Source organism: Anolis carolinensis, unplaced genomic scaffold, assembly GCF_035594765.1.
Source record: "Anolis carolinensis isolate JA03-04 unplaced genomic scaffold, rAnoCar3.1.pri scaffold_8, whole genome shotgun sequence".
Taxonomy (NCBI): Eukaryota; Metazoa; Chordata; class Lepidosauria; order Squamata; family Dactyloidae; genus Anolis; species Anolis carolinensis.
This window is the reverse complement of record NW_026943819.1, coordinates 21,213,337-22,366,769: the sequence shown is the minus strand read 5'-3', so window position 1 is coordinate 22,366,769 and position 1,153,433 is coordinate 21,213,337. Positions and strand designations below refer to the sequence as shown.

Here is a 1,153,433-nt window from a genome sequence, read left to right as displayed (position 1 = left end):
ATCCAGTCCAACCCCCTCCCAAGAAGCAGGAAATCGCATTCAAAGCACCCCTGACAGATGGCCATCCAGCCTCTGCTTAAAAGCTTCCACAGTCCGGGGCAGAGAGTTCCACTGCCAAACAGCTCTACCAGTGAGGAAGTTCTTCCAGATGTTCAGATGAAATCGCCTTTCCTATACTTTAAAGTCATTGTTCCACGTCCTAGTCTGCAGGGCAGCAGAAAACAAGCCTGCTCCCTCCTTCCTATGACTTCCCCTCACGTATTTGTACATGGCTATCATGTCTCCTCTCAGCCTTCTCTTCTGCAGGCTAAACATGCCCAGTTCTTTAAGCCGCTCCTCATAGGGCTTGTTCTCCAGACCCTTGATCATTTTAGTCACCCTCCTCTGGACACATTCCATCCTGTCAACATCTCCCTTCAAATGCGGTGCCCAGAATTGGACACAGTATTCCAGGTGTGGTCTGACCAAGGCAGAATAGAGGGGGAGCATGACTTCCCTGGATCTAGACACTATACTCCTATTGATGCAGGCCAGAATCCCATTGGCTTTTTTAGCAGCCGCATCACATTGTTGGCTCATGTTTAACTTGTTGTCCACGAGGACTCCAAGATCTTTTTCACACGTACTGCTGTCGAGCCAGGCATCGTCCCCCATTCTGTATTTTTGCCTTCCTTTTTTTCTGCCGAAGTGAAGTATCTTGCATTTGTCCCTGTTGAACTTTATTTTGTTAGTTTCGGCCCATCTCTCTGTTAAGAGTGTGAGTCCCTCCAAGGCCAAGGCAATTGGAATGGAGGGAGGGTTGTTCATCGACTTCTGGGCCAAGGCATGAAATAACTATTCTTGCCTCTTCTTCTCTTCCTCTGAGATCATGAAAGCATCTTTTGGGATGGAGGAAGGGCCTTTCATCTGTTTATCTCCATGCCTCCCTTCTTTCTTCCTCCAAAGCCACAGTAGTGGCAACTATGCTGTAGGAAGAACTTTTCCTCAACTGCTGAGCCTAGGCACAAGGGAGCTGTGCCTGGTTGTGCTTCCCTTCCTCCAAGACCTCACTTGTATCCTTGAAAGGTAATTTGATTCCCACAATGCTGAAGGACATGTGGGGTGCTCTTAAATTGTTTTTAAACATCCATTAAATATATAAACACCTCTATGATAAGGCCTTTAAGCCATTTACACAACATCTGTTTTCCTTCCATTGCAAATTGTAGCAATTAACACTGTAACCTTGAGTTGGTTCATTCTGGAAATTTAGTTGATTATTTGTAGGGAGATAGGGGAGCAGATTTCAATCAGTGGGGCTGAGAATTCAGGCTCCTTTCTTAACTCTGATGTGGATTTTAGTAACAGGAAACAAAGAATCAAAGTTCAAAAGTGGCCTTTCCTTCTAACACAGTGCTTCTCAACCTGTGGGTTCCCAGATGTTTTGGCCTTCAGCTCCCAAAACTCTTAACAACAGGTAATCTGGTTGGGATTTCTGGGAGTTGTAGGCCAAATCACCTGGGGACCAAAGGTTGAGAACCACTGCTAACAGTTGTATTGTTTTATTTCATATATATCACATTTTCTCCATGTATGGAATGCATTGCCTCCATATGTTAGAGCAATGTCGGAGTTGCGACCTTTTGTAAAAGCGCTCAAGACTTGGCTGTTTGGTTGTGCATTTAAGTAAATCAGATCTAATTTTCCAAATAGTCACTGTTAATGTTTTTAGGTTGAATGTTTTTATGTTGAATATTTTTATATTGTGGAATGATATTTTAAATTGTAAGTCGCTCGGAGCACTCTGGTGGAGAACGACTAATTAAGAAATAAAGTGAAGTGAAGTTGTCTTACATTCACCAAATGTCCTCATGATGGTGATTGGAGCATGCAGAAAGCTTGCTTTCTCTTGGTTATTGCTTCATTCTTTTGCAGAGCAAAGAAGTTCCCTCAAGTTCTCTATATCAGCTGGCCTTCACTACTTTAGTCCTCAGTCTGCAGCCATTTGTGTTTGCCCTATAGTCCAAACATCTGTTGGCCAATTATCCACCCAATAAATCTTGTAAGATAAAAAAGTAATATACAAGTACTCTTAGGTTGCATCTGTACAAGCACAGACAGTGTGTACATACTTTATGGGGGCAATAATGCTATGCATCATTACTCCAATGCTCTGCATTGGCTGAAGCTGCACAGGGAGAACTATGCAGAGAATGTGCTTTGGAACTGCATCTCCCATCCAATGTCAAATTCTCACTCTGCTACTTTGAGCTTGATCCTCTGTTGTCCTCTAGTGTACAGTCAGAATATTAGCTCTTGAATCAGAAGCCAGGAAAAAAAAAACCAAACTCCCAGCAGCCCTTCCGGACACGGAGTAATTCATTACCTACCTTGATTTCCACTTAAAATGTACTTTAACTACACTTCCAGCTACAAACCCTAAATCACCCTCATGTTCACAAAAAGTCCATCATTTTTTATTTTATTGCACAGCGTTGGCATGACATAATCCCTTCCTGAGCGTCTCAGAGTGCTTTACGGATCGATAAATTACTTATCTGCACGTCAGAAGCACTGTATGCAAGGCCACTGCAGTTGCTTTATGCGCGGCCTGCTCCCTTGGAACAGTTCACATCTCCACCAGCAGCGCATACATGAGAAGGCAAGTCGGGGAGCAAGCTAGGGAAGAAGGGGCGGATGGGGGGGCAAGTCTTGGCAGGGGAATCCTTGTTCTTCCAATACTTGTGTTGCAAGACTTTGGACGTTCTCTGTCTTTTGGGATTCATTTGAAATGTTTTTCCTTCCTGGCAGAAAATGGAGAAAAATACCAACTGGAATCCTGTGTGTGGTGACTTAAACATGCACAAGGTCACCTACAGAAGCAGTGTGACGCGGAATGCTCCAAGCTCCATGTTTGTGCATGGACATGCATGGATGCATAGTTGTTTCATTCATCATGTGGAATATAAATGCAGATGCACTTGTGCATTTGGTTGGGTAACAATGACCTATGAGACAAGTTATGTAACGACCATGGAACTCTAATAGCATAGAGCTATTTCTGTCTCTTTGATGTAGGATTTCATCCTTACCACTTCATCACATTCATTAAATACTACTGAGCCACCCACTTAAGAAACAGCAATTGATTGTGTTCATCACATGACGTAGGCTTCAAGTGTAGGGTAGAGCCATCTTGGCCTTTTAAAAAAGGTTGCAAAGGGTTATTTCTTCAGATGCTTTCTAAGCTGGTTGGAAAGTGACTTTTTCTGCAAATTATCTGGATAGAGATGGGCCAAACTGCCAATTCTGACATGTAAAGGTATTTGTCATTCTCATCTTTAAAATGATATGATTATGCAATTATGCCAAAATGCCCCTTTGAGAAAAACTCCACCATTACTTTCAATCAAAGCACTCCCGACAGATGGCTATCCTGCCTCCGAATAACAATAATAATAAAGAAAATATGTTCCTAGTTTGCAAGTGTTATTTCCTGTTTTATTGTGTGGTCCGTACTTTGAAAGTAATTGTTGTGCTCCAGAAACTTTATCTTTTGTGTCCACAAGCTATGTATGTTAAATAGGTGGAGACTCTACAATATATTTAATCATTGAGAAACCAGAGCAAAATGTGCTATAGCATGATGTCCCTCCTGCAAAGATTACGTTTTTTTGCAATTTAATAAACCTTTCCCATGTGTTTATGATAGAACCAATTAGGAAATGACATTGATAACCCAGGAACAAAAATCATAGTCCAGGAGAGGAGGTGTTTCTTTTCACAAAGAAAACGGGGGAAGGACAATGGGTGGGAACAACTATCTACAATGTGATGGCAAATCAACTAAGAACTCCTGAATAAAACAGATAGTTTGTTAGGTAGGAAAATCATCCATTTAATTTCAAAACAGAGTATACCTGAGCTGTATGGTAAGCCTACACTTCCAAACACTTGACATGTTCAGTGGGATGAAGTCTTCAGTGTGTTTCTTTTTCTCCCCCATTCTGCACATGAAACTACATACGATGACCCAGAGTAAAAATGAATAAATGAGGAGAGGAGTCTGTCTCAGAAAAAATACCTAACTTCAGACTACTTTTGTTATGTTGTTATTTGCTGTCAAGTCAACTTCAGCTTACAGTGATCCTATGCACTGGCCATTATAAAGATACCTTGTTATTAATAGCCCTGTCTAGATTTTGGATGCTCAAAGCCATGGCTTTCTAGATGAATCTATATCCTTGTAACTAGGTCTTCCTCTTTTTCTGTCTTCAACTTTATCAAATATCTTTTCAAATGAGTCATGTCATCTTGAAGTATGTCTCAACTATGAGAGCTTCAGTTTAATCATGTTAACATCTACTGAGAGTTTGGCATTGATTTCCTTTTGAGTTTGCTTGTCTTTCTGGAGGTCTGTGATACCTGCAAGTGTTGGTAAACATGTTGTGAGGGGCTAAACCAAATCCACTTACTGATCATTAGCAATCTTTTGGTTGGTTTTGCTTCTCTTTGGAAAACTCACAGTGATTTGCTGCTTAGAGCTTTCAGACACAGGAATATTGGACTCACCTCCAGACTAACTAACTAAAGGACACCATCTGTTTTATGTTGTTTCAGTACCGCCCAAGATTGTTGAGATCTCATCAGACATTTCCATCAATGAAGGTGGCAATGTCAGTCTCACCTGCATTGCTACAGGTAGACCAGACCCTACAATTACTTGGAGACACATCTCACCTAAAGGTAAGATGCTCTGTATGTGGGGAAAAGGCACAGTAGTACAGGAGTATATTTCTTGTTTATGGTTGGATTACTTCATGAAAGACTTGGCAATTTTATACTAATACTCATATTTTCATCTATTTATTCTGCCTTGCTTCCACATATGGTTTCTAAGTGGTGTCAGATCAAGACATCAACCACATTTAAACTTGCATACCTTCAGTCATATATTTGCATGAAACGTTTTGAATACCAGTCCTCTGTGCTTAGAATATTACTGTATTTAGAGAGTCATTAAGGGAAGTATCTGTTGTTCTAGTCTGAAAGATCACTGGACACATGGTTGCTCACTTTCTGGATTTTTTTTATATACATAGTCTCTTTATATGCCTATACATTCTTATGAACACATTCCTGGATTTATGGACATTGTCACACTCTTACTCTCTGTGTGTATATGTGTGTGTGTGTGTGTGTGTGTGTGTGTGTGTGTGTGTGTGTGTGTGTGTGTGTGTGTATATATATATATATATATATATATATATATATATATATATATATAAATTGCATAGTTATTCATTCACTATAAGGTGACTAATGTTAGGAGACATATATGTGGGAAATAGCATATTGTCACTCAGATCTTAGCCACCATGGGTTGAACATTGGAAACCCAAATAGCCATGACAGTGCAAAACAGCATGATCCAAAGATGGGTTTAGTAGGGGTACCAAAGTTATTACTGGAATTTGATGAATCTGAAATTTCAAAGTGGATTTGAGTCCTTTCACACTTTGACACATATGTTTGTTTGTTTTTTCTGTGTCAGCTTACCAAACTCCACTTTGATTCTTTCTCGGTTTCCTTTTGCCACTCCCTCTTTAATTGACCATTCAAGGCCTTGGCTCCTACTCATGGGCTTTTGCTCTAGCTGGAATGTGACAATTTCAAGTGTTGCTGCAGTTGCTCACTTTCTAAAAGGATGTTTTCTTTCTTTGCTGTCATCCAGCCGGTTTCTTTTGCCCAGGGGAGCTTTACCTGAGTTCGAACCAGATGTCTCCATTTTACTTAGGATTTAGCTGCTATGGAAACAGCTGAAGCACCAAGGGGAGAAGAGCAAGCTAATCAGAAATTTCCTGCAGAGTTAGATAATTTACTGGAACAGCTTTTGCCAGATTTCCAGTCCAGATTACATACTTTGTATTAGCAGCTCAGTCACCCTCAAAGATCAGTTGACACAGGGCCTTTTCCCCCAATCAACCTTCCCAATCCAAAAATGGCAACTGGCAGAATTTTGCAATGCTCCCTTTCATTATAAAAATGCTCCCAAGATCATTGTGATATGATTTTGTACAATTATTGTTTCAGCTCCCCAAAAACTACAGTCCCCTAACACTGAATATCTTTGTAATCAACCTCTTTCGTGACTGGGATTTTCAGTTCAGAATTGTTCTAGGACGTGAAGCATCTGGACATCAAACCGAGATATAGGGATGGACTGTTGGGATGCCATTAAGCCTTATGCATTAAGCACCAACCACAGTTATGGTTTGTAATTCAAACAAACACATTGTATTTTTCTGTTTGGAAATTAAAGCTCAACTAAAAGGGCTCGACAAAATATTCTTTTTCATTTAGTCCACATACTAACAAAGTGTAGTAACCTCGTAGGCACTGGAACACAATGTTCTTCAAAGTTCACCTGCAATGTAGTTCTTTAGCATTGCCTTTTACACTGTAATTTTACAGGGTGTCTGGCTGTCACTTCATTGTGTTTTGGGAAGGAAGAATAGTTGGTTGGAGGTTGCAATTCCTTCCTGGGTTGAATGTTATTTTATTTTTTTAAGAATCTGTGTCCATACATGTGTGTGCAGATATTTCCATAGTAATATATCAGTATTAGCACTGCTTGATACAAAAGATATATAGTTGCATGCATGATTGGAGGGGGGTCAAAAATAATGTGAATGATCAGAAATGTGGTTGACCTTTAACAGTTCGCCAAAGGGAAATGTTTGGCTGGTTATGGCAATCTCACTACAATATGTGTATTGTGTGTGGTGTTAATGGGGTCACTGTGAAGCCAGTGTGAGCTGGGAAAATGTGGTGCCAAACAGAAAACATTTTGTCAATATAGACAAGCCCTTATTTAGGGAGATGGGATGAGAAACCTTTAATTTAGCTTTCTTGGTCCCTGACAGATAACCTACAAAAACTGGAGATTTGAGGCCCTTTGGAGTGTATATTTTGAATTAAGAATGTGTATGTTCATAATTATTAGTATGAGCCTAATATTTGGGGCGAGGAGACAGAAATTACCAATTATTCTGTTCATGGCAACAGTATTACCTTTGCAGTATTCATCTTCTTTTAACTTTGTGGGGTGAGACCTGTTCTAGTGTCAGAAATGTTTAGAGATTTGCCAGGACAGGCCCTGGGGAACACAATCGATATCTCTGGTTTCTCACCACTAAGTTTGGGATTGTTGTCAGTTGCTGTGTGCCTTCAAGTTGTTTTCGTCTTATGAAGACCGTAAGGCAAACCTTGCAGAGGGGTTTCTTGGCAAAATATGTTCAGGAGAGTTTTGCCATTGCCTTCCTCTGAGAGTGTGACTTGCCTAAGATCATCCAGTGGATTTGCATGGCCAAAGGAAAATTCAAAGCCTGTTTCCCATAGTCATAGTCCAATGCTCAAACCAGTGCACCAGGCTGGTTGTCTTTCACTAGATTGGCTAAGCGAACGAACCCAAAGGGTGCTCACCAATGCGTCGTCTTCATCATGGAAAGAAGTGACAAGTGGAGTGCCGCAGGGCTCCGTCCTGGGCCCGGTTCTGTTCAACATCTTTATTAACGACTTAGACGAAGGGTTAGAAGGCACGATCATCAAGTTTGCAGATGACACCAAACTCGGAGGGATAGCTAACACTCCAGAAGACAGGAGCAGAATTCAAAACGATCTTGACAGACTAGAGAGATGGGCCGAAACTAACAAAATGAAGTTCAACAGGGACAAATGCAAGATACTTCACTTCGGCAGAAAAAATGGAAATCAAAGATACAGAATGGGGGACGCCTGGCTTGACAGCAGTGTGTGCGAAAAAGATCTTGGAGTCCTCGTGGACAACAAGTTAAACATGAGCCTACAATGTGATGCGGCAGCTAAAAAAGCCAATGGGATTCTGGCCTGCATCAATAGGGGAATAACGTCTAGATCCAGGGAAGTCATGCTCCCCCTCTATTCTGCCTTGGTCAGACCACACCTGGAATACTGTGTCCAGTTTTGGGCACCGCAGATGAAGGGAGATGCTGACAAGCTGGAAAGCGTCCAGAGGAGGGCAACTAAAATGATTAAGGGTCTGGAGAACAAGCCCTATGAGGAGAGGCTTAAAGAGCTGGGCATGTTTAGCCTGCAGAAGAGAAGACTGAGAGGAGACATGATAGCCATGTACAAATATGTGAGGGGAAGTCATAGGGAGGAGGGAGCAAGCTTATTTTCTGCTGCCCTGCAGACTAGGACACGGAACAATGGCTTCAAACTACAGGAAAGGAGATTCCACCTGAACATCAGGAAGAACTTCCTCACTGTGAGGGCTGTTCGGCAGTGGAACTCTCTCCCCCGGGCCGTGGTGGAGGCTCCTTCTTTGGAGGCTTTTAAGCAGAGGCTGGATGGCCATCTGTCGGGGGTGCTTTGAATGCGATTTCCTGCTTCCTAGCGGGGGGTTGGACTGGATGGCCCTTGAGGTCTCTTCCAACTCTACTATTCTATGATTCTATGATTCTATGATTCTATGATTCTAGATGTCTGGCTTTCCATCATGTAACTTTAAGTCATCTTTGTGCATTTATGCATAATATTTTCTGCATGGAGTGTATGTAATAGTTCCCTTTCAAAAGTGCATCACTCGAAAGACTCTTTCCCATGCGCAGGAGAAAAGGGGGAGGAGTGAAAGAAAGCAGGGCAAAATGTCCTACAGAGTGGTGACCTGACTTACCCCAATAATATTTATTTATTTATTTATTTACAGTATTTATATTCCGCCCTTCTCACCCCGAAGGGGACTCAGGGCGGATTACAATGAACACATATATGGCAAACATTCAATGCCAACAGACAAACAACATACAGTATAGACACACACAGAGGCATTTTAACATTTTTCCAGCTTCATGATTCCGGCCACAGGGGGAGCTGTTGCTTCACCATCCACTAGTGGCTGTACTTCCTCATTCCTTTCCTCGTGTTTTGCTGGCAGTTTTATGGTGTTGTAAATTAGTTAAATTAGCCTCCTGCATAAAGCGTACCTAAATTTCCCTAATTGACAGGTGCAACTGTCTTTTGGGGCTGCATAGGTCAACAGCAAGCTGGGCTATTTAATGGTCGGGGGCTTAACCCGACCCGGGCTTCGAACTCATGACCTCTCGGTCAGTAGTGATTTATTGCAGCTGGTTACTAGCCAGCTGCGCCACAGCCCAGCCGTATCCATCTTCATAGACAGCCATCCATCCCACAATGCTTCCCTGTATACTTCCCACTTTCCTTCACTCCCTGCTGCTTTCTTCAGTCAGGAAACACGACTTCTGAAAATTGACTCCTCTTTCCATCTTTATACACTGGCAAGACGAATTGCCACCAAAAGTTGTTGTATGTCATGAAAAGGCCTCCGTTTCGCCAGGGTATGAAGACAGTAAGTAAACGGGGAAAAATAGAGTGGGGTAAGGTCCTAAGTGATGCATCACAAATTGGAATGATTGCTGAAAGGACATATTTTAGAAAATGTTGTTTGATCCCCATCTTTAAGCAAATCAGCTTAATTTGCACTTCCCACACACATAATTCAGGTTGGAATTGAGGACACCTCAATTCCAACCTGCATTATGTGTGTGGGAAGAATTTCACCATACTATTGAGAGGCATGAGTCAGCTAAAGGACACCTTTAGCTGGCTCATGCCTCTCAATATTATGGTGAAATTCTTCACTTAAAGATCTATTCAGACATGCATATAGTAGAGGAAAATGCATAAAAGATTGTGTATTTTAGGAGAAAATGTGCCTAATTGAAATGGAGGACTAAACACATCTGAAAATGATGTAGAAAAGAAATAGACTATTCACATATCTATCCCTAGTTGACTGTGACATGTATATTATTATCGGAATGGGGCCAAATTGCACATTCATATCTCTGTCAAGTCTGATGGGCCTCTTCAGCCACAAAAGACCACAAATGGGATTCATATGTTAGAACTGTGAAATCATGTGTATTTGCAGCAGCCCTACATCCTGCCACTTGAGTTGCTCTGTTTACTGTAGAGAAGATACACTTCCAGCAGATGCTGAATTCGCCGCAGTTCTGCAACTGAATGCTCAAGGTCTGAAGACCCTGCTGTGCCTTTGTCTGTGCCTTTATTCAAGGGTGGCTTCTTTTCTAAATTCCTCTAGCTGACAATTAAAATGGAATCAAACTGATGCCAAAAGTTGTAGTAGGCACTGCCTGTGTATATTCACTAAAGAATGCACATCTTCCTTCTTTCCTTCCTTCCTTTCTGCATGAAAAATAATTTCAAATGTTTTCTCCTTCCTGGGAGTTTTGTGCATCTTTCGATTATTTTTCCTTTTTTTATACGTGAAAAATATTTTGCACAAACCCCTGTCTTCAATAAACTTCTGTGCCAGTTTGCACTTTTTTCTGCACAAAACCATTTTTTTTCCACAGGCAAAGAAAGTCAAGTACTTTACTCAAAACTTTTTTCTTTTCTTTTTAAAATAATCTTTATTGATTTTACAAATAATTAAAAGTATCCTCCCAGCATGGGAGAGAAAGTATGCGGGAGGGGGAAGCAAGAAATGAAAAAAAAAAGAAGAAAAAGATAAAGGGGAAAAAAATAAAGAGGGAAAGAGAGAAAGAAAGAAAAAAGAAAATTTTAAAAAGTGACTTCTCGGCAGTTTCATCAGGGTGGTTCACCTATCTCTTTTTTCCCCATTCCTAAACCTCTTTTAATTCTATTCTCCTTTTCTTCTTTTTTGATTTTTCCCTTCTGTTGGAGTTATCTTTCCTTCTCTCTTCTTCTATCCCCCTTTTTTCCCCTTCTACTTTTCTTTTATTTTCTTCTCAGTCTGTTTTTGTTATTCCATCACTTTATTCCAATTTGTTTCTTTAATTGGGATTCCTCTATTTTTTGCTAGTAGAAAAGTCAGTCTGTCCATATTTCTTATGTCAAGCACCTTTATCATCCAAGCATCATCATCTGGAATCTCTTTCTCCTTCCATAGTTTGGCATAACAAATTCTTGCTGCTGTTGTTAATAAAAACAGTATTTTATCTTCGTTGTTTTCTAATTTTATGTCATGTATTCCTAACAGAAATACTCAAAACTTTTTTCTTGAAAAGTTCCCAAATTTGAAAGATCTTGCGATGGCTGATTAGTTTCTCAGTGGGTTGTCTTGATGTAACAAGGTATCTTTTCTTATTGGGGACAAGAACAACTGTTCTTTGGCTCCCTTCTGACATAACATCTCCAGTCAGAAGGATTTCAAACAGCAGTGAAGATCCTTCGCCTGAACTCTTGAAGAGCTGGAGGTCCATGGGCAAATGGTTTGGATCAAGGCCAAACTACATGGTACAGGCAGCTGTTATTTTCTCTCCGTTTTTCACTTTCACCAAACACAGCCCTCAGGCTGTGAATTTGAAAAGAACAGATCTGATGGAAGGGGTTCTTAACTTCACCCCCTCTGTGCATTTCTCCCACTCAGAATATAACCCCAGATTTTTTTTCCTCCAAGAGAAATAGATTTTGCTGGCTCTATATTTTATTTCTCAAGGTGGAAAGCAGTTGTAGAGGAGCACACGAAAGGACAGAATGGAAAGAGTTAAGTAGTTACTTCTGCACTACTCCATTTGAACTGATAGACTTATTATTTCTGAGTCAGTGCTTGATGTTGTGTCTTTTAAGCTAGTGGCTGTGGCAGCATCCTGTTGCAATCAATTTTCTAGATTAATTACACATCGCACTAAGAAATATGTCCTTTTATCTATTCTGTACCTGCGGTTGCTCACTTATTTTGGATGTGTCACCTTTTTAATTCCTATAGTTTGGAGGGGGAGAAAGGCAGTGGAAGAGAATATCATTAGATCATAAAAAGCCCCTGGTGGCACAGCGGATTAAACCGCTGAGCTCCTGAACCTGCTGACTGAAAGGTTGGGGAGCGGGGTGAGCTCCCACTGTGAGCCCCAACTTCTGCCAACCCAGCAGTTCGAAAGCATGCAAATGTGAGTAGATCTGCTGCTCCAGTGGGAAGGTAATGGCACTCCATGCAGTCATTCCGACCACATGACCTTGGAGGTGTCTATGGACAATTCTGGCTCTTCAGCTTAGAAATGGAAATGAGCACCAACCCCCAGAGTCGGGCACGACTAGACTTAAAATCAGCGGAAAATCTTTACCTTTACCTTATAAAAAGGAGTTATGAAGAAGCATAGGTATTTAATTCTCTTTCCCTGTAGTTTACATTCAATGTGGATTGCAAACACCCTGGTAAAGACCTGGTGTTTTCTGTATGTCCATCTTCGACTGTGTGAATGCTAGTAGCAAAAATAGTTCTCTGTCAAGTCAGGAAAAAGGTCAGCATGTTCTTCATCTTTCAGTGTTGCTGCTGGGTTGAGAAGTCATTTCCCTTTCCTTCATTCGCTTGGTTCTGGAAGGCTCTAATTGACAGCATGTGTTCATTCCGAGCTGGGAGATGTCTTGACATAAAAATATAGAAATCGTGGAGTATGTTAGGATGGCCCATGTTGGCACCGGAAGACAGGAGCAAGTTCAGCCTCACATGTGAGCAGCTAGAAGATATTATTGGCGTGGGAGTCCTGTGATGGGCTGACATAGTTTGAATGGCAGGCCAAAAGGGCCCTCCTCTGCAGAGCCAGGTGAGTCGGAAGCAAGCGAGTGATGCGGTGAAGGTCATGAAATAGAATGGTGTGTGGGCGGTAGCCACAGAATTTCTCTTCGCAGGGAGCAGACCTTTCTTTTTCTTTCTGCTCACACACACACTCATGCCCATGCAAACACACACACACATGTCTAGCCACTGTTGCTGAACAGCACTTGCTCAGTAGATCTGGTGTTGCTCCATAATTACTTGGTTTCAGCTCTGGGCCATTCAGTCTTTTAATGAGGTCAGAGGTTCAAAAAGTTCATCACGCTACAGAGGCAAGATATGCAGAGTTGCGAGTGTGACCTCTCATCTCCAGCTCCTTTGGTTCACAAGTCAACCAGGTCCAGAACCCCGAGGAGGATCATTAATGCCCAAGTCATTAGAACTTCTGGGACCATTTGGCAGCCCCCTTCATCTGTCATACTCTCGGAAATCTCAGCCCTTTTTGGTGTTCCAGTCCATGTGTGATGACCCATGGGCCTTGTAGTCCTGCTCAGGACATTGTAATTCCTGATGAAGATGAAAACTTGGGTTTTTTACCTTCCCAGTCTGAACTGGATTCCTCTCAGCCAGATCTTTCCCAGGCTGATCTGGGAACCTTGCACCTGCAAGAAAGTTGTCTCCCAGAAGTATGTCAAACAAGCCCAGAGCCTACTTCTCCCGTGTTCTTGCGCCGGGAGTTTTGTAAACAACAGAGAAGTTTGGAATCAGCTTCGCGCAGGAGTGCGAGGATCGCAGCTAAGAATGTGGCCAATTAAGACTGCTTCTCGTGAGAATCTTTGGGGAGTCTCACATCTGGTCTCAGAGTTAGCTTTCGGTTCTGATTCCCAGAGAACCGCTTCGGCGGGAAAGTTAGACTCTATTTAGGTGTTTTACCCGCGTAGTAACTTTGCGGAGTCAATTCGTCAGCCTACGGAGCGAGTTGTGTCTGGACAGCGCGCTCCGATTCAAGCCTCGCTCCTGCTCAAGCCTTGCCTTGCTATCCAGCCTTCGCCTTGCTTCCCAGCCTTTGTTTATCTACGGACCTTGCCTTGTTTCCCAGGATCAATCCTTGCCTTGTTTCACGGATTTTACCAAGTTATTCCACGGACCTTGTTCTTGTTCTTAGTTACCTTGTTCCACGTTCAAGCCTTGTTTCAAGTATCAAGTTATTTCCTAGCCTCGCTCCAGTTTCATGGACTAAAGGACCTTGTCATCTCCCCTCACTTTGCTTGGCAAAGTGAGTGTTTCGGTTATTGGATTACAACTTTGGACCTTAATATTTCATATTGGACATTGTTTCTATGGACTAATTTTGACCTTTCCTGAAAGGTCTAATTCTGGACCATTTTCTACACTTGTTTTTATTAACTTTATATATTCCTTCAATAAAGATATTAGTTAGATTCTGGCCTCTGTGTTTGGTTATTGGTGCCTTTGCAACCTGGGTCGTGACAGTTTGACTCCGCCACCCTAAGCACCAATTAACCTCGGCCAGAATGTACACCGGAGTCGTACCTGGACCGAGCGGCCAGCCGATTACCTACACCATCGACAAGGAAGAGGTGGATCGCATCCGCGACAGACTCAACGCCCAGGATGGAGAAATAAAGGGCTTGCGGGAGCGCGGAGTCCGCCTCCCGGCCATGGCGTTGCCCACCAAGTTTACTGGAGAAGCTTCTAAGGTTCATGTTTTCCGTCGCCAATGTCAAGCTTATCTAGAGGCCCGAGATGCCGAGTTTCCCCAAGAAGACATCAAAGTGGCGTGGGTTTACAGTCTTCTAGACGGGCCAGCGGCCAATTGGGCGACGGCACTGTACGACCAAGCCTCTCCACACCTAAGATCAGCGCAACACTTCTTGGACCACCTCAAGGAGACTTGGGGAATCGAGGACAATTTGGAGGCAGCCGGTCACAAACTCCGTCGCCTTTTCCAAGGAGACAGACCTATGTCTCAGTATATAGCCGAGTTCCGAGTGCTGGCCCACAACACCGGCTGGAACGATGTAGCCCTCAGAGGACAATTCCGGGAGGGTCTCAACATTGAAATGCTGGAAGAAATCTCCAAGGTGGACCCTCCCCAGACCCTCGAGGCACTCATTGATCAATGTTTACGGGCTGAAGTCATGATTGCCAACAGGAAACAGTGGGTTCGAGGCCAGGGCAGTAGAGCCGGGGCAAAACCCCCCGCTCCCGCCAGTGTTCAGCCACGACCAGTGTGGAGACCCCCACCGCCAACCCCATACCCCAGAGGAGGCGAGGAGGTGCCGATGCAGTTGGGCAATGTGCGTCCCAGACTAGATGCCGCCGAGAAGGCCCGTCGTCAACGCTTAAACCTCTGCTGGTACTGCGGGAACGGGGGCCACTTCGCCAGAGAGTGCCCAGCCAAAGGGAAGCCTGCCGCCCGTCTTGCGGCGGCGTCCTCCACGGAGACGAAGGCGTCTGAGCCGACTGGCACACAGCCGGCGGGGGAAGCCAACGACCGGGTGTAGAGAGGCTCGCCAACCCGGTCAAAAAATCCATCCAAGAGCCGCCAACCGGGGTCCTGTTCCTTCTCGTGGTCACTTTATGGTCAGCAAAAAGGGGACCCGTCATGATCCACGCTATGATAGACTCTGGAGCTACCAACAATTTCATCGATAGAGAGTATGCCGACTCTCTGGGATTACAATATCATGATTTCAAGAATGCCCGTGTGGTGCAAGCCATAGACGGCCGCCCCCTCAAGACGGGCCCCGTAAGTCAGTGGTCGGAACCCACCAGGATGTGGATAAGGGAACATATGGAAGAGATTTCCTTCTTTGTCACCGAGGTTCCCCACTTCCCTGTGATTTTGGGAATTCCATGGCTGACTCTCCACGACCCTAACATATCCTGGTCCAACAGAGAACTGCAGTTTGCTTCACCGTACTGCCAAAACCATTGCCTCGTAGCCAAGGTATGCCATGCCACAGACACCGAACCCATCATCACCTTGCCAAAGAAGTACTCCGAGTATTGGGATGTATTCAATGAGAAAGAAGCCGAAAAATTACCCCCACATAGACCTTATGATTGTGCCATTGACTTGGTGGAGGGGGCCCCGATCCCGCGAGGGCATCTCTACTCCCTGACTGAACCAGAGCAAGAAGCTCTCAGGGAATTCCTAGAGACAAACCTTCGCAAGGGATTCATCAGACCCTCTCAATCCCCAGCCGCCTCCCCAGTGATGTTTGTGAAGAAAAAGTCAGGGGAACTACGCTTGGTGGTGGACTACAGAGCATTGAACAATATCACCAAGCGGAACAGCTATCCCCTGCCCCTAATCTCGGATCTACTGGATCGGCTTCGAGGAGCCAAGGTTTACACCAAACTGGATCTTCGGGGGGCTTACAACTTAGTTCGCATCAGGGAAGGGGACGAGTGGAAGACCGCCTTCCAGACCAAATTCGGATTATTTGAGTCCCGAGTTATGAATTTCGGTTTATGCGGAGCCCCCGCAACGTTCCAGCATTTTGTCAATGACATTTTTCAGGACTATCTAGACAGGTTCTTGATAATCTACCTGGACGATTTTTTGGTGTTTTCCAGATCACAATCAGAACATGAGAACCACGTCAAAATGGTGTTACAACGATTGCGGGATCATGGACTTTATGCCAAGTTGGAAAAATGCGCCTTTGATCTACAAGAGGTAGATTTCCTTGGTTACCGCATCTCGCCTCTAGGGCTTTCCATGGATCCAGCCAAGGTTTCAGCAGTATTGGAATGGCGGGCGCCAACTAACAAGAAAGAGGTGCAGCGTTTCTTGGGGTTCGCGAACTATTACCGCAAGTTCATTCCAGATTTTGCCCGCTGGTCCGACCCCATCACTAGCTGCATCCGTGGAAAGCAGCCTTTCCGCTGGACTGATCAAGCAGAGAAAGGGTTCCAGCAACTAAAGAAACTATTCACCTCCCAGCCAATTCTACAGCACCCAAATCCTGGAACCCCTTTTGTTGTGCAAGCGGACGCCTCTGATGTGGCAATTGGGGCTGTACTCTTACAACCGGTGGGAGATCACCTCCATCCCTGTGCCTTTTACTCTCGTCAACTAACCACACCAGAGAGAAATTACACCATTTGGGAAAAAGAACTACTGGCCATCAAGGCAGCCTTTGAAACTTGGAGACATTGGCTAGAAGGGGCCAAATTTCCCATTGAAGTCCACACTGATCATCGTAATCTAGAACATCTAAGAACTGCCCGCAAACTAAATCAGAGACAGCAACGTTGGGCTTTATTCTTCGAACGTTTCAACTTCCAGATCCATTATGTGACTCCAGCCCAAACCAAGCAAGCAGACGCCCTGTCACGTAAACCGGAATACGCTGCAGGACGCAAGGAGACCTTTGAATCCCAACTGCTACAACCCGAGAACTTTGCCACGCTCACGGTGGGGAACACCAAATCCATTCCCATTGGTTCAACTTCCCCTACTCCAGGACCCATCTGTGCTCAAGAAATCAGGGCTAGTCAACAAGCAGATGCCTGGGCGCAGGACCAACTTCGCCAGGGTCTGCATTTTCCCTTTTCGCTTAAAGATGGGCTACTCTGCTATAGAAATCATGTTTATATCCCACCCGGACCGGGCAGGGAAAAAACGCTTCGCCTGTGTCATGACTGCAAACCAGCAGGACACTTCGGACTATTTAAAACTATGCATTTGATCCTAAGGGATTTTTGGTGGCCCAAGATCCGCAAGGATGTGGAAAAATATGTCAACACCTGCCCAGTATGCCAGCGCTCCAAGATACGAAGGGAGAAGCCCTCAGGGCTTTTACACCCCCTTCCTTCCCCATCTCGCCCATGGGAAATAATTTCCGCGGATTTCATCACTGATCTACCACCTTCCTGTGGATTCACCACGATCTTAGTGGTGGTGGACCTTTTCACCAAGTTAGCCCATTTCATTCCCTGCGAAGGCCTCCCCACGGCCAAAGAAACTGCGGATCTATTTCTTCAACATGTTTTCAGATTACATGGATTGCCCAAGAGTTTAGTCACAGACCGTGGATCTCAATTCACCTCTCGTTTTTGGAAGGCACTACAAAAACTATTGGGCATAGACTCTCGTTTATCTTCAGCTCATCATCCCCAAACAGATGGGCAAACGGAGCGCACCAATGCCACTTTGGAGCAGTATCTTCGCTGTTACGTAAACTACCAACAGGACAATTGGGCTTCTCTGTTACCACTGTCTGAGTTTGCCTACAACAATGGAGTTCAAGCTTCTACAAAGGAAACGCCGTTCTTTGCAAACTACGGCTTCCATCCACGTTTCTTCCCCCCTGTCATTGAAACTTCAGAAGTTCCCGCAGCAGAGGATTGGCTGCAGGAACTCACAGCGGTGCAACAACTTTTGCTCCAGCAACTGGACCAAGCCAAGGAGGACTATAAACGCCACGCTGACAAACATCGCCAGCCGGGCCCCGAAATCAAGGTAGGAGATCGGGTTTTCCTGTCCACTCGTTTTCTGCCCTCCCACCGCCCTTGCCGGAAGTTAGATGCCCGTTTCATTGGCCCCTATCCAGTGGTGGCGCAATTAAACCCCGTGACTTTCAAACTCCAACTTCCGCGTTCAATGCGCATTCACCCAGTGTTTCACCGTTCCCTGCTCCTTCCGGCGGATGGTGTACGACCTGATACAGACCAACCGGCCCCCCCTCCTGTTTTGATGAATGGGGAGGAGGAGTTCGAGGTTGAGGACATTTTGGATTCTCGCTTTCACCGCCGCCGCCTACAATATCTCATTGACTGGGTGGGTTTTGGCCCTGAGGAACGCTCTTGGGAAGACGCCTCCACCGTCCATGCTCCTGATCTAACCCGTCGCTTCCATCAGACCTATCCCACCAAACCGCGACCTCGCGCCTCAGGGAGAGGGCCCCAGTTTGGGAGGGGCCTTGAGGAGGGGGATAGTGTGATGACCCATGGGCCTTGTAGTCCTGCTCAGGACATTGTAATTCCTGATGAAGATGAAAACTTGGGTTTTTTACCTTCCCAGTCTGAACTGGATTCCTCTCAGCCAGATCTTTCCCAGGCTGATCTGGGAACCTTGCACCTGCAAGAAAGTTGTCTCCCAGAAGTATGTCAAACAAGCCCAGAGCCTACTTCTCCCGTGTTCTTGCGCCGGGAGTTTTGTAAACAACAGAGAAGTTTGGAATCAGCTTCGCGCAGGAGTGCGAGGATCGCAGCTAAGAATGTGGCCAATTAAGACTGCTTCTCGTGAGAATCTTTGGGGAGTCTCACATCTGGTCTCAGAGTTAGCTTTCGGTTCTGATTCCCAGAGAACCGCTTCGGCGGGAAAGTTAGACTCTATTTAGGTGTTTTACCCGCGTAGTAACTTTGCGGAGTCAATTCGTCAGCCTACGGAGCGAGTTGTGTCTGGACAGCGCGCTCCGATTCAAGCCTCGCTCCTGCTCAAGCCTTGCCTTGCTATCCAGCCTTCGCCTTGCTTCCCAGCCTTTGTTTATCTACGGACCTTGCCTTGTTTCCCAGGATCAATCCTTGCCTTGTTTCACGGATTTTACCAAGTTATTCCACGGACCTTGTTCTTGTTCTTAGTTACCTTGTTCCACGTTCAAGCCTTGTTTCAAGTATCAAGTTATTTCCTAGCCTCGCTCCAGTTTCATGGACTAAAGGACCTTGTCATCTCCCCTCACTTTGCTTGGCAAAGTGAGTGTTTCGGTTATTGGATTACAACTTTGGACCTTAATATTTCATATTGGACATTGTTTCTATGGACTAATTTTGACCTTTCCTGAAAGGTCTAATTCTGGACCATTTTCTACACTTGTTTTTATTAACTTTATATATTCCTTCAATAAAGATATTAGTTAGATTCTGGCCTCTGTGTTTGGTTATTGGTGCCTTTGCAACCTGGGTCGTGACACCATGTTAACTCTTTGTTTGGTGTGCTGGTTTCCATCCTTAATGCAAAGTATCTACAGGTAGTTTTCCTTCTGAAATATGACAGTGTGCATTACAAATATATTTATTTATTTATTTACAGCATTTATATTCCGCCCTTCTCACCCCGAAGGGCACTCAGGGTGGATCACATTACACATATAGGCAAACATTCAATGCCTTTTAACATAGAACAAAGACAAGACAAACATAGGCTCCGAGCGGACCTCGAACTCATGACCTCCTGGTCAGAGTGATTCATTGCAGCTGGTTGCAGCTGGCTTGCTCTCCAGCCTGCGCCACAGCCCACAGACACATGGGGGTGAGGGAGAGAGAGGTGTGACTGAGAAAATCCAGTGTGATGCATAAAATAATGTAGCCAATATACTGTATATACTCGAGTATAAGCCTAGTGTTTCAGCCCTTTTTTTAAGACTGAAAAAGCCCCCCTTGGCTTATACTCGGGTGAGGGTCCTGGCTGGCTTATATTTGGTTCAGCTTATACTCAAGAATATATGGTACATTTATTATTTTTCTCTATTATTATTGGTATTATTACATTTATTATTTTTCTCTATTATTGTTGCTACTATTACATTTATTTTACTCTATTTTTATTATTATACATTTATTATTTCACTCTGATCTTATTATTACTATTATTGCATTTATTATTTTACTCTATTTATTATTACTTGTATTATTTTCCTGTAATAATAATAATAATAATAATTATTATTATTATTATTACATGTATTATTTTACTCTATTATTATTAAAAGGATACATAAGCACATTTACATTGAAGAAGATGAGAATAATGATTTGATCCGAGTTGGACAGTCTTATCTTAAATTTGAGCTTTATGTAAATATTCAAAAACATTTAACCTACTGATTCCTCAATTAATGTAATTTTATTGGTACCTATTTTTATTTCTGAAATTTACCACTCTTGGCTTATACTGGAGTCAATGTTTTCCCAATTTTTTTGTGGTAAAATTAGGTGCCTCGGCTTATATTCGGGTCGGCTTATACTTGAGTATATACGGTAACTCATAGTTTATATTTGTTGCATATAGAAGTGTTTACTGGTTGTTTTTTTTCAAAACTGGGCTTTGAGAAAGCCCTAAAAATTGTGTGCTTAGTTTAGGAAAACCTGAAATAAAAGCAGCAGGAACGGGGACAGACCAGTAAGTACTTTACTTAGTATGTCTGCATGCATACAGATGGCATGATTAACAATAAATATAATATTGTCTCCTAAAATCAAATCACCTTTATTAAACTTGCTCAAAATTGAAGCTTTTTCTTTAATGTCCACACAGTGTTTTTCACATGACTACTGTATTCATACCCATTCCCCCGCCTAATGAATATTACAGATGAGACTATCTCCCTTTTCCCCAAAAACACTTGTATTACACACATGTGGTTACCTTGAGCCAATTGTAGCTTTTTGGCCTAATCAATATCATGTGGTTATTTTTAGAATAAAAATGGGATTGGGAAAATACTGTGCACTTCTTTTAGCTCCAGGAGACAAATGAAATGTAATTAGTTATGAAAAGTATAATTGCAAAAAAAAAAAAAGCGTAATTGCCCTAAAGAAATACATGAATCCCAATGGCCTTTTAAAATGCGACAATCCTGTACACATTTAGCTAGGAGTAAGTCTCACTGAATTTATTTGGAGTTACTTCTGGGTACATATGTGTATGATTACAGTGTTAATGTACATGGAAACATGCCCTCTGCTTGTAGCACATACCATATTTACTTGAATCTAATGTGCATCTTTTTTGGCTTAAATGCTTAGCCAAAATTGAGATGTGCATTAGATTCAATGGTGCATTACAATCGCGTGCCAAAAAAGGCCTTTGTCCCTCCATCAGGATGATGGTGGATCAGGGACTTCCCTCCCCAATTCTTTCTTCTTAGTCTCACACCTTTTTTTCTCATGTCAGAAGCGAATTGAAAATATACTGCAAGCTGCTTCTGGTGTGAGAGAATCGGCCATCTACAAAGACATTGCCCAAAGGATGCCCAGATGTGTTACCAACCTGTAGGAGACTTCTCTCATGTCCCCGCATGGGAAGCTAGGACTGACGGATGGGCGCTCACCCCATTTTGCGCAAGCCTCAGAATCCTACAGGCACATTCTCTTAATCCTATTTTTGGGGTGATTGCCTTTGGAGTATTTAGTAATTCCTTCCACTAAGTCGGGGGAGTATTCCATGTGATTTGCTTGTGGTTCCCTTTTGCAGCTATAAGGAGATTTTGGGGCTAAAATCTAGGACCCCAGCATAGCCCTTCCAGGATGCATATCTACACTGCAGAATTAATGCAGGTTGGCACCACTTTTAATTGCCATGGCTCTGTATTTTGCAATCCTGGGAATTGTAGTTTGGTGAGGCACCAGAATTCTTTGACAGGGAAGACCTTGCAAACTACTGCCCCATGAATCCATAGCAATGAACCATAGCAGTGAAAGTGGTGTCAGGCTGCATTAATTCCAGTGCAGATTCACCCAAGGAGCTTGGAATCTCCTAAGATGCACCTATACTGTAAGCATGTATGCTGTCTGATAACACTGAGAATACATTTATTCAGTGCATGGAATTACTGGATTTGTAGTTTGGAGGGGGAGGGCAACCCTTTTTGGCAAAGAAGGCTTAAGAACTTGTAGGACTACAACTCCCAGGATTCCATAGCATTGAGCCAGGGCAGCTAAAGTGGTGTTCATTCTGCAGCAAAGATTAACCTATAGAAGCTGAGACAGGATAAACAGCAGAGGCTCCTTGAGAGAAGGGTTACCTATTTCTCTGGGCGGGGGGGGGGGGGGGGGGTTCCAATTGCTAGAAAATTAGGTGTCCTGACAATTTGGTTTTTAAAGAAGCATCTCTAAGCAGGCAGCAAGAGGGCACTTTTTGCAGCTGCGCATTACATTTGCCAGCAAATATGTGTTTTTCTTTTGTTTGAGGGTTTTGAAAATTGAGGTGTGCATTACATTTGATGGTGCACTAGATTCGAGTAGATATTCCTCAGGAAATGTGGTACAGTAGAGTATCCAACACTTGCTTATCCAACGTTCTGGATTATCCAACACATTTTTGTAGTCAATGTTTTCAATACATCGTGATATTTTGGTGCTAAATTTGTAAATACAGTAATTACTACATAGCATTACTGCGTATTGAACTACTTTTTCTGTCAAATTTGTTGTATAACATGATGTTTTGGTGCTTCATTTGTAAAATCATAACTTAATTTGATGTTTAATAGGCTTTTCCTTAATCTCTCCTTATTCTCCAATATATTCGCTTATCCAACGTTCTGCTGGCCTGTTTACGTTGGATAAGCGAGACTCTACTGTAGTAGCAATGTATCACTACACCTCACCACTGAAAAATTGCAAAAGTGGTACCAAAATATGTTATCTGCCTCTGAATTTCCATTTTTTCCCACTGTACCCAGAATTTTTAAAAGTGAAATGTGTACCTGTAATACTGTTACTATCACTTTCACTCCACTCCTCATCTATTTATGTGTGGATGTCTCCTCCTCCACTTTCTCACCACGCATTATCTCTTGTCATCGTTGAGATCTTCTTTGACATTATGGGTGGGAAAGGAGGTCTTAGCTCTGTAGAAGCCAACATGTGATAAAGAGCCTTGGCTCACTTGCTCAGCAGATGAGAACTTCATCTTCCTTCTAAGAGCCAAGCCACCATTGTGAGATCCAGCTAAATTAACTGAAGCATTTCAACAGGCTCAAATCCTGTCGACAACTCAACCGTCTCCTTGTTTACTGTTGAAATAATTGCAGCTTTGCCATAATATTAGCTCTGAGCCGTGACTCCATTACCATTATCGCTGGGATATTACCCATTTATTATCTCCCAGCAACCCTGGAAGATGAACACTAGACTTCGGAGACCAATTGTTTTACAACAGACGGGATCTTGGTGTGCATTGTTTAATGAGGTAAACTATATTACAGCCAGCATTAATTTGGCTGCAGCGCACTCCACTAAATCATGCTTTAACCTGTAAATCTGCCATGGTTTCTGATGTGCGCTTAATCAGGGAGGGCAAGAGGGAATCTTCGTGGGAGAAAGGAAATGGGAAAGGTCATTTTGACTGTGGCGCTTATGTCCCCAAGGCAGCCATCATGGCAAGAGGCCCATGCGCAATGTCAAGGGCGTTCTCTGCTCTGAGCTTGTTTCCCACATTGCTCTCTAACACCGTCCCTTATCAAGAGTTTTGAGTTCACCAATATTGTTGCATTGCTGGGGAAAGATGAAGCAAAAAAAAGTCCCCTAACAAATAGGACAAAAGAAAGCAATGGGAAGCCAAAGCCTCTGTCCATCAATTCTCAATATTTTGCTTTAAGGAATCTTTTTAATTGAAAATGTTAATATTTCACTGTGCAAGACCAGCATGCAAAAATATAATTGCAATTTTTTAAATAAAAGACAGTCATTATATTTTATAAATGGTAGTTATTTATACCGTTAGCCAATCTGACTAGAACGGTATGCCCTTTGTGTTTGAATCCTATATACTATATATACTCGAGTATAAGCCTAGTTTTTCAGCCCTTTTTTTTAAGACTGAAAAAGCCCCCCTCAGCTCATACTTGGATGAGGGTCCTAGTCGGCTTATACTCAAGAATATATGGTACATTAATTATTTTTCTCTATTATTATTGATATTATTACATTTATTATTTTTCTCTATTATTGTTGCTACTATTACATTTATTTTACTCTATTTTATTATTAATAATAATACATTTATTATTTCACTCTGATATTATTATTACTGTATTTATTATTTTACTCTATTTATTATTACTTGTATTATTTTCCTGTATTTATTATTATTCTTATTACATGTATTATTTTACTCTATTATTATTAAAAGGACACATAAGCACATTTACATTGAAGAAGATGAGAATCATAATTTGAACAGAGTTGGACAGTCTTATCTTAAATTTGAGCTTTATGTAAAGATTCAAAAACATTTAACCTACTGAGGCCTCAATTAATGTAATTTTATTGGTATCTATTTTCATTTCTGAAATTTACCACCCTCGGCTTATACTGGAGTCAATGTTTTCCCAGTTTTTTTGTGGTAAAATTAGGTGCATCGGCTTACATTCGGGTCGGCTTATACTCGAATATATACAGTACTCTGCTTTAGAAGTAAGTCCAATTGAGTCCAATGCGATTTATTCTCAGTATGTAGGTTCAGGAAAACATTGAACCACTGGCTAGTATTTTGTTTTCAGACAAGGCTTATCAATTAAACCGTCCAAAACATTTGGCTGTTCATAAATGAAAATGTGTTTTGTTGAGAAAATTAAATATGATAATGCAATTAACTTGCATATTTGTAATTATATATAGTCAGCCCTCCATATTTGTTTACCAATTTGAATATTTGCTAATGTGATTCATATGTTCTCTCTATGAAACTCTAGGTCCTCCATGGAAAGGCTGTGGTCAATATCTGCCCTTTCCTGTGGGATCACTTTATAAACAAACATATTGGTATCCATACAAATGTCCCAATCCTCAAACAGTCTATGCTACATTTGAAAAATGCTGCACTTGCAGATCTCAGACAGAGTTGTATTTCAGTTCGATATTGGCTTTTATGTTGACGTGGCTGCCAAGGTAGTGGAAATGGTCAACATTTTCTAATGTTACACCATAAAGATGAATTTCTGGCATTGCAGAGGGATTGGTTGGTACATGCTGATAGAGCACTTTGGGTTTCTCAATGTTCAGTGAAAGGCCAAGCTTTTTGTATGCTTCTTCAAAGTTGTTTAAGGTGGCTTGTAGGTCTTCTACATCATCATCAGTATATTGGAGATCTATAACATACATTGTTGTGACCCTGGTTTTGGCTTTCAGCCTGCTGAGGTTAAATAGTTTGTCATCTGTCCAATAGGTGATTTTCACACCAGTGGGAAGCTTCCCATCAACAAGTTGCAGAATCATAGCTATCGTCGTCTCACTCGTTCAGTCGTTTTCGACTCTTCGTGACCTTATGGACCAGTCCATGCCAGAGCTCCCTGTTGGCCGTCACCGCCCCCAGTTCCTTCAAGGACGAGCCAGTCACTTCAAGGATACCATCCATCCATCTCGCCCTTGGTCGGCCTCTCTTGCTTTTTCATTCCATTTTCCCCAGCATCATGATCTTCTCCAAGCTTTCCTGTCTTCTCATGATGTGGCCAAAATACTTCAAGTTTGCCTCTAATATCCTTCCTTCCAGTGAGCAGTTGGACATTATTTCCTGGAGGATGGACTGGTTGGATCTTCTTGCGATCCAAGGCACTCTCAGGATTTTCCTCCAACACCACAGTTCAAAAGTGCCTCTCTTCCTTCACTCAGCCTTCCTTATGGTCCAGCTCTCGCATCCATAGGTTACTATGGGAATACCATTGCTTTGACTATGCGGACCTTCGTTGCCCGTGTGATTATCATAGCTATGGAGATGGAAAATAAGGTAGGAGCAATAACACATCTCTGTTTGACACCTGATTCCATCTTAAATGGGTCACTCTGGGAGCCATTGCTGTCCAAGAATCTTACTATGATGTCATCATGGAGGAGCCGAAGGATGTTCACAAATTTATCAGGGCATCTATAGAGCCCTATCATTCCCAACCCTGAGCAGGGATCTTATTCTGTATCTGCACTAATTGTAATAATCTGAAGTCTTGTGCTCTGCAAATACTCTAGATGCAAGATGGGAGCATCTGTGAAGCCCTTTGTTGTTCAAGTGGGCCAAGAGCACAATGGGGCCTAGAAGCAGCTCTGGAGAAGGCCCTCCCTTTATTCCCATCAGGTGCCTCAGTGAAGATAGGGGGGCAAAGAGAAGATCCACTCCAGGAGATCTGTAAATATGGACAAGTTCATATGGGATAAATAAGGTCCCTTGAATAAATGGGTTGACTCAACACAAGTTTGAGATCTCTGGCGGTTCTTTGTTCTCTACCTGGCATTCAAGCCAAGAGCAAGATGGAATATTTAAATATCTACGATACCTAGATGACTCAGATCATGCAGTCTCTGAAGCAACTCTTTTGGTGCCGTGTGCTTCTGGGTGCAGTGAGAATGACTGTGGCTTGGTATGCCTCAGACTGGCAGGTTTTTCCAATTATCATCCTCCCCGACGTAGAGCCATAACTGGAGGAGGCTTGTGCCAGCTTTGAGCAAAGTTAGCAACAGGTTCCATCTCCAATGTTTTCTACCAAGTGCTGCTGCTCTAAGCCCCTTGCTTAGGTATCATGCTTGAGAGATTAACTTAGTCTCCAAAAGCAGGTTCTCTTGAAGTCAACTGTGTTATATTTTCTGGCGTTAAAGATGCCTTTGATGATTTTTTTTTTGGCTTTTGGGTTTCTGCCTTTTGAGAAAAAAGTGGGAGATGCATTCAGATTGTCTTCTAGTTCCTCCTCCTTCTCCTTCTGAGCAGTAAAGATGACTACAAGATAATAATCTTCTGTAAACAGAGAAACTGTTGCACCTCAGCCTGGTTTGCTTAAGTCTAGGCAGCATAAGGAAAGGCTTTTGAGAAGAAAATCCGAAATTCAGGAGATTTCCATTCAAATTAAAACCTTTATTGAGCCCTAATAGCTGTGCAAACTAATTATATTTTGGCCAAACTTTGCCGGCGACTCCCCCGAGGTATTATTATAAAATTCCGAGGCGGGGAAGCGTGTCCTCATTCTGTCAACACTAGGATGCTTTAGTGGTGGAAAACTGTATTCTTGCTCATTTTAGCTTCTGTGATGTTCTGGGATTTTTGCATAAACTCTAGTAGTAGTAGTGTTTCAGACTGGGAGAGGACAATGATGGGCCACATTTGTAGTAGGTGGCTTAGGTTTTCTTTGCATCTCAGCCAAAAGCGTAGTTAACTTAAAAAGGAACCAGAGAACAGCTGCAGGTGCAGTTGGTAGTAAATGTCAATTGATGTACTGAATTGATATTTATTCTTCCAGTCTAGTCTTTGTGCTGGCTCTGGAACCTTCCCCCAATTAGAGAGTTTGCCCTCATTCCATTTAATGAAAAATACAAGAGTGATCTTTCTGGATCACAGCACAGTCCTTTTAACCCAATACTCTGCAGTTCAAAAGCAACTAGATAGATATTTAAGGAAATGCTCAAACATGTCATAAAACTGAACATCTCTCACTTAGCATAGGACAGACCAAGGACTTCATCCCATGTTGGCTTGAGACCATCTTCTCTCCGTTTCCCTGTGCTGCTATCATGGAGTCCCAAGGAAACCATCACAAGATGCAAGGCCACTTCTGGTGGGACTCCGTGGCAGCAGTGCAGGGAAATGGAAGGAATAGTTTGTTTTCAAAAGACAAGTTCTACCCAACTTCCAACTGCAGGAGATGCAAAGAAGATGGGGAAAAGCACAGAAAGGACGTGAGATGGTTGGCCATCCCAGAAGATGGGGAAAGATGGGAGGGAATGGGGTAAGATGGGGTAAGTAAGCTTTCCTTACTTAGTTTATCCTTACCTCACAACCTCTGAGGATGCCTGCCATAGATGTGGGCGAAACGTCAGGAGAGAATACTTCTGGAACATGGCCACACAGCCCGAAAGACATACAACAACCCTGTGATCCCGGCCATGAAAGCCTTCGACAACACATAAAATCACATTATATAAAATTTTAAGCATGTCCAAGATTAAAATCCATTCATCCAGAATCCTCAATAAATCTTTGTAATTCAGCACCATAGACATGGTGGAATACATGGGATAATTTTATGATCTGAAACTCCTAACCTTGGACAGTAAAATTGATCAGTTTCCACTCTGCCCTGCATTTCTTAAACATTTTCTGTTCTGAATATGAACAATTATCAGTTTTTGTTACATTCATATTAGAAAACAAACTGAAATATGAATGTTCATCATTCTGTTTTTTGAGGATGCCCAATTACTTTTAAGTCTCAACTTTAAAAAAAAATGTGCAAGAAAGATGTCAAGTGAGTAGAGTCATTTATTATAGGGAGACAATTGTTTCTACCCTTGTGCAAACATTTTGTACTTGATTATCCCACGCAGTTGCTATTTTGCTGTTGTCTTTTGTTATTGGACCTCTTCATTAGTCTGAAAAAGAAAACTAGTCTGTACATCCCTGCTGTTCTACCTATCGAAATGTGTGCTTGTGGTAGCAGAGTTACACCTATCATTGGAACCCAGTCTAGCTTTGTTCCATCCCTTTGACAAACAGTCTATATATATAAAAGGGTAATGGAATCACGGCACCGGACAAAACAACTAAACTAAATGCCCCACAACCTCGAAAATTGACAGCACAACCTCTCATCCACGCTTCTATGTTCATACAACGAAAAGAAAAGAAAAATAAAGTCCTAACCACAGCAATGCGTGGCCGGGCACAGTTAGTGTTTAATATAGTACATCTATGGATTAAAACTTTCATCTCCCAGATGCTTTGACTTTGACCTCCAGAAGTCCCAACTGCATGGCCAATGTGTAAGGATTCTGGTGGTTGATCAAAGCATTTATAGGACTAAAGATTGAGAACTACTAGTTTAGTGGTTATTTAAACCAAAACACCATTATTGCAGTGCACTTTTCCCCAGCCTATGTGGTGGCAGCAATGGAAGATAGACAACATCTGTCTTCGGAATAGCTTATTTCTGCGGTGCCATCCTCTTTTTACAGCACTATTTTTTTCACTTCCTGTTTCTCTTACCTACGCTGATGTAGTTACACATGCAAAGCACATTAACAGATTTCTTCTATTGCCTAAACTCATTAGTTATATTATCATGAAGCCGCAAAGATACTGTAATATGCAAGCCATGGTGCCAAGGATCCTTTTCTGCCCTATCTGAGACTTGTCTTTTGTGACGGGATATTTTGCTGACACAGAAGGTCCGTAAGATTATGCTAGAGGATGGTGAAGAGAGGATTTGTAAGATTGTGTTACAGCGCAGTTACAGCACAGAAAGAGTACAGTATTTGATAAAATAGTAAGAAAGAATGAGAAAAGATATGTGAAAAAATGGATGAATGTGCATATGACGAAGATCTATGTATTAATTTTGAAAAACAGATACAAATGGAGAATAGTAACAGTTTATTATCATCATAGGTGATCCCTCATGGCCAAGTATGATTGTCTTCCAGAAGTAGATTCCTAGCGATGGGTCCATAAGTATCTGTAGAGACCTATTCTTATATACTATTGTCAGTGAATAAAATATGGAGTCCCCCAATGGTGCAATGGGTTAAAGCCTTGTGCTGGCAGGACTGCTGACCAATAGGTCGGTGGTTCGAATCTGGAGAGAGCGGGTGAGCTCCCTTTGTCAGCTCTAGCTCCCCATGTGGGGACATGAGAGAAGCCTCCCACAAGGATGGTAAAACATCAAACATCCAGGTGTCCCCTGGGCAGCATCCTTGCAGATGGCCAACTCTCTCATACCAGAAGCGACTTGCACTTTCTTAATACACTCCTGACATGAAAAATGTGTATAAAATGTACACTCTTCTGGTTTTATTTCAGTCCTTTCTTTATTCAGTGTATGCATGTATTCCATTATTAGATGGTACTAAAATGGAGCCCCGGTGGCGAAGTGTGTTAAAGCGCTGAGCTGCTGAACTTGCAGACCGAAAGGTCCCAGGTTCAAATCCCGGGAGCAGAGTGAGTGCCCGCTGTTAGCTCCAGCTTCTGCCAACCTAGCAGTTCGAAAACATGCCAATGTGAGTAGATCAATAGGTACCGCTCCGGGGGGAAGGTAATGGCGTTTCATGCAGTCATGCTGGCCACATAACCTTGGAGGTGTCTACGGACAACGCCGGCTCATCGGCTTAGAAATGGAGATGGGCACCAACCCCTAGAGTGGACTTAACGTCAGGGGAAACTTTTACCTTTTTTAAAAATGGGCACACACAAAGAAATACAGAAGGTAACTCAATTACGATAAAAAAGAAGACTACTAAAATTGGCTGGGCTTATGTCCATTGACATACATTCCTGAATGGTGAGCCAACATGTAGGTAAATCTAACTGAATCTATGGTTTTACACTATTTAGGTATAGGTCTTTAAATGCTTAAAAGGGAATATGAACATTCCTACCGTTGAAATTTTCCCACTAAATAAAGTCTACAATTTTGTGTAAAGAAGAGTGAGCTTGGGATTATAAGGAGATGACTAGACCCATTTCAGAAATTGGACCCATATTTTTAAATCAATTACTGGTTAAAGCATTTCTGTCTTCGTTTTTTCCCCACCTACAGCTGTTTCCCTACCTCTTTTTGCAGGGGGAGAGCATGCCTTTACTTTTCTCCAGCACATATCTGCTTACAAGCTGAGAGTTAGGAGAGTTCTGGCTTCCTCGAGAGAAGCATCAGCAAGTGAGATCATCCCTTACCAGAGGGCCTTGCGTTTCATTTCCATCCTTGCCATCTGGCATCCCGTCTCAGGGGCTCCCAGGATTGGCTTCTCTGAAACTGGCATTCTTTCCAATTGTCACTAATTACACTGCAGGTCCGTAAATCATTGCAGGCGAGAGAATGACAGAAGACATGGGAGGACCCCCTGCCATGTTGTGGAGGGACAGCATGGGGCTTTAAACAATTTGTCAGCTTCTTGTGCTGGAGGCAGTTTTCGAGCGCACAGTCTGGAGCGGTGTCACTGTTGGATAGACCAGCTCTGGGATTCGGCTCCATGAATCAAAAGCGGCCATTTCAGGGGACGGGTAGTTAAAATCTAATAGAGATCCTACACAAATGGTTGTTTACGGTCCATCCCTGATTATGTTGCACAATACTAGAACTTGGCTTTCACTCTTCTGTGCATCTGGCAGATTGGTGAGAAGGTCATTTTAAGGAAAGTTAAGTTTCTATTCCAGTGTTTCTCAACCCTGCGGGGATCATGAGTGGAGTGTCAGAGGGGTCACCAAAGACTATCAGAAAACATATACTGTATATACTCGAGTATAAGCCTAGTTTTTCATCCCTTTTTTAAAGACTGAAAAAGCCCCCCCTCGGCTTAAACTCGGATGAGGATCCTGGTTGGCTTATATTTGGGTCAGCTTATACTCGAGAATATATGGTACATTTATTATTATTTTTCTATTATTATTGGTATTATTACATTTATTATTTTACTCTATTATTTATTTATTTATTTATTTATTTACAGTATTTATATTCCGCCCTTCTCACCCCGAAGGGGACTCAGGGTGGATCACATTATACATATAAGGCAAACATTCAATGCTTTTAACATAGAACAAAGACAAGACAAACATAGGCTCCGAACTGGCCTCGAACTCATGACCTCTTGGTCAGAGTAATTTGTTGCAGCTGGCTCCAGCTGGCTGGCTGCTCACCAGCCTGCGCCATAGCCCGGGCCTTATTATTATTACATTTATTATTCTACTCTATTATTGTTGCTACTATTACATTTATTTTACTCTATTTTTATTATTATTAATACATTCATTATTTCACTCTGATCTTATTATTATTATTACATGTATTATTCTACTCTATTTATTATTACATGTATTATTTTCCTGTATTTATTATTATTATTATTGCATGTATTATTTTATTCTATTATTATTAAAAGGATATATAAGCATATTTACATTGAAGATGAGAATAATGATTTAATCAGAGTTAGACAGTCTTATCTTAAATTAGAGCTTGATGTAAATATTCAAAAACATTTAACCTACTGATGCCTCAATTACTGTAATTTTTTGGTATCTATTTTTATTTCTGAAATTTACCACTCTCAATACTCTTATACTTGAGTTAGTGTTTTCCCAGTTTTTTTGTGGTAAAATTAGATGCCTCGGCTTATATTCGGGTCGGTTTATATTCGAGTATATACGGTATTTATTTATTTTTAAATAAGTTGTTATTAAGGTTTTAGATAGTATATACAGTGAAAGTGTGAGAACAAATGTGTTTTTAGGAAAGTGGGGTGAAAGAGGAGAAAAAACAAAGAAAATAGTAAAAATTAAAGGTGCAAAAATGAAAATAAAGACAAAAAAAGAAAAACAGGGAAAAATAAAAAAATACATTAAAAGATAAAATTTTGACTTCCATTCTTCTTCTTCTTGGTTTCCTCTTGGTCCTTTTATTTAATCCTTCTTTCCTTTTTTGTAAATCAAATGTTTTGGTTTGAGTTCCTAGATTTGATAGGATGCTTTAATATATTTCTCAAATGATGACCAATCAGTCATTTTTAAATCTTTAGCATTGTTCTTCTTTATTAGATATATTAACTTGTCCATGGCCTTTATTTCCAAGACTTTATTTAGCCATGTCTCTTTAGTTGGTGACTTTTCTGTTTTCCATTCCTTTGCGTAGATCATTCTGGCTGCTGTCGCCAAGTATAGAAATAATTTTTCTTTGTTGAAATCTATTGTAAGTTCCTTTCCGTATATTCCCAGTAAATATATTTCAGGCCTCATTGTGTAGTAAATTCCCAATATTTTTTGACTTTCTTTAAGTATCATTTTCCAAAATTCCAATGTTTTATCACAGGACCACCACATATATTTCTGATGGTCTTAGTTTGATCCAGATCCATCATTGTTCGAGTTCACAGTGTTCGCTGGATCTAGGTGAACTACAACTCCCAAACTCAAAGTCAATGTCCACCAAACCCTTCCAGTATTTTCTGTTGGTCGTGGGAGTTCTGTGTGCCAAGTTTGGTTCAATTCCATCATTGGTGGAGTTCTGAATAATAATAATAATAATAATAATAATAATAATAATAATAATAATAATAACTTTATTTATATACTGCCCTATCCTCAGGGCGGTTTACAACAAAGATACAGAAATACAATACACAACAATATAAAAACACATTACACAAAAAATAAAATTTACATTAAAATAACAATCAGTAAAATCACAGTAGCTCTTTGATTGTAGGTGAATGATAAATCCCAGCAACTATAATTCCCTGATGACAATATCAATCCCAAACCCTACCAGTATTCAAATTTGGGCATATTGAGTATTTGTGCCAAATTTGTTCCAGTGAATGAAAATACATCTTGCATACGATTCCTAATAGTAGTAAAATTACAGTAATGAGTTTCACTTATCCAACATAAACGGGCCGGTAGAATGTTGGATAAGCAAATATGTTGGATAATAAGGAGAGATTAAGGAGAAGCCTATTAGACATCAAATTAGGTTATGATTTTACAAATTAAGCACCAAAACATCATGTTATACACCAAATTTGACAGAAAAAGTAGTTCAATAGGCAGTAATGCTATGTAGTAATTACTGCATTTACGAATTTAGCACCAAAATATCACGATGTATAAGCGGATGTTGGATAAGTGAGACTCTACTGTAACAATGAAAATCATTTTATCGTTGGGGGTCACCACAACATGAGGAACTGTATTAAGTGGTCGCAACATTAGGAAGGTTGAGAACCACTGTTCTAGTTCTTCAGTGGTAGGTTTTTGCAAATACTATAAACCAAGTTGAAAGCTGCCTTCTAGCAGCACTGATATCATGGAATTAGAAGATGATTAGGAAAAGAGACCAAAGGAGAATACATTTTTTTTTCATTTGTTCTCATTTATATTTTCACTGGAGTCCTAGATGTTTCTTCTCTTTTCATTATTCTGAAAATCTTGTTATCTCATCCTATGTGCTTATTGCTTGCCAATTAAAACTTATTTGTCTTTTTATTTTGCAAATTTGAATACTAATGTTGCTGTTTATATTCAGATATAAAATCAAAACCATTAATAATTTATTACTCTTGTTTCCTTCTGTATCCCCCTGCTTCACATTCATACAGTGATAAGACTAGCATGGTATAATCAATGCCATTATTATCCTGCTATTTCCTGGGCTGTAAGAAATTGCAGGGTTTTTAATCAATAGAAGCGGGTGGTGTCAGGGCATCCACTGTGGGTTGTAGTCCAAACTTTAAAGGTGTTGAATTAATATCAGGAATAGGGTTCAAGACCTTTCCGGTTTCAGCCGCAACTGAGAGCGGGTTTATTGTGCCACTGACAGCTACTGGTATCTATAATTTCACCCAAACTTCCACTATTTGCATTCAGCCCCAGAGAAGATAAAGCCATTCTGATAATTACAGTAGAGTCTCGCTTATCCAACGTAAACGGGCCAGCAGAACGTTGGATAAGCGAATATGTTGGATAATAAGGAGAGATTAAGGAAAAACCTATTAAACATCAAATTAGGTTATGATTTTACAAATTAAGCACCAAAGCATCATGTTATACAACAAATTTGACAAAAAAAGTAGTTCAATATGTAGTAATGCTATATAGTAATTACGGTATTTACCTATTTAGCACCAAAATATCACGATATATTGAAAACATTGACTACAGAAATGCGTTGGATAATCCAGAACGTTGGATAAGCGAGTGTTGGATAAGTGAGACTCTACTGTATGTGATTTGGCATCAGTTCCTCAGAACCTACAAAGCATCTGCATGGATCGTCTTCCAATCAGCTCCAGAAATGAGACTCCTACTATTTACTTTGCATTTCTTTCTAATCAGAGATTGGTAAAGTTTCTTCTTTTAGACCACAACTCTCAGAACTCTCAACTTGGGAATGATCATTATTATAAAATTCCCAAGCTCTGTAAATTCTATACTACAAAACTTGTGACAGAACAGTAGTCTTTGCCTCCAGCCAGACTAGACGTAGTGATAAAAGTCTTTAATTTTCAAGGCTCGTTTTACAATTACAAGCTAACTGTTAGCAAATGATCAGGAACAGAAGACAAACAATTGGCTAGACAGTATTGACTTGGATATATTTGTTAAGTGGCACTCGCAATGTTGTTTTGTGATGCCGTTTCCTTTGCTGAAACTCCCCAATTCTTATAGAAGGAATGCCGAGGGCACTTAAGCCTTCCCCTGAAATGCTCCAGAAATAGTTAGTGACAACATGTTGTCAGATGCTATTGCCCTATTGTGCAAGTCAGCAAGCACAACATTTCTCAGATTCATTGTTGCTTCTGCTGATGCTGAATGTCATCTGTGCCTAATAAAGCAAAAAATGTGACTGAATGGCTCGAACAATGAACTGCTGTTTGCATAATGTATGTACTTTGCAACAAGTTATTCCAAAATTGGCTTTCCATTTGGTAGTTTGACCTGGAGGGGAGAAAAATATTCCGCTCTCCTTCATTGAGAGTTTGTTGCATCTGCATTATATCGTGTTGGAGCTCTTGATATGTGCTCCTTTTTTTCTTATTTTAATACTTCTCCCTTAAACAAATCAAAGCCCTCAATCAACACCAGTCACCAAAAAAGCCACATTTTCTTGTTTTCTTCTTAGCTAAGAGTTTGATGCATCTGTGTGAAATCATATTGGAGTTCTTAAGACATTTTCCACCTTTTCTGACATTTAGAACACCACTTTTTATTTCTCCAGAGGCACCAGCCACAAGCATTTTAAGGAAATAGTTCCCACCCATGGGCTGCTGTCACTCACTTTGCCATTTTACCCTCAAGATCCTGTCTTGGATCTGAAACTTGGGCTTCAAGGTGATGTCTGCTATGGATTCGAGCAGTTTCTAAAACCTTATTCAGATCTTCCACCTCTCTCTCTGATTGCCATCATATATTTTGTTTTTCCCTCTCTGACTGTTTAGCAAATACCGATAATGCACAAATATCTATTATAATACAGAACAATAATGTATGTGTATATACACTCTTGTAAAAATCCCAAGAAATGTAATACAAATCAGGTTTCTACAACTCTATATTAAAGTAATTCTCTTCAAACTATATTGCATATAACAAAATTGCTTTCAGGATATCATAAACAAAGGTACAATATGTATAACGTTATAGAACTCCACTTAAAACAGAGCCAGAGCTACTAATAAGAATCGTACTAAGCACAATAAAATTAAAACAGACACAACATCCGAGGAAGTGATAACGAAACAAGGGGAACAACCCGGGAGACCTTGTTGTGTACCAGTTCTTGGCGTTGCGAAGCAAACGAAGAATTCCTTTGAATATAGAAACTGTTATCTTGGACACTGAATATCTCTACTACAATTGACATTGGCCCAAGATTCTACGCAACTCCAGGAATAATATGGACTTGGTTGTCTCTTTATGTCTTATTTACTCCTGATATAGTATACTTTGTGAGATTATGACATGGATATTGTACCTTTGTTTATGATATCCTGAAAGCAATTTTGTTATATGCAATATAGTTTGAAGAGAATTACTCTTCAGTTGTAGAAACCTGATTTGTATTACATTTCTTGGGATTTTTACAAGAGTGTATATACACATACATTATTGTTCTGTGTTTAGCAAATTCACCTCGATTTTGCATCATTTTCCTTCCATACAACTCTCTTTCCAACAGTGGTTTCCAACCTTATTGTGACCAGGGCCTACTTGATAAGGGACCACTTTAACCAGGGCCCACTTGACCAGGGACCACTATACAACATTAGTACCAAAAGGGTTACGAATCTGTTTTTGGTCAACTTTAGATTCGGTTTGGTTATTTAGGGTGCTGATTCGGAAAAATGCAATGGATAGACCACATCAGCTCTAGTTTCTGATACAGAACATATGCCATCCAGTAGTCGCCATCTGCTCACCCACAGAAAACCATATTTAATAATCTGGAGCTGATATGGTCTATCTAGTGCAATGATCAGCTCTGTGGAAAGGAGCGGAAATAAAATAAATAAAGAGGAAGAAGGTTTGCGGACCGATTTTCATTCTTGAGACCCTCTGCTGGGCTGTGGCCCACGGGTTGAGTACCACTGTTTAACAACATTCACTGACAATCAATTGGCTGGCTCTTCGTAGGCTTGCCCTGCCTCTCTCTTCACAACCACATTTCCTCTCTTTTTTTTCGGAGCACATTTCTGTCCAGTAGGCAGGCTTGAGGAATGCAGCAAATGTTCTGTCCAAAGCAAAACCAGTGAGTTTATGGTTGTGAAATCTTCACCAAGCTATCAGTTTGGAATCTCCTCTTACCTGCTGCCATTTCAGAAATATCTTTACTCCACCCCATTTGAGTTTCTTCAACTGACAACCAATTTGGAATCTGATAACATCATCATAGAACTTCACAATAAATACTGTGGTTTTTTTTGTTTGTTTTTTTGCTGATTGATGATGTCACTAAGAACAACTGAAGTAAAGTGAAAGCAAGAGTCACTGCCTTCTATCCTAATAGTCACACAGATATTACAGTAGTTTGGGAATGTGAGACTATATACAGTGCTCTGAGTAGTTTATTATTCCCTGCTATGAATAACATGTACAAAATGCCTTATGTTAGCTAAAGGTAAGCATGTGTTACCTATTTTTCTCAGAATTGAAGCAGGTTACAGAATTAAACAAGTATGTGAAACTCCATATAGTGAGTCAAACCACTGTCTCATATAGATGCTACATTTTGACTGGAAGTGACACTCCAAGGCCTCAGGCAGGAGACTACTCCAGCCTTGTTACCTAAGATCACTTAAAATAGTGCCGTGGAAAGCACAAGTTCTTTGCTTACAAACTCATTTGCCTTTCCTAGTGCAGAATTTGAACGTTTCACTTCTGTGAGGATTAACAAATATAGGCTTGAGCATTGGCAGAGATCAGTCTCTCCAGTCATGCCAGACTAATCTGATCTCTTTTTTCGATAGAGTTACGAGTTGGGTCGATACAGGGAATGCCGTGGATGTAGCATATCTAGATTTCAGTAAGGCCTTCGACAAAGTCCCCCACGACCTTCTGGCAAACAAACTAGTAAAATGTGGGCTAGACAAAACTACGGTTAGGTGGATCTGTAATTGGCTAAGCGAACGAACCCAAAGGGTGCTCACCAATGCGTCGTCTTCATCATGGAAAGAAGTGACAAGTGGAGTGCCGCAGGGCTCCGTCCTGGGCCCGGTTCTGTTCAACATCTTTATTAACGACTTAGACGAAGGGTTAGAAGGCACGATCATCAAGTTTGCAGATGACACCAAACTCGGAGGGATAGCTAACACTCCAGAAGACAGGAGCAGAATTCAAAACGATCTTGACAGACTAGAGAGATGGGCCGAAACTAACAAAATGAAGTTCAACAGGGACAAATGCAAGATACTTCACTTCGGCAGAAAAAATGGAAATCAAAGATACAGAATGGGGGACGCCTGGCTTGACAGCAGTGTGTGCGAAAAAGATCTTGGAGTCCTCGTGGACAACAAGTTAAACATGAGCCTACAATGTGATGCGGCAGCTAAAAAAGCCAATGGGATTTTGGCCTGCATCAATAGGGGAATAACGTCTAGATCCAGGGAAGTCATGCTCCCCCTCTATTCTGCCTTGGTCAGACCACACCTGGAATACTGTGTCCAGTTTTGGGCACCGCAGATGAAGGGAGATGCTGACAAGCTGGAAAGCGTCCAGAGGAGGGCAACTAAAATGATTAAGGGTCTGGAGAACAAGCCCTATGAGGAGAGGCTTAAAGAGCTGGGCATGTTTAGCCTGCAGAAGAGAAGGCTGAGAGGAGACATGATAGCCATGTACAAATATGTGAGGGGAAGTCATAGGGAGGAGGGAGCAAGCTTATTTTCTGCTGCCCTGCAGACTAGGACACGGAACAATGGCTTCAAACTACAGGAAAGGAGATTCCACCTGAACATCAGGAAGAACTTCCTCACTGTGAGGGCTGTTCGGCAGTGGAACTCTCTCCCCCGGGCCGTGGTGGAGGCTCCTTCTTTGGAGGCTTTTAAGCAGAGGCTGGATGGCCATCTGTCGGGGGTGCTTTGAATGCGATTTCCTGCTTCTTAGCGGGGGGTTGGACTAGATGGCCCTTGAGGTCTCTTCCAACTTTACTGTTCTATGATTCTATGATTCTATGATCCAGATATAATGTCAAGAGCAGACAGGATGTAGAGAGAAAGTAAGAAAGGCATGGGGAGTGACATCTATGGGGGGCTCACACTGAATGTGTACACAAATTTTGGAATTTTTATAGCAAGCAGTGGTTTTGAATTGGTTCTCCAAATCACCTGAGTTCCAAGTTTTGCAAGATGGTGGTCTAGGACATAAGTATCTGGGTTTGAACTGCACGTGGTTTAGTCTTACTGCTTCAAAAAGCAAGAGATCATTGCTTAATGGACAGAGTGCCACGGAGTGTGAAAATCTCCCAGACATGCATGGTCTGGTTGCATTTCTCTAAATTCCACATGTATGTTCTTCTGATGTTGTTTTTGATCAGGTTGCCTCCAAGCTCCCTGCACAAATTGTGCTTATTTTGGTAGTATTTTTCCATTAGCTAAAACTTGTTTGCTCACATTTTTCAAAGGTAAACATTATTAATCATGAACATTTATTTTCACAAAGTTCAGAAATTGAGAAAAAGATCTATCTATCTATATCTGATGCATGTGGTTTCCTCCCAATATGGTGTCCTTCCAATATTTTGAGGCTGTGTACTTCCAACTAACCATGAACTAGATTTTTAGTAAATGGCTGGTAAAAATTTCAGTATCATCTTATGAGTGTGCTGTACACATGGGCAATGTATAGGCAACCTCAGAGATTTTCACCATATTATATGACCATAAGAGAAGACCCAACACTTATCTGCTCCATAGACCTGATTCTGGGCCTTCAGGTTCAGCATCAAATTTATCACAAAGAGTACTACAATATCTATGGATGGCCCACTAACAAAGTTGCTCCATAGTGCCTTTAAATTTAGATTAATTGAAAAATCATGTTTAGAAGCTGTTGATCAAGTCCTTCTCCTTGTTACAAGACTGTATCTATGTCTCAAGAGTTGTCTCAGCTAATGCCCATCATCACATTGTGTGGAAGCAAAATCTATATGATCAATTACATGATAGATGAAGAAATCTTTCTTTTGATATACTTGTATCTTGTTGCCAGTCAATATCCTTGTGTACATCTGAATTTGAGTTTTACACAAAAGGAAGAGAAGTTCAGGGAGATTGCCTCTTCTTGAGAGATCCTCTCATCTATCTTGTCATTGTGTCTCTGTGTCTAAGAAGGAGCTTCAGTCTTTAGCTTCTTCCATGTTCAAGTTGCTCAGACTACATTTGTGCACCTCTTCATTGCACAGATTGTTGCTTAATGGGGCGGAGCCAGTGAAGGGTGCCTTTCCTTAATAGAGCCGAATATAAACAGAATAAAGCCTTCATTTCCCAGGCTGTGGTTTCATTATTAATATACTTTACAGTTCACAGGTTGTTCATTTGCTTCCATGTTTTCTCAGCTGGTGTAATCTGCAGTTCAGACTGCGAACAGTCATAAAATTTCCATTTCCAGTTGAATGTACGTCCAATTCACCGTGAAATGTTCTAGCTGCCGTGAATATTAAGTGTGTGAGGATCAGTTGCTGCAGGATTAACTTGGGAGGAATCCCAGCCATGTTTGGAACTGAAGTGGAAGTTGATGGGATGAGTATGAGAAAGTGCTAGGAGCTCAGAGATACAGGGAAAGAATTGGAAAAGATGTACAGCCCTGAAGATGGAGTTGATAACAAGTGAACAGCAAAGCAGGTCAAGAAGAAGAGAAAGGGAGGAGGTGAGGTGAAGAAAGAGGACTTGAAAATACAGCAATGACAATGAGTAAACAAGCAGAAAACAAAGCAGTGAGAACAGAAAGTTATGTGAAGTATTCAGTGTTTTATTCAGATGCTTCTATTAGTGTATTCAGTGTAATATTCAGATGCTTCTATTAGTGAAAAATGCAGTGCTTGGATTGGGTGTCATGCACATTTTAGAAACCACTTATCTCTGATCCTTATTTGAATTTAGTTGCTTCCCATTTACTTCCAAATTCTGTTCATTGTACTGGGATTTTGGGAGCCATAATCAGAAAAAAAAACTTTTGTAAGCTTTAAGTGGAAGTGTTTGCACCGACCACGTGTGGTCTATCCAACCAAGGAGCAAAGACTGTGCCATCTGATCCATCTGTTGGCAAACAGTTTCACCAACCTAATGAATAGCTCCCGGGGAATCAATTTCCTGTAGGTGCCATTGTAAGCACAACAAGATTTGTCAAACATTTTAGATTAAATTAATTTAGGGTAAATTGCAATCTGCTTGTGAGGTTTCTTGCAGCAGACAGGGAAAGATTTGTTGAAAGCAGGGGCATTTCTTGCTATTTTTCTTTATTAAGAGTTGTGAAAGCCAACAGGGCCAGTTGGTGAGACAATGGATAGATCTTTTGTCTCATACTCTTTTATAGTTCATATTAATTTTTAACATTCTGCACATAGGATTACCTTGTTACCATCCTATTCATTCTAGCCAGATGCTACAGCACACTCTGGGATTCAAATATCAGCTAGAAATGAATAGCTGGAGTCTCCAGGCATGTTATAGGGTTATGTAAGCACGTCACATTTCATAACCTAAGAAGGGTTAAGACTTGGTCCAGCAGTTGGCCACAAAAGCCTGACTTGGGTTACCTGGATGATTTCTCTTGTACTCACTTCTCAAGTTTTCTGTCTTCAATTAGAAATGTTTGTTTCCAACTTCAGTCCAATTATTGGTCCCGATGAGAGTGAACTTATTAAATGAATGTAATAGAAGTGCATAGGACTAGGACATTGAGAAACCAGCATTTGAATGCCCTTTTGTCCATGGAAACTCACTGGATTATCTCGGGCAAGTCACAGTTTCTCATCTCAGAGCAAGGCAAGGGCAAACCTCTATAGAAATTCTGCCAAGAAAATCACCTGATAGGTTTGCCTTAGGGTTTCCATAAAATCAGAAATTACTTGAAAACACACACCAGTAAAATAGGAACTGACTCAAAGTTTCTCTAAATACTGTTTGTGGCACTGCAAGTGTATGAGATAAATTAATGAAGATGGGAAATGCAAGCTCTTCTGCTGCGGTATGAATATATGGGGATTTTATCACTGCCCATCCCATCTGTAGACATGGTAATTTTGAACATTTCTTTTAACAGCTGCTCAATAACAGTGTGCTGGACATGAAATTCTGTCTTCCTTAAGAAATATCTCAGATGTTTTACCAGAAAAGGAGTCCCCAAGCGTGCTCTGAGAGTTGCTTTGAGATGAATTTCAGTGCCAAATCATGGTCTCAAGCACGATATACTGAAGTATAACAGCAACAGATGTCTGCCCAGGCTTATATTGAAACATCCAAGAAAGAAATAGTAGCCAAGACACCCGCTCAATAAAAAAAAAACCCTCTTGCCAAATTAGTTTAGAAATAAACTAAGCTATGTCTTCAGAGAAAGCCTGAATTCAGGTTTCAGCCTGCTGAGTATAAGGCTTTTTTTCATGTCAGAAGTGACTTGAGAACCTGCAAGTCACTTATGGTGTGAGATAATTGGCCATCTGCAAGGATGTCATCATGTTTTACCATCCTGTGGAAGGCTTCTCTCATGCCCCCACATGGGAAGCTGGAGCTGACAGATGGAAGCTCATCCCACTCCCCGGATTTGAAATGCCAACCTTTCTGACAGTATTCCTGTTGAGTATAGGGTGAACCTTGGGAAAATTAGGATTCCTAATTCATTGTAAGAAAATTAAATTTGCCAATAGTAATAGGTCTTTTGTCCAGGAGTATAGATCTTGGACAAAGGTCCTTTTATGGAATGATGACAGATCAAGCTCGCCAGGAGATGCTTGCTGGGATTTACCATTCAAATATAACTTTCTGACTCTGCTGAAGATGCCTCCATTGTTGTTCTCCTTGGCTAACCATGAATGAAATGGGTTGAAGGATCTAAGGCCAGTTGGGTGGAAAGAAGACTGCCAGTAAACCAGGAATCTCTGTCCAGCTCATTCCATAATGGAAAGTCTCCTAATGCTCCTCTCTGATATGGATAAATAGGGCTGGAGGTTGGCAGCATCTCCAAAGATGATCTAACCTGGTTCTTCCATTACTAAGATGCTCAGTTTTAGATCTTTCTGGAAATTAACCTCAATCTGCCTTCCTAAAACTTCAAAAGCCATTGCTTCTTTCAGCCCTATAAAGTTTCCCGTTTGGTCTTCAGATCATTAGGAAAGATTCCCGTGTGTTCATTTGGTTTCCTGTGAGGCATGTTTTACAGTTGTGCTTATAGTAGAGTGTTCTTTCAAAAACCAGCAGCCCCATTAACCTCCTTTTTTCATGTGTCTCATCTGTCCACCGGGAAGACTTTGAAAATATTTTAAGCACGCGTCCTTTGGTTTATTGTGCAGTGTCAAACTCAGGTCACTAGGCATGCAAATGTCTGCCCATTATCACACCGAGCCATATTGCCATTTGGTTTTGCTTCTGTTCATGGTTCTAGTCAACTGCTTCCCCTTTGTACTTTTAGGATTCTATTCGTACTAAGATTTTTTTTATTAGGAGGAAGGGAAATACTTTTTCAGCCTTTATATTACTGAAATCCTTCCTGTGTGCAGAGAAAGTGCTGTTTTTGTTGCAGAAAGATCCATGTTTAGAGAATTGAGCCCACACTTGGTGTATCTAATGAATACTTCAGGATAAGTATTTTTGTTAGGAGATTCCAAGTGTCTGTTTTACTTTCAGGAAAGGAAGCTTTGAAACCAAGGTCTTAATCCTAAAACATTTATAGAAGCATGGAGGTTACCCGAACAGCCTGACGTTATTTCATCCCTGCACGCATTCACCTCTGACTATCACACAGTTGGATGCAAAGCTGTTTCTCCCCTCTCCCCTCCATTTTGCATGGTTTTGCTGTGAGCTGTGTGGAGGGGGTTGACTTTCAAAGGCAGGACTTTGGGATTGCTCTGTGTGTGGCTAATTTATATGGCTATGTGGGATTTTCCCAGCTGAAAAGAAGCACAGAATGGCAGCCGATGGCAAAATTAGTGGAAGAGGCTCTTCATGATCAGTTTGGACACCATGGTGGGTTAGAAAACTAGGGAAAGAAGTTCAAGGCACAAGGTCACAGAGAAATCTAAGTAAGGGATTTTGCAAGCAGAGCATTGTGAATGTTGCAGTAGGGTGGGGGGAGAGGTCAGGAAAGATAAAAGGTGGCACTTCTTCATGCATTACACAGTTGAATTATGGAATTTGCTGCCACACAGTGAAGCAATGGTCACTAACTTGAAAGGCTTTAAAGGAGGATTAGAGGAATGACCATCAGTCAAGTCTTGAAGGAAACATCACTACTGGAAAACAAGCGAAAAAGACCTTGGAGTCCTCATGGACAACAAGTTAAACATGAGCCACCAATGTGATGCGGCAGCTAAAAAAGCCAACGGGATTCTGGCCTGCATCAATAGGGGAATAGCGTCTAGATCCAGGGAAGTCATGCTCCCCCTCTATTCTGCCTTGGTCAGGCCACATCTGGAATACTGTGTCCAATTTTGGGCACCGCAGCTGAAGGGAGATGTTGACAAGCTGGAAAGCGTCCAGGGAGGGTGACTAAAATGATTAAGGGTCTGGAGAACAAGCCCTATGAGGAGCGGCTTAAAGAGCTGGGCATGTTTAGCCTGCAGAAGAGAAGGCTGAGAGGAGACATGATAGCCATGTACAAATATATGAGGGAAAGTCATAGGAAGGAGGGAGCAACCTTGTTTTCTGCTGCCCTGCAGACTAGGACATGGAACAATGGCTTCAAACTACAGGAAAGGAGATTCCACCTGAACATCAGGAAGAACTTCCTCACTGTGAGAAGGGCTGTTCGGCAGTGGAAGTCTCTGCCCTGGACTGTGGTGGAGGCTCCTTCTTTGGAGGTTTTTAAGCAGAGGCTGGATGGCTATCTGTCGGGGATGCTTTGAATGCAATTTCCTGCTTCTTAGCGGGGGGTTGGACTGGATGGCCCATGAGGTCTCTTCTAACTCTACTATTCTATGATTCTATAAATGGGTGCTATGGCATCCCTCAACAGGTCTATCCAGGGGTATCTAATTGGCAGTGGAGGAAGAGAAGGTTGGGTTAAATAAACCAATGGTTTGAAAACCCAAATAGAGGCCATATCTACTTAGGGAAGGTAATTCCAGGGTATTTCTGCCCCAGATCCAGAACGTACCTGCTATAGCTGAGGCCGGATGGTACAACCTGTCCCCTTGTCAGAATGGGGTGCATGTGTGATCAGCAAGGAGGGGTAAATCAATCCCCTCCTTCTTGCCAGCTGTGTGGGTGCCCCATTCTGACATCCGCATATGTGACAAGTGACAGGAGCTTGCAATTGGCTTGCAAGAAGCTCTGTGGCTTTTGGGGAGTGATGCTGGACATACAGGGACAAGTCGTCCCCTTCTCCAGCACTGATCAGTGCAAAAAGGGTGATTGCATGGGCTGGATTGGGCCAAAAATAGACCTGCTCCAGCAGTTGGGATGGCTGTGAAACCCCTGGATAGCAGAGAGCTTCCTGCCAATTTGCTGAAAGTGGAGCAAAGTCAGATTTAAGAGCAGAAAACCGAGGATACTCATCTGAAGTCAGCATGCATCGTGTAGACAGCCAGCACTGGATACAAGGTGTGAAAAATTGTGAATGGTGAATCAATATGTAGCCAAATTTCATTTATTCAGTGGATTCCAGCGGTTCAGTTGATATGGATTCCAATTCCATTGATTCATTCGACTAAGTATTTTAATTGGGACTAACTAATAGGATTTGAATCATGGCATGATTGATTATGAAACAGTTTATCTTCTACATCATGGTGATGCTGGCATGTGGAGGAGCTGTAAGATGGGATCTTCTTGTAAGGCCAGGACTTCTTCCAAGATATTTTGTCAGGAATTTGATGCTACAACATCTCTAGGAGTACAGTTATAATCTAATGGAGGTGGGGGTCTTGAAAGTACTCCATACCAGAGAGTAGGAAGAAAAAGAAAATCCATCAGTCTTTTGATCAAGAGCACAATCATTTTGATTTCACAGACACTTTGGCTTAGAACATTGAGTTCTGCAGTCTGAAAATCAGAAGGTGGTCATTCACCACTGTATATGATTCCTCTTTGGTTCATTTCCTTGCTTAGGTCCTGAACCAAAGCCCCTCGAGGACAATGTGAGTCTTTCTATTGACTTCAGTGGGCTTAGGATCAGGCCCTTAATGCACAGCTGCTATCATGCAAATCCCATTCATCTCTGTCACTGTAGAGTCCTGGGAGCTTAGAAATTGTCAAAGTCTTGGAATCACTCTAAAGTTTCATCTCTGGTTATGCCTTGAACATGAGAGGTTTTGTGTGGTATGGTGTATGATACAATCAGTGTACAAGTTACAATGACAGGGTGATAATTGCTCCCTTGCTTGACCTCCTTGCCAATTGGAAATCAATTTTCTCTGTAAGTGGTCCGGACAGTGGTCACTTATCCAGAAGTAACCCTGATTTACTTCCAAAATCAGACAGGATTTGGTGCCATTGGGTTATTAAGCCTTTGGGTTTTTAAGTGAGCATGTACTCTTGTGGGTGCATGTGCCTGAGAGTTGGGAAAGCCCACTTGTTTCCTCCTTCTGAATGGGAAGCATACAAGAACAAGAAATTTTTCCTCCAAATGCAACAAAATTAAAAATTCTCATTAGAGCTTAACAAAAAACTAATTCTAAAGATTTTTAGCCTTTCCAATTACTGTTTCCAACCGACCTCACAACCTCTGAGGATGCCTGCCATAGATGTGGGCAAAATGTCAGGAGAGAATGATTTTGGAACATGGCCATACAGCCCGGAAAACTCACAACAACCCTGTTTCTTAGCCTTGTTACAAAGTAAATTTTTTCTTGAAAAAAAACAACCATATATAAGGATATAAATTACCATTGCCTTTATATGACCCATTACTAAGCAGGTCATCCACATCCAAAGTTATGCATGTGTGAAAGGAAACAGCCAGGTCAGGTAAGCCTTGCAGAAGTAAACAAAAGTATTTGAAACCTTCTAAAAACCTGGATAATGGATGGGTCCTTTCGTCCAGTAGTGTTATATAGTATCACACATGAGAGTGAAAACCTCAAAAATAATTTTAAAAATGTGCTCCTTGTCTTTTGAGTTCATGGTTGTTAACTGTCAGCTCATGAACTTTGAAAATAACCTTTTTATCAGCAGCCCTGCCCAGGTCTTGCAAACTTGGAGACATTGATTCCTTGATTGAATTTATCCATCTGCAATGAAGCAATCCTCTTTGCCTCTACCTTTTACATGCATCATGATCTTTTCCAATGATTCATGTCTTCTCATGATATTTGAAAAGTACAACAGTCTCAGCTCCATTATCTTGGGAACTCTAGAGAGAAATCTAACTTGATTTAATTTCAAATTAATTTATCCATGAGTCCCTCCCCCATTTTTTGATAGTCGATGGTATTCACAGAATTCCCCATAAGCATTACATTTCAAATGTGTCAAATCCCTTCCAGTCAGCTTCCTTCCCTATCCAGCTTTCACAACCATACATAGAAACTGGAATACAATGCCATGGGCAACCCTGGCTTTGATATTCAATCATATATTGTTATCCTTGAAGATCTTGTTTTCTTTCACCATAGCTGCCCTTCCAAGTCCTAGTCTTCTGGCAATTTCTTGACTTCAGTCTCCATTTTGATAAATGACTGAGTAAAGGTATAGGAAATCTTTGACTCTTTCAATATCTTCATTGTCTATGTTAATTCATTGTTATATAAACCATCCAGGGGTCATTATTTTTGTTTCCATTGAGTTCATTTGTAACCCTGTTTTTCAACTTTCTTCCTTGACTTTTCTCAATAGTTTTTCCAATCTTTTTTTCTGCTTGTAATATGGTGATATTTGCCTATGAGAAATTGTTGATGTCCTTTCTTCTAGTTGTCATATCTCCTTCCTATATGTCTAACCCATCTTTATGTATGATATGATCAGTGTAAGAGTTACAAAGAGAGGGTGATAATGTGCACCCTTGCTTGACCTCCTTGCCAATCGGAAATCAATTTTCTCCATAAGTGGTCCTGACAGTGGTCTTTTATCCAGAAGTAATCCTAATTAACTTCCAAAATCAGACAGGATTTGGTGCTTTGGGTTATTAAGCCAGGGAGAGTCATGCAAAGACCCAAAAATGCCTTTTTGAAGACAGTACCAGAAAGAAATGCTTTTTCTTAAATGGTTGTATTGAACATGCTTGCAACTCTTAAAAACAAAAGGCTCTGTGGCCTTTCCATCATCAAGCAGTGACCTGTTAATTCAGGCAGCCTTTTGGCTCTTAAATGAGATTGATGTTAAAAATGTCTGAACTGGTTGAATGCTTTTATTTTTGGTGTTGTGAGATGTGTGTGTGGGTGTGTGTGTATTTCATACCGCAGGCCCTTGGTGTCAGCTTAGCTTTGTGTTGAGAATGCTACATGGGTAACAAAATCTATGCTACTGTATATAATAGGTACTCAAGTCCTATTACCCTGTTTCCCCTAAAATAAGACATCCCCAGAAAAATAAGACCTAGTAGAGGTTTTGCTGAATTGCTAAATATAAGGCCTCCCCCGAAAGTAAGACCTAGCAAAGTTTTTGTTTGGAAGCAGGCCCATTGAACAGAACACCAGAGCATGCAGGATCGGTAAATATATGTACCATAGAGTGTTGTACATGGAAATATTGGTACAGTAGAGTCTCACTTATCCAACATAAATGGGCCGGCAGAATGTTGGATAAGTGAATATGTTGGATAATGAGGAGGAATTAAGGAAAAGCCTATTAAATGCTAAATTAGGTTATGATTTTACAAATTAAGCACCAAAACATCATGTTATACAATAAATTTGACAGAAAAAGTAGTTCAATATGCAGTAATGTTATGTTGTAATTACTGTATTTACGAATTTAGCACCAAAATATCATGATCTATTGAAAACATTGACTACAAAAATGTGTTGGATAATCCAGAAAGTTGGATAAGCGAATGTTGGATAAGTGAGATTCTACTGTAGTAACAAGAAATTCTTGATAGGATTCACAGTTTGTCTGGTTATGCTGGTTTGTGATGACAACTACCGTACAGTATATAATAAATGTTCATTTTTTTGTTCAACAATAAATGTGAATTCTTCTTCATGGAAAAATAAGACATCCCCTGAAAATAAGACCTAGCGCATTTTTGGGAGCAAAAATTAATATAAGGCACTGTCTTATTTTCGGGGAAACACGGTATATACAGTAAAATAGTAAAATAGCATCCCTTATATAAAATGGTCATCAACTCAAAGAAGTTCCAGAGAAAGCTATGAAATGGTGTGAGGCTATAGCAGACTATGTCTAGTCTACACATCAGTGTAGTGTTTTGTGTGTGGCAAAATCAATGTTTGCCATTTTGATTCCCCCTCACCCCCCGAATATTTTGGTACAGAGGACCAACTGTATTTTAAGTGTATCAATATTCTTTGAATTTTATTGTTGATGTATTTAAAGTGTTTTCTCAAACCAAAAAAACCAAAAAAACAAAAGGCACATTGCATATGCAAATACATTTGTTGTATCCATTAAAAAAATCATGCCACTAATCAGTTAAGGACGGTTTTAACCAGGAGTCTGAGATTCTGAGCGTTCTTTGTTGTTGCCGTTGTTGTGACAGGCAGGTTGATTTTACCTGAGCAGTTCCAAGGGAAGATAATGACAAGGCAGGGGGAAAAGAGTGTTCTTTCCTCTGCCATTTTCCTGCAGAGATGTACTTGCACAAAATGCATTAAGCAGGAGACTCTCCAGCCAAGGAAGACCGAGCCCACTGGGCAGATCCCTCTGCCGTCTAGACGAGAGCCTCATAGGGAGAGACGCATTCTGCAACTCCAGGGGTGGCAGGCAAAAGTATGCCAGTCTGAGAGAAAAGGCAATTTGAAATAACTGCAATGTGTTAAGGAGGTTGCAGCCGGGAAGGGGCGGGCGAGAGAAAAGGAAAGGGATCCAGGGGCTACCGCATTGCCATGGCTCTAAATTACAGAGTAGAAGGATGAAAATAAAAGAAAGGATGATGGGGGAGATAGAGGGAAAATGCGAGCAGGAAGAAAAATTGCCATTGTTTTTACCAAGCAGATGGGATAGTTCAGGGGATCAGAAAAAGACTATTATTATCCTGACTCGATGGTGACAAGACATGAAAAGAATGGGATTTTTCTTCCTTGTCTTTACCTTTGTGCGGGACATTGGCAGAATCCATTTCAGCAAAACTCAGCAGTGAAGAGAAAGAGGGAGAGAAAGAAAGGGAGGCGGGAAAACTTCAAAGCTAGTAAGCAGGGGAATTATCTCCGCAGCTGGGCAGCGGCTTCTAGTTTGTTTTATTGCCCCCTCCCTCTCTTTTCCCCTCTTCTTTCAGTTCTGATGTCCCAGAGGTTTTAGCATCCTAAAAGGAAAAAAAGACAAAGAGAACTGTCCCGACTCTTTTGGTTCTAATCACAGGTGAATGTTAGTAAACATGTGCTGCTGGCCTCATCCTGCCCAGGCCTTGTGGAATTCAAATGCAAAAAGCAAAAGCAAGTGCATACAGAGCTAACATTAACTGTTCCGTCACTGTAGTAGAGAATACTAAGAGCCTGGAAATGGAGAGGTGTCAGAGGTCTCCTGTAACCATGGCCCTGCAGCCACTTGCAAAGGATTAATGGCTCCATGGCAAGACACTTGCTATATATCGAGATGTTATCAAGTTATTTTATTAGCACCTTGGCTGAAATGCAGAGAAAGAAAGATAGTTGGAAATTCATCAGCAATCACAGCCACACATGATGTTTTACTGAATACATAAGTAAAGGTAAAGGTTTCCCCTGACGTTAAGTCCAGTCATGTCTGACTCTGGGGATTGGTGCTCATCTCCATTTCTAAGCCGAAGAGCCAGCGTTGTCCGTAGACACCTCCAAGGTCAGGTGGCCGGCATGACTGCATGGAGCGCCGTTACCTTCCCGCCGGAGCGGTACCTATTCATCTACTCACATTGGCATGTTTTCGAACTGCTAGGTTGGCAGGAGCTGGGGCTAACAGCAAGTGCTCACTCCGCTCCCGGGGTTTGAACCTAGGACCTTTCGGTCTGCAAGTTCAGTAGCTCAGCGCTTTAACACACTTCGCCAGCGGGGCTCCTAAATACATAAATGCAAACTGAATTCAAAGGAGTTTGCATTTGGTTAACCCAGCATAGGGGAGGGGAGAGACTGGGGCAGGATCTTCCCTTTCCCAGTTGTCTTTAGTAAAAGCAAACTGCTGCATCACTCCTAGCTCATGAGTACATCCTCATTAGTAACGTTTGCCCTCTTGATCATACTTTAGCTATGACTTTGGCCACATATGTCCCACAGTTTACATCTATGAAATACTGGAGGAAATGTGGTTGCAGATCAGTTTCAAAAGACTCACTTTGTGTATGTGTTTGTAGAGCAGGCATGGGCAAACTAAGGCCCTGGGGGCCAGATGCAGCCCCCCGGGTGCTTACCATTTCCCCTGTCCTCTTGGCATAAGAATTCAGTGGTCCGTTGTGTCCTTATGGCAAAAAGATGGGGGGGGGGGGCGAAGGCACGTAGCAACTGAGAGCCCTCTGGAGCGCTCTCAGCCACTCAGCCCAGCATAGGAGCCTCCGGTGGCCTAGGGGATAAAAGCCTTGTGACTTAAAGGTTGGGTTGCTGACCTGAAGGCTGCCAGGTTCAAATCCCACCCGGGGACAGCACGGATGAGCTCCCTCTGTCAGCTCCAGCTCCATGCGGGGACATGAGAGAAGCCTCCCACAAGGATGGTAAAACATCAAAACATCCGGGCGTCCCCTGGGCAACGTCCTTGCAGACGGCCAATTCTCTCACTCCAGAAGCAACTCCGGTTGCTCCTGACACACACACACAAAAAGCCCAGCATAAGGACGGTGCAAGCAGCCCCATCCTTATGCCGGGAGGATGGTTTGAGGAAGGCACTCAGTGGCTGAGAGCTCCCCGGAGCACTCTCAGCCATCACCTGTTTTGTCCTCCTCCCGGCATAATGCCAAGATGACAGCCCGAGGTTTGGGGGAGGAGGATTGGTGCCGTCACCCTGTGACCTGCTTAACTCCCGTCATAAGGATGGGGTGAGTAGCCCTGCCCTGCCCACTCCTGGCCCTGCCCCTCCCTCTCTAGGGCTTCACCTTTTTCCCGGGCCCTCCCCACCCAAAGTGTGCTTGACCCTCTCCCTCCTGGCCTGACCCAAGGCAAAAAGGTTTGCCCATGCCTTGTGTAGAGGAATGAAAGTTTCCTCATTGGCCGAGTAGAGAGCTGTCTGCCCTGCTCCTTTAATCACCAAGCTTTTATCCATATGCACAAAGCAATATTCTAAATATTTCACCTAGAAATTGAGATATCAGTGCCATAAAACATAAGAGGCAGAGCAAGGCCGCTGGGCTGGAAAATAGTATGTCTGAGGGGAGGGCAGTGAATGAGATGAAGATGAAGGAGAAATGGCAGTGATCATCACGGCTGGCCTCGCCTGAATTTAGATGATTCACTTGTCCTCGTGCAGGCGTTACCTCCGGCTGCAGTGCAGGGAGCTAAGCGGAGCAGTTCTGCAGGCAGCTCTCAAAGGCTTCTGCTAAGCGTCACACTGGTAGCAGCCCATCCATAAAGCTACAGAAGAAGGAAGGCTAGAAAGGAAACAAGGACAATCCATGGGCTAAGCTGAGACCAGCTACCATTATTTATTTATTTATTTAATTATTTATTTACAGTATTTATATTCCGCCCTTCTCACCCCGAAGGGGTCTCAGGGCGGATTACAATGAACACATATATGGCAAACATTAAACGCCAACAGACAAACAACATTCAGTTTTAGACAGACACAGAGGCATTTTTAACATCTTTCCAGCTTCACGATTCCAGCCACAGGGGGAGCTGTTGCTTCACCGTCCATTGGTGGCTTGTTCTTCCTCATTCTTTTCCTCGTGAGCAGTTTTATGGTGTTGTAGATTAGTTAAATTAGCCTCCCGCATAAAGCGTACCTAAATTTTCCCTACTTGACAGATGCAACTGTCTTTCAGGGCTGCTAGGTCAACAGCAAGCCGGGGCTATTTTTTTTTATGGTCGGGGGCTTAACCCGACCCGGGCTTCGAACTCATGACCTCTCGGTCAGTAGTGATTTATAGCAGCTGGTTACTAGCCAGCTGCGCCACAGCCCGGCCCTATTGGCCTCTCCTCTCATTGAGCTGCTCTTTGCTGCAGTTAGAAATCTGAACTAGTTATTAGTCCTCCTCAGAGCAGACCCACTGAATAACTGCATCTTACATACGTGTTGTTAGTCCTAAGTGTCTACTCTTATTAGGATTAACAACTGGAGTTTGGTCCAAACTTGTGTTTTTTCTCCTCCCAAACAATTTATTTTTCTAGGTATTTCCCCAGAGTTTTGTGGGACAAGAAGAAGAAGGACATTGAACATTAGGAAGAACTTCCTCACTGTGAGAGCTGTTCAGCAGTGGAACTCTCTGCCCTGGAGTGTGATGGAGGCTCCTTCTTTGGAAGCTTTTAAGCAGAGGCTGGATGGCCATCTGTTGGGGGTGTTTTGAATGTGATTTTCCTGCTTCTTAGTAGGGGGTAGACTGGATGGCCCATGAGGTCTCTTCCAACTCTTTGATTCTAAGAAGGGATGCTGTGTGGGGAGCAGTGATCTCTTGATCTAGAGACAGTCATAATCACATTGTGAGGAATGCACTCTGGCAGGATCAGATCTGGATCGGTCTCAGACATTTGTTGTCTGAAACAAACAACAACATAGCAATTTCTCCTATTCCAGGTACAAAACAGAATTGGACAAGTGGCTAAATATTTCTAGTAACTTACACAATTTCCACTGCTCTATAAGACAGTGATATCACTTTGCCTAATGGTAGATCTGGATCTGCTCTCTGACGATCAGCAGTGATCCTGGAAATATGAGCTTAATCTTTGATGGAGGACCAGCATGCTTATCCTTGGACCTAATTTCACTTCAGTCTTTTTTTGAGACTTCATCATATGTACTTCTTGTACCATCTACCCTTTATATTGTTGCCCAATTAACAATAGTCTCCCCACCCCCAATGCTCCATTTTTTTTCTCCAAGGAGGAGAATTATGAAATCTGGAGCACTAGGACATCTCTTACTAAAATACTGGCATTCTTATGACTCCTTTGCTAATCCTTTCTTGCTCTTGTTCCTAAATGCTCACACACAGGCAGAGATAGCAGCTTTCTCAGGTTCACTTCTTTCGCCTCTCACTCTCCGACCAGACAGACGGAGTCTGCTTGGCAAACAACTAGCCGAGCAAGACTGCTAAATAAAGCTGACAAGCTCCATACTCTGTGCGCTAAGTAAGTCTGAAAGACACCGTGTGCTGCTCACTCAGCTTCCAGCTATGAATTGATATCTCTCTCTCTCTCTCTCTCTCTCTCTCTCTCTCTCTGTGGTTCTCAAGCAGCCTGGTGTTTTCCTCTTGCTGCCAGCTCTGCTTCCTTCTTTCCTGAACCTTTCCTTTCTGTTCCATAGCCTCCAACATTTCACAAATGAAACCAGGACGTATGTGGCCAGGAAACATCAAGAGACAGATCAAGATCACAAAGGTCTTACTCTTTAATGAAGAAGAAGACAAGCAAGCAGTGGTTCCAGCACTTTGCTTTTGCCTGAGTGTAATGGGAAGGGCTACATATCTCCCCTTTCTCTATCCCTTGCTAAGTAGAGTACAAACTGCCTTTGCAGTTTGAACTTGGCTTAAGCAATTGAAGTAAGCTGAGGAGAAAAGGCGAAAGTGGGAGGAGGAGAAAGAAACTGGGACATTTTAACAACGGAAAGGATGAGGCAACAGAGGTTTAAGAAGGACTATCCCTGCCAAAGTGGGACAGTTTCTGGTTATGCAATTCCATCTTTTGTGTCTGCTTTGATTTTTATATATTCTTTAGAGTGCGGCTACTCCTTTGTGTAGTTTTGTCATTCTTTTTCCCCAAGGGCTCTCATCGAGGAACTCAAGAACATGATGGTTAATGTCTGAATGAAAGATCAATGAAAGAAGAGTGGCCTCTATTTCCATCATCCCTCAGCATGAAAAGCAGACAATTTTAAGGTTTTTTTTAAAAAAAGTATCACTTAGATGTCCCTACAATTTTGGGAAGGGTAAATTAGAAATTTTTATCAAAGGGACCACTTGGCACTTCACTTTATGAAGTGGCTGTCAGCTGTTATATGGCTTTAAACTCCATTATACATTTCTCCCCTTCCTCCCCTAGTTTGGTTGGGCTGATGAGCTTCAAAAACTCTTTTCTTTTCTTGTTCTATTTTTACTGAATGTATATTCCTTTTTTCTATAAAGAATAGGACTCAGCAAGACAGCGTAGAATTAAATAGTGCAAATACAATTAAAAACAAAAGATGAATAAATTTTAAAAAAACATTTAAACCCTAGTTTAAAAGCATGTTAATTAAAGAAAATGAAAGGCCATCTCTTTAAAAGCTTGTTCTGCTCCAAACATAGTCAATTGCCAAAGACTTTGCTGGATTAAGAGGGTTTTGTCTGCCAACAGAAAATCAAGAAGGATGAGGTCAGTCTAACCTGTCTCATTGGGACTTCTGGAAATCAAGTCCATAATTCTATTGAGCTCAAGTGAAGCAGAAGGATTTGCAAATAGAATTGTAGGAATTAAGATGGGTCCACAAGAGCGATTTATTCCAACTCCCTTTAGTGCAGGTGCCCATCCACTCCCAATTTGGAGACCTCCAAAGATGGAGGGTCTACCATCCTCTCATGGGTCTATTCTACTGTTCAACAGTTCTTACAGTGAAGACATTATTTCTGATGTATAGGTGGAATCTCTCATTGGAATTTGAATGCATTGGTTCATGTTGTAGTCTCTCAAGAAGCAGAGATATATGACATCCCTTCAGATATTTCAAGGTAGCCATCGTGTCATTTTTTAGTCTTCTCTTCTCCATGCTAAACAAGCCCAAATCCCTAAAATTTCTTAAGCTTGGTAGTTTCCAGACCTTTGATCATCCTGGTCACTCTTCTATTGAAATGTTCCTGTTTGTTGATGTCCTCCTTGTTGTGAACTATGATACCTTTTGGATCTGTCGGGAATTGAAGAGCCGTTAAGCTCTAATCACCCCCTTTATGAGGTAAATTCCCATTAAAATAGCAGAGTAGAATGCAGCAATGAGGCTTACGCGCAGAGTGAGTTTCGGAAGGCCTCTTTGTCTTCAGGAAGCCAAAGGGATGCAAAGTTAGCTTTAAAGTTTAAAAGCATTTATTGAGGTAAAAAGAAATCCATTGATGGATAGAAAAGGTTTGGAGCTAACTAGCTAATCCATCCTGTTCTAATACACATAGACGGATCAAAATAACAAAGGTATAGATAGCTACATCTTGACTGGTAGAGCGGACAAAGTGTGTCCTCTCTCTGGAACAAAGCAGGAAGCAGGAATGGCAACCAAGCCTCGTGGGTCTGTTCTTCTCTAGGGCCATAAACATTCAAAAAGCCAAATTGGGGAAGTTACGTCAAAGCCCTAGGAGAGATCACATTTCTAAAGCATCAAAGGGGTGGGTTGACCTAAACAGGACATGAGGGAGGAAACAATAGTGAAGCCTAATCAAAGTATACATGGAACTGAGGAAGGTGTCCCTAACTCTTTTCTAGGCTTCCTATCTAACCATGGAGACTTAAGCAGTACAGGATGACATTTGTCCAACAGGATCTTCTGAACTGAGCACAGAATTTCAGGTGAGGTTGGAGTTAGCCATTCTACCTCCAACCTCAGATAGATAACTATTCCTGGAGCACCATAGACTTCTGTGCCAAAAGGGAATTGTTCTAATTGAAAACATTGCAAACTCACTAATAGTTTGGTCAGGATAACTAGTCCTGATGCTGGCATGGGGCTTCTGTAGGATATAGGCCAACAGAGCTCTTGATGATGATTATCTTGTGGCATTGGAGCACAGCTCACGCAATCCTAAACAACGTTGATGCTCCCAAGAGACAGTCTTTTGGTGCTTAGGTAAGGTAGCTAGATCCCAACACTATCCTCTCCAGCCTTTGATTCCTTAGGTTTAAGACTGTATTTTCCTCCACTGAGATTTATAGCTGTGACTTTGTGTATGAGTGTGTGCCTTCAGTTCACCTGTTCCATCCTAATGAATCCTGGGGTTAGTAGGTTGGTAAGGCACTCGAGCTCTTCAGCTGAGAATTCAAAATGTCTATCCCTAAACTACAATTCCATGGATGTTTCCATATCAGTCACAGTGAAATGTACAATTGTTGTAAGGCATGAATGGGCCTCCTGTACTTGTTCCATATCCACCACCTGGTACCTTATTTTCGAAATAACTACTACGCAGCTTCCTACCTGCATTAACTACATTCAGCTGGAAAGCAGGCACCTCAACTTGCGCTTGGTTTTGGCCTTGTCCTGGCATCTGTTAAATCTTGGAATACAGTAGAGTCTCACTTATCCAACATAAACGGGCCGGCAGAATGTTGGATAAGCGAATATGTTGGATAATAAGGAGGCATTAAGGAAAAGTCTATTAAACATCAAATTAGGTTATGATTTTACAAATGAAGCACCAAAACATCATGTTAGACAACAAATTTGGCAGAAAAAGTAGTTCAATACGCAGTAATGCTATGTAGTAATTACTGTATTTATGAATTTAGCACCAAAATATCACGATATATTGAAAAAATTGACTACAAAAATGCGTTGGATAATCCAGAATGTTGGATAAGCGAGTGTTGGATAAGTGAGACTCTACTGTAGTTCATTTTGGAGACTACAGTTCTCTATGCCAGTGGTTCTCAACCTGTAGGTGCCAGATGTTTTGGCCTTCAACTCCCAGAAATCCTAACAGTTGGTAAACTGGCCGGGATTGCTGGGAGTTGTACGCCAAAACATCTGGGGACCCACAGGTTGAGAACCCCTGCTCTATGCCATGCTGCCTCTGAGAGTTTTGGTCCCGCAAAATAACCTATGTCCAAATTCTGCATCTGCCACATTATGCTACATTCTAACAAAGTTTGGAAAGGCTTCTACTGTGCCTGAGAAGTCATGGAGTAGAGGTTATTTGTTTTTGCAACATGTCCAGTGAACAGAGATTGATAACATTCAAACTAATTGTATTACCCCAAAGAACAGCTGAGCCTCAGTTGGCAACTTCTCTGGCAGAGAAATGGATGTTTGTCAGAGTATCTCTCCTCAGCCGTCCCTAGGCATACATCTGTAGGAGGACATTTTTGAGAGCGGTAGAGTACTAATAGAAGCCAAAATGGCAAGAGGTTGTGTTAGCAAAGGTAAAAACCTTAGGTTGCAGAGTATCATAGAAAAATAGAATAAAGCTGCAACAGAAACATAGCCCCGAAGTAATGTGGTCAAATAAAAAACTACATTGTAGCATAAAGTCAACTTACTTTAATGCTGTAACAGAAGCATAATGCAGGAACAAAAAACTCAGAGAGAAAATACAGGCAGAGTGCAAAGAATATATAAATGACAAACATAGCTCCACCTGTATCTGATTGATAAAGCTCAAAGTACAAACATACTACCAGTTAAAGGTACAGACCTATTGGCTAAACATGAACTATATAATTTTGCAAACATTATAATACTTTCAACAGGTTGTACTTTAGGACCTGAACCTTCTGCAAACAGGAGTGTGGGGATGTGTGAGTAATTTTCCATCAACACATCTGTCACTCTCAAACATCTTCACATATATGTCATGCCCAAAGAAACCCATCTATCAGCGAAGCCTCCCTATCCTTTTTGGTCACCCAGACCCCTGGATTTGTGGGCTCCAGGAAGAAGAGTCCCCTGTGAAGTCCACAAACCAAACAACAGGACAAATTAAATCAAAGCGCAGCTTCAGCACCCAGAGGGAAAATGCACATCAGCTTTGACTTATTGCATGGTGCATGCTTACAAGAGAGAGGCAGCGGCTTTTTTCACTGCAAGGGGCCATGAAAAATGAATTAGAGCTGCTGCTGGGAGAGGGCATGGAAAGGAATCTTTCATTCTGGCAACGCTGTCCTCTCTCACCTTGTGAATCAGAAGGTGGGGAGCCAACGCAATAAAGAGGGAAAAGGCAGGCAAGCAATTGCTAGCTAGACTGCTCCACATCACTAGCAGTCTAGCTTTGATTCACCTGCACCCCTGCAGTATGGGCATTTAAAACATGGTTGAAAAGACATCCAAGGGGGAGATGGGAGCAGGGGACTAGGCCAAGGAGGAGCAGCTTTGAAAATAAATTAAGTTGTGTATCTGATGAAAGAGAAGCAATCTGTTTCTTGCAGTATGCAGAGTTGCACATTCCTGAATCTTGTTAAGGGGAAAAAAAATAAACCTTCCCTGAATTAGATTGTGATGTGATATTAATGGAGAAGTGTTAAAGGGAAGCAGGGGAAATAACACCCAGTCACCACAAACAAGAAAACATTATAGGGGAAGTGTATGTTTGTGTGAAATCTCCTTCTCGGGTTTCCTAAGGCTCCCATGCCTTCTTGGCCACAGGCATTGCATGTTCAAAAGGCTTATTTCCCTGAAGGAGATAAGCACTTCTAATTTAGATGTGCAACACTGTTACATTGTACATGCATATTTTATTTACCACACTGGGCTTTAAGTGTGTGCATCATGTTTTCCATTCAGGAATGTAGCATAATACTCATATTATGATATACAGTAGAGTCTCACTTATCCAACATAAACGGGCCGGCAGAACATTGGATAAGCAAATACATTGGATAATAAGGAGAGATTAAGAAAAAGCCTATTAAACATCAAAATAGTTTATGATTTTACAAATGAAGCACCAAAACATCATGTTATACAACAAATTTGACAGAAAAAGTAGTTCATTACACATTAATGCTATGTAGTAATTACTGTATTTACTAATTTAGCACCAAAATATCACGATGCATTGAAAACATTGACTACAAAAATACGTTGGATAATCCAGAACGTTGGATAAGTGAGTGTTGGATAAGTGAGACTCTACTGTACTAATAATATAATATATTGTATATACATATAATATTAATAATAATATTATGATGTAATACAATATAATAATAATACACTATTATAATTGTATATTTTTATTATATGTAATATTACTAATAATATTACAATATACTGTTATAGTACAATATAGTAATATATAATGCTTATATTGTGCTATGTTAATAATATAATATATTGTATTTAATATAACTTGTAAGCCATCCTGAGTCCTCTTCAGGGTGAGAAGGGCGGGATATAAATGTTGCTATTAATTAATTAATTAATTAATAAACAGTACAAAATCTCTATTGTTTTGCATGTCCTGATGGTTTAATTGTACATAGATCAATTTATACAGAAAGCATACGAGCTGTCAAATATCTCAGGATGGAGGTTAAAATGGTTTATAGAATGCAGCTTTGGGACAGATCAAAATACATCTAGAGCTAGTCCACTGTTGTCTGCTCCCATATCTCTTTTGAAGTCTTGCAAAACATATATTATCTAATAATCTGTAATAAAAATAGACATCTTGTAGCCTGCTAGACTATACAACTCCAGCACCACTCACCATTAGCTATGCTGTGTAGGGCCAATGGGAACTGTAGTCCAACAATATCCAGAATGCCAGAGTTGCCCACCTTGCTTCATTATCAGAGATTTAAAATTAGACTTTCTGCATTCAGTGTGCATTATTTGCCATTGAACTGTCCGTTAGTCACCCTTCACATTATGACATTTACTTCAATAGGAGAGGCTTAAAGTACGGTATTTGTTCTTGTATATTCCAGTACCAGCTGACCTAAACTGTACTTCCCAGACTAATGGAAATTAAAAAGTTTTCTACCAATGCCATTATTGTACTTAATGATCATATCAATGTAATTTTTGACTCAAAAGGGGGAAAGGGGGCCCTGAATCAAAGTGCATTGTGAGAGCAAATATTTTTAGTGATAGGTATTTTATAGTGTTTTTTCAAGTAGAGTGAAAATAAATAGAGAACAAAACCACTGCATTTCAGAGTTAAATGTGACCAAAGGACCATCTAGTCCAACCCCATCAAGACTTGGAATCATTGCTTGCCTTAGAACAAGTTAGCGAGCAAACAAACAAACAAACAAGCAAGGGTTCACTACTTGTGATTGCAAAGATGAACTTGATTATTGCCAAGAGACAGAAATGTAACAGAAAAAAGCAAAGCATCAGATTAATCTGTGCCATGATGCTTTCCCTGTGCCTCTGAGAACTTGCTCTACAGGTGAGCATTTTTTTTTGTCAGGAACGACTTGAGAAACTGCAAGTTGCTTCTGGTGTGTGGGAATTGGCTCTCTACAAGGACGTTGCCTAGGTGACGCCCAGATATTTTGATATTTTTACCATCCTTGTGGGAGGTTTCTCTTATGCCTCGCATGGAGCTGACAGAGGGAGCTCACCCACGCTCTCCCCAGTTGGATTTGAATGGGAAACCTTCAGGTCAGCAACCCAACCTTCATGTCTTCAGTCCTGCCGGCACAAGGGATTAACCCACTGCACCACTGGGGCTCCTACTTATTTAACTGAACTATATATATATATATATATATATATATATATATATATATATATATATATATATATATATAGTGGGGGTTTTTCATGAAAAAGGTGGATATCATTAGTACTGAATTTCCATTTAAATGTTTAGTGCACAAGAATGGGTTAAAGATTGATTCTGAAGCCAAAATCCCTGCATTGCTCAAGAAACACATCTCAGTAAACGTGAACCTTTTGCAAACTTGCTGTCTTTGTAACCAATAAAAGTTCCTGTCCTTTCAAACGCTAGGCCCTAATAAACCAGAAGAGTTATTTGGGAAATTTAAGTGGCTGATCCCAGGCTAATGAAGAATGTGTGGTGCCATCGAAGTCTGCCTTGTGACTTTCAGGGGGAACATTGACTGTTCTTGATACGAAGATCAGCATGGCCTGATGTTAACCTGCTGCTGGGCTCCATAATTTATTCCCACATAATACCAGATCCTGGCAAAAGCCTTGAAAGCTGGGAGTCATCATGGCAGGGCAAGAGGTAAAGAAGAATGCTAAAGGGATGTTGTTAAAAATACATGGACATCATTAAATAGGAGATCGGCCAATTTTAACGACAAAGTTGGCATTAAGGATGGACTGTGCAAGCAGTAACCTTCACAAATCAGAATCTTTCCTCATCTTTGTTCAGTATAGGGTTCAAACCTCTCTTTCCCGGGGTGTCACTTCAGTAACAAGCCAAATGCTAAAGCAATAAAGGACATTTACATGGTGCCTAATGGGGAATTATTACTGTTCTGTGAGTAGGTTTTTTTTTCTTTGTTGCAAGAATGAGACTTTAGACTTTTTAATAAATAAGTGGAAATCTCTATAGTCACCTAGATCTCTTCGAATATGTCTTTTGTATTCAGTTCTTCCTTTGGAATATATATGGGCCATTCCAAAAAGACAATTTCTCCTTTTATAACCTCTCCATTTTAATCCATGTTTTTATTAGCTCTTGTCATTTGTTTTTACTGGCTAATGTTTAAATTTTTATAATTGTGCATGTTTTTTGTCTATTGTTGTGTTTTATATTGCTATTGTTTTTATTTGGGCTTGGCCCCATGTAAGCCGCCCTGAGTCCCCTTTGGGGAGATAGAGGTGGGGTATAAAAATAAAGTTGTTATTATTATTATTATTATTATTATTATTATTATTATTATTATTATTCTTCTTTCTGGAAGATACAATTTTAGTGATGCATTTGGTTCACTAAGTTCATTTTGGTTTTGGGCCGTCCGTGGTTTTTTCCCCCTTCTAGCTCCAGAAATCATCTCCTCCTCCTCCTCCTCCTCCTCCTCCTCCTCCTCCTCCTCCTCATCATCATCATCATCATCACACATTTTGATTCTTTTTTTCCTTCCTTTTTAAAAGATCCTTTGTACACATGATTGCATGTACTCATTGACCAAATGGTGTTTGTGAACATTTGAGAAGCACATGCGTATTGGCTAGAACGTCTTATTGATCAGACTATTCTAGGAGTATTTTTGTTGTTTGACTCATGCAGAGCAGTGACCAAAACTTCTTTTTGTAAACACAAGAACAGAAGCAACTGTAGCTGTCAAGGACAGAACGCCACAAGATTCAAAGTAACAGAGTTTATTAGATTACAGAACTCAAAAATGCCCGTAAAAACACAAGGGCCAGGCAGTTTTTGCCTTTAGGAGCAAAAAGGGGCAAAAGTAAATGTTCAAAAGATAAACCGGATTAAACCGGAGTTTAATCCGGGTAAAAACAAACTGCTTGCTTCAGCCTAGGTATTAACAGAACGAAAGCCAAGGAACAAAAGATACAAAGAATGCAACTAATTGGCAGCAGATTCCTCTCTGCTGCCAGCACTGTGCTTAGAGTAACTTGCGTCGCTCCCACACACACACAGTAGACAGGATCTCCAACACGAGCAATTCAGCCAAGGATTGTAGAAGTAGAGTAGACCAGTTCCGTTCCGTAGATCAAAGCCAGAAGCAGACGTTTGTAGTTTTTCCAAGTCCAAGAAGGGGGGAAGACAAGCCGTGGTCAGTTCAGTCCGGGTTCTCAAAGCAGGAGATGGCGTCCGTCAGAAAGACGACGGAAGGTCAAGCTAATAAGAGTAAGCACAGGTTTGCACAAACAAATGCCCACACAATCCCTCCCGCCGTCTGACCCTGGATTCCAATCAACTTACGTCTCAGCACAGGAAAGTACACAAGTCTTCAGGGAAGCGTCCCACACACACACGGATCCCAAGCGTTTGCCCAGATTACCTTGCCCGACGCAATTTGCAATTGCTCCCAAGCCCCATTTTATGCCAGTTACAAATCTTCATCACTGTCAGCTGTCCTCCTTAACCCGGGCGTTTCCTCATCACTTTCCTCGTCAGAGCTGGAACACCTCTGACTACGCCCAACAGCATCTCCAGCTGTGGATCCCGTCCCATCCCTCCAGCTAAGCCATGGGTCTAATCCTGAAGGTCCCCATTCATCTTCTGTCCCATCATGGCCAGTGGCACCCAATTCCTCCCTTACCCGAGTCCAATCCATCTCATCCTCCTCTGAGCTAACCAGCCCCTCCTCCATTCTCTCCGTAAACCCTTCGAAAGATTCTTCGTCAGATGGTGCTGCAAATATGTCTCGCAGTCTTTTTCTCTCTCGCTCCTCGAGAGTATCTGACTCTCGAGGAGTCTTACGCCCACGTCTGTCAGTAACAGAGCCATGAGGCTCAATCATAACACTATCCCCTCTCACAAAGGCCTCCTCCCCCGATGGCGGAGAAGTGGCAGTGATACCCTCCGCTATAGCACCACGACGACTAGAGGTATCAAGTTTCAACAGCGAACGATGAAAGACTGGATGGACCTTTAAACTAGACGGTAAACGCAAACGAAACGCAACGGAAGAAATCTTTTTAACGATAGGAAAGGGACCCAAATACCGAGGCGCAAACTTTCCCCCAGCCTGTTTAATATGTTTGGAAGATAACCACACCAAATCCCCTTCTTCCAATTCCTCCCCTGCCTGCCTGTGGCGGTCAGCCTGAGTCTTCTGCGTTGCCTTAGCTTCCAACAGTAAGCGACGGGCAACATCGTGCAATGCAGCCATTTCCGTAGAGCGGTACACAGGGTCCGAAGAGACCACATTGGTCGACGGCGCCACACCTCCCCGTGGGTGAAAACCATAAGTTAACTCAAATGGCGTATGCTGACTAGACGTGTGCACCGCATTGTTGTAAGCAAATTCCGCCACCGGTAACCACTTCACCCAAGCCGTGGGTTGATCTAAACAAAAACAACGCAGATATTGCTCTAAGAGCCCATTAACCCGTTCCGACTGTCCATCCGTTTGCGGATGAAAGGCTGAAGAAACGTTTAATTTAGTCCCCAAGCACTCATGGAAATGTTTCCAAAAGCGTGACACAAATTGCGGAGCCCTATCTGAAATAATCACCTCGGGTGCTCCGTGCAAACGATAGATGTGCTTAGTAAATAGTAAGGCCAACGTAGGGGCCGCCGGAATGGTTGAACAAGGAATAAAATGAGCCAGTTTACTAAATAAATCCACCACCACCCAAATACAAGTATAACCCCCAGACTTAGGCAAATCTGAAATGAAATCCATGGAAATGATTTGCCATGGCCTGTCCGGAACAGGTAAAGACGACAACAACCCTCTAGGGCGCCCAACAGGCGTCTTACTCTGCTGGCAAACGGCGCAGCTGTCACAAAAGCGCAGAATGTCTTGCCGCATCTTTGGCCACCAATAGCTCCTGGTAATGAGCTGCACGGTCTTGAATCTGCCAAAGTGCCCAGCCATGGGTTCGTCATGGTGGGCTCTAATCACCTCCAACCTGAGGGCCCCCACTGGTACGTAGACCTGCCCCCTGCGTACCAATACTCCGTCTTGATCTTGTAGATGCGGCAGTATGGTACGATTACCTGCTGAGAGCAGCATCAGTTGCTCCTGTGTCCACACATCATCCCTCTGAGCCTCAAGGATCTGGTCATGTAACCCGAGCTCATTATCTACAACACACAGAGAGGCAGTAGGCAAGATGGTCTGACATACAACCTGCTCATTGGTCTTAAACTCCGGCTTGCGGGATAAAGCATCGGCCCGCAAGTTTGCCTTCCCCTCTACGAACTGCACCTTGAAGTTAAACCTGGAGAAAAACAAAGCCCATCGGATTTGACGCTGGTTTAACTTCTTTGCTGTTTGCAAGTGCTCTAAATTCTTGTGATCAGATCTGACCACGATCTGGTGCCGTGCCCCTTCAAGCCAGTGCCGCCACACCTCAAACGCCACCTTAATCGCCAACAACTCCTTCTCCCATATGGTATAGTTCTGCTCGAAGGGTGTTAGTTGCCGCGAGTAAAATCCACAGGGACGCAAGGTCCCTGAGGAATCCTTCTGAGACAATACAGCCCCCAACGCGTAGCTAGAAGCGTCCGCTTCTACCACGAACGGTTTGTCAACATCAGGATGGGTTAGTATGTTGTCCGATTGAAAACTAGACTTAAGTTGTAGAAACGCCTCGTGAGCTTCCCGCCCCCACACAAATGGCTGTTTCTTGCGCAGAAGCTGCGTCAAAGGTACCGTGAGCTTTGCAAAATTCGGAATAAACTCCCGGTAGTAATTAGCAAAACCTAAGAACCTTTGTACATCCTTCTTAGTTTTCAGCTCCTGCCATGAGTTGACGGCGTCAACCTTATGTGGGTCCATTTTAAGTTCCCTACCTGACACTACATGACCTAGGAACTCCACTTCAGGCACATGAAAGACGCACTTGGAAGCCTTGGCGAAAAGCCCATTAGCCCGCAGTCGGTGCAGAACCTGCTTGACATGTTGACGATGTTCTTTCTCGTCCTTAGAAAAAATCAAGATATCATCCAAATAAATCACTAAAAATTGGTCAATTAGGTCCCTGAACACATCGTTCATGAACCTCTGGAAGACCGCAGGAGCATTACAAAGCCCAAAAGGCATGACTCGGAACTCGTGGCATCCGAAACACGTGTTAAATGCCGTCTTCCATTCATCCCCTTCCCGTATACGGATTAAGTTATAGGCCCCCCGCAGGTCAAGCTTGGTAAAGACCTTAGCCCCTTGCACCCTTGATAACAGTTCCGAGATTAAAGGGAGCGGGTACCTATCCCGAATGGTGTATTTGTTTAGGATCCGATAGTCGCAGACCAGCCTAAGTTCCCCAGTCTTTTTGGCTACAAAGAATACTGGTGCCGCAGTTGGAGAACTAGATGGGCGAATAAACCCCTTGGCTAAATTTTCATCTAAAAACTCCCGCAAAGCTTGCCTTTCCGGTACAGTCAAGGCATACAGCCTCCCTGCTGGCAGTTTCGCACCTTCTGCCAACTTGATGGCGCAATCATATGGCCTGTGCGGTGGTAATTTGTCCGCTTCTCTTTTACAAAATACATCAGAGAACTCCCCATACTCAGCAGGCACTCCCTCCATATCAGCATGAGTAACGTTTAGAGTGCAACAATCCTGCCTCTTTAAGATCACTTTACGTGTTGCCCAATCCACTTGTGGGTTTACTACAGCTAGCCAATCCATCCCCAGGATCACATCATATCTAGGCAAGCTCGTAATATCCCACACAAACGTTCCCGTTACTCCCTGCACCTCCCACGTTACTGCTGAGGTTTCCTGGTTAACCACCCCAGTCTCCAGCAGTCTCCCATCTGCTCCTTCCACCCACACGTCGCATGCCTTGCGCACTCTAGGAATGCCATGCTTCTTAGCAAACTCAATATCTACATAGGAGACCGTAGCTCCTGAGTCCAGCAGTGCCAGAGTAGAAACAAGTTCCCTTCCCCCAACAGATAATGTAATGGGTACGAAAACATGCTTCCTCCCCTCAGTTGACTGCTTGAGGAGCCCTAGTGCGTTGGACTCACGTCGCACTAGGGCTGGCCTTTTCCCGAAAGCTGGGAAGGTTTCACATTACAATTTTTGGCAAAATGCCCAGCATTCCCACAGTACAAACACAAGCCCAGCTGCCTCCTACGGCTCTTTTCCTCTGTAGACAGTTTTTTAAAGACCCCAAGCTCCATGGGCTCTTCCCCCATCACCACAGGTGCCCTGGTTACATGCATGGGTGGCGCACACATTGCTTTTGAGTGTTTACGAGCCTCGAACCTTGCGTCTAAACGCAACACCTTAGCTACTAAGGCGTCCCAGCTTTCAGCCGGCTCCAAGCGTGCTAATTCATCCTGGAGCATATCACTTAACCCGGCAGTAAATAAAAGCATGAATGCATTTTCCCCCCAATCCAGCTGGTGGCGATACAGGTTAAACTTATTTAAGTAATCCAAAACAGTCCCCTTTCCCTGTTTCAACCGATACAGAGCCCACCCAGCGTTCTCCGTGCGGAGAGGATCCCCAAAAGTATCAGTTAACAATTTTTTGAAATTATTCAAATTGTCCTTGACTGGGTCATTTCCCAAAATTAAATTAGTGGCCCATTGTCCTGCGGGACCAGTCAACAAACTCAAAATAAAAGCCACCTTACTAGTGTCAGTAGGAAAAGCATGAGCACTGAGCTGAGAAAAATAAAGCTCCACTTGTGCCAAAAAGGTTGGCAACTTGCACCTGGTTCCGTCAAAGCGTTCAGGAGTCAAAACATGTCCTTTCACAGCAAAAGCTGTTTGGCTTACGGTAAAGGCCGTTTGCAATTGGTCTACTTTGACTCTTAACTCATCCATCGTCTTCCTGACGGGTTTATTGCTGCAATAAACTTTTTATGGGCGTCGGGCAATCTGTCAAGGACAGAACGCCACAAGATTCAAAGTAACAGAGTTTATTAGATTACAGAACTCAAAAATGCCCGTAAAAACACAAGGGCCAGGCAGTTTTTGCCTTTAGGAGCAAAAAGGGGCAAAAGTAAATGTTCAAAAGATAAACCGGATTAAACCGGAGTTTAATCCGGGTAAAAACAAACTGCTTGCTTCAGCCTAGGTATTAACAGAACGAAAGCCAAGGAACAAAAGATACAAAGAATGCAACTAATTGGCAGCAGATTCCTCTCTGCTGCCAGCACTGTGCTTAGAGTAACTTGCGTCGCTCCCACACACACACAGTAGACAGGATCTCCAACACGAGCAATTCAGCCAAGGATTGTAGAAGTAGAGTAGACCAGTTCCGTTCCGTAGATCAAAGCCAGAAGCAGACGTTTGTAGTTTTTCCAAGTCCAAGAAGGGGGGAAGACAAGCCGTGGTCAGTTCAGTCCGGGTTCTCAAAGCAGGAGATGGCGTCCGTCAGAAAGACGACGGAAGGTCAAGCTAATAAGAGTAAGCACAGGTTTGCACAAACAAATGCCCACACAATCCCTCCCGCCGTCTGACCCTGGATTCCAATCAACTTACGTCTCAGCACAGGAAAGTACACAAGTCTTCAGGGAAGCGTCCCACACACACACGGATCCCAAGCGTTTGCCCAGATTACCTTGCCCGACGCAATTTGCAATTGCTCCCAAGCCCCATTTTATGCCAGTTACAAATCTTCATCACTGTCAGCTGTCCTCCTTAACCCGGGCGTTTCCTCATCACTTTCCTCGTCAGAGCTGGAACACCTCTGACTACGCCCAACAGCATCTCCAGCTGTGGATCCCGTCCCATCCCTCCAGCTAAGCCATGGGTCTAATCCTGAAGGTCCCCATTCATCTTCTGTCCCATCATGGCCAGTGGCACCCAATTCCTCCCTTACCCGAGTCCAATCCATCTCATCCTCCTCTGAGCTAACCAGCCCCTCCTCCATTCTCTCCGTAAACCCTTCGAAAGATTCTTCGTCAGATGGTGCTGCAAATATGTCTCGCAGTCTTTTTCTCTCTCGCTCCTCGAGAGTATCTGACTCTCGAGGAGTCTTACGCCCACGTCTGTCAGTAACAGAGCCATGAGGCTCAATCATAACAGTAGCCACCACCAAAGGAAGACGTATCTGCTCAACGCACATGCCCAGCTAGAAGCAGTCTCTCTCTAGAGTCTCCTGTTTTGATCCTGGTTCTCACTTGTTCTAGTGAGCCAAAATCCTTGGGAATTGCCTGTCGAAGAGGCAGAGACAACTTTTAAAACTTGAAGGACTCCCTAAAGTCAAGCATTGATAAGCAATATGTCTGTCAACTTATGGAGAACCCATGAATTTCATAGAGTTTTGAGAGGCAAGGAATACTTGGAGATGGTTTCGCCACTGCCTTCTTCTGAAATATAGCTTACAGCATCTAGCATTCATTCGTGAGTCTCCAACCCTTGTCAACTTTAAAGATCTGAGCAGATCTGCTGCCTTTAGAGCAGTGGTTCCCAACCTTTGGGCCTCCAGGTGTTTTGGACATCAACTCTCAGAAATCCCAGCCAGCTTGCCAGTTATTAGGAACTGTGGGAGCTGAAGTCCAAAACACCTGGAGTTGAAGTCCAAAATACCTGGAGGCTGAAAGGTTGGGAACCACTGCTTTAGAGTATCTAAATACCCGATCTTTACTTGGAAACACATGCTGTTATGTTGCACTGTTTTGTGCCATTCAAGTTCATTCTTTGCTTTCCCGTTTTCATTTATTTATTTATGTATTTATTTCCATCATTTCTATGCCGCCCTTCTCACCTGAAGGGACTCAGGGCGGCTCACAATCTGGCAAAATTCAATGCCGGTGTACAGTACAAAAGTTAAAACATAAGCAATTAAAACAATCAATTTAGCATAATACAATAAATACATTTAAAACAGTACAATAAAAATACTTAAACCATTTGTCCACAAAACCCTTGCACATATCAAATATGTAGGCCCATAGAAGCATAACTTTCTGACTTCTGATCTGCATTCAAGAAATTCGGAATGGTGTAAACTTGTGTATTTCTCATGCTTCTCTATAGGAGAATTGCTTAACAGAAGCACCTTATAGACATGGCTTGGAAATGATTTGGAATAGTGGCTCTTTTAGATGTTCTGGACTGCAGTTTTCTTCATTTTAGCCGGCACAGCTATATTTTGTGCAACTCTCCTTTTCTCAGTGTTGTGCAATTGACTAAATCAAACTGTGCTCCCACCCCCCACCGATGTTGGACATTTTCCAACATGGGTATGTATGTGTATGGGAGAAAACAGGCTTCATAAATCATCACAGAATTTTACCCCATATCCTGACTGCCGTACTTTTTTCCACTCATGTGCTGTCTTTTGCTCATGTAGCCTCAGTTCCTGGCCCATTGAGCTTAATTAGGCCAGCCATACTTACAGAACAAGCCTTTCTTGCTTGGCGATCTCTTGCTCTTTGGACTCCAGTCCCTTTTTCCAAGTAAGATCTCAACTAATAAAGGCCTGGCCTTCCTTTGCTCCTGAAGTAAAGCTCCTGTCTGCATGCCATAGATCTGCTATATAGTGGGATCAAGAGGAAGGCTGCCTAGATCTTTCCCCAGAGGTCAGAGCTCAATCTCATTTGTTTTCTGAATGCTGAATTGACATTACCCTTTGCTGTGTCTTTTCATTTCCCTTCCCCGATGCACTACAGACTGAAAAACATAATGCCAGCTCTCTGAGCCGCCTCTTTGCTTAATCCTTCCACTCTCTAACCCACACTTAGGCAAAAAAGGGAGAAAAGAAAATCAGCACTGATTCAATTAGTTTGCTTAGAAGTTAAAGAGGCTCATTCAAAGAAGGTTTGCCCACATGAGCTGCTTTTTCAGCTCTTGAATTTCTGCATGGGACATTATCTTTGTGCAGATAGCTAAATGCTGGGGAGGGGAGTGTTAACAAGTGGGTCAGAAATGCCATACTGTAACAAGCTTTATTCTTTGGCTCACATTTCCATTAATAAGCGTGTTTTCATGTCTCTGTCTATTGCAACCAGCTCTGTGTGCTACTTGAGAAAGTGTAGAGTCACTTTTGCAAAGGCTTAAAAAAAGAAAAAAAGAATGGCTTTTGATTGGGGGAAATAGAGCTGGGAATCGAGAGGGCAGCTTGCCCTGGAACCAGAAATTAGAATAATCAAAGTATTCAAAGAACTGGATCCTCTTAGTTAATTCAGGCTTCCTTGGATCCACTGAGTCAATTATTGAAAGATGAGTCAACACAAGTATATTGAATTAATTCAAAAGATTTTCTCTGATTATGACTAACAATAGCACCAAATCTATTAGCTCTGTTGCTTTTCATCAGTGATACCAATGCAATATGGACCATGCCAGTGTATGTGAGCGTCAGTCAGAATTATTCATTTTTTTCAATATTACGTAGCACAGTTTGGAAGTAACTAGCTATTTGTAACCAATTATTTGGGGGTTGTTGGCAATACCTCAGACTAAGTTGTACAATTTCATCAAGGATAAATTTCTGAAATGAATCAGTTTAAACACTTTTAACATTATGAGACAGTGGCCTCACTAAATGGTGGAAGAAGAATATCCCCTGGTTCAAGTACTGTTGCCTTTTTTAGGGTGCCAAGAGGAGGACAAAGAGACTATAAAGAAACCAAGAATGCCTTTGGTCAACTGTTTGCAACGTTCCCTAAGAAATACAGTAGAGTTTCACTTATCCAACATAAATGGGCCAGCAGAACGTTGGATAAGCAAATATGTTGGATAATAAGGATGAATTAAGGAAAAGCCTAGTAAACATCAAATTACATTATGATTTTACAAATTAAGCACCAAAACATCATGTTTGAGAACAAATTTGACAGAAAAGGCAGTTCAATACACAGCAATGTTATGTAGTAATTACTATATTTAGGAATTTAGCACCAAAACATCACAATGTATTGAAAAGATTGACTACAAAAACATTGACTACTAAAAGGCAGACTGCGTTGGATAATCCAGAATGTTGGATAAGCGAATGTCGGATAAGTGAGACTCTACTGTACTTGGGACATTTTCCCACCAGCACTATAGAATGAAGGCTTTCATCTGCCAGTTGTCGGAGTTGCTCCTGCAAAATTTTGGGAAATGTAGTTCAGGGCGGAGCCTTGAGAATTCTCAGCTTAGTTCTCGGCTTCCCTAAACTACATTTTCCAGAATTCTGTAGGAGCAGATCAGACAATAGCCTCTATTCTATAACATGGATGGGAAAACATCCTAAGCTTAGTAGGAAGTCTTTTGTGGTTGTCCAGAGAGAGGATTAGCAAGAGAAGACAAGTCACTGTTGTTTGATGGTTAGTGTGGTGAACTAAAGTCAAAGAGATGCATGTTCAAATCTTCACTCATTCATGAAGTTCAAGGAGAACTGTAGGCCATCACATAGACCAGTGGTTCTCAACCTGTGTGACCCCAGGTTTTTTTGTCCTACAACTCCCAGAAATCCCAGCCAGTTTACCAGCTGTTAGGGTAACCTACACTAGTTATTTTCCCAGTAAGTCTCAAAAGATTGTACTGTAGTTTTTATTGTCTTTTAATGCTAAATAGACTAATATGTTGAATACACACATAGTTATCTTGCTTTAAGTATTTACTTCTAAGTAAGAGAAGGCTCATGTTGCATATCTTTGAGGTCTGCTTAGTACAGGATCAGTGAACTTTTTATCACATGCCCTACTTTATTCTTAATAATTGTTTGATGTAGGCATGCGTTTTGCTGCACTTTCAGACACCTTTACAGGTGCTGAATCTTTAAAATAAAATCAGGGATACTAGGCAATAAGGGTTTAACAAGGTGAAAGCTGGTTTTAAGCACTTTATATATTCTATATTTGTATATTGTTTTATTGTTATTGCATCATTGTTTTTAATTGCTATATGTTTTATCGTACTGTACTGTTGTTTATTGGCACTGAATTTTGCCAGATTTGTAAGCCGCCTTGAGTCCCCTCAGGTGAGAAAGGCGGGATAGAAGTAATGTAAATAAGTAAATACATAAATTTCTGGGAGTTGAAGGCCAAAACATCTGAGGACCCACAGGTTGAGAACCACTGACATAGACAATCCTGCCTAATCTACCTCAAAAAACTTCTGGGTTTATAGTTTCTACATTATACAGGTGGCAAATATGTTATGGGTTTATTATAATATTTCAAAGCTCTATTCAAGGTGATGAACTTGGTTTTGAAATAGGATTCAGTACCATGGTTAGCTTCTTGAGAAAACACTTTTTTTGAAAAGTAATATAACTGTACAAATTCAGCAGATCAGAATAAAATGTGCAACTTGATGGCATGCCTTATCAGATATATAAACACATGTACATATATGTGTTTTCCTAGCCTTCAAGTTGAGGTATCAATTCCAAGATGAACATGAATACAAGGTGCATTAATCTTATCTCTGTTTCTATTCATCTATGGGTAACCAATAAAGAAGTCATCAGGATGTTCATTTCTTCTTCAGAGGAGATTCACCACCCTGGTGGCAAATTGGGAACCCCCAGAATTGCATTGGAGAGATGGAATGAGGAAATTAATTGTAAGGCTGAGTGATGTACACAGAGTTAAAGCTGTCTGGGCAGAAGGGGACACAGACCCCCCTGAGATTATATATGACAGTTGGTGGTGTCGAGTCAGGATTATTTTACAGATTGAGGCTTCCGTCTGATGTGACTGAAAATTTGAGAGCCAAAGATTGGAGAAAGACATTGAAAGAAAGCAAACCTGATCCTTATTGTTCGGAGAATAGAAGAGCTACAGGATGCAGGAGGAACAGAGCTGTCAATCAGTCTGTTCTAATACAACAAGCAGCAGATGGATTTCAATAAAAGAAATGAGCATAAATATTTCTTGGCTGAAAAGAGATGCAAAGCAAAGAAATACCTTGTTTGACTAGTCGCAGTGGGTAACTTCAAAGGACTTTGAAGTTGAAAAAAGAAGGAGGGGGACTCAACCTTCTTGTCATTAAATCATAAAGGGTGATTTACCCAGATGCCTTCTAGACTTCCAGACATCCTGAAAGCTCCACGTAGGTAGCCATAAATTAAGACATTATGTAATGCAAAACAACATGGTATTTGATCAGGAAAATGTACTTTCATGCTGGAATCCGACTTACCTTGAAATCAGAAAGAAATGTGAACGGGATTGAAGTAATGGGTCTCATTTGCACGTTTTCAGCACAATTGAGCGTATGTGTTGTACATAGGAGCACTAGGCTCACTTTGCTTTGCAGTGTGCAGCTTTTTCTGTTCATAAACAATAGTGCTATGTTAAAATATATTGTTTTCTCTGTAGGAAAAAAACCTAGTTTCCTGTGCAGAAAATTCTCTGTGCAAGGTTTGCATGGGATAAGACATTAATTGCAATATTTCCTGCACATGAAATGGGTTTTTCTATGTAGAAAATATTTACAGTAGAGTCTCACTTATCCAACGTTCTGGATTATCCAACACATTTTTGTAGTCAATGTTTTCAATATATCGTGATATTTTGATGCTAAATTCATAAATACAGTAATTACTACATAGCATTACTGCACATTGAACTACTTTTTCTACCAAATTTGTTGTCTAACATGATGTTTTGGTGCTTCATTTGTAAAATCATAACCTAATTTGATGTTTAATAGGCTTTTCCTTAATGCCTCCTTATTATCCAACATATTCGCTTATCCAACATTCTGCTGGCCCGTTTATGTTGGATAAGTGAGACTCTACTGTATATGCAAAAATATTACACAAAAATAATATTTCTTTGGGAGAAAGTTTATACAAAAATATTATTTTAGGCACAGAAAACGCTGTTTTCTATTTTTAAAGTGTGAATTTTTTGAAGGATATAAATCTCGAACTGTGAAAATTCATGTCACTCAAATGTTTCTTAACACTCAAACAATTATTTTACCACTATTTTTCAAATATTGTTTCCATCCCTATAGAGCACACAGCTGCTGCTGTGTCACCATAATGCTACCAAATATTGCAAAAAAAGGAGAGATAGAGAGACAATTACTCCCAACTATGTAGAGTTTCACGCTGCAACCCAGAAGCCAAGATGGCATTTTCAAATAGGCGCCTTCCACACAACTGTATAAAATCTACATTGAACTGGATTATATGGCGGTGTGGACTCAGATAATCCAGTTCAAAGCAGAAATTGTGAAGTATCTGCCTTGATATTCTGGGTTATATACTGTGTGGAAGAGCCCATAGTTACCTGGACATAGTTACTTACAAACAGGGCACTACATTAGGACGGCCTTTCAACCCACATTTTGACAGTCTTAGCATCCTAGTAGTAGAGATTTAATATTGCAATGTAAGAACATAATTTTAAAGGAGGTAAAAATGTAATGTTAATTGCCTCAAAGGCTTGGACCATGCGGTCAAGCATATCTCTTCCTCTTTTGTCTTCTACCTGAGAAGGACACATTTTGCCCACTCTCCTGGCAAAATGTAGCTATTTAGATATTTGTTATTTTTACCTGCTACCTTCCTTAGATGCTAGCTTAGAGAGCTAGTTAGCTCCAAAACCTTTTCTATCCACAATGGATTTCTTTTGAACTTTTAAGGAGACTTTGCAATCCTTTGCAATCCTAAGAAACAAAGGCTTCTCCAACCTCACCACACGTAAGTTTTTTGCTGCTTATGAATTGTGGTTCTGCCACTCTGCTGTATTTTTTTAGGAATCACCCCCGAAAGAGGGTAATTTTTTGAGTCTAACCGCTCATAGATTCTCAACACTACTATTTTAATCACTGGGTGCTGGGTAGTAGAATACATCATGATTTTTCAGAGAAGAAACCCTCTACGAGCAACAGTGTACTCCACATGGCCTGCTTCAAGGATATGTCTCTCAATAAGTGCCCTTGACATATGACAGAATATTCTCGCTGCTTAAATCGACAGCTTGCATCTCCAAAAGCGCAATATTCAAAAGTGACATTGGAAAGGGCTGAAATTCGGTGGAAAAATTCTGCTGCAGCCAATTTAATGAACTGAATGAATGACTGTGCTCTGGCAATAGTGGGAGAGAAAGGGAATGTAAAGCATTGTTTGCCACCAGCCAAGTGAGGAGCCATGATTAGCAGGCACAGCAGAGAAGAATTTGGGATAAGTAGTGAATATCAAATGCCCTGTGCTGTGGAACGCTAATCTCTCTCCCTAGCCTTACTCAGATGTGTAAATATTTCTTAAGTGGATGGGCATAAGAGGTATCATTTGGATACAGTGTGAACTTCTAACTTACTTTCCAGATCTAGCTTAAAATAGCGAACGCCTTTATCCAGCCTATAACTATACCAATTTATTGTTTTTGTCAGTCTGGCAGGGAAACATTACTTGTTAAGCTGCAAATGTCAGTACCGGCCACAGTAGCTGTGAGATGTTGACAGCATCCATCCCACAGTTTGGAAGCATTACTTTTAGTGTTGCAACTGTCAGAATTGGCCATGTTGGCTGGGAGATTTTGACACTTTGACTCCAAAAAGTAACTTTTTCAGGTACTGGTACATTTCCCAGATACTGCAGAAAGCTAAGCTATGGTTAGACATAATGAATTGGAAACGAAATGAGACCGAGACCCCTTCTACACTGCCATATAAAATCCAGATTATCTGCATTTAACTGTATGTGTAGAAGGGGCATGAGTGTTATTCAGGCTGGATCTACATTGCCCTATATCCCAAGATCTGATCCCAGATTATTATATTAGGTCCTTACCTTCTATGCACTTTAACTCATCATTTTATTTTTGCATCGCTGCCTCAGTTTCCCACCTATGGAGATGATAGAACTGTGTCTGGTGGTTGACTGTTATTATTAACCATTGTTATAATATTCTCGTTTTTATATTGTATTGCTGTTTTTATCTTTTTATACTGTGAATTGTGTTTATGTTGTTATTTTGTGCAATTATGTCATCCGGTTCCACCCCATGTAAGCCGCCTCGAGTCCCTGCAGGGAGATGGTGGTGGCATATAAATAAAGTTGTTGTTATTATTATTATTATTATTATTATTATTATTATTATTATTATTATTATTATTATTACAGTAGAGTCTTACTTATCCAAGCTAAACGGGCCGGCAGAAGCTTGGATAAGTGAATGTCTTGGATAATAAGGAGGGATTAAGGAAAAGCATATTAAACATCAAATTAGGTTATGATTTTACAAATTAAGCACCAAAACATCATGTTATACAACAAATTTGACAGAAAAAGTAGTTCAATACGCAGTAATGTTATGTTGTAATTACTGTATTTACGAATTTAGCACCAAAATATCATGATATATTGAAAACATTGACTACAAAAATGGCTTGGATTATCCAGAGGCTTGGATAAGCGAGGCTTGGATAAGTGAGACTCTACTGTATTATTATTATTATTATTATTATTATTATTATTATTATTATTATTATTATTATTATTATTATTATGACACAGCAAACAAGATAGATATGCTGGATTTTGTATCACAGAATCACAAGTCGAACACTTCCCAAGTGTCTAGGACTGTGTGATGTATTTTCGGATGATGCGTGCAGATCCCAGTAGGGTGGCCTTTTGCAGTTGGCAGATCGTGATTTTGTCAATGTCTATTGTTTCCAAATGCCGGCTGAGGTCTTTTGTTACGGCGCCCAATGTGCCGATCACCACCGGGACCACCTGCACTGGTTTCTGCCAGAGTCTTTGAAGTTCAATCTTGAGGTCCTGATAGCGGCTCAGTTTTTCCTGTTGTTTTTCGTCAATGCGACCGTCACCTGGGATGGCAACATCAATGATCCAAACTTTTTTCTTTTCCACAACTGTGATGTCTGGTGTGTTGTGTTTCAGAACTTTGTCAGTCTGGATTCGGAAGTCCCACAGTATCTTTGCATGTTCATTTTCCAATACTTTTGCAGGTTTGTGATCCCACCAGTTCTTTGCTGCTGGGAGGTGGTACTTGAGGCATAAGTTCCAATGAATCATTTGGGCCACATAGTTGTGCCTCTGTTTGTAGTCTGTCTGTGTGATTTTCTTACAGCAGCTGAGGATATGATCCATGGTTTCGTCAGCTTCCTTGCACAGTCTGCATTTTGGCTCATCAGCTGATTTTTCAATCTTGGCCTTAATTGCCTTTGTTCTGATGGCTTGCTCCTGGGCTGCAAGGATCAGGCCTTCTGTCTCCTTCTTCAGGGTCCCATTCGTGAGCCAGAGCCAGGTCTTCTCCTTATCAGCTTTTCTTTCAATTTTGTCAAGGAACTTTCCATGCAGTGTTTTGTTGTGCCAGCTGTCAGCTCTAGTTTGTAGTGCAGTTTTCTTGTACTTTTTTTTGTCTGTTGTGTTTTGAGGAGTTTCTGATTTTTGACTTCAATCAAAGCAGGTTCATCATTATTATTATTATTATTATTATTATTATTATTATTATTATTATTATTATTATATTATGACACAGCAAACAAGATAGATATGCTGGATTTCATATCACAAAATCACAAGTCGAACACTTCTCAAGTGTCTAGGACTGTGTGATGTATTTTCGAATGATGCGCGCAGATCCCAGCAGGGTGGCCTTTTGCAGTTGGCAGATCGTAATTTTGTCAATGTCTATTGTTTCCAAATGCCGGCTGAGATCTTTTGGCACTGCACCCAGTGTGCCCATCACCACCGGGACCATTATTATTATTATTATTATTATTATTATTATTATTATTATTATTATTATCTGCTTTGAACTGGATTATATAAATCAGATAATCTGGAATAGGAAAATAATCTTGGATCAAATCTTGGGATATATGGCAGTGTAGATCAAGCCTCAGTCTGACATGTTTTTCCATGTTATTTCGTATTGATAAATACAAAACAAAATAATATTTCCTCAGTGGAAGCACGGGATATTGCTTGGCATCTCTGGTTAGAAGAGTCACCCATCTTTATATGTAGGGTGAGAACAGAACTTTTCTGAAATATCTATTCTTAGAAATCCAGAAAAAGCAGGAAAAAAAGACTGCAGGTCTTTATACTACAATTCTATATTATTCTAAAATCCCACACGTGTTGATAAGGGGAGTGGCTATAGTTCACTAAATGTGTGTATTAGTGAAATCAGTGAAACAAAGGGTAGCTGGCGAGACCGATAGCCAGCAAACACAGGACTGCTTCTTACAAAGTGTCTCTTGTGGTTCCTTCATATTCTAACATAGGGTGCATCTAAGGTAAAGGTAAAGGTTTTCCCGACATTAAGTCTAGTCATGTCCAACTCTGGGGTTAGTGCTCATCTCCATTTCTAAGCCAAAGAGCCGGCATTGTCCGTAGACACCTCCAAGGTCATGTGGCTGACATGACTGCATGGAGTGCCATTACTTTCCTGCTGGAGCGGTACCTATTGATCTACTCACATTTGCATGTTTCCGAGCTGCTAGGTTGGCAGAAACTGGAGCTAACAGCGGGCGCTCACTGTGCTCCCCAGATTCGAACCTGCGACCTTTCAGTCTGCAAATACAGTAGCTCAGTGCATTAACACGCTGTGCCACCGGGTGCAAAATTAATGCAGTTTGACGCTGACTTGACAGCCATGGCTTATATTATGGAATAATGGAAGTTGTAGTTTTACAAAGGCCTTTTATGCCAATGAGTGCTAATGCCTCAACAGACTACAAATCCCGTGATTCCATAGCATTTAGCAATGGCAGTTAAAGCAATACCAAATTGCATCAGTTGTACAGTTTAGAGCCAGCCTTAGTGTAGGAGCTGCTGTTGTAAGTGGCGTACAGTTTCCTTAATACACCAGTAACCTTTGATACATTGAAAGATGCCAAGTTCCTTATTGCAAAGAGGCAAATTAAATCCAGGATTAAAGAAGCAGCTGCCCAGAAAGAGCAAGACCATATCAATAATATGAGCTTCTCTCCACAGCATTACCTCTCACAATCAGGCTGTGTTATTGCAACCTATCCATTTGAACTGACTGGTTTTCCTTCGAGGGGAACATTTGTTACTCTCCGCTCTTAGTCAATGGCACCTGCTTATCTGGAGGGAGGTTATGCAAAGACCTCTGTTGATATTTATGGTCTTCAGGAGGTAAGGTTCTTATCCATTATATGTCTGATTGCAGGCTTTTCCGAGACACACGTTTCCACAGAAGTTGAGATGGAATGCCTAAGGCTAGGGAGGATGTTAAAAATATGTTATCCCTCACCGATGGGGTCAAAAAGGAGACTCATAATGAAACTCTTTTTGCTCTACAAATGTTGATAGGGGTTAAGGGAACATTATAAAACACCCTGGCTCTCACTGTTTGACTATTCATTATCTGTTTTATTTTGTATGCTTTACGCCTCCTGTTCTGTTTCATCTTAATTCTATGTTTCTTCTATGGGAAGTTGCAACAATCATCATTTCTCTGCTTTCTGTGTTTGTTCTTGCAGTAACCAGTGAAAACAAGTAGATTATATGGATATAATCTGGGGTATTTTGGGAGCTGGACTCCAAAAAAAGTAGTGTTTCTGGAATATAACCCCATTCTCTGTCAGCATTTAGTACATTTCGGTGTCTTTCTGAAGCCCATGGCTTATAGTTTAGATCAGTGATGGGCAACCTTTTGTGCTTGGTGTGTCAAAATTCACCAAAAAACCTAGCATGACTTGGGTGGTGTGTCACTTCGAAAGAGAGAAAAACCATACTTTCACAATAGATATAGTTTAAATAACAAAAATATATAATTGTAATATATAACTGTATTTAATAAATCAAAAACTATTTACTACCATTATTTCCATGTACAACAATCTATGGTACCTCTTGCAGTTTCCACACTGATTTCTCTCTATTCTTGTTTCAATGTAGTCGTGAATAATGAATAATACAATAATAGTATAATAGTAATAATATACAGTAGAGTCTCACTTATCCAACACTCGCTTATCCAACGTTCTGGATTATCCAACACATTTTTGTAGTCAATGTTTTCAATATATCGTGATATTTTGGTGCTAAATTCATAAATACAGTAATTACTACATAGCATTACTGCGTATTGAACTACTTTTTCTGCCAAATTTGTTGTCTAACATGATGTTTTGGTGCTTCATTTGTAAAATCATAACCTAATTTGATGTTTAATAGGCTTTTCCTTAATCTCTCCTTATTATCCAACATATTCACTTATCCAACATTCTGCCGGCCCGTTTATGTTGGATAAGTGAGACTCTACTGTAATAGTAAAAGGTAAAGATTTTCCCCTGACGTTAAGTCCAGTCATGTCTGACTCTGGGGTGTGGTGCTCATCTCCATTTCTAAGCCGAAGAGCCGGCGCTGTCCGTAGACACCTCCAAGGTCATGTGGCCGGCATGACTGCATGGAGCGCCGTTACCTTCCCGCTGGAGCGGTACCTATTGATCTACTCACATTGGCATGTAATATAATAATATAATAATATACTAATAATATAATATAATAATATACTACAATAATAATAGAATAATAATAGAATTATATTATATAAATGTAATGTGCATAAGTCCCATGGAGTAAACAACAAAACCACTGGACTAAATCACACCAAATTTGGCCACAAGAGACATTAGTCATCCAATCAATCTGCATGTGGCAGCAAAAATGGCTAGGCGTGTCAGTGGTGACATGCGTGTCATAGTTTGGCCATCACTGGTTTAGATGTTGAGATCCTCAAGCCAGTTTTTGATGGTTTGTTTGTTTTCTGTTCAGTGCTATGTACACAGCTGATGATGTATAAATCAAACATAATAATAACAAATGTAGTGTGATAGTGATAGGAATAAAGTCATAATTCATTTTGCGGCTCATTTTAAGGAAATGACCTTCAGGTATCTTGGAATGTATAGATTATAGTATTATTTCTGAATATCTTGCAGCCATAGGAAAGCGGAGTGTATAAGATTTTCTCTTGCCTGTGGGGCATTAATTGGTCGTTGCCATGCAGTCATTTTCCTTGCAGCTTGTTTTGAACTTTTGTTTAGGCTCTATGCAATCTTCTTTGTTAAAATAAAACAAAACAAAATCATGGTTGCGCAATCCACTTTCTGAGCTAAGAAAAGCTACATTCTGTAACCGGTATCCAATATGCAAATTGATCCAATTTGCATGATTTCTCCCACTTTGCTGCTATTATTATCTTCTTGCAAATCAAGAGAATGTGTTCAGAACTGCACAGAACTCATATCCTCTTCCCCTGTCTCTCTCTTGTGCACACACACACATATTTAGGCAGCTCTTGAGCATCAGAGATATTAGCAGGCTACACAATTGGTGTCAGACTCAGGCTATGCCCTCTAGAATTCCAAATCTAGCATGACCTTTCATCTTACATGTGGAGACCAAAATCCACTGCTTGTGGTAATATGAAAATAACCAAATAAACTCAATGTATATATTACAATAACATATATCCAAAAAACAGGACTGTTCCAATCGCAAAGAAGTAGAAACCAGCGGTTCTTCTCTTGAAGTATAAGGACAAGTTTTTCATGTGAGTAAATGTCCTGTTCTTTATTATATATGAGTAGACTCCAGTTCTCATATAACTTGACTCAAACCTGCAACCGGTTTCGACTCACAGGAGTCTTCGTCAGGCGGTTGGGTCTACAAATAATACATATCATAAATGTATACATGCAATCAAAAAATTTGTACAGAAAGTTTACAAAAAAGTTTACAAAAAAGTATATCATCATCACCTGACCAATGGATTAGCTACATTAATAATGGTTTGAGCCATTTCTATCCTATACTCGCCACAGAATAAAACTCCTTGCAGAGTACATGGTTTAATAAAGACAAACTGTGGGTATCATAGCCTTTTTTGGGTTCACAGATTTTATATTCTTCTATATATGTTCTATTATTCATGTCATAATGTAATACCACCTTTAGCCACTATCTGTGTCCCCTTAGGATCCACCTATTCAGAAAACTGATGGTGAATTTCTCACCTCAAAAGTTGAACCTTTGTTGATTATTGAAGTAAGTAGAGTGCCTGAATATACTTTTTTGTAAACTTTTTTGTAAACTTTCTGTACAAATTTTTTGATTGCATGTATACATTTATGATATGTATTATTTGTAGACCCAACCGCCTGACGAAGACTCCTGTGAGTCGAAACCGGTTGCAGGTTTGAGTCAAGTTATATGAAAACTGGAGTCTACTCATATATAATAAAGAACAGGACATTTACTCACATGTAAAACTTGGCCTTATACTTCAAGAGAAGAACCGCTGGTTTCTACTTCTATGCGATTGGAACAGTCCTGTTTTTTGGATATATGTTATTGTAATATATACATTGAGTTTATTTGGTTATTTTCATATTACCACAAGCAGTGGATTTTGGTCTCCACAGTTTTAGGGGAACCCATTGTTCTTTTAGCTTTCATCTTACATGACATAGAAGGAGTTGTACTTTATTGTGCATTGCAACCCAATGTCTTGGCCAAAAGAATGGTGTTGTCCCTTAGTTGTGCGAAACTTTATGCACTCTGTGATGCCTGTTGTTTCTGGGATGGCCTAGGGCAGTTGCCCAAATTTGCTAGGAGTGCTAAGTCAACAATGACACTCACAATATGAGCCTCCAGAGATTGTTCAGTGAGCATTTAAGCCGCCTACCCCTCCTCCCCACTTTGTGTTTACAACCTCTTCTTTATTAGTGTTGCTTAATGTCCATATTTACGATTCGCATTTAGATGGAGGGCAAGAGCAGAGTGCCATGTGAAACGAATGACCCTTCATTTCAGGATGTCCCTCAGAGCAACAAGTTCTTGCAGTGTTAATTTTTATTACCAGAAGGCTGCTGTAAATTGGCTTTGAATAGCTGTAGGGATTGTAATTAAATAGTTAGTCTTTCGCCTCCAAAAAAGAAGCAATCTTTCATGCTCTTACTTTTACTTATCTCAAATCAGCGGCTGTCAACCTCAGCTGAGCTAGTGTAAAGATTTATAGACCTTTGGGGTAAGTATTGACCATTGGGAAGCCTGCCTTAATGTTCACCTTGAAGGACGATAAATTGTGCTATTGATTAAAGCTGAATGCCAATGGCTGTATTGTTGTAAACATTTTAATAAAATTATCTCCATAAAATAGTCTCCTTGTGAAGCAGAGCTCAAAGATAATGGGAGTACCTACATGCATAGGAGACCTGGGCATAATGCATTGGCACAATCTATACTGACCACAATCCTGTTACGTGAGAGCTTGCTCCCTGGGAGACTCATAGGCTCATGTCAATATAGGGTAGCCTCAGTAGTAGCTACAAGTGTAGTTCCATTAAATATTTATCAGGATATATGTGGCACTCCAAGGACTTTCATGTACTCTTCAAAACCCTCTGAGGAACGAAGGACCTCTAGCTGGCAAATCCTACTTCTAATATATCCAAGCATTACGATTCCATTATGAATAATGTAAAATATTGGGATTGAAACCAGCAGCCAGATTTTTACACTAGCTATTTACCATTGAGGAGCCTCCGGTGGCTCAGTGTGTTAAAGTGCTGAGCTGCTGAACTTGCAGACCAAAAGGTCCCAGGTTCAAACCCGGGGAGCGGAGTGAGCCCCTGCTGTTAGCTCTAGCTTCTGCCAACCTAGCAGTTCAAAAACATGCAAATTTGAGTAGATCAATAGGTACTTCTCCAGTAGGAAGGTAACGGCATTCGATGCAGTCATGCCAGCCACATGACCTTGGAGGTGTCTACGGACAATGCTGGCTCTTTGGCTTAGAAATGGAGATGAGCACCAACCCCCAGAGTCGGACACAACTGGACTTAACATCGGGGAAAACCTTTACCTTTACCTTTATTTACCATTGACTTGGCAAGTAGCATCTTCTGACTCAACTCCTCAACTTTATTGGGTATCAGCAGCACAGAGAAAAAGGGTATAGTCAAAATTAATTTCTATGCCCTTTCACTGGCCATCTAAGCTATGATAAGCGATTGTGGCAGTGGTCCTGCTTCTGATCATTGCAGCCCTGTTAACTGGAAGGAGAGTGGAATCATCATCCATCCACATCCAGATGCCAGCAGAAAGGATTCACTTTTCTCACTGCAGCTGCTGTTGGTTTAGGAAGGGTTAGGAAAGCAGTTAAAATTGTGGCAATAGTACCATGATTGTGACCAAATATGGCCCATGAATATGGAGCTGTTACGAATGTATAAGTCAAATAAATGCATTTGTTGGTGCTCAACAGAATGCAGGCCAGATTTTTTAAAAGCAACAACAACAAAAATAACTTTGGCTGGACATACTCCTCCAAGTGTAGAGATCAAAGTAGAGGTGCCATGGTGTCGAACTGCATTATTTCTATTGTGCACATGTACCCTTACCGGTCTGTTAACAATCCTTACATTAGATATATGAATTCTCATCAGCCAGAGGTATTTGTGTAGCAGAACAACATCCTTCAGCTTTCAGGTGGAAATCTCAATAATAATACCCATGCTAGCTCATCTCCATAACTCCATAGGAGACACCTCGCTTTGTTACTTATATGTTTCTGTTCTTGGTCCAATCCTGCTGCTGTTGCTTTTTACCTGCTACTACAGAGCATGCAAAGCCCTGAATGGCCTGTCATTGTATTCACAAACTCTGCTGGGTTCTTTTGAGTGGCTTTAGTAACATCAGGCTCATGCCTGCCTTATTATCTTTTCCTGTTTTTGGCGCTCCTGAGATTCCTTAACTTGTGATACCGGGGTGGAACCTGGGAATTTCTACATGCAAAATATCCATTGTGCTGCAGATTGAGCTGTAGCAGACTCATCCCAAAGGGAAAGATCCCTCACCTATAAGAAGGGTTTTGCATATGAGATGTGTTATTTAAGGTGTATATTTTATCATCTACAAAGAGATAGAGAACAGTCATGATACAAAACAGCAGCAACAGAAGGGAAGGCCCATATTAGTGCACATTGTTGCATGGATTTTTGTGTTCTCTCTCTCTCTCTCTCTCTCTCTCTCTATATATATATATATATATATATATCTGAAAGATGTTTCAAAAGAAACACCGTTTCTTAAGTTCAAAACTATTCTGAGCTGATTTGTCCAATACAATGCTGCAAAGGCACTCTCAGAAGTGAATCATTCAATGAAATGATGTCCAGGTAGGTATTCAAAGTATTACACTATAAATATATCCTGCTTTTATTCCAAAGAGCTCACAAGTCATTTACAAATAGTTTATGATAAATTTTATTAAGATGTACTTGGTTTATGATCTTAGCAAGTTGGGAAGAGGCATCTCTCTCGACTCAAATTACAAACTTTCTGCAGCTCAATGACAAAAAACATGTTTTTTAAAAAATACCAAGAGTCCTAGATTCAAGGCTGGGGGAGTATCCCAGATTGTTGGGGCCAGTCAATGATGACAGTATTGGGATAGTTGAGTCAATGATCTGATTTCATGCTTTGACTCAATCGAAGGCACCTTACTTTAAACCAGGGGTGAGCCACAAGTGGCCTTTGGGACTCACAAATATGGCCCATGAGATACCCCTGAAGCCCCACAAAACTTTCAGATTTCCACCACTGCCATTATGTAGTAATCGAGAGGCTGATCATTGCTCTGAAAATCATCTAAAAAGGAAATAATTTATTTCCAAATCTCCCTGAGCCCAAAAAGCTCCCCAAAATAGACAAATAAGAGGGGGGGAATGGCTGCATTTCAGGTGTCTTGACATAGATTGCTGAGGTCCACCAGGCAGCTGTAGGAAGGAAAATGCCTTGCCCAGTTTGCAATTGCTCACCCCTGCTATAGACAGATCCTGTTTCTATCGTAGTGGAAAGGGGTCCAACTTTGTATGTCCATAGAGCCAGCCTAGCGTAATGGTTTGAGGACTGCACTACAAATCTGTAGACTAGGGTTCAAATCCCAACTTAGTAATGGAAACCCACTGGATTTTGTTGTTTATTCGTTCGGTCGCTTCCAACTCTTTGTGACCTCATGGACCAGCCCGCACCAGAGCTTCCTGTCGGCCGTCGCTGCCCCCAGTTCCTTCAAGGTCAAGCCAGTCACACCATCCATCCATCTTGCCCTTGGTCGGCTCTTCTTCGTTTTTCCTTCCATTTTCCCCAGCATCATGATCATTTCCAAGTTTTCCTGTCTTCTCATGATGTGGCCAAAGTACTTCATCTTTGCTTCTAATATCCTTCCCTTCAGTGAACAGCCAGGCATTATTTCCTGGGCTGGTTGGATCTTCTTGCGGTCCAAGGCACTCTCAGAATTTTCCTCCAACACCACAGTTCAAAAGCGTCTATCTTCCTTCGCTCAGCCTTCCTTATGGTCCAGCTCTTGCTTCCATAGGTTACTATTGGGAATACCATTGTTTTAACTATTCAGACCTTCGTTGCCAGTGTGATGTCTCTACTCTTCACTATTTTATCGAGGTTGGCCATTGCTCTCCTCCCAAGAAGTAAATGTCTTCTGATTTCCTGGCTGCAGTCTGCATCTGCAGTGATTTTCATGCCTAGAAATATGAAGGCTGTCACTGCCTCCATATTTTCTCCTCTATTTGCCAGTTATCAATCAATCTGGTTGCCATAATCTTGGTTTTCTTGATGTTTAACTGCAGCCCAGCTTTTGCACTTTCTTCTTCCAGCTCCTCAGCTCCTCCTCATTTTCAGCCATCAGAATGGTATCATCTGCATACCTAAAGTTGTTAATGTTTCTTCCAGCAATTTTAACACCGGCCTTGGATTTGTCAAGCCCCGCACATCGCATGAATGGGTCTGCATACAAGTTGAATAAGAAGGGTGAAAGTATACAGCCCTGCCGTACTCCTTAACTTTGGATAATTCACGCGCTTTCTGCCTCTGAGGAAGGCAAAAGCAAATCCCCTCTGAACAAATCTTCCCAAGAAAAACCTGATAGGTTTCTCACTACTGAGAAAAAGAAGATAATACATATAAAGCATTTCCTTTGAATCTACATATTCCTATACTAATTTTACATATGAAACATTTATTTATTGAGTAGAGACTGGCAAAGCGTGGAATTTCACACACCCATTTTTTGGATGCAGTTTATTTTTGGATTCTTCACATTTTTGTGTGCTGTTTCCCCTAAAGCATGCATTTCTTTGCACCACTGCTGAGCTGAGAACTGCATTACAACATTTTGAAAACTGTAACTGGGTATAACAGAATAATAACTGTGTTCCAATCTGCATATTAGACCAAGGAGAGCTAATTAGGTCAGTTCATGTAAAAATGCAGACTAAACAAAATGATCCTTCATTCTGCCACTTCTATTCTTTCCTCTCTCATTCTCATTTTCCCTTGCCGTTTGCTTTATCTGCCTATTTGCATATTTCCCCTGCTCTTTCCTTCTCTTTTCTCTGTTTCTTTCAATATGAAAAAATGGTTTCAGGGACAGAGATGGTTACAGCAGATCTCTGTTTGGTGTGGTCAGGGGAAATAACTTGAGGTTAAAACATGTTTTGTATTGTTTCTAGCTTTTGAGTTCATATTTCGGAGCTTGGTTGTGTGTGTGTGTGTGTATTTTACTAACCCCTCAAGAACCCACCACCTGACATTGTATATGACTATCCTGACTGGTGAATCTGGAAGTTGTAGTTTTGAAAAGTAACTTTTCCAAACTCTCAAAAATATTACAGTAGAGTCTCGCTGCTGCTGCTTCTTCTTCGTCTTCTTCTTCTTCTTATTATTATTATTATTATTATTATTATTATTATTATTACATGATGATGATGATGATGATGATTAGAAGTAGTAGTAGAACATTTCTATCCTGTCCTTCTCACCACCGAAGGGGGACTTAGGGTGGCTTACAACCAATATAAACAGAGTATATAAAAACAATTACAATGCAACAATAATAATAATTAAAATTAAATTAAGTTAAAACATCCATATAACTATACATTCAGAGGCGCAACCAACCTTCGCTTATCCAACATTCTGTATTATCCAAACGCAGTCTGTCTTTTAGTAGTCAATGTTTTAGTAGTCAATGTTTTCAATACATTGCCATGTTTTGGTGCTAAATACGTAAATACTACAATACTACATACTGTTACCATGTATTAAACTGTTTTTAGTTGATTTGTTGTTTTGGTGCTTAATTTGTAAAATCATAATGTATTTTGACTTTTAATAAGCTTTTCCTTAATCCCTCCTAATTATCCAACATTTTCGCTTATCCATCATTCTGCTGGCCCTTTTATGTTGAATAAGTGAGACTCTACTGTACTCAGGACCATGGAGGTGGGGACAAGACACTAACTGGCAGATATCGGCAGGAATAAACTGGGATAAAACCCGGGAACCAGTTGTAAATGGCGTAAACGGATATATAACCAGCTACTCAGGATCTACATCAGCATTGATTCTGTTACCTTGGCTTTACTATTGATTCTAAACCAGTGGAGTCTTGAGGAATCCTTCCAGAATTGCAGGGACTCTGAATCGGTTTGCCTTTACGCCAATCAAATCTTTTTAGGACTGCAGAGACTTAAATCATTTTGTTTGATTTATAATACTGAGTTTGATACTTTTGGGTTATATACCATAGGACTGAGCATTGATTCTGTGAATGTAATATGTATATGATGCTCTAATATACATATTGTGTACTACTTATGTTTTGAACCATTATTGTGTTTTATATAGCTCACTAGCTTTGCCTGGCCACGCGTTGCTGTGGCTTATGCTTTCAGAGTGTTGCTCTTTATTTACTGTCCTGATTTTAGAGATTATATTGTTCTGTATTATTATTAATCACTTTGAATGTGATTTCCTGCTTCTTGGCAGGGGGTTGGACTGGATGGCCCATGAGGTCTCTTCCAACTCTACTATTCTATGATTCTATGATTCTATATCACAGTAATTATTACATATTATATTTATAATTTTATATTATCTGCTTAGAACTGGATTATATGAGGTCCCTTCTTCACAGCTGTATAAAATGCACACTGAAGTGGATTATATGGTAGTGTGGAGTCCAGATAATCCAGTGCAAAGCAGATAATATAAGATTATAAATGGGTTATATGGCTGTGTGGAAGGGCCTTGAGTCTACACTGCCATATAATCCAGTGCAAATTAGATAATCTGTGGAACAGGCCGAGGCCTAAATCTGCCTGTCCCCTGGGTTAAATTGGTTGCTAGGAGACCAAGTGGGCAGAGATTAGTCCTCTAACTGGCAGCAATTGGATAAAAACAATTATTGCTCTCCCTCTAATTAGGACTTTATTTTTCTTTTCTTTTTGTTGTATCAACCTAGAGGCGTGGATGATGGGTTGTGTTGTCAAATTTCGAGGTTGAGGTGTGTATAGTTTTGTTGTTTTGTTGGTCGCCGTGATGCCATCACTCATTTATATATATAGATTACATTGTTTGGAATAGGCATCTGTGTTTATCCAATAGTACAAGATATCGGCAGGGCCTGGAAGTACCCATCAGGATAGAGTTTCCCAAACTGTGGTCTTCCAAGATGTCTTGACTTCAGTTCCCAGAAGTCCTGTCGGTTGGACAAGATGGTTGAAGCTTCTGGGGAATGATGTTTGAGAACTGTGGTCCTTCTAGAAATTGATGTCCAGAGCAGCCCAAATTACTCATCGCTTCCTCCATGCACAAAAATAGCAAAGCATTACTGTGTGTTTCATAGTCAAATTAGGAGATTTTCCAAAGTGTGGCTCCTCTTAATGTGTGTGTAGGTGTGCAATGAAAAATTAAATTCTCTCTCAAAAGCTTGTGTGTGTTGTCATGTCCCATAATGTGAACTCAATACCATGTGGGCCAAGTCTCTGTTATTTCAGCTGGACAGCTCTTCCCCAGCAGGCCTGAAAGGGACTGGATGCCAGTGTGTTTCCATTCATATAAATGGAAAGGATTTGGTGATGAGTGCAGTAGCACTCTTTTTTGCTGATTTACTTAAGTTGCTTGCTAATTGCTCTGCTGCAGCCACTAGTGTTCTGCTTGGCTTCTCCTTCTGACAGCACAAGTTATCATCTGCTCTCTTGGAGACTGGGCTATTCTCACCAGCTGTTGATGGGGCACTGCCAGGTCACAGCTGTTCTTCTCCTGGAATGCACTGGGCAGACACTTTATACAGACTTTTCGAGTTTCCCCATCCCCTCGGTATATTAAAAATATACAGAAGGAAGCATTACAAAAACCAGGTCAATAGATGGAGGCCTGGGATGCAATGCTGGGAGGGGGAGAAATAATTGGTGATATTTAATACACTGATTGCAGATGTCTTTCCAGAACCACCAAAGGATAAAAGAATGTGGAAAGGAGTGTAGCTGACTCTTCAGCCTGTGTGTGTTTCCTTTTGCTGAGTTATGCTAGCGCCCGCTCCCCACCACCACCTTCTTTATTGCTTGTCAGGCCAATTCTCAGGGCATATGGTTGCTGTCAGATGTGCTCAGCTTCTTTGAAACAACATCTTTTAAAAGTTCTCTGCCCTTAAAGGAATCCTTTTCCATGTTGACTTGTCTTCTGAAAAAACCTTGGCACATGAACTCTTATTCACTAGCAGCAGTGATGGCTCCAAAGTCAAAATAGGGTGAAGAATCCACACTGGCTTTTCTTCTGAATCTTAAAGGACCTAACCTAGGGGTCCCCAAACTAAGGCCCGGGGGCCGGATGCGGCCCTCCAAGGTCATTTACCTGGCCTCCGCCCTCAGTTTTATAATATATTTTTATATCAGTTTTAATAATATAATATATTGTATATACATATAATATTGATAAAAATATTATAATGTTATTTATTATTTATTTTATTTACAGCATTTATATTCCGCCCATCTCACCCCGAAGGGGACTCAGGGCGGATCACATTACATATATAGGCAAATATTCAATGCCTTTTAACATAGAACAAAGACAAACAAACATAGGCTCCGAGCCGGGCCTCGAACTCATGACCTCCTGGTCAGAGTGATTCATTGCAGTGATTGATTGCAGCTGCTCTCCAGCCTGCGCCACAGCATTATATTATACAATATAATACTAATAATAATACCATATAATAATATAATAATATAATAATAATAATATTAATAATAATAATAATATATGTTATATATTACATATAGTATTACAGTATAGTGGTATAGTTCAATATAGTATAATGCTAATATTGTGCTATGCTAATAATATAATATATCCGGAAGCTCAAATTGGTGCAAAATGCAGCTGCCCGGCTCCTTGCGGGAGTCCCGATAAGATGCCACATAACACCAATCTTACGGCAGCTGCACTGGTTACCAATTGAGCACCGGATCACTTTCAAAGTGATGGTGCTTACCTTCAAGGCCTTACATGGTCCAGGGCCGATGTACCTGAGGGACCGCCTCACCCCCTACAAACCCCAGAGATCCCTCCGTTCTGAGGACCAAGACCTGTTGGAAGTCCCCAGTTTTAAGACCTTGCGTCTAACTGCAACTAGACGCAGAGCCTTTTCAGTAGTGGCACCATCTCTGTGGAACATCTTGCCACCTGAAGTTCGTGCCTTGCGGGACTTGTTGGCCTTCCGCAGGGCATGTAAGACACACCTGTTTCGGCAGGCTTTTGAGTTCTGTTGCTGATGTTTTAAAAGGTGCTTTTAGGATGTTTTTAAGATTTTTTTTTAAAGATGTTTTTTAAAATGTTTTTTAAATTGTTGATTTTAGCCGGTTCTTGTAAGCCGCTCCGAGCCCTAGGGGAGTGGCAGCATATAAGTTTGAAAAATAAATAAATAAATAAATAAATATTGTATGTACATACAGCTGCTCTGAGTCCCCTTCGGGGTAAGAAGGGTGGGATATAAATGTAGTAAATAAATGTAGTAAGTAAATAAATAATTAATTTTAGACTTAGGCTCACCCAAATTCTGAAATGACTTGAAGACACACAACAACAACAACAACAACAACAACAGCAACAACAACAACAACAATCCTAATTAACTTGATTATCTCATTGGCCAGTAGCACGCCCCCACTTTCAATTGAAATACTGATAGGTTTATGTTGGTTAAGATTGTTTTCATTTTTAAATATTGTATTGTTCTTTCATTGTTGTTGTTGTTGTTGTTTTGCACTTCAAATAAGACATGTGCAGTATGCATAGGAATTCGTTCGTATTTTTTTTTTTCAAATGATAATTCGGCCCCTCCATAGTCTGAAGGATTGTAGACTGGCCCTTTGCTTTAAAAGTTTGAGGACCCCTGACCTAACCAATGTTGGACCTATTTTGTGGATGGAGCTTGGCACTTTGGATAGATCTTATAAAGCCTAAAACCAGCACAGGATCCACCAGTAGCCACTGGCTGAAAGATATTCTGAAAGGGGGCTCTCTGATCGATACCCAGTTCAAAACAGAGGAGTCTTTTCAGACTCCATTTCTGCTTTGTGTGAGCGTGAGAGTTAGCAATAAGGATGACTGAGAATGTTATTTGCTGCATTTCTCTTTTTTGGTAGAAGAATACCAACATTTGCACATCTTTTCATATACGTTGATGAAGGAACCTGAGCTTTCCCCTGAAAAAAAGAATGAGAGAACAAAACCAGGCAGGTTGCTTAAAGAGCTTGGTGCTTAAAAGTCTGGGTCTGAATCGTAAGATATTGAGCCATTTTAGTGCTAATTCGGGGCTTCACTTATGCCTCCCCTAAACATGTTTCTGAGCTTTGCTAATTGAGAATAACTTTCCAAACTTTTCATTTTATTCCTAGAGAAGACAGGATTCTGATTTGTGTGTGTGTGTGTGTGTTTGTACACACACTATACACACAGACACACACACACATCTATCTATATCTATATCATCTATATCTAATATTTAAATTTATCCATTCAAAGTTAGGGGTGGTGGAAGAATTCAGTCTTTATAAATGCTCCTAATAATCGACTGGATCAACCACATAAAGACTAAAGTGTGGCCCATAGATCCTCCCATGATGGACTACGCTTCTTCGTATAAAAAGGGATACCGTATATAGTCGAGGATAAGCCGACCCGAATATAATCCGAGGCACCTAATTTTACCACAAAAAAACTGGGAAAACATTGATTCTAGTATAAGCCGAGGGTGGTAAATTTCAGAAATAAAAAATAGATACCAATAAAATTACATTAATTGAGGCATCAGTAGGTTAAATGTTTTTGAATATTTACATAAATCTCAAATTTAAGATAAGACTGTCCAACTCTGATCAAATCATTATTCTCATCTTCTTCAATGTAAATGTGCTTATGTATCCTTTTAATAATAGAGTAAAACAATACATGTAATAATAATAATAATAATTACAGGAAAATAATACAAGTAATAATAAATAGAATAAAATAATAAATGCAATAATAATAATAATAATAATAATAATAATAATAATAAGATCAGAGTGAAATAATAAATGTATTATTATTAATAATAATAAAAATAGAGTAAAATAAATGTACTAGTAGCAATAATAATAGAGAAAAATAATAAATGTAATACTGCCAATAATAATAGAGAAAAATAATAAATGTACCATATATTCTCAAGTATAAGCTGACCCAAATATAAGCCAACCAGGACCCTCGCCCGAGTATAAGCCGAGGGGGGCTTTTTCAGTCTTAAAAAAAGGGCTGAAAAACTAGGCTTATACTCGAGTATATACAGTAATTCCTTTTATGTATATAAGAATTAAAGTACTGTACTTAGATAGACCATGGATATGTTGACCCAGATTTTTGAGTTGATCTTATGACTACAATTTCTAGACTTATACATGAGTAGGGCAACACCCTTCTTCACTGCCATCTCCTTTTCCTAACTTGCCATGTCTTTTTGGAATGAATGCCTAGAGGCAAAGAGCCTTTTTGGCCAAATGGCAGGGTCTAAATATTCTGAATAAATCATTAAAGCTAAAAAAAAGATGTGCAGTGACTGAAGTGTTGGACAAGCACCACGAAGAAATGTAGGATTCATTGAATGACTATGAGTCTCTCTTAATCTTCCTCATCCCCATATGGTTCCTTAGATAGTTCTCCATATTTTGTGATAAGATACTTGAATAGACACCTAAAATAAACAGAGCATGTCTGTTTTATGATAAGTGGATTCGATGGTATACGTTTGGGGTTTAAAAAATGCACACAGAGGTGTATTTTTCATGATAAATTGTGTGGATTGCAATTTCTTTCTTTCTCCTTCTTTTGTAATGTAGATTGATGTGCACAAGGAACAAACTTATGACCAGGCATAAAACAATCTGTCCACCCCTCGCTGTGGTCCAGGAGCATGGCAAATTAGCACAGCTGAGTAAACCAGCTCATTAACCTTCCACCCACTCTATTGTCTCTGCTAACAAGTGCTTTTGTTTGTGGCTCCGAGAAGCTGCTTTTAATTAGGTAAGGTCTGAGTGATTTACAGAATTAATCCCCATGGAGAACCAGGCATTTCCCTGGCATTGCCTCTAGGGAGTACATGGCATGGAAAAGGGGGTGTCTTCTCGGGAAACCAGTTTAAAGTGCAACCAAGGAGCATGTTGCATTATTCCCGAAGATGGAGCACGCAGGTTTAGTAAGGAGCCAAAGATGATGAATAGAGTGTTTATGTCTTTTTATTCAGAAAACTTTGCTTTTTTTTTTTTCTTTCACCCTCACATACACATTCTAAAGCATTCTTGCAAAGTCAGTTTGGACAACTGACAGGTCATTGAGTGAACAGCGTCTCAGTCAGTTAATAAAATGAGTTGTTGATAAACTGAGTCATTATCTATTCAGAAATGCAATGGTATGCCCACTTGCCAGGGAGTATGCCCAATTGAACCCTATAGATCAGGGGTCCCCAAACTAAGGCCCAGGGGCCGGATGCGGCCCTCCAAGATCCTTTACCTGGCCCCCACCCTCAGTTTTATAATATAATATTTTATATCAGTTTTTAATATAATATATTGTATATACTTATAATATTGATAAAAATATCAAGGCACACAACAACAACAATCCTAATTAACTTGACTATCTCATTGGCCAGTAGCAGACCCACACTTTCCATTGAAATCCTGATAGGTTTATGTTGGTTAAAATTGTTTTCATTTTTAAATATTGCATTGTTCTTTCATTGTTGTTGTTTTGCACTACAAATAAGACATATGCAGTGTGCATAGGAATTTGTTCGTATTTTTTTCAAATGATAATTCGGCCCCTCGACAGTCTAAAGGATTGTAGACCAGCCTTCTGCTTTAAAAGTTTGAGGACCCCTGCTATAGATCTTACATCTAATTATAGATATAAAGGAATACAGAATGAGAACCTTGATCCCCAAATAGGCATTCTATAGTGTGGGTTTAAGCGCCAAGCTGCTGAACTTGCAGACTGAAAAGTCGCAGGTTCGAATCCAGGGAGTGGAGTGAGTGCCCGCTGTTAGCTCCAGCTTCTGCCAACCTAGCAGTTCGAAAACATGCAAATGTGAGTAGATCAATAGGTACCACTCTAGCGGGAAAGTAACGGCACTCCATGCAGTAATGCCGGCCACATGATCTTGGAGGTGTCTATGGAGAATGCCGGCTCTTCAGCTTAGAAATGGAAATGAGCACCAACCCCCAGAGTCGGATACGACTGGACTTAACATCAGAGGAAACCTTTACCTTTACTATAGAATTTTCATCCAGTCTTCAAATTTCTAGTACTACAGAGAACTGGACACTGAAAATGTTTTACAGCTATAGTTTTTACATTTGCTATGCTGCATTCCCTTTTCCTATCCTTCCTCTTTGGACGGCTGAATGGTATTTCTAAATGCAGCTTTAAGTTACTGTAATGCTAGAAATTGGGAGATTGAAGGAAATTTTCATGGAAAGGGACCAAATTCTCATCCGCAAAGGCAATGCCCTCAGATGCACATCCTAGTAGTGGGTATCTGTATTGAACAATATGTTTCGTGAAAAAAAGCATCCCATTTAGAATATAAAAAGTTTACGCAATGAAAGTTGCATCAGTGCCTTTCCATCTTTGTAATACCCTCAACACTCAAAATAGTGGGTGATATTATGACTAGTGGAGGAAAGTTATAACTAATGCTATATATCTTGTTTTATAGCTCCAATTTGCATTTCTTTTAAACCAGTGAAAAGAGCATTATATCAGTGCAAAGAGTATTAACCATCCAGTAATTAAATGTATGGCATTAGTGTCATGTAATGTGATGAATTACAGTTCTGTATTACGGGAGGTAATAATAGCAGCTCCGTGTGTGTGTATGTGTTGGAGGCTGGTGCCTTCGATGTCAGTGGGAAGGTGAATCCTCTCCAAGTTTCCATCCAAACGTTACAGGAGCTGTTCCAGGTGCTGAACCTGTTTGGAAGGAATTAATAATATGGATTAAACCCCAGTGTAGATTCAACACCGCACTCCCATAGAAACCATCTGGTGTCACACTGATTTTTTTACAATTATTAGAAGGGGCATTCCCATCCAGTTCTAGGAAGACCCTCCAGAATTTGCAGAAGCATCTGTCAAATTTCAATATTTTGCATATATGAAATGGTGATGAACACAACAAAACTGTATGGTAACACCTTTTTTTCCCATCTCCCTGATAACATGCTGCACCTGCCATCATGATTTCAGAATCATGAACCTGTAGTCCTTTTCAACAGAGATGCAACTAATCTTGTCAGAAAGTGTTAACATTCTAATAAAAACAGGATAAAGCAAAATATACATAGTGGGTTGTTTAAAGAAGATCATCAAAAACTATTTTCATTTCAACAGTCTCAAATTCAGTGGATTAATTTCAAAACTTCTGAGTTAATTGCAGAGAGCTATAATTTGGTGGCGAAGTGCGTTAAAGCACTGAGCTGGAGACCGAAAGGTCCCAGGTTCAAATCCCGGGAGCGGAGTGAGCGCCCGCTGTTAGCTCCAGCTCCTGCCAACCTAGCAGTTCGAAAACATGCCAATGTGAGTAGATCAATAGGTACCGCTCCAGCGGGAAGGTAACAGCGCTCCATGCAGTCATGTCGGCCGCATGACCTTGGAGGTGTCTACGGATAACGCCGTCTCTTCGGCTTAGAAATGGAGATGAGCACCAACCCCCAGAGTCAGACATGACTGGACTTAACGTCAGGGGAAACCTTTACCTTTTTTATAATTTCTGCAGGAGCCCCCAGTGGCTCAGCATATTAAAGTGCTGAGCTGCTGAACTTGTGGACCAAAAGGTCGCAGGTTTGAATCCGAGGAGCGGAGTGAGCACCTGATGTTAGCCCCAGCTTCTGCCAACCTAGCAGTTTGAAAACATGCAAATGTGAGTAGATCAATAGGTATCGCTCCAGCAGGAAGGTAACGGCGCTCCATGCAGTCATGCCAGCCACATAACCTTGGAGGTGTCTATGGACAATGCCGGCTCTTTGGCTTAGAAATGGAGATGAGCACCAACCCCCAGAGTTGGACACGACTGGACATAATGTCAAGGGAAAACCTTTACCTTTACCTAATAAATTCTGCAAAAATACTTGTTAACGAGAACCCTAAACTACTTACAGGAAATACCAAAAAATTCTATTTTATACGATTACAATAATACTGCACAAGATTTTGCACTTATGCCTGTGCAAACCCACCATTGTGTGAGAGTAGAATCTGTTGTAGTTTTTTTTCCCTTTCTTCTTGTTGAATCACAGCACGTTGCATATCCACCCACCGACCCAAATCAGCTGCACAGAGTCGAAGTGGAAACTCGTTTGGCTAGGTGAATCTGTGGTCCTTTTCTTCAATTAGCCTTTGAATGGGGAATGTATATTTGATGAAACCAGGCCCTTTCCTATTTAATTTCCCAGTCTGTGTTATATTACTATTATTATTAATAGTAATAATACCCTCAGCCGCCGGCACTGGGTCAGGCAGCCCTGAGGAATGAGTGAGCTTAATATTAATTCCTGCTGTATTTCAGCCCCTAATTCTGCTCTTATAGAGGCATCCTTTTAAAAGTTCACAAAAGCTGTTTCAACAAGGAGAAATTGAACAAGGCCTGATCGCAACGGCAGGGAGCTCCCGGGAGGGTTCTGCAAGGAGCAGCTATTAAAGGCTTTCACCGGACGCTTTGCCTCCAGTGATGAGAGAATCGTCTTTGGAAATGGCTAACATGGGCTTGCTCCATTCAGGGATACAGAGAGAGCATCATGTGCCCCTTGTTCTCTGCCAACATGTTTCAAATGGAGGAAATGAGCAGTGCCCCATGCTCCTCACACACACAGACTTCACAATATTGAACAAGGCTGCAGCTCTTTCACTTTTTATCCTGTTTCGACTCTACATCTCATGTTCCTTTTGTCTGCTGTGAGATACAAAATTATAGGCTTGTTGCACACAGGAGAATAAGTGGATTGCAAGCACCGGGCAGGTTAACACATCCCCCCCCCCCTTGATATATTGAAGCATTTAACATTATAGCTCTGTCTTGGGACAGGTTAGTGTCATCTATATTTACCCAGGCTTGTTTTATCTGCTCTGATTTCCAGATTGTTTCTGGAACCAATTAAATAAGTTGGCTATTGCTTATAAAATTCCAGGTTTGTGGAGTTAGGGCCTTTTACCCTAGCACTTAAGACCTGGCTTTTTACTAGAGCTTTTGACCTATGTTAATTTTATCAATGTTTGTATGTATGTATTTTTATTCTTTACAATTTAGCTTGTAAATCGCCTAGAGCAGGGGTCCCCAAACTAAGGCCCGTGGGCCAGATGTGGCCCTCCGAGGTCATTTACCTGGCCCCCGCCCTCAGTTTTATAATATAATATATTGTATATACATATAATATTAATAATATTATAATGTAACTAGCTGTGCCCGGCCACGCGTTGCTGTGGCGTTGTCTGGTGGTGTTGGTGAGAAATTGTTGAGGTAGTGGTGGTATTGAATGTCTATTGTATGGTTGTCTTTATCTTTAGTATGCACACTGAAGTGGATTATATGGCAGTGTTGAGTCAAGATAATCCAGTTCAAAGCAGATAATATAAGATTCTAAATGGGTTATATAGCTGTGTGGAAGGGCCTTGAGTCCACACTGCCATATAATCCAGTTAAAATCTGATAATCTGTGGAAGAGGCCTAAGTGAGGCCTAACTGTGCCTGTCCCCTGGGCTGAGTAGGTTGCTAGGAGACCAAGTGGGCGGAGCTTAGCCTTCAAACTGGCAGCAATTGAATAAAAACTATTATTCCTCTCCTTGTAATTAGGACTTTATTTTTCTTTTCTTTTTGTTGTATCAACCTAGAGCCGTGAATGATGGGTTGTGTTGTCAAATTTCAAGGTTGGGGGGCCTGTAGTTTTGTTGTTTTGTCCGCTGCACTGATGCCATCACTCTTTTATATAGAGAGATACAATATAACATTAATACCATATAATAATATTAATTATGTATTCTATATTACATATAATATTACTAATAATATTACAGTATAGTGGTATACTTCAGTATAGTAATATATAATGCTAATATTGTGCTATGCTAATAATATAATATATTGTATGTACATATAATTTTTAAGCCACTCTGAGTCCCCTTTGGGGTGAGAAGGGTGTGATACAAATGTAGTAAATAAATGCAGTAAATGAATAATAAATAAATAAATTTTAGACTTAGGCTCGCCCAAAGTCTGAAATGACTCGAAGGCACACAACAACAACAACAACAACAACAACAACAACCCTAATTAACTTGACTATCTCATTGGCCAGAAGCAGGACCACACTTCCCATTGAAATCCTGATAAATGTATGTTGGTTAAAATTGTTTTTATTTTTAAATAATGTATTGTTCTTTCATTGTTCTTGTTGTTGTTGTTGTTTTTGCACTACAAATAAGACATGTGCAGTGTGCATCGGAATTTGTTTGTATTTTATTTTCAAATGATAATCCGGCCCCTCAACAGTCTGAAGGATTGTGGACCAGCCCTCAGCTTTAAAAGTTTGAGGACCCCTGCCCTAGAGCATCTTGGATGGAAGGTGATTAATAAGTAATTAAATGATGATTATGATGATTTTAAAGGACTTAGTTTAGGCATGGTGGCCAACCATTCCAAACATGCATTTGACACCCTTTTGCAGTGCAAGGATGGGCTAGCTTTTGATCTCAATAGAGTTCACTTGCTTGGCTTATGTATTTAAGGAGTATATGAAGAGTAAAAGCCCCTGGTGGTGTAGTGGGTTAAACTGCTGAGCTGCTGAATTTGCTGACCGAAAGGTGGATGGTTCAAATCTGGGGAGTAGAGTGAGCTCCCACTGTTAGCCCCAGCTTCTGCCAACCTAGCAATTCAAAAACATGTAAATGTGAGTAGATCAATAGGTAGCACTCCATGCAGTCATGGCAGCCACATGACCTTGGAGGTGTCTACGGACAACGCCAGCTCTTTGGCTTAGAAATGGAGATGAGCACCAACTCCCAGAGTCGAACACGACTAGACTTAACGTCAGGGGAAAACCTTTACCTTCTTTTGCCTTAAAAGCCTTGCTTCTCTCATTCTCATGAAGAAGAAGGGAAATATCCTCATCTGAAAAGTATTCTTGGCTTTTAGACAGCTTGCAAGGATAAGCATTGAGTGACATAAATTGCTTACCTACATTATGGCAATGTTGACTGAAATACTATAAAGGAAACAGGTCATATCTGATCTTGGAAGCTAAGCAAGGTCAGCACTAGTTAGGACTTTGCTGAATACCAGATGCTGTAGGCTATATTCCATATGAAAGAATGAGCAAAACCATCTCTGAATATTCCTTCCCTAAGAAAACCCTTAGGGAATTCATGGGGTCACCACAAAATGACAGATGACTTGAAGGCATGTAGATACCCACAGGCCTTGTTCCGTAGACATTTTAAAAGGCTGCAAGGGACATTGGGAAGCATTTGGTTCCTGTTTTTTTTTTTAATGCCCTGTGGGGCCACGTATAGCCTGCAACTGCACTTTTAACCTTTCAAGTTAAAATTGATTCAACATAACACAGTGTTCTTCTGTACCAAGATGTCCTGATGGCACTTTCACAAACTTTCTTTTGTATCCATGCTCAAAGTGCCCTGGGAAACACCAGGAACTATGACTTCCAGTAAGCCCCATTCATTTTGGACAGAGCATGGTCTGTGTTTACAGATTACAGTTATTTAACCCCGGCTCTGTCCCCTGGATCCAATCTATTTATGTACTGTTTTCCTGGAGGTCAATAATGCATAAGATTTGTCTCCAAGTCCCTCTGCAAGGCTTTCCATAACAAATAGGCACTCCTCCTCCCGGCAAAAAGGACTAGTAGCACCCAGCAGGGGATATTGCTGAAGACATTGTATTAAATCTCATTTTATAGGGGCAAAGAGGTGTTGGGGGAAGATAAGAATGTATTCCAGAGGCTGAAAGCTGGTAAATAAACATTCTGCTTGGGACTGAATGTGTGTTTTATTTTGGTAACTGGTGCTTTTAAATAGTCTCCGCTGGATTTGGGATTTTAAAAGCTTTATGGCTTCTGAATTTATTTACTGCACTCACATCAATCAAAATACGGCTTTAGTTTAAACGTTTGTGGAACAAAAAAACAACAGCAACAAAATCAAAAACTACATAAGGAAATTCTCTTCCGTGCCACAAAAATTACAAATCTTCTTTGTGGGCTTTCTCTGAAGGGACAGTAGTAACAAGGAAAGGGACAAATTGAACATGACGGCTGTAGAATACATTTGTGAACCTTTATTACAGTTCTTACCTTTGCTCATGCAGACTAGGAATGATAAAAGAGAGACATTTAGGTTAGTGGGACATGGAGTTTTGTTTTAAGTAAACTATGTGCCATATTAACAAATTCAACTGCATCTCCTTGCTACTACAGGACAAAACAGTATATTTTCTGTACTCCCAGTTTTTGATTTGAATGTCTATGGAAAGGTATATGTACTTAATGGCCCCAGTGAAAAAAGGGTCATTTATTAGGAAGTTTGAGGGGGTTATGTTCTCCCCCTCCCCCCCCCCCCAAAAAAAAAAAACATTGTTTTTTGGATGAATTGTCCGGAGGCTGTTGGCTGCATATCCACTTGATCCACAGAATTAGAATTCACGCTGGTGCTGGGAAGTAGATTCTAGGTCAGTTATAAAGGGATCCTTTTCCTATGTTTTCTTTCCTGCTGAATTCAGAGCATCTTGCAGAATATACAATGTCCTTTTTTTATCTCTCTGTCTGTCTCTGTTGCCAAAGGCTATTGATTTGCGCGGGGGGGGGGGGGGGAGCACCTTCACAAATTGCCCATCAGTTCTACAAAGTACTGATGAGCTCCGCTCACCCTCCTTCCCAAAATATTGTGAGATTCTCCAAAGGGAATTCCAGAAATAGGATTTGAAAGGGATCTGGATGTTAACACAGTGCTGGAGCAGATGTAGATGACATAATAACACATCATTGCAGCTCAGTCAGGTTCAGACATCTAGAAGAGAGATGGTCTACATCAGGGCTTACTATCAACTTGGCTGATCTCCCTCAACCATTGTTGAGAGCAATGTTAGCACTTTTGAGGAGAAACAGACCCCAACCTTACAATTTCTTCCAAATATTGAACCTATGAAATTTACCTATTTGCTCTTCAATAGCTCGTATTAACAAAGTCTATTCTAGTTGGAACTATCAATAGGCTTCAGTTTCCAGTGATTATGGACACAAGAAAGTCCCCTGGAAGAATACCCCCTTGTGTTATGAAATTGTTTTTCTTTCCTGCCTTTGCTTTCATTGAAATTGTGTCCCTTGATAAGGAATTGCAACAACTCAAATTTAAGCAAAATCCCATCATGATTTAGGGATGTTGCCCCCACTTCTAGTGAATTACACTTTTTTAATGTGTTGTTGAAGGCTTTCATGGCTGGAATCACTGGGTTGCTGTGAATTTTCTGGGCTGTGTGGCCATGTTCCAGAAGCATTCTCTCCTGATGTTTTCCCCTCATCTATGGCAGGTATCCTCAGAGGTTGTGAGGTCTGTTGGAAACTAGGCAAGTGGGGTTTATATATCTGTGCAATGTCCAGGGTAGGAAAAAGAACTCTTGTCTGCTTGAGGCAAGTGTGAATGTTTCAATTGCCCAATTGATTAGCATTGAATGGCCTTGCACCCTTAAAGGCTGACTGCTTCCTGCCTGGGGGAATCCTTTATTGGCAGGTGTTAGCTGGTCTTGATGGTTTCATTTCTTTTGAAATGTCTGTGCGCTATCAGCTGAACATGTGTAGTCTGTAAAATTATGTGGCTAGGCAAAGAAATATAGAAATATTGGGGCAAACAAGGTAAATATAGAAATATTGGGGCAGAAAAATAGGGGTTTCCAGTATCCCCATTCAGCCCCATTTTGGTGAGTCAAATTCTGGGGTTCTTGCCCCGTAGAGGAATAACTAGAGCTGAGCCTGGCAACCCTTACAGTTGGGTATCTCTCCTATGTTACTGTTGAACCTCTCTGAGTTCATGTGCCAGGGGCAATAGCTAAGTAAATCTTATATGTTTATTTATTCATCTGTTTTATTAGCTGCTTGTGAAAGAAGAGGCTGGGAAGTTAATTGTGCATCTTATTTTATAGCAAGTCTAAGAGACGTCGTGTTAGGTTATGTTACAAGGGCTCATAATCCTCTCTCACTCACTCTCTTTCTCTCTCTCTCCGCACACAAGAGATGAAACAAATCACAGTATTGGAGATTTGGGGATTTAATAACTGCTGACTGCCTATTCAGAAATAATGCTTACATTGCCCGGGTTTATAGTGGACATTGTTTTAAGAAATCATTGCCTTGGATTTGTAGCCTCGAGAGAGGGCGAGCTAAAGCATATAGATTATAAAGCCAAGCAAACATGACCCATACATTAGCTGTAGATTGTGTTTTTTTGAAAGCAAGGCCAACCTGGCAATCCCATTGAAATTCTTCAATAGTTTAACAAGGCTGGTTCTAAGAGTGTTGTTTTGTGCTGTGTAAGGCCAGATTATGGATTTGACCTCATAGGAAAGAGGAGCATTGGTTTGTATTTTACCAAGGAAAAGACATGGAATGAATACTATTTAGTATGGTAGCAAACAAATACAGGAAGCATTATCTAGTCAAGGGAAGGGGTTAGTTCTCTCAGCCGTTCCTTTGCTTGTATGTTGACCATCCACTGAGTCTTCAGATACTATCCATTAGGGATGTGCATGGTATTTGTTTGCTTCATTTCCTTTGTGCATTTGTTTCGTATCAACCGTTCGTCTACACGAAAGGAATGATGACATTTTTGTACGAAACGTAAGACGACACGAAAATGAAAGCCGCATGGTCATCATGCTTTCTTTCATTTTCTGGCCACATGGCCTCCATGCTTGCAATCATTTCCTCATGCGTCAGAGAAGAAGGCAGGGAGGAGGTGATCCTTGGCAATTGGAGGCCAAGGAATCACTGGACTGGGCAGGAAGGGTATATAAGGGGGGGACTACTTCTAAAGTAATAATAATAATAATAACTTTATTTTTATATCCCGCCCCATCTCCCCGAAGGGACTCAGGGCGGCTCACAACAGGGACAAGCCCGAAACAACGACACAACATATTTGACAAAACTTAAAACATTTCAACATTTTAAATTTTTAAAAATTTTTAAAAGATTGTTTACATCTCTGTCTGGATAAATTCAGTTAAGAATTAAGGAGGATTGACCATGTTTTATTGCACTAAACCCAATAATCAACACGCCTATGTATTCATTATAAGAGTTGTTTTGGGGTCTCAGGCCCAAACCCAAAAAGGGGTTTTAATAATAATAATAATAATAACTTTATTTTTATACCCCGCCCCATCTCCCCGAAGGGACTCAGGGCGGCTTACATGGGGCCTAGCCTGATAAAACAATCACTATCAGTAACACGACTATAAAACAATTAAACCAGTAAAACATCAATAGCAATAAAACAATCTAAAATCGGCAAGAAGCATACAAAGGGCAGGCTGGGTGATAGGATTAGAAATGAGGATCCAACCAGGACAAAAAAAGAGAAGAAATTGGTTTATTGACCAACGACCTAATGAATACTGAATTCATTTTTTTTAGAAAAACCAGTAACACATCGTATTTTACACTATGTAGCAGAAAGTGAAGTATGATTGATGAGACCTCTTTGTGTATAACACAAAGCTCTGTGTTTAGAGAACTAACGTGACCATTGCTGCTGCTGCTGGTTGCTGGATCTGGGTTGCTGTGTCTCCACTTGACTTGGCTTGCTTTTTACTTTTGAGGAACATTTTCTTACCCCCCCCCCCAAAAGAAAATCAGAAAAAGCTTTTGAAGGAGTTGTTTGATGTTGTAATATTTTTATTAAGAAATAAAATCTTGGGACTAGGCACTGGATTGCGTTTGTGTTGAGGATCTTTCCGATTTGGCTGGCTTGCAGCTCCCCTGGCCTTCCTTCTACTGCTGCAGACGTTAAGAGGGCCGGACCAGCTGGAAGGAAGAGGGAATGCTTTCATAGGGAATTTTATTTATAAAAAGGAAAAAAAAATCACTAGAAATAAGGGAAGACTCAAATGTTTTAAAAGTTGATGGGCTAAAAGGGGTCAATATTCCCTCCGTATGTGGCGATTTTCACCCCTCTCGCCCTAAATCTGAGTGGAGGGTGAACCTCAGAAGCCGTCCCATTGCCACCAATGGCACAAAAATGTTCTTTTTTTCGTAAGCAAGATAAAAATTCTATTGGTATAGGCGCCCCGTTTTTGGAAACTGAAACAAATACAGAAATAAGACAAAACAAATGAAACTACACAAAACGAACAGCAACTGCATACAAATGCACAACACTACTATCCATGCACTATGAGAATACTGTCAGGTATGAAACATCAGAATTATAGCTAACACTGTGACTTACTGCATGCCCATGTTTTGAAGTGATTTGTCCTCCCATGCTATAATCTCATTCTCCAGGGATTGTGATGCCTATATCATGGGGATCCATAAACATCCTCTCTACTGTTGTCATCCAGCGCCAGAACCAGCTGTCCAGAGCTAATTTATTTCCTAATGCTGCAGCGATGTTAATTTATAAATTACACTGGTAATTCAAGCTATTATTAATTTCAGATGGTGTAGGGCAAGCCTAATTAAAATATGACACCAATTGCCACACATATGTACCAAGGACTACCATTTAAAATTAATGGGAATATTAAGTGTGACACTGGTCTCGGAGATGCTTTGCTCAGTAATTACAGCACCCCGGCTGCAAAGGGTTTGGGAAAAGGAGATCAAGTGATTGGGAAGGAATAAATAAAACAGCTCTGTCAGTGTTTGTGTTTCTCTTTCCCTTTGCTATAGTTTCACACTTCATGATCAAGCATGATGTTTCTAATTTCCAAAAAAATGCCAGAGGTTCTCAAATTATGCTTTGGGGACTACCTAATTCAAGAAGTCTATAAAAAGCTGCTGAACGTGCATACTTACCTTTATCCTTTATTTTATTTTGTCCTTATGTCTGATTGAATACTTTGCTTTTTTCCGAATGAAAACTTTGCATCTAATGAAAGTCAAAGGGTGATATGACAGTCTATCTGACAGAAATAGATAGTGCCCAAAACGGCAGAAATGGAAGATTTGTGTCTTTTCTTGACTAGAATGCTCTTGGTGTTTAGATTTAAGAACTCGATAGCTTGACCTTCTGATTGCTTATAATAGAGATGCTATTCCTTATTTTAAAAGCCTGGTGTTTCTATTATTAGGAACTGACATGTGTTCTATCCAATGACCAAGTAAATCGAGTTAACCTTTATAAAGAGAGAAAATTCTAATCTTTTTGGTGCTATTTTGTATGTTTTTATTTCCAACCTGACTATTTCATCCTAATTATATTAGAATATAAGTTTGTCTTGTTGCTCTGGTTATATGCAAAAGTCTGGTTGGTTTATGTAGAATAAATGCTATGCTAATTTTATATATACACACACATACACATACACACAATAATTTATAAATATATAATATATTGAAAATAATTATAATATTGATAATAATATTATAATGTTATACAATATTATACTTATAATATAATATAATATTAATTATATATTATATATTAAATGTAATATTACTAATAATATTACCATATTATTAGCAATATAGTACAATATAGTAATTTAATGCTTATATTGTGCTATGCTAATAATATATTGTATATACATTTGATTTGTAAGCCGCTCTGAGTCCCCTCCGGGGTGAGAAGAGCGGGATATAAATGTACAAATAATAAATAAACTTGATGGCAGAAACTGAACTCAATTTTGACTTAGTCTGGCTTGGAAAACAATTCTTTTTGGACTACAGATCTCACAGCAACGGTGGCCAGAATGGAGATTTTGAGCCTTGTAGTCTAAGATAGTAACTTTTCCAAGTTCTAGCCAGATTGCCAAAGAAGCTGACAAAACCCAGGGCAAGGATTTCTATTCTGCTTCATTAATTGTGCTCTTGGAAAGAAGCACATCCATTGTGTGAGAAAGTCAGGAGTGACATTAAAATATGGGTTATGTGCTTTGATTTGCAGAACAATGAGAAAAGTTTTCAGAGTGGTCCCAGAGGCCCCCAGAAGTTTTCAAGTGTACCATAAAATATACCCATTATGCCCAAAAGATAGTTTAATGCTGATATAGTCTGGCTGCTTTGTACTTTGAAAGCATGACTGCATTACAAACACAAATAACCAGAGTTGAAATAAGATTAACTTAGACCAATTTATTATCCTTCAGACATGCCATTGTGGGGAGTGCTGACATTTCTTTTAGTGATAACCTTCACAGCATTGCAGTTTTGAGGATTATTTAGTTGCAAATGGAAAGTGCGGCAATTAAATAGGAGTGTGAAAATATCTCACTCTCAATTTCGTTATGTTTCTCCAAATTCACTTCCCATCTGAGTTTCATATCATGTTGTAAAAATATGTTCTCTCTTCTTGTGTGAAAATCTATACACATTTTGATTGCAACATTTTTTGCGCATTTTCCCATTGACAAGTGCATGTTTCCCTGTATTTTGCAAAGACAAGCCTTATGAGTTGTGCACATGAAGTTATATATAATCTGAAATACTACCATTAGTAGGCATACATAGAAATATATTCCAAATCCTCCCCAACCACAGTCTTGCACACATTTTGAACCATTTCTCAGTCCTACAGTTGGGATAAAATGAAACCAGGTTATGAATGCAATGTAGTGTCAGTATCCCATTTGTATCAATATTTATGTAGCTTCTCTTCTTTTAAACACTGAATAATAGTAAGAAATAGAAGCAGTGCAGTTATACTACAAAGAAACATCAATTCATTTTTTGGATTGTGTGTAAACAAAAGACTGGCTGGAATGTATTTAGGATAAGTCATTTGGGTAAGTTAAATCGTCTTAAAAATGCACTCTGAATTTGTTTGAAAGACATAGAACAATGAAGAAATATAGAATTTCCCCCATTCAAAACACACAATGTTTTTGAAAGAGCCAACAGGTTTGGTGCCTTCCGAACATAGATTATCAATGACAGGCTGCCAAGCTCGGCTGCCTACCATCTCATTTATAAATAATGTTTCCTTGCTCTGCATCAAGATACTCCGACAGACAAATGGAAGAGATTGTTTTAAGAGTTGTATCTGGGAATCCCATCAGCATCACTGGTGGGTGAAATATGCATGCCCAGGGTGAACACGAGGCACGGTTCGTATGTAGCCCACAACTCTCCAATGTACTGCCACAAGGTATCATGTTTCTTTTCCTTTTCCTTTTCTGGTCCCTGGAAGCTGTGGGATTCTTGAGTGAAGACGAGTACCTGGAGATCACAGGTATCACCCGGGAACAGTCAGGGGAATATGAGTGCAGTGCATCCAACGACGTTGCAACACCAGTTGTGCGGAGAGTAAAAGTCACAGTGAACTGTGAGTAATCACTCTTTTATTTTGTTTCTTTTCAACCATTGCTCAGTGCCATGATTAGAGAGGTTGCTACTTTACTTTTTGGTAGTTTTTACCAGTGGGGATTGGTATAATATCAGGGAGAGCTGTTGTTCTGTTCTGGATTTTAGTCTGAACTTTAAATGAGCTGTTCAAGATGCTGAACTCTATCTGCAAAATATGCTGTATGCCTTCAAGTCATTTCTGACTTATGATGACACAAAGGCAAGTCTGTCACTGGGTTTTCATGGCAAGATTTATTCAGAGAAGGTTTGCCTGAAGCTTAGAAAATATGATTTCTTAAGAAGTCATCCATGGCCAAGTGAAGATTCAATCCCTGGCTTTCTCAACACTTCCATAGTTCTTTAAAACTTGGGAATTAAATCCTGGGTATATTCACCACCCCACTGGCGTAAGGGCCATCAGCCACTAGAAGACACAGGTGAACATTAATTCATAAAGCTACATTGCTTTCAATTAGACCATTGGTCCACTTGGGCTCATGTTGTAGGTTTTGACTGGCAGCAACCTTCATTTTCGTGTCTTCTGACTATGCCAGTTTTCACTAGAGATGTTAAAGCTGTGCAATAATATGCCCAGCTCTCTAGGAAAATTGGCAACAATCTGCTGTGATCTGCGACTTGCTAGCAGATTATTCCAAAAATATAACACTAAAGGTTGCCACATTTGCAATTGCAGCCCAAAAGATCAGAGCTAAGGTAGCAAAATCCATACTTGAGGTCAGAAATGGAAATGGCGATGGTTTGGGATGATACAAATCAGACACTGTCATTGTTATGTTGCTGCTATCATAATTTTAAAGAGCTAGTTTTAATTTTTGAATAAGTTTTAATGTTTTAATTGGAAAGTGTTTATAAAGGTTGTATACTACTGATGTCATGGCCAATAATAATGATAATAATAATAATAATAATAATAATAATAATAATAATAATAATAATAATAAAAAAAAACTTTATTTATATACCGCCCTATCTCCCGGATGGGACTCAGGGCGGTTTACAGTCATGAAAGCAAACACAAACATTACATAACAACATAATACACATTATTAAACAAAGTAAAACAATACAATTATAACAGTAATTGTACTATGGCTAGTACAATAAACAATTCATTCATTCAAGGAAAATTGTAGTAGAACTCATGTGCCCATGCATGCATGTTCATCAAGGCTCAGACTGTGTTCCAGAATATGTATATCATGTATTCCTTCACATTTGCAGTTCTGTATGGACATTTATATATGCTTTTATACATAAGCATGCTTAAATCACAGATTTCCCTGTAGTGACACCAAAGGCCTGAAGAGAATTGGGTCTTTGGGAATAGGGAGTCTACACTGGTCAAGTCAACAAGGTTCCTTTTCAAATGTATATTGTCATATTTGTTTGATTATCAGGATTAGGGTATTGCTTTTCTCCACCAAATGACAGCTTAAAGCACTCTATTTGAAAACATGGAGGGAGAATATTGAAGAAACTGCATAGGAAAGGGAATTTTCCAGGCTCTCAGAGATAAACCTGCATCTGTTCTTTCTTGGACAGATCCACCATACATCTCAGATACTAAGAATACTGGGGTGCCAGTAGGACAGAAGGGCATCCTCCAGTGTGAAGCATCTGCCGTTCCATCAGCAGAGTTCCAGTGGTACAAAGACGACAAAAGGTATGTGACTTAATTGTGCCTGACTTTAGGATTCTATTTTTTGCCCACTTTGACAGAATTGTTGCCTCCCATAACAACTTTGCCATCATTCTGCTACACAGAGAACTGGAATGCTGGAATGGGATTAGAGCTGTACATGTCTCAGTGATTGAGTACATATCGAGGAAGGGATTGAAAGAGCTGTTTCTTGGTTGTGATTTAATATGCAGGCACAAAGGGATCAATTTCTTTGCTTGTATCTGTCTGAAAAGAAGGCCTTCTTTTATCCCTGGAAGCTCTTCTTGAGAATCCTGCTTTGCCAGGATCCTCCGTGAGAGCTTCCATAAAAAGGAAGGCTATTATTTGCAAATGTGCACCTTATATTCTCCCCTTGTTTTTCTTTTTCTACCTGCATTCTCTTGATTGCTATTTATTTCTCCATCTACCCTTGCTCTGCCATTGTCTGCCACTATCAATATTTATATTGCAATAAGGATGTGATTCAGTGCTAATATCATCCTTGAAAGATGCAATGACTAATTTTACCAATTTTCATCCTGCTGTAAGTCTTTAACATTTCAGTTTTCAAGGGCTGTTTACGGCTTGTGACTCGTTCTGAACAAATTGTATGTTTTCTGCATAAGAAAAGAAATTTCCGCAGAACTACGGCAGCAAATGCAGTCATTAGGGACTTATTCTGGACATAGGCTGTATGCAGAAAACACAGCATTTTCTGTGCAGATAATAGCATTCATCAATTGAGTGAAAATTATACCTGCACATTTTCTTCTGAATAAGTGCCAAACTGAGAACAGTCAATAAAACTGAGCCAATAACATGCATTATAAGACTAAATACACAAAAACTAACCACAAAGGCTAACCAGTGCACCATTAACAAGCCACCTCAATGAGTTTATAAAAGGCCTGGGGTCAAACTAATGGATTTACTTGCCTCCTGGCCTCCTTAGGGAGAAAGTGCCAAAGTCTAGGTAAAGCCACTGACAAAGGCATCTCTCTTGTTCCCACAAAATGAGCCTGAGAAGTTGGTGGGACATTTCTGTTGGAAATTTCAATGTTCTAATGGGCACACAAAGGGAGAAACCGTCCATCAAATAACCTGGACTCAAGCTGCATAATGCTTACATGTCCCTTTGTCTCCAAGCACAAAACTGGATCTACCGTTTGACAAAGTGAAATAACAGCAGCTGATATAAAGCTTCTTCTTCTTCATTCATTCAGTCGTTTCCGACTCTTCGTGACCTCATGGACCAGTCCACGCCAGAGCTCCCTGTCGGCCGTCGCTACCCCCAGTTCCTTCAAGGTCAAGCCAGTCACTTCAAGGATACCGTCCATCCATCTTGCCCTTGGTCGGCCCCTCTTCCTTTTTCCTTCCATTTTCCACAGCATCATGATCTTTTCCAAGCTTTCCTGTCTTCTCATGATGTGGCCAAATACATAGCTACATGATATATATATATACATATATACTAGCTGTGGCCGGCCACGCGTTGCTGTGGCGAAGTATGGTGGTATGGGAAATAAAATATTGAGGAATTGGTGGTAGTTAAGGTAAAGGATAAAGGTGTGGAGTCCAGCTAATCCAGTGCAAAGCAGATAATATAAGATTATAAATGGGTTATATAGCTGTGTGGAGGGGCCTTGAGTCTACACTGCCATCTAATCCAGTTAAAATCTGATAATTTGTATTTTATAGGCAGTGTGGAAGAGGCCTAAGTGAGGCCTAACTCTGCCTGTCCCCTGGGTGAGTGGGTTGCTAGGAGACCAAGTGGGCGGAGCTTAGCCTTCTAACTGGCAGCAATTAGATAAAAACAATTATTCCTTTCCCTCTAATTAGGACTTTCTTTTTCTTTTCTTTTTGTTGTATCAACCTAGAGGCATGGATGATGGGTTGTGTTGTCAATTTTCGAGGTTGTGGAGTGTTTAGTTTTGTTGTTTTGGCGGTCGCCAGGATTCCATCACTCTTTTATATATATAGATAAAGCTACATGGTGGCAAGTCTCCTTACAGTAGTTGTCCTCTTGAGAGACCATAATTGAAGCACCAATGGTTGCAACTTCATGACGTGCATCAGTTTGCTGTCTGATTCACAGAGTGGTTTTCTTTCAGTGCATCACGGGCCATGCCCTCAGGCAGAGTCTTGAGAAGTTTCTTTCATGAATGCCAGTGCCCTGACTTAGCGGTCAGGTGGAGAGGCAGCCAGCCTGGGATGCACACTCGAAAAGTCATTGTGCTTGTGCATGTCATGCTCACAAATAGAATGCCTAGCAATATTACTTTGTGGGAATCATAACGACAGCATTCAGATTTAGCTCATGGGCTTTCCTGAGGCACCTGGATGGGCCCTGTAGGAAACGGTCATTGGACTACATAGGCAAGCAGAGTGCTTCTCATGTGTGTATCAGTCATTTGTGGGCTCTTCCATTTCTGTGAGTGAGCTTTCACAGCATCTTTCTCTCTCAAACTTACTTTTTCTCTTCCTTCCTCCTTCCCTCTCCCCATTTCCTTTGTATTTGAAGGTGAAGCTCTGGTGTTCACTGTGTGATTTCTTGATAATTAACTGACCCCAGGCACCTGGCACAGTTATTTTTGAAGCCTTTATCAGTGGAGTGGGCAGATCAAAGGAATTTCTTAAAGACGGCTGGCCAAGGAATCTTCCGCCTTGACCTGTTAGTTTGGCACATGTTGCAAGATGGAGAACAAAATATGATGATGATGATGATGATGATGATGATTTTCATTGTCCGTATATTTTATCAACAAATACTATTTTCAATTTAGAAAATAAAATTTAGTGTATAAGTGTACAAGACAAAATTACCAACTAAAATAACATAATAAACTAAACTAAAACATATATAACTTTAAACCAAAAGTGTGGGGGACTGATCTTCCAGCTTTCCAGCTAATGGTTCTAAGTACTAAAACATCTTACTGCCTCTACATTAATTGTTAGTCAGATTTCTACATATTACTTACTCCTACTGTTCATCAAATCCCAATATTAATAATCTCTTCCCACATCCATTAAGCTCACCCTTATCTTTCTAAGCCAGTATAACACATCAAAGTAGCTTCTCAAGATGACAATAAATTCAGAACTTTTAACATACTCATAAACTGCTCCCATTGTTGTATTTAATCTGTAATCTTATTCTGACCTCTACTACATTCCAAATCTTCTTGCTAAAAAATAATCTAATTGACAAAGTAGCTATCTCTCTCATAACCTATCTTCAGTATCATGGTTTCATACATTAAATATTACAATTGTGAAATGTTCAGATCTTTAAAAAAAAAACAACAGTATCCCTGCATATTTGTCTAAATCATGTCAAATCCAGCCCATCAATCTATTATAATTACTTCTACCTCACATTCACTTTCCTTCCAAATTGGAGATGAAACCCAGGAAGCACAAGTAGCAGAAGTGTCTCTCGTGAGACCAGAAATAGATAAATGGCCTGAATAACCACTTCCAGTATATGTTTTCCGTGAAACCTCTTCATAAAGTGATCCTGTGGACACAGAAAATTACATCAGGTTTGTCCCCAAATGGGAGCTCAAATTTAGTTAGGTTGATCAAATGCAGTAAATTATAGGCAGCAATGCAATTTATAGAACACCAAGCCAGTCCTTGATAACTGCTTTATCTTTCATTTTGAACCGATGACCATTCTTTTCCTTTGTCTTATATATAAAATGTCTCTTGTAATTCAGGCTCACTGAAGGACAGAAAGGGTTGAAAGTTGAAAACAAGGCCTTCTTCTCCCGCTTGACTTTCTTCAACGTCTCTGAGCAGGACTATGGGAATTATACTTGTGTGGCTTACAACCAACTAGGAAACACCAATGCCAGCATTATTCTGTACGGTAAGTAAGGCATGACATTATGCACTGACTTGTCATTAAGGTTGTGAGTATTTGGGAAGGGTTTGTATGGTGTGTGGGATTTATTTAGAAAGCTTTGGAAGATGGAAACATGTGAAACCTCTGCTGATAAAAACTGGAGAAATGCAAAATCAATGGCAATAATTGTAGCATAACTAACCGGAGACTAGATAATCTCAGTATCCTGTTCTTGAGTTGTCTCCCATCCAGCATCTCATTTTTGCTACTCATTCCCATTGCAAGAGAAAGATGTCATGGCATTGTGACTTCAAGATTTCAGCACCATCCAACATGCCGGGTTTCCTACAGATGCTGTTCTCAGATAACCATTAGACAAGAAATGTCATTGTGATGAGTGCATGTCATGACAGTTTAATGGGAAATAAGTCATTTCTAGATGGGATGAAATCAGAGCAGAGACCAAGGACTTCATCACATGCAATAAAATTAGCGTTTCTAGCCACTTAGGAATAGGCAACCCACGGAGTCTATCACATCATGCAAGCTTCAATTGTGAGTTCCAGGTATTTTGCCATTTCTAAAGTGTGGGTTTTCCATGATTCTAATTCCTCACATAGAGACGTGTAAAAATTTAGAGACGTGTAACATGTGATGGAAATCCCGCCCTTGCCTGTTTGTAAACAAAACAATGATGTCGTAATGGGGTGAAGGAGCTGAATCTTCCACCTTTCTTCCATCATAATCTTTAGAACCAAGGAGGTATTTTGCATCTTTTTTTTAACAATGGCTAATGCTCCTTCAAGTGCCGTGGCTCCCATTGAAATAAGTGTTTTAAAAGGATTCCTTAAGACAGTTTGATTGAAAGGGTGTTGAGGGTAAACAACCCCAGAAAAGTGGTTTTTTTAAGACTGATGCCTTACCTCTGCTGTAGATGAAGGCTTTTGATGGAAAACAACAGGGGAGGAGACAGTGGGAGAAGATATATGTCTCCCGTGTGATGGCAAATCAAATGGACACATCTTAAAGAAAGCAGAGAAAATGACTAGGTGTGATGAGGGTAGAAAAATCTTCCATTTAATTTCAAAACGGGGTATGATGAAGCTTTAGGAAGAACCAATTCTCCCAAACGCTTGACTTATCCTGTGGGATGAAGTCCTTAACCCATTTTCTCTATTCTGTTTCTTCCATGATATCACCAATGCTCTTCACCCATATTGTAACATGGTTTGGTTATTCCATGTTATATGGCTTGAAAAAATGATACAATTTTTTCCATTGATAATTCAGAACAACAAAGGACTGTTTTCCTTTTTCTGACCCAAATACACTACCACAGAAGCATGAACTCTATTTTATTTTCCCATCATCTTATTCTTAGTGAAACTTAACTTGTTCCGCAAGCCTTATATAACCCACAAGCATATACTGAATTAGTTCACCAGACTTATAGAATTTACTAGTAAGTAACATATTGGCAAACACCTATTAAAAGTTTTATTTTTTGGTTGGCTCTCTCAGTTTTTGGAATTGGTGTTGGCTGGACTTTCTGCTTTTCTGTTCTGTTTTTACTTGAAAACATCAGTTGTAGTGCAACCATGGATCTCCCAAACACATAGAACTATTCTAAATTAATAATACAGTAGAGTCTCGCTTATCCAACGTAAACGGGCCGGCAGAACATTGGATAAGCGAATATGTTGGATAATAAGGAGAGACTAAGGAAAAGCCTATTAAACATCAAATTAGGTTATGATTTTAAAAATTAAGCACCAAAACATCATGTTATGCAACAAATTTAACAGAAAAAGTAGTTCAATACACAGTAATGCTATGTAGTAATTACTGTATTTACAAATTTAACACCAAAATATCATGATGTATTGAAAACATTGACTACAAAAATGCGTTGGATAATCCAGAACGTTGGATAAGCGAGTGTTGGATAAGTGAGACTCTACTGTACCTAGTTCTGATGGCAAAGAAAGTCTTCTTCTAATAGAGCTCATTACTAGCCTTGGGATCATGTGGACACTTCTAATTAGCATTACTATGAGTATAAATATTTTAGAGGTGGGCAAAAATCTCACCCCAATCAACTTACTTGAATGCTTTTCAGCATTTCTTGAAATTCTTCTGATTTTTCTCTAGCAGAATGATTCCCAAAATTATGTCTGTACTAAGTAGGCACTATCAAAGGATCTTGAAAGGCTGCAGGGAAATATCTGGTAAATCAAAAGAAGCTTAAGAGTCTAAAGGAAGAAAATATTTTGATGCTTGTAGTGAAGAACAGGCTGCAGCTCCCTTGCTGTTCCATGTATGATGTCTCATTAGACCGGTGGTTGAATTTTTCTTCAACATTGAAGATGAGCTTCAGAGGTCAAACCAACTCTGGGCAGCATCCAGCTGTCCAGGAACTTGCTCCCACCTCCCAAGAACAGTTGCCTGAAGCAATCGCTTCACTAGCCCAGTGGTATTGAATGTGTTCCTTTTCTTCCATCCACTATTCCACCAGCACCTCTATTTTCTTTTCTTTTTTTCTTTTTTTAAATTTAAAACACAAAAATACATACCATAGACATACAAGACATTTACAATTCCCACCATGACCACGAGGATTGTTTCTTTTTACATATTCGTTTCTTTGTGAGACAATCTTTATATCTTAATCTTTATCCATTTCCATCCTATATACTATATAACATTTGTATCTTATTTCTTATGGCTTGACCTCCAGATTGATTCATGATATAGTTCTTTACCCTTGTCCATCTTTCTTCCATTTCTCTTGTTCTATTTTCATTCGTTTTTACAACATTTAGTTTCACATTCATAATTTCAAATTCCATTTGCTCCACCATATATTGGTACCATTTACTTACTGACCATTTGGATTTATCTTTCCACCCTAATACTATTACTGCTTGTGCACATTCAATTATTGCTTCTTTTATTTCCCTATTATTTCCCATTTCCTCTCTTTTCCCTAATACCGCTATTTCCTTTGTTATGACCCACTCATTTCCTAGTATTTGATTTGACTCATTTTGTATAGTCTTCCAAAAATATTGTACATATTCACATTCCCACATCATGTGCATAAACCGCCCTTTCAGTGCTGGCATGGATGTCATCAGAAGAAGCACCTCTATTTTCTTAATCACTTTTTAGCCTAAACATTAAAGTGTCATAGTGAAATGCAAACAAGATTCTGTAACACTGTTATCTCTATATTTCATTAGCCTATTATTTAAGAACCATCATGAGCAGATAGGACACCAGGAAATTCTTCCCTTCCATCACCACCATGATCGTGTTATTATAGTTCCAATGAAATTTCTGGGACTGTCTTTGGGTCAGATGACTCAACTGAACAATGCTTTCTTCTCCCTCTTTAAAGTGCTAATCTGGCCATCCAACTTCCATGAGACACTGTCTAAGACAAGCTAGATATGTGTCCTGAGACATTCCTTCCCTAGGGCATTGCCCTTCAAGAAACCAAGCAGAGACAACTTTGGGCAATGAAAATATTCCCTTCATATACAAACAAGCGTAACAGAAATCTCAAAGAGCATTCTCTGACATTGCCACCCTCGAGTGCAGTCTGTTAGGCGAGGCTTTTGAGAATAAACAACCCAAGCAGCTCGGCAATCGCAGGTTTGCTTCTAAGTCGCATTTTCTATTACTGCAACATAAAATAAAAAAATTGACTTTAGCAAAGGAAGGCGGGGAGAGCTCTGTAGCCTTATCTGGAAGCTATTTTCTCCACATGCCAGAGCTCTGATTAGAGTGATGGATCCATCTGACACCACTCACAGCTAGGGACAGCTGTAATTGCTTGGCTTATTTGTCACGCTTCTCCACGTTAGAGCAGGCAGCACCACTGCTAGCTTTTTGTGCCAGCTGGGAATTGAGGTGAGGAGCAAAATCTGCCATGCCCCACTTTCTGTGGCTTTTATGCCATTCCAAAGCCAGCATCATAGACTGATAGGAAGAACTGCCTCATTTAATGTGAATGACTTAGTATGGCTACTGAGAGGCAGGCCTCACTTGAGGGGCTGTGTCTTGTCCCAGAGAGCATCAACTGACCCCAGTGTAGCACTGATAGCCATCCCAAAGCTTTGCACATATAGATGAGACTACTGCTTTCAGTGTAGCCAGCACTGACAAATAAGGAGGATAAACTGTATGAAATGAAGATAAAGAGACGTGGACAAAATGCAAGAGAAAGCCAGAAGGGCTACAACGCTGAACCTGGGATCTGAACATGCAACACTTGGGTGTGCTATGCAATAGAACAGTGGTTCTTGTCAGAGTAATTTACGTAGCGCAGCAGTAGTTGGAGTCAGTGGAACGCAGAACAAAGAGACATCAGAGACGATGGTAAAACTATACACAAAGTTTTACTGTACAAGACAAACAGACTTGCAGACAATGGACACAGGACTTGACTTCTCAGCAGACAGCAGAACTGAACTGAACTTATGCAATCAGTAATGCATACACACTTGTGTCTGGACACTCCCCAGTTCCAGCCACACATCAAGGTCAACACAGCTTCTCAGCAATTAACTCTTTCCAGACTATAGCACACTCTGGATGATGCAATCAGTATGCAACACAAACCAAGACACAAATTGCATTTAAACACTATCTATAAACAAATCCCACATTAACAGTTCTCAGCCTGTGGGTCCCCAGATGTTTTGGCCTTCACCTCCCAGAAATCCTAACAGCTGTGAAACTGGCTGGGACTTCTGCAAGTTGTGGGCCAAAACACTCGGGGACCCACAGGTTGAGAACCACTGCAATAGAACAAGGTCTTTTGAATTTTACTACCAACAAGACAATGAGAGGCTTATACCTCCTGATACGATCATCAGCACAAGGCAGCATTTATGTCTGTGTGCCTGTGTGTACACGGTGTGTCTTCCAAAATGGGCATATGGTTCCAACGTGCTAAGAAGAAGGCTCGTCAAGCCAACCCTGACCGGGACCGCCTTCCACCTGGAAACCGATGTCCCCACTGCGGTAGAGCATGCAGATTTATTTATTTATTTACAGTAGTTATATTCCGCCCTTCTCACCCCGAAGGGGACTCAGGGTGGATCACATTATATACATATAGGGCTAACATTCAATGCCCATACACACATAGAACCAAGACAGACGCAGAGGCAATTTAACCTTCTCCTGAGGGGATGTTCGATTCTGGCCACAGTGGGGAGCAGCTGCATCATCATCCACTATGACGGCACTTCCTCATTCCAATTAGTTAAATTTGCCTCCCCACTTTATAAGTGGTACCTTATTTCCTACTTGATAGATGCAACTATCTTTAGGATTGCTAGGTCAGCAACAAGCAGGGGCTATTTTTTATTTTTTTAATTGACGGGTGCTCACCCCGCCACAGGCTAGCCTCGAACTCATGACCTCATGATCAGAGTGATTTATTGCAGCAGTCTGTTCACCAGCCTGCACCACAGCCCGGCCCCAGATTTATTATTTATTTATTTATTTATTTATTTACATCACTTTTACCCCGCCTTTCTCTCCGAGGAGACTCAAAGCGGCTTACAGTGAATGGCAAAAATTCAATGCCTAAAAACAATGTAAAAACAACAAGTCATATAAAACAATCTACAAAACAACAGTTCATATAAAACAGATACCATTACAAAATAAAATCACATTATATAAAATTTTAAGAATATCCAAGATTAAAATCCAAGAATAGGTCTCTTCAGCCACCTAAGAACCCACCCCCAAGACCCCATAGATGGGAGACCATCATCCTCGAACTACGAGGGATCGCCTAACTAACTATGGTTCTATGACTCCCCCACCCACATGGTAGATGGTCACTGGACTCGGATGCTGTAGTTTTAGATTTTGATTATCCTTGCTTCCTTTGTTTCTGTCCCTGGGATCTGATTCTTTTCAGAGTTTTGAAATCCCTTCCAGGGGTGCCATATGGATTTCACCCATGTGCTTATCTCAGCATTTCAGATCACATCAGATTATGACTCAGGATCAAACTAGATGTTATATGGCAGGTGGTATAGCAGTCTATTGACTGGGTTATGCTGCGGTTGAATAGCAGCATAAATGATGTAGTAGCTGAGCCAAGGGCTCTGGCTGTTTCATACTCAAAACTTCTCCCACTCATATCTTTAGTAGGAAAATGACAGAGACAATATTTAGTAGGAAAATGACAGAGTGAAAAGGACTTCTGCTGTTCATACCTTCTTCCATATTCAGTGTTCATTTAAAATACCTACATATTGGCAGACTTTTATCTTTTCTTGGTATGACATCTTGGTTACTCTTCACAACCATAATTTCACTTTTGTCATCTTGCTAGTCCCACACAGAAGATGGCTTCTTGTTAAATTGTGGAGTGTACAGCAGAGGATAGACGAGAGTTTGAACGGTAATGTTAACAAGATAACTTATCTGGAAGATGATGCAGCCATGCTCTTCTGATGGCTTTGGGTTTAAGTTGCCTACCTTTGTGTACATCTCAAGCTTGAAAAATGTTACTTTGAAGAAGTGCAGCTTTCAAAATCCTCCAAACCGCATGGCCATTGGGAACAATGCAACATTTCTAAACTCTGGAAAAATATGTAAAAATTTGTGTATTTGTGTGCATCTATACACACCAGTGTGTGGAAGTGTGTATACCATTCAATAGATAGACCATTCTCTACACCAGGCATCCCCAAACTAAGGCCCGGGGGCCGGATGCGGCCCATCGAAGCCATTTATCTGGCCCCCATGGCACAAGGGCAGAAGGGGGTTGGGCTAAATGATCCAAGGGGTCTCTTCTCTTACAACCCTATTATTATTATTATTATTATTATTATTATTATTATTAACATTGAGGCTGGGTGGCCATCTGTCAGGGATGCTTTGCTTGTGCTTTTGGTGCACAGAGGCAGAAGGGGGTTGAACTAAGGGTCTCTTTCAACCCGCTTTTTTATTATAAGTATGACACAGCAAACAAGATAGATCTGCTGGATTTCGTTTCACAAAATCACAAGTCGAACACTTCCCAAGTGTCTAGGACTGTGTGGTGTATTTTTGGATGATGCATGCAGATCCCAGTAGGGTGGCCTTCTGCAGTTGGCAGATCGTAATTTTGTCAATGTTTATTGTTTCCAAATGCCGGCTGAGATCTTTTGGCATGGCACATTTTTATTATTATTATTGTTATTGTTATTATTATTATTAACATTGAGTCTGGGTGGCCACCTGTCAGGGATGCTTTGCTTGTGCTTTCAGTGCACAAAGGCAGAAGGGAATTGGACTGAATGGCCCAAAGGGTCTCTTCCAACCCTCATTATTATTATTATTATTATTATTATTATTATTATTATTATTGACACAACAATGTTGTATGACACAGCAAACAAGATAGTTATGCTGGATTTTGTTTCACAAAATCACAAGTCGAACACTTCCCAAGTGTCTAGGACTGTGTGATATATTTTCGGATGATGCGTGCAGATCCCAGTAGGGTGGCCTTTTGCAGTTGGCAGATCGTTGTTGTTGTTATTATTATTATTATTATTATTATTATTATTATTATTATTATTATTATTATTGCTCAATGGCCAACTATAGTCCGGCCTGCCAACAGTCCGAAGGATCGTGAACTGGCCCCCTTTTTAAAAAGTTTGGGGACCCCTGCTCTACACAGTGGGTAACTACAATGCATTAATGTCATTCATATTTGTATTCTGAAATGAATGTGTTCATGACTAATTTATTCTTTTTTGCCACAACATCCAAAAGGCTTATGATAGTCCAAAGAACATTGAAAGCAAACAATAAAATAGCATAGTAAAGCAGATAAGACTGTTTAGCTACTCCTACCAGCTGTATGGGTCAGCACTGAAAACAGCTCTTCTGTGTCTTACAACATTACTAAGAAATGACTGGACGATGGCTTTGGATAATCACTGGTCAGAAGCAGCTGTGTGGCAGTTGCTGGGAATGTATCCCATTAGCACTATTATATGTTGAACAAGCTGTAAATGCCAGACACATACTTGTGGTTTGGGATGAAATAATAAGAGGGTGGATTAAGGGAAGAAGCAGACTCTTCAGTGTGTTGAGCCCATGTTATTGTACAAGCAGTAGGGTTGCATTTGGTGTCCGTGTCCACACTGGGACTCAACATGATGTTCAGTACTTATAGTTTGACTTCTGATGACATCTTTGCCATTGCATACATCACCATATTATATCATACAGCCTTGCAAAAAAAAAATCAATGTATATGCTCCCAGAGGCCTGCATAATCCCCACCCCTGCTATAAATATTAAGACCTAATAGTGACATCATAATTAGGATGTTTAACTGTTAGATGGGGAAAACATGGTAGTGAACGAGTTAAATTCTAGCGATATCTAGTCTTCAGTTGTGGATTTCAGTTTCCAGGTGAAGAAAAACACCTGCATTTCAAGGCCAGAACATTTGTTCATCCTGCAACGGCTTTTACTTGTCTCTCTCAATCTTACATTGTGACACAGCATATGAGGCCAATCTTGAGGCTGTGGTATATGCCACTCACTGACATCAATAATTGTCACCTGCACTGATGGATTGCCATTTCCCCAAAATAATGAGGTGAAAATAGAATGGGCTTTGAGAATGTCAATGCAGTTGCTTTTATGATCTCTGAATATATACTGTACCGATGGCAACAGGATGGAAACCTTGGTAGAACTTGGTGCAATCACTGATGCCATAGGTTTGCATCAAAATTAGCATCTGGGGACCGTCCTGGGACAATCTAGTGACATGTGGTCCATACTGTTCCTCAGTGAAGGTATTTCCAGAATTTATCAACACTGTACTTCTTACTTTCTTTAACTGGGGCCAGGTTCTTGTTTAAATCTCTCCATCACCAGTTATTATGTAACTAAAGTCCATAATAAAAGAAAACCACCATTCTGTAAACTGTGGAGAGTCTTAAAGCAGCCCGGCACAAGGACATTGCTCGTAGAAGGAGAGTTGGATGATTGAACTACATCAGAGTCCCGCTATACGATCCTGTATTAATTCCAGTCTTGTAAATCACATTCTTCCTCTCTTTACTACTCTCTCACAAGTCCTTTTGTCTGACTACATAGTAAACTCTGCAGGACTTTACTTCTGCACTATGTAGTGCCTGAATATAAAAAAAAGAAACTAATTTAATAAAAGGTCTCTTGTTGAGCTATAAAGTTCTAGACTCAAGTGTCATAAGGGGAAACAACAGACTCAGTATCTTGCATAAGTTGTCCTCGAATCAATATCAAAGAGCATGGCAAGGTCCCTGAGATGTCATGATGTCAAAGGTGGCATGGATATTTGCCTGCATAGAAGAGAATCCTGAGCCTCTCATTAATCTTTATTGATGGAATAGCTGTGGTTATCAGTTGTGAATAATGCATTCCTTCTGAAACAATATGATTAGAGGTAGGGAGTTATTTTTAAAGGTACAGCTTCCAGGATTCTTCAAATATGATGGCCAGTGGCCATGACGGCTGGGGGAGTTGTAATGCAAAAAGTAAATTTTCTGAGCTTTGAATGCAGCTTACACGTGAACTGCAAAGGGCAATGGTGAACAGTGGTCTCAACCTGTGAGTCCCCAGATGTTTTTGGCCTACAACTCCCAGAGATCCCCGCCAATTTACCAGCTGTTAGGATTTCTGGGAGTTGAAGGCCAAAAACATCTGGGGATCCCAGGTTGAGAATCACTGATCTAGAAGAATGTAGACTAGTAGACCATCCCCACTGCTGAATTATATCAGTTTGACACCACTTTGTGGAGCCTCCGGTAGCCTAGGGGATAAAAGCCTTATGACTTGAAGGTTGAGTTGCTGACCTGAAGGCTGCCAGGTTCGAATCCCGCCTGGGGAGAGTGCGGATGAGCTCCCTCTATCAGCTCCAGCTCCATGCGGGGACATGAGAGAAGCTTCCCACAAAGATGATAAAAACATCAAAACATCTGGGCGTCCCCTGGGCAACGTCCTTGCAGACGGCCAATTCTCTCACTCCAGAAGCAACTCCGGTTGTTCCGGACATGAAAAAAAAACACTTTGTGTACCATGAATTCGTGCGATTTATAGTTTGTTTTAGTACTAGAGCTCTCTGACAGTGAAAGGACAATATCTCACAACACTACAAATTCTGGAGTCTCATGCCATTTTTGAATGTGGGCATAGCTTAAGACTGGACTGTACTTATCCAAGGCCTAATTCTGACCTTGTCACAGTCATGAGTTTGCTTGGTGATCTTAGGCCACCTACTGATCCCTTCTTCTGGGTGATTTTAAGGATTATTCCAGGAAATGCTTTGAGCATTTAGAAAGTACTGCAAACGCAGGGAAAATACCTACTATCTCAGTCCATTCCACTGATGCAAAGATGTAGGGGTTTTCTATTGTTTCAACAGAATTGCCATGATACTATGAATGTTTAGGGATTCAGGGTCCATTGAACTTGAATCAGGTAAGAAAAAGTTGGGCCGAGTTTTTAGTTTGAATCAAGGTACAGTAGAGTCTCACTTATCCAAGCCTTGCTTATCCAAGCCTCTGGATAATCCAAGCCATTTTTGTAGTCAATGTTTTCAATATATCATGATATTTTGGTGCTAAATTCGTAAATACAGTAATTACAACGTAACATTACTGTGTATTGAACTACTTTTTCTGTCAAATTTGTTGTCTAACACGATGTTTTGGTGCTTAATTTGTAAAATCATAACCTAATTTGATGTTTAATAGGCTTTTCCTTAACCTCTCCTTATTATCCAAGTTATTCGCTTATCCAAGCTTCTGCCGGCCCGTTTAGCTTGGATAAGTGAGACTCTACTGTAATGCAAAGCCAAGTGAGGCAAGACAATGTTGCTTAAAGTCCAGGTACTGATAAGACAAAGTAGAGTCAGGCTAGATTTGCACTGCCATATAATGTAGTTTAACTTCACTGCATTATATGGGCATACAGTGAACATATAATCTAGATTCAAACTGCATTATATAGCAGTGTAGATCCAGCCTAAGTCGAGGCAAGAGGTCTAGATGGAGGCAGCAATCTAAAAAACAATGTAGGAATATCAAGTTTGAGATTGAAAGAGATGAGGCTCGAATGAGTCTTCTGTTGAAAAGCACAGCACAGCAATAGAGAAATGAGAGCATGGAAAAAAAACAAGTTACAATAAGTACACTTAATGGGGAACAAAGAAGCTAAAATGGAAAATGTAACAAAAATGACATAGCGTAGCATACAAAACATAATGTAGTAAATTAAAATCAGTGCACTGAGCGTGTTTCCAACCAAAATGGTCTTCATCAGCAGTTACAAAGTGGCATAGGCATAATTATAATAAACTCCCAGAAGGCTGGCAGCACACAGCCTTAATGTTTTGTTGCAAAGCTTTAAATTGCATTACCCCAAAGGGAAGGTCAAGAAACAAATCTCAAATCCTGATGTAAAGGCAAACCCTGACACGAGATATCTTCAATGAGAGCTGCAATTACGTTGACACTTTTTTTGGTTCTAATTTTGTGTTTAATGCATTTATAGACATTGTGTTTTCCCCTTTACCTTCCTCTGTACTGAAGGTGGCTTCAGCCACAAAGAGCCCAGCAGAGCCCTTAAAAGAACTTCGTCTCCAGTAATGTAATACTCTTCAGTTATTTTTATTTTTTTGGGAGGGGGAGTTAGTTTGAAGTTATAGTAGAAGTTAGCTTGAAAAGTTATAGTAAAATATATTTCTTCCAAGAATTGGGGCCTTTTGTTGTTGTCTTTGATACTTCTTTTTCCTATATGTACCTTATGGCACACACTCATCCCCTGAAGATGAGGAATTGGCTTATTCCCCCAAACATGGGAAATTTGATCCTAAGGGTTCTGGCTATTTAAGGGCATAGAAAGGAATGGCATTGCCGTGTGTTTTCACTGAATCAGTCTTCAAGAAGTGAAATGCACTGAGGAGGTTGTCTCTCCTTCCAATGACTTATTTTGCAATTAGTAGGTCTCCCCTGTGACTTCATGGGGTTTGTATGTTTATGTTGTTAAATGGAATATGGTGTTAATTGTAATAGCGACATTTAAAAAATAGGAAATAAGGTGTTGCGAGACAGGAACTGAGAAATAAAAAAATGGGGCTATGATATTATGGCTTCTGAATTTTGCAATTAGCAGCAGACTAATATCTAGGTGTCATATATAACGATTTTACATCTGACAATAATATTTTATATCTTGTAATAAGCATATTATGGTATTGTGCATATGTGTATGCACATGCATGCGTATGTATGTATATGTGTGTGTGTGTGTATATATATAACTGTACAGTAGAGTCTCACTTATCCAAGCCTCGCTTATCCAAGCTTCTGGATTATCCAAGCCATTTTTGTAGTCAATGTTTTCAATATATCATGATATTTTGGTGCTAAATTCGTAAATACAGTAATTACAACATAACATTACTGCATATTGAACTACCTTTTCTGTCAAATTTGTTGTATAACATGATGTTTTGGTGCTTAATTTGTAAAATCATAACCTAATTTGATGTTTAATAGGCTTTTCCTTAATCCCTCCTTATTATCCAAGATATTCGTTTATCCAAGCTTCTGCCGGCCCGTTTAGCTTGGATAAGTGAGACTCTGCTGTAACATGATTTTACATCTGACCATAATATTTTATATCTGTGTAACAAGCATATTATGGTATTGTGCATATGTATATGCATGTGCATGTGTATGTATATATGTATATGTATATACATATATATACATGTATATATATGTGTGTGTGTGTGTGTATATATATATATATACACACACACACACACACACACACACACACACACATGTATATGTATATATGTATATGTATATAGTATTGTACATTATTTGGCATTTGGTTCCACAATAGAACCTGTGCTTTTTGCACTATCAAAAGTTAGCAAGACAGAATGGTTAGAGAAAGGTGTGATGTAAAAGGAAGTGATATTTTACTCCCATTTATTTCCTTACCCTCAATACTTTCTGGCATATTTTCCTTTCTGAATAGAAATAGAAATGACTGGGAAAGGCCTCCAGAGAAGGAAAGCAGCAGAATGGGAAGGAACTGGGCATTTCCTCTCCTACCTATCTTTTTCTACTCTGTAAAAAGAATCAAGTTGTTCTACTATTTTGCTTCCCTTGAAGATTACTGCATGAAATTGGGCCTGTCTCTAAGGCCTTCAGTAATGTTCTTCTTAATACAAGCCAACAATATGTGATGACAATAATATCAAAATCAAATATGTGATGTGTAAGCCATGGGGCAGCTTATATGATGTCTCACTTCTAGATACAACCCTCTGATAAGGAGGGCTCTTTTGCAAGGCTGGCATCATGGAGTCATCCTTCCCATCTTCCATTCATTCTCCTCTTTATTCACTTTTGGAGAGTGTCTGCTGTTTTCTGACACATCCATTCACATCACCACCACCCCACTCGCACACACATTATGTTCATGGAGTAGCAATTATGAGACAAGATATTTATTTTTATTTTATCTTCATTTTTTTTCTCTTCCATTGTTTCCTCACCTGGTTTAGAAATAAGTGAGCCCACAAGCTCAACCTTGTTCCAAGGTCAGTATTGTTCTTGCTGTATGTCACATCTTCTCTGCCTCCCCCAATTGCAACCTCCCTGTCCCCGCCATCACTCATTGTTATACATTGCCTGTTTCCCTGTCCAGTTTGCATGGAGGATGGCACCACTTCCTGCTGGGCAACCAAAGGGAGTTCAGGTTCGATCGGTCTCCTTGTCTCCATCATGTCATGTCTGATATGTCAACCCAGTGCTTCAGAGCTATAGCACCCAGTTCCAAATCTCCTCATTGTTCCAGATAGAGGCTTGAATCCTATTTGTTAGTCTCATCTAAACCTTGTGAAATCCTAGGCCCCTTCCACATAGATGAATAAAATCCCACCATTTCTGCTTTGAACTAGTATAGACTCAGATAACCCAATTCAAAACAGATATTGTGGGATTTTCTGCCTTGATATTTTGGGTTATATGGCTGTGTGGAAGGGCCTCTATTCTTGAATGTTGAATTCATAGATAAATTCCCTTGTTTCAACCGACTTACACTAGTTGGGGCTAGTAATAGGATTCAGGATATTAGGTGCAGTATAGCTTCCAATTATTATTATTATTATTATTATTATTATTATTTTATTTTTGTACCCCGCCACCATCTCCCCAGAGGGACTCGGGGCGGCTTACAGATATAAAACCAACATACAATAATATCAAATAAAAAACACACAAATAAATTTAAAAGGCATTAAAAATCACAATCATTATAAAACACTTGAGAAACACAGCAATAAAAACATAAAATGAGCTGGGCAAAGTGCACTGAGTGGAACTTGTAAACAAGAAGAAAGTTAAGGTGCTACAAGGTCATGGGAAGAGCCTTGTATAATAATATTATAATAATAACTTTATTTTTGTATCCCGCCACCATCTCTCCAAAGAGACTCAGGGTAACTTAGGTGGGGTCAAGCCCAGTCAGACATAGTTAAAAATATAGCACAATAAATTTATAAAAACAACATCATAGAACAACATAAAATAACCATTCACAAACAACCAATAGCCTGACATGGCAAATAAGATTAAACTCGGGCAGGCAGGGCTGGTGTAATACAGTTGCAAGGACAGGGCTTATGGATAAAGTTCAGGAGCCAGATGATAAGTTAAGGGTAGAAGAACAATATCAATTAAAACATAATGACTATAGGGCAGGAAAGAGTAGAAAAGTTCAAAGAATCTAAGCATATATCTAATAATAAGAACAATGCTAAAGATCAGCAAAGGCCACAGTTTTTGTAATTCCATAAAGCTACAATTACAAGTATGCTCAGTTATAAAACAATATATTTGTAGAGTAAATGGGCTTATATAGACTTATAATTGTTGGAACAGTCTGAAATTTCCAGTATCCACCTTGTCGTTTTCTTTCCTTCCAATTTATAAGACATTTGGTCTCATTCCAGGGTCAGGGTCAATGTCAAAGCTTAGGAAAGCTAATTTTGTCAACCACAATTCCCCAAATCCCCCAACCAGCTAGTTGTTGAAACAAGTGGCTTTCTCAAGCTATACCAGCTGGAGGTTGACAGTGTTGATCAATGCTTAGAAGCGGCACCATGCCAATCAGAAGAAGAGCTGCTTCTCTTCTTCGTGGAATTAATCTCTTTGTAGCTTTTTGCTGTTTAAACTGTGTCGCGAATGCTGCTATTGCCATTCTTGCACCTACCAGGCAGACCAAATGATCAGAGGCACCGCTTCATCACTATTCTGGAGGCAAAATCAAATTCCGTTTGGAGCCGTTACAAAACACATAAAAAGGATCTAGAGGAATTGGTGGCATAGCGAACAAAGGATAATTGTCAGTAGAAGGAGATGTGGAACTGGCAGGAAGTGGCCCCAAGTTGCATCATTGGCAAATGGAGATGAATGGTTTTTGGGAAGAAGCATGCACCAAGACCAGGTGTTTAAACAGATCCAAAAAATAATAAGCTAATGGAATGCAGGTGAGGAAGAGTCTTAGCAATCAATCTCAGCCAGCTCTCCAACCTTCCATCTTCATTGAAGAAACTTGACTGTAGGAATGGACCTTAACATAGCCTTGTTCCACAGACTTCCATCCGATTTCATCCCTGATTGCAGGAAATGTATGTGGTTTGTCTCCCTGTCAACCTGCATTCCCTTTCCAGAATCAACACTGAAATGCAGCTGCCTCATTTAACAAAAAAATTGGAACTGATTTATTAACTCATCTGTTCTTTCTTTTTTTCTTTTTCTTTTTCTTTTCTTTCTTTCTGTTTTTCCTCCTGCATGGCTTCCCCGTGTGTCTCCTCCTCATGCCTCCCTACATTCTGCCATGTAAGTACCACCGGCTTATATACCAGCTGTAGCAATGTTGAAGTCTTTTCTGTGCTAAGGGGTTGGTCAGGAGAGTGGGGAGATGGGCAGGGTCCAGCAACTGATCCCGGATAATACTCTTTGGAATTCACCACGGTAATGGAGCATCCAAAGTGGAAGCTGGTTGACTGCTTTAAACATAGCAATGGGGAGAAAAAATATTCACCCCAAACATGCATGAGGAAGAAATGTGTATTCACCACCTTTTTTCACTCGTGAGTGAAAAATCATAGTTCCTGATCATGAAGGCTGCACATATAGATAATGCTGTTCTGTTCAGAGTGTAACTCAGTACTCACGGAGAAAGTAAAAATGAATATAATGAGTTAATGTGCTCCCCTCTTAATGTGGTGATTTTAACATTATACATTCTGTATGTGATGTATATCAAACATACAGCAGGGGAGCCTGGTATACAATTAGATAGGAGCAGAAGGAAATGATTATTATCATGCGCTCGGTCCTTTCTGTTACTCTAACACAGGGGTTCCCAAACTTTTTAAGCAGAGGGCCGGTCAACAATCCTTCAGACTGTTGAGGGACCGAATTATCATTTGGAAAAAAAAATACAAACAAATTCTGATGCACACTGCACATTTCTTATTTGTAATGCAAAAACAACAACAACAAAAGAACAATACAATATTTAAGTATAAAAACAATTTTAACTAACATACATTTATCAGGATTTCAATGGGAAGTGTGCTCCTGCTTCTGGCCAATGAGATAGTCAAGTTAATTAGGATTGTTGTTGTTGTTGTCGTTGTTGTGTTCCTTTAAGTCATTTCAGACTTTGGGCGAGCCTAAGTCTACAATTTATTTATTTATTTATTTATTATTTACTACATTTGTATCACACCCTTCTCACCCCAATGTGGCTTACACATTAGATGTACATACAATATATTATATTATTAGCATAGCACAATATTAGCATTATATATTACTATATTGAACTATATCAATATACTGTAATATTATTAGTAATATGTAATATATAATATATAATTAATATTATTATATGGTATTATCATTAGTGTTATATTGTATTACATTATAATATTATTATCAATATTATACGTATATACAATATATTATATTATAAAACTGAGGGTGGGGGCCAGGTAAATGACCTTAGAGGGCCGCATCTGGCCCCCGGGCCTTAGTTTGGGGACCCCTGCTCTAACATGTTGTCTACAGTCCAGTATAGTACACCAGAACAATGGTTTATAATAGTTGGTATTAGCCAGGATTCTTTCTGATAATTTCTTAGTGGTGGGTGGATAGTGGGTGTGTGTGTACAATTTATAGTGGATTGAGCCATTTACATTAATAATATCTTTTTATTTGTATTTGTTTCATTGGTCACTAGAAACAAGGAAGAATGTGGCCTGTTTTGAGGGGTATCCTAAATAATATCTTTTTATTTGTATTTGTTTTATTGGTCACTAGAAACAAGGAAGAATGTGGCATTTTTATCCTACTTATTACATTCTTGTGTACAGGAATGAGTTTCGATTTTGTGCATTTCCAACATTTTTACACTCTGTAATTTTTTTTCTTTCAACAATTTTCTTTGAGCAAAAATGGTTGTCCTTGTGCAAAACATTTTTTGCAGGAGAAAAGAAAGCGTTTTCCACATTATGTGTTGTTTTCTCTGCAAAATGTTGTTCTTGTCACAAACAACAGAACATTCAAGTGTTGCTGCAGTTATTTTGCATCTGGTTATTGAAGGATCTTGGATTCTGACTATTACCTTTGAGGCACGAAATAGTTGTTGGGAGGGAGCTTTAGGGGCTGTCGAGATGTGAAGTTTGGACCCTGCGGAAATAGGAAAGGAATGCCAATTTCAGTAATGCTCAAGAAGGGATGCACACAAGCAGAAGGGAAACTTACAAATGTGTATATAACTAACTAGATGCTAGCCTATAAGTATTCAGTATATATTATTAATATTAGGAGTGGCTCATCCCTACTCTTGATCTAAGTTCTTTTATTACGAGGGTTTAGAGCAGGGGTCCCCAAACTAAGGCCCGGGGGCCGGATGCGGCCCATCGAAGCCATCTATCCGGCCCCCATGGCACAAGGGCAGAAGGGGGTTGGGCTAAATGACCCAAGGTGTCTCTTCTTCTCTTACAACCCTTATTATTATTATTAACATTGAGGCTGGGTGGCCATCTGTCAGGGGTGCTTTGTTTGTGCTTTTGCTACACAAAGGCAGAAGGAGATTGGACTAAATGGCCCAAGGGGTCTCTTCCAACCCTCTTTATCATCATCATCATCATCATCATCATCATTATTATTGACATTGAGGCTGGGTGGCCATCTGTCAGGGGTGCTTTGCTTGTGCTTTTGGTGCACAAAGGCAGAAGGGGGTTGGACTCAATGGCCCAAGGGATCTCTTCCAACCCTCGTTATTATTATTATTATTATTATTATTATTATTATTATTATTATTATTAACAACATTGAGGCTGGGTGGCCGTCTGTCAGGGGTGCTTTGCTTGTGCTTTCGGTGCACAAAGACAGAAGGGGAATGGACTCAATGGACTCTTTCAACTCTCTTTTTGTTGTTGTTGTTGTTGTTGTTGTTGTTGTTGTTGTTGTTGTTATTATTGCTTGGTGGCCAACTATAGTCCGGCCCTCCAACGGTCCGAAGGATTGTGAACTGGCCCCGCATGACTTTCTTTGTTGATCTTAACAAGCATTCCAGCCAAAGACATGTGTGGCTGTATGTATGTATGTATGTGTATATATATATATATATATATATATATATATATATACACACACACACACACACACACACACACACACACACACACAGAGTTTCACTTATCCAACATTCACTTATCCAACGTTCTGGATTATCCAACGCATTTTTGTAGTCAATGTTTTCAATACATTGTGATATTTTGGTGCTAAATTCGTAAATACAGTAATTACTACGTAGCATTACTGTATGTTGAAATACCTTTTCTGTCAAATTTGTTGTAGAACATGATGCTTAATTTGTAAAATCATAACCTAATTTGGTGTTTAATAGGCTTCTTCTTAATCTCTCCTTGTTATCCAACATATTCGCTTATCCAACGTTCTGCCGGCCTGTTTATGTTGGATAAGTGAGACTCTACTGTATGTATGTATGTATATATGAAACTTTCTGCTAGCACTAAAGGCTAGATACTTGCCCATTGTTGATGTTGTTAATGTGTAATCATATAGACTCACATTTCTACAAGAGCTACTTAGGACTTCATCACATGAGGCTTGGACTCCATCCTAGGACGCTTCCAGGATGAAGCCAAGACCAAGCCCATCGGAGCCCAACACATGACATAGGGATACTTCCAGGAGGGCTCCATCCTGGAAGCATCCTAGGACAGAGTCCTGAGAACATAGGTGGCTACTCGTGTTCTTGTTAGATAAGCTGGGAATAGTGTGGGAGAAGCCGGGTGGTGACACTTTTCCCCGTGTGATGGAGAAGGTGGCAATATGGGTTATGCGGGGCGCAAGACAATGGTTTCCCCTGCTGCCCACATGTTTGCCCTGCTGCCCCACAGATGCCCCTGATGTCCCACGGCTTGAGGACCTCAATGTGATGAGATCCTGAGAATTTCTCAGAAGGGCCAACACTGATGTGTTCTGGCTTTGCAACTTCCTAGTCTTTACTCTTACGGCTCAAGGTGATTCTTTAAGAACTAAACTGAGAAGAATGGTAAATGTTAGCCTAATATACATTTTCTGCCATCTCTATTTATCAATAGGAACTGGGGCATATGAGAGCAAACAAAAATATGACATAGCAATTGTCAGCATACTTGGATTGTCCATGGTCCTAACAAAAGATCTTGCACTGTACTATCTACTGTGTTGGTTTGCTTATAAAAGATACAGAGTGTTAAGTACAGCAAAACCATTTTTCTTTACAACAGTCAGTCTTTTGGAATTCTTGGTAATCCGATCTTAAGTATTTGTGTCAAGGTCCAGCTAAAAGACCAGTAGTCTTCTAACTAGTATTGCAAGGGTGGGAAGATATCACTTCTGTGGTTTTCTGCTTTCCCAAATAAAAAACCCAGCTTATACTCGAGTATAAGCTGACCAGAATATAAGCCGAGGTAACTAACTTTACCACAAAAAAACTGGGAAAACATTGACTCCAGTATAAGCCGAGGATGGTAAATTTCAGAAATAAAAATAGATACCAATAAAATTACATTAATTGAGGCATCAGTAGGTTAAATGTTTTTGAATATTTACATAAAGCTCTAATTTAAGATAAGACTGTCCAACTCTGATCAAATCATTATTCTCATCTTCTTCAATGTAAATGTGCTTATGTATCCTTTTAATAATAATTGAGTGAAATAATACCTGTAATAATAAGAGTAATAAATATAGGAAAATAATACATGTAATAATAAATAGAGTAAAATAATAAATGCAATAATAATAATAATAATAATATCAGAGTGAAATAATAAACGTATTAATAATAATAAAAATAGAGTAAAATAAATGCTCAAATTTAAGATAAGACTGTCCGACTCTGATCAAATCATTACCTTCATCTTCTTCAATGTAAATGTGCTTATGTATCCTTTTAATAATAATAATAAGGTACAATAATACATATAATAATAATAATAATAATAATAATAATAATAATAATAATAAATACAGGAAAATAATACATGTAATAAATAATAGAGTAGAATAATATATGTAATAATAATAATATGATCAGAGTGAAATAATAAATGTATTATTAATATTTATTTATTTATTTATTTATTTATTATTACAATATTTATATTCAGCCCTTCTCACCCAACAGGGGACTCAGGGCGGCTTACAATAAAACACATATATAAAAATTATACAGTGCAATATAAATCAGTTAAAAAATTAATAACTATTATTATTTTATTATAGTAAAAATAGAGAAAAATAAATGTAATAGTAGCAACAACGAGAAAAATAATAAATGTAATAATACCAATAATAATAGAGAAAAATAATAAATGTAATAATACCAATAATAATAGAGAAAAATAATAAATATACCATATATTCTCGAGTATAAGCTGACCCAAATATAAGCCAACCAGGACCCTCACCTAAGTATAAACTGAGGGGGGCTTTTTCAGTCTTAAAAAAAAGGGCTGAAAAACTAGTCTTATACTTGAGTATATACAGTAAATGGAAGTGGAGTAGAACACTGTCAACCCTCCTCATTCTTTTATCTGCAGGATCCCTGCAAAAGTGGAAAAACATGAATAAAAAAACCCAATTCTTTTCTTAACCCAAAGTAACACATCTAGAGCCTCCTGTCCTCTGGTGGAAGTTGACTACAGAGTTGCATTGGAGGACCTAGGCATTTCTAGAAAGATAAAATTAATGAAATCCATTGTAATCAAATTCATATTAAGTTAAACATGCAAATTTGAAGGCTGATCATATCAAGATCCCACCAAAAAAAGAGAGGCCTACAGCCTACCTAAAACCAATAAGATACAGGGTTCCTCTGAGCTGAGATTTCCTTATCAGAGCTGAATTGGCAAATGTTTCATGCATAAATTCACTCCTGGTCACCTTCTCCCCTTCCTTGACTGGACTATTCATCATTTCAATATAGTGACTGAGGGAGAGCTATTTTGCTATATTTTGCCATTAAAGAACTGAGAGAAAGAAAGACTTGCAGATCTACTGCAGTTTACTAGACCCAAGAGAACTCTGCCTGGGGCAGAGCAGCAAATACAATAAATAAAGGGAGCAATAACACTGCAGAAAATGTGTGAAGTCATTAGTGCATACCAACGTTGCATGCAAGAGATGAAGAATCTCAGCAGAAGTTTGACTTTGGGCTTCTGTATCTCCTCCTTCTGAACATCCAGAGCAGCCTCACCGGCTGTGGATCTGTCTTTCTTATTCCCTATGGAGACCGCTCATCTTTCATCTCCCCAACATTAAAACCATTTTAATGAAGGCATCGGCACTCAAGAAAAATTGTTTCCTGATTACGGTCTGCAAGCTTCACAATGATTGTCGAGCCAATTTATTAGCAAACACAGAAGTGTGGTAAACTCTTAACATCACAGAAGGACAATTAGTAGTTATCAAAGGCAAGTGTTTCTCCCTCAAGGCTTATGGGGAGTTATGGGGAGGGGAGGCTTTGCATCAGAAAGAAACATACACATGCTTGCACATATACAAGCAATGATAGATCCCATTGTTCATCTGTATTGCAGGGCTTCATGTCAATAAGATTTGTATAAGTGTTGAAATAACAAATATCATTTATTCAATAGGTCTACTTTAGTTGAGACTAATAATTGGATTTAGTCCCAAATCGTTATTTTATTCCCTCCTTTTAACTCTTTCTTCTTTCTTCTCTTTCTCTAATTGTCTTTCACTTTCTCTCACACACACACTCAACAAAGGCACTCATGGTTGTATCTTTAGAACTGTTTCTGCTACTACCCTGTTTCCCCGAAAATAAGACATCCCCAAAAAATAAGACCGAGTATAAGCTTAATAGCTAAATATAAGGCCTCCCCCAAAAGTAAGACCTAGCAAAGTTTTTGTTTGGAAGCATGCCCGCCGAACAGAACACCAGAGCATGCAGGATTGGTAAATATACATACCATAGATGGTTGTACATGGAAATAATGGTAATAACAAGAAATTCTTTTTAAGATTCACAGTTTGTTTGGTTATGCTGGTTTGTGATGACAACTACTGTCCAGGATATAATGAATGTTCATTTTTTAGTTCAACAATAAATGTGAATTCTTCTTCATGGAAAAATAAGACATCCCCTGAAAATAAGACCTAGCACATCTTTTGGAGCAAAAATTAATATAAGACACTGTCTTATTTTCGGGGAAACACGGTACTTGTATTGCATTCATACTGTATGTTGCTACAATCAAAGAAATTCTCGTGAAAAGAGAGCACATTTCTCTTAGTTTACACCAAGTCCTTGGTGATGCTGTCATGACAGACAGGATGGGCAATTTGGCTGAGATCATATTTCACAAATTTGATTAGAATCAGAATGGTTTGTGGTGTTGTAAATCCCGTGAATAGAGAGTAGAAAAACCAACAAGAAAATATCTTTTTTTTTTTGCTCCAAAAGATGTGCTAGGTCTTATTTTCAGGGGATGTCTTATTTTTCCATGAAGAAGAATTCACATTTATTGTTGAACTAAAAAATGAACATTCATTATATCCTGGACAGTAGTTGTCATCACAAACCAGCATAACCAAACAAACTGTGAATCTTAAAAAGAATTTCTTGTTATTACCATTATTTCCATGTACAACCATCTATGGTATGTATATTTACCAATCCTGCATGCTCTGGTGTTCTGTTCGGCGGGCATGCTTCCAAACAAAAACTTTGCTAGGTCTTACTTTTGGGGGAGGCCTTATATTTAGCTATTCAGCAAAACTTCTACTAGGTCTTATTTTTCGGGGATGTCTTATTTTCGGGGAAACAGGGTACTACTACTATTAATACTACTACTACTTGTTGTTGTTGTTATTATTATTATTATTATATACAATGTAATTGCAAATTAAACTTTTCCCCTTATCACCAACCACACACACACACACATACATACATACATACATACATACATATACCAAATCAAAGTCTGCAGTACATTTTTGGACCAAATTTGTCAAATATTTTGATTATTCCATGAATTCAACCACATTGATGCTGATGTGAGAGTCACCTTTTCCTTTCACCCAAAAATGTGCCTTATGCTTTCATTTCCATTTGTTTTTGCATTATTCACTCATATTTTCAATTTTATTTCCTTGTCAGGAGCGACTTGACAAACTGCAAGTCACTTCTGGTGTGAGATAAAATTGGCCCTCTCTGCAAGGACGTTGCCCAGGGGGTGCCCAGATTTTTTACCATCTCATGTCCCTGCATGAGAAGCTAGAGCTGGCAGATGGGAGCTCACCCCACTCCCCAGACTTGAACTGCCAACCTTTTGGTCAGCAGTCCTGCTGGCACAAGGATTCAACCCATTGTGCCACCGGGGGCTCCTATATTTTCAAACAGGCTCTTTAGAATGGAAATAAAAGTTTTGAAACACTGAATGTGGTTAAAAGTGAAACTGATAGATTTCCCCATCCCTAGTAATGTACACAAACTGGAACTTTTCAAATGAATGTGATTCATCTGATTTAGGAGGGGAAATGCCAATCTTTTATGGGGAGAGCAGTGACGACTGCATTCAGCCCCTTCTATTCTCTCACTAATAATAATAATAATAATAATAATAATAATAATAATAATAATAATAATAATAATCTTTATTTATACCCCGCCACCATCTCCCCAACGGGGACTCGGGGCGGCTTACATGGGGCCATGCCCGGAACAATACAATATAACAAAATATAAAACAACACATCATAACACAATTAAACAATACAATAGATAATAATATACATAATACAGCACGAAATCAGAAAAGCAATAAAAACCAGGGCAGGCCACATGAACACTAAGTTAAAACTCGGGGTGAGAAAGAAATAAGCATAAAAACCACGGGGAACAGGATCATAAGATAGTGGTACAGTCTAGAGGATAGATATTGGAGGAGAGCAACAAAAAAGAAGTATATGACAGTTACTCTCCAATTATTGGATGGATATACTCACTACGTATATCCATCCAATTATTTCAACAATGTTGAATTTGTTTAAAATCAGATTCTCATAATAGGACCTAATAAATGCTAAGAAGAGATAACATGTCTAAAACATGAGAAGAAATCAAAACTCTGAATCACCTAATAAGACCAAAGAGGCACAAAAGGGACCAAAACTGTCCAGCAGAAGAAGGCTTTCTTTTGCTCTCTTTTTTTCCTTATTGATAATTTGTTCTTTAATTTTATAGCAGAGACAACCGCTGTCCAGACACCCTGGAAAGGTCAGTAAAACCCTGCTAAAGCTTCCCCAAGTTCTGATTGTGAACCCCAATCCACCCTTCTGTATCCTTCCCTTGCAGCTAAGCTAACATCAAGGGATTGGTCCTCCATAGGTATAAATGGTCTCTTCCCAGCTTCCTTATGAAATCCCTTGCCTCTTCTTTGCTGCGTTCCCCGGAAACCTGCTAAACCTGCTTCCAAAGAATCTACCTTGACAATAAAACCTCCCCTGTAGCCAGCCAACTTCATTACAGAATAATGTGCCTCGTCCTCATTTCTTGCAGCTTAACATGTGCTAGAAACCTCTGCACAGCTTTCGCTTTTGTTTGCTGTGTGCCTACCTACCCTTCCCTTTTTTGCTTTGGCATTTCCCCAAAACTCTTTTTAACATTCTTTATACGACCTGTCTATGATGTGCAAAGTGTGGAAGTAGCTTTCCGGTCTACCTTAATTCAGAATCATAGGTCTGCTTTGTGTACTTACTTTCATCATTCAGTGGCTCCAATATCAAATGATATTTATTTATTTATTTGCAGTATATATATTCTGCCCTTCTCACCCCGAAGGGGACTCAGGGCGGATTACAATGAACACATATATGGCAAACATTCAATGCCAACAGACAAACAACATATATAGACAGACACAGAGGCATTTAACTTTTTTTTTTCCAGCTTCACGATTCCGGCCACAGAGGGAGCTGTTGCTTCACTGTCCAGTAGTGGCTGTACTTCCTCATTCCTTTCCTCGTGTTTTGCTGGCAGTTTTATGATGTTGTAAATTAGTTAAATTAGCCTCCCGCATAAAGCGTACCTAAATTTCCCTAATTGACAGATGCAACTGTCTTTCGGGGCTGCATAGGTCAACAGCAAGCCAGGCTATTTAATGGTCGGGGGCTTAACCCGACCCGGGCTTCGAACTCATGACCTCTCAGTCAGTAGTGATTTATTGCAGCTGGTTACTAGCCAGCTGCGCCACAGCCCGGCCCATGATACTTGGCTGTATTAGTGGATGGATGGACCTGAACATTTACAGTGGTGCAGATATGAATACTTAGATGCCTCTCAATGCTTCATGTTGCGTTTTCTGTCCAAATCCCTTAATACGTTCAGGGGAAAGCTATAAAAATATGTTGCAACAAATCCCTCCCCCCAAAAAAAGGCATACGTTTTGAAAATGGAGATATCTAAATTATTATCACTTGTACATTTTAATGTTTGCATTCACCATGTTTGGTTTTTTTCTGTTTTACTTACATCATCTTTACATATTCTTCCACTGTTCCAGTTCAAAAGGGACAAATCCGATTAATTCTCTGTCATATGACTTTTCCAGCTGCTTTAACAATGCCCCAGTCTCTCTTTCTTCTTCCCACTTTCTCCCCTTATTGTCTATGTACAAACTGTGCTCAAAGTACAAAAATAGTTTGGACTCAGTCAGTGGAAAGGAGATGCACTGAACTCAAGTCAGCTTTCTGCACAAAGAATACAAATCATAAGATCATGTATCACCATTTATATTTTGGTGTGGGTAGGGACAGTGTTCAACATAAAAGAAGAAATGGCTTGGTGAGCTCAGACATCTTTTTAAAAAATGCAAAGCCTACAGTTATTTCCCATCGACGTCTGCTTAGCCTTTATGAATATAAATAGACCAATCTTACAGATGTAGGCATGGGTCGTCTGCAATAAATTTGGGAGAATCTGTGGGGGGAAAGGCATTTCACTGGTATAGAAACACCACCAATAACAGCACTTTGCATGTCTTAATGGTCCAAACCTGGAAGGAAAACTCAGCAGGGAATTCCAGGCCAACCATTTTCAGCATACTTTGTTTTTGTTCTCATATGCTCTCAATGGATAATCTTTTTTATCTGGGAAACCCATTGAGCATGATTGTTGATCATTTTGGAACATTGCTTGCCTCTAAAAGGATCTCAACAAATGTTGGAGATATGCCAGGCAGGGTTGTTCTGGTTTCTGATTTATATTGAGATAAGTTGTTATGGCAGTTTAGTACTTTGGCAGATGTTATGCAAACCGATGTGCAACAGCTCCCTATGGAATGGGCAATTCCAACCCAACAGGCCACTTAAGAAGGAAAACACTCTGAGACACTGTGTTTGCTTTGAATAAAGGAAAGCAGCACTGAGATGGTTTAGTGCAGTGATGGCCAACCTATGACACGCATGTCAGCACTGACACGCCTAGCCATTTTTGCTGACACGCTGCCTCATGCAGATTGATTGGATGACTAATGTCTTTTGTGGCCAAATTTGGTGTGATTTGGTCCAGTGGTTTTGTTGTTTACTCCATGGGAATTATGCACATTACATATACACACACACACACACACACACACACACACACACACATACACACACACACACACACATACACACACTAGCTTTGCCCAGCCACGCATTGCTGTGGCTTATGCTTTCAGAGTGTTGCTCTTTATTTACTGTCCTGATTTTAGAGATTATATTGTTCTGTATTATTATATCACAGTAATTATTACATATTAAATTTATAATCTTAGATTATCTGATTAGAACTGGATTATATGAAGCCCCTTCTACATAGCTGTATAAAATGCACACTGAAGTGGATTATATGGCAGTGTGGAGTCCAAATAATCCAGTTCAAAGCAGATAATCTAAGATTATAAATGGGTTATATGGCTGTGTAGAAGGGCCTTTAGTCTACACTGCCATATACTGTAATCCAGTTCAAATTAGATAATCTGTATTTTATAGGCAGTGTGGAAGAGGCCTAAGTGAGGCCTAACTCTGCCTTTCCCCTGGGCTGAGTGGGTTGCTAGGAGACCAAGTGGGCAGAGCTTAACCTTCTAACTGGCAGCAATTGGATAAAAAACAATTATTCCTCTCCCTCTAATTAGGACTTTATTTTTCTTTTCTTTTTGTTGTATGGACGTAGAGGCATGGATGAGGGGTTGTGCTGCCAAGTTTAGTGTTTCTGGGATGTGTAGTTTTGTTGTTTTGTCCTAGGCCGAAATTTCATTACCCTTTTATATATATAGATTATATATTTTTGTTACTTAAACTATATATATTGTGAAATTAAGGGTTTTTTCTCTCGAAGTGACACACCACCCAAGTCATGCTAGGTTTTTTGGTGAATTTTGACACACCAAATGCAAAAAGTTGCCCATCATTGGTTTAGTGGGCTTTTGAATCCTGAGTTTCTCTGACTATAGTTCTGCATTTGTTTGGCTAGTAGTTCTCCAGCCAGACACACTTCAGATCTTTACAGCTCCAGCTTGAAATGCTGTTTCAAGCATTTCTATCGACTCATGTAAAAGTTGGGATACTGAGGCTGTCTCTTTGTTGAATATTTTATGGCAATTCTATAATATTTCTTGTTGGGGGTCCATAGAGTGTGAAAATGAGCTTCAATTTTGCTCAAGATCTGGAGCTATGGATGGGTGAGTGAGACTGAACCCAACTGTGGAAATTGAAATCGTTTTTACAAGGATGGCAGTTGTTGGGGGTGGGCATTTTCTTATTAAGTTAATTGTTGCTGATCCCATTTGTTGAAATGGTGCCTCTTATCTTTTTCCAGGGCCCGGAGCAGTGCATGATGGCAACAGTGGTGGGTCAAGAAGAGCTGTCTGTGTCTGGCTTCTCCCCTTCCTTCTCCTACACCTGCTGCTCAAGTTTTGACCCTTCAACTGTGGCACTCAACAAAAGGAAAAAGAAGAAGAAAAAGTAAAGAAGAATATTAAATTTTTTAAAAAAATAATCAGAATAGTAAAGAGAGTATATTATGAGGAAATCTTGAGGAGAAAGAAAGGAAGTTTGAAAAAATAAACACAAGAAAAGTCCATATTGTTCTGCTGATGTATCAACACAACTGAGTGCTGTTTTATTTCTAATTTTTCCCCATTTTTCCTGATATGGACACGTATACAGCTGTTGGGGACCTACCAGTTCATTTGGCTGAGTGACCATTGCTCCCCATTTTTTTCACATTAAATCTTAGCAAGATATCCGAGTCCTTCCTTCCTTATCTTACATCCCTTCCTTCCTTTTCTTTCCTTCCCTCCATTTGTCTTTCCTGTCTTTGTTTCCCCCTGAACTTGACCAACTCTACTAAAGGGAGGATTACAATGTCAGCTGCCTTGTGCGCAACCCGTCATGGCTTTCCTCCTCTGATTCTCTTCCTCTCACAGACTGCACTGTTATCTCTTTAATCACAAAGTACAACACAACAACTACAGATGACAACCGCTCTGGCAAAATGCAACCACAAGCGACAGCAAAAGGGAAGGAAAAACAACAGCAACAATAACACCCAATTGTTAAGACACGGAATCATTGTACTACATGGATATCATGGATAATAAGGGATTCTGATTCATTATTAATTTTATTAATTATATTTTCTGATATGAGCCTAGAACTGTTAGTTCATAAAAAAAATACAAAAACAAACAAAAAATGGGGGGAAAGAAGTTTATTAAGTATTAAAAACAAAATGAATAGCGGGATTCTTAACTAGGAGGTGAACGGTCAATATCTCCAGTTGTTTGTGTGATCTGTTTAGATGAGAATGGAAAATGTCCAGAAAAGAAAGAGAATGCAAGAATGAACAAGCACCAGCTCCACCAGCATTACCAAGTCTCCATTCGTTGTTCTGGTGTTAAACTCAAGAAAGGTTTCCGCTGTTTTCATACTGTTTGGAAGTGCAAAGGTTGATGCTCACTGTATGTTGAGTTAGATGGATATGCTTATTCTTTTTTATGAGCTATATATATATATACAGTATATATATATATATGTATATAAATACATACATATATACATATATAATATTATTATTATTATTATTATTTGTTAGCATTCTAGCACATTATTTCTCAGCCGGGTCCTTCTTCTGACATTACTGCATGCTGTATATGGAGTTAGCTGTGTATTGGTCTTTTCAGACAAAAGGGTAGAGTTTTATTGGTAATTGTGTAATTAATTCCTGACTCTTTCTTTTTCTTGGCCTTCCCGTGGGTTATTTACATGTTGAAGACATTTATAAAAAAGAAGAGAAAAGAAAAGAAAAAAATATATAATTCTGTAGTGTCTCTTTCCAGATTTGGATTTCTATGAGGAGGGGTACTGATTATTAAAACTGATACACATGCTTCGTTTTCTCTATTCTACACAGCTTCAGTTAGGAACATGAGAAGGACACAAACATGAAATAAAAGAAAATTAAAGTAATAATGCCCAGAATTCTTTATCACAGAGTACAATATGCTATTTTGTGAGGACAGCGGCATTCCTAGTGTCCCAGTACACAATGGAACCAATGTGTATCCAATGCGCAACAACTCCAATGTGCATTGATCCCAGTGCATATTGGCCCCAATGCATATTTGACACTTTGCTAGCTCCCTATGTAGGAACCCAAGAGCAGCTCTTTATTGGATATGGATGTTCTAGAACTGCCTAATTTTAATTTCTGAAGACATACGTGAAATTATAAAGATATACGTTCATATTTGCATATCTGTCCATGAACCGAGGAAAATTCACTGTGTAAATGGATATAACCCAGAAATTGGTGGCCTACTTTGTCTTCAGTTTGTCTACAGGTCAGTACTGGAGGTTTCCTACAACTTGATTTTTTAAAATCCACATTGCTTTTCAGCCTCATTGGGATACGTGATTTTTCAGTTGGTTGTGGAGGGGGATATTTATCCATAGCTAACACATCAACATCATTCGTCAATTAAAAGTTGAACTTTGATGGAGAAAAGCTCTGGTTTGAGGAATCAAAGAAGAAGACCATCTTCTTGCTTCAATGCCATTCATTTGTACCTTCTCTACAAAGAGTCCTAGTGAGGTCCTTTCACAAAATAGCTGCACATGAGAACTGAATGTATATTGTCACAGTAAAAACGAGGAAACCAAAACCCTCCAAATATTATGGGGACTATTATAAATAGATATGATAGTGGGTTGAGAGGTACTTCGAAATCCTGAAAATCACAGAAAAATGTGTGTGTTTGGTTTGGTTTCTAATTTATGTTCCCCACCAAAATTAGACATTTGCTATAGTATGAAATGTAAAGTAGTGCATTTTATTGAAGTTTACAAGTAATGAATATCTTACCAGCTATCATTTTGCTAACCCCATCCATGTTTTTCCTATTTAATCTTGATCGATCCTGGATGTCTTCTTCTTTCTGCCTGTCATTGTTTTTTTAAAAAAAAAAATCCTTGCCCTCTACTGTCTCAATTTTTTCCTAATTCTTCTACCATTGGACTGAAATTCAAGTTCATGAGCTATCAACTCTGCCTTGAGTTTGGTATTCAGTCACCCAATATCACTGGATTCAATATCGTGATCATATTGAATCTCCTAATCCTGGTCATATAATATCTAGTTATATCACTGCTATCTGTCTGGGGAACACTATAAAAAAACTTTCTAGGTTCCAGAGAAATAAATAATTTCTAAAGGATTTCACAAATTCAAATATACCTGCTGTCTTCCTCTTGTTATAAATGTTGGCATTCCTTTCCACCCTCTGGCTTGACCAAAATTCCCCTAGGATTCAGAGTTTTGCTATTATAGGCCCCATGAATGGCTCTTCTACAACTGGCAAATGGTATGGGATTTTCTTCTTCTTCTTTATTCGGTCAGTCGTTTCCGACTCTTCGTGACCTCATGGACCAGTCTGGGCCAGAGCTCCCTGTCGTCCGTTGCCGACCCCAGTTCCTTCAAGTTCATGCCAGTAACTTCAACTGGTCCATCCATCTTGCCCTTGGTCGGCCTCTCTTCCTTTTTCCTTCAACATGGTATGGGATAGGGAAGCATTTTGGCTATGCCCCTATGACATAAAATAGTTACACCATCCTCTGGAGCAGTGTTTCTCAAACTCTGCTACTCCAGATGTTTTGGACTTCAGCTCCCATAGATCCCGGTCATCTTACCAGCTGTTAGGGATTGTGGGAGCTGAAGTCCAAAACATCTGGAGAGGCATCATTTGAGAAGCAATGCTCTGGAAAATGCCTCAGATGGTGTACAGCCCAGATAGTTTGTTGGTTCTCCTCCCCAATCCACCAGTCCTGGAATGGTTGTATTATGTGAGCAAGATGGGAATCACAGCTAAACCATCAGAGCTCCACCTGCAGAATTTCTATTCTATTCTGAACAATGCAGGATATTGTGTTGTCGAAGGCTTTCATGGCCAGGATCACAGGGTTGTTGTGTGTCTTTCGGGCTGTGTGGCCATGTTCCAGAAGTATTCTCTCCTGACGTTTCGCCCACATCTATGGCAGGCATCTTCAGAGGCTGTATGGCATGGATAAACTAGGCAAGGAAAGGAAAAAATATATATATCTGTGGAGAGTCCATGGTGTGGCAAGAGTCATTTGTCACTGGGAAGCCAGCATTAATGTTTCAGTTAATCACCCTAATTAGCATTGGAAAGGTTTTGTCTCTTGCCTGGAGGGCATCCTTTGTTCAGTCAGTAGCGTCCTTGGGTCTTCTCTGCCCTCAGAGTGTTGGTTTCCATCTACTGTTTTGATTTTAAGAGCTTTTTAATACTGGTAGCCAGATTTTGTTCAGTTTCATGGTTTCCTCCTTTCTGTTGAAGTTGTCCACGTGGATTTCAATGGCTTCTCTGTGTAGTCTGACATGATAGTTGTTTGATCCGTGGGGACGAGGGAACGAGCCTTCTCGGCAGTGGCCCCCCGGCTCTGAAATGCACTGCCAAAAGAGATCAGGCAATCCCCTACATTATCCAATTTCCGTAAGGAACTGAAGACCTGGTGGTGTTGGCAGGTTTTTGAGTAATTACATTGGAATACCGCCGATTTCTGGGCCTGAATATATTGCACAAGATTTCCCTAGCCTAAAATGATACATTTTAATATATTGGGTTTATGGTTCCCGTCCCCTTGATCTGGTCATGTAAGTGTGATTTATTGTTATAATTGTATTATTTTACTTTGTTTAATAATGTGTTATTACGTTGTTATGTAATGTTTATGTTGCTTTTTTGACTGTAAACCGCCCTGAGTCCCATCCGGGAGATAAGGCGGTATATAAATAAAATTATTTTATTATGACACAGCAAACAAGATAGATATGCTGGATTTCATATCACAAAATCACAAGTCGAACACTTCCCAAGTGTCTAGGACTGTGTGATGTATTTTCGGATGATGCGCGCAGATCCCAGCGCATATATAATAATTATTATTATTATTATATATTTTTTCTTTTCTTTGTCTAGTTTATCCATGCCACACAGCCTCTGAAGATGCCTGCCATAGATGTGGGCGAAACGTCAGGAGAGAATACTTCTGGAACATGGCCACACAGCCTGAAAGTCATACAACAACCCAATGCAGGATATTGTTTATACTCTGGAGTTACTCAGCTTTTGTAAAACATTAGGATTGCTAAAACATAACAAATGAATCCCCATTCATTTATTGTTTCCATGGACAAGTTGTGATCTCCAAAGAATACATTTCACCAATAATATGTGTCAGCATTCCTGGGATTGCAAAAAATAAGATGGGGAGTTGTCATGCATTTGATATATGTGTAATACTACATAGTTAACTAACTACATATTTTGGATCACAAGTTGTGTGGGACCATATATTGTGTAGGAATTTTCACACAGAAATGGTTGCAGGGAAGTGGTTAATAGATCAGCAGTGTGTCCTTCAAGAGGGGAACTGAATGTAAGAAGCAGAGCTGCATGTAATGAGGTCTGGGAAATAGAGATATAAAGGTTACAAGTGGGATTTTTTATTTTTATTTTTACAATCACTTTTCTCACACTTTATAGTTACTCAGATGATAGTGCTGGAAGGGAGAGTTAACCTCTTTGACTGATCTTGTCCTTGATTTCAGGTCATAGACTTTTGATCGGATTGTGGCTGTGGCCTTCCCTCTAGCTATGATGGGTGAGCAACAGAGAAGACAAAAGGTCATTAACCATGTCCAGTGAGAATGACAACTTTGTCCAAAAAAAAAAAAACTGGCTATGTTGTGCTGCCCATTTTCCATCATGTGGAATGTGTGGAGAATTTGTCCTATACAAGAAGTGAGAAGGTGCTCCCCTTAAAGAAATCACCTAGATTTTGTTGATATAAGTCTTCTTCTCCAAGATAGCTATGAGCTCATTACGGTGACATGCAGCAGGTTCTTTGCTCAAGATATTAATATAACTCACTACGTAATTTCAGAACAATATTTATTATAATTTGCCTCATTCAAGACTTTCCCCAGTCCCATTTTCCATGCAACAACTGGGGAATCTTGATAATATGCCCATGTGGGTGTTTGGATCTTTATATGTCCTGGTTTACTAGATTTTCTCTCTCTCTCTCTCTTTCTTTCTTTCTTTCTTTCTTTCTTTCTTTCTTTCTTTCTTGCATCTAGCTCTTCTATAAATGGAGTTGTAGGGCAAAATGTACAGCCACTCCTCTGCCCAGTATTTTTTGTAGAAACAGTTGGCTCATCTGCAAGTGCTTTCAAGGCAGTGAGGGAAATTTCACACCTCACATAGAGATCAACCTGAATTAATGAAGTAGATGTGTGCCTGGGCATCACTTCTTGGACAAAAAGTTTGGTTCTAGAGGCAGAACTAACATGGAAAGAATAGCACAGCTCCAGCACAACAAAAATTGAGAGTACTTTAACACGTTTCAGCATAATTTTAAATATATAAACATGTGAAATGAAACAACTAGGTTAGGGTAATAGGCAACAGTTTGAACCATCCCAATATATTCAAGGCTGATTTTTTTTTAAGTGGGATTAGCTGGTTAGGTAGGCTTATCTTCACTCCCCTTTTCTCTGTTTTGTTGTGAGGCAGCTGCTGTTTATTTTGCCTGCTGTAGTTAGGCACATCCAACTACAGTAAGATTAGCAAGAATAGAATTCCATTCTTTCCCAACACGAGTTTTGTTATAGTGTGTGCTGCAGTTATACTATTTCTCCAGTCTTGCTTCACTTTCCTCCTACCGAAAAACAAAATATTTTGTAGGCAGAGTAAGGATAAAGGTACATTTCTTTGTCAAAAGCTTTATTAATTAAGGCATGCTTGTATTTACTCATGCTCTATGTCTTGGATCCATGTCTCCAGTTTCCTGGGTCTATGTTTCAAATCTACAGGAAACTTTAATGTGTCAAGTGCAGCCGATGTCTGTTTTGCAGATTCATCACAAAGACTGCACAAAAAAACAATATAGCCACCAGGGTTGTGAAAGACAGATGCAGAAAAGTAGGGTAACTCCTAAAAAATAAGTGTTAGTGTTTGACATTTCTGTGTGGCCTGTTGTTTTCTGTAAGAAATGCATTTTGTTAGATGTCTAGGGGGAAAATAGTTCAATTTCCTAATGGTAGATGTGTTATCCAATTGCCTGTGGGTAAAAGCCTGAAATAAATGAGCCAATTGGGCCATTTTTTACAAGAGAGGAGATGACAACAGCACTGGGATGTGATGATCATGTCTGTGTAAAAAAAAATCTCAAAGCTGAATTACTAAACACATTGTATTAATCCTTACTATCTAGAAAACATCTCAAATTATATGACTGAGAATGCCAACTTCCAAGTAGGCCATGCTCAACAAATTCACCAGGTATTCAACTCTGGGGAAGAGTTGTGTGTTCATCCAAAAATGTCACCAGAACCACATCTTGTACCTGTATGGGCCGAGTTAGGAACTATGGAAGATGGAACAAAAAGACAACTTTTTAGATAAGCCATACTACCGAATTCCTCAGTTGCAAGCAAGAGACCACAAGGATCACAAAAAAAAAAATCTTAGCATTTTCCTCCAGGATTCTATGATTCAAATGTGACATTTTTTCAGACGTTTCATGTGACATTGTTATGCATCTATACTTTGTTGTTGTTTTCTGCTACCAGTAAGAAAATGGATGGCTAAAAACAAAAGCAAATTGAAACCAACTCTTGTGATCTGATGAGCATTTAGAGTTCATGATAAAAAAAGGTATTTTTGTTACTTACCATACAGCAATATACCTGGCCATTTTACATAGTAGCTGCCCTTCAATTCCCACAACATATAAGAACTAGTAATAGGTCACAAGGTAAGTTCCGTCAAATAGAAACATCACTCTATTAGTTCTAGAAGACTAATTATTGAAAAATGAAAACAAGGCTGAAATATAGTGATAGAAGTAAATGCAATAATTAATGTGTTACATTTGCATAATCAGAATGCAAAATAATAGCAATATGTATAATTATAAAGTCTATTATTATTGGGTTGCTGTGAGTTTTCTGGGCTATATGGCCATGTTCCAGAAGCATTCTCTCCTGACGATTTGCCCACATCTGTGGCAGGCATACTTAAAGGTTGTGGGGTCTGTTGAAAATTAGGCAAGTGAGGTTTATATATATACAGTAGAGTCTCACTTATCCAACACTCGCTTATCCAACGTTCTGGATTATCCAACGCATTTTTGTAGTCAATGGTTTTAATACATCGTGCTATTTTGGTGTTGAATTTGTAAATACAGTAATTACTACATAGCATTACTGTGTATTGAACTACGTTTTCTGTAAAATTTGTTTTATAACATGATGTTTTGGTCCTTAATTTGTAAAATCATAACCTAATTTGATGCTTAATAGGCTTTTCCTTAATCTCTCCTTATTATCCAACATATTCGCTTATCCAACGTTCTGCCGGCCCGTTTACGTTGGATAAGCGAGACTTTACTGTATCTGTGGAATGTCCAGGGTGGGAAAAAGAACTCTTGCCTATTGGAAGAAAGTGTGAATGTTGCAATTGGCCACCTTGATTTGCACCGAATAGCCTTGCAGTTTCAAAGCTTGGCTGTTTCCTGCCTGGGGGAATCCTATGTTAGGAGGTGTTTGCTGGCCCTGATTGTTTCCTGTAACAACAAAAACAACAACATTGCATAATATGAAGATTACATGCTCAGATTTGAAGAGCTAGCATATGGCAACCATACAAAGAAAAATATGCAATAATACAGGGAACTGGGAAGGTAACCACAGGTGTCTGGATTTCCATGATAAGTATAGTTTGCAAAATAGCTCTATTCTTTAATATTACAATGGTTGTATTTTGTCCGATGCATCTAGGCAGGTCACTGCCAACAGGAAAGTTCTCCGGCCAAAGTCAAAATAGTGATCTATATCTCTAATGGGCAGTTATCAAATTCAAACGGGTAAGCTTTTGATTTTTTTTTTAATTTCAACTCACTGACATTTCCCACTATTTTCAACTTCCTTGAATCTTAAAGGCCCTCCCATACAGGTAGATGCAAAGAAGATGCTCAGGTAAGTTTACAGTGAGTGCAAGTGGAAGGACAACCTATTTTTTCACCTCTTCTGAGCTTTACATAGACAGTTGGGGCACCTACACTGTAGAATTAATGAAGTTTGATACCACTTTAATTGCCATGTTTTGATGTGATATGATCCTGGGAGTTGTAGTTTTACAAAGTTTTTGTAAACTTTGTAGTTTTTGTCTTCTCTGCCAAAAGAGTTGTCGGTGCAGTTATAAGTGATGTCAAACTGCATTATTCTACAGTGTAGATGCACCCATAGTGCTTCCAAGGGTGATACTGATAGATCTGAGAGATGGAAAGGGGAAACAGAAGACAGGCTCCAATCTATATTGGGTTTAGAGACTTTAATCAGTAAAATTGTTATAATAATATTGTTCATTATTGTTTAAAGTGAAATGTCATTTTGTCCAAAATGTAGATTCGGGGATTGGACGACCATTTGCATATGCACCCAGAAAATTTACTTCTTTCAAATGCACAACTTTGGTTTTGGTTTGTTTCTGTCACAATCTCTCCCCTTTCTTCTGTTCACTTCATTTCCACCTATAGATATGCAATGACAAAATAACATTTCTGTTCTGTACAAATACAAATGGTATATAATAATTAATATTTGTTTTGCTGATTGGAATTCAGTTTTCATAAGATGCTGTGCTTGCCAGCCACTGGATAGGCTTTAAACATGAATTTCACAAATTTTTCAGACAGTTCTATCGATATCTGTTAGCCATGACAGCAGTTTTGCTTTGTTTTTAAATGAAATTCCTATCTTCCGCGTTAACATACAGTATCTCTGAGAATCTAAATGCTGAGAGTGAAATGAGTGCCTGTCCCATCATATTCTGCTTATGAAAGGTGACTAATGTTGGAAGCTGAGCATGTAATCCTATAAATCCTATATATGTGTGTGTGTTCAAGTTTCCTGTTGACTTATGCCAACCCTATGAATTTTCATAAGGTTTCCTTAGGCAAGGAAAACTTAAAAGTGGTTTTGACAGTTCCTTCCTCTGAAATAGCGCTTACAGCACTTGATATTCATTGGTGGTTTCCATGCAAGTACTAACCAGTTTAGCCAAAACCAGACAAGATGTGATGTTCGGATATGTAGGCACTGCAATCCTATATACCAGGCAAGATATTTTGTAATCTCTGTTGCTGTGTTTTCTGACACTACTAAAGCCACACAGTTGTAGCTGATGACAATGAAACTGCCAGAAAACTTGGTTGGAAATTGTTGCATCCCCCAAGGAACAAACAGAGAAAACTTCTAATCGATCTACATAAAAAATGTGTGTATATATAATGTGTGTTTGGCTTTCAACTCCCAGAAATCCTACCAGCTGGTTAAACTGGCAGGGATTTCTGGGAGTTGTAGGCCAAAACATCTGGAGACACCAGGTTGAGAACCACTGATCTGGGAAGAATTGAGATGCTTTTTCCCGAAGACTAACAAAACCCTATGTTTTCAGAGGGAACTCTGGTATTTTTCAACACCGGGAAGAGCCACCAAATATAATGCTAAAGACTGGCATTTGCATACGCTCACATTCCACAGATAAAAACCAAGACACATGTGGCCAGACACCATCAGAGTATGGTCAAGAGACCAAATGGTATTGGTGAGGATGAACCCACAAGCTTGGAGATGCTGCAGCAGTTTGCTCTTGTCTGAGCCAACAGGGAAGAGCAAGCTTCTGCAAACTCTTCTCCTTTTCACCACTGCTTTGTAAACTTAGTCTCAACCATTTTCCCCTCCCACCATTTCCAGTCTCCGCATTGCTGCATTCAAAGTCACATCAGGCCAGAGTCACATCCATAGAATCATAGAATAGTAGAGTTGGAAGAGACCTCATGGGCCATCCAGTCCAACCCCCTGCCAAGAAGCAGGAAATCGCATTCAAAGCACCCCGTCAGATGGCCATCCAGCCTCTGCTTAAAAGCCTCCAAAGACGGAGCCTCCACTACACTCCGCGGCAGAGAGTTCCACTGCCGAACAGTTCTCACAGTGAGGAAGTTCTTCCTGATGTTCAGGTGGAATCTCCTTTCCTGTAGTTTGAAGCCATTGTTCCCTTGCGTCCTAGTCTGCAGGGCAGCAGAAAACAAGCTCCCTCCCTCCTCCCTATGACTTCCCCTCACATATTTGTACATGGCTATCATGTCTCCTGTTTGCCTTCTCTTCTGCAGGCTAAACATGCCCAGCTCTTTAAGCCGCTCCTCATAGGGCTTGTTCTCCAGACCTTTGATTATTTTAGTTGCCTTCCTCTGGACGCTTTCCAGTTTGTCAACATCTCCCTTCAACTGCGGTGCCCAGAATTGGACACAGTATTCCAGGCGTGGTCTGACCAAGTTAGAATCTCCACTGGAGATAAGACTAGGAGGTGACTAGAATCATAGAATAGTAGAGTTGGAAGAGACCTCATGGGCCATCCAGTCCAACCCCCTGGTAAGAAGCAGGAAATCACATTCAAAGCACCCCTGACAGATGGCCATCCAGCCTCTGCTTAAAAGCCTCCAAAGAAGGAGCCTCCACCATGGCCCGGGGGAGAGAGTTCCACTGTCGAACAGCCCTCACAGTGAGGAAGTTCTTCCTGATGTTCAGACTAGGAGAATGGGAGGGGATGATGGGTGTCATTCTGTGTCCCATGGCCACCCAAGCCCAGGGAACATGGGATGACCATGTAAGCAGGTGTGGTCCTGAAATCCCAGGGTTGAGATTCTGCAACAGCTATAAGGACAAGCACACTGTGGTCAATTTAATTTGGGTTTACATTTCCAACAAAAAAGGAATACAGTCAGAGAGTTCCTTTCCCAAACTTGGCTCAGGCAAACTAGCTCTCGGTTAATTGGAACAGCTGGAGTGGCCCTGAAGCTAGTAGCTAGTAAGGCCTTGGTGCACACCTGCCGCCTATGAAGTGGACCAAACCAGTTCAGACTGCAGCGGGGACATGCCACTCTTGTGTTCCTTGCAACCTAGATGGACTCAAAACCAACTGGCAGCACAGCTGGAATAAAACCACATGGAAACCTGTTGTGCTAATTTCATATTTGCAAGAGATTTTTAATTTAAAAATATAGAGACACATTCAAGTCAGAAACACCTCCCTCTATCTGAATGTAATGCAGGCTGTTCTGCCATCATTTTGCTGAACCTAGATCTTTGCTAGCTCCTGGGACTTCTTGAGTAAGAAATGCCGAAGCTATGAAGGTAAGTAAACTTGTGAGCAAAATATTATTCCACTCTCATGTAGGTTTCAATCTGTGTAGAATTACACTTTAACACCAAGGTTTTGCTATGAGATTTACAGTGTGTCTCTCTCCAACAGGAATGCACCTTTAATAGTTTATAATTCTGACTTTTTCCCCATACACCTTTAACAGGATTAAAGATTTTAATAGTAGAGAAGTGTTGCAAAATTACAGGAGAAACTTTTTAAATGTGTTTTGCAACTTTCTGCCTCGATAATGCACAGGGATGGCAATTTGAACGCCTTACATAACATTGCAATTTAAAGTGGATTTTGTAACTCTGCTTAAACATTATTATAACATTTATTCTTTGATGGAAATCTACTTACATAGCCTTCAAACAATCTACTATTAGTTGTGAATGGTGTATATATTTTAAAACGCTCTGTATATTAGAAATGCACTTACAGCAGCCTCCTGCTGCAATGGTCTTAAAGTACACAATCTTTCTGTTTGTCTTTTGGGCAGTTCACTGTTACATATATTTAAGTCTGTTTTTTTTTTACTACCAAACAATCTGGTTTATCTTGCTGAAATCTTTAAAATATCCATATTAAGAATATTAGGAAACAGAAAAACAGAGACCCAGATTGTTGGTTTGTGTAGCTTACTGTTTTCTGAAAAAGTAGCATTAGTTTCAGACCTGATGCCCCATCCTATACCTTGTATCATGCAAAAAAAAATCAATATACCTATAGATCAGCAATACATTATTTAAACAGAATAAAGACATATCACAGTAGACAGTTTGGTAATTAAACTTGTGTGTGAACAAAGCTGGATAATATCAATTAGGGCCAAAAAGTACTCAATAAAAATGCCTTTTTCATTTTCTGGGAGCTCCAGTTTGGACATCAGTTGGGCTTGTAAAGAGAGGTAATGTAACAACTGGGAAATGCCACTTGAAGATGTTGGAGTGAAAATTAGAGCAATTTCCTCTTGTGGTTCTTTTGTAGAGTTGTGTTGCAAAGAGTTCCAAGTAGGTGTTGTGAATTACCTGATTGCACAGACAGGCAACTGCTAACATTTACTATTCTATACAACCTTTAAATCCTTTCTAGTTCATTCTGGCAGCCCTCACACAGCTGGGAATGGGTTTTTTATTAGGAGTGAGACAGCAACCTCAAATTGCCATTTAGGGACCGTGAAAAACAGTTTTCTAAAATTAATATATTGGTAATTGTTACATTGGAAAATAATGTGTCAACCTTGTTTGTGTGGTGTTGGATGCTATGCATGGGAAAATGGATAGGTTGGGGTGGGATGGGTTGGGCTGCTGTCTTCTGCTCTGCCTCAGGCAGGAAAGTGCCTTGAACTATTTTTCAGTCTCATCATATGGGTTAATGGCCTGTTCATGTATCATAGAACAACTGAGAAAGGTAATACATCAGGTAGACTGTACTGGGAAAGTGTAGCCTTTCTGTGGATCCCAGGAGCCCATGGTTTTTAAAACATTTTCCCAAAAAAAGACATTTGTTTCACAGCATCCCAAATGCTTTCTTAGCTGTTTTAGACTCAGAAGAAACCTTGCTCAGCACACCCAGATACCTAGCTTCTACACCAGTTCTGTTTGAAAATGGCACCTCCTGGACTTAAAATGGCTCAAAATAGTACCCAAAATGTCACATTACAGTCGAGTCTCACTTATCCAACATAAACAAGCCAGCAGAGTGTGGATAAGCAAATATGTTGGATAATGAGAGATTAAGGAAAAGCCTATTAAACATCAAATTAGGTTATGATTTTACAAATTAAGCACCAAAACATTATGTTATACAACAAATTTGACAGAAAAAGTAGTTCAATACACAGTAATGCTATGTTGTAATTACTGTATTTACGAATTTAGCGCCAAAATATCACGATGTATTGAAAACATTGACTACAAAAATGCGTTGGATAATCCAGAATGTTGGATAAGTGAGACTCTACTGTATTACCTTTTGGAGGAAAATATAAAAATGGCAAAGGTGCTGAGGACCCTTCCTTAGAGAAAGGAACCGTAAGGGGTTAATGTAGATGTTGTCATCCCAACAGTTGCCTGCCCTAGATGAATTTTTACTACAGTTTTAAGGAGAATCTAGCAAGTTGAGACCCTCCTCTCTTCTCTCATCCACATAGATCAAGGGCCAACAGTGGAGAATCTGAGGACACCTTGAATATCTAGGTCAGGGGTCCTCAAACTTTTTGAGTGGAGGGCCGATTCACAGTCCCTCAGACTGATGAAATAGTCCAAAATTAGGATTGTTGTTGTTGTGTGCCTTCAAGTAATTTTAGACTTAGGTCAACCCTAAGTCTAAAGTTTAGGACAGAGGCCAGGTAAATGGCCTTGGAGGGCCTTAGTTTGGGGATCCCTGATCTAGACGATCTCATAAGACCATAGGTAAGCAAAGAAACCTCCAAAGACCATCTAGATGATCTCATAAGGCCATTAGAAGACCATAGATATGGAAAGGGACCCTCAAAAACCATCTAGATGAGCTCATCAGGCCATCAGAAGACCATAGATAAGGAAAGGGATCCTTAAAGACCATCTAGATGGTTTCATAAGACCATAGGTAAGAAAAAAGGCCCCTAAAGGTAATCTAGACAATCTCATAAAACTATAGGTAAGGAAAGTGACCTCCAAAAGTCATCTAGATGGTCTCATAAGGCTGTAGCTAAGCAAAGAGATCTCCAAAGACCAGGTAGACTTAGGTCAACCCTAAGTCTAAAGTTTAGGACAGGGGCCAGGTAAATGAACTTGGAGGGCTGCATCCGCCCCCCGGGCCTTAATTTGGGGACCCCTGATCTAGGTTGTATATGCTTAACAGTGAAAAATATCTAAATCTTCAACCCATTACCCTCTCTTCTGCCTTGGTCAGACCACAACTGGAATATTGTGTCCAATGGTGGAAACTGCCGTTTAAGGGAGATGTTGACAAGCTAGGATGTGTCCAGAGAAGGCAACTAAAATGATCAAGGGTCTGGAGAACAAGCCCTATGAGGAGTGGCTTAAAGAGCTGGACATGTTTAGCCTGCAGAAGAGAGAGCTGAGAAGGAGACATGATGGCTATGTATAAATATGTGAGGGGAAGTCATAGAGAGGAGGGTGCAAACTTGTTTTCTGCTGCACTGGAGACTAGGACACGGAACAACGGCTTCAAACTACAGGAAAGGAGATCCCACCTGAACATTAGGAAGAATTGTGAAAGTTGTTAAGCAGTTGAACTCTCTGCCGCGGAGTGTGGTGGAGGCTCCTTCTTTGGGGACCTTTAAGCAGAGTTTGGATGGCCATCTATCGGGGGTGCTTTGAATGCGATTTTCCTGCTTCGTGGCAGGTTGGACTGGATGGCCCACGAGGTCTCTTCCAATTCTATGATTCTTTGTTCATTGTTTCATAGCCTGAAGTATTTTCAAGTTATTACATCGAAAGCCTGCTTTTCAGCTGTGTTTTCCTCCCAAGTTAGATTGGATTTAATTACTACATATGGTGATATTACTTTCCCTCCCCCATGTATATATATGTCTGTCTTTATATTGATATGTGGTTTCTGGTGAGCGTATAGCCCTCAAGCATTCCTCTTCATTGGCTGTACTATGAAAAATGCTGGGAGATAAACGGCAACAACATTGAGAAGACTATTCCGCCCTTAGAAATACTGGCATTTTATCTGTTTGGAATTGGGAGAGAAAAGGGGGAAAAGAAGGAGAGGTGGGCATAAGCACATGGAGAACCACTTTTATATCTTCTAAGTTTAAGGGTGAGAATATTCAACATTGTTTTGGAAATATTTTATATGTTTCTTGGGTTTTGGGACACCCCAATTAGAAGAATTATGGATTGAAAAATAATAGGACATTTTCTGCAGAAAATGAACATGTACGTAACGCATAGATAAATGGTAAAAACGCCTTTGTACAGAAAAAAAAAACTACCATATATACTTGAGTATAAGCCAACCCGAATATAAGCCGAGGCACCTAATTTTACCACAAAAAAAAAACTGGGGAAACATTGACTCCAGTATAAGCCGAGGGTGGTACATTTCAGAAATAAAAATAGATACCAATAAAATTACATTAATTTGAGGCATCAGTAGGTTAAATGTTTTTGAATATTTACATAAAGCTCAAATTTAAGATAAGACTGTCGAACTCTAATCAAATCATTATTCTCATCTCTTCAATGTAAATGTGCTTATGTATCCTTTTAATAATAATAATAAGGTACAATAATACATGTAGTAATAATAATAATAATAATAATACAGGAAAATAATACATGTAATAATAAATAGAGTAGAATAATAAATGTAATAAATAATATGATCAGAGTGAAATAATAAATGTATTAATAATAATAAAAACAGAAAAATACATGTAATAGTAGCAACAACAATAGAGAAAAATAATAAATGTAATAATACCAATAATAATAGAGAAAAATAATACAGTAGAGTCTCACTTATCCAAGCTAAACGGGCCAGCAGAAGCTTGGATAAGCGAATATCTTGGATAATAAGGAGGGATTAAGGAAAAGCCTATTAAACATCAAATTAGGTTATGATTTTACAAATTAAGCACCAAAACTTCATGTTATACAACAAATTTGACAGAAAAGGTAGTTCAATATGCAGTAATGTTATGTTGTAATTACTGTATTTACGAATTTAGCACCAAAATATCATGATATATTGAAAACATTGACTACAAAAATGGCTTGGATAATCCAGAAGCTTGGATAAGCGAGGCTTGGATAAGTGAGACTCTACTGGACAGTTATATATATATACACACACACATATACATACATACGCATGCATGTGCATACACATATGCACAATACCATAATATGCTTATTACAAGATATAAAATATTGTCAGATGTAAAATCGTTATATATGACACCTAGATATTAGTCTGCTGCTAATTGCAAAATTAGCACCAAAATATCAGGATATATTGAAAACATTGACTACAAAAATGGCTTGGATTATCCAGAGGCTTGGATAAGCGAGGCTTGGATAAGTGAGACTCTACTGTAAATGTAATAACACCAATAATATCAGAGAAAAATAATAAATGTACCATATATTCTCGAGTATAAGCTGACCCAAATATAAGCCAACCAGGACCCTCACCTGAGTATAAGCCGAGGGGGGCTTTTTCAGTCTTAAAAAAAGGGCTGAAAAACTAGGCTTATACGCGAGTATATACAGTAAAATGGTGCCGAACTGCCTTAATTCTATAGTGTAAATATGCTGAATTTTTCCATTCAGTACTCTTGCCGGCCTTATCCTCCACCAGAATATCATCTCACTTTTCTGAAATTGAATTTGGCCCATTCAATCAGGACAAAACAATGCCATATCCCTTATGCATACCAAAGAACTGGATCGCTTCCCGCTTATACGTCGTTTTCTGAATCTCTTGATAGGGAATGCAAAGGGGAAGAGAAATTCCTGATTAAACTGAAATTGACATGCAAACTCCCGTCGGCTTTCAGCTCCTTTGAGCTCCCTTCCGGGGTCGTAACTTCATTAATCTAATATTTAAAATGTGATATTGAAAACACTGGGCCAGCTCCTCCAGCAGTTTAAATCATCATAACCCCATTGACTCTTCATACAACTCAATGGTTTACACCTGCTAAGGATCGGCCCAGGCTCCGCTCTTCTGTGGGAGATGTTTATATAAAAGAACGATGCAGCTAATGAGGTATAATTTGCACTGACCCAGAGAATGTAACTGTATTAACTGCCACTGCTTGAGAGTTCTTTTCCCAGCCATTCTAGTCCTTATGCCTTCGTCCCTGCCTTTTTTTATATGTAGAATCATGAAAGCATTTGAGGTCATTCCATCAATCTTAGCCTTTCTAGGAAAGCAGCTTCCAAATACTTCCAAATAGGGAGTGGGATAAGTGCATGCCATTTTCCCATTATGCCGTACCCAGCTTTTTCCGAGCCTACAAGAGCTAATCATGTCATTATTGTCAGGCAATAGATGTGCAAGTGAGGAAATTTCTTTGCAGGTATGATATGGGAAAACATAAGAACTTAAATGTGTTTTGATCTGATCAATTGAGATAGTTGTATATGACACTGAAGAACCGTTCAACCTTTGGCACTATATATTCCAAGTGTTCTTGTCCTTAGTAATGGCTAGACCAGGGGTCCCCAAACTTTTTAAACAGGGGGCCAGTTCACGATCCTTCAGACTGTTGGCGGGCTGGACTATAGTTGGCCACTGAGCAATAATAATAATAATAATAATAATAATAATAATAATAATAATAATAATAATCAGCTGATGACCCAAAATGCAGACTGTGCAAGGAAACCGACGAAACCATTGATCATATCCTCAGCTGCTGTAAGAAAATTGCACAGACAGACTACAAACAGAGGCACAACTATGTGGCCCAAATGATTCATTGGAACTTATGCTTCAAGTACTACCTGCCAGCAGCAAAGAACTGGTGGGATCACAAACCTGCAAAAGTCTTGGAAAATGAGCACGCAAAGATACTGTGGGACTTCCGAATCCAGACTGACAAAGTTCTGGAACACAACACACCAGACATCACAGTTGTGGAAAAGAAAAAGGTTTGGATCATTGATGTCGCCATCCCAGGTGACAGTCACATTGACGAAAAACAACAGGAAAAACTCAGCCGCTCTCAGGACCTCAAGATTGAACTTCAAAGACTCTGGCAGAAACCAGTGCAGGTGGTCCCAGTGGTGATGGGCACATTGGGTGCCATGCCAAAAGATCTCAGCCGGCATTTGGAAACAATAGACATTGACAAAATCACGATCTGCCAACTGCAAAAGGCCACCCTACTGGGATCTGCACGCATCATCCGAAAATACATCACACAGTCCTAGACACTTGGGATGGGTTCGACTTGTGATTTTGTGATATGAAATCCAGCATATCTATCTTGTTTGCTGTGTCATAATAATAATAATAATAATAATAATAATAATAATAATAATAATAATAATAATAATAATGAGGGTTGGAAGAGACCCTTTGGGCCATTGAGTCCAATCCCCTTCTGCCTTTGTGCACTGAAAGCACAAGCAAAGCATCCCTGACAGATGGCCACCCAGACTCAATGTTAATAATAATAATAACAATAACAATAATAATAATAATAATAATAATAATAATAATAATAATAAAAATGTGCCGTGCCAAAAGATCTCAGCCGGCATTTGGAAACAATAGACATTGACAAAATTACGATCTGCCAACTGCAGAAGGCCACCCTACTGGGATCTGCATGCATCATCCAAAAATACACCACACAGTCCTAGACACTTGGGAAGTGTTCGACTTGTGATTTTGTGAAACGAAATCCAGCAGATCTATCTTGTTTGCTGTGTCATACTTATAATAAAAAAGCGGGTTGAAAGAGACCCTTAGTCCAACCCCCTTCTGCCTCTGTGCACCAAAAGCACAAGCAAAGCATCCCTGACAGATGGCCACCCAGCCTCAATGTTAATAATAATAATAATAATAATAATAATAATAATAATAATAATAGCGTTGTAAGAGAAGAAGAGACCCCTTGGATCATTTAGCCCAACCCCCTTCTGCCCTTGTGCCATGGGGGCCGGATAAATGGCTTCGATGGGCCACATCCGGCACCCGGGCCTTAGTTTGGGGACCCCTGGGCTGGACTATTGAAAGGACAACCAATTCAATGTGCTGTCGAAGGCTTTCATGGCCGGAATTGCAGGGTTGTTATGTGTTTTCCGGACTGTATGGCCATGTTTCAGAAGTATTCTCTCCTGACATTCTCACAACCTCTGATGATGCCTGCCATAGATGTGGGTGAAACATCAGGAGAGAATACTTCCGGGACATGGCCATACAGCCCGGAAAATGCACAACAATCCGGTAACCAATTTGATCATACACATACATTAAGAATGCCCTCTTGTGTTTGCCGAAAGTTTATGAATCTGCTTCTAACAAAAGACTGTTACTCACCCTTTGGAAGACTTCTGCCAAGGGCTTGAAATGAGTTCTGTTTCCCTGTTGTTTTTTTCTAGCATTAAGTATATATATCTATATATATAAAAGAGTGATGGCATCAGGGCAGCGGACAAAACAACAAAACTACAGGCCCCCCAACCTCGAAATTTGTCAACACAACCCATCATTCACAGCTCTAGGTTGATACAACAAAAAGGAAAAGAAAAATAAAGTCCTAATTACAGGGAGAGGAATAATAGTTTTTATCCAATTGCTGCCGGTTAAGAGGGCTAATCTCTGCCCACTTGGTCTCCTAGCAACCTACTCAGCCCAGGGAACAGGCACAGTTAGGCCTCACTTAGGCCTCTTCCACAGATTATCAGATTTTAACTGGATTATATGGCAATGTAGATTCAAAGCCCTTCCACACAGCTATATAACCTATTTAGAATCTTATATTATCTGCTTTGAACTGGATTATCTTGACTCCACACTGCCATGTAATCCACTTCAGTGTGCATACTAAACATAAAGACAACCATACAACAGACATTCAATACCGCCACTACCTCAACAATTTCTCACCAACACCACCAGACAACGCCACAGCAATGCGTGGCTGGGCACAGCTTTTATATTATATTATATATATATATATATATATATATATATATATATATATAATTTATTACAGCATTTGTATCCCGCCCTTCTCACCCAAGAGGGGACTCAGGGCGGCTTACAATAAAAACACATATATAAAATAATAGTATACATTGCAATTCAATTAAAATTAATTACATTAGACATTCCCGGAAGTGTTCTGTCTCTGGGTTTTGAGCTACCTACCTCAATTGATTGGTTGCATGTGTCTAATCTTCTCAAAACCCTTTTAATCTAGCTGTCCCTTAAAGAAATAAGTTCCAACTTTCTTATGGCTTCTCCATTTTCAAGGGCATGTGTCTAGAGTGATGTTCCAGGCTCCCTTCATCATGTCTGTAGACAAAGAAGTGGTTTAGAAATGGTCAGACCACACCTGGAATACTGTGTCCAATTCTGGGCACCACAATTTAAAGGAGATGTTGACAAGCTGGAATGTGTCCAGAGGAGGGCGACTAAAATGATCAAGAGTCTGGAGAACAAGCCCTATGAGGAGCAGCTTAAAGGTCTGGGCATGTTTAGCCTGCAGAAGAGACGGCTGAGAGAAGATATGACAGCCATGTATAAATATGTGAGGGAAAGTCATTGGGAGGAGGGAGCAAGCTTGTTTTCTGCTGCGCTTGAGACTAGGATGTGGAACAATGGCTTCAAATTACAGGAAAGGAGATCCCGTCTGAACATTAGGAAGAACTTTCTTACTGTGAGAGCTGTTCAGCAGTGGAACTCTCTGCCCCAGAGTGTGGTGGAGGCTTTGAAACAGAGGCTGGATGGCCATCTGTCGGAGATGCTTTGAATGCGATTTTCCTTCTTCTTGGCAGAGGGTTGGACTGGATGGCCCATAAGGCACATTTTAAGACGAACCCAGTAGACTCCATCCTACATTTGGAGTCCTAGCTGACTTGGCTAACAGTCAGGAATTCTTAGAGCTGAAGTCGAAACATCTGGAGAACCAATAGAGGATTTGGGAATCATGACTTTAGAGCCCAGAGAAACATAATGTTGTATGCATCCCTTGAAATCTAATGTGCTTGTTGGGTGGTCAATAACTAAATCCCAGTTTTGAAGAACTTCTCTAAAGGTGTCACCTGCTTGGGGTAGATCTTTCTTCATAATCTGAATAGCAACATTGGAGGATCCCTTTATTTCAGAGTAAACATGTTGGGAATTGATGAGCCGTTAAGCTCTAATCACCCCCTTTATGAGGTAAATTCCCATTAAAATAACAGAATAAAAATGCAGCAGTCAGATCTACGTGGTGTGAGTTTAGGAAAGCCTCTGTGTATTCAGGATGGCAAAGGACCGCAAAGGTAGCTTTAGAGTTTAAAAGCATTTATTGAGGTAAAAAGAAATCCATTGATGGATAGAAAACGTTTGGAGCTAACTATCTAATCTAATCCTGTTCTAATACACATAGACGGATCAAAATAACAAAGATCTAGATAGCTACATCTTGGAAAATAGGAGCAGACAGAGTGCGTCCTCTCTCTGGAACAAAGCAGGAAGCAGGAATGGCGACCAAGCCTCGTGGGCTGCTTCTTCTCTAGGACCATAAACATTCCAAAGGCCAAATTGGGGGAAGTTACATCAAAGCCCTAGGAGAGATCACATTTCTAAAGCATCAAAGGGTGGGATTGACCTAAACAGGACATGAGGGAGGAAACAATAGTAAAGCCTAATCAAAGCATTCATGGAACTGGGGAAGGTATCCTTAACTCTTTTTCTAGGCTTCCTAACTAACCATAGAGACTTAAGCAGAACAGGATGACATTTTTTTCAACAAAACAAACATTTATTCTTCCATGCTGAACCTTAATAACAGAGAGAGCGGCTACTTTGCATTCTTCTAAAAATGTGTTGCTTAGATCCAAGGATGTGTTGAAATTTTGCCAAGCATTACTCTTAGATCTTTAAATGGCACTAGAGCTTATCATAGTGGTGGGGGCAGCAGGATATAACTGCTGAAGATGTTTTAAATTAGGTGCTACAGGACCGTAATGACTTGTCCGTTCATCGTTTTCTTTTTTCTTCTCCGCTAACCTGATTTGGAGAGAGAGCATTTTCAACGGGGCGTGCATGGATATTGCACTGGAGAGTGCTTGCTAACAGCACAATCGATACACTACAAGTCTATTTTGTTTAGCTCCTTTCATACAGCCTGCAATCTTTAGAACGCTTTGCAGAATTATGGCGTGGTGTAAGCAATGACACAGTCCCCGGTATAAATTTCAACGCTTGGTGTGTGCAGAGAACAAATGAAAACATTTAGCAACTAAACTGTAGTTAATGGGTCAAGTGCAGATTGTGTAAGCGACGGAGAGTGCAACATGGGAGGGAAGAAGACTGAGTCAGAGGCTAATGGAAGAAACTGGTGGCGAGGAAATGGCCTGTAAACCCAAATTAAAGGAGGTTAATAGTGAGATATATGTTTATATCATGTATACTTATGCATACATTAACCTAATGTATTATGGGAGGAAAGTATGGGTAAGTCAAGGTTCATTCCATGGAGAGGGGGAAAGATCGGTGCTCCCTCAAGGGGCCAATTGCCCGTCTCAATATTTTGTTGTCGAAGGCTTTCATGGCCGGGATCACAGGGTTGTTGTATGTCTTTCGGGCTGTATGGCCATGTTCCAGAAGTATTCTCTCCTGACGTTTCGCCCACATCTATGGCAGGCATCCTCAGAGGTTGTGAGGCATGGATAAACACTCCAACAGCTATCATGTCAAACTACACAGAGAAGCCATTGAAATCCACAAGCATGTGGACAACTTCAACAGAAAGGAAGAAACCATGAAAATGAACAAAATCTGGCTACCAGTATTAAAAAACTCAAAAATCAGAACATTAGATGGGAAGTAACACTCTGATGGCAGAGGAGCCCCAAGGACGGCTAATGACTCTGAACAAAGGATGCCCCCCAGGCAAGAGACAAACCTTTCCAATGCTAATTAGGGTGATTAACTGTAACATTAGCACTGGCTTCCAACTGACAAAGGACTCTTGTCACACCCTGGACTCTCCACAGATATATATTTACCTTCCTTGCCTAGTTTATCCATGCCTCACAACCTCTGAAGATGCCTGCCATAGATGTGGGCGAAACGTCAGGAGAGAATACGTCTGGAACATGGCCACACAGCCCGAAAGACATACAACAACCCCGTCTCAATTTTTTTTTCTCCCAGCCATTCAAAATGGCCAGAATCAGCATTGCAGTGGAGGAAGTTGAAGGCTTTTATGGCCAGGATCACAGCATTGTTGTATGTTTTCTGGGCTGTATGGCCATGTTCCAGAAGTATTCTCGCATGACGTTTCACCCACATCTATAGCAGGCATCCTCGGAGCTCTGAGGTTGCCTGCCATAGATGTGGGCAAAACATCAGGAGCGAATGCTTCTGGAACATGGCCAGACAGCCCGGAAAACATACAACAACCCAAAGTCAGTGCTTTTGGAGGTTTTTCCCAGGACAGACTGAGTTCTTTCTGTTTATCACTCTACTCAGAAGAGGGAGAAGATGGTTCTTTTTTTTTGTCTTGCTCAAAGTTAATGTACAGTATTTAAATTAATCTATGGATAAGTTCACCAAGATCTTTGAGAAGTCAACTTTCGAGCTACAGTTTTCTAAACTTTTCTGTAAGTATATATAATAATCATCCAATCCCTCTTCCATTATTAAAACTATAATGTATAAAATCACCTTTGGGGTGAATGAATAAAGTGTATTTGAAACACAAGTGAATGCTGTGTTTAGACTTGGGTTTATCTCTAAGACATCTCAATGTATATATTCTGAAATCCAAAGCAACAAATGGTAAAATCTAAAGTACCTTCGGTTCCAGCCATTTCAGATAAGGGATATTCAACCTGAACCAAGGAGATATATTTTTTTTCTTTCTGATCTGCCCAGTATTCCATGTTAATTTGCATCACCATTGAAGCAAATGACAGAGACACTCTTACTGAGACAGAGACTGGCTGGCACATTGAAATTGTGACTTAGGTATGATGGCACTGTGAACTGAACCAGAACTGGTAATGTTTATATGATAATTAAAATCTGGTGATGACTTTCAGAGTGCCAATGAAGCCCAAGGTACAGAAGGAATGTTTGGATGTAGTTGACAATGTGTGCAGCAATGCACTGCGAGCAAAAGATGAAACAGATCTTCATGCATGTATGGTCCTTGGCTACAGATGGAGCAGTCAAGTTGTTGGTCCCAATGATACACTATTATTAAAAGTTGTGAAGACTGTAAGGTTAATTGTCCTTATTTTTTCCATCTTCTATGTGTTTTAAGAAAGTATTTCTTATTAAAAGTCCATGTAGCCAAATGCACAAAAAATCTAGTTCCCTCCTGCACCTTCTATATTCCTTCTGCACAAAATGAATAATAATAATAATAATAATAATAATAATAATAATAATAATAATAATAATAATAAAAACTTTATTTATACCCCGCCACCATCTCCCCATGGGACTCGGCTTACATGGGGCAGAGGCCCAAACAACATAGAACAAAACATAAACAACATAATACAAATCACACTATAAAAAGATAAAACAGTAATACAATATATCAATTAAAACAAAAATACAGGATAAAAAAAATTGCATTTAAAACACATAAATGGTAAAATCGTAATAAAAACGGGATAGATTATTAAAAACCCTCTGGGCACATGGAAATAATACCTGCTTGAATATCCCAAGGCAGAAATCAGGCCAATCCACAATTTATTGTTGTGTGCCTTCAATTGTTTCTGACTTGTGGCAATATTACAAAGAGTGCTGAGCTGTTGAATTTGCTGACTGAAAGGTTGGCAGTTCAAATCCAGGGAGCGGGGTGAGCTCCCACTGTTAGCCCCAGCTTCTGCCAACCTAGCAGTTCAGAAACATGGAAATATGAGTAGATCAATAGGTACTGCTCTGGCGGGAAGGTAATGGCAATCCATGCAGTCATGCCGGCCACATGACTTTGGAGGTGTCTACGGACAACTGGAGATGAGCACTAACCTCCAGAGTCGCCCCAAGTCCCTCTGGGGAGATGGTGGTGAGGTATAAAAATAAAATAAAATAATAATAATAATAATTATTATTATTATTATTATTATTATTATTATTATTATTATTATTATTATCTCCAGAATCATTGCCCAGTGCAGAAACCACTACATCATACTGGTTTTCTATCCACAGAATATGTGGCAGGAAATCTGGGTTTGTGTCAAACTGAGGATTGACAGGAGCTGCAGGTGAATATCATATACATGATTCCAAACACATTCATGTCTGCTTCGTTCATGCATTCATCTTTGATGTATGATCAATATTTTTTTTAAAAAAAATATTATACAGCTAACTGATTTTTCCTCTTTTCCTGGTAACGTGGGTTTATGGCACTGTACAGAAAGAAAGGTTGACATATTGTGCGCCTACCTTTTAAGCAAATTTCACGAATGCAAAGAAATTGGTGAGGTAACTGGCTGATAATTTCTGACTGAAGCGCCTGGCCTTATGTGAGTCCCATTGCTTCTGATATAATAATCATCTTCTCCCCTGTAAATAGTGCCTTGGGAAGGCGAAGTGGTGATTTCATGCTTTTTAAACAAAGTGGTCACCAATTTAGCAAGGAAGGCAACAAGTCCTCTCTATCCTTTCAGTGGAAGAAAAAAGCAGCCTCTGCTATCAACCACTTAGATCTCCTAATTTTGGGTTCTAGGAGAAGAAATCTTTGCTTCCACCACCATTACCTGTACAACCTTTCTGAGCTTTTTTTCTGTCTAAAATCATTCCTCTCTCACAGAACGTGATAGAATGATATTTATTAAAGAGACAACCAGAGACAGGCTAGCAAATTCCAGCAACTCAGTTGAGGCAATGGTAAATAGTGGGCCCAACTTTTATTGTATTGTGTTATCCATTTAGCCATGCTAGCTAGGTCTGGTAGAGGTTCAGAAGTTGAACCCACAATTTGGAAGCCCACCATTATCCCATCTTGGCCTTAAAAGATATATCATGTATCTCCCCATGCTCCCCTTCCAATACCCATGCTCAGCTGTTGAGAAAACTTACTATGCAGTTGAGACATATGTAGGATCAGGTCCAAGGAATTATGTCTTCTTTTTCTTACGTTGCAAGACAAAATAACTTCCAAAATGAGAAATATTTAGAAGCACTACATAATATAGTATGAGAGGGACAACTGCATGGAGCCAGGAGAATTATTCAGGTATTTTGGGCTTCAACTCCTAGCAGCCCAAGTTGACTTGACCAACCATCAGAAATTCTGGAATCCAAAGTCTAAATCAGGTCCCCAAACTTTTTAAACAGGGGGCCGGTTCATGATTCTTCGGACTGTTGGAGGGCCGGACTATAGTTGGCCACCGAGCAATAATAATAACAACAACAACAACAACAACAACAATAAAAAAGAGGGTTGGAAGAGACCCTTTGGGCCATTGAGTCCAATCCCCTTCTGCCTTTGTGCACCGAAAGGACAAGCAAAGCACCCCTGACAGATGGCCACCCAGGATCAATGTTTATTATTATTATTATTATTATTATTATTATTATTATTATTATTATTAATAATAATAATAATAAAGAGGGTTGGAAGAGACCCCTTGGGCCATTAAGTCCAACCCCCTTTTGCCTTTGTGCACCAAAAGCACAAGCAAAGCACCCCTGACAGATGACCACCCAGCCTCAATGTTAATAATAATAATAATAATAATGATGATGATGATGATGATGATGATGGTTGGAAGAGACCCTTTGGGCCATTGAGTCCAATACCCTTCTGCCTTTGTGCATCAAAAGCACTAGCAAAGCACCCCTGACAGATGGCCACCCAGCCTCAATGATAATAATAATAATAATAATAATAATAATAATAATAATAATAATGTGATTTTGTGATACGAAATCCAGCATATCTATCTTGTTTGCTGTGTCATAATAAAATAATAATAATAATAATAATAATAATAATAATAAGAAGAAGAAGAAGAAGAAGAAGAAGGGTTGTGAGAGAAGAAGAGACCCCTTGGGTCATTTAGTCCAACCCCCTTCTGCCCTTGTGCTATGGGGGCCAAATAAGTAGCTTCAACGGGCCGCATCTGGCCCCCGGGCCTTAGTTTGGGGACCCCTGGTCTAAATCATCTGGAGAACCGTTTGGGATCTGGTGATCTACCTTGTTGATGTTCTTAAAGGCTTAGGTGTATATGAAGTCAAGCCTCAAATTCCAAGCAATATATGGTTGATATTGTGCTGTTGACCTGTAATTAATAAATGGCATATAATTGTCGTTGGAATTTTTTTTTTCCCTATAATGAAAGCCAAGATTTTATCTTACTGGCTTATGCAATCCTGTCTTGTCATATGAGTGGCCCTCTGTTATATCCCCTCTCTGGATGTATACTGTATATACTCGAGTATAAGCCTAGTTTTTCAGCCCTTTTTTTAAGACTGAAAAATCCCCCCTCGGCTTATACTCGGGTGAGGGTCCTGGTTGGCTTATATTTGGGTCAGCTTATATTCGAGAATATATGGTACATTTATTATTTTTCTCTATTATTATTGGAATTACTAAATTTATTATTTTTTCTCTATTATTGTTGCTACTATTGCATTTATTTTACTCTATTATTATGATTATTACATTTATTATTTCACTCTGATCTTATTATTATTGCATTTATTATTTTACTCTATTATTACATGTATTATTTTCCTGTATTTATTATTATTACATGTATTATTTTACTCTATTATTATTAAAAGGATACATAAGCACATTTACATTGAAGAAGATTTGATCAGAGTTGGACAGCCTTATCTTAAATTTGTGCTTTATGTAAATATTCAAAAACATTTAACCTACTGATGCCTCAATTCATGTAATTTTATTCGTATCTATTTTTATTTCTGAAATTTACCACCCTCGGCTTATACTGGAATCAATGTTTTCCCAGTTTTTTGTGGTAAAATTAGGTGCCTCAGCTTATATTCGGGTCGGCTTATACTCGAGTATATACGGTATATCTTTAGGCACCCAAGATTAATGTTGGAACAATGAGGCAAAGTCTTGAACACAGTGTAATTCTTCTTGGGTTAGAGATAGTGGCCAAGGGTGATATTGTCAGAAGCTCAAGAGAAAACCAGGCCTTCTCACAAATTGTTTTAGACCATGGCAGAAAGTTAAAGGTGTTTGTTGAAGCCTAAATACAATTAGGAGCCTCAGATCTCCCATCTATCTCCAGTTAGACAGAGTTTATGTCAATTAGACAAAGTTTAGTTTGATAACATTGTCGCTGTTGTGTATGTACACAAATTGAATCAATCAGCATTGGCAGAGTTGGCCATCCAGGAAGACTGCGTTGAGCAATGAGCACTTACAACTTTAGATTTGAATTCATGTGCATCTATCTAACCATCTTAGTGCTGAAATGGAGTTGCCACTTTTCCTTTCCCTAAACAGGTTCATATCTTTCATATTGATATGTTTTCAGTGCATATTGGGTTTGGCCAGTGCAGTTGGATAAGAACTTCAGTATTATTTAAGCACTTTATTGTTTATTTTAGCTGTGAAACTACTCTTCCCGATTCTGAAATATTTGCACTTTGGCCCAGATCCGTGCATTCGTCTTCTTTTTTAATATTTTATTTTGTATGTTGATTTTTATGATTGTTTTTTTTACTGATGTTGATGTTTTATTGTTGAGATATTTGTTTTATTGTTTAGCTGTTTTATTGTTTGTTGGTCATGGCCCCATGTAAGCCGCCCCAAGTCCCTTTTAGGGAGATAGGGCGGGGTATAAGAATAAAGTTATTATTATTATTATTATTATTTATTTTTATTTACAGTATTTATATTCCGCCCTTCTCACCCCAAAGGGGGCTCAAGGCAGATCATATACATGGCAAACATTCAATGCCATATGAACATAGAGACAGAGACAAAGACAGAGACACAGAGACAATTTAACTTTCTCCAGCTTTCAGCTTACAGAGTTATGCTCGATTCCGGCCACAGGAAGAGTAGCTGCTTCATTATCCACTGTGACGCCGAGTCCTTGATGGATACTTCCTCATTCCAAACGCTGCTGGATGACTTTTATAGTGTCATAAATTAGTTAAATTAGCCTCCCCGCATAAGCGGTACCTAAATTTCCTACTTGATAGATGCAGCTATCTTTCGGGTTGCTTAGGTCAACAACTTTACTTGATTTGTTGTCGATAACATCTTTCTAAAATTCAGAACTTCTTTGTAAACAAGATGGAAGAAATTTGGATCTGGAGCATTCTAGGAAATGATATAAAACGGATCATGCTGCTATCAAGAAATATATTGTCTGCCACCTCATCCCTCTCTATTTTGGAATTTGCCATGACACTAGTTTAATGTCTACACTATACACTGTTGGGGAAGGATTTTTCTTTTTCACTTACCAAGTTCCTAGTTGGAAAATGAATTCCTCACATTTGGGAACACTCCACCAGGAAGATTAACTGATGGAGAATTCTGTCTGCACTGATATTTGAGTCTCCCAAAGAACCTGTTCAAATTAAATATCTATCTTAGTTAAGTCAGTATTGCAGGCCAATAGCAAACCTGCCCTACTGCTATCAGTGGCCTATAAGCAATTCCATAGAGAAAATGTAACCAAACCTTACATATAAGCAGTCAACACAGAAAACAGGAGTACAGTAGAGTCTCACTTATCCAACGTTCTGGATTATCCAACACATTTTTGTAGTCAGTGTTTTCAATATATCGTGATATTTTGGTGCTAAATTCATTAATACAGTAATTACTACTTAGCATTACTGCATATTGAACTACTTTTTCTGCCAAATTTGTTGTCTAACGTGATGTTTTGGTGCTTAATTTGTAAAACCATAACCTAATTTGATGTTTAATAGGCTTTTCCTTAATGCCTCCTTATTATCCAACATATTCGCCTATCCAACATTCTGCCGGCCCGTTTATGTTGGATAAGTGAGACTCTACTGTATAATGTGAACAACAGCTTCACTTCCACTAGAGCCCTCTATAAGATATTGCAGAAATTCCCAAATGAGTTTATAAATCTGATAGCTTTTGGTCATCACAAGACCAGGAGTCATTGGTCACTATATGAATGCAAATGCAGCAGACACAGCCTGGCAAAATTAAACCATAAACTGCAACTTTTAGAGTTTTAAAGAAGACATCCCCAGAATATCATTATCTGGAGAATTCTAAGCTTATAATGAAGTGCATGGTTAATTGAGATTCATGAGAATAACCATTTTCCGAAATCATTTTTGAAGAGGAGGACAGAACTTTCTTACAATTTGTCATGTTCGGAATACATTTTCCTCGAAGGAGTTATAAGCCCTGGACTGTTTCCCTGGAGGGTGTTTTTTCTATAAAGACCCATTTTTAAAGTAGCTTAGGGACTAGCCTGACTTACAACAAGGCAGGGAGTATTGCAGTGGATTTACCTTGCAGGAAAGTACAGCATGTACCGTACTAGCATCTAAATCACCCTTTAATATACCTAATCTGTAAGTTATAAGTGAAAGCCACAAGTTGGAACTCCTATGGATTATGGAGTCTACCTCATGGGTATACAGGATCTTGAGAAACTCGGGATATTGTGTACTTTTGTCTAGTGACAAGAGAATGTGTTTTAATGCATCGTAGGCTTTTAGCACATGTAGCAAAGAATATTACATAAACATAATAATTGGTATGAAGGAGGGAGCTCAGAACACTTTTTCTTAAAATGTCCCTATTACAACAGGATTCGATCTTTCTATTTAGAGCCTCTGCTTGAGAACCACACTCATTTAGAGAATAAGGAGAAACTGCACATCCTTCTACGGGGTTCAGACAAAAACTCTATTTTAAAACTGACCCTTTTTACACAAAAAGCGCTGGCCATCCGCGAGAAGATGGAAGCGGACAGCTGTGATATTAATGCCAATAACAAAATCCAAATTTAAAATTTTACTATGGACAAGCCACTAGTTTTACTTACCCTTGTCCCCACTTAAACCTTACCTTAAGGGAATAATTAATCTTAATTTTAATCTTTTTATTCTGTACTTGCACAACTACCAAGGAGTGGGTTGGTAGGCTAGTAGGCCAGGATGCCTTCTTTTTACATGGTTTTACTGTTTTACATGATTATACTGTATGTTTTGTATGTTTTACATGTTTTGATATGGTCAAAACTGACTAATCAATACAGAGTTGTTGTTGTTGTTAATACAGTAGAGTCTCACTTATCCAACATAAATGGGCCGGCAGAATGTTGGATAAGCGAATATGTTGGATAATAAGGAGGCATTAAGGAAAAGCCTATTAAACATCAAATTAGGTTATGATTTTACAAATTAAGCACCAAAACATCATGTTACACAACAAATTTGACAGAAAAAGTAGTTCAATACGCAGTAATGCTATGTAGTAATTACTGTATTTACGAATTTAGCACCAAAATATCATGATGTATTGAGAACATTGACTACAAAAATGTGCTGGATAATCCAGAATGTTGGATAAGCGAGTGTTGGATAAGTGAGACTCTACTGTAATTGGTATTACACTTTTAAAACTTGTTTAGTGTGGAGTGTTAGCCACCTTGAGTCCCCCATGCGGAGAAAGGTGAGGTATTCATAAAGATAAAGATGATAATAATAATACACACAGAACAGACATTAAACACAAGACACGGGTTTAAAATTCATGCTGAAAACTGGCTGGGTTTCCTGTAAGGGTTTCGTGTATGCCTCCACCATACACAGGTTGTCTCTAGATCTTTTTCCATTTTTCTCAGTTTCCCATTGTGGAGATGGAGATGGCTAGAAAACCTTCTAGGTGTGTTTTTAAGTATATAAAGGACTCCTTCCTCTCGCTTTCGTCGTCCTCCTAGCTCAGTGATGGCCAACCTATGACACGCGTGTCACCACTGACACGCCTAGCCATTTTTGCTGACACGCTGCAGATTGATTGGATGACGAATGTCTTTTGTGGCCAAATTTGGTGTGATTTGGTCCAGTGGTTTTGTTGTTTACTCCATGGGAATTATGCACATTACATTTAGCTATATATATACAAGGGTAATGATGTTTCAGCCTAGGACAAAACAACAAAACTACACACCCCAGAAACACTAAACTTGGCAGCACGACCCCTCATCCATGCCTCTACATTCATACAACAAAAAGAAAAGAAAAATAAAGTCCTAATTAGAGGGAGAGGAATAATTGTTTTTATCCAATTGCTGCCAGTTAGAAGGCTAAGCTCCGCCCACTTAGTCTCCTAGCAACCCACTCAGCCCAGGGGACAGGCAGAGTTAGGCCTCTTCCACACTACCTATCCAATTTTAACTGGGTTATATGGCAGTGTAGACTCAAGGCCCTTCCACACATCTATATAACCCATTTATAATGGACTTAATGTCAGGGAAAAAACCTTTACCTTTTACCTTAACTACCAGCAATTGCTCAATACTTTATTTCCCATACCACCATACTTCGCCACAGCAACACATGGCCGGGCGCAGTTAGTATATATATAAATGTAATGTGCGTTTTTCCCATGGAGTAAACAACAAAACCACTAGACCAAATCATAACAAATTTGGCCACAAAAGACATAGTTATCCAATCTATGTCTTTCAACCAAAAAAACCTACAAAAATAAAGTCCAAATAACAGGAAATCCCCCATTGCTTACCGCGCAGGCGCAGAGGCCCCCGGGAAACTGAAACAACTACATTATTCAGAGGACCTCATAGCTGTATGCGGAGCCTAACACCACTTTGAAAAAATGTTGCCACGATGGAACAGCCTTGCAGCTTCAAAGCCAGGCTGTTTCCTAACCAGGGGGATCCTCCGTTGGCCACCTTGAATATCACTGAACAGCCTTGCAGCTTCAAAGCCAGGCTGCTTCCTAACCACCAGACTATGCCACAGCAATGCGTGGTCAGGCACAGCTAGTATATATATATATATATATATATATATATATATATATATATATATAATTCTATTATTCTATTATTATTGTAGTATATTATTATATTATTACTATTATATTATTATATTATTATTCATTATTCATGATTACATTGAAACTACAACCGAGAGAAATCAGCGTGGAAACTGCAAGAGGTACCATAGATTGTTATACAAGGAAATAATGGTAGTAAATAGTTTTTGATTTATTAAATACAGTTATATATTACAATTATATATTTTTGTTATTTAAACTATATATATTGTGAAATTATGGGGTTTTTTTTCTCGAAGTGACACAACACCCAAGTCATGCTAGGTTTTTTGGTGAATTTTGACACACCAAGTGCAAAAGGTTGCCCATCATTGTCCTAGCTGGTGAGTGCAGCCTGTACTGAGTTTCTTCTCTTTCCTATATTAGGTGCTGTATGCATATGTATTTTTTGAATGTAGCTTTAAATGTAATTTAAAATGAGGATTTAGCTATTAGTATTTGCTTTACTTTTCCTGAAATCAGTATCAGAGAGACCCAAGAGATTCAGCAGTTCCACTTGTGAACTCTGCTAAAGGAGGCTGATTCTTAATTGAACTAGTTTTTCCCAGAAAAGGGGTTAACACCCTGGGAATCTACTTTGAAGTCAACAAGTCCAAAGGTAAATCTGGTTCCAGCTCATTGAAGTTCCTGGATTAATGAATTTCTTATCCTCTTGGGTACATTTCAGGAGATGCATTCCAATGCAAGCCTTTTAATGTCCCTCCTGACTCTTGCCCCACCGGACTGTGCCTGAAACTTATATCTACACAGAAGTGGGTTTGGTTATGTTGCTTTTCTGGATTCACATCTGGCAAAACTCTCCTTCTTGGCTTCAGGCATAACTTTTGTGTGTGGAGTAGAGGGAACTTGTCCTTGGCTCCAAGTTGCAAAAATGTGTTGGGTGAGCTCTGATCAGGTGAACTTTATGAGATCCAAAGATGTTTAGAACGAAAAACAATATTCCTCCTAGAATACAGTCCCCACTGCAGTGTTATTGCTAGGTCTTGAAAATATATGGGGAGGATTTCTGTGTGAGATGTGGAGAATTGTGTGGTGTTGAATCAGCAAAACAATTGGGTCATCTCAATGAACATTTTGAATTCTACTTTGCCAAAAGAAAATCACAGCATCTGAATATAAGAGTGAAGTTTGATGACAACTCTAATAGCCGCCTAGGGTTTCAGGGTCGTTGTATGTTTTCCGGGCTGTATGGCCATGTTCCGGAAGTATTATCTCCTGACGTTTCGCCCACATCTATGGCAGGCATCATCGGAGGTTGTGAGTTATGGAGAAACTAAGCAAGGAAGGTTTATATATATCTCCCGGACTGTGGGAGGGCCTTCGTGCACATCAATCAAGGGGCCCTGGCTGAGTCGCTCCGCATCTACGGTACCCTCTTAACTGTATTAAAAAACTCAAAAATCAGAACAGTAAATAAGAAGCAACACTCTGAAAACAGAGGAGTTCCAGACATGAATCAACCAGGGGCAGCTAACGACTCTAAACAAAGGATGCCCCCAGGCAGGAAGAAGCCAGGAGATGAAGCTATTCAATACTAATTAAGGTGATTAACTACAACATTCACACTTGCCTCCAACTGGCAAGAGTTCTTCTCTCACCCTGGACCTTCCTTGCTTAGTTTCTCCATATCTCACAACTTCCATATCTCACAACCTCTGAGGATGCCTGCCATAGATGTGGGTGAAATGTCAGGAGAGAATACAGCCCGAAAAACATACAGCAACACTGTGATCCTGGCCATGAAAGCCTTCGACAACACAGGCTAGGATTTCTTTCTTCCTCATGTAGCTTCATCTTAGTCATCTGAAACTAAAATAGAAAGCATTTCACACTAATATTTCTTCTTTTGGGTAAAGGCAATGGGTGTCCATGGGCATGAAATTAGTCATGTATGGGAGAAAAAAAAACAGGAAGGAGATGATAAGACTGCTTCACCCATCAATTTGTACAAAGATGTACATTACATTGTCTGACCGGAGATATATGTAAGGAAGTTAGGAATTTGTGGCTACAGACATTGAGATGGCAGGATGTATCTAAAGAGCTTTGTTCATGATTTATTATTTATTTATTTATTATTTATTTACAGTATTTATATTCCGCTCTTCTCACCCCGAAGGGGACTCAGGGCAGATTACAATGAACACATATATGGCAAACATTCAATGCCAACAGACAAACAACATACATTAGACAAACTCAGAGGCATTTTTAACATTTTTCCAGCTTCACGATTCCGGCCACAGGGTGAGCTGTTGCTTCACCGTCCAGTAGTGGCTGTACTTCCTCATTCCTTTCCTGGTGTTTTGCTGGCAGTTTTTTATGTTGTTGTAAATTAGCCTCCCGCATAAAGCGTCCCTAAATTTCCCTAATTGACAGGTGCAACTGTCTTTCGGGGTTGCATAGGTCAACAGCAAGCCGGGGCTATTAATGGTCGGAAGCTTAACCTGACCCGGGCTTTGAACTCATGACCTCTCAGTCAGTAGTGATTTATAGCAGCAGGTTACTAGCCAGCTGCGCCACTAAGATAGTTAGTCTTGTGCATTTGTATAGAATCACTATCCATTACTGTTTGTCTCATTTGTAAGGCCCATTTTCGTTTTCGAGCGCCTCTCCTGAAAACAGGCACCTTTCCAAAAGAGCTTTTTTTTCGTTCAAGGTCCAAAAAAAATAATATTTTCAGCCCATTGGCAGCAAAACGCCAGTGCCTGCCAGGGCTTCCAGCTAAGCACCAAGCGCTGAGTAAGAGGCACTCAGCACTTGGCTGTTGGCCGTGGAAGGTGCTGGCACTTTGGGCCTGCCCGCCACACACATTCTCCTTGGAAAAAGGATGTGTGTGTGGCGATCAGGCCCAAAGTGCCTACGCCTGCCAGGGCCTGCAGCCAAGCGCCAAAAATTAGCTGACTAAATGGTTACCATTACCACTTCCTTTTCATTTCAGTGATATTTCTGTATTGCAGGGGGGTGTACTGTTTCGTGCCTTCTGAATGAACAAAAAAGTACGGAAACACAGATTAAATGGATGAGACGGTAACCAGGCCCATGACTAATGAAAATGATATGGACTGATGTTACTGAATGTCTGTTTTGGCATGAATGAACAAAGGCAATGCTAGGATTGGGAAGATAAATGTAAGCTTAAAGTGCTTTCAAGTTTCTTCAAGTGCTTGGCGAATGGATTGATACAATGTGGAGAGTGGTTCTCCTGGCATGCTCTAGCTCAAACCCTAGACAGGATTTGCAACACCAGACATGTTTGTAGAGCCTCTTGAGATAATGTCCATTGTTCCTTAACATTCACTTACTTTTCAGTAGTAGCGTTGTGTTGAGAAACTCAAACAACAGCAATTGATGTTAGGAAACTAGGTCTTCTCAAATATCTTGTGAATACATCACTTAGATCAATTTGAATGTATCTGAGCGAGAGAGTGTGGGAGAGAAATATTTTGCCATTTCTTCTGTCTCCTGGATTATTATGATGAGAAAATAAAACTGGAATTTATGATCTATTGGGTTCATGGCAAGGCTCTCTAGATAAGCTAGGATTGATGGCCGTGGGCCTGAGCTGCTTGCTGCCAAGTCTTCCTTTCAACAGCAGTAGGGAAGAACAGAAGAAAATCATTTCAGAATTGCCGGCCAGCTGCCTGAACCTTAATATAAATACGCTTTGGCTGCAAAGGCGCAGTTGCTTTAGTACATTCAGGAACATAAGGTTGCATTGAATCAAAAGCCCATTTAATTCCGCATACCGTTTCCAGCACAGACTGGTTGGTTACTTCTCTGGCTACACACAATATGAAGGTGATGGTTTTTCTCGTTGGTTATTTTTTGGTTAAAGTGACTTTGGTGCTATGCTGCCTCCTTCTGTAAACATTCAGATTAGCCTGTCAGCAGTTATTAATAAGGCTAGCTAGTCTTTTAACTGGTCTAAAATCTCCTTTAACTTAGCTCCTTTTGAAGGCAACTACATCTCTTTCCATTCCCCTACTCCACATCTGAGTTAGGATTGTTGCATAGTTTCATTACAGCTTCCAGAATCATGTAGTTAGTCAGGACTATGGATGGAAATACAGTAGAGTCTCACTTATTCAACATAAACAGGCCGACAGAATGTTGGATAAGCGAATATGTTGGATAATAAGGAGGCATTAAGGAAAAGCCTATTAAACATCAAATTAGGTTATGATTTTATAAATTAAGCACCAAGACATCATGTTATACAACGAATTTGACAGAAAAAGTAGTTCAATACGCAGTAATGCTATGTAGTAATTACTGTATTTACGAATTTAGCACCAAAATATCATGATGCATTGAAAACATTGACTACAAAAATGCGTTGGATAATCCAGAACGTTGGATAAGCGAGACTCTACTGTAGTATTTTTTAAATGGGGAGGGAATGGTCAAAATATGTTCGCCAAGTACTGAGAAACACTGGCTGGTGATACATTTTGCAATTCAGCAAATGTGGCTGTTTTGTAGAAAAATTACGATTTTCTGAACAAAAAAAAAGTTTGCTGGGCAAAACAGACATATGTGAATATTGTGCATAATAAGTCTTGAACTGAAAATCTATATATATAAAAGAGTGATGGCATCACAGCGACCCACAAAACAACAAAACTACAGGCCCCCCAACCTCGAAATTTGACAACACAACCCATCATCCACGCCTCTAGGTTGATACAACAAAAAGAAAAGAAAAATAAAGTCCTAATTAGAAGGAGAGGAATAATTGCTTTTATCCAATTGCTGCCAGTTAGAAGGGTAAACTCCTCCAACTTGGTCTCCTAGCAACCCAATAAAAAATAATAAAAAACACTAAAACAAATTAAAAACACTAAAAAATTAATACAATAAAATACTATAATAACAGAAAATAACTAAAAATAATACAAGAAAATAATAAAATATAATAAATAAAAAGATAACTTACAATAAAAATAATTTAAAAATACAAATACCGTCAAATAAAAATTACACAACAATTTATAACCAATACCACAACCACTTTGCCACAGCAACACGTGGCCGGGCACAGCTAGTAAACTTTTAAAACTGCAGTCTTGGAAGTCATTCTCTCAGAAGAAAATTGCTACTGAGGTTGGCTCATGAACCCTACAATTCTTGGAGTCATTGGAATCATATGTGATGAAAATGTCTAAAATATATAGATTTGGGAAGGATGTATTACGATCGATGAATTAAATGTTAAGGCAAAAAGTCCACTTCAGAGGGTCACAATTATTAATTTCTATATTCAAAGGTGAAAATGAAAACTTGCCAAATAAAGATTTTATAACTCTTATATCTTAAGTCATATGAAGTTAGAAATAGCTAACAATAGGAAAACATTAGAAAGTTTCTGATACAAAAGTGGTTAAATATGATATGGTCTAAAGCTTTTTCAGAAAAATTAACAAACAAGGTAAGAGTAGTAACGGGACAGGAAGAAGATTCATTTTTATTGCTTATATTAGCCAAATCAATATTGGACTTAAACCTCCCCTGGATCAAAAGAGATTTTTGAAAAATGAGGTGGAAGGTTATGATTGATACATATGCAACATCTAATTACCGTATATACTCGCATATAAGCCGACCCGAATATAAGCCGGGGCATCTAATTTTACCACAAAAAAACTGGGAAATCATTGACTCAAGTATAAGCCGAGGGTGGTAAATTTCAGAAATAAAAATAGATACCAATAAAATTACATTAATTGAGGCATCAGCAGGTTAAATGTTTCTGAATATTTACATCAAGCTCTAATTTAAGATCAGGCTGTCCAACTTTGATCAAATCATTATTCTCATCTTCTTCAATGTAAATGTGCTTATGTATCTTTTTTACAATAATAGAGTAAGATAATACATGTAATAATAATAAAAAATACAGGAAAATAATACATATAATAATAAATAGAGTAGAATAATAAATGTAATAATAATAATAATAAGATCAGATTGAAATAATGTATTAATAATATTAATAATAATATTAATAATAATAATAATAATAATAATAATAATAATAATAGAATAAAATCAATGTAATAGTAGCAACAATAATAGAGTATAATAATAAAATTCTTTTAAGCGCAACAGTCTTATGCCTGGGGCTGGGGAAAGAGCCTGTGGGACCAAAAGAGGGATGAATTGGAAATCAAGATCCAAGTAGATGAACTAGTAGAGAGACATATAGTGATTTCAAATAAAGAATCGTTTCTGCCTCTACTTTGAATTATTGTAGTCTAGTTTTCTAAGGAATGGAGGAATAATATGACAGAGGCCAATGAGTATAATGGCTAATGCCCCCCCCCCCAAGTCTCTTATGCTCCTTGCCATACTACTTAGTGGCGGTGATTGAATATAGAGTTAATTAGACAGTGATTGCATGCTAATGAAATCAACATTGATTGGTTAAAGGAGCAGTGGAATAGAACTGAAAATGAACAACCCCTTGACAAATTTTAGTAACAAGATGAGAGTGTTGGAATCCTGTACTTAGTGCAAAATTAAGCAGGCACCAAAACCACATGAGTTGTCTGTCTCAGTCCATCTTGATCCTGTTGGATCATCCTGGACTAATCAAGTCTAGATGTAGTTAGATAGATGATAGAGTTAGATTGAGGGAATCCTTTCCCTGTTTCCAAAGCATGCCTAGATAGGCTTTACCGTGTTTCACTCTATCCTGTTTACGTCACATCCCTTACTTTGAAGTTAGTGGAAATGTGAATCTTTAGGGACACTAACTTCCCATTGGTCAGAATGTCTTTTATGGCCCCAATAAACTGGACCATGAGGTTGGAACCATTTTGGCTCTCTCTTCTCCCTTTGTTCTTCAAGTTAACAACACATCCTGCCATCTCTCCTGGCAAGATGTAACTATTTAGATGTTTGTTATTTTTCCTTTCTTATTTTTCCTTAGAAACCAGTCTAGAATAGACTAGACAGCTCCCAAGCCTTTCTATCTACAATGGAGTTCTTTTTACCTGAATAAATACTTTTTGAACTTTTATTGAGACTCTGCAGTCCATTGCAATCCTAAATGGTCAAAGGCTTCTCTTTGCTCGTCCCGTGTAAGTAACTGTTGCATTTGAAAGCTTTTGCTTTTGCTACTCGGCTGCTTTTTGGTGGAATCTCCCCCAGAGAGGGTTAAATTGAATCTAACTGCTCAGAGATTACCACAACAGATCCTCAGTTTAGAAGTTTGGTGGATAAGTGGTAGCAACAATCTGGGCACAACCTTAAAGAGATTCGGAAGGTGTAATGGAACCTGTTCAAATAGGTTTCCTTCTCCTTTTTAGAACATATACCATGCCAAAGTGTTTTGTTGTGTGCCTTCAAATAATTTCCAATGTATGGTCTATTATGGGATTGTTGTGTGCCTTCAAGTTATTTCTGCCGTATCAGCACCTTGAGGTGAACCTACCACAGAGACTTGGCACAATTTGCTCAGAGGCCTGTGTTTTCTTATCCACACACACATTTGCATGTATTGTTCTTAGGTGCCTTGAAGTCATTCCCAAAGGAGCCTCCGGTGGCCTAGGGGATAAAAGCCTCATGACTTGGAAGGTTGGGTTGCTGACCTGAAAGCTGCCAGGTTTGAATCCCACCCGGGTAGAGCGTGGATGAGCTCCCTCTATCAGCTCCAGCTCCATGCAGGGACATGAGAGAAGCCTCCCACAAGGATGGTAAAAATATCAAAACATCCGGGTGTCCCTTGGGCAATGTCCTTGCAGACGGCCAATTCTCTCACTCCAGAAGCAACTCCAATTGCTCCTGACACGAAAAAAAATAATCCCAAATTATGGCAAATCATGGAGTTTGGCATTACAGGCAGTCCCCAAGTTACAGACAGGATAGGTCCTGTAGGTTTGTTCTTGTTTGTAAGTTGGAACAGGTACATTCTTAAGTGTAACTCTCTGTGAGCTTTGGATAGTATAGGGAAGGGTTAATCCCCCCATGGTGTCTGTTTTGCTGTCTGTGCCCCTGTTCAGAAGATTTCACCTGACTTTTTGTTCCCGTGAGAATTGTATTTTGAAAAAAAAAGGCTTGTTGTGGAAATAAGGATTGATGCTTCAGTGGAGACACCTTTTCCCCATGATAATAACTCTTCCAAGGAGTGAATTTTCCTTTTATAGGGGTAAATTTCTCTCACTTCCTGTTGTAATTTGTAAGTCAGATGTTTGTAACTCGGGGAGTGCCTGCACTTCCCTTTGATAATAAGACAGTGCGAGTCGTCCAGCGTCATCCAGTTCATTTCCATGGCTAAGCAGGGATTCAGACTCTGGTTTCCAAATGCAAGCAACACTCAAAATGCTACACCATGCTTGCTCTTGATGTATTTACACTTTTCCCCCTCAAAAGTATATATTTTTTGGGTTTCTCCTTTTACTAAGTTTGTACAATTTTTTTTAGTTCTATGTATTTTTAGCTGTTCATATATTTAAAACATATGCCCCATTTACGTGCATTCTGTTTCTCCAGATGACACTGTAAGCCTTGCAAATGAGTGAATTTCCAAGGCAAGGTGTGTTTTGTCTCTCAACATGTCTCAGAAGGTGCAAAATTGATGCATTTTTGGCAAGTATCTCAAAGTCACTGAAATTCTTTCCGGATTTTAGATATAAGTAAATGCAAAGGGGGCTTCCAACATTATATACATCATACTGCATGTAGTAGTTTCTATAGCATAGGCTGCAGTAGAGCAGCTATCCAACATTTTAAAAATATAACATAACTAGCTGTGCACGGCCACGTGTTGCTGTGGCGAAGTGGTGGTGGTATCGGTTAAAAATTGTTGTGGAATTTTTGTTTGACGTTACAGTAGAGTCTCACTTATCCAACATAAACGGGCCGGCAGAACGTTGGATAAGCGAATATGCTGGATAATAAGGAGGGATTAAGGAAAAACCTATCAAACGTCCAATTACATTATGATTTTACAAAATAAGCACCAAAACATCATGTTTTACAACAAATTTGACAGAAAAAGCAGTTCAATACACAGCAATGTTATGTGGTAATTACTGTATTTATGAATTTAACACCAAAAAATCACAATGTATTGAAAAGATTGACTACAAAAACATTGACTACTAAAAGGCAGACTATGTTGGATAATCCAGAAAGTTGGATAAGCGAATGTTGGATAGGTGAGACTCTACTGTATTTGTATTTTTTAATTAATTTTATTTAACTTATCTTTTTATTTTATTTTATTATTTTCTTGTATTATTTTTAGTTATTTTCTGTTATTATAGTATTTCATTGTATTAATTTTTTAGCGTTTTTAAATTATTTTTAGTGTTTTTATTATTTTTATTGTATTATTTGTATTTATTTATTTTTTATTCTTTTATTATTATTTGTGTTTTTATTATTTTATTTTATTATTTGTATGTATTATATTTTATTATTTGATTATATTATTTTTATTTATGTTTTTTAATTGTATTATTTTATTTTGTTTATTTATTTATTTATTTTTGTATTTATTTTATTATTTTTGTTTCTCTTTGTATTGGGTTGCTCTGAGTTCTGTGGTCTCCCTGGTCATGTTCCAAATGTATTCTCTCCTGATGTTTCACAGGCATCCTCAGGGGTTGTGAAATGTGTTGTAACGAAAGGAAGTGGGGTTTATATATCTGTGGAATGACCAGGATGGAAGAAAGAAGTGTTGTCTGCTTTAGGCAAGTGTGAATGTTGGAATTGGCACTGAATAGCCTTGTAGCTTCAAAGCCTGGATGGTTCCTGCTTCCCTGGAATGAACAAAATGTGGCTTAGTCTTCTAACTGGCAGCAACTGGCTAAAAACAATTATTCCTCTCCGTCTAATTAGGACTTTATTTTTCTTTTCTTTTTGTTGTCGGAACCTAGGGGCAAGGATGGTGGATTGTGCTGCCAAATATCTAGGTTCTGGGGCTTCTACTTTTGTTGTTTAGTGGGAGGGGAGGACACCATTACTCATCTATATATATAAAAGGGTAATGAAATTTCGGCCTAGGACAAAACAACAAAACCACACATCCCAGAAACACTAAACTTGGCAGCACAACCCCTCATCCATGCCTCTACGTTCATACAACAAAAAGAAAAGAAAAATAAAGCCCTAATTAGAGGGAGAGGAATAATTGTTTTTATCCAATTGCTGCCAGTTCAAAGGCTAAGTTCCGCCCACTTGGTCTCCTAGCAACCCACACAGCCCAGGGGACAGGCAGAGTTAGGCCTCACTTAGGCCTCTTTCCCACTGCCTATAAAATACAGGTTATCAGATTTGAACTGGATTATATGGCAGTGTAGACTCAAAGCCCTTCCACACAGCTATATAACCCATTTATAATCTTATCTGCTTTGAACTGAATTATCTTGACTCCACACTGCCATATAATCCACTTCAGTGTGCAGTCGGACACAATTGGACTTAATGTCAGGAGAAAACCTTTACCCTTTACCTTAACTACCAATTCCTCAATATTTTATTTCCCATACCACCAGACTTCACCACAGCAACGCGTGGCCGGGCACAGCTAGTTTATATATATAGATATGTAGTGCAATGAAATAGAAATAATATCTTCTTACCAACAAAACCATGCAGCCGCAGGGAGGGGTTGCACTATGTTGTTCTGAATTTCTCTTTTCTGGGGAAAGCATAAACTCTATTTGTACTTTTCTTCTAATACTGTACTACTGTAAGGTTAGTCCATCACTCATAATATCATTGCTCTCTCTCTCTATACCCATGACGACTCCATTTTAGAGTTTTCTTTGCACTTCAGATGGATTTGCACTTAGGGTAATATTGTCTATTACAATGCATTATAGCCTCTCTTTCTAATATTCAAGAGAGTTGGGGGCATTTTGTGTGTGAGAGAAAGATGTATCATCTTTGATCATTTGGTACAAGTAGTCTGTTAGGAAACTGCTCATTTTCAACAGCTGTATGATGGTGCAATATCTCTTTAAGTTACACTACTTGCTCCCCACATACACAAAAGGATGAAGCCTCCAAAGCTTACAGTTGCTCAGTTATGTGACTTCCCTGTAAGTAACCCTTAAGCAAGGGGAGATTAACAGCTTCCTTTCACTAAAGTTGGAAGGGCAGTTGAGCCTGGCCAATGGACAGATATATTGACCTGTTATTATTTAAAGTTGTTTAACCAGGTTGAGATAAACGAAAGCTTTCAGCCCATGAACTATGGCACAAATCACAATTAAGGTGGTGCATGTGTTTGGAAGACAGAAAATCAATATTGGCAACAGTATGTTTTTAGTCTCTGTTTGAACATCAGAAGAGGAGTAAATTTTCAGGCTGTTATGCCTGGGCCTTCCCCGTGCAAGGGAAAACTCATTCATTTGATAGGAAACCCTCACTGACTCCTCTAATATCTCCTTTTATGTTTTCTCTTTTTATGCCTCTGATTCCACCTGGTGAGCTAAATGTATCACAATGGACAGGCTGTCCAAACAACTTTCACTTCTGATTTATTTATTTATTGGGAGACTATCTTTTCTCTTTGCAGATGAAAATTGGCTCACCTTGTGTATTGGTAATGCACCTATTTTGACACCAATATTCACTGCCTGGCGGTGAATATGCCACCAAACATTTCGAAAGCCTCCCTTTCTACATTGCATGCTGAATCCATTTACTTGGCAATAAGCTACCTTCCCCTGATATTAAAGCAAACAAAAATTTATTAAAGGTATACAAGGAATGAACATCCATGCTATTTAGGTTGCTCACCTGTGTGGCTTTGACGTAGCTCCAAATATGTCACACATTTGAGAGAGGCAGTGCACCGTTTTCTAACACCTTTAGTTTGTCTTTCTTCTGAATCCATTTCATTGTTTTCCCAATCTATATATATAAAAGGGTAATGAAATTTGGGCCTAGGACAAAACAACAAAACTACACACCCCAGAAACACTAAACTTGGCAGCACAACCCCTCATCCATGCCTCTACGTTCATACAACAAAAAGAAAAGAAAAATAAAGTCCTAATTAGAGGGAGAGGAATAATTGTTTTTATCCAATTGCTGCCAGTTAGAAGGCTAATGCCCACTTGGTCTCCTAGCAACCCACTCAGCCCAGGGGACAGGCAGAGTTAGGCCTCACTTAGGCCTCTTCCACACTGCCTATAAAATACAGATGATCTGATTTGAACTGGATTATACGGCAGTGCAGACTCAAGGCCCTTCCACACAGCTATATTATCCATTTATAATCTTATATTATCTGCTTTGCACTGGATTATCTTGACTCCACACTGCCAAATAATCCACTTCAGTGTGAATTGTATACAGCTGTGTAGAAGGGGCCTCATATAATCCAGTTCTAAGCAGATATTATAAGATACTTTATTTCCCATACCACCATACTTCGCCACAGCAACGCGTGGCCGGGCACAGGTAGTTTTTGTATAATTTTTATATATGGTTTTATTGTAAGCCGCCCTGAGTCTCCTGTTGGGTGAGAAGGGTGGGATATAAATATTGTAATAAATAAATAAATAAATAAATAAATAAATACCAGGCTTATACTCGAGTATATACAGTAACTTCATGATAAGCACCTCCATATATAATTGTTTCAGCATTAAAGGTTTTCATGGTGCTGTTTCACTCCTACCATTTGATATATTATAGAACTCCTTCAATGCAGTACAGCTTGTGTCTTGCTTTGGTCCATGCAGAAGCATCCGTCCTTTTAAAAATAGGGCCTGAAAGAAAACTTTGTCCTATCCCTGGTGTCAAACCACATTAAGCTGAAAGTCAGGGAGTGACACCAGGGACCGGCTTGGCTTCCTGGAAACCAGTGTGTGTGTAAAGCGAATCGGCAGGTGGTTATTACCTGTGGCAAGCTAGGAGACTCTGCTGGAAGACTCGCAGGTAAATGGCAGCGAATTACACTCGGGCCTCCTCCTGTCCCCTGTTATTCCCACATCACCCTCTGATTAATGGCCTGACCCTTTGTGTTAGACAGCGGAAATGTCACATCCCATCTCCTTGATTGCCGCAACTATGCGTGTCTCGTCCCGCTGGAGCTGCTGCACCGGCCAGGCCTGCTCAAGGGGAGAGCAGGTCCTTCCCTACAGCTAAGAAAGTCACTAGCATGAAATTGGGAATTGCAGTGGGCATGGACTCTGTAGAGAAAGCGAGGGAGTGCTGGGTGTTGTGGAGTCCAGGCATAGGTTTAACAACACAGTTGTGGCTACCAGCAGCTTTTACATGACCGGGTTTGCAGAAGACGATGTAAAAAAGAGAGGTTTGAGAGCTCACATCTACAATAGAAGCCTTCCAGATATCCTTAGGAGTTTTTCCATTACTCAGTTCTACTTTACACACACCCAAAGACACCAGTATAGCGTTCCCTCACTTACCATGGGAGTTAGGTTCCAGAACCACTCACAATAAATGAAAATAAGTGAAGTAGGGACGCTAAAAATTCATACATTATTTTAGCAGTTATACACTATTTTAGGGCCCCTGGGGGTGTTGTTGAACTACAAATAAGACATTTGCAGTATGCATAGGAATTTATTTGTTTGTTTTTTTTCAAATGATAATTCGGCCCCTCAACAGTCTGAAAGATTGTGGACCGGCCCTCTGCTTAAAAAGTTTGGGGACCCCTGATTTACAGTATTTATATTCCGCCCTTCTCACCTCGAAGGGAACTCAGGGCGGATCACAATGTACACATACATGGTAAACATTCAATGCCATTAGACATACAGACAGAGAGAGATGAAGACACAGAGGCTATTTAACTTTCTCCAGCTTCCAGGCTTCTTGGTATGCTCAATTCCAGCCACAGGGGGAGCTGCTGCTTCATTATCCACTGTGACACCGAGTCATTTGATGGATTGCTTCCTCATTCCTTTCTGCATGCTGCTGGATGATTTTTTATGGTGTTGTAAATTAGTTACAACACCATAAAAATCATCCAGCAGCATGGAGCCCTGGTGGCGAAGTGTGTTAAAGCGCTGAGCTGCTGAACTTGCAGACCGAAAGGTCCCAGGTTCAAATCCCGGGAGTGGAATGAGTGCCCGCTGTTAGCTCCAGCTCCTGCCAACCTAGCAGTTCGAAAACATGCCAATGTGAGTAGATCAATAGGTACCGCTCCAGCAGGAAGGTAAGGGCGCTCCATGCAGTCATGCCGGCCACATGACCTTGGAGGTGTCTACAAACAACACAGGCTCTTCGGCATAGAAATGGAGATGAGCACCAACCCTCAGAGTCAGACATGACTGGACCTAACGTCAGGGGAAACCTTTACCTTTACCTACACTATTTTAAGTCTTTATCAACCAATCGTGTGTTGATAAATCGCCTCCTTCTCCTCTTGTTGCCACTTGGGCTCTTTTTCTCTTCCTTCGGCTTCTCCTTCCACCCTTCCTTAGGCTGTAAATTGATTTATACTATTATTTTAGAGTTTATTGAAAAAAACGCGAAACAGCGAATCTGCAAAAAGTGAACCGCAAAGTAGTGAGGGAACACTGTACTCTAATCTTGAGTCTTTTCAGATCTGAAACACATCTGTTAGCTTCAACCTGGAACTCAGTTCCTCCCGTTTCTAACATGATGAGAGAGAAAAAACAGATGGCAAATATAACATAAACAGAGTCCCAGGATGAATATATATATATATATCTCAGAGTCATCAATGAAGTGTGGTGCACATCTCCTATGAAAAAATAGTTTGCCAAGAAAACCCTATGATAGGGTTAATGGCAACGTCATCTAAGGAAGCTGAAATTAGAACACAAACAAAAGGAAGTATTTCACTCAGCATTTAGGGTTCATCTAGACTCCAATAGGGTTCTTCTACATATGACCCACAATCTGAAAGCACATACTGTATATTATCCCATATCTTTCTCTTTCATCCACTTTATAAAGTCTTGCACACTATACTGATATCTGTGGGTGCATCTATACTACAGATCAGGGGTCCTCAAACTTTTTACAGTCCCGCAGACTGTTAGGGGGGCGGACTATGATGAAATAGTCCAAAATTAAGATTGTTGTTGTTGTGTGCCTTCAAGTCATTTCAGACTTAGGTCAACCTGAAGTCTAAAGTTTAGGACAGAGGCCAGGTCAATGACCTTGGAGGGCCGCATCCAGCCCATGGGCCTTACGCTGGCTTCCAACTGACAAAGGACTCTTGTCACACCCTGGACTCTCCACAGATATATATTTACCTTCCTTGCCCAGTTTCTCCATGCCTCACAACCTCTGAGGATACCTGCCATAGATGTGGGCGAAACGTCAGGAGAGAATACTTCTGGAACATGGCCACACAGCCCGAAAGACATACAACAACCCCATGGGCCTTAGTTTGGGAAACCCTGATCTAGATGATCTCATAAGACCATAGGTAAGCAAAGAGACCTCCAAAGATCATCTAGGGTCTCATAAGACCATAGGTAAGGAAAGGGACCCTCAAAGACCATCTAGATGATCTCATCAGGCCATCAGAAGACCATAGATAGGGAAAGGAGCCCTCAAAGACCATCTAGACAATCTCATAAAACCATTGGTAAGGAAAGGGACCCTCAAAGGCCATCTAGACGGTCTCATAGGACCATAGGTAAGGAAAGTGACCTCCAAAAGCCATCTAGATGGTCTCATAAGGCTGTAGCTAAGCAGAGAGATCTTCAAAGACCATCTAGACAATCTCATAAGACCATAGGTAAGCAAAGAGACCTCCAAAGATCATCTAGGGTCTCATAAGACCATAGGTAAGGAAAGGGACCCTCAAAGGCCATCTAGACAGTCTCATAGGACCATAGGTAAGGAAAGTGACCTCCAAAAGCCATCTAGATGGTCTCATAAGGCCATAGCTAAGCAAAGAGATCTTCAAAGACCATCTAGATGATCTCATAAGACCATAGGTAAGCAAAGAGACCTCCAAAGACCAAGTAGACTTAGGTCAACCCTAAGTCTAAAGTTTAGGACAGGGGCCAGGTAAATGTCCTTGGAGGGCCACATCTGGCCCACGGGCCTTAGTCTGGGGACCCCTGCTACAGATGAAGTTTGACCACCCCTATAACTGCCGTGCCTCAATACTATGTAGTTTTACAAGTAGTATCAAACTGTATTAATTCCACAGTATGGATGCACCCTGTGTTTTTGGGTGTGCCCTTATACTGCAGTGCAATCTATATATGGTTCTGATCTTTTCATTCAAGACCAGTGCTTTATGACACATTATTTCATATGTTTTCCTCAAAAAAGAAGCAGAAAGATGCAGTAGTATCTCTGTGTTGGACATTTGTTCTTTAAAAATGAATAACATAGAATTCCTAATGAATTGATTTAATTTTGGGGAACAGAATCCCAAAATAAGTAAAATTCAGAGCCCTGAGGCACATCACCAAAGCAAGCCTGGAGACTGCACATGTCAAAGCAAAGCATGAATAGTAGCTGGTATTTTGTCTCATTTTCCACCCTTCACCTTTATACCGAATCTTCAACTATTAATGTCCATTTGCAAGTGATGAGTGATGTCGTCTTAGCTTTGAGAATGCAAATGCAGAAAATGAATGGAAACATGGTTTTGGGGATGAAGCATCCTGAATAGAAATGGCCTCTACTTTTAAGGCCAAAGACATCTCTGAGACTCTTTGTGCAATTTAAAAAAAATGTGAGTCTGTCTGTAGGGATGATAAATGTCTCAAATCAGCATTCAGCTGTCTTGCTGTATTCACATTCAGAGAAAAAAGCCTGCATTGTCTGTCTTGATTACTGAGAAACTTCACAATGTCTTGCTTCCCTTCAACTTAAACAGCTACCTTATCGTAATTGGCCCTTATCTTGTTCCCTACTTGAAGAAGGTAGCAAGGACAGAGGGGTATAGAATGACTCCCCTGCAATTTCTGTCTCTTGGCAACTCCCAGTCTAGCTCCTATTATCTCCCCTTTGCCATTAGCCTTTCAGAACAATTCCTTATGAGAGGGCTAAATCACTATTATTATCATTATTGGATGGGGAGGGATAAAAAGTTTGTTCTTCAAAAGCAAGAATAGTGAAGCCATTAGTACTTCGGAGGCTGGACTACAAACCCCATCAACCTTGTGCCCACCTCATTGTCTGAGTCACTATGAATTTACCATATATACTCGAAGATAAGCCGAGTTTTTCAGCCCTTATTTATGAGCCGAAAAAGCCTCCCCCGGCTTATTGGGCCAGGCTGTGGCGCAGCTGGCTAGTAACCAGCTGCAATAAATCACTACTGACCGAGAGGTCATGAGTTCGAAGCCCGGGTCGGGTTAAGCCCCCGACCATTAGCCCGGCTTGCTGTTGACCTATGAACAATTGAGTCTCCTTGATCCCCTCAACCTAGGATCAATCTTCCCTGTGCCTCATCAGAGCACAGACTGAATTGCTTTAAAAAAAAACTCTGCCCTTCTTCAACAAAACGGCAGTTGGCTCTGCCTACTTCTCCATGGCAACCAGCCTCTGAGTGCTGAGTGCTGAGTGCTGAATAACTGTAATACTTACCCTTTTAAAACACAAACACAATTAAACATAACATCTGTAAACCAAAAATTCATACTTCATTACACTTGTGTTATGAACTAACCCAAAGCTGGAAACAGTTGATGTTTCAGAGCACAGAACACAGTTTTTTTGAAATCTCAAGGTAGGAAATATTTTGTAGCACTCTCATATTGGGCTTTCTCAAATGTCTCCTAAAAAATGTCATTCTGCACCCCTCCATCCTGTTATTTGTATTCTATCTATTTTCTTAATCTGGGACTCAAGGTGAATATATTATTCCTAAAGTATTTATGACATTGAACTGGAAGATGCACCTGAAAATGTGCTGTAACCATGATAAAAACCCTCAGAAACAAGATCTGTTGCTAACTATTGAGTCTACAGTAGAGTCTCACTTATTCATATAGGATAAGTGGCCGGGCTGTGGCGCAGGCTGGTGAGCAGCCTGCTGCAATAAATCACTTTGACCATGAGGTCATGAGTTCGAGGCTAGCTCGTGGCGGGGTGAGCACCCATCAATTAAAAATAAAAAAAAAATAGCCCCTGCTCGTTGTTGACCTAGCAACCTGAAATATAGTTGCATTTATCAAGTAGGAAATAAGGTACCACTTATAAAGTGGGGAGGCAAATTTAACTAATTTACGACGCTGGAATGAGGAAGTGCAATCACAGCGGATGATAAAGCAGCTGCTCCCCCCTGTGGCCAGAATCGAACATCCCCTCAGGAGAAGGTTAAATTGCCTCTGCGTCTGTCTCTGTCTTGGTTCTATGTGTATATGGGCATTGAATGTTTGCCCTATATGTATATAATGTGATCCGCCCCGAGTCCCCTTCGGGGTGAGAAGGGCGGAATATAAATACTGTAAATAAATAAATAAATATCTAACATAAACGGGCCAGGAGAATGTTGGATAAGCGAAAATGTTGGATAATAAGGCAGCATTAAGGAAAAGCCTATTAAATGTCAAACCACATTATGATTTTACAAATTAAGCACCAAAAACATCATGTTTTACAACAAATCGACAGAAAAAGCAGTCCAAAACATGGTAATATTATGTAGTAATTACTGTATTTATGAATTTAGCACCAAAACATCACAATATATTGAAAACATTCACTACAAAAACATTGGCTACTAACAAATTGACTACAAATAAAGATAGAATTGCATAAAATGAACTTAAAGTAGCAACATTATCGCAAATTAAATCCATAAAAAGTTCAATCCTTGCTGGTAGAGAAACAGCTGTGGATCGGGGCGGGAGGCAAACTGCGTTGGATAATTCAGAACATTGGATAAGCGAATGTTGGATAAGTGAGACTCTACTGTACTTTCACTACTACAAACATTGACTCCAGTATAAGCCGAGAGTGGTAAATTTCAGAAATAAAAATAGATACCAATAAAATTACGTTAATTGAGGCATCTATGTTTTTAATAAGTGTGTTTTTATTCTTTTTGGTTAATGTGCAAATATTACAATTGGTGCATGTCATTGTTTATTGATGTTTATTGATGTATTGTATATTGTTATTGTTTTGTATTTGATATTTCTGTGAGCCGCCCCGAGTCCCCTCCGTGGGAGATGGTGGTGGGATACAAATAAACTTCTTCTTCTTCTTCTTCTTCTTCTTCTTCTTCTTCTTCTTCTTCTTCTTCTTCTTCTTCTTATTATTATTATTATTAGGCCTACAGGACAATTGTTTGCATGTCTACATATAAGTGCTATGGGATTCAAAGCTGCTTATTTCCAGACACGTTTGTATCAAATCCAGAAAAAAGTGATCCATAAAATGTCCTAAGAAAGAAAGGATTTATTTTGCAGATATGAGTCCTGCATTGTGTTCTTTCTTTTTCTTCTCTTGACATTTTATTTGCATTGAAACGAAAGACCAATTGTTCACAACTTTAGGTGCTGTAATTGTTGCTGGTTTGGCAGCATCCAAATAACTTTTCCCAAAGGTCAAATTCGATAAGGCTAGGGGAGAAGAGTTATGCACGGCTCCTTTTTGATCTCTTTTCACTCCCAGGAACCAGTTCATTCAAAGACAAAGACATCTTTAATACGATTTTTGTCTTGTGGAAAGCATTTATGTTGTTTTTACAAGGACACTATTTAAGAGAAATCACACAGAATCTGCTGGCTTTTCCGGACAAGATACATTTTCTTTATCAGCTCACTTTAACTGGCGTATTATAGACCGGCTACATTGAGCTTCTGCTGAATGCTGAAGGAGAGATAAGAGGAAAGATTTCATTATGCTGACGTGTTCCTGGAGAAAGGTACAAGTTGAGTTTTAAAGTGAGACGGGTGGATGGATTGATAGGTGATGCCTGGATGGATTGGCACAATAGATGGAAGGATATGTCAGTGCAACTGGCTGCCTATGGAAGGGCAGATTGATAAATCGACATATTGCCAGGAGTAGCACATTAGGGCAGGCAAGTAATGGGAGTGTATAGCATGCTTCTATATCTATAGGTGTCTGGCTGGTATGGAAAGGGAATATAGGGAAATAAATAGCATTACACAAGGAATGGATGCAAGGAAGGACAGATTCAGCAATCAAAATGGTGAAAATGGGTTTAATTTATTTATTTACAGTAGGGGACCCCAAACTAAGGCCCGGGGGCCGGATGCGGCCCTCCAAGGTCATTTACCTGGCCCCTGCCCTCAGTTTCATAATATAATATTTTATATCAGTTTTAATAATATAATACTAGCTGTGCCCGGCCACACGTTGCTGTGGCGAAGTATGGTGGTATGGCAAATAAAGTATTGAGGAATTGGTGGTAGTTAGGGTAAAGGGGTAAAGGTGTGGAGTCCAGATAATCCAGTTAAAGCAGATAATATAAGATTATATGGGTTATATAGCTGTGTGGAAGGGCCTTGAGTCTACACTGCCATATAATCCAGTTAAAATCTGATAATCTGTATTTTATAGGCAGTGTGGAAAAGGCCTAAGTGAGGCCTAACTCTGCCTGTCCCCTGGGTGAGTGGGTTGCTAGGAGACCAAGTGGGCGGAGCTTAGCCTTCTAACTGGCAGCAATTGGATAAAAACAATTATTCCTCTCCCTCTAATTAGGACTTTATTTTTCTTTTCTTTTTGTTGTATCAACCTAGAGGCATGGATGATGGGTTGTGTTGTCAATTTTCGAGTTTATGGGGTGTTTAGTTTTGTTGTTTTGCCAGTCGCCAGGATTCCATCACTCTTTTATATAGAGAGATATTGTATATACATATAATATTGATAATAATCTTATGTTATACAATATAATACTAATAGTAATACCATATAATAATATTAATTATATGTTATATATTACATATTATATAATAGTATAGTGGTATAGTGCAATATAGTAATATATAATGCTAATATTGTGTTATGCTAATAATATAATATATTGTATGTGCATACAGCTGCTCTGAGTCCCCTTCGGGGTGAGAAGGGTGGGATATAAATGTAGTAAATAAATGTAGTAAATAAATAATTAATTTTAGACTTAGGCTCGGCCAAAGTCTGACATGACTTAAAGGCACACAACAACAACAACAATCCTAATTAACTTGCCTATTTCATTGGCCAGTAGCAGGCCCACATTTTCCATTGAAATCCTGATAGGTTGGTTAAAATTGTTTTCATTTTTAAATATTGTATTGTTCTTTTGTTGTTGTTGTTGTTGCACTACAAATAAGACATGTGCAGTATGCATAGGAATTTGTTTGTATTTTTTTTTCAAATGATAATTTGGCCCCTCAACAGTCTGAAAGATTGTGGACCGCCCCTCTGCTCAAAAAGTTTGGGGACCCTTGATTTACAGTATTTATATTCCGCCCTTCTCACCTCGAAGGGGACTCAGGGCGGATCACAATGTACACATACATGGCAAACATTCAATGCCATTAGACATACAGACAGAGAGAGAAATGAAGACACAGAGGCTATTTAACTTTCTCCAGCTTCCTGGCTTCTTGGTATGCTCAGTTCCGGCCACAGGGGGAGCTGCTGCTTCATCATCCACTGTGACACCGAGTCCTTTGATGGATTGCTTCCTCATTCCTTTCTGCATGCTGCTGGATGATTTTTTATGGTGTTGTAAATTAGTTACAACACCATAAAAATCATCCAGCAGCATGGAGCCCTGATGGCGAAGCGCGTTAAAGTGCTGAGCTGCTGAACTTGCAGACCGAAAAGTGCCAGGTTCAAATCCCAGGAGTGGCTTGAGTGCCCGCTGTTAGCTCCAGCTCCTGCCAACCTAGCAGTTTGAAAACATGCAAATGTGAGTAGATAAATAGGTACCGCTCCGGCGGGAAGGTAACGGTGCTCCATGCAGTCATGCCGGCCATATGACCTTGGAGGTGTCTATGGACAACGCTGGCTCTTCGAATTAGAAATGGGGATGAGCACATGACTGGACTTAACATCAGAGGAAAACCTTTACCTTTTAAATTAGTTAAATTAGCCTCCCCACATAAGCGGTACCTAAATTTTCCTACTTGATAGATGCAACTATCTTTCAGGTTGCTTAGGTCAACAACGAGCTGGGCTATTTTTTTTTTTAATGGACGGGTGCTCACTTTGACGTGGGCTGGCTTCAAACTCATGACCTCTCTGTCAGTAGTGATTTATTGCAGCTGGCTACTAACCAGTTGCACCACAGCCTGGCACTCTGATTCTCTCTACCAATGGTGCATGGAAAAATGATGGAAGGCTACAGCAGAGTATGCCTAGATTTTATGTGGCAAAATCAAAATTTGCTTTTTGGATTTCCCCACAATATTTTGATCCATGTTTGGTTGAAACTGTGGATGCCAACCTCATGGCTATAGAGCAGGGGTCCCCAAACTAAGGCCCGGGAGCCAGATGTGGCCCTCCAAGGTCCTTTACCTGGCCCCCACCTTCAATTTTATAATATAATATTTTTATATCAGTTTTAATAATATAATATATACAGTAGAGTCTCACTTATCCAACACTCGCTTATCCAACGTTCTGGATTATCCAACGCATTTTTGTAGTCAATGTTTTCAATATATCATGATATTTTGGTGCTAAATTCATAAATACAGTAATTACTACATAGCATTACTGCGTATTGAACTACTTTTTCTGTCAAATTTATTGTTAAACATGATGTTCTGGTGCTTAATTTGTAAAATCATAACCTAATTTGATGTTTAATAGGCTTTTCCTTAATCTCTCCTGATTATCCAACATATTCGCTTATCCAACATTCTGCCGGCCCGTTTATGTTGGATAAGCGAGACTCTACTGTAGTATATACATAAAATATTGATAAAATATTATAATGTTAAACAATATAATACTAATAATAATACCATATAATAATATTAATTATATGTTATATATTACATATAATATTTCAGTATAGTGGTATAGTTCAATATAGTAATATATAATACTAATATTGTGATATGCTAATAATATAATATATTGTATGTACATACAGCTGCTCTTAGTCCCCTTCGGGGTCAGGAGGGTGGGATATAAATGTAGTAAATAAATATAGCAAATAAATAAATAAATAATTTTAGCCTTAGGCTCGCCCAAAGTCTGAAATGACTTGAAGGCACACAACAACAATCCTAATTCACTTGACTATCTCATTGGCCAGTAGCAGGTCCACACTTTCCATTGAAATCCTGATAGATTTATGTTGGTTAAAATTGTTTTCATTTTTAAATATTGCATTGTTCTTTCATTGTTGTTGTTTTGCACTACAAATAAGACATATGCAATGTGCATAGGAATTTGTTCGGTTTTTTTTTCAAATGATAATTCGGCCCCTCAACAGTCTAAAGGATTGTGGACTGACCCTCTGCTTTAAAAGTTTGAGGACCCCTGCTCTAATACATCATTATTTACATGATGACACACCAAGGACCATTTGTTGAGGAATATTTAGAATTGATGTTAATGAGAGTGCACTTGGGTTTGTGCAATATGTTTATGGTAGATACAGATGCTCTCTAGATGCTCATGTAAAGTTTAAAAGCAAATTTATGTTTATCAGGAAATCCATCTGATAAAGGATATTGACAAAAGAAGTTAATTTATATTTCAGCCCCCAAAGCTGGCTCTCGTGTGTGTACACTCCATTACTGTTGTCGGAGCCGCATGGATGTTCCTTCCAGACAAAGGAGAATAGAGATTAACTCCTTGAGAAAAGTTGTAAGTGATACCTGCAGGTATGAAGAGAGCAAAAAACTTGAGTCTATAGACAAAGGAAAAATATAGCGAGGTGAAAGCAAAGTGCAAGCATTTTATGGACTCCGCTCTCACAAATCACTTTATATAAGTGTTGATGCTTCTTTGCTTCCTACACAATGTAAGGCTCTGCATTTGTGGCATGGGAGAAGTAGAGGATATTTCACACTATTTACTTTATTGCTATTAATATCAAAACTCCGGGAAGAATTTTTGGGACAGAAAAAAGATTGAGTGCTCTTACAATAGAATATGCTGGCTCCTCTTAGACGGTGACCCACGTGGCACTTATAACAGCCCCGTTTGCTAAGGCCTCTGAAAGTATTTGTGACATTTTCTGAGAGATATTGCTATAGATTATGCAGGGGGCTTATTTGTTTGATTTTTTTGTATGTACATTTGTGTGTTCTGTTATTTAATATGTGATGACTTTTAGTCAAATGACTGAATAACTGCCAAGAGCCATAAAATGGTGGGAAAATGGGAAGCAGGATGGTTCTTGGTTAGGAATTTATTTATTTATTTATTTACAGTATTTATATTCCGCCCTTCTCACCCCGAAGGGGACTCGGGGCAGATCACATTATATACATATAGGGCAAACATTCAATGCCCATATACACATAGAACCAAGACAGAGACAGACGCAGAGGCAATTTAACCTTCTCCTGAGGGGATGTTCGATTCTGGCCACAGGGGGGAGCAGCTGCTTCATCATCCACTCTGACGGCACTTCCTCATTCCAACGTCGTAAATTAGTTAAACTTGCCTCCCCACTTTTATAAGTGGTACCTTATTTCCTACTTGATAGATGCAACTATCTTTCGGGTTGTTAGGTCAGCAACAAGCAGGGGCTATTTTTTTTTATTTTTGATTGACGGGTGCTCACCCCGCCACGGGCTGGCCTCGAACTCATGACCTCATGGTCAGAGTGATTTATTGCAGCAGGCTGCTCACCAGCCTGCACCACAGCCCAGCCCCTATAGGAATTGTCTATAACAGGAGTGGGTAATGTTTCTCCAGATGTTGATGGACTGTAACTCCCATTATCCTTATTCAGCGATTAGGTCTTTATGGTACAAAACCAAAAATCTGGAGATTCATCGCAGTATTTTCTATTTCTGGTTTGTAACTGCAAGGCTACTTTGAGAATATGCAATGGGCAGGCCAAATTCCCCAACCCCCCAAGTTTGGGGTTTCGAAGAAAATACTCTGATCCCAAAGATATTCCTAACTGTTCCATTATGTAAATGGGTCTCTATAGAATCTGAAGTCTTTCCTTATCCCATCTAGTGTAATGAAGTGTGTAAGACTTTGCTAGTTTTTTGTCTTATATGCCCATTTGGCAGAATGGGGCAAATGCTTCCAGCAGGAGATGATGGAGACAGGAGAGAGCAGTGGCAAAATGCTGGGGGAGACAGTTGTGTAGATAAATGAAGAGTTTCTTGGCCTATGTTCTCTAGGTAAGGAATTGATTGACAACATTGTTTACTCTTTCATACGCACATTTGCCCCAAACATGAGTTTATTCTATCCCATATACATATCAGTTCAGATTTGTTTTCCCTTTTTTAAGTGTGCTTGAAAAACCTATGTACTTCTTGTATGTAACTTCCCTCATATGGACGTCTTGCAAATGTGTGTATCCACCAAATAGTTGGTTTTTGTACGCCATTTTCTTTGATGTTTGAATTTTGCATGGAACTTTTTCTGTAATAATTTCTGTATGCATCTTTCAATGGAGAATTGCATTGCAAAAATTGAAGAAATGTCCAAACCAAATTGTTGTTGCGCTTTGGTCTGCATATTTATTCAAGAGCAGAACATTCATTTGGTGTATATTAAAAAGTGTAAGAACTGTATCTTGCTTTTGATTTGACTCATGTTTTGTCTAACAGCCAAATGTTGTTTGTTCACCTTTGATTAAACAGGCCCATATCTAACACATTCTTGTCTTTAAGCCAGTATTAAGAGTCAGGTGTAAATGGAGTACACTATAAGATCATCCCTGTGTGCTCCCAACGGAGGGTTTATCAATTGCCCCCCCTTCTCCCCTCTGAGCACGCTCAGGAGACTTATTTTCCTCCAAAGACGCCAGCAATAGGCCTGTCAGCAAGAATGTAAAGTCTACTCCTGAGGGAAATAGAGCTGATCAAAATCCTGTTTTGAAATATTACCGGAATGTGAAAATAACAGCCATGGTTCTATGTCATGGTCAAAGCTGTGCAACTTTATGCACACTCAGCTTTCTAAAAAAACCCCAACAGGATGCACCTAATGAATTGCACAGGTGGGTATCAGGAAACTGATATGTCCTAATGCATATTGGCATCTACGAATGCTCACTGGCATGCCCTAACAGGTGTCTTGATGTGCACCGAGAATGCCCAATGTATATAGGCACCCATATGTATTGACCCCAGTGCACAATGTTCACTTTGTTGGCTGTTAGCAACATCTGACAGCCTCTGGCTGAACATGAACAATGTGAAACTGATGAATTTGAATGCACATTGGAATCTTTTCATGTTCATTTTAGTGTCCAGTTCTACTGATGCATACCAGCACTCCCTAGCTGAGCTCTTGATGTGCATTGAGGGTGGCTTCATAGAATCATAGAATCGCAGAGTTGGAAGAGACCTCATGGGCCATCTAGTCCAACCCCCTGCCAAGAAGCAGGAAATCGCATTCAAAGCACCCCCAACAGATGGCCATCCAGCCTCTATTTAAAAGCCTCCCAAGAAGGAGCCTCCACCACAGTCCGGGGCAGAGAGTTCCACTGCTGAACAGCTCTCATAGTGAGGAAGTTCTTCCTGATGTTCAAGGTGGAATCTCCTTCCTTTTCTGTAGTTTGAAGTTCCGTGTCCTAGTCTGCAGGGCAGCAGAAAACAAGCCTGCTCTCTCCTCCCTATGACTTCCCCTCACATATATGTACATGGCTATCATGTCTCCTCTCAGCCTTCTCTTTTGCAGGCTAAACATGCTCAGCTCTTTAAGCCACTCCTCATAGGGCTTGTTTTCCAGACCTTTGATCATTTTAGTTGTCCTCCTCTGGACACATTCCAGCTTGTCAACATCTCCCTTCAACTGTGGTGCCCAGAATTGGACACAGTATTCCAGGTGTGGTCTGACCAAGGCAGAATAGAGGGGAGCAGGACTTCCCTGGATCTAGACACTATACCCCTATTGATGCAGGCCAGAATCCCATTGGCTTTCTTAGCAACTGCATCACATTGCTGGCTCATGTTGAACTTGTTGTCCACAAGGACTCCAAGATCTTTTTCACATGTACTGCTGTCTAGCCAGGCGTCCCCCATTCTGTATCTTTGATTTCCATTTTTTCTGCCAAAGTGAAGTATCTTGCATTTGTCCCTGTTGAACTTCATTTTGTTAGTTTCGGCCCATCTCTCTAGTCTGTCAAGATCGTTTTGAATTCTGCTCCTTTCTTCCCTGCTTAGTAACATCAGACAACGCTTTGTTGAAGGTGGAAAATGTGAAATGGTTCAGTTCTATTCCCACAGAGATAAGTCCTATCATGTAGACAACTTAAGTCTCACGCTGAATTCCAACAAATGGCTTCACATGGAAGGCATTGGTTATTGCAGTGCTTCTCAACCTATGGGTCCCCAGATGTTCTGGCCTTCAACTCCCAGAAATCATAATAGTTGGTAAACTAGCTGGGATTTCTGAGGGTTGTAGGTTAAAACATCTCGGAACCCATAAGTTGAGAACCCCTAGGTTATTGGGAGGTTAACAAGATTTGTTTCCTATTAGAAATGAAAAACCAATCTTGAAAAATGTTGGTGTAAAGCTCTTTGAAATATACTGTATATACTCGAGTATACGCCTAGTTTTTCAGCCCTCTTTTTAAGACTGAAAAAGCCCCCCTCGGCTTATACTCAGGTGAGGGTCCTGGTTGGCTTATATTTGGGTCAGCATATACTCGAGAATATATGGTACATTTATTATTTTTCTCTATTATTATTGGTATTATTACATTTATTATTTGTCTCTATTATTGCTGCTACTATTACATTTATTTTACTCTATTTTTATTATTATTATTTTTTCTTGTCAGGAGCAACGGGAGTTGCTTCTGGAGTGAGAGAATTGGCCGTCTGCAAGGACGTTGCCCAGGGGACGCCCGGATGTTTTGATGTTTTTTCATCCTTGTCGGAGGCTTCTCTCATGTCCCCGCATGGAGCTGGAGCTGATAGAGGGAGCTCATCCGCGCTCTCCCCGGGTGGGATTCAAACCTGGCAGCTTTCAGGTCAGCAACCCAACCTTCAAGTCACAAGGCTTTTATCCCCTAGGCCATCGGAGGCTCCTATTTTTATTATTTTTATTATTATTAATAATACATTTATTATTTCACTCTGATCTTATTATTTTTATTATTGCATTTATTATTTTACTCTATTATTACTTGTATTATTTTCCTTTATTTATTTTTATTATTATTACATGTATTATTTTACTCTATTATTATTAAAAGGATACATAAGCACATTTACATTGAAGAAGATGAGAATAATGATTTGATCAGAGTTGGACAGACTTATCTTAAATTTGAGCTTTATGTAAATATTCAAAAACATTTAACCTACTGATGCCTCAGTTAATGTAATTTTATTGGTATCTATTTTTATTTCTGAAATTTACCACCCTTGGCTTATACTGGAGTCAATGTTTTCCCAGGGTTTTTTGTGGTAAAAATAGGTGCCTCGGCTTATATTCGGGTCGGCTTATACTCGAGTATATATGGTAGGTAATTTTTGAAACAAATCTTGCCAAGAAAACCCGATGATAGGTTCACTTTAGGGTCACTATATGTCAAAAATGTATTGAAGGCAGACAACAAGACAATATTGTAAAGACGTTTGTTTTTTTTATATGGATGTGTGGGTGGTCAAACTGTTTTTCATCACCATTAGGCCTGACCTGCAGGGACTTAAGTGCTGCTTCTGATGCGTTTAAAAAAAAACATATTACAGAATCCATTTAGAATGATGATAGGAAATACCAGCACTCTGGAGAGAGCTCTGAGAATTGTCCTAAGGATGTGTTCATATAATTTCATATTATTTACAAAAATACACAAATTTCACTATATCATTAAATGAGGCCACCTGACTGCTGAAGGTGTAATTTTTGAAATATAAATTAAATCAATATTATATACAAATTATATACCTTTTATACTTATATATATAAGCCAACCCGAATATTAGCCGAGGCAACTAATTTTACTACAAAAAAACTGGGAAAACATTGACTCCAGTATAAGCCGAGATACCAACAAAATTACATTAATTGAGGCATCAGTAGTTTAAATGTTTTTGAATCTTTACGTCAAACTGTAATTTAAGATATGACCGTTCAACTCTGATTAAGCCATTATTTTCATCTTCTTCAATGTAAATGTGCTTATGTATCCTTTTAATAATCATAGAGTGAAATAATAAATGCAGTTGACAGATCATAATTTTTTCAATGTCTATTGTTTCCAAATGCTGGCTGAGATCTTTTGGCATGGCACCCAATGTGCCGATCACCACCGGGACCATCTGCGCTGGTTTCTGCCAAAGTCTTTGCAGTTCAATCTTGAGGTCCTGATTGCGACTGAGTTTTTCCTGTTGTTTTTCGTCAATGCGACTGTCACCTGGGATGGCAACATCAATGATCCAAACCTTTTTTTCTTTTCCACAACTGTGATGTCTGGTGTGTTGTGTTCCAGAACTTTGTCAGTCTGGATTCGGAAGTCCCACAGTATCTTTGCGTGCTCATTTTCCAATACTTTTGCAGGTTTATGATCCCACCAGTTCTTTACTGCTGGGAGGTGGTACTTGAGGCATAAGTTCCAATGAATCATTTGGGCCACATGGTTGTGCCTCTGTTTGTAGTCTGTCTGTGCGAATTTCTTACAGCAGCTGAGGATATGATCGATGGTTTTGTCAGCTTCCTTGCACAGTCTGCATTTTGAGTCATCAGCTGATTTTTCGATCTTGGCCTTAATTGCATTTTTTCTGAATTATTATTATTATTATTATTATTATTATTATTATTATTATTATTATTATTATTGTAATGTGTGGACACTGGCTATTTCACAGCCCTAAAAGGCATGGGAGTATGGTACCAGGAAGATTGTTCCCCCATATGAACTTGCTTGGGGACTAAGGTTTCAGGCTTTGTGTTGTGCTTCGCCAACATATGAATTGTGACCAGAATTGCTAGAGAGGAGTCCTTTTCAACCATAGGTATTGATTTGCAAAATCTCTACTAAGGCACCCAGCCTCACACTCTGTGATCTTCAGAACAAAAATATCACAATATGTATTTTGCTCTAACTCAGTTGCTTTTGCTAGCCCAGTTATTATCTCTGTGTTTGTATACCACACAACCCTTGTATCCATGGGTATATATTTCTGAGCCTACTATTCAACAGGAAAGTATAGATCAGGGGTCCCCAAACTAAGGCCCGGGGGCCAGATGCGGCCTTCCGAGGTCATTTACCTGGCCCCCGCCCTCAGTTTTATAATATAATATATTGTAGATACATATAATATTGATAATAATATTATAATTTATTATTTATTTATTTATTACATGCATTTATACCCCGCCCTTCTCCCCGAGGGGACTCAGAGCGGCTTATGTAATACCATATAATAATAATATTAATTATATATTCTATATTACATATAATATTACTAATAATATTACAGTATAGTAGTATAGTTCAATAAAGTAATATATAATGCTAATATTGTGCTATGCTAATAATATAATATATTGTATGTACATATAATTTGTAAGCCACTCTGAGTCCCCTTTGGGGTGAGAAGGGTGTGATACAAATGTAGTAAATAAATGCAGTAAATAAATAAATAATAAATAAATACATTTTAGACTTAGGCTCGCCCGAAGTCTGAAATGACTTGAAGGCACACAACAACAACAACAACAACAACAACCCTAATTAACTTGACTATCTCATTGGCCAGAAGCAGGAAATCCACTGAAATCCTGATAAATGTATGTTGGTTAAAATTATTTTTATTTTTAAATATTGTATTGTTCTTTCGTTGTTGTTGTTGTTGTTGTTGTTTTTGCACTACAAATAAGACATGTGCAGTGTGCATCGGAATTTGTTTGTATTTTTTTTTTCAAATGATAATCCAGCCCCTCAACAGTCTGAAGGATTGTGGACCGGCCCTCGGGTTAAAAAGTTTGAGGACCCCTGGTATAGATAATAGCAAACCCTATTGCAATGAATGACTTCTGCCAGAGATTACTAAAGAGTATCATTGGAGGATTTATTAAATTCTTAGAGAGGTATCCTCTCTAAGAATTACTAAATTCTCCAGGATAATGTACCTTAACTTCCAGAGATCATGACTACACCATGAGATCATCTGAGGCCATAGAAAATTCCTAAATTGGGCATTTTAGGTGAAACCACAAGAACTGGCCCCATGTGTTCAGTGTTTGTGATGTAGTTTGCCAACTGTTAAATTGTCCTGAAATGTTTTGATGTAAATTGCTTTGATGGATTTCCCGGATAATTTTTAAAATCAACATGGACACTATGTCAAATGAGCTGCAGAGGAAGAGGTTTAGATGCCGAGGAGGGTGGAGCCAAAGAATAAAATTGTGCTTCAGATAAAATTTCCCCAAAGGTACAAATTTCTTCAAACTTTATTGATACACTGCACAATCACAACCATCTCTTATTCTTTTTGAATTAGAAAAGGTTACAACTACAATGTAACATGCACAAAATTTCAGGTAGTATATTCACCCTTTTAATACGATTATTGACAGGAAAAAAAAGAAGAAAGACTTGACCTTGTTTGCTTTAAGAGATAAAAAATAAAATTTAGAAAGTATCTCTAGAAGGCTGACAAAATAAAAGGAAAAATGCTTTGAAAATTTCTGTTTGATATAACTTTTCTCTCTCATTAAAGCATTTGAACATTGAAAATTTATTTACTATTTTATCTTTTATTTCTTTTTTTATAGGATAAATTGTTTGAAAACAATGTGCACACCCATAGCTTTGACACAGCTAGAAGAATTGCACCATTGAGAAGTCACAGAAGAACTTGTAAGTCTACCAAAGATAAGGACTGAAATGGACAGGTAACGGATTCATACACCCAACATGTTTCCTCACAATTGCACTTATACATTGCACAAGTAACTTGAATGGTTTTTTTAAAAATGCTCCCCGGTAGCTGGAAATAATAGAAATTATTCTTCTATCTTGTGTTATTTTGTTTGTTTGCTCGCTTAAGTGAAAGAGTAAGTGATGAGTCTTATCGATCAACAGCTAGGGAGAGTTTCCATCTTGAAGCCATAGTAGATGCAATCTCCATGAATTAATGCAGACATCCAGTGTAGAAGATGTATTGGATCAGCTGTGTCTTTTAATAGGCTTGGATTTGGATTTAGTTATTTTTTTTAATCTTCATATGTTGTGTCAAACAAAACCTGAGTCACTTTTTATTCTCTCCACTCCAATGCATATATAGGGATTTTTTGTTGATTATAATTATAATTATTTGAGAGTATGGTGCACTTATAAATTTGATAGGAAGAATCATATGCATGAGAACCTTTGTGCACATATGAATACACATAATTTCTGGGCGAGGATGAAGGTTAACTTACTAAATAATATGACCAAGCCTTTTATCTGGAATTGAAAATACTCTGGTCCTGCTTGCATGCAGTGGCTTTAAGGTTTTCAGAAAACTCCGTATTAGCTTGCTTGGAACATCATGTGTACAAATTCAGTGAAATTTTATTTTGAGGATTTAATCAAGAGTCCTCTAGATCCCAAGTGTATTTGCTATTATTTTCCCCATATACTTTAAAAACTCTAGGTATCATTTGTTCTCTAGTGCCTGTGGAACTGACTTTTGGGTGGATTTTCCTTTAATATAGTGTGTGCAGAAAATGCAGCTTTCTGTGCAGAAAATGCAGACTGAACTGCAAATAGTCCTCAAAATACACTTCTTTCTGTGTCATTCTGCTTGAATTTATCTTTAAGAATGCTAATCACAGATATTCCACATAATATCTAAACATCAGAAGAATGTTTTCAGTTTTTAAGAAGAAGAACTGCTCAACGCCACAATTTAATAAGGATCACTGGATTCAGTCTCAGTTTAGCCAATAGCCATTCCTGGCTTCTATTACACAATACATTAAAAACTAAGCAATATAATTCAAAATAACATCTTCTTTTTTGGAATGCAAATTTTCACATTTCATTCTGGCATGCAAGGAGCTTCGGAAACCTTAAGGAGCTACGGCAAGTCAATATAGACCGTATTGAGTTAGATGAATCAATGGTATGACTTGTTACAAGGAAGCTTCCCGTGTTCCAGAAACAAAGTGCCTTACATGTGAAATATAACCATGACCTTAAACTTAAAGGCCTCACTCAAAAAGCAAACCCCAAACTAATGAACACTTGCTTAGGCCAGGGCCAATTCCATTCATTTCAATGAGCCCTATGCAAATGACATTTTGGGCTGCAATCTTGTGTTCAGTTTGTTTGCACACAGTTTCACTAAAGTAAGTGGGCTTTAGGTCATGTAATTATAGTTAGGTCAATTCATAACCAAACAGTGTAACTTACCAACTGGTATTGCTACACAACCTTCAGTCATTTCAGTGGAACCAGATGAAGCTTTTTGCAAGTTCCCACAGAAATGAATGGAGGGAGGTTCATGCTTACTGTGTTGCTCCCAAACATAGCAAAGCATCATATCCGAGAGGCAATGCATGGAATTTTCCCACCACTGAAATGCACAACATGTCTCATAAAATGCATATTACTTAAATGCATCTGGAAAATATTTGCAAACACCACACATTAGGCACTTAACGTTAACCACTATCAAGAAAACTTAGTACATGGTGTGCTACCAGCACTTCAGTGCACATTTTCTGGAAGGAATTCTCCCCATTAAACATCCAATCATCCTTATGCTTCTTCCTCCTTTTTTTAAAGCTAGGAGTTATTCTCTTTCCTTCCATTTGATGGATAGAAAGGGATGGATCTCCTTAGGGTTTGCTTGTTCAACTTCTAAGGCTAGGTTCCAGGACCTTGCCTACAGAAGCATTTTACTACTTGTGGGATGGAATTCCTTATGTTTGGCTTTCTAGAGCTGATTGTTCCGTGAAGTGTTTATATTTTAATCCTCATCAGAATTTTAAATTATTTCTTTGGCCAATTTGTTTTTGAGAGCTAAAAATGCTTCTTTTACATACATATCGGTTTCTGAATTAAATTAAACACAGTAGAAATCCTGCGAACAATACACCTTAAATTTTAATCAATAATTTCTAGTTCAGTCATAAGGTTAGATCAGACCTGATGATGATCTAACTCAATAGGAACACAGCGGAAGTGTGTATCTTATATTATTTAGAACACCTTTAAAATAAGCTCCAAACTCATTGCTGCAAATCCGAACAAACCAAACACCAAGCGTATCTCTTCAGTATTCTTCAAGGTCAAAAGGAGAAGCCACAACCTGGAGGCATCTAGTTGGGAGCTGTTGTTTCATTTGATCCAGCAAAGCAACTCAATGCTTTTTTGCATTAAAACACACTGCTGCAAATTTCTCATAGAGACTGAATCGACACCCAAATAGCTTCATAACATTGGATCCTTTCATGGTGGAAAACAACAAAGAGTCTTGTGTCACCTTAAAGGCTAACAAATTTATTGTGGCATCAGGTTTTATTGACTGCAGTCCACTTCATTGTCTAAGTCACTTTGAATTAAGTCTTCCCTTTCCCTTCGTTGAGCTTCGTTGCCTGTTGTCCCGGTACGGAAAAGGAAGTGTAGTAAAATGTTGGCAGGGCAATAAAGCATTTTTGGAAAGCATGTTCCCCACTTTTCCTCTTGCTCTCTCCCTTGCTCTTTCCCCCCTTTAAAGGGTTTTACAAACTCTTTTCTTGGTATCTGAAGGAAAACATGTCACTGGGGCTGAAAAGTAAGTAATGGGAAGCAAAGTCTGTACATTCAGTAATAATGTAGTTGTGGTCGATATGCTGTCTTTATTCCTTTAAAAACAAAGCCCTGACCATTCCAACTTTTTCAATATGAATATACCACCCAAATATTTAGTCTTGTATAAGTAAATATCAGACTCTGTAATCATCCATGTTTTACATGTGTGGATAATCTAAACACTTGAACAACACAACTTTTTGATCATCCACGTAGACACTTTGGGAACTGGCACCAGTCACTTGCCATCCACAAGGTCATTTAGTGTTCCCAGCAGCTCAGTACAGTGGGCATTATATTTTTCTAACTGCTTTTCAGGGTACTGTTGGGCCTCTTGGTCTTGGTCTGTATAAGATGGTCTTCAGGTCATACTCCTATGGAGAACATTTCCAAAGAAGGAGAAAAGGTAATATTGGAATCCTTTATGTATTTCTTTTCCATCTTGGTCCCACTTAGGTACAATAAAAGAAGTAGCACAAATCTGATCCAGATCTACTAGGTCTTCCCACACGACTGATCTTGACAAGAGCACGTGGAAGTGTTCTAGAAATCCCATCTGTCCAACTTGTCCTGGGACATGACACAGAGCTCTTGTAAATTTAGAAGCACCAACCTGTTCATCGCCTTTAACACTCGTAGCTTCTAAGGAAACCCATCTCTCCTTTCATTGTAGGGACCAGAATTCATCCTCTGTGACAATCTCCCATTTCTGTGTTGCTTATGATGAAAGAAGTATATCTTCCCATAGCTTGAATCCGGCATCATTCGGACAAAACTTTAAGCAAATTGAATCCCAAAAACTGAAATAAAATACAGCTTGATGCCATTCATCTACTGTAGAAATCAATGTTGTTGTTTTGAAGGGCTTCAATATAAACCACCAAGAGGCAAGAAATCACGTGAATCCGCTTCACTTTCCCCTTTTCCATCTGGTTCCCCCACTTAAATCTGATACAATATTTGGAAATTAAGTTGGCATTAAATTCGGCTCCTTCCCAAAAAAAGCCCTCCCCACCCCCAATACAAAATGAATGTGTCAAACTCACTACCTCCATCAGCTTCTGAGTGGATGGACTTCTAAGACTACATAGGAACAGGCTGGGTGGGGAAAGGAAAGCAAGTCAGTTGGGCTTCAACTGTAGAATAACATTGCTTTCCCCAGAGAGAAAGATGAATATTTATGTGCAGTAGAACTCTAGGACAGTGGAATAGATGGTAGAATATTTCCAAATAAAAACAAAAAAAAATCATGTGAATTATTTTTAAGGCAATGTTTAGAACTAGGATTTTTTTATGTTTAGTTGGGAATGGGATGGTCTCAGACTTTCTTGGGGAAACGATATTTTGGAGAGATACTGAATGTTGGGTCTTTGATCCCATTCAATTCTCAGTCTTCTTTTTTGTTTATATCTGTGCCAGGAGTCTTTACTAGTTGCTACATATGTGTTTCCCCTTTCTTGAATCTCCAGCAGACTGAAAACCCGAAGTGGAACGTTGAAATAATAATGGGTTGAATGATGAGGAATTAAAAAGTTGTCTAGATGGAGGTGGGACTCAATAGCTGTGATTATGGTGATGGATGAGTGAACGAATGGATGAAGGATGACAGAGGAGAGATTTGGCTTGGAGAAAAAAATGCCTTTGCCAGATAATTACATTGATGTATGGATAAATATGCCTAATAATTGATGGAAAAGGCAGGCAGGTGAATGGGTGTAATGAAGGCATGATTATTCTGAAAAATGGGAGATGCATAGCCAGCATCTGTGGTCGAAGTCAAAGGTGTGTGCCCTGGCCTTCCTTGCCACCCCTCTCCGTGCTTTGCAAACTCACAGGCTGTGTCTAAATGTGCGACCTGGTCCAACATCATGCTTACGATCTAACACATATGCTGGGGAGGAGGCAGAGGACTGTGCTGATGGCCAGGCTACAAATTTATTAAGACAACCACCCAGGTGGAAGCAAGGTGATACCAGAGCATAATCAGACACTTGGAGAAACATGAACAGATATGTACAGTGTTACAAATAGAACAATCCTTTTGCTCAAGAGACACCAGCGATAGGAGGACACCTTTTTTTTTCTCTTTTGCTTGCTTTTGTTTTTCTTGTTGTGCATTGTCTCCTGGACTAAGAAGCATCCTCCTCCTGGGGCATTGGGGTGGGCTCATTTCGGAAACTCTTGACCGTAGAAATGAGAGGTTGACATTTATAAATAGGGTGTTTTTTTTTTGAGGTACGGGGTCAAGGGAGGAAATTAAAACTGATTCTGCTTTGGGAGATGCCCATGATTGACCAGTCCCTAATGGGTGGTTGGCTTGTAACCCAGTTGCCCTCCCCCTCCCCTCGCCCTCCCAGCAGTAGATTCAAGCTGCAGACTGTTTGTTTATTTGTTTGTTTGCTTGTTTGCCCCCTCCCCTCCCCAGCAGTATGGATGGTTTAAAGTCTGTGGTGTGGGAGAAGCCAGGCGTCATCGGCAAGGACCCTCACTTTTCTTATCAAAACTTGAGGAGGAAATAAAGAAAGAGAGTGCCTGATAGCCAGAGGCAAGCCATCGCTCTGGAAGCTGCACTGTTGCCATCGTGTACTGCTCCTGGGCCTGGATAAAATAGTAACAAAACAAAACAAAAGGAAGATAGGAAATATATGGTTATTACTATCATAATCATTGTCACTGTCATCTGTAATACTAGTGAACAGAATCCTGTATCAGGCAGCATATAATTCAGTACTTCTCCTGGCCCAAGCCATCCAAAACTGATAGAAACATCCTTCAACCAAGAACATTGGCAGAATAGCCCTCTTTCTCCCCATACAGCTGACGCCCAATATGTAGGTTGAGTGAATGGGAATAGAATCAAAATTATGATTTTTATTTTTATGTAATGATTGTGAATTATAAAACAATAACCTAATTCGTGAACACGGCTTAGTTTCTAATTCTTCATGGGGAGAAGGAGATCCATTCTGGGAAGGATCGGAACAAGATTACCGTATATACTCGAGTATAAGCCGACCCACAATGTGTGTCACTTTTTGCATTGCTGTTGTTGCAAACACAGGTATACTTGTGATGGAGCCATTGCACTAAGAGTATTTTGAAGGCCACAAGTACCATATATACTCGAGTATAAGCCGACCCGAATATAAGCCGAGGCAGCTAATTTTACCACAAAAAAAAGGGAAAACATTGACTCCAGTATAAGCCGAGAGTGGTAAATTTCAGAAATAAAAATAGATACCAATAAAATGACATTAATTGAGGCATCAGTAGGTTAAATGTTTTTGAATATTTACATAATGCTCAAATTTAAGATAAGACTGTCCAACTCTGATCCAATCATTATTCTCATCATCTTCAATGTAAATGTGCTTATGTATCCTTTTAATAATAATAGAGTAAAATAATACATGTAATAATAATAATAATAATAATAATAATAATACAGGAAAATAATACATCTAATAATAAATAGAGTAAAATAATAAATGCAATAATAATAATAATAAGATCAGAGTGAAATAATAAATGTAATAATAATAATAATAAATACAGGAAAATAATACATGTAATAATAGTGTAAAATAATAAATGCAATAATAATAATAATAATAATAATAATAATAATATCAGAGTGAAATAATAAATGTATTATTAATAATTAAAAATAGAGTAAAATAAATGTAATAGTAGCAACAATAATAGAGAAAAATAATAAATGTACCATATATTCTTGAGTATAAGCTGACCCAAATATAAGCCAACCAGGACCCTCACCCGAGTATAAGCCGAGGGGGGATTTTTCAGTCTTAAAAAGAGGGCTGAAAATCTAGGTTTATACACGAGTATATACAGTAAGTCATTTCTCCCTGAGGTTGGGAGGGTCAGGTCAGGAGAAGTTACTTAGTTAAGTATAAGGTGACACAGCATCCTGCCCAAAATTTCTAGTACAACAACAACAACTACTACAGCTATTATTAATAAGCAATCTATTCCTTTTTAACAGAATGATAAGGAAGAGGACTTAAAAAAACTTTTCAGTGGGAAGGAGATAGTCTTTGGTGATATGGTTCTAGAGGCAGCGGTGGTCCTTAGCTAGTGTCGAGTAAACATCTTCCCTCCTTTATGTCTCTCACATCAATTCTCGTCTCCCATATTGCACATATAACACAAAACTGGGGAGAGGCAGATAAGAGTCTTTATTTACATATTTTTACAGACCCCTTTAAAAATTTTAAGAAGACATTTGGAAGATTCAGAACAAGCTAGTTAAATTGCCCTGCCCCCCAAGCTATCCTCTCACTTCCAACCCCCACAGCAACTGCTAGCAACTAAAGAAGACGGTAAAACCCTTGTGCTGTTTAATTCATTAATTTGCAATTTTACAGCAATGCTGATTGACTGGAGTCCTAGAAATAGAACACATCTGTGCTGAACTCCTCCCATCTGGAACCCTTTATGTAGTAATTGCTCTAAAATGTTTTACACTCTTGGAGTTTTGTTCTCTGGTGAGGGTCTTTTTTCCACCACCACCGTCCCCCTTGCTTTGCCTTTCCCTTCCCTCCTGGCCATTTCAGTACATGCAAAGAACTGCTTTCCCTTGTTATTTAACTAGCTGAATGTCACTAGTCTAATTAAAAATTGATAATGACTGCAACACATGGGCAGACTGCAAACAGTGACAAATACTGTGTAGGCCTTAATAACTATATTACTGTACTTTTTTAAAAAATACAGTGATGGGGCTTTGATTTGTATTGCTTTCTTTTTAAAAGTTGTATTTGTAACAAGCAGATCATGAACAAATAATTGCTGTCTTATTTGATTTGAATCTATTCAAAGTAACATGACAAAGTCTGCCATTCCTATTTAATTATCTTTCTTTGTAAGAAGAAGCTAATATTTTGTCCAATGTGGATAAAGGAAACAGCAAGTATTGGCCAAACAGATAAAGCTGTTGTAACGTACTTCACTTTCTAGGCAAACCTTCACAGATCAAACATGACTTCTCCTCACAAATGTCATGTGGGGACATATGGGCCCGGGCTGTGGCGCAGGTGGGAGAGCAAGCCAGTGCAATTAACTGCAATGAATCACTCTGACCAGGAGGTCATGAGTTCGAGCCCCGCTCGGAGCCTATGTTTGTTTGTCTTTGTTCTATGTTAAAAAGGCATTGAACGTTTGCCTATATGTGTATTGTGATCCGCCCTGAGTTCCCTTCGGGGTGAGAAAGAAGGGCGGAATATAAATGCTGTAAATAAATAAATAAATATATGGCAAGTGGGGTGGAGGGGAATACAGTAGAGTCTCAATTATCCAACATAAACGGGCCGGCAGAACGTTGGATAAGCGAATATGTTGGATAATAAGGAGGCATTAAGGAAAAGCCTATTAAACATCAAATTAGGTTATGATTTTACAAATTAAGCACCAAAACATCATGTTATACAACAAATTTGACAGAAAAAGTAGTTCAATACGCAGTAATGCTATGTAGAAATTACTGTATTTACGAATTTAGCACCAAAATATCACGATATATTGAAAACTGTGACTACAAAAATGGCTTGGATAATCCAGAAGCTTTGATAAGCGAGACTTGGATAAGTGAGACTCTACTGTACTTCTTGTCCTCCTTACTCAAACCACTGTATCTTGTATCCATTATTATTCAAAATATTTACTCATTATTTATAACATGGGTGGGAATTATGCTATTTTCCAAAAGTTGTTCGTCTGTGAGTCCCAGTAGTCCCAGGCACCATAGACAGTGGTGAGGAATGCTGGAAGTCGCCGTCCAAAAACACTTGAAAAACCATATGGTTCCCACTCCTGATTTATGTACTGTTTAGTAACCAGGGAATATAGGGCAAAAATTAAAATTAGACCCATTAAGTGAAACACGGAGTATTTTTGAGTATTGTTGAGATCCTATGTCACAGATGTGGTTACAAATATTCAGTGGCATCTTGTCTCTTAACCTGACTCCACAAACCTACTTTAACAGCCAGCAGCCAATTGAGTGATGGAAGTCTATTAAAGTGGATGATATTTTCTATCCTTCTCATAGGTCCTGCTTCCATGAGAGATCATTGTGTGGATGGATATTGGGGCCAGGCTGTGGCGCAGGCTGTTGAGCAGCTGCAATAATTCACTCTGACTATGGGGTCATGAGTTCGAAGCAAGCCCGTGGCGAGGTGAGCACCCGTCAATTAAAAATAAAAAAAATAGCCCCTGCTCGTTGCTGACCTAGCAACCCGAAAGATACTTGCATCTATCAAGTAGGAAATAAGGTACCACCTATAAAAAAAAGTGGGGAGGCAAGGTTAACTAATTTACGACGTTGGAATGAGGAAGTGCGGTCAGAGTGGATGATGAAGCAGCTGCTCCCCCCTGTGGCCAGAATCGAACATCCCCTCAGGAGAAGGTTAAATTGCCTCTGCGTCTGTCTGTCTCGGTCTTGGTTCTGTTTAACTTGGACAACAAGTTAAACATGAGCCAACAATGTGATGCGGCTGCTAAAAAAGCCAATGGGATTCTGTCCTGCATCAATACGGGTATAGCATCTAGATCCAGGGAAGTCATGCTCCCCCTCTATTCTGCCTTTGTCAGACCACACCTGGAATCCTGTGTCCAATTCTGGGCACCACAGTTGAAGGGAGATGTTGACAAGCTGGAAAGCGTCCAGAGGAGGGCGACTAAAATGATTAAGGGTCTGGAGAACAAGCCCTATGAGGAGCGGCTTAAAGAGCTGGGCATGTTTAGCCTGCAGAAGAGAAGGCTGAGAGGAGACATGATAGCTATGTACAAATACGTGAAGGGAAGTCATAGGGAGGAGGGAGCAAGCTTGTTTTCTGCTGCCCTGCAGACTAGGATGCGGAACAATGGCTTCAAACTACAGGAAAGGAGATTCCACCTGAACATCAGGAAGAACTTCCTCACAGTGAGAGCTGTTCGACAGTGGAACTCTCTCCCCCAGACTGTGGTGGAGGCTCCTTCTTTGGAGGCTTTTAAGCAGAGGCTGGATGGCCATCTGTCGGGGGTGCTTTGAATGCAATTTCCTGCTTCTTAGCAGGGGGTTGGACTGGATGGCCCATGTGGTCTCTTCCAACTCTACTATTCTATGATTCTATGATTCTATGTTCTATATGGACACTGAATGTTTGCCCTATATGTATATAATGTGATCCACCCTGAGTCCCCTTTGGGGTGAGAAGGGCGGAATATAAATACTGTAAATAAATAAATAAATAAATAATATTGAACCTGACCCCGACTGCCAGCAGAAGAGATCTCCATTGTGCAATGTGGCTGCTGGGATCTAAGGTACGTTGGGACAGGACATTACTATACTGGCAATAATGCCGCAACCATAAATATAAAACATGGCTGAATAAGAAGCAATTATAATTATGGTTCCATAACTAGGTTACAAATCCTTAATGGCAATGTAGGACGTGAGGATATGAAGCTAACCATAGCACAAAAAGATGGTCTGATATTATTCCATTTGCTATTTACTAAGTCAGAGTTCTTAAAATGTATTTTTTGCTTCATCCTCTGCTGTTGGAAAATCCTTTACTGTCAGAGGTAAATATTTCTCAAAATCCCCCACCCTTTGTCCATTTCACCACCAAAAGATAAAATGGAGATAGCTGGGAGATTATTTTCACTCAACCATAGCATTTCTGCACATAAATTCTCCACACTAGGATATATCTTTCCCTCTATTTTGTTTCGAAACTAGCATTCTATGACAGTTTCTACTGTAGTTTTCAAATGAAATGCTGACAATATAGTGATACACAAAAATACAAACCAAGGTATAAAGAACAGCAGTAAAAAACAAACAGCATATACATTCACAACCAGTTGACTGAAGGCCTCATGCAAACCCATGGTTATGAGGCACAGAGAAGAGCAAAGTGACAGAGGACAAGGCGATCCCAAATAAAGCAAAAGACATAATGTGGGAGGTGTGATAGAGAGAAAACAAAATGAAAATTAAACAGGTGCCATGCAGAATCAAGCCCACGAAGAAGGCATCTAAATCTGTTTGGGATCCTGTAACAAACAACTGTGGACATGCAGTGAGCAAAGGGTGTGATTTTTCAGCAGGAACAGTTGCATTTCCTTTTTCTTTTCCATTTCGGTTAGTAGAGAAGTCTCAGAACCGCTCAACAAAGCGACTTTGTTCCAATGCCACCTTCCACAAGCCGGAAGGCAAACCTGCTAAAGGATTTGATTAGTCTGTGACAATCGGAGTGAAATCTAACAGAGTCCCCAGTGAAGGGTGAACTTGATAACTGGCTGGTGTGTCAAGCACATCGCTCGTCTTGGCAGCAGCTGACCTTGACTCTTTCTTGCACAAGAGCTAAAAATCCTAGAAATTCAAGTAACTTATTTCCTTTAAAAATAAAAATTGGAGAGCTCCTTGCATCTAGTAGGGCTTGCGTGTAGAGGTTTTGGGTTGTTGTTGGTGTTCTTTTTTAGTTACAGCTTTTTGTGTGTGCAATACAGAGATACTGGAGGCTTCACATTAATTGGGATGGTCTCACCACTTGCTCAATGTAGAAATGTGGATGTTGATGTCTGGTTGTTTCCAACCTCCTGATTTTACAGAAGACGGCCTTCCATCTTACGTGTTTCCAGGTGACGTACTTCCACTTGTACGTTTCCCCTTCTCCAAGGATATCTAGTCTATGTCTCATTGAAAGGGAAAGAACCATGGAATTATTGCGCCAAATTGCTATGTGTGTGTGTAAAGAAATCCTTGCAAACTTGTTTGCAAAAGATCTCTGCAAAAAGGGAGCTGAGCTTTGCAGAGGCAAGCCATGCCTCAAACAATGTATCGGTTTGCTGGCAGATGGCTGGGTTTTGTCAGTTGGGAATCTGAGCTTGCAGGGAGAGCACAGAAAAGACAGGCTCTCTAGCTACGGTCAAGTAGCAGTTTAAATATGCTATGCTGGATATATTGAATGCTGATTGATTAGTTATCCTATGTAACTACAAGGACATTGTACGATTGCTGAACTGTTTACTTAACTTCAACTCAACAAGTAAAGTTCCTTTGTTCTTTCAATTCCTCTGCCTGGTCTGAGTCTTTTGCACATGGTGTTAACTGGACGCTGCTGGTTCCGCTATACACACTCTCTAACAGGAATTAGGATGTCTGAGGTTGTCCTGCAACAGTTAAGACTTTGATAGCTGACTGGAAAGACCACTTTTGTGCATTATGACAGAAGGGTATATTGTATTCCTTCTCAAACGACAGCACTGGCTTATTTAGGTAAAGGTAAAGGTTTTCCCCTGACATTAAGTCTAGTCATGTCCGACCCTTGGGGTTGGTGCTCATCTCCATTTCTAAGTTGAAGAGCTGGAGTTAGCCATAGACATCTCCAAGATCATGTGGCTGGCATGACTGCATGGAGCATCATTACCTTCCTGCCAGAGTGGTACCTATTGATCTACTCACATTTGCATGTTTTCAAACTGCTAGGTTGGCAGAAGCTGGGGCTAACAGCAGGAGCTCACCCCATTCCCTGGATTTGAACTACCAACCTTTCGGTCAGCAGCTCAGCGGTTTAACCCGTTGTGCAATCAGGGGCTCTAAAGAAACATTTGCACAGGCCATGTCCAGAAACCAAATGACAGCCAGTAACGTAGTTTCAGTGAGTGAGTATGGAGGTATGAGTTATGCTTATGAGAAATGTAAGGTGGCTTCTAAGAAACAATACCTGGTAGCAATCAAATAAATTCCAAGAAATATATTGGCAGAAACAGAAAAAGCCACAACTGGCACCTTCAGTAGCCCTATCCGAAATTCCAGAAGCTGTTCTGTAGCTTGAAAACATAGAGAATGATGGCCAAATATTTGTCTGGGTTATATTGTGCTTCATAATGAGAAATTTGCCTTTTCTTGTTTATTTTCCATCTAAACAAAGCAACATATAATGTCTCTCCTCCGCCTACATGGAAAGGATGAAGGTTACCACGGATCAGTGATTCTAATCTTTCCAAAACAAACCTGCCAATAGAATATTTCCCATTGCACTTTGAATCTCCAGAGCTGAGCCAAAATTTACTTCAAATACATGTTCTGGGCTAATTTCAGAGGTTTGTTTTCCCCTTGCCACTTCTTACCCTAAAAAAATAAGGCGTTTGAGCAGAGCTTTTTTTCCTAATAGCCTGCCACACTTTTTCAAAACAAACCAGGCCTTGTAGAATACATCTATGGTACTATTATCAATGTTTTCATTTATCCACATGTGGCAAAATATGTCTTCTCTAGGCAATTTTCTAGGTTCTCCAGTGCAACGCGATGATATTCATAGGCCATGCTGTCACAATTGTGACTACATAGCATTTGCAGATTCATGGCACTAGGTTACAAATTTATCACTGAGATCTAGGATGCTAGCCAAAATACATACATATAGCTAATATCTGCAAACAAAGAAATGCTAAACCTGCAGGAGGAACAAATTATTTCTAACCCGTACAATACAAAAAAAAGAGTAATTTCTAATACTAGGGGATCCATTCAAAATAGGATGCCATTGTCTCTTACACCTCACTGCTTAGTTAAAACAAATTATACCAGGATTTTTTTAAAAGCAAGAGGTGGAGGGTATTTAAAAGATACAAGAAACAGGATCAAGTGAAATTCTGAATGCTCAATCAGAATCTGAACTTTAAAAAGTAACACGATGCGAGTTTTCTAACCTCATTAATTTTAAAACAAAGGGATAACAACTATTGTAATGGCAAAAAATTAAAAATAATGACAGAAGGGTGGAGGGTATTTAAAAGTACAAGAAACAGGAAGGGAAAGAAAAAGGAAAAAGGATCAAGTGAAATTCTGAATACTCATTCAGAATCTGAACTTTTAAAAGTAACACGACGTGAGCTTTCTAACCTCATTAATTTTAAAACAAAGGGATAACAACTATTGTAATGGCAAAAAATTAAAAATAATGGCAGAAGGGAATCTAATTAGCTCATGTGTTTCTGAATAAGGAGAGAGCTACAAAACCGTTCTCTGCAATTAAAGAAAACAGCTTAGCAAATTGTTGCACTGCAAACAGAACTTTTTATTTTGCTTAATTGCAACAGGATGCAGCATTGTCTTCACAAGCATCCACCCAGACCATCTTTGCACAGCTATTCAAACGCATGTTGTTAAGCAGAAGGGGCTGAAATGCAGTGTTCTGTAAATATCGGGTTGAAAATCAAGGACGCTTAATGCACATTTAGGGCTCAGATCACATGCATTTTGAAGAGCTCCTCCATCATCCCCTTCAGGGATCAGAAAAGTAATTCAAGTGTCAAGTCAAAGACAATCACTTCCTCTAAAGCAATGGGAAACACAAATACACATATACACACACTCCTCGTCTCCATTGACATTAACAAACACTGAACTGACTGTGTCAGAGGAACTAGCAATGCAATGACTAATAACCAGATGCCGATGATTTGGAGAGGCGGGGGAAAGGAGAGAAAACTCATCAGAAATAAAATGTGAAGTGTCTGCATTTTTTTCCCTAATAGGTTGACATTTTTTCAGTTTGTGAGGAAAATAAATAAATAACAGAACCCATTGGTGCTGCTGTCAGCCAAAAGAAAACCGATCTATGATTCACTTCTTCCTTCATAACAAAATGTTGGGGGGAAAGACCCTCACTTAAGGAAAAATGGAAAGTCCTTTTTATTATCTGAAAAACCTAATAGACAAATGTATGACAGCTTCTAACAACTGAGCAGATTTCCATGGTTTACACTCTTCTGGGTTGAAAACGTTGGGATTTTGAATTTCAGAGCTATTGAAGATCAGGTTATATGAAAAGCCTTATACAATAAATGTTACATTTGTTCCCTAAAGCTGTTTAGGACCAGCAGTCTAGGAGTGAAATTGGGTTCTGTTGGTGGGAGTGGTTCCTCTTGGCAAACTCAAGAGATTCACTTCCCTCTCTGGTCCAATATTAAATAATATTGGTAAAGCTCTGGAGAAGAGAAAAGGCAATGGTACAGAAGTTTCCGACTCATTAAAGAAGTAGCATCCCTGCAATAGCAATGGATCAGGAAAAACATTGCAAGAAGACCCTGAAAGACTAGCATGAGGTCAGGTGCTTGATGGGATGAAAAAAAAAACAAAATACAAAACAAAACAAGAAGAACTTGAACTCCAGGAAAGAGGCAGGCAGCTGTCACCGACTCCAAGCCTTCAAGGCCAAAAGAGATCCAAAATCTCTGGTTCTGGGTAAACAAAGGTAGGATGTCCCATAGGCTCAGATTAAGGGTAAGGACTCACTCGCTTATTTGCAAGTTTGTTCTTTGTTGCCTATCTTCTACGACAACTTCCTCCACCATCAATGTTCCAGATAGTGATAGAAATGTAGTAAGCACACTGTTTTATTTCCAGGAGGTATCTTATCCATCTTTTCTGTGGCCAAGATGGTTTGTTTTACACACATACACACAATGCCGTCTATTTCTATTTGCGATCTTTTCAGATTAATAGATTAGTACTGGAGGCAATCCCAACTGATCTCCTGCACACATTTTGAAGATTGTTTTTGTTTCACTTTTCTACCTCTTGAATATTTTGAGTTTTATTTTAATGCAGACTTCTGGGAAATGATCATTTATACCAACCTACGACATACCAACCTCCTGCCCCCCCTTAAAGATACACAGTAGAGTCTCACTTATCCAACACACGCTTATCCAACATTCTGGATTATCCAACGCATTTTTGTAGTCAATGTTTCCAATATATCGTGATATTGTGGTGCTAAATTTGTAAATACAGTAATTACAACATAACATTACTGCATATTGAACTACTTTTTCTGTTAAATTTGTTGTATAACATGATGTTTTGGTGCTTAATTTGTAAAATCATAACATAACTTGATGTTTAATAGGCTTTTCCTTTTACTACGTAGCATTATTGCATACTGAACTACTTTTTCTGTCAATTTTGTTGTACAACATGATATTTTGGTGCTTAATTTGTAAAATCATAACCTAATTTGATGTTTAATAAGCTTCTCCTTAATCTCTCCTTATTATCCAACATATTCGCTTATCCAATGTTCTGCCAGCCTGTTAATGTTGGATAAGTGAGACTCTACTGTACATATCTTTTGTGTGCACGATGAAAATATTGGTTGCTTCGTTTGATTCTGCCATTGAGTCAAGTGTGTTTAAACAGATTTTCCTGCCCACTTGAAATGTGTATATTCAGTCATTATGGCTGCAGCTGACCAGCAACATGAGAACCCCAGACTGTGAACTGTGCCTGATTTGCAAACAGGATCATGGGAAGCCTGTCAAACCTTATATTGAAATCAGATTCCTTATTGATCCTAAGCAGGAATCTTTCATAGGAGCAGGGTGTGGGTTTGGAGTCACGGCTGGAGCTCAGCACAAAGTTTCAGTAGGCGGCAGTGGTTTTACTACTCATGTGTGATACTCAGACTAGCTCTTTCCTCTCATTCCAGCATGTCAGGTGGGAATGTAGAACAGGGAATTGGTGTGATGGTGGAAGTGGCAAGCAACACCTTCTGACTGGTGGTCCATAGGGAGTTTCCAACAGTTGCTCTGCCAACCGCATTGCACACCCAGCTGCTTTTTATGTTAACCTGCTGCAAAAAAAAATTCCCTGAAGCTACATTTTTTAAAAAAGCGCTGCCTTAGTTCCTTCCTTCCCAGAACATATCAGCCAGACGTCCCTATGCACTGATGTCTGTGTGGGCAGCAGCCCTTTTCCTTTATGGCAAAGCGGCATTTGGTATGTTGCAAGCAAAAGAAGGAAGGAACCATGCTTGTACCAACCTGCCAGTGCTGTAGGTTGACTTATTTCTAAAACAGAAGACACAATGGGCACACAGGGAGAGGAGAGAAAACAGGAAAGGAAAAAATGTAGTTCATATTTTCAGACAGCTGAGTGAGTGAGTGAAGGAATGAACAAACAAATGGGATTATTAGAAACTTGACCCGCTCTACATAAACAGAGATCACAGCAATGATTGTGTGGATGTGGCAGGCATGACAACAACATGTAACACAATTATAGGGGCTTAATAGTTAAAAATTAACATAACCCACTGCCTTGATAATAGAAGAATGGCTTGGGTTTATTAAGACTCCACTTGGCACATTGGTTGGCCTCTGTGATTTGCAAATACATCACAGACTTGGGCTAGCCATCAAACCCCAAATCATATCTTCAAACAAGACCTGATAGATGGGAAAGTGTAACAGCAAAATACACTGATAATAAAACTTAGTTCATTTCAAACTGCTTTAAGAACTCTGAAAATATGAGAACTTACCATACCCAGCCTGTTTCCATTCAGATATTTTTTCCTCCCCAGATTCAGTTTTCAGTAAGATGGAAAAGGTAAGTATAACCAATCCTGGCAAAATGATAGCGTTCAATGTTCCAGCTCATTTTAATATGTAAGACCCCTGACTTTGATCCATCGTGAAGATTTCAATCTAAATAAACTTATATGATGCACTGACCCCAGTATTTGGACCCTTTGCTTCACTACAGACTATTTTAATGGTTGAAGTCAAAGACTTTAAGCTGCACAGACATGTTCCTTGGTCTAAAATTCTTTGTGCCGAAACTTATCTGCTTTTCGCCCAATGTGTCCATCATCATCACAAGCAAAAGTATATAGTGTGCAAACTCCACATATTCAACTTATGTACCTACCATACAGGATTATACTGGCATTGGTGTTCCCCAGTTTGTTGATGGCCACACAAGTGTAGTTGCCATAATCCTTCTCTGACACATTGAAGAAGGTTAGTGTGGACATCCGACCTTTGTTCTCAATTCTCACTCCATCCAGCCCATTGGCTAATCTGTAGGGAGGGTAAAAGAGGACATGTATTAATCCATATAGTCTGAATCTTATCACTATTTTCTGAGTTAAAATATTGTTTTTGAGGGGAAAAATGGATTGGGACATGGAAGAAGAACAGCTCAAAGAGGTGATGATAAAATGGGCAAGGGAAGTAGGTCATACGATAAATATGTCAGAATGGGAAAAGTTATGGAGGAAGAAACTCAAATTTACGTATGCGGTAGAATTGAAAGAAAACTGGTATAAGACCTTCTACAGATGGTACATAACACCGGAAAGGCTTGAGAAATTTAGTAAAGGGAAAAGAGATGGAAAATGTTGGAAGTGTGGGAAGCATACGGGAGATTTTATACACATGTGGTGGGGCTGTAAAAAAGTTAAAAAAGTTTTGGCAGACCATTCATAAAGAAATGGAAAAAATAATCCAAGTAAAATTTGATTTGAAACTGGAGTGCTTCCTATTAGGAATGACAGATTTTCAGATCGATCTAAATACGGATAAGCTTTTCACATACATGGTGACATCAGCCAGGATATATTTAGCAAAATTATGGAAGACACAAGAAATCCTTTCTAAGGATCAATGGCTTCTAAGATTATTAGAAATTAAAAATATGGACTTACTAACACAAATAATATTACAGGACAGTGCCTCAAGGCAAGAGACAAATTGGTCCAAATTGACAGATCATATGCATAAAGAAAATATTGTACACTTGTAAAATATGGTAGGAAATTATCCTAGGCCTCAAAATATGTTCAGAAATTTGGCTGAAAAACATGTAGAAATGAAGAAAATGCTTTGAGGTGCAGAGGATCTGGAAGGATAATTTAATGTTGTTTGGGGTATGGTTTTGGTTTTTTTTTTTCCAGTTTCTTCAATTTAATCTGTTTCTAAATTTATTTCATTGTGCTCATATGTTTTATGTATTCTTAAAAGCATAAATATTTTTTTTAAAAAAAAGAAGGAAGTGCCTTATGATTGTAAACAGAACTATATTTCCATCTGTGCGTAATGCTATTGTAGGGTTTTATTTGGATTCGCAGATGTTCAGACTGGACTTAAAGCCAGTGTGAAATTGCAACCTTCTGACATAGTGAAGGCCTTTGCCTAGAGACGAAGCTATATCAGGGTGTATATGATTATTCAGTATTCTGTGTTCAATCTGTCATGCTTCAAGGAACTCTTATTATGTTGCATGCCCGCACAAGGGCTGTATTTGAAATTTAAAGGATTTCTAGGACTGTGCTGTGGTGGTTCAAGGTAACCCCTGCTAATCTGGTACATTGACTTTTTTTTGGCTCAAAGAAATCACTCACTGCCAAGGATGTAAATCTGCCCTTCTCAAGATAGGCTGGCAACTTCTAAAACATTCTCACCTGGTTTCTTCTTTAAACCACTGAAATTCTGCTACAGGGACAGCAGAGGCTTCACAACGTAGGATCCCCTTCTGTCCAACTGAAACTCCAGTGTTCCTGGGATTGGAGATGGATGGAGGGTCTGCGGAGGGAAGGAGAACAGTCCAGAAACTTTCAGCAACCAATCAGTTTCCATGCAAACAACAGAAAAGGGTGGTCAATGTGACAACAAAACTGAATCATGTGCCAGAAAAGCCCACATAGTTTATATCAGGGGTCCTCAAACTTTTAAAGCAGAGGGCCGGTCCTTCAGACTGTTGTGGGGCCGAATGATCATTTGAAGAAAAAAAATGAACAAATTCCTATACACACTGCATATGTCTTATTTGTAGTGCAAAATCAACAACAACAACAACAACAACGAAAGAAAAATACAATATTTAAAAATAAAAACAATTTTAACCAACTCAAACCGATCAGGATTTTAATGGGAAGTGTGGACCTGCTTCTGGCCAACAAGATAGTCAAGTTAATTAGGATTATTGTTGTTGTGTGCCTTCAAGTAATTTCAGATTTTGGGCGAGCCTAAGTCAAAATTTATTTATTTATTATTTATTTATTTACTACATTAATATCCTGTCCTTCTCACCCCGAAGGGGACTCAGAGCGGCTTACAATTTATATCTATATACAATATATTATATTATTAGCATAGAACAATATTAGCATTATATATTACTATATTGAATTATACCACTATATTGTAATATTATTAGTAATATTACATGTAATATATAATATATAATTAATATTATTATATGGTATTATTATTAGCATTACATTGTAATATTTCTATCAATATTATATGTATATACAATATCATTATTAAAACTGATATAAAATATTATATTATAAAACTGAGGGCAGGGGCCAGGTAAATGACCTTGGAGGGCTGCATCTGGCCCCCGGGCCTTAGTTTGGGGACCCCTGGTTTATATCATCTACTTTAGCCAGAGCATGGAATGTCATGTTGGTTTCAGTTATGTGTGTGTGTTCATGGTTGCATATCAGAATCAGCAAAACAAGATACAGTGATGTACCAAGGCTTCTGATTGACATCCTGGTTGATATTTAATATGTCAATATATAATCTCATATATTTATGAGTGGAACCCCAGTGACGAAGTGCGTTAAAGCACTGAGCTGCTGAACTTGCAGACCGAAAGGTCCCAGGTTCAAATCCCGAGAGCGGCTTGAGCGCCCGCTGTTAGCTCCAGCTCCTGCCAACCTAGCAGTTCAAAAACATGCAAATGTGAGTAGATCAATAGGTACCGCTCCGGCGGGAAGGTAACGGCGCTCTATGAAGTCATGCCGGCCACATAACCTTGGAGGTGTCTACGGACAACGCTGGCTCTTTGGCTTAGAAATGGAGATGAGCACCAACACCCAGAGTCAGACATGACTGGACTTAATGTCAGAGGAAACCTTTACCTTTACCTATATAATCTTATACATTTTCCTATTTACACATACAACTATGGCATTATTACCATGATCACAAATACTCCCCCCACCCTCCCTGGAGTCCTGTCACAATTGCTTATTGCACCATCAGGAAGGGATCAGATTCATCATCCTTCAGTGTTGCATTCATCAATGCCAAAGAGTTATTTCAGTTGGTGCAGCTTGGCTTTTAAAGTGGGATTCGGCAGTGTGTGTGTGTGTGTGTGTGTGTGTCAAATTGGGGTAGTGATTGTAGCCATGTCACTATCGCTCTATCTACCATATAGGAGTTTGGCTGTATGCTATTCATGCTAAGCATTAATAACTATTTCTTTAAAGTGACTGTAAATAACCTCTCCAAAACACAAAACATGTTTGGAACCTGTTTTCCATCTCTTCCCAAGAATGGTAATATATTGGGGAAATAGTATGAAAAGCCTACAATAGGCTTATGTTGAGCTAGTCTACTCTAAACACTGCTTATTACTTGGCTACGGCTAGTATATTTAATTTCTCTTGACCACTTTATCCAAAATGAGGGGCTCACTAATGTAAACCTAATCATAGTCTTTCAGTTAAATCAGCCTTATCCTTTTATCCCTTTAAAAATATTCTTGTAATTGCCTCTAAAAAGCCAAGAGGCTTTTGGACATGTGCTTGTTTTAAAAACCCAGAGTAGCTGAGCTTTCAATTGCTGGCCAAGTTTTTAAAAAGCAAATTGTCCAGAGGAGCAGAGGCTTGAAGAATAAATGAAATGCATATGTGTGATTTTCTCAAATCAACTTAGCCGATTAATATATAAGACTTCTGTATGCTTCACCTGAAAGCTAAGGATTTCTTAATGTGCTGTGTGCCAAGGTTAGCCATCAGAGAGATTCTCATTCTCTCTCAAAAACAGAAAGAATTACTGCTCATGAGAATGAAAAAGGGAGAGAAGGAAGACGGAAAGGAGTTTACTATTTACATCCTTTAAAAAGATTTTCATAAACTGATGGAAAGTCTCTTATTTGCATTTTGTGTGTATAGTACTAGCCTTTACATATATATACTAGCTGTGCCCAGCCACGCGTTGCTGTGGCGAAGTATGGTGGTATGGGAAATAAAATATCTTATATTATCTGCTTAGAACTGGATTATATGAGGCCTCTTCTACACAGCTGTATAAAATGCACTCTGAAGTGGATTATATGGCAGCGTGGAGTCAAGATAATCCAGTTCAAAGAAGATAATATAAGACTATAAATGGGTTATATAGCTGTGTGGAAGGGCCTTGAGTCTGCACTGCCATATAATCCAGTTAAAATCAGATAACTTGTATTTTATAGGCAGTGTGGAAGAGGCCTAAGTGAGGCCTAACTCTGCCTGTCCCCTGGGCTGAGTGGGTTGCTAGGAGACCAAGTGGGCGGAGCTTAGCCTTCTAACTGGCAGCAATTGGATAAAAACAATTATTCCTCTCCCTCTAATTAGGACTTTATTTTTCTTTTCTTTTTGTTGTATCAACCTAGAGGCGTGGATGATGGGTTGTGTTGTCAATTTTCGAGGTTGTGGGGTGTTTAGTTTTGTTGTTTTGGCGGTCGCCAGGATTCCATCACTCTTTTATATATATAGAAGATATACACACATAAAGCACCTATGTGAAGCCTAGAAACAAGACATGACCACAAGGGTGACTTTTCAATTCCTAGCAGCTATTATTCTTTCAACAAATGTGCAGAGCTCCTGTCAAGCATCATGCAGGGATAGATGAACTTAGCAGATGCCTACATTCCTAGAGAGGATAGTATCCATATCCAATCTAGGATAGGATTTTTAAATGTTCTCCAATGGCGAAAAAAGATACCTAGGCATCGGGGGTCCTCTAGCAGGTTTGGGTTTACTATTGCCATGACAACGAGCCAACATAGTCCATTGTGAAGTCACCACAATTAACAGAATGAATTTATTTGAGCTACATTTATTTGGGCTGTAAAACCCACTGTGACCAGTTAAGTTTACTCCCAAAGAAGATGTGTTTTGGAATACGGCTCAAATTTTATGAATATATAAGGCTGCCTCAAGCAAACTATTGTTGCTCAAATTCTTTCTATAATATGCAGTAGTGGCCTGCTTTGCACAATTGCTTTAAAAATTACTGCATAATGAGTATGTTGAAGAACATTCTATAAATGCTTCCAGAGTCATTAATTGTATCTGAAGAAGACATATATATGCATGGCATAGTACTTACAGTTTACAGTGACTTTTACTCTCCGGATGTCAGGTGCTGCGACATCATTAACGGCGGCACATTCATACTCCCCAGACTGGTCTCTGGTGATCCCCGTGATTTCTAAATATTCATCATCACTTATAAATCCCTGACCTAGAAGAGAAGAAGAATGCGTGCAATTACACACACTGTTGCTTCAGTTAAGACTCATGTAGTTTCACGCCAAACTCTTACTCTTATTGTTACACCAGTGTCTCTATTTCTTTGGTCACTACAGATAGAAACATTCAATATTTCTTTTTGCAATAATCTCCTTCCTCTGTGTACAATCTCAGCTTGAGACATTACTACAGACACTTACATGGCCAATCAGGGAGCAGGAAATGCCAGTTGCATTTGCGGGGAGAGGACTTGGTCTCCTAGACCTCACTAGACATCAAGGAAAGGGTCAGATCTTCCATTTGCCCTGCTGCAAAGTTGTAAAAACCTGGCTCTTCCAAAAGGCCTTCAATGATTAATCGTTGTAGGTTCGATTTATCTGCCCATTCAACAATAGCTCCATTGTTGTTGCTTTGCCATTATTATATTGCACTTTATTGACTATTTTAGCTGTGAAACTACCTCTCCCCATTTTGAAATATTCTGCACTTTGGCCCAGATCCGTGTATTAGTCTCCTGTTTTTAACATTTTATGCTGTACTAGCTGTGCCCGGCCACGCATTGCTGTGGCGAAGTATGGTGGTATGGGAAATAAAGTATTGAGGAATTGGTGGTAGTTAATTTAAACGGTAAAGGTGTGGAGTCCATATAATCCAGTTAAAGCAGATAATATAAGATTATAAATGGGTTATATAGCTGTGTGGAAGGGCCTTGAGTCTACACTGCCATATAATCCAGTTAAAATCTGATAATTTGTATTTTATAGGCAGTGTGGAAGAGGCCTAAGTGAGGCCTAACTCTGCCTGTCCCCTGGGTGAGTGGGTTGCTAGGAGACCAAGTGGGCGGAGCTTGACCTTCTAACTGGCAGCAATTGGATAAAAACAATTATTCCGCTCCCTCTAATTAGGACTTTATTTTTCTTTTCTTTTTGTTGTATCAACCTAGAGGCATGGATGATGGGTTGTGTTGTCAATTTTCGAGGTTGTGGGGTGTTTAGTTTTGTTGTTTTGGCGGTTGCCAGGATTCCATCACTCTTTTATATATATAGATGTTGATTTTATGACTGTTTTATTGATGCTGATGTTTTATTGTTGGGATATTTATTTCATTGTCTTGTTGTTGTTCTTATTATATTGTTGTGTTGAGCAAGGCCCCATGTAAGCTGCCCCGAGTCCCTTCAGGGAGATGGGGCGGGGTATAAAAATAAAATTATTATTATTATTATTATTATTATTATTATTATTAACTGCATGGAGCTTTGGAGCCTTCTTTCCTAAATGCTGGCTACTAAGGAGTGTCCTAACACTGCACAGTGGGATCACATGCAGGGTGAATGGAGGTATGGCTCGGGCTGTGGCGCAGGCTGGAGAGCAGCTGCAATGAATCACTGCAAGGAATCACTCTGACCAGGAGGTCATGAGTTCGAGGCCCGCTCGGAGCCTATGTTTGTCTTGTCTTTGTTCTATGTTAAAAGGCATTGAATGTTTGCCTATATGTGTAACGTGATCCACCCTGAGTCCCCTTCGGGGTGAGAAGGGCAGAATATAAATGCTGTAAATAAATAAATAAATTTATGGAAGTCCACCAGCAGAGCAAGGCCGTAAACACATCTTCACCCCCAGTGGAACTTCAAGCTTTTCCCTTTAATCAAAAGTAGATGTGGTTTGCAGCCATGTGGTCTGCTCGACTGAAAAAAATGTTGGTGGCACCCATGCCATTAGGACTGGCCAAAAGAGCCAAACCAGCCGGAGCCTGTTTCGAAATACGGATCTGTGCACAGCCCTAATATTTTGCTATTTTCTTTATCTCCCCGAGACAGCAAAACATTTTTCAAGGCTAAAAATTTTAAGAGTGATTTTAAGTTTCTATACAGTTGGTTAAAACTATCTTCACACATTTCAAAGTTGGCCCATCAATTTATCAAACACATTACACATTGAGAACTCGGCCAATTTTTGACTGAGATCCTCTGTGTGTGTGTGTAGCTCTGTTTGTGCAGTTCCACATCCAGCTGTCAAGTCCCATGAGGGACTCCTTCTGCTGATGCTGTTTACTAGTGAGGAAACAATTCAGACCCCGGAGAAACAGCTTTTATAGCCCACCTTTTCCCCAGCCTTGAGATTCAAGGCTTACAAAAAATTAAAACAGACACAGCTGAAAGTTCACATCCCAGCAAAGTTGAAATGTAATTAAGCTATGAATAGAAATGAAAGCAATTTAAACATGCCCATTAAAATAATAATAAAAATAATTAGAAAGCTAAATATAGCGAATACAACACATGACTAAAGGTCCTTCTGCTATGGGAAGCTAGTCTTCGAATGCATGCCAAAACAACAACAAAAAGTCTTCATCAGTCTATTGAAGGACAGAAAGGGAGAAACCAGTGTGACTAGAATATTATTTGTGATGCATGTGTGTGCATGCTTGCATGCCTTCAAGTCAACTATCCATTTATGGTGACCCCCATGGATTTCATGATGTTTTCTTGGACCAGCAATATATAAGAGGTGGCTTTGCTAGTTCTTCCCTCTGAAATATAGAGTATAGCATGTAGTATGTCTTGGTAGTTTCCCATCCGAGGACTCATATTGACAACACTTAGGCATAGCCCCATTTCTGTCACAAACTGGCTGAAAGGATGTACCTCAGAAAATATTTACTGTATGTACTTGAGTATAAGCCTAGTTTTTCAGCCCTTTTTTTAAAGACTGAAAAAGCCCCCCTTGGCTTATACTCGGGTGAGGGTCCTGGTTGGCTTATATTTGGGTCAGCTTATACTCGAGAATATATGGTACATTTATTATTTTTCTCTATTATTATTGGTATTATTACATTTATTATGTTTCTCTATTATTGTTGCTACTATTACATTTATTTTACTCTATTATTATTATTATTATTATTATTATTATTATTACATTTATTATTTCACTCTGATATTATTATTGTGTTTATTATTTTACTCTATTTATTATTACTTGTATTATTTTCCTGTATTTATTATTATTTTTACATGTATTATTTTACTCTATTATTATTAAAAGGATACATAAGCACATTTACATTGAAGAAGATGAGAATAATGATTTGATCAGAGTTGGACAGTTATCTTAAATTTGAGCTTTATGTAAATATTCAAAAACATTTAACCTACCGATGCCTCAATTAATGTAATTGTATTGGTATCTATTTTTATTTCTGAAATTTACCACCCTCGGCTTATACTGGAGTCAATGTTTTCCCAGTTTTTTAATGGTAAAATTAGGTGCCTCGGCTTATATTTGGGTCGGCCTATACTCGAGTATATACGGTATGTTACTCTGAAGTCTAAGGCTGATCCTGATGTGAAGCAGGATCTAGAAAATATATTGAAATATCCCTATGACATCAGCTAGTAGTGTTGAGCTGCATCCAGGGTAGTCTGACTGCCCTTGTGTACTTAGAGCAACAGTATTGCACAAGGAGATACAGGGTATCTCTATCCTGAGTGGTGTAGAAAGCACTTATATTAACATAGTTGGGGGTTATTGTCATAATGCAGTGTGTTCATTTCTGAGTTACGGAGACCCTAAGGCCACCCCATCATGAGGCTTTTTTTTTGGCAAGATTTGTTCAGAGGTTGGCATTGCCTTCCTATGAGGCTGAGAAAGTATGACATGCCCAAGGTCACCCAGTGGGTTTCCATGGCTAAGCAGGTTTTCAAACCCTCAGCTCCTAAAGTTATAGTTCAACATTCAAACCATTACACCGCATTGCCTGGAGGTTATATTAATCATGTAAGTCACCAACAGGATTTGGGTCTTATTATCTGAAGATCTCTTACAGTTTCAAAAAATAGCCCCATATATAACACATTGCAGTTATCTAAATAAGAAATCATCAAGCCTTGGATAAGTGCAGCGGCGGCTATTGTGATTGAAAACATTAGAGAGAAACCATAGCACACATCTTTCCCGGTCATTTTCATGTCCTATTAACAGAATGGCATGGGCTACGATTGTTTAGAGGTATCAACCAGGCTTTTCAAGGAATCCTAGAGCTGCATTTTTGTCTCTCGTGCATCATAAGTATTCTTCCTTATTCTAGAAATGCCAAATATTTTGAGGCAGCGAGGAAGTGATTGCATTAACTGCAAAAGCCTTCTTCTGCTTTGAAGAAAAAAGCAGCAGGACGGAGATGATAAAACACCAAGAATACAGGGCGAGAGGGGAACAGAGTCTGCATACACGACTGTAAAGATGGGGAAATAATAAGGAGAGGGAAAAATATGAAAAGGATGAACGCCAGGCTCACTTTGCTAGCGAACCTTCCTTGTAATGATCCAATAATCCTGAGGTCATTATGGGCCCGGCCTATCCTCCAGTTGATCTCTATAAAAGATAATTGGAAGTGTAAGAAAATAGATTCGACGAGCTGGAGACAGAAATACATAAATAACGGAGGTGATTTCTTTTCGGTGCCGAAGAGGCCTCGGGAAGAGATAAGCCTAGCTTGCTACATTAGTGAGATAAGGATCTACAGGGATACAAATGGACACTCTTGGAAGGAGGCTGCATGACAGACACAGCACCATCAATCATGGGAGGCTGGAAGCATGTCAGCGCATGGATCAGCTGCAGCACCAGGGCAAGGCAGTGTCATCGGAGCAGACAGCACTGCACCACTTGGTTTCCCATGCACATTCTCAGCATCTCTCCTTTAGACTACAATTATTACAGTCTCCCATTTACAAAGCGCTCTTTCAGATAAACACAGTCTAGAATCAAGTATCAGTTATTTAGTCATATATTGAATTAAATCACGTCTCCTGTTCGGACATCCTTCAAAGCTGATTGAAATGTTATTCGACCATTTTATCACCAGCAGAATTGATCTTTTTCTTCCATTGCAGCTGAAGCCAAGTAATGTGGTCTTTTGGTTGGGGGTGTTACTATTATGGCAATGATGTAATAATTGTGACTAAGTACCTTTCATAAATATGAAAGTTACCTTGCCATGATTGTAAGTTTGTCACTGTCATTTCCCAACCTACTTTACAGGGCATCAGTGGCATGGAGAGAAGGCCTCTTCTGCCAAATTGGAACAGAATTCAAAGATGTTTCTGTCAGTTTTTTTTTTTCCGTGTCAGGAGCAACCGGAGTTGCTTCTGGAGTGAGAGAATTGGCCGTCTGCAAGGACGTTGCCCAGGGGACGCCTGGATGTTTTGATGTTTTACCATCCTTGTGGGAGGCTTCTCTCATGTCCCCGCATGGAGCTGGAGCTGAAAGAGAGAGCTCATCCGCGCTCTCCTCGGGTGGGATTCGAACCTGGCAGCTTTCAACTCAGCAACCCAACCTTCAAGTCACAAGGCTTTTATCCCCTAGGCCACCAGAGGCTCCTCCGTCAGGTTACAGGGTGTGAGTCTTGCCAGGAAAATATATTTAGTTAAATATGCTTAACTACATAACTGCTTAACTACATACTGGCCACAGCTATTATTGAAGTTATTTTTTTATAATTACTCAATGTTAAACATCTTGGATGGGAAAATATGAGAGATATGAAGCAGAGACCTTGGCAGGTTGAAATGACTACTGTAAGGGATGGAAAACTTTTATAATCTCTGCATATTCTCTAAAACATTGCCATGATCATGAATACACAGGGATTGTGAATACCACTCAGTTATGAATGTGCAACTCAAGTTTACACATTCATAATGGTGGTCCATATATTAAAGCAATGTTGGAGTTGCGACCTTTTGTAAAAGCGCTCAAGACTTGGCTGTTTAAGTAAATCAGATCTAATTTGCCAAATAGTTACTGTTGAATGTTTTTATGTTGAATGTTTTTATATTGTGGAATGATATTTTAAATTGTAAGTCGCTCGGAGCACTCTGGTGGAGAGCGACTAATTAAGAAATAAAGTGAAGTGAAGTGAAGTCCTGCAGTCCAGCAACCACCAACACAACAATAATTGAGCTCATTAAAAAATCAATCATCATACTACTAATAGCATCATATTTTCACCTTATGTTGGGTCTATTGTAAATAGATGCAATGTTCCATTCAGTTTAACAGAATGCAAAATATTCAAGAATGTTTCAAATAGTAACAATTCTAGGTCTGTGCTTTGTTTCAATTGTGGGATGGGAGCCGGTGGGATCTGTGCCACAAGTGAAGTGAAAGTGTTGTATGATGCTCAAGGTCAATCAAATGAACTACTTTGTAATATAAAATCAGTCATCCATTCAGGTATACAATTTTGTAGTAAAGTTTAGGCTAACAAACACATGCAGAGGTTTTTTCCAACTTGTGAAAGAGAGGCACTCAAACAATAATGACAACTTTTAGCAAAGAGCACTGTGGTACATCTTCACCACCCTTGCTGAGAACCATGGCCTGAGATATGTTGCACTGGAGTTAATGAAAAGTGTGATAAACCTGCTGTTTCGTTTTTTCCGTAATTAATGCAAGTGATTGGCTTGTGCTGAAGTCATTCTGATTTGGAGAAAAGCACCCTGGGGTCGCAGCTCACACTGCAGTGAAGAAGCTCTTTATTTTCTGCTCAGACTGAATAAGAAAGCTTCAGCAGAAGTGGCTCAGAGACGGTTGGTGTGTATCTCATCCCATTCTTTAATGGCCAAGATACAATCAGAAACATCAATACATTTACTGCTTACAAGGTGCAGAGGTTGGAAATTTAACTTTCGAAAGTAATTAATTCCAAGACGCATTGGAATTATAGGACAGAATCTTGTTGGGGATTTACATCTTCGTAAGTGGACTTAGTGAGCCCTCGGTGGCGCAGCGTGTTAAAGCACTGAGCTGTTGAACTTGCAGACTGAAAGGTCGTAGGGTAGCGGAGCAGAGTGAGCACCCGCTGTTAGCTCCAGCTTCTGCCAAACTAGCAGTTTGAAAACATGCAAATGTGAGTCTATCAATAGGTACCGCTCCGGCAGGAAGGTATGGCACTCCATGCAGTCATGCCAGCCACATGACCTTGGAGGTGCCGGCTCTTCGGCTTAGAAATGGAGATGAGCACCATCCCTCAGAGTCAGACACAACTAGCCTTAATGTCAGGAGAAACTTATACAGTAGAGTCTCACTTATCCAATGTTCTGGATTATCCAACGCATTTTTGTAGTCAATGTTTTCAATACATAGTAATATTTTGGTGCTAAATTCGTAAATACTGTAATTACTACATAGCCTTACTGCATATTGTACTACTTTTTCTGTCAAATTTGTTGTATAACATGATGTTTTGGTGCTTAATTTGTAAAATCATAATCTAATTTGACGTTTAATAGGCTTTTCCTTAATCCCTCCTTATTATCCAACATATTCGTTTATCCAACATTCTGCTGGCCCATTTATGTTGCATAAGTGAGACTCTACTGTACCTTGAACTTTGAAGTGGACTTATGTATGGGGAAAATGTATACATAGCAGAGGCAGCAAAGTGTTCAATGTGCATTTCATACTGATACACAATGCATTTTTCCAATTCACTAACAGAGCCTCTCAGCACTTCTGCTATTCAGCTAAATATATGTGGAGTTATATTAAATAAACAGTGATAAAGAATTCCAGAGAACATGATGTTTAAGCAGTTCTTTTTGCCACATTTAATTACAAAAGTAACTATCATACTTACACTTTCCTCCTGTAATTCTGAAAAAAGACCATGTGAATGATATATAACTAGGAAACATTTGAACAAAACGGATTTGTTTTCTGTCTACCTGTCATTGCCTAAACAGCTGCCACAATCAGCAATTGGATCATTTGGTATTCTTTCTCTACCATATAGTGAGGGTGCATCCTGTCATTATACACTTCAACAGAAAGTTACAGCAGAGTTGAGAAACTGTGCAGAGAGTGAAAAGTTGTTTTTATTGTTTTCTCGCTGTTATTGTATTTTTACGTCGGGCATGGCCCCATGTAAGCCGCTCCGAGTCCCTCTGGGGAGATGGGGCGGGGTATAAAAATGAAGTTGTTGTTGTTGTTATTATTATTATTATTAATATTATTATTATTGACACAACGACGTTGTATGACACAGCAAACAAGATAGATATGCTGGGTTTCGTTTCACAAAATCACAAGTCGAACACTTCCCAAGTGTCTAGGACTGTGTGATGTATTTTCGGATGATGCGCGCAGATCCCAGCAGGGTGGCTTTTTGCAGTTGGCAGATCGTGATTTTGTCAATGTCTATTGTTTCCAAATGCCGGCTGAGATCTTTCGGCACGGCACCCAGTGTGCCCATCACCACCGGGACCACCTGCACTGGTTTCTGCCAGAGTCTTTGCAGTTCAATCTTGAGGTCCTGATAGCGGCTGAGTTTTTCCTGTTGTTTTTCGTCAATGCGACTGTCACCTGGGATGGCAACATCAATGATCCAAACCTTGTTCTTTTCCACAACTGTGATGTCTGGTGTATTGTGTTCCAGAACTTTGTCAGTCTGGATTCGGAAGTCCCACAGTATCTTTGCGTACTCATTTTCCTATACTTTTGCAGGATTGTGATCCCACCAGTTCTTTGCTGCTGGCAGGTGGTACTTGAGGCATAAGTTCCAATGAATCATTTGGGCCACATAGTTGTGCCTCTGTTTGTAGTCTGTCTATGCAATTTTCTTACAGCAGCTGAGGATATGATCAATGGTTTCATCGGTTTCCTTGCACAGTCTGCATTTTGGGTCATCAGCTGATTTTTCGATCTTGGCCTGAATGGCCTTTGTTCTGATGTCTTGCTCCTGGGCTGCAAGGATCAGGCCTTCTGTCTCCTTCTTCAGGGTCCCATTTGTGAGCCAGAGCCAGGTCTTCTCCTTATCAGCTTTTCCTTCAATAATTATTATTATTATTATTATTATTATTATTATTATTATTATTATTATTATTATTATTATTATTATGGCTTCTTTTTGAACCAGAGCCTTCCCACTGGGGCATGCCATTGTATTTCAGCATGACTGGATTGATGCAACGTGACTTCCACTTGCCATTTTGGCTACTTTTTAAGATTTCTTTTCTATTTTGTAGAGATTTTTTAAAGAGGAAATATTTGGTAGGCAAGAGGAAGCAAGCCATTGTGGTTTGGGCACATTTTTGAGTGCTTTGGGAGCAAAAATTGACCCTACTTTTAATGAGGATGGGGACTTTCATGGAGTCAATTTTTTGATGACTTTATTCTCTCTAGGAAACTCTAGGTCCTCCAGATGACTTCTGGCAAAAAGATGACTATAGCGTTGTCCTGGAGGACCTAAAGATTCCTACAGAGATGGATTTCTGCTGGCAAGCCCCAAAATGAGTTTTGCTGTATCAATTTATCATGATGCCTGTACTAACTCTCATGCCTGGCATAATTAATATTAAGGAGGTGGCAAGCCTTCTGTAGAAATATTCAGCGATACCCAAAGGAGGCTGGGAGGTTATAACAGTGACATTCTTCCAGTGCATTTGCAAAGCTGCAGCACAACAGATGAATCATATTTCTATGTCCTTTCAACTCCAGGAACACAGCAAAGAGCACAAAGTCAACAATTTTAGTGCCTCTGAATTAACACAGCAAGATAAAGGAGAAAATGGCACAAGGATGGCTGAACTTCCTGGAAAATATGCCCAGATGGCATGATATTCTCATGGACAGAAAGTGAGCTCTCTGGCTTTTGATTGATTCTTTCATTTTGGAGATATATATCAAGACCGTTGAAGCTTCATCCTGTTCTTTGGAGTCATTACACTGAAATTTAGTCTCACAACTGGTAACATTATTGAGGGCAAGGGAGCACATCCCGGAACAGCACTATCTACACACCAGGCAGGAAGCCTCTCAGATTCCCAGTTCATGTGCAATCTACAACCAAAACATTCAGAAAATGGAACAGAGGAAAATAATATTGAATAAGAATAGGCTGTTTCTTACATTACTATTGCACCTTATTGGTTGTATAAGGCATACAGTTATAAGTCTATAGAGTCCCGGTGGCGAAGTGCATTAAAGCACTGAGCTGGAGACCGAAAGGTCCCAGGTTCAAACCCCGGGAGCGGCGGGAGCAGCCGGTTAGCTCCAGCTCCTGCCAACCTAGCAGTACGAAAACATGCCAATGTGAGTAGATCAATAGGTACCGCTCCGGCGGGAAGGTAACAGCACTCCATGCAGTCATGCCAGCCACATGACCTTGGAGGTGTCTATGGACAACGCCGGCTCTTTGGCTTAGAAATGGAGATGAGCACCAACCCCCAGGGTCAGACATGACTGGACTTAACATCAGGGGAAACCTTTACCTTTACCTTTATAAGTCTATAACTAATGTCCCTCCTTTATCTCCCCTTCTGCATGGAAGGTGCTTTCTCACTGTATAATCCCAGGCTGCTGAATCGTGTATCGAGTAGCTATGCGACATCAGGCCATGGGTACAACGCACAATTTACATAATGCCCTAGGAATAATGTTTGAGACACTTTGATTACGACATTGAGTGCTAGGCTGCTGCCATTTATTAAACAAATAGCCCCACATCAAAAAATGTCTGCTTTTTCTTCTGGTCATCAATTTGTGTTTTGGATTCAAATCTCTGGAAACAAGATTCAAATCTCTGTTAGCCATGGAAACCCACTGGGTGACTGGACAAGTCACACACTCTCAGCTCCATGAGGAAGGCAATGGAAAATCCCTTCTGAACAAGTCTTGCAAAGAAAACTCCATGATAGGTTCACTTTATGGTTTTTTAAAGTCAGAAATTACATGAAGGCAAAAAAATAATTGGGGAAGAAGTCACTGGAAAAAAATGGATGCAATTTCCTCATCAAACATAGTCCTAGAATTTATTTGAACATATTTATCCAATTGGGGAAGTCACACCCATGGTGTTTTGAATGGACCCGTGACATTTGCCACATATTATAAATGGGACATAAAAAGAGCCATGTTGGATAAACCCAAATGCGTAATTAATGCAGTGTTCTGTTCATAGTTTGGGGATGAGTTATCACTGTGGCAAAGGGATCACAATTGTGACTAAGTAATGATCGCAGACACAGAACAACTATCGAAATTTACAGGTCTATAATTCTTTCATACTCCTTTTTTGAACACCTCCATCTCAATCGTGAACTTCAATGCAATTGGTGGGATCTCTGTACAAAACACAATAGAGCTGCTATGCACCTCTAGCCCAATTCAATGATATTTGCACTAGATAAGTGGTTCTCAACCGGTGGGTTCCCAGGTGTTTTGGCCTACAGCTCCCAGAAATTCCAACCAGTTTACCAGCTGTTAGAATTTCTGGTAGTTGAAGGCCAAGACATCCAGGGACCCACAGGTTGAGAATTTCTTGGCAGACAGGGATCTGCATGTGGCAAGTGAAACCATCTAGGGGTAGCCATAAATAGGATTCTGAATGTCTTGATCAAGAGACTGGAAGTTCAGAAACTTTAAGGTCCTTGCTCTATCCTTTTAGTTTATTGGGCACCATTTTCCAAAGGAGGTGAAAACTGCCGCAAGGACGTTCCTTTTCCAGAAAGAACACTGCAGCGTGTCCATTCCTCTCCTAATCCTGCAAATTCCACGGGAGACACTTCGACACAGTAGGATTATTTATCTGACTGTGCATTAGGGCGAGCAACGCAGCAGTATCATAATGATGCTAATTAACAGTGTTCGTTAATAACTTTAAATTACCTGTGCTAGCTCCCAGGCAAAACAACCCCATAGCAACAACAATGGTGTGGACCCATTTGCATTGGCGACTGACATTATGTTCATTTCACACTTCATTAGAACGCTTCAGAGTAATTCCGGTCCCAAATTGTAAGAGAATCCCAAAGCACGGGGCTTGGAGGCAAGCTTTTATTCAGTAAAAAAAGGGTAGCCTGAAGAAAGTGGAGGGATATGTCCACTTTGTCTAACCTTGGTTCATTTGGTGCAGGCAATTCGGAAGAGCTGCAGCTTGGCCCCTCCTGCTCTGTGTTTCCATCAGAATATTAACTTGATATATTCACTGGCTCTAGCTGCATATAGGGAACCAATTATTAAGGATTAACTAAATGTGAGTTCCTTTGACTATTACCTCCATTGGTACGGGAAAACTCATAGATTGTGTTCCTCCTACCTACCTTCATTAACTATGTACTTGGGTAACTTGGGTAACATGGAAGGAGATCATGCTGTGGTTGAAATGAACCAACATTTCAAACTCAAGTTTGTTCAGTTTCTGATTTTTCCAAACTTTAACCCCATCTCTGCATCACACACACTTTCCCAAGTATGAAAATTTGTAGAAATGTTGCATAGTTGCTCCTGTTTTTCTTTTTGAAGATTTGGTTATTCACAGTTTGGCTATAAATGTTATCCCTAGGAATATCTGTCTTATCTGGTGCAACTCTTTGGTCAATTTCCATTGGAAAAAGAACCTAGAAATAACTAGAGAAAACAACAACGTGTGAGAACCTCTAGGTCAGTGGTCCTCAACCTGGGGTCCCCAGATGTTTTTTGGCTTACAACGTCCATAAATCCTAGCCAGTTTACCAGCTGTTAGGATTTCTGGAAGTTGAAGGCCAAAAACATCTGGGGACCCCAGGTTGAGAACCGCTGCTCTAGGTTCTCCAGCTGAAGTTGACTACCAAGTCATTCGGGAGGACCTAGAGATTTCTAGGTAAGTATTCTCTCTAAAAAATAGTTTTTATTATTCACATTTTTAAGATTAGTGTTCAGCACTCCCAGCCCCAGTAAATAGGGAAGGTTGACTGTATATGCAGTTTTTATATACTTTTAAAGGTAAAGGTTTCCCCTGACATTATGTCCAGTCGTGTCCGACTCTGGGGGTTGGTGCTCCTCTCCATTTCTAAGCCAAAGAGACGGTGTTGTCCGCAGATACCTCCAAGGTCATGTGGCCGGCATGACTGCATGGAGTGCCGTTATCTTCCTGCCGGAGCAGTACCTATTGATCTACTCACATTTGCATGTTTTCAATCTGCTACGTTGGCAGAAGCTGGAGCTAACAGCAGGCGCTCACTCTGCTCCCTGGATTCGAACCTACGACCTTTCGGTCTGCAAGTTCAGCAGCTCAGTGCTTTAACACACTGTGCCACTGCGGGCTCCTTTTATCCACTTTTGCCTAATGCATATTTCAACAAGAAAGCTTTTTGTATTGTATGTTAATACTATTTTGAGTGCTATTTTAAAATAACATTGAAATATATTTTAATGCTATTTTTATAAGTAAACATATTTTGTTTACTCATAAAGGGAGGAAATATAAATTTCCATTTGTGATTCCACGCTGTGGCTTCTTCTTCTGCCTGCATCATATTTCTGGAAACCGAAGTAACAAACTACAGCCTATAAGAATGAACAAGAATAATATTGACTCCAAGATGCCAGTATCACGGATAAATAAAACTTAACAGCCTTCGCTCCTGCAGATTTTCAAGAGAGTCTACTCCAGATATTTACACTTGTAATAATTGGAAATGACCCTATAAAGTCCAGAGGGTGGTCTCACGGAAGAAATTCTGCTGAAGAAGATATGGCTGCCCCAACATACTGTTCAAGTAATGAATGAAACCTCATGGGCATTGGTGCTCATAAGGGTTGGATCAATAGGGCTGGCAGCAGGGCAAGGAAGTGCAAGCACATCTCCCAAAGGAACTTGCCAATAATATGTCATTCTCACCTCTTGCATGACCTTTTGGCATCACAATACTAGGTTGACTGCTATATCCTATCTGACTTTATTCCCTAATCAGTCTTGCTTTTTTTTTGGTGTCATTCTAGCTCTAGTGCTCATCTGTAGAATATGTTTTTAGGCCACTTGTACATTACAGCATAGCAAGGACTAAGGAACCCCCTTCTTTAGCAAATACTCAGCTATGCATTTCCTATTTTTTTTAAGGACTGAGTTAAGAGCAACATAAAAACATAAACAAGAGACCTCTTAGAACAACCTTTTGCGCTTGGTGTGTCAAAATTCACCAAAAACACCTAGCATGACTTGGGTGGTGTATCACTTTGAGAAAAAAAACACCAGAATTTCACAATATGTCTAGTTTAAATAACAAAAATATATAATTGTAATATATAACTGTATTTAATAAATCAAAAACTATGTACTACCGTTATTTCCATCTATGGTACCTCTTGCAGTTTCCACGTTGATTTCTCTCTATTCTAGTTTCAATGTAGTCATGAATAATAAATAAATAGTAATAATATGATAATATACTACAATAATAATAGAATAATAATAGAATGATATACAGTAGAGTCTCGCTTATCCAACACTCGCTTATCCAACGTTCTGGATTATCCAACGCATTTTTGCAGTCAATGTTTTCAATACATTGTGATATTTTGGTGCTAAATTCGTAAATACAGTAATTACAACATAACATTACTGCGTATTGAACTACTTTTTCTGTCAAATTTGTTGTTAAACATGATGTTTTGGTGCTTAATTTGTAAAATCATAACCTAATTTGATGTTTAATAGGCTTTTTCTTAATCCATCCTTATTATCCAACATATTCGCTTATCCAACATTCTGCTGGCCCGTTTATGTTGGATAAGTGAGACTCTACTGTAGTTCAATACACAGTAAAGCTATGTAGAAATTACTGTATTTACGAACTTGGCACCAAAATACCACGATGTACTGAAAACATTGACTACAAAAAAGCGTTGGATAATCCAGAATGTTGGATAAGCGAGACTCTACTGTACATGAAAAACAGTTGTAAAAGCATGCCATCCAACATTCACTAGCAGTCTGTGTTGGAATGTTTATGCTGTGCTTACCAAGAGTAAAAAAAAGAATAAATTACAAGTGACTCATTATTACCGTATTTCCCTGAAAATAAGACACTGTCTTATATTAATTTTTGCTCCCAAAGATGCGCTAGGTCTTATTTTCAGGGGATGTCTTAACTTTCCATGAAGAAGAATTCACATTTATTGAATTTATTTATTTATTGAATTACATTTTATATTTTATATTGCTGCTGCAGTCCCCCCCACCAATGAAGTCGACTGAATTGTACTTGGTGGTTGATTGATAATATTACTGCTGTATTAACTCTTGTTTTATTGTCTTACTGTGTTTTATTTTTTTTTGTATATTATTCAATGTATTTATGCTGTTGTTTTTGTAAATTGTGCTGGTCGGGCCTTGCCCCATGTGAGCCACCCCGAGTCCCCATGGGGAGATGGTGGTGGGGTATAAATAAAGTTTATTTATTATTATTATTATTATTATTATTATTGAACAAAAAATGAACATTATATGTTGTACAGTAGTCATCATAAACCAGCATAACCAGACAAACTGTGAATCCTATCAAGAATGTCTTGTTATTACCATTATTTCGATGTATAACACTCTATGGCAGGGGTCCCCAAACTAAGGCCCGGGGGCCGGATGCGGCCCTCCAAGGTCATTTACCTGGCCCCCGCCCTCAGTTTTATAATATAATATTTTATATCATTTTTAATAATATATTGTATTTACATATAATATTGATAATAATATTATAATGTTATACAATATAATACTAATACCATATAATAATATTAATTATATGTTATATATTACATATAATATTACAGTATAGTGCAGGGGTCCCCAAAGTAAGGCCTGGGGGCCGGATGCAGCCCTCCAAGGTCATTTACCTGGCCCCGCCATCAGTTTTATAATATAATATTTTATATCATTTTAAATAATATAATATATTGTATATACATATGATATTGATAATAATATTATGTTATACAATATAATATTAATAATGATACCATATCATAATATTAATTATATGTTGTATATTACATATAATATTACAGTATAGTGGTATCGTTCAATATGGTAATATATAATGCTAATATTGTGCTATGCTAATAATATAATATATTGTATGTACATACAGCTGCTCTGAGTCCCCTTCAGGGTGAGAAGAGCGGGATATAAATGTAATAAATAAATGTAGTAAATAAATAAATAAATAAATAATGTTAGACTTAGGCTCGCCCAAAGTCTAAAATGACTTGAAGGCACACAACAACAACAACAATCCTAATTCACTTGACTATCTCATTGGCCAGAAGCAGGCCCACACTTCCCATTGAAATCTTGATAGGTTTATGCTGGTTACAATTGTTTTCATTTTTAAATATTGTATTGTTCTTTCATTGTTGTTGTTGTTTTGCACTACAAATAAGACATGTTCAGTGTACATAGGAATTTGTCCGGTTTTTTTCCAAATGATAATTCGGCCCCTCCACAGTCTGAAGTATTGTGGACCGGCCCTCTGCTTTAAAAGTTTGGGGACCCCTGCTCTATGGTATGTACATTTACCAATCCTGCATGCTCTAGTGTTTTGTTTGATGGGCATGCTTCCAAACACAAACTTTGCTAGGTCTTATTTTCAGGGGAGTCCTTATATCTAGCAATTCAGCAAAACCTCAACTAAGTCTTATTTTCTGGGGGTCTTATTTTCGGGGAAACAGGGTAGTAGCAAATTTGTTTCAAGCTCTGTTATTTGGATCATGTTGCCTTTCTGCAGTGTCTCATCGTGGTCTTTGCCCGGTTACAACGTGTCTCAACTGCCCAAGGGATCTGTAAATGGATGTCTTCTCCCAGAATCCTTTTTAGATGAGCAAGTCGTAAGGAACATGAGGGAAGGGCCTAGACCCCATGTGCTCAACAAATCAGAAGGCAATTCATCTCCCGGAGAAAACAAGTGATATTTACATTATTAAATCACAATTACAAAACAAATCAGCTGCAGAAAGAAAGGAGCCCATTTTCATCAATTATTACTGAACTGAACGTAATTTTTCAATCACAGCCGGATTGTAAATGGAGGCCTCCATGCAGCCTGAACTCTTTCATCATCATATTTACTAATCAGGTATTAACTTCTTGGAATTACAAATGACATTGTGAAAAGAAAGTAGGGGGAATGGGAGGGGGATAGTAAAGGGAAAGAGAGAAAGATGTACTTGTACTAATTACAGAAAAGCAAAATTAGGCATGGCAAGCTCTTCAGTGATAGGACAATGAGATGTCTCTTGGGTTGGAATTAAAAGCGAGGAGGGGAAACTCAGCTTCTTGCAGGAATGCTTTTACTTTGAAGGGAAATAGATTGTTGCCTGCTCACTGAGACACATAAGGAAAGCAAACAACAATTCTTTTCTGCATAGATACAATAGTATTAGTATATGACTACTGACAACAGGGGAAACAATTGATGGTTGGCTTGAATGCATATATTGCAGAGCATCTTTAGCCAAGTGGATCTTGTTGTTAACTCCTGTATGCTATGCTATATCCACTGGAGGATCTAGGCAACTGATTTCATGAAGAGCTAAGTGTTATTCAGGATAATTATTAGCTCTTTCTGAATGATTAACCAGTTTCAGTTGCCGTGGAGGGAAAAGGATCTATTGCTTTAGCATCTCGAATATTCCTCAAATTGCACATCAATCTCAGTTGCCCTTGAGAAAGCACTTCTCTTCCCGGCTGCCATCAAAGCCATTACTCTGTGTGAATGAAAAGAATAATAACACTATGTAACATGCATTTTGTTCCTGAGTTCTAAATGTCATTTCCTGATTGGTTCAATCATAAAACACGGGGAAAGTTTATTAAACTGCAAAAACTTTGTTTTTTCATGACATCTTGCAGCATATTTTGCTATAGTTTTTCCATGAATATCTCATTGAGTCTCAACCAATTCAACCTAATTTGTGGCAGTCACAAAAACAAAGTTTCTGGAGTGTAACAACTACAGTAGAGTCTCACTTATCCAACATTCGCTTATCCAACGTTCTGGATTATCCAACACATTTTTGTAGTCAATGTTTTCAATACATCATGATATTTTGGTGCTAAATCCGTAAATACAGTAATTACTAAATAGCATTACTGCATATTGAACTACTTTTTCTGTCAAATTTGTTGTATAACATGATGTTTTGGTGCTTAATTTGTAAAATCATAACCTAATTTGGTGTTTAATAGGCTTCTCCCTAATCTTTCCTTATTATCCAACATATTCGCTTATCCAACGTTCTGCTGGCCCGTTTATGTTGGATAAGTGAGACTCTACTGTACTTTCAAAGTAAGTACAGTAGAGTCTCACTTATCCAACATTCGCTTATCCAACGTTCTGGATAATCCAACGCATTTTTGTAGTCAATGTTTTCAATACATCGTGATATTTTGGTGCTAAATTCATAAATACAGTAATTACTACATAGCATTACTGTGTATTGAACGACTTTTTCCTTAAAATTTGTTGTATAACATGATGTTTTGGTGCTTAATTTGTAAAATCATAACCTAATTTGATGTTTAATAGGCTTTTCCTTAATCTCTCCAACAATATTATCCAACATATTCGCTTATCCAACGTTCTGCTGGCCTGTTTACGTTGGATAAGCGAGACTCTACTATACTGCAAAATTAAACAGGTACAACACTTTCAAACCAGGGACAGATTTTTTTTCCAAATTTTGTTACATATTGTAATTAATTGGTCTGGCCCAAACTAAGTTTTGTGCAGACCACACATAGCCTATAGTTTAAGTCCAACCCTCCCAAACATGGCTTCTAAAACTTGTGAAAATCTATTCAGTTTTTAAAAGAATGGAGTTTGCACGTGCCTGGTCTAGACATACAATGGCAACTTTTCCCAATGACAGTAAGAAAATCTGTGCATATTATTTACATCCCTAGCTCAGAAGAATGGGAGGAAGCAACAATACAAGTGGCTTCCTATTCACCAAATTATTTTTTTCTTTTCATTTAAAAATAAAAGTGAAGCGGTAGCTTCATCCAACAGTTATGAGCTCATAGTCTGTGTTGTGAATATGGCTGGAGTAGACTGCTGAAGACCCTTGGGAGATGCAATATACCATACGTCTTCGATTCTAAGAATACTTTCCCTCATATATACATCTCTGAAAACAGGTTATCCTTAGTCTATTGCTTTTTTCTGTTGGTGGTAATAAAATTAGTGTGCGTCTTACAATCTACGGCATCTTAAGTTTGAAGAAATGCAGTAATATCATAGGCTGGCAATATTAGACTTATACAGTAGAGTCTCACTTATCCAAGCCTCGCTTATCCAAGCTTCTGGATTATCCAAGCCATTTTTGTAGTCAATGTTTTCAATATATTGTGATATTTTGGTGCTAAATTCGTAAATACAGTAATTACAACATAACATTACTGCGTATTGAACTACTTTTTCAGTCAAATTTGTTGTATAACATGATGTTTTTGGTGCTTAATTTGTAAAATCATAACCTATTTTGATGTTTAATAGGCTTTTCCTTAATCCCTCCATATTATCCAAGATATTCGCTTATCCAAGCTTCTGCTGGCCCGTTTAGCTTGGATAAGTGAGACTCTACTGTATATTTAGTAAGACTATGCAACCCAAGACTATGGACCAAAAGGTGTGGACCAAAAAGTTGCAGGTTCAAATCCCGGGAGCGGAATGAGTGCCCGCTGTTAGTCCCAGCTCCTGCCAACCTAGCAGTTCGAAAACATGCAAATGTGAGTAGATCAATAGGTACCACTCTAGCGGGAAGGTAACGGCGCTCCATGCAGTCATGCCGGCCACATGACCTTGGAGGTGTCTATGGACAGCGCCGGCTCTTTGTCTTAGAAATGGAGATGAGCACTAACCCCCATAGTCGGACACGACTAGACTTAACGTCAAGGGAAAACCTATGCAACCCCCTCAGCCCACCTCAACAGCCAATATGGCCCTTGCTCCTCAACTGCCAGCTGAGAAGACCTTCTTTGCTTTATGTAACTGGCTGTTAACATGCTTCAACAACCTTCTTCTATAATATGGAAATACAGATAATTTCTACATGAGCGTGCACACACACCTTTAACAGAAAGCGCTGGTGTGTGTGAGCATGCTTCAAGTTTCAGCAGAAATTGCAATTCGATGGATTTTAGCCGGCTTGTTTATAATCTGTTGACTTTACTAATTTGACTACATGCCACATTTTATTGAGTTATTCTAGAAGCAAAAGAAATTTGTCAAAATTCTGTTTAACAGTAGCAAGCTTCTTTAACTATGATAAACGTTTACCTTCTGTCTTACATCATTGTCTTTTTATTGGATCTATATAATATCACTGTGGAACAACTTATAAGAAATGCAGTTTTTACCCCCTTTTGAAATGCACACTCCACATTAACATACTATTAACATACTATCAGCTTCAAGTCATTACTCACTTAGATCTTACAGGGAAATTGAAAGAGTCCATTGCTGAGAACCTGTAATGGTATGTGGAGCTCTGTATAGGGGCCTCAGTTCCCACCAGTTTCCTCTCAATCCATACATTCTGTATTGTTCAACATGTTTACCTCCTATGTCACTGTAAAGAAGTGTGTTTTTATTTTGATTTATAGATGTCATGTTTAATTTCGTTTTAAATGTTTAGCTATGTTTAAAAGGGTAAGTATTAGTTACCAGTGCGTGGGGGATGGTAACCAGTTCAGCATTCTGAGGCAGGTTACCATAGTAACGAGGGCGGAGGCAACCGCCGTTTGAAGAAAAAGGAGGGAATGTTTTAAAAACAGTTCAGTCTGTGATCTGAGAGTCACAGGACATAGACTGGTTCCAGGTTTAGGGAAACCAGGGAAGTTCAAATCTTAGTCTGTGATGTTTAGTCACAGGGAAGACACTGGTTCCAGATTAGGGAAACCAGGGAAACTCAGATCTCTAGTGGTGTTAACTTAAGCAAGTTAGGTGACTTGTTTAGGTTTATTTTTAGAGTCTGAGTAGTAAGGGGAAGCAATCCCAGTTAGATCTGAAGTGATCAGTTATTAGTTTTGCAACCATTATCTAAGTGCCTTTAAAGAAGTTATTGTAACCACTAAGCTCTGTGCCTGAAATAAACTTGTTATCTTTCAACATCCAAGCCTCTGTCACACATATCCTAAACTTAAGTAAAACTACCATCTAAAGAGAATTAAAAGAAGAGAAAGAAAAGGTTAAAAAAGAAATTCCCCTCTACCTGACATCTCCACAATTGGTGGCCGCGGATAAATAAAACATAATTATATTGGTGGCAGCGGATATAGTTAAATATATAATAATATAATTAATCAAAAAGATCCCTTTCCCCACATTCTTTACAGTCACCAACTGGATTCTTCCTCAAATCACCCAGCTATAAATAACCTATTTCTCAAATGTCTTCCTTCCTTTGTAGTCAATGCTGAAGTGCAGCAATGGTTTAGCCATTGTAGTACAACAACAGGATTTCTGCCTGAATCTTTAATATAGCTCACTAGTAGTACCTCTCATTTTAATGGAATTATATGTTTAATGAACCTGATGACACCTCTCTAGTAGAAGACTCCTATCATTGATGTGTCACTTAGTCATCCCTCTAACCTTTCCAGAAATGCTGAAATACTTTCTATTGGTGTGAAGCTAATTTTGATGTGAACGTTAATATGAGCAATGGTTTGATGACTTCCTTCCACACATTTTCCTGTGGCTCCTAGGAACATGAGCATGAGCTTCAAGTCATTACTCACTTAGATCTTACAGGGAAGTTGAAAGAGTCCATTGTAAGGCAAGCAATGTTTCTCTCTGTGTTGAATGTCTCAGGCTGGCCTCATCTCTCATCACAATTCATTGAGCAAATCATTATCAGCAGCCAAGGCTTTCTGCCAAGCCAATGAGATGCACCAGTGATTCCTTGCTGAGCCACTAAGATTGATATCCCACCAGAAACACCTGAAGTGACTCTGAAGATGGATTATTCATCAGCAGCTCCAGCCCTGTGCCATTGTGATGCCTATGCAGATGACAGAGAATGGACTTATATCATAATGATATAGGCGACTGGGAGACCTCGGCGTGGAAAAGAAATACGAAAATGAAAGGCACAAGAGCAAAGAAAAACAAGCAAAGACAACCTAGGAAGGAAAAAGGAGAAACATCCATTCTTGGGCTTTAGTTTGAGAATGATCTCCCTCTCTCTTCTTCCCCCTCTTCATTGTCCGCTATCATTGCTTCCGTCTCATCTCATATGCCATTATTGTTTATATCTCATTTGTAATGGAAGCTTTTAAACCTGTCTGCTGCGGAAATTACAGCCCCATCTTCATTTCTTTTGAATCACAGAAACCTAGAGTTGGAAGAGACCATGATGATCATCCAGTCCAACCTCTCCAGCCATGCTCTTGAGCCCTTGCACACTTATTTTATTTATTTATTTATTTACAGTATTTATATTCCGCCCTTCTCACCCCGAAGGGGTCTCAGGGCGGATCACATTATGTACATGTATCACATTATGTACATATGGCTTGGGCTGTGGCGCAGGCTGGAGAGCAGCTGCAATGAATCACTGCAATGAATCACTCTGACCAGGAGGTCATGAGTTCGAGGCCCGCTCGGAGCCTATATTTGTCTTGTCTTTGTTCTATGTTAAAAGGCATTGAATGTTTGCCTATATGTGTAATGTGATCCGCCCTGAGTCCCCTTTGGGGTGAGAAGGGCGGAATATAAATGTTGTAAATAAATAAATAATAAATACATATAGGTGTGATGACCCATGGGCCTTGTAGTCCTGCTCAGGACATTGTAATTCCTGATGAAGATGAAAACTTGGGTTTTTTACCTTCCCAGTCTGAACTGGATTCCTCTCAGCCAGATCTTTCCCAGGCAGATCTGGGAACCTTGCACCTGCAAGAAAGTTGTCTCCCAGAAGTATGTCAAACAAGCCCAGAGCCTACTTCTCCCGTGTTCTTGCGCCGGGAGTTTTGTAAACAACAGAGAAGTTTGGAATCAGCTTCGCGCAGGAGTGCGAGGATTGCAGCTAAGAATGTGGCCAATTAAGACTGCTTCTCGTGAGAATCTTTGGGGAGTCTCACATCTGGCCTCAGAGTTAGCTTTCGGTTCTGATTCCCAGAGAACTGCTTCGGCGGGAAAGCTAGACTCTATTTAGGTGTTTTACCCGCGTAGTAACTTCGCGGAGTCAATTCGTCAGCCTACGGAGCGAGTTGTGTCCGGACAGCGCGCTCCGATTCAAGCCTCGCTCCTGCTCAAGCCTTGCCTTGCTATCCAGCCTTCGCCTTGCTTCTCAGCCTTTGTTTATCTACGGACTTTGCCTTGTTTCCCAGGATCAATCCTTGCTTTGTTCCACGGATTTTATCAAGTTATTCCACGGACCTTGTTCTTGTTCTTAGTTACCTTGTTCCACGTTCAAGCCTTGTTTCAAGTATCAAGTTATTTCCTAGCCTCGCTCAAGTTTCATGGACTAAAGGACCTTGTCATCTCCCCTCACTTTGCTTGGCAAAGTGAGTGTTTCGGTTATTGGATTACAACTTTGGACCTTAATATTTCTTATTGGACATTACTTTTTTGGACTAATTCTGACCTTTCCTGAAAGGTCTAATTCTGGACTATTTTCTACACTTGTTTTTATTAACTTTATATATTCCTTCAATAAAGATATTAGATAGATTCTGGCCTCTGTGTATGGTTATTGGTGCTCTGCAGCCTGGGTCGTGACAATAGGGCAAACATTCAATGCCCATAAACACATCAAACCGAGACAGAGACAACAGACAGACTTATTAGCTTAGCTTATTTCCCTTCCCCTACAACAGTTTCATTCCCACCAGCATCTTGCTGTTTACTCTTACTTTCAATCATTTGTAGCTTTCCACACTTCTCTGGGCATATTGTTGCATAAAACTGCAGATGGCCCCACAAAAGGAAGACAGATGTTTGGAATTCTTGTCCCATGCTGAAGATTAAGGGGAATCTACAACATTCTCCATTGACCACTTTTTCCCCTTTGTTGTCAAGTTGTTGGAATCCATTGTGGTGGAGATCAAAAGCCATTTTGTTGGGTTTTTGAGGATATGCTTTGATACAGTACATGCTTTGGATTCGGAATGCCTGATGTCCAAACACTAACAATCCAGCCCTGGACCTGGGAGAAATCCATCAAAATTCTTATTAAGTTGCTACCAGTCAATGTAGATGATCAGGGGCTCAATCAGTGGTTCCCAAAACTTTGATCCTCTAAATATTTTGGAGTTCGGCTCCCAGCCAACTTGGCTAACACTTATACATTCTGGGAGCTGAAGTCCAAAAACACCAGGAGTTGCTATTACAGTACAATAATTTTTAATTGACCACTGCTACAGTTTGCCCAAACTTCTGCCAACCTAGCAGTTCGAAAACATGCCAATGTGAGTAGATCAATAGGTACCGCTCCGGCGGGAAGGTAATGGCGCTCCATGCAGTCATGCCGGCCTCATGACCTTGGAGGTGTCTATGGACAACACCGACTCTTCGGCTTAGAAATGGAGATGAGCACCAACCCCCAGTCAGACATTACTGGACTTAACGTCAGGGGAAACCTTTACCTTTTTTTTTACAGTTTGCCCAAACAGTGGGAATTTTTAAAATAAAACATATAGTGTATTTCAGAAAATGTATTGCAGCTGTAGCTCACAGAACAGCATTCAATAACACAAAAAATTATGTGTCGGATCCCAAATATCCGCCATTGACATCACAATACAAAAAAAATTCCACCACCACAATGGAAATGTGAACTCACTCCCTGAGAAGCTTGTGTCTTCTATAATTACTCAGATAAACAGAAATTGATTGACATAGCTCTTATATATGAGGTTCAGCCCTGCATGCAAGTTGTAGGCTGTCATTTGCAAAGAAAAAGAATGCTCAAGGTGAGATGAGTTGAGACCATTACAGAAACAAAAGCAAGTCAGAACAAACACTGTGGTGTTCCAGTGGCATAAAGGGATCATAGTCTAAAATGATATTTATTTTTGGCTAAATTTTCTGTATTTTTAAGGATTGAGAAAACTTTTATTCAAATCCAAACTAGCAGATATTGGACAGACTCCTGCTGGAGAATTTCAACATTAGTGTAAAAGTTATAGTAGTGCAAGCATTCATTGTATAAGAACACAAACAGTCCTTTCTTTCTTAATTTTGATTTGATGGTGGGGATAGATGCTAATAAAAGAATATCATTTTTAAAGAAAACAGTAAAATTAGCAATTCTGTTATCACTATGAAAACGTCTTTAAAACCATTCAGCTTTTAAAGAGGACAGCATTGAATACTATTGACAGTTCAAGATTTGTTCTGTACAAAAGTTGCACATGAAATTTCAGCACAGAGAAAAATTATCTGCAGAAAATATTTCCACAGTTTTTTATGTGCGGAAATGTCCTGTTTCTTGGATAGAAAATACAGGCTAAGATCTCACAATACGAAATCCAACTTTACAAAGCCATAGCTACTCGGCAGAAATAACCCTGCTTTATAAAGATGTGAATTAAGAACCAACAAAAGTATCCAATATGCATCAAGCACTTTTGGTGCACACCAGATACACTTGTACTCTGGCACTGCCAAGCTAGTATTCAGATGGGACAGATTAGTGTCCATTGTACATTCACGAATCAGTTGCTACATGATTGTGAAACAGCTACCCATACATTGTAACATCATAGAAGCCCTTAGTCTCTAGTGAAGTGGTTCTCAACCTGTGGGTCCCCAGGTCTTTTGGGCTACAACTCCCAGAAATCCCAGTCAGTTTACCAGCTGTTAGGATTTCTGGGAGTTGAAGGCCAAAACTTCTGGGGACCCATTGCTCTAAGGGAATATAGATGTTGCAAAACTTCTCAGTTTAATTGTGTGCTTGTGTAAGCTCATCAGTGTAGATGTGCATCCCAAGCAGAATGACAGCAACCATTTTGAGCAAAAATAAATAAACATTTTGAAAATGCCATGTTCATTTCTTTTCTTTCTTGCAGAATTCCACCAAGTTTTAAATGTCAGCCCAGCATTCAACTTCTCAAGGTTTCTCCGCACCGAAGAATCATACTGTTCGACTTATCTTCTTGTGGAAATGTTCACATTATCTTTCCATGTCTCAGCCTGTCCCTCAAGTGTGGCCTGTCTCACAGATGGGTATGATGGTGACATTGTGGTGCTTTTATTACTAACCCATTTCACTTGCTGCTTTACAGGGTAGAAGGAGGAGATATGGAGCTACATATTCAGTGGCTTCTTAACTAACACCATACATACAAACAGAGAGAGAAACTTGTATCCTTGGGAGCTGGAGGGAGGATGTCTCCACACTGAGATTTCATTTACTATGCATCATAACCTCTTAAACAACCTCATCGCCCTCAAAGTGATTGAGAACAATATATCGTAATTAAATGGGATTGGCTTCAGTGCCTAAATACACAGCTGGTCAGTGACTGTGATGGCTCTTGTTGCTGTAGGAATGGACAACTCCTTTGCAACTTCTTAATAAAGCATTTACAGCGACTTCTCAGTATCTATAAGAACCAAGAGTTTGAAACAGCACATCTGAAAGCCTTGCTGGCTTACCAATGTGGCCACTTCTTGGTCCATTAAAGAAATTACACAGGGCAGCAAATTTCAGGCTTGCTCACGGTGTCTAATGTATGATAGTTTTACCTTCATGTGCAAGTCATGGTCAAAGATGAGTAATAGAATATTTTTGGGAAGCTATAACAATGTATGAAACCGACTTTGTTTCACAGTCTTTTGGCTAAGATCAAGTGTTTGTGTGTAATAATGCAGATTATTAGTATTATGTGAAGATCTTACCAGAGGTGCAGCATCAATTTCCACAGGTGCTATTATGCCTTGATTGGGTTTCATTGAATGGAAAATTGCAAAATGGACTGCACACCCAGATATGTATCCATGTACATGTGCTAGGACACCATATCAGTAAACCTGCTTCCACAACTTGAAGTGAATGCAAATGTTCATTATCAAGCAAAAATACCCAACTGTATCCAGAGAGCAATTTGCACATATGTAAAACACTAACAAAATGACAACCTATATTTTACAATGTTTAAACATTTCAGTATGCAATTTTCTTTTTTTTAAAAAAGTCACAAATGAATGGCAGAAATGAGATGAATATGTGCCTTTTTCAAAAACGTGAAAGCTGTAAAAAGCAAAACAGCTAGACTTGCCCATTTATCTAAGCAAGTCTGTAGAATCTGCCAACATAACAGAATGTTCTTATAATAGCTACTTGCAACTGAGGTGGAGAGTGGACATGTGGAGCACCAGGAAATGAGTGTGTTGAAATTGGCCCCAGGCAATGCAGAAAAGGCCAATACATTAAGTAAACTACTCTGCTGATACTATGAATAATGTTTTCTGTAACTCCAGCTTCAATGCAAGATACTCAGTCACTGTCTCACATACCCCTCTAGAGCATGGCAACGATCCAGTAAATAGTTCAAAACAAGTTCTGTTTCTGGTTGAGTTTTTCACTGTTCAGTTTTAGGGGAAGAGGGAAAGGGATCTTCTTATCGGCATTGGAAGCATGGATGGGAAGCAACCATACACCAGCCATCCTTTGAATCAACACCACCACCTCTCCCACACTCACACAAGTAGCTGGGATCATGTTAGTGAAATATATACATGTAAGTCCACACTGTCACTGTGGAGGGTGATATTCTTTTACCCTTTCTGCAATGATCAAAGACATGTCCAGATCAAAGTTGTGACATGGCCACTTAAATGGCCATCCCATGACTGGTGGAGAGCAATGAGGATCAGAAAAGTCTGTTTATGCCTCATAGCTAAACCCAGACTCATGCTTGTCAAACTGTCAGAATATGTTGGGACATTTTGGAATGCCTTCTAAATATATATATATCACAAATAGGAGGACATTCTTGTATAAAACCTGCATATCCTCATGCTTAATTATGCATTAAGAAATATTCACTTTCACTATTTATTATTATGATGCTTATTTATACCCTGCTTTTCCTCTCCACAAAGAGACTTAAAGCAGCTACAGTAGAAATACAATTGCAGAAATACAATTATTGTTGAATGCTTTCAAGTTGTTTCTGGAGCCTCTGGTGGTCAAGGGGATAAAAGCCTTGTGACTTGAAGGTTGGGTTGCTGACCTGAAAGCTGCCAGGTTCGAATCCCACCTGGGGAGAGTGAGGATGAGCTCCCTCTATCAGCTCCAGCTCCATGCGGGGACATGAGAGAAGCCTCCCACAAGGATGGTAAAAACATAAAAAAAAACATCCAGGCGTCCCCTGGGCAATATCCTTGCAGACAGCCAATTCTCTTACTCCAGAAGCAACTCCGATTGCTCCTGACATGAAAAAAAGTTGTTTCTGACTTACGCCAATCCTAAGGCAAACCTAGCACAGGGGTTTCTTGGCAAGATTTGTTCAGAGGGGGTTTACCTTTGTCTTTGATTTTCCCAAGCCCAGCAAGTGGGGTTCATGGCTAAGTGGGGATCAGAACACACCTCCAATGTGATAGTCCAATGTTCAGACCACTCTGACATCCTTCAGATTACCTGGACCTGAGCCAGATAGTGCTTTAGTGAGCATAGCCAACATTTTGAATTATGATTTGAAAGAGACTAGCAGGCAGTGGGGCTGTTGCAGAAAGTGAACTCTGGGCTCCCTGTACCCAGCCATAGATAATGAATGGTATAAGCACTTTGCATTGTTTTAAACTTTGTATATTATATTTTATGACTGTTTTAACTGTTTTAACATTTTAGTTCATTGTATAATGGTGTAACGGCATCAATTGCCACTTGTAAGCCGCCCTGAGTCCCCTCGGGTGAGAAGGGCGGGGTATAAATAATTGAAATAAATAAAATAAATAAATAATCTGGCTGCAGTTTTTTTGAACCAGCTTAGATTTTTGAAGATTCTTCAAAGGCGGCACCACATAAAGCATATCATTTTAATCCCCATGGGATAAGACCCTTTCCCTCATCCTGATGTTTTGAGAGCAGGGACAAGGATCCTATTTTTTATATCTTAGCATTCAAGTTTACCTTGCCACTTCCATTTCAGCAGCACTCTCACTAAATGGAAATTAATTAGGGTGAGAGTTTAAAAGGAATATGTAGAATAGGATCAGACGGAGGGCTGCTGATGATGTGAACACTTGGTCATTACCTTAAGGGTTTATTAGAAAGGACTTTTTGTGGTCTCTTTGTCAAACAGTGAATGAGGACTTTATTGCACATGAGTCGCTATCCTAGCAATGCAAGATACTAGTTACTTCCTTTCATGATGACATTCTGGCCCTGGTGGAGTGTGCAATTGTAGAGCCTAACCTGTGCAAGCCAACGTAGCAGTTCAAAAACATGTCAATGTGAGTAGATCAATAGGTACTGCTCCGGCGGGAAGATAACGGCGCTCCATGCAGTCATGCCAGCCACATGACCTTGGAGGTGTCTATGGACAACGCCGGCTCTTCAGCTTAGAAATGGAGATGAGCACCAACCCCCAGAGTCAGATATGACTGGACTTAACGTCAGGGGAAACCTTTACCTTTTACTAACCTGTGCAAAGCCACACATTCAGGTAGATGGTTTAAGTCCACTCTCCTGCTGTGCTGCAACTCCCCTCCTTTGTTTTTGTTTTCCTTTTTAGGCATTTTGCAATAGCAAAACATCTACTGTTGAGTTTTTTTATTTTTTAAAAACCCAAAAGCACCTCTGGGTAGAGCAGCAGATTCTATGACAGAAAAAGAAGATCCTTGGACTGTATTGCACAGAGATAAGTCCCAGGACTGTGGTGAGATCAAGGGCAATTGAAAGACTTTGCCCATGAATAGCCTTGATGGTTTTATCACAGAATGCTGGTGGACAGGCTATAGGTATTGCACGTTGTATAGTAGAAAAAGTTGCCAAAGGTGGCAATTCTGCTACTCTACTGGTTCCCCATTTCTGTGCAATAAAGTCCTTAAAGCAGTGCTTCTCAACCTGTGGGTCCCCAGATGTTTCATCCTACAACTCCAAGAAATCCCAGCCAATTTACCAGCTGTTAGGATTTCTGGGACTTGAAGGCCAAAACATCTTGGGACCCCCAAGTGGTTGAGAACCACTGCCTTAAAGGATTAACTGGTGGACAGAGAAAGGCCGAAAGCAACCTCAAAGCTTTGGAACAAATCTCAAGCAAGTCCAGGACCACCCCTCCCCAATCCAGATCAAAAGGAGAGAAGCGACTTTTAAAACAAATGCATTGCAAAAAGCCTCCAAGATACATTTCAATTAATGTGAAGAAACTGCTCTTGACACACACACAGCGAATGATTTATTTTCATAGTTATGGACAAAAATATTGCTAAAAGAAGAAATTGCAAGCATTAACATTTGAAGAGCTGATACCTTCCCTTTTCAAGAATGCAAACATACATTTCCCACTTTTATTCGGCTCTGTGAATAAATCCCTGGAGATCAAGGGGAGGGGAAGAGAACCTACCCCTTTTTTATTTCTGCAAGTATTGCTATATTTTTCTGCATGCGGGCGGCTTATGTTTGGGAGACTGGCGTGCAAAAGTGGATGCACTCTTCCCACCAAGCAGAAAGACGCAAAACTCTTCTTATGCTCCTGTGGGCTTCTGAATCAAAGAGAGCAGCAAAGATCAGAATCGTTGCTGAGCATTACCTGTGCAATTGGCTTAATTGCACTTCATGTTTCCAATTCAGAAGCATAGAAAACCATATAAATTAAGGCAGGGCTGAATCGCCACTGCAAAAGCAAATGCCTTAATTGTGCGGCAGCTCGCATAATGAGGTTATTGCTTTGTTTGCACATCCAATGAGAACATCCCCAAACTTTCTGCCTGTTTGGGGCACATAGCTGCAACAGAATATACAGGAAGTTAATGAACTACCTTCATAACTCTTTAACTCACTTGTTAGCTAAGTTATTTGTTACATAACACTATGTTGATTTGTGTTCAAAGAGGGAGATCCAGTTGTGCCATTGGGATCATCGCACAAGCAGTTGCATAATGGGTGTCTTATAATGAAACAAGACATTGGGCTGTGGCGCAGGCTGGTAAACAGCTGCTGCAATAAATCATTCTGACCATGAGGTCATGAGTTCAAGGCCAGCCCGTGGCGGGGTGAGCACCCGTCAATTAAAAATAAAAAATATATATAGCCCCTGCTTGTTGCTGACCTAGCAACCCAAAAGATAGTTGCATTTATCAAGTAGGAAATAAGGTACCACTTATAAAAGTGGGGAGGCACGTTTAACTAATTTACAACGTTGGAATGAGGAAGTGCCATCAGAGTGGATGATGAAGCAGCTGCTTTCCCCTGTGGCCAGAATCGAACATCCCCTCAGGAGAAGGTTAAATTGCCTCTGCGTCTGTCTGTCTGTCTCTGTCTCGGTTTGATGTGTTTATGGGCATTGAATGTTTGCCCTATATGTACATAATGTGATCCGCCCTGAGTCCTCTTCAGGGTGAGAAGGGTGGAATATAAATACTGTAAATAAATAATAAATAAATAAATCATGCACAGTGCCCCATCATCACAATTCACACATATGATTGTGTATTGTGTCAACTGAGTATTCCTGTCATAGTATATTTATGCATAGTATAGTTTTGCATCATAATATCTGATGCAGGATCTCAGCTAATCGCTATACCATAACAAGAGCAATTTGTTTACTGATAAAGAACCATCGCAATGTAGTGTGCATCTACGCTGTAGAATTAATGCAATTTAACACCACTTTGATTGCCATGGGTCAACATTATAGAATCCTGGGATTTATAGTTTGGTGAGGTATTAACACTCTTTGGCAGAGAAGGCTAAACTCCTTGCAAAACTACAACTCCCAAGATTCCCAAGCACTGAGACATGGCAGTTAAATTGGTGTCAAACTACAATAGAGTCTCACTTATCCAAGCCTCACTTATCCAAGCCTCTGGATAATCCAAGCCATTTTTGTAGTCAATGTTTTCAATACATCGTGATATTTTGGTGCTAAATTCCTAAATACAGTAATTACTACATAGCATTACTGCGTATTGAACTACTTTTTCTGTCAAATTTGTTGTCTAACATGATGTTTTGGTGCTTAATTTGTAAAATCATAACCTAATTTGATGTGTAATAGGCTTTTCCTTAATCTCTCCTTATTATCCAAGATATTTGCTTATCCAACATTCTGCCCGCCCTTTTATGTTGGATAAGTGAGACTCTACTGTAATTATAAATAAGAATTTACAAAGAGTTGGTTGCAAAACATAAGAGAGAAACCACGACTAATCTAGTACGAGCATCATCGCTTTTCTGCATACACTTCTGTAAAATAATGCATCAATTTATTGGCACAGGTTTGCATATAATACTGTACAATGGCAGACCTTTGGTGTGTGTTTATATGCACCTTCATTTGAATAAGCAATATTTGGATTACAAATATAAAAAAACCAGGGGGAAAGTCTTCAAGGTTTTCTTAAATGTCAATTAATAGCTTTTCTTTGTGGAAGGAGAAGAGGGAGCAAAAGAGTCACAATAGGAGAAAGAGTGATAAGAATATTTTTACCAGGCAATTGTAAAACTAAAGGATAATAAAAATTGAGCAGACACACTTTAAAGACTCTCCCATTAGCCAGCTTGAGATACTGCACCTATTGTTGCTACAGGTGGGAGATTATTTTTCAGCCTGCCACAGGTTGATAACAATTTCATCCACTGGCCAGGAGGCTTATTGATAAAGAGGCAGAAATAGCACTTGAAGAAACAGGGCACAAATGCTCTCCACTAAAAGAGCTGATTTAGTCACTTGGCTTCTGTCAAACAATGGCACACAGTTTTAAAGGCCACTCAGAGCCTCTTCACATCACACAAAAAATTTCCACATGGAAGAATTTTGTTAGCTGGAGATGGTAGCCCAACTGAGAATTCAGTGCCTAAGACATAAGGAGGGAGTATAGACACATGGTTGGATTTTACTTTGTATCCCTATCCATTACTATCATCTTCTTCAATACAGACTGTAGACCATGAACGTGGAGCCGGTTCTATGCATAGAAGCCTCTCTGTGCAATTTAAAACTCTGATCATGCATTTTTCCATTTCATGCATGGAAGAAGGTAGGAGAAGGAGAAGGAGTCATGAGTAGGATCATGCAACTTTTCCTCTCATGAAAAGAGTGGGTTAATGAAAGCAAATTGAAAGCAATCTCTGACTTTTGAATGGATCAAGTCTGAGAAATACTTTGATGTGGAATATATGGACACATGAATGCAAGACACAGAAGAACCAAAGCCAGTGCCAGTTATATTTTGTGGTTTGAAAAGCATTTCAGATTTCAAACAATTTTAAAAAATTCAACTATTTTTTATTTATCATTTATTTTATTTATCATTTATTTGGATTTGGCCACCTTACTGATAGCTCTCTTTGCTTTATGACTCTGATTCTGACTCCTATCTTGACCTGCTATTTGTAATGCAAACTCTGGTCCTATTGCTGAACAAGAAAGAGCAGGACAGAAACTTCCTCTCCATTATTTTTAGGATATATGCCATCTAGATATTATGTTATATATTCAGTACTGCAGTTATAAATTCATAATCTGGAGCTACAAATCTAGAACCGCTTGCTTGTGTTTGTGGTGACCAGAACATTGTGTTCTTAAATACAGGTAAATGTTTTCCCCTGACATTAAGTCCAGTCATGTCCAACTCTGGAGGTTGATGCTCATCTCCATTTCTAAGCCGAAGAGCCAGCGTTGTCCGTAGACACCTCCAAGTTCATGTGGCTGGCATGCCATTCTTAAATATACAGTAGAGTCTCACTTATCCAACATAAACGGGCCAGCAGAATGTTGGATAAGCGAATATGTTGGATAATAAGGAGGGATTAAGGAAAAGCCTATTAAACATCAAATTAAAGTAAAGCTAAAGGTTGCCCCTGACATTAAGTCCAGTCGTGTCTGACTCTGGGGGTTGGTGCTCATCTCCATTTCTAAGCCGAAGAGCCGGCGTTGTCCATAGACACCTCCAAGGTCATGTGGTCGGCATGATTGCATGGAGTGCATGCAGTCATCAAATTAGGTTATGATTTTTACAAATTAAGCACCAAAACATCATGTTTAACAACACATTTGACAGAAAAAGTAGTTCAATACGCAGTAATGTTATGTTGTAATTACTGTATTTATGAATTTAGCACCAAAATATCACGATGTATTGAAAACACTGACTACAAAAATGCGTTGGATAATCCAGAATGTTGGATAAGCGAGTGTTGGATAAGTGAGACTCTACTGTACTTTCTCCTTTTCTTATGAAGTGAAGCAGTTTCATGAGACTTTGGATGGTTTCTTCTCTCATCCTAAATAGCGGTCAGCATATTGAAGGCAGGTGAATGCTGTTGGAGGGGATCCAAAATTGCTCTAGAGCTTGTTAAATTCATGATTGTGTCTTCAATGGTTTGGCCTAGTTTCCACGGAGGATTTGTGCATGTTTGGCTTCCTTTTTTTCTGCTTTTGTACACAGTGTGGCCGAATTACAGAACAGAATGTCTTTGTTGCCAGGATACATAAATATCACTCATTTTCTACAGATTGTGGTTATTATTACCAAAGGAGATGAAAGAGAGCCTCATTATCCAATGTTGTCCCTCTTAATGAGTTCTTGGAAGTCCTTTACGGGAACGAGTCTCTCAATTAGTTGATTACCAAATGAGAAACTTCCCCTTGGACACACAGAAGACTGGGTGACTTGGAAGGCGCTGAACAGACTGCGCTCTGGCACCACGAGATGCAGAGCCAATCTTAGGAAATGGGGCTACAAAGTGGAGTTCACGGCAAATAAATATCTGCTTTGAACTGGATTATATGAGTCTACACTTCCATATAATCAAGTTCTGGATTTTATATGGCAGTGTAGAAATGGCCGAAGACTCACAACACAAGGCACAGGTTTAGTCACAGCCCTCTAATATGTTATATCCCAGCTGCCTTTGGGTGCTGAATCTGGTTCAGAAATGAACTTTGACCAGGATGAAGCTTATTCTGACTTTTCACCCAGTTCTCCTTCAAGTTCCTTCCAATTACAGACCCCAGCTGTGGATAGTTCCGAGGCTTCCTTAATTGTGAGAGATACTGATAACACTACTCCTGTGGAAGAACCAGATGTTCCAAGCTCCCCAGGGAATATATCCTTTAACAGAAGACAGTCTTTCCAGCAACAAAGATCCGAGACACAGCAGTTTCTCAGGAGTCAACGATTGGCATTTAAAGGAGATATTGGTTAGCATATTGCTTTGGGAACATTTGGGGAGTTTAGTTCCCTTCACTGTTATTAGATCTAACTTCTATAAAAGTGTCTTGCACTGTGAACTTCTTGTGGTGTCAACCTAGGAACTTCATCATTTCCAGTTCCTTGATTTCTCCAAGACGAGTTTCCTGTTTTCCTGGCGGCCAAGCCGAGCCGCGACTCCTGTTGTTAATCCGGAGTGAATTCACCTCCTTGCCTTGTTCCTGAATCCAGATTGCTTTTAGCCTCATCTTTTTGCCTGCCTTGTAATCCAAGACCTTTCAGTGACTTTGGACTTTGTTATTTACTCCGGCTTCCTTGTTGCTTTCCCCGCTCAAGAACTTTTCAGCAGTTTTGAGCATGTTTCGGTTTCTGGACTTTGGACAATAATATTGGACATATCTCTTCAATGCTTTGGACTAATTCATACCATTCCTTAAAGGACTATTGCTCACTCATCCCTTCCACTTATTCTCTCCTGAATTTATTATTGTTTTAATAAAGATATTATATGTTTATTGGTCTCTGTCTGGTTTCCAGTGTTCAAGCTGCCTTGGGGTGTTACAAATATCCCCATTTAAGGTCTGGTGATTGGGTCTCCTGTTCCTCTTCTTATTACTAATTACACCAAAAAAGCAACTGTTGGTTTTGAAATACAATTTTGCTATGTCCTGATTCCCAGAAAACTAGTCAATCGATAAATAACTCATTATATGTAACATTACTTCTGATCTCGGATACAAAATGTACATGGATTCAGTTAATTCACTTATCTGCTTTTTCTCACTATACCGTCTTTCCATTTGTTTTCTGTCTAGCATAAAAACATTGAAGTAGAGCTCTCTCTGTTTTATTCTCTGGCCAGTACTTCACAGAATTGTGAGCCATAAGGATAATGGTGGTGATTATGATGTAATCCCAATAGTCTGGTTGCCACGCCTGACCCCAGCATCATTCTCACTTATTATTTGCTCGAACGTGTAATGATCCCACTTTTGGAATCATTCATTCATTCAAAAAGCCTCCCAATAAAATATCAATAAAAATATCATCATAAACAAAACTGATCAATACAGCAAAAAGTAAAACAGCAAAGAAGCAGAGCAGAAGAAAATAAACAGGATGGGAACAATTGCTTCAAAATAGTTGAAATAAAGTGGTGACGTTTAGACACTTATCCCCAGGCAGGAGTCACAGAGCCGGATAAGAAGGATCAACTATGTATGCTCATCAGAGTCAACAGCCTTGGCTGAACTCGGATGTCATGTCCCTTCCAGGATCTGGATTGAAATGCAACTGATTGAGCCATCCCAACTCTTCAAGAAGCACTTGTTTGTTTGTTTTTTGGATCAGAGAACTGCACTGCAAAACAAAAAAGAGATAGCAAATGGGAAGGACAATCCCATTTTGTTTTAATCAGGGCAGTTCAAATTTCTAGTGAAGTGCAAACAAACCCTTTTCACCCCATCCCTATCCACAACATGCTTCTTTTATCATATACTAGCTATGCCCAGCTACGCGTTGCTGTGGCAAAGTATGGTGGTATGTGAAATAAAGTATTGAGGAATTGGTGGTAGTTAAGGTAATTCATTGTGATATTTTGGTGGTAAATTTGTAAATACAGTAATTACTACATAGTATTACTGTGGATGGAACTACTTTTTCTGTCAAATTTGTTGTATAACATGATGTTTGGTGCTTAATTTGTATAATCATTACCCTAATTTGATGTTTAATCAGCTTTTCCTGAATCCCTTCTTCTTATCCAACATATTCACTTATGCAACGTTCTGATGGCCTGTTTATGTTGGATGAGTGAGACTCTATTGTATATTTATAATCTTATATTATCTGCTTAGAACTGGATTATATGAGGCCCCTTGTACACAGCTGGATAAAATGCACACTGAAGTGAATTATCTGGCAGTGTGGACTCAAGATAATCCAGTTCAAAGCAGATAATATAAGATTATAAATGGGTAATGTAGCTGTTTGGAAGGGCCTTGAGTCTACACTGCCATATAATCCAGTTAAAATCTGATAATCTGTATTTTATAAGCAGTGTGCAAGAGGCCTAAGTGAGGCCTAACTCTGCCTGTCCCCTGGGCTGAGTGGGTTGCTAGGAGACCAAGTTGGAGGAGCTTAGCCTTCTAACTGGCAGCAATTGGATCAAAGCAATTATTCCTCTCCTTCTAATTAGGACTTTATTTTTCTTTTCTTTTTGTTGTATGAATGTAGAGGCATGGATGAGGGGTTGTGCTGCCAAGTTTAGTGTTTCTGGGATGTGTAGTTTTGTTGTTTTGTCCTAGGCCAAAATTTCATTACCCTTTTATATATATAGATACCTGTCTACAAGGGTGTAGCTATGAAGGGGGTTGAGAGATTGCCCCCCAAAATAAGAATTCTTTTCTTCCAAATTATTTTTTTTCAGTGTGCAAACATCTAGCACTGTAGTTACTTAAAAAGAGCCAGTGTGGTGCAGTGGTTTGAGCTTTGGACTGTGACTCTGGAGACCACGATTTGGATTCCTGCTCAGCCATGGAAATGAAGTGGATTCCCTTGAGAAATTCACATTCATTCACCCCAAGGAAAAGGAAAAGCAAACCTCCTCCAAACAAATCTTGCCAAGAAATCCCTGACCTTATGGTCACCATAAATTGGAAATAACATGAAGGTGCAGAACAAGACAGCAGTTACTTTAAATGCCAGTCAAGCATTTAGAAAATACATTTCAAACATCAGAGAAAAAAGGTGCAGACAGAGTTACTGAAGAAATGTGAACACAGCAAATATAAAAATTCTCGGTGTGGATTTACAATGCCTCACCATCTTGCAATGCTAGAACTTCAGCAACATGAGGTGAAATGTGTAGGTGAGGGAAAAATTCTTTATATTTTGTCCTCTTTCAGGCAATGTTGATAGGAACCTCTCACTATTGGGTCTAGTTTTCTCTAGTTTAGGATAAGTTGAGAATATTGGACCATTCCTGGGAAGGCCATCAAAGCTTCTGTGTGACTTTTCATTGTTTCCTGGAAACACTCTGAGACAAATAAGAATGATGTGAGAATATCCGCCTTCCTGACCCCTAGAACACAAATAGGCAAATGTGAGCTTCTAGATGTATTTGAACTGCAGTCTCACATTCTCTTCCCATTGGTTTTGTTGGCTTGTTAAAGGTTGACTAGGACTAACAATATGTGTGCATCAATAATAACTGGATTGACACACGTCCCCTGCCCCTGACTTGCATGGATCTCTTTTTAAAGATCAACTCACTGCAAATCCTTATCCACCTCATCTCCATCTTTAGATAGCTTGATAGAACTGAAAGCTTTCCCATGTGCGAGAGATCCCCATGGACCAACATCATCAACAGATGGAATATGTTGCAAGAAGGTCTTGCCACAATGATACCAAATTAATTTCCAGTTTAGGTGAAGAGAAGATAGAGGAACAACGTATTGCCAGAAAAACAACCATCCTTACACCAAGGAATAGAAGAAACAGATGGGTCTAGGAAATGGAAGCCGTCCAGTTTCAGTTTTCCACAATGTGTCCTTGTTTTGGTATGTTAACTGCCACAATCATGTCTGGCATTCCTCTGTCTGTTTAAAAACAACTTGCTTTTATATTGTTCCATTCACCCATGAGGCTCCCACGCAAGGGCCTTGGCTGCCAAAGAACTACAACCAGCTCAGCATGTGCTCAGGGAGCAATTCAGAAACACTATTGCTAACACGCAGGGAAGAAAAATAATATTGGACTCAGTTAGAAAGAGAGAACTTGGAGTAGGGAAAACATATTTTCCCATGCCCTGCCAGACCACCTAGAGAGAAAAAAAATTGCTGTGGGTTTTAAAGGAGTGTTCCTAGTTAGAAGATCTAGCAGTTACCTTTTGAAACTATAAAGTCCAGTGTTGCTTACAAGGAGGCATCCATAGCATCTCTAGTTTAAAACTCAGATGGAAAGACTTATATCTGCATGAGTTCAGGGGCAACCACTGAAGTTAGAGTAGATAACATCAAGATTTGATCAATGGCTAACAAACTGTCACCCTCCAAATTTTTTGGAGTGTAACTTCTGGGGCCCCTGGTGGCACAGTGTGTTAAAGCACTGAGCTGCTGAACTTGTGGACCGAAAGGTGCCAGGTTCAAATCCCGGGAGCGGAATGAGCACCTGCTGTTAGCCCCAGCTCCTGCCAACCTAGCAGTTCGAAAACATGCAAATGTGAGTAGATCAATAGGTACCGCTCCGGCGGGAAGGTAACAGCGCTCCATGCAGTCATGCCGGCCACATGACCTGGAGATGTCTATGGACAACGCTGGCTCTTTGGCTTAGAAATGGAGATGAGCACCAACCCCCAGAGTTGGTCACGACTGGACTTAACGTCAGGGGAAACCTTTAACTTCTGGAAGTCAAACCAGTATGACCAACGGACAGTGATACCAAAAAATTATATTACATTCCTTTATAAGGACATGTTCCAGATATTTTGACTACAACTTCCATTAGAGTTCAGGTACATTGCTTATACTAATCTGGTTTTGGATCAATTTCTAGACTTATGCCTGAGTATATACAATACGCCAAGAGAGGTACCATTGTGAAGTGCTTTGAGTATTGGACAATGATTCTGCAGGTCTGGGTTGAATATCTGATCAGCCATGGAAACCAACTGGGTGACCTTACACCAGTGGTTCTCAACCGACGGGTCTTCAGGTGTTTTGGCCTTCAACTCCCAGAAATCCCACCCAGTTTACCAGCTGTTGGGATTTCTGGGAGTTGAAGGCCAATACATCTGGGGACCCACAGTTTGAGAACCACTGCCTTGGCCAGATCATATTCTCACAGCCTCAGAGGAAGGTAAAGACAAATCTTCCTCTGAACAAATATTGCTAAGACCACCCCATGAAAGAACAAAACGGGGTTTATTTAGTAGTTTTGTTGCATTTATTCATTTAAAAAATATACTTTGCTTTTCAACTGGCATTGTAAAGAAATTTCAACAAATATTGCCAGGTTTCCACCCAAGACTGGCCAATTTCAAAATAGTGTGACAGCTGCCCCTCAAGAGATCTGGGCTTCAGCAAGTGCTCAAGACTCCAAATGGTTCCCCGTTTGTTTGTGGCCACAGTTTCTCCAATTTGTATAGGATTCTACTTGATATAAATCCCGTTTCTGAAAACAACAAAAATAACAACAACGACGCTGTTGTCTCTTTCATTTTATGAAACTAAGCACACAAACACAAAAGCACAAGAGGACAAGCTGATTGATGTCAAAGGCACAAAACAACCCACTTAGTGTTACTATTTTTTCGCCAAGGTGGCCATTATCACATTTTCTAATACTGCACAAGTCACCGAAATGCACAAAAAAACCACCCCCACAAATGTACACATTTTCTCTGAGGAAAAACAAAAAACCAAGCAAACTGTGCCATCTTGCAACAGCTTGCATCAAGAAAAGATAGATAGATAGATAGATAGATAGATAGATAGATAGATAGATATAAAAAAAACCCAAACAAAAACAAACCTATAATCTCATTTACTGTTCAGGGACAAAAGAAGTCAGGATTTACATCTCTACTTTCAACCAACAATTGTTCCCAGAGGCAGCTTAACAATACTATTTTAAACAATATAATTTTATACCAATCTAAAGCATTAGAACAACTTTTAAAGCAGGGAGTAAAACCCAAGTACATATTACAAATGAATTTATCAAAGTAAAAAAAAAACAAAAACAACAACAACATTCCTAACTGTTTGCAATGTTTTGGGGTGAGTGTGGATAATTATCTACCCAAATCAGTATCTGCAAGATGTCCAGATGTATAAACAAAATAGAAAGAGCAAAATTGCTGCGATGAAAGACTCTAGCAGACACTCTCATTTTCCATCCACCCCACATTCAATGAGAACTTTAGGCACGTCTACACTGCAATATTATAGTATTTAGATAGCACTTCAAATGGTTTACCGACACCTTATTGAATCTGGTATTTGCGTTTTTATGTGGCACCAAGGCAGGATCCACACTGCAGAATTATAGTAGTTTGACACCATATTAAATGAAGCACAAAAATGGCAAACAACAAAAACAAAGCCTGGACATACAGTAGAGTCTCACTTATCCAACGTAAATGGGCCGGCACAACGTTGGATAAGCGAATATGTTGGATAATAAGGAGAGATTAAGGAAAAGCCTATTAAACATCAAATTAGGTTATGATTTTACAAATTAAGCACCAAAACATCGTGTTTATACAACAAATTTGACAGAAAAAGTAGTTCAACACGCAGTAATGCTATGTAGTAATTACTGTATTTACGAATTTAGCACCAAAATATCACCATGTATTGAAAACATTGACTAAAAAAATGGCTTGGATTATCCAGAGGCTTGGATAAGTGAGGCTTGGATAAGTGAGACTCTACTGTATTTAGATAGCACTTCAAATGGTTTAGCTACACCTTATGGAAGCTGGAATTTGTGTTTTTATGTTGTACCAAGACAGGATCCACCCTGTAGAATTATAGTAGTTTGACACCATATTAAATGAAGCACAAAAATGGCAAACAACAAAAACAAAGCCTGAACATATATTAAAATACGAATGGTTAAAATATTTAGCCCAACCACTGACTGAATGTCAACCATTGACATTCCTCCGTCCAGAATAGAGTGAAGCAAAAAAGATGACCACAACTGGCTAGTGGTCAATGCTTGATCTTCCCCAGACTGGGACAGATCTGCCCTTCTTGAATACTCTTGGCAAGGGTTTATGACACAAGTTTTCATCAGAGTTCTTCCTTGTTTTAGCAAGGAAATGAAAAAAAAAAGATGTGATGAAGTGTGCTTAAAGGAATGGGGTCTCAATTCCCTGTGTCTGGATACAACAAAGGAAGTTTTACAGTTTAAAACTGCAAGATGAAAAGATCTGGAAAATACTGTACTTTTCTATAATAGGAATGTAAATTCAGTCGAAGGTATGATTTCAAGGACGCTTACCCATGGCCTCTTCTCTCTTTAACAAGCTTGGCTTCTATACCTTCAGACATTCACCACTGAGTCAAAGAAAGCAGCAACGGCTTTCAGACTCGATGGTAAAGCACTAATACTATTGTGTATGTGTTTTCCTTTTCCTTCCATTTTAAATTGTGCAGCAGGAAGGAAGATGAGACATCAGATGAAAGAAAACAGTGGTATAAAGCAAAAGCCGGAGAACAAGAATGGAGGAGGGGAGAGAGCGAGCACAAAGGCAAGGCAATAGAAAGAAGAGCTGGTCTTACAAGGATATGTCTTGTGGACACAGAACCCACGAGACGCCGGTAATGGATCAAGAGAGAATTCATCTAACTGTAACTAGGTTGGGAAAACATGGCCCTGTGAAGTGCAGGTTGCAGGGGGAGATATCACACAATATCCACCCTCTTCCAGGAGATGCCGGGAGTGCTGTCTGGCATTCAGGAGCCGATTAATTAGTGAGGTTCCTTTGCTGCTCTCACAATGGGATTCTGCAAAAGAGCTTCAGAAATAATACCTTGGCTAAAAACAAGGAGGAGCGGATGGAGAGAGACCGTTAAGCTTGAGGTGACACCTGGCGGAGAGAATAGATTTGGCCTGCATTTGTCAGGAAAAAAATCGGATGCTTCAAGAGCAGGAATAGGAAATAATGAGACGCCAAACCGAATCATCCTTTCCATTCCTTCCTAAATACATCATGAGACATACATTGCCTCAGAAGCATTCTTTAGGGTCATTGCATGTTTCATATACATAAACTCTCATATATATATCTATATATATAAAAGAGTGATGGCTCTCCCTCTAAGTAGGACTTTATTTTTCTTTTCTTTTTGTTGTATCAACCTAGAGGCATGAATGATGGGTTGTGTTGTCAAATTTCGAGGTTGGGGGGCCTGTAGTTTTGTTGTTTTGTGGGTCGCCGTGATGCCATCACTCATTTATATATATATAGATTAGTCTATGTGAAATCAGCTGCTGATGCATATGAACTATTTCTTTACTCAATGACCCATTCCGTTGGCTAGCCTATCCCACTATGTGCTCACAAATACTAATAAATGGGTTTCAACTTAATTCCTCTATTCATTTTTTTTCCAAATCATTTGTATTCATGTATGCATACCCCATTTTACTGATTTAGAGGACAATCTTTTAATGCTCTGTATCTCAGAGACAGTATCTAATTGGTGACAATATTTAAATATAATATAATGACACGAGACATGAAAATACACAGAGAAAGGGAAGGAGAGAGATGCTCCACCAGTAGCTAAACTGACAAATAAACTGGGGTAAAACAACTCAATACTACCCAAGAGGGAAATAATTCTATGTTACTCGGTGAGATTAGAACCTGGAAAAAATATTGCTTATTTCCCAGAATCCATGTTCACACCACTGAAGTAATAAAACACTAACAAGAACAGAGCAGAAGAAGGGAGAAATTCAAACAATCAAACAAAAAAAAGTGAATATAGCAATAAATAATATTATGGAAAAATATACAGAACACAGAGCAACCAAAGCCTGAAGGCAATTAAAGGTGACTGATAACCAGCCATGTAATACAGCAGCTATATAAATACTATCAAACTTCATAATGAAGTAAAGCAGAATAATACCAAATGATATAATTAAGCACTACAGTTGTATATATGAGGACAACTTAACTCAAAGAGCACAGACCAAAATAAAGCCTATGGGCAAAGAAATATCACTTAATCTCATTCAGTATAACTAGGGTAGCTGCATAGTAAACAATACAATATGACCCTTAGATTACATTTCTGAACTTACTATGGGAAACTGCAGATAATAGAGAATCCTATTCAAATGAACAACTTAGAGCAGAAATATACACAGAACTTTATCAGAGAACCGAGAAAATACCTAGAGAGAACACCTCTCTGGACAACAGATGCACAGAGTTATCCAAAGAAAAGAACAGAGCTGGAACATGGCCATACAGCCCAAAAGACTCACAGAAACCCAGTGATTCGGGCCATGAAAGGCTTCGACAATACAACAGAGCTTTTCTCATCCATTCTTCCTCATCCCATTTCCCCCAGTGAGGAAATCATTTTCCTGAAAGGGGACGGTTAAGGCTAAAAGTTATGGTTTGGAAGATGAAGAAGGTCAGGTACCATTGTTCTTCTTGGTGGAGTTACAGTATATTGTTCTTCTCTAAAATTTGTTCTTCTCTAAGATTCCTGGAGTAAATCTGGCAACCGAAAGTGAAGCGAGTATGGAAATTCTAGCATAAACATTAATTTTTCCAAGCTATGGACCAAAAGCATGCAACATAGCTTCTGGACATTTGGACTACTATATAATAACACTAGCTGTGCCCGGCCACACGTTGCTGTGGCGAAGTCTGGTGGTATGGGAAATAAAGTATTGAGGAATTGGTGGTAGTTAAGGTAAAAGGTAAAGGTTTTCCCCTGGCATTAAGTCCATTATAAATGGGTTATATAGCTGTGTGGAAGGGCCTTGAGTCTACACTGCCATATAATCCAGTGCAAATCAGATAATCTGTGGAAGAGGCCTAAGTGAGGCCTAACTCGGCCTGTCCCCTGGGCTGAGTGGGTTGCTAGGAGACCAAGTGGGCAGAGATTAGTCCTTTAACTGTCAGCAATTGGATAAAAACAATTATTCCTTTCCCTCTAATTAGGACTTTACTTTACTTTTCTTTTTGCTGTATCAACCTAGAGGCGTGGATGATGGGTTGTGTTGTCAAATTTCAAGGTTGGGGGGCCTGTAGTTTTGTTGTTTTGTTGGTCGCCATGATGCCATCACTCATTTATATATATATATAGATAGATTATTGCTGAGCTACACCTAAAGCCGGAGCCCACGGTGTCGCAGCGGATTAAACCGCTGAGCTGCTGAACTTGCTGACCGAAAGGTTGGCGGTTCAAATCCGGGGAGCGGAGTGAGCTCCCACTGTTAGCCCCAGCTTCTGCCAACCTAGCAGTTCAAAAACATGAAAATGGGTGTAGATCAATAAATACTGCTTCTGCGTGAAGGTAACAGAGCTCCATGTAGTCATGCTGGCCACATGACCTAGGAGGTGTCTATGGGCAACGCTGGCTCTTCGGCTTAGAAATGGAGATGAGCACCAACCCCCAGAGTCAGACACAACTAGACTTAATGTCAGGGGAAAACTTTACCTTTATCTTTACACATCAAGCAAATTCTCAAGGTAAGCCTGGAGGTTCTTGTTCACAGAGAGGCAAGTCTTTTGGTGGAAGCAAAACAAACATACTCCAAAATGGGTCATTCAGAATGGCACTGAGAATGATCATGTTAATATTAAGACACGTTTCCCTCCTCTGAAAACTACTCAGAACATGAAGACCCTGTTGCTTCAATAGGTGTTAAGTGCAGCTGAAAAGCAGTCTCAAAAAAGCACTGCATTCTGGACACCAGTGAATCCTGAAGCCAAGGTGCAAAAGCAGTGCTGGATGTGGTTGGCAATGCTTGCGGCTACACTGTTGGATCCAAAACACCTAGATATATCTTTATTCATGCCTCCTCCTTAGTCACAGACAGATTAGTCAGATAGTCCGTGTCAATAATACACTATTAAACTTATGAAAACTAAAAAGGTCACAGTAGTCTTTTAAGCCTTCTGTTTCTTTATCTTTTCCTTGTCTATTTATTTGGAAAAAACAACTTGCTTAAGATCTAAGCTGTTACTGCAACTGGAGCTTTGAATTGGAAGTGGCAGTCACAGTATTTTTAAGACAAAGAAATTGCATTGCTTACTCATATTTTGCCAAAAAGAAAAAGAAAGAGGTGGGGGAAGGATGGCTGGCATCTTCTTGCATCAAATGTTCCATCCCAAATCTAAAGGGTGAAATTTGCAAATGAATGGAAAGAACCAAAAGCTGAGGCAATCCATTTATGCTCTGGTTAAGGAATTCACTATAGAAATCCCCTCATTTAAACCAAAAGGAGGGGATGAAACTGGATTAAAGGGAAAGAAGGCACAGGAAAGACTTGTAATAACAGATTAATGGGAAAGAAGTTCATTAAAGTGTCAAACATCCAGCTATATTCACCCATGCCTCCCCCTGGTTATCATTCACAGGAGTATATACATCTGATAACTAATAAATGGTTTCTCAAAATTAAATCAGATACCTTCAGCGACAAGGAGAGTCCAGGATATGTACTTGTACCAGCAGACCTACATGAATGTCATCAGAAATTGAATTTCATGGATTAGGACAGCCTTGTGAGAAGATAATGCTTTCTCAGATGGCTTTCCTTTTCTCAGTGCCAGGTTGGTGCATTTCAAGATTCACCATGAAGGACATGAGATAGTTTCTAAATGGTGTCACGTGTTATTTTCAGATATTGGCTGCTAGTCTGATATGTGGGAGTGGAAAGACTTTATTTTGGTTCAAACAAAAAATAGATTGGATTGGAACTGTCCATTCAAATGAGAAGGAAAAAGGAGGTGGCAAAGCCAAAGTAGTGGTCTTGAAGGAATGAAAAGGTGATTTTCACTTGGTTTCCTCCGTTTCTAAATTGGGAATAATAGTTTGAGGTGTTATGAAAGTTTTCATGTGATTCTTTTTTCATGTTGAAAGTGATGACCAAAATTATAACAAATTGTTGTCCACAAGTGTCACAGAAAATGGGCATCACTATGTTTCCTTTGGAGCCTCCGGTGGCGCTCTATGCAGTCATGCCAGCCACATGACCTTGGAGACGTCTACGGACAACGCCGGCTCTTCGGCTTAGAAATGGAGGTGAGCACCAACCCCCAGCGTCAGACGCAACTAGACTTAATGCCTAATGTTAATTACCTATGGGTTTTTTTTAAAACAAAAACCTAGCTGGGGGGCACAATAATGATAAACACCAATCTGAACAATTGACTGTGTTAGAATGTAACCTTCACTAATCCATTTCATTAACCCAGGTCTGTCTAGAATAGAACCAAGCCAGCAGGGCTCAATTACAATGAATCCAATGTGACTTGCCCTTTGCCTTGCCAAGGTGATACAGTGTTTTCCCGAAAATAAGACAGTGTCTTATATTAATTTTTCCTCCCAAAGATGTGCTAGGTCTTATTTTCAGGGGATGTCTTATCTTTCCATGAAGAAGAATTCACATTTATTGTTGAACAAAAAAAATGAACATTTATTATATACTGTACAGTAGTTGTCATCACAAACCAGCATAACCAGACAAACTGTGAATCCTATCAAGAATTTCTTGTTACTACCAATATTTCCATGTACAACACTCTATGGTACGTACATTTCCTAATCCTGCATGCTCTGGTGTTCTGTTCAGCGGGCATGCTTCCAAACAAAAACTTTGCTAGGTCTTACTTTCGGGGGAGGCCTTATATTTAGCAATTCAGCAAAACCTCTACTAGGTCTTATTTTCTGGGGATGTCTTATATTAGGGGAAACAGGGTAGCATTCACTAATGCAGTTACAATGCATAGGTAGGTAAATGTTTTCCCCTGACATTAAGTCCAGTCATGTCTGACTCTGGGGTTGGTGCTCATCTCCATTTCTAAGCCAAAGAGCCGGCGTTGTCCGTAGACACCTCCAAGGTCATGTGGCCAGGATGACTGCATGGAGTGCCGTTACCTTCCCGCCGGAGCGGTACCTATTGATCTACTCACATTGGCATGTTTTCGAACTGCTAGGTTGGCAGGAGCTGGAGCTAACAGCGGCTGCTCCCGCCACTCCCGGGGATTGAACCTGGGACCTTTCGGTCTCCAGCTCAGTGCTTTAACGCACTTCGCCACCGAGGCTCCGTTACAATGCATATCCTAGATTTATTTTTAACAAGGATCTTTACATAATCACAAGCATGTTGTGACGGCCACTATTCTAAGTGTCCTCCCAAATCTACTTTATGGGGCAGCAGCTTCTCCAGGAGGAAGTCTACTCTGCTGCTGGTGACATGTGTGGATGACATTTCCAACCCTCCTGGCAATAAGGAAGGCTGTGAAATGGAGCAGGACTGCTGTCACAAATCTTTATCTCAACTCTGCCTTCTAGTCAGAGTGGATGGAGCTATTATCCACCCTCATCACAATTTCCAAGAAAATTGACTTCCTTCTCTTGGAGTAGCTCATGCTTAAAAAAAATAGCATGGTCAGACCATTTGCAAGGGATCTGGGCCGGGCTGTGGCGCAGCTGGCTAGTAACCAGCTGTAATAAATCACTACTGACCGAGAGGTCATGAGTTCGAAGCCCGGGTCGGGTTAAGCCCCCGACCATTAAATAGCCCGTCTTGCTGTTGACCTATGCAGCCCCGAAAGACAGTTGCATCTGTCAATTAGGGAAATGTAGGTACGCTTTATGCGGAAGGCTAATTTAACTAATTTACAACATCATAAAACTGCCAGCAAAACACGAGGAAAGGAATGAGGAAGTACAGCTACTAGTGGACGGTGAAGCAACAGCTCCCCCTGTGGCCGGAATCATGAAGCTGGAAAAAAAAATGTTTAAATGCCTCTGTGTCTGTCTATATATGTTGTTTGTCTGTTGGCATTGAATGTTTGCCATATATGTGTTCATTGTAATCCGCCCTGAGTCCCCTTTGGGGTGAGAAGGGCGGAATATAAATACTGTAAATAAATAAATAAATAAATAAATAAATCTGCACCTTAGGCTGGAGATACACCGTCATATAATGTGGCTTGGAACCCCGCATTATATGTTCAGTGTAGATACTTATAATGCTGTTCAATGCAGTTAAATACATTATATGGGTCTCCACTGACCATATAATACAGTTTCCAAACTGCATTATACAACAGTGTAGATTTTGTCATGGTTTTCAAAGGCACTGTGTTGTGCGTGTTATCTAGAAAACGAAGTGCATGAAGCTGAGCCTGCAAAGACCTGGGGATTGATTTGATACTGCTGCAGAACCAGTTTGGACAAGTTTTTCAGTGCTGACGGAATACTGCTGGTGAAGACAGCAGTGTACTCTGAGAGGCCTTGCTATTTTGAGACCTGTTTGCTGCTGAGAAAAGAGGGTGAAGAAACAGGACTGTATTCTTCTCTGAAGCAGATTTGTGGACTGAGAAAGGACTGTGTATGAATGTGAACTTCTGTAAGTGATCAGAGGGCCATACTGTTTTTGATCTCTTGGAATCAGTAACGTTCCTGTATTTTTATTCTGCAAACCTGGGTGGCATGTTATTGTTCTGCGGGTGACTCTGGATGGCGGGCACACGTAAGAGCTTCCATTTATCATAATCAATCCGTAATATGTATGGGTCTCATTTTGGGTTGCTCTCTTTGATGTTGTTACCTGGTTAAGGTTGCATTCTCCCCTCCCACACACACCCTTGAAATGCCACTGAAGGTATTCTTCACATTTATGTTTTCTTTGTACTTGCTAAATTCTTGTACAAATGGTTATCCTTGATCGGTTGCATCCGCATGGGTAATTTCTCTATATAGCCTCAGGGTTCAACTCACTTTTGGGTTCTCCCCCATGTTCTTATAGCACTTTTAACTTCCTCCATGTTTATAAGTCTCACTTAGTGCACTTTGATCAGCCCATCCTTATGTTTTTATTGATGTGTTTTAACTTTGTCTTATTAATGGTTTGATTTTAATCGTATGTTATAATTTTTCATTTGTGCGTTTTCGGTATTTGATGTTTTTGTATGTATACTCTTTTGCATTTGTAAACCGCCCTGAGTCCCTGATAGAGGAGATAGAGGTGGGGGTACAAGAATAAAATTATTATTATTATTATTATTATTATTATTATTATTATTATTATTCCTTTTACTTTATCAAGCATTAAAAAAAACCTGTGCCTTAACGCTGGTTCAATTATCTGCTGTTCTACATGACTTTTCCCTGAGCTGGGTCTCAGTTTGTTCACACACAGCCTTTCCTTCATCTATATATATAAAAGGGTAATGAAATTTTGGCCTAGGACAAAACAACAAAACTACACATCCCAGAAACACTAAACTTGGCAGCACAACCCCTCATCCATGCCTCTACGTTCATACAACAAAAAGAAAAGAAAAATAAAGTCCTAATTAGAGGGAGAGGAATAATTGTTTTTTATCCAATTGCTGCCAGTTAGAAGGCTAAGCTCCGCCTACTTGGTCTCCTAGCAACCCACTCAGCCCAGGGGACAGGCAGAGTTAGGCCTCACTTAGGCCTCTTCCACACTGCCTATAAAATACAGATTATCAGATTTTAACTGGATTACAGTATATGGTAGTGTAGACCCAAGGCCCTTCCACACAGCTATATAACCCATTTATAATCTTATATTATCTGTTTTGAACTGGATTATCTGGACTCCACACTGCCATATAATCCACTTCAGTGTGCATTTTATACAGCTGTGTAGAAGGGGCCTCATATAATCCAGTTCTAAGCAGATAATATAAGATTATAAATATAATATGTAATAATTACTGTGATATAATAATACAGAACAATATAATCTCTAAAATCAGGACAGTAAATAAAGAACAACACTCTGAAAGCATAAGCCACAGCAACGCGTGGCCGGGCAAAGCTAGTAACAGTATAAAAATGTTCACTGACATCTTAGATTCACATGAAAAAAGAGAAGCAGTGCTGAATATTGCAGGAATCCAAATGTGTATTTGTGTATGCTTTCTCTTAAAATAATTCCAAACAGGCTTTTTCTCCGAGCCTCAGCCACTGAAAGCAGACAATACTAGACTAGACAGATAAATATAGTCTAACCTGATAGAAGGCAGCTCCCTGTGTTCTTAATGTATACAGATCTGGCACTTCTGAAATTGGTCTTGAAGAATCTGAAGACTCAGTCTGTAAGCTGTTCAGCCTACATATCACAGAAGAGCCGAAGTTAAAGCAGATCTGTATTTATATACATACTCCCTCTATTGACCTCTGTACAGGGAGTTTATAAAAAAAAACTCAGTAGCTTTCTTGTAAAAAGGCAAAATAAAAAAGTGCTTTCCCTCTTCAATGTGAAAGGAGGGATTTTTAAAAACCCACACTATTTGGCCATGTCTGTGTTTTTCCTGACCTCTAAATTGTTCAGGCCGATCCTCCTTTGACCCAATTTATACAAGTTCTCCTTTATCAAGCAGACTGAAGCACTGTTCATCCATTTCACCTCTTGATACTGGCTTGTTCTCACAACCCATCGGGGGGCTTTTGCAGTCCTTACAGAAGAGTCGAGGGCAGGACAGATACACTCAGCAAGTACTCAAAGCACCAAAAACCACGAAGCGAGCCTGGCAATGTCTTTTTCCAAAGTAAGACGACGTCCTTCCATTTCCCCTAGACTGGTTAGTTAATGAAAGTGGATGGGCGAAAAGAGCAAGGTTGCATTGGATGTGGGGAGAAAAATCCAGCCGAGGAGTTATGCGCAAGACATCTCAGGATGGAGTTGTAAAGCAGTTGTAGTGAAGAGACTTGGACTTGAACTAGACAATTTCTGGAACATATTGTGCACCTCCAGTAGGAATTCAGCCTTTATCAATTTTGATATGAACTGACTTCATTCATATCTCCCGGGTTCACTCATGTCTCAGAACACAATTGTGCTTCGGATTTCATACTTCTCTTAATGCCTTCGATGATTAATCGTTGTAGGTTCGATTTATCTGCCCATTCAACAATAGCTCAATCGATGATGCTTTGCCAGTATTATAATGCACTTTATTGACTATTTTAGCTGTGGATCTACCTCTCCCCATTTTGAAATTCTCTGCACGTTGGCCCAGATCCGTGTATTAGTCTCCTGTTTTTAACATTTTATTCTGTATGTTGATTTTTATGACTTTTATTGATGCTGATGTTTTATTGTTGGGATATTTGTTTTATTGTCTTGTTGTTGTTACATTGTTGTGCTGGGCAAGGCCCCATGTAAGCCGCCCCGAGTCCCTCCGGGGAGATGGGGCGGGGTATAAGAATAAAGTTGTTGTTGTTGTTATTGTTATTATTATTATTATTATTATTATTATTATTATTATTATTATTATTATTATTACAATCTATTTTGAGAAGTTGGAACATATGCAATGGAGGGGATCCAGGATGGCAAAGGGCTGGAAGCCAAGTCTTTTGAGGATATTGTGATGTCCCAGAGTCCCTCGGGTCATGATCCTGTATTCGTTGCGGACCAGAGCGACGAGGATATAGGGTTTATGCCGACTCAGCAAGAGTCTGTTCCCTTCCAGATGCTCCCTGTTGACAGTTCAAGCCCAAAGCTCATTAAAAAAGGCCTTGAGGCCAAGCCTGTTCCCAGCGGTTCCCCTCCCTTTGATAGGAGGATGTTTTGGGAATCAAGTCGCTCGGAGAAGGCTAGCTTACGGAGGAGCGCGAGATTAGCAGCCAGAGAAGCTGCTGACTAACCCGTTTCCCTTGAGAGTTTCCAGGGAGGCTTGCATCTGGCGAAGATGTTGTCTCTAGCCAGTTTTTCCCTTGGGAAAAGTGTTGGACACCTGTTTTGAAGGGAGATTTGAAGTCCGTTAAAAGTTCTGCGTGCTGGCTAGCCAGCGCAGTGTCAACGTGTCAGTTGGAGGATTAACTTCTCTTCTAGTTCCTTGTGGCGCGCTACTCTCGAGTAGACCGGGCGATGCGCCTCACCTTCTAGTCAAGTCTGGACCACGTTTGGATCCACTATCTTCAGCCTTGCCTTGCCTTGTTTCCTTGCCTTGCCTTGAACTCCTTGCCTTGGACTATCTTCCTGAGACTCTTGCAAAAGACCTGGATTATTCCCCACGTAAACTGCTTGGAAGTTTGAGTGTGTTTCGGTTAATTGGATTATCATCTTTAAACTCTAATACTGGACATTGGATTTTATAATACTGGACTATATTTGACCTTTCCCAGAAGGTCTATTGTTGGACTATATATTCTGCTTATTTTTGTTTTATTTCTTCAATTCTTTAATAAAGATATTAGATTGTTTATTGGCTTTGGTGTCTGGTTTCCAGTGCTCATGCAGCCTAGAGTATCACAGATATATTGAGGGAACTGAGTATATTTATCCTGAAGATGCAAAAATATTTAAAATATTTGAAAATTGTTACATGGAAGGTATAAGCGAGTTTGTTTTCTGCTGCTCTGGACCTGAACTAATTGGATTAAATTGCCAAGAAAAGATATTACAAGTAATGTTACAGAATGTTCATTTTAGGGAGTTTTCAGGTGGTGAACTACCCTGTCTTGGAGGTTTGATACCCAAGTTGAAAGCCCATCTTCGGATCCCAGGGGTGCCAATAATTCCAGAAGCGGCAGGAATTGGACTACATGGCCCCTTATCTTTTTTAAATTGTAGGACTTGTCATCCAAATCAGTAAGTGAACTCAAGAGGGACAGCAATCATCATTTCTTTTCTTACTTGTTCTTTCCTTTTCTCTTTCTTGTAGAGGACTCTTTCGCTCTCTCCTGTCTTCTCTAATTCATCTTCTCCCTCCCCGTTCCCCAAACGTCTCTGGTCAAAGAGTCAAAGAAAGAAGTGCAGCCTATCCTGCTGGGAGGAGGCCAGAAACAAAGATCTGTCAATTTCTAAGGCGATTTTTAAAGTTTCTTTCTCTTTGTCTTTTTATCTCACTGTTGTTTTGTTTTTATGACTGCCCGTATCAAATCTTTAAAAGAAAATGCATCCATTAATAATACATAACTCGGGTTGCTCATTTTCAGCTTTCTCCATGATCCTAAAAAGGTATGGTGTTGAAAATGGGCAAAACACTTGTATATCTCAAACTTTGTTTTTTTGCAGGTTGTTTGGTAAAGAGTTTCAATTTAACACTTCCTGCCTCACTTTTGTTGGTGATGGTTTGGTTTATTTGGAAACTTCACAATTTGGCATTTGATGAGAACAAATAACCCTGGGAGGGTTGCCTAGCTATGAATCAACCTTCAATATTGCCAGACATGGTCGCTATATACTCATGCATCTGTATACAAACCCATATTATTCTGCCAAGGAAGGAAGGGGCCGGGCTGTGGCGCAGCTGGCTAGTAACCAGCTGCTATAAATCACTACTGACCGAGAGGTCATGAGTTCGAAGTCCGGGTCGGGTTAAGCCTCCGACCATTAATAGCCCCGGCTTGCTGTTGACCTATGCAGCCCCAAAAGACAGTTGAACCTGTCAATTAGGGAAATTTAGGGACGCTTTATGCGGGAGGCTAATTTACAACACCATAAAACTGCCAGCAAAACACGAGGAAAGGAATGAGGAAGTACAGCCACTACTGGACGGTGAAGCAACAGCTCCCCCTGTGGCTGGAATCGTGAAGCTGGAAAAATGTTAAAAATGCCTCTGAGTCTGTCTAATGTATGTTGTTGTCTGTTGGCATTGAATGTTTGCCATAAATGTGTTCATTGTAATCCGCCCTGAGTCCCCTTCGGGGTGAGAAGGGCGGAATATAAATACTGTAAATAAATAAAGGAAGGAAGGAAGGAAGGAAGGAAGGAAGGAAGGAAGGAAAGGGTCTAGGTGCAAGTTGTTCCCCAAACCCACAGGTCTATCTCCTTATAGTAGAGTGTTTTGACTTTCACATCATCCAAAAGTATATAGACTCATACTTTCCTAAGTAATTGACAGGATCCCAGCTTACATTGTATATAATATGTACTGTGCAATTTCATACACTTGCTGAACATACAAGAAAACAGGGTACGTGAATGTTAGCATACCCCAACTATATTCCCGTCCTCTTTTTTCATGAACTAAAGAACAGACAAAGCTCGGAAAAGTCACTTCTTTTGGTCTATAACTCCCTCCGTTGGCATAGCCAATGAATGAAAGGTTTTGTCAGTTGTAGACCAAAGAGAAAAATGTCCCAAGGTTTGAGATTGAGTGAGAAGAATGGCAAAATCCTTCTTTTACTTTTCCCAAAGGGAAACAATGGCAGGAAGGGAACTCATGTCACTCAGCAGGCAGGTACTTGCCTGTCTTTATAGCTAATACAAACTTCTCCGAATTCATGCTCACTTATGTTAATGCATCCAATTTCTTTATGGAATTTCCCCCCATGTCTGTGAACAACTTCCCAAGGCATGCATTCTTGAATTCAGGTCATTTAATAGCATGCACGTTGATCAGCCCATCCTTATGTTTTATTGCTGCGTTTTAACTTGGTCTTATTAATGGTTTGATTTTAATAGTATGTTTTAATTTCTCATTCGTGCGTTTTCGGTATTTGATGTTTTTGTATGTATACTTGTTTTGCATTTGTAAGCCGCCCTAAGTCCCTGCAGGGAGATAGAGGCGGGGTACAAGAATAAAATTATTATTATGATTATATTATTATTCAGGTCAGCTCATGGTGGACTCCATAACTTTTCACAGGATTTTACTGGCCTATAATCCACAAAGAAAGAACAAGAAAGATTTCAATGTGATGAAGCAAAAGCTAAGGGATTCTTCCTATGATGGAAAACTGAACAATACAAACAATACAATATTAATGGTTTGATTTTAATTGTATGCTTTAATTTTTCATTTGTGCGTTTTCGGTATTTGATGTTTTTGTATGTATACTTGTTTTACATTTGTAAGTCACCTTGAGTCCCTGCGGGGAAATAGAGGCGGGGTACAAGAATAAAATTATTATTATATTATTATTCAGGTCGGCTCATGGTGGACTCCATAACTTTTCATAGGATTTTACTGGCCTATAATCCACAAAGAAAGAACAAGAAAGATTTCAATGTGAGGAAGCAAAAGCTAGGGGATTCTTCCTATAATGGAAAACTGAACAATGCAAACAATACAATATTAATGGTTTGATTTTAATTGTATGCTTTAATTTTTCATTCGTGCGTTTTTGGGTATTTGATGTTTTTGTATGTATACTTGTTTTGCATTTGTAAGCCACCCTGAGTCCCTGTGGGAAGATAGAGGTGGGGTACAAGAATAAAATTATTATTATTATTATTATTATTATTATTATTATTATTATTATTATTATTATTATAATATTCAGGTCAGCTCATGGTGGACTCCATAACTTTTCACAGGATTTTACTGGCCTATAATCCACAAAGAAAGAACAAGAAAGATTTCAATGTGAGGAAGCAAAAGTTAGGGGATTCTTCCTATGATGGGAAACTGAACAACGCAAACGTACTTGCAGATCCCAAACTGGAAAAGTGTAGCTAATTTGAGTCTCCTTTCCATACCTCCCCTGGAGAAATTGCCCTTTCCTCTTCAACCAAGTAAGGCTCATTTCAGCGGCATCTTGTCAGCCCCACCTATGGCTCTCGCCAAGGGAGCAGCACCTTGCCACTGCCAATTACGACCTGAGCATCTCCGCCGCAATCTGCTTCTAGTCCTAATCAGCTGCCTTTTCTTATCAATAATTAGCTGGAGGCAAAGGAAGAAAAATGCCAGGTTACAAGCTAATATTTCACATACACTGTACTGTCATGAATCATACTGCCTCCAAATCTGCCAGTGCTAATAATAAATGTGGATAGAACAATTACCACTGCTAAAATAGCTCTGTGCATGCTATTTGGAGAGAGGCCCCTATTTGTGTTGTTATTTCACTGTCACTCGGCAATTTTGTTTCAAAGAGGAAAGTGAATGGGCCAGGGCTTACACTTTGGAAGACACACCTGCAGATCTAGGGCTGAGAAAGGTGCTCTCTCCACCTAAAGCCATGCCTCTCTCACCATCAGCTGTCCAGATGTTGCAGATTCACTCCTGTTCTGTCTGGATAGCACCTCAGGGAATTAATTTGTCCCCTGTGCTCTCTTCTTTCTCTTTCTCCAATATCTATCCTCTAGATTGCACCACTATTTTATGACCCTGTTCTTTGTGGTTTTTATTCTTATTTCTTTCTCACCCCGAGTTTTAACTTAGTGTTCATGTGGCCCGCCCTTGTTTTTATTGTTGTTCTGATTTTGCGTTGTAATGTATATTTTCATTTATTGTATTGTTCAATGTGTTATGATTTGTTGTTCTTTTTATATTCTGTTATATTGTATTGTTCTGGGCATGGCCCCATGTAAGCCGCCCCGAGTCCCCGTTGGGGAGATGGTGGCGGGGTATAAATAAAGTATTATTATTATTATTATTATTATTATTATTATTATTATTATTATTATTATTATTATGTCTGTGTGTAGAGTCATAGAGTTGGAAGAGACCCCAAAGGCTATCCAGTCGAACAACATTCATTCCACCACAAAGGAACACACAATAAAAGCCCTCCCAACGGATGGCCATCCAGCCTGTGTTTAAAAATTTCCAGAGAAGAAGTCTCCACCACACTCCAAAGCAGCATATTCCACTGTTGAACAGATTTGACCAACAGAATATTATTTCCTAATGTGTAGGTGGGATCTCTTTTCCTTTAGGTTATGCACATACACACAAAGATTTGACTTTTGCGTATTTTATTATTCTAGAAATTTTTAAGTCCTCTATCATGACTCTACAGTCAATTTCTGGCAGAAGGTGACCATAGAATCATATTGGATGACCTACCCTGTTTCCCCGAAAATAAGACATCCCCTGAAAATAAGACCTAGTAGAGGTTTTGCTGAATTGTTAAATATAAGGCCTCCCCCAAAAGTAAGACTTAGCAAAGTTTTTATTTGGAAGCATGCCCGCCAAACAGAACACCAGAGCTTGCAGGATCATTAAATGTACGTACCATAGATTGTTATACACGGAAATAATGGTAGTAACAAGAAATTCTTGATAGGATTCAGTTTGGTTATGCTGGTTTGTGATGACAACTACTGTACAGTATATAATAAATGTTCATTTTCCCCCCAACAATAATAGTGAATTCTTCTCCATGGAAAAATAAGACATCCCCTGAAAATAAGACCTAGTGCATCTTTGGGGGCAAAAATTAATATAAGACGCTGTCTTATTTTCGGGGAAATAGGGTAGAGATTCCTAGGGAGGTGTTCTCTCAGTTTTTAAAAAGTGGTGTTTTTAAATCCATGTTTTTCCCCACTTTTGTGAAAGGTCCTGCTGCTTCCCAACATCCATTAAAAATGGAGGGCCTGCTACTCTTTTGCTATTGTCCAGACAGCCCTGCATTCTCATTTTTTGTTGTCTTCTCAGCTATTTTATTCCCATCCTTCCCAGTCCCAAACCTCTACTCTTTATTGCCCCACAGCCTTCTGGTGAAGATTTTTTTTATATATAATGCTTTTACATGGGTAGCCCATCTTCTCTTAGGGACGGTCTCATGCATAATCTCTATTTTATAGATCTAAGAATAATTTGTAACAAACACCAATATGTAATCTGGAATCTGACCTTAAATGATTTCATTGTATTGATTCATATATAGGTCACTGATTTATTATATGTCGCTGTTATAGTCTATTTCGGCATTATAATAAAGTGCATTTAAGGTATCTCCACTGGATGCTTAGTCTCTTTGATTGGGTGGCCATCCACAAAACTTGCAAAGTTACTTTTCAAAGGTCATTTGTTCCATTATTGATTATAGTGTTCCTCTTGCTCTTTATGATCAGCCACTAACTCATTACATTATTGGCTGAACTGCCTGATACTTTTTCCATTACTTCCTGTTGAGAAAACTGAAGAGTGATGAAAAGATGGAAAAACATTTGAGAACTTCCATTCAGGATCTGTATTAAATGACTTTAAAAGTATCTAGACACTGATACTGGTTGCACTATAAAACAACTTTACTTGTTACATCACCTTTATTATTCCATCACTATCAAAACAAACAAATTAAGTTAAATGTAACAATGTTACTTGTAACTTGTTACTTCCATGCTCTAGTCATGGATCTTTGCTTCACAAGCTTCAAAAATCTAATGAACATATAGGTCTAGAATGGGAGGAAAAACCTTGAGAAATGGCACACATGAGTCTGGACGTGTCATGCATGAATTTAATTCAATTCAACATAGAGGCAGGGCAGTTCACTCCACACCCTAGGACTTAATCACATCAACCATTTTACAGAAATAACATTGCAGAAAATGGAAACATACCAGTATCAAAACATTTACTATGACACTTCTCTCCAATTGTGATGCAATGCTTCTTTGTGATCATTCTTCTGCACTTTCTTACTAACCTCACCCACCACATGCAAGCCTTTCAATTTTAAAATTTGTTTTTGTTGTAATTTGCACAAAGGTGGCAAAACAATAACATAGAAAAGAAACCTAAAAGGAAAGGGACAGTGAGGAAAAAAAAGAACCTTACCCTGTTTTTTGAATAGCAAGGGGAACAGGCAGAGAGGAGGAGAATCATGCCCACTCATGCCACATCTGTCGGGAAATCACAACTGCAGTGGAAGGGACCCATACTGGGAACATACCGGGATTCATGGATTTTCCCCATCAGTGAAAAGATTATAAGTACAGTAGAGTCTCACTTATCCAACACTCGCTTATCCAACGTTCTGGATTATCCAACGCATTTTTGTAGTCAATGTTTTCAATATATCGTGATATTTTGGTGCTAAATTCGTAAATACAGTAATTACAACATAACATTACTGCGTATTGAACTACCTTTTCTGTTAAATTTGTTGTATAACGTGATGTTTTGGTGCTTAATTTGTAAAATAATAACCTAATTTGATGTTTAATAGGCTTTTCCTTAATCTCTCCTTATTATCCAACATATTCGCTTATCCAAAGTTCTGCCGGCCCGTTTACGTTGGATAAGCGAGACTCTACTGTACCAGCCAAACACACTGTTATCCCGATGCAATCATATTTACCAAACCAGCCTCATGTGATAGTCCATAGTTAAGATTCAGGGATTCCATAGCCACACACACACATTAGTTGTATTAAAATTCCTTTCAATACATTGTGAACAATTTCCATCACAAGCCCTGCTTCTGATCATCTGACACAACAAGGATCTGAATTGCCATTTGGGTCCCCTACTTCAAATACTGCTACAGCCATCCCGTCTGACTTCTACAAGTAAAGGCACAAAATAATACATACCATAATGTATCCATTTTTCTTTTCCTGCTCCAGCCTGCTTTCCCTTTTGCATACCATACAAAATGTAGTGTTTACTAGACTGAACACCATTAACTGAAAATTTTTGGGTGATTCAGAGGGAGCGTGGCGTATAAATGCATGCCCGTGTTAATTTAGTACCAGCAGCAACAAGCAATTGAAAGCAATATTTGATCCCAAACTGAGGAATTGCAAGAATTACTGATAAGTTATTTCACAGGGACTTCATGATGACAGATACCACAAAATTCCTATACAATCAGATTTACCCTAGAAGTAAACTGACAATCTAGTGACTGCATTCTGCTGCCAACAAGGGATGGCCACCCCCTCTTTCAGTCCTGTATTCTTTTCGTTCTCTTCTTTTCTGACAAACAACTTTGCTGTGCAAGTGAGTCAACTCCACCACCGGGAATACTGCCATCTAGGCAGGGCCCCTGCCCAGGAATGCCAAATACTGCCGTTTGTACAGATGTTGTTGTCGTGGGAAATGCTACCCTGCTGAAAACGGAATATGCTAAATCTGTGGGGAGTAGAGGAAGGTTACCAAGAAGCTAGAGTGAAGCTAAGTTGCTCCAAACTGTTCTTGGTATGGTGTCAAATCAGAGCTGTTAATTGGTGTGAGAGCAACTGAAGGCAACCTGTCATCTGCAGACTCAACTGCCACCAAGCTCAGAGCAAGCTAATTCCCACCTCAGAAGAGAGTTCTTTTGTTTCATTTCACTGTGTGCAGAGGAGATCGAGGATGGAGTACAAAGGGGCACGTCTTATTGATGGCTACTCATGCAGCATAGAATCATAGAATCATAGAATTGGAAGCGTCTACAAGGGCCATCTAGTCCAATCTCCTGCCATGCAGGAAAAACACGATTTCGTCTTACTTAAAAATGCTGGATCAAACCCACATTCTAATTTCAGAGTCAGCATTCTACTTTTGTAGTAGCTTCCTTCATGGCTATCTCAAAGTGTCTCTAGTCATGAAAAGAGTTCCATCTTGTCTCTTTGCATCAGCTGATGCCCCTCCCCGCAATAACATGCTATGCTAGTTTCATATATGTGTATATATATGTATACTAGCTGTGCCCGGCCACGCGTTGCTGTGGCGAAGCATGGTGGTATTGGAAATAAAGTATTGAGGAACTGGTGGTAGTTAAGGTAAAGGGTAAAGGTTTGCTTCTGACATTAAGTCCAGTTGTGTCCGACTGCACACTGAAGTGGATTATATGGCAGTGTGGAGTCAAGATAATCCAGTTCAAAGCAGATGATATAAGATTATAAATGGGTTATATAGCTGTGTGGAAGGGCCTTGAGTCTACACTGCCATATAATCCAGTTCAAATCTGATAATCTGTATTTTATAGGCAGTGTGGAAGAGGCCTAAGTGAGGCCTAACTCTGCCTGTCCCCTGGGCTGAGTGGATTGCTAGGAGACCAAGTGGGCGGAGCTTAGCCTTTTAACTGGCAGCAATTGGATAAAAACAATTATTCCTCTCCCTCTAATTAGGACTTTATTTTTCTTTTCTTTTTGTTGTATGAACGTAGAGGCATGGATGAGGGGTTGTGCTGCCAAGTTTAATGTTTCTGGGATGTGTAGTTTTGTTGTTTTGTCCTAGGCCGGAATTTCATTACCCTTTTATATATATAGATACACACACATATATATGTGTGTTTATATATATACAGATATATATATATATATATACATACATACACACACAATATATTTACAATAATATATAATAATTATAACATATTGTATATACATATAATATTCATAATATTATATTGTAATACGATATAATACTAATAATACGATATAATATTAATTATATATTATATTTTACATGTAATATTACTAATAATATTACAATATATTGATACAGTACAATATAGTAATTTATTACCAGTATTGTACTATGCTAATAATATAATATTGTATGTAAATTTAATTTGTAAGCTGCTCTGAGTCTCCTTCGGGGTGAGAACGGCGGCATATAAATGTAGCAAATAAATAATAATAAATAATAGTCCTGGTTGGTCTGGTTTTCCTTGTTGGCTTTAATGTTGGTGCAACCTTCCTCAGTTTTGATTAATTCTTCCACTGTTTTCTGCAATATTTCCACAATAAGGACACATGGCAGTGTCAGAAGGACTCTTCCTTTAAATTGTGGGAAGTTTAATATTACAGTTTAAGTCTGAAAGTGTCCATAAAGTATACAAATTAAGGAGACGAGGAAGCATTGATATTACACATTGCTAACATTCAGAATAAACATATTGAAAAAAATGCCATCCTTACTGAACCTCTTAGAAGCATTTGATACAATCGACCATGATATCTTTCTGGAATGCCTAAGGAGACTGGGAATCATGGGCAGGATGCTTCAGTGATTCTGGTTTTATCTCTCAGGTTCCCGATGGTCAGCCTTGAGGATAGCCACTCCTCAAAAATGTGCCCAATGTTCTTTAAGATCTACATGAAACCACTAGGAGATACCATCCAGAGGCATGGTGCTAACAATATGCTAATGACACCCAAATATATCCCTCCATGCCTTCAGTGCTGGCATCGGCTAACTATAGTAATAGGCCGGATGAAGAAAAAACAAGCTGTCAAGATGGAAGTGCTTACTATAAAGTGGAGTTATGGGTGTGCAAAACACCTCTGAATGGGATTACACTTCCCTTGAAAGACTGTTCACAGTTTGGGAGTTCTTCTGGATCCTTTGCTCCGAATGACAGCCCAAATAGATATGGTCACCAGGAATGTGTACTATCAGTTTTGGGTGATATTTTTATTTTATTATTATTATTTATTATTAGCTTTATTTTCATTGTAGAACTTGAGGACATACATACAGATAGTAGTGTGCACACACTAGTATCACCAAGATTGAACTACTGCAATGAGCTGTACATTGTGTTACCTCTTTATCAAGTTCAGAAACATAAATTAGTGCAAAACATGGTAGCCAGTTTGGTTACAGGTGCAGCTAGAAGCGATCATATTGCACCTATTTTTATCTTCAAAGTCCTTTTATCTTCAAAGGCCCGGGCTGTGGCGCAGGCTGGAGAGCAAGCCAGCTGCAACCAGCTGCAATGAATCACTCTGACCAGGAGGTCATGAGTTCGAGGCCCGCTCGGAGCCTATGTTTGTCTTGTCTTTGTTCTATGTTAAAAAGCATTGAATGTTTGCCTATATGTGTAATGTGATCCGCCCTGAGTCCCCTTCGAGGTGAGAAGGGCGGAATATAAATGCAATAAATAAATAAATAAATAAATAAATACATGATTTGAGCTTAGGTTACTAATGGGATTACTGCCTCTTCTATATTTTCCCTATATCCAGGTTTTCTGGGAGACATTGACTTCAGTGAGCCAAGGCCAAGCTGGTAATAGGTAACCAGGGGACCATTTCTTCAGCTGCCCCAAAATTATGGAAGACCTTCTGAAAGAGATCTGACAGCTAGATATGCTGAATCGAATCAACTTCTTCCTGCAGCCTTGCCCAGATAGTTTTTAAATATAGTAGAGTCTCACTTATCCAACATAAACGGGCTGGCAGAATGTTGGATAAGTGAATATGCTGGATAATAAGGAGAGATTAAGAAAAAGCCTATTAAACATCAAAATAGGTTATGATTTTACAAATTAAGCACCAAAACATCATGTTATACAACACATTTGACAGAAAAAGTAGTTCATTACACATTAATGCTATGTAGTAATTACTGTATTTACGAATTTAGCACCAAAATATCACGATGTATTGAAAACATTGACTACAAAAATGCATTGGATAATCCAGAACGTTGGATAAGTGAGTGTTGGATAAGTGAGACTCTACTGTAATGAGTTTTAAAATTATGAAATTGATTGTTTTCAATGCGTATGCTTTCTGAACTAATGTTATGCCCTGTTAATTGATTATGCTTTTGTAATTGGTGTTCATGTTTTAACTGTGTTATGTGCATAAACGTTGTTGTATTTTAATTCTTCGTTCCCTACCTTGATCCATAGGGAGCAACAAGCAAGAAACAAATACATATTATCAAGTTGTTATGCTATTATATGTTTTACTCCTGGGGCTAGGCAGCTGCTAGGAGTGGGAGGATGTGGAGCTGCACATACACGCATATCAGATCTCAGCCATGGACTTCTTTTATTTCGTTCTGAAGTCAGACAGGAGATCACAGAAAACAACCTCCAGCATGTCATGGCTGGGTGCGGATGGACGCATTGAGTAGCCCTAGCCTTTGACCAAGGGCTTTTAAAATAAATTCTTACTAGGTGTCCATTCTCCCGTTAAGAATGGAAGCTTCTTCACTACATACCATCCTGATGTCTGGATTCTATTTAAAGTGTCTTTTTTTTTTAAAAAAAAAGATGAACTGAATATAGAATAGCTGGCGCACAGGAATGTCCATGGGTACCAGAAGTGTACGATGTATATTGGAGCATACATCTTTAACAACGTTTTGTTACATTTCTGCTACATGGGTACAAATTTATAAAGTTACAAAACATACCTCACAACCTCTGAGGATGCCTGCCTTAGATGTGGGCGAAACATCAGGAGAGAATACTTCTGGAACATGGCCACATAGCCCGAAAGACATACAACAACCCTGTGATCCCGGCCATGAAAGCCTTCGACAACACATTACAAAACATCAATTGTGATGTAGAATCTCAGCCCCTATCTATAGATTAGATCAAAAAGTGGGGTTTCTTTGGGAAGATGGTATGTGATCCAGGCAGATTTAAAGTTTTGAGCCTCAGCACTTTCTTGTTATAGAGTTGGAACAAGTCGAATTACTGGTTTATTATGACTTGAGAAAGATAGCTAATACTCCAGAAGACAGGAGCAAAATTCAAAATGATCTTAACAAATTAGAGAGATGATTGGCCAAAACTAACAAAATGAAGTTCAACAGGGACAAATGCAAGATACTCCACTTAGGCAGAAAATTATGAAATGCAAAGATACAGAATGGGGGACGCCTGGCTTGACAGCAGTATCTGTGAAAAAGATCTTGGAGTCCTCGTGGACAACAAGTTAAACATGAGCCTACAATGTGATGCGGCGGCAAAAAAAGCCAATGGGATTTTGGCCTGCATAAATAGGAGTATAATATCTAGATCCAGGGAAGTCATGCTCCCCCTCTATTCTGCCTTGGTCAGACCACACCTGGAATACTGAGTCCAATTCTAGACACCACAATTGAAGGGAGATGTTGACAAGCTGGAATGTGTCCAGAGGAGGGCGACTAAAATGATCAAGGGTCTCGAGAACAAGCCCTATGAGGAGCGGCTGAAAGAGAAGGCTGAGAGGAGACATGGTAGCCATGTATAAATATGTGAGGGGAAGTCAGAGGGAGGAGGGAGCAAGCTTGTTTTCTGCTGTCCTGGAGACTAGAACGCGGAACAATGGCTTCAAACTACAGGAAAAGAGATTCCACCTGAACATCAGGAAGAACTTCCTAACTTTGAAAGTTGTTAAGCAGTGGAACTCTCTGCCCCAGAGTGTGGTGGAGGCTCCTTCTTTGGAGGCTTTTAAGCAGAGGCTGAATGGCCATCTGTCAGGGGTGCTTTGAATGCGATTTTCCTGCTTCTTGGCAGGGGATTGGACTGGATGGCCTGTGAGGTCTCTTCCAACTCTATGATTCTATGAATCTATTATTTCTGTCGACAATTCAAAGTGTTGGCTATGATCTATGAGGCCCTATAGAGCTCCAATTCAAACTATCCAGAACACTGTATCTTCCAATAGGAACCTACCAAATGGTGAATTTACACTGTAGGATTAATGCAGTTTGACACCACTTTAACTGCCATGAGTCAGTGCTATGGAATCCTGAGAGTTGTTGTTTGGTAAGCTATCAGCACTTTTTGGCAGATAATCTAAAGGTCTTTTTAAAACTACAACTCCCAGAATTCCATAGCATTTAGCTATGACAGTTAAAGTGGTCAGAGCCCCGGATGGCGTAGTGGACTAAAGCCTCGTGACTTGGAAGGTTGGGTTGCTGACCTGAAAGCTGCCAGATTCAAATCCCACCCGAGGAGAGTGCGGATGAGCTCCCTCCATCAGCTCCAGCTCCATGCGGGGACATGAGAGAAGCCTCCCACAAGGATGGTAAAAACATCAAAACAACTAAGCATCCCTTGGGCAACATCCTTGCAGACAGCCAATTCTCTCACTCCAGAAGCTACTCAAGTTGCTCCTGACATGAAAAAAAGTTAAAGTAGTGTCAAACTGCATTAATTCTACAGTGCAGATCAGTCCAAACTTTATGATCCCTGGGGAAGGGCTATCTTTTAGTCCTTGCCATCATTTGTCAGACCTTTTTAATGAAAACACTCCCTCTTTTTGATTTTTACTGGAAGGTAGACACCTCTTTATATAAAAAATGGGCACAATGATTAATTGGTTGCAGAAATCTTTATAATTTAAACATCATTATATAGAGATATTTTAAAATTAATGGTGTCTTAATACAATAAATTGTTTAATTGCATTGTATTTATTTTTCCCTGTCTCTCTTCTTTTAATCTTAGTTTAAGCCACCTTGGGTCTCATGTCTGGAGAAAGGTGGGCTATATACAAAATAAAATAAAATACTTTCGGATACAGTTGCTGCTGAACCTCCCAGAGGTAATAATGTTGGATTCATTGCCAAATAATCACGGCGAAAACAATAACCTTGGCTGCAACGAATCAATTTCCAATGTTAATATCCCCAGAAAAGAAGGAATTATTATAACTAGATCACCATGAATCTTAAAAGCATTGGTATTGCGGGCACTGCAAATGTGAGAGGCTTTTTACTCCATTATGTTATGCCACAAAGATCAACCTTGACTCACTCGCTGGGTACTCACCATTCATACATGGAGCATGTAGTGGTACAATTCAGGAGAAAGAAAAGGCTTTAGCACTTGATTTTTCAAGGTATGTATACAGTATTTTTCATTTTTGTGGAAATAAATGAGAACCAAGTGTCTGTGGGTGTTTAACTGGAGCATTCTTGCTACTTAACTCCAAGGCACTTTTTTTTTTTTTGAAAGCAACTTATTCCCTGGCAGTGACCATCAAACAATGCAAAGTGATCTTATACATTTTTAGATTCCAGCATCCATTATTCCTGCGTGGTTTTTTTCCAAAATAGTTTTAGACAGTCAAGGCCAAACTATATCGGATGGGTGATGCAGTGTGACTCATCTCGCAGCTGCGGGCAAATTAAAAGGAGAATATACAATGTAGGGAAAAGACTCCCTTGACATACATCTTAATGGCAATTTTTCACTGCTGACTAGGAGTCTTCTGCCAACAATATATACTTGAGAAACAAATGCTGTTTGAACTCTTATCATCTTCAGCGGCAGTAACCTTGGCTAGGAATTAAATATGCCACAGGGTTGTTTCTTTTCTCAAAGAAGAGCGTCTACTTCAGTTAAGGATGTACCGAGGACCATCATCTTTCTAATTCCATTTCTCATTTTCCTGCTAGTATTTTGATTCAGATTTTGTCCTGTATCAGGTCATGTGTGCGTGTGGGTATGATAAAATACCTATGCAGTAAATATATATTTATTTACCGTATTTATGCACCGGCTTTCTCACCATGAAGGGGACTCAGAGTGACTTTACAGAACACATATACGGCAAATATTCAATGCCAACAATACAATTTACAAGGACAGATAAAGGCAGTTTTTTCACATCTATAGTTTATGCACTTAGCTATGAAACAGTTGGAAATCTGTATGTGTGGATTGTGGGTTCAAAGAAATTGATTCTCATCTATTTTTCAGGGTGTAAGGCAGGGGTCCCCAAACTAAGGCCCGGGGGCCGGATGCAGCCCTCCAAAGTCATTTACCTGGCCCCCGCCCTCAGTTTTATAATATAATATTTTATATCAGTTTTAATAATATAATATATTGTATATACATATTATATTGATAAAAATACTATAATGTTATACAATATAATACTAATAATAATACCATATAATAATGTTAATTATATATTATACATTACACTACCTGTGCCCGGCCACGCGTTGCTGTGGCAAAGTGGTGGTGGTATTGGTTAAAAATTGTTGTGTAACTTTTATTTGACGTTATTTGCAATTTTTTTATTAATTTTATTGTAAGTTATATTTTTATTTATTATATTTTATTATTTTCTTGTATTATTTTTAGTTATTTTCTGTTATTATAGTATCTTATTGTATTAATTGTTAGTGTTTATTATTATTTTTTATTGGGTTGCTAGGAGACCAAGTTGGAGGAGCTTAGCCTTCTAACTAGCAGCAATTGGATAAAAGCAATTATTCCTCTCTCTCTAATTAGGACTTTATTTTTCTTTTCTTTTTGTTGTATCAACCTAGAGGCGTGGATGATGGGCTGTGTTGTCAAATTTCGAGGTTGAGGGGCCTGTAGTTTTGTTGTTTTGTGGGTCGCCGTGATGCCATCACTCTTTTATATATATAGATATAATATAACAGTATAGTGGTACAGTATAGTGCGGACGAAAAGGTCCCAGGTTCAAATCCCAGGAGTGGAGTGAGCGCCCACTGTTAGCCCCAGCTCCTGCCAACCTAGCAGTTTGAAAACATGCAAATGTGAGTAGATCAATAGGTACTGATCTGGCGGGAAGGTAACGGTGCTCCATGCAGTCATGCCGGCCACATGACCTTGGAGGTGTCTATAGACAACGCTGGCTCTTCGGCTTAGAAATGGAGATGAGCACCAACCCCCAGAGTCAAACATGACTGGACTTAACGTCAGGGGAAACCTTTACCTTATAGTGTACATAGTTCAATATAGTAATATATAATGCTAATATTGTGCTATGCTAATAATATAATATATTGTTTGTACATACAGCTGCTCTGAGTCCCCTTCGGGCTGAGAAGGGTGGGATATAAATGTAGTAAATAAAGGTAGTAAATAAATAAATAAATAATTTTAGACTTAGGCTCGCCCAAAGTCTGAAATGACTTGAAGGCACACAACAACAACAATCATAATTAACTTGACTATCTCATTGGCTAGTAGCAGGCCCACACTTTCCATTGAAATCCTGATAGGTTTATGTTGGTTAAAATTGTTTTCATTTTTAAATATTGTATTGTTCTTTAATTGTTATTGTTGTATTGCACTACAAATAAGACATATGCAGTGTGCATAGGAATTTGTTCGTATTTTTTTTCAAATGATAATTCGGCCCTCAACAGTCTGAAGGATTGTGGACCGGCCCTCTGCTTTAAAAGTTTGAGGACCCCTGGCGTAAGGTTTCCCCTGACATTAAGTCCAGTCGTATCCAACTCCATTTCTAAGCCGAAGAGCCGGTGTTGTCCGTAGACACCTCCAAGGTCATGTGGCCAGCATGACTGTATGGAGCATTGTATGTGGTAGCATTGTAAGCAATTTTCCAATCTTCAGGAATGAGCAGTCATCCCAAATGCTTACTGCACCGTTCCCTACCTTCTTCACACTTTCCCCCGCATTCTGCTGCTTGGAGTCGGGTAACATTTGACTCATAAAGATAGTCTTCAGGCTACGTTTTCATGTGCTTAGGAAACGGAGCACCATGGAGTCCCACCAGAAGTGTCCTTATGTTGTCGGATGGCCTCTATGAGATTCCCATGGGGTTTTGCTTCCTAAGCGCATGGAAACGGAGCCCAAAGACACACTAATGAGGTCCTATGAATCCGTATCAACTGTGTATTAAAAGAACATATATTATAATAATGGCAACGGATACAGTGAAGATTCAAGACCCATGGGATGAGAAACATTCCCAGCATGGGAAGACTGCATTGAATTAAACCATGCTGAACTATCTATCCCTACAGTATAATAACAGACAAAAGAACCAAGCATTGCAAATAATAGACAATGACAGTTTGCTCATGTCTTCCAGTCCAAATCCAAAAATAGAGCACATGTCTCTTCAGACAGTCTGCATCTTTCAAAAAATTGCCACTGAGATAAGGGGAGGTCCTTTACTATGCTATGTAGTCTATTACAATATAATCCCTCTCTATGGATTTTTTTTTGAGGTGGGGGCAATGGTTGACTATAAATATGAAATTTCAGACTTGGGAGTGGAAGAGAGAATAAAACTATAGGGGACAGCTTTAATTAATTCCGCATCCATTGTACCAAGGAAAATCTAATGATGTGAAAAAAATTCTCGTTATTGTCAAGGCTCCCGAAGTGAACAAAACCGTTTCTGAGGATTCCCTTTGAAGTTGAACCATGTGGGCCTGCTGCAGGGCACACCTAAGTGGCCGTAAACCTCCTCAAATAACGGAAGCAGAAATGCTTCAAACACAGGGAGGAAAAGAAAGTGTTGACAAAAGGGAAAGAGAGCAGGAGGGTGAACATGGTTAGCCAAAAAAGAGGTGTATTGTGGGTAGCAAGGAAGCCTGTGGCTAGATGTAGCCACATCATTCATTTTTCCCACTCCTTTTCCTGGCTAATGCTTGCTTTTCATTGTTAAAACACTACAAAAGATCTCTTTGTGAAATGGCACAGCTCCAGAAAGACGAATGTGGCGTGTGTCACAAATATTAGTCACCCATAGCCTCAAAATTGTGCATCCCTCCACTCGGAGAAATATATCTGTTCTAATCTTAGCCTCTCTTCCTCTATCTAATTTTCCCTCCGAGCAAAAACCTCCAAATACATCTAAAGTCTTTGCTTTAGGCAAATCTGATGGGTGATAACAGCATACCCTTCAACATTTCACGCATGGAAACAAGGACATGTGTGACCAAGCAGCATCAGAGTGTAAGCAAGATGCAAAAAGTTATTAATGTCAAAGAACAGAGAAGCTAGAAAGGCTGCAACAGTTTGTTTTTGCCCGAGCCTCTTCAAAGCGCAAAACTGGCTCTGTTCTTCTCACTGAATTTACTCTGAAGCAAGTAAACTGAGTGTAAAGGAACAAAGAAACTGGGACATTTTAAAAGCAGCTGAAAAGTTAGATAGTAGAGGATGAATCGCAACTGTTCCCACCATATCAGGACAATTTGAGGACATGACACAATGCAGTGACAGCAGCAGCAGCAACAATGCTTGCAGATGTTGACTGAGATTCTACATCACAATAGGGGATTGGAAAATCCCATTAAATTTACCCCAACCCTGGGCATTCAATGTTCATGTATGCAGGGTAGCCACCTGTAAAGAAGTGTGTTTTTATTTTGATTTATAGATGTCATGTTTAATTTCGTTTTAAAAGTCAGGTTTGGCTATGTTTAAAAGGGTAAGTATTAGTTACCAGTGCGAGGGGGATGGTAACCAGCTCAGCATTCTGAGGCAGGTTACCATAGCAACGAGGGCGGAGCCAACCACCGTTTGGAGGGAAAAGAGGGAATGTTTTAAAAAACAGTTTAGTCTGTGATTTTTAGTCACAGGGAAGACACTGGTTCCAGGTTAGGAATATGTGATGACCCATGGGCCTTGTAGTCCTGCTCAGGACATTGTAATTCCTGATGAAGATGAAAACTTGGGTTTTTTACCTTCCCAGTCTGAACTGGATTCCTCTCAGCCAGATCTTTCCCAGGCAGATCTGGGAACCTTGCACCTGCAAGAAAGTTGTCTCCCAGAAGTATGTCAAACAAGCCCAGAGCCTACTTCTCCCGTGTTCTTGCGCCGGGAGTTTTGTAAACAACAGAGAAGTTTGGAATCAGCTTCGCGCAGGAGTGCGAGGATTGCAGCTAAGAATGTGGCCAATTAAGACTGCTTCTCGTGAGAATCTTTGGGGAGTCTCACATCTGGTCTCAGAGTTTAGCTTTCGGTTCTGATTCCCAGAGAACTGCTTCGGCGGGAAAGTTAGTCTCTATTTAGGTGTTTTACCCGCGTAGTAACTTCGCGGAGTCAATTCGTCAGCCTACGGAGCGAGTTGTGTCTGGACAGCGCGCTCCGATTCAAGCCTCGCTCCTGCTCAAGCCTTGCCTTGCTATCCAGCCTTCGCCTTGGTTCCCAGCCTTTGTTTATCTACGGACTTTGCCTTGTTTCCCAGGATCAATCCTTGCCTTGTTCCACGGATTTTATCAAGTTATTCCACGGACCTTGTTCTTGTTCTTAGTTACCTTGTTCCACGTTCAAGCCTTGTTTCAAGTATCAAGTTATTTCCTAGCCTCGCTCAAGTTTCATGGACTAAAGGACCTTGTCATCTCCCCTCACTTTGCTTGGCAAAGTGAGTGTTTCGGTTATTGGATTACAACTTTGGACCTTAATATTTCTTGTTGGACATTGCTTTTTTGGACTAATTCTGACCTTTCCTGAAAGGTCTAATTCTGGACTATTTTCTACACTTGTTTTTATTAACTTTATATATTCCTTCAATAAAGATATTAGATAGATTCTGGCCTCTGTGTATGGTTATTGGTGCTCTGCAGCCTGGGTCGTGACAGTTTGACTCCGCCACCCTAAGCACCAATTAACCTCGGCCAGAATGTCTACCGGAGTCGTACCTGGGCCGAGCGGCCAGCCGATTACCTACACCATCGACAAGGATGAGGTGGACCGAATCCGTGATAAGCTCAATGCACAGGATGGAGAAATAAGGGGTTTGAAGGAACGCGGAATTCGTCTTCCGGCCATGGCGTTGCCAACCAAGTTTACTGGAGAAGCTTCTAAGGTTCATGTCTTCCGTCGCCAATGTCAAGCTTATCTAGAGGCCCGTGCTGCCGAGTTTCCCCAAGAAGACATCAAAGTGGCATGGGTTTACAGTCTTCTAGACGGGCCAGCGGCCAGCTGGGCGACGGCACTGTACGACCAAGCCTCTCCACACCTAAGATCAGCGCAACACTTCTTGGACCACCTCAAGGAGACTTGGGGAATCGAGGACAATTTGGAGGCAGCCGGTCACAAACTCCGTCGCCTTTTCCAAGGAGACAGACCTATGTCTCAGTATATAGCCGAGTTCCGAGTACTGGCCCACAACACCGGCTGGAACGATGTAGCCCTCAGGGGACAATTCCGGGAGGGTCTCAACATTGAAATGCTGGAAGAAATCTCCAAGGTGGATCCTCCCCAGACCCTCGAGGCACTCATTGATCAATGTTTACGGGCTGAAGTCATGATTGCCAACAGGAAACAGTGGGTTCGAGGCCAGGGCAGTAGAGCCGGGGCAAAACCCCCCGCTCCCGCCAGCGTTCAGCCACGTCCGGTGTGGAGACCCCCACCGCCAACCCCATACCCCAGAGGAGGCGAGGAGGTGCCGATGCAGTTGGGCAATGTGCGTCCCAGACTAGATGCCGCCGAGAAGGCCCGTCGTCAACGCTTAAACCTCTGCTGGTACTGTGGGAACGGGGGCCACTTCGCCAGAGAGTGCCCAGCCAAAGGGAAGCCTGCCGCCCGTCTTGCGGCGGCGTCCTCCACGGAGACGAAGGCGTCTGAGCCGACTGGCACACAGCCGGCGGGGGAAGCCAACGACCGGGTGTAGAGAGGCTCGCCAACCCGGTCAAAAAATCCATCCAAGAGCCGCCAACCGGGGTCCTGTTCCTTCTCGTGGTCACATTATGGTCAGCAAAAAGGGGACCCGTCATGATCCACGCCATGATAGACTCTGGAGCTACCAACAATTTCATCGATAGAGAGTATGCCGACTCTCTGGGATTACAATATCATGATTTCAAGAATGCCCGTGTGGTGCAAGCCATAGACGGCCGCCCCCTCAAGACGGGCCCCGTAAGTCAGTGGTCGGAACCCACCAGGATGTGGATAAGGGAACATATGGAAGAGATTTCCTTCTTTGTTACCGAGGTCCCCCATTTCCCTGTGATTTTGGGAATTCCATGGCTGACTCTCCACGACCCTAACATCTCCTGGTCCAACAGAGAACTGCAGTTTGCTTCACCGTACTGCCAAAACCATTGCCTCGTAGCCAAGGTATGCCATGCCACAGACACCGAGCCCATCATCACCTTGCCAAAGAAGTACTCCGAGTATTGGGATGTATTCAATGAGAAAGAAGCCGAAAAATTACCCCCACATAGACCTTATGACTGTGCCATTGACTTGGTGGAGGGGGCCCCGATCCCGCGAGGGCATCTCTACTCCCTGACTGAACCAGAGCAAGAAGCTCTCAGGGAATTCCTAGAGACAAACCTTCGCAAGGGATTCATCAGACCCTCTCAATCCCCAGCCGCCTCCCCAGTGATGTTTGTGAAGAAGAAGTCAGGGGAACTACGCTTGGTGGTGGACTACAGAGCATTGAACAATATCACCAAGCGGAACAGCTATCCCCTGCCCTTAATCTCGGATCTACTGGATCGGCTTCGAGGAGCCAAGGTTTACACCAAGCTGGATCTTCGGGGGGCTTACAACTTAGTTCGCATCAGGGAAGGGGACGAGTGGAAGACCGCCTTCCAGACCAAATTCGGATTATTTGAGTCCCGAGTTATGAATTTCGGTTTATGCGGAGCCCCCGCAACGTTCCAGCATTTTGTCAATGACATTTTTCAGGACTATCTAGACAGGTTCTTGATAATCTACCTGGACGATTTTTTGGTGTTTTCTAGATCACAATCAGAACATGAGAACCACGTCAAGATGGTGTTACAACGATTGCGGGATCATGGACTTTATGCCAAGCTGGAAAAATGCGCCTTTGATCTACAAGAGGTAGATTTCCTTGGTTACCGCATCTCGCCTCTAGGGCTTTCCATGGATCCAGCCAAGGTTTCAGCAGTATTGGAATGGCGGGCGCCAACTAACAAGAAAGAGGTGCAGCGTTTCTTGGGGTTCGCGAACTATTACCGCAAGTTCATTCCAGATTTTGCCCGCTGGTCCGACCCCATCACTAGCTGCATCCGTGGAAAGCAGCCTTTCCGCTGGACTGATCAAGCAGAGAAAGGGTTCCAGCAACTAAAGAAACTATTCACCTCCCAGCCAATTCTACAGCACCCAAATCCTGGAACCCCTTTTGTGGTGCAAGCGGACGCCTCTGATGTGGCAATTGGGGCTGTACTCTTACAACCGGTGGGAGATCACCTCCATCCCTGTGCCTTTTATTCTCGTCAACTAACCACACCAGAGAGGAATTACACCATTTGGGAAAAAGAACTACTGGCCATAAAGGCAGCCTTTGAAACTTGGAGACATTGGCTAGAAGGGGCCAAATTTCCCATTGAAGTCCACACTGATCATCGTAATCTAGAACATCTAAGAACTGCCCGCAAACTAAACCAGAGGCAGCAACGTTGGGCTTTATTCTTTGAACGTTTCAACTTCCAGATCCATTATGTGACCCCAGCCCAAACCAAGCAAGCAGACGCCCTGTCACGTAAACCGGAATACGCTGCAGGACGCAAGGAGACCTTTGAATCCCAACTGCTACAACCCGAGAACTTTGCCACGCTCACGGTGGGGAACACCAAATCCATTCCCATGGGTTCAACTTCCCCTACTCCAGGACCCATCTGTGCTCAAGAAATCAGGGCTAGTCAGCAAGCAGATGCCTGGGCGCAGGACCAACTTCGCCAAGGTCTGCATTTTCCCTTTTCGCTTAAAGATGGGCTGCTCTGCTATAGAAATCATGTTTATATCCCACCCGGACCGGGCAGGGAAAAAGCGCTTCGTCTGTGTCATGACTGCAAACCAGCAGGACACTTCGGACTATTTAAAACTATGCATTTGATCCTAAGGGATTTTTGGTGGCCCAAGATCCGCAAGGATGTGGAAAAATATGTCAACACCTGCCCAGTATGCCAGCGCTCCAAGATACGAAGGGAGAAGCCCTCAGGGCTTTTACACCCCCTTCCTACCCCATCTCGCCCATGGGAAATAATTTCCGCGGATTTCATCACTGACCTACCACCTTCCTGTGGATTCACCACGATCTTAGTGGTGGTGGACCTTTTCACCAAGTTAGCCCATTTCATTCCCTGCGAAGGCCTCCCCACGGCCAAAGAAACTGCGGATCTATTTCTTCAACATGTTTTCAGACTACATGGATTGCCCAAGAGTTTAGTCACAGACCGTGGATCTCAATTCACCTCTCGTTTTTGGAAGGCACTACAAAAACTATTGGGCATAGACTCTCGCTTATCTTCAGCTCATCATCCCCAAACAGATGGGCAAACGGAGCGCACCAATGCCACTTTGGAGCAGTATCTTCGCTGTTATGTAAACTACCAACAGGACAATTGGGCTTCTCTGTTACCACTGTCTGAGTTTGCCTACAACAATGGAGTTCAAGCTTCTACAAAAGAAACGCCGTTCTTTGCAAACTACGGCTTCCATCCACGTTTCTTCCCCCCTGTCATTGAAACTTCAGAAGTTCCCGCAGCAGAGGATTGGCTGCAGGAACTCACAGCGGTGCAACAACTTTTGCTCCAGCAACTGGACCAAGCCAAGGAGGACTATAAACGCCACGCTGACAAACATCGCCAGCCGGGCCTCGAAATCAAGGTAGGAGATCGGGTTTTCCTGTCCACTCGCTTTCTGCCCTCCCACCGCCCTTGCCGGAAGTTAGATGCCCGTTTCATTGGCCCCTATCCAGTGGTGGCGCAATTAAACCCCGTGACTTTCAAACTCCAACTTCCGCGTTCAATGCGCATTCACCCAGTGTTTCACCGTTCCCTGCTCCTTCCGGCGGATGGTGTGCGACCTGATACAGACCAACCGGCCCCCCCTCCTGTTTTGATGAATGGGGAGGAGGAGTTCGAGGTTGAGGACATTTTGGATTCTCGCTTTCACCGCCGCCGCCTACAATATCTCATTGACTGGGTGGGTTTTGGCCCTGAGGAACGCTCGTGGGAAGACGCCTCCACAGTCCATGCTCCTGATCTAACCCGTCGCTTTCATCAGACCTATCCCACCAAACCGCGACCTCGCGCCTCGGGGAGAGGGCCCCAGTTTGGGAGGGGCCTTGAGGAGGGGGATAGTGTGATGACCCATGGGCCTTGTAGTCCTGCTCAGGACATTGTAATTCCTGATGAAGATGAAAACTTGGGTTTTTTACCTTCCCAGTCTGAACTGGATTCCTCTCAGCCAGATCTTTCCCAGGCAGATCTGGGAACCTTGCACCTGCAAGAAAGTTGTCTCCCAGAAGTATGTCAAACAAGCCCAGAGCCTACTTCTCCCGTGTTCTTGCGCCGGGAGTTTTGTAAACAACAGAGAAGTTTGGAATCAGCTTCGCGCAGGAGTGCGAGGATTGCAGCTAAGAATGTGGCCAATTAAGACTGCTTCTCGTGAGAATCTTTGGGGAGTCTCACATCTGGTCTCAGAGTTTAGCTTTCGGTTCTGATTCCCAGAGAACTGCTTCGGCGGGAAAGTTAGTCTCTATTTAGGTGTTTTACCCGCGTAGTAACTTCGCGGAGTCAATTCGTCAGCCTACGGAGCGAGTTGTGTCTGGACAGCGCGCTCCGATTCAAGCCTCGCTCCTGCTCAAGCCTTGCCTTGCTATCCAGCCTTCGCCTTGGTTCCCAGCCTTTGTTTATCTACGGACTTTGCCTTGTTTCCCAGGATCAATCCTTGCCTTGTTCCACGGATTTTATCAAGTTATTCCACGGACCTTGTTCTTGTTCTTAGTTACCTTGTTCCACGTTCAAGCCTTGTTTCAAGTATCAAGTTATTTCCTAGCCTCGCTCAAGTTTCATGGACTAAAGGACCTTGTCATCTCCCCTCACTTTGCTTGGCAAAGTGAGTGTTTCGGTTATTGGATTACAACTTTGGACCTTAATATTTCTTGTTGGACATTGCTTTTTTGGACTAATTCTGACCTTTCCTGAAAGGTCTAATTCTGGACTATTTTCTACACTTGTTTTTATTAACTTTATATATTCCTTCAATAAAGATATTAGATAGATTCTGGCCTCTGTGTATGGTTATTGGTGCTCTGCAGCCTGGGTCGTGACAGAATACCAGGGAAACTCAGATCTCTAGTGGTGTTGAATTAAGCAAGTTAGGAGACTTGTTTGAGTTTATGTGTAGAGTCTGAGTAGTAAGGGGAAGCAATCCCAGTTAGATCCAAAGTGATCAGTTAATATCTTTGCAACCATTATCTAAGTGTCTGTAAAGAAGTTATTGTAACCACTAAGCTCTGTGCCTAAAATAAACTTGTTTTTGTTCTTCAATATCCAAGTCTCTGTCACCTATATTCAAAACTAAGTAACGCTACCATCTAAGTGAATAATAACAGGAAGAAAGAAGAAATAAATTCCCCTCTGCCTGACATCTCCACAATTGGTGGCAGCATTGGGATTTAGAAAGAGGGTTTCCTCTGCCCCACACCACCCTACTAAAATCCAGTCAATGGCTGGATAAAAGCTAGCTGCAGGAAAATGATATCCTGTTTCTGGGTCTCCAGAAATTTTGCAGGAGGTCCAGGTGGATGCCTTTTTCTTCCTAAGAGTTATTTCAAGGATGCAACTGATTGATGATTTCTACTCTCTCCAGGCCATTATAGGCAGGGCACCCAGTCAGAAAACAAATTGGTAGCCCAGCAAGTGAATTGCAGTGAATGGTGCTGAATTCCTCCTGTCGCCATAACCAAAGAGGTATATATACAGGTGTATGTCACTAAGTATGTACACTAAGGTGTATGGCACCGTGAGAGCGCCCGGTGGCACAGGGTGTTAAAGCACTGAGCTGCTAAACTTGCAGACTGAAAGGTTACAGGTTTGAATCAGGGGAGCGGAGTGAGTGCCCACTGTTAGCTCTAGCTTTTGCCAACCTAGCAGTTCGAAAATATGCAAATGTGAGTAGGTCAATAGTTACTGCTCCAGGGGAAGGTAACGGCGCTCCATGCAGTCATGCCAGCCACTTGACCTGGAGGTGTCTATGGACAATGCCGGCTCTTCGGCTTAGAAATGGAGATGAGCACCAACCCCTAGAGTTGGACACGACTGGGGAAACCTTTACCTTTACTATGTCACTAAAAGTATGGAGAGAGTATAGCCTCTGGTCTACCACAAAGAATTCAAAGATAACTGGAAGGTTCCTCCATTGGGGAAACACATTTCAATTCTCAAAGGAAGCCGCTTATGGTTGTGATAGGACCAGTGACATTCCTCAGAGCTGTTCTGCACATTTTGACATCCATGCAAGGTGGAGTTTTCTGAATGTCTTTTCTCAGCTTTGGTTGGTGTACCAGCTGTGCCCCTTTGTCGGGAAAGCAGATTTGGTCACAGTGGCTCATGCCTTAATTACTTCCTGATGAGATTATTGTGCTGTGCTGGGTATGGGCTTGCCCTTGAAGCGCTCAGAAATGACAGCAAATGCAAAAAAAATCAAACCGCTAGAACATTATCTGGAGCGCGCTTTAGAGATCACATGGCGCTGATCTTACACCAACGGCCCCAGCTTCCCGTTTGCTCCAAAGCTCATTTTGGGACGCTGGTGTATCATTTAAAACTAATCACCACTGTGGACAAAGATATAATTATGGCAAGGACACAAAGGCAGGCTGCTGTAGCAGTTGACACTTCCACCCTGCCTTTGTGAGAATGATCCCATTCTTCCTGATGGAGAAACGCAGCACATTTCTCACACTGCATCCATTTCCCACCACCGCTTCTCTTGTGAGACGTGGCCGAAGAGGAGGCGGCTAAGCATGCCGACTCCAGCAGAGATGCCATGAGCAGATCCCTGAGGTCAAGATACTGACCAGGCAGCACTGTTCTATCAGAAGAGGTGAAATGCTTCAATTACAGACAACAAAGCAGACAATTATTTGCTCAGAGTTCTAGCTAATTGGAAGGAAAGGAGTCAATACAGCTAGTCATGCAGAGAGACAGAGGGCAACCTCGCTCTGTGAGGATTACCCTAGGCTCATGAGAGTATTTACGGTGTTTATTTCTTTTTTTCGTGGCACAAACTCTTATTCTCTTGAGTTTGGGCATTCCAAGGTAAAAAGCATTATTTCCTTGTTAATGTTAGCTACCTTCAAGTTGGTGCCCCCGATGGTGCAGCGGGTTAAACTGCTGAGCTGCTGAACTTGCTGACTGAAAGGTTAGCAGTTCAAATTTAGGTAGTGGGGTGAGGTACCACTGTTAGCCCCAGCTTCTGCCCACCTAGCAGTTCAAAATATGCAAATGTGAATAGGTCAATAGATACCGCTCAGGTGGGAAGGTAACAGTGCTCCATGCAGTCATGCTGGCCACACAACCTTGGAGGTGTCTACAGACAACGCCGGCTCTTTGCCTTAGAAATGGAGATGAGCACCAACCCCTAGAGTCAGACACGTCTAGACTTAATCTCAAGGGAAAACCTTGACCTTACCTTCAAGTTAAGTTCAACTTATAGCAACCCTATGCACTATCCTCAAGAGCCTTACTCAGATCTTTCAGACTCAGGGCTGTGGCTTCCTTGATTGAGTCTTATCTATTTGGAACATGGTCTTCCATTTCTCTCTTGATGCTCTCCACCTTATCAAGAACTTCTTTAGTCATCTCTTGTCATGATATGGCCAAAGTATCACATCATCGGTTTAGTCATTTTGGCTTTCATATACCATGGAAATACATGCAATTTTACCGATATTTCCCCCTTTCTTTGCTTTTTCCTTGCTACATCAGTTAGATCTCAGAATTGAGTAACTTTCAGTTCATGATGGCAAATTAACCAATTTTGCTGACTAAGCAAAGGAAAGGGTTTTTTTTAGGGTTGAGAAATGTCTATGCATCACCAGAGAAGAACTAGAGCATAAGAATGCACCTCCTTACACACAAATTCAGAATTGTAATGGACCAAACATACTTTGGAATTACATGAAAAGCTAAGATCTTATAAATCCCTCACCCAGGACCAAGGAGAGGCAGAATAGAAATGGACTTCTTTTTTTTCGTGTCAGGAGCAACCGGAGTTGCTTCTGGAGTGAGAGAATTGGCCGTCTGCAAGGATGTTGCCCAGGGGATGGCCGGATGTTTTGATGTTTTACCATCCTTGTGGGAGGCTTCTCTCATGTCCCCGCATGGAGCTGGAGTTGAAAGAGGGAGCTCATCCACACTCTCCCCGGGTGGGATTCGAACCTGGCAGCCTTCAGGTCAGCAACCCAACCTTCAAGTCACATGGCTTTTATCCCCTTGGCCATCGGAGGCTCCTAGAAATGGACTAAAGCAGTGGTTCCCAACCTTTGGGCTTCCATGTGTTTTGGACTTCAGCTCCCACAGTTGCTAACACATGCAAGTTGGCTGGGATTTCTGGGAGTTGAAGTCCAAAATACCCGGAGGCCCAAAGGTCTGGACCACTGGACTAAAGGAAATGATGGGGAATGGGGTCTTATTATGGGAGCATGGCCCTCATTCTCCCATCCCTTGTAGTTCCACCTCTGGTCCAGCAGCAAGTAGCTGCGTAATTCTACAAACATGTTCAAGGTGTTTCCATTTCCATCAGTCATAGGTATTTTGTAATGCGAATGGATTAGACTTACACTCTTATAATACACTTAATTGATCTCTTCTGGTCATTCTTCAGCAGCAAACAGAAGTGCTTCTAAAGTTACTGCTCCAATGTGTCCTGAAATCCTTGTTTGAAAGCTTCATTGTAAGTATTATGTTCCTGTCATAATCAATAACCAACCAACAAAAAAGTGTTCAAAATGGCCACCCCAGAAATTTGAGAGTGGGAAATACAGTAGAGTCTCGCTTATCCAACATAAACAGGCCGGCAGAACGTTGGATAAGCAAATATGTTGGATAATAAGGAGAGATTAAGGAAAAGCCTATTAAACATCAAATTAGGTTATGATTTTACAAATTAAGCAGCAAAACATCATGTTATACAACAAATTTTACAGAAAAAGTAGTTCAATACACAGTAATGCTATGTAGTAATTACTGTATTTATGAATTTAGCACCACAATATCACGATGTATTGAAAACATTGACTACAAAAATGCGTTGGATAATCCAGAACGTTGGATAAGTGAGACTCTACTGTAGTTCTATACAAAATGAGGAAGGAGAAGATATTGGGGTTCACACTGGAAATAAATACGGGCCAATCTTACAGCTGATGGCTCTGTTTTATAGATGCGGAATATGTTAATTTTGAAAGCTACAGTTCCCATTATTCCCATGCCTATTGATTCCAGGGGTATAAGCAGGAGGCAGCTAACCTCAGACAGAAAGTGCAAATGGTTAAAAATGCACTGAGGTTGTCAATCACTTTAGCTTTGTGAAGGTGCCATGCTTCTAGCACTAAGATTGGTAACCACGGCTTGAAAACCTCCAGGGCACCAGGTTGCCTAGGTGCACAAAATGACACATTTCCCCTCCCTACGACTGCTGGGATTGTTGGCTGCCTAATTATCAAGCCCATCTTGCCAACACGGCTGCTATTACTTAGCAATCTGAAGTATTTTTCTCCTGATTGCTAAGGGCGAAATCTACATCAACAATGGAGTACATCAAATGGAGACAGCACTTTTGACAAAGGCTTTTATGAACCTGGTTTCCTACCTAAGGGGAAAATGCACTATTTGTACTTAACCTTTCAACCATGCCATGCCGACAAAAGCTCAATTTTAATGATGGTTATTGTCCTCTACCTGAGCCATATCTTAACTTTGTGATAAACACGTACCGACATGTGTTTACAAAAGGTGCTCATAGCAGGAGGGAAAGGGAAGAGCGGTTTCATCCCAAATCACCAGCGGAAAGGAGCAGAGGCAAGGCAGGGAAGAGGTATAAGCAGGAGATGAATTAAGCAGATATTGGCTATTTCATTATCCAAACGCTTCACTTAAGAAGCAAAACAACTCAGAGATTCATTAAAAGGAACACTCAGCTACCCGAGCCCTGCAGGGGACATGCCATTCCCTAATAAGTCATTGTGGAGCTGGGTTCCTGCCACCTCGATGAGAAAAAGAACCCTTAATAATCGCTCTTCATTTGACTAATGACAGCCCCTTGGCTAGCAAGGAGCAAATCAAGAGCATCAAAAAGGACCTTCGGGCTGCTGCCTGGACTGGATTCAGGAGAATAACTATCCAACAGCTATCCATCCATCCATCCAACCACCCACCCCTCCCTCCACCCACCCCTCCCTCCACCCACCCACTATTGCTTGTGTATGCAATATCCCAACAGTGTCTCCACTTGCAAGGGCTGGGAAATGAAGGTACTAGCAAGGATCCACTATTTAATAAGATCCTTCTTCCTCCAACCCCCACTGTCAGCAATCTTGATCTCAGATTGGAGCATACTCTTCAGACTCTGCAATGTACAATTAGCCAAGATGAGCGTACCACTCCAATTAAAAACCTTTCCACTAAGGGCTGCCTTTTTATTTTCTCATCCATCACTTCCCATCCATATCTCCTCTTGGCTTGCAGCTCAGTGGGTGAAGAAACCATTCAATTAGCTTGGTATTACTGCGGAGCTGCCACTGGAAGGGGGATTCTCTCTTCTCCAGGAGGGACATCTTCTGTCCAGCAACAAGGGTGTGTGTGTGCAGAGCCTGAATGGTTGGGAATTACTGAAAGATGGAAAGCCAGTCTTTCAGCAGGACATCCAAGTAGGCTTAGAAAAATGAGTGCTCTTGAGGACATATTAAGAGTCTCTCTCTGTAGCTTCTTATCCCTCTGGCCTATATCAGACATAATTCTGGTTGAGTGGCGATTAAGCAGTGGCCACTTAGCAAAACGAATTTCAACCAGGATAAATGTAAGGCAGTAAAAATGAATGGCACAAAGATGAATGGGAGACACGTGGCCTGATAACACTACATATGAAAAGGATCATTCTAGAGCAGGCATGGGTAAATTTCAGCCCTCTAGGTGTTCTGGAGTTGAAGTCCAAAACACCTGGAGGGCTGAAGTTTGCCCATGCCTGTTCTAGAGGGTCTTAGCAAACCACAAGCTAAGCATAAAGCAACAGTCTTTACCAAAAACAAGTCATGCCAGACTAATCCGATCTCTTTTTTCAATAACGTTACGAGTTGGGTCAATACAGGGAATGCCGTGGATGTAGTGTACCTAGATTTCAGTAAGGCCTTCGACAAAGTCCCCCACGACCTTCTGGCAAACAAACTAGTAAAATGTGGGCTAGACAAAACTACGGTTAGGTGGATCTGCAATTGGCTAAGCGAAAGAACCCAAAGGGTGCTCACCAATGCGTCTTCTTCATCTTGGAAAGAAGTCACGAGTAGAGTGCCGCAGGGCCCGGTTCTGTTCAACATCTTTATTGACGATTTAGACGAAGGGTTAGAAGGCACGATCATTAAGTTTGCAGATGACACCAAACTGGGAGGGAGAGCCAACACTCCAGAAGAAAGGAGCAGAATTCAAAACAATCTTAACAGACTAGAGAGATGGGCTAAAACTAACAAAATGAAGTTCAACAGGGACAAATGCAAGATACTTCACTTCGGCAGAAAAAATGGAATGCAAAGATACAGAATGCAGGACGCCTGGCTAGACAGCAGTACCTGTGAAAAAGATCTTGGAGTCGTCGTGGACAACAAGTTAAACATGAGCCAGCAATGTGATGTGGTTGCTAAGAAAGCCTGCATCAATAGGGGAATAGCGTCTAGATCCAGGGAAGTCATGCTCCCCCTCTATTCTGCCTTGGTCAGACCACACCTGGAATACTGTGTCCAATTCTGGGCACTGCAGTTGAAGGGAGATGTTGACAAACTGGAAAGCGTCCAGAGGAGGGCAACTAAAATGATCAAAGGTCTGGAGAACAAGCCCTATGAGGAGCGGCTTAAAGAACTGGGCATGTTTAGCCTGCAGAAGAGAAGGCTAAGAGGAGACATGATAGCCATGTACAAAAACGTGAGGGGAAGTCATAGGGAGGAGGGAGCAAGCTTGTTTTCTGTTGCCCTGAAGACTAGGACGCGGAACAATGGCTTCAAACTACAGGAAAGGAGATTCCACCTGAACATCAGGAAGAACTTCCTCACTGTGAGGGCTGTTCGGCAGTGGAACTCTCTCCCCCGGACTGTAGTGGAGGCTCCTTCTTTAGAGGCTTTTAAACAGAGGCTGGATGGCCATCTGTCGGGGGTGCTTTGAATGCAATTTCCTGCTTCTTGGCAGGGGGTTGGACTGGATGGCCCATGAGGTCTCTTCCAACTCTACTATTCTATGATTCAGTCTGATGCAGAGGCAAAAAACCCCTGTGCAATTCTAGGCTGTGTCAACATGAATATTGTCCAAACTAGGGATGTAATCTTCACTAACGTTCTTCTTAAATGAGTAATGTCTGCAATTTTCTTCCCAATGTGGGAAAATCTTCAAAAAACCATGCATGTTGTTCAAGGCTATTTGTAATTTGGGAGTTATTTTGTGCCAAATGCACATGTAGATGTTTTCTGGCAGAAAGTAACATTTTCTGCACAGGATTTTTTCCCCCTATACAAATTAACTTTGTGTGAATTTTCTCTGAACAATTATCCAATATTTCTGCATGGAAAACAAGAAGAAAACAACATTTTTAGTGCAGGAATCATTATCTTGGCTGCTTGGCATGAAGCAATGGAATAGCCATGTGTGGTGGCTTCAGGGCTTTCTTGCAAGTTAAGGTAAAATTATACACTCAGCGTAGGTGCTTTGGGTCTCAGTCCTGGGAGAAAAACATGTAACACATAAACATAACAACAACATCATCCCCTGAGGCTGCGAGAGTATGAATGGTCCAGTGATTTTTCCATGGCCAAGAAGGGATTTGAACTATGTGGTCTGCATAATCCAAAAGACATTGTCTCTTGGGAAACCATTGGAGATACAAAGCAAGCACCGTACAGACTTGGATCTGGAAAGAAGACTTCTGTAAAATCTTTTCCAAAGAGTTTAGAACTCAATCAAGCAACCTCAAAAGGAGTGCAAATGAAATTAGTTTTAATATTGTTAAACGGTGCAAAATTTCCCGACACACAAAAAAAGGAAGGAGAAATCCAGGCATATGTGCCTGCCAAAGCTAAAACGGATGCGTGGAGAGAGGCGAAACATATGGGTACCCATCTGGCGCAGAGCACGATGCTAGACCTTCACTATATACTTCAGGTTTGCAGGAAGCAGTAACCATAATATTAGTGAGTGTAATTTTCTTTTCTATGTTTTTTTTTTTGCAACACCCCCTCCTCCACCCAAACCTGCAAGGAACAGCTTGCTTGTCCACAATTGTTTTGCCAAGCAAGGGATGAATAACCTTGATTTCTCATCTCCGCCACCTCAGTTTTGCTCTCAGAGGATTTAATTAGCCCTTAAACAAGGATTCAGACAAGAAACAGAGAGACTAGTAGCCTAAGAGAGAATTAAAGGGTGGGGGGAGAACTCCAAGTAGTAGTGACAAAAATCTATCTGACATGCCAGGTCACTGTATTAAGTGTCTCTTGTTAGTCATTTGGCTTGTTGCAATTTCTTCTGGGCTTAAAACACTACTGTTGGGTCATTCCCAATGCTAGCTGATTAGGAGGAAAGTGACAAGCCGAGAAGTGATGAAAAAGCATCCCATTTCTTACATGGATGCTCCAAGGTGAGCCAGAAAATTAGGGATAAGAAAATCTATCGGCTTGCCTTTCTCGCCCATCCAGTTTCTTTAAATCTGAAGTTCCTACTGCTCTGACATACACTTTGAAAACCTGTGTGATTCTTTTTAATTTTTACCTCCCTCCCCAATTCAATGAAAAATTTCAACCACTTTTACTGGCCAAATTCAATTTGTTTTAGTAAGGTGCCTTCAAGTCAACTGTGACTTATGGCCTGGAGTGTTCTTGGTCAAATGTATTCAGAGGGGTTGGCTTCACCCATTCATTCATGGGTAGCCTTATCCATTTGGGGATTTATTAATGAGGCGTAATTGTCACATTAAATGAAATTAAATGCCAAAGTGATCAGAATTATGGGTGTGTGACCTATTAGAGGAAGCTGCTCTCCAAATGGAACCATGTAATCCATTCTTTCAAGCATGCAATCTAGGTCTGAAGAGCTTTCCAAGTATATCTGCTACCTTCAGAAGATGCTGGAAAAAATCACTTCTTCAAGCTCCCCCACCTTTTCTAGTAATGAACAGTGGGAGGATATCTCAGAGCCTTTTTCAAAACATCTTGAATTCAGGGAGCAACGTGGCAGAGAATAAATTGGAGGAGGTATAAGGCAGCTGTGCAGCCTAAAATATCTTTCAGTGAAGGCTAATGAAGACAACGTGGGGTGGGGGAGAAAAAGACAAGAAAGTTCTCTCTCTGGTTAGGTTAAATTTGAATTATCATTCTTTGACTAAGCACAGTCAATGTTTAATTAAAGGATCATTAGCTCGTGGCTTCTCTACTACATTATAACACACAGACTCTGATTTTCCTCTCTTGGGACCAAAGGATTTTGCCTTCTGTCCAGTCCAACTATTGGCCCAATATAACTGGCTGCAACTTTCCACTCAGGACCTCTCACATGAGCAGAGGGAAAATGAGGGAAAGTAGGGGACAGGGTGAGCTATCGAAAAGAGCCATCTTACTCTATTCCCTCTTGTCGAGGGCAGATTTCTTCATCCAACATCCTTTCCCAATAGATGTTTGTCTTTTTCCTGGTTTGGACCACCCAAGTCCTCAAAAGGCATCTGGGTTCAACTTTTCTATGCTGCGAAAATGGAGCCCCATGTATTCCCACTAGAAGTTGCCTTGCATCACATGATGGATCCCTTGGCAATGTAGAGAAACAGGGAGAAGACTGCATCTGATGAAGTACTCAGTAGCTATTGTTTCTCCTTTCTTAACATATTCTATCTGACCTTTGATTCATCAGGCAACACAGGTAATCTTTATGACTATATGCCAACACAATACCTTTCCATACTTCAAAATCATAACCTTCTAGGTAAGGTAAAAGTTTTCCCCTGACGTTAAGTCCAGTCGTGACCGACTCTGGGGGTTGGTGCTCATCTTCATTTCTAAGCTGAAGAGCCGGCGTTGTCCATAGACACCTCCAAGGTCATGTGGCCGGCATGACTGCATGGAGCGCTGTTACCTTCCTGCCAGAGCGGTACCTATTGATCTACTCACATTTGCATGTTTTCGAACTGCTAGGTTGGCAGAAGCTGGGGCTAACAGCGGGCGCTCATTCCGCTCCCGGGATTTGAACCTGGGACCTTTCAGTCTGCAAGTTCAGCAGCTCAGCGCTTTAACACACTGCGCCACCACACTGCACCACCACCTTCTAATATACAGTAGAGTCTCACTTATCCAACACTCACTTATCCAACGTTCTGGATTATCCAACGCATTTTTGTAGTCAATGTTTTCAATACATCGTGATATATTGGTGCTAAATTCGTAAATACAGTAATTACTACATAGCATTACTGCGTATTGAACTACTTTTTCTGTCAAATTTGTTGTTAAACATTATGTTTTAGTGCTTAATTTGTAAAATCATAACTTAATTTGATGTGTAATAGGCTTTTCCTTAATCCCTCCTTATTATCCAACATATTCGCTTATCCAACATTCTGCTGGCCCATTTATGTTGGATAAGTGGGACTCTACTGTACTTTAATTGCTACAGCTACATTGATGGAATCCTGTTTTGTTTTGCTGGGTTTCTAGTTTGGCGAGGCTCCTAGGACTTCCTAGCAGGGAATTCTACATTTTGTGCCTTTGGGCTATTACTGAATTAGGGCAACACTTAGGTGAACCTATCAAGGGTCTTTCTTGGCAAAAACTGTCCAGCATGAGTTTGCCTTTATCTTTCTCCAGAGTTGAGAGTATGAGTATGCCAGTAACTACTCTGTTTGGAGATTGAGAATAGAGAGTTACCTAAGAAGTGAATCCTTATGGGAGTGCACGGTGGTTCCAACCCAGGAGCAAGCTACAGAGGAACAATGCAGAGCTGATGAGAAAGCCAGATCAATCCTTATCCTTAGTGTGGATGATGAACAGTTGATCCAGATAAGCAGCCTGACTATTGCCCATGAGATTTTGGTGAGGCTAAGAGAAGTGGGTTTCCATGGCTGAGCAGGCATTTGAATGTAGGTCTTCTGTTCAGAAGTTCAGAAGACTCACCACACCATTCATACACACCTGTTGTGTTAGCTGCACATTGAGTTGGGTCACATAACAATTCACGAATAAGGTGGTAGTTTCATGGTGGTCTGTAACACAGTAAAACTCTTCAGATTTGTCTCCTTGATGCAGGATCTCAGCCAAAAATGTGATCACACTTTCTCAGAGAAAGGCAGCAGCACATTTCCTTTGAACATTCTTCAGCCAAGAAAAACCTGTGATAAATTTGCCTTAGGGTCTCCACAAGTCGGAAATAACTTGAAGGCACACAACAGCAGCAGCCGCAACAACAACACTAAGAAGGCATTTCAAATTATTTCCAAGACAATTCTAGTGCACTGCTGCCCTGAACTACACCAGAATATTATAAAACTACTAATCTCAGGTGAAATCAATCTGTTTTAACTCTGTTGTGTTGGGGCCCTCAGAGATATAGCTTTGTTATGATGTGAGATCGGAGTGTGGAAGAGGTTTCCAATAAATAATTATTGATAATTATTTATTAGAAATCTCTTCCATACACCGATTTGCTTTGTGCTCTCCTGAAGTCATGCTGTTTGACCCTAGATGTGTGGAGGCAGAGCATGGCGACTCTATAGGAAAGCTGTCATTTTAGCAGGACTATCTTTCTCTGCTTTAGCTTCCTAGCAGCTGCTTGCTCAGTGTGTTCGCATTAGTCACTTCCTCCCAAAGAGGCTTGTTTCTTCATCTGCTAAATGTAGACAATAATATTTTCCTACCTCCCTGGAGAGGCTGCAAAGTTGAATTTGCTAATGTTTATCAAGATGACTCGGGTTTATTAAGATTCAATAAAGTATCCTTTTCGAGTGTTTCTGCAATTTCCAGTCCCAGCAGGGAGCCAAAGTAGAAATGCAAGTAAAGGGGGAGAGAGAAAGAGATAGGGAGAGAGAGAGAAGAAAGGAGAGAGCAACAGGAGGAATCCTGACCACATATTGCTCTATCTGCAGCCTCTCTCAAATGATATCAAATTATGGTTACTATCCCACCTCCAAAGAACTCAGGGTAGAGATTATTGCAGTGAGGAACCTCAGGATCCTCACTGAATATGGCCTTCCAGGATCTCTTAGGTGGCCACATTGCCTTCATTGTAATGCCAGTTTTTATGCTGTCCCTCTTCCCTGATTCTAAAAGAAGGGTTTGTTTGCTACCACCTAACATTATAACTGAAATACAACTATTTTTTCCACCTGCCACTAGAAGGCAGCCCCAAAAACCTTCCTACAAATATTCATTATTCTTTGTTCTGGCCATTTCTTCCATATCTAAGAAGTAGAACTGTTGGTCTACAACTTTTAATGGCTTTTACTGGCATAACCATTCATGAGGATGATAGGAATTATGCTCCAATATCATCCTAAAGGCACAAATTCCCAATCCACATATAAAAGAGATTTAAAAAGGTAAGGTAAAGGTTTTCCCCTGATGATAAGTCCAGTCGTGACCGACTCTGGGGGTTGGTGCTCATCTCCATTTCTAAGCCGAAGAGCCGGCGTTGTCTGTAGACACCTCCAAGGTCATGTGGCTGGCATGACTGCATGGAGCGCTGTTACCTTCCCGCCGGAGCGGTACCTATTGATCTACTCACATTGGCATGTTTTCGAACTGCTAGGTTGGCAGGAGCTGGGGCTAACAGCGGGCGCTCATTCAGCTCCCGGGATTTGAACTTGGCACCTTTTGGTCCGCAAGTTCAGCAGCTCAGCGCTTTAACACACTGTGCCACCGGGGGCCCTTGTAAAAGAGATTAAGGAACATTTAACTTGTTAAGGAACAGATAGTTAAGGGCCGGGCTGTGGCGCAACTGGCTAGTAACCAGCTGCAATAAATCACTATTGACCGAGAGGTCATGAGTTCGAAGCCCCCGACCATTAAATAGCCCGGCTTGCTGTTGACCTATGCAGCCCCGAAAGACAGTTGCATCTGTCAAGTAGGGAAATTTAGGTACGCTGTAGGCGGGAGGCTAATTTAACTACAACATTATAAAACTGCCAGCAAAACACGAGGAAAGGAATGAGGAAGTACAGCCACTAGTGGACAGTGAAGCAACAGCTCCCCCTGTGGCCGGAATCGTGAAGCTGGAAAAAAATGTTAAATGCCTCTGTGTCTGTCTATATATGTTGTTTGTCTGTTGGCATTGAATGTTTGCCATATATGTGTTTATTGTAATCCGCCCTGAGTCCCCTTCGGGGTGAGAAGGGCGGAATATAAATACTATGAATAAATAAATGTAAATAAATAGTTAATAGTTAAGGAACACGCTTGGGAGAATAGATCTTTTCCCCCTCTCTGCATATAAAGCCAACCACATCAACTGCTTCTGTTTCTTGTTTAAGGGGGAATTAAATATCCATTGGAAGGCGTGTGTCTGCATGTTCCTATGCATGCCTACATGTCTTAAAGAATTTACCAGAAACCACAGTGTCTTTGGAAATCTCCCCAGGCTTATATAAATATGTATTTAGAATCAACTAAATATATGCAAGGGATTTTTAGCATCTGAAAGATGCTTTGCTTCACTGGCTGCAGATGAAAAAAGGAAGAAAATAAAATTTAAAAGAGTGATGCTACAGGTTTCTGGTACATTGTGCTTTGGCTCATATTCTGTTGCTTCTAAGTCCCCAAACAGTAATACTGGTGCTATGTGTATTTTTACCATATAAACCAGGAATCACTTAAGTGGCAACTTGGGGACAATATTTGCCCAAAGGAAAAAAAAATTCCATCCCACTCCTGGCGGCCTAATCAAATTTTAATCAGAATATAGAAAAACATTTGCCTATGAAAGAGAGAGTGATTTGGATTAAGTTCTTGTCACTTCTGAGTTCTGTTGGAATGGATACATAGATTATGACCATATTCAATGCTGTCCTTACACTGTTGCAGTTTTCCTCCCCACTAAACAAATGGTTAGAAGCTACTCATTATATTGATGACTGGTGTTGCTTGTTCTATTATTCTTAGATATGGTGGGTTATTGGAGATATATATATTTAAAATGAACCTGATTGGTATGGAACGTTGTACTTCTGGCGGAGAAGAGATGCATAAACAACCTTAACTAGACGTGATATTTGGCACTTTAAATGGTACATGTTTCCTTTTAATATTTAAGTGTTCAATTTTGTATGGAAATGATACACTTGGGAGCATGCGTTCCATACTCAGAAGGTCCTTCTACAATCACAATGGACTACCCGAAGCCCTTAATCTTATGTCATCTGCCCTTGCATGCCAACTACGGATAGAAATCTTTTAATGCATTTCTCATTGACTACAGCAACTACTGTATATGCTCGAAGATAAGCCAAGTTTTTCAGCCCTTTTTATCAGCTGAAAAAGCCTCCCCCGACTTATAATCGGGTCAAGGTCAAGCCTGGCAGCAGAGCCTGGAGGCCATTGCTTGCAATTAATGATATATTTCTCTCTCATCTTACCTTCCCTTATCAGTATTTACATTTCCAAAGCCTCCCTTGCTCTTAACCAAGGGAATGTTTTGAAAAGGAAAATAAGCCCTTGCAAGTCAGGAAGAAGACCCCATTAATCTTATAAAAGCAATTGTCCCTGAAATATGTGTTAATTTCTGCTACAGATATGTGGGCACTTCCCCTTGCAAGCCTTTGCAATACCTATGTAATAATAATAATAATAATAATAATAATAATAATAATAATAATAATAATTTTATTTTTGTACCCCGCCACCATCTCCCCAGAGGGACTTGGGGTGGCTTACAGATATAAAACCAGCATACAGTATACAGTTATTACAAAAACACACAAATAAATTTAAAAGGCATTAAAAATCACAATCATTATAAAACACATGAAAAACACAGCAATAAAAACATAAAATGAGCTGGGCAAAGTGCACTGAGTGGAACTTGTAAACAAGAAGGAAGATTAAGGTGCCTAATGTACCTAAATATTTGTATCACTCTATATATATTAATTTTATATATGAATTTCCCCTCATATGTTTGCAAGTCTTTGCAAGTCCTATATACATATATATATCTAGAGATTTCCATATAACTGTATGTATCTATGTGTATACATTATTTTTATATATGAATTTTTGCCTCACATGTTTGCAAGTCTTTGCAAATCCTATGCAGATATAATTATCTATATATAGAGAGATATATATGAATATAGATATATAGGGCTTGCAAATACTACAGGGGAAATGCACACACACAGAGACAGATTTCTAGATAGATGCCGGAGGGAAATGCACATATATAGAGAGGATTTGCAAATGTTTCAGGGGAAAATGCATATGTGAAATTAGTATATATAATTATATATCTATTTAGCTCTGCATTGTTTATATAGGCATTAAATGTTGCCTGTTACTATGTTGGAAGCCAGCCTGAGTCCCCATGGGGAGATAGGGCGGAGTACAAATGAAGTTTTATTGTTGTTGTTGTTGTTAAGTTATTGTTAATACCATATTGTTTTTGTTGACCCTACTTTTCCACTTACAGAGCTAGTTTACTGTTTTTTTTCTTTGAAATACGGTAAATATTCAAAAATATTTAACTTGCTGATGCCTCAGTTAATGTAATTTTATTGGTATCTATTTTTATTTTGAAATTTACCGTTAGCTGCTGCATTTCCCACCCTTGGCTTATACTCGAGTCAAGAAGTTTTCCCAGTTTTTTATGGTAAAATTAGGTATCTCGGCTTATATTCGGGTCGGCTTATATTCGAGTATGTACAGTATTACAGCTGAGAAAAAGCAGTTGTTTCTCAACTGTTAATTCTCCAGATGGTTTGAGAAATAATAATAATGATCTCTCATTAGAATATGAGCACAACTGATTCCCAACCCATTGTTACTCCTATCACATACCCCATACAGATGAATATGTTTGTGTATGTGTGCCTTGAATTTGCATGCCGACTTTTGGTGACCTCATGAATTTCATAGGATTTTCTTAGGCAAGGGATCCTTAAAGGAGTTTTTACTCTGAAATATAGTCCACAGTACTTGGTATTCATGGTTGGTCAACTTGTACAGATACACCTTAGTTAATGAAGCATATATGTTCCTGGGAATCATTTATTCAACTGAAAAATCTGGTCCCAGAAACATAAATAATATGGGAAAAAATAGGGATACGTCCTGGAATACAAAAACAATGAGCTGTTTGGAATATTTCAGTAGATTTTTTTATTCAAGGCTAAGAATACCCATATGTGAAGTGAAACACCAGGTCAGGTCAACCTTAGATAAATAAACATATATATATTTAAATATTTTAGAGTCCATTTCAAGACTTTGCCCATAATGCATTTTGATAAGTTCTTTTTCACCAGTCTCCACCTTATGCTTTCCTTTTTATTGGCCTAATGTATAGGACTATTATTTTTAACAAGCTGAAAGGTAAAACCAAGCTTGTTTACTCTCCCCTGTGGTCTATTTTTTTTTACTGTTCACACATCCTCAGCAAATGATTCTGGAGGCATGTGCTGTTGAAGGCAGGCACACATGGCTACAGTAGGATTGGCTAAATACCATTTTCCTAGTCCAGGCACAGTTTATTGCATTGCTTACTACATACATGCTGCTACAGCCCAAACATCTGTGCTTCTCCAACCTTCCTTCACCATCCTTCCAGAAGAAGGGCCGGGCTGTGGAGCAGTTGGCTAGTAACCAGCTGCAATAAATCACTACTGACCAAGAGGTCATGAGTTTGAAGCCCGGGTCGGGTTAAACTCCCAACCATTAAATAGCCCGGCTTGCTGTTTACCTAAGCAGCCCGAAAGACAGTTGCATCTGTCAATTAGGAAATTTAGGTACGCTTTATGCGGGAGGCTAATTTAACTATAAAACTGCCAGCAAGACGGAAAGGAATGAGGAAGTACAGTACTCGGTGTCACTAGTGGACGGTGAAGCAACAGCTCCCCCTGTGGCCGGAATCGAGCATACCCTCATGAAGCTGGAAATGTTAAATGTCTCTGTGTGTGTCTATACTGTATGTTGTTTGTCTGATGGCATTGTATGTTTGCCATATATATGTTCATTGTAATCCACCCTGAGTCCCCTTCGGGGTGAGAAGGGCGGAATATAAATATTGTACATAAATAAATAAATAAATAAATAAATAAGCATTTTCTGGCACTTTTAAGTAATGGAGGAGACATTCTCAGACCTACTGGGGACGGAGACTCACTGGTGGCCTTTATGAATCATCTGCCCAATGTCAGAAGCTTTGTGTGTATGCAAAGCTTCTTGCTATGGTAAATGACCAACTAGAAATTGCTAGAAGCAAGGTGACACAGTTCTGGGAACCAAGCAAAAGGAGTTAAGTGGAATATATAGAAATTATTATAAAACTCCAGGTTTGTGAGAAGGGATGGGGGTTAAATGTGAGCATTTTAATCTGCTGCCAGTCTTTTACTAAAAGTGTGTTGTCCATTTGGAAACCGGAATGTTTCCCACTTCATCACTCCTAGAGCCCGGATGTGTCAAGTGGGATTTTGTTCCTACGAGGACCCAAAGAGATTGTGGAAACATTGCAACTCTGCATTTCTAGGAGGGGGTGGGTGCTGCTGACCCAATTTGCGGGAGGCTAAGAGTCTCTAATCTTCAGTGTCTCTCCACCGAGTGCCTTGGGACAGAAGCAGCCTGAGACACAGACATGATGCATTGTTGTTGTTATAAAAGCCCGCTCCTTGCTTTGAGCATGTTTTCAAAGATAATCCATTCCTTTCTTTGGCTATCGAAGAAATGAGGATCTCCTTCCTGAAAGCGCTTTTCTATTCCAAGGTAGCTGTCGCTTTTGTTTACTTAAGCACTTTTTATGCAAAGACCCTGAAAAGCTTCTTTACAAACACGGTGCTGAACAATATCCCTCGGAAGCGGAGGAAGTGCTGGAGCTGAAACAGACAGGGACTTTCAGCACATGGACAATGCGCTCATTTTCAAACCCTTTTGGCAAAGTGTCAGATGCAGACGCAGGCCCAAAGAAAATATTAGTTGGTCTGCTTGTTCACTTTTGGGGTTTCCCATTCTTGAAAAATGGGGGTGTAATGTAACATCACTGAGTAATCACAAAGAACAAGCTGGACTTAATATGTGGGTAGTTAAGTTAGTCTCTTGTCTTCACTTAGGTAACTATATCTGAATTGGGTCAGGTGCTTCTTGTTTTTTGTTTTACCTGGTCAAAGAGACAGAGCAAATTTCTCATTTCACTTCCTGACTAATATATAATTTAAACCAGGAATGACAACTGCTCAGGGTTCAATTTCCAGATCACTCGGCAAAGCACTGTCCCTTACATCAAGCTCAAATATCTGCATTTTCTTCTGCATCTCACTGTAAAGTGGCAACAGAAAGAGATATTGTATACCTTCCTGTCATTATTTTGAATTGGTCATCCACATTTGCAGGCTTAACTTTTTATGGATTTAATTATTTATGGATTTGATGACGATTAATATCTTCTATCTAGGGATCGGGGGGCCCTGATGGCACAGTGTGTTAAAGCGCTGAGCTGCTGAACTTGCGGACCAAAAGGTCCCAGGTTCAAATCCCGGGAGTGGAATGAGCACCCGCTGTTAGCCCCAGCTCCTGCCAACCTAGCAGGTCAAAAACATGCAAATGTGAGTAGATCAATAGGTACTGCTCCGGCGGGATGATAACAGCGCTCCATGCAGTCATGCTGGCCACATGACCTTGGAGGTGTCTATGGACAATGCCGGCTCTTCAGCTTAGAAATGGAGATGAACACCAACCCCCAGAGTCGGTCATGACTGGACTTAACGTCAGGGGAAACCTTTACCTTTACTATCTAGGGATCTCATAGTCATCCAATGTAACTTTTAAAGTCAACCTGTGGTGAACATTGACAATACATGGAGAACATTGAGGTTCCTAGATATGTGTCCTCTCAGAAGAAAAAAAAAACTTCTTAAAATTCATGTTTTTTTTCCACATTAGTAAAATCATGTGTCCTTAGCCATTGTAAAAGTGGAAGGTCTACTGTATTTGGAAAAACATTTCCACGTTTGAGCACATAATAAAAGATAATCTTTTTTCTGATGGGTTTGTACACTTGACTTGGAAATGGTTTTTGGCCATGTTTTTATATGTTTGGGGGATTTTCTACATAGTTTTCAGGCAAAAAACCTTTGAAAATCAAACATTATTTTAAGTGTTGGGAGACTTGGTGAAGTGGCATTTGAGGGGCTTCATGTAGTGCTCAGGCCACATTTGGCCTGTTTTTCATCTACATTTTTCATGTTGCTAAATAGGCAAAGGTAAAGATTTCCCCTGGCGTTAAGTCCAGTCATGTCTCACTCTGGGGGTTGGTGCTCATCTCCATTTCTAAGCCGAAGAGCCGGTGTTGTCCATAGACACCATCAAGGTCATGTGGCCGGCATGACTGCATGGAGCTCCGTTACCTTCCCGCTGGAGCGGTACCTATTGATCTACTCACATTGGCATGTTTTCGAACTGCTAGGTTGGCAGGAGCTGGGGCTAACAGCGGGCGCTCATTCAGCTCCCGGGATTTGAACCTGGCACCTTTCGGTCTGCAAGTTCAGCAGCTCAGCGCTTTAACACACTTCACCACTGGGGCTCCCTCATTGCTAAATAATCCCTATTAAATTAGAAGTGCCGAACATTACTAATTTGACCACTACATGACGAATGTGACCAGTAAAATTGTGCTTCTAATATTGCAGGATGATTTCATTCGTCCTACTACTTTCTTTTTCTGGTTCTGTATATTGTGTATTCCCTTCTGGATTCCAGGAGAATTTCAAAAAAATGATGACAGAATGGGAGCATGCTCACTTGCTCCAGCATTCAACCCCCTCCCGAGTTCATTTTATGTTTTCCACTTCCAATTTGTATTTCTGTTGTGAATGCATGTATTGATGAAGCAGTGGGGGGAGATAAACCTATATTTTTAAAAGAGAGGAAGAGAGAGAAGCGAGCATGGTATAACTGAGCCCAATTAGACTGAGATTCTTGCCCCACTTCACTCTGCTATATTTCACTGATACTTGCATGTGCTATGATATATTACAACAGAGAAAGAGAATCTACACAATTCTATCAATATGGCTTTAGGGGTTTTGTTCTCTTTTGTTTTCTTATTTTTATTTGCTTTTATTTTCCTAGAAAACGTGTGTTGGTAATTCTATAAGCGAAAGGAAGGGAAGATGGGTGTAGATGAGCTGAATGAGCCAAGAGCTATGGCAAGCAGTATGTACGGTATGTTCTGAACAACATCTGGTAAACAATGGAAAAATCCTAATGCTTCATTTCTAATTCATAAAGAAAACCAAGAGATTCAGAATGACAAAATCAGTGGAAAATTCTGGAAACATGATTAACCATATCACAGTAGTCTAAAAAATTGTATTCTACCAGGACTTCCCATTCAATTCGCCAATGTATAACTTGAACCTCGAATGTGATATTCTTCAAGAACTTTCTCTGACCCATTAGGAGAACTGGTTGCAACTTCATATTGTGGCCAATCATTTGCCATATCATGAATTTAGAATAGAAAATACTTAAGAATGGGATGCAACATTGCTTTAGAGCACTACAATTAAGGTCATTTAAATTGAACCCATTTAAATGACATGTCAGGGTGGACAATACATATCAAGCTACCCACATCACAGTAGTCTAAAAATTGTATTCTTCAGGACCCCTCACACAATTCACCAATGATAACTTGAACCTTGAATGTGAAATTCTTCAAGAACTTTCTCTGACCCATTAGGAGACTCTGAACTGGCTGCCACTTCATATTGTGGCCAATCATCTGCCATATCATGAATTTAGAATAGAAAATACTCAAGAATGGGACGCAACATTGCTTTAGAGCACTACAATTAAGGCCATTTAAATTGAACCCATTTACAATATGTATCAAGCTGGCACATGCTATCAATTCTTCTTTGCAGTTTCTGCTATTTTGTCAGAAGACACTCCTATCAGCCTCTTGTGGGTGTGGTGTGCTTAAATATATTTCTGCCTGATAAGTGGTGGTCATTTATGTATCAATCCATAGCCTATGGATTTTTCATTACACCTAAGAACCAACAACAACCTCACACAATACAAAAAAAATGAGATGACCATACTCCAAAAATCCCCACCAATGCCCAACTGAAGAAAACCCAACAATCTTGAATGTCTCTAGCTTTCTAATTACAAAAACATCACATCCCTTAGAATGTCCACAAAGAGGTATACAATGCCACAGAATATTTGTCATGTCTCCCTATACAATTCAAAACTCGCCTTGTCCCTCTCTCCTGGTTGCTTGTGCATGGGTTCCCCATCTCGACACTTCAGAAAAATATCTTACCTTTGCCAGAGAGATGCTTCCATGTGACTGTTGGTTCTGGTCTCCCAAATGCCAAGCACAAGAGGGTTACACTGCTGCCTTCATTAACTGCAATGTCTGATGTGATATTGATAATCTGGGGAGGAACTGCAACAAGAAACAATAGGAGGAAATCAGTACATGGTCAGCCCTTCTGTTGACGCTATTGATGGACCAATTCTTCTCTGCTCGTTTTTTGAAATCTGGAATGTCAAAAACATTACCGTCATTCAGCAGAGTCTGAGTGCCAAATTGGATCAAAAGCTGTGCAAATCTATTTTGCAACACCTGATACAATTTCTGTTGAGCGTAGGTGTCCAAACAAAAGGGGCAGTGGAGGTGAACCATGATGGACATACAGTAGAGTCTCACTTATCCAAGCTAAACGGGCCGGTAGAAGCTTGGATAAGCGAATATCTTGGATTATAAAGAGGGATTAAGGAAAAGCCTATTAAACGTCAAATTAGGTTATGATTTTACAAATTAAGCACTAAAACGTCATGTTATACAACAAATTTGACAGAAAAAGTAGTTCAATACGCAGTAATGTTATGTTGTAATTACTGTATTTACGAATTTAGCACCAAAATATCACGATATATTGAAAACATTGACTACAAAAATGCTTGGATTATCCAGAGGCTTGGATAAGCGAGGCTTGGATAAGTGAGACTCTGCTGTACTTCAAAAGACACAGCACAAATCACATTAATTTCATTTCAGTTTGGGCTCAGAATCCAGAAGGGGTTTAATTCACAACAGATAATGGCATGAATTTGGCACCATGTTTCTGATGTCCAATCCTGATTTCTTTCTTTGGAATTCTTTCCCATCCCTAGCTAGTGTAGGAACACTATAAAGTTGGCCATCCATATCTGTGGGAAATTGGTTTCAGGGTCTGTCACAGATACCAAAATATGTGGATGCTCAAGTTCCTTATATAAAATGTTGAGTGCTGAGAGTTGCATATCAGTGAGCATTTCCTGAAAACAACCACAGGCCAACAAACCATGCATGAGCTGGCTCATGCGTTAGCGAACCACAAACAATGCCATCCTGATTGCTCCAGCTAAGTCACTTTGTTGATTTTCAAATATTTCAAATATTAAACCACAGTTGCCTAGATTTGGGGACATGGAATCAGTGGATATGGAGGACCTACTGTTTACTGAAAATGTGTTGCAAAGTACAGTAGAGTTCTGGTTAACCGACTTCCGGTTAACCGACACTCCGTATTATCCGACGTCCCAGGCCCCTTGGGAGGCGCTCATGCATGTTGCTAGGTAGCTTGCTATCTACCTAGCAACGCGCACAGGCACCTCCCAAGAGGCAGGGCGGCGAGCAGAGAAGCACCCGTGCACGTTGCTAGGTAGATAGCAAGCTACCTAGCAACACGCACATGCGCTTCGCTAAGCCGAGTGCTCGCCGCTCTGCCCCTTGGGAGGCGCCTGTGCGCGTTGCTAGGTAGATAGCAAGCTACCTAGCAACGCGCGCAGGCGCTTCCCAAGGGGCGCAGTGGTGAGCACTCGGCTTAGCGAAGCGCCTGTGCGTGTTGCTAGGTAGCTTGTTATCTACCTAGCAACGCGCAGGGCACCTCCCAAGAGGCGGAGCAGAAGCGCTCCTGCACGTTGCTAGGTAGCTTGCTATCTACCTAGCAACGTGCACGGGACACTTCCTTCAACCAGCTTGCTGGATAATAGGGCCTCCCTATTATCCGTCAGATCCAGTTATTCGACATTCGGTCCGCCCGTTTATGTCGAATAACTGGGACTCTATTGTAGTAGATACATCAATACATGACATTTCTGGAACTACTACATTCCATGGTTGAGCAAATGATGAGCACTGTTTCCATCATCCCCAGGCTTAGGTCTGCTTGTTTTATTTCTAGGAGTAGCCACTTTCATAGAATCGTAGAGACCTCACGGGCCATCCAGTCCAACCCCCTGCAAGAAGCAGGAAAATCTCATTCAAAGCACCCCCGACAGATGGCCATCCAGCCATAGAGTAGGGTTCTTTGCTACTTTCTTGAGATCATATAAGGAAGAGAAATTTTGGGAAAGAGTGTACAAAGATGTCCCAAATTAAGTGCAGATATCAGAGCTAGTTCATTCTAGGTTTCCTCATGGCACTAAAGCAGCATGAATAAGGTGATAGATCCTCCCATGGCTATCCCATCCTCATTTTATTTTCATTGAACCTTAAACATCCTTTTAAAATCTCAACAAAATCATTAAAATTAAGAGGATCTACTTAAATGTAAATATTTTATTTGCTTGCTTATTTAAATTATTTATAAACCATCTTTTACCTCTCTGATTTCAGTATACAACAATACTTAAAACTGAACACACATAATAAAACAGTGAACAACAATGATCTTGATAAGATTAAGATGCACAGTTAAAATCAGATGGCATTGTGTACACTATTGCCCTAACAAACGAAAGCTATTTATAAAAACTACAAGAAACCACTCAAGAATAGGCACACAAGAATGCATACAGAGGGAAAGAAACATCACTATGTCATAAATAAATGTATATGTTGCATGAAATATATATGAACACGAAATGGACAACATGTGTCTATGCATTTGAGAAGGAGGAAGGGCTTCATGTTTTACATGTCACCCATCAATTTTTATTTAGCTTATCACACTCAGGTGCCAAGATATTTTAAGAACGAGCAGTAAAAGTAGGATTTGCTGCTATCTGCATAACTTCAACTCTCTGTTTTCCTAGCCCCCATCTTGGTTTTGTTGTTGTTTTTGTTTTGCAGTCATGTAAGAATATGGATAAGAATAAGATTCATCCAGATGAAGTCTCTATAAACTCTAGAAAGAATATCCAGCGGTGAAGAATGTTGGGCATCCAATAACATTTGGCAAGGTACATGATTGTGACCAAATATTGAGGCCATGTCTATCTTGAGCTAAGAGGAATTTTATCCTCCCCTGGATCTTTGTGGGCCATACAGACCTTCAGAGCCCTGTACCTTGCCCAAATGTTTCCAAAATGACAAATTACCATATATACTAAAGTATAAGCCGACCCAAATATGAGCCAAGGCACCTAATTTTACCACAAAAAAACTGGGAAAACATTGACTCCAGTATAAGCCGAGGGTGGTAAATTTCAGAAATAAAAACAGATACAGTAGAGTCTCACTTATCCAACATAAACGGGCTGGCAGAATGTTGGATAAGCGAATATGTTGGATAATAAGGAGGGATTAAGGAAAAGCCTATTAAACATCAAATTAGGTTATGATTTTACAAATTAAGCACCAAAACATCATGTTATACAACAAATTTGACAGAAAAAGTAGTTCAATACGCAATAATGCTATGTAGTAATTACTGTATTTACTAATTTAGCACCAAAATATCACGATATATTGAAAACATAGACTACAAAAATACGTTGGATAATCCAGAATGTTGGATAAGCGAATGTTGGATAAGTGAGACTCTACTGTACCAATAAAATTACATTAATTGAGGCATCAGTAGGTTAAATGTTTTTGAATACAGCAGAGTCTCACTTATCCAACATAAACGGGCCGGCAGAATGTTGGATAAGCGAATATGTTGGATAATAAGGAGGGATTAAGAAAAAGCCTATTAAACATCAAAATAGGTTATGATTTTACAAATTAAGCACCAAAACATCGTGTTATACAACAAATTTGACAGAAAAAGTAGTTCATTACACATTAATGCTATGTAGTAATTACTGTATTTACGAATTTAGCACCAAAATATCACAATGCATTGAAAACACTGACTACAAAAATGCGTTGGATAAGTGAGTGTTGGATAAGTGAGACTGTACTGTATGTATTTACATAAAGCTCAAATTTAAGATAAGACTTAAATCATTATTCTCATCTTCTTTAATGTAAATGTGCTTATGTAGCCTTTTAATTATAACAGAGTAAAATAATACATGTAACAATAATAATAATAATACAGGAAAATAATACAAGTAATAATAAATAGAGTAAAATGATAAATGCAATAATAATAATAAGATCAGTGAAATAAATGTATTATTAATAATAATAATAATAATAATAATAATAATAATAATAATAATAATAGAGTAAAATAAATGTAATAGTAGCAACAATAATAGAGAAAAATAATACATGTAATAATACCAATAATAATAGAGAAAAATAATAAATGTTCCATATATTCTCAAGTATAAGCTGACCCAAATGTAAGCCAACCGGGACCCTCACCCGAGTATAATTATAAGCCGAGAGGGGCTATTTCAGTCTTTAAAAAAGAGCTGAAAAACTAGGCTTATACTTGAGTATATACAGTATACTCTCCAGAGACTCCCCAAAGGAACATGATTTTGTTTTTGTTTGGAAGCATGCCCGCCAAAGAAAACACCAGAACTTGCAGGTACGTACCATAGATTGTTGTACATGGAAATAATGGTAGTAACACAAAATTCTTGATAAGATTCATAGTTTGTTTGGTTATGCTGGTTTGTGATGACAACTACTGTACAGTATATAATAAATGTTCATTTTTTTTCTTCAACAATAAATGTGAATTCTTCTTCATGGAAAAGTAAGACATCACCTGAACATCTTTGGGAGCAAAAATTAATATAAGACACTGTCTTATTTTCGGGAAAACAAGGTACGGGAATGATGAAAAAATATAGTCAGATATATCTAGAAGGCACTATGCTGTGAATGGATGGTCTAGATTATATAGATTCTGTGGTACAATTCTGGAAAATAGCATGTAGCTATGAATGTAGAAAATTGGTTCCAATTGTCTCTCTCCTGTTCCTTCTACTTCGCTCCACCCCAATAATACACCCTTTGTTTAAACTGGAAAAAAGAGAGATTGGGAAGGAGAGATAATTTCAAACTATCTCAACATCTCTGAGAAATACGTAGAAAGAGTAAAAAAATACTTTAGTTTTCAATCTATTACTTTGGCAATATAATGCAGAGCAGATTTAAAGGACAGCTTGAAGCCTTGTGGAAAGATGAAAAACAACCTATGGAGAGGAATGATTCAGCCTTTTTGAATCTACATTTCCCTTATATTTCTGTTCACTGGGTCTTTATTACAAAGGACATGGGCGTGAAAACATGTTCTTGAAGGATTCATCTGTGTCTCTACTCTTTATTCCCCACCTGAATCATAATCTCTTGTTTGTGCCTTCACAGTTGGTTGCTATGGAAGTTATTATGTCCTTGGTATCTCACTTTCGCATCGCAACGACTGTAAAAGGAATAAGAATCTGGTTCAAGGAGAAGGTGGGTCCCCTTCTAGGCTCAGAGTAAGGTCCATCCCTGGAAATGCATCAAGAGCTCCACAAGAGCGAAGGGCTTTTTTTCGGTGTATATTCAAATGAAGGAGATTATCCAGGATTACAAGAGCAGACATGGAAGATAAAGTCTGCCATCACCGCAGGCAAGGTGAGCAGCTAGCCAGCTCTAACAGGGGATGTAAGACAAAACAAACGCAACAGCAGCCACTTCCTCCTGATGAGGAGGATTAGACTTGGCTTTCAGGTGTGACCCTCTTTTAAAGGGACACAAGCTAAAGAACTGCACTTTAGCACTGAGGCCCGTATCTCCATAGAGAAAATAAGGAATGTCCCACGTAAGTTCAGAAAATGGCCCATCTACTAGTGGCACTTCAAGCAGTGAGTCAAAAAAAATAGATAAGGGAGGAGAAAACCTCACAGTTCTTGCCTCTTGGCATGGCAATTTGGAAGGTTGAAGAACCAAATGTTTCACTCTTTGAGGGTGTTCCTCTCTCTATTGCAATATTCTATCTTTCTCTGGAATCCCTCATTTTCTATATTGAGGGGTGTCACATGCTCCACAGACAGTCTCAACACTGTTTCGGATCCTCCACCCATTTGCTAAGAAAGAAAGGGAAGATCTGAGCTGTTTCGAAAAGACATCTATTTTCTCTCTTAGGGAAGAGGGATCAGCTAGTTGGATTACAAACTCAGAATCTCCAAGGCCAAATCAGCATGAGTTGTAGTCCAAAAAGGTGATTTTTTTAATAAATAGACAAATAATAGACAATGAGATTTCTCCCCTGCAAAACTAAGCTAAAGTTGGCCAGAGATAATTTCCCCTTCCCACCTGCAAATTTGGGGTATTAATTTTCATTAAGACCCCAAACGTCATTTTACGCATATCAGTAAAAATAAGGATTCTGTTATAGAAATATTTCCTGGAACCTGAGCATGTGCATTTGACATTACGTATCCTTTTTTTTCCAGAAAGTAGTTTGTTCTGGATTAGTCTCCTGTTACTTTTGTTTAGGAGCCCCGGTGGCGAAGTGCGTTAAAGCGCTGAGCTGCTGAACTTGCAAACCGAAAGGTTCCAGATTCAAATCCCGGGAGCGGAATGAGCACCCGTTGTTAGCCCCAGTTCCTGCCAACCTAGCAGTTCGAAAACATGCCAATGTGAGTAGATTAATAGGTATCGCTCTGGCAGGAAGGTAACGGCGCTCCATGCAGTCATGCCGGCCACATGACCTTGGAGGTGTCTACGGACAACGCTGGCTCTTGGGTTTAGAAATGGAGATGAACACCAACCCCCAGAGTTAGACATGACTGGACTTAACGTCAGGGGAAACCTTCACCTTTTTACTTTTGTTCAAAACATGATATGAAATTGCGTAATACATCACACACTATTACAGAGAGGCCTGAACTTGGATTTCACCCTGGAGAATGTGAGTTCACACAATGTTGCTCTGCTGAAGATTGGAACTGAATGCCAGGAAATCTTTCCAGGGTTAACCTCAGCTTTTGTGTAAGTCTTTTCTCAATGAAATCAACCAAGTGCATTGTTTAGTCTTTGGTAATAATATTAAGAACATAAGTATAAGATGTATTGTATTATAGCATTTGTATTATTGTTTCATGGTTGTATGGTAGCTTTAATATCATTTGATACTGATCCCCAATCAAAAGTGGGCCAAATGCAGCACCATGTTGATATAGTAGGTGCAAAATGATAGCATTGACCCTCAAATAAATATTCTGTGCACCCAGTCATTTGTTCGCCTTGTATGGGAGGGCAATGTCCTCTTTTTATCCCTGTCTGTAGCTATACCCCTAAAACATTGATCTGCGATAATTAAACTATCTTTTGTTCACTGTGATCTTTGCACGATTCTATATATGGATCTTTATAACAAGCAAAATGAAGACCCAATGAGGCAACATCTCTGGAAACTGTAATGCTGTCAATGCTTTTATATCCACAGCAAATCCAGCTCTACCTGCATTTCTGGGCTTCGGCTCCTGAAATGCCCTCTCCTGAATGCCCCCACTTAGATAACACATTATATCATGTCATGTCAGATCCAATAACGTTCTATTTATGAGTGCTTCTCTCCACTACATTGTATTTTGTGAGGAGAGATGATAGGGAATGAGTACAAATTATTATGAATTGCTAGGATATAAATACACACCATGATTCTCGTGACATCACAAACCACTCAAGCTGTGCTTTGGTGGTTTATAACAATTGTTTCCAGAGCATCTCTCAGCAGGAGTATTTATAGCCTTATTCACTGCTTCTCTCCTCCTGGCATTTGTGACGTAGACCTGTTTTGCTTAGGGAGGCTTGTGAAATTCTTGAATCTTGCATCTAGGTTCTGAACATCATGGACTCAGTTGTGCAAGAGTACTACAGAATCACTTCTTTATTCTATCATCCTCCCTTTTTCTTTTGGCTGGAAATGGATCTTCATCTACTACAGATCCCCAATCCCCATTGCTGCCCTGATCTTCATGCGATCACTCTATCAAAGCTTCAAGCCCTGGTTCCCCTTTAGTTCCAGTTGTCCTGAGGCACATCTACACTGATCACTTAATCCAGAGTGGAACTAGAATAGAAAGAAGCAGTTTTAATGTGTGGATGATTATGTTGAAAGTCCTGGAACTGATTCAGGAGATGGGGTGTGCTGACACATACTACACACACTAAACTTGAACTGATTTTTTAAAGAACTGAATGCACATTTGTGGATCAGTGCAGAGTTCCAGGTGTCAACACAGAGATTTAGTCTGTGGAGTCACTTTCACCAAGCAGTGTAGTTTATGTGATCAAGTCCTGATACACTTTGCTTATCATGGTTTACAGTTCTTAAAGAGCACTGCAGTTTGCATTGTATAAGGTAACTAGCTGTGCCCGGCCACGCGTTGCTGTGGTGAAGTATGGTGGTATGGGAAATAAAGTATTGAGGAATTGGTGGTAGTTAAGGTAAAGGGTCCCCTGGGCTGAGTGGGTTGCTAAGAGACCAAGTGAGCGGAGCTTAGTCTTCTAACTGGCAGCTATTGGATAAAAACAATTATTCCTCTCCCTCTAATTAGGACTTTATTTTTCTTTTCTTTTTGTTGTATCAACCTAGAGGCATGGATGAGGGGTTGTGCTATCAATTTTTGAGTTTGTGGGGTGTTTACTTTTGTTGTTTTGTCCGCTGCCGTGATACCATCACTCTTTTATATATAGGGTAAAGGTAAAGGTTTCCCCTGACGTTAAGTCCAGTCATGTCTGACTCTGGGGTGTGGTGCTCATCTCCATTTCTAAGCTGAAGAGTCGGCATTGTCTGTAGACACCTCCAAGGTCATGTGGCCGGCATGACTGCATGGAGCGCTGTTACCTTCCCGCCAGAGCGGTACCTATTCATCTACTCACATTGGTATGTTTTATTTATTTATTTATTTATTTACAGTATTTATATTCCGCCCTTCTCACGTTGAAGGGGACTCAGGGCGGATCACATTATGTACATATAGGGCAAACATTCAATGCCCATAAACACATCGAACCGAGACAGAGACAACAGACAGACGCAGAGACAATTTAACTTTCTCCTGAGGGGATGTTCGATTCTGGCCACAGGGGGGAACAGCTGCTTCATCATCCAGTCTGATGGCACTTTCTCATTCCAACGTTGTAAATTAGTTAAACTTGCCTCCCCACTTTTATAACTGGTACCTTATTTCCTACTTGATAGATGCAACTATCTTTCGGGTTGCTAGGTCAGCAACGAGCAGGGGCTATATTTTATTTTTAATTGACGGGTGCTCACCCTGCCACGGGCTGGCCTTGAACTCATGACCTCATGGTCAGAGTGATTTATTGCAGCAGCTGTTTACCAGCCTGTGCCACAGCCCGGCCCCTAGCATGTTTTTAAACTGCTAGGTTGGCAGAAGCTGGAGCAACAGCAGGTGCTCACTCCACTCCCAGGATTTGAACCTGGGACCTTTCGGTCTGCAAGTTCTGCAGCTCAGTGCTTTAACACACTTTGCCACCTTTAAACTGCATTAAATGGTCAGTGTAGAAGTACCCAATTTAGACGCAGTTACAGTCAACTCCGTAAGGGGGGAAAGGGAATGGATCAATGGGAGGGGGATAGATATGTATAGCTGCCTGGCAACCACCCCTGCACATCTTCCTGTTTCTCCCACCCACTCCTGCTCTTTCCTAAAATAAGGCTTCCTGCAGTGGAGGAGACAGAGGTACAAGCGAAGAAGGCAAGTAGTGAGTGTCATCTGAAGGTATATCAGCAAGCTTGAGAAGCATTTAACTTGCTCTACTGCTTGCAGGCTAGCTTCTTTCTTTCCAGCCCTTTGGGAGATATTGCTTTATCTCTTCTTTCATGACAAGCTGAAAACTTCTGGAAATACAGCAGGAAGGAAAAAGCAACCACCTCAGAATTGTATTGTGCACATGTCAGAGTTTGACAGGAACTCATTATGATACATGAATGACTTGAAATATTTTTTCTTCTTCTACAGTAAGTAAGGCACTCCTAAATGACTGCATAGTTGTAACATTTGAGGTTATTTTTCGATAGTATACGTCAGGGGTCCTCAAACTTTTAAAGCAGAGGGCCGGTCCACCATCCTTCAGACTGTTGAGGGGCCAAATTATCATTTGGAAAAAAAAATCCTATGCACATTGCACATATCTTATTTGTAGTGCAAAACAACAACAATAACAATGAAAAACCAATACAATATTTAAAAATGAAAATAATTTTAACCAACATAAACCTATCAGGATTTCAATAGAAAGTGTGGGCCTGTTTCTGGCCAATGAGATAGTCAGGTTAATTACGATTGTTGTTGTTGTGTGTCTTCAAGTCATTTCAGACCATTGGCGAGCCTAAGTCCAACATTATTTATTTATTTATTTATTCATTTACTACATTTATTTACTACATTTATATCCCACCCTTCTCACCCTGAAGTGAACTCAGAGCAGCTGTATGTACATACAATATATTATATTATTAGCATAGCACAGTATTAGCATTATATATTACTATATTGAACTATACCACTATACTGTAATATTATATGTAATATATAAGATATAATTAATGTTATTATATGGTATTATTGTTAATATTATATTGTATAAAATGATAATATTATTATCAATATCATATGTATATACGATATATTATATTATTAAAACTGATATAAAATACTATATTATAAATGAGGGCGGGGGCCAGGTAAATGACCTTGTAGGGCCGCATCCGGCCCCCGGGCCTTAGTTTGGGGACCCCTGGTATACGTGGCCGAGCCAGTGAGGTGTGGTGGCTTTAGTGTTGGATTATGACTCTGGGAGACAAGGGTCATGGAAACCTTGGGCAAAGTCACACACTCTCAGCTGCAGAGGAAGGCAAAAGCATGCCTTCTATGAGGAAATCTTAAGAAAGTCCCACGTGAGGTTTGTGTTAGGGAAGTGGTTCTCAACCTGGGGTCCCCAGATGTGTTTGGCCTCTAACTCCCAGAAATCCCAGCCAGTTTACCAGCTGTTAGAATTGAAGTTGAAGGCCAAAAACATCTGGGTACCCCAGGTCGAGAACCACTGTCTTATGGTCTTCTTAAATCAGAGTTTGAGTTTGGTGAAGCACTAGTACTCTTTGGCAGAAAAGACTAAATAACGTGCAAAACTACAGCTCCCATGATTCCATAACATTAAGCCATGGCAGTTAAAGTTGTATCAAACTGTATTAATTTTACAGTGTACAGTAGAGTCTCGCTTATCCAGTGTTCGATATTATCCAACGTTCTGTATTATCCAACACAGTTTGCCTTTTTTTAGTAGTCAATTTTTTTTGTAGTCAATGTTTTCAATACATTGCGATGTTTTGGTGCTAAATTCGTAAATACAGTAATGACTACAAAACGTTACCATGTATTAAACTGCTTTTCCTGTCAAATTGTTGTAAAATATATACTATATTGATACAGTACAATATAGTAATTTATTACCAGTATTGTACTATGCTAATACAGTAGAGTCTCACTTATCCAAGCCTCGCTTATCCAACATTCTGGATTATCCAACACATTTTTGTAGTCAATGTTTTCAATATATCGTGATATTTTGGTGCTAAATTCGTAAATACAGTAATTACTACATAGCATTACTGTGTATTGAACTACTTATTCTGTCAAATTTGTTGTCTAACATGATGTTTTTGGTGCTTAATTTGTAAAATCATAACCTAATTTGATGTTTAATAGGCTTTTACTTAATGCCTCCTTATTATCCAACATATTCGCTTATCCAACATTCTGCCGGCCCGTTTATGTTGGGTAAGTGAGACTCTATGTTGGGTAAGTGAGACTCTAACGTTACCATGTATTAAACTGCTTTTCCTGTCAAATTGTTGTAAAATATATACTATATTGATACAGTACAATATAGTAATTTATTACCAGTATTGTACTATGCTAATAATATAATATTGTATGTAAATTTAATTTGTAAGCCACTCTGAGTCTCCTTCAGGGTGAGAAGGTCGGCATATAAATGTAGCAAATAAATAAATAAATAAACAAACAAACATGATGTTTTGTTGCTTAATTTGTGAAATCATAATGCAATTTGATATTGAATATGCTTTTCCTTAATCCCTCCTTATTATCCAACATTTTTGCTTATCCAACATTCTGCTGGATAAGTGAGACTCTACTGTATATGCATGCTAATTCTTTCAGCCTAGAAACATCAGGACCTGGGATGATCCTGAATTTGCAAAGCTAGGTAGCCAGCAAGTGTTAAAAATTTGCCCAAAACTAGATAATTTATGGTTTACTTTGCACCTGAAGGATTAAATTGTGTGTTTGTGTACATATATGTGTGTGTTTGGGGGTTGGGTTGCTTGACAAGGCCTGTGCTTTGGTAAACCTTGCCCTGATTTCCTTGCTTTGTTCAAAATATAAAATAAAACAGTCTCAAAATCGCTGATAAAAACATGATAACTGAGTCTCATTACAGCCAAAGACAAGTCTCATATTTTAGCATTTTTATTAAAGCTTTTTAAATTACTGAGTGTCTGGTATATTCAATACCAGCCTAAGTGATTTATATTAGTCTATCCCCAGATCCTCCATCTAATAAATAACTTGGCAATCTCCTAACCCATAAATATCCCCAGCCTGGGCAAAAAGCAATTAAAGCACGTTAGGAAAAAAAAGAAAGAAGAAGAAGCCCTGCTTCCCAACACTTCAGCCTGCAGTGTCATTGGCTGCTTCGCTTGGATTATTTCACACTACTTACTCTGGGATGCAACTAAAGGGGGGGGGGGGGGGGTGGGTGGGGAGGGAAGAAACTGGTTCCAACCCGCCCCCATATCTGGAATTTATGTTCTGGCTCCAATTTAAAAACAAACCACATACAAAACAATTTTTAAACGTTAAACATGTCACAATGATGCAGAGATGTTACCGAGGAAAACATTATTTCCAGCAACAAGTGTTCGTTGGCCGCCTGAGACAGCTTCGGCTGCTAAAATATTGTTAAAAAGCACTTTGGGAAACAGTGGAGCCAAAAAAAAATGTTTAAAATGCCGCAGCGTTAGGCACGGAGACAGCAGACTAAAATGTTATTAAAGGCTCCCACGTTGCCAGTCCGGAATATATTTCAGGTTAATAAGGTTCAGATTCGAGCCAAGTAAAGGACATTTATACTTTATGGAGAGTGGGCTGGATAGAGAGGGGTAGTGGAAGGGTATGGGCACTTCCAGGGTCATAAACCAGAGAGGTCTCGGAAAATGATTGCCCGGTTAACTAGAAACTTGATCACCTGTTTTACCTTTATAGCTGTGATGGATTCCCAACAGAGAAGTGTGCATTTCAATGCATGTGATGTAATGCTACAGCACAGAGCAGTCCATGGGTGCAACTACATTACAAACTTAAATTGCCATGATTCAATGCTTTGAAATTGTGGGATTTGTCGTTTGGTGAGGCATCAGCACTCCTTAGGAGAGGAAACTAAAGACCTTGAACGTCTACAACTCCCATGATTCCATACAATTGAGCCATGGTAACTTACCTGGTGTCAAACTGGACTAAATCTGCAGTGTAGATACAGCAGAGTCTCACTTATCCAACACTCACTTATCCAACGTTCTGGATTATCCAACGCATTTTTGTAGTCTATGTTTTCAATATATCATGATATTTTGGTGCTAAATTCGTAAATACAGTAATTACAACATAGCATTAATGCGTAATGAACTACTTTTTCTGTCAAATTTGTTGTATAACATGATGTTTTGGTGCTTAATTTGTAAATTCATAACCTATTTTGATGTTTAATAGGCTTTTTCTTAATCTCTCCTTATTATCCAACATATTCGCTTATCCAATATTCTGCCGGCCCGTTTATGTTGGATAAGTGAGACTCTACAGTACACCCAGGGCAGGCCCAAAGTGATTTTCAAGTGTAGGCAAACAGAATTTTGGCGCCCCCCCCCCAAAACCAATCACTGAAAAATAAAAGCATTGGATAAACGAAAATGTTGGATAATAAGGAGGGATTAAGGAAAAGCCTAAATAAAGAACAACACTCTGAAAATAGGGGAATTCCAAACAGGAAGCAATCAGGGCCAGCCAATACCTCCCAACCAAGGATGCCCCCAGGGAGGAAGCAGCCAGGCTTTGAATCTGCAAGGCCATTAAATGCTAATCAAGCTGGCCAATTGCAACATTCACACTAGCCTCAAACAGACAAGAGCTCTTTCTTCCTCCCTGGACTTTCCACAGATATATAAACCCCACTTACCTAGCTCCCAACAGACCTCTGAGGATGCCTGCCATAGGTGTGGGCCTGGCCTCAACTGCGCTCCCAACAGAATGGCGCCATAGGCAAGTGCCTAGTTCGCCTAGCGGTTGAACCGTCTCTGCATACACCCTATGAATCCTGTCTTTAGGAAAGTTGATTTGTATAGCCCTTCCTGAGAAGACTGTACCACTTAAGGGACAATGTATCTCTGAATGCTCCCATATGTCAGGAAACAGTAAATGTTACATGCAAAAGTAAGCTTTACATATTGCCGAATGTTGTACAATAAATATAGAAGTAATGACATCTACTTCCACTTCTTTTATTGTAAAACTGTCTGGCTTATTTATTTATTTGAGAAAAAGCTTTGAGCCTATATGTCATCCCTGGATCCTGTGAAGCTCACCTCTAAGTCAGAGTCTGGGGCGGATTTGCCATCCTGCAGATGTTCAAGCAAACAAGAGAAACTCTGCTCACAAAAGTGACTTATGATTTAATACCCAAGGGGGAGGAGAAAGCCATAGCTTACTGCTACTAAAATGCCAAATGAGAACTGATTTACAATTTTCAATGTTCTTTCAAATGGAAGCAGCTGTTTTGCACCTATTCAGATTAGTACATGAATTAATTCTCTCCCTCTCTCATTGTGATAGTCCTTCTCGACGTCTGCGTCCACTGAATAAACCAGGCAGCAGTCCATAGTTTCCTCTGTTCTTTAAAAAACAGTGAATACTTTTAAAGGAAAATAAACTGTAGCCGTCCTATTTTAGGCAGAAGGTGGACAGCTTCTTGACGCAAGCATTGGATTACAAGACACAATCCTCAAGCATCTCGTAAATGACTCACAACCTAGACAGCATATACCAAGCATATTCCTGTCTGAAGGCAGTTAAGACTCAGCCTTGCACTATTGTTTCTTTCAATTAAATCCTTTTACAGCTGAATGTAAAAGCTTTGCTCCATTTGCTCGCATATGGAGGTAGTTAGGAGTTCGTAGAGCTCCCCATGGCTAAGGACAATGGGTAGGCACTATTTCCTCCATCTGTGGATGTTAAAGTTTGGAGATCCCCCTCTATGCAGAATAATGGAAGAAAACTACATGTTGGATGTATTCATTTTTTTTTTACAGTGGGCTATTGGTATCTGTTGGGATTTGGCTTCAGGACACCAACATCACCACTCCATGGATACCAGAACCAATGAGATAAGGTTATTTCAAACTCAATTTCCCCATTACATGAAATTGTCATTCACTCCTTGATCTTCCATCTAACTCAGTGGTTCTCAACCTGGGGTCCCCAGATGTTTTTGGCCTACAACTCCCAGAAATCCAAGCCCGTTTACCAGCTGTTAGGATTTCTGGGAGTTGAAGGCCAAAAACATTTGGGGACCCCAGGTTGAGAATCAGTGATCTAACTCATAGCAATGGCCAACACACATTTTGGTGCCTCTAATGTCAGCCCTGTTTCTGAGTATATTTAACCTTCTGAATCCAAAAATGGCATCAGTCTTTCCCTACCAGCGCTAGTTTTTGAGATACAGAACATATGCTATCTGCCAATCACCATCTGCTGACCCATAAAAAATAATGACACTTATATCTAAGAATCTAGAGATGATGAGAAATTGCCAATGCGATTTTCAGAATCAGCACCCCAAATTATTCCAGGACAGGACTAAAATTCCAATACACAATATATGGTCTCATATACATAGATATAGATATATAGATGTAGATGTAGATGGTGTAGATATGTAGATGCAGATGTAGATATATAGATGTAGATATATAGATATAAATATATAGATATTTTTTGATTTTGATTTCTGTTATTGATGTTTTTAAAGACGTCTTTAAGATGTTTTAAAGATGTTTTTAAATTGTTAGATTTTAGCCTGTTCTTGTAAGCCGCCCGAGCCCTGGGGGAGTGGCGGCATATAAGTTTAAATAAATAAATAAATATAGATATATAGATAGATATAGATAGATAGAGAGAGAGAGAGAGAGAGATAGAGAGGAGGCAGAGAGACAGAGAGATAGAGACAGAGATATATAGATATATATAGATATATAGATATAGTATAACCATTTCTCCTGACCTACCCCCAGCAAACCTGAAATAAATGGCAAGATGGACCTACTTCTCCCCATACAGATAGATGATGCCTGGAAAAGCTGGGAGGAGTTACAATGATGATAATAGTGCCAAAATTGTGACTAAGTAGCAATCCAAAGTACGGAACAGTTATTTAGATTTATTCATCTATATACTTAGACTAGCTGTGCCTGGCCACACGTTGCTGTGGCGTTGTCTGGTGGTGTTGGTGAGAAATTGTTGAGGTAGTGGTGGTATTGAATGTCTGTTGTATGGTTGTCTTTATGTTTAGTATGCACACTGAAGTGGATTATATGGCAGTGTGGAGTCAAGATAATCCAGTTCAAAGCAGATAATATAAGATTCTAAATAGGTTATATAGATGTGGAAGGGTCTTGAATTTACACTGCTATATAATCCAGTTCAAATCAGATAATCTGCATTTTATAGGCAGTGTGGAAGAGGCCTAAGTGAGGCCTAACTCTGCCTGTGCCCTGGGCTGAGTGGGTTGCTAGGAGACCAAGTGGGCGGAGCTTAGCCTTCTAACTGACAGCAATTGGATAAAAACTATTATTCCTCTCCCTGTAATTAGGACTTTATTTTTCTTTTCCCTTTTGTTGTATCAACCTAGAGCCGTGAATGATGGGTTGTGTTGTCAAATTTTGAGGTTGGGGGGCCTGTAGTTTTGTTGTTTTGTCCGCTGCCCTGATGCCATCACTCTTTTATATATATAGATGAGTATGTGGGGGCCCCCAATGGCGCAGCAGATTAAACTGCCAAGCTGCTGAACTTGCTGACCGAAAGGTTGGCGGTTTGAATCCAGGGAGCGAAGTGAGCTCCCGCTGTTAGCCCCAGCTTCTGCCAACCGAGCAGTTTGAAAACATGCAAATACGAGTATATCTTCAGCTTAGAAACGGAGATGAGTAGATCAATAGGTACCACTCTGGCAGGAAAGTAATGGTGCTCCATGCAGGCATGCCGGCCACATGACCTTAGAGGTGTCTACGGACAATGCCGGCTCTTCAGCTTAGAAATGGAGATGAGCACCATCCCCCAGAGTCGGACACAATTAGACTTAATGTCAGGGGAAAACCTTTATCTTTCTCTATACTTAGATACGTATCGGCTTGGGTTTGGTTCCATGACTCCCTGTGGACACCAAAATCATGTCCCATTATATATAACTAGCTTTGCCCGGCCACGTGTTGCTGTGGTGAAGTATGGTGGTATGGGAAATAAAGTATTGAGGAATTGGTGGTAGTTAAGGTAAAGTGTCAAGGTTTTCCCTTATATTAAGTCCGTTATAAATGGGTTATATGTGTGGAAGGGTCTTGAATTTACACTGCTATATAATCCAGTTCAAATCAGATAATCTGCATTTTATAGGCAGTGTGGAAGAGGCCTAAGTGAGGCCTAACTCTGCCTGTCCCCTGGGCTGAGTGGTTTGCTAGGAGACCCAGGGGGTGGAGCTTAGCCTTCTAACTGGCAGCAAGTGGATAAAAACAATTATCCCTCTCCCTCTAATTAGGACTTTATTTTTCTTTTCTTTTTGTTGTATGAACGTAGAGGCATGGATGAGGGGTTGTGTTGCCAAGTTTTGTGTTTCTGGGATGTGCAGTTTTGTTGTTTTGTCCTAGGCCGAAATTTCATTACCCTTTTATATATATAGATGGCAAAATCAAGGTTAGTTTTTTGGATTTTTCAAATAATTTTCAAGCTGTGGATGATTGAATCTGTGGAAGCAGAATCAATGGATACATAGGGTTGGCATAAACCAGAAAGAACTTCAGAGAGCTCCTCCAGTTCCATTAATCACTCTATCACACTGAACACTTGAACTCTTTCAGTTGCAATTATGAAAAGAAAGAGAAGTTTGGCAACTCAGCTTTGTTAGTCACCTAGCAAATGCAGGAAGAAAACATTCGTGCTAATGTTGCAATGGCATGGCAGGCACACGCTATTCTGTTGGTCCCTGGGTCAAATTAAACCCTGCACTTTACCTTGTAGACTATATATACATGCCTAAAACCCAGAGGTGGGTGAGAAACAGGGGTGAGAAACTTGAAACTATACTTATAAACTGTCTCCATAGCAACTGTATGAAATCAACCCAACACCTCAAGGCTGTTTTCACTACTTGAATATTTCATATTCAGTCATGAAATTCCTAGTTTTTGAGCAACATGTTGTGACATATGCAAATGTTTTTCCTCCCAAGAAACAAGTGGCACAGGGTGTGTGTGTGTGAGTGTGTGCACATGTAATTGTCAAGGCTGTTCCAGACATTTTTCGAGATGACAGGAGGCAAGATGATGACCAGCACCACAAAGAAGGAAGGAACACATCAAGAGACAGGAGGATATGGTCAGTTTGGCCTTGACAAATCAAGATTAAGGGGAGGAACACTCACGACAGTCAGACGCTTAAGAAAATGTCATGTGGAAGCCTGGGAAGAATTGTTCACCAGTCTGTCTCCAAGGGACATTTATAGCTCGGGAAAGTGAGTCGCAGCTATGGAAACACCGCCTAATTGGGCAAAAGGAGAAAGTTACCCCAGGAAGTTATGAGAGAAAAGATCCCATTCCTATCAGCCTCTAATAAGGCAGATAAATCGTACTGCATGGGGTTTGGTCAAAACTTATAAAGTTTTTTTTAAGCAGTATGTGCCCATTATAATGAATGTTTTAAAAAACAGAAAGAAACCCATATTCTCTTATGCATTACAGTCCTTAAGAAAAATTACTTGTTGCATTTTATTACTTTGCAAAGTGGCGGTGAGGTGGAGATGATTGGTAAAAAAATAGCATAGATTCATAGAGTTGAAAAAGACTCTAAGGGTCATCCAGCCCAAACCCCTTGTGTGAACACACAATCAAAGCACTCCTGTCAGATGGCCATTCAGTCAAATTAATTGCACACAATCCATTTTATTGCCTTATCTCCAATCCTGATTATGCTCACTGTGCCTACCCTTTCCCCCCAAAAATAAGACATCCCCAGAAAATAAGACCTAGTAGAGGTTTTGCTGAATTTCTAAATATAAGGCCTCCCCCGAAAGTAAGACCTAGCAAAGTTTTTGTTCGGAAGCATGCCTGCTGAACACAACACCAGAGCTTGCAGGATCAGTAAATGTACGTTGTACATGGAAATAATGGTAGTAACCAGAAATTCTTGATAAGATTCACAATTTGTTTGGTTATGATGGTTTGTGATGACAACTACTGTACAATATATAATAAATGCTCATTTTTTGTTCAACAATTAATGTGAATTCTTCTTCATGGAAAAATAAAACATCCCCTGAAAATAAGACCTAGCACATCTTTGGGAGCAAAAATTAATATAAGACACTGTCTTATTTTCGGGGAAACACGGTAGAAGGCTATTGGTTCTTTTGAGTATGTTTTATTGTATTTTATACGCCTTTGATTTTATATGTTTATATCTTTTAAATGTACCTTGTTGTTGTATTTTGTGTTGTATTTTGGGCTTAGTCCCCATGTGAGCCGCCCTGAGTCCCTTTGGGGAGATGGGGCAGGATACAAGAATAAAGTTATTATTATTATTATTATTTGAAACACAACAAGATGAGTCCACAGCAGACACTTTGCTGGCTGTTGAATTGGATCACACGTCAGATACTTCCCAAGTGTCTAGTACTGTGTAATGTATCGGCGAATAATGCATGGAAATCCCAGTAAGGTGGCCTTCTGCAGCTGGCAGGTAGTAATTTTGTCAGCGCCAATTGTGTTCAAGTGCAGGCCAAGGCCTTTAGGCACTGCACCCAGTGTGCCGATCACCACTGGGACCACCTTGACTGTCTTGTGCCAGAGGCTTTGCATTATTATTATTATTATTATTATTATTATTATTATTATTATTATTACTATTATTATTATTATATTTTATTATGACACAGCAAACAAGATAGATATGCTGGATTTTGTATCACAAAATCACAAGTCGAACACTTCCCAAGTGTCTAGGACTGTGTGATGTATTTTCAGATGATGCGTGCAGATCCCAGTAGGGTGGCCTTTTGCAGTTGGCAGATCGTGATTTTGTCAATGCCTATTGTTTCCAAATGCCGTCTGAGATCTTTTGGCACGGCACCCAATGCGCCGATCACCACCGGGACCACCTGCACTGGTTTCTGCCTGAGTCTTTGAAGTTCAATCTTGAGGTCCTGATAGCGGCTGAGTTTTTCCTGTTGTTTTTCGTCAATGCGACTGTCACCTGGGATGGCAACATCAATGATCCAAACCTTTTTCTTTTCCACAACTGTGATGTCTGGTGTGTTGTAGTATTATTATTATTATTATTATTATTATTATTATTATTATTATTATTATTACATACCTTCTATCCTCTCCCAGTAAATTACAACACTCACTAGCATGTTGCAAGTGACTATCCTTTTTGTAACATGTTACTTCTAAACTATAAGAGCAGTTCTATGTGGAAAATTATCCTAAGGCTGATCCAGAGTATCAAGTTCTGGACTAGCCCTGGGATGGTTTTGACTGCCAGGCCCTGGGCCAGTGCAGAGCTAGAGTCCTGACCAGTGGTGCCTGATATGGTTCAGTGCCACCGGATAGCCATCCTTACCTTTCCTCTCCTGTTCTTGTCAAACCAGTGGCCACCAGGCACAGCATGACTGGTATCCATAACCTGGGATGATATTGGCTGGGGCTCTAGAACAATGCAAGAGGGGCCAGCAAGAAAAGAAGGGCAGATTTTGGGGACAAACTTATGGATTTTGATTACCTCCTCTTTTCTAATGCCTTCTTTAATCAGCCCTGCCTCCGGTGGCCTAGGGGATAAAAGCCTTGTGACTTGAAGGTTGGGTTGCTGATCTGAAAACTGCCAGGTTCGAATCCCACCCGGGGAGAGCGTGGATGAGCTCCCTCTATCAGCTCCAGCTCCATGCGGGGACATGAGAGAAGCCTCCCACAAGGATGGTAAAACATCAAAACATCCGGGCGTCCCCTGGGCAACATCCTTGCAGACGGCCAATTCTCTCACTCCAGAAGCAACTCCGGTTGCTCCTGACACGAAAAAAAAAAAATCTGCCCTGCACCTTGTCTGATGTAACTCCAAGTGAAGAGTGACAGATATTACCCATGCCATGTCTGGTGGCAAAGATAGTGATGAGAACTGAAGGAGAACCATGAATGCCATCCCATCTCCCAAGTTGCCCAAGCTTGGGGTATACAGGACCACAGTATAAACAGTTGTGGCCAGTTCTGTCTTGGAACTAGCTGAACTGCTTATACACACAAAAGTTGTGGTTTGCTCCAGATTTTCGGGGAAATTTCAGAGCAACCCACAACTTTTTCAATGTGTTTCAATGGCACTTTAACTCAACTCTGTGCATCATGTAGCCGCCATGAATCTGATTCGACTCTCTCTTTTGGAATAAAGGGTCAGTGTAGTTTGGTTAAAGTTGAAAAGGAGGCAGCGCTACAGTGGCTTGATTTCCAAAGCCTATTTCAACTGCTGAATTCTCTGCTCAAACATTCAAAGTTATAACAAGAAAGAACATGCTTCTGGGGATTCTGAAAAATGCATTATTGTTGCTGAGTAGCAGAGCCTCCTGGGATTAACAAGAAGACCTTTTTAGGTAGAAGGGATGATCTATGCAGGTTGGCCGAAGCCCTGGCACCGCTCGTGTTACAAATTAAATACAACTGGATGAGACAAATCCCACTTAAATATTGGATTTCTATCAATGTTGAAGGGATTTGGTAGTCTTATAAGGCTGGCCAAGGGCAAGTTTCCACAGCCAACATGCATGGCTATCTTTTGGCAGTTAGATCCGTTTGCAAGCTGTTTTTAATTATTTATTCTCTCCCAATGCGAATACCTTGTTGTATTTGTTATTCAGACATGCAGTATAGCTCAGTAATGCATTAGCGCTTATAGGCAAAAGATTTAATAGAAGCAAAAGACAATGTCAACCTTCCTAAGAGAATAAGCGCTCTTTCAATATTATGTGTTACAGAGTGAGATAGTTGTGGATGAGAAATGAAGCAAAATTGAAATACTAATAGTTGGAACAGTCAGCCATAGAGATAAGGAAACAAGAGGCACTAAAAAGAAATAAAAAAAGCCGAAAACAAATGTATTCAGTTTGTGGTTTTTGAGACAATTGATGAAAATGGATGTGTATCTTATTATCAGATGGAAACTGCAAGTGTTACATTTTTTCACACTTTTTAAATATCACAAAAGTAGAGTTGCAATATTATGGAGACCCTATGAATTTCAAAGGGTTGTTTAAGTCAAGAAATACTCAGAGGTGGTCTTGTTAGTTCCTTTCTTTGAAATATAATCCATAGCACTTGGTGTTCATTGGCAAACTCCCATCCGAGTACTAACCAGGGCTGACTCTGCTTGGTTTACAAGATCAGAGAAAATCTTGTGCCTTTAGGGCATTTAGATCCTTAGCCTCACCCAAAATCTCAGGAGGGTTAGCATGGGCAGGTACCATGTTGATTCATTGTTCCCTAAGCGATTTGTCTAGCTTAGAGAGGTAAATCAGATGCATGTCCCCAACTGAGCAGCCTAACCCTTCAATGGTTGCATTGTATTAAAACAACAATCAAATTTTTAAGAAACAATGTGTTGTCGAAGGCTTTCATGGCCAGGATCACAGGGTTGTTGTATGTTTTCCGGGCTGTATGGCCATGTTCCCGAAGTATTCTTTCCTGATGTTATGCCCACATCTATGGCAGACAACCTCAGAGGTTGTGAGGTAGTTGTATGTTTCCTCAGTGGATGCCTGCCATGGATGTGGGCGAAACGTCAGGAGAGAATACTTTGAGAATACAACCCTTTTAAGAAACAGATTTTTTAAGTGTCCAACTATTCTCCTTCTCATTTGAGATGAACTTTTTTGGGAATGTCTTGCATCTTTTTGAGGAGCATTTTCTATAGATACTCCGATCCTTTACACAATCTTCCAAAGATGTTAACAATTCTTTTCTAGGTCCTACTGCTTTCCATCATCCCAAGCATTACAGAGCACAGAGGGCCAATCACACTACAGAATGATAGCATCATGATAGCATCATACATAGTGGGAAAACACACAAATTTTCATCTTAGATCTTAGAACATTTAGCTTTTCTGGCCAGTTTCGTTATCTCCATGAAGTCAAAGAGAGCCATGTTTCTTCTCTGGTCCTCAACCATCTCTCCTTCATATGTCCTTGGTGCCATTGGAGGAAGGCATGCCCACAGTTCATCAAGAACCCAGTTGGATATTCACATTCCAGACAGAATATGATTTCTTCCTGCACATACACAAGCACCCATTCACACTCACCCACCAAATTTTTTAAGGTGACATGTTCAACTAAGTGATCAAATGCCCAAGTTGAATATACTAGTAATGCAAACAAAATTATAGCTTGATGAACCAGCCTGGACACAGTATATTATTTGAGAACACAGAAATGCTAGACCATTCCAATAACTATCATGTCAGACTACACAGAGAAGTCATTGAAATCCACAAGCATGTGGACAACTTCAATAGAAAGGAGGAAACCATGAAAATGAACAAAATCTGGCTACCAGTATTAAAAAACTCTAAAATCAAAACAGTAGATGGGAACCAACACTCTGAAGGCAGAGGAGCCCCAAGAACGGCTATTGACTGAACAAAGGATGCCCATCAGGTAAAAGACAAAACCTTTCCAATGCTAATTAGGGTGATTAACTGAAACATTAATGCTGGCTTCCCCAGTGACAAAGGACTCTTACCACACCCTGGACTCTCCACAGATATATATTTTTTCCTTTCCTTGCCTAGTTTATCCATACCTCACAACCTCTGAGGATGCCTGCCATAGATGTGGGCGAAACATCAGGAGAGAATACTTCTGGAACATGGCCACACAGCCCGAAAGACATACAACAACCCAAAATTATAGCTTTTGCTATATAACCCAATGCCATGTTGGTAATTTGCTTAGATAAATATCCAAATTTAAAACGTTTTCAAATCTTGAAGAAAGCACAAATATGCAAAATAAGAGCAGGAAGGAATCATGTGTGATTTTGGGGGCAATTGAATGTAATTAAGAGCAAATTCCTATCCTCACCAAACTGTGGTTTCTCTTGCACAAGTACAACAGAGGGAGTTGAAGGAGATATACAATAACATCAACATAAAGAGCAGAATAAAATTACATATGATTGGGTCTACTCCTTCCTCCTGAATCCAGGATGAGGACACATCATAAAAGGTAGATTCCAAAGAAGGATTTAAAGGAATAGATTGAAAATGCGGAGTGGGTGAGGCAAGTATTCTGGTATATGACTATGTGGCTTGCACTAATATCTGGCTTGGTTGAAAAAATTGGTTGCCAGAGAAACATAATTAATCAACAACCTGGCTATTCTTGGTGGTAAGAAAGGAGGATGTCAACATGTATAATTCTGGATCTGTGGGAATATTCTGGTTCCCTTCTGAGAGTGTCTCTTCAGTATTTTTAGAATGCAGACTATGGCAAATAAGTTGTGCTCGAAAAACAAAACGACGTCAGGAATAAGGGAGAGAGAAAAAAAAGTTTTTCAGGGTCAGAAGACACATTTGTGGGAAGCTTTTATAATAGTATTTAAGAGCAAGAGAGTAGTTACCATGGCAATAGGTAAAAAGCTAATCCATTATTTGTAACCTTTAGATTTCCCCAAAGCACCCAGCTGGGTGGGCAATTGACATTCTTTTTGTCCTCCCAAGCTCACCTGAGAAATTACAACAACAAATTAATAAAAGGAAGGGAATGGAAAATTGCACCTGTCTGCTTATTTTTAAAGAGGCTTTATACTGCTACTTAAGTGGGGACAAAGAAAAATGTTTTAGACAGATTTCCTTCTCATTTAAGAAATCAAATACACTCAGTACTGAGATGCTCAAAACAGTTGACTAGGATGTCCAGGTGTGTTTATAATATGGCCTTTTATATCTCAGCACAGCATCCCAATACATAAAGGAGCTCTTTGTTAGAAACAAAAAGAGAGAGACAAAAACATCTGCATAGCAGAGCTTCTTGCAATATGGATACCTTGTGCAGCAAGAGAATTTCTCCGCCTTCGAAGACATGCTTTTTCACATGTCATGAGATTTTGACACAGGTGTTCTTCCAGATGGGGACTTACAGCCATTCAATTTGCGAAAAGACCTGCTCCTAGGGGAGATGGAAACTTCTAAAACTGGTTTGTTGATAATGGATCGATCGAGCTGCCTGGATTTTGGGGCTTCCCTTGGGGGTCTGGCTTGGAAGAGGATTGCACCTGCACCGAAACACACACCAGTACATCGCTAATAGTGAAAAACATAAATTGTTCGATGCAATCTGGACAAATAATAAGAGAGGAGAACTCTGTCCTTAAAAGAAAAACAAACCAAGGCTCTGGCATATTCACATGAGTTAGGAGTTAATTCACTTTGCAGGGAACAAACAGACCGGGAAATAAATGATCAAAAATGAAGAGCAGAATAGGGAATAAAGCTCAATCCATGACTGCTTGAATCTGTGGATACAAAAAAATTGGCTATATCTTTGGACATTAAATTAGCTTAATGAATTAGGTCACAAGCACAACATACAACTTCTGACTTCCTACAGCAATACATCAGGGATTTGGTTTGATGCTAATTTTGAAGAACAAGAGGATAGTGCAACTGCCCTTTTTTCCCCGCCACCTGGTCCCACAGTTGCCTTTTGACATGAACACAATATGAAACGAAACAGTACTAAGCAGGGAAATATAAGAAGATAAATAAAATTGCCTCTACTTTGACCCTTCTCATGTCTTTTGTATGCTCACCTCTGATGAATTCAAACCATTACACACTGCTGGAAATCACCTCTGTGTCTTAAAACTATGTAAACAGAGTTGTTGGGAATTGACTGTCAGTGTAGTTCATCATCAGCCTCAGATTTTCTGTAATGTATGTGTCAGGCTTTTATACGGTAGTTTTCCCTAAGTGAGCTACAACAGAGACATCCATTGGTCTCTGGGCTTATTATAGGAGTTTTTTGCTACATCACTGGACAATTGTTATCCAAGAGCATCACTCACGTCTACATCTTCTAGGAGAATTTGCTGTTGTGCTGCGCTGTCTTGACAGATTGTTTTGTTTGCCCTCATTCTCTGTTGCTATAGTCCTGACCCTCACCAGTGAAGGCTGGTGAGCTTGATAACAATGGGGCTATACTTATTTACTTACTTAGGTGATCCCTTGTAGCCCAAGGATGATGGCTCTCCAAGTGTAGTGTCTTGGTGGTGGATGCATAGGTGACTGTGGAGACCTATTCTTGACCCGCATGCTTTTCCGTAGTAAGGACATTGGTTTCCAGATGGAAGGCGGTCCCATTCATGGTTGGCTTTGGCATGTCTTCCTCTTAGCACGTTTCTCCCTTAAGTCCTCCAGTCATGCCTCTTCAAATTCTGCAGCACTGCTAGTCACAGCTGACCTCCAGTTAGAGTGCTCAAGGGCCAGGGCTTCCTAGTTTTCATTGTCTATGCCACAGTTTTTAAGGTTGGCTTTAAGCCCATCTTTAAATCTCTTTTCCTGTCCACCAACATTATGTTTCCTGTTCTTGTGTATGTAGTATAGCAACTGCTTTGGGAGGTGGTGATTAGGCATTCAGACAATGTGGCCAGTCCAGTAGAGTTGATGGTGTAGGAGCATCACTTCAGTGTCGGTGGTCTTTTTTTCTTCCAGCACACTGAGATTTGTCCGCCCGTCTTCCCAAGAGATTTGCAAGATTTTTCAGAGGCAATGATGATGGAATTGGGGGCTGGGCTGTGGCGCAGGCTGTTGAGCAGCCTGCTGCAATAAATCACTCTGACCATGAGGTCATGAGTTCGAGGCCAGCCCGTGGCAGGGTGAGCACCCGTCAATTAAATTTTTTTTAAAAATAGCCCCTGCTCATTGCTGACCTAGCAACCCGAAAGATAGTTGCATCTATCAAGTAGGAAATAAGGTACCACTTATACAAAAAAAGTGGGGAGGCAAGTTTAACTAATTTATGACTTGGAATGAGGAAGTGCAGTTACAGTGGATGATGAAGCGGCTGCTCCCCCCTGTGGCCAGAATCGAACATCCCCTCAGGAGAAGGTTAAATTGCTTCTGCGTCTGTCTGTCTCTGTCTCTGTCTGATGTGTTTATGGGCATTGAATGTTTGCCCTATGTGTGTATAATGTGATCCGCCCTAAGTCCCCTTCGGGGTGAGAAGGGCGGAATATAAATACTGTAAATAAATAAATAAATAATAGTTCCAGGAGTTGAGTGAATCCAATACTGATCTGAATCCAAACTTTAAAAGAATTATCCAGTGCTGAGCTTTAACTTCAAAACCAATGTCTTGAATAGTTCCTTTAAAGTTCCTACTAGAACCTGGAACACATTCCTCATCCACCTGGCACAAGGGCCACTATGCTCCTCTGAAAATGTGCAATCATTTATTGAAGATGCTCTTTACAGACCACCTTCTTAAGATGTTACAAAATAGGTATTGAACTGTAGTCCCAAATCATTGTGATAGCTATTAATGAAACCAGCCCTCTTTCTTTCCTGCTGCTGCAGGGTGAAGAAGCCCTTCTTGCTTTCCTCCCAAAAGAATGAGGAGATTGAAGATGAAAAAAAGAAAGCAAAAGCCGGCACCAGCTACAACATTCCAGTCATCCTTAAGTCGTAATGGTAACTGATTCCACATTTACGGAACATTAGAACAAAAAGTCTTTTTGCCCCCTGTTCATAACTTGTACTCATTTTAAGAAATGACAGTTTCAAAGCCTCTGTGCTGAATAAGCCGGGCCTGTTGAATGTAAAGTATTAAACAGTTCACTAGGTTTACAAGAGTCTGAGAATCTGAGAAATAAAATTGCACAAGCTTGGCTCATGAATGGAGGGAATGATTGCCTTGGTTTGAAATGGTAATGCCAACAAATGGTATAGACGGCACCATAATAGCCCAACTGGCCCCAGAAATCCCCATTAGGGCACATTACCGCCATTATGGTGCCGTCTATACCATTTGGCGGCATTACAGTTTCAAACCAAGGCAATCATTCTCTCCATGCATGAGCCAAGCTTGTGCAATTTTATTTCTTTGCCATTACTATAGACCAGGGATCCCCACACCAAGGCCCATGGGCAGGATGTACCCCTCCAAAGTTATTTGCCAGGCCCTCACCATAAACTATAGACTTAAGATCACCCTAAGTCTGAAAGGCACAAAGCAACAAGAATCCTAATTAATTTGACTATTTCATCAGTCAAAATCAGGCCCACACTTCCCATTGAAATACAGTAGAGTCTCACTTATCCAACGTTCTGGATTATCCAACGCATTTTTGTAGTCAATGTTTTCAATATGTCATGATATTTTGGTGCTAAATTCGTAAATACAGTAATTACTACATAGCATTAATGTGTAATGAACTACTTTTTCTGTCAAATTTGTTGTATAACATGATGTTTTGGTGCTTAATTTGTAAAATCATAACCTATTTTGATGTTTAATAGGCTTTTATCTTAATCTCTCCTTATTATCCAACATATTCACTTATCCAATATTCTGTCGGCCCGTTTATGTTGGATAAGTGAGACTCTACTGTACTGGTAAATTTATGTTGGTCAAAATGGTTCTTTATTTTCAATAATACAGTGTTCTTCCTTGAATGTTGTTGGGGGGTTTTTTTGCGCTACAATTCAAATTATGTGCAGCGTGCATAGAAATGTGTTCATGTATTTTTCAAATTATACCATTATACCAAATTATACCATTACTGCATACACAACAGTCACCTTTACTAAGTCAACTCTCAACTTAATCAGTAGGGTTTTATATATGTGACCTGCTCTTGAACGTCTCAGCCAATAAGGAAGAATGGGACAATCTTTGGCCAGAAGACGAAAATATTCATTTCTGCGTTTCCAAAAATAACAAATGGAGATAATATACACACACATCCAGACATCAGCAGCACCATCTAGCAACCTTAAATTGGATTATTGCATTTAAAACCCAATTATGATCCTTAGGAGGGGAAGAGCCTTTCTTCACAAGAGGACTGTGTGAGCGTAAAAGAACAGAAATACAAATATGCAAAATGAATTTCATTTCACCGCATCTTAGAAGTAAAAGATTAGGCTGAATATTACGAATCAATACATCAGGGGCAGGCAGAGTAAGTCCTGAGGCTGAATAAAGCTTCCAACTAGGAACAGAAAGAATAATAAAAAAATATTCTAAAAATGGGCAAAACATTATGTTTTATTTTTCATGTGTGAAGAAACCCTCAAAAGAAAAGCATCTTGACAGCTTTGAACTGTGCATCATCCACACATTTTGTGTGCAGAAAAAGTCCCCTTCCTGTGCAGAAGGTACTGGATGAATCATTGTGGTACTTTTCTCCCTACAGTGAAAGAAGACAAATATTCTTCTGCTGTATTCTCCCCATATTTGCTTGTCCCAAAATCTTGTGCAGGAAATGTTTTTCACACAGAAAGCCCATCTTCTTTTTAAAGAAAAGACATTGGAGGAGGAGGATTAACCTACATGTCTTTATTATGAGTACCAGGAGAAAATTACACAAAATTATTACTGCTCTGTTATTCTCTCCAGGGTTTTCCACCCCCATTTTTAAAAATCTGGGAACACTGGCCAACACACATTTTGGTGCTTCAAATGTTAGCCCTGTTTCTGAATATATTTGAGCTGCTGATTCCAGAAATGTCACCAGTTTTCCCCCATCAGCTCTAGTTTTTTGAGATACAGAACATATGCCATTTACCAGTTGTTATCTGCTTGCGCATAGAAAACCATGATAATCATACCTAAGAAACAACAGCTGATGTGGTCTGACTCAGTATCCCAAATACCCCATGAACAGGCCTACAAACTAAGACACAAAGACTTTTTTTTTGGCTGTGTATTAGTTCCATTCTTGCTATAGAACAGGCATGCGACCCCCTGGATGCTTACCTTAGGTCCTCCTCATTTTCCCTGTTTTCTTGGCAGGACACAGTGGCCTGCTGCATCCTTATGTCAAAACAATGGTAGAGAAGGCATATCATATCTGAGAGCCTTCTGGAGTGCTCTCAGCCACTGTGTGTCTTGACTTCCCTCTGGCATAAGGATGGTGTGAAAGACCCCATCCTTATGTCGGGAGGACAGCTTGAGGAAGGCATGCAGAGGTTGAGAGTCCTCTGGAGCACACTCAGCCACCACCTGCCTTGTCCTCCTCCTGGCATGTGACGGCGCGAGTGGCGCCATCTATATGTGGAACTGTAAGTTGCAAGATTTGAATTGTATCATTCCTGATTTGGCCTTTTTACCCTGTAAATGTAGTTGGACTGATTGGTTATTTATAGCTGTCAATCAATGTTGTTTGCACCAGTTATATTGCTCCCTCAGCTCAATTGTTTGGCTCCACCTCTTCCTGGAGTAACACGGTGTTTCCTTTTTCATTCCACCATCAAGCTTTCTATCAGATGGATGTGAGAGAAAGACTTGGCTCTAAAAGCCCTTGATTAAGTTACCTCTCAGCATCAATTCTGAGGTTCTTACCCTTGAGACTTATGCTTCATGTTCAGGCCAACCTGGACGACGTTGGGTCTCAAACGCCTTCAGATCAGTTCTTTGGCACCAGAGGAAGACTCTGTGTCTTCAAACATAGGCCATTTGGACTGAGGCTGAGGATTGCTCTGGCATTCACAGCCATTGAGAAAGAGGGACCTGGAAAAGCTTCTCAGCTGCAGAGCTCCTTGGACTCAAGACAACCAGAGACTGTAATGTATATTTTCCTTTACCTCTTTGAAACTTCCAGCTTATTGTCTTAAAGGGATAACCTTTTGAAACAATAAAACCAGTTTTGAGTTATCTACAGTGTTTTGATCCTTGGGAGTTCCAGCTTCCCTAAAGGAAGGCAAGAAGCAATCCCCTGGGAAAGATGTCATGTCCATGCCTCTTTCGCTAAGAGTTATAGCCCCAGGTGCGACGGCACATGGCATAATGCCAAAATGATAGTCCGGGGATTGGGGAGGAGGGTGGAAAAGAGGATTGGGTAGTCGTCACATGTCCAGTCTTCCTCCCAACATAAGGATGGGATGAGCAGCCCTGTCCTTATGCTGGGGATGCTCGTCTCAGCATAACATAAGGATGACCCGGGCCCTGCCATGCCCTCTCCTGGCTCTGCTCTCCCGGGCTCTCCCCACCTAGTATGTGCCCAGTCCCCTCCCTCCTAGCTTTGTTCTCAATATGGCCACAAGGCGAAAAAGTTTGTCGATTCCTGCTACAGAAGCACAGTGCACATATCCCGTGCTGCAAAGACACGGCTCAAACAGACAACAAGGCTGATAATATTAGCACAGAACTGATGAGAGCAAAGTAGATGTGCAAAAATGATGTACAATTAAGCCAACTTTGCCGGCAGTGCCTCAATGATTCAGACCTGCATTATCCTACTCTGAGAGATGCCTGGGCTTTTGAATTTGAAGTGTGATATGCAATTAAGCCCATTGTGGAAAATAATATACATGGGATGCACAACAAGGACTCGGTTCCTCATTGTAAAAGCCACAGGCCTGCTTTAATGGATTAGCATCCCTAAATGTGTAATGCTAGCACGCAGGAAGAATGAAAGAGCAACAGACATATAAAGGTTATATGCATCCCCAATTAAGGCTTCCAAACTAACAACCAGTGTTTGCTGGATCCAGGTGGTAAAGTTCGGGACTGTGACAAATCGTACTGGATGCAACTATTTGGATTGTTCCCACTCACTTAAAAATAACAATAGCAACACCTTTATTTATTTAATTTACAATTCAGAAAATGCTACTTAAGACTTCATTGCTGATTCACTTTTTTTCCCCTTTATGGAAGGATTCACCACCTGCAAATAAATGTGGTGCAGTCCTAACATTTCATCCTATGCAACACATAAATTAGCTGCAAGGGATGCCTAGCATTAAGAGTGGACACATCAGCCTGTTTCCCATCTATGAAAATATCTTTGCTAATTCATCTGGACATTTCATTAAATCTGCATGAAAACTGCCATATGAATGCATTGTCTAAAGCATATTTTCTCCTCTCAAGAGAATATTCATTTTAATGTAACTGGATTTGCTTTTGGAAGTAAGAGCTGCACCGGACCCTTCCAGAAGTATGAAAGCCAAGTCTCTGATTTGCATATCATGTCTTGGTAAATCAGGTTTGCTCCTATCAGAAGTCACAAAAATCCAATTCCTCAACCAAGACTACTTAACATACATTACAACATTCTTACACTGAAGGTGGCATCATGTAGAAATTACCGTATATACTCGAAGATAAGCCAAGTTTTTCAGCCCCCCCCCCCTTTTTTTTAGCTGAAAAAGCCTCCCTCGGCTTATAATGGAGTCAAGGCCAGGCAACAGAACCTGGAGGCCATTGCTTGAAATATATGATATATTTTTCTCTTACCCTCCCTTATCAGTGTATTTTCCAAAGCCCCCTTCACTCTTAACCAAAGGAATGTTTTGAAAAGGGAAAGATGCCCTTGCTAGTCATGAAGAAGAAATATATATATATCCATTAATCTTATAAAAACATTTCCCCCTGAAATATTTGTTAATCTCTCCTACAGATATATATAGGCATTAACCCCTGCATGCATTTGCAATCCCTATGTACTTATATATCTGTATCTTTCTATCTATATACATTAATTTTATATAGGAATTTTCTCCTCATATGTTTGCAAGTCTTTGCAAATCCTATATACATATAGATCCATGTACCTGTATATCTGTATCCATATACAGTAGAGTCTCACTTATCCAACGTTCTGGATTATCCAACGCATTTTTATAGTCAATGTTTTCAATATATCATGATATTTTGGTGCTAAATTCATAAATACAGTAATTACTACATAGCATTACTGCGTATTGAACTACTTTTTCTGCCAAATTTGTTGTCTAACATGATGTTTTGGTGCTTCATTTGTAAAATCATAACCTAATTTGATGTTTAATAGGCTTTTCCTTAATGCCCCCTTATTATCCAACATATTCGCTTATCCAACATTCTGCTGGCCCGTTTATGTTGGATAAGTGAGACTCTACTGTATATACATTATTTAACCTATTGATGCCTCAATTAATGTAATTTTATTTGTATCTATTTTTATTTTGAAATTTATCAGTAGCTGCTTCATTTCCCACCCTCGGCTTATATTCGGGTCAATAAGTTATCCCCGTTTTTTTGTAAGAAATTAGGTGCCTCGGCTTATATTCGGGTCGGTTTATACTTGAGTATATACGGTAAGTAAAACTTGTCTATCGTATTATTACAAAGAAAGAAAGAAAGAAAGAAAGAAGGAAAGAAGGAAAGAAAGAAAGAAAGAAAGAAAGAAAGAAAGAAAGAAAGAAAGAAAGAAGGAAAGAAAGAAAGAAAGTCCTTGCAAGGTGCCCTTGTTTGTGTCCCTATAGGAAAACATCTGCCAATCGGGAAAATGTTTTTGAGAACACATCACAGTCCTTCCATCAAATCTTCCTCTTTGGTATACTAGCATATAAGTCTACAGGCTGCCGTAGGATTGATGATGGAGTTCCGATAGGCTGAGATGAACTGGAACTGAGCTGAATCTCAACAATCTAATGGGCCCAGTGAGGCAGTAAATTTCACAGCAACTCGACACATTAATATAGAAGTAGAGTGTGTTATATCAAAGGGAGATTGTTGTAGTCCATAAAGGGGAGGGGGATCCACGGCTACCCAAACATGGAAACTACTGAAAGATATAGTTAATGGAACATCTTGGGAGCAGTGCATTTCATTGCCTTCTCTTTGCCAAGCCCACTTCCCTTGTCGGGAACATTTCCCAGTCTTAAGTTCACCAAGTTTCTCCACTTGCACATTCATCCCATGCTTCTTTCATGAAATTTGGTGTTTCCTTCCTACGCTGAAATTATACATTTCCCTATTTTCCTAATTTGTGCATTTATTTGCTCAATTTATCTAATTTGCACAACTTTTCCCCATTGACTGCAGTATTTTTTAAATTATGCAGATTTCAGCAATTGGCATTCTAAGAAATACATTATTTTGTGTGTGCTTTATGCTTTGAAAACATCATATAACAAATAGCACATTCTGACAAATATGCAGAAGCTCACTTTAATGTGAGCATTTCCTTACAAGTTTCAGGAGGTGTAAAAATGCAGTCATGCTGGCCAGATGACCTTGGAGGTGTCTTTGGATAACGCCGGCTCTTCGGCTTAGAAATGGAGATGAGCACCAACCCCCAGAGTCGGACACAACTGGACTTAACGTCAGGGGAAACCTTTACCTTTACCTTTAAAAATGCTACTTTCCACAAGCATGATGCTGAAGAAGTTTCATTGTCAAGTCCAATTAAATTATTGTCCATCACTATAAACACCTTTGCTAAATCAAGTATATGGAGTTACAGTGCATAAACACTGGAGAGGACACTATTATCTTTCTTGCCTCTCTCTGGTTGCTGTGCCATGAACACTACTCTTAAGTTATAAATGATTTAGTAACATGCCTACGATTAATTTGCAGCGGTGTTTATCTAAACATCTCAGTTCCTTTGGATAATCTGCATTCTGTACCATAGATGTGGGCGAAACATCAGGAGAGAATACTTCTGGAACACATCCCAGAAAACATACAACAATCCAGTGTAGATCCTGAATGAGGCCCAACTTTTCTTACATTATGTTTTGGAATCTGCACAAATATATAATATCTTGTTTTTTTTAAAAAAAGATACTGCATCAATATGTAAGCTATGTAAGATGTCCGAGGTTGCTTTTCATAATTGTTGACAGTTTTGAAATAGGTTTCACGTTAACTCTGTTGCTTCTATTTATTTCCACCTGCTTGTTGTTGCAGATGCTCGAGGAGAGAGGATCTCTACAAAAACAAGCAGCCTTCCCCACCACAGATCTACACCTCCCATCGTCTCATTCCCACCTGGGAAATCAAATAATCTTTTATTTGTAATACTAGAATCATTTCCATAGCAACCAATTGTGATATATCAAGGTGGTCGATGAGACCATGCCGAAGGTGGAGGCAGATGGGTTTTGCGAGATGAGCTGAGAATTCAGCTTTTCCAGGAAGGGTCCTTAATAATGAAGTGAGAAGGAGAGGAAGACGGAGTGAGCACACCACAGCAGATAGAAGGAGGGAATGAAATCAGTTTCAACATTCATAGAGGCAGTCTCTGTATTTTCTCTTTTTTTTTCTTTTGTCAAATCCACCTCTATTTGGAATCTCTTATAATGCCCTGTCCTATACTTCAGAGTAACTAAGAGCCCATTCAGTGTGTGAACTATGGAGGAAAGGGCAGAGTGTTTCTCAAGCATGATCAGCTTCTTTAAATGATCAGCTTCTTTAGGCAATTCCCTGCACCCCACCCTCTACCACTAAGGGTAGATGAGCATACTGAAGTCATTGTGTAAGAAAATTGTACAGATACTCATTTGAAGATCTGTATAGGAAGGATAATAATATAGAGGATAGCTTTGACGGTGTGGTGAGTGAATTAGAACCAGACATCCTGAGGAGTGAGGTTGAATGGGCCTTAAGAAGCATTGCTAATAACAAGGCAGCAGGAGACGATGGGGTCCCAGCTGAGTTGTTTAAAATCTTGGAAGGTGATGCTGTCAAGGTGATGCATGCCATATGCCAGCAAATATGGAAAACACAAGATTGGCCATCAGATTGGAAAAAAACAATTTATATCCCCACCAAAAAGGGAAATGCCAAAGAATGCTCAAACTTCCGTATAGTGGCACTTATTTCCCATGCCAGTAAGGTAATGCTCAAGATCCTGCAAGGCAGACTCCAGAAATACATGGAGCAAGAGTTGCCAGATATCCAAGCTGGGTTCAGAAAAGGCAGAGGAACGAGAGACGAAATTGCCAATATCTGCTGGATAATGGAGGAAGCCAGGGAGTTTCAGAAAAACATCTACTTCTGCTTTATTGACTATTTTAAAGCCTTCAACTGTGTGGATCATAATAAACTGTGGCATGTTCTTGGTGGTATGGAGATACCAAGTCTCCTTGTTTGTCTCCTGAGAAATCTGTATAAAGACCAAGTAGCCACAGTAAGAACAGACCACGGAACAACAGACTGGTTCAAGATTGGGAAAGGAGTGCGGCAGGGCTGCATACTCTCACCCTCCCTATTCAACTTGTACGCAGAACATATCATGCGACGTGTAGGGCTTGACGAATCCAAGGCCAGAGTTAAAATTGCTGGAAGAAACATTAACAACCTTAGGTATGCAGATGATACCACTCTGATGGCCGAAAGTGAGGGGGAACTGAGGAGCCTTATCACCAAGGTGGAAGAAGAAAGTGCAAAAGCTGGGTTGCAGTTAAATGTCAAGAAAACCAAGATAATGGCAACTACACCTATTGATAACTGGCAAATTGAGGGAGAAAACGTGGAGGCAGTGACAGACTTTATATTTCTAGGCGCGAAGATCACTGTAGATGCAGACTGCAGCCAGGAAATCAGAAGATGTCTACTTCTTGGGAGGAGAGCAATGACCAACCTTGACAAAATAGTGAAGAGCAGAGACATCATACTGGCAACGAAGGTCCACATAGTCAAAGCAATGGTATTCCTAATAGTAACCTATGGATGCGAGAGCTGGACCATAAGGAAGGCTGAGCGAAGGAAGATAGACACTTTTGAACTCTGGTGCTGGAGGAAAATCCTGAGAGTGCCTTGGACCCCAAGAAGATCCAACCAGTCCATCCTCCAGGAAATAATGCCCGGCTGCTCACTGGAGGGAAGGATAGTAGAAGCAAAGCTGAAGTATTTTGGCCACAGCATGAGGAGACAGGAAAGCTTGGAAAAGATCATGATGCTGGGGAAAATGGAAGGAAAAAGGAAGAGAGGCCGACCAAGGGCAAGATGGATGGTATCCTTGAAGTGACTGGCTTGACCGTGAAGGAACTGGGGGTGGTGACGGCCGACAGTGAGCTCTGGTGTGGACTGGTCCATGAGGTCACGAAGAGTCGGAGACGACTAAACGATTGAGCGGCAACTCATTTGGGCAAAAGGACATGAAAGGCTCTCTCCAACTTTTCTTTCAACACATCCCCATCCTTCCCTTCTTTTCTGTTCCGACTTTAATGCTTACATTAGATATTTAATTCCAAAATCTACCTGGTAATCACATTAAAATTCTAACATTACAGCAAACATTCTCATACGTTCCAATTAAGCTCGAAAGAGGAGTGTGGCATTCTCGAAGTGCAGAACTAGAGAAAAGCACAACACAAACTGGAGAAGCAGGAACTGCGTGGGAGGAAAGGGAGATCTAATATCAACCCAGATTTGTAAATCACTGACTATTTTGTTCTCACATACACATAACGTTTTCGCCCCACTGTAGGAAGGAATGAATATTCCCCCACAGTATTGTTTTTCATATTAAAAGGTTCTGAACTTTTTAGAGGACAGATTCTCTCAGGAAAACTTGGTTTTTGTGTGAGCCCCTTCCCCTGTTTTCTGATTGGAAAAAGGTGGAAAAATTATTGTGTGTGAAAAGACTCCTCCCTTCCCCGTGGAATAATTCTAATACAAGGAGAAAACTGTGTGCAATTCTCACCAGTCTATCAGTCTTCCCACACAATATATTCAGAAGTGTCTCACAACCAGAAAGAAACCCTCTCCATACAAAATAGCAAAATATCATGTGTAAATAAACAAACACATACTACTAATAAAAGAAAAATATATATACAGTGATAAACATGTGGACAATACAATAGTATAATATACATTTAGGAGTCCCCGGTGGCACAGCAGGTTAAACCGCTGAGCTGCTGAAATTGCTGACTGAAAGGTTGGCAGTTGAAATCCAGGGAGTGGGGTGAGCTCCTGCTGTTAGCCCCAGCTTCTGCCAAACTAGCAGTTCAAAAACATGCTAATGTGAGTAGATCAATAGGTACCACTCTGTCAGGAAGGTAACGGCGTTCCATGCAGTCATGCCAGCCACATTACCTTGGGGGTGTCTATGGACAACACCGGCTCTTCGGCTTAGAAATAGATGAGCACCAACCCTCAGAGTCAGACACGACTAGACTTAATATCAGGGGAAAACCTTTACCTTAATATACATTTACACATGGAGATATGTTCTAAGATAATACTAGATGATAACTACTGAGTAATAGATGTGATTTGAAGTTCTTAATCCTCTCAGGAGTTTCCATAATGAATTCTGGAAATATCAGCTTTGTAATACACAGCCTTTTTTCTTGTATGACCAACCCTCCTACGGATCATAATGTACTTTGATACCTACATGCCAAAATGTGACTTGACATCATATCTTAGTCTGAAGTTATTTTATACCATTTTAATTTTGGATTTTTTTTTTCAAAAAGGAAAATGGAATTGAACACATGAGAATATTCTTCAATCCCTTTGCTTTGACAACTTCAAGTTCTTTAGTGCATTCCTTGTAGGTACCTAGTAGCAACAGAATGCTGGACTAGATGGGGTTTTTTTCTGATTGAACGTATGCCTCATTTTCATGTCTATCCCTGATACAGACAAAACTTTCTTCTTCTTTTAAAACAATCCTTCAACACTTAGCATTCTTGGATATCTTTAGAAACAGTTTAAAGTATAGAAGAAACCACTCCATTCTGTTGAGCTTTACATCTTTGAGACTTCTTGAGATCCTGAGCATGCTTACCTAGAAGACTAAGTCTCATTGGAGACATGCAGTAGATTTACAAAGGGTTTGGCTGCTCCAGAACCACAGCTTTATAGAATTACTTTAAATAACACCAACAAGGCTATAACACAATCCTGATGCTAGGCTCTGACAAGACCGGATATCTATGAAGAACTCTGATCCAGCCACTTTCCTACGTCTACCAAAAAAATAAAACTATCCAGACACGTGGAATTAAGTAAGTACATTTGTTGCAAAAGTAGGAACACAATGTACCTAAAGAGTATTTTCGTAATTCTGAGGTTCTAGAATAGTGTCTCCCAAGAGCACTTACTGTCAGTCATATACCATCTGAAAACTAAAAGGTAAAATGGAATAAAAGGTTTGGAGGGTAGGGAACAATAAAACCCATCAAATAAAATCAAGGAAATTGAAATCTCCTGGCACGTATTCCGTAAGCAGAAGAAAAGGCTAAATTAGCCTAGTAAATTATTCAGAGTGAATCATGCGTACAGCTCTAATATTTATATCACCTTTCATCTGAAAGTACTTTACAATGCTGGGGATAGGTATGAAGTGCTTTGGGATCATTAGCAGCCAAGAAAAGGGCCTACGTCCTTTGTCAAGCTTTTATGATAAGGAAGCTCTGCTATAAGGAACCCCACGTCTGAAATAACTTCAAAATATAGCTTACTATCTATCTCTCCTTCCTTTTACAAAATGAAAAAGAAAGAGATAGAGAGGGAAAAAGTTCAACAGCTCACACGGGAAATTATGAACAGCAATTTCTGCTCGAAGCCCACCTCTGTTAAAAGACATTTTCGGGTCTAGAAAAAGTAGTCAACTCTGTGGTCATCTGCAAGACTATTTCAGGAACTGCAGGGCTTTTTAGATCTTCTCATCCAAAGATAGAGTAGTTTCCACCTTGCAAGCGATAACCAATCTTCCCATCTCTCCTTTGGTCAGCACATTCCTTGATCTTGGCAGAAAAAAAAATCACAATTTTATTTCCCATCTGTGCTAGTTTTCTTTCTTTCTTTCTTTCTTCGTTTCATTTCTTTTCTTTTCTTTCTTTTTTTTTTGAATAATTTTTGTTAAAATTTTGATAGGTGATATTCATAAAAAAGGAGGTTTGGAGTGAGATGAGGGTGTGTTGACAGGTAGGGGTTGGTTTAGGAAAGGGGAACAGGTGGGTAGCAAAAAGAGAAAGTAATAAAAAGAAAAAAGAAAGAAAAGAGAAAAAAAGGAAACAAATGAATGATTTCTCATGGATTCCAAATTATCCAGCTGGGTAAAAAGTCTGTTTTGAAACTTGTCTTGTATCCCGCTCTGATTTTAAGTTTGCCAGATAGTTTTTCCTGTATGGTAAGTAACTTTTTACTAGGGTCCAGTTTGTTGCTTTCCTTGGTTTGCCTTGAAGGGCTGATAGATAGTATAAACTACCTCTACCACACTGAAGTTTTTCCCCTTGGCCCAGCTCCATGTTTTTAGCTCTGTTTTTAACCATTTTATGCCGTGAGTTGACTTTTATAACTGTTTATTGATGTTATGTTTTTATTGACGTGACATTATTTTATTGACGATCTTGTTTTATTGTTTTATTGCTGTTATTGTATTGTTGTCGGGCATGGCCCCATGTAAGTCGCTCCGAGTCCCTCCGGGGAGATGGGGCAGGATATAAAAATAAAGTTATTATTATTATTATTATTATTATTATTATTATTATTTATTTATTTATTTATTTCTGCTAATCCATATTCATTGTGTCCCATATTTTCAGTGTCCAATCTTCCTTGTTTGGGATCTCTTTAAGTTTCCATTTCTTTGCATAGATGATTCTAGCGGACGTTGTCACATAGGTTAATAGGATTTCTTGGTTCGTTTCTAATTTTATATCAAACAATCCTAATAAATAAGATTCCGGTTTTAATTGGTAGTCTATTTTCATTATTTCTTTAGTTTTATGTATATTCTTCCAAAAAGTTTTTGCCAATTTGCAACCCCACCACATGTGGAAAAATGACCCGGTTTGTTCTTCACATTCCCAGCATTTGTTTGAAATGTTTCTGTAAAACTTTGCTAGTTTTTGTGGTGTCATGTACCACTGGTAGAACATTTTATACCAATTCTCCTTATACAGTAGAGTCTCACTTATCCAACATAAACGGGCCGGCAGAATGTTGGATAAGCAAATATGTTGGATAATAAGGAGGGATTAAAGAAAAGCCTATTAAACATCAAATGTGGTTATGATTTTACAAATTAAGCACCAAAACATCATGTTGTACAACAAATTTGACAGAAAAAGTAGTTCAATACGCAGTAATGCTATGTAGTAATTATTGTATTTACAAATTTAGCACCAAAATATCCCGATGTATTGAAAACATTGACTCCAAAAATGCGTTGGATAATCCAGAACATTGGATAAGCGAGTGTTGGATAAGTGAGACTCTACTGTATATATATCTTAGTTTGACATTCCAGGGCTTTTCCCAGACTTAGAATTTTATAGTGGGTCCAATTTGTGATGCCCACTTCATCAGCAGTCAGGTCTAGAAAATTTAGGTAAATCTGTGGTCATCTGCAAGAAAATTTCAGGATTGGAAAGACTTCTTTAGATCTTCTTTTCCAAAGATAGAGAACTTTCCATCTTGCAAGCGATAACCAATCTTCCCGTCTCTCTTTTGGTCACCATATTCCTTGATATTGGCGGGAAAAAAAATCACTTTTTTATTTCCCATTTGTGCTAGTTTTCTTAATACACTGATTTCGACAACAACACAAAATAGCAGCACCAAATCGCTCCTCTCTGTCACAGCCTGAAACAATTCAGTCCAAAAACATTTAGATGATTTCTTAAAATAGTTATAGTGTGTTAATTAGGTGGGAAAACTGTCTTCCAGTTTAAAAAAAAGGAAACTTTTAATACCTAAGTTAACAAAAGAGGCCTGGCAGAAAATCTGACAGCCTGCATTGTGTAGCAACAGTAGCCGCAACAAAAACTTTCCATATCTTTAGATTCCTTATCCCACTCCAAAAAGGGTGATTATATCTTTTTAAAAAGAATCCTTGATTGGTTTTATTCATATCAAATCTGTGGATTTTGTCGTTCTGAGGACAAAACAGCATGCCAGATTCCTTCTGGGAACGGCATCAGGAGAAGGAGATTCACAGACATTTGTTTCAAAGATACCAGAAGGAGACAGATTTTGTGTTTTCTAAAATGAACGAGATGATTGGGGTGGTAAAAATAATCCTGAATTTATTATCGCTGTAGGAGATGAAAGAGGTGCAAACACTTCTCACATGGAATAAGGTTTTATCTTGGAATGGAAAAAAAATCAGGGGCAAATTCTTCCCTGGCAGGTGGTCCCACTAACACCTGGCATTGCCTCCCTTCCCAGTAATCCCTCCATCATATGGTTACCATTAATAAAAGCATCTGACTTATATACAAGAGCAGCCTTCTGTTCTCCCTGGTTTTTCGGGAGGGATGAAAAAAAAATGCACATTCAGTAGCTATACTTCCAAATCGCTACCAAAAATTGCACTCTCCCTTTTCTCTCCTCCCTCCCTCCATCTCTTTAAGTTGTGAGCATGGCAAGCTGAATGAAAATCATGTCCTGTGACATTTACAGTCGTGGATACAAGTGATTTTAAAGGCTTATTAAGCAATAAGAAGGCAGAACGTGCCATATATTGGGGGTGCAGGAAGGCTAATGAACCGAGAGGGCTGATATTGAAATGCCATTTCATATAGCGGTGGCAAAGGCTTGGAGGAGGATTATTATTCTCACTTGTTGAACTGGGGAAGAATTGTGTGGAAATTCCTCATAGAGATCACATCTAGGGACAGGTGAGTCTGTCAATTTCTCTTCCTCCCACAGTTGACTTTGGTTATTTTTTATTGCAGGACCATATTTTTTCCATCCATTTTGTTAAAAAAAAATAAATCTTCTAATTGCGCTCAACTCTTATGATTAAGGAATCAAACAAACCAAAAAACAAAACTCCCAGCCATCTGTATTGGTCAAACTGATTAACTAGAGCATGGAAAAGACTGCACTCAACCTCCTGGCTGTGTAACTCATTACACCTATTAATGAATATTAATTCAGCATTGAAAACATAGTCTAGTGGTCTGATTCAAAATCAGACTTTTATAAGGTAGAGGCTGAATGACTTGTTCAAGGTTACCAAGTGATTTTCCACATGGTTGAGTGAGGATTTGAACCCAGAATCTTCGTCCATGATGCTACACTGGTTCACTGCCTAGGACTCATACCTAAACTTTATTAGTAGTTATTTTCTGTATAGCCCACGGTGGCGCAGTAGGTTAAACCGCCGAGCTGCTGAACTTGCTGACTGTAAGTTGCTGGTTCGAATCCGGGGAGCGGGGTTAGCTCCTGCTGTTAGTCCTAGCTTCTGCCAACCTAGCAGTTTGAAAACTTGCAAATGTGAGTAGATCAATAGGTATCGCTCCAGAGGAGAGGTAATGGTGCTCCATGCAGTCATGACCTTAGATCTACAGGCAATGCCGGATCTTCGGCTTAGAAATAGAGCTGAGCACCAACCCCCAGAGTCAGACACGACTAGACCTAACGTCAGGGGAAAACCTTTACCTTTACCTTATGTTCTATATCTTCTTTAATGCACATGGGAGGCAATGGAAAATCCACTCTGAACAAATCTTGTCAAGAATACCCTGTGATATGGTTGCCTCAGAATTGCAATTGATTAGATGTGCCTTGAAATCACGCAACAAAAATAAATGTGGGAGAATGCGGCAGGAGAGGACTATAGGTGAATGGAGCACATTGAGAGACTGTTGGTTAAAGATCTTAATCATGCTCAAAATTAATGTTGATTTTTTTGTTTACAAAGAAGACACTCATTGAGAACAAAAGACAGATCTACATATCTCATGAGGAGGTAATAATATAGGGAAAGACGGTCTTCCCAATAGTGTCATCACCAGAAGCATCAGGCATGAAGGTGAGTTTATCTTATAAAGTCTTAGAAAGTTCAGCAAAGGAAATGAAGGATCCTCTCACTCTGTAGGAGTCTATCGTAAGCCATGCAGTGGTGGATAAGTTGACATAGGGATCACCAAACACAGCAATGCTCAAACATGAATCAAGGAACATGAAAGACACTGCAGACTAACTCAACCAGAGAAATCAGCCATAGCAGAGCACTAGATGAACCAACCTGGACACAGCATATTATTTGAGAACACAAAAATGTTTGACTACGTTAACAACCACCATGTCAGACTACACAGAAAAGTCATTGAAATTGACAAGCATGTAAACAATTCCAACAAAAAATTAACAAAATCTGGCTACCAGGATTTTAAAAAACTCTAAAATCAGGACCGGAAATAAAGGACAACATTCAGAAAACAGGGGAATTCCAGACATGAAACTATCAGGGTCAGCTAACACCCCCCAACAAAGAATTCCCCCAGGCAGCAAGGCTATTCAATGCTAATCAGAGATGTCCAACTGCAACATTCACACTTGCCTCCAACAGACAAGAGTTCTTTCACCCACCCTGGACATTATTCCACAGATATATAAACCCCACTTGCCTAGTTTCCAACAGACCTCATAACCTCTGAGGATGCCTACCATAGATGTAGGTGAAACGTCAGGAGAGAATGCTTCTGGAACATGACCATACAGCCTGGAAAACACACAGCAACCCAGTGATTCCGGCCATGAAAGCCTTCAACAACACAAGTCATGAAAAGTTTGTTGAACCAAGAGAACAGACACCATGTAAATGAGCTTGAAGAATACAGTTATACAGTAGACTCTCACTTATCCAAGCCTCACTTATCCAAGCTTCTGGATTATCCAAGCCATTTTTGTAGTCAATGTTTTCACTATATCGTGATATTTTGGTGCTAAATTCGTAAATACAGTAATTACAACATAACATTACTGCATATTGAACTACTTTTTCTGTCAAATTTGTTGTATAACATGTTTTGGTGCTTAATTTGTAAAATCATAACCTAATTTGATGTTTAATAGGCTTTTCCTTAATCCCTCCTTATTATCCAAGATATTCGCTTATCCAAGCTTCTGCCGGCCCGTTTATCTTGGATAAGTGAGACTCTACTGTATATGTAACTCATGTATTCCCAATCCTATAACTGTTAGGTAGTTAATATGGACTATCTGTATTTTATTTTCATACTGACTGTTTTAAAAGAGGAGAAGGGGAGTGAGAGAAGAGATCCACACGTTCAGTGGGAGAACAATATTCAATATTTATGACATGCTGCCTTCCTTGCTAAATATAGAATAGAGGGAGTGATCATTGAGCACATTTGTTAAGAGTCAATAGCGAGGTAGAAGAGGGAGAATAAAGAGCATCACTTAAGGAGGAAAATATAGTACTATTACCTGCTATCCTTTTCACTGTGTTAACATCTCCTCTGAGGCATAATACACTTTATAACAGCTTGCCATTGCCTCGTCAGAGCCTGACTTGCTTTTCTTAATGCACTTCATAACATGTCGAACAATACAATATTTAAGAAAATGGGCTCCACACCCCTTCATTGTTTCACAGGAAACAAGGCATTACAAGATGACATCGCCAAGGGATGCTCAGATAAAAGCACGGCAGTCAATCATGGTGGAGTGACAAAGGCAACAGGGCCATTAGAGATAAAAGCCCCCACCCGCTTCTTACCCTCCTGCATATTGCTTCCTACTGCTCTAAAGCAAGCTTCAATTAGCACGAGGGTTCATCATAACTCAGAGTCTTCTCAGACATTTGTTCCTCTGGTAAGCTTTTATGTACAGGAACACACAAAGAGGAGACTGAAGTTCAATTGAGCTGAGAGGACTATAGCTCAGTGGTATGCAAAGGATTTCTATAGTTTAATGCATAAATGTTCTGGTTTCTCTAGTTCAGTAGTTCTCAATCTGTGGGTCCCCAGATGTTTTGGTCTTCAACTCCCAGAAATCCTAACTGCTGGTAAACTGGCTGGGATTTTTGTGAGTTGTAGGCCAAACCTCCTAGGGACCCACAGGTTGAGAACCACTGCTCTAGTTGAAGAGAGCCAGCCTCTCTGCTCACTGGAGGGAAGGATATTAGAGGCAAAGTTGAAGTATTTTGGCCACACCATGAGAAGACAGGAAAGCTTGGAGAAGATCATGAGGCTGGGGAAAATGGAAGGAAAAAGGAAGAGAGGCCGACCAAGGGCGAGATGGATGGACGGTATCCTTGAAGTGACTGGCTCGATCTTGAAGGAACTGGAGGCGGCGATGGCCGACAGGGAGCTCTGGCATGGACTGGTCCATGAGGTCATGAAGAGCCGAAAACGACTGAACGAGTGAGACGACGACGAGCCTTGGCTTCATATGGAAGACTCACTGCCTAACCTCAGCTTTTGCCCTTGAAATCTCAGAGACGGGAATGCTACTGCCCTGGAACCCTAACTATCCACCTCATTGTTCCCGCAACATTTACAACAAGGCATGGGACACAGCGTAAAGGCGTGTTTTGTTGTTGTTTATTCGTTTATTTGTTTATTTACAGTATTTATATTCCGCCCTTCTCAACCCAAAGAGGACTCAGGGTGGATCACATTATATACCCTGTTTCCCCTAAAATAAGACATCCCCAGAAAAAAAAGACCTAGTAGAGGTTTTGCTGAATTGCTAAATATAAGGCCTCCCCTGAAAGTAAGACCTAGCAAAGTTTTTGTTTGGAAGCATGCCCGCCGAACAGAACACCAGAGCATGCAGGATCGGTAAATGTACGAACCATAAAGTGTTCTACATGGAAATATTGGTAGTAACAAGAAATTCTTGATAGTATTCACAGTTTGTCTGGTTATGCTGGTTTATGATGACAACTACTGTACAGTATATAATAAATGTTCTTTTTTTTTTGTTCAACAATAAATGTGAATTATTCCTCATGGAAAAATAAGACATCACCTGAAAATAAGACCTAGAGCATCTTTGGGAGCAAAAATTAATATAAGACATTGTCTTATTTTCGGGGAAACACGGTACATATAGGGCAAACATTCAATGCCCATATACACATAGAACCGAGACAGAGACAGACGAAGAGGCAATTTAACCTTCTTCTGGCCACAGGGGGGAGCAGCTGCTTCATCATCCACTGTGACGGCACTTCCTCATTCCAATGTTGTAAATTAGTTAAATTGCCTCCCCACTTTATAAGTGGTACCTTATTTCCTACTTGATAGATGCAACTATCTTTTGGGTTGCTAGGTCAGCAACGAGCAGGGGCTATTTTTTATTTTTTTTAATTGACGGGTGCTCACCCCACCACGAGTTGGCCTCGAACTCATGACCTCATAGTCAGAGTGATTTATTGCAGCAGGCTGCTCACCAGCCTGCGCCACAGCCCGGCCCCTAAGTTTAGTGGCTTCCAATTTTTTGTAACCTCATGGACCAGTCTGCACCAGAGTTTCTTATCAGCGATGGCCACCCCCAGTTCCTTCAAGGTCAAACCAGTCACTTCAAGGATACCATCCATCTATCTTGCCCTTGGTCGGCCTCTCTTCCTTTTTCCTTCCATGTTCTCTAGCATCATTGTCTTCTCCAAACTTTCCTGTCTTCTCATGATGTGGCCAAGGTACTTCATCTTTGCCTCTCATATCCTTCCCTCCAGTGAGCAGTCGGGCTTTATTTCCTGGAGTATGGACTGGTTGGATCTTCTTGCGGTCCAAGGCACTCTCAGAATTTTCTTCCAACACCAGAGTTCAAATGTGTCTATCTTCACTCAGCCTTCCTTATGGTCCAGCTCTCGCATCCATAGGGTGTTGGAACCATGTAATCCATCATTTAGTGAGGCCACACCCCCAAGACTATGAAGGTAACTAAAAGTTTTCATTGCATTACAAAGGGATTGAAGTTATGTCTCATTGAGCTTCAATTGTAATGTAAGTTAATTGTGTCTTAATTACTACAAAAAAAAATTATCATTTCAAGCTCTGCTGGACTAGCTACTGAAAGCTGGTGCTGGTCACAATCTTTCACTCTCTGGAGAGATATATTGAATTCCCATTTTGATTGCATCAATAATGTCTAAATTTGCTTCTATCTATACGCGATAAATGAACACATACAGAAATTCAGGAAATCTTTGTCTCTTTAGAATTGTTTGTCTGGCCATGCCAGAATCGATATGTGTAAGATTTTTCTACACACTCCTTCCCACAATACAAGCTGATTTCGTAACCATTCTTTTGTGTGCCATTTCTCCCTTTGTTAAAAAGGAAGGATAACAGTAAAGAAGCACCATCCTGAGAAACACTTAGGATTTATGGGTGAAAAGCTTGCTACAAGAGCTGAGGGATATGATTACGGTTCCAGTTTTCTTTTCATTTTATTAATAGACTTGTTTCCATTTAAGGCACTTCCATTAAAGCTAAATGGAATACAAATGAAAAAAAGCTCAGGAAGCAAGTAGCAACAGATTCCGTTGGTTAACAATCTCATTTCGACACCAAGCAGCCCTCAGAGAATTCCATCATCTTAGTGTAATATTAATCAAGCATAAGCTAATACAAGACGCTTGTTGGGCCAAAAGAAAAAAAAAAACCCCTCTCCATTTACACTGTAATGCCTTGTTTGTTCAAAAAGCCACATGGAGAAATTGAATGTGAAAATGATGCCACTAAATTCAATAACAATAAAGCTCTGATTTATCTCTTTCTTCGGCAGCTTTAAACCCAATTCACCTGACATTCTAATTAATACTTTTCGCACCAGAAACTTGGCACATACTCGCCCTGCCACGTATCCCATGAACACTTGGTGGGTTTTAAAACAAAGAATTGCTTTGATTGTGTTCAGGATAATGCATGGAGTAAAGTCCCTGCAAAGAATAATAATGTCACATACAGCCAACAATTTTTCCCCTTCCTGCTTAACGCCTGCACTATTGAGGCAGACCTTGGAAGACCCATTACATTTTAATCAGATGAGGATCAGCAATGTACCTTTTTGCTTATTTATTCTGGAAAAGACAGTCTCAAGAATCAAAGAGATAACAACAAAAGAAATACTCAGCAACTAACTTCTAATTACACTGAATACAAGGCACTGTGATCTCTGCCACGATAGCTTTGCAGATCAACTTTTCATTCATCTCCCATTTGTACTGAATCAACAGATGTATTTCTTCTATAGATTTTTCAGCATTTGGTGTCATAGAGAGGGAGAGGCTCCTCATCCTTCCAGACCCCAGTGTTCCCCAAGAATACTGGGGTTGAACCATTACCCTAATACAGTGGTTCTCAACCTATTTATTTATTTATTTATTTATTTACAGTATTTATATTCCGCCCTTCTCACCCCGAAGGGGACTCAGGGCGGATTACAATGAACACATATATGGCAAACATTCAATGCCAACAGACAAACAACATACATTAGACAGACTCAGAGGCATTTTTAACATTTTTCCAGCTTCACGATTTCGGCCACAGGGGGAGCTGTTGCTTCATCGTCCAGAAGTGGCTGTACTTCCTCATTCCTTTCCTCGTGTTTTGCTGGCAGTTTATGGTGTTGTAAATTAGCCTCCCGCATAAAGCGTCCCTAAATTTCCCTAATTGACAGGTGCAACTGTCTTTTGGGGCTGCATAGGTCAACAGCAAGCCGGGGCTATTAATGGTCGGAGGCTTAACCCGACCCGGGCTTCAAACTCATGACCTCTCGGTCAGTAGTGATTTATAGCAGCTGGTTACTAGCCAGCTGCGCCACAGCCCGGCCCTAGGGTCTCCAGATGTTTTTGGCTTACAACTCCCAGAAATCCCAGTCAGTTTACCAGGTGTTAGGATTTCTGGGAGTTGAAGGCCAAAACATCTGGAGCCCCACAGGTTGAGAACCACTGTCTTAGGGTCTCCTTAAATCAGAAGTGATTTGAAGGCACAAGAGTTGCAGTTTGGTGAGGCACCAGCACTCTTTGGCAGAGAAGGTTAAATAAATTGCAAAACTACAGCTCCCATGATTCCATAACATTAAGCCATGGCAGTTAAAAGTTGTGTTAAACTGTATTAATTCTACAGTGTATATGCACCTTAATTCTTTCAGCCCAGAAAGCTCAGGACCTGGGATGGTCCTGAACTTTCCAAACTAGGTAAACATCTGGGGACCCCAGGTTGAGAACCACTGCCCTAATAACCTACTTGTGTCAGATTGGGAGGCTGCAAGGCATTATGTGATCAGTGAGAACAACTATGGAGCTGGTAAGTCATCTTGCTGCAAAGAGATGATGGAGACCCACCAGAGAAGCGTAAAGTGGGCCACACAGGTAGAAAAACTGGGACAGTAGCCAGGGCACAAGAAGCAAGGCAGTGTGTGCATGAAAAGTGCTTTGGATTTGACATATTTTTGTCTTCCAAAATATTTTCTGAATAATTGGCCAGGATTTATCTACTTTACATTCAGAATGGGGGAAAAAAACCCTTATGCTTTCAATCCAGTTTGCTAGTCTCACTAGACCAGACCCATTGGAGTTGACATAAAGATTGATATATCACTCAGTAAACGATTCAGTGGCCACAATCTGAAATGCTTACATGTAGCATAAGAGTTCCATGGCATATCTACACTGACTCTTAAATTGGGCCTGATCCAGTGTACTAGACACCAGATCAGACCAATTCAGTTGAAAATTCCACCCACTAAGCCATCACAAAAGTGGGAGGGAGTGTTCACCACCCTAAATGCTCCCCCGCCCCAGCCTCCCATGTTACCGTGTTTTTCAGCCATGTCATGGCACCTATCTTTTCTGCATTGCTTTCCCCAATGGCAGTCAGAGTGATGGAGATCCAAGGGAGGGGAGAAGTAGGAGAGAAGGAAATCCCTTTCTTCTCCTCCTCCCTCCCCAGCAGTCCCTATTACTTCTGGCTTACGTCAAGGGAAGTGATGTGGAAAAGTAGGTGCCATGTCATGGCTGGAAACTGCTATGACACAGGGAGCAAGGGGCTGCCATTCTGAGTCCTTGAGCTGCCCAAGCCCAGGAAATGCAGAATGGCAGTTGGGACAATTGTTCTGGTTGGAAACTGGCTCAGCTGTCCTCTCTGGCTCAAAGTTAAGAGACATCCAATTCTGGCTCAGAATTCAGAGTATCCCCCCAACTGTCATTACTGTGAGCAATGCAAAGGTGTTGCCCCCTGTTGTCACCAACCAATCTCATGTGGTGGTAGCCTTTGCAAGGCTGATCCAAATCTACACTGACCTAAGTGGTCAGTGCAGATGGGGTTCCAGATATAAACTCTACCGTGGCTCCCTGTCACCAGCACAGGACACAATGTGTTGCTTCCATAGCTCCATTTCACCAGGCATTCTATGGTTGGTGGACTACAAGGTCTTCCATATCTGGATGCAGGCTTTCACCAAGATCCATCAAACTCCTCTGGATGTCTCAGCAGATGATGCCACCAGTCTGTGTCTGGCCATGGCAGATACTTCTCTCAACCAACAATGACTGTGGTGGAGCTATCAGATCAACATGGTGAGTTGAGCGGCATTTTGGTCATTGTGGAAGGAAAAAATGTGTATCAGCAGTGACCAAAAAATAAGCACAAGGGTTGTTTTTATTTGAAGAGCGTACTTCAGGATGCTGTTTCAAAGAGTATTATACTTAGCCATTGGACATAGCCTTTAAAAAAGAAAAAAGGAAGTGTTGGTAGAAATGAAACTTGACAGATTTTCCATCCCTAGCTACAAGTCACTAAATGAAAAACAAATGTTTCTGCTGATGAGTTCTGTCATGTCAGAAGGGTAAGAGAGAAAAATATTATCTATCTGTTAAAATATATTTGCACAACTTCTTTGCACAGGATTTCTCCAGTGTAGCCCAATATCAAGGGTTACTGCTATTGCCATGACATACATAAACAAGGGTTGCTTTGCTATGCTGTGATCCTTGATAGAGTTGCTCCTCAAATTTTGCTTAATGTAAAAATCCAAAGAAAATTTGTAGGAATTTCTCCCCATATAAAACATGTGGCATTTCAAGGGCACGTGCTTCTCTATATCATAACATAACACCAGCCTTTACTGGATACAGGTGTTACAGAACTGCCCACATCTAGTGTCAACATGTAAAAATTTACATGGGAGAAAGCAACCCATTCCATCCCAAGATAAAGAAGTTAAATTAAAGGTACTGACATGTTCAGCACCCAAAATATAAAATGCGTAGGTGGACCACGAAGGCAATAATAATAACTCGCTTGCAGAAAACTGAAGGCAGATCATCTTTGTGCTAGGAGGTAATAGATGCATGTATCATTTTTAGTAACAGATGCACATATAGTTTGCAAAGCAATTGAGAAACTCAGAAAACACATGTCACACTAAATTAAAATAATAAAAAAGCAACATTACTATTGATGAGTTGCAGGAAAGTGTTGTACTCCAAGGAGAACTTCTGAGTCGGTTTTGCTCTGACTGACAGCTCTTTTCTCAGCTGTCACCCAAGCCCTTTGTGTGAACAACAGCCCTTTAGTCGTTACATCCCAATTATTTACCAAATGCAAAGTTGAAATGCATGAACGACACAAGGGCTGACTCATCCTGCCATCACACTTTCCCACATACTTCTATGGTTGCTGTTTATTTATGGGTGCTTTTTTTCTTTGCAGAAAGATGAAGTGTTGAGAGCTTGCAGTTATAACCCAGAGAACTAAATTTACCAGAGGACCATTTGCGTCTGACAAAGCGGAAGTATACTGTAAAACACAAATACACATTCTCTCTCTCTCTCTCTCTCACACACACACACACATATATATATGATATTATGTCGATGCTTCAAACAATGCAGGTGGGTGGAGAGATGAAATGATAGAGGGGGTAATGAATTAATGGATAGAGGTATATGATGTTTTCTGTAGATCAGATATTATCAGGCATAATGAACATCTTATTGAGACTAACTGTCCAACTTTGCCATCTAGTCTGGCCATTCAATCTAGTTAGAGAGGAATTACATCAGATATTAATGCTTTTGACATTATAACTAACCCCAACCCCAAACCACCACCCCACAAAAAAACCCCCAACAAATGCAACCACAGCCTTCTGCATTCAGAAGGACTTCCACCATGGTTCTAATGGAAGCTATCTTCTCAAAGGATATTGCAACTGGGGGATAATCCTTAAGCAAAGGACTACCCATCCTCTATCGAGCATAGTTCTGATGATTACAGTTGTAGTTATTTGTGTAATTTAAATGTACAATATAACCCCAGCATCTGTGGGAACACAATTTCTGATTGCCCATACCCACATCCAAAAAAAATTTCCCTTGGAAAATATTTCTTAAGTGTTCCAAGTAGATGCTATGTTATGCTTCCAGCAGACGTTGACATAGAGTCATACTAGAGGACCTATAAATGCTAGTGAGATGTTACCTTAAGGCATTTTCTATGTCCTCCAGTCCTGTTCTATGGTATGCTTTCCTAAGATGTCGTTAATTTCAATAGGGTTTGTTATTGCCTATTGTTTCACATTTCCATAGTAAGCCTAGGAACATTTCCAAAGGTATACTATATATACTAAATGTGAAATAAAAAAACAATGATGCAACAAGCCTTTCAAGTCATCTGATTCTGAAAATATATTGGAAACAGTGTGCTAGTGGATGTATGTTCAGTCACAAATGCATGAGCACATGTCCACATATCATGAAAGAGCTTTCTATTAATTATCTGCATGACTAGGACTTCATTATCTAGATGAACTTTAGGTTTCTTTACACTCTGTCTATTCTCAGGGAACTCTCTGACTCCTACTCTCTCAGTCTGCCCCTTGACCATGTGTTCCTTCTTCTCCTCTTGGGTTTTTCATGCCTGATAAATGAATTGTCAGCTATTGTTCTTATAATTTGCTGCCCCTGACAGGCAGCTGTGCTCTTCATCTGAGCAGCTGTCACTGGCAGGAATCTCAACTGTAACCCCTAACAAAGGTTGGGCCAAAACCATCTCTATCGCCTCTTCCTCTCCTACTGCTTCCACTTCGACTCATATATATGTAGGTAGATGGATAGCTACAAGCCATTCATATCCCTGTGAGGATCTCAAACTATTTCTTTTCTTGCTGAAGGTGGAAGGATGGAGCTGTCAGAGATGTCACCATCCAGGAACTAATTAGAGAACTCAACACAAAGTCGGCAAGAGGAACAAGAAATACATATATAACTACTGGAGTTAAACTTTGAAAGGAATATGAAGGTGCCTATATAAAGAATCAGGTGGATGAGAGAGCAAAGTCCCTACTCAGTTCTGTTGTATTTATTATCTTTGCAAATTAAGGAAGATTGGATGAAGTTGTATGCCCAATAAAGATAACAATCGGATGATGAAGCCTGCAATTTGGCAACTCCTCTTTTCCTTACAATTTGTGACAATTATTTGAATTCCGATCAAGCACCAAAGTCCCAGATGAAGACTATTTGCCACTGAATCAATCTGTTGTCAGATTGTTGTCAATAACAGCAAAGTAGGCTAGAGAATGCAGCACCAAGGATAGCTCCAAGTGACTAATTTGCTCCGAGGAAAGCTGGAGGTGACCTATGGCTTTCAGAGTCTCCACCGCCAGTCCAATGTTTTGGCCCATTTGATAGAAAACCAGCAGAATCTTTGGTTTGCAACAGTCTCTTGCTCAGTTCATTCGCAGCATTAATTAATTAATTAATTCATAGAATCATAGAATAGTAGAGTTGGAAGAGACCACATGGGCCATCTAGTCCAACCCCCTGCTAAGAAGCAGGAAATCGCATTCAAAGCACCCCCGACAGATGGCCATCCAGCCTCTGCTTAAAAGCCTCCAAGGAAGGAGCCTCTACCACGGCCCGGGGAGAGAGTTCCACTGCCGAACAGCTCTCACAGTGAGGAAGTTCTTCCTGATGTTCAGGTGGAATCTCCTTTCCTGTAGTTTGAAGCCATTGTTCCGTGTCCTAGTCTGCAGGGCAGCAGAAAACAAGCTTGCTCCCTCTTCCCTATGACTTCCCTTCACATATTTGTACATGGTTATCATGTCTCCTCTTAGCCTTCTCTTCTGCAGGCTAAACATACCCAGCTCTTTAAGCCGCTCCTCATAGGGCTTGTTCTCCAAACCTTTGATCATTTTCGTTGCCCTCCTCTGGACGCTTTCCAGCTTGTCAACATCTCCCTTCAACTGTGGTGCCCAAAATTGGACACAGTATTCCAGGTGTGGTCTGACCAAGGCAGAATAGAGGGGGAGCATAACTTCCCTGGATCTAGACGCTATTCCCCTATTGATGCAGGCCAGAATCCCATTGGCTTTTTTAGCAGCCGCATCACATTGTTGGCTCATGTCTAACTTGTTGTCCACGAGGACTAATTAATTAATATACTGCTGTTCTCCCCCAGGGGGACCCAGAGCGGTCTTACATAATGGCAAGATTAATGCCACATCTATATAAATAAAAGGGTAATGAAATTTCGGCCTAGGACAAAACAACAAAACTACACATCCCAGAAACACTAAACTTGGCAGCACAACCCCTCATCCATGCCTCTACGTTCATACAACAAAAAGCTCCAGCTACTCCAGAAAACGGCCAGGCTTTGAGACTGCAAGGCTATTCACTGCTATTCCACTTGGCCAACAAAGGATTTCCATAAGCCACAGCAACGCGTGGCCGGGCAAAGCTAGTATAATACAAAATATAGTAAAAACCAACAATTGTAAAAACACACTTAAAAACCAATATCATATCCAATTAAAACAGTAAAACACTGTGTGACCGTTACAACAGGGCCAGTAGCATTGGGCCAAAAAGTCAGAGCCAGTCTGTATTCAACTTCCCATTAATCCAACGAATACATCAGTTTATATCAACTCGTACCCTAGAATGGGCCAAAAGCTTGGGTCCACATCCAGGTCTTCAGCTGCTTCCTAAAAGACATGAGTGAGGGGGCTTCCCTAATCTTCCTTGAGGAGTTCCACAGCCATGGAGCCACCACCAAAAAAGCCCTGTCTCCTGTCCCCGCCAAACGAACCGGTGACGGTGGTGGGACTGAGAGCAGGGCTTCAATCGAAGATCTTAATCTGCGGGACGGCTCATAGAGGGAGATACGTTTGGCGAGGTAAGTTGGGCCAGAGCCATTTAAGGTTTTGTAGGCCAAAGCCAACACTTTAAATTGTGCCCGGAAGCTAACAGGCAGCCAGTGGAGCTGCTTCAACAGAGGCATTGTATGCTCCCTGAATGGCTGCAGAATGTTGCACTAGTTCAGGGGTCCCCAAACTAAGGCCCGGGGGCCAGATGCGGCCCTCCAAGGTCATTGACCTGGCCCCTGTCCTAAACTTTAGAATTAGGGTTGGCCTAAGTCTACCTGGTCTTTGGAGGTCACTTTCCTTACCTATGGTCTTATGAGACCACCTAGATGATCTTTGGAGGTCTCTTTGCTTACCTATGGTCTTATGAGATCGTCTAGATCAGGGATCCCCAAACTAAGACCCATGGGCCTGGCCTCTGTCCTAAACTTTAGAGTTGACCTAAGTCTGAAACGACTTGAAGGCACACAACAACAACAATCCTGATTTTGGACTATTTCATCACAGTCCGTCCCGCCAACAGTCTGAGGGACCATGAAACGGCCCTCCACTTAAAAAGTTTGAGGACCCCTGCACTAGTTGGATCAGAGAGAGAGCACGAGTAGAGATACTTGGCTCCATGGGCTCAGAGATAGGAGTTTGTGAGGGTTTGGGCTCCTCTTTGGAGGTTCTTTGTGCCTTTGACCTGATACAGATCTTCAGCCTCAGCAGCCTTGGTTTTGGACAGTTCCTTCTCATCTGACTCTGAACTTGAGGCCAGGGCTATGATGTGGGAGGGGAAAAAAGCAGCAGCTCTTCTGAATGTCTCCTGAATGGAACCACCTCCTGCACTGCCTCTTCATTCTCTTCCTTTTTCTCCTTCCTTCAGAGGCTGGCAGAGAGCCTAATTCAGCAGCTCCTCAAAACAGTAAGCTCCCTTCCATGCTGAGGTGAGGAGTAGTGAATTTGCTATCCCCGTTTTTTTAAACCCTGAGGCAACTACTTTGCTCACCCTCAGAGTACAACCATTTCTGAGAGAAAAAAATTAAAACAAGCTCCAGTCTCAAACCACAAGGTCCCTGCTTCCCACTGCACTAGCCAACACTTTCAAGATGTTTTCTTCAGCAAACATTGGGGAATGAATTGCTTTACTAAAACAACTGGTCTCAGAGTCCTTTTATGCCATCAGAAGAATAAAATGAAGGGGCTGCAAATAAAATACTATTAGTCTACTCCTCGCTATGCTTGATGCACCCGACTCTTTGTTTTCTGCCCAGGCTTTATTGAAGCTCCCATCAATAATAATGCAGCAAAGAAGTCAAAGACATGATAACGGCAATAAGTGTTGTTGGTCTTTCAAGAACCATATCCTATTAGTGCTTTTCATTGGGGACAAAAATAACAATACATCAGTGGAAAACATATACAAGCAAGGCATTAATTGTCACTTCCTGTGAGTGTGTTAGATTCAGCAACTCCAAACACACAGCCCACAGACTTTGTGTTTCCTTTCCTTTCCTCACTTCTTTTTTACTTGTGTGTGTGTGTGTATATATATATATATATATATATATATATATATAGAGAGAGAGAGAGAGAGAGAGAGAGAGAGAGAGAGAGAAAGAGAAAGAGAAAGAGAGCGCACATTTCTCTCTGGGAGCAACTAAAACAAGTGCGTCATTATTTCTGGAAGAGGCCCCAGTCAGACATTCCATTTGAAAACTGTCATTTTACAAATGTTTAATTATTTCTCAAATACAAAGGATGGCCACAGGTCTACCATCACTCTTGTTAGAGACCATCAAATTCAAGCTGGTTGAGTCCATCAAGAATGTTATTAGCTGTGGGATACAAATACCTTTAATCATAAGCTTTATATACATTTTAAAGCCAGGCTTCCTTTATATCCAGTCCATTAATTCGCCCTACTCACTTTGGAGACACAATTTAGAAAGGGGAGAGAGGTGGGAGTTAGGTGTACAGCCCCTTTTATCTTCACTCAGTGGTCTCTCGGGCATGTCAATGTGTCACCTTAATGTTCCTGTTCTCCTGATGGGTTCTCTCTTCTTGCTTAAAACTCAAGATATCGTTTTGAAGTTGCAGAAAACAGCCAATGATTTCAAACATCCTTCAAAACACCTCTCATTCATTTCAGGTTTCAGGTGCTGCATTGTCAAAACTGTTTGTTTGGCTTCCCAAGCTTCCTGTCAAATTAATTTGTTCTGAGAATTTCTCGCAACCCCCATGCACAGGAGCACATTCTTTCTTTGAGCCTTTCTGTAAGGTCTACTTACGGTTCAGTAAAAGGTCAATGAACAAGAAAAAGAACATGGGAATAAATGGATCTTTCTTATAACGAAGGGTTATAAAAAGTTGAATCTTCCATGAAACCATATGGGGCAAGCAGAGTATGTTGGCTTGTACAGTAATGATGGGTGTAAGAAACAAACAGTGAAGTAGTCAAATAAGGGTGAGCTGTAGGTTGTAGTGCACTACTCAATACAAAGAAAGGATTCCCTGAAATGCACAGGCAAGAGGCCACTATAGCTAGAAATGTAATCCAATAATATGAACTATAAAACAGTAATTAAACCAAAATATAATCCATGTGTTACCAACACACATACATACATAGGAAGTAAAACTCTATATTCAGAGTGTGTGAGTCCAATGCCCACCAGAGTTCATGTTCCACATGGATGACTGTATAAGTCACTAATTGTGAGTCCAAATTTAAACATCCAAGTAAGTGAATCCTTTTATGAAATCCAATGTTTTAAACAAGTCCAAGGTTAGTCACCATCCACGACCAGTTTCGACTGTGTAGTCTTCCTCAGGTGGTGGTTATGCAGGTATGGAGAACCTAAAGTAGTCAATTCCGTTCTTCAAGTATTTAATGACACACTGAAATTAAATTTGGACTCACAATTAGTGACTTATACAGTCCTCCATGTGGAACATGAACTCTGGTGGGCATTGGACTCACAAACTCTGAATATAGAGTTTTACTTTCTATGTATGTACATGTATGTATGTATGATTTCCTGCTTCTTAGCGGGGGGTTGGACTGGATGGCCCATGAGGTCTCTTCCAACTCTACTATTCTATGATTCTATGATTCTATGTGTGTTGGTAACACATGGATTATATTTTGGTTTAATTACTGTTTTATAGTTCATATTATTGGATTACATTTCTAGCTATAGTGGCCTCTTGCCTGTGTAGTGCACTACTCCACACAAAAAACCGCATGCATATCCCACTAGCAGGAAACATCAGCTTTAGGAGCACCAAGGGGTAACTTATCAGGGAAAAACAGTAGGAAGGAAAAGGTTAACCTCTCCCTCACCCTTGTCACAATCCTGATATGGATGTCCTTCATCACCATGCTCTTGGATTTCAGAGAAAGGCAGAGAGATGAAAAGAATGGAAAGAGAATCTCGGTTGTATTACTGAACCTCAAAATCCCATGCGGTGTTGTGGTGTACAAAACAAATAGGTGTTAGGAAAAAAAATTAAGAGCTTTAACCAAGTGCTGCTAGCTGACAGCAAAGATTATCTCATTTGATAAAATCAATTTTGGTGACAGCACAATCTAAGAGTGTAGTCAGAACTGATTTTATCAAGATAATAGATTAAGTACATCTGACAACCAGAGTTTGGTCAACAAAAGATTGTTGTAAAATTTCTCAACCAGGCAAGCAGCTCCTTGGGCCATCATTAGCCCCAACATTCTGGTTTGGATATCATTTCAGAGAGTGTGGGACCCCCCCCCCACCCACCCACCCACAATTTCTTTCCTTTTTTAATAGACTGTCCTTGCTTCCCCTTGGAGGAATATGCTGAAGCACTCATTTCCATGGAAGGTACTCGTTCAGGCAGCAATACATTTCTCTTTACTCTGAGATTATATCACAAGAGATTATATCACGGAAGGCACTATTTCAGGAAGCAATGAGTTCTTTGCTAAGAAGACAGTCATGTAATACGAAGTTGGAAGACTATATTTTCCTGCTTTCTCTAACTTATGGTCCTGTGGCCACCTCTATTAGTCAGGCTCAAGAAAATGAAGCTCAACAAAGTTTCCCCAGACAGAAGTGCCAGTCCTGGCCAGAGGGATCTGCCCTTTCTTTGTTTCTGTGTGACCAGCCAGATGTGCTCTGCGATCATGTTCCTGCATTCCAGACTTACTTTCTTCTCTCTACGGGACTGTTCTTTCTCCTTGCCTCCTCTTACTTTTCTACTCTTTTTATCTTCTAGTTTGTTGTTCATTTATCAACTGATTTCTAGTCCTGCTCTTTGGCCTACTGTATTCTCTTTCTGACTTCGGCTCTTCTATGTAATTATCCACTATTTCTTTTTCGCCATGTATCAAATACAACAAAATCTAAAATCCACAAGGTGAATAGAATAGATGAATCACAAATAAGAGGGAACCAAGGGACTGAGTCATAATCCGTTGAGGTTTTCTAAATGTAAAACTTTCATTAGACTATAAGCTGGCACATTTTACTTATACAGCATCTAAAGGTTTTTCTAGTACAGTACAAATTCAATATGCCCCTGGTGCCACAGTGTGTTAAAGCGCTGAGCTGCTGAACTTGTGGACCAAAAGGTCCCAGGTTCAAATCCCGGGAGCGGAACGAGCGCCCACTGTTAGCCACAGCTCCTGCCAGCCTAGCAGTTCAAAAACATGCAAATGTGAGTAGATCAATAGGTACTGCTCCGGTGGAACGGTAATGGCGCTCCATGCAGTCATGCCAGCACATGACCTTGGAGGTGTCTATGGACAACGCCGGCTCTTCGGCCTAGAAATGGAGATGAGCACCAACCCCCCAGAGTCAGTCACGACTGGACTTAACGTCAGGGAAAACCTTTACCTTTACCTTTAAGAAAGGAGGAGCAAGCTTTCAACAGGACAGGGATATTTGGATCTCAAGAGAAGCTACTTTTCCACTGCGAATGGAACAGAAATTATATATATATATATATATATATATATATATATATATATATATATATGTGTGTGTGTGTGTGTGTGTGTGTGTGTGTGTGTGTGTGTGTGTGTCATGGAGCCAATTTCAAGAGCTGAGTTTGCAAGCTCTTGAATCGGAGCCATAACAATACGCACTCCTCGATAGCTCCTACAGACACCTGGCAGCAGAGCATGGGAACTTTTGGAGTGAGAATCAAAACAATTTTAATGAGTAGTTTGTGTTGTAGTGGTAGAAATGTGATACATGGGGTGGGGTTTGGTGATGATATTTACGTGTGGTGTGACGTTGTAGCAAAGGTGATAAAAATGATTGTATGTAAACATTATGTCATTCTCGACTTTTCCAAGTCGTGTGTTCTTCAATAAAGATTGGTTTTGATAGCAGCTACCTTTGGTCTGTGTTCATGCTGGTCGTTTGAAGTAAGCGTGACATATATATATATATATATATATATATATATATATGGTTTTCATTCAAAACAAAAAAAAGAGTGGGAACATTATTTATAGGAAAGTTTAGAAAAATAGAAAACGAGTAGAGAGGTAAAAGAAAAGAGAAAGAAAAATTAAAAAAATTTAAAAAAATTGTGAGCTTCCGTTCAACCCTTATTCCGTTCAAGCCCCAATTGTGATAAGGTAGTATTTCTCTGCTTTACTTTGTAACATAAGAACATTACAAAATCTTCAACTAAGTATCTGCTCCATTTTAAGAAGGTATTTATTGGGCAGGATGATACATGGACAAAAAATGACCTTGTACTGCTTGGATCACTCTAATAGGTCAAATATCTCCCCCATGAATTTAAACTGTGACTCCTTTTTCAATTATGTTTGTGTGGACATCTAAACTTAATTCAATTCCAGAACCCAAAACGTTTGCCAGAGTACAAACAAAGTAAAATCCAAGGAACATAAGAAAAATAACTGAGTGAAACTGAAGGCATCCACTCATCCCCAGAAAAGAGGCAATTGTAGTGTCTGGAGATTGAATGTTAACAAAGGCACTGCAATGACATAATGAACACAATGCAGTGCAATGCTTAACTAACCTTAATGAAGAATCCGCTAGACAGAGCCATCTTCAAATTTAGAGACAATAGAAAAGTATGTTCATTGAATCCAAGGTGGTATGACAGAGCCAGCATAGTCTATATTGTATATACTGATGTTTGTGCCTTTGAAAAGGGGTGATTGCATGTATGATGCTTCAAAATAAATAAATTTAGAAATCCAAACTGGTATAAACCCAAGGACATTATCTTTGGTTTATAGCAGCAACAAGAATAAAGCTTTTCTTAAATCATAAAAGAATGAATTTTCACAATGTGTAATGTTTTAACATTCTAGAAGACCCTTCAAAACAGCAGTTATGGAACAATTCTGTAAGGCATTTCTGAACTGCATAATGCCTTACATAACAGGTGATCTTTCAATCACAGCTTCACACATGGCAAGCAAAGGGTGAAACTAATAAAGCGCTGTTTCATTTTCCACAATGGCTTTTGAATAAGCTTCTGTATCACAGTTGTAAAGGGTGTCTTTAAAAAAGCAACAAAAAAACTATACCTGAGATTTCAAGTTCACCAAAGCATGTAAAGTATATGTTCAAAAGGCTGCCTCTTTGCAACAGTATAATGTGCTTAGACATTATCTTACCTATTTTAACTGAACGCCTTTATGTCGATGTAAGCCAAGACTGTAAACTCATACTGGGACTCTGGGACTTGGTCTATCAGGATCTAATCATCAGCTTCAATATTTAAGAGCACGTCTACATTTGGGAGCCTAATAAGTTATCCAGAACTTATTCAGAGCTTCGGAAGATATGTGAGGTTATTAGCAAGAACTTCTGTCAAAGTTTCCCAGAAGCCTGAAATGACAGATTGCTCTTAAAACTTTACAATGCTGGACTATTAAGAAACTTGAAACTATTATTGACATAGTTCTTTGGTTTTAGACATTCACAATAACATTTTAATGCCATTTAAAAAAGATTTTAACTGTGCCCAGATATCTGGAAAGTTTGAAAGCTGTGTATAACAAAGATTTCATGTGTGCATTAGCTCAAGAGATGCAGATCCAATTTCGTTGGAATTTGGAAAGATCAAATCCATTAAGTAGCCTTCCCTTATTTACAGAATAAGTGAATCTGTCAGTGAGCAGTAAAATTAAGATTGAAGAGGAATCATTTAAAAAGGTCATAGTTAATTTGTTTCATTTCCAAATCATTATGATATTTATTTTTAAAGGCACAATTTTAATGCATGGTGTATACTGCCCAATATTCACATTATTATAAACAGTTTTCCTGATATAATTCATAAAAACTACAACAATATTTATTACGGTCCATAGAACCATCAGTAAAACAAGAGTCAATTTGAATTCTCCCATCTCAGGAGAAGTTCATTGTACAAGATACAGCTATATGGTTTCAAGTAATGTCCCTATCAGAGGTTAGTTCCTCAGTCTTGTTGCCACTGCGAGGAATTTTGCCACTATGAGAGTCACCCTGTGGTATGTGACCTCTAAAAAATATCTAAAATCCTGGATGTTAGATGGCTGGTCATGCGGGACAGGATTGGATATAAAAGTTGGCTATGTTGCATTGTGTAATAGCAGCACTGCAATAAAATGTGTTCTATTGTTTCTATTTCATTTCCTCCACAGGGCATAGTCTTTGGGAGTGGGGAATTCCACACCGACTGCCTCTTAGTAGCTCTAACCTAGCAGTTCAAAAACATGCCAATGTGAGTAGATCAATAGGTACCGCTCCGGCGGGAAGGTAACGGCGCTCCATGCAGTTATGCTGGCCACATGACCTTGGAGATGTCTATGGACAGCGCCGACTCTTCAGCTTAGAAATGGAGATGAGCACCACACCCCAGATTCAGACATGACTGGACTTAACGTCAGGGGAAAACCTTTACCTTTATATATATATACACACACACACACATACATACACACACACACACACACACACACACACACACACACACACAACATATCTGTGCATACTTCTCCCTAAACTGCAGATATTTGTATTCATATCTGACTGAAGAACTTCATTACACATTGTGAGAAAGACAAATTTCAAAGGATCACTGGATTTCTGTTGACGTATCGGGTTTTTTTTCATGTCAGGAGCGACTTGAGAAACTGCAAGTCGTTTCTGGTGTGAGAGAATTGGCCGTCTGCAAGAACGTTGCCCAGGGGACACCTGGATGTTTTTGATGTTTTTACCATCCTTGTGGGAGGCTTCTCTCAGGTTCCCGCATGGAGCTGGAGCTGATAAAGGGAGCTCATCCGTGCTCTCCTTGGGTGGGATTCGAACCTGGCAGCTTTCAGATCAGCAACCCAACCTTCAAGTCAGAAGGCTTTAATCCACTACGCCACTGGGGGCTCCAACGTATTGGTTGAAAATTGTAAAATGTGGTAAGTTACTATCAAATTGGAATTGAACAAATCTCTTCTCCATCCCTTGACTTGAGAGAAATGTACTGAACACACACTGGGATAACCTACATATACAATCTGTATGGCTATGGCTTTTTGGATAGATTTTCACATGTTTGGAATTTCTCTGAGCTGAGAGTCAAACTATTTGGGATGAGCACGTTGTTTCTCATCCATGAATCTGACTATTTGCCCAGCCTGTCAGATTCTGTATCTGTGGACAAAGAGTGTTTTGAAGAGCTGATTTCAATGTTTGACCCAGCCTTGCCACAGGTCACTGTGACACAACAACCCCGAGACCCCCTTTTGTGCCAGATTTTCTCGTTAAGTGAAAGCGTGCAATAAAAATGAAAATAATGGTGTTGCACCTACTGTGTAACCACCTGTCACTAAATTTATGAACAATTAAGGAAGTGAAAGTACTTCCCAGGGAGTGATTTGCATGTGCTATAAAATGCTCATTTTGTTTGAAAATATAATGGGAAAACAACTCTCTCGTCCCAACTCCCTTCCTTTTTATTTAATTTAGCTTTTGTAGTAATTAATCAGGTGTGCTGTTGTTCTCTCCCCTCTCTCTTTTCTTAAATTTATGACACCCTCAACACACAAGAGCTAAACAATATTCGGTGGAGGCTGGTTGCCTTCCAACAAAAGTGAAACTGACAATTCTGTTGCATCAAAAAGCAGAATGCGACTCTATGGCCGCTGGTGTTTCCCAGGTACAGCGAGGCCCTTCTGTTGCAAACCATGAGCCTCTGGCATTTTTGTTGAAGGATGAGCTTCATTACTAGTACAAGGACTTCTCAGTATCCTTTTTCAGCATTCAGACAAGAGGAGGACCATAACTTGGTGGTGCCAAACAGATTTTGCATGTAAATGAGAACAGGTGTCAGTACTTGCTTCTTTCTTGTTCCTGGAACTGTGAAATATTTACTGTTGGCTTCCTGAAAACTTTCATATTTTCCAAAATAGTTTTTGTGCCTACCTGCTTACATTGCCAAACTACAACATACGCAGCCTTGGTGCATTATTATTATTATTATTATTATTATTATTATTATTATTATTATTATTTTATTATGACACAGCAAACAAGATCGATATGCTGGATTTCGTATCACAAAAAGTCGAACACTTCCCAAGTGTCTAGGACTGTGTGATGTATTTTTGGATGATGCGTGCAGATCCCAGTAGGGTGGCCTTTTGCAGTTGGCAGATCGTGATTTTGTCAATGTCTATTGTTTCCAAATGCCGGCTGAGATCTTTTGGCACGGCACCCAATGTGCCGATCACCACCGGGACCACCTGCACTGGTTTCTGCCAGAGTCTTTGAAGTTCAATCTTGAGGTCCTGATAGTGGCTAAGTTTTTCCTGTTGTTTTTCATCAATGCAACTGTCACCTGGGATGGAAACATCAATGATCCAAACCTTGTTCTTTTCCAAAACTGTGATGTCTGGTGTGTTGTGTTCCAGAACTTTGTCAGTCTGGATTCGGAAGTCCCCCAGTATCTTTGCGTATTCATTTTCTAATACTTATGCAGGTTTGTGATCCCACCAGTTCTTTGTTGCTGGGAGGTGGTACTTGAGGCATAAGTTCCAATGAATCATTTGGGCCACATAGTTGCGCCTCTGTTTGTAGTCTGTCTGTGCGATTTTCTTACAACCACCTTGACGTGGTGGGGGGGGCTTAACTGCTCCAATGATGACTGAGGGCTGTGCTGGCGGTAGTGTAACTACCAGCAGGTCCAACCAAGCCAGAGAGGTCTCAGCTGAGGAGCAGAACTAAGAGCACCTAACCCATTAGCATTACGGAGAATCAAACCAAAACAAAGTCTATACTGGCTCGGGCGTTGCCCAGGATAAAAAGGACTGCGGTGGATGCTGCTGATTCTGGACATCCATCAATAAGTGGGCTACAGAATCAAAATACAAATGAACAGTCACAGAAGCGGCAGAAATATACAATGCCATAAAACCTCACAGTTATGAAATGCTATTACAAATTATTATTATTATTATTATTATTATTATTATTATTATTATTATTATTAAAATTAGAAGCTTCCGATTCTTTGGATCAAATATCCAGTCCTTCTGTGCAGCCTTCATTTCACAAAGGAGAAAAGATGACATTGTTTTGTGCAGAGACATATGCACAAATTGCAGAATCCATAATTGGAAAAAAAATATTCTGCTCATTGTCAAATTCTCATAAGAAATGTGCAAATCTTGTTCACTAACTCTAAACGTTGTTTTGACATGCTGAAACAACTTGTACTATAGAGAATATGTAATCCTTCATATCCCTAGCCTGTATTCCATTGATGATACACTGCATTAAGGATCTGAAGAAAAAGTTCAAGGAGCTCTCATCAAAACATTCCAACAAATAAGAGTATAAAAACCTTTCACATGGGGCAATGACAGACTGCCTAAAATGCTGCTAATCCAGCTGTACTGCAATTGGACTGAAAGATGTGCCCCACAAGGGCATTTCCATATAGTCCTCAAATTTCTTGCATAGAAACATTGAAAACTGTTCACGCCTACAACACAACCCATTTTTGGAATTAGCAGGTCAAATATACCCAAAAACAGGGATAACATTTTGAGGCCAGCGGATGCTTATATTTGCTGTTTTCACACTCCCTTGGCCGTTCTTTCTGCCCTTTTCTGTCTGAATGCTTATGTTGTTTTTCTAAATGATCAAATGAAGTTTTAATTTGTTGCAATATTAGGAATTTGGGAGATAGAATTCATAGTTAGAAGGAAACATGGATGGAAGGGATAGTAAATTTCCGAAGTTTAAACACATGTACCAGATATTTCCAGTGTTGAGAAACATGATGAGAAGAAGCCTGGACTGATGGGAATATTCACAGTTCAGAACTTACTCTTGACAAAATTTGCACTGTTTTGTGCAGAAAACAGCATTTTCCGTACAGGAAACAGAACTGTCTGCAGGGAAATTATTTCAACATGAAAATACAGTAGAGTCTCACTTATCCAAGCTAAACGGGCCGGCAGAAGCTTGGATAAGCAAATATCTTGGATAATAAGGAGGGATTAAGGAAAAGCCTATTAAACATCAAATTAGATTATGATTTTACAAATTAAGCACCAAAACTTCATGTTATACAACAAATTTGACAGAAAAAGTAGTTCAATACGCAGTAATGTTATGTTGTAATTACTGTATTTACGAATTTAGCACCAAAATATCAGGATATATTGAAAACATTGACTACAAAAATGGCTTGGATTATCCAGAGGCTTGGATAAGCGAGGCTTGGATAAGTGAGACTCTACTGTAATAAAATATATCTGGGTAAAATGCAACTTTCTATACAGAATATTCTATAACTGGGGTTTCATTTTGCATAAATTGCAGGTGTGTATTTGGCAGAGAAAAATGCATTTTCTACACCAATATTAATATTTCTGTCTTTAAATACTATTTTCCACATAAAAATATTATTTCCTGCACAAAATATTTTTCCTTCTGTGCAAAGCAACCACATGCAAATTTTGAGCAAAATAAACCCCAAATTGCGATTAGCTTTTATTATCCAATTTTACACTTTCTAAACATTTCAGGTAATTCTTAATTGTCAACTGTGTAGAGTAGATATAGTCCACTGTTACCTTGGCAAAATAATGCCGAAATGGCTCATATTGTTCTATATGAACCTTTCTCCGTCATTATTTATATTTTGGCTTGGCCAGAGCCGAGATCCAGAGCCAATCTAATCATGAGACTCTTTTGCTATCGTAGGAGGCAATTTTCTGAAGATCCTTTCTCCTTTCAAAGTCCCTGCATCACTTCCCCAGGCTTCGTTTTAATGGTGCCAACTTTAATTGATTTTCACTGTTTATTTTTAATTCTTTCTTTCCCTCCCTTTGCGAGTTGCACAGCAGTCAGAGTGCAGTTTAATAAAACATTCTGAGGCTGGCTGGACCCATTTCCCTCCTGCTACCACCTCCACAGACATCTAAGGAGAAGTAGATTTTTAAAACATTGTTTTTTTAAAAGCAAGTGACAGTGTGTGTTTTGTACTTTTATTTACTGTCTGGGAAAATATATATTTTCTTCTTCTCTGTAAAAAGCCTTGTAGCTGACTCCTCCCTGGCCCTTCTCCTTACTTCCTACACCATGAGCCATTGCATGTGCGTACAGTTTCAAGATCATGTCTAGTTAGGGACCAGCCCTACTCAAAACACGTATTTCTAAATGCTCATTTATTGGAGGAAAATTTTTCACCGAACTCCGCCCAAAGCAGTAGGGGAGGTAATTGCTTCCATGCCAATGGTGCAATGAATCTGCAAAGGGTTTTATTATAGGCCAGGCATGGACAAGCTAAGGCCCAGGTGCCGGATGCAGCCCTCGAGGCACTTAACTCAGGCCCTCCTCATTTACCCTGCCCTCTTGGCCCTCGATGGATTGTCACTTTTATTTATTTATTTATTTATTTACAACTTTTATATTCCGCCCTTCTCACCCCAAAGGGGACTCAGGGCGGATCACATTGCACATATAAGGCAAACATTCAATGCCTTGACATAGAACAAAGACAAGACAAATGCAGGCTCTGAGCTGGCCTCGAACTCATGACCTCTTGGTCAGAGTGATTGGTTTCAGCTAGCTGCTCACCAGCTTGTGCCACAGCCCGTGGTGACGTGGTGAGGGGGCTTGCATGTTCCAATGAACCTGAGGGCACAACCACGGGAGTCACACACTTCCAGGAGTGGCCACAGGGGAGGATCCAGACCAAGAAAAATCCGAAGACCCAAAGACCTCAACGGCGGAGCAGGCGGAGGGTAATATGGTACATGTTACAACGGCTGTGAAGGCGGAAGAAGGCTGCAACAGACTGAGAAGCCACTCTCATTGTGTTAATCACACCACTGCTGGGACCTCAATCTGTGAAGACTGTGTGTTGACCGGCCATGCACTGACCTCCACACATTAAAAAAAAATCACGCACAGGTGTCTTCCAAGAAATGGAGGACCATCATCCTCGAACTACGAGGGATTGCCTAACTGTTTTAACTAACTTGGCATAAGAACACAATGGCCTGAAACAGCTGAGAACCATCTGGAGCATTCAGCCACCACGTGTCTCATCCTCCTCCCGGCATAAGGACAGTGTGAATAACCCCATCCTTATGTCGGGAGGACAGCTCAAGGAAGGCACGTGGTGGCTGAGAGCTCACCGGTCTCACCTTCCTCCTGGCATAATGCCAAGATGATAGCCCAAGGATCAGGAAGGAGGGTTGGGGCAGTCATCATGTGCTCGGCCTTCCTCCTAGTATAAGGATGGGGTAAGCAGCCCCAACCTTATGCTGTGAGAACAACCTGAGGATGATCTAGAGAGCGAACGGCCCCACTCCCTCCTGGTCAGGCATGTTCTAGGCTATTTTGGCCTATCTTCAGCACCTCTGAAATCTTCAGAGCAAATTTCATTTATCCCTGTATGGAAGACACTACCCAATGCTATAAAGCAGTGATGTAGACTTCCAGATATGGATGATGTCCCAACACATGATCCCATACCAGTGGCTAGGTTTAATGGGGCTAATGCAAACTGGAGTGAAGTGGACACAGCCCCAGATTTGTAATATGGCAATAGTACGGTATTGACAAGGAGCCCCATTGGTGGAGTGTGTAAAAGCACTGAGCTGGAGACCGAAAGGTCCCAGGTTCATGCACCGGGAGCGGCGTGAGCAGCCGCTGTTAGCTCCAGCTCCTGCCAACCTAGCAGTTCGAAAACATGCCAATGTGAGTAGATCAATAGGTACCGCTCCGGTGAGAAGGTAACGGCGCTCCCTGCAGTCATGCCGACCACATGACCCTGGAGGTGTCTCTATGGACAACGCCGGCTCTTCGGCTTAGAAATGGAGATGAGCACCAACCCCCAGAGTCAGACATGACTGGACTTAATGTCAGGGGAAAACCTTTACCTACTTTTTACCTACGGTATTGACCTTCATTGCAAAGTAGTGATAAAGCAGGAGTAGACAAAGTACAGTCTTTCAGTTCTTGACTTGCAACTCTCTGGCCCTGGATAGCATAGTTAACAGTCAGAAATACTAGATTTTGCAGTCCAACATGTGGAGGACCACACTTTTCCTATCCTTATTATGAGAATAATGTATGACAACCACTTTGAATCTCCTAAATTGTTGTACAAATGCCAGACATTTTTTAACAGCAACAATTTCAGCACAGGATAAACAAATAAGAACATTTCACTCTCCCTTCTCTTTGCACTCAATAGAAACAGCAAACTAAACATAGATTAAAATGCAAAGACATATTTGATTTTCTGAAAGCAATGCCACCTACACTCAGTGCGCCGAGTTACAGGGGATATGAATGTAATGCGCACGGAGGCTGGCTGCGCTTGCTGCCACATCTACAAAGTGATGAGTTTTGTTGCTAAAATCCCTGCAAGCACAGAATGGATCAAACCAATGTGAATACATATTATCATTAACCAGATAAAAATCATTGGGTTCAGCTTAAAGTGGCATCCGGACTGGCCTTATCACTAGGCAACACAATGTGGCTGCCAAAGATTACTTATACTAAGGGGGGAGTCATTTTTACTGCAGAGATAGATGAGGAGTGGGTAAATGCAGCTGGTTCAGGGACCAATTTTCTAGCCCTGGAATGTCCCCAGGGCGTCATGAACTGCTAGGAAACAAACAAACAAAAATCAGAAGTGCCCCAAGTCCACTACTAGTTATGGAAAAACATTTCTTTCAAATTTACTTGTACTATGCAGGCAGGTGTGTAGCTATGGGAGTGGTGAGGTCACTGTCGTTCTAATAAGAATTTTTATCTCACTAATAACATTTTCCTTTGGTTACCAAATTACCTTTGCATTTCACCTTTTAAATAGATTCCAGGGATGCTCTTCACGGTTTCATTTTTTTTTTTTCATTCTAGAAGGAGAGTCTTCTGGATTTCTTCGTGTGTGTATATGTGTGTGTCTATCCATTCCTTCATTTTGGCAATTTTATCAATCTCTGTGGCCAACACAGGCTTCCAGAGATGGAAAACTAGACTCACTGCAGTTGCCAGTCCTTGCTATGTATCTTCAAGTCATCTGTTGACTTATAACAACTCTGTGTATTTCATGAAGTTTTCTTAGGCAAGGAATAATCAAAATTGGTTTTGCCATTTCCTTCCTTAGAAATATAACCTAAAGCTATAATGCATCCAGGGAGTGGGGTGAGCTCCTGCTGTTAGCCCCAGCATCCACCAACCTAGCAGTCTGAAAACATGCAAATGTGAGTAGATCAATAGGTACCGCTCCAGCGGGAAGGTAACGGCACTTCATGTAGTCATGCCGGCCACATGACCTAGGTAGGTGTCTATGGACAACACTGGCTCTTCAGCTTAGAAATGGAGATGAGCACCAACCCCCAGAGTCGGAAACGACTAGACTTATTGTCAGGTGAAAACCTTTACCTTATATAGATAGATACATAGATAGATGATATTCATAACAGAGCTGGATGGTGGATGGCGGATAGTACATCTGATCATGGTCTAAATACCTCAAAGGCACCAGGTCTCATTTGATCCTCGTCGTTATTATTATTGCTATTATTATTATTATTATTATTATTATTATTATTATTATTATTCTACCCCTCTATCTTTCTAAAAAGAGACCCAAACTGGCAAAACTACCTTGCGTAAGAAAAAAAAAAACTTATGAATTTCTTGGGTTCATCATAAATCAACAGGTGGCTTGAAGGCATGTGTGCACGCATGCGCACACACAGAGACGGGATTTGAAGAAATCAGTGAAGCAAGACTGTCATGATTAACTTAAGTCCTGTTGATTTTAATGAATCTGCTTCAAGCTAACTTTGGACCTAACCCAGTTGCCACTGTGCTGTTTTCATTCTTCCCACATGCAGAATCAGCAGACAAAAGACCCGCTTCTTACTAATTGGGAAGATTGCAAAATTATAGTTAGTTTGGAATCATTAGAGTCATTGAAGTGACCTTGCCCTGTATTCTCACCTTTACTGGTTCTGCAGGAGGTGTTCTGGTTTAATTTCTCTAGAGACAAGAAATTGAGATGGGTGAAAAATGAGAGGAAGGGAGGTGGGAGGAGACAAGAAAAATCCTAGGCCATATAGATATATATAGATATAGATATAGATAGACACACACACACATATATATATCCATCCACGCACACACATATATATGCAAATAATATTAATATTAATAATAATAATCAAAAAATCAGTACAGGAAAACCGCACTACAAACTAGAGCTGACAGCTGGCACAACAAAACATTGCATGGGAAGTTCCTTGACAAAATTGAAGGAAAAGCTGATAAGGAGAAGACCTGGCTCTGGTTCACGAATGGGACCCTGAAGAAAGAGACAGAAGGCCTGATCCTTGCAGCCCAGGAGCAAGACATCAGGACAAAGGCAATTAAGGTCAAGATCGAAAAATCAGCTGATGACCCAAAATGCAGACTCTGCAAGGAAACCGACGAAACCATTGATCATATCCTCAGCTGCTGTTTGAAAATCGCACAGACAGACTACAAACAGAGGCACAACCATGTGGCCCAAATGATCCATTGGAACTTATGCCTCAAGTACCACCTCCCAGCAGCAAAGAACTGGTGGGATCACAAACCAGCAAAAGTATTGGAAAATGAGCACACAAAGATATTGTGGGACTTCCGAATCAAGACTGACAAAGTTCTGGAACACAACACACTAGACATCACAGTTGTGGAAAAGAAAAAGGTTTGGATCATTGATGTCGCCATCCCAGGTGAGTCACATTGATGAAAAACAACAGGAAAAACTCAGCCGCTATCAGGACCTCAAGACTGAACTTCAAAGACTCTGGCAGAAACCAGTACAGGTGGTCCTGGTGGTGATCGGCACATTGGATGCCATGCCAAAAGATCTCAGCCGGCATTTGGAAACAATAGACATTGACAAAATCACAATCTGCCAACTGCAAAAGGCCACCCTACTGGGATCTGCACACATCATCTGAAATATATCACACAGTCCTAGACACTTGGGAAGTGTTCGACTTGTGATTTTGTGATACGAAATCCAGCATATCTATTTTGTTTGCTGTGTCATAATAAATTATTATTATTATTATTATTATTATTATTATTATTATTATTATTATTATTATTAATAATAATAATAGGTTTATATACCACCTATCTCCTCAAGGGACCCAGGACAGTTTCCACCATAGCAGGAAACCATACAGCAGTATATATGTACACATATACATATATGAAAAGGATTAGTTGACTTACTCCTTATATTATAATGAAGCCCTTCATTGCTTTCTCACACATACACTCACATAGAGAGCCATCAATCCTATCATGACAAAATAGCCAATGGCTAAAAAAAAGCCCCTTCCACTTGGCATTCTGCCACCCTGGCTTTTATAAACCATTGTTAACTGCTGTAATGAACCAATTCAGGAGACATATTAATAATGACATGAAGAGACACATTTATTGTTGATTGTTCAGTCTGTGGCAGATTTATCACAAGGCTTCTACTGGGGAAGGCTGGGCCCCGCAGTGGTGCAATTAAAAACAAATTGAACAGAGGGACAAAGAATCAATAATCTAGCCAGGCAACTTTTAAGTTTTGCAAAATACAAATATAAATTAATTGACATGAACACAGCTGCTAACAAGTCATTAATGGCCAACATGCTAGCCAATGGAAGCACAGAAATGCATGCCATTAGGTTGATTAGCCAAAGCTACTGCTAAGCGCAGCTTCAATTTGTGTTTGTTGGTATTTCCATCAAGGCTTGCAGTGCCTTCTGGAGCTACAGATACCGGACAGTATATTCAGTCTTAGAGATTTAAAAAAGGAAGGCAGAAAGCTCTTCCAAACAACTGTTCTGGTCAACTTCCAACTTCGCCAATTTAGTAGGCACCGGTCCTTTTTCTCATTGTACTGTATAGTTTTGACTAGGCTTGAGCCCGGATTTTTAGCTGTTTCCTTCAGCCAATCCGGCTCCTTTGGCTTGTTCGGATGCCAGTAACAACAAGGGACCAGCCATCATGAATTCCCATCCAAAATGGGACTGCTTGGCTACTCCACCCCTATTCAGCACCACTTTTTATTTTCTTTTATTTTCTTGATTCTTTTTATTTAGTGGGACGGACTGGGAGTTGGAGACATGTGGGGACGGGTGGGTAGGGGGCTCGTGAGAGTCACCCTTTTAGCTTTTTTCTCCTTCCCTTCCTATCCTTCAAATAATTCTAAAAGATAATAATAATTACAACTCCCAGAAATCCCTACCAGTTTACCAGCTGTTAGGATTTCTCGGAGTTGAAAGCCAAAACATCTGGGGACCCACAGGTTGAAAACCACTGCCCTAGTGGGTCACGGAGGCTGGGTGTACCTCATTGATCACACTTTGCCAACCTCTACATTAATGCATTCAAGACCAATGGTGGCAACAAAAAAGTACTGATATCAGCAAATTGAGAGAGAGAGGAAGAGGAAGAGGAGGAAGAAGAAGAAATAAAAATGTAATATCCAGATGAAATACACCTTGATATAAACATAAACAATGATAAAGTAAGTGGGATTTCTCTTTGATGGATACTCTTTCCATGGTAAAGGTGTCAATTTGGAGAACTTCCTATATAACCAGAGATCTAACCACAGCACCATACACCAAAGTACCTGTGTTAGGGTTTAGATGTTCATTTGGGAAAAGACAATTTGTTAGGTTGATACTGTTGTGATGGAGTCTTTGAGTAGTGATACTACTAGGAGTACTAGAAGGGGAAGAAAGACTACTCGTGAGCAAGACTCCGATGAGGAGAGACAAAGGAAGCGGATCTGGGAAATATTTATGGAGCCTACTGATGATGACTCATTTGAGGGCTTTAAGGGGGATGATAGGGTTGAGAATCAGGAGGATAGGATGACAAGTTCAGAGGATGAGGCAATGGACTGGACTAAGGTGTGGGAGATCCAGGACATCTGTAGAGAACCCAAAAGTAGCGGCACGTTTGAGGGTTGGCACAGTGGAGATCCGGCTGAATCTTGGGGAGTTATGGGTTTGGATAAAAGATGGGCAGAGTGGAGGGCTCGGCAAGGAGCTTCAGCTGAAATGAGGCCTGGTGGGGCGTTGTCTGATTCTAGTTCTGAGGAGGAATTGAGGCAAGAGGCTTCAGCTGCTAGCAGGGTGTTGGCTGATTCCAGTTCTGAGGAGGAATTGTGAATAAAAGTGGGGTTGGGAAATGGGGTCCCTTTACAGTCGGCAAGGTGTTGATGGATATTCGTGTGTCCTTGAGAGCTGTTTGGGAAGACGTGTTTGGGAAGACTGCTGTGGGCGTAAATTTAATCCAGATTATTCTTGGCTATGAGGGTTGGAACTGTGAGGGTTTTCTCTGAACTGCTTTGTGTTGATCTTGTGTATTAGCTGCCGTGCTGCATTCTACGCCTTGACTCTGTGTATGACCTGGACTGGATTCTCGTGTTTGCTGCTGTCTCCTGCTTTGACCTGGACTGGATTCTTCTGTTTGCTGCCTTCTCCTGCGCTGACCTGGACTGGGTTCAACGACGACGGTATTGTGTTTGACTGACTTCGCCAGACGCCTTCGGCCCCCCGCTGTTCGTCTCTTCCTGCTGCTGGCATCCTGCTGTGAATTGGAGTGCTTTTTCTGTTGTTTTGCACAGTTTGATCCGGATTATACTCTGGTTAAATCTGGGTTATTTTCTAGGGTGTGGGGTTTTGCTTTAACTGTGGAAAATACTGTACTTCACACTGAAGATTAAGTGTTTTGACCCTTTTTGAGTTTGTTTTTGGGCTCTTTTGTTGTGAACAAATAAACTCTACTTTTATTAAAGACTGGTCTGGCGCTTTAAGGGGTCTGTCTTGCAACAGATACAACACAGTTTTGCCTTGCTCAATGTATAGTTCTCTATTGATTACTGTAGAGATAGTTTGGTGCAGCAGAAATATGTTACAAGGCAATAGGCAGGCGCACCATGAATGACTTCTATACAAGATAACACACAAGATGACACTGATTCGATTGAGAGAGAAAAGCAATTGGTGGTTGCAAAAGTGTCATGCAACCATGATAAAAGACTGGACTATGCATCAATTACATAGGTTCTGGATGCAAATAAAAAAGTGCAAAGAGTGGGTTATTAAAAAGTGGCATGGAGGGTGACCATATTTATTTATATCCTACTATTTTAGTGTGGAACTCATGATACCTTACAACAGCTATAACAACCATAATTAAAAATTCAGCCTACAAAAGTTAAAAAGCAATTATTCCACAATAAAATGTTAAACTAAGTTAAAACTGCCATTACAACAAATAAAAGTCCAGGATAAGGCCTATTTTCTGGAAACTATCAATTGTAAGAGGCTTGCCAGAATAAAAAGGCTTTTACCTTCTTGTGGGAAGATAGAAAGGAAGGTGCTAATCTAGCTTTCTCTGGGAAAGGAACTCCAAAGCCTGGAAGCAGCCACTGAGAAACAATTTCTGGGATACTATGGGGAATTTAAATTAAATTAAATCCTTTACTATTGTTGTACAAGTGGATAAAGATGCTAAGCACAATATAGATAAGGTTTTTTGTTGGCATTTTGTTTTTTTAGCAGGTTCTGCCTGCAATCCTGAAATTTTAGTTTGTTGTTCTGGTGCAACTTGTAGCCTCCAGGTTTTTGCCAGATAAGTCCTCACTGGGGGGAAAACATCTAATAGAATAAAGGTTTTCCCTGACATTAAGTCTAGCTGTGTCCGACTCTGAGGGTTGGTGTTCATATCCATTTCTAAGCCGAAGAGCCAGCATTGTTCGTAGACGCCTCCATGGTTATGTGGCCGGCATGACTGCATGGGGCACTGTTACCTTCCCGCCAGAATGGTACCTATTGATCTACTCACATCTGCATGACTTTGAACTGCTAGGTTGACAGAAGTTGGGGCTAACAGCGGAAGCTCACCCTGCTTCCCGGATTCAAACTGCAGACCTTTCAGTCAGCAAGTTCAGCAGCTCAGAGGTTTAACACACTGCACCAGCAGGTCCTGCCTGCAATCTTAAAGTTTTAGTTTGTTGTTCTGGTGCGACTTGTAGCCTCCAGATTTTTGATAGGTAAGTCCTCATTGTGGGGGGGGGGGGGAGCACCTAATAAAAATGCTAATTCGAAGCATGAGATGGGGGAATGATGCCTTCAAGAAGAGAAGAGATAACCACATTACAATTCTCAAAGCAGATGTTTCTGATGCAAACAAAAAATCCCAGGAGAACCATTGCTGTTGTCTGGAGACAGATTTCAAGCCAGGATGAAAGAAATATATATATAACCAAATTAAAAAAAAAAGAATGTCCCTTGGTTCAACTTGCTTCACAAAACCTGGGGATTGCTGCCAGACAAACAGGCATCTGAGGCTAAAGAGATTGCAGAATCATTAGTATAGCCAGCAACAATAAATAAATAATAAACAGTTCTAATTTTTGGGTGGAAATGCACCTCCATCAGCACATTGTGCCATTAAAGGTAAAGGTTTCCCCTGACATTAAGTCTAGTCATGTCTGACGCTGGGGGTTGGTGTTCATCTCCATTTCTAAGCCAAAGAGCCGGCGTTGTCCGTAGACACCTCCAAGGCCATTGTCTGGCATGACTGCATGGAGAGACGTTATCTTCCTGCCGGAGGATACCTATTGATCTACTCACATTTGCATGCTTTCGAACTGCTAGGTTGGCAGAAGCTGGAGCTAACAGCGGGCACTCACTCCGCTCCCCGGATTCGAACCTGCAACCTTTCGGTCCGCAAGTTCAGCAGCTCAGCTGTTTAACCTGCTGAGCCACCCGGGGCTTCCAGTAATTTGCCATTACTGGATTGAAAAAGGTTTTGAAATATGACTCTTAAAATATACTTTTTATTCAGAAGAAAACGAAGTAAAAAAATAAAGTAGTAACAACAAAAAACCATAATTTTACTCTTAGGCAATGCTAATTAGCTACTACACCAAACTACAGAAATTAAATCAGAAACACACATACAAACAAAGCACACATCTACATTGACAGACACGCACAAACTATACTAGCAAATGAACAAAAAGGCAATTTTATGAATTTCACACTATCTGATGGTTTTTATGCCTTATTATTCTACTCCCCATAAATGGTAATATGTGTGTGCATTTTACTTTTTTGGACTGTAATGTCCACTGACCATAGATACTGGTCCGATGGTCTCTTCTGTGTAAATTTTATTGCATTTAAGTGTCCATTCAATACATTTCTCTTGCTCCAAAATACATGGGTGCAACTTTCTTAAGCTTATAAACAGCTTATAGTGGAAGAGTAAAAGCATGGCCTCCAATGGCAAAGTATGACCAGAAGGCAGAGAATTGCTGATTTACCTTGTAGAGATCATGGTCTCTATTTCCAGAAATAACTGATTCAATATGTTCTATGAACAAGCAATTGTGTGTGCATCTAAAAAATACTTACATGTTTTTTTCTAGTAAATAAACACTGGCACTTGTCCCAAGTTGCCATCTACATCTACACTCAATTAACTAGATAAATAACAGTGATGGATGGGGATATTTTTCTCAAGTAAAGACAGTTGATTCCTGCCAAGAAGGAGGAGAACACCAAACAACCAAAACCTACCTATGTCATCCTTTTTTACAAGGAGTGCACATCAAGAAAACAAATTATGTTGCAATGCTTCTTTTTGTAGCTTGTTTTTCCAAAATGAGAAAAAGGGCCAGGCAACGATTGCAACTCCTCCCCTTTTATTTCCCAGATTTACTCATTGCAAAATCAATATCCATCAACTGTTTGAAATTAAAAGTGAGGTTAGGCCTCAGTTTTATACATGCCTTATTGTATTGCGAGAGCTTTCTACTCAGCCAGATAAATCTTCCTTAAGAGGATTACGAAACTTTCATTATCTTTATCAAACCTGAGCTAACACTAACTCTGAAAAATTAATCTATAGTCCAGACAAAACCTGATAGCTGTTGCTATGAAGCTGGTCCACTCACTGGACTTACTTTCTAATTGGAGTGGATGGGAAGAGAGAAGAATCCTATCTCTTTACCACTTGTAGACATTGCAGCAGAGAGTTATCTAAGGGGGAAGAGAAACAAGAACCCCCGTGGATTGAACTGGTCATATTATTCCTCGTGAATAATATATCCACCAACTAGGCCATATTTTCCTTTTCTGTATGAATCATTTATTTGTAAAGGGGGAAATTGTCACCCTTTGATCTTGTGCTAAATATTTATGCAGTTCTAAGGATGAGGAATCTTGAACTAGTCTAACCAATAACATTCTCCAAAGTGGCTAAATAACTCTCCAACACTAGAAAGCCATGTTCATGCGAAAGCAAATGGCAACTGAGTATGGTGCCCACTGATATATTGCAAAAGGTATGAGCATGAAGTTTAAATATTTGAAAAGAAGACAGAACAAACCTGTTTGCTGTTGTACTGAAGACTGGGAGTGCATCTACACGGTAATAATAATAACTTTATTTTTATACCCCGCCCCATCTCCCTGAAGGGACTTGGGGCGGCTTACATGGGGCCTAGCCCGATAAAACAATCAAATATCAATGATACAACAATAAAACAATTATACCAATAAAACCTCAATTATCAGTAAAACAATCGATAAAATCTACATGAAGCATACGGTAGAATAGATGCAGTCTGGCACCTCTTTAGCTCTGCCATAACCCAACACTATGGACTATTGGGAGTTCTAGGTCACCAGGACTATTTTAGCAGAGAAGGTCAAAACCTTGTAAAACTATGACTCCAAGGATTCTATAGCATTGAGCCATGGCAGCTAAAATAGTGTCAAACTTCATTAACTCCACAATGTAGATCAGTACACAACTTGTGTCCCTCCAATTGTTTTGAATTTTATTCCCAGAAACCCTAACTAGCTTGGTCAAGAGTTCTGGGATCTGAAGTCCAAAACACCTAAGGGGTGTAGATGCATCCCAGGATGTGGAACAATGGATTCAAAGTACAGTAGAGTCTCACTTATCCAACATAAATGGGCCGGCAGAATGTTGGATACGTGAATATATTGGATAATAAGGAGAGATTAAGAAAAAGCCTATTAAACATCAAAATAGGTTATGATTTTACAAATTAAGCACCAAAACATCATGTTATACAACAAATTTGACAGAAAAAGTAGTTCATTACACATTAATGCTATGTAGTAATTACTGTATTTACAAACTTAGCACCAAAATATCATGATGTATTGAAAACATTGACTACAAAAATGTGTTGGATAATCCAGAACGTTGGATAAGTGAGTGTTGGATAAGTGAGACTCTACTGTATAGGGAAAGGGGTCTCACCTAAATATTAGGATGAATGTCTTGAGAGTGCTGCTCCCTTGATAAGAATTCTGACTTCCAAGACTGATATAATGGAATAATAATGGAATCGACTGCTCATAACTCTCCAAAATGTCCACTTACTCATGAATTTGGGACTTATTCTATACCAAATTCACAAAGTAAACAACACTTTCTGTACAGGGAACAGGAAAAAATTCTGTACAGAAAATATTGTTTATTATGCAGAATTTTCAAAGGATAATATTCTGATGGGGCATAGTCTTTGGAAAATTGCATGGTGTCTCTGTGTGTCTCAAATTAATTGCACTCTCCTTAAAAGAACATTAATAAGCAATTACAGCCTTATCATTCACTTTTGTAAATATAAGGTGAGTTTTGCATAGCTCCAATTAATATCTTGTACCCTATTTCCCCTAAAATAAGACATCCCCAGAAAATAAGACCTAATAGTGGTTTTGCTGAATTGCTAAATATAAGGCCTCCCCTGAAAGTAAGACCTAGCAAAGATTTTGTTTCGAAGCAGGCCCACCGAACAGAACACCAGAGCTTGCAGGATTGGCAAATATATGTACCATAGAATTGTTGTACATGGAAATAATGATAGTAACAAGAAATTTTTGATAGGATTCACAGTTTGTCTGGTTATGCTGGTTTGTGATGACAACTGCTATACAGTATATAATAAATGTTCATTTTTTTGTTCAACAATAAATGTGAATTCTTCTTCATGGAAAAATAAGACATCCCCTGAAAATAAGACCTAGAGTATCTTGGGGAGCAAAAATTAATGTAAGACACTGTCTTATTTTTGGGGAAACACGGTATATAAGTTGACTAATTCCACCCCTTCCCAGCACAGAATCAAGATTGTCTGGGCACAGAATCTTAAGTTAAAGTGCAGAACACAAACAGCCCTCATTATTCTAAGGTTAAAACAATGGAAGATGACAGTTGATCTGGTTCCATACAATCGCCAGCACCCCACAGACCTTCTTAGTGGAACGAAACGTTTCCCTTGCACTTGATCTCCCTCAAAAAGGGAGATGCTTGGGGCTCCTTCCTCCTGAAGTCAAAACTCCAAGATGTTTCTCTCAAAAAAGACTCAGATACTCCTTCCTTTTCTACTGAACAGCTCGTGTTAGGGGAAGTCAGCTCTCTTGCAGCATTATCTCTTGAAGCTCTGTGCCAAAAGCCCTTTTATGGCCTGCAATGACTTTGACATACTTACACAATCTGTCTTCTCTCCCAGCTCTGGAAAGTGATAGCCTTGTTCTGTTTGAGTCTCTTCCTCTACAGTACCTGACAGTTCTTTTATTTTGGCACTGTATTTCCCCCCACAGAAGATAATTCTGCTGTCAAGGCCACTGAAGTGCCACTGAGGCATTGCTTTCCATATTTAGAAACCCCTCTGCTCCTCTGGAACTTGGACTCTCATGCTAGGCAGGAAAGACAGAACTGACACAGGCTGGATTCTACCCATCTGGGACCCCAAATATCTTCAAATTGTGCCCCAAGTAATCCCTGCTGTCTCGTTCCATCAAACTTTTAAGGCAGAGGTGGGTAATGTTTTTCCACAGAAGGACACTTTGGAAACATAATGAGAGCGCACGAGAGAGAGAAGGACATATCTTCAACTAATTTGCTTAAGCATATGTGCATTATGTCAAGTTTTATCTGTCACAGAACAGCCCCAAACAAATTCTCCAAGGAAGAAGGAAGTGGTGGCCAGACAGAATTAAAAGATCTATGTGCGTATTTGTCAGGAGAACGAGACAGGTGGAAAACATTTGTGTATGTGTTCTCGTACAATAAAAACATATGTAGGCACTAGTAAATGCAGCTTGCTGTTGTAACTCAGCCTTTGTGTAATTCTGATGTGCCTTTGCATGAACTCTGATGAAGATTTTGGGTTATATGTGCATAATGATGGGATTCAGGATTAATTTGAAGATGACTCTGATGCTGGGAATTATAGGAGTGTTCCAGCTGTGTGAAATGAAGAGCAGGGAGTTGTTCCCATGGGAATAAATCATGATGTTGTTTCTAACCAAGAATTTCAGGTGCAGGGTGTAGAAAGGGAGGATACCGCTTTCTCACCTGATAATAATAATGAGCTCAGTGGCCTTGGCTCTGATTCTGACTCTGGGGATCTTGATCGGGCTTCGAGGCTAGAATTTAGAGGGTTGGGGAGAAGCCTTCGCATAGCCAAAAATGAGAGCAAAAAGGGCAAAGAAATACCTTTATGGCATGCTTTTAAAACAGTCTACTCGCAGAGAGCTCTTTGTCAATACAACTCCATTGCTTGATAGAAACAAGTCTGCTTTCTTGTGCCAAGTTTGTGTGCCTGTAATACTTTGGATTTATCCTGTTCGCTGGGACTTTTGGCTTCCATGAAAAGGACCTTGTCTTATGCTCTATGTTTCTATGGACTTAATACTTACAGCCTTGGTTTTGTACCTTTCCTTTGGAACTGAACTTTTATCCTTTATGAACTATCTTTTGCCTATCTTAATAAACTACAAAAGACTACTTCCTGTGTGTGGCTTGGTGTCTTTAGCAAGGTGAAGCTAACCTGAGGCGCGACACTTGCAAAGCATGAATAAGTCTATATTCCCAGCTTACACTGAAGAGTTCAACTGTCCCAATCCAAGAACTGTAGAATTGGAAACTTTTGAATTCTTTCTATTATTGCTGGAGTCACAGTTGAGTTGACTGAACATCATAGTTTTTTGGGGTGGTGGTGGTAATAATAATAATAATAATAATAATAATAATAATAATAATAATAATCTCAGCCGGCATTTGGAAACAATAGACATTGACAAAATTATGATCTGCCAACTGCAAAAGGCCACCCTACTGGGATCTGCACGCATCATCTGAAAATACACCACACAGTCCTAGACACTTGGGAAGTGTTCAACTTGTGATTTTGTGATACGAAATCCAGCATATCTATCTTGTTTGCAGTGTTATAATAAAATAATAATAATAATCCTTTATTTATATACCGCTCTATCTCTCTGGAGGGACTCTGGGCAGTTTCCAAAGGTGCAAACCATCATACAAAACAATAGTACATCAATTAAAAACACAGCAATTTCAGTTAAAACGAGTCACAATCAGCATCTTCGATCAAGGGAGTGGGTTAGTGATTGTCCTGCAATGAAAACCACTAGGGCCATGAAGTTCAGAAGTGGCTGTTACTATTTGCAAGTTATTTACTTTCCTAACAAAGCCAAAACATGCTGTGGGCCAAGGAGTAGCAGGATATTTAGAATACCATCTACCCATGTATTAAAGGTATATCCAGAAATGCTCCCATCCATAGATGTTACCACTGTAACCTGGTCTTTGTCCCAGGACCAGTGGTTCTCGGTCTGGGGTCCCTAGATGCTTTTGGCCTTCAACTCCCAGAAATCCTGGCTGGGATTTCTGGGAGTTGTGGGCCAAAACACCTGGGAATCCACAGGTTGAGCTCCACTGCCCAGGATGCTCTTAACTAGTATTTCAAAACATGGTTCAGTGGCCAAGAAATTCCCAACAACTCTGTTGCAACTTCAAGTAGTATGCATTATTCCTTTGGCTAAGGAAAACATAAAGAAAAGGGAAAGCAACTTCATTCCTCTTATAACTTGTTCAACTCTCAGCACTAGCTCTGTCTTCAAAACCAATCCCTCCAAAGTGAAACCATGAGCCTCTCCTATGCTTTCCAGGTATATATATAAAATGTGAAGCCATCTTTTCAAAGTAGTTAATAAAAGAGACTAGTGATAATTTAAAACAGAACAAGTAATTAAAAAAATCATATTACAGGCAGTCCCGAAGGTACATTTTTAAGTGCAACTCCAGCCATGTATAATGTTTAGATAGCATTGGGAAGGGTTAATACCCTTGTAGTGTTTGTTTTGCTGTCTGTGCCCCTGTTCAAAAGATTTCTGTCTCTGTGATAACTGGATTTTGAAAAAAAAAAAAAGGCTTGTTGTGGAAACAAGGATTGAGGATAAAACTTTAATTGGAGCACCTTTTCCTCATGGTAACTCTTCCAGGAATGAATTTTCCTTCCGAGGGGAAGATTTCTTGCACTTCCTGTTGCCTCACCCCTGTTCTTAACTAAGAGCCATGTGTAAGTCGGCTGTTTGTACCTCAGGGACAGCCTGTATATACCAAATGGCTGTCACACACCCATCACAATTGTGATGTTGCAATAATGTCACAAATCCACGGTGTTACATTACAGTGCAGAACAGTAACTCAAAAGTTGCTATGCCAAAGGATCTGTTTAGAACTGGGCCACAAATGACACAGCATGGCTCTTCCAATCAAACGGCACAGAAAGAAGCCTATGATTAGCTATCAAGCTCTTTTGTATTTTCCCGTGGACAAGGGAAAAGATGAGGACAAGGTGGAATCTAAAGACCCCATTATTAAGTGACAGGTCAATAAACAGAAACCATTTGATCCAAAAGTTTCTGAGCATCAGCCATCAAATGCATTTATTAAAAGCCCCAGGGAACTGAAAACATTGGATGATATTTTGTGCTTTGTTTTCAGTCCTTCCACGGCCTCCACTGAGTCTTACCTTGCACTATGAGATGGACCCGCGATGTCTTTGGATGATTGTCTGTTTGTACAGAGCATGTGTAGGGGCCTTCATCATATATGTCCACATTATGGATCATGATGCTGTACTGGGTTTTGGTGTTTGTCAGGATAACCACTCGGTCATCTATTGACCATTTGTCATTCCCGGCGTAAAGAATTGTGCTACGATTGAGCCAAGCTACTCGAGTGACTCTGTCATCCACAGTACACCTAAAAAGAGAACAAAAGAAAAAAAGTGGTTAATATTATTTTTATTACATCTATCTATCAATCTACCTACTTCTTGCCTTCATCTTAGTATTGGGACTCAAGGCATCTTACAGTTTAAACAACAATTGAAATGACCATGAGACTGTTTGCGCATACACACATACACAGATCTAATTTGCCAAATAGTCATTGTTGAATGTTTTTATGTTGAATGTTTTTATATTGTGGAATGATATTTTAAATTGTAAGTCGCTCGGAGCACTCTGGTGGAGAGCGACTAATTAAGAAATAAAGTGAAGTGAAGTGAATACACAAATCCTTTCTGAAATCTATATATATAAAAGAGTGATGGCATCAGGGCAGCGGACAAAACAACAAAACTACAAGCCCCCCAACCTCGAAATTTGACAACACAACCCATCATTCACGGCTTTAGGTTGATACAACAAAAAGAAAAGTAAAATAAAGTCCTAATTACAGGGAGAGGAATAATAGTTTTTATCCAATTGCTGCCAGTTTGAAGTCTAAGCTCCACCCACTTGGTCTCCTAGCAACCTCCTCAGCCCAGGGGACAGGCACAGTTAGGCCTCACTTAGGCCTCTTCCACAGATTATCAGATTTTAACTGAATTATATGGCAGTGTAGACTCAAGGACCTTCCACACAGCTATATAACCCATTTAGAATCTTATATTATCTGCTTTGAACTGGATTATCTGGACTCTACACTGCCACATAATCCACTTCAGTGTGCATACTAAAAATAAAGACAACCATACAACAGACATTTAATACCACCACTACCTCAACAATTTCTCACCAACACCACCAGACAATGCCACAGCAACGCGTGTGTTCATATAAAATCCTCAGATTTGTTGGTAAAATATGAAAATTCCTATCTTGACTACATATGGTATCACAGTTTGGGATTAACAATTCATCCTTATCCAGTACTAAGAAAATTATTCAATTAACAGGTGAATTTAAGATTCCTGTTTTAGGCTAACATCACTGTTTCTATAGATACGAGCAGGTGATCATTACCTGTGAGCTATATGAAGATGTAAGACTTACTCTGACAACCACCACTGTAAGCCAATGCTGATATACACCTGCCAGTGGCCCTGTCCTTTGTAGTACCACGATGGGCATGTTACTGGATAACCTGCCTTGCTTTTGCACTCCATAATAACAACAACAACAACAACAACAACAACAACAACATTGGGTGCCGTGCCAAAAGATCTCAGCCGGCATTTGGAAACAATAGACATTGACAAAATCACGATCTGCCAACTGCAAAAGGCCAACCTACTGGGATTTGCGCGCATCATCCGAAAATACATCACACAGTCCTAGACACTTGGGAAGTGTTCGACTTGTGATTTTGTGATACGAAATCCAGCATATCTATCTTGTTTGCTGTGTCATAATAAAATAATAATAATAACAACAACAATAACTTTATTTTTATACCGCGCCTCCATCTTCCCAAAGGACTTGGGGCAGCTAACATGGGGCCAAGCCAAAACAATTACAGTAAAACAGAATAAAATACATACAAGACACACGACAGCATAAGGTAAAAATACTGATATAATAATGTAGTAAAATAAACTTAATGACAGTGGCATAGTAAAACAGAGTATAAAAACAGTAGAAAATTTAATCGAGGGTGAGGTGGGCCAAAGTACGAGGCGTGGAAATTGTAAAGCCCGTGGGTGAGGTAGATGGATAAAGTGCTGCATGTAGTGGGAGTCTCGGGTGGAACAAACAATGAGGTTATTCTCAACTGAGGAACAAGATAAAGTGCATCAGGAAAACAGTTGACACTGGGACGGAACCTGACATAGGGATTAGTTATTCAATCTTCAAAAGCACACGGAAAAAGCCAAGTTTTCTAATTTTTCCTAAAGGCACAATAGGAGCCCCGGTGGCGAAGTGCGTTAAAGCGCTGAGCTGCTGAACTTGCAGACCAAAAGGTCCCAGGTTCAAACCCCGGGAGCGGCGTGAGCAGCCGCTGTTAGCTCCAGCTCCTGCCAACCTAGCAGCTCGAAAACATGCCAATGTGAGTAGATCAATAGGTACCACTCCGGCGGGAAGGTAACAGTGCTCCATGCAGTCATGCCTGTGGCCACATGACCTTGGAGGTGTCTACGGACAACGCCGGCTCTTTGGCTTAGAAATGGAGATGAGCACCAACCCCCAGAGTCAGACATGACTGGACTTAACGTCAGGGGAAACCTTTAGCTTTACCTTAAAGGCACAATACCAGCCACAATGGCCCATTTTGCTACCCTAGCAGATTTTTTTTGTGTTAAGAGCTACTTGAGAAACTGCAAGTCGCTTCTGGTGTGAGAGAATTGGCCATCTGCAAGGACATTGCCCAGGGGACGCCTGGATGTTTTACCATCCTGTGGGAGGCTTCTCTCATGTCCCTGCACGGGGAGCTCCCTGGATTCAAACTGGCAACCCTCATTTAGGCAACCCAACCTTCAGGTCAGCAATCCTGTTGGCACAAGGGTTTAACCCACTGCGCCACTCTCTCCATGCTGGTACTTAGGCGATCCCTCGTAGTTCGAGGACGATTGTCTTCCATCCCGGGGGTGTGTCCATAGATGGCTGAAGAGACCTATTCTTGACCTGCATATTCTCCCGCAGTGAGGACATCGGTTTCCAGGTGGAAGGCGGTCCCGGTCAGGGTTGGCTTGACGCTCCTTCCTCTTGGCACGTTTCTCCCTTAAGCCCTCCATTCATGCCTCTTCGAACTCTACAGCACTGCTGGTCACAGCTGACCTCCAATTAGAGTGCTCAAGGGCCAGGGCTTCCCAGTTCTCAGTGTCTATGCCACAGTTTTTAAGGTTGGCTTTAAACCCATCTTTAAATCTCTTTTCCTGCCCACCAATATTACGTTTCCCGTTCTTGAGTTCGGGAACGTAATTGTACCATGCTAGTACAATTCTAGCCACTCCGCCCCATTTTTGGACTTCTTCAGATGTGATTCTAGCCACCTATTCCATTTTGCACCTCAGTGGACATCTTTCTGGACATCCATGCCCAGCAACCTCTTTGCCTCAATTCAATGAGATGTGATCTGGAACATCTGCCTCTTCAGTATCTTCCAGAGGATCCTGCCTTGTGGCTTCCACTTCCATCCTGCTTAGGAAATTGCATATTTTGCCATGCGGCAATGGTTTCAGCTTGGTTTTTCTAACACTGATTCAGCCCTTCTTTCACTGAGCAACGTTTCCCCTTCATTCCACTGCAGGGAGCCTTATTTTCTTCCCCGTCTTCAAGCAGCTCACTTCCTATTCATCTTAATCCTGGGTTGCAATGGCAGAAGCCCGATGTTCTAACATGCAAACTCTCCCGTTATTCAAATTAACTGTGGGAGAGCTAGGCACAGCCTAGTTAAGTTGAGCCCTAAGGGGATTGCAGTCTAGTGGACTATTACTCCCGTCTCAGTTCATTATAATGAATAATAAAGAGATACTTACACACGTTTTTGGTAAATTATTCATTGCATGGACTCGAAAAAATCAGGGCAGTAATATGTAAAACAGACAACTTGCATGTCTGTGTTCATATAAATATCTAGCATAAAGCCCTTGAAGGAAGTCGCCAGTCTCCTCATTAAAGATGAAGTACAAGGATCAGAGTTTGAAGAGACAATCAGGATTCCTTCATGATGACTTTGTAGAATTTTTTGTGGGGTGGGGGAGAGATAAACCAACTGATGTGTAAATCCTGAATTGCTGGAGGCCAAATTGCCCCTCTTTTTAACCCTGACTCCTATTATTATTTATGCAGCTGGTGTAAAGACTAATAAATAAAATAAAAATAAATAAAATAAAAAATCCTCCTTCTAACCAACCCAGATTGAAAACCTCCCAACAGATCCACTTATTTGTTTAGAGACAATGTGTTTCCTCAGGGGTTTTCCCTCTTTTAAAGGTTAATTAAGCCCACAACAGTTAGTTTTCTGCATAGATTAGTCAGAGATGTCTTGCCACGAGAGTAGGGAAGGAAATAATATATTTGAACATATTCATAACATTGCTGAAAATCATGGGTTTTTTTTTTAAGAGCTGAGAAACCTTGATGAGATGTATCCTGAACTGATGAGCATCTTGTTCAGTTCAGGACTTGTTCTGCACAACATTTGCACATACAATAGAGTCTCACTTATCCAACATAAACGGGCTGGCTGAACGTTGGATAAGCGAATATGTTGGATAATAAGGAGGGATTAAGGAGAAGCCTATTAAACATCAAATTAGGTTATGATTTTACAAATTAAGCACCAAAACATCATGTTATACAACAAAATTTGGCAGAAAAAGTAGTTCAATATGCAGTAATGCTACGTAGTAATTACTATATTTACTATATAAGGACGTTGCCCAGGGGACGCCTGGATGTTTTTTTTTTGATGTTTTTACCATCCTTGTGGGAGGCTTCTCTCATGTCCCTGCATGGAGCTGGAGCTGATAGAGGGAGCTCATCCACACTCTCCCCAGGTGGGATTCGAACCTGGCAGCTTTCAGGTCAGCAACCCAACCTTCAAGTCACTTAGTCCACTACGCCATCTGGGGGCTCCATAATATTAATTATACATTATATATTAAATGTAATATTACTAATATTATGGTAGTGATATAGGACAATATAGTAATATATAGTAATATATAATGCTAATATTGTGCTATGCCAATAATATAATATATTGTATGTACATACAACTTATAAGCCGCTCTGAGTCCCCTTTGGGGTGAGAGAGGGTGGAGTATAAATGTAGTAAATAAATAAATAAATAGTTGTTGTTGGGGGGTTTTTTTGCACTACAAATAAGACATGTGCAGTCTGCATAGGAATTTGTTCGTTTTTTTTTTTCAAATGATAATTCGGCCCCTCAACAGCCTGAGGGACCATGAACCGGCCCTCCACTTAAAAAGTTTGAGGACCCCTGGTTTAAACAGAGGCCGGATGGCCATATGTCAGGGGTACTTTGATGTGCCTTTCCTGCATGGCAGGGGGTTGGACTAGATGGCCCGTGTGGTCTCTTCCAACTCTATGTTTCTACGATTCTATTATTCTTAGACTACCTAGGTTTTATTTTAGATTGAAGTTTCATGGCTATAAATCCACTCTTTTAGTGCTGCCTCTGAAGAAGTGGGTTTATATCCACAAAAGTTCATGCCAAAATAAAAGCCATTTAGGACCTCATCAGATGGAGTGAATTCAGCATCCTAGGATGCTTTCACAGTGTCTAGAGGACAAAGCCCTACACGGTACATCACACGCTGTGCGAGTTCCTGCAGTGGAAGTGTCACCAGATTATTTCTTCTTGTTGTGTTGCCTCCAATGGAGCCAGGATGGGGCCTCCCCATAAGGGCAACATTTTCCCCTTGTAAGCATTGCAGAGAAGGAGCTGTACACTGGGCCACATATTCACCCTGCTGCTCCCTCTTTCCTCCTAGATGCCAGATAGAGCAGAATGCTTCACCTGGCCTTTATGATGCGTCTGTAAGTCTTAAATGTGCTGCCACATTCATTTTTCTGTCTACCTTCCATCTTTCTGATCATTACTTTTGTTACATTTTAGTTTAAACCACATGCTCAAAACCTTAATGTGATTTGAAACTATATCTTCTTTTTTCCACCCCCTTTTATTCACTGGAACTAGTATGCAAGGCAACTCAGAGTGAGAGATATCCAGCCAGCTCAACCATGCTTCACAGCTGAGTTGAGATTCAACCCTGGGTTGTCATCAATCCTAGTCCAGGACTGTTACGTCCATACCATGGTGTTTCAGTTTATTGACCCCAACAAATGAAGAAATTATGAGAAGTATATATTCGTATCTGTGCACATTATATCTGACAGATACTAGCAGGAAAAATTATACAAGCATTTTAGAGGCAATGAACTCTCATGAGATACTGTTTGGAAATAGACTTAAATCATAATTAGAGTACAGCCACTGGAATTATAGAACTGTTAGTTATGACTAATGCTCACCATTGATTTCCATGGCTCTCCTGTCTAAGGCCAAGATGCTATATGGTTTCTGTTTAGCATATTTGCCAGTGTAGTTATACAGGGTTCTGCATCTGGCCATTCAATTGCATGATGGCTAGTGTGTAGCTCTGAGATAAGTTGTTATGCAACAGCTGATTAGTTTTCTATCCACCTAGTCCAAAGTGAGATGTTGTTGTTTATACATTCAGTCATTTCCGACTCTTCGTGACCTCATGGACCAGCCTGCACCAGAGCTTCCTGTTGGCTGTCGCTGGCCTCAGTTCCTTCAAGGTCAAGCCAGACACTTCAAGGATACCATCCATCCATCTTGCCCTTGGTCGGCCCCTCTTCCTTTTTCCCTAGCATCATGATCTTTTCCAAGCTTTCCTGTCTTCTCGTGATGTGCCCAAAATACTTCAAAAGTGAGATATGGAATTGTATATATAGTTGTGGATTCTACTCAAGCAACCTCCAAGAACCGCATTTTTTACTCAACCATTTTATACCGGTGTGGTTCCTCAACAGAATTCTAGCTTAAGTTGGGACCCAGTCTATGCTTTCCTATGAGCATGTGTTATAAGGCATCTCTTAAATACCCTAACTTATACCAAAATGGCAGTGCACAAGTGCAACACATTAGCCATGATCCTGCATGCTACAGAATAGCATCACAGAACTATGCTACTACAGCTGTCCACTCAGTACCTTCTGGTTTCACCACTGAATCACTGCATGTCCTGCATGGCCATTTCATGACTGATGGGGTGGAGGGGTTGGAGAAGTTTGTGGCTGTGTCCATTATAGACAGACATATACACTTGATCTGTCTTTATCAGGGGTCCCCAAACTAAGGCCCGGGGGCCACATGAGGCCCATCGAAGTCATTTATCCGGCCTCGTGCACGTGCAGCACGAGGGAGGAAGGAAAGGCACGCACCTTTCCCACCTCCTACCTCACCTGGTGCGCGCCTTCCAAAGCTTTGCTTGTTTATAATGGTATTTTAATTATTATTTATTTAATTTATAATTATTAAGGGGTGCTTTGCTAGTGCTTTTGGTGCACAAAGGCAGAAGGGGGTTGGACTAAATGGCCCAAGGGGTCTCTTCCAACCCTCTTTACTATTATTATTATTATTGTTATTGACAGAAGGACACAGTATAACACAGCAACGAGATATATATGCTGGATTTCGTATCACAAATCAAACACTTCCCAAGTATTTAGGACTGTGTGATATATTATTATTATTATCATTATTAATATCATTATTATTATTATTATTTTATTATGACACAGCAAACAAGATAGATATGCTGGATTTCGTTTCACAAAATCACAAGTCGAACACTTCCCAAGTGTCTAGGGCTGTGTGATGTATTTTCGGATGATGCGTGCAGATCCCAGTAGGGTGGCCTTTTGCAGTTGACAGATCGTAATATTTAATTACGATTTTAATTATTATTATTATTATTATTATTATTATTATTATTATTATTATTATTATTATTAACAATGGGTTAATAATGTCCGGGGTGCTTTGCTTGTGCTTTTGGTGCACAAGGTAGAAGGGGTTGGACTAAATAGCCCAAGAGGTCTCTTCCAACCCTCTTTATTATCTTTATTATGATTATGATTAACATTGAGGCTGTATTTGTTCCCATTTTGTTTTGTTTTTTACGTCAAAATAAGATATGTGCAGTGTGCATAGGAATTTGTTCATAGTTTTTTTTAAAAACTATAGTCTGGCCCTCCAACAGTCTGAGGGACAGTGAACTGGCCCCTGGTTTTAAAAGTTTGGGGACCCCGGTCTTTATCCACCAGGATTTTCCAAGGAGTTCTATAGATGAGACAATTGTTTGGCCTCTGACTACAGACACACAGCCAGATGCTTCTCACATTCCTCCTCTCCACCAACAACAGAATGCCATGGAGAAGTGCAATGACTAAATATTAAGTCAGAAGGAGCCAACTGAAGCTGACCATAGAATCACTTTGGAGGATCTAGAGCAGTGGTTCTCAACTTGGGGTTCCCAGATATTTTTTGCCTTCAGCTCCCAGAAATCCTAACAAGCTAGTAGACCGGTTGAGATTTCTGGGAGTTGTAGGCCAAAAACATCTGTGGACCCCAGGTTGAGAACCACTGATCTAGAGATTCTTAAAGAGAATCTTTGCAAAAGTTAAACTTTCAAATGTGCAGGACCAACTATATGTACTAATTCCATTTTTCATACAAACCTTCAGAGTTCAGTCCCAGCAAAATGAATTCTCCTATACTCAATAAAATATGTCGGAGCAGAACAAAATAGAAGAATAAAGAATAAAGGGAACCAAGTTGGTAATGTTATATACTGTATTTGAAAAACAATTGCAGAAGAGTGTGGAATGGTCATGTTGAATGGGGAATTATGGACTTTTTGCATTATAGTGGCAACATACTTTCTCAGCCTCTGCATTTACATAGTCTTAGGTTTAATTGAATAATTTGTTCTTCATAAAGTTTCACAAATCTAAATAAAATGCCAAGGCATATAAGCTAAACAATTATGTAAAGTCCCTAAATATTTTTTTGCTCAGAAACCACGATCCATTAACTGCTTAAGACTGTGACATTTCCTCATTCAGTGCAATGGTGCATATCTATATCTATATGTATAATGCAAAAATGTGTGTGTATTAACCTATTCCCAATTGAATAGGATTATGATAAAGTCTTTGGCAAGCAAAGAGGTAAAAAGACGTCTTCAAGCTATTTAGATAATGCAGACATGCTCTGACAAAGCTGGAGACTAAACCAAGCCAGGAGGTTTCTCCTAGGAGGGCTCAAATTAAGAGCAATGGCAAATCCACATTAACGTTCTCTTAAAGCTCACCATCTATCTCCAAAGTAATCATGTCACTGTAAAATGTACAATGAGAAGTGAAATAAAATTACAAAGTTCTCGAAGGAAGAGAAACGGCTACGTTGGTGGCTGTAGTATGCTTGTGTGCAGATAATAAAACATTAGTTTTAAATTATCCCCTAAAACGTATTCCACAGAGCAGACCCAAAGGGAAGAAAGATTCTCAGTTGCAAAGCCCTGTTACAAGTCATGATGCCCTGAAGGACCAAGACCTATCAAGGCTTGAAGGCCCATGCAAAAGCCGTATTTCTGAAACTAAGCTGACTGTTGGTTATGGTCAGTATGCAAGTTACTTGGAAGTGTGAAAAAAAAGTAAGAGAGACCTGAGAAAGGGCACAAATCCTAGTCAGGGGCAACATTAATTCAGTTGGCCTTTTAATAAGAACTGACTTAATCCATACTTCTCAGATTTGGAATACAATTACCCCCCCCCCCCCCAGGTTTTGCACTTCACTGAATTATGTAATGCAGTCATCCCATGGTACAAAAATATGTGTATAAGGGGGAAAAAGCATATACAAGGGTTGAATGAAAAGTAATGCCTCCACCTTCTTAACTCCTCAATAGATGGCAGTACTGGTATGCGGCAGGTACTGGCTTGTTCAGTAGACTCTCCTCTACAGTTCCATTTGGTGGGAAGCCTTAGAATTGAATGGTTGTGTTGTTAAAGTGCGAAATATGGAACCCTGCATAGACGGTCAATGTGACTTAAGCAACGTGCAGTCATTGAATTCTTGATAGCAGAAGGTGTCACCCCAAAGGAGATTCATTAGAGAATGCAAGCTGTTTATGGTGATTGTGTTGATGTGAGTACTGTGTGTCATCGGGTGAGTAAATTGGACATCATTATACTTCTGATGAAGACGTTAAGAGAACTGTGAGACGCTGGTTGCAGAAACAGAGTGTCGACTTCTTCCATGACAGCTTCAGAAAACATGTTCATTGTTGGCAGAAATGTATGCAATTGTATGGTGATTATGTGGAAAAGTGAATAGTTGTAGTTAAAGAGCACATTCTAAGGATTATTTCTGCGTTTGATTTATTAAAATATTCCCATCCATATTCTTATGTCTTTCTCACCGAGTTTTAACTTAGTGTTCATGGCCTGCCCTGGTTATTATTGCTTTTCTGAATTTTGGGTTGTAATGTATGTTATTATTTATTGTATTGTTAAATTGTGTTATGATATGTTGTTTTATATTTTGTCATATTGTATGGTTTTGGGCATGGCCCCATGTAAGCCACCTCGAGTCCCCGTTGGGGAGATGGTGGCGGGGTATAAATAAAGTATTATTATTATTATTATTATTATTATTATTATCCAAACCCAAGTAATGAAGGTGGAGGCATTACTTTTCATTCAACCCCCGTAGAACTGCACAGACTGAAGAGGAAGTGCTTGCTTATTTGTTTCTAAGGGGTTCATAAATAGGCAGCTCATTTTCGTCTTGTATTCACTCTAGTTACATCATTATTAACCCACTCCAATGAAATTTCGTTCCAGGAATTCAGGATCAGCCCGAGGAGTGGAGAGGGAGGAAGAGAAGATTTACTTGTAATCATCGGAAATAAACACAGCTCCTCAGAAGTAAACAGAAAAGAACAGAACCTGGCTGGACTCCCAACTCGTTAAAGATGCAAATGAGGAACAGGCCATCAAAAGATGAGGTCCCACTAATCCTTTCTCAACAATGTAAATCGTCAAATTAGCCTCTAGTACAATGACATCTGTGGCATTTTACATCAGGTTTAATACAATAGGTCCTAGAGGGAAGGATGGTGTCGATCAGCTTCCGCCTTTGTCACTGTTGATATTTATTCATGGTGATGAGGACAGCAGGCTCTTAGCTTGAGCTCCCAATCCCTTCTGTTGTCACGGCTGCTGCTGCTGCTACTAACACAGCCATGGGTCCCTCCGCCCATTTCTTGGCAAGTGTAATGTCAAGTTCTCTTTCTGTAACTTGCTGGCACTTCTCTTATCAGCCGTGCAAAGGCCCGATGTTTCAAGCAGAATAAGAATGCTATTTATTCCAACCATGTAAAGTACTGGAGGTTGACCAGTTTTTTTTCCCCCTGGGTAGCTGAAAATCTCAAGAAGCTTGCTGTCATCAAGATAAACAGAATGACATTTTAAAAGGAAGAATTCAATTCGTAACTAGAAGACTGAAAAAAATCAGAGACGAAAGACAGTTCTGGTACACAAGTCTTGAAAAAAGTCCATCTGGAAAATGGGATGTGAAGACAGTAATACAGTAGAGTATCACTTGTCCAACATAAACGGGCCGGCCGAACGTTGGATAAGCGTATATGTTGGATAATAAGGAGGGATTAAGGAGAAGCCTATTAAACATCAAATTAGGTTATGCTTTTACAAATTAAGCACCAAAACATCAAGTTATACAACAAATTTGGCAGAAAAGGTAGTTCAATATGCAGTAATGCTATGTAGTAATTACTGTATTTACGAATTTAGCACCAAAATATCATGATGTATTGAAAACATTGACTACAAAAATGTGTTGGATAATACAGAACATTGGATAAGTGAATGTTGGATAAGTGAGACTCTACTGTAATAGATGGGGCGGAACTGAAGATTTGGCCCCTTCCACACAGCTGTATAAAAACGTCTTTCATTTATTTAGTAGAATGCTAAATAAACCTTTGCAAGTGGGAGAAGGGTTAGAACAGTGGTTCTCAACCTGGGGTCCGGAGCCTCCGGTGGCCTAGGGGATAAAAGCCTTGTGACTTGAAGGTTGGGTTGCTAACCTGAAGGCTGCCAGGTTCGAATCCCACTTGGGGAGAGTGTAGATGAGCTCCCTCTGTCAGCTCCAGCTCCATGAGAGAAGCCTCCCACAAGGATGGTAAAACATCAAAACATCCGGGCGTCCCCTGGGCAACGTCCTTGCAGACGGCCAATTCTCTCACTCCAGAAACAACTCCGGGTGATCCTGACACGAAAAAAAACAAAACCTGAGGTCCCCAGATGTTTTTCACCTTCAACTCCCAGAAATTGCTGGGATATCCGGGAGTTGTAGGCCAAAAACATCTGGAGACCTCAGGTTGAGAACCACTGCGTTTAGAAAGAAGACACTAAAATATTGGATGGGAAAAATTATGTGCAATGGTGTGTGGAAAATGGAATGTATGTATTTATTTTGCGGGTTTCTCAACTGTGAGAAAACATGGTTTCAGCCATTCTCCGGTTGCTCCTGACACGAAAAAAAAAAAAGCCATTCTTTGGAATACTATTGAATATTCTTTTCATCTCTAGGACAACTTGAGGAGCCACAATAAAGATGTAAAGGAAATTTTAAATGGCAGCGCCATTCCTGATTAAATGTAGTAGTTGTTCTCTGCGGGAAATGGTTAAAATATTATTGATTGTACGGCAAACTTTCCTCATGCTGCTAGAAAAGTGAAATTTCATAAATTGATTTTTGTCTCTCACTTTGCTTTCTCTGTGTGTGCTGTATTGCTTTAATTTCAGTAAGTGGAACACACATTTTGTGCCTGCAGACATACACTTCTGATACTTTGTAATTTCACAATAGAAGTTTATACACATCTAGAATCTGAAAGTCTCATTGGGCCCAAAGATTCTTACATTCAGTAAAGGACTGCATCCTTATAATACAAGCCTAATCAAGTTACAGGGATTTCCTCTCAAATAAATGCGCATAAGATATTTAAGCCAATAGCTCTAATTAGCTTCACCCCTTCGACCAACCCAGATTTATAGTAAATATTCCAGCTAAACAGCTCTCTCCGGGCTTTAACAGCTAATTCTTTCATCCAGTGCTTAATATCCTAATCCTTGGCAGTTGTATATCATTCATCTCTAACAAGTGCTTCTTGGCCATTTCAGCCAATGATGCCTTTTTTCCACAACAGGCCTAAAACAAGATGGATTATACTCATAGAAAGACCTTCATCCAAACTTGACACTGAAATTCAATCTATATCATGATAGGCAAAACTCTGTTCCATTTCTACATATACCAGCACTGCATTTAGACTTAGTCTAATAATAATAATAATAATAATAATAATAATAATAATAATAATAATAATAATAATAATACAAAGTAATAAAACAAAGTATGGATTGTCGATGTTGCAATCCCAGGTGACAGCAGGATTGAAGAGAAACAACTGGAAAAGCTGACATGATATGAGGATTTAAAGATCGAATTGCAAAGACTCTGGCACAAGCCAGTCAAAGTGGTCCCAGTGGTGATCGGCACACTCAGCGCAGTGCCTAAAGACCTTGGCCTGCACTTAAATACAATCAGCGCTGACAAAATTACTATCTGCCAGCTGCAGAAGGCCACCTTACTGGGATCTGCACGCATCATTCGCCGATACATCACACAGTCCTAGACATTTGGGAAGTGTCCGACGTGTGATCCAGTACAACAGCCAGCAGAGTGTCTGCTGTGGACTCATCTTGTTGTGTTTCAAATAATAATAATAATAAACCATCAAAGCCATAATTAAATCACACAATATCAAAAGATGAGCAATTATCATTAACAGACTTATTATAATAAGAGAATTCAGATTAAAATAATAAGAGATACAAATACCAAGGAAACATAGTTATACCTATAAAACATGATTGCACAAAAGTGTATACCCTGAACAATTCAAACAACCAAATTGCAGAAGGTGCCAAGCATTAATTGTAATTCAAAGTAGACCATAGCAACCATAAAGTGCAGGTTGTGCTAGTCCCTCTCCATTCTGTACACTAAGGTACATATGAAGTTTCTTGAAGGAGAGGAGGATGGGGGCGGATTAAACCACTGAGCTGCTAAACTTGCTGACTGAAAGGTTGGCAGTTTGAATCTGGGTAGCGAGTGAGCTCCCTCTGTTAGCTCCAGCTCCTGCCAACCTAGCAGTTCGAAAACATGCCAATGTGAGTAGATCAATAGGTACCGCTCCGGCGGGAAGGTAACGGCGCTCCATGCAGTCATGCCGGCCACATGACCTTGGAGGTGTCTATGGACAACGCCGGCTCTTCGGCTTAGAAATGGAGATGAGCACCAACCCCCAGAGTCAGACATGACTGGACTTTACGTCAGGAGAAACCTTTACCTTTATCTATACTTAAAACTAGGGAGTTCTTTTTCCAACACCCTGTATGTGTATTTTATGAATGTTTTAATGTAACTTAATTTTAAATTGAATTGGAATGTTATTGTAATTGTTTATATGTGTGTTTTATATTTGTAAGCCACCCTGAGTGGCTTATTGGGTGAGAAGGGCGGAGGAGAAATACTGTAATAAATACATAAATAAAAATCAAACTTCTTACAAAATTGCAAGGATTTAAAATATATATTGTATAAGAATGAATCCCTGTTAATACAGAACAATATGGAACAGTACAATATTAAGCACTCTTTTAAGAGCCCTTTCATCCAAAGCCTACCATTTTAATACCTTATCTGAGTCATTAACACATTCTTCATCTGTCAATGGAAGGAGAGGAAGGAAGTGGGCATTCCCAAATTCCAAAGGAGAGTGTCCAAAAGTCTAGGGGAAGTCATCAAGAAGGCTCCATTTCATGTTTCCATCAAATGCACCTCTATTCATTTGAAGGACTCTTCTTAGAAACAGGGGTCTGGTAGATATAATCTATCAGAAAATCTGGAAGCAAGTTGTATGGGGCTTTATATGTCATAGCCAGCACTATGAATTGTGCCTGGATGTGAGAAATACTGTATGTATAACCTTCTGGCAACCCTACAGTTCCTATTGCTTCCTTAGAAGGAAAGTGTGACCAAGAGCTAATCTCAAGAAACGAAAACTGTCCCCATAACTCCTGAAACCAATTGTCACTGATGTAATACAATTAGAGAATATTTCAAGCATTTTTAAAAATGAGACTTATTTCTGATTATGTATGGAATGCCTTTCCTTCACCACACAGTAAGCCATTATGTGTGCCTGACAGTGAAATATTGGCTCCTCTAGGCTGTATTTGGACACATTGAATTAACTGCATTTTTCTTATAAATTCAATCCAGATTCCACTTTTTCCCAGTTCCCAGTCAGTCTCCTTTCCACAAACTAGGACAAATCCAGATGCAGGCCCATGGGTACAGATCTGCTAGAAAGCTGCATATAACCTTGTTAATAAATCTGTAGCCAGCACTTGACTCTACTACTCAAGGTTCAACCAAAAGTACAAGCATTTAGTTCCTACATCTTTCAGTCCTTTCATTTTACAAGTGATGCATCAGCCACAAAAGTTTAACCTGGCTCAGTCCTGACTTTAGAGCACTACTTCTATGGACCTCATCATATTGATGAGGCTTTCCATCATGTGATGAGAGCCTCAATCTGTAGGTCCTGACCCTTTACCATAATATTGGGGGTCACAAAAAAAAATTCAACAATAAAAAAAATTCTGAATGCAACACCAACATTTGCATGAATCTGCTAGCAACAATATACAGTGTTTACAGTGAACTCTGCAGAACATGCTTCAACTGTACTTCATAAAAAGGGAAACCAGCCTGCTTAGCAAGCCTTACAAATGCTAATTTATTACAGTAGAGTCTCACTTATCCAACATAAACAGGCCAGCAGAATGTTGGATAAGCGAATATGTTGGATAATAAGGAGAGATTAAGGAGAAGCCTATTAAACACCAAATTAGGTTATGATTTTACAAATTAAGCACCAAAACATCATGTTATACAACAAATTTGACAGAAAAGGTAGTTCAATACGCAGTAATGCTATGTAGTAATTACTGTATTTACAAATTTAGCACCAAAATATCACGATGTATTGAAAACATTGACTACAAAAATGCGTTGGATAATCCAGAACATTGAATAAGCTAGTGTTGGATAAGTGAGACTCTACTGTATAAGTAACTGTTTGATTTTTATACCTATTTATACACCTACATAATTGGAGTCATGAAAAATGTCTCAGTTTGAAAGGAGTCATGAATGGAAAAAAGAAGCCCTGCTTTAAAGGGCATGTTTATTTTACTAAAAAAAAGTTTATAACAATAACAACTATGTGACTCATACTGATTTTGAGCATCCAGTTCTTAAAATTTGATATCGGTAGGATGTAAATGAACTAAAATATGCATCTTATCTTTCTTTTTTTAACGCCGGGGGGAAAAACAACAACATTAGGGCAGCATTACAAGCGTGCACCAAGCATTTACTTTGCCAAAGAAGTTGGCTGCCTCCTTGCAACTGTCTAAAAAGTAAATAGTTGGCTAGAAAGTGGATAAAGCTGTGTTCTACATGCCACAAAGGAGCAGGGACAGGAGCAAGAAAAAGACACCCACCGGCAGAATTAAGGAGACTGATTAAGGGACATGATCCAGCAAAACGCCATCTTCCTCGCAGCCCACTGTTTGCTGAATTGGGCACTTGCTGAACGCAGCCTCAATCAGCTGGCTGGGTAAGAATTCAATCAGTGCTAATCTAACACAATGCGCCACCTGCTCCCTGACTGATTTCTAGTGTTCTTCAATCAAAAGGAGCGAAGGGAGGGGGGAAGCAAGGAGTTTATCGCCAGCAGTGTTAGCCGACTTGAAAATTCAAGAACCTGGGGCCCTCTAGTCTTTGTTTTTTTTCATAAATTGCCTTCAATCCATGAAAGAGGAGGAGGGGGGAGAGGGAGAAATAAAAAGAACACAGAAAGAAAGATTCAGTGTGATGGCAGCTAGCTCTGTAATTAAGCGCCAGTAATTAACAAGTGTTAATACCAGGCTGTGGCCACTATGAATCAAACGTCTTGTCTCCGAAAGTGTCTTCCTTCCTAATTTAGCAGAAAAGGCAGGGAGATGTGTCTCATAGATGCAAACTGTATAGGTGCATCTCACTCCCTGTAATTTCACTGTGTTACAAGGGACCAGGTTAAGATGTTAGGAAGAGGGAGCAAAGGGTGCTCTGAAATCTGGAGAACCTGGCCAGCAGTATCATTTTAAATTTGTGTGTTTTTGTATTTGATATTTATATTTGATATCACTGTATGCTGGTTTTATATGTGTGAGCCACCCCGAGTCCCTCTGGGGAGATAGTGGCAGGGTACAAAAATAAAATAATAATAATAATAATAATTATTATTATTATTATTATTATTATTATTATTATTATTATTATTATTCCCTGTTTTGCTGAAGGCTTTCATGGCCGGGATCACAGGGTTGTTGTATGTTTTCCGGGATGTATGGCCATGTTCAAGAAGTATTCTCTCCTGATGTTTCACCCATATCTATGGCAGGCATCCTCAGAGGTTCTGAGGATGCCTGCCACAGATGTGGGCAAAACGTCAGGAGAGGATAGATGTGGGCGAAACGTCAGGATGCAACCTCACAACCTCTGAGGATGCCTGCCACAGATGTGGGTGAAACGTCAGGATGCAACCTCACAACCTCTGAGGATGCCTGCCACAGATGTGGGCAAAACGTCAGGAGAGGATAGATGTGGGCGAAACGTCAGGATGCAACCTCACAACCTCTGAGGATGCCTGCCACAGATGTGGGCGAAACGTCAGGATGCAACCTCACAACCTCTGAGGATGCCTGCCACAGATGTGGGTGAAACGTCAGGAGAAAATAGGTGTGGGCAAAACGTCAGGATGCAACCTCACAACCTCTGAGGATGACTGCCACAGATGTGGGCGAAACGTCAGGAGAAAATAGATGTGGGCCTAACGTCAGGATGCAACCTCACAACCTCTGAGGATGCCTGCCACAGATGTGGGCGAAACGTCAGGATGCAACCTCACAACCTCTGAGGATGCCTGCCACAGATGTGGGCGAAACATCAGGATGCAACCTCACAACCTCTGAGGATGCCTGCCACAGATGTGGGTGAAACGTCAGGAGAAAATAGGTGTGGGCAAAACGTCAGGATGCAACCTCACAACCTCTGAGGATGACTGCCACAGATGTGGGCGAAACGTCAGGAGAAAATAGATGTGGGCCTAACGTCAGGATGCAACCTCACAACCTCTGAGGATGCCTGCCACAGATGTGGGCGAAACGTCAGGAGAGAATAGATGTGGGCAAAACGTCAGGATGCAACCTCACAACCTCTGAGGATGCCTGCCACAGATGTGGGCGAAACGTCAGGAGAGAATAGATGTGGGCGAAACGTCAGGATGCAACCTCACAACCTCTGAGGATGCCTGCCACAGATGTGGGCGAAACGTCAGGAGAGAATAGATGTAGGCGAAACGTCAGGATGCAACCTCACAACCTCTGAGGATGCCTGCCACAGATGTGGGCAAAATGTCAGGAGAGAATAGATGTGGGCGAAACGTCAGGATGCAACCTCACAACCTCTGAGGATGCCTGCCACAGATGTGGGCGAAACGTCAGGAGAAAATAGATGTGGGCGAAATGTCAGGATGCAACCTCACAACCTCTGAGGATGCCTGCCACAGATGTGGGTGAAACATCAGGAGAGAATAGATGTGGGCGAAATGTCAGGATGCAACCCCACAACCTCTGAGGATGCCAGCCACAGATGTGGGCGAAACGTCAGGAGAAAATAGATGTGGGCGAAATGTCAGGATGCAACCTCACAACCTCTGAGGATGCCTGCCACAGATGTGGGTGAAACATCAGGAGAGAATAGATGTGGGCGAAATGTCAGGATGCAACCCCACAACCTCTGAGGATGCCTGCCACAGATGTGGGCGAAACGTCAGGAGAAAATAGATGTGGGCGAAATGTCAGGATGCAACCTCACAACCTCTGAGGATGCCTGCCACAGATGTGGGTGAAACGTCAGGAGAGAATAGATGTGGGCGAAACGTCAGGATGCAACCTCACAACCTCTGAGGATGCCTGCCACAGATGTGGGTGAAACGTCAGGAGAGAATAGATGTGGGCGAAACGTCAGGATGCAACCTCACAACCTCTGAGGATGCCTGCCACAGATGTGGGCAAAACGTCAGGAGAGAATAGATGTGGGCGAAACGTCAGGATGCAACCTCACAACCTCTGAGGATGCCTGCCACAGATGTGGGCGAAACGTCAGGAGAAAATAGATGTGGGCGAAATGTCAGGATGCAACCTCACAACCTCTGAGGATGCCTGCCACAGATGTGGGTGAAACATCAGGAGAGAATAGATGTGGGCGAAATGTCAGGATGCAACCCCACAACCTCTGAGGATGCCTGCCACAGATGTGGGCAAAACGTCAGGAGAAAATAGATGTGGGCGAAATGTCAGGATGCAACCTCACAACCTCTGAGGATGCCTGCCACAGATGTGGGTGAAACATCAGGAGAGAATAGATGTGGGCGAAATGTCAGGATGCAACCCCACAACCTCTGAGGATGCCTGCCACAGATGTGGGTGAAACGTCAGGAGAAAATAGATGTGGGCGAAATGTCAGGATGCAACCTCACAACCTCTGAGGATGCCTGCCACAGATGTGGGTGAAACGTCAGGAGAAAATAGATATGGGCGAAACGTCAGGATGCAACCTCACAACCTCTGAGGATGCCTGCCACAGATGTGGGTGAAACATCAGGAGAGAATAGATGTGGGCGAAATGTCAGGATGCAACCCCACAACCTCCGAGGATGCCTGCCATAGATGTGGGTGAAACGTCAGGAGAGAATACTTCTCGAACATGGTCATACAGCCCAGAAAACACACAACAACCCAGTATCATTCCCATCTGGAAAGTCCAGGGTCAGACATGCATCTATGAGCTTTCACATCATTTTACACATGCTCTATAAATCAAATTATGCTGCAAATACATCATCCGTTTGCATGGGTTTTGTTTTTGTTTTGGTGCAGCAAACTCCTCTATTTTGAAATGGATAGTTATATGTGAAATAAATATATACGGCAGTAGTTCTCAACCTGTGGGTCCCCAGATGTTTTGGCCTTCATCTCCCAGAAATCCAAACAGATGATAAACTGGCTGGGATTTCTAGGAGTTGTAGACCAAAACACCTGGGAATCCAAAGGTTGAGAACCACTGGTATAGGGAAAAGGTTACACATCAAGGTTGTCCATGCTTACTGGGGATGATGAGAGCTGAAGTCTAATACATCTAGTAGGCAATGAGTTGGGGAAGGCTGATATACAATATTAAACTGTAGGGACTGCTTGAAAAGATGTAGGATGTATCTATCCTGTAGAAATCATGCAGTTTGACACAACTTTTAACTGCCATGGCTCAATGCTATGGAATCATGGGAACTGTAGTTTTGTAGGCTCTTTAGCCTTCTTTGGTAAGCATTTTTCTACACTTCACTGTTTGCAGTCTTTACTGAAGACCTGCTTTTCAAGCAATCATTTCCTGACTAGTATATGCTATGTTACCATTTTTATAATGTATTTATTTTATTATTTCATTGTATTTTTTACATTTGTTTGCTTTTACCTACCAGTCAGTGCTACTGCCTCACCAAACTCCCAAGATTCCATAACATTGCACCATGGTAGTTAAAGTGGTGTCAAACCAAATTAATTCGACAATAAAGATGTGCCCTGAAAGAAAATTTCTGAGATCCATTTTTTTTTGTTTTTGTTTCTGCCCTGCCCGAATTCCCACCTTCCAGAAAAAGATGGACAGTTTGCAGAATTTGATGCAAAGCCTTCACCATTTTCTCTTTGGATGTGTTTCTGGTTCCATAAGGAATACTACATCCTAAGGCCCCTTCTACACTGCCATACAAAAACCAGTGTACACTCATATAATCCAGTTCAAAGCAGATAATGTGCTATATGCAGCTATAGAGTAGATCATAAAAAGGTAAAGGTTTCCCCCTGATATTAAGTCCAGTCATATCCATTTCTAAGCCAAAGAGCCAGTGTTGTCCGTAGACACCTCCAAGGTAATGTATGACTGCATGGAGTGCTGTTACCTTCCTGCCGGAGCGGTACCTATTGATCTACTCACATTTGCATGTTTCCAAATTGCTAGGCTGGCAGAAGCTGGGGCTAACAGCGGGCGCACACTCGGATTCAAACCTGAGGCCTTTCAGTCCGCAAGTTCAGCAGCTCAGCTCTTTAACACACGATTCTGAGGTTTGAAGGTTGGTAAACTAGAGGTCTCTAACTGAGATTCTAAATGACCTGTCCTACATTGTAAATTCCAGAAATCCATAAGGGAACCATGGCAGCTAAATTGGAGAAATTGGTCCCTTCTACACTGCCATGTAACCCAGATTACCAAACCAGGTAATGCACATTGAACTGGATTATACGAGTCTACACCACCATATAATCCAGTTCAAAGCAGATAACCTGGATTTTATATAGCAGTGTAGAAGGGGAGTATTAGGAATGAAGAATGGAGCTATGTTGTCACGGTTGATGGTATGCTTGACAACCCACTAGAAGATTTCTGCTGGCCTGAGAGAAACTGTGAAATCCAATCCCCCATGGGTATTTTATCTGTTGAGAAATAATGCAGAAAATTCCGAGAGTCCATTTGTTCACTGTTCTATTTGGAATTCAACATATATTTTGGCCTTTGACAGGGTTCAGCTCAAACGTCCCATTCCTACCCTTCTCCAATTATTGCCAACAATGTATTTCCTGCAAGGATCCCAAATTCCGATCTCTCTAACTCTTAAATGAAATGGAGAAGTTTCTGTCATCAGGGGAATAAGGCTCAGGGTCTTGGCGGCTTGCCCAGAAGGATTATTATACAGCAGGTTGGGTTCTGTTGTAATTATCTCCCAAACAGCTGGACTAGTTGGATAAACCCTCAGTATCTTAATACACGATGCAAGAACAGCCATGGAGAATTAAACTGCAATAGTAGATTGTCTGGACAGATAGGCAGAAGTGGAGAGCTGAGATAGAAGTTTTCCGAAGCTTTAAACTTGGATGCAGTTTGGAGCATTAAATGTCCTGATTCCACCTCTAGAACCATACAGATTATGGCAAATCACACCTTCATCTGTGAACTTTCCCCTTTGTACATTCTTTCTCCCATTATATGCCCCACACAAGCAAAAAAAAAATTCCATACCTTTAACAAGCAGTCTTTTCCTTTTGAAATACCTTGAGTGTCTGAATCAGTGAAATAAAACTGAAATTAAGGGCCTGTGTAGGGTCAAAGCAAATCAGGAGGCAAAAAGCTCCACCTGTTAATAGATCCAAGGCCCAATGGTAACTTGCTTTATTTCAATGGTTCTCAAACCCAGGTGTTTTGGATTACAACTCCCAGAAATTTCAGCCTACAACTCCCAGAAATTCAGCCAGTTTACCAGCTATTAGGATTTCTGGGAGTTGAAGGCCAAAACATTTTTTTTTAAAGCCCAACACATTTCAGCCTCTATCACAATTAACATTCCCCAGGGGACACACACACAGACAAAGTAATATAATACACATTTTTTAAAAAATAAAAGGAAGGAGAATAGACTTTAAGATTAAAATCATTAAAGCCTCCAGGTCTGAATAGACAATCTTTAATATATAGATTATTGTGGAAGATATGACAAGTAAACTGAGAAAACATTTAGGGTAATTGTACAAGATACTTCTGTGACCAATTTCAGAGAAACTGTTGATTCTTCTTTCTCTCTCCTGATTACCTGAATCTGTATATACATATCCAAGGATGATAGTCTCCAATTCTCTGCTTAATGGTTCATTCTGTTGGAGAGTATATTCTAGAAATTTCATTTTAAAAACTATGTATGTACACAGTGTTATGCAGAATAATGTGATCTATATATTTTAGGAGAATATAAAAAATGTTCTTGTTAATGCAGTAAATGGAATTATATTTGTAGTACAGTACAGTCTCACTTATCCAAGCTAAACGGGCCGGCAGAAGCTTGGATAAGCGAATATCTTGGATAATGAGGGATTAAGGAGAAGCCTATTAAACATCAAATTAGGTTATGATTTTACAAATGAAGCACCAAAACATCATGTTATACAACAAATTTGACAGAAAAAGTAGTTCAATACGCAGTAATGTTATGTTGTAATTACTATACTTACGAATTTAGCACCAAAATATCACGATATATTGAAAACATTGACTACAAAAATGGCTTGGATAATCCAGAGGCGTGGATAAGTGAGGCTTGGATAAGTGAGACTCTACTGTATTTAGTGTAGCTCCTGGGGAAGACTAACTGAGAGTGACCAAAATGCACCAAGGTTTTAAAATTAAATAAAGCAAGTGACCATCTATCAACATTGAACGGTCTCTTTTGATTTGCTTTGACTTTTCATACATGGTCATGAAATCCTCCTTCCACACAGTGATAAATCAGATGGGTTTGTGAAACTCAACTATTGGACGTGAAGGCAACAGTGTTCTGCTATTGTTCTTTTTCCACTGGTTGTTAGATAACACATGGTTTGTGGTACATGGGTCAGTGTAGACTAGGCATGGGAAAACTTTGGCCCTCCAGATGTTTGGACTTCAGCTCTCATAATTCCCAACAGCGGGTAGACTGTTAGGAATTATGGGAGTAGAAGTCCAAAACACTTGGAGGGCCAAAGTTTGCCCATGCCTGATGTAGACCCATATAATTATTTATTTATTTTATTTACAGCATTTATATTCCGCCCTTCTCACCCCGAAGGGGACTCAGGGCGGATCACATTACACATATAGGCAAACATTCAATGCCTTTTAACATAGAACAAAGACAAGACAAACATAGGCTCCGAGCGGGCCTCGAACTCATGACCTCCTGGTCAGAGTGATTCATTGCAGTGATTCATTGCAGCTGCTCTCCAGCCTGCGCCACAGCCCAAGCAGTTTGAAATAACATGTTATGTATGATAAACTGGTATTCTTTCTGTGCAGGGAAGAATATTTCTGCCTGACTATCATCCTCTGATCAGCAAAAAGTTCTTTTCTGTGCAGAAAATGCTGTTTCAAAACAGGCACATTTGAATTTTGCACAGAACAAGTTGTGAATGGTTAAGTTTCTCCTCAGCTACAGATTCTTTTCATCCAGTTTCTCAGCATTTGAAAAACAAGTTTTCAAATATTTGCAGATATTCTTTCCATCCTGAGTTAAGAACAAAGCTTATAACAACTGAGCAGAAAACAGCTGAGGAACGGTGTTCACATTGTACAATGTCCAGATCGTAATTTGTGTTCCCAGAATCTAATCATGGCCATTGCTCCATGCGACCATCCTGTACCACTCCACAAGCATCTCAGTTGTTCAGCAATTTGTGCTTCAGAGACATGAAGCGCTATGCCAGCCAACATGAGGAAAAAAACAGCAGAAGGCAAATGTTTTCCTTTCCCTCTCCCCAGCTCATCTGGAAGATTTGCAGGTTTGTGTACAGCAGGGTTTGAGTTTTTAATTAAAGCTGGTTAAACGGTAGCGTTTTTCGAGCTCTGTTTGTTATGAAGCATATATTTGTTAGAAGACAAGAGAAACTAAGAGAAAACCAGGAGAAGAATATTCCAGATCCCATTACATAGGACCGGTTGACCCAAGTATCTGCAGAGTATACATTCCTGGACTTTGTGCAGACATACAAAACACTGGGTAATAGCAAACCTTATGGAAATGAAGGAGTTCTGGTCCAAGAATATCACAGACAGAGAAAATGCCATATTTTGTTAGATGTGGATAAGCAGAACTGCAGATACCAATCCCACAGATATGGGGGTTATACTGTACGTGTGCATCCTGCCTACTTTCCATGTTGGAGTTCATGGAAAGCAGTAAATGGCTTCAGCTTATGTGATGTGAGACTCTGAAGAACCGCAATCAGACAATTTAATTGTCGTGAAATAATGGTAAGGCAGATGAGGCAGTTGTAGAGCTTTTTCTCCATTCTGCTTTCATTTTGTACCTACCTAGCTATCTAGCTATCTCGCAAAATTATGAATTGATAAGTTATCAAAGGTTTTAGAAAACTGACTGGTAGGTAAAAGCAAACAAATGTAAAAGATATAATAAAATAATAAAATATATTATAAAAACGGTAAAATAACATATACTAGTCAGGAAATGACATATACTAGTCAGGGCCGGGCTGTGGCGCAGCTGGCTAGTAACCAGCTGCAATAAATCACTACTGACCGAGAGGTCATGAGTTCGAAGCCCGGGTCGGGTTAAGCCCCCGACCATTAAATAGCCGGCTTGCTGTTGACCTATGCAGCCCCGAAAGACAGTTGCATCTGTCAATTAGGGAAATTTAGGTGCGCTTTATGCGGGAGGCTAATTTAACTAATTTACAACATCATAAAACTGCCAGCAAAACACAAGGAAAGGAATGAGGCAGTACAGCCACTAGTGGACAGTGAAGCAACAGCTCCCCCTGTGGCCGGAATCATGAAGCTGGAAGAAAATGTTAAATGCTTCTGTGTCTGTCTATATATGTTGTTTGTCTGTTGGCATTGAATGTTTGCCATATATGTGTTCATTGTAACCCGCCCTGAGTCCCCTTCGGGGTGAGAAGGGTGGAATATAAATACTGTAAATAAATAAATAAATGATTGTTTGAAAAGCAGGTCTTCAGTAAAGACTGCAAACAGTGAAGTTTAGAGAAATGCCTACCACAGTTGGAAGGGCATTCTGTAGGGTTCAAGCTGATCTACAAGTGGCTCTGATCTTGGCGGATAACAAGCAGATCTCCAAGCCATGTGGGACCACTAGGAGCACCTCTTCATTAGGACTTTGGGACATGTCAGGGTGGAAAAGGAGGAGATGTATTATATAAACATAGAGTCATAGTGTTGGAAGAGACTGCATGGACTATCCAGTCCATTATCAGGTATTCCAACTCAAAAGGTATGGCTTGACATTCTGATACTTCCACCTTGAACCTGATGAAGTTGCAAAAGGCACCTGGTGCACAGGCCTTGATAAAACATGCGACATGCTTGTGGGTATGAAATGCTACCCAGCCATATTCATTTCGTCTACTTGGGCTGTTGTATAAAAAAAAATGTGCCGCAGTATACAGAAAGTATTCAGTCTTGCTTTAGATCTCAGAGGTGATTGCAAAGATGGATAGAAAATCTGTTCTTAGCCATTCCCATTTTGGTTATGGAAGAGGCTATCAAAGAAAGTCCCTACATTCATTGGAAACTGGGGCAAACATGTCATTCAGATCCACGGGGGTAAAGAGGCACTCAATTCAATTTTCTTAAGAAGGCAGCACTATGGAATTAGCATCCAAGCTCCCCGCAGGCAGAGGCAATAACCTATAAAGAAGAAGGGAACTCTGTTGCAGGATGATGAAACCATATTTTATGGGAAGCGTTATGAAGCATCCCTGCCAAATGAGAAAATCTGTAAATTACCTGGGTAAGCAATCAGCCCAAGATTATAATTGCCAATTTGCAAAAATTTCACCAACAATTAAGCAAAATAAAATAACCCACCAGAGGAAATTTAATGCCTGACACTTCACCACCTCCCTCAACTTGCCGAGATTTCAGCACACATATTTTATTTCTCTTTATGCAATTACAAGGAGTTTTTTTTTTTCATTCACAAGGCACAGTCAAAGTAATAGCGGCCACCTCAGCAGATTTTTTTGGGAAAGGAAGAATGAATTCTATGGGTCCCAACTGAAGAGTTGAAGCAACGGGAGCTGGAAAAGATGCAGCCTCTGTTTCTACTGCCCTATTATTTCACTGATTCATTCATCACCTTCTTTACTCACATGCTGAGCAGAATGCTAATTTTAATCCCAAAGCAGAAGTCAAGAGGAATGGATGGAGAAACTGTTTCAAAAAGGATTGCTAGGTGGAGATTAAGAGCCAGTGTAGTGCAGTGGTTTAAGTGTTGGACTACAACTCTGGAGACTAGGATTCTAGTCTCTAGTCCAGGGGTCCTCAAATTTCTATGCACACTGCATATGTCTTATTTGTAGTGCAATACAACAATAACAATTAAAGAACAATACAATATTTAAAAATGAAAACAATTTTAACCAACATAAACCTATCAGGATTTCAGTGGAAAGTGTGGGCCTACTACTGGCCAATGAAATAGTCAAGTTAATTATGATTGTTGTTGTTGTGTGCCTTCAAATCATTTCAGACTTTGGGCGAGCCTAAGTCTAAAATTATTTATTTATTTATTTACTGCCGTTATTTACTACATTTATATCCCACCCTTCTCAGCCCAAAGGGGACTCAGAGCAGCTGTATGTACAAACAATATATTATATTATTAGCATAGCACAATATTAGCATTATATATTACTATATTGAACTATACCACTATAAGGTAAAGGTAAAGGTTTCCCTTGACATTAAGTCCAGTCGTGTCCGACGTTGGGGGTTGGTGCTCATCTCCATTTCTAAGCCAAAGAGCCGGCATTGTCCATAGACATCTCCAAGGTCATGTGGCTGGCATGACTGCATGGAGCCCGTTACCTTCCCGCCGGAGCAGTACATATTGATCTACTCACATTTGCATGTTTTCCAACTGCTAGGTTGGCAGGAGCTGGGGCTAACAGCAGGCGCTCACTCCACTCCCGGGATTTGAACCTGGGACCTTTTGGTCCGCACTATACTGTAATATTATATGTAATATATAATATATAATTAATATTATTATATGGTATTATTATTAGTATTATATTATATAATATTATAATATTTTTATCAATATTATATGTATATACAATATATTATATTATTAAAACTGATTTAAAATATTATATTATAAAACTGAGGGCGGGGGCCAGGTAAATGACCTTGGAGGGCCGCATCCGGCCCCCGGGCCTTAGTTTGGGGACCCCTGCTCTATTCATTGAGTTTCCTTGGGCAAGTCACACTCTCACACTAGTGTTTTGGATTTTGTCTAATATCATGACAGCTATTATTAAATAAATTCCTGTAAAGTTATGAGTGAGTAAGTGATAATGGGGAGAAACAGAAATACTCTCAGAAATTCCAGATCAGTATTTGCTTGAACCTTTCTGGTTTCTTTTCCCCCCTTCTACTCGAATCCTATCTAAAACTTTAAGAACCGTATCCACATCTTGGCAAGATTACCTGCTTGAACTATTTGCTATGGTGGTTGGGAATTGCTTCCAAAAAATAACTCTGCCAAAATTAGATATGATGAGAAGATATGTGAGATTGCTTTTGCCTGTTCTCATTTTTATTAGCCCTTTTTCAACAAAAGCTGCCATAACTCACTCCCACCTGAAATTAGTACTTATCTTTCCATAATGTACAACAGGAATTATTCAATCATCTTGCAAATCAAATCTATGAATTTTCTGGGTGTGTGTAGTATTGGGACAACTAGATGTGTGTCCATGCAAATGAACAAGTTCATCTAATTAGGAGGTTTATTTGTTTGAGTTGTACATGAATATACTAAATTACATTATCAGATCATAGTCCTGCTTCTGATTTATTCTTTCTTTGTTCTTTAAGACTTCGTACATCTAAGCAATTAACCTCTGAAAGAGCCAGAGAACACATAATTATCCTCATTTGTCTAAACGTCACCAAGATGGCCGCCTTTCAATTAACCTTCTGGGAATGGAAGAAAGTTGGAGTGATATAGTGATCATTTTGAATCTCACTGTATGCTTTTTTATTAAAAAAAAATCTAATTGAATTGAAATATTCAGACGATAAAATATCGCCAGATAGCCATTTATACAGGTAAAAGGAATTTGAGAAAAAAGGGAAGTCAACTGAGCTACAGTAATGTTGTAATATCACTTGGCACTTCTGTCTGAAGATATAAAAAGCACTTTATGTCCATTAATAAATGTAAGAACCTCTCCCCCCTTCACACATGTGCTCATAATTGTGGGAAAATATGATTGGATGAACTGTAAGGGGAAAATTAATTAATGCTTTAAAAAAACCCTTCTGTGTGAACAAAAAAACCCTTTCCAACGTTCAACATAAGAAATGTACTTAGTTAGCATAATTAAAGTTGTCATGTTGATTATCTGTCGTTTATATACACAGAGAGCAACCAAGGTTGAGAAGCCAACCTCATATTTCATACAGTTTTTTTTAAGACAACAAAGATATTTTAAGCAAATACAGAATGATGTAGTGTTTGAATACAACCGGCATACATTATCATACAACCACAGCTCAAGGGAATTGCCATTGGCTAAATCTCCCTCATGGCCAATTTGTAGAATGTATGAAATGACCCAAGTGCCCTCGCACCCAATCTGGTCTTACTCAGTAGGAAGCACTATAAATCATTTTGTTGTGACAACAGGAATGCTTAAAGTTAAAGGCCAACCTGATATTTCACACAGCTTTTAAAAATAAAAACAACAAAGATTTTTAAGCAAACGCAGAATTATGTGGTGTATATACTTGCTCCTTCAGGAGGAGTGAAACTCCCATCAGGGCAGTAGCTCACCCAGTTCCCAGACCCAAGAAACAATTAAATTCAATTCATTGGCCCTCATCTAGTCCACAATAGCACCCAGGCAGTACTTCAGTGCCTTCATGGCTCCATGTGACTCCCACGACCAGGAGAAATAGAGCTGACCATGTCTGCAAGTGGCTTCATCTAGATCAGGCCTACACAACCTATGACCCTCCAGGTGTTTGGGACTCCAACTCCCAGATCCCTTAGCCAGCTTGTCCAATGGTCAGAAATTCTGGGAGCAGAAGTCCAAGACCCTTGAAGGGCCATACATTGTGCAGGTCTGATATAGATATTGGGAGGGAGACAAGGTGGAATCTATGGCACTGTACATCACAGTGGACATGGAGCTAGACAGGAATCCCCTTTCTGGATGAGAGAAAATGAGTGGTGCCTCCTACTCTCATCTGGCATAACTGGTCCAGAGGTATGAAAAGCTGATGAGAGATCCAGAAAGATCAACAGGATAGCACTGCCCTTGTCTTCACCTCAGAGTACATCATCAGTCAGAATATCCAAGGCTGACCTGGAACCATGCTGAAACCAAACCAGGGTCTAAATAATCTGTTTCATTCATAGAATCATAGAATAGTAGAGTTGGAAGAGACCTCATGGGCCATCCAGTCCAACCCCTTGCCAAGAAGCAGGAAATCGCATTCAAAGCACCCCCGACAGATGGCCATCCAGCCTCTGTTTAAAAGCCTCCAAAGAAGGAGCCTCCACCACAGTCCGGGGGAGAGAGTTCCACTGCCGGACAGCTCTCACAGTGAGGAAGTTCTTCCTGATGTTCAGGTGGAATCTCCTTTCCTGTAGTTTGAAGCCATTGTTCCGTGTCCTAGTCTGCAGGGCAGCAGAAAACAAGCTTGCTCCCTCCTCCCTATGACTTCCCCTCACATATTTGTACATGGCTATCATGTCTCCTCTCAGCCTTCTTTTCTGCAGGCTAAACATACCCAGCTCTTTAAGCCGCTCCTCATAGGGCTTGTTCTCCAAACCTTTGATCATTTTCGTTGCCCTCCTCTGGACGCTTTCCAGTTTGTCAACATCTCCCTTCAACTGCGGTGCCCAGAATTGGACACAGTATTCCAGATGTGGTCTGACCAAGGCAGAAAAGAGGGGGAGCAGGACTTCCCTGGATCTAGACGCTATACCCCTATTGATGCAGGCCAAAATCCCGTTGGCTTTCTTAGCAGCTGCATCACATTGCTGGCTCATGTTTAACTTGTTGTCCACAAGGACTCCAAGATCTTTTTCACAGGTACTGCTGTCGAGCCAGGCATCGTCCCCCATTCTGTATCTCTGCATTCCATTTTTTCTGCCGAAGTGAAGTATCTTGCATTTGTCCCTGTTGAACTTCATTTTGTTAGTTTCAGCCCATCTCTCTAGTCTGTTAAGATCGTTTTGAATTCTGCTCCTTTCTTCTGGAGTGTTGAGTTCAAGAACAGTCAAGAACATCTGAAGTTGTTTAGCCATCACACATTCAAACATCCTACCAAATACCATATATAGGTGATTGTCTGGTCACAGATGGTTCTTTCCATGAGAACATTACTACAGCCACAAGCAAGGCAGCATATATTTGCCCCTGAGATAGTGATACACTTACCAACACTCAGACACACCCAACTCATCCTTCTCTGCTAGATCTTCACAGCTAAGGTGGATAAAGGTCAAGATTAAATGTAGTGGTACAGAGCAATTGATGTGCCTAGTCCACGTTATTAGGCGTCATCTGCTGAAATATATTCCAAGAGACACAATGCCTCATGATATGTTCGAAGTATAACAGCCTTGGTTAAGTCATCATGGCTTCTAATAAGAGTTCAGCCCAAGACCTGTTTATGTATTCATCTTTTCGCAGTTCATCATGATATTTGCAGAAGTCTCCTCCAGAACCACATTTCAAGTGAGTTGATTCTCCTCGTCAACTTTCTTCATGTTGCATCTTTCACAACCATACACAGACTCTGGAAAGACTATGGCGTCACAGTTTCTGACTTTGGTAATTAATAATCCAAAATTATAAATAAATAAGCACAACTGGGATCTACTCAACTAATCATATTAGTCTACTCAAACAGAATGTGGCTGTACATCTCCTTACGGGGCTAATAGTTGTCTACTAATGTCATGCAGTGAGAATAGCATTGAGACCTACAAGAGCAAGCATTGTCTGGCAGCACTAGTCTTCTAGTTTACACCCTCTTTTCTATGTCAGAAAAGTTGTAGGACAAAGATGATTATTTTTTTAAAGAATTGAAAGTAGTGCTGAGGACATTTTATTACTTCTCTTAGAATGTAAGGGTCATACCTTAATAAAGTTAGCACTACCAAAACAAGCACAAAGAAACTGTTTTTGTCTTTGCTTATGATAAAAACAAATCTTTCCTTTTTTGCTGAGACAGTGTCTCACATACCAACAGGGTTATTATCCTTTCCCCCTCACCCGATGCTGCATAAATATGTATCAGTCCCACTAGAAAGAATGTGTCAGGTCAAACCTTCTCCTTCTCAAGAACACGGTATAAAAAAAAATGAAAGGAGGGGAGCCAATGTTGGCTTTTGCGTGCCAATAAAAAACACAGACGCACATTTCTGAAGTTCATCACATTTCATTCCTGACAAGCGTGGCTTTCCAATTCATCTTCGAGCTGCCGCTTCCCTCACAGCATGAAATCTGGACTGCTGAAAAGCAATTTCAACTCGGGCACCTCGTGGTTCTTCCCAGTTTTGATGTGAAGCGAAAACCGGGAGGCCTGTCAGCTGGGAGACACAGTGGGGAAAATAGCGCACAGTCCATGAATCCTCACTCAGCCAAATCAGCTCTTACACCGCATCTGCTATTTATTATCACCGAATGAGATACTCATCGGCCCCTGACAGTGCGTAACATTTCAACAAAAGTTCAGATCGGCTCTATACCATCACTTCCATGGAGTTTCATTCCTCCTGCCATCCTTTCACAGGAGATTTTTTAAAAAATTCCCATGTTTTCACTCTCTCTCTTTTCTGTTCTCTATTAGCTTTCATCCTTCTAAGAACCCTGTCTTAGTTGTACCAACAAAAAGACAAGGTGACCCAAAAGACTGATTCATGGTTAGCTTTGTAACATCACACTAGTGCAGAAATTTATTGAGCTGGGCCAGAGAGTGGATGGGAACATAAAAAGAGCATGACAGGATCAGACTAAAACAAGCATATGAGGAACCTATAGCCCACCAGATGTTCTTAAACTCCAGCTGTCAGCAGCCCAGCCATCATGGCAATGGATAATGGAGGTTGAATCCTACAAGTTCCCCATTGTCAGTCTAAAAGGCCATCTCATCTTGCTGCTCACAATGACCAACCAAAAGCCCTCAAAAAACCTAAGAACAAGAGCTGGCATTCACAGGTAGATTGCATCTGATCAAGGGGGAATATTTCATCATGATTAATGGGCACTAACAATTATTATTATTATTGTTATTATTATTATTATTTTATTATGACACAGCAAACAAGATAGATATGCTGGATTTCGTATCACAAAATCACAAGTCGAACACTTCCCAAGTGTCTAGGACTGTGTGATGTATTTTCGGATGATGCGTGCAGATCCCAGTAGGGTGGCCTTTTGCAGTTGGCAGATCGTGATTTTGTCAATGTCTATTGTTTCCAAATGCTGGCTGAGATCTTTGGGCACGGCACCCAATGTGCCAATCACCACCGGGACCATCTGCACTGGTTTCTGCCAGAGTCTTTGAAGTTCAATCTTGAGGTCCTGATAGCGGCTGAGTTTTTCCTGTTGTTTTTCGTCAATGCAACTGTCACCTGGGATGGCGACATCAATGATCCAAACCTTTTTCTTTTCCACAACTGTGATGTCTGGTGTGTTGTGTTCCAGAACTTTGTCAGTCTGGATTCGGAAGTCCCACAGTATCTTTGCGTGCTCATTTTCCAATACTTTTGCAGGTTTGTGATCCCACCAGTTCTTTGCTGCTGGGAGGTGGTACTTGAGGCATAAGTTCCAATGGATCATTTGGGCCACATGGTTGTGCCTCTGTTTGTAGTCTGTCTGTGCGATGTTCTTACAGCAGCTGAGAATGTGATCAATGGTTTCGTCGGTTTCCTTGCACAGTCTGCATTTTGGGTCATCAGCTGATTTTTTGATCTTGGCCTTAATTGCATTATTATTATTATTATTATTATTAATATTATTATTATTATTATTATTATTATTATTATTATTATTAGTAGTAGTAGTAGTAGTAGTAGTAGTAGTAGTAGCAGCAGCAGCAATTGACAAAAAACAACTGGAAAAACTCAGCTGTTATGGTATCAGGATCTCAAAATCGAACTGCAAAGGATGTGGCATGAACCAGTACAGGTGGTCCCAGTGGCAATTGGCACACTGGGTGCCATGCCAAAAGATCTCAGCCGGCATTTGAAAACAATAAACATTGACAAAATCATGATCTGTTAACTGCAAAAGGTCACCTTACTTGGATCTGCGCACATCATTCAAAAATACATCACACAGTCCTAAATGCTTGAGAAGTGTTTGACTTGTGATTTTGTGATACAAAATCCAGCATATACATCTCATTTGATGTGTCATACTGTATTTTTGTGTTGTTGTTGTTGTTGTTGTTGTTATTATTATTATTATTATTATCATTATTATTATTATTATTATATTTCCTACCTGCCTCTACTCATGGCTCAAGGCGGATTACAATATCACTAAAAACACATAATCACCAAAAACAGTCTATAAAATACAAATATTAAAACATAAGTAAAGGTAAAGGTTTCCCTGACGTTAAGTCCAGTCATGTCTGACTCTGGGAGTTGGTGCTCATCTCCATTTCTAAACCGAAGAGCCGGCGTTGTCCGTAGACACCTCCAAGGTCATGTGGCCAGCATGATGGCATGGAGCACCGTTACCTTCCCGCCGGAGCGGTACCTATTGATCTACTCACATTTCCATGTTTTCGAACTGCTAGGTTGGCAGGAGCTGGAGCAACAGCGGGTGCTCAAGCCACTCCCGGGATTTGAACTTGGGACCTTTCGGTCTGCAAGTTCAGCAGCTCAGTGCTTTAACACACTTTGCCACCGGGGCTCCCTACATTAAAATATATTTCTACAAAAACATTAAACTACACAGAACAAAGATTAATCATAAGATGCAAGTTTATAGGCTTAATTATTCCAATTGTTTCTTGAGATGTCCACACATATGGCCATAACCACCAAGCCTAGTCCAACATTTTATAAGCAATGGGTTCAATTGCAAGAAAAGACATTCCACCAGAACATTAGGAAGATCTTATTGATAGAGTTCTTTGAGAGTGGAAGAGACTGTCTAAGCGGGTGATGGACTCTTCTTGTTTGGAGGTCTTTAAGCAGAGTTCTTCTGGGAGTAGGCTTTTGTTTGTTTATTTATTTGTTTTGTAGTTTTGTGTGGCAGTGGGTCACTTTTATAGTCCTTTCCAGTTCTATGATTGTAGGAGTTAAGAAGCCAAAAAAGGGGGACATTCCAGGTTCTGAGTCAGATTATCATTAACATCTCTGAAACAGGAAATATTCAGGATGTACACTATCGCTGTCCCCAAAAAATAATGAACAAGCTACATCTGTAGAATGTTTGGCCTCTTTGTCCAAGCTCTTAAAGAAAACAAAGGCCGCAGCTGGCTAGTAACCAGCTGCTATAAATCACTACTGACCGAGAGGTCATGAGTTCGAAGCCCGGGTCGGGTTAAGCCTCCGACCATTAATAGCCCCGGCTTGCTGTTGACCTATGCAGCCCCGAAAGACAGTTGCATCTGTCAATTAGGGAAATTTAGGGACGTTTTATGCGGGAGGCTAATTTACAATACCATAAAACTGCCAGCAAAACACAAGGAAAGGAATGAGGAAGTACAGCCACTACTGGCCGGTGAAGCAACAGTTCCCCCTGTGGCCGGAATCGTGAAGCTGGAAAAATGTTTAAAATGCCTCTGAGTCTGTCTAATGTATGTTGTTTGTCTGCTGGCATTGAATGTTTGCCATATATGTGTTCATTGTAATCCGCCCTGAGTCCCCTTCAGGGTGAGAAGGGCGGAATATAAATACTGTAAATAAATAATAATAATAATAATAATAATAATAATAATAATAATAATAAATAAGATGGTAGGACAGAAGGCAGGGCCTCCTGAAAAGAGAGGAAACACAGCAAAAGCAGTTGCCAGGGAGAGGCTCTATTCAACTCTATTCAGCACCTCTCCTTGCGATTTTACCTAGAGAGGCAGCGTAAGGATAATAAACAGGTGCAGTGTTTATTCTCAGCACATTCAGATGGCAACATAATTAAAATGCAAGTTGGAGTCAAGGCATCTATCGATAAATCTTTGCCTTTGGTTCCTAAACTTGACAGGAAACCTATACCTGGCAAGAGGAGTTCAGTCAGACTGGGAGGCAGGGATAAAGGATCTGGCTTGTGGGCAGCCATTTTAATGTTTCGTTTGAGTAATGGGCCTTGCAAATTAGCATCCCAACGGCCTGAAATACATATTTTTCCAAGGACGTGTGAATTCTCAAGCCGACAGGTGATGTGGGGAAACAGTCCCTGAGGGGAGCGTTGAGTTCTGTGCCTCTCCGTTGCGGTCATATTTTATAATAGCCAGGACTGCATCAAAGATGCTGGAGAGCTCTTGGGTGTTCCATGGGCTTCAGGGAGGAAATGGAGCAGAAAACAACCTGATAAAGTGTATGGGAGGTAGGGGGAGAAACTGTGGGTTAGAGAGATAAGAAGGCAACAATAAGCTCAGTTTCAGGTGTCCAGGACCAAGGGGAAGAACCGAGTTTGCAAAATAATTAAGTACAGTCTTCAGCAGGAGATGAAGACTTCTGCTTTCTTCTTTCTTTTGCCGACAATGGTTGTTGTTATGGAAATATTAATTACAAAGATAGCCATAATCCTGAAAACCCAAATTTTAACCTTGTTTGTATCCATAACCAGCCAGTTAGAGATGCAATGGGGCAGATGTTTAAGAGATCATGTTCACACTGTGTAGATTTAGCAGTGTGAAAAAGTGTTGTCGAAGGCTTTCATGGCCGGGATCACTGGGTTGTTGTATGTTTTCTGGGCTGTATGGCCATGTTCCACAAGTATTCCAGAATACTTCTGGAACATGGCCATACAGCCCGGAAAACATACAACAACCCAGTGTGAAAAAGTATTAAGTCTCGTCCATGAAGGCAGCCAGACATTTGCACTTATTTTATTTATTTATTTACAGTATTTATATTCTGCCCTTCTCACCCCGAAGGGGACTCAGGGCGGATCACATTACACATATAAGGCAAACATTCAATGCCTTAACATAGAAACGCAGGCTCCGAGCTGGCCTCGAACTCATGACCTCTTGGTCTGGGTGATTTGTTGCAGCTGGCAGCTGGCTGCTCACCAGCCTGCGCCACAGCCCGGCCCCACTTATGTGATTTATGTAGGGATCTCTGGACATGAATCCTCCATGTATTAGCAACTATCTAGTCTACCTATATATTGTCCATCCATCCATCCCAGGGTCTTTGGGACATGGGCATTATGTTTAAAGGATTCAGAAACAAAGTGTGTAGTATATATTAAGTGTGTAGTATATATTATCCAAGGGCTGGAGCACCATTCCTGTGACAATAAGTTGTGCTGTATATATATATGTGTGTATGCATATATATATATATATATGATAAGAAAGGAGAGTGCAAAAAACTATACAATAGTTTATGATGTCGTAAATGGTTCAGGTTTTTAAAATGTACCTTCAAATCATTTCTAGCTTTTTTCAACCCTAAGGTGAACCTATCATAGGGTTTTCTTGCCAAGATTTGCTCAAAATGGGTTGCTGTTGCCTTCGTCTGAATCTGAGGGAGTGCGACTGACCGTGGATATTCAGTGGGTTTGAAGCAAGGCTTCAAACACTGGTCACCAGGGTCACTCAAACTACTGCTCCATACTGGCTTGCTTCCCTTTTATTTGAACACACAATTAAGGTTAAAGAAGAGCAAACAATTCATTTTACTTTTGGTCTGTTGATGTTATGGGATAGTTTCACTCTTAAGTATGGAGGATATATATAATTCAAGATGCAATCATTTGTTTCAAGGATCTATGTGCTCCTCTTCAGGGCCAAATGGCATAGGAAGGCATCAAAGTAGATAAATGAGATAGATAAAGACGACACAAAGTAGACAAATGTATCTTTTTAAAAAAGCAGAATCAACAACATAATGTCACATCATCTAGCCTGGCTTATCTGTATCCTTGGCACAGTCACAAAGCTCTGAATAGGACTTTTTCATGATATCTATTCTTCGTTATCTTGTGAGGTGCATCCCTAAATTGAGTTTATGAAACCATAGAATCCCAGAACCTTAAAATCTAGGGCAGTGGCTCTCAACCTTGGGTCCCCAGATGTTTTTGGCCTTCAACTCCCAGAAATCCTAACAGCTGGTAAACTGGCTGGGATTTATGGGAGTTGTAGGCCAAAAACATCTGGGGACCCCAGGTTGAGAACCACTGATCTAGGCCAACCTTCTGTGATGCTGGAGTAAACAGGTCCAGACCTCCAAACATGGGGAATCCACCACCCTCCAGCAGTGGTTCCCAAACTTATTTGGCCTACCGCCTGCTTTCCAGAAAAAATATTACTCAGCGCCCTGAAAATTATTATTATTTTTTAAAAAATTAATAGCAATTAAACAGAAAGATATATGTACCTGTGGCCATCACCGCTCCCCTGGATTGCTGCAGCACACACCAGGGGGCAGTAGCGCCCACTTTGGAAATCACTGCAAAGCATCTCACTGTCAAAAAGCTTCTATTTTCAAGAGATGGGGTATACCTAATTGGGCTTGGTAGGACTTATTTCTGAGTATATGGGAGATGGACATTGCTTCTGACACGAAAAAAAAAACCCATTATAAATTGATGTGAATGTGCTGAGAAAATGTGGAGACAATGTCCATCTCTGGAGTTGCTTCTGGAGTGAGAGAATTGGCCGTCTGCAAGGACGTTGCCCAGATGTTTTGATGTTTTTACCATCCTTGTGGGAGGCTTCTCTCATGTCCCCGCATGGAGCTGGAGCTGATAGAGGGAGCTCATCCACGCTCTCCCCGGGTGGGATTCGAACCTGGCAGCCTTCAGGTCAGCAACCCAACCTTCAAGTCACAAGGCTTTTATCCCCTAGGCCACCGGAGGCTCCTAATTTATAATGGTAATAATGGTTTACATAACTTTCTTGATTGGTATACCTAAATCTCAGATGAATGAATTAAACACATTTTAAAGATAAGTAAATCAAGGCCATCCAGAAAAGTCATTGCAAAACTTGAATTTATCCCAAATTTTCCAGGCTCAAGAGCCTGCCCACCCCCTTACATACCTATGCTTTGTTCAGTGTAACAATATTGCATGGGACTACATGGGCACAACTCCCAGCTACAACTGAAAAAGTAGATGCCGTAGATGTAGATGTCATTTCAGCTAGAAGGTGAAGAATTATACATGTTAAACAATATATACTCTTTTTAAATGTACAGTAGAGTCTCACTTATCCAAGCTAAACGGGCCGGCAGAAGCTTGGATAAGCGAATATTTATCTATTTATTTATTTATTTACAGCATTTATATTCCGCCCTTCTCACCCCGAAGGGGACTCAGGGCGGATCACATTACACATATAGGCAAACATTCAATGCCTTTTAACATAGAACAAAGACAAACAAACACAGGCTCCGAGCGGGGCTCGAACTCATGACCTCCTGGTCAGAGTGATTCATTGCAGTTAATTGCGCTGGCTTGCTCTCCCGCTGGCGCCAGTGCCCGGGCCTTGGATAATAAGGAGGGATTAAGGAAAAGCCTATTAAACATCAAATTAGGTTATGACTTTACAAATTAAGCGCCAAAACGTCATGTTAGACAACAAATTTGACAAAAAAAGTAGGTAAATAGGCAGTAATGTTATGTTGTAATTACTGTATTTACGAATTTAGCGCCAAAATATCATGATATATTGAAAACATTGACTACAAAAATTGTTTGGATTATCCAGAAGCTTGGATAAGTGAGGCTTGGATAAGTGAGACTCTACTGTATGTCATAAGCTGCCTCACATCCTCAACTGGAAGAAAGACAGACAATAAAATCAACTAAATCATACATAACCCTATCACTCTTGAAAAGAGTTGCCTCCAGAAATTATTAGCCCAGCTCCATACTCCATACTGGGAAACCCAGTATTCTCTGTTGCAAAGGACAGAATATTTCCCCTGTACTAAATTTTGAAACTATTTTCTTTTCCCTTCTGTGCCATATGCCTAAATGAACTGAAGACAGAAATAGGAAGACTCCAAAGCATCAAGCAGACCCTGGACCCATAATAACTTTCAAATGTGTTTCAATTATGTTAAACTTGGGGGAACCAAAGCCACACACAGGCCGGTTAATTTGCTGTGTTGTCTTTAAGTACTTTGTGGGGAAACTAAAGGGAGAGGGAGAGAGCTTCCAGGAACCGCTGTCTAGCCTGATTTCGTCTACTGGTAAATGCAGCGACAAAGCAGGGAGATGGGAGAAAGGGCCTATCCTAATTAAAATCAAAAAATATTTTTGAAGAAGGGGAAAAAAGAGCAAAAGGAAGCCGTCATTTTCTCTTGCAAAGCTGCCGACTCAAGGAGAAACATAAAATCCCTTCAATGAAGGGCTTGTCTGGTTTATTATAACATCAACTTTAATTTATGCTCTCGCCTTTTACGATTGTTCTCTCAATCCATGTGCTTGGTGCTTATTTATAGAGGGGCTATTAGCGCCGAGAACAACCTACGATGATGAGCAAAACATGAGATGCCTTTTGACTAAAAGAAATAAGCAAGATGACTACGCATATAGATTCATGTGTTAAGGAACAGGGGTCTTCCCCCCACCTTCAGAAATGGGGCAGAATAATGGGATACCCCTGTGTCATTCAGGAAATATCTTCCTGTAATGCTTTATTGAACATTTCTAGCCTAGTGAGAGAGGCTACAGCTAAGGGGGGGTGAGGACTGAGGATAATAAAAGGAGGAAAGAGCAAGAGATCTTCCTTCGTCTAATCCAGGGGTCCTCAAACTTTTTAAGCGGAGGGCCGATTCACAGTCCCTCAGACTGTTGGGGGACTGGACTATGATGAAATAGTCCAAAATTAGGATTGTTGTTGTTGTTGTTGTTGTTGTTGTTGTGTGCCTTCAAGTCGTTTCAGACTTAGGTCAACCCTAAGTTTAAAGTTTAGGACAGAGGCCAGGTCATCCAGCCCATGGGCCTTAGTTTGGGGACCCCTAATCTAGACAATCTCATAAGACCATAGGCAACCAAAGACTATCTAGATGGTCTCATAAGACCATAGATAAGGAAAGGGATCTTCAAAGACCATCTAGATGGTCTCATAGGACCATAGGTAAGGAAAGTGACCTCCAAAAGCCATCTAGATGGTCTCATAAGACCATAGATAAGGAAAAGACCATCTAGATGGTTTCATAAGACCATAGGTAAGGAAAGGGTCCCCCAAAGGCCATCTAGATGGTCTCATAGGACCATAGGTAAGGAAAACGACCTCCAGAAGCCATCTAGATGGTCTCATAAGACCATAGATAAGGAAAAGATCATCTAGATGGTTTCATAAGACCATAGGTAAGGAAAGGCACCCTCAAAGGCCATCTAGACGGTCTGATATGACCATAAGTAATGAAAGTGACCTCCAAAAACCATCTAGAGGGTCTCATACGGCCATAGCTAAGCAAAGAGACCTCCAAAGACCATCTAGACGATCTCATAAGGCTATAAGTAAGCAAAGAGAACTCCAAAGACCAGGTAGACTTAGGCCAACCCTACGTCTAAAGTTTAGGCCAGGGGCCAAGTAAATGACCTTGGCTGCATCTGGCCCCCGGGCCTTAGTTTGGGGACCCCTGGTCTAATCCCTAGATTTCATTCTGGCCTGTGGTTGAGAAATACAGATGTTACCTTTGCATTGAAATGGGAATCATACAGAAAGGCAAGTGAACATAGCTCATCCCTACTGCTGAGACAAAGGGGAACCCCAGATCCCCAATTCAATGCTTCCATGTATCTGTTTCCACATTTCTGCAGTCATTTCCTCAGCAGAAATCAAAGGGAAGAAAAGATGGGTCCCATAGAGAATACAGGCTCAGAGGTTGCATCCCCATTGGAATAAACCTGCCTGGCTCCAACGCAGTCGCCAAAGCCCAAATGTACACAAAAGAAGTGAATGTTGACCTTACAAGAATCTGAAGTTCAGGCTGCATCCACTGAGAAGCAATGTGATATATATATATATATATATATATATATATATATATATATTTTCTTTTCTTAACAATTGTTCACTTCAGGAGGAATAGATGATGTTAAATTATTTTGGAATATGCCAAGAATGTCCTGCTTGAGCAACTGATGCCTCATAAATCATTCTTTTTTCCTATGCTTGATTTCTCTTTCAGGCAGGATAATGTCAGCTCGCAGGGGAGGTTGGTGCCTTGCACTTAGATGATCATACTTGAGGGTGTACAGAATGGAGATGAGGGGAGAAAAGGGGAGACGTAAAAGACAAAAGGACGGGAGGAGAAGAGTCCTGGGGAGGGGGCTGGGCTAGCCGAAAGAGGTGATCATTAAAACTGACATAGAAACTGAGCTCAAAAAGCAGCTGATGTAAAAAAAAGCATTTCATGTTCTTACTTAAAAAGTGCTTTAAACCCCCTTTCTGTAACACAAATATTCAATTTTGGCAAGAAACCTGCTAAATCTGAAAAGAAAAAAGGGATGGTTGACAATTCACCCAAATCCACCAATCTGTTGTTGCTTTCAGCCTGCCATGGCCATAGTTTCCAAGACCATGAAATCCAGATGGTCATCAAGGTATGTATTTTGTTTTGCACATCAATACATTGCTTAATTTGGAATTATAGGAAGGCTAACTTTCAGTGAGTCATGCTAACTTTACCATCTGTACTGACTTTCCCGCAGCACGGTAAGGGGACAAAGCTGTCAGAGTATTTGCAGTGCAGCAGTAGTTGGATGGAATCAGTGAAGCACAGAACAAAGAGACACTAAGAGACGTTGGTAAAACTATTTACAAAGTTTTACTGAATCAACACAAACAGACAACAGATGAACACAGGACTTGACTCAAGGCAGACAGAACTCAACTCCTAGGCAGACAGATCTCGACAGAACTCAGAACTGAACGCAATCAGTAATGAACAAACACTTGTGTCTGGATACTCCCTAGTTCCAGCCACACATCAAGGTCATAATTGCTTCGTGGCAATTAACTCTTTCCAGACTATAGTACACTCTGGATAATGCAATCAGTTGCAATACAAGCATGACACAAATTGCATTTAAACACTATCAATACACAAATCCCACATTAACAAAAGCCAGGTGTAGGCCCATGGTTTCCCACTCTGTCCCCCACTGTCCCTCACTGTCCCCAGGCTTTTGGGCCTCCATGTGGTGTGGTCCTTAGACTTGCCACTGGTTCCCAGAATCACAGTTCAACCCTACTATATCAGGCTGTCTTTCAATTCTGGTAACAGTTTTTCCCATTTATTTGGTCAGTGCAACTGGACAGTATTTTGTTCAAGGCTTTTAGTGGGGTAAGAATTTGAAAATCTCTGCATTTTTAAATAACAAATGAATGAAGGAGACTACAATTAAAATAGTTCATCAGTAGGTGTTAGTGCTTGTACAAATAGCAATTTATTCTTTTGTACGTGGGAGACATGTGAACACGTATACTCTGATAGATCTTGTGCATCTTATTATTAATAATCTCTGAATCACCATAAGGACCATTAAAATAAAATATAAATAAATAAAAGATACATATTTATTTTCGGGAAGTTATATTCTACATTTCCACATTCCACAGGGTGGAGGAGATGTAGCAATGGTTTCAAACCATATTATTTGGAGAAAAGGGAAAGGTGTTAAGCAACAAAGGATGAAAGTAATGTAATTCAGACATATGATTTCTTAGTACAGGCTGAGTATCTCTTATCTGAAATGCTTAGAGCCAGAAGTGTTTTCAATTTCTTTTTTTCTTTTTTTTTGGGGGGGGGGCGGAATTTGGAATACCTGTATTTTCACATATGTATATTATGAGATAGAGTGGAGATAGAGCCCAAGTCTTTTATGCTTCATCCATGCCTTATAATATAACCTGAAGACAGTTTCATAAAATACAAAATGTCTGAACCATCAGAAGACAAAGGTGTCACTATCTCAGCCACAATTTTTTTTTAGTTTTGTAACATTTCAGATTTCAGAATTCTGTATGGGCAGAATGGATTAAGTACCATGGTTTGTTATATTTAAATGTAGAAAATTGTAGTTTGTTCAAATTACTGATTGATAACATGCCAGAGTTTGGAAGCAGGATCTGAGTACAGTTTATTATTAGATCTGAATATGGATAATGTGTCACATATACCTAGGATTTATTTGATAAATAAATTGGACTGGGGATAAAGAGGATTAAGGCTTAAGACCTATACTCATTTACTAGACATTCAGCCTCACTGAAATTAATGACACTTATTTTTTTGAATCAATATATCTAGAATTGGATTATAAGTGTTTATGCTTATTAACATTATTTCACTTTCTGCAGAAATTCTTATGGATATGAGCATCATCCCCTAAACTTATGCTCAATTTTGCTTTAGGCAAAATTTGTCAGCAATTTAAGAGCTCTGCAAAACTTTCCTGAGAAATTTTGCTGATCATATCAAAATTTGTTTAACGTCTATTCAACCTCTTATGCCTTTCCAATTTGCTTCAATTTGGCCTCAGGTGAAATTCAGTAGTGTTGCTAGATAGCACATTGTGGCTTTCTGAAATGCCTGCCTCACACTGACTTATGTACATTGACTGCCATGCAAGGGATTTGAGTTTTCAGCATGTGTTAAAAAGCCCTGTTTGTAATGAAAAGTGATTACTACACAAAGTGCTAAGTTGTTGTTATTGGAATTGTATTAGTAGGTTACAAGTATCACACATTTTCTCCAAAATAGAGGCTACATGTGGCTTGGGTTTTTACAAAGGCAATAGAATCAAACTATTCACTAGGCTTGTGCAATATGGATAAACCGCAATCCATTTTGTTGTCCCGGATTTTGGTCCCGATCCATTTTTCAGGAGGCTCCCGAATTTGAGTTTAATGCTTTATGAAAGCTGTTTCTACTCTAGAGGAGACAGGAGTTGCAGACACACATGTGCTCTCTCTCTGCAGCAGGCAGTTCTTCAAGGTATTTTAAGGAGGCTTCCCACTTCCCAGAGAAAGAAGAGGGATCGATCTGAAGGTGTCCTACCCTGGGTTTCCTTTAAAAATCCCTCTCCTGATTTGGAGGCACTGTAGTGGTGCCTTTCACCCCTTCATGCTTTTCTTTCTAGCGGCTGCCTCCCTCTATGCACTCCACGTGTAACCAAAAGTAGCCAGTTTTCTACAGCCACTGTTTTGTTGCAGCCAGTAAAAAATGGTGGCAGAGTCCATGCCGTTACGGACTTTTGAACCAACAAACCAAACCAAACAAACCAAAGGGAAACATCCATAACAAATCTGTGCACAAGCCTACTATACACAATATTAAAAGCTCAGTTAAAATAATAATACAATAATAATAATAATAAAACTTTATTTATATACCGCCCTATCTCCCGGAAGGGACTCAACAAGATAATAACACATTATTAAGCCAAGTAAAATAATACAATTATAGCAATAAATAACACTTACGTGACCAGATCAAGGGGAGGGGAACCATAAATCCAATATGTTAAAATGTATCATTTTAGGCTAGGGAAATCTTGTGCAATATATTCAGGCCCAGAAGTCGGCGTTATTCAAATGTAATTACTCAAAAACCTGCCAACACCACTAGGTCTTCAGTTCCTTATGGAAATTGGATAATGTAGGGGATTGCCTGATCTCTTTTGGCAGTGCATTCCAGAGCCGGGGGGCCACTGCCAAGAAGGCTAGTTCCCTCATCCCCACCAGCCGCACTTGAGACGGTGGTGGGAGCGCGAGAAGAACCTCCCCGGAAGATCTCAAGGTCTGCACTGGCTCATAGGAGGAGATGCGATCACGGAGATAGGTAGGGTCCGAGCCATATAGGGCTTTATAGGTCAAAACCTGCACCTTGAATTGGGCCCGGCAGTTTATCGGCAGCCAGTGGAGCTGCTTTAATAGGGGCATTGTGTGCTCCCTATAGCCGGCTCCAGTTAGAAATCTGGATAGTTCAACACAAACAATACTGAATTTTTAAAGCTCTTTACTTAAATATTTGCATTCCAAAATCTGGTTGGAATAAAAATAGATTTGCTTTCCAATATAAGGGTTACAAAGAGGAAGGCATTCTGACTCCTTGGCAAGAAAAGTACAGAGTCTTGGAGAAGACTGAGAGAAGGACCTCTACTGAAAATCTGTGGTTATGGGCAGGTTCATATAGGGGGATGTGGTCTGTCACCTTGGACCCAGGTCCGGAAACAGACTGGCAGCCAGCAGAGCTCTTGTAACAAGGAAGATGACCTTGTATTTATAATTTGGGTGCATCATGGACAATGTGACATCTGAGTTTGGTGGTAAACTCAAGATCTCTTTGTTTGCTTGACAAATTCTTTCAGTGCAATCTAATCATGTTTACAAGCCATGCAACAGCACCAGCAGCAGCAGCAGCAACAACAACAACACCCTCAGAAGCATGAAACAAAAGGCGCTATTCAACCAAGATTTCTTGACATCCCTCCAATGCATACCTGCATGGCTTTTCACAGTTTAGAAACCAACCGCTCCATATCTGTCACAAGTGCAGTGCAGGTGAAAGGCCAGTATTACAGATTGGCAAATTCCCAACTTAATTTTAAAAAATAACATTTACGATTAGTAAAAGCCTTATAGGATTGCAGCTCGTTTAATCATGTAATTGCTTCTCAGTTCTGTTTCTAAACAAAAAAAAAATAAGAGAAAGACCTAAGGACCTAAAGGTTTCACAGCCCAACAGCTTTTATTTTAAACCCATTAACATTAGGAGCTCATTGTATCCCTTATTCACAACCACATAACAGACAGGAGCCTCACACATAAGAAGACGATGCTGTCTAGCCAGGAAGTTAGAAACTGAACTTTTTCCCCCATTGTGCTTCTTTATAGTAGTGGAAGTGAATGAGTTTCTTTGATCTACTGAAAGCAATCTTCACTTCTCGAACTGGAATCAACAAATAATGGGCAATTCATGGTGCCAAGGTAGGGTTGGATGGGGAGAGAGAAATAAAGCAGAAAGATACTGTTTTCACCAGCATCATGTTCTTTTGTCAGTACCTGCCATCTTTTGCTGATGGAATTTAGTCTTTTGAAACTACCGTCAGAACACAGGGGAAGAGACAATTGAAGAGTGGACAACTGATAGAGGGTAGTAGGTTTCACTGGGACTCTCAAAGGTTCACGAAACCAGTGATTTGTCACAAAATCAAAACAGTAGACGGGAACCAACACTCTGAAGGCAGAGGAGCCCCAAGGACGGCTATTGACTGAACAAAGGATCCCCCCAGGCAAGAGACAAAAACCTTTCCAACGCTAATTAGGGTGATGGACTGAAACATTAATGCTGGCTTCCCAGTGACAAAGGACTCTTGCCACACTCTGGACTCTCCACAGATATATATTTTTTCCTTTCCTTGCCTTAGTTTATCCATACCTCGCAACCTCTGAGGATGCCTGCCATAGATGTGGGCGAAACGTCAGGAGAGAATACTTCTGGAACATGGCCACACAGCCTGAAAGACATACAACAACCCTGTGATCCCGGCCATGAAAGCCTTCAACAACACGTTCACGAAAGGTCTCATCACCATGACCACTGTCCATGGGGTCCCACAGAAACACAGTTTTCAGAGCTTTTTGGCAGTTCTTCATTTAGCCACTTATTTGCTGAGAGGTAAACACTTTGACTGCTAAGACTGCTAGACAGTTCTCCTATCTAAGTTTTCTATAGTGAACTAACAAACTTTGGAAAGTCTTAGAAGAGCTTTGAAGATAGTTTGATTTGGGAATAATTGAGGATCTTTTGAATACTGCTTATACAGCATATAAGATATGTGGCTTCCTTTCACATCACAGAATTATATCACAGTGATTCCACTCTAAGTGCCATGGCAGCATCCTATGAAATCCTGGGGTCTGTAATTTGGTGAGGCACTGGAGTGCTCTGGCTGAGAAGTCTAAATGCCCTTCCATAAGCTACAATCCGAGAATTCATTTAGGATGGATCTATAGCAGTTAAGGGTCGAACCATCGTGCTAGAAATATTAAGTGTGAAGGGACCACAGAATTGTACTTCTGCTTTTGAAAAACTGACAACTTTAAAAATATTTTATATCATGCAGAAACCTTTTTAAAACATAAATTGTTGCTCTTGGACAGGGGTCCCCTAACTAAGGCCCGGGGGCCGGATGCAGCCCTCAAAGGTCATTTACCTGGCCCCCACCCTCAGTTTTATAATATAATATTTTTATATTATTTTAAATAATATAATACATTGTATATACATATAATATTGATAATAATATTATAATGTTATACAATATAATACTAATAATACCATATAATAATATTAATTATATGATATATATTACATATAATATTACAGTATAGTGGTATAGTGGTATGAGGAGCCCTGGTGGCGAAGTGCATTAAAGCACTGAGCTGGAGACCGAAAGGTCCCAGGTTCAAATCCCAGGAGCGGAGTGAGCGCCCGCTGTTAGCTCCAGCTCCTGCCAACCTAGCAGTTTGAAAACATGCCAATGTGAGTAGATCAATAGGTACCGCTCCGGCGGGAAGGTAAGGGCACTCCATGCAGTCATGCCGGCCACATGACCTTGGAGGTGTCTACGGACAACACCGGCTCTTCGGCTTAGAAATGGAGATGAGCACCAACCCCCAGAGTCAGACATGACTGGACTTAACGTCAGGGGAAACCTTTACCTTTTTATAGTGGTGTAGTTCAATATATATAATGCTAATATTGTGCTATGCTAATAATATAATATATTGTATGTGCATACAGCTGCTCTGAGTCCCTTTCGGGGTGAGAAGGGCGGGATATAAATGTAATAAATAAATGTAGTAAATGAATAAATAAATAAATAATTTTAGACTTAGGCTCGCCCAAACTCTGAAATGACTTGAAGGCACACAACAACAACAATCCTAATTAACTTGACTATCTCATTGGCCAGAAGCAGGCCCACACTTCCCATTGAAATCCTGATAGGTTTATGTTGGTTACAATTGTTTTCATTGTTGTTGTTTTGCACTACAAATAAGACATGTGCAGTGTGCATAGGAATTTGTTCATTTTTTTCCCTCCAAATGATAGTTCGGCCCCTCCACAGTCTGAAGGATTGTGAACCGGCCCTCTGCTTTAAAAGTTTGAGGACCGCTGCTCTTGGACAACTCAATGAAGCACAAATCTTTTTTTCTCCGTCTCAGAAAAGGGCATAACTTGGGACGTCCAGAGGGGTGGCAGGTGCCCATTTTGAGGAAGGACACATACAATCCAGCCCCTCCTTCAAGCCATGTATTGTTTATTTATTTGTTTTTATAAAAAATTCTAATTTTCCACACCGCTTCTTAATCTGCCCAGCTAGTATTTTTTTTTCTTTTCCAAATTAGCACTCTGGTACACAGGCTGAATAGTAGTTGCCAAGAATGTACAGCGTATGGGATGAAACATCCCATTTGTAGCTGCACCTGCTGCAGTATTTAACTGAGCCAGGGGTGGGGTTGCATCACAATCTGTAAAGACACTCAGATTTACAGTTCACTGGAACAAAGACGGGTTTCAAAAATGCTTTTTTTCCCCAACCGTGTGAGCAGAGAGAGAGAAAGAAAATGATTTATATAGGATTTTTTTCCCTAAGAACTTTGCAACCCACATCCATCTGGGGGATAAACACAATTCAGTTAGCAGTCCAGTAAGTCCCTTTTAATATATATAGTTTTTTTCATATTGTTTCTTTCCACCTGTGAGCCTGTCAGATCCACAGCCTTGAAGCCTGAGATGTCATAATGGCAGGAGGGAGGGAGGCAAAAGGAGTGAACATCTCAATGCCATTCTGACATTTGGTTTGATGGGCAGGCGGCTGGCTCAGGAAACAAGGTGGAGCAGGGGGATAAAAGGAGGAGTCTTTGTCAGAAACAACAAACAGAGTGAACCAACCTAGACACTATTTTATTTGAGAACACTGAAATGCTGGACCACTGTAGCAACTATAATGTCAGACTATACAGAGAAGCTATTGAAATCCACAAATATGTGGACAATTTCAACCATGAAAATGAACAAAATTTGGCTACGAATATTTAAAAAACTCTAAAATCAGAACAGTAAATAAAGAACAACACTCTGAAAACAGAGAAATTGCAGACATGAATTAATCGGGCAGCTAACACCCCCGAACAAAGGATTCCCCCCAGGCAGGAATGAAGCTTGCAAGGCCATTAATGCTAATCAAGGTGAGTAATTACAACATCCACACTGCCCTCTAACAGACAAGAGTCCTTTCTACCACCCTGAACCTTCCACAGATACCTAAACCTCCCTTGCTTAGTTTTCCAATATACCTAACAACATGTTGTCAAAGGCTTTCATGGCCGGGCTTACAGAGTTGTTGTATGTATTCCGGGCTGTATGGCTATGTTCTAGAAGTATTATCTCCTGACATTTCGCCCACAACCATGGCAGGCATCCTCAGAGGCTGTGAGGTATGGAGAAACTAAGCAAGGAAGGTTAATCTATATCTGTGGAAAGTCCAGGGTGTGAGAAGAACTCTTTGTCAGTTGGAAGCCAGAGTGAATGTTGCAGTTAATCACCTTAATTAGCATTGGAAAGGTTCATTTCCTGGATTTTCCTGCCTGGGGGCATCCTTTGTTCAGAGTCATTAGCTGCCCTTAGAACTTTTCTGTTTTCAGAGTGTTGCTTCTTGTGTTGTTCTGATTTTTGAGTTTTTTAATACTGGTAGCCAGATTTTGTTCATTTTCATGGTTTCCTCCTTTCTGTTGAAGTTGTCCACATGCTTGTGAATTTCAATGGTTCCTAGAACATGGCCATACAGCCTGGAAAATGCAGAACAACCCAGTGATTCCGACCAGTAAAGCCTTCGACAACAGAGTGTCTTATTCCTCCTAAGGCTGCTATTTTTGTAGGCAGGAGACATTCAGATCAAACTCTGAATGCCTTGGAGATACATCTAGGTAATATTACCAGCCCATCTCCTATATTGTTAGGCTACCATTCCCACTGTTCAGAGCACTGGCCTTTCAGGTTGGGGTCCATGGATGCTGGAGCCAACAACACATGGAGATCCACAAGCTCTCCATCCTGATCTACAAGCTACAAGGAGTACAGCCTTTTCGATCTATGCTCCAATTCTGTGGAACTCATTGCCTCCATATGTTAGAGCAATATCGGAGTTGCAACCTTTTGGAAAAGCGCTCAAGACTTGGCTGTTTGGTTGTGCATTTAAGTAAATCAGATCTAAGTTGCCAAATAGTCACTGTTGAATATTTTTAGGTTGAATGTTTTTATATTGTGGAATGATATTTTAAATTGTAAGTCGCTCGGTGTGATGATTCATGGGCCATGTAGTCCCGTTCCTAACGCTGTTGTGACAGATGAAGAGGAAAACTTGGGTTTTCCACCATTTCAGCCAGAATTGGAACTTTCCCAGCCTGAATTGGAGCCCTTGCACCTGCAAGAGGTTTGTCTTCCAGAAATCTGCCAAACAAGCCCTGAGTCAAAATCTCCCCCATTTTCTCGCCGTAATTATTATCAACAACAAAAAGGAGTTCAACAAGCTAATCGCAGAAGCCTGAGAATCGCAGCCAGGCATTCAGCTGATTAAGACTGCTTTCATGAGAAAGTTTAGGGAGTCATGCATCTGGACACAGAGATTGACTTTCGGTTCTGGTTCCCCAGAGAAGTGTTCTTTGGTGGGAAAACGAGACCCTATTTAGGTTCTTTGCCCTGAAGGAATTTTGCGGAGTCAATTCGTCAGCTACTGGAGTAGGTTGTGTGTGGACAGCGCTACTCCCGTTTCCAAGCCTCGTTCCTGTTTCCAAGCCTTCGTTCACGTTTCCAGCCTTGTTTTTGCTTCACGGACCTTGCCTTGTTTCCTAGGACTCAGCCTTGCCTTCCAGGACCTTGCCTTGCTTCCCGGACCGTGCCAAGTATTTACCACGGATCTTGTCCCTGTTCCTCGTTCCTTGTTGCCTTGTATCAAGCCTTGTGTTCCAAGAATCAAGTTTACTTCCTAGCCTTACATCAAGTTCCTTGGATTAAGAACCTTGTCATCTCCCCTCACTTTGCTTGGCAAAGTGGGTGTTTCGGTTACTGGATTACAACTTTGGACCTTAATATTTTATATTGGACATTGTTTTCCTGGACTATAATTGACCTTTCCTGAAAGGTCTTCTTCTGAACTATATTCTACACTTATTTTATTGCTTTTACTTATTTCCTTAATAAAGATATTAGATAGATTCTGGCCTCTGTGTATGGTTATTGGTGCTCTGCAGCCTGGGTCGTGACACTCGGAGCACTTTGGTGGAGAGCGACTAATTAAGAAATAAAGTGAAGTGAAGTGAAGTGAAGTGATCTAAACTCCTATCAACAAGAGTGTACCTATACAATGCATTTCATTCTGGAAGTGACGCCGTAGCTGAATTTCATTGCTGAATGTGACCACAGCTTGTTGAAAGCAATAATATAACCTTCATAAAAGCACCACGAAATCAAAGACCGAACTGATGCTTTCCCCTTTGCATTGCATTTAACAAAAGTGTGGAAATTATGTCTTGTTCTACTTGCATCTGTTCACCTGAACTCTCTAACAGTACAGATCTCAAAAAGAAGAAGAAAGGGAGGGGGGAATTTCAAGACATATTTACACAGCTACTTCATGATGTAATACTTGTAACCCACTCCCCCCACCTACCATAAGCCAGCTTGATATTACAAAATTCTGCCACAAGCCAGTTGTCATGGATATTGCCTTTTCTAACTAGTGAACAAGTTTTTTTTAAAAAAAGGCTTTGGAGTCAAAGTAATATAATGCTTGCTAGATATCTTTTCTTTTCAACTCACAGTTCATGAACTCCACTTGAAATTCTCTCCTGTATGTTTCCTATGGCAGGACTTATAATGGCCTCCTCCTCCTCCTCCTTCTTATACTGGGTAGTATGTGTTTGGGAGGATGAAGGCAGCATAGCTGAGCATGCCAATGCTTTAAGGAGATCAATAGACACAAGCAGTGCATAGCAAGTTACAGCAGCATGGCAAGCCACGGTTGGAGATGAATTCCAACATCTCCACAGTGCAACTTCTTATTAGTTTCTATTTTCAGGAACAATCTTCATGAAAAAAAAAGATTAAAAGAATGAAATGAGCTGAAACAAACTATTCGCATCCCTCCAGAGCCCAGACATTCATATTACGACACTGTAGGTATTTATTGCTCTTGTTGTTCTGCAAACAACAGAAACAGTGTATACCAGTAGCGGGCTGGGGATGGGCCCCTTGGCTATTCTGTTCATGGATCACCAGGTTTATAAGGAAATAAGCAGTTTCTCATTCTCCCTCTCTCACACACACAGATGCTTGCCATCTAGTTGTATAGTTCATTAAACTTGATAAATACTTATCAGAGTTGGTAACTAATTTTGCCTACACATTCTCATTCAGGAAGTGTTAGCTTCATTGCCATCAAGCTCTGTTTGCTCTTAGGGACATTAGCCAAAGCTGAATGGCAAATGTGATGGCCTCACTATGACTAGGAAGAAAGTTGTCTTGAAAGAAAGAAAACACTGGTCAGAACTACAGCTGATTAGAACCACAATTAGATTTGTGATGGAAGGGATTACTCACAGAATGCTAAGTATGGGGAATGGCACAGTGTGTTAAAGCACTGAGCTGCTGAACTTGCGGACCAAAAGGTCCCAGGTTCAAATCCCGGGAGCTGAATGAGCGCCCACTGTTAGCCCCAGCTCCTGCCAACCTAGCAGTTAGAAAACATGCAAATGTGAGTAGATCAATAGGTACCGCTCCGGGGGAAAGTAACGGCGCTCCATGCAGTCATGCTGGCCACATGACCTTGGAGGTGTCTATGGACAATGCTGGCTCTTTGGCTTAGAAATGGAAATGAGCACCAACCCCCAGAGTCAGTCCTGACTGGACTTAACGTCAGAGGAAAACCTTTACCTTTACTATGTTTTAATGGGTGAGCATTCATTCATGCATGCTTTTTCCTTCCAACAGGCAAAGTGGATAATCTCCACAAAGCCCCTACTTTTGGGGAAAAAATATGATCGTAATGAATTATGTCTATTAGGGATGGGTATGAAAAAACTCTGTTAGTGATATGGTTTTGGTTTGAGCATTGGGCCACCACTCAGGCATGGAAACTAACTGGGTGAACTTGGATATGTCACACACTCTCAGTACCCACCTCCCAAAAAAACAAAAATCCAATGATAAAGTCACCTAGGATCACCATAAGTCAGAAATATCTTGAAGGCACTCAACAACTCCAGAAGGACTTTTCCATATGCATTTCTTGGACATGTACACAAGCTCTATGAAAGGCGTTATACCCTCCTTCATACCCAGGATTTTCTATGTTTGATGGAATCAAGAAAGAACAATTTGATGAGCTGAAATATTGTTAAATCAAAACATATGGTCCCCCATTACCAAAAAGTGAGATCATATGGTAAAGAGTGTTCAGTTTGCCCAAGGTTTGTTCATATTGATATGGAAATTAGCTAAATGTGTCTGTCAGGTAAAAGGTAAAGGTTTTCCCCTGACATTAAGTCTAGTGGAGTCTGAATCTGGAGGTTGGTGCTCATCTCTATTTCTAAGCCAAAGAGCCGGTGTTGTCTGTAGACATCTCCAAGGTCATGTGACCGGCATGACTGCATGGAGCACTGTTATCTTCCCGTCAGAGCGGTACCTATTGATCTACTCACATTTGCATGTTTTCAAACTGCTAGGTTGTCAGAAGTTGGGGCTAACAGTGGGAGCTCACCCTGCTCATCGGATTCGAACCACCAACCTTTTGGTCAGTAAGTTCAACAGCTCAGCGGTTTAACCTGCTGTGCCACTGGGGTCTCTCAGGCAAGTCTCAATTTCTGAGCTGGGGTCTCTAGCTACCTGTTCTGTCGAATTAATTAGTTGGACATTACTTTAACTACCATGGTTTGATGTTGTGGAATCATGGGACACACAGATTTATCATGTCTTGAGCCTTCCCCACCAATGAGTGCTGGTGCCTCACCAAACTACAAACCCCAGAATATCATAACATTAAGACATAACAGCTAGTATAGTCAAACTGCATTAGTTCTACAATGTAGATACACTCCCATCACATGGTAGGAAATTATGGGGACATGAGAGAAGCCTCCCACAAGGATGGTAAAACAAAACATCCGGGCGTCCCCTGGGCAACGTCCTTGCAGACTGCCAATTCTCTCACTCCAGAAGCAACTCCGGTTGCTCCCGACACGAAAAAAGCCCCAGAAACAATAATGGACACCAATGCTAATTGATTCTTAGTGACTTTGATGTTAGTTGAGGCCATTCCAGGTTCTAGTCTGAGCTTTGGAAGCTATTCAAAACACTGAAACTTACTTTCAAAGAGGGCTACATACCTTAAGTTGTTTCTTCAAAATTCATACTAACCCCCAGAGAAGATTAACTGTCCCATTTTCTTGCTCAAGCTGGATCAAACTCCTTCTCTTTGCATCATAAGTGACAGGAGGTCGGTAATTGCAGGGATGAAAAAGTAGACTACTCAAAGGGCATTTTCCCTGATGGTCCCACCAAAACCAGGAGCCAGTTCTGGCAGTTGTTAGAATGGGACAATGGAGAAGGTATGTCTGCTGGCAAGAGGAGAAGATGAGAACCCATCGGTAGGGACAACTGGGCATTATGAATTTAGACTAACTCCTTCCTGATGGCCCTTTAGAGCAATGCACTACACAAAAACTCTGAGGATTTTATCAATAGCACCTTCCACATGCCAGAGTAAAAGCTCTCAGACTACTACATTGAAGCTGCTAACCCCCATCAGGCAATTTCCTGGCACCCAGGCTCCCTGTAGCAAGTCTAATGACTCCCCTTCCGGTCCCTTCCATCCCAGAGGGCATTGATGGATCGGAGGATCCTCCCCAAATGACCTCAAAGTGCTGGAAGTAAAAGGGCTCATGCCGTAAACTCAGGCATTTAGAAACCCCTTGGTGGAGATAAATTATAATTGATAAGTGATTAAAAGGCAATTAACTGCACTTTGTCAGTACTTCAGGAACTGGGATGGAGCTGCATGGAGAATAAAAAACTCATCTGGACCTCCAGCATCCTAAGCGTTTGTCAATTCTTGTTTGAAACAAACGCCTTAGTCTCTTCCAATATCCATCTAACCTTTCCACTCTCCATTGCTCAGTTTCCTTGGCAACCATTTAAAAGTCCTTTTGGTGGTGGTGTTTGGGGGGGGGGGAGGCACAGCTGCCTCTCTTTAAAAAAATATGGAGTGCGGGGAAGAGAACGGGAGAACAAGAGAGAAAAACTGGCATTGTGTCTTTGCAAGAAGCTCTTTCTTCTCCAGGTGCCTTACCATCTTGCAAGCTCCAGGCCAATTCCAAGTGCTTTAGAGCCTGTAAAATCTCACCTTGAGTGCTCAGAGAATTAAGGGGGTAATTAGATGGGTGTTGCCAGGATGTTAGACAGCAGGTCCATGGAGTTCGAGAGTGAAGGCTGCTGAAGAAATGCAAGATTGCATAGAAGAGAGAGAGAGGGAAGGAGGAGAGCACAGCTTCAAGCAGCAGGAGGCAAAAAAGTACTATGTATAATGGTTCTGGTCAGACTGTCAGGGATCTTTGGTCAAGGGAAAGACCTGTTTTATATATGCATGTGTGGGTTGTCCATATACAGTTATCTGACTTTCTGGAAATTACATAGGAACAACACAAGGAGCTGCCATCCATAGTGTTGGTCCATTGAGGAACATCAACACTGTTGAGCACTTAATCTTCAGGATTTCAGTCAAGGGTCTTTATATGGCCTGGGACCTTTTGTCTGTGTGTGTGTGTGTGTGTGTGTGTGTGTGTGTATACACACACATACATACAGTAGAGTCTCACTTATCCAAGCTAAACGGGCGGGCAGAAGCTTGGATAAGCGAATATCTTGGATAATAAGGAGGGATTAAGGAAAAGCCTATTAAACATCAAATTAGGTTATGATTTTACAAATTAAGCACCAAAACATCATGTTATACAACAAATATGACAGAAAAAGTAGTTCAATATGCAGTAATGTTATGTTGCAGACCGAAAGGTCCCAGGTTCAAATCCCGGGAGCGGCGTGAGTACCCGCTGTTAGCTCCAGCATTTGCCAACCTAGCAGTTCGAAAACATGCCAATGTAAGTAGATCAATAGGTACCGCTCCAGTGGGAAGGTAATGGCACTCCATGCAGTCATGCCGGCCACATGACCTTGGAGGTGTCTATGGACAACGCCGGCTCTTCAGCTTAGAAATGGAGATGAGCACCAACCCCCAGAGTCGGTCACGACTGGACTTAACGTCAGGAGAAACCTTTACCTTTAGAGTCTCACTTATCCAAGTTAAACGGGCCGGTAGAAGCTTGGATAAGCGAATATCTTGGATAATAAGGAGGGATTAAGGAAAAGCCTATTAAACATCAAATTAGGTTATGATTTTACAAATTAAGCACCAAAACATCATGTTAGACAACAAATTTGACAGAAAAAGTAGTTCAATATGCAGGAATGTTACGTTGTAATTACTGTATTTATGAATTTAGCACCAAAATATCACGATATATTGAAAACATTGACTACAAAAATGGCTTGGATAATCCAGAGGCTTGGATAAGCTAGGCTTGGATAAGTGAAACTCTACTGTACACACACACACACACACACACTCAAACACACACTCTATTAGTGAGTGGAATCCAGTGTGGTAACTCATGGAGTTTAATTGACCTTCTTCTATAACAGATCATATGAGCCCCTGGTGGAACAGTGGGTTAAACCCTTGTGCCAGCAGGACTGTTGACTTGAAGGTTAGGTTGCTGACCTGAAGGTTACCAGTTCAAATCCAACCCGGGGAGAGCGTGGATGAGCTCCCTCTAACAGCTCCAGCTCCCTATGCACGGACATGAGAGAAGTCTCCCACAAGGATGGTATAAACATCAAAACATCAGCGTGTCCCCTGGGCAACGTCCTTGCAGATGGCCAATTCTCTCACAACAGAAGCAGCTCGCAGTTTCTCAAGTTGCTCCCAACACAGAAAAAAATAGACCATACATTGTAGCTAAAATACCAGAAATTGGATAAAATCAGCAACTATAAAAACCAGCAGCAACCAAAACAACAGAGCCTGCTTGTACTGCATGCAGACAAAACCAATTGATTTGAAACCTTGTAAACAATCAACATTGTAAACAATCAGGAAAAAGCATGCATAAAAATACACATGTTTTTAGAAGCACTGCACGATTATGCATTCTATAAAGGAAATCACTAGCATAAATGCATATTTTAGAGGTGGAAAACCATACATTTATTTACACATAGATAATGTACATTAAGCAATTTAGCTGGTGGGGTATAGAAACTGGAGGGTCAAGCTCAACATCTGTCTATTTGTGGTCTCTGTGATTCAAAAGGCAGATACTGAATCTTTAATCAGTGGATATGGTTTATGCTGTATAACCTTGACTGGGGATGCTCTGCAGCCGCCAAAAATGTCTGAACATCTTCAGCCTTTCACAGTCCTGATGGTCATTTCTCTCGACCTGCTGGTGTTTCCTGCTTTTAGCATATTAACAGCAAGGCAGCCCTTGTTCAACCTGCTCAGAGTTGTGCCAATCAGGAGAACATTATATGCCAAGTACTTGGTATTTACAGCTTTCTCTGTCATTCTTTGAGCAAAACAGCAGTTAACAAAGGTCAGAACTTGAGGCTGTCATTAGAAGTTCTCCCATGGCTGGTTAAAAAAGCAACATTTCCTCTAGTTTTTCTCTAATCCAACCTGGCCTTTTATCTCAGCATCCTCTGCCAATGTTCCTCCACCCATTCACTTTAAGAAGCAGAAAGCAAGAGAGTTCTTGGGGGAAAATCCTACCATGCGGAGAGCCAGTGTGGTGTAGTAGTTCGACCATTAGACTACAATTCTGGAGATAAGGATTGAATCCCTGCTTGGTCACGAAAATTCACTGGGTGGCTTTGGGTCACACACTCACTCAAACCCAAAGGCAAATTTCTTCTGAGAAAAACTTGGCAAGAAAACTCCAAGACAGTTTTGCCTCAGGGTTGCTATAAATCATACTTGACTTGAAGGCACACACAACAACAACCCTGTGCAGCTAATTTTGGAAGGTCAGTCGTCCTGGAACATAGAAATGCACTGACTAGCATTTAAGCAACATAGAATTGCAGTTAGAATATACAAAGGGGACAACTAACATTGCGTTCTGGGAAAAAAAAAAGGATTCTGATTCTATTATTTAGGCACTTGGTAGTATCACTGGCAGACTAGATCCAGTCTCTCATATATAAGTAAACTAGCTTTGCCCGGCCACGCGTTGCTGTGGCTTGTGCTTTCAGAGTGTTGCTCTTTATTTACTGTCCTGATTTTAGAGATTATATTGTTCTGTATTAATATTAATTGCTTTGAATGTGATTTCCTGCTTCTTGGCAGAATGGGGTTGGACTGCATGGCCCATGAGGTCTCTTCCAACTCTACTATTCTATGATTCTATATCACAGTAATTATTACATATTATATTTATAATCTTATATTATCTGCTTAGAACTGGATTATATGCACACTGAATTGGATTAAATGGCAGTCTGGAGTCCAGATAATCCAAATCAGATAATATAAGATTATAAATGGGTTATATAGCTGTGTGGAAGGGCCTTGAATCTACACTGCCATATAATCAGTGCAAATTAGATAATCTGTGGAAGAGGCTGAGGCCTAAGTCTGCCTGTCCCCTGGGCTGAGTTGGTTGCTAGGAGACCAAGTGGGCAGAGATTAGTCCTCTAACTGGCAGCAATTGGATAAAAACAATTATTCCTCTCCCTCTAATTAGGACTTTATTTTTCTTTTCTTTTTGTTGTATCAACCTAGAGGCGTGGATGATGGGTTGTGTTGTCAAATTTCGAGGTTGGGGGGCCTGTAGTTTTGTTGTTTTGTTGGTCGCTGTGATGCCATCACTCATTTATATATATAGATAATAATAATAAAAAAACAGAAACATTTCAAAAATGATACTCACATTTAATCTAATAGTCAGTAGTTGCGTAACACCCAGAAAAAATGATCCGGATCCTTGCCTCCAAGAGCCACTTACTAGCGTTAATCAACACATTATAATATTAATCAACACTCATAATGTGCAGTGATTTGCATGCCAACAAATATATTTACACTGCAAATTGTTTGTTGAAAAGCCTCAGAGAAATATGCAATTCATTGCAATTGAGGTTGGGGAGGAAAGTATGTGTGTGTCTGTGTGCATGTTCATGTGTGTGTCTAAGCTGCCTTCTTAAGAGTTTTGCTTGTGACGACCTCTTCTTCTTCTTCTTCTTCTTCTTCTTCTTCTTCTTCTTCTTCTTCTTGGTTTAGCAAATAAGTCATTAGCATTCATTTCAATTATCCACGCAGACTTCAGTGTGGAGGCTCATAACTGGATCATTATTGCTTGGGATGCAACAGAACTACAAAAGAGACTAATTCATGGGCCACCCAAGAATAGAACATGGCATGATCAAGAAAGGAGACAAGTTGAACTTTTGATTTTAAGCCAACAGAGAATCAAACTGCCTGCCAGCCAGTTGTTTAATTATTTTTGCTGTTACCGCCAAACAATTTTATTTTTATCCATATTCCTGATGTATGTTTATATATTGGCCACCAATTCATTGCTATTAATAAAAATGTGATATCCTCTCCCCGCCCCCAAGCATATTCTGTACACAGGTTGTCTAAAGTAGATAATCTACCAAACAAGAACATGTTTATAAGTAGCAGGTGAATTGTTCATGCTTTTGTTCCATTAAAATTGTGCAACTGATATATGGCTATCGAAAGTGACTATACCCAGTGGTAGAATACATGCGTTGCATGCTTAAAATCCAGAATTAATCTTTGACATCTTTAGTTTTTCCCCTCCAATCTTTTCCCACCTGCCTTTAACTGATCAAGAAGCGGAGGATATAGAACAGTGGTTCTCAACCTGGGGTCCCCAGATGTTTTTGACTTACAACTCCCAGAAATCCCAGCCAGTTTACTAACTGTTGGGATTTCTGGGAGTTGAAGATATACAATAGCTCATCCTGAAACTCAGTTGAAGAAGACCACAATACTGATCCTTGGATAAGAACTTGACTGTAGCCAGAACACTACATATGTGGATCAAAATTTGGACTGGTTTCTGCAGAATCTCAATTCTGTGAGCTAATAAATTTCAACAAAACTGGCAGTTGAAATGTATATCAAGATGCCAGGCCAGGGGGTAGTTCTTGCACTGTACCTGAGGAATGTCGGCTAACCTAGAAGAACAAGATAATCTACAGGCAAGGGCAGATGAAGATAAGATAAGTAAAGGTTTTCCTCTGACATTAAGCCTAGTCGTGTCCAACTCTGGGTGTTGGTGCTCATCTCCATTTCTAAACTGAAGAGCTGGTGTTGTCCATAGACACCTCCTAGATCATGTAGCCGGCATGACTGCATGGAGTGCCGTTACAATCCCGCCAGAGCGGTACCTATTGATCTACTCTCATTTGCATGTTTTCGAATGGCTAGAATTGGCAGAAGCTGGGGTTAACAGTGGGAGCTCACCCCACTCTCCGGATTCGAACCGCCGACCTTTCAGTCAGCAAGTTCAACAGCTCAGCAGTTTAACCCACTGTGTCACTGAGGGCTCTCAGATGAAGCTATGCCCCACACAAATAAAAATTCTGCTCCTCCCATGTATGTTTCATTCATTACCCAAATTTCTTCCTCTGTGAAGAATGAGACATGGAAAAACATTCGCTAGAACTTTTAGAGTTTCTCTTGTTCAAATTCTGTTGGTAACTTTACCTGCTCCTTTTCTTTGCAGCCTCAACCGTGTTTCTAAAGAAGCAAGTGAATGTTTAAGTTACTGCAATTGAGAGATTGAAGGAAAATTTCATCTGAGGAGGCAGGATTCTTATTTGCAGGTGGAAGTGCCCTTGTTTGGCCACTTTGGCTCATAGTTATACACCTGGCTGTCGGGCATATGAAGTCCTGCCATTCCAAAGGGAGGGAATGCCTTGGGGCTCAAAGGGAACAACTGGAAGGCTGGCAAATTTTTGTTCCCCCCCCCCCCCCCCGCTCTCCTTTAGCATCTGCTGCCTGAGCTGGTTACCTCACTCATTCTAATGGTTAAGAAATGACAGCTTCCTCATGCTTTCTCCATGATGCACTATAATATACGGCTGGCAAGGTTTTTAAAAAGTGAAAAAATGACATACGGTGAAGGCAATTCTGGCTGGAATTAAGGCAATTCTGTGTGCAATGTAAAAGCATCTTTTTACATTACACAAAGAATCTGAGGGCAGCAGAGGTGCATCGTATTATTCCACCCGTGCTTTTTAATGGAGACTATGATACATAATTAAGCCTTTTGCAGACACCAATATTCTTGCAATTAGGAGCAACAGATGATGGCACAGACCTGCATGGATCCCCTTTGGTGGATAAGAGTCCCGAGTGTATGATAGCAGTGCACAGAAAGGGTGAAATAGCATCTTTTAAAAAGATGAACAGATTGATTTTGAACATCTTTGTTATTATGCTTCTTCGGTCTTTCTGATATTTTGGAATGCAAACATCTCTGAAGAGAGACTTGTTTATTCACCTCAATAATATCGAGCAGTTTCAGACCAGAATTTGAATCAGAAATTAGTGCAAGAATAGGTTCTCCTCTATAAATTGGCCAAATCAAGTTTTGTCTTTTCGGTTTCCAAAAATATTTTTAAGCCATGGATGGCTGAATCCATTAATGCAGAATCTATGGCTACAGAGGTCCAACGGTATTCCTGTTTTAGGGTAGGACTGAAGTATCAGCCCCACAAAATCCTTCCATGTGGGACACAAAGATAGGATGATCCCTGAAACTGAGCAAGAAGGCAAACTGATAATAAATAATAAATAACTTTGGCTACAGTGCTGCTTCCAGTCCAGCACATGAGCAGTATCAAATACATACATGACAATTCTTACATAGGACTATGTGACCTGTACAGAATGTAGACAAAGATTTTTTTGTTGTTTATGAGGATGTTCTTTGGTCTGACACTGAAGCCATAGCATCAGATGGGGTGGCCCTGGGCACCATTCCTAACACAGCACACATAGCAGAATTCAGTAAAACAATACAGGATATGGGTGATATGTCAGCTCTTGTCAAAATAGAGTTAGTCTGGTGGCTAATTACAACAGGGCAGCTGAATGTGTATTTCTTATTTTATACCAACACTAAGACGAGTCCACTTGCTTTGCTGCTCTCCAAGTGAGTTGAATTGACTGCAAAGATGTGTGGCAAAGAATGGAAGGCAAGACAGTTAGCGAAGGGGCACTTCATTCCATCAAGGAGAATTGTAAAGAGCTACACATCCTGCAGTGAGAGAGTCTATGAGAAATAAATGTCAGGTTTATGAACAATTGAGCAACTCTGTACCTGCTCGAAATTGCTCTTTAAGGTCAGAACTCTAAGTGTTCCCTCTGGCAACAAGACTCCTTGGCAAAGTGCAATGTGACAAGCTTGGAGAAGGAGCTGTTAGACCTTCCTGACCTTTGTTTAGTAAGAAACTCTACCATGAGGGGCAAAGACAACTCTAGCACAGTACTGAGTATTGTCTGTTGAACCAAGGCTGTGGAATTCAGGCTTCACACTTTTGCTGCTACGGTGGCTTTTAATATCAAAGAGTTGTAAAGAGTTCCTTGACAGGCCTCTTAACGCAAGCCTTTGAAAACTGCTTTCTTAGGTTGATAGTGTTAGTAGGGTATGGTTCTTCATGGAGTAATTCCTAGTTACTGTATGTACTCATGTACAAGTCTAAAGATTTTAGTCAAAAAATTAACCTCCAAAACTTGGATTGATTTATTGACAGGTCAATGTAAGTACTTTTCTTTAACTGTTGTGTGAGCAGAGTGGCAAAAAGCTGTCTTAGGACAATCCAAAATAAGTACTTTCTTGAGGAATCGCTGCTCTCCTCACAACAATACTGCTTCTGGCCTTTTTGAATGCTCAGGTAGGAAAATGGTGGGGAAGGCCAGGGATGGTTGGTCCCCTAAGGCACTGGTGGCTTTTGCACCTCTCCATAGAATGACCCTTGACTTATCCATGGGCACATCAAAATCCATAACCTTTACCCCAAAACCTGCTCTTGAATAATACTGATATATGAGTACTGTATGTACTCAAGTATAAGCCAAGTTTTTCGGCCCTTTTTAGGACTGAAAAAGCCCCCTCGGGTTATACTTGAGTGAGGGTCCTGGTTGGCTTATATTCAGGTCAACTTATACTCGAGTATATAGGTAAGTAAGTTGGACAGTGTTGTCTTAAAGTATAGCTTTGTATAAATATTCAAAAACATTTAACCTACTGATGCCTCGATTAATGTAATTTTATTGGTACAGTAGAGTCTCACTTATCCAACATTCACTTCTGGATTATCCAACATATTTTTGTAGTCAATGTTTTCAATACATCGTGATATTTTGGTGCTAAATTTGTAAATACAGTAATTACTACATAGCATTACTGCATATTGAATTACTTTTTCTGTCAAATTTGTTGTGTAACGTGATGTTTTGGTGCTTAATTTGTAAAATCATAACATAATTTGATGTTTAATAGGCTTCTCCTTAATCCCTTCTTATTATCCAACATATTCACTTATCCAACGTTCTGCCGGCCCGTTTATGTTGGATAAGTGAGATTCTACTGTATCTGTTTTTATTTTATTTTTTTGAAATTGACCAGTAGCTGTTACATTTCCCACCCTCGTCTTATACTCAAGTCAATATGTTTTCCCTGTTTTCTGTGGTAAAATTAGGTGCCTTGGCTTATATTCAGGTCGGCTTATACTTGAGTATATACGGTATATATGATAATTTTCTATTTTTGAATACAGGGGTGCCTATGAACATTTAAAAATGAAAGGAACAAGCTCATTCCTCTTTGACTAATGTGTAGATTGGAATGCAGTTTATTTTGGAATTTGCACTTTATAAAATTTTAAATGCATTTTTTTTTGGCGGAGAAATCGGAACAATATTAAAACGTACATTCAGGAATGATTGCCAGAATCCTGCTGACACCTTATGTCTTCATTAGTAGACTTCAGTTTGCAGGAATTAGAATTGTGCAGTTGTGTAACATCTGCATCCAGTAGAGAGCTGCTGTTACATTCTATAGCAGGGCCAACAAAGTGTCCAAGAAGCATTCATGTGCATTCTTTGGTGAAGATAGATTGTTGAAATATATTTTCAAAAAAGTGCAGGTTTCCATGTCTTCTTATACACTTACCTAAAAAGCATTTATATAGACATTTCCATGAAGATTGAGGAGGAAGGGGCAGATTTGATTCATAGATATTGTGCAACTGAACAATCTCAGATAATGCCTTCCTTCTCTGTCTGAATTAAGCTCAAGATACTGAGGAGTACAGCATTATTAGGCATGCCAAGCATTTATCTGTTACAAATTGAGTTTTCTAACCAAGTAGTTAGCATTAGTATTAGATCCATTAAAAAGTGACTTGGATGTATTTGCCATATTTTTACCAAACGAAAGAAAATAGCGACTCAATGTGCATTTAAACTAGCTTCAGCATAAAGTATGCCTGCAGTGTACAACTAGGATTTATGTTTGTACTGTAAACATACACATTAACTTTTGCAGATTAGCACAAAATAAAAAGAAATGTGCCTCTGATATCCAGTATAGCATTCATGTGAACATGCTCTTGCTCAAAGCTCCCTCTTGCATCAGTACAAGATACAACGGAAGATTTGATTGTGAGTGGCATTTCTGGCATCTTCCTTCCATCAAATCTCAAATTATTGGAAAGAAGAAAGAAGGATGCAGCCAACCACAAAATCCAAAATGACCCGGAGGTCTAAGACCATATGAATTCTAGCAGAAAATCAGCCATAGATATGACCTATGTAGATAGTAAAAGAGATTGGAAACAGGCAGAGCTGCCGAAAAGATGAATAATCAATAATAACATCACCAAGCAAGAGTTTAAAATAAGAGTTTATGGTCAGAAGTTATAATTTTGTAGTTGGAAGGAGAGATCTGAAGGAAGAAAAGAGCAAAGGAAGTGTTATTGATACAAAATCTACACCACAAACAAAGGAATCTTTATATATGCTGTACAGAAATCCTTGAACACGTCTGTACAATGTGGATAAGACACATGCTCCCAAGTACAGTAGAGTCTCACTTATCCAACATTCACTTAGCCAACGTTCTGGATTATCCAATGCAGCCTGCCTTTTAGTAGTCAACTAGCTGTGCCCAGCCACGCGTTGCTGTGGCGTTGTCTGGTGGTGTTAGTGAGAAATTGTTGAGGTAGTGGTGGTATTGAATGTCTGTTGTATGGCTGTCTTTATGTTTAGTATGCACACTGAAGTGGATTATATGGCAGTGTGGAGTCAAGATAATCCAGTTCAAAGCAGATAATATAAGATTCTAAATGGGTTATATAGCTGTGTGGAAGGGCCTTGAGTCTACAGTGCCAGATAATCCAGTTCAAATCTGATAAGCTGTGGAAGAGGCCTAAGTGAGGCCTAACTCTGCCTGTGCCCTGGGCTGAGTGGGTTGCTAGGAGACCAAGTGGACGGAGCTTAGCCTTCAAACTGGCAGCAATTGGATAAAAACTATTATTGCTCTCCCTCTAATTAGGACTTTATTTTTCTTTTTGTTGTATCAACCTAGAGCTGTGAATGATGGGTTGTGTTGTCAAATTTGAGGTTGGAGGGCCTGTAGTTTTGTTGTTTTGTCCGCTGTCCTGATGCCATCACTCTTTTTTATATATAGATGTTTTTGTAGTCCGTGTTTTCAATGCATTGTGATATTTTGGTGCTAAATTCATAAATATAGCAATTACTACATAGCATTACTGTGTATTGAACTACTTTTTCTATCAAATTTGTTGTATAACATGTTTTGGTACTTAATTTGTAAAATCATAACCTAATTTGATGTTTCCTTAATCTTTCCTTATTATCCAACATATTTGCTTATCCAACATTCTGCCGGCCCGTTTATTTTGGATAAGTGAGACACTACTGTTTAAATAAAATTCCACAAGAAATTGATGGAGTGTAAAATAACTACAAATCCAGAATAACTATAGCACCAAAGTCAGGAGAGACTTGAATCTGAGCAAATAAGGTTTGTTTCCAATTTTCATCACATTTTTTAGGTTTGCAGCAAATTTTTCAGATTTTGGACTCATTCATACACACGAATAATGCCGTGCCCCGTGGAATAAAAAATACAAAAACTCACTATAACAGTAGTTTAAATGCCAGGATCACAAAGAAATAGCTGAAATTCAAGAACTGGGAGAGAAAGAAAGAAGGGGGGAGGTGGGTTGGAAAAAAAATCACTACAGCAACTGCCTTAGTGCTCTTGCTAGTGGGACTGCAAAAGGCCATATGCTATTCCTTTTGACCTTTATGCCTTCTTGTGCCTTTTTATCATCAGTGATCTCCACTATCAGCTTGTTATTCTTGGCACTAGAAGCTCCAGTTTGCAGGGATGCTTGACCTCAATAATGAAAAGTATCAGATGGAGACCATCTGGAAACAATATCCAACTTTAACCTTGAGGGATATTTTTCTCCAAAAAAAAAAGTTTCAGCTTGCAGAAGCTCACTTCCCCTGGTGATTATTTCAAAAAAAGAAAAGAAAGAAGAAAGAAGAAAGGAGAGGAGAGGATGACAAATGCTCTGCCGAAAACACCAGGGTCTGCTTGGGAGCAATCAGCCTCCGCAGGGAAAGATGTTAAGGCACTGATGCATGGCGTCTGCAGGAGGGAGTTGCATCTGCTTCCTGCCAACTCACCTGGACTTGCCACAGTGGGAATCGATAGCCCAGAGCCAGCCAGGAGAATTCCATACATGGAAACAGAAAGGAAAATAAATCAAGGCTCTAGCAAATCAGCCTTCAAAATATTGAATCCTTGGAGGGGTGGCAAAGCTACAATAATAGCCATCTCAGATTTTGGGGAAAGGACTTTTAAGCAGAACACACACATATCATTGCTAATTTTTTAATGTCACACTATGACCCATTTCTTGACTATGAATGCCAAGAACTTTGAAAACACAGAAAATATGGACAACTGGAGCATGTGACATCAGAGCACTAATCTTCTCTGATTGGCTGGAGTTCCATAATTCAAATAAGGAAACTCTTGAGATGACAGGCTGGACCTGGGACCTTCCCTGATCAAAGTATGTCATGTCCATCTTTCCATCCAAAATCTTAGCATCACTGCTAACAGAGGAACATGGAGAAGAGTCTTTAATGTCCAAGTGAGTTTTCTGATACTTGTCATATGGGTGGAAATGGTTATTGTGGCGAAGTGTAAATTTTGGTTTACAGTTGTTATGTTTAATTATAGGTATATGTTTGGAATAGGTAAGTATTAGAGTTATCAGTGCGTGAGGGATGGTAGCCAGCTCAGCATTCTGAGGCAGGTTGGCATAGAAACGTAGGTGGAGCCAACTGTCGTTTGGTAAAAGAGAGCAGAATTTGAAAAAAGAGTTCAGTCTGTGATCAGGGGAATCACAGGGAAGTTCAAATCTCAGTCTGTGATCAGAGGAATCACAGGGAAGTTCAAATCTCAGTGTCTGATCAGGAAATCACAGGGAAGTTCAAATCTCAGTCTATGATCAGGGGAATCACAGGGAAGTTCAAATCTCAGTGTCTGGTCAGGAAATCACAGGGAAGTTCATATCTCAGTCTATGATCAAGGGAATCACAGGGAAGTTCAAATCTCAGTGTCTGATCAGGGAATCACAGGGAAGTTGAAATCTCAGTCTATGATCAGGGGAATCACAGGGAAGTTCAAATCTCAGTCTGTGATCAGGGGAATCACAGGGAAGCTGAAATCTCAGTCTGTGATCAAGGAATCACAGGGAAAGACTGGTTCTAAGGTAGTGAGAACCAGGGAAGTTCAGATCTCTAGTTTGAGTCGTTTTAAATAGGTCAAGTGACTTATTTGAGTTAGTAGTGGAGTCTGAGTGATAAAGGGAAGAAATCCCAGTTAGATCTGTAGTGATCAATTGAATTAAGAATGTCAGTTAGAAGAAGAAAAAAGTTTAAATTGCTCAAGGGAAGAAATAATCCTTTTGAGAGTTGTATCATCACATGTTATCATTGTAACTGTTGAAGAAGTGTACCTCTAAGTGAGAAGCAACATTGAAACCGCTAAGCTTATGTACCTGAATAAACGTGTTACTGTTTTTCAACATCCAAGCCTCTGTTACATATATTCTAAGCTAAGTTACGTTACCCTTTAAAGTAAAAGTAAACATCTCCCTGCATCTTTGGTGGTTGCATCGCCCCAAATTGGTGGCAGTCGTTACGGTATAAACATATCCAGGACCTTAAAAGGTTGACTGAAAAGCAGTGCTTGGAATGTGCAAATGGTGAATACCACAGGTTGCAGTTGTAGGATCCATGAGAATGAGATGTTGGGCTATATTATTTAAAAGCTTTGTCTTGTGGTGGATACTGCTTCCCCGCCAGTATCAAAAATAGGATTCTCCTGCAGTTGGAGTGGGCGGGGGAATGCTGTCTTATCTAAGGAAGAGAAAATGTCTTGTACCAGCCCTGACCACACTTGATATCCAGTTAGTACTTGCAACTGAGCCCTGAACTGAACCAGTTGAATTTTCAGGAAATTTCAGCCAGATGAATATGGAATCGGTTGCCAGCCCCAGGTCTCAAAATGTTAGACTACAATTCTGTTAATCCCCAGGTATGACAGGCAATGGTCTGGGATATTTGGAGCCATAGAGCTTGATAAGAATCTGATTTCACAGCAGCATTGGATTCAGACTTTACCTGCTGAATCCAGAGCCATTGTCCAGACAGCCTGGGATCAGCTCCTATGTGTTATCTTCACCATGAACTCCAACTGAGCTCTTGGCTGCCACAGTTGCCTCTGCTGATGTCAGAATGGGGTGCCTGCATGGCTAGCAAGAAGAAGGGGGCAATTTCCTTTCCTTCTTGCTGGTCACACAGAACCTTATTCTGACATTTCAAACGTTACAAGCAATCGCCAGGAGCTAACACATCTCCATAGCCAACTAGGAATGGTGCCAGAAACATTGGCTGATGCATGCAGGAAAAAGAATGATGGTGGGCAGTGTCCGTTTGGATAGTGGATTGGGCCGAACTGGACTGGCCAGACTGTCCTGAAGCCCTGGGTTATTCTAGAGTTTCTAGAAAACTCCAGAATATCTTCAACTTTGCTTAAAGTGGAGCAATGTCAATATAGTTGCAATCCTAGGGATACTCACCAAAAGCTCATTAACTGTGAGTTTTTTGGTTGGAGTATACAAGTCCATAGTCTAACAACTTCATTATTTTTGCTGCTGGAAGTCATTGCATTCAAGTAATTCAATCTGCATGTGAACAAAGAATGTATGGTGGTGCCCAGGTTATTTCCTATTTGAAAATAAGCCACATCTATAGAATTGGATAGATATGTAGATAAATCAGTGGGACAAAATTAACTAAAGACCTGTTTTTCCATGCCTTTAAAAACTGTTAAGAGAACAGAGTTTTGGCAGGCCAGAGTATATTATTTTTGAACTTCTGCAACACCTTCAGGTAGAAATCTGCTTCTTCCCAAACTGCCCATGTCTGTATAGCTTTTTTCTTCTTCTTCATGTCATGAGCAACCGGAGTTGCTTCTGGACTGAGAGAATTGGCCGTCTGCAAGGACGTTGCCCAGGGGAAGCCCGGATGTTTTGATGTTTTACCATCCTTGTGGGAGGCTTCTCTCATGTCCCCAAATGGAGCTGGAGCTGATAGAGGGAGCTCATCCGCGCTCTCCCCGGGTGGGATTCGAACCTGGCAGCCTTCAGGTCAGCAACCCAACCTTCAAGTCACAAGGCTTTTATCCCCTAGGCCACCGGAGGCTCCGTCTGTATAGCTATTACATATACAAAGGCCCCAGTGCTAAAAGGTCGGCTGTCCCTGAGCGAGATGTATCATCAGATAAATAAACAGATCAATAAATGAATAGTCATGGAAGAAGCAAACAGGAGGGGGGAGAGAAAGGGAGAGAGGGAAAAGCTACTGGCGGAAGCCTATATTTTGATCTCATTTACAGAAGTAGCTATTGTGGAAAACACCCATATATCAGTCTGGGCTGACACTAGGCAGAGATAATAGTGAGACAGAAAACTCTGATTTGCAGGGGTTGACAGTTGGTTCAAAATAGAAAGAGTCGCCAGATGAAATGTTCCTGTCCAACAGCATCCTCTGAGAAAATGGGAGGGGGACATAGAAGGAAAATTGGGATTAATCTCCGCATCACAGCCACCCTTTCAGCCTCCCCCTAAACTCCAGCCTTCCCACTGGAGAAGGAGTTTGCCTCCGATAATTGAGCTGGCAGCCCTAGGATTTAGCTGTCGCTTTCCCCCCAAAACATTCCTCTATTCATTTGATTTCTCTCAAGCCGAGATTCTGATTGCTTCACTCTACAGAGCTGGCAGCGATGTGTTAACCTGCCTTGCTCACAGCCTGGGATTTTGCCTTGCCAAGGTGGCTATCGAAAGGGCTGGTTCTGCTCTCTCCAGATCCGGGTGGCTGAGACAAAAGGCTGGCTCTGGGCGGGTTGGGGGGAGGAAGGCTGCCTCTATACCGCAGTGGCATTTTCATGCCACACAATTAACCTTCACCTTGGTAAACAAGCGGCGAGCTTTGCATGGGAAATCATCTCCTGCAAAGGAGGGAAATGTTTGTTAAAGGGGAAAATAAACTAGAGGGAAACGGCCCTTTCCGAGTCTCTCTCTCCATCTCTCTCTCACCCACGTCCGAGATTAGGTCTTCAGTCCTCCATTTGCTAATCCTTTTGACAATAAGGTCACTGCCATTCCCATTTTACAGAAAGGGAACTGAGTGCCACTTAGTATCAGCCCCCGTTCACCTCCCGCTAGCCTTTCCTTATTACCTGTTCCTTTTCTGCTGTTAAGATCCTTATCAGAGAAATAGCCACATATGAAGCTTTCATTTGAGACAGAATTATATGTATCTCTGAAAGGCAGAGGCTTTTCTAAGAGGGAGCGAAGGGGAGTTCAAGGGAGTGGAGGCTGGCCTTGGTTTAAACAAGCCTCTGAAAGAACTTGGGATGAGATGCTTTCATCCTACAGAACAGGGCCGATGGAGCACAGCTTTAACCATGCCAGTCTCCTGCTGTTAAATGCCATGATGTTCAGGTGGAAAGATTTATTCCAAGCCAAGCAGACCTATTTCTCTTTCATCCTGGCTCTTTCACACAAATCGCATCCTCACTAGATCTTAATGCAACCTTTTAACCACAGCCTTGTCCGCAGGCTGAGTTTAACTCTCCTTAAATCTTCCTCAAATGTAGCTCACCGAAATGAATGCATCCCAACTTCTCTTTGCCTTGCTACAAAATTAATCAGTTTTTTGGGGGGAAGTTGAAGAAAAAAAACTTTTAAGGAGGTGAGCTGATATTTTTCAAAAAAATTCTTTCTGCTGCTAAAAAAATCTAGTTATACGGTGTTATGGAAGTAATGGAACCCCATAATAAGGAGAGAAATGAAGCATGAGATAAAGGTAGCTTAGCAGCAAGTAATATGCCCTGATGTGTGGGTGCTCATGCATGTATGTCTGCAGTTTGGGATGTATTAAGCTCTTAAGAAGATGAAACAATGTGTCCATCTTCTGAATAGGCATTGACACTAGACTTGTGCATGGATTCCATTTCCTTTTGGTACCTTTGAAAGCCCATAATGGTAAGGACCATCCTGGTACAAAAACCCGCCCAACACAAAAGTAACCGGGAGCTGATCTCAGCTCCTCTTCTCCTATTTAAATTTTTGATTTTCCTTTATTTTTCTGTTTCTTTTTATTTAATGGGACTGACTGGGAGTTGGGGACCTGCAGGATGATGGGTGGGGGTGCCTGTGTTTGGGGGCTTTCGCCCTTTTAGGTTTTTTTTTCTCCTTCCCTTCCTCTCCTTCAGAAAATACTTCTAAAATATAATAATATCATTAATAATAGTAACCCCAGCAAAAAAACAAACAAACAAACAAACAAAAAAACAAGCCCACCTTTCTTCTAGAGCAGAAAGTAGAAACAGCTTTAAGGAAGCAAAACCCCAAGCAGAAAGGAGATTGCAGCCTTGAAGGTAAGAGAGGGGAATTTTAAGGTAGTCCAGGGAAGATAGCTCCACTGAGCTCCAGGCCATTGCTCTTCCTTCCCTGGGCCTCCTTAAAAGGTCTTGGAAAGCTGTGTGATGTGCTCTTAGTGCTGGGAGAGAAGAAAATATGCACACCAGCCTCTCCTCTAGAATATAACAGATTAAAGAAGCATTAAACCCAGTCTCTCCTCCTCTACAAACAGGAGGGAATGGATCCAGAAACCTAAGAGTGGTAACTCTGGTGCTTTTTTAAAATCCAGGTCTTAATAAAGGATATGGAAGGGGGCCTGTGGGAAGTCCCCCCATAATGGGCTGGCTAGGGTGCTTTCTTAACTTCGTTGCTGACACCTAGGCTCACTTGAAGGGAAGAAAGAAAAGGCTCCCAGGGGAAAGACGGGTGGCTATTAAGTTTCCCATTGCCGCCAATGGGCCAAAAAGAACTGGGTTTTTTTTTTATGAGGAACAAAAACGCCCATTTGGCAGTGGACACATTTTCAAGAGGTGCTGGAAAATGAATATGGCCAATATCCGGCAAGCAGAAACGGATAGCGATTCACCTGAAATACACAAGCCTAATTGACACCAACACACAAATTATACAAAACAAGTTATATTTCATCCCATTCCTGTCATTTACTCTATTTGGAGGAGCCAAGAGGAAAAGCCTAGAATGTGATCAAAAGGCATTAAGTTCAAACAGACTGACACTCTTGACCATAAGTTGAGATCTCCCAATGGCGGTCACTCGATTCTCCCTTGCTTTACTCACATCAATATGAAAATCAGATAAATGTGCATTTAAGCCAGTCTCATTTTCTGAGCTGGGATCTCTAGCTACTTGCTTATCTGCTCTGTCCTTCTGGCAAGAAAGAACAGGAAATGCTGAATGTCACTGCTCAGTGGTACTGAGTTAAATCCACTCCAGGCCTTTGTCTGAATTTTAAAGAGGGTTTCTAAAATATTGACTCCTATCCACAAAATAAGTTAAGGAGCTTGTGCAGTTCCTGTAAAATTCAATGGTGGAGATTTCTTTGGAGACAGGTAAATGTAGGGAGGAAATGAAAACTACTCATGGGACATCTCACATCTTGCCTAGTGGTCCTACAGGCACCAGGAATCTAAAAAAGCAACTTTGGGAGGAAGGCACAAGACAAATGGTGACAAGAGAAGATGGGAACCCTTCCAGCCATTTTCAAATTAGACTGGCTTTTTATCAGTTCTTTAATACAGGTAGACAGACCTCCGCTGCCAAGGAATCACACTTGGGAGGAAATTAAATAAACCTCTAGGAATTTTATCATCCACTTTCCTGAGTCGAAATTCTCAACACATATTGTATCTGGGAGGTCTTCAGCTGCCTTGGAGAATGGACATTTTGTAGAAATGTCCCAGTAAAATTTGTCTGGTATTTCAAAGCACAAATGCACAGTAAGATTGACAAAAAAAAGAAGCAGCCAGCTTCTCCAATCCATACAGGCCTTGACTTACATTTACAGGCTTAAGAAAAATCCTTAAGATATTACAAACAAAAAGCATTATTGCAAGTGCAGGAACTCTCACTGAAAACACACACACACACACACACACAAACTCTCTTGCCAGTTTGCAAATTAAGTTCCGCAAGACAAGCAAAGATTTGTATCTCTAGGCTGTAGAGACCTGGGTTCAAATCCCCACTGAGCCCATTATCTTGATTAAGTTACTCTCTCCACATCACCTAACTCACAGGATTGTTCTGTGAATAAAACGAGGCAACCTTTGCATAGCACTCTCTGCAAATTTTATGGGAGAAATAAATAAACACAACTCTCCGCCAGCATAGGATACACAGTGAAGTCAAGAGACAGAGTGAGAGAACTTCTTTGTGTGCCCTGTTTCTTCATGTTTATGAGACATTGCTTGCTCAACCCGCATTTCATAATTTTGGGGACATGGGAGCTGGCGCTTTAAGAGTTGCTTATCTTTCCATCATCCATCACTCTATTTATAGCCTGCCTTTCTCCCAGCCTGGGACTCAAATCAACTTACAGAGAATACAGTAAAATATGTATACATTATGACCCCCATATCTGCAGAACCAATATACATACCACACTGTCCAGAACCTTGGCCCACAAAGGGGTATTGAAGACTGGCCAATAATCTACATATATAAAAGAGTGATGGTATCACAGCAGCGGACAAAACAACAAAAGTAAACACCCCACAACCTCGAAAATTGACAACACAACCCCTCATCCATGCCTCTAGGTTGATACAACAAAAAGAAAAGAAAAATAAAGTCCTAACTAGAGGGAGAGGAATAATTGTTTTTATCCAATTGCTGCCAGTTAGAAGGCTAAGCTCTGCTCACTTGGTCTCCTAGCAACCCACTCAGCCCAGGGGACCCTTTACCCTAACTACCACCAATTCCTCAATACTTTATTTCCCATATCACCATACTTCGCCACAGCAACGCGTGGCTGGGCACAGCTAGTTATCTCATAGGATGGGGTTCAGGGAGGCCTTTTTAAGAAGTGCAGAAGTGTGGAACTATCCTGAGAGGCTGCCAAGTCCTAACGGAGCATTCATACATGCCTTGAAGATTCAGAGCAAATGTACAAGAAAGCAATTGTGTCAAGTCTCCAGGGCTTTTGTAAAGCTCCATCCTCCTCCTCCTCGGCCTGGAAGATCACAAGAACTTTGATTTGAAGTGTGTGTGACGAATGGGGTGTTTCCTTTCTGAAAACAAGGGCTGAGAAGTGCCATTGCACTTATCCTCCCTTGATATCCTCCCTGCGGGCCCGCCTAAGAAACACCAAAGAGGATAAGTATAATTGGCCTAGAAAGAGATAAGACATCTGATCAGCCTCCCCCGAGAGTGGCAAGGATCTCATTCAAATCAGGTGAAGTGTCCAACGCAAACCTTTCTAATTGCCACCAGCCACCTCAAATGGAACGAGGCAGCGGCTGCCGCTGAATACTCTTTCTGTATCCAGAAGCAGAACAGTTAAAGGCATGATTGGAGGCCATCAGCGGAGATGTGGCTGGAGAGAACAGCTTGATGACATTCCACTCCTGTGTGGTTATTGGGTTTCATTATTTGCATTGCGTGATTATTAGGTGTAGCCTCTGCTGAATTGATTTGATGTGTTGCAATCATAACAGTGCTTTATGTTATCTGATCCGGTCCTTGTGAGCAATGATTGCAAAAGTGATGTATGTGTGTGTATATATATATCTGTGTGTGTGTGTGTGTGATGTACGGCTCAGCCAACAATGCCACTGCGAGATAAATAATGTATCCCCGAATTTGCTGTATGACAACAATCAACACCTCCACACCTATTCCACAGTGAGAAATCAATGTTTCTTATTTGCCTCTGCATCGTGTTGTGATATGCAGTTGTGCACCATTGTTTTCCAAGGGGCATTATTCTTGATTTTCTACACTTGATTGGAGTGGCGAAAACAATGTGGTCCGGTGTATTCTCTTCTCTTGGATTTGGCACGGTTGCGCTGGGGGGAAAGTGCTATTTATTTCTGATCAAGCTGAACTGTCATTCATTCTAGCCCAATGTTTTGGGATAAAGAAAGTGGAATGATACAAGTTCGCACCATAAATAAAGAAAATAAAGGAAAATAATGTAATTACCTTCTGAAGGATGAAATTGACACAATTGATTACAGGTGGAAATCTGGCCAACCAATAGAGTGGCAACTACAGTAGTCCCCAACTTACAAATAACTCAAAGTTAAGAATAGGGGTGAGACAACAAAGTAAGATGAATCCACCTCTCAGAAGGGAAGTTCGGTCTTGTAAGAGTTATCAGGAGGAAAAGATGCTTCCATTGAAACTTCATCACAAACCCTTGTTTCCAGAACAAGTCAAATTTTTCAGAATCCAATTCTCAAAGGGCCAGAAAGTGTGGTGACTGAAAATCTTAACATTAAGACAGACAATAAAACGAACACCACAGGGGCGTTAATAAGAGTGTTGTTAAATTCCAGATATTTGAGACAGTAGCTAACTAGTTCTTCCTAAGTTCTGTTGGAGGACAAAAATGTGTGTGCCATGCAGCCCGGTTCTCTACATGTTCTATAAGTTTGGTATGTATATAAACAGTGAGAGGTACTGCTCCATCACTTGCGTAGAAGTGAAATTAAATCTATTTCTACAGAAAACTGTGATTTGTGGTGGGGTGAGGTACTTCGAATTCTCTGCGCCCCTCTTTCCTGACAAACCTAGAGCTGTCATACAGATCATTGTATAATACAATAGCAAACTAGAAATCCCAAGATGCTATAGAATGGAATCATATTTCTCTGAGACATTCTTTAGGGGGACAAGAGTTTCTGTGGGCCTGTAGATATGTATAAAGACTTCATCACATAACAGCAATCCAGTTTTTCCTTCTATAGAATTCTGAGGCTTTTAGTTTAGGGAGGGACCCTTAAACTGCTCAGCCAAACAAGTCCTGGACCTCTATGAACTACAAACCCCAGAATTCTGCAGAAGGCAGAAACCAGATTTAAAGTGGCTCCATGGTCTAGATCAGGGTTCCTCAAACTTTTATAGCAGAGGGCCAGTCCACAATCCTTCAGACTGTTGAGGGGCCGAATTATCATTTGAAAAAAAAATCCAACAAATTCCTATGCACATTGCAAATGTCTTATTTGTAATGGAAAACAACAACAACAACAATGAAAGAACAATGCAATATTTAAAAATGAATACAATTTTAACCAACATAAGCCTATCAGGATTTCAATGGGAAGTGTGGGCCTGCTTCTAGCCAATGAGATAATCAAGTTAATTAGGATTGTTGTTGTTGTTGTTGTTGTTGTTGTTGTTGTTGTTGTTGTTGTGTGCCTTCAAGTCATATCAGACTTTGGGTGAGCCTAAGTCAAAAATTATTTATTCATTCATTTACTACATTTATATCCTGCCCTTCTCACCCCGAAGGGGACTCCGAGCAGCTGTATGTACATACAATATATTATATTATTAGCATAGCACAATATTAGCATTATATATCATCATATTGAACTATACCACTATACTGTAATATTATATGTAATATATAACATATAATTCATATTATTATATGGTATTATTAGTATTATATTGTATAACATGATAATATTATTATCAATATTGTATGTATATACAATATATTATATTATTAAAACTTATATAAAAACATATTATAAAACTGAGGGCAGGGGCCAGGTAAATGACCTTGGAGGGCCACATCCGGCCCCCGGGCCTTAGTTTGGGGACCCCTGGTCTAGTATGATGAGACTGTTAAAAGACAAAGAACTCTGCTGGACTATACCAAAAGCAAATCCAGTCTTACAGGTTCTAACCTTTTGATTCTAGAAGTGCAAATCCAAATCAAGTCCCTCAGCAATCCTCTTTTACCACTTCATCATGTTTTCTTACTGCAGAAGATGTCTGTTAAGGAGGGAGGGGTGAAATAGCTATCTAGTGCTTTCCAATTGCTAGCATGAGGAGTCCTCCATCTGGAAATGTGCAATGTAGCATGCAAAGCATGTGCTCCACCAGTGAGCTACCTTTCGTTTCTGCTCTCCTGCCTGGAAGGCTTTCTAGACTGCCTGTTGTGCGTAGTCTTGCTTTCTGGAAGTTGCTTGGATTTTTATTATTATGCCTTAGCTTCAAACTTAAGCGTACAGACAGCTTTCCTGATAATCTCTTCCTATGGATTCTCCAAAGGTACAGAGTTTACCCCTCCAGACTTAACTGTTAGAGAAGAGGACCAACTAGGGAGTACTTTGTTCAAGGACACTGCCAACTTAAAAATAACCTTGTTTATGCTCCACCTCAAACCTCTGTTTAGGAACCCAGTATTTTATAATACGAGAAATTGTTGTTGACAGCATTACCTGAACAAGGTTCAACAACAAAGATAGCCAACCAAATTGTATTAGGAATTACACCAACGTATTAGCAAAATCTATAAACATTCTGGACAATCTTGGTCTGTAGAATGTCAGAGTAATTTGCAGCGTAGCAGCAGTTGTATGTTGTCAATGGAGCGCAGAAACGAAGAGACGTCAGAAACAATGTTAAAAATATATACAAAGCTTTACTGTACAAGACAAAACAGAATTGCAGACGAACACAGGCCTGGCTTTCACTCTAGGCAGACACCAACTCAGAACAGAGCAAGATCTCAACTAACGCAATCAGTAATGTACAAACATTACTCCCCAGACACATCAAGGTCAACACAGCTTCTCAGTCATTAACTCTTTACAGACTATAGCATACTCTGGATGATGCAACCTGTATGCAATACATGCCAGACACAAATTTCATTTAAACACTACTAATACACAAATCCCACATTAACATAGTATGGGTGAGAACAACATCTTGTTTTCATGCTTAGATCCAGACCTGGACATGAACATATGGATAGGTGGAAATAGCCAATCCCTCTTACCTTTGCTATTCTCTTAAAAATTGCTATGAAGAACTGGGGGATAGAGTGAGGTGTAATATGAATAGTTCTTTCCCAAAACAATAGGATTGTTTACTAGCACAGTCATTCCATCCACAGAAGGCAAATCCTGGATCTAGCCCATTATCTTGAGCAGGAGGCCTCAATGTACACATTAGCTCACATTAACATCCTGTTCCCAGGGCAAGAATGTAAGTAAATAAGAAACAAAGAGATTGCAGCCCACCCCCTCAGGCATTTTATCTATCATAATAATGAAGCAAGGAGGTAGAGATAAGCCAGGCTAGAGGCACCTTAGGTAAACTGGGGGGTGAAGTATCTGATAGCATGGAGCCACCCCAGGCGCGGGCAAGCCATCCCACTGAGTTATTAATACGTGAACTTTGCCACCACCCTCCCACGCTGCCTGCTGATTTTCATACCATGTTGCATAATTAATCTGTCAACATTCTGTGACGAGGTATAAATATTAATAACATGATCACACAGTCGGCTGTTCCTTTTAAAATGCAAACTTTTGCAAAGATAAATTACACACTTAATCTTAACCAGTTTTCAGAAGTGTATTCCCCCCATTCCTTTTTTATTCTTTTACTTACAAAAAAAACCCAATGCAAATGGTGCTTTTGGAAAGAATATGAGAGAATCTGTCCATGTTTGTCTGCATTGATCGCTCCCTCACCCCACGTACACACGTTTTTCCTCTAACTAAATCTTTTTCAACCGAAATAAAACTTGAGACAGTATCTATCAGTGGTTTGGAGCTGTGTTTCTGCAGAAAGTAAGAAAACAATGAAGTTTCAAGATGTTTAGGAGGGAAGGGAAATGGTTCTTGAATTGCTGAATGCTGGTGGTATGATAAGGTTCCAGTCCCCTTGATTTATATGATTCCATAGGAGCCTCCGGTGGCCTAGGGGATAAAAGCCTTGTGACTTGAAGGTTGGGTTTCTGACCTGAAAGCTGCCAGGTTTGAATCCCACCCGGGGAGAGCGTGGATGAGCTCCCTCTATCAGCTCCAGCTCCATGCGGGGACATGAGAGAAGCCTCCCACAAGGATGGTAAAACATCAAAACATCCGGGCATCCCCTGGGCAACGTCCTTGCAGACGGTCAATTCTCTCACTCCAGAAGCAACTCCGGTTGCTCCTGACACACACACAAAAATATTATTCCATACCTTCCAGTACTAGAAGTCTATAGGATGCCGAAGAGCCATAATGATATAGTGGTTTGCGTGTTAAGTGTGAGAAATCTGCACTAATGTATTGAAATCCATTGTGTGATCTTAACCCAGTCACACACTCCCAGCTTCAAGGAAGGCAAATTTTCCCTGAAAAATATATTGGTTTGCCTTTGGGACACCATAAGTTGGAAATGATTTGAAGGCACACAACTACAACAGTACAACAACAACTACAACATTATGATATTAATTTCTCTATTGAAATTGACAAGACTGTGCTTGTGAATTTCTTTAAGGTTATTGATGGCTCTCCTTCCAGTTATTTTCAATAAAACCTAGAACAGTGGTTCGCAACCTGTGGGTCTCCAGGTGTTTTGACCTACAACTCCCAGAAATCCCAGCCAGTTTACCATACATTAGGATTTCTGGGATTTGAAAGCCAAAACATCTGGGGACCCACAGGTTGAGAACCACTGACCTAGAACGTTGCTTTATACATACAGTGGTGGCTGGTAGCAGCAATGCAGTGTATCTGCTCTTTCAAAATGTGGAACCCTATAATCGAAAATAAAAGTTCAGCACCCTGGATAGTTCCTTTAGTATACGGATGAGTGCCAGTAGATTCTTTCTCCCACTCAGTTACTTGCATGCAATTAGCCACCACTGGATGTGGTTAAAAGTCTCTAACATCCAAAACTTCTGAAAAATTTGAAAAACCCAACAAAGGAATTTGAAAAGCCATCCTCCTTGGTTAGCCTGCATGAAGTCAAATTGCTCCCTATTTTTTTTAGGGATCTAGTGGAAGTCCAATATTTGAGATGGAAACTAGAAATATGACTTGGAACATGTTTGACCAAACATGGGCTACAGCCTCTTTGAAGTTCTACTCCATGTAAAGCAGCAAAGACATTTTATTTTATGTCACAAGTTCACCGCAAGAAGCTGTTAATTGAAGTGGTCAGAGGTTTTTAACCTTCTGGGTGGCGAGAAGTGCATATAGATCACTCAACAGTTCACTGTGAAGAATCTACATGACCTTTTGCAGATAAAATCACTCAGATCCACTCCATCACGGATACTGTAGTTGATACAGCACCAGTAGATATAACTTTGGCCTCTTTTTGTCCAATAATAATGGATTCTTTTTAAAAATGATTTCTATTAAAGTATCAAATTAATATACAGTGAAAGTGTGGGAAAAATAGTGTAATAGGAAAGGTGGGTGAAAAAGAGTAAAGTGGGGGAGGACAAAAAAAGAGGGGAGAACCCAAAAGGGAAAGAGAAAAAAAGCAATGAAATTAAAAAAAGAAAAAATGTGTAGGAGAAAAGTAATAATAATTATAATAAAAATACAGTAGAGTCTCACTTACCCAACACTCGCTTATCCAACGTTCTGGATTATCCAACGCATTTTTGTAGTCAATGTTTTCAATACATCGTGATATTTTGGTGCTAAATTTGTAAATACAGTAATTACTACATAGCATTACTGTGTATTGAACCACTTTTTCTGTCAAATTTGTTGTATAACATGATGTTTTGGTGCTTAATTTGTAAAATTGAAACCTAATTTGATGTTTAATAAGCTTTTCCTTAATCTCTCCTTATTATCCAACATATTTGCTTATCCAACGTTCTGCCAGCCCGTTTATGTTGGATAAGTGAGACTCTACTGTAGTAATAAAAATAGAAAAATAGAAAATAAAATAAAATGACTTCCTTCTAGTCCTTTGCAGGTTGGTCTTCTTCCTTCTTTCCTCTAAAGATATTTATTGTCTTTCTGACCCTAGTTCTTCTCCAGTTAGTAGTAGTCTTTTAATTCTTCGTTCTTCTGAAATATCTCTCTACCGGTTCCCAGTTGGTTTGTTTTATAGGGTTTCCCGAGTTCTTTTTCAGAAAAAAAAGTCAATTGGTCCATGTCTTTAACTTCCCTTACTTTATTTCTCCAATGTTCCAGCTCGGGTATTTCTTGTAATTTCCAGGTTTTTGCTTAGACGATCCTTGCAGCTGTCGCCAAATATGTAAATAAAATGTCCTCATTTTTTTGTCAAGCTCAGATCCTTATCTAGTAAACCTAAAAGGTAGTATTCTGAGTTTTTTTTGGGAATGTTCTTTGGAATATATTTTGAAGCTCCTCATGAATCCTCGTCCAATAGCTAGTAGTTTTCTTACAGGTCCACCACATATGGAAGAAACTTCCATCATGGTCCTGATATTTCCAAACTTTTTTTTTCAGCATTCTTATACATCTTGGATATTTTTACCGGAGTCATATTCCATCGATGGAACATCTTAAGGCAATTTTCTTTGAAGTCTGCCGCATAGGTGTATTTAATAATAATAATAATAATAATAATAATAATAACAACTTTATTTTTATACCCCGCCCATCTCCCCGAAGGGACTTGGGGTGGCTTACATGGGGCATTGCCCGACACAACAATCAAATAACAATAACAGAACAATAACACAATTATCCCAGTAAAAACATCAGCATCAATAGAAAACAATCATTATAATCAACATGCAGCATACAGTGTTAAAAACAGGAGACTAATTCATAGATTAGCTTTTTAGCTTTTTGTTCCAGATTAGTTCCCATTCGTTTAAATTAATTGGTCTTCTTATATTTTCTGCCCATTGAATCATACATTTTTTCACTCCTTCCTTCTCTGTCGCCCAGTCCAGGAATTTATTATATATTTTTGTGATTAATTTCTTTTGTATTTTGAGGATTTTTATCTTAATGGATTCTTTTTTTTATTTATGCCATCTAAAGGTCTTTGCAAGATCACTGTAGAAGTGAAGGCTATTCTAAAATGACCATATGGAAATGGTGGTGGGGTATCTCTAATAGCTGAGAGATAACTTTGGCACCTGATCAAGCTTCAGGAATCTCTAATAGCAGAAAGACAACTTTGCAAGAGAGAAGTCTGGCACCAGATCAAGCTTCAGGGGTGAGAAAGCCAATGTCAGCTGTTTTTTTTCTTGTGTGCAATAAAAGCAAAGGAGACGTGTCTGCTTTTGTATCCAACTATCCTAAATTTTCTCCCTCCCTCCTTCTCTCTCATTTGCAAAATAATCTCAATTGATTTGAGGCCCAGAAATTATTGCTTTTCAATAAGGGCAAGATATTTCTCTTCTCTGGGCCCCCACGTGTCTTTTGTGTGATTTTTTTTTGTTTGTTTGAGTGGGTGTTGGTTTGTTTGAAATACTAGCCTGTGATCAATTGTGTGTGTGTCTATATATATGTGTGTGTGTTTGTATAAGTAGTAGTAAAAACATTTAGCTGATGTGTGGAAAGATTAGGTTTCTGTTGGTAAATATTGACTCTCTCCCCACCACCAGCTAGACACAAGTGAATGAAGAAATAAAAAAAGTTTCCATCAAACATACTCCGAAGTCGTCTACCTACAGCAAAAGAAATGTAATCAGACATAATGCAGCTCTATAATTAGAACAAATGCTACAAGAGGCAGAAACCTGAGAGATCATGCAGGCTTTTACACAAAACTAACCAACGCCAGACTGAGATTTTTGCTGCTTTATAAAGAACAATAAATGCTACCCTACCCTTCCATACAGACCCAACCAGTCAACGCAATCCAAACAGTTTGCTTCAGGAGGCAGAAAATTCCCTAAATGCTTCTCCCTCTCTTTAGGAGCCGCCAGTGGTGCAGTGGGTTAAACCCTTGTGCCGGCAGGACTGCTGATTTGAAGGTTGGGTTGCTAACCTGAAGGTTGCCGGTTCAAATCCAACCCAGGGAAAGCACAGATGACCTTCCTCTATCAGCTCCAGCTCCATGCGGGGACATGAAAGAAGCCTCCCACAAGGATGGTGAAAACATCAAAACATCAGGGCATCCCCTTTGTGACATCCTTGCAGACAGCCAATTCTCTTACACCAGAAGCGACTTGCAGTTTCTCAAGTCGCTGACACACACACACACAAAAACAACAACATTAAAATGAAATAAGTTTTTAAAATAATAGCCTTTTCATGGCAAACCAAATCTGGTGCCAGAGGTAGTTGATTCACTCTACCTGATGGTAATGCTGGATTATTTTTTATCATGTCAGAAGTCACTTGAGAACATACTGCAAGTATCTACTGGTGAGAGAGAATTGGCCGTCTACAGAGATGTTGCCCAGGGGATGCCAGGATATGAGCCTGCCTGAAAGGCTTTTCCCTCCCTTTTCTTTTGTATTAGAGCTTTAGAGAAGGCCAGGATTTGTCTGGGTTCCTTGGCCTTGGTAATCCAGGCAGGCATTCTCAGCACATATTTTACCACCAATATAGTTATGTATTTTGCCATTATACCAGTGGCGAAGTGTGTTAAAGCACTGAGCTGCTGAACTTGCAGACCGAAAGGTCCCAGGTTAAAATCCCGGGAGCTGAGTGAGCGCCCGCTGTTAGCTCCAGCTTCTGCCAACCTAGCAGTTCGAAAACATGCCAATGTGAGTAGATCAATAGGTTACCTCTGGCGGAAAGGTAACGGCACTCTATGCATTCATACCGGCCACATGACCTTGGAGGTGTCTATGGACGATGCCGGCTCTTCAGCTTAGAAATGGAGATGAGCACCAACCCCCAGAGTCAGACATGACTGGACTTAACGTGAGGGGAAACCTTTACCTTTACTAGCATTATACCAGTATAGTCAAGTATTTTACCACCATTATAGTTACGTATTCTCCCACCAATCCCAGAAAGATGTCTTCAATCAATGGATTCTTTCATTCGTTATGTATATTTTGAGTTGCCTTTGTTAACCCTTTGCCTTGCCTCCAGTAAATTCATTTTGATTAACTTTCATCTTATATGAAGCCTTTTATGTTAAATCATCAGAGGGTAACCGGTAGCCACCGGGTATAGCCAGATGTCATAAAGGTAAAGGATTCCCCTGACATTAAGTCCAGTCATGACCGACTCTGAGGGTTGGTGCTCATCTCAATTTCTAAGCCGAAGAGCCGGTGTTATCCGTAGACACCTCCAAGGTCATGTGACCGGCATGACTGCATGGAACGCCGTTACCTTCCCACTGGAGTGGTACCTATTGATCTACTCACATTTGCATGTTTTCGAACTGCTAGGTTGGCAGGAGCTGGGGCTAACAGCGGGCGCTCAAGCCACTCCCGGGATTTGAACCTGGGACCTTTCGGTCTGCAAGTTCAGCAGCTCAGTGCTTTAACGTACTTCGCCACTGTCATAGTTCTCCTTTTAACCCCGGTGTGCCATCACATTCAGCATATCCCTCTTGCCAACATAAAAACTAAATCATATGGTGTTTGTCAACTACAAGTCAAAAGCATACATAACAAATCAACTTTGTAATGACACATAGTGAATGAAGGGAAATGCACACATTTGACTCAATCCCATCTGATCTTGGAAACTAGGCTGTGCCTGTACTTGGATGGGAGACAGTCAATTAGGGTGGTAGGCTCGATTTCAGAAGAAGGAACTGGCAAAACCACCTCTGAGTATTCCATGGCTAAGAAAACCTGATGATATTCATAGGGCTGCCATCGGTTGACAGGCGACATGAAGGCACATATACACACGCACAATAACCGGGTTTCTCTATGAAGGGTTGGGCGCAACCTCAATTAGGCAGAATCTAGTGGCTTGAGCCTAAGATTGATGTGTGGACAAGTGTGTCAATGATATGGCAGATAGAGAAATGTGCGGCACTCAGCTTTCCTTTTGCTTTGAAGCTGAAAACTCCTCGGCTTCCGCCTTCCTGCTGCGAGAGGCTCCCTGCAGCCCTCCGTGTTGATTAACCTACTGCTGCTGTTCTTTCCAGCTTTATGTTCCTGCTGAGACAATAGTGGCCATGCCCATATTTCCCCGTATTCGTTAAAAGGCTTTGGGAGAGCCTCTTCTTGAAAGGGACACTTTGCTAGAGTTGCCACCACATTTCATTTAAGAAGTGGAATTCCATGTGAATTTCTGAGGTTGCAACCCAGGCAAAAGCATTTCAGAGATATCAAAGGAAGCTAACAGATCTCTCCGTGTGTGTGCCTGTGTACATGCACATTTAATGAGGTTAATAAAATTCCTCAGTTCATTACACCAGACTTTTGCCACTGTGTTCCCAATTATGTCAAAATCCAAATTGATTTGGATGAGCAAAACATTATGTTTTGAAAGGGATATAGAAACAGTCAATTAGGGCTGCAGAATTTTTATTCAACTAGGTGAATCTATTAAACTTTAGTTGAAAAGGCATCCACCTGATCGAAAAACTTCTTAAATATATGTATTAAATACGCAAGGTGACAAAGTGGGTTAAACTGTGAGCTGCTGAACTTGCTGACTGAAAGGTTGATGCTTTGAATCCGGGGAGTGGAGTGAGCTCCCACTATTAGCCCCAGCTTCTGTCAGCCTAGCAGTTTGAAAGCATGCAAATGTGAGTATTTATTTATTATTTATTTACAGTATTTATATTCTGCCTTCTCACCCCGAAGGGGACTCAGGGCAGATCACATTACACACACATAGGGCAAACATTCAATGCCCATAAACACATCAAACAGAGACAGACAGACAGACGCAGAGGCAATTTAACCTTCTCCTGAGGGGTGTAGATCAATAGGTACCGTTTGGAGGGGAAGGTAATAGCGCTCCATGCAGTCATGCTGGCCACATGCCCTAGGAGATGTCTACGGACAATGCCGGCTCTTTGGCTTAGAAATGGATATGAGCACCACCCCCCAGAGTCAGTCTCGTCTAGACTTACTGTCAGGGGAAAACTTTTACCTTTACCTAATACGCAAGGCATTAAAAATCTTGATGCCAGCAGATCCTGTCTCATCTTAGACGCTAAGCAGAATCTGTCCTGATTAGTACCTGGATGGGAGAATTCCAACAAATAACAGGTGCAGTAGGCTATATTTCAGAGGAAGGGACTGGCAAAGCCACCTCTGAGTATTCAAACCTATGCAATATACCTGAGGATGAGCTTCGCTGAACCCAACTAAATAGGACCTACTTTTAGTAAACATGTTTAGAATTGTACTGTGAATTAATTAGTAATACAAGTGGTGGGACACCAGACCTGAGGGATAGAGCCTGATTTTTATTTGAGTCCTAAAGTCCACTAACTTAGGGCCATATGGGTTGTTGTGAGTTTTCCGGGCTGTATGGCCATGTTCCAGAAGCATTCTCTCCTGATGTTTCACCCACATCTATGGCCAGCATCTTCAGAGGTTGTGAAGTCTGTTAGAAATTAAGTAAGTGAGGTTTATATATCTGTGGGATGTCCAGGGTGGGGGAAAGAACTCTTGTCTGTTTGAGGTATGTGTGAATCATGTTGCAATTTGCCAGTTTAATTAGCATTTTAATGGCCTGCAGTTTTAAGGCCTGGAGGGTAGCTGCTTGGGAGAATCCTCGCTTACTTAGTTTTCAACAGTCCCCTCAACCTCTGAGGATGCCTGTCATAGATGTGGATGAAACATCAGGTGAGAATGCTTCTGGAACATACAGCCCGAAAAACCCACAACCCAGTGATTCCAGCTATGAAAGCCTTCGACAACACTGTGAGCCATATATGTTGTGTTATAGTTTAACAGGACAGACATACAGTTAGAATGGAAGAAGATACATGATAACTTTGAGTACCAATTACACTGTATTCTGTACTATTCAACATTTCATGGATGCATCTAGGGCTGAATCTACACGGCCATACAATCCAGGCAATCAAAATAGATAATCCAAATTATCTGCTTTGAACTGGATTATATGAGTTTAAACTGCCATATAATCCAGTTCAAAGCAGAAAATCTGGATTTTATATGGCCATCTAGATCCGGCCTAGGACTTAGGTGACCAAGCACCACTGGAGTATAATAAAAATGGCAAAATTTATTAATGAAAAAGAACTCACTAGTTACAAGAGTGTTCAGCAGTTTACTTTTGCCTTTTTTCATGACTGGAGCGACTTGAGAAACCGCAAGTCACTTTTGGTGTGGGAGAATTGGCCGTCTGCAAGGACATTACCCAGGGAACACCCAGGGAATGCATCTATAACAAAGGGCAAGTCTCTGCCCCTTCCTCTACTTTTCCTGTTCACCTTAATTGAACTCAAGCTACTTTTGCACTTGGAATTTAATTTGCAGCAACTGAAGTAAGTTTAAGACAAAGGGAAGAAACTGGGACACATTACAAGCACATGAAAAGTGTAACAACAGAACATCAAATTAGGACCATACTTATCAAATCAGGAATAGAGAATGCCATTCATGACTAGGACTCAAATATTCAAAGCCACTTGCCTATGTTTTCTTTGTTTAGCAGTGCAGGCAGGCAGACAAGTAGGAAAGAAGTATTTTAGTTGCTTCTGCTGTTAAACATCTCTAGCCAAAAACTATTCCTTATCCACCTGAATAAAAGATCAACCATAGATCCCCATCTAGAGATGAGTGAGAATTCTATTTTCATTTTAAAGAAACCGAATCTATCAAAAATAACAGAATTTAAAGGAAAATTAAAACAAAACTGGCAAATGTTCTCACATTTAATTCCAGTCTGTTTTTTGCCCACTCTTGGAGGAACACATCTATGAGACAAATAAAACTCATTTAACTAATTGGCAAAGGTTTTGTTTCATCTGATGACAGCCCCACTTTTGATTAAGACTTGCAAACTGTTTTCATGGGCATTTGGCCCATCTCTCTCTCTCATTTCTCCACAGAATCAGTTACTCTGAAACTCCAGTTCTTTACCAGAATTCCCTCTGGGGATACTGGAGCTCTTGCTGAGCCTTCGAGCAGGAACCTAATTTCCCATCCAACACCAGTAAAACCAGTTTGGCAGTAGCAAGCAGCAGTGCCTTTAGCATACCAAGTAGCAAAGCAGTAATAAACTGCTAGGCTGAATATGCTTGCCATGGGAAGAAGCAAGAGGATTCCGTCTGAAGTCTCTCTAATCCAAATAAAGCAAAGCAATGCCAAAGTCTTTCATCAACACTACAGTTACTTTGTTTCACAAAGTATTGAAATGTAAGGGAGACTTTAGATTAAAAGATTTGCTTAATGGTCTGATTAATGCATTGCAAATAGATAAAGCTTGCTCCAAGAATCTATGTTAGCTCTTAACCTTTCCTGCCTGGTGCTTTTTCTCCCCCACTGTCTGAAAGCAAGGATGTGTTTTGATTTCATATTCTGCGCCTGCTGCTTTTCCATGCCTGTTGCTCCCTACCTGGACCAGATTGTGCCTTCTGCCTCTTGTCTTTCTCCCCTTCTTTCCCCCATTTATTTGCAAAGTGCCCAAGTGCTGACAATAAGCAAGGGGAAGAGAGTAAACAAAGAAAGAAAAAGGGGGGCCAAGAGACAGAGAGCTCACCTGCTCCGCACGGGCAATTACCCCATTCAGCCGGTTGAGTTCACAAAATTAATTAGCACCAAACACCATTGGGCCAAATTATTTATGAGCTAATGAGCAGGAGCTGCTGTCAGTTTGAAGGCTGCGGCACAGACCCAGCAAGAGGCTGAAATGTTCTCTTTTGAGCAAACCACCAGAGGGTGGTGCCGAGTCGAGAACCAACGCTTTTTTGGATTGCCGAGTTGTGACTTTCAAGATCCAAAAGTGATGTTGTAGAACTGATCCATAAGGAGCAATGAATGCATGGGACTGGCTATTTCAAGAGATGTCTGTGCTGCACCTCTCAGTGTTGTTGACAGTAACTGAAACAAGAATGGAAACACCAAATTCACACTCATGCAAAATAATAGGGCGGAAAGCTTTTTGGTCTGGTGCCATGTTTCCCACATATGAAGAGAGGAGACACTTCTTATGCTGCTCATCTCTTCAGGGACAGAAGGTGTTTCAAGGAAGCAGGAAAGAAAAAATTCTTCCAATTGTTTTAACAGACACTATTTCAGATTTAGTTAGAAATGCCATTGCAACTACAATTTGGTGACAAAGCAGGAGTGGGCAGAAGTCTCTTCCTCCCATTCCCCTGGAGAACCTTCTTCCCCACAATCTTAGGGTTTTCTCACCATTCTTGATCTGTTTTGGTGTTGCTTGCTTTCTGATCTATGGTGATCCCAAGGCAAACCCATCACAGAATTTTCTTGGCAAAATTTGTTCAATTTGTTCCCTTGGAGGCTGAGAGTGACTTGCCAAGGCCACCCAGTAAGTTTGCATGGCAATGAAGGGATTCAAATCTGATTTCCAGAATCATACTCCAGTGCTCAAACCACTGAGAAAAAACTTCCTCCTAAACTAATTTGACATTTCATTTTAAATGGAAATTCTATGGCAATTCTACTGCAAATTATGATTGCAAAGGTAACAAATGCTCTCAGATATTAGAAGCAAAGCAGGGCTAGCCCTGGTTAGTACTTGCATGGGAGACTACCAATGAATATGAGGTGCTGTAGGCTGTAACTCAGAGGAAGGAACTGGCAAAGTTTTCAGATACAAACAAAAAGATCAACATCTGCCAGTACTAAAGTTCTGAAAGTTGGAAACGTTACTTTTTGAAATGCAAGTTCCTGAACCCACTGGGTGCCAAGCTAGCTGGGGGAATCTGACAGTTGTCATTCAAAGTAACTTCCATAAGGTGTTGCCACACTCTAAGAGGAATGCACCTACCCATCTGCTTCTGGTTTCAGGCTGTTGATTCAGATTCTGTTTTCATATCAATCCCACAAATGTTATTAAAAATCACATGGAAGTGTGCTTGAAAGTTCCATATTTGGAGAGCATTTCATCCTGAACAATGGTTTTGGCATGCACATTTTATTCTAAAAATTGGCCTATTTACGTAGACAGGCAGTCCCCAAGTTCTGAACAAATAAAATAGGTTCTTTAGGTTTGCTCTTAAGTTGAATGTATATGTAAGTAGGAACATGTTTATTTATTTATTTATTTGCAGTATTTATATTCCGCCCTTCTCACCCCGAAGGGGACTCAGGGCGGATCACATTATATACATATAGGGCAAACAGTCAATGCCCATATATACATAGAACCAAGACAGAGACAGACGCAGAGGCAATTTAACCTTCTCCTGAGGGGATGTTCGATTCTGGCCACAGGGGGGAGCAGCTGCTTCATCATTCACTGTGACGGCACTTCCTCATTCCAATGTCGTAAATTAGTTAAATTTGCCTCCCCACTTTATAAGTGGTACCTTATTTCCTACTTGATAGATGCAACTATCTTTCGGGTTGCTAGGTCAGCAACGAGCAGGGGCTATCATTTTTTTAATTGACGGGTGCTCGCCCTGCCACAGGCTGGCCTCGAACTCATGACCTCATTGTCAGAGTGATTTATTGCAGCAGGCTGCTCACCAGCCTGCACCACAGCCCAGCTGTTCTATATATATACAGCTAACTTTGGATAGTAAAGGGAAGGGTTTGTTTTGCTGTCAGTAGCCCTGTTCAGAAAATTTCACTTCACTTTCTGTCCCTGTGGTAATTGCATTTTGACAAAATTGGCTTGTTGTGGAAACAAGGATTAGTGAGAAAACTTCACTGGAGACACCTTTTCCCCCCAGGATAACTCTTTCAGGAGTGAATTTCCCTTCCGAGGAGTAGATGTCTCTCACTTTCTGTTTTCTAACCCCCATTCTCAACTGTGAGTCATTTGTATGTCAGATGTTTGTAACTCCGTCTGTATAGGTTTTTACTATCTTTGGTACAGAGAATGTTACTGCAAAATTCAGACTTGTTTTTAGATTCAGAGTGTAAAGGATTTCCATTTTAATGACCCCCCCCCTCCAAAAAAAAAGGGTCCTACATGCATTCATAAAATGAAATCAAGGAAGCATGACTGATGAATGAGGATCTATTATGTTAACAAGTAGAAGACTCTGCTATCCAACATTCTTGGCGGTCAAGTTCTTGATTCCCAGTTACGCAGCTCAGCCTTTGAAAAATGAAGACTCAGCAAGACAGAACAGCGATCATCAGCAGCAATGAAGCTTTCTAACTTGTTATACACTCAGGCTGATAGAGACTAAGAGGCATTTAATTTTCTCATGATGGGATATCACTTACGCAAAGCTGTGGTTCTGACTCTTGGTCTTCCCTCTCCCACCCTGTCTCTATTATGAGTGAAAAATATTGACAGCCAAGTTTAAAAGACTTAGCAGGTTCACTCATGTCCTCCTCTAAGACTAATCTCTCAACACTCCCCCTTTCAATGCAACAGTTCCCAGATGCTTTGTGAAATATATGTAAAGAGAAGGCTTAGCAGGGAGATGGTATGATAGATGATAGGCAGAGATATGTAAGTGAATAATACACCAAATCAACAGCACTGTAAAAACTGAGAATTTTAATATCCCAGAACGATACCATCAATTGTAATATCTCTGCATCCACTTAATTTTATTTATATGCCACCTTTCTCCTGGAAGTAGGGCCCAAAGTGGCTTACAAAAAGAGTAAGTTTAAACACTAACAATAATTCTACAAAATCTATATATATAAAAGGGTAATGAAATTTCGGCCTAGGACAAAACAACAAAACTACACATCCCAGAAACACTAAACTTGGCAGCACAACCTGTCATCCATGCCTCTACGTTCATACACAAAAAGAAAAGAAAAATAAAGTCCTAATTAGAGGGAGAGGAATAATTGTTTTTATCCAATTGCTGCCAGTTAGAAGGCTAAGCTCCGCACACTTGGTCTCCTAGCAACCCACTCAGCCCAGGGGACAGGCAGAGTTAGGCCTCACTTAGGCCTCTTCCACACTGCCTATAAGATACAGATTATCTTATTTTAACTTGATTATATGGCAGTGTAAACTCAAGGTCCTTCCACACAGCTATATAACCCATTTATAATGGACTTAATGTCAGGGGAAAACCTTTACCCTTTACCTTAACTGCCACCAATTCCTCAATACTTTATTTCCCATACCTCCATACTTCGCCACAGCAACACGTGGCCGGGCACAGCTAGTACAGTTATAAACCACTAAAACCAATTGCACATTTAATGAAATGAAATAGCCGACAACAGGAATTTGAATTGATCACAAATTAGATTATTTGGTTTAGACTTTCTTCAGTGAAATTAAAAGTTCTCACCTTTTCCAAAAGCTCTTAGCTCAGAATATTTTGCCATAGGAAATCATGGCATGTATTTTCATTGCCTTTGTAATGTGTCAGCCGGTCCTATAGCAAAACCCTCAAATCCAACAAAGCTTGAATTAACCAGAAAACCTCTGGATTTACCAGCTCCATACTTTGGCATATATTGGTTTTAATTTAGAGGATGGTGCCACTTTTGTTTCCATCACCCTCTTAAAAATTCTTAGAGATCCTGGAAATTTTACAAAAGCCACCAGTTACTGCTTGTGATTTTCATTCCATTACTTATTAATTAATTAATTAATTCAAATAGACATATATTTGTAAGTGTGTGTTGCATACAATGCAATAGTTCCCAGCTATTAGTGTTCTATAATCATTTCTCAGATAATATATTTTCTTTAAGGGGTCTCAATCTTCTATTTAAATAGTACATATAAAGGTATCACAGGCTCTAAACTAATATCCATTTCTTCCTTGTCTATAGTTTCCCATATATACATTTTTAGATTAATTTTACACTGACATGTTGGAGCATTGGTTGCCATTCATTAACAAAGTTCTGTAAAGGTTATCTTCTTAAGAGTACAGTTATTTTATCCATTATCAACAAATTTTCCATTACAGTAGAATCTCACTTATCCAACAATCGCTTATCCAACATTCTGGATTATCCAACTCATTTTTGTAGTCAATGTTTTCAATACATCAATTTTTCAATTTTCATACATTATTTTGGTGCTAAATTCGTAAATACAGTAATTACTACGTAACATTACTGTGTATTGAACTACTTTTTCTGTCAAATTTGTTGTAAAACATGATGTTTTGGTGCTTACTTTGTAAAATCATAACCTAATTTGATGTTTAATAGGCTTTTCCTTAATCCCTCCTTATTATCCAACATATTCACTTATCCAATGTTCTGCCGGCCCGTTTATGTTGGATAAGTGAGACTCTACTGTACTTTTAAGGTTCATGGATGGAATCTGATATTTGATTGTGGATTTCAGCTTGATGTCATCTCAAACAAACAAGGAAAACAGCTTTATATAATCCACCAAAGAGTGATACCTTTGTTGGTCAATCAATAGGCTCATCTCCATTTCTAAGATCAAGAAGCGGTGTTGTCCGTAGACACCTCCAAGATCATGTGGCCAGCATGACTGCATGGAGCGCCATTACCTTCCCGCCGGAGCAGTACCTATTGATCTACTCACATTGGCATGTTTTCAAACTGCTAGGTTGGCAGAAGCTGGGGCTAACAATGGGAGCTCACTCCGCTCCCCAGAATCAAACCGCCGACCTTTTGGTCAGCAAGTTCATCAGCTCAGCGGTTTAACACGCTGTGACACCAGTGGCTCCTGGCCAACCAATAGTCCCATTGTATTCCATGCTGGTCAGTTCTGGGAACTTTGTTTTAAAAAGACTATAGATAAGTTCAAGCAGGTTCAAAGAAGGGTAGCAAGAATGCAAGAAAGGAATGGAGATTGAAACATATGAAGAAAGGTTGGCATGATTCGATGCAGTTTGTTTGCACCAGTATTTCCATCCAACAAAATGCCTATCTATATATATAAAAGAGTGATGGCATCAGGGCAGCGGACAAAACAACAAAATTACAGGCCCCTCAACCTCGAAATTTGACAACACAACCCATCATTCACAGCTCTAGGTTGATACAACAAAAAGAAAAGAAAAAATAAAGTCCTAATTACAGGGAGAGGAATAATAGTTTTTATCCAATTGCTGCCAGTTTGAAGGCTACGCTCTGCCCACTTGGTCTCCTAGCAACCTACTCAGTCCAGGGGACAGGCACAGTTAGGCCTCACTTAGGCCTCTTCCACAGATTATCAGATTTTAACTGGATTATATGGCAGTGTAGACTCAAGGCCCTTCCACACAGCTATATAACCCATTTAGAATCTTATCTTATCTGCTTTGAACTGGATTAACTTGACTCCACACTGCCATATAATCCACTTCAGTGTGCATACTAAACATAAAGACAACCATACAACAGACATTCAATACCACCACTACCTCAACAATTTCTCACCAACACCACCAGTCAACGCCACAGCAACGCGTGGCTGGGCACAGCTAGTATTATACAAAATGCCTTATTCACACCTAACTTCATGATGAAACTCTGAATAAATCTCTCTCCTTTTCCTGGGTTCCCAACCCATCTTCCAAACATGGTTTCTGTCTGAGGAATGCAGGAATAAGCAGAAATGTTCAATAATGAAAGTAAATAACTTTCATTAACCACACTAAAAGCCCCAAAGACTGTGTAATTAAAATGATAACATAAAAGTTAGACATGGGGAAAAAAAAACAACAACGGCTGTGGAATTAAAAGACATCCAGCCCAAAGAACAATACCTGAACAGTCAAAGTGTTTTAAGCAACATTAATTACTTTGCGGCTGCACACTTGATAAATCATAAAATACAGATACCTTTTTCCTGGAAACAAATTGAGAAATAGGACAAAGGTCAGGCTCTTGAAGCCAGTAATTCTGTATTCTGTACTGACTCTTCACAAAAAAAAATCTCTCTCTCTTTTTGCTTTCTTGCAGATAATGATTCCCACACTGGCACCAATGAATGTGTTAATAAAAGGTTCACCAATTACTGCAACACATAGCAAGATTTTCCAAATGAGGCTGTTAGAAGTGCTGGAAAGTCAAAAGAGAACTTTAAGAAAAAAAACAACCAAAACTTAAACATGGAATCAAAACTGTAACCTACTCACTTCATTTCTATGAAATAAACAGGCAAAATAATATCAGAAAACCCTTGCCCTTCCTGGCTTTTTATATATTGTCTGCACTTTATTTTAATGAGTTATAATACACTGAGAGCTTTCTTCAACTCATGTAAAAAGCTACGGATGGGATCCACTTAGGGGAATGAAGTGTCTGCTGAAGACTGCCAGCATGATATAATGGATTGAGTGCTGTACCAGAACTCCCAGAAACCGTGGTTCAAATCCCTATTCATTCATGGAAAAATGAATGAATTTTGCCACACTCTCAGAGAATGGGAAAAGCCTCTCTGAACAAATCCGCCTAAGGAAAAAATGTTAGGTTTGCCTTAGAGTCCTTATACATCAGAAACAATCTGAAGGCACACAATAATAGCAACAACAATGTGCTTTCATGTTTCCTTATGACTTATTGACTTATGGTGGTGCCATGATTTTCACAGGTTTCGCTTAGACAATATTCCAAGACAGTTTCCCACCATCTTCTTCTGGAATGCAGCCTATAGCACCTAATATTCCTTGGTGGATCCTCGTCCAATACTAACCAGGGCAATCCTGCTTATCTTCTAAGAACAGACAGGATCTGGTGGCTCAAGAAGATTTAGGTCCTCTCAATCTATTAGAAACATTCAAACACTACACAACATTTTAATAAAAGTATTCCACTTTACATCTATATATATAAAAGGGTAATGAAATTCCGGCCTTGGACAAAACAACTAAACTACACATCCCAGAAACACTAAACTTGGCAGCACAACCCCTCATCCATGCCTCTACGTTCATACAACAAAAAGGAAAGAAAAATAAAGTCCTAATTAGAGGGAGAAGAATAATTGTTTTTATCCAACCAACACCACCACACTAAGCCACACAAACGCGTGGCCGGGCACAGCTAGTCTATATATATAAAAGGGTAATGAAATTTCAGCCTAGGACAAAACAACAAAACTACACATCCCAGAAACACTAAACTTGGCAGCACAACCCCTCATCCATGCCTCTACATTCATACAACAAAAAGAAAAGAAAAATAAAGTCCTAATTAGAGGGAGAGGAATAATTGTTTTTATCCAATTGCTGCCAGTTAAAAGACTAAGCTCTGCCCACTTGGTCTCCTAGCAACCCACGCAGCCCAGGGGACAGGCAGAGTTAGGCCTCACTTAGGCCTCTTCCCCACTGCCTATAAAATACAGATTATCTGATTTGAACTGGATTATATGGCAGTGTAGACTCAAGGCCCTTCCACACAGCTATATAACCCATTTAGAATCTTATATTATCTGCTTTGAACTGGATTATCTTGACTCCAGACTGCCATATAATCCACTTCAGTGTGCAGTCGGACACAACTGGACTTAATGTCAGGAGAAAACCTTTACCCTTTAACTTAACTACCACTAATTCCTCAATACTTTATTTCCCATACCACCATACTTCGCCACAGCAACGCGTGACCGGGCACAGCTAGTGTTCTATAAATACTACAGAGCCTCCCAAAGCTGACATTGCTGGGGGTGTCATCATGTCTTAGTTCAGTTTTGGCTGATATATTTTATTATATCCTTGACACTCCTGAAGCATTTGCAAATGCTGTCTCTCTCAAAAGAAATACAAGAAGACCCCTTTATCTGTGGGTTTACTTTCTGTGGTTTCACCGACTGAGTATCTTCCCCACTGAGCTGGCATTGATGCTTTCAATTAATAAGTCAAGCAAAATTAATAATTTGGGGCTTCAAGACCTATCCTTGAGTTATACATGAGGTCAACTTATGCATGAGTCCACTTACGAAGAGACAAAGTCCCCAACAGGATTCAGACTGTTATCTTTTCAAAGTAATTTTCCAAGTTCAGATCTTTGCCAGGCATGACTATGTGTTGCAAGGCTCTTAGGAGAAGGAAGTGACCGACTGCAACAAGGAAGCTCTGACACTTCCATCCATTTTGCCCACTAGGGAGGCAAATCTGTGTTTATTTTGCTCACACATGAAAGAATGAAGAACCTCACTGGAAAAGACTATAAGAATTCTTTTTTAAATTGAAACATTTTCTTCACTTTGAAATCCTTTTGAGAAACGTCACAAAGACCCTCTTGCAACAAAACTGGTTTTGTCCTTAATATAATGGCTTTATATCCAACTTGTTTGGGCATTTCCCCCTTATACCTGATGCCTTTCTTTTTTTTTTTTTGTAAAAACAAATAGCTTTGGTATTTTTCGTCTACAACATTTTTAAGTGGTTTCCTCTTTCTCGATTAGAATGAGAAAAATACTCAAAATATCTTTTACATTCCTATTCAACGCCTGTTCCACAGCAGTGGTGTATATACAAAGCTGATTGAAAATGAATTTGACCAGTTAACAGTACAAGGGCAGATTCTTGATATGTATGGATGCACCAAACCAAATACATGTGCAGCTTGTGCCATTTTTAGGTCTGAGTGTTGCACATTTCTAATTTCTTACTGTGTGCCTTCAAATAGTTTTCAACTTATGATGACTCTTATCATGTTGTTGGGTTATATATATTTTTTTTGCAAGATTTCTTCAGAAATGGCTTGACTTTGGACTCATCTGAAGCTATGAAAGTGTGACATGCCCACGGTCATCCAATGGGTTTCCATGGCTGAGTGGGGATTTAAACCTTGGTCTTTACAGTTGTAGCCAATGCTCAAACCACTGCACCATGCTGGCTCCCTTTCTAATTCTCCTTGTTGCTAAAGAGGTCCATAATATCTGAGAACACCCCAAAGATCCACAGCCCTACTGTCAATGAATGAGATGGAATTGGGTGAAAAACAGTAATGCATCCAAAGAGTCATCAAGTATCCTCAGGTTAACCCTATGCTTACTATTAGGAACTGATTTGTTTCTTTTATATAAGACCCATGGGGTTGATGTCAAGCCCCAAGCCGATTCTAAATGTGAAGTCATAATCATATGATGCAAAGTCAGAACATCCAGCTCATCCAGGATCAGCAGGAAAGGAAACAACTGAGAGACAATGCCAGATCTGCTTCCCAGTCAGCATCTTTGTCAGTGAGAATACTACTAATTAATGTCAACTTTGCTTTTGCAAATAATACCCATTATCTCCTTCCAGGGAAAATATTGGTGTCAATATCTCAGATAACCACCTCTTGAAGAGAAGTTTCTAAAGATTGGTCAGCGTGCTAGAAATGTACTTGGAAATAGGGAATCACTCCAGTATATGATACGACATCTCATCCTGGTATGAGTGGAGAATATAAAAATTCATACTAGTGGACTTTGCAAGGGCCTATAGCAGTGGTTCTCAACTTGTGGGTCTGGGAGTTTCCCAGAAATCCCAGCCAGTTTACCAGCTGTTAAGATTTCTGAAGGCCAAAACATCTGGGGACCCATAGGTTGAGAACCACTGGCCTCTAGCATCATTTAAAAGTGCAGCATTATGACCATATGGAAAATTATGTACTCAGGTTTATATTTTGCCATTCTGTTAATACTGAACAACAACTACTACTACTACTGCTGCTGCTGCTGCTGCTACTATAAATAAGTGAGACTAAAACACTTATTTCTTTTATATGGAACTAATCATGATAGTCATCAGGATGTTTTTATTTTACCTCTTTATGATTAATTGTTCAATGAATTAACTAGGTTCAGTTGTCTGCTGAACTTTAGTATTGCAACATAAGGCAATGTTTCTCACTTTGATATAAAGCAATGTTTGTCACTATAAGAGCACACATAATTAGTTCTACATCACACAGGCAGTCTCTGTGTTACAAGCAACTTACAAGTCATAGTTAAGAATGGGGATGAGACAACAGAAAGTGAGAGAAATCTACCCCTAGGAAGGGAAATCCACTTACGGGGAAAAAAGGTGTCTCCACTGAAGCTTAGATGGAATTATATTTTAAAAATATACTTGTTCCAACTTCCAACAAATTCAACTTTAAAACAAACCTACGCAAGCTATTGTGTTCGTATCTTGGAGATGGTCTGTATTTCTAGTCCTACAAGAAACTACTTTTGTCATCCTTTCACATCACTGATGGCCAAAGCAGCTCACAACCTTCAAGTGTTCTTTGATATATTGAACCACAGGATTTCCGTTTAGAAATCATGAATACCCAATAATACTTACATTCGACTAAGAAAACATGGGCCTCAACATACCAAATGGGATTGATAACTGGAATTCTGTAGATTAGAACCAACTACAGTAGACTGATTCAATGACTTCTTGAATAGTACATCAACACATAGGGATATATGATTGATTCAGTGGATACACTTTTGTAGGACTATTAAATCAATAGGTCTATTTTATGTAGGACTAGCTACAGGCATCAGGCCAATATTCTTAATTATTTTAAGCCATTTTGACTATTGCTGATGGGGATTCTCTAGTTCTTGATATCATCATGGAATATATTCCAGCATTATGTTAATCAGTTTGTTACACTCTATTTGATTGGTTATGTAGACCCATGTAATCGTATTTGAGAAATTTGGTGCAAAACATTGTTATACACTGTGCTCCCCATTGATTTTTAGGCACCTGGCAAAGGCTGTATGTTTCCGGCAGCTGTTCTTCCTGCTGCCTGACTGCCAGCTTTTGGCTGTATACTGCTGCCAACCGTGTTGTAATGTTCTGCTGTGCTTCTGCTGCTTCCCATCCATTATGCTGCATTGTATATGGTCATAGTTTGGGCTCTATATTTTGTTTTTAATGAAAACCTTGATCAACTACCTGGGGGGGGGGGGGTGGAGGGATATTAAACCAAAAGGTTTCAGGCTAAGTCTGAGGTTCCACATTGCTTCGGAGTAGTGTAAATAATCACTAGCTGAGTTACATTACACAGTCCCTTCATTGAACTACAACATAGTGGATCAATGGCCAATGCCATTGGCTGGCAACCCATTGTGAAAGTGAACTATGCAATGGGCAAAGGCAATGTATAGAAGCAGTGCAGATTCACATGCTACTCTGGGTACTTTATTACTCCACGTGGAGGGTTTCCAAGCCTTATCCCACCAACTGTGGACTTTATATGTTGGCAGGCAAGTGAGGATTTCTCTCAAGCAATTCTACCAAATGTGTAAGGTCTAACCTTTAAGGCATCATCTGTGAAGACTTCCATTGTACTCCCTGCAATGATCAACAATGGGATTTCCCATGATCCCCACCTGCGGGACCCCAACTCTGGTGACTGCTTTCAATGTATCTATTATGATTTATCCAACTTCTATCTTCAATGGATACCACCTGTCTATTTGTAATGCTGTCACCATCTGAATCCATTCTCCCAAATAGCTAGTGGTCCTGGTGGCTCAGCATGTAGAAAAAGAAAAAGAAAACATTTTTTTTTTACAGAAACAATACATAACAGAGCTAATTGGGGCCGGGCTGTGGCGCAGCTGGCTAGTAAACAGCTGCTATAAATCACTACTGACCGAGAGGTCATGAGTTTGAAGCCCGGGTCGGGTTAAGCCTCTGACCATTAATAGCCCCAGCTTGCTGTTGACCTATGCAGCCCTGAAAGACAGTTGCACCTGTCAATTAGGGAAATTTAGGGACGCTTTATGCGGGAGGCTAATTTACAACACCATAAAACTGCCAGCAAAACACGAGGAAAGGAATGAGGAAGTACAGCCACTACTGGATGGTGAAGCAACAGCTCCCCCTGTGGCCGGAATCGTGAAGCTGGAAAAATGTTAAAAATGCCTCTGAGTCTGTCTATTGTATGTTGTTTGTCTGTTGGCATTGAATGTTTGCCATATATGTGTTCATTTTAATCCGCCCTGAGTCCCCTTTGGGGTGAGAAGGGCGGAATATAAATACTGTAAATAAATAAATAAATAAATAAATAAATATGTCTTATATGTAAACCATCACTCCTCTCACTCCTCTTAAGCTGAGTCAGACCCTTACCAAACATTCAACTCAAACACGCATCTCTCAGTCCAAATCTCCCTGTTCCAACTGCCTTCTATTCAAACCCTAGGTTAGTAAATCCTTCACTCAAACTGAATTGTCATTCACTAGTTACCGTATATACTCGAGTATAAGCCAACACAAATATAAGCCGAGGCACCTAATTTTACCACTTTTGCAGATGTACCGTATATACTCGAGTATAAGCTGACCTGAATATAAGCCGAGGCACCTAATTTTACCACAAAAAACTGGGAAAACATTGACTTCAGTATAAGCCGAGGGTGGTAAAGTTCAGAAATAAAAATAGATGCCAGTAAAATTACATTAATTGAGGCATCAGTAGGTTAAATGTTTTTGAATATTTACATTAAGCTCAAATTTAAGATAAGACTGTCCAACTCTGATCAAATCATTATTCTCATCTTCTTCAATGTAAATGTGCTTATGTATCCTTTTAGTAATAATAGAGTAAAATAATACATGTAATAATAATACTAATAATAATAATACAGGAAAATAATACAAGTAATAATAAATAGAGTAAAATAATAAATGCAATAATAATAATAATACAGTAGAGTCTCACTTATCCAAGGTAAACGAGCCGGCAGAAGCTTGGATAAGCGAATATCTTGGATAACAAGGAGAGATTAAGGAAAAGCCTATTAAACATCAAATTAGGTTATGATTTTACAAATTAAGTACCAAAACATCATGTTACACAACAAATTTGACAGAAAAAGCAGTTCAATACGCAGTAATGTTATGTTGTAATTACTATATTTATGAATTTAGCACCAAAATATCATGATATATTGAAAACATTGACTACAAAAATGGCTTGGATAATCCAGAACCTTGGATAAGCGAGGCTTGGATAAGTGAGACTCTACTGTATTAATAATAATAAGATCAGAGTGAAATAATAAATGTAATTGTAGTAATTATAAAAATAGAGTAAAATAAATGTAATAGTAGCAACAATAATAGAGAAAAATAATAAATGTAATAATACCAATAATAATAGCAAAAAATAATAAATGTACCATATATACTCGAGTATAAGCTGACCCAAATATAAGCCAACCAGGACCCTCACCCGAGTATAAGCCGAGGGGGGAATTTTCAGTCTTAAAAAAAGGGCTGAAAAACTAGGCTTATACTAAAGTATATACAGTATTTGTAAAGAGTCACTTTCAAACTCTGGCAAACTCTGGCAAAGTGATCCACTTCTTTGCCATAGGCCTGGATTTTGTACTCAATACCAACTAGAAAAAAAAATCTATGTGCTCTCATCTGACATATGGTATGCTTCCACTCTTTCAGTTCCCTGTCTAATTTGCCCAACTGCTCATCCTAAATCTATAAATAAGAGTACACAACTTCTAAGGAGGGACGGTCCCAAATTGGGCAGGCTGGCTCTTCTCTTGGGGGGTAAGGAGGCAGATGTGATGGATGTCCCTCTCAACCCAGGTAGGTTTTCTATTTTATACTGCTGCTTGAGGGAGACTTGGCCTGCAGCAGAAAGAGATGAGGAAAAGGTGTCAGAGAGAGGCACAAAGACAGTGAGAGACAGATTTTTTTTTAATGCAGATAATGCGACATACGGAGTGAAAGTACAAAGCTTTCCAAAGCATCCAGGCTTGTCACTTTAATGACAGTGAATGAATGGCAGCCATGGGGCGCTTCTTTGCCTGTCAATTCTGTTTGTCTCTGCTCCCTGGAATGTTCATTATTCATTATTTGTATGGCATGGACAGGACTACCAGCGCTGGGTACCGTTTAATCCCCCACCTGATAATGTGTTTCTGATAAGCATGATGGAGCCAGCCCTGGTGACAGGAGGCACATTTCCGGAGGATAAAGCACCATTTACACAAAGCAGGTGCTGTGAATTTAGATTGCCAAGATAGGGGGAGGTTTTGGGCACAGCTGCAGAGTGCGGAGGAGCAGTCAAGGACCCAAAGTCCAGTAAATCTTAACCTTTCAGCCCTGACACAGGGAGGATCTGGAGATGGGCATGAAAGTCTGGCCATGGGTTTGCTATTCTGGGAAATAGCTCTGTGCCCTTCTTTATGCTCACCATTTTTTTTGACAATATTAAACATCAATAATGAAATTAATGACTTGTAGCAATCAAACAACAATGTGTACAAAGCAGACAGGTGGTATATTTTTCCCCAAGTGGTTCAATCAAGGATGTGATTGAAGAATTTATCTGAATTGATCTGATGCCAGTAAAATGGCAGAACTGGCAATAAGACCCAAGAAACTGCCAATGTTAACCACTCCCTTTGTAGCAAAGGGGGCCCAACAATGCGAAATTGAGTTGTGCTTTATCAATAATTTATTTTCTTTGATTCAAAAACAAAGGTTATAAACCCCACGGATCCAATAAGTCTTCTCTAATTAGGATACACAACAAGATGTAGGCCAGTGTGTGTTACTTCATGCTGGTTCATATCAAATTGGGATCTGATCCCTTGTGATACATTCTTGAGTGAAAGAAAACAAAGGTTGTCTCTTTTAGTGACAAACCAATAAATCATGGCATTCATGGGATACTAGAATCACTTTGGCAAGACTTTATCTGGCGTCCTTAGGTGGTCTCATTCATCACAACATCTATTTATTTATTTATTTATTTATTTATTTACAGTATTTATATTCCGCCCTTCTCATCCCCAAGGGAACTCAGGGCGGATCACATTATGTACATATAGGGCAAACATTCAATGCCCATAAACACATTGAACCGAGACAGAGACAACAGATAGACAGACGCAGAGGCAATTTAACTTTCTCCTCAGGGGATGTTCGATTCTGGCCACAGTGGGGAGCAGCTGCTTCATCATCCACTCTGATGGCACTTCCTCGTTCCAACGTTGTAAATTAGTTAAATTTGCCTCCCCACTTTTATAAGTGGTATCTTATTTCCTACTTGATAGATGCAACTATCTTTCGGGGTGATAGGTCAGCAACGAGCAGGGGCTATATTTTATTTTTAATTGACGGGTGCTCACCCCGCCATGGGCTGGCCTCGAACTCATAACCTCATGGTCAGAGTGATTTATTACAGCAGCTGTTTACCAGCCTGTGCCACAGCCCGGCTCTAATCTACAACATCAGATTATTCTCATTTTACAAATATGCAGTTCACTCCAAAACTATTTGCCACATTCATATGCAGTCACATACACCACTGTAAAATAAGAGCACATCATTCCATTTTCCAGATGGATGGCACATTTCATAATATGCCTAATTAATTAATAACTTTCTAATAGCTAATTAGTTATTTCCACATGCTGAATCCCTGGTGGAACTGATGTTCAGCTTCAAGGGTATCTGGGCCTAGCTCAAGAACCACTGAATAACACTGTATTGGCATTCATGTCTTCTTGCCCCTTGCAATTGATGAGAAAAAGAAAAAGAAAGAAAAATGATGCCATGGGAAAGCAGCTAAAAAACCCATCAAGCTGGTTTCATAATTCCCAGGGGATCACGTTTTTGAAATCTCTTTGGAATTCATCTTCCTTCTTGAAAATAATCATAACCAAACTACAGAACCTGTTTAACAGCTTACTCACTAATACACTGCTCTTGTTTTGGAATAGCTTAATCCGGTGTGTGATAACATCCTTGACAACTGAGTGCATTAAACTGTGACAGCTTTTCACTGACCTAAGCAATTGCATTACAAAAACACCATTAGCGCTGTTCTCCTCTTCATCTAATTCTCTTTCTCTTCTATCCTCTCCTCCTCCCCATCTATCCCTCTTCCCTACTTTCTTCTTCCTGGCGCATAAAAAGAAAAAGAAATCTAAGCTCAATTCCGTGATTACATTACTCTTAGAAATACGTTGCTCTAAGAAATCAATGTGCATGTGTTTCAACACTTGTCACAAATAGATCAAACGCACAATCTAACGCAGATGATTTTGCAAGGAGGTTTCAATGGATGAAAGCAAACCTGCCTGTGGCCTTTCTGGCTCCTTACATTGTTACACATCTAGGCAATATTAATGGAAGTGGAAGTGATGTGCGGGATATGCATATACACCAAGTTGTGAATCTTGTTAGGCTCATTCTTGTTCTGCACATCAGCACCTCCTGATCTGTGCTCGCTATGAAGGACTGAAAGGAGTGCTTTTTTCCCTCTTCCCCAGTGATTTGCATGCTAAAGCAACAAAAGGTTTTCTCTATATAAAAGCACATATCCCACAGCATGTGTTTGTGGCAGACTGGAAACCCTACAGAAACTCTAATCATTTATAATGTGATGGGAGGGAGGGATTCCTAAAAGTTGTTTAAATTTTTGAAAAAAGATTTAAAAATTAATATGTGAAAAATGGACTCTACTCAAACAAGGTTTGCTAGATACTGTAGTCAATCCAGTTGTCAGTCCTTATTTAGATGCATACCTTTATATTGCAATAGTTTAGCAGTGATTTTGTTGTTGTTGGTGTTTATTTGTTCTGTCATTTCCAACTCTTTGTGTCCTCATGGACCAGCCACGCCAGAGCTCTCTGTCGGCTGTCGCCAGTTACTTCAAGGATACCATCCATCCATCTTGCCCTTGTTCGGCCCCTCTTCCTTTTTCCTTCCATTTTCCCCAGCATCATTGTCTTCTCCAAGCTTTCCTCATGATGTGACCAAAGTACTTCATCTTTGCCTCTAGCATCCTTCCCTCCAGTGAGCAGTCGGGCTTTATTTCCTGGAGGATGGACTGGTTGGATCTTCTTGCAGTCCAGTTACGTTGCAGAAGAAATGCAAGACTGTAATCCGGGAAACCAGCTTGAAAGCATCTGGATAAGAATCAAGGGAACCGGGACTCAAAAAGATCTTGTCGTGGGTGTCTACTACAGACCTCCGAGTCAGGATGAAGGACTTGATGAAGCCTTCTGTCAACAGCTGACCAAACAGGCACAAAGAAGAGATATAGTAGTCATGGGCAATTTCAATTATCCCGATATCTGCTGGAAAATAAACTAAGCCAAGAGTACAAAGTCCAACAAATTCCTCACTTGCCTTGCAGACAATTTTATGGTCCAGAAGGTAGAAGAGGCAACAAGGGGATCAGCAACTCTTGATCTAATCTTAACAAATGTGGAAGACCTGATCAATACAGCTGAAGGCTTCAAACTACAGGAAAGGAGATTCCACCTGAACATCAGGAAGAACTTCCTCACTGTGAGACCTGTTCGACAGTGGAACTCTCTCCCCCGGGCCGTGGTGGAGGCTCCTTCTTTGGAGGCTTTTAAGCAGAGGCTGGATGGCCATCTGTCGGGGGTGCTTTGAATGCGATTTCCTGCTTCTTAGCAGGGGGTTGGACTGGATGGCCCATGAGGTCTCTTCCAACTCTACTATTCTATGATTCTATGATTCAGTCCAAGGCACTCTCAGAATTTTCCTCCAACATCACAGTAGCAATGATATTTCTGATTAATTCTGTCATCCCACTTTTTTCAGCTCCTTTTAAAATGTCCTGTTTTCTCTCTTTCCCCTCAGTTTGTACTTCATCTAACTCAACGAGAGGACAGGAGGAAGCAGATTCTTGCCTTTCCTTGTAGAATCAGGCAAAATCAAACTGCTGCAGCCTGTTCTAGCTTGTCTGCTCTCCCTCAATAATAACATTTGCAACATTGAAAATGCTCTGATGGTGCATGGCTACATGTGAGCCTGATGAAATATTGGAGGTTATGTACAAGTACTCCACTGCATCAATTGCTGAATGATCAGCCAAGCTTCATAAATTTCATTGATACACTAGGTTTACTGCAGTCGAGACAAGCAACTGCAATTAGACCACAGTGACTAAACACACAGATTGTTCATATATCATTTTGCTCATACAATACTCAGGTAGGTTCTGCTTTTTCTTTTCAAGTGCAAGGTCCAGCAGCATGCAGTTGTAATGCAACACCACTGCTTTCCTAACCCCTATTAATCATAGCATTGTTTTACCATTGCATCTGAAAGGAGCAAGGAGAATTAAAATCCTAATGAGTCAATGGCCATATAGCCACTTCATTTTGGTTCTGCTGGAGAAGATATGTTCAGAATGTTCAAAAAGATCTTAACAAAAGTCGACCACTAAGACTATTGGATTTCCATACATGTTGACTTGTTCAACAATTGATTCAATTTGCCATCTCTTGTTGGAACCACCAATTAGATTAAGGCTTTTGTCTCAATAGGGTCATTTTTGCTTTCTTTCATATTCATCATATAAAAGAATAAGACCTTCAAAGTACTTCCTATGAAATTTCTGAATTTTGATACAGTAGAGTCTCACTTATCCAACACTCGCTTATCCAACGTTCTGGATTATCCAACACATTTTTGTAGTCAATGTTTGCAATATATCGTGATATTTTGGTGCTAAATTCATAAATACAGTAATTACTACATAGCATTACTGCATATTGAACTACTTTTTCTGCCAAATTTGTTGTCTAACATGATGTTTTGGTGCTTCATTTGTAAAATCATAACCTAATTTGATGTTTAATAGACTTTTCCTTAATGCCTCCTTATTATCCAACATATTCGTTTATCCAACATTCTGCCGGCCCGTTTATGTTGGATAAGTGAGACTCTACTGTATTTGCTTCCCCTCAAAATATACAAAATATTTCATCCATCTGCATGTGCCACATTCAATTGATAACAGTGCTTCCCTGCATGGAGAGAACTATGACGCACCGGTTTAATTATGCATGGTGGCAAAGTGTGACTTGCAGGCCCCATAGAGTCTTCTGGGACCCAATGTGTTGACCCCAAAGCCTCCAGACCCAATGAAAAATGGCAGAGGCAATCTGCACCCCAAATGCCCCATAACATTTAAAGAATAAAATAGTTAATCTTAAAATTAAAACGTGAGGTCTCTTCTAATATGCTGGGTGTGCTATTAGGGGATATGTGGAGTGAAAAAAGTCCCCTGCCTCCATCACAGTTATAAATGATGAAGAGACCTTTTTCAAAGGTGGCAACCTAAGGTCTTCACTGGGATTCAAACCAAGACTTTGAAGAGTTAAACACTCTGAGTCCTGAATGGATGAATCTGGCAATTTTCATGTTTCCAAAGTTCACTGACGTTCCTTCCATCCTGAATATGGTAGTAATGTGCATTTTGAGAAATTCCCCTTTAAAAATAAAGCAAACAAACATGGAACTCTCTCCTCATCTCTAGTCCTAACACATCCTCTTGCTTTCATCGGCCACAGCATGGCATTCCAGGTGGCCTGGCAGTGTTATATACTTGGAAACAAACATCAAAGGAAGGCTTAGCTATTGATTGAAAAAGGTGCAGATGTAAATCTTGCCTTATTCCATCTCACATGTGCAACAATAGCACCCCTGGCATTATCCTTAATCTTAAGTTTGTTCTGTAATGTGTGCATCAACCTGGCAAAGTAATTGGTGACCCTATTTGGATGTGTGTCTCAGTGCCAAGGTAGTTTGAAGGCAGCATGAGTTTGGCTCACCAGAAGAGTTTCACCCTGTGGGATCTCATCAGGCAGAGTCTGGAACCTTTGAAGAATTTTTTTTGAAAGGAGTAACTTAATAAGTTTGAATGTGGGAGCTGGCAGGCGGAAAGCTGGTTATTACTATTAAGGATCATTAAAGTATCTGTGTCCATTGAGGCTCATCCCTCTTTTTCCAGGAATGGTACACCAGAAAGAACCAAAAAGGGACCTTGGTGAGTTAACATAGACCAGGGGTCCTCAAACTTTTTAAGTGGAGGGCCGGTTCATGGTCCCTCAGATTGTTGAGGGGCCGAATTATCATTTGAAAAGAAAAATGAACAAATTCCTATGCACACTGCACATGTCTTATTTGTAGTACAAAAAACCCCAACAACAATCATTTATTTATTTGCTAAATTTATACTCCACTCTCTCTCACCCCAAAGGGGACTCAGAGCAGCTTACAAGTTGTATGTACATACAATATATTATATTATTAGCATAGCACAATATTAGCATTATATATTACTATATTGTACTATACCATTATACCATATTATTATTAGTAATATTACATTTAATATATAATATATAATTAATATTATTATATTATACAATATTATTACATTGTATTATTATTATTATTATTAGCCACCCTGAGTCCCTTACTGGGTGGGAAGGGTGGGGTAGAAATACCGTAATAAATAAATATTATATTGTATTACATTATAATATTATTATCAATATTATATGTATACACAATATATTATATTATTACCATAGCACAATATTAGTAAATGAATGAACAATACAATATTTAAAAATAAAAACAATTTTAACCAATATAAACCTATCAGGATTTCAATGGGAAGTGTGGGCCTGCTTCTGCCCAATGAGATAGTCAAGCTAATAAGGATTGTTGTTGTCGTGTGCCTTCAAGTCATTTCAGACTTTGGGCAAGCCTAAGTCTAAAACCGAGGGCGGGGGCCAGGTAAATGACCTTGGAGGACCGCATCCGGCCCCCGGGCCTTAGTTTGGGGACCCCTGACATAGACTGTATAGTTAGGTGTGTTTTCAAGTAGCCTGTTAACATATCCCAACTCCATGAATTTCATAATTTTTGATATATTCATAGATGATTTTCCCAGTTCCTTCTTCCAAAATATAGACTAGTGCACCTGGTATTTGTTGATGGTCTTCCATCCAAGTGGTTAGCCTCTAAGATTTGACAGGATCTGGTACCTTTAGGGTATTTCACAGTATCATACAATTAGGTAAAGGTAAAGGTTTTCCCCTGACATTAAGTCTAGTTGTGTCCTACTCTGGGGGTTGTTGCTCATTTCTATTTCTAAGCCGAAGAGCCGGTGCTGTCCGTAACATCTCCAAGGTCATGTTTTTGCATGGAGGGCTGTTACCTTCCCACAGGAGCAATACCTATCGATCTACTCACACTTGGGTTGTTGTATGTCTTTCGGGCTGTGTGGCCATGTTCCAGAAGTATTCTCTCCTGACGTTTCACCCACATCTATGGCAGGCATCCTCAGAGGCTGTGAGGTATGGATAAACTAGGTAAGGAAAGGAACAGCTAATGACTGAACAAAGGATGCCCCCAGGCAAGAGACAAAACCTTTCCAATGCTAATTAGGGTGATTAACTGAAACATTAATGCTGGCTTCCCAGTGACAAAGGACTCTTGCCGCATCATGGACTCTCCACAGATATATATTCTTTCCTTTCCTTACCTAGTCTATCCATACCTCACAACCTCTGAGGATGCCTGCCATAGATGTGGGTGAAACGTCAGGAGAGAATACTTCTGGAACATGGCCACACAGCCCGAAAGACATACAACAACCCTGTGATCCCGGCCATGAAAGCCTTCGACAACACTAGTCACACTTCCATACTAGGTTGGCAGAAGCTGGAGCTAACAATGATAGCTCACCCCCAGATTCAAACTACTGACCTTTCAGTCAGCAAGTTCAGCAGCTCAGCGGTTTAACCCACTGCACCATCAGAGGCTCATAGAATCATAGAATCATAGAATAGTAGAGTTGGAAGAGACCTCATGGGCCATCCAGTCCAACCCTTCACTAAGAAGCAGGAAATCGCATTCAAAGTACCCCCGACAGATGGCCATCCAGCCTCTGCTTAAAAGCCTCCAAAGAAGGAGCCTCCACCATACATTTCATACAATTATAGAGCTGGAGAAAATCAAAAAGGCCCTCCAGTCCGATCCCACTTTGCCATGCAAGAATACACAATCCATACATTCCTGACAGGTGGCCATCTAGCCCCTGTTGAAGAACCCTCAGAGAAGAAAGCTCCATCACACTCCAGAGCAACATATCCCACTCTCAAGCAACTCTTATTATCAAAAGGTTTTCCTAAGGTGTAAGGGGAGTCTTTTTTCCAGCAATCTGAATCCATTGTGCCATTGCAGTCTCAAGACCTGCAGAAAACAAGCTTGTCCCCTTCTCAATATGACAGCCTTTCAAATATTTAAACCTGGCTTCTCTTCAACCTTATCTTCTCCCCAGCTCCCTGAGCTAGTCCTAATAGGGATTTTATTGTTTCCAGACCTTTGCTCATTTTGTTCACTTTTCTCTGGACATGTTCTATGATTATTTTATCAACCTCATCAGATGGTGTTTACATCGGCAGCATACGGTGGTTCTGCAATAGTTTACCCAAGAGCTCGTCGGCTCCCATCTCAAGACGGAGAAGATCTTCCACTGGGGCTCTGTGTGTAAGCTATCATGGAACCAGCATAGCTGTCATGGCATCTGGGCAATGCCAAATTTGCCACAATGCATGGTGATTCTGGTGGTCCATCTGATGAGGTAATGGGCCCGGGCTGTGGCGCAGGTGGGAGAGCAAGCCAGCTGCAATTAACTGCAATGAATCACTCTGACCAGGAGGTCATGAGTTCGAGGCCTGCTCGGAGCCTATGTTTGTCTTGTCTTTGTTCTATGTTAAAAGGCATTGAATGTTTGCCTATATGTGTAATGTGATCCGCCCTGAGTCCCCTTCGGGGTGAGAAGGGTGGAATATAAATGCTGTAAATAAATAATAAATAAATAAGTGATGCCTCATGGACTTGATGCAAATTATTTCCCAATGCAGATCAAACAATTATTTCCTATACTTTTTTTTTGTTAAATTAGCAAAGAATTTAATCCCTCGTGGAGAAGCATCACACATTGTGTTCAAACATCATTGGATTAGGAATGTTTGAAAAATTTAGTCAGGATTTTAAAGTGATTTTTATTTCCTGGATTTAATTTGTAGAACTGAACACATTGATATTTCAGCTTGTGCATTTCCTTAAGTGTTCTGATACATTTCATGACTCAAAGAAGAAAAGAAATAAGTAAAGCATCAGACTGCAATATGTCTTTTATGATAAAATGCAAATATAAAACTATTGTATAAAATGTGTGCAACAAATGCTTATTTCATGAAAAAGGCAGCTTCTATCTAAATAAGAATTTTAATATATTTTTTAAAAATTACAGATTAATGCAGAACCAAGAATGACTGACAAATAAATCGTGTGAAAATGACATGGAAGGATAACAGACAGAACCATCCATTTCAATTCTGAGCACCGCTATGAAGGTATATCCTATAAATATGAGCAATTTCTTTTACAAGGTCAATTTTCTGCAATTCACTTCTATTTTAGCTGAGTTCTGCAGGCACTTTTCTCTTTCAGGTGAAATCAGGACAGAGATGGATTCCTTGCTGACTAATTAAAGGCCCACATGTTAATGAATCCCCAGCACCTTACTGCTCTGCAATGTCTGCAGCCTACGGGAAATTAATAAGAGTTTTAATCATGGGGAGACTTGAAAGGTCAGGACTGGCGATGGCTCCCTAAACCGAGCAGGCACTTGAATCATATCATATCAGGTTTTAAACCATCACGATAAGAAGCCACGGGGCTCAAGAACATCTTTTAATGGACGGGGAAGCAAATTAAAAGACTCATCGGAGGTAAGGCTGCAAAAAACTGTCAGTCTCACTGCATTTCTCAGACCCCGACTGGGTATCTTCTATACCAGTTCTGTTTAAAGATGGTCTTAAAGCCAACCTTAAAAACTGTGGCATAGACACTGAGAACTGGGAAGCTCTGGCCCTTGAGCAAACTAACTGGAGGTCAGCTGTGACCAGCAGTGCTGCGGAGTTCGAAGAGGCATGAATGCAGAGCTTAAGGGAGAATCTGGCAAAGAGGAAGGCGCATCAAGCCAACCCTGACTGGGACTGTCTTCCACCTCATTGGGAGAACATGCAGATCAAAAATAGGTCTCTTCAGCCACCTACGGACACACACCCAAGACACCAAAATGGGAGGATCATCATCCTCGGCCTACGAGGGATCGCCTTAGTACATTGTGAGATTTGTTCCTCCTTGGAAATCCACATATACAAACCACAATTTGGTAGAGTTGGTATTTTCCATAGACTAAAGTGCACTTGACCATCAGGCTGCAGCTATTAGCAAGGGAGAATGAGAATTTTGTTGTATTTTGCTGCATAGCCAACATAACTATGTCTGAATATGTGTCCTAACCTATTATGGCATTAGCTCTTTGTTTTTTTGTTTTTGTTTTTTGTTTAATTTGTTTTTATTGTTGTTTTGTTGTTTTATCCCCCGCCCCTCCTTGTACATACACTTTATACAACAAACTACAGAAGTTACATTTGAAATATCAATCTCAATCTTAATTTTTCCACTCCACGTCTTAGTACGTTCTCTAAATAGTTCTTAATTGGTTCCCACATCCCTTTGATTATTGCAATATTTTCAATTTTATCTATATTATTCCATTTGCAATTTGTGATTTCTACATTTAACATATCAACTATATAATTATAAACAAAAATGGAAAGTAATAGAGAAACAATTTAAGAATTGGGAAGGGAAAACATTAACAAGAGTGGACAGAATAAGGGCACTAAAAATGTTTATAATACCAAAATTGATATATTTATTTCAAACATTACCGAACACAGTAGATAGGAAGACACTAAAGACATGGGACAGGAGAATAAGAAAATGGGCAGTCGGAGGAAAAAGGCATTAGCTCTTTGTTTACTTGGAAAAGAACCCCTTGTTATCAGCTGTGTTGATCCTAAGGAAGTCCCTTATCACACCCTGTTTGATGGCGCATGATGTGAATCTGAGTCATGGCCATGCACTGTTTTGGCTTAAGACTGGTTTAATTCTATTAATGGACATCCAATGGCCCCCACCTTATCTTCAGGGGTCCCAGTCAGAAAAGTCAGTAAGGAGCTTTGGTCACACACCTCCTTGTACTGACAAGGGGGCTGAAAAGACAGGGCATCAACCTGGCTATCTGGAGATCTTTGGGTTTGAAACTTTATCAGGACAGTTGCTAGCTGGAACTAGAAGAGTTTGACAGTTTTAAATTTATGGCCTCTCTTCTGCTCAGCAACCATCTCTTGACACAGATCGTTATCATCAGCCAGACTTCTGCCTTCTTTGAGTAAAACGGAAGAATGGGATTTTGTTGTTGTTGTTTGGCTCTGTGTGGGTGCTTATATTTTAGTTTGATTTATGAGCAAGAAATGCTTTGGGGACCGAGTCTGGCCTCACTATTAATGACTATCTCATATTGGCCGCATTCATTTGGAACATTCCTGCCCACCCAATCCTACCTGTGTGAGGAAACAGCCAGATGCTCTGGTGCCGAAACCCTCATGCTTCCCATGCTTCCCATCTCCCCAAATCCCTCCAAAGAGCCAAGCGAGATTGCTCACAACGGATGGTGCGGATAGGGTGCAATACAGAACATGATGCTTAAATTCTCCTTTAATATTAAGAGTAAGATTTTTGCCAAGAGCCCTTTTGGGGGACGTGTATCATAATCATAGTAATAATAAATACAATTAAGGTCTCTCAGCAGCCATAAAAGACAAATCTAATAATTACACCTGCTGCAAATTCCACAGGCCCCTTGAGCTGCCGGAGCTTCTGCCCTCGCCCTTCGATATGCCAAAATCCTTCTTCCGTGAGTCCAGCAAAGCAGGGAGGGAGGGCAGATCCACCCTGTTGACCTCCTGACTGACAAGGCATTTTGTCGCTTTTCCCTGAACCACTGGGCTGCTTGACAGTAATGGGTGCATGAAGAGGTGAGCCTGCCTCATTGCACTTCACCTCAGCTGAGAGCACACGGGGCCAGCTCCGGAGCAGATGAAGCACGCAGCTCACTTCGGGTGGCAGAGAGTGGATGCGGAGAGAAGGAGGAAGGGAGTAGAGGTCAACCTGCGATTAGAAGCCTCACGGATGGGAAAGTTGCCTCTGTCATTAGCAAAGGAGGTAATGTCCAGGTACAAGGGAAGGAATTACCCACTGAACATTCAATGCCAAGAACAGGAAGGCAAGCTGGGAACTTGGTAACAGATGCCCACAGACTCCAAAAACAACAGCAAGAAGCCCAATCATTGAACTTATCTATATAGTTATATTTGACGGGGATATACAGTACAGTATAGGATTGGGAACTGTATGTGAGCACACAGTTGTCCCTCCACATTTACAGGTTTAACTCTTGCAAATTAGATTATTGCCAAAATTGATTCTCTAGGAACCTCTAGGTCAGGAAGCTTTCAGGTCAGCAACCCAACCTTCAAGTCACGAGGCTTTAGTCCACTACGTCATCGGGGGCTCCTCCAGTGGCAGTTGACCATACAGTCACAACAGAAGACCTAGAGCAATGGTTCTCAACCTGGGGTCCCAGGTGTTTTTGGCCTTCAGCTCCCAGAAATCCTAATGGCTGGTAAATTGGCTGAGATTTCTGGGAGTTGTAGGCCAGAAACATCTGGGGACCCCAGGTTGAGAACCACTGTTCTAGGTCTTCTGTTGTGACTGTATGGTCAACTGTCACTGGAGGAGCCCCCGATGACGTAGTGGACTAAAGCCTCGTGACTTGAGGGTTGGGTTGCTGACCTGAAAGCTGCCAGGTTCGAATCCCACCCGGGAAGAATGCGGATGAGCTCCCTTTATCAGCTCCAGCTCCATGCGGGGACATGAGAGAAGCCTCCCACAAGGATGGTAAAAACATCAAAACATCCGGGCAACGTCCTTGCAGACGGCCAATTCTCTCATTCCAGAAGCGACTCAAGTTGCTCCTGACACGGGGGGAAAAAAAACCTGCCACTGGAAATAGTCCAGAGAATTGCATGGGAAGACCTAAAGGTTAGGTATTTGTAGGTCCTCCAATGTGATTCTGAGGGCTCTAAGGATCCCAAAAGAGGTTTTCACTCAGGTTAAAGAAAAATAGCAGTTATATCTTGGAGATGGAACTTGAGTCTGAATACGAAATTCATTTTTGTTCCATAAACACCTTGCATACCTAGGCTGAAGTTATTTGTATGCAATATTTTTTAATAATTTGTGCATAAAATAGAGCTTGTGTGCATTGAACCATCAAAAAGCAAAGAGGTCACTGTCCCACCCACTTATAGATTTTGGTGTATTTTGGATTTTGGAATTCTAGACAAGGGATGCTCAACCTGCACCACTCAGATAAACTCTAACTTTGGATAACTTTTGCAACATTCCCTCAGTAAAGACAAATCCAAGATAATGAAAGCAATGGGATAGTGTGAGGGAACAGCCTCATACCATGTTTCCCCGAAAATAAGACAGTGTCTTATATTAATTTTTGCTCCCAAAGATGCTCTAGGTCTTATTTTCAGGGGATGTCTTATTTTTCCATGAAAAAGAATTCTCATTTATTGTTGAACAAAAAAATGAACATTTATTATATACTAGCTGTGCCCGGCCACGCGTTGCTGTGGCGAAGTATGTTGGTATGGGAAATAAAGTATTGAGGAATTGGTGGTAGTTAAGGGAAAGGGTAAAGGTTTTCCCCTGACATTAAGTCCAGTCGTGTCTGACTCTGCGGGTTGGTGCTCATCTCTATCCAGTTCAAAGCAGATAATATAAGATTCTAAATGGGTTATATAGCTGTGTGGAAGGGCCTGGAGTCTACACTGCCATATAATCCAGTGCAAATTAGATAATCTGTGGAAGAAGCCTAAGTAAGGCCTAAATCTGCCTGTCCCCTAACTGAACCCTGGCTGTCCCTTGGCTAGTTGGTTGCTAGGAGACCAAGTGGGCAGAGATTAGCCCTCTAAACTGGCAGCAATTGGATAAAAACAATTTTTGCTCTCCCTCTAATTAGGACTTTATTTTTCTTTTCTTTTTGTTGTATCAACCTAGAGGCGTGGATGATGGGTTGTGTTGTCAAATTTTGAGGTTGGGGGACCTGTAGTTTTGTTGTTTTGTGGGTCGCCGTGTTGCCATCACTCTTTTATATATATAGACTGTACAGCATAACCAGACAAACTGTGAATCCTATCAAGAATTTCTTGTTACTACCAATATTTCCATGTACAACACTTTATGGTACGTACATTTACCGATCCTGAATGCTCTGGTGTTCTGTTTGTTGTGCATGCTTCCAAACAAAAACTTTGCTAGTTCTTACTTTCGGGGAAGGCCTTATATTTAGCAATTCAGCAAAACCTCTACTAGGTCTTATTTTCTGGGGATGTCTTATTTTAGGGGAAACAGGGTAGTTGGGCTACAGGAAAAGAGATTCCACCTGAATATAAGGTGAGAGCTGTTTAAGAACTGAATATACTGCCTCAGGGTGTGGAGTCTCCTTCTTTGGTATCTGGAGTTGCTTTGTTTGTATTATTGCATGCCAGAATGGTGCTGGACTGGATGGTACTTGTGGTTTTTTTCCAACTCTATGGATATATTATTTTATTACCTTGGAGGGGGAATTTGTCCCAGTGTGCCCAGCTCTTTTCCAGGACCTGCCCCCAAGGGGCAGAATGTCAGCTGTCTGGCAGGATGTTTAACAAAGAGGAACGACCCACTTAACCAGTGCTCTGATACCCTCCTCATTCAAAAGAGGGAAATTATCTGTGCGTCTAGGAATATCTTCATTAAAAATGCATTTAGCTCTGGAGCCCTACGAAAGAGAGACCTGTAATACATGAAAGATTAGCCCCAGATTGCTGATTGGACTATTTCACATCATTATGGTAATTAGGCTCGCCAGGCTGTTGTGCTGACACCGACACTTTCCTGAACTACTTGCCTTTGTGTGGGATTTAAGGTGGATGTTCCCCTCCCCTTTCCAATTCCCTGGCTGCTGGCTCTCCATTGAAGACCCGGCCCTTGCGGCTTCCCCCTTTCCAACCTTATCTCCCCCCCCCCCTTCTCAGTGCCAGCCTTTTGCCTTATGAATATGGATTGTGATCCATTCTGAATTCTTACATGCTCTGCCCCCCCATTCCTCCCCTTTCCCCGTCTTCCTTTGGCAACCTCAGCCCGACTCACACAGAGTGGAGGGGAAGAAATTAATGGTAATTACAAGGTGCGAGTGGATATTACAGCTCTCAATCTGATTGCCAGTAAAAACCAAATAAAAAGGGAACTTAATCAGCCAATTATAAAAAGAAGAGAATAAACAAGGCAAGATACTTTGTTTGCCCTTGACACCTCTTTCTAGTGCCTTTTTTCATCTGTGTGCCTGCAGAGACCTGCTGTTTCTAGTGGGAGCCAGCATGGGGTTGCAGACAGGGCTCCGGGAGATTGTCTGGTAGAGCCAGCGTGGCCGAGACAGGTGCCAATCTAGGAAGCCTCTTTCTCCCTTTAAAACAGACTTGCCCAATTTGGCATGCTAATATGGATAAAGGTGGCCATATCTGCCATAGGCAGGTGACCAGAATACTCAAAAACAATAACATACAGTTATTGGAAAAATCTCTTTCACACTTCAGCACAATTCCTCAATGCTGGCATTTTGTCAATGCAAATTTCTGAGATCAGTCTTCTGCACAGCCTTACTTCCTACCCATGTTTGCCATACCCTTTCGTTATTGTTATTTTTTTATTTTGCTGCAATTGTGCAGTTAGGAAGTTTTGGCATTATTGTGAGACCTATTTCCATTTTGCAATACCGGTGTTACAGCAGAGGAGGATTTTATCACACGGGGAAGACTAACAAAACAACAACGTTATTAGACTCATTGATAGCTTCTTCACATCAATGAAAAAACATGAACAAATAATGAATTAAGCACGATGTGACTATGGGACAGCCATTCAGTAGACACTTTTATCCCGATGTAATTGTGCTTTAGGAGCCTTATGTGATAATACCAAGTCCCTAGGTTGTATGAGTGGAGTGAAATTGCTCTGCACTCATATCTCCATTCTTTCCTCCCCCAGACAGCTGCCCATGACTTATGGGGCCAATAAAATGGCTGTGAAATGGGTCTTGGGAGGGAGGGAGAAGGTCTCATACCTGCTGCAGTTCACCATAGAAATGGCAAGAGGAACAAACTATCTTGTCACATGCACTGCTGGAATTGCCACAGATCACTGCACATCGCAGCAATCCTGGCAGCATCTGCCCAGGAGATGTGGGGACCTATTGCACCATGCCTCACACTGTTCTGGCTTCCTCCCTCCCATCACATGGGAGGAAGCATCTGCCTGCCAGCTTGTTCCATTAAATGCAGTGCTACATGGGAAGCCTCCCGTGTTGCTGCCAGTGGCTTTTTTCGGTAGCGACTTTAGTTACACCACAGTATTTACCCTGGAATCACCCCAAAAAGTACTTCTCCCATGTGTAGTGGGAGCCAGTGGGCTCCATGACAAAGCTGTGGCACAACTGGAGTTGCCACTGAAATTTGCCACAAATTATGGTGTCAAAAGTCACTGTTCCCAGACTTTCTCTCTCTCTAGTCAACTGCAGTGGGATGAGATAAACCGTTCATCCCATTGAGTCACCTCCCTTCCTTCACCTCAATTGCAAATGCCTGGCAGTTGTGCTTTGGGTTGGGATAGGCTAGAGAATAGCATAAACAAGACACAAAGACATGTGAAATATGTGCCTGATTATTAACAGGATTTTGGTCAATGTCCGGACCTTATGTCTGCCTTATGTTATGGACCATCTCTCCTACCATTTCTGACCATCCTCTGTGACGACATGAATTTAAGACAGTCCACTCTATCTGAAGGCAGTAACATTGGGGAAAACTGACAGAGCGCATGCAATTTTGTTCCAAAGTCTTTTTGCTCCCAAGTCGAAGCAAAAGAACAGATTCTATCCCTATCGGTTTTAAACATGCCTTGAGCAGACAATTGCAAAGAAAAACCAGCAAAGGTTTGTAGACTTCAAAGATCCCCATAGGTCTAACACATCCTGCAAAACTCCTGAACATACTGATTTCAACCATCTCTTATCAATTGAAGAGGAGATATTTTGCCCTCGCTGACCCGAAGTGTTATGTTTTTATTCCATTCACTTATAGAAGTGAATAATACTCCATTCTTCCCTGCGTTTGAAAGATAAAAGGATATACCATGGAGACAGAGCCAGACCCAACTCCTAAAGCTTGGTGTCTACCTTCCTGGTAGTTTAATTTTGTCTTTTGCATGGTTTCTTTCTTGCTGCTTCTTTGCACCAGACTGTGAAAGAATGTCGGAGGAGTTACTATTACTATTACGAGTAATAACCGCCGTAGTAATGACAACAATATACCCTCTCCTGGAATCTAACCTTTGGTTGCATTTTGGCACAGGCTCATATCAGCACAGCTACCCTTTATCCTTTTGCATCAATTGTCCCAGTCCCATCAAAAGCAGACTTTCCCTCTCTTCTGTATCCCAAATCTCTGATTTCCCTACCCTGTATAACCTTTCCATCTTAAATTTCAGATGCTGCCATTGACAGTCAAGAGGCTCTCTGGGCCCACTCAGACATTCCAGTTTTAAATAACACTCTGTAACATTTACAGTTTCATCTTCCATCACTGCTCCTCCCTGCATATGTATCAATGCAGCCCCCACTTCTCTCTATTCATCCATCTATCTATGTATCCCCCTGGCATGTTCCTTAATTACCTGCCCATTAGGTTTTTCCTCTTCCCAGTTGCACATTTTATCCTCTCTCTCTCTCTCTCCTCCTCCGACTCTCTCTCTCTCTCTCTCTCTCTGATTACTGTGGAGAATTAGCATTTTACTAAGCAAAAGACCATAGAGAAAAGCATCCATATAATTCTCCAAGCATCACAGAGGAGGACAGAACATTTCCAGGAACACTTAAGGGATACCCGGCTAGCTCCCACTTGTGAGAGGAGAGATTTGATTAAAAAGGAAAACAACAACAACAAATTAGGAGCAGGGATGTAACCAGGCCAGCATCCTTCAGGGATCCTGCTGTGGTGACAATTCTGCCTTTGTCGGTGCACCCGTTAGAAAGGGATAGGTAGAGAATAATAATAATAATAATAATAATAATAATAATAATAATAATAATAATAATAATAATTTTATTTTTATACCCCGCCCCATCTCCCTGAGGGACTCGGAGCGGCTTACATGGGGCCATGCCCGACATAAAATACAGCAACAATGATAAAACAGTAAAAACAATTTTTCACATCAATAAGACATCAACATCAATAAAACAGTCATAAAAATCAAGAGAACATACAGTGCTAACCCTCAGCATTTTCACTCTTTTGGGCATACAACAAAATCAAAATGTATCCATGGGAATACACACAACACACACATATCTTAGCTTGTAAATCGCCTAGAGCATCTTGGATGGAGGGTGATTAATAAGTAATTAGATGATGATAATGATGATGATGATGATGATGATGATGATATCCACACACTTTTTAAACGACACTAAGACCACATGCCTATTTAAAACTGTAAGGGAAAAGTTCTACTAATGTACTTATATCAGGTTGGGGTTCAGAAGGGAGAGGACAAAGGTGGTCAGTCCAACTGAAGATGTGAGAGTTGTCTCCTGGCACAACTCTTTGGTCAATACATTTATTTATTTATTTATTTAACATCTCGACTTATTCCTAATATGGGTTGTTCTCCTAATATGGCTCTTTTCTTCCTTGAATTAAATGTCTTTACTCCCCTCACCTTCCCATGGTGAACATTCATGGAAATCAAGCCTGTCCTTTCACCAGAAGCCAAAACGACTAAAATGAGAATATTGTATTTTGGGCTGATCATGCAACAACATCATCCATTAGAAAAGACAATAATGCCAAAGACCTTTCTCCCCCGGACTGTGGTGGAGGCTCCCTTTAATCAGAGGCTGGATGGCCATCTGTCGGGGGTGCTTTGAATGCGATTTCCTGTTTCTTGGCAGGGGGTTGGACTGAATGGCCCATGAGGTCTCTTCCAACTCTATTATTCTATGATTCTATGACCATAAGAAAACAAAAATATTACATTACAAATGGTTTAATTCAATCTAAGGAGCCCAATTCTGAGTCTGCAAGTCCTGAACAAGATAGGCTCTTGGAGATCTCTCACTCATAGGTTCACCATAAGTTGAAGCAAATTTGAGGCAATTAACAACAAGGAAGGCATTCATGTATGTCTTTTACCTAATGTATGTTTTTCTGGATACCTGATATGGTGGACTAGGATACTAGAATACTCTTGAGCTTCCATAAAAAAGTAAAAATGTGGCTCTGGGACCAAGCCTTTGGTGAATCTGTGCAATAAATAGATATGGATTGACGTGTACTGAACTATAGGAAAGGTCCGGATTATGCTTGTGGATTATTCAATCATTTGTAATTGGTTTTAAAATATCTTTTATTGTTTTAACTGTATTTTATTATCCCATTTTAATTGTTATTTAAATTTGTATTGTTTTTTAGGCATCAAATAGCTGCCGATATGTAAGGCCACCTTGAGTCCTCTTCGGGGTTGAGAAAGGCGGGATAGAAATATCGTAAATAAACAAACCGGGGTCCAAATCCCCCTATTCAGCTACAGAAACCCACTGAGTGACCCTAGGCACATCACTATATCTCTCTCAGCCTTAATGACAAGCTTCTCTTAAAGAAATATTGCCAAGCCCTCTCTGTGATCGTTTTGCCTTAGGATGAAATGACTTGAAGTAGCAAAACAATGCACTTTCCCTATTGGCTAGAGCCAGTTTTTGCCCTTTTCCCCTACAGTATGCATTTTCATCACTTACATTTTAAAAGGTGTGCATTGTTTTATAGGCACTTTATTTCCCTGAAATGGCTTCAAAGACTTGCAAACACGGTGTTTTTCTCCTTATGAGTCTCGCTAGATGCAAAAACGGCTACTTTTACCGAGATTGCCAAATCTAAGAAGATTCTTTTCCATCCTGAGCATGAATTATTTAGCTCGGACAGAAGTGCTGCTTTCTGCCTTGCCAAAAGGGAGGGAGGGATACTCCACTGAAGATATTTTCCCCTAAAATTCTGTTTTGGTGCCATCAGACTTCATAGTCGCTGTGGAAGGTGATTGTGATGTCAAAACAAAGACCCAAGAAACTTATTGGCAGCTGCTATTTCCAACCAGTGATGCTGGGCAAGTACCAAATAAGCCAAGCCGAGACTGCTGTGAAACCCACAATATTATCTATTTCAGAGCAATGGGGGTCTGGCCTTGCTTGGGTTATTATTACTCTTTTGCCTGACTGCGGTGAGGGCATCTGAAGTTCACAGAGCCCACCTGTGGTTGTGTTCTCCCCGTTTCCTTACTAAAGCTGCAGACATCGTCTCGGATAATGAAACCTTAATTTTGCTCAGTGCAAAACACATGTCTCCGGTGCCATAAAGCTGTCTGGCTACATGTATATGAGAGTGATTGGACAAATAACTGCAATTATGCTCGGTATCCTTGGCTTTCACTCACACCCTTCTCCACCTTTTCCCCCCATTTCTATTCTTTGTCTTTGCAAAACAGAAAAAAAAATGTGGGGAAATATGAGTGGGGCATTTAAAATGGCAGAGGTTAATGGGACCTACTATTGACTGAAAAATAAAACAACAATCTAAAGCCAGGTGATATATCTATTCTAAAAAAGAGCAACAGGAATTGAGCATCAACAGCACGTCTGGGAATCCAGGTAGAAAACGATCAGTAGTCAAAAGGGGACGTGTCTGCATTTATAAACCCACAGGTGACAAGTTACCCTTCTGTTGTGGCTTCTGTCATTGACAGACAAGCTCAACTATTTTGAATTGCATTAAGACAGCTGTGTCAGTCTCTCTGCAAATCAGCTTCCTTCCATCAAGCCCATCAACAGGCTCCCTAATGGTGTCCTCTCCGGTACTCAGATTTATTTTAATTGCATGCCATAAATAGGCATCCTGCTCACTTCACCATTCCCTATCCTGAGCAAATTGGGAGGGGGGATACTTTAACGGAATTGTTTAGACTGTCACTTCAGCTTCTTCTTTTGAAAACTAGGAAAAGTTACTTTTTGGACCATGACTCCCATCTTCTCCTCAGCCAGCACTTATTCTGGGAGATATAGCCACAACAAAGTAAGACTTCTGAGTTCTTAGGATCAACTCAGGTCCCATCTACACTGCCATATAATCCAGTTTCTGAATCCAGATTATCTGCTTTGAACTGGATTATATGGCCATGTAATAATAATAATAATAATTTATTTGTTTGACCAGTCATATGACCATTTCAAAGTGCAACATAAATAAAAACAAGGCAAAAAGGATGGGAGGACAGGCAGCTGACCATCTGTTTGCCGACAAAATCTTATTTTCCTGATTCTTCTTTCAGGAAATGTGCTCTTTTCTTGATAGCTTTCAGGATAAAAAAGCTTACTCTAATTATGGTGGATCTTTCTTGTCCTTGCAAGAGGACTGTCAGAAGATCATTTCTGTTGTGGGACCTAAAATTAGATAGTAATGGATGTAAATAACTGTGTCGAAGTTCGGCATATGCTGGGCAGTCAATCAAAAAATGTTCTATATCTTCCACTATTTGATCTCCCCAGACATAAAATCTCTCATTTCTTGGGATGTTACAGTAGCGACCAGTTTGTATCATAATTTTTTTTAGCCGGTTCTTGTAAGCCGCTCCGAGCCCTAGGGGAGTGGCGGCATATAAGTTTGAAAAATAAATAAATAAATAAATAAATAATACTGAGTTGTTCAAACCTGACCCTGGTATATATTCTTCTTAAGGGTAACGGAACTGAAATAGTCAAATAGTGTTCTAAATGAATATTCATTTTGTGGAAAGCTAAAAACTTTGTGGCAGAAGACCTACCTATACTTGCTAGGTCCAATTGAGCATAGATATCATGAGTGCGTTGCATGAGCAAAGTGACCACTCCCCTTTTCCATATCAAGTAATACTAGATTTTTTGCAGAGAAAACTGGATCCAAGATATTATTTGCACCAATAAAATAAAGCCAAATACAGTAGAGTCTCACTTTTCCAAGCTAAACGGGCCGGCAGAAGCTTGGATAAGTGAATATCTTGGATAATAAGGAGGGATTAAGGAAAAGCCTATTAAGCATCAAATTAGGTTATGATTTCACAAATTAAGCACCAAAACTTCATGATTTACAACAAATTTGACAGAAAAAGTAGTTCAATACGCAGTCATGTTATGTTGTAATTACTGTATTTACGAATTTAGCAGCAAATATCACGATATATTGAAAACATTGACTACAAAAATGGCTTGGATTATCCAAAGGCTTGGATAAGCGAGGCTTGGATAAATGAGACTCTATTGTAATACAAAAGGCATGGAAGGATACCTCATCCTCCCTCCTCTCACCTAGCATATTTTCTAACTGGCTGCATCACTGCTTCAGTGGCAGAAATCAAAAGAACAAATGGTTTATCACCTTGCTAGCTTTGCAAAAACAAATGTCACCGTTACATATTTTCTGGAATTTTATTTGGCCCAAAGCTTGTCTTTCCTCTCATTAAAAGACGACATGACAAAAGGGAGCGAGAACAGGCATCTATTGCTGACTGGATTAACCTCAGCCTCTATAGATGGCACGGCCACCTGTAATTAAAAGCTATTATCCTGACTTCCAACAAAAGGGAGCTTTTCCGTTAGATCAATTTGGCAATAAACAGCATTTTATTTTTGCAATGACAAAAATGTGTCAATTTATTGTTATTAAAAAGCCTGCATTCTCTAAGCTACCTGTAAACCAGATCTTCCCTGTTCCCAGTCTTGTTAAGAAGCTGTCATTGCCACAGAAATTGGATGCGGTCCACATAGACACTGCTGTTGTCCACTTTTCCCTCTGATTCTGGCTTCATTTGGATTGTACTTCCAACCCTTTCTTTTCCTACCAAAATTTCTGGGCTCCTGAGCTGGTGACCTTTCCCTGTTTCCCAGTCCTCACATTACCAAACAAACACAAGCGCAACACAAAAGTCTGCCTTCTGCAAGCACAGCCAACAATGCCCTTTTGGCTTTTTGTGTTGGGTATAACTAACAGCTCTTATTATTTTCTACCCCAAAGCCCAGAAAAGAAAAGAAAACCCCTCAGGATCTAGGAAGGAAAAAAAATGGCATCAGCTAAAACTCTAACATAGCAGTTTCTCCTAAGTGGGATGGGATGTGGACAACTTAAGGGCTCATTTACGCTTTCCAAATATTTCTGGGCCAGTACAAATAAAAAAATGTTTTTTCTCCATGCATTGATGAGCACAGGGGAAAAGAAATGGCGGTGCCACTCATGTGGGCATCAGAACAGTTCAGACTGAAGTACAGAGTCTGACTCTCCTTAATGTGGAGCTAAACCAACTTACCCTGGTTTACCAGGATAGGTAGGACCAGAAGTCCCTGGACAACAACTGAACATTCAGGAGTAATGTCTGATTCACTTTGCATTATAGGGCTGGTCTGAAGCCCCTGATGGCACAGCGGATTAAACCACTGAGTTACTGAACTTGCTGACCGAAAGGTTGGCAGTTCAAATTGTGGGGCGGGGTGAGCTCCCGCTCTTAGCCCTAGCTTCTGCTAACCTAGCAGTTTGAAAACATGCAAATGTGAGTAGCAATAGACACCCCTCTGGTGGGAAGGTAACAATGTTCCATGAAGTCATGCCGGCCACATGACCTTGGAGGTGTCTACGGACAATGCTGGCTCTTCGGCTTAGAAATGGAGATGTTGAATTTATTGTTGGATTGCATACAATGTGATATATATGGGATACTGTAAAATGAGGAAAGAATGTATACTTATACATTTTGAATTATAAATAATAATAATATTGAAAATAAAATATGTATAGGTACATGAAGGGTGTGTAGTGGAGAGATGTATAGTGAAGTTGTAATGGAAAAGTTAAAAGACTGATGGGAAATATGCTTGGGGATGTCCTTGATTTTTTTTTTTTGCTGTCGGATTGTATGCAATGTGATGTGTTTTGATATTGATATTGTAGAATGAGGAAAATGTGAGCTTGTACATTTGGATTGATAAATTAATAAAAACAAATTAAAAAAAGAAAAAAAGAAATGGAGATGAGCACCAACCTCCAGAGTTGGACACGACTAGACTTAATGTCAAGGGAAAACCTTTACTTTTTACCTTACCAATCCCTTAGATCAGTCATTTCAAACCTTTGAGCCTCCAGGTGTTTTGGACTTCAGCCCCCACAGTTCCTAACAGCTGGTAAGCTGGCTTGGATTTCTGGGAGTTGAAGTCCAAAACACCTGGAAGCTCAAAGGTTGGGAACCACTGCCATAGATCCACCTTAAGATGCCAAATCTATAGTGTTCTGGTACCTTTGAAACTAAGTGCAAATGCTTGAATGTGAAATCACCAAAGGTGCTACTTTGAAGAACCATTCCTCTTCTCAGATGTGTGTGACCCAGCCAAAGGCAAATAGAGATACTGCTGTCCCACTTTTCTTTGAGAGCAAGGCAATCCATCCAGCCAGCACCACATGGATTGACCGTATGTCTCTAGTTTGCAGAAGACACTCCTCTATTCGAAGGGCTGTCCAAGAGGACAATCCTCCATTTGAATCTGCCCTTTGTTTGAAGGATGCTCCAGGCAAAGTCTGGTTTAATATAAAGATAAAATAAGAGAGAATAATTAAGGCTGTGAAGTTGCCCATCAGTAGCTAAGCACCTGGGCACACAGGTTACCTGATTGCAGTCTGCTCCGCTTCAGTGAGATGTATTGCATTTTTATTTAAATTGGAATCAATAGGTCTGTGTTTGAATCAATGATTATAAATGAATGTGTATACACACTGCATAAAGCATCTTTTTTGGGGGGTGTGAAACAATTCTTTTCCTTCAGCAATGCATGACTCAATTGTTGCAAGCTTTACCACAACCGCCATCATAGCAAAACTGACATGTTTATTACCTTATAGATGGCAGGGTCACAGGGATCATCATGTATATAAAGACATTGCATTAATTATTATTATTGCTACTACTACTACTACTACTACTATCTATATATATATAAAAGAGTGATGGCATCAGGGCAGCGAACAAAACAAAAAAACTACAGGCCCCCCCAACCTCGAAATTTGACAACACAACCCATCATTCACGGCTCTAGGTTGATACAACAAAAAGAAAAGAAAAATAAAGTTCTAATTACAGGGAGAGGAATAATAGTTTTTATCCAATTGCTGCCAGTTTGAAGGCTAAGCTCCGCCCACTTGGTCTCCTAGCAACCTACTCAGCCCAGGGGACAGGCACAGTTAGGCCTCACTCAGGCCTCTTCCACAGATTATCAGATTTTAACTGGATTATATGGCAGTGTAGACTCAAGGCCCTTCCACACAGCTATATAACCCATTTAGAATCTTATATTATCTGCTTTGTACTTGATTATCTTGAGTCCACACTGCCATATAATCCACTTCAGTGTGCATACTAAACATAAAGACAACCATACAACAGACATTCAATACCACCACTACCTCAACAATTTCTCACCAACACCACCAGACAATGCCACAGCAATGCGTGGCCGGGCACAGCTAGTTACTATTATTCTCATCATTACCACTGCTTTGGTATTGGTTGTTTTTTTTGTTTTTTTTGCCAACTTAGCCATTTGCAAACCATGAAACAAAGGGTATGGAATCATCATCACTTCTTCAAAATTGATAGATTTAGATTTGCAAATTCATTCTGGTTGTTATCATACCACCACATCTATAGGTACCTACAGTTCCTTGGGATATGTATTTACTCAAAGCGAGGGGAGCAGCTAGGTTACAAACCTGGCTATTTTCCCAGCCAAAGAATTGCTGTTCAAGGATAGAGTGGGCCATGTTTCACAGATCATATAATTTATAGGCAGAGAAGCTCCATTAAGACCACTGAATGAATCCTCTTGCAAATGGAGGAGAGCGAACACAGATATTAAAACTCATGCCATTCTCAGAGCCAAATTCTTACAACTGCGGCACATTGAGAGCAGGTTTTGAAGGAGAACAATAAAAAGACGGCAAAAAATCAGGTTCCATCTTAAAATCACTCAACCCAGCTGCAAAGAGAGATATCTGTGTATATTTACTCCAGGTCTGGATTTGTCCTACAATAGAGGACTTTTGTAGCCCGTGAAGGAGGAGGAGGGGAGCCCATCATGGCTTGTTCCCAGTAGACTAATAGAAGCAGCCTGCTACGTCTGCCTTTAATAACTTTGCAATCAGGTTTAAATTGCCATTGCAAAGGGTTTATAAAAGTTTGTGTTGCCTGCTAATTAAATCCATGCAAATGCCGGCTTGGCATTAATTTACTGTAAAATTAGTGCAAAGCAATGGCAAGTTAGTTACAAAAAAAACTGTTTTTTATCGTCTTTCAATGAGAATTTTAAAAACTCCATAAGAATGCACCTCTCTGCCCCACCTCAAAGATTTGAAGGTGCTATTTTTCAGCTGAGTGCCACAACATACACACAACATTGCATTTCAATTATTCGGCAACTGATCCGATAGATGGGAGATGGCAGATAATTAAGATCTAATTGAAATAAAATCATTTCCAGTCCCATCTCTTTCCATCACTTCCCAGAGCTAAGGAGATCTTTGCCTGATTCCTATGCTAACGGCCATACTTCAGCCCAATTTTTTGGGGATTTTTTGTAATAAACGGCATGCAATAGTATTCTCCGCAGTTGCAAGAAAATTCCTGGAGGCATTTTGAATGAGGTTGAGATGTATTCCATTCAACTCAGATGCTGGGAAGGAAACAGAAGGAGTGTTAAAGGCAGAAAGAACAGCAGGAGACACAGAAGAGAAGAATGGACAGGCCGTACGGAGAAGATGGATGAAAGTTTTGTCCATTGTTTTATTTATACTTCATCCTAGGATTGATCCACTCAGGGCTCACCCAAATAAATTCACAAATAGCCAAAGCTAGAACAAACCACTGGCGGAATAGGGAAAAAAATATTGAATATGCTTAATGGACATAGATGATCGATAGCAGTAGAGAATCTCATCATTGGGTGATTTGTGACCGGGCTTCCAAATATGACACATGATCTCCATAAATCCCACTTTACCAGGTATAGTTGGACCTAGGGAAATCTTTGCCTTGCGGGAAGACCAAATTGACAAAGCTGGTAGTTTTAAGCAATGAAACCATAGTTAAACATCTCCTTATTTTCCACACAATTTGGATTATTTTTGGGAGAGGGGGGAGTGCTGGAGGAAAGGAAAACAAGCAGTCTAATTGAGTTGACACCCTTTTGCTGGGAACTCATCTTCCCTCTGGAACGCTTAGCTGCAGGGTGAAGAGTTCATCTCCGACTCTTCTACAAGCAGTAATACAACCCTTTCAAACGGCTGGAAAATTGCCAGGATATCTCTGAACGGTTCGTATACTTGTGCTAATTCCTCCTGTTTATGTGATCAACACAATCCTTTGTCCTCAAAGAATTCAGGGAGACATACATGACACGTAAATATACAGTAAGACTCCCATATCCACGGGGATATCTTCCTAGCCTAGCACATCCTAGAGTTGTGTTAAAGGACCAACAATTTCCTATAGTGCTATCCTTCCTAGGGATTTGCTTGGTCCTTCAACACAACTTTATGGAAGCTTTTAGAGGAGGCATTCTATAGAATTGCCTGGAAGACCTAAAAAAATCCTAAAGAGACCACTTTTCTTGGCTACGGGTACTTGAAATATGAATGTTGTGGTTATGAAGGGGCAGGGAGTGTGTGTGTATTACTGTACTCACAATGGTCTTCTGGGGTAGATTTTTTTCAGCCATATACAAAAGTAAAAAGAGAAGCCATTGAAATCCACAAGCATGTGGACAACTTCAACGGAAAGGAAGAAACCATGAAAATGAACAAAATCTGGCTACCAGTATTAAAAAACTCTAAAATCAAAACAGTAGATGGGAACCAACACTCTGAGGGCAGAGGGCAGCTAATGACTGAACAAAGGATGCCCCCAGGCAAGAGACAAAACCTTTCCAATGCTAATTAGGGTGATTAACTGGAACATTAATGCTGGCTTCCCAGTGACAAAGGATTCTTGCCACACCCTGGACTCTACACAGATATATATTCTTTCCTTTCCTTACTTAGTTTATCCATACCTCACAACCTCTGAGGATGTCTGCCACAGATGTGAGCGAAACGTCAGGAGAGAATACTTCTGGAACATGGCCACACAGCCCGAAAGACATACAACAACCCTGTGATCCCGGCCATGAAAGCCTTCGACAACACATTCACTATCTTTTTGTTAGCTACAGGGAATGTTTTGGCTAGAATTGTTGAAGTGGAATGATTGTATATAGAGTTGTTTAAATGTAATTGAGTTATAGTGTTGCAATGTGAGCTGGAGATTGCATCATGCACTGTCTGCTGTCCACTATGCGAGTGTGTAAAGAGTTAACTGTGTATTGCATCAGACAGCAGAGGTGGTTATAAATAGCTCCTTGTGTTATCTCTCTGCCTCTCTGCACTCTGCCTGTATATAACGTCTTGAGAGTTATCTGTTTGTTAGTAAACTTTTTGTAGATAGCCAAACAGGCTTCAGCCAGTGATTCTTCGCTGATCTTCCTCTGCATGTGTGTTTATCCAAACCACGCGCTCTGACAAGAACTTTGATCATTTCAGTGTTCAATAACATGTTGGCTGAGGACAAACATAGTTTGATCCCTCTGGTAAAGTGGGAGAAAAGCTATATAACAAGTAAGGTCAAGGTATCAGGCTCTGGTCTCAACCTCTACAAACTGTTTTGAGCATATGCAAAGAGGATGCACACTCATTTGAAACAGTGGGCCACATCTTCTGATGAAGATTTATGGCACCAACTGAGTCCAGAACCTGTCATTGAGATGCTCCTCTTCCTCAAAATATCTGTATTTGTTTGAGCATCTCTAAGGAGAGATTCTCACCCTTATGATGCAAACAAACCCTTTCCATGTATCATTTGCTTTACGGTTACACCCTGGGATATATTCTAACCTCTCATTGCGTCTGGCATTCCCCTCAGACCATCACACATTCACAAAGTTTTCCTTTGACAAATTGCTCTCCCTTATTATTCCTTGCCAGAAGGTCTTCTTTTCTTTTCCTTCTTTTTCTTTGTTGATGCTGGGCATCACACTGTTGAAATGATATCTGTATCAGTCAGTGTGTGTGTCTCTATGTGTGTGGAGTGGGGGTTGTAACATGGCAAATTCATCAGTAAATTGCTACACTTTTTCAAACTCTCTCAGTATTCACAGTAGCTTTAGGGCTAAACAAACTTAGTTCTTGGTAGAAAGAAAGGAAGCATTCTACTTCTTTTTTGGAGGAAGGTGGGTGGGGAAAATATTAATAGCACAATGGGGCTTAAGAAGCAGCAGTACAAGCAACAGAAGCATTTTCAGCCTCCAGGCAGAGAAGTGCCTACTGAGACTAAAGGAGAAGTCATCAGAAAGGCAGAAAATTGGGATTAAATAATGATATTGAAGCACCCTTCATTGAGAGACGCAGGAGGTGAATGGAGACGCTATACATAGCAAGGACGCTGGCAGAAGTGTTTCTGTGTAATGCACCCCTCTTGATCTGCATTGACACATTTTGGCCCCTCAATATGTTACCACAAATATCAGCTTGCATGCCACATTATTGTAATGATGCATTATTTTCTCTTATCCCATGGTTATCTAAATAGGTCAGTCATCAAACTTGTCAAGCCACAATGCATAGGCTAGCATCCTAAGGTAAAGGTAAAGGTTTTCCCCTGACATTAAGTCTAGTTGTGACCGACTCTGGGGGTTGGTGCTCATCTCCATTTCTAAGCCGAAGAGCCAGCATTGTCCATAGACGCCTCCAAGGTCAGGTGGCCAGCATGACTGCATGGAGCGTCGTTACCTTCCCGCCAGAGCGGTACCTATTGATCTACTCACATTTGCATAGCCCGGGGCTGTGGCGCAGACGGGAGAGCAAACCAGCTGCAATTAACTGCAATCAATCACTCTGACCAGGAGGTCATGAGTTCGAGGCCCGCTCGGAGCTATGTTGTTTGTCTTTGTCTTATGTTAAAAAAGGCATTGAATGTTTGCCTATATGTGTAATGTGATCCGCCCTGAGTCCCCTTCGGGGTGAGAAGGGCGGAATATAAATGCTGTAAATAAATAAATAAATAAATTTTCGAACTGCTAGGTTGGCAGGAGCTGGGGCTAACAGCGGGCGCTCATTTCGCTCCTGGGATTTGAACCTGGGACCTTTTGGTCTGCAAGTTCAGCAGCTCAGCACTTTAACACACTGTGCCACCAGGGGCCCCTAGGCTAGAGTCCTGCTCATCTGTAAATTCCCCTGTTGGATAGTTGGATATTTCTATTTATTTATTTGTTATTCAAACTTATATGCCGCCACTCCCCTAGGGCTCGGGGCGCCTTACAAGAACAGGCTAAAATCAACAATTTAAAAACATCTTTAAAACATCTTTAAAACATCCTAAAAGCACCTTTTAAAACATCAATAACAGAACTCAAAAGCCTGCCGAAACAGGTGTGTGTTACATGCCCTGCGGAAGGCCGACAAGTCCAATGCAGAAGGTCATATATAGTGGAAGCATATAGAGCAGTGGTTCTCAACCTGTGGCTCCTAGATGTTTTGTCCTTCAACTCCCAGAAATCCTAACAGCTGGTAAACTGGCTAGGATTTCTGGGAGTTGTGGGCCACAACATCTGGGGACCCAAAGATTGAGAACCACTGATATAGAGAAAGGCAAGTAAGGATCCTACTTTATTCTGCTTTGGCCAGACCTCACTTGGAATACTGCATTCAGTTATGGGCATCACAATTCCAAAATATGAACAAGTTGGAACATATATAGAGAAGGGTAAACAATATGGTCCAATGTCTGGAAGCCAAGCCCTAGTAGGGAGCTGGGTATGTTTAGGAGAAGTCAAGGTTAAGAGGGCCATGCTTAATATTTCAAAGGGTATCATATTGAGGAGGAAGTAAGCTTGTTTTCTGCTGATCCAGAGACCAGGGTGTGGTCTCAGTAGGAGAAGAGATTCCACTGGAATATTTGGAAGATCTTCCTGATGGTAAGAGCTGTTTAACAGTGGAATATGCTGCCTTACTGTGGTAGTGTCTCATTTTTTGAGGTTATTAAACAGAGCCTGGATAGCCATCTGTCAGGAATGCATTGATTGTGTATTCCTACATGGCAAAATGGGGTTGGACTGGATGACCCATATGATCTCTCCCAACACTATGATTCTTTGAAGGCTGCCGAAGCAGAGTTGTGCATGCAATGCCCTTGCGCACTGCACATGCAGATGTGGAATTCACATTTCTAATGGGCATTTCATACTTGTTTGCTCATTCAAATGTGAAGTGTTGCAATTGATTGATGCTTAATTCTCATATAACTCTATGAATGCTCAGCTATCATGTGTCTACTTGATGTGAGATCATGGCCACAATTTGGCTTCAACTAACTTTCCCCCCTTTTGATATACTACTTACATTTAATATCTAGCTTCTGTGGGCTGAGATGGCCATATAACTCTGTGCTTCTCCTCCAAGCTGGCAAAGGAGACAGTATTTTTAATTGCTCTTTGCTTGTGAGCATTTTATCAGCATTAATGGAGAAAGGTTGCTGCTTTTATGTCCCTCCAGATGTAACCCAATATCATCTCAGAGAACTGATTATTCCATTTTGAGATTTAAATCTAATAGATTAGGCGGGATTAGTAACAAAAACTTGCACATTTTTGCATCCTTGATGAGATGAGTGCTTTGAAACATCAAGACATCGTCAGTGAGAAAGTGTCTATGTTTTTTTAAAAAAAAACAGGGTTTGTAAATTTGTTTTTGCCAAATACAAAAATGCTCAAAAACCTTTGCCTTGATGTAATCCCGCATGTATGCATGTGTGTGTGTGTGTATATATATATGTCAAGGTTTCCCTCTGACTTTAAGTTTAGTTGTGTCCGACTTTGGGGGTTGGTGCTCATCTCCATTTCTAAGCCGAAGAGCCAGCGTTGTCCATAGACACCTCCTAGGTCATGTGGCCAGCATGACTGCATGGAGTGCCTTTACCTTCCCGCCAAAGCAGTACCTATTGATCTACTCACATTTGCATGTTCTCGGACTGCTAGGTTGGCAGAAGCTGGAGCTAATAGCAGGAGCTGACTCCGCTCCCAGGATTCGAACTGCCAGCCTTGCGGTCAGCAAGTTCAGCAGCTCAGTGGTTTAGTCCTCTGCGTCATGGGGGGATATATATATATATATACAGTAGAGTCTCACTTATCCAAGCTTCGCTTATCCAAGCCTCTGGATAATCCAAGCCATTTTTGTCATCAATGTTTTCAATATATCGTGATATTTTGGTGCTAAATTCGTAAATACAGTAATTACAACATAACATTACTGCGCATTGAACTACTTTTTCTGTCAAATTTGTTGTATAACATGAAGTTTTGATACTTAATTTGTAAAATCATAACCTAATTTGATCTTTAATAGGCTTTTCCTTAATCCCTCCTTATTATCCAAGATATTCGCTTATCCAAGCTTCTGCCGGCCCGTTTAGCTTGGATAAGTGAGACTCTACTGTATATATATATGGGATAAAATTACTTTTTCAAAGCATTTTTAAACCCGTTCTTTGTCAGACTGTATATATACTTCAATAAAAAGGTAAAGGTTAACATCAGGGGAAACACACACACACACACATATATATACACACACATTGTCTCAAAATAGTCATGAAAGTTTATCCTTCATGTGAAATCCCAAAGACCAGTGGCTGACATTCTACATCATAGATGTAGTTACAAATTCAAAACTACGTGTTCTCTTCTGAGCCGGCTCCTCATATCTACCTTAAGAGTCAGAAGCCAGACCAAGTGGGGAAGACCCGTACTGCTGGGAATCAAGACATTTCAGGATGGTATTTCCAGCCCTGCTCCCCGTGGCATGATGCAAAGCCTTGACAGGAGTCTTGTTTGTGATTGTCACACTCATTTTGGAGGGTAGCTGAAAACGTCACCACTAAAACAGACCACAACTGCTCAGTGTGGCTGCTAACATGAGTTGGGGGGGGGGGGATTTGCAATCATGACCACAATCATAAACATGAATACTGAACAATTGTAAAAGGATAGCCTAGCAGAATACCAATCCTTCTTCCTATCTCCTGCTTTGGATAATTATGAAAGAGGGAAGGAAGGAAGGTTGATTTTCCAAATGTGTAGAGGTTGTGGGTAGACATCTGACCTCATTCTCATTGTATTTACAACTCGTTGGTCTCATTCCCGCTGCCTAATCAACCCCAGCCAGGGTTACATTTAAACTCATGATCTAACTGGGAAAGGGAAATTGATCTTGTTCACACATTAAATGCCATATCAGCGCTCACTATCTTGAATTAGTGCCGGTAGATTTTTCTGATTGGGACAGGTTTGAAATTGCAGTTGGGTTCGAAGAATCAATTAGGGCCCAGTGTGTGGGTGAGTTAAACAACAATTTGCAATATTGTAGTGCCTCCATGCCAGGGCAAAGAAGGCCTCTTTATATTTTCATTTAGATTTAAAGGCTATCCAAGTGTGCACTCTTGTATAATTCAAACCAGTGAATGCAAGAGCAATGTATCGTCAAGGCACAATTTCCATTGTTCCTTTCTCGGTAGCATAAGCATCCAAAGAGTGTTTCTACATCTGGTGTGAATGAACATGGTTCCAATGTGTATACAGAATTCAGCTCGTTGCAAGGTACGTGGATGGCTCCATCACCATAGCAACAGTGTACCTGACCAGGCTGACTAACTACTCATACATGACATTTCTTTAATCTCCCCTCATTCTTCTTCTCAGTCAGGGACTCTAGAGGTTGAAACTCCAGGTCTGAAGTTGAGGTCTAACCAATAAACAAGTAAGTCTCATAACCCAAGGCTGAGTCCAACTATAGTTAGCATAAAAGTCTCCAAAAAGTAGAAGGAAGATTGGATGAAGCAATTACCCAAATAATGAACCCTGGAAGATGCTGTTCCATCAAATATTTTCATGAAGGAACCCCAAAAGTCACCACATTCCCACCAACACTGCTTTTGGAGGTTGTAAGAAGAGAAGACCCACATGCTAGATTCGCTCAGCAAAAGCAAATCTTATATGTGAAGGAACAGATATCTATTTTTACCTCACAACCTCTGAGGATGCCTGCCATAGATGTGGGCGAAACGTCAGGAGAGAATACTTCTGGAACATGGCCATACAGCCCAGAAAACATACAACAACCCTGTGATCCTGGCCATGAAAACCTTCGAGTGATACTCTTGCCTTCCATAAAGATACCCAGTTGTCATTTAAATATATCCAAATGTCCAGCAAACACCTCTTCTCTTGGAAAGTAAATTGCACAGCTGTTGTATGAAGAAATGTATTTTTTTTATCTATCCTGTAGGATTTGAGGGAATTTTGGATGATTGTCCAAGGTCACTAGAGAATTCCAAGATCTACAATAACCAAGGCAGTGGATTCCATTCATATATGGGGAAGACCTAGCCAGGGGCAAAATGCGGGAGAGGAATAGGGATCCTGGTTTCCACCTCATTACGTGTCTGCACTAGGCCCCTACCTCCATCCAAAAAGAGTGCAATAGCAATGTTGATCCAATTCCAACATCACACGCTGCTGGTAGTTAATGTATATATGCCCCCACTGAAGAGGAAACCACAAATCAGAACCCAGTGATCCGATTTGGAAATGTATGTTGGTGATCTCATAATGCAGAACTCAAATGCTTCTGTCATTTTGGGAGGAGACTTTAACACTAAGATGGGCCCAAATCTTGCTTTATAGCAAGACTCTCCCTCTCAAGCCTGATCATGATCTACCCCTCCTTATGCTATAATATTGAAACCAGGAAATATTTGTATCTAATTTATTCATTTCCTGTTGTGTTTTTAGTGCCCAATTCCCATTTTTTATTATTATTAATAGATCTTTATATTTAACCCAATTTTCCCACCCTATTCTTCTTCTTTGGAGGCCTCTAATGGTGATATCCATAATGGTGTTTTTTCGTATAACTTTTTTTTATATATATTTCTCCCATATCTTAAGAATTGAGGACCTTATAAAACGAAATTATTTTATATCTTCTTCTTTTTTTTTTCATACCAGAGATAAGAGTGCCACCCTAATCTCAGGTCTATTCCCTTCAGATTCAAAATTTTGTTATTTTCAAGTTTTGCCCAATCTTTGGCCCACAATAGTGCTGCCGCCTCAAAGTATAGTTTTTAATCGGGTGTAGCTAGACCTTGTCAGCAGGGATGATGGGTAGCAGAGTGAAATCCAAAAATTCACCATCCCGGTCTGCCTCCTTCTCTCCAGACTGTTTCCCCGTGTGGAAAACAGCACTGGACAAACTCACTCCAGTAGATGAGGGTTCAGTTGGTAGTCCAACAGCAAACAACTTTATTTACATGATCTATTTACAGATAGAGCAAATTCAGTCCTTTCCCCTCCATGAGTGCTTGCCGAAAGCACCATGCACACACACAGCCACATTGCTCATCGCTGTTCTCCGCTCGACACATGGAAACTAACTCCCTCACATTCCACAGGAACTAGATAGTAAGTCCCGGTCAATACACACTTGACCCCATTGGTCCTGTGATACATCAATCATAGCAGACTCTCATTAACTCCATAATTGCTGAATCCAGATTGATTTTAACATTTCACAATACACAATACCCTGACAGACCTCTCCTCTTTCTTTCATCAATCATGTATTTTACTTCAGTTTTGGGTTTATTTATTTTATTTTTTTGGCAAATAAACTTAATTATATCTTTATGCCCCCCCCCCCCCAAAAAAAAAAGGCCGGCCAGAATCCTGAACGGGATCTTGTCAACAGCTTGTTTATTTTAACTTCTTTTGTACCGCAGGTTGTATGTTGTATGTATGTCTATGTGCTAAATGTTTTGATATGGCCGATGGGCTAATCAATAAAATGTGATTGATTGGAATATTATACATTTCCAATACATTATCATAACCCACTAAAAGGATGCCAGCCATACTATTCTGAAAGACGTGTAATGGTATAGTTTCAGTTGTTGGTTCATTTAGCTGTATATATCTAATGTGCATGTGCACCAAGAAACCACAGGAGTTTAGTGATGATGGTACTACTAAGGCGAATGCTTATCCATTTCCTTCACCTTCCTCTGATTTTGCTTATGATAGTTTTATGGTTTTGGCCCCTCTTCTGAAAAACCATCCTACCCTGATGATTCATTTGGCATTATTTACCAGTGTTCAGGCAATCAAACTAGTTGAAGACACTGCGGTATACCTGTGAATTGAATGCAGTTCTATTGTATTCTCCTGCTGGCAGGAATGTTTTTGTTTATTTTACATTCTATCTATTCCCCTCTCCCCAATTTAATTTATTTGAGCCTGTTTGTTTTGCTTATTACCTGCTGTTTTATTATTTGTGTTGCTTCAAACTTTCTTGGGAGTTACGGCTGAGATCCAGAAGTATAAATAAATATTTTAACAGATAAACACAAAATAAAGCAACCTTAGGTCTGTCTAAGTATCGTTTTATTGGAAAACCCTCTTTAGAGAGTCAGGTTCCATTCCCCCATTCCTGAAAATCTGATGGTAAAACCTATAGGGGCATTTCACATGTCTGCATATCTCCAATATAAAACTTTTTTTTGAAAAGAAATGAAAAACATTGGGGTGAATGGAAATTATAATAAAGTGCTGTGCTCACACATGCAAGAAGTCACTTGCAAGAACCCAATGAGACATACAGTAAATGTAGTTGTTCCAAGGAGGGCTTAAGGTTCCTTCCAATTAACAAGAAAAGCAAGCTGAAGAATGGGTGCCAAGGAAGGGTAAATGTGAGGTCTTGAACCTAGCACCTGCTGTTACTTGCAATTCTTGTTTCTTTTAAAAACAGCAATATTTAATACATTAGCTTCTCCTTTTGCAATTGAGATCATAACTTGCCATGCCCTTTCTCTTTCTCAGTTGGACTACAAAGGGAATTTTAAGGTAGTCCAGAAAAAGGGGGGTTTAAATGTGTAGGGGTATTGGTTTGCTTCCAAAGAAGTTTAGTATGGGTGTTAACAGTGCTGTTCATAAGACATTAATACTTCAGATTAGAGATGTAATGTTCATGATTCTCATTCATATAAGAATGACTTTTTTTCTTTCTCCTCTTTTCTGCAAGAATGTGCAGTCAGTCCTCTAAATTTGTGAGCTTAACATTTGTGGATTAGATTATTCATGGATTTGCTTAATATGATCTTTCTAGGAATCTCTGGGTCTTCAGGGTCACTCTGGCAGAAGCTGAAAATAAAGTTGTCCCGGAGAATCTGGAGATATCTAGTGATGTATTCTTTCATTTTAAAACATTGTAGAGGTTTTCCAATTTTGCACCCCATCCTCATGAAAGTAGAAAGCCTACTGTAGATGAGAACCAAATAGTTCAGAACTTATCTATATATATAAAAGGGTAATGAAATTTCGGCCTAGGACAAAACAACAAAGCTACATATCCCAGAAACATTAAACTTGGCAGCACAACTCCTCATCCATGCCTCTACGTTCATACAACAAAACGTAAAGAAAAATAAAGTCCTAATTAGAGGGAGAGGAATAATTGTTTTTATCCAATTGCTGCCAGTTAGAAGGCTAAGCTCTGCCCACTTGGTCTCCTAGCAACCTACTCAGCCCAGGGGACAGGCACAGTTAGGCCTCACTTAGGCCTCTTCCCCACTGCCTATATAATACAGATTATCTGATTTGCACTGGATTATATGGCAGTGTAGACTCAAGGCCCTTCCACACAGCTATATTACCCATTTATAATCTTCTATTATCTGATTTGAACTGGATTATCTTGTGTCCACACTGCCATATAATCCACTTCAGTGTGGATTTTATACAGCTGTGTAGAAGGGGCCTCATATAATCCAGTTCTAAGCAGATAATATTAGATTATCAATATACAGTAGAGTCTCACTTATCCAACATAAACGGGCCGGCAGAATGTTGGATAAGTGAATATGTTGGATAATAAGGGATTCAGGAAAAGCCTATTAAGCATCAAATTAGGTGATGATTTTACAAATTAAGCACTAAAACATCACGTGATACAACAAATTTGACAGAAAAGGTAGTTCAATGCACAGTAATGCTATGTAGTAATTATACCTCCATACTTTGCCACAGCAACGTGTGGCCGGGCACAGCTAGTTCTGTATAAAAATATGTATATACTTTTTAAATGGCAGAAAACAGCACCTGCTGAATTAATAACAAGTTCTTCTTCTTCTTCTGTTATAAGTCTGCGAAATGTGGACTGTCTACAAATGTCACACTGAACTCCTGGAACAATTTCATCAGTGTTGCCTGCGAAAAATCCTGCAAATCTCTTGGGAAGACAGGCAGGCAAATGTCAGCGTGTTGGAAGAAGCAAAGACCACCAGCATTGAAACAATGTTCCTACACCATCAACTCTGCTGGACTGCCCACGTTGTCTGAATGCCCAAAGTAGTTACTATACCCCCAACTCAAGAATGGAAAACAGAATGTTGGTGGACAGGAAAAGAGATTTAAAGATGGCTTAAAACTAACCTTAAAAACTATGGCATAGACTTTGGGAAGAATTGGGAAGCCCTGGCCCTTGAGCACTCTAACTGGAGGTCAGCTGTGACCAACAGTGCTATGCAATTTGAAGAGGCATGAAAGGGAGAAATGTGTCAAGAAGAAGGTGCATCAAGCCAACCCTGACTCAACTGCCTTCCACCTGGAAACGATGCTCTCACTGTGGAAAAAAATATGGGTCAAGAATAAGACTCCACAGTCCCCTATGTATCCACCACCAAGACACTACACTTGGAAGGCCATCATACTCAGACAACGATTGCCTAAGTAAGTAAAAACCAGTTCCTTGCAAATAATATTTCTGCAAAGAGAGCAAAACAGTACTTTCTGTGCAGAAAATTTATATTCCCCCCCCTCAGATTGAGAAAGAGAACATATTTTAAAATTATGTCCATCCCCACTTGAGAGTGGTTCTCAGACATGAACTGATATGTATTATTAAAGATTTAAATTGGTGTAGAATGCTTAGATGGGAGACCACCAAGCAATACTAGATGGTGTCGGCTGTATTTCAGAGAAGGACGATGTCAAACCACCTCTGAATATTCCTTGCCTAAGAAAACCCTGTGAAACAGACTAGAGGCAATGTGAAGGAACACAGAGACACACAATATGCTTTCTTGCTTCTGCATTCAGGCCAAGTGATGTTTCCAGAGTTTTTCCACAGCAACACAGGATGTTTAGTGCTTTATAAGGACCACTAGCTGTGCCCGGCCACGTGTTGCTGTGGCGAAGTATGGTGGTACAGTAGAGTCTCACTTATCCAAGCCTCGCTTATCCAAGCTTCTGGATTATCCAAGCCATTTTTGTAGTCAATTTAATTGTCAAGATAATCCTGTTCAAATCAGATAATCTGTATCTTATAGGCAGTGTGGAAGAGGCATAAGTGAGACCTAACTCTGCCTGTCCCCTGGGCTGAGTGCGGTGCTAGGAGACCAAGTGGGCGGAGCTTAGCCTTCTAACTGGCAGCAATTGGATAAAAAACAATTATTCCTCTCCCTCTAATTAGGACTTTATTTTTGTTTTCTTTTTCTTCTATCAACCTAGAGGCGTGGATGAGGGGTTGTGCTGTCAATTTTCGCAGTTGGGGGGCCTTTAGTTTTGTTGTTTTGTTGGTCGCCAGGATTCCATCACTTTTTTATATATATAGATATTCTTTGCATATCTGGTTTACAGCCTCCCCACTCTCCACTTAAATAAAAAGAGCTGGTCACCTTCAAAAATCAGCAGAACAAAACTCCAAAGAAAGTCATTCTTGATAGACCCAGAATTAGGAAATGGGACTCTGGAAAGGTTAGTTGTGGGTTGGGCAGGCAGCAAAAGCACTTGCTAATACACTTTGCACCTCTATTTGCTGCAATAAAAACAAGATTGGATTGCAGAAAGTGGCTGCAGGTCTTGTTTCTATATGTTTCAACGTTGTGCTCCACCAGGTCGGAATATTGTTAGCAATTCCGCCCGCAAAAGAGACGAGGCTAAGCTGGGTAAAACATGTGGTAAATTTCTTCCTTGCACTCATCTTTTAGATCGGGTGAAGGCATTTGATTATAAAAGCTCGAGAGTTATTTGCATTATGGGATTCCCAAATCTGCTTCCTCCCCCCACCAACACTAAAGAGCATTATGCAAATCACCTCAGAGGGAGGCTTTGTGCAAAACGTTTCAGCTGAAGGAACAACTTTAATCTCAAACCTGGCTACTTTTCCAATTACGGCCTTGTGCCGTCTCTTGCCGCCCCATGCTTTGTAAGGGAAATCCAGCCCAGAACAGGCTCTTCAAGGGGTTCCTGAGTCATCATGTTAGATAGAACGGATAGAAATGACCCCATTCAATTTTCCACCTGCATGCGTAGACTAATGCGGCCCTTTGAGAGTAGAGAAAAGGTTAAGTAAAAACCTTTAATAGACTGCATGCATTTCCAAAGGCAAATCCAAGCAGTAGTCATGCTTTAGAAATATCGGTAGAAATTTTTCATAGCAACAGTTCTTTAGTGTGTTCTTTAAAAAAGTAATAATAGTATTCCTATTGTAATTATTATAATGGTGCCAGACAGATGGCTATGTTTGCATAGCCAGACACACAGTGAATACAATAGCATTGTGATCCCTGGAGGAATCTTGGGACCTTATCAGATGGCAGTATTGGGAGGCATAAGCTAAATTACGTAAAGAGGAATTGGGAGCTGATCATACCTTCAAGTCCTCACTTGCTCATTTTCATTCTTTCTCCTCTCATCAGATTTCAATGCTTCCCCATAGGCACCCACTATCGTCCTCATCACACATAGGCAATAAGTCTCCACACCCAACTTTTTTCTTCATGCAAATCTGCCAGAATCCCTTTCCATGGGATGCAATAGTTCTGCATCCAAACCGATTGGACCATTGAGACAGGGATGCTGTTTTAAATTATTGCTTTCCATGAGACAGGGATGCTGCTTTAAACCATTGCTTTCCATGGGATGCAATAGTTCTGCATCAAAACCCATGGACCCTTGAGACAGGGATACCATTTTAAACCATTGTTTTCAATGGGATCCAATAGTCCTGCATCTCTAAACTCGTTGGACCCTTGAGACAGGGATACCATTTTAAACCATTGTTTTCAATGGGATCCTATTGTCCTGCATCTCTAAACCCATTGGACCCTTGAGACAGGGATGCTGTTTATAATCATTGCTTTCCATGGGATCCAATAGTTCTGCTTCAAAACTCATTGGACACCTGAGACAGGGATACTGTTTTAAACCATCGCTTTACATGGGATCAAATTGTTCTGCATCAAAACCCATCAGACCAGTGGTTCTCAACCTGTGTCCCCCCCCCCCAAGTGTTTTGGCCTACAACTCCCAGAAATTCCAGCCAGTTTAACAGCTGTTAGGATTTCTGGAAGTTGAAGGCCAGAACATCTGAAGATAGACAGTTTGAGAACTGTTGTATTAGACCCTTGAATCAGGAATGCTGTTTTATACCACTTCTTTCCATAGGAAGGAGGGGCCGGGATGTGGCGCAGGCTGGTGAGCAGCCTGCTGCAATAAAGCACTCTGACCATGAGGTCATGAGTTCAAGGCCAGCCCATGGCGGGGTGAGCACCCGTCAATTAAAAAATAAAAATATAGTCCCTGCTCGTTGCTGACCTAGCAACCTGAAAGATAGTTGCATCTATCAAGTAGGAAATAAGGTACCACTTATAAAGTGGGGAGGCAAATGTAACTAATTTACGACGTTGGAATGAGGAAGTGCCCTCACAGTGGATGATGAAGCATCTGCTCCCCCCTGTGGCCAGAATCGAACATCCCCTCAGGAGAAGGTTAAATTGCCTCTGCGTCTGTCTCTGTCTCGGTTCTATGTGTATATGGACATTGAATGTTTGCCCTATATATATATATATATATATATATATATATATATATATATATATATATATAATGTGATCCACCTTGAGTCCCCTTCGGGGTGAGAAGGGTGGAATATAAATACTGTAAATAAATAAATAAGGACTAATCATGCATTTTGTGCTGGTACGGCTGTACCAGAAGCTCCGACTTTATTTTCTTGCTGCTAATGTTTGCAGCCATAGGACAGGCCACCTGTCAAACATCATTAAGTTTGGTTCCGCCCCTTGTTCAGGGCTCTGGGAGGGAAGGAGCCATTTTTAAGTCAGTCTCACTTAAGGAAGTTTAGCTATAGGACATAGACCAGCTCGTCCCATAGAAAAGCTTCATATCTCCTTAACATCTGGGGATATAGAACATCCGAGAAAACAGAAATGGAAATTCCAGGGGAAAAGATCCCAAAAGCTCTGGCTGAGAGCTTACAGCCTCTCAGCCTCACAGCTCCTGAGGGAAACAGCCCTAAAGTTTCTAAAGAAACCTCGGAGAGAGAACAGCATCACAGATCCACGGAACCCCAGCTGAAACATCTGCAAGCCTTGGTTGGTAGGTCTACCCGATGCCCAGACGCATTTGGAATCGGTAGTAGGTCCGAAATGAGCTAGGCCCATTTGATAGACAGCCTGGGAGAGGTTATAAGGGGATTTTCTTCTTATCGAGAAAATATAGTTATCCCAAGCCAACTGCCCGTCCCGCGAGGACAAGATTGAAAAACCAACAGTTTATTAAGGAAACCTTGAAGTGTTATTTGACTCCTTGAAGATTTATTTTTTGTTCATCAATAAACTTTGTTATTTCATTAAAGACTCAGAGGACTATCCTTTTCAGGAAAATCCTCAAGAACCTCTCTTTCGAGGTGCCCTGGCTTCCCGCTGGGCATAAAGTATACGTCCTATACAAAGACAATAGTTACAGGCCCAGCACGTGACAGAACACATTTCTGTAAACAGGGATAACAGCTATGTACAATATTATATCTGGAACAAACCAGCAAAGAACTACCTGTTCTCTGTTCTACAATGCTTCTATTATGCTGTATCTGTCATTAATAATTTTTTTAAATGGGAATTTGTGAAGGGGAGGAGTTCTTATGCACTGTTGTAAAGAGGGATAACAGCTCACTGCTAAGGACAGCTTGCTGTTAAGGACTGCCCATCAGTACGCCCCTTTTCGCCACGGCAAGCTCAGAAACAGAACAGAGACTACCACGGACTGCAAGTGTGATGAGGTGGTTTGAGGATACAGCGCTGATGTCACCATTTTTGCCTGGCTATAGGGATGCACTCAGCTGCTTTTCTGATCTTACCTGGTCATTGTGAAGCATAGAATGGTTGCATGGGTTGGTTTCAGGACATTAAAAGTAAATTATGGTGGACTTTAAGTACTGTGGAGGGAGGGAGGGAGGGAATACCAAGCCCTGCAGTGCCTCAAAAAGGATGTCCACATGTGTAAGGAACACTTATTCCCTAATTGAATTCCAATTGTTCTGTGAAATAGCATTAAATGTAACTGAAAATATAAAGCGGTTTTCTTTGCTCTGGCATGGAGTCACTACAATTGTTGTTTAACTCACCCACACACTGGGCCCTAATTGATTCTCCCAATACAACCGCAATTTCAAGCATGTCCTAGAGAAAGAAATCTATTGGTTCTAATTCAACATGGTGAACATTGATATGACATTTAATGTGTGAGCGAGATCAATTTCCCTTTCCTAGTGTGCACATTCCATTCAACAACATTGTCATTCAACACAAAAGCTGCAGGATCCAATCAGTATGCAACTCTTCATGGAATGCATAACCTTGGCGTAAGATTTCATCTCAAAGACTATTTGTTTTTCATGTGTTTCGCACAAAAATGTATTTTACACATGAAGTCTAACACTTTGCACAAAATGCAGCTTTTCAGTCCACACAAAATCACACATTTTTGGTAAGAGAGTCCCAATATGCAATAGGTAAATAAATACGAAATACAGTAGAGTCTCACTTATCCAACACTCGCTTATCCAACGTTCTGGATTATCCAACGCATTTTTGCAGTCAATGTTTTCAATATATCATGATATTTTGGTGCTAAATTCGTAAATACTGTAATTACAACATAACATTACTGTGTATTGAACTACTTTTTCTGTCAAATTTGTTGTGTAACATGATGTTTGGTTGCTTAATTTGTAAAATCACAACCTAATTTGATGTTTAATAGGCTTTTCCTTAATCCCTCCTTATTATCCAACATATTTGCTTATCCAACGTTCTGCCGGGCCCGTTTATGTTGGATAAGTCAGACTCTACTGTTCCTGGAAAAATTAAGGAATAGTAGTTTTATAGCAAGCAATAGCATCATCTGATGAACTCACCTATGTATCTGGTCATCTTGCTTTTCATTATTTCTATTATTTTTTAAATGAGTATCAGGTTTTCTTTAAATTTCTACTTCTCAAATTAATTTTGATATTGTGGATATGCAACAATGGCATTTGGATGCATAAAATCTTACGCTTCCCCATCCTTGTCTGAAATAAATCAGGAGGATGATACAAAAATAAATGTTTTTGTGCCAATTAAGTAGTTCAAACTTAACAGACTTCCCAAACTTACCCACATGTACATGCACACAGGTGCACACACACAACACACACACAATTTTCTTGCCATATCTAAGCTCACTGTTTTCCCTAGGATTTAGCTGAGCATCCCATGGGGAGGTAAATCTCTCAGCAAGAGGAGAGTGGCATTAAATGTGACTTCATACAAAATCCGATAAGGAGTAAATTATACATTTCGTAAATATCAAATGCAGTTTGTTTTGGGAAAGGTTCAGCGTCTTGATGCTCGTGGTCTTTCTTTCTCTCTTTTTTCCCCATTTGTTTAAGCTTTGTCAACACCAAATATGATTCCCCCTCTGCCACCTCTCTACTTCTGGAAACTGTAGAAAAGAAACTGTTTATTTTTCCTCTTAAACGAGGGATAAAACATTTTTTTCCTGCCAAAACTTTGCATGTCCATGCAAATGACTGAAAGGATTGAGTGGGCAGCTGAGGCCAAATCCCTTTTGAGAGTTTAAGGAAGATAAGTCTGTGTCCCTCAAGGGCAAGATGGCTTGCAAGCAGTGGCCGCAAAAGCTATGGGACTCGATCCAGACTGAGATGTATGCAAATGGGCAAGTTGAGGAGGACTTTTGCCATCTTATAATGACTTTCATAGGCTTTCAAGCTTCCTGAAAATTCAGTATTTCCCTGTATCTGCAGGATTGGTATCTACAATTTCACCTGCTCACATCCGACAAAATGTGTCCTCTCAGAGAATTCTCTTGGCTCTTCTATGGGATGCTTCTAGAAGAAGTTATCACAGTCATACTATATCAGTGGTTCTCAACCTATGGATCCCCAGGTTTTTTGGCCTACAACTCCCAGAAATCCCAGCCAGTTTATTTATTTATTTATTTACAGTATTTCTATTCCGTCCTTCTCACCCCAAAGGGGACTCAGGGTAGATTACAATGAACATATATATGGCAAACATTCAATGCCATCAGACAAACAACATACAGTATAGACACACAGAGAGGAAATTTTAACATTTCCAGCTTCATGAGGGTATGCTCGATTCTGGCCACAGGGGGAGCTGTTGCTTCATCATCCACGAGTGACACTGAGTACTGTACTTCCTCATTCCTTCCCACGTGCTGCTGGCAGTTTTATAGTGTTGTAAATTAGTTAAATTAGCTTCCCGCATAAAGCATACCTAAATTTCCTAGTTGACAGATGCAATTGTCTTTCAGGCTGATTAGGTAAACAGCAAGCTGGGCTATTTAATGGTCGGGGCTTAACCTGACCCAGGCTTCGAACTCATGACCTCTCGGTCAGTAGTGATTTATTGCAGCTGGTTACTAGCCAGCTGTGCCACAGCCCGGCCCTTTTCTAGTTTACTAGCTGTTAGGATTTCTGGGAGTTGTAAGCCAAAACATCTGTGGACCCACAGGTTGAGAACCATTGTACTAGATTAGCCAGCATGACTCTATGATTACTCCCAATGGTAGCCATTCATTTCAGTAGGATTCACTGTTTTCTGTTTCCACAATAAGTTCAGTAATGTATCCTTTGCGGATATGAGTTCCAACTGTATAGCGTTTGAGGGATATTAGTTTTAAAATGTTTTAGTTGATGTTTAAGTTTCCTCTGCTTTACCAGCTGAGATCCCTTTTAAAATTCTGTCAGTTTTTGTTAGGTCACAGTTATAAATACATACCCTCGAGCAGGGGTCCTCAACTTGGGGTCCCCAGATGTTTTTGGCCTTCAACTCCCAGAAATCCTAACAGCTGGTAAACTGACTGAGATTTTTGGGAGTTGTATGCCAAAAACATCTAGGACCCCAGGTTGAGAACCACTGCCCTAGAGCATATGTCTCAAAGACCCATGGGTCTTTCGATGCCAGGACAACATAGTTACATTATACAGACTTACAATGACAAACCACCTTTGTAGGCAACCGTAAGGCTGATATGGCCCTTGGTGAAAATGAGTGTGACACATCTGCCCTAACGGTATGCAACTGAATCTTATTCATGATCCTCACTTATTCAATGGAGTAGAGAATATGTAGGGATAATAAAAGTCTCCTAATCCTGATTTATAGGTGCCATGAGGTCAGTTTTTTCTGGATAGATGGGACCAAAAATGTAAAGTACTTATATAACCTTGGGCAGTGGCACAGGCTGGAGAGCAAGCCAGCTGTAACCAGCTGCAATGAATCACTCTGACCAGGAGGTCATGAGTTTGAGGCCCGCTCAGAACCTATGTTTATCTTGTCTTTGTTCTATGTTAAAAGGCATTGAATGTTTGCCTATATGTGTAATGTGATCCGCCCTGAGTCCCCTTCGGGGTGAGAAGGGCGGAATATAAATGCTGTAAATAAATAAATAATAAATAAATAACCATGAGGATTATCTAGAAACTTGGCTAACAATATCGACTCAATTTAATGTAAACTGAATTGTTTGGTTTTTTAAAAAAATATTTAGACTTTTAAATTGTGTTTTGTATACTTTTAAAAATCAAATGTGCCTTTAATCTGAGGATGTCACGAGCTGTTTGCTGCAAATAAAGACAACTGATTGATTGATTGATTCATGTGGGAAACAGCAAGCCTATTGTTGTCTTGTACTAATAAACAAGATATGCCACCACTATACCAGAAGCACAGCTGCTGTAGCTGAAGAACACTCATATCAACATAGAAGGATCAATGCTTAAAAAAACTCTTGTTTCAATTGCGTTGTGTTTTCCCAAATCTCACCTGCATTCTTGTTCCACTCTTTGCTCATGTCAGGTTGCAACAAACCGCCCTCAAACTTCCTGCCTGGAAAATTGTATGCATTTCCCATAGGCAGACTTTTCCCTAAAGGGTCAATTTTTTTTTTGCAAGCATTTTCCCTAAAACATTATTTTGTATGAATTTCTCCCACTGACAAAAGGGTGTTTGCATGTTTTTTTTCTCAGTTGCCACAGATTGAGTCCTTTATTTTTATTAAAAGTGGTAAGCATGAGTTGGTGCAGAATTGACTTCTCTGAAATGCATCACAAGCCAAGCAGATCTGTGAATCCTGATGCTACCAAAGTAAGGTGCAAAGTGGAACAATTGTGTTGCAAATGTCGGTACAACACAATTGTTTTCTGTCCCTACACCAAGTAGTGAGGCACGGAGCTTCTGCTGATATCTGCACTGCCTTCACCAGCTAGACTTAAGAAGAGGATTGCATCTTAAAACGTCTAATCTTTTCCCTTGCATTTTTAAAATCTGTATAGATTTCTTTTTCAAGAGCCAGTTTGTTTAGCTGTCTGTAATTTCCAAGCCTTTATTTCTTCCAAGGGAATCAATCTCTTTTTATTTCAAAGCTTCTTTATTAATGAATAAACGAAAACCCCTAATAAAAGGTTTTGTAAAATCAGAAGTGCTGAGATTTGTCAGCGCAGCTAGTTAAATCCCTGGCCCGATTCTCTACAAATCCATTCTTTGTATAGAATTAAAATCTTAAAGCCTTTCTTTTTTAACCCACCCATTACTAACCCTTTTTTATTGTCATATGTACATACTGATTTTGTTCCAGGAAGTATAAGCATTATTTGCTTTCACCGTGCCATTCATAATTGAACATACATGATTGAGCTGGCTCTGTTCTGTTCTGCACAATGGTTACTTGATGGTTGGAGACTCAGGGAAGAACTTGGATGTCTGAATGACACAGCAAAGATTTCAAACCAGGAGTGGCCAAAGTGTCACCAGGGGTGCATCTACACTGTAGAATTAATGCAGTTTAACACCATTTTAGCTGCAATGGCTCAATGTTATGGAATCCTGGGAGTTGTAGTTTTACAAGGTCTTTATCTTTGTCTGTGAAAAAAATATAGGTCCCTCACCAAATGACAACTCCCAGGATTCAATAGCACTGAGCCATAACATTCAAACTGTTCAGGCCCCAGCTATCTATGTACAGATGTGGACTCTTAGATCTGCTGGGGAAACCCTCCTCTCGCTCCCATCACTGTTCCAAGTGCAGTTGGTGGGGATGAGGGAGAGGGCCTTCTTGGTGGTGGCCTTCTTCCTTTGGAACATCCTCCCTAGAGAGATAAGACAAACCCTGGCACTATCCTGCTTCCTCAGGGATCTGAAAACCAGCAAGCCTTTGAAAATGATTAGTCCCAGGTACTACCCTGGCCATCAGTTAGGACCCTGCTCTGCACTTTACCCACTTCCCCGGTCCTATTTTACTTCATTGCGTTAGCCCTGGCCCAGCCCTCTCATAGTTGTCTAGGCCCACTTCTGGCCATTGGTAGTTTTGAATTTTGCCCAATAGAATAGTACTGGAACTGGCTTTTAAATTCTAAATGTGAATAATTGTTTCAATAGCATTATGTTTATGTTTTATAATGGTTGTTCTGTACGATTTTGTCTCGGTAATTGAATGCTTTACTTATTTTGGAAACTGTCCTGAGTCCCCTCGGGGAGATAGAGCAGTATACAAATAAAGTTTGTATTATTATTATTATTATTATTATTATTATTATTATTATTATTATTATTATTATTATTATTAACTGGATGGCCCCCCAAGAGGGTCTTCCTCCAGGGGCAAACCAAGAATGGGCAACTTGGAAGTCCCTGAACAGACTCAGAAGTGGAGTGGGCAGATCAAAAGACAACTTGGCAAGGTGGCACTACCTGGAGGAATCCTCCACCTTGTGTGACTGTGGAGCTGAACAAACAACTCAGCACATGTCTGCTTGCCCACAATGCCCTGCCTCATGTACGGAGGAGGAGTTGTTTAAAGCTACAGACAATGCGGTTGCTGTTGCCCGCTTTTGGTCCAAAACTATTTAGTTACTTGTGATTTCTTTTTTTTCTTTTTTTCCCCATTATTTGAAATGTATTTGTTGTACAATGCTTTTGACACGAAATAAATAAATAAATAAATAAATAAATAAATAAATAAATAAATTATTATTATTTGAAACACAACAAGAAGAGTCCATAGCAGACACTCTGCTGGCTGTTATATTGGATCACACATCGGACACTTCCCAAGTGTCTAGGACTGTGTGATGTATCGGCGAATAATGCGAGCAATCCCAGTAAAGTGGCCTTCTGCAGCTGGCAGATGGTAATTTTGTCAGCGCCGATTGTGTTTAACTGCAGGCCAAGGCCTTTAGGCCCTGCACCCAGTGTGCCGATCACCACTGGGACCACCTTGACTGGCTTGTGCCAGAGTCTTTGCAATTCAATCTTTAAATCCTCATATTGTGTCAGCTTTTCCAGTTGTTTCTCCTCAATCCTGCCATCACCTGGGATTGCAACATCGACAATCCATACTTTGTTTTTTAACACGATTGTGAGGTCAGGAGTATTGTGCTCCAAAACTCCTGAATTTGGAAGTCCCAGAGTAGCTTACATGTTCATTCTCTGTAACATTTTCTGGCTTGTGATCCCACCAGTTCTTTGTTGCAGGCAGATGGTATTTGTGGCACAAGTTCCAATGAATCATTTGAGCAACTGTGTTATGTCTCTGCTTATAGTCTGTCTGCTCGATCTACTTGCAGCAGCTGACGATGTGATCTATTGTTTCATCTGCTTCCTTGCAGAGCCTACATTTGGGATCTGTTGTTGACTTTTCAATTTTGGCTTTGATGACATTGGTTCTAATGGCTTGTTCTTGGGCTCCCAGAATCAGGCCCTCTGTCTCCTTTTCAAAGTTCCATTTGTGAGCCACAGCCATGTTTTTTCTTTGTCAATTTGGCTCTCATTTTTTTCCAGGATCTGTCCATGGAGAGCCTTCTTTGTTGTTGTTGTTGTTGTTGTTGTTGTTGTTGTTGTTGTTGTTGTTGTTATTATTATTATTATTATTATTATTATTATTATTATTATTATTAAGTGATGTTAACCTGCATTAATTATACAGCATAGAAACACCCCTTGTGATGTTGCTGTATCGAGATTTTTTAGTATTCCCCACCACTAGTGATGCCAACTGAGGCCACATGGAACTGCAATTCAACATCTGGAGAGCCACACCTTCCCCATCCTTAATGCTGAACTTTCATATAACCTTGCACACATCAGTTCACACATTCAGCTAAGCCTGCCTTCATATTTCTCATCATCCCTAAGATATAGGAACAAACAAGCCATGTCTTTCCTATGGGGTCACTTCACGCCTTTACCATCAAGTGATAAAGAGTTAATACATTATATCAATGGCATGTGCCAGTATAAGATAAGTAGGTATCTATCTATGTCTGCTTTTGGAATACTGTGGCATCCCCTCTGTTTCTATCATATAGTTACTGACACTTCTCTCTTATGGGTGGCATCCTAAAATTGTTTGACTTTGCAGCCAGATATAAAGCACTTGCACCATCCACTGATACTTGCTGAGGATCCCAGAAGACTTCAGTAGATTATGTAAACACTTTGTAACCAGCTACAGCAGTGGTTCTCAACCTGGGGTCCCCAGATGTTTTTGGCCCACAACTCCCAGAAACCCCAGCCAGTTTACCAGCTGTTAGGATTTCTGGGAGTTAAAGGCTCAAAACATCTGGGGACCCCAGGTTGAGAACCACTGAGCAACAGGGACATAGCCAGGTGTTGCTGTGATTACCTGACCCTCTTCTAGGCTCAGAATGGCTTAAGCATCAATCTGGTAGGTTCAGTTCATGATAAATGACATATAATGCATACATGCAAAACTATGCCATATTAAATAATGCAGGATTATGTTTACCAGCTGACAGTGCTTCCTTTGTTTGATGTCACCTTTGCAAGTTGGAAGTACTGTCACAAAGCTTTGTGTCTTGAAAATGTTATCAGATGCCTGACTTGTCTGTAGGTCTGCCCTGTCTCTTCCGCCAAGTGCCAAAGAAAGGCAATAGACAAAGGAGCAACCACCTGCAATGTCATCACACTAGGAGGGAACACAACCGTGCAAAGAAAATGGCGAGGTAGAATAAAATAATAATAAGCCAACCTGACTCACTGAGTGTTTACAAAGTAAGGAGTTGAACAAAGCTACTGACCAGGAAATAGATCATAAGTGCTAACCAAATCCCTGTGCAATTGCCAATGTAACTAGTACTAGAAATGTGCAAAAATCTACCTTAAGAAAGTTTCTTGCGCTTGCTGAATCTCAAATCTTCAAAATTTTGCCACTTGCAGAGCACAGCTATGATGTAAAACCAGACTGCCCCAAATTCACTCCCAGTAAAAGTTGAGAAAAGACCACTAACAGAAACCCGGAAGGTTCATGATCAGTCAGTATAGGTGACAGAAAGCTGGAAGCACTATTAGTCTGATGTACTCAAAATACAATCTGCCACTTGTATGTGTGTGCATAGAAGACCCCTCCAACAGCAGCCTTGTTTGAAGAACAAATACTTGTTCTTCAAAACTCTATAGTTCAACCGTATTACAATTACAGCAGTTTGTTTCCACTTCAACTGTCATGGCTTCATTCTGTAAGATCCTGGGATATGAAATGTACTATGACTTTCCAGTATAGATTTCTAGGTACCTCAGCAAATACAAATCCCAGAATTTTGTAGTGTGGATCCACTGATATTGTTCTATTTTTGTAATTCAGGTACATTCTAGCAGGTTATCAACCTTAGGGGCCCACTAAGCATGTTCCTCTCTTATTAGGTTCCCTCTACTAGCTATGGGTTATTCTCTCATTTTTTTAAAAGCTCTTCATATCCAGAGTTTTATAACTCTGTTGACACTTTCCTCTTGATTTTGGATGGTGTTACACAGGCACACACAACAGATATTCTCCTGTCTCAATGTGCAGAATTGAGGGGGGGAAATCTCTCAATCTCTGTGTCTCCAGTCTCAGTTATCCATGTGGGGCAAGGAAAGCAGAAAGGAAGATACTGAACAAAGGAATTATTTCAGCAGTGAAGTATCAGGAACTTGGAGAAACACTCTGAAAGCTTTTTGAGAGCTTCATGTGGCCTGCAAGACCACATGTGGCCTTTTTGTACCATACGCAGAAGTAGTTATTCCTGGAATATTCACTTCTTAAGAACTCTCTAGTCAGTCGTGATTAGGCTAACTTTTATTGTTAACACAAAAGCTAGATATAATACTCTGTCTTTCCCGCTTGGCTGCTTTAGGACACATCTGTTCATTTTTTTCAGACCGTCTGCCTCAGCTGGTTGCGAGCAGATTGCATTTTGCTAGGGCCGTCAGCTTCTGACCCAGAGAGGACTCCTAGCAGCAGTGTACCGGGAGAAGTCCAGAAAGTGCTACTTTTGTTGATACAATACTGAAGTTGTGAAAGAATTGTAGTTGTTGGGATCTTTATAGGCAGAAAGAAGCTTTAAAAATCTTATACTGTTGCGCTTTCATAGAAGCACATACATAAAAAAACACAGACACATCAACATGTGGAAGGAAGGAAGGAAGGAAGGAGGAAAGAAGGCACCAGATGGCATTATCATTTGATGGCCGGCCACCAGTTTGAGTGAGAAAGTTCCAACCTGAAATCATTCCAAAATTGTGAACACATAGAGTCTGTATCCACAGAATTACAGCAATTTGAGATCACATTAACTGACATGTTGTAATACAGTAGAGTCTCGTTTATCCAAGCTAAACAGGCCGGGAGAAGCTTGGATAAGAGAATATCTTGGATAATAAGGAGGGATTAAGGAAAAGCCTATTAAACATCAAATTAGGTTATGATTTTACAAATTAAGCACCAAAACATCGCGTTTTACAACAAATTTGACAGAAAAAGCGGTTCAATATGCAGTAATGTTACGTTGTAATTACTGTATTTACGAATTTAACACCAAAATATCACGATATATTGAAAACATTGACTACAAAAATGGCATGGATAATCCAGAAATTTGGATAAGCGAGGCTTGGATAAGTGAGACTCTACTGTACTATCGAAATCTAGAATTTGTAGTTTTATGAGATATTTATCCTTCTCTATCAAAAATCTCTAGTGCCACAATAGACTTTTAAAAAAAGATTTTTTTAAAAGATATTTTAAAGATGTTTTTAAATTGTTAGATTTTAGCCTTTCTTGTAAGCCGCCCCGAGCCCTAGGGGAGTGGCGGCATATAAGTTTAAATAATAAATAAATAAATAATATCCCAGGAATCCATATAATGGAGCTATGGCAGTTAAAGTGGTTGCAAATGGCAATACTTCTGCAGTGTGGATGGTCTCCAAGATTCCTTAGTTAAGCCAGTGTGTGGTCAACATCAGTAACTTTTTTTTTTCGTGTCAGGAGCAAACGGAGTTGCTTTTGGAGTGAGAGAATTGGCCGTCTGCAAGGACGTTCCCCAGGGGACGCCCGGATGTTTTGATGTTTTTACCATCCTTGTGGGAGGCTTCTCTCATGTCCCCGCATGGAGCTGGAGCTGATAGAGGAAGCTCATCCGCGCTCTCCCCGGGTGGGATTCGAACCTGGCAGCCTTCAGGTCAGCAACCCAACCTTCAAGTCACAAGGCTTTTATCCCCTAGGCCACTGGAGGCTCCACCTCAGTAACTAACCTCATGTAATTGGTGAAATAATACTTGTCTGGCAGGAAGGGCTACTATACAGCCTCGTGAAATACCATTCTGAAACTTAGCTAAGGAGGGAGGAGGAACAAAGACCCGTTTTGTGAGTTTAACATATTGCCGCTTTCTCTGGCATCATTTGATTGCTTTTCCTTTTCTTGAAATTCACTTTTCCCTTTGCCAAAAAAAATCTACGTTTTATGGTATTAACCTGAAATCCTACCTCAGGTTCTTTTTAATTTGCAGGGATGTAGAACTTTGCTTGCACGAGAATGCAAAATCTTGTCCACCTTCCTTCCCATCTTTATTTTCTGCCAGTATCCAAGGGCCCTTCCACACAGCCTTATATCCCAGAATATCAAGGCAGAAGATCTCACAATATCTGCTTTGAACTAGGTTATCTACACTGAGTCCACACTCAGATAATGTGGGATTTTCTGCCTTGATATTCTGGGATATAGGGCTGTGTGGAAGGGCCCTAAGAGAGGGAAATAGATTGGACTGGATACAACCAGTTCCAGCTGTCTTGACTTCTTAATTTGTGAGATCACTCCGGAGCTTTGAGGAGATTATCATATAATTCCTGTGTTCTGTAGATGTGGATTAACAATTGGATGCAATGGCTGTGCTTTGAATCAAGCCATGTATGATGTTGACTCCCCACAACAGCTGGGCAGTGAGTCTACATTATTTTGGCCATTGAGACATGGTCCAGGTTGCTCTCCAGATCCAAGGATTTTGATCATGCCTGTCAATGTCAACATATATATCTCTTGGAGAGGGATTTTGCACCACCTTTGAGACTACCTTAGGGAAATACATTTGTAGCATAACCTTTGTAGGCTTAAGTCTATTTCACCAGATGCATGCCTAGAACAGACCATCATTGCTATGAATGAGCAGGTGGTATATCTGCTATTCTCACATACCACCTGCTCCTTCATAGCTATAATTGGGTACATTATTAGGAGAGGAAAACCATAGAAGGAGCAATATATATCTTTTTGAGGAGTGACATAGAGAGAAGGACTGGAGATTCTGAAAACATTGCGCTAAGTCTCATGATTCAAATGCACTTTAATTGTGGGGTGTGGATGACAAAAAGAGGCAGAGGAAAAGAAAACACTGTGTGTCGCTTGCTTAGATGTCAGAGAGCCCTTTGATACGTGCCATCCCCGAGGGAGGCCATTCAGCCAAAGCAGCAGGAAATGGTGTCAGCGGGCCGCTGTGGTACATTAACAAATGTAATGGTGCCCTTGTGGATCATTGCAATTAAAAATCAAGGGAGATAATGGTCCCACAACTAGAATAACCCTGTGATCAGGCCTTCCGAGGGCTATCATGCGCTTGCCGAGTTTTAAGAAAGGCCTGGCAATGCTGGGAATGAACCTCACAGAGGAAAATGCAATATGTTTGGGAAGGAAAAGGAAAGCTAAGGAGTAATTTAGTTGCTTAATTTCAGGAACATATAGCTATGAATTTGCAACCAGTACACTACCCTGTTTCCCCTAAAATAAGACATCCCCGAAAAATAAGACCTAGTAGAAGTTTTTCTGAATTGCTAAATATAGGGCCTCCCCTGAAAGTAAGACCTAGCAAAGTTTTTGTTTGGAAGCATGCCCAGTGCCTGCCAAACAGAACACCAGAGCATGCAGGATTGGTAAATGTACATACTAGTTGTACATGGAAATAATGGTAGTAACAAGAAATTCTTGATAGGATTCACAGTTTGTCTGGTTATGTTGGTTTGTGATGACAACTACTGTACAGTATAGAATAAATGTTCAATTTTTTGTTCAACAATAAATGTGAATTCTTCTTCATGGAAAAATAAGACATCCCCTGAAAATAAGATCTAGCGCATCTTTGGGAGCAAAAATTAATATAAGACACTGTCTTATTTTCGGGGAAACACGGTATGTACATTCTGAGACAGGAAGACACACACATATGCATGCTTACTTGCACTCCTCATCTAGATCAGGGGTCCCCAAACTAAGGCCCAGGGGCCGGATGCGGCCCTCCAAGGTAATTTACCTGGCCCCCACCTTCATTTATAATATAATATTTTTATATCAGTTTTAATAATATAATATATTGTATATACATATAATATTGATAAGAATATTATCATTTTATACAATATAATGCTAACAATAATACCATATAATAATAATTATATGTTATATATTACATATAATATTACAGTATAGTGGTATAGTTCAATATAGTATAATGCTAATATTGTGTTATGCTAATAATATAATATATTGTATGTACATACAGCTGCTCTGAGTTCCCTTCGGGGTGAGAAGGGTGGGATACAAATGTAGTAAATAAATGTAGTAAATGAATAAATAAATAATTTTGGACTTAGGCTCGCCCAAAGTCTGAAATGACTTGAAGACACACAACAACAACAACGACAACCCTAATTAACCTGACTATCTCATTGGCCAGAAGCAGGCCCACACTTCCTATTGAAATCCTGATAGGTTTATGTTAGTTAAAATTATTTTCATTTTTAAATATTGTATTGTTCTTTCATTGTTATTGTCGTTTTGCACTACAAATAAGATATGTGCAGTGTGCATAGGAATTTGTTCGGTTTTCCCCCCCAAATGATAATTTGGCCCCTCAACAGTCTGAAGGATTGTGGACCGGCCCTCTGCTTTAAAAGTTTGAGGACCCCTGATCTAGATCAAAGTTAATGTCCATCTAGACCAGCACTCCGCACCTACATAACATCGTGATTCATTGTTCAACTATATGACTCCCTTTTAATTATTTAACTGTATATATGACTCTGTAAAGCTCAATTAAAGCTAATATGTATCCCCATACCCAACTGCTGAGCCTTCTTCTCTGTAGGTAGGATGTTTCCTTCCACTTTGGACTACACTGGAAGTACATTTCTGGACTTCTGATGGATCTCTGGGAACATCTGGAATATCCCTTTTTTATTTTTGCAGGTGGTTGCAGAAAAGCAGCCAGTCACTACTAGGCCAGTCCACCACATCCCCCCATTGTAACCCATTGTCCACCATGGCAACAAGCAAGTAGATTGTTTGGGGAGGGATTCATGGCAGTTGGAGGTACTGAATTCCAACATCCATTAAGATCCAAAACAGTACATATGCAGTCTAGTTATGCCTCCATATGTCATTACATGATTCCAGCCTATGTTTTCCTCCCCTGCATCTAATGTGATGTTACGAAAAGGAAGGAGGGTTGATGGGCACAGCTTGACATTAAGGAAGTGCTTCTATTTCTACCCAAATTTGATGGTAAAGAAGCTCCCATGGCATCTGGAACCTAGTGTTGTATTCAGGAATGGCAGAAAAATGAAATGAACACAACAGTGTATTTAATGGCACAATGTGGGTCCAGATGCCATCACTAAACCAGACCAATCTAGCATTGAAGCAAATATACACCTCATCATTAGCAGCAGTTTTAGAAAAAAATAGAGCAATTTATAGAAGGCTACTGGAAGTATTTTTGCCAATTAGGAAACAGCAGCCATTAAACCATAATGAAGAGTGCGCAAGAAAGTACAAACTCAAAACTATCCATTATGAACCTCTTCCTTGCATTTCATATTATTATTGTGACTTGTAGAACATGGCAGTTAATCAAAGACAGTGAGAATATTCTGTCAACGCTTAATCTGCTTTTCCTTGTGATTCCTAAAAGCTTAATAACTATGTTGCCTCTAAATTCTTTATTGATTCAGAATATTTTTCTTGACTTTGGCCTTGAGGTCAGCCTCTGACCTTTTCCTTTGCCTCCTTCCTTTCTCTCTTTCTCTCATTCTATGCTCTTTCACTGTCACTACCAAACTTAAAGATAAAAGTCATGATATTTACATGAGGTGACCCACTTACACTCAACGTAGCAAATGCTTGTTGCTTACATACCACCCACTGAAGTTCTATGCTCCAAATCTAGCTATCTATTTCCATCAGTGGCTAATCAGAAGCTCATATGCTTTAGATGCTGAAACAACCAGCAGCTGGGATGTGTAGATATTTGGGAGGAATCAGCTATTATCATACCCTTGATCCATCCATGCATCTGCTTTGTAGCACACAGCTTGGCCCACAGACATCAGGAAGACCAACATGGTTTTACAAAAGTCAGATTAAAGGATAAAGGAACCCATTTTGATCACAGAAATATATGTGCATCCACGTGAGCCTGAAGCTAGCGAGAAACTGCACTGCAGTGCATGCTTAATTTTAAGTATGCTTTTAAGCTCTTTGAATTAAATAGGAATTCAATGTGGTAATGCAAAAAGTTATGGGCTGTGCTAAATCAAGGTCTATCACTAGAAAGAGGCACGGTAAAATAATATGATCTCACGAGTATACTAATGTGGCACTTGCATATACCCTGCAGGCTGGTCAGAGGAAGAAAATGCAAGCTTTGATAGAGGGAATGCTTGAGATGTGTGGTCTAAACATTACAATACTCACACACACACACACACACACACAGCAACATCACAATGCAGTACATAGCCATGTCATCTAGAGATAATTAACAAACAATGCAAAGGGTTGTTGTATGTCTTTCGGGCTGTGTGGCCATTTTCCAGAAGTATTCTCTCCTGGCGTTTTGCCCACATCTATGGCAGGCATCCTCAGAGGTTGTGAGGTATGGATAAACTAAGGAAAGGAAAGAATATATATCTGTGGAGAGTCCAGGGTGTGGCAAGAGTCCTTTGTCACTGGGAAGCCAGCATTAATGTTTCAGTTAATCATCCTAATTAGCATTGGAAAGGTTTTGTCTCTTGCCTGGGGGCATCCTTTGTTCAGTCATTAGCTGTCCTCTGCCCTCAGAGTGTTGGTTCCCATCTACTGTTTTGAGTTTAGAGTTTTTTTTAATACTGGTAGCCAGATTTTGTTCATTTTCATGGTTTCTTCCTTTCTGTTGTGGATTTCAATGGCTTCTCTGTGTAGTCTGACATGATAGTTGTTGGAATGGTCCAGCATTTCTGTGTTCTCAAATAATATACTGTGTCAAGGCTGGTTCATCAAGTGCTCTGCTATGGCTGATTTCTCTGGTTGGATTAGTCTGCAGTGCCTTTCATGTTGTTTGACTCTTGTTTGGACGCTGAGTTTGATGGTCCCTATGTATACTTGTCCACAGCTGCAAGGCTCCATTGTATGTTAACATCATTGTGCAACTCCATCTTATTGTGGTTTTTTTTTGGGGGGGGGGCTTTACATGACGTCCTCTACTCATAGCTCCTTTTTTGTCTTTTAAACAAAATAGAAATAAGATGAAAAAGATGGGATAGCTTGACATTGCTAGCACAAGGAGCCCTTCATTGACAATTGCGTGTTGGCTCCCCAACTTAGCACTTGGCCTACCTGCTCTGTTTCAGGTGGCTTGAAGCCCTTTTGTGTGCTCAGTCCTACCCTGTATAGCAGTGGTCCTCAAACCTTTTAAGCTGAGGGCCGGTCCACTATCCTTCAGACTGTTGAGGGGCCGGATTATCATATGAAAAAAAAATACAAACAAATTCTGATGCACACTACACATGTCTTATTTGTAGTGCAAACAACAACAACAACAACAACAACAACGAAAGAACAATACAATATTTAAAAATAAAAATAATTTTAACCAACATACATTTATCAGGATTTCAATGGGAAGTGTGCTCCTGCTTCTAGCCAATGAGATAGTCAAGTTAATTAGGTTTGTTGATGTTGTTGTGTGCCTTCAAGTCATTTCAGACTTTGGGCGAGCCTAAGTCTAAAATTTATTTATTATTTATTTATTTACTGCATTTATTTACTACATTTGTATCACACCCTTCTCACCCCAAAGGGGACTCAGAGTGGCTTACAAATTATATGTACATACAATATATTATAGTATTAGCATAGCACAATATTAGCATTATATATTACTTTATTGAACTATACCACTATACTGTAATATTATTAGTAATATTATATGTAATATAGAATATATAATTAATATTATTATATGGTATTATTATTAGTGTTATATTGTATTACATTATAATATTATTATCAATATTATATGTATATACAATGTATCATATTATAAAACTGAGGGCGGCGGCCAGGTAAATGACCTCGGAGGGCCGCATCCGGCCCCCGGGCCTTAGTTTGGGGATCCCTGCTGTATAGCAACTGCCATGTCTGGACAAGTTCTAAATCTTGTGCTGCTATCAATTAAAATGGCGGTTTTCACACATATTTCACTTTTAGAAGATGTGTGTGTGTGTGGGGGGGGGGGGTGGTAGGTACATAAAACTGATGAAATCTGAGGATAGTCATCAGAAAAAAGGGCTGTAGCTTTTGCTACCTCCCTCTCTCCCCTCTGACATTCCACCCATGTCTATACATCATCTCTATTTCCTTTCTTCCATTTCCAAAGGAAACCAATGCAGACCTCTTTCCCCACCCCACTTTAAGCTGCATTGATCTATTGGGCAGCTCGAGAACTCTCTGAAGTTCACAGATGGGGCCATTTTTATTTTCTCCCCAACATTATTTAGGCTTGATTTATGACTGAGTGTTAGAAACCCAATGCTCCTGGTTCCTGGAAGAGCTGCGCTGGCTGGGAAACCCTGCAGTTGGCAGAGGCACAAGACAATTAACCCCTGCATGCAAAAAAAATGAAGCATAAAACATTGATTGCATTCATATTCAGCTTGCAGTTTCTCTTGGCAGAGAAGGGTAAGGCTGAGTTACTCCCCCACTCCTGCTACCCACGATGTTTTAGACCAAGGCAACATGACTTATCCCAAGAAAGTCAGTCAAGAGAGATGTGGATGAGATGCAATGTGTCTTGGCAGATTAAGAGTAGATGTTCTGGTTTATGAGAAAGAGATTACAGCCAGATTCATGTAGCTATTCCAAATGTAAGAAGCAACGTTTTTACTCCCCTGCTAATTAACACTGAAAGAAAAATTAAAATGTGGAAAAGCACAGGTATATAGACTTTGTTGCTAGTTTAAATGAGCCAGGAAGTGCCCATTACAAATTCGGATCCATCTTTTAACTCATAGCCATGAGCCTTTATGATTTAGCAGTCCAAATTAAATATTTTGCTGCATAATGGATGTCCCTGGGTTGGAGTGGGAAATTGTCTGCCATAAATACAGAGATTCTTTTCTCTGCATTATTCTCTAGTTCAGATTTTAAGCTGAGTGAGGAAAAATCACTCCATACCTCACAACCTCTGAGGATGCCTGCCATAGATGTGGGCGAAACGTCAGGAGAGAATACTTCTGGAACATGGCCACACAGCCCGAAAGACATACAACAACTCCTAACTCAGCCCAACATGAGTTTTCCAAACTCTGCAGCCCCACTGAAAAAAATCACAGTCCTTGGAGATACTGGCAGTGTTAAGCAGTGATAATCTTATGTGAAGGTAGATGTCCTTCAAGAGTTCTTATGAGCCCAAGAGAACAGCTAGAACAGTGGTTCTCAACCTGTGGGTCACCTGGTTATTTGGCCTACAATTTCCTGAAATTCCAGCCAGTTTACCTGATCTTTGGATTTCTGGGAGCTGAAGGCCAAAACATTTGGGGACCCACAGGTTAAGAACCACTGATCTAGAAGAAAAATCCAAGGCAGTGCGGAATCAGACACAGAGTCCACAAGAGCAGAAGTGTAGACAAAATAGTCTGTGTTTGAAGCACAATATGAGATAACCAAAGTCCAATGCCAGCCGGGGGTAGCCATTGAGAATAATCCATAGAACAAATTAGAGTACAGGAAATGATAAAACAAGGCATGTCAAATAATGCCACACTTATTTTGGAGCAGTTGTTCGAAACAAAGGGATGATGTTGTGCTAATTTATAGCTAGATGGAAATTGGCATGTCATATTCCTTTCAAGGGTGCCCAAAGCTTTTTTCTTTTCTTCCACAGCTGGCTATGACACTGAAGTGGTTCAATATCTGCCTCTTGGTCCTGAAAAGCTACATGGGATGGCCAGCAATCATCGACTGAAGCTATCTTGTCTGATAAGGGAATTATCGAAAAAGAATTTCCTAGGACCAATATTTTCCAATATTGGAAAAAGATACAGGAAAAATTAGAAAAAATATTGGAGATTAGAATACCATTTAAAGCAGAGACATTTTAATTAGGGATACACGAAATAAAAATAGAAAATAATGAAGACAAATTATTATTCTTACTAACAACAGTGGCAAGGATTTGCTATGCCAAATTATGGAAGAGAGAAGAAATCCCAGAGGAAGACGATTGGCTGATAAAGGAGCTTGACATATGTAATATGGACAGGCTGACTTTCTTACTAGCAAAAAATAAAGCAGAACCAATCAAAGAAACAAATTGGGACAGAATGATGGAAAACCTAAAATGGATAGATGAGAGAAAGAAGCAAAAATAGATGATAAAGGAAAAGGAAAGATAAAATATAAAGAGAAAGAAAGATAACCTCAACAGAAAGGAGAAGGAAATAAGAAGAAAAGGAATTAGAATTTAAGGAGAAATTAAGGAAGAAAGAAAAGGTAAATTACCTTGAAGAAACTGCCAAGAAGTCATTTTTATATTCACTTTTTAAAATCTCTTTTTATCTTCTTTTTTTTATTTTACGTTTCCTTCCTTTCTTCTCTTAACCTTTTCTCTCCTTTTCTTTTTTGCCCAATTTGGGGTTTTGCTTTTTATTATTCTGTTAAAACTAATAAAGATTATTTTATATATATAAAAAGAATTTCCTAGGACAGCTTTGTTTGAGTCACCCAATACAGAATTTCTACCTATTTGCTTTACTACACATTTTTTCTATCGTCATTCTGTCCTACTTTAGCCAAAGGACAGTCCATACAGACTTTAGGATTCACAGAACAAGTTGAGTATCCCTCATCCAAAATGCTTGGGATCAGAAGTTTTTCATATATTTGCATATACATAGTGAATAAGGGGCAGGGGGAAAGGGGGCAAGTTACACATGCAGAACCCATTGAATTTTACACGAGGCCCTTGTAAACAGCAAATATCCCAGACCCAGCTCTGTCAGTCAATACACTTTCCACTTTCCAGACTTTCTGTATATATTTCAGATTTCAATATTAATGTCAAAAATACGTAGTATGATTTTACATAGGATTTGTGCTACATTAGAACAGTAAAGATAAATATCTCTTAAGTAAAATAAACATTAAATATTAAATGACAAAAAAATAAAACAAGGTGTAAACACTAAACTAATATGGGATTCTGCTATTGCAGACCTCCACACCCACCAAACATGTGTCTTTTTCATTCTCTATGGAGTGGATATAATCCCCACAGTTCTTTCCAGGGTGTTCATCCCAGCACACCATACCACTGACCAGTTGGATAGTGAGCACACAAGCAACTGGGATATTACTTTCTGTAATGGCCATTTCAGATTGCCTGTCTCATACTTAAATACCTCCTGCTCCTTTTATTTTTATTTTTCTTAAACTGGAAATCGAGACCAAGATTTCCTAGTGCCAGCCTGTCCCTGATACAGTGTTTCCATCCTCTGGGCTGCCAGCAGCATCTCAAAGAGGCCAAAGACATCAATGGATTTCTTCAGGCGAGCCAGGAAGAGCAATAAATCAGCCCCAGCAATGGCTAACAAGACAGATTGTGCCGTTGCAATTAATGCCTTCTCCTGCATGCATTTGTTAGCAGAAGAGGCCAGTTGATTAAAATTCAGGCTGGGGAGATGGCAAAAGTTGGTGCAACAGGGGAAAGGAATGAGTAACATAAAATCAGGTGCAAAATGAGAGAGGGAAGAATAAGCAATGATGGAGGAGGAGGGTAGAGAGTGAGCAGGTTCAACTTCAGATGTATAGCTGCAATTGTACCAATGCCTCAAAGATATGGAGGGTTATTGTCAAGGTCATAGGTGAGTTCCATTACTATGAACACACACCTCTTTTTGATTTGTCTGTGTTGATATTTCAGATTTATCAAAAACTAGCTATGCCCAGCCACGCATTGCTGTGGCGAAGTATGGTGGTATGGGAAATAAAGTATCTTATATTATCTGCTTTGAACTGGATTATATGAGACCCCTTCTACACAGCTGTATAAAATGCACACGGAAGTGGATTATATGGCAGTGCGGAGTCAAGATAATCCAGTTCAAAGCAGATAATATAAGAGTATAAATGGGTTATATAGCTGTGTGGAAGGGGCTTGAGTCTGCACTGCTATATAATCCAGTTCAAATCAGATAATCTGTATTTTATAGGCCTAAGTGAGGTCTAACTCTGCCTGTCCCCTGGGCTGAGTGGGTTGCTAGGAGACCAAGTAGGTAGAGCTTAGCCTTCTAACTGGCAGCAATTGGATAAAAGCAATTATTCCTCTCTCTCTAATTAGGACTTTATTTTTCTTTTCTTTTTGTTGTATCAACCTAGAGCCGTGGATGATGGGTTGTGTTGTCAAATTTCGAGGTTGGGGGGCCTGTAGTTTTGTTGTTTTGTGGGTCGCCGTGATGCCATCACTCTTTTATATATATAGATGGAACAAGTCCTTCTGAGGGCGCTTCCAAACAAGGCAAAATCCTGGAAGGAAATGGGATATTTAATCCCAGGACTTCCCGGGATTAAAGCTTCACTCGCACCCCAAACTCCAGGTTTTCCCTGGGAGGCAGGTGGCTACATCCCCTCCTGGGTCAGCCAGAGGTTGACCCAGGAGGACATCCAGCCAGCCCCAACCATTTACAACTCAACCTTACCTGATGTCAGGGCTACTGATGAGGATGAAGATGAAGGGGTGCTTTGCCCAGCATCTGAGTCAGGGGCAAGTAGAGAGCAGCAACCAGAACAGCCTGATATTGAGAGCAGGATCATAAGCCTCAGAGAAGCAGGGCAGGACAGGAAGCTCCAGGAGAGCATCCCACCTAGGCTGAAATTAAGGACTGAGCCTTCTAGAACTATGAGCCTTCTAGAACTCTTAGATCATTGGGGGAGGCCCTGCTCTCGGTCCCACCAGCCTCGCAGGTAAGGCTGGTGGGAACGAGGGACAAGGCCTTCTCGGTGGTGGCTCCTTGGCTGTGGAACACCCTCCCCAGCAACATACGGCAGATACCAAGTCTCCCAGGCTTCAGGAAAGCCTTAAATTTATTTATTTATTTATTTACAGTATTTATATTCCGCCCTTCTCACCCCGAAGGGGACTCAGGGCGGATTACAATGAACACATATATGGCAAACATTCAATGCCAACAGACAAACAACATTCAGTTTTAGACATTTTTAGAGGCATTTTTAACATCTTTCCAGCTTCACGATTCCGGCCACAGGGGGAGCTGTTGCTTCACTGTCCATTGGTGGTTGTTCTTCCTCTTCTTTTCCTCGTGAGCAGTTTTATGGTGTTGTAGATTAGTTAAATTAGCCTCCCGCATAAAGCGTACCTAAATTTTCCCTACTTGACAGATGCAACTGTCTTTCGGGGCTGCTAGGTCAACAGCAAGCTGGGGCTATTTTTTTTTATGGTCGGAGGCTTAACTTGACCCGGGCTTCGAACTCATGACCTCTCGGTCAGTAGTGATTTATAGCAGCTGGTTGTGCACGCAAGCTTTTAATGAATGAGAACATGGACTTTACAAAGATTTATTGAGGATTCTGGATGAATGGATTCTAATCTTGGACATGCTTAAAATTTTATATAATGTGATTTTATTTTGCAATGGTATCTGTTTTATATGAATTGTTGTTTTGTAGATTGTTTTATATGAATTGTTGTTTTTACATTGTTTTTAGGCATTGAATTTTTGCCTATTTATTGTAAGCCGCTTTGAGTCCCCTCGGGGAGAAAGGCGGGGTAAAAGTGATGTAAATAAAATAAAATAAAATAAGACTGATGGCATCCAACTGAAGAGATCTAACTATGACTGGCATTTGGAAAGAACTCTGAACTCTATGATTTGTCCTTGTTTGACTGCTTGCTGTGGATGAATAGGGTCTACCTTTTGATTATGAAATGGTGGGTGACTGAATTAATACAGATTCTGTGCTAGATCTTGACACCTGAGGGACCTGGCTGCATGCTCAGGCCTCTCTGGCAAAAGCTCCTGGTGGGTCAACCCCCCCCCCCCCCCAACCTCCTGACATGTCATTTTGATGCACCAGGAGCTTTTGTCAGAAGGGCCTGAACATGCAATTGGCCCCTCAGGTAAGTTTTGGGGGTAAATGGGGGGCTAGGAGGGGAGGGTGGAGGTGCCATCCTGTGCCTTTGAGTTCTTGGAACCCAAAGAACTGGGAATGCAATGGAGATTGACCCCTGGATTTGCAGAAGCAGTATTGGGAGTCAATCTTCACAGGGCCCACGCCTGGAAAGATCCAGAACTTAACTAGAGCTGACAGCTGGCACAACAAAACATTGCATGGAAAGTTCCTTGACAAAATTGAAGAAAAAGCTGATAAGGAGAAGACCTGGCTCTGGCTCACAAATGGGACCCTGAAGAAGGAGACAGAAGGCCTGATCCTTGCAGCCCAGGAGCAAGCCATCAGAACAAAGGCAATTAAGGCCAAGATTGAAAAATCAGCTGATGACCCAAAATGCAGACTGTGCAAGGAAGCCGATGAAACAATTGATCATATCCTCAGCTGCTGTAAGAAAATCACACAGACAGACTACAAACAGAGGCACAATCATGTGGCCCAAATGATTCATTGGAACTTATACCTCAAGTACCACCTCCTTGCAGTAAAGAACTGGTGGGATCACAAACCTGCAAAAGTATTGGAAAATGAGCACGCAAAGATACTGTAGGACTTCCGAATCCAGACTGACAAAGTTCTGGAACACAACACACCAGACATCACAGTTGTGGAAAAGAAAAAGGTTTGGACCATTGATGTCGCCATCCCAGGTGACAGTCGCATTGACGAAAAACAACAGGAAAAACTCAGCCGCTATCAGGACCTCAAGATTGAACTTCAAAGACTCTGGCAGAAACCAGTGCAGGTGGTTGGGTGCCGTGGGTGCCGTGCCAAAAGATCTCAGCCGGCATTTGGAAACAATAGACATTGACAAAATCACAATCTGCCAACTGCAAAAGGCCACCCTACTGGGATCTGCACGCATCATCCGAAAATACATCACACAGTCCTAGACACTTGGGAAGTGTTCGACTTGTGGTTTTGTGATATGAAATCCAGCATATCTATCTTGTTTGCTGTGTCATAATAATAATAATAATAATAATAATAATAATAATAATAATAATAATAATAATAATAATAATAATAATAATAATAATATAATTCTTATACCCTGCCCCATCTCCCCGAAGGAACTCGGGGTGGCTTACATGGGGCCAAGCCCGTGATAACTGTGATAATAATGCCACAATTGTCAATAGAGAATACTACTGAATATGGAATAGTAAGAAATCTACAACTCTAGGTTATAAATCCATAAATACAATACAGGATGACAGCTTAGATATGTTCACCCCCATCCAATAGGGATTATTTTTATCCTATGCAAATGAATGCAGATTAAGTTGATTCATCAATCAATCCATCAAGTCATACAGTGAATCAAAGGCAATCTTCATAAAAGTTGAGGAGGGGAATAATAAAGAGAACAGGTCAGGATGAATGGAGGAAGGGAGCAAGGGAGAGCAAGTAGAGAGGACACAGAGAAATATAAGTAACAAAAAGAAGAGAGGGCAGAAGGTAGAAGCCAAAGAGATAAAGACCAGGAAGTGATAAAAAGTAAACCACCAAAAAAGTAATTTAACCACAAAGCTTTATCTTTCAGTTAAACAAGAGGAAACTACAACTGATTAACTAAACAAGTATTTATCTTCTGCAGTTCATCCTGCATTTATAGCCAGTTGTGACAGCAAATAAATGTCTCATCAATCTGGACGGAAGCCTGGCCTCTTCATCAGCAATGTCTTATGTTTGGAGTTTGCCTCTATCAAAACTAAGAATGGGTGGCATCTGCTTGTTTTGTTTTCTCAGCTGGTTTAATTATATATTTTTTAAATTTTTTTATTTCAGACATTATTATCCTGTCCTTCTTACCCCCGGGGGAAGACTCAGAGTGGCCTCACAATCAGCAAACATTAGATGCCAAAGAACATAATATGTAATATTAATATGTAATGTATGTTGTTATTTTGATTGGAAACCGCCCTGAGTCCCCTCGGGGAGATAGGGCGGTATATAAATAAAGTATTATTATTATTATAAGTATGACACAGCAAACAAGATAGATATGCTGGATTTCGTTTCACAAAATCACAAGTCGAACACTTCTCAAGTGTCTAGGACTGTGTGATGTATTTTCGGATGATGCGCACAGATCCCAGTAGGATGGCCTTTTGCAGTTGGCAGATCGTGATTTTGTCAATGTCTATTGTTTCCAAATTCCGGCTGAGATCTTTTGGCACGGCACCCAATGTGCCGATCACCACTGGGACCACTTGTACTGGTTTCTGCCAGAGTCTTTGAAGTTCAATCTTGAGGTCCTGATAGTGGCTGAGTTTTTCCTGTTTTTTATTATTATTATTATTATTATTATTATTATTATTATTATTATTATTATTAAAACTGTTACGATTAAAACAAACTAAACATTGATTAAAAACATCCATTTAAACACCCATTTTAAAAGTGCAATTCAATCCTACATTTATTTTGTCTCATTTCTGACTCTCCCACCTTCATACTCCAACTGTCCCATTTTGACAGGAACAATCCCAAATAATCCTTTCTGATCCCACCTTTCCAGACATGTATTCCCACTGGATTCTGCTGCTTCCATTAGAATCCTTCCTTCATTCCTCTTACCATGAACTCTGAAAACATGAAATCTTTGGTTTTGATCAGTGGTTCTCAACCTGTGGGTCCCCAAGTGTTTGGCCTATAACCCCCAGAAATCCCAGCCAGTTTACCAGCTGTTAGGATTGGTAATGTTTTATTGATTAGCCCATCGGCCATATCAAAACATTTAACACATAGACATACATACAACATACAACCCGCGGTACAACAGAAGTTAAAATAAACAAGCTGTTAACAAGATCCCATCCAGATCAAATATCTGCTTCACCTTTACAGTTTACCCCAATTGATTCCAAATACAAGCAGAGTCTCACTTATCCAAGCCTCGCTTATCCAACGTTCTGGATTATCCAACGCATTTTTGTAGTCAATGTTTTCAATACATCGTGATATTTTGGTGCTATATTTGTAAATACAGTAATTACTACATAGCATTACTGTGTATTGAACTACTTTTTCTGTCAAATTTGTTGTATAACATAATGTTTTGGTACTTAATTTGTAAAATCATAACCTAATTTGATGTTTAATAGGCTTTTCCTTAATCTCTCCTTATTATCCAACATATTCGCTTATACAACGTTCTGCTGCCTGTTTACGTTGGATAAGCGAGACTCTACTGTATGCAGTTCTTAGCTGTGTTGCTTTATTTATTTATTTATTTACAGCATTTATATTCCGCCCTTCTCACCCCAAAAGGGACTCAGGGCGGATCACATTACACATATAGGCAAACATTCAATGCCTTTTAACATAGAACAAAGACAAACAAACATAGGCTCTGAGCGGGCCTCGAACTCATGACCTCCTGGTCAGAGTGATTAATAATAATAATAATAATAATAATAATAATAATAATAATAATAATAACTTTATTTTTATACCCCGCCCCATCTCCCCGAAGGGACTCGGGGCGGCTTACATGGGGCCAGGCCTGATAAAACAAACAAATAACAGTAACAAAGCAATAAAATAATTATCATTGCAGTTAATTGCACTGGCTTGCTCTCCCGCCTGCGCCACAGCCCAGGCCTTAAATAGGAAAAGAGTTGTTTTAAATAGGAAAAGAGCTGGGCTGTTAGGATTTCTGGGAGTTGTAGGCCAAAACATCTGGGGACTCTCAGGTTGAGAACCACTGGTTTGGGTGGAGATGCAGTGGTCACCAAGAGGAAATCCCAGTTCCATTGACACGGGATAGCAAAATATATCATTGAATGTGGCTGTGCATCACAACACTTGAAAAATTAGAGATAAAAAACCAAATGTTTCACTTAAGGCTATGCTGTTAATTTGGCCTAATTTTCAATAACAACGAGGATCTGGTGATTTGACAGCAATTTGTACCTGTTCCAGATTGGTGCTGGAACAGAACACCGCGGTCCTAAGGCATTTTGGAAGGAATCTGGACTGTCAAAATAGGCAGGAGGGAAGCCAGACAGTGTGTCTCCAGTATGACCATATAGGGAAGATGCCTATGTGGTGTGTTACAGAGGAAAAGAATGAGTGCTGGCCTCTGTTCATTGTTGGCTCTATAGTGCAATCCAAGGGGAAAAATCTCGCTTACTGTCCAACCGTACAGTTTATAGAGGGCGATTAATTGAGTCCATTAGAGTTATATTATCTCCTCCAGCTTCAATATCTATTATGGGGGAAAGATGGCTATGGGGAGGGGTGAGTACATACTGATTGCAGGCACATTCTGATTGTTGTCAACTGCATTGGTTCAATCAGCCTGTCATTCTTTTTTTATTTTCCCCTTTTCTTGTTCAATAGTTTTGTTTTATCTTCTGCTTACCCTTCCTCTTAATCTCCCTCTTTAATGAGTCAGCATGGATTTCAACTAATCTTATTCCAATCCCAGCACCTTTCATCACTCTGCCCAGAAAGGGGGATGCTTCTTTTTGAACAATACCTTATTTTTTAATCAAAATTAATGGTGACTCAAATGTGAAAGACCTTTTCAAATACCTGAGTAGGAAGTTGACATCAGTCAGAGGTGGCTGCTGGCCTTCTGAAGTGTCACTGGCACTTCCTCCTCTCCATAGGATGATGCTTGATTTATCTATGGATCATATCAAAATCCATAATTCTGGCCTCCAAATTTACCTTCTATTGATGCATGTGCACTTGGAGTTGTATTTATACATGAAGACTTGGACTTATATACAAGAACTAGCTGTGCCCGGCCACGTGTTGCTGTGGCGAAGTATGGTGGTATGGGAAATAAAGTATTGAGGAATTGGTGGTAGTTAAGGTAAAGGGTAAAGGTTTTACCTTGCATTAAGTCCATTATAAATGGGTAATATAGCTGTGTGGAAGGGCCTTGAGTCTACACTGCCATATAATCCAGTTAAAATCTGGTAATCTGTATTTTATAGGCCGTGTGGAAGAGGCCTAAGTGAGGCCTAACTCTGCCTGTCTCCTGGGCTGAGTAGGTTGCTAGGAGACCAAGTGGGCGGAGCTTAGCCTTCTAACTGGCAGCGATTGGATAAAAACAATTATTCCTCTCCCTCTAATTAGGACTTTATTTTTCTTTTCTTTTTGATGTATGAACATAGAGGCATGGATGAGGGGTTGTGCTGCCAAGTTTAGTGTTTCTGGGATGTGTAGTTTTGCTGTTTTGTCCTAGGTCAAAATTTCATTACCCTTTTATATATATAGATATAAGGTATATCTCACCAGTTGTTATTTGTTTATTAACTTCTTTGTTGAGATCCCAGGAAAAAGGGGATAACTTGCTCTTCACAAAGTTATTGATTGGACATTTGTGCATTTCTGAATTGTTACTTTGTACAAAGGATTGTGCAAACAAATGAGACATTGCTGTGTGCAATGACATTCCAAGCACAATTGCATCTCATATGAAACAGCCTGTGTACATTCAACTGGATATGGACTTTGTCCTATGGAAAAAAAAATCTGACTGCTTCTATAAGACAACATGTATACCTGTAAGACACTAACAGGATGCCATTCTCTTTTTTATTTAGAAAAAAAATGAGATACCAGATTTTGGAATTGTCTAGGACACACAAAAGCCTACTACTGGAGCAAGAGCTACCCATCTGATCCTTTCCATAGGATCAACGGTCAATATGTAGATGTGTCAATAAAAAGGCATGATAGTTATCTTTGGCTTCCATAAGCAAGTTTCAATGGGGAGAAAATTACTATCTGGATTTAGGGTCTGAATTTGAATAGTTTAGTTCTTGAATGATTCCAACTAAATCGGACCCAGATCCAAGCTGTTCCTGACTGAACTGGGGATCCTATATATATCGCTAATATTGGTTTATACATTGCTTTGCCATTTGTGTGTTTAGTACATTTGCATTAAAATGTAATTAGCTTAGCCCTTCCCTAATTAAGTTTAATACCTTTAATTTTGAACCAGACAATGTGTCTCAAGAAACTTGCCATTTTTCTTCCTCCCTTAACAAAACTACACCAATCATTGTTTGCTGGTTATTATTATTCTTAGTGCTAAAGCATTGCAGCTAATACTCCCTGGATAGAAAAAAAAATCCCTGCCCTTTCTACAAACACAATTTTGACTGCTGCAGTGTGATAAGAAGGAAGGAATATTTTGGAAGGAAGGTAAATATAAATAGATGAATTACAGGAGTGGGCCTTCATTGTCCCACCTTTCTGCATGAAAAGGAGCTTGGGTTTCTTTTTCTCTTCTTTTTTGGAAGAGCTAAAATGTGTTCAAGCATACAATGTCAGGAACTGCTGGCGCATCTTAGTGTATCTCTGCTGTTGATGCTGTTAGGTCTTCAATGTCTTTGCTTCCAAGCGGGAATTGGACTCTACAGAGAGACTGAGAGCAACATGTTCAGCCAACAAAAAGTCACCTCTCTCTGGTCAGACTCCAGCAGTTCAAAGCCAGAGGAGTAGTTTCAAGTTTTTCAGTTGAGTTTTAAAAAGCACTGTCACTGGATTTTGCCCACGGCAAAATTGGAGATGAGGTTATTTTTAAGGGGGAGTTTCTCATTGGCTTAGACGATATTCCATAAAAAGGGATGTACATTCAAAAAGAGGTCAAAAGAAGACACCTATTTGCATTCAATATTATACAATCCAGTTCAATGTGGTTAAACTGCATTATATAGCCGTGCAGATGGGGACGGAAATGCACCCAGTTATGTTTTCATTACCAGTTGAAGACATAATTCATTGAGACCTCTGATTATGTCATCAGCCTGCATCTGGCTATGATAACGTAGCCAGATGCTTCTCCAATTCCTTCTGCTCTTGACCAGCCCTGGGATGTCTGCTGAAGATGCTATCACAATGACATAGCCAAATATCCAAAACAAGAACCATTATTTTATCACTCACTGTTGCATGCCCTGCTGTAACCTCTCACTGTTTCACAGATCCCCAGACTCTATCTCACACTTGTTTGATTTGTTTGCCATTTTATATAAGAGACACAATTTTATATAACAGGTCTTGAGCATCAACAGATTTTTGTATCCAAGGGGCATTCAAAAACTGAACCTCAGTGGATAGTGTGGCCTCACAGTCATAGAATCACAGAGTTGGGAAAGACCACAAGGGCCATCCAGTCCAACCCCATGTCATGCAGGAATATATAACCAATCAAGTCTAACATACTTGGATATTTTTACTGTAAATTTTTAAGTAATAAAGGTAAAGGTTTCCCCTGATGTTGAGTCCAGTCGTGTCCGACTCTGGGGGTTGGTGCTCATCTCCATTTCTAAGCCAAAGAGCCGGCGTTGTCCGTAGAAACCTCCAAGGTCATGTGCATGGAGCGCCGTTACCTTTTTGCTGGAGTGGTACCTATTGATCTACTCACATTTGCATGTTTTTGAACTGCCAGGTTGGCAGAAGCTGGAGCTAACAGCGGGCGCTCACTTCGCTCCCCGGATTCGAACCTGCGACCTTTCGGTCTGCTAGTTCAGTCACTCAGTGCTTTAACACACTGCGCCACTGTGGGCTCATTTGTATTTTTTTTAGTATAATGTTAATCTATCCAAAAATGGAGTTAAATGGGCCTATGAAAAGAAAAATATGCCAGGATAGTAGATTTTATAGAAGATGCCCCATTAAATGCATATAACAAAGTACAGTGTCTCTTCAACTGACAATGCTATGAGATGGCAGGATGTTATTTATGTCTGCCTTCACTTGTGACATCTCTAGTAGTTTTCCTTCCCCTCCTTTAAAAAAAACTGACACAAAGATTGCATCCCTCAATATCAGTACAGCTAGGATGGAGAGAAGCCTTTGGACTGAAAGAACGTGGCCTGAGGATGCCTTATAGTTAGATGGAAAAAATGTAGAATATATGAGTTGTCTGAGCTAGGGAACCAATATTAACATGGCCTTATTTTAAAAGTGCATTAGGTAGTCTGTTTAGGCACTGACACATGAGGTCTGTCTGGTCTGTGTCATTTTGATGTGTATTAGACTGTAAATCAATTCTCTCCAATGTCCAAGTTAGAAGTGCAATTTAAAAAAAAAAAAAGAAGAATATGCCTGAAAATTCAGATTTGTTTTGGGGTTCTATTTTCTCCGATGCATACATTCATTTCATACACAACTTGCCCATGAATACTCATTTCAATCTTCTGTGTGTTTGGCCAGCAATATTTGCTGGTATCTGATGAGGTTTGTTTCCAGGATTCCTCACAGATCCTGAAATCCATGGATGTCCAAGACCCATTATATATAATACCTTATATAAAATGGCAAAATTGAAGATTTCTTTTGGGATTTTTAAAAAAGGTTTTTTTTTTCAAGCTGTGAATGGTTATATTGAAGGATACAGAAGCCCAGCTGGAGCAACCTTCCCTTCAAAACATCTTCAAACATATAGGGGAGTGGCCAAGAATAGGGGCCAGGCTGTGGCACAGCTGGCTAGTAACCAGCTGCTATAAATCACTACTGACCGAGAGGTCATGAGTTCGAAGCCTGGGTCGGGTTAAGCCTCCGACCATTAATAGCCCCGGCTTGCTGTTGACCTATGCAGCCCCGAAAGACAGTTGCATCTGTCAATTAGGGAAATTTAGGGACGCTTTATGCGGGAGGCTAATTTACAACACCATAAAAAACTCCCAGCAAAACATGAGGAAAGGAATGAGGAAGTACAGCAACTACTGGACGGTGAAGCAACAGTTCCCCCTGTGGCCGGAATCGTGAAGCTGGAAAAATGTTAAAAAATGCCTCTAAAAATGTCTAATGTATGTTGTTTGTCTGTTGGCATTGAATGTTTGCCATATATGTGTTCATTGTAATCCGCCCTGAGTCCCCTTCGGGGTGAGAAGGGCAGAATATAAATACTGTAAATAATAAATAAATAAATAAATAAATAAATAAATAAATATATTAAAAATAATAAATTTGCCATCCAAAGCACTGTCACTCAAGAAAATAGAAAGAAAAAGTACTGAGTAAAATATTGCTTGCTATACAAGACAAGTAATAATGTTATCAGTTATCACTCAAGGCTGATTTTAAAAAAGGAATGGTGTTATAACCACTTTGAGCCAACAAAGCAAAGAGTTAGAGATAAAATTGCTCCTTTAGAACAAGTTTCTCCCAAGCAAGTAAATAGAACCTTAAGTACCAAAGACTCATCTAGACTAGCATTTTGTTCACAAAGTGGTCAACAGAATAGAAAGGTCACTGCCCTCCAACTCCTGTTCCTAAGCAATGGATACAGAGAAGTTCCCTATGCCAATTTGCCAGCCTCGGTGGTGAATTGACAGGGTGGCGGGACAAACTGGAACGGGGAATTTCATGAATGTGATGTGGTCCTTAGGATAGATAAAAGAAATCCCTTTTTTAAAAAAAACCGGTTGAAAAAGCAATATGGAAATAATTTAACAACACAAACTGTAGTAGAATCATGATATGATTATTTCAACTTTCTGAATAAGTTCAGGATGCGTATTTTGAGTTCATCATGAACCGCCTACATTGCTCTAGATGTGACCATGTGAGCATGAAAAGCAATTCGTTTTCATACCATATATAGTTTAGTCTTGAAATTCAATGCTGCAATGAGTAGCGAATTGTTTGCTAACTTGGATGCCTTTACAAGCAGAATGGATAGATTCATGGAACTACTGACTGTTATCTGTCATAATGACTACAATATCAGAGATAATATTTTTCTCTATATCCATTGCTTAGGAACAGGAGTTGGAGGGCAGTGACCCTTCTATTCTGTTTTCTACTGGGAACCTGACTGTGGGTGCATCCACACTGTAAAATTAGTGCAGTTTGACACCACTTTAACTGCTATGACTCAATGTTATGGAATCCTGACGTCTTTAGTTTGATGAGGCACCAATGCACTTTGACAGAAAAGACCAAAAATCTTGTAAATCTACAACTCCCAAAATCCCATAACATTGTTTCATGGCAGTTAAAGTGGTACCAAACTGCATTAATTCTACAATATAGATGCACCCTGAAATATTGCTGACCCTTGGGGGGGGGGGGTTGGACAAATAAGGAGAGTAAATGAATTGTCTTTCCTGGCTTGACCTCAGAAGTATCTCTATAACTTCATGAAGTTATCTATTTTGTAAAATAAATCTCTCCCAAGACATCCTAACTTTAGAGACATCCAGACAAACTTCTTGTTTAAAAACAAATGAACACTGGCAGTCGATGAGTCTGGTCCAAGAGCCCTGTTACTCAGCATTTCACCTTGTAAATAAATAGGTTTAAACTGCAGCCAGGAGCAATGGGATCTTTCAAAGGCATTATCTGGAAACCGTCAGGAGAAAGAACCTTAAGACCCCATTCATCATCTCAAGACTTACAATATTTTCTAATGGCTTTTTATGGTTTTTCCTTTCAATGCCAACAAAGAGTGTGATCTCTCGCAGCTTATTCTATTAAACAGAAATCAATATCTAATACCAATGTGCCAACAGTGGGCTATTTGGGAAGGCTGAAGAAAGACCCATGCCGTTTCCTCACTGCCATCTAGTTTGAACATTGAATCCTTTCATGTTTTCAAGAGACTGATGTTTAGTGACTTTAATGAGACCAAACAATAATCAAATTAGATTGTTAACAAGGGGACCTCTGAGGAAAGAGAAAGGGTTTTCATTTAGCTAACAACTGTTGACAGGTACAGTACTTCCTTTAAGAATATGTACAATCCAACTAAGCTAATAGTCATCACCAACATCCCATGGGAGTGAATAAAGAAGTGCCTTCTTTTGACCTTCTTGGACATTTCAATTCAAAGAGAGTGGAAACCCTGTCTTTTTTATGTGTTCAAATATTCAATGTGAGCAGCAGGGACTAATCATCAAAAGTACTCTTTGAGGAAGCAGATTGTTTAGCCCTCTTCCAGACTGATTTCAGACCAATTCTGGGGATTTAATCAATGGTTGGTCACTTTGATGGATGGTACTTCTTTAGAAAAATACCAAGGGAATGCATCTATGCTGATTCCCCTTGACCTGCTGGCAGCTTTTGGTGCCAACAAGCTATGGCATCCTTCTGGATGCCTTCCCCACCCCACTGATATTCCCCCGCTATCATATTCCTTCACAAACTGGACAGACATTTTTTGAGGAGGGAAACATGTGTATTTCTACTAGCTGTGCCCAGCCACGCGTTGCTGTGGTGTTGTCTGGTGGTGTTGGTGAGAAATTGTTGAGGTAGTGGTGGTATTGAATGTCTGTTGTATGGTTGTCTTTATGTTTAGTATGCACACTGAAGTGGATTATATGGCAGTGTGGAGTCAAGATAATCCAGTTCAAAGCAGATTATATAAGATTCTAAATGGGTTATATAGATGTAGAAGGGCCTTGAGTCTACACTGCCATATAATCCAGTTAAAATCTGATAATCTGTGGAAGAGGCCTAAGTGAGGCCTAACTGTGCCTGTCCCCTGGGCTGAATAGGTTGCTAGGAGACCAAGTGGGCGGAGCTTAGCACTCACACTGGCAGCAATTGGATAAAAACAATTATTCCTCTCTCTCTAATTAGGACTTTATTTTTCTTTTCTTTTTGTTGTATCAACCTAGAGCCGTGAATGATGGGTTGTGTTGTCAAATTTCAAGGTTGGGGGGCCTGTAGTTTTGTTGTTTTGTCCGCTGCCCTGATGCCATCACTCTTTTATATATATATATACTAGCTGTGCCCGGCCACGCGTTGCTGTGGCGAAGTCTGGTGGTATGGGAAATAAAGTATTGAGGAATTGGTGGTAGTTAAGGTCAAGGGTAAAGGTTTTCCCCTGACATTAAGTCCAGTCGTGTCTTACTCTGGAGGTTGGTGCTCATCTCCATTTCTAAGCCGAAGAGCCAGTGTTGTCCGTAGACTCCTCCAAGGTCATGTGGGATGACTACATGGAGCGGCGTTACCTTCCCGCCGGAGCAGTACCTATTGATGCACTCACATTTGCATGTTTTTGAACTTCTGGGTTGGCAGAAGCTGGGGCTAACAGTGGGGGCTCTCTCCGCTCCCCCAATTCAAACCTGTGGCCTTTCAGTCCAGAAGTTCAGCAGCTCAGTGCTTTAACACGCTGCGCCATCAGGGGATATTATTTCCTAAAGGTTGTGAATATACAATATTTCTGATTGTTTTTTTTTGTCTGTTGGAGGCAAGTATGAATGCTGCAATTAGGAAAAATGATTAGGATGTAATGGCCTTGCAGCTTTAAAGCCTGGCTGTTTCCTCCCTGAGTGAATTTTTTGTTGGGAGGTGTTAGCTGGCCCTGATTCTTTCCTGTTTGGAATTCCCTTGTTTTCAGAGTGGTATTGTTTGCGATATTTTATGTGCTTCTACTGTCTGTGGCCCTGAGAAAACAGGATTTGCCAGACTTTGATGATGGGAATACTTTATTGGGAGGTGTTAGCTGGCCCTGATTTTTTCCTGTGTGGAATTCCCCTGTTTATTTACTGTCCTGGTTTTCCAGATTATATTGTTCTGCATTATTCTATCCCAGTAATTATTTCATATTAAAGTAGAATCTCACTTATCCAAGATTCGCTTATACAATGTTCTGGATTATCCAACGCAGTCTGCCTTTTCATAATCAATGTTTTTGTAGTCAGTGTTTTAAATTCATTGTGATATTTTAGTGGTAAATTTGTAAATACAGTACAGTAGAGTCTCACTTATCCAACATAAATGGGCCGGCAGAACGTTGGATAAGCGAATATGTTGGATAATGAGAAATTAAGGATAACCCTATTAAACATAAAATTAAGTTATGATTTTACAAATTAAGCACCAAAACATCATGTTAGACAACAAATTTGTCAGAAAAAGTAGTTCAGTACACAGTAATGCTATATAGTAATTACTGTATTTATAAATTTAGCACCAAAATATCACGATATATTGAAAGCATTGACTACAAAAATGCGTTGGATAATCCAGAACGTTGGATAAGCGAGTGTTGGATAAGTGAGACTCTACTGTAAATACTACATAGCATTACTGCGCATGGAACTACTTTTTCTGTCAAATTTGTTGTATAATATGATGTTTTGGTGCTTAATTTGTATGTTTAATTTGATGTTTAATTGGCTTTTCCTGAATCCCTTCTTATTATCCAATATATTCACTTATCCTGCCGGCCTGTTTATGTTGGATAAGTGAGACTCTACTGTATATTGATAATCTTATATTATCTGCTCAGAACTGGATTATATGAGGCCCCTTCTTCACAGCTGTATAAAATGCACACTGAAGTGGATTATATGGCAGTGTGGAGTCAAGATAATCAAGTGCAAAGCAGATAATATAAGATTATAAATGGGTTATATAGCTGTGTGGAAGGGCCTTGAGTCTACACTGCCATATAATCCAGTTCAAATTAGATAATCTGTGGAAGAAGCCTAAGTGAGGCCTAAATCTGCCTGTCCCCTAACTGAAACCTGGCTGTCCCTTGGTTGCTAGGCAACCAAGTGGGCAGAGATTAGCCCTCTAAACTGGCAGCAATTGGATAAAAACAATTATTCCTCTCCCTCTAATTAGGACTTTATTTTTCTTTTCTTTTTGTTGTATCAACCTTGAGGCGTGGATGATGGGTTGTGTTGTCAAATTTTGAGGTTGGGGGGCCTGTACTTTTGTTGTTTTGTGAATTGCCGTGATGCCATCACTCTTTTATATATATAGATATATATATAGATGGTTTCTTCCACTTATTGAGAAATGAAGAACAGAGGGCATCTACAGATAGAGACAGCGCTCCAGTGTAGTTTTGATATAAAAAGACCAGCCTCAACTTATGAAGCACAAAAAGGAAGCTAGAACATGCATTTCCATTCCCTCCTTTCATTTGTGGAGTCTCTTGGCCTGCCTTTGGTCCTTGTTCCCTAAGACAGATGAAACTCAAAGAAGAATACATCAGTCCTTGAACAGTCTTCTGTATCAGTGGTTCTCAACCTGGGGGTCCCCAGATGTTTTTGGCCTTCAACTCACAGAAATCCCAACAGCTGGTACTGGGATTTCTGGGAGTTGTAGGCCAAAAACATCTGGAGAACCCAGGGGTTGAGAACCACTGTTCTATATCTTCCTGAGAAGAACCCCTGTTGAAAGTGAGCAAGAACGTCATGTTTCAGTGACTCTTCAAGAACTGCTGTACACAATATGACTGATAAAGAGAGACATTCCTTACTATGAGTTATTGGTCTCTGCCAAGCCTATTTTGGTGGTCCCATGTTAGCAGCTGTTTCTAGTTTCTAGTCTAGTTTCTGTTTCTAGTTTCTAGTTAGCAACTGTTTCTAGCACTGTCTTTCATCTAAAATTACATATTCATGTGGCATGAGTGCTTGACCAAGAGAAGGAGATACATTTCTGAGTGATACCAAGGTATTTATTAGCTTTCTGTTTTTCCCAACTGTGGTCTTCAATAAAAGAACCACACAATCAATGGCAATGATTTTCTTGGACAAATATGGATCAAATTGCCTTAAATGGGTATGAATTCACTAGTAATTCAGTAGCAAAAGAGTACCAATTAATGAAGTAACATGAGGCTGGGATATAGTAACCCTTACTTGAATTAGAAATATTAAGCCATATAATAGACAGACAGTAATGTGCTGTAGGCTTGTGCACGGATTCGGGTTGGTTGGTTTTCTTCGGCCAGTCTGGCTTGTTAGGACAGATGTAACAGCAAGGACTAAGCTGCCATTTTTTTAATTTATTTTTTTGCCTAAAACAGCCTACGTGGCTGCCAGGTGCAGCTTCTTCCCTTCTATTCGAGAGTATGGGGCACATGCTTTCTTAACCCCATTCCTCAAACCAGACTCCCTTGAAGGCAAGAAAGGAAAGGGTCCCAGGATGCTTCCTTAACCCTGTTGCTCAAACCCAGACTTCATTGAAAGGTAGAAAGGAAAGGATCCCAGGAACAGAAAGGGGAGCCTTATAAGTTCCCCATTGTTGCCAATTGAACAGATCTTCCCAGATTTTTTGGCTGCCTAGCCGAAAACAGAGACTCCCAAAAACAGATCTGGGTACCCAATGAAATTCGGATACCAAAAAGAGATTGCCCTCCAGCCGAATTGCAAAAGTCTAGAGGGCTGGCTTTACAATAGCTCTGTGTTTTAGGACTTGCTTTCATTCTTCTGTCTTCCATTTTTCAGAAAGATCTGAAAAGGACTTCTGCTAGTCTAGGGCTTCCACACCCTTCAACTGTTCCAATTTGATCAGAGCAGTCTCAGAGAGATTTTGCACACATTGGAAACAGATAAATGAAATTAAACAATAATGGTTGCCTTGTTGCATATTCTAGTAAAACATAGAATCATTGGATAGGTTGATTATATCATCAGGATAAATCAATATGCACATTGTGCATATGCTTGGCTTAACAAAGGGAGAAGACACCAATTTTGTACAATTATGATTTTACCAGTGGTGGAAACCATATTTTTGAGGATAAATGGTTGATATCTTCATCCCAGATTCACAAAACCTTTAGCAGGCTATCTCCCCATGTCGGGATGGCATCTTTTGACTAAAATCTCATGACATCCTTATTTTTAAATTAGTTTTTTTTAACAAGTGTCATATTTTTAATGGGAAAACAGCAGGAAAATGTGATTAAACATGTGAAAATCTTGAGAACACATTTCTTTACACTTCTAATTTTTACAGAACTCTAGCCAGTAACATAGTGCATGTGCTAAGGTAAAGGTAAAGGTTTCCCCTGACTTTAACTCCAGTCATGTCTGACTCTGGGGACTGGTGCTCGTCTCTATTTCTAAGCCGAAGAGCCGGCGTTGTCCGTAGACACCTCCAAGGTCATGTGGCCATAGGCATGACTGCATGGAGCGCCATGCATGTGCTAGTCTTTGAAAATTTCTCACTTCCATAGCTATTTGGGACCATGGCCCATCTTCTGGCTATTGTTTGGAGGACCTGCTCATAAAACATCTGTTGTCTGTATTGTTTTTAATTTGGGGGCAGAGGAAAGACTCATTCCAGATACAACCTGCTGGTTTAGTACTACCCTGAGTCCTTGCTACTTCCGCACTAAAAAGATATCAATGAATGAGAGGCGATTCAGGAGAGAAAACTAAAAGCTACTCATGGAACAGGAAAGGAAGGCTATAAAACCAGAGGCAGTTCTCCAGGATAGTTATGAGCCAATCAGCATTTGCAGCAGACGAAGGCTGGAACAGCCCAGCATGCTTGTTTATCTATGGTACCCTTGTGTGCCACATCAGACTATAATTACACATAGTTGATTGGAATAATTTCCGGTGCTTCCTGTTTGGAAGCATCTCTTTGGGAAATAAGTCAACTAAACAGCTAGAGATGCTCTGGGCACTTAGCTACACTTAGCAACTCACAGCCTACCAGGAGAGAGACCTAAAATTGGTTCTGAGAATTTAACTTCCATCACTTAATAATTTGTAAATAAATGGCCAGGACAGGGGACACATTAGCAGGAGCTAAGCTATAGTTCACTATCATCCCATCAAAAGTCATAATTGTCCATGTACAAACAACAAAATAATGAAAGGAAAGATGAAGGGAAGATTACAAGGTGTTACAATACAGTCTCATATCAGCAGATGGCATCTGAAATCTCTTATCGTGTCTTGGTATTAGTACCATTAATCAACAAACCTATTGAGGCATTTTGTAAGGAAGGGACCAATGAGCACAGGTATGCAACTAAGCTCTGTTGTCATTATGCTATTGTTATTTCTAAGCTCTGTTGTCATTATGCTAGGAGAGAACAAGAAATTGTGTGACAAAACTAGTGATGTTTCTCAGGAAATTGCTAGAAGATGCCCAGACTCACATTTTTGATTTTAGTGGTTGTGCCGCTGTCGTTGGACTGAAGTATCAGATAGAAAATGTCATTTCTTTGGAAAGGCCACAAAAGGTCATTTGGGTTTCTTTTCCTTTGGGAAAAGCATCTCCGGTTTCAATAATGAAAGCTGTCTTGGTATTGTCCTTTTGCTTCCCTGCCTTTATTTATGTAATTGATTTCTTTTAACTCCCGGTATGCCAGCTGATCCATTAGCCAGCTACCATATGGCAGTATTTAGGATCTAGTTCCCAAGTGGGCACGGCTATGCTCCCTGGTGTTGCCATTGTTGTTCTCCAATCCAGCAGTGGAGCAGGCCAAGCCAAACATCTCAAAATGCCTCTTTTTTGAGACCAAAGTATATTTAAATAATTTAGCATTTGCCTGCTACTTTCGAGCACTTGGTGAATTATTCATCAATTGTGCTGCAACGTGCAAATCTGCATACACACACGCACACACCAAAAGTAGGGAGCACCACCTTTAACAAGTTTTGTGCTGTTAAATTATGTCTGAATTGATTTTTTTAAAGTAGCAAGGGAAAGGGAGGTAGGGGCAGAATTAGTCTTTTAAGATCCTTACAAATCACTGTCGACTTCATTTCTATGGATGAAAGATTGGCAAGAGTTTCATGGAGCATGCGACGGCAGGAAACTGCTTGCTGATGAATGCCTCCATCACCCAAGCATGAAAGAAGGTACAAGACAGGGAGAGCAAATAACTCTACTAATGCTTGGTTGTAAAGGGCAGAGGCAAGTGACACATGCTAAGGAGTGCTGGGATACTTGAACCATCAGTTCACATTTTCTGCTCAGCCTAAATCCAAGCAGAGTTTTCACTTAACTTTATGAACTTCAGGAACGATATATAGATAGGCTGGGAGAAAACAAATGGCCCAAGGGCATCCATATCAAAGTCTGCAAAACAAAGCAGGTGGTCTCCTTCCTTTTCAGCCCATTCAAAGTGAGCTGGAGCCTTCTTGTTGAAACCTGGCCCCCGCCCTCAGTTTTAGACTTAGGCTCGCCTAAAGTCCAAAATGACTTGAAGACACAACAACAACAATCCTACTTAGACTATCTCATTGGCCAGAAGCAGGCCCACACTTCCCATTGAAATCCTGATTTTACACAGTATGTTGGTTAAAATTGTTTTTATTTTTAAATATTGTATTGTTCTTTAATTTACTAATACTGTGCAATCCGAATAATATAATATATTGTGTATACATATAATATTGATAATAATGTTATAATATAATACAATATAATATAATATTTATTTATTTATTACAGCATTTCTACCCCTCCCTTTTCACCCAATAGGGGACTCAGGGTGGCTAATAATAATAATACAATATAATAATATTGTGTAATATAATAATATTAATTGCATATTATATATTAAATGTAATATTACTAATAATATTACAGTACAGTGGTATAGTATAATATAGTAATATATAATGCTATTATTGTGCAATGTTAATAATATAATATGTTGTATGTACATACAACTTGTAAGCCGCTCTTAGTCCCCTTCGGGGTGAGAGAGGGTGGGGTATCAATGTAGTAAATAAATAAATGAATAAATAAATAATTGTTGTTGGGGGGTTTTTTGCACTACAAATAAGACACGTGCAGTGTGCATAGGAATTTGTTTGTATTTTTTTTCAAATGATAATTCGGCCCCTCAACAGTCTGAGGGGCCATGAACCTTCCTTTCCTCAAAGGAAGGAAAAACTACAATTTCCAGATTCATGTTGTGTCTATGTATTGGCTGACTCAAGAGACAGCACAATGAGGCCAAAATATCCACTGACAGAGTTACGTTACACAACCACTTGGGAAGACAGGAGGACAAATGTCAGCATGCTGGAAGAAGAAAAGATCACCAACACTGAAGCGATGCTCCTACGCCATCAACTCCACTGGACTGGACACATTGTCCAAATGCCTGATCACCATCTCTCAAAGCAGTTGCTATACTCTCAGTTCAAGAATGTGAAACATAATATTGGTGAACAGGAAAAGAGATTTAAAGATGGGCTTAAAAGCAACCTTAAAAACTGTGGCATAGACACTGAGAACTGGGAAGCCCTGGCCCTTGATCACTCTAACTGGAGGCCAGCTGTGACCAGCAGTGCTGCAGAATTCGAAGAAAGTTGGGACTGAAAATGCCAACCTTTTGAGACGGGGTACTTTAGAGCACTTTACTGCCATAGGAGAGGAATGTTAATATTATTGAATGAGGAAAATTCCATACAAAGGCTGAGAAATGACTATATAGTGGTGGGAAATCGGCCACAGCCAATTGGAAATGGCCAAGTAAGCAAAAGGGGGCATCAAGAAGGCTAGATAGATTGTCATGTCCAGAAAAAATAAAGTTTGGTTCTGAATTGGACCATTTAATAAATAGGAAACCAAAAGGAAACATAAAACACAGTCTCATTGGTATATCCCAAACCTTACTCATACTCTCTAACTATCCCAGTTAATTTCTTGCCCCACTTTTTTCAGCCACTTTTAAAATGTCCCAGGTTCTCTCTCCCCTCCTCCTATGTTTTCCCTTAGTTCTCCACTTACTGCAAACTGGGTTCAAAGTACAAAAGTAATTTGCACTCCAGTAATCCAGTAGCAGAAAGAGGAGAGGAAGGGAGCAAAACTTGCATTTTCCCAGTTGACACAAGCAAAAGCAAACTAATACAGTCTCTTCTAATGTGCGAGAGCTTTCTCATTAATAACGATTGCCATTTTGAGTGCTTATCGCTTAGCACATGTCCCATTTTCCTCTACAAAATGTTGTAGATATGCTGAACCTATTTATGCGCACAAAACTTTTGGAACACTTGCCTACAAAAGTAGGAATATAGCACCTCTTAATTGTGGTGATCTGTATTATACATCAGCCCTCCTCTTCAAAAGCACAGATATATCAGTTACCATCGTGTTGCTATATGAATATAGATGCCTTGCTGCACATAGGCTTCACAGTTGGTTGAAGTGTAGAACAGGTTGCGCATTTAGCCACTGCTCCTCTGTTTTCACCTCCTACACCTCCAGTAAAAATATTTTCAGACTCCTTAGGCATCTGGGATATCAATCTCCAATAGCAAATATGCACTTTCTGTATTGAGAAGTGAAAAAATGGTTCTGTGCAATGTCTCTGAACAGGGATGTGATGCGAAGTAAATCTGAAGCATGAGTATTTCTCTCTGTGATTTTGGGGGCGGAATGGCGGGCCAAATGTGCAAGCTGGACTTGTGTATTGCCACTTGGATGCGCAAGGGACCTGACCTTTCTAAATGCTCAGGATGTTTGTTTCTTCTAATCCTTTTGTAGGGGTGAACTTTGCGGTCTCCACAGCAATAGGAGGACAGGGGAGTTGATGAGTAACAGAGAAAGAAGCCAAGTGAATTGGCTTGATCCTCTTTGGCACTGAACGTGCTTAAGGGGAAAGATGGGAAGAAAGGGAGAAAAGGAACACTGCCAAAAAGCTGATCAATAGGATCCACAGCCTTTACTTCTTAACCCTTTCCATGTCCCAAGCTTCATAGTTTCATTGCATGAGCAATGTCAGTTATATTTCTATCTCATTCACTAGAATGCATAGATTTCTGTGAAATTTTCGAGCACTGTTTGGACTTAAGAACCCAATTCAGGGGAAAACCTATTCTGCATAAAATTTTCTGTTTACAAAATGTGTTTTGAGATGTTCTTGCCCCAAAAAGCCCTATTTTTTCTTACAATGTGCATTTTATATAAGATACTTGGATTCCTGCACAAAAATATGGCTTTTTGCAAAAAATAATATCTTTGGGTTGTTGTATGTCTTTCGGGCTGTGTGGCCATGTTCCAGAAGTATTCTCTCCTGACGTTTCACCCACATCTATTGCAGGCATCCTCAGAGGTTTATGGATCAGGATATGGATCAACCTCTGAGGATGCCTGCCATAGATGTGGGCGAAACGTCAGGAGAGAATACTTCTGGAACATGGCCACACAGCCCGAAAGACATACAACAACCCTGTGATCCTGGCCATGAAAGCCTTCAACAATAATATCTTTATTCTCTCATACTATGCTTTGTGTGGAATTGACGCAAATCTACACAACCTGCACAACAAAAGTGCAAAGAACCTCACAGTCATTTTCTTTTCTCTTCAGCAGTCTCAAGTATGAGAGCACCATTTTTCCTCAAGATTATAAAGGTTAACAAGTATTCTGCTCATTCCAATTCTCTTCATTTTTTAAAGAGTCTTAGGACTGGAAGATTATGCATTATTTTTCAAAAGGCTGCTTAACACCACGTAGAAGAACTAGCCTCTCCACTCAAGTAATTCAGTCAAGTCCAGGAAACCAATTTATGGATGGCCACGAGAAATTTCTAGTTCCACTCACCTCCAGCAGCTATGGAAGTCTTCAACGATGCAATTGCCATATATAATTCAGGCAGTCCACAAGTTATGAAGAAGATAAGTTCTGTAGGTTTGCTCTTAAGTTAAATTAGTTTGCAAGTCAGAACAGAACAGACACAACTCCAGCCAGTCAGCCATCCATCATCTATCTATCTATCTATCTATCTATCTATCTATCTATCTATCTATCTATCTATCTATCTATCTATCTTTTAGCTTTGGATAGCATATGGAAGACTTAACACTCCCGTGGCTTATTGTGGAAACAAGGATTGGTGATAAAGCTTCAGTGGTGATATTTTTCCCTTTCTAGGGGTACATTTTTCTCATTTCCTAATTTCTCACTCCCATTATTAACTATGAGTCCTTTGTAAATTGGATGTTTGAAACTTGGGGACTGCCTGTACTAACTATTCCTGAACTAAAAGAATTCACTTGAATTAGTCTCTGAGACTGTAACCTACAACAAAGATTTAAAAAAATACTTTCATTATTCTTGATATGTTTACATTTCACATTATATAAAGTTGTCTCCAGATGTGCTATTACAGTGGCCAAGTTGCACTATATTTTTGCTATGAAGTGGCCTCCAGCTTTGTTCTATTTTCCTCAATTTTCTGAGCGGCCAGACAGATGACCTGAGAGATGATAGTGGCAAATAACTTGGAATGATTCTGATCAAACATGAAAACTATACCTTCTGAGGAATGGCGTATGTTTAGCCTGGAGAAGAGAAGGTTAAGAGGTGACATGATAGCCACATCTCAATATCTGAATGAATGTCACACTGAAGATTGAGTCAGCTTGTTGTCTGTGGCTCCGGGATAAGAATATGGATCAATGGATTCAAACTACAAGGCAAGACATTCCACTCAAACAATAAGAACTGATGGTGAGAGCTGTTTGATAGTAGATTATGCTTCTTCTTCTTCTTCTTCTTCTTCTTCTTCTTCTTCTTCTTCTTCTTCTTATTATTATTATTATTATTGACACTAGGACACAGTATGACACAACAAAAAAGATCTATATGCTGGATTTCATATCACAAAATCACAAGTCGAACACTTCCCAACTGTTTAGGACTGTGTGATGTATTTTGGGATGATGATGATGATGATGATGATGATGATGACGATGATTAGATAAACAACAAGATGAATGCACAGCAAACAAGATCACTATGCTGGCTTTTGTATTGTATCACATGTTGGACACTTCCCAAGTGTCTAGGACTATGTGATGTATCAGCAAATAATGTCTTCAGTTCCAAGTAAAGGGGGTCCTTTGCAGCTGAGATGGTAATTTTGTCAGTGCCGATTGTTTTCAAGTGCTGGCCAAGGCCTTTAGGCACTGCACCCTGTGTGCCGATCACCACTGGGACCACCTTTACTGGCTTGTGCCAGAATCTTTGTAGTTCGATCTTTAGATCCTTGTATCGGGTCAGCCTATTATTATTATTATTATTATTATTATTATTATTATTATTATTATTTATACCCCCCCCCCCCCACTTTATCTCCCCAAAGGGAACACAAAGCGGCTTGATGTAAAAGCATTATATACGCTTCCTCGGTTTCTGGTGGAGTCTCCTTCTCTGGAGGTATTAAAGCAAAACATAGATGGTGATCTGTCAGGAATTCTTTGTATATTTCTGGAAAGCAGAGTGTTGAATTAGATGGCATTTCAAACTTTATAATTATAAAACTACTCCACCACTGTTGTCTACTCTATGTCAGTGAGATCAGGATAAACAATTTCAAATCTTCCTTCACACATCTGAATGCTTGTGTCAATTTAAGCTAACACATTCCTTGTCTGATTCTAGAAGACATTTACCCTCAGCAACTTGGTTTAAACAAGACACTAAAACCACCATCACACACACACATACACAAACCCTATTTGGCTGAGAAAATTGTGTAGTTACATGATGATACTTGGAGTAACATTCGAAATAGAAATGTTGAACAATGGCTTCATTTGTATAAATCTTCAAAAGAACTTTTGGAGTATGATATATCTATATATATAAAAGAGTGATGGAATCCTGGCGACCACCAAAACAACAAAACTAACACCCCACAACCTCGAAAATTGACAACACAATCCATCATCCACGCCTCTAGGTTGATACAACGAAAAGAAAAATAAAGTCCTAATTAGAGGGAGAGGAATAATTGTTTTTATCCAATTGCTGCCAGTTAGAAGGCTAAGGTCCACCCACTTGGTCTCCTAGCAACCCATTCACCCAAGGGACAGGCAGAGTTAGGCCTCACTTAGGCCTCTTCCACACTGCTTATAAAATATAGATTATCAGATTTTGACTGGATTAGATGGGAGTGTAGACTCAAGGCCCTTCCACACAGCTATATAACCCATATAATCTTATATTATCTGCTTTAACTGGATTATCTGGACTCCACACCTTTACACTTTACCTTAACTACCACCAATTCCTCAATACTTTATTTCCCATACCACCATACTTCGCCACAGCAACGCGTGACCGGGCACAGCTAGTATCATATAAGGAGTTTAAAGTTTGTGTAAGCTCGTAGGTGACACTGGGGCTTCTGCTGATATCCAAAGGACTACTCATGTGACCAGCAAGGAGGAGATGATATTCTTCTTGCTAGTCAAATGGATACCCTGTCCTGATATGCATTAGAATGGTCACAGTAGCTAGAATGGCTAAGAGCAACAACAACATGAAGGAGGTCAAATGTGGGCTGCCCAGTGGAGTGGATATGCCTCCAGGCCTTCTGAAAAATGGTACTGGATTTGACACAAACCTGCCAGATCCAGGGCTGCTCCAGGGTTTATTTACATCAGGCCAAATCACCCAGTATAGCACAAAAAGCCTAGGAATCTCTCCCAGCAGCCTAGCACAGCAAATCTCTCCTCTCCCCTTTTAAAGAGAGGAAACAAAGAAGGCACAGAAATTAATTTTAATAAATAATCACATTTAATACTGGCAACATTCATTTTTTCCCCATTCCATTCGATTCCCTCACAGAAATGTTATCCTGACAGATCTATTTTGACCAAATTGCCTAACTGAATAGAGCTCATGTTGCCTTTCCCCCATTCGTGACGCCTGCAAAAAGAAATGCAATTTGAGAAATTTTGCATTGGCAGCAAACTGCAACGTTCTCCGGAGACTTGGTGCTGAAGCAGCTGAAGTTGCTTTGTCTGGTTTAAATGGTAAATGAAAAAAGAAAAGCCTATCAGCTCCATCAAGGCATCTGGGTCAGAAATATATTCTTTCCATGTCAAAAGTCAGACTGAAATATAATTAATTGAATGAGTAGAAATCAGAAGCTGTTTGTAAAGAGCCAGAGGTGGTCAAGTGAGATGGAGGCAGGAATCAATTGTTTCTTGGGATAACTTTTCCAGACTCTGGATATAAGCAGCTATAAATGGAAAGCACACAATTTCATTCTTTCTGAAATTTCCAATGACTAGGGGCCATCTACACATGTTAGAAGCAGTGATAATGATTCTGCTTGGCTAATGGCAACCAAATTATCTGCAAGTAATATTAAACTTCTTTTCAATTTTTTTTAAATATAGAAAAGAGTAAGAAATGAGTGGGGTACAGATCTTGGAAAGTTAAGTTTTGCAAAGTAACAGAAGAACATGAGAGCAAAACATTACAAAAAATAAATGACTTATGAAATAATTTCTTCTAAGCACTGCAATTGGATCATCCTTGGTGTTGTTCTGCGCCTTCAAGTTCTTTGAAGTTTGGGTTGCTGACCTGAAGTTTGCTGGTTCGAATCCAAATCAGGGAAAAAGTAGAGGAGCTCCCTCTATCAGATCCAGCTCCATGCAGAGACGTAAGAAAAGCCTCCCACAAGGATGGTAAAAAGTAAAGGTTTTTCCCTGACATTAAACCTAGTTGTTTCCAACTCTGGGGGTTGGTGATCATCTCCATTTATAAGCCGAAGAGCCGGCGTTGTCCATAGTCACCTCCGAGGTCATGTGGCCAGCATGACTGCATGGAACGCTGATACCTCCCCGCCAGAACAGTACCTATTTATCTACTCACATTTGCATGTTTCCGAACTGCTGGGTTGGCAGAAGCTAGGGCTGACAGTGGGAGCTCACCTTGCTCCTTGGATTCTAACTTTTGGACAGTCTTTCGGACAGCAAGTTCATAATAATAATAATAATAATAAAACTTTATTTATACCCCGCCACCATCTCCCCAATGGGGACTCGGGGCGGCTTACATGGGGCCATGCCCGGGAAAAATACAATATAACACAATATAAAAACAACATATCATAATACAATTACAACAATACAATAAAGAATCATATACAGTACAACACAAAATCCAAAGAGCAGTATAACAGGGCAGGCCGCACTGACACTCAGTTAAAACTCGGGGTGAGAAAAGGATAAGAAAAAGGATAAGAATAAAACCACAGGGAACTAGGAAAAGATAGCAGACAGTCTAGAGGATAAATAATGGGGGCGTAACAAAAGCATGTAACAGTTACTCTCCGAAAGCACATCGGAAGAGCCATGTTTTTAGATCTTTCCTAAAGTCTGAAAGAGTGGGGGCTTGCCTGATTTCAATGGGCAATGAGTTCCATAAACGGGGGGCCACAGCAGAAAAGGCCCTCTCCCTAGTTCCTACAAGGCGGGTCTGGGATAAAGGCAGTGGCGACAGGAGGGCCTCCCCTGACGATGGCAGAGATCGGGCAGGTTTATGGTAGGAGATACGGTCACGAAGGTAGGTGGGTCCCAAACCGTTTAGGGCTTTATATATGATGGTCTGCACCTTGAATTGGGATCGGAAAATGAACGGAAGCCAGTGGAGCTCCTTAAACAGGGGAGTAGATCTCTCCCTGTAATTCGCCCCAGTTATTAATCTGGCAGCCGAGCGTTGGACCAGTTGTAATTTCCGAGCCGTCTTCAAGGGAAGCCCCACGTAGAGCGCATTACAGTAGTCCAGTCTAGAGGTAACTAGGGCATGGACCACCGTGGTCAAGTCAGACTTCACGAGGTATGGTCGCAGTTGGCGCACAAGTTTGAGTTGTGCGAAAGCCCTCCCGGCCACCGCCGACACCTGCGCTTCAAGCGTCAACGCTGAGTCCAGAAGGACCCCCAAACTGCGGACCTGTGATTTCAGGGGGAGTGCAACCCCGTCCAGCACAGGTTGCCACCCAATACCCCGATCTGACGAGCGACTGACCAGGAGGGCCTCTGTCTTGTCAGGATTGATCCTCAGCTTGTTCCTCCTCATCCAGTCCGCCACAGCGGCCAGGCACTGGTTCAGCATCCGAGGGGCTTCCTTGGAGTTAGATGGAAATGAGTAGTGGATTTGTATGTCATCTGCGTAGAGATGGCAACACCCTCCAAAACTCCGGATGACCTCTCCCAGTGGTTTCATGTAGATGTTAAATAGCATGGGGGATAGAATAGACCCTTGCGGGACCCCACAGGTCAATGGCCAGTGGTCCGAGCAGGTATCCCCCAGCTTCACCATCTGGGAACGGCCCTCCAGGAAGGACCGAAGCCACAGCAGAACTGTGCCACCGAGTCCCATCCCGGCGAGCCTCCCCAGAAGGATACCATGGTCGATGGTATCGAAAGCCGCTGAGATGTCCAAGAGAACCAGCAGGGTCACACTCCCCCTGTCCAGCTCCCTGCGGAGGTCATCCATCAGGGCGACCAAAGCCGTCTCAGTGCTGTGCCCAGGCCTGAAGCCAAACTGCGAGCGGTCCAGAAAATCGGTGTCATCGAGGAACTCCTGGAGCTGCGTAGCAACCACCCGCTCCAGAACCTTGCCCAGAAATGGGAGGTTGGAAATTGGCCTGTAGTTGTTACATACAGATGGGTCTAACGAGGTCTTTTTTAATAATGGTTTTACTACCGCCTGCTTAAAGCAGGATGGAACTGACCCTTGAACCAGGGAGGCATTTATAATAGCCACAAACCAATCCAACAACCCATTTTTGGCCAGCTTCACCAGCCAAGAAGGACAAGGATCCAGAGCGCAGGTGGTCGCCCTCACAGACCCAAGAATCCCCTCCACGTCATCAGGAAGAACAAGCCGGAAAGAATCCCATAAGATCGCACAGACAGGTACCTCGGTTACCTCCGCTGGGACCACAGTTAAGCTGGAGTCCAACTCACGGCGTATCTGAGCAACTTTGCCTGCAAAATGGTGCGCGAAATCGCTGCACCGAGTTGCCAAGTCATCAGGAAACCCCTGGGCCTCAGGAGGCCGCAGAAGCTCCCCAACAACTCGGAACAACTCCGATGGCCTGTTGGCTGCAGACGCTATGCGGGCAGTCGTGAAATCTTTCCTGGCTGCTCGCAGAGCCACGGAGTAAGCCTTAATAGCGGCTTTAGCCCGTGCTTGGTCGGACACGTCCTGAGATTTCCTCCAGATGCACTCTAGTCCCCTCCTCCTACGTTTCATCACAGCCAGCTCCTCGGTGAACCAAGGAGTCGACGCGATTCTACGCAGTGAGAGGGGACGTTCGGGAGCGATCGTGTCCAATGCCCTTGATAGCTCACTGTTATAGCGATCAGCCAGGACATCGACAGGATCGCCAGTCTCCAGGACAGGAAGATCCCCAAGAGACCTCAGAAGTCCATCCGGATCCATCAGTCTCCTGGGGCGGACCATCTTAATGGGTCCACCACCCCTGCAGAGGTTAGAAGGCACGGCGATACTTAAACAGATCAGATGATGGTCAGACCATGACAATGGAAGAATGTTTTGCTCTTCCACTCTGACTGTCCCACCGTCCACAATAAAAACAAGGTCCAAGGTGTGTCCTGCCTGATGTGTGGGCCCAGATATAACTTGAGACAGCCCCATGGTTGCCAAGTTCATCAGCTCAACAGTTTAACCCACTGCACCACTGAGGGCTCCTACAAAGAAGGTAAAAACATCAAAACACCCAGGCATCCCTTGGGCAATATCCTTGCAGACGGCCAGTTCTTGGGTCGACCTGTTGCCTATCTTATCTCTATTGCACTCCAATTTTTTAGCCGGCAATAGTCCCTTGTGTATGCCTTCCCAGCACTTTAATGGAACAATAGCTCTGGTATCTAGGCTCTCCCTGATGGTGCCGACACTATTTGCACTTTTGGCCCAGTTCTTTTGGAGCCAACCCAGGATTTTATCAGTATATTTATTGTATGTGACCTCATTTGTTTTATGATTTTATTGTTGATTGACTTGTTTTATTGCTATGTTTTTATATTGTCTGATGTTTGGGATTGGCCCCATGTAAGCTGCTCCGAGTCCCTTCGGGGAGATGGGGCGGGGTATAAAAATAAATTTTATTATTATTATTATTATTATTATTATTATTATTATTATTATTATTATTATTATTATTTTATGACACAGCAAACAAGATAGACATGCTGGATTTCGTATCACAAAATCACAAGTCGAACACTTCCCAAGTGTCTAGGACTGTGTGATGTATTTTCGGATGATGCGCGCAGATCCCAGCAGGGTGGCCTTTTGCAGTTGGCAGATCGTAATTTTATCAATGTCTATTGTTTCCAAATGCCGGCTGAGATCTTTTGGCATGGCACCCAGTGTGCCCATCACCACCGGGACCACCTGCACTGGTTTCTGCCAGAGTCTTTGAAGTTCAACCTTGAGGTCCTGATAGCGGCTGAGTTTTTCCTGTTTGTTTTTCGTCAATGCGACTGTCACCTGGGATGGCGACATCAATGATCCAAACCTTGTTCTTTTCCACAACTGAGATGTCTGGTGTGTTGTGTTCCAGAACATTGTCAGTCTGGATTCGGAAGTCGCACAGTATCTTTGCGTGCTCATTTTCCAATACTTTTGCAGGTTTGTGATCCCACCAGTTCTTTGCTGCTGGCAGGTGGTACTTGAGGCATTATTATTATTATTATTATTATTATTATTATTATTATTATTATTATTATTAGGGACTTGCAATTGCTCAAATCACTCCTGACATGAAAAAACTTGTCTCCAATCTACTACATGGTATAATTTCACTCAATTGTAAACATTTTAAAGGTCTGGTTGGGAAACTTGCTTGCTTGCTTATGTATTTATTTATTTGATTGCTTTACACTCCACTTTTCTCCCACAATGGGATGCTTGTTGATCTTGAGGCTCTTCCACTTGGGTCCTCTGGAGCCTGCATTTCCTTGTGTGGGATAATGTCATATATCACTCTAAAGAGAGGTCTTCCCATAAGTGTCATTCAGCAGCAGAGATTATAAATAAGTCACATATTTCACCGATGAGCGTCTCTGTGTGCTGGTGGGAAAGCCAAGGCAAGAACAGCCCGAGTTTAATCTTTTATAATAATATCAATCCATATTAAAAATGCATGGACACCCCCAGTTTGTAAAGGTCTCGTCAATTAATCTTTAAAACAGAACTACTGTGCCTTAAGCAGAGGCAGAGGGGAAGCATCAACACAATGGCTGCTCTCTTCTCTTGACCAAAGGATTTGCACAGGCTCATCTGATGCAATTGGAAAGGCGCCATTAACATGCGTGGCTGTATCTCCTGGAAACCAAGACAGGATGAAACAACACACAAACAAGAAAATAAGCAAACAAGCAAGCCTCCTCTGAAAGGATTCTTGGTAGGATGGGAGATACAGTAGAGTCTCACTTATCCAACATAAACGGGCCGGCAGAATGTTGGATAAGCGAATATGTTGGATAATAAGGAGGGATTAAGGAAAAGCCTATTAAACATCAAATTAGGTTATGATTTTAAAAATTAAGCACCAAAACATCATATTATACAACAAATTTGACAGAAAAAGTAGTTCAATACGCAGTAATGCTACATAGTAATTACTGTATTTATGAATTTAGCACCGAAATATCACGATGTATTGAAAACATTGACTACAAAAATGCGTTGGATAATCCAGAGGCTTGGATAAGCGAGACTCTACTGTAGTAGGAAAAGAGGAAGACCAAATCCCTCAGAGACTGACTCAATGAAGGAAACAACAAACATGAGTCTGCAAGACCCGGGAAGACTACTGAGGATAGGGTGACTGAGGATCTAACATTCATAATTTTTTTTTGAGAAACTGCAAGTCACTTCTGGTGTGAGAGAATTGATCGTCTGCAAGGACGTTACCCAGATGTTTTTGATGTTTTTACCATCCTTGTGGGAGGTTTCTCTCATGTCTCCACATGGAGCTGGAGCGGATAGAAGGAGCTCATCCACAGTCTCCCCGGGTTGGATTCGAATCGGCAACCTTCAAGTGAGCAACCTTCAAGTCAGCAGTCCTGCCGGCACAAGGGTTTAACCCACTGTGCCACTACATCAACATTTATATGATCTAACAAGAATAACAAAACATATTTGTATTGTCCCACTCTAACAAGAATAACAATACACATTTGTATTGTCCCAATTTTATAAAGCCACTCAGAAGGATTTTCTCCAGACCTTATCCACAATTGCAACTTTCTTTCAGGTCCACAGTAGTGTAAGGTTTTTTTTTTCTTTACAAAGTGGAAAATGCAAAAGGATTATGAAGATACCAGAATAGCAGCTGCTACTGTTATGTGAGGAGGCGGCACAGACAAGAACGCAACCTTAGGACAAAGGAGAAAAGAGAGGAAAGTGTTTCGTTAATGCCACTAATAATAAACACACCCCCAGGGAACCATTTGTGAATATCTCTTGCCTCGGGAGAAATTCATTTAAATTATCCTCCAGTTTCTCTGCCTATAAATATGGCAGGGAATTTCAAGAGGCCATGTTGTATTAATTCTTGCAAAGAAATCACTGGGGAGAAAATCAAACATATCCTTTTATATATATATTGAGTAGACCAGCAGGTAATAGAATCAGTTAACCAGTGTGCTTCATCTGTTAGTACTGCTTATGGATTTTTTTTTTTGCTTCATTTGACCATCTCTGCCACACAAATATATTGTTTGTTGATAAGCGAAATGTTAGGGAGATAGAGAAGGTCAGCAGTCTGAATAAACAGGATATGAAGACAGAAAGGACAGGCAGATATGTGTTCCAGACCTATGCATCTTTGCTCAGATATCATTGGTTGACTATGTATTCCAACAAAAATCTGCATTAGACTCACTATAATCTAAAAGAAAAGATGGGTAGATAGACATATAGGTATATAATACTAGTTTTTTTTTCATGTCAGGAGCAACTTGAGAAACTGCAAGTCACTTCTGGAGTGAGAGAATTGGCTATCTGCAAGGACGTTGCCCTGGGGATGCCCAAATGTTTTGATGTTTTACCATCCTTGGAGGCTTCTCTCATGTCCCCAGATGGAGTTGGAGTGGATAGAAGGAGCTCATCCACAGTCTCCCCAGGTTGGATTCGAATTGGCAACCTTCAAGTCAGCAACCCAACCTTCAAGTCAGCAGTCATGCTGGCACAAGGGTTTAACCCACTGCACATGGAGCTGGAGCTGATAGAGGGAGCTCATCCGCGCTCTCCCTGGGTTGGATTCGAACCTGGCAGCCTTCAGGTCAGCAACCCAACCTTCAAGTCACGAGGCCTTAACCCACTACGCCACCAGAGGCTCCTAGTTTTGGGTATTCACACTGTATTTTTGTTCTGTATTTGGTCTGGGGTACTTCTAACATCATCAGATGGAATGGAGACCTGGTTATAATTAAAGAGCCCTCAGCGGTTTAATCCGCTGCACCACTGAGGGCTGAGCTGCTGAACGTGCCGACCAAAAGGTTGATGGTTCGATTCCAATGAGTGGAGTGAGCTTCCACTGTTAGCTCCAGCTTCTGCCAACCTAGCAGTTCGAAAACATGCAAACGTGAGTAGATCAATAGGTATTGCTCCGGTGGGAAAGTAACCATGCTCCATGTAGTCATGCCGGCCACATGATTTTGGAGGTGTCTATGGACAACGCCGACTCTTCAGCCTAGAAATAGAGATGAGCACCAACCCTTAGAGTTGGACACGACTAGACTCAATGTCAGGGGAAAGCCTTTACCTTTACCTTCTGGAATGAGCTTCGTGTATTCCAAGTAGACTGGAACGTACTTAGTCCTAATCTTTTTTTATACTGGTTTTAAACCACTTCATTGGCTGTGTTGCAATAGCAGATTCCCAGATTAGCTTAGTGTTTACACCTTATTTAATTTTTTTTGGTTATTTAATATTTAATGTTTATTTTACTTAAGTGATATTTGTCTATACTGTTCTAATGTAGCACAAATCCTATGTAAAATCATACTACGTATTTTTGACATTAATATTGAAATCTGAACTATATACAGAAAGTCTTTAGTCCTAGTGATAGAACTTGGGCTATGTCTACATGAAAAAAGCAAAAATACAAAAAATAAGCGCTGGCAGTTTTCATGGAGCACAGGAACCTGTAAATAAGTATCTGGAGTTTTAGTCCATACCCTGTCTTTGCTCTGCATTAAGCAGCGTCAAGGGATATTCCAGAGTTTGCAGGAAACTGAAATTCCATGAGCTTTGTGGCTGTTTAAACAGCTGGATCAGGTTCATTTTGGACACAACCACCATCATCCTTTCTCTGTGTTGATCAGCACAGGGAAGAGGACGGGCCATTTACATGTCCTCACTGCCACACGCCACCAGCCACAGGGCTTCATGTAAACACTTGGCCATAGATTAAGTCAGAATGGGGCATCCATGCTATCTCCAAGACTAGGGTTGCTGACCATATGCAACCATAGCATGGGGAACTCTGTGCTACAAAGAGTATTGATGGTGATCATGGTCAATCCAGGGCAGGTTGTGTAAATGAGTCATTTTGCTAGTAATGGCAAACTTACACGCTTTTGAATCCAGTTGGTCTGCACTAAATATGCGTATGTCTGGATCCACCCCATTATGTCAGATCCACTTCTCCAAATTCATGGGGTTGAATAACTTCCCCGCATCATCTGAAGCAAATCCTCTTACAGGGAAAAGCTCTTCATGAAACATTACTCCTCCCTTTTCTTCCCTGAGGGGGAAAAAGTGGATGTTTTCTTTAGCTCTGCTAATCTAATGGATATACCTAACTAATAACACCAGCCGCAAGATACACACACAATATGCATTTCACACTGGGTAATCAGGTCAGCCCTAAAGCAAGCTCTTGGCTTTTCACAGAAATAGCAGACACAGAGGAGGCCAACAGCATCCCGGGCTCTTCTTGGGCTTGCAAAGAGATGTGTCTTTAAAAGGCAAGATTGTTCCCAAGTTTCAAGCCGTACACTAATTACAGACACGCCGCCTTCCTATCGCCCATGGCTCAGCAGCTGTGTCAAGAAATACTTTGGAAATCCAGCTGTTACAGAAAAGCTGCCTCCCTTTCTTCCGGGGGTTTATCACGAAATCACAGCAGAATTCAAAATGAATGGTGGCAATACCATCATGCAAACATGACTAAATTAAGACTGAATCAGAGACAACACAATTTTTCTTGAACGTTTTAGATGCTCCTCCTTTTCAGCTCCCCACCCTCAAAATACAGTAGAGTCTCACTTATCCAAGCTAAATGGGCCAGCAGAAGCTTGGATAAGCGACTATCTTGGATAATAAGGAGGGATTAAGGAAAAGCCTATTAAACATCAAATTATGATTTTACAAATTAAGCACCAAAACATCATGTTACACAACAAATTTGGCAGAAAAAGTAGTTCAATATGCAGTAATGCTATGTAGTAATTACTGTATTTACGAATTTAGCACCAAAATATCACGATATATTGAAAACATTGACTACAAAAATGGCTTGGATTATCCAGAGGCTTGGATAAGCGAGGCTTGTTTTAGTGAGACTCTACTGTAACCATTTTGTAGGAGCCTCTCCATTCTCCACTTTTATGTTTGTGCATACATACAGTAGAGTCTCACTTATTCAACGTTCTGGATTATCCAACGCATTTTTGTAGTCAATGTTTTCAATGCATTGTGATATTTTGGTGCTAAATTTGTAAATACAGTAATTACTACATAGCATTAATGTGTAATGAACTACTTTTTATGTCAAATTTGTTGTATAACATGATTGTTTTGGTGCTTAATTTGTAAAATCATAACCTATTTTGATGTTTAATAGGCTTTTTCTTAATCTCTCCTTATTATCCAACATATTTGCTTATCCAACGTTCTGCCGGCCCGTTTATGTTGGATAAGTAAGACTCTATTGTACCTACAACCACTCTCTCCCTATATGACTGAGATATGGTGCTATGACCATGCATCCACAGGGATAATGCCTGGTCAATGATTGGTAACACAGTGGAGATTGGGGTGGACAGGAGGTATGTGGCTATGTGGCAAAGAGGAACTAGGTCCTTCTCTAGATTTGAATAAAAATAAAATTCCAACCATATGGCATATAGGAGTTCAGAAGGCCATCTCCAGGTGAATCTATGATATACAACACCATAAAAATCGTCCAGCAGTGTGTGGAAAGGAATGAGGAAGTAATCCATCAAGGACTCAGTGTCACAGTGGATGATGAAGCAGCAGCTCCCCCTGTGGCCAGAATTGAGCATATCCTCTTGAAGCCTGGAAGCTGGAATGTGTTACAGTAAATTGCCTCTCTCTTTGTCTCTGTCTGTATGTCATATGACATTGAATGTTTGCCATGTGTATGTACATTGTGATCTGCCCTGAGTCCAGAATATAAATACTGTAAATACATAAATAAATAAAAATACCTCACATAGAAGTCACCATAGATTTGTGTTGGCGCAACCAGCAAAATCCTAGAGAGGATGCCTCTCTTGGAATCTGTAGGTCCTCCAACACAACTGGAAGTGAAGTAATTTAATTGTGTTTGGTCATGTCTGCAGTTTAATGTAACCATGGTATGGGTGGGAATGTATCACTTGCAGATATAAGTAGATAAATAGGCTATGAAGAGATGACTATCAATGGTTCTTAGCAGATTTTGTATCAGATCAATATATTTCTTGGTCCTCCCTTGTTGAAGGACATGAGCAGGGGAGTACTCTGGTACTTATGTCTGGCTTTTGGGCTTCTCATTGTCATTGCATTAAACTACAGTGGAGTCTTACTTATCCAACGTAAACGGGCCGGCAGAATGTTGGATAAGCGAATATGTTGGATAATAAGGAGAGATTAAGGAAAAGCCTGTTAAACATCAAATTAGGTTATGATTTTACAAATTAAGCACCAAAACATCATGTTATACAGCAAATTTGACAGAAAAAGTAGTTCAATACACAGTAATGCTATGTAGTAATTACTGTATTTACGAATTTAGCACCAAAATATCATGATGTATTGAAAACATTGACTACAAAAATGCGTTGGATAATCCAGAACATTGGATAAGCGAGTGTTGGATAAGTGAGACTCTACTGTACATAGGATATTGGTCTGATCTAGCATTTTTTTTTTACATTCTTACATTCCTAAAATATAAAATAAATCTACATATTACCAGATAAGATTGCATGACACCAACTTAGGCTCTAGTTTCTGCTTTTGGTTATGTATGAAAGTATGACAAAATCCATTAGCTGATGGTTGATTGAGCTATTGGGAGCGAGGAGAGTTTGCAATCGCCATCATCTGAATCAAGAACTGGCGCTTTCTGAAGCATGACAGGGTTGTGGCTCAAAAGGTTGACTGGGCTATCTTCATTTGCTTTCTTTTCCACACTAAAATATGCACACTGCACAGTCTTTCGTCCCTGACTGATGTTCCGGAAGTGCCCAGGCAGTGCCCATAGTGCCATTGCTCCTGTCAGTGATGACAGCTACTCCTGCCTATGAAGACCGTGAGCATGAGAAAATGCCAGGCAAATGGCATTCAGCAGAGAAAGGTGCTTCCTGCCGACACGCCACTAATATATGCGGGGGAAATGGCATTTCACTTCTGCCTCACTTGCCATTTCACATTAAAGACACTTGCCTTGGCTGCGTGGCCTGTGGAATAAATGGCTCTTTGCGCAGTAAATACACTCTGCTAAATTGTTCTAGATTATTGTCTTGCGATATTGCTCCAATAAAATAGCATTTCAAAAATAATAATCATTGTTTGTGAGCTAATTGGTGTTTTCCAATAGCCAATGTATGCAGAATGCTCATTCAGTAGCAAAACAAGTTTCTGCTTTTTGAAGCTGGTTGCTCGCGCAATCCAGAGAGACTGTGGAGAACTGAGCAAAGTGGAGGATGAGGCACAAACAACCCAGGGCTTAGTGGTGCAACTTTTTTTTTGTGTGTCAGGAGCAACTGGAGTTGCTTCTGGAATGAGAGAATTGGCCGTCTGCAAGGACATTACCCAGGGAATGCCCGGATGTTTTGATGTTTTACCATCCTTGTGGGAGGCTTCTCTCATGTCCCCGCATGGAGCTGGAGCTGATGGAGGGAGCTCATCCATGCTCTCTCCGGGTGGGATTCGAACCTGGCAGCCTTCAGGTCAGCAACCCAACCTTCAAGTCACAAGGCTTTTATCCCCTAGGCCACCGAAGGCTCCTAGTGGTGCAACTAAAGCTGAAGGCGAGAACTCATTATGGGATCTGGGCTTCAGCAGATGGGAAAGACAGTTTTCCTCCAAATCCCTAAACCTGTTTGCAAACACCATTAATTTAGTTGCAGTGGTGCCCTTTCTTATTAGTGTGGTGGTGAATCTGTTCTAAGTAAATCAGTGCATTTTAGGCATTTACAGTTCAAGGTAAACCCTTGAGATGTATCACCATGAGTCATGTCAAAATTCATAGTTTTGGGCCCAAATCCTACTCTCAATTTTTGCATGTTCTGGTTCAGGATAACAACTACACCAAATAATTTAATCAGTCATATGGCTTCAGGCAGCTCAGTCTAAATGTCCCTTTTAGCTTTCCTTAAGTGACATCTTGTGAAGCCACAACCAAATAAAAGAGATAATGGAGGTATAATGAGAGCATCTCATGAAGGCTATGGGTGGTCATGACAGGCCTTTGACTGCTCAGCAAAGGTAAAGGTAAAGGTTTTCCCCTGACATTAAGTCCAGTTCTATCCGATGCTGGGGGTTGGTCCTCATCTCCATTTCTAAGCCAAAGAGCCAGTGTTGTCCGTAGACACCTCCAAGCTCATGTGGCTGGCATGATTACATGGAATGCCATTACCTTCATGCCGGTGTGGTACCTATTGATCTACTCACATTTGCATGTTTTCGAACTGCTCAGTTGGTAGAAGCTAGGGCTAACAGTGGGTACTCACTCTGCTCCCCAGATTCAAACCTGCGACCTTTTGGTCCCCAAGTTCAGCAGCTCAGTGGTTTAATCTGCTGCACCACTGGGGACTCCTTTCCTAACTAACTGATCTTACTTCAAAACTGCGTCTGTAGCTAGCATCTGATGAAGGCAAAACGTCAGGAGAAAATGCTGCTAGAACACCACCATAAAGCCCAGAAACCACGCAACACTCCAGTCATGAAAGCCTTTAACAACAGCCACCCATTATTTCCTCTTCCCCATACTTCCACCCTCTCTTATATAATAATATATTTGCTGCTTATAATCCTACCTACACAAGAGAAATTATATACCAAATGGTAATTAAGAAAAACAAGGATGACATTTTCAAATAAAGGAACGCTAATAAATACAATGCTATAAATATACTTCTCTCACCAGCTATGGAAATTAATTTATATTTAATTAGTAGAAATTGCCAACAGTTACTATACAGCCACAAGCACATAGCCGGGAGTTGGGGGGGGGGGGGTGAACCTGCAATCCAGGTGTACATGTTTTGGTGAAAACTGAGGAAACTGTGGAAACTGAGGTGTACTGTCTACAACTGGTTCATCTAAGGCAGTGGTTCTCAAGCTGTGGGTCCCCAGGTGTTTTGGCCTACAGTTCCCAGAAATCCCAGCCAGTTCATCAGCTGTTAAGATTTCTGGGAGTTGAAGGCCAAAACATCTGGGGAACTACAGGTTGAGAAGCCCTGATGAAGAAACCATGGAACAGAAGCAAAGACAATAAACTGTGTTACTGTTAGACCTTGGACTGTATATGGACAAAACTGTTTCTGATGACTAATGGAAAGCTCAATCAGTGCAAAATCCAGACTCCACTGCCAGGATATGTATTTCCTGTGGATAAGAAACGGCATCTAAGTTTTCAACCCAAATGATTCAACATTCCCTGGTAGCCTACTCATTTCATTTACAACGTGCACGCTGTAAGTATGGTGTGGTGTTTGGAGGAGAGGTTGTGGTCAAGGTGCTCATCAGAAGCTTGGTGCTTTGGTTCCATTTGTGCAATGGAAGAGACACTACAAGTCTTCAGTGGACACCAAAAAACAGTACTGTCAGAACAACTTGTGCGTGGCTGAAAATGTCTTGCTATTTCACAGTGGGAAGCACACCAACGCCTTAAATCAAAAAATAGTGTTATAAGATCTATAGCGATACTTGCAAGAACACCTCAGCAAGCAAGATTCCAAAAGTGGCAGGCTAAAACCTGGGAACTCAATCAGTGGCTGATGCCGTATGAGAGACTCCCTCCACACAAAAGACTGGGTGACTTGGAAGGCACTGAACAAACTGTGCTCTGGCACCATAAGATGCAGAACCAACCTTAAGAAATGGGGCTACAAAGTAGAGTCTACAACATGCGAGTGTGGAGAAGAGCAAACTACACACCACCTACTACAATGCAATCTGAGCCCTGCCATGTGCACAATGGAGAACCTTCTCATAGCAACACCAGAGGAACTCCAAGTGGCTAGCTACTTATCAAAGGACATTTAGTGTATTGCCATTTTTTAAAAAAAAACTTTGTGTTTTCAAATACATTACAACTTGTATCCTCAGTTTGCCTCTGACACGATAAATAAATAGTGGAAAACATCTTGATGTAACCCATCATCATGACAAAGGAAATAAGTAGAAAGAAGATACAGTAGAGTCTCACTTATCCAACATAAACGGGCCGGCAGAATGTTGGATAAATGAATATGTTGGATAATAAGGAGAGATTAAGGAAAAGCCTATTAAACATCAAAATAGGTTATGATTTTACAAATTAAGCACCAAAACATCATGTTATACAACACATTTGACAGAAAAAGTAGTTTAATGAGCAGTAATGTTATGTTGTAATTACTGTATTTACAAATTTAGCACCAAAATATCACGATATATTGAAAACATTGACTACAAAAATGCGTTGGATAATCCAGAACGTTGGATAAGCGAGTGTTGGATAAGTGAAACTCTACTGTAACAGAAAGAAACTTCTGCCAATTGTGGAAACTATTGTCCTTTGTGGTGACAAGAACTGGCTTTAAGGGGAGCAATGTTTCAGGACCTACCGGTATCACCTGTGAAAAACCTTTGCACAATGATAATTTCAGGGCCTGGTTTCTGTCAAAGGGTGTCAACACAGTTTTCAAGTGTTTCCAACAGGTCTTGTGGTATTCTTTTGTAACCACTAAATTACCAATTAAAAGTCATTTTCAGATTTTTCTTAGACTTGAAACCTTGTAGTTAAAAGAGAAATTGGATTCAATTAAGTCTATACAAAAATATAGAACGAGCCATAGAATTTAAATTATTTTTGTGTTATGGACCTACTCTTCATGATTAGCTAAAAATAAAAATAGTTTCAACCCCCACCCCACAATTAATTAATTAATTTCCCCCCTCTCTACAAGCTTGTACAACCCTTATAAGAAATGAACACTCTTGGAAGCCTGGTGCCGTAATTTCTTATTAGAAGAGTTCCTTCCCACCATCACTCCAATTTCTATCTCCTTTCTTGTTCTGAGTCAGTGTAATATTGGGTTTTATCAGATCTCAGGGATAAAAGACAACCAGAATACTAGATGTGGAAAGGTTTGGCTAACAAAGAAACCAAGGAAGGCTTACAACATGGCAAGAGTTGAACACGGTTAAGTCTCATTGAATTAAACTTATGAAAAGAAAAGGAGAAATGTAAGTGTGACTTGAGCCAGATTAAAAGTGGGTTTTTAAACTACCAAGGCTTAGTTCTCATTAGCATTGGATCATCATTATTCATGCAGCAACATCAGCGCACATTTCAAGGAAAGAGACAGGTCTCTGGACTCAGAATGCAAAAGGAAACAACATGCCACTCTCCATAATGTGACAGTAGTGTTGTGGTGATAAGAGAAGATGGGAGGTAGAGAGAAAGGGGAGGCAGGGATGAATATGTATAAATTCAGGACTCTATCATAATTGCATAATTGCAGTACTTTGATACCACTTTGGTTAACATGGATACACCTACAGATTTCTGGGAATTGTAGGATATTCGAGCTCTCTGGCAGAGAATTCTGAATTCCGTATGAAAATACAGGCTGAATATATTCCTTATCCAAAATGCTTGGATTTAGGATTTATTTTCAGATTTTGGAATAGCACATATAGTCATGTATAAGTTGCTTTCAAGGGCAGGATTTGGGAGGGAAATATGAATTTTGATATTACATGTGGATGTCAGGGGTCTTTTTGTGGAGAGGGGTAAGCACTGGTTTAGCTCAGGGGGCCATCCATCCATGGCCACCATAATTTCCCCACCCAGACATTCAAAAAGTTCTTTTTTGATAACAGTTAAGGTAGAGTACTCACACTGACCGATAGACAGGTTGACCTTAGGTTTTTGGGTTGATTTTTGACTAACATTTCTAGACTTATACTTGAGTATATATACAGTAACTATAGTTTTCTTATATGCTCATAATGAAGTGTCCTAGAAATGGGACCAACGCCTGAACACAAAACATATTTCTGCTTTATATACACCTTCTACACTTGGCTTGAAGGTAATTTTATACACAATGCCTTAGTAATTCATTGTGCACAAAACAAAGTTTGAATACAATGAACCACCCGAAAACAAAGGTCTCACTATCTCAGCCACCCAGGTGGACAATTCTGGAATAATCAGGATATTGATATTCTCAATAAGGGACTTTCAACCGGTATAAACCTCAGCATTCCATTGGATGAATCTATGGAAGTTCAAATGGTGTCAATGCGCTATTTGTGCAAAGTGACAAGGATCATGCTCATTGTTTTAGATACTATGTTCTTAATATGATGTTGACTTAACATTGTGATCTCATTTGCAATCTCATTCAGCATGAGGAAATTCCCTTTTTTGGACTACAGTTCCCAAGAATCACGTTCCCATCACATTGGTATTGAAACAACTTGTTTTTATCCACTGCTATGACTGCATTTTATGAATTTTAATGTTTTATATTGTAATTATGTATGTATGTGGTTGTAATTATGTGGTTTTTATCATTTCAGATTTATGTATTATCTGAATAATCTATTTTAATGATGTATTTTTTATAGTTTTAATTGATTATATGTACTGCTTTTGTTTTATTATTATGTTCTTGGCATTAAATGTTGCCAACTATTGTAAGCTGCCCTGAGTCCCCCCGGGTGAGAAGGGCGGGGTATAAATGCCGGAAATAAATAAATAAATAAATATAAGCGGCACTTCACTTTATTTTGTTGGCCGCCCCGAGTATACACACACACACACACACACACACACACATACTAGCTGTGCCCGGCGACGCATTGCTGTGGCGAAGTATGGTGGTATGGGAAATAAAAGTATTGAGGAATTGGTGGTAGTTAAGGTAAAGGGTAAAGGTTTTACCTTACATTAAGTCCATTATAAATGGGTTATATAGCTGTGTGGAAGGGCCTTGAGTCTACACTGCCATATAATCCAGTTAAAATCAGATAATCTGTATTTTATAGGCAGTGTGGAAGAGGCCTAAGTGAGGCTGAGTGGGTTGCTAGGAGACCAAGTGGGCAGAGCTTAGCCTTCTAACTGGCAGCAATTGGATAAAAACAATTCTTCCTCTCCCTCTAATTAGGACTTTATTTTTGTTTTCTTTTTGTTGTATGAACGTAGAGGCATGGATGACGAGTTGTGCTGCCAAGTTTAGTGTTTCTGGGATGTGTAGTTTTGTTGTTTTGTCCTAGGCCGAAATTTCATTACATCTCTCTCCAGCACTGGCACTGGCTTTACTAGCTGAGGTGTTCTCAGAGTTGTAGCCTCCAAAATAACTTTCCTTATCTCTGATGAAGATCAAAGAAATAGGCCAAACCTTCTTATTCACAAAAGGAATCTGAGAGATATGAAGAAGAGAGGGATATTTATGAAGTAGCCAGACCTAAAGATAAAAGAGGAAAACAAGGGTGGTCATTTGAAATAGGAGAAACCTGCCCCATGTCTTGGAGTTTGTCAAGCATGTCAATATATATGTTTAAATGTGCAGATGGTGGAAATATACGCTCCCCTTTCCCAAGTGCCTACCATCCCCAGGCTGATATTCACATCAACTGCATCCATATATAATCAGCATCAGGTCTAGCATGACCCTCAACCATTCAGGTTTAAGTTTCAACAGAGGAGAAGCTCATTCAAGTGCCTAGAATTAACCAACCACTTCAAAAAAAGAGAGGTTAAACTCCTGTTCCTATGTTTTTCAGCTTTAGAGATGATAAGATAAAGGCTCTCTGCGTTTCCCTCTGTATCCCACTTAGCATGAGCAAGGACTCTTTTTTGTTAAATTGATGCTTCTCAGAGTTATACAACAGCAGCAGCAGTAAAAAAAAAAAGGAAAAAAAATCAGGTCACACAAACAGCAGCCGGCATAAACACATCCATCAGCAAAACTACCACACGTCCCACTCAGGAGCAAATAAAACAAAGCCCAATGCCTTAATAAAACGGCACAGGAGAGGAAATTCTGAGGAGCACCTAATGCATCTCTGTCTCTGTTGCAGACACAATGTTTTGCATCATCAGCCCAGAGCCAGGCACATCGGCATTTTGTTTCCCTGCAACAACATCTCCAACTCCATGTCCCTGGCTGTCTGAACACTGGGCATACATGTATTCATGGATATTTCTGTGCAACGTGGCAAACTTCTTGGGAGACTTGGCTGCCTCTTTCCTGCATTTTCTCCTTTGGAATCCTGCTGACTCATTTTCTGGCATTTTCTGCTCTAACATCCGTTCGGTGCAGTTATTAACATCCATTCAGAGTGTGAAGGACAAGCGGATTCTCAGATAGGGCCAGGGCATCACATCTAAATCCATCACTCCTGCTACACAGAAGACACATTTTCCTCTCTTTGTAAGAGATACCATGTTCTCACACTGGGCAGCAGGCATGGGAATAGCTTCTGATTGCCAGTTAGTGGTATTTCTGATCTAGGTTGTACAGTAGAGTCTCACTTATTTATTTATTTATTTATTTATTCATTTACAGCATTTATATTCCGCCCTTCTCACCCCGAAGGGGACTCAGGGCGGATCACATTGCACACATAAAGGCAAACATTCAATGCCATGACACAGAACAGAGACAAAAACAAGACGCAGGCACCGGGCTGGCCTCGAACTCATGACCTCTTGGACCTCTTGGACAGAGTGATTTGTTGATATGTTGCAGTGGCTTGCTTTCCAGCCTGCGCCACAGCCCGGTCCTTATCCAACAGAAACGGGCCAGCAGAACGTTGGATAAGCAAATATGTTGGATAATAAGGAGGGATTAAGGAAAAGCCTATTAAACATCAAATTACGTTATGATTTTACAAATTAAGCACCAAAACATCATGTTATACAACACATTTGACAGAAAAAGTAGTTCAATGCGCAGTAATGCTATGTATTAATTACTGTATTTATGAATTTAGCACCAAAATATCACAATATATTGAAAACATTGACTACAAAAATGTGTTGGATAATCCAGAATGTTGGATAAGCGAGTGTTGGATAAGTGAGACTCTGCTGTACTTAGAAATTCCAGGGAGCTATCTAAAGTGCTGAAATATTTTGAAGACGGAATTCAGCATTTTGGACAGCTCCCTTGATGTTATGTAAACCTACAAGGGACAAGCAACAGGTCTTAGTGCTGTGGTTCCCAACCTGTGGATCCCCAGAGGTGTTGGCCTTCAACTCCTAGAAATTCTAACAGCTATTAAACTGGATGGGATTTCTGGGAGTTGTAGGCCAAAACACCTGGGGACCCAACAGGTTGAGAACCACTGCCTTAGTGCTTAGCAGTCCAGACTACTGTTCTTAATTATAACACAATTTTATGCCGAACTCAGATAAAAGCTCTACCCTATTTAACAGACTCCTGCCAACCTAACAGTTCGAAAACATGCAAATGTGAGTAGATTAATAGGTACCGTTCCAGTGGGAAGGTAACGGCACTCCATGCAGTCATGCTGGCCACATAACCTTGGAGGTGTCTATGGACAATGCCGGCTCTTCGGCTTAGAAATGGAGATGAGCACCAACCTCCAGAGTCAGACATGACTGGACTTAACGTCAGGGGAAACCTTTACCTTTATTTAACAAAACTTCTACCTAGGTAAATATTGATAAGATTCTAGCATTGTTGTAGCAACTCCTGCTGAGTTCAGTGAGACTTAATCCTTTGTAAGTGTTCATAGTCTGCATCCTTGCTCAGCATATGAAGACACCAAATGTAAACTCTGATGGGCTGGATAGGTTTTTTAAATTAAAAAAACAGGAACTTTCCAGATTAGGATGGTTTTAAGAATACTAGAATGGAGACAGGCTTTACATTCCTCACGACAGAACAAAACAGCAAGTGTTCTGCCAGTTTTATTTCTTGATCCACCAGTAACGCACAACCGTCTCCCACCCACAACACAATAATCAAAGCACACATCTAGCTTCTTAATTTACTGAGCAAGTGCATTTTAAAAAAATAAAATCAAAAGGTGAAAGCTGGAGAAAGGAATATGGTTTCAGTATGTCGGGATGGAGGCAGGATCTGTGTCCTTCATGACAACCACAATAAAAATGGCAAGCAAGAATTCCACTGAGTGAAGCAGGCCTTCTGTGTCTAATCCATCATACACGATGCAGATCCCTTACCCCGAAATGTTGCCAATGAGAATATAATTTAGATTTAATTAGACAAATATTGTACATTAAGCAGCCATTGATTTGTAAGGCATGGAAGGAGTGTGTGTGTGGAGGGGGGCACGCTTTCCTTTCCAATGGACATGCCGTATTATATCTCAAATGAGGCTGGCAAATTTCTTTAGCTGTTTCTAATCATCAGCCAGTAATTAGCATCCAATAACTTGCAACTTTGGTTTATCATTATAGATTTAGGAAAGCAGTAATTGTACTGTATGCTAATTAAATACCAATTGATTATTTAAGGCTTATATAGTGCTAACAACTGTATAACAGATACACAGTGTTGTTAAACTATAATAAGTGCCAAACAATTCCCTCCCCTCTCCTCCACCACTACTTCTTCCATTACTTCTTCCATCCGCATTAAGCACACACAAATCCCTCTTCTCTCTTTGTGGAGGAGTAGATGCAAATACTTCAATTTCAATTGAACATATATTTAGCTTGTGTTAAGCCCATTCATAAAAGTCAGGGCGGGTAACTGTAGGACATTAGGGATTGCATTAGTTCCCTGGAGATCGTGGAGAACCATTGCTCCCACTGCATCCCTACTTGAAAAAAATAAGTAAAAAAATAAAATAAAATTGCTCCAAAATGCATGTGCCCTCAAGGAGTGTAGAGAGCGGTTTCACCATGTTCTCAGATCCCACCGGGCCCTTTTAAGCTGAGATGAAAGTGTACTTAACAAAACAATGTTACATGGTTGTATTCCTTTGGTTAGATCTCACCTGGAATACTGTGTCCAGTTCTGGGCACCACAGTTCAAAAGAGATATTAACAAGCTGGAAGGTGTCCAGAGGAGGACAACTAAAATGATCAAAGGTCTGGAGACCATGCCTTATGAGGAGCATCTTAAAGAAGAGAAGAAAAGATTGAGAGAAGAACTACGGTTAGGTGGATCTGTAATTGGCTAAGCAAACAAACCCAAAGGGTGCTCACCAATGCGTCATCTTCATCTTGGAAAGAAGTCACGAGTGGAGTGCCGCAGGGCTCCGTCCTGGGCCCGGTTCTGTTCAACATCTTTATTAACGACTTAGACGAAGGGTTAGAAGGCACGATCATCAAGTTTGCAGATGACACCAAACTCGGAGGGATAGCTAACACTCCAGAAGACAGGAGCAGAATTCAAAACGATCTTGACAGACTAGAGAGATGGGCTGAAACTAACAAAATGAAGTTCAACAGGGACAAATGCAAGATACTTCACTTCGGCAGAAAAAATGGAAATCAAAGATACAGAATGGGGGACGCCTGGCTAGACAGCAGTACATGTGAAAAAGATCTTGGAGTCCTTGTGGACAACAAGTTAAACATGAGCCAACAATGTGATGCGGCTGCTAAGAAAGCCAATGGGATTTTGGCCTGCATCAATAGGAGTATAGCATCTAGATCCAGGGAAGTCATGCTCCCCCTCTATTCTGCCTTGGTCAGACCAAACCTGGAATACTGCGTCCAATTCTGGGCACCACAGTTGAAGGGAGATGTTGACAAGCTGGAATGCGTCCAGAGGAGGGCAACTAAAATGATCAAAGGTCTGGAGAACAAGCCCTATGAGGAGAGGCTCAAAGAGCTGGGCATGTTTAGCCTGCAGAAGAGAAGGCTGAGAGGAGACATGATAGCCATGTACAAATATGTGAGGGGAAGTCGTAGGGAGGAGGGAGCAAGCTTGTTTTCTGCTACCCCGCAGACTAGGACACGGAACAATGGCTTCAAACTACAGGAAAGGAGATTCCACCTGAACATTAGGAAGAACTTCCTCACTGTGAGAGCTGTTCGGCAGTGGAACTCTCTCCCCCGGACTGTGGTGGAGGCTCCTTCTTTGGAGGCTTTTAAGCAGAGGCTGGATGGCCATCTGTCGGGGATGCTTTGAATGCGATTTCCTGCTTCTTGGCAGGGGGTTGGACTGGATGGCCCATGAGGTCTCTTCCAACTCTACTATTCTATGATTCTATGATATGATAGCCATGTTAAAATACATGAAAGGATGTCATAAAAAGAGGGAACAAGTTTGTTTTCTGCTGCTCTTGAAACTAGGACTCGGAGCAATGGGTTCAAATTACAGGAAAGGTGATTCCACCTGAACATTAGGAAGAACTTCATGACCATACAAGGTTTGAACAGATGAACTCTCTGGGGTGTGGTGGGTTCTCCTTCCTTGGAAACTTTTAAATAGAGGCTACATTACAATCTGTCGGGGATACTTTGTGCCTTTCCTGCATGCCAGGGGGTTAGGCTAGATGGCCCATGTGGTCTCTTCCAATTCTATGATTCGATTGTAACACAAGTCTTGTTTAAATAATAATTACTTGGGAGAAGTGGTGAAATTGGCCTTCACATGCCCTATGGCCATTTTTAGGGGAGTGGAGTGATGATCCTTGAAGGGTCTTGAGGTCTAACATCTGCTCTTGGTTCATGTCTGATGTAAGATAAGTTCTTCTAAAGCATTTAGCAAACTGACAATTTAGCAGGTTACAAGATCGAGGGCTAAGAACCCAACAGCACAGATAAAGGGAGACAAAATAAAAGGAGCTTTTATCTCATGGAGTGGTCTGGGTTTTTTTTTGTTTGGTTTTTTTGTTTTCACTTAGTACCTAGAGTATGTTCTTTGTAGCTACTGGATGTTTTTTCCCCTCTAGGCCATTGCCATTGGCAGCTGTACTGAACACACCATAATTTCAAGAGACGGGCCATTTATAGAGCCCAGGAAGTAGACTTCAATCTTGCCTGAGGAATCATAGATGAGGGGGATGTAAATCTTTGGCTATTTATTACTTGCAAGCCAGAATGAATAATATCTGTATTTTTCTCCCCATCATAGGAGAACAATAATATTTTTTGTTCAGGTTGTGACTGGTATTTGTACATCCTGAAGTGTTTGGGATAGTTAAAATATATATGTGGTTTTCTTTATCACGAAACTTGTGGCTTTTTGGTGCAAACCTTCACATTTTTCATGCAACTTAACTCATATAAAACTGAGCACTTGATTTATTTAGAGGGGGCTTGCCATTGCCTTTTGAAAACCTGGATGTTTGGGCTGGCCTTTGGAGAGACAGCCATTGGATGACCAGCCTCATTATAATTCTATTTTGAATGTTATTAGGTTCCTTTCATTGGGATATTTTAATATTATTATTATTATTATTATTATTGTTATTATTCCTCTGAGGCTGAGAGCGTATGACCTGACCAAGGATCCCATAAATGAGTGGTGATTTTAATCCTGGTGTCCCAGAGTTTTATTTCAGCACTCAAAACATTGGCTCCCCTATTTCAATCTATTCAAAGCTTTCAGTTATCAGAAACTGCTCTCTAAGGGGCATTTGGGGAGGCTTCTGAGCACCTTTATGGAAACCAAGCGATCAGAAAAGACATGCATGAGCTCAAGTCTGAAGTAATTTGCTGCTAAATAATAAGCAAAATCAATAAATGACAAATAATATCATGAAAGCAAACAGGGCCTTGTCAGCCTAATACCAGCAAATGTGTCCTTAGGTCAGGTTTCCACTGCTAGTTTCTCCCTTTGAGTATTCATCTATATTCAGAAGCTCTTGGAACGAAATGCCTATTACTACATATTAGCTTTAAATATTTTAAAGGCACCAGGTCTTGTCTCATCTTGGAAGCTAAACAGGGTCAGCCCTGTTTAGTACTTGGATGAGAGACCACCAATGAATGCCAGATCTTGAGGGTTATACTTTCCAGTTGGAACAGGCCAAACCACTTCTTAGTATTCTACACCTTTAAAAATCTTATGAAATTAATGGGGTCACCATGAATCAACAGGCAGCTTGAAGTCACATATATACAGCATGCTATGCCAGAATAAACCTTCAAGTACCGTGTTACTTAATTTTCACAATTAATCATAGTTTGCACCAAGGACCTCAACTGCATAGGAGAAGAAGCCATCAGGAAAAGAAAACCATTCCTAATCTTAGCTCAAGAAAGGATGAATTTTCACAACTCATATATGGCACTGTAAAATCATACCATGTGAAAGAACCCTAACTACAGTAGAGTCTCGCTTATCCAACATAAACGGGCCAGCAGAACGTCGGATAAGTGAATATGTTGGATAATAAGGAGAGATTAAGGAAAATCCTATTAAACATCAAATTAGGTTATGATTTTACAAATTAAGCACCAAAACATCATGTTATACAACAAATTTGACAGAAAAAGTAGTTCAATACACAGTAATGCTATGTAGTAATTACAGTATTTATGAATTTAGCACCAGAATATCACGACATATTGAAAACATTGACTACAAAATGCGTTGGATAATCCAGAACATTGGATAAGCAAGTGTTGGATAAGTGAGACTCTACAGTATTTTTAAATATTCTTCTTGGGACTACGAGCCTCCAATCCTCTCCTTCCCCTTCTTGGTATTTCAATCATGCCATGTTGTAATACTTAGAATATATCAATATATGTCACTACTGCAGTTTATTTTTATTATGTTTAACAGATTTTTAATAGCCATTACATAATTATCATGATGTGATAGAAAAGTTAGAATTCCATCTCTCAGCTACTGAAAGATCTAAAAATCAGGGGCACATTATTTGACATTTATAAAGATTTTTTGCCTGACATTATCTCAGTAATTCTCAATATATCCCTGTAAGTCGGGTCAATATTATCCCACAGTGCACAGAGACATGCCAAGGCTCATCCGGAACAGTTGCCTGGGGCCATCTAAAGAGTTTAGGATGTATTTGGATTGGGTTTAGAGCTAACACTGCATTATTCCAGTTCCCAGACGACAATTACCTCCAGGTACATGTGGCAAAAACATAGTGCGCACACAGATTTTCCAACGCATTTACTTGCCTGCTCTAGCAGGAAACAAAGAGAAACATCAAGGACAGCAAGCCCAGGGAGGTGTCATAACAGATAACGGATTCTCCAGGTAGGAGACGAAACTTGCTCTAGAAACCTAGCAGAAGTGCATTTACGGCCTCCAGGGAATATCAATTGGGAGTTTGTCACTTGGTGTCAGGATAACTTCTCAGACAGCTCCCGGGGCTTTGTAAGACTCTAGCGTTCGGGCTGCATTTCAAGCTTGGCAGTAGCGCAGACTAAAAAACAGGAATCGCTGAAATAAGAGCTGGAAAGTGAATCTCTGGATTCACATCTCATTCTGTTTCGCTTCCCTTTCAGTTGGTGTTGGAACATTATCTATGCTATTGTCTCCATCTCTAGTCAGAGATCGAAAATGAATCTCTGGATTCACATCTCATTCTGTTTCCCTTTTCTTTCAGTTGGTGTTGGAACATTATCTATGCTATTGTCTCCATCTCTAGTCAGCTGTTCATCTTCCTTCTTTTACATATGAAAAATGAAAGTATGTTAGGGGGATCTAAAAATATACATGACCTACATAGTAGGACATGAACTACCAGATCAGATATGCGTTTCATTCTTTAGCATCATTAACTCAGCTTTGGGACATACCTCCCCTTGCAATTAGATCAGCTGTGGCATCAAGAATACCTCAGTTTCAAAGAAAGTCCACTGTCAGCAAAAAATTGTCCGGGTTCTTGTGCTACTCTGTGCCAACTGTTTTCAAGTTCAACATGCATGGAGGGTTTTTTCAACATTTTCCTGATAAATCTCCTCACTGGTAGGGCAACCATCTGAGAGGCAAGGGTTGAAAGGGTGGGAGGATAATCACCATGAAAAAGGTTATGTGCTATGCCATGCTTCCTTTGTTTCTGATTGCAATCTCCAGTTGCTACTTCAATTTAAAGAGGGGGGAAATCAAAGGGAAAAAAAGAGACATGGTTGGTTCTGAAACACAGCTTGAGTTCAGCAGGACTGATGGTCACTGCCTCCATAATGGGGAGCTGGCACTCATCAATCCTTGTTGGACACTACAGCTTCAGGACAGCATGCATTCCTGAGCCTTCCAAAAATATTATCTGGAAGTATTGCAGACAAGTCCTTCTTCACTCTCCTGCATTCTTCTCATCAAAGTTGCTTCTAATGGTCAACATAGTATGAGAAATGTCCATAATCCTATGAAAGTGGTGGATCTACTGTATTTATCTCCCAGGGTCCATTAAGAACCTTAAAGGCCTGAATCCTGGCAATCTTTTGACCTCCCTCCCAGGAGCCCCCGTGGTGCAGTGGGTTAAAATCTTGTACCGGCAGGACTGCTGACTTGAAAGTTGCGTTGCTGACCTGAAGTTTGCCGGTTTGAATCCAACCTGGGTAAAGCGTGGATGAGCTCCCTCTGTCAACTCCAGCTCCCCATGCGGGGACATGAGAGATGGTAAAACATCAGAACATCCAGGGCAACATCCTTGCACGCAGCCATTTCTCTCACACCAGAAGCGACTTGCAGTTTCTCAAGTCGTTCCTGACATGAAATAAAACCTACCTCCCCACCACATTAGTTTCAATCTTGGGTGCAGCCTGCATTAATGAGCAGACTAGTGAAGTCCCTGGTATAGAAGACACCACTTTCTTAGAACAATCTTGGTTAGGGTTATTGTCTCTTGATAGGTGATAGAGGATCTTTGGCTTATGTGGTTTCTTGCTCACTCACTGCAGTTCATACTTGTTACCTAACTTTCCGGACCACAAAATCTGCAACTCCAACTCCTCCTTTCCTCCTCTTCCTTCACCATGTTCAAGGTCATTATATTATTTAATATCATTGGAACAATATCACTGGCAAGATTGCCAATTGACCAGAAAAATGAAAGCTGAAATCCCCATATAAGTAGATACTCTCTTTTCAGTTTTGGAGACAAAAGGGTGACAGACACTGGTAGCTGAAGAAGAAAATTGGACTAGCCACTAAACAGACCTGGGTGAGTGAATCAATGGAGCAACTTACAAAGGGATGCCATGATCACTTCATGACTTCCAATTCCCAAATCAATACCCAATGTCTTCCTAAAAGATGGTACTCTCTCTGTCACTAGAAGTGGAGAGTTTAATGGAGCAGAATTCTATTGATCATTAATACCCATCCAGGGCAGCATGCAAAGAGCTTTGTGAGTCTTGCCTCATTCATCTGCACAAAAACTCTGTGAGCCAGGCCATTATCAGTGCAGTGTTACAGACAAGACTAGAAACCAAGGGTAAGAGACAGAAACTCACATACAGAGGACCAATGAGTCCTTGGTTAATTGGCAATTTCGTGTCTTGCTTGCCTTGATGAATTCCAACATTTAACAATCATTCTAAATCCTTGCATTTCTATGCTGCCTGCTCCTGTGACCAACGCCATTGCAAAAGTCTTCCGTGGCACTACATTGCTTATTTCTCCATCCCAATGCATATTGGCACATAGTGTTTTCTCTTCTAGTTTCACAATGACTTTTTCCATGCCATAACTGGCCAAAATCCAAGATACACATGGATCTTCTACTCAGTGAAGCCTTGCTTGGGTGACCTGAGGCCCATTCACTCTATGGAATAATAGTGCTATTATTTCACTTTAGCTGCTATAGTTCCATCCTATGGAACCCTGGAATTTATAGTTTTGGAGCACCATTTCGAATTCTCACTCTTAGTCCCAAATGCCAAAACTACAAGCTCCAAGAATCCAAAGAATGGAACTATGGCAGTTAAAGTGGAATGAATGTACTATAGTTGTACAGTGTGAAGGGATACAAAGTCTTCCTGGTCAATTAATATGTCCCGTATCTTTTAGCAGCCCTGTTATCCTATCTATGTCTTGGGTCCACAGTTGCTGGCTGGGTTTACACCATTGCTCAGCCCTGGTAAGAAATACTGTCAGTTGGGTCCATAATTGGTTGGAAAACTATGTGCAAAGAGTGTCATCATCAATGCTGACACTCAAGCTGGAAGGAGGTCTCAAGTGGAATAACTCAAGATTTTGTCTCCTCCAATAGCTATCTATCTATCTATCTATCTATCTATCTATCTATCTATCTATCTATCTATCTATCTATCATCTATCTATCTCTATATATCAATGGCTGAGGCAACAGGGTGGAGGGAATCTTGATTAGGTCTGCAAATGGTACAACTCAGAGAACCTTTTCATTGGCCACCCAAATACTGTGGAATGACCTGCCAGAGGATCTCCAACAGCTAAATGAGCTGTTCAAATTTCAAACACTTCTGAAGGCCTATCTCTTCCGGCAGGCATACCAGGTCGGTTTTAATCATTAATTATAAATGTCTTGCATTCACTATAGTTTAATATTTGTTCTGGGTATTTTAATATATGTGTTTTGTAGAAATGCCTTTTAATATGTGTATTTTATATAATGATTATGTATTTTTAGCTAGGTTGTAACCTGCTTTGTGCCATGAAGAGAGGTGGGTAAGAAATGAAAGTATTATTATTAATACTGGGAGAGGTGAATAACACATTGTTAGATAGGGACAGAATCCCCACCCCCTAAAAAAACCTCTTGAGAGATTATAAAATTGTGCAGAAAGCAGTAACACAAAATTCAAGAGAGAAAAAGGCAAAAATGTACATTTAGGTCACACAAAAACCAAACACACGGGTATAGGATGATGGATACATGGCTCACCAGTGCTACATGTGAAAAGAGCTTTGGGGTTATTGTTGATCATACACTGAACATGAGCTATCAGTGTGATACTGCAACAAAGAAGGAGGGTGCTATTTTAGTTTCAAAGTCAAGGGAAGTAATAGTCCCAGTATGTTCTGTACTGGTCAGACTCCTTCTAGAGTACTACATTCAGTACTTGGCATCTCATTTTATGAAGGGCTGCTGACTTGAAGGTTGGGTTGCTGACCTGAAGGTTGCCAGTTCAAATCCAGGGAGAGCAGGTGAGCTCCCTCAGTCAGCTCCAGCTCCCCATCAGGGGACATGAGAGAAGCCTCCCACAAGGATGGTAAAGTATCAAACATCTGGGCGTCTCCTGGGCAACATCTTTGCAGACAGCCAATTCTTTCACACCAGAAGCAACTTGCAGTTTCTCAAGTGGCTCCTGCCAAGGAAAAATAAATCTTGGAACCAAAAATTTTTCCTTCATGAATTCATTTGAGACCCTCCTGTTCTTTCTAATGAGGCCACTTGCCTTGTTGAAGAGGATTGCACTATTATTATTATTATTATTATTATTATTATTATTATTATTATTATTTTATTATGACACAGCAAACAAGATAGATATGCTAGATTTCGTATCAAAAAATCACAAGTCAAACACTTCCCAAGTGTCTAGGACTGTGTGATGTATTTTTGGATGATGCGTGCAGATCCCAGTAGGGTGGCCTTTTGCAGTTGGCAGATCCTAATTTTGTCAATGTCTATGTTTCCAAATGCCGGCTGAGATCTTTTGGCATGGCACCCAATGTGCCAATCACCACCGGGACCACCTGCACTGGTTTCTGCCAGAGTCTTTGAAGTTCAATCTTGAGGTCCTGATAGCGGCTGAGTTTTTCCTGTTGTTTTTCGTCAATGCGACTGTCACCTGGGATGGCAACATCAATGATCCAAACCTTTTTCTTTTCAACAACTGTGATCAGAACATTATTATTATTATTATTATTATTATTATTATTATTATTACATTCTTGACATTCAAATTCAAGAAGCACATGCCTCTTCAGCATGCAGTGGAAGCTTCCAAGAAATATCTGGCTCTTTGGCATTTTCCCATGTTAATTTGAGCAACGTTTTGGGAACTACTTGATATTTACACAGGAGCATGGATGGTATCCTATCCTTTCTCATAGCTTAAGAGTTTGATGTTAAAAGAATGGCTGATCAAAGTAGAGAATAATCTCTTTTGGATTTAAAATCCGCAATGCATAATCCGGCTGCAATAGCTCACAAACTATTGTGACAGCTGTGTGTTCATTTTCAGCCTCCAAAGGGCAAGCGGGGAGTTTGCTTCCGTGCCGATCACCCCTCTTTTGGGTCTAGAGAAGCCCTGTAGTTGTTCTGACAGATGTGAGAGAAGCCTGGATATTTTCCCCCAAGCAATATTTAGGCTCAGGTAGGAAAACAATTGTATAGTCGCAGGTAATAATGATGAAAACAAATACAAAATTACAATAGCCAAACTGGAAAGCCAAGCTAATCGGTTTCACTTAATAGAATATTTATGAAGAAGGAAGAGGAAAAAATTAAGGGGAAAGTGTGACATTTTCGGGGGGGGGGGGGGGAAGCTCCATCATGCTTTCAAGGAGGACTTTCAAGGCTCTTTGCCAAAGGCTTTCTGCCTTCCTCCTCCACCTGCTGCAATGGAAGAGAAAAGCACTGATAGTACAATGACTTTTCAGTCTGAGATTTAACAGCTTCTCTGATTGAATTAAATGCGACTACAACATAAAGAAGTCTCTTCATTTAAGGTGTAAATGCTTCCTTCTTTCCATTTTTACTAACAGCCTGCTTCCTATTTACAATATGATGACTTGATTACAAGCGATGTTGCTATTCTCTCCTTCTCCTCCCCCTTCCCTTTATGTTACTGATAAAGCGGGTTATAAAATGAGGTATGGTAATAAAGGGAGAGTGATGAGCTTGGCACAATGTGACAGGAGAGCTGGAGGTTGTTAAGGGGATGCATTATCTCCGCCGTTGCTATTGTTTCCTGATGCATGATGCTAGCAAGAGAACTTTGAGCCATAGACGCTTGCTGCAATCCCCATCGGAAACTGGCCAGAGGGTAAAAGGCCATTAAAATCCGCTGAACGTAAGCTAGTCTGCATATACATGCGGAAACAGGAATTGACAGACTGTACCACTTCAGGCTGCCAGTTGGAAGATGGCATTTCTGTAGCGATCCCTTATATAAAAGGAAAAAAAGAAAGGAAGCCATACCTGCCATTAAAGCAACGGTTAGCACTATGGGAGATTGCCCAGAGCTCCATTTGTTTTCTATGTTCAGACAAATTTCAAAGCAAAGCAGCAAAGCATGAACTGAACTCAAGAACTTCTATATGAAAGGCAGATGTCCTACCCACTAAGCTAGGGTCCTTCTCAAGTTAATCTTGGAGAGGTATCCTTAAAAGCATTGTAGTCTTGCAATCTTTGATGTCATATCGAAAGATGAAACCAAACAATTGGACTCAGAACTGGATATTCCCCTCCATTCAGGAGTGAGTCATTTCCGTCCTGCACACCACCAAAAAACCTTGACAACTGTTTTGAGTCACTTCACAACTGCATTTTCTATTTCTGCAAATAACCATTGAGAGGTACATTTCTCATCATCAAGGATGTTTGGGGAACCCAGTCACTGTGAATTCTGATAGGAAGTAGTGATGTGCACAGTATTTGTTACATCTGTTTCATTCGTCTATTAATTTAGTACTGTCCATTCAGATGCACGAAATGAACGATGCCATTTTCGGACAAAACAAAAGGTGACACGAAAGAGAAAGCTGCAGGGTCACCGTGCTTGCTTTCGTTTTCCTTCCATTTCAGCCTGTGTAACCATAAGCAAGTACTGACATAGGGCTGCTTTCCCATTACAGCTGATTTGTACCAATGGGTGTTAATAATAATATTAATATTAATAACAATAGTACTCTGGGGTAGACCCAAACACTTTAAAAGTTGGTGGGCTAAAAGGGGTTGAAATGCCCTCCGTGTGTCATGGGGCTGTGGCGCAGGCGGGAGAGCATGCCAGCTGCAATTAACTGCAATGAATCACTCTGACCAGGAGGTCATGAGTTCGAGGCCCGCTCAGAGCCTATGTTTGTTTGTCTTTGTTCTATGTTAAAAAAGGCATTGAATGTTTGCCTGTATGTGTAATGTGATCCGCCCTGAGTCCCCTTCGGGGTGAGAAGGGCGGAATATAAATGCTGTAAATAAAATAAATAATAATAATAAAATTTTCACCCCTCGAGCCCAAAAACTGAGTGGAAGAGTGGGGGGAGCCACGGAAGTCCTCCCATTGCTGCCAATAGTCTGAAAATTTTCTTTTTTTCGTAAGCAAGATGAAAATTCCATTCGTATAGGCAACCCGTTTTCAGAAATGGGAACAAATACAAAACTGATATGAAACAAATGAAACTAAACAAAACGAACAGCGATTCCATTCAAATGCACACCACTAATAGGTGCTCCCTACTGCAACTCAAAGTGGTGGTCAATGGGCCAGTATCACTTCATCACCAGTTGATCCTTGGGACTGGTCATTGGCACATAAGAAGGAAATACATGCTTATTTCCCTACTCCCCCCCCCCTACAAGATAGTTTGAGCAGTATTGAATCAATCTACATTTCCCAACTAAAATCTCACAGTTACCACCACCACCACAAGGCATTACAACAAGCTGCAGCAAAAGGAGACAAGGTGAGGGCCATTGGCGTTCCACCAACCTTCCTGAAAAGCAATTTACTCTCCTCCAATACTTTTCTCCCCATCTCCTTTTTCTCTTTCTGTGTCATGTCTTTCGAGATGATGAGCTTGTGGGTAGGAACTGTCTTTTATTGATTACATTTAAGTCATTCCACAAGTCTTTTTGGCAGTGGAGTGGGATAAGAGGTGCTTTAAATACATTGATACATTGCGTTTCACACTTCCCAAATGTTCCTGTGCAGTTCTTGGCTCGGAATGTAAATGCCTGCATGCACACACTCTCAGGCTCACACACAAATGCCATATTGCGACAAGTTTTAAAATTGGCTTTTTGCAAGAAAACGTATCATAGGCATAAATCCTTACTTGCCTTGTTCTCTCACAATAATGAAAAATTACATTTTTCTCCCTGGTCTGTCAGATGGAGAGATAAGTCATATTTCCTTGGACGAGAGCTCATTTGCAAGAATGATTTTTGCACAAATTTTGCAAATGCACAAATAACAATAGCTGCTGCCTTGTCACATGGATTTTTTTCAAAATGTTGTTTGCAGCATTTCCATAAATCAGAATCATTTTTTTGCCCTTGTTGCATGTGTGTGGTTGGCTTCACCAAGGAAAAAGACAGCAGTTTCCCATATTTATGTATTTTACTTTTATTTTTTACAAATCACAGAAACCTTGATGAAAGGTGAAGTCATCCTTAGCTTATTTTTGCACTGATGGCAAGACCTCTTGTGGAGGCTGATGATTTCTTAGGAAAGAATGAGAACTTGCCAGGAAGGAGAAATGTGACCAATATTCTCTACATTCCTCATATATATAAATAAAAGCCTATTTTAATGAAAGAATTAAATATGTATTTAAACACACATGTAAATGTAATTTATTTCTGGGATTTAATCTGCAATGCAGTTTTAGAGACCTGTTTTTGCCAAAACTTTGTGGAAGGTTTTTTGTCACAAAACATTTGTTTACAAAATAGAGTTTTCATAAAGCCAACTTTTTTGTGGGGAAATGCATGTACACACACCCAAAATGAGTACTGCTTCCAAAACGAAGTGTCAATTTGTTTTGCTCTGACAAAAACTCTCCAAGATGGTTGTCCATTTTTTTCTCTTCACATAGAAGTCTTGGCATGTTGACATTCCCTTCATTTCTGAAGACAGGAAAATTTGACAAGACAGTATGGTTTCTGCATCTGTGGGGCATACATTTATAGACTTATCATGATTAGTAAAAATCAGGGATAAAAGCAAACCCTCTTGAACAAATTACTTCTGGCAGAAGTATACCATCAATTTTCACCAGAAGACCTAGGAAATGCCTAGAGGGGTCATATTTAGTGAGATGTGGTTAGGTTACAAACAAGATAGTTTCTTTAGGTTTGTTCTTAAGCTGAATTTGTTTATAAGTTGGGACAGGTACATTTTTATGTGTAATTCCATACACACACATGAACATATACATACACACATGGCATTTTTTGGAGAGCATACACACACACACTTTGGATAGTACAGGGAAGGGTGGACATCCCTGCGATGTTTGTTTTGATCTCTTTGCCCCTCTTCAGGAGATTCCAACCCACTTTCTGTACCTGTGATAAGTGGCTTGCTTTGGAAACAAGGATTCACGATAAAGCTTCAGTAGAGACACCTTTTCTCCATGATACCACTTTCAGGACTGGATTTCCCTTCTGAGGGGTTGATTTCTCTCACTTCTTGTTGTATTACCCCTGTTCTTAACTGTTGTAAATAAGATGTTTGTAACTCGAGGACTGTCGGTATATGAAACTATGTTTCCCCTTTACATATTTATAAGTGGAATTGACTTAGGGATGATTCCAGGTAGATGCGATACAGACTGGAAACAAATTGGCTTGGCCATCTAAACCCCGCAGGATTCCTCTGTGCTTGGTTCCAAGTCCAGGGAAGGCTTTAGTTCAATTCCTCCATCATCCCTTTTTTCTGAAAGGTCCTTGACTGGCATTGGCAAGAAAGTGCTGTGAGAATTACAGCTTGGCTCCCAGGCAAAAGCTTGGCCGATCGGTTCCTCTTTACGAGCCTTTATTGTTATTACCACTTCTTTCCTTTTATATTCCTGCCAAAATACGTGCATTAATCTCCCTCACTCCCTGAAGGCAAAACATGGATAATTGGATTTATATAGGTTAGAAATTTGCTAGATTTGGGGTGGAAGGAAGGCACTAATAAATAAATAAGCAAAGAAAGAGTGTATGTGTGTGTGTCGAAGGGGGAGAGAGAAAGACAACCTGGCCCTCCCATGAGATAGCCTAGACCTTGGGAAACAGCTTTAGGTGAAACCCCATAAATCACCTCCATGCAGTCCCCACGTTCCTCCATTTCCCTCAGGCTTGTTGTGGTTGTTGATTACTCAGCCTTGATTTAAGAACTCTTACTTCTGAGGGTGCTTATTTTTTACAACCTTCTCATTTTTGGACTCACCTATTCAACCTATGCTAAACCATTTCCATCTTTCTGTGTTTCTTTTGCCCTTCTTTCTCTGCTTTGTTGCAGTAGAGTACTTCATTTCTTCTTCTTCTTCCTCCTGACCCTCCTTCAGCACCATAACTACATGTAGATTTTACCTGAAGGTTTCTCAGCAATGGGGGGGAATGTGTTGATATAATATTCAGGGAACAGGATGGCAACATAAGACTTTGTACACATCAGGTCTAACCTCAGCCCTTGGCATCTCCTTTTCCATAAATGAGATAACAGAACATGGGAAAGGCCTTTGTCTGAAGAAGTACTGCCAGGGACAGTAGACAATGCTACCTTCTAAATGGCAACATAGAAGCCACATAAGAGAATTTGTTATTGTTGTATGTCTTCAAGTCATTTCCAATTCATGGTGACTCTAAGATGAACAGATTGTGAGGATATTTTTTGCAAGATTTGTTCAATTGGGTGGGGATACCTTTACCTTTCTCTGAAGCTAATATAGTGTGACTTGTCCAAGTTTACCCAGCGATTTTCCATGGTTGAGATGGGATTTAATCTGTGGTTTCCAAGAGTCATAGCTCAATGACCAAACCACTACACCATATTGGCAATTTATTAGTGATGCAAAACAGCTAAAGAACTCTGGGATACAACTAACTCTTTGCACTATTTATTTGCTCTATATCTCTCTGCTATAAATTGTTATAACTCTTTCCTTTCACTCTAAAATATACTTATCTTTTATGTGTTGATCACAGAGTATCTCCTTTACCTTTACCTGTTTCTCCTTCAATTCTGGCATGGGAGATCTCAAAGTAATTACTCAAGAACTTTCTTGAGCTCTGCTTTATCTGTTGCCCTAACATGCTTTCCTTGGCTCTTCATTTGCACTAAGAGCCTGTTCTTCTTTTTGTTCTCTGCTATATCACAGCTTTCTTCAATGACATATGTTTTCAACTTTTTGCTGAGTTCAATTCTGCTCTCACTGTGTACTTCACTGGCAAAAGCCCAACCTTGCCGAGGTCCAGGCTCTTAACAGAAGTGGGTGAAATCAGATCCTTAATGGGATGTTTGCATTCAGAGGTCTGTGGCATTAGCTGGGGATTATCGTATATGGAGACAATTCTAAGGCAGAGACAGTTTTATGTCTAACTGGTGAGGAAGAGAGTTTGTTCAAAGTGGATAATCTAGTTCTATTGGTTTTTCCAGAAAGCAGAAAACCTATCAGTTTTGGGTTAAAGCCAAAACCATGTTATCTGATGAGCCTAATTCATGGAACTTGGAGTTGTGTGTGAAAGAGGGATTTGAGTTCCCGAAAAGAATAAACTATTGGCCTAGAGGCACTAATATTAAGATAAACAGCTATTGACATTGAATTTTCTCAGGAATATCAAAGTCTGCCTGAAATCTTTTCCAGACACATTTGCTTTGAATACATGAATTTATAAGGGCAAAGTATGCTTCTAAGAGTCTTAACATTTCAGGGTATTTTCTTAATAGTGAAAGAGGGAAGTATATTAACCTTTCCCTGCGAGTAGATAAAAATGGTACCAGCCTTTCTTCCACTGCTGAACTTGACCAACATGCATATCTTAAAAGACAATTCTGGGATCCCTAGCCTCTATATTTTAAAACTAAGACAAACAGGTCTTAAATCTAAAACCATGCCTTTTCCAAATCCTTTCCTTTGGCTGATTTTTTGAATAATGTGCCTGATGAAGACTTTGAGAAGTTTTACATCTTTTTATTGATCCAAGGATGGAGATATTAGTATTAAATTTAGGTTTTCTTTTGCTTCTTGGAGTTCTCCTCTAGAGAAGCTACTCCAGACGTTAAGATATGTGAAACCTTAGTCCAGTGGTTCTCAACCTGTGGTCCCCAGATGTTTTGGCCTTCAACTTGCAGAAATCCTCACAGCTGGTAAACTGACTGGGGTTTCTGGGAGTTGTAGGCCAAAACACCTGGAGACCCACAGGTTGAGAACCTCTGCCTTGGTCAATTTGCAGAAACTGGCATGATGTGGGGAGTATTCCCAAAGCCTTGGTCCTTCTCTTGAAGGTGCCAGTCTTTTAGTGATTGCAGTAAAATTAGTGGGTCTGTAATTATAAGAACAGTAGAGTCTCACTTATCCAAGCTAAACGGGCCGGCAGAAGCTTGGATAAGCGAATATCTTGGATAATAAGGGGGGATTAAGGAAAAAAAATATTATGCTAGCCAAGAAGTTCCAAAATGCCAGTACCCTCAGCTGTAATTTTACTGACTCTCCAATTACACCTCCAGCAGAGAGAGAAAGAGATGTATCTTAAGAAAGGTAGGTATATATTTAGCTGCTTTGTGAAATGTTTCAGGCAGCTGAATCACGATAGTGGCACAGAGAGCTGGGCTCACTGTTAATATGCCCTTTGCTAATCCCTTGACTTTTAGCATTGGTATAAAATAGGAAAGAACTTTGCTTGCTCACCCCCACTCTGCCAGTTTTCAGCAAAGATTTAATGGCATAAAAAATCAGGCGGTAATAACATGTTAGCTCTGCTGAGTACTTTTCAGTCAAAGAACTCAATGGGTGAGGAGATATTATTATACTGGGCAACTGCGGCCCCAAAGAGAAGGTAATGACTTGGCTACAGTTATATGTATCACTCTCAGTATATAAGAATCCCGGACTTTCTGCAGTCAGCTCTGTGCGTCTGCTATTTTTCATCAGCACAACTGCAGTCAAAGGGGAAGAAAATATAAGGTTCTGAACCACGTCCAGTCTTTTGAAGAGATCTCCTCCTGGGGTACTGGCCCTGTTGCAAATGGACAATTCAAAAGCAAAAGAAGAAATGGTGTGTCACTTTGGGACACCAGATCTTTCCATACCCACTCCACAATTATTTCTAAAAAAATGCCTCTCCATTCTTCTAGCATGCAAAAAAATGAGAGAGTAAAACAGAATTTTGCCAATTAAAATTGAGGTAAACCTAGACACTGAAACCTTATTACTACAGTGCATTACAGGTATGGCTTCAATATACTGAAAGGAGAAGCCCCAAAGGTTGGCTCAGCAGCTACTGAAGCCATATGAAACATTTATAGACATCTCACCTGCTCAGAAATTTAACAAGAAAGAACTAAAACATTGCCACTCCTGGCGTACTTAGGGAGGTCCAGAGGCCAGAGCTCATGGTTGGTAAGGAAACAATGCCGGCGGAAATGGGAAATTTCCTATTAAGATTAGTTCTTACATCAGCGATGGTCAACCTGGTGGTTATTGACCTAATTTCATGCTATTATAATCCAATTCCAAAAGACAGTGAAAATGATTTCAAAGTTCTAGCAACACCAGTCATTCTGCCAACATCCTGCTGAGTGTGGAAAAAGAGGGCGAGAAAGAGAGAAAGATCAGATAGGGGGGAGAAAGGCAGGGCGAAGAAAATGGGTGCTCCTTGTTGTATGGAGAAGTCTGGATTTTTTTTTTCGGGGGTGGGGGAGGAATAAGAATGCAGTGGCTCTTCATAAAGAGAGAGAGGTCATTATTCTCTAGTTCCTTCCCTGTCTAAGGTTATATGTTCTTGGATGGGGGCCTTCAACCCATTCCCAATGTATGGTGACCCTAAAGTGAACCTATCATAAGATTTTCTGAGGCTGAGACTATGCGACTCATCCAGGGTCACCGACTTGGTTTCCATGGCTGAGCAGGGAATTGAAGCTAGTCTCCAGAGCTGTAGTCCAATGCTCAAACCACCACACCATCCTGGCTGCTATACCAAGGGTCCTCAAACTTTTAAAGCTGAGGGCCAGTTCATGGTCCCTCAGAGGCTGAGAATATGCGACTCATCCAGGATCACCAACTTGGTTTCCGTGGCTGAGCAGGGAATTGAAGCTAGTCTCCAGAGCTGTAGTCCAATGCTCAAACGACCACACCATCCTGGCTGCTATACCAAGGGTCCTCAAACTTTTAAAGCTGAGGGCCAGTTCATGGTCCCTCAGAGGCTGAGAATATGCGACTCATCCAGGATCACCGACTTGGTTTCCGTGGCTGAGCAGGGAATTGAAGCTAGTCTCCAGAGCTGTAGTCCAATGCTCAAACCACCACACCATCTTGGCTTTAACTGCTATACCAAGGGTCCTTAAACTTTTAAAGTTGTGGGCCGGTTCATGGTCCCTGAGAATGTTGTGGGGGTGGACTATGGTTTGAAAAAAAAAAACATGAACATATTCCTATGCACACACTGCACATATCTTATTTGTAGTGCAAAGAAAGAAAAAGAAAGAAAGAACAATACAGTAATTGAAAGGAAGAATGATTTGAACCAACACAAACTTTCCAATATTTCAATGGGAAATATGGGCCTGCTTTTGGCTGATGTGATAGTCAGGTTTATTAGGATTGCTGTTGTTGTTGTGTGCCTTCAAGTTGTTTCAGACTTTGGGTGACCCTAAAGCTAACGTTTAAGGTGGGGGCTGGGTAAAGGATCTTGGGGGGGGGGGGGGTTTCATATCTGTCCTGCAAGCCTTGGTTTGAGGACCCCTATGCTATACCAACTGCTTCAGCCATCAGTGATACCCAGAACAAAACATGGTGTGGATTATCTTTGGTTAGTTCAGGACACTAATAAATGTTGCCCAACTGAAGGAATGGGGCTGCTCTAAACAGGGCTTTGAAAAACCTCTTTTCCACCCTCCACTCCCCACCCAGTAATGAATAGATCCGCCCTCTAAGAAGCAATAAAATGAAAATACTATGGATATTTCCAGAAAATAATATTTCCAGACCTTTCACAGCTGGTGCTGAACTGAAGATACTCCAAATATCATATGTCTGTCTGTCTGTCTGTCTCTCTCTCTCTCTATATATATGCAATTTTAATTGTCTGCTAAAACTTTAAAAAGAATACTTTGAATACATAAATCTGGAAAAAAAAAACCAGAACCAAGCATCACTATAATTAAAAGTACAACTGCACAACTTTATATAAGGGGATGACATTCTAAAAATGCCTTTTTTTTAGAGAGAGAGAGAGAGAGAGAAATAGAAAAAAAGCCCTAATTGGATTTATTCACATCCCCACTAATTGGCAAAATTCAGAGGTGGAAGAATTCTCCTGTGTTAGCAAAGTTTCAGTGCTTTGCTTCTTTTTTAATTATCTAAATGATACCTTAGTAAATCAAAGTGATTTCATCTGGACAAGGATTTTTTTATTATTATTATCAGAGTCAAAGAAGCTGAAATGTGAGGCTTGAATATTATCTCAGTTCAGGTTAACTTTCTTCCCCATCTCCATCTGGACATAATTGCTAAAAAGGAGAAAGACCACAAATATCTTTCTGTGATATTCCATTTACGTACATCTACATTGTACAAAAATCTGCATATCTTTCGAAAGCTGCAAACCTCCCAGAGACTGAAGTGATCAGAATCTTAATACACTTTTTTTAAAAAGCATACTTTTTACAGCTGCTTTCTTGACTCTTCTCTGCAATCAACACTTTCCTGTTTCCTTCATCTACCTTTCTTCTGGATTTGTACCTTTGTAGTACAAATGTTGCTCATTACTCATTAAACTCATCTATTTCACAAGCACAAACCCTGCCTTGTTGTAGAATTCATCATAAATAATAAGTGGTACATGTCGCCTTTATTATTTCCAGCTCTTCTGCTATTCCATTAACTCCAATCTGATAAAAATATGATGTTCCAGAATTCCTACCTGTACCGAAGAGTACTACAAAGCAGAATTGTAGAGGTAGTTGTAACATCACCTTTTCTGGCCTAGAGCAGTCCTCTGATGTCAGGGACTGTCAATAACATTCTCCAGTGTACTAGAGATTGCCAGCATATTTGTGTCCATTGGCCACAGTTTGTTTCTTTCCTGGAAACTCACCAGGAGCTGGCGGACAATGACTTAGGGACCAGCACAGATGAACATGTTAGATAGCAATGATCTAGAGTCCAAATCATCACTCAGGTCCAAGACAAAATGACACACATGGAGTTTACACCCACAGAAGGTGATTAAGAGGTATATCTAGTCAAACCTTTACCACACAAGAATACACTACTAAACATCAATGAGAGATGTCCACTCAATTTCTGTTTGAAGACCTTCAAAGAAGAGTCCACTATGGTTTCAGGCAGCCAATACTACTACTACTACTACTACTACTACTAATAATAATAATAATAATAATACTATACTGTTTAAAAGCTCTTACTGTTAGGAAATCTATATATATAAATGAGTGATGGCATCACGGCGACCAACAAAACAACAAAACTACAGGCCCCCAACCTCAAAATTTGACAGCACAACCCATCATCCATGCCACTAGGTTGATACAACAAAAAGAAAAGAAAAATAAAGTCCTAATTAGAGGGAGAGCAATAATTGTTTTTATCCAATTGCTGCCAGTTTAGAGGGCTAATCTCTGCCCACTTGGTCTCCTAGCAACCCACTCAGCCCAGGGGACAGGCACAGTTAGGCCTCACTTAGGCTTCTTCCACAGATTATCTAATTTGCACTGGATTATATGGCAGTGTAGACTCAAGGCTTTTCCACACAGCTATATAACCCATTTAGAATCTTATATTATCTGCTTTGAACTGGATTATCTTGACTCCACACTGCCATATAATCCAGCCTTCCAAGCAGCAAGTCTATTCCTTTGTATTCCAGCTCATCAAACAAGGATTCCCATAAGAAGAAAATGGCCAGGCTTTGAGGCTGCAAGGCTATTCACTGCTATTCCACCTGGCCAACAAAGCATTCCCATAAGCCACGGCAACGCGTGGCCAGGCACAGCTAGTTCCTTCTAAATTTGTATTTTTTAAATAATCTGAATCCATTGGTCTAGGGAACAGAAGGCAATAAATCTGCTCCATTTTCAAGATGACATCCCTTCACATATAACCTTCTCTTGGATATGTGTACAAAATGTGCTTGATGTGAATTTTAAATTGTCGAATATGCACTTTCTAGAATCAACTTAATATAGGTTGGAATCCCTTGGTGTCTGACTGGCAGTAAAGTTCTTGAGCATAAAAGCTCTTTCACAGCACAACTGACTGTCTCAGTGAGTGGTGGGCTCTCCTTCTTTTGAAGTCTTTAAACAGAACTTGGCTATCTCTCAGGCATGCTTTAGTTGTGTTTTCCTTCATAGCAGGGAGTTGGACTAGATGGATCTTATGATCCCATCCAGTTGGATGAGTCCATGATTTTAACATTTGAAAGTTATCCCATAGAAAGTTTGAACATTTGAAAGAAATAAATGGTTAATATTTTTAAATAAAATAATAGAAAACGTTTACAACATGGGCACTTTTGAAAAATATGCATCCAACTCCACTCCCCTACACATTTTGAAAACCAAGCTTGATGGATTCAGCCATTATGTAACCACAAGATGTTGGTTGTTTTTGCTAAGAGATATTAACATAACTTTCTCTTCTAGATGCAACTACCAAATGCTCCCCATTTCCCAAGGTATCTAGTACATGGCACACAGTCCTATTGTTCTGATGAGTCTTTGCCAAAGTTGTTCAAAGTGGGAATTTACTATTTTGAACTTATGGTCCCAAAATTCCTGACTGCTGGCTAAACTGGCAAGGCTTTCTAGGAGCTAGATTCAAAAACAAGAGAACCTTTGGTGTGAGATAATATTACTGCCTAGTTTTGAATGGAAATATTATACAAAATTCAGTAATGTATGACACTGTCAACAAAATGCAGTGAAATCTGAAACAAATTGTAGGATTCCTTCTCGAAGGATCTAACAGATTTCAAGTGAAAGTCTTTCAACAGAAGCATAGAAAATATTGTGGTGGGGAGGTCATTCCTCATCTAATTTCATAAGCCCCAGCTGTCCCTATTAACCAAGGTCAGATCCTATTTTCTGATAAGCAACCACAGTAAATCATTTCCTCTATTTTTGCTTTTTATGGATGCCTTGCTAAAACTGTTAGTGTTGAGTTGCTAAAGAGGTCATTTTTCAGCATTCGGTTCTCTATCCAGGTTTCCTGCACAGCTGGCCCAAGACATTTGCGGCACAAGGCAAGGACAAGTTGACGTCTCCCCTCCATTTCTATATACAGAAGATGACTAGACTGACAGTTTAACCTTCCTTCAACACCATCAACAAGATAAACTTCTCTGACACACTTGAAGACTGGAAGCAGTTTTAGATATTGAAAGACAGGTTGTGTTTCCCAAGAGAGGTGAATACACCTAGGTAAACGCTGAGGAGCCATGCAACACTTAACTTGCTGTTTGATGTTCTGGTGATGCTTTCAATAGCAGACAATGGGATGGATTTGTTGATTACTTTTGCTTAGTCTTTTATCGAGAGAATTCAGAAAGGGTCAAGTCGGTCTTTGAACAAAATGGTTAGTGAAAAGTATTGCAAATTACATAAAGTTTACATATTACATCAATTCTACATTAATATAGGGCACAAGATCCCTGAGAAAGTGGAACATCTCTTGGGAATCTCTAGGCCCTTCAGCATAACTCAATGATCAATTTCCAGCAGAAGTTGTCTGTAGGAGGATTCAGTGATTCCTCGAGAGATCCCATTGATCAAACCCACAAATTGAACCTTCAGAATTTAAATCTGCAAATGTGGAAGGCTGACTGTATAATGTCTGGGTTCTGGCACTGACCCTTTGTATAAGTTCTGTATGTTACTTAAATGCTTGTCTCTATAGGCCCGTGAAATGCTGGAGAGTATGCAATTATAATTAAACCACTCTCTGCTAAACTAGGAGGGAGAGAATGACATTTCAGCCCTGTGTGCTTTTGTTTCCTTTAAATGTTTCCTAATTGGATTTGTTCGCATTGGCACAAGTTAGTTGCCTGCAAATTCTTTGTATGCAAAGACAGACTTTTTCAGGATCACAAAACCAACCATCAGTGAAGCCAGCCAGCAGTCAGTCCCTGGCACTCCCATTACTAGACATTTATGCTTGTTCACGGAAACCCGCTTCTGGACCCTTCAAAGTGATCTATTTATTTTTTTAAATGAAGCCATAATTCTTTGACAGTCTTAGCAGCTGTTGTTTTATATGCCTTTATGTACACCGCTGATAATAAACTGTTGGTCTGTTGGCAGCATCACACATGGCCACATGGTGCACCACTTCCTCTCATTCTTATTCCCTTTTTTGCTTTCACCAAGAAATCATGGACTCAGCCTGATTCAGATGCTCATTTGAGGGTCCCCCACCCTCTTCATTCTACTATGACTTTAACAGCTTTTTTCCCCTTGACAAAGTAGGGAGAGTGGGCATTACTATTGCTACAGGTGAATCCCTCTCCCCAAATACTGTAGGCTATGGAATTTGAGATTTGTCATGTGGTGAAGCATCACCGCTCTTTGAAAAAGGCAAAAAACTTTGTACAACTTCTGCTCCCAGGATTCCATAGCATTAAGCCATAGCAGGTAACACTTTTTCCAACTGCATTAATTCTATAGAGTAGAACCCTAGGAAAGGGGACATATGCAATCCCCAAATCAGTTGTTGCTGTTGTTAGTGTTGTTGTTTTTGTCTCTCAACCCCTCTAAACTCCCAGATTACACTTTGTTTCTAACCAGAGATTGGATTCCAAGTGTTCCAGAAATCCTCACCCATGCTTTATGAGTCAAACCCACCAACCAATCCATATTATACTTGTCCAACCATCAATGTCCTCTTTTGAAGTGGGTAGGTTTTGGGTGGAAGAATATTGAAAAATCCATAAACACCCATTTGTACCATGTTCTGTATCTTCATGGGAATTTTCCTGGTTCATAAGATTCTGGCTTGCTTCCCCTTCAGCTCCTATTTTCCTATATCAAATGTAAAGTTCTATTAAACTGGTTTACTTTTCCTCCCCACAATCAACCAGATTTCCTAAATTCCTAAGCCGGCAATGTGTTGGCCAAGGTGGGGATTTGCAATGATTTGGCCTGGGGCAGCCATCAAAATTTGGCAGCTATCACAAAAAAGGTATTAAGAGAGCTGGGCAAAGATGTAGTAGTGGCTGAGCACACAGTGATAGTAAGGGAACATAGGAAGAATAGAGGACATTGCAAAGACAAGGTCTGGAAGCAGAAAGGTGAAGGATATTTCCACTGTTGGGGAAACACAAGGGAAATGCAATAATGCAAGAGCATAACTGACTGAGTGTGTGAGAGAATGATGGCTGAAGTAAGAGGACTAGACATGAAAGTGTTCCAGAAGTATTTAATGGCATCAGAAAGTAGTAAGGTCATGAAGCAATTCCACTTAGCACTGTGTTTACAGGAAGACTAAAAAAGGGAAGGATGTGTTAAGAGGGATACAATTTGTTTCCCTTTGCACATTTTCAAGTCTAGCTACAAAACATCCGAATTTAAGGATATGGTCTGCGGAAAAACAAATAAATAAATAAATTGGAGTTGGCCATCTGCTGGCCTAAGCCTGAGATTGCAACCCCACGATAGCAAAGGAAGAAGAAAGAGTAGTTGTTGCTTTCAGTCTTCTACAACTTTATAAAAAGGCCATAGGTCCATTTCAGACAACCATGGCTGTAATAAATTTGCAAAATGTTAGGGTCTGGGGGAAAATCACAGCCTGTTTAGATCCTTTGCAGTGATGGATTGGTTTCTCCCAACTTTATATGGATAAAGTTGGAGGATATTGGACGAACGGATTTTAAGCATATGTTTATGTTTTATATTTTATACTGTATTTAATTGGTTGTAATATATTTTTATATGTTGTTGTTTTTAATGATGCATCGACATCGAATTGTTGCCAATTGTACGCCGCCCTGAGTCCCTTCGGGTGAGAAGGGCGGGATAGAAATATTGGAAATAAATAAATAAATAAAAAATCCTAACAGCTGGTAAACTGGCTGGGATTCCTGAGAGTTGTAGGCCAAAACACCTGGGGACCCACAGGTTGAAAAGCACTGCCATAGGTAGTATAGTGGTAGCAGAACATTATAGGTCTGCAGGATAGAAATAGCCTAAGTTTACTAGACCAAATCCAATAAGAAATGGAGTTCAAATGACGATAATCTAGAGAAACTTTCCCCAGCATTAAGTCCACTGGATGTGTTCGACTGTATCTCTTATGTGTCCTTACCACTGCCTGGTGTGATAATAAGATTTGTGATCCAACACATTGGGGGGGGGGGGGGGGGGCACGAGACTGAAGAAGTCTGGTCTACCATTGACAAAGGTGTTTTTCTTTTGGAAAGCTTTCCTGCCGGCACATCTCACACAGCTTTTCTTTCATTCTACTACCTCCTGGGTCAAACAGCTTCTGCAATATTATGAAACAGTATAAAACTCTGCAAAATCTGTTTATTTGAATTGGGAAAGGAAAGGAGGAGTGTCTGCATTATCCACCGTGATCCTTCTCTCCAACTACAGTAGAGTCTCACTTATCCAATGTAAACGGGCCGGCAGAAGCTTGGATAAGCAAATATTTTGGATAATAAGGAGGGATTAAGGAAAAGCCTATTAAACATCAAATTACATTATGATTTTACAAATTAAATTAATCATGTTATACAACAAATTTGACAGAAAAAGTAGTTCAGTATGCAGTAATGTTATGTTGTAATTACTGTATTTACGAATTTAGCACCAAAATATCACGATATATTGAAAACATTGACTACAAAAATGGCTTGGATAATCCAGAGGCTTGGATAAGCAAAGCTTGGATAAGTGAGACTCTACTGTACCTTTCTCTCTTGCAAAACAGCCACCAGAGAAAGAATGAAAGGGGGGGAGAGTTCCAGCAACAACACCTTCTCATCTGTCTCCAGCCTAAGTGGGAAGCTTGTTAATGGTTGCTTTCAGCACAACGGCAAAATCAATGAACAAAACTGTTATTTCAGAACCAGGAGTACGTCTTTCAGTATCAACTCTAAAATCCTTGCACACCATCCATATCTAGACGGCGATGAAGGGCCTTATTTCTTGCCTGCCAACCAGCATCTCCCTCTCTTGCTCTCTCCTGTCTCTGCTCCAGATTCACAGTTTCATTATCTTCCTCCAAACTGCTAACATAGGGAATACTTAGTCCCACACTTTTGGAAAGGGTAGAGGATAAGATGGCTCCTAAATGAATGGCTATGTGTGATTTGTCTGCCTGACCCAATGAGTCTCCCTCTGTCCCAGGAAAATGGGGAGATAAATGACTAGCAAGCAGCTGGGAGGGCCAACAAATGGCCCATTGAGAAAGAATGAGGCTTCTCACACATCCGTTCCCCTCAGAGGCAGAGCCCAGCTATCCTCTTGCGCTCTAGCCTTTGCATTCATGGGAGAACCTGAAATGGCCTTCTCCAAATTGTGCATCATCTGCAACAAGAGATTCTCCTTGGATCTCTCTCGCCTGTATAGACCTGCATGGGTTTCATGCCAGTTTTATCACTGTGGTTCATGTAAGAGTCCTCTGGCTCACAACAACTTCCAGTTGTTTCATTCTTTAATAAGAAAAAAAAAGAGAGAGAGAGATGCACAGATTCAACAGAGAATCCATTGACCATGTGAGATATTTTTTTCATGTCAGGAGCGACTGTGAGAGAGAATTGGCCACCTGTAAGGACATTGCCCAGGGGACACTCGGATTTTTGATGTTTTACTATCCTTGTGGGAGGCTTCTCTCATGTCCCCGCATAGGGAGCTTGAGCTAACAGCAGGAGCTCACCCACTCTCGATAGATTCAATCTGTCAGTCAACAGTCCTGCTGGCACAAAGGTTTAACCCATTGCACCACAGGGACTCTACCATGTGAGATGATATAACTTCAGCCAGCAGATCATAAAAAAGATGCCAATGTGCCGAGGCATGGAATGATGGTGGTATATTTGAACAAGTAAGATATTGTCACCATCCTTTGTTCTAGTTTGTTCAGAAGGAACAGTTCCGATTTCCCATCAAAGCCAGGACTCAGACCTGCCCTGAAACAATGATAAAGGCAACGGGCAAATGCCTAGGTCTTGCATTCTTGCATTTTAAAAAACCCTGACCCATTAATGGCACTAAATTAATTGGTTACTTGACTGACAATAAGACTTCTATGAAGATGGAGGCATGGAGAAATGGAAACACAGCAGAGTCTTGAAATATCTGCCCTCCCTGCTGCTTTCCTGGAGAACACTCATTTGTCACAAGGGGGTTGCTCTCACAATGCAAACATTGGTGTATGAAAACAAGAATCACTGACTGAAATGAATAACCCCAACAACAAGTCCATAAAGAGGCCCAATTTTGCACTCCTGGGTGTGGCCATACTTACCGTCCAACTGGATTAAACAACATTTAAAGTCATATAGGTAAGATGAACACTTTAGGTTAGCAATACAGCTGAGTATCGAACCTCCTTAAAATACACACAGGAACAACCACTTGCACAAAGTAACACTTAGTGAAACCAATAAAGTGGGCTCTGATCTGTGGCTGCTTGTGTCATAACAAATGGGTTATTCTTTAAAGGGCTACAAGACTCTTGATTGTCTGCATTTCAATAATGTAGTGATGATGGGACTTGGGCTCAGTCCCTTTGCAAAAGAAACAGTGGGGTGAGAGCAACCTTCCACACAAACCCTCCTTCCCCTCCCTGATGGTTCACTCATTCAATATCTCACCTCTTTCACCTGCACAGACCATGCTGTCTGTGCCCATAAACTCATTACGAACATGAAAAGAGAAGGTCAGCTCTACTGTCTGGCAGAGAAGTAGCCCATCTGTATATAAGCCACCTGCATATTTTTTTTTCACTTCTCACACAGCAAAACAACACAAGGCAAAAATAATTTCAAAAAAAAAACAAAACTCCATCAGAATTCGTAAGAGGTGCCCCAGGAGTAAATGATTGATTTGATATTAACAGATTCGTGCGGAGACTGTAAAACCACTGGCGAGGGGTGGGCGGGAAGGAAAGAAAGCTACCAATCTCTGGCAGATCTCAGAAGCTCTGGAAACAAGAGACAACCATTGGCAAACAAAGCAAGAGGTGGAGAGGGTGGGCTGGGGGCTAGATGGCACTGAATACAAACCTTCACCCAGGTGCACAGCACATAGTTTCTGGCTGCACCATTTCCTTTCTTGAAACCACTTTCAGGGCAAAGCTGGCACCTCAGACGGATGCAAAGCTTGCTGTCTGTCACTTAACTCCAAGCCCTTCCACACAGACATATCACCCAGAATATCAAGGCAGACAATCCACAATACCTGTTCGGAACTGGGTTATCTGAGGGCCCTTCCACACAGTCATATAACTCAGAATATTAAGGCAGAAAATTCCACAATATCTGCTTTGAGCTGGGTTATCTGGAGCCCCTTCCACACAGCTGAAAAAATTCCACATTATCTGCTTTGAACTGTAATATATGGCAATGTGGACTCAGATATCCCAGTTCAAAGTAGATATTGCGGGATTTTTCTGAGTTATATGGCTGTGTTGAAGGGTCCTGACTCCCATACTGCCATATATTCCAGTTCAAAGCAGATAATGTGGGATTTTTTTCAGCTGTGTGGAAGGGGCCTGAGTCCACACTGCCATATAGTCCAGTTCAGTGAGGATTTCACACAGCTTTTAACCCTTCTTACCACCAACTGCCTTACACCTGCATTCTCCTACTAACACTTCTTGGCACAGACACAGACCTGGCAGACTGGCACTTTGGTCCTTTTAAGTGAGCAAAGGCACTGAAAGGCTATTCAATGCTAATCAAGGTGGCCAATGGCAACATTCACACTTGCCTCAGACAGACAAGAGTTCTTTCTCCCATGGACATTATTACATTGGTATAGAAACCCCACTTGCCTAGTTTTAAATAGATCTCACAACTTCTGAGGATGCCTGCCATAGGGCCCTTCCACACAGCCCTATATTCCAGAATAACAAGACAGAAAATCCCACAATATCTGCTTAAGGTAAAGGTAAAGGTTTCCCCTGACATTAAGTCCAGTCATGTCTGACTCTGGGGGTTGGTGCTCATCTCCATTTCTAAGCTGAAGAGCCGGCATTGTCCGTAGACACCTCCAAGGTCATGTGGCCGGCATGACTGCATGGAGCGCCGTTACCTTCCCACCAGAGCGATACCTATTGATCTACTCACATGTTTCCAAACTGCTAGGTTGATAGAAGCTGGAGCAACAGCGGGCGCTCACTCTGCTCCCGGGATTTGAACCTGCGACCTTTCAGTCTGCAAGTTCAGCAGCTCGGTGCTTTAACACACTTTGCCACCGGGGCTCCTTTCAATATCTGCTTAGAACTGGGTTATCTAAGTCCACACTCAGATAATGTAGGATTTCCTGCCTTGTTATTCTAGGACAGTGATGGCCAACCTATGACACGCATGTCAGCACTGACACGCCTAGCCATTTTTGCTGACACGCTGCCGCATGCAGATTGATTGGATGACTATGTATATTGTGACCGAATTTGGTGTGATTTGATTTTGTTGTTTACTACATGGGAATTATGCACATTACATTTATATCTATCTATCTATCTATCTATCTATCTATCTATTATTGTAGTATATTATCATATTATTACTATTATATTATTATTACAGTAGAGTCTCACTTATCCAACACTTGCTTATCCAATGTTCTGGATTATCCAACACATTTTTGTAGTCAATGTTTTTAATACATCGTGATATTTTGGTGCTAAATTTGTAAATACAGTAATCACTACATGGCATTACTGTGTATTGAACTACTTTTTCTGTCAAATGTGTTGTCTAACATGATGTTTTGGTGTTTAATTTGTAAAATCATAACCTAATTTGATGTTTAATAGGCTTTTCCTTAATCTCTCCTTATTATCCAACATATTTATTTATTTATTTATTTATTTCTCACATTTATATCCCGCCCTTCTCACCCGAAGGGACTCAGGGCGGCTTACAACAGTGGCAACAATTAGATGCCCATATTCGCCTATCCAATGTTCGCTTATCCAATGTTCTGCCGGCCCGTTTACACTGGATAAGTGAGACTCTACTGTATATTATTTATTATTCATGACTACATTGAAACTAGAATAGAAAGAAATCAGTGTGGAAACTGCAAGAGGTACTATAGATTGTTGTACATGGAAATAATGGTAGTAAATAGTTTTTGATTTATTAAATACAGTTATATATTATATATATTATATACCTCCTCACTGTGAGGGCTGTTCGACAGTGGAACTCTCTCCCCCGGACTGTGGTGGAGGCTCCTTCCTTGGAGGCTTTTAAACAGAGGCTGGATGGCCATCTGTCGGGGGTGCTTTGAATGCGATTTCCTGCTTCTTGGCAGGGGGTTGGACTGGATGGCCCATGAGGTCTCTTCCAACTCTACTATTCTATGATTCTATATATTTTTGTTATTTAAACTATACATATTGCAAAATTATGGTTTTTTTTCCTCACCACCCAAGTCTTGCTAGGTTTTTTTTTTTTTTTTGGTGAATTTTGATACACCAAGCACAAAAGGTTGCCCATCATTGTTCTAGGATATAGGGCTGTGTGGAAGGGTCCATACATGTGGGTGAAATGTCAGGAGAGAATCCCGGAGCATGGCCATACAGCCCGGATAACTCACAGCAAGCAACGCACTGAGCCAAGGCTCTTTCCCTTCTCTCTCTAGCTCTCCTGCGTGCCAACAACCCACATTCCACCACTGGTGGCGGGCACACTAGCATCCCAGGCTCTTTCCAACAGCCATGCCCGAGCTTTCAGAGTTGACGCCGGCAGCATCGCACAAGTCTCAAAGGCTGCATCGCATTCCGCACCAGGAGCATCTTCCCCGCTTCCCAACCCCGCTGCCCCGGAGACGTGGGAGAAAGAGAGAGAGGGGAGGCCCGGGGAGAAAGCTCTGCTCCTACCTGAGGGTGGCGCTCTCGCCTTGCTTGACGGTCACGTTGTCCATGGCCTTGGGGAAGGTGGCCTCTCCGCTGCGGACCGGCACTCCTGCGGGCACAAGGAAGAGGAGTCTGAGAGAGAGCACCACCAGGCAGCGCCAGGGCAGCGCCACGCAGCCCGCCAGCCCCATATCCTCGCGCGGGTGGGCTCCTCCGGGCAAAGAGAAAAGGGGCTGGGGGTGGCTGTTGCTTTGGAGGGGGGAGAGAACGAGCGAGGAGGAAATCCAGCCCCCCAAAAAAGAGGAGGCGAGGAGAGCGAGCGAGTAAGGAAGCAAGAGAGCGAGCGAGCGAGCGAGCGAGGGAGGTCAAGGCAATGCTGCTACTGCCGCTGCTTCTTCTTTTCCTCTTTCTCTTTCTCCTCCTCCTGCTTCCCAGATGCCACTTTCCGACTCCGCCGGGCACGCGCTGCGCAGCGCTGGCATCAAAAGTTTATAACCCGAGGAGGAGGAAGGAAGCGCAACTCCCTCTCTTTCTCCCTCCAAAGAGGGGAGGAGGAGAGACGGAGCCGCCTCGCAAAGTCTTTCTTAGCTTCGAAACGGACTAAGAATAAGGGCTGTCTCCAAAAAGGAAAGAGGAGACGGCCACCCTTGTTCAGCAGTCACCAATGCGCAATCCAAGGCGAGTGGGGAAAGAAGGAAGAGGGAAAAAGGAAGGGAGCAAAGAAGCAGCCCCTGCGCTTGACTCGGCTCTTCCAGCCCCGGTCAGGAGAGAGGAAAGGATGCAAAGGACTGGCAGGAGGAATCGGAGGAGTCAGTGGCTGCTGCTGTAGCTAGCTGAGGCTGCTGTCGTTGCCTTCTCCTCTTCCTCCTCCTCTTCCTCCTCCTCCTCAGCCGCCCGCCTCAGCAGCCTCAGCAGCCTCAGCAGCAGCAGCAGCATCCCGGCTGGGCTCGCCGCCTTCCCTGCCAGGAGCATCTCCCCTGCATCCCTCTCGCGCGACATCCCAGGGTTGTCATGGCAGCCACTCCATCCCTGACCCGCGCAGACTGGGCGCCCGGGAAGGAAAGGGTCTCAGGTTTTCTCTCTGTGTTGTGTGTGTCCTCCTCTCTCCCAGCCCTCCTCTCCCAGCTGCGAGGGACGGGAGGGAAGGAGAGGGGGCTGCCAAGGAGGCGCAGTTGCGAGCAAAAGGGGTCTCGTCTACGCCAATGGGCAGGGGCTGCCCCATGGCTCAGTCGAGAACCCACCCAGCGCTGCAGCAAGGCAGCAGACAAACATGGGAACACACAAACGGATACACACACATACACACACACGTACACAGGGAGCTCCGAATGGAAAACACCGGCGAGGCAGCCCCTGTTGGGATTGGCTAGACGGCTGTGTTTGGGTCCTGTGGTGTTTTATGACATGCAAGCTTTTGGGTCACACAGAGCTCAGCCTCAGGCAGAGACCCTCCGGGAACCAGGGATGTTACATGATGCACAGAAAGAGATTGTGCTCTATGTTCTCTCTTTCTCTGCTCTGGCTTTAAAGAGTTGAAGCTCCCCAGATTAAATAATGGGGAGCGACTTGAGAAACTGCAAGTCACTTCTGGTGTGAGAGAATTGGCCGTCTGCAAGGACGTCTCAGGCAGAGACCCTCCGGGAACCAGGGATGTTACATGATGCACAGAAAGAGATCGTGCTCAATGTTCTCTCTTTCTCTGCTCTGGCTTTAAAGAGTTGAAGCTCCCCAGATTAAATAATGGGGAGCGACTTGAGAAACTGCAAGTCACTTCTGGTGTGAGAGAATTGGCCATCTGCAAGGACGTCTCAAGCAGAGACCCTCCGGGAACCAGGGATGTTACATGATGCACAGAAAGAGATTGTGCTCTATGTTCTCTCTTTCTCTGCTCTGGCTTTAAAGAGTTGAAGATCCCCAGATTAAATAATGGGGAGCGACGTGAGAAACTGCAAGTCACTTCTGGTGTGAGAGAATTGGCCGTCTGCAATGACATCCCAGATGTTTTGATTTTTTTGCCATCCTTTTCCCCCCTTTATTTTTAGTTTTGCAATTACAATAAAAGTGGTAGAACAATAATGTAGAAGGAAATAAAATAAGGAGATGGTTAGCCATGAAATTAACAAAGAAAAAACAGGCACAGTACATAAACAAAGTACAGGAAGGGGGGGGGGGATCTACTATCGTAGTAATGAGATAGAGAAACAATTTACCAATTATTACAAAAAACTATAATAATAATAATAATAATAATAATAATAATAATAATAATAATAATAATAATATTTTTATACCCTGCCACATCTCCCCGAAGGGAATCGGGGTGGCTTACATGGGGCCAAGCCCAGTCAACAGCAATAAAAGCAAAGCAATAAAACAGATCAAAACAACAATAAAAACAAGTCATAAAAAATCACATACAAGGACAATACATTATTGATTTTTTTTGCCATCCTTGTGGGAGGCTTCTCATGTCCCCGCATGGACCCGGAGCCTTTTCCTGCTTCTTGGCAGGGGGTTAGACTGGATGGCCCATGAGGTTTCTTCCAGCTTTATGATTCTTGCCTTCCCATCCACAGTTTTATCCTCATAACATCTCATTAGCGTATTGTGATGGATCCTATCCTGTCCTACAATATCTGATTTGTGAATTGTGGCTTCTAAATGTCTGTGGGTTGCTGGCTCTGTTCCAGGTTTTAGTCTGAACTATTTTATATAAGGTATCCAACATTTTCTTTTCAAAACGCGCTCAGCAGGTTCCATAGCTGTAAGTACAGGCTGCAAAACTAAGCAGATGCATGGCCCCACATGGGAACGTACAACTGCATTGCGGTTCACTCAATGAACTGCATAGCTGAACAACCACTTCAATTCAGGTCAGACTAGATGCTCTCGTCACTGTCTCACACTCACCGCCCACAAATTAAAATTTGGTGATCACTTTTGGGCATCTACTCTGTCACACACAAAGAACACCTTCTTTCAATGCACCAACAATTTCTTAGTAACAAATAAACATTCTGCTAAGGGAGGAGTAGGAATTGGGTGGTCCACTAGATGCTTCTGAACTCTATCTCCCAGCATTCCTCATACAGGAGCCTCCGGTGGCCAAGGGGATAAAAGCCTCGTGACTTGAAGGTTGGGTTGCTGACCTGAAAGCTGCCAGGTTCGAATCCCACCCGGGGAGAGTGCGGATGAGCTCCCTCTATCAGCTCCAGCTCCATGCGGGGACATGAGAGAAGCCTCCCACAAGGATGGTAAAACATCAAAATATCCTGGCGTCCCCTGTGCAACGTCCTTGCAGACGGCCAATTCTCTCACTCCAGAAGCAACTCCGGTTGCTCCTGACACACACACACATAAAAAAAAGCATTCCTCATGACTGACTTGTCTGAGTAGTGCGCGCAGCATAGCAGCAGATGAATGACGTCAGTGGAGCGCAGAAGGAACGTCAGAGACGATGTAAAAAGTATTTACAAAGTTTTACTTAACAAGACAAATAGACTTGCAGACAATGGACATAAGACTTTCAATCTAGACAAACAGCACAGATCTTCTCAGCAGGGAGAACAGAACTCATCTGATGCAATCAGCTATGATACAAACACACTTGTAGTCTGGGCACTCCTATCTGGCTCCAGCCACATATCCAAGGTCAATACAGCTTCTTACCAAATTAACTCTTTACACACTATAGCATTTCCTGGATGATGCAATACATGCTAGACACAAATTTCATTTAAACACTACTAATACACAAATCCCACATTAACATGACTTTGATAACTATGGATTTAGGAGGTGTAGTCCAACAACATCTGAAAGCTTACAAAAGTCCCACAGAAGGAGACTCCAACTTTCTTGCCTAATATGGTTGATGGGAAAGGCCTCAACCTTCCCTCCAAGAACCGATTCATATAGGCTACAAAGATGGGAGGAAAATTAATCCATGGTCAGAAAGAAGAGAGAGGGATTTCAGTGTTGGCTGGCGGCTCTCACAGCAGGGAATCTACTTCAATTTCAAATGAGCTATCCAAGGTGCTGAACTACTTGGGGACCAGGTTCTCACAGTCTAAAATGCAAACAACTCACTGTACTATCCTGTCATGGTGTCCTGCTCTCCCAGTTGAGTTTAGCAAAACACAAAGCTGGCCACCCTCTGCTGATATTTGAAGGTGCTGTCTGAGTTTCAGGCTTTTCCTAATATTTCCCCACATGATAAAGGGCTCCACAGACTTATCTGGTCAAGGAAAGGGAATCATGCTGAGGAGCTTGTCTCTTTACCTGGAACATTAAGCCTGCCTTGAGAAAGTGCACAGAGGATCAGAGCTGTCTGTAGCAGACAACTACTGAGTTGAAAAGTCATTTGGAAGATATCTTGGGAGACTTGAGAGTTATTTTGGAAGTCATCTAATCCAACCTCACTGCAAATATATCTCACAAATATTTGCTCAGAACTGGGTCCCACTGGCATTCAGGCACGCAGAGGGAGAAGGGTAGCCCTAAGCTTGTTGAAAAATAAGAGCAGTTGTTGTGGTATATCTACACTGATGGGGAGATCACAGATTTTACAAGATGAGAAGCAAGCTACAGGCTCCAATTAACATTCTAACCCTTTCTCTGCTTTTCTCGGAATCTATAACCCCAAAGAGTTAGGTGAAGAAAATATTCAATAGAGGAGTGAGACTGACATAGGGGAACATTCCCAGTAAGGTTTGCAAGAAACTCATTGTTGGATTAACCCATATTAAAATGCAATAAAGCACATTTTAAAATTTAAAATTTTAAAGCACATTTTTCTTTGGAATCACTGGATTTGACAAATGCATATCTAATATGGTTTGCAAAACCAGGCTTTCTTCAATTCAGAAAAAAAATCTGCCCAGATCACACTGGATTTTGCATTTCTGAACCAGTATTCTGTACGGCAAGATCTCAGACACATTCAGCGTGGTTTGCAAAAATAACTTGCTCAGACAAAACAAATACAAATAAATGCTGCTACCACAACTTCCTGACACAGCTAGAGGCTTTAGAGTATTAAAAATGAGGAGGTCCTTAGAGACCCAATTTGTGAGAATATGTGAAAGACGGAAGAGAGAGACAAAAGAATAAGAAAAACTGTGAAGGGGGAGAAGTGGCAGCTCTATGGCTTTACTCCATCCTTTCAACCAAGCACTCAAGTCCCAATTCCAGAAAAAACTACTATTAGCAATGAGGAGAGCCGCCTCTTCTTTTCTACCATAGCTTCATTTTATAGTACCATAACTTCCTTTTTCATTGAAAGATCCCAGTTCAAACACAGATATTCAGAATAATAGAGTTGGAAGAAACCACATGAGCCATCTAGTCCAACTCCCTGCCATGCAGGAAAAGCACAATCAAAGTACCCCGACAAATGGCCATCCAGCCTCTGTTTAAAAGCTTCCAAAGAAGCAGCTTCCAACACACTCCATGGCAGAGAGTTCCACTGCTGAACAGAGCTTACCGTTAGGAAGTTCTTCCTAATGTTCAGGTGGAATCTCCTGTTCTGTAATTTGTGTTAGGCTAATGAGAGAGGGTGTAGGACAGGGGTCCCCAAACTTTTTAAACAGGAGGCCAGTTCACGATCCTTCAGACCGTTGGCGGGCCGGACTATAGTTGGCTACCGAGCAATAAATAATAATAATAATAATAATAATAATAATAATAATAATAATGAAAAAGAGGGTTGGAAGAGACCCCTTGAGCCTTTTAGTCCAATCCTCTTCTGCCTTTCTGCACTAAAAGCACAAGCAAAGCACCCCTGACAGATGGCCACCCAGCCTCAATGTTAATAATAATAATAATAATAATAATAATAATGAAAAAGAGGGTTGGAAGAGACCCCTTGAGCCTTTTAGTCCAATCCTCTTCTGCCTTTCTGCACTAAAAGCACAAGCAAAGCACCCCTGACAGATGGCCACCCAGCCTCAATGTTAATAATAATAATAATAATAATAATAATAATAATAATAATAATAATAATAATAATAATAAAGAGGGTTGGAAGAGACCCCTTGGGCCTTTTAGTCCAACCTTCTTCTGCCTTTCTGCACCAAAAGCACAAGCAAAGCACCCCTGACAGATGACCACTCAGCCTCAATGTTAATAATAACAACAACAACAACAACAACAACAACAACAACAACAACAACAACAACAAAGAAGGTTGGAAGAGACCCCCTTGGGCCATTTAGTCTATTTAGTCCTACTGGGATCTGCGCGCATCATCCGAAAATACATCACACAGTCCTAGACACTTGGGAAGTGTTCGTCTTGTGATTTTGTGATATAAAATCCAGCATGTCTATCTTGTTTGCTGTGTCATAAAATAATAATAATAATAATAATAATAATAATAATAATAATAATAATAATAATAATAAAGAGGGTTGGAAGAGACCCCTTGGGCCTTTTAGTCCAACCCTCTTCTGCCTTTCTGCACCAAAAGGCACAAGCAAAGCACCCCTGACAGATGGCCACCCAGCCTCAATGATAATAATAATAATAATAATAATAATAATAATAATAATAATAATAACATAATAAAGAAGGTTGGAAGAGACCCCTTGGGCCTTTTAGTCCAACCCTCTTCTGCCTTTCTGCACCAAAAGGCACAAGCAAAGCACCCCTGACAGATGGCCACCCAGCCTCAATGTTAATAATAATAATAATAATAATAATAATAATAATAATAATAATAATAATAAAGAGGGTTGGAAGAGACCCCTTGGGTCATTTAGCCCAACCCCCTTCTGCCCTTGTGCTGTGGAGGCTGGATAAATGGCTTCGATGGGCCGCATCCGGCCCCCGGGCCTTAGTTTGGGGATCCCTGGTGTAGGAGATGCATCAAGAAGGGATGGGTAACTGTGGAAGGCTAGTGGGGTTGCATTGACTCCCTTGGAAAGCAAGTCCTCATTACACCCACCACTGAAAAAAATATATTGGGCCCTAAACTCTCTGGAGGAAAAGGGGCAAATTTTGCCACATTTAATGTGTGCTTGCTGAGCCAGATTAGGCCTGGGAGAGGCCTTACTTTTCAATTAAGAATCCATGGTTCTCGAGATGCTGCTCAGCTTCAATCTCCAGCAGTCTTAACCAGGCTGGTCAATGAGTGAAATTTGATGGGATAAGATTACCTGGGGGGGGGGGCAAAGTCTTCCCACCCATCTTGAGAAAGGATGGCATAGGCTTTGTGCAAAGTTCACATTGGTGTTTACATTTTTAAAATTTGTTATTCATCCATGAAGCTCAGAGCAGTGTCAGAGCTTCTAACACAATTATTTCATACCTGTAATTGTAAATTGCAATTACAGTTGTAAATCATAATTGTAAATTCTAATTGTAATTGTAAATGTAAGCCACTTGGGGTCCCATATTGAAGGAAGGCAGGCTATAAATCAAATAAAAGGGAGGGTGCAAAACAAACTGCATTGCTGTTGGAAGCCTTCATGTGGTTTCTGGCTTATGACAACCCTAACGTAAACTTCTCACAGGGTTTTCTTGGCAAGATATGTTCAACAGGGATTTGCCTTTGCCTACCTTTGGGGCTGAGAGAGTGTGAGTCTTTGTCCAATGCTTAAAGCACCGACTCAACTTTAAATATATTAGCATTTATCAATATTTAGATACAAACTTGATATGCTATATATTTTCTTTTCTATAAGATTTTTTTCTTTAGTATATATTAAGGCTTTCCATTATATACACAGCGAAAGAGTGAGACCAAAATTAATATAGAAAGTAGGAAAAGAGATAGAAAAAATAGTAGATGAGAGAAAAAGTAAATAAAAATAAAAATGATGAGATGATAAAAATGAAAAAAATGAATATATAAGTATTGGACTTTCATTCTTCTTCCTTCTGTTCATTTATCTTAAATGTTTTGAAATTAAACTTTCTTTTTTCCAATGTCCTCTCTCTTCTTCTTATAGTTGATAATTCTGCTTAATATAAGGTAAAGGTAAAGGTTTCCCCTGATGTTAAGTCCAGTCATGTCTGACTCTGCTCATTTCCATTTCTAAGCCGACGAGCCGGCGTTGTCCGTAGACACCTCCAAGGTCATGTGGCCGGCATGACTGCATGGAGCGCCGTTACCTTCCCGCCGGAGCGGTACCTATTGATCTACTCACATTGGCATGTTTTCGAACTGCTAGGTTGGCAGGAGCTGGAGCTAACATAATTCTGCTTAATATAGTCCTCAAAATTGGTCAATATTAGATTTTTTTTAATAAAAAATATTTCAGAATTTTTTTTTGTTTTTGTCTTTGTATTTGTATTTTTAAAGTTCCCTTTTGGACTACGGTTCCCATGATCCATGCTTGCTAGGGGATTCTGGTGTCTGTAGATTTCTCAATGCAACAATTTTGTGAGGTAGACTAGATCTGAGAAGAAAGACTAGAACCAGACCACTACATTTCACAGCAAATCAGGATTAGAATCCAAGTTGCCCAGCGGATTCATCTCAATGTATTGGTTCACATACTTTGGTTTACACTCTTCCAGCACCCTATGAACCCTTGAATCAAACCCAGTGCTACAGTATCAGATTCAACTGCCTAATGAATGGGCTGGCCTTAGCGAAAAGGTGTACTTTAATATGGATTTAAAGAACCACGCTCAAACCTATTCTAATCTGTTCAGATTTTCTTGTTTAAAACATGCTAGTTAATTAACCTGAAGCTTGTTCTTAATCAACAGCACAGATTAGAATCGCCCGTTACATGCTCTTTGGGAAAGTAAATACAAGATGGTGATCCATGCTTTTACGACCCTGAAGTGCACAAGGGGAGCAAAGGGGCAAATGCTTCCTATCCTGCAATCTTAATACAAATGCTCCCAGATGAGGAACGTGAACTTTCGAGCAGATTGTTTAATCAGTAGCGGCGGCGAAGGGGGAGCTTCATGACCCACAAGATGAGACAGCAGCCATAGCAATAGGCCAATGCGGCAGTCTTATGCTCATTCCTTGAGAGTGAATTCCTTTGAATTCAGAAGGATTTCCTAGTCAACAAGGCTAGAATTGCATCTTATGGCTTAAATCTTATACAGGTTGAAAATTTTGTGTATCTGAAAAGCTTGGGACTAGACGTGTTTGGGATTTTGGATTTTTTCAGATATTTGTATACACAATGAGATATTGCGAAGAGAGGACCCAAGTCTAAAAACAATATTAATTTGTGTTTCATATAAACCTTATACATACAGCTTGATGGGAATATTGAGCACAATTTATATATATAAAAGAGTGATGGCATCATGGCGACCCACAAAACAACAAAACTACAGGCCCCCCAACCTCGAAATTTGATGACACAACCCATCATCCACGGCTCTAGGTTGATACAACAAAAAAGAAAAGAAAAATAAAGTCCTAATTAGAGAGAGAGGAATAATTGCTTTTATCCAATTGCTGCCAGTTAGAAGGCTAAGCTCCTCCAACTTGGTCTCCTAGCAACCCAATAAAAAAATAATAAAAAACACTAAAAAATTAATACAATAAAATACCATAATAACAAAAATAACTAAAAATTATACAAGAAAATAATAAAATATAATAAAGAAAAAGATAACTTACAATAAAATTAATTAAAAAATACAAATAACGTCAAATAAAAATTACACAACAATTTTTAACCAATACCACCACCACTTTGCCACAGCAACGGGTGGCCGAGCACAGCTAGTATCTTTAATAAATTTGTGCATGAAGCAAAGTTTGTGTCCCATTGGAAGAGAAAAGCATTACTATTTCACCCACCCATGTGGCCCATTTTGGAGAAGTTTGAAATTCTGGATAAGGGATGCTCAACCTGTACAGACACCATGGGAATGCACCCCCAATGAGCACACTCAGGCTTAACATGGAGACACACACATATGTATAGACAAACAGTGTGTCCCATACAACACTATCCTCCAAGAGAGGAGAAGACATTCTCTTAGGGAAATGGCTGCAAATCTTCCTTGCTGGCCCTGTCATCCTCTCCAAATGTTGTGATTTGACTGACAGTCCTAGTCAATCTTCTAGTAAAGGTAAAGGCTTCCCCTGATATTAAGTCCAGTCATGTACAATTCTGGGGGTTGGTGCTTATCTCCATTTCTAAGTCGAAGAGCCAGCATTGTCCATAGACACCTCCAAAGTCATGACTGCATGGAGTGCCATTACCTTCCCGCCTGAGTGGTATCTATTGATCTACTCACATTTGCATGTTTTCAAACTGCTAGGTTGGCAGAAGCTGGGGCAAACAGTAGGAGCTCACTCTGCTCCCTGGATCCTCTACTGTCCTGCTATTTAATAACAATAATAATAATAATAATAATAATAATAATAATAATAATAATAATAAAACTTTATTTATACCCCGCCACCATCTCCCCAATGGGGACTCGGGGCGGCTAACATGGGGCCATGCCCAGAGCAATACAATATAATAAAATATAAAAACAACATATCATAGCACCATTCAAAATACAATAAATAATAATAAACAGAACATCAAGAAATCAAAAAACAACAAAACAAGGGCAGGTCGCGTGAACACAGAGATAAAACCCGGAGTGCGAGGGACAGAGGGGTACTCCATTATGGGCAGGGACATTTGGAAGTGGGGTAATCTAGAGGATAGATGTTCGGAGGGGAGTAACACGGAGATATATAACAGAAATTACTCACCGAAAGCTATTTAAGCTATTTTTAAATTTTTTCTAATGTCTAGTTTTTCCCATGATCATCTTCTTCTTAGCTTTCAGAAAGACTGATAAAGGCGTGACCTTCAGCTGTTGAAACAAGCAATGAGCTAAAATGGACCACAGATGTGGCCAGTAGAAGCATTCCCCTCAATAGCTTTTGTGGTTTGATGTTCTCATAGGGAAGGAAAAAGGAGAGAAGAGTCGTATAGGACTCATCATGGAAACTGCAATAGAACCCCTGTATTCATGGAGAATATAATCACAGACTTTGAGTGGATAGTGAACCTTATTGAAATGATGTACTTCTGTCCCAGGAATACTATAAAACCACACTGGAGGACTTAGAAAAATGCCTATGAGAGGGCATATTTTGTTAGACATATATTAAATCATGGCTACCATTGTCATGGATGCATGGATTGTAGTGCATCTTGTTTTCAAAAACCTTATATTTTCTAGGGTTCGGAAGAGCTAGAGATTATTGTGCTACCCAAACAGACTGCAATTCAGAGCAATGCAAAGAGAACCGACCCGCACACACCCAAACACAACACACACACAGAAAAGTAGGCAGGCTTTAGTGGCTGCTTCAGGAATTTTCTGGTCTGCTGGGTAAATCGGTGTTTACCCCTCGGGATAAGAAGCTGTTGACACATAGAGCCTGTTTTAGAAAGACTGCTGGAAAACCAGAGTGTGATGCATAAAAGTGAGATTTATACACAAACAAAGGCTGTCTGGGTACATGTTAAATTTGGTAGAAATGATGAGCTAGCCACCAGAGACAAGAATATTCAAAGCTGCTAATACTTGGGGGATGATGATGCATAGGCCCTTATAGCAAGAAAATAAATAATATTTGTAGGTTTTTTTTACCTTCTTTTCCTCAATGAGAAAGAGTATCTCAAGAGACTGAAAAGCCCCTTTAGGGGGGAAATTGTCAATTGTTGTAAGATTAAAGATATATTTATAGGCCTTTCTGTGCATATTTTTCATTTCTGGACATTTAAAACAGAAATCATTGTCATTTTTGCAGGACCCCTTTCCCCAAAACAAGATTTTTTGGGAGGGAAATCAAGTTGTATATAAAATATATATTCAACAGATTCAGTTTAAATTTAGCCAAGATAATGTGGATAATAATAATAATAATAATAATAATAATAATAATAATAATAATCTTTATTTTTATATCCTGCCTCAGCTCCCCGAAGGGACTCGGGGAGGCTCACAACAGGGACAAGCCCGAAACAATGACACAACATATTTGACAAAAACTTAAAACATTTCAATGATACACAAAATAAAATAATGGACAATACATTAAAATCCAAGCAGATAAAATCAGAGTAATTAAAAGCAAACCAGCGGGGACAGGTTTCATAAAGTGCTGTATCATGGAAATGAGTAACAGTGATAAAGTGCCATACGCTTTCAAAACATAAAGAAGTATTCTGATGACAGCTCTATTGGGCCTATTCATTCATTCATTCATTCATTCATTATTACTATTATTATTTCTCTGTAACTTTTTCACAAAAAAAGATGAACAAAAACTTGCAATCTCAACCAACTGAGTGGAAACTTTTTAAATTGCTTCATTAGAGAATGAAATAAGCTAAGATTTGCATTCAAATCAAAGTGATGAACTGAATGCCCAATAACATCCTATATAAAGGAAGGGAAGACTCAAAGGTTTTGGGCTGGACAAGCAACCTGCAATTCACCAGCCTGTTTCTGCTTGGAATTCAGTTATGTTTTCCCTCTTTCCATTAATGCTATGCACTTTCTGTACCAATCAACCTCTTTTTGGCCTCAGCAAAGTAATCACCCTTGTATCCCCTTTAACCTGCACCTCACTGCTGCCACCATTATTATTGATTTCTTCAGCTGAATCTACATTCACCTGACAAAATGTGAAGTTCTCCTGTTCGAAGCTGATACCCTAGTAACTCTCCTGCCCACAATTTCTGGCTTACTCTTTGAAACATATTCAGGGTAGCCATGCTCTCTATGCAGCAAAATAATACATCTAATTTCCACTTCACTAATGAAGCACTGAGCTGCTGAACTTGCAGACCGAAAGGTCACAGGTTCGAATCCAGGGAGTGGAGTGAGTGCCCACTGTTAGCTCCAGCTTCTGCCAACCTAGCAGTTCGAAAACATACAAATGTAAGTGGATCAATAGGTACTGCTCCGGCGGGAAGGTAACGGTGCTCCATGCAGTCATGCCGGCCACATGACCTTGGAGGTGTCTATGGACAATGCCGGCTCTTTGACTTAGAAATGGAGATGAGCACCAACCCTGAGTCGGACATGACTGGACTTAACGTCAGGGGAAACCTTTACCTTAATGATAAATGAATTAATTTGATTGTCCTGTGTCTCAGTCTCCTCATGGATAGGAAGGGGACTGACCTCTGTCTATATTGGGCTCTCACCAAACCAACTGAATCACAACAGAAACAATGGTTTGCTGCATTGAAGTAACATCTAGGGGTTACATGATCTCCACTCCTGGTGTAGTATAGATTATATCTCATATGAGCAGGGGTCCCCAAACTAAGGTCTGTGGGCCAGATACCGCTCTCCAGGGTCCTTTACTTGGCATCCACCATAAACTTTAGACTTTGTGTCACCCTAAGTCTGAAACGACTGGGGTCCCAGGGGTGCAGAAGGTTAAACCGCTGAGTTGCTGAACTTGCTGAACGAAAGGTCAGTGCTTTGAATCCAGGGAGTGGAGTGAGCTCCCGCTGTTAACCCCAGCTTCTGCCAACCTAGCAGCTTGAAAACATTCAAATGTGAGTAGATGAATAGGTACCGCTCTGGCTACATGACATTGGAGGTGTCTGAGGACAATGCTGGCTCTTCGGCTTAGAAATGGAGATGAGCACCAATCCCCAGAGTCGGACATGACTAGACTTAATGTCAGGGGAAAACCTTACCTTACCTTAATTCTGAAATGACTTGAAGGGACATAACAACAACAATCCTAACTTGACTGTCTCATCAGCCAAAAGCAGGCTCCCATTGACATGCTGGCAAGTTAATGTTGGTTAGAATTGTTCTTTATTCTAAATACTGTATTGTACTTTCATGTTTTCTTGCATCGCAAATAAGATATGTGCAGTGTACATAGGAATTTGTTCATGTTTTCTTTTCAAACTATAGTGCACCCCATCAACAATTTGAGGGAAATGTGAACCGGCCCACTGCTTAAAAAGTTTAAAGACCCCTGCTCTTTTTAAAAAATATCAGTTTTTTTAATCTTTTGCTTTTGTTCTCCCATTTTCCTCCTCTCAGCCAAGTCAACCTTCCAAATAATGGCCATTAAACATATCATATTTTCTATATAGTTTTCAATACTTTTGAAAATGTTGAGATACATCTTGCGGATACTTCTTTCTTCTGCAAAAAAATACTGCTATTTTAACTACTTAAGCAGTTTACTTTGAGTCCAGCCTTTGCTATCCAACATAAGATGGAACAGCCAGACAATTCCAGATCAAAAGCAGGGGTGGGAACCAATGGACTCACCCTGGGTGTTCTGCCTCAGCAGCTAATATAGAGAGAGATTCTGCCTTTCAACACAGAAGTTGAATTCAATTATCACAGCTAATGTCTTTGGCTGAGTGCAAATGATTTACATAACTTTAAAGTGGGCAATGAAGACATTGAAATACTCAAATATTTCTTATACTTTGTCTCAGTCATTAATCACAATGGACATTGCAGTCAAGAAATCAGAAAATGTTGGAAAAGCAGCTATGAAGGAACGAGATCAGATCCTCGGTTGTACTGACATATCATTAAATACCAAAGTCAGAATCATCCAGGCTATCGTCTTTCTGGTTTCCATGTATAGTTGGAAAAACTGGACAGTGAAAAAACAGACAGGAAGAAAATGAGATCATTCGAAATGTGGTGGTGGAGAGGAGTTCTGTGGATGCACAGACTGCTAAGAAGTCAAAGGAATAGGTCATAGAGCAAATCAAGCCTGAACTCTGACTAGAAGTGAAGATGACTAAACCGAGATGGCATGACTCATTGGAAAGGATGACAGTGTTTGGTAATGTGGAAAACAGTAGGACCAGAGGGAGATCACATTAACGGTGGAATGATTCAGACAAGGAAGCCAAGAAGACCCTACGTTTGCAACACCAGGGCAATTGAGGACCAAGGGTCTTGGAGGTCTCTCATTCATTGAGTCAGATAACAAGAAAGGGCAAATTCTTTCATTTGGATGATAATTTGGCATATTATACATCTGCAGGACCTACAATGCTCTATAGAGGCCACCATTTGGCTAACTATATAAAATTTTGGTTACATATCTACTTCCATAGCTCCAGTAACTCACTGACCCAACTCACCTTGAGCGAACTCCACCACTCAAAATGGTGCACAACAGTCCTAGCAAAGATCGAGACATTGGGCTATGATAGCGACTACTTAAATATGCTAACTATTCCGTCCCCCAGAGGCTTGGTTTGCATTTTTTCATAGTTGCAAGAATAGCACCTCTTTGCATTTCTTCCAGGGCTGTTGCAGATTCTGCAGCAACCTGATAGTTTAACCATTAGCAGAGTTTGTAGCCTGTTTGCAAAGCTTTGCTGCTGGCAGCCTGAAAATGTATCCTTTTGTTCTGGAGACCGCCCCTTTTCCTGGGAAAAGAAGGCTCCATTTTGAGAAGCCTCTTGCCTTCTAGACTGAAGAAGAGACAACTTAGATGTGCTTGAGTGGCCAAGCCAGGCCAACTCAGACAAGGCCATCGTAAGTACTGACCTGCCTTTAAAACCAGTGCCAAGCATAAGTAGGGAAAGACCTGTTCTTTCTAAAAATAGTAGCTTAGCACTGGGGCAGAGAACATCTCCAGATTTCTTTGCCACTGGAAGAAGCCCTACCAACTTAGCCTCAAAAACTAGCTTTGAGCTGAGATAGTTATAGACCTTTTTGATAGCAGCTCAGGGCTAGGGTAAAGAGGAGCTGAGGATCTCTTCGCCTTTGGTGGAAGTTAACCCAGCAACTAAAGGGGGAAAGCAAGAAAGGAACATCTGCAAGGTTTTATAAGTTGACTGTTTATATTTGCAACCTTAATTACGTGTGCCAAGTCTGCCAAGGACTTTGTGAAAATAAAATTTTGTTTGATTGTTCAACTTGAAGTGCCTTTGGTTACTGGGATTTCCAGAGCTTCTAAGTAAGGTCCTCGCAATTCACCTGGGCAAAGGAAGAAGCACATCTTAAAGCTTTAAAAGGTGCCTGGGTGTGATGGCATACTAACTTTCAGTGAGACATTTAACCTCATTAAAGAGAGGCTACTAGCAATGGACCACCAATAACTACAGAGCTTGGCCAATATTCTTGTTCACCAATGAACATGGCAATTCTATTCATTCTGGGAAAGCCAGCCTATTATATTACAGCACTCACTAACCCCATATACAGGAGAGCCTATATGCTGGCCAGATTCAACATTATGCCATCCCTGCTTCATAGAGGAAGGCTCAACGTATTACCGAGTGACAAGAGGCTCTGTCTCTGCAGCTCAGGACAGCTGGACACCATCCCACATATTCTTCTCCACTGCCCACTCTACCAGGAACTAAGATCAAACTTGCTACTGCAAGCTATAGATTCTATGAAACACCAATCAGAGCCAGACATAGTAATCATGCTTTTAAATTCCCAAGATTTTAACTGCTGCCTCACAGTGGCAAGGTTTCTAAACGAAGTCTGCAAATTGAATGTTCGTCAAACATGAAGTTTTTCTATTGTATGATATACTTTGCATTTTACACTGTTTGGATATACATATATGCCAATAAAGGCTTATTAGATTGGAATTGGACCGACAAGTTTTTTTAGATGTAAAGTATTTGGACTTCTTGAGAACATCAAACAGGATAGGAGCAGCCTAGATCTCAAGAGAAGTTACTTTTCTGTTGCTATTGGAGTTGAAATTTTATTACCTGTCTTCTATTACCCTTTGTCCCCGTCCCCATATGGCCAAAAAAGTTTAGCATTGATATCCCTCTGGACCATTTTAACTGACAACAGAAATATAATCTGAGACAAAACATAAGCCTGTGACACTGTCACTCATTATTGTTGCCTGTCCCTTTTTTGCGGATGCGTATAGGATCCATTGAAGTTTTAAGTCATGGCAATGCTCTGAGTATGGGGAGTGAAAGGAAATTTAATGGAGAAGGACATACAGGTTCGAATTCTATATTTTCTTCCTTTTCTCTCAGAGCTACACTTTTGTTTTCACTTCTTCGGGTGGGCTGAATCTGAATCCATCTGAAGAAATGAATTGACGCCTGTGAAAACTCATGCTAAAATAAACCAATCAATTTCAAATACGCCACTGGATTCTATCCCCTCTTTCTATTTTAGGCTGAAACAGATGAACATAGCTGTCTATTTGGAAACTATTCTGATTATTGATTGATTGACTGACTGACAGATGTCAACTGTATGAAAGGGGACTGAAATCACTGAAACTCATTTGCTTCTTTGCACACCTCTCTTCCTTCATTTGCTCCTCTCTACCCAGTTTGTCCCCATCTCACTTTCCATCTGCAATCTCCTTCTTTCAACCCAACCCTCGTTTGCACATATTTCACATATTTCTAGTTGCTAATTGTGTCTCTGTGTCTGTGTTTGCATGAGCATGTGCAAATTAATTCCAACACTCCCACCCATGCTGTTTGTTGAACTTTCTTTTTCTTTGCTTGCCAATAACTATTCTTGCTTTCGCCCCAGTTTCCCAATATGATGAGCTTCACTGCTATTAAAAGGGGGCCTCAGCAGATACTGGGCACTGGCAGCTGGAGACTCTGGTGACCAATTAATGACATGTTCCCAAATGCCAGCCAGGACTATAATTAGAGTAATGAAAGTCTTACACTACAGGGAACGATGCAGATTGCAAAGGGTCAAGAAAGCATTCCATGCTTCTGTTACATTTTAGCCAAGAATGGCAGCCCTATGCTCAATCATGCTTAATTTTAGTAAGGGTTCGAGCCCTTGGATGTGTTTTCAGTATGCAGAATGAGAGCTAGCATCTTTGAAGAAAGGGAACCACCACTAAACATGTGCAGAGTGGTTTTCTTTCACAGTGGGCTTCTCCCCATTTTTCAAAACATCAGTTAGATTTATTTATTTATTTATTTACAGAATTTATATTCCGCCCTTCTCACCCCGAAGGGGACACAGGGTGGATCACATTACACATATAGGCGAACATTCAATGCCTTTTAACATAGAACAAAGACAAGACAAACATAGGCTTCGAGCGGGCCTCGAACTCATGACCTCCTGGTCAGAGTGATTCATTGCAGCTGGTTGTAGCTGGCTTGCTCTCCAGCCTGCATCACAGCCCAGGCCTATTTCTAGGTTTTTTTCCTAACTAAAAGTAAAGGTTTTCCCCTGACATTAAGTCTACTCAAGTCCGACTCTGGGGGTTGGTGCTCATCTCAATTTCTAAGCCGAAGAGCCAGCATTGTCCGTAGATATCTCTTAGGTCATGTGGCCGGCATGACTGCATTGAGCATGGAGCACCGCTACCTTCCTGCCAGAGCAGTACCTATTGATCTACTCATATTTGCATGTTTTTGAACTGCTAGGTTGGCAGAAGCTGGGGCTAACAGCAGGAGCTCACCCCGCTCCCTAGATTCAAACCGCTGACTTTTCGGTCAGCAGATCAGTGATTTAATCCACTGTGCCACCCGGGGCTCCTTTCCTAACTGATCTTATTTCAAAACTGGAAGTGATGCGTTCAAAATTTTCATTTATTTTTTTTGGTGGTCAGTTTTTTAATTTTTAATTTTAGAAAGTAATAATAAATAATGGCTTTAGGTGTCTTTTTCTGCCTCTGTGTCATCCTGTTTGGTGAAACATCGCAACCTTCTTATGAAAAGCTTTCAAACAAGACAAGTGAGCACATAACCTTGGGTTTTGCATGTGTATCAGACCAACAGGGAGCATGAAATAGAAGCCATTTATTGGCAGCACTAGTAGGACAGTCCCTTTGTTTCTTCAGATTTGCAAAAGACAAAAAGAATCCTGACATTGTGAAAGTGGACACAGTGCCAACAGAAAGAAAGGGTACAAGGATAATATAGGCAAAACAATGTGGTAATGAGTTTCAGAAGTAAAAAAAAAAATACTAACATTATGACTGCTTCTTTTTTTTAATAATGTAGACCTCTGGTATTCCTTCTAAGCCCTTGAGGATACCCACAGGAAATACTGGATATGAAGCTCAATAGTAAATAATAGAACAATGCCATCAATTCCTAGTAAAGAACCCTGAGCCATTTCCAATTATCTTTACTAAGTGAACCATTGTCACTGAGAACCAGCATGGTGCAGTAGTTTGAACACTAAACTATTGCTCTGGAGACCATGGCTCAAATCCCAACTTACCCATGGAAACCCACTGGGCAAACCACATTATTTTGGCCTCAGACTTCTTATAAAGAAACCTTGCCAAGAAAACCACATGGCAGCTTCATCTTAAATCAGAAATGACTTGAAAGCACACAACAACATCACTATTGTCACTACTGGGTAATCTCAATACACTCTGTGATGTGCTATTGGTCCTCTACGATAAACAACTCATAGGCACTTTGGGGTTCTTCCACCGTAGCAGAATTAAAACATTTGGATGTTATCCCTGCAATTGCTATGGATTATTTATTAATCTGTGGTCTTTATCTATTGCCCCCAGCCCCAAGAACTCCTGATGGACAAATAACGGCAATCAAAAGAAAACAAACACAAACAATTATAAAACAGGGTTGTTGTATGTCTTTCGGGCTGTGTGGCCATGTTCCAGAAGCATTCTCTCCTGACGTTTCGCCCACATCTATGGCAGGCATCCTCATTATTATTTTAAAACACATTAAAATATTCTCTAAACAATTTAAAAACCAGTACCTTGACATGAGCTCAGAAGCAAATTGGAAGCCAGTATGGTTCTTGTAAGGCTAGTGTTACATGCACAGCTGTAGTATTTTACTCTATCTAGAACTTTTAAACAACTTTACAGTGGTTCTCAACTTGGGGTCCCCAGATGTTTTTGGCTGTCAACTCCCAGAAATCCTAACAGCTGGTAAACTGGCTGGGATTTCTGAGAGTTGAGGCCAAAAACATCTGGGGACCCCAAGTTGAGAACCACTGCCTTACAAGGACAGCCCCAAAGAGAACATATTACAGTAGTCCAAGGGCCCTTCCAGACAGACCCTATATCTCAGGATTTGATCTCAGATTTTCAATTTATCTGGCAGTGCGGACTCATATAATCCAGTTTAAAGCAGAAAACCTGGGATCAGATCCTGGGATATAGGGCCCTTCTACACAGCCATAAAACCCAGAATATCAAAGCAGAAAATCCTACAATATTTGCTTTGAACTAGGTTGTCTTAGTCCACACTGCCATATATTCCAGTTTAAAGCAGACAATGTGGGATTTAATTGAGATGTGTGGAAGGGGCCCTAATTACTAGGAAACTAAGACACTAAACCACCGTTGCCTTCCCTAGGAAAGGACACTATTGGCTCTCCAACTGAAGTTGAGCATATGCACTTCTGGATATTAATTACTAATAACAATACCATTATCAACAAGACCAACAATGACAACTTTAAATTCCAGATATCATTATCACTGTCACCGCCACTGCTGCCATTATCCATCAAATTATTTGAAATACACTCCTGGAAAAGTACCAAGCATATTCTAAACACAATCATGGCTACATAAATACTGGAGTTTGGTTATCAACTTCCACTATATTCAAATGGATGACTCAGATGAGCTGAGTTGAGCTGGGCTGGAGGAAGGGCTTTGATTAAAACACACACACATACCTTTAAGACTCACGGAAGGCGCTGAAGAAAAATGCCAGCCAAGTACATTTTCTCCCCGTCTCAATGTCCTTTCCAAGGAAAGCAGCTCTCTAAAGCTGCTTGCATTTAGTTGGATTTATTGCTGCTCGGCATGTTCCACATTAAAAGCTCACTCCGTTTAGAAAGAAAAGAAATGCTCACCCCCAGTTATTCCTCCACTCGCTCTTTGGAAAACTAAGACTCTCACACAGATCTATCAAATGGACTTTTTCTGACTGCTTTTACATTCTTCTAACACCTTTATCTTCTTTTATGATAGTACTAAATCAAGAGCAGGGGGATCCAAAGCCTATTTGTAGTTTTCTCTATCTTGGCTTTTAATATATTTTACTATCTTGCTATCAGAGTATATGTGTATACACAGAGAAAGAGAAGGTATGAAAGAATGAGTGCAATCTTCAGGAGATAGTGTGAGTATGGAAAAGAAGTTGCAGTTTCCATCATTCCCAGTCAAAAGAGTCAATAGTTAGAGATAATGGGGGTTGCAATGGCTGGAGAGAGATATATATATATATATATATATATATATATATATATATATATATATATATATATACACACACACACACACACACACACACACACACACACACACACATACACATACATACATACATACACATACACACATACATACATACAGTAGAGTCTCACTTATCCAAGCTAAACGGGCCGGCAGAAGCTTGGATAAGCAAATATCTTGAATAATAAGGAGGGATTAAGGAAAAGCCTATTAAACATTAAATTAGATTATGATTTTACAAATTAAGCACCAAAACATCATGTTTTACAACAAATTTGACAGAAAAAGCAGTTCAATACGCAGTAATGTTATGTTGTAATTACTGTATTTACGAATTTAGCACCAAAATATAACGATATATTGAAAACATTGACTACAAAAATGGCTTGGATAATCCAGAAACTTGGATAAGCGAGGCTTGGATAAGTGAGACTCTACTGTAGACTCTACTGGATAAGTGAGACTCTACACACACACACACATACAGTAGAGTCTCACTTATCCAACACTCGCTTATCCAATGTTCTGGATTATCCAACACATTTTTGTAGTCAATGTTTTCAATACATCATGATATTTTGATGTTAAATTCATAAATCCAATAATTGCTACATAACATTTCTATGTATTGAACTACTTTTTCTGTCAAATTTGTTGTATAACATGATGCTTTGGTGCTTAATTTGTAAAATCATAATCTAATTTGATGTTTAATAGGCTTTTCCTTAATCCCTCCTTATTATCCAACATATCTGCTTATCCAACGTTTTGCCGGCCCGTTTATGTTGGATAAGTGGGACTCTACTGTGTGTATATATATATATACTAGCTGTGCCCGGCCACGCGTTGCTGTGGCTTAGTCTGGTGGTGTTGGTCAGTCTAAATTAGGTTGTATTTATGCTGTGACCTCCACCCTTCTTTATACTCACATTAGTAGTAGTATTTGAAGTCTGTTACCTTCTTCAATTTTTGTGTTGATTGATAATTGCTTGAGATCCCTGTTGTCTTTGGTTTGTTGTTAATCGTGACGTCTGATTCTGCTGAGTGCGGTTTACATCTTATTGTGGTACAATAGTCTTTTTTTTGTTTTGCCTGTGTAGGTGTTTATTATTATTGTTGTTGTAGAGGTCATGAAGGCTGGATAAGTTAGATGCTACTGTATTGTTTTTTTGGAGGCCCAGTGTAGCACTGACTGGCCTCTCAGCCTCAGTGCCTGGCTGCTTCTTGCCTGTGATGGTGTTGATTCTTGTTGTTGTTGTTGTCATTGTTATTGTAATTTTTTTTTTGGAGGCCAAGTGTGAATGTAGGGATTGGGGAGGTGGATGAGCACTGAATGGCCTTGTAGACTCCGTGCATGGCTGATTGTTGCCTGTGTAGGTGTTTATTATTAGTGGGTGAGTGGATGGATAGATGAGTGGATGGATAGATAGAGTGGGTGCTTTCCTTGTTTCCTTTATTCCTATGCTGTTCCCTTTCTCTGCTCCGATCCTGAGCTCGCTGATAAGAACACACTGGTCAGAAAGGAGGGTAAATATAACCGGCTCAATGGCCTTTTTCTGCCTTTTGCTCTTGGCCTTCCGGGCAGAGAGGAAGGGCTCTTGTCCTTGGCGTTCCTTCGCTTCCCTTCCCTCCCTCCTTCCTTCGTTCTATCCGTCCCAGCCTTTCCTGCCTGTGGAGCCATGGAACTGGGTCAATGGGTTGGATGGCAGGGAAAGGGAGAAGGAAGAGGCCTTTAATTGAAATGCATGGACTCCATGCCATGGGGTGCTGGAATTTGTAGTTTGCATCCAGTCCAACCCCTTGCTTTCTTTTTGTCATGGAGGAAGAACCCACCCAAACCTTTCAGACAGATGGCCATCCGGTTTAGTTGTGTTGTTATAGTCACAATGCGTTGTTGTGAGTTTTTTGGGTCCAGATTGTGGTTTTGTGGTGTGGTTGTGTTGTTACAACCGGGAGGGAAGGCTTTTGTGTTGTGTTGCCAAGTTTCGTATTTCTGGGGCATTTAGTTGTGTTGTTATAGTCATGATGCATTGTTGTGAGTTTTATGGGTCTGGATTGTGGTTTTGTGGTGTGGTTGTGTTGTTCCAACTGGGAGGGAAGGCTTTTGCATTGTGTCGCCAAGTTTCGTATTTCTGGGGCGTTTAGTTGTGTTGTTATAGTCACGATGCGTTGTTGTGAGTTTTGTGGGTCCGGATTGTGGTTTTGTGGTGTGGTTGTGTTGTTCCAACCGGGAGGGAAGGCTTTTGCATTGTGTCGCCAAGTTTCGTATTTCTGGGGCGTTTAGTTGTGTTGTTATAGTCACGATGCGTTGTTGTGAGTTTTGTGGGCCGGATTGTGGTTTTGTCGTGTGATTGTGTTGTTGTAACCGGGAGGCAAGGCTTTTGCATTGTGTTGCCAAGTTTCGTATTTCTGGGATGTTTAGTTTTGTTGTTATAGTCACTGCGCCCGCAACTTTATCCTTTTATATATATAGATATATATATATGAATGGGAGGAGGATGCTCAGTTAAGCAGTCAAGACCATTTAAAATGGGAGTGAAGGAGCGTAAAGAAACTCCACTTGAAATTTCTTTGTTATAATAACTCCATGTAGAGATAGGGAAAGATAAGCTTCAGAAACTGCTGGCTAGCTTCCTGCTTTGGAGAGAAGGGAGGAAGTCATCCCTGAAATTATCAGTCTAGGCAAGGAAGAGACAGAGCATAAAAGATGAAGAGAAGAACAGCCAGGTGGTCCTCTTTGTCTCCACCAACATTTTCCCCAGGCAGGTACCTATTCCTCAATGCAAAATGTCGTGGCACCCGCCACCTTCCTTCTCCCCCTCTTCTTTCTGGCATTTATTTACTTGGTACTTCATAGAGCGTAGGCATGACAGGCTCTTTACGCAAAAAGGGCTTACAAGCTAATGCAAACACAGAGAAACAACAGAGAAATGGGGAAAGTGGGGAGGGGAATACAAGAGAGGCTGGACAATCGAGGCTAAATGAATGGTAAGAACGCTGCTGCACATATCTATCCCAACCGGACATATCTGTACTTCAAAACAAATTCCATGGAATGAAGTGGAATTAGTAAAAATATCCTTCCAAAATGAATATGTGTTCTTGCAATCGTAGGACTATTTACCATCCCTTGTGGCAATAGAAACATGGGTTCCTCAGTTTTTAAAAGGCACGGCTAGCTCCATTATTCTGTTGTTGCAAAACAAGGAAGGATCATTGGGTTGCTGTGCATTTTCCGGGCTGTATGGCCATGTTCCAGAAACGTTCTCTCCTGACGTTTCGCACACATCTATGGCAGGCACCTTCAGAGGTTGTGAGGTATATTGGAAAACCAACAGACAAGAATTCTTTCTCCCACACTTGACTTTTCTTAGTTTTCCAATATACCTCACAACCTCTGAGGATGCCTGCCATAGATGTGGGTGAAACGTCAGGAGAGAATGCTTCTGGAACATGGCCATACAGCCTGGAAAATGCACAACAATCCATTGATTCCAGCCATGAAAGCCTTCAACAACACAAGGAAGGATCATGTGGCACATTTAGGACTATGGGATTTATTACAGCAAGAACTTTAAGAGTATACCTGAACCTCTTAATATGTTACTCCATGCTTCCAGGAAAGTGGGCTATAACACATAAGAAAGCTTGTGCTATAATAAATTCCTTAGTCTTAAAGGTGCCACATCTAATAGTGTCTGGGAATATAGTGTCAATATAAATGAGATGATGAATCTACTTTGGAAACTTAAAGGAGGTATCTAAGGTGCCTTTTTGGGAATAGAGGTCAGCACTGTGGAGAGTCTCTTTAAAGTTTAGACTAAAACCCAGAAAGGAATCACCAGTCCACTGACTTGTTCAAACATGCCATTGGATACCAGTTCATTTCTGGATACAAGTCAACGTGTGGGTTATGGCCTTAAAAAACAATTGCCAGCTGCCCATACATTTGTGGAAGGATTAGGGTTTCACAAGGAGTCCAGATGAACATTTACAAGGAAATCAACATTGTTACTAATGTAGACACTCAAGTGGGTAATGTAGGAGTATTTCAGTTCTTGAATTGGCAGTTAAGAGGCCTGTATTCCAGAACATCACAAAGCGCATAATATTTTGGATTCCAGTTCCTATCAGCATCAACTTGCTTGGTAAATGGTGAGGGACAATGGAAAGAGTAGGACCACACATTTTGCATCTTGCACTGCAAATCACTTGCATTGCTTTTATGCTATTTTAATTTCCTGTTCTGCTGCACTTCACCACCATGCTGGCAAGATTCCTAGAACACATAATTGTGTCTTGGGTAATTCTGTGGGATGCTGAGAATTATCTATTAGTGACCACAGTCTCTTTCACAGAACAGGAGTTCTTTAGTTTTCTTTCTTTCATAGAAAGCCAGAATGACTCTTAAGCCATTTCCAATTTGTGGTGCAAATGGGTCTTTAAAGAGTTGTTCAAAACTAAGGTTGCCAACTTTTTTTCCCCCGGGAAAAGATGCTAGGGTGGTGGCGATGATGGCAATGTTGCTGTCGGCATCTGTTTTAAACGGCTGAATCACCGTAAAGACGTCCTCCACCTACCTATGAGAAAACCTTCATAAGTGAGGAGTTGTGAGACTTGTTTTAAAAGATACAGCAAAGAAATACCGACAGCAGCACAATAGAGCCACCTGGAATGCAACACAAAGCCAGGGAACACTTGAAGTATCTCTTTGAGTCTCTTCTTCTCACCAGAGACTGTGTTTGGTGCAGAGAAGGTTGCAAAGGGACCAGCAGGTTGTACAATAGCACAAAGAGTCTTCCCATTACAGACAGTTTGGAGGGGGGAAAGTAGGTTATGGCACAGTTGGACTGATGAGCGCTTGTAAACAGGATATGAGCCTTCTGAAATCCCACTGCTTTGTTTCTCCCAGGAGACTGCGAGTGACTTATGCACTGCCTCACTTCTATGGGAGGGTCCTGCCACAATCGAAAAGGCAGCATCAGCCCAGCAGAACGCATGGCAGGGGTGGCAGAGATTAAGTTATTTGCAGACACTGGAAAGATGGTTGGGGAGGACCTCTTAACCTTCAGCAGCTCTGCTGAGAAGCAAGAGATCACAACATCTTTATGGCAGCGCTCTGAAAAGCTTAAGGTCTTTGCACAGTGTGTGTCTTCTTGCCTCTGCTTTTTGGGACTGGAATTCTCAAGATCTGGATAGAAGAGGAGAAAAAGAAACTCGAGAGAGAGAAACCTTTTAAGAAACCTCTGAGCTCCTTTCTGCTTCCCTTGAAGTTTCCACATGTTCACAAGGTTCATTCCAAGAGTTTCTGAACTAAGAGTTGTACTGTAATTCAGAGAAATATAAAATGCAGTGAAGGGGGGAAGGGGGACAGGACTCTCTTTTTTTCAATTCACACATATTATGTGGAGATAACTGAACAGGCTCTAGGTGAAATGTTATGCCACTAAAGTCATATACAGGAAAAGGCAGGTAGTGGGAAGTGACTCCACCTGACATTGGAGGTTCACTGCCAGTCATAATAGATAGCACTGGGTTGGATGAACCAATGGTGTATTTCAATATAACGCAGCTTCAAAGGCTATTTATTTATTTATTTAAATTGAAGTTTCTATCATTCTACTATAATGAAAATGGTTTGAAAGGTTTATAAATATGATATAATACTAATACGATATAATACTAATAATACAATATAATAATATTAATTATATATTATATTTTACATATAATATTACTAATAATATTACAATATATTGATACAGTACAATATAGTAATTGATTACCAGTATTGTATTACACTAATAATATAATATTGAATGTAAATTTAATTTGTAAGCCACTCTGAGTCCCCTTCGGGGTGAGAAGGGCAGCATATAAATGTAGCGAATAAGGCCCGGGCTGTGGCGCAGGCTGGTGAGCAGCCAGCTGCAGCCAGCTGCAACAAATCACTCTGACCAAGAGGTCATGAGTTCGAGGCCAGCTCGGAGCCTACGTTTGCCTTTGTCTTTGTTCTATGTTAAGGCATTGAATGTTTGCCTTATATGTGTAATGTGATCCGCCCTGAGTCCCCTTCAGGGTGAGAAGGGCGGAATATAAATACTGTAAATAATAAATAAATAAATAAATAAAACTATTTAAAATAATTCAACATCAGTCCACTGGGAAATTGTCTTGAACATGTTCTCATAACTAAATGTCAGCGCTTATGTTCAAGTCCTTTTCATAGGAAACATCAGGGTCTTGTGCCCAGCCTTAAGCGGTGCCACTGCCCATTATAATAGCTATTTCTCAACTAGAGAGACCTTGGGCCTGACTGGAAGAATCCCTTTGTTCGCCTCTCAGTAAAAACATGCAAGATTGTGTTGTAATTTCATGTTATCCAAAGTAGCATGAAAAATTTTCTCATGTACAGTGGAGCTTGCTCCTTCCTTAATAGGTTATTTTGGCTTCCGGTTTAAGAGTATGGTACAACAAAGATAAACCCTTTTCAATGCCACTGGTAACTAACCATGACTCTTGTTTCATCAGGCAGCTATAGAAAGATCATATCATCTTCCACTTATTGTTGGTACTACATGCTACAGACATAAGTAAGGACAGTTTCCAATCATTTTTATATTATGCACTTTGGCATCAAATAGTAACAACATTGTCTAGACCCATGCGCATTCAAGTTCCCTTTTAATATATGACATAGTGTTTTCTTAGACATAGAATACTCAGGGGTGGTTTTGCCAGTTGCCTTCTCTGAAATATAGCCTACAGAACCTAGCTTTTGTTTGTGATCTCCCATTAAGTACCAACCAGAGCTGAAGCTATTTAGCTTCCAAGATCAGATGGTATCTGGTGCCTTTGGGGTATTTAGGAGGCCTCTTAGGGCCACATCTACTACAGTGCTAAGACTGTATCTGTTGCAAAAGCATGCAAGGAACATGAGGAAAGTCTCTTATTTCACGAAAGGATATTTTTAGTATCATTCTGTTTCAGCTTCAATAAGAAGTACTTTGTCTTGTTCATTACGTAAGTCACAGAAAGGGTGAGAACGTGTAATATCCCATCTTTGATCAGACCTTGGTTCCACCTGGACTTATGTGGTGCCCGGAGGCTGCATAACCAAGAGGCTGGTGCACCGCAGAGTTGAAAAACATAGGAGACACAATCAACATTTTATATGCTGGCTAATTGGACAGAGGTACATAAAGCTGAGAATACCTTCTCAGCCCCTGCGGGCAACTAGCTCATGGCCTGTAGCACTCGAATGGAAATGTGTTATTACGAGCACAAATCTGTTAACAGACACATTTCATTCTTTTTTATAAAAACCTGGCATTGCCTTAAGGGAGAATGGACCCTTCAGCATGTCACAAGGCCAGGTGACAGTCTGCATGCAAAATATTTCAACTCCACCATATGGTTCAAATCAGAGATGTGCAAAAGCGCTCGTAAAGAGAAGCAAACCAGACGGAAACTGAGCTGCCCTTGAGGAAGTAATCTGGCTATCTACTCCTGTTCTGTATAGCCAAGACAGATTGTGAGAGCCTTCTGAATCCTAGAAGGAGAGTTCGGCATCTCGGGGTTCTTGTGGTTTAAAATTTAGGGGGGCTTATAGACCAAGCAAGGGGAGCATCATCGCCATCCCATCATTTTGAAAGCAAACACTCCCCTGTTTGATCCACTAGCTAGCACTGGCTTTATATGGAGAAGGCAGTACAAGAGATAGCTTATTGATTACCAGACCAAGGCCACAGATCAGTTGTCTATTATTTAATACTTAGTAACGATTGCTGATTTTCATAGCAGTGAAATCCATTCTGGAATCACTGCTTGAACTTTACAGGGCCCATCCAAGGGCTTACAACTTATCCCCAAAATAGATTCATTACCTTAGATTGCTTTTCTTAAATTTCAGTCCAAAACACAGAGAATATTCACCACTTTATCAAGATGGAAATCACTATGTTGACACCAAATCTGTCCAGTCGAAAGGTCCCATCAGTATTTTGGGACAAACAATGCACTTGCTCACTTGGAAGTTAAAAGTAGGCAGAGGAAGCTCTATCTTCCAAGTTCTGCACTCAAAATTGCAGTAGAATATAGTCAAAGAAACATGAGTGGAAGACTCCTTGAGATTATTACATTCATAGCATGTAACTATCAAGACTGGGTGAATGGGAATGGAAAACCTAGGAGAACAGAGCTTTTCTGTACTCTAGCATTTCTGAACACCTGCACAGACTGACACTCTTTGCTGATATTATATACCCACATTTTGTTGTGTCAGGAGAGACTTGAGAAACTACAAGGTGCTTCTGGTGTGAGAGAATTGGCCGTCTGCAAGGACGTTGCCCAGGGGATGCCCAGATGTTTTTCCTTGTGGGAGGCTTCTTCCATGTCCCTGCATGGAGCTGGAGCTGATAGAAGGAGCTCATCCATGCTCTCCCCGGGTTGGATTCAAACCAGCAACCTTCAGGTCAGCAACCCAACCTTCAAGTCATCAGTCTTGCCAGTACAAGGGTTTAACCCACTGCACCACCGGGGGCTCCACAAAACCCACATAACCTATTATGTTTGACAGAGCTTGGGATAGTTGATTTTTGGACTACAACTCCCAGAATCCCCAGGCAGCATGGGAAAATTACAGCTGTCAAGAATGCTCCCACTAGAAAGTTGTTAGTATCACTAGTCACTGCTGGAATATGGATCTAGGCAGGTGCTTAACCTCAAACGCAGACAAAATTCATTTTTAGTTGCCTGTCTGTGAAGAAAAGAACCCGCTTCATAGGATGATCTACCCACAGTATTTTGAGGTGTTTATGAGAGACACAAGCAAACTCCTTCACAAAGCCTGCAGCTATTCATTGCTCAGCGAACATGTCACAAAACATGTCAGGTTGGAGAGCTCCATTATTCCTTTTACAGGCTCGCTCCATCTCTTCACGCACCATTTTATTAAAGTCACCATTTGTCATGTTAAGCAGCTTTGGCAACAAAGAGAAAACCATTGAGAAATATGACTTACCAAAATGGAGACATTTGCCTCTGTGTGTGTATGTGCACCCACATGCTTTTAAAAATTTCTCTCTCCCATTCAACATTATTTCCACAGCTAGGTTGGGCAGAGGCGTTGCTTAAACAGATGCAGGGGAAAGAGCTGCCACTCTAATGTATAGAACGAGAGCTCACAAGATTCATTTTTTTAGCAGAGGTCCCTAAATTATTTGTTCTGTTTTTAGCTGAGAGTCAGTTTCAACCAAGAATTGAAGTGTGCAAATGTTAGGCGTTCAGTGGACTTGCAGTATAGGCTGACGGTGACAGAGAGCTGATGTTCTTCCATTGTTATCCAAAGGAAAAAAAATCCATGCTACTCCTGTACTTCTTGAGAAGCAAGAATGAATTCCTCTGAGAATGTCCATTACTTCATGGCTACTGACGTCAGGTGAACAAAACAAAGGAACCTGCCTTGTACCAGGTATGTCGATCCATCTATTTCAATATATGCGCCAGCATTGAGAAATGACAGCATACTGCACTCCAACTCCTGCCAGCTTGTGTCCCTGAGGGATAATGGGAGTTGCAGCTCCAAGACGTATTGAGGGACATAAGTATATACTGACTGCAGCTGGAATTAGGTAAAGGTAAAGGTTTTTCCCTGACATTAAGTCCGGTTGTGACCGACTCTGGGGGTTGGTGCTCATCTCCATTTCTAAGCCGAAGAGCCGGCGTTGTTCGTAGACACCTCCAAGGTCATGTGGCCAGCATGACTGCATAGAGTCCTGTTAGCTTCCCGCCGGAGCAGTACCTATTGATCTACTCACATTGGCATGTTTTCGAACTGCTCGGTTGGTAGCATATTGATACTGCAAACATGTGAGTTTACTGTTTACTACTATATCTGGAAAAAGATAACTCCTTATTTGTAACTTAGAATACTGCATACCTTGGGGTGCCTTGACATGTCTATTTGCACAAGGTCTAAATAATTTGTGATTTGTATCTTATAAAGAGCACAATATTAGACAAGTTTCCTTTTATTCTTATTTCCGTTAAGAATACCTGAAGCAGAGCCATCAATAAAGAAATACAGTAGAGTTTCACTTATCCAAGACTTGCTGATCCAAGTTTCTGGATTATCCAAGCCATTTTTGTAGTCAATGTTTTCAATAAATCATGATATTTTGATGCTAAATTCGTAAATACAGTAATTATAACATAACATTACTGCGTAATGAACTACTTTTTCTGTCAAATTTGTTGTGTAACATGATGTTTTGGTGCTTAATTTGTAAAATCATAACCTAATTTGATGTTTAATAGGCTTTCCTTTAATCCCTCCTTATTATCCAAGATATTCGCTTATTCAAGCTTCTGCCGGCCCGTTTAGCTTGGATAAGTGAGACTCTACTGTAATAAAACATTTGCTGCTTACCAGAAGAAGGGTTACCGAAACTGGGCTAAAACCCGGGAACCAGTTGTAAACGGCATAAATGGATATATTCCACCTACTCCAGGCAATAACCAGCTACTCAGGATCTACACCAACATTGACTCTGTCTCCTTGGCTTTACTGTTGTTTCAAAACCTGTGGAGTCTTGAGGAATCCTTCCAGAACTGCAGAGACTCTGAATCGGTTTGCCAATCTAATCCTTTTAGGACTGCAGAGACTTATATCATTTTGTTTGAGATACTTTTGGGTTATATACCAAAGGACTGAGCATTAATTCTGTGAATGTAATATGTATATGATGCTCTAATATACATATTGTGTACAACTTATGTTTTGAACCATTATTGTGTTTTGTATAGCTCATTACACTGAATGACAAGCAAGGCCTGCTGAATTTCAGTCTTCTGCACCATTATGAAAGATATGGAAACCCTGTCTTGTCACTCACTTGGCAGCCCAACTGGCAGCGGCTATCACCAGCTGACAACATTTACTCCAAGGAAGGCTCAAAGTGCTTTCTCTTTAGATTAAAAGAACGGGCGGCAACTAGAAGGCCCTGAAGGGGCTGCAGCCGGATAGAAGGAAGGCAGAAGTGAGCGATGGGAATGGTAGGCCATCCTGGTAAAGGCTGATGTTACCCTGACAACCTTGTGTCTTGACTTTGAAAGACTTTGAGTGGCCTGTTTCCACCAATCAGTTGCATTTGGGAATGTGCTGTAGCTCAAAAGAAGTGCCCTTCAAGAAGAGTCAAATGACTTCATCACACCAACTGGCTATTCTGCTACAATCACATTAACATAGGTAATGGGTGTATGCTGTGTTGAGAGTCTTCGGTATTGTGATGTCTTGGCCTAGCTTTTTCCCTCATCTGCTTCACTTCCTTGTTTAGTTCTCCCTTTGGTGCAGATTCTTCCATTTGTACTTACCGTGTTTCCCCGAAAATAAGACAGTGTCTTATATTAATTTTTGCTCCCAAAGATGCTCTAGGTCTTATTTTCAGGGGATGCCTTATTTTTCCATGAAGAAAAATTCACATTTATTGTTGGACAAAAAAATGAACATTTATTATGTACTGTACAGTAGTTGTCATCATAAACCAGCATAACCAGACAAACTGTGAATCCTATCAAGAATTTCTTGTAACTACAGTAGAGTCTCACCTTATCCAAGCCTTGCTTATCCAAGCTTCTGGATTATCCAAGCCATTTTTGTAGTCAATGTTTTCAATATATTGTAATATTTTGGTGCTAAATTCGTAAATACAGTAATTACAACGTAACATTACTGCGTATTGAACTACTTTTTCTGTCAAATTTGTTGTATAACATGATGTTTTGGTGCTTAATTTGTAAAATCATAACCTAATTTGATGTTTAATAGGCTTTTCCTTAATCCCTCCTTATTATCCAAGATATTCGCTTATCCAAGCTTCTGCCGGCCCGTTTAGCTTGGATAAGTGAGACTCTACTGTACTAATATTTCCATGTACTACAATCTATGGTACATACATTTACTGATCTGGTGTTCTGTTTGGCGGGCATGCTTCCAAACAAAAACTTTGCTAGGTCTTACTTTCAGGGGAGGCCTTATATTTAGCCATTTAATAAAACCTCTACTAGGTCTTATTTTTTGGGGATGTCTTATTTTAGGGGAAACAGGGTAGTTTTAGGGGTGGAGCTTAAACCCCTCAGTTGGTTTAGCCCTTTTGCCTCAGAGCTTTCCTGAAAGGCTTTTCCCTCCTTTTCTTTCGGTGTCAGAGTTTTAGAGGAGAAGGCCAGAAATTGTCTGGGTTCCTTGGCAATCCAGACAGGCATCCTTAGCACGTATTTTACCAATATAGCTTAGAGCAGGGGTCCCCAAACTTTTTAAACAGAGGGCCAGTTCACAATCCCTCAGACCATTGGAGGTCCGGACTATAGTTTTTTTTAAAAAAACCCCTATGAACAAATTCCTATGCACACTGCACATAACTTATTTTGAAGTTAAAAAACAAAATGGGAACAAATACAGCCTTAATGTTAATAATGATAAAGAGGGTTGGAAGAGACTCCTTGGGCCATTTAGTCTAACTCCCTTCTACCTTTGTGCACCAAAAACACAAGCAAAGCAGCCCTGACAGATGGCCACCAAGCTTCAATGTTAACAATAATAATAATAATAATAATAATAATAATAATAATAATAATAATAATAATAAAGAGGGTTGGAAGAGACTCCTTGGGCCATTTAGTCTAACTCCCTTCTACCTTTGTGCACCAAAAACAAAAGCAAAGCACCCCTGACAGATGGCCACCAAGCTTCAATGTTAATAATAATAATAATAATAATAATAATAATAATAATAATAAAAAAGAGGGTTGGAAGAGATCCCTTGGGCCATTTAGTCTAACTCCCTTCTACCTTTGTGCACCAAAAACACAAGCAAAGCAGCCCTGACAGATGGCCACCCAGCCTCAATGTTAATAATAATAATAATAATAATAATAATAATAATAATAATAATAATAATAAAGAGGGTTGGAAGAGACTCCTTGGGCCATTTAGTCTAACTCCCTTCTACCTTTGTGCACCAAAAACAAAAGCAAAGCACCCCTGACAGATGGCCACCAAGCTTCAATGTTAATAATAATAATAATAGTAATAAAGAGGGTTGGAAGAGACCCCTTGGGCCAGATAAATGGCTTTGATGGGCCGCATGTGGCCCCCGGGCCGTAGTTTGGGGACCCCTGGCTTAGAGTATTTACCATAGCAAAGTCCAGTATTTACCATAGCAAAGTCCAGTATTTACCACCAAAATAGTACTTTACCAATATAGCTTAGTATATCCCGCCCCGGTGGTGAACTGTGTTAAAGCGCTGAACTTGCAGACCGAAAGGTCCCAGGTTCAAATCCCGGGAGAGGAGTGAGTGCCCGCTGTTAGCTCCAGCTCCTGCCAACCTAGCAGTTCGAAAACATGCAAATGTGAGTAGATCAATAGGTACCACTCCGGCGGGAAGGTAACGGCGCTCCATGCAGTCATGCCGGCCACATGACCTTGGAGGTGTCTACAGACAACGCCGGCTCTTCGGCTTAGAAATGGAGATGAGCACCAACCCCCAGAGTCAGTCATGAACGGACTTAACGTCAGGGGAAACCTTTACCTTTACCTTACTCAGCCATGAAACCAGGTGATCTCAGGCAACTCACACACTTTCAGCCCCAGAGGAAAGCAATAGCCAACCTCTTCTGAACCACCCTTGTCAGAAAAACCTTGTGATAGGTTCACTTTAGGGTCAGCATAAGTCAGAAATGACTTGAAGGCATGCAACGACATCAAGCTGACTTGCGTTCTGAACTGGCAAAAGGTGAGGTATTGTTGTTGCTGTTATATATACATTCTGAAAAACCATCCTTCAAAAAGGATAGAACCCAACCTTTAAAAATTCTTCTTCTGCATCCAGCCAATAGTCAAATGCCTGTCCAAATAAGCTGGACAACAGGGAGGAGTCCAACCAAGCCTGCCTGAAAGGGAGCCTTGCTCAGCTTGGAAGCAGCCAGAGCTCTTGCAGAGGATTGCTAAGAACTCCTCCACAACCAAAAAATTAAGCCACTGTTTTGCATTTCCCCATGCCTGTGAGGTCCTAGCAAGACTGTGAGTCTGTCACTGACTCATATCTCGCTGCCAGTGTCTTACAAAAGAAGTATGTGATATGTGACACCATCACACCATTGCAGGCCCCTATTTACCCAATCCCCGAGAATGACAGGCAGTGATTTGGAGCAGGGGCTGAACAACACTCAGCTCAATGGCACTGCCTCAGAAGTATTTTTTCATGGGGGAGATATGATGGAAACACAGCGGAAGCCATATACCCCCCTGTAGCTTCTAATTTGGCCCTAAGCCAAATGGAAGGGAAAATCCCATTGATTAGGAACAATGTGTGTTCCAATTTAAAATGTCTCACTTCCATTTGCTGCTTTGAAGCAACAGCACTCGCAATTGACACATTTCAAAGTTAATGACATTCTTCAAGCCACTTGTGAAAAAAAGGTCCTTGGAGAATTTGCAAGCCTCCTGATTTCATATTAGCAAACCAAACTTTGGTAATTCTGGTTATGAAGTGTACGGTTTTGCAACAGTAAGTCCGGCAACATTGAACATAATGGTGCAAGAGAACCAAGAATAAAACTGCTCTGTCCCCTGCAGGCATCCATTTTATAGCCTAAAGCATGGGTTATTTTAAGTACTCAGCTCCTGTTAATACATGTACATTCCTTTTTCTTTTTTCTTTTCCAGCCCAAAGTGTTTAAAGAATGAAGGAGAAGGAATACGTGCCCAGGTGGTTGTGCGAACAGACCCAGTGAGATGCCTACATTTGCTATCACATTTGGACAGAGACGCTCATTTCTTTATAAAGCTACAGCGTTGTTTTATTAATATTAATAAACCTGAAGCAACTACTAATTTCCTCCATCATTTTACTAATTAGCTATATTGAATTGCAAGGATCATCTGCATGAATAATGACTCCCTGTGTGCTGGCTTCACTGTTAGGGCTCTTAGTCGGGGAAATAAGTTGGAAAAGAACTGAAGGACATACATGGCTCCCTGTCACTGCTACCACAACATCCACTTCTGCCTCCAGACTGGGAACAGAAGGGAGATCGCTTGGGGTTCTTTTACTTTTAGTCCTGGGTTTACTACTACAAAACAGCCCCTTATTGCTGCTTGATAACACAAGGCGAAACAAATTGAAGGCACATTGGGAAGGATACATGCTACAACTTCTTCTATTATTGGTTCCAGAATTTTGGAGCCAGTGTGGGATAGTGGTTTGAGTCACACTGAACTCCTGGAACAATTCCATCAGCGTTGCCTCTGAAAAATCCTGCAAATCTCTTGGGAAGACAGGCGAACAAATGTCAGTGTTCTGGAAGAAGAAAAGACCACCAGCATTGAAACAATGCTCTGACACGATCAACTCCGCTAGACTGGCCACATTATCCGAATGCCCGATCACTGTCTCCCAAAGCAGTTGCTACTCCCAATTCAAGAATGGAAAACAGAATGTTGGGGGACAGGAAAAGAGATTTAAATTTGGGCTTAAAGCTAACTTTAAAAACTGTGGCATAGACACTGAGAACTGGGAAGCCCTGACCCTTGAGCACTCTAACTGGAGGTCAGCTGTGACCAGCAGTGCTGTGGTATTTGAAGAGGCATGGATGGAGGGCAAAAGGGATAAACATGCCAAGGGGAAGGCATGTCAAGACAACCCTGATTGGGACTGCCTTCCACCTGGAAAATGTCCTCACTATGAACATGCAGGTCTTATAGGACTCCACAATCACCTATGTATCCACTGCCAAGACACAACACTTGGAGGGCCATCTTACTTGAACAATGAGGGATTGCCTAAGTAAATAAAAGTAAGTGGTTTGAACACTGGAATATGATTCTGGACACCAGGGTTCAATTCCTGCTGGGCCATGGAAACCTACTGGATAACCTAGGATGAGTCACACATTCTCAGTCCCCAAAAAACTCATTATAGGTTTACCTTAAGGTTGAAATAAGTCAAAAACAGTGTGAAGACACACAATAACATGATAGCTGGAGATTCACCAGAGTGGGGCCCCAAAGCCTGTGAGAGAGAGGAATGGCACTTTTATTGGGCTGCAACACCAGCCTCACTCCAGACTCCCCAGGAAACCCCAAATGCTACATCCAGACTATCGGGGTATCTCCGCTCTGTATAACCTACGTAGCTTCTGGGTTAAATACAAATCAGCCTGCTGACTCTAGGATGGAGATGAAAGGCTTTGGTGGTAATTGCTGTGCCCTCTGTCACTTGGGAAAGAATCATAGGGATGTAAAAGATTTATGACTGTCTTAAAGCTAATCCATTCACCTACAGCTGAAAGTTTGGAGAGCAGGTATTGCTTAAGTCAAGAGAAGGGAGGGCTACAAGGAGCAATGTAGTCACAGAATAAGATGCTTGGGGAAAGAAAGAAGAATAGAAATGGGAATTGTACCCTAGAGGAAAGGAAAATAATGAAGAAGGCTTAATGCAGGGAATCTGCAAGAAAAACAAAAAACAAATAACAGCTTGGAGAAAAGGGTGGTTCTTCTGACTATAGAGGACTACATAGTAAGACAAAAGAGATGGGGAAGCAGCCATTTCTGAAATATGGCATTTTTATGAGGAGTTAATTTTTGACCCACTCTATCAACTGAGGAATGAACATATTGATCATAATCCTGTATGACAGCACAGTGCAAAATCTCTTCAAATCTCTGCTATGGCTCACCCATCACTGCCCCAGGGCTCTCCATTGTGCGAGAGCATGAAAATATTGGAGAAGTGTCTGGGGATATTCCCATAACTGAAAACATCATCTTCTGAGATCTGCTGATGTCCTCTGAAGGTCTCAGCAGACAATATATTTGCTCTATGCCTGGTTATGAGAACCCAATACTTCTCTGATCCATTCCACCAGCAATGTAGTATGGAGAGACTATTGCAGTGCAACAATGCGTCAGGAAGAGTTGATGCTTTATATCAGTGGTTCCCAACCTTTGGACTTCAGCTCCCACAGTTACTAACAGCTTGTAAACTGGCTGGGATTTCTGGGAGTTGAAGTCCAAAACACCTGGAGACCCAAAAGTTGGGAACCACTGCTTTAGATGTTGTGAAAGAAAGAAGATAAACACCTCCCCTCTCCACAAAAACACAATGACCAGAACAATACATATGCAAGTGTAAGGTAGAATTGCACTTTCCCATATTTTGCATTAATTTTTCTAATTTAGAACTGTATACAAAACAGCTCTATTATGGTAAAGTACAATTATACAAGAAATGTACATTATTGAAAAAATGTATGACGTTAGGAAGGTTGTATGCAAGCAAGAAACTGAGATAAAATAGGGGTTACACTTTTGTCCATCGCTACCCAAAGTTTCTGATGCTCCAAGGGCACTGCAATCTTTCATACTTAACGGCATTCAATTCAGAATCAACCAGGAAGCACCATTTTAGTTATCCAGCTCGTGACTATCAAGGAACAGATTGCAACACGGGAACTACTGACAGTGAGAAATTTGACCAGATTGATTGACTGATTGGTTGTCAAACTGACTGGCCATACAGAATCCTTGTCGTTTGCTAGAATGAATATTTTTTCTTTCCTTCATCAGATATAAAAGTAGTTCTGGAAAGGAACTGAGAGTGATTAGTTTTATCAGAGCTTTCTTGCTCTTTTCCTTGCTGAAGTTCATAGTTGTATTCATTCTGCTCAATGTGGAAGTCACTAATAGAACACAATCTGCTAATTAAATTCTGCTCAATAAGGCGTTTTTCACCTTAGATTAGCTGCATGTCCTTGCACATTTTTGCCAGTAAAGTGCTAATAACATCTTATTTATCTTATAAAATGAAATTCTGTTAGGCTTATCATTAAATTCAAGATATTAACAAGCAGAAAAGAGTAAAAACAGGGAGGGAAGGCTATATAATTCCAAAGGGATGAAACCACAGATCCATTTTCTTCCCTTTGTAGTGCTGCTGAGAGGTTTTGGATTGATGGCTCAAGGGATAGAAATTCTCTAAGCATTCACAGAGGAGACAAAATGAGGACAGCTAGTTTTCTTCTATATCAGTCATAATTTGGAGTGAACAATCTCCAAAGGGAAGTACAGCTTCAGACACTATTATCAACCTGTCCTTGGGCTATATTTCTTAGGTAAATGGACAAGGAAAAACAGGACCAATACCAAAACCAGCGTAGTCCTTTGGTGATCCAAGAAACCTAGTCATCAACTGCCTTGCTCTACTCTCACAAATGTAGGGTAATGGGTTTGTAGATTAAATCAATCCACAGCTAGAATGGTATCCTCTCTTTTGCAATAGTCTTCCACTTTACTAAGCACTATTATCTGGCAACACATTCAATATGGAAAAGGATAGGAAGAAGATACTTAAAGGTTCTAGAGAAGGTGGTCGCCACACAACTCCAAAGTTTCTTGGATAAACTGATTATCTGGATCCATCTCAATTGGGTTTCAGGCCCGGCCATGGGACAGAGACAGCATTGATCACCTTGGTGGATGATCTACAAAGAGAGCTAGACGGGGGAGCATGTCCCTGCTAGTCCTCCTGGACCTCTCAGAGGCTTTTGATATCATCGATTATGGTATCCTTCTGGGTCATCTCTCTGGGATGGGATTGGGTTGAGCTGGGAAACTCCTGTTTGATTCCCTGGCTGGTGGCTTGTGTGGTCCCTCAGGGTTCAATTCTGTCCCTCATGCTGTTTAACATTTACATGAAGCCATTGGGAGAGATCATCCGAAGTTTTTGAGTTCTGTTTCAAATTTACATTGATGACACCCAACTCTATTACTCCTTTCCTCCCAATACCAGGGATGCCATCCTTCCTTTAAATGGGTACCTATCATCATGATGGACTGGATGAGGACGAATAAGTTGAAGGTAAATCCAGATAAAACAGAGGCACTCTTGGTCAGTCAGAAGGCGAACCAGAGTGTGGGATTACATCTTGTGCTGGACAGGTTCACACACACACACACACACCCGACACAGGTTCACAGTCTGGGGATGCTCCTGGACTCATTGTTGACCCTAAAATCCCAGGTGTCAGTGACAGCCAAGAGTGCCTTTGCACAATTAAAACTTGTGCGCCAGTTACGTTCATATCTTGAAATGCCAGATCTGGCCACTGTAGTCCACCTCTTTGTTACTTCCTGTCTGGACTATTGCAACGCTCTCTATGTGGGGCTGTCTTTGAAGATAATTTGGAGGCTGCAATTAGTTCAGAGATCAGCAGCCAGGTTACTAACTGGAGCACCGTACAGGGAAAGAACCACTCCCATGTTATGGAAGCTCCACTGGCTGCCGGTCTACTTCTGGGCTAAATTCAAAGTGCTGGTTATTACCTGCAAAGCACTAAAGAGTTCAGGGCAGGCTGTAAAAAAAAAAAAAACTACACCTCCGCTTACAAACCAGTACGAGCACTGTGGTCAGTGGTGGAGGCCCTGCTCTCAGTCCCACCCCTGTCTCAAATGCGATTGGTGGGAACAAGAGAGGGGGCCTTCTCCATTCACAAACTTTATTTGTCACACAATAATTGTCTGCAAAACGGTGCAGTTTTGATGATTATTTTGCAGCAAGGAGAAAAACTGTGGCAGACATTTATAAAGATCTAAATATCTGTCAAAATAGGGTAAGATTTTGACCCCCATCACTAATGCTGTAGGGTTGGCTGCCCTGTTTCTATGGAGCCTCCGGTGGCCTAGGGGATAAAAGTCTTGTGACTTGAAGGTTGGGCTGCTGACCTGAAAGCTGCCAGGTTCAAATCCCACCCGGGGAGAGTGTGGATGAGCTCCCTCTATTAGCTCCAGTTCCATGCGGGGACATGAGAGAAGCCTCCCACAAGGATGGTAAAACATCAAAACATCCGGGCATCCCTTGGGCAACGTCCTTGCAGACTGCCAATTCTCTCACTCCAGAAGCAACTCCGGTTGTTCCTTACACGAAAAAAATGCCTTGTTTCTATGTTTTAATACAACAAATGAACTAAACAGATGTAAAACCTGACTCTATTTTTCTCACATGGAGCAGAGGTAGTTCTAAACAGAAGCCTCTTTTTCTTTCCCCTTGAAATTGAGCTTTCGGATTATACATTCTTTATAACAGACATCCACGGGTATGCCATTTCTTTCTGCAGGCCAGCAGTTCATGCTCACAGTATCTTAGTAACAACGTCTATGTGTGTACATGCAAATGTATAAGGATATCAATATAGATACATATATATTCATTTATTCCCAGAGGGAACATTTCTTTTCATTCCATCCATAGGATACATGCAGCCTCTCCCCCTCCCTTCCATGCACCTCCTGTGAAATATATATTTGGCTGAAGCAACAATGACATCCAGTGGCCAAAGAAATTAATCGCAGGTGTTCATGTTACTTTTATTCTCCCCTCTTGGGACTGCAGCAAAATATGCAAGAAACCCTTTGCTTTTCAACTAGGCATCAGTGCTGAAACATATGAAACACAGCTGCATGGGAGGGTCTGTTAGCATTGAATGTTTGTCTAATTTGGCATAATGCGTGTAATCTATAATAGTGGAGTATTGTTTCCTGTCATCAGAGAATATACTACCATGCATTGCTAGGAAAAAGGGCAGGTACCACTGTTGAGATACTCTTAGTTTAGCTGTCAAAATGTTAATTCAAAGCCAGGGGACCTTCTTGGTGGTGGTCCCCTGGCTTTGGAACTCCCTCCCACAGGAAATTAGACAGTCCTCAACATTGTCCACCTTTCATAGAGACCTGAAAACTTGGTCAGCTTGCTCTTGACAACGCCTTATTCCTAGTCACAAATGTCTAGTCGCTAGGTTCCACAAGAATATGCCACTCTCTTCACTTTATCCAATACCCGGCCCTATCTATGCTGCTTGCACTACACCATGCCCGGCCCTTGTATATCCTGATCACACCCATTGTACTATGACAACTGGTTTCACTGAATATTGTTACAGGGCTGTTTTATATTCTTATGTTTTACTGAATTTGTTTTTAACTTTTCTGTTATTTTTAATTATGTTTTTATTTTAACCTTTTTTTTCTCTTTTTTTTGCTTTGATGGGTTGTTTGTATTTGTGTCTATGGGCATTTTGTCTCATATGTAAGCCGCCCTGAGTCTTGTTTGAGAGATGGTGGTGGGGCATAAGAATAAAGTTGTTGTTGTTATCGTTATTATTATTATTTTATTATGACACAGCAAACAAGATAGATATGCTGGATTTTGTATCATAAAATCACAGGTCGAACACTTCCCAAGTGTCTAGGGCTGTGTGATGTATTTTCGGATGATGCGTGCAGATCCAAGTAGGGTGGCCTTTTGCATCTGGCAGATCGTGATTTTGTCAATGTCTATTGTTTCCAAATGCCGGCTGAGATCTTTTGGCACGGCACCCAATGTGCCCATCACCACCGGGACCACCTGGTTTCTGCCAGAGTCTTTGAAGTTCAATCCTGAGGTCCTGTTAGCGGCTGAAATTTTCCTGTTGTTTTTCGTCAATGCGACTGTCACCTGGGATGGCAACATCAATGATCTAAACCTTTTTCTTTTCCACAACTGTGATGTCTGGTGTGTTGTGTTCCAGAACTTTGTCAGTCTGGATTCGGAAGTCCCACAGTACCTTTGTGTGCTCATTCTCCAATACTTTTGCAGGTTTGTGATCCCACCAGTTCTTTACTACTTATTTATTATTATTATTATTATTATTATTATTATTATTATTATTATTATTATTTACTTTCAAACTGTGCAAGTATGATTAGACCAGGGCCTCAGATCCCAGTTCTGTATATTAAATAGATCTCTTTCTTTCCCTCTCTCTCTCAAAAAAGAAAGATTCTTAGGAATGCTTTAATTCTGTTCAAAAAACCCCAGCCAGTTGTTTTTTCAGTGCTGATACATATTCGCCAGACTAGGTCTAGCTACAACACATTTGTCCCCAGGTGGCTGGGAAAGTTTATGTGATGAGTCCTACTGCTTCTCCAGAGCTCTCAGTAATATTTGTAATACTGTCCTCAGAAATGGAGGTTCCACTTAAATCAGAGGTTGGAAAAGTTATTTTGAGAGTACTGGGAATAGCATCCTCCAGGGCCATACTAGGTCAGGGATTCTGGGAGGTCCAGTACCCAAGTGTAACCTTTTCAAACTCTGGTTTCTGCAGAATGAAAGATGCCAATGGCACTTACAACTATGTGCAAATGGAATGTCGTGACAAGTTGTGTTGAATTCATAGGCGTCTGAAGTCAGGTTAGCAAACGCCCCATCTACGATGTCATATGATGCAGTTTGAAATGACATATGGTCAATGTAGGTTCATATAATGCAGTTCAATGCCGATAAACTACATTATGTGAGTGTACAATGACCATATAATTATACTGTATTATATGGCAGTGTAGATGGGGGCCAGAGTGGAACATCCTTCCCAGAGCTTTAAAATAATGTCATACAAATAACACAATTACCGGGAATGTGATATTGAGGAGTGTAAGTAGCTTGGAACTATGTTTCTGTTTTTAAAAAGTACTGTGAATAGAATAGCTGTATATCTAGCTATTGACACGAGAACATTTACCAATTACCTTTTTAGAAATGGGTTTGATCAGTATTTTCCCAAGTTCTCATTCTCTTTATCCATTTAAAAATTGTCTTTTAAGTATAGGAGTTTCACAAGAGTAAGAAGTTTTGCATTGATCACCATCGTAAGTTTTGGGGAGCTGTTATAAGTTACATAACATATATATATATATATATATACACACACACACACACACATACAGTGTTGAACTGCTGCTAATCAGAAAACCTAGCCAATCATGCAGAAATCTACTGCTAAATCCAGATCTACCTTCGGCTCAGTCCCTATCTCCAGATGCATAGCAACAAGTTTGATCTGAATATATCTACACTTCTATGACTATGTATATCACATTCCCGACAAAGGCTGCTTAAAATTCAGGATTCACCCCAACGCCTTCCTTTCCCTCCTCCGCCCCACCCCAAATCTGTTTTCTGGTTGTTAAGAGCACACTAATGACTTTAATATGCCGCACAATTAAATATTGATTGGAAATGCTTCCCAAGTAGATTTTCCCCTCCGTATCTCTCCCTCCGAGGGGAAACTCCGAGTCCCATTTCTAAGCTGTCCCCATCCAGTGATTACTTTCATTAGGACACCAGCCTTACTTAAAGTACTTTCCTTGCCGCTACACGTTTAATTAGACAACTCTTCCCGAGAAATTATTTATAGTTGAGCTCAGGAGCTATTGTTAGCTGAAATGTAAATAAGATTCAGGCAGGGAATTCCCAGGATGCCCCTGTGGCTGGTGAGCCGCTGCTTGGATTTTATTAACATTCATCCCAATACATATCTAACCCATGGAAGCGCCGTGGTAGGGAGTGGAGGAAGACGTCAGGGCTGAAGGAGAGAATAGATTTTCCTCAAGTTCTTTAGAGCAGGATTTATTGAAATAAATTGACATCCCTGAAAAGCAGCAGTGACGGATCCTGACGGTTTGGTCCCCCGTCTTAAAATGCATTAATCTATCTTTGGCATAACTGGTGAGACTAAAGGATCGGATTTAAATGGCAGGGTGATGAGTGATTGGTAACAGGGATTAATGGCCAGCTAGTATTGCATATCTGGATTAGAAGAAAGAAGCAATTCACTTTCTATTAGGAAACGAAAAGGTTGTTAAGACACACTAGAGTGATTTCCACAACCTGAGCGGATCAGTGTCCAGTTATCATACTGACAAGGTTGAGCCCTGAGAAGCTCGATGATGAAAATTCACTAGAGAGACTCTGGATTGAACAGACTCTGATCCCAGAATTCACAAAGATCAAGGGCAGAGAGGAAAGGAAGATGAATTACCAGCGGTTAATCATTCCTTCCTTCCAGCAGACTACAGCACTCCTTGAAATTTACAAATAGCAGATACAGAAGACCTGAGCCCAAGATGTAAGGGGACACCTTGGAGATAATACTCCGAACAACTCGATTTATGGACTGTTACAAGTTGGGCACAGCTAGGAGTTGGGGTGCAGGCCAATTTCTCAGTTAAATAGTGTCCAATAATCCTTTTCAAAGCTTTCTTCCCTCCCAATCCTGCCACAAATGGGCTAGCACCTTTAACTGACCTTTAACTAAACAATCATCTCTGAAAACTCCCTTCGAGAAAGTTTGGGATTGTTTTTTAGTTTCCATATAGGATTTAGGCAAGAGCATAATGCAAATGCACATAGATTTCATTCTGGTACAGTTCCTGATTTACCACCAAGCCAGAGCCCCCAGTGGCACAGTTGGTTAAACTCTGGACTGATGACTTGAAGGTTGGGTTGCTGACCTGAAGGTTGCCGGTTTGACTCCAACCTGGGGAGAGCATGGATGAGCTCCCTCTATCAGCTCCAGCTCCATGCGGGGACATGAGAGAAGCCTCCCATAAGAATGGTAAAAACATCAAAACATCCCAGCATCCCCTGGGCAACATGCTTGCAGACAGCCAATTCTCTCACACCAGAAGCAACTTGTAGTTTCTCGAGTCGTTCCTGACTCACACATACACACACAAAAAACCAAGCCAGATAAGGGACAAATGCTATTTTTTAAAAAAACAATGTACACAACTACAAATCTAAATTCCCTAAAGGCACCAGATCCTGTCTGATCTTGGAAACTAAGCAGAGTCAGCTCTGGTTAATATTTGGAAGAGAGACTGCCAATGCTTTGTTTGAGAGGAAGGAACTAGCAAAACCACTTGCTATGAAAACCCTATGGATTTCATGGAGCTACTGGTAGCGCAGTAGGTTAAACCACTGAACTGCTGAACTTGCTGACCGAAAATTTGGTTCAAATCTGGGGAGAGGGGTGAGCTCCTGTTGTTAGCCCCAGCTTCTGCCAACCTAGCAGTTTGAAAACATGCAAATGTGAGTAGATCAATAGGTACCGCTCTGGCAGGAAGGTAACGGTGCTCCATGATCCATGCAGTCATGCCGGCCACATGGCCTAAGAGATGTCTACGGACAATGCTGGCTCTTCGGCTTAGAAATTGAGATGAGCACCAACCCCCAGAGTCAGACTTGACTAGACTTAAGGGAGGGTTTTGGGAAATGGGGGTTTCAGTTGTTTATTTCATATATATATGCATATGTGTATATATATTACCTTTTTTATTATACTTGCCTCCTTCCTATTTTTTTTATAACTACAGTAGAGTCTCACTTATCCAACATAAACAGGCCAGCAGAACGTTGGATAAGCGAATATGTTGGATAATAAGGAGGGATTAAGGAAAAGCCTATTACACATCAAATTATGATTTTACAAATTAAGCACTAAAACATAATGTTTAACAAAAAATTTGACAGAAAACATAGTTCAATACGCAGTAATGCTATGTAGTAATTACAGTAGAGTCTCACTTATCCAACATAAACGGGCTGGCAGAACGTTGGATAAGCAAATATGTTGGATAATAAGGAGGGATTAAGGAAAAGCCTATTAAACATCAAATTAGGTTATGATTTTACAAATTAAGCATCAAAACATCATGTTATACAACAAATTTGACAGAAAAAGTAGTTCAATACACAGTAATGCTATGTAGTAATTACTGTATTTACGAATTTAGCACCAAAATATCATGATGTATTGAAAACATTGACTACAAAAATGCGTTGGATAATCCAGAACGTTGGATAAGCGAGTGTTGGATAAGTGAGACTCTACTGTACAAATAAAATGGTTAAAAAAAACATGCAAATGTGAGTAGATCAATAGGCAGTCATGCCAGCCACATGACCTTGGAGGAGTCTATGGACAATGCTGGTTCTTTGGCTTAGAAATAGAGATGAGTACCAATCCCTAGAGTCGGACACGACTAGACTTAGTGTCAAGGGAAAACCTTTACCTTTACCTTGAAGGGGCTCACACACAATAATAACTATGATAGAGGGTATGCTGTAGAAGGAAAAATTCCACGGTCAGGTAAGGAAGCATCTAGGAATTCCACAGAAACTCAAATTCTTCACAAAGTAAGTTTGCACATCCTTGGAGGTATTCAGCCCTAAATTTCAGAGCTCAGCCCTATTAAATGCAGGAAGAGATGAAACTTGGATAGGAAGTATTATTAGAGTTACTCAGCATTCTCAACTGATTCCGATGCATACAGTCAAGATGGATTCTTAAGGAAGCTGTAAAGGAAGCAAATCAAAAAAGGAAAGTGTGGAGGGGTGTTTAAGCCTGTCTCGCCTGTCTCTCCTTCCTCCCTTCCTCTGCCCCTTGTGCAACAATTTCATGTGCATTTCCCTAATGGACTTGCTAGTAATTTACTACAGAGCGCCCTCTTTAGAAAAGAATCACTATTATCTCTAACTAAAATTGGTGCTAGTTCCATCTATTCATTTATATCGTTCCGTTACCATAGAATCTGAGCATTTCCTCTAGATATTTACTGCTGCAAGGCTTCCTTTCTCTCTCAGATACGCGCACACTAAATAAAGTTTGGAGTGGACTATTTTTAGTCTCCATTTCCCATAGTGAAGTGATGCAAAGAACAACTAATGGCTAGGCTTTAGAAAGTGCTCACCTCCCCACTATTTTTCTTATCAGCAACTAGTGGGTGCTGCCTAGGATGCAATGCTGGAGGTGGTAATCTTTATTCCCCTCCAAAGCAATTCAAGAATCTTGGTTCAATTTTCAAATGTAACAGCGACACTTAGGAGCCTGATTTTTTTAAAGGGCTGTTGCTCAGTATCCTACAGACACAATCCTCGAACCCCACTCTTTTCCTTGCATTCCAGCAGGGTTTTTAGGGGTCTGATGCTTGGAAACTAAAGGCACAAACTGTATGAGGGTTGAATGAAAAGTAATGCCTCCACCTTTGTTACGTGGGTTTGGATGGGAATATTTTAATAAATCAAAAGCAGAAATAATCCTTAGAATGTGCTCTTTAACTACCACTATTCACTTTCCTACATAATCACCAGACAATTGGATACATATTTGCCAACAATGAACAAGTTTTCTGAAGCTGTCATGGAAGAAGTCAACACTCTGTTTTCGAAACCAGCGTCTCACAGGACCCATCGTGCACAGATCTTCTGATAGCCAAGCAAAGCAATAATGTGACTCACATGTTCTTGTGAAATGCCGATTATGCTTGAAATTTATCTCTGAGTGATACAACAATCATCCTGAATCAATCAGTCAAACTTTTGCTTGTGAAACTCGGTGGTTGCTGTCACAGTACGTCTGACTTTTTGTTTGTCATGCAAGTCAGATGTTCCCACCTCAACATCTTTAAACTTACTCACACAACAATACACAGTACTCACATCAACACAATCTGTTGAAGTGGGAATGATTGTATATAGAGTTGTTTAAATGTAATTTAGTGTTGCAATGTGAGCTGGAGATTGCATCATGCACTGTCTGCTGTCCACTATGCGAGTGTGTAAAGAAAAGAGTTAACTGTGTATTGCATCAGACAGCAGAGGTGGTTATAAATAGCTCCTTGTGTTATCTCTCTGCACTCTGTCTGTATATATCGTCTTGAGAGTTTTCCGTTTGTTAGTAAACCTTTTGTAGATAGCCAAACAGGCTTCAGCCTCGTTATTTGTGCCAGTGATTCTTCGTTGATCTTCCGCTGCCTGTGTATTTATCCAAACCGCGCGCTCTGACACAATCACCATAGAGAGCTTGCATTCTCTGATGAATCTCCTTTGGGGTGACACCTTCTGCTGTCAAGAATTCAATGACTGCATGTTGCTTAAGTCACATTGACTGACCATCTATGCAGGGTTCCATACTTTCCACTTTAACAACATAACCGTTCAATGCTAAAGCTTCCAGCCAAATGGAACTGTAGAGAAGAGTCTACTGAACAAGCCAGTACCTGCTGCATCCCAGTACTGCCATCTGTTGAGGAGTTACGAAGGTGGAGGCATTACTTTTCATTCAACCCTCGTATCACTCAAATGCTAGGACTTTTGCAGGAAATTGATGAGTTCTTAATGGATAAAGAACTGTTCTTATCATCAGAAGTTTCTTCATTGCACGCTGACTTCAAGAAACCTAAAAGATCTCTTGTAGGAATTTGGAAGAGGATGCTAACACCTCTTACATGCACCTCTATATCGATTACAGTGTTGTGAGAAAATAAGAAAACCAAAGAGGAAGATTTTGCAAAAAGATAGTAAACTTCAGTTCTCTAACCTTTTTCTGACTATGTGATTTAAGGAAGATTATTTCTAGACACCTTATTGTTTCAAATTCAGCTGCTATATGATTGAAACTTCACTTTAAGGATTCACATTGTAAAATGCCTCACTGCAAGCAACTCCCCTGGCGTGTTAAGTGGGCCCTTTCGAGCTACTATTTCCATCAGAGAAGTAATTGCAAAGGGTGAAGCAATGGGCAGGATTTTGAAAATGATCAGTAGAGTCCCCCACTGTTTTGATTCAGAGTCTGGAAAATAGGTTTATTCTGTTAACAACCGTGCCCAAGATTAAGCAGGCACTTGCCATGCTGGTTGGAGGATTCTGGGATTTGTAGTCCAAAAAGGTAACATGCACAAGTTCTGAATGTATCACCAATTGCTATTGTGCAGGGCTGGACACCGACTGGTGGTAGAACTTCCTCACTGTGAGAGATGTTCAGCAGTGGAACTCTCTGCCCCGGAGTATGGTGGAGGATCCTTCTTTGGAGGCTTTTAAGCAGAGGCTGGTTGGCCATCTGTCGGGGGTGCTTTGAATGAGATTTCCTGTTTCTTGGCAGGGGGTTGGACTGGATGGACCATGAGGTCTCTTCCAACTCTATGATTCTATGATTCTTTGCCTGAGGGTGGTGAAAGGATCCAGACTATTTCTAGGTAGATCTGCTTTTCAGTAGAAGAAAACAAATTATTATCGGCCTCCAAAAGTTGCTCTTACTCCGCCTAATGGTGGGGCTTTTTTGTGTGTGTCAGGAGTGACTTAGAAACTGCAAGTTGTTTCTGTTGTGAGAAAATTGGCTGTCTGCAAGGACGTTGCCCAGGGGACACCCGGATCTTTTGATGTTTTTTACCATCCTTGTGGGAGGCTTCTCTCATGTCCCTACATGGATCTGGAGCTGATAGAGGGAGCTCATTCATGCTCTACCTGGATTGGATTCGAACTGACAATCTTCAGGTCAGAACCCAATTAGGAGCCTCCAGTGGCCTAGGGGATAAAAGCCTTGTGACATGAAGGTTGAGTTGCTGACCTGAAGGCTGCCAGGTTCGAATCCCACCCGGGGAGAGTGTGGATGAGCTCCCTCTATCAGTTCCAGCTCCATGCGGGGACATGAGAGAAGCCTCCCACAAGGATGGTAAAACATCAAAACATCCGGGCGTCCCCTGGGCAATATCCTTGCAGACAGCCAATTCTCTCACTCCAGAAGCAACTCCGGTTGCTCCTGACACGAAAAAAAAGCAACCCAATCTTCAAGTCAGCAGTCCTCCTGGCACAAGGGTTTAACTAACTGCACTACGAGGGGCTCCATGATGGGGCTGGCCTTTCTAGTAGGGAGACGTAGCATCTGTTGATTTAATATTCTCCCACCATGCCATACCCTTTCCTTTCCATTTGTAACATGTCTTAATTTGATTGTAAGCCTGAGGACAAGGAACTATTTTGTTGCTCTTTTGCTTATCTATATATATAAAAGGGTAATGAAATTTCGGCCTAGGACAAAACAACAAAACTACACATCCCAGAAACACTAAACTTGGCAGCACAACCCCTCATCCATGCCTCTACGTTCATACAACAAAAGGAAAAGAAAAATAAAGTCCTAATTAGAGGGAGAGGAATAATTGTTTTTATCCAATTGCTGCCAGTTAGAAGGAGACCCACTTGGTCTCCTAGCAACCTACTCAGCCCAGGAGATAGGTACAGTTAGGCCTCACTCCACACTGCTTATAAAATACAGATTATCTGATTTTAACTGGATTATGTGGCAGTGTAGACTCAAGGCCCTTCCACACAGCTATATAACCCATTTATAATGGACTTAATGTAAGGTAAAACCTTTACCCTTTACCTTAACTACGCCAATTCCTCAATACTTTATTTCCCATACCACCATACTTCGCCACAGCAACACGTGGCCGGGCACAGCTAGTATAAATATAAATAGATGAAGGTGTTGGTGATACTGATGATTCTGTGGGGAATCCAATTTTTTTTTAATGCAGCACTATTCTTTATATGCCAATTCTGCCCCTCCCACTAAATTGTTTCCACCACATAGTGTTCAAATTAGGAAATTTGTTTTTCTATTGTTTTGGCTCCATATCCTTAATACCTTTTCAAAATGAAAATAGGCACATAGACCAGGGCTTTGGGGAACGGGAACGCAAGGTGATAGAATTGATCTTTCTCCCGCTTCCATTGGGTCTTCCTCCTTTTCGCAAAGCAGGCCATTTCCTTGCTCTTTGTGAACCTGTCTGTCTCGCCTTTACTCCTCCAAACTCCATTTTGATGCAAACATCCCTTCCGCCAATGCAGCCAGACGCCATTGCACCTCAGGATGGGTACCACCAGGGGAAAGTCTATTATTTTAAAGGCATAATTGATTCTAATTCATCACTTATCACACTGTGACAGATTTTTATATAGTTTATTATCTCCACCGCAGCACCAGGACCCACCGGGGCTCGCTAGTATTGTTTGGTATTTCCTGCCACTGCCTCAGCTATAGTATTTCCTGTTATCTCTCTGATTAAGTTAGGGATTCTGGTATCTCCAGGTCCCCAGGTAACATTCAGCATTCATAGCCTCCCACTGCAAGATGGAAGCAGGCTTTTTACACCTCTCCTCTTTGACCTACCTGTCACACTTACTCTCCTTGCTTAGCTGATTAATTGGGGACTTTGACTCCCCAGGTTCTGTTGAGATAGTTATCACTCTCTCCTTTCTTCTGACACAAAGGAGACAAATTCCTACACTGAGAAGGAGAGGGGGTGTTGGCAAGGCTCACAAACAGCCAGTCTTGACTCTGGATCACTGGGATTCTGGCCAGATAGCAGGGGGAGAAGGTGAGGTGCCTTTTTCCCCTTTCCCACTGTTAGTTTGGTGCTGGTTTGGTGGCCTGGAAGAAAGGGTAAGACGTCACCTTCACAATTTTGAAGCCATCACTTCTAAGCAAAATCATCACCTTTGTCTTGGAGGAAGGATGAACTCCCTGTCTGGGAGTGGAGCACCGGGGAGTGCAATGGGAGCTACTTGTTATTGTCTATTTCAGATAGACAGGGGCTGGGCTGTGGCGCAGCTGGCTAGTAACCAGCTGCTATAAATCACTACTGACCGAGAGGTCATGAGTTCGAAGCCCGGGTCGGGTTAAGCCTCCAACCATTAATAGCCCCGGCTTGCTGTTGACCTATGAAGCCCCGAAAGACAGTTGCATCTGTCAATTAGGGAAATTTAGAGACGCTTTATGCGGGGAGGCTAATTTATAACACCATAAAACTGCCAGCAAAACACGAGGAAAGGAATGCGGAAGTACAGCCACTACTGGACGGTGAAGCAACAGCTCCCCCTGTGGCCGGAATCGTGAAGCTGGAAAAATGTTAAAAATGCCTCTGAGTCTGTCTAATGTATGTTGTTTGTCTGTTGGCATTGAATGTTTGCCATATATGTGTTCATTGTAATCCGCCCTGAGTCCCCTTCGGGGTGAGAAGGGCGGAATATAAATACTGCAAATAAATAAATAAATAAATACATGCAAGTCTCAGGGAGATATTTTTCATATTATCTTCCACTCAATTCTTCTCAAGATGCCAGGGACTGCAGCTGACATGTTTTGTATGCAAAATATACATTCATCCCATTGAAATATGACTTGTTGCTGTTGTTCTTTCAAATCACTGTCAGCTTATGATGACCTTAAGGTGAACCTATCCAAAGAAGCTATCATTATTCCTGTTCCTCCCACTGACTCTGACTCCTCCCAACAAGAAACAAGTCAAATATTTTGGATACAGTTTTTGTTGTTATGTACCTTCAAGTCATTTCCAGTTTATGGGACTCCTAAGGGGTTTTTTTTTGGCCAAGATCTGTTCACCCCCTGAAAGAGCATGGCTTGCCAAAGTGACCCAGTGGATTTGCTTGACCAAGTGATAATTCATAGAGTCATAATTCAACATTCAAACCACTACATCATGATGAGTGGCAGACTGTATTATATTTGGTTGGTTACAAAATGTGTAGGCTTGGAGAAAACTCAGCCTGACAGCTGACGATGTAGAGAAACCTCTGGATGTTAAGAGAGTAAAGAAGAAACATGCAGAAAACACAATGACTTAACTTCTTTAGTGGCCACAAAATACTAACTTAGATTGTATCTATGCTATGTATCTTATGCGGGTTAAACCGCTGAGATGCTGAACTTGCTGACCGAAAGATCGGAGGTTCGAATCTGGGAAGCAGGGTGAGCTCCTACTGTTAGCCCCAACTTCTGCCAATCTAGCAGTTCAAAAACATGAAAATGTGAGTAGATCAATAGGTACTGCTCCAGCGGGAAGGTAGCGGCGCTCCATGCAGTCATGCCAGCCACATGACCTTAGAGGTGTCTATGGACAATGCTCTTCATCTTAGAAATGGAGATGAGCACCAACCCCCATAGCTGAACATGACTAGACTTAATGTCGGGGAAAATGTTTACCTTTACCTATACTTCACAATATGGCAACTGGATCCCCCCAGCTGTCATTCTCTATCTTAGAGAATCCTGTGTTTTGTGGATTTTTCAGAATGATATGGTGCTCTAATGCCATAATGTAGATATACTGGAGAAATCAATGTGTCTATCAAAACTACACATTGTAGGATTCTATAAGACAATTAAAGTGGTACAATGTCCCTTAAACTGGTATCAAATTATCATTAAGTGGTATGACAATTAGTGGTATCACACTGCTATAGCTATGTAATACAGCTATCTGCTTTTGCGATCAAAGGAGGAGAATTAAACTAAAGAGGGGGACAAGAATGAAACGAACCATCATGGAAAATAGCATTGGAACATAAAGAGGAGCATCGTACTCAGCAACATTTTGATGTAGGTCCCACCTCTAAGAAATCACCTACCCAATGTAAGTGGAGGCAAAGTACATTAGATTCTTAGGTGGCTTCAGATTATAATAGACTGAGACAAGAGAGATTAAATTAGAAAGTGCACTTTAGATGAGATAAAGCATTATCAGATTAATACAGGAAGAAAGACATAACACTGTTTAGGGTCCCATGGGGATCTAGCAAATTTAGCTTGGAGGAGGCTCTTCAAAGGCAGGAAGTCAAGGAACAGGGAGACACGGTGATTTGCTTCAAGTGTGTTTCCCCACTGCTTGAAATGAAATTGCCTGTGGGAGGCAATTCAACGTTAGAGCAAAACACATCTACCTAGAGGTTTAATAACCCTTTCTTTTACACCAGTCTCTTTTCAAACACTCTCTCTTTTACACCACTTGCCTCGCATAATGGAAAGAAATCATGTCAAGGGATGTCACAGGTTGCTATTTTTTTCCATTGCCCCATAAATATTAGAGAGTCATAACTGATAAGATATAAGTGATTCTGTCATGCCACAAGGGACAAATTGAAAGGCCCTTTTATGGAGTGACCACTTACACAATCGTATCACAATTCGGATAAAATCATAAATACAGAACAGTCGTGGGTGAGTAATTCTAGGTAACAATCCCATATTCATAATCACTACTTAGTCATGATTGAGATGCTAGTAGCATGAGTGTAACTCTGTTCCCATCCCAGTAAAAACTGAGCACTGGCTGCATGAAGGGAGGAGGTCCATTCTGCCAATTATTGAAGTCAATGGTATTACTGGAAGGTTCAGGAGTAGAAGTAGGGGGCCGGGCTGTGGCGCAGCTGGCTAGTAACCAGCTGCAATAAATCACTACTGACCGAGAGGTCATGAGTTCGAAGCCCGGGTCGGGTTAAGCCTCCAACCATTAATAGCCCTGGCTTGCTGTTGACCTATGCAGCCCCGAAAGACAGTTGCATCTGTCAATTAGGGAAATTTAGGGATGCTTTATGCGGGAGGCTAATTTACAACACCATAAAACTGCCAGCAAAACACGAGGAAAGGAATGCGGAAATACAGCCACTACTGGACAGTGAAGCAACAGCTCCCCCTGTGGCCGGAATCGTGAAGCTGGAAAAATGTTAAAAATGCCTCTGAGTTTGTCTAATGTATGTTGTTTGTCTGTTGGCATTGAATGTTTGCCATATATGTGTTCATTGTAATCCGCCCTGAGTCCCCTTCGGGGTGAGAAGGGCGGAATATAAATACTGCAAATAAATAATAAAATAAATGATTGAGATGCTAGTAGCATGAGTGTAACTCTGTTCCCATCCCAGTAAAAACTGAGCACTGGCTGCATGAAGGGAGGAGGTCCCTTCTGCCAATTATTGAAGTCAATGTATTACTGGCAGGTTCAGGAGTAGGAGTTGGATCAAGAAGTATATTAAACTAATCAGTGGTGTAGAATTGCCCTAATTGTCTTATCCATTACTTTCTTGGGGTCATGTCATAAGTAATCTCGACAATTCAAGCTCAAATAATTTGGATTTCACTGTGTCTTTGGCTCCAGATGAAGACTCTTCCTAAACCTTGGGCAGCTATAGCAGACATAGATGAAGCAGAGTCTCAGCCTGGGAAGAATCTGCCACATTCAGAGGAAATTAATACCAAGGTGAGGCCACCATAGTTTGCAGAACGACAACAAGAGAAGCAGAAGAAGAGGAAGACCCAACATCTTTTGCAATGCCTTCAATAGGAAATGTTTAGTAATTTGCCACCTGGTGTACTAAGGTGAAGCAGCCTTAAATCAGGAGAGAGAAACTGCTGTTATCCCCGCTGCATCTAAAGCGCACACTGACTAAGTTTAGGGACAGTTAATTTCCAGTTCGTTCCAGATGGGTTGGAATAATATCCCCAGGTGGTAAATACATTATTAAAGCAGCCAGTAGCTGGTGGGTATTGTTGTAGAAGGCTGTTTGACAAATTTCTGTATGCTCTCAGATGACATGGATTCCTACCCTTGTACACTGGGTTTAAGTTGTATATCTCTTCTTCCTCCGTTGATTTCATAATTATAACTGCTGTTTTCCTCAAGACGGAATGGGATTAACTGTGTTACTTGTCCTGGATCTTTAGCACGTGAAACTATTTCTCTTAATCATGGCTTCCATGCCATTGGTGTAGTAAATCTCTTCTGAATGTTAAGAGTAAACTGCAATTGAGCTGTCCAAGGTGCTGGACCTAATTTTGGTTCTTAGGTCTAGCCATTTGGATAGCTCCTTTAAAATTTGGACTTAAGGCTAGGGTTGATTGACCAAGTCATCTTCATGGAAAACACCAATCCCTGCCACTGATCTATTAATAAATTAGGCCTTGGCAACTTGTAAATAAAGTTGTAATTTGATAATGGGAATTTCTGAGGCTTCCAACAGCCCTTTCACATTTCACAGTTGTCTGATTCCATTCAAACTTTTATTGTCCTATCCCAGTGATGGCCAACCTATGACACGCAGTAATGCTATGTAGTAATTACTGTATCTGCGAATTTAGCACCAAAATATCACGATATATTAAAAACATTGACTACAGTAATGTGTTGGATAATCCAGAACGTTGGATAAGACACAGAGTCTATTCCCATCCCAATTTGCACCTCCAAGAATTTGCAGCACTTTATCAGTCACCTCGTGTTCACAATATTTATATGGTGCACCTTACCCAGTCTACTTTTATAACCTCTCCATTTTAATCCATGTTTTTATTAGCTCTTGTCATTTGTTTTTACTGGCTAATGTTTAAATTTTTATAATTGTGCATGTTTTTTGTCTATTGTTGTGTTTTATATTGCTATTGTTTTTATTCGGGCTTGGCCCCATGTAAGCTGCCCTGAGTCCCCTTTGGGGAGATAGAGGCTGGGTATAAAAATAAAGTTATTATTATTATTATTTTTATTATTATAAGTGAGTGTTGGATAAGTGAGACTCTACTGTATATATATAATCATTCTATTATTATTCTATTATTATTCTAGTATATAATTATATTATTACTATTATATTATTATATTATTATTCATTATTCATGACTACATTAAAACTACAATAGAGAGAAATCAGCATGGAAATTGCAAGAGGTACCATAGATTGTTGTACATGGAAATAATGGTATTAAACAGTTTTTGATTTATTAAATACAGTTATATATTACAATTATATATTTTTGTTATTGAAACTATATATATTCTGAAATTATGGGGTTTTTTTCTCGAAGTGACACAACACACAAGTCATGCTAGGTTTTTTGGTGAATTTTGACACACCAAGTGCAAAAGGTTGCCCATCATTGTCCTATCCTGTAGAATTCTGGGATGTGTAGTTCAGGGAAAGTATTTAGAATTCTCAGCTGGAGAGCTCTAGTGTCTCATCATAACCCAGGATTGCATCATGACTTTTAAAGTGGTATGATGGTGCTATAATTCTTTAGTGTGAAAAGGTCCTCAGGTCCTTTGCTGCTGCACTGAAGGTCAAAGACTTGGGGTTTGGCTTTGAATGGCTAAGGGAAAAAGAGCCTCACATTTCCCCACATTGACTACCTTTTGCAGCTGACATTTCACTCCTTGCACCTTGCTGGGCATTTTCCTCCCACTCCTCATATTTCCCCCCAAGGAGAGAAGCTGCCGTTATCCCTGCTGCATCTAAAGCACACACTGACTCAGTTTAGGGACAGTTAATTTCCAGTTCTTTCCAGATGGGTTGGAATAATATCCCCAGGTGGTAAATACATTATTAAGAAGGCAGTTTGGTGTGAAATTGGCTATTAAAATATAGATAAAGTTTAATATATTGAGCTCCTTGTCAGAAAAATCACTTTAGAGGGAGCTTATTATTTGTTTGATATTAAAGGAGTCACAGCTCTGCTCCAAGTGACAAATGGGAGGGGGGTGGGAAGGGGGGGGGGGAGAAGGAATGCCACTGGTAATGAACAAAGATTTCTAACATTTAAATTTGGGCTGCTGCATGATACTTCTCACTGATCCAAGCAGCTTCACACAATGGAAACCTCATACCCATTAGGACGGCAAGTAAGAGGAATATCGCACTGATGTTGAGGTTGGCTGCCAAGCAAATCCTTCTCAGACATCCAGAGACTTACAGTGAAATTGAATCTGCCCTTAAAACATACCTATACTATGGGGAATCTCTATTTTACTCAGAGGAAGATCACAGAACCTATCCTGTAATGGGCCAGAGAATTGTTTTTCTTTAGGTGGCAAAGTAGTGATACCATGTTTCCCCGAAAATAAGACATCCCTGAAAAATAAGACCTAGTAGAAGTTTTGCTTAATTGCTAAATATAAGGCCTCCCCCGAAAATAAGACCTAGCAAAGTTTTTGTTTGGAAGCATGCCCACCAAACAACACCAGAGCTTGCAGGATCAGTAAATGTATGTTGTACATGGAAATAATGGTAGTAACAAGAAATTCTTGATAGGATTCACAGTTTGTCTGGTTATGCTGGTTTGTGATGACAACTACTGTACAGTATATAATAAATGTTCATTTTTTTGTTCAACAATAAATGTGAATTCTTCTTCATGGAAAAATAAGACATCTCCTGAAAATAAGACCTAGCACATCTTTGGGAGCAAAAATTAATATAAGACACTGTCTTATTTTCGGGGAAACACGGTAGTTGTATTGAATGTTCACAAAGAGACAATGGAAAAGCAACAACACATGTTCAGCAGAGACAAGCCAGGTCTACATAGTAGGAATGTGCAAAAAAAATCGAAAGTGTTGGAAATCGTAAGAAAATTGGAAGTTTTGTAAGCTGGAAGCCATATCCAAAGCATTTGCATAGCCCATACCAAATATTTTAGAATCAAAACTTACCCCATACTTTTTTGCATTAGTTTTGTAAATCTTGGAAGGTTCCCAAAGTCAGTTTAGCATTCAGTGCAAAGAAGAAAAGCCATGAAGCCCAAAAGGCTGCCTGCCAGCCTAGAATTAATGGAGTCTCAGTATTAGGAGTCGTGAAAAGAGGGAGCAGAACTCTGGGAAATGTAGTTTGGGAAGGGGAAGAATACTATGCCAAAGAATTCAAAAGGCTCTGCCCTAAACTACATTTCCCAGTATGAATCAACATCAGAAAGCCCCAATTAGGAGAGGAGATCAGCCTGTAGCCAGCCAGAGTTCCAATACATTTGTTAATATTCTACACTATGATTTCTGTTCCTGGGTTATAGATGACATTTCTGAATTGGTTCTGTCATTAAAAAAACATGGTGAAAGTTTATTGCACTGCAAAAACTTTGTCTTTGCACAAGGGATATAGTCCTATAGTATATTTTGCTTTGTTGAGTCTCCACCAATTTAACAAAGTTTCTGCCACAAAAAAAAGTTTCTGGAGTATAACAATTACTTTTAAATAAAGACTACATAATTAAACAGGAAATCACACTTTCGAAGTAGGAACAGGTATTCCCCATAAGTTTCCTCAACTATTTATTTATTTATCTATTTACAGCATTTATATTCCGCCCTTCTCACCCCGAAGGGGACTCAGGGCGCATCACATTACACATATAGGCAAACATTCAATGCCTTTTAACATAGAACAAAGACAGACAAACATGACCTCGAACTCATGACCTCCTGGTCAGAGTGATTAATTGCAGTGATTCATTGCAGCTGCTCTCCAGCCTGCGTTACAGTAACGAAATACAGTAGAGTCTCACTTATCCAACATTCTGGGTTATCCAACGCATTTTTGTAGTCAATGTTTTCAATGCATTGTGATATTTTGGTGCTAAATTTGTAAATACAGTAATTACTACATAGCATTATTGTGTAATGAACTACTACTGTCAAATTTGTTGTATAACATAATGTTTTGGTGCTTAATTTGTAAAATCATAACCTATTTTGCTGTTTAATAGGTTTTTCTTAATCTCTCCTTATTATCCAACATATTCGCTTATCCAACGTTCTGCTGGTCCGTTTATGTTGGATAAATGAGACTCTACTGTCTGTGCAATTACTGTAACGAAATACTGAAATTTCATTACTCCTGTTATAGTAACTAAAAATTCACTAAATATACTTTAGAAACTTTAGAAATGAAGTGCTAGTGCCCCTAGTTTTGTAATGACTCTTAAACAATTATTTTATGGATCACACATCCCTACTACATAGACCAAATGAAGCAGACTCACCTTGCAACTACTGCAGGGAGCATTCATAACACAAAGTTGGTTGTATAGCAAAAGCTGCTTCCAACCATTAATCCAAGGCAAGAGAAAGTGAAATGTACTCTGGAACTTCCAGGAAGCTCTGGAGAGATTTTGATGTTCTAGAGATGTGAGCAGTCGGTTCTGGCTGAATCTGGCCTGATCCAGTGACCACGTTCAACAGATCCACCACTGCTAGAGGGTACAGACATACATAAGGAACCTCACTAGCCAGATCCACATCTCCTTCAAATCATCATGTGAAGTAGCATTTTTCATATGTCACATGTGTGAGGTGTGGGAACTCAAGAAATGTAGCTATCCTCTATCCACAGAGCATATGGGCCAGGCAAGATTCAAACTGGTGGCTTCATGCTTCACACACTCAAGACATGCTTCTGCAACTTTCTGTGTAAAACAATGCTATTTTTCCTTGGGCACCGTCTCAGATGGAACAAAAGATTTGCTTAGTGTGTTTCTATTGCACAACATCAAAACGGAAAATAAATCCCGTATCTTCCTACAGCTCACCAGAGGTCTTTATTTCGGTCTCATACTACTAAGACTTCATTAGTTTTACAAAATATACTACAGCACATTTACTAGCAGGCTATGAAGTGTCATAAATAATTAAAACTAAATTATACTTGTCAGGGAAATGAAAGAAGTGCATTTTTCTTCCATACATTATTGTAGGTTGGATTTTTGGGGGGTTTCTTTTGTTGTTTGATCACCTGCACAGTCTCAAGAATTTCTTCTCCTCCTCTCTGGTGATATAACATTTTCAGATTGTTTTATTTTAACAGAATAGTCCCATGGGACTCATTTGCGACTCTCCCGCTGTGATAGAACACAGGAATATAGACTACGTCTAAGTGGTATGAAGCCAACAATGGAAGCCAAATGCAAAGTGTATTTCTAAAATGAAAGAAATACATGCCAGGATCTGCTTGATGATTATCTATTGTCATAGTCAAGATGCTATAGGTGTCAAAGTGGTTTAATAAATATTAATTAATTAAAGTTATAGGGGAAGAAAATCTCCTCAAGAGATCCTTATTGAACATTACGCTAATACTCTGAAATATTACCATATTGCACAACTCACTCCCTTTTAAGAGATGCTTTCATGGAAAGATAATTAAAATGAAAGCTGTGTTTTGAATATGTACATGCACTACAAATCCTTTTATGAAGAGGAAATTGATAGTTAGACCACAATTAGGTATCAAGTGAAATCTGTCCTCCTTTAATGCTCAAAGGCAGCATTATCTCATGGGCTTTGAGATAGGCATAAATACAGTGGACAAAGTCAAATGCTGTCCCCCAAAACAGGACAAGGTTTAAAATGTTTCAGTTAACTGGATGGAATGCTTCAGCTGAATATTGAGAGAAATGTTGCAATACTGAGACTAGACACAATCACCTAGAGGAGATGGAAACTACTTCACTGAAGGTCTTCAAGAGACTGGACAATTCAGTTGCCAGGTTCAATGTGGGATGGACTTATGTACTTTGAATAATTATGTTGAGTGACAATGGAATTGCAGCAGATGGAGTTTGTGTAATACATCAAACCAGTGAAATTCCCTTTTCTATATAATAAAGGCACTAAAACTTTTATGTATTGTAAAGAATCATCTAGATCTGTGGTTCCCAACCTTTGGTCCTTCAGTTGTTTTGGACTTCAGCTCCCAGAAAATCTGGCCAACTTACCAGCGGTTAGGAATTGTGGGAGCTGAAGTCCAAAACACTTGGAGGACCAAAGATTGGGAACCACTAATTTAGATGGGGTCTGTGCATGCAAATCATAGAGAGGCAGCAAAAAGAAGTATCTGGTATTGGAGTATACTTTGATAACCTTCTCCAAATCACATATGATATTTGGCAGACACAATGACTTCTCTTCATATTTGTGTCATCAGTATTTGTCTTTTCCCTCTTGAAATGGACTTCCAAAATAGTTTTTCCATAGCTTCTCCCTCGCATGCTTAATTCTCTCCAAATATGCAAATATCTTCTTTCCCCCCTCTTCTTTTAGAGGTACTGAAGTGAACCAGAATCCATAATATCCTTTAATCTCCCAGTTTTGTTGAATGTTTGTGATGTTTTATTAATAATCATGTTCTCTTTTTCTCAAGACGGAGCTGGTCCTGCCAGTTATTTGGGATTGACAGCATAGAAGTAAGAAAGGAGTTGTACAGACGGAAGGGGTGCAAATATAGAACTTATTAGAAATGGAAAAGAGAAAAAAGGAAGAAATTGGAGCCAAGAATATTGCTCCTGGACTAATTTCCCAACTCTGGCACTGACCTTGGGCAACCAGTCAAGGTCTGCACAGGCCAGATTGCTTCCTACTAAAGAGTTGCTGTTGTTTCCCACCACGTCAGGTCTGCTGATACATTGCCTCTGCCACCTGCAACTCACATGGGTTCTGTGCTGATTGTAGCTACTCTAAATGGGGTCTTGTTAGAATCAGCAGCAACTATAGCAGAAAGTCAGAATGTCTTCCTTGATTCAGGTGCAAGCTGTAGAGATAGAAAGATGAACAACTAAAGAAGCACAGTAAAGATAAGAGTTGTGAATTAGAGATCCTGTATAAATTGCATTGGTTTGCCCAAATTGCAGATTCTACAGAAGTTATGCTGAGTTGACCAGGAGAACCTATCCAGTTCCTAAAGAGAATACCTTCCTACAAATTTCACAGGTCCTTCAGAGTCGCTCTATAGTAACCTCTGGTGGAAGCAATTCATTTTATTAGGGTTTGCTATTATCCACATCCTGTTTTTACAGTAAGTTCAGAGTCATATCTTTCTTGGGTACAGGGTTATATGTGCAAAACCCTTTCACGCAAAACCCGCTCACCATCTCATATACGTTTTTGTGTTCTTTTTTCTACGAACAAGATAAATGAGGCTTAACCCTATCTAATACTCTTTGGTGACAGCATGTCTGGAAAACCTCTTGGCCTTGTTGATTGGTTACTGCTTTGGCAGTTTCTCCTTATCTGATTGAATCTTTCTGTAAAGGACAGAAAATGAGTTCTGTGCACTTGACATTTTAACTTTTTCCAGGAGGAAAAGCCAATGGGCAAGGTAGAGAGTTTAGTCAACAGTAAAGAGCAGCCAAGAGAAGCTTCCAGTTGACTGTGGGGGCAACTAGTTCCAAAAACTGTTACAGCCAGCTGTGTCGCAACTCTTTCCAGCACTTTGCAAAGACCAATTTGGATGCCCTCTATCTATTCACTCACTCGTCCTTTAACAGCACCTGACCTCTAAGAGTACTGCAATGTTTCATGGATCAAAACTGGGGCATACGTGGCTAAGTAACCTTGGAGTGTGCTAAAGATGTTGAAGTTAGTTGAGGCTGCAGGATTTTGCTTTTGCTACTCAGACAGGCAAAACTCTGCCCTCTTCTTTCCTCTCTTCTCTGATGAATTGAGTGCAAACTACTTTTTTATTTTGAACTCAGTTTGCGGCAGTTGGAGTAAGTTGACAAAGGGGGAAAGTGGGAGAAAGAGAAAGAAACCAGAGAGTTTTAGAAGTAACTGAAAAAGTGGGACAACAAAAGGACTAATCGGGACTATCCATGGCAGATTGGGAGAACTGGAGGGTATGCCCACCAATATACAGTAGTTTTGCTGATGAGTTCCTAAGAGAACCAGGGCTCAAACAAAGTATCAGTCTTGACTTTTTTGCTTCAACCCCTTGGAAGCTAATATCACGAAAAACAAACACATTTGCAGGAAGAAGATCAAGGTCGCTGATTCTGCTTAAAGAAAATCTGGCAAGTCATAGGCAGGCTTCCCCTCGAACATCTCACTAGAGTCACTTTCACACATCATTTGAAAAGCCCGCTGACAGTGTCCTTCCTTTAATAAAGTAAATATTGTATCAATTAAATAGCTCCTAAGGGAGAGAGAAAATGCACAGAGTCCTTTGGCATATTAATTCTCTCCCCTGTTTCCTCATCCTCCAGCTCTGAAAGAGAGGCAACAAAGCAAAAGCGATCTGTGGGAGTTTGAGTTTCAGAAACCTCTGCACATTGAAGAGTTCCTAGGAGAAGCAGGGCCCGTGTGAATTTTCCATCAGTGGGTGTATTTCCGAGATCTTCTGTGCTTTAACTAAGAAGTTAAGGCCCAGGTATGTAAAGTGTATGTAAAGATATGCTTTCGGACCTGAAGTGTTTGGGAATCTGGGTTTTTTATTTTGGGATACCTGTACTGCCAATAAGTACATAATCCTGAACCAAGCCTAAACATGAAATTCATTTGTGTTTCATATACGCCTTTTCACATACCCTGAAAATGAAATTTAATAATTTGGGGAGGAAACAAAGTTTTTAAAAAACTAAACCATCAGAAAGATGTCACTGTCTCAGCCACGCCTGTGCCAAGTCTTGGATTTCAGGAGTATTTCAAATTTCAGAATTCTGCACAAGTAACGCTCAACCTGTAGTGTCAACATGGAGATGGGAAAGGTGCTGATTTTTCAACTCCTAACCTATACGCAAACCAAAATGAAATAACATATGAAAAAGTCTGAATATCAATATAGCTATGATACAGTTCAACAATTTAAAAATTACATTATGTAAATTTGCACACACAAATGTGGACAAACAGTATAAGACCTTTTCACCCAAAAAACAAAAGCCGATGGAATGAACTTGAGATTAGAAACATGAGAAATTGGGTGAGACTGACATTGAAAGAACCTCTTGTCCCTTCTTTACAATAGAGAGAAAATGACAGCCTCTTTCTGCCCAGCCTTTGTTTCTATATGAACTGCTGTACAATACATTTACTGGTGCAAAATATGTCCAAGGAAGGCTTGAATGCAGTATGACCCACTTTTCCATGACACCGATATTTGCAGTTTAACATATTCACTTTCAACAAAATATTGGAAGTGGCATTTTCTAGGTCCTTCAGTAACAACTCCATTGTATCCTTGGACTTGAAATCCTTCAAGTCAGCAGGGTTCACTATTATCCTCTATATTGTATATGCATGCAAAGTCTGGAAACGTTATCTCCCATGGATACAGTATCTGTACTTTATGCGGAGACAGTTACCACCTCTCATCCAAGACACATAAGGAGCATCCAGTGGCCTAGGGGATAAAAGCCTTGTGACTTAAAGGTTGGTTTGCTGACCTGAAGGCTGCCAGGTTTGAATCCCACCCGGGGAGAGCGTGGATGAGCTCCCTCTATCAGCTCCAGCTCCATGCAGGGACATGAGAGAAGCCTCCCACAAGGATGGTAAAACATCAAAACATCCGGGTGTCCCCTGGGCAACGTCCTTGCAGACGGCCAATTCTCTCACTCCAGAAGCAACTCCGGTTGCTCCTGACACCAAAAAAACCAAAACCAAGACACATTTAAATTGCCCACTCTTTGCCTGTGTTACCTGCCCCTTCCTCTCCCCTGCTGTGCTCACAGCCCAACTTGGCAGTGGGTGCAGTTCATAGTATTTATTTATTTATTTATTTATTTACAGTATTTATATTCCGCCCTTCTCACCCCGAAGGGGACTCATGGCGGATCACATTACACATATAAGGCAAACATTCAATGCCTTAACATAGAACAAAGACAGAGACAAACACAGGCTCCGAGCTGGCCTCGAACTCATGACCTCTTGGTCAGAGTGATTTGTTGCAGCTGGCTGCAGCTGGCTGCTCACCAGCCTGCGCCACAGCCCGGGCCTCATCATGTTAATTTACCCTTCTGCTCCTTGTATGTGTTTCTAGATAAAGTTTCATATTGTTTCATGCTAAGACTGGCCCTTCGCTCCTTTGCTAGAACAAACGACCAATAACACACATAGACTGCTGTAACCATGTACATCAAACACCTGGCTGGCGCAGCCGATAGACCAAGCTCCTCTTGGGTTTCATGGTTAGAAAAAAAAGTTTCCAGGTCCTTTCTCTGGCTTCCACCTTTTGCTCTTGTTCCTGCTTTGATGGTGGTGTGAAAACGTGGCACTCCGGGGTCTCCATCTCCCTCCCGAGACAGCTCCCTCTGTGAAGGGCCTTGCTGGAGCTGCAGGATTGATTTAACCTCCCTTATCTCCCCGATTAGCCCAGCCACAGTGCAGATACTTGGCTCTTATCAGCCTATTAAAGAGTCAAAGAATGCTGTTACCAGTTTTTTATCTGCAAAATGCACACAAAAACCCTGCTGATTATTCTATTAATTTGTTAATGAACCTGTCTGCCAGACAGATCTGCTGTTCTTTTTGGAAAGCAGGCAAAGGAACGGAATCTTTCTAGTGGCCCAAGATACTTAGCTTCATAAGGCCTTCTGCAACAGAGCCATGACTGGGTCATGAAGCTGCAGATGTGGGAAGAGAAGGAAAGAAAAGCCCTAATGAAAATCGCAAGAATGCAAACAACTGTATTTGAAGGTCTTGGAGTGGTGTAGCGCATTTTCCCCCAGCTATGAGAATTAGCCACTTCATGAAGTCTCAACATTTGTCAATTGCAGGGATAGTCCAGAATCAAGATTGTTTCATAAAGTGGGAAATAATGCTGAAATACATCATCTACATCTTTTCCTGGGATTCCAAGGAATGGTATGTACTGATACTGTTTTTTTCTTCCAGTATTGGGACCAACTATTTTGTTTATGCAATTTTTGGTGTGTATTACATAAATCTGATATACATAGGTAAAGGTAAAGGTTTCCCCTGACGTTAAGTCCAGTCATGTCTGACTCTGGGGGTTGGTGCTCATCTCCATTTCTAAGCCGAAGAGCCGGCATTGTCTGTAGACACCTCCAAGGTCATGTGGCTGGCATGACTGCATGGAGTGCTGTTACCTTCCCGCCAGAGCAGTACCTATTGATCTACTCACATTTGCATGTTTTCAAACTGCTAGGTTGGCAGGAGCTGGGGCTAACAGCGGGCACTCATTCTGCTCCCGGGATTTGAACCTGGGACCTTTCAGTCTGCAAGTTCGGCAGCTTAGCACTTTAAATCACTGCGCCACCACTAGGGGATCCTGATATCCATAGTTAAAGGTAAAGTTTTCCCCTGACATTAAGTCCAGTCATGTCTGACTCTGGGGGTTGGTGCTCATCTCCATTTCTAAGCTGAAGAGCCGGCGTTGTCTGTAGACACCTCCAAGGTCATGTGGCTGGCATGACTGCATAGAGTGCCGTTACCTTCCCACCAGAGCAGTACCTATTGATCTACTCACATTGGCATGTTTTCGAACTGCTAGGTTGGCAGAACCTGGAGCTAACAGCAGCTGCTCATGCAGCTCCCGGGGTTTGAACGTGGGAGCTTTCGGTCTGCAAGTTCAGCAGCTCAGTGCTTTAACACACTTCGCCACAAGGGCTCCTGATATACATACATCCCCAAAATATTATTACAGTCAGTCCTTCATATCCACATATTCATAGATTCGACCATCCATGCCTTGAAAATATTTTTTTTTAAACCCCAAGCAAACCAGATTTTGTCATTTAACATTTTGCTATGGCATTATATATAATGTTACTTGGGTATCCATGGGTTTTGGTATCAACAGATACAACAGATACCAAACAGGTCTTAGAACCAAACCCCAGTGGATACCAAGTAGACATATGCACAAAATTCATTCCTCCTGTTTCTACAATTTCTTTTGTGTCTTCCATTTCTTTGAAAGCAAAAAAGGGAAGCCCCCTCCCCACATGAAAATGTGCTCAATACAAAAGTCTGCTTTTGTGTGCATCCAAACTTGCCTCCTTGCCTTGGAAAGAGAGTGCATGTGCGGTGGGGCCTGCAGGCAGGGAAGCTCTGCCACACACACACTCTCAGAAAGTGTGGCAGTGGGGTGTGTGTGGTGTGCAGGCAGGCCCGGAGCTCAGCTGCAGACATGTTATAGGCCTGCCTGCATGCCCTGCCACACACACACACTCGGAGAGTGTGGTGGTGGGGCGTGTGTGGCGTGGTGTGCAGGCAGGCAGGGCTGGAGTGTGCCTGCATCTGAGTGCCTCTTACTCTAGAGTAGAAACAGCATAATAATAATAATAATAATAATAATAATAATAATAATAATAATAAAACTTTATTTATACCCCGCCACCATCTCCCCACGGGGACTCGGGGCAGCTTACATGGGGCAATGGCCCAAACAACATAAGGACAAAATATAAACAACATGGTACAAATCACAATATAAAAAGGTGCCAGGAAAGAAGAACACACACTGTGAAGAGTAGCCAGTGTGTGGGAAGCCCCCCCCCCAATAATCATCTGAATTTCTGCCCCCAAAATGAAAGAGCCGAAAACAACCCTCCCAATTTCAGGAGGCTTAAAAAATAAACTGGGCCCCCCAATGCAATCCAGGACACGAAACGGGGCAAGGTTTGCCCCGAATGCACATGTCTAATACCAAGTGCCCACCATATAGACAAGTTTGTTTTAGTTTCATGAAGAAATGGACAAAGTTTTGTTTGCTTTTGTTACAATCAGAAATTGCAGCAAATATATCTTCCTCTGATAGTCTGGACTCAGAAAAAAAACCCATTAAAGCCAACCTAAAAATTTCTATGGGGCGAAAGAGATAACATGACAAACATCTAATTATGTTTCCTCTCCTGAAATCGCAGAACTGCAAAACTAGTTCCATGAGAAAAATGACTACCTGGTGCAAAGGTCTTGAATTTCAAATCATGGTGAGAATAATTTTCTTTCTCTGTGGCTTCTTAGTTTATCCAGTCTTCTAAATGCTTCCTTTTCAATGTATTTATTGGGGGAAGGGGAGGAGGGGGATTAGCAGAATGCCTGAAGCTGTCACTTGTCCAGCAAATTAGATGCATGACCCCAGTGCACTCTGGGGGATGAATATATTATGGACAAAAGCAAGCTGTCATCACACCCACATGCAGCTTTGTTTACTGTGTGAGCCTACAAGCCCCTGCTGTCAGTGCCGTGCATGAAGCTGGATGGTGAAAGACAAGAGACACTGAATGCCCTGGCAGACTTCTTCAGATAATTCCTATGTCCTTTGCATACGGAAAGTCTAAAATCTCATCAAGAGACCACACACACACACACTCCGCAAACCATCAAGGCACAGGGAGATGATGGATAAAGCACCATAGCGAAGGAAGATGAAAAGCCAGAAACATGGGACACGGAGTCAGGCCTATTCCGAGTTCCCCATGGAAAAACGCTAATTGCTGTGGAACATGGAAGATCATGCCCAGAGATATTCAGATGTACAAGTTATAGTGCAAACAGATAAAAGCTTCAGCAGAGCTAAGCCAGCGACTCATTACAGGCTGTTCGTGAGGCTCTATGATTATGTTCCTTCGTCCAGCTTCGAAGTTGGACAAAGAATGGCTTCTTGGGGAAGGAAAAGGTACAATACAATACAACAATTTATTGATTAGCCAGTTGGCCTTATCAAGCACAGACAATACAAACATAAAATACAACGTACATCTGGTACACTTAAAATAAAAATAAAAATATACAGGTATTTGCCAGCTTGGTGCCAATGTAGCTTAGCCATAGATGTATGCATCAACTATCCTCATCTCCCCTACACTGCACCCCAATCTGATCTATGTACTCCCATCTCCTTTTAGCAGCTTTAAGCAAATACAGGGCCACTTTTGTTGTCACAATGGGGTTATAACCGGCCAATAAAAATGTAGTTTTGGCTGCTATGTCCCAGCTTGTTTTATTACAAATAAAAGGCCATAAGTATTGTTTCCTTTCTTTTTCGTATAAGTTACAATTATGCAAAGTGTGGTTCAAATTTTGCCACAAATACATAATCTTTCTTCATATGAGATGTGGTTGAATCTGCCATATCTCTCCATGGACTCCCTTTGTTCGAATCTTGCCCTGGTGAATGCGATTCTTAGGTGTCTTGGCATATCTGCTTTTAGGTATAACGCCCGCTGGAAATTACGTTTAAAACGTCCTAACCACTTCAGAGATCCTATGTCTTTCTGGGCTTCAATATCTAGGATCCTTTGGGTTACTGTCCTTCTTTCAGCCTCCCTAGGAAGGAAAAAGCAAATCATTCTAACTAAGTAAACAAAAGTGAAATTAGAAAGGACAACTTTGCTGCTGGCTTAAAAAAAAACCCGAATCAGCTCTCCAGTCCTCCTAGAATCATAGAATCATAGAATAGTAGAGTTGGAAGAGACCTCATGGGCCATCCAGTCCAACCTCCCGCTAAGAAGCAGGAAATCGCATTCAAAGCACCCCCGACAGATGGCCATCCAGCCTCTGCTTAAAAGCCTCCAAAGAAGAAGCCTCCACTACAGCCCGGGGCAGTCCTCAAAATTAACATTGTGGAATCCCCCTTCCCCAAGATCTTGTACAGTAGAGTCTCACTTATCCAACATAAACGGGCCGGCAGAATGTTGGATAAGTGAATATGTTGAATAATAAGGAGGGATTAAGGAAAAGCCTATTAAACATCAAATTGGGGTATGATTTTACAAATTAAGCAACAAAACATCATGTTATGCAACAAATTTGACAGAAAAAGTAGTTCAATACGCAGTAATATTATGTTGTAATTACTGTATTTACGAGTTTAGCACCAAAATATCATGATGTATTGAAAACATTGACTACAAAAATGCGTTGGATAATCCAGAACGTTGGATAAGCGAGTGTTGGATAAGTGAGACTCTACTGTATATATATAATCATTCTATTATTATTCTATTATTATTCTAGTATATAATTATATTATTACTATTATATTATTATTATATTATTCATTATTCATGACTACATTGAAACTACAATAGAGAGAAATCAACGTGGAAATTGCAAGAGGTACCATAGATTGTTGTACATGGAAATAATGATAGTAAACAGTTTTTGATTTATTAAATACAGTTATATATTACAATTATATATTTTTGTTATTGAAACTATATATATTGTGAATTAAGTTTCTCTCCTTACATTTTCCCCTTCTATCCTGAGCATGCACCAATGGCTAAAAACTGAATAATTCAGTAACGGAGGGGGGGGGGCATTATCTTGCCCTTTCCTGTAGGCTCAGGCAAAAGCAATTGCTGTGGCCTCTCTTATCTTAGAATCATAGAACCACAGAGTTGGAAGAGACCACATGGGCCATCTAGTCCAACCCCCTGCCATGCACGAAAAGCACAAAGTACCCCTGACAGATGGCCATCCAGCCTCTGTTTAAAAGCTTCCAAGGAAGGAGCTTCCATCACACTCTGAGGCAGAGAGTTCCACAGCTGAATAGCTCTTACAATCAGAAAGTTCTTATTAATATTCAGGTGGAATCTCATTTCCTGTAATTTGAACCTATTGTTTCGACTTTTAGTTTCCAGGGCACACTCTTGATCACACTCTGATGTTCCCTGGCTATATATGTCCTGGTTTTCATTGGGGAAATGTTGGAGGGTATGACATCATTAATTAGAATGGGTTTTCATTCTCTTAACAAGTATCAGTCAGCTTTGTTCAACCAAAAGTGTCTTTATTGAACCTTGATTCCTGATTCAGGTTCTCTTCCAGTACTGTGATAACTGTAGAAGTTTATTAAACTTGGTTCATAAACAGCTCCCTGGGAAGGCTTTTACCACAGGCTTGCAGCAGTTTCTTCTAGTACAATACAAAAAAGAGACTGCCTGAAGGATTGTATTGAAAAGTACATAACACAAAATCTAAAAAAAAAAAAAAGTACATTTTTTTGTCTTGGGGGCTTTAAAATATTTCTATATTTGTGTTATCCAAAGAGGCCACAATCAGGGCAGAATTTAGAAAAAACAGAATGGATTCCACATTGCAAGAGGGTCAACCTATTTGTATGACTTGTGTGCTGACAATATTTTATGCAAAGCTGGATTAGACTCTGAGGAAAGTGATGTGAAAATTGGAGGAAGAAATTTCAACAACTTAAGATAATACTACTAGTAGAAAAGAGCAAAGACTTTGTATGAATTGAAAAAAGTCAAGGAAGAATGTGCAAATATAGATTTACTAGCTGTGCCCGGCCACGCGTTGCTGTGGTTAGGACTTTATTTTTCTTTTCTTTTTGTTGTATGAATGTAGAGGCATAGATGAGAGGTTGTGCTGTCAATTTTTGAGGTCGTGGGGCATTTAGTTTAGTTGTTTTGTCCAGTGCCGTGATTCCATTACCCTTTTATATATATAGATAGCTGAACTTAAAGAAAACAACAAAAATGACCACATACTTTGAAATAGTTAAAGTTTTTGTTATACTTGTGCTCTGTCCTCATTCAAAATGAAATTTGCACTTAAAAAATGACTTGGAAGGGTAACTATGAAGTGTCTAGATAAGATTATCAAGTGTAAAGACTGAATAGCTAAGTCAGTGTTGTCCAGGCCATTATATTTCTGATTTCTATACATGGCTATGAAAGCTGGGCAGTGAAAAAAACAGATTAGAAGGAAATAATTTCATTTGAACTGTGGTGCTTGAGAAGACATTTGCAGTTACTGTGATACTATAGACAAATGAATGGGGTTCTGAACTCAAATGGAGACTGAACTCTTTAGAAGTCAGGATGACAAAGCTGAGGCTTTTACAGTTTGGGCATATTATGAGAATGTATGACTCAGTAAACAAAACCTCATAATGTTTGGAAAGTTGGAAGGCATTAAGAAATGAGGAAGACCATATTACAGATAGGTGGTTCTAACTAGCGAAACCACAGTTGCTCTGAGTATGCAAGAGCTGAGGAGGGCTCTTGATGACAAGTGACTTGGAAGTTTCTCATTCACAGGTCCATCATAAGTTGAAGGTGACTTGATAGCCATTAACAGCAAGAAATATGTGTGTTGATATTAACGTAGATTTAGTCCCCCCCACAAAAAACCCACATATCACTGCACTACAATGTACCTATTATATTTGAACATCTATGTTTGCTTAAATCATTGAGTTTATAGTACTGTGTTGCTATAAGGTAAAGGTAAAGATTTCCCCTGACGTTAAGTCCAGTTGTGTCCGACTCTGGGGGTTGGTGCTCATCTCCATTTCTAAGCCGAAGAGCCGGCATTGTCCGTAGACACTTCCAGCATGACTGCATGGAACGCCGTTACCTTTCCACTGGAGCGGTACCTATTGATCTACTCACATTTCAAACTGCTAGGTTGGCAGAAGCTGGAGCTTACAGCTGGCGCTCACTCCGCTCCCCGGATTTGAGCCTGGAACCTTTTGGTCTGCAGGTTCAGCAGCTCAGCGCTTTAACACACTGAGCCACTGGAGGCTCAGTGTGTTGCTATACATGCATTATAATATTGTGTTGCTATACATGAGGATACTAGAACTATTTGTTTCAACCAGAGAAATCAGCCATAGCAGAGCACTTGATGAACCAGCCTGGACACAGTATATTATTTGAGAACACAGAAATGCTCGACCACTCCAACAACTATCATGTTAAGTCTAACACAGAGAAGCCATTGAAATCCACAAGCATGTGGACAACTTCAAAAGAAAGGAGGAAACCATGAAAATGAACAAAATCTGGCTATCAGTATTAAAAAACTCTAAAATCAAAACAGTAGATGGGAACCAACACTCTGAGGGCAGAGGAGCCCCAAGGACGGCTAATGACTGAACAAAGGATGCCCCCAGGCAAGAGACAAAACCTTTCCAATGCTAATTAGGGTGATTAACAGAAACATTAATGCTGGCTTCCCAGTGACAAAGGACTCTTGCCACACCCTGGACTCTCCACAGATATATATATTTCCTTTCCTTGCCTAGTTTATCCATGCCTCACAGCCTCTGAGGATGCCTGCCATAGATGTGGGCGAAACGTCAGGAGAGGATACCTTTGGAACATGGCCACACAGCCCGAAAGACATACAACAACCCTGTGATCCCGGCCATGAAAGCCTTCGACAACATATTTGTTTCTTAATACCCACATCTCAATAACCATTTGGTATAGAGTGAATAATAAACTGAATGCATTAAGGAATGTACCATATCGTCATATCAATGTCTATTTAAGAGAGATTATCTTTACCTGTGAAACAATCAATCAATCAATCAGTCTCTCTCTTTTTTCACACACACTCATTGTCAAAAGAAAACAAAAGAAGAACCATCCAAATGATGATGGAGCATGTGCAGAGGCAATGAGTCTCTGATTGATGGCTGGGAAGGAGAGTAATGGAATACTCTGAAAAAGAACATAGCTGGTTGGTATCTTGAACAGAAGAATCCTGCACTGCAAGTTTCCAGTTCTGTTTCTAGTTAGGAGAAGACTGTGATTAATACCAGATAAGCAAACAAACAGAATGGAAAAGGAACACCAAGAGGACAGTGTTGGTCTGGATGCATTTCTGGAGCTTGGAGACCTCTTTGTGGAAAATGCAAAGGCTCACTTACTCTTTCCAGCTCCTGCACTTTCTTATCCAGATTCAGTTTGATATTTGAGACTAAAGGTTAATTAATTGTGGCTGTGAGAAAGGGAAAAAGGCCGAGGTTGCTAAGATGAATATTTATCGAACAACTTAAGGATTAAACTGTACGTGCTCTAAGATCTTGAGGAGTCTTCATCTGGGATTCTGCTAAGAATGGCTAAATATAACAAAAAGGCTCTTCATTCAGAGCTTGAATGTTTGGCTGGCATGTAGACCATCCAAAGCTCAATCCCTGGTGTTTCCAACAGAAAGGAATCAGGTAGCAGGTATTGGAAATGATTTCCAGTGGAGACACAGAGGATTTACTGACATTCGGAGTAATACAGCATGTCTTGACTGTCCTGTATCACTAGACTTACAAGGCTAAAATTTTATTATGATTTATTTTATGAATTTTCTAATGTGGCCAGACCTATTATTATGAACCAATGACAATGACATAATGAATCATGTAGTTTCAACAGCATGTGACTTGTTTTGATTTTCACTGATTTTGCCAAATGTTTTGGAATTTTGAATATAGGGATATATTCTGGTATAGGTTTACAGGAGTGGCACCATGAGCTATTGACTGGGTGACTACAAGTCACCCAGTGGAGTAGATTGTATTGTTTGCTAATCTTGAATTAAATGGATCCATTCCTCTGGGAAGTTCTCCTGCCCAAACCTCAAGGCAGTAAATGCCCTGTCCTACTCAAATCCAGCTTCTATGTATTGTGTTCTCCACCAGTGCCAACATTGTATTTACAGTAGTATCTTTTCAAATTTCCTTTCACCGCTATTCATTCAAAATATATTTCTACTCTCATTTAATTGTATATGTGCAGTTATAATAAATGTTAAATTCATGTAATCAACTATAATAATTATGCTTGTGAATGCATGAAATGAGAAATTTATTGCTTCTATGAATGAATGCAAGTTAAATTTAAAAGATATATTTGAAAGAAGCTAACATAATTACTGGTATTTATTCGGTGGGTATGAGAGAAAGAGAGTGTATACACATGAGTATGTCCTTTTTGGATAATATCCAAAACGAACAGTAAACGATAGAAACATGAAGATTTGTACACAGCGGCACTTGATGGAAAGGAGCACTTAATGCCTCTTTTGAGTCCAAGATTGGAAGAAAATTGGAATACAGCCAATGGATTGGTAAATAAACAAGGTCATCATTCATTTCCTTTGGTGGCTGGTCACTAGTGAAAGCTACTTAAATGAGCATTATATTCATATCTAGTCTTTATGGTATAGGGGAGTGAAAGATAACACTTTTGCAAAACACTGGCGGTGGGGGGTTAATGAATACAAAGCATGTAAAATTTGAAAATGGTGGAAAAAGGGTATTCTTAGAATGAATAGCTAGGGCAGCTTTTCTTCATATGAAGTTTCCCAGAAGTATTAATGAAAGTGCCCACCTGAGTCAGTGTGACAAATGATGGGCATGTGGGAGCTGAAGTTGAATGTGTTAGCGAGTGTGTATAGCGGAACCAGCAGCGTCCAGTTAACACCATGTGCAAAAGACTCAGACCAGGCAGAGGAATTGAAAGAACAAAGGAACTTTACTTGTTGAGTTGAAGTTAAATAAACAGTTCAGCAATCGTACAATGTCCTTGTAGTTGCATAGGATCAATAACTAATCAATCAGCATTCAATATATCCAGCATAGCATATTTAAACTGCTACTTGACCGCAGCTAGAGAGCCTGTCTTTTCTGTGCTCTCCCTGCAAGCCCAGATTCCCAACTGACAAACCCAGCGATCTGCCAGCAAACCGATACATTGTTTGAGGCGTGGCTTGTCCCTGCAAAAGCTCAGCTCCCCTTTTGCAGAGATCTTTTGCAAGCAACTTTGCAAGGATTTCTTTACACACACACACACATAGCAATTTGGCGCAATAGAATGCACATGGAAGGCATCAGGTTAGAGAAGTTTGGCCGAAGATGAGTGGTTAGATGTCATTCAAAAGCTAGTACAGTAGAGTCTCACTTATCCAACATAAACGGGCCAGCAGAACGTTGGATAAGCGAATATGTTGGATAATAAGGAGAAATAAAGAAAAAGCCTATTAAACATCAAAATAGGTTATGATTTTACCAATTAAGCAAAAACATCATGTTATACAACAAATTTGACAGAAAAAGTAATTCATTACACATTAATGCTATGTAGTAATTACTGTATTTACGAATTTAGCACCAAAATATCACAATGCATTGAAAACATTGACTACAAAAATGCGTTGGATAATCCAGAACGTTGGATAAGTGAGATTCTACTCTATTTCTATACACAGGTAAGCAATCTACTGTGAAAAGTGCTATTATTTTAGCATTCTCCCCTAGCAAGTAAATAAAAGCCTTGTTTATGAAGATAGAAGAATGTGCTAAACTACAGCATTGAGACAACAGAGTAGATTGCATCATTTCAAACTATGAGTAAGATGACATCAGTTTTAAATGCTTCCTCGACAATTTTTAAAAATTCAACCACTTCCCTCTTTGTTTATTTACTTACAAAGACATCTCAATAAAATGAAGAACTGAAGTATATATTCCTATACACATACAAAAGCAGCCTCAGTTCTAATAAAATCAATTCTGCATTCCTCATCAGGATTCTACTGACTCGTTCTTCTGCATCAGTGATTCCAAGCATGTGAAAAGGTTCCTTTTACAAAGCAGGTGTGGTGTAGCAGTTTGAGCTGCCTGACTGGGATTCCAGAAGACTTAAGGGTTTCAATTTGTACTCAGCCATGGAAACCTTGGGCAAGTCAGATTCTCAGATTAAGATGAAGGCAATGGTAAACCTCCTTTAATAAACTTTGCTAAGATAATTTTGTGAGACAGTCACCATCACTTGTATGTCTTAAACCTACATCTGTTGATAATATCTACAAGCTAGTTGGCATTGCCCCCCTGACTGCTGCTAACTGTGAGTGAAATAAGGTTGAACACTGTAAAAGCCATCCTCTGCATGGTTATCAACCTCCTCCCAGTAGACTCAAATTAAGGAAAGGCTTCATGAGAACCACAACTCCTCTTAATGTTCCCCCAGCAACAGCAAGAGTATCCCTCTGGGCAGCTAAACAAAGAAATCCCAAATTGATAGCCCTCAATGAGGGTCTGCCAGGGGCAAACTAAGAATGGGCAACTTGGAAGTCCAGACTCAGAAGTGGAGTGGGCAGATCAAAAGACAACATGACAAAACAGCACTACTTAGAAGTAGCTTCCACCTTGTGTGACTGTGGAGCAGAACAAACAACTCTACATATGTATGCTTGTTCAGTGTCCAGAATGCCCTGCCTCATGCCCAGAGGAAGAATTGTTTAGACCAGGGGTCCCCAAACTAAGGCCCTGGGACCAGATGCAGCCCTCCAAGGTCATTTACCTGGCCCCTGCCCTCAGTTTTATAATATAATATTTTTATATCAGTTTTAATAATATAATATTGTATATACATATAATATTGATAGAAAAATTATAATGTAATACAACGTCATACTAATAATAATACCATATAATAATATTAATTATATATTATATATTACATGTAATATTACTAATAATATTACAATATAGTGGTATAATTCAATATAGTAATATATAATGCTAATATTGTTCTATGCTAATAATATAATATATTGTATATAGATATAAATTGTAAGCCGCTCTGAGTCTCCTTCGGGGTGAGAAGGACAGGATATAAATGTAGTAAATAAATAAATAATAAATAAATAAATTTGTGACTTAGGCTCGCCCAAAATCTGAAATGACTTGAAGGCACACAATAACAATAATCCTAATTAACTTGACTATCTTGTTGGCCAGAAGCAGGTACACACTTCCCATTGAAATCCTGATCGGTTTGAGTTGGTTAAAATTGTTTTTATTTTTAAATATTGTATTTTCCTTTCGTTGTTGTTGTTGTTGTTGTTGTTGTTGTTGTTGTTGTTTTTGCACTACAAATAAGACATATGCAGTGTGCATAGGAATTTGTTCATTTTTTTTTCTTCAAATGATCATTCGGCCCCTCAACAGTCTGAAGGATTGTGGACCGGCCCTCTGCTTTAAAAGTTTGAGGACCTCTGGTTTAGACCAATGGTTCTCAACCTGGGGTCCCCAGATGTTTTTGGCCTACAACTCCCAGAAATCCCAGCCAATTTACCAGCTGTTAGGATTTCTGCGAGTTGAAGGCCACAAATATCTGAGGACCCCAGGTTGGGAACCACTGATATAGATAATGCGGTTGCTGTTGCCCGTTTTTGGTCAAAAATATTTAAAATATTTGTGTTCCCTCTATTTTTATCAGTTTTATACTTATTTATACAATGCATTTGGTACGAAATAAATATAACCATCACTTGGAGGTGACTTGAAGTCACATAACATCAATACAAGGTTTCTTTAGAATTGCTGCTATTCAAGAAGTGGGAAGAAAGAAACACACTTCATTTTTAAAATTAGTATCCACAATTTGCTTCTCTGGAGTTGCTGAAATAGTTTGTAGTATGTGAGGGGGAGGGGAGGTCTTTTTCCTAGGTTGGGTCAGCTCCTATGCATTTGTCTAATTATAACAGCATTCATTATCAGGAGTTCCAGCAACATATCACAACATTGACTATTCCCATCGTTTAGCTGTGCTTACCTCTCACAGTGCTCTATTCTACTCCCACCTGGGGCCTATTTATGCCACACAATTATTGTGGTATGATTTCACTCTAACTTTCATGCTTTTGTTTGATGGAATTGGCAATTTGGGGGAAGGGCATTCAGAATTCCCAGCCAGGACACTCCAATAAATCACCAAACTACAAACCCTAGGATTTCATAGGATAGAGCCATGGGAGTTAAAGTGGGAGCACAGCACTATAATTGTGCTGTATGGATGAGTCTTTGGTTTGCTAATTCCATTTCTCCATCCCTATCACTCTGTGTTCTCTAACTACCGAGCTTAGTCTATCCTTACTGAGTTGATTTGGGTCTCCCCAACCTTATTTTTCCCTCCTCAATTTTTTTAAAAAACTGTTCTACAAACATTTAGAATTTCTTGAAGCCAACTGGCACCTCCCCCTTGTGCATGAATGGTGCCATTTTGCCCTTGTAAGTAATGGCCTTCACTGCTGAACACCACAGATAGAGGATTATAGTACCAAGGGAAGAGGAAGTTTCTTAAGGCAAATTGATTGGGAACATCTCAGAGAGGAATGGTTTTGTCAACAGGAAATGTGTGATGCTGCCTGTAATCAACATACTCCTTCAGTCACCTTCTCTGCCCCTGGCTCTTGTCCTAATGGCGATATACCAAGCACAGCAAGATGGTGATGGCAACAGTGCAGCCAAGAACAAATGGTTGGCCAAAGAAAAAATCCTAAAAGCAAACTGAAAAATATTCCCAAAGCAGCTTTGAGAGAAATCTGCCTGCCAAAGGGAACCATTGCTGCCTCAAAGCTTCCCTTTGCTTGCCAGATCCAAATAGATTTTTAGTGCAATTCAGAGGGGGAACTCTAAAGGAAGTCCAGTCCAAATCAAAACATTCACTCTGACCAGTGGCAGCTGGTGGCAATCGAGTGATATATCTACTTGGGGTTTTAGTCTGAACTTGAAAAAAAAGTCGGATCAACCTTTTCTCAATACAGTAGAGTCTCACTTATCCAACGTTCTGGATTATCCAACGCATTTTTGTAGTCAATGTTTTCAATATATCATGATATTTTGGTGATAAATTCATAAATACAGTAATTACTACATTACTGTGTATTGAACTACTTTTTCTGTAAAATTTGTTGTATAACATGATGTTTTAGTGCTTAATTTGTAAAATCATAACCTAATGTGGTGTTTAATAGGCTTTTCCTTAATCTCTCCTTATTATCCAACATATTCGCTTATCCAACGTTCTGCCGGCCCGTTTACGTTGGATAAGTGAGACTCTACTGTATATAATTCAGCACCTGAGAATCAATTTTTAAAGTTCACATTGGAACCAAGACAAAGAAATCATTGTGCACTATTGTCTCCAAGAAGAGTTGTTAGAAAAGATGCAATGAACTAGAAGGCACACGACAATTAACAGATTGCTGCAGTATGAGTTGTTAGTTCCATGTTCTAGTCAACAAACCAGACAACTACCAACCATACCTTCTTGCTTTTCAAGGCAAGAAGATTTTTTCACATCTCTGGATGACAAAGCACATCCAAATCCTCCAGTGCTACCTCCCACCAGATATGATATGGCCAATTTAGGACGGGGGGGAGCAGCATGCCTGGTGAGTATTATTGTGTATGGAGGCACTGGATATCTCCTTTCGCAATATGTGTAGATGCAATGTGAAAATTCGCCCTGAGTCCCTTCGGGTGAGAAGGGCGAGATAGAAATATTGGAAATAAAATTCACCTTTGTATTATGTCAGTAATACAATGTGCCTCCAATTGCTTGTTCCTTCATAAAACCAGAAGTTTCCTGCTTTTAAAAAGTAAAAGATAACTTTAGCCTAGTAGCACAATAAGGTTGTGAGCAAATACAACTTTAAAACACATACATACAAAGCAACTAGGCCCATCTGGCAGGCTTTGTGCCACATCCACCTACACTCTGCACAAGCACAGCTCCCCTCGGATCTTTTTTCTAATAATTAACTATTTAAAATTCTAACGGCGCTAATTGCAGTGGCAGCCAGGCCTGTGTATTCATTACCCAGAATCAATTCCTGTTGAATAGTCACCTCCAGGGGTGGATAAAGCCCAAACAAGATGATGATTCTTCCCCGCGCTCGACCAGAGCTAATGAGGAGCGGCCCTGGCTGCGGCCAAGTCACTCTTCCATAATCAGTCAAAATAACAAGAAACAGCATCTTCCAGGGACATGGGGGCATTCTACATAAATCTACATAGACAGTCGGTCAGACCAATGGACATCCCATCTCAATGAGGGATCCATGCTTACCGTGAACCAGATGTTGTGTGTGTGTGTGTGTGGGGGGGGGGGGGGGTCCTGAAACTAGTTCTGAGTTAGGATTGTGCTCACTAGAAAGGGGAAATGTGAAGAAGTGCATTCCAGGAATGTGTTCAAAATCATTTTGAAATTGAAAACAAAAACTACACTGTATAATTGGAACCTACAATGGCATTACTCAGTGCACACTGCATCTGTTTCAGAATTTTGGATAATGTGCTCTGTTCCTTTCCACCACCCCTCCATTATTAGTCTGTGTTCACTCTGAACTGAAATGCACAACAACCCAGAAATACTAAAATGTGTAGAGTAGAAAAAAAGTGCACTATTCTAGATGACTGTTTGGACCTGAGGCAAAGCCAATTTTGCTCGAAGCTTTGAATTGCTAGTGATCATAAAGTACAAGTAGGAGGCAGTCTGGCTTGGAGATGAACCTTGAAAATTGGACACACACCGGTCAGGTTAAGTGTCAAATAAAAACCAAAACAGTCCTGGTTATCAGTGAGCCCTTTCATTGGCATGAGCTCATCATTTGCCTGACCTTGTTGGCCTTTTTCTGCTGCCAACCATGAATCTCCTCTGCTTTCCCCTGAATGCAGACTTAAATCTCTTATCTCAACTATCAATACAGTGATGAGATGTACAGTAGAGTCTCACTTATCCAACACTCACTTGTCCAACGTTCTGGATTATCCAACGCATTTTTGAAGTCAATGTTTTCAATACATCATGATATTTTGGTGCTAAATTCGTAAATACAGTAATTACTACATAGCATTACTGTGTATTGAACTACTTTTTCTGTCAAATTTGTTGTATAACATGATGTTTTGATGCTTAATTTGTAAAATCATAACCTAATTTGATGTTTAATAGGCTTTTCCTTAATCTCTCCTTATTATCCAACATATTCGCTTATCCAACATTCTGCCGGCCCGTTTACGTTGGATAAGCGAGACTCTACTGTATGTGTAGTTTTGCGAAGAAACTAAAGTAAATTTACATGTGAAATGTTCTCCCACAGTAGGTGTAAGGAAGACTTTCTCTCCAGAAAAGGAAGCAACGTGGTAAATACAGACAGAAGAGAGACACTGTTGCTTGGGGAACATCATTCCCGTCTCCCCACGATCTTTGCAAAAAGTCAAGGGATGGGTAGCAAGAGCTGTGACCACGTCACCTGGGTGACATTGAGAGATTAGTCAATCCTGGCTCGAGAACAGGGGGGCTTTCACCCAGCAGCTGAGGGAGATAAGTGAATGTCATTTCCAATCAGGTCTCCCTTGGACAAGTCGCAGGACAGAAGGAAAATAGGAAGTGGCAACCATCTTTCTCTGGAGACTGAGCAAACCATCCTCTTCCCTCTGTCTCACCGCTTTCTTAACAGCAATTAGGCAAAGAAATTAGGCTGGTGTCTCTTTAGCAGGCAGCTGCATCCACAAATTAATAAGGATGAGGGGAAAAAGGGAGCGGAGAACTTTATTTTTAACAATACCTCACAAAAACCAATGCCATGGTCATAAAAGTGACCTGCACTGTATCAGAGTCCGGCATGCATTCATCGCAACTGCAACAAGGGATATTCTGGAAATGGACAGCAGTGGTGATGTCTCCTGATGTACATTTATTTTTATTAGTCAGCTGTTACAGTTAACAAAATACAGCTGTGTCTATGACATTCATGTACCATTGACATATGTTCACATAAATGCAAAGGGGCTTGCAGAAAATTTCAGGGCGTCAGACTTAACATGACCTACTTTTGGAAATGTTCCATAGAGGAGAAAGTACTGGATTTCCAAATTAACGTTACAGGGTGACTTGGTAGTTTTTCCATCAATAGGGAAGTGAATGTGCTCTGTGTTTTGTTATGTTCCCAAAAAGGTTTCAACACCTTGGACAACACTTCTAAAGTTCAGATTTTACCAAGTGATGCTGACTTGAAATGTGCTACAATAAAGAGAGAAAGATGAAGGACAAAGAAAGAAAGTAAGAAAGAAAGAAAGAAAGAAAGAAAGAAAGAAAGAAAGAAAGAAAAGAAAAGAGAGAAGAAGAAGAAGAAGAAGAAGAAGAAGAAGAAGAAGAAGAAGAAGAAGAAGAAGAAGAAGAAGAAGAAGAAGAAGAGAAGGAAGATGGGAAAAGAGAGACTGAACCAATATTATTTATTATTTATTTACAGCATTTATATTCCGCCCTTCTCACCCCGAAGGGGACTCAGGGCGGATGACATTACATATATAGGCAAACATTCAATGCCTTTTAACATAGAACAAAGACAAACAAACATAGGCTCCGAGCGGGGCTCGAACTCATGACCTCCTGGTCAGAGTGATTCATTGCAGTTAATTGCAGCTGGTTTGCTCTCCCGCCTGCGCCACAGCCCAGGCCTAATATCTCATATCTCATTTGGCTCCAATTGTTTCCTATTTCTGCCTGCCATCATAATCCCTGGTCCCTTTTCAGGCATGTTCTATTTATTCATGGCCGGAATCACTGGTTTGCTGTGAGTCTTTCAGGCTGTATGGCCATGGTCCAGAAGTTTTCTCTCCTGATGTTTCACCCACATTTGTGGAAGGCATCCTCAGAGGTTGTGAGGTATGTTCAGGGGGGAGAGGAGATACATATCTCACAACCTCTGAGGACGCCTGCCACAGATATGTAGGAGAGAAAATCTCTGGAACATGGCCATACAGCCTGAAAGACTCGCAGCAACCCATGTTCTATTTTTTCATGACCCATTTCACTTGGGCAGTTTGACAGTTATCATTCATGTTGGTTATTACAGATATCAGTTATTTATATGTGATCAATATTATGAATTATACCCAGGAGAAGCCAATCCCATGGACTCTTTAGCTTGATGAGATGACTGGTAGGATTTAAGTCAGATGGACTCTCCTATATCCCAGTGTTATATATGATTCAATGGGATTCCTTAACCATGTATTAGGAATATAGAATATAGGTCATACCTCTACTACCCTGAAAGACAGTTCTAGGAACTTCTTATGAACTGTTTGCTGTAGCTGGAGATATCCAAAGGACTTTCTCTTTCTCTTGAGAAATCTCACTATTGACAAGCAAACTGGCAATCTACCAGCCAACACTGCCCGCTAATTTCCAACATCTTGTCAGGTTCGAAAAGTAGAAGAAACTACAGACACCTGGAGGTAGTTTAATTGCTGAAAACCAATATGTGGTATTTAAAAAATGGAATTAGAGTCCTATGGAGCAGACTGCTCAAGGCCTTGCCATAATTCTGTGCAACCATCAATATTTACATTCAATGTCTCAAATAAAGATTGAATTTGGATTTAGTAGAAGCATTTCTCTGTGTTAATAATACAGCGATTGATTATTAAACATATTTACCGGGGTTATGGAAAATAGGCTCAAAAGAGCAAAAGAAATTGGATCCAGAGGCTAGGATATTAACTACATGGAGCTACATTAGCCAAATTATCTGCATGTCGTTAAAAATCATTTTAGAAAAGGCATTAACATAATTCAGAAGGTGAGAGAAGAGACATGAATATTCACAGTACTTGGGTAAAAGGTCACATTTCCCTTAAATACTTTAGACCAGATAATACTGTACAACAAGAATGCCTACTGAGTGCTACCCAGGGCTGGGGAACCAGTAAAGGCCATCAATATATGAGATTTCCTGAGTGGTATGGTTCAGTTCTCCTTAAAGCTTGCATGTCCATATACAGTAGAGTCTCACTTATCCAACATTCGCTTATCCAACGTTCTGGATTATCCAATGCATTTTTGTAAATGTTTTCAATACATCGTGATATGTGTAAATACAGTAATTACTACATAGCATTACTGCGTATTGAACTACTTTTTCTGTCAAATTTGTTGTATAACATGATGTTTTGGTGCTTAATTTGTAAAATCATAACCTAATTTGAAGTTTAACAGGCTTCTCCTTAATCTCTCCTTATTATCCAACATATTCGCTTATCCAACGTTCTGCCGGCCCATTTATGTTGGATAAGTGAGACTCTACTGTGGTTGCATATCAAATAATAACTGCAACTTTCAAGATAATACTCTGCACACCATAAGTTAGGATAGTATCTTTTACGCAGTGGACATTAGGCTTTTGCACTAAGCAGAAGCTCCTGCAGATATTGACATGAGGGTCCTTATAGCTTGGAAACATTACTTTTTGTGTCACAAATCCCAGAATCACAAAACTTGCATAATAGTCTTTTCAAACTCTTCTCAATTCATGATGAACTGTTAATAAGCGCAATGACTTCCGAAGTCAAAAGAACTATGGGGCATTGTTTCTTCCAACATAAAAGGTAAAAGTAAAGGTTTCCCCTGATGTTAAGTCTAGTCATGTCCAACTCTGGGGGTTGGTGCTCATCTCCATTTCTAAGCCGAGGAGCCGGCGTTGTCTGTAGACACCTCCAAGGTCATGTGGCTGGCATGACTGTGCTGTTACATTCCCACCGGAGCGGTACCTATTCATCTACTCACATTTGCATGTTTTCGAACTGCTAGGTTGGCAGGATTCAAACCTGCGACCTTTTGGTCCGCAAGTTCAGTAGCTCAGCGCTTTAACACACTGTGCCACCGGAGGCCCTTATTCCAACATAATATGTCTTATTTCGGTGGTAGTGTGAGATCTTGGAAAAGTAAGTCATTTTTAGGGTTCCACTACCATCATATGTCCATTTAGAAAAGGGCACAGGAGAGAGCTTTTTTAGGACTTAATTGACAGACCCAGTTTGTATTTTAGAATGTTTTTATGAATGTTGATGTAAGCCAATAATTTTTAATCTGATTTATAGTGTATTGTACAATTTTTATATGTGTGTTTATTTTAAGACGCCCTGAGTCCCCTGCCGGGTGAGAAGGGTGGGATATAAATGTTGTAATAAATAAATAGGAAAGAGTATCTACATGGGCCATATACCTTTGAGCAGATCCAGAGGAGTCCGCATGGCCAGACTCTAGTTTTTGAAAAGTACTAGGTCTGGCTCTCAATATTAAATCACATCATGCTTAGCCAATCTGCATATCACAAAACATTTGATCATATTGCCAGTTTAAACATCTTTCTAATCTCATTCATTCCGGTGGCAGAGGGGTACACACTGGATCTGCCCTTGATGCCACTAGTCTCAAGCTTTTCAAACGGTACCTAACATGCCGCTCACCTTTCAGGACATCCAATTGATTTCATGGGAGCAATCTAACTGGAAAGCCAAATTGTGCCCTAAATAAGTGTGTAGTTGCGACATGCAGCTCAGCTCTTATTCATTTCCCTGCACAGCCCCTGGGAAAGGATGTATTCCAGAGACTCATGTGCTTGTTTGCAGAAGATGACTTTTTGGCCGTATGCTTGATGGAGCGAGGAACTTTTTCCGGGAAGGGACTGTTTTGTGTTCTGCCACAGCTGCCAGAGGGAAGGTGACAGATAGGGTACCAGAGAGCTCTCCGTTTACCTCTGCTGTCTGGTCGACTGCAGCTGGAATGAAGATAATCTACGAGCGGGTCTTGAGCATCACCACTGCTCTCTGCTCTTTATAAATCAAGAGGGCGAAAAGCTTAGTGAAAACAATGCTCAGGGTGCTTTCCTTCCTCGTGCCCAAAGTGCTATCCATCTGGCTCCGAAGGTCATTCAAAGTAGGGGGATAATTGCTAGGGAGGGGATGGGGCCATAATTTTCACAGCCAAGAGAACAAGAAACACAGCTGCTAAGGAGAAAGGAGGGTGAATTTAGGAACTAAGTTTCAGTCCTGTCTGCATGCTAGGCCTTTTATTTATATTCATGCCTTCCTGAGGGTTGGTGTCTGCAATTTTAGTTCTGTGAAAAGAACGTATCCTACACTTTCTGAGAAAAATAGCCTTCACCTCCAAACAAGGCAAAAACCACCGCTGAGTTTATGGTATAAGCATGTGCCTTCAGGTTGCCTATCATCCTAAAGCGGTGCATAGGGTTGTCTTAGAGAAGGAATATGCAGAGTTCATTTTGTCAGTTTCTTCCTCCGAAGAAAGCATCTGTTAATTGATGGCCCCTCATCTAAGTATTAACCAGAGCTGACCCTGTTCAGCAAAAAAAGAACAACTGCAGCTTTCCCTAAATATATTCTCATCCCTTGTTGTTGTGCCTTCAAATCATTTTGATATATGATGACCTGTTGCAAGATTTTCTTGACAAGATGTGTTTAGGGCAGGGGTCCTCAAACTTTTGAAGCAGAGGGCCGGTCCACTATCCTTCAGACTGTTGAGGGGCCGAATTATCATTTGAAAAAAAATACAAACAAATTCCTATGCATACTGCACATGTCTTATTTGTAGTGCAACAACAACAACAACGAAAGAACAATACAATATTTAAAAATGAAAACAATTTTAACCAACATAAACCTATTAGGATTTCAATGGAAAGTGTGAGCCTGCTACTGGCCAATGAGATAGCCAAGTTAATTAGGATTGTTGTTGTGTGCCTTCAAGTCATTTTAGACTTTGGCCGAGCCTAAGTCTAAAATTAATTATTTATTTACTGCATTTCTTTACTACATTTATATCCCACCCTTCTCACCCCAAAGGGGACTCAGAGCAGCTGTATGTACATACAATATATTATATTATTAGCATAGCACAATATTAGCATTATATATTACTATATTGAACTATACCACTATACTATTATATAATATGTAATATATAACATATAATTAATATTATTATATGGTATTATTATTAGTATTATATTGTATAACATAATATTATTATCAATATTATATGTATATACAATATATTATATTATTAAAACTGATATAAAAATATTATATTATAAAACTGAGGGCGGGGGCCAGGTAAATGACCTTGGAGGGCCGCATCCGGCCCCTGGGCCTTAGTTTGGGAACCCCTGGTTTAGGGGGAGGTTTGCTTTTGCTTTCCTCTGAAACTGACAGAGTACGACTTACCCAAGTTTTGTGGGTTTCTGTGTCTGAGTGGGCATTCTCTAACCTGCTCCGGAATTGTAATCTAATGCTCAAACGCTACACAATGCTGGATCTCATGCTCATCCCTTATCTTCCAACATTTCACAGAAGAACACTGGGGAATCTGTGGCCAAGCAGCACCAGAATGTCGTCAAGATGGGAAACATTATTAATGAGATTGCAGTGAGTCTACTGGAAAGGGCAGGAGTCTTGTCTTCTCTACTTGCTGAAAGATTTCTAGTACTATGTTTTTAACTTCTTCTAGATCTCATTAAATATTTATTTATTTATTTATTGCAATAATTATAATCCGCCCTTCTCACCCAACAGGGGACTCAGGGCGGCTTACAAAAAACACATTCATAAAAATTATACAGTGCAATATAAATCAGTTAAAAAATTATTATCACTGTATACACTCAAGTATAAGCCTAGTTTTTCAGCCCTTTTTTTAAGACTGAAAAAGCCCCCCTTGGTTTATACTCCGGTGAGGGTCCTAGTTGGCTTATATTTGGGTCAGTTTATACTTGAGAATATATGGTACATTTAGTATTTTTCTCTATTATTATTTGTATTATTACATGTATTATTTCACTCTGATCTTCTTCTTTTTCTTCTTCTTCTTATTATTATTATAGCATTTATTATTTTACTCTATTTATTCTTATCTTTTTCTCACCCCAAGTTTTAACTGAGTGTCTCATGCGGCCCGCCCTGTTATATTGCTTTTTTGATTTTGTGTTGTACTGTACATGATTATTTATTGTATTGTTTAATTGTATTATGATATGTTGTTTTTATATTTTGCTATATTGTATCATCCTGGGCATGGCCCCATGTAAGCCGCCCCGAGTCCCCGTTGGGGAGATGGTGGCGGGGTATAAATAAAGTATTATTATTATTATTATTATTATTATTATTATTATTATTATTATTATTACATGTTAAATATTAATAATATTAAACATTATTAATATTTATATTAAATTGTATTATTAATACAATATAATAATAATATTAATTATATATTACAAATTACATGTAATATTATTAATAATATTACAATATATAGATATAGTACAATATAGTAATTTATTGCCATTATTGTGCTATGCTAATAATATAATATTGTATGTAAATTTAATTTGTAAGCCGCTCTCAATCCCCTTCGGGGTGAGAAGGGCGGGATATAAATGTATTAAATAAAAAATGTATTAAATAAAAAAAAATTACATGTACTATTTTCCTGTAATAATAATAATAATAATAATAATAATTATTATTATTATTATTATTATTATTATTACATGCATTATTTTACTCTATTATTATTAAAAGGATACATAAACACATTTACATTGAAGAAGATGAGAATAATGATTTGATCAGAGTTGGACAGTCTTATCTTAAATTATGTAAACATTCAAAAACATTTTACCTACTGATGCCTCAATTAATGTAATTTTATTGGTATCTATTTTTATTTCTGAAATTTACCACCCTCGACTTATACTGGAGTCAATGTCTTCTCAGTTTTTTTGTTGTAAAATTAGGTGCCTCGGCTTATATTCGGGTCGACTAATACTTGAGTATATATGGTAACTTACATCAGTATTCATAAAACACATTATAAAATACAAATAGGCGTGTTCAGTTCAAAAGACTGAGTCTGTCGATTGAGTTCCAGTGTACAGGAAGTTATAGCCCTGCAAACAACTTTAGACACATTCTATATGCAATGTTTAAATAACAGACTTGTAGATACGCTCCCAAGCTATCATTCATCCCCCCCTTCCCCAAATCCTGATTCAGGGTTAACATTGCAAACTGCTTAGAGGTTGCTACCAGAAGTGTGGTAGGGAGTTCATAGTATATCTTGTAGAACATCTGAAGTTTCACAAATTTGTAGTGTAATAATAGCATGCGTGTATACCTTCAAGTCTCATGTCAACTCTTGGTGACCCTGTGCATTTCATATCATTTTCTTATGCAAGAAATATTCAAGAGTCATTGCTTACCCTACTAGCCTCTCTTCCCAAGTTAAATTATATCAAGTGGGAACATCTTTTCATGTAAACAATCCTGCAGCTATTTAATAGGGTAGCACCCCTTTAACAGCAGATCTTTGGCCCCTTCCACACTGCCCCTATATCCCAGGATCTGATCCCAGATTATCTTCATATCCCACATTATCTGGCAGTGGAGACTCATATAACCCAGTTTAAAGCAGATAATCTGGGATCAGATCCTGGGATATAGGGCAGTGTAGAAGGAGCCTTTCTCGTTGTCCTAAAGAATGGCTGGAAATATCCTCCCTTATATCCCCTCCTTCCTGGATAGCTAAGGCTGATTTATTATCAGTCCAGCCTGTATGCTGTCCAGCAACTTCTGGCATATGGGTGATGACTGGATATATAAACCCGGGTCGGGTTAGGCCCCCGACCATTAAATAGCCCGGCTTGCTGTTGACCTATGCAGCCCCGAAAGACAGTTGCATCTGTCAATTAGGGAAATTTAGGTACGCTTTATGCGGGAGGCTAATTTAACTAATTTACAACATCATAAAACTGCCAGCAAAACACGAGGAAAGGAATGAGGAAGTACAGCCACTAGTGGACAGCGAAGCAACAGCTCCCCCTGTGGCCGGAATCGTGAAGCTGGGAAAAAATGTTAAATGCCTCTGTGTCTGTCTATATATGTTGTTTGTCTGTTGGCATTGAATGTTTGCCATATATGTGTTCATTGTAATCTGCCCTGAGTCCCCTTCGGGGTGAGAAGGGCGGAATATAAATACTGCAAATAAATAAATAAATAAATAAATAAATAAATAAATATAAACGTATGCACTCGGTCTTGGCCCTAGAAGGAAGATAAAGCTTGTTGACAGAATAGAATCTGGACTCTAGAACAGTGGTTCTTAACCTATGGGTCCCCAGATGTTTTGGCCTTCAACTCCCAGAAATTCTAACAACTGGTAAACTGGCTGGGATTTCTGGGAGTTGTAGACCAAAACAACTGGGGACCCCCACGTTGAGAACCACTGCTCTGGAAGAACTTGAAGGCAACAAAGTTTGTTGAGTTGGTGCCAAGTTTCACATGGTTCTCTTACACAAGAAATATTCAAGAGTTATAGCTTACTAAGCTATGTCTGTCAAACATAGATTCTGCTTTCACTAGTTGAAGGGATGGACATGCAATAACTTTGCTTTTATTTCTTATTTCTGCATTCATTGATCATTTGTGTGTATACCATAAACTTTCATCTTGCAGTGCCCTTTTTTGTTGGTTTTTGTTTCATTTTGGCGAATCCTCTAATCTGGTTTGGCTGGGACCTGAGCGGATCGCACCTTGATGTCCTCAAAAAGACACTCAATGTAGAAGGCTTTCGTCCTTCAGCAGGGAATTTCCCCCAAAAGAGAGAGCTGGCCATGACGATTGACCCAGCTTCCAATCCTCCTCTCATTTCTACTTCAAACAGCGGCCATCATGAAAGCAACTTCTGAGACTGATTTTCTAAAAGAAATATTCCTTATTTTTTTAAAAAGAGCTGTCCTTTATTTGGGGACATCAAAGTCTCACAAAATGTATCGAATGTTCTTTATTTCAGGCAGCATGGCTCCAAACGTCCTTTACTGTTGAAATTCTGATTTGGCAGCACCCAAAGCAATCGCTCAAACTAGGTAATGGGATAAAAGGAGCCAGACTTGCAGAACAGGTGAGGATTTCGAAGCACTGAACCCCCTGCGAGCAATATTGCTAGCCTGCTTTGTTGACTTATTTTATTTATTTATTTATTTTCGAGGGGTCTCCTTTGAAATCCTTTGGAGTTTTCCCTGTGTAAGGGCCTCTAGATTCAGCAGGAAATTTTGCTTTGGGCAAAATTCATGGGCTATGCTAGGTGGATGCTTCTAGATCTCAAAGCAGCTGAAACATTAAAAAAAACATTCTAAGGAAATGGAAAAAGGAGATGCAAAAACTACAAAAAGAACTTTGAAAGCTCATCCAGCTTCATTTGGCTGCCCAGGTTTGATGCAGCCATTTTTCAGTTCACTGTAAAGGAGCTATACACACATACACACACATGCTGGATGCTAGGCATGAGCGATCCATGAAAAAAATGGTTTTAAACTCGCTTCTAAAGTAGGGGGCGCCGGCGCTTCATTTTTGAAACTATTTCCAATTTTTCTCTTCAAAAATTTTGGATATTTCTGAAAATTCATAATGCTCGAAATTGGTTCGTTAATGGCAGACGCGCATGTGCAGTTGCAAAAAAAAGCATGGGGGGGGACTTTTATAGCGCTCTCCCGCCCTCATTTTTTGAGCTATCCTGATCAAATTTGGTACAGTGGGAGAACACATTCAACCCTGCCAGCTCACCAAATTGCAGAACGTTTCTTTTACCCTCTCATTTTTGGTGAATTTTCATAGCTTATACAAGAAAGAAACCCTTTTGTTCCTGCATTGAAAGATTTATTTCCTTTTCCATTGGGTGTGAAAGTCCTTCTTTTACTTAGATAACTAACTTTGCATCTCGGAAATAATAAAAAAAACCATTCAAAACATTCAGCTGAGCTTATGTCTTCTGAACTGGGGAAAACAAAAGAAAAGGCCAGTCTGTTACGGATAGAAACCAAGCCAGCAGCAACCCAACCACCATCATTATACCAAGCCAACCCTAGAGGGAGGGAGAGCGATCGAAAGCATCCCGCTAGCTTTCAACTGCAACCATTAAGGAAAATAGCTATAGGACCACAGTAATTCTTGACGTGGTGGCAGCCACAGGGAGCGGCCAGGAATTTATGTGGAGGAGGGAGCCTATAGGAGCAATGGGCCACAAACAGTGAGAAAACTGCCACGTTAGCTCACACCAGCAACCATTAAGGAAGGAGGCTATACTACCTCAGTGATTGTGTGTGTGGAGTAGTAGTGTGTAGCTTGTGCCCTCATGCATTGTGCAAGCTAAACTCTGTTTAACTAGGAGAAATATACATTTATTTTTAAATTTTGAAAGAATAACAACTAGAAATTTACACTTCTCGCAATGGGTGCTCAGGATTGCCTACTAGCCTACTGCCTTGCCAAATGGAAAATCAGGGAAAAGAAGGCATGGCATAAATAGTGGCTGAACACAAAGGGGAATGGAGATCAGAAATATATATATATATATATATTAACTTAAATTTAGAAAATTATTTTAAATAAAACAAAAACCTTGGAACAGAGGCTTAATTCAATATGCACTTAAAAGTGGCCATTGGCCAGCCAGAAGCCAATCGGAGAGGCACAAAAGGGAACCACACAGCTGGATGTAGTTCTGAGAAATATATATATATTTATTTCTTTTTATTAAGGAAAACTCCCTCCAAGAATCCCTTTTCTCAATGTCCACGCTGCAAAGCCAGCTGCCAGCGGCACGACAGCCAGCCACAGGTGCCCTTTCTGGCAAAAAATCACCTAACCCAACCCAGTCCTGCTTCTTCCGTAAAAAAAATATGAAAAAATTTAAAGAGACATAACGAGAGTAGGGCTACAGTGCTTCAAATTAACAAGCTTGATGGGCCGTGACAGTCCGCATCGGATAACGGATCAAAAAGCAGGATATATCCGATTTAATCTGATATAAGATTCATTACGATTTTTTGACCATGCCCACTGGATGCCTATATTACTCTATCATAGTATATTAGGGAGGAAATCTCTAGTGACTCCTTACAAAGTCCAGGAATATGCAATCCTGTGAGAAGATCTATGGGCTCTTATTTAAAAAAGGAACTGGGCTTGCTTGTACAGAAGGTATTAAAACTCCTTATTAATGCAATTCTTCCTGCTGCATTTAATGGGGAGAAGACTCCAAAACATGTAGCTCTCCAAGGAATTGAGACTGGCTTGTCTCCCTGGCCAAACAACATGTCCAGTGGTTTCATTGCTAGGTTTGTATCATACCCCAGTGACAGCTATATGAGCACAGAGGATCTAGATTCAAGAAGCAGCTATTTGTCAGCTTGCATGACACGATCAATAATCTCATCCTTCTTCCTGACATTGTCCTGATGGAATACCCAATCTGAAGGCATTTAATAAGTGGGGAGATGCAACTGACAAGGGAAAGAACCCATTCCTCAGCAGAGGTGGAAGAGACACCTCACACTTTCATGGCTGGGTAGACCATCACATCACAGAGTCTTTCATCTTGCCCAGGTCTCTCTTCCTCATTTCATAGCCAGAGTATATTGTTTCTTCATTTTTGGATCCTTTATTCTGGTTCCCCTCTACCCACCTACCTATACACAGCTATACACTCATTTCCTCTCTCTCTTCTGCCTCCCATGCTTAGCAGATAAACTTTATAATGATTGTAATTTATCTGCTGCACAACTTAATTAAAGTCAATGCCAAGGAAAAGCTGAACGAGTAATTGAACATGCTCCTAGGTGATTCCCATTTCTCCTCCTGTGAAAGGAATTACCTAAACCATTTGGTCTCCTTCCCTAGTAGGTACACCATGTTCAAGGTTGGTCACTTGGTAGCACATAAATGGACAGAACAGTGAGAAGAACATGGGCATTTTCATTCATCATGTACAAGCCATTTTGTGCAGAATAGGGTTACTACAACAAAATTCAGATTTTGTTGTCAGTGTAAATTTTGGTGCAGTGTATTAAAGCGCTGAGCTGCTGAACTTATAGACCGAAAGGTCGCAGGTTTGAATCCGGGGAGTGGAGTGAGCGCCTGCTGTTAGCTCCAGCTTCTGCCAACCTAGCAGTTCGAAAACATGCAAATGTGAGTAGATCAATAGGTACCGCTCCAGCAGGAAGATTACGGTGCTCCATGCAGTCATGCCGGCCACATCACCTTGGAGGTGTCTATGGACAATGCTGGCTCTTTGCTTAGAAATGGAGATGAGCACCAACCCCCAGAGTCGGACACGACTGGATTTAACATCAGGGGAAATCCTTAACCTTTACTAACGCTAGTATTGTGTTATGCTAATGATATAATATATTGTATGTACATATAACTTGTAAACCGCTCTCTTCGGGGTGAGAGAGGGCGGGGTAGAAATGTAGTAAATAAATAATATTTTAAGATCAGGGTTGTATGGCATATCATGCTGAGGCTATTAAACATCAAATTAGGTTATGATTTTACAAATTAAGCACCAAAACATCATGTTATACAACAAATTTGACAGAAAAAGTAGTTCAATACGCAGTAATGCTATGTAGTAATTACTGTATTTACGAATTTAGAACCAAAATATCACAATGTATTGAAAACATTGACTACAAAAATGTGTTGGATAATCCAAAAAGGTTGGATAAGCGAGTGTTGGGTAAGTGAGACTCTACTGTATGTACATATAACTTGTAAGCCACTCTCTTTGGGGTTAGAGAGTGTGGGGTATACATGTAGTAAATAAATAAATATTTTAAGATTAGGGTTGTATCATTCTGAGGCCCTTAGTTCCTCCAGGCACCCTGGACCATCCTTTTTTCTGACCAAAAAGGGAAAACTTGCCAACCCTGAAACCTTTATTACAGATATTTCTGAAGCTAAGAATCTCATCAACTAGCCGGCTAGTTCACACATTTCTTTGTGTCCAGCAATTGGAATGAGATTCTCAGCTTCAGAAATTTTTGTAGACAGATTGGATTTAATGTCAGGGGAAACCTTTACCTTTACACCTTTAGACAGAATAAAGTGATCTACTTTAGTTGGGAATGGAATAGATGAAGAAAGAAACTGGCTTTTGGTATATCAAGATTAGGGGTCTTGATATGGGTTGTGGCATCTGTATTGTTATCCAGGTACAAAATACATTGGATTAACTTTGTTATTTTCCATCTACTGTTTTCCATTAGCACTGAAAAATTAACATATGACTGCCTAGCCAATCATATCTGGTTCCTCCGCTCCAAGGCTAAAGTAGTAGAATCTCTTTTCAGTAGACCATAGAGCTTCAATTTACTCAGCCCAGCAGTTGTTCTGGATTCTCTGAGGCTACTGTGAATATATTTTTTTTCCTCTACCTTCTCTTGGCAGCATCATTTAATGCCAAGTGCTAGAAACCACCTTTGCTGCTCCTTTTCTCTTTGGCACTGATCAATAACAAGCCTTGCACCTAATGACTTTCCTAACCCTGTTGTGGAGCACATCATTCAGACAGCGAGGGCTGAGTCAGGAGCCTACTCATCCCTTCCTTGGACACTGACTAATCACCACCATTAGATACAGAATTACAGACAAAGGATGAAGGCACGAAGAGGACTGACCCGATGTTTAATGCAACTGATGACCAAGCCCCCATCTCCGCTGCAACGCACAAGGAATTTGAAATAACCTCTGCAGCAAAAACAACTTCCAGATCTCTCTTGGCTTGTTTAAAAAGAGAAAGTTTAAGAGATAGATTTCACTGGAAATATTTTCAAAACCAGAAGCATTTCAAGTTGTAACTGTTTTTGAAGAAATCAGAGAAGAAAATGTAGGAAAACACGGGAAAATGAATATATAACTATTTTAAACATTGCCCTTGAACTACTTGAAGGTCGTACTACAAGGTACCCACAGCTTCAGGAGATACTGGTTGGAGTTCACTGTCAACGTTGTGAGTGTGTAACCTAGAGTTATGCATCCATAACCAATTTCATATTCACATTCCCTAAATATTCACAACTATGGAACTACTACCATGATTTTAAAAGTCCCTCAGCCCTGCTTTTCTGAGCAGCAGCTGCTGTGAGTGGTGGAGGTTTGTTCTCCTATCAGTTAGAGCACAGCATACTAATGTTTCTACCTTCCTCAGACTAGCAGTCTCCAGTGTAAGAAGGAAGTGCAAAAAGGACTTTGGTTGTCACATCATTGTATTTTTATGTCCGGCATGGCCCCACGTAAGCCGATCCGAGTCCCTCCGGGGAGATGGGGCGGGGTATAAAAATAAAGTTATTATTATTATTATTATTATTATTATTATTATTATTATTATTATTATTAGAGAGAGGGTCAGGAAGAAACCTCAAAATGTGTTTCTTTAAAACCATCATATGCAAATTTTGCACTAAACAATTCCTGGATTCCAAAACTTCTCATAAGTCCAAGAGCCTTTCTTGTCACTTCAAAATGTATTTTTGACCATGATCCAAATATTTTTCTCATCCCTCACTCTGGTTTTTAGTATGAAAAGAATGGGCACTTTCCTCCCCTATTTCCTCCACTGAAGCCCACTGCAGTTCCAAAACCCAGCTCCAAAGAGCTTCCCAGCCATGTAGAGCAGGGTTTTTTTTTTTGGATTAACAGCGGTTGCACTATGGCAGTAATTGCCATTTCTGGCAGAAGCCATGGATTTCAACAGAAGTATATTATTGGATTCTGGCCTTAATGTATTTATTTATTTACAGCAATTATTGGCTGTAAATAAATGGCCTATAACAACAACAATAAAAATAATTGTATTGCAATCGACTGGAGCATTATGTTATGTTGCATCTCTCAACTGGGACAGGAAAAACTGTACAAGTAATGTTCAAGCTTTCTACAATGTGCTCTCATGATGAAGTCTATCCGAGTTCAAAAGGAGGACAATTTTTTTTTTCCTACATAGATTCATGTCAGGGCTTGCAAGTCTGGAAACCAGCAGTGTTGACATTCCTGGGTAGTCAGCCCAGAAAAAGGAAAAGATTGTCATGCTGAGGATCCAAGTCAGACTCAAAGTATAGTTGCAGATCTTTTGTGACTTGCAGAAAGTTGTAATACTGCCCTCTGCCCTTCAGTACTACAGGTGCTGATGTTCAGTGGTTCAAAGAATGACCTTTTGGACTAAACCTCCCAGAAATCTCCAGCCTGCATACTTGATTGACATGTTGGCTATGGTCTTCTGGAAATTATAGTCCAAAAAAATCACATTCTTCCACCATCTGCTGGCAAGAACAAACCAAAAGCTTGTTTCCCGAGTCCCCACTATATTGACTTAGGAGTCCACTTTCTACAGTCAGAACCCCATGCTTATGTTCCCTCTAGTATATTGCAATTACTGTATAGATTTCTCATCATTTTCATGTTATGATAATTGCTGGTTGAAATGATCATGAGGTCTTCTGGGCCAGAGAGCATGTGACCTGTCCAAGATCACCCACTGAGTCAAGCAGGGGCCGGGCTGTGGCGCAGCTGGCTAGTAACCAGCTGCTATAAATCACTACTGACCGAGAGGTCATGAGTTCGAAGCCTGGGTCGGGTTAAGCCTCCGACCATTAATAGTCCTGGCTTGCTGTTGACCTATGCAGCCCCGAAAGACAGTTGCACCTGTCAATTAGGGAAATTTAGGGACGCTTTATGCGGGAGGCTAATTTACAACACCATAAAACTGCCAGCAAAACACGAGGAAAGGAATGAGGAAGTACAGCCACTTCTGGATGGTGAAGCAACAGCTCCCCCTGTGGCCGGAATCATGAAGCTGGAAAAATGTTAAAAATGCCTCTAAGTCTGTATAATGTATGTTGTTTGTCTGTTGGCATTGAATGTTTGCCATATATGTGTTCATTGTAATCCGCCCTGAGTCCCCTTTGGGGTGAGAAAGAAGGGCGGAATATAAATACTGTAAATAAAATAAATTGAACCCTGGTCTCTAGAGCCCTATTCTACCACTCAAACCACTGTCTGCACAGGCACACACATATAGGCCGGGGTGGGGGTTGTTTTTTTTAAAAAATTGCACAGAGGCCAGATTTAAATAGGTCATTAAGCAATCAAGTGATGCTGACAAGTCACACTGGCAAATGTTCCTCTCAAATCTGGGGTGTTCCTCTCCCCACTGCTCTTTCCATTGAAGCCCTTCATGTCACCCCCAAGTGAGGAATGAAAAACTATGTGTGAGACTTGCTTTGCAGATCAAGATTGAGGAGACACGTTGACTTTCTCAGGCTGCAGAGATGACTGATGGCCAGTTTCAAAGGCAATTAAGCCGCAAGAATGCTATGATAGACCACATAGACACCTCCCTTCTTGTCTGACATCCTTTATTTGCTGGGTTGCTTTGTACACCTACTTGGAGTATTTCTTAGTAAAAGTCTATACCGGGTTGCCTCTGTTTCTGCTCACTAAAATATCTTGTTCTCTATATATAAAAAAATAGATCGTGAACATTTTTTTAAAAAAATGCACTAATAAACTTTTAATCAATGGGGCAAAATTTGCATAAGAAGTATAAATAAATGTTTATTTATTTATTTTATTTGCAGTATTTATATTCTGCCCTTCTCACCCCGAAGAGGACTCAGGGTAGATCACATTATACACACATAGAGCAAACATTCAATGCCCATAAACACATCGAACCGAGACCGAGACAGACAGACGCAGAGGCAATTTAACCTTCTCCTGAGGGGATGTTTGATTCTGACCACAGGGGGGAGCAGCTGCTTCATCATCCACTCTGACGGCACTTCCTCATTCCAATGTCGTAAATTAGTTAAACTTGCCTCCCCACTTTTATAAGTGGTACCTTATTTCCTACTTGATAGATGCAACTGTCTTTCGGGTAGCTAGGTCAGCAACGAGCAGGGGCTATTTTTTATTTTTAATTGATGGGTGCTCACCCTGCCACGGGCTGGCCTCGAACTCATGACCTCATGGTCAGAGTGATTTATTGCAGCAGGCTGCTCACCAGCCTGCGCCACAGCTCGACCCCAAATGTTCTTGTTGGGATGTGTGTTTGTGTGTGTGTGCAAAAATGCTTCCAGATTTCACTGGACATGGGAGTGAGAGTGGGGAGAGAAACTATGTTTTGCACCGGCTTTGCCTCTCTTTCTCCAACTTGCTCTCTATGACATCTATATCATTCAGGCCTGAAACAGAGGTCGAGTAAGTAAAGGTTTTCCCTTTATTCTGCTCTTGTCTTTCTTGACTAGAAACTTTGCCGAGTTCTCCCTGTACCCCTCTTTTGAATGTTGCTGGGTTTCTAGCATTTGTCTCATTTTCTTCAATAATTTTCAATATTATACTTCCATCCCTGATCCAGCTCTGATGCCCACATACCATTTTAGATGTTTACATTGGGTCCAAACTAGCCAAGGCACGCTGCCAAATTATGGAGCTTAGCCTTGAGTCGATTGGTGCCAGTACATTTAACATGAATGTCACAGGTGCAAAGCAATCAAGGTTAGAACACGAACCTCCTAAGTTTATTAAATCTAAAGACTTTACTGAACACTTCATTGCTTAATTACATTGCATTGTTCAAATTAGAAATGCCAGCTGTTTCATATTTTAAGGGACACCTAGTGTTGTTAGACCAGCATGTCAAATGAGCAGGGGATGTAAAAAATACACTTGTCGTTTCTACAGGCATAGGTTGTTCACTGGTTTAATTCATTACTTTCAAATCTGGAGATTTTTTTAATGTTCATTTGTTTTTTAATTGTTTCACTTTCTTTTTCTTTCAGCCTATGTGATAAATTCACTTTCATGCAAAGCTAGGTGTTGACTATGGTGCCACGGGAAGGAAAAGCAGCCATCTGGGGATCTCTGGGGAGCCAACCCATACTAAGGTTCTTCTCCATCCTTGTTTTAAAGTCTACCACAGATATGATCAGCTTCTCTTCTTTGAACTAGATTCAAAATTAGTTTTAAAATCTGGTTTGTTCCTTGGGTATCCAAGATAAGTGTGTGTTGCTATTTCAAATGCCACTTCAAACATATCTCTCCACACATTACTGGAGTGAACTTTGGGACCTGGGCTTTGACAGAGAGGTCCAGGTAGGTTGCTGAAGACCATTAGTTCTGATGTTCTCATAATCTCCTGCTACCTTCCTCTCCTGCACAAAAGTGTCAAGGGAAATGAACGTGCACATTCCAATTTATGAACTGTCATTATCCAATATGAGACAAACTGAGGAACAGCTTGGGAAGTCCCTTTGACACTGATCACCTCATTATTTTGTTCAAAATCTTTGAAATTGTCGAACCACCCTACCATGTATCCCATAATACAATTTTACCTCTTGTAACCCTCTTCATATTACAGACTAGGGATGGCTACATGTTTCTCAGTGGTCTTTGACACTGGTTATATCTTAGCAAAGCTACAGAGTCTAAATGAGAGGTTCTTGAGAGACCTAATTCGATTATGGATTTGCCCATACTAGGTTTGGAAATTTATCAGGCCAGTTTTATAAACTCGAGAGAATTATTCTGGGACGTTTTTCCCCGGTTTTTATATCATATGGTGATGTCTCACAAGAAGGGGTATATGGTTATAGGAAATGTAAACTTTTATTATTTATTATTTATTTACAGTATTTATATTCTGCCCTTCGCACCCCGAAGGGGACTCAGGGTGGATCACATTACACATATAAGGCAAACATTCAATGCCTTAACATAGACAGAGACAAACGCAGGCTCCGAGCTGGCCTCGAACTCATGACCTCTTGGTCAGAGTGATTTGTTGCAGCCGGCTGCAGCTGGCTGCTCACCAGCCTGCGCCACAGCCCGGACCTTTTGTACTTTTCAGTTGACTCCCTCTTTCTCTGACCTAGACAAAAAGAAAATCAAGGTTGCAAAAAGGGCTGGGTATGAGCCAAAATAAGACTCAGCGTGGTATTGTGGCTTGAGTGATAGACTAGGAGCACATGTACTCTGTAAAAGTAATGCAGTTTGATAGCACTGTAACTACCATGGCTCAATGCTATGGATTCCTGGGAGTTGTACTTTGATGAAGCCATAGCACTGTTTGGAGAGAAGTTAAAATACCTTGTATATCTACAGTCCTATAGCATAGAGCAATGGGAATTAGAATGATGTCAAAATACATTGATTCTGCAGTGTAGATGAACTTTAGGACTCTGTGAGACTAGGATTTGAATCACCACTTGGCCATGGAAACTGGGTGACCTCTGGCAAGTCATACTATTTCAGCCTTGGAGGAAGGCATATGAAAACGCTCTCTGAAATAATCTTACCAATGAGAGGATCACCACTAGTTGGCATCAACCTAAAATATTATACTAATGTTTGTACTTGTATCCAAAGTAAACCACAAAGTCTAGCTGTTGTGCTTTCTGTCTGCTGAGACTATAGAGCAAGAGCATGATGTGGAATGGCTCAAGGCAAAAAATCCAAAGCTTCAACAAGCTAAAATCCCTGATATATTTGTGCTGTGATTTGCCTTTGGGCCAAGCTTTGGCAAAGGGATGGTCAACTGTGGTTCTTCGGGAGTTGTAACTCTTATAAGCCCTGGCCACCATAGCCAATGGTGAGATCCTTTGGAAATTGCATTTCAACAATTTCTAGAGGACCACAGTTACCTAGCTCTGTTTACAGAGGCATGACTACGAGGTTCTCTTCAATGTTTCCTCACCTCTTCTTCTGATGGAAAGTCTTCCAAGGCAGAAAAACTCTGAGCTCACTGTTGTTGTGAAATCTCTTGCCAGTTTGAAAGTCTCTAGGCTCATTCACGATGAGGGAAGGTTTTCCAAGAAAGAAAGACTGGGTTCACTGCTACTCATGGGCGGTCTTCCAAGATGGAAAGACTCTCAGCTTACTGCTACTGATGGAAGGTCTTCTATGAAGGAAAAACTGTGTGGATATTCAAGTGCTCCTTGAAAATCCGTTTCCCTCCTGTCTCATTGCAAGGTTGGGTAAGAGGAAGAGAAGGGATCAACAATCTGCAAAGAAACCTGGGCACCATGAAGAAGCACACATCTCTGTGGGATTGAAGAGGTCTGGCCTAAAGGGCATTCATGTGAAGTACAGGATGTCTATAAAGCTTAACCAAAATGTCACCAAGATGAAATGACTGTTGAGAGTATGTGCTATTGACTGGAGGCTTAAATGCAGAAGAAACACATTCAATATAAGCTTACCGTGCCACTAAATCCATTACAGAGTGGCAAATAAATCCTTAATTAATATCCTTTCATGAAATCCCTTGTTTTTAATTTTGTAAAGACTGTCTTTTTGATGGTAAAATTAATTGTTCATTTGAAGCAAACTCCATTCCCTTTGCCACCTGAATAGGAAAAAAGGAAAAGCAAAAAAGGTGGAGGGAGTATCACCAGATCTGCTTTGGATCGCTGTGCAAATAGTCTAGAAAGCTATTCACACACAAATGATAACACTATTATTCCACTTGAACTGCCACGAAATCCCACCCAAGGAATCCTGGGATTGGAAGTCTAGGAAGGGATATGTAGAATCCTTAGCTTGAATGCTCCAGTGTTTCACCAAACTACAAATCCCAGGATTCCATAAGAAGGAACTATGCAATTGATGGGAAATCATCTATATATATAAAAGAGTGATGGCATCACGGCGACCCACAAAACAACAAAACTACAGGCCCCCCAACCTCTAAATTTGACAACACAACCCATCATCCACGGCTCTAGGTTGATACAACAAAAAGAAAAGAAAAATAAAGTCCCAATTAGAGAGAGAGGAATAATTGCTTTTATCCAATTGCTGCCAGTTAGAAGGCTAAGCTCCTCCATCTTGGTCTCCTAGCAACCCAATAAAAAATAATTAAAAACCTTTCTGATTAGAAGAAGCAATGGAAAAGCGTCGAAAGCAACAGAATGGTCATGATTCGAAGATTACTTGAAGAAAGGAAAATGAGAATCAAATGCTATAAGAAAAGCTATGATGAAGCAATCCGGAAGTCAACCCTACCCCCCCCCCCGGTCCTATTGTACAACACTACCTAACCCCTTTGTCCTAAAAATCTCCTTTCCACCCCCCCTCTAACCTACCCTTCCCCTCACACTACCCTTCCCTATATTTGCCCTTTCCTTTCCAACCCTACTCCCCCCCTTTCCCTTGTCTTAATTTACATGTTTGTTAAGAAATTTCTCAATAAAAAGTATTCGTAAAAAAATAATTAAAAACACTAAAAAATTAATACAATAAAATACTATAACAGAAAATAACTAAAAATAATACAAGAAAATAATAAAATATAATAAAAAGATAACTTACAATAAAATTTATAAAAAAATACAAATAACGGCAAATAAAAATTACACAATTTTTAACCAATACCACCACCACTTTGCCACAGCTAGTGTATGTATATATGTTTGTATATATGTGTATGTATATAAATGTGTATATGTATATTTATATGTATGTATATAAAAGGGTAATGAAAATTCGGCCTAGGACAAAACTACAAAACTACACAGCCCAGAAACACTAAATTTGGCAGCACAACCCCTCATCCATGCCTCTACGTTCATACAACAAAAAGCTCCAACTACTCCAGAAAACGACCAGGCTTTGAGACTGCAAGGCTATTCACTGCTATTCCACCTGGCCAACAAAGGATTCCCATAAGCCACAGCAACGCGTGGCCGGGCACAGCTAGTAGTGATATAATTATATAGTGGGAATGGGCTTTTAGTGCATGATAATGTAATTGGAACAATTCTTTATTCAGAATTGGATGGAAAATATTTCCAAAAATGAATCTTGAATAAGGCATCTTACATCTAGTTTAGCTTGTCAGTCATCTGAGATTTACTATGATCAGACGGATTATATGCATTGCTAAATTTCTAAAACAGATATGCCCTAAGGTTCAACCTTGTCGGGCTGCCTTAGCATTTCAGTTTAAAGCCCTTGAAGTTATGATACACAGAGACTGTTTACTTTGCAACAGGATAGGGCAAATGAAGAAGCAAGGGGTATGTTTTCCAACCTGCAATCCCTCAAGGGCTTCAGAGTTGGTTTCAGCATGGTCAGAAATGATGTCTCGTTGTATCTGTTTTGATTTTGGTCAGTCACTTTAAAAGACTGACTGAATTTTCCAGATTTTTGCTACTTTGGAGTCTTTTGATGGTAACTCTGCTATGTTTCACAGAGGCACTAAGCAATGCTGGTTGTAAATTTAATATTGGGGGGATATGATGGTTTCTGAAGCTGCAAAATAAGACCCTGATAGCTTTCCCATCTCTGTTCCAAATGATTCCTGAATTATTCTCAGAACACTATCATCATCAATAATAATTTAAGTGTTTTTAAGTGGTTCAAACATGTTGCTAAATACATTGATGCAACCCACGATCCATTTGCCAGACAATGGGTTGCATGGAGCTGTCATCTCAGTCCACAGGAGAAACACAGAGGCACATCTCAAAGTGCTTGATAGACAGCTGCTTCATTATAGGGAAAGCCAGGCATGTTTCAACCTGCATATATTTTCTTCAGGAGTGATTTGAAATCCCATTCCAATTGCTGGGCACAAAGAAATGTGTGAACTAGCTGGCTAGTTGATGAGATTCTTAGCTTCAGAAATATCTGTAATAAAGCTTTCAGGGTTGGCAATTTGTCCCTTTTTGGCCAGAAAAAAGGATGGTCCAGCGTGTCTGGAGGAACTAAGGGCCACAGAAATAGCCTCAGCATGACATGCCATACAACCCTGATCTTAAAATATTATTTATTTATTTACTACATTTATACCCCACACTCCCTAACCCCGAAGAGAGCGGCTTACAAGTTATATATACATACAATATATTGTATCATTAGCAAAGCACAATACAGTAGAGTCTCACTTATCCAAGCCTCGCTTATCCAAGCCTCTGGATTATCCAAGCCATTTTTGTAGTCAATGTTTTCAATATATCGTGATATTTTGGTGCTAAATTCATAAATACAGTAATTACAACATAACATTACTGCGTATTGAACTACTTTTTCTGTCAAATTTGTTGTATAACATGCTGTTTTGGTACTTAATTTGTAAAATCATAACTTAATTTGATGTTTAATAGGCTTTTCCTTAATCCCTCCTTATTATCCAAGATATTCGCTTATCCAAGCTTCTGCCGGCCCGTTTAGCTTGGACTCTACTGTATTAGCATTAGTAAAGGTAAAGGTTTTCTCCTGACGTTACATCCAGTTGTGTCTGACTCTGGGGGTTGGTGCTCATCTCCATTTCTAAGTCGAAGAGTCGGCATTGTCCGTAGACATCTCCAAGGTGATGTGGCCAGCATGACTGCATGGAGCTGTTACCTTCCCGCCGGAGCTGTACCTATTGATCTACTCACATTTGTATGTTTTCCAACTGCTGGGTTGACAGAACAGGTCTAACAGCGGGTGCTCACTATGTCCTGGATTCAAACCTGTGACCTTTCGGTCTGCAAGTTCAGCAGCTCAGCGCTTTAACTCACTGCGCCACCGAGGGCCCTAATATTAGCATTATATATTACTGTACTGTACTATACCACCATACTGTAATATTACATTTAATATATAATACATAATTAATATGATTATATTATATTATTATTAGTATTATATTGCACCATTACATATACCATTAGTATTATATGATATAGTGCTCATCTCCTTCCCCACAGCCCAAATCATTGGCTTTGGCATTTTTTGAAAAAGTCCCAATCCCACCGCTGAACATTGGCTCAGTTCAAACCCAGGGGGTATAATGTGGGATTGGCTGATCAGACACCAGTTCTTCACTCCATCATGCACATATTTCCTCTATCTGTAATTCACACAGCATGCCTCCCTCTCATTCTCCCCCTCGCTCCCTCCCTGAGGCAGAATTGTCTGACACGAAGACAGATTCTTCAGCTGATGTAAATGCAATCTCATTTCATCAAGGCCAGCAGAACGACGACGTCAACTTACGGCAACTGAAGATCAAGCCTGTGGTCTCTAAGAAACTGTGAACTTGTCTAAACCAGGTTATTCCTTCCCCCTGTTTCGAAACCTTCAAAAGATTTCAGGGAAGGGAAAGCGGATGAATTATACAGTGGATGTGTCAACTTCGAGGTAGAATGATTGGGGAGGGGAGGTGGAGAGAGAAAGAAAGTACTTTGCGTGTGCATGGCGTGAGTGTCTGTCACAGATGGAGGAAATATCCTTGCGGGACTAAATTGCATTCAACATAATAAACTATCATCTTGAAACGAGTGCTCCAATTGAGTTTTGATGTAAACACTAATATTTTCTCCACTCTGCTATTCTCTTCTGGGGAGATCTCATGTATATTTCACTATGTGTCCTACCTACGATTGCTCTCATACATCAAAGGGTTCGAGGACAAGGAGCCTGATTTTGAAAACATTATTCTTTTAAAGATTTATCCTCTCGTCTGACCACCTCCTCAGCTGAGAGAGACAGAGAAACCTTCCATAAATTATTTTAATGCACTACGGTTAAAATACATGCACGGTACAGAGTCCCCTGCTCCTTCCTAGCAAACACAAAAATGAGGGCTGAGGCAAAACAGGGCAAGTAATTTTGCCAGCATTTTTCAGTGATGTCGTCTATTCACTTACATTGCCCTTGGCAGATTTCACTCTCATTTGCCTTGCCTTGTTGTACCAGGGCCCCAGACAGTTTATGCGTTATACCTGAGTTGCCTGACCCACTTCAAATTCACTACCAAGTTGTCTAATAAGGTGACTTCATAAATATATATAGGCAATGTTTGTCCCTGTGCTTCTGTACATGTGTGGTCAAAACCTGCTAAGTCTCTGGTACAAAAGAATTCCAAGCAGTGGCTTAAGACAGAAAAAAAACCCAGAAATGCTATTATAAGACTTCCGCCAAGCACATGACATTTCCATATTAGTTTTATTTCAAAGTCCTCTCAGATACACTTGTATCATACCACAGGTTGATTATTCCTTTTCCAAAATGCTTGGGAGTAGAAGTGTTTTGAATTTCAGATTGTATTTATTTATGTATTGGATGGATTGTGGGAAACTTTTTAATGTAAACTTTTATTACGGTCAATGACCAGCTCATATTAAGGGCACCCAGTCCTGTACATCCATATGAAGTCCGAGAGGTTATATACTTCAGAATTAATAAAACTCCTATAAAACGAAATCATTGACAAAATTTAAAATCTAGGCTAAAAACTTCAATATTAATATAAACCATTATAAAATTGAATCATTGACAAAATTTAAAATCTAGGCTGAAGATCATATACCAGTACCGTTAAGACCCAACTCAACTCAACTTTTTAATGAAATGTCTTAGAGTTGGGATCCAAATCCAAACATGGAATTCACTTGATACATTTGCAGCTTATACATATAGTCTGAAGGCAATTTCATACACTTTTAAAAATAATTCCGCGCATGAAACAAAGTGTGCATACATTAAACCATCAGAAAACAACATTGTAACTATCTCAGGCTTCCGTGTGAACCATTTTGGATTTTGGAGTATTTTGGATTGTGTAATTCCAGATAAGGGCTGTGGCGCAGGCTGGTTAGTAGCCAGCTGCAATAAATCACTATGACCAAGAGGTCATGAGTTTGAGGCCAGCCCGTGTCAGAGTGAGCACCTGATCATTAAAATAAAAAATAGCCCTGCTCGTTGTTGACCTAAGCAACCTGAAAGATAGTTGCATCTATCAAGTAGGAAAGTTAGGTACCACTTATGTGGGGAGGTTACTTTAACTAATTTATGACACCATAAAAATCATCCAGCAGCATTTGGAATGAGGACTTCAAGGACTTGGCATCACAGTGGATGATGAAGCGGCTGCTCCCCCTGTGGCCGGAATCGAGCATACCCACAGGAAGCTGGAGAAGGTTAAATTGCCTCTGTGTCTCTGTCTTTGTCTCTGTCTCTATGTTCATATGGCATTGAATGCTTGCCATGTATGTGTACATTGTGATCCACCCTGAGTCCCCTTCGGGATGACAAGGGCGGAATATAAATACTGTAAATAAATGAATGAATGAATGAATGAATAAATAAATAAATAAATAAGGGATACTCAAGCTGTATCACGTTTCTCTGACCATATACTGTGATGACCCATGGGCCTTGTAGTCCTGCTCAGGACATTGTAATTCCTGATGAAGATGAAAACTTGGGTTTTTTACCTTCCCAGTCTGAACTGGATTCCTCTCAGCCAGATCTTTCCCAGGCAGATCTGGGAACCTTGCACCTGCAAGAAAGTTGTCTCCCAGAAGTATGTCAAACAAGCCCAGAGCCTACTTCTCCCGTGTTCTTGCGCCGGGAGTTTTGTAAACAACAGAGAAGTTTGGAATCAGCTTCGCGCAGGAGTGCGAGGATTGCAGCTAAGAATGTAGCCAATTAAGACTGCTTCTCGTGAGAATCTTTAAGGAGTTTAACATCTGGTCTCAGAGTTTAGCTTTCGTTTCTGATTCCCAGAGAACTGCTTCGGTGGGAAAGTTAGACTCTATATAGGTGTTTTACCCGCGTAGTAACTTCGCGGAGTCAATTCGTCAGCCTACGGAGCGAGTTGTGTCTGGACAGCGCGCTCCGATTCAAGCCTCGCTCCTGCTCAAGCCTTGCCTTGCTATCCAGCCTTCGCCTTGCTTCCCAGCCTTTGTTTATCTACGGACTTTGCCTTGTTTCCCAGGACCAATCCTTGCCTTGTTCCACGGATTTTACCAAGTTATTCCACGGACCTTGTTCTTGTTCCTAGTTACCTTGTTCCACGTTTTAAGCCTTGTTTCAAGTATCAAGTTATTTCCTAGCCTTGCTCAAGTTTATGGACTAAAGGACCTTGTCATCTCCCCTCACTTTGCCTGGCAAAGTGAGTGTTTCGGTTATTGGATTACAACTTTGGACCATAATATTTCTTATTGGACATTGCTTTTTTGGACTAATTTTGACCTTTCCTGAAAGGTCCGCTTCTGAACTAACTTTTACATTTGTTTTTATTAACCTTATATATTTCCTTAATAAAGATATTAGTTAGAATCTGGCCTCTGCGTATGGTTATTGGTGCTCTGTAGCCGGGGTCGTGACAGTTTGACTCCGCCACCCTAAGCACCAATTAACCTCGGCCAGAATGTCTACCGGAACCGTGCCCGGTGGGCAGCCACTGAGCTACACCATCAGCAAGGACGAAGTGGATCGCATCCGCGACAGACTCAACGCCCAGGATGGAGAAATAAAGGGCTTGCGGGAGCGCGGAATCCGCCTCCCGGCCATGGCGTTGCCTACCAAGTTTACTGGAGAAGCTTCTAAGGTTCATGTTTTCCGTCGCCAATGTCAAGCTTATCTAGAGGCCCGTGATGCCGAGTTTCCCCAAGAAGACATCAAAGTGGCGTGGGTTTACAGTCTTCTAGACGGGCCAGCGGCCAATTGGGCGACGGCACTGTTCGACCAAGCCTCTCCACACCTAAGATCAGCGCAACACTTCTTGGACCACCTCAAGGAGACTTGGGGAATCGAGGACAATTTGGAGGCAGCCGGTCACAAACTCCGTCGCCTTTTCCAAGGAGACAGACCTATGTCTCAGTATATAGCCGAGTTCCGAGTGCTGGCCCACAACACCGGCTGGAACGATGTAGCCCTCAGAGGACAATTCCGGGAGGGTCTCAACATTGAAATGCTGGAAGAAATCTCCAAGGTGGATCCTCCCCAGACCCTCGAGGCACTCATTGATCAATGTTTACGGGCTGAAGTCATGATTGCCAACAGGAAACAGTGGGTTCGAGGCCAGGGCAGTAGAGCCGGGGCAAAACCCCCCGCTCCCGCCAGCGTTCAGCCACGTCCAGTGTGGAGACCCCCACCGCCAACCCCATACCCCAGAGGAGGCGAGGAGGTGCCGATGCAGTTGGGCAATGTGCGTCCCAGACTAGATGCCGCCGAGAAGGCCCGTCGTCAACGCTTAAACCTCTGTTGGTACTGCGGGAACGGGGGCCACTTCGCCAGAGAGTGCCCAGCCAAAGGGAAGCCTGCCGCCCGTCTTGCGGCGGCGTCCTCCACGGAGACGAAGGCGTCTGAGCCGACTGGCACACAGCCGGCGGGGGAAGCCAACGACCGGGTGTAGAGAGGCTCGCCAACCCGGTCAAAAAATCCATTCAAGAGCCGCCAACCGGGGTCCTGTTCCTTCTCGTGGTCACATTATGGTCAGCAAAAAGGGGACCCGTCATGATCCACGCCATGATAGACTCTGGAGCTACCAACAATTTCATTGATAGAGAGTATGCCGACTCTCTGGGATTACAATATCATGATTTCAAGAATGCCCGTGTGGTGCAAGCCATAGACGGCCGCCCCCTCAAGACGGGCCCCGTAAGTCAGTGGTCGGAACCCACCAGGATGTGGATAAGGGAACATATGGAAGAGATTTCCTTCTTTGTTACCGAGGTTCCCCATTTCCCTGTGATTTTGGGAATTCCATGGCTGACTCTCCACGACCCTAACATCTCCTGGTCCAACAGAGAACTGCAGTTTGCTTCACCGTACTGCCAAAACCATTGCCTCGTAGCCAAGGTCTGCCATGCCACAGACACCGAGCCCATCATCACCTTGCCAAAGAAGTACTCCGAGTATTGGGATGTATTCAATGAGAAAGAAGCCGAAAAATTACCCCCACATAGACCTTATGACTGTGCCATTGACTTGGTGGAGGGGGCCCCGATCCCGCGAGGGCATCTCTACTCCCTGACTGAACCAGAGCAAGAAGCTCTCAGGGAATTCATAGAGACAAACCTTCGCAAGGGATTCATCAGACCCTCTCAATCCCCAGCCGCCTCCCCAGTGATGTTTGTGAAGAAGAAGTCAGGGGAACTACGCTTGGTGGTGGACTACAGAGCATTGAACAATATCACCAAGCGGAACAGCTATCCCCTGCCCTTAATCTCGGATCTACTGGATCGGCTTCGAGGAGCCAAGGTTTACACCAAGCTGGATCTTCGGGGGGCTTACAACTTAGTTCGCATCAGGGAAGGGGACGAGTGGAAGACCGCCTTCCAGACCAAATTCGGATTATTCGAGTCCCGAGTTATGAATTTCGGTTTATGCGGAGCTCCCGCAACGTTCCAGCATTTTGTCAATGACATTTTTCAGGACTATCTAGACAGGTTCTTGATAATCTACCTGGACGATTTTTTGGTGTTTTCTAGATCACAATCAGAACATGAGAACCACGTCAAAATGGTGTTACAACGACTGCGGGATCATGGACTTTATGCCAAGCTGGAAAAATGCGCCTTTGATCTACAAGAGGTAGATTTCCTTGGTTACCGCATCTCGCCTCTAGGGCTTTCCATGGATCCAGCCAAGGTTTCAGCAGTATTGGAATGGCGGGCGCCAACTAACAAGAAAGAGGTGCAGCGTTTCTTGGGGTTCGCGAACTATTACCGCAAGTTCATTCCAGATTTTGCCCGCTGGTCCGACCCCATCACTAGCTGCATCCGTGGAAAGCAGCCTTTCCGCTGGACTGATCAAGCAGAGAAAGGGTTCCAGCAACTAAAGAAACTATTCACCTCCCAGCCAATTCTACAGCACCCAAATCCTGGAACCCCTTTTGTTGTGCAAGCGGACGCCTCTGATGTGGCAATTGGGGCAGTACTCTTACAACCGGTGGGAGATCACCTCCATCCCTGTGCCTTTTACTCTCGTCAACTAACCACACCAGAGAGGAATTACACCATTTGGGAAAAAGAACTACTGGCCATAAAGGCAGCCTTTGAAACTTGGAGACATTGGCTAGAAGGGGCCAAATTTCCCATTGAAGTCCACACTGATCATCGTAATCTAGAACATCTAAGAACTGCCCGCAAACTAAATCAGAGGCAGCAACGTTGGGCTTTATTCTTCGAACGTTTCGACTTCCAGATTCATTATGTGACCCCAGCCCAGACCAAGCAAGCAGACGCCCTGTCACGTAAACCGGAATACGCTGCAGGACGCAAGGAGACCTTTGAATCCCAACTATTACAACCCGGGAACTTTGCCACGCTCACAGTGGGGAGCACCAAATCCATTCCCATTGGTTCAACTTCCTCTACTCCAGGACCCCTCTGTGCTCAAGAAATCAGGGCTAGTCAGCAAGCAGATGCCTGGGCGCAGGACCAACTTCGCCAAGGTCTGCATTTTCCCTTTTCGCTTAAGGATGGGCTGCTTTGCTATAGAAATCATGTTTATATCCCACCCGGACCGGGCAGGGAAAAAGCGCTTCGTCTGTGTCATGATTGCAAACCAGCAGGACACTTCGGACTATTTAAAACCATGCATCTGATCCTAAGGGATTTTTGGTGGCCCAAGATCCGCAAGGATGTGGAAAAATATGTCAACACCTGCCCAGTATGCCAGCGCTCCAAGATAAGAAGGGAGAAGCCCTCAGGGCTTTTACACCCCCTTCCTACCCCATCTCGCCCATGGGAAATAATTTCTGCGGATTTCATCACTGACCTACCACCTTCCTGTGGATTCACCACGATCTTAGTGGTGGTGGACCTTTTCACCAAGTTAGCCCATTTCATTCCCTGCGAAGGCCTCCCCACGGCCAAAGAGACTGCGGATCTATTCCTTCAACATGTTTTCAGACTACATGGATTGCCCAAGAGTTTAGTCACAGACCGTGGATCTCAATTCACCTCTCGTTTTTGGAAGGCGCTACAAAAACTATTGGGCATAGACTCTCGCTTATCTTCAGCTCATCATCCCCAAACAGATGGGCAAACGGAGCGCACCAATGCCACTTTGGAGCAGTATCTTCGCTGTTATGTAAACTACCAACAGGACAATTGGGCTTCTCTGTTACCACTGTCTGAGTTTGCCTACAACAATGGAGTTCAAGCTTCTACAAAAGAAACGCCGTTCTTTGCAAACTACGGCTTCCATCCACGTTTCTTTCCCCCTGTCGTTGAAACTTCAGAAGTTCCCGCAGCAGAGGATTGGCTGCAGGAACTCACAGCGGTGCAACAACTTTTGCTCCAGCAACTGGACCAAGCCAAGGAGGACTATAAACACCACGCTGACAAACACCGCCAGCCGGGCCCCCAAATCAAGGTAGGAGATCGGGTTTTTCTGTCCACTCGCTTTCTGCCCTCCCACCGCCCTTGCCGGAAGTTAGATGCCCGTTTCATTGGCCCCTATCCAGTGGTGGCGCAATTAAACCCCGTGACTTTCAAACTCCAACTTCCGCGTTCAATGCGCATTCACCCAGTGTTTCACCGTTCCCTGCTCCTTCCGGCGGATGGTGTGCGTCCTGATACAGACCAACCGGCCCCCCCTCCTGTTTTGATGAATGGGGAGGAGGAGTTCGAGGTTGAGGACATTTTGGATTCTCGCTTTCACCGCCGCCGCCTACAATATCTCATTGACTGGGTGGGTTTTGGCCCTGAGGAACGCTCTTGGGAAGACGCCTCCACAGTCCATGCTCCTGAGCTAACCTGTCGCTTTCATCAGACCTATCCCGCCAAGCCGCGACCTCGCGCCTCGGGGAGAGGGCCCCAGTTTGGGAGGGGCCTTGAGGAGGGGGATAGTGTGATGACCCATGGGCCTTGTAGTCCTGCTCAGGACATTGTAATTCCTGATGAAGATGAAAACTTGGGTTTTTTACCTTCCCAGTCTGAACTGGATTCCTCTCAGCCAGATCTTTCCCAGGCAGATCTGGGAACCTTGCACCTGCAAGAAAGTTGTCTCCCAGAAGTATGTCAAACAAGCCCAGAGCCTACTTCTCCCGTGTTCTTGCGCCGGGAGTTTTGTAAACAACAGAGAAGTTTGGAATCAGCTTCGCGCAGGAGTGCGAGGATTGCAGCTAAGAATGTAGCCAATTAAGACTGCTTCTCGTGAGAATCTTTAAGGAGTTTAACATCTGGTCTCAGAGTTTAGCTTTCGTTTCTGATTCCCAGAGAACTGCTTCGGTGGGAAAGTTAGACTCTATATAGGTGTTTTACCCGCGTAGTAACTTCGCGGAGTCAATTCGTCAGCCTACGGAGCGAGTTGTGTCTGGACAGCGCGCTCCGATTCAAGCCTCGCTCCTGCTCAAGCCTTGCCTTGCTATCCAGCCTTCGCCTTGCTTCCCAGCCTTTGTTTATCTACGGACTTTGCCTTGTTTCCCAGGACCAATCCTTGCCTTGTTCCACGGATTTTACCAAGTTATTCCACGGACCTTGTTCTTGTTCCTAGTTACCTTGTTCCACGTTTTAAGCCTTGTTTCAAGTATCAAGTTATTTCCTAGCCTTGCTCAAGTTTATGGACTAAAGGACCTTGTCATCTCCCCTCACTTTGCCTGGCAAAGTGAGTGTTTCGGTTATTGGATTACAACTTTGGACCATAATATTTCTTATTGGACATTGCTTTTTTGGACTAATTTTGACCTTTCCTGAAAGGTCCGCTTCTGAACTAACTTTTACATTTGTTTTTATTAACCTTATATATTTCCTTAATAAAGATATTAGTTAGAATCTGGCCTCTGCGTATGGTTATTGGTGCTCTGTAGCCGGGGTCGTGACATATACTGTGCTAAAAACCACTTCGCTAAAGGAGAAATCTGCAAATACCATGACCAAACCCCTCCCCACCAATGAATGGTCCCAGAGTAAATCTCTAAACTTTCCTTAAAAGTCAAAATACTAATCTGAGGCTATTATACTTTGCACATATCATGAGACAACATGACTCATTAGAAAATATTGTTTGCCAAAGGAAAGAAAATTGGAAAAGAGGAAGCCAACACTACAAATGGATAGACCAAATCAAGGAAACCAGAGTTTGCAAGATCTAGCAAGGCTGCCAATAACAGTGTCTCAGATCTTTTTCTTTGATGGGTTACTACAAGTTGAAGCCAACATGATGGCAATTAGCAACAGCAGCAGTAAGGGGTAAGGACTCAAAGGTAAGGATGTTACCTGTTAGAAGCTCTAGAAATTGTAGTAAAGAAAAGAAAATGTAGAATGTTTTTACCCCCATTACTATTGGCTTAGTCATTGAAATGGCCTACAAATACTTCCATTCTCCATGTTAAACTAGCTGAGCCATTTAGACTATATAGAAGAAACAGAAGTTCACAATCTTCTATTACATTTTCCAATAAAACACAATATAATCCTCTGTAATGGCTGGTCTTCAAATCTCTATCAGGCTTATACTACCTATTAAGTATTAACTCTCTTTGAATGGACACTGAAGATAAAATGCTAACTCACTTATGTCATTGGCAAGGGGCAGAACTGGGGAAACAGCAAAGCAAAACTGTTTTGTCCATTAATTTTAAGCAACAGGGGCTCTTCAAATAGCCTTAATTTTCTACTTTGGGAATGTTAGATGCATAGAGGGTGTCTGCACTCTTGGACAATAATAGACATGAGAAACATAATTAGATATATTAGAGAAAACCTAATTTCCCTATGATGTACTATCACACCACCCAGTTGCTGAAATAAACTTTAACAGATGTATGAAATAGCAGGCAGGCTGTGCACTGTCTGGTCCTTTGCAGCTCAGTCTGCTTAGAGAAGTCCGACCTATGAAGATCACAGGACTGCAACCTTCATGCCTGTGGCATAATTTTACATGAAGTGCAGTAGAGACAAAGGACATCACTTCCAGAGGTTTATTTCTACACAGAGATCAAAACGAAGTGGCTGAATGCCAGAAACGGTCAACTCTAATGACTCACCAATAAGCCAGCCCACTCACAAATATGATCAAAACATGGCAAATATGGAAAAAATGGAAATGTCCCTGGATGGTGTATGTTGTGTAGTAGCTGCTGCTATCTTCAGTATTAGCTCATTTGCGAATCCATTCTGGATTTGAGTCTGTGTTGAAGATGGAGTTCAAACCATTGGGTAATTTCTCCAATATTTGCACTAAAACCCTAAATCGGGGTCCCCAAACTAAGGCCCGGGGGCCACATGCGGCCCTCCAAGGTCATTTATCTGGCCCCCACCCTCGGTTTTAGACTTAGGCTCGCCCTAAGTCTGAAATAACTTGAAGGCACACAACAACAACAACATTAACAACAACAACCATCCTAATTAACTTGACTATCTTATCAGCAAGAAGCAGGCCCACGCTTCCCATTGAAATCCTGGTAGGTTTATGTGGGTTAAAATTGTTCTTATTTTTAAATATTGTATTGTTCTTTCGTGTTGTGCATTGTAGATGGTAAACGGAAGCTCTTACGTGTGCCCATGAGCCCAGAGTCACCCTGCAGAACAATGATCCACCACTCAGATTTGCAGAACAAATAATACAAGAACTTTACTAATTCCAAGAGATCCAAAGAACAATGGTATTCACAATGGTCCCTCTGATTGCTTACAGAAACCCAGAAGTCATAAACAGTCCTTTTTCAGTCCTGTGAAGAATACAGTCCTGGTTCTTCATCCTCTTTTCCCAGTAGCAAACAAGGCCTCAGAAATAGCAAGGACTCTCTGAGTACAGAACCATCTTACCCAGGCAGTACTCACACAGACTCACACTGAACAAAAATTTGTTCAAACCGGTTCTCCAGCAGCAGAACAGTTTCGAATCAAATTACAGGTCTTTGCAGGTTCAGCCAATCGGCTTCATGCACTTCATTTTCCAGTCAACACACAAATATAGCACAGTGCCTTTGCAAACCATAACATTTCGTTGGCCTTTTTTTTGCACTACAAATAAGCCATATGCAGTGTGCATAGGAATTTGTTCATATTTGTTTTTAAACTATAGTCTCACCCCCCAACACTCTGAGGGACCGTGGACCGGCCCTCTGCTTAAAAAGTTTGAGGACCCCTGCCCTAAATCATCACCTGAGTGGTTCTCAACTTGTGTGTGTTTGGGCCTACAACTCGCAGAAATCCCAGCCAGTTTACTAGCTGTTAGGATTTCTGGGAGTTGAAGGCCAAAATATCTTGAGGATCCACAGGTTGAGAACCACTGGCCTAAGTGTTAATGTACCCACCACTGAATGCAAGATACATATGGTGCGTATGTTCTCCTCTTGGCTCAGATTATCTATCTCTTCTTGCTCAGTTTGGCTGAAAAAGGTTTTCCAGGTCTTGAGCTAAAACCCCTCCCCAGCCCTAAGCCTGGACCAGGGACCTTCTTCATCCAAAATCATATATTGTAGAACGACGCTACATTCTTTCCTTGTTTTTAATCCTCATGCTATTTTTGATAATATGTCTGTTTACTCAGAACAGGTCCTGTTTTACAAGGATATCAAAGAACTAGAATTCACTCTTTTCTTGGGGAGGGGGAAATGTGTATTGATCTGCTTCTAAACTGCTTCTTTCTGAGAGTAAATAAGGATAATTTCATTTCAGAGAACATTTGGTTCCATGTTTCCCTTCTGTAGGCTTGTCTTTGCGTTGTTTACTGCTGCGTCTGTTTTAATGTTCCTTGACTAATTTATGTCTTTAATGTCATTATTATTTGCTTGTAAGCCATCTTAAGTGCTTTCTCGCAAGATCATGGGGTGTAAATATTTATATACTTCAGCACATATTGGCTGGAATCCTATTAGAGACATGCAGATGCATAAATGTAGTTCTCTCAGACATATGTTTCTTTTCAGAGGCCATTATCCGGCCCTTGTGCTCCATCCAAAACCTCTTCTCCTGGGAAGTTGTGAGACTCCAGGAGGGCCTGCTCCATACTGGTAGGAATGGGAGATGGATGGGCCTTTTGAGCATAAATATGTGGTTGCTCTGGATTCCTGGGGAAAGGAAAAGTGAAGCCCATCCTCATTGATTCTTCTAGGTCCACCTGCTATAACATGGTCTGAACTCTTCTCCTTCCCTCACCTAGTAGGCTTCACAGCCTCTCCCAAGTCTTATGAGGTGTCAGATTGGGGAAGGACACACAACTTGACATTCTACACTCAGGTGTGGTATCTCAGCCAATGAGAGAATCAGTATTTCCACAACTAAACGAGGATGACAAATGTTACTCAACTACAACTTTCATTGGGATACATAATAGGAGCAACACTTGAGAAACACTTAGAGGGCATTAAGTCTCCCCATTCTTCATACTTTGGAGCAATTCATTCTCTGGTCAAAGCTGAACAATGCTAGAAAAGGACAACCATTCATCATTTTAATAATAATAATAATAATAATAATAATAATAATAATAATAATAATAGACTGTGCAAGGAAACCGATGAAACCATTGATCACATCCTCAGCTGCTGTAAGAAAATCGCACAGACAGACTACAGACAGAGGCAAACTCCCCCCCCCCCCCCCCACTCACACACACACACAGAAATCTTCACTTTATTTTATTCTCAAATGCAAAAAGTGATTGGGGAAGGGAGTCTTTGTGATAAGGGTAAAGAGTTTGAGCATATTTCAAAAGATTTTTTTCATACCCACAAGCCTTTATTTCTGCACATTGCATGAACAAGTTCTGTTCAAAGTATTTATGCGTGTTTTAGATTCCTTTGCAGTTTTTAATCAATGATTTTGTCCTTCATTGCTCACTGTATCTTATGCATTGCTTTTAAAAAAAAATCAAATGCCTCTGACACATTTTTTTTTTTACTATCAAGACCTTAATGCTTGTCTTGATGGTGAAAAAGTGTGTGTCTTTATTCTTGTGGGGGTCAGTAATTTCTGGTCCAGGGTTTCTAGTCACCTTTTCCCATCTAGGATATTTTACACCCCTAATTTGGGTTTATTCCACAGCTGGATCTGAGTTTGGGTTAAATCTTCAAAAGTCTGGGCAAAACTATTTTCTCATTCCAACATTATCACAATCCTTTAGAGGATTGTCCCAGATACTTTGCAGATTTTTGTTGGTTCATCCTGACCCTTGCCCACGTATATGCTAAATGGAGAAGAAACCATCCAGAAAAGTGATGGTAAATTCCAGGATGAGAGGGATTACAGTAGAAAATCATGTGTACATTCTGGTTCTAGTTTTTACTGCTCTCCATTTTTTCTCTTCACTATGTAGACACCTCATTTTATTAGAAACTGCAGGTTGAGCATCCTTTATCTGGAATCCCAAAATCTCAAATCCTCCAAAATTTTAAATTGTCCATCTGGGTGGCTGAGAAAGTAACAACTTTGTTTTTTGGTGGTTCAATATCCACAAACTTTGTTTCAAACACAGCATTATTTAAAACTATCAAGTGATATTACCCTCAGGTTATGTGCATAAGGTGTATCCAAAACAAAAATGAATGTGCATTGTAATTTGGACTTCATTTCCAAGTACAGCAGAATCTCATTCATCCAAGCCTCGCTTATCCAAGCCTCTGGATAATCCAAGCCATTTTTGTAGTCAATGTTTTCAATATATCATGATATTTTGGTGCTAAATTTGTAAATGCAGTAATTACAACATAATATTACTGCATATTGAACTACATTTTTTCTGTCAAATTAGTTGTATAATGTGAAGTTTTGGTGCTTAACTTGTAAAATCATAACCTAATTTGATGTTTAATAGGCTTTTCCTTAATCCCTCTTTATTATCCAAGATATTCGCTTATCCAAGCTTCTGCTGGCCCATTTAGCTTGGATAAGTGAGACTCTACTGTATATGCACATATAGGTATACCAAAATGCTACCCAAAAAATCTGAAATCCAAAATACTTCTGGTCCGAAGTATTTCAAATAAGAGATACTCAGCTTGTATGTGTTTGGAGCTGCATGGAGTAATCACAGCTGTTCTTTTGATACATTTATATTTTGATATCTTTCAACATCAAGGAATATTTCCCAAGAACACAGAAATAAAAGGATGTGTTTTTGCACATCTTGAGTTATCCTCCCAATGGCTCAAAATTGGGTGTTATATGTGTAAAGGTGAAAGGGACAATTAATTCTTTGGAATACTTGGTGATAGTAATTGCCATCATCAAAAAGCTCTTGTTTCCAAATCTAATCTGACTTTCCGCTCAGAGGCAGAGGGAGATACAGGATGTTTGAATAACCCCAGCTGCATCGGAAAAACCACAGCGCCAAAGACCAGCCAAGAGCAAATACCATCATCTACTCTCGAACCAGAAGCCCACCTCGCATACAACCCCAAATAGGGTTGGGATGTTGAATGTACAACTGCTTATCCTCATTGTGTTATCAACAATGGATAACATCTTCAAATAAATATGCAAAGCTGCAGCCAATTTGCATTGACATTTTTAGGTGGGGGGAAAAAAGAGAATGGCTGCGAATGAATAAAGTCCGTTATAGTGCAGAGTAATTTAGGATATTACTGCCAGCATCTGAATTACAAATCTACCTCTCATTACTGGCATGTTAACGGGAAAGGCAGCTTCTCAGCAACATGCAAGGCAGAGTTTATTAGCATGAATTTGCATAATAATTATCTCTGCAGCAAGCAAAGGCTGTTGTGCCTTTCAAAAGCCAACTTTCAATGTCAATTTGTGGTGTTGTCCTGGTTTTCCCTGTTCTCCAACTACTGCTTTATTCTTCCAGGGATTTTGGCAGAGATCAAGGGAGAGCAGGTGGCACTGAGAGGTCAAAGGCTGAGACTGAACTGGAGAAGAGTCGAAAAGTACATGAGCATAATCTAGCTAGTGCATTTGAGCATGGGATCCCAAAAGAGACTACATTTAAGCTGTATTTAACTCCACTGACCTGTCTCTAAACACTGGACAGGTGTCTACATATGTCCTTTTGGGAACATGTGGCTACATATATCTCTCTGTAGGTACTGGACAAGTGTTTACGTATGTCAGTTTGCAGAGAACTGGAAGTGTTTCTAAATATGTCATTTTGCAGAGACTGGACATGTATCTACATATGTCCTCTTGCAGGAAAACTGGACATGCCCTTTTGCAGCAACTGGATCAAAGATGCATTACATTAACTTCATTCTGAAACTCTAAGATAGGAACCTTCCAAATCTCTCCTAGAAAGTTAAATTTTGTAGGCACAGGGCTTGTCTTTTGCCAATTAAAAAAAAACTAGGCCAAAGAAGCTGGAGTCCAGAAAGCAAAGATAGGGAATCCTTACTGAATTCTCCAAAAAACACTTTCTCCTCTCAAGAGTCCAAGGCAAAGAGTTACCATGCTATTTCCTGATACTTGAGAGAAGCAGGACATCTTAAATAACTTTTATACAGCTTTTACCATTTCACAGATTAAGAACAGGGACGCAGGTGCCCAAGCATCATCAGAATCAAGTTGCCAAAACACACAAGGAGAGGCTGCAGCAGTTTGCTTTTTCCTGAAATTACTGGGAAGGCCTGGGCTGTGCCGCAGGCTGGTGAGCAGCCAGCTGCAGCCAGCTGCAACAAATCACTCTGACCAAGAGGTTATGAGTTCGAGGCCAGCTCAGAGCCTGCGTTTGTCTCTGTCTTTGTTCTATGTTAAGGCATTGAATGTTTGCCTTATATGTGTAATGTGATCCGCCCTGAGTCCCCTTTGGGGTGATAAGGGCGGAATATAAATACTGCAAATAAATAAATAAATCCCCCCCACCCCAGTTAATTGCACTCATTTACTTTGAACTCAATTTGCAGCAGCTTAAATCAGCTGATGACAAAGAAGAAATTCAAGAGGAGAAGAGGGAATAAGGACACTTCACAAGCAAATTTGGCAATACTGCCATGCCAAATTGGGACAAGAGGGTCTGCTTGTAAGATCCATCCACATAGCACCACTGTCTTCTTCCAGTTCCCCACTGGTGACATGATTATGTAAAATCGAGACCCTGGGCCATCCAGCTAGATCTGGAACTAATCATATTTATCTGAGTCAAATGCACTATCAAATCTAATGAACACCTCAGTTTTCAAAACCCTGAAACCAAAAAAAAAAGTATTTGCTGAAGAATGAAATGTGCAGTGGCAAAAAGTACACTCTTTGTAATTTGGCCATTACAATGGTTGCTTGCTTAGCATTCCTTCTTTTCTTTTTTTTCATGTCAGGAGCAACCTGAGTTGCTTCTGGAGTGAGAGAATTGGCCGTCTGCAAGGACGTTGCCCAGGGAACGCCCAGATGTTTTGATGTTTTACCATCCTTGTGGGAGGCTTCTCTCATGTCCCTGAATGGAGCTGGAGCTGATAGAGGGAGCTCACCTCCCCAGGTGGGATTCAAACCTGGCAGCTTTCAGGTCAGCAACCCAAACTTCAAGTCACGAGGCTTTTATCCCCTAGGCCACCAGAGGCTTTTAAAACAATGTCTTACTACTTCATCAAATTGACTTCTGGCTCTGTCCTAGGATGCTTCTAGGAAGGAGCTGGGATGAGGATGTCAAGAGCACTTCACATGATGCAGGACTATATCTGGCGGGACTCTGACCTGGAAGCATCCTAGGACGGAGCCCTGAGAACATGAGTAGGTATTCATGTTCTCATTGCCTACAATGGGATCAGAATGGGAGGAAACTGAGCAGTGATGCTTTCTCCCATATGATGGGTAAGCCTGTGATGCAGCTGATGTGGGACACAGGACAACTTTTCCCCCCATTGTCCCATGTAATCGCTATGCTGTCTCGTGAATTCCCTCACTGTCTCCCATGTAGAATTGATCCCTTTCAACTGCCCTGGCTCAATGCAATAGAATTGTGTAGTTTTACAAGGTTTTGAGACTTCTCTACCAAAGAACACTGATGTTTCACCAAGCCAAAAATCCCAGGACTGCATAGTATTGAGCTGTGACAATCAAATTAGAAATGACATTGCTCAAATAGGAACTACAAGTTCACCTCCTAAGGTAGCTTCCCCTTTGGCTTTGGTTCAGCACTAAGATTTATTTTATTTATTTATTCATTTACAGCATTTATATTCCGCCCTTCTCACCCCGAAGGGGACTCAGGGCGGATCACATTGCACACATAAAGGCAAACATTCAATGTCATAACATATAACAGAGACAGAGACAAGACGCAGGCACGGGCTGGCCTTGAACTCATGACCTCTTGGTCAGAGTGATTTGTTGCAGCTGGCTTGCTTTCCAGCCTGCGCCACAGCCCGGCCTTAAGATGGCCGTATGACACAAATCTATTGTGCACCCTAATTTTGGTAAGGTCATTCAGCTCAAAAAGGTGAGCATTAGATTTGAATAAATATGGTAACTGTACACTGCTGACTGAGTGAAAAGCAGAAGTACAACTGAAGTGAAGATTTTCACAATATAGCAGCCACCTAAAGCATAGGCTTATACGATATTCCAACTCACTGTTTTTAAAGGCTATGTTCAGGTAGCACACACACCAGCAATCCCCAATGTCCTCTTCAATTGCTTTTAAAAAGAACAATAATATAAAAGGGAGATTGCTGAACTAAAATGATAAAGTATAAGCGATGTCAGAATCGCTCTGGAAAATCAGGTTAAATTATATCCGGTATTCCTCCCATTTCTCACATTAAGAAGCTGTTAGAGGAGAACCTGGCCCTCTCGGTGTGAAATGTTAATTGTTACATGTGTAAAGGTTGTTTGCTTGGAGACTGGGCACATCACTCAGCTAGTGAGTCATAAAACATTGAGGTCAGCCTCGAACAACAAAAACAAAGGCAACAGAAGGATGAGAAATAAGATAAAAAGAAACCTATTCAACTCAGTTGCATTTGATTCTATTTAGATGCCCTTGGCTCAGCTGTTTTGGTTAAATGCCTTTGGGTTACACATAGTCTTAGAGAAGCTCCATGGATTTCATAGGATCTTCTTAAGCAAGGAATACTCAGAGGTGGTTTTGCGAGTTTCTTTTTCTGAATATAGCAAAAAAAAATACAACTGCAGATTTTAGTTGCAAAGCCTGAATTTATTTTTCTTTCTTAATTTTTTTTTAGAAAAGGTAGCTAGATCTTTCTTCATTTTCACTGCTAAACTTTTCTGCCCTTTGTGAAACCTTGCTGTAATTCTTATTGTAGCTACAGATTTTAGTACAATGGTATATTAGTAGAAACTGGTGTATTCTGCATTGCAAAGTATTTTGATATTAGGTTCTATATTGGGGCTGGAAAGAATATTAGAAAATGCTATCTAAAAATATTAGAAAAAAATATTTTTGCTTGTTGAAGAACCTTTACAAGAAAACTCCTAGACTGGGATTTATTCTGCACAAAATCTGCATGTGGATTTTGTTTGTGTGCAGAAGACTGCATTTACTGTGCAGAAAGTATTATTTCTGCAAGGTCTGTCTATGTTCTGTGCAGAAAATGTAACTTTCTGCAAAAAAAAATACAATTGGGAATTTATTATCTTCCAAGTTCACAAACGGTTGATTCTATTTTCTTGTTGAAACCATTTTCTACACAGAAAATAGCCTTTTATTCAAAAATTGTTTGAAAAAACCCCCCAAGTTTTTAGAGTTTTGAGAAACACTGACAAGAAGAACCTTGAAGTAATGAGACTTTAGGACTTCGTCTGCACAAATTTTTCCCATTGTCGTTTTAAGTCCCTTAAATCGTGAAAAACCTTCAACATCTTCAATTGAGTTTACATATTGACTTACATTTTCCCATTGTTGTTTTAAGTCCATTAAATTATGAAAAAGCTTCAACATCTTCAGTTGAGTTTACATATGTATTGACTTAATGGACCTATTCTATTCAGGAGTGACTGAGGCTGTATCTACACTGCCATATAATTCAGTTTCTGATCCCAGATTATCTGATTTGAACTGAATTAGATGTCTACACTTCCATATAATCCAGTTCAAAGCAGACAATATGGGATAAGAAACTAGATTATATGGCAGTCCTGGGGGTATTCTGGCCAAAATATGCTCTTTGCTTCCCAGAAATCCTAACAGCTGGTAAACTGGCTGGGATTTCTGGGAGTTGTAGGCCAAAACATCTGGGGACACACAGGTTGAGAACCACTGGCCTAGAAGGAGGTATGGGAGCAACATAGCAATGTTTCATGGCAAAGCCATTTGAAGTATCAAATCACAAGCCGATGGATCATAGAATTCAAAATATGTGTCTAATCTTGCAATTTTGTAAACACTTTACACAACCAACCACTAATTATTGACATTTTTAATATTTGGACATTTACAGAAAGGCATACATATCAGTTTAAAAATGTGCAGACACAACCAAAAAATTATGCATTTCTTTATTTATCACCTAAGGAGGAAAACAGGTCATAGTTTACATTTCTAGCACTGGTAACAATAGCAAGCAAGAGAGATTGTCACTAAGGGTGCAAACCACACCGTGTTACAGCATCAGAGATGCCAAAATGCCAAATGACTGTCTATATGTTTTTTGCGCAGCTTTGTTTCAGCAGAAATACATTTTTTGAAATAAGAAAAAAAAATTGAAATAAGAAAATGAACAAAATCTGGCTACCAGTATTTAAAAACTCATATAGATTACAAAGGAAATCGGAGTACATTGATCATATTGGGGTGCATTGTATGGGAGAGGAGGATAGTTGAGGTATAGATTGATAGTTAAGCTACATTGGCACCAAGCAGGCGAATAGCTATATATCTGTATTTTATTTAAAGTGAACCAGATGTATGTTGTATGTTGTGTTTGTATTGTCTGTTCTTGATAAGGCCAACTGGCTGATCAATAAATTGTTGCTGTTGTTGTATTAAAAAAACTAAAAAATCAGAACAGTAAATAAGAAACAACACTCTGAAAACAGAGGAGTTCCAGACATGAATCAACCAGGGGCAGCTAACGACTCTGAACAAAGGATGCCTCCAGGCAGGAAGAAGCCAGGAGATGAAGCTATTCAATGCTAATTAAGGTGATTAACTACATCATTCACACCGGCCTCCAACTGGCAAGAGTTCTTCTCTCACCCTGGACAAATATATATAAACCTTCCTTGCTTAGTTTGTCCATACCTCACAACCTCTGAGGATGCCTGCCATAGATGTGGGTGAAATGTCAGGAGAGAATACTTCTGGAGCATGGCCAGACAGCCCGGAAAACATACAACAACCCCAAGAAAAAAAATATCCCTGTTGTTAGTTGTAACTACAAAAAAACGTTTTTGTCAGCCCAGCTTACAAGTAATATATCAACATACCCACGCCAGCTAAAACTCTAAGCTAATTTAGTTTTTAAAACTTCTTATGTGTATGCACTCCAGTCAGAGCTGTCATCGTTACCCACTTACAATAATGCTTCAAATTATGTGGCTTTATCTGCATGCGCTACAAGCATTCACTGTTGTTTTCATTGCTGCTGGATTTTTGTAGTCACCAATTTTGTCAAATTTAGGAGTTGCAATTTACCAGTAACATTTCTTTCTTTCTTTTACCAAGGATTCCATATGGTCTAATATGAATAAGTTCAATGGAGTTGGGACTATGAATTCTCATACTACTTTTGGCCAATGGCTGAATAATCTAGCAATACAGATTAGAAAACGGTATTTCTAAATGGCTGTGAAGGCCATGGTTTGGCTTGTGAAGGCATTACCCCAGCCATTACACACCCTATGTTTTACACTTCTGAAGCACACCATTGTTTATTTTTAATTGCTATGCATTTGAAAAAGGCTATTCATCTTCAATACAAATGTAGACTTGAATGCATTTCCCAGGCAGGCAAAAGCGATCTGGTGCTTTCCGCATTTTGAACTATGATTCCCATTGGGAGTCTGGAACAACTTCACAAAGACCAATAAAATACAAAATATAAGAATAATAGGGAGGACCCAGAGTTCAACAGTGAAGTGATGCAACTTTACAGTCACTTGACTTGTTTCATCATTTTTGCAACACAAGGTTTAAAGAGATTTCAAACAAAGAATATTTTTAAAAATAACCAAACACACCATATACTTGTTACTATCCACAAAGACCAGTGAATAAAAACAATGTCCTTATCACAAGAATAAATAACAAAATGACATCAATATCTGATGCCATCAAAACTACCAAGCTAGAGATCTCAACGACAATAGTTTGTGTCAAACATGTGCCATCCCAAAAAAGCCACAAGAGGGAGGTGTGCACCTTCCAAATCTGCACTTTTTCTCACTAAAGCCTCCTTTTCAAAACTGGTTATTGAAACTCACTTCCTGAATCAGAAGAATGGAATAGTCAAGGAGGCCAATCAGCCTGGCTAAATCGGCTCCCTTTCTGATTAAAGTACATCAACCAGGTCATTACTTGTCAACAACAGAGAAGATAAATTCATTGAGAAGACAGATACAGCTAATATCTTTCTCTCTCTGACGGCATGGACATCTTCTTAAATATGCTGGAGTAAGAGCTGCTGGATAAGAAGTCCCCGGTGGTGCAGTGGGTTAAACTGCTAAGCTTGCTGGCTGAAAGGTCAGCGGTTCGAATCCAGGGAGCGGGGTGAGCTCCCACTGTTATCCCCAGCTTCTGCCAACCTAGCAGTTCAAAAACATGAAAATGTGAGTAGGAAAGTAATGGCACTCCATGCAATCACGTCGGTCACATGACATTGGAGGTGTCTACGGACAATGCTGGCTCTTCGGCTTAGAAATAGAGATGAGCACCAACCCCCAGAGTTGGATTCGACTAGACTTATTGCCAAGGGAAAACCTTCACCTTTAAGAGCTGCTGGATATAGTATATGGGGTCTGCACATACCATCATGGAAATGACCTGAAGCTCTCTAAGGATCCATGCAGTTGCCCAAGCCAACAGCAAATCAGCACTGTCTACACTTCAAAAACCCTCACTGCTGTTTTGCCAGCCAAAAATTGCTCCAGCAGCCCCTGTGAGAGAGCCTTGTAGGAAATATCACTTCTGGAGGGGCCCCAAGTCATGTGATCACCACAAACAACAACAACAATAATAATAATAATAATAATAATAATAATAATAATAATAATAATAATAAACTTTATTTTTATTTTTATGGCAAACCTAACCAAGCTTTGCCAGGAAGCTCCTTCTGACTTAATAGTGGGTGTTCTTGAGGTATGGCAACTGATTGCCCCAGATGCATTCCAATCTAGCTGTTCATAATTCAGTAAATATTGGAATCACTCTAGAGCAGCCTACACAATCTGTGTCCCTCAATGTATTTGAGACTTCCAACACCCAGAAGCCATTGTTCAATAGTCAGGAATTCTGGGAGCTGAAGTCCAAAACACCTGGATGGCCACAGGTTGCACAGACCTGCTCTAGAGCCTTCTGTAACTTCCAAAGTGAATTGATATTTCCATAGTTCCAGATTAAAACTGGAAGCAGTGGTTCTGCTACGAAACCAGCTGTTTGTCTTGTAGATTCCTTGCAACAGCTGCAAGATGGGTCTGCAATATTTGACCCCTGTAGACCCTCTACCTTCTCTCTCATGCACACTTTTAATTCCCAAAGTGAAAGCTAAATGTTGGTAAGTGTTTTGTCTAAAACAAGTTTCTAAAGACTTGAGAAGCTTAAACCATTGAAAAAGTAACCATTTGCTCTAAACATTTCAAATATTGAGCCAGTTGAACAAAATCTAACCCACAATGGAAAGGAAAAACAGTCACAATAGCAAACATTCTGGCCACACAAGCCAAGTACAAATCACAAGAGTTTGCAGTTTCCTGCACCAAAAGGCACAGATTTCAGCAATACTACTAATAGCGAAAGCACACACAAGATATAGTCATAGTACAGATCATACGGTGTGGCATAATAGTGTTTTGGGTGAGGAAAATGTTACACTTCTGTTAAGATGCAAATAGGAAAACAAAACTAAGCTTTGGGCAAATTCTACACTTTTTAAATTTAAAGATCTCTGTAGATTAATGCTACTTTTTGAAAGTGACCTTCTCAACCACAAAGTAAAACCATGCTCCCTCAACTATTCAAATTAGACTTCTAAGTCTTTTCAAACTTGAGGAGAAAAAAAGCAGTTCAGCCTTTTCATGTAGGCCACATTACTATGCAATTTAACCTCAGTAAGATTCCCTTTACTGAAACTATAAAGAAGACCTAGATTTGAGACCAAGTTCCCAATCCTTTCTTGGCCATGAAAACCCACTAGCTGACCTTGGGCAAGTCACACAGTCTCGAAGAAGGCAATGGAAAGCTTCCTCTGAAAAAAACCTTTCTGAAAAAAATCCTATGATAGTTCTGCTCTTGTGTCACCAAAATTCTAATAATGATAATAACAATAACTGTTATATAGTTCTTCACATAACCCGGACCTAAGACTTTACAGGTCACAACCAATAATTTGAACAGTGTGTAGAAAAAGAGAAAAACTGTTTCAAAAAATTTAAATGTTCCTTGTAGCCAGCTCCCATTAGGAATCTATCTGCAGCTCTTTGGACTAGCTGTAGTTCTGAATGCTCTCCAAATGCAATCTCCCATAGAATACATTACAGATAGTAACTATGATGAGTTCCACTAGGTATAATTGTCTAGGATCTGGTCTATTACATTAATTACATTAGTTGCAATTATTATGCTCAAATGAGAACTTTCAGCATCAGCATGGCCAGAACATAGATGTGTCCTTTGAAGCCACTAAGTCTGACACAAATACTTTTATCTTCTTTTTTAATGGAGGAAAATATTTTTTTTGCACTGAGGTAATCTTATTCTGGCATTGGCTAGTGTCAAATTTTCCAACTCTCATCTTTCTCATATATTTATTTACATAGCACCATTAGTATACATGGTGCCTAACTTGACTTGTTTACAACTGTCATTTTGGCAAAAAGCACTAGTGGCAAACTCCGTGGCTTCAGAGGACACATGCCTGTCCCACCCTTGTTGATTCTGGGATAGCCTTGCATCCGTCCTGTATAATCATAAAAGAAACACAGCACACAAGGAACAGGTGGTGGCAATGAGATGGAGTTAATATATCAGGGACTAACTCAGTGGTTTTCAACCTGTGAGTCCCCAGATGTTTTGGCCTTCAACTCTCAGAGATCCTAACAGCTGGTAAACTGGCTGGGATATAAGCCAAGGCACCTAATTTTACCACAAAAAAACTGGGAAAACACTGACTCCAGTATAAGCCGAGGGTGGTAAATTTCAGAAATAAAAACAGATACCAATAAAATTATATTAATTGAGGCATCAGTAGGTTAAATGTTTTTGAATATTTACATAAAGCTCAGATTTAAGATAAGATTGTCCAACTCTGATTAAATCATTATTCTCATCTTCTTCAATGTAAATGTGCTTATGTATCCTTTTAATAATAATAGAGTAAAATAATACATGTAATAATAATAATAATAATAATAATAATAATAATAATAATGGAAAATAATACATTTAGTAATAAATAGAGTAAAATAATAAATGTAATAATAATAATACGATCAGAGTGGAATAATAAATGTATTATTAATAATAAAAACAGAGTAAAATAAATGTAATAGTAGCAACAATAATAGAGAAAAATAATAAATGTAATAATACCAATAATAAGAGAAAAATAATAAATGTACCATATATTCTCGAGTATAAGGTGACCCAAATATAAGACAACTAGGACCCTCACCCGAGTATAAGCCAAGGGGGGCTTTTTCAGTCTTTAAAAAAGGGCTGAAAAACTAGGCTTATACTCGAGTATATACAGTAATTCTCTAGGTCATCTCATATTTTAATGACCGTAAGACATACAGCTAAGGTTTTCTTCCCCGCCCCTTGCCCCCCAAAGTACACATCTATAATTATGAATGTATCCAATATTTGTTTGCAATTATGTCACTTCAGGATATCCAGAGTCATTGAGGGTGCTCCCCATAGAAGGTAGGGAAAGAGCTTTTGGGTGTGTGTGAAATAGTCCTAGCTTGTGTCTCTGGCAGTGATTGCCCTTGACTTGGTGTTACTTTGCATATTCAAGCCAAGGCAGAACCTGGAACTGAAGGAGAGCAGATTTCGTAAGTCATAGCACCAATTATCACATCCCCAGTCAGGCGTGTCAAAGCAGGAGAGGCTGTCTTACACCTGCATGGTTTCTGTTGGTAACACATTCTCCCTACAAAGCAATCAGTCAAACACCAAAAGCTATTTGCAAGCTGTGTCTGTAGCAAAGCAACATTCAGGCTTCTGAAAGCATTTCAGTATCAGACATATTTCTCTTCCTCCAGCCCAGTTGCTGGTATTTCTTTTTAAGTTACTCATGAAGGGTTTTCGTAAGTGGGAGGAGGAAGAGGAAGAGGTATAAGGAGGTAGTCTATCTATGTGGCAGTGCTTTGACATGTTCCAATAGTATTTTCACCTTAAGGCAATGGTTCTCAACCTGTGGGTCCCCAGGTGTTTTGGCCTACAACTCCCAGAAATCCCAGCCAGTTTATCAGCTGTTAAGATTTCTGGAAGTTGAAGACCAAAATATCTAGGGACCCACAGGTTGAGAACCACTGCCTTAAGGTAAAGGTAAATGTTTCCCCTTGACATTTAGTCTAGTTGTTTCCGACTCTGAGGGTGGTTGTCATCTCTATTTCTAAGCCGAAGAGTTGGCATTGTCCATAGACACCTCCAAGGTCATGTGGCCGGTATGACTGCATGACCACAAGTAATCATGGGTAGTGGCTCTAAACAACAACAACAACAATTCTTTATAGATTATTGATTAGTGGTGGAGGCTCCTTCTTTGGAGGCTTTTAAGCAGAGGCTGGATGGCCATCTGTCGGGGGTGCTTTGAATGCGATTTCCTGCTTCTTAGCAGGGGGTTGGACTGGATGGCCCATGAGGTCTCTTCCAACTCTACTATTCTATGATTCTATGATTCTAGTCACTTTTGACCATATCAAAACATGTAAAACATACAATACGTACACACTTATGCATACATACAATAAAACCATGTAAAGATACAAAACATCCTGACCTGTGGTCTAATAACCCGCTCCTAGACAAATACAGAGTAAAAAGGTTAAAATTAGTAATTTCCTAAGGTAAGGGTTGAACGAGGACAGGGGTAAGTAAAACAAGTGTCTCGTCCGTAGTAAATTTTAAGTTTGGATTTTGTTAATGGCAATAATGTCTCAGCTCTCAGCTTCCATTTTCTCACGAATGGCCAGTGCTTTTTGCGTAAAAAGGGCCAGTTTTAAAATAGAGTTTTTTTCTGAACCCTGTAGAAGGATATGTAATTTCTCCTTATTCTCTAAGTGGTTCTAAACAATGAGATGGCTAAAATTGGCCTTCCTTTACAATTTCTGAACGATCTAGGATCTAAGGCAAAACAAGTGCTTATCCAACACATCCATGATATCTATGCTCAATTGGACCTAGCAAGTATAGATAGGTCTTCTGCCACAAAGTTTTTAGCCTCCCACAAAATGAATATTCATTTAGAACATTATCTGACCATTCCAGTTCTGTTACCTTTAAGAAGAATATATACCAGGGCCAGGTTTGAACAACTCGGTATTATGATGCAAACTGGTCGCTACTGTAACATCTCAAGAAATGAGAGATTTTGTGTTTGGGGAGAACAAATAGGGGATGATATTGAACATTGTCCAGCATATACTGAACTTCGATAAAGATATTTACATCCATTATTATCTAATTTTAGGTCCCCCAACAGAAATGATCTTTTGACATTCTTCTTACAAGATCCACCATAATCAGATTAAGCCTTTTTATCCTGACAGCTATCAAGAAAAGAGCACATTTCCTGAAAGAAGAATCAGGAAAATAATATTCTGACTGCAAACAGATGGTCAGCAGCTGTCCTCCTCTCCTTTCTGCCATGTTTTTATTTATGTTGTACTTTGAAATGTTGTACATAATAAATAATTATTATGACTGCATGGAGTACAGTTACCTTCCCGCCGGATTGGTACCTATTGATCTACTCACATTTGCATGTTTTCGAACTGCTAGGTTGGCAGAAGCTAAGGCTAACAGTGGGAGCTCACCCCATTCCCTGGATTCAAAACACTGACATTTTGGTCAGCAAGTTCAGCAGCTCAGCGGTTTAATCTGCTGCACCACCCGGGGCCCCTTTTTCACCTTACATAAAAGTAATTCCAAAAAAGATTTCCAAAAAAATCAAAATCTGAAGCAACAAAGAAGTCCACAACTGCAACATTTGCAATGGAACAGAGTGTATACATTCACTCCCATCTGATGCCTGATGCAGGATGTAATGTGTTTGACTCATTCCCAGTTTATGGGACTCCAGTTTGGTGCTAGAATTGGTGGTGAGGTAAAGTGAGGACAAGAAGTAAGTGGTCCTGAAGAATGGTAACTAACCTAATCCATGTCACAACTGTCTGCCCCAATGTTTGGTGGAAACTATTCTGAATCTTCTATCATCATCTATCTCTCAAATTAGAGAGACATAAGTGACATACATAAACAATGAGAAAGAAAGAATAAATGGAACATCTAGGATATTGTCTAAACACCCCCCCCCCTCCAAGCAATCAGTCTTCAAGAGCATGCTAATGCAAAAAGATCTTCACCTGCTTATGAAAATATATTGTTTATGTCTGGAAGATGCCAGTTTATTTTCTTTGAGAAGGGGGTTTATCTGTTCAATGAACAAGCATCTATTCACAGCTTTGGCTCTGTTGAAGACTCATCCTAGCTTTCCTTTTCTATTTAACACTTGTACCTCCCTGTGTGTCCAAGGGGCCAATCTCAATTTATTTTTGGACTCGGCCTTATCAGAATCCATCCTATGTTTTGTTTTTCTCATCACAACCTGAATCATGTCTTGCTTGACATTGCTTATTTGGAACTCAAGCTTGAGAATGCTTGAATTTGCCTTGCTTCCTTTGCCAGAACTGAGCAAATGTCTAGTATCACTCTTTTATGGCTGAACTCCCATTTGGCTGGGATTGCTGCCTGTATCCACATCTGCAGTCCTTGAGAAGATAACTACTTGAACCCTTCACCAAATGTAAAAAACATGATGGCTTAATTCCATCAAGTATGGTTGATGATCAAAGTTGTAGGACTTCAACATCTGGAGTGCATCAAGTAACATATCCTTCTTATTCTACAGATTCATCACCACTTTTAGATGAACCACAGAGTGGTTCATTTTAAGATGATTCCCCATTCATACTTTATTTAAATTTGAGTTATATAGTGTATATGATTTTATTAGGAGGTATCTCATTTAGGCATGAATCAGATCAATTATATTTTATTCAAACAGTGATCGGATTCTACCTAACATTAGGTACCCCTGACATTAAGTCTAGCCATGAGTTGGTGCTCATCTCCATTTCTAAGTCGAAGAGCCAGCATTATCTATAGACACCACCAAGGTCATGTAGCCAGCATGACTGCATGGAGTGCTGTTACCTTCCCTCCGGAGCGGTACCTATTGATCTACTCACATTTACTTGTTTTTGAACTGCTAGGTTGGCAGAAGCTGGGGCTAATAGTGAGAGCTCACTCCACTCCCCAGATTTGAACTGCCAACTTTTTGGTCAGCAAGTTCTGCAGTCACTGGAGGCTCCATGGAGCAGAACTATGTCACATATATTTAGATTGTGTAGACATAATCTACAATTGCACATTGTTTACTTAGAAATATGCCCTACTGAGTTCAATTAAGCTTGTTCCCAAGGAAGTATTACTAGAATTGCGGTCTTTGAAACAGGGGATGCAAAGTACAAAAACAAAGCTCCACAGAAAGATTTCATTGGTTCTCTACAGGCATAATACGTGCTCTGTTAGACTTTTATCACTTCTAGCAATGAGCGCCAAGCAAGTAAGAAAACAGCTAAACTTCTCACTGTTTATTGTTGGCTGAACAAGGCTTTGATAGTCTACAATAATAAAAATCATAGTCATTTTGATCCATTATACGTGACTTCCCATCTTTCCCTTACCCTGCGTTCATAAAACCTCGCATTCTAGAGATGAAACTTTGGTGACAAAGTCTCTTTTCATGTAGAAAAAGGTCTTGTTAAGGCAAAAAAAAAGGCAATTGAAAGCTGAGTTGTGCTTGACAATTTGTCACGCTGTAAGATATATTGTGTGCTGGGTTTAAGGGGAGAAGGAAGGGCAAGTAGGTGCACAAAAAGTTTTATTTGGGAGGGAGAGAGATAAAAATCACATAAAAAATAGACAAAAAATCCATATGTGAAGCAAGAAAGCCTTTTTAAAAAAATCAAACAAAGAAAGTTATTTTGAAGCAGGCGGTGCTTTCTTTGCAAGGCAGCGTTGCGTGTCAGCATGTTTCCTTTTCAAGATTTCTGATGTTGTTGTGTTAAATGTGAATTTCATTTTATCGCAATCAATGGCTTTTCCCTGCTCATCACTAACTTTCAACAGCCATCAGAATGCCTGGCACTTCCCCAGCCATCAAGCTACCAATGCTCCCACCAAATCCAAGCACGGAGAAGACCAAAGCAAGAAAATGTCATCTATACCTATAGTAATTTCTAATTTCCTTTCCTCCCTCCCTCCCACCCGCCCCTCCCTCTACTGTTAAATTACTTCCAGCTTATTTGTCTGGCTAGAGGTTAATGAAACACTAATGATGTTAATGAGCCATGCACTACCATGAGCTTCTTTTTTTTTCCAAGAAAGAGATATAATAGCTGTTTTCCTTCCCTTTTAATCTTTTTTGTCATTTGGGAATTACAGGCCGAAGCAATTAACAGCTCACACAGCTTTCTCTTCTCTTTCAGTCACAGCCCAGTGGGGCAAAGAGAAGAAGGCTATTAAACCTGCTTTGCATGTTTCACAGGTGAGAGACGCTCGCAGGCCAATGAAACATGCCGTTCTAGCCAGGAGGCAGAAACACCAGCCAGTGGCAGGAGGCAAAGCAAAATGAACCATCTGGTTGGAACTGTCCAAGGTGCTGAAGAGTCACTCACTGCTGATTAGACTGGATGATGAGAAAGAGAGACACCAAGGCACACTGGTGAGGAAACCTACGCAGGGAAGCCAGATGAATTAGGGAACCAGGCAGCTCCCTGGCTTATGATCACCCTCAGAGCATGGCACCCCCAAAGATTTCACATGCACAAGATTTCAAAGTGGAAAAGGACATCTCATCATCAGGCAAGCCCCACCCTTTTAGCCTTCAGGAAATATTTAAAAACATGGCTCTTCCGGTGTGCTTTCGGAGAGTAAATGTTCCTTTACTACTCCCCCCAACATTTATCCTCTAGACTGTTCTGACGTCCCTATATGATGTCCCTGTCCCCCGAGGTTTTTATTCTAATCCCTTTCTCACCCAGAGTTTTAATTTAATGTTCATGCGGCCCGCCCTTGTTATACTGCTGTTTTGATCTTATGTTGTACTGTTTATTTTATTTATTGTATTATTTAATTGTATTATGATATGGTTATATTGTATTGTCCTGGGCATGGCCCCATGTAAGCTGCCCCGAGTCCCCGTTGGGGAGATGGTGGCGGGGTATAAATAAAGTTTTATTTATTATTATTATTATTATTATTATTATTATTATTATTATTATTATTATTATTATTATCTCAGAGGCACAAGGCTATGTGATGTTTGTGCCTTCAGGTTTCTTAGGGCGATCCCATGATTTAATAATAATAATAATAGTAAAAAATCAGAAACTCCTCAAAACACAGCAAAGAATCAGTACAAGAAAACCGCACTACAAACTAGAGCTGACAGCTGGCACAACAAAACATTGCATGGAAAGTTCCTTGACAAAATTCATCCCAATTTTGAAAGAAGGATTTGGACAAACAGATTGTAGAAATAAAGATTTCATACTCAATAGCAAAAAAATTCATCTGAAAGAAATGGTGGCAATGTGGTTGCTGGTGACACATTAATATGCCTCATGTACAGCATCCAGAAACATTTTAAATCGGCAAGGTATCAGAAAATTTCTGATGATGTGTTGATTGTTTCTCCAGGTGTGAACAGTTTAGAATATAATATTGTCCACAAACACCAGAGGTCTAATTCTAGAGTCAAGTTCTCACCTAGGCCAACAATATCCCAGCAATAAACCCACTTGGGAAACAGAAGAGACATACATAAAAGAAAACATGACCACATGGGCAAGGGAGGTTGGACACTCCATAATGCTGGAGGAATGGGAAGGATGCTGGCAAAAGAGATTAAAATACATATACTCAACAATGCTAAAGGAAAGTTGATACAAAATCTTTTTCAGGTGGTACATTACACTGGTAAAACTGGCAAAATTTCACAGAAATAAGAATGGGGCAGAATGTTGGAAATGTAGAAAAGAGAAAGGAGACTTTTTTCACATGTGGTGGGGGTGTAAGAAGATTAAATGGTTCTGGAAAACAATACAGAAGGAAATGGAGATCATACTGCAAACAAAACTTGTATTAAAACCAGAATATTTTTTATTAGGGTTAACGGACTTCTTCAAAGATTTAAATGATGAAAAATTGTTCATATATATGATAAGTGCAGCTAGAATAACGATTGCAAAACTTTGGAAAACTGTGGAGATACCGTCACTAGAACAATGGACACATTAACGCAGATAATCTCAAAAAAAAAAACTGGGACAAAAACGAACTGGAACAAATTAAGCAAATACCTAAAGGAAAAAAGAAATTTGGACATATAGAGGGAACTATTGTTAAAGAAAAGACACTCTTGGGTCCCAAGAATATTGTTGCGGGAAAGAATTGGAAAAAAACAAGATTCAAAACTGCAGAGCAGGGGATCTGGAAGGAATCACAGAGAGAAGGGAGGGTCGAGGGGATTTATATGGGCTTTTTCCTTTTTTTGGTTTATGGGGCCACAAACAACCTTCTCTTTTTATTGTATCACCAAAATCATAAATAAAAAGTTAAAAAAACCCCACTTTCCAAAATATCTCAAAAAGAAATAGAAGAAAAGAGAGACAATGCAGTGTAATATTTCAAACACTGAGCATTACAATCCTGGAAACCAGACTATGAATATCCGCTCAGTCATGGAAACCCACTTGGTGACCTTGGTCAAGCCATACTCTCTCAGTCTCAGTGAAGGCAAAGGCAAAGCCCCATATGAGCAAACCCTGCCAAGAAAACCCTGTTATAGGTTTCCCTTGGGGGTCAGCATAGGTTGGAAAAGACTTCAAGGTACACAACAACAGTGACATATAGTAATTGGGACACAGACGCATTGCAGCCTTTCCTAAAGAAAAACAACATTACCAACATACTGATAGATGTGTTGGTGCCAAGGGGCAGGCAACTAAATTATGAGCTGGCAGTTACAAGGGAGGGTGACAGTCCTGCTTTTGCTTCCATTAGAGGGTATCTGACTGCATTGAAAGCTGTGCAGCTATGATAAGGGGGAGGAAAAACACTGGAGAGACCTCAAGAATTGCCTGGACGAACTAGGAGATAAGACTTTTCAGACAGACAAAAAATAAAAAGAACCTATATGCCAAAAACTAAACAAACCTGTCCTGATTTATAGAGCCTCATCTGTCCTTGACAATACCTCTCCGCTCCCAAGCCCGGATGCAGCATTGGATGTTCTAGTCACAAAATATCTGTTTTGCCCCCAAATCCATTTATCCAGACAACCTGTCAGCCAACTGCAGCCAGATCTCATGCTGACATGAACAAGACAGCCACACAATAGCTTGGTGGGCTTTTTATTGCCCTCCTACAATCTCAGCTTTAATAGTCACAGCAGTTTTGACTAAACCACAATAAAGACGTTTTGGGGCCTCCGTTTCACATTTCCTTTGTTATCATCCTTTTCAGATGGTTGTGTTTATTTATGACCATGACAAAGCACTCCTGTGGAAAAAAATGCATTAGAGTTGAATGACACAGCCCTGATATTGAAGATGAAATTCATCGCCGACACTCGGCTGAAGCTCATTTAATGTTTGCCTACTTGTCTCAATTCTCTTTTTATGATGATTATTTTCATCATAAAATACTAAGCCAGGAGAGAGAGGGAGAGAGAGGGAAAAGAGAACAGCACAGACAGCATAAAATGATGTCCAACTTAAGCCACAGATGGTGTGGGCTGGGTTGGCTTACTTCTTGGGCTACTTAGTGGAGACATCAGTATGCACAAGCTCATTGTGCCAGTTAAGAAACTAAATGAGACACTAGACTGATGGGCAGCACATACTCTGTGGCAGACTGACTCATTTATGGCAGGAGGCACATACTTCAGAATGAGATCAGGAGACACCCAGGAGTGAGTTCTAAAAACAAAAGTGTTATCAGGGATCCACAACAGTCCGATCCACATGAATCTGAATCAACAGGAACTCAGCATGAGTCCAGGCAGGCAGGCAGAAATGGGGCCAATATGAAATGTTGTATTGTTGATGTTGTCGGACATGTTTCTTGTGCAGGGCAAGGCGAGAAAAAGTCACATATGGACAAAGCAAAAAGGGTAGATTACATGAAATACATCCCTGTGGATGTCTACTCCAAAGTATGTCTAATGCTCCTCACACTCTTATTTTGAACCTGCACTTTATAAATAGACAAGGGACAACAACAAATAAAAAACATAGCAAATGAAATTCTTGGCTGATAAAAATAGTTGGCCACATGACCTTGGAAATGTCTACGGACAACGATGGCTCTTCAACTTAGAAATGGAGATGAGCCCCAACCTCCAGAGTCAGACACAACTAGACAATGACAGGGGAAAACCTTTACCTTTGCCTTATAGATGGATTACCTTTTAAAGGTAGTGCTGCAATATTTTCTCTTTTTCTCTATCATTCTATTTTTCACATTCCAAATGAAAAAAACCCCTACCTGAGAGGGAAAGAGTATTGTATTTTCATGGGGTTTATCAAATATTAGTCTCAGCCAGTCATCACCACCATCACCATCATCCTCTGTCAGCTCTAGCTCCCAAGCAGGGACATGAAAGAAGCCTCTCGCAAGATGGTAAAAAAAATTAAACATCAGGTGTTCCCTGGGCAACTTCCTTACAGACAGCCAATTCTCTCACACCAGAAGTGACTTGTAGTTTCTCAAGTTGCTCCTGACACAAAAAAACCCATCATCATCATCATTGATAATTCAGCATATTTTGCATAACCTCTGGGAAATTTAAACACAATGACTTCAGACCTTTCCCAAATGCTACTCATATTCTCAGGAGGGGGAAAGTTAATATTATCCAAAATCTAAAGCAAGATTAAAAGATTATGTGGGTATTGCAAAAGCTGAAATGCCCTGCTTTGTGAGAAATTGTTCACATTAGCTGCAAGGCAATTCAATCATTCTTAATGCCTATCTACACTCAAGAAATGGCAAGTTACAAAACAGATTAACTTGAGGATTATGACTCCAGGAAGAGAGCAAACAGGTTCATGTCACAGCCCCAGTGGCGTGAGATTCCACAGGTTCCTCTTTGTGTCTAAGATGATAGCTTGCATTTAATGTGGTCCCATCTTTCTAGGACCCTCGATGATCCCCTAATCTGGCTTCTGTTAAGTCTTTCAGCCACTGTTTAAGGTGCACCTTTTCATGGAATCGGATCTCCCATTAGCTCAATAGATTTCAACTGCTCACTGGTTCTTATAAATGTAAAGTAATGTTCAATATCCAAGATGGATACATTTCATGTCAATGTATTTTTCATTATTTTTTCCCATCAGGATTGTACCTGGATTTGATGGAATATCGCCTGCCTTGTAATGTAGTGACTTTTATGGTGGAATGTGGTGACTTTTATGGATTTATTGGCTTGGAGTATGAGTCTATGCAACTATTTCTGAACTTCAATGATTAAACTGTATTTGATTAGGCTGCAGTGAGTTATTCAAACTATATGGTCATGTTCCAGAAGCATTCCCTCCTGACGTTTTGTCCATATCTATGGCAGGCATCCTCAGAAGTTGTGATGTGATCTCACAAACCCAAAGGATGCCTGCCGTAGATGTGGGCAAAACATCAGGAGAGAATGCTTCTGGAATATGGTCATATTTATTTATTTATTTATTTACAGTATTTATATTCTGCCCTTCTCACCCCGAAGGGGACTCAGGGTGGATCACATTATATACATATAGGGCAAACATTCAATGCCCATAAACACATCAAACAGAGACAGAGACAGACAGACGCAGAGGCAATTTAACCTTCTCCTGAGGGGGATGCTTGATTCTGGCCACAGGGGGGAGCAGCTGCTTCATCATCCACTCTGATGGCACTTCCTCATTCCAACGTCGTAAATTAGTTAAATGTGCCTTCCCACTTTATAAGTGGTACCTTATTTCCTACTTGATAGATGCAACTATCTTTCGGGTTGCTAGGTCAGCAACGAGCAGGGGCTATTTTTAATTTTTAATTGACGGGTGCTCACCCTGCCACGGGCTGGCCTCAAACTTATGACCTCATGGTCAGAGTGATTTATTGCAGCAGGCTGCTTAACAGCCTGCGCCACAGCCCGGCCCCATACAGCCTGAAAAACTCACTGCATCCCAGTATTTGGACTATGAAAGCCTTCAACAATACATTGTATTTGATTAGTTATTCTTCAGGTAATTGGTCTGCAGAACTGGTTAATAATACGCATGGTAATAAGGAAAGTGTTATCTAAAAGCCCAATCATGAAAGGAAACCTGGGCAATGAGACCTCAACTACCAAGATCACCCAAACCATAGCCACTTAGAGAAATGGTAGGAAACCTCTTTCATTGCAAAAACTTTATGATTACTATTTCCCCACTTAGTGATAGGAGTTCTAGTAGGACTCAAATTGAGTTCCAGGTTCAGCAACCTGAGCTACAGTTTAGAATGACCAAGAAATGAAGTTAAAGTAAAGCTATGCAGATATGAAACCATGTAGGCCAGGCATGGGCAAATCTTGGCCCTCCGAGTGTTTTGGACTTCAACTCCCACAATTCCTAACAGCCTACCGGAACAAAAAATTAAAATATACATATGCAATGGATTTGAAAGAGAACTGGATAAAAATGTTCCACAGATGCTACAGTATACTACACCGAAACAATGTACAAAGCAGTTTCTGATAAGTGTTGGAAATGTAAAGAACAAGTTGGCTCCTTTTATCACATGTGGTGGACTTGCAAAGAAGCAACAAAGTTTTGGATTAAGATTCATGAAGAATCACAAAAGATTTTAAAAAGAACATTTATAAGAAAACCAGAGTATTATCCATTAGGATTTACAGATTTAGACTTACAATTGACGGAACAAGAAGATAAACTTTTTACCTATATTACGACTTCCGCTAGAATTGTTTTCGCTAGAGAATGGAAACAGGAATCAGTCCCACCAATTGAGGAGTGGGTGGAGAAGAGAAGAGAAATAAAGGATATGGACGAATTGACTTTTTTTGTTGAAGAAAAATACAGGCAAGATAATGAAAAGAACGAATTGGGATGATCTTCAGGACTATCTGGATAATTTGAGAAAATGAAGATTACGAGAGACATTTTTGCTTTTTTTTTCTCCTTAGCAAGAAAAAATATTATTGAATAGTAAGAAAATATTATCCAAGAAGATGGAATGGAAATATTATTTTTTTTGTTTTTTGTTTTTTTGTGTGTGGGTATATTTTTGTAGATTGTAGACTTTTATCTTTCTCTCTTTTCCCTACTTTTCTATACCTTGGTTGTCCTCACTCTTTCGATGTGGTATAAAAAATTTAATAAAATTCTTTTAAAAAAGAATTGTGGGAATTGAAGTCCAAAACACCTCGAGGGCCACAGTTTGCCCATGCCTAATGTTGACTATTATAATGAGAAAACCATAGAGGAGGAGGAGTCCCTCAAAAAAGAAAATCCATCTTTCCCCCCAACCATCAAAAATGCCAAGAGCAATAAAAAGTTTCAGTTGCAGTGGCTCTGACTGTCCTCTGTATTTTTCTTGATTGGCGTCTATTTGTTCACAGGCTCTAAAAAGGAAAACCCAAGAAAGCTTGGCACATATAGCACTCTCTTCTCTGTATGTGAGAGGGGAGGGAGGGAGGGAGAGAGAAATGGATAGAATGAACTTGGAACGCATCTGTGAAATTGGGTGGTGTGGCCTTCTCCAAGAAAAGTCCCCCAGGAGATGATACCATATACCTTTAGACATAAAGACAGATAATGCTACTGGAGATACCTTAAAATAGACAAATTCTGGCTCCATGCACATTCTATCCATCATAATGACAGGCATTTTGCTTGTATGGAAATGCATTTCCCTCTCCCCAAGACTCTGAAGTTTTTATTGACAGATTGGAGGGACATGGAGACTCATGGCTTGCCCCAGAGCAACCTGTACCGCGAAAGGGATGAAGCAGCATTTGAGAGAAAATAGATCAATCTCCTCTGTTTGTGAACGTGAGCTGCACTTCCAGCCTCACTTTATAAAGCACATTATACACTTGTGGATTCATTTTGAAGGGGAAAAAAGCACTGAGCAAACCGTAATGCCAAGGGCAAGCAAGTTAAAGGACATTATATAGGTCTTTAATTACATCAGCTTTGGAAAGGAATGAACTGTCACTCTTTCCATACCACTTCTACAGATCTCATGGCATCTGTTTTGACCAGAGGCCCTTTAGAAAACCATTCACAAAACAAGCCTTCTACACAGCTACCTACCTAAGCTGCTTTTATCCTGTTTTGTAATCTTCATCATTTAAAGTGGCAATTAAAGTGGTGTCAAACCGATTAATTCTACAGTCTAGATACACCCAACAAATATATCAGGGAGGCTATTACACATATATGGAGCCCCCGGTGGCGCAGTGTGTTAAAGCACCGAGTTGCTGAACTTGCTGACCAAAAGGTCACAGGTTCGAATCCAGGGGGCGGAGTGAGCGCCCGCTGTTAGCCCCAGCTTCTGCCAAACTAGCAGTTTGAAAACATGCAAATGTGCATAGATCAATAGGTACCGCTCCGGCAGGAAGGTAACAGCGCTCCGTGCAGTCATGCCGGCCACATGACCTTGGAGGTGTCTACGGACAACGTTGGCTCTTCGGCTTAGAAATGGAAATGAGCACCAACCCCCAGAGTTGGACACGACTAGACTAGACTTATGTCAGGGGAAACCTCTACCTTTACTATTACACATATAAAGTGACCACTTTACTATTAGGAAGCAGGCCAGGAGTATAGCTATGAGAGAGGAATGAGAGCATTGCCCCCACTCAAACAAATTCTGCCTCCTCAAACAATATCCAGTCAAAACCCAAGGGAACCTTTATTTGAAAAAGTACTTTCCAATTACTCCCTAAAACACACCTTTAAAAAGTAGTTGCACTAGCTATCAAAGTTCTTATCCCTTCAGTTTGTGTCGCTCCAGGCAGAAGATTGCATTCTGTCATCATTGACATAAAACCAAATGAATTATCCATGGCTCAAAGTCTTTTGATAAGGCCATTCGCTTGAGGGCAAAGCAACATGCTCTATCTGCCACAAAAATCTGCCCTGACTGACATTTTGCCACATTCACTTCTTCCTCTGCAGCATCCATGTTATGAGAAGACCGGGGAAGAGGGAAAAGACAAGAGAGGGTCTCCTATTTGACACTCTTAATTCTCATGCAGCAATTGATGTATGCTAATGTGCGCAGGGATTTGGGGATGGCAAAGCTTTCTACAAAAGATAAAAAGCTTCAGCTGAGTTTCAGTGTCAGCCCTACACATTTGTCTCCCCAAAGAGAGCCCAAAGGCACCTCCTGTCACACACCTGCCGGAGGAAGGCTCTCAAGGGGAGGATCGGAAACCTCCAGAGCCAGATGGTATGGAAAAGCTGAACTGGCTCGGAAGGCCTGGGGAATCCTTTTATGAAATCCAATGTTTTAAACAAGTCCAAGGTTAGTCACCATCCACGACCGGTTTCGACTGTGTAGTCTTCCTCAGGTGGTGGTTATGCAGGTATGGAGAACCTAAAGTAGTCAATTCCGTTCTTCAAGTATTTAATTTCAATGTGTCATTATCAATGACGGAGTGGACCTACAGGGAGTATATATTTCATAAAAGGATTCACTTACTTGGACATTTAAATTTGGACTCACAATTAGTGACTTATACAGTCCTCCATGTGGAACATGAACTCTGGTGGGCATTGGACTCACAAACTCTGAATATAGAGTTTTACTTTCTATGTATGCATGTGTGTTCATAACACATGGATTATATTTTGGTTTAATTACTGTTTTATAGTTCATATTATTGGATTACATTTCTAGCTATAGTGGCCTCTTGCATGTTCCCAAATATACCACTCTTCCTTTCAGAAGACAGTAAGATTTAAGAAGTAATGGTTGCAGTAGCAGAAGTATATATTTAGCAGCGCTTCCAAAGGTGACCAGGAATAAGAAAAGACACTTCAATCATTCTACAGTAAGAAAACTCAACTCTCTGACAAGGGCAAAGGAGCTACAGATGGAGAGACCTCTTCGGTCACAAAGAAGGGGTGGATAAAAACGGTGAAGACTTTAGTTGCAAGGCAGGATCCCTGGGGAATCTTCTCATGGCCACCTCTCTCAGCAAGGTGGCTCCTTATCATGCCATAGATTTTCTTCTTTTTTCTATATCAAAGACTGGCACCTCATCTGAACCCAACCTGAGAGTTTTCCACAGCAGTCACTGGAAATTCCCCGATGACATTCGAACAATCGGCTGTTCTTCACCTTTTCCCCACAGTGAGCTCTAGCAGAGGATGAAACGCTACAGAGATATACATTTAAGCCACTGTTTTGGACAAAACCCTTTCAGTGCCATCCAAATGCTTGAAAGGAGTCCTGCTGAGATAATGGCCGGTTTAAAAATAAATGTTTTTAAAAAGCAGCATGCTTGACAGTGATTAACACAGAGTTAGTCCCAGTAGCCAAAGGAAGGCAAAAATTCAATGCGCAACCACAAACAATTATTCCTCCTTGATAATCACTACTTTACAGGCCAACTGCACATATAAATATTGCAAGATGCCAAGGCTCCATGACTAATTGCCGCAATAAATTCAAACTAAGTCACAACCTTACCAGCTAGGGCTGGCAACTTGTCAGATCTTGCTGCTCAAACGGGGTTAGTCCTTGGGTAAGGAAACATCAGATACCAGAGTGTAGAATGTGACAGATGAAAACAGGCAGGTTTGTCTTGATGTACAACCAGTGTCTCATAGTGCCGTATAGTGAGCCAGAGAGCAAGTGACCTGTTTCTCTTGGAAGATGGGGATGAGGAGAGAGATGACTGGCATCTCTCTTGAGCTCCCCCTTCTCCCTGAACAATTTTGAAATGCTAAACATCAAAAATACACAGCCTTCCATGCCCTGAATATCTGGGGGGCACATCCGAAAGCTAACAGGCAAACGTCAGCAGGTTTTCATTGTGTCAAAAAGGCAAACTTAGCTCACCTTCCTCCAACGGTATACATTTCACCATTACACATAAGGACAGAAAGACCCACAACATGTTACTGCCTGAGGGGAAATGGTAAATATTGCTTCAATAAAATAAAATAAAAAGTTGTAGGATAGGATATCTAGTGCCAGGTGCTACCCTGTTTCCCCTAAAATAAGACATCCCCAGAAAATAAGACCTAGTAGAGGTTTTTCTGAATTGCTAAATATAAGGCCTCCCCTGAAAGTAAGACCTAGCAAAGTTTTTGTTTGGAAGCATGCCAAACAGAACACCAGAGCATGCAGGATTGGTAAATGTACGTACCATAGAGTGTTGTACATGGAAATAGTGGTAGTAACAAGAAATTCTTGATAGGATTTCACAGTTTGTCTGGTTATGCTGGTTTGTGATGACAACTACTGTACAGTATATAATAAATGTTCATTTTTTGTTCAACAATAAATGTGAATTCTTCTTCATGGAAAAATATGACATCCCCTGAAAATAAGTCCTAGAGCATCTTTGGGAGCAAAAATTAATATAAGACACTGTCTTATTTTCATGGAAACATGGTATTTGACAGAGAAAGCCAGAAATCATTGAACAGCTTCACCCTATTTGTTGTATGTGCCTTCAAGCTGACTCCAACTTCTGGTAACCCTAAGGTGAACCTACACTGGATTTTTCTTAGCAGGATTTCTTCAGAGAAGGTTTGCATCGCCTCCATCTTTCCATGGCTGACCAGGAAATTGAACTCTGGTTTTCAGTGTTCTAGTCCAACACTCAAACCATGGCATCATGCTGGTTCTAGACCTTTCTGCATACCTGTGAACAAAATACTGTAAGTTGATCTAGATCAGTGGTTCTCAACCTGGGAGTCCTCATATGTTTTTGACCTTCAACTCCCAGAAATCCTATCCAGCTGGTAAACTGGCTGGGATTTCTGGGAGTTGTAGGCCAAAATCACCTGGGGACTCTAGGCTGAGAACCACTGATCTAGATTTTGCTGCATCTCAGATAGCTTCCTCACTCTGCTTCACAGTCAAAGCTGGTCCAGAAAAATGGTGACCTCCCTTACTTTACATAAAAATGGAGCCCTTCTGTCTTACACACCCACACTACTCACAGGGACAATTCATGCCCACATACTGTATATATTCGAGTATAAGCCTAGTTTTTCAGCCTTTTTTTTAAGACTGAAAAAGCCCCCCTCGGCTTATACTCGGGTGAGGGTCCTGGTTGGCTTATATTTGGGTCAGCTTATACTCGAGAATATATGATACTTTTATTATTTTTCTCTATTATTATTGGTATTCTTACATTTATTATTTTTCTCTATTATTGTTGCTACTATTACATTTATTTTACTCTATTATTATTATTATTATTATTATTATTATTATTATTATTACATTTATTATTTCACTCTGATCTTATTATTATTATTGCATTTATAAGTTTACTCTATTTATTATTACATGTATTATTTTCCTGTATGTATGTATTATTATTATTATTAATAGTACATGTATTATTATTACATGTATTATTTTACTCTATTATTATTACAAAGGATACATAAGCACATTTACATTGAAGATGAGAATAATGATTTGATCAGAGTTGGACCCTCTTATCTTAAATCTGAGCTTCATGTAAATATTCAAAAACATTTAACCTACTGATGCCTCAATTCATGTAATTCTATTGGTATCTATTTTTATTTCTGAAATTTACCACCCTCGGCTTATACTGGAGTCAATGTTTTCCCAGTTTTTTTGTGGTAAAATTAGGTGCCTCGGCTTATATTCGGGTCGGCTTATACTCGAGTACATACGGTAATCCATTATTTGATGACTGCAGCATCAGATGGTGATCACTGATTTGCACATGGGAATCAGCTTTCACTGGAAATAGATATTATGATACAGATCACAGAACTGGATGGTATCTCAGGCACAATGCTTCCCAGATGAAACATTGTCATACAGACTCATTGAATCTTAGAACTGAAAGGGACCACAAGGGCTACCTGTTCCGCTTCCTTGCCATGCAGGAATATACAATTACAGCACTCTGGGAAGATGTTCATGCAACCTCTGCTTAAAGACCTGTAAAGAAAGAGAGTTCGCCATCCTCTGAGGCAGTCGGTTCTACTCTCTGACAGATTTTCTTCTTAATGTTAGGTAGAATCTCTTTTCTTGTAATTTTAATCCCTTGGTCCATGTTCTAATCTCTGGAGAAGCAGAAAACAAGCTCACTCCATCTTTTACATGACATCTCTGGTGGACTAAGAGTCACTGAGAGATATGCAAATAAAGCAATGAGCCATAAGTATGCATACATCCATACTGATCAATGCAAAGTTTTTTAAAAAGCGTAATGGCTGAGAACAATCCTTCCCAGAGTTATACTTTTTGTAATACTCATAATAATTACAAAATAAAAAAACATAATATAACAACTTGTCAGACAGTGGAGTAGGGAACAGTATTGAAATCTTACAGCTAAAAGAAACACAAATCATATTGCAGATGTAAAGGAGTACTGTATATCCTTCCCCTGAGACAGCTTATTTAATTGGGCTCCAACTGAAATTAAATTTGTGATTCTGAAAATAATGGAAAAAGTATGACAATATGGATGGATCTGGGTTTATAACAGAACCAGATTGTTCTTCCTTTTAGTCGAATTTTGTCTATTGTGACAATGTCACCTGCGGTTGTTCCACAATGAAGAAACCAAGGATTGAACCTGGTCAAAAAGAGGTATTTCTTTCATGCACTGCCAAGGCCACAGACTGAATCTTGGATTTTTATATACAGCATTTTTGCTTTAACACTAAGCTATCACCAAAGCTTGAAAAAGTTTTTGAGGAAGATTACAGCTCCCCAAATCCCCCAGGCAGGATGGTCAGTGACCATGCAGGCCTAGCAATTATGGCATCTGTGTTCAAACAAATAACCTTTTTTCATGAGCTATGTAATCATTCTGTAGGTAGCCTGGAAGAATGCAGTCCTCTTACATTCCATTTCCAATTGACAAGTCATTTCACACCATCAAACTAAGAATACACTTGATGACCTTTTCCCTTTTAATTTATAGCCTGCCCTTATCCTGAGACGGGACCCAAGGCATCTTGGCTGGCTAGCACAGTAGGTAGTGAAATAATGTCACTTAACATATGGATGCCTCCTTACAATTCTTTTTAAGGAGTGGGTAAAACAGCAACTTCTGGCTGGATAGAAGGAAGCTACTTAAATTATCTTTATAGTCAGTTAGCATAGAATCATAGAGTTGGAAGAAACCTCGCAGACCATCCAGTCCAACACCCCACCAAGAAGCAGGAAATCGCATTCAAAGCATCCCCGACAGATGACCATCTAGCCTCTGCTTAAAAGCCTCCAAAGAAGGAGCCTCCACTACAGTCCGGGACAGAGAGTTCCACTGCTGAACAGCTCTCACACTGAGAAAGTTCTTCCTAATGTTCCAGTGGAATCTCCTTTCCTTTAGTTTGAAGCCATTGTTCCACATCCTAGTCTCCAAAGCAGCAGAAAACATGCTCGCTCCCTCTGCCTTATGACTTCCCCTCACATATTTATACATGGTCTTCATCATGTCTCTTCTCAGCCTTCTCTTCTGCAGGCTAAACATGCCCAGCTCTTTAAGCCGCTCCTTATAGGGCTTGTTCTCCAGACCCTTGATCATTTTAGTCATCCTCCTCTGGACACATTCCAGCTTATCAACATCTCCCTTAAATTGCAGTGCCCAGAATTGGACACAGACCAGGTGCGGTCTGACCAAGGCAGAATAGAAGTGTACAGTACAACCTCCATATCAATGCTTCCTGGACTTCATTTGGATACACAAAACTGTAGAAACAGCTGGTGGCACTATTGCTATTATCCAGATGGAATAAGTTTTTTTCCCTAAAACATAGTAAACAACAACTCTAGTAGTTAGGAATACTTTTGCATAGACTTTGCTTTGTAAATGTCTTGAATTTGAAGGAATGGTAAAATATGTTATACTTATTTTTTTGCACAAGTTGCCATTTGAATACACATCTAGACCCATTTCATTATTTTTGAATGTATATTTTCTGATCATATATTAGATTGTGTCAGATAATTAATAAAATATAATTAATAAAATTAATAAAATATTAATTATCAGGAGCCTCGGTGGCGAAGTGCGCTAAAGCACTGAGCTGCTGAACTTGCAGACAGAAAGGTCCCAGGTTCAAACCCCGGGAGCGGCGTGAGCGGCTGCTGTTAGCTCCAGCTCCTGCCAACCTAGCAGTTCGAAAACATGCCAATGTGAGTAGATCAATAGGTACCGCTCCGGTGGGAAGGTAACAGCGCTCCATGCAGTTATTTATTTTATTTATTTATTTATTTATTTACAGCATTTATATTCCGCCCTTCTCATCCCGAAGGGGACTCAGGGCAGATCACATTACACATATAGGAAAACATTCAATGCCTTTTAACATAGAACAAAGACAAGACAAACATAGGCTCCAAGCGGGCCTCGAACTCATGACCTCCTGGTCAGAGTGATTCATTGCAGTTAATTGCAGCTGGCTTGCTCTCCCACCTGCGCCACAGCCCGGGCCTATGGTTATGCTGGCCACATGACCTTGGAGGTGTCTACGGACAACGCCGGCTCTTTGGCTTAGAAATGGAGATGAGCACCAACCCCCAGAGTTGGACACAACTGGACTTAAATGTCAGGGGAAACTTTTACCTATTTTTAAAAAACCTGTAGATAATAGTAAACCTGACTGAAATGAAGAACATATTTTCCTCTCTAGGCATTTTCTAGGTCCTCCAGCATGACTCTTGGGCCAGAGATCCTTCAGTTTTATTAAGCAGACAGATTATTCATCAAAAATAAACAAAGCTTAGAAATCGTGGAAGTCATCTGTCCACCGCTTTTTCATGTCAGGAAGCCGAGTTGACTACTTGGTTTTTTATATTTTTAAGTCAGTGGGGAGGTTTTGTTTTCTGTGCTTCTGTTGCCAGAGAAACAAGCTGGAATGTTATCCCCGCCACCACCCTTCCGTATTCACAATTGCACACAAAAAGCAAGAATAAGCACACAGAAAGCACAACCAAAGGAGGGGAAAGGTGCAACAGGAGAAATGCTTGACTTTGCCAGCTGTAGAAACGCACCCAGAAAACACCACACACCTGAGTTATGTTATGCTCTGCCATATGCTACTGCACTGCGATCATTTGTTCAGTCATAAAAGATCGGACAGCAAGGACCCTCTTTGTCATGTCGGAACCAGCGGGTCTCCACACAACAGCAGGAGCAGCCACAGCCAACAAAGAAACAATATCCCAGTTGGTTTTTGAGTGGCATTTTTAATTTAATTCTATTGTGCCCTGTGTTGGCCAGAGTCCTGAACTCTGCTTGCAGTGTTGTAAGCAGAAACAAAGTGGGGTGGATGATTTCGATAGAAAAGTCCACTTTTTGAGATTACAAACAAAAGTGCTTAAATTCCCCTCCTGCTTTGATCGCCTATCTTGACTTTTCCATGTGTGTCTGAAATCATTTACTGGGCTGCTAGATTTACCACCTCATGACCCTAAATAAAAGCTAGAAGAGGAGAAGATTAATGAGAGAGGTATACAAATTAAAGGTGAATAACTTGGAGTTTGTGAAGGATCTTTTTAGAAATGATACAGTTGGCAGAACAAGTACAAAGCTGTCTGATTTCTTATGGGATTGTCAATACAAATGCAACGCATACCAAAGCAAATAAGAATTATTTACAGTCAATCACGTCATGAAGCTTTTAAAATGTAGACAGAAAAATCACACGGCTATGCAACAAACACATACACGCCTTTGACACAATATAGCTGAAAAGGATTAGTTAGAATTACAAAAGGAAGCACCAGTTATCTAGGATTAAGTCATTCAAAGTGATTACAAAGCATGAATGAATGTCTCTTATAACATTTCAGCCTCCTCCTTTCAGTGTTGGGATTTATGGCAAGTTGTTAATTTTAACTAACTAATTATTCAATAATCTATTATGGTCTATCACTATAATAAATTTTAACTAATGAAAACACACCTCACAGATTTCTCAACCATGATTGTTTGGAGAACAGCTAATGAAAGTGCTGTCCAGAGAATAGTCATGCAGACACCTACCACCTTCTTGCAGCCAATAAACCATCTGCATTTTGAAACGTTAGAACTTAATGCTATTTGGCTTGTTGGAAAAATGTTTTACTATAAATTGCATATATATATATATATATATATATATATATATATATATATATATATATATATAGGATAATGAGGTCGCTCCACCGGGCAAAACAACAAAACTAAAGGCCCCCCAACCTAGAAAATTGACAACACAACCCCTCATCCCCGTCTCTACATTCTTACGCTCAACAAAGGATTCCCCCCCCCCCTCAAACAGGGAAACACCTACTCTTTGAAGGTCCAAACCCATTTGGTACTCATCACTCTTTCATCTCAAAACAAAAAATAAAGAGCAACACTCTGAAAACAAAGGAATTCCATCCAGGAAACAATCAGGGCCACCTAACACCTCCCAACAAAGGATCCCCCCCCCAAGACACGGAACCACCTAAAAAAAGCCACAGCAACGCGTGGCCAGGCACAGCTAGTGTGTGTGTGTGTGTGTGTGTATGTGTGTATATATATATATATATATATATATATATATATATATATATATATATACACATACATACACATACATACATACAGTAGAGTCTCACTTATCCAACACTCGCTTATCCAACGTTCTGGATTATCCAACTCATTTTTGTAGTCAATGTTTTCAATACATCATGATATTTTGGTGCTAAATTCGTAAATACAGTAATTACTACATAGCATTACTGCATATTGAACTACTTTTTCTGTCAAATGTGTTGTATAACATGATGTTTTGGTGCTTAATTTGTAAAATCATAACTTAATTTGAAGTTTAATAGGCTTTTCCTTAATCCATCCTTATTATCCAACATATTCGCTTATCCAACATTCTGCCGGCCCGTTTATGTTGGATAAGTGAGACTCTACTGTATATATATATATATATATATATATATATATATATATATATATATCTACACAGATGCAGAATACAACCATTTCATCAAAGAAAAGGGAATGCATCCAACCAAGCCTGCTAAATAAAATATCACTGCTCAGTGTATGCCATGAATATGTGTGAGTAGAGTACACAAACCACTCTTTCCCCATGGACTATTCACAGTTACAATTTCTAGAAAGGGCTCTTTCACCATCAGAACTTACGACCTCCATACACCTGGCATTGCATCCACCAAGCCAAAAGAAAGGTATCTCCTGTAATCATATTCCCTTTTGGAGAAGCTTTCTTCTCTCCCTTGGCCAAGGTTGTTTTATTGTGGACCATCTGGTCAGCTTCTGATGATTCATGCCACAGCATAGTTGCCCAGATGGAAGGATTCTTTGATAATTCTTTGAAAAGGCACATCTAGGCAACTGCAGCTGGTGTGGGTCAAACTGATATCCAGCTTGGAGAATTGTCAAGGCCAACCCAGACAGGAATCTGTATGCTGAAGGATAGAGGCCCCCATCACCTCGCCAACGCTGAATTGTATGCATTTGTCTTTCTGGGGAAGATGGAAAAGGCACAAATACAGGCATATTAAATACTCCTTTCATGCATTAATTTCCACAATCACGACAAAGGAAATGAGAGAATTGATGGTACAGTGTTATTTATTTATTTATTTATTTATTTACAGTATTTATATTCCGCCCTTCTTTCTCACCCCGAAGGGGACTCAGGGCGGATTACAATGAACACATATATGGCAAACATTCAATGCCAACAGACAAACAACATACATTAGACAGACTCAGAGGCATTTTTAACATTTTTCCAGCTTCATGATTCCGGCCACAGGGGGAGCTGTTGCTTCACCATCCAGTAGTGGCTGTACTTCCTCATTCCTTTCCTCGTGTTTTGCTGGCAGTTTTATGGTGTTGTAAATTAGCCTCCCATAAAGTGTCCCTAAATTTCCCTAATTGACAGGTGCAACTGTCCTTCGGGGCTGCATAGGTCAACAGCAAGCCGGGGCTATTAATGGTCGGAGGCTTAACCCAACCCGGGTTTCGAACTCATGACCTCTCGGTCAGTAGTGATTTATAGCAGCTGGTTACTAGCCAGCTGCGCCACAGCCCGGCCCAGTAGAGTCTCGCTTATCCAACGTATACGGGCCGGTAGAATGTTGGAGAAGCAAATATGTTGGATAATAAGGAGAGATTAAGGAAAAGCCTATTAAACATCAAATTAGGTTATGATTTTACAAATTAAGCACCAAAACATCATGTTATACAACAAATTTGACAGAAAAAGTAGTTCAATACGCAGTAATGTTATGTTGTAATTACTGTATTTACGAATTTAGCACCAAAATATCATGATGTATTGAAAACATTGACTACAAAAATGCATTGGATAATCCAGAATGTTGGATAAGCGAGTGTTGGATAAGTGAGACTCTACTGTAGTTCTTCTGGAAAGGGAGTTTAGACTTTCTGGTAAGGAAAGGAGTTACTCAAATTATTGGCACTTGCATCCCATTTGAATTAGACCCATATTTATCAAAGTTTAAATTCCACATAGCACTCATACTTTTCCACCATTTCCACCATCTGATATCTGATGCAAATAACAATTTCTGTTAATTTATAAGACCAGTTTTTGGGTGCTCTACCAAAGCTTTCTACATAAAAATATGTATTTTATTAGATAAAAACAACCAGACGGGCATAAAAAATTATGATAGCTCTCAGAGAAACATATGTAAAGTTGTTCTTATTGCTAATGATTCACAAGAGAGTCTCCAAGATGATCCAGGACAAAGGACCTGACTAGACAGTTGTGAAGTGTAATCCATAGTGAAGGAGATCAACCTGAATGTTTTTGAGCTCCCTTTTCTGGAGGCTGCAGTCCACCACACTGCATTGTATCCATGCAAATTGCCCATTCTGGTTTGAAAGCATGTGTATTAATAACTTATCCAATGGACAACTACTTAAAAAGGAAAAAAGAGAAAGACATCACATTATCTTGTATGCTTACCTACTGCAGAGAACTCAAAATCCATTCATTCACTTCTTACAATAGCCCTATTATTCTCCTTTTCTTTCTAAGCTGCTGCCATCTGCTATGCATTTTCTTGAAAGACCTGTTCCTTCATTGATTTCAGAGGATTATTTCACATGTGGCATATAAAAACATAAGAGGTGCATTAAAGCCTATGGCTAAATAGCAGCTATGGGATTCACTTCCACAGGATCACCAACATGGAAAGCATTAAAGGAAGATTAGGTGGCTGCATAGAAGATAAAAATATTAACAATTATTAGTAAAGGTGGCTATTTATTATTCCCAGTTATCAGAACCCATAGGCCTCTGAAAACCACTTGCTGGAGAATATGAAAGAGAAAGTGCTATTTCACTAATGACCAGTTTGTTGGCTTCCCACAAGCAGGTGATTGGAAACAGAATATTCATTTTGTCTAGCAAAGTTTTTATTATGTATTCATTCAGTTAACAACACCACATTTAATTTGACATATTGCGTTAACTCGTGCTGCAAATTTTGAAATGACAGTAAATAGCAACATCGTTATCAAACATGCCACTTTGGCAGTATGGGTATAATATCATATGCTATGGATCGTGAAGTCAGATTGGTGTATTGGATATAGTAATGGATTACAGTTCTAGAGAACAGTGTTTGCATCTATGCTCAGCAATGGAAACCCACAGTTTTCATTTAACTTGTTGTCCACAAGGACAAGACCTTGAGTCCTTGTGGACAACAAGTTAAACATGAGCCAACAATGTGATGCAACAGCTAAAAAAGCCAATGGGATTTTGGCCTGCATCAATAGGAGTATAGTGTCTAGATCAAGGGAAGTCATGCTGCCCCTCTGTTCTGCCTTGGCTAGACAACACCTGGAATCACACTGTGTACAATTCTGGGCATCACAATTTAAGGGAGATGTTGACAGTCTGGAATGTGTCCAGAAGAGGGTGACTAAAATGATCAGGGGTCTGGAGAACAAGCCCAATGAGGAGTGGATTAAAGAGCTGGGCAAGTTTAGCCTGCAGAAAAGAAGGCTGAGAGGAGACATGATAGCCATATATAAATACGTGAGGGGAAGTAATAGGGAGGAGGGAGGGAGCTTGTTTTCTGCTGCCCTGGAGACAGGGACGCGGAACAATGGCTTTAAACTACAGGAAAGGAGATTCTACCTGAACATCAGGAAGAACTTCCTCACTGTGATAGCTGTTCAGCAGAGGAACTCTCTGCCCCGGACTGTGGTGGAGGCTCCTTCTTTGGAGGCTTTTAATCAGAGGCTGGATGGCCATCTGTCCAGGATGCTTTGAATGCGATTTCCTGTTTCTTGGCAGGGGGTTGGACTGGATGGCCCATGAGGTCTCTTCCAACTCTATTATTCTATGATTCTATGATTCTATGACCATGACCAAGTCATGCTCCCTCAAGTTCTGAGGAAGACAAAGACAATGCCAAACAAATTTCGGAAGGAACACCCCATGATAGACTGCCTTAGGTTTGTCAAAAATCAGAAGTAGCTTGAAGGTATACAATAAGTGTGGTTAAACCCAGACTCATCACTTCCACAGTGCTGTCAGATCCAGAAGGGTGGACAGACACCTATCCCAAATATCTACCCTGTTTCCCCGAAAATAAGATATCCCCAGAAAATAAGACCTAGTAGAGGTTTTGCTGAATTTCTAAATATAAGGCCTCCCCTGAAAGTAAGACCTAGCAAAGTTTTTGTTTGGAAGCATGCCCACCAAACAACACCAGAGCTTGCAGGATCAGTAAATGTATGTTGTACATGGAAATAATGGTAGTAACTAGAAATTCTTGATAAGATTCACAGTTTGTTTGGTTATGCTGGTTTGTGATGACAACTACTGTACAGTATATAATAAATGTTCATTTTTTGTTCAACAATTAATGTGAATTCTTCTTCATGGAAAAATAAAACATCCTCTGAAAATAAGACCTAGCGCATCTTTGGGAGCAAAAATTAATATAAGACACTGTCTTATTTTTGGGGAAACACGGTATTCAATTCAATGAACTTTTGAGGTCTATACCGATGAAGCTATTGTGAAATGTCTAGTAACATTCCACTTTACCACACACACACACACACACACACACACACACAAGGGGAACATTCAAAAATGTGATTACCCCACAAGTGGCACAACTTCTACTAGTTGAGCAACCTTCTTCATTCCCACTTCTTTCGGCCATTCAGTGAAGCCATTTGGCACGGAAGCAAAGTGCTTACAGTTCTTACAAAGCACTACTATTTGTGTTGATAATGTAACAGCCAATTCACCCCAAGCCCAGCTTTTCATATCCTAAGTTACATAAGCTCCAGACTGCCATAACCAGAATTTATAGCTTTCTACTTCACCTGGACTGGACCAACCCACACCATTCATTCCCCATAAAAGTCATACCAAATTCGACTGGAGCCACACAATTAAACTGCTGTTATATGGCACCCTAGAGGTGGTCTTGTTCAGTGCTTGGCCAACGTGATTTAGGGTGGTAATTTGTGAAGTGCTTTGGGATCCTCTGGGAAGAGAGGCACCACATAATATTAATAACTTTTCTTATTAGCATGCAGAAGAATGGCCCAATATGCAGCAAATGGTTTCCCTTTCTCTTTGCTAGCGATCTCCATTATTTTGGAGCTCCTGATGCCTTTTTCTCATTCTTGATGTTGTTTTAATTTTCCTCCCTCCCCAGCTACAAAATATAAACAGTATATCACTTTAATAGGAGTTACTTGGGGGAAGTGCGGGGAATCGCAGTTGCTTCTGCTCATTTTTTTTTTCAGCAAGGAAAACTGAGAATAGGATGAAGTTTACTTCAGGACCATCCCTGAAGAATACGTTACCCACTCACTGGAGAAGGAGGGATTCAGGTAAGCAGAATGTAATTAAGCAAGTTGGATTTCTGCCATGGATCACAGATGCACAGATCCATATGGCAGAGAGGGGAGGCAAATTATTCTGCAAGAGTTTTTTTTAACTCATAGAAAAGTCCCTCTTCATCATATGAAAAAGGGTTGTGCACCTAATTATTTAGAGTACAGTGTTCCCTCACTACTTTGCGGTTCACTTTTTGCGGATTCGCTGTTTCAATAAACTCTAAAACACTATTATAAATCATAAAAAATTACAATTTACAGACTAAGGAAGGAGAAGCTGAAGGGAGAGAAAAGGAGCCCAAGTGACAATGGGAGGAGAAGGAAGCGATTTATCAACACATGATTGGTTGATAAAGACTTAAAATAGTGTAGGTAAAGGTAAAGGTAAAGGTAAAGGTAAAGGTAAAGGTAAAGGTTTTCCCCTGACGTTAAGTCCAGTCGTGACCGAATTCCTACCTGCTCCATACCTTTCCACAAGGGAGACAATGGAAAATTGGAGATACTGCCAGATGATGGCAATTGTAGGAAGGAAAGGCAATAGGTAAAAGTTTTCCTCTGACACCAAGTCTAGTCGTGTCCAACTCTGGGGGTTGGTGCTCATCTCCATTTCTAAGCTGAAGACCCGGCATTGTCCATAGACACCTCCAAGGTCATGTGGCCGGCATGACTGCATGGAGCACCGTTACCTTCCCACCGGAGCGGTACCTATTGATCTACTCACATTTGCATGTTTTCGAACTGCTCGGTTGGCAGGAGCTGGGGCTAACAGCGGGTGCTCATTCCACTCCCGGGATTTGAACCTGGGACCTTTTTGGTCTGCAAGTTCAGCAGCACAGCGCTTTAACACACTGTGCCACCCTAAAATAGTGTATAAATACTAAAATAATGTATAAATATTAAAATAAATATAGCATCCCTACTTCGTGGATTTTCACTTATTGCGGGTGTTCCTGGAACCTAACCCCAGCAATAAGTGAGGGAACACTGTACTAAGTTAAAGTAAAGGAGATGTCATGAAATATCCATAGGACAGTGGCAACCAGGAGTGCATCTACACTGTCAAATTAGTATATAGTTTGGCACCACTTTAACTGTCAAGGTTCAATGGTATGGAATGATGGGAGTTGTAGCTCTGCAAGGTTTTTATCCTTCTCTGCCAAAGTGTGCCCATCAAATGATAACAATATTCATATTTCTGCTACGAGGATGCTCATGATTAAGTAAGTTAAGCTAACAACCAAAGTAATTGTAATAATAACTATAACTGCAAATGACAGTTACGTTTAATGAGTTTGCAATCAAAATTAAATGCAATTGTTAGCTTACTCAACTAATGCAAATGAAATGGGCAATAAAATAATCGAGTTTGTTTTGCTTCACATTATGAATTAAATGTGCAACGTAATAATAACAACTGTGTGAATAAAACTAATGTGCATGCTAACACAATTAAATGGACACATAAAGTCATGGGGCTGAGAAAGACCAGAGAAAGGCTTTTTGTTTAAAAATGAATCCCACTGAGAAAGCAAACCAGACACCTGTCAAAGATGATAGGTAAAGGTAAAGGTTTCTCCTGATGTTAAGTCCAGTCATCTCTGACTCTGGGGGTTGGTGCTCATCTCCATTTCTAAGCCGAAGAGCCGGCATTGTCCATAGATACCTCCAAGGTCATGTGGCCGGCATGACTGCATGGAGTGCCGTTACCATCCCGCCGGAACGGTACCCATTGATCTACTCACATTTGCATGTTTTTGAACTGCTAGGTTGGCAGAAGCTGGAGCTCACAGCGTTCCCGGGGCTTGAACCTGGGACTTTTCGGTCTCCAGCTCAGTGCTTTAACGCACTTTGCCACCGGAATGGGAATAATACGAGATTATTCTAGTTAGTTTTACAAGTAGCTTTAAAGATACTGTGGAGCCCCTGGTGGCGCAGTGGGTTAAACCACTGAACTGCTGAACTTGCTGGCTGAAAGGTCAGCAGTTCAAATCCAGGGAGTGGGGTGAGCTCCCACTGTTAGCCCCAGCTTCTGCAAACCTAGCAGTTCGAAAATATGCAAATGTGAGTAGATCAATAGGTACTGATTGGGCGGGAAGGTAATGGCGCTCCATGCAGTCATGCTAGCAACATGACCTTGGAGTTGTCTATGGACAACATCGGTTCTTTGGCTTAGAAATGGAGAAGACCACCAACCGCCAGAGCTGGACACGACTAGATTTAATGTCAGGGGGAAACCTTTACCTTTAAAGATACTGTAAGGTACTGTCTAGCGCCCCCTATTGGCCTCTTCCCAGAGAATGGAACAGTACCAGAATGATAGAAGATAATATTGGGTCAAATAATGTAGGCAAATTCTGTTGTTGTTTTTAAGCCTATGGAATACTATGAGGGAATCTGTATTCCTGCAGTGCTGCTTTCTTTGTGAAATTATAGCTGACAGGTAGAAAGACCATGCTGTGGTCCAGAAACTAGCATCTGGATTAAGTGAGCGAAATTAATTGTATATCGGGAGTGCATATATTCAATTTCATGGACAGGCAAGATTGAACAGGAACTAAAGAGCTGGAAAGCGGGAAGGGAATTCAGGCTCTTTGACGGGTATTAAAGAAAAGTTTGTGATTAGCCACTAAAAGTTTTTGAAGTTGAATAAGCTATTCTAGCATGGTAGAAAAGTAGTTTTCAATGAAGGTTTGGGATGTTTTATCACAACAGCTAAATGCTGTGAGTGGCATTTGAAGATTTAAGAGAGAAGCTGGAAACATTTTTTGACAACTGTCAACAGAATATTTCATTAAGAAATGTATGGAAGATTCTTGGAAATGTAATCCAAGTTCTGATTTAAGAAGACAGAAAATTTCCTTCTGTCAGTACTGTGTAGTCCAATATGGTCTACTTTGAGTTGTTGCAGCTCTCCACCATTGCAGAAAGAAAGCTTGAAAATCCTTACCTTACAGACATGTTTCAATAATATGGACTTTGTAATTTTGTGAGACGTGTCCTTCTCTGCCAAAGAGCTGTGTTGCTGCAAGAAACTGCAAATCCCAGAACTCCATAGGATGAAGCCATGACAGTTAAAGTTACCTGCTATAATTCTGTCATGTAGATGGTCTCTATGTCGCTTCTGGTGTTCCTGAAACTCACCATTGTGGCCCATTGAGCAGAAAACTATCTGCTCAAACTATAGAAAACTATCTCCAGTCAATAAAGTCAAACACAAAGATGACATTCCATAGTGAGGGACTCTTTGAGGCAGGAGTCCTAACTTTTTAACAAAAACATCCATAGTGGATGTAGAGTTAGTGTGTAAGAAGCAGAAATATTAATGTGATACTTGCTCAAATGTCAGCTCTACCTGCACCTCCCTCCCAAAGATTGCTACAGAAATTCAGGTGGTTGTGAATAATTCACAATCCCATGAGGAACTGAGAAGCTCAGAGTTTCATTGCAGTTGAGAGCTTTGCAATTTACAATTTGGCAGTTGGGTTAAGTGTTTGAGGCCAGATTCCTTACGTATTTATCAAGCAATAAGTCTCCTCGATTTCAGCAGAACTTATATATACATAAAGAACTCGGAAACTGAACTGGGTTGTAGTCAGTCATGCAACATTTGGGGAATGCTATGCCAGGGGACAACTGCAGATTTGACTGCTAGACTAGAAGACTTCAATGGTATTTTTGCAATTGTCTGAAATCTCGGCTGCTTTCATCTAAAAATAATAATAATAAATGATGATGAACCAGCAGAGGAAACATAAAAGAGCAAAATGTGTTTCCTTGTTACGCTGCTGCTTTAATATTGAAACAAAATGTCACTTGGGTAGAAACAGATAAACATTTTATTATACATGCTACCATACATCTGCCTCTGATGTGCTCCCCCTTTCCAAAAATCTCCATTTGACTTGGCAGGATGATTTATTTACAAATTTATAATTACATTTTAATCCATTCAATAACAAAGGTTCTGTGGCAGATAACAGAAAGCTAAAATAACAAAACGCAATCCGATAAAATGCAGCACAATGAAAGCACCCAAACAATCAATAGATGAATGCACAAAGCTCTTTTTATCATTTGTTTAACAATGAATGGATGCTACTTCAGAACAGTAAAGGAGGCATATACATTTCAGTTTACAGCAGTTAGCAGATCCCATGAGGCAATGATGCTGCTCCAAATTTTAGTGCAAACTTTGAATGATGCATGCAAAATGCTGAATCTATTTGGAGATAAGGTCCAACTCCTTGGATTGTGACTTTAAAGTTCTGGCTAAAACTCAGAGCAAACTATCCTTCACGAACATGGAAGCCACTGGCCACCTCTGGTTTTGATATAAGCTGATAAATACTGCATCAAGTGTGTTTCTTGTATGAGCCTGCCTGAGTTTTGAGATCTTCAGGGGAGGCTGGTGAGAACACTAGAGAGTAGGGTTGTGTGCATATTTTTGTTTCCCCTGTTTCATCCACTTCCTTCGCTACCTTCGGTACTTTGGGAGTTAGTAACAGTAAGGGCCCTCCCGGTACAAAAACCCGCCTGACACAATAGCAAGCAGGAGCCGATCTCAGCTCCTCCTCCCTGTTCCATCTCCCAGGAGTTTGATTTTACAAGCTGCCCATAGTTATAGAAATAGCACCTGTTTGCATTTGTTCCAGGGTTGCTGCAGATTCTGCAGCACCCTGATAGTCAGCCATTAGTAGAGTTTGTAGCCAGCTCAGCAAAGTCTTTGCTGCTTGCAGCCTGCAAATGTATCTTATTGTTCTGGAGACCGCCCCTTTTCCTGGGGAAAGAAGGCTCCATTATGAGAAGCTTCTTGTCTTCTAGACTGAAGAAGAGACAACTTAGATGTTCTTGTGTGGCCAAGGCCAACTCTGACAAAGCCATCGTAAGTACAGACCTGCCTTTAAAACCAGTGCCGAGCATAGATAGGGAAAGACCTGTTCTTTCTGAAAATAGTAGCTTAGCACTGGGGCAGAGAATATCTCAGGATTTCTCTGCCACTGGAGGAAGTTCTACCTACTTTGCCTCAAAAACTAGCTTGGAGCTTAGATAGTTATAGACCTGCTCTTTCTGATAGCTCAGGGCTAGGGTAAAGAGGATCTCAGGATCTCTTCACCTTTGGAGGAAGTTAAACCAGCAACTAAAGGGGAAAAGCAAGAAAGGAACATCTGCAAGGTTTTATAAGGTTTGACTGTTTATATTTGCAACTTTAATTACATGTACCAAGTCTGCCATGGACTTTGTGAAAATAAAATTTTGTTTGATTGTTCAACTTGAAGTGCCTTTGGTTACTGGGAGCTTCTAAGTAAGGCCCCGCAGTTCACCTGGGCAAAGGAAGAAGCACATCTTAAAGCTTTAAAAGGTGCCTGGGTGTGATGACATACTCCCCTATTCAGCATAACAGTTGAATCTTTTTGATTTTCCTTTATTTTCCTGATTCTTTTTATTTAGTGGGACTGACTGCGAGGTGGGGACTGAGGGATGGTAGGTGGGAAGCACGCGCACCTGCATTTGAGAACTTGGAGATATAGAATCATCCTTTTACCTTCTTCTTCTGCTTCCCTTCCTCTCTTTCAGAAGATACTTCTAAAAGATAATCATCATCATCATCATCATCATCATCATCATCATCATAAATAGTAATCCCAGCAAACAAAAAGAGAAGCGTGTCTCTCCTCTAGAGTAGAAGTAGAAACAGCTTTAAGAAAGCAAAACTGGGAAGCAGATAGGAGATTGCAGACATCCAAAACGGGATTTTTAAGGTAGCCCAGGGAGGATAGATCTACTGAGTTACAGGTCATAGCTCTTCCTTTCCTAGGCCTCCGTAAAATGCCTCTTGGAAAGCTGCTTGGCATGCTGGTGCTGTTGGGAGAAAGCACGTGGGCCTGCTTCTCCTTCAGCTGAGCGGTTTTCCTCTAGAGTAGAAAAACAGTTTTATGTTTCTTCCTGTTTTATGAAAGCTGTTGGTGTTAATTATTCATATTGCGAAAATTATTTTCTCTTGCTTTCTGATAATATGTATGTCATTATATTCAAAAAGTTGTGTGCACACCACAGAGAGTGAAGGGAAGGGGGAGGCAGACTGAGAGACCCTGGAAAAGCTATTGCATGCAACTACAGTTTCCAGAATCTCCTTCCTCGATAGCCACTTTTGTGAGCTTTGCATGCTCAAAGCACTGATCACAGCCAGGGAAGGTAATTCTAACCCCAAACCAGCTGTGCCTATCTTTAGAATGCCACCAGCTATTTAAGAAATTGCATCTTGGTGTTGCTGACTGGTTCTACGTTTTATTAAATCCCTCCTTTCCTCTCCCTTGTGGACTCACACAGGCTCCAAGCATCTCAGCCTTCAAGGGTGACCTTTGTGGCCATGTGTAACTCATCCCATCAACACACTAATCCTCGTTTCTGAAGAGCAGGCATTCAATTTGGCATCCTGGGCAAAGCACTGAGAGCAGGATTATCCAGGGAGATGAAGACACAGCTATCTGATATGATTCAGAGAGGGAGAAAACTTGTAAGAAACTGCAGGTAGAACAGGGGAACCATTAGAGATGGTTTGGGAAGTTGTCTACAATATTTTCCCCTCATACACCAAGTAAGGGTTGTTGATAGTATGGGGAAATATAGCTAGTACTGTCATTAGGTTCTATCACATGCTAATGCATGTCTTTGCTTATACTCCAGAGATATTGTACACGGTTTTTCAGTCATAGTAGACATTCTGCTAGTGACATATGCAAGTGGAATTTGTACTATGTATGCAGAATATTTTTGACAATGCAACATAGACATATACAGCTGAGAATAGTCTAAGTCAAGTTACATATGTCACAGAGTATTAAAGAATACAGAATAGTGTGTGAATAAGGAAAAGGTGAAATATATAATAATAACAGCAAGTCAGATGTAACAGTTAATGTACTGTGGTGGGAAAGGGTAACTCATAGGTACCAAACTGCAGTCTTCTACAAACTTCCCTAAACAGTAGCTGTCAACCTTTAGTACTCCAAATGTTTTGGATTTCAGATGCGTCCACTGGCATAGCCAATAGTCAATGTGTGAAGAAACAAATTTCCAAATTCCACAACAACCATAGACTGAAAACTCTAGTTGTAGATGGCCCGGGGGGCAGACAGAGAACAACTCATTCAAGTGACCAGGGTCTGGAAAGATATGGATCTTGTTAAATATGGTGTATTAGTTTTTCTGGGCATGTTGAGTCGCTGAAGTTACTTGCACAGCCTTTCCTGAGCTTTGTGATTTCATTTATTTATTTATTATTTAAACTTATATGCCGCCACTCCCCTAGGGCTCGGGGCGGCTTTCATCTATTCTAGATGCCCACTAATTCCTACTGACCTAGAATCAGAATGGGATTGTAGTTTTTCTGTGTTTTTTACTCTCCTGCTATTTCTCTTTAACACATATCTGGAGGACAAAAGGTTGACAGCCATATATATTGAAGAGGGGGTGTTCAACAAGCTGCTCAAAATCTAGTAGCAAAAAAAGAGAAAGAAATTCAAACTATATACAAAGCTGGTAGAGATTAGTTCCAAACAAACAACTTTGCATTGTGAGGGTCATTAAAAAATCCCAAGCTCACCAATGCCCATCCTCATCACTTCCTCTCTTGGCTAAGCTATTACATTGCCTATGTAACTGTTGTTAATATGCTAAGACTGGAAAAACCATAATTAATTTTCCTTTAATTGATGCATGGGAATATCCGGAACCCTCATTCGCTTGCCTTCATTCCTCTATAAATATATGATGTGACAGGTTAATTTGAAAGTGAAAAGTTAAAGTTCTTCTCAGTAAGCCAAGCAGAAGCTTTGGAATGTCTACTTGTGTGACACATAATAGAAAGAGGTCAACATTAGGTTAGATCTTTTCTTATTATTCTAATTCTGTTAATTTGATTTTCTTTCGTTCGCTTCCTCTCATTTTTAGAAGACAGTAATAAAAGCTTCAATTCATTGGCCATTGTCTATCTGCCAAAGGTGATATAGAGCCAAAGGAAATGGAAAGGTAGAAGAGGCAACTGTGAATGACAGATTGCTTGGAAATCCAGGTAAATGTAGTAGGCTGACACAAAATCCTTGGGCTGTAGGACTCCAGTCCATTATAATTTGCCAAGGACACTGGGCCTTACAAGTTGCAAGGCCAAGAAACAAATGTGAGAATTTCAAGGATTTTAGTTGAAATCAAATGTAGGGTGACATCCTGAAAATGAGGGGAGAACCTTGTATGGAAAGTAAAAGGTAAAGGTAAAGGTTTTCCCCTGACATTAAGTCCAGTCATGTCTGACTCTGGGGGTTGGTGCTCATCTCCATTTCTAAGCCGAAGAGCCAGCATTGTCCGTAGACACCTCCAAGGTCATGTGGCTGGCATGACTGCATGGAGCGCCATTACCTTCCTGCCAGAGCGGTACCTATTGATCTACTCACATTGGCATGTTTTCGAATTGCTAGGTTGGCAGGAGCTGGAGCTAACAGCGGGTGCTCACTCCGCTCCCCGGATTTGAACCTGGGACCTTTTGGTCTGCAAGTTCAGCAGCTCAGTGCTTTAACACACTTCACCACCGGGGTTCTTTTATGGAAAGTAATGGGACATAAACTAAGTAGAGGGGGCCCTCTTGGAGCATGTCAAAGGTCCATCTTGTTCATCATTCTGGCCCCTTCTATACTGTCATATCCCAGGATCTGATCCCAGATTATCTGCTTTGAACTGGATTATATGAATCTCCACTGCCACATAATCTGGGATCATATCCTGGGATATAAGGACAGTGTAGAAGGGCCTCTCTTTCCCATAGTAGCTAACTAGCTGCCTACGTAAAGCACACAGACACAGTGCAAAAGCAAGAAACCACTTTCACTCTTGTTTCTTTGTGTCTAGATACATACGACTGATGCCCAGACGTTATAGATACATATATAATGACAATTAACAAAATTAATATGCTTTTTATCTATAAAGGCCATTTAAACAGAACTTGGAAAAGTTACTTGCTTCTGCTATGAGCCATAAGATATGTAATGGAAGTTGTCCTTCATCACCTCATCTTGTGCCAGAGGATTCATATAAACAAATTGTTTGCTTTCATGTATAAATAAAAACAGCACAACAACCATGCTGTATTGAACCAGAGGCCTATTTTGTCTGGAATTTTATTCACACTGTGCCCATGGGATGCACACCAACAGGGCATGAATGCAAAGCACACTTCCATTTGTGTTTCCCCAGCAACTGATAAACAGAGGCATACTGCCTCTGGTATTAGAATGACTACACAACACAAGCCACCTTTCATCAAATAGACCTCAGGGCAACAAACAGCACGTATACCAACATGGGCTGTGCAACCAGAAATGTCATAAAGATGCAAAATGATTTGCATCCCTGTTTGGATGAACCTCTAGTCTGTGTTCAAGGACAGAATAGCTCCAATGAGGAGAGATAAACAGGATTTGGCCTGCAGATCCTTGATTTTGTTTCATCACATGACAAGATAAATACAGTAATTTCCTCCTTATTGCCAGAGGAGGGTTGTTCAACAGTTCTTCTGTGGGGTAAATATTTTTCAGGAAGACGAAGTAGAGTTTTTTGCACAATAAACCCATTGTGTTCTACAAAAAATCTGTTAATAACCATTATGCAATACTTTCGGATATTGAATACCTCGGGAGAATTGTTCAAAATTCTCTTATAGGAATCACAGGGCTTCATAATTGTCACAATACTCTGTTTGTGGGGGACGACCTTGTCATATGGCCACCAGCATCACTCTGCTTCATTTGGGGGGGGGGGAGGCATGGAGAATCTGGTGCCCCACAACTAACATCACCCAGCTCCAACTTGTTGTGGTAATCTCTGAGCAGTTAGACTCAATTTAACCCTCTCTGGGGGAGATTCCACCAAAAATCAACAGAGTAGCAAAAGAAAAAGCTTTCAAATGCAGCAGTTACTTACATGGGGCGAGCAAAGAGAAGCCTTTGACCATTTAGGATTGCAATGGACTGCAGAGTCTCAATAAAAGTTCAAAAAGGTATTTATTTAGGTAAAAGGAACTCCATTGTAGATAGAAAGGCTTGGGAGCTGTCTAGTCTACTCTAGACTGGTTTCTAGGGAAAAATAAGAAAGGAAAAATAACAAACATCTACATAGTTACATCTTGCCAGGAGAGATGGCAGGACGTGTTGTTAGCTTGAAGAAAAAAGGGAGAAGAGAGAACCAAAATGGTTCCAACCTCATGGTCCAGTTTATTGGGGCCATAAAAGACATTCTGACCAATGAGAAGTTTATGTCCCTGGAGATTCACATTTCTGCTAACATCAAAGTAAGGGATTTGACGTAAACAGGATAGAGTGAAACACAGTAAAGCCTGTCTAGGCATGCTTTGGAAACAGGGAAGGTATTCCCTCAATCTGACTATCATCTATCTGACTACATTTAGACTTGAGTAGTCCAGGATGATTCCCAACACAACTGAGGGTGATCACATGGAGGGAAGTGTCTCATGTTGCTGAGGGCTCGGGGAGTGGGGTGACCGGAGCTAAATTGACACATGCTGCCAAATTTAGCCCCATGTGAAGAGGTATCTTGTGAATACTTATAGGTATTATTTTTTTCAATTGCTAAGCAGAATACAAATCAGTGTGCTCAGCTACATTTGGTGAACAGGTCAAAGCTGGGGCCTACAAAGGCTCAAGCTGTCAAAGTTGGATCAAAGAGTACTCTTAATCTACACACATTGTTTTTCAATGGGAATGCAAGCCTGCCTAGAAAAGTCTACATATCCTGACCCCAGAAATAAATATCAGTTCATATGGACTTCATCCAATCCATCAATTAGACGCAAGTTTATGGTGAAGTGTTTTCCTTTCATCTCCCTTGAACAACTTCTCTGTCAATGTGTTGGGTGACCTCAAATTCTCGTATTATGAGCAGAAGAGAAGAGTTTCTCTGTATCAATTTTCTTGCCATCGTATTCTGCTCAAGGCAAACATTTTGAAGCAAATATGGAGGTTCCTGCTTGGAAGAAGCCTCAGAGATATTACAGCTAAAAGGAGATGGGAAATCATTGTATTTATTCCCTTTTAAAGATTTATGACTCAGCTTTCGATCAAACAATCTCTAAGGAGACTTGCAAGGGAGGAAGTTGCCGTCTGAGAATAAAATACAAAGTAAGTAAAAGTTCTGAAACAAGAAGCAGAATTCTAAAACACATGAAGAAATTTAAAAAATAGACCCAAATATAAACTGGTTTCAGTATTGGCAGATTAGAGAGGAATACAAGGAAGATAAAGATGCAGAATTCCAAATACATAATAAATAGAAATTGGGGCTAAGATGACTCTCCCTGCCAATATAAACACAGTCATGCAGGAATCTCCATATCTGCTTCAAAATGTTTGCCTTGATTATTCCCCCCACCAATATTCACACAGTCAAAATCATGGTGTTATGACCAAGTAGAAGTGGGGTTTTTTTATATACACACAAGAGATCTGTTTTGAGTTTTCAGTGAGTTTGGGTAGCAGCATTGTCCTTCCTCTTTTCAAATATTTTTTAAAAAATATTGCTGAGATCTACATTTCCCCACACACCTCAAATGGTGACATTACTGTCAAACTGCCAGCATAATTCCTAGAAGCAGAAAAAAAATACTTAGAGGAAAGTGGCAAGCATCATTGGCTTCTCATCCAAGTACTAAAAAGAGCTAACCCTGCTTAGCTTCCAAAATCAGACAGAACTGGACAATAGACTTCCACAAATTACTTTCAAAAATGGTGAATTCCTTCCATGTATGCATTTACCACCAACCAATTTCTAGGTTTTCCTCCATTTTGGCACCCTCAAATGCAAGTCCTAGGACCCTACTATTAATGCAACATCATAATTAAGAACAATAAAGGGCACATCAAAAGATGCACCGATCTTGCCAACAAACATATGACTCAGGACCAAAGAACTAACATTTATTCAGAAGAAATCTTGTTCCCCCAATACCTAACTGGAGCTCAGTTAATTTTGACAATATTCCTCAAAACAATTTGTCTGTATCACTCATTTCTTTAATACATAAGCCATTTTGCTCCTGGCAGGGCACCCAGGGTGCATTATAAATAATAATAAATAAACTTTATTTTTATATCCCACCCTATCTCCCCAAAGGGACTCGGGGCGGCTCACAACAGGGACAAGCCCGAACAACAACAACATATTTAACATAAACTTAAAACATTCCAACAATACACAAAATAAAATAATGGATAAATATATTAAAATCCAAGCAGATAAAATCAGAGTAATTAAAAGCATTCTGTTAATATTCCCAATAGCTTGCACATGATTTTACTCTAGAATTCTGATTCCTTGCCATGTTTGTTGTGTTGTCCATTATTACCTAGTATGAAAGTAATCCCCATAGTCTGAAACTGGAGCTACAAGCCAACATAGTGCAACACATACTAACATAGTACAGACAGCAATGTAACACAATGTAAAACACACACTAGTACAGGAAAGATGTTCCCATTGGCTCAAGTGGAAGACTTTTATCTAGTTCATTTCCTATAGGAAGGACTATTTCCAGAGAGAATGGAATTGCACTGAAATGGTAAATCAGCCCTACCATACATACACTACCATTTTACTTATTTATTTATTTAATACGTTTATATCCTGCCCTTCTCACCCCGAAGGGGACTCAGAGCAGCTTACAAATTAAATTTACATACAATATTATATTATTAGCATAGCACAATACTGGCAACAAATTACTATATTGTACTATATCAATATATTGTAATATTATTATTAATATTACATGTAATACCAACAGATGGCCATCCATCTTAAAAGCCACCACACTCTGCAGCAGAGAGTTCCACTGCTGAACAACTCTCACAGTGAGGAAGTTTTTCCTCATGTTCAGGTGGAATCTCCCTTCTTTACTGTAGTTTGAAGCCATTGCTCCATTGCGTCCTAGTCGGGCTGTGGCACAGGTTGCAGCCAGCTGCAACAAATCACTCTGACCAAGAGGTCATGAGTTCGAGGCCAGCCTGTGCCTGCGTCTTGTCTCTGTCTCTGTTCTATGTTATGACATTGAATGTTTGCCTTTATGTGTGCAATGTGATCCGCCCTGAGTCCCCTTCGGGGTGAGAAGGGCATAATATAAATGCTGTAAAATAAATAAATAATATATAATATATAATTAACATTATTATATTGTATTATTAGTGTTATATTGTATTACAAAATAACATTATTAATATTTTATGCATATACAATATATTATAATATTATATATTATTGTAAATTATATATATATATATATATATATATATATATATATATATAGGTACATATGTATCAGTCCCCTCGGGGAGAATGGCGGGGTAGAAATATCGTAAATAAATACATAAATAAATATGTATGTTTGCACATATACATATATACATATATTTTGTCACTCACCATTGCAATTGAGAAGGAAGCTTCCATTGGTTTTACTTCCTTTGGCTGAAGATGAGGTATGTGGGCCATCTAGAAATGCTTGACAAGCTGCCAGCTCCTTACTCTTGCTTTCATGGGTTGGTGTGAAATAATAATAATAATAATAATTTTATTCTTATACCCCACCCCATCTCCCCAAATAATAATAATAATAATAATAATAATAATAATAATAATAATAATAATAAAACTTTATTTATACCCCGCCAGCATCTCCCCAATGGGGACTTGGGGCGGCTTACATGGGACCATGCACAAAACAATACAATATAAACAGCATATAAAAGAACAACACATCACAATACAATAGGCAATACAATAAATAATAATATCCATTACAAAATAAAACAAGGAGACAATGAAGGGACTCGGGGCGACTTACATGGGGCCAAGCCCGATCATGACAATATAAAAACAAGCAGTAAAACAAATCAAACAACAATAAAACAGGTTATAAAAACACATACAATACATCATGATAAAATCATGGATAAAATCTGTAAAATACTGGGCTAAAGTGCTAGATTATGTCGATATCAATGGGGGGAGTGGTTATCCAAAGTGTCAAAAGTGCTAGGAAAGGTTAATGGAATCTCAGAAATCTAGCAAAATTTACAGTAATGTTGAAAACACTGCCATTCAGAGTCAAACTTAGAGGAGCAAATATTTGCATCCCATGGACATGAAGTAAAACATGATATCCATATGCAACCTGAGCCAATTGAGTATTATATTTCAGCGAGTCAGCCCTTCCCTATTCCAAATATGGTCAGCTAAATCAGGGAGAAGCACGTCCCACCTGAACTAAAAACATCAAATATTTTGCAAGCCCGGGTGAGGTGTGCAGGGACCTTTCCCCATCTTCCTCTTTGCTGCCACTCTCTCTCACCTCCCTGCCACTTCTCATAACGAGAAAAGATATCAGCTGCCAATTTTGAGGCGAAAAATGTTTTATATCTATTTTACGTTGTTTTTTTTCCCATTGCCAGACATTACTGTAATATCTGCTTTGATTACCAAATTAATCACTGGGTTGCAAAGCCCATTACGTGTAATTGAGTCCGACAGTCACGGGTGCTCCACCAGCAATCTCACTTTATATTCAGCCTTCATTTTGCTGACAGAGAGCTATATCCCAAGGCAGCCTGCTCCCAGAGAAGCCAGGAAACTGATAGTAAAATTTCGTATATTTCTTCTGGAAGGGAGGGAGAGAGGCAAACTTGATTCCTAGGTACATCCCACACCAATAGGAATCATGGAATCATTGAGTTGGAAGAGACTCTCAAAGGCCATCCAGTCCAGCCCTCTGCCATGCAAGAAAGCACAATCAAAGCACCCCTGACAGATACTCCATCCAGCCTCTGCTTAAAAACCTCCAGATAAGGAGAGACAGAGCTGCAAGTTTGCATTTGCAAAGTCTTTTAAAGATATGATTTTGCAAACATTGCAGAAGTCATAGCTTAAGAGAAAAGTTGCAATCATTGGCAGGAATCTTATTAATGACTTAAGTTGACCTACATAAGTTAATTTGATTGACTGACTGCTTCTCCTCTAGTCAGGAATAACCACCGCCAAAACATAACTTTATTCAAGCTCAGAGGCAGATTACTTTTTATTATTATTCCATATTATATAGAGGAGCCTTGGCACTGCAAAGATGTACAGGGATCAGCTCTGGCACAGATTAAGCTTGCATCCCAGATAGAAAATTGAAAAGGGAGTATATAAAACCAAACTCTTTAAAACTACCAATTATTGAATTTTCCACGTGGAAGCTATTACACAAAAATCTTTTACTACGACAGAATGCACTGGGAAAGTTCCAACACAAGCCTCAGATATGGCATCAGCATTTTCAAATAGATAGACTGATGACAAAGTCTTATTGTGTGTTGATATACCCCAAATTCTGACTTGAAAATTCCAGTGGTCATTTCAACATCCATTATGCTCCCTTTGAATCATCATAAAAATAATCATGTTCACTTGAGCAATCATTTTGTATGATCATAATCAAGCCTGTATACCAAATTGTTAATAATATGTGTGCGCCAACATCAAGCTAGATTCCTTCTTGCAAACCCTCAACCAATGCACTGAATCAAACCAAACTGGTGCCAGATTTTTTCTCTTGAGTCAAGAATGTCTTATCCCTATGATAACCATTGCAAAAACAAGACAAGGATTTTAAAAAAATCTTAGTTTTACACATTTTGTGTACATGACAGGAACTAACGCATTTTCCTTTTGTGAAGCAAGGGACAAATCACACTAGGTAAACACAGAAGAATTGGCAGATAGGCAAAAAGACTTGTCTTGGTCTGACCATCCATGAGAAGATGGAAGCAGAGAGCTGTGATATTAATGCCAATAACAAAGTCCAAATTTAAAATTTACTATGGACAAGCCACTAGTTTTACTTACCCTTAAACCTTACCTTAAGGGAATAATTAATTTTAATTTTAATCTTTTTATTCTGTATTTGCACAACTACCTAGGAGTGGGTTGGTAATAATAATAATAATAATAATAATAATAATAATAATAATAATAATAATAATAATAATCTTTATTTATACCCCGCCACCATCTCCTCAACGGGGACTTGGGGTGGCTTACATGGGGCCATGCCCAGAACAATACAATATAACAAAATATAATAGAACAACAAATCATAACACATTAAACAACACAATAAAAGAAAATATACACTACTTTAAACAAGATCAAAAGAACAATAGGTAGGCTAGTAGACCGGGATGCTTTGTATCTATACATGGTTTTACATGGTTTTACTGTATGTATGGGTAAGTGTGTATGTTTTGTATGTTTCACATGTTTTGATATGGTCAAAATTGACTAATCAATAAAGAGTTGTTGTTGTTCATGAAAAACGGACATTTGGCATTTTTAAGTAAGACTTGTCTTGATGCTTCTGAGCTTCAAAAGGCAGCAACTACAATTTTGATCAAATTCTGCAATTTGTCCCAATTGGACAACCAGTGTTCTTGCAAATATGAGAACCCGCTTTGTTCTGAGTACAAAATATCTCTACCTTTTACAAAAAAAGGAGACTATTTTGCAATTCCTTGTTGTAGTACCTGCAATGATATGGATTTACACCCCCCAGGAGGACCTGAGTTGCAAACACTTGCCCCTAGGAACACTCAGAAACCATATTCGAATTGTTGGGCTTGGATGGAAAGCTATCTTTTTAGAAAACTCACAGGGGATTTTACAACTACAGGTAAAGTATAGGGTAATTTAGAAAAAGCAATCCTGCATGCTTTTCCGAAGCAAGAGACTGCTCATTTTTTCTGCTTGAAGAAAACAAAATGAATGTCCTTTTTCTTTATTAAGTTGTGTGAAAAGCTAGTAAATGCATTTAACCTGAATTCACTCTAGCGTAAACCAAGACCCTAATTGAGTTTTTCATCACTTGTTTCTGCTGCTCTTCAGATTCGGTGAGATTAAGGGACCACTGCCCTCTTGTGGCTGCCTTACCACTTTTAATGGAGTATTATATTTAATTCATATATATATATACACTTGTTTTATATTCCATCTTGATTAGAATAGCATATAATGTAGTATTGAGACAGGTGGTATATCAATTTTAGTCCTATTTACACTGATTTGTTTCTCTAGTTTTTTATGCCTAAATTGAGAAATGAAGGACACTTTTTACAATGTTCTACCACTGAGCTACGGGCATTCTGTAACCATTTAAAAACACAGAAATCTTCCTTTAATATAGTTAGTCTATCTAGCTCTATCCACACAATGAAAGTGGCTGTCCAGATTCTCAGGATTAATCTACACTGTAGAATTAATGCAGTTTGACACCACTAACTGCCAAGGCCCAATGGAATCATGGGAGTTGAAGTTTGGTGAGGCATCTGCACTCCTTGGTAGAGAAGGCTAAAGATCTTGTAAAACTTGAAACAATATAGGGGTTTGAGTTGCAAGAAATTTTAACTAGAAAAAAATATGGATTTACAGTACAGTAGAGTCTCGCTTATCCAAGCCTCTGGATTATCCAAGCCATTGTTGCAGTCAATGTTTTCAATATATCATGATATTTTGGTGCTAAATTTGTAAATACAGTAATTACAACATAACATTACTGCGTATTGAACTACTTTTTCTGTCAAATTTGTTGTATAACATGATGTTTTGGTGCTTAATTTGTAAAATCATAACCTAATTTGATGTTTAATAGTCTTTTCCTTAATCCCTCCTTATTATCCAAGATATTCACTTATCCAAGCTTCTGCCGGCCCGTTTAGCTTGGATAAGTGAGACTCTACTGTAATTTTTACAATGTGTGAATATTCTGCATAATATTATTTTCTGTGCACAAAAAAGCAGAAAATGCTATAATTGGATATTCATTGTTCACAAAATTCTCACATAGTTGGTTTGCAAGGAAAACACAATTTCTAGCTCAGGAAACAAGCTCTTCTGTTCAGAAAGTAATATTACTGAGCAAAAAAGGTGAAGCCTTGAAGACTTCACTGCATTTTGTTTATTGATTGTTTACAGCAATTACATTTTAAAGTGGATTTTGATTATAGGGATAGTCTGATGATACTTGCTATATTATTAGTTATGTTTCTTTTATCCAGTATAAGCTGTTTTGAGTACCAGACTGAGGAAAAAGGCAGGAGTCAAATACATATAGTAGTAATAGCAGCAGAAGCAGTAGTAATAACATGAGATGCAAAAAAAGAAAGCAAAGCAAAGCAAGACAATAACTCTTTAGCACATAAGGCAGAAAGGGCTACTGTGTGCTCTTTCATTGAGGTAGATACTGGAATTGGTTCCACCAACACTTAGTGAATCAATAAAGGTAGAACATAGAGCTGTTTTCCTAATGTACTGCTTCTCCCCCAAATCAGCTTAGAACAGAGATGCTTCATCATCCAATTTTTCTCCCCTTTTCAAGATCTGAAATGAGTCCCGAAGCTCTTCAAACATAGGCATCATGCCCCTGGGAATATATCAACATTTCAAAATCAGTTTGCAATTGGGTTCGGAACAAAATGTCAAAAAGTGCCATCAAACTAAACGTTTTCTTTCTGAAAATGTCAAGGCAAACTCACCACCATCAGAACAATAAGGGATGAATTTAAATGGCAATAAACCCCAAAACATGCCATTTCACTGGGGTTTCTTTAGACTGAAAAAAGAAGGAGAAGAGAAGGGAGGGGATGACAGGACGGTATGGGTTCTAAATGTCAATTTGAAATTATAAATTGTGTATTGGAATTTCTCCCAAAAGCAAATTGGTTTTCTCTTCCTCTCTACTTTGCATTCTCTCTTAACAATAAGTTCAGCTGAATGTCACTGAAGTTTTCTTTTGGCAAGTGACGATTCACACTTCTTCAGTTTTGAGGAGGACCTTCTGGAAGGCAGGCAGATGCCATCAAATGCAATCCTTGATTATTTCAAGGAGTTTCTTTCCAAACAACTTCACAATAAAACTCTCCAGTTGAGGTGGGGAGGGGATATTTTAATGCCTCCTGCATTGTCTTTCATCTCATCCATAGAAACATATTTTCCTGCCTCATATCTGAACAATGATGAGATAAATTTCAAGAGCAATGGACTCATCATTAAGAATTAAGAAAATTATAAAAAGCCTCTTCTTCACTTTTTTTAATATTTACACTTTCCAAACCAAATATATAAAAACAGATAAGTGAATAGGCCTTGCTTTCTGTTCTTTTGAAATGCCATTCTGTTTTTTTTTAATCTTACTGATTGTTCTGTCTGAACAATGGGCAGTTTATTTGATGAGAAAAGCATAAGGACAAGAGAGAAGGCAAACGGCCTCTCCAGTGCAACTTTCCATTCACACAGTAGACAATAGGAGGCTCAGAATCATGACATTAGTCTGTTTGGCATTGAAGGTTTGCCATTTTGTTAATTGCTGGAAATTGCCTTGAGTTCCCTCCCAGGAGATAGGGTGGGTTATAAATAAGGTAAAAGTTTCCCCTGACGTTAAGTCCAGTCATGTCTGACTCTGGGGGTTGGTGCTCATTTCCATTTCTAAACCGAAGAGCCAGCATTGTCCGTAGACACCTCCAAGGTCATGTGGCCGGCATGACTGCATGGAGCGCCATTACCTTCCTGCTGGAGTGGTACCTATTGATCTACTCACATTGGCATGTTTTCGAACTGCTAGGTTGTTAGGAGCTGGGGCTAACAGCAGGCGCTCATTTCACTCCTGGGATTTGAACCTGGGACCTTTCGGACTGCAAGTTCAGCAGCTCAGTGCTTTAAACACACTTTGCCACTGGGGTGCCCAGGGTTATAAACAAAGTATTATTATTATTATTAGTAGTAGTTGTTGTTGTTGTTGTTGTAGCATTAGCAGTAGCAGCAGTAGTACAACAATACCCTCCATCTCATGTTTCACATTCCATTGCAAATCATAGAATCATAGAATAGTAGAATTGGAAGAGACCTCATGGACCATCCAGTCCAACCCCCTGCCAAGAAGCAGGAAATTGCATTCAAAGCACCCCCGACAGATGTTCATCCGGCCTCTGTTTAAAAGCCTCCAAAGGAGGAGCCTCCACCACAGTCCGGAGAAGAAAGTTCCACTGCCGAACAGCCCTCACAGTGAGGAAGTTCTTCCTAATGTTCAGGTGGAATCTCCTTTCCTGTAGTTTGAAGCCATTGTTCAAGGCATTTCTGCTGTAGCTGGCCCCATATTTTGGTGTAGGTGCAGATGAGCCATGGGTAATAACAGGAGAATGGAGAAAATACCCTACTTTATTGATGATGCTGTTAAAGTTGGAGTGAAAATAATAAAAATGTCCTCTGGGTGTTGTCAGGTGGCAGTTCCTACCATCCTTCATCATTGGCTATGTTGGCTATCATTGTTGGGAGCTGCAGTCCAACTAGACCACTTGTTTCCCATCTTTGTGATGATGTATCTTGAAGGGTAAGACTACTCATTCCTTGTGTGTCATGTCTTACATTTTTAAAAAATTGGAGCTTCCGGTGGTGCAGTGGGTTAAACCCTTGTGCCATCAGAACTGCTGATTTTAATGTTGGGTTGCTGACGTGAAGGTTGCCGGTTCGAATCCAACCCAGGGAGAGTGCAGATGAGCTCCCTCTGTCTACTCCAGCTCCATGCGGGGACATGAGAGGAGCCTCCCACAAGGACAGTAAAACATCAAACATCCGGGTGTCCCCTGGGCAACGTCCTTGCAGACGGCCAATTCTTTCACACCAGAAGCGACTTCCAGTTTCTCAAGTCGCTCCTGACACGAAAAAAATAATCAAAATTTTAAGCCTGTGGACAGAAGTAATATTACTTACAAACAGCTCTGTGACCCTTTCTGGCTAAGTGGTGGGTTATAAATATTGCAGATAGAGAAATAAATACCACCTTCCCATGCCTCAACTCAAGCATTTGTTATTTATTTATTCCTCACATTTGTAACTTCCTGTCCTTAAGCTGAATGGCACTCAAGGTGGCTGAGAATCAAATAATGAAGACAGATGAAAGAAACAACAGAACAAACTATATCAAAAATCAACAGTTGTGATTCTGGCAACAGAAGGAAAAGAATTAGACCAAACTTGCTTGTCTCTAACAGCATTCGGGATGCATTCTATATCTTTCCAAGTCCTCTTTCTCCCCCCACCCCTCCAGTCACTTGGAGGAATAGAGCTGTCACTTTCTGCATTTTCAGATTTGCAAACCTTATATTTCATTCAGCTGACAGCTCTTGAAAAAGATGAGTGAAAGTCTGTGGTGAGGAGGGGAAAAAAGGGGGAAGAAAATCAATACTCCACAGGAAGGTGGAAGATCTCTTCCCATTATTTTCCTATGACATCAGGTACCCAAGGATTCTCAATGCAGTAAGCTCAGAGCTATTTCTTTCCAGCTCCTGGAAAGTTGTCCTTGTTTTCTCCCCTTTCCTTGTCCGAAAGACATTGAAAATGTGTCGAGACCTTCACAAAACTGAAGTAGGGAAATCAGTTTAGTTACCATGGAAATGAGATTCAAAAGTAGATTGGAGGGAGGAGATTCGCAGCAAAGAGTCACAAGTGGAGAAGTTTCAGCAGGAATGTGCTGTCATTTTGCTATGCCTGGACTGAGTCTTTTACCTCTCCCTTCCCATTGCCCCAAAGATCGGGTGAAGGCTAAGGTCTCCTTTGAATCCAATATGCACTTCTTAAAATGTCAGTTCTTTCTCCACTAACAGACTACCTTAAAATAAGCCACCAAACTTATTTTATCCCTGATCCCCTAACTTAGGATCAGCCTTCCCTGAGCTTCAACAGAGCCCAGACTACCTAAAACAAGTCACCAAACTTATTTTAGAATTGACTCAAAATCCCACATTTGAGCCACCCTGATCCTCCAACTGAGAATTGGACTTCCCTGTGGTTCGCTGACCACAGACACTGACTGACTGACTGACTGAGTTTCCCCTCCAAATTCTGCTCTCTCTTCAGCTAACCCAGTTGGCTCCGCCCCCTTCTCCATGGCAACCAGCCTTTGAGTGCTGAGTAACTGAAATATTAACCCTTTTTAAAACACAGTTAAACATGGCTTCTATAACTTAAAAAAACACACTTCATTACACAAGGTCTATCAGGAATCTTTTCCATTTGCATAATTATAGTCCTCTTATACACTACCTATGGACACACTATAGCAGGCATTGGCAAACATCGCCCTTCCAGGTGTTTTTGACTTCAACTCCCACAATTCCTAACAGCTAGTAGGCTGTCAGGAATTTTTGGAGTTGTAGTCCAAAACACCTGGAAAGCCAAACTTTGCCCATGCCTGCACTATAGTGATATTTGCAATTACAATATTAAGATCCCTATATATGGGCCATCGGCTTTGAGTGTTTTATCCACCACTGTGTTGCTGGGAACATTAATTATATCTTCCCAGAAACTGAAACTAACACATCTAGTGTATAATATGTGTTTGTTAGAAAGCACTAAATTGGATGTCAAAGGAATTGGAATGCAATGGAATGCAGAAGTTAGATCTCCTTATACAAATTGACCAATGGAAAACTGTTCATTTCAATACATTTTAAAAAAATTAAAATTTGGTTTTGGTTTAATCCAAAAATTATTTATTTGGTATATTGGGCGATGTTACATCTGTCTAGAGAAAAATTGTTTGCGTCAGCTAAATGTTGGCAATGCAATGCATTCCTATCACATGAAATGGGCATGCTCACTGGTTATCAATGTTTAGCTAGAAGTATTCCAACATATCAATTTTGTACTGAAAAATACAAGACTTGTTATCTGTAGACACATGTAATCTTTTAAATTGTATGTTTGAGGCATAGTACTAAGCCAATAGCTGAGCAAGTGTTTGGATCCCCGTATGCTTACATTGTTGTTAAAAGACATGGGAAAATAAACATAAACATTCTCAATCAATTTTCTATGGTTAGAAGATATCACTGCTTTAGCTACTCTTGAACGTGCATTTTATAGATACCAAATTCAAGAATATGTGCTTTTGAAAATGAGGTGAGTTTGTACTAATATCTATTCCAAACTAAGATGTGATATACTCCTCTCCTTCCCATTTTTCTTTTTTTAAATAATTATATTTTAATAATCCAATTTAAAATAACAATATTCATTTTACCTCTAGCTACATTGGATGGCTTCAGTTTTGCATGAGTTGGGGAATTCTTGGAAGTGCATCTCACTCCTGGAGAATCCCAGGGTCAAAAAATTGGCACTCAGGCGGTTGCCAACCTCTGAATCAATCTCTACTTGATGTCTGTTCCAGTAAGATTATGCTTTTCCTATTACAACCGCCATGATAGCTTAGGGACTCTGGGCGAGGCAGTCCAAAAAAAGTAATTGTTCCAAGCTGTATTATTCTAATGTCCCACCGCAACCAAAAATACAATGCAACATTGTTCTGGTGCTATGCTCAGTTAGCATTTACAAGAAGTGTAGGATTCCCCACAGAGTTGTACACACCTAGCGCCTCTGGGCCCGTTCATACTACACAGTTGTAGCACAATGATCCCACTTTAACTGTCATAGTAAAACCCAATGGCATATTGTGGTGTGTAGTTTGAAGAAGCACTAGAGATCAAAATTCTAAAGCCTTCTAAAGCCTTAATAAAATCATAGAATCATAGAACCAAAGTGTTGGAAGAGACCCTGTGGGCCATCCAGTCTAACCCCATTCTGCCAAGGAGCAGGAAAATCACATCCAAAGCACCCCTGACAGATGGCCATCCAGACCCTGCTTAAAAGCCTCCAAAGAAGGAGCCTCCACCACATCCTGGGGCAGACAGTGAACAACTCTGACAGTGACAAAGTTCTTCCTAATGTTCAGGTGGAATCTCCTGTAGTTTGAAGCCATTATTCCACATCCTAGTCTCCAGGGCAGCAGAAGACAAGCTTGCTCCCTCCCTATGCCTTCTCCTCACATCTTGATACATGGCTATCATGTCTCCTCTCAGCCTTCTCTTCTGCAGGCTAAACATGCCCAGCTCTTTAAGCCACTCCTCATAGGGCTTGTTCTCCAGACCCTTGATCATTTTAGTCACCCTCCTCTGGACACTTTCCAGCTTGTCAATATCTCCCTTCAATTGCGGTGCCCAGAATTGGACACAATATTCCAGGTGTGGTCTGATCAAAGCAGAATAGAAGGGGAGCATGACTTCCCTGGATCTCGATACTATACTCCTATTTATGCAGACGAAAATGCTATTGGCTTTTTAAGCTGCTGCATGACATTGTTGGCTCATGTTTAACTTATTGTCCATGAGGACTCTAAAATCGTTTTCACACATACTGCTGTCAAACCAGTCGTCCCCCATTCTGTATCTTTGCATTTCGTTTTTTTTTTCCTAAGTGGAGTATTAAACTCCAAATCCCAGGATTCCATAGGATCTTGTCTTGGCATTCTGTATGTTCAGATAAATGTACCCAAAAAGCTGCTTCAGACCTTCCATCTCAATTCAGGAATGTCAAGGGCAGAGAATATATATAAGGACAGTGTTCACGAGGATATTTATGGTAGAATTAGTGCATGCAGTCTTGTAACTGCTACCTGAGTTGAAATTCCTAGTGTGCGAGTAAAACTACATTTGATTTAGACATTGAAGCAATGGACTGCTTTTAAATAGTCCAAAAGTCTTTGTTAAGAAGGGAGATTTGCGTAGGGTGCAGAGAATGGTGGCAAGATCCTCATCAATGTAAGAAGAGCCCAAGTTTAGGATCCAGATGAAACTAAGACTCTGAAGTGAATTCCCATGAATCAAATGGAGAGACAGGTAGGATATGTACTATCAGCTGTAATTGTGACCCCATCTATCCATTGAGATGCAGACCCCATGACAGCCCAAGCATGTCAAACGGTCTATAAATCAGAAAGAGCAGGATGAGTGCAAGGCAGCCATATTATGGAAGCAAGTGTTTCAGTTATAAATCAGACCTAATTCAATCTTGCAAGGTGCCTTGTTTGATTAATTTATGTCGCCATTTTCAACCCAGTCAGCATTATCTGTCATCATTCCCTTTATTTTGACATTAACTTCCCACCCAGACCAAGGAGTCTTAAAGTAGGTGGGTAAACTGAATAATGTCTGATAATCCTATGTCAGGACATGTACATCAAGCACATAGCTTTATCCGGTCCCTTCTACACTGCCATATAATCCAGATGATCAAAGTAGATAGTTCATATTATCCGCTTTGAACTGGATTGTATTTATTTATTTATTTATTTATTTATTTATTTATTTATTTGCAGTATTTATATTCTGACCTTCTCACCCCAAAGGGGACACAGGGCAGATCACATTATGTACATATAGGGCAAACATTCAATGCCCATAAATACCTCGAACCGAGACAGAGACAACAGACAGACAGACGCAGAGGCAATTTAACCTTCTCCTGAGGGGGATATATATGAGGGGATATATATGGATTATATGAGTCTACACTGCCATATAATCCAGTTCAAAGCAGATAATCTGGATTTCATATGACAGTGTAGAAGGGGCCTCCATAGTTTGGTGCCTTGTACTAACCTTAAATCCACCATGCAACTCTCCAGTGGCCTTTCTGTGACCTTCAAGATTGGAGGAATCAATTTGAACATATCTAGCTATTTTTGACATTTTCTGCTATGGGGAGATGAATCACTTCAAATGGGACTTTGGATGGAGTCAGGTTCTTGCATGGTTGACAAGATACGCGTATCTGGACTTCCACAGTAACAGAAAAGGGAGCCATGTTAGCTTCAGTTGGACTTAGGCTTGAATAATTCAGCAAAAGGAAGCCAGCCTATGTTTCTCCTTTCTGGATGCGGAATTAGTGCTAATGGTGCATGGAACCCAGGGTTAGTGCACTTGGTGGACATGGGAATGAAGGTACAAGAGGAAGGATTCTTCATGTATGCCAGCAATGATAAGAAGGAGGGAGAGAAGCAGGAAGCAATCTGTCTCATGCCAAAGCTGGTCAGTGGTCATTTTGAGTCAATATGCTATTATCTGATTGGCAGGAGTATATGTAAGATGGAGCGCTTCCCAAGCATCAACACCTGAGGACTTGTTATGTCACAGGTGTAGAACTAAATGGCCCTGGCCAACACACTGAGAGCTGCATTCCAACAGCGAAATAGGATAGTCGCTGAAATGGGTGGAAGTAAAGCAAATAAAAAGCATGCACAATTCACAAACTGTTTTAACAAAGACCCACATAGACCATGCAAGACATGGAGACAGAAAGAAAGAAGTATACATGCTATTTCAAATAAACAAGCCTATCCACTGATATCCACTACTATGATTCTAGCAAGGAAGTGAGGAAAAGGCATCTTCTTACCTCCCTAACATCTGGAAAACTCCTCAGTAATCATTTTGCACCTTCACTTCTTCTATCAGCATCCAGTTGGAGTTTCAAAGATAGAGTTGGAGGGAACACCAAGTGGCATCTCATGCAAATGCAGAATTCCACTATTAAAATATCCCTGAGAAATGGCTATCCACCCAAAAAGATTCCACCATTTTATGAGAGTCTTTTTCATTGGTTCCCAAACTTTGGTCCAGATGTTTTGAACTTTATTTCCCAGAATTCCTGACCCTTACACAATCTGGCTGGGCTTCTAGGAGCTGAACTCCAAAACTCCTAAAGGACCAAAGTTTGAAGACCACTGTCTTACTTTGTTAAATGACTGTACTCTCAAGTTGTTCTTCCTCTTATTTTTTTATTTTTTATTGTGAAATTATATGTATACACACACACACACACACACAGACAGAAACATACAATCTTCAATATTCCACAATGAAAATGCAAGTATTTTCCACCACCTCCCCCATTCCCAACCGAGAACCCCTACCCTTGACTTCTCTTTACGTAATATGAAGGTACAGGAATACTATTGAATATTTATACCTCAGTATTATCAAGCATGTAATCATTTCCCTTGGTTTCACCAGCTATTCTGTTATCACTCAGAATTCCTCCTATCTATTGACAAAATTGTATGCTTGCTGTACTTCTTTGCTTCATTTGAAATATGCATTTCTTTATACAAAGAACTTATGAGAAAAGTATATAAAAAGTACTGTATATGAAAAAGTACACCACTTGGAAAATATACACATTCAAACACATACACCTATATATAGAGTGAGAAAAATAAGTTTACAATCTGTTAAAAAAAAATACTGGACAGAAGTTGGCGCAGCCTGAATTTGAGGTGGAAAAAGGAGGAAGCCTCTGGATGATAACTTGATGGCTATGAAATTCCATAATCTGGGAATTCTTTATGTCCTGCTTTAGGTTGCATTGCGGTACAGCAAGGGGCCGGGTTGTGGCGCAGGCTGGTAAGAAGCTGCTACAATAAATCACTCTGACCATGAGGTTATGAGTTCGAGGCCAGCCCATGGCGGGGTGAGCACCCGTCAATTAAAAAATAAAATATAGCCCCTGCTCGTTGCTGACCTAGCAACCCGAAAGATAGTTGCATCTATCAAGTAGGAAATAAGGTACCACTTATAAAAAGTGGGGAGGCAAGTTTAACTAATTTACAATGTTGGAATGAGGAAGTGAGGAAGTGCCATCAGAGTGGATGATGAAGCTACTGCTCCCCCCTGTGGCCAGAATCGAACATCCCTCAGGAGAAGGTTAAATTGCCTCTGCGTCTGTCTGTCTCTGTCTCGGTTCAATGTGTTTATGGGCATTGAATGTTTGCCCTATATGTATATAATGTGATCCGCCCTGAGTCCCCTTCGGGGTGAGAAGGGCGGAATATAAATACTGTAAATAAATAAATAAAATCTATCTGCCAGTGACTTCAGGCAAATGGCTGTTGTCTCTGTTTTTATGGCTGATCAATGCAGCAGGAAAACAGAGTGCCTGTGAGAATTTTTTTAACAGACCAATAAAAAAGTCTTCATTGAAAAACTGTGTGCTCCCTTTCTGAGCCTAGTTTTCCTGGGGATGTAAATTACTTAACTAAATTAAAATGGTAGAAAGAAGAAGCATCCTACGCTCTCCTTTCCCTGCTGAATCACCCAATAACTAGAACCTAATCAAGGCAGTGTGTCGTGCAGCAGATTAACAGAAATCTCCAGAGAGTTTGTTAAATGCTTTGCCTTGTGTTCTCCACTCAGCTCTCTCAGTCTGACTCTCTTAACCCCAAATCTTTTTTTTCTTTAAAAAATAGCCAATGCACATCAAAGATCTGCATTAAACATTGAAATTCACTTACACGCAAGATCGACACTTGGGCCATCTGGACAGATCTGAGAGAGTTCACTCCGTACACTCTCTTTTTCGTAGTTACACTAAATTAATAAGGGTCCACAGGAAGTGCCAACAAATGTTTAATTCAGTTCAGCACATTTCAGGAGCCATTTTGGGCTTGGTTTATGGGGCATTCTCTAAAACGAGGCTTTAAATAAATCACCAGGGCAGAGTTTAAGAAACTGGAGAGGCACTGATGCACACACAAGGTCATGACTCCTGTCAGATAGTCTCTAAAAAGCTTGGAAATGAAATGATTGCTTCCAGCATGCAGTAAGGATTAATCTATTCTCCTCCCTTTCCCCATAACAGGCAACAAAATTCGCAGTGTCAAAATCAGAAAGCTGAAGGCTGGTCTCTATGATGCAAAGCATAGTAATTTATAATACCAAGGCCACTTTGTATTTTTGAATGAACTTCACATCTTTAGAGAAGAGTATTAGTAGTAATTGTATCTGTTACATTGATAACATATCTTTCCTCCAATGAGAAAAATACGCTTGGCTCTCTGTCTCCTGACTGTATTTTCACAACAAGCATGTGAGGTAGGTCATATTGAGAGAGGGTGAATAGCCCAACGTCACCAAGGAAATCTTATGGATCAGTGATTATCTAACTATGGATCTTTCTGTTGTGGTAATCTCTGAGCGGTTAGACTCAATTTAACCATCTCTGGGGGAGATTCCACTAAAAATCAGCAGAGTAGCAAAAGCAAAGCTTTTAAATGCAGCAGTTACTTACACGGGGGTGAGCAAGAGAAGCCTTTGATCAGTTAGGATTGTAATGGACTGCAGAGTCTCAGTAAAAGTTCAAAAAGTATTTATTCAGGTAAAAAGAACTCCATAGTAGATAGAAAGGCTTGGGAGCTGTCTAGTCTACTCTGGACTGGTTTCTAAGGAAAAATAAGAAAGGAAAAATAACAAACATCTATATAGTTACATCTTGACAGGAGAGATGGTGAGATGCTTCTTGTTAGCTAGAAGAACAAAGGGAGAAGAGGCTTAGAGAGGGGCGACTGATAGTATGGTCGTGCCTTTTATTGGGGCAATAAACATTCCAATGGATAGGAAGTTAGTATCCCTAGAGAGTCACATTTCTACTAACTTCAAAGTAAGGGATGTGATGTAAACTGGGTAGAGTGAAACACAGTAAAGCCTGTCTAGGTATGCTTTGGAAACAGGTAAAGGATTTCCTCAATCTAACTCTATCATCTATCTAACTACATTTAGACTTGAGTAGTCCAGGATGATTCTCAACACTTACAATTGAAATATTGAGATGTTTTAATACCCACTCCTTCTCCATTGCCACTATGTTGTACAGGTCAGTCGAGCAGACTATGTACAGTATTGTAAATCTTCACTTATTTCATTTCCTTCCCCTTTCCTTCACTTCACCTTTATACCTCTTCTCTTGGGTGACTAAGTTTTTACATTTTTCGAAAGTGTGGCATGTTGTGTCCTTGGCCAACACAAAACCTCGCAAGGGCAAAGTCTTGCATTTACATGAAACTGCTGGGAGAGATCATCTGGAGTTTTTGAGTTTGGTGTCAAATTTATGCCGATGACACCCAACTCTATTATTCCTTTCCACCTCAAGCCAAGTATGCCATAATGGTCCTAAACTGGTGCCTGTTGTCAGTAATGGACTGGATGAGGACTAACAAGCTGAAATTAAATCTGGACAAGACAGAGGTATTCCTGGACAGGTGTAAGGCAGATCAGGTTATAGGGTTACAGCCTGTGTTGGGGGTCACACTCCCCCTGAAGATGCAGGTACACATGTGGGGGTGATCCTGGATTCATTGTGGACCCTGGAACCCCAAGTGTTGACGGTGGCCAGGAGGAAGATAGGGTGGAAAATAAATAAATTATTATTATTATTATTATTACATTGCAATTCATGTTCAAAATTCCGGATAAAATTGTCGATGTCTTTAAAATATTTTTATGTACTGCCGTGTTCTCTGGATGAAATGGCTAGCTACTTTAATAGCTGGCAGCCAGTGGTTTATATTCCCAAAGTGCTCTGCAATTGACTGGCATCTGCTCTTTCAGTTCCCCAGGCCAGCATTTAAGAGACATGAGTAGCTTCATTTGGCTGCTGGAGCTGTAATGCCTATGAGTATGTTTATGCAAATAATAGCTTTCGTTCATTCTGCTTTATCCCCTCTGCTGTTAGCATTAGGCAACAATGCATCTGCTCATACTGACTGCATGAAAGCAATGTAAGTACAGGTTCACAAGGCAAGGTGTATGCCTGACATGATTCCCTGGATTGTTGCAGCAATTTCAGCAGTATCAATACCATCTTAGGACCTTATCCCACGAGCAAGGGAAAGCGGGGAAAAGCAGAGTGAACCGTCTTTGTTCCCTACTGTCGAGGTCTGTCTTCTGGGATGGTGAGCCATTCCATGTCCTTCCCCCTCTTTCGCTGTCTTAAGCCATTTGAAGTTGGGTAGTGCCCGATTCCTGAAAACGTATTGTGGGCTCCGTTTCCATGTACTGTGGCCCACTGAAAGTGTCCTTATGCCATGTGATGGCCTCTGTGGCCAAAGCACATAGAAACGGAGCCCAGAATGTGTGGAATGAGATCCTTAATCTTTCCAAGATGAAACAATCACAATTGCACAGGATGGTATTTCACACAAATGTACATTCGCTTCCGCCTGAGATGATGTATGTGAAATTGACTGTAAGTTATGGAAGTAAAACACATTCTCAAAACCTATTGTTCTTGCTTGGAAATGAACTATTGTTAAGTGGAATGCGATTAATTTTTGACTGAAAATGAGAAACCTGTTGTCTTTTTATATTGTTTTTAATGTAGGTAAAGGTAAAGGTTTCCCCTGACGTTAAGTCCAGTCATGTCTGACTCTGGGGGTTGGTGCTCATCTCCATTTCTAAGCCAAAGAGCCAGCGTTGTCTGTAGACACCTCCAAGGTCATGTGGCCGGCATGACTGCATGGAGCGCCATTACCTTCCCGCCGGAGCGGTACCTATTGATCTACTCACATTGGCATGTTTTCGAACTGCTAGGTTGGCAGGAGCTGGAGCTAACAGTGGGAGCTCATGCCGCTCCTGGGGTTTGAACCTGGGACCTTTTGGTCTGCAGCTCAGTGCTTTAATGCACTTCGCCACTGGGGCTCCGTGTTTTTAATGTGTGTGTGCACAAAACATCATACTATGGGCAAAGTAAAAAAAAATTCAGGAAAAGGTATTTTTCAAAAAAGACTTGTCTGTAAAAGTGTCACCAAAAAAACTCCAAAAATGCAAAATAAAATGAAATAAAGATATGGCAAAATGATCATCGTTTAATCCAACAAGAGGAAAAAAGTTGATTTTGATATATTTTTTCTAATGAAGGGGAATCTAAAAGGAAGTGAGCCACCAAGAAGATGCATCCACTAATTGAATATAGTGCACAAATAGCAAACTCATCCAACAGAGAGATGGCAATTGAGGAGCAAAACAGATTGTTCCATAAGCACCTTCAGAGGTGTTATCAGGCGGTGAAGAGGGTTCACACTGCACTAGGTGACCCCATGCAAGGGTCTGATACCAAAATGGCTGTCAATTACATCCAAAGATCAGAAAAGCATAGCATCTTTCTTTGCCTACATATGTACAAAAAATTCTCTCATCTCAACTTGTTGCATGCTGCTGTCTCTACTCCTATTCTCACTGTATGATTGTTTGTAACTGATAATGTCACTTGCTTTCATATTCATCATGTATGTCTCATAATGTTAATTATGCATATTGTACCTTCTGATCAAAGCTAAACCCACTGAAAACTTTTTAGCACATATTTAACTCCTTATGGATTCTCTTCAGCTTTCATTTAAATGGGCGTGGGGGGAAATCAGTGTGGACACATCATTTTTTGATGTTTCAGCTCTTCCCAAATCATCTTGCAAGAGGGCAAAAATGCCAGGCCAGTCTGAGCTGTCTAAATTCTGGGATACTAATGAATAGTAATCTAGTAAGCGTCAATCCATCAATCAATGGATTAGCATATAAGACTCTTAAGAAACGACACACACATTCAGAAAAAAGGCACCCATAATCAGAGTTCATTCCGCCAATTACATTAGGATAATCACAGTCCAGACACACTTGTGTTTGCAGAAGATTATCTGATTTCCCCCACCCTAAAAGGTCTTTCATTACCAAGCCAATGCTGCCATAATAGCAGCCACGAAATGGAAAGAAAAGCCATCTGAATTAATACGGCTCTGCTGCCTTCATTCCACAGTATCAGTGGGGGCCCTTGTCGAGCCCCCGCAGAAATCAGCCAATGGCAGGTGTAGGAATAAAGCCTTCAGTAATAGGGTTCACAATGGGAGAACTAAAATGTTCCCTTACCAACAGGAGGAAAATGAAAGAAATTAGTCTTTCATTGTGTGTGGGGAGAACAATCTGGAGGAGGAATCACAGAAAAGGAATGAGAAAAAAACTGCATTTTCATTTCCTCTCTCCTGGAGCCATCTGAAAGGATGCTGTCTAGTGTCTACAGAAGACGATGCACCAGCCAGGAAGGCTGTGTGGAAATGTAGTTTAACAGCTCTGCCTCTCTGGCCACCTGCAGACTACTTAGTTCAGGCATGGATGATATCGCCCCAACAGATGAGAACTGCACAACACTAATGTATACACATATTGTCTCCAATGCACCATGCCAAGTCCCCATCTGCCTCTGGTATTCCCATGATCCAGCACCAGAGTTTCCAGCATGGAAGCAAGAGTCTGATTCTGTTAAAGAATTTTAACTTTACCCTGAAACTGAATTTGTCATCTATTGAAATGCCAGATTCAAAGTAGGGGAAAAAAACAGAGCTCCAGATGTTGTTGTACTACTGGAAATCCCATTCGCCCTAGCCAGAATGGACAGAAGGGAATGATGAAATCATAGCACATAACTATCTGGAACAGTGGTTCTCAACCTGTGGGTCCCTAGATGTTTTGGCCTTCAACTCCCAGAAACCCTAACAGCTGGTAAACTGGCTGGGATTTATTTATTTATTTATTTATTTAATTACAGTATTTATATTCCGCCCTTCTCACCTCGAAGGGGACTCGGGGCGGATCACATTATACACACATAGGGCAAACATTCAATGCCCATAAACACATCAAACAGAGACTGAGACAGACAGACGCAGAGGCAATTTAACCTTCTCCTGAGGGGATGTTCGATTCTGGCCACAGGGGGAGCAGCTGCTTCATCATCCACTCTGACGGCACTTCCTCATTCCAGGTTGTAAATTAGTTAAACTTGCCTCCCCACTTTTATAAGTGGTACCTTATTTCCTACTTGATAGATGCAACTATCTTTCGGGTTGCTAGGTCAGCAATGAGCAGGGGCTATTTTTAATTTTTAATTGACGGGTGCTCACCCCGCCATGGGCTGGCCTCGAACTCATGACCTCCCTTTCTGGGAGTTGTAGTTCAAAACACCTGGGGACCACAGGTTGAGAACCACTGATCTGGAGGATCAAATGCTCCCTATTCCTGGGCCCTATTACATTACCCAAATATAGCAGTGTGATTCTATTTCAATTTCAATGGTTGAATTTTATGAAATCTCAGGGACTGTATTCTGGGGAGTCCTAATAGCTCTCTTGTGCAGATTTCTAAATGCTCCTCTGTAAACTGCAAATCCCAGCATTCTGAGGGCTATTGCCAGAGAAGCTGAAATCAAATTATAGTGTTATAGTATGAAAACTCACATACCCGCCACTCTGAAGAGTTGGGGCTGGAAGAAGAGGACAAATGGCAGACAATCAAATCTGAAATAGACTATATGCATTAGTCACATGCTACCTTGTACAATATCATTTTATAGATGCATTTCAGGAAGTATCCATTCCCTTTCACCTTAAGATCAAATTGCTGCAGCAATACCTATGACCCACCAAAAACCCAACCCAATTGCACCCTTAGCCAGAAGCTTAGTGAACTTCCTAAACTCACTGCCTTCTGGAAAGCCCAGTTGAGAAGGTTGGTGAACACTTGACCAAAAAGAGTAGACATAAAAGTTTTCACATAAAAAGAGCCAACTAAAAACTTCTTCTCAGATGAGAAGACAAGACTGCATATGAAGATTTGCCTCCAATATCCTAAAACCAGGAGCCACTGGTGGTGCAGCTGCTAAACCGCTGAGCTGCTGAACTTGAAGGCTGGTGGTTCAAATCTGGGGAGTGGGGTGAGCTCCCACAGTTAGCCCCAGCTTCTGCCATCCTAGGAGTTCGAAAACATGCAAATGTGAGTAGATCAATAGATAACGCTCTGATGGGAAGATAACAGCACTCCATGTAGTCATGCTGGCCACATGACCTTGGCGGTGTCTATGGACAATGCCAGCTCTTCAGCTTAGAAATTGAGATGAGCACCAATCCCCAGAGTTGGACACGACTAGACTTAAGGTCAGGGGAAAACCTTTACCTTTTCTCCTAAAACCTCTTCCAGTTTCCCATAGTGCATAAATACACTGGGCCGCATTTGTCAAAGATCCTGATTCCATCTTTCTATTCTTTTAGCACAGTTGTTGAGTTGCAAGCTCTCTGGGGAGACAATGCCATTTCTTTTTTTGTAATAGAAATCTTACAGTTTCAGTCTATGGCTATATGTGTATTTCTCTCCTTTTTTTTCCCTCTTTACCTCACTGAATCAGACCAATTCTTCATTTTCAGCATAGGACAACTTCATAAGAAGAGGAGCTCTCTGCATTTTCAAAAGGAAAGCACAATTGCCACAGAGTCTCCAAAGTCATGGAATCTTATCTGTCTGATGCAGGAGGAGACAAGAGAAGTCACAAAGGAACAATGCATTAAAGAGTTCTTCTGGAGAACGGTCCTAACCAAAGCTGATGAGTAGGATCCTTTGAATTGAGATAGGGTTTTGGCACTCATCTCCCCTCCCCACTTCGGCTCTTTTTGTCTCTACTAGGAGATTGGCACCATGTGAGGATGAACTCTTTCAAGCAATTCTGGACCCTCTTTGTCCCCCTTGACAAGGAGGAATAATTGCAGCCACCTGCACAGTAGTCCTGGCTGCCTCTCTCCTCTCTGTGTCTTCCTCAAGGCTCATCTCGATGATCCCCACACATGCAACTAGAAGTGAAAGATTTAATATCGCTCTGAATCCCTCTACACATATTTCCAGCTCCCCAACCTCCCTTCTCTCTCTTTTTTTTTCCATGTGAAGGCAGGCACCAGCTTTCTATCAGTGCGTCTGAGCTGCTAGGGAGCTTGTTGGGCTTGTCGGGCTAATGAAAAGCAGCTTTGGATTCCCTGAGGGGCTTTTCTGAAAGGATTAGCAAGGTTCTCCAAGGCAGACATGGCAAAGACAGCGTGTTTATCTCAATACACTGGGGAAGGCTTCCGCGCTCAGATTTGGCATGGGTTAAGTGTAGCTGTTGCTGTTTCACGGGTTGGTGTCTGGTCTATGAAACTGGAGACTGTTTGGAATGTGCACCAAAGCAAGACTTGGATTGTTTCAGAAGCAGACCTTTCTGGATGCCGCTTGCTTTTCCTTGCTAATCCAAAGCTTACTGCCTCCACCACCTGTTCTCAAAAGGTGCAAAATATTTATTTATTTATTTATTTACAACATTTCTACCCCGCCCTTCTCACCCGAGGGGACTCAGGGCGGCTTACAACAACTGGCAAAATTCAATGCCAAACAGATCAATAAAACAGCAACACATTTAAAACTACAGTAGAGTCTCACTTATCCAAGCCTCGCTTATCCAAGCCTCTGGATAATCCAAGCCATTTTTGTAGTCAATGTTTTCAATATATCATGATATTTTGGTGCTAAATTCGTAAATACAGTACAGTAGAGTCTCACTTATCCAAGCCTCGCTTATCCAAGCCTCTGGATAATCCAAGCCATTTTTGTAGTCAATGTTTTCAATATATCATGATATTTTGGTGCTAAATTCGTAAATACAGTACAGTAGAGTCTCACTTATCCAAACCTCGCTAATCATAGCCTCTGGATAATCCAAGCCATTTTTGGGGTCAATGTTTTCAATATATCATGATATTTTGGTGCTAAATTCATAAATACAGTAATTGCAACATAACATTACTGTGTATTGAACTACTTTTCTGTAAAATTTGTTGTAAAACATGAAGTTTTGGTGCTTAATTTGTAAAATCATAACCTAATTTGATGTTTAATAGGCTTTTCCTTAATCCCTCCTTATTATCCAAGATATTCGCTTATCCAAGCTTCTGTCAGCCCATTTAGCTTGGATAAGTGAGACTCTACTGTATTAACAACTATTCATAAAATACAACACATAAAATACATAAAATACATTAGTCAGCTAAAACATATAGTTACTTAAAACCACTTTTCCACGGAACCATTGCACATAAACCTAAGTTCAGACCATCTATATATATAAAAGAGTGATGGTATCAGGGCAGCGGACAAACCAACAAAACTACAGGCCCCCCAACCTCTAAATTTGACAACACAACCCATCATTCACGGCTCTAGGTTGATACAACAAAAAGAAAAGAAAAATAAAGTCCTAATTACAGGGAGAGGAATAATAGTTTTTATCCAATTGCTGCCAGTTAGAGGGCTAAACTCCGCCCACTTGGTCTCCTAGCAACCAACTCAGCCCAGGGGACAGGCAGTTAGGCCTCACTTAGGCCTCTTCCACAGATTATCAGATTTTAACTGGATTATATGGCAGTGTAGACTCAAGGCCCTTCCACACAGCTATATAACCCATTTAGAATCTTATATTATCTGCTTTGAACTGGATTATCTTGACTCCACTCTGCCATATAATCCACTTCAGTGTGCATACTAAACATAAAGACTACCATACAACAGACATTCAATACCACCACTACCTCAACAATTTCTCACCAACACCACCAGAAAATGCCACAGCAACGGGTGGCTGGGCACAGCTAGTGTCAATATATTGCTTATTCATTAAAATAAGTTGCTGTAACTTTTAGAAGTGAATTAAAATTGCAGGCAGAGTTTCAGATTCTGCGTGAATGAAGAGTGTTGCATGCCAGACAAACAAGGGTTTCTTTTGTGCTAGATATTTTCAAAGTTTGGGCTTGACACCAAAGGTTGTACTTCTTGGAAGAATTGGATGAAACCTGAGTGTTATCATTGTGATTTCTAAGGGAACTGCAGACAATTAAGATGCGGGTGTGTATGTGTGTGTGTGTACAAAATGAGTCTTCATAAAGTTTTGGAAGAAAAGGATGTTTTCTGTAGTGGGGTGGGAAGAACATGAATCAAAACACTAGTTGATTTTTTCACCTTGTCAATGGTACATCAATAATCTCACCTGACAGTATCTGATAGCTTTAGAGACACAGGGAGGTTGTACTGCACAGCATTTTCTACCACTTGAGGCACATTCTCTAAGTGGTAGGCCAGCTTTATTCATAACCATTGTAAAGAGCAAATATGTTCATTTAAAATTCATATTGCCTCAGCACAATTCTAGAAACACTGCAGGTATAACTGGCTGAGATAAAATACAGAAAGACTCAAAGGCTAAACTATCAATCCTATGTTTTCTGCCTTTGAATCTTGAATGCAATTAAACCCAGTGTGGCATTATGGTTTGAGGATTGAACTAGAACCCTACCCAGCCATGGAAACCCACCAGGTGACTTTAGGTAAGTATTACTCTATTAGGAAGACAATGGAAAACCTGCTCTGAACAAATCTTTCCAAGAAAATCCCATGAAAGCCACAAAGCAACAACATCATCCAGTGTAGTGGAAATGTCTCCTATACCAATTCCCTTGAAATTAAGAGAATCATAAAAGGATCATTGAACAAACACTGGCTTCCAGTATTAAGAAAAAACTCTAAAATCAGGACAGTAAATAAAGAACAACACTCTGAAAACAGAGGAATTCCAGACATGAATAAATCAGGGCCACCTAACACCTCAGAACAAAGGATTCCCCCAGGCAGGAAGAAGCCAGGCCTTGAAGCTGGCAAGGCCATTAATGCTAATCAATGAGATTAATTACAACAGTCGCACTGGCCTCCAAAAGACAATAATTCTGTCTCCCACCCTCGACCTTCCACAGACCTCGTGAGGTCTCTTCCAACTTTACGATTCTATGATTCTATGATTCTATGACCTCCTTTGTTAAGTTTCCAGCAGACCTCACAACCTCTGAGGATGACTGCCATAGATGTTGGTGAAACGTCAGGAGATAATGCTTCTGCAACATGGCCATACAGCCCAGAAAATGCACAACAACCCAAAAGAATCATTCTGTTTTGTTCCATGAATTGTATTTCTAGGTCTTATACCTGTGAAGATATCTGAAGAGTATGGGCAATGGTAGGGGGATGTATGGAAGAGAAACTTGAAGGGATTTTTATTCCCAAGTGACCAGGACCTCCAGTGATTTCCCTGAGTTCATGAAGCAGCAAAGATAATGGAGGACAAAGAATCCCAAATCCATTGATACAAAATGTGGGCTACATTTGTTCCAAAATTTGGGATGATGCAACAGTGATGCTGATCCCCTCCCCATGCTCTCCTCAATGGAGTTTGAAATTGGCATTCTTAAACCCTTGCAGTTGTCATGGTTGCACATTTCCTAAAGGTCTATCTAACACACAATATAAAATATAAGTCAGGGTATAAGACTCCACTTGGAACGATGCGCAGAACCAACCACACTGGCTGGTAAATAGGAAATAACGAACAGAAATACAGACAACACACACATACATATCTATCCACATCTACACCTATATCTTAGATAGAGCTGTGCGTACCTTTCCTATTCTCTTTTTCCCATTACCTAGATGCGGTTAGCTTTGCTTATTGTTCCAGGTGGCCTCTAAGAGCGTGGCTTGTTATTTCAGTCTCTGACTAACAGGGGCAAGTGAATAGCCATCTCAATCACCCTTAAGAGAAGCTATTGTTGCAAGGGTAATTGAATGTTATCCCGGTAAAACAAAGGGGAACAAGATGTGATAGCCGTATCATCTTGAAATAGGCTCCACACATAGGCGGTTCATCCTCCCCTAAGGGCCCTGACTTTGTTAGAACAAGATTATGAACCCCCTCTTCCGAAGAAGCTTCATCATTTTCCACATATTTCCCATTGGTCATGGGCAGGCAAGATCAATAAAGATACAATCCAAGAGACAGCTGCAAAGACAAAGGTTCCTAATGAATTCCAACCCAGACAGTCAGTCCAAACATGCATCTTGTCCACTGGGAATTCGCAAAGAGCCATCATTCCAACATGCCTAGAATTTCCCCACGGAGGAGAAAAGAGCAGGATGACAGAAAGCATCAGATGGCTCTTGCTCCATCATTTTTTAAAGTAAGATATTATCTCCAGTTCACTTATTATATCTGCCAGCATCCCCTCTGAAGGAAAAAAAAACTTGAGGGGGAGGCTGAGAGACTGGAAAGAAGGAAGAAAGAAGGGAAGAAGGAAGAAAAATCAACAGACTGAATAGAAGAATAAAAGAAAGTTAATAAGAAGTACCATAGGGGGAAAAAATCCTACATTTATGACTTTGACATGCGCCATTACAGCTATGAGAAGATAAAGATCACCTTCATGGATTTTCTCATACTTCCATCAAATTTCACGATAAGTAATTTTAGAAGGTTATTATTGAAGAGAACAAGACATATGTGGCAAAATATTTTTTTTTGCATATGTCTACATTGTAGGCCTGTGCAATCAATGAAAAATTGCTTCAAAACTCATTACAAAATTAGGGGGTGGTGGGAAAAATAGTTTCTAGAGTGTTTCCAAAATTGGACAGGATCTGTATCGCAACTATAATGAGTTAACTACTTTTCCGTTGTGTCAATGGGGAGCCTTTCTCCATCATTGTTAAAGCTATTGGCATGAAACTTGCTACGATTGCAGAACACATTTACCACTATTAGCCCATCAAGTTTCAGAAAATTTCACACATCCACGGTTTCTTGGAGAATTTTCAACACAGGTTGTAGTTTACTTCCGACTAGATTGAACCCATTCAATCAAATGTTGAACTGTGAGAAAGCACATAAGTAAATTCCATTGATTCAATGAGACTAGTCTAGTCTAGACTAACAACACAATTCAGGCCACAGATGACATTCAAAATCTAAAGTCCCTGACAATGGGAAGGGGAAGAAATTTGAGTGATTTCATTTTACTATTGACATAACTAAAATCCCAATACATGTATGAACTGGAATGAAAACACTATTTAGATGCTGTATTTGCCGGAATGTTATGACAAAGTTCTGTGATCTAAAACTAATCAAGGGTAAACTTGCTTAGCATTTATTACATCATACATCTAAAGAGACCAATAAATTTAAGATGTGGCCTGTCAAGTATCAATATCACAATTGTTGTATGTCTTCAAGGTGACTCCAACTGCAGGCAATCCAACCTTTTTTTTTTTCTTGACAAGATTTATCCAGAGGAAGTTTGTCATTGCCTTCCTCTTAGGCTGAGGGGCAGTTATTTGCTAAAGATCATCATGTGGGTTTTCATGGCTGATCCGAGATCCGAACCCTGGTCTGCTGTAGTCTTAGTCTAATGATTAAATGACTATACCACACTGGCTGAAATCACAGTTAGCATGCCTCGGTGGCGCAATGGGTTAAACTCTTGTGCTGGCAGGACTGTTAACTTGAAAGTTAGATTGCTGACCTGAAGGTTGCCAGTTCCAGTCTGGGGAGAGCGTGGATGAGCTCCCTCTGTCAGCTCCAGCTCCCCATGCAGGGACATGAGCGAAGCCTCCCACAAGGATAGTAAAAGCATCAAAAATATAATAATAAAATAAATAACAAACTTTATTTTTATATCCCGCCCCATCTCCCCGAAGGGACTCGGGGCGGCTCACAACAGGGACAAGCCCGAAAACAACAACACAAGACATTTGACCAAAAACATTCCAACGATTCACAAAATAAATAATAAATACATTAAAATCCAAGCAATAAAATCATTGATTTAAAATGAGAATTAAAAACAAACCAGCAGGGACAGGTTTCATAAAGTGCTGTGTCATGGAAATGAGTGATAAAGTGCCGTATGCCCTTAAAACAGAGAGAAGCATTCTAATATCTGGGCATCCCTTGGACAACGTCCTTGCAGACAGCCAATTCTTTCATACCAGAAGTGATTTGCAGTTTTTCAAGTCGCTCCTGACACAAAATTAAAAAAAATCAAGAAAACTATCTTCTCATTTTTGCATTGTACCTCCAGTCATTTGAGTCATGTTTCCCAATTACTACCAACTGGGTACCTGACCTGATCTCATCTCAACATACAACACACTATTTGACATTGCTCCATTGCAGCTGGTATAAGACTTAATGCCCTTTGTCATCTCTTCCAAGGTCTAAGTAGCCCTAATAGAAAACAGTTTGCCCAGTGGTTCCTCCTGGCAGCCTTTGATTATGAAAAAATAGGACATTATGCAGTGGAAGCAGCTGTCCTCTGCCGTCTGGAAATCTCGTATAAAAAGGTTTACAAGGTTCATTTTGCTCACCCGGTCATTACTCTCACTCTACAGTGGCTTCTGTAGAACAAGCTAACTTGGCTGGATCCTTTTCCACATACCAGAATGGGCGTTTATTTGCATTCGTGTTTTAAAAGAACATGCATGAGTTAATAAAGCCAAGCTGGTGGGCTGTCAATGCCAGGCCCCTGCTTCCAAGCATTAAAATGGAAATCCTATATTTCAAGAAAATGCTACAATGGTACAAATGTTGCAATCAAAGAAGAGTTCAGAGTTTTACTCATTAAAAACTCTGCAATCATTTGGAACAGGCTGCAGAAGCAGAATGTGCATGCACAAACAACTGTAACTTATTCTATACTTATAAAAATATAATTCAAGCTTTTGACAAAAGTTGACATAAGTGGGGTGGAGAGATGGCTTGAAATAAAGGAAAAATAATAGGAGTTAAGGGAAAAACAAATGGAGCTTCTTGGAAAGGTTTAAAGCATCAACTTTTGGATCTCTAGTTTTAAAATATTGTGTTCCCTTAAGCAAATGGTCTTCTACACATTCAAGTGTGCCATTTGGTCAGATAGTCAGGAAAATGACATAACAAATGCATCTGGACCTGGTTTCCACCAGAATGGAGTTTATATGATTGGCACACTTTTGTAGGAAGAGTGTTTCTCTACAATTTAACATTTTGCCCATGTAAGTGGTCCCACCCTTCGAGTGAGAGCACTAGTTGTTGGTGTCACTTGTTTCCCTTTTCCTTAAGCTCACTCCTCCAATGGCTCAGAACTATTAAAGACTTTAAAGCATATAAGAGTTCTAGAAACATCCCTGGTTATCCTGATAGCTGTTAACCCTACAAAGCTACAAAGAAAGTGGGAAAAGAAAGAAAACTCAAGTTGAGTTCTGTCAATAAAGCAATTGTACTGAAGACACAAGAGGTAAAATTATCGATTAACTTGGTATGGATTGGTCCTAAAGTGAAGTACTCCAAAGAATGGAACTTAGCGTACACTTTAAGTAAAAAAAGAAAAATGATTCTTTAATACACAGCAGTGCAGGCTGGAGTAGACTCTACAGATATGGAATTAATATAGGCAGTAAAAATCAAAAGACTTTCATCAACGTACACAAAAAGGGCTGTCTGACTGAAAGACGTCACAATAAGGAAGACATCAGAAACTGGCATGTTCATGCAGTTGTCAGGGGCACATAAGACTGCCAACCCTAGATTTTATCATATATTTGTATGTGATTTTATGACTTGTTTTATTGTTTTATTGTTGTTGTTGATTCATTTATTTTATTGCTTTTTTATATATTGTTGATGTTCGGGCTTGGCCCCATGGAAGCCGCCCCGAGTCCCTTCGAGGAGATGGGGCGGGATATAAAAATAAAATTATTATTATTATTATTATTATTATTATTATTATTATTATTATTACCACCAAGTAGATTTTACTACACAGCTCAACAAGAATGGTAGCAGTGAGCTTGACAGCTACCATCTTTACCTTCCGTATTTATTACTGTATATTAGCTAATTGTTATAATGGAGCATCCAATGCACCATCACATTCTAGTATTTATCCCCTGCTATATATTTGCTGCTACAGCCAGCATAACCAATATTGAGAGATGCTGGATTTATAATCCAACAACAGTATCTGGAGAGTGAGTCCTATTTCTGCATAATGGAAACACACTTCTCAAATCAGAGTTCAGTAAACAATATGATGACAATTATCACTAGTGACTTGAAGATGGCACTACTATGATAGGAGGCATTTTAAAGAGCTCCAATATTTTATTGGTTTTGCTCCATCTTGCCCTGATGGTGAGTGTGTGTGTTTTGGCTATGACATTTCAGTGCAATGCAGTATTGTCTGCTCTTTCTTTGCACTACAGTAGTCTCTCACTTATCTAACACTCGCTTATCCAATGTTCTGGATTATCCAATGCATTTTTGTAGTTAATGTTTTCAATATATCATGATATTTTGGTGCTAAATTCATAAATACAGTAATTACAATATAACATTACTGCGTATTGAACTACTTTTTCTGCCAAATTTGTTGTCTAACATGATGTTTTGGTGCTTCATTTGTAAAATCATAACCTAATTTGAAGTTTAATAGGCTTTTCCTTAATGCTTCCTTATTATCCAACATATTTGCTTATCTAACATTCTGCCAGCTCGTTTATGTTGGATAAGTGAGACTCTACTGTATTTTGAAATCTTTGTCTTGCTGTTTACACTAGGAACCTCATCAGACCAGAGCATTTATCCACTTTAAATCTGGTTGCTACCTTCTGCAGAATTCGACAGAGAGGTCCTGAGCCTCACAATGCTACAAACCTCATTATTCTGCTGGAGGCAGCAAACTGGATTTAAAGTTGATAGATGTGAGCTGTTCAACAATGGAAGTCACTGCCTTGGACACTTTTAAACAGAGGCTGGATGGCCATCTGTCGAGGGTACTTTGTGCTTTTCCTGTATGGCAGGGGGTTGAACTAGATGGCCCATGTGGTCTCTTCGAATTCTATGATTTTATGCTCTAGTGTGATGAATTCCTATGTTTTGGATGTATTACTTGTCACATTGCATTCAACTTCAACCATAAATCACAAATCACTAGCAGCTCCTAAGAATTAATTGGATCTGATTAGTGATAGTCAAGCAGTGGTGTTGTCATAAGTAGAGGCACCAGTACTGGGCTGAGGAATAGCAACACCAGTATAGATGACATCAATACATCAATACAGTCCGGGCTATGGTGCGGGCTGGTTAGCAGCCAGCTGCAACAAATCACTCTGACCAAGAGGTCATGAGATCGAGGCCAGCCCGTGCCTGCGTCTCTCTCTTTCTCTGTTCTATGTTATGGCATTGAATGTTTGCCTTATATGTGTGCAATGTGATCCGCCCTGAGTCCCCTTCGGGGTGAGAAGGGTGGAATACAAATACTGTAAATAAATCAATAAATCAATGAGCATTCACAACATCTATGATGAGCACACAAATTTTCATGGTGTACCTCTAAAAATATAATAGTGGATGTGCTTAGATACAACTTCTGTTTTATTACTTTCATGAAAGTATAACCACGAACAAGGCCATTTGTACTCCAAATATTTTAAAAAGCTGCCCTGCTGGGATCATGCTAAGAGAAGGTGGGGAAATAGCCTGGAAGTTAAGAATGTGAGGCAAATGAAACCAAGGGGGGTTTGGAATGGAAACGCTTGGGCGGCTTTAACTAGAGCTGTCACGGTTTGTAAATGAGCTGCTGCTCCAATTTTTATTAACAAATGGCTTCCATAATAAACATGATTTCTCTCAGGAGTTTGCAGATGAGGTACCACAGGCCAAGATGAATTGCCATAAATGTGCGTCTCCCAGGGGAGAAAAGGATCCTTGCCATATATAAAATATATGCAATGTGAATTACCCTGCACATGCAGATGCACAAGATTATATACACACAAACATATTTCCATGAATATTCCCAGTCTCTCTCCCTTTCTTTCTCTCTCTCTCTCCATGTTCATGCTGCAGATGAAGCCACGGCTCATTTTGCCAAGCTGTCACTCACCGTTGTGTTCATTACGAGGAAATGAACTCCATTCCCAGGCATCCTGGAGACAGAGAGTAATTGGGTTCTCTGAAGCCTTTTCACTTAATTTACTCAAGTTGTATTTATTTCGTACAGAATTAGTTTTTTAGCAGCTGACGGACGGGGCATCAGAAAAAAAAATCAAGGATAATAAACTCAGAGAGAGAGAGAAACCAACATCTCTCTCCATGTCTGCCTATCCATCCCTTGCTTCCATCTTGCCTCTTTTTTTGCATTTCACACCCTTGACACAATAATGCAAGAGATCTTTTGCCAAAAGTTCCAAGGCAAGGGATAGAATGACACAGAATAGGTAGTATCCAATCTTGAAAGAATCCATGAATGTCCCATATCAATCTTTGGTGCAGCAACACCAACTTGGAGACAGCTTCCGGCTGAGGACCAAAGCTTTACTTTTATTGGAATGTGTCCTTATAGGACAATAAACAAGTATCAGGAAGACAGTAGAAAATCAACAGGCAAGGAAGACAGTAGGGCAACCCATTTTTTTTTAAAGAAATATGTGTAAGGAAGCAAAAGCAACCAGCCTGTGGAAAGAGTGTTGGACTTACCTTGGGGAAGAGAATGCTAAATTGTTTTGTAACCTAACTCTGAGGGCCTGTAGTGACAATTTCAAGTGGTAGTACTAAAAGAACAATGTTTATTGTTAAGCACTGGAGCAAATGGACACGGAACAATGGCTTCAAACTACAGGAAAGGAGATTCCACCTGAACATCAGGAAGAACTTCCTCACTGTGAGGGCTGTTCGACAGTGGAAATCTCTCCCCCGGGCTGTGGTGGAGGCTCCTTCCTTGGAGGCTTTTAAGCAGAGGCTGGATGGCCATCTGTCGGGGGTGCTTTGAATGCGATTTCCTGCTTCTTGGCAGGGGGTTGGACTAGATGGCCCATGAGGTCTCTTCCAACTCTACTATTCTATGATTCTATGATTCTATGAAATAAAATGGCTTTACTTGATCTAATAGCTTGGTACTTCCTTGATGACTGATATGGTCCAAAGCCTATGACGTGCTGCTCTCCATGCAAAGAGATGATGGAGTCACAAACAGTAACCTTAAAATCACCATAACCAAACACTAACTGTAACAAGTAGGTCTTCAAGGCTTTTACAAAGAGCCTAAATTGATGGGACCGATCTCTTGCACATGACTGAGACATACACCATGGGCAAGAATTTCACTCAATTACTTTTTTCCAACATTTCAAAAATATGTTTTGAAATATTTTTTAATAAGTTATCAGGGGAAGAAGAAAAAGCTACAAACCCATCTGCCCTTATTCATCCTTTTCATTTGTTTGTGAAGAATTGGGCAGCTCACTATATAAGGCCCAAAGAAAGATTGAGAAGAAGACACTAAAATGGCTTTGTTTGGCCTTAAGTAAGGTAAAGGTTTTCCCCTGACGTTAAGTCCAGTCATGTCTGACTCTGGGGGTTGATGCTCATCTCCATTTCTAAGCCGAAGAGCCGGCGTTGTCCGTAGACACCTCCAAGGTCATGTGGCTGGCATGACTGCATGGAGCGCCCTTACCTTCCTGCCGGAGCGGTACCTATTGATCTACTCACATTGGCATGTTTTTGAACTGCTAGGTTGGCAGGGGCTGGAACTAACAGCGGCCACTTCCCACCGCTCCCGGGATTTGAACCTGGGACCTTTCGGTCTCCAGCTCAGTAGTTTAACGCACTTCGCCACTGGGGCTCCATTTATTTAAAACTGTGTGCCCTAGTGTCAGGGATTTCCCTCTAGAAAAACAAGCGGATACAGCTGAAGTTACATTTAGCAATGCATGCCTCTGGTCAGGAACATAATGGATAGTAAGTTACCCCAGAACAAGTGCAATGTAAAGTTATCTGGTGCAGTCTACATTAGAATGCATGAGTGCTGAGCTCAGGGCCCATATTCTGGTCTATCAGAGTGTGGGACAAAAATAAATTTATTTCAACAAAGCTAAATCCTTGAGTTATCAACATTGGCATCTAATTTCTCCCAGTTTCTAGGGAAGGCAATTCCCCACCAGGCTCTAGGCTGGCTCTCCCAACTTGATCAAATAAACTCTGTGTGGCCGGTGGTAACGTCTGAGCAGACAAAAAAAGCAAGGAAATTGAATTGTGAACAGGGGGCCAATCAGAATCATTGTCATAGGATTTACTTCTCCACCCCCATCTTGAATTAAAATGCAGTCATATAAGCCCTATAGTGCACTGCAAAGGGATGCAGTGTGGGTTAATAAATATTTGCAAGGCACAATGGACTCCCCAGATGAAAGCAGTGATTGAAGTCCAGAAGACTGCCAGCCGAGGAGCAAGAACTAAATCCTCCTGCCAAACTGTTCCACCTTCTCTCAGCAGGAGGCAGGGCAGTGCTTTAATTTTCTAATTAAAAATCCTTATCTTTTCCCCAGCAGGCACTGACTGAAATTTCATGGGTGCAAGACAGGAATTCTTCATTTCCAACAGCATCTAAGTTTCCAACCTGGCAATTGTGGATGGATTTCTCATGAATTTTACTTTCCAATATGCAGAATTTCTCTACCAGTAGGAAGAGGCAGGGCAACGGGACAGACAGAAGCAAAAGCATAAAAAAAGTTTCTGCATAGAGCCTGAGGGAATCCCCATGATCACCACCTCCTTCAAGGATTTTACACATTAAATGAGAAGGAAGATTGAGTTACAAACTGTGTGGGATAATGAAATGGCCACCACCTAAGAGACAGGGACAGGTCCATATAGGAGCAGGTACTTAGTGACTGCATCAGTATATGATCCACTACTGTAATTATAGGGCATGATAAAGCCATATGTTAACGGAAGAAGAGCCATATCAAAGTACCAAGCCAAACAACCAGGCTTGAAAAGACCTGATTACATTCTATACAAAAATTAGATAAAACACTTGTAACAATACAATAAATAAATAAATATGATAAAACTGAATGTATACATCATATTTCATTGTCACCCCTACAATTTACCCCAATCAGCCCCACATATGTGGATCTAAAACGTATTGTTTTGCTCAAATACATATGTTAATGGAAAGGGGGTTGGAGATACAGAGAGACAGCAAGTGGATGCAACTGGTAACAACTAGGCCATTGAAAACAAAATAAGGGGTGATGCACCAGCATCCCAATGTTAGGACCATCCTGTTGTCCAAACCCTAGCAGGAGCAAATTGGGACCTTGAGAAGAAAATGAAACTTATCTGAGGGCTAGTAGTGTATCTTTCACAGCCTACTAACACCACAGAACTTAGAAAAACTCTCTGTGTCATATATACTGTTGAAAAAATTAAATGGGATGGATGCCCTGGTAGAAATGGTAGCAAACATTGTGATTTCTAGGCTTATTTTCCTGCCTGCATGCTTATCCACTGATAAATACACCCCTCTCTTGCCAGCACTGCACTCCTATATTTCTTTTTTTTCCAAATTTTAGGCCAACTTATCTAGACAGCTCTCATGCTTATTTTCACCTTCGATTCACCCAAATAGCTGTGTCGGCCCACCTGGATGAGAAGAACCAATCCTTTTTGTCTCGGGTTTTGGGGGGGACGAGGGGACGGGACTGAATAGCCAAAAAAAATACTGGGATTTATAAACTGGACTATAAATCAACTATGATCTAAAAATGACAACCCATCAGGGAGAATTTGCCATCATTCAAATCATACTGCAATGACTTCACTGTCTTTCCAGTAGCCTGGTGTTTCCAAATGCGAGCCTTCAAAAACAGTTTGCAATATGTGTTATTGCTCCCAGTGATTTCAGATGTTGTTGATCAGATCATTTGTGAAAACTTACTAAAGATATGTCACATCTATTAAGTTCTCAGTGGTTGCTTGAAAGATGTGAAATAAGCAAATGTTCCCACCATCTGTTTTATTCCTGATCATATGTCCCAGGACAGAAAGATGCATGCCTTATTTATTTATTGCATTCCACCCATCCTCACAAAGGCTCAGAAAAGCCTTTAAAGGGTTATCTCACTTACTACAGCCAGGACCTTTGATGAAGATTCTCTTCCAAGCCTTAGTTTTAGGAAAGTTGTGTTCATGTTGTGTGCCTTCAAAACGTTTCTGACTAATAGAAATCCTAAAATGAACCTATCTTGGTTTTTCCTGAGAGTGTGTGACTTGCCCACCTTCACCCAGTGGGTTTTCCAATGATCAAGCCAATATTTCACATTGCCTCTTCTTAATGCACATTAAATACGGTATTAAGTTCCTATGAAAGTCCCCTCCAATTGATGGATGAAGGTCAGAGGAAAATATTATTTCCTTAGAAATCATAATAGATTATGGGGAATAATTGGAGGTTTGAAATATATAGTCTTTAAGTCACATGTTGCACACTACAGAGCTAAAGCCCAGATCTTTGTTTTTATGTGATCCCTTTTCAATGCTATAGATCCTGGCCATCTCAAGTTCTACCTAGTGATCCATATTTCTTTCCATATCCAGTTTCTTTTAAGTTTAGATTAGGGGTCCTCAAACTTTGTTAGCTGTGGGCTGGTTTATGGTCCCTCAGCCTGTTTGAAAGAAAACATGAATGGATTTGTATGCACATTGGAAATATCTTATTTATAGTGCAAAAAAAAAAACCCCATAAAAGAACAATACAAGATTTAGAATGAAGAACACTTTTAACCAGAAGAAACTTACCAGTATTTCAATGGGAAGTCTGGGCCTGTTTCATTAGGAATGCTGATGTTGTGTGCCTTCAAGTTGCTTTAGACTTAAGGTAAAGGTAAAGGTTTCCCCTGACATTAAGTCCAGTCATGTCTGACTCTGGGGGTTGGTGCTCATCTCCATTTCTAAGCCGAAGAGCCGGCGTTGTCCGTAGACACCTCTAAGGTCATGTGGCCGGCATGACTGCATGGAGCGCCGTTACCTTCCCGCTGGAGCGGTACCTATTGATCTACTCACATTTGCATGTTTTCGAACTGCTAGGTTGGCAGGAGCTGGGGCTAACAGCGGGCGCTCATTCCGCTCCCGGGATTTGAACCTGGGACCTTTTGGTCCACAAATTCAGCAGCTCAGCGCTTTAACACACTGTGTCACCAGGGACTTAGGGCGACCCTAAGTCTAAAGTTTAGGCCGAGAGTTTAAACTTGGAAGGCTGCATCTGGCTCACAGGCCTTAGTCTGGGGACCCCTGGATTAGACTAAAACCTAGAATGCATACCCTCATTTATACGAAACCCATTAGTTACCAGTAGACAAGTATCTTGGTTTACACACAGCAGTCCTCTGTTTGAAGGTCCCTTTTATTGTTATCTAGTTCAAGGAACCGTGACAATCCTAAAAATTGTGGCCTCCTCACTTCCAAAAGGTTGAGCAGATAGTATTTCCTACTATATTTAGATTATTTACAAGTATGCGTTTGTAGCAATAGATTTATGCTAATTTTATGCAAATGTGGCTCCCTCTCTCTTTTTCGTAATGCATTTCGTTTTCTTCCTAGCCAAAATTCTCACATGCATACAAGTTCAAATATTAAAAAGTTTGCTACTGGGATGCTACCATGCATCCTATAGCCTGTCGGCTGTCAAAGCTTCCAGAGTCACACCATTGCTGCTCAGCATTCAAATATAGATCTACTCCTGGAAATATTGGGGCAGGATTTCAACTTTGTTATTTTAGCCTGTTATTTTGAACCATTTGTTGATCTTTTCTCAGATATGATATGCAAAAAGGGAGGTCCAGCTGAGATTTAATCTACAAATCTCCTGCTGGCTTTGGCCTGAAGAAGCTCCCTTTTATTTCTCACAGGAGACGTGCTAGCACATTGACAGAAGAGGCAGCACAATACTGCACTTTACTGCAAGATTCAACCATTTTACTGCTACAATATTATTGCAAAATAGAGCCACTAACTCTACTGAGTAAGGATACTGGCTTATTAATGTTATGGTGGTGTGACAGCATGGGGAAACTTTTGGGTCTTTGCCAACAGTTGACAACCTGACCTTTTCTCAAGGGCCATATTATGAAATCTGATTTAGAAGCCTTTTGCTAGCTGGAGGACAGAAACCCCATTTTTTGTCACATATATATAGAATCCAAAGCACTGAAAGGGCATTGAGGTGATCTGATAAATTCTGCAAAATGCCATCCTAAAAGTAAATGTCAATAGATGTCTGGATACACTCTCTTGAAATCCTCCCTTGTCATATATTTTAGTTTTTGAAAGTTCTTCCAAAGCATCATAAGGGAATTTGTGGAAAAGAGGAACAGTGAATAATGTGAATGTATCAAACATTCATACAACTATATGCCAGAATCTGGAAATAGCTAGTTATTAATAATGAGTTATTTCTAAGTAACTATAAAGTCTTATTGTTATTATTAGAAATAACTAAAGCATATTGATATCATTCATTTAGCATAACTTACGTGGTTCCATTTTGACTGCAATATAATTTTAAAAAGTGTTTGTGTGTGTAGTTGTCTTGGAACATGTCCATGTGGATATTGTATATATTTCCAAGAAGCCCAGCTCAATTATTTGGTGGCTCTCCACATTTGTACTTCCAAAGCATGTTCACAAATTACTTGGGGAATCATGGAAGTCACCAAGCCTTGGAAACCTTCAAAGAAGATAGACTACCATATTCTGAAGTACATCCACACTGGTTTCTCAAAGCACTATGCAAATATCCAGTAATATCTCATCATGAGGCAAAGGAAGAAATGCATTTAGCTTGATAGAAGGCAAGAGTATATCTATATAATGGACTATCTATATATATAAAAGGGTAATGAAATTTCGGCCTAGGACAAAACAACAAAACCACACATCCCAGAAACACTAAACTTGGCAGCACAACCCCTCATCCATGCCTCTACGTTCATACAATAAACAGGTCCAGCTAATCCAGAAAACGGCCAGGCTTTGAGACTGCAAGGCTATTCACTGCTATTCCACCTGGCCAACAAAGGATTCCCATAAGCCACAGCAACGCGTGGCCGGGCAAAGCTAGTGGGGATATAAAGGAGTGTCGTGGGGACATTTCATTTCATAGGAAGTAGGACAGTTATTATCCAGCCAAATCAATAAAGGTTCAATTTTGTATTCTTCAATTTGGCGGGGAATCGCCAAGATTGGTAATGAGGAACTAGTTTTGCCTGCTGAAGAAAATATTTTTCTGTTCGCTGATTATTAAGACATTTGAGGCTACTAGGAAACAGAACAAAATACACACAGAAACCCACATATGGTGGATGGAGATTTATTCCTCATCCCTGCAGTATTGGAAAACACAAATGCCAAAAAAGTTGTATAGTAACCTTTGTCATGCCAAGTCACTGACACTGATGAATGCTATCTTGCAAAGCCAACTAAAACAATACTGATCCCAGGATTAAGAGTTTGTGCTAGAAAGGCAGAACTAGCCTGCTCTCTGGAAGAAGAAAATGCTCATATTATCAAGTCAGATATGATTTTGTCAAGGAACAGCCCCAGTTTCCCATGCCAGAAACCCTGGGGTGGGAGGAAGTTAAGGAAAAGCACCAGGCAAAAAACAAAAACAAAACAACAACAACAACAACAACAACAATAACTTTCCTCAACCCTCTCCTTTTGCCTTCCATTTCAAAAAGCTGAAATTAAAATGGGAAAGGTCCAGCTTTTGATAACCTTGCAGCTGCTCTGAGTTAGTTCTTCTGGCAGGAATGTAACATTAGAGTCTCCATCCAAACAAACAGCAGTTCCTAGTTCCAAATATACCACCCCTTCCTCCTATGTTAATGGAAGCAAATTCATTTGGGGTTTGAAATAGCTACTCCAGGAGGTGGAAAACAATGGTGTGGGGAAAGAAAGAAGAGAATAAAGCAGAGGAAAAATGCTGGCTTACGCAGACCACCCAATGATTTGAACTCTGTAGGATATGGCTGCATATGGGATTGGCTGTGGACAATAATGTCCTGGAGCAACTCATTACATTGCCTGCCATGAAGGGCATTTATTCTCTTGTTTAGCCATTTTTCAAGCTGTCAATGCCGACTTCATAATGGCTTGCTAGGCCCTCCCTGGACTTTGGACAATCCCAAAGGTGGAAGAAAGCACCAGAGGAAAACTGCAAAACTTGAGCATTACTGATAAATCAATACAGGTGGACTTCAGGGGAATACATTGCAGTGAGGTTGGGGGTAATAATAATAATAATAATAATAATAATAATAATAATAATAATAATAATATAATTTTATTCTTATACTCCGCCTCCATCTCCCTGCGGGGACTCGGGGCGGCTTACAAATACAAAACAAACATATAATAACTTCAAATACCGAAAACGCGCAAATGAAAATTAAAGACAAACGATAAAATCACAACCATTAATAAAACAAAGTTAAAATGCAGCAATAAAACATAAGAATGGGCTGGTCAAAAGTGCACTAAGTGAGACTTGTAAACATGGAGGAAGTTAAAAGTGCTATAAGATCATTGGGGAGAACCCAAAAATGTGAGCTGAACCCATCAGCTCCATCTCCCCACGGGGACTCGGGGCAGCTTACAAATACAAAACAAACATACAATAACCTCAAATACCGAAAACACGCAAATGAAAATTAAAGACATACGATAAAATCACAACCACTAATAAAACAAAGTTAAAACACAGCAATAAAACATAAGAATGGGCTGGTCAAAAGTGCACTAAGTGAGACTTGTAAACATGGAGGAAGTTAAAAGTGCTATAAGATCATGGGGGAGAACCCAAAAATGTGAGCTGAACCCTGAGGCTATATCAAGAAATTAACCATGCAGATGCAACCGATCAGAAGTAACCGTTAGTACAAGAATTTAACATTCAAGTAGCCAACCAATACATTTTGGGGATGTTGCTTCATGAGCGTCCTATAATTATAGGCCCTTGCACAAAGATACATGTATGTTATATTTCAAACAAATCTGCTCCCTTCCCACTGTCAAAAAACCTGTGCCGTCTTACAAGCAACTACATTTGCTCTCTCCTCGTTGCCACCAATTTTCACATAGATGAAGCTTCGTTTTTTTAAAAGTAGAATGGAAGGACCAGATGGCTTCCAAAAATGCAAATAGAACCACAAAAATGTCAGTGACACTCTCCCTATAATGAACTTTAGATTTATGTGGTCCAAGAAAGATTCTTCAGTAAAGATGTATTTTGAGTTGGAAATTGGAATACATACTACCATGGTTGGTTGGGTTGGGTTAATTTCTTTTTGGATGACCTTGTTTCTGGGTTGTGCACAAACTGGATTTGGTTAGATATCTCAATTAGCTCAAGTATCCATGGCCTATAAACACAGTGATTGCCCTGATGAATAGTGGTTATCGCTATTAAGACTATGTTGTTCCTTCAGATAGTGACTGCATTTGTCCTCAATCTTATTAGTATATTACATTACATTCCTCTCATATCCATGGAACACATGTTCTTGAATTTACCATGGAAACAGGAAAATGTGAATCATAGGGAACTCTACTGAAATGAAGAGGTATTGTCCCTAAGTACTTGCTGGGTCCTCCAGGGTAACTCTATGGATACTTCCATTAGAAGCATATGAAGGTCCTAGAAGATTGCTAGAATAGACATATTTTGTCAGATTTTGGTAAGGTGAAATTACAGCTACTGTACTGAAACCATTGTATTCATGGAATTTACGTACAGTTTATATTGCTGGATCTAATCTTGCTGGGACTACAAACAGGATTCAGGTCCGTACAATTATGACAGATGTCCAAATATTGTACGTCTTTCTTTTAATAATAATAATATAATAACTTTATTTTTATACCCCGCCCAATCTCCCCGAAGGGACTCGGGGTGGCTTACATGGGGCCTGGCCCGATAAAACAAACAAATAACAGTAACAAAGCAATAAAACAATTATCCCAGTAAAAAACATCAACATCAATAAAAACAATCATTAAAATCAACAAGCAGGATACAGTGTTAAAAACAGGAGACTAATTCGTAGATCCCAGGCAAAGTGCAGAGTGTTACGAAATGGGAAAAGGAAATTTCACAGTTGAATGGACAATAAAGTGCGGTATAAAATGGCAAGACAACAACAATGGGACTATTATGGAATGGACAGATAGATCAATCCAGCAACAACTAAATTATTATTATTATTATTATTATTATTATTATTATTATTATTATTATTATTATATATTGTACGTCTTTCTTTTCAAATCATGAACTCAATAATTTGGGAGCAACCTGACAGCACTTGCAACAAGTTCACATTTCCTAACATTTGGGGCAAAAATAACTCGAGACTGAAAACAGTTGAACACGGGAGAAAGTGGAATTAATAACTCTCCCCATCCCTAGCTATGGAGTTGAAAGAGTATTTTGAGTAATAGTGCTGTGCATGCCCATGTTGATTGGCATAGAGGTAGAAAATGAAAAAAGTATAATCTCAACAGGTCTTCTTGAGAAAAATAAAATTGATACCCTGACCCTTTCTTTATAAACACACGGAGAAAAGATGCCGTAGAGGAACCTGCCAGGAAAGCAAAATTGACGGCCTAGTTCATCCTGATAAAGGTACTGGGAAAGTGTAATTGTGTCATCATAAATATCAGTTTAGCAAATTATCCTGTGCTCAGGGGAAGAATACAGGTGGTCAATCATAATAACATTGACAATTGAAGTGATTTCACAACATTTAATTAAGTTATATGGAACCTGCCAGTGCCTATGTGTCTTAATGCTAAAGGTTTAAAATTAAAGAGGACATAAATGCTGGTAGAGGGACAGAGTTGACCCTATTCAGTTGGAATTGAGTGGATAGGATGAAAAAAAGTACTCTTTTTCTATGAAGGTAAAAAGCATGACAGAACCACAAATAAGAGCAGTAATTAAGTCATTAGTATCATCAAGGTAGCCATAAATAAGGCACTGGGTCATAAAAGTTTGTTCTTTTTCGTTCCAGAATGCCGGATGTGCCGTTTCTCAAAGTCAGCCTCTTGAATATTATTCATTGAAGCATCCCAAATCCACCTGATTTAATATCAGTGAAAGATGTCACAATAATTTCCCATAGTCAAGAGCTAGAAGGGTTGTGCGGAATTTAAAATAACTGCAGCCTCTATGAGCAGATGAAGTTGATGCTTAGCCAAAGACATGGAAATCAGCTGAGTGACTTTTAGACAAGTCACAACTTCTCAGCTCAGAGGAAGGCAATGTCAACACCTTTCTGAAAACAAACCTGCCAAGAAAACCCTATGACAGGTCAGAAATGACCTGAAGTCACCTAACAACAAGAACAAGGTGGGATGTGTACTAGGAGAAACAGCTTCCTTGATTCATATGGATGAGGTAGGTCTAATGTAACCTGTCATGGAGGATGATGTCTTTGTGAAAATCTCTGCTTGTAACTTGATAGCAATTTTTTAAAGGCAGATGTGCATAATAAGCCAAAAAAAGGTTCTGCTCAACTCTGAGCTTTTTCTTTCCATTTTCCAATTTTTGAAAATTACTTTTTAAAAACCTGGCATTTTCTGCACACAGATCGCATAGTGTGGTTCATAAAGCCAGCTCATTTGGGTACATTTCTGAACATCTGCTAGTAATGTGGACTGGGTTGTTAACTCTGGATGTGTCTAATTCCTTCTAGGGATGCCGTTCTTTGCTATTTTGCTCCTGAAGAATGCAACATTTTCTTTCCATCATAAGAAAGTCTCATCAAATAAACTGCATAATTTTGAGGACATATTCTGTACATTTTAAAAATAGAAATTGCTGTTTTCTGCACAGAAAATGCTGTAATGGGGGTGGTATTTGGTGCAGTATTTGCCTTTTGTGCAAAACCACAATTTTCTACATAGTGAACAATAGTACACACAAAATGCTGTTTCATGTGCTTTTTCAAATGTCAGAGGGCAACATGTAATTTGGAAAACAAAGCAGCAAAAAGGGAGAAAAAGCAAAATTAAGTGTCAAAAAGTGGCACAAATCACTCAAAATGACCCCACCTTAATGAGCCATGGAACTGCTAGCCCTGCATAGATTAGGTTAATTGTTTTATTAACATATTTGTGGGGTTTTGGGGGCGTGAGGAAAGATATGCTTTTAAATTAATGTCTAATGACTTATTAAAAGATAGTTGCTAGGTTGCAACATTATTCTTTTTTATATTGTTGTGCTGAGGCTATTGTGAGAAGTGATATACTGTCATTGTATTTAGACATTCATCACTTTATTTCTAAGTTGCTTTCAACATAATGCATTTGTGGAAAGTGCACCATATATAAAACAATTATAAACATATAAACAGTCTACACAAAATCAAGAACTCAAAATATGTTGATAGAAGAGGAAAGCCACCCTGACTAGAGATGGTAGATTCTGTATCTACTGAGATATAAATGTTGCATATTCGAATGCAGTTTCAAATAGTAGTCCCTAAGGAAAAACAATCACCATCAACATCATCATCACCACCAGGGATAAATATCTATACTTGATCCAATCCAATTTCGGATTATATTTTCAAAGCAAGCAAACATTGGTTTATTTACTTCAAATTCACAGGCCTGTGAAGATTTCTCCCCCAACAGTATAACTGATTTTAATGAATATGTGGGTGCAGAATTCAGAAAACCCAATAATAATGTTGTACCATGTACATCTCTTTCACAAATGCAATATTTTATCAATTAATTTGTTACTCAGTTTTGATTAAGTGTGAACGCTAATGTTCCAGAACCATTTCTTTGAGTGCTTCTGAACATATTTTTTTTGGTATTTAAGATCAGTGAATTAAAATGTTTTGAAAATCTGTTAGAAAACATTAGCCCTTTTCTTAGTTTGCTGCCCAAAGAAATATTTTTCAGTCACGTATCACAAAATGCAAATGTCAAAGAAAGTCGTGGAAAAAAGAACTATACAAGATAGAGCAAATCTGAAGTATTTTTTTTATTTAGAACACCAAACCCCTATAAAATCAATGCACATTTTATGACCTTTCAATTTTGCAGGCTGAGCCCCCACCCCCCCTCCCTCCACAATCTCTCATCTGTCATGTTTTGTTTCATTTTTATTAAACTTTGGATTCATGCAATGTCCTGTAAACATTTCAAGATGCTGGTTTTGATATATATCATCTAGCAAGCAGACAAATATGCAGGCGAACACGGACTTTACCTAGTGTGCTTCTTCACAAAGTCCCCAGCGAATGACAATCATAGTTAAGAAATGGGAACGAGGAAGGACATTAGAGGACCTATTTATATGGGGGCTGTGATTCCCAGGCACCGTCTGCCACCACTCATAACTAAGGGTGGATGGGAAGGGCAATCTCAGTGCATTTGCAAACAGATTTAATAATAAAAGGCTGTCTGACTTGATGTGTCAGGCTGTCAGCATAGAGTGCAAAAGAATACCGTGGAGTATGACACAATCCAAAGCGACTCAAGGTGACGTACTCAGCTGCCTCTATTTTAAGGCTCCGAAAGAATTCTTTTCAGCCTTGGAATTTCTCAGATTTGTGACTTGATGTGTAAACACTTTGAGCTCAAGTATTTAATGTGCAATCTTTCTCAAACTCACCAAGCAGCTACACCTTTGCTCCTACGCACAACAAGCCAAAATACCTCTATTTTCTTCAATGATTCATCTCAAAATGGCAGCGTGATTGGTACCACTGCTATTTTGAGGAGGACTTCAGAGGAAAGCAGAATTGTCTGCATGTACCGTGTTTCCCCGAAAATAAGACAGTGTCTTATTTTATTTTTTGCTCCCAAAGATGTGCTAGGTCTTATTTTCAGGGGATGAGTTATTTTTCCATGAAGAAGAATTCACATTTATTGTTGAACAAAAAAAAATGAACATTTATTATATACTGTACAGTAGTTGTTATCACAAACCAACATAACCAAACCAAACAAACTGTGACTCCTGTCAAGAATTTCTTGTTACTACCATTATTTTCATGTACATCTGGTATGTACATTTATCAATCCTGCATGCTCTGGTGTTTGTTTGGCAGGCACCGGGCATGCTTCCAAACAAAAACTTTGCTAGGTCTTACTTTCAGGGGAGGCCTTATATTTAGCAATTCAGCAAACCCTCTACTAGGTCTTATTTTTGGGGGATGTCTTATTTTCAGGGAAACAGGGTAGTATGGGGTTTTGGCTGTGGGGTAGGGATATTTTCATATGTTTTTTTATGTTGTGGGGTTTTATGTGTAGTTTGCAGACAAAGGAAGCTGCCCAAAATTCCAAAGAAAATGAAACTACCCAAAATTGTGCTGGGTTTTTTAAACATTGGGAGATTTAAAGGTCTGTGAACAAGATGGGCTCCTGATGTAAACAGTCAATATGCATATTTACAGCAATTTGTTGATAGAGCTTGGAAAACTGGAAAATGTTAAGCGAAAATCCCCCCAAAAACATATTGACTGCCATGCAAGTTGGGAGTTCTCAATGTCCTTTTTTTCTCAAGCAGGTCTATAAAAATTCTGTTCCTTACTAGTTTGGGTTTGGATGACTAAGCAGTTTGAATATATGTTAAATTTTAAAAACTGGGATATCATAATGGCAAATGTAAAAGTTACACATTATCTTAAACCACTATAGAGGCCTGAACCTCACTCCATTGAAATGTGGGCATAACCACTTCCCTAACCTTTTGTGAGTTTCCATCATAGACAGTTCCCTTTCCTTATAGCTTCTCACTTATGACTATAACATGAAAGTCCCAATTGGGTCTCTTTTTATGTTGTCAATCTTTTCTGTCCTTCATAACAACACTTAATGATAGTATGGAAACAATACAAAAACTAGGAAGTATAGTTCTCTTGGGATCCCAGTTGTTTTTTTAGTAAAGGTACCTGGCATCCTGATGACTATTTTTCCTAGGATTTCCTGTTTGCTCGCTTAACGGGAATACACTCTACCTATATTAAGTCATGTGAACTTCTAAGACATGGGTTTGGCAGTCAACTGGTGGACCAGCCCAATTACTACATGTATATAGGAAACCATAAGCCTCAGTCATCTGGATTGTTTTCAAAAAGCATAGGTTCTCACAATACTGATTGCTCCTGCTTCTCCCACCACTTGTTCCATTATTTTTGGGGACTGCTTGTAATGATTTATTGGTTCTCCACCAGGGTTCTTTCAAGACTCTCAAAAAAAAAATAGTCATAGTTTACAAAAGAAAAAGGAAGGATGGGAGGAAGGGACATATTTGTTCCAATATGTCTTGCAAATAAAAAAGGAAATAACATGTTGCAGTCAGTGTTGCAAAGCATCAAAAATAGTTTAGAGCAGGAGAAACAATATTTGAATGTTTTAACCCCCTCCCCACAAAACTACAGTAACAACTACTGCAATTTCCAGCATCCTTCTAACAAATTTGCCTTATATGTAAAAGCCCACTCTATGGATGAAGAAGTCTGATAAGCAAGTCATATTACTCATATATTCAGCAGTCATTTTTCTATCTACATCATGCAGGTGGCCAAAAAGAAGGCAGGCCTGGCACACCTGGCAGATCTGAAATGATTTGCCGGTAAAAATGGCCATTGCTCTTTGCAGATACATGCAGCCAGGAAGAGGTTAAACATAAAATTGCATCCTTCCAGTCTGTCAATGAAAACATTACTTATGAAATGACACATTTTTTTAAAAAAGAAAATGGGATGGAATGATTTGGAGACCTACATTTGACATTTGAAAACATGTAAACATCTGGTAACAGCTGCCACTGGGGATAGGAAAATAACTCATCTAGCAATCATCGCTGCTGTAACTCAGTCTCTATGGAGGGAAGGTAAGGGAAAATATTCATATTAAGAAATAGCCTGCTGAAGGTCTTAACAGCCGATGAAAGTGTCACAGAAAGCAGTAGCAAACATGGACATAACAAGATTTTTGCAAAAGTGCTGTGTTCATGTGTGTTTTACACTTCATGTTGTGTGCTTTTGGCATGTGTGTTTCTGACTTATGGTGAATCTATCACAGGGTTTTCTTAGCAAGATTTGTTGAGATGATGACCCTTGTCTCCCTCTGAGGCTGAGAGAGAGTGACTTGTCCAAGGATACCCATTTGGTTTCCATGGCTGAGTGGGGATTTGAACTGTGGTCTCCAGAGTCCGAGTCCAACACTTAAACCACTATACTATGCTGCTCTCACACTTCACTCTTTAGGTGTTTCCTGAAATGGGACAGTAGATACAGTAGAGTCTCACTTATCCAACGTTCTGGATTATCCAACGCATTTTTGTAGTCAATGTTTTCAATACATCGTGATATTTTGGTGCTAAATTCGTAAATACATAGCATTACTGTGTATTGAACTACTTTTTCTTTAAAATTTGTTGTATAACATGATGTTTTGGTGCTTAATTTGTAAAATCAAAACCTAATTTGATGTTTAATAGTCTTTTTTAAATCCCTCCTTATTATCCAACATATTTGCTTATCCAACATTCTGCCGGCCCTTCTATGTTGGATGTAGGTCAAATCTCACAGAGCCATTTTGTGTTCAATGGAGGCCAGCTCTGGTGCAATACTAAATGTATTGGTCATTGTTTAGTCCTTGCTATAGCTTTTCTTGGAACCCGCTTTCTCATTTCCATCACGTTCTAATCCTAACGTCTCAGCAAAGAATAGGGAGTCTGAAAAGATATCATGCACTGGCTACTCACAGTCTTCCCACAAATGGTCAAGAAGACCAATAAATGCAATGCTCAGCTTTCCACCATATGGAATAATGACTATCTTGAGCAAATAACATAAACACCACCTCCATGTCCACAAAGTTGGTTTAAATCTTAAATTAACACATTTAAGTTAAGTGATATTGTGCATATTCCTAATGACAATCTGAAAACACAAGCAACTTTTGAAAAAGTCAACACCCCAGTCAAATTGTTCTCCAAACAGGCCTGGCTGCTGTTGAGTGAATAAAATTACCTTCTAATCAAATGCATCATTAAAACTACAGACATTAGAGCTAAGCACTGACAGCTTTATGCGTGAGGCATTTAAAGTTAATTAGGATATAGTGCCTTTGTAGATGCTTTAACACCAAGGGGGTAGTTTGAATGGCTCTAAACAATAGTGGTGTTCAATTCTCTACTGCCATCATTGCTGTCTGGGGCCATTTTTGGAGCACCCAGTGTGGTATTCATGCCTATACAAGCACACATTGGGCAAAACCTGCCAAATCCAGCTTGGCACCTTAGACTGAACCCCTCCTAATGCTACCAGCTGGCAAGCTCTGCTCAGTGCATCTGGTGGAAATAGCAGGACATTCCTGTGCTGCAACCTGGAGATCTCAGAAAAACCCAGTGTGGACACGGCACGCATGGCTACCCTTGTTTCCAAAGCATTGGGTGAATTAATGAAGAACACAAAGTAGTCTTAACAAGCAAAAGCCATTGATGCAATTCTCTCAAACTACCTTTAATGGAAACCCCAAATTTGTGATCCCTGTTGTTTGCAGTAGCAGCTGGCACTTAAGGACTGTTTATACTGTCAAGGCATTGGATGGTAACATCCATTAGTGTCTGCAGGCAAGCAAGTCTGGCGAGAGGACAATGCAAACCATTGAATAAGGCTAAAATATGTGTGTCCTGATGAGAAGCCTGGCAGATGTCACCACAGAGCATTGTGATCGGTATTTGTCAATGCCTCCCCTGCCCCTTTACCCTCACCATAAGATGAAGTCCAGGGGTGATTTCAGATGAGGCTTTTGTTGAAGAATAATCCACCACACAGAATTTTACAAGGGCACAAATTATATAGGTATTATCCATACAATCCGCCTATATTTTTTCAATTCTCTGTCTTACATGAAAAGAAAAAATAATTCAACAGGGAAGGATCAGACATAATGCCTTTTTATTGGTAATACTAGCTGTGCCCGGCCACGCATTGCTGTGGCTAGGACTTTATTTTTCTTTTCTTTTTGTTGTATGAACATAGAGGCATGGATGAGAGGTTGTGCTGTCAATTTTTGAGGTTGTGGGGTGTTTAGTTTAGTTGTTTTGTCTGGTGCCGTGATTCCATTACCATTTTAGATTGGGAGCTGTCCATCTGAAAGTAGGCTACATATCAGCATTTTCTTGCGTTCTCCTCTTGTCTCATCCTTCTTTCCCCCATCTCTCTCTAGTTTAGTGGTTCTCAACCTGTGGGTCCCCAGATGTTTTGGCATTCAACTCCCAGAAATCCTAACAGCTGGTAAACTGGTTGGGAATTCTGGGAATTGTAGGCCAAAACACCTGGGGACCTACAGGTTGAGAACCACTGCTCTAGTCCCCCGTGTTAAATATTTAGCTTTGATGGGGTCTTCTCCATCTTTCTGCTGCTGATGCAATACATGTTGCTCTTTAAATTCCCATGTACATCAAAGGCTATCACATCAATCAAAGTTTTGGTTTTGAATCAAAAATGTGAGTCAGATCATGACTCTTGAATCTATTCCCCGTAATTCTAGAAAGTGACATCCTTAAGTCTCCTTGCCACTAATATTCTTTGGTCTATGTATATTGTCAGCATTTTATTTTTTATTTAACTAGTTAAACCTCTCTAACATACTATCCAGAAGTTTCATTGTGGACTACAATCCTCTCTGTTACATAGCCACTGGTCACACGGGCCCCTGGACTGCAGGATTCACAGTCCAGAAAGGTTCCTTTTATAATCTCATTGAAGACCAAAGCAGTTACTCTTCCTTTTGTTGCTCTTCCATGGTAAAGATGTATACAGGCTACTCTTACTGTGTGCCATAATGCTCTATATGAAACACCTCTAGTTATGTGATCAGGAATCTTAAAAAAAAAAAAAAAGATTTTAATAAGTGTAGCATGTACCCAATAAGAGAATAAAAAAAGTCATGTGATTGTTTTTTTTATTTAAAAAACCCAATCTGCTTTGAAAATAGGAAAGACCTTCTTCATATGACCCATTTCTCACATATTGTAATCCATTTTTTTCATTGTAATTACCTGGTGCATACCTTCAGTGAGAAATTATTTTTAAAATGGAGACATATACACTGACTATGGTAGGGAAGGGAGGGAGGGAAAATGAAGTGTGTCAGATTATCTGTTGCAGACTATTCAAAATCACTAGTTATGACATATTATTCATTGCCACATACTGATAACGTAAAGAGAAACAACAATGCAATTTTACTGTAGACATGAAACATTTTTATTTTCCAGTCAATTCAGTTCATTGCTACATCTGTCAGGGAGATTAATCTGGGTGCTTATACATATATAAGCTTTTTAGGTTCAAAAAGATACAAGATCCTGATATTCTTTCCAACAGATATGGGCAACTATGCAGGTTTTGGAACACATACTTGCCCAAGGGAATTGTGCCAGATACCCTACATTTTTGGTCAGATGATCCATTCTAAAGCATACTCCCAAAATTTGGTGAAGGCAATGTGTACCTTTTTTCAAATAATAAATATTGTTGTGTCTTGAAGTCATTTCCGACTTTTGGTGACCTTCATGGGGTTTTCTTGGCTAATTTGGATCAGAGGATGTCTGCATGCTCACTCAAGGTCACCAGTACGTTTCCACGGCTGAGTGGAGATTTGAATTGCCCACCCATCAATGAAATAACAAGACCAGACAAGTGTGTTGGGATAAATATGGGCAACTTCTATTAAATTGTTACCGATTTAAGCTTTCTTCATGAACTGCAACAAGCTAAAAGTGGGGGGTTTGAACTTGATGTTGTGTAAGCAGAGGCAGTGGCCATCCCGGACCCACTCCTCATCTGATATGGGGTGAGACACTTGGGTTCCCTGCATAACTCACCATGAGTCATAACCAGGGAAACTGCTTAGGAAAACTGCATACCCTGTTTCCCCGAAAATAAGACATCCCCGGAAAATAAGATCTAGTAGAGGTTTTGCTGAATTGCTAAATATAAGGCCTCCCCCGAAAGTAAGACCTAGTAAAGTTTTTGTTTGGAAGCATGACCGCCGAACAGAACACCAGAGCATGCAGGATCGGTAAATGTATGTACCATAGATAGTTGTACATGGAAGTACAGTAGAGTCTCACTTATCCAACATTCACTTATCCAACGTTCTGGATTATCCAATGCACTTTTGTAGTCATTGGTTTCAATATATCGTGATTTTTTGGTGCTAAATTAATAAATACAGTAATTACTACGTAGCATTACTGCGTATTGAACTGCTTTTTCTGTCAAATTTGTTGTATAACATGATGTTTTGGTGCTTAATTCGTAAAATCATAACCTAATTTGATGTTTAATAGGCTTCTCCTTAATCTCTTCTTATTATCCAACATATTCGCTTATCCAACGTTCTGCTGGCCCTTTTATGTTGGATAAGTGAGACTCTACTGTAATGGTAGGAACAAGAAATTCTTGATAGGACTCACAGTTTGTCTGGTTATGTTGGTTTGTGATGACAACTACTGTACAGTATATGATAAATTTTCATTTTTTATTCAACAATAAATGTGAATTCTTCTTCATGGAAAAATAAGACATCCCCTGAAAATAAGACCTAGTGCATCTTTGGGAGCAAAAATTAATGTAAGACACTGTCTTATTTTGGGGAAAGCAGGGTAGAGCAGTGGTTCTCAACCTGTGGGTCCCCAGGTGTTTTGGCCTATAACTCCTAGAAATACCAGCCAGTTTACTAGCTGCTATGATTTCTAGGAGTTGAAGACCAAAACATCTGGGAACCCACAGGTTGAGAACCACTGGCATGGAGTATTCAAACTCCAAGTTGAGAAACTTCAGGGATTAGGATTCCCCTTGGTACACTGCTGTAGGGTGGGATGGTGGGCCAATGTTTGTTGCTCCAATGCTGGAATTGAGCGGGGCGGATACACAAAGTGTTGTGCTCCCCCTTTATTTGGTCTATTCATTAGAGTGGGCAAATAGTCCTCCCATTCTAGGCATGGCCGGGCTGTGACTCAACTGGCTAGTAACCAGCTGCTATAAATCACTACTGACCGAGAGGTCATGAGTTCGAAGCCCGGGTCGGGTTAAGCCTCCGACCATTAAAAAAAAATAATAGCCCCGGCTTGCTGTTGACCTATGCAGCCCCGAAAGACAGTTGCATCTGTCAAGTAGGGAAAATTTAGGTACGCTTTATGCGGGAGGCTAATTTAACTAATCTACAACACCATAAAACTGCCAGCAAAACACGAGGAAAAAGAATGAGGAAGAACAGCCACCAATGGACGGTGAAGCAACAGCTCCCCCTGTGGCCGGAATCGTTAAGCTGGAAAGATGTTAAAATGCCTCTGTGTCTGTCTAAAAACTGAATGTTGTTTGTCTGTTGGCATTGAATGTTTGCCATATATGTGTTCATTGTAATCCGCCCTGAGTCCCCTTCGGGGTGAGAAGGGCAGAATATAAATACTGTAAATAAATAAATAAATAAGCCAAATTCTGGTCTTCAGGAGTCCTAGTCTAACCCTGAAACCACTACACCCACTATAAAACATACAGTGTGATTTTATAGAGATTTTGCAGGAGTGCTGAAAAACACAGAAGGAACAACAAACACGGTAAAGGCTGGAATTCTCCAAGTGAAGTCGATCACAATGCACAAGTTCTAATGAATGCTTCGGTTATGACAGCATGCGATACCTTTTGCAGATAACAAACTAGGACTACCTTTCTATGCCTTTCCCTGCCAGCACAGTGAGAGAGAGCTACAAAGGAAGTTGCCTGCAAAGTTCTAACAACAAGGGGACATTGATACCAAAGGGAGAGAAGAAACCTCCCTCCTCCCGTCTGCTAATGAAAGTCGCTGGAGATGCAGTTGGTGAGATTTTGATGATGGCTTCTGTGCTACTTCAGTGCGTCATTGGAATTGCTCTCTCTCCCAGACGTGGAAAGACAAGAACTGACAAACACTGGCGCTTACAGGGAATAAAATCTGTCACTCCCCATCTTGTAAACATTAAATCACTGACTACCAAAATTGCTGAATTATGCAGTGTTAGGCAGAGGAAAGTGCCGCGGAAGGATGGAGAGGAAGAGACGATGGATATGCCCCCTCCCCAAAAAAGGTATACCTGCTGTATCATCAGGATAAGAATGACCTAATTAAAAGTCTTCAAGCTTTCATGACTGGATATGATGTTTTGCTGATACAATCTGATTCATGCCATGGCTGTGATACCTATATTCTTCCCCATCAATGTGAGGAAGAATTCAATGAAACATCGGGGATAAATCTGAAGCAGATTGGATTCAGACATGCTGGATCATTTTTGACACCCATGAAGAGGGGAATGCTGAAAAGGACGTTTAGTTAGTGTGTCCTTTCAGACTACACAGCTAAAGCACTATTATTCCACTTTAATTTCCACAATTCTATCATACAGACTCCTGAGATTTGCAACTTGTTGAGGCACTAGCTCTAGCCAGCCTGAAACTCTTGGAGTGTGTGTTTGTGTCTCAGAAGTATTTTTGCCAATTCCTACCTCTGAAATACAGCTGACAACATCTGGCATTCCTAGTCTAGACTACAAAGCCTAGCTTGCAGAGACTGTGAGGCTGGATCTGCACTCCCCTATATCGCAAGATCTGATCCCAAATTATCTGCTTTGAACTGGAATATATGAGCCTACACTGGCTCATCTATCTGGGATAAGCAGATAATCTGGGATCAGATCCTGGGATATAGAGCAGTGTAGACCCAGCCTGAGTGGAATGTATATATGGAAACTACATGAGGGATAGATTAAAAGAAATAATTCAATAAATTGTTGCACTTTTAAAGCTAAATATGGTTGTTAATCACCTTGATTCCCCATGAGGAGAAAGGCAAAATATATATTAAAAATAATAGCAGCAGCAGCAACAACAACAACAAACAAACAAACAACAACAAATGAAAGTATGGTAGAAAGCATTTGAAGGAGCATAAGAAAAGAAAACCATCTTCATGAGTGATTTCAACCACTGAAATGAGTGGTGGCTGGTGAGCAGCTGCTGCAATAAATCACTCTGACCAAGAGGTCATGAGTTCGAGGCCAGCCCGTGGCGGGGTGAGCACCTGTCAATTAAAAATAAAATATAGCCCCTGCTCGTTGCTGACCTAGCAACCTGAAAGATAGTTGCATCTATCAAGTAGGAAATAAGGTACCACTTATAAAAGTGGGGAGGCAAGTTTAACTAATTTACAACGTTGGAATGAGGAAGTAAGGAAGTGCCATCAGAGTGGATGATGAAGCAGCTGCTCCCCCCTGTGGCCAGAATCGAACATCCCCTCAGGAGAAGGTTAAATTGCCTCTGCGTCTGTCTGTCTGTCTCTGTTCAATGTGTTTATGGGCACTGAATGTTTGCCTTAAATGTACATAATGTGATCCGCCCTGAGTCCCCTTCGGGGTGAGAAGGGCGGAATATAAATACTGTAAATAAATAATAAATAAATAAGTTCAGCAAACAATACCAAAAACCTGTAAACCAAATAGGAGACGTGGATTTGCACCAAGCACTATGCTTGGATTCCCACCATTCAGAGATCCTTTCACCTCTCTCCAGCTTCATATCTTGCTACAGTCTCACAACTACAATACATACTATGTTACTTGTGCATTTATTTTAAAAAATCTGTAGTTACTTGAGTCTGTGGATACAGAGTCAATGGATACGGCTTACACGAAAACCATAAGACACAAGCAATATTCCGTTAGAAGTCTTCAGCCTTTTATCAGGTTGCACCTCAATTTCAGCCCTTAGAAAGTTATGTTTGCTGCAGTGAATAACTTTCAAAACATTTGATTTCAAAAGATAAAAAAGCCAGGACCCTTTATGCCTCTGGACACACTTGTACTATTTAAAGTCCTTCCAAGGCAAGGAATCTCTTAGCAAACAATTTCCAGCTCATCAAAAAAGCCAAAGAAGTTCGGCAGAATGGCCAGAGGACAGCTTCAATGGGCAGACAGAGGGCAAAAAGGGATAAGTACAGGAAAGTAATTTCAAACAATTATTAGCAGAAGCTGTCATGTGGAAAATACTTGCATTGTTTAAACGCTGACCTATTGTGCAAAGATCTTTACATTCAAATTGTTCTTACACTATCATCTTAAAAATATCAGAGCAACGCTGCTTAGATGTTTCTTATCAGTAGAGAGGCTGGTTGGGAATCAATATTCTGCACTGGTCTAATCCATCCCACCACAAGGAGGTTCACACTACACAATTATATCACTATAATTCCACTTTAACAGACATGGCTGTATCTTATGAAATGTTGGGATAGTAGTCTGGGGAGGTACTGGAGGTTCCCCCAAATCCATAGCAATGAACCATGGCAGTTAAACTGGAATGATAGTACTATAATTATATAGTGTTAAAGGAACGACTATCTGGTCCAAAATCACCTTGAAATTTCAAGAAAGAAAATGGGTGAATTCATTTATTGGTCATTCTTCCTATCCTCCAAGGGTCTCAGAGCTTCATTTGGGGTTTAAATCTTTTTCATAGTCCCAAATGAAGGAGAATCACTGTGTCTGTTTTTGAATAACGAATGAACACTTATGTACAGACAGACATCCACATTTCCAGGTTTAGGTTTTGCAGATTTGTGTATTCGCGGATTTGATTAATATGTTATCTCTCTATACAATTCTTGGCCAAATCTATGGTCAACTTTAGAGGACTAGAGCAGTGGTTCTCAACCTGGGGTCCCCAGATGTTTTTGGCCTTCAACTACCAGAAATTCTAACAGATGATAAACTGGCTGGGATTTTTGGGAGTTGTAGGCCAAAAACATCTGGGGATCCCAGGTTGAGAACCACTGACATAGAACTTTCTAGAGAGATGTCCTCTCAGGTTACAAAATGCTGAGTTTTTAATTCATGATATTTCTGCTTTTCATTCTACTTTTCATTCTACTCCTTATCTATATATCTATATATATTCTATATATGTGAATGTTTGTATGTTTGTATGTGGCAACTTTCTGATTGGCAGCCACTTTCACAGGCCACTGTGACTGCCAGCAATCACTGACGTGGACCAAACTTGGCACACTTAACCCCCATGATGCACTTTACGGCCTGCTGCCGTTGGCGGAACGATGGCCCATTGGTGATGGGATTTGTAGTACTTTCCATAGCTACGACTCCCACAGGCCACTGCGATGCCCAGCAGTGACGGAACTGGACCAAATTTGGCCCACAGAACCCCCATGAACCCCTTTCCGTCAGGGGGTAGATTGGGGGAGGATGGACCAAGTAGCTTCACTCACTTCTTCCTCTGAGAGTTGTAGTTCACCCTTAGACAGCACTGAACCCAACCGACTTTGGATCTGGACCAAACTTGGTACACTGCCTCATCATGCCCAACTGAGCATACAGGCAGGGTTTCGGGGTGATTGTCCTTTGGCTCTGGGAGTTGTAGTTCACCCTTATACAGACAGTACTGAACCCAGCCGACTTCGGATCTGGACCAAACTTGCCACACAGGTTTCTCAAAAGACCCGGGCACCGCCGAGTCCCCAAGCTAGTAATAGAATAGAATTAAGGGAGAGAGAGAGAGAGAAACTAAACCAAGACCACCCAAATGAGGTTTCTGAAAAATGGGATTACAACCTGATCTCCATCATCTCTCCACTACAACACACGGACTTCTAATCTTGGCAGCCCCGGTCCCCTTCTAGTCAAGTCAGCTATTCTGTAGGAAATGCAGCTGGTTTCATAATGAGCTCCTCACTTTTGTCTGTACCACATAGTGCAATGACCAGAATGAGTGAAGGATTGTAGAGCAAGAATTTGCAGTATTAAAAAAAAGATTTGCATTCATCTAAAAGGAGAAAAAAATATATTGTGGAACAAAAGCATCCATGTGAAATTCTGCTCCATTTGAATAAAAATAATGGATCAAAGTTTGCCAAACAGAAGAGGACAAAATCAGCAGAGAATTACTTTAATTATTACCTTCAAGCTTGCAAAAATGGATATTACAACACAGAGTGAATACAAAAAAAGGAGGAAACTATAAAGGAAGTACTTGACAGTGGCCATTTAATTAAAATGGGCCGAATATCATTAGCGATGGACGGTTTGGAGTTTAAAGCCCATTTACAAGTTAACTACAAAAAGGAAAAGGACAAAAAATGCCTATTCCCTGAGTAGAATGTGCAGCATCTGTCAGTACAGAAGATCATGTCAATTAAAAAGGACTGAATCTACTAGGACAGTAAGCAAAACACATACAGAGAGGGCAACATTTGATAAAGAACTGTAGTCTGAGTAAATGAAAGTATGATCAAAACTTATGAAAATGAGATCTTTTTTAGTGTTAGCTTAAATTCATTGAGTTGGACATTTGGGGAAGTCTAGGATTTATCAAGAGCAAATGATCTTGTGCATATTATATTTGCAAGTTTGACCTACCACATATCTCAGACCTGAGCTTGGAAAAGTTACTTTTGGACAGCTATTATAATTCCCCAGCCTATGTGGCAATGGCAGTGATAATGGTGATATCCTTTCTTTTCCCCCAAATCTGGCACTCAAGACTGCTTACACATTTAAAAAGATAAAGTTGAAAAATTAAAGGCATACAAAAAGTCAACAAAAAGTCAGCATTAAAACCAAATGTTCTTTCTTAAAAGTCAACATTGAAACCAAATTAAACCTCCAGCTGGTATTGTTGGCTGAGGAAATCTGGGATTCATCTTCCAAAGAAGTAAACTTTCTAAACTCTACTTCCTCAAAATGTCTCATTCAAAACATACAGGCTATACACACACACAGTAGAATTGGGAATATATATATATATACTAGCTGTGCCCAGCCACGCATTGCTGTGGCAAAGTGGTGGTGGTATTGGTTAAAAATTGTTGTGTAATTTTTATTTGATGTTATTTGCAATTTTTTATTAATTTTATTGTAAGTTATATGTTTATTTATTATATTTTATTTTTTTCTTGTATTATTTTTAGTTATTTTCTGTTATTATAGTATTTTATTGTATTAATTTTTAGTGTTTTTTATTATCTTTTATTGGGTTGCTAGGAGACCAAGTTGGAGGAGCTTAGCCTTCTAACTGGCAGCAATTGGATAAAAGCAATTATTCCTCTCTCTCTAATTAGGACTTTATTTTTCTTTTCTTTTTGTTGTATCAACCTAGAGGCGTGGATGATGGGTTGTGTTGTCAAATTTCGAGGTTGGGGGACCTGTAGTTTTGTTGTTTTGTTGGTCGCCGTGATGCCATCACTCTTTTATATATATATATAGATATTGTGTATTTCCTTGTGGAAGTATTTAGAAATAAATACTCAATTTTTTTAGGCTGCAGTTAATTTTACTGGATGGAATAATGTAAGCTTTTCTGGTCCAACCTCTCAGTCCTGATAGAAACATCATTCAGCAATTGCATGTGAAGAAGGATGTTCATTCTTCTGATTATTGCATCACAGTGGTTTTCATCAGGCTTGAGGGGGTTGATCTGAAAGGAATTGCTTAGTCAAGGATACTTTATAACTGCCTCACTGTGAGAGCTGTTCAGAAGTGGAACTCTTTGCCCCGGACTGTGGTGGAGGCTCCTTCTTTGGAGGCTTTTAAGCAGAGGCTGGATGGCCATCTGTCGGGAGTACTTTGAATGCCATTTCCTGCTCCTTGGCAGGGGGTTGGACTGGATGGCCCATGAGGTCTCTTCCAACTCTATGATTCTATGATTCTATAAAGTAGCTGATTCAAGATTGCAGTCACCCTGTTTGAAACTGGGTTAAAACCCAAAGATGAATTGAGTCCCCCATGCACTCCCAGACATTTCATCAATCTGATTACTATTTTTTCAGTGGCCTTACAAGTTCCTCTTCCTTTGCCTAGAATAATGGCAGGTGGGAATACAACAATTTTTGCATATATATTAAAATAGACAAGTATCTTCACCGACCAAAGTTGCACCGGAGACTATGAATGAGGTTGTTATTCGTTCATAATGCTTTCTTAACTAATGTGTTAGGATGGGGGGTGAGGAATTGTCATAGCTTGTTTGCATAAGATGTATTATATAAACGTTCATGCATTTTTAAAATGCCTTTAGGCAAAATGGAAGGACAGCTTAATTTCAGGTGCATTGAGGAATGTTGGCTTACCGACAAGCAATTAACATACTTACTGATTTAAAATCTGATGCAATTGAGAGAAAGAGGGGGTGTATTTTTTTTTGGTTATTCTTTCATATCCTGGTTGGTAGGATGTATGCAGTGTCCTGGAGGATTGTGATAAATATATTGAAACATTTAAGGAGGTAAGTTTTGTGAGGAGGCTGCTCTGTTGAATGATGTACAAGGACACGCAGAGATCAAAGGATTTCTAGGGATTATACCTCTGATCATCTATGAGAGGGAGAATATTAGAGTGAATGAAGTCCAAAGGGGAGGGAGAAAAAGACACTGTATTTCCAATCTGGGTGGGCTTCATTGCTGAAGGAAGTGTTAAGAGAGGTCAAGGAGGAGGAGGCAGCGGCAAATGCAATGGGTTGCTTCCTGTAAACTAGAGTTTGCAGAAAACTAACATGTGGGGGAGTAAATTCCACAAAATCATTTTGAATAGCTGTAGATCATTTTGGTTCCTTCATTTATGCCCCATTGTAAAGCAGAATAGACACATCCTAATTGGATCAACAAGTAGTGACACAAGTCATGCAAGCAGCTTGCTCATCCATTTAGACCAGGATGAATCCTATTATTCTACTGCAGAGATGTCAAACTTGTGGCCCTTCAGATGTTTAGGCATGCAACTCCCAGGACAGCAGTGTGTGCAAAAAAGACCTTGGAGTCCTCGTGGACAACAAGTTAAACATGAGCCAACAATGTGATGCGGCAGCTAAAAAAGCTAAAAAAGGGATTCTGGCCTGCATAAATAGGGGTATAGTGTCTAGATCCAGGGAAGTCATGCTCCCCCTCTATTCTGCCTTGGTCAGACCACACCTGGAATACTGTGTCCAATTTTGGGCACCACAGTTGAAGGGAGATGTTGACAAGCTGGAAAGCGTCCAGAGGAGGGCGACTAAAATGATTAAGGGTCTGGAGAACAAGCCCTATGAGGAGCAGCTTAAAGAGCTTGGCATGTTTAGCCTGCAGAAGAGAAGGCTGAGAGGAGACATGATAGCCATGTACAAATATGTGAAGTCATAGGGAGGAGGGAGCAAGCTTGTTTTCTGCTGCCCTACAGACTAGGACACGGAACAATGGCTTCAAACTACAGGAAAGGAGATTCCACCTGAACATCTGGAAGAACTTCCTCACTGAGAGGGCTGTTCAGCAGTGGAACTCTCTGCCCCGGACTGTGGTGGAGGCTCCTTCTTTGGAGGCTTTTAAGCAGAGGCTGGATGGCCATCTGTCGGGGGTGCTTTGAATGCGATTTCCTGCTTCTTAGCGGGGGGTTGGACTAGATGGCCCGTGAGGTCTCTTCCAACTCTACTATTCTATGATTCTATGATTCTAGGAGCCCTAGCCTTCTTGTCCAATGGCAAGGAATTATGGGGGGTAAAGTCAAAAACACCTGGAGGGCCACGAGTTTGACATCACTGTTCTGCTCAGATCAGTCCCCTATAATCTGTTTGTGGTAATTAGAAAACTGACTTCTGCCTTTTAGCTAACTTGTTTTGTCAATTATCTTCCCAGGAAATCCTGAGCAAGACTGAGGACTTCATCACATTGAGGTCCTCAAGCTGGGGGACAGTGAGGGCATTGGTAGGGCAGCAGGGCAAATTCAGTGGGCAGAGGGGGAAACTGTAATTCCCTGCTTCACATCATCCACATTGCCATCTTTCCCATCATATGGGAGAAAGTGTCAACATCCAGCTTCCCCCTGCAGTGGTCCCAGCTTACCTAATGAGAACATTGGTATACACCTGTTTTCTCAGGGCTCCATCCCATAATGCTGCCAGGACAGAGTTCTGCCAGAAGCAACACTGGGTCATGTGAGGGACTCTGTTGGGCTCCATCCTGGCTCCATCCTGGAAGCATCCTAGGATGGAGTCGACACCTCATGTGATGAGGTCCTGAGGCAACCATTCCTGAAAGGATGTGGTCTATAGCCAAGTGGAAGTGGATGAAAGATATTTGAAAGAGCTAAATTTATTTCAAGGCTGAATGAATCACTGCATCAATGAAATGAAATCTTGAGAAGCAACTCAGGCACATCTCAAGAGAAAGTTTGGCCAGGAACAGGAAAGTGATTGGACAAGCAAGTTCACATTGGGTGATACATGCTAGTTGACTATTCCGCAAAGTGGGCAATTCACTAGTTAAATAGACCTAAATCATTGGCCAATGTCTCGGTAATGAGAGTTGATGATAGTTGCAAATCTTTCTATAACTGAGTATAGGTAAAGGTAAAGTTTTCCCCTGATGTTAAGTCCAGTTGTGACCGACTCTGGGGGTTGGTGCTCTAAGCCAAGGAGCCGGCGTTGTCCATAGACACCTCCAAGGTCATGTGGCCGGCATGACTGCATGGAATGCTGTTACCATCCCACCGGAGCGGTACCTATTGATCTACTCACATTTGCATGTTTTCAAACTGCTAGGTTGGCAGGATAACCGAGTATAGAGAACATGAAATCTACTCCCTCACTACCATAAAGGGGATGGGACTGATAGAAGATGTATCTGAGTGTATTTGCATGACTGCATATTAGAAGGCAGAATGGCTGGAAGTTTGAATTATACAGAAACAAACAAAGATTTCAGAATTGAAAGACAACTAAAATCAGATTGCTCTCCCTCTCCCTCTCTCTCAGCACATACATAAATTTCCTCCACCTATTTCTGGCATGCTAAGGTGAGCTACAAGATCTGTTGCCATTGAAGAGCAGCCTGCTGCTTGCCTCCATATCTACTCTGTTGCTCTATACATGCGTAAATAAAGCCAATTCCTTCAAAGAAAGCAGAGCCTCCTGCTTTCTTCCTCCATGAAAAGGAGCCACATGCAGACTGCACAGCGCCTGGAACATCCCACTGCTCAGAGAAGGGAGGGGCACTCACAACAGGGACAGTCATAGCACAGTGAACTAAAGAAACGTGCTAGGAACACAAATTGGGTCCGGCACATCCAAGGAACTTTAAATGCAGCTATTGAACAGGATCTCAGCAGTCCAGTTCCAGCTTGCTTTTATAAAGACTCGTGGGAGGCAGAAGGAAAAATAAGAAGGGAAATATTGAGATTGAAAAGAAAGAAGAGAAGCAGAAGGAGTCCCAGGTGAACGGAGATCTTAAAACAGAGCTGGGTGTCATAGAGGAAAAAATGTGACATGAAGCTGCTCCCAGAAAGCAGAACACTATTCTCCTCTCTAATAACGGTCTTCCCTATGTGCTATTCTACTGAGCACAATGGTCTCCAACATATCCTCATGCCTGGGGCTGTCAGTCCTTGGAAGGTATAGGACACAAAGGTAGGCTCACACAGCTGGTGCTATGGAAACTTTATTGAATCCGTCTTGCCAAGATGATCGCAAAGCTTACACTGCCCCTTTCCCCCCAACCCCCCAGTATATCAAGCTGCTTCTTCCTCCCCCCTTCCATGTTTCCCCTTTCCCATTCACACCTCCCCGCCAACAGTTCTTTCCCATGTTTGAAAACCAGAGCAGGTCATAAATCAGTCTTTCCAAACAAATGGTTTTCCTCATCTGGCTCCCCCCCCCCTCCCACTTTGCTCTGGTCGGATGTGAAAAGGTCAGTTGGGTGAATACTGACACTTGTTTCCTGACCTTGTCTTTCCTGAAGAACCGAAGAAACTGTGGAATGCTTCTCCTAAAGACCAAGGGCTTTAAGAACAGTTCTATATTCTTAGATTAGAGTTATAATGGTATGGTAGAAAACTGATCCAGCAGTGTTCTGATGCATCGTAACCCCACCCCTGTGAAAATATAATACCTTTATTATTTCAACATGTCTTGGAGTTAAAAAGAAACCCACCCAAGGATGGGAATAACATGATGCAATTGGTACTTGAATGTTTAAACTTCCCACCTCCTTACATGTTTTCTCCACTGAGATCCACCTTCTGTCTGCTTAGAGCAGGGGTCCCCAAACTAAGGCCCGGGGGTCATTTACCTGGCCCCCACCCTCAGTTTTATAATATAATATTTTTATATCATTTTAAATAACATATTGTATTTATATATTATATTGATAATAATATTGTAATGTTATACAATATAATACTAATACCATATAGAAATATTAATTATATGTTATATATTACATATAATATTACAGTATAGTGCAGGGGTCCCCAAACTAAGACCTGGGGGCCGGATGCAGCCCTCCAAGGTCATTTACCTGGCCCCCGCCCTCAGTTTTATAATATAATATTTTTATATCATTTTTAATAGTATAATATATTGTATATACATATAATATTGATAATAATACCATGGAATAATATTAATCATATGTTATATATTGCATATAATATTACAGTATAGTGGTATCTATATATATAAAAGAGTGATGGCATCACGGCGACCCACACAACAACAAAACTACAGGCCCCCCAACCTCGAAATTTGACAACACAACCCATCATCCACGCCTCTAGGTTGATACAACAAAAAGAAAAGAAAAATAAAGTCCTAATTAGAGAGAGAGGAATAATTGCTTTTATCCAATTGCTGCTAGTTAAAAGGCTAAGCGCCTCCAACTTGGTCTCCTAGCAACCCAATAAAAAATAATAAAAAACACTAAAAATAATTAAAAACACTAAAAGATTAATACAATAAAATACTATAATAACAGAAAATAACTAAAATAATACAAGAAAATAATAAAATATAATAAATAAAAAGATAACTTACAATAAAATTAATTAAAAAATACAAATAACGTCAAATAAAAATTACACAACAATTTTTAAACAATACCACCACCACTTTGCCACAGCAACGTGTGGCCGGGCACAGCTAGTAGTTCAATATAGTAATATATAATGCTAATATTGTGCTATGCTAATAATATAATATATTGTATGTACATACAGCTACTCTGAGTCCCCTTCAAGGTGAGAAGGGTGGGATATAAATGTAATAAATAAATATAGTACAGTAGAGTCTCACTTATCCAAGCCATTTTTGTAGTCAATGTTTTCAATATATTGTGATATTTTGGTGCTAAATTCGTAAATACAGTAATTACAACATAACATTACTGCATATTGAACTACTTTTTCTGTCAAATGTGTTGTATAACATGAAGTTTTGGTGCTTAATTTGTAAAATCATAACCTAATTTGATGTTTAATAGGCTTTTACTTAATCCCTCCTTATTATCCAAGTTATTCGCTTATCCAAGCTTCTGCCGGCCAGTTTAGCTTGGATAAGTGAGACTCTACTGTATATGAATAAATAAATAATTTTAGACTTAGGCTCGCCCAAAGTTTGAAATGACCTGAAGGCACACAAGAACAACAATCCTAATTTACTTGACTATCTCATTGGCCAGAAGCAGGCTCACACTTCCCATTGAAATCCTGATAGGTTTATGCTGGTTACAATTGTTTTCATTTTTAAATATTGTATTGTTGTGGTTTTGCACGACAAATAAGACATGTGCAGTGTGCATAGGAATTTGTTTGTTTCCCCCCCCCCCCCAAATGATAATTCGGCCCCTCCACAATCTGAAGGATTGTGAACCGGTTCTCTGCTTTAAAAGTTTGAGGACCCCTGGCTTAGAGACTTCATACCCAAATTGGAAAATATTTAGGCATTTAAACTTAAAGTCCAGCCAGGACTAAGCCAGACATAGCACCTTTTCCCCTTGTATAAAAAGGCTCATTGTAAAGTTCATGACAATAATTTCAAAAATAAAAAGGGGGGAACAAAATGTAATTAAAATTTAAAAAAAACACACCCAGAGGTCTGGGAGTTAATACTAGTACATTGCTCAAGATATTGAATATTAACATTCCCATTTGATTTGGCTCTTAACTAATTAGGGGCCATCTGAACGCCTTGAGGCATTGGATGCCATGGAGACAGAAAACACTGTTCCCCTACATGGCACGGTACACCCTCTCTCTGTTGGCACTGTTTCCCTACAGATAAAGCCATAAGCCAAAAAGATACTGATAACTAGCAGTGACAAGCAGGTGACAAAAAGAGCCAGCAGCATGGAAAAGTTTTGATGGGTCCTTTCCAAAATGTCTGGCTAGTGAATCCAAGAGTGAGAACGAGTAATGTATTTCACAACTTTGTTTGTTTGGGGTGGAATTTCCAACATGTCAAAAGTCATCCAAGAATTAGAATACTGATTTTACTGTGAACTGGCATAACATCACCCACAAAAATAGTGGCAGCTGAAGACAAAAATGCCACAGGCATAGAAGCCATGAAGTATGCAGTGTTGGAATAAGTGTTGGATAATCGGGAGCTTAGAGCTGGCAGGTTTTGTTTGCTTTCCTCTGGCATAGCTGTGTGTTACTGCTACCATAATGTGACAGCATGATTTAATATATCCAGCAACTAGAAATGCATTAATCAGTAGATAATAGTGTCCTAATCACAGAATCATAGAAAGATAGAATCAGAGGTCGGAAGTTACTACTAAGGCCATTTTGCACAATTCTATGCAATAATCCCATGCAGTAATGGTGAAATTATAATAGTAATAGACCATAAAATATTAATGCTGGTTTTCTGTGCATATAATTTTTTTGTTTGTTGTTGATGTTTTGCAAATAAAGTGTGATTTCTGAGCAGACTACATCCCCACTTACAGCATTTTCTGTGCTTGGGAATATTTATTTATTTATTTATTTACAGTATTTATATTCCGCCCTTCTCACCCCGAAGGAGACTCAGGGTGGATCACATTATATGTGTGTGTATATATATATATATATATATATATATATATATATATATATGGCAAACATTCAATGCCCATATACACATAGAACCAAGACAGAGACAGACACAGAGGCAATTTAACCTTTTCCTGAAGGGATGTTCGATTCTGGCCACAGGGGGAGCAGATGCTTCATCATCCACTGTGACGGCACTTCCTCATTCCAACGTCGTAAATTAGTTAAATTTGCCTCCCCACTTTATAAGTGGTACCTTACTTCCTACTTGATAGATGCAACTATCTTTCGGGTTGCTAGGTCAGCAACGAGCAGGGGCTATTTTTTATTTTTTTAATTGAGGGGTGCTCACCCCGCTACGGGCTGGCCTTGACTCATGACCTCATGGTCAGAGTGATTTATTGCAGCAGGCTGCTCACCAGCCTGTGCCACAGCCCAGCCTCTGAAATGAAAATATTTTCATTGCAGAAAATGTTGGTTTTTGTACAAAAAAAACCATGTGTGAATTTTGTACAAAATAAGTCCTGAACTGTGAAAGTTCTGATCAGTCTAGAAATCCTCTAATTTCTCAACACACAAACACCCACAGACACAAAACCATGTTTTTCTTAACATTTTGTGAATATTTTAAAATATTATTTTCATCCCTAAAAGTCACAGTGGGAAATCTTTGCTCTTCTAACATAGGGCTTGTTACAGATAGAGAGAGGAACCAGGTTTACATTTTACATTACTTTTATTGAGCAATATTGTGGATATATCTGATTGTTACCCTGCCTTTCTGCCAAAAATGGGGCTCACATTGGTGACCAATAAGGCATAATTATATTTCCTCTAAGTTGAGCCTTCTGTATCTGTGCTCTAAATGTGCCTTCTGTATCTGTGCCCTCTCTTCAATAAAAGTCTGCTGAATTTGTTTACAAAGGGATAGTAGTACACAATTATTTGTGTGCAAGGGAAAAGACAGGGAGAAAGACAAGGCTTGACAGCAAGCAGAATGTTTCAAAGACCTTCTGCTGTTCAGAAGTCATCCGTCATCCCATGCAGACATCAGGAAGACACAAGCTGAAGAATCAGAGGGAAGATTTTAAACATCTGTGTTTGTCTGCATCAAGGGTTTTCCACATTCTGCTTAAACATGAAATATGAACCATCTGAATTTCTCTCGATTAAAGAAAAGCCAAGGGGGAAATTTAGGGTATAAGGTCTGATTTGTGCAAGAATGTCAGGGTTCATCAGTTTTACTGCATCGGTTAATTGCGGAAACACGCAGATCATCTAGGGAGGACATTATTTGCTAATTTTGTTCATTAAAAACTTATAATGTGCAAAATTCACACATTATACTTTTGTGGGTGGAAACAGCATCTTCTATACTGGAAACAGGATTTTCTGTACAGAAAATTACATCTCTGCTAGAAATATTATCGTGGGACAGAAGCTTTGCATGCAGAGGCCATGGGTTCAGTCCCTAAAAGATCCATATAAGGTTAGAAAAGATGCTTCTCTGAAGCCACAGAAAGCTTCCAAAAACATAGACTGTAGTGCTTTCAACAGCATTCCCAGGTGGTGTAGCAGGTTAAACCACTGAGCTGCTGAATTTGCTGACCAAAAGGTTGGTGGTTTGAATCTGGGGAGTGGGGGGAGCTCCTGCTGTTAGCCCCAGCTTCTGCCAACCTAGCAGTTCAAAAACATGCAAATGTGGGTAGATCAACAGGTACTGCTCCAGTGAGAAGGTAACGGCACTCCATGCAGTCATGCTGGCCACATGACCTAGGAGGTGTCTACAGACAATGCCGACTCTTTGGCTTAGAAATAGAGATGAGCACCAACTCCCAGAGTCGGACACGACTAGACTTAATGTCAAGGGAAACCTTTATCTTTACCACTTTCAGAATCAAAGGTCAGCAGACATACCCAACTTGTTTTCATGCAGTGATGCCTTTTGGGATATTTTCTGGACCTCCAAAGAATGAAAGTATATGTATTAGACCTGTACTGATATGATACAGTCAACATTGCATTTGCTATTGGATGTAGTTAAAATTTTTGCAAGAATGTACCAAAATGTATGTTTTCCCACATACTTGAGATAAAAGGACTATTAAGTTTGAAAGAAATTAATGAGAAAATGAAACTCAGATCCCAAATTGCAGGTTGGAATATTCATTTTAGAATACAGTAGAGTCTCACTTATCCAACACTCGCTTAACCAACGTTCTGGATTATCCAACACATTTTTGTAGTCAATGTTTTCAATACATCGTGATATTTTGGTGCTAAATTTGTAAATACAGTAATTACTACATAGCATTACTGTGTATTCAACTACTTTTTCTGTCAAATTTGTTGTAAAACATGATGTTTTGGTGCTTAATTTGTAAAATCATAACCTAATTTGATGTGTAATAGGCTTTACCTTAATCTCTCATTATCCAACATATTCGCTTATCCAACATTCTGCCGGCCTGTTTATGTTGGATAAGCGAGACTCTATTGTAACTAGAAACATGCAAGTTCCCAATCCTTCCAAAAGTGAGTCAGGTTTCCGTCAATTTTCAGCATCTCAGTCCTCATTGAAATGTTTTGGTCTCTTTCTTCAGTTTTTTCCCCCACCAACTCCTTACCCTTTTTGTACATTTGCAAACTACCACTTCCTCCGAACCTGCTGACATCTGTCTCTTGAACAAAGGTGGTGGGTTTTGGGCTAAATAATAAAGGTACTAACAATCTGAAAACTGTAAATAGAAAGGTGATAAGGCAAGCGACAGTTTTCACTGCTTTATCTGTATTCAGATCAACAAACACACCCTCTTTGCTTCTAAATCAACACAAGACAGGTTAGTGCAGACTAAATGAATCCATTGTATAGCAGGCAGTTGAGAGCTCTGCAAGCATATGGGTTTTGCAAATACATTCAAGTGTCCCTATTTTCATCTGTCAAATGTTGAAGACCGTGCATTTGCTAAAGTGTATATTGTACCTTTAAGGAATTGACTGTAGCAGAATAGAATGCCCTGGGGCAGGCGTTTGATTCATTCTTCAGTCTCTGCAAACAGGATAATCTATCAGGAACTCAGTAGGCAAACTCACAAGTGGAATTGGGAGAGAATAATAAAAGAGCCATATATGTAACTTCAACCCACAGAAGTAACAGTTTTCTTTTCTGAGGTTGTGCCAATGAATGCCAAAAGGCCCTTAACAAATGAGTAACATGTCACAAAAGACCTGGGGAAATGCCTGCTTCGCTAATTAAATCCATCCATACATTCTCTATGAAGGCTAAGGGTACATCTACACCACAGAATCAGTGCGGTTTGATACCACTTTCACTAGCATGGCTCCATGCTATGGAATTACAACAAGATGAGCAAAAACATTACCAATAGATCCAAATTCTGCATGATTGGTCCATTCTGTTGTGCAATTCCCAACTGCCTGCCAGTATTCATTATCCATGCAAAAATACTAGTAACACATCAGGGTGCTGCAGTCAACACAATAATAAATAGAGAAACAATTGCAAAGCATGCTTGCCAAGGGAGAAAATCAAATCAGTTTTTAGTCTATATGACAAAGATATAGTCTATATGACAGCGATGGATGAAATGGTCAAATTTGGATTCATTTCCTTTCCGTATTAATAACATCTCAGTTTGAGAGAAGGAAGTGAGGGATATAGGGCCCCACTTTGCTCTTAAGGGACCCAATGCTGGTTTAAGATCTCTGTCATTCTATTAGGTAAAGTAAAGGTCTTCCCCTGGCATTAAGTCTAGTTGTATCCCACTCTGGGGGTTGGTGCTCATCTTCATTTCTAAGCCGAAGAGCTGGTGTTGTCCATAGACACCTCCAAGGTCATGTGGCCGGCATGACTGCATGGAGCGCTGGTACCTTCCCGCCAGAGTGGTACCTGTTGATCTACAGTAGAGTCTCACTTATCCAACAAAAACGGGCCGGCAGAACGTTGGATAAGCGAATATGTTGGATAATAGGGAGAGATTAAGTAGAAGCCTATTAAACATCAAATTAGGTTATGATTTTACAAATTAAGCACCAAAACATCAGGTTATACAACAAATTTGACAGAAAAAATACAGTAGAGTCTCACTTATCCAACATTTGCTAATCCAACACATTTTTGTAGTCAATGTTTTCAATATATCGTGATTTTTTGGTGCTAAATTCATAAATACAGTAATTATGTAGCATTACTGCATATTGAACAATTTTTTTCTGTCAAATTTGTTGTATAACATGATGTTTTAGTGCTTAATTTGTAAAATCATAACCTAATTTGATGTTTAATAGGCTTCTACTTAATCTCTCCTTATTATCCAACATATTCTCTTATCCAACGTTCTCTCAGCCCGTTTATGTTGGATAAGTGAGACTCTACTGTAGTTCAATATGCAGTAATGCTACGTAGTAATTACTGTATTTATGAATTTAGCACCAAAAAATCACGATATATTGAAAACATTGACTACAAAAATGCGTTGGATAATCCAGAACGTTGGATAAACAAATATTGGATAAGTGAGACTCTACTGTACTTACATTTGCATGTTTTCGAACTGCTAGATTGGCAGAAGCTAGAGCTGAGAGCGGGAGCTCACTCCGCTCCCCAGATTCGAACCTCTGACCTTTCAGTTAGAAAGTTCAACAGCTCAGTGGTTTAACCTGCTGCGCAATCAGGGGCGCTCTATTAAAATAATAAAGATCTATTCTGAGTCAGCTTCCCATACAGTGAATGGTCATGTCTGAGTCACAGACTATCTCTGTTTGTGTCCATTGAAAAAGAAAGCTTTATATCTATTGTTGCAATTGAAAGGACAAAGCTAGCTGCCACTCAATTATCTCAGTACAGGAGAGGAAGGAGCAAAATCTTGCCCTTGCCAGTATGTTCAGGCAAAAGTCTCCTGCTGCAGCCTCTTCTTCATTATTTTGCTATCTTGAACACACTCTGAGGTTGATTAGGCATCTGTGAAATGTTGGATGTAGTTGCTCTAGAAAGGAGGAAAATGTTCCAGTTCTAAAACAAATGGAAGATAAAATGAATGGGAATAGAGTCAGACAGACATATCACCATTTGTTTCTATCAAAAACAAATGATTTGTCTCATTTCTCACAGGAGGCATTCCTGGAACTGACAACAGACACTGCCTAAGCAAATCCATGCAAATTGTTATATTCGGAGAACATTCTGTAGGGAGGAGGGGATCATGAAATGTTCTGAAATTGCCAAGGCATGGTAAAACAATCTAATCTGAGCCATGAGGAATTTAAGGGGATTTCACCTTTTGTTCCTCTCCCACCCTTTATGAAATTGGGACATTCTGTCCAATCTGTCTACGATTTGGCACTCAGTGCCTTTAGGAAGAAGCCAAATGGCACACATTTCACAACATTTGCGTGAAGATTCCAACTGAATAAGAAAAAAAGACAAATGGTGGGGGTCATAATTACAATCAATAAAGAAACTAAACAAATGGGACAGTAATGAATGGAATACGAAAACTAAACCAATAAAATGAAATGGGAGAAACAACAAAAATATAAATGCATGTTGCTTCTGATAAGTTCACAAAGAGAATGTAGAAAAAGATGGTGGTGACTGTGATAGTATGGAAGAGAAGAAGGCGGATGACACCAATGATGTTTGTCCATAGTGTCAGAGCGCGCGGTTTGGATAAACACACATGCATTGGAAGATAAACGAAGAATCACTGGCACCAATAAAGAGGCTGAAACCTGTTTGGCTATCTACAAAAAGTTTACTAACAAAAGTTTCCTAATAAGTTCACAAAGAGAATGTAGAAAAAGATGGTGGTGACTGTGATAGTATGGAAGAGAAGAAGGTGGATGACACCAATGATGTTTGTCCATAGTGTCAGAGCGCGCGGTTTGGATAAACACACATGCAGCGGAAGATCAACGAAGAATCACTGGCACCAATAAAGAGGCTGAAACCTGTTTGGCTATCTACAAAAAGTTTACTAACAAACGGAAACTCTCAAGACGATATATACAGACAGAGTGTAGAGAGGCAGAGAGCAGAGAGCGAACAGATAACACAAGGAGCTATTTATAACCACCTCTGCTGTCTGATGCAATACACAGTTAACCCTTTACACACTCGCATAGTGGACAACAGACAGTGCATGATGCAATCTCCAGTTCACATTGCAACACTATAACTCAATTACATTTAAACAACTCTATATACAATCATTCCCACTTCAACACATAGGAACTGCTGTTTTGAGCACAACCGGCCCCCATGGCTTTGGGATTAAGTTTCAATTTATTAGGCCTGATCCAGCCTATGGATAATACTTCCACTGTAGACATCATTCAATTAGTTCCACTGGATAACAACTCTTTCCAACATGAGAGGAATATAAGCTATGAGAAGACATTCTAAATGGAAAACGAGTCTACACAGCTGTTAAAGCCTCATGTATTTTAAAGATAACTAATCAATTTAGATCATGGAACATTAAAAGTTCACAATTAATTTAGATAACAACATGCAAGATATGGGTTGTTTTAAAATATTTAAAAATGAAACATTGGTATCTACAGATGAATCCTCAGAAATCTACAGGCATTAGGGACAGCTGTATTCTCTCTTGTAAAGGATGTAAAATCAAGTCTTAAAATGATTCAATTATAGATTGATGGGGCCATCTCAGAAACATGGATTAATGGCATTTTTCCTTTTCTTATTCCTGATATGAAAACTCATTGGGTATGGGGGTGGAGGGTGAGAGAAAGAAAAGAAAGGGCATTGTGAGAAGAATTACTACTCCCAAAATTATGATTAAGGTTTAGTAGGTTATATTCAAAACAGCATAATGGGGAATTTGAGGATTTCCCTTACTACATTAACCAAGTATAAATGGAGATAAAAAGAAGTTGAGTGCTACAGTAAATTACCTCCCTTAAATGTAGCCGAAAATGGAGAGAACATATAAGTGAACAAGGCCAATATGAGAGAAAAAGAGTTAATGAGATGATGGAGTTGCTGCATCTACAGAAAGTAGATTGTTAAAATGCCTACAAAGTTCAGAACAGAAAAGGATTTGGTCCTGAAATGATGGAGGATGTACACTAGGGTTGTGCATTACAGCTGAATCGCAATCCATTTCTGCTGCCTGGATACCATTTTTGTCCATTTTTGCATGCCTTCCGAAAAAAGGTGGGTAGCCAGATAGCCTTTTTTTTGTACTATAGCCAGCTCATTTGTGGCAATTGGGGGGGGGGGGGCTCCCCTTCCTGTCTTTTTAGACAGTGGTATTGTTTGTCCTTATATCCTTCAATAAGACCTAGATTAAAAGCATCAGAGTTAAGATACCACTCTTTCTGCCATTCTTTCCCTTCTGTCTATAGAGGAGATCAGGTTTAATACTTTGTTAAAGCTGTTTCTACTCTACAGGAGACAGGCACCACAGGTGCATGCCACTCTCTCCCTGCAGCATACAGCTTTCCATTATTTTAAGGAGGTTTCTCCACTTTCCAGAGAAGAAAGAGTGATGATCTGGAGCTATCCTACCCTGGTCTTCCTTTAAAAAGTCCTCTTTGGCCTGCCTGGAGTGATGCCTGCCTTTTTCTCTTTCATGCCTTTCTGGTTCAAGCTTGATGCTTCCTTAAAGCTGTTTCTACTTTCTACTCTAGAGGAGAGGTAACTAGGTGGTAGTAGTTTTCTGAGATTGAGGCTTTTCTTTTTGTTTATTGGGAATACTATTATTATTAAAATAATTATTATATTTTGGAAGTATTTTCTGAAGGAGAGGAGGGGAGGAGAAAAAGAAGCTAAAAGGTGACTCTCTAAGCCCCCAAATCAAAAAGAGTCAAGAGGGAGGCCACGCCAGAAGCCAAGCCAAAAAATACACTAAAGCCAGGACACAACTGTAATGCCAAATGGGTGGGGGGAGGAGCTGTGATCGGCTGCCACATGGTCCCATTACAGACAGGAAAAGTGTCCGAGTAATTTGCAGCGCAGCAGCAGTTGGATGGAATCAGTGGAACGCAGAACGAAGTGACACCCAGAGACGTTAGTGAAACTATATACAAAGTTTTACTGACTTCAGTAATAATCAAGACAAACAGACTTGTAGACAATGGACGAACACAGGACTTGACTCTCACTCTAGGCAGACAGAACTCGACTCAACTCAGAACTGAACTGAATCAGCAATGCACACACTTGTGTCTGGACACTCCCTGGTTCCAGCCACACATCAAGGTCATCACAGCTTCTTAGTAATTAACTCTTTCCAGACTATGTTACACTCTGGATGATGCAATCAGTATGCAATACAGGCAAGACACAAATTTCATTTAAACACTACCAATACACAAATCCCACATTAACAAAAACGTGATGGCTATGCCCTTGCCATTACAGCCATTTGGCCAAGCCAAACAAACCAGATTGGGCTTTTCTGAAACCGTGCACTAGCTTAATGTGTACTTTGAGACAGCCATGGATGAGAAATGCACCCATTCAACCACTATTTACATCTTTTTTCCTGTGCCTATTATCATAATTTATAGAGCCATAAAAGGATTAGTGTTCAAAGTGGATCTTCATGATCCACCAGAGGTTGGTAATCAATTCTTAGTTTCTCATTTCCATTTGAAGTCAGTAGGAAAGTGTAAAATTAACCACCTGTGAGAATATTAATGCTTTTTATCAGACCTCTGGGTTTCTGTCACATTACATAATTATTATACTGTTATTCCACTTTAACTTCCATGGTTCAAACCTATGGAATCTGGGTTGTTTTACTTTGACAGCTCTCTCGCTGAGAACTACAAATGGCTATTTTTAACCTGCCAATCCCAGAATCCCATAGGATGGAAAGATGATGGCTGAAGTGGAATCATAGCATTATAATTATCATGTGTGAATGGGACTCTTACATTTGTGAAACAAACCTCTGGTCCATCCAGATCAGCATTGTCTACTTTGACTTGCAACAACTCTTGTGGCAAGAATACTTTTTTAGCTGTTTACGGAGATCTCTGAAAACCCAATGGAGATGACAAAATGGACCTGAGATATATGAATGTTCAGACTATAGTTAAGATGACATTTCTAAGAAAAAGGTTTACTTCTCTCAGTAAACCTTTTTCTTAGAAATGTCAGCTTAACTATAGTCTGAACATCCATATATCTCAGGTCCATTTTGTCATCTCCATTGGGTTTTCAGAGATCTCTGTTTTTAAAAAAACTCCATCCTGAGAACAGGAAGGCCAGGTTTTTTTACTTCTAAATATTCTCCCGTGTGTGTGTGTGTGTGTGTGTGTGTGTGTGTGTGTGTGGCGGCCACATTTCTTTATTCCCTTCCCTACTCACAATAACTTGAAACTACAGTAGAGTCTCACTTATCCAACATTCACTTATCCAACGTTCTGGATTATCCAGCACATTTTTGTAGTCAATGTTTTCAATATATCATGATATTTTGGTGCTAAATTCATAAATACAGTAATTACTACATAGTATTACTGCGTATTGAACTACTTTTTCTGCCAAATTTGTTGTCTAACATGATGTTTTTGTGCTTCATTTGTAAAAGCATCACCTAATTTGATGTTTAATAGGCTTTTCCTTAATGCCTCCTTATTATCCAACATATTCGCTTATCCAACATTCTGCCAGCCCGTTTATGTTGGATAAGTGAGACTCTACTGTATTTCCATTTGTTTATATCAATATCACAGGTCTACCATTCTTCATTAACTGTTTTCTCAAAGAAAGAAATGAGAAATTTTAGCAACTTTCTCTCTGATAAAGGAAAGAATGCAAAACACTGTTTTTGAAGCTTATTCGCAGTTCAGGACTTATTCTGTGCAAAATTCACACATAGTTATTTTGCACATTTTCTTCACAGCAATTTCTGTGCAGAAAACAATGTTCCTGTGTTACAAATGTCATTTTCTGCTGTTTCTTCCCAAAAACAACCACATGAATTTAGTGCTGAATAACATCAGAACTGTCAAGAATCTCATCCATTTAGAAGTCATCTCACCATTTTTGAAATATTTTTTTCCATCCTGATAGTACCATAGCCATTCTGCTGCTGAATAAAGCATTGCATGTTTCTACTTTTAAGGAACCCAAAATGCTGTTGTGTGTGAAAAAAAATACCCATGAATATAAACATTTTCAACATCCTCAATGATATGATTGTTAGCATCAAAGAGCCTTGCACTGTTCTTCCTCACCATATAATGTATTAATATCAAGTCACTCATAGCTGATGTGGCAGGAACAAATCTAGTAGCTGAACAACAGCAGAAGCAAATCCTCTGTGTTACAAAAATTGTTGGCATTATTTACTCTCTTTTTTGGTTCAGGAACAAAGAAGTATCTAGGTCATGTGTTACCGTGAACAGCGCTGTGTGGAAAACTAAGATGCATGTACCTGGGGTGCCATGCAGAGGAGGCAGGGATGAAAATGAAAAGAATAAATGAGAGAAGAATAGCTTCAAGGGAGGCAAGGCTTTAGGTAGACTTGCCTGAGAAGGACTGCAGAGATGAGATGAGGGAGAGGCCTGAGGTAGAAAAGAACATGTAAGGGAGGGGGGCTGGAAAAGAAAAGGACAGACAGAATCAGTGAATCTAATTCACACTCTTTATCTGAGTGCCCATTCAGTCTGGAAGTTGAAAAATCACACCTGGAGATACAGGGATACATTAGGACACTATGCAGCCTACAATTTAGGAAACAAAATAAGCAGACAGTATTTTTTTTAAAGGTACTGAAATCTGCCTAGTTAAAATGTAGATGTTTAGTTAAAATGCCCACAGTGGTTTTTTTTTTTTTTCGTGTCAGGAGCAACTTGAGAAACTGCAAATCTTCTGGTGTGAGAGAATTGGCTGTCTGCAAGGACGTTGCCCAGGGGACGCTCAGATGTTTGACTTTTTAACTGATCTATGTTTTTTTTTTTCGTGTCAGGAGCAACCGGAGTTGCTTCTGGAGTGAGAGAATTGGCCGTCTGCAAGGACGTTGCCCAGGGGACGCCCGGATGTTTTGATGTTTTTACCATCCTTGTGGGAGGCTTCTCTCATGTCCCCGCATGGAGCTGGAGTTGATAGAGGGAGCTCATCCACACTCTCCCCAGGTGGGATTCGAACCTGATCTATGGTAATGCAGAGCAAAGCCTTGTCCCAAAAGTCATTGTAAAGTCTGCATCCTGGCTCAAAATTTGGGTTTTCTCCTGATTTAGAATCAGTGGGGAGTAGTCCCAAACAGAGCTCATTATAATTATCACCACAGTCATCTCCTATTCCCCAAGTTCAGATAACATAGGGGCATGAGATGGCAATCCCCCCCCCCCCCCATCCCTATGCCATAGTGATCTCTGGCCACAATATATCTCTATTTGTTCACTATCAACTGGGGCAATGGGGAGCACTGGGAAGAAAGGACAGAAAGGGTATGGCATTTCCTCTTCTTCCCCAGCACCATGTAGATCTGGCTGATATCAAGGCAAGTGACAGGGAACAGGTCAGCACTATACAAAATCCCAGAATACTTGTAAAGTATCTACACAAACACAAGATAGTCTATGTACAAAGAAAATATGTCCAAATAGCATATAATATTATTAAAGTTCCCCGTACAAAGCTCAATTTGGCAGTACCAGACAAAATGAAAAGGAGCAACAGCTCTAACACAAAAGTATCCAAGTCTGATATTTGGTTCCAATGTATATAGGCTTCAGGGATACATAGTCAATGAAAATATCTTCCAAACAAAGTAAACAGATAGTTGGTCATGTTGCTGTATACTGAAATGAAGAAAATAATGATGGAGCACCGCTCTCAAAAAGTCTTCGCAAGTAAAGTCCAAATAAAGTCCCAAGTCTACAGGGGTTCCCGGGTATTTTTGTACCCTGTTTCGGGGAGAAAATCCCCTTCTTCAGGAGTTGATATACTCAGCAAAAATGAACTTATATATAGTGCCTAATTGCTTACACAGAGTGACTCTGTTTGTGGTGATTTCAACTGTTAGAGCTGTTGCTCCTTTTCATTTTGTCTGGTACTGCCAATTTGAGCTTTGTACGGGGAACTTTAATAATATTATATGCTATTTGGACATATTTTCTTTGTACATAGACCATCTTGTGTTTGTGTAAGGAACAGGTCAGTGCCATGTCATGACTAGAAATCATTGTGATATGGGGGGCAAAGGGGTGATATTTAGTGTGGTCACCATTGGGGCCCAACTGTGTTCAATGGCTATTGCGAAAGTCCCTTTACAGACATCTTTCAGGTCCAAACTGGCATCTAGCACATTGATTTAAAGACTGATGTGCCCTTAGTGAAGAATTGCATCCCTGCCTGAGAGATCCATGGATGTTTCTCACACATTTCCAGATGTGTGTGCATCTGTAAAATCTGTTACAGAGAATTGCATTCTAAAGTTGAAACTGGAGAATGAACTGACAAAAGAAAGAGAACAGAAACATGAGAGGAGAGGAAGAAGCATATGGACTGTTTTTGCACTCAGAATTTCCCGTCCTCTCTCTATGTTAGAGTAATAATTAAAGAGGAGAAAAAAGGAAATCCACAAGGTTAAAAAGAACAGCCCCCTCCCCATTTTTTTTTTTGAAATGGGAGGAAAAAAATTACAAAGGCCTCTCTCCCGAACGAAAGAACCTTTATCACAACCTGAATGGAACACAGTTAAAGGCTAATGATGTATTTAAGCTTTTAATTAAGTTCAAAAAACTATGGGGCTGTATCAGCTGGTTCTTTGAGTAGGTGTGATCTTTTGGCTCTTTAATAAGATGGAAGGAATGGAAAAAAAAGGTGTACAGTCTCTTATTTCTTAATTCTGAAATGGATTTTAAAAAGTAATATAAATAAGGGAAGATACCAGGAAGGTCAAGACCTCCGAGGCAAGGTTGGTGAATAGTAAAAAGGATAAACTTGGCTTCCCTTGTCTGACAGCACATATTGAAAGCTATCTTCCAATCAGAAATGGTTTATCAGGCAAAGGCAGGAAGCTCAAAATGGAGCAAACTTGCTAAATTTAAGCAGCTTTGGATGTGCACATCACTTGTATGAGAGAAAGCCTATTAGCCTTGTCTGCAACCCTTCCGTTTTCATGATGAAAGAAAGATGGAGAATAAATGCAATAAATAAATAAACAGAAATGCTGTAAATATCAGTTGTTTGAGGTGCCAATTCAGATTGTGAATGCTGTGAATAATGTTTAACAAAAAGCATTTGCAATAAAACATTCTGCATTACTTTCTGCCTTGAAACTAGTGCTTCTGCACAGGCTTCCCAAGAGCAACTACAGTAGAGTCTCACTTATAATTCATTATTATAATTGTATATTTATATTACATGCAATACTGCTAATAATATTGCAATATAGTCGTATAATATAATGTACAGTAGAGTCCCAATTATCCAACACTCGCTTATCCAACATTCTGGATTATCCAACGCCTTTTTGTAGTCAATGTTTTCAATGCATCATGATATTTTGGTGCTAAATTCCTAAATACAGTAATTACAACATAACATTACTGCATATTGAACTACTTTTTCTGTCAAATTTGTTGTATAACATGATGTTTTGGTGCTTAATTTGTAAAATCATAACCTAATTTAATGTTTAATAGGCTTTTCCTTAATCTCTCCTTATTATCCAACATATTCGCTTATCCAACGTTCTGCCGGCCCGTTTATGTTGGATAAGTGAGACTCTACTGTACTTGTAAACCGCCCTGAGTCCCCTTCGGGGTGAGAAGGGCGGGATATAAATGTCGCTAATAAATAAATAAATAAATAAAGCAATGCCAAACACAAAAGCTACCTATTCTAGGGGGAATGGCTTTTACTGAATATTAATGAACTGGGCTGTGGCCCAGGCTGTGGTGCAGGCGGGAGAGCAAGCCAGCTGCAATTAACTGCAATGAATCACTCTGACCAGGAGGTCATGAGTTCGAGGCCACCCGGAGCCATATTTGTTTGTCTTTGTTCTATGTTCTATGTTAAAAGGCATTGAATGTTTGCCTATATGTGTAATGTGATCCACCCTGAGTCCCCTTCGGGGTGAGAAGGGCGGAATATAAATGCTGTAAATAAATAAAATAAATAAACTGTCATAACTCATTGGTGGAGATATGTCGCATTAGCCATTCCATTTTACTGAATCTATCCCCTTCCCATGTTGCCGCAAAGTACCTCTCTTTTAAATGGATTGTCCATATGCTGGTTTAATTCCATTCACTACCTGGAGGGATCCAAAATGTGTGCAAACATATATCAAATAAGAGAAGCGGGAGAACACTTCAGAAACAAAAAAAATGTGGCAGGGTCAGAGGGAGGCAGAAGACATTATTGGTTCAGTTCCTTGCCTGAAAATTAAGGGCCTTTGGTTAAACCCAAGCGTCTTCCTCCCACTAATAAGATGAGAACCAAGGCCACTCGATGGACTGCTGAGACGAGGGCTCCTTGCTGGCCTTAGATGCTCAAGTGCTCAGAATTTAATCTCAGATGGTGCTTATTGGATTCAGTTCAGCCTGCCTCTCTGATGGGTTGACTTGGTAAAAGAGAAATCAGTCCCCATGGGCCAGAGCAATCGGCTCCCTTCTTACAGCTACAAAAGCGGCTTCTGAGCACAGTTTCATCAGAGCTTTTACTCCAGGATGGTAAAGGGTAGGGAAGGAGAAGGAAGAAAGGGGGAAAGAAAATCAAAGTGTATGTGTTTTGCTTTGAGAGAACAGAATCAGTTTGCAGACAGATTATTAGTGGGGAAAGCATTTTCTGGATGGGCATCTGCAGAGGATCACAGTGCACACAAATGGGCACACACAGAAGGGCCAAATGCTGAATGTGAGTGATGGGTAGGGCAAACTAAGAGAAACTGGAATTTGTGTTCCTGGTTGGGAGAGTTAACTTGAGCAAAAAAGTTGGTTTGCTCTCCCTCCTTATCTTTGCCCACTCTCTGTTGCTCCAAATAGAAGGGATCTGCTCTGTACCAGGTTATATCTATTCTGACGGGTGGAATGTAAAAAACTGATTGGGGCTAACACACCAAGGTCAGAGAAAGTTTCTGAACTTTTGTACATTTTTGTTTCTTACCCAGGCTCGGGCTGTGGCACAGGCTGGAGAGCAAGCCAGCTGTAACCTGCTGCAATGAATCACTCTGACCAGGAGGTCATGAGTTCGAGGCCTGCTCGGAGCCTATGTTTGTCTTGTCTTTGTTCTATGTTAAAAGGCATTGAATGTTTGCCTATAGGTGTAATGTGATCCGCCCTGAGTCCCCTTCGGGGTGAGAAGGGCGGAATATAAATGCTGTAAATAAATAAAAAAATAAAATACCAAACTAAAATGCACCCCCTATGAAGTGGACATAGACCCCTCAACCTCTAAGGATGCCTGCCATAGATGTGGGCGAAACGTCAGGAGAGAATGCTTCTGGAACATGGCCATACGGCTCGGAAAACTCACAACAACTCAGTGATTCCTGCCATGAAAGCCTTCAACAACACACTGAAGTGGACATAATTAAATAAAGGATCATTGCAGGATATGCCTATAAGTCCTGCCAAATACATAGGTAAAAGGTATTCCCCTGACATTAAGTCCATTCATGACCGACTCTGGGTGTTGGTGCTCATCTCCATTTCTAAGCCAAAGAGCCGGCGTTGTCCGTAGACACCTCCAAGGTCATGTGGCCGGCATGACTGCTTGGAGCGCCAAATACATACATGCCAGTAAATGTGATCTATTAATAAGGGCTATAGCTGTGATGTATACTTTGTATTTCCATATAGAAATGGATAACTGTTGGATCTTAGCATTAGTTATGAGTGTGCATCTGAGGACAAAAGGCAGCTTTGGCGGTGAAATTCAAGTGCTCTGTCCACTTCACTACAAAGCACCCTTAACTTGCCTTACGATAATCTTTCACCAGATATTTGCTTAGTAGATTATTGCACACAAAACATGTGCCTTATGTGACAAGTCTTGGCCCCTTTCTGAGCTTTTTTCCACAATACAAAATAAAGCTAAAAATATGTGTGCATTTGTTATGAGAAACAGCATTATAAGATGATCTGAGTGCTAAATTTGGGCTGTAACTATATTATAGCAGTGTAATAACACATCAACTGCCATGGTTCAATGATATGGAATTCTAGGACTTGTAATTTTGTGAAATATCTCTACTTCTTTACTATGGATCTCTGATGCCACAACAACTTACAAATCCCAGGCTGAGCTATGGCAGTTAAAGTGATGTCAAACCGCCATCATTCTGCCATATAAGTGGTTTCTGGGACCAAATCTCTGCTCAGCCGTGAAAACCTTGAGATCGGTTCATTTTAGGGTTGCCATAAGTTGAAAGCTGCTGGAAGGCACATGGCAAGAATAACAATTTGTTATGAGGTCCAAGAAGGATGTGCATGAAAATGTCTCTTTCTCTCCGGTTGAATTCAAAACAAAACAAAGAAAAACAAAAACAATCACAGCACTGTGATGCAATAAAGTATTCATGCTCCTCAGAGGGGTAAATGTTTCCCAGCCATTAGCAGAGAGGACAAGTCATTTGCACAGGCCCTGTCAATCTCAGTGGAGGAAGCAGTGCATAAAACTCATGTTTAATGTCAGATCCGTACACACTTCTAGCCGCTAGTAAATGGCTAAATTACATATGTTGTGTCAATTGATTTCTTTAGTCTGGCTTTGCACACATTTGCATAAAGACTGCTCAGTCACATGCAAAGAGACATGAAATCAATGCAAATTGCTAGCTTACACCTCATGCAAGCAACATCTTGTATTCATGCAAGGGGGGCATTATCCAAGAACACAAGCTACTTCAGGGTCTCCCTTCCTAAGAAGTTTAAAGGTTTATATATACAAACATATCAAAAGCCCCATTCCCGTGCTGTGTTCCGGATTCTTTCTCTCAACAGTTGCACGCTTGCAGTCTGCCAATACTCTAATAGCCTCAATGAAAGTACAGTAGAGTCTCACTTATCCAACATAAACGGGCCGGCGGAACGTTGGATAAGCGAATATGTTGGATAATATGTTGCGTAATGTAGTGTATATTATCTTTTATTGTATTGTTCAATGTGTCATGACTTGTTCTTCTATTTATATTCTGTTATATTGTATTGTTCTGGGCATGGCCCCATGTAAGCCGCCTCGAGTCCCTGTTGGGGAGATGGTGGCGGGGTATAAATAAAGATTATTATTATTATTATTATTATTATTATTATTATTATTATTATTATTATTATTAGGAGAGATTAAGAAAAAGCCAATTAAACATCAAAATAGGTTATGATTTTACAAATAAAGCACCAAAACATCATGTTATACAACACATTTGACAGAAAAAGTAGTTCAATATGCAGTAATGTTATGTTGTAATTACTGTATTTACAAATTTAGCACCAAAATATCACGATATATTGAAAACATTGACTACAAAAATGCGTTGGATAATCCAGAACATTGGATAAGTGAGTGTTGGATAAGTGAGACTCTACTGTATTACTATTTCATACACTCCAACTGTTCCACTTGTTAAGGACAGTCCCAATTAATGCTATATCATCTCATGTTTTCAGCTACAGTAGAGTCTCACTTATCCAACATAAACGGGCTGGCAGAATGTTGGATAAGCAAATATGTTGGAAAAATAAGGAGAGATTAAGAAAAAGCCTATTAAACATCAAAATAGGTTATGATTTTACAAATTAAGCACCAAAACATCATGTTATACAACAAATTTGACAGAAAAAGTAGTTCATTACGCATTAATGCTATGTAGTAATTACTGTATTTACGAATTTAGCACCAAAATATCACAATGCATTGAAAACATCGACTACAAAAATGCATTGGATAATCCAGAACATTGGATAAGTGAGACTCTACTGTATTACTATTTCATACACTCCAACTGTTCCACTTGTTAAGGACAGTCCCAAATAATGCTCTAGCATCCCATGTTTTCAGCTATTTTCAAAATGTTCCAAGCTTTTTTCCCTCCTCCCTCTTTCACCTTGCTTTCCAGCTTATTGTAATTGCTTCCTGATATCAAATGGCAAATAACTCAAATGAGTACCAGAAAGAGTTAGAGAATATGTGAAATTGTGGGAAACTACAGCAGGGTTGTTTGTTGAATCCATGGATGCAGAATCTGTGGATACAGATGGCTGGCTGTACTTGTTTCCTTGTTTTCCTATTTCTCCCTCCTTCTGTTCCTTGGGAGCATTGTCCTTCCACTATTCCTTATACAACTCTGTGTTGACACACCTCAATGGCCCAGTGAGCAGGTACGCAAATGAAAAAAAGAAACAAATGTATTGATACCAGGTGTCTAAATTCCGGTATGTTTCTAGCAAATGCCTCTTCATCAAGGAACTGCTTGCCCTCCCCACTCCATTTATAGTAAATCCTTTAAGAAATTGCAATAAAACTGGTCTTCAACAAACGGCTATTTGTTCAAACCTCCCTGGGATTTTCACAGGCACCATCAATACATTTTCATTTTCCTCCTCTTCCTGTTGCTATGCTGTTTTGATTTACTTTGGCATTGAAGGTACAACAATGTTCATTGTTTTGGAGGGGCGGGGGATAGGTGCCACTCCAGATGCATTTGGATTCCAATTCCCATCACCCATTAGTCATGGCAGCTTGTAGAAGCTGAAATACAATAGCATCCAAAGGTTAAATCAATTCCCTGTCTCTGACAGACAGCACTTTACTTTCACACATGTGTGTTTCTGTCCTTTCAGTATTCTTAGGGTATTTACATCTATTCCTTCTCATCTCCTGAGCTTATGCACTGAACATATATGAGGTGCCATCTCTCTCAAATTCCATGCTTTATATAGTATGACCTTTGTATTTACATCCTCTAATTCATTTCTCCACATCCAACAATGCATTTTCTAGGTCCTCCAATATGACCCTGTGCTATTCTTGGGCCAGATCCATCATTTCAATAGGGTTTCAAATATACTCTAGTGTTGTATTCCCCAGGGATACAAGGCATGTACTATACTATGTTGTACTCTTTTACTCCTGAGCTACAGTTTAAATATATCTAACTAGCTGTGCCCGGCCACGCATTGCTGTGGCGAAGTATGGTGGTATGGGAAATAAAGTATTGAGGAATTTATGGTAGTTAAGGTAAAAGGTAAGGTTTTCTCCTGACATTAAGTCCAGTCGTGCCTGACTGTGGGGGTTGGTGCTCATCTTGAGTCTACACTGCCATATAATCCAGTTGAAATCAGATAATCTGTATTTTATAGGCAGTGTGGAAGAGGACTGATTGAAGTGGCCTTGGGCTGATTGGGTTGCTAGGAGACCAAGTGGGTGGAGCTTAGCCTTCTACCTGGCAGCAACTGGATAAAAACAATTATTCCTCTCCCTCTAATTAGGACTTTATATTTCTTTTATTTTTGTTGTATGAACATAGAGGCATGGATGAGGGGTTGTGCTGCCAAGCTTAGTGTTTCTGGGATGTGTAGTTTTGTTGTTTTGTCCTAGGCTGAAATTTCATTATATATATAGATGGCATATACTCCATTTTACACCATTAAAAAAGCAATCAGATATAAAGACCATATACAGTGGAACCTCGACTTAAGAACATCCCAACTTAAGAGCATTTTGAGTCAAGAGCCATTGCTCGCCCCAAGTTTTGCTTTGACATATAAGCAGAGTTTTGAGTTAAGAGCTATGCCAGAGGGAGCACTAGCACCAGAGAGATCACCAGCACCGGAGAGAGTGCTAACACCAGAGTACAGGGCTTTAGGACTTCAAGTGAACAAACTCTGTGTCTCGTGTCTCCATACTTTGTTCCTCATGCCTCGTGCTCTTTTTCAATATGGGAGATTGCTGTCTGCTTTGCTCTTATCAGTTTTGAGGAACTTTGGGTTACTTGCTTTCATGTGGTTTTTACTTCTGGTATATTTGGCTTCATGAAGAGAGACAGGTAGAGAGAGCAAGAGAAGGAGGAATAAGTACAATATGAAGAAAATGGTACATCTGCCTCTTCACTTTGTGCTTCCTTGCCAAAACTTTGTGCCTCTACCACTGTTGTGGAATTTTGTTTGGACGCAGGTGAAGAAAGCAGACTGACAGCAGAAGTTGTCTTCAAGATAGTTTACTTTTGGCCAAGAGCAGGTGACAATGTTAGCTAATACCCAAAAAACGCAATGCCACACCTTGCCTGTAGTGGCTTTCCAATTTATACAATTTTACAGAAGCATGCGCAGAAAGCAGACTGACAATGGAATTTGCTGACTATTATAATCCTTTTGGACATGCGTAGTTGCCTTGTAACTTATATAACTCATTACTCATCACCTCAGGTGAAGTGTCCATAGTTTGCTCCACGTATGCACTATCCTCAGGTGATATGTTCATAGTTCATCCCACGTATGCATCATCCAGCAGCCAAATCATTACTGCAGTTTGCATGACCTTATATTGTGAACAAAGAGGAAATGTCAGGCAGAACATGTCCTGTCAACACTTTAATGGAAAAACAAGATTTTTGAATAAGGGTCATCTAGGTAAGGGATTTTTAGGGTCTTTAAATAAAATATTCAAGAGCTGCTCCATTACCACTGTGCTACAACTTTATGCTTCTACCATTTAAAAGTTGATCTTTCTTTTTTATTGTTCCATGTAAATGTGCATTTATACATTATTTGTAAATAAAGTACAGTTTCTTATTTAAAAACACATAACCAAAAATGGGGGGAGGTGGCTTGGGGCCCCAGAACTGATTAGTAACATTTCGATGGGAAATTTGCTTTGAGATAAGAGCAATTTGAGTTAAGAGCTCTGTCACTGAACAAATTAAACTCTTAACTCAAGGTTATCACTTTAGATTGCTGATTTGAGTGCAAATGCTGCTGAAGCAATCAGCATAGTCAAGTTTGATTTCAGCCAAATAAACTAGCCTTTGCTTTTTGCAAAGATGACACTTTCAGTAAGAACTGGAATGGAAACTGCAAATCACCATGGCAATGCATCCACAACAAATCGAGGCTCACTAGGGGACAAGAGAAGGAGCAAAGAACCTAGATAAGGTGAAGAAGACCAGGCACTAACAGCGAAGTATTAAAGTTCCAACATTTACCCTCAGCGGAGGTCACATTACGTACAGCAGCTCCAGGTGACTCTTCTTCTTTTCCTTGTTTCTTTTTTTGGTTTTGCTTTGTTTTTACTGTTTGAAATCATCTACCATCTCTTCACAGCAGCAAGCTGAATATTACTACAACATTGTCCTGGCTAATTAAAGGCACATCAAAAAGGAAGACACATTTGGGGACCTTAATCAAGATTGATCACATCCAGAGTTTTGAACAACAATGCAGAAATACTCCCTCAAATAACAGAAATATGTGCCGTTCGCATTTCTTGTCCTTAACAGGGGTGTAAATGTATCTCAGTTGCATACTGTGAAGTATGTGAAGTAGAAAAAAATACCTATGTGGTTACAGAGTGACGCTGTATGTATGATTCCTGATGCTCGAAGGCATAGAGCAGTGGTTCTCAACCTGTGGGTCCCCAAATGTTTTGGCCTTCAACTACTAGAAATCCTAACAGCTGCTAAACTGGCTAGGATTTATGGGAGTCGTAGGCCAAAACACCTGGGGACCCACAGATTGAGAACCACTGATCTACATAGACATTTTAACTTCGGGCAGGGCATAGATTTTTTTTAAATATATATTTTTATTGATATTATCTTATATTTCATGTTGTGAGTATATTACACTTTTAATACAAATGTTCATACCTACAAATCATGTATCTATTATCGCATTTCTACACCCTCTTCCCTTTTATATTGTCTACTCACATATCTAATATATCATCGTTATAGAGTCAAAGAACATGAAAGGCACTGCAGACTAATTCAACCATAGAAATCAGCCATAGCAGAGCACTTGATGAACCAGCCTGGACACAGTGTATTAGTTGAGAACACAGAAATGCTGGACAATTCCAACAACTATCATGTCAGACTACACAGAGAAGCCATTGAAATCCACAAGCATGTGGACAACTTCAACAGAAAGGAGGAAACCATGAAAACGAACAAAATCTGGGTACCTGTATTAAAAAAACTCTAAAATCAAAACAGTAGATGGGAACCAACACTCTGAGGGCAGAGGAGCCCCAAGGACGGCTAATGACTGAACAAAGGATGCCCCCCAGGCAAGAGACAAACCTTTTAAAAATTGTAACTATAACCACCTACATCAGGGTTTGGCAGAATGGTGTAGAACTGAACTGTAACAGCAACTAATACATTTTAAAAACCACTTCCCAAACTTTACTAAAGATGTATAAGATTTAAAACTGGTCAAATGAGATTCTACTTGCAGGTATTTGGAGCTCTTCAACTGGACGCAGAAAAAAAGAGGCAGTAAAATGTTTTCATTTCAAAGGGCATTTTTACGAGCTAATATAATACAAGAACAGTATTTTAGCACATTTACATTTGGATTTATAGGGTGTGTTAAACTGTTTTATTGGATATTACTGTATTTATTGTAAGTGATGGTTGCCCACTGCCCTGCACTCGCGAGAAAAGATAATAAAGTTTATACTATAAACAGATTATTCAGAACAACAACAGAAACAACTACAAATGCCAGTCATTGAACCATATATTAGGATTAAACAAACCTGAAGCATCATAATAAGAGGCAGTGGGAACTTGGGAATGATATTTTGGAGGGAGCTAATATTTCCAGAATCCCACAACCAGCATGGCCCCTTGTTCTGCAAATAGCCCTTGTTGAATGAAATTATTCATTTCCAGAAATTTAAGGAGACTGATTAAATAGAGTCATGAGAAGATGGACAATAAGGTTATCCCAAAACCAATATTAATGCTATGCCATTATTAAGCCAATATTTCATTATCTAGAAATGTTTTCATCACATAAGTCCTTACAAAAAGCTGTTCAGGGGCTGGTATGAGCTATATCTAATATTTTAAGTTTCCAAATTATGTCAGGTTTTTAAATTGTAAATTGCCATGAGAGGCAGGGTCTTCTGGGTCACAAGGAAATTCAGAATCGCCCTCTTCTATGTTGAAATGAATGGCATCCAGCTATAGCCATGTATGTATGTATGTATTTATTTATTTACAGTATTTATATTCCGCCCTTCTCACCCCTAAGGGATCACATTACACATATAAGGCAAACATTCAATGCCTTGACATAAAACAAAGACAAAGACAAACGCAGGCTCCGAGCTGGCCTCGAACTCATGACCTCTTGGTCAGAGTGATTAGTCTCAGTTGGCTGCAGCTGGCTGCTCACCAGCTTGCTCCACAGCCCGAAACCTAGGGCGAGTCTACATGGGCATGAAAATCTGAACTCACCCTGAATTGGCCTTCAACTGTCTTCACATCATTACTGTAATTCCAGTGAGTATCACAGGTGATGCTGAGATAAAACGGCTTTGCCCAAATTTAGGCAAATTCAGGGGATGCTCTGGAGTTTGCTTGAGTCCCTTTGCCTGTTTATTTTTAATTGTTGTTTTTGTTTTTACCTACTGCATACTGAGGGAGTTCAACAATTGGTTAACTGTGGATTTCTTAAATAGGCGGTAAGATGACAAATAGTTGGAGGAGAAAAGTAGCAGATACAATGAGTACCTTGGCACCATTTTGGTGAAGGGGAGATCTTTGGAACAATCTCTTGAGCTCCTATGACTTGGGGATGGGGAATGAAACTTTCCTTGGATTGGCCTTGGGGTTTGGTACTACGTAACTTTAAATCCTGTGACTTGGGGAGGGGGTTCCTTGGGTCTGCCTTCCAGTCAATGGCCACACAGGGAACAACTCAGCTACTGGATTGCCCTTGGACCTTCCAGAGAAGGAAGTCAGCACCTCAGTTGATCCCTCACGGGGTTGCTCCCCCCTTCTTGCGCCTCTCAAGCTTCATTTCTCTTAAATAGATTTAGGTTAAATACAGTGGTCCTTGATCAACCTAGCTTCCTGTATCTGGTCTTCTTATTCCATGGTTGCTGGACAAATAGAATTGAGGATTTCTGCAAGATTCGGCACAGAGTTGCTTTGACATTGCTATGTAGGGGAGTCAGTGAAATGCCTGTTGTGCATCGGGATCAATATACACTGGGACCTAGGAGCATCATGCACTCCTGATGTGCCCCATAACAGTGACTAAAGAATGTCAATGTACATCAGCACAACCCAGTGTGCACCAAGACTAAGGCTGAGCACATCAATGTGCATGAGGATACTTTTGCTGGTGTCCTAATACCATTCTCTCAAGTGACTAGGAGGGTTCTGTGCACCTCTGCGATATTGTCAAGTATTCATAAAATTGCACACAGAATAGAATCATGTTCATTATATTTTCAAGGCCAGGCTGAACAATTAACAGATTCATGCTTGGACAAAGGGAAGCAAAGCCCTAGTCAGCATCATCAATGTACAGAAAAATTACCACGTAGGACTAAGCACGACTAGGTTGCAAGGCTTTTGTGGCTGTTAGTGCACTAAGGATTACTCATTCGGAGCTACTGACCCCTTTCCTCCTTCCACAGCAGTAGCCCACCCACTGTGCCAATGTAATCTCTCACAACAGCACACAATATGGTCGCTGGCACAGCAGGGCTGCAGTTGGATGGAAAGAGCTAACAACGTATTAATAACAAGCCTGAGGAAACAAACAGCAAAACACACCTGCCAATCGTCAGGAGAAAAAGTTGCCCTCAGAAATAGAAATGTTTGATTACACTGTTAGTGTGAGTAGCGTGGAAATCCAGTTGCCACAGCAATGGAAGAGTAGCAATGGCAAAAGCACGTTCTACAGACACGCTGCTAGGAGATGACAAGTTTAATAGAGGATTGACAGCCAACAAGGGTGAACCACAGCTATTGCTCTTGGATAAGCATGGAACTGAGAAACATTCCCCCCCCCCCCAAAAAAAAAGACTATAAGGTTAGATAATATCGATGTGTGGCATTCTTTAAAGAGTGAGCAATAAAGTTTTCCTCATTGCTGAGGATAGATAAAATTATGCTGTAAGTGTGTTTCTCATTTTCAAAACAATGAACTTTCAAGACTTGTTCACTGCACTGAAAATGCAAGGTTTGTTTTCTCTGTCTTCATACCTGCTGCCACTATAATAACAGGAGACAAGATGTGCCCATTGTGTACATTTATAAATATGACTCTGACATATGATGTGCAGTTGAGATTAAAAAAAACTCAAATGCTTGATTTGTGGGAACAAAACAAATATGAGTCTGTTGTATATATGTCAGCATGGCAATTCATCTAAAAAAAATGGGAATCAAAACTTTTAAAGTTTTTAAAGTTTTTCCAAACTGACCAAAAAAGACAAACCATCAACACATTATGTGGTTTTGTAATTGTTGTCAGAAATTATTGACATCCTAGTTCTATAAGACAAAAATAAAGTTGGCTCAACTGCCCTCGCCCCCATTATTGTCATTCTTTATTAAGTAGCTAGTGATGCCACCAGCAAGAATTTGGGGCCAGGGAATTTATTTTACTATACTTAGTTGACTCATCACACTTGAGCATTTTTCCCACTTTAATCCATTTTAAATGCTGTGACTGCCTCCTGCAGAATTCTGGGGAGGCTATAAAAATACCATCCACCCAAGAACAAATGTCATAATAAAAACAGACGGAGAGCCTTGGCACTGCCTGCAATGAGAATTAAAGTCTCAGTCTTCTATTATAAACAGTCATGTGTTGTGGCTTTGCCATCTTGATCATGCTCTGATGTGGCCTGACCACATACACCTAAGTTTTCATCCATGAAATGTTGGAAGGTTTGTGATATGGAGCAGAGAGATGATGGTTGGGTGGATAGCTAGACAAGGATGTGCCTTGTGATAGATAGGTAATACTAATTAGATAGGCAAAAGGACAGATGCACCCACATAGACACACAACAGACCTTTGCAACCGGTGGTAAACTAACCTGCCAGTTTCTCTCCCTGAAACCCAACTTTCTTAATGCCACCCCCTCCCACTTTGCTTGCTTTTCATTTTACATTTTACTTTGTCAAATCTTGGTAGATGTTGTTGAGACACAATATCTCTGACATAATGTGTTGCCCTCTCTCGTTCTCCACGGTAAGCAGAAGGTGGTTCAATGCATTGCTGTTTATATTGATTAACACTTCCAGACTATGCTCGCTTGAAATGGCTCAAATACATGGCTTAATAAACTGCATCATGTATTGCCCTGCTTTTCTACCTCAGTGCATTTGCCATTGAGAGATAATGTGCTGTCCTGAGAAAAAGTGATATCCTCTGAAAAAGCTGTGGAAAGTTATACAAAGGCGCTATCTTGCTCATAGGCCACCTGGCCAACTGTTTCTTCTGGTTCCCATCCTGGAACCAAGCAACTCAGCAGAAAATAATTCAGCCATAGGGAAAAAGCGCCAGTTGGACCAAGCCGAGTGTCAGATACCTGTTAACACTTATTTCAGAGACAGCTGGAAAACAGAGGGACTACTGAGTTGAAGAAGCAGGTGAGAGGCACTAGATGAGTCAGAAGTGTGTTTGTGTGGAGGGGGAGTTGATGTTCATTTGTTTCTGCAAAGAGGAAGCAGGAAGGAAATGGGGAACATACAACACAACAGTTAAACCAAGTATTGGAAGAATCTAATAGATAGGGTTAAATGCCAGGGAGAACTACTATGGGGGATGAAGGTGTTGCCTCCCACAAAGAAAGATCTTGCCTCTCAAACAATATTTCTCTTCAGTCCCCAGATTTCTAGTACTGTACTAACTGAAAACAGCAATGGAGATTTAGAGGTATAGTTTAAGCTTATAAAGAAAAGAGGAAGGCGAATAGATCAAGGGAATATTGAACACAGCAAATGTTTTTAGATGTGCATGTCTCATTCTAGAAATGCTAGCAACATGGGGAATGTAGGAAAATCCCACTAGTGAGAAGAATTCCTATTCATGGGAGAGGCAATGCCTTCACTATGCTTCTGCAACCATGGCATATACCACAATGGCCAGGTACAACTTTTACTGAAATGGGTGCATTGGCGCACTAGCTTTAACTGTGCAAAAGCATTCCTGGTCACTGTTGATACCTGGACTTCCAGGTTCAAAGCTGAATCCAGGAGCACTCCCAAACTATGAGTCTGCATTTTCAGGGGGAGTGTGACCCCATCTAACCAGTCTGAATCCCTATTCCCAGATCTGTATTTCAATTGACTAGGGGCATCTCTGTCTTGTCTGGATTAAGCTTCAATTTGTCTGCCATCATCCAGTCCATTGCAGCTGTCAGGCACTGGTTTAGCATAGGAACTGTTTGCTTAGAATTAGGTGGAAAGGAGTAACAGAGTTGGGTCTCATCTTAGTATAGGTGGCACCACACTCAAAAACTCCAGATGACCTCTCCCAGTGGTTTCATGTATATGTTGAAAAGCATGGGGGACAAAACAGAGGAAACCCACAGGCCAAGAAGTCAGCAGGAGTCCCCCAGCACCACCTTCTGATTATGTCCCTCCAGGAAGGAATGGAGTCACTGAAGAACATTATCTCCAAGCTCCATCCCAGAAAGGTGACTCAGAAGAATACGATGGTTGGTGGTATCAAAAGCTACTAAAATATCCAGGAGAACTACCAAGGACACACTTGCCTTGTACAGTTCTCTGCGTAAGTCATTCACTAGGGTGACCAAAGCTTTCTCTGTCCAATAACCAGGCTTGAAAACAAACTGAAATAGATTTAGATCAGATGGATCTAGTTCTCTTGGCAAACAACACATGTTGATTTTCTCTTTTCCTGTTGTACACAAGCATTAAAGGTTCTGGAGCTCCAGGCAGTTTTCAAACTGTGAACTTATATGATGACTATTTAGAGAGTGATATTAATAAAGAGCCCCATTCTTTTACTTTACAGAATGGCAAACTCTGGGGCAAATAAAGGACCTAAAAGAGGACCCTGTCTAAGTGTATGGAAGTTGAAAAAAATAAGAGTATCAACAGCACTAAAATAGTTGACAAAAAGCAACTAACAATAGTTAGACTTATGGAATATAGCCATTGAACTGCCTATCAAATATGCCCATGGTTGAGTGAGAAAACTATTACAGCTTTAATGTATAGAAAGGGTTCTATCTGGCAGGTTTTTTATTCCCAGAAATTGAATTGTATCAAGGCCCAGGAAAAAGGTATTTGATCAAGGTCTGTCCTAAGGTATGGCCTCAAACCTTTCCACTGTCTGGTCCAAAAAGTTCTAAAATACGAGTTGTCACTCAAAGCAACCCAAATCCAATCAGTGTCCAGCTGAAGAAGGATGGAAAAACCGGCATGAATAGTCATTGTGGTTGCCTGCACAATGGCACGAACAAATGCAGCAGCAGAGTCGTGCACAAAACCAGAGTGAACCACATAGTACACATGAGAAAAGCCACCATCTAATGTCTGACTACGCACTTTGATTACACAAGGCATATTCAGCATAATTCCTAATGGGCAAATATTTCCAAAGTAGTAGAGTTCCATCTGAGAGGCAGGAATGCTGCTTCTTCTCCCTTCAGAGCCCTAGTACCTTGCAGCCATCCATCAAAGCCATCTCATACTTGAGGAATTCAAAGTAAGGCTTAAAGGCATACTTCTTGATCTATTCAAAATTAGATTGCAGAAGAAATCTGCATGACTATGCTCGTTACTTTTATAAACCAGACAAATGATTATGCCTGTATGATCAGTACTGATTGAAAAGTTTCCCTTTTCAGTTTTGAAGCAAAAGTCTCTTCTCTCACTGTTGCTTTTTTCCACCATACATTCTTGCCTCTGGCATGTACAGTTAGTACACAGGCCTATTAAAAGGTTTCTAGCAGAAGCTTAGTATATAGAGCCGGATTGCTGAACAGAGATATAGCTGATCCTAAGGAATAATCTCACATGATAGGAAACATAGAGTCATGGTGTTCTACAAATGCACCTCTGGGACCATTCACGTGCTCCAGCTTTAGAAAACATATACAAATATAGGATGAGGATTCATTATAATGATGCTGAAAGCAGCAGAACATTGCATAAATCAATACCACACTAAAGCAAATTGCCTTGTAATGTAGAGGACTGGGGAATGGGCACAATCCAGCAAAAGCCAATGGCACTTCCAGGCGACACTGAGAAAATATCTTGGGTTGGTGTGGTTTAGTTCCAAGGTAAATGTGTACTGGTTCACAGCGAGAAATTGTAGCAATCTATAGGATCTAAAAGCACAATTGTACACTTCAAAGGCTTAACTTTTCTTGAATCCTTATGAGTAGTTACACCAGACAAAAACAAACCCAAAATAAGAAGCAATATAACCTGTCAAGGCAGGCAGCAGGTTTGGGATGGTTGTTTTCTTCCCTCTCCCCCTCTTCTTACGAAACAAGGAATTCATCTTCCTTTTTTCTTGTCTGTTTGATCATTGCAAGACAACTGCGTGCTTCTTTACACTGAAGCTTTCTAATTTCCATTCTCAGATATTAAGGAAGCACAAGATAAGATGAAGAATGGTACCATTATTATTATTAAGCCATCAAGACTCTAATTGTATACCCAATTATCTGGAAATTAGTGGGGCTAAGGAGGGGGTCCACGGCTTAGTATTTTGAGATGATATTGTCTGTCCCTTTGCTTGGAACGTGTGCAGCCCCTACAACTGAGTTTATTTGCAAATGATTGAGCATGTTGCATTTTATTTTTTTCTAAGGTGAGCAGTGTCTAAAGTTTCTATCATTTATGTTGTGTGCAGTCTAGCCATTAGAACATTGTCTAGCCATAGAACAGAACATTCATGTATTGAAAGAGAAATGTAGCACTAGTGTGTGTCAAAATCCTGGTTCTTACAACATGAAAATATTTTGGTTCAAGCATCAGAGATGAGAAAATGACTTCAATGTCAAGACTTTGCCCAAGGGCTAGCAGTTAGCCACGTGTTTGATTTAAAACCTGGGATATTAAAAGCTAAGAAAGTGAGCTCCAATAAACTCAGCAGGACTTACGTCCAAGCAAATATTTTTCAGCACCGGGCTGTAAGACATCTCTCCCCTAGAGTGCAATTCATTTTCTACCGAATGTCTCTTCCCCATCCCACAATATTGAGTATGTTGTCTATCTTCAGTAAAGCATCAGCACCTCCGAACAAGGAGGAAGGGGGTCACCATGTACACTTTAGGCAACTGTCTACAAGGCAGCCCATGTTTATGATCTGAAATCCCAGAGTTTTGAATCTCTCCAAATCCCAAAGAGCAGCAGCTTGCCTAAAACAGAGATGAGAGACAGCTATGCCAATCCACAATGCAAGTCCAGCCTTCAAGTCAGTGAACTGTGAAGAGAGCCCTGCACAATCTCCTGCTCGCTTTCCACAAACTGAGGTCGAGGTTGAGAAAGAGAACAAAAGAAAACAGTTTCACCCAGGAACAAAGGAAAGGGAAATTTAGGTTTACCTGCCAAGAAACTGCCAACGGGGTTGAGGTGAGGAGGGGGGATGTTTTGCATCCCTACATCTCGACTTTTTTTGTGAGATTCAACAATAAGTAAATGCCACTTACCTGCAAAAAAACAGAGAGAGAAGAAAGGGTGAAAAGAAACCAAAATTAACAGCAAAAGTTCAGTGAGTTTTTATACACCAGCATGAAGCACATTTTTAAAGCAATGGGCCTTAAATGCATTTCCAAGTCTGTGAAGTACAAAGAGAGTTTTAAATATGCATCAGCAAAGGTCAGGATGAATGGCATGTATTCTTGCAAAGGCCATCCTTCTTGCAGTTTGTTTGCTTATTTATTCCACAAGCGCTCATTTATCTGCATCCCTCCTCCTTGTCCTTCTATTCTCTCCTTTTTAAAACACAGACATAACTCTGAGCAATTATTCTCACCTAAAGCTCTTTCATCCAAACTACATCTTGTGGTAAACTGGGCTGCTTCACACACATACACACAGAGGAAACCTCACAGTTATTCCCCTTCTTCGCCCATCTGTGTTTCTGTGTTTTTCCCCATCCCACTATGTTAAGTATTGTGAGATATGGAATTATGTCACCATGTGCCCTTAGGTACCTGTTTATACTACCCATTTATATCACAATCATTCTGGTACAGCTGCCATGGATGGTCCTATGGAATCCTGATATTTGTAGTCTGGTGAAGCACTTGAGAACTTTGGCTGATAATTATCAGTACTTTTTTAAAAAAATCAAATTCCAGGATTCCTTAGTAGGGAAAGACAGCAGTTAAAGTAGAGACAAAATGCTCCAATTATCACTGGGACCCTTTCACACATACAACAGAGATAGAAAGAAGTAGAGAGGATTCCTTGCGTTGTCTCCTCTTTGTCTTGTCTACTCTATTTCTATCTGCTATTCCAATTTTAGACTGATGCCCTTAGACTTGACCTTTCTTTCTCCCTCACACTCTTTGAGTCATATAACCTGTTCATCCAAAAGCCAGGGTAGTTCACGAATTGGACTGTGACTCTGGGGATCAGGGTTCTAAACCTCACTCAGCCATGAAAACTTATTGAAGTGTCTTAAGCAATTCACACACTCCCAGAAAACTCTGTGATAAGTTTGCATTAGGGCAGTGGTTCTCAACTTGGGATCCCCAGATGTTTTTGGCCTACAACTCCCAGAAGTCCCAGCCAGTTTACCAGCTGTTAGGACTTCTGGAAATTGAAGGCCAAAAACATCTGGGGATTCCAGGATGAGAACCACTGCATTAGGGTCAACATACCTAGAAATGATTAGAAAGCATAGAGCAAAAATACCAGCTTTTCATTCATTTTTTCTTTCTCCCTATAGTTGCTTATTCTAATAACATTTCTATTCCTACACTGATTAGTGAAAGCACTGTAAGTTTTATTTTAAACTATAAAAGAGCTATCTGCAGTAACAAGCCAATTTTGGAGATAGGATTCAGCACATTGGATAGCTCCTTAAAACTCAGACATAAGACCTGCAGCGAATTCTCCATCTTAATGACATGTAAGCCACCAATCAACAATAGTCATAATGGCTAGTAACCAATGATATTTCTGCAATTTTCCCTAGCATTTCAGCTAGCCATCTTCACCACATACTGTTGTCACATGTAAACAGTCCTTGTTTTCACAAACGTCACCCAAAGGAAGGTTTTTGTGAAGCTAATCAATGCCACCCATGAATGTCCACATGGATAGTTTATAATAACACTAGCTGTGCCCGGCCACGCGTTGCTGTGGCAAAGTGGTGGTAGTATTGGTTAAAAATTGTTGTGTAATTTTTATTTGACGTCATTTGTATTTTTAAATTATTTTTATTGTAAGTTATCTTTTTATTTATTATATTTTATTATTTTCTTGTATTATTTTTAGTTATTTTCTGTATTATAGTATTTTATTGTATTAATTTTTTAGTGTTTTAATTATTTTTAGTGTTTTTTATTATTTTTTATTGGGTTGCTAGGAGACCAAGTTGGAGGAGCTTAGCCTTCTAACTGGCAGCAATTGGATAAAAACAATTATTCCTCTCCCTCTAATAAGGACTTTGTTTTTCTTTTCTTTTTGTTGTATCAACCTAGAGGCGTGGATGATGGGTTGTGTTGTCAAATTTCGAGGTTGGGGGGCCTGTAGTTTTGTTGTTTTGTTGGTCGCCGTGATGCCATCACTCTTTTATATATATAGAAGATATTGTTTCTGAGAAACTGAATTTTAAAAACTTCCAAAGAAGGAAATTCTACTACACTCTGTAGCAGTTACATATTACACTTAATCAGCTCTAAACATCAGGAAGTTATTCCTGATGTTTAGGTGAAATCCACTGCTCCGTGTCTTAGGGCCCTTCTACACTGCCAATTAAAATCCAGACTATCTGATTTGAACTGGATTATATGGCAGTGTAGATTCATATAATCCAGTTCAAAGCAGATAATGTGGATTATCTGCTTTGATAATCTGTATTATATGGCAGTATGGAAGGAGCCTTAATCTATGGAGCAGCAAAAAACAAACAAACTGGCTTCTTTCAAATGCATAAATATTGACTATGATAGAATCTCTAAACCTTACCTTCTACAAGCTAAACATATACAGCTCTGTAAGCTATTCCTTACAGGATACGGCTTCCAGAACTTCTAACATTTTGGTTACCTCCTCAGGTCATGTTCAGCAATGTTGTTAATACCCTTCTTGAATTGTGTTGCCAAACTGAGCACAATATTGCAGAATTGCAGAATAGAATGGTAATGCAACATGTAACCATATACAGTAGAGTCTCACTTATCCAACGTTCTGGATTATCCAATGCATTTTTGTAGTCAATGTTTTCAATACATCATGATATTTTGGTGCTAAATTCGTAAATACAGTAATTACTACATAGCATTACTGCATATTGAACTACTTTTTCTGTCAAATTTGTTGTATAACATGATGTTTTGGTGCTTAATTTGTAAAATCATAACCTAATTTGATGTTTAATGGGTTTTCCTTAATCTCTCTTTATTATCCAACATATTCACTTATCCAACGTTCTGCCGGCCTGTTTATGTTGGATAAGTGAGACTCTACTGTACTAGGAGTTAAGAAACAGGGTGGCACGTCTAAACATTCACAACTGCTACATCATTGTTTAAGATTCTGAAGTTACTTTTAATCAAATATTTTTTCTCAAAGAGCTGACTGTTAAGTTTTCCGCATTTGAGGCTTGCATAGTTCTCAAATGGGGATATCACAGTATCTTTAAGACAGCGTCTCCTGCATCTGAACAGTCACACCCATTACTTTCATTGTATAATCCATGAATTACAATAACTATGTTTATCGCCACTAAGCAATAGCTACAATATCATGACAAATTTCCAGAGCGGCAAAGTCTAAGAAAAGAATTGCATTCAGGCACGGGTGAAGCTCTGACAAATTCGGTGAATCGTGGAAATTCCACCAGAGGGCTCATGAACTATTCAAAAGAATGCTATTCTATTCCTACGCAACTCTGTGTGTTTTAAATTATATAAAGGCTACCAAGATGATATGGACAACAAGGGGGTTGTTTAAATATACACTCCATTTGAAACAAAGGCATAGCAAGGAAAAAGCTGAACAATGACAAATGGGAGAAAGATTCCAAGAATTAAAAACCCACTGCCTCAGTCTCTTAAGAGATTCTGGCAATGTGCATTTGAGATATTGAGAATACAGAAACTCCTTTAAAAAAAGATATTAAACAGAAAATGCATGTTCACAAGAATCTATAAAATACCTGTATTTTAATGTTATGCATTTATTTCTTATAGAATGGCCCCTGAGATTCACTGAATGCCATGAAAGCCACGAAAGGGCTTTTGTGATGCTAATTATATTTTCACATTTGCTAGATGGTCTTGTTTGTGCACTTCCAAAGCTGTTGAGCATGTGTTGTGTACCCTTTTCGATCAGTCTACTATTCTGTATCTACAGCTGTGTCTGTCTGTTGCAGCAAAAGCAAGGGAAAAGGTCTTATAATCAACAAGTTTTATTTGGCATAAACTTCCCTGAACTGCCACCTGTTTCATCAGATGTATGAAACAGGCCCCAGCTGATGCAGCGGGCGGCTGTCCAGGCAAGCTTATCCCAAATAAACTGCATTAGGCCTTAAGGCGCCACAAGACGCTTGTTGTTTTTGTGACCATCTTAACACCCTGGTGAGAAAAATATTCATTCATCATGCTGTAATGAAGAGACCTCTCAGCAGCAGATATCAGAGCCCAGGAAGGAAAGATTTCAAACATTTAACCAGACAGAAAGAGGATATGAGCAAGAAGACCTAATAATAATACAGTAGAATCTCACTTATCCAACATAAACGGGCCGGCAGAACGTTGGATAAGCGAATATGTTGGATAATAAGGAGGGATTAAGGAAAAGCCTATTAAACATCAAAATAGGTTATGATTTTATAAATTAAGCACCAAAACATCATGTTATACAACAAATTTGACAGAAAAAGTAGTTCAATACGCAGTAATGTTATGTTGTAATTACTGTATTTACAAAATTAGCACCAAAATATCACGTTATATTGAAAACATTGACTACAAAAATGCGTTGGATAATCCAGAATGTTGGATAAGCGAGTGTTGGATAAGTGAGACTCTACTGTAATAATAAATAATTAATAATAAATGAACACGCAAAGATACTGTGGGACTTCCGAATCCAGACTGACAGTTCTGGAACACAACACACCAGACATCACAGTTGTGGAAAAGAAAAAGGTTTGGATCATTGATGTCGCCAACCCTGGTGACAGTCGCATTGACGAAAAACAACAGGAAAAACTCAGCCGCTATCAGGACCTCAAGATTGAACTTCAAAGACTCTGGCAGAAACCAGTGCAGGTGGTCCCGGTGGTGATGGGCACATTGGGTGCCGTGCCAAAAGATCTCAGCCGACATTTGGAAACAATAGACATTGACAAAATTACGATCTGTCAACTGCAAAAGGCCACCCTACTGGGATCTGCGCGCATCATCCGAAAATACATCACACAGTCCTAGACACTTGGGAAGTGTTCAACTTGTGATATTGTGATATGAAATCCAGCATGTCTATCTTGTTTGGTGTGTCATACAATAAAATAACAATAACAATAACAATAATAATAATAATAATAATAATAATAATAATAAATGACAGATCAAGATGAGTGTAGGCATCAAGGGCTGTTCCCTCCAAGTCTGTCTGCTGATGTTTCTGGTCTGCTGACTGTTCCCTTCAGCCAGGACAATATGCTATGGAAGGACATAGGAGTGACCTTTCTGTATTGTAGCTTATGGAAGAATTTCTTTGGAGGCCCAACTGGTGCCAACTTTGCTGTTATTTGGGTGCTCAGTTCAAAATAAGACTGTTCTCAAAAGCTTTGAAGGCTCAATTGGTTTTACTAAAATATTTGTGTTTACATGATTTTTAATCCATTTTAATTATTTTGACTCTTTTTATCTGCCTTTTGTAACTTATTAAATAGTTTAAAATGCTTTTAGCCATTCAAAACCCTTTTGATTACTCACCCTGTTTTAAATTGGTTTTAGGAGTACACCACCCTGCGATCTCTGGTTAATGGTGGGATATAATAGTTCTAATAAACAAAGGGAGATCCATCCACAACAGAGCTGAATGCATGAATAATTTAAAGGGCTTCAAGTCTGGCTTTCCTGGCCATTCCCTGCAGCACCTTGCTGGAAAAAAATATGTTGCTCCTTCAAGAGATATCATTCAAATGGCTCAGCCTTTGGTAGTTGGGTAGATTCATAAAGCATGGCTCTTAAGACTCCATAGATAAAAGAATGAAGTCAACAACCTTAGATTTTCTCAAGGCAGCTAAACAACTATCTTTTGTCCTCCCCAGATAAGCTTTAGATTTGTTTATGTTGTTCTGGCATGCAGAAACAAATAATGCAAAGGTTATTTTCCTCCCCCTCCTTGCTGAGCAACATTGGAAGTGTTTTTGCACTTTTTTTTCAAAGACTCTTCACAGTTTGGGACTATATTGTGCAACTTTTCTCTAGATATGTTGAGAAATACTTCTGTCAACAAGGACAAGAAAAATGTGTGATTCCTTCAGATGCACAGTCTCAAGATGGTGTGGATGTGGCACTTTGAAGGGAGGTTTCTCTGGCTCAAGTCAGGAATTCAACAATGCAAAGTACTGTTCAAAAGACAAAAGAATGGATCCTAAAACAAATCAAGCCTGCACTCTCCCTAGAAGGGAAGATGGCCTAACCGAGACTGTCATGCTTCCTATGAGATGATACAGCTCACAGGAAAAGACAATAATGCTTTGTAAAGTGCAAAACAATAAAAAAGACTGTCAATTACAGGCAAACAGACTCAATTAAGGAAGATGTGGTACTGAATTTGCAAGATCAGAGCAGGACTATTGATGATCTCTCATAGGGCCACCATAAGTGAAAGTTGACTTGACAACAAACAAACAGTCGGTCGGTGCCAAGGCCCAAGGCAGAGAAAGAGTCATCTGGTCTTCCTTTTCATCTACATCTTTAATTAGCCCCCCAAATGTTCAGTGATAGTGGAGTTAATGGCAGTCTGAAACATTTTGAGAAGGTAGTTCACAATTGAAGCAAACTTTTCAGACAGACAAACTGTTTCTAGCCAACAAAATTGTTTATCTTGCTGTTTGTGTTTATGTACAGCAGAGAGAATTGTAACAAGAGAAAACTTAAGTATAAGACATGAGACTGTTCTTCCTTAGGAGTTTTGTAGATGAAGACTGAGACACCCTATGCCAGTGATGGCCAACCTATGACACGCATGTCAGCACTGACACACTTAGCCATTTTTGCTGACACGCTGCCGCATGCAGATTGATTGGATAACAAAGTTTTTTGTGGCCAAATTTGGTGTGATTTGGTCCAGTGGTTTTGTTGTTTACTCCATGGGAATTGTGCACATTACATTATATATATATATATATATATATATATATATATATATTAGCTGTGCCCAGCCACGCGTTGCTGTGGCTTTTTAGATTTGTTTGTTAGCCTTCTAACTGGCAGCAATTGGATAAAAACAATTATTATTCTCCCTCTAATTAGGACTTTATTTTTCTTTTCTTTTTGTTGTATGAACCTAGAGGCATGCATGATGGGTTGTGCTGCCAAATTTCTAGGTTCTGGGTCTATTAGTTGTGTTGTTTTGTCCTAGGTCGAAATTTCATTACATATATATATATATACACACACACACACACACACACACACACACACACATATATATATATATATAGAGAGAGAGAGATTATTATATCATTCTATTATTATTCTATTATTATTGTAGCATATTATCATATTATTACTATTATATTATTATTACATTATTCATTATTCATGACTACATTGAAACTAGAATAGAGAGAAATCAGCGTGGAAACTGCAAGAGGTATCATAGATTGTTGTACATGGAAATAATGGTATTAAATAGTTTTTGATTTATTAAATACAGTTATATATTACAATTATACATTTTTGTTATTTAAACTATACATATTGCGAAATGACGGTTTTTTTTTTCTCAAAGTGACACACCACCCAAGTCATGCTAGGTTTTTTGGTGAATTTTGACACACCGAGTGCAAAAGCTCGCCCATCACTGCCCTATGCCTTTATGAGGGTGCATCTACATTACAGAATTATGGCACAACGCTATGGAATCCTGGGAATTGTAGCTTGAAGAGACACCATTATTCTTTGGCAGTGAAGGCTGAAGACCACACATAACCACAACACCCGTGCTTCCATAGGAATGAGACGTGGCTACACCCTAGGATAGGGATACACTCAAAAATAAATCTGATGAGTAGACACAGACTAAATTGTGTTTTAAGGAAAAGTTGTAAAAGCAAAGACTTGGGAAAAGCTCAGTGAACCCCTTCACTACTAAGCCTTTACTTTTTGGACCTCATCACATGGAGGTCCTCAGTCCAGGGGACAGTGTAGGTATCCATGGGGTAGTGGGGCAAATCTGTAGGTAGTGGGGAAAACCATTGGGCAGCACCTTGCATAGCCCCCTTACCATCTCACAAAGTTTTCCATCTGTCCCCAGCTTGGTCATGTGCTGTCCCCAGTTCTATGAGAACACGGGTAGTCTTGTCACCCATGTTCTCAGGGTTGCCTCTTAGTCTGCTGCCGAGACACAGTTTGCACAGAACAGGACAGAGCCCCGTCGGAAGTAGCCTTGCATCATGAGATGGACTCCGGCAAACTCCGTCCTGGCTGTGTCATGACAACATCTTAGGATGGGCAAAAAAGCCCCATGTTATGAGGTCCATAAACAGGCTGTGGATGTTAACTTCTATAATAAGGTTTTTTTCGTGTCAGGAGCAACTGGAGTTGTTTCTGGAGTGCGAGAATTGGCCGTCTGCAAGGACGTTGCCCAGAGGACGCCCGGATGTTTTGATGTTTTACCATCCTTGTGGGAGGCTTCTCTCATGTCCCCGCATGGAGCTGGAGCTGATAGAGGGAGCTCATCCACACTCTCCCCGGGTGGGATTTGAACCTGTCAGCTTTCAAGTCAGCAACCCAACCTTCAAGTCACAAGGCTTTTATCCCCTAGGCCACAGGAGGCTCCACTATAATAAGGTGTACTGGGTAGAAAGATGGGTATAAATTAAAAAAAAAAAGAGACTGAAAAAAGGAAAACACCACTGCTGATTATGTGTTGCTTTTACCCAAATTTCTTTATAGGGACTTGTAAGTGAGTGAGTGGAGGCAGCAGCATTCTATTCACTGTATAATGAGACGCTAACAGACCAAATTAGCTTTGAATGCCTTTGCACGTTCCTTCTCTGGCTACTCCAAGCCTTCAGTCTTAGCAAATGCCCAGGAAAAGGCTTATGATGAACTTTAACAAAATGGAAAATAAAATCCCCACCAGCTCCTTCGTAATCCGCTAAGAAACCATGATTAAGAAATATTTGAAGCCAAGAAAGCTCATTTGGCACAGACAGAATCGAGAAAAAGTGATTGTCTACGCAGCGAATGTGGCTGATACTCCTCAATGGCACATAGACGTTATCGGTTGGAACCGCACAAAACCTTTCGGATTCTTTCATCCTTTGAGAGAAAGAGAAAAATACACTCCAGCATGAAGAGCATTTGCTGCTGGGATGTTAATCCCCCTGGCCTTGTTAAAATGCCTAATTCTTGGCCTTCCCTCCTCAATATTTGTGTTTAAGACAAGACGTGCTTTCACACTCGGCAGTAACCTGAGTGCTTCTAATGACATCTTGGCTTTTTTCCCAGGCAGTTCTGAGAGTGTGAACCCCAGCTCTTTTTTCCCACCATTTTATTTTCTAGGAGTTTGTAGGTTTGACTGATATACAGTGCTTTATTATCCTTCTTTAAAGCAAAACTGGGAATTGATGTCTTCCAGGCGAGTTGCAAAAGCTATGAAATCTAACAAAATAGAGTTGGATAAGCTGTATTCCATATCCTAAGGCTATGCCACATGTTCCCATTCCCTATTCATATTTGTTGCAAGAAGCATCTCCACAAGTCTTTATAAAAGTATGGAAGATGGACAGAATTGCCGATTGCTGGAGTCCAGGAGATTTACCCTAAACATAAAAGAGAAATGGACTCCAGAACAAAGATGGATCTAGCAACCTCTTTGATACAATCAAAGAACCTTAGGCACCACCTATACTAACCAGTTTCAAAACAATAGTGAAGAAACTGGTTTTGCTGAGCAGATGTATACATAGGAAATCTTGGAACCAATTCGAGGCCTGGATGGCATTTACACAAACCACCAAGCACTGATTTATATACAGCATTTATATTCCACCCTTCTCACCCTGAAGGGGACTCAGGGCGGATCACATTACACATATAGGCAAACATTCAATGCCTTTTAACATAGAACAAAGACAAACAAACATAGGCTCCGAGCGGGCCTCGAACTCATGACCTCCTGGTAAGAGTGATTCATTGCAGTTAATTGCAGCTGGCTGCTCTCCCGCCTGTGCCACAGCCCGGGCCTTAATGATGCACATTAAGGTCTTTATTTCATGGACCTTTGTGAGAGTTTGTTTTCTGGCTAGCTTCAAACTGCATTAAATGGTCGATGTAGATGGGACCCAAGAGATGGAAGAAGCTGCAAGGGCCATCCCGTCCAACCTCCTGCCATGACTCTTGTTGTGCACCTTCATAATCCCTGATCTTCCAAAGTCATAATCCAACACACAAAACACTTCTGACTGATTCTAGTTGTGCATCAGATAGTATATTAAAGAATTATTAAAACGTTCATTTTTTATTCTCCTTAAATGATGTAGCCAGTTCCTGTATTGTCCCATCCAACAGTGAATGAGCAAATGGATGAAATGACTACTTTGCATGCCGGTGCTACATCCCTTCTCTTGCACTATTTTAATTTCAAACAACATTCTATTGATTTCTGCTCTCATGTCAAACATGGATGCAACCATGTCCAGAGAAAACTTAACATCAATGAAAATTATGTATGTATCAGCTGAACCTGAAAAATGAATCAATGGGAATTTCACGGTAGAATCAAGATTATGTTGAGTGAATGAAATCCTCACCACAGCATCCCATTGGTTTCCAGTTTCAATTATACCGCAGAGCTGGAAGATCAACCAAGAAGAATCAAGGTGGCTGCTTTCTATTTTTCTTCTTCTGAGGCTATACTTGGTTGTTTCAAATACAGTAGAGTCTCACTTATCCAACACTCGCTTATCCAACATTCTGGATTATCTAACGCATTTTTGTAGCCAATGTTTTCAATACATCGTGATATTTTGGTGCTAAATTAGTAAATACAGTAATTACTACATAGCATTACTGAGTATTGAACTACTTTTTCTGTCAAATTTGTTGTATAACATGATGTTTTGGTGCTTAATTTGTAAAATCATAACCTAATTTGGTGTTTAATAGGCTTTTCCTTAATCCCTCCTTATTATCCAACATATTCGCTTATCCAACATTCTGCTGGCCCGTTTATGTTGGATAAGTGAGACTCTACTGTAGTTGTATCTCTCTCTCTCTCTCTCTCTCTCTGTGTGTGTGTGTGTAGGATGGGGTGTAGTACCCTGTTTTCCCGAAAATAAGACATCCCCGAAAAATAAGACCTAGTAGAAGTTTTGCTGAATTGCTAAATATAAGGCCTCCCCTGAAAGTAAGACCTAGCAAAGTTTTTGTTTGGAAGCATGCCCAGCGCCTGCCAAACAGAACACCAGAGCATGCGGGATTGATAAATGTACATACCAGTTGTACATGGAAATAATGGTAGTATCAAGAAATTCTTAATAGGAATCACAGTTTGTCTGGTTATGCTGGTTTGTGATGACAACTACTGTACAGTATATAATAAATGTTCATTTTTTTAGTTCAACAATAAATGTGAATTCTTCTTCATGGAAAAATAAGACATCTCCTGAAAATAAGACCTAACACATCTTTGGGAGCAAAAATTAATATAAGACACTGTCTTATTTTCGGGGAAACACGGTAGTAATAGAATTTTTTTTTGTCACACAAAATACCCTCAATAGAAAATACATTTTTTCTGTACGCTACAACCATATGTATGTCTGAATTGTGAATATACTTTGAAAACGGTGTTGTTTTTCTCACATAGGAAAGAAAATCGCTATTTTTTTGATGCTTCATTAGAGGAAAAAATGGTGAAGATTTACATCCCTACTTTGTACCTTGGTCTCACTCCTTACTATAATGCAGTTGCTTAACTCAAAAATTCCTTTTTCATCAAGGAAATGTAAAACTTAACAGGGCAAATATCAGTGCTGGCCAGGTAGCATTCTTAACATCTCTAGCAATTTTTTTTTAAAAAACCCTCTAAATTTGCTGTTTTTATCTGAGGATCAATGCTTTTCTGAGTGTTGCATTATTATTCTTTTGTCAACTGCCCTAGATTCATATTTTGATAAAAGGAGCACATTTAAAAGAAAGTATTTCTTTTCAGCAGGAATAGTTTTGCTATTGCTTTAATCACTAGAGCTAGAAAACATTCTGAATTCATACAAAATAATAATAGTAAAAATATCACTAGACTGTTTTCTAAGGATTCCTTTAAACCTGATGCCCTCCAGTTGCATGTTTGCAAAATGGCTACACATGTCTGCAGAGCAAAAGTAGGGTAAATGTCACTGCATTGTTCCATTGCTTCTTGTGAACTGTCTTCGCTGCCATTGTTTGTTTGAAGGTCAAGGATTGTTACAGTGCTTCGAAAAATAATTGCAAAACAACAGAAACAGACCTGTCTATCTCTTCAACCATTAGAATCATAGATGTTTAGAACTAGTAGACACCTTGGAGGCCATTTAGTATAACCCCTGGATCAACACAGAGTCCATAATATAGGATATATTTCCAGTAATCCTGACAGATGAGTTGCAATGTCTTCTTATTTTGAGACACAAAACTACTCCATTAATGGATTGCAAATGGAAGAGACAATGGGGAAAAAGTATATGGCTACCATGGCCTGCCAAAAAAGAAGAAGGGAGGGTGTGATCCTGAAAATAAATTAAGCCTGAACTTGTTGGAGTATGGTTGTATTTGTATGAAATGTAAATCAAGTGTTTACTGCTGATGAGCTAGAGTGTGTATTTTCAGTAATGAAATAGTTAACAGCAGGCTAGTTTTGACTGACAGCCTGTTGTGATTACTATGACCTATCAGGCTTGATTTCCTGCCTTTGAGGGTTGGAACTTCCTCTGGACAGAGGAATGTGTTTCTTATCTTATCTGTGGTGTTCGGCTTGAGCATTCGCTGAAGATGGACTATGAATGCTATGCTCTGAAGCCGAGAAATGCAAACTGTAAATAGACATGTAAATAAAGTTAATCAACAGTTGGACTTCGTCTGCTGGAGTGTTTGTTTGACCAGTGCTGTTTCTCAGCATGGGAATACAGTCTGGAGAAGGAGGTGAGAAGAGGATGATGATTTTTGGAATTCACTCTGCGCCCCATCATCCCCTGTCAGAACTCTCACTTGAACCTAAAGAAATTAAACTGAAGCCATCATATTTCAGACATAACTGGAATGGTGTGGCTCATTGGAAAAGACAGTAATCCCCAGTAAAGTTGAATGCAGTTGGGCAAAAGAAGACAACAACTATATTGCAAATGATTAACCTAATAAAAGAAGCCAGAGTCCTGAGTCCGCAAAAGCTCAGCAGTGTTGTTACTAACCAGTGGAGTCCTGGATGCTCCTTATCCACAGGGTTTCCATAAAGTCAAAATTAATTTAATGGCCAAGGGCAAACGTTAGAGGACAAGGATTATTCAGGGAATGTGAGCAAGGATGAATACATGTAGAATTGCATTTTCTTCCTCTGCTATGTCCTTCCCACCTACATCCAGATAGAAATAAAAATCACTCCCTACTTCAGCCTACACTCTCATGTCATTGTGCTGAAACCAAAGCAAAGTGAGAACGGGGCACAATGCTTCCTCTCCTTATGCAAAAATGGTGATGTGGGAAGAGGCTTTGAATCAAATCCACAGTCAATGAGCAGCTCAATGAGTGCTGGCAGAGTCATAGAAGCAGGTTCCTGTGTAACAGGGGAGTTGTAGGGCACCATTTGTTAAAACACTTCTCTTTTAAGGAATTCTCATTTCAACTCTGCTCTAAATCCCAGAAGATACTTCAGCTCTGAAGCCTGGCAAGTGTGTCTATCAGAGGGGCCAAAATGGTTTCTTCTTTCCTGTTGATATGACTGAATAATATCCATCTGTCCCATCCACTTGCTTTGCTTTCACAGACTGATTCTTGTGATTTTGACCAATGCCTGCATTTTGGACTATGTTCAGTAACTGATCATCTTTGCAACCTTGAAGATTACCCACTCCATTCAATCTAAGTGTAATATTGTAGCTTCAGAACCTCAATAGTAAAAAAAAAGAGCTTTAAATCACAGAAATCAAGTACAGTAGAGTCTCACTTATCCAACATAAACAGGCCGGCAGAATGTTGGATAAGCGAATATGTTGGATAATAAGGAGGCATTAAGGAAAAGCCTATTAACCATCAAATTAGGTTATGATTTTACAAATGAAGCACCAAAACATCATGTTAGACAACAAATTTGACAGAAAAAGTAGTTCAATACGCAGTAATGTTATGTTGTAATTACTGTATTTATGAATTTAGCACCAAAATATCACGATATATTGAAAACATTGACTACAAAAATGGCTTGGATAATCCAGAAGCTTGGATAAGCAAGGCTTGGATAAGTGAGACTCTACTGTAGTAGAATTTGGGACAAATTGATACCCAGAGGGGGGAACTCTTTGCTTTCATTAGGGATCCTGACCATTTACATTGATTGCTGTTTGTTTGTGATGAGCCACTTACGGCTCTAGAAGGCAACTAGAGTTCATTTCCCAACAGGACCGAGGATAAGACCTTACAGAGACCTCTACCACCTAAGAGAACTCTTGGGTTATTTGTGGTATGGCCTGGCTGTTAATTAGGGCTGCAATGTAATTAGGAAGGTTAATTGCTCAAATGCAGCTTATTTTACTACAAATTGCCCCAATTAACTACTGGACAAATGCTTTCCTTCCCTTTTAATTTATTTTTTCAAAAACTGTAGGTGCCATCTAAAAAAGAAGGATTTCTACACTTCTCCAAGAGAAAAGAAAGCAGGAATGCCTCTTCTAAGATAACATTTATATATAAAATGTCAACAGTTAATTTAATGCCAAAGTGATTAAAAATCTGCAGTTATTCAAAAGGTGTTCCACTCTCCCCAGATAGCCTTACTATTAGGACTTTCAAATAAAACTTGCATTGTTAACTGACAAAGATGCCTGTCCGTTGCATTTTTTATATCCTAATGTTCCTTCAAAATGTTCAGAATAACTTGCCAATTTTATCTTCTCAGAAAGAGGCTAGCCCAAAACCACCATGTGCCAATACTAGGAGTGTGTGAGATGTCAAAAAATGTCCCATTTTTGCTCCCGATTTCAGCTGTCCCCCATTCTGTTTACCAGAATATTTCCCAAAATTGGGAAGATAAAAACACTGTTTTGTATTCTGGCCGCCAGAAATTCCATTTACGTTCCAGGAAGATCTGGCCCATTGACGACAAAGGGAAAACTTGCAAGGGTCCTCTAGACATCATTTTTATGGCTATTGGGACAAAAATGTCCACACTTGGAAGACATATTTACAACTACAAGCCCCCAAAAAATCAGAATTTTTGGGTCATTCATTGAGCTTTAGGAATTATTTTAAGTTTCTACAAATAAAATATACACACAGGCGTACACACAACCAGAAGATAGGGCTGGGAAGGGAATACCAGACAGTCAAAAAGGTGAACTAGAAAAAAAAGAACTTTTTATAATTTTTAATTTTTCTGAGCGGGGAGGGAAGGCTGCTGGTACAGGACAGAATACAGAAGCAAGAAGGTAAGGTTGGGGAGGGTCTGAAATTGAAATAATAGTGTCCCCTGAAAAGTCAGGCTATCCCTCCGTTCCCTAAACCTATCCCACAAACAAACAAACACACACAAAATGCCCTATTTGAACTCACAGCCCCCAATGCACACCCACTCACACCTCCCTAGCGAAATTCGTAAAATAAAAGATGGATTATAAGGATGATATTTAACTAAGAAAATGCAATGATATAATGCAGAAGAAAAAGATTGGAATTCTCAAAAAGCAATCCTAAGGGGCAACAGCACTGAGATAGAATGTGTGCTAACTAGCTCCATGTTCTATCTCTCACAAATGCCAAGTTGCACAGAAAAATGGAGGAGCTTGCCCTGGCATATACAGACCAGCTTCTTCTGATTGGATCTGGAAATGCTAATGGGAGGGAAACTGTACATGGTTGCTCTTGTCAATCACGGAGCAGCCAAGTGCAGGCAAAAAATTGGCTGACACATGGTCCATTCCGGATGAAACTTCAGCTGCCCCCCCCCCACCCCGGTCTGTTTCCAGTGATCCAGAATTTCCCCAAATCCCAGATCACAAAACGGAATTGTGCACACCCCTAGCCAATACGACACATGACTCAAATTTCATATGGAACAGGATTAAGTGGTTATTGTTGTATGCCTTCAAACCATTTCCCACCTATCAAACGTATCTTTTGGGTTTTCATGGCAAGCTTTGTTCAGAGTTGGCGTTTTCCTTGGCTTCCTTCTGAGGCAGAGAGATTACGATTTGTCCAAGATCAGCCAATGAGTTTCCATGGCCAAGCAGGGAATCAAAACCTGGTCTCCTGAGTTATCTATAGTCCAGTGCTCAAACGATTACACCAAGCTAGCTTTAAGAGTGCATCTACACTGCAGACTAAATGCAGTCATAGATTAATGTAGAATTAATGCAGTTTGACACCACCTTAACTGCAATAGCTCAATGCTATGAAATCCTGGGATTTGTACTTTCATGAGGCACCTGCACACTCTTGCAGAGAAAGCTAAATACTTTGTAAAACCGAAAAGTCCCATAATTCCATAGCACTGAGCCATGCAAGTTAAAATGGTGCCAAACTGCATTAATTCTACATTAATCTATGACTTATAATGCTATCCAGATGTGTTCTAACCCCTGTTGTCAACTCTATCAACTTCTTGTCTTTATTCTCTCAGCTTCTTTATTCCTTTCAAACCAATCTCTTGATGGAACACTCAGCACATATTCAGGTTTACAACTATGTCTGACACCATTTTGACACAATCGCTGCAGTTTAGGACTCAACTATGGCCCTTTGCTGACTGTCAAGGGAAACAACAGGTGTTTTCATCGTCTAGCAATTAGGAAGTGACAGAAACATAAACCAGCATTTGTAAGCAGTTGCTAAAGAGTAAGGTTTGTTCTTTTAAAGAACAGCTGCATTGCATTTTAAAGTGTCCACAAGCATTAGCTTGCCACTGCAGATGTGTACATAAAGGCACCAAGTTATTTCTGCAGTGCTCCCAAGCTCTGACATCCATTCTGCCTGTTGTTTTCTTATGAAAGTGTCTCCTGGCCTCTGTGCTAGGAATTCATCATCACCATATTTCAGAATAATGCAATGTCTTATCTGGAGATTCATTTTCCCCCCAGAAAACTGAAATATTAAATCGGAAGTAGGTTCTAACCTTTCCAAAAAATATAGAGTGTTACTATTTCAGGAATATTCTTAGTTTGTTTGAGAACATCTTTTTAGAATTTCAAAGGCTGTATCATTTCAGTGAATTAGGACCTAGTTTTATTGAGATTCAAGAAAGCCAAGCAAGTCGAAACCTGACTAATACTTGGACGCAATAATACTTGGATTGCATGTTGTAGGCTCTATTTCAAAGGAAGGAACTGGCAAAACCACCTCTGAGTATTTATTATCTAAGAAAACCTATGAAACTCATTGGGTCACCATAAGTCAACAGGTGACTTAAGAGTGCACACATACATATAGGCCTAACTGTATATGAAAAAGTGTTCTTTTAACACAAATCCACACTCATATATATATATGAAGTCTCTTGGTTTGTAACATAGGTGAAGACACAGCGAAAAGAAAGGTGTTGAAGGAAGACAGCTTCATACAGAACCCTGCTGACTCACTGATAAATCAAAAGATAGACAAAGGTTACGACTAGCCCAGAAGACAGCAGAACATTGTAAAAGACAGCGGAAATGCACACTGCCCAAACTTAGATGGCAGACAAGATAAAGTGCTGTTCATACTCTAATGCCTTGAATGGTGCAGACAGTTCTAATAAGATCGGGAGCGATGCGAAGGCATTCAACTGTGCCCTGGCGAGGTCATTACAAAGTGTTAATAAAGGAGCCTCATGGCCATATCATTTCACAATGTTGTATTTTCAGCCTGGCTGTTCCGCCACAGTGTGGGCAGTGATAAAATGATTTTTATATATATTATAAAAAATAACCTCACACACCCACCCACACTGCTTTCCTCTTCATTTTCACTGCTTTGTTTCCTCTTTATTTTCACTGCTTTGGGGACCTGGCCAACTTGACGTTGATACTGCAGTCTTCCAGGAGACATGGCCCACAACTGCAGTTGGGCAGTCAAATCTACCAGGATGTGTATCCTGGTCCAGAACAGAAAGAAAACACACAAATGGGGGGTCAGCTTCTGTGGGTTTAAGGTGCTATTTTTTAAGGCAACCATGATAGTGACTGGGACCCTGTTTGGGAAGTGTCAGAAGTGGCCCAAAATTGTGGTGCTTTCCATCTCAGGTTAAGACATTTTTGCCTGGGCATTTTGAGCTTTCAAAGGTTATGCAAAGATTATTTTAGTAACATTCTAGCATAATTGACTTCTAACTTTCTGCTATGGGATTTAATCTTATTAGATTTATTTTATCTGTTTGTATTGTGTAAGAGTTTTTAAGCTTTTGGATGTGGATCATTTCATACTATAGTGTACATTTTCATGATTTATTTTATTTTTTAAAAAATCTCTAACCATATGGGCTAGCTATTCAGAAAGGTTAATAACAGACACAAAAACAAATGAATAAATACAATGTTTTGAAAATGTGAATATTTTTGACACAATCTTTGCAATCAAAGTATTCGATTTGTACCATTCTAAATATTGGAGTTTTGAAACATGCATGCACACTCTCACACATGGAATCACATAAAAGCTGAATCTTGCTTGCAAATATCAAACAGAAGCGACCTTTGAGAACCCCTGGAAAAAAGTCATCCTAGGACTTTAGCAAGTGTCATGCTAAAGGGAGCTCCTTCCAGATTGTGTGACACCCGTGAATATTTCTTGCTGCACCAACACTATAAAAATCTTAGCATTAAAACAGGGATAGGACTCATGCTATCCTCCAGATGTTATTAGACCATAACTCTGAGCTTACCATTGGTTATGATGAATAAGGTTTTGGGGAAATGCAGAGAATAGCATGTGGAGGGTCACACAGTTCCTGTCTCTGATTTAAATAGTGATCCATCAGCGATATTCACTACAATTTTCACATAAGATGGGTCAAGATCATTCTTATAATTAAAGGTACAAATTGAGGATAAGCAACAGTACCCTTCTAAATTATACAAGTTAAGTATACCTTATCAGAAATGCTTGAGAATAGAAGTGTTTTGGAGTTTTTCCAGATTTTGGAACACTCTGATTTGCATATGGACATTATGACAAAGCTTGGAAACCCAAGTCAAAAGTCAAAATTCATAATGATCCATATACACATGTTACACATTGTCTGAAGGTAATTTTATACACAAAATGTGTGCATAAAACAAAATGTGTATACTATGAACAAAAGAAAGCAAAAGTGTCATCATCTCAGAAACCAATGTGTAATAATAATAATAATAATAATAATAATAATAATAATAATAATAATAAAACTTTATTTATACCCCGCCACCATCTCCCCAACGGGGACTCGGGGTGGCTTACATGGGGCCATGCCCAGAACAATACAATATAAACAGCATATAAAAGAACAACACATCACAACACAGTGAACAATACAATAAATAATAATATCCATTACAATGTTGGATTCAGGAGCACTTTAGAATTTAGGATAAGGGCTGCTCATTCTGTGTTTAGTACTCAAAGCAAGGTTTAAATCACGTGCTTGATAGTATATTACACACTCTCTTGCTACACTTATTCAAAAATTGTTCACAATAATCTGGGAGACACTTTGTCTTCATTTGACAGATTGCTGAGACCTCAGAGAAGAAGGAAGTCTCTTAGGTTGGTTGAGCATGCCCTGGAACAAGATAAGCCCTATCAGTAGATTTCAATTAAGGAATTTGCATTCATTGAGAGAAATGATTCTTGTTCTCAGTGCTTTCTTGGCCCACACAGAATCCAAGTTGTGAACCCTGCAACCAAAACTCTCATCAGTATCAGTTGAATGGCCTTTCCATAATACCCTCCACATGATGCCTCACCTATCCATATCATTTCTTTCTCTGCCTATGTGTTTCCCAGCTGTAAAATGCATAACCTGCCAGCTACCTAACAGGGCTATTGAGAAGCTTAATGACTGAGTGATGGTTTATAAGTATTCTGGATGAAAGGTGTTATGCAGGTACAATGAATTATTGTTTGGCATGAACAACTCTCACGTGCAAAGTACTGGGAATCCAAGCTGTCTGTCCCTCAACACAACTGTCAGCCCCAGGCTGATTGCAAAAATCTTTATTATTAGCAACACGGTAAGAAGGCAAGAGAATGCCGTTTGATTTTGGAGCTCTGGCTGCTGCGAAATGGATAGGGTGCAGAAGAGAAAACTGACATCTTTGAAACCAGTAATCAGCGCAAATTTTCTGTGAAAATCACTGAGCACAAATGAATAAGGGAAGCCACAGGATCCATCATTAGAATGAAAACCAGGGGATGGGAGGTAGTTTTGCATTTATCTCAGAGTTCATTATATCACACATTTTAGAATTTACAATTCTTTTCTAACACTTCCTCCCTTCTCTTCCAGGACATATCCAGTCTTGTGCATTGTTCTTCTCACACCATGTGTATCTGTGAGAGATGGGCTGCGCACATGATCAGTTCTGTTCTTTAAAAAGTGTTTGACAGCAGTTCCTTTCCCATTGTCATCAGTGGAATAATTTTGGAACTATGGTAGAAAGAGCGAAGACCACATGACAAGATAAGTTAGTCAGTTTTATCCACGACATGTGGAGGAAGAAATTGAGGCATATGATGGCAGATAACTCACTAGTTATTTGACTTAGCTACATTTGGCTTGGTAGTCTGCCTTCAATGATGATCCAATGAGGACGTAGACTTCTGTTTCTGGGCTTTATTTCTTGGAAAGGCAGACAAAGCATTTCAAGCTGATGTGATACTGGTAGCTTTTCAAAATGAGTCACATTTCAACACCACCTGAGAGACAATCCAGTGAGAAATCTGATCCCATTTGAATGACCCTGAGTACCACTATCACACTGCTTATGACATATTTTTCCTTTCAAGATTCAGGTTTAGGTTGACTTTGCCTTGGCTGAGTTCTGCACTGAGTAGTTGTTTTCTACAGAATTTCTAAAATAGATAATAAATGGGGTTTTAATATATTCAATCATCTGTGTCTCTCCCTCTATATTTCTAAATTATGGTGCAAATTTACTATTCAGGTAAAGAGGGATTCAGTGTATCGAATCCACCACATTTTGCAATTCTTCAAAACAAGACTGGCTTTTATTTGGGAATGAATGGATGTACACTGTATTCTTCCACAGATTGTTACATAGTGAGACGTTTCTCTTTTGAACGGATACTTTTGCAATCAGAACCATGGACAGATGCCTTATGTTTTCATATCCCCAGTATCCGGCAGTACATAAATTGAAGGACATGTGCGGCACTAGCCAGACAAGTAAACTAAGAGTAAAACCAGTCAACCCAAACCTCAATCTTACCTACAATCGGCAAGCACCAACACCTCAATGCCAGCCTGCAATTGTCCAGACTGGCTTTGTCCAGTCCATTCTTTCCCATATCCTATGATCAGGGAGGCTAATCTGGGCCAGGCCTAAATGTTATTTCCCTTCCTATGCCAGGGCCTCAGCAACATAAAGTGCAGGTATGTGAATTCTCTTTGAACCATAAGGTACTACGTACCTAATAGATGCCTGCCATGATCCATTGCATCTTCCAATTTCTGAATTACCCAGCTGAAGTATTTTTAATGCACCTCCCTGGTCAATTTCCCATGGGAAGCACTATGAACAGCATATGTTCTGCATAAGAAAACATCCCAACTTCAGTCCTAGTATCTAAAACAGAGCATTGGAATCCAAAAGCAGCAGGTGCTTTCCATGTTAGTAAATTGACTGAATCACTCTAATCTTTAATGGAAGTTTTCAAGGCACTGGACCCTATTTTCTGAGTAGGTTCAACACCTTAGATAGCTCATTTAAAGCTTGTACTGAAACCTGCAGCAAATTTACTTCCATGCTGACCTGCAAGTCAACAGCCGCCACTGCCGAGAAGATAGAGGAAAAGGTGCTGAATAGATAACATGCGTGTGCAGCCTTTCCCTCTAATGAGTCCACATGTCTACATCACAATGCGATTGCCACTAGTTGATAGGGGCAGAACCATTATACACATTCACTGCTTTAAAATCCTCAGATGAAAATGTAAGATTCAAGAGTCAGGCTCTTATGAGGAATAAAACCACAGTATGTAGATTGAAGAATGTCCGTATGTAGCTTCAGATTCTCGATAAACCACAGAACAATCCACTCAAGCAGCAAAAAAAGCCCTTCCTAGAAGAGTCTCTGTGTTTAGTCTCTCACCCTTGAAGACACAGAAGATAGTGGGAAGTGTTTTCAAGAAGATTGAAGACTATACATAGAGCCTGTTGCCTATCTCTAATGTTGGGATGCTCTAAATGGCAATTCTCTCTGACACTCCCCCAAAATGCTTATTTTTGGAGAAATAATTTCAATTAAAGCATAAATATTTTACCATGTTTTAAATGCATAAAAGAGGATGGAATGAGCTTATGATCCAATACAGTAGAGACTCACTTATCCAAGCCTCTGGATAATCCAAGCCATTTTTGTAGTCAATGTTTTCAATATATCGTGATATTTTGGTGCTAAATTCGTAAATACAGTAATTACAACATAACATTACCGCGTATTGAACTACTTTTTCTGTCAAATTTGTTGTATAACATGAAATTTTGGTAAAATCATAACCTAATTTGATGTTTAATAGGCTTTTCCTTAATCCCTCCTTATTATCCAAGATATTCACTTATCCAAGCTTCTGCTGGCCCGTTTAGCTTGGATAAGTGAGACTCTACCGTACTTGCAAAGTTTGCAGTGATTACCGATTTTTCCCACCTGTATTCTGATAGGTAAGAATCAAAGGGCTAAGTTATGTCAATCCTATGTGAATGAGGGAATAAAGGTGAATGAACATTTTAGTTTAAATGGGAAGGGCCAGTTACCACAGCCTTGTAAGCAGCCCTACTGGAGATAGGTTACTTTTTTAAAAAAAGTTGAATATTTTAAAATAAAGTAGACATGTTTGGCATATATATTGCATCCACTGTTTGAAAACAATTTCCCCCCTATGATTTCCCGACTACAGAGACAGCTTGGATGTTGATTACTTCTTAACTCCCATGGATCAGAAATCCAAATTATTGTGGACTAAAGACTGTTCCACTAAATGTCATTCATTAAGTTATGGAAATTCTAAGAAGAGGCCAAGGAATATTAGCATAACACATTAATTACCACTGACAAGCTGCCCAAGAGACAGCAGAAATATTTGTTCATAAGTATCCCCAGTGCAATCCATGACAAACTCATTTCATTTGCTGGGCCAAACATCTTCCCTTAGTATAACAGAGGGTCAGGATTTTGGAGAGTTGTCAAGGGTTCTTGACCACTCATGACTAGAAAACACTGGAGGAGTAATTTTAGCCATGGGTACGCGGCTCATTTGGGTTTCTATGTTTGAATACATTTAACTAGATAGTCAAGGATCCCACAATATCATTTTAGTCTAGATCAATGGTTCTCAACCTGGGGTCCTCAGATGTTTTTGACCTATAACTCCCAGAAACCCCAGCCAGTTGACCAACTGTTATGATTTTTGGGAGTTGAAGGCCAAAAACATCTGGGGACCCCAGGTTGAGAACCATTGGTCTAAATCAACTAATTCCAACCTGAACTTGCTGTTGTCAGTCAATTATCAATTTTCTCAAAAGAATCCAATCTTGGTAGTGAACTATAGGTTTAGTATAGAATCCAACTCAATCCCCCATTTTTGTTACTGTCTTGTTGCTTTGTGTCTATGCAGTACAAGTGGTAGCTGCTAGTTTGCATGCCAGTGGGGAGTAGTATCATTTCTGGGCTTTACTCTAGCTACAACATACATTCAGCACCTACAGACAGAGAGATATCCAACATTCTCCAAATTCACTGAATACCCATATCACTTATTACAGATGAATATGTGATAAATGGTAGATAATAGTTTGGTAGATGTGTCCTAACTACCTTGGATTACCTTCCCATCCATATGTACTAGATGCTGTGTGACCTTCTAAGCCAGTGGTTCTCAACTTGGGGTCCCCAGATGTTTTTGGCCTACAACTCACAGAAACCCCAGCTAGTTTACCAGCTGTTAGGATTTCATTCCATTAGCTCCTGGACCAGAATTGTAAGAGGAAACCCTCTAGTCAATTGCTGGAATTTGTGAAGTGGACCTCTTCTGATGAACCAAATCAGAACCAAAGACAATACAAGGCCACTAATGGACTGTAGTTTCCAGTGTATGTCCATAAAGCATGTTTACTCACTGTGCCCAACACCTCAGACAAACATCCACTATTCAACCCAATACATCTCTCAGTTGAACTGAACTTCTAATTCAGTGGTTCTCAACCTGGGGTCCCCAGATGTTTTTGGCCTACAACTCCCAGAAATCTCAGCCAGTTTACCAGCTGTTAGGATTTCTGGGAGTTGATGGCCAAAACCATCTGGGGACCCCAGGTTGAGATCCACTGTTCTAACTGAGCAAACCTGGGTTACTACTTTCATGGGAAAACCACCAATGAACACCAAGGACGGTAGGCTATATTTCAAAAGAGGCCACAAGCAAATCCACATCTTAGCATTTCTTTATCTACCCCTCAGCATCGTCTCACTTGTTCAGTCGTTTTCGACTCTTCGTGATCTACCCCTACCTTATAAAATTCATGGGGTCACCATATGTCCACTGGAAGGCATATTATATACTCAAACACACAGCAAAGCAACATGAGACCTCTCAAGTTTCCCTCCAACTCTAGCAATACATGGAAGAAGAAGATGAGCAAAGGGATTTATCATGATAATTTAAATTCAGATGTCTTAAAAAAGGACTTTGCACTGTGTCGTTATGGAGCCTCCATGGACCAGAGCTGTATATGCCTCTGAATCCCAGAACCTAGAATGATGGCAATTTAAACTAATCAGGACATGTTAGAAAAAGTGTTTTCATCCCTCTCCAAATTTAATCAATCCATTCATTTACTAAAATTCAGATGATTAATTGAGTAAGATTAGTTCTGAAGGAGTTACAGATCTAATTTTTTTTTAAAATCCATCTTTATTAAATGGCCAGTTCAGAAGCTAAGTAACTTCTTTTAAAAGAACTTGGTCTCTTGAGTGGCTGTTGCATCAAACGGTTGCCACTGTATTTTAAGACCTGACATTACACAGCAGGCAGTGAAACTGGATACTCATTAACTTCCCTAAAGAACCAGGAACAGGCACTATAAAAAGCTAGTGAAACAAATCCAACATTGGGTATGTGTCATTTACGGAGCTGCTAAGTTTTGATGATTTTCCCCTCGCTGTTTGGCTTCCTCTCCCCCCACCCCTTTCTCTTTGGTTTTATTTTTACCTCGTGGAACTTGGAAGACGCAGGCCCTCTTGAAAAGCCCATTTCAGGAATTCAATAGATAATCCTCATTCTTTCTCCTGCCTCTGTCACTTAATACGGAACACACAGAACTTGAGTATTTGATCTCAATCCATCCTGAGTTTTCCCTTTGATCATCCTCTCAGACGCTCTGCTGTTCTCCTAATGGAGGCATTTATTAAATAAGCAAGTCAGAGGAAAAAGAAAGAGACCGGAGAAAGAGAGAGAAGTTGAGGGGATGGTGTTTGTGTCTCGGTCCAAATGAAACCTTTACAAATCGCCTACTGTTCTTTTGAGGGTCGGAGAGAGATTTGTGCCCAGCTGGCTGGAATGTGGAGACTTCGTATTAACAAGAGAGGGAGAGAGACTTAATATTAACTTCATTATGAAATAAATGTTCCATAGGTATTCTAATAAAAAAAGTCTAAAAAATTGTTCACATCTGCTGCTTATCAGTTGAATGTATGTGCATCCTGCATAGGGATGTAATTCTTCACTACGTTTCTTCTCAAAGGAAGCAGTGAGTCATTTTAGCAATTTTCTTCCTGCTGCAAGGAAATCTTTTTTTAAAAGCCACACACACAAATTTCAAAGGCTATTTTCAATGCTGCGCAAAAGTTGCACATGGCTATTTTGCACAATGCAGGATCCTTACAGATGGCTAATCAAGTCTGTATTTAAATGCACCTCATGAAGATATGTCTGTTGCCTTTCCCAAGCAATCTACCCCAACTGAAATAGACCCTTGGACCTGATGGCTCAAGATCCACAATTTGCAGCTACTATGGCTTGCCATGTCCTATACAGAAAATGTTTGCAAGATTCCCTTGAAGGATTCATATAGATGCCACCACCTAATAATATAGTAAAGTTAAAGGTTTCCCCTTGATATTAAGCCCAGTCGTGCCCGACTCTGGTGCTCACCTCCATTTCTAAGCTGAAGAGCCGGTGTTGTCCATAGACACCTCCAAGATCATGTGGCCGGCATGACTGAATGGAGTGTCGTTACCTTCCTGATGGAGTGGTACCTATTGATCTACTCACAACTGCTAGCTTGGCAGAAGCTGGGGCTAACAGAGAGAGCTCACCCCTGCTCCCCGGATTTGAACCGCCAATCTTTTGGTCAGCAAGTTCTGCAGCTCAGTGATTTAACCTGTTGCACTACCAGAGGCTCCACCTGATAATATAGGACATGACTATTCACCCCCTTGGGGAGCATCTACAGGAGATCCTGGATCCAGTGCAGTCACTGTACAATACTGTTCTGATTCTTACTGAACCCAATTCAAAGGATTATGTTAGATCAACCCATTTGCACAAATAATGATTTTGTCGGATTCTTTTCTCCCAGTTTTGCTTTGGGTCAGTCTTCCAAAGGAAAAGCACCAAGACACGCTGGTAGATTCCAACAGATTTTATTGTACCGAATGCCAGAACCTTCTCTTTGGCCCACATATATAGGGGCTCCCACATACCAGAGGGTCATTGAGGTTTTATGGCTGGCCCGTTTTATGGCTGGCATCTGTTCCTTGTCAGCCGACCAGAGATGTCAAGGATTGGAGATCATGACAGATTTTAAAGTTATCAACTTTTAAAGATTCATGTGATTCACATGGAATGATAAAGAGGAGTTTATTTTTAAGGGAATGAGAAAATCCTATTGAAGCTCATAGCCATTATCACTCCTTGTCCATGGATTTCTTCCTACTCACACATATATTTCCTCTGGACCTTCATGCCTGGTCTGCACATAATAGACCATCTCACACTACAGGCATAATTTCTTTCATCTGAACCACGTGTGTTCTAAATAGCTGTTCCCGGGGAGGGGGGGGGGGCTCTTTATCCCTTTTTCCATACTAGAAGTTCTTGCTCTCCTTCAAGCAATGGAGTTTATTATTACCTCCAACATGGAACCGTGAGCAGCAGCTGGCTGCAATGCTAATGCGCTGCAATTCCTCAGCTTGGCATAATGGACATTGCAGCTTGAAAATTAACACTGCATCTGCTTCTCACTGCAGACGCCAGAGCGAGTGGGCTGTAATTTCATCTCCAATCCCCCAAATAATGTTTGTTGTCATGCTGCAATCTTGGCAATCAGGGTAACAGCTGAACAGATCATTTCATCTGAAATATTTGCTAAACACACGAAGACCTTGAAACCACACCTCAGCATGTGTGCATTGTGAATGGCAGCATTGCAGACGGTAGAAAATGAGAATCAGATTCCACTAAAAAGCGAGAGTGCTGTCCTTACCAGCCTATTAAAATAGTTGTAGTTTTCACACACTCCTTTAGAAGAGTTCATTCCCCCTTTGAGTGCCTTGGATATTCAATATGATTCTCACCCCAGGAGAAAAGTAGAGTATAAATTTAATAACACTTGCCTCAAACAGACAAGAGTTATCTTTCCCAACCTGGACTTTCCACAGATATATAAATCCCACTTGCCTAGTTTCCAACAGACCTCACAACCTCTGAGGATGCCTGCCATAGATGTGGGTGAAATGTCAGGAGAGATTGCTTCTGGAACATGGCCATACAGCCTGGAAAACGGACAGCAACCCACAGAAAAAAAGATTGTTTAGATAGATAAATAGATGGTTTTTAGACACAAACTGCTTTTTTTTTGGTAAATATTGTTTGGTGCAGATTTTGCTGGATTTCTTTCATTGCACACACACACACACACACACACACACACACACACACACACACCATGTATTTCATTTCCTCCCACACTGCCATCCCCTTTTCTTGGGAGGTGGTCTTCCAAATGACAGAGAACTATACAATCGACCCCATCAATGGAGCACACCATTGTGTGAGCCATCCCACTCTACTTAATGGATAGCCAATCCTGGAATGGTGCCTTTGATGTTTTTAGGGATTTTTGCAAAGAAATGGAAAAGCAATGAGTATCACCAAAAATACTGCAAAAACATAATGATGATAAGAAACAACAGGAGAGAGTTCTTCCATAAAATACCATTTGAAAGAAGCTATCCAAACTCTCCAACGTCATATACAGTAGAGTCTCACTTATCCAACATAAACGGGCTGGCAGAATGTTGGATAAGCGAATATGTTGGATAATAAGGAGGGATTAAGGAAAAGCCTATGAAACACCAAATTAGGTTATGATTTTACAAATTAAGCACCAAACCATCATGTTATACAACAAATTTGACAGAAAAAGTAGTTCAATGCGCAGTAATGGTATGTTGTAATTACTGTATTTACGAATTTAGCACCAAAATATCATGATGTATTGAAAACATTGACTGCAAAAATGCGTTGGATAATCCAGAACGTTGGATAAGTGAGTGTTGGATAAGTGAGACTCTACTGTAACAATTTCAACACATTTCTGAACTTGATCAATTCCCTTATTAATTGATTAAGACCCTGTTTTACACCTGTGAAACATGGACTCTTTTGCAGACACCACACTCAACTCCTGGAACAATTCTATCAGTGTTGCCTCTGAAGAATCCTGAAAATCTCTTGGGGAGACAGGCAGACAAATGTCAGCATGCTGGAAGAAGCAAATACCACCAACATTGAAGCAATGCTCCTACGCCATCAACTCCGCTGGACTGGACACGTTATCCAAATATCCGATCACCGTCTCCCAAAACAGCTACTATACTCCAAGTTAAGAATGGAAAACAGAATGTTGGTGGACAGCAAAGGAGATTTAAAGATGGGCTTAAAGCTAACTGTGGCATAGACACTAAGAACTGGGAAGGCCTGGTGCTTGAGTGCTCTAACTGGAGGTCAGCTGTGACCAGCAGTGCTGTGGAATTTGAAGAGGTACAAATAGAGGATGAAAGGGAGAAACGTGCCAAGAGGAAGGCACGTCAAACCAACCCTGATCGGGACCACCTTCCACCTGGAAATTGATGTCCTCACTGTGGAAGAAAATACAGGTCAGGAATAGGGCTCCACAGTCACCTATGTATCCACCGTGAAGACAATCATATTTGGACAATGAGGGATCACCTAAGTAAGTTGATTAAGAAAAAATACTTTCCAGCTATCATAATTCCTTTGAAAATGTCCCAGTATCTCCCTCCTCCACCTGCTTTCCCTCTTTGTTGTCAGCTCACTTAAATTGCTGCAAACTGAGTTCAAAGTGCAGAAATAGTGTGCCTTCAATGTACTTGGGGAGATTAAGAAATGTATTTTCCCCTTTCCCTGTAGACAGGCAAAAGCAAACTTCTGGAGCCTCTCTTGGCCTGTGCATTTTTTCCTTATTAAACTTCTGGCATATTGGCCATACTTTGATGCTGCTTACCTGCATGTGTCCTGGTTTTAATCAGTAAAATGTGGGAGGTTAAGAGGTATCTATATCTCCTGCATCAAAAGGTTCACAGCTAAAAGCTGCTGTTCGAATGCTATAACAAGAAGAACTAATAATTAAAATAAAACTTTCTTTTGGTTATTTTCACCCAACTTGCTAATTAGTCATCCAACAGTGGGCATCGGGAACACTGGGAGGAATTCAGCTGAAATCAAAAAAGCCTGTAAGTGGTTCATTTACCAGCAGAAAGAAGCTTCAAAGCCTTCCTTTGCACTTAGATTTTAAGCAGCTCTACAAAAGAGCATTGATTTTGGGGTTAAATTGACTGATTTTATTCATAGCCAGCTCATGTGGTCTGCTCAGAAAGACAAATTGTGCAAGATTGCAAGCTGTGGATCAGTTCTGATAAAACCAAATCTTGTTCTTTCACACACCTTTTTGTTATTCTTTCCTCCTGCTTTCTCTCTTTCCTGTTTTGTTCTAAATATTTTCTGCACTCATAATTTGCTATTATTTGGTCCCTGCCTGGCCAGAAAAGGCATTTTCGCAGCATGTGAGCCTCTCTTTGTAGGGACAAGTATTATATTTTCATACCAATTACATCAGGAGCAGAAATCTAAAGTTTCTCTGTCTCCTCTGGGCTCCTGCATGGTAAATAGTCAATTTTTTTTGTTTGCACGTTTTATGTTTATGCAAATTGCCTATTGACTCCAATTTACTTGACAGATATAGTAATAAACATATGTATCAAGTACTAAGCACTTGTGATAAGGATCAGGTTTTAGCCCTCAGGTGCACGGCAGTGGCAGCTGTTATGGAAAGTACTGTATGAATGCACTTTAAATATATCTCATGCCAGGAATGTTTAAATCTATTGTACAATGTCTCCTTGCCTTGTCTGCCCAGGCAAGGAAGCACTTGGATGCCAGCTGTGCTGTTAAGTGCCTTCGCCTATGAAAAGAGAGCACTCCTGCTCTCCCCTCTTCTTCCCGTCATGAAGGTTGCATTGGCAACTTCTGCAGAAAGGTCAGAAGATAACCAGTGTTGGCCGCCACTTTCTATCTTCACTGCTCATTTTTTTAGGGGGAGAGGGTCATGACACCTTCTCTGGCAGTTTAGGAAAAGCAAATGTGGCAGACAGAGCAACCCACTTATTCAAATGCAAAAGGGTTTCTTTCTTTTTAAAATAAAAGACAATTGAGAATTACATTTTTCCAAATAGGAGTTATCCCCAATTCAAAGCCACTCCAACACATTTTGCTGTCCCAATCAGAGAAGGAAACAGTGCCTAGCACACACAAAAATTCAGTTATCGAGTACAGCATGATGTAATGCAGAGATTCTCAATCTGGGGTCCCCAGATGTTTTTGGCCTACAACTCCCAGAAATCCCAGCCAGTTTACCAGCTGTTAGGATTTCTGGGAGTTGAAGGTCAAAGACTCCAGGTTGTGAACCAGTGATGTAGTGGTTTGAATGTTGCACTAAGAGTGCATCTACACTGTGGAATGAATGCAGTTTGATACCACTTTGACTGCTGTGGCTCAATCCTATGGAATCCTGAGAGCTGCAGTTTAGTGAGAAACCAGCACTCTTTGCTAGGAAAGGCCAAAAAAACGTGTAAAACCACAACTCCTATGATTCCATAGTTTTGAGCCATTGTAGGTAAAGTAGTGTCAAACTGAAATAAAACCACAGTGTAGATGTATGCTCAGATTCTGGTTCAAAGGTATGCTTGGCCATGGAAATCCACTGAGTGATTGAACACCATTTCTGAATGAATTCTGACAATGCTGCCCCCTCCCATGATATAGAATGGAGTTGGAATGGGCCACAAAGGACAACTGAATCTGACCCAATCGGGCAGAGTGAAACAGACCTGCTCCAAAATATTCCAGTAGCCATACATTCTGGTGCTTGCAGTACATTTCACTTTGCAAAGAAAAGTGCATATGATTCTGAAATGAGCACTCATAGGCATACAATTCTAAGATGAATAGATGGATGGATGGATGGATGGATGGATGGATGGATAGATAGATAGATAGATAGATAGATAGATAGATAGATAGATAGATAGATAGATGTCTGAATCAGAACCTAGCTCGACATTAATAAAATGAGGAGCTCAGTGAGTTGTGCTTGACAGCTTTCTGCACAACTCCATTGCTCACCAAGAAGCTGAAAAGCCTTCCTCACATCTGAAGAAATCAGGCATGTTGCCTCTAATTTCAGGGAATCTAATGATATTAATTGGTACACAGACTCTCTTTTCATTTACCCAGTGGCAGGCCTAAGCGTTGATAATTGATGGATTGGCAGAATGATGGCTTTGACTATTTACAAATTAAAGCCGCATCCTGCTTGACCCCGAGTGCCTTCCGTAAGATACAAAGTCTCCTGAAAGCTCATGTTTCACAATTCAGAGAAAATACCCTCAGTATCTTTCAGGATTGGGTCTTGGTGAATATAAGTGTATACACTTGCTTTCTCATCCCCATAGCTACGCCAATCTGTTTCCAGTAATAGGGATTTGATTTTTTCCCCCTTTTTTTGCATTTCATTTGCAAGTAACAAAAAATATAATTGCAACCAACAAATCACTGCCCTCAGGGAGTTTCGTTGATTTCATCCACTCCCACAGGGTTTACAATATATATTCTCAGAAGAGAAAATAGAAAGAAAGAAAAAAGGGGTGGGTAGAGCTCAGCTTCAATAAAGATGTTCTCAGATGCTGATGGAAATTGATTAATGGACATTTAATTGTAGACATGGAAGGTAATTGGGGGCCTGGAGAGGAAAATACTATCTCCTCTGCAGAAATTGAAAGGGAGTAAAATGGTGGGAAAGGTCTACCCTGCTCAGTCCGTGAGCCGCACATATACCTGTAATATGGCATATTAGTTCAAAACTATCAAAAATACTCCATCTCTCTATATGACAGTGGTTCTCAACCTGTGGGTCCCCAGGTCTTTTGGCCTACAACTCCCAGAAATCCCAGCCAGTTTACCAGCTATTAGGATTTCTGGGAGTTGAAGGCCAAAACATCTGGGGACCCACAGATTGAGAACCAATGCTATATGAGATGATTTGGGAAGGCTTCTCTCAGTCCCACCACCACAGAAATATTTTGTTAGGACAATGGTTCTCAACCTTGGGTCCCCAGATGTTTTTGGCCCACAACTCCAAGAAATCCCAGCCAGTTTACCAGCTGTTAGGATTTCTGGGAGTTGAAGGCCAAAACATCTGGGGACCCACAGGTTGAGAACCAATGCTATATGAGATGATTTGGGAAGGCTTCTCTCAGTCCCACCACCACAGAAATATTTTGTTAGGACAGTGGTTCTCAACCTGGGGTCCCCAGATATTTTTGGCCTACAACTCCAAGAAATCTCAGCCAGTTTACCAGCTGTTAGGATTTCTGGGAGTTGAAGGTCAAAAACATACGTGTTAGGACATGGGGCAGAGCCTTTTTGGTGGCTGCTCTCAGGATGCGGAACTCCCTTCCACTTGATATTTGGTTACCCTCCTCTCTGCTCTCCTCACACCAAAGAGCAAAAGACCTTTTAAATTTTTATTTCAGCATGCCTTCAGTGCCTAAACTAAACTTACCAGATTGATGTTTTGAATGTGATGTGCATATGTTTTAAATGGTTTTAGAGATTTTTTTGAAAAAAAAAAAACAACAGCCTTGGTTACCCCAGATACATAAACAAGATTTAAGTGTTTAGTTTCCCACAGTCACAAAGCAAAGCAAAAAAACAAAACAAAAACAAAAACAAAAGCGAGTGTGTTAGCAAACACATTAGCTTAGGAACCACATAACCCATTTAGCACATTCAGCTGTAACTACAGCTTCACGCTATTTGCTGCTCTTGTCTTGGCTCTGTAGGAGCTTCCAAGAGAGTGTTTTTACTTTTATATTTCTAACATCACAGTCAAGCGGGAAGTAATTAAATACAAGGGGCCTCCCACTGTTAGCTTAGCAACTCTTGTTCTGCCCGTCCAGCTCTGGCAGATCACAAAAAAGAAAAAGATTTTATTTTATTCATGTAGATTTGGGGGCTTGTTTTTCTTCATTAAAATTGGAAATAAAACCTTTCTTTTTTCTTCCTTGGCTCTCCCTACTCCAGCATTGCATGCTTGATTTTCCTCGCTCATTCCTTTCTTCCTCTTCCTCATTCTGCTTTTGTTGTTCCGAGTTGGTTGCACCTTTTATGTTCAACTAATTGTTTTCTTTCTCTGCTACCCCCCCAAACCTCTGAAGACACTATTCCAGATGACAGCTCATCTTCCTCCCTGCCTACTGAACTAGAACCTTACATGATATATGTGTTAATGCATGCTACGTGAACCCTCCAACAAGTGATGGTACATCTGCAATGCCTGCAAAACACATCTCCATAGAGGAACAGGGAGAGTTATTCTCTGCTTTCCCAGAGGGTAGGTGTAAGTATACTTTTTTAAGTTACAAGAGAGTCGATTTTGATTGAACATTACAAGAAACTCCTTGAAAATAGGTGTGGTTTGGCAATGAAATAAATAATCAAGGGAGATCATGTAGCCTCCTTCTCTGGATGTCTTCAAAAAGTAGCCGGACAGCTGCCCACTATGAATGATTGAGTTGGCGATGCTACACTGAGCAGTGGGTTGGATTTAATGGTTCATGAGGTTCCTTCCAACTATGATTCTATGATTTCATTCTGTGATTCTATGAATATACCGATGGACTCCAAGTATCTTTGCCAGTAATGCAAGTTTCAAGAAATGTAAAACTTTAGTAAAATTTAGCCTCTGAAGAGGTGAACCAGATTCAATCAACTATCAATCTATAATTCAAGGAAGAGCATGGAAAAGGTTGCAGCTACAGCAGTGGCATGTGTCACCAAGATGCTTCTGGGTAGTTTCTAGCTCACTACTGAAATTATGAACAAAAACAGTTTAATGTGTTGTCAAAGGCTTTCATGGTCGGGATCACAGGATTGTTGTATGTCTTTCGGGCTGTGTGGCCAAAAACTCTAAAATCGAAACAGTAGATGGGAACCAACACTCTGAGGGCAGAGGACAGCTAATGACTGAACAAAGGATGCCCCCAGGCAAGAGACAAAACCTTTCCAATGCTAATTAGGGTGATTAACTGAAACATTAATATTGGCTTCCCAGTGACAAAGGACTCTTGCCACACCCTGGACTCTCCACATATATCCTTTCCTTTCCTTACTTAGTTTATCCATACCTCACCACCTCTGAGGATGCCTGCCATAGATGTGGGCGAAACGTCAGGAGAGAATACTTCTGGAACATGGCTACACAGCCCGAAAGACATACAACAACCCAAAAACGGTTTGTCTTTCAGTTTGCTTATATGATTTTAAATGTCTCCCTACCTGCAAAGGGTTGGATTTTTATTTGGAGAGGAGCACTATCTGAATTTTGTGTTCACATCCCATACCAACATCTACATCCTGCATCGTCTAAAGCAGTAGCCAAGGGAAGCATCTCAGGAAGGCAAGGGGACAATGCTGCCTGTGGCGTCCTGTAATTTAAGCACTGAACAAGCTTTCTTTGCAAAATAATCCTTTAAGTGCTCTAGTTGCTGATCAGAGCTGTAAAATATTACCCTTAAATTCAAATACTTCTCGGCAACAGGTATAAAGACAGCAAAAAAAAATTCCTATGTCTGAATGAAGCAGATCAAATCACTACCCCTGTTTCTCATCCCTACCCAGCCTCTACATCATACCACCTATTCTCTGCTATGTTCAAGACTCTTGTTGTTTACTTGTTGATTGCAAATCGGCACAGGCAGAGAAATCATCAGCACTTATATGTCTCCAGTTCCAGCATGCTTTGCATAAATACTGTATTTTTTTAAAAAAAGAAAAACCATCTACTTAATGTTATATTCATAAAGAATAGACATCCCAATACCACACTACTGGGGGGAAATGAAACAAACCTCTCACATTTTAGTAAATACAGTAGTGAGTTTAATGTAGGCAGAAAAGGAGGATGTAACTCAAGGATGTTTCTTTGAATTGCTGAGATATGTGTGAGTGGGCTATCAAGTGTTTTTGTCCAAAGACTTTGCAAGTGGGAGATTGCAACCCTGAAAATTCTTCCCTAAAAGCAAAGATACACAGACAAAAGAGCAAAAGGAATCACAAGGGAGGAAGGACTGAAATTATCGACGAAGTGGGCCTTTGCCATCCATGTTGCTTAACCAGAGCAAAAGCTGGGATAGGTTTGCTTCTCTAGTCAGTGCCAGCTCCCAGAGAAAGCTGATATAAAGCTAACAAAACCTAAACATGAACAAATACTATGTAGACTCTGCTTCATTCTGGAAAAAAAACTACTTTTATCCTAGAAAACTGGGAGATAGCCTGTGATTCCCAACCAATAACCCACTGGAGCACTGGAGCACACCAAAATACTTGGGAGTTACCTTTGACCGTGCTCTGACTTACAAGAAGCGCAGCTTTACTATCAAGCAAAAAGTGGGTGCTAGAAATAATATCTTATGAAAGCTGACTGGCACAACCTGGGGATCACAACCAGACACAGTGAAGACATCTGCCCTTGCACTTTGCTGCTGAATACGCATGCCCAGTGTGGGACACATCTCACCATTTTAAAACAGTGGATGTGGCTCTTAATGAGACATGCCACATTATCACAGGATGTCTACGCTCCACACCACTGGAGAAATTATACTGTTTAGCCGGTATTGAACCACCTGACATCCACCGGGAAGTAGCAGCCAATAAGGAAAGGACTAAGGCAGTGACATGTCCGGCCCATCCCCTGTTCGGATATCAGCCAGCACTCCAACACCTTAAATCAAGATACAGTTTTCTAAGACCTACAGAGATACTCGCAGGAACACCTAAGCAAGCAAGAGTCTAAAAGTGGCAGGCTAGAACCCAGAACCTCAAGCAGTGGCTGATACTGAATGAGAGACTCCCTGCTGGGCACACAGAAGACTGGGAGACTTGGAAGGTGCTGAACATACTGCGCTCTGGCATAAGATGCAGAGCCAACCTTAAGAAATGGGGCTAAAAAGTGGAGTCCATGACATGCAAGTGTGGAGAAGAGCAAACCACAGACCATCTACTACAATGCAGTCTGAGCCCTACCACACGCACAATGGAGGACCTTCACACAAAGACACCAGAGGCACTCCAAGTGGCCAGCTACTGGTTAAAGGACATTTAATTTAATGCCAAGTTTTTAATTTTGTTTGTGTTTTTAAATACATTACAAATGTACCCTCGGTTCACTTCTGACATGATAAATAAATAACCCAGTCAATTGCCTGTTGTTATGATGATTAATTTACGGCTACCCTGTTTCCCCTAAAATAAGACATCCCCAGAAAATAAGACCTAGTAGAGGTTTTGATGAATTGCTAAATATAAGGCCTCCCCCTTAAGTAAGACCTAGCAAAGTTTTTGTTTGGAAGCATGCCTGCCGAACAGAACACCAGAGCATGCAGGATCGGTAAATGTATGTACCATAGATAATTGTACATGGAAATAGTGGTAGTAACAAGAAATTCTTCATAGGATTCAGTTTGTGTGGTTATGCTGGTTTGTGATGACAACTACTGTATAGTATATAATAAATGTTCATTTTTTTGTTCAACAATAAATTCTTCTTCATGGAAAAATAAGACATCCCCTGAAAATAAGACCTAGACCATTTTTGGGAGCAAAAATTAATATAAGACACTGTCTTATTTTTGGGGAAACACGGTATGTTTAACAACCCATGTTTTTGAGAAAGTTAGACTTTCAAATCTGCATCTACAACCTTAAACCGTCCTGTGTTTGTTTTTGTTTCAACTATACATTTGGATAAAATGTCTTTCCCACCAGTTTGATTTTTACCTATATCATGATCATCAAGATGACCATTCTGCATTATATAACCCCAATTTTCCTGTAATCTGCTTAGTCAGTGTTTCATTTCCAGTTGCTCCCCTAAGAGGAGACAAGCAAATAGGGATAATAAATGACCATCGACTGATTCTAGCCATTCTCACTATTCAGAAACATATCTTTTTACAGGCTAATACATTTTTGTCATTAGCCGACTGAGCAACTGACTGGGTGGTCTATTAATACACTTCCAGGGGGTATTTAGATTAGATGTCCCCAAGGGATAAGATCTTCACTTAGAGCTGGATCAACTTTAGATAGTGATGAGGCTGTTATGGATATTGTTCCCTTGTTGTTCCTCTTTCTAGCTGTTAGGAGAGGTTTTATTGCTTTGTCTTCAAAGTGCCAATTAGGATATATAGTACAAACCCTCATATCCACAGGAGAATATGTTCCCGGACCATGAGTTTAATGTATCCACATTAAACAATAAAGTTTAGTGTGGTTACATTAAACCATGGATGATAGTGCATCCTATTGAAATAAAGTATTTTTTTTCAGTCAAAAATACTACAGAATCTCATTGGAGGACCTAGGAAATACCTAGCGAGGAGATATTTTATCAAATGTGGAGAAATGAAACTGCAAATATAGAGGTTGTACAGTACTCCTAGTAGAGTTAAATTAATCTTTCGTCTCATATAATTGGTTCGACTGTCCAACAAATCTATTAAAAACCTACCCTTTTCTTACTCTTTACTTTTTACCTGCCAAAGAAATCTTAGGTAAAGGTAAAGGTTTTCCCCTGACGTTAAGTCATGTCCGACTCTGGGGGTTGGTGCTCATCTCCATTTCTAAGCCAAAGAGCTGGCATTGTCCATAGACACCTCCAAGGTCATGTGGCCGGCATGACTGCATGGAGCACCGTTACCTTTCCGCCAGAGCAGTACCTATTGATCTACTCACATTTGCATATTTTCAAACTGCTAGGTTGGCCGAAGCTGGTGCTAATAGCAGGAGTTCACCCTGTTCTCCAGATTTGTTCTCCAGAACCTTTCGGTCAGCAAGTTTAGCAGTTCAGTGGTTTAACCTGCTGTGCTATTGGGGGCTCCCATGCAGGGTGGTATAATTTGTAATACAAACACACACACACATTTGAGCTGTTTGCATTTTGAAATAACTGCAATGTTTTATGCACAGTTTACTACTTTGAAATGTCCCTCAAACCTCACAATGGCTGTGTAAGTGCTTGAGATAAGGTGTGCTTGTGAGGTGCACACATTTTACTTTCATCTACTCGAATGCAATGAAATTCCTTTTCCTCTAGCACACATGAGTGAGGGCATGCAAAGAATGAAAAAAAGTATTAAATCACATCACTTCTTTAGTTTTCTTAACTACTTCATAACCCTAGATAGTGCCTAGAGAACAGACATGCAGTTAAAGCAGTATGAAGAATTTGGAGATGTCTTATACCACGTTAATGCCATGGCTCCATCCTACAGAATCTTGGGATTTTCATTTTACTTAGATTTCTATCTGCAAAAGGAATGTGCAGTTGAACCTTCATACCCACGGACTGAATCATTTGTAACTTCAAAATATTTCTTCAAGTTCCAAAAAGACAAATCTTGATTTTGTAATTTTATAGAAATGCACAATTTTCCACATTGTGTTATACAGGTAAAGGTAAAGGATTTCCCCTGACATTAAGTCTAGTCGTGTCCGACTCTGGGGGTTGGTGCTCATCTCCATTTCTAGGCCAAAGAGCCGGTTTTGTCCACAGACACCTCCAAAGTCATGTGTCTGGCATGACTGCATGGAGCGCCATTACCTTCCTGCCGGAGCGGCACCTATTGATCTACTCACATTTGCATGTTTTCAAACTGCTAGGTTGGCAGAAGCCGGGCCTAACAGCAAGAGCTCACTCTGCTCTCACATTCGAACTGCTGATCTTTCAGCGAGCAAGTTCAGTAGCTCAGCAGTTTAACCCACTGTACTACCCAGGGCTTGAATAACCACAGATTTTGGTATCCATGAGGAACCTGGGACCAAACCCCAGTAGATACCGAAGGCTCACTGTAAGGCACCCCTGAACCATTGTAACAAGGCTCTGGAAGACAAGATTCTTGGGACATCATCAAACTACTGACCCCAGAATTCCTTAAGTTAGAATCATTGTAGGTAAAACAGAACCAGGCTATGACAACCATGTTGTGTAGACACAAGCAAGGTCTCAAAATGAACCTTCTGATTCCTATTTCTGTTCACTCAGCCATGAAGTGTCACTTCCCCAATTACAGAGTATTTCATAGTTGCCATTAAAATATATCCTTACCTCTCTCATTAACTTCAACTCCCCCCCTCCCAGTATCATTTTACCAGCCACAAGGTGGAATATGATTCATCTCTGTTACAATTGCACGCCAGATTCCTTCCTGTTTCAAACACACTCCTTCAACTGTTCTCTTACTTAGCGGAGAATTTGCCTTCATTAAAATTAGGCTTCATTTCACAGTCCTCTCTTTCTGCCTCTCTCAAAAATTGAATGTGATTGCCGTCGTCCCTGGGCTTCTTTAGATGGAAACAGAATCCTCTTCTCTCTCTTCCCCTCGCTACTTTTATAATCTTCTTACTAAAACAGAAAAAGGACCAGAAAGACACCATCTGGTTCCTCTCTCCCCCTTTTCTACCTCTTCTACTGTTCTCCCACTTTCAAAGCAAGACGGCTTTCCCTTTTGTGACCCTGTTACTCCTGCTTCATGTTTTCAGTCCTCGTTTTAATTGAAGGGCTTATTTCGTTCCTCCATTAATTTCCTCTAAAATAAAAGTATCTAGCTCAACAGATTTTTTTTATCCTGCTCACCTTGATGCTGGTTGGGATTGGGATCTTGGGGAGGAGAGGTTTACCATTAACAGAAGGATTCTCTGGAAGTTGCTAAGAAACTCAGCTGTGAGCAAGACTTTTTACAGAGGGAAGGGATAATTAAATGTGCAGTTCCTTCAGTGATTCTCACAGTTCTGCCAAGATAGAAGTGGATATTCCATGATGAATGATTAAAAACAATTCTGCAACTCAGATTCACCGCCCGGCTTCTAGAATATTGGATTAGCAGACTTTCCTGGTTGCTTCGGGATAATACAAAGCTACTCCTAGGTTCTGTGTGTGTCATGAGTGTCTATAAAGTGTACATAAAGTTGGGAATATGAGTGGTGCGAAACCCATTTGGCATAGTTGTGAGTGTCTGTTACCTGAGACACCTGCTACTGTGACTCCAATAAATTGTAGTAATCATATCAAGAGCCTACATACTGAGTTGCAGGAGCCCTAGTTCCCACAAATGGTCATGAAAATGCTTCTTAGTTATGAATCCTGTTGCAGAAAACCCTGGATGTTGTACAAACTGACTTTTCAAGACTCAAAACACAAAACAGATGGGTTGATACATATCTATAACTATTTGATATACCTGCCCCATCCACATGGTGGTGGAACAGTTGACTATATGTACAAGATACTACCCTGTTTCCCCAAAAATAAGACATCCCCTGAAAATAAGACCTAGTAGAGGTTTTGCTAAATTGCTAAATATAAGGCCTCCCCCAAAAGTAAGACCTAGCAAAGTTTGTGTTTGGAAGCATGCCTGCCAAACAGAACACCAGAGCATGCAGGATCGGTAAATGTACGTACCATAAATTGTTCTACATGGAAATAATGATAGTAACAAGAAATTCTTGATAGAATTCACAGTTTGTTCGGTTATGATGGTTTGTGATGACTACTGTACAGTATATAATAAATGTTCAATTTTTTTGTTCAACAATAAATGTGAATTCTTCTTCATGGAAAAATAAGACATCCCCTGAAAATAAGACCTAACACATTTTGGGAGCAAAAATTAATATAAGACAGTATCTTATTTTCAGGGAAACACGGTATGTATGGCACAAGGGATTGAAAATAGAGAACTATATAAATGAGATCAGATTTTTAATTGGAACCCCTGGTGTCAAAGTGGGTTAAATTGCTGAGCTGCTGAACTTGCTGACCGAAATTGAATCTGGGGAGCAGAGTGAGCTCCTCCTGTTAGCCCCAGCTTCTGCCAACCGAACAGTTCGAAAACATGCGAATGTGAGTAGATCAATAGGTACCATTCTGGCGGGAAGGTAATGGTGCTCCATGCAGTCATGCCGGCCACATGAACTTGGAGGTGTCTACAGACAACACTGGCTCTGCTTCTTAGAAATGGAGATGAGCACCAACCCCCAGAGTCAGACACGAATGGACTTAATGTCAAATGAAAACTTTTATCTTAAAATAAGAAAACAAAAAAGGAAGGAGGTATATGTCTGTACCCACAGAGTCCCTATTTTTACATATCCTTGTATATATACTCACAAGAGGAAAATGCATACACTCACAGACAGAGCTAACAGCCTGGCCAGAATTATGCCTATTGGCATGGCATAGTAGTTAGCATACCTTAAATGGAGTACCTGGTGGTACAGTGGGTTAAACCTTTGTGCCAGCAGGACTGCTGACTTGAAGGTTGCCGGTTCAAATCCAACCCAGGCAGAGAACGGATGAGCTCCCTCTATCAGCTGCAGCTCCATACAGGGACATGAGAGAAGCCTCCCATGAGGATGGTAAAAACATCAAACATCTGGGCGGCCCCTGGGCAACATCCTTGAAGATGGCCAATTCTCTCACACCAGAAGCGACTTGCGACTTGCAGTTTCTCAAGCCATTCCTTTCACACACAAAAAAAACCCCTTAAATGTATTCTCATTGCCAATTCTCATATCTTTAGTGAAAACACACTGAGTCACATTAAAGATGAGAAGCCAGCGCTGTCTCTTATATCAGACTGCCAATCTTGATTCTTGGAAGAAGGTTTCTTTCTAGGTAATGTTTCAGAGCACTGTGTCCATGCAACCTGTTTCTACTTTTGTATTTCATCATTAGCCAGAATGTCTATCCCTTTTCCGCAAAGAGGGCTTTGTAAGGGTTAATCACCTTTGACTGAAGCATATGCGCTCAGGTCAGATGAAAGTGGTGAAGTCTGAGTTTCTGGGTCTGTAGTATTTCATCTTAAAAAAGAAATCAGAGACAGAACTTTCACTCACCCTGTCTCACACACACACACATGTGCACGCACACACCCCAGAGGCACAGCTGGGAGCAGCAATTGACCCAGAATTGGGTTTGATCTGTATTCCAATCCCACCCGAGCACTTAGCTTGCCTTGTAGATTCTCTGGTGTAGAAGATAGCTATCTCACAGCAGGGTTCACCCAGTCTAGCATTGCTGATTTCACTGGGCTTTTATCTTTCGCTCTTCTCTCTTCTCTCCCTCCTTCCCGCCTTTGCCAGAACTCCCTCTTTTCACACTCAGCTACCCAGGGATTCTCTCCACCTGAGGGTACTTAACATTCCCCAGTACTCAAGGCCAGGTAGCTTGTTAGCTCAAATACACCTAGATCTAGAGCTTGAGACAAATTGCTACTTCATTATGGGAACGGAGTCCATAATCCATTTCATTTCATTTTTTCTGCCCCCCCCCAATGCCATCTTGCTCCCCCTCCCCAGGGTGTTTAGCTTGCAAAGGCAATACAGAAGGCAGACATAAAAGCAGGCACCAGTGTGCAATATATTTAGCTTGCATTTTAATAGGACCCAACCAAATTTACACTTCCCAAGCAATACGCAAACCAAAATGCAGTTATCGCTCTTGTTCCCATACTACTTCACATACTGTGATGCCAGTTAAGAAATGTACGAGGGTTAGCCAGAAAGTAGATAACGTTTTGGAATTAAAAATGAACAAAGTATAGGAGAAAAAAAATTACCATATGCAGTTGAAAGCCACACCGAAATACCACTTCTCAACATAGTTGCCATTCAAATCTAGGCATTTATCATGGTGATGAATGAGCTTGGCAACTCCTTCCCCACAAAACTCTGCCGCTTGCGTCCTCAACCCTTCACACAGCTGCGCATAGTTGTCAAAACGCTGCGTTGAGAACACAAGCGGCAGAGTTTTGTGGGGAAAGAGTTGCCAAGCTCATCCATCACTATGATAAGTGCCTAGATTTGAATGGCAACTATGTTGAGAAGTGGTATTTGGGTGTGGCTTTCAACTGCATATGGTAAATTTTTTCTCCTATACTTTGTTCATTTTTTAATTCCAAAACAATCTACTTTCTGAATAATGTGTGTATATAAAGTGGCATATACTACTGGTACATAGGAATGAGTGAAATATTATGAAAAAAATAATGGCGAAAAACACATTTTTGATTGATAGGGAACTTATGAAAATACTTATGAGAATACTCCTGAGCGAATGAGAATTTTGGTATTTGGGATTTAATCTTGCGTATAATTAATTTGTGATTGATTTCTACAGAAAATAGCATTTTCTGCAAAGAAAACCTTTTTCTATACAGAAATAGACAAATAGCAGATAATTCATATACAAAAAGACCATGTGAATTTTGTGCAGAATAAGTCACAAATTACTAATGCATTTTTAAACACTTTCTTGTGGTGAGAAACAAATGACAATATTCCTCATTGTTTCCTTATACACTTAGTGAATAATTATATCACTAATAATAGAGGTGTAGGCTTCTCAGCACTCAGTGGTGCAGCGGGTTTAACCACTGAGCTGCTCAACTTGTTGACCAAAAGGTCGAAAGTTCAAATCCAGGGAACGGGATAAGCTCCTGCTATTAGCACCAGCGTCTGCCAACCTAACAGTTTGAAAACATGCAAATGTGAGTAGATTAACAGGTACCACTCTGGCGGGAAGGTAATGGCGCTCCATGCAGTCATGCCGGCTCATGACCCAGGAGGTGTCTATGGACAATGCCGGCTCTTCAGCTTAGAAATGGAGATGAGTACCAACCCCCATAGTCAGACACAACTGGACTTAATATCAGGGGAAAACCTTTGCCTTTACCTAGGCTTCTCAGTGCCAGAGCACTTTCCTGAAACCAGGCAGCTGTAAGATCCAGAAAAAGATAATCTCGGGTTGTCAATGAAAAGGCATTTTTAGAGACCGTCTACAAAGTCAGTTTGTTCCCTTGGGGTGAGTTGGACCCATTAGCTACAACAATTTGGAACTGGCATGCTTAAAAAAAAATCTATTAAGGTAACATGTCTTTAGCTTTTGCCCTACCTGATGCAAACTGGCCCAGTTTGCATTATGGCAATGGACTCTTTTGTGTCTCTTTTTGGTCCATTCTGGATTGCTTTGTTCATCACTTTCTTAAGGCATCAAAAGCTTGGTATTCGCAGACATTTCTCAGAACTAAACCTCCAAATTTGGTTCAAGGTTAAAAAAAGAGAGAACTCAACTGGATATTATGTGTAGTTTTGTGATTGCACCAGATAAGAAATATCCTTGGGGGAGGAAAAACAATAACAGAATTACACATAACACGCAATTTGGCCCACAACCGAGTATCTGAATTATCTGTCTGCCGGGGATACAGTTTGTTTGTTGCTCCTACACCGGCAGTTAAGCTGCTATCTTAGCGGCAACAAAAGCCTGCCTGGCTTTGACCTAGGATAATTTTTTCTTCTTCCACTGAATTCAACTGTTTCGATGACAGCCTGCAAATGCTACAATTTCACAGATCTTCAAGCACTTAATTCATCTCAGAGGTGATACTTAAATGGCAGGATTGGCGTATCACCAATGACAGACTGTCTTTGTCTGGAAGAACGTCTCTGTGCCAACCGCCCAGGGCACTGGCAACAATGCCAGCTGGCCCGTGCCCCCAGAAAGGAAGAGGAAGGTGAAAAGTTTATATTTATTAGCTCTGCCTACCACCCACCATGCTAATGTGACAAACTGTCTCTTTTTTCCAAGACAGGCACATTACACTTCTTTTTTTAAAAAAAAAATTGTGAGAAGTCAAGAGTTGTATTATTTTTAACAGTATTTGGAGGACAATGATGAAATAAAAATCATCCATCTTGGGACAGATAGCAAAATTATTCTACCCAAGATAATGATCCCAGTAGTATCTGCTAATATCATATTTTCAGTTCATGCTGGAATATTGACATGGAACATGCACAAAGCAACACAGAGTGTAAAAGGCTGAAAGGGTCATCCAGTACAACCAGGAGTTCACGGTGGCACAGCGGGTTGAACCCTTGTGCCAACAGGACTGCTGACCTGAAGGTTGCCAGTTCAAATCCAACCCAGGAAGAGTGTGGATGAGCTCCCTCTATCAGCTCCAGCTCCATGCAGGGACATGAGAGAAGCCTCCCACAAGGATGGTAAAAACATCAAAACATCCGGGCAATGTCCCCAGGGCAACGTCCTTGCAGACAGCCAATTTTCTCACACCAGAAAAGACTTGCAGTTTCTCTAATCGCTCCTGACATGGAAAAAAATCCACTACAACTCCATTCTGCCATATAGGAACACACAATCAAAGCACTCTTGACTGATGGCCATCCAGCCTCTGTTTAAAAACTTCCGGAGAAAGATACTCCACCACACTCTGAGGCAGTATATTCCACTGTCAAACAGCTCTTACCCTCAGGAAATCCTTCCTAATGTTTAAGTGGAATCTCTTTTCCTGCATCTTGAATCCATTTCTCTATTGTGTCCTAGTCTCCGGAGCAGCAGAAAACAAGCTTCCCCCTCTCCTCAGTATGACATCCTTTCAGATATTTAAGCATGGTTATAATGTCCCCTCTCAACATTTTCTTCTCCAAGATAGACAGCTTCCAAAATACCATACACTCTACAAGTGTTTCTTGTAGAGAACTCAGTATGGAAGGCATATTCTCTGCTGTTTGAAGGCTGGGAGTACATTGCTTAAGCCAGAGTTTGTATCACTGCAATTGCATTCCGCTCATTGGAGCTTAGTGTGGGACCCAGCACAAGCCTGTGCCACAGGCCAGAGGCTGCAGATAAAGAAAAGCGATCTCTCGTTTTAATTAACTGAGCTTTCATTTAAGAACAAACAAAGGCCATGCTTGTGTGCTGACAGCTGGCCTTCCTTCTGGGTCAGATAAGGCAGCAAGTCATTGCTTCAAAGCTGCAAGACAGGCCAGGAGACAATCCAAGAAGTGAGGATGGAAAGAAATTCAGGCCCAGCTTAAGCATCAGCTGTCATGGTTTCTTTCCTCTGCAACAATAAATTGCAGCAGCAGGCCCCGTTGTCTCTTCACAGTTGAGAGGTCAGGAGAAAGAGATGCTTTTCTGACTAGCTGTAAACCTGTATGCCCAGAACTTAACGTTAACACTTTTAAAAAAAACCCCTCTGTTTTTAATGTTTTAAAGTTTTACACTGCTGGTTTGTTACCATAATAATACCGTGTTTCCCCGAAAATAAGACAGTGTCTTATATTAATTTTTGCTTCCAAAGATGCTCTAGGTCTTATTTTCAGGGGATGTCATATTTTTCCATGAAGAAGAATTCACATTTATTGATGAACAAAAAATTGAACATTTATTATATACTGTACAGTAGTTGCCATCACAAACCAGCATAATCAGACCAACTGTGAATCCTATCAAGAATTTCTTGTTACAACCATTATTTCCATGTACACCACTCTATGGTACGTGATCCTGCATGCTCTGGTGTATTGTTCATTGAGCATGCTTCCAAACAAAAACTTTGCTAGGTCTTACTTTCAGGGGAGGCCTTATATTTAGCAATTCAGCAAAACCTCTACTATGTCTTATTTTCTGGGGATGTCTTATTTTAGGGGAAACAGGGTAAAATTAACTATGACCTGAACTGCAATATAGCCTTGTCTGGAAAGGACTATAGAAGACAAACAGGCCCATAAGATGTTACAGTTGGTGTGTGTGTGTGTGTGTGTGTGTGTGTGAACAGGAAAATTGCAAAGCACCAAGTTGATTGGTTGGGTCACATCCAGGGAGCCAACTGAGCCTGGGAGTTTTAGCTACAATTTCAATTTCTTCTGGAGCTCAGTTTGGAAAGGAGTTTAGCAATAGAGGTTTTCTCCTGGGCTGCTGGAGGAAGACACTTTGCATGGACATCTAAAGGACTATTTGAATCTCTCTTAAAAGGGCATTGTGTGAGTCAGTGCAACTGTTCATATGAATATATATTTGTTGCTCAGCATTTCAAAGGGTAATACAGTAGAGTCTTACTTATCCAACATTCACTTATCCAACATTCTGGATTATCCAACACATTTTTGTAGTCAATGTTTTCAATACATCGTGATATTTTGGTGCTAAATTCGTAAATACAGTAATTACTACATAGCATTACTGCGCGTTGAACTACTTTTTCTGTCAAATTTGTTGTCTAACATGATGTTTTGGTGCTTCATTTGTAAGATCATAACCTAATTTGATGTTTAATAGACTTTTCCTTGATCCCTCCTTATTATCCAACATATTCGCTTATCCAACATTCTGCCGGCCCGTTTATGTTGGATAAGTGAGACTCTACTGTAGTTCCTGTTCTTTACCTATCATCTGTGTGGCATATCTTTTCTCTGGCAAGACAGTGTGTGGACTGGTCAAGCGTGAACCACACAGTTCATCACAGAAGATGCTTATCTTTGTTATTAAGGTTGAGCACATTCTGCTTTTTACCACAGACTACACTGTCTGTCTGTCTGTTTACCTACTTATTTATCTGGATTAAAAACAGAGAAACAGTACTTTTCAATGACTCATTCTTTATCCCAGAAGGAGGCAATTAATCACTACGAGTACTGCAACCTGGTGGCATAGTGGGTTAAACCTTTGTGCCGGCAGGACTGATGACCTGAAGGTTGTCAGTTCGGGAGAGTGTGGATGAGTTCCCTCTATCAGCTCCAGCTCCATGTGGGGACATGAGAGAAGCCTCCCACAAGGATGGAAAAAAATCAACACATCTAGGCGTTCCCGGGGCAATGTCCTTGCAGACGGCCAATTCTCTCACACCAAAAGCGACTTGCAGTTTTCTCAAGTCACTCCTAACACTGCAACCCATACCTGTGGGACTGCTATCCATGGTTTCACTTATCAGAATTCAACAGAATAATGAAAATATTTCCTCGTTGGGAATATTCTAGATTCTCCGGGTGGTTGTATGTTGTATTGAAGAACCTAGAAAGGTCTGAGTTGAAATGACAAGAGTTTTGCAGAATATTTTCTAATTTTTGGAGTAATTCGCCAATGTCTTTGTACAAAATAAGTTATTCTGAACAGGAGGAGTATTTTGCGTTTGATCTATTATTTCGTTATATTTCAGAATTTAAAAAACCAAGCAGGTATGCTGGAGGCCTGCTGTCAGTCAGCACAGAGCAGGGATGAGCAACTGTTGGGGTTCTGGAAGCCAATTTTCTGCCTCCAGGAATCTCCAGGGGCCACACTGACTGCCAAAAACTCCAAAACAAAACCGAGCAAAGAATGAAAGTGGCTGGGAGCCCATTTCTAGTTATGAATGTTAAACAATGCTACAGAACCAGCTGTCTATTTAAAGGTGACTTTCTCACCCTAGAAGTTTCCTTTCCAACACTGCCTTAGGGCTGCTACTACTGCCTTCTTTCCTTCTCTCAGTCCATTGTGGTGACTTTCTTCTTCCTTTGCCTGTCTACTCTTCCTTATCCTCTCACCTTATCATTGTTTATGTGTGATTTTAAGCAATTGTTTTAATTATGTGATTTTAAAGTATATGTTGTTTATATTGATATGTGTTCAAAGCATCAAATTGTGCCTTTGTTGTAAGCGACCGTGAGTCTTCTTCAGGGGTGACAAAGGTGGGACATAAATAATAAATAATTAAATTAAATATATTTCATCTCCTTTTGGATAATGCTTCACAACCTCTGAGGATGCCTGCCATAGATGTGGGTGAAACGTCACGAGAGAATACTTCTGGAACATGGCCACACAGCCCGAAAGACATACAACAACCCCATGATCATCAAGTTTGCAGACAACACCAAATTGGGAGGGATAGCTAATACTCCAGAAGACAGGAGCAGAATTCAAAATGATCTTAACAGATTAGAGAGATGGGCCGAAACTAACAAAATGAACCTCAACGGGGACAAATGCAAGATACTCCACTTAGGAAGAAAAAATTAAATGCAAAGATACAGAATGGAGGACGCCTGGCTCGACAGCAGTATGTGTGAAAAAGACCTTGGAGTCCTCATTGGGAGGAAGGTAACATGAGCCAACAATGTGATGCAGCAGCAAAAAAATGCAATAGGATTTTGGCCTGCATAAATAGGAACCTAGTGTCTAGATCCAGGGAAGTAATGCTACCCCGATATTCTGCCTTGGTCAGACCACACCTGGAATACTGAGTCCAATTCTGGGCACCGCAGTTGAAGGGAGATGTTGACTTTAAGCTGGAATGTGTCCAGAGGAGGGTGACTAAAATGAATAAGGGTCTGAAGAACAATCCCTCCCTATGATGAGTGGCTTGAAGAACTGTGCATGTTTAGCCTGCAGAAAAGAAGGCTGAGAGGAGACATGATAGCCATGTACAAATATGTGAGGGGAAGTCATAGGGAGGAGGGAGCAAGCTTGTTTTCTGCTGCCCTGGAGACCACAGTGCAGAACAATGGCTTCAAACTACAGGAAAGGAGATTCCACCTGAACATTAGGAAGAACTTCCTAATTATGAGAGCTGTTCCGCTGTGGAACTCTGCCCCGGAGTATGGTGGAGGTTTCTTTGTTGAAGGCTTTTAAGCAGAGGTTGGATTGCCATATGTCGGGGATGCTTTGAATGTGATTTTTCTGCTTCTTGGCAGGGGGTTGGACTGGATGGTCCACAAGGTCTCTTCCAACTCTGATTCTATGATTCTGTGTTTCTGTATGTGTTTTCATCTCTAGGTGTTCTTTCTGCATCCTCCATCTCTCTGTTTCCCCATTCCTCTGGCCACATCCTGGAAACATGGATCACCTGCCAAGAATGTAATTCTCAGGTGTCACAATCTCCTGAGTTTCAGTGGCCAGGAGGAAAGACATAGGATAGGGTCACCAAACATATGGTTCCAGAGCCTGGTACACTTGCCCTTTCATACTCTGTTACAAGCAGCTGTGTGTAATTGTGTATTTACCCACATCCTTTCTGTTTACCTTTTAACTCCCAAAGGCAACATTTTTACAACAGATTCCTGATCTAAAGCTGCAAAGGAAGCTCCCTTGCTCCAAGTGTTGCTGTAGACCAAGTGAGCTTTGGACAGAGAGTGTCATAATAGGCTAGACAAGTGTATTATCAGTTACATAATGCATAGAAATGACAAAGATAATGGAGGATGGGGTTACATTGGCAAAAGCAGAAGAATCCAGAAATCTGTCAATTGCAATAACCCTAACACTACATCCATTTAAGCCGCAAAAATCTGGCAAGTCATTTTCATGCTCTACAACAGCTTGATACGGCTGCCTGTTCAGTATGCTGAAAGTGGAAAGTGATCGACTTCAGTAGCAGAGAAAAACACATCCAGCTCATTCAATGCCTTCGACTGTGGACAGATTGATTACACTGATGACTTGCCTTCTCACCAAGCCACATGTTTCTATATATAAACACACACACATACACAAAGAGGTGGACAGAGATGATTCTGAACCTGAGACACATAAAATAAAAAAAGGTGGTAATATCTTGGCTAAGATGGAGATTTTCAGAGAGTAAATCCAGCACAAATACTAGTGTTGGAAAACAGGGAGTATTTGAAGTCTTGATTCTCTGGGGAATTTCTAGCTAAAACTTCAGTCTCAGGAAGAAATATTATGCTGCCATGCCCTTAGTGAACTTACTCTTTGTAGGTGTGTTAAGAAACGCAGAGAGAGGAGACTGCAATTTTTGAACAGGGCTGCCACAACAAAGGGGAATCTCTACACGTTTCCATTCCTCTTCTGTAGGTAAACAGGTTTCCCAGGTACATGTTTTACTCTTGCAATTATATATGTGTAGCCATTGGGTGAGGGGTAGGGAAGCACTGAGGATCAATTAGCAATGTATAAATGGAAGGCACAACTGTATTGCACTGCTTTTTTTGTGTAGTTTCTACGTTCAAAACTTCAATGTGTCTATTTTTGAAGAGGGGTTGCCACCATAACACTTTATTTATCACACCTATATGTGTGTGCAACATCTTCATATCCTCCAACATGTCATAGATGATAACGGATCCATGTAGTCAAGATGGTGAAAGTTATTAATATGAAAGGATGCACAAGCCAAGATGGGCTGAGAAAGGTCAGATTCCACCCTTCGTTTCCTTTTCCTTGTGCTAAGTTTAGTGCACATTATTCTTTCGCTTTGAAGTCATTTTGCAGCAACTGGATGAGCACAAAGGGAAAAGGTGGGAAGAGAGATAAAATGGAACAATTTAAAAAGCATCTGAAGAAAGTGGGATGGTGAAGTATTACTTAGGACTGTCCCGGTGAAATTAGGGGCCAAAGCAGTGCAGCTAAGCTGCAGAACTTGCTGACCAGAAAGTCAGCAATTCAAATCTGTGGATGGAGTGAGCTCCCATGGTTAGCCCCAGCCTCTGCCAACCTAGCAGTTCAAAAATATGCAAATGTGAGTAGATCAATAGGTGCTGCTTCGGCAAGAAGGTAATGGCACTCCATGCAGTCATGCTGGTAAAATGACCTAAGTGGTGTCAATGGGCAATGCCAGTTATTTGGCTTAAAAATGGAGATGAGCACCACAACCCAGAGTTGGACTCGACTAGATTTAATGTCAAGAGGATACCTTGACCTTCACTTACCCAGTTAAATTGGGACAGTTGGTGATTATGGGTTTCATTCTTACCAAATGAGCTATAAAGCTAAACAAGTTTGGTTTAGATCTGTGCTGTGCAAAAGAAATTAAAATGTTTCCCTTTATGAATCCTATCGATCCACATGAAAATCAGCTTTTAAGTCAATGGTGAGCAGAACCAGAATTTAGAGCTGAAAAGGCCTGTGCCTATACTATAATGGAAAGAACTAAAGCCAAAAGTGGTTCGCTCAGGCAATATTCCTCCATAGCCTTTTTTTTCTCTATGCCATCCCATCACTTTTCTACCTCTTATACTCTGTTCACTTACACACATTCATATGAAGAGAGAAACAGAAGAGGAAGCTATGCTTGAAGGGGTGGCTAAAAAATTAAAACTGAACTCACAACATCTGAAGGATTGGATGAAGTCCAGATCCCTGTGAAAGTAGATCATGAGAGAGTTCCCCACCATTGCTTAAATACTTCAGTAGTGTTTCTGAATGTTTGAACAAGACCAGAATTGTGTTTTCCCCAAAAACTTTGGCACATTTCAAATTTCTGAGTCCTTAAGCATTTAAACAGAGTGTCCACAAAAAAGAGATGGGGCAATTTGGCTTACCTTTCTCTTCCTCCCTCACATCCTTTCTTGCTCATTTTCTTTTCCTCCTTCATTTTTTATCAACTCCCAGCACTTGTCACTTTGCCATTTGAACATGTCACACCAAAGCTCTCTCTCATTAGGTGAAAATTGGATTTTGTTAATGAAGGAAAAGGAAATCAATTAACCTTATCAGTATACAGGGGACTTATTTGAAACAGCAAGAAAAGAAATTCTCTTCTCTTCCCCTATTTGCTTGCTGATTAGTGAGATCTGCAGATGCAGGCACACTCTCAAAGCAGGGACCGGAGCTACACAAGGTGTATATATAAGGACCTTGGGGAGGTGTTTGAGTATGGCACCTTTGGGATTTACAAGCAAAGCAGCTGCAGTCGTATTCATACATAGAGAAAGTAGCCATCTCTCAAAACAGAAAGATGCATTGAAAATCCTTCTTCTATTCAACTTTGCACAAAAAATTACAATGGTTTGTTACAAAAGGGTAAAGGTAAAGGTTTTCCCCTGATATTAAGTCCACTCGTGTCCGACTCTGGGGGTGGTGCTCATCTCCATTTCTAAGCCAAAGAGCCGGCATTGTCCATAGACACCTCTAAAGTCATGTGACCGGCATAACTGCATGGAGCACCGATACCTTCCCATGACTTGAAGGTTGGGTTGCTGACCTGAAGGCTGCCAGGTTCGAATCCCACCCGGGGAGAGCGCAGATGAGCTCCCTCTATCAGCTCCAGCTCCATGCGGGGACATGAGAGAAGCCTCCCACAAGGATAGTAAAACATCCGGGCGTCCCCTTGGCAACGTCCTTGCAGACAGCCAATTCTCTCACTCCAGAAGCAACGCCGGTTGCTCCTGACAGAAGTGAAACCTATTGATCTACTCACGTTTTTGGACTGCTAGGTTTGCAGAAGCTGGGGCTAATAGCAAGAGCTCACTCCACTCCTTTTGGTCAGCAAGTTCACCAGCTCAGTGGTTTAATCCACTGCACCATCGGGGGCTCCTTATTACAAAAGAAGTATGCTATGATATAATACTAATAATACAATATAATAATATTAATTATATATTATATTTTAAATGTAATATTACTAATAATATTACAATATATTGATACTGTACAATATAGTAATTTATTACCAGTACTGTACTATGCTAATATAATATTGTATGTAAATTTAATTTGTAAGCCACTCTGAGTCCCCTTTGGGGTGAGAAGGGCGGCATATAAATGTAGCAAATAAATAATAAATAAATAAATATTTAAAGGGAGCACTTTTTCATAACAAGTGTGTGTTTTCGTACTCCTCCTCTTCTGTCCTCCCACTCTATTATATAGGCCATCATCACAATACAGCTTGGAAACGTAATTGGGTGTACAAATATATTTTAAATCATTTTGAAAGAAAGAGAGCGAAAATCTACAACTATACTGCTGAGCAAACTCCTTGCAGCCTCATCTTCTCAACTCTCACTAATTGCTTGAATGGACAGTGATAATATCTTCAGAGAAAAACGGTGCAGAAAGATGGGTGAGACTGAACACTTTCCAAGTACATAGATTAGTTCCCTGAACGAAATACCTTGCCGGTTTTTATCCTGGCAAAGTAAACAGGGATGCCATTAGGGATGTAGACATTGAATATCATGAATTTAAGACATTGGCAAACGAAAGGGGGGGAAATGATTAGCCCTTCCCTGCCCATCTTCCCACTTTTCCCTTTGGGCCAAATCATTTTACTCAGTGTTTTCACTAAGCCTTTTGAATAATTGAAATTTTCACAGAACATCCCAAAATGCCTAAAGAAAAAAGAGAATGTTGGGATAGATGCAAAAATTTGTATAATGTTGTCCAGCTGGGAAAATTTGTTTTCCTATTATTGAATGCAAGAATATAATAACCGAACATCTACATTCCCAATAATAAGATGTGTGCTTATAAAATAGCTGTGCTTCCAGTTGTGAAAATCCAACAGTGGTTCTCTATTGAAATTGCACTAATGTGGAACAGGTACATCTCCACTTTCCATGTATAAGGGGGACGGAACAATCTCTGCATAAGGGTTTTTCAAAAAAAGTACCTCAGATTGTCATTTATAAATTATTTTATGGGAAGATGGTGGATAATCTATGTAAAGCAATGAAAAAAATATGGGGTTGTTGTATGTCTTTCGGGCTGTGTGGCCATGTTCCAGAAGTATTCTCTCCTGACATTTCTCCCACATCTATGGCAGGCATCCTCAGAGGTTGTAAGGTTGTGAGGTATTTCATACCTCACAACCTCTGAGGATGCCTGTCATAGATGTGGGCGAAACGTCAGGAGAGAATACTTCTGGAACATGGCCACACAGCCTGAAAGACATACAACAACCCTGTGATCCCAGCCATGAAAGCCTTCGACAAAAAAAAAATATGTTCTAACAATTAGGAACCTTGCTTCTATCCCTCCCCCACCCCTAAAAAAAATCCCCAGCTTCTCACATCAATGATGCCATTATTTTCTTAAGAGCCAGAAACTTACAGAAAGAAAGAAAAAATGAAATGATTTCAAAGATTTTTTTAGTGTTCAAAGTCCCCCTGACAAAAAACTATCACAGAATAAATGTCTCCAAAACCAAATCAGGACCATAAAACCACATTAAAATAAATGGCTTTAAATGCCCTAAATAACAACACGATTTTGATATTTTTTAAAAATGGCAACCCCCAGAAAACAGGGTGAAAAGGAAGCATCAGCAGCTAGCTGGGTCACTTAGATAAAGTCCTCCTTGATCTTGCTAAAGATAAGGGGAAAAACAAACTTGGCACCAAGTCTTGTCTTCACAGCTTTATATCTAGGAGCACAGCAAGCAGCATTCTCCACTGTTGCTTGGATTCTTCGATCTGACCCCCTTCCTGAACCCGCCTTACACAGCCTCTCACTCCAGGTATTGAACAGTTGCTTCGGTTTCACAGCAAGGCACAGGCACTAGCTCCCTGGAGGATGCCCAAACCGAGAGGCGATGGCCAAAACTTCTCAATTATTTACGTCTTTTACACAGTGCTTCTCCAAGTTCAGCCTCTGTTCCTGCAGCTCTCTCTCGCAGTCCCCTTCTGCCCTGCTTCCAGCACTCTCCCCGCCACTGCTTCCCTGCTTGTACTAAATAAGACATTTATGGATCGTGCATGGATTGTCTTTTGGACACATACAGTGACGATGGAGCCTGAAATGGAGCCAGAGATTGTCAAAGCAGAAGTGACTCTCCCCATCCCCCGGATGAGGTTTCCTGGCAATTTTGACAGCAAGTTCTGAAAACCTTGCATGGTTTACAGCAAACGTTTTGGCAGAAGGACCTTCAGCTGCCATTCCAAAAGACAAGAGGGTGGGTGGGGGGAGGTGGGACGTACCCTCCAACATTTCACACACAAAACACAGGCATATCCTTGAGTATTTTTAGCATCCTGATCCTTAGTGAACTCCACTCTTCTTGTTGCCTTTGCTCCCTCCCTTTCTTTCCATTGTTGTCATAGGCTGCTGAATGTAATTCAGCATTATTACCTTGCACTTTATTGACTATTTTAGCTGTGAAACTACCTCTCCCATTTTGAAATATTCTGTACTTTGGCCCAGATCCGTGTTTTAGTCTCCCGTTTTTAACATTTTATGCTGTATGTTGATTTTTATGACTGTTTTATTGATGCTGATGTTTTATTGTTGGGATATTTGTTTCATTGTTTTATTGCTGTTATTATATTGTTGTGTCGGGCAAGGCCCCATGTAAGCCACTCCGAGTCTCTCCGGGGAGATAATAAAGTTATTATTATTATTTTATTATGACACAGCAAACAAGATAGATATGCTGGATTTCATATCACAAAATCACAAGTCGAACACTTCTTATTATATTATTATTATTATTATTATTATTATTATTATTAGTGTTATTATTTTATTATGACACAGCAAACAAGATAGATATGCTGGATTTCATATCACAAAATCATAAGTCGAACACTTCCCAAGTGTCTAGGACTGTGTGATGTATTTTCGGATGATGCGTGCAGATCCCAGTAGGGTGGCCTTTTGCAGTTGGCAGATCGTAATTTTGTCAATGTCTGTTGTTTCCAAATGCTGGCTGAGATCTTTTGGCACAGCACCCAGTGTGCCCATCACCACTGGGACCACCTGCACTGGTTTCTGCCAGAGTCTTTGAAGTTCAATCTTGAGGTCCTGATAGCGGCTGAGTTTTTCCTGTTGTTTTTCGTCAATGCGACTGTCACCTGGGATGGTGACATCAATGATCCAAACCTTTTTCTTTTCCACAACTGTGATGTCTGGTGTGTTGTGTTCCAGAACTTTGTCAGTCTGGATTCGGAAGTCCCACAGTATCTTTGCATGCTCATTTTCCAATACTTTTGCAGGTTTGTGATCCCACCAGTTCTTTGCTGCTGGGAGGTGGTACTTGAGGCATAAGTTCCAATGAATCATTTGGGCCACATAGTTGTGCCTCTGTTTGTAGTCTGTCTGTGCGATTTTCTTACAGCAGCTGAGGATATGATCAATGGTTTCGTCGGTTTCCTTGCACAAGTGTTATTATTATTATTATTATTATTATTATTATTATTATTATTATTATTAATTTCTCACAAACATTGCCCTAGCCCAATGATGAGCAACCTTTTGCGCTTGGTGTGTCAAAATTCACCAAAAAAAACCTAGCATGACTTGGGTGGTGTGTCACTTCGAGAAAAAAAACCATAATTTCGCAATATGTATAGTTTAAATAACAAAAATATATAATTGTAATATATAACTGTATTCAATAAATCAAAAACTATTTACTATCATTATTTCCATGTACATCAATCTATGGTACCTCTTGCAGTTTCCATGCTGATTTCTCTCTATTGTAATTTCAATGTAGTTATGAATAATGAATAATTTAATAATAATATAATAGTAATAATATGATAATATACTACAATAATAATAGAATAATAATTGTATATATATGTAATGTGCATAATTCCCATGGAGTAAACAACAAAACCACTGGACCAAATCACACCAAATTTGGCCACAAAAGACATTAGTCATCCAATCAATCTGCATGCAGCAGCGTGTCAGCAAAAATGGCTAGGCGTGGCAGTGCTGACACGCGTGTCATAGGTTGGCCATCACTGCCCTAGCCAATCCTCCACCTGCTTCTGAATAATTGCATTGAGAAACTATTGATAATTGTCCACTTCCCTTCCATCACCAACCCACAGCCTCTAGGGCAGGCGTGGGCAAACTTCGGCCCTCCAGATGTTTTGTACTTCCACAATTCCTAGCAGCCTACCAACTGGGAATTGAAGTCCAAAACACATGGAGGGTCAAAGTTTGCCCATGCCTGCCCTAGAGTGTAATAACAGACAATACTGTAGTATCCATATTACTTCTACCAGGCTTCTTTGACTCATCTGAATGGTGATTGACATCTTTTTGCCTCTTTATTAAAAATTAGTCCACCTAAGGCTCAGCTTAGAAACTCAACTAAAATAAATGCGCCTGTTCCTGTTTATAATTTCCCATTTTTCTCCCCATGCCTCTATTCTCCTTGCTTTTGTATGTTATCTCACAATGTGTGGTTTTCTATACTGTAAACTAGGGACACTAGTCTATACTGTAAACTAGGGACACTTCTTCACTTTAGGTTTATTCATCCTGCAAGAAAGTTGAAAGAGTTGAGTTGGGAAGGCCTAGTAAATTAATGGAGTGTATACTTAATCAATTAATAAGGGAATTGATCAAGTTCAGAAATGTGTTGAAATTGTTACAGTAGAGTCTCACTTATCCAACATTCTGGATTATCCAACGCATTTTTGTAGTCAATGTTTTCAATACATCATGATATTTTGGTGCTAAATTCGTAAATACAGTAATTACTACATAGCATTACTGCATATTGAACTGCTTTTTCTGTCAAATTTGTTGTATAACATGATGTTTTGGTGCTTAATTTGTAAAATCATAACCTAATTTGATATTTAATAGGCTTTTCCTTAATCTCTCATTATTATCCAACATATTCGCTTATCCAACGTTCTGCCGGCCCGTTTACGTTGGATAAGCGAGACTCTACGGTAGTAAGATGGCAACTCATAGACTGCACTATTTGCGTCAGAAGAGGACAGAGGTGGTGAATCTTTTCCTTGCATGCCACTTTTAAAGAAAACATGAGAATCTTTCCAGGGTCATAATACAGTACAGTATTTCCAATTTCTGTCTGCCATGTTTCATGAAAATGTAAGCAATTGGAAGTGGAACCTGCAACATCAAGTTGTACGCCACGTGGATTACTTCTGTTCAGTAAAGTCAATGTCCTTCCCCAATTTACACCCTCTGGTCTTGCTCCCCAAATCTCTCTATTTAGACTGTTTCTCCTTTTCTTTTATCTGCTTCCCTCCATCACCATTTTTACTTGAAATCACTGATGTACCTATTACAGGATAAGGAAGGGTATTGTCCCAGGGATGCCACCCAACTAGGTTTACCTACCACTTTAGTCTCACTCTAACCATTCACAATATCTGCTGGGATGAAAGGGAAGAACTTGGCTATATGTCAAGCTTAAACAGGCCTGCCAAAATGTGAGCCTGCATCCTGAGCACGGACATTGCTATCACTTGCCATTTGACTTCCCCTCACTGTCTACTTCTTGGCACCACAAGCACCAAGTGATGCCTTTGTTCAACAGCTACATTTTTTCTCTTTTGTCTGCACTTTTCAGACTCTCTTGAAAGTAGAGGATCAGAGCTATTTCAAATAAAATTCACAACCTTTATTAGCCTGGACTTCCTTCCTTCAAATCCAACATTGTCTATACCTTCACGCTGTTCCAGTCATATATGGAGAGCTTCTTCTCTGATGAATATATCCCATTATTTGGAAGAAGCCTCTCCTCTCTCCATTACTTAGCATGCTTTATCTTTGCCTGAAAAATACTCAGCCAAATAAATTATTCATTGTGTTTGTCAATCAGCGGCTAGATTATTCACAGATTATATCCCACTCGTTCCACCTTTCCTGCCCATTTTATGGCTGCAAAAAGGCTGAGGGAACAGCTTTCCTCAGCCAAAAAATGAGAACGAAAGGGAGGGGGAGATAGTAAATTGAAGCAAGGTTATGTGAGGCAGGGAAGAGGCTAACCGCTACCGAGAATGGAGTTTTCTTCCCACCCACAGAAGGAGAGGCTCGACAATAGCAAAGGTGTCACCAGGAAATCCTCCCCCATACAGACTGTCAAAATCCCTCACTTCTGACAAGCCATCTATTATATTGTAAGGCTGCCTGTCAGTGTACATAGGATGGTAGGAAACCATATATATTTCACATATATTCTTCTGCCTTCAACGTGACACATGGAAATGGGAAATAAGAGGGCAGGGATTTGTTCTCTGAGGCCTCAGAGGGCAGGACTAGATGACATGAGGTTGAAGTTACAGGAGGATAGATTGGTTGGATAGGGATAGAGAGTTTTCCAATGGAATCACTTACCTGGTGCGGAAGATATTCCAACTGAACATTAGGAAGGAAACCCTCATGTTAAGCTCTTGATGCCAAAAGTAGTGAACTTAGGTTCACTGGAAGTTTTCAAACAAGGTTAGATGGCCACCCAACTGGGATGCTTTGCTATAAATTCCTGCACTGATTGAACTAGAACTGGGGTGAATAACTGTATGGGAGGTGGACACATTCTTTCATTACAAGTCTGAATACCAAACTACAATTTCCCTTGTAGTTCCTTCAGAGGCCAAAATTGTGGGCTCAGGAAAATGGATGCAGCTTGCCATACTTGATCGACCCTGGGAGGGTTGCGAGAAGGTGTCAGAGGGGTCACCAAAGACCATCAGAAAACACATATTTCTGATGGTCCTGGGAACCCTTTGGCAGAGAAGGCTGAAGATCTCTCTTTCTGTCCTTCTCTTCCTTTTTGGAAACAGAAGGCAATACCTCCCAAATTTGTGCCAAATTTGGTCCAGATCCATTGTTGTTTGCTCTCCAAATGTACATGAACTGCATCTTTCCTAAATCACTGTCAAGTCCTCCCAGATCTTGCCGTATTTTGGTCATGGGGGTTCTGTGTGGGAAGTCTGGCCCAATTCTATCCTTGGTCAGGTTCAGAATGCTCTTTGATTGTAGGTGAACTATAAGTCCCAGTAACTACAACTCCAAAATGACAACATCTATTTTCCCCAAACTCCACCAGTGTTCACATTTGGGCATGTTGAGTATTCATGCCAAGTTTGTTCCGGATCCATCTTTGTTTTGAGTCCACAGGGCTCTCTGTATGTAGGTGAACTACAACTCGAAAATTCAAGATCAATGCCCACCAAACCCTTCCAGTTTGGTGGGCATTGTGTGCCAGGATTTGTTCAATTCTATCATTGGTAGAGTTCAGAATGCGCTTTGATTGTAGGTGAACTATAAATCCCAGCAACTACAACTCCCACATTACAAAATCAATCCCCCCACAACCGCATCAGCATTCAAATTTGGGTGTATCAGGTATTTGTGCCAAATTTGGTCCAGTGAATGAAAATACATCCTGCATATCAGATATTTACATTACGATTCACAACAGTAGCAAAATAACTGTTATGAAGTAGCAATGAAAATAATTTTATGGTTGTGAGTCACCACAACATGAGGAACTGGATTAAGGGGTCGCGGCATTAGGAAGATTGAGAACCACTGGATTAGTTGATCTTGAAGATCACTTCCAACTGTATGATTCTATGAAGTTTTCCAACTCCTGTATTAGGGAGTTTGTATACTAATCTAATCTCCTTCTTACCATTAGCATGGAAGGTAAAGAAAAGCTGTGTCATTTCCTCACAACTTCCTTTCCCCATTTGTTTGGAATGCAGTGCACGATCTGTTTATATATATATATATATATATATATATATATATATATATACACACACACACACACACACACACACACACACACACACACACACACACCATGCTTCTTCAAAGGTGTGCTATATTTCTGGACTTGCTACGTGTAGGCTTGAGCTTGCACGCACATGTACGGATGAGGATGTCTGTCAACACCAGAATGGGCAATATATAAGTGGTCAGGTGGCAAGATGAGCTGAAACTGACAGTGCGCACAGGGGGAATGTAATGAATAAATCCTCATCTGTATGAGGATCAGCAACTCCAGCTGCCAGGGCAAAGAAATGTGTGAGCATATCTACTCACAGCACAGCACCAAAGGAATTAGAAGAGAAGAGATGCTGCTATCTCAAGACTGTGTTCGGCATTAGTGAATGTATGTGACTGTATTTGAATGCAGCAAGATTCAAATATGACTTTAAGGGGGGGGGGGGTAGTCTAACAAAACTAATAGTGCACTTAGGGAGGAGGTGGGGACCTACCTGGAGGCTTAATGGCAGTCTATTAAGCATAAATCAACACACAGGTAAATCACCAGGAAGAAGAGAGATACACTAGTTTGGGGATTAAATCACAAAAGCAGTAATATTTACCTACTAGATTAAGGCACTTATAGAAATAGACGAGTTATTACTGAGGAGCATTTTTCTCAAGTATTTTGTATTTACCCAAAAAAACCCATCAGGCATGTTGCTATAATATAGTCTGTGTGCTGCAAAAAGCTGTGCCACTCACTAGTACCTTAAACAAAACGAACAAATAGCTTCTCTCTACCAAAGACTTGAAGGAATGTGTATCGGAATCGTGACAGGAACCCAAATCTGTCCCTTCTACTCCAAAAGAAACTTAATCTGAGTTTGATGTGATGTTCCAACTTATTATTTTGAATAGAGACTTTGGGCTATTTTACAGTTTCCCCTTCAGACTTATTTCAAAGAGTTGTTGTATGTTTTCCGGGCTATATGGCCATGTTCCAAAAGTGTTCTCTTCTGACGTTTCGCCCACATCTATGGCAGACATCCCCAGAAATTGTGAGGTATGGAGAAACTAAGCAAGAAAGGTTTATATATATCTGTGGAAAGTCCTGGGTGAGAGAAGAACGCTTGTCAGTTGGAGGCCAGTGTGAATGTTGTAGTTAATCACCTTAATTAGCATTGAATATCTTCATCTCCTGGCTTCTTCCTGCCTGGGGGCATCCTTTGTGCAGAGTTATTAGCTGCCCCAGGTTGATTCATTTCTGGAACTCCTCTGTTTTCAGAGTGTTGCTTCTTATTTACTGTTCTGATTTTTGAGTTTTTTAATACTGGTAGCCAGATTTTGTTCATTTTCATGGTTTCCTCCTTTCTCTTGAAGTTGTCCACATGCTTGTGGATTTCAATGGCTTCTCTGTGTAGTCTGACATGATAGCTGTTGGAGTGGTTGAGCATTTCTGTATTCTCAAATAATATACTGTGATAGCCAAGCAAAGCAATAATGTGACCAACACATTCTTGTGAAATGCCAATTATGCTTGAAATTTCTTTCTGAGTGATACGACGATTGTCCTAAATCAATCTGTTAACCTTTTGCTAGTGAAACTCGGTGGTTGCTGGCACAGGATGTCCAACTCTTTGTCATGCAAGTCAGATGTTCCCACCTCAACATCTGTAAACTTACTCACCCAACAACACACAGTACTCACATCAACACAATCACCATAAACAGTTTGCATTCTCTGATGGGGTGAAACCTTCTGCTGTCAGGTATTCAATGACTGCACGTTTCTTAAGTCGCATTGACTGACCGTCTGTGCAGGGCTCCATACTTCACACTTTAACAACACATCCGTACAATGCTAAGGCTTCCCACCAAATGGAACTGTAGAGGAGAGTCTCCTGAACAAGCCAATACCTGCCACATACGAGTACTGCCATCTGTTGAGGAGTTACAAAGGTGGAGGCATTACTTTTCATTCAACCCTCGTACATGTTGGAGTCACTATGACATGCTATGACTGTGTGTTTCATAAGGCAACTATCCCTTGAAAAGAATTGAACTGATCATATGTGGTATATACAGCAATGACTTTGATCTGCACTGCTGTATCTACTGTTTTTGCATGGAAAGTGTGAGTATAGCTACGGATAACGAAATGCATATGAGAGACGCATGAACAATCTTCATTCAGTTTATGAAGTCACATATCTTCTTTTGCATATAATTACCTCTTACGTGCAATGCTAGCATACCAGAAGGCAGAAATATTTAGGAAGGAGAAACAGGACAATTTTCACATGTCTCCGAGAAATCTAAGGCTTGAATAAACACAACACCCCAATTTATTTCATTTTCAATTTTCCAGGTAGAATGCGTAATTCTACTATTTTCTTTTCCTTTAAGTTTTTTTTCCTCCCATCTGCAGACATGTCACCATTTTCAAGGCAACAGCAGCAGCCTCCTCAACTTTGCCAAGTTAAATTGCATTCCAATTCTGTTCCTCCGTACTAAATGTCTTTGCAATCAAACAGCAAATATAATTTAAGTGCCATTTGAGTCTTCCCACAGGTTCTCAGCTATTCACTCCATAACCGCACCCCAGAAAGCTGCCTGCAAACAGAGCTGCGGTATGAAAGGGAAGCACACATTACAATGCCAATCCCATACAGAAATGCTCTGTGGCTATGGTTCAAAACAATTAAAGTGTCACAAAGAAAATATAGTAGGAGGAGATATCAGACAAGCCAAAATGACAGGGGCAGGAGAGCTGGCTGGTTGCAACACGGGTGTTTGGTGAGTGCAAGGTGAATGGCAAAGAACGTTGTTTTCACACAGGCCCAGGAATCCTAGGAATCAGTCATTTCAAATGGTTTTTGACATGTTGCAGAACTCGGTAAAGATGATCAAAACAGACAGTTTAGCATATAGACTGGGGGAGGAAATGTAATATTTTCAGCTGCTTATCTTAGCTGCTATTGATTGTTTCACTTGCTGGGTGAAGGGAACAAAATCCTGAATGAATAAGGGAGTAGGGGCAACTCATTTATTCTCTTGAAGAGAACAAACATTGGAACATTGTGTTCCATTTCTATTAACAGTTTGGTAGCTGTGCAGAACAAGAGACAAAAGTCTTCTTTTTACTGCTGTTGTCTTCTCTTTGGCTTATGAGACGTTAGAAAGGTATTCCTCTTCATTCAGTTTGACCTTTTTCTTCTGCTCTGTCTCTTTTGGGGGATACGCACACCTTGCAAGGAGGCTCAGGGAGCAATAACTCCAATTACTTTTCTAGTTTGTGGTTATAGGCATGGAAAAAGATATGCTTAAGATTGTACTTTGAAATACAATGATAACATGCTGAAAACGATGGTATTATTATTTATTATGACACAGCAAACAAGATAGATATGCTGGATTTCGTATCACAAAATCACAAGTCGAACACTTCCCAAGTGTCTAGGACTGTGTGATGTATTTTCGGATGATGCGCGCAGATCCCAGTAGGGTGGCCTTTTGCAGTTGGCAGATCATGATTTTGTCAATGTCTATTGTTTCCAAATGCCGGCTGAGATCTTTTGGCAGGTGGAATTATTATTATTATTATTAGTATTATTATTATTATTACTATTATATAAAATATTCAGTCTCAAAAGGCTTGGTTTTCACACAAGGTTAAGCCCATATTTAAGTGCACAAGCCAGAAAAAGTCCGAATGAAGAACCATCAAATTCACTTGTTGAGCTAAACTCCTATCAAAGACTAGTTTCATTTTTCAAGGAAGTTCATTTCTTAGGCTTGAAACAACAGAGTGTAAAACAAACTCTGATAAATTACAAAATAAATGAAGAATGTGCTTAAATTGATCAGAATCCTATTTAAATCACAATTTTCAGACTGAATGTAAAGACAAGCCACCTCTTTCTTTGAGCTCATTGTTTATACATATATAATAATACATATGTGTCTGTGTGTGCCCATGTTAATGTAAATGTCTGCCTCTACTATAGCTCTAAAACAGTGCCACAGTTGTGAGACATATAACAACCCTAAAGCCTGTATTGCAGTTGTTCATCCTGTCATTCAGTCGGATTTATCTATGTGCTTATTCACTTTCCAACAATTGACGGAACTAATCTACTTTACTTGGGATTAACCAACAAAATGCTAGCCTATCAGTGTGTACCTAGAAGTTTATTAGTTTTTTCCCTCTAAAATAATGAGTTTTAATTTAATTAGATCTATAATCTGCAGTGCCATCTTGAGTCACTAGCTTAGCGGTTTCCAACCTTGGTCCGTGGACCACCAGTGGTCTGCAAGAACTAAAATATAGTCCATGGCCTCACTGTTACTACTATGGATAATAATGCAGCCCAACCAAAAAAAATAAATCTTTGTGTCTTTGTTTTCCTGGGGTTGTTTGGGGTGCTGATTCAGAAAATCACATTGGATAGACCACATCAGCTCTGGATTATTAAATATGGTTTTCTGTGGGTGAGTAGATGGTGACTACTGGATAGCTTATGTTCTGTGTCTGAAACTAGAGCTGTGGTCTAAACAATGTAATTTTCTGAATCAGCACACCAAATAACCAAACCGAATGTAAAGTTGACCAAAAACTGATCGTCATCCTTTTGGTACTAATGTTGGAGAGTGCTCCCTGGTCAAAGTGGTTCCTGGTAAAAAAAAAAAGCTGGAAACCACTGCACTAGGTGGACAATGGCTTCATTCACTCGTTTGCTCATTCATTCATACAACTCTGCCTCTGGGAAAGCCACAATTCAGAAACAATTCACCTCTGGTAGAAGCAGTCATTCAAGGGTGGTGGTGTCTAGTTGTGGGGTTGTAGGAAGAGAGAATCTCATACAGGAACCACAAAGACATCTACAAGATCCCTGAAAGTAGTATTAACAATGGTGGGACAAGTGAAAGTCCCTGCCTTTGGTGCCATAAGGAATGGTAAATGTTACTTGTGCGAGTAATGAGAAGAAAGGGTGTTGGAACAAGTGAATGGACAGGTGAAGAAAAACAAACCACACTAAAATGGACAGGAAGGAAGATACCAAGATCCATTCAAATTACAGAAGTATAGTGCGTATTTTGTATGCTCCTCCCTAAATGGCCAATTTCAGGATCCCATGTCAGTTAAAGCTGACTCATAGTACCATAATTATATGGAATTCAAGGGTTTCTTAGCTATATAAAGCTAGGGATTTGTGCCATTATGTTTATAAAAGCCACTTCTCAGATTTCTTTTCCTCAGCAGGAATACTGGGTGCAATTTACAGTGCGGTAATTTCCAATAAAATTATAGAAATGACATCAATCAGAATTAAAGACAAAGATTCAGAAGCCAGATATTTAAACCTTCACTATCACAATTAGGCAGTGTGATTGAAAGCCAGATGGCAGCAGCTTTTTATCCTTATTAAAAACATTTTACCCTGCTCTTCAGCCAAAAAAAAAGTTCCTGGGGTGTCTTTAAAAGATCAAAAACATGACAGTCCTTGTTCTCAAGCTCTCATTCTAAAAGACATGTTACCAAAGGAAATGGCAATTGGGATGGAAAAGAGAGGAAACCAACTCAAGAAATAGTTTATTAGTAAAAAGCATGAAGAAGTCCACATACCGAATAACAGCATATGCCATAACAAATGTGCTAGCCTTAAACTGTCACAAAACTTAGTTCTTTTTTCTATACAACATCTTTGTTTTTGGTTCTGTAACGATGCAATTCATTAGGAATTTAGTTCAGTATTCTGTTTACAAAGTGGCCAACACTCATGGGAAACCCATGAGAGGAACCTGAATAAAGCAACATTATACCATTCTTGTCCCCCAATAAGTGGTTTTTAGTCACACTTCATACTGCCTCTGGCCTGGATTAATGGAGTTAACACCATTAATAGCTTTATCTTCTGTGAATGTATCCCTTTTTAAAGACTTCAGAGTAAATAGTTTTGAATTCTATGAAGAAACAAGCTTCTTTCTTTCTCCTGGATCTCCTACCATGTGGCTTCAGTGGATAAAGCTGGGCTATAGTATTATGAGTGTTCTAGGTCAGGTTGGAGATTGACTAGGGTTGTATAATCAATAGCTATTTTGCTGCAAAATTGCCTGATCAAGAGGCCAAAACCACATCATTTTGCCACTAAAAGATATTAGAAATTGGACTGTCTTTCCTGGTTCCAAATTGGTGCACTCAGCATGGATCAGTCCTGTATCATCCGCCAGCATCTCATAATAAATCTTTGGCAGTCTTTCATTCAATTGGTGACCACAGCTGACCCTGCTTAGCATGCCGGTTTTGTGAAGAGTCAGTCCGTTCGTTGCAGTTCTCTTTGTTGAGGGGTTGGAACATTAGCACTTCCCCAATGCTACTGTGAACTACAAATACAGAAAGTACTTCCTGCGAAATCAATATTGTACAAAATAACTTTGTAACTCAAATGGCATTTTGGGCAAGCATAAGATGACTGTTAAGTACCAGTAGTCTCGAAAATCATGCTGCTATTGGAAAAGCACTGTTGATCGCTTATTCCTTCTAGAAGTGGAACAGAATATTTGCTCTCTCAGCCAGAGCTAAACAAAAAAACTTGAAACAGGAGCACTTTTAAAAGTTCATAACATTTTGCACTCTGTGTATGTGTGTGTGTGTGCTTTAAATGTGTAAATCAGTTTGGGTGGGTATTTACTTCTTCCACTAAAGTTAATTTCACTTTAAGATACCCAAAGAATCAGTAGGTTCAATAGGGCTAAAGAACAGTAGGATTTAAGTATCTCAAGAAATATCTTGGGGTGCTGGAACTAAATTGTCAACTTATTTGTTCTTTTGTTGATATGTTATTTTGAGTTGACATTACTTATGGTAACCTAGATTTTCTTGGCAAGGTTTATTTAGTGGAGAGTTGCCATGGCCTTCTTTTTAGAGCCAGAGAATATAATTTTTTTTGCAAATTTGCCTAGTGATCTCCTATGGATGAGCAAGGATTCAAACCCTTGTCTGCCAGAGTCATAGACCAGCATTCAAATTTCTAGCCCACATTAGCTTTCTATCCTCCCAAGGATTAATTAAAACAATTCCAAAATCAAAACACAGTATTTTATGCTGAAAACAGTTGGGCTTCTTAACATATCAAATGAACACAGATATGTAATCAAGGAGACAAAGAGATCAAAAGACTGGTTCTAAGTTCTAATATGGTGTTAATAAAGCAGCAAGACAAATTACATCCTCTGTGTTTCTACAAAGGGTACATATCTTGTCTGGTCTTGAGTCAGCTTTGGTTAGATGGGAGATTGCTAATGACAACCTGGTGCTGCAAGCTATGTATCAGAGGAAGGAATAAGCATAATCACGAAGAATGTTCTATGAAGTTCATGGTATCACCATTGACAAGCACATAGAAACAAAAGTATGGAATCCAAGTAGCAGAGCATCGAATTTCAAATGTTATTGATGGTCATATATTGATATGAATTCTTATAAATCTGATAGAGTAACATTATGCTCAGTATGAAAGTATGCTGAAGTTCTAACTTTTTTTTGTTAAAGTTACATTTCAGAACTATTAAAGAAAAGCCTCTGACTGTTGGATACTAAATAAATCAGGAAATGTATTCATTGATCCAACAGTAATGACAAATATTATTTAGCAAGGCTAAAATTTAAGAAACAGGCTTTTTTCAGCTATTGTGTTTTTGACAAGTCGCAGTAATAGGAAATGAGTACAGAACATATTAAAGGAGTTTGTCTTCTGTTGACTCGGAGCACCAACAGGGTAGGTCTTTTCAACTTCCGAATGCAAATCAGAATTCAATGTAACCGTACGACAGGCATCTAAAAGTTCGCTTCACGTCATGATTTTAGCATGGCATCTCCAATTCCAAAGGAAGCCGTTAACACAGCAGGTCAAATGGCAAAGCTTTTAAGACTTTATAATGCAAAACATTGCAACTGTATAGGCTTCAAGAGCATGGATTTGGATTTCAGAATCATAGAGCTGGAAGAGGCCCAAGGGCATTCCAAACCAACCCCCTGCTATGCAGAAATACACAATCAAATCACTTCTCATAGATCACCATCTAGACAGAAGATGCAAGGTTCTATCCATTTTAAAAAAATCTGTCTGCCTTGATTAAGATTCTAGGTCAGTATATACTCAAAACACATCACAATGGCATTAAACAATGTTTTTTTTTAGATATTTTAAAGAAATACAGGCTCCAATATTAATAACGGGTGAGCTGAATTAAGTAAGATCCAGAATTCTATTTTTGTAAGAAACTCATAGTTCCCAGCACCAGTACTTAGGAGCCCATTCATAATGGTTTTAAAGTGTCATGGTAAAAACAAAGAGTCCTGGTTAAAACAAAGAAGTTCAGCTTATCTGTAACAAGTGGGGGAAACTGGTTACATTTCTTTGTCAATTCATTGCTTTATCCAACATGGCTGAATTCCATAAACTGCCTGATTAAGATGATTGTTATTCCTCCTCTTTAGTAAATTAGATATTTCGAGTCATTATCATTTGTTTGAAGCTGCGTGGAGTCAGTCTCTCTCTTAATTTCTGTCAGATGCAATAAGATAGGAGGGTCTTGGGAAAAGACAGCTCCAGATTCCCGCACAGCATTTCCATTACTGCTGGAGAGTTTAGAGGAGGGGTTCAGAAAAGAATCTAGCTGTGGTCCCATAGGCCAGTGGTTCTCAACCTGTGGGTCCCCAGATATTTTTTTACAGTCAAGAAATCCTAACAGTTGGTAAACTAGCTGGAATTTCTGGGAGTTGTAGGCCAAAACACCTGGGGACACACAGGTTGAGAATCACTGCCATAGACAAAAAGGCAGACTGATGAGATCATCCAGGGAGACTCAAGATCTAAGTAGTAGAACTTGGCCGAAAATGTGCATAATTTGAACATGGCTGTTTTGCTCAGAAAATAATACTTTCTGTGAAGGAAAGAGGTTTTTTTCTTGCACAAAATAGTGCTTTCACCACAGGAAAGGCTCTGCAAAATAATAGTGTATCTGTTTTGTGCAGAATAAATCCATGATAGAGACTAGGGACATCATCACATGGACCTTGAGAAGCATTGGAGACATCTGTCTAGCAAAGGGAATTGTACTGTTATATCCTCAATTATCTTGTTTCAAGTTCTGTTTTTGTCAGAGTAGTGCGCACAGCGTAGCAGCAGATGAACGACGTCAGTGGAGCACAGAACGAAGGAACATCAGAGACGAAGTAAAAAGTATTTACAAAGTTTACTGAACAAAACAAACAGACTTGCAGACGATAGACACAGGACTTTCAATCTAGACAAACAGCACAGATCTTCTTAGCAGGCAGAAACAGATCTCATCTGATGCAATCAGTTATATACAAACACACTTGTAGTCTGGACACTCCTATCTGGCTCCAGCCACATATCCAAGATCAATACAGCTTCTTACCAAATTAACTCTTTACACACTATATTATTTCCTGGATGATGCAATACATGCTAGACACAAATTTCATTTAAACACTACCTATACACAAATCCCACATTAACAGTTTTTTCATCACATGTGTTTCTTTCTTCAGGTTTTCACCTGTTCTTGCCCACATTTGGAACCATCACACAGGGAATCTTTTTCTCTGCCCTCTCCATATACTTTTTTTTTCAAATCAGGGAAAATATCCAAAAGCCAAGATTACTATGGACCTCATCACATTGGGGGGCAGGGGGAGTAGGGAGATTTTAAGCCATTTTGCCATGATAAGTCTTTCCCAAGACTTCCTTCCCTCCATTATACCAGTGTAATATAAACCCGTTTGCCACGATCCCCTCTTGCAAGGCTTTGCTTCTCTTTATTATTCCAGTGTAATTATAAACCCTTTTGCCATGATAAGTCCTTCCCATGTCTTCCTTCCCTCCATTATAGTAGTGTATTTATAAACCACTTTGCTAGGCTTCCCTTCCCTTCATTAGATCAGGAATTGCCATTCCTCCACATCACTGAAACCATTCAGCACGGGCGAATTTGTCAGATCCTATCACATGTGGTTTTCTTTGTCATTAGCAGCAGTTCTGACATGCACCAGGAGCTCAGAACATGATTTCTCGCCTGTGTTTTGAATTTCCTCTTTTCAGCTTGCTTCAGCTCCATTTCAAAGATGAAAGGCAACTGATGATGAACAGAAGCAGGCAAACATCATCTGATGGGCTCTGTGCCACTTTGTCCTTGAAATGGACCTAGAGTGTCCTACAACAGGGAAAATGCTCCATGCGATGAGGTCCTAGGTTTCGAAACCAATGTGGTTTCTAAAGGCTCTCCCTCAGCAAGGAAGAAAGTTGGTCAAATTGCTTGTTGTTACCTTCAAGAAGAAAATGCATGAAGATTTACCACCTAACTATTAATCTCTCTGATTGGTCAGAGTGGATTTCTATCTACAAGAGCAGAAGGCCTGGAACAAAGAAAGAAAGATTAGTTACTCTAATAATCTGTTGTGACACAAGCAGCTGCTGGCTAGCCATTGATGAAGATGGGATTTTAGACATGTTGGACACTGGACCTTAGGCCTTTCAGTCCTTTTTCTCCCCTCCCCACTCCATAGCCATGTGTTCTACTATAAGATAATGAATTCACTTGGGATGAGCTTTGAAGGGAAGTCTCTGCCATTTAATGACATTCAGTACTACTAAATTAAGTTTACAAACTTGACCTGAAAAGAGGAAATGGTTTGTCATGATCCAATTCAAATAAGGTTTTCCAGAGCACAGCTGGAATTTTTATCTGGCATGTTTCACTTTACTTCTCTTCCTCCTTTTTGATGATTCAGGGGTCTGCCATGTGACCGTGCTGTTTGTAACTATGTACACATATTTATCCAAGTTACGCCTCTGTTTAGTTTAGTTTACGCCTCTTGGCGCAAATTAGCTTGAAGCTGTTGGGAACTCAAAAATCAGAATTTTTAGGACACTTGCCTCTTTGGGTGAGATCTTCTTGACAAAAACAAAGCATTCAACAAACCTGTTTTCACATTCAAGAAATACTGTATATACTCGAGTATAAGCCTAGTTTTTCAGCCCTTTTTTTTAAGACTGAAAAAGCTCCCCTCGGCTTATACTCGGGTGAGGGTCCTGGTTGGCTTATATTTGAGTCAGCTTATACTTGAGAATATATGGTACATTTATTATTTTTCTCTATTATTATTGGTATTATTACATTTATTATTTTTCTCTATTATTGTTGCTACTATTACATTTATTTTACTCTATTTTATTTTTATTATTAATGCATTTATTATTTCACTCTATTATTATTAAAAGGATACATAAGCACATTTACATTGAAGAAGATGAGAATAATGATTTGATCAGAGTTGGACAGTCTTATCTTAAATTTGAGCTTTATGTAAATATTCAAAAACATTTAACCTACTGATGCCTCAATTACTGTAATTTTATTGGCATCTATTTTTATTTCTGAAATTTACCACCATCGGCTTCTATTGGAGTCAATGTTTTCCCAGTTTTTTTGTGGTAAAATTTCGTGCCTCGGCTTATATTCAGGTCGGCTTATGCTTGAGTATGGGGCCAGGCTGTGGCGCAGCTGGCTAGTAACCAGCTGCTATAAATCACTATTGACCGAGAGATCATGAGTTCGAAGCCCAGGTCGGGTTAAGCCTCCGACCATTAATAGCCCCGGCTTGCTGTTGACCTATGCAGCCCCGAAAGACAGTTGCATCTGTCAATTAGGGAAATTTAGGGACGCTTTATGCGGGAGGCTAATTTACAACACCATAAAACTGCCAGCAAAACACGAGGAATGGAATGAGGAAGTACAGCCACTACTGGACAGTGAAGCAACAGCTCCCCCTGTGGCCGGAATCGTGAAGCTGGAAAAATGTTAAAAATGCCTCTGAGTCTGTCTAATGTATGTTGTTTGTCTTTTGGCATTGAATGTTTGCCATATATGTGTTCATTGTAATCTGCCCTGAGTCCCCTTCGGGGTGAGAAGGGCGGAATATAAATACTGTAAATAAATAAATATATACGTAATTAAAAGCTAATCTAACTACTATTTTAGATTATACATGCTAAGATATCTATGCTAAACCACTTTTATGACCAACATTATTTGTGTGTGAGCCTTCAATTCACTTGCCAACTTATGGTGATTCCATGAATTTCATAGGATTTTCTCGGGCAAGTGATTCTCAGATGTGGCTTTGCCAGTTCCTTCCTCCAAAATATAGCCTACAGCACCAGGTATTCATTGTGAGTGTCTCATCCAAGTGATAACTAAGTCTCGCCATGAATCTACAGGAATATGGAAGGCATGTGCATTCACACTGCAATGCTGATCAATCCCTTCACACACATGCATTCATTTTCATGATTCTCTGCAGCAACGTTGTGGCAAGCTAGGGATGTGATGGTTAGAAGCAATTCTGGAATCCAGGATGTGATAAGAAAGCCATAGCAAAGCTATTAGAACTTTGGGGAAAGCTGCCATGCAAAATGGAATAGATTCAGGCTGTCTTTTTCTCTGGCAGATGGCTTGCTCCAAGGGTGTGAATGAAGACAGATCTCTGTGCAGTTATGTAAAGGTTGCCACCTCCTCCTTGTCTGCTCTAGTCTCTCCCTTTGCTCCCAACCCCAGCTGTCTCACTGATGCCTCTGAAAATCTCTAAAACATGCCCCCTGTCTTACTGATGCCAATAAACTTCTATAAAAGCCTACAGCTTTATCACTTCTTGCGGACTTGATAGAAAGTAGGCATCTCACCACCCAATTTCTGGGCAAGCGTTGCAAATGACTATAGTTTTTTGATCTGAAAGAAACACATTTGTGTGTGTGTGTGTGGGGGGGGGGGGGACTGTGAACTGTGTCTCTGTGCAAGTATGCATCAGAAGTCAAAACAATGAAGAATATGCTCCTTCCTTGCAAATTAAAGATTTGGATAGCTGGAGCACTACAAGCAGAACTGATGTCTCATAACTGCTCCCGAAGTCAACTGCTCCACTAGTTGCATCTGAGGATGAGCTGAGACAGTCATAACAACTCCAACAGTTAACACAGTTTTAGTACTATGATTCTGAATCAACCACCATATGGAATCGGGGCATTTGTAGTTTATGGAAGAACATTTTTAATTCTCAGAATTTAGACTTCTCAGCTCTAGTGCCTCATGAAACTACAAAATACCATAGGCTGTGAGTCATTGGAAAGGTAGAATCATAGCACTCTTGGTCTCTTGGTCACTTGATAGTGAGCCAACTAAATATATTTTGCTGTTCAAAATAGACCATCAACTAGTGATCTATACCTATAGGTATGGCAAAAATGTAGCCTTCCCCCTGAGAAAAGCTAGAACCAACTGGAACTTCATTTATATTTTTTGGAGGAACACAGATGCCATACACCTCTTCCCCGTAAGACTCTTGTTCTTGAAGGCAGGTGCTGTTTTAGGTTCTTTGCTTTAGTTTTGGATTTTTTCACCTCCACATTTTGGATCTGGGTACTACAGTAATCACCTTAGGGGTCTATACTGCCTCTGGACCCTCAGATACATTAATTATTGATAAATTAACTCATGATTCAATGGTTGCAACATTTCTAAACATGGACTGCAATAATAATAAAGGTAGACCAGTATGGATTTCCTAAAACATCGGTTCCAATTCAGGAAGGGACCTAATTAACTTTGGAACTCCAAAAGGCAACTATTTGGGCAAAGTCCATTTGAGAAGCTTAACTAGAGCTGGTCCTATTTTCCTCCTATGGTGCCCAAATGTTCCTAAAGGGAGAACTTGTCAGCATCACCACATAAATGCAACCACAAGAAAAGCAGGTGCCAGATGAAGTGAATGATGGGCCAACCTGGGCACATTTCAATTTAGTCATCCAAACAGGTGCCTATAGCCAAGAGGAAATAAATCCTCTGCTCAGATCAACTTTGCTGCATTTACATAGCAGGTCTAAAAATGAATGAATCTTTCCCAACGTATCCTGCTGAAGCTGTTGTATAATAATAGGGAAACTAAATGTAATTAAAGAGACTGGATGTGGGCCAAGAATGGAAAAAATGCATCTGTTTGTGGCTTAAGCTAGTTTTGGGTCCCATTCTTCCTTCAGCTTTATTGCAGGGCTTCCCCAAATACAGTAGAGTCTCCCTAATCCAAGCCTCGCTTATCCAAGCCTCTGGATAATCCAAGCCATTTTTGTAGCCAATGTTTTCAATATATCTTGATATTTTGGTGCTAAATTCGTAAATACAGTAATTACAACATAACATTACTGCGTATTGAACTACTTTTTCTGTCAAATTTGTTGTATAACATGAAGTTTTGGTGCTTAATTTGTAAAATCATAACCTAATTTGATGTTTAATAGGCTTTTCCTTAATCCCTCCTTATTATCCAAGATATTCGCTTATCCAAGCTTCTGCCAGCCCATTTAGCTTGGATAAGTGAGACTCTACTGTAGGTTGCCCCCAAGGAGAAGGCACAAAAGCAAGAGAGGGGCACTGCAACAAAGTGACAAGATGACACGTTTTTGAGTTATGCAGAACTCTTTGCCAGGCAAAACTATGACAACAATTCTATACCAATCCAAATCTTGTCAGTTCTTGTTTTGAAAGTTTTTCACACTAATACAGCTGCTCTAGGGAAGCTGGGGAAAGCTCCAAGACAGACAGCCCCTCCTCTGAAGGCTCCCTGCTGCTACTTGACCTACTTTTCCCCCTGTTTGGTTCAATGCAGGGAGAGTGAGTCTAATCCTTTTTAAAAAAAAAAAGGCAAGGAAGGCAGCCTTTCTAGGAAGGAAACTTTTTCCTAGATGGCAAGAGAGAGAAAAAGGAGGAAAGGAATTATCCATTCGGATAAACGGAGCCTCATCAAGTTGACAGGCGCACAACAAAGGCAGACTTCCTCTGAGACCCACAGAGCCACAGCAGGCGGGAGCAAGAAAGCCCTGTAAAATATCATTGAGAAGCATAAAATATTCACTGCAAATTGCATCATTTCTCAGGGCTTTGAAATCAAAGTGGCGAAAGTTTGGGGTCAGTAAGAAGGGGAGGAGGAAAGGGAGATAAAAGCAGAGATTGGCCCAAGCTAGGACAGTAAGATCTAGCAGGAAAATGTTTTGAGAGCAAACAGAAACTGCTTGGAATTTTTTCCAGTCTTTTGACAGACAGTGGATATTGAAATTTAAAGGGACTCCAAAAAAAAAAAAAGAAAAAAAAAAAGAAGCTGTTTTGGAGGCAGGCCCATTGCCAGGAAAATAATTCAAGGGGAGGGAGATGGGTGGTTTGAAACAATTCTGATTTTTTTAGCAGATCATGAAGAGTAGGTCCATAAGACAAAATAATTTAAATTATACGACTCATTCTATATTTTATATAGACTTAATTACATCAAATTTCTATTTTAGCTACAAAGTTTCAAGTCTAAAAAACCTGAAACTGACTTTTAATTTGTAATTTAGTGGTTACAAAATACAGTAGAGTCTCACTTATCCAAGACTCGCTTATCCAACGTTCTGGATTATCCAACACATTTTTGTAGTCAATGTTTTCAATACATTATGATATTTTGGTGCTAAATTCGTTAATACAGTAATTACTACATAGCATTACTGCATATTGAACTACTTTTTCTGTCAAATTTGTTGTATAACATGATGTTTTGGTGCTTAATTTGTAAAATCATAACCTAATTTGATGTTTAATAGGCTTTTCCTTAATCCCTCCTTATTATCCAACATATTCGCTTATCCAACGTTCTGCCGGCCCGTTTATGTTGGATAAGTGAAACTCTACTGTAATACCACAATGCCTGTTGGAAACACTTGAAAACTGTCAATAGGCTTTGAAAGAAATCAGGCTCCATCAATAAACTTCGGTGGATGCTCAAGAATATTAGTCCAGTCCCATTGTGCTTTTTGTGTATATTTTCAAACATTTAAGAGTTGAACATTTGAACATTTAAGAAGATCTACAGGCCACTCTAAACACCTTTGCGGAAGCATATGAAAAGCTTGGCCCTTTACTGAACTTCGAGAAAACCAAAGTGCTCTATCAGCAGGCACCAACCAATCCCTCTGCAATGCCAGAAATACAGCTTAATGGTGTAACGTTAGAAAATCTTGACCATTTTTGCTACCTTGGCAGCCACCTCTCCACAAAAGTTGACACCAACACGGAAATACAACACCGTCTGAGCTCTGCGAGTGCAGCATTTTTTCGAACGAAGCATAGTGTACAGCATAGTACAGCAGATAGGCTGTGTGGAACACATACATCACTGTCATCCAATGCTTCAGCACTACTCTGTTGATAGCATATGCCATTTTACTTTGTCTAAGGGTAGGACTGGTCAAACATCAGCTAGATTTGGCAATTGTTGGGATGGGGTGGAGAACTGAGAACCTCTTTACCAGCAACAAAATATTGGCAGCATGAAATATGGCTGCTGTGTGCACCCATACCACCTGCTGAGCCACTCAGACTGTGACTCAGTGCACACATATACCCATATACAGCTTTGTGTGGCTGTAGAGCTCTGCTTTCTGCCAAGCTCAACACTCATCACCAGGAGTCACACTAGAAATGTATCATGAGCTGGGGGGGGGGGGACTGCTGATTTGCATAACATATTTATATACAACCCACACAATTTGCATGACATTTGCATGGGCCTAGTAGATGCCAGGCCGTGGCTGGTGGACATACTGCCGTGCTTCTGAGATGCCATCTGTGCTGTTTCAAAGTGCGCTACTCAAAAAAGTGTTTCCTAGGCTGCTTTAGAGATGGCTGGCAGGCAACTGGGAGCTTGAATCACACTTATTAAAGGTTCAGAAGGGGGGGGGGAGATAGGTTGTAAATCCATCAGCTTAGGAAAGCAGGCTCTTACATACTGAAAAACAGTAGAAACTGAACTCTAAGAATGCACGAGTGCCACTTTTGTTTTAGAAATACAGCCATCTGAGTTATTAATAAACTACAACCCTGTATCCATGGCACTTATATTCCTGAACTTGTGATGGAAACTGGAAACCATGTATAATAGTGAACCCTATTGAAGTGAACAACTTTCTCCAGAAATTACCATAGGATTGCCTTGGAAGACCTAGAAAAAATTTAAAGGTTTTCTCCCTTGGTCACTTGTATCATAACAACCAGTGCAAGCATACCATAGAATCACATGAAGGGTCTAGAAAATTATTAGGGACGATATACTTTGTGGATAGGTGAAATTGCAGGTATCAATTCATAGCTAAGGAGGTCATACTGTAGATTTATTTAGACCATTTTGACAGTGTTTTTCAGATGAAAAGGGCTCCCAGAAGTCGTTGCAGTTCTTCTCTTCTCTCATCCATCTCATGGCTATCTTAGCACCTACCGTGACAAGACAGCAACATGAGCCACAAACCACCCACAGAAATTATAAAAGCAACCTTTCAGAAATGAACTACCATATTTACTCAAATCTAATGTTCACCTTTTTTGGCTAAATTACCTTCCCAAATTTGGGGTGTGCATTAGATTTGCATAATATGGTAATCTTAATGCTGAGCCAAAGCAAAAGGGGAAACTGCTTCAAGAACACCTGGAGCTCCTATTCGAGGGACGTCATTTCTAACTTAATTGCCATGGCTCAATGTGATGCAATGCTGGGGTTTGTAGTCTGGTGAGGCATCAGCATTATTTGGCGGACCCCATGATCCCAAACTACAGCCCCCATAACCCCATAGCATTGAGCCAGCATAGATGCACCCGAGGTTTTCTTTTCGATTGCTGAAAGCTTTGGTGATCTAACACTTTTTAAAGAAGGAGTTATAAGCATGCACCCACTTTAATGCACACCTTTTTTTTTGGCCAAATTACACAGAGTGCACCTTTTTGCCATGTTTTGTACGTTACATTTGCCATAAAATACCTTTTTGGTTTCAGGGTTTGAAAATTGAGGTGCACATTATTTATTTATTTATTTATTTATTTACAGTATTTATATTCCGCCCTTCTCATTCCGAAGGGGACTCAGGGCGGATCACATTACACATATAAGCCAAACATTCAATGCCTTAACATAGAACAAAGACAAGACAAACACAGGGCTCCGAGCTGGCCTCGAACTCATGACCTCTTGGTCATTGTGATTTGTTGCAGCTGGTTGCTCGACAGCCTGCGCCACAGCCCGGCCCATTAGGTTCTATGGAACATTAGACGTGAAGCTATATCTTATTTTGGCTTATGGACAATTTTGAAATCTATTAACACAAAAACAACAAAATCACCATAATAATCAGACCCATCCAAGATATCAGAAGAAAAACAAAACAGAAAAAATAGAAGTTTGGTGTAGAATTTGATATATATCCTTTTTATATAGATACTCAATAGGCATTTTGATATTTTCTGAATTGTAGCAGTGGGTGGGTTTGGGGCTGAAATGATTTCAAAAAGAAAAAGTGTGATGTACAACTATTCTGTGTGTGTTAAAGACATAAGAGCAGATCTTGACAGTTATCTTCAGACGTCCCTGAAACCTTTTGCGTTCACCTATCTTAGAAAACTACCTCCCTTGTCAGATAAGATGCACCCCGATGAAACGTGTTCCACTTTCACTGCACTTCTATCAATCTGCTTGTAAAATAGATCTCCTTTAATGCAGTTTTAGCAGAAGCCCCAAGTAGAACAAGATTCTCTTCTAGAAGGTTTTCGAGCCTGCTTCAGGAAGGAAAGAAAGATGCTTGAATGTAGGCAGAGTGAGACAGCCCACTTACTTTGAGCATGAAGGCAGTTTTAGAGCATAGAGCTTTCCTGCAGCAGGTCAGCTTTGAGAACAGCACAAGAGGTGACCCTGATGTTACCTGGCTAACATAAAAGGAGGTATCTTTTCCTCATACTTCCCTGGCAATAAGAGGAGTGACAAGGGAAAACCATACTTTCCAATATTTCTCAGATGAAAATTAGGACATGTGAAGCCAAAAAGTATTCGAATGTGGTCAAAATGTCAAACATTACTAATAAGAAACAACACTGGAAGCCAAGAGAGGCTGCAGCAGCATTGCCTCTGAAAAATCTTGCAATCTCTTGGAAAGACAGGCGGACAAATGCTCCTATGCCATCAAGTCTGCTGGACTAGCCATGTTGTCCAAATGCCTGATCACTGTCTCCCAAAGCAGGTGCTATACTCCCAACTCAAGAACGGGAAACATAATGCTGGTGGACAGGAAAAGAGATTTAAAGATGGGCTTAAAGCCAGCTTTAAAAACTGTGGCTAGACACCGAGAACTGGGAAGCCCTGGCACTTGAACGCTCTAATTGGAGGTCAGCTGTGACCAGCAGTGCTGCAGAATTCGAAGAGACATGAATGGTAGGCTTAAGGGAAAAATGTGCCAAGAGAAAGGCGTGTCAAGCCAACCCTGATCGGGACCGACTTCCATCTGGAAAGTCTTCACTGCAGAAGAACATGAGGATCAAGAATAGGGCTCTACAATCACCTATGTATCCACCACCAAGACACTACACTTGGGAGGCCAAAACACCTGGAGACCCACAGGTTGAGAACCACTGATCTAGAGGGAAGGACAAGATTCCACTCTCTCAACTGTGTTTCCCTGCTGAATTGAGAAAAAACTACTTCTGATCTCTGAACTCAGTTTGTACCAATGGAATTAATCTGAGGACAAAAGAGGGAAGTGGAAACTGTGAGTCAACAGAGGATTAATTGGGACTTTGCCTGCCAAATTGGGAAAAATGAACTATATGCATTATGCCACAGAAATATTTCTTAGACCAATATCACCTGTGCTTTTTTTTTTGTGTGTCAGGAGCAACCGGAGTTGCTTCTGGAGTGAGAGAATTGGCCGTCTGCAAGGACGTTGCCCAGGGGACGCCCAGATGTTTTGATGTTTTACCATCCTTGTGGGAGGCTTCTCTCATGTCCCCGCATGGAGCTGGAGCTGATAGAGGGAGCTCTCCCCGGGTGGGATTCAAACCTGGCAACCTTCAGGTCAGCAACCCAACCTTCAAGTCACGAGGCTTTAGTCCACTACACCACCGGAGGCTCCATCACCTGTGCTGAAATTTGGGCAGAGATGATATAAGAGAGGGGCAGGTGTCTGAATCTTCCTGCAATATTTCAGGCTTTACATATGTACAGAATGAAATCTTGATGCTGCAACAAATTTTCTCCTATACATAACATTCAAATGGGAGCACAATGAGGAGGACACATATTAGCGTTAACAAAAAATAAATTTCATGTGTGTGAATATAGCTAGGCAGCAGGTGGAGTTGAAACTCACGCATACATACACTCTGGACACACACATATATGTGTGTGCGTCTATGTGAAAGAGCCTAATTTTGTGCTAAAATGTAAGACTCAGTAATACAATTATGCCCTTGGTATTTTACATACACCATTATACAGATTAAACCTAATCAAAATGCTTATTTTGACTGTAATCCCCAAAATAACTAGAAGACAAGAAACTATAATGACATGGGGAGGGGAACCTGATTATAGTTATATAGATAAAAGGAACCCTGGTAATAAAGCATGCCAGAAAATGTGTTTCAATGCCAAAGAAGAAAAATCTCAGATTCATTTTCATCACTGTGAAGATCGGGGCACAGGAGCAGTTTTTAAAGAAACACTGCATGTATGCATATTTTTCAAGTAGGAGAAAAACGACACACTGGTCTCATTATTATGGATTAGGTGTTATTAGTATGCATTAACCCAGATCACCGACAGTTTTGTAGAACAACCTTATTCTTTCTTATATAGAAAATGTACAATGGAGAATTTGCATTATTAATACAGATTCACTTAGAATTTAAAGTTGGTAATTTTTTTGGTTCATGTGATTGCACTCTCCTCTCATATGTGCTCTAACAAAGATCAGGGCTAAAAAGTTGAAAGCTGGCAGCAAATTTAATCCTGCTTCACTGGGATCGGTGGGCTAAGAACAAGTTGTCTTTCCCATTGTCCTAGAGCAGGAGAACAAATTTATTCTATGTTAGGCAAGGATCTCTAAAGTCACCTCCGATAAAAATAGCCAGATTAGAAACAGCTCCTTCCCCTTCTTTGCTCTCTCTTTTTTGCACACAGACACACACTTGCATACCTCTTTACTAAGATCTATATATATAAAAGAGTGATGGAATCAGGGCACCGGACAAAACAACAAAACTACAGGCCCCCCAACCTCGAAATTTGACAACACAACCCATCATCCATGGCTCTAGGTTGATACAACAAAAAGAAAAGAAAAATTAAGTCCTAATTAGAGGGAGATGAATAATTGTTTTTATCCAATTGCTGCCAGTTAGAGGGCTAAGCTGCACCCACTTGGTCTCCTAGCAACCTACTCATCCCAGGGGACAGGCACAGTTAGGCCTCAGGCCTCTTCCACACTGCCTATAAGATACAGATTATCGGATTTTAACTAGATTATATGGCAGTGTAGACTCAAGGCCCTTCCACACAGCTATATTACCCATTTATAATCTTACTACCTGTGCCTGGCCACGCGTTGCTGTGGCGTTGTCTGGTGGTGTTGGTGAGAACTTGTTGAGATAGTGGTGGTATTGAATGTCTGTTGTATGGTTATCTTTATGTTTAGTATGCATTTGGTTGTTTGTGTACTGTGAAAGTGGTGAGGATTGAGGGGGTCTATGTACCTGTGTAGTATTGTATAGTATTTATACGTTGTCCATGTGTTGTGAATGCTTGGATTGTGTCCTGCTGCATAGTAGAAAGGGTTGGGCTGGATGGCCCTTAGGGGTCTCTGCAAACTCTTGGATTCTATTATTAATATTATCATCATCTTCATCATCATCATCATTATGTAGAGGCTGGATGGCCATCTGTCAGGAGTGCTTGGATTGTGTCCTCCTGCATGGTAGAAGGAATACCACCACTACCTCAACAATTTCTCACCAACACCACCAGACAACGCCACAGCAACGCGTGGCCAGGCACAGCTAGTGTTGTATAAAAATGGAACTGATAGGACAAGACCTTCACACTAAACTGGGATCAAGTTGGTAAGATGGGCAACAATGATGGTATATACTAATGTTCAAGTTGACCTCATGTATATGTCAAGGGCAGGTTTTGGAGCCAAAGGTATGCTCCATGTGCTAGTTTCTAGAGAAGAAGCAACACACTTGCACTATCTTCAATATAACATCTAGAGCTCTTACAGCAGTGCTTCTCAACTTGTGGGTCCCCAGATGTTTTGGCCTTCAACTCCCAGGAATCCTAACAACTGGTAAACTGGCTGGGATTTCTGGGAATTGTAGGCCAAAACACTTGGGGACCCACAGGTTGAGAAGCACTGCCTTATAGTCAGGAAGTTCTTCCTAATATTTAGGTGGAATCTCTTTTCCTGCTATTTTAATCCATTGTTCCTTGTCCAAGTCTCCAGAGTTTCAGAAAACAAACCTTTCCCCTTCTCAATATGACATCCTCCCAAACGTGACTATCATGTTCCCTATCATCCTTCTCTTCTCCAGGCTAAACCAGCCCCACTCACAGCCAAGCAAAACTTTATTTATTTATTTATTTATTTACAGTATTTATATTCCGCCCTTCTCTCCCCGAAAGGCACTCAGGGCGGATCACATTATACACTCATAGGGCAAACATTCAATGCCCATAAACACATCAAACAGAGACCAAGACAGACAGACGCAGAGGCAATTTAACCTTCTCCTGAGGGGATGTTCGATTCTGGCCACAGGGGGGAGCAGCTGCTTCATCATCCACTTTGACGGCACTTCCTCATTCCAGGTCGTAAATTAGTTAAACTTGCCTCCCCACTTTTTTTGTAAGTGGTACCTTATTTCCTACTTGATAGATGCAACTATCTTTCGGGTTGCCAGGACAGCAACGAGCTGGGGCTATTTTTTATTTTTAATTGACGGGTGCTCACCCCGCCATGGGCTGGCCTCGAACTCATGACCTCATGGTCAGAGTGATTTACTGCAGCTGCTCAACAGCCTGTGCCACAGCCCGGCCCCCTTAAGGTGTGAGGCAGCGGGATTATGAAGGTCCCTGTGAAGGAGCCAGACTTGATTCAGACTGGCTGGCCCACTGGACCAACCATATGATGGGGGCAGAACAGCAAGTTGTTTGAGACTGCTCCATTCCCCCTTTAATATACTTCGTGTTGGTGAGACCCACCTTCCTTCCCTATGGGCACTGTGAGTATAAGCTGGTTGCCCAACAGCCAAATAGGAATGTTCCCTCCTACTCCATATTGTTTCAGATGGGTGTCGTATTTGGCTTTGGGTGGTCTCATTTAAATAAGTTTCCTTGAATCATTTCATAAGATTCCAAGGCACGATAAAGGATAAATAGTCATGGTAGGCACCATGGCATCCCCCCTCTTAGGGGATGAAGGGTGGACTCCCACAAAAGTCCCCATAAGTTTACATAAAATGGGAGCTATCCTTGGTGCTGTATTGATGATTCTCACTCTTTAAAAACTCTGTGGTTTGAGAGAGAGTGCCCACAGGATGGCCTTTCAGCTATGATCAAGGGGTTCAGTCAAATAATTGTTATTGGCCTTTGGGATTCTTGGTGTATGCATGTCCTTGGAGGTGGTAAGATAGAATGACACCTGGATCCGAGGCAAGGCTCACTTGATGGCCATTCATTAACCCATGAGTTACGTGCTACATTTTACAGATTTTCCCTTTATAGTTTATTACAAGTTCTTTCAATAAATAGGTCAGAAAGTGTCCCTTTAGATCCATCTTCTTGTATCTGCTCTCTTTATTTCATAGTGGGAGTTCAAACCCAGCTCCCTAAACTGCTCCTCATAGAACCATTCATTATTTTGGTAGCCCTCCTCTCGACACCTTCCAGCTTGTCAATATCCTTCTAGAATTATTGTGACAGAACTCGACAAGTGAAATCTGACCAAAGCAGAATAGAGTGGGGTTATTACTTGTGGATGTGCAGCATGAGGTTAAAACACACACACACCCCTGCCGTCCCCCGTTCTCCTTATGTTCACCTCCATCCTCAGCTATTTAGCAGAATAGCACTTAGATTCAGATCAGATAGACAGCTCTTTGGCACTATATTTCACAGTGGGGGAATCAAATGTGGCCTTTTTGAACAAAAGTGTTTTTCCTGCTTTTGTAACAACCATGATCTTGATAGAGTAGGCTTTCTCATTTGAAAAGCTAAAGCGCACCTTCCTATAGTCCCAGCATAAGTCAATTACAATTTTGCCATTTTAAGAAGCCCTTGAAAATGCTGGAGCCTGGATGAAAGCAAGAGGAACAGTCACCCTGCCGTGAAAGTGAGCTGTGATGGCAAGCTATGATATGCATAATTAATTCTTCTCTGCTGTGGGATTAGCTGGTCGGCAACTTATGCTTCTGCTGTTAGGTTATCTACAAAAATCTAAGCCCTGGTTGGGTCAATCTGAAGCTCACCAACACCAGCTGCCAAATTTCTAACTGTGGACAATGTTGCACAAACATATCAGGACAAGTCAATTCTCCTTTTCATATATATTCTCTGAGTGGTTCCCAACAAAAGCCCTGAAAGATGATTTAAGACAGTAGTCCCTCCTTATCTTCAGGGGATATGTTCCATGACATTTAGGAGCCAATGACTGTCATGGAACCTATCCCTTGAAGATAAGGAAACCACAGATAGTGCCCGACTCTATATGTACTATTTTTTTTCCTTATTTCTATAATGAAGTTTAACTTTAAATTAGGCACTTTAAAAGATTAACAGAAAAAAGTACCCATATATACTTGAGTATAAGCAGACCCAAATATAAGCCAAGTCACCTAATTTTACCACAAAAAAACTGGGAAAACATTGACTCCAGTATAAGCCTAGGGTGGTAAATTCCAGAAATAAAAATAGATACCAATAAAATTACATTAATTGAAGCATCAGTAGGTTAAATGTTTTTGAATATTTACATAAAGGTCTAATTTAAGATAAGATTGCCCTAATTTGATGTTTAATAGGCTTTTCCTTAATCCCTCCTTATTATCCAAGATATTTGCTTATCCAAGGTTCTGTCGGCCCATTTAATTTGGATAAGTGAGACTTTACTGTATTTTGAATATTTACATAAAACTTTAATTTAAGATAAAACTGTCCAACTCTGATTAAATCATTTTTCTCATCTTCTTCAATGTAAATGTGCTTATGTATCCTTTTAATAATAATTGTGTAAAATAATACATGTAGTAATAAATAAGTCAAATAATAAATATAATAATAATAAGATCAGAGTGAAATAATAAATGTATTATTAATAATAATAAAAATAGAGTAAAATAAATGTAATAGTAGCAACAATAATAGAGAAAAATAATAAATGTAATAATACCAATAATAATAGAGAAAAATAATAAATGTACCATATATTCTCGAGTATAAGCTGACCCAAATATAAGCCCACCAGGACCCTCACCCGAGTATAAGCCGAGGGGGGCTTTTTCAGTCTTAAAAAGGGCTGAAAAACTAGGCTTATACTCGAGTATATACTGTAATAATAAAATAGAGCAAATAGCTAATATATTTTAATAACAGTTATGTGAATATAATTTCTCTTTCTCTCACCCCAAATTTCTACTGTTTTATAACTTCTGTGCAGATTTAATTATTTGTGGATTTGATCAATATGTCCTCTCCAAGAATCTCTAGGTCTTTCAGCACAATTTTATGGTCAGTCATTGAGTTTGGGAAAGGCACCGATACTTTCTCCTACAAAGTAGTAATCTATTCACATTTATAGCAATGGTTCTCAACCTTCCTAATGCCACAACCCCTTAATACAGTTCCTCATGTTGTGGTGACCCCCAACCATAACATTATTTTCATCGCTACTTCATAACTGTCATTTTGCTACTGTTATGAATTGTAATGTAAATGTCTGGTATCCAGTATGTATTTTCATTCTCTGGACCAAATTTGGTACAAATATCAGTTATGCCCAAATTTGAATACAGGTGGAGTTGGGGGTTGGAATGGTTTTGTCATTTGGGATTTATAGTTGCTGAGATTTATAGTTTACCTACAATCAAAGAGCATTCGGAACTCCACCAATGATGGAATTGAACCAAACTTGGCATATAGAACTCCCATGACCAACAGGAAATACTGGAAGGGTTTGGTGGGCACTGACCTTGGGTTTTGGAGTTGTAGTTCATCTACATCCAGAAAGCACTGTGGATTCCAAAGAATGATGGATCTGGACAAAACTTGGCACAAATACTCAATAAAGTGCAGTCTCACTTATCCAACACTTGCTTATCCAACGTTCTGGATTATCCAACATATTTTTGTAGTCAATGTTTTCAATTCATCGTGATATTTTGGTGCTAAATTCGTAAATACAGTAATTACTACATAGCATTACTTCCTATTGAACTACTTTTTCTGTCAAATTTGTTGTTAAACATGATGTTTTGGTGCTTAATTTGTAAAATCATAACCTAATTTGATGTTTAATAGGCTTTTCCTTAATCCCTCCTTATTATCCAACATATTCACTTATCCAACATTCTGCCGGCCCGTTTATGTTGGGTAAGTGAGACTCTACTGTATGCCCAAATTTGAACACCTTGACATTTGGGAAGTGTAGTTGCTGGGATTTATAGTTCACCTACAATCAAAGAGTCCCCTGAACCCCACCAATAATCAAATTGGGCCAAACTTCCCACACAGAACCCTCATGACCAACAGAAAATAGTGTTCTTTGTTTTAAAGTGTTAAGGCCACAAAACAAAACAAAACAAAAAAAGCCCACATAAATAAAAAAAACCTTACACAAATAAAAAATATCGGCTATATTTTCTAATGGAGAGAATACCTCTCTAGGCATGTCTAAATCTTGTAGTATGAACTCCATGGTGAATCATACAGTCAACATTTTTGAACTTTTGACACACCTATACAAATAAAACGAGCTTCTGTCTGTTTGTGGTTGCAACAGGCATGAACAGCTGCACATGTTTTCTCCAAATCTGGAATGCTAGGGATTATTTAATGATGCACACAGACGTTACATGGGGGCCTGGGGAGCAATTATTATTTTCTAATTCATAGAGATGATTGATTTTTATCATTTTTGTGTATTTCCCCCATATGGAGCTAAATGAGAAATTATACCAGCAGTTTCCCAAAAACCTTGGAAAATCAGATTTGAAATAAATTCTTTCCCTTTCTATAAAAAAGGCAGAGCTAAAAATGTCATCAAGAGAAATAAGATGGTGCTAAACTTACTAAGGATGGGGTGACAAGCAAATGAAGGGGATGAAAGAAGAGCAAGAGAATGAGTTAGTTGTAAGATTTTGGGTTCTGCCATCTTCTCCCCGACCCATCATTAGCATAATGCTCATTAATCAAAACATCTTCCCTTCCTTATCCTCACTGATGTGTATGCTTTGTACCTATGAGATCCTCTATTGAGGGAAAGGCCAAGGGAGCTGGGAGAATCTTAATGATCCCGATCTCTGATTCCCAGGTGCCATTTGACATTCCAGAAGCACTAGAGGGGAAATGACAGCAAAAGGCCAACCTTTCTACACACCTCCCCTGCACACCAAGTGAGCCTGAACCCAAGAATACAAGTCTTCCCATGTCTTGTCACATTTTAAGTAACCTTGCCAAAAAGGGTGGGTGAGCAACACAGAAAGAAAGCATGGCTTTACACATCTTGGCAGAGATTCAGTCGGGTGTTTCAAGGCTGAATGGAGAAATATATGTTCCGCTTCCCCACCAACACATCAATAAACGCCTTTCAACTTTCAGCCCAGTTTGTTGTAGTCTTTTAAAGAGATACATTGATTCATCCAGCCATGAGCCATTTCCTTGCCATTTATCTTGGACGGATCGATGCTTTGTCACCTCCTTCTCTCCAAAGCCACAAAGGAGAGACGGCTCCCAGAAGAGGTCGTGCCGTGCGGCATTGCTTCGGATTTATTACACTTGATATTATTATATCCTCCCAAGTGCCACTAACTCTTTTTAAAAGGGGGCAATATCATTATCATAAACATCAGGATTTCCCTTAAAATGAAGAGGAAACTACATATGTTCTTTAGGCAACATCTCCAGAAAAAACTGTAATACTAGATTACTAAAGGTTTTTTTTTTAAAAAAAGTTACTTAATTGTTTGGCCTTAAACAATTATTTGGTTTAAAAGCCTCCATATTAAAGAATATTATTATAATGGGCTGTTTGTTCTAAAATCAATAAATAGGATGGACATTTTCTGCATCAAGGAAACCCCATTTTAACATCACAAAAAGCGGTACAGTAGAGTCTCACTTATCCAAGCCTCACTTATCCAAGCCTCACTTATCCAAGCTTCTGGATTATCCAAGCCATTTTTGTAGTCAATGTTTTCAATATATCATGATATTTTGGTGTTAAATTCATAAATACAGTAATTACAACATAACATTACTGCGTATTGAACTACTTTTTCTGTCAAATTTGTTGTATAACATGATGTTTTAGTGCTTAATTTGTAAAATCATAACCTAATTTGATGTTTAATAGGCTTTTCATTAATCCCTCCTTATTATCCAAGATATTCGCTTATCCAAGCTTCTGCCGGTCCATTTAGCTTGGATAAATGAGGCTCTACTGTATTTCGGGGGGGAAAATGTAAATCAGGCAAAGTTGATCTTAATATTAGGTTTTTTTCTGTTTATTATGCTTCTGCTTTGTCTTGAGAAGAGGAAAGTGTTATTCTTTTGTTCCTTCAAGTAGTTTCCAACTTGTGGCAACCCTAAGTTTTTCTTGGCAAGATTTGTTCAGAGGGATTTGGCTTTGCCTTCCTCTGAGGCTGAGAGAATATTACTTGCCCCAAAACATCCAGTGGGTTTCATGGACAGCAGGAATGTAGACCCAGGTTTCCAGAGTTGTAGTTGAACACTCAAAACACTGTGTCACCCTGGATTTCAACAACCGGGGGTGGGGGAGCTATGCCAGGCAATTAACCAGAGGGAGATGCTCTATGTAGGCTTTCTTCTCCCAACCTTGCAGTTCAAAAACTTGCAAATGTGAGTAGATCAATAGGTATCACTCCGGTGAGAAGGTAACTGCGCTCCATGCTGTCATGCTAACCACATGACCTAGGAGGTGTCTATGGACAATGCTGGCTCTTCGGCTTAGAAATGGAGATGAGCACTAACCCGCAGTGTTGAACATGACGAGACTTAATGTCAGGAGAAAACCTTTACCTTTACCTATGTAGGCATCCTACATACGTGTATGGAGGAACAGGATTACAGCAATTTGTACCACTGTCACTGTACTTGTATCCATACATAGGGGCATTTCAGACAAAGGAGAAGGTCTTAATTGTTTAGGTATATTTCAGTCAATGAAGTACATGTACAGGCAGTTCCTGAGTTACAAATATCTGACTTGCAAATGACTCATAGTTAAGAAGACAACAGGAAGTAAGAGAAATCTACCCCTTGGAAGGGAAATTCACTTTTGAAAAGAGTTTTCATGGGGAAAAGGTGTCTCCACTGAAACTTTATCACCAGTCCCTGTTTCCACAACAAGCCAAATTTGTCAAAATGCAATGACCACAGGGACAGAAAGTGCAGTTTAATCTTCTGAAAAGGGGCATAGACAGAAAGATAAACACCACAGGGGTGTTAACTTTCCCCTAGGGTATAAAAAGATATAGATAGATAGATAGATAGATAGATAGATAGATAGATAGATAGATAGATAGATAGATAGATAGATAGATAGATAGGGGGGGGGTGAGTGGGGAATAAAACCCTAATCTTCAAACTCATTGTGTAAGTCTCAAACCACACTGGTGCCTCCATTATACTACACACCAGTTACTACACAATACAATATAAATAGATCATAGATAGATAGATAAGAAGAGCAGCGAAGTTCAACCTATCTCAGTCTTTTTAATTCAAAACTAAACTTGATGCACATGTAAAATGAAACAATGAGATCAGGCATGCATTGCAGAAGTAAACAAAGGCATCTGAACTTTTTAGGAAGTACTTGAAAGGTTCCTGAAAAATTCACCCAGAGATGATTGAGATGGGGCGGGGTGAGGGAATCTACTGGAACTAGAGTTTGCTTTTGAAAGTCTTGATAGATTCTATTGTCCATTTTATTTTAGAATGTAATGCTTATTCTGATATTAGAGAAAAATAATATCTCTGTTGCAAATAACAGGGCGCCACCTTTGGAAAGGATGTAATTTTTAATAAGCCTATTTTTTTTAAAAAAACTATAACTTTAAGAACTCCTTGTTTCATGGCAATAGTATTATTCTTGTGTGCAAAGACTAAATACCGTATGAGATTTGTAAAGTGTTCATATAATGGCTGTTTGCTAATTCAGTTCATTTTTTACTATTGCCACTACTACGCATAGTATACTTCATTTTAAAAGCACTTCATGTCCTCATTCCAAGCAGTTCATCAGCACTCAGTAGTTCTGTCAACAGCCCTGTATATCAGATTACAAGGCAGATAGGAAACAGCAGACAACAGATTGCCCAAGGACATCTATGACAAGATTTGAACCTGAGGTTCACCTGCTCACTTGTTTGGTTTCTAAATAGCACCATTATTAAAGCCAAGTTGTTTTACTGAAGTATCATGTATAAACACACGTTCTTTAGAAATTATCATTCTCTTTCAATCAAGGAGTGCTAACATTACATTTCACTTCCTTCTTTGTAGACAATCCACGTTCTGAAACCCAGTTTCAAGCCCTTTTCCTAACCCTTTGGCACTTCCTTCTGACTCCTTCCCAGAACCTCTTAAGGCAAAAAAATCAACCAACATGCCAGCCAGCCAATGGAAATGCCAGCCTCTTCCAGCTGTGTGATTGAATTAACTATAATGTATTCAATTTCCAGGAAGACGTTTGACAGAATTTTTCCGACAGCCGCAGAGATTAATGCATCAGCCGACGGCAATTTTGTTACAGCAGCCAACTAGTCAGGGCCTGATGCGATTTTCTTCCTTTTTCTTGTCCCCTCCTTTCTCCTCCCAAAATTGTAATATTCAGCAATACCCACTTAATTTCACCCAAATAACACATCAGGTAGTTAGCAGCAGCCTCATCAGAGCAGGGAGGGGTGCGCCGACAGCCTTGAATCTTCCATAATGCTGTCTGGAATCAGGATTTAAGGATTCTCTGACTAAATGGTTAAAAAAGAATTGAGTAGGAGAAGCCAGATGAAAACTGCTGCAAGTTAATTAACTCTGGGCTGTGTATGCTTTGCATTTATACCCCCCTCCCTCCTCCAGTTTCTGCTGGCATCAAGAATCAGATTGAAATGCAAGTACAATAATTTCGTTTTCAAAAGCTATCAGTTCCTATCAAACCTTCCTAATCCTGCTCTCACTCCACAAAATCACTTAAAATCTCTCTCTTGTATACAACTGGGTAAAACTTAGCAGAGCCAGCAGAAATATCAAACATGGGTGGCACACAGAGATCCAAGGAGCTGCTGGTTGGATCCAGAAGCAGGCTTTTCGTGCCTTCTTTCCATATATGATAAACACTTGGAATTTTAAGGACTTTTTTGTCAATAGAAAAGTGTGACTGAGAGCTTACAGAAAGAGAAAACTGGGAGTGGTAGATACAAGAAATATTAAGACTCTGTTCACCAACATATATGCAGACTATCAATGTCATATCCAGATTATAAGTTTCCAATCGTTTTTTTCTTCCTAAAATGCATTCTGCGTTCCAAAGATGAGCCAACTTTGAGCCCCCACCTGTTCTACCAATATGACACCAAATGTTGGGACCTTACAAGTGCTTTCACTGTCCCTATCCAAGACTCTATTTATATGATCCCACTGCTAGGCACCACAATCCTGGAAATCTTCCCACCATTGCAGACACCATGTATCTGAACTCATCCACACCAATAACAGTTCTGCTGCGTTCTCAAAGGCATAAATGTATAATGCAGACATTAATTAAAACAGAAGTTCAACATAGATGAAACATTGATTAAATAGAAGTTCAACATGTAAAGGTTATTTAAATCTGAAACCCGACTCTAACAAGCTAACATCTCTCTCTCTCGTCTACCTAACTTCAACACTCATACCTTCAACTCTAACACACACACCATTCAGCCAATAAGCAGTCACTCCCAATATTTTATGCTCACACTGTTTCCAAAAAAAGGTATTTATTTTATTACATAGACACCCCTCACTTATTAAAGACCAGTGCAATATTAGGGATCAAATCACTGTCAAAAAGTGGAAATGGTTGAGACGTGGAATCCAGACTGATAGATGAAATTTAGTCTTAAATATCTCAGTTCAGTGGAACGTTACTATAAGCACAAATACTGTATAAGACAAGGAAAATAGCATTGGTAACTTTCATACAGTATCATACACAATATTGTGTCAAGTTGGTTGAAAGAAAAAAGGACCACCAGGTCACAAAAGAATCATGCAAATATGATGAAACATTCTAGGAGTTTTGTAGAAATCGTTTTGTTTCTCAGAGAAAGTAGAGTTAAAAATGGATATCTATATACAGTATACTAAAAGTCACCAAAAAGTGGGGGATGCCTGTAGTATACTGTGTATAGATATCCATTTTAACTCTACTTACTTTGAGAAACAAAACTATTTCTATAAAATTCCATATAATCTCATCTCCCTCTAATTAAACTAGAAAATGAAAGATTTTTATGGTGCTGGGAATGTGTTGTAGCTCAGCCGTCATGGCCTGCTCTTCAGCAGGAAATAGAGTTTGATTCAGAGTCTGATTCAGATTTCGGCCCCATTCAGGACTTGGATTAAAGCCCAATGGCTTTGCAGGTGCGCGAAGTTGTACTTACAGAGGATCCGTTAATTGGGGAACATTCCCATGTTCAGTCAAGGTTTCTCCAGATGCTGTGGTTGCGGAGGAGGATGTGGCTTTTGATTGGAAGGAATCTTTTGCGAAGGACAGGAGTCAAAGGGAGGGTGTGAGACGAAGTCGGCACTTGGCTCTCAAGTGCACTAATGACTAACTTTCCTATGTGAAGTTCTGCGTGTTCGAACTTGCATTGCCCGGTAGCCTTGAGAACTCCTTAAAGGGGCCTCGCTTTCTGTTCTCGTTGCGGTGTCAACTTTGCCATCCTTGGAAGAGGACTCTATGTTACAGTATCTTGCTCCTTGCCTTGTTCCCATGCCTTGTTTCAGGGTTTCCAAGCCGAGTTCATGCCTTGTGACTCTCGAGTATACCTTGCCTTGCTAACCTCGATTCCATGATTCCTTGGATTTGCTTCCCATGTGGATTACAGTTTGTGGATTTCCAGCGTCTTGTTCCTGTTCCTTGCAATTTCTGGCTGATCCTGCTTGGACAATGTTTACAGACTAACTCTGACTCCTTGGTGGAACTAACAAGTGCCATTTGTGGATTACAATATTGAAAGACTTTATTGGACCTGCTTTTGAACAGTTAAGGATATTACTTTATGGACTATTCACTCTATTGGCTTTAAACACTTTTTGCTAGCATATATATATATCCTCTAATAAACTGCTTTGCTTATGATCCTGGCTCTAGTGTGGTTTTCAAGGTGCTCTTGCAGCCCTGGGGTGTAACAGGATGGATATTTGGGCAGAATTTGTTCCAAAATCTGGAAAAAAAATCCAAAGTCCAAAATCCACAACATTTCTGGTCCCAATAATTTCAGGTAAGGGATATTCAACCTAGATATATTTGTAATAGCTATCTTGATCATAGGGGTTATAAAGCTGGAAAGAGGGAATGCAGTAAAGAAAAAAGAAGAAAGGTTTCACTTGAAAAGTTTACTATTCTCCCTTTCTGCAGAAACATGAGAAAGTTCTTCATTTCCTCCATAGGAGAGTCTTCCTGGCATAATGCAAAATTGCAGGTAAATACAAAACAAAAAAAAAGTTGTTGAAGGAAACGGAGGGAGAGGAGGACAGTTCAATTGTTTAGAAGTGTCTCATGGAATTTGTTTATTCAGACTGCACAAACAAACATAATAACAATGATGCCCAACCTGCTGATTTAATATGGTGCTGATGAGAGAGCTCCCATAACAGCCAGCAGCAGAAGAGTTGTCGGGTGCATCCAAGAAACTTAATTGGGTTCTTTTTAGCCTCCAAAAGGGAGAAAAGATAAATATGCACATCAAAAAGAAGGCCCCCCAACTAGCTTCCATCCATTAAATCTCTCTTCCAAAGACATCGATTTGCAGCTGAGTTTCTCTTTGCACCCGGGACAAATCTGTTATCAAAAGGCAACATCAGAACAGCCGACATACAAAATGAACTCGCTCTGCAGGGGCGGATTAAATCAGCATCTCCAGAGACAGTCCCTGCAGTCCAAAAAGGAAGTGGGAAAAACATCTCCAGAGAGCAGCCCTACAGTCCATAAAGGAAGAGAAAAAGCCCAAGTGAAGTCTGAAAAGGTGTTAAAGCAGAAGAGATGTTGCCTTAGGGAAGGGCTGTAGCTTAGAGGGAGAGAACATGCTTCAGAAGTCAAATCCCAGGGTTCAATCCTTGGCCTTTCTAGTTAAAAGTTCAGGATTTCAGACTCAGAAAAGATTTCCATTTCTGAGACTTTGGTAAAGCATTGCCAACTAGAAGAATGGTGATGTTCCAACACATTTGAATGCAGGAGAACAGAATACTGTGTAAGGACCACATCACACTAGAGCTTGGATCCACTTTAAATCCACTTTAGGGAGCCAGACAGTTCCTGGGCCTCACCAAACTACAAACTCCAGAATTCTGCAGGAGGCAGAAACCAGATTTAAAGTGGATTTATGCTTTAGTATGATGATGCAGTAAGACACTGCTTTGTGCCAGGGTCTTACAAGTGGTCAGTCGAGCCTAATTCAGTCTAAACCATCCTTCTCTGGCCTGGAACATATTCATGACTACAAGTCTCATTAATCCAAGCCATTGGGGAGAAATTAAATGGAGGCAATGCATACCACCTGCAATAAGGATAATGTCCTTAAAAGTGTAGCAAGCAAAAGACAAAGAGAGAAATAGGAAAGAAGGAAACAGAGAAAGGTTTAGAGAAGTTTGTAAGAGTTATAAGTTTGTTTGGTAACTATGGAAGACAGCCAAGGAATACCAAGTGCTGTATACTATATTTCAGAGAAAGGAACAGGAAGGCCACCCCTGAGTTTTCCTGGCCTAAGAAAACCCTGGAAGTTTCATGGGGATACTGTTAAGTCAATGGCCAACTTGAAGATACACATAAGCCTCATCTGCTACAACATATCTCTCCCTATGAACCATCTCAAAGATTAAGATCATCCGAGGAGGCCCTGCTCTCAGTCCTGCCCCTCTCACAGGAGCAACTGGTGGGAACAAGAGACAGGGTCTTCTCAGTGGTGGCCCCTCAGCTATGGAACTCTCTCCCTGCTGATATTAGATCAGCCCCTCCCTCCTAGCCTTTAGAAGAAAGATAAACACTTGGCTATGGGATCAGGCTTTTAGTGAATAGGGCAGTGCAATAACAGATCTGGAAAATATGAGGCGGCGAAAAAAGCCAATGGGATTCTGGCCTGCATAAATAGGGGTATAGTGTCTAGATCCAGGGAAGTCCTGCTCCCCCTCTATTATGCCTTGGTCAGACCACACCTGGAATACTGTGTCCAATTCTGGGCACCACAGTTGAAGGGAGATGTTGACAAGCTGGAAAGCGTCTAGAGGAGGGCGACTAAAATGATCATGGGTCTGGAGAACAAGTCCTATGAGGACTGGCTTAAAGAGCTGGGTATGTTTAGCCTGCAGAAGAGAAGGATGAGAGGAAACATGATAGCCATATACAAATATGTGAGGGGAAGTCATAGAGAGGAGGGAGCAAACTTGTTTTCTGCTGCTCTACAGACTAGGACGCGGAACAATGGTTTCAAACTACAGGAAAGGAGATTCCACCTGAACATCAGGAAGAACTTCCTCACTGTGAGAAGGGCTGTTCGGCAGTGGAACTCTCTCCCCCGGACTGTGGTGGAGGCTCCTTCTTTGGAGGCTTTTAAGCAGAGGCTGGATGGCCATCTGTTGGGGGTGCTTTGAATGAGATTTTCCTGCTTCTTGCAGGGGGTTGGACTGGATGGCCCGTGAGGTCTCTTCCAACTCTACGATTCCATGATTCTATGAAATATGGAATTGAATATGGAAAGGCTTGGATTATGACTATGGATGGTGTGGTTTTTAATTGTAATGTTTTTAAATGGTTAGTAATGTCTGTTTTTAATGTAATTTAATTTTAACATCTGTACTATATGTTTTTAAGGCATTGGATATTACTTCCATGTAAGCCACCTTGAGTCCCCGAATGGCAGGGTAAAAATAGAGCAAAATAAATAAATAAATAAATAAATAAATAATGCTTTTGAGCCTTTGAAAAGGAAAACTCATTCAGAGTGTTGTATCCCAGCCACAGGCTGGCCAGATTCTAGATGAAGATGAAGGGGATTCTGGGTTTGGGATTCAAGATCAGCAGTCTGAGGCTGGAGTCAGCTCAGACATGCAGTTTCGGTTTGAGCAGGATGAGCTGCTGATTCCAGGAGAAACAGATAACGGTCAAGCTGACATGAGAAATATTGAGGGAGAGACTTCAGCCTTGGAAAATAATGAGGATGACGGTTTAGCTCCTGACCAGGTGCAAGATAACGATGAGTTATCTAGAGAGGACCGTTTGTCTTGGATGGGTTCCCAGGTCCGTAGAAGTGAGTGTTTGGCGCGCAAACGGGAATCTAGCTGTGGGAAGAGGAATGCATTCCTAAGTTGTTATTAAAGCATGCTTTCACAGACTATTCTTTGTCAGTGCAATTTCATCGCTTCATCTGTGTGGATGTTTTATCTTGCCAGCGTTCTTGGATCCTTGGGCCTTGTTCTTTGGACTCTATGGACTAATACCTTGCCTTGTGGATTATCTTGGATTCTTGGACCTTGTGCTTTGGACTCTATGGACTAATTCTTTGCCTTATGGATTATTGTTCTTGCTATGCTCTTTGAACCTATGGACCTAGCCCTTTTGGATTATTAGACATTTATGTACTTTGTGAATCTCTTGGACCTATTGACTTTTTCACTACAACTTTGAATTACCTTTTGATTGCTTGCTTGATTTATATTCTGCTTTGCTTAATAAAAACCTCAAAAGACTACCTGTGTGTCTGACTGGGTATCTATAGCAAGGTGAACTTAGCCTGAGATGCGACACAGAGATGGTCCCTATGATGTTATTTTACTCCCTCCTGTCTTGAAGTCATATTAGGCTCATGTTACAAACTCCTGACCAAATGTTGTCACATTAAACAAAACAAAGGCCAAAAGCCTTTGAATAATCAGAGAGAGTGCAGTTACAAGGAACAATGTGAACTTTAGCGAACTGGTTTGGCCACAAGACTTGTGTGCAGATCTGATGCACAGAAGTTGTCATCTCAGCACGAAGAAGAAAAAGGAGGATAAGGGGAAAGACGCAAGCTGTCTGTGTGTGGTCCATCATCTAAGGGAAGCTTGAGGAGAGCCACTTTAAGGATCATGCTGCTGATTCATCCGAAACCATCACACAATATGAGATGCCCATTAGAGAGACATGTGGGGGAGACAGTGTTAATGAGCTGAAGTGTGATAAGGAAAGGCGCAAGAGGGATGAATAAAAAGCAGTTCCAAATACAGCATGTGCAGCAAATGAAATAATTACTCCACTCACCATTGTAACAACGATGCAATAAATTTAATGTAATTCCTAAAGGCCAACTGGTTTCTTTTCTTGCTGCCTGCGTCTTCTTCTTCTTCTTTTTTTCTTTTGTAATAAAAAATCCTTTTTATAGTTTTAGAATTATGCTTTAATTAGCATAACATTTAAATTAGTGAATGGAATCTTAATTAGCTGAGGAAATAGACTTTTGTTGGAGTAGCTTGCTAAAACAAATAAATTCTCTTCCTCTTTCAAGAGCCATTTGCTTATGGCACATTAAATAGCCTAGTGTACCATAAACAATTTGAGACAAGGATAAGTAATTAAATTAGAAAACATGCCAGCAAAACTACCCACTGCAAGTCTGCCCAGACCTGAAGGAAGGAAACACAAGTGTTTGTGCCACTGTCAAGGGAATGGAAGCTTTTTCTATGAACACTGCTCAAAAGGTATTGAGATAAGACCTGAAAAACACTGAATAACAAAACAATAACAGCCCTATGTATACATGGATTTTGCATCCAGGATTCAACCAACCTCAGCACAAAACTATTCAAGAAAAAACCCAAAGAGCAAAGCTTGATTTTGCAATGTACTGATGTGTAGGCACACTCTGCTTTAGCCTCCTAATTTCACAGTGGGGTTTTCTGGCACCCAATTGAGTTGCTTACCATTTTACATAAGGGGTACCATTTTCCTACAAAAAATGGGACTTTGAACACCTGCAGATTTTGATATCCATGGTGGGTCCTGGAACAAAACCCCAGCAGAAACCAATGTCCATTGTCAAAGACTTCTACTGGCCATCCAACTTTGGCAAGGCCAAAGAAAGGAACAGAAGACAATCAGTTCCATACCTCACAACCTCTGAGGATGCCTGCCATAGATGTGGGCGAAACGTCAGGAGAGAATACTTCTGGAAAGACATACAACAACCCAGTTCCCTTATTTCCAGGAGTAACTATTGACCAATGAAAGTGAAAAGACAGAGAAAGAGAATGCAGGCCCTTTCCTCTTCAATACATTTTAATGGGCAGCCTTCCCACCTTCCCTATGTCATTCATACACTCCATTCTCAACCTCTCTTCTCTCGTATTCATCCACTCACAGTTTGAACGGTGCCCCTTGATAGAATTCCATATGCCATCGTTTCCTTCCTTCCAGGTTGCTTGATTGGAAGAAAAAGCTCCCAAATCCAACTGGTCTTACATCACTTTTGTGTTCTCTCCATGGACAGACTATGTTCCTCCCACTCACTTTCCCTGAGCTAAAACTTAAGTAGGAGAATTTCTGATCACAAGCATCTACTGTAAATGGAAAACAGTGCTGTGATCCTACTGTATATGAATAGACAGCCAAATAGACAGTGAAAGACTGTTTACTGTTGGCTCACCTTATCTATGACTTCTGCAGTTGACAATCCATGGCTTGCAAATATATTTATATTTTTTGAAAGTGAAAAAGCAAGCCTAGTTTTTCCATTGTATATAAGGAATACCCTGCTATTGGGAGTCACCTGTGGTGCAGCTGAGCTGCTGAACTTGCTGACCAAAAGATCAGTGGCTAGAATCCAGGGAACAAGGTGAGCTCCCACCATTAGCACCAGCTTCTGCCAATCTAACAGTTCGAAAATATGCAAATGTGAGTAGATCAATAGGCACCGCTTTGGCAGGAAGGTAACGACACTCCATTTAGTCATGCCAGCCACATGATCTTGGAGGTGTCTATAGACAACGCTGGCTCTTCGGCTTAGAAATGGAGATGGGCACCAACCCCCAGAGTCGGACATGGCTAGACATAATGTCAGGGGAAAACCTTTGCCTTTACCTACCCTTCCATTGTATATAATGAGATTTGAGCAACCACAGATGTTGGTATCCATGATTCAAAGACCCACTGTAGTGTGAGACAGAATCATCCTGTTGATGCTTTAACTACTACCATCAAGGCCGTAGCCAGAAAAAAATTTCGGGAGGGGTTTTGAAAATTTCGGGGGGGGGGGGTTTAATCCCTAGCACACACCCCTCCCCGCTACAAACCTGTCAATATCTGCTTGAGATAGTGCCTGGAGGGACTCTTAATGTTTTGTGTCTCATAGACTTAGCATGGGGATTTGGTTAATCAGTTAAAATTCATGAGTAAACCAGGTTTTTTTTTATAACCTGAAAAATTTCGGGGGGGGGGGGGGTTGAACCCCTAAAACCGCCCCCTCGCTACAGGCCTGACTACCATCTATCCATGTTGATCCCCAAAGCAATAGCTATAATTAAAATTTTTCTAATTGTTTCTTGGAATTAAATAGAATAACCGGTGTTAGGGCAAACTGCTTAAGGAAGAAACAAAGCATTAACACACCGCTTGTATCCCAGTGGTTCTCAACCTGGGGTCCCCAGATGTTTTTGGCCTTCAACTCCCATAAATCCTAACAGCTGGTAAACTGGCTGGGATTTCTGGAAGTTGTAGGCCAAAACACCTGAGGACCCACAGGTTATCCCATCACACCAACTTCTGACCATGAGATACATTGTAGACCAACCAAGGGAAATCTGAACATTCTTTTGTAGAACTAAGAGATATGCTGCGTTCCTGACCAGGCTATCATATATGGTTGATGGATTTAAAGCATCTTCAGACTAATGTTCTTTGCTATTGTTGGTTTTATGTGGCCCTGCCTACAAAACTGTCTTCATGGGTGTTTGAAACCAGTACTTTTTGTGTTTTGGTTATTTTCATGTTTGTTTGTTTAACTGTAAACCACCCTGGAAACCTTGGTTAATGGCCATATATAAATAATCTATATAAAAATTCCTTTAAAATCCAAATGGAAGGATCAGGATTCATGACAATCATAAAGTACAGAAGTCGGAAGCATAGTGACTTCGGTGACCATCTTGTTTATTCCGCTCCAGCCAAGGAGCCGGAGAGAGCAATAAAACTTTAATGGCTCCCAGCGGGTCGATTGGGAAAGGATGAAGATGCTATAAATCCAGCACAGTGCTTATGCAGAGCTTAAAAACAAACTATTCCAATCATAGTTAGCAAAACCATTGGTCCTGTTCACAAAACAGGGGTAGGAGGAGCTTGTAAGAGAGGATAGTAAGAAAAGGGGGATGCTAAGGGGACATTTCAAAATCACAGGATCGCTGAAGTAGGACAAGGAGGACAAGCAATTAGGTGTGTGGTGGGTTATTGGCAAATCGTCATCTCAGGACATGGTGTAAATGCACAATCAATAATAACAACCACTAAAAAGACAAAAAGAAAGAAATACAATACAATAGGAATAAAAGAAGGACAACATTGGAAAGTTCCATTAGGCTTTCATAAAAGTTTCCATAGTCCATTGAACTTGGATTTATGTTCTTTTTGCAGCCCAGTCCATTCCAAGTTTAGGCAGAAGTTCCGTTATCTGTGCCAATTTCTTTATCATTCACAGAGACAGTGAAGTTTAGAAGTTACATAAGCATCTGAGAGCCACTCTACCCATCTCCTCACCCCAAAAAAGGGAGAAAAAAAACACATGGTGTACAATGCAGAGGAATGGAAAATCAACTCAAAAACTACACTCTCTTCTTCTGCAATTTCTGTCCAATTGGATGGAAATCTACATTCAGTAAAATACCAACAAATCACCATTCTAAATGGCATGCTTGTGTTCCCAAGAAGAACATATTTTTTTATTCAAAGCTTGGGGTTCCCTTTGGATATCCCTCTCTTGCATGCATGCAGTTCTGTGTTGAAAGTCAGAGCCTGGTAATGAAAGCAGCCAACATGGGCAAACAAATACGTTGAATAAAATAATCACAATGTTGTTGTTTTTTTTTCTCTCTGATGGATTATGTTAGTGTTCATGGAGTATAGGTCACATTCCACATTCCAGTTTCACGGCAGCTTCCAGAAAGATCAGTTAACACAAAAAGCTGATCTATTCCAATGTATATTGTGGGGGGGGGGGGGGGATGTCTGAAAGAAAGCTTCTCAATCTCTGTCACCCATGTATTCATGATAAAATTAAAGAAGATATGGAGGTGGTAAAGAGCTATGCACTTTCAAGAACAAGAGCTCAGGACCATGAAAGACTTAAGGTTTTTTTCTTCTTCTTATGGTCTCACCCATGACTCTTGTGCTTCATCACAGCACATGCAAGCTCAAATACATACATATATAGTAAAAGGAATACCTTCCTTCCAAAGATTCATCTCTGCTGTGCTTATTCAGACAACAGGATTAAAACATTTTAATTTGCCAAGGCTTTTAATTGATTCAGTTAAGTTAAACCATTGCTTTTACAAATTTCATTGACAGTTGTTTTGTCAATTTGTGCTGCTGCCTGTATCTATTTTGTGATGTTTTAAAAATAGTTTTTTTAACAGGCTTAATTTGTATTGGTAAATAGTTTGTTATTTTTATGACCATATGTTGGCGGCGAGACTCTTAGTGGGAAGGAAACTCATAAATATTTAATAAACACATAAACGAAGAGGTGATAAGCATCCCATTTTCAGTACACACACTGTGTGCCAGCATTCTTCTTCACAAAGCTATCTCCATCATGACAGAAATGTTTGTTGTCCTTTAGAGACTGGTGGAGAGACTTCCTATTGATTTAATCCAACATTGAGCCATGATGGAATGAAATACTGTTTTAGAAAGAAAAAAAAATCATGAATTTGTGCTCCACAAGGCTTGTCCAATGTAGTTTGAGGTCCAATTGCATTATCTGGATTGTATCCCGATCCAGTTTGGAATGAGACAATTTTTATCATCACAGTCATCCAACCCATCTTAGAAATAGAAATCTTGGGGTTTGACCTGCACTGGGAAATCAAAACAACAATCAATTTTGTTGATACAAATGCATGGCATTTGGAAACAAAATTGGTGAACATACAGCTTTGGATATTTCTGTGCAAATAATACTTTATTTGCACTAAAAAACAGTATTTCCACCCAGAAGCATTGTTCCTTGCACAGAAAAGCTGTTTTTTCATAGAAATTGTTGTTGACTCTATAAAATGACCATGCACAAATTTTGCACATAATAAATCCCAAATTATGAATATTCTTTGAAAACTTCATAGTTTTTGACATCTTTCTCACAGTTAGGAAAAAACTGCTAAAATTACATGTTTTTTCACTTGACCAGAAGTTTAGGGGTCAATTATATTCCTAAGTCAGAAGCTAACTAAATGTGCATAACTGAGACATACACAGAATGTAAAGCTGGGGAAGGGAATAAAAGAAAAGAAAGCAAGATATCTCTTCTGGATAGGCATAGATGATCTAGGAGGAACTTGTTTTGGAGCTGCTCAGAACATGCCCAAGGTTCATCATTCAAAATAAAGTTGCTCAGATGACTATATCTAAATAATTGAAGCATAGTAATTGTAAAAAATACAATGCTAGGTGAGTCATTGATCTTTATAAAGTTAATTTGAGCTTGAACAGTACTAGGTGTACAGAGGTTTGCTGGTATTGCTGATTCTAATAAAAGAGCACAGATTTGGAAGTCAGAACTTAATATATGTAGTTTAATGATATCACTACATATGTCCCCAATGGCACAGCAGGTTAAACCACTGATCTGCTGAAATTGCTGACTGAAAGGTCGATGGTTCAAATCCGGGGAGCAGAGTGAGCTCCCGCCGTTAGCCCCAGCTTCTGCCAACCTATCCCGTTTTCCCGAAAATAAGACATCCCCTGAAAATAAGTCCTAGTAGATGTTTTGCTCAATTGCAAAATATAAGTCATCCCCTGAAAGTAAGACCCAGCAAGCTTTTTGTTTGGAAGCATGTCTGCTGAACAGAACACCAGAGCATGCAGGGTCGGTAAATGAATGTACCAGAGATTGTTGTACATGGAAATAATGGTAGTAACAAGAAATTCTTGATAGGATTCACAGTTTGTCTAGTTATGCTGGTTTGTGATGGCAACTATTGTACAGTATATAATAAATGCTCATTTTTTTTGTCCAACAATAAATGAATTTTTCTTCATGGAAAAATAAGACATCCCCTGAAAATAAGACCTAGCACATCTTTGGGAGCAAAAAATAATATAAGACACTGTCTTATTTTCGGGGAAACACAGTAGCAGTTTGAAAATATGCAAATGTGAGTAGATCAATAGGTACCACTCTGGTGGGAACATGCACTCCATGCAGTCATGCCAGCCACATGTCTTTGGAGGTGTCTATGGACAATGTTGGCTCTTCAGCTTAGAAATGGAAATAAGCACCAACTCCCAGAGTAGGACACAACTAGACTTCATGTCAGGGGAAAACCTTTAGCTTTACTAATGATCTCACAGCATCTCTCCTCCCACAAAGTACTGTTACAGGACAGCATTGATGAGATTGTTGTCCTTAATTGGGAGCTAGAACTATCATTGTAATCGAAAGAGGAATTATTCAATATGCTTTCCTTTACCTAGTCCTGGGCTCCTAGTCCAATCTGGTCCCTCAGATTGTTGGGAGGGAAGATTATAGTTTGAAAAAAGTGAATGCATTCCTTTGGACACTGCACATATCTTATTTGTAGTGCAAAAAAAAAATGGAAGAACAGTATAATATTTCCAAAGAAGAACAATTTTAACCAACAAAAAAACCCCCATTATTTCAATGGGAAGTGTGGGCCTGCTTTTGATAAGATACCCAAATTAATTAGCACTATTGTTGTGAGATTTTGTCATTTCAGACTTGGGGTGACTCTTAGTCTAAAGTTTATGATGAGGGCTGGGAAAATGGCCTTGGAAGGCTGCATTCGGCCCACGGATCTTTGTTTGAGGACACCTGACTTAGTCTGACATGGACAAAATTGGTTTCAGATTTGGGATATCTCTAAAGCACTTGCGCGGTCCCAGTCTGAATAATATCTTCATCTATAAAGATATACTGGATAACACATCAATATCATGAATACAGGGAATATTGAATGCTGGCCTTTCTTTAAAAAAAGTGGCTTCAGATCCTAGTTGTTTCATCTGAAGAGTTCTGTTCCTTTCATCTGAAGAGTTCTGTTCTTTTTCAGATTCTTTGGATATATATATTAGGGAGGAGAGAGTAAGATGGTTGGTGCCTTTGAAAACCCAGCAGGATCAGAAATATAATTCAAGGACAAATTTCTCATTCCATACTCCCCTGAAGGACCAAACTGGAATGTTACTTGCATTACTAGACTTCAGGGGCAGCTGTGTGTCTTATTATTATTATTAAACCTTTCCAATATAGTTTTCGCAGAGCGCATGAGAGAAAAAGTGCATTCACACCAATATCCCAGCTGCAATTCTGACATTGTGGCCGTTACTGAAACATTGCAATGCAAAATCACCTTCCCTGCTAGAGAGTTTGAAAAGCAAAAGGGAGGAAAGTCTGTGTGCCAAAACCAGAAAAGAGATCTATGTCTTTCCGTAGACTAATCATCTCTGAGACATCGCTGGATGACGGGCGAGCAAAAGCAGAGGCTTGTCAGTTGCATGCTGATGGGCCCTGTCCTACTGCCCTACCAATGAGAATTCACTCTGAATTTTTGTCCCTGCAATGGCCCATTCCTGTCTTGTTGCATTCACAGAATTCATGCCTGGAACAAATTAAATGCCAACACAACTGTCTTGCTCTCCCTTGGCATCCCGTCAGCAAGTGAGACAAGCTCACTCCATCCTTCTCTCTCTCATTTCCACCTCTTTTTATTTCTCAGTTTCTTCACAATCCTTCTTCTCCTGCCTTCTCTGGCTGAGACATCTCCACCCTGCAGGAAAGTGCGAAACCCATTTCTTTCATTCAGCACGCGTGTTTCTGTTTCCCTGGGTCCTAGCATTTGTATGTTTCAGGTGTTTATCCAGGGAATTAAGAAAAGCAGATAATGCAATTTTTTGGAAAACGGATCCAAATAATTGTTGGGTATTATGACCTGTGTATCATCATCTGCAATTATGCATGATTGTCCCTATTCACAGACCAAATAAGAAGTACAAGTCTGAATCACTATTACATATTGCAGTTCTCTTAATTATGCATCATGGTTTCCATTCAAAGACATATAAACACCAATAATAGACATACATCGTGTGTGCAAGTAAACTATTATTTATTTTTTCTTTTCCTCTTTTATTTATTTTGCAGATCTAGCAATAAAGCTACTGCTTTGGGAAGCTCATCCACAAGAGCAAATTGTCCCTTTTCACGTCAAAAGTAGAAGACTCTTTTTCATTCCCAGGGTTCCTATTTTTCTATCCTCTTGTTCCTCAGCTTTCCTTTCTGCTTCATAGTTTGCTTCCATTGCTTTTCCTTTCCTTTTGTTCAGGCCTATTTAACCTCATTTCTTCCTTCCCTTTCAGCACCATCACACATCATGCAGAGGGAAGAAATGCTCTTTTGGCTTACAATTCCCTGCTGGATATTAAACAGATCTGTGCAGATCTTTGCCTTGTTATTAACAGATCATTGCTGGTTTCTTTTAGCAGCAGTAGCCATGTGCTTCACAACAGTTGAAGACCAGTTGCTTTGGCTTCGAAAGCTAAGCAAGCAACTGAACCTGGAGTTCATCCACACTGTAGAATTAATGCAATTTGGCACCATTTTAACTACCATGAATGAATAATGGGAGCTGTCATTTTGCAAGGTCTTTAACCAAACTAAAAATTCCAGGATTTCATAAGCATTGAGCTATGGCAGTTGAAGTGGTGCCAAACTGCATTCATTCTATAATGTAGATGCACCTTAGAACCTAGGTGGCCCAGGTCTTAGCCTAATACTCTAACCAACTGGCTAATTTGGAATGATATTGCATTCACAGCAGACTACCCAAGAAAAGCTGATAGCACATATTGCACGGGTCCAATATGCAATGTATGCAGGAAGATAACCATTGAAAGGAAAGAAGACCTGAATGCGTGACAAGTTAGGTACGGAAATGCTGAGATGACTGGGATCTAAGACCAGCAGGTGTTACTCATCACAACTAGGTAAGAATTGTGATGTGAGCAAAAAGATAATCCACAGAACCAGGAAGAAAAAGATAGGAAATGCAGCCTTTTAAAGAGAAATATATTTGCATGCTATTACTCCAGGGCTGCATTCAGAACAGCTCATCACAGTAGGAGGTCTCTATAGTGAGAAACATAGGTTTGTATTTTTCTTTCCCTTCACTATTTCTTTGCGATGTGAGGGAAGCAACAGTAGTGTCCTCACCTATTCACTCTGGACCACTTGACAAATCCCCTTTTGTGGAAGACATGGCCTCTCCAGCAGTTTGTAAACTGGCCTTGATCTTCAGATATAGTTCAGGAACATATATTGCAAGTATGTCTCATTCCATTAGCTCCTGGACCAGAATTGTAAAAGGAAACCCTCTAGTCAATTGCTGGAATTTGTGAAGTGGACCTCTTCTGATGAACCAAATCAGAACCAAAGACAATACAAGGCCACTAATGGACTGTAGTTTCCAGTGTATGTCAATAAAGCATGTTTACTCACTGTGCCCGACACCTCAGACAAACATCCACTATTCAACCCAATACATCTCCCAGTTGAACTGAACTTCTAATTCAGTGGTTCTCAGCCTGGGTCCCCAGATGTTTTTGGCCTACAACTCCCAGAAATCCCAGCCAGTTTACCAGCTGTTAGGATTTATGGGAGTTGAAGGCCAAAAACATCTAGGGACCCCAGGTTGAGAACCACTGTTCTAATTCATGTGTACCATCGTCTCCTGTAAAAATTGAGAGATGCCACCGGGAAACAGAAATTAGGAAGTGGCATATGTATCTCTGGCTGATAGTAAGGAACACACTTTTTATCCCATTCTGGATGAATTAGATAATTATGGCACAAATTTCTGGCTATGTTTTAATCATATCAGACTGATTTTCTCTGAAATGGTTCAAAAAAGAGAGAAAGGCCTATAGCAGGGGTCCCCACACTAAGGCCCGGGGGCCGGATGCGGCCCATCGAAGCCATTTATCCGGCCCCCATGGCACAAGGGCAGAAGGGGGTTGGGCTAAATGACCCAAGGGGTCTCTTCTTCTCTTACAATCCTTATTATTATTATTATTATTATTATTATTATTATTATTATTATTAGAAACACAACAAGATGAGTCCACAGCAGACACTCTGCTGGCTGTTGTACTGGATCACACTGCGACACTTCCCAAGTGTCTAGGACTGTGTGATGTATCGGCAAATAATGCGGGCAGATCCCAGTAAGGTGGCCTTCTGCAGCTGGCAGATGGTAATTTTGTCAGCGCTGATTGTGTTTAAGTGCAGGCCAAGGTCTTTAGGCACTGCACCCAGTGTGCCGATCACCACTGGGACCACCTTGACTGGCTTGTACCAGAGTCTTTGTAATTCGATCTTTAAATCCTCATATCATGTCAGCTTTTCCAGTTGTTTCTCCTCAATCCTGCTGTCCCCTGGGATTGAAATATCGACAATAAAACTTTGTTTTTTAACACAATTGTAAGGTCAGGAGTATTGTGTTCCAAAACCCTGTATTATTATTATTAATTATTATTATTATTATTATTATTATTATTATTATTCTGCACAAAGGCAGAAGGGGATTGGACTCAATGGCCCAAATGATCTCTTCCAACTCTCTTTATTATTGTTGTTGTTGTTGTTACAATAATAACAATAATAATAATAATAATAATAATAATAATAATAATAATAATAATAATTATTGCTCAGTGGCCAACTATAGTCCGGCCCTCCAACGGTCCGAAGGATTGTGAACTGGCCCCCTGTTCAAAAGGTTTGGGGACCCCTGGCCTATAGTATGTCTACTATACTATGAAATACTATAATATATGAAATTGGGCGAAAAGCCAGATCTAACACCTCAAAGTCCCTGCGGTTCCTCATAGTTCATCTTATCATCCAGATAACATGCTTTATCCATCTCAATAAAGAATGAAAGTGAAATCCACAAAAAGGGTGGTGTGCCTATGCAGATCAAAGCCACAGAAGTCTAAGCATACATTAATGCACTTCAGGTTGTATTGATGAGATGTTGATATATTGTATTATTAATAGATGCCTCCTCATAAATAAAGTAAATAATCAATAACTAGAGGTACAAAGATCTGTAATTGAATATAAAATGTCAAAATAACCCACATAATAAAATTCCCAGGCCTTAAATTTGGAACATTTTCTTACTGGAGGAAGACAAAAGAGACTGATATGCAGGTAAATAAGGAAAAAGATGGAGTTCTCTCTCCTTCCGTCATTTTTCTAGAGTAGAAAAACAAGGATTGGAAACTTATTTCTTAGAAGAGAGCAAAATATTGTGCGGGAGAGAAGTTTACAGAAAAGTGATACATTTTTTTTTTAAAAGAAGAGTTTGCTCAACAGCAACAAAGTCCACATTAAAACTGACCCAGTGGCAATAGAGCTGCGTGAGTGATGATAAGGAAAGTAGTTAGAAAAATTTAGTTACATTGGATTATGAGAGACTGAATCTCCCCGGGTCTTCCCTTGAAGAAATACATTCTGGAACAGTGCTGCAAGCTGTTGCAATGAGAGGTAATAATTGAATTTGTTTTCATTTAATTTGGAGGGCCTTTAATTAAAAGCCAGGCCTGTGTGTGCAGAGAGATAAAGCTGAGCACACGAGACTGGGGGTAATTTGGGTGCCAAATGCAATAATTAATTTTAAATGTGGAGGTCAGGAGACGGGCTCTATCTCCATGCAATCAGCGCATGGCACCGGCCATCCAAATGGAATGGGCTCATGAGCAGCGGAAATGCTTAAGTGATTTTTGAAGCCTTAATAGCAATTATACAGCAGTGTGGAGGTTAATTTGCAGAGTTCATTAATCAGGGAAATAAACACGTCAGTGATCACTAAGGGAAGAGGGAGCCTGGCATACTGCGCAAGTAGGTGGACAATGGAAGGGAAGAAGGAAGGAAGGAAGGAAGGAAGGAAGGAAGGAAGGAAGGAAGGAAGGAAGGAAGGAAGGAAGGAAGGAAGGAAGGAAGGAGAAAAGTAGAGACTGGGGGCATCCCACAAGAGTTGCTAAATGGAAGGAGAACTGATGGGGCTGATTAGTTTTCATGATAATTGTGCTGCAAATACTTTATTTCTGTTAACATTGTCCATCCCTGATCATTTTTAATTGAGAGTCTGAAAGCCTATGTAGGGCTGGTGCTACTATTAAGCAAAGTGAGGCAGCAGTTTTGGTAACAAGTTTTGACTCTTCTCAACAGGCAACAAATAGTTTGATTCATTGTGTGTATGTATGTATGTATGTATGTATTTATTTATTTATTTATTTATTTATTTATTTACAGTATTTATATTCCACCCTTCTCACCCCGAAGGGGACTCAGGGCGGATCACATTATACACACATAGGACAAACATTCAATGCCCATAAACACATCAAACAGAGGCAATTGTGTGTGATGCCTTGTGATACTGCAAGGACTGGGAATAAACACTTTTGAATTTTTCTGCTTTGGCTAACCCATGGTTCTATCCAACACGATTTGTTTGTGTTTGTATGGTTTTGGTAAAGGTAAAGGTTTTCCCCTGACATGAAGTCCAGTCATGTCCAACTCTGGGAGTTGGTGCTCATCTCCGTTTCTAAGCCGAAGAGCCAGCGTTGTCCATAGACACCCCCAGGATCATGTGGCCATGGGCATGACTGCATGGAGCACTGTTACCTTCCCACCAGAGTGGTACCTATTGATCTACTCACATTTCAAACTTCTAGGTTGGCAGAAGCTGGGGCTAGCAGCAAGAGTCCTCCCCACTCCCTGGATTCGAACTGTTAACCTTTTGGTCAGCAAGTTAAGCAGCTCAGCGGTTTAATCTGCTGCGCCACCGAGGACTCCTGTGTTTGTATGGTACTGGACTACAACTCTTGGGATTGGGTGCAGTTCTCTGCTCGGCCAAAAGAAACCACTCTGCGATCCTGGGCAAGTCACATAATCTCAGCCACAGAAAAAACTTTTGATAGGTTTGTTTTGGAATTGACATAAGTCAGAAATGATTTGAAGGCACACAACAATAAATGTAACCCCTTGAATTTGATAGGATTTTGTTAGTTTTTATCAGGTCCTTTCTCTGAAATAGAACCTGGATGGTATCCCATCCAAGTACTAGCCAGAACCAACCTGCTTGGCTTTCAAGATCAAACAAGATCTGGCATCTTCAGGGCCCCATGTAAGCCGCCCCGAGTCCCCGTTGGGGAGATGGTGGCGGGGTATAAATAAAGATGATGATGATGATGATGATGATGATTATTTAAGCACAATTAAAGCTCCCACCTGATTAGATCTCTGTATTAATTTTAATGTCTCAGATTCACATTATATGGGGGAAATTTGCCTTCTGTCGGATTATGCACATATATGGCAGTGGGCATGATCCAAAAGGAAGCATCTCTTCTTGTGCATTCTTTTTCTCAAACCTCTTCAAAGAGTTCACCCACCCAGGGAGAGAGCGGATGAGCTCCCTCTATCAGCTCCAGCTCCATGTGGGGACATGAGAGAAGCCTCCCACAAGGATGGTAAAAACATCAAAACATCTGGGAGTCCCCTGGGCAACGTCCTTGCAGACGGCCAATTCTCTCACTCCAGAAGCGACTTGCAGTTTCTCAAATTGCTCCTGACACCAAAAAAAAAAACCCTGCCATTTGTTTTTTCTCCTCCTACAACTAATGTATTTTTTAAAAGAATAAAGGTTTGACTGATTACAGAAACCTTTTACATGAATGCATTTTAACTAGTTAGTTATCTAATCACTTTGTACCTACGGGAAAAGAGGGGGGGAAACTCTTCTGAAAGTGGAAAAATAGAATACACCCAGGAATGGGGGGGGGGGGGCAATCTTGAAATATGTCAGGCTATTTTCTAACATTAAACATAATTTTCTACATTACCTTTTGATTGTTTCTTCCCTCACCCACCCACCTTTTCTTTGGCAGTAGATTGTTTCCTTAGATTGCTGCTCCTTCAACCGCCATGCAGCCAAGAAGTTTTATGAATAGTTCTATGCATTTATTTGTTGTTCGCTGTTGCTCCAGGTTCAAATTATAAGGGTATTTGGACTAAACCCCAGAAATAATTTACTCACTGAATAGTGGAACACTTCAAGGCCTGAAAGGCAGCAGACTCTCTTCTGTTAGATGTTAAGCAGAAGCTGGATTTTTACCTTTCAGATATGTCATATCAATAGATTCACTGCAACAACAGGGAGTTGGGTTACAGGACGGTGAAGGTGACTTTGAGCTCTGTCCATATAACGACAACTCACAAGTTAATATCAAAATGATATGGGGAGGATTGCATTCAAATTTTCATTTTCTGGCTTCTCAAACTCAACTTCTATATCTGTGGAATAATGTCCAGGGTGGGAGAAAGAACTCTTCTCTGTTCTGGCCACCTTGATTGACATTCAATGGCCTTTCAGCTTCAAAGCCTGGCTGCTTCCTGCAAATAAACTCAATGGCTGGTGTAATCGGGTCGCAAATCTGTAATTGTAGCAGTATTGAGTGACCGAGGATGGTGCAACATCGCTGCCTTGCAGCGTTTTAATTTTTGTATATTTTTATCATGTTTTAATTGTTTTGTTTTATAGTATATTTGTTGATGGCCCTCGTGGCAGAATGTAAGCCGCTCTGAGTCCCCTCGGGGAGAAGGGCGGGGTATAAATGCATGTAATAATAATAATAATAATAATAATAATAATAATAATAATAATAAAAAAAAAAACCCCACTTGCTTAGTTTCCAACAGACCTCACAACCTCTGAGGATGCCTGTCATAGATGTGGCTGAAACATCAGGGGAGAATGCTTCTGGAACGTGGCCATACAGCCCGGAAAATGCACAACAACCCAAAAAGGATTCTTCTACTGAGTCTCAGACCTATCTACTGCCTAGCTCTATGTATGACTAGGCACTCAAGATTACCTTGGCTTTGCAACTAAATTGCTTTGACTAGTGGAACTGGAGGAAGGAAAGTGATGCCTGGATTATATAGCATTTTGTCATTATTGCTTCATTTTATTTATCACCATCCCTACCCCACCCCCTTGTTAGGAGTGCTGCTTGTTCTGCCCTCTGTTTTGTTTCCCAGCAACATCAAAGAACCTACAGAATTTCAGAGCTCCTTTGCATGTATATTCATCTACAGCTTGGTACAAAAGAGGGGGAAAATTCAAATAATTCCTGAAATAGATGTAAAGGGAGTAGGAGAGATCATCCATGTTTTTAGAACAGGGTCCCTTCTCCAGGGAGCAATTAGTTAAAGGAAAGTTGTGGGTTGCTGCTAAAGCTATTTCAAGGGTAAACAGTTTTTTCCCCCCAGAAACCAGCAGTTTCCTCACATTGCTTCACAGATATTTCATATTCATGGCTAAATGGAATAGATTTTCTGTTTTGGTTTTGTGCCTTCAGCTCTCGCACCTACTCCTATATACCTCCTGGCCATATTTGATTTACACCAATATTCAGATCATTACATTTGGGTTAGACACCCATTTTTCTCACTTTTGGAAATGGTCTCCTAAACGTGTTATCGAAGGCTTTCATGGCCGGAATCACTGGGTTGTTGTGCATTTTCCAGGTTGTATGGCCATGTTCCAGAAGCATTCACTCCTGACATTTCTCCCACATCTATGGCAGACATCCTCAGAGGTCGTGAGGTATAATCCTACTGTTAATGTGGGATTTGTGTATTGATAGTGTTTAAATGCAATTTGTGCCATGCTTGTATTGCAACTGATTGCATCATCCAGAATGTACCATAGTGTGGAAAGAGTTAATTGCCAAGAAGCTGTGATGTCCTTGATGTGTGGCTGGAACTAGGGAGTATCCAGACACAAGTGTTTGTGCATACCGATTGCATCAGTTCAGTTGAGTTCTGTCTGTCTAGAGTTTGAGTCAAGTTCTGTTGGAGAACAGAACAGTCCTGTGTTCGTCTGTCATCTGCAAGTCTGTTTGTGTTGATTACTGCTGCATAAAGTAAAATTTGTAAATAGTTTTACCAACATCTCTGAGTGTCTCTTGGTTCTGCGGTCCACTGCTTCCATCCAACTACTGCTGCGCTGCAAATACTCTGACACCTATCATATACCTCACGACCTCTGAGGATGTGCTGGAAAAAGCACAACCACCTACTGATTCTGGCCATGAAAGCATTTGACAACACATGGAACCCTTTTCATTGCCTCAGTCTCCAGCTACTGACCTCTGTGTCAAGAGTCAGCAATTGTCACAACTTCCCAAGGCAGAAGTCCTTCTGTGTTTCAATAGTGCTAATGTAGATGCTATTACATCAGCTTGCAAATCAAAGAGTCTTATCGGCTGAGACAGGTGATGCCAAACTGCATCAGGGATCATAGCACCATTGATTGTGGCTCATCACATGATATCACTGACTTCATTTGTTATCCCATAGAAGATGGTAATACAATCCTGGAATCTAGTTAAAATGCAGTGGAAGGATGAGATTACAATGCTACAGGACCACAATGCCCTATATTGGGGTGGGAGATTACTCCTCTGCATACCCCAATGGAAAAAGTAAGGGTAAAGGTTTCCCCTGATGTTAAGTCCAGTCATGTCTGACTCTGGGGGTTGGTGCTCATCTCCATTTCTAAGCCGAAGAGCTGGCGTTGTCTGTAGACACCTCCAAGGTCATGTGGCCGGCATGACTGCATGGAGAGCCGTTACCTTCCCGCTGGAGCGGTACCTATTGATCTACTCACATTTGCATGTTTTCGAACTGCTAGGTTGGCAGGAGCTGGAGCTAACAGCGGGCACTCAAGCCGCTCCCGGGATTTGAACCTGGGACCTTTCGGTCTGAAAGTTCAGCAGCTCAGCGCTTTAACGCACTTTGCCAAAGGGCAGGGGTAATTTCTTGGGGAAGTAGTGGGTGGGCAGTTTTAATGCAAACAGATGCTTCAATCCCACTATGATTCTGAAGGAAAGAAAGCATTTCCGCTTGGATAGCATTTTTACAGACAACACAATTATAGCAGGAGAGGGGCCTTTGCGATAAGGCTCCATGCTGAATATAACACACTTTGTGGTTTTTAGAGATTTTGGCACTTCCCATAGATTAAGGATGTGCAAAGACTCAGAACTCTGTTTTGCTTTTCACGTCTGTGATGCGCTGCCTCAAAAATTCTGCCCTAGGTGAAACTCATTGTTTCAGAACTGAACAGGAAAGCAAACAATCCAGATGCTTTCTTTGCTACGCCCACATCACCCAACAATTGTATATGCATGTGGAGGAGGAATCAATATTAGGAGACATGCCGTCCCACTTTTGTTTCAGGTGAGCATATAACCATCTCCTATCTTTTCCAGGCAAACAAAACTATCCACCCCCATTTCATTTTTCCCTATCTTCCTTCTTTTCAAACCATCTTCCTTCTCCCATTTCAGGCATTGACAGGCAGGAATGAATAGCACATACAGCTTAAGAACTGTATTTTTATATATATTTTTGAAGTTTCCAACTTACAGCGTCAAAGTGCCAAGGCACTTTTCAATTTAAATGATAGCTGACCTCTCTGGCAACAGGCAATATATATACACCATCATCGCTCGGTGCAAGCAATTCTAACACAATTTTGTCAAGTAAACCAGGATTATCATCCAGGTATTGCAGATAGGGCACCGAGGTTGAGACAAAAATAGTGGCTTGCTTAAGGCCACCGGTGCACTCAGAGCTAAAACACATTTTGAATCAGAGACTTTACTGCTCATTGTCATCCATTATACCGTATTATTCTTCCCAGCCTGCTATTCAGCACTAGTTCAGCCTGTCTTTCAAGACACAGAAACCACTTCTAATGCTACATCTAGGGACTGCTGGATGTTCAGTCTTAAACTTTTCTGCCTGTTCAAACTGTGCTTAATTAACCACGGTAATTAAAGCTCACAAGAATGATTGCACCTGTCAGCTTGTAAAGGGAAAGGCTAATAGGAGTCCTGTTTCTCCAGTGCAGTGAGAAACCCAAGGAGGTGCCACTAGACAGGGATGGGAAAGGAGACAGAAGAATGGGGCTGGAAAGAAGAGATGGGAGAGCAACATTCTTTATCTTTCTAGATGACTTCAGTTAGTTGTTCCTGCAAGCACCAGTCTATAAAAAGATCCAAGAAGCAGGAAAATGACATTCAAAACACCCCTGACAGATGGCCATCCAGTCTCTGATTAAAAGCCTCCAAAGAAGGAGCCTCAACCACACTCCGGGACAGAGAGTTCCATTGCTGAACAGCTTTCACAGTGAGGAAGTTCTTCCTGATGTTCAGGTGGAATCTCCTTTCTTTCCTGTAGTTTGAAGCCATTGTTCCGCATCCTAGTCTGCAGGGCAGCAGAAAACAAGCTTGCTTCCACCTCCCTATGACTTCCCCACACGTATTTATACATGGCTGTCATGTATAAATGGAGCCCCCAGTGGCGCAGTGTCTTAAAGAACTGAGCTGCTGAACTTGCAGACCAAAAGGTTGCAGGTTCGAATCCTGGGAGCAGAGTGAGCGCCCACTGTTAGCTCCAGCTTCTGCCAGTCTAGCAGTTCGAAAACATACAAATGTGAGTAGATCAATAGGTACCGCTCCGGCAGGAAAGTAAAGGCGTTCCATGCAGTCATGCCGGCCACATGACCTTGGAGGTGTCTACGGACAATGCCGGCTCTTCGGCTTAGAAATGGACACGACTGGACTTAACATCAGGGGAAACCTTTACCTTTACTAACTATCATGTCTTCAGGTCAGAATGCCAATCATGAAATAAAATCATTAGAAAGAAGACAAGAAAGGAAAGAGCTGGCCTTGATTTCCATTAAAAAGGAATTTGTAGAAAAAGGAGATTCTTTGTCATAAACTTTGTCAACTGGCAAATTCTGGGCCATGTAACCATAACTGTAACTTGTAGCTTGATTTGAGTTATATCACTGTTATAGCATGAAGCCTGTTGCATTAGTAATTGCATGACTTCTGAATTTGAACAAGGATTTACATTCAAGAGGATTTACTGAGAACATGGTTGAAATTCACTCTACCAGCACTGAGGTCAATTACATATTAAGTGTAACTCTTCAAGCTGTCTGCTTAGACAGCTTGGACTTATTAGCATCATATCTGTTGTCTGTGACCTACGCATTGACTTGTCCTGTCCACACCCTGTGCATGTGCTGAGAAATCTTTGCTCAAATTCATGGGTTTCACCTCATTTTGTCTTCTCAGCATCACAGGGGTTTAGTGTTTTGTATCAAAACAAGGATTTCCTAGCATTTTATACCAACAGCAAACGAAATTATACCAGACACCTTCTTCCCTGAAGTCCATCAAGAACAAAGTATTGGTTGTTGATAGAGTAAAATATTTATCAAACACATTTTTAAAAGCAATGCACACACACACATCTAAGTAAGCACAGAGAAATGTAGATTTCTTTTTGATCAGAGCCTCAAATCTGAAATTCTGACAGAGGGGGAAAGCATCCATTATTTATTCAAATTAATTTATAATTTATTTTTTTGAATTCATAGATTTTTTTTAATAAATACTTTCAACAAACACTTTTGAAAAAAAATATCTCAGAGGGAAGCTGTTGATAGATCAATATGGGTAGGGGTTTCATTAAATTAAATTTAAAATTTCATGCTCAGGTATAAACATCTAGCTGGTGGTGCGGAAAGGAGGTGCATTTCTTTCAGCAAAGTCCTTGATACACAAGCATGAAACCAGCACAGTCCCATGTGATGAGTGGGACAAACACATACATAAACCAGTGCATCAGCTTAGACACTTCTTCTTGATATGCTAATAGTGCATACATAAGGAATAAATTATATGGTGGAAAAGAAAGATTTAAGCATTTGAATTTGCATGTACAATGAAGCAGTCAGGTAAGCTTGCATGCCTCATAACTAACACTAACCAGTTTAACATAGCTTCACTTTACATTTTTGCCCTTTTAAAGCACTACAGCTGAACCCAGCTCATTTGGGTCATCTTCCCTTTTCCCGGTGGTGCAGCAAGTTAAACCGCTGAGCTGTTGAACTTGCTGACCAAAAGGTCGGCGATTCGAATCCTGAGAGTGGGGTGAGCTCCTGCTGTTAGCCCCAGCTTCTGCCAGCTTAGGAGTTTGAAAACATGCAAATGTGAGTAAAGCAATAGGTACCGCTCTGGTGGGAAGGTAACAGCGCTCCATGCAGTCATGACAGCCACATGATCTTGGAGATGTCCACGGACAACGCTGGCTCTTTGGTTTAGAAATGGAGACGAGCACCAACCCCCAGAGTTCGACACAACTAGACTTAGTGTCAAACTTTTACCTATTACCTTCCCTCCCTACAATGCCATCATCTGGCAGTATCTCCAATTTTCAATTGTCTCCCTTATGGAGCAGGTAGCAATTCTGACTAATGAGTAAAGATGCCAGTGACTGAAGACACAAACTAATGCATTATGAAAAGAACTCCATTTAACATGTGTAAGCTCTCCAAAGCCATACTTTCTGGCTGCCGAATTTGCCAAGGACAGTCCCAATTAATACCCAATTCCACTTTTTCAACTGCTGTTAAAATGTTCCAGTTTCTCTCCCCTACTCCCTTCTTCTCCATTTGTCCTCAGCTTACTATAGTTGCTATAAACTAAGTAGTTCTCACTCAATTAACTCATGGGTGGGTGGGGGAGAGGTGGTGGGTTCGTGACCTTCCCAGCAGGCCCACCCAAAAGCAAAATGCTACAGCTTCTTCCTCATTGATCACTTTTGCTAACTTGATCATTCTCTGATGTTGCTTGGCCAGTGGCCACTCATGCCCCAGTTTTATTCCATGAAATGTAGGAGCAGTGAGAAAATATGGGGCAGAAAGAGAGAAGAGGTGGAAACTGGGAGTATGAGTTCAAATCTCAGAGAGCCTGAGACAGGTGGAAAAACGATGAGGAGACTACGGTAAAGGTAAAGGTTTTCTGTTGACATTAAGTCTAGTCTAAGACATTAAGTCTAGTTTCTGCCAACCTAGCAGTTCGAAAACATGCAAATGTGAGTAGATCAGAAGGTACCACTCTGGCGGGAAGGTAACGGCGTTCCATGCAGTCATGCCGGCCACATGACCTTGGAGGTGTCTACGGACAACGCCGGCTCTTCGGCTTAGAAATGGAGATGAGCACCAACCCCCAGAGTTGGACACAACTGGACTTAACGTTAGGGGAAACCTTTACCTTTAACTTTTAAGTCTAGTCGTGTCCAACTCTGGGGATTGGTGCTCATCTCCATTTCTAAGCCAAAGAGCTGGCATTGTCAGTAGACACCTCCAAGGTCATGTGCCCGGCATGACTGCATGGAGCGCATGGTACCTATTGATCTACTCACATTTACATGTTTTCTAACTGCTAGATTGGCAGAAGCTGGGACTAACAGTGGGAGCTCACCCCACTCCCCGGATTTGAACCTCCGACCTTTTGGTCAGCAAGTTCAGCAGCTCAGTGGTTTAACGTGTTGCACCACTGGCCCCATCTACATTGTCATATAATCCAGTTTCTCACCCTAGATTATCTGCTTTACACTGGATTATATGTAGTGTAGACTCATATCCAGTTCAAAGTAGATAATATGGATTCAGAAATTGGATTAAATGGCAGTGTAGATTCAGCCTCCATCTATGTAAAACTACTTAACCCAATTAGTGGTGTTCTTGCTATTATCTTTAACTATTTAAGTGCTGACTGCTGTTGCATTTCCATCTCCCCTTTCCCAATTTAAAAGTTAAAATATTTCACCTTCATTATTGGCTGTAAGTTTTAAATTAATGTAGGATAGTATTTTGGGCTCCAGTTGGAATCTAGCCCTGAAATTGAGGTTTTTTTCTTCTTTGAATTGAAAAGGATGATTTACCCATATCAAATGGCTTACTGGTATCAAATATCCTCCAACATTTCACAGATGTAAACCGGGTCATATGTGGCCAATAGACATAAGAGTGACATCTAGATGGAAAAACGTATTAATGTGAAAGATCAAGTAAGCTTGGAGAGACTGAATGGTTTGCTTTTGTTTGAGCCTCCTGGAAAGGAAAACAGGAGCAAAGGCCAAATCTGAGCTAAAGAACCCAGAATGGGCATGCAGGGGGTCCCTATAGAATCTAAAATTCCCAAATACTCTAATAGCCATGAAAAGTGGTGAGAGATAATGTTTGATTTTCCAACAATACACAACAATAAAAGATTATTAAGTACATACCATATGAATGAGCAAAATTAACACACATTCTACAAAAGGTCATGAAACAGATGGAGGAAGCAAGGAAGTCTTGTTGAAATAAGTATGGTTTTAACATGCATTGACAAGTGTGAGAAAAACACCAGTAAGAGCACTTAAAAGAATAAGGAAATCTACTTCCCTTTAGCAGAACAATCATGCTGGCAGAAACTATGTTTGAAATGCCTGTGAAACAAAGAAAATACAAAGCCTATCCTTTCTTGTATACTGAAGATTACAGCCATCTCTCTTCTGCGATAAAAGGTCAGTTCCAAAACTAGATGCACTGCTGGAGCCCTTATATCTGAGATTGCAAGGTTTACTTCTCCATTATCCTAAACAGAGGAGCCTTTTGAAATTGCTTGAGACCTATTAGATCACAGTTTTATATTCTTCACAACACGGATGCACACACTTTCCCAAACTGTGGTTATAATATATTTTTAACAACACCGAGCAGAAACTATTTTCTTCCACTGAGCTGAAAAAAAAATATTTTCTCAAAGGAAGCAGAAAGGGGAATAAGCTATTGATTTTGTTTAGGGTCAGAATAAAATATCATTGGAGTGGGTGTTGAAATCCCTAGCTACAGATTATTTCTAGAGTGACAGGCTTGGGTTAAGGAAGCTACATTTTTGGCCCTAGTGAAACAAAACAAAACAAATGCAATATGGTGGTTCATTTTTTTTTATCTCTCCTCTTTTTTTCTTTTTCATGCTCTTACTTTATACTGGAGCTAGCCAGATTGTAACAGAAATCCTTCCATCACCCTTCCACAGTCTTTTTCAATGTCATCCAAAGGCCAAACTTTCCTAATGTTCACATCACTATTTTTAGAGCTGTAGACAAACCCAAGGAAAATAATGTGTTTTCCAAGGGAACGTTTAATTATAGGAATGTGTGATCTCTTTTGATTCCAAATACAGGTGCTTTCCAAAGCATCCCTTCCAGAGTGCCTTAAGCTTCAAGACCAACCCAGAGGCCATGTGATGAGAAAGCAGGCTGATCTACCTTCCTCTATTGCCACTCTACTGTGCCATCAATAGGTTGCTAGATCTTAGGACCTTGACCTGAGTCTTCAGTTTCCATGGAGCAACGCCAGTTGAAGATGAAGGGGCAAATTCTCCAAGTTTGATGGGCTCAGCTCCAAGCAGGAGTAAAGGGCTGTGTGAAAATCTTCTAGTAAAAGGTAAAGGTTTTCACCTGACATTAAGTCTACTTGTGTCCGACTCTGAGGGTTGGTGCTCATCTCCATTTCTAAGCTGAAGAGCCAGCATTGTCCATAGACACCTCAAGGTCATGTGGCCGACATGACTGCATGGAGCGCCGTTACCTTCCCGTCAAAATGGTACCTAATAATCTACTCACATTTGCATGTTTTTGAACTGCTAGGTTGGCAAAAGCTGGGGGTAACAGTAGGAGCTCACCCCACTCCCCAGATTCAAACCATCAACCTTTCAAACAGCAAGTTCAGCAGCTCAGTGATTTAACCTGCTGCGCCACCGGAGGCTTCTACTCAGCTATTAAAGCAACACCTTGCAACATTTTACAAAGCTTATCTCATATGTTTGCTGCAGCTTGCCAAGACTTTGGGGTGTCTATGTATTTATCTAGCTTCCCCCTTGTTGTGGTGCTAGGGCTCACCCTCTACTTTGTTTTGCATACATCACCTTGCTGGGAGTAATGTGGCCTCCAAGTCATCTGTTGACTGATGGCAAGCACGTAGAATTCATAGCCAAGAAATATCCAGTTCTTTCCAGCAAAATATAGCCTGCAACACCTAATATTTGTTGGCAGTTGCCCATCCAAGTGGTAACCAGGGCTGACCATGCTCAGCTTCAAAGATACAGGGGCCCGGGCTGTGGCGCAGGCGGGAGAGCAAGCCAGCTGCAATTAACTGCAATGAATCACTCTGACCAGGAGGTCATGAGTTCGAGGCCCGCTCGGAGCCTATATTTGTCTTGTCTTTGTTCTATGTTAAAAGGCATTGAATGTTTGCCTATATGTGTAATGTGATCCACCCTGAGTCCCCTTTGGGGTGAGAAGGGAGGAATATAAATGCTGCAAATAAATAAATAAATAAATACAGTAGAGTCTCACTTATCCAACTCGCTTATCCAAGGTTCTGGATTATCCAAGCCATTTCTGTAGTCAATGTTTTCAATATATAATGATATTTTGGTGCTAAATTCGTAAATACAGTAATTACAATGTAACATTACTGCATATTGAACTACTTTTTCTGTCAAATTTGTTGTATAACATGTTGTTTTGGTGCTTAATTGGTAAAATCATAACCTAATTTGATGTTTAATAGGCTTTTCCTTATTCCTTCCTTATTATCCAAGATATTCCCTTATCCAAGGTTCTGCCGGCCTGTTTGGCTTGGATAAGTGAGATTCTACTGTATAAGAAAATATGATCCTTTAGGTTAGGCAAGTTTAAAAGTTCTTTATGCAGTCTCTCTGGGTGATAAAGAAGAACTCGTTTCCCCTTGATCTTGGCTTAGTGCCTTTAACTAAGATGTGCATCTTAATTTCCAAACAGGAACATACTTTTTGTGTGTATGCAATGTGTGTGTGTGTGTTTTTTTTTTTTAAAAAAAGGATAACTGGCTGATATGTAATGTTTAAAACTTAAAGGCCAGGAGTATTGCTAGATGTAATGATTTTTGCCCTGAACCTGCAGGACCTGGGATGATTCTGATCTGGCAATCCTATCCACCGATGCTGGAGAAATTGCACCAGCCAATAGAATCTCAATAATTGTGTGTGTGTGTGTGTGTGTGTGTGCGTGTGCGTGTGCGTGCGTGCTTTTTAGAGGGAATCATTGTCTTCCTAAAGGGTTAAATTCTGCTCAGATGTGAAAGGTCCCACGATTCATGAAGGATGAAAGGGGGGGAGGGATGGAGAAGAATAACTTTTCAAGTCTGTCAATGAATGCAGTGTACTACTTCTGGTGGCTTGGAAAATAGCGACACAAATAAATGTACTGTACAGCAAAGGCAGAGACATCCACATGTTCCACCTGATTGTTTACTGCTTTCCTGCTGTTTTGCAGGAAGACCCTCTGCTTAACAAGGAAGGCTGGCAACACAAAGGAAGAAGTTTGCTTCAAGGTCTCTGACAACATATGTATACAGACTCCTTGGGGGAAGTCAAGACTGGTTCGGCTCTTCTCTCAGGCTTGTGCTTTGATTGCGGTGGTTCAGATGCAACCCAGTGTTTGTTTAGTTTTAGCAGAATGGCATTTTTTAACAGATGAACAAGAGAGGAGGATGCCAAGTGCATGTACATCTGTGTCTCTAAACAGCATAAAGGAGAATCTCCATTGCTATTTTCCTAACATGACAGGATTCCAGCATAAGTTTCCTTCTTTTATTCAATGGGGATTGTGGGTAGAACAAGAAAATGTACATCCAAAATATGATATGGAATGGGCTCCTTAGTATATTGATCAATACAGAATCCAAAGTCTTCTCCAGTAAGCTCCTAAGGCAGTGGTTCTCGACTTGGGTCCCCAGATGTTTTTGGCCTACAACTCCCAGAAATCCCAGCCAGTTTACCAGCTGTTAGGATTTCTAGGAGTTGAATCATAGAATCATAGAATCGTGGAGTTGGAAGAGACCTCATGGGCCATCCAGTCCAACCCCCTGCCAAGAAGCAGGAAATCACATTCAAAGCACCCCCGACAGATGGCCATCCAGCCTCCGTTTAAAAGCCTCCAAAGAAGGAGCCTCCACCACAGTTTGGGGCAGGAGGAAGCAAACATGCTGCCCTGGAGACTAGGACGTGGAACAGTGGCTTTAAACTACAGGAAAGGAGATTCTACTTGAACATTAGGAAGATCTTCCTCACTGTGAGAGCTGTTCGGCAGTGGAACTCTCTGCCTCAAAGTGTGGTGGAGGCTCCTTCTTTGGAGGCTTTTAAGCAGAGGCTGGATGGCCATCTGTCAGGTGTGCTTTGAATGTGATTTTCCTGCTTCTTGGCAGGGGGGTTGGACTGGATGGCCCACAACAACCCTGTGATTTTATGATTATATGACAGGAGCTCACCCAGTCTCACGGATTCGAACCATCAACCTTCAGGTCAGCAACCCAACTTTTAGGTGAACAGTCCAGCTGGCACAAGGGTTTAACCCACTGTGCCACCACGGCTCCTATGTTAGAGTGACTACAACATTTGGAAAGCATATGAGCTTCCTCAGCTTACTATGGTCACTGAAAGCTAGAATGTACCTACAGTGATCCAACAAACCATTTGAGTTATGCTCAAGGTGACTTCAAATGCTTTCACCATTAAAGCAGCACTCAGTCTACCGAGTATACTCATGTTTAGTTTTAGAAATTTTTAGTCAAAATATTGACTTCAAAAACCAGGGATGACTTATCCATGGGTCAATATAAGTATTAACTCTCATATTCTCTAAGTAGAATGGCAAAAAAGAGCTGAGCCTATGCCAGAAGGACTGGAAAAAGCACACAACCCCTCTACTCTTGCCACTGCTGCACTGCTTTTGGCTTTTTTGACTTCCTGTGCAAGTAAATGGTGGCAGCAGCCAAGGGTAGCTGGTCCCTTGAGGCATCATTGGTGTTCCCCCTGCTATATAGAATAATTATTGAATTATCTCTGGGTTGCAGTAAAATCTGTAATTTTGGACCCCAGGCCGACTTATACCCAAGTGTATATGGTTCTTCTCACTCATTCTAAACCCCCTTTAGGTTCTAAACTGTTTACTTTGTGCTGTAATGAGTCTCAGGTTCAAGAAACACTAATTGTGTGGATTAGCTGTGAACAGAGAAATTTTTATGCAAAGCTATGCAACTTCAACTAAAAATTTGCTGCCCCCATGTTTCCATTTGGCACCACAGGGCTATATGCAAACCAAGCATCAGCACTTTTGCAACTGGATGCTCTACCTCCAGAACTTTTCCGTCTCCAATTACCTTTCTAAGGAATCAGAACATTAATTGCCATTTAAATGCATAAGCAGTTTTGTTCCAACTGCTTCTCTCTCTCCCTCTGACTGTGCCCAGGCTGGTGAGCAAGAATAATATTTGCTTTAAACACAAATCATCTCTTTATAAATACAGAACAGGCAAGACATTTTTGCCTTTCTAAATGAGGAGCCAGATGGTTATTCTACCCCTAAAGGGGTTTCACTCCAAAGCGTCATGTTTTGTGAGTGAAACAAGAGGGAAACATTTGGACTCTAGCCACTCTAGGTGCATGTCTTATTTTTATTTCTGTTGGCTTAGCTGTACGGTATTGAAACAACAGAAGCCCAAACAATCTAGGAATTGTTTGCACCATTTTAATATAGAATAAAATATACCATGCTGATCCAACTGATGGGCCAGATTCATGCAGACCATGTAGGTGATTTCTTCTACTACAAATCTTCTCTCCCCGATACACACACATCTTATTAAGAAGCATAGACTAGGGCTGAAATAGCTCTCCAGCACAGCCATCAAAGGGAAAAGATAGAGAGAGAGAGATGAGCAATCGAAACTGTATTACGCATAAACATATTTAATTTTTACTCCACACTAAGGCTAAGTGACTGCAATGCTCAGTAGGCGCCTTACAGTTCACCAAATAATGATAAAACAGTTGGCATTAAAGTCTACACACTAATGAAAGCTAAGACCAAATTATCGCTGAATTTAAATTGGTCTGCTGTGGAGCCACAATATTTTTTATAAACATCACGCGTTCTTTTCATTCCACATAGCAATAATGCCTTGATAAGGTTTCTTTTTTATCCCTTAAAAAGCCTAATAAACACATAAGATTACAATTTTCTGCCTTAAGAGTATCATTGCCCATTGGCTTTTTTTGCTGATTCTGCCTTCTAGGATTTCAGGGTCTTTCTAGCTCTGTGATTCAAAGCCTATAATGGAATGTGCCTTTATTGGGGTTGACCTAGAGACCATATGCACGTGTTCTAATTTTGCCTAATGTTCTACTACACTTCTGATTCATATGTCTTTCCAAATGAAAAATCCTGAGATTGCAAATGCAGGTAAGAATTCTGTTGAGCAGATGTGAATGTGTAACCTACAGTCTCATGACTGTTTCATAGCCATGATCCTTAGCCTCTAGTTGAAGAGATACATAATAATAATAATAATAATAATAATAATAATAATAATAATAATAATAATAATACTCAGGGCGGCTTACATGCATAATTGAGCAAAACAGCAGCATAAACACAATTTGCAATATACAAAAGATAGAACAGTAATATAATAAATACGATAAAACAAGAATTTTACAACAGTTAATAATATAAATCAACCACCAGGTACGGTTTTGTCGACTACATCGGTGGAGGAATTGCTGCAGCTATGTAAGAGTAATATAATAATACATAAGAACTGTATCTGCAGAAGACCCAAGCCTGTGCAAGGAAGTGAAAGCCGCCGCCACCATGACTTCCATGCTGGAGAACTATATTAAACGTACTGTTGCTGTGATTATTTCAGATGGTCGAATGATTGTGAGAACTCTCAAGGGCTTTGATCAGACCATCAACCAGATTTTGATGAAAGCCATGAAAGAGTGTTCAGTTTTTCACAAGGAGTAGAAATAGTTGTTTTAGGATTATACATTGTAAGAAGTGATAATGTGGCTGTAATTGGAGATTTTGATGAAGAGACAGATTCATCTCTTGACCTAGGGAACATTTGAGCAGAACCATTGAACTCAGTAGTATATTGAGTTATAAAGTATAAGGCTGTAGAAGGACTTCTTGAAGCTCCAGTTGTACAGAATTATTTATACACAGGCATGGCTGCTTTTTACAAGTTATGTGTTGCAACCTGAATAGTGGTTACTTTCCTATTTTGATTGTTATGGTTTGATATGTTTATTAAAGTGTCTATTTTATTGGGGAAAAAAAGAACTGTGAAAGTTCCCCTAATCCCCATTTACCAGGCACCAGCCATTTCCATTGACAGGGATCTGTCCATCTACTGGTTGGGAAAAATTGCCTGATAGTCTCACCATCAATATGTTGTCAAATGAACAAAATCTGGCTACCATTATTTTAAAAAATCTAAAATCGGGACAGTAAATAAAGAACAACACTCAGAAAAACGGGAGAATTCCAAACATGAAACAATCAGGACCAGCTAATACCTCCCAACAAAGGATTCCCCCAGGATGGAATCAGCTAATCAACATTCACACCTGCCTCAAGCAGACAAGAGTTCTTTCTTCCACCCTGGACATTATTCCACAGATATATAAACCTGCGCTACATGCAGTCATGCCAATGGCCACATGACCTTGGAGGTGTCTACGGACAATGCCGGCTCTTCATCTTAGAAATGGAGATGAGCACCAACCCACAGAGTCAGACATGACTGGACTTAACGTCAGGGGAAACCTTTACCTTTACCTTATATAAACCTCACTTGCCTATTTTCCAAAACATCTCACATCGTCTGAGGATGCCTGTCGTCAGGAGAGAATGCTTCTGGAACATGGCCATACAGCCTGGAAAACTCACAGTCTTGGGGCTAGCACCACCTCAAACTGTCACCTTCTCTGTTAGTAATAAAAGAATAGTCTCTTTCTTCTCTGGATCACTGTCATATGCATTCTGCCATGAATCCATTCTATTCAATTTCTCCATCAATCTGCAATTTAAATGCATACAAACTTGCATTTGTTTTGGAATGTAATTGTTCTTTTATCATTTCTGCATGTGCTTCTCTAATGGACACATTTCTTGCATGCAAATTTCCCTAGAGTATTCAATTTTTTCAGGCAATTTTGAGATGAGAACTGTACTGAAAAAATCACAGACCTAAATTCAGAGCATTTACAAGAACATTTTTTAAAAAATCTCCTATTTGAAGATCTCTGGTTTACAAATATTAATCACAACAAAATGAGATCTGGGGTATTTTCTCTTTAGGCAGTTAGTGGGAAATTAGTAAAGAAGGATATTCCTTTTGGCCACATATGCAAATAATGTACATAGAACAAGGATACACAAAGCAAAGGATATGGAGACATCCTCAGCCTCTTTCCTTTCCAGCTGATTTCCATATTTTGTTCTCTCTTTCCACATTAAAGCAAAAGCTCAGTACTTGCTTTGAATTCTTAATGTGACTGAATCCTTCTTGCTACTTACTTTGTTTTGTTATGCACTACATACAATTACACATCCCTAATCCTCAAATCCTCCCTTGACACCGCAGCACGTGCCAAACCTGAGTTGTCAGCTGCTGTTGTATTATGAGTCTTCAGAGAGTAACATACTTCATGCAACATCTCACCTCCTTGCTATGTTTTTTTCCTCTAAATATAGGAAGCTGCCTTATGCTGAAATAGACCAATGGGCTATCAAGCTCTGGGTGAGTTTGACTCCCCAGGATTTCTGGCAGATGTATTTTCATATCCTACCTGGATGTGTATTGATTGAGCCTAGAAGCTTTTGTAAGCAAAGCATATGCTCTACCATATTTCTCAATACAGTACTTTGCCCTCCCCTCCCTTCTGCAAGGAGGGCGCTCGTTTGTTACCATAAATAAAAATTATTTGCCTACTTGTTGCTATACTTGTAGCTGGTAGTTTATGTTTATCTTTCCAAGGCACAAACCTTTTTTTCTTCTTCCTTTTTTGATTATCTTTCCAAGGCACCAGCCACTTTGTTTGAGATAATCTTTGAGGGGGAGATCCCTTGACTCAAGCTTCATCACAGCTACCCAAAACATTTCTGGACTAGATGGATCAGAGATCAATCTGGCAAGATCCTCCGTTCTCATAAGTCCAACAAAGCAATCCAGTATTTCAAAAAAGAGGGGAAAAAGTTGGTGTGAAGCAAAGGCAACAACAAATGTAACATTCCTTTGAATGTTAGGTTCACTAATGCTAATTTCTCCATAACACACAAAAACATCTCAAGCTACTCAGACTCAAAAAACTGACGTGAAAGTTCACCTACCAGGAGCAGGCATTTTAAAGAAGTGAGATGGTATAGAATAAAGTAATGACCACTCTTTCTGAGAAAGAATAACTTGCACACTGTCATAAAGTAAGTTTCCATGGACAAGAATGGAACGGGCTGGGCTGTGGCACAGGCTGGTGAGCAGCCTGCTGCAATAAATCACTCTGACCATGAGGTCATGAGTTCGAGGCGAGCCCGTGGCGGGGTGAGCACCCATCAATTAAAAAATAAAAAATAGCCCCTGCTCGTTGCTGACCTAGCAACCTGAAAGATAGTTGCATCTATCAAGTAGGAAATAAGGTACCACTTATAAAAGTGGGGAGGCAAATTTAACTAATTTACGATGTTGGAATGAGGAAGTGCGGTCAGAGTGGATGATGAAGCAGCTGCTCCCCCCTGTGGCCAGAATCGAACATCCCCTCAGGAGAAGGTTAAATTGCCTCTGCGTCTGTCTGTCTCTGTCTCAGTTCTATGTGCATATGGGCATTGAATGTTTGCCCTATATGTGTATAATGTAATCTGCCCTGAGTCCCCTTCGGGGTGAGAAGGCGGAATATAAATACTGTAAATAAATAAATAAATAATGGATTCTAACCTGAATCTGAAGGACTCCTAGTACAACATTCAAAGTAACTGCCTACTAATAACTGAGAAAACAGTTATTGGTAGACTGTTATCAAAAGAGCTTTAGGCATAACCTCATATAGGAGGGTCTTGAAGGCTTTGAAAGAATAATATTTTGAGCATTCTTCTAAGTTTGTTTGTTGATCTTAAAACACTCCACAAAAAATAACAAGAGAGAGGATCTGTTATCATTCTCTGTGAACTTCCAGTGGCAGCAAACCAATGTCTGTTAGAGAAGATGAAGAACACGTGCTAGCGCAAGCCAGTTCTTCCGCTGGTACTACTTATGGTAATGTTTGTTGGCAGGGACCAGCAGCCATGTCAGTAGCTGCCACTTGTACTGAACCAACCAATGTAGGGCAAAGCTTTAAAAGCTTTAGCTCAGACTGGATTTTCCTGCTGGCTAGTCAAGCTTAAAAACATTGCATATTCATTCTGTGTTTTGAACATCCGATATAAACAGTGAGTGCAATACAAGGCAGAGGGCCTCGGGGACAAGCCAGTGCACAAATTGCTGCTTGACACATTTAGTCATTTCCCTCTCTCTTTCTCTCTCTGCATGTCATGGCCAAGAGAGAGCCCTGTGGAATGTTTTGAACCCATGACTCATCAAGGTCAAAATAGCAAGCAACCGTTGATGGGTAGGTTTTGCACTCTACAAATAATTTGCTGTCTTTACAGATGAGCTCAACATCAGAACACAGTGAAACCTGAATTGATGTCACTTGCCTTATACCACTCGTATCAGGAACTGTATGTTGATGTCAAATGCAAGGTGGCAGTTTTCTGTGTATTGGCAATGTTGGCAAAAGTGACACTGTATTAACCTGAGTTGTAGGAGAGGACTGTCACACTGAAAAGGGATCTAAAGGCCCACAGGACCAAGAAGGTCAGAGAAAACCAACCCAAGCTTCAAAACCCATGATCAGAGAGGATAAACTATAAATGACACCTCAGGATATTTATTATTTCCTTCTATCTGTTATCCAGATATTTAAAGTGACTCATGCACCAGCCCACACCAGAGCTCCCTGTCAGCCATGGCCACTCCCAGCTCCTTCAAGGACATGCCAGTTCCTTCAAGGATGCCATCCATCCATCTTGCCCTTGGTCGGCCCCTCCTCCTTTTTCCTTCCATTTTCTCCAGCATCATTCTCTTCTCTAAGCCTTCATGTTTTCTCATTATGTGGAAGACCTCATTTAGAGGTTTACTGGACCCAATCCAAAACAATGTTAGAGCAGTTATTCTATTTTAACCACCATGGTTCCATCTCATGAATTCTGGTTCTATCATTTGATGAGTCATTGGACTGAGAATTCTAAATGTTCCTCTGGCAGAGAAATCTAAACTGAAAATCCCAGTATTCCATAGGATGGAAGCATAACAGTTGAAGTGGAATCATAGTGCTATAATTCTGTAATTTGAAATGAGTCCAGAGTGCTAATCTAAGGGTCTTTTCTAGACTAGAGCAGGGGTCCTCAAACTTTTTAAGTGGAGGGCCAATTCATGGTCCCTCAGATTGTTGAGGGGCCGAATTATCATTTGGGGAAAAAAAAACCCAAACAAATTCCTATGCTCGCTGCACATGTCTTATTTGTAGTGCAAAAAAAAAAAACCAAAACCCCGCAACAACAATCATTTACTTATATATTTATTTGCTACATTTATATCCCACCCTCTCTCACCCTGAAGGGGACTCAGAGCGGCTTACAAGTTGTATGTACATACAATATATTATATTAATAGCATAGCACAATATCAGCATTATAGATTACTATATTGTACTATACCATTATACTGTAATATTATTAGTAATATTACATTTAATATATAATATATAAATAATATCATTATATTATACAATATTATTATATTGCATTATTATTATTAGCCGCCCTGAGTCCCCTATTGGGTGAGAAGGGCGGGGTAGAAATACTGTAATAAATAAATAAATAAATAAATAAATATTATATTATATTGTATTAAATTATAATATTTATTATCAATATTATATGTATACACAATATATTATATTATTACCATAGCATTCATTTACAATATTTCATTTACAATATTGATAAATGAAAAAACAATATTTAAAAATAAAAATAATTTTAACCAACATACTGTAAACTTATCAGGATTTCAGTGGGAAGTGTGGGCCTGCTTCTGGCCAATGAGATAATCAAGTAGGATTGTTGTTGTTGTGCCTTCAAGTCATTTCAGACTTTGGGTGCGTCTAAGTCTAAAACTGTGGGCGGGGGCCAGGTAAATGGCCTTGGAGGGCCTTCATTTGGGGACCCCTGGACTAGAGAGACTTCTTGGGAAGTTAATCTTGGCTGCTCCTCTGGAACTCCCTTCCTAAAGAAATAAAGCTGGCCCCCTCCCTCCTCTCCTTCAAAAACAACTAAAGACCTACTTCTGCTCATTAGCATATGGAGATGAGAAGGATTAATTAATAAGAGACCACTTCCAGATCCTGATTGAGAACTATGCTGTATCTGGGTTCTGTTAGTCTACGTCAGCCCATTTACCACCGTAGGCCACATAATCCAACCCACACAACTCTGTTGAACTTCAGTTGGCTTTTGTAAATAATTGGGAACATTTATTTAGATTTTATGTCACTATAAAATTCTTGTCTGATTCTGTCTGACTATATTAGTTTAGGTTATTGATGTCACACTCACTGATACTAGGTATAATTTGATGTTAAATTTTCAATGCTGTATTCATATGTGGGGTCTTGTTGGGATTTTATGCCAATGTTTATCTGTTTTTTGAAGGCATTGAATGTATGCCGTTGTTTGTTGGAATCCGCCCTGAGTCCCTTCAGGGAAGTAGGGCAGAACAGAAATAAAGTTTTATTATATTTTATTATATTCTCTCTTTTTCTCACTGACATGCCCTATCATATCAGCAATTATAAGTCACAGAGTTCATTGTGTTTAAAAGATAAAAATGAATACTTGATCGAATAAGCAAAGCAAAATGCAGGTTGAATATCCCTTATTTGGAATTTCAAAATTGTCCACATGGGTGGTAAAGATAATGACACTTTTTTTTCTTGTGGTTCAATGTACACAAACTTTGTTTCATGCACAAAATTATTTTAAAATATAATTGATAGGATCTGGAGTTCCCCGAAGTGTTTAATTCAGTTACAGTCAGTTTCAGTTCAGGTCTGGACAATGCCATCTCTTTCTAAGAACATGGATTAAAAGCTAGCAATTACATTTGCTTTACATTCCATTCAGCTCTCAAATAAATGGCCCTGGGGACTGTGGAACTGAAGGAAGCTTCTAAATGTCTATTTGATAGAATCCCAGTTTTTTTGTTGAATGTTGAGAGAAAAATCTTCAACTCTACTTTTGAAAGAGAATAAGAACCATTCCAATTATATTATTAAATGAGATTTACCAGAAACAAGCGACTGAAGGTTTTTGATTTAACAAAAGTAATTAGTCAAAACAAGTGCTTTCAAAGTTCTTCACTGATCTGATCAATTTATGATAAAGCAAATGCAAACATTTTCTGTAAAGATCTTATATCTACTCTGCTGATTGTAGCCAGGATAAAGATGGCAAGGAGATGGAACCCGTGATAAAACTTTATAATATATCATGTGCAAATTATAGAATGGTTCACCATGGAACTATATAATGTTCTGATAAGCACCCTTGGGATTATGGTCTGTTGCTGTCATTTGCCTTTCATAGTAATTGTCTCATAACAATCTACACAATCACAGATGGTTTCTATTGTGGAGGAGAGTGGGCAGGAAATAGTTTATTCCTATATCAGAAGGAAGGCAAAATCTATACACATAATAAAAGTGAAAGTATGTATTATGTGTGGGGCTGAGGTGTCCACTTACACCAGTGATTTTCAACTTGGGGTCCCCAGATGTTTTTGGCCTTCACCTCCAAGAAATCCTAACAGCTGGTAAACCGCCTGGAATTTCTGGCAGTTATAGGCCAAAAACGTCTGGAGACCCCAGATTGAGAATCACTAACACAGACAAGCTCCCACTTCTACAAATAGCTATATCTCCCACTACTCAGGAGACACCAGTGGCACTCCCTCCAATGACAATGCTGGCTATATAAAGCAATGTAAAAATGTCCAAGATCCCTGCCAATGTCCTCCACAAACACTATACTGCCCACTACCCAACTGAAGGCTTTCATAAGGGGACAATTTCATCCTAGATTTTATGTGTTTCCTCCACCACAGACATCCCAGTGTTCCTTTCTCCATTGGTGCCCACTGTCTCTCCCATAACACTTTCCTATTCTTTTCTATGACACACAGCAAATGGAGGAATTGATCAGCAACTGAACATACTAGAGAGGTTTGGGGAGAAAACCCACAAACCTTTTAGAATGATTATGCTGCCGGCCAGGAGACTCAAAGCGGGTGAATCTACACTGTAGAATTAATGCAGTTTGACACCACCTTAACTGCCACCACTCAAGCTATGGAAATCTGTGGTTTGCAGTTTGGTAGGGCACCAGCACTCTTTGACAGAGAAGGTGAAAGACTCTATAAAATTACAACTGATATTATTCCATAGCATTGAGCCATGGCAGTTAAAGCAGTGTCAAACTGCATTACATCTACAGTTTAGATGCATCTTTGGAGAGAATTGGGGAAATGAAATCATTAAAGCCCAGAACAATTGAACATCAAATGGCAACAGTCACCTCCCAACAACCTTTTCTGACCACCACAAATTCCTCTCCGACTAATAACACAGGCTCCATATACACCACCATATAATGAAGTTTGAAGATATATTATAGAAGTCTCTACACTGCATTATTGTTTCATACTGCATTATTGGCAGTGTAAGTGGGACCAAAGTGAAGTCATGCCTGGCGATACAGCCACACACCAAAAACCCAGGTTTTCTGGAAAACTATGGAGTAAAAGGCAATATTTTTCAAACTGGATTAAAGTCTAAAGAACTACACTGCAAGTAAATAATCAAAGATGTTGTGTGTCAGAATCGCAGTGCCTTCAAGGTAAATACATTTTTTCAACCAGTGTAGCCAAGCCCTGAGTCCATTCCAGGTTACTTTTCCAATTTCTATTTCTGATTCTATCCCAGGAGAGGAAATCCTGGAACTAAGGATAAAAAACCTCAGCTTTTTCATCCTTCCAAGTGGGAGCAAATAATCATGGTAGTTTTCTCTCACTGGAAGAGTAAACAAATATTCCACTTCAGTATTTTTTCAATAGTTTCATTGCAACTAAGCTATATGGAAAGTGTTAAATTAAGCAAAGTAGTAAAGGATCTGAGAACTAAGAAGTAACAAGAAGTGTAGCAAAGTCAACACTGAAGATGAGCAATTAAAATGTAGCAAAGAACATAAAGCCAAAATATCTGGGACATAGGTTCTAGCAACATTGAATCGTTTAGAACTGATTGCACAAACAATTGTCCAGAGTGAGAGGGAAGTATTGCTATACTGAGCATCAACATGTTGGGTATTTCTAAAGCTAGTTGAATATTGTGAGTTGTTTAATTAGTCTAAGATCAGGGTACGTTATCTAATGAGAAAAATCAGGTTATTTTTACACTTAGAAAGTATTTAGGCACACTACATATGTTCTTGGTTTAATATAGAAATGCACACACGCACACTGTCTCCATTTTGCCTTGCTTTGTACAACACACCATCTGAACAAATCAGACACTGGCACCTTACAAATTTCTATAATGCCATAAGACAGGAGCAGTCTTTCCTGGAAGACATATAAAAGATAGAAACAGATAATCACAAACAAATAAAAGGAAGGGGAAGCAAACAAGAGGAGTGAGGGCCAAATGATGGATAGAATTCACCAGCAGATTCATTCAGCATCCATGGTTTTGCATGTTGTGCCTGTGGGAGAAACATTATGTTATCTCCCTCTCTGCTGTTCCTCCTTCCCTGCAGACGTTCCTCGCTCATTCTTTCCTTCAGTATCAAACGGTGTGCAAATCCTCTTCAACAGCAGCTCCAACTGTCAGAAGGGCTACTAATGTCACTAATAACGGGTGGGAGATGGAGCTATCTTCACCACACAGCAGGGGATGGGAAGAGATGGGGGCAGGGGCTGTCCATCAGGCCAAATCCTGTCCAGCCCCTTCCTCATAGGTGAGTCGGTGTGCCAGATCCGCATCCCCATTCGGTTAAGGAAATAAAGGAGACATCAATTTCCAGGGCTCTGTGTGAAAACCTGACCTTAACCTTTGGAAATATAATTTATTCAAGGCTTTCCATTATTGCGGAGTCTGTGTGGGTATGTGGGAGGGGGAGGTCACAGCTTGAGCAATAACAACAACAATCATAAATAGAGAGGGCAGAGCAGCATCTCGGAGAAGTTAGTTTCATTCCCGGAATGGATTCTCTCCAACCAAGGTGTTCTGAAGGAAAGAGAAGGTGGGAGGGAAAGATAAGTGAAAGAAGCAGGGGAGGGAAAGCCCACCTGACACAATGCCAGGCTGGGAGGCATTTTCTGCAGTTGCAGTTCTCAAAGTATGAAAAAGGCATGCTATCGAAGCTGTCAGGGCTCAAGCGAGCTCTTAATTGCTAAGCTGGTTTGGTGTGGCTCTCTGGAGCCCGATTTACATAATCAGACAACTATCAAATTTTATTATACAGTAGAGTCTCACTTATCCAAGCTAAACGGGCCAGCAGAAGCTTGGATAAGCGAATATCTTGGATAATAAGGAGGGATTAAGGAAAAGCCTATTAAACATCAAATTAAGTTATGATTTTACAAATTATACATCAAAACATCATGTTATACAACAAATTTGACAGAAAAAGTACTTCAATATGCAGTAATGTTATGTTGTAATTACTGTATTTACGAATTTAGCACCAAAATATCACGATATATTGAAAACATTGACTACAATTATTATAGGATCGATTTTCCTGCCCATCTAATAATAGGTTGCCTGGCCACGATTATTTTGCACTGTGAAACTACCTCTACCATGCTGAAGTTTTCCCCCTTGGCCCAGCTCCGTGTTTTTAGCCCTGTTTTTAACCATTTTATGCCGTGCACTGACTTTTATAACTGTTTATTGATGTTATGTTTTTATTGATGCGACATTGTTTTATTGCCGATCTTGTTTTATTGTTTTATTGCTGTTATTGTATTGTTGTCGGGCATGGCCCCATGTAAGCCGCTCCGAGTCCCTCCGGGGAGATGGGGCGGGATATAAAAATAAAGTTGTTATTATTATTATTATTATTATTATTATTATTATTATTATTATTATTATTATTACAAAAATGGCTTGGATAATCCAGAGGCTTGGATAAGCGAGGCTTAGATAAGTGAGACTCTACTGTATTTTGTAGAAGGGGAGCTTTTAGCATAGAAGCTTTGTGACTATTCTTTTTATTTTTTTAAAAGAACAAAAAAAGGCAAAGACAGACAGACAACTAGAAGCCAAGGTAGTTGGGGCACAGGGGGGAGAAGATGATGGAATACATCAGATTACTGTTTCCTATAATTTGACCACAAGTTCAAAATTAATGTTGAGTAGAAGCACAGAAACATAGAGTTGAAGGGGGCTCTATGGGCCATCAGGTCCAACTCTCCAGTCAATGCAGGATCTCCTGCTAAAGGATACTCAGCAGCCACTTTGTGAAGATGTCGAGAGATGGACACTCCACCGCCTGTTTAGCAATTGGATCTATTGCTAAACCACTTTCACTGTCAAGAAGTTTCTCCTTTTCATTTGAAAATTATTCTTATGTCCCTTAAGGAAACAAATCCCAAGAACTAATTCTATGATCTGGGGCAAGAGAATACATTTTCACTCTCTTCTTGTGGCAGCTCTTGAGGTATTTAGTATCCAATCATACCACCCCTACAGTCTTCTCTTTATCAATCTGGCTGCTTCCCTCCTTTCCTCATGTTTTGTTCTCCATACATCTTAACATCTTCACTACTCTTCTCTGAACCCACTCTAATTTGTCTATATCAGTGGTTCTCAACCTGAGATTCCCCAGATGTTTTTGCCCTACAACTCCCAGAAATCCCAGCCAGATCACCATCTGTTAGATTCTGGGAATTGAAGGCCAAAACATCTGGGCATCCCAGGTTGAGAACCACTGATCTATATCCTTGAAATACAATATATGGCTATAAAATCTGCGTAAAATCTGCCGTATAAAATATGGCTATCTTATCTGCGTGAAAAGCATGGAGAAGGAAGTGGAGGGGAAATTGTTGATGTTATTGATGTTGTCAGACACACTTCTCCTGGGACTCAACAGACTACAAATTCCAGGATCTCTGAGGATAGAACCATGGTAGTTAAAATGGCCACACTCCATCATTATGAGTGTGACTGGCCCCAAAACACCATGAAATTCACACTACAATTGGTCTTCAGTGTCCACACATTTTGTATCCATGGATTCCATCATCTGCAACTTGAAAATATATACAGTAGAGTCTCACTTATCTAAGCTAAACAGGCTGGCAGAAGCTTGGATAAGCAAATATCTTGGATAATAAGGAGGGATTAAGGAAAAGCCTATTAAACATCAAATTAGGTTATGTTTTTACAAATTAAGCACCAAAACATCATGTTATACAACAAATTTGACAGAAAAAGTAGTAATGTTATGTTGTAATTACTCTATTTATGAATTTAGCACCAAAATATCATGATATATTGAAAACATTGACGACAAAAATGGCTTGGATAATCCAGAGGCTTGGATAAGCGAGGCTTGGATAAGTGAGACTCTACTGTATTTTAAAAACCTTTCATTTTTCCATTGATGGACAGATGACACCATTTTATGATACCATTATATCTTATGGGACTTGAGCATCCACAGGTTTTGGTATCCACTGTTCATTCTGGAAACCAAGGGTCCAACGTAACCCTGATCATTCAATGGTCGTAATATACTAACCAAGGAGCCCCAGTGGCAAAGTGTGTTAAACTCTGAGCTGCTGAACTTGCAGACCGAAAGGTCCCAGGTTCAAACCCTGGGAGCAGCGTGAGTGCCCGCTGTTGCTCCAGCTTCTGCCAACCTAGCAGTTCGAAAACATGCCAATGTGAGTAGATCAATAGGTACCGCTCTGGCGGGAAGGTAACAGCGCTCCATGCAGTCATGCCGGCCACATGACCTTGGAGGTGTCTACGGATGATGCCTGCTCTTGGGCTTAGAAATGGAGATGAGCACCAACCCCCAGAGTCAGACATGACTGGACTTAACGTCAGGGGACACCTTTACCTTTATTTAATATACTAACCAGATGCATTATTTGACTTTCTCACCTCCCACATGAAGCACCAGTAAATGTTATTTAACACCTGCACAGTAGCACTTTAAGCAGATGTTAATATACCACTCCCCCATTCCTCACAACACAGCAAACTGAGAAACGGGGAGTAAGGAGGAGGAATTTAAAGAACTTCACAAGAGGTGATGGAAGAGAGGGGCTTTTCAGCTGCTGGTGTTGTGAACCCAATTAAGCACATTTTGAGGCAAAGGGGTGTGTGTATATTAGGTCTTAATTAAGTAGTGTTAATTATAATCTATGTGATGTGCTTACTGCTTATCTGATAATTATGAGAAAGCCAATTTGGCTGGTGGCTTGTGACTAATTAAGTGGAATTAGTAATGATAATTATAGATTTAATTTCTGTTTGCTTTTATTAGTAAAAGGGTAAACTTAACTTACTTAACTGAGTGGGGCGAAGCTGAAATGGGGCAAAAAAAAAGGAAGAAAGAAGAAGATGAGAGGTCAGGGAAATTATAATTTCCAGCCTTGTTGTCATAGAGATGTGTCTCATATTTAGTTGACACTGCTGATTTTTAAAAGAATTTAAGGAGAATTTTGGCAGGAAGAACTGAAAAACAATAGCACCAAAGGGCAAGAAGAAGAATCTTGGAGCCCTGTTTCAGGTTATGAGGAAACTATAAGACGCTATGAAAAACACCAAAGCCCATTTTTAAAAACTGTATGCAGCCATTTTTTATGTCAAAAGCGACTTGAGAACATATTGTAAATCGTTTCTGGTGTGAGAGAATTGGCTGTCTACAGAGTCATTGCCCAGGGGACACCCGGATGTGTCAGCTGGGAGGCTTCTTTCATGTCCCCACAAGCTGGAGCTAACAGATGGGAACTCACCCCGTCTTGCTGATTCAAACCGGCAATCTTCAGGTCAGCAACCCAATCTTAATGTCAGCAGTTCAGCTGGCACAAGGGCTTAACCCACTGCACCACCACGGTTCTTTTTATATAGCCATGATTTAATGGCCAATGCACTGAAGGGGAACCCTAATATGGCTTCACATTTTCTATCCAGCCAAAAAGAAATTGGCATCTCTGTTTCTAGTGTATCCTCAGGTGCGAGGGAAATTCCTCCAAAGCAAAAAGCTGTCACTGTGATGGTTACATAATATATTTGTAAGACGGTAAGAGCTTATGGCTCAGGACTCCCATTCTTATCTCTCTCTTTTGGATTATGGTCTGTTAGGGTGCAAGGTAGAAATCCATTTCTTTTTCTAAATAAAGTTGAATCAATAATGTGACACACTCATGTTCCCTGTAGCACCGAGGAGAAACATGTCAATAGCATTAAGCCACACCAGTTAAAGTGGTGTCAAATTGCATTATTTCTACAATGTATATGTGCCCTTGGTGTCCACTGAGGTTTGATTCCACGTTTCCATCCTGTAGACCATTAACATCCATTAATGCTGAAGTCCCACTATACATCTGGCATAGTAAAATGTAAAACCCCCAGTGGTGGAGCAGGTTAAACCACTGAGCTGCTGAACTTAATGACCAAAAGGTTGGCAGTTCGAATCCGGAGAGTGGGGTGAGCTTCCGCTGTTAGCCCCAGCCTTTGCTTAGCAGTTCAAAACATCCAAATATGAGTAGAGTAATAGGTACCGCTCCGTTGGGAAAGTAATAGTGCTCCATGCAGTCATGCTGGCCATATGCCCCTGGAGGTATCTATGGACAACGCTGGCCCTTTGGCTTAGAAATGGAGATGAGCGCCAACCTTCAGAGTTGGACACGGCTGGACTTAATGTCAGGCAAAAACCTTTGCCTTTAACTATGTAAAATGGCAAAATCAAGGTTTGCTTTTAGGATTTTTGTTTTGAATATTTTCAAGGCCTGGATGGTTGAATCTATGGGTGCAGAATCCATGGGTAGGGAGAAAGAGACTGACTATAGTCCCTCTCATCCATGGTTTTTTCTTTCTATTATTTCAACTTCAGTCTGAAAATATGGAATGGATAATTCCTGAAATAGAAATGTTGAAAATCACTTTTCTAGGTTTTGTTCCCATCTGGAATACAATGTTGTAGAGTCCCTCTCCAGTGTCAACTATTTGGGGAGGTGGGGTATAAATGATAAATTGCACGATAGACTTCCTCCTGTTTTCATATTACATTGCACTTTTCACACATAATCAAAACATAATCCTAAATGCTTTTAGAGTTAAATAATACATGGCCCTATATGGTCTAAATTACATACAACACTGCAGGATGGAGAAGGCATGCAGGGAGCGCATTAAAGTCTCCAGCTAGACATTTCTCTTTACGGCACAACAGCATTTCCAAGATCTAACAATGAAAGACTTATGGACGATGCAACCAAGGGTACCATTCATCAGCCATAGCAATATAGATGTAAGGGCTATGCTGAGTTAAAATGAGGACCAATTTTAAATTTGGACAGCATTTGCAATGACTGCACCAATAAGAGATTCTTCTAAGATTAGAAGAGAGTGCAATGCTCCTCCTTCACCTTTTCCTGGTAATTGGAATTTCTTTTAAATATATTCATTGCCAGTTGCTCTCCAGCCAGTTATCACTATGCTACTGAGTATTCTTTTGATCAGTTATGAACCATAACATTTCAGAAGAAAGGGACATTATCTAGATGCCAAACTCAAATTGTTGGGATTCTCCAATTTCCATTGCAAAGTTATTTCTATTTTAGTCTGGGTCAGATACTCCCATTTTCTCCGTGAATCCCACCTCCCCCCCACTAGTAAACCATTTATGTGGTCAGTTTTGAAATGTATAAATCTTTCCATGCATTTGTACAAATATATTATTCTATCCCCCTCTTTTTTCCCAGAAATTGCTTCATAAGCTTAGAGATGCACAGATTTTTTTTATTCACAAATCAAATTCAGACCTCATTTTTTAGAAATTCAATATGCCCAAGTACCCTAAAGGTACAAGATGCCGTATGATTTTAGAAACTAAGCAAGAATTGCCCAATTTAGTATTTAGATTGGAGAAGCCAAAAAATGACAGGTGCTATAGATTCTATTTTTGAGGAAAGAAGTGTCCGATCACCTATGAATATTCCTTGTCTAAGAAAACTCTATGGAATTAATAAGATCACCACATATTAACAGAGTATGCCTAGACACATGCAAACACACACAATAATAATAATAATAATAATAATAATAATAATAATAATAATAATAACAATAATAACAACAACATTGATGTCGCCATCCCAGGTGACAGCCGCATTGACGAAAAACAACAAGAAAAACTCAGCCGCTATCAGGACCTCAAGATTGAACTTCAAAGACTCTGGCAAAAACCAGTACAGGTGGTGATGGCCACACTGGGTGCCGTGACAAAAGATCTCAGCCGGCATTTGGAAACAATAGACATTGACAAAATTACGATCTGCCAACTGCAAAAGGCCACCCTACTGGGATCTGCGCGCATCATCCGAAAATACATCACACAGTCCTAGACACTTGGGAAGTGTTCGACTTCTGATATGAAATCCAGCATATCTATCTTGTTTGCTGTGTCATACAATAAAATAATAATAATAATAATAATAATAATAATAATAATAATAATAATAATAATAATAATAATAATAATAATATAATATTCTGCCTTATCTCCCCGAGGGGACTCAGGGCAGATTAGCCCTCAGACATGCATACACACATGCTTACTGCAAAATATGAGCTCAACTAATTTCTCATCCATCTCTGTATTTAAGTTCAGCAGTGACAGTCACGATTAATCCTCTGTCATCTGACTACTTCTAAAGTGTCCCAGTTTCTCTCTTCTCCTCCTACTTTCCCTCTTTGTTGCCAGCTTATTTCATTTGTGGTAAACTGGGGACAAAGGAAGAAAGTACTTTGCATTTAGCTAATGCAGCAAAGAATCAAGGGGAAGAAGGCGGTAATCTTGTAGATTCAGGCAAACCCAAACTTCTGCAGTCTTTCCTAACATGTGTGCTCTTACTCATTAATGCCTTTTGCCATCTTGACCACATTCCGGTCTTGATTGACCACATGTATCTTGGTTTTGATCCATGAAATGTTGGAAGATACGAAACAGAGATTGAGATACAGTTCCCATCCAGGTCTTGCTTTACTGTTTAAATCAATGAATTGATAGCAAGCTTAAAATCTGCTCTAAAAACAGTGGTTTGTATTCCTTGCAGGCTGCTTACAACCACCACCCCGCCTAGGTGCAGTTCCTTAAATAGCTCAAACGTATGAAAAGGAACAGAGCAAAACAACTGCAAGATAATGGAGGGAGGGGGAGATTGAAGAGAAAGTACACTTGCAACCAGGAGGCTGATAAGTTAACAGTGGGAGTATACCATACTAGGGTTGACAGATCAGGTGGAAATTACTGGTGCTGGGCTTGACATCTTGGCAGATTTCACGTTAAACTGTTTCTAAAGGTTTTACAGAACACATGCCTGACTTCTTCCTGAAACAGCAAGAAAACAGTCCCCTTTCAATCCAGGACATGACTGGGGAATTCTGTAGCCCTCCAGGAGCATCACCCATTGATGACAGTCAGCACAGCTTTTGGTGAGGGATGATAGGGAGTGCAATCTCATAGTATTTGACAGTCCTCACCATGCTTTGCTTTCCCTTTCTTCTGTAGAGAATGTTTGCAATTTCCCAGCCACTGTGTAACAAAGATGCATACAAAAGAGGACGCAGGGGGTTGAAATATTTGAAAGAATTTCTTTAGAAATTCAATGTGCATTCAAATTATCGCTACGGTGACTCTGCTTCTCTCTCTGCAAAGACACCCTGCTGCTGATGCCATTTCAACTTGTATTCTGAAAAGCACATTTGGTTGCATTATTTAGGAGAGCAGATGAGCAGGATTGAGCACATTTGCTGAATCATATATTTGTGATACTGAGCTTATTCTCTCAGACCACATTTAATTGATTCGCTTGCTCTCCCCGCAACACTTTAGGGATGAAAGGCACCCACAGGTCATCTGATTTTGATGGATGTCAGTTTTATGTACATAAGCTACCCCCTTCTTTTTTATTTAGGGGAAGGGGGAGGGTTTCTCAGATTTGCTCTTCCCCACACAGCAGTGTATCCAGAATTGTTTCAGAGATGTGTTCGGTCCATGCTGAGTTTCTGGAGTGCGCATTGGAGGGTTCCCCAAACTAAGTTCTGTGGAAAAGAAGTGGTCCTACAAGGCCATTTCCCTAGTTCCTGCCCTAAACTTTAGACCTCAGGGTTACCCTAAGTCTGAAATGACTTGAACGCACACAACAACAACAGTCGTAATGAACTTGGCTATCTTATCAGCCAAAAGTAAACCCACATTCCCAATTGAAATACTGGTAAACTTATGTTAAATTGTACTTCATTTAAAATATTATATTGTTCTTTTACATTTTTTTTGCACTACATGTAAGATACATACAGTGTGCGTAGGAATATGTTCATGTTTTTTTCAAACTTCAAGAAGTCCCCAAGTTGCAAACATGAGACTTGCATACAACTCACATTAAAAACAGGGGTGAGACCACAGAAAGTGAAAGAAATCTACCCCTCGGAAGGGAAATTCACTCCTGAAAAAGTCATCGTCTGGAAAAGGTGGCTCCACTGAAGCTTTCTCACCAATCCTTGTTTTCACAACATGCCATTTTCTTTCAAAACTCAATTATCACGGGAAAAGAAAGTAAGGTGAAATCTTCTGAGCAAAACAAACACCATAAGGGTGGCAACTCTTCCCTATACTATCCAAAGCTAAAATACTGTATATACACTTTTGGCTGGAGTTACAGTTAAAAAAGGATGGCACAGCAGGTAAAACCGCTGAGTTGCTGAACATGCTGACCAAAAGGTTGGCTGTTTGAATCCAGGGAGCGGGGAGAGCTCCCACTGTTAGTCCCAGCTTCTGCCAACCTAGCAGTTCGAAAACATGCAAATGTGAGTAGATCAATAGGTACAACTCCGGAGGGAAGGTAATGGTGCTCCACATGAACTAGGAGGAGTCTATGGACAATGACGGCTCTTTGGCTTAGAAATGGAGATGAGCACCAACCCTCAGAGTCAGAGACGACTAGACTTAATGTCAAGGAGAAACCTTTACCTTTACACTTAAAATGTGCATGTTTTGATTTAAGAACAAACCCTACAGAACCTATCTTGTTCATAACTTGAAGACTGCCTATATAGTCCGCCCCCCAACAGTCTGAGGGACTGTGAACTGACCTTCTGTTTTAAATGTTTGAGGACTCCTGTTCTAGTCCAACCCTGCAGCACACAGGAAAACAATGACAGAACTCTTGAAAGATGGAGAGTCTACCACACTCCAATTGGAGAGTCCACCACACTTCAAAACTGTCAAACTGCAATTACCATCAGGAAGCTCTTCAGAATGGTATAATTATTACTACTTCTTTCTGAATGTCATACAGTTTTGAAGAGAATTGTGTCCTTTAGCATGTCCATAGGCCTCTCCAATCAGCATCCATTCATCATGTGAGTCTAGTTAAACTAAAACAGTGGTAGGAACTGTGCAGACTTCAAAATATTGCTGGAAGGCAAAAACCTGGCCAGACTACCCAATGGCAACAAATTCTCTAGTTGAAGATTATCAAGAGGGCTATGTAGTTGTCATCTTTTGGCTAAAAAGATAGCAACTGAAGCAATGACATACGTCTAGTGTCATGGCTGAGTTGAGCCAGAATTCAGATGCAGGTTTTCATGGTCTAAAGCCAACTCTCTCATTATAGCATTCCTCCTCCAACAGTCTTGATTTTGCGAGAGTTGTTTTGATTACTCTTCTGCCATCTCATTTTTAAACAGCTTTTAACATGCACCAGTTTTTCTCTCTATCTTCTTCTTTCCATCTTCACTAATAGCTTTCTTCAATTCCTGCAAACTGCACTTGAAATGCAAGAATAGCTTGCACTCTGTTTAACACAGCAAAAGGGAGAAGAGAAGAAAGATAAATGCACAGAGTTATCCAAAATATAGTGCAGTTATTCCCAAACTCTAGTCTTCCAGGTATTTTGGATTTCAGCTCCCAGAATCTCTGACCATTGGCCCATGTGTCTGGGGTTGCTGGGAATTGAAGTCCAAAACTTAGAACACCAGAGTTTGGGAATCAGAAGTGGATTTGGGTATGTATCGCATATACTCGAAGATAAGCCGAGTTTTTCAGCCCTTATTTATGAGCTGAAAAAGCCTCCCCCGGCTTATAATTGGGTCACGGTCAAGGCCAGGCAACAGAACTTGGAGGCCATTGCTTGCAATAGATGATATATTTCTCTCTCCTCCCTTATCTATGTGTTTACTTTTGCAAAGCTTCCTGTTCTTAATCAAGGGAATGTTTTGAAAAAAGAGACACCCTTGCAAGTCAGGAAGAAGAAAAATATATATTCATTAATCTTATGAAAGCATTTTCCCCTGAAATATTTGTTAAACTCTCCTACAGATATACAGTATAGGCATTAACCCCTTGCAAGTTTTTGCAATGTCTATGTACCTTTATAAGTGTATCTATATCTATATACATTAATTTTATTTATGAATTTCCCCTCATATGTTTGCAAGTCTCTGCAAATATCTATATAAAGAGAGATGTCTGGATAGATATGAATATATTCTTACCTACCTATATATAGGGCTTGGAAATATTACAGGGGGGAAATGCACATACACACACACACACACACACACACACACACACACACAAAGGGGATTTGCAAACGTTTCAGGGGGAAATGCATATGTGAAATTAGTATCTATAATTATAGATCTTTATCTAGCTCTGCATTGTTTATATAAGCATTGAATGTTTGCCTGTTACTATGTTGGAAGCCAGCCTGAGTCCCCATGGGGAGATAAGGTGGGATCCAAATGAAGTTGTTGTTGTTGTTGTTATTGTTATTATTGTTATTATTATTATTAGGTTATTGTTGATACCATATTGTATTTGTTGCCCCTACTTTTCCACTTATAGAGCTAGTTTATTGTTTTTCTTTGAAATACGGTAAATATTCAAAAACATTTAACCTACTGATGCCTCGATTAATAAAATTTTATTGCTATCTATTTTTATTTTGAAATTTACCCATAACTGCTGCATTTCCCACCCTCGGCTTATACTCGAGTCAATAAGTTATTCCAGTTTTTTGTGATAAAATTAGGTGCCTCGGCTTATATTCAGGTCGGCTTATACTCGAGTATATATGGTATTTATGACTGAATGCACTTCCCTTACATAATATAATAAATGCATTTTTAGAACAGCCAGCAGCATTTATAAGACTAGTAAATTTCCTCAGGGAAGGCTGCATATCGCTACAAAAACTATACAAAGATTACCCTGTGCACAGAAGAACAATGCCCAAAATAATCCACTGTGTATTCTTTCTGTGTGTTTAAAGGTTGGAATAGTGTGCACTGACACTGCCTGCAGAACTAGGGCCTAGTGGGAAAAGGAACCACCATCTGGGGAGAAAGGCACTGTCTATAATTAATTCCGTTACTCAATAAAGAAAGAGCTTGAGTCAGAGAATTTATTCCACTGAGCCAAAAAGAGGACCCCCGAAGACAACTACTCTGATTGCCTGCAACATATTTTTCCCCTTAATAGAAAAGCGACACTTCCCGTTTGTGTTCTCATGCAGCGTACTCCAGTCACTTATTAATGGAACATCTCCAGAGACTGCAGGGTCATCCGTGTGCGGAAACAAGGGAGTGGGGGAGTCTACAAAGAAGTCAGAGCTCACTAAGTGTTAAGGAGCGGAAGCGAACGCTAGGGAAGGAATAGTAAAGGCTGCAATGGTGTATTTCTTCCTCTAACTCTGTTATGAATTTCGACAGTCTCATCAGGACGACAGTGTTTGGTTGTCATTCATCTACAGAATACCTACATGCTCAGTTTAAATTGGTGGTCCCAACACAGCCATCTCCTGTTCCTTGCACATTTAAAGATTGTACATTACTTCCCAAGGATGGGGAGTACAACAGGAGCTCACTGTTTTCACTCCATATATTGGGGTCTATATACGCACGCACACTGTATATATTCTGTGCACATAGACCAAAAAATATCAAACCTTTGATTATGGAAAGATGAAATAATCATGGATTAATTACATACTGACGAGGTCTCCCATTCACAAAGTAGTTCCATAAATTGCAGTTGCATGACATGTGAATGGAGTTTGGTAAAATGATTTGCCAAAATTCATATACAAATAGGGTATCCCTTATGCAGAATTCTGAAATACTCCCAAATCTGAAATTGTCCAGATGGGTGGATGAAACAGTGACACTTTTGTTTTCTGACATTTCAATGTACACAAATGTAGTGTCATTCACAAAATCATTAAAAATATTCTGATTCCAGGCTATGTTCATACGGTATATACTAAACATATGAATATATTTCATTTTTAGACATGGGTCCCATCTCTATGATATCTCATTATGTAAGGTAAAGGTTTCCCCTGACGTTAAGTCCAATCACGTCTGACTCTGGGGGTTAGTGCTCATCTCTATTTCTAAGCCGAAGAGCCGGCATTGTCTGTAGACACCTCCAAGGTCATGTGGCCGGCATGACTGCATGGAGCGCCGTTACCTTCCCACCGGAGTGGTACCTATTGATCTACTCACATTGGCATGTTTTCGAGATGCTAGGTTGGCAGGAGCTGGAGCTAACATGATGGATTAACTGAAAGGCCACTTCTGGTCTCCAAGTACATTTCCAAGAGCCCCAAATAAACTACTCCAAACTTTTTTTGTAAAGAGAATGGGAAAATTATCTCTCTATCCCCAAGGTACATGCTGTATTTCTTCAATTCTAAGACACACCTCAGCTTGTGAGATTTTTGTTTTTTGTTTTTTTTTGTTTTTTTTTTTTGGGGGGGGGGGGTTGTAAAATTAAAGAAATATGATAAATCACTTCCAGAAAAAAATGGTGTCTCTTTAGCTTATTTTAAGTCAATCAAGCAGTTTGAAAACAAATAAACTAGAAATAATATTCTGGTAACTTCTCATTTTGCCAGAAAATGGTAGTACCATCCAAGACAAGAGCAATGTTGGTACTAAATGGCTCTAGGTCTCCTGAAACTGCCCTCTCCAATATGAAATAAAACCAAGTCACTCGTGACACGAAAAAAACAAACAAACCCTTACTCTGATTAACGTGTGTAAATCTACACAACAGCGGAGTAGCCTAAAAACAATATAGACAGATAAAAAAGAGAGGTCCTCTTCTCTGGACGCTTACACAACTGAGAAACAAGAGGCAAGGATAAGAAAGGGTGACAAGCACATAACAACATTGGCATGTTTGCTTAATTACCACATTTGGTGGCTATTTAGAAAAGCTCTAGGCTGACTAAATGTTGCTCAGCATCAGAAAGCCACAGAAGTACCATCTGTTTCACATCGATTTCATGGGCCTTAGGAATCTGCAGTTATATATGAATTAACCAAGGCGTTGTTATTTTTTGGCTAAGACTAACAGGGCTAGAACCCAAGACTTTCCATATTGAGAGAAGCAGCCTCACACACAGGCTATTACACATTGATGTTAGAACGAATATTACCCATCCTATGGGAATGGAGAAATCTGTCAGTTTCATGTTTTTCGATCACATAAACTTTGTTCATGGTAGTTGGTGTAGCAGAAAAGTGCAGAGCAGGGAAGCATTCCAGCCCCTTTCCTGATGGTAGAATTGCCCTCAAATAAATTCTACCCAGTTTTATTTTTTGGATAGTAATCTAATCAAAACCCCATCTCTGGACATTTTGGGTGCCCCTCTGAAAGGCAAGACCAATGGGAGATATGCTCCCAAGGGTTATATAGTGAAGAAGCAAACAAAGTGCAAAAGCATGACCTATCTCCCCAATAGGTAGGATAATAAATACAATCACATTATCAACAAAGAAAAATTCACTTTCCCAGTTGATTCTCAGAATTCATAGCTTGTCTCAGCCCAAAGCTTCAAAGCAACAAGATCACTAATAGGAGTTAGCTATTTTACCCTATTAAACAGCTCTTTGACATTGGCCCATGATGCTAACCAGAACTCTAAAACCCATCTGTTTGGGTGCAGGGGTCTGACTCAGTTCAGTTAGTCTGGTAACAAACTGATTAATGAAGATACCTAAGAATGTCAGTTTTAAAACCAGCTCACTGGAAATTTGGAGGGGAGTTATAGAAAGTGCATATGCATGTGTGCATGTATGTGTGTATGCATGCATGAAGGCATGGTATTTATGCAGATCATAACAATTAGCACCACTTAGTTAAGCAAGCTACTAGAAATTACTCCAAGGGGTGGGAAAGGAGCAGCATCTTTTAAGAGAACAGTCTACGCTTTTAAACCGGCGTTTACTGTCTTGGAAGGAGAAGGCTATCAGCTCAAAACAGCTGAGACCTTTAGCTCAAATCCATTAATCCTCTTTATTAAACCCAGGTCACCTCTGAGTCCTGGCAAATTAACCAGCATCTCCCCGCTGCAAGTACATCAAGAAGAAACACCCTGTACAGTGCCTGTAATTTTCATGGACCAGGGCTTTGAGGTCAGAGGGCTTCCCAGTCTCCATTCTCTGCCTTTGTCAATTTAAAAGGGAACATCAGCTTCTACTTGTATAAATTACGCGAGAGGCTGTGCGGGGACCTGGGGCTGTTGCAGCCTCTCCGAATTGCGCAGGAGGCCACAGCGTTTGGCAGGCGGCGGCCACTCATTAAAAGATTTGGCAGATGGTGGAGTGCATGACCAAAGGTCAGGAAGGCAAGAGGTCAAGGGATGAGGGATGGGGTTAGCCTAGGTATCCCATTCATCCCTCTGTCCCTTGCAGAGATTCAGAAAAAGAGCAAGCAAGGTGTGTATGCATCTATATATGCACATCTTCCATTTTTTGCCCCTTCCACTATGCCTGCCAGCTGTTCATTTATTTGACAACAGCATTTAAGTCGCACTATTAAGGGCTCCTTGCCAGGAGCATCACAGGTGTTACTAATGAGTTGCAAATACATTGCAGCATTCCCTGATTGGAGGGGGGGGGTTATTGGCTAGAACTCCTCGCTAGCTATCAGCATCTACATGTTATCAGCTTGACTCAACCTTCTGTCATAACAGGTTGATTGGGAGGAGGAGGGAAGAAGAACCTAGCAAACAAGGGCAACAGCTGGTTGACCTCCAGTCTCAAGTAGAGGTTGCTGTGGCTCCATAGAATCATAGAATCGTAAAGTTGGAAGAGACCTCATGGGCCATCCAGTCCAACCCCCTGCAAAAAGCAGGAAAATCTCATTCAAAGCACCCCTAACAGATGGCCATCCAGCCTCTACTTAAAAGCCTTCAAAGAAGGAGCCTCCACCACAGTCCGGGGGAGAGAGTTCCACTGCCGAACAGCCCTTCTCACAGTGAGAAAGTTCTTCCTGATGTTCAGGTGGAATCTCCTTTCCTGTAGTTTGAAGCCATTGTTCTGCGTCCTAGTCTGCGGGGCAGCACAAAACAAGCTTGCTCCCTCCTCCTTATGACTTCCTCTCACATATTTGTACATGGCTATCATGTCTCCTCTCAGACTTCTCTTTTGCAGGCTAAACATGCCTAGCTCTTTAAGCCACTCCTCATAGGGCTTGTTCTCCAGATCCTTAATCATTTTAGCCACCCTCCTCTGGACGCTTTCCAACTTGTCAACATCTCCCTTCAACTGCGGTGCCCAGAATTGAACACAGTATTCCAGGTGTGGTCTGACCAAGGCAGAATAGAGGGGGAGCAGGACTTCCCTGGATCTAGACGCTATACCCCTATTTATGCAAGCCAAAATCCCATTGGCTTTTTTTGCCACCGCATCACATTGTAGGCTCATGTTTAACTTGTCCACGAGGACTCCAAGGTCTTCTTCATACATACTGCTGTCGAGCCAGGCATCCCCCATTCTGTATCTTTGCATTCCATTTTTTCTGCCGAAGTGAAGTATCTTGCATTTGTCCCTGTTGAACTTCATTTTGTTAGTTTTGGCCCATCTCTCTAGTCTGTCAAGATCGTTTTGAATTCTACTCCTGTCTTCTGGAGTGTTAGCTATCCCTCCCTCTAGCCGTTGTTCCCTGGGGTCCCACCCAATGCCCCAGTAGTATAGGGGTCAATTTGGCTATAGTCCACCTGCATATCTCACCATTTTACCTGTCTTTCCATCAGTTTGGAGAGAGAGGACATAGTTGGGAAGTAGGATCTGTTTGGCCAGTTTTTCTGAGACAGCTTAAGGAGGCTAAGGGCACTGTGTTAATCACACATGAGCTTTGAGAGCCACATCCTAGGAGCAGCAAACCCAATTAAATGATAGAATCATAGAGCTGGAAGAGACTGCAAGAGCCATTCAGTCCATGCAGGAATAGTAAAGGTAAAGGTTTCCCCTGATGTTAAGTCCATTCATGTGTGACTCTGAGGGTTGGTGCTCATCTCCATTTCTAAGCCAAAGAGCCGGCGTTGTCCGTAGACACCTCCAAGGTCATGTGGCCGGCATGACTGCATGGAGCGCCGTTACCTTCCTGCTGGAATGGTACCTATTGATCTACTCACATTTGCATGTTTTCAAACTGCTAGGTTGGCAGGCGCTGGGGCTAACAGCGGGCGCTCAAGCCGCTCCTGGAAGGAATACGGTATATAATCAAAGCACTCCTGACAAATGGCACATTCAGTCTTTGTTCTAAAAGCTCTAAAGAATGATATGACACCATATTCCACTGTTGGACAACTCCTACCATCAGGAATTTCTTACTAATGATGAGGTGGAATCTCTATTCCTGTAGTTTGAATCCACTGCTTCATGTCCTAGACTCTGTCCTAGATTGCTCGTTCGTCTTACGCAGCACTATTTGCACATCAGAAAGTGCGGGTCCAAAATGCATCCTAGCAGCTCAGCCTTTTCTCTAGTGTGAGAAACATGAACTGTAAGCTTTAAAAAGCAACAAGCCCAACTACACTAGTTCACAAAAGAAGGGAGGGAAGGAGCATAGGAGGCAGCCAAGCAGAGAGGCAGATGGCTAGCTCCAGGCTGGCCTTTCGGCCCAGCCATTTTGCCGAGTTTTGAAAATACAGGGGAGCAAAATATGATCAAGCACAGTTAGAAATGAGAGTGGTGTGACTATCACTAGCTTTGTTGTTTCTTGTTTTCCATTCATGAATAATTTATGATTCATTATGGAACTGGAGCAAAATCCTGCAGGCTTCCAGATGTTTTGGAATGCAAGTCCTCTTAGTTATAGTAGGCATTGTTGAGAGTTTCGCTATGAGAACATCTGAAGGATGTGTGACTCTCGCCCTTGTCTTGAATGAGTTGTATGGAGACCAGCACTTATCACCGAAAAGGATTCCTGAATTCTTCCACAGAACCAGCAACCGAGAAGAAATTAAGAGTTCACATCTGGCATCATTTCTACAAATTATTATTGGTATGGCAGAGGAAAATGGGATAGAAAATTAAGAATGCTTTGGAATTGGAAATTTTTGCCAATTCCAGAACAAAGCAAAATGCCTTGATCCTTCCCAGACTAACATGTGGAAAAGAAACTTAGTTTATTCACAGAATTTCAGATTTCCCAAATGCTCTGACCCAGTTTTCAGTTTAGAAAAAGAATATAAAAAATACATTTTAAACATATGTATTGGAAATATGGAATTTGATTTCAAAATGTTTGTAATGCCTATTTAAATCCTGGGTCTTTTTCGGTTTTTGTTTTATAAAAAATAAATACAATTCACAGCTTAATATGACATAAAATGGGGCAGGATGGACCAATAAGTGTATATAACCCACACAGACCAAAAACAGACTGATTTGTTCATTCCAGTGGATGAACTTTACAGCTTCATTTTTCAGTCTCACAGTAAGTATTAAGAAATACTCTCCGATGCCTGCTATTTGCTTAAGTGCTGAAGAGCAGCCCTGGTCCTGATCTCATTTATGCCTGAAGTCTACATAGTTTTCCAGGGAAAGAAGCAAAGTGGATAAGCAAATGTAAGCCACATCCCTTGCTCTCTGCAAAATTGGACATAAGCCTAATTCTGAAATGTTTGACTCAAAAAGTTTATAAATCTACATGCCAACACACTGGGTTATTTAAAAAAGTGCACAGTAGGGCAGCTCAAAGTTTAACTCCACAAAAGACATTCTTAATGAATTCAGGTTTAACTTGTCCATGAAGACTCCAAGATCTTTTTCACATTGACTGTTATTGAGCCAGGCATCATATATCTTGTATCTTTGTATTTCATTTTTTTTCTGCCTAAGTGTAGTATCTTACATTTGTCCTTGTTGAAAGACTTTTTGTTAAACATGTTGTCGAAGGCTTTCATGGCCGGGATCACAGGGTTGTTGTATGTCTTTCGGGCTGTGTGGCCATATTCCAGAAGTATTCTCTCCTGACGTTTCGCCCACATCTATGGCAGGTATCCTCAGAGGTTGTGAGGTACCTCACAACCTCTGAGGATGCCTGCCATAGATGTGGGCTAAACATCAGGAGAGAATACTTCTGGAACATGGCCACACAGCCCGAAAGACATACAACAACCTGAATTTTGTTAGTTTTGGCCCAGCTCTCTAATTTGTTAAGGTCATTTTGAATTCTGATCCTGTCTTCTGGAGTATTAGCTATCCCTCCTAATTTGGTGTCATCAAATTAGGTGATAAGCATGCCCTCTAAACCTTCATCTAAGTCATTAATAAAGATGTTGAACAGAGCTGGGCGCAGGACTGAACCCTGCGGCATTCCACTAGCCACTTCTTTCCAGGATGAAGTGGAACCACTGGTGAGCACCCTTTGGGTTTGGTTGCTTGACCAGTAACAGATCTATCTAATAGTAGCATTGTCTAGCCCACACTTGGCTACTTTGTTTGCAAGAGGTCATGGGAGACCATGTCGAAGGCCTTACTGAAATCAAGATATGCTACATCCAGAGCATTCCCTGCATCTATCAAGCTTGTAACTGTATCAAAAAAAGAGCGATAAGATTAGTCTGGTATGACTTGTTTCTGAGAAATCCATGTTGACTTTTAGTGATCATGTCATTCCTTTCTAAGTGATTGCACACTGCTCCAGAATCTTTTCTGGTATTGATGTCAGGCTGACTGGATGGTAATTGTTTGGGTCCTCTTTTTTCCCCTTCTTGAAGATAGGGACAATATTTGCTCTCCTCCAGACTGTTGGGACTTCTTCTGTTCTCCAAGAATGCTAAATATTATTTCCAGTGGTTCTGAAATGACTTCTGCTAGTTCCTTCAATACTCTTGGATGTAGTTCATCTGACCCTGGAGACTAAATTCATTTAGAGTGGCCAAGTATTCCTTGACTACTTCTTTACCTATTTGGGATCAGCTTGTCTCACAGCTTCATTCTTATTAAAATATCATTTCTTCATGCTGTTTGAACACCACAAGGTTGCTCCGGTGACAGCTGCTAGAGGCCCAGCTGAGCCCTTGCAGCCTTCAACTCTCTCCCTGCTGACCAGATAAAAAAGCTTCATTCCAACTTTTAAAAATTCCCTGAGAGGGAATTAAGAATAGATGTTGGGAAGCTATGGTGATCTCAGAGGTTCGGGACCCACAAAGGGGGAAGTATGAGTAGCAGCCTTCAGTCTCTTCTGCCTGGTACCATCCAATTTCAGCTCTTTCTTAATTCAATTCAGTTCTATTTGACCTCAGCAGGCAGGAGTTGCAGAGACTCTCTGAACAGATAGCACCAATTACAGAGGTGTGAAAATGGAAGACTTCCTATTCAGAGAGAATGTCCAGAAATGGGAACTGTATTGAACTCGCCTTCAAAGAGAACGTTCTTTCCTTTTGCCACTACATTTCGCCACATAACCCAAGAGATTATGGGATTTACTGCCATAGGATGTCATGATTGCTTTACTCAAAGCAGGCAAACAAATGCGTGGAAGCAGCAGTTTGACTCTCCAGTGGTGGTGGGCAAACATTTTGATAGCCATCTAGAAGGTGAGCATTGGGTCAGATTATACACACTTCAAAATCCAACAAGTAGCGTTGCCAATCTGAAAACTAGAGAAAGATTCCATTTATTTTCTGGTTATATAAAATACTATCTGTGCCCAGCCACACGTTGCTGTGGCGAAGTCTGGTGGTATGGGAAATAAAGTATTGAGGAATTGGTGGTAGTTAAGACAAAGGGTAAAGGTTTTCTCCTGAAATTAAGTCCAGTTGTGTCCGAATGCACACTGAAGTGGATTATATGGCAGTGTGGAGTCAAGATAATCCAGTTCAAAGCAGATAATATAAGATTATAAATGGGTTATATAGCTGTGTGGAAGGGCCTTGAGTCTACACTACCATATAATCCAGTTCAAATCAAATAATCTGTATTTTATAGGCAGTGGGGAAGAGGCCTAAGTGAGGCCTAACTCTGCCTGTCCCCTGGGCTGAGTGGGTTGCTAGGAGACCAAGTGGGCGGAGCTTAGCCTTTTAACTGGCAGCAATGGGATAAAAACAATTATTCCCCTCCCTCTAATTAGGACTTTATTTTTCTTTTCTTTTTGTTGTATGAACGTAGAGGCATGGATGAGGGGTTGTGCTGCCAAGTTTAGTGTTCCTGGGATGTGTAGTTTTGTTGTTTTGTCCTAGGCCGAAATTTCATTACCCTTTTATATATATAGAAGGAATTTTTGCGAGTTTTATTTGTCAAGCAACCAGTTAAGAAAGATCACTTGATGAAATCCCTCTTCTACACAACTATACATGTACATAATCTTTCTCCAGTCTTCTTTCTGGCAACTTAATTCAGCAGGGCTGTATTTCAGGGGGGCAAATTAAACAGGGTTGTTGATATCGTGGGATACAATATGTGGTCTTTGCCCCCAACTTTGGTGTCCCCATACATCCTAATCACTCTGTATCCTAACACAGTAACAATCTGTATCTCTCAATTAGTGAGATACAGAATGTTAGTGTTAAGGAAAAAAAATTCCATCTAATCACCAGCATGACCCTGATATCTTAACTTTATTACAACTTAATTTCCTCTGTTTTATAAAGTCATGTCAGTACATATCAATTGCAGATATTTCGTCCCTGTGTTGTGTACTTTTCCCTTTACTTATTTCCTGTACCCTATTTCCTTTTTATTCAACACACAGCCTGCAATCCTAGACTCAAGTTTCCCAAAATTAAGTCATATGAAACTCTTTGGACATTACTTCTGAATAAATAGACACAGGATTGCAGTGTGGGTCTTTTGTCTTTCTTATCTCTTACGATATCATATTACTTGTTTCAGTCGTCTACTGACATCCTCCCCCTTCTTTTTCACTCTTAGATGCATTAGGATAGAGAAGAAGGACTGATGGGTCAGTAGGCTATCTGTGCTATTGTTTGATTACATTTTTCATTATTAAGATTTTTATTGGTTTTACTTTCTTAAAAAAAGAAAGAAAAGAAATGTAGTCTGAATAAGGTTAGAGGGCTGGCAATGTAGCACAGCAAAACTTTTCAATGAAAACGGAGTGGTTCTATATGGTTATTAGGCTCGAAACTGGAGGTGTTTCGTGTACATAATATAAAATTTCAGCAGGGGTTGCTTACTGCAGGTAAGAAGCAACATCTGCAGAATTCTTCTCTTCTACACAATAAATATATAGCAGCCCTCTTCAGTTTTAACTCTGACTGTCATATCATACCTGGAAGAGGACTCCTAAGATGAAGGAGGGGAAAAGAAGACCCAGGTCCCAGTTGAAGCCAAAGGTGACTTGTTGAGCTGCCATGGCACCAGCATTACAACAATCTGTTGCCATTCCAGACAACAGATGCAAATCAGAAGGAGGCAGAAGAGACATTTATCTCTTTGGAGCAATGTAAATTAAAGCACCAATGGCAAAAGGTCAGGTACATCCAACTCCACTTTAAATACAGGACATTGAGCTAATATGTAGTGCCAGCTGGAGTGATGAAATGATGGGTATAAATTATCTGGGTCCCGGATATTCTATTGTAGCAGAACAACAGCTTTGAACCTTCCTTGCAACCATTTCTGATATCTCTGGTTTCTAGACTATTCTTTTGGGCTATTTTTTTTCTGACAATGCTTCTCTCAGCTTTTGCCTGTTTTTTTTTTTCTTTTGAACCTTGGACTGCCTAGACCAGTGGTTCTCAACTTGTGGGTCCCCAGATGTTTTGGCCTTCAACTCCCAGAAATCCTAACAGCTGGTAAACACGATAGATATGGAATTGTAGAGTTGGAAGGGATTCAGTCCAGCCTCCTCCTGATAGGCAGGAAGACACAAACCAAACCCTCCCAACAGATGGCCATCCAGCCATAGATAGGATTGAAAGGAGGGAGAGAGGTGATAGATACATAGATATATCATTATATGATATACCAGTGTGTGTGATAATATATGATGTGATATGCTGGTGTGTATGTGCACATAAGACACAATCCAAATCCTCCCGACGGATGGCCATCCAGCCATAGATAGGATTGAAAGGAGGGAGAGAAGTGATACATAGATATATCATTATATGATATACCAGTGAGTGTGATAATATATGATGTGATATGCTGGTGTGTATGTGCACATAAGACACAATCCAAACCCGCCCGACAGATGGCCATCCAGCCATAGATATCTATCTGCCCATTTAACAATAGGATACTTACTATGCACTTTATTGACTACTTAGGCTAAGAAACTACTTCTCCCATGTTGAAATATGCTGCACCTTGGCCCAGATCCGTGTTTTAGTCTTCTGTTTTTAATATTTTATGCTGTATGTTGTTTTTTATGATGGTTTTATTGATGTTGATGTTTTATTGTTGAAATATTCGCTTCACTGTTTTATTGTTGTATATGCCGGGCTTTGTCCCCATGTAAGCCGCTCCGAGTCCCTCCGGGGAGATGGGGCGGGGTATAAAAATAAAATTATTATTATTATTATTATTGGAATAAGACACAATCCAAACCTCCCAACAGATGGCCATCCAGCCATAGATAGGATTGAAAGGACGGAGAGAGGTGATAGATACATAGATATATCATTATCATTTTGTGTGTGTGTGTGTGTATATATATATATATATATATATATAATTTATAATAATTTATAAATATATAATATATTGCATATATATAGTATTGATAATAATATAATGGAATACAATATTATACTACTAATAATACAATATAATAATATTTATTATATATTATATATTAAAGGTAATATTACTAATAATATTACCATATAATGATATACAGTACAATATAGTAGTTTAATGCTTATATTGTGCTATGCTAATAATATATTGTATGTTCATTTGATTTGTAAGCCATTCTGAGTCCCCTTCGGGGTGAGAAGAGTGGGATATAAATGTAGTAAATAAATTTCTGGGGGATGTAGGCCAAAACAACTAGGGACCCACATCAGGATTAGCCTGATTTTCCATTGCCAGGCTTTGTGGACTAAAGGTGCTTCACCTGGGCAGTTGCTAGCTTTAAATAGCAAACTTTCCAAAGACAAGGTTCCCAAACATTGGTCCTCTAGGTAGTATGGAAGACTCAAACAGCTTGGCCAACTGGACAGAAATTTGGGGCACTAAAGGATGAAATTTGGGAAATCAATGGCTTATGGTAAACTATTTATATCATCCCACTTGCCACAAAAGAACCTGGATCTAGATAGGAGAAATCATCAATATGCCGAACTTCAAATGGGGGCACTCACTGAAACCAACATAACCAACAAAGCTGCATTGTTTACTTACCAAGCATTCTATAGAAAATGTGTTGTCGAAGGCTTTCATGGCCGGGATCACAGGGTTGTTGTATGTCTTTCGGGCTGTGTGGCCATGTTCCAGAAGCATTCTGTCCTGACGTTTCGCCCACATCTATGGCAGGCATCCTCAGAGGTTGTGAGGTATTCCATACCTCACAACCTCTGAGGATGCCTGCCATAGATGTGGGCGAAACGTTAGGAGAGAATGCTTCTGGAACATGGCCACACAGCCCGAAGACATACAACAACGTTTCTATAGAAAGCTGCTCTCTTTCTTTGCAGCTTAAGCAGGCTGTGCTTCAGACACCAACCTGAATACCTTCCCTTCTTCTCCCGCCAAGTTGCAACCACAGCTCCTACTGTCCATAAATCCTCTAACTCGGTAAACAGTCAGATTATGGCTCTTCTCCATTGCTTAGAGGCCTTTGACACTAATTGCTCTGTGGAGTGTGTATGCGACTGGCAACACCTTATTAAAAGTGAAATATATTATACCGTCCACTTATTGCTACTTTATAAAGATAAAGTATCCCAGCCAGAGAGAAAAGCTGGCAAAGGAATTGAGTAGTGAGCCTCCCAGCAGTCAGCGGACACTACAGCTTACAAAGGGGAACGCGGCAGGCATTAGGAGGACAAATGCTCTCCCTTTGTTAAACTTGAAAGCACATTCTCCTCATTAGCCTGGGGGCTGAACAAAGACTATGTTTTAAGGATGTATTTTATATAAAATACTCATTGTTTTCCACTATAGAAAGATCAGTTACAGGGAATTATGAGCTAGACCACAGCAATGAAAAGGAAGAAGTCTTGGGAAATATTCCTGAAACTGCTCCGTCTGGTTATGTTGGATCTAGGATTGACAGACATGGGTCATCACCAAGAAGGGGATGAGTGCAAATTTTTCAGTTTGAGTGGGCATGGTTCTGGGAAGAGGAAAAGGCTGTAGGCAAACCTCCAACTCGACTAGAAAAGTAGCAAGGTTCAATTCCTTTCTTGTTGCAACTTGCGACGACTCTCCAGAATAGCCTATGTATTGCCTTAGTTAGCTAGCTACCTCCTTCTCTCCCAATTATTGTGGTGCCAGGTCTCACCCTCTGCTCTGCTCTGCATCTAATGGCTAGAAGCAACTAAAATAGATTAAATGGCTCTTGTCCCATCTTCCTAAGTAGGAGGGAATAATTCCTTCGTTTCACCTTGCTCTTGGAATAGACTCCTTTACTAAGATTTATATCTTGATTTACAAACAGAAGTAGTGTGTGTGAGAGAGAGAATGGCCGGCTATGACCAATTGTGGTTAATACTTAATGCATAATTGGTCAAAAAACCTCAAGGCCTGGGATGTTTCTGAATTGGCAACCCTAGCTGGATTACGACTTCCATAAACCCCTATCCAATTACATTACAAGACACCTTGGATCAATACCTGAACTTGCAACTACTGCCAAAGCATTTTTTCTTAGCATTCATGAAGACAACCAGGGAGATCATTCTGTTTTTACGAAAACTCTTAAAACTCTGCTGATACATTTCCCAAGCAGGAATCTCCAACTTTATCTTAAAGTTTTCATTTTGGGTGAAGGAGCCTCCGGTGGCCTAGGGGATCAAAGACTCGTGACTTGAAGGTTGGGTTGCAGACCTGAAGCCTGCCAGGTTCGAATCCCACCTGGGGAGAGCACGGATGAGCTCCCTCTGTCAGCTCCAGCTCCATGCGGGGACATGAAAGAAGCCTCCCACAAGGATAGTAAAACATCAAAAAAAAATTCCGGGCATCCCCTGGGCAACGTCCTTGCAGATGGCCAATTCTCTCACTCCAGAAGCAACTCCGGTTGCTCCTGACACGAAAAAAAATAAAAAAAATAAAAGAATTTTGGGTGAAATATTTTGGCAACACCAGTTGATATGCCCTTTTGTTCAAAACACCAGCAACAACTGCTGATCAAAGAGACCTCTAATCATTTTGATTCAAACATCCATGTCCTAATATGACTAGTTTTTGTTTGTTTTTTTGAGGTGAGATTCTAAACTCTTTGGTTGGCCACCTGTTGAACTTCAGTGAAGAACTGAAGGTTGCAATGGATATATTTCCTGTTCAATATCTCCAACAAAACTTAATGAATCAAGCAAATCCTAATAGAATTGTGTCCAAATGGACTGGAGGATTTTCTATAAGTATAGGATAATGGCAATATGCTGATAGAATGCAAAAAGCTTGTGGATGGATGAGCAAAGACAGATAGGAAAAAACCATGGGAGAAGAATGGCCCATCTGACAGCTTTTCCTGCCCATCAAAGCTTTCTTTTTCTCGGAGGTTCTGACATCTGATTAATTATTTCAAGCTCTCTCATTCAAAAGGTTCCGTCCCCGACAGCCCTTGCCTTTCATCCTCACAATGTTTTCCTGGCGAGCTAATTCCCCTAAAGGAGGGAGGGGCAGAGACTGCCAAGCCCCCGTCACCTGGCCTTGTGAGCCACAAGATAACAGGGGAAATGGAATGACAACCATAGAAGCTTATTGTCTCAGAGGCCTTTTGTGGTTTGGCAATACCCGATTGCTGGGCCCTGTTGACATTTTTCATGGGCAAATTAAAATGTGCCACTCTGGAAGTAAAATCATAAATGTCATTAGCCTCAATAGAATCCGTCACTTTTAAGTAAATCTGGAGGGAGAAAAACAAGCAGAAATTAGACAACCCTTAAAAAAAGGAGAGAGAGAAAGAACAGGGAAAAAAATCAGTAACTTTAATCCGGTATTCCTGGGCTATTTGTGCTCTGTACCCTTGACAGTTCTTTATAAAAGTGAGCTGATGAGAAGGAGAAATAGCTATTTTAATACAAAGACTTATAAGAAAGAGAAATGTCTATTTTAGTACAAAGACTCTGTAACTCCCCAGTAGGACTTATTCAGATCGTGAGAGGGATGTGCATGAATTCACTTTTTTTTGTTGACCACATTTCAGGAAAGCACTTTCATTGTTCCACTTTTTGCACTTTCAACCTTAATGAAGGGTGTACATTAAGGAAGGACCCCAAAACACTCAGTTTTTGCATGTTACCTTCCCAGCTTCTCCATCCTTCTTCTCAAATTCTTTGAACCATCGGCACCATCAAAAACCACTAAATGCAGCTTTATAAAGTAGGTCAGTATTATCATCCCCATGTTTCAAAGAGACATAGAGTAAAGCCACATAACCATTTTTTTAAAGGGAAGAGATTTGTACCAGAAACTATCTAGCTCGTGACTTAGTCTAGTTATTCACATTATGACACCTCCTCCAGGTGTTTTACAATTTTCAGAATCCCCAGCCAGCATAATCAGGCTCAGGGATGATGGAACATGTAGTACAAAACAATCTGTAATATATACTGAGAAAGGCTGTCCTGGTCTCTTAGCTGCTGTTTTATCTCTTTCAGAAAAAAATATTCAAGCTGCTATGATAGAGAACAAGCTGAATGAATAAGCCACTTCTAATTGTTTGAAGAGTTTTCAGAATCCTTGCATAGCTAAAAAAAAATTCCATTCACTTCTCAGGGACCAAGAGTAGGAAATTGTGATTTGTCCACAACCATGGATGAATAGAATACAACCATATTGGGCTTTGAGTATGAACCCAACCAAATTGAAATTCTGAAGTTCAGTCTAAAAAAAATCTCATTTTATTTTGAAAACTGCTAATCATCTTAGGTGGTCAGCTGTAGATAAGAGATTGGTGCTAAGGATATCCATGCTTCATAACTTCTAGCAAAAGATCAAACCAAACCAAAAGAAAGGGAGGTATGAACTGGGCCATGCTTCCTTCACCGCAGCTATAGGGTGCCACCTGCTGATCAGCCAATGCCACCTACTCTGACAGGTATAATGGTTCTATCAAACCAGTCTCACATCTGTATTGTCAAATGTAACTGTTTGGAAATATCTGGCTACCAGTAAATGGGAACCAACACTCTGAGGGCAGAGGAGCCCCAAGGACAGCTAATGACTGAATAAAGGATGCCCCCCAGGCAAGAGACAAACCTTTCCAATGCTAATTAGGGTGATTAACTGAAACATTAATGCTGGCATCCCAGTGACAAAGGACTCTTGCCACACCCTGGACTCTCCACAGATATATTTTTTTTTCCTTTCCTTGCCTAGTTTATCCATGCCTCACAACTTCTGAGGTTGCCTGCCATAGATGTGGGCAAAACATCAGGAGAGAATACTTCTGGAACATGGCCACACAGCCCAAAAGACATACAAAAGACATACAACAACCCTATTTGGAAATACAGTAGAGTCTCACTTATCCAACGTAAATGGGCCAGCAGAACGTTGGATAAGTGAATATGTTGGATAATAAGGAGAGATTAAGGAGAAGCCTATTAAACACCAAATTAGGTTATGATTTTACAAATTAAGCACCAAAACATCATGTTATACAACAAATTTGACAGAAAAAGTAGTTCAATATGCAGTAATGCTACGTAGTAATTACTGTATTTACGAATTTAGGACCAAAATATCACGATGTATTGAAAACATTTACTGCAAAAATGCGTTAGATAATCCAGAATGTTGGTAAGCGAGTGTTGGATAAGTGAGACTCTACTGTATATCTTGATCATTATCCAGGTTAGGATTGCTATATTCCATTTGTTCAAATCCAGGTAGCCTAATTTGCATGTTGCAGAAATTTAAATATTATAAAATAATGTAAATATATTATGACGGTGATGATGGTGATAATGACTATGACTATTATTAGTTATAGCAGTATTGACAGTAGGACGAGTACTTATAATAATAGTAATGACACTTTGTCAAACACAGGCGTTCTGGTAGTACCATTTTTCCTATCAGGTTTTTTTTTAACTGGTGTTCAAAATTTACATATCTATGTGAATACCACTGGAAGCCCCACAAGTGACATACTGCAATCTGATTTACACAGGGAAAATTGCTGGGTAAAATGTATGCAAACAGCAGGGATTGCATGGAAACAAGCAAAACATGTTTTCCCTCCAGATATAGATTACATTATGAATTTGTAAATAGAAAATGATCTAGTTTACTTTCTTTGACCTATGTGAAGTTTCATCGCAATAGATATGTTGATTAACTCAACTATGCTACCACCCGACTACAGTTTGCTATTGACCACAGTTAAGATTGTGATCAACGTTTGTCTTATTTGTATGGTATACCCCATCCATTCCAATCTTCCATCAAAGCAGGTGTATAATAATTTGCTAAATGTAGCAGCACTCCAGGTTTTGAGAGGAGTTGCATCACACACAAACTCCAGTTCACAAACAGGAATTTCAGGGCAGGGAACCATGCCAATTTAGCATACAGTAGAGTCTCGCTTATCCAACATAAACGGGCCGGCAGAATGTTGGATAAGCAAATATGTTGGATATCAAGGAGAGATTAAGGAGAAGCCTATTAAACACCAAATTAAGTTATGCTTTTACAAATTAAGCACCAAAACATCATGTTAAACAACAAATTTGACAGAAAAAGTAGTTCAATATGCAGTAATACTATGTAGTTATTACTGCGTTTACGAATTTAGCACCAAAATATCACGATATATTGAAAACATTGATTACAAAAATGTGTTGGATAATCCAGAACGTTGGATAAGCGAATGTTGGATAAGTGAGACTCTATTGTATAACTTCTCTAGCACTGCTTTGAAGCTTGCCCAAAGCAAAAAAGAAAAAAGAAAAAAAAAAGAACACTACTTAATGTGTCCTTTTCATTGTGTGAAATGGGGGCATCAATTTTAGATACCTTGCCCAATGTGTCAAGTGGCAAAAGGACCTAGAACATGATGTAATAGCAAAGTGATAAAGCAAATACCTAGTATTTTAAGAAGAAAACCATTTAGTTTATTACGTGGGCACCATTTGCATAGATCAGTGGTTCTCAACCTGTGGGTCTCCAGGTCTTTTGGCCTACAATTTCCAAAAATCCCATCCAGTTTACCAGCTGTTAGGATTTCTGGGAGTTGGAGGCCAAAACATCTGGGGTCCCACAAGTTGGGAACCACTGGCATAGAGGAAGGAAGCCATCCATAGGAGGCCTTTACAAGATCTTACTTATGACGAAGCAGATCTGAAAGCGTGAAACGTTTTCTCCCCTCCTTTTCTGCTGTCACATATTATAATCATCATCTTCCAGCCTGCTGAACAATCAAAGCCTGGCCTATATTCACTGGAGCTCCTTCCATACGCTGTATGCATAGCAACAAGTAAGAGGAACAAAAGGAAGAAGTGAATGGCCAAGGAAGAAGACAGAAATGGCTGGCAGGTGGACAGAAGGAGAATGTTTCTAGAAAGCAGGGAATGTTGCTCCCCCCCCCCCCCCCCGCACCACCACCTTCTTCTCCACGAACCCTATTTTTACCTGGGTCTTGAATGCCTAGTGTAAAAAGTTCTTTTTATTTCATTCTCCAAAACACAGCACTGATGCCTGCCTACACATGCTGAGAGAAGAGATGTGCACCAGCAATTTTCTAGTAAAAATGTCAATGGTTTTCTCTTTCCCTGTTTTCTGTTGTTACTGAGGCCACAAATAAAGTCAACCCTGGCTTTCTTGCTAGGTAAGAATATTTTCCTCCCTGTGCTAAGATAATTTGCTTCCAACAAACCACCTGGACTTTCTTCTATTATGGTTTGTTTGAGTCTACAATTTGCAACAACTACAAAGTGTTGCAAGTAGAATACATGCTTGGAAAGGCAGTAATTTGCCCTCTTGATAAGGTTACCATCCAAAAACCTTGGAAAGTCTTTGGGAAACTCAAATACCATGGCTGTGAATGGGACTTTTGATGTAATAAAATTGCTCCATTTGTTTTAATGAGAAAGGTGGATGCACTGGCCCATGTAGAAAGTTTTGGTCCATACTCTATTCCAGTGAAACGCTGGCAGATTCCCCAGCTTTTCTAATGCTAAACCATCCCTTAGATCAGTGCTCCCCAATCTTTAGTCTTCCAGGTTTTTGAGACTTCTGCTCCCAGAAGCCGCAGCCTGCTTAGCCAACTGTCAGGAATTCTGGGAGCTGGAGTCCAAATGACCAGGAGGACCAAAGGCTGACAAGCACTATTACTGTGAATACTGTTCTAACTAATAATAATAGTTTTATTTGCTTAGTTTTCTTAGTTTTTCTTAGTCTTCTCCATACCTCACAACCTCTGAGGATGCCTGCCATAGATGTGGGCAAAACATCAGGAGAGAATACTTCTAGAACATGGCCATACAGCCCGGAAAACATACAACAACCCAATAATAGTCTTGGTTGAACAAGCACAGCGGGACATTGGTATCCACTTGGTTTTGGTTCCAGGGTGTTCAAATCCCAATGTGTACAATCATTTAGTCAAATAGCATCCCTTATATGATGTTTAACAGCTCAAAAGAGGATCTTATGATCTATGAAATGGTATGAGGATACATCACAATATGCCTCCAAATAGGCGTAGTGCTCAGCAAGCAGCAAAATAGGCTTTTTTGGAATATATTTATATTTATATTGCTACGGTTGGTTTAATACATGGATGTACCTATGGGTACAGAGGGCTGACTGTAATGGGGCCACAATACATCCTGCAGTTGATTCTATATATTTACAAAGGATCCTTATGCAGCTTGTAGTAACCCATCAATTCATTCAGAATGATCTATAGTATGTTCTGTTTCCAAGCCCTAAGAATGAAACCTTTCATAAGTTTTCTTCCCACCATCTGAAATTATGAGAGCTCTTTTTTTTGCACATTTGCAATGATATTTAGCATTCAGTCTTTTATTTACAAAAAGTGTGTGAAGTTTTATTTAAAACAGAAGCTGTAATTGCAAAAAGGCATGTGTCTTTCTTCCCACCAAAAATAACCATCTCCCTATCACAAAAGGGGAGAAACAACCAAATAAATCCTGTTCCTCTTTGTTTTTCTGCAGAAGATTATCAAGGTGGTTGATTTTATTTTGAATGGGTTGTTTTTGGGAAGCACAAATGTTTCATGTGGGACGTCCGAAGGACCTGTGGATACATCTATCTACATATGGCAACATATGTCCTCTCTAGGGATTTTCTAGGTTCTCCAGCAAGATGGTAACCTCCCACTGAAAAATCTTGTACTTTAGTACATTTCACTATTATCCACAGTTTCATGAATGAGCTCAGGAAAATATTGCCTACAGATATGGGAGGCATTATCTGTATCTCTAATGTACTAAATCAAGAATCTATGTAATATCAAAGCTGCCATAAGTACAAAGATGGTTATGCTGGAAAAAGCAGACATTTCAGAAGAAAAGGGTTGAAGGGTGTTTTGCTTCTTTTTTTTTTTCCAAGACAGAGATTTTGTAAGCATACTTAAAGATCATTCGTGTAGTCATGCTTTGCAAGCAAATTCCTTGAAAACATCACAGATTTCAAGATGGCCACTACAAAAAAAGCAATGTTGATGTTATCACATAAAAAACTATATTAAGATTCTTTTTCTACAGATCTTTTTTCTGCTCCCATCCATTTCTGCACATCAGTGAAATGCATGTGTCTGTGTGTGAATTAAGAAAGAGGAGGAAATGCTGTAAAAGAAACTGAAAGCAGTATTCAGGTTCCAATTCTGCAATCATTTTTTTAACTGTCCTTATTAAACCAAAATGGAGAATAGTATGGATTAAAGAACACCAAATGAATAAAAATGTTGGGAGTTCAAACAACTTTTTTATCCCTAGTAATCAACTGAACGAGCGATAAAAGTGAGCAACAGATGCATTTCCTTCTTCACATTGGTGAAGCCATAACACATGGATCGAAGACGTAAGATATATATATGGATTTAATTAAAAGCTTTGGATAACTTTATTGAAACTTACTAGGATATGTAACGAGTGAATCTTTCCAAAATGTAATGAAATTGTCCTCCAGGTTTTTGTTTGTTTTATATTGTTTTCAATTGATTTTATTATATTTTCCACAATGCACAGAGAATGTCAAATTGGGTATCTCTGCCAAGTCTAGTCCAATAAACATATCTATATCTATATATATCTGGTCATGGCTCCCAATTCCTTAGGCCACTGAGACCCACGAATGACAGACCTGGAGTAAATTTGGCAACCCCCCCCCCCCATGATCCACTTTACATTTTGGTGTGGATTGGGGGAGGGACAGACTACGGATGATGGGATTTATAAAACCTTCACTCACATCCAGAGACTACTGCAAAACCCTATCAGCCCTGGATATGGACCTACCTTGGGACCCCCCCCCCCCCATGGCTTACCTTAAGACCTGGTGAGGTTTGGGAGAGGATGGATCATGGACAATGGGATTTACAGTACCTTCGCCCACATCCAGTGACTCCTGCACCAATTTCTAATGGGTCCATTAATAACATCCAAAAACAAACAATGCCTTTTCCCCAAAAACTCGGGCAACAGCAGGTACACAAGCTAGTACATAAATAAAAACAGTGCAAATTTCCTGGTACATATTGTGAGAACTAAGATATCAATCTCTCATGGCCTATCTTCAAATCCACAAGATCGCTCTAGCTTCAAATCCCAGATCAGTCTGATAACCCATTATGTGCATTTCATTGCCTGCTTTTCATGAATCCTTTGAAGTCATGCCATAAATATTAACATGGGGGCATACATCTGTTTTATATAGGCTATAAAGAAACATACAAGTTATATAGGGTGCCATTCATCCAAAACTTTTGGCTAGGAGAAAGCAATTACAGTTTGTTTATACTTAGAACAAAGGCTAGCAGCAAACTGGATTGAAATGAGTGATTTCCACCAGTAGAATACCTTGGAAACATACCAGAAAATCTAGAAAATGCCTAGAAAAAACATCTTTTCAAAAATTTCCAAGTTATTCAGTGTGATTCTATGGGCAATTTCTGGCAGAAGCAAACTGCAGAAGTATAATAAGCACAAGAAAACTTAGAAAATGTCTAGAGAGAAGTTGTTTTTCTGGACACGAATAAATGAAACCAAGGGTACCATTTCTACAGATTGTCCAGTGCTTTACATATGCAAGACAGGGCTCATGGATTGGTTCTTCAGGCACCTGTATAGTTATCTGTATCTGCATATTAAGAACCATCTCCAAGTGATCAGACAGCAAGGGAATTTTTACAAAGATTTGGGGATGGAGATTCCCATAAGTTCTCATTTTTAACTCTGCTTGTTAGACCCGACGGTTGTTGTTGGACAAAAGCCCATGGAGAACCATAGTGGCTCTTGTCCACTTTTATGATGTTGTTATACCACTTACAATTATTGTATTGTCTTGGGCATGGCCCCATGTAAGCCGCCCCGAGTCCCCGTTGGGGAGATGGTGGCGGGGTATAAATAAAGTTTTATTATTATTATTATTATTACAATTCATTCAAATGCATGAGGGCAGCTGGGGTTATATTTTATTGGTCAGTGATGGCTGTACCACATTTGTAAGGCTGCGATATATCAGAGCTCCAAGTTGTTTTTCTCAACCCCAGGAGTTTTCTAGCAATGTTCTCTTTGCAGCCTATGACAGATGGAGGATTGATGCTTACAATATCTGATCCACCGCTTTCCCCAGACTTCTAAGAGAGCATAGAAAATCCCTTTAAGTCCCTCTCACTCATTCTGAAATCATACTAAAGTGGAACAAATGTGCTCTGGGTACTTATTTATGGGTTTGCACTTCATCAGAAACAACTTTGTCGCACTGGTGACCAACAATGGATGAGAGAGGGAAACTCTGTGTCATGTGGACTGGGATTAATAGAATTCTGCCAAATTAATTGACTATCAAGAACAGCACAACTAAAATGGCACAACCCAGCCTGAAAGCTGTGACGTTTCAGCAAAGATTGCTGAAATAGTATAGCAACATTAGCTGCAACTGAAAGAAAGCTCTGCTCAATTTTTTCAATAGCACATTGCTCTTAAATCCAGAATGAAGATACAAGGCACCATTATGAGCTGAACCAGAACCACAATGTTATCAAATACAAAGGCTGTTCTGTCACTTACGCAGCTATTTAACTGTCAGCTTCCCATACAGCCCTCAGTGTTAATAACCCATTTACTAGGGTGGAAGATAGCTTTCACTTTAGGCTCTGAATTGGATTTCTGCAAGAAGAATCAGGTGACAAGAGAAGAGATTGTGCTCCCAAACACTTCCAGTGAGAACGGACAATACTAGCTTAAAACCCAATCGAAGTGGTAGAATAATCTAAAAAATACTATAACTATAATTATAAAGCAATGTTACAGGCTCTTATTTCTATGTTCCAAACACAGGAGTGATTTTGTGAGAGAGGCAGTGACAGAATAACACCTCATAAACAAATTACTTTTGGCAGGAATTTGTGTCATCCACTGTCAGGTCAAAAACACAGTTTTTGAAGCAGACAGTTCACCTGTTAAGACAGTCTGAGAGTCAATAAGCACTTGGAATAGCTCAGATGCTCCATATGCCTCTGTCAAAACAAGTGACTTTATCAAATGGATGGCAACCTAGCAATGTGCTCCATCAATGTTAACAGTAAGGGATGGACAAGGAAATCTGTGTCCCTCCTCCTTACTTTGCTTGTGAGCCTTGGCAGAGAAGAATGAATCCATGTCATTATAAGGAACCTGTATGCCCTTTCTTCCGCCTCATTCATTGGGAGATTGCCAACCTTCCAGCCAGACCGGGCTGACCTCCACGACTCTACTGAAAGCAAGGTGAAAGAGAACAAAGTGTCCACAAGGAACTGACTTTTGATCTCAGATCCTCATGTATAGCATTCTCATCTGTCAGCGCAGATCAAAGTGGTCTGCTGTGAGTCTGTCTGCCCAGGGCTCTAACTGGTGTCATGGTGAATGACCCTGATCAGGATACAAACACAGCTGGGGGAGCCAAAGGCAATGCAGACTTGCATAATCTCCATGCACCAGCTTCTGCAGGCTGAAAGGCACACAGCGTCGCTATGGAGCTCTGACATCTGCAGTTGGCATTAGACTCTGAGTTGGCAGAAACAGAAACCCAGTCCTACAATGGGACTTGCTTCAGTTCCTTCTGGTTCCTTTGCCCTAAAAATACCCCCCCCCCCTCCCAATCCACCCTATTGCAGCTGTGAGGAGCTGGCAGGCTTACTGCAGTCACAAAGTTAGTGTACACTGGATGCACTTTCTCATAGGGCAAAGATAAAACAAACTAGGTGCATGTTGCTTATCAACAAATCTGCATAAACATGTGCTTGCAGGTACGTAGGGGTGGGGAAGATGCCAGGAGACGTGGAGGTGGTGACAAGCAAAGATCCCATGGGATCTGCCCTACTCAGAAGCATGATTTTTAAAAAACAAAAACAAAACAAAATCAGGAGACAGAAATCAAAGTTGAAGATTAGCCTCGCCACTTTGCATCTTCAAAGGATTGCACAAGTGACTAATTAATCCCGGTGAGGCAGGTGAGCATTGTAGCAAATCCATGGGCTACGGTTGTCACTGCACCAACCATGAATGCTAGCACGGTGACAGCTGGGAGATTTCTCTTCCTCTCTTCTTCAGAGCTCGCAGGACCCAAGACAGTTGAGATGAAGCAGAAATCCTCTTGAAAGGATGAATTCTCATAGGATGTGAATCTGGTTTTGACTTACAAAATGCTAAACCACTGGAGTTCCTTTCCTGTGTACTCTGCAGAGTGTCCTTCTCCTCCTTACAAGTTCCACTCAAAGCTTTCAAAATGCCTAAGTACCAGTTTTATTCAGTCTACAACACCATTTCCCTCTATGGCACTGCTTCAGGTTTCTAAATGGACAATATGCATATTAGCACAGTCATATATAAATCAGGTAAGAGAAAAAAGATAGTAAGAATAGCTATTTCCAAAATGAAGAATAGCAGGACCTCAACAAGGCAGTTTGGGAAAAAGCCTGTTGCCCATAGCCATAAAGATACAATGGAGTCCCCAGTGGCACAATGAGCAAAACCCTTGTGCCGGCAAGAACTGCTGACTGACAGGTTGGCGGTTTGATCCGGGGAGAGCAGGTGAGCTCCCTCTGTCAGCTCCAGCTCCCCATGCAAGGACATGAGAGAAGCCTCCCACAAGGATGGTAAAACATCAAAATACCTGGGTGTTCCCTGAGCAATATCCTTGCAGACTGACAATTCTCTCACACCAGAAGCAACTTGCAGTTTCTCAAGTCCCTCCTGATACAAAAAATATATATACAATTCAAACAGGAAAATTTAAAATTTCAACCTTGCCACAATGACCTTTCTACCCATCCTTCTCCAATGGTGTAAACGCTGTGAGTATTGGTTTGGTCCAGTGTGAGAGAAAACCCTAAAAAAGGGACAGTATTTGCTGACTGAGTTCAGAAAGAAAGGGAGAAATGGAAAGGAGTTGTAGTTGCCAGGGCTAAGGAGTGGACTCTTTTTTTGCTTTGAATAAGATAGTGTGATTTTCAGTTTTATATTTAAGAAAGTTCCTTCTCTGAAAACTTTTAAACAGAGGCTGGATGCCCATCTGCCAGGGATGCTTCAATTGTGCTATTCCTGCATAGCAGAGAGTTGGACTGGATGGCCCATGTGGTCTTTTCCAAACTCTATGATTTTATAAAAGGATAAATCCCTTGCAGTATAATTTCCATACACATGGGTTTTTATTTGGGACTTTAAAATTGTATGCACATATTGCAGTAAGACTGAACAACAGAGACAGAAGAGACATACAATTAAGTTCTGCACTGGTACTTCATTAGATGCCTGGAACTTTAGGGACTGTGCCAATGTGTCACATTTAATATAGAGTTTGTTGTCTTGTTCAAAATGCATTTGGGAACTTAATTTGTGATCATGTTTGCAATATGTCATTGCAGTTGGCTTCGCAGGACCCTGGAAGAGACACGCCATCTTCACACTTTTATGAACTTTCACAGCTTTAGAGTTATCCCTGACCCTTGTTTCTGCAAAATAGAGCTAAATTTCAAAACTCTCCCGCAACTTTCCCCCAACCCAGTAACTGTAAGTGTAAGAGAATTTCAATTTGCTCAGCAGCACCATTTTTGGCTTGGGCAGAAAAGAGTTGTACTGCTGTACCTCTGTAGAACACCTGTCTAGAAGTCAGGTCCCATTTATTTAGATTTTCTTCCCTATAAAACCATAAAATTGGGGAGAGTTAGCTGGAGATGGAGAATATAAAGATGCAGGCATCACAGAATGAAATGTTTAGGTTGATCTGTGAGAGCTGGTGGGCGGATAATGAACTTTACTAGTGTGCACCCATTCCTTTGTACCTTTGTCTCACTTCCCATTTCCTCTCAATCAACATTCATATTATAACCTACTTAAAGCAGATGCCTGACTTCCTTTTTAAGTGCTGAGGTTTCTTTATACATTGCTATGTGCATCAATGATATGCTAACGGCAACAACATGCTATTATTATCCAACTGCAAGGAGAAAACAGGTACACTGCAGATAGGTGATTATGCAACAAACATCCCCAGATGACTCATGAAAGTAAACCAAACTAGATGCAGCAAAGAATGACATTAAAATGTCATCGATTAATAACCAGTCGGTAGATGAAACCTCTAACATTAGTGAAGAAATACAGTGAGCCTCCCTATCCACAGATTCTGTATCCATTGACTCAACCAACCATGGCTTGAAAATACTCAAAGGAAACCTCATAAGTCCAAAACGACCTGTAAATATGCTATATAGAGACATTCTGATATTCTGATGAGACAGAAAATCTGTCATTTTGGAAACTGCCCTGAGGAATGGCCTGCTTGTAGAAATAATTATGAAATGTTCTGCATTGGTTAAGTCCACAGAGAATGGAATATCCCTTCAGGAGATACAAGACATGTAAGCTCTGGGGCACTGAGAAGTAAAATCCTTGAACATCCTTAGTTGCAAGATTTAACATCCTTGTTAATTTCCTTGAGGCAACCACATGATTTCAATTTGACTGAAGGCCTACATTTCTAGTGTGGGTCACATGGGTAGACGTGGTCAGCTCATTGACTTGAACTGGCTGCTGGAATTCCTGGATTACAGAATGACGTTCATCACCAGCATTTGGCCAGGTTATAGACGGCCAAAGGATGCGCAGTAGAGCTTACAAGGTTAATTTCAACACTCTGACAGGTTCGCAAGAATATATGCACATCCATATCTGCTCATTTCTTAGCATTCATCAGTACTCTGTAGAAATTTTTCCAAATGCTAGGCAAATGGTTTTCTGACTGTAAGAAGTATTTTTTTAAAAAAGCAAAGCAGCACAATCTAAACATTAGAATACAAATCACAACACACCCTTTTAAAAAGTCTGAATATGACTATGTTCAACATACAGCTGTTCTTGTTTTTTTATATCACTAGATGATTGACATCCTGAGGGAGACTTTTTTTACATGAGCAATCTCGCACAGATCACACAGCACAGATAAAACTTCCAAACAAAATGTGTTTAAATGACGTACAGCTATTTCTTTATATCTATCACCTAATATACTACTTGAATTGCATGCTGGAAGCTGAAACACAATACTCAAGCTGAAAGAATCTCTGAAATCAGGATTAGTAAAATACCCAGACTAACTCATTAGAAAATTAGATTATTTGCTTGGTAGACAGTCTGCCTTAATATCTAGAAACATGATAATTTAACCAAAGGACTGCATCTGTGTTAATGATTTCCAAGTCTTGAACCTTTCCATTCTTGAACAAGAGATGCACACCTCCAAAGTTTTTTATATTTAAAAACCCTTCTGATTTTGAGAGGTGTTTATTCATGTCACAATTACCTTCCTTTCTAGGCATCCTGTGGGTGCAGCAGAAAGCAAAACAGAGAAACCTATGAGAGATAAAGAACTGAGTGTATATCTCATTCCTCCTGTCACTGATATACTGGCTCAATGGAAGCATCAGGGACTTCACTAGAATGGATAATCTGACTCTCCTCTTGAAGAACAAAAGAAATAGTGTTGGCTAGTGGCTACCTTTTGAGCGAATACAATATAGCACAAAAACTGGCTGTAGAATGTGAATCATAACACTTTTCCACACTTCCCAAAGTGACAGTTTACTTTTATTTCCAACAAGATAGCAAGAAGCACATTTAAAGCACTCTAGACCACCATACCCGGACTGTGGCACAGGCTGGAGAGCAAGCCAGCTGCAACCAGCTGCAATGAATCACTCTGACCAGGAGGTCATGAGTTCGAGGCCCGTTCAGAGCCTATGTTTGTCTTGTCTTTGTTCTATGTTAAAAGGCATTGAATGTTTGCCTATATGTGTAATGTGATCCGCCCTGAGTCCCCTTCGGGGTGAGAAGGGCGGAATATAAATGCTGTAAATAAATAAATAAATAAATAAATAAATAAATATTTCTTCTGCTGCAGCTGGAAATGCCACCATTTCCTGATTTCCCATACATTTGTCATATACTAGAATTTTTAGTAGACCACTTCATAGATATCTGTCATCATTGCTGTTCACAGCAGGTTGGAAAGACAGGAGCTGTCTTGGATAACTCAAGGGAGCTAAATTTCAAAAGCCTGACTTAAAAGAAGATGCATCCATGACACAGTTTGTTTCTTTGCTATCTAGAGAGGATTGTTATCTCTTCCAGGATCTCTGTAGAGCACTCAGAGAGATCTATTTGACTGCAATGGAAGCAAAATCCTAGTTTAAGACCACCATTTGATCTGGATCAACAAGGTAATTGTCACACTTAAATAAGCTTAATAGATGTAGTAAAAGCAAAGGCTATGTGTACATTAAGTTTCCTTATATTGTACCAAGATGCCAATTCATTTATTACAGCATTCCCTGTTCTGACTGCCAGACATTCTCCATTATATCTCAAAGGAAGGTATCTGAAAGCCTTGAGGCATGTGATCCTGTAACTGAAATTTACTTCAGTTGAACCTAGCACCTTATGTTGTACATGCACCATATAGTGGAAAATCTGCATGAAACACATCAACTGTGAAAATACCCATTCTTTACCATACATTCTACTGTTCCTTAACTTTCAATTCCAGTCCATTGACTTTCCCATTCCCATACATACCCTGCCTGAAAATCCATTGGCTTTGGGCAAGTCAATTTTTCTCTCTCAAAGATTCCCAACATGAAAAGAATTAGCCTCATTTTTTTCCCGGGATGGCAACATCTCTTGTCTTCACACAGCTGCAAAGTGTAGGGTACTTTTTTCCATGTGCCTAGACGATTTAGGGCAGGGGTCCTCAAACTTTTTAAGCCGAGGGCCGATCCACAATCCTTCAGACTGTTGAGGGGCCGGATTATCATTTGAAAAAAATATAAACAAATTCCGATGCACACTGCATATGTCTTATTTGTAGTGCAACAACAACAACAACAACAACAACAACAACAAGAACAATGAAAGAACAATACAATATTTAAAAATAAAAACAATTTTAACCAACATACATTTATCAGGATTTCAATGGGAAGTGTGGTCCTGCTTCTGGCCAATGAGATAGTCAAGTTAATTAGGGTTGTTGTTGTTGTTGTTGTTGTTGTGTGCCTTCAAGTCATTTCAGACTTTGGGTGAGCCTAAGTCTAAAATTTATTTACTTATTTATTTATTTACTGTATTTATTTACTACATTTGTATCACACCCTTCTCACCTCAAAGGGGACTCAGAGTGGCTTACAAATTATATGTACATACAATATATTATATTATTAGCATAGCACAATATTAGCATTATATATTACTATATTGAACTATACCACTATACTGTAATATTATTAGTAATATTATATGTAATATAGAATATATAATTAATATTATTATATGGTATTATTATTAGTGTTATATCGTATTACATTATAATATTATTATCATTATTATATATATATACAATATATTATATTATAAAACTGAGGGCGGGGGCCAGGTAAATGACCTCGGAGGGCCGCATCCGGCCCCCGGGCCTTAGTTTGGGGACCCCTGATTTAGGGTTTCATTATTGCATTAACCTTCCAGGTCTTTAAATTCTGCAGATCTAAATTGGCAGGGAGGAAAATACAAGCCCCTGTTGGGAAAGGGGGAACTAAAAGCACCATCCAAACAGAAAAAGGAAGATAATTATTAACTGAGGAATGAAGGGGAGGGACCACAAAGAGGCCATTAAGGCTAAGAATAACTATGCAGTGGTATTTTCTGTATGAACCATCCAACTTCCTTTCACTCTTCTCACACCTCTTAAAAACCTGTTTCCTTCATACTTATTTGCCTCAAACAAAACTCCAGCTATGACTGAAATGACAGGAGCAGTAGTAGTTAGTCTCTGAAACAACGGGCAAGGGGCAGTGGTTCCACATATAATGGGAATTAGAGTAGTTTATCCCCACAGGATCGTATGGGGCTACAACTTCTATCATCCACAAACAAGATCTTTACAGCAGGTGTAGCCCAACATATCTGGAAGTCTCCTGACTGGAAGGAGATGAATTGGATGGAGGATAAGTTTGCTGAACAGTCAGGACCCCATCCCTAGAAGTACAGTAGAGTCTCACTTATCCAACATAAACGGGCCGGCAGAACATTGGATAAGTGAATATGTTGGATAATAAGGAGGGATTAAGGAAAATCCTATTAAACATCAAATTAGGTTACAATTTTACAAATTAAGCACCAAAACATCATGTTATACAACAAATTTGACAGAAAAAGTAGTTCAATATGCAGTAATGCTATGTAGTAATATGCAGTAATGCTATATATTTACGAATTTAGCACCAAAATATCACGATGTTTTGAAAACATTGACTACAAATATGTGTTGGATAATCCAGAACGTTGGATAAGTGAGACTCTACTGTATTTAAAACATGGCATACTTATGAGCCTAGAGACAATAAACCAGAAATTTTAAGTTTTCATTCCACTATTGATAAAGAACCAGCTAGCTGTATTCTGATTCACAAATTTACCAAGTGAAAGCACAACATGTATATTTCACTCAAAGTATTATTTTGTAAAAATTGATGTTTTTTTCAAACCTATCAATGGAGTAATCCTTATCAATCACCTAACAGAGCAGACTGATCCTTGTACTGCAGATGGGAAGACTGAGGAATTGCAGCTCACTTCTAGCTTATGGTTCATAGAGTCAATATTAAATCGGAGGATGGTTTGCTGTGTGCAAAAAGGCAGGGGAAAAGGTAGCTAAAACTGCATTCTTTTCAAACCCCTTTCCAGAGCTTTGAGACCAAGAGACTTCAGTTTTGCATTCATTGTAAAAAAAAGATTCCTCCACCACACCATGTTGTAATCATATATATCTATATTTTTGAATTGTTCTAAAATATATACCTTCCGAATGGTCCTAAAATTGAATTTCTCAAAAATAATGGTGTAGTTTGTACACATTTGTGCCAAAAACCCTTCATATTCTGACATTATCCAGAAGTGGTGTGTCCAGTGTGGCTTTTGAAATAAGCACCATTTTGACTTAGGAGGAGTTCCATTATCAAGATGTCAAAAAATTGTGACCAAAGTGGCTTTCAATCTCTTGATGCATTATGCACAGAAGATGGAATGCAAGAACTTCTTTTATAGATAAATGAGTGGGGAAAAATGGACAGGAAAAAGAAGACATCTATTTTTTTCACTCTCCCAGCCATCCCCACCAATTGTATTACTGTTATTTTACTTTTAACTGCCATGGTTCCATTCTATACAATCCTGGGATTTGTAGTTTGGTGTGGCACTGGAGCTCCATGGCTGAGGATTCAAGATGCCCCTCCCTAAACTGCCAATCCCAGGATTCCATAAGACAAGACCATGACACTTAAAGTAAGTGTGTAATCTGAATGGGCCCAAGATCTGTAGAGAGAATTGTCATGATACAGCCTTCCACTGAGTCAGGTACTCATTTCCTACTCTCATCTTAGCCCATTATAGATGAGGCATCCAGTCATGAATTACTACAAAGGACCTTCCAAAAAGACCCCACTCTTTAATTCCCATGACTCAAAGGATGGGGAGGGATGTAGTTTATCCAAAAGATAATTTATTCCCTTGCCCCTCTGTCTCACAAAGTGATGTACAAATCTACACATCCTTTAGCCAAGAGATCCTAATCACAGAATTTAACTTGTACAGTAGAGTCGCACTTATCCAACACTCGCTTATTCAACGTTCTGGATTATCCAACGCATTTTTGTAGTCAATGTTTTCAATACATTGTGATATTTTAGTGCTAAACTCGTAAATACAGTAATTACAACATAGCATTACTATTGTATTGAACTACTTTTTCTGTCAAATTTGTTGTATAACATGATGTTTTGGTTCTTAATTTGTAAAATCATAACCTAATTTGATGTTTAATAGGCTTTTCCTTAATCCCTCCTTATTATCCAACATATTCGCTTATCCAACATTCTGCCAGCTCGTTTATGTTGGATAAGTGAGACTCTACTGTACTTCCCTTTGTACTCAACTATTTAATATAACTCATCCAAGTCCAGACTTCCCATAATTACTACCTTTCTCAGTGAAGGGTGGGTGAAAAGGACCACCTTTCATATAGGTTCAGGGATATGGTGGAGGTTAAGGACTAACATTTCTATCTTGCTCCAAGTGGAAACCAACCACAGTCTGCAATAACCTAGAGCAGTGGTTCCCAAACTTGTTTGGTCTACCGCCCTCTTTCCAGAAAAAAATATTACTCAGCGCTCCCTGGAAATTATTTTTTTTAAAAAATAATAGCAATTAAACAGAAAGATATATGTATTAATGTTTCTACCTTTTTTGTAAAATATAGTAAAGAAAGGTGTAAATTAGAAACATTGAAGTTTGAAATTATGAAACTATTTTTGAACTCAGAATAGAAAGGTAATACAGTTATTCATTGCCTTCAAATGCACCTGTGGCCATCACCGCCCCCCTGGATCACTGCAGCGCCCACCAGGGGGCGGTAGCCCCCACTTTGGGAATCACTGGCCTAGAGTGTGAGTGGGGTGAGGGGATGCCTGAAGGAGAGGCCAGGTCTTAGTAGACCACAAACTAAATGTGAGTCAAAGGTGTGATACAACAGGCAAAAAAAGCTAATGCTATTATGGGTTGTATCAACAAGATCACACCTGGGATACTGCATCCAACTGTGGACATCAGAGTTCAAGAAAGATAGTGAAAAGCTTAAATGTGTGCAGAGAAGAGTAACCAAGATGATGAAAGGTCTGGAAACCAAGTCTTATGGAAACAACTTTGGGATCTGGATATGGTTAGAATGGAGGACAGAAGACTAAGAGGTGATATCATAGCTTTAAATATCTGAAGGACTATCATGAAGAAGATGGAGTCAGATTCTTTTCTGCTGCTCCAGAGACTAGAACAGAATCATATCCTGTCTTTATGTCAAAGTGAGATCCAAGGCGGCATGATGCTAGGTTTAATTCTAGTGCTGGTTGCATCCAGGTAATAGAGAAAGGCCCCCTCCTGCCCCAGTAGACCTGTCATTCCATCCTTCCAACCTCTGGTGAAAGCTGTAATTAACACAGGTAGCAAATGCACACAAGCTGAGCTGTGTCTCATATCAAGCCTTCCTCCAGCACAGTGAAAATTGTTGTCAGGCTTGCACTGAAAGGTCTGTATGATAGATAGACATATTAGATAGAAAGATAGGATATCATGCATGCTTGTGAATGCATTGATCCCCAAAATGCCAAACACAACATTAGACTTTGTTTTAAAATTCAACAAAAACAACCATTGGATATTGCAAAATTAAGATGCTCAAATGGGTTGAGTCTTGTTGGGGGGGGGGGGGGATTCCACTCTTTTCCCCATGAAACCCTTTCCAGTCATTCCTTTCTCCCTCTCTTCCTCCCCCACACTCCTTATCCATTTTATTTTGGGACAGATGTTCAGTTGCGTATTCAGCTACCCACAGTGAGCGCCTGTCTGTACAGCTCAGAGCCAGTTAGCGCCAAGCCACAATAAACCTATTCAGACTTGGATTTGCAGGAAGAGACACTGAGGGATCCTAAAGTCCCCAAGAAAAGCCATGATCTCAGCCAACTATGAAGCCTCATGGATACAAGAAAACTCAAAACACCTGGTTTGGGTTTCTGACCATGCAACATGCTGTCCAAACAGGTAGCTGTTGGAGCTTATTTATTTATTTACTATTTGCCGAGGCTTGTGTGTGAGGTGGGGAGGTAAGTGGGAATAAAGATGAGTATCACTCCAGTTACTACAATTGTGTAAAAGCCCCTTCCTGTGCCAGTACAGAACACGCGAAGGAAAACAGTTTTCTGTAGTGTAGAGAAATGAGAGAAGAAAAAAGACACAGGTGCTGAACTTGGGTGGGAAAGCATTCCCTTCCCTTCCAATTATCTAGAATGGGGAGATGTCAGAAGGAAATGAAGAAGGAAAGAAATGTTTCTGAGAAGTATTTTTCTCTCCACCTCTTCTTGCACACACACACGCACCTCTATGCATTCAAATGTTCACTATACAGACAGTCGCTATTGAAAGTCCTGTCCCCTCCCCATTTTGCTCGAGAGCAGCGACTGTCCGAAGCCAGCACACGTTCCCTCTGGGAGAAAGCCCAGGCACCTCTGCAGGACGAAGCACCAGCTCCGATGCCCACGTACCCCCTGCTTCCTAAATCTGACAGCTCTCTGCCACAAAGTAGCCGTAATTAGATTAGAATGACAATAATACACACATCTGGGCAAAAAGCAGTCAGGTCTGCATCCTTGGCATGCCCAATGTTTTCCATCCTCTCCCTTCCCCACCCCACTCCCAGTTTTCTCCCCCCTGGTACACCTTCCCGGGATCCATGGGGAGTGGGATACACTGTTCCCCTTCTTCGTGTGACATACCTGGGATGAAGAACAGGGCAGTTGTGGCCGTGAAGACGATCCAGCAAGCAGGATGATACATCTTGAAGAGCTGCAGTAGTCTGAAGCGGTTCGGCTTGCCGCTTTCCTCTGTGCTGAATTCTGAGTAGGTTTAAATCCAATGTTTGCAGAGGGAGGGAGAGTGAGTTAGTGAGCTACAGAGAGAGAGAGAGAGAGAGAGAGAGAGAGAGAGAGAGATGGGGACAGGCAGTCAGTTGTCTGATTTTTCTCCCCCTCTCTCTCCCCTTTTTTCCCACCCTGCACATAACACACAGGCAGGAGAAGCCCTAGCACCAGCACTCCCAGCCTGTATAGGGAGAAAGAGAGCAGACCTCCTACCAGGCATTCATTGGTTCTAGTCTCCTGAGTGACACATTCTGGCTCTTTCAGGGCTTTTGACACTATAGGGAGTTACATACTGCCAACTGCTCCCTGGATGGCACTTGCTATGTGACATTTCTTCCTTCCTTTTTTCCAATTCCACCCTACATACGGTGTTGGTGTGACTGATTATCCCCGGGATGGTGGATAAGGAATACCAAAGTTTGGACAGGCTGAAATTTGTTGCCAGCATCAGTAGCCCTTTCAAAAAGTGGAGCGAGAGAGAGAAAAGGGGCAGCTTTTCAGAGAGATGACATACATACACAGTTAAAAAAAGGGAAAGGTTTCCCCTGACGTTAAGTCCAGTCATGTCTGACTCTGGGGGTTGGTGCTCATCTCCATTTCTAAGCCAAAGAGCCGGCGTTGTCTGTAGACACCTCCAAGGTCATGTGGCCGGCATGACTGCATGGAGCGCCGTTACCTTCCCGCCGGAGCAGTACCTATTGATCTACTCACATTGGCATGTTTTCAAACTGCTAGGTTGGCAGGAGCTGGAGCTAACAGCGGCCGCTCATGCCGCTCCCGGGGTTTGAACCTGGGACCTTTCGCTCTGCAAGTTCAGCAGCTCAGCGCTTTAATGCACTTTGCCACCGGGGCAGTTACACACTGCCAATTACATGCATGGGATGCCCACTTGCCAGTTCTCATGGCCCCAAGCATACTCAAAGCACTCTAGCTTGGGGATACTCCTTCCACTTAGATGCCATGGAAAAAGGCAACTTGTTGAAGGGATTAAAAAGCTGCCAGAATGTTAAGATTCAGTCTGTGTGCCAGTCGCCTGCTATTTGAATGGCTTCCCATCTTGACACCAATGACACAGTCAACTCTACATCAGAGCGGAAGCTTCGAAACTGGGAGTGAAGAGATCCCACTGGGAAGAAATGAGACATGCAGGGAGCTGTAGCCAGTAGTGAACATGTGCATCAGATAATTGGTTGGGGAGGGGGAAAGATAGAGATGTACACCCAGCAGAAATGCCAAGGCGAGAAAAAGAAAGAATTCCATGAAATGTCACTGCATTGCTTTTACTCTTTCAAATTTTCTATAGGAAGAAGCCCTTGCTGGCAGGCGTATTTAGCCGGACATCAGACCGTATGCTGAAGACTCACTATCAGCAGATCTCTACTTAGCGTGCTGAGCCAGCCACTTTCCTGTTCACCATTACAGGTTGTTAAACTCCAGAACAATTTGCTGTGTGTGATTTATCTCCTGCCAAGATAAGACTCTCTGCATCCCAGAAGAAACTAGAGGCTGGGATGGAGCAAGGCAAAGAGTTGGCCTGAACACAAGTTAATTGCAATATTCCACATGAAAACCCAAACTGAAGGACTTTCGGTTCCCTGTAAACTTGAGAAATTAGAGCACATGCTTAACATACTCCGTGGAATCAACTGGACTGGAAACTACATCCATCGGCCTGGATTGCATCCACGTGTGTACTAATAGAAACTGGAGGCATTATGGACACAAAAGTGCTGTAGCTGCTGCCATACTTCTTGGTCATTCCATAAAGAAATTACAGACTTAAACTTGATCAAACTTTAGAGAGCAGTATGATAGTAAAGCGAGAGAATGTGGTATAATAGTGTTCTTGGGTTGGAACTTGGGAGATCCAGGTCCACCACCCTAGTGAACCATAAAATTCATTGGGTGACCACAAATCATTCACAGAATCAGAGTTGGAAGAGACCTCATGAACCATCCATTCCAACTCCCTGCCAAGAAGCAGGAAAATCACATTCAAAGCATCCCCGACAGATGGCCATCCAGCCTCTGTTTAAAAGCCTCCAAAGAAGGAGCCTCCACCACAGTCCGGGACATAAACAGCTCTTACAGTGAGGAAGTTCTTCCTGATGTTCAGGTGGAATCTCTTTTCCTGTAGTCTGAAGCCAATGTTCCGCATCTCCAGGGCAGCAGAAAACAAGTTTGCTCCCTCCTCCCTATGACTTCCCCTTCACATATTTATACATGACCATGATGTTTCCTCTCAGCCTTCTCTACTGCAGGCTAAAAATGCCCAGCTCTTTCAGCCACTCCTCACAGGGCTTGTTCTCCAGACCCTTGATCATTTTAGTCACTCTCCTCTGGACACATTCCAGCTTGTCAACATCTCAATGCATGACACTTTATGTTCATTGGAGGAAAGATGTGGAATAAATAACTACTAACCAACAAATCATAGAGCTCTAAGATGACAAACTAGCTTGAATTACTTCAAAATGAAAGTATATATAGTGAAACAAGTAATAATAATACTTTATTGCAAGTAGAAATAAGCACAGCAGACTGATCCAGAACCTTTCTCCCTGAAGTTGTATGTATGGTTGTAAATGTTGGACAGTGAAGACAGCTGGCAGGAGAAAATCAACTCATTTAAAATGTGATAGAGAAAAAAAAAATCTGTAGCTGTGGATTGCTAAAATGAGAAATGAATGTGTCTATCATCATCATCATCATCATCATCATCATCATTGTCATCATCATCAAATCAAGCTTGGACTCTAAGTAGAAGCAATGATGACAAGAATGAGGCTGTTCTTTTTTGGACATGTCATGAAATGATTTGATTTATTGGAAAAGAAAAAAAACCTGCTTGCTATATTGGAAGGCAGTAGGAAAAGAGGGAGAGAACAGATGCACAGATTCAAGCAAAGCCTGAGCAGGGCAATTGATGACCAGAATTGTAGACATCTCTCATTCATAAAGCTGATATAAGCTGAGTTTGATTCAATGCAAATGTTAGCAATGAAGTATATTGTTATTTGTCACTCAAATAGGGAAGCCACCTACAAACCATTATATCAAGCCAAGATATGAACATGGTTGTAATGACTGGAGTGATAAGAGAACTTAATGCAAAATTTCATTTTTACTTATTTGACCACAATTTCTTAGTCCACACATCATAGGAGGCTGAGGTTTAACAATATATGTATTTATTGGAGTCACCCATGTGGAGGTAGAGTGGGGAAAAGACAGAAAAAGCTGGCACAATGCTTGTTCTTAAACCAAAATAACATTGCTTTTCAAATGGAGGCAATTATATATGAATCAAATTGCTGTGTTCATATGTGTGGGAGCTGGCCACACTCTCCATTAAAATATTTTACCCAGACATTAAAAGACTTAAAAACTATAGCAGTTAAAATTATGAGCTGCAAAACTTGTGTTCATGTACTGTGTCACATTACCACATTCAGAAAGAACTGTATTCTGAAATTTATAAGAACTGGATTCCACTGTTTAAACTATATGAGGCATAACCTAGTGGGCAGAATAGGAATTTATTTAATTTGCTATAGTATCTCTTGATAATGTGATATTGAAATATTATCCTGCTATACATTTATTGAGTGGCCATACAATATATGCTAATTTAAAATCAATTATTGAAAAATGGAGAAACTCGGTCCTGTTTGATTTCTATTTTGCACAGATCTATGCCTGATAAAGATATTCCAAGTGGTTTTCAAGCCTGTGAACTATTTCTGTATAATGCTCAAATATTACCTCTCTCTGCTCGATGCCACTGATTGAATAAAGCTAATTTCATAGAAAACAAAGTAGTGCTGAAATTTCTTGGAAAAAAATATTTTTCTGAGATTTTCCCCTTCCCTTCATACACAGGCATCTTTAGGGAAAGATGTATGCCTTTTGTGACTTTTGTTAACAGAATCTTACTCAATATACATCAACATTATTGAATGGGCAGCATAATTATCCATACCCTAAATTCGGGAGCTTTGTAGAGATGGGAAAATGGCAGGAATTACAAGTCTGATGTCATTGAGGTGGTGGTGGACTTAGTCTGGTTCAATGTTTAAATGATCTATCCAAGGTGCTGAATTCTCTCCCTTTGAGTGAAGCCTAGTAGTTCAAAGGAAATTAGACAAAGAATCTAAGTTTGATTCTGAGAGTAAAGTCAACAGGCATACATGATGATGGATGAACCTATTGGGAACTAGACCAGTTTTTTTTCCTTTTTACTAAAATATAGAATGGTTATAGATTGTGGCAGCAGTGTCACAATCATGGCTACAAAATAATAGTTTTACTCGTCTGTAACTGTTATGCATTTACAATTGTGGCTTAGTCATAATTGTGATATTAGTGCCACAATCACAACTCCCTGCCCCAAATTATTTTACTGGGCATCAGTTGCATGAGATGAAGGAGGTCTATTCTGCTAGTCATTTGTGACATGAGTGATAGAGGTTTCCATTAGATGAAGATGGGTGGCTAGGAGATGTTTCTTAGTTAAGTTCAGTAGAGTTATGTATACCTAACAAATAGCTGATGCTGAATACTGGCCAGGGTCATTCAAATTCAGAATGCTCCACTGAGATAGGAGCTTCCAGCTGACATTAAAAATTGCAGCACCCACCAAAAAACCAAAGTGGTTGCAGAACATTTCAACCTTTTTGGACATACAGGATGGGATTTAAAGGTTTCAGTCCTTGAACGGGAAACTACAAATAAAGACTAAAAAAATATGAACAGCTGAATTGAATTCTATTCACAAATGTCAACCCATTAGCACAGTCATAAACAAAGACAACAGCTTCAGGACACACTACATGTATTAATACAAGAGACCTTGTAAGAGAAAGGATCTTCTCAGAAAAGGTTTTGAACTCAAGGAAACTGGCTTTTGGTTAGCAGTGCACATTTATTGCTTTTATGGATCAACAATAAATGTAAAGATCTGAGAGACTTGTATCACCTTGCTCAGCCCTCAGAAAATGTTGTGCATGGGCAAGATTGGCATCTTCCTGGATTCTATTATATTCCATCCCACTCTTAAAAGTGTGTAAAGATGCTTTTTATCCTAAGATCTGGCTATTGCTCGGTATTGCATCCAAAGAAGTGGGTTTAAATTTATATCAACTAAAGATCATACAAAAATTAAAACCAGTGAGCCTAATGATGCTGCTACATCCTTTTTTTCCTCTCCTCCTCCCTTTCTCCTTTTTATGCAAGGAGAATATGGCTTGAGCAAGGTCACCCAGTGGGTTTCCATGGCAAATCACACAGCCTCTGAGCAAGGCAATGGTAAGCCTCTTCTGAACAAATCTTTCCATAACCTCCCATGATAGGTTCACCCATTCTCCTGGTCCTTCTCCCTCCATTGACCCATGCAGGAAACATTACAAAAACATTTCACCCTAGGAACTGCAGAGAAAAAAAGGGAGTATATAAAAAAACATTTAAAACATAAAGAAGCACTCCCACTTAAAAATGTAGGGACATCATGTGTTCCAACAGCACCAGGATGGAAGCAAAGGATGGATTATTTTGCAGGGGTGGATCCAGTCTTGGTCAAAACTTTTAAGAAGCTCTCCACAAACTATTTTGGTGGCAGTGTTTGGAATCTTAGTTAGCTCCTTTAAAATGCTCACTAAAACATGGAGCAGATTCAGCATCCTACTCTGTGTATCTCGCCCTCCTGCTTACTTGTTGCTGCAACTTTTCTGGCTCTGTCCTGAGCTGGACAATGGGTATGCAGCACTCCAAAATGCATGCTCTTAATGAGAACGGCCTGCATGCATTGAGGGTAGGTACTAACTACAGGTTGGATGTCGATGTGCAGCTCCACTGAAATAAGTGTAGTGAGGCCACTGCTGCCATGACCTTTAGAACTTGTTTTTACAGCTGGAACTGAGGCCGACCAAAAACCACATGGTAAGTTAGCTCCAAGTATGCAGCACTCTGGCCAATTGACATTGCTCATTTGCTGCCTAGAATGTAGGCAGATATGAGTCCTGGGATCCAAACACTTGTTTTACACTTTTTATGGCAACTCAGAAGACCAGCCCTCTCCTTCAGGCACTGCCTCGGTGCTATGATTGTTGGTGCTGATATTGGTGATGCTGCTGCCACCATTACCTCCTATCTGCTTGATCTTCAGGCTCAAACAGATCTCCCCTCCCACAAAAAAAGTGTAAGTAGGCTTGCTTCCACTATAATGGCATCAGAAGCTTACAAACAGCTTGCTCACACTATCACTAAAAGAAAGCATGCCACAAGTCTTGTTTTGCATGTAGGCAAACCAACTTCTGTCCCGTATGTGTGCCTTCAAGTAGTTTGTTGACATGTGATGACTCTATGAATTGCATCAGGTTTTCTTAGGCAAGGAAAGGAACACAACACCCACTGAGGGGTGGTTTCTCCAGTTCCTTTCTCTAAAATATAGCCAATAGCACTTGGCATTCCTTGGTGGTTTCCTATCCAAGTACTAGGGTTGACTCTTATTAGCTTCCAAGATCAGCTTTTACATTAGACTGGTTTAGATGTTACTTAATCCACCTCTCTCAATAGGTGGAAAAGAGAATAAGAACATAATAACAATAAGGAGAAATAACCCCTTTAGATAAGATCTATAGGAGCCCCGGTGGCAAAGTGCATTAAAGCACTGAGCTGGAGACCGAAAGGTCCCAGGTTCAATCTCCGGGAGCGGCGGGAGCGGCCGCTGTTAGCTCCAGCTCCTGCCAACCTAGCAGTTCGAAAACATGCCAATGTGAGTAGATCAATAGGTACCGCCCCAGCAGGAAGGTAACAGCGCTCCATGCAATCATGCCAGCCACATGACCTTGGAGGTGTCTACAGACAACGCTGGCTCTTCGGCTTAGAAATGGAGATGAGCACCAACCCCCAGAGTCAGACATGACTGGACTTAATGTCAGGGGAAAACCTTTACCTAGATAAGATCTGCTTCTAAATTTCCAAACCAGAATATACATTTTTGTTTTTTATGTGTGAATAATAACTATGACTGGTCATTGGCAGTTTCCTATCCAAATGCTAGCCAGAACTGGCTCTGCTTAATTTCCAGAGTCAGATGGGAACTGGTTGTGTTAGATTATTTAGGCCACTAGTTTTAGGGGCACCTTGTACTTTTGTATTACTAATCCAGTGGGTCCTCATAATTGATTAAGTTAAACTAATAACCATTGCTAATACTATTTATGATATACACATTTAAGTAATAAGGAGAGCCCATGGAATTAAATTAGGTAGTTCACTTGCTCAGCTGAATGGGCAATGAGATCATTGGGTTTTGTTTTGCTTCATAATGTGAATTACACATGCAGCATAATATAAAAAGTATATGTGCTTTATGAATTAAATAAATATGCTCATTTGCAGACAAAAGCTGAACACACAAAAAGACAGACAGAGGAACCAAAGAGATTTTCCCTAAAAAAGATGATACTGCTGAAGCAATTCAAACATCTAATAATCACAGGCAATTTCACAGGAACGGAGACCTTAAGTTTCACACACAGAGAGACTCGGGACAGATTACTACTCAAATTAACAAGAGAGGTAAGTAGAGGATTAGCTTGCCCATTCAACCTACTCTGCTGACCGAAGCCAGCATGATGTCCTGAGTTGGTTTAAACGGCTGATTTTAAAGTAGATATAACTGATGTTAATGTTTAATGTTTTAATGTTTTTAATGTTTTAATGCTGGTGTATATTTATAATTATTTTATGTTCCAGCAGGGAATGCTTGCTGTATATATGTTGTGCTCCGCCCTGAGTAATGTGAATGAAGAATGTTGGTAAGATCCGTCCTCCAGATTGCATGTTAGAGCTGTGAGTAAACAGAACCCAGTCTTTCCTTCGTCCTTCCTTATCACATTACCCTTGGAATGTCTCATGTACAATTATATTGGAGTCAATGCACCAGATTTTTTTCCCAACTTATTGTTGAGATCCACATTTTTACATTGGTTGAAATTAGTTCAGACTGTGCTGTTCCTCCCTGTAACTGAACTTGGCTGATTGATCCCATTTGGTACAAATCTATCCAAATAAATCTATCCAATATAAGCATGGTACAGATCAGCTGGAATTTGGGATTAAACCAAATCACTTGCACAACCCTATTATTAACCAATGTTGGGGACAAGCCCTTAGGTATTTATGATTTACATTAAATGTTGAAATAAAAGATATTTCTGTAGGTAACATATTCAGTCCTAAAGTGATATAGCTACAGAGAAACCACTTAATGTGTTTTTAAAAGATGGAAGGAGGAGAGTACTATGGGTACATAATGATATATATTTCACTGATGGAGCTTCTTAGGACAATGACAGCAGGGGATATTTGTTGTTGTATAGATGGAAATACATCCAAATGCATATGTAAATTGATAGCCAGTGCCGGCTCCTAGTGAAGGCATTACGGTTGGCTGAGTGCATTTTAACAGGGGGGAGGTGCCCTGTTTTTCCCCCCTCACACATTAAAAATACAAACTGAAAAAGCAGCTTCAATGAATATTTACTACCAGAGCCATTTGGGTCTTCTTTTTTGTAAGTAAATGATACCTCTCTTTTCCAGAGAGATGTTTTGTTTTGCCTTTTGAAAATGCAGGGAGGCATTCACAAACTCTCAGGAAGCAATGCATAACTAACCCGACTCTTCAAAAAGGAAAATATGAGACACCGATCGCTAAGGTGACTCTGAACATAGATACACGAATTCCACCAGAATTACAGAAACTAAAGCTCAAGAAAAAAAATTCTGAAACATAATTCCAACAATTTTTCAACCCCGATTGCCATGCTGACTGGGGTTCTGGGACTTGAGATCCAAATAAGTGTACTTCTCACAAGAATTCAAAACATTTCTTCTGTTTCTGCAATGTAAAAAGGTTTTCCAAAGCTGTAGTCTCCTTAGTTGCCACACTGGGGTAAAAGCCATCTCTGAATGTGAAGCATGGCTAACAATACTGAGGAAGTCTCCAGTTCCATGTAAAACTGTGCAACATTTGAACAGGAGTTTCCTATATGAGCATGGCAAAAACTCACCATCTTGTCACCATAGAAATGTGCATATCCAGCATGGTCTTTGAAGCATCTTCTAAGAAGAAGCTTCTCCTTAGAAGAAGTTTCTTTTTTTCATGTCAGGAGCGACTTGAGAAACTGCAAATCGCTTCTGGTGTGAGAGAATTGGCCATCTGCAAGGATGTTGCCCAGGGGATGCCTGGATGTTTTTGAAGTTCTACCATCCTTGTGGAAGGCTTCCCACATGTCCCCGCATGGAGCTGGAGCTGACAGAGGGAGCTCATCTGCGCTCTCCCCGTGTTGGATTCAAACCTGGCAACCTTCAGGTCATCAAGCCAACCTTCAAGCCAGCAGTCCTACCAGAACAAGGCTTAAACCCATTGCGCCACCGGGGGCTCCCTTAGAAGAAGTGACTGGATTTAAATACATTACTGTTGCATTCCAATTCTGTTTCATTCAGGTCCACCATTCAGTTTGGTAGGATTGTTGCTCACCCTTCCAGAGTCCAATGTATCTCTGGTGAACATGAGAACTGTGGAGCCACTGGAATCAGTGAAATCCTCCCTCTCCCCCAGGTAACAAAGTAATTAATTGTGTCATTTATTCTCTGTGATAGTAGTAGACATCTTGCGGCCTCCAAGATGATGTTGAAATGCAGTTCTTGTCAGCTCTGATAAGCATAAGCCAATTGTGATGACACAAGTTCCTCCTATTTTCAGCATATGGGGCCTTTCCACACTACACTATTATACTATTATGATCCTACTTAAATTGCCACGGCAAAATCATAGAGAGTCTTTGGATTTTCATTTGGTGAGGAATGAGATCTTTCTGACTGAATTTTTTGTAGGATGTTGCCACAACAGTTAAAGTGGGATTCATAGTGCTATGTGTGCAATGTGTAGAGACCCTAGAAAGGTTGAAGGTTACCCTGTGTGTTTGACATTAATGTTTGCTTCTGGCCTAGATTTAGAATTTGGAAATGTAGCTTTGGAGGATACCAACTCCTTGCATTCCTCAGTTAAGTAGTGATTTTAGCTGAGGGTTGAATAGAAAAATAGCTCCAAAACCAAACTTTTACCAGTTCTGCCTAGGCTTTGTCAGTAGTTATCTATGCAAAACGTACAGAAAGTCCTGCCTTGGTGGGGAAGAGGTTGTATCTGTTGATGGTAATATCCCTTCCAGTCTTATGATTTTATAGAAGTCAGCAGGCATATCTTTGCATGCTTCCATGCGTAAAGCTGTCACAGTTCCTTTACTTGTAGAGGTTCTGTTTTAAAGTTCTTTCTTGCTCAAATATCTTAAACATGTATTAATGCTAAGAGGATTCTGGGACTTGTAGTCTTTGGATATCATCAACATATTATCTCTGAAAACGGGGCAGGAAAGATTGGACACACCATTTGTTGCCCAGGCCCGGTATATAGTATAGAGGAGGCCCCGGTTGCATAGCAGGTTAAACTGCTAAGCTGCTGAACTTGCTGATTGAAATGCCAGCGATTCAAATCTGGGGAGTGAGGTGAGCTCCTGCTATTAGCCCCAGCTTCTGCCAACATAGCAGTTTGAAAACATGCAAATGTGAGTACCACTCCAGAGGGAAGGTAACGGCAATCCATGCAGTCATGCCAGCCACATGACCTTGGAGATGTCTATGGATAATGCCGGCTCTTTGACTTGGAAATGGAGATGAGTACCAACCCCCAGAGTCAGATATGACTAGATTTAATGACAGATTAAAATCTTTACCTATAGTATAGAGCAGGGGTCCCCAAACTAAGGCCCGGGGGCTGGATGCAGCCCTCCAAGGTCCTTTACCTGGCCCCCACCTTCAGTTTTATAATTTAATATTTTTATATCAGTTTTAATAATATAATATATAGTATATACATATAATATTGATAAAATATTATAATGTTATACAATATAATACTAATAATAATACCATATAATAATATTAATTATATGTTATATATTACATATAATATTACAATATAGTGGTATAGCTCAATATAGTAATATATAATACTAATATTGTGCTATGCTAATAATATAATATATTGTATGTATATACAGCTGCTCTGAGTCCCCTTCGGGACTATAAATGTAGTAAATAAATAAATTAATAATTTTAGACTTAGGCTCACCCAAAGTCTGAAATGACTTGAAGGCACACAACAACAACAATCCTAATTAACTAGACTATCTCATTGACCAGTAGCAGGCCCACACTTTCCATTGAAATCCTGATAGGTTTATGCTGGTTAAAATTGTTTTCATTTTTAAATATTGTATTGTTCTTTCATTGCTGTTGTTGTTTTGCACTACAAAAAAGACATATGCAGTGTGCATAGGAATTTGTTCGTATTTTTTTCAAATAATAATTCGACCCCTCAACAGTCTAAAGGATTGTGGAATGGCCCTCTGCTTTAAAAATTCGAGGACTCCTGGTATAGAGTTTGAAAAATAAAATAAAATATTGAGGATACAATCTCAGAATTCCCCAAATGGTATGCTATGTAAATTGGACCATTTCATCCAGTTTACATAGCCATACCATTTGGGGAATTAGCATGAATACATGCAAGTGTTAGCCTTTCCAAGTTGTATTACTCCAGGGTTTTTAACAGAGGGTTTTTCCATTTTTCAAAGGGAGGGTGAGGGATTCAAATGGGGAACTTTGAATTTTTGGAATCACTGGGGGGAGGTAACAACTGCAGGGACAATCACACTGAACACATGTGTGCCCACCATGGGTTGCAGTTTGGGTTACAGAAAGAAAAGGGAACCCAAACATCTAAACCAAAGAGAAATTAGGAACTCCATTCAGCAGAGCAATGTGGCTCCAAGAAACCAAGAACAATCAGATTGAGCTGTATGAATGGATTAAGTAGCATTTAGTGGCTGAGAAGGATAAAGTAGAAGTGGGCTGGAGCATGGAAGCGATAACCACAATATATTCTTCATATCTCAAAGTGTCAAGCCACTGAAAGCCTTTAAGAGCATTATATCCTGGTTATAGTATTTATTTTCTTCTTTGCCTACTTGCTCTTATTATTCTGAATACAGCCCCCCCCCTTCCCTAGACTTCAAATTTCAAAGCAATGCAATGATTTGGTCTTTCAGTTGCTGCAAATATAGATATAAAACTACTTCCACCAAAGCTCACTTGCTTCTCTTATATAGCAACAGAAAAATAAGGCTTTTTCCCTAGAAAACCATTTAACATAAAGAATACCTTTCAACCAGGCACGTGTGCCAAACAACCAGGCACGTGTGCCAAACAACATCGGAGTCTGGTCAAAATGGCAAAAATTACTAAAAAGGAAGACTAGACAAATTAGAAGAGATTGCAACAGTTTGTTTTTTCCTGAGCTTGTTCGAGAGGGCAAAATTTACTCCTCTTTCTAACTTAATGCAAACTACTTTTACCCTTTCATCTCAGTTTGTAGGAATGGAAGCTGCATAGGAATGGGAAATTAGGCCCGGGCTGTGGCGCAGGCGGGAGAGCAAGCCAGCTGCAATTAACTGCATTGAATCACTCTGACCAGGAGGTCATGAGTTCGAGGCCCGCTCGGAGCCTATGTTTGTTTGTCTTTGTTCTATGTTAAAAGGCATTGAATGTTTGCCTATATGTGTAATGTGATCCGCCCTGAGTCCCCTTCGGGGTGACAGGGCGGAATATAAATGCTGTAAATAAATAAATAAATAAATAAAATGAGCAGAGGTGAAACAAATACCATTGGGAGTCACCATTCCCATTCTAATATGCAAAATATATCAGCTAAGCTGTCTTTCGTTTCAAAAAAAATATGTATTTGTATTTTATTAAATATTTCCCGCCTTTCTCCTTATACTGAATATAAGAAGCACAAAGCATTTGTGATTATTGCTCACGAGACTCCACTTGACTCTCCACATCTGGAGGCAATGTACATTTGAATAACAGATGCAGGTGGTAAGGAATAGGGAATGGCGGTCATTTTGATGCTATTAATGTATGCTTCCCAGAGGCATTTGGCTAGTTGTGGTTGTCAACACAATACTGAACAAGATCAGAGGTGTATGAAAAACCTTGGTTTCAATCCAAGAATCATCTTGGTCTGCCTTTCCCAGACTGTTCGCTAACTAGGTATGTGCAGTTTCTGTTCCAGACTCATCAATTTTAGAAGTCTCTATGCAAACCTAAAAAAGTGAGCACGGGAAAATGTCTTTGTTGCAATGGGAGAAGGCACTCAAGCCATTTGAAAGAAATACACGAGTATGTGTATTGGAACAAAGTATAGTAAAACCAAGGAAGGGCCTCATACCATGAGAAAAATTAAGGAGATGGCAGTGGAAGTGGTCATAGACCAGAACTGGAGATGAGAAATGGAGAATATCCATTGTTGCACCACCTAAGTAAGGATTCTGCTTTCCAGTGACATTTCCTTCGGTCCTTAAATTTTTGTCACATGTATCTTGAAATTAGAATGTAGAAATGCAGTTTAGAAATTAAAAGAGAAGACAAAGTTATCAGGGGAAGGCAGACATAACAAGTACAAGAGTTTTATATGTGATTATTTTGTTGTCCTTATGTATTAATGTGTTTTGTTTGTTTGTTTGCATACTGGAAATCACTTCTAATGTGAGAGAATCGACAATTTGCAAAGATGTTGCCCAGGGGATTCCCGAATGTGTTACCATCCTGCGGGGAGGCTTCTCTCATGTCCCCCAGCCAATGCTTTAAATAGCTTTCTAAGATCTACAGAGATACTTGCAGGACTACCTCAGCAAGCAAGAGTCCAAAAGTGGCAGGCTAAAACGCAGAACCTCAATCAGTGGCTAATTCTGGATGAGAAACTCCCTTCTGGGCACCCGGGGCAACTTGGAAGGTGCTGAACAGACTGCACTCTGGCACCACAAGATGCAGAGCTAACCTAAAGAAATGGGGCTATAAGTGGAGTCCATGACATGGGACTGTGGAGAAGAGCAAACCACAGGCCACTCACTACAATGGAGCCTGAGCCCTGCCTGAGCTCCAGCTCCTGCCAACCTAGCAGTTCGAAAACATGCCAATGTGAGTAGATAAATAGGTACTGCTCCAGCGGGAAGGTAACGGCCTCTATGCAGTCATGCCAGCCACATGACCTTGGAGGTGTCTATGGACAACGCTGGCTCTTCGGCTTAGAAATGGAGATGAACACCAACCCCCAGAGTCGGTCACGATTGGACTTAACGTCAGGGGAAACCTTTACCTTTTTATTAATGATGCATATTTTAGTTTTTCATTGTTCAATCTCAACTGCTTTTTAACAATATACTTTTTACTTGTTGCAAGTCACTTTGAATCCTGACCTGAGGAAGAGGCGAGATAGAAAGAAATATAATATTAAGTTCAGTGTCTCACTGTCTGGAATGCAACACATTCGGTAAATGAGGGTAAAATTTGTTTCAGAGACAGAATTGCTATTTGGGAGTAATGTCCTTATCCCAGTGGTTACACCTCTAACAATCCTATGTGTTGACTTCATAATAAAAACAAGGCAGGACAAGGATGTGATCTATCAAGACAGTTGTCAGACACATTTTTGAAGAATAACAATGGTAAGAGCTGGTGGGAGGAATCGAAAGAAGAAAGTTCTCTATCCTCTCCTCTTCTTCAAGTGTTGGGTGCACACAGTAAAAGGGAAAAAAGCAAAGGGGGAAGTTCTGTAAAAGAACAAACAGGAAGTTCTCAGCAGAATGAACAAAAGGGAGAGAAGAATTAAGGGGAGGCAGCTGAAAGAGTGCCAGTATTGATTCTACATTGGAAGACACATTTGAAAGGGAACTGGCATGCAGTTAAATATTCTTCGTAACTTTTGTCTGTTCCCCGGAGAGGTTTGCACAGAACAGTAGTTTTCAACAAGGCTTACATTTCACTTCAGTTTGAGATGTTATCCTCTTTCCCCCCTTGGATTACCTGGAGTTTCAACAAGTGCATTTTTCCATGCCTGAGATGACAGGATAAAAGGCCTGCTCTTTAAATATATTCAAGCAATCTGTTTTCAGAGTATGTGTTGCAATTAGTTTTAAAAACTATATTTATGCTCTAAGAATGCCACAGATGGCATTGCTGTTGAGTGTGGAACCTTTGCTAAGGAATTCATGAACAAATCCCGTTTCGCTAACGTAATGGGTTCATTGTGGCGCCTTGTGCCAGCAGGACTGATGATTTGAAGGTTGTGTTGCTGACCTGAAGGTTGCAGTTTCAAATCCAAACTGAGGAGAGTGTGGATGAGCTCCCTCTATCAGCTCCAGCTCCTTACAGGAACATGAGAAAAGCCTCCCACAAGAATGGTACAAACATTAAAAAAAATTGGGCATCCCCTGGGCAATGTCCTTGGAGATGACCAATTCTCTCACACCAGAAGCGACTTGCAGTTTCTAAAGTCACTCCTGACACAAACAAAAAATGATCTGGGTTATGTGAGGACAACTGGCAGAATTCTTAATAAAGGTTTAAAGAAGTCTTCTTAGGCCAAGAAGGAAAAGGTAGGTGTAAGGAACCCACTGCAACTTTTTGTAAACTTTAATTGTAAACTCTACTGAGTAAGGTACTGCCTAGTCCAACGTAGACTCAACTGTCATCAATCACTGGAATAAGTCCAGAACATTGGAAAGTTGCTTTGTTTATACTAAAATGTATGTTGAATAGAATATGGCAGGAAATATAGCTCAAAAGGCAACGTTTCTATGCTCTGGAGAAGTCTTTTCTAGTACATACTTTTCATCTGGAGCCCCTGATGGCGCAGCAGATTAAACTGCTGAGCTGCTGAACTTACTGATTGAAAGGTTGGCAGTTCGAATCTGAGGAGTGGGGTGAGCTCCTGCTTGATAGGCCCAGATTCTGCCAACCTAGCAGTTTGAAAACATGGAAATGTAAGTAGATCAATAGGTACTGCTCTGGCAGGAAGGTAACAGCGCTCCATGCAGCCATGCTGGCCACATGACCTTGGAGGTGTTTACGGACAATGCCAGCTCTTTGGCTTAGAAATGGAGATGAGCACCAACCCGCAGAGTCAGACACAACTAGACTTTCAACATTTCACAGATGAAACCTGGGACACATGAGGCAATTCATAGATTCATGGAGTCATAGAGTTGGAAGAGATCTCAGGGGCCATCCAGTCCAACCCCCTGATAAGAAGCAGGATCCCACCCTTTCCACTCCCTGCTGCTGAGGTCCCTTCTATACAGCCATATAACCCAGATTATCAAGGCAGAAAATCCCACAATATCTGCTTTGAACTGAGTTATCTGCATCCACACTGCCATATATCCCGGTTCAAAGCAGAAAATGTGGAATTTTATTCAGGTGTGTGGAAAGAGCATGAGTTAAGTTGTATCCAATCTATTTTTACATTCTACATTCATTTGCAGAGAAGAAAGCTGAGCACAAAGGAAGGGGGAGAGTGAAACTGGGGCATTTCAAAGCAGTTTAAACAGTGGGATATAATCAGTAATTACAGTAGAGTCTCACTTATCCATCATAAACGGGCCGGCAGAATGTTGGATAAGCGAATATGTTGGATAATAAGGAGGCATTAAGGAAAAGCCTATTAAACATCAAATTAGGTTATGATTTTACAAATGAAGCACCAAAACATCATGTTAGACAACAAATTTGGTAGAAAAAGTAGTTCAATATGCAGTAATGCTATGTAGTAATTACTGTATTTATGAATTTAGCACCAAAATATCACGATATGTTGAAAACATTGACTACAAAAATGCGTTGGATAATCCAGAACATTGGATAAGCGAATGTTGGATAAGTGAGACTCTACTATACCTACCAAATTAGGACTGTTGGAGAATTATGAACGTTGTTAAGATTTCTTTGTGTGTGGTAACAACGCAGGATGAGGAGGTCATGCCAAGAGCAACCTATTTTCTCATCAGATGACAACAGATCATTCTATTCCAGCAGATGATGGAGCACCAGATATCCTTATGCAAAGCTTTGATCATGGTAATTATCCTCTGTTGAAGAATATAAAATGCTTTTTCTTCATACTGGAATAAATCTGCATCTGTATGCCCTTCGTACCAATGCCCCTCTGTATCTCCCACGACTCTGCTCTGCCCTATCTGATCCCATGTACACACTCCGTCACTGTCAGCCGTGGCAGAATTTCCATTTCGCTTTGACGCAGTGATGGGCTCTAGAAAATGACTCTTCGCTCAGTAGCTTTGATCAAAATGAGTGGATGTCATGTGTAAGGGGGGTGGAGGGACACGAGTGAGGAACACAGTGAGGACAAGATGTTCCTGATCCATAGGGTAGGAGACAAATTAGAGGAGGATTTAGATAACATTTAGCAGCTCTGGGTTTCTCTTTGAAAGAAAACCATGAAATCAAGGGCACATGTTTTCTTTTCTTTCTCCCATCCTCTTTTCCTCCCTCCTTCCAATCACTCTTTCTCTGTCCCGTCCTACCTTCACTCAACTTATCACAGTCATTGTAATAAGTTGGAGTCCATGGGATGCAGGTGGTTAAAAGTGAATTCATAGTGTTATAATGATAAGGTAAAGGTAAAGGTTTTCACCTGACGTTAAGTCCAGTCATGTCTGACTCTGGGGGTTGGTGCTCATCTCCATTTCTAAGCCAAAGAGCCGGCGTTGTCCGTAGACACCTCCAAGGTCATGTGGCTGGCATGACTGCATGGAGCGCCGTTACCATCCCACCGGAGCGGTACCTATTGATCTACTCACATTGGCATGTTTTCGAACTGCTAGGTTGGCAGAAGCTGGAGCTAACAGTGGGCGCTCACTCCGCTCTCGGGATTTGAATCTGGCACCTTTCGGTCTCCAACTCAGTGCTTTAACACACTTCACCACCGGGATTATAATGATACTGTGGGAAAAAGCTCTTGGTCTCAGCCGAGAGGACAGCACTTAACACCATCATCCACTTTATGACACTCCATTGTCAACATTCTTCATTGCCACCTTGGATACAGCTCTTGTTTATTTTGAACAACTGAGGAAGGCAGAAGCTGAAATGTTTTCCTAATACATTTAAATGTGTTTGTTAATGACTCTAATGAATACATAATTATATAATTACAATTTAATTATAAGCGTTTTATGACGATACGGGATTATTGCATTTTAATGCTTCTCGTTCATGCAGCGACATTGGCAGACTTGGTTAAGAAAGGCAACTTACAAACTTTCAGATGAAAATACTGAAAGCCCTCCTTTCGGCATAAGGATGTTCAAAAGTGGTTAACAAGATAATTTAATCTGTCAAGCGCAAACTATTCTCAAGCATGAAACCACAAGAATTAACATCTTATTAAATCAGGTTAAAGTAGTCTTAGTAAAGATAAAAGTTTTTCCCTGATGTTAAGTCTAGTTGTGTCCTACTCTGAGGGTTGATGCTCATCTCCATTTCTAAGCCAAAGAGCCAGCATTGTCCATAGACACCTCCAAGGTCATGTGGCCTGCATGACTGCATGGAGTGCCGTTTACCTTCCCACCAGAGTGATACCTATTGATCTACTCACATTTGCATGTTTTCAAACTGCTATGTTGGCAGAAGCTGGGGCTAACAGCGGGAGTTCACCCCACTCCTCAAATTTGTACCGCCGACCTTTCGGTCAGCAAATCCAGCAGCTCAGTGGTTTAACCCACTGTTAAGGATTATGATATGAGTGGTTTCCTTTGTTGTTGCCAACGTTAAGAAACAGTACTCACATTCACCCATGGATAAGTCTTTTTGGATTGATTTTTGACACGATTATGTAGAGCAGGTTAATTTTATTCTGTGACACTTTTTTCTGCTTTGTCCTATATGTGACAGTGCTCCACAAGGCACAAAAGTAGGATGAGCAAAAATATTAAATTGGCATAAAAATTATGCATGTATGTAAGATTCTCTGAGTACATGTTTAGCTCTTGCTTTAATCCCCGATACTTCAAAAAGAAAGGGGAAAAGTTTATACAGAACACACAAATAAAATGTAAATGTACTAGTAATGATGAGGACAAAAGCAGATATTGCTGTGATACTGGAAGACAAATGCAGACCCTATAACCAAAAACCATGCTGACACAGAGGGGAAGGAAAGTGGGACTATTCACAGGGACCAAGGAAGACTTTGCTGCCTCCTCTCTCTTATTCTCTGTACAGCAAGGATTTTCCATATGCTCTATGATTGGGTAATACGTTTCTTAAGATCATAATGCATAGATATTTCACAGGCAGTGTGCTATGCCATCTGCCCCTACAGTATACATTTCACACATTCTGGCTAATTCAGAGATCCTAAAATTCTCCCTTTTCTTCTGTTTTCATTGCATTGTAAGTACTTATTAAAACATAAATGAATGAGGAGCCTTACACCAGGTCCTGTCTCATCTTAGAAGTTAAGCAGGACACCATTACCATCCCAGGTGGTGGAGGCAATCTTTCGGAGGAAGAAACTAGCCAAACCATCTCTGCATATTCCTTGTCTAAGTAAATCCTATGAAATTAAATGCACAAAGACCTGTCAAGGATACTAGGGTTTTAAGGCGAGATCTCAGATTTCATAAAAAAAAGAGCAGTCAGAAGATGTCATAGAGAAACTATAGTGGCACAAAACTGTCCAAACCCATCAGCTCAGAAGCTATATCAGTGATTCTCAACCTGGGGTCACCAGATATTTTTGGCCTTCAATAAATAATAATAATAATAATAATAATAATAATAATAATAATAATCCAATTCAACAACCAGCAGAGTGTCTGCTGTGGACTCATCTTGTTGTAGTCGCATTGATGAAAAACAACAGGAAAAACTCAGCCGCTATCAGGACCTCAAGATTGAACTTCAAAGACTCTGGCAGAAACCAGTGCAGGTGGTCCCGGTGGTGATGGGCACACTGGGTGCCGTGCCAAAAGATCTCAGCCGGCATTTGGAAACAATACACATTGACAAAATTACGATCTGCCAACTGCAAAAGGCCACCCTGCTGGGATCTGCACGCATCATCCGAAAATACATCACACAGTCCTAGACACTTGGGAAGTGTTCGACTTGTGGTTTTGTGAAACGAAATCCAGCATATCTATCTTGTTTGCTGTGTCATACAACGTCGTTGTGTCAATAATAATAATAATAATAATAATAAAAATCAGAAACCCCTCAAAGCACAGCAGACAAAAAATCAGTACAAGAAAACCACACTACAAACTAGAGCTGACAGCTGGCACAACAAAACATTGCATGGGAAGTTCCTTGACAAAATTGAAGGAAAAGCTGATAAGGAGAAGACCTGGCTATGGTTCACGGATCCTTGCAGCCCAGGAGCAAGCCATCAGAACAAAGGCAATTAAGGCCAAGATCGAAAAATCAGCTGATGACCCAAAATGCAGACTGTGCAAGGAAACCGACGAAACCATTGATCATATCCTCAGCTGCTGTAAGAAAATTGCACAGACAGACTACAAACAGAGGCACAACCATGTGGCCCAAATGATCCATTGGAACTTATGCCTCAAGTACCACCTCCCACAGTAAAGAACTGGTGGGATCACAAACCTGCAAAAGTACTGGAGAATGAGCAAGCAAAGATACTGTGGGACTTCCGAATCCAGACTGACAAAGTTTTGGAACACAACACACCAGACATCACAGTTGTGGAAAGGAAAAAAGTTTGGATCATTGATATTGCCATCCCAGGTGACAGTCGCATTGACGAAAAACAACAGGACCTCAAGATTGAACTATCAGGACCTCAAGATTGAACTTCAAAGACTCTGGCAGAAACCAGTACAGGAGGTCTCGGTGGTGATCGGCACATTGGGTGCTGTGCCAAAAGATCTCAGCCGGCATTTGGAAACAATAGACATTGACAAAATTACGATCTGCCAATTGCAAAAGGCCACCCTACTGGGATCTGCACGCATCATCTGAAAATACATCACACAGTCCTAGACACTTGGGAAGTGTTCGACTTGTGATTTTGTGATACGAAATCCAGCATAACTATCTTGTTTGCTGTGTCATACAACATCGTTGTGTCAATAATAATAATAATAATAATAATAATAATAATAATAATATACTTGGGAAGTGTCTGACGTGTGATCCAATACAGCAGCTAGCAGAGTGTCTGCTGCGGACTCATCTTGTTGTGCTTCTAATAATAATAATAATAATAATAATAATAATAATAATAATAATAATAATAATAATAATAATAATAATTTTATTTCTACTCCATTACCATCTCCCCAAAGAGACTAGGGGTGGCCAACAAAATACAGTGAAGTGGCCCATATATATAAATACAGTAGAGTCTCACTTATCCAACATAAACGGGCCGGCAGAATGTTGAATAAGTGAATATGTTGGATAATAAGGAGGCATTGAGGAAAAGCCCATTAAACATCAAATTAGGTTATGATTTTACAAATGAAGCATCAAAACATCATGTTAGACAACAAATTTGGCAGAAAAAGTAGTTCAATATGCAGTAATACTATGAAGTAATTACTGTATTTATGAATTTAGCACCAAAATATAACGATATATTGAAAACATTGACTACAAAAATACGTTGGATAATCCAGAGCGTTGGATAAGCGAGTGTTGGATAAGTGAGACTCTACTGTACATAAATCTGAAATGATAAAAACACAGAATTACAACCACACACATACATAATTACAATATAAAGCATTAAAATTCATAAGATGCAGCCATAACTGCATCATCAGTGCCTACGTGATGCCCACAGTAAGTCCTCGGACTAATCCTTAAAAAACTGTGTAACTCCCTGAAATCCCAGCAGTTGGTAAACTGGCTGGGATTTCCGGGAGTTGTAGGCAAAAAACATCTGGGGAGCCCAGGTTGAGAACCATTGATCTATATGAATATATTGCATTGGAGGCGGAAGTTCGTGCACTAGTAGTTTGGAGCCTACAACATTAAACTTCTGCAAGCAGATAAGCTAAATTCTACAACTGTTCAGATTCTGTGAATGGAGCACTGAACTTCACTTGGGACTCATGCCCCAGGCTTTCTTAATCTTGAAACATTGTAGTTATAATCCAGGATCTCCTCAACACAGCATAAATATTTGCATGCAAAGATGGATACACTACACAACTTCCATGCACAATAGCAACTTAGCATACTATGACTGAAATTCTTTGTTCCATGTGCAACTGCAGTGTACAAATACCATGTGCAGAACTTAGCTTGCATTGCTATCAAGCAAAATATATCTAATGCATATTTGCAAATAATTCACCCCTTATGGGTTACATTACTAACACATGTATCTATCTATTGCTATCAGGATGCCTGTTTAAAAGCAATGCAATGCTTTTGGTCCAAAACTATTTAGCTGTTTGTGATTCCTTTATTTTATCACTTTTAAACTTATTTATTATGCAATGCTTTTGACATGAAATTTTAAAAAAGGATGCCTGTTCATGTATTTTGTGAACCACACATAGCCACACATCCAGCATTCATGGATTTAACCATTAATGGCTTGAACATAGATATTTTTAAATCCAAAAAAGCATGTCTTCATTTTGACATTTTACATAAAAGACACAATTTTGCTCGTTGTATATAATGGGCCTTAAACATCTATATATTTTAGTTTTCACCAAAATATATATTTTGGAGGTCCTAGAACCAAAATCCATCAGATATCAAGAGCCCACTGTACATATATATTGTAGTTTAAAAAAAAAAAAAAGCAAGATAACCTAACATGAGAAGCAGGCTTCATCTATATTGCCATATAATATAGTTTCATAATGCAGTTTAACTGCATTGAACCACATTGTGTGAATCTACATAGTTAAGCTGCATTATATGGCAGTGTGGATGGGGATGCAGTGTGCTGTTGTGGTTTGAATGTTGGACTAAGTTCCCATCTACACTGACCATTTAGTGCAGATTAAACTACATTATATAGTCAGTGAAAACTCATATAATGCAGCCAATGCAGTTAAACTGAACTATGTGAATCTACACTGACCATACTATGTACAGCAGAGTCTCACTTATCCAACATAAACGGGCCGGCAGAATGTTGGATAAGCGAATATGTTGGATAATAAGGAGAGATTAAGGAGAAGCCTATTAAACATCAAATTAGGTTATGATTTTACAAATTAAGCACCAAAACATCATGTTATACAACAAATTTGGCAGAAAAAGTAGTTCAATATGCAGTAATGTTAAGTAGTAATTACTGTATTTACGAATTTAGCACCAAAATATCACAATGTATTGAAAACATTGACTACAAAAATATGTTGGATAATCCAGAATGTTGGATAAGCGAATGTTGGATAAGTGAGACTCTACTGTAGTTCAATCCGCATTAAATGATCCAGTGGCTCAATGCAATGGAATCCTGTGATTTGTAGTTTGGTGAGGCCCCAGCACTCTTTGGCAGAGCCGCTTTGAGTCTCTTTTTAAAACGATAAAGTGGGATAGAAATAATAATTGACAGAGGAGGCTGAAGACTTTGTGAAACTGCAACTCCCAGGATCCCATAGCATTGAACCAGGATGGTTAAAGGGGAGTCAAACTGTCTTATTCTGTAGTGTAGATGAACAAAGTCTTTTGAGAGAATAAGAAAAGCCATTTGGGCAAATCCCACTTTTTCAACCACAGGAAAAGGCAATTCTCCTCTAAACAAACACATAGTAGGTTTGGAATGCCTTGAAGGCATACAAGAACACCAAGTCTAACCATACATACCAGTAGTTTGACTGGACTTCCATCCTTTTCCCTCACCTTCCAGAGACAGTTCAGTTATGTGGTAAATAAAGGAGAATGTTCTGGAGTTCCACACACCTGCTATCTTTCCCGCCATAGAGAACCATGAGTGGACTTTGAAGGTGATGGCACAGGTGTTGAGAATGGTTAATTTCCCCATTAGCAGTTGGAGCTGCTCCAAACTGGTTGAGCCAATCAGGGCTGGTGAGAAAAGAAACTCAAAGTCCTGACACTTGCAAACGACAATGCCAATGGTTGCAAAGCATTCAGCAATGGCAGCTAAAGTGGTATCAAACTGCACTCATTCAACAAGTGTAGATGCTCCCACAGACACTAGTTTTTCTTCAAAGAACAATTCTAAGCTCTTCCCCCTTCTAAATTTTTTCATTCAATTCCTCCCAACAATGGAAGGGAAATGTTAATAAACATTCAAAGAATAAAACCGGTCTTTTTTAAAGGCTGTGTTTCACTCTCATGAGTTTTAGGTTTCATTTTGTATTGCATTCTGAATTCTGTCACCTACTCAGATAACATTGGTTGAGAAAGAGGCATATATCGACATAACTAGAACTTTTGGCCCAGTTCCTCTGGATCTAATCCAAGATTTTATCATTATATTTTTGTATGTGATTTTTTATGACTTGTTTTTATTGCTGTTTGATCTGTTTTATTGCTTTGTTTTTATATTGTTGATGTCTGGGCTTGGCCCCATGTAAACCACCCCGAGTCCCTTTGGGGAGATGGGGTGGGGTATAAAAATAAAATAATAATAATAATAATAATAATAATAATTATTATTATTATTATTATTATTATTATTATTATTATTATTATATTCCAAGTCACTAAAAATAACATTTTTTCGTACAAAAGACTCACTAACTGTATTTTTAAAATATGAGAAATCATCCTATTTACCTTGCTAGGGTTTTTTTTAATGCCTGGCTTTAATTTTCTAATAGATGAAGCATGTTTTTACACTATATGTGTGTGTGTGTGTGTGTGTGTGTGTGTGTGTGCACTAGTGTATGTATACAGTAGAGTCTCACTTATCCAAGCCTCGCTTATCCAAGCCTCTGGATAATCCAAGCCATTTTTGTAGTCAATGTTTTCAATACATTGTGATATTTTGGTGCTAAATTCGTAAATACAGTAATTACTACGTAACATTACTGCCTATTGAACTACTTTTTCTGTCAATTTTTTTGTATAACATGATGTTTTGGTGCTTCATTTGTAAAATCATAACCTAATTTGATGTCTAATAGGCTTCTCCTTAATCTCTCCTTATTATCCAACATATTCGCTTATCCAACGTTCTGCCGGCCTGTTTATGTTGGATAAGTGAGACTCTACTGTGTGTGTGTGTGTGTGTGTGTATATATATATATATATATGTGTGTGTGTGTGTGTGTGTGTGTGTGTGTGTATGTGTATGTTATTTATATATGTATGTCAGAAGTGATGTATTTTTCTGGCTGGGTCTCCGACTTCCACAGGCTACTACGACCTTCATGAATAATTGACCTAGACCAAATTTGAGACACAGATTCCCCGCCCCCCATGTCCCACTTTACGTCCTGGTGAGGTTTAGAGGAGGATGGACCATGGACGATGAGATTTGCAGTACCTTCACCTGCTTCCACAGACCACAGCTGTTTGACCAGAGCCAGCCCACTCGAGTGGATCTCCACAGCTTCAGTGGAGATCGCCCAGGTGATCTTTCCCTCCTTTTCAGCCAAGAAGCGAGCCATTACACACCTCCATTACCGAAGCACCTGCTACTATATATTTCTTTATGTATCACTTCTTATTTCTTCTCTTTTTATTATTTTTCCTTCTGTGAATATGCAAATGAGCAGAGGGGATAAAATATAACAAATACAGCAGATGAATTTTTCCAGCTTATGCTCAGTCATGGAAAGATCCCCATCCATCCCCCTTCTCTATGAGTCTATACCAAGCACCATATGAACTCTCTTCTATATTTGTATCTATTATTATTATTATTATTATTATTATTATTATTATTATTATTATTATTATTATTTTATTGTATGACACAGCAAACAAGATAGATCTGCTGGATTTCGTATGACAAAATCACAAGTCGAACACTTCCCAAATGTCTAGGACTGTGTGATGTATTTTTGGATGATGCGTGCAGATCCCAGTAGGGTGGCCTTTTGCAGTTAGCAGATCATAATTTTGTCAATGTCTATTGTTTCCAAATGTCGGCTGAGATCTTTTAGCACGGCACCCAATGTGCCGATCACCACCGGGACCACCTGCACTGGTTTCTGCCAGAGTCTTTGAAGTTCAATCTTGAGGTCCTGATAGAGGCTGAGTTTTTCCTGTTGTTTTTCGTCAATGTGACTGTCACCTGGGATGGCAACATCAATGATCCAAACCTTTTTCTTTTCCACAACTGTGATATCTGGTGTGTTGTGTTCCAGAACTTTGTCAGTCTGGATTGGGAAGTCCCACAGTATCTTTGTGTGCTCATTTTCCAATACTTTTGCTGGTTTGTGATCCCACCAGTTCTTTACTGCTGGGAGGCATAAGTTCTAATGAATCATTTGGGCCACGTAGTTGTGCCTCTGTTTGTAGTCTGTCTGTGCAATTTTCTTACAGCAGCTGAGGAGATGATCAATGATTTCGTAAGTTTCCTTGCACAGTCTGCATTTTGGGTCATCAGCTGATTTTTCGATATTATTATTATTATTATTATTATTATTATTATTATTATTATTCTCTATAAAATGAAGGCAAATGTACATGAACCTATGAACTCTAGTAATCTCTCTTGAGCAATTCCAGATGCCTCTTCCCTTCCCTATGTGAGAACCAGAGATGGGATATAATCTGTGGGATCAAGGACCTTCCTGGATCTCAGTGGGAAGCCTTCTGCCAGCTGCCCATCAGTTCCCCTTCTGGGGTCTCAGCTGTCTGTGAGACAAAGGTCCAGTTTGAAACTGTGATTACAATTCCATCAACAAATATACATCATTGGGACTCTTCTTTTGTCTTCTGGCATGGAGACAACAACTCCCATTGTGTTCTCTAGCCGGGCCCGGTATCTGCATAATCCTGTCAGATTGGCTTTTGGACTTCTCTTTGTTTTACACATTCTACTGCCACCCACCCTGTTTTTAATTATGCTTTTACTCTTGTACCCTTCGAGCATCCGTGTTACAAGTGTCACTATTGCACAAATTGAATAAAGCCTCTGTCATTTGCCTTCAACCCGGTGAGAGTCTTGGTTCTTGATTCCTGATTTGTTGTCTGTGGTTAGCGAAGCTTGCCAGGCTTCCCTCGTCTACCCACAGGACTTAGAAAAAAAATCAAAATATTCGGCATCACCGACACTTCCAATTTAGAGATCAGGGTAAGGCAAGAATGGTACCAGTTGTAAATGTACCCTCAAGGGCTTACATTGAATAGCTATTTCCAACTAGACTAGACACTAAGATCATCCAAATCAATGTATCTTCTCTAGATGGGACTATTCACTACGTTTTAGCCAAGGGACCATTTAGCAAACAGTAGTGGCAGCTGGTGGTACTTTAATGAATTTCTTCTGGATTTTAGCCCAGATTTTAAAGCAGCTGTTTAAGACAATGAACCTATTTCCAAGTGAAAAGATCAAGACTACTTGGTTTAAATCCCAAACTAAAACCGCGAAAGTGGATTCATCACCCAAGTGACTTCAGATCCCTCAAGTCTCATAATGGGTGAGTTTAGGACAGACAGTCCCACCAGTGAAGAAATCTCTTATCTTACACCCCTTCGGTCTGCAGATCTGGAGATTAGGATTGCCTTTTATACAATGTTAAGACTGTAAAAGGATTTTACAAGTGGGGAAAATCCATTTGTTTTATCAAGGAAAGAAATCTTTCGAATTCTCTTGGAAATTCTGCTCAAGAAGGAATATCCAAAGAAGCATGAAAAGCTTTACTGCCAGAGGAGCTTTGCTTGTAAGTGGAGACAGTGTGAATTGGTTGCTTGCTGAGGCTCAGTGAGCCAGTTGCTAACTCATTTAACAGTTTCATCCTACTCTGAATTCATATTATTTCCCCAGGAATTAGCCTTCCCAAGCTTTGTTAGCTTTCTCTGTAATGATTAAAAGGTAACCCGGGTTTGAAATGGATAGATAAAATTTTGTATGCATCGATCATAAAACAAGAATAAATAAATAAGCTGGATATACATTTTGGAAAAAAAGAAAGAAATCATCAAAACAATTACAACTGCATAATTGATCAAAAGGAAAATAGGCCAGGTATGCAAAGGATGCCTCTCCCCTTCATTGCTTAATGTTCAAAGAACTCTTTTTGGGAGGTTGCTTTAGAAGAAAGAAAAAATCACGCATGCCACAATCCCAGAGGAATTAGCATGCCAGATGAGATATGTATCGAGTTCAATCTGTGATACATCAATCAGTTGCAGAACAGTCAAAATATAACTTATATAAATCATGATTTATATCCCCAAGGTTCTCTAGAATAGAAAGAAAGAAGCCTCATGAAAAGGAAGCATTCAATTGCCAGACGAGGTGCAAAGAGGTAATGTGGTCTACATTTCCCCAATTCCATGGTTATGCTCTGCTAATTTAATGATTAAGCACGAGGCATAAGAAACGAGATTTCAAAAGTTTAATGGAATTACATTTTTTCTTCTTACTCTTTTCCCTCCTTCCCTCTCCCTCTTCTGTTCTTCCATGGTAGTATGCATACAGCAACAGTCCTATATGGATATGACACATCCCTGTATCTGTGGGACCAGTATCCACAGTTTTACCTACACACAACTGACAAAATATGTCCTCTCTAGGAATTTTCTTGATCCTCCAGGCAATTTTATGAAATGCTTCCACTGGAAGTTACTATAGAACAGGCATGGGCCAACTCTTTTGGCTTGGGGCCACATTGTGGGCATGGCTAGGAGGGCCGGAAGGGAGGGCAGCCACACATGCTGGGTGGGATGGACCCAGGTGGGGGAGAGCTGGGAGAGGGAAGGGCCAGATGGGGGCAGGGCAGGGCCCGGATTATCCTTGTTGGGAATCATCCTGGACTACTCAAGTAGTTAGATAGATGATAGAGTTAGATTGAGGGAATCCTTTCCCCATTTCCAAAGCATGGCTAGACAGGCTTTACTGTATTTCACTCTATCCTGTTTACGTCACATCCCTTACTTTGAAGTTAGCAGAAATGTGAATCTCCAGGGACACTAACTTCTCATTGGTCAGAATGTCTTTTATGGCCCCAATAAACTGGACCATGAGGTTGGAGCCATTTTGGTTCTCTCTTCTCCCTTTGTTCTTCAAGCTAATAACACGTCCTGCCATCTCTCCTGGCAAGATGTAACTATTTAGATGTTTGTTATTTTTCCTTAGAAACCAATCTAGAGTAGACTAGACAGCTCCCAAGCCTTTCTATCTACAATGGAGTTCTTTTTACCTGAATAAATACTTTTTGAACTTTTATTGAGACTCTGCAGTCCATTGCAATCCTAAATGGTCAAAGGCTTCTCCTTGCTCGCCCCGTGTAAGTAACTGTTGCATTTGAAAGCTTTTGCTTTTGCTACTCTGCTGATTTTTGGTGGAATCTCCCCCAGAGAGGGTTAAATTGAGTCTAACCGCTCAGAGATTACCACAACAATCCTCAGGTTGTCCTCCTGGCATAAGGATGGGTCTACTCACCCCATCCTTATGCCAGGAGGAAAATGAGACAGTGACTGCCTTGATCCTCCTCCCCAATACTCCTCCCTTGATCTTCAGACTGTCCTCTCAGCATTATGCCAGGAGGAGGGCGAGAGAGGCAACATCCAAGAGCACTCCAGAGGACTCTCAACTGCTGTTGAACCATCCTCCTGACATAAGGACAGGGCTGTTCGCACCGTTCCTGTGCCAGGAGGAGGGTGCGATGCGTGGTGGCTGAGAGCACTCCATAGGGCTCTCAGCTGCTGAACGTTTTCCTCCTCTGTCCTTTCTGCATAAGGATGTGGCAGACCACCGTGTCCTTATGTCAAGAGGACAGGGAAAATGAGGAGGGCCTGAGGTAAGCATTTAATTGTCTTTGGAATTTTTAAATACAGATATTTTGCATGTTTTAATCTGTTATGCTATTAACATTATACAACATGTTGTCAATGGTGATGCTGATACTAGGAAGCAATTATGCAGCTCTCCAAATCTTGCTGGACCAAGCATGACAGAATATACAGATAAGGGTTGTTGGGAACTGCAGTCCAAGAACCTATGGCATGCAGCATGATTCCCACTCCTGAATTCCACTCTGATAGCTTGAGCATACTGATGGGAAACTGAGATTGAGAGTAAAATGTGCTAGGTCATTTAAAAAGTAAAAGGACAGTGTCTCCTAAATCTAAAAGAAAACTAGCCCTGTATAACTAAGCAGATTTCTACTACATTCCGCTCACCTTTTATCTTTACTTTTCAAATCTTTACACTATTCCTCCTCTCTCTCTCTCGTACATCTGCTATCCAGCCTCTAAACATTCTCTGCATATCTGGTCAGGTTTCAAACCTGTATAGAAGCTCAGCTGCTGCAGAGTTTCACTTTTGTTCTTTAACCGATCTTATCAAGGCACCAGATGTCACCCAACTGCTTGAACATTGCCATCCCCTTTGCGACAGCTACCTGAGTTTTTTCCTTTGCGTGCCATTCCAGCAGCATAAATCAGAAAGCGTTGCACATGACTGAAACAACACTCTTTATAAAATGTCTAGGCATTTGTTTCCTTCATGTCTACAATGGAAGGAATGTCCCTGGGATTGGAATTTGTTGGAGATTGTTGTTTAATCATTCAGTTGTTTCCGACTCTTCGTGACCTCATGGACCAGTCCATGCCAGAGCTCCCTGTCGGCCGTCACCGCCCCCAGTTCCTTCAAGGGCAAGCCAGTCACCTCAAGGATACCATACATCCTTTTTGCCCTTGGTCGGCCTCTCTTCCTTTTTCTTCCATTTTCCTCAGTATCATGATCTTCTCCAAGCTTTCCTGTCTTCTCATGATGTGGCCAAAATACTTCATCTTTGCCTCTAGTATCCTTCCCTCCAGTGAGCAGCCATTGGGCATTATTTCCTGGAGGATGGACTGGTTGGGTCTTCTTGTGGTCCAAGGCACTCTCAAGATTTTCCTCCAACACCAAAGTTCAAAAGCGTCTATCTTCCTTTTCTCAGTCTTCCTTATGGTCCAGCTCTCACATCCATAGGTTACTATGGGGAATACCATTGCTTTAACTATGTGGACCTTCATTGCCAGTGTGATGTCTCTGCTCTTCACTATTTTATCGAGGTTGGCCATTGCTCCATTGTTGGAGATTAGGATTTGCAATTAGCATAAACTATACATTTGTCATTGGAAGGCACCACAAGGGCCATCTAGTCTATTTCTGCTATACAACAAAAGCAGTCCTGACAGATTGCCATTTGGTTTATCTACAAAGTTCTTCAAAGAAGGTGATTGTACCACTCTCCAAAGTAGATACAAAGAGCATGTCTCCCATCACTGTCCTCAACATATGAGAATTTGCATTCAGATTACCTATGAATTTTGGCGACCCCACAAATTATATGGGGCTTTTCTTAGCAAAGGATACAAAGAGGTGGTTTAGCTCATTTCTTCCTCTGGAATATCATCTGCAGCACCTGATATCCCATGGTGGTCTCCCATCCGAGTACTAACCACAGATGACCCAGCTTGGCTTAGAAAATCAGATAAAATCAGAGGCCTTTGTTATTAAGGCTCTACTTTCCCAATAGTTAAAAGAATCCCAAGCTCTCAGAAAAAGGAGACAAAATATATTCAGGTGGTACCCAACCCATTGCTTGAAAAATTGTCTAGGTAAATGCAGGTCAAGAGATCAAAATGTCAGCTAGAAAGGCAAATTGTAAACACCAGAGTTTGTTTGAAATGGACATTTAATTTAATTTAGATCATCTCAATTAAAAAGACCAGAGGGAGTTTGCAATTGCTATTGATTTTATGCTGGAGGTGGCACAATGAAGAGTTTCCTAATGGGCAGTGGAATAAAACCAATAGACAGATAAATAGATATCTTGTTTACAACAGATTGTCAGGTGATGCAAAACACCATTTAGCAAGTTCTGGATGTCATTGTGTAGGGGTTTGAGCTCAAAATTATCTCTGCTTAGCTACCAAGACCAGGAGAAATCTGGTATCTTTAGAGTATATGGGAATCATATAGCACTGGGGATTTCTTGGTATGGTTTGTTGCCAGTTATGTTTTTATCATTGGCTTTTCTATTGTTTTGAACTCCATTATTGACTTGGTTATATGCTTCTATTCTCTATTACTCTATTTGGGTAAAAATGTGGGGCATATATTTCTTTAAAAAAAACAACAAATAAAGCTACCAACAAGGTTTGTCTCTAATGTGAATTTCTAAGGTAATTTGGAGGTTCTTATTTGCCAGAAACCACAGTGGAATTTTCTGGGAAGAAAGCAAAGAGTTTTGACAAAACTACTAGAAAGTACACAGGAGAATATTGTGTGTGTGTGTGTGTGTGTGTGTGTGTGTGTGTGTGTGTGTGTGTGTGTAGATAGATAGATAGATAGATAGATAGATAGATAGATAGATAGATAGATAGATAGATAGATAGATAATATAGCTGTAATAATATTTTCTTTGAAACCACAACAAATAAAGCACAAGGGCTCCTACTCTCATCTTACTTTATTTTGTTTTATTGTTTGGCATCAAACACTAAGTGTGCATTATTGTCTGGAGTGTTTTTAAAGCGCGAGAGTCCATGTTTTATGCTTTCTCTGCATTTGATGTCTAGTTTGAGCTCTCATATGAAGAAGAAGCACTTATATACTGGATTCCTGTGGGGTTATGAAGAAAGAGGTGGTAAGAAAT

General features: G+C 40.3%; 2 protein-coding genes, 1 long non-coding RNA gene, 1 other non-coding gene and 1 pseudogene across 17 annotated transcripts in view; 4 read left to right on the top strand and 1 right to left on the bottom strand.

Moving 5' to 3' along the window:
• ntm (neurotrimin) overlaps positions 1-146,428 on the top strand; it is a 1,038,813-nt gene extending 892,385 nt beyond the window's left edge. For 3 of the 11 annotated variants that reach the window (XM_062961402.1, XM_062961397.1, XM_062961408.1), the window contains exons 4-10: positions 4,600-4,725; positions 110,644-110,778; positions 112,362-112,482; positions 116,202-116,353; positions 129,939-129,974; positions 141,242-141,274; positions 144,857-146,428. In XM_062961402.1, the coding sequence (XP_062817472.1) occupies positions 4,600-4,725; positions 110,644-110,778; positions 112,362-112,482; positions 116,202-116,353; positions 129,939-129,974; positions 141,242-141,274; positions 144,857-144,957 (704 nt within the window). In that variant the 3' untranslated portion in view covers positions 144,958-146,428. The remainder of the gene's footprint in view (positions 1-4,599; positions 4,726-110,643; positions 110,779-112,361; positions 112,483-116,201; positions 116,354-129,938; positions 129,975-141,241; positions 141,275-144,856) is intronic. The other 8 variants (XM_062961403.1, XM_062961407.1, XM_062961398.1 and 5 more) reach the window with 7 other exon arrangements.
• On the top strand, positions 46,548-46,627 carry mir1677b (microRNA mir-1677b). The gene has a single exon (NR_129878.1). It is a non-coding gene; the product is annotated as a microRNA mir-1677b (primary transcript).
• Positions 146,429-209,991: 63,563 nt separating the features above from the next.
• Positions 209,992-1,144,524, bottom strand: opcml (opioid binding protein/cell adhesion molecule like). 4 transcript variants are annotated; one of them, XM_062961394.1, is made up of 11 exons: positions 1,144,510-1,144,524; positions 1,120,573-1,120,745; positions 936,234-936,338; positions 665,897-665,981; positions 418,423-418,655; positions 332,917-333,042; positions 233,318-233,452; positions 229,609-229,729; positions 228,075-228,226; positions 227,186-227,212; positions 209,992-215,941 (listed from the first exon to the last, which is right to left on the bottom strand). In XM_062961394.1, the coding sequence occupies exons 2-11, from the start codon at positions 1,120,631-1,120,633 to the stop codon at positions 215,841-215,843; spliced, it is 1,146 nt and encodes a 381-aa protein (XP_062817464.1). In that variant the 5' UTR covers positions 1,120,634-1,120,745; positions 1,144,510-1,144,524; the 3' UTR covers positions 209,992-215,840. The 4 variants fall into 4 exon arrangements, with proteins under 4 accessions (XP_062817464.1, XP_062817463.1, XP_062817465.1 ...); XM_062961393.1 differs by lacking the exon at positions 1,144,510-1,144,524 and having other exon boundaries at positions 1,120,573-1,120,877; XM_062961395.1 differs by lacking the exons at positions 227,186-227,212; positions 1,144,510-1,144,524 and having other exon boundaries at positions 1,120,573-1,120,872.
• Positions 1,064,481-1,064,792, top strand: LOC103279410 (U6 snRNA-associated Sm-like protein LSm8; annotated as a pseudogene).
• Positions 1,119,629-1,124,534, top strand: LOC134293537 (uncharacterized). The gene is made up of 2 exons (XR_010000480.1): positions 1,119,629-1,119,841; positions 1,122,020-1,124,534. It is a non-coding gene; the product is annotated as an uncharacterized LOC134293537 (long non-coding RNA).
• Positions 1,144,525-1,153,433: the final 8,909 nt, after the last annotated feature.

What these genes read in the sequence shown, in the direction of transcription:
- opcml (XM_062961394.1), bottom strand. Translation starts at nt 1,120,633, where the DNA reads ATGTATCATCCTGCTTGCTGGATCGTCTTCACGGCCACAACTGCCCTG. An exon ending in GGCGAGAGCGCCACCCTCAG is followed by an intron (nt 418,656 to 665,896) that starts GTAGGAGCAGAG and finishes TTCTCTTTTTAG; the next exon opens with GTGTACTGTGGATGACAGAG. An exon ending in AGTAAAAGTCACTGTAAACT is followed by an intron (nt 229,730 to 233,317) that starts GTAAGTACTATG and finishes TTCCCTCCGCAG; the next exon opens with ACCCTCCATCCATCTCCAAT.